Source organism: Homo sapiens, chromosome 7 (assembly GCF_000001405.40).
Source record: "Homo sapiens chromosome 7, GRCh38.p14 Primary Assembly".
Lineage (NCBI taxonomy): Eukaryota > Metazoa > Chordata > Mammalia > Primates > Hominidae > Homo > Homo sapiens.
In genome coordinates this window covers 31,502,504-32,445,888 of record NC_000007.14, presented here as the reverse complement: position 1 = coordinate 32,445,888, position 943,385 = coordinate 31,502,504, and the positions used below count along the sequence as shown (strand labels likewise).

The following is a 943,385-nucleotide window of genomic DNA, read 5'->3' as shown; positions in this document are numbered from 1 at the left end:
AAAGAGGCCCCAGTGTCTGTTCTTCCCCTCTTTGTGTCCATTGGTTCTCTTTTATTTTTATTTTTTTTTTGAGACAGAGTTTCACCCTGTTGCCCAGGCTGGAGTGCAGTGGCATGATCTCGGTTCACTACAACATCGGCTTCCCAGGTTTAAGCAATTCTTCTGCCTCACTCTCCGGAGTAGCTGGGATTACAGGTGTTCGTCACCACGCCCAGCTAATTTTTGTATTTTTGGTAGAGGTGGGGTTTTACCATGTTGGCCAGGCTGGTCTCAAACTCCTGACCTCAAGTGATCCACCCACCTCAGCCTCCCAAAGTGCTGGGATTACAGGCATGAGCCACCACATCTGGCCTGATTGGTTCTCATTGTGTAGCTCCCACTTATAAGTGAGAACATGGGGTATTTGGTTTCCTGTTCCTGCATTAGTTTGCTAAGGATAATGACCTCCAGTCCCTGCATATTCATGTTCCTGCAAACGACCTGATTTTATGGCTTTCTTATGGCTGCATAGTATTCCGTGGTGTATATGCACTACATTTTCTTTGTCCAGTATACTATTGATGGCCTGGCCGTTTAGATTGATTTCATGTCTTTGCTATTGTGAATAGTATTGCAATGAACATTCACATGCATGTGTCTTTATGGTGGAGTGATTTATATTCCTCTAGGTATATATTCCATAATGGGGTTGCTGGGTCAAATGGTAGTTCTGATTTTAGTTCTTTGAGGAATCACCATACTGCTTTCCACAATGGTTGAACTAGCTTACACTCCCACCAGCAGTGATAAGTGTTCCCTTTTCTCTTCAACCTCACCAGCATCTGTTATTTATTTATTTATTTATTTATTTTTTTGAGATGAAAACTCATTCTGTCACCCAGGCTGGAGTGCAATGGCACGATCTTGGCTCACTGCAACCTCTACCTCCCAGGTTCAAGTGATTCTCCTGCCTCAGACTCCTGAGTAGCTGGGATTACAGATGTGTGCCACCACACTCGGCTAATTTTTGTATTTTTAGTAGAGACGGGGTTTCACCATGTTGGTCAGGTTGGTCTCAAACCCTCGACCTCGTGATCCACCCACCTCGGCCTCCCAAAGTGCTGGGATTACAGGCGTGAGCCACCATGCCCAGCCTATTTTTTTGACTTTTTAGTAATAGACATTCTGACTGGTGTGAGATGATATCTCATTGTGGTTTTAATTTGCATTTCTCTAATGATTAGTGATATTGAGCATTTTTTCATATGCTTGTTGGCTGCATGTATATCTTCTTTTGAAAAGTGTCTGTTCATATCCTTTGCCCACTTTTTAATGGGGCTGTTTGTTTTTTTTTCTTGTAAATTTAAGTTCCTTATAGATTCTGGATATTAGACCTTTGTCAGATGTATAGTTTGCAAATATTTTCTCTCATTCCATAGGTTTTCTGTTTACTGTTTTGGTAGTTTCTTTTGCCATGCAGAAGCTCTTTAGTTTCATTAGAGCCCATTTGTCAATTTTTGCTTTTGTTGCAATTGCTTTTGGTGTCTTCATCATGAAATATTTGCCAGTTCCTATATTCAAGATGGTATTTCCTAGATTACCTTCCAGAGTTTTTATAGTTTTAGCTTTTACATTTAAGTCTTTAATCCATCTTGAGTTAATTTTTATAATGGTATAAGGAAGGGAGGGTCCAGTTTCAATCTTCTGCATATGGCTAGCAAGTTATTGCAACACCATTTATTAAATAGAAAGTCCTTTCCCCATTGCTTGTTTTTGTCAGCTTTGTCAAAGATCAGATGGTTGTAGGTGTGCAGCCTTATTTCTGGGCCTCCATGCTGTTCCATTGGTCTATGTGTCTGTTTTTGTACCAGTACCGTACTGTTTGGGTTACCGTAACCCTGCAGTAGTTTGAAGTCAGGTCATGTAATGCCTCCAGCTTTGTTCTTTTTGTTTAGGACAGTCTTTGCTATTAGGGCTCATTTTTGGTTCCATAGGAATTTTTTTTTTTTTTTTTTTTTTTTTTTTTTTTTTTTTTGAGACGGAGTCTCGCTCTGTCGCCCAGGCTGGAGTGCAGTGGCGCAATCTTGGCTCACTGCAAGCTCCACCTCCTGGGTTCATGCCATTCTCCTGCCTCAGCTTCCTGAGAAGCTGGGACTACAGGCACCCACCACCACGCCTGGCAAATTTTTTTGTATTTTAAGTAGAGACAGGGTTTCACTGTGTTAGCCAGGATGGTCTCGATCTCCTGACCTCGTGATCTGCCCACCTCAGCCTCCCAAAGTGCTGGGATTACAGGCATGAGCCACCGCACCCGGCCGGTTCCATATGAATTTTAAAATAGTTTTTCCTCATTTTGTGAAGAATGTCATTGGTAGTTTAGTAGGAATGGTATTAAATCCATAAATTGCTTTGGGCAGTATGGCCATCTTAGTGATATTTATTCTTCCTATCCATGAGCATGGAATGTTTTTCCATTTGTTTGTGTTACTCTGATTTCTTTGAGCAGTGTTTTGTAATTGTCATTGTCATTGTCATTTTATGACCCTGGTTAGCTGTATTCGTAGGTTTTTTATTCTATTGGCTACAGCATTTTCTTAACACACAAGTCATTTAACCTTTCTATGTCCCGGGTTCCACACTGATAGATAATTATATCTACGTTTGATTGCTACTGCGGAAACCGGGTGAAGTGAAAATGCCCAGGTCTCAATTGAGCATTGCTGCTTCTCTTGCATTGACCTCCTGCTCGAGTTATGCAGGTTATATGAGGGTTTAAGGAATTTGGCTCAGGGTGGGGCAAGTTTCTTTTCTTTTTTTTTTTTTTTTTTTTGAGACGGAGTCTCACTCTGTCGCCCAGGCTGGAGTGCAGTGGCATGATCTCGGCGCCTCACTACAAGCTCCGCCTCCTGGGTTCACGCCATTCTTCTGCCTCAGCCTCCTGAGTAGCTGGGACTACAGGCGCCCGCCACCACGCCCGGCTAATTTTTTGTATTTTTAGTAGAGACGGGGTTTCACCGTGTTAGCTAGGATCGTCTTGATTTCCTGACCTCATGATCCGCCGGCCTTGGCCTCCCAAAGTGCTGGGATTACAGGCCTGAGCCACCGCGCCCGGCCGCAAGTTTCTTTTAGTGTTTTGAGTAACAACCTAAAAAGAATGTTCAAGGCCCTAGCTGAGTGAAAACTTTCAGAGGAAAACATGCAGCTGGCTGAGTCACAGAGGGATTAGGCCCCTTGTGTTTTTCAGTCAGAACAGAGAAAAAAGCAGGAAGAACCGAGAGACCCCACAACATGAGATTATGTATGTTAACATTTGTTACCATTTACTAGAGGCCAGCACTTTAGGTAGAGAGTTCAATGGCAAAGTTCTTATTATTCTCACCCATTATACAGATGAAGAGCTGAAGGATAGAGAGGTGAGCTAATGGTCCAGCATCACACAGCTGGTAAATTGTAGAGCTGGACTTTGAATCTAGGTATCTGTCATCAGAATCCCTGCTCTAAACAATAAGCCAAGTGTTGCATTTAACATACTCCCCAGAATATAGGAAGCGCTGGAGAAAGATTACCTTTGACTATAATCATTTATAAATGCACATTAAGTCTGTAGTACCATTAGATGGATTTGTTTAAAATTCCTTGAAGTGCCCCAGGGATGGTAAAATAAGATAATGCAATCTAGCAGATGTTAAGACACTTAACAGTGTTAAAAGGTGGTTTTAGTTTATAAGACAAGTTGTATAGGCGTACCTTGAAGATATTGTACGTTTGATTCCAGGCCACTGCAATAAAATGTATATCACAATAAAGCAAGTCAGTTAAGGTTTTTGGTTTCCCAGGACATTAGGCTGGGTGTGGTGGCTCACATCTGTAATCCCAGCACTTTGGGAGGCCCAAGTAGGCAGATCACCTGAGGTCAGGAGTTCAAGACCAGCCTGGCCAACATAGCGAAACCCAGTCTCTACTAAAAATACAAAAATTAGCCAGGCGTGGTGGTGCATGCCTGTGATCCCAGTTACTTGGGAGGCTAAGGCAGGACAATCGCTTGAACCTGGGAGGTGGAAGTTGCAGTGAGCCGAGATGGTGCCACTACACTCCAGCATGGGCAACAGAATGAGACTCTATCTCAAAAAAAAAAAAAAAAAGTTATGTTTATACTATACCGTAGTCAATTAAGTATGCAATAGCATTATGTTTAAAAAACCCAACATAAACAAATACTTTTTTTAATATAAATATGTCCCACGCAATATTTGGGCTATATTTATACTAAAAAAGTATTTGTTTATCTAAAATTTAAATTTATATGGGCCTTCTGCGTTTTTATTCACTAAATCTGCTTGCCCTTACTTGGGAGTCTGTTCTGTCTTTGCTGAATGAACAGGCTCCTGTCCTTTGGTTTCTCACTAGGTTTGATCAATGAGAGACATCAGCAGGAGAGAAGGGGACAGGAAAAGAAGGAGGTAGGGGTTTATTCTTCTCCGGTCCACTGCAGATTGGCGGTGTTCCTCCTCATCGGCCACAGCTCTGGGGTTGGGTAGCTGCTCCCTCCTTGCCCTTTCAGGCCTAGGATTGGTACCAGTTCCCTGCCCTTACTGACCCTAGGATACTGAACTATCCCTTTTTGTTTTCCCCAAACTCAGTCCACACCTTTGTAGATGAGATTCCTTATTAAATTCTTGTCAAATTGTCCAGTCTGTGGGTGTCATCTGCTTACTGTTGTACCTCAACTGATAAAGGCATGCAATGTTTTACACCTGACATGGTTTGGATCTGTGTCCCCACCCAAATCTCATGTTGAAATATAATCCCCAATGCTGGAAGTGGACCGTGGTGGGAGGTGATTGGATCATGGGGAATGGTTTAGCACCATCCCCTTGGTGCTGTCTTGTGACAGAGTTCTCACAAGGTCTAGTTGTTTAAAAGTGTGTAGCACCCTGCCCCCTTGGCCTTGCTCCTGCCATGTAAGACACCTGCTCCCACTTTGCCTTCTGCTACGAGTACAAGCTCCCTGAGGCCTCCCCAGAAGCAGATGCCACCATGCTTCCTGTACAGCCTGTGGAACCGTGAGCCAATTAAAACTCTTTTCTTTATAAATTATGCAGTCTCAGGTATTTCTTTACAGCACTGTGAGAATGAACTAATGCAATGTGTGAAGACGATACTGTTAATATATCTGTTTTGCAGATGACAATAAAGAGGGTCAAAGAAAGGTTAGGTAGGTTGCCCCAGGTTTTGCTCCTGCTAAATGGTGAGAGTAGGTATCAGACCTAAATCTGTCTATTCCAAAACTCAGTTCATTACTATACTATGCTTTATTAATGAGCTCGAGGAGGCTGGAGCTGCTGGATAGTTTCCAAGAAGCTTCACTGTTTATGCTTTCCTACTGGCATGCAGAGGCACAGACAGATCTGTGAGGCAGACTACATCATGGCCCCAGTTCAGTTTCTTTTTTCTTTTTTTGAGACAGGGTCTTGCTCTGTCACCCAGGCTGGGGTGCAGTGGCACGATCATAGCTCACTTCAGCCTTGACCTCCTAGGCTCAAGTGATCCTCCCACCTCAGCCTCCCATGTAGCTGGGACTACAGGTGTATGCCACCATGCTCAGCTAATTTTTTGATTTTTAGTAGAGACAAGGTCTCAGACTCCTGGCCTCAAGTGATCCTTTCCCCTTGGACTCCCAAAGTGCTGGGATTGTAGTCAGGAACCACCGCCTGGGGTTTTCTTTATTCCTTCTTGCGCTTGGAGCCTACTTCCCTGCCTCTTGACTTGCTTTGGCCAATAGAATGAGGCAGAAGTGATGGGTGCCATCCATAAGGCTTGGTGGACCCAGCAGGACTTGTAAGATCCAGGGAAGAACAGATGAGTGGAATACAGTGGGGAGTGATAGCCAGGGCTTCAGGTAGGAAACTGGGCGTCTGGGTAACCAGATTGAGACAGAGGGGTATAACAATTTCTTATTGGCTAGTACCACTCAATATTCAAGGCCTGATGAACAAGTGTATTTTGTAAAAACAAAAACAAAAAAACACAAACAAACAAACAAACAAAACTGGTTGTGGGAAGCTCATCTTAGTTTAATCTAATTTCTACAAAATTTTTACTTTTCTGATTTGTAAAGGGAAGTAACAGTAAATCGAAGAAAGTCTCTATTATTGTGACTTAAATGTTTAAAAATGTTAAGTAATTTCATGGGTTTATCATTTTGCTGGGTAGGCTTTGAGAGCATTGTCTTAAATGATGACCGCAAGACAGTTCTAAATACCATTTCCTGAATCTAAGGGCCTTGCATCTACTTTGAAGACAGTGAAGGCTATTCTGGAGGGTTATGGGTATATATATATATATATATATATATATATATATATATATATACCCATATATATGAACTCATGTATATATGAGTTCATATATATATATATATATCCATATATATATATATCCATATATATATATTATATATATATATCCATATATATATATATCCATATATATATATATCCATATATATATATATCCATATATATATATATCCATATATATATATATCCATATATATGAACTCATATATATATGAGTTCATTAAGGTCCCACAAGGTCCCACAATAGGCTGTTGGCAAGCTGAGGAGCAAGGAGAGCCAGTCCGAGTCCCAAAACTGAAGAACTTGGAGTCCAATGTTCGAGGGCAGAAAGCATCCAGCATGGGGGAATGATGTAGGCTGGGAGACTAGGCCAGTCTTTCCCTTTTACATTTTTCTGCCTGCTTTATATTCCCTGGCAGCTGATTAGATTTCCCCCACCAGATTAAAGGTGGATCTGCCTTCCCCAGCCCACTGACTCAAATGTTAGTCTCCTTTGGCAACACCCTCACAGACACACCCGGGAGCAACACTTTGCATCCTTCAATCCAATCAAGTTGACACTCAGTATTAACCATCACACCCACCAGGTAGGGCAGTGACCGCGTCATATTCATCCCTTTATTTAAAGTATCTCATGTAGTCTCTAGTATGTAGTTAGTGGTTATATAAATGTTTATGGAACTGAAGTGAATTTTAGTCTTTTGTATTTGAGATGCTAATATTCAAACAGACAATAGCTAGACCATATATACAGTTACCTGCACTAAATACAGGGAGCCAAGTAACAACCCCTGTAGCAATGGCCCTAAGTGCCAAGACTTGATTAATAACTGACAGCTTCCCTATTTTTTGTTCCCTATTTCTAACTTGGGACCAACTGGAAAAAGCCAAATACACTCCCCTAACCAATTGCATAGAATTTTCCACTTACAGTTAGCCTGCCTAGAGCTTTCCATGCCAACAGCTTCAGGGCACACCTGAAGCCTTCCCTTTTGCCACCATATGCTTTCCAACTCCTCTGCCTTTGTGCTGGTGGCTGACTCTTTTGCTATAGCAAGCTCTGAGTAAGTAGCCATTGCTGTTTCTGATTTGGGTGGTTTTCATTTATTTCTGCATGTTTGGAGTAACTGCTTTTCTTAATAAATTGAAATAGAAGGATTTAAATTATTTTAATTAAATGCAACAAACATTTATTGTATGCCCAGTGTATGCCAGGTGCTAGGGTATTTCCTATGTATTTCTGCTATGGTTTTATATGTATTTATATATGGAAAATGATATAAGGTATGTATCGACCTTAATAGTGGTTAATTCATACATGCACACACTTCATATAATGTATAACATTAAAATAATATTTTCCCATATATATGTTTCCTATAATAATATGGATAATTAAAAATGACATCATTAATATTTCTGTTTTCTTTTGGTTTCCTTTAGGATTCTGTTTCCTGTTTCTGACTTAGACTCTGGCTCAAAATTGAGTGGGTGGGGACAAAGCAGAATCATCAGTCCTGAATATGCAGATGTCCTTTGACATCTGAGGGAATTACACACATTAGGTTTTCTTTTCCAGCTTTATTTCCTATGACACGGTAGTGACAATTAAGAGCAATTGAAACACTTATGCTCATAGTCTTTAGACTTCAATCACAGGACCATTGGTGGAAATTCAGCTACAGTAAAACCCATGGGGCCTTCCTGGCAAATTGGTGGCATACTTACCTCTGTCTCCTTACCGCAGTCTTTGGCAGACATCTTTAATCCATCACTGCACTTCTGCCTGAAGGAGGCTCCTAATAACAGTGCTGCAGGCAGCCACTGCCAATCAAATGCAGGGGTATACTCAATGAAACTGATTTGCCATGTCTGCTGTAGAGTTTTGTCTCAGTCTTGATCTAACAAAAGCTCAGATGTTAAAGTTATCACGTGAGGAATGGCTGAAGAAGCTGAGAAGGAAGACTCAACGTGACTTTCAGAATTGGTTTTTTAAATTTAGATCTACATTTTAATTTAGGTTGGGTTCTTTTCTTCTTTGATTTTTGGAAGTGGTTTGATTTAATTTAATTTAACATAGCTGAGGCAAAACTTAGAAAATTAAATAAATAGGAATATATTTGAAATTCTGCATTTAGGTTCAAAGGCCCACGTACCAAATGAAGGAAGCAGATTCCACAAAACTGGGCCTGGGGGTTTGGTAGATGATATTCTTAGGACACATTGACAGAGGTCCAGCATCTGCTAGGTTGTAGGAAGTAGCAGTTCCAAAACATTCTATCCTGATTAGACACACCTGAATTATGATCTTTGGTCTGGGAATCCTATTTTAAGAAAAGCATTAAAATAACAACAACCAGAGAGTATTAAAGGAACATGATAGAGGAAAACAAATAATCTGAACAGTCTGTCATATGGGGAAGATCTGATGAAGATGATAACGGTTGGTTTGAAAAAGAGAAAGCAGATGTGAGCACAATGACTGTCTTCACATATCTGCAATTTTATCACATAGAAAAAGGAACAGACTGATTCTGGAGAATGTTTCTTTTCTCTTCTTTTTCATTTTGCATAATTAGATTTTTAAAAAATTGTGGTAAAATATACATAACATTACGTTTACTATCTTAACCGCTTTTAAGTGCACAGTTCAGTAATGTTAAGTACATTCCCTTTTTTGTGTAACCAATCTCCAGAAGTTTTTCATCTTGCAAGACTAAAATTCTATGCCCATTAAACAACTCTCCACCCCTCTCTCCCCCCAGTCCCTGGCAACCACCATTCTACTTTCTGTTTCTATGACTTTGACTCCTCTAGACATCCTATGTAAGTGAAACGATACCGTATTTGTCTTTTGATGACTGGCTTATTTCACATAGTGTAATGTCTTCAAGTGTCATCTATGTTGTAGCGTGTGTCAGAATTTCCTTTATATATGCCACACTTTGTTTATCCATTCATCCCTCAATGCCCATTTGGGTTGCCCCCACCACTTGGTTATCGTCAATAATGCTGCTATGGACATAGGTGTACAACTATTTCTTTAAGACCCTGCTTTCAATTCTTTTGAATATATACCCAGAAGTGGAATTGCTGAATCATATGGTAATTCTGCTTAATTTTTTTGAGAAAGTGCCATACTGTTTTCTATAGCAGCTGCACCATTTTACATTCCAGCAACAGTGCACAAGGATTCCAATTTCTCCACAATCTAGCCAACACTTGTTATTTTCTGCTTATTTTTTGGATGGCAGCCATCCTAGTAAGTGTGAGATGATATCTCTTTGGGATGAGGAGTGTTTCTTAAATTATAAAGACTCATTCCCCTTTTGGAAAAAAAAATCCAGCCCTTTTAAAATGATATCTGAAATTTCAAAGTAAATGGAATATTTTGTACCAAGAGAAATTAAAACAATGATGTATCTTAGTGTGCTTTTCCCTATCCCACATACTCCTTAAACTTCACCAAGCTTGTCTTCCTCCTTCCCACAACAAATCTTTCCATTAGAAAGCCTAGAGCAGGGGTTGGCACACTGCAGCCCACAGACCAATCTGTTCTAAAAAAGTAAATCTAGAAAACAATTTGTGTAAGAACATCCAAGAAGCTTTTGGAAAATGTTATTAAAACTTATAAATTTAAGATGAATAAATACAGGAATAGGTCAGTAGATAAATGTCCATTTATTTATTTATAATGTTATTTACAACATTACAAATTATAAATTACATAAATATATTAATAAATCATAAGAATGATTTTGATAGTAGCCATCCTATTGAATATGAAGTGATATCTCATTGGGATGGGGAATGTTATGGTTTTTTAATGTATAAATAAATCATAACAATGATTTATGTACATATATTTTACATTTATAAATATTATATAAATTACATATTAAAATATATGCATATATAAATTGTATATAAAATTATAAATAATTAAGATCATAAAAGTATATTAATTTTGTAAAACATGAATGTATTGGACTGGATATATATAATTGGACTGACTGGTTATATATAATTGGACTGGTATATATGATTAGAACATACTATTCTAAAAAGTAGGCCAGGCGTAGTGGCTCACGCCTGTAATCCCAGCACTTTTGGAGGCTGAGGTGGGCGGATCACGAGGTCAAGAGATTGAGACCATCCTGGCCAACATGGTGAAACCTCGTCTCTACTAAAAATACAAAAATTAGCTGGGTGTGGTGGCACATGCCTGTAGTCCCAGCTACTCAGGAGGCTGAGGCAGGAGAATCGCTTGAACCCAGGAGGCAGAGGTTGCAGTGAGCTGAGAGTGTGGCACTTCACTCCAGCCTGGTGACAGAGTGAGACTCTGTCTCAAAAAAAAAAAGTAATAGAAATCATATCTTGGATATTATCCTATGTAATATAACTAGAATTCAGCATATACTTCATTTCTCTTAGCAAGGGGGAAATAAAGGATATGTCAACATTATGGGTGGCTTAAATTTTATGCTTTGTGCTTTTTTGCAGTTTCTAAATTTTCTCCCATGAATGTGTAAATGAGTATCACTTCAATAGTCAGAAATGATTATATTATAAAAGGTAATGAATTTCCATTACTGAGGCATTGATTAGGAGCTGTATGTTTAATTTGCTTGTGTTTTTTCTTTTTGGAGGTGGGGTCTTGCTGTTGCACAGGCTGTAGTGTAGGGGCTATGAATGCATGTGATCATAGCACACTGCAGCCTCAAACTCCTGTGCTTAAGTGATCCTCTTGCCTCAGCCTCTCAAGTAGCTGGGACTACAGGTGTGTGCCACCATGCCCATTGAATTTTACATTTTTTTTTCAGAGACCTATAGAAGGAGGTCCTTTCTACACTGGATGGTAAGTTGGAATTGATGGCCCAAAGATCCAACTCAAATATTTTTTATTTTTTTTGTTTATAGAGTTGGAACATTAGTTGGAGTCAGAAGACCTGGGAGCGGCTCACACCTGTAATCCCAGCACTTTGGGAGGCTGAGGCAGGTGGATCATGAGGTCAGGAGTTCAAGACCAGCTTGGCCAACATAGTGAAAACCCGTCTCTACTAAAAATACAAAAATTAGCCGGGCATAGTGGCCCGTGCCTGTAGTCCCAGCTGCTCAGGAGGCTGAGGCAGGGGAATCATTTGAACCTGGGAGGTGGAGGTTGCAGTGAGCCGAGATCTCACCACTGCACTCCAGCCTGGAGAGCGAGACTCTGCCTCAAAAAAAAAAAAAAAAAAAAAAAAAAAAAAACAACAAAAAACAAAACAAAACAAAACAAAAAAAACCTTGGAGCTAGACCTGTGTCTATCCCTATTCTCCACTTAGGTTTGCAATCCATTTTAGCTTTTAAGCCTTGTTTTGTTTGAATGTAGAATGAGAGTGAATAATACCTTTAACCTTTCTAATTACAAGGATACTGCAAAGACAAATGAAACAACAAAGCATCCAGCAGAAAAACATCCTGTTTTTTTTTGTTTTGTTTTTGTTTTTTTCTTTTTTAAATACAGACAGAGTCTTGCTCTGTCGCCCAGGCTGGAGTGCAGTGGCGTGATCTCGGCTCACTGCCAACCTCTGCCGCCTGGGTTCAAGCGATTCTCTTGCCTCAGCCTCCCGAGTAGCTAGGACTACAAGTGCGCGCCAACACGTCCCGCTGATTTTTTTGTATTTTTAGTAGAGACGGGGTTTACACCATGTTGGCCAGGCTGTTCTCAAACTCCTGACCTCAGGTGATCCACCCACCTTGGCTTCCCAAAGTACTGGGATTACCGGTGTGAGCCACTGTGCCCGGCTGTTTTTAAGAGCAATACTTGTGATATTTATTTTTGTACTGCACCCAGAGGCTTAGCAACGATGTTACAGTTCCAGAGCTCTACATCCCAACCATTCTCCAGCTCTCAGATTTCCCTGGAGCAGATCACCCTCTGATCTTTCAGGCTGAATGACGCATATTTTTTCTTTTATTTGCCAATGCCTGTGTTACAGCTCAAGCTCCCAGCATTATGGTATAGTCCCATAGTCCTGACTGGTCAGAAGCCATGTGGAGACTATAGCCATAACAAGCTGTAGGTGCTCAATCAATGTTAAATGGATCCAGCTGAGTTGCTTCTTTGCTCCTGTGTGTTCTGACTTCACTTGAAATCCTTTGATTACCTTGGTTGGGGATCTTCTTGGGAGCCCTCTGAACTTTCTTGGAAATTGTCTAGACTAACTCAGCAGAGAGCAGTTCTAATAAGGCTGACAACAAGACAGAGCTGTGAAGCTGGTGAAAAGTGGTAGCTGTGGTTGTGCTGGAATGAGATGGAGCCTGGGGTGGAAGATTTGGGCTCTTTTCTGAGCTCTTCTGTCATTAGCATGTTGGTTGACCCTAGTTTCCCCAACCTGACCAGGCAGGAGCTGGACTCTGGGATCTTTAAAATTTTGTGGGGAGCTATTGTCTGTGTTGAACCTATGATTCCAAGTTAATGACCTAGGTTTCAGTCTGGCCTCTGTAGGGTCTTTGGGAAATCATTTTGTATCTTTGAACCTCAAGAATTACATGAAATCAAGTATGTGTAATATCCAGGGCTATGTCTAGTGTCTGGTAGGTTCTCATAGTATTCTTGTCTGCCTTCCTCCCCTTTAGTCAAACAGGGATAAATTAATCTTCAACAAAACGTTAACTGAGACTTACAGTGCCCTCTCATAGGGTCACTTATATTCTTAGAGGAAACTCTTAAAGATGGTGTCAAAATAAATCCAGACTTAGCAAGGACAGCCTTTATTCAAAAGGATTACTGTTGGTGGGGTGTGTCTGTGGGGGTGAGAAATGAGAATGGGGAGGGACTGTTGCAACAGGGAGAATTACTGACCATAAGATTTGCGATTGTCTCAGGAGTTAGGCGAATAAGAGTTTTCTTTTATAAAGAGGAATAAACAAGGCTAGAAAGAATTGTGGTGTGGGGAAGTGGGATGAAAGAGTGACATGACCAGATAGTACATCAGAGAACATTTTACCCTGAGGTCAGCCTGTTCTCTGGAGGGGCTGTCTGCTGGTTGAGGCTGAGAGTGGGTCAAAGTTCAGAGGCTTGTGGGAAGGAGAGAAGTTTAACCAAGTTAATTTCTTTTACTTTTTTTTTTGAGATAGTCTTGCTCTGTCACCCAGGCTGGAGTGCGGTGGTGTGATCTCGGCTCACCGCAGCCTCCACCCCCTGGGTTCAAGCAATTCTCCTGCCTTAGCCTCCCGAGTAGCTGGGACTACGGGTGTGCACCACCACGCCCGGCTAATTTTTGTATTTTTAGTAGAAAGGGGTTTCACTTTCTACTAAAGTTGGCCAGGCTGGTCTCGAACTCCTGACCTCAAGTAATCCATCCGCCTCATCCTCCCAAAGTGCTGGGATTACAGGTGGGAGCCACCACGTCCAGCCAAGTTTGGTTAACTTCTTATTTTGTCCTATTGATCAGTGAGGATGAAACAGTTCAGCTAATCATTTATGAAGCAAAAAATGGGAATTTGGAAGGTGTCTAGCCTTGCCATAGATAAGCAAGGATGCATCTGTGAGTCTTTTCTCAGTCATATGGGGAAGGGTGGTTTTTTGTGCTAAACCATTTTCCACAACACAAAAGGATGTTTGTGCCCTCTCCCTCATTCATATGTTGAAATATTAATCCCCAAAGTAATGGTATTTGGAGGTAGGACCGGGTTAGAGCCCCCATGACGGGATTAGTGCTCTTTTAAAAAGAGAAGAAGACATGGGGGTCTCTTTTCCTATGTGCACACGCCAGGGAAAGGCCGTGTGAAGATGTAATCAGGAAGAGGTCCCTCACCAGAACCCAGCCATGCTGGCACCCTGATCTCAGACCTCCAGCCTCCAGAACTGTGAGAAATAAATGTTTGTTGTTTAAGCCACCCAGTCTCTGGTATTTTTGCTATAGCAGCCTGAATTGATTAAAACAGTAGGGGATGTCTTGACCTTCCCTGTTTTCCAGAAGCACAGGGCTTAGGTAAAATTCAACATTGTCAGTGGTTAAAACTTCAGGATCCGAAGACATAAATCCCAATTGGTGACTTTCAGGTTCTGGTAGGATGTTGGCAGGTAGGTCAGATCTTTCCAATGCTCCTCAGTGCAGATTCTGCTGAGCACCTGTTGGTGGGCCTCTGGAAGGAACTCTGGCAGGTTCTTGGTGGACGAGGCCAGAGGCCTGAGAGAGGAAAGGAAACGGCCATGAGAATAAGATCACCTGCAGCTGGCATGTTCACTAACAGCCTCCTCTAACCAAGTTCCAGCTGACCATACACAGCCTTTTGTTTTAAAATGCAAGTGGAAAAAAAAGATGAGGAAGATTGTTTCAGTTTTCCATGCTTATCCCTTCTCATTGAAAGGAGAATTGGGAGAACCTCATCAACAACCAAACAACATCAACAACCAAACTCTTAGCTGAGCTGAACCTCCCTTCCTAAGGAGGGGAGTATGTCTCTCTCTCTCTCTCTATCTCTCTGTCTCTGTGTGTGTGTGTGCACGCATGCATATATGTGCCAAGGGAGCAGGCTTTTCCTAAACATAGGGATAGGAAATGATAGGAAATGGGAGAAGACCTTATCCCCAGAGTCACAAAGCCCTTCCAGAGCATCCCTCCTTATGGAAGAACTGGGTTGTGGGGTGCAGCTTGCTCAGGAAGGGAGACAAAGGGAGACATAAATGACCATAGTCTTTTTTTCTATTTTGAACGCCCCACCTCTTACAGAGTAAGGGCTCAGTGAAGAGCTGAATATAAAACCTGAGTCTGCAACTTACTATCACGGTGACCTTGGGCAGTCATTTGACTCTGGATGATGAATTTACTTCCTTATCTGGAAAAATGTAGAAAACTTATCTTAAAGGGTCATTAGGCAAAGTGCAGGCCATGTAGCAGGTACTTAACAGATGGATAATAATAAGAAGGGAAGGGAAAGGGGAAAGACACTGACATTCACTGAGCTCTTACTTTGTAAGGGATGGGACATTCAAAATAGATAAGAAGAATATGGCCTCGGCTTCAACCAATCAGATAATGGCCATGGTATTCAGGTCCCTTGTTCCACCAGACATCAATCCCTTAATTGCCAGATATGAGATGGGTGTATGTGTGTTTGTGTGTGTGTCCATCCTGGGGAAAGGCCTGGGTTAGCCAGGGTGGTAGGTGGGTTTAGGGCAGCAGCTATTTACCATCCCATACAGAAGTATTATATTTATGCATTTTCACAACCAGTACAGCCAAGTGGAATATATCACTTAGGGTAGTCCAGAACATTTACTTCCTTCCATGCCCACCTTTGCATTATTGCTAATGATGCCCATGTCTGGTTTGTAGGAAATTCAAGTCATGGTGCAAGAAGAGGAAATGCCTGCCCAGGGAGCTTTCTTTCTAATAGAGTATTTGCCCAGAGTGAGGATTTATACCAGGGCCTATTAGTTCATCAGGTGAGCAAGAAAAGAATAAAAAGTGATTTTAAAAGTTACAAGGAACATAGCCATACAAACACATGTTGCAATGGCTAATCTTATGTGTCAACTTGATTGGGCTGTAGGGTGCCCAGATATTTGTTTAAACATTATTCTTGGTGTGTTTGTAAGGGTGTTTCTGGATGGGATTAACATTTGGATCAGTAAAATGAGTTAAGCAGATCACCCTCCCCAATGTGGATAGGCCTCATCCAATCTGTTAGATGCCCAAATAGAACAAAAAGGCAGAGTAAGAGAGAATTCATTCTCTCTGCCTATCTTTGAACGGGTGCATCTATCTTCCCCTGACTTTGTGACTGGACTCAGATTGGAACTTATACCACTGGCTCTCCTGGGTTTCCAACTTGCTAACTATAGACTGTGGGACTTCTCAGCCCCCATAACCATGTGAGCCAATTCCTTATAATAAATCTCTCTCTTTATGTATATACACTGTTTCTCTGGAGAACCCTAATACACATAGGAAGGTGGGTCCCTGATATTGGCAGAGGTGAGAAGACACTCCCGGAGCCCTTGCAAGGTGTGGTGGCCCATGGTATGTGTGCCTCTAAATGTTGGAGGGGCTTCTATGTAATGTTGGCTCAGGGCCTAGGATTCGAGCTTCTGCCTATCTCATAGGAAACAAGGCCAAGGTGAGTGAGCTGTGCTGTTCCATTGCTGTCCCATCCCAGTTAATCCCCCAACTTGTCTCTTCTCTAAGTACCAGTTGAGGATTTAAAAAGGACTTTTTTAACTTCCTCTCCCATTTTGATGTTTGTTGATCTGATTGGCTCAGTGGTTCAGAAAGCGTTTCCATGATAATACTACTTTACATTTACTTGTTGGTATGCCATTTTACAGATGACAGTGTCAAGAATCACATCATTCTGTCACAGAAAGAGCGCTGACACTGGATGGGGAGGAGGAAAGCTTCCCAGGCTGGCTGAGAAATACCATAGTCACTCTCCCCTCACACATTCCAACCTCAGATATGCTGTGTATTGCACAATTGTCTTGCTTCAAAATTCAATGCCTGCAAACCTTTGGAATGGGGAGCAGTGTGGACAGGAGACTGGTTCTAGAAAGAGGAGTCCCAGGCACAAGACCCAGCTCCACCACTAACTGCCTATGACCTTGGGCAAGACCTAAAACCTTTCTGGGCAACCTCTTTTAGCTGAAACATCATCCCAGGCTTCCCTTCCTGCTTCTGCTCTACGTAGGCACCACCACACTGCAGGCAGAGAAGGACCAGTGACCTCACCCCAGCCAGCAAAGCAGGCCTATTAATAGGGCCCCAGGCTGCTCTGGCTTCCCGTCTTGGGCGCCCCCAGGGCTGGCTGGCGCCTCCCAGCTTGCTCTCCCGCGGAGAACTAGCGGAGCTGACTCCCCGTGCACTTCCGCCTCCCTCTCTGGTCTTAGCCGCCAACAGGAAAGGTGGGCTCCAGGGGAAGCACAGCCTAGAAGAGCAGTGATATTGGCTTTAAGAGGAGAAATTGAGAAGAAAACAAATCTCGGTCCCTTCTCCGCCCTCGCTAAACCTGCCATCTTCCTGGGGGACAGAGGTGGCCCAGACGTGCGAAGAGGAACAGGAAGGACCCTCCAAGCTTTTGGCCTCAGGTGAACCAAGTGCAGAAAGTGGAGAAAAAAGTATCCCTCGCCTAATGCCACGCCCCTTCCTCCCCTCAATTTCCAGTAAAGCCTCCGGACAGCCTCTATATAGCGACTCCCCAAGTCCCATCCACCCCAGACTGTTAGGCGGGCGCGGACACCGCCCGCATTACCCTCCGTTCCGGTCCCCCGCGGGTGGGCGCGCAGCCTTCGCTGCAGCCCGCAGGGTCAGAGGCGGAGCAGACAGCTGGGGGCGCCCCGGCACCAGGAGGGAGTAAGCCTTCGGCAGGCGAGGGCCGTGGATTCCTCGGGGAGCCAGGGCCGCTCACCTGGGTCCGGCCCGGCCCGCTGAGATGGGCTCGGTCTCCTCCGCGCTGGCGCGGTCCCGCAAAGCCGTAGTGCAGTCGGGCTCGTTGCCACCGCAGCCTGAGGCGCCACCGGCTGCTCCCGTTGCTGTCGGAGACCCATTCGCGCTCCCTAAAACCCAGAGGCCGGGACCCCGGCGTGGGGAGACACTCTCCCCTCCCGTAGCCTGTGAGGCACAGCCCGCGGCGAGACATCGAGAAGAGCTGCCGAAGTTGGCGAGGCAGGAGCTGTCCCCGGTGCTGAAGCGTGAGGCGAGTATGTCCCAGCCCTGCTGGCCACGAAGCCGCAGCGCAGCGGGTGAGTTTCCTTACCTTGCTTAAGGATCTCACAGAGCTGCTGCCTGGAGACTTTCTGGGGGAAAAGAGAAAGCGCTATCTCCCGCAGGATTTCCCGTTTCTCGTCCTCGTGTCCATAACTTCTTTTACAAGTTAGGATTGATTTCTGGGTTGAATAGGAGGCTATTTCAGAAGGCTTATCTTTCACAGAGGTTTAAACAGTAGGTGGCAAGACAGTTTACACCCTAAGGATCCCTTTCCCCAGCTTAGTACCGGGGCCGGCACCATGGGGAGAAGCCTTTCTTGTTGTCTTGGAAAGGCAAGGATAAAAGAAGCACCTTTCCCATCTCCTCCCACGGGAATTGGGAAAAGGGCCAGAAATTCCTGCTTGTCCAGACCTAGTTACACATGTGAAAGGACTTGAGGTGTGCAGTTGGGGGAAGACTTGCCTTTAGGGTAGATAACATAGGATAAGTGAAAAGAGCACACACGATTTGAAGTCAGAGGTGGACGTGCTGCTTTCATTGCGATCTTGGGCAAGATACTCCCCCTGTGCCTCCGTTTTTTCATCTGTGACACAGGGATGATAATAATTCCGTCTCACTAGGGAGCTGGAAAATCTGACCACACAATGTAAGTAGAAAGGCTGTGAAAACTGTAAAATACTATGCAAATATTCCGTATTACACATGAACCAGATCTTTGAACATCTTCAGCTGAGGGAATAGTGAAACTTCACTCACTTTAAAAATTTTAGTTTGAGATATTCAAAGATTCCATTTCGTCGGGGCAGATCCTGTTTTGTGCAAGTGGGAGGAAAATGCCTTAGTTTGTATATGTGATTTAAAAAAATCTCTTACACTGGAAATGTTGCTAAATACATCTCTGGACTTTTGGTCTCATACATGAATCCTCACTTCACCCCAAGCAAATTTGTGGTGCTCACGGGGATGGTCTGTTGACTTTTCAAGAAGGATTCAGTAGATTAAGTGGATAGTGAGGGGGACTGGCTTACAGTTTAACTTACTGAGAGATGAGGATCCATATATCCTTATTCCCTTGAAAGTTTTCAAAATATTAAAAGAAGACACAAACACTCTGTCCTTTCAAGGGGAGATTTATCATTGTGAAACATGTTTATTTCTTCCATCCAGAAGACATATCTTTGTGGTATTAATGGGAAGAGAACCAGATCAGGAGTCAGGACACCTGGGTTCTGCTAAGCTCAGTATCCTTGGGTGGGCTACTTACATTTTCTAAGCGTGTACAATCTGCTCTTTTAAAATGAGTACAGCCAGGTGCAGTGATCCCAGCCCTTTGAGAGGTGGATTGCTTGAGCTCAGGAGTTCAAGACCAGTTTGGGCAACATGGCGAAACTCCATCTCTACCAAAAACTCAAAACACTGGCTGGGCATGATGGTGCATGCCTGTAGTCCCAGCTACTTAGGGGGCTGAGGCAGTAGGATAGCTTAATCCCAGGAGGTCGAGGCTGCAGTGAGCTGAGATCATGCCATTGCACTCCAGCCTGGGTGACAAAGTAAGACCCTATCTCAAAAAAAAAAAAAAAAAGTACAAATATAGTTACACCATTTTCTATGCCATGAAACTCAAAGGAAATTATGGAGGCAAAAATGTGTTGCAAATCATAAATATAGTACAAGAGTAAGGCATTATCAAGGAAAATTCATATTTTTAAATGTGCAGATACATATTTAGTTTTTATAAAATCTGTCATGGTCCACCTAATATAGGATGAAACATGGGCTTCCTTTGTGAAACTCATTAATATATATATTTTTTGTGTGTGGGAGATATCAGTTCAATTACAAACATATGTAACCATGAAAGGATATTACCACATTTTTTCTCCTTCCTTCCTTCCTTCCTCTTTCTTTTTTTTTGAGACAGGGTCTTGCTCTGTCATCCAGAGCACTGTCTGCAGTGGTGCGAGCACAGCTTACTGAAGCCTCAACCTCCTGGGCTCAAGCAATCCTCCCACCTCAGCCTCCTGAGTAGTTGGGACTACAGGTACATGCCACCATGCCTGGTTAATTTTCATGTTTTTTGTAGAGACAAGATTTCTCCAGTTGCCCAGTCTGGTCTTGAACCCTTGGGCTCAAGCAATCCACCCATGTTGGTCTCCAAAAGTGCTGCACCTGGCTATTTTTCTTCTTCTGCTTTCACCGGTTTGGGCAGGAGATTTGGATATTGCAATTTATTCACACATTTATAATGCCAGAAAACCAATTTCTAGCAATTTTCATTGAATTAGATTCGTTCTGGATTTGACGACACCTTGGAAATACTTTTAACTTTAACTTTTTGATTATACAAGAATTTTTTTCAATCCCTTCCATTTTATTTCATAAGAAATATATGCAATTAAAAATTACATTCTGAGTTTTATATCACCTAGGATACTTATGCAAAATTATTCAATTTCTATATTTTGATCTTTTTGAAAAGAGTGGTATTTGAGCTCACGTCTTTGAAGAGAGGTGGGTTTAGGTAGCTGGAATTGCAGATGAGGCTCATTTTTATCATCTGTAAAAATGAAATGAATTGTCCTTAGCTGTGAAGCTAGGTAGCCTTTTACTGGACTAGATTGAACTTCTCCAGATATTGTGTGGAATAGCAGAGAACCTGGGAGTAAACTAGTTATGCTGCAATCTAAAACTTGTACTTTATAAGCCAAGATGAATATATATGAATATATATATATGTAATATAATATAATGTCTGTGTGTATAGGTATATATACATAAACAGTATTGCTGGATGCTATTTTATGAGATTGTGGGATGGATGCTTTTATTATCACTTTATAGATGAAGACATTAAGGCATATAGAGGTTAATTAGTCACACAGCTAGTAAATGACATACTTTAAACACAGGTTGTCTGGTTCTAAAACTTGTGTTCTTACCTTTTCTCTATGCTGCTTGTCTTAAATGCTGTGTGCTTATTTTCCGTTTGTTAACTCTTTAGTTTATTTATTTATTTTTATTTTAGTTTTGAGACAGGGTCTTAGTCTGTCACCCAGGCTGGAGTGCCGTGGGACCACCTCGGCTCACTGCAATCTCAGCTCACTGCAAACTCTACCTCCCAGGCTCAAGCGATCCTCCTATTTCAGCCTCCTGAGTAGCTGGAACTACAGGCATGCACCAACACACCCAGCTAATTTATATATATCTATTTTTTGTAAAGACAGGGTTTCACCATGTTGTCAGGCCTGGGCTCAAGTGATCTGTCTGCCTTAGCCTCCAGGCCTGGGCTCAAGTGATCCACCCGCCTCAGCCTCCCAAAGTACTGGGATTATAGGCATGAGCCACTGCACCCGACTTAGTTTATTATTAGTAATGTCTTTTGAAAGTTTTATCTTGTTCCAGCTATGGTCAGAGGAACCAAGGGAAAGTACATTGGTCCTGGAAGGGAGGTGTCAGAGTATTAAGAGAGAAACTGTCACCTTGGGTATTACTGGGATGGTAATTAAAGCCAGGGAACTTGAATGGGAAAGTACAGCTCAGGGTATTAAGTCAGCTGTCTCTCATGGAAATTTAACTGCTTTGAGCCTATGGGATTTGTTGTGTTAAGGATGTTCCACTATTTCTCTGTCATCATGTTGTGAAGATTAAATGAGATAATGTACCAAAGCCCGTGTGGGGACCTGGCATATGTCAGGTGCAGATGTTTTCTAGGTTTGTCTGTTTTCAAAGCTTTGCTTTCAGATCTCACTAGTGGAAAAGAGGGAGCACCTTACCACATTTTCAATGAGAAGTTACCTCAGAACAAACAAGTAATTAAATAAAACACATTACAAACAACAGTTCACAGCTATTCTTTATTGCTTAATAATCTGAAGTTGATTATGAGAGGCTCCTAGCATTTGTTAGAAATTCCTCTGGTTGCAGAGAGATCCTGACATTATTGATTAAAGTGTTTTTTTTGGTTAATGATCTGTGTATTAAAATTATTGAAGCTCTTTTCCTTTTCAGTTACTATCTTTTCTTGTCTTGCTGTTTTAATATTTTGAAAAGATGTGTCAAGTGCTGATTTCAAAGTGTAGCCAACATTCATCAAATAGCAGTGTTAGAGCATTGTCTTGCTGACTCATTGCTTCTTGGTTTCCATCTACGTCTTCTGTGAGTCTTGGTGAAGTTACCACTATTTGTCTCTAGCTGGGTCCTCTCAGATACTAGGATCAGTAGATTTCAAACATTGGTGTTTATCAAAATCACTTGGAGAGATAATTACAGACGCTCAGGCTTGTTGCCATGGGATAGGACCAGAGTCTTAGCATTTTAACCAAATTTCCCAGGTGATTCTATTACCAGCAAAGTGTGTATCACAGTCACCCAGGAGCTTGCTGAAACACACAATCTTGGGTCCTTCCTCTCGACTTTCTGGTAAGTCTGACAAGCAACCTGAGAGTTGCATTTCTTCTTTTTTATTTTTTATTTGTTTTTTGATACAGGGTCTCACTGTCTTGTCCAGGTTGGAGTGCAGTGATGCAGTCACAGCTTACTGCAGCCTCAACCTCCTGTGCTTAAGCAATCCTCCTACCTCAGCCTCCTGAGTAGTTGGGACCACAGGTGGAAGCCACCATGCCCAGCTAATTTTTTGATTCTTTTTGTAGAGACAAGGTCTCACTATGTTGCCCAGGCTGGTCCTGAACTTTTGGGTTCAAGAAATCTTCCCATATCAGCCGCCCAAAGTGCTGGGATTACAAGTGTGAGCCATCACACCTGGACTTGAGGGTTGCATTTCTGACCAGTTCCTAGATGCTGTGAATGCTGCTAGTCAAAGGGTCACAGTTTGAAAACTGCTGTTCTACGAGTAGAAATCACTGGGAGGGCGAGTAGATATTGGGTGTATTGTGTTAGCCATTAGTGAGTTCTTGGGATCTGGGCAGTGCTGTGGAGGAAAGAGATTCTGGATTCAAGTCAGATTATTCTTTATCTAATCTCTCTCCTTCACCTCCCTAGCCCTTTTGCAACCACTCTCTTGCCAATTTCTAAAACATCAGGATACTTATGATCCTTTACCAGTGATGCCTTTAATCTGGGATTAACATTTTAGGGTAAATTTTAGCTTAATTGAAAAGATGACCAATGCGAAAGTTAAACAAAACTTTTGTGATTTTAAAGATTGGTATGTGCTGTCATAAAAAAGAATGAAATCATGTCTTTTGCAGCAACATGGATTTAGCTTGAGGCCATTATCCTAAGTGAATTAATGCAGAAATAGAAAACCAAGTATACATGATCTTACTTATAAGTGGGAACTAAACATTGGGTAGACAGGAACATAAATATGGCAACAATAGACACTGGGGACTAGCTGAGGGGGGAGGCCAGGTGGGGGGGAAAGGGTTGAAAAACTACCTATTGGGTACTATGCTCACTACCTGTGTGACTGGCTCAATTGTACCCCAAACCACAGCACCATGCAATATATCCAGGTAACAAACTTGCACATATGGGGCTTGAATCTAAAATTAAAGTTGAAATTATAAACAAATGAAAAACAAAGATTAACTCAAAAAATAATAATAAACATTGGTGTGTAGATGGTGAAGTAGTGACACCACCTGTGCCTTAACCTTCAACATTTGTAGCACCTGCAACGTGTGTCCCTGCGCTGAGTTAATCTAAATAGACACGAGCAGCCTTCTCAAGCTTAGGTTAGTGACAGGCAATACCGATGAGAATGCACTGTAATGGGCAAGTGTGGGGCCCCTGTGGGTGTGGCATTACCTCTAGGAACTGCTTTCCCCAACACACTTCCTTTCACCTAGGATGCAAGTTGGGGTCCCAGAGTCTTACCAAGGCAGAAAAGTCTCGGGCTCACTTTCTTTTGATTCTCTTTCCTGGCGGTTACTGGATTCATTGCTTTCAAAGTCAGTCTCAATTTGGGGCAGAATCAAGTAACCTGCCTAGCCATCAGTGGTACATTTGCTCCTGCTGGGTGTAAGATGTGGGGAAGAAATGTTAGGAAGCTTCTGTACAGCACTTTACAGCTTATAAAGCCCCTAGACAGCCTCTTTAACATTTGATCTTCACGACAGTTTTCTGAGGTAGATGGGGCAGATGGCTTTACTGTTCCCTTTTAATAAGGGAAGGGAATTTAAATCAACTTTTTACTTATTATTGATGACATGCTTTATCCTAGATCACTTGCAGTTAGACTTTCAGGAGTCCCATGATTAATTCTTCCAGGCAGCCTGGTGTCAGAGAAGGAGGCTCTGGAATCTCGATCATTGGCTCCCATACTTCCTGGCTATAGGCACTAATTTCTCTGAGCCCATTTTCTGATCTGGAAAATGGAAATTGTATTGATCTCACCTAAATAAGGCAATTTATGCAAGGTACTTGGCACATGCCTTGGGACTTGCTAGTCATTTAGTCAATATTGGTTACACACACATTAACGGATCATCCGTGTAGGTGAATCTGATTTGTAATCCAGTTCTCCTTCCACAATGCCATGATGATTCTTCCATGGAAATTAAACAATAACTGGAGTGAGGAAGGCAGGGAAGAGAAAGGGAGTGGGATGAGAGAGAGGCTGAAGGCCGCGGGGAGGCCAGCAAAATCCACAAAGCAGTTCATGTGGCCTTAGAGGGTTCAGGCCCTAGATCACCTACTTCTGAGGTAGGACACAGTCCTACATATTTATGTCATCCTTAGTGTTATATTTTCTGTAATTTACTCAAATTATTCAACCTAGTGCTGTGTGTGTGTGTGTGTGTGTGTGTTAGTTTTAATCCGCCTTCTAGGGGTGAAAACCCTGACTTTGAAAACTACCCCTCTGTGGTGTTCACAGCATCCTTTTGAGAGTCCAAGTGACTTGCTCATGGATAGACTGAGAGCTGGGATCAGGTGAGATCATGGATATTCAGGGCTTTGAAACAGCATGCACACATCAGACACTGATTTGATTTTTGTGGAATGGCTGAGATCAGGAAAACGGACTCTCACATTGAGCCATGGTTGGAAGCAATTGAAGCTAATGAGCAAATCTTACAGGAAACAGATGTGGGCTCTGCTCAAACTTGCCCTTCTCAGATATCACCTCCACTTTAAACTCCTTGAACCTGAGTAAAGATACTTAAAAAAAATATTTTAACCAGTTATTAATTTTAGTTTGTCAAATTAAAAAAAATACAAATAACTTGCATTTGCACAGTTTTCACATTACTTGAACAATTACAATCTTACTCAAATCTCACGACAAACCTTTGAGGTAGCTAAGACAAGCACTATTATTACCACCCCCCCTTTTTTTTTTGAGATGGAGCCTTGCTCTGTTGCCAAGGCTGGAGTGCAGTGGCACCATCTCGGTTGACTGCAACCTCCACCTCCTGGGTTCAAGTGATTCTTCTGCCTGAGCCTCACTAGTAGTTGGGATTACATGTGTGTGTGTATATGTGTGTGTGTGTGTGTGTGTGTATATATATATATACACATATATATACACATATATATATACACATATATATACACATATATATATACACATATATATACACATGTATATATATACACATATATATACACATGTATATATATACACATATATATACACATGTATATATATACACATATATATACATATATATGTATATATACATATATATGTATATATATACACATATATATGTGTATATATATACACATATATATGTGTGTGTGTGTGTGTGTGTGTGTGTGTGTGTGTATATATATATATATATATATATATATATATATGCCACCACACCTGGCTATTTTTGTATTTTTAGTAGAGACAGGGTTTTGACATGTTAGCCAGGCTGGTCTTGAACTCCTGACCTCAGGTGATCTGCCCACCTCCACCTCCCAAACTGCTGGGATTACAGGTGTGAGCCACCATGCCCAGCCTATTACCCCATTTTTACAAATAAAGAAACTGAGGTTCAGAGTAGTGCCAGGACTTGCTCTGGTCACACAGCGGACAGGATGAGTTAGGATTAGGAACCAGATCCTGGCCTCTGTGTGTGCATCTTACATCTCCGCACTGGTGGTGTCTAAGCTGTCATGGTGGAGCACAAGCACCAAGAGCGCAAGAGGCATGCTCTTTTGCATCTATGTTAGCAGCAAAGCCCTGGGTTTTTCCTTCTCAGCCAAGGAAAAATGTGGCCAAGTTGCAAAATATTGTCATTTCCCAGAAGGAGGGAGCCGAAGCCCAGGGCTAGGCAGCCACTGCCAGGAAGGTTGGGAACATTCTTTAGTCTAGAAGTAGCAGGAGCCTGCCGTGCCCTCCACTCACTGCCAGAACAGTAACTAATTTCAGGTTTATTCTCAGATGACTGGATTTTTGTGAAGCTACTAATGAGGTCACCCCATACCCCAAGGGCTCACTCTCCTGAGGGAGCTGAAGTTAACCTCCAAAGGAGACTCTCCGGGTAGGGAGGGAGTAGTTAGAGGGGCTGCTTTTTTGCTCTCTCTCTTTCTCTCTGTTGTTCTCTATACCTACTATTTTTTGAGTACTCTTTTTAGCAAGTTCTGTCTTATAAATATTCTGGAGGATACTAGGAAATTGTTAACTTGAACAATATATGAATTAAAGTAGAAGTCTAAATTCAGTAACAGGCTCTTTCTTCCAAGCTTTGTTCCCCTGTATTTTCTTCTCCCCAGCTTGTAGATTTCAAACTTGCCCATCTCAGATATCACCTCCACTTTAAACTCCTTGAACCTGAGTAAAGATATTTAAAAAATATTTTAACCAATTATTAATTTTAGTTTGTTAATTAAACTAACAGGTTGCCATTTTTTCCTCTGCCAGTCAGAGTACTGGGCTCCCTTACTGATGTCAGAGATCTTCCTAAGAGACCTCAGTAAAACTGAAGACAAAATGGGAAAAAAGAAGCCATTAGATCAGTACACACATAACAGATTCATTTATTCTTCTTGGTATCTGAGTGGGTTTTGCTTGCAGCTTAAATGCTCCAGGAGTCGGGTGGACCTCATTTACATGCTGCTTTGAAGATTACATGCAGGGCAGTTTGGAAAAAGTTTTTCATGCCCTGTCTGGCTGCTCTTTGGGACTTTAATTTTTAATTTTTTGTTTGTTTGTTTGTTTGGGACTTTATTACTTCCTGGATTTTGACACCCTAATAACTCAGTACCTTCTTCTGGTCCAAGAGACAAAAAATGTTACAAATATGAGGGCATCCCTTCAAAAATAAAGCCTCTGTTCTGAAGGAAAAAGTGAATCTTAATCTGGAAATGTGTGCTGCCGTATCTTCCCATATCTGATTATTGTCACGCAAGGATGCTATTTGGAAAGTGACTTTTTTTAATGATTGAAAAAGTGCAAATAAAACAATCATATCATTATATTTCATAGGAACAATAGACGTTAACATTTATTGAGCACTTACCCTGTGCCAGGCATACTTCATGCACCAGCATTAAACTAAGAGGTAAGTGCCATTGTTATCTCCTTTTCTTAGATGAGGACAATGAAGCTTGGGGAATTATCTGAGGTTGCACATCTAGTGAGTACGGGGGTCTTACTTGAACCCAGGTCTTAAGCCTTGTGCTGAACTGCCTGAGACATCAGTAGCAGCTTGAGGCTGATAAAAAAATAATTGGCCAACTTGCTACTGCCATGGAAAGAAATAGTATGTGGGGAAGACCATAGTACTGAGGAAGTTTCCAGAAGTAAGGCTGGGCATGATGGTTCACATCTGTAGTCCCAGCACTTTGGGAGGCTGAGGCTGGAGGATCACTTGAGCCCAGGAGTTTGAAGCTGCAGTGAGCTCTAAATACCACTGCATTTTAGCCTAGGTCACAGTGTGAGATTCTGTCTCAAAACCAAACCAAAACAAAACAAAAACAAACAAACAAAAACACAAGTTTCCAGAAGTACATTTTATAATATTTTAATGTTGCAGTCTAGATATAATTGGCAAATAAATTGATAGGTCAACAAGAGATAGCATTCAAATTACTACGTTGAGTCACATGATTTCTGTTTGGTTAAAGTTGAAATACAAGTAAAATAATAGAATTACAATATCAAGAAAAACTTGAGATAAATGAAGAAAGCGCCTAAAAGATCATCATCTTAATACAACAGATACTTTGATGCTTGCTTATAACCCTCTCCTTTTTTATGTGCACAGTATGATTTTTTTTTTTTTTTTTTACTAAATTGGGATTATAGTACCAAAAAAAAAATAGAACTTTTCCCTGGGAGTTAATATTGCTTATAGTTACACGGGCAGGCTCTGCAGTGAGAGAGATGGAGTTAGAATCTGGGCTCTGCCCATGATTAATGGGGCAAGTTACTCGAACCCTGTGAACTTCAGATTCCTCATCTGTAAAATGGGGATGCAAAAAATTCCATTTATTGAGTTGTTTGTGAGTTTAAGGGTTTAATGCAAAGCTCTCAGCATGGTGCTGGGCACAGAGTCAGTGCTCAACAGGTGTTTTTATTATTAGACATGTGAGATTTTATTAGCAGTAGTGGGATGTTTTTAGTAGGGCTTCCTTACCACTAAGGCTAAGCAGTTATCACTGGTTAAAAAAAAAAAAAAAGTCATCACTTTCTAAAAGAAATCAGTTACAACTGGGATTCACTCATGCTTTGTACCAGCTTTTCTGGGTGCCCTGAGCACCCAGCTTTTTCTTGGTTTGGGGCCTGTGCCACAGAACTGACTATGCTCCCTGGGACCGCTCAGCTCGTGGTAAATGCTTCTCGCAGCTTTGGTCCTTTTGAGCACACAGGCTAGATTAGTCTGTTCTGAGGGAGGTGGCAGCATTTAAAAGCATTGTTGTTCTCCTTAGTCTGTGCTATGTGTCGGCTGGGAGAGCCAGGCATGGGGTGGGTGTTTATGGCTAGCTCCCATATGTGGCGGTACTCTGGGCCTCTGTAGACCCACTGGCGAGTTGCCCCTCGATCTCTCCCAAGGTCACAGCTTTTTACTGTTGGCAATTTCTCCTCATACTGAGATGATACCCGTTCCTCTGCACTCATTTCCCCATAGACCTGTTCTGATTTAGAGAAGTGTGTTTTAACCATACAGACTTGACCCCCAGACTCTTCACTTTTTCCAAAGGATGTGTGCAGACCCCCATCCTGAGCCTGAGCCTTGCCCCATCTCTCACCTGCCCCAATTCCTGACAGCATCCCTGAGCTTCATCTTGTCTGTCATCCCATGCTCACCTTCCCTACACCTTGAAGAGACTGTGGACTGAATGAGAATCAGGAATGGGTGGGTGGCAGGGGATGAGGCTAGCTGATGAAATTGTATGTATAGTTTAATCACAAGTTTAAAAAAAAATTGGCCACATTAAAACCACCATGTCAAAATGGCTGTGAAATGGCCATCAAAATGTCTCGAGGTGCCTAATGCATTGGTCTGTTTCTCAGTAGGGAGTGGCCTCTTGGTGAAACCCCTCCAAGCTTACATTGTGAGTCTCCTGGAGGAACAGGGAGGGGGGATGGCTCCACATCCTTCCCTCTTCCAGGGCAGGGAGTGCCCAGAGTCCCGTCTCATCCTTATCCTTGAATATGTACGTCCGGGGCATTCCCTGAGCACCCACGGAGTCTCTGTGTCCAGGGGGAATCAGAAAGGGGAGGTTCTGGGAGGACTCTCCGACCTTAGATGAGTTATACTCAATGTGTCCTGCTGGCGTGGCCCAGGCCCTTACATGTCAGCACCTGTCAGCTTGTAAATCCATGAGCTCATGACCAACTCCCAGGCTCTAGTGGCAGGCATGTCAAGTCACATCACATCTGAAGGCTGCCTGGGGGAGGCGGGCGTGTGCTGGCATCAGGGAGGGCACCGTTGCCCCTCCACCCTGGTGGAGCCTGGCACCTGGGCCCTCTGTGCTGTGCTCCTGGTCACACCGCCACTCCCCTTTCAGAATTCTCAGCTCCTTTCCCTAAGAACCAGCTCCTGCTCAATTCAGGGAGAAAGGGTTGGAGGGGGCACTCTTCTTTTGCAGGGATTTTATTTACCCTTCACATGACCTTGGAGATGACTAGCCTATAAGCCAGCCAGCCAGAGTTGTTGCTTTTTCCATTCTGTCACTTTTTCCACAGCCACACTAATTGTGTGCTCCCGAGGGAGAAGGAAAGGACGTAGCGCTTTGTTCCCTGGCCCCTCTCCCACCGCCAGCCTTTTGTTCTGTTATCCCCAGTCCTCGGATTCAGGCTCCCTAATGTAGGGAAAGGGAGGAGGGTAAGAGAAGCCGGTGAGGAGGGGCCCCAGACTCTTGCCTGCACTCCAGGCTGCTTCTAAAGGTGTCCCATAATGAAACAATCCCCAATATAAGGCAGGTCCTCTTTTTTTCCTCTTTGAGAAGATTCCTCAAACATCTATTCTTAAATTTAAAAAACATTATTTATTTATTTATTTTTGAGACGGAGTCTTGCTCTGTTGCCCAGTCTGGAGTGCAGTGGCGTGATCTCGGCTCACTGCAACCTCCACCTCCTGGATTCAAGCTATTCTCCTGCCTCAGCCTCCCAAGTAGCTGGGACTACAGGTGCATGCCACCATGCCTGGCTAATTTTTGAATTTTTAGTGGATACTGGGTTTCGCTACGTTGTCCAGGTTGGTCTCGAACTACTGACCTCAAGTAATCTGCCCACTTCGGCCTCTCCAAGTGTTGGAATTACAGGCATGAAACACTGTGTCCAACCATATTTATTTATTTGTAGAGACAGGAGTCTTGCTAGGTTGCCCAGGCTGATCTCGAATACTTGGCCTCAAGCGATCCTCCCAAAGTGTTGAGATTAAGGGCATGAGCCACTGGGCCTGGCCAGAAGTGTATTTTCTTAAATGACCTACTTGAATATACAGACTTTGAAGGGGCTAGAAAAAGGTCCCATGTGTCCTTTTAATATTTATCTTATTACTTTTGTTACATCTATTTAAATATCTCAAGTTGCATAAAATACATTAACTTAGAATATTACTTTTCCATTTTATACTCCATAAAACAATTTTATTGAATCTTTTTACAGGCTTTTTTTTTTTTATCATTGGCATCATTGTTTTCTCTAAAGCCATTTCTGGGTCATCTTCACCTGTGTCTAAGTTGTTTGTATTACTGCACTTTTTGAATCTGTGAATGGTGCTGTCACTGTCACATATTACAAGGGAAGCACCGATAACTGTTTAGGCATCAGTCAGATTCCTCTCTCCACTTTTTGTGAAGTTGCCATTCTGATCAGCTGGAAAGGAGATACTTGATGCTACCAAATGCCAACTTCTTTTAATATGTCAGAATGAGTTGAAAATGGTTTCATTCTCTTTTAAAAAAGCATGCTTGTTGCAAAAATGTCAAATAATGTGGAATAAAGCACTAACAAACTCACCAGCTAAAGATAGCTACTGTGAACATTTTGGTGAATACCATTCCAAGCATCTCTTTAGGCACATATACACATACTGTATATGTATACATTTTATACAAATGGTATCAGATGAAACATGCTATTTTATAATGTAATGTTTTTTACTTTTATTTTGTGGGCATTTTTTGATATAAATATAGTTATACATCTTTTTTTAATGAGTGTTCTGTGTAGGTAGTATAATTTACCCCTCTACCCTTTATTATTTATTATTTTTTAATTTTTCCTTTTTTTTTTTTGAGACTGGGTCTTGCTTTATGGCCCAGGCTGGAGTGCAGTGGAACAATCAGAGCTCACTGCAGCCTCAACCTCCTGGACTCAAGCAATCCTCCTGCCTCAGCCTTCCTAGTAGTTCAGACTGCAGGCACACACCACCACGCCTGGCTAATTGTCAAATTTTTTATAAAGATGGGGTCTCACTATGTTGCTGTGGCTGATCTTGTACTCCTGGCTGCAAGTGGTCCTCCTGCCTCAGCCTCTGAAAGTACTGGGATTACAGGCATGAACCAACGCACCCAGTCCCTCCACCCTTTAATTGATGGATTTGGGGGCTGATTACAATTCTCTCTATTATAAACAATTCTGTGATAAACTTCCCTGGATTCTGAGACATAGTTATAATGACTTCTCTAATCTTATCCAAGGTTATAAAGGATTTTTTCATGCTTCCTTCTAGCTTTTTTAATTTGAAAAATTATTTATAATTTACAGAAGTAACAATCTTTACTATTTTAATCATTTTTAAGTGTACAGTTCAGTGGCAGTAAGTACATTCATACACACTGTTGTACAACCATCTCCAACATCCATCCATAGCATTTTTTTCATCTTGGCAAACTGAAACTCTGTGCCTATTAAACAGTATCTCCCCATTTCCCGCTTCCTGAAGTCCCTGGCAACCACCATTCTACTTTCTGTCTGTAAGTGTGATTACTCTGGGTCCTGCGTGTAAGAGGAATCATATTGTATTTGCTCTTTTGTGATTGACTTATTTCACTTAGCATAATGTCTCAAAGATTCATCTGTGTGGTAGGATGTGCTAGGATTTTTCTTCCAGTGTTAAAACATTTTATTATTAAAAATTTAAAACACACAGCAAGGTTGAAAGAATTTTATAGTAAACACTCCTATCATCTACTACTCAGATACGACCATTAACATTTTATATACTTGCCTTATCACATATCTATTTATCTATCCATCTGTCTACCTATCCTTTCATTTATCTTAATTTTGTACATTTAAAATTAAGTTGCAGGTGTCATGCATTCCCCCCTACGTAAGCCCACAAGCATACCACTAACTAGAGTTTGATATTTGCTGTTTATTTTCTTGTTTTGATGTACAATTTATATACAATAAAATGTGAAAATCTTAAGGGTAGATTTGCTGAGTTTTGAGAAATGCATACGCTTGTGTAACCCAAACCCCTATCAAGGTACAGGCCATTACCCTCATCCCCGTGAGTTTCCTCATGACCCTTCCCAGTCAATCTCCGCTGTACTCCCATCCCTAGGTATAATGACTATTCCAATTTTTTTTTCCGTGCTATGTTAGTCTTACCCCTTCTAGAATTTCCTATAAATGGAATCAATCATACAGCACAAATGCTATTGTGCAAGCTTTCTATGATGCTGCATGTTTCTGAGATTCTCTGTTGATGTGCCTGTCAATAATTCATTCCATTAAATTGCTGAGCAATATTTCATTGTATGACTGTATAGTTATGTCCTGCATAACGAATTTCGGGCAATGATGGACTGCATATGTATGTCAAAGAAGATGCTAATCGAGTTGAAAAATTCTGTTGCCTAGTGACATCACAGCTGTGGTGATTACTCACGTGTTTGTGGTGATGCTAGTATAAACCTACTGTGCTTCCAGTCACATAAAAGTATAGCATATACAATTATGTATACTACATAACACTTGATAATGATAATAAACAACTATGTTACTGATTTATGTGTTTGCTAAACTTTTTTTTTTTTTTTTTGAGACAGGGTCTCACTCTGTCACCTAGACTGTAGTGCAGTGGTGTGATCTCCGCTTACTGCAACCTCCGCCTCCTGGGTTCAAGTGATTCTCCTGCCTCAGCCTCCCAAGTAACTGGGATTACAGGCATGCACCACCATGCCTGGCTAATTTTTGTATTTTTAGTATAAACAGGGGTCTCACCATGTTGGCCAGGCTGGTCTCGAACTCCTGACCTCAGGTAATCCGCCTGCCTCAGCCTCCCAAAGTGCTGAGATTACAGGCATGAGCCACCGCGCCCAGCCGTATTTGGTCTGCTTTCAATGCTTATTTTAGAGTGTACTTCCTCTACTTATTAAAAATAAAGTTACCTGTAAAACAGCCTCAAGCAGGTCCTTCAGGAAGTGTTCCAAAAGAAGGCATTGCTACCATAGGAGGTGACATCTTCATGCATGCTCTTGTCTCTGAAAACCTGGTAGGACAAGATATGGAGGTAGAAGGCAGTGATGTTGATGATCTTGACCCTGCGTAGGCCTAGGATAATGTATTTGTTTCTTAGTTTTTAAAGAAAAAAGTAAAAAAAAAATTAAAATATTTTAGAAATGAAAATAGCTTATAGAATAAGGATATAAAGAAAATAATTTTTTTTTGCACAGCTGTACAATATGTTTGTGTTTTAAGCTACGTGTTATTACAAAAGAGTCAAAAAGTTAAAAACACTTAAAAAGTCTATAAAGTAAAAATGTTACAGTAAGCTAAGGTTAGCTTATTACTGAGGAAAGAAAAAAATCTAAAACAAATTTAGTGTCGCCTAAGTGTACAGTGTTTATGAAGTCTACAGTAGTATACAGTAATGTCCCAGGCCTTCCCATTCACTCCCCATTCACTCACTGACTCACCCAGAGCAACTTCCAGTCCTGCGAGCTGCATTCACAGTAAGTCCCTTATACAGGTGTATCGTTTAAAATCTTTTATACCACATTTGTACTCTTCTTTTTCAAGTGTTTAGCTGTGTTTAGTTCACAAATACCATTATGTTGCCATTGCCTACAGGATTTAGTACTGTAACATGCTGTATAGGTTTGTAGCCTAGGAGCAACAGAAGATACCATATAGCCCAGGTATGTAGTAGGCTATACTGTCTAGGTTTGTGCAAGTGCACTCTATGATGTTCATGCAATAATGAAATCGCCTAATCGCTGTTATTAAGTGACGCATGACTCTACTACGGTTTGCTCATCCACTTCTAATCTTTTTATAATTTGATTTGATTTTCATTTAATTTGGTTTGGAGTCTATCCTGGTGAACCATGTGAGTTAAAAGTCTAAATTTTTCCAGATGGCTATTCATTTGTCTCAACAGTATTTATTAAAATGTCTATTTTTGCTCCATTGATTTGGGATGCTAAATTTATTATATAGCAACTTCCTGTATACACTCGGGCATATTTCTGGATTGTCTATTCTGTTCCATTAGTCTATGAATCAGTCAGGTTAGGTTCCTGGTAGGAAACAGAATTTTGCTCAAATAGTTCAAATAAAGAGTTTAATGAAGGTGTAGTCAGGGTTAAGGGAACCTACAAGGGATGTTGAAGCACCCAGAGACTAGCAAAGGTGGACAGCCATCACACTTGTGGGCCTGAAGGAGCAAGGGGGTGGAATAGAGTTATCAAGGGCCTGTGAGAGCTGGAACCTGGAGAAGGAGGTGCCCAGCAGAGGCAGTGCTATGGAGGGAGCACAGCCACTGTCCGGGAAGCGGAGGAGCAGGGAAGAAATGCTCTCAGCTCTCTCTTCTCTCAGCTTCTGATCTCCTACCAGTGCCTCCCATTGGCTGAACCCATAGGAATCCAGAGGGCAAAGGAGGTGAGGACACAGGGCAAGGCAGAAAAGAGAAGAAAATGATGGGTAGATAATGGCCAAGTGGAGAAAAAGCAGCACAGACCACCTGTCTGTTCCATGCCAGTACCGCTCTGTTTTAACTGTTGAAGCTAGTTCAGCTCATTGCCATCGTTTCCTTCCTCTTCCTCCTCCTCCACCTCCTCCTCCTCCTCTTCCTCTTCTTTTTCTTCCTCCTCCTCCCCCTCCACCCCCTCCTCCTTCTCTTCCTACCCGCCCTCACCCTCCTTTTCCTCTTCTTTTAAATTCAGAGATGCGGGTCTCACTCTGTGGCCCAGGCTGGAGTGCAGTAGCATGATCATAGCTCACTGCACTCTGCCTCCTGGGCTCAAGCGATGCTCCCACCTCAGCCTCTTGAGTAGCTAGGACTACAGGTGTGTGTCACCACGCCCACCCTGGTTGGTTTTTAAAAAACTACTTTATATTGATTTTGTACTGCTGTGTCTTACTGAACTTTCCTATTGTTTGTAGTAGTTTTTTGGTACATTAGCATGAGTTTTCCAGATATATAATCATATGTAATAGTTTTATGTGGTTATTTCTAGTTTTTATGTTTCTTATTTTCTCTTGTTTAGTTATATTCATAATTACATTCCTATTACTCCTGGGACCAGGTTAACTGGTAGTGGTGAGAGTGAGCCTTCTTATTTCTGACTTTTATTAGAATCTGTATACATTTGTGTGTGTATATATAAATATATACATAAGTTTGTGTACATATGCAAATATGCATATATGTATATATGTATGTATACATATAAGGAAAATAATACTATATTAAGGAATATAATATTATGTTAAGAAGATATATGTGTGAATATATATATATGAAATTATTCAAAGATTCCTATTTTATTTGGCTTAAAAATTAACAATAGGAGTTGAGGTTTGTCAAATGTCCTTTCAGTCTCTCAGGAATCAGTATGACTTTTCTCCTTAGATCATTAAATACAGATAATCAATATATTTCCAAATATTGAACCATATCTCCCTTTCTAGAATCAACTTTACTTGGATATGATTTTTTTTAAATTACTTTAATGTTCTGTTGCATTCTATTGCTTAATATTTTATACTGGCTTTTTGCAATGATACTCTTCAGTGAGATTTGTCTTTAGTTTTTACTGTGTGTGAAATATTTATATCAGGTTTTGATATTGATATAACACTGTCATAAAAATAACTTAAAAGTTTTCTTTTCTCTTTTCTTTTCTTTTTTCTGAGACAGGGTCTCTGTCTGCTGCCCAGGCTGGGGTGCAATGGCTCAATCTTGGTTCACTGCAGCCTCTGCTTCCTGGGTTCAAGCGATCCTCCCCACTCAGCCTCCCAGGTAGCTGGGACTACAGGCACATGCCACCATGCCCAGCCTAATTTTTTGTATTTTTTTTTTAGAGATGAGGTTTCACCATGTTGCCCAGGCTGGTCTCGAACTCCTGGGCTTAAGCAATCTGCCCACCTTGGCCTAGGATTACAGGCATGAGCCACTATGCCTGGCCTTTCCTTTTCTTTTTATGCTTTAGAAAAATTCAAATACCATTGAAATTACCTGCTCATTGAAAGTTTGTATAATTCTGCCAGAAAACCCCTGGGCTTGGTTCTTTTTCAGGAGGCAGTGTTCTGACAACTTTCTTCTCCAGAAACTGGACCACTTAAATTTTTGGTCTTCTGAGGAATCTGTAGGCAAATTCTATTTTCTTAGAAAATTTTCTTTTTCATCTAGACTTTAAACTTTATTAATTTAGAGTTGAGTAGTCTTTTATGCCTCTTTTTTAAAATTTATTTTTTATTTTTTTGAGACAGAGTCTCGCTTTGTCACTCAGGCTGGAGTGCAGCAGCATAATCTTGGCCCACTGCAACCTTCGCCTCCTGGGTTCAAGCGATTCTCCTGCCTCAGCCTCCCAAGTAGCTGGGATTACAGGCACCCACTACCATGCCTGGCTAATTTTTGTATTTTTAGTAGAGATGGGGTTTCCCCATGTTGGCTAGGCTGGTCTCGAACTACTGACCTCAAATGATCTGCCTGCCTTGGCCTCCCAAAGTGCTAGGATTACAGGCATGAGACACCGTGCCCGGCCCTTTAATGCCCCTTTTAATTTTGTTTAATGTTTAAGCAGGATGCAGATAAGCTCCACCACCAGATATTTACCAGGGAGTGGGCTGTGCACATTCCTCCCAGGCATCCCAAGTTCCTGATTTCTAGATTCTGCTGTTATTTATCTCTTCCCTCTGTGTGTGGTTGCCTGCACTCACTCCACTGCAGCCTCATTGGATGCTGTCCTGATTCCATCATTCCCCTAAATACCACTGACTCAAGATTGTGAGTGTAGCAGTTAATGGAAGCTTTAGGGATGGAGCAGGTAGGTCACAGTACAGCAGGCAACTTAAAGCTGTATACTACATCCTCTGTTCTTTTTATAATGTAGCCTCTTGGCGTACCTCTTGTTGCTTTGCTCTTTTCTCTTTCCTGCCCAGTATCATCTTTCTTAACCCTGAACATTCTTCTTACTTACTAAAGATACTTCTCTAGTTCTGAGATTTATTCTTACTCCTTCTCCTCCAGATAATATTCTGGAGCTTATCTTTATCTTTTTACAATTAAAAACAGTGAACCCCAGAAACAGTGGCACAAATACAAATCTCTTTGAAGACTTTATCCCTGCAGGTCTGCTGCTGCTTGGGTTTGAGGTCCACACTACCTGTGCAATCTGGGATACTGTACAACAGAAGAGGAGTTGGCTTGGTGGTGGCCTGGGATCCAGGCAAAGGAAGTAGAAGCACTTGCTGGAGTGCTGGATCCTCAACCCAGGCTCCACACATTCCATAGATAAAGCTTCGATGAAATAGACACTTCATCTAAAATTACAAACCTGTAAGGAATCAAGCCACCCTCAGCTGAGATATTTTAAGTGAGAAAAGCAAGATACCTAGAAATGTACGTAGTAGGATCCCATTATTAAGAAAACACACCGGCTCTCTCACATATACATTCTCACATGTACCCCTCTCTCTGTGAGCTTGCACATGATTACATGAGCATCAGCAAAGTTCAGGATCCTTATCAGTTGTTCCCATGGCTGATATGAAGGAGGGCATTGCAGGAAGAGGATCATGGGGGAAGGCAAACATGACAAAGAGGCCTGTGCAATACTGGCTCATGCTTCTTCTTCTCATCCAAGTTATCTCCCATGCAGTGTTTTGATTGGAGGCTGTTCTTCCCTCTGTCTAGCTGAAATTCAGAAATGATAAAATTTGGATATAACACAATTGACAACTTTTTCCTCTCTCTGTCCAGGTGGTTTTATTTTTTGGGACTGAGTCTTGCTCTGTCACCCAGGCTGGACTGCAGCGGCATGATCTCGGCTCACTGCAACCTCTGCTTCCCGGGTTCAAGTGATTCTCTTGCCTCAGCCTCCCAAGTGGCTGGGATTATAGGCGCCCACCACTACACCCCGATAATTTTTTGCATTTTTAGTAGAGGCAGGGTTTCACCATGTTGGCCAGGCTGGTCTCGAGCTCCTGACCTCGTGATTCGCCCACCTTGGCCTCCCAAAGTGCTTGGATTACAGGCATGAGCCACCGCGCCCGGCCTGTTTTTGTTTTTTAACTTCCAGTCACTTGTGCGATGGGGCTGAGTGGTGGGGTGAGGAAGTGACTCCCTTGCTATCGTTGGGAAGTTTCTGAGTTTAATGTAAAGCATCCCTGAGTCTCACCAGGACGCTGTCTATCTTCCAGGGCTGGGAGGCCACAGAGCTGCCTATACAGCTGGTCAGATGCAGGGCCCAAACCCTGTGCAATCCTTGCTCTTCATTTCCATTTTCCATCCAGGTCACATCCATACCATGCAGGGTTTGGACTGGAGAATGTATCTCCCTGCCTCCTTGTCTCAGCCAAGAAACACCAAACAGTGGCAAGGAGCAGCCCACAGTCCCAAAACCATATGCATTACACAATAATTGGAAACCCTTCTGAAAAATATTGCTTTTCATTAACCTTGCTCAGCATTTTATACAATTGGATTTTTCTGGATTCCAATTTTTTTTTTTTTTTTTTGCATTATGGAGGTGTTTTGGTGTAAACATCAATATATTTTGCTGAACAAGAGGAATTCTGTAGCCAGCTTTCAGTAGCATTTTTTTCCTCCCTCGTATACTAGAAATAGAAGTCATCAGTGGCATCTGGGAAAATTCAGTGTCCTCTTAATTGTTCTCTCTGTGGATTGTACCTGAGTGAATTGTATTGGAAGATTTTACTTATTCTCCCCACCAACCTGGAGCCCTGAGGAGGAACTTTCTTTTCTTCTTTTTTAAATTACAGTGCCTGGCACAGGGTTGGGCTCATTGTAGAGCTTAAGAAGTGTGGTGGAGAATTCCCAGAAGGAGCCTGATGGTGCAGGGGAAAGAGGTAGATGAAACCGACGTGCTAGTCCTGTTTTTGCCTCTAGTGTGCTTTTAGGCCTCTGTGGGGTAAGGCACGTACCTTCTCTGGGAATCTGTTCCTTTTCTGTAACATGAAGATACTAATAACTTGTAACGTCTACCTCAGGGGGCTGTTGAGTTTACCAAGGACTGTAATGGACATGAAAGGTTCTTTGAAAAGTATGCTGAGCTACACGGCACAATCACTTATTGCTCTAATGCGTGAGGGATGGGTGTTCATCTAATGGATACACAGCTACACTAATAGGCTTTTGAGTTCCATCCAACCTTTATAGTGGAATACATATCCTGCAAAAACTCTTCTTACACATTCCTAGAATAATTGATAAAGCACAGCAAACATCTTTCTAAATGCAGAGCTGAGCTTGCAGGAAGTTAAGGGAACCTCTCTTGGGGGCCAAAGTAGTAGGCAGGGGTGAGGGGACACTGCTGATCTCAGTAACCCAGGTTTTAACCACTCTGGAGGACAGGACACAAGGCCTCAGCCTCAAGTTAACTGGGAAGTTGCAGGTGAAACCCCTGCATAAATCTAGGACCCTCATGTAGGAGCACGCTAAAAGAAGTTCTGCTCACCAGCAATAAGAAAAAATAACAAGTTAGGCCGGGCACGGTGGCTCACACCTGTAATCCCAGCACTGAGGCCGAGGTGGGCAGATCACCTGAGGTCAGGAGTTCAAGACCAGCCTGACCAACATGGAGAAACCCCATCTCTACTAAAAATACAAAATTAGCCAGGCGTGGTGGTGCATGCCTGTAATCCCAGCTACTTGGGAGGCTGAGGCAGGAGAATCGCTTGAACCTGGCGGGCAGAGGTTGTGGTAAACCAAGATTGTGCCATTGCACTCCAGCTTGGGTGACAAGAGTGAAATTCCATCTCAAAAAAAAAAAAAAAGAAAAAAGAAAAAATAAGTTAATTATCTTTTAATCCTGGGTTTGGGTGGAGGAAATACAAATCTCTTTGAAGACTTCATCCCTGCAGGTCTGCTGTTGTTTGGGTTTGAGGTTCCCACTACCTGTACAACAGAATGATACTGTACAACAGAAGAGGTATGTTACCCTGGGATCCAGGCAAAGGAAATGGAAACACTTGCTGGAGGGCTGGATCCTCAACCCAGGCTCCACACATTCCACAGATAAAGCTTTGATGAAATAAACACTCCATCTAAAATTATAAACCTGTAAGGAATCAAGCCACCCTCAGCTGAGATATTTTAAGTGAGAAAAGCAAGATACCTAGAAATGTATGTAGTAGGATCCCATGAGGAAAGGCAAACATGACAAGGAGGCCTGTGCAACGCCAGTTCATGCTTCTTCTTCCCATCCAATTTATCTCCCATGCAGTGTTTCAATTGGAGGCTGTTCCTCCTTGTTTTCCTGTCTCAGTCAAGGAAAACCAAATAGCTCCAAGGTGTACCCCCACCCCACACGCACATAGAGACATGGGCACGAAGATTATGGAGCATTGCCTCTGTCACTGAATACATAAATAACAGCTATTGAAAAATAACTAGGCTGGGCACAGTGGCTCACACTGAGGCAGGAGGATTGCTTGAGCCCAGGAATTTGAAATCAGCCTGGGCAACAGAGTGAGACCCTGTCTCTTAAAAAAATAAAAAATAAAAAAATTAGCCAGGTGGAGTGGCATGCACCTGTGGTCCCAGCTACCCAGGAGGCAGAGGCAGGAGGGTCTCTTGAGCCTAGGAGGCTGAGGCTGTAGTGAGCTGTGTTCTTGCCACTGCACTCCAGCCTGGGTGACAGACTCTTTCTCAAAAACCAAAACCAAAACAAAGACAAAAACAAAAACACACAGAAAAGTAGTAGAAATTAAACACTTCTGTGGATATCACAATGAACAGCTTCCATTCATTTATGGCTTGCTCTGTGGCAGTCACTTTCTAAATGCTTTATATGTATCTCCTCCTTGAGCCCTCATAGCAACCCTATGGAATAGGCACCACCATGGCAATTCCCATTGCAGCCACGAGAAAAGGGAAGCACAGAGAGCTTAAGGAACATGCCCAAGGTCTCAGGTCCACTCCTTGACTGAGGGGCCAGGAGTCAGACCCAGCAGTTCACTTCGAAGCCCAGGCAGTTAGTCGTTGGGCTAATATGTACATGTGTATGTAGATGGAGGATGTGATGCAACAGTGCAGATTCTTGTGTTGAGGGTGGTAACATGGGTTATTTTTGAATTATTATTATTGTGATTTCCTGTGTCCTTAACCTCACTGTCCTTGAAATAAAAAAGAAAAAAGAAGAACTGGAAAAAAGATATCTTCTATATTTTGTCACTCCTCCCCACCAACCCCTCAGTTCCCAATGCTGCAGGTACTAAATAAGAATGTTACTGCATGCATCACTGAATCTGTTAATATAAAACAAAGCCAATTCAATTTAGGACGATTGAGGGAGCTCCGTGCCAAAGCGTGGGGGTATAAGACGTGCTAATTGAATTGAATCAAATTGAATCATAGAGTAGTTTTAGGATGATTGGAGAAGGGTGAACTCAGCCAATAATTCTACAAATTTAGAGAGGAGACGCATGTGATCGTCACAACCTTTATGCTTCCACACCGCAGGTCTCCTTGAAAGATTAAAGTGATGAGTGATTTTAGTGCTAGTTTACATTGATGACATGACTTCTTCCTTGTGTCTTCAAGCCTTAACATACACCCTGCCCGCTCTCACTGCCCAGGATCCAATGTGGATTATATCATATGAAAAAGTGGAGAAGCAGAGGATTTAAGTGCCACAGTCTTAGGACTCAGAAAAGGACAAAGGGATGTTAGAAATTTGGGGAAGTGGAAATCTACAGTGGAGAGAGGGGGAAATAAATGATGCCTTAAAGTCACACAGCTGTTCAGGAAGCATTGAATCCAGGTCTCCTGGCTAGTGATCTTTCCTCACATCTTGGATTTTAAAAAATGTCTATTTATTAATTTAGTTGCCCTGTTAGAGAACATTAATGGTCAGCAAATTCTGTCCTCCATGGAGAACTGAAATGCTTTTAGAAATTCGTGGGATGATCATGGAGTCAGGCTAGAAGCAGCTGATGATTTAAAAGCTGGGACTCATTAACCTGGGATGGTCCCAGGCTCTCACCTCTATTTCGGGTGGGCGCACCCCACAGTCCTGAGTCTCCTGCCCTGAATGTTGCAGGAATAGGACAGGCAGGGCACACACTAACACATTCTTGCCCTTGTTGGGGCTCCTTGTTGGGGCACCTTCTCATAGCACTTTCTTTGGTCAGACAGGGCCCAACATAATGAACTTTCTTTAACTCTTATCCTGACAATTCACCTTCAGCATCTTTTTAGGCACTCATCTTGGAGGGGGTTTTGATAATAACTGCTACCATTTATTGAACCCAGATGATATGCTAACATTATATAAATACTATTTCTATTTCAGAGATAAAAGAAGCTTGGAGAGGGTGAGTATGATGGTGAATTTTATGTGTTAACTTGACTGCACTAAGGGATGCCCAAATGGCTGGTAAAACATTATTTCTGGGTGTGCCTGTAAGCATGTTTCTGAAAGAGATTGGCATTTGAATCAGTAGACTGAGTAAAGAAGATCACCCTCACCAATGTGGGTGGGCATCGTCCAGTCTGTTGAGGGTCTGGATAGAACAAAATGGTGGAAGAAGGACTAACTTCCTCTCTCTACTGGGACATCCATCTCTGCTTGCCCTTGAAAATCAGGGCTCCTGGTTCTTGGGCCTTCAGACTCAGACTGGGACTTATGCTATCAGCTGTCCTGGTTCTTAGGCTTCCGGGCTTGGGCTAAAACTACCCCACTGGCTTTCTTGGGCCTCCAGTTTGCAGAGGCAGCTTATGGATCTTCTCAGTCTCCATAATGTATGAGCTAGTGCCTCATAATAAATCTCTTTTTATCTAGTGATTATGTGTATCCTACTGGTTCTGTTTCTCTGAGGAACGCAGATTAATACAAGTGAGTATGGAGCCAGTAGAATGTGGTTGTTAGAGCCAGGAATTTGGAGCCAGACAGATCTGGGTTTCACTTTAGGCAAATTACATATTTTTTTAGTGCTTTGGTTTCCTGCTTTATTAAATAGGGAAAACAATATCTACATTTATAACAGATATGAGGATAAATAGATCATGTATATAAAAGTGTTTAGCAGACTTCTTGATACTTAGTAAGTCCTTGATAAATGGAAGATAATATTATTACTTAATAGTATAATCTGTATGCTCAAAGTCACATGCTACCAAATTGATACAAGCCAGGATTTGAACTCAGGTCCAGTTCAAACTGAAGCCCATATTCTCCTACACTCTGCTGAAAGACTGCAGACTCTCTGACGTAGGCGAGTTGCCCCCTTCAAGGTGGGAAGGAAGCTTGTTTGCTCAGCTCAGGAGCCTGGATGTAGCCTCTACTTCTGCTTCTTTTAGGCTGGTAAACTATGTGAAAATTAGCTAAGGCTTGAGCACAGAATCTCCTCGGTGAGGGACACATACATCAGGGAAGCCCAGGGCAAGCTGCGGTGGGACCACACAAAAGCATCAGGACATCTGTTTCTATTTATTTCCTCATCTGGTTTACATTTCTATTTTTTTTCTTTCTTTCTTTCTTTTTTTTTTTTGAGATGGAGTCTTGCTCTGTTGCCCAGGCTGGAGTGCAGTGGCATGATCTTGGCTCACTGCAACGTCTGCCTCCTGGGTTAAAGTGATTCTCCTGCCTCAGCCTCCCGAGTAGTTGGGATTACAGGCACGTGCCACCACGCCTAGCTAATTTTTGTATTATTAGTAGAGACGGGGTTTCACTGTGTTAGCCAGGATGGTCTCGATCTCCTGACCTCATGATCTGCCCGCCTCGGCCTCCCAAAGTGCTGGGATTACAGGTGTAAGCCACTGTACCCGGCCTACATTTCTATTTTTATAAACTTTATAAAAGTCATACTATACTAGGAAAATAGAATATGTCTGTTACTTATAAATACACACATACATACATACATAAAATACATTGGAAGTACATATCAAAATATTTTTACTTGTTCAGTTGTACAATCAAAACACTTTTGAGACCACTATTTTAGATAACAGTGCAAAGAAGGTTATGACCATGACCTTTAACAAAGTGTGAAAAGTATACGGGCAGCCTATGTATGCCAGGAGCTTGGATGGAAAACACATTTTACTCAAGATGTTTTGCCACTTAGGCAAAGTGAAGATGTGTTCTCAGAGTCACAGTGAAGAGCACAGGTCACCTGGGTGACTTTAGCTTGTGGGGTACATGTGACAGTGGGAGCTCATTCAGCAGGAACTATGTCGGGGATAAGGAAGGGAACCTTCTGTATTGTGGCCCTGCAGATACAAATACCATCTAACGGTGTGTCACAGTGTCACTGTTTTGCCATTCATGGCTTCATTTCCATCATCTGGCTTGAGTAGTTTCAAAGTCCAGTCGGGGCCATTCTGTGACAAAATCATAAATGTCAGAGCAGGGAAGAGCCTTAAACACCTTCTAGTCCAGTGTTTTCCAATGTGAACTCTGAGGAACACCAGCTCCAGGAGAAAAGAAAACTTTCCATGGCAAACACATTTGGGAGCTGATGGTTAAACGAAATTAAACTGGTTTCCTCACTGCTGGACTTCTTAAATACTTTGTTCTAGAAATGTGCATTGTAACTCTTAACAGCCAAATCTAGCCTGCAGTATTTTCCGTCTGACCACAGACTCCCATTTTCTTTTTTCTTTTTTTTGCATAGAACATCTCAGTGGGACACAGTTGGGGGAAAATGGATGAGGAAATTCAGATTTAGAGAAGAAGACTGATTTGTCAAAGGTCATGCCTTGAGTTGGAGGCAGAGTTGGGATTCAAATTTAAGTTTCTTCATTTGTCCATTCATGCTATTAAAACCATTTTCTGTGCTAGACACGTCTGTGCCAGGCACTGTGGTATAAATCTAAGACAGAGTCTTTTCTGTTGAGGGCTTTCACTCTTGTTGGGGAATTAATAATAATACGGTGTGAATACAGGGACATATACACAGTGAACTATGTTTCTCAGAGGAAGGAACAATGAAATTTCCAGGTTTAGAGCTCTACCTACTTTATGGGACTATCCTAGGACTTTACAAATGAGAACCTGTTCAGTACATACAAGGATCTTCTATGGACAGAACTGTATCCTCCCTGCACCCCTCTAAATTTGTATGTCGAAGCCCTAACCCACAATATAACTATATCTGGAGATAGGGTCTTTAGGAGGTAATTAAGGTTAAATGAAGTCAGGCCTGGTGTGGTGGCTCATGCCTGTAATCCTAGCACTTTGAGAGGCCGAAATGGGAGGATTGCTTGAGGCTAGGAGTTCAAGACCAGCCTGACCAAAATGGCAAAACCCTGTCTCTACTAAAAATACAAAAGATTAGCTGGGTGTGGTGGCACATGCCTGTAATCCCAGCAACTTGGGAGGCTGAGGCATGAGAATCATTTGAACACAGGAGGCAGAAGTTGCAGTGAGCTGGGATTGTGCCACTGCATTCCAGTCTGGGCAACAGAGGAAGACTCTGTCTCAAAAAAAAAAAAAAAAAAAGTTAAATGAAGTCATAGGGTGGATCCCTGAACCAATAAGACTGTGGCCTTATAAGACGAGGATGAGCAAGATCTCTCTGCCACATGAGGACATAGTGAGAGGCACCGCCCGCAAGCCAGCTGTAGGCTCTCACCAGGACCCAACCATGCTAGCACCCTGATGATGGACTTCCAGCCTCCAGAACCATGAGAAAATAAATTTCTGTTGCTTAAGCCACTCAGTCTATGGCATTTTGTTGTGGCAAAATAATACAGGATCCTACAGGGTCTGACCAGTACAGGATCCCACAAAGTATTTGGATCTATTGTTCCAGTCATTCTAAATCTAAGAATTTATTCTAAGAATGCAATCCAACATGGGGACAAAACTCTGAGGACACACAACCGTGTGTAGGTGATGGCTTGATCGACTATGAGAACCAACTGAGCACACCTCTTCCCAGCTCCTCATCCAGTGATTTCACAATGGTAGCTTGCTAATAGTGACATAGTTCACTGTGTATATGTCCCTGTATTCACACCATATACTGAATACCGTGGAAAACACCACAAATCAGGGCCCCTCCCCCAGTTAAACATTTGCTGGGTAAGGGTGTTCACTATTTGTAATAGTGAAGAATCAGATGCAAACTAAATGTCTAGCAAGAGGAAAAGTTACCCTATGTGCTGGTGATCTGTTTAATCCTCCAAACCCACTTTCCACCCTTACCTAATCTGGGAGGCTGACCTTTATGGTCTGCTCTTACTTTCTGTCTTCTGTTTGGGTTGTGCCAATGAGAATGTGCCGAAGAATGGAGGATGGAAGGAGAGTAATATCAGGTCATTTATTCCCCCAAGTTCCCTTCCTGTAGGGTCACCATTAGCTGGCTGTCCCTCAGCTAGGATCACAGTTCTGGCCGGGCACCGTGGTTCACGCCTGTAATCCCAGCACTTTGGGAGGCCGAGACGGGAGGATCACTTGAGGTCAGGAGTTTGAGACCTGCCTGGCCAATATGGTGAAACCCCATCTCTACTAAAAATACAAATATCAGCTGGGTTTGGTGGCATGCACCTGTAATCCCAGCTACTTGGGAGGCTGAGGCAGGAGAATCACTTGAACCCAGGTAGTGGAGGTTGTGGCCAGCCAAGATTGCGCCACTGCACTCTACCCTGGGTGACAGAGCAAGACTCTGTCTCAAAAGAAAAAAAAAATCACAGTTCCTACCAAGTGATCTTGGAAATCATCCCGTATCAGTTCATACAGATCTTCCTCACTTTTTCTTTTTCTTTTTTTTTTTTTTGAGACGGAGTCTCGCCCTGTCACCCAGGCTGGCGCAATCTCGGCTCACTGCAAGCTCTGCCTCCTGAGTTCAACTGATTCTCCTGCCTCAGCCTCCTGAGTAGCTGGGATTACAGGTGCATGCCATCATGCTTGGCTAATTTTTTTTTTTGAGACGGAGTCTTGCTCTGCAGCCCAGGCTGGAGTGCAGTGGCGCGATCTCGGCTCACTGCAAGCTCCGCCTGCTGGGTTCACGCCATTCTCCTGCCTCAGCCTCCAGAGTAGCTGGGACTACAGGCGCCCGCCACCACCCCCGGCTAATTTTTTTATTTTTAGTAGATGAGGGGTGTCACTGTGTTAGCCAGGATGGTCTCGATCTCCTGACCTCATGATCTACCTGCCTTGGCCTCCCAAAGTGCTGGGATTACAGGTGCATGCCACCATGCCCGGCTAATTTTTTTTTTTTGTATCTTTAGTAGAGATGAGGTTTCACCATGTTGGCCAGACTAGTCTCGAACTCTGACCTCATGATCTGCCCACCTGGGCCTCCCAAAGTGCTGAGATTACAGGCGTGAGCCACCGTGCCTGACCCTCACTTTTTTTTCTTAAACAGTTGCAGATGTTCCATAATTTATTCAACCATGTTCTCTCCTATAGGCATTTAGATTGTTTCCAATATATTGCAATTACAAATAAAGTTGCAATGTATAACCTTGTATATATGTATTTTCATATAGTTTGGAGGTGTATCATCAAGTTAAAGGTCTAGAAATGAGATTGCTAGGCAAATGCACATGTAATTTTTAAAAATTTGCCAAATTCTCCTCTACAAGAGCTGAACCAGTTTGCATTCCCACTAGCAATGAATAAGAACTTGTATTTGCCTCCAGCCTTGACAATATGTTGTCAAGCTTCTAAATTTCCGTCAATCTGATATGTGAGAAATGGTATCTCGGGGTAGTTATAGTTTGCATCAAAAAATTATGGATGAAGTTTAATATATTTTTGTTTAAGTTTTCTGTTCATGTCTTTTACTTATTTTTTTCTGGGTTTCTGGCATTAGTCCCTCTCAATTTTTAAGAGTTAAAAATATATTAGGATATTGGCCCTTTATCTGTTATATGTTATGAACATTTTCTTTTTCGGCTTTGGTTATGATATTTTTTGTCACATGAAAGTATATTTCAGTATAGTAAAATTTATAGACCTTTTCCTTTATTGCATCTGGATTTTGAGTCATAGTTAGGAAGCTTTTCCCTACCTGGAGTTTGTAGAGAAATTCACCCATGTTTTCATGTAGTATTTGGTTTCGTTTTTTAATTTTAGGTCTCTGATCCTTTTTAAGTTTTTCCTTGTTTATGGTGTGAGATATGCATCTAAATCAATCTTTTTCCAAATGGTTATGAAGTTGTCCTTAAGTCATTTGATAAAATGTTCATCTCTTCTCTAAATGATTTGAGATACCACCTGTATCAAATATTAGATTTCCATGTGTACTTTGGACTGTTTTTGCAGTTTGTTCATTACATTTCCCTGTGATTTATTCTTATGCTGGTTTCACGTTGTTTTTATTTTTTTGGCACCAGTTTAAAAAAAACATTTTACTATAACAAACATACACAAAGTTGAAAGAATTTTACAGTGAAACCCATGTATCTGTCTGTATTCTACAGTGAACACTTCATTACATTTGCTTTGTCACATACTTATCCATCTCTTATCTCTCTATTCATCCATCAATTCATCTTATTTTTTCATGCATTTCAAAGAAAGTTGAAGACATTACAACACTCCCCCCCCCCATACTTCAATATGCATATCCACTTTATTTTTTATTTTTGTTTTTTGACACAAGGTCTCACTCTGTTGTTCAGGCTGGAGTGCAGTGGCATGATCTCTGCTCACTGCCACCTCGACCTCCTGGGCTCAAGTGATCCTCTCACTTCAGTCTCCCTAGTAGCTGGGACTACAGGCACGCACCACCATGCCCAGCCAATTTTTGTATTTTTATAGAGACAGGGTTTTGCCATGTTGCCCTGGCTGCTCTTGAATTCCTGGGCTCAAGCAATCCACCTGCCTCAGCCTCCCAAAGTGTTGGGATTACAGGTGTGAGCCACTGCACCTGGCTACATATCCATTTTAATTATGGAAGCTTAATAGTATGTTTTACTCTCTGCTGGGGCTAGTCCACCCTCATAGCTTTTCTCTTTTGGGTTTTCCAGCTATTTTATGATTCTTTTGCCATATAAACTTTAGTATCAACTTATCTAGCTCCATTATTTTAAAAAAGCTTGTTGATATTTTTATTGTGATTGCGTTCACTTTTAAATTAATTTAGGGACTACTGAGTTTTTAAGATATAATACTATGTTGTCTATCCAAAAAGAAAATATGTTTTTCCTGTAAATTAAATTTGAAGGCAAGAAGAAAAAGTAAAGAAAGTAAAATATTTTTTTTAGAATTGTTCAATCAGGAGTGTTTTAAAGTTTTCCTCATAAAGGTTTTCCTGAGAATGCTTTTTATTATATCTCTAACAAATTTTATTATATCTCTAACAAATATCTCTGTCTGCTACTCGTGAAGATCAAGAGTCTGTAAAACAACTTCTTAGCTTTGTAGCTGTAGCTAACTAAAATGTTTCTTCTTGTACTGACCCAGTAGTTTTTTCTCTGTAATTTATAGCCTTACCCCAGGTTTTAGTTTAGGTCATTGGAATAACAGATAAAAACTGTAAGTTCACTTCCCAGCTTGCTGATAGGATGAAGATCAACAGTCTAAGCCCATCCTCACTGGCTTCTGCGCACCTGTCCACCTCCTCTACCACTACCCCCCACCTCACCACCTTCTATCCTAGCAATATGGAATCACATTATTTCCTCACCCATATCCCTTTTTATGCCTTTGTGCCTCTGCTGATGCCTCTATCTGTAGTTTCTTGCCCCCCTCATCTTTCTGGAAATCTTTTACTTTTCTCTGTAAACTCAGTTGAAGAGTCACCTCCTCCAGGAAGCCTTCCCTGACCTCCCAAAGCACACTTCCCCCTGTACCTGTTTTGACTGCTGCACTTATGACATTGTGAGGTATGTGTTTTACATGTCTTTTCCTCCTTGATGTTTGTTTCTCCCCATCTTTGTATTACTAGCATTGAGTACAGTTCTTGGCACATAGCATGTGCTCAAATAGTTATTGAATAAATGAATGATTATAGGCCAGATTTCTCACCTTTTCCATATCGCAGTTGTCTCAATTCATTTTGCCGTTGCTCTAAAGGAATACCTGAGGCTGGGTAATTTATAGAGAAAGAGGTTTATCTGGCTCACAACTCTGCAGGCTGTACAAGAAGCATGGCACCAGATCTGCTTCTGGAGAGGAACTCAGAAAGCTTCCAATCATGACAGAAGGCCAAGGAGGAGCCAGCATGTCACACGGTGAGAGAGGAGGTGAGAGAGGAAGAGAGAGAGAGAAAAGGGAGGAAGGTTCCAGACTCTTTTATTTATTTAGATATTTTTTTCAGACAGGGTCTCGCTCTGTCACCCAGGCTGGAGTGCAGTGGCATGATCATGGTTCACTGCAGTCTTAGCCTCCTGGGCTCAAGCTATCCTTCCACCTCCACCTCAACCTCCTGATTAGCTGGCACTATAGGTGCACACCACCACACCTGGCTAATATTTGTATTTTTTGTAGAGTTGGGATTTCACCATGTTGTCCAGGCTGGTCTTGAACTCCTGGTCTCAAGTGAGCCTCCTGCATCAGCCTCCCAAAGTGCTGAGATTACAGGCATGAGTCAATGTGCCCAACCCAGACTCTTTTTAATAACCAGGTCTCACAGGAACTAAGAGTGAGAACTCACTTAATCCTGTGAGAATGGCACCCAGCCATTAATGAGGGATCCTCCCCCATCACCCAAACACCTTCTAGTAGGCCCCACTTCCAAAATGAGGATCAACCTGAGATTTCAACCTGAGATTTGGAGGGGGCAAATATCTAAACCATATCAGCAGTCCTTCAAATAATTGGACATCCCTGTTACACCTTTGCTTCAGCCTCCTTTTTAAAAAAACTCTTTTGACTGTTTTCCCTATTTCATTCTTTCCAGATAATCCTGTATTGTTTGAAGAAACATTTAATCAGAGAGACATTTCATAGTTTCCCACAACTAGCAGACCATGCACCTAAGCCTCAGGGGTCTCTATGTAGAGGCAGATAACTCGGAAGCTTTATGTGTGCCTATTTCTCAACAGTTAACTTGTCCACAACAGCTTTGTACAATGACTGATCTGTATGATATCACTTCTGAGTCACTAGTAACCTGTATTTTTTCTTTTATCAATCTTAAAAAAGCATGAAGGGTATACATTTCCCACAAATGTTGAACTGTTTGTGGCACTGGGAAAATAGCTCATAAAACATGGTTAAGGGTAGATATAAAATGGAGATGAGTGTTGATGTTCCTGGCAAAAGACAAAATAAGACAAAATATGTGACTTTAGTGTTGGAAAAAATTCAGGTGAGATATTTGGCAGGAAATCTGAAGAGGCCTCCAAATTCAAGTGGCATAAGGATATATTTTTAAATTAAATGTATTGTGAATGTAACCTGGAGTTAGAAAAATATAAATAAACTATATAAAGTCTAGGTCTATGCTTTCTAAAAATGCCAGCTATTTTAGGCTCCTAGAATTGAAGGCAGCATATTTTCTGGAATTACTCAGGAAATAACCACTGAATAGGATGACTGATCCATCCTAGGAAAATGACAATAATTAACAATTGAATTAAGGACTAATAGTATTCCTTTAAGTCATAGCCTTATAGATTAACTTAAATATAAAAATAATTAAATGATAGACTTCAGGCTTTTCTGTAGGTCTCTGGAAACTTAAATATAATAGGTTAGAAGGAGAAGAAGAAATCTGTAAACAAGGTAAACTTTTTATTAGTTCTAGTAGTTTTTAATGGATTCCTGAGGAATTTCTAAACACAGGATTATGTTGTCTGTGAAGGAAGACAGCTTTACTTTTTCCTTTCCAATCTGGAATGCTTTTATTTGTTTTTGTTGCCTAATTGTACAGACTAGAAATTCCATGACAACATTGAATGGAAGTGATGAGAGTGGATATCCTTGCCTTGTTCCTGATTTTAGGGGGGAAATCTTTCATTATTTGTATGAGTTCAGCTGTAAGTTTTTCCTAGATGATCTTCAGCAAGGTGAGGAAATTTTCTTTTATTCTTAGTCTGAATGTATATGTGTGCTTTTTTTTTTTTTTTTTTTTTTTTGAGACAGAGTCTCGCTCTGTTGCCCAGGCTGGAGTGCAGTGGCATAATCTCAGCTCTCTGCAACCTCTGCCTCCAGGATTCAAGTGATTCTCCTGTCTCAGCCTCCAGAGTAGCTGGGATTACAGGTGTGCACCACCATGCCTGGCTAATTTTTGTATTTTTAGTAGAGACGGGGTTTCTGCATGTTGGTCAGCCTGGTCTCGAACTCCTGACCTTGTGATCTGCCCGTCTCAGCCTCCCAAAGTGCTTGGATTACAGGCAAGAGCCACCACGCTCGGCCATATATATGTGCTTTTTAATCAGAATGGATATTAGATTTGGTCAAATGCTTTTTCTGCATTGATTGAGATGATCATGTGGCTTTTGTCCTTAATTCTATTAATATAGCATACTACATTAATTGATTTTTCACATGTGAAACTAATCTTGCATTCCTAGGATAAATCTCACTGGGTTGTAAGGCATAATTGTTTTTATATGTTACTAGATTCCATTTGCTAGTATTTTGTTGGGGATTTTTGTGTCTCTATTCATGAGGGATATTGGTGTAGTTTTCTTTTCTTGTGATATCTTTGGCTTTGATATCAGGATAAAACTGACCTCATAGAATGAGTTGGGAATATCCCCTCTTCCCATATTCTGTTTTCTGGAAGAATTATGTGAAGAATTGGTATTATTTTTCCTATAAATGTTACGTAAAATTTACCAGCGAAGCAACCTAGGCCTGGGCTTTCTATTCTGGGAAGATCTCTACTATGAATTCAATTTATTACTTATAGGTTTAGTCAGATTTTCTAACATGTTTTTGTAAGAATTTCTTCATTTCGTCTAAGTTATCTGATTTGTTGTCATAAAGTTCTTTATAGTATTTTCTTTATAATCTTTCTGTAAGGATGGTAGTGATATTCTCCCTTTCATTCCTGATTTCTGTAATCTGAGTCTTGTCTTCTTTTTTTTGTATAGTTTAACTAAATTTTGCTAATTTTGTTGATCTTCTCAAAGAACCAACTTTTTAAAAATCAATTTTTCTTTATTGCTTTTCTATCTTCTATTTCATGGATATTTCGCTCTAATCTTCATTATTTCCTTCCTCCTGCTTGTTTTGCCTGCTCTTTCTAGTTTCTTAAGGTAGCAGCTTAGGTTATTGACTTGAGACCTTTCCTTTTTTCTAATATATGCATTTAAAGCTATACATTTTCCTCTAAGCATTGCTTTGTCTTTATCCTCCAAATTTTGATATAGTATGCTTTCATTTTCATTCAGCTCAAAATATTTTCTTACTTTCCCTGTAATTTCTTCTTTGGCTCATTTTTTGTTTAGAAGCGTGTTGTTTAATTTCTAAATATTTGTGGATTTCAGATTTCCTATTATTGATTTCTTATAGAATACCATGGTGGTCACAGAGCATACTTTGCATACTTTCAACCTTTTAAAATTTAGTATGATTTTTTTATGCCCTAGCATGTAGTCTGCCTTAGAGAATGTTCTCTGTGCACTTGAAAATGATGTGTACTTAGTTGTTGTTCAATAGAATGTTCTGTAGATGTCTTAAATTGTTTGATGATGGTGTTTGAATTCTCTATACTCTTGCTGACTTTTCTGTCTAGCTGTTTATTCATTATTCAGAGTGGATGTTGAATGTATCAACTACTACTGTTGAGTTGTCTGTTTCTCCCTTTAATTCTGTCAATTTTTGCTTCATGTGTATTGGGGCTTTGTTGTTAGGTATGTATAGAATTGCTATATCTTCTTGATTAATTGACCTTTTCATATAATGCTTTTTTTTGCTCTGGTAATATTTTTGATCCTTAATGAGCCACTTCAGCTCTCTTAGGATTATTGTTTGCATGGAATATCTTTTTCCATTTTTAAACTTTTTAGTTTATTTGTCTCTTTGAATCTAAAGTGTGCCTCTTGTAGACTGTATATAGTTAAAAATTTTAAATGCAGTCTGACAATTTCTGCCTTTTGATTAGAGTATCTAATGTATTCATATTTAATGTTATTATTGATAGGGTTGGATTTGTGTCTGCCATTTTTGCTATTTGTTTTCTAAATTGCTGGTGTCTTTTTTGTTCTTATGTTCCTCTTTTATTGTCTTATTTCCTATTAAAGAGATAATTTTGAATGATTATTTTAATGCCTTTAATTTTATTTTACTATAATTTTTTGAGTTTTATTTTATTTTATTTTTTTCTGACAAGGACTCACTCTGTTGCCCAGGCTGAAGTGCAGTGGCACCATCATGGTTCACTACAGTCTCGACCTCCCAGGCTCAAGCAATCCTCCCACCTCCACCTCAGCCTCCCGAGTAGCTGGGACTACAGGTCTGCACCACCATGCAGGGCTAATTTTTGTATTTGTTGTAGAAAGGAAGTTTTGCCATGTTACCCAGGCTGGTCTGAAACTCCTGGGCTCAAGTGATCCTCCTGCCTTGGCCTCCTAAAGTGCTGGGATTATAGGGATGAACTGGTGTGACTGGCCAAGTTTTTTTTTTTTTTTTTTTTCAATGATCACTCTAGAGCAGGATTCTTCTGCCTTTGCACTACTGACATATTTGGCCAGATCATTCTTTGCTGTTGGAAGCTGTCCTATGCATTGTAGAGTGTTTAGTAGCATTCCTGGCTTCTTCCCACAGATGCCAGTAGCGCCCCCAGGTTGTGACAACCGTAAATGTCTCCAGACATTGTAAAATGTCCTCTTGGAAGAAAAATCATTCCCAGTTGAGAATCACTGCTTTAGGGAGTACAATATGCATCTTAATTTATCACAATCTACTTGATATTAATATTAATTTAATATAGAAATTTTCTCAAATATAGCTCCATTCCCTGCCCTCTACTTTTTATTATTCTGTATATGTGTGTATAGCCTATATATGTTTTAATCCCAACAATATGATATTATAATTGTTGCTTTTTATGTCTTTTATAGAACTTAACAGAAAAAAGGGGAAAAATATATTTATAGAATATTTTATGTTAACTTACATATTTGCAGTCTCTGGTACTCCTCATTACTTCCTGTGGATTTGAGTTATCACTTGGTTTTATTTCCCTGTTTCAATATAGACCAATTCCTTAGGCTCAGAGAGAGAAGACATGAGGATGAAGGATGCTAAGAGAAACTTTGTGTCAGTTGGAATTGAATGGGAATCCTGATTCACTGGGGAGACCTGGAATTTAGACAAGTTTTTCAAAAATTTTGAGGCTTGATTTGTGCATCCCTAAAATTGGAGATATGATAATACCCATTTTTTGAGATAGTCTTGAAGATTAATGAAAATATGTTTTAAATGCCTGATAAGTCGTCATTACTTAACAGATGCTATTATTAGTATCATTCTGCCTGTAGGTTACTTACAGACAAAATTCAGATTTCTTCATAACAATTTATGCCACATGAAGCGGCCAGGTCCCAGGTCTGTGAGTATGCAACCCACCTGGATTGGCCTGGATTGACTTGAACTTGGTGCATCCCATGAAGTGTCATCATTTTCAACTTTCCTTGTTACATAACAAGTCAGCTATCAGGCTGGGCGTGGTGGCTCATGCCTGTTATCCCAGCACTTTGGGAGGCCAAGGCAGGCAGATCACCTGAGGTCAGGAGTTCGAAACCAGCCTGGCCAACATGGTGAAACCCCGTCTCTACTAAGAATACAAAAATTAGTCGAGCGTGGTGGCACACGCCTGTAAGCTCAGCTACTTGGCAGGCTGAGGCAGGAGAATCACTTGAACCTGGGAGGTAGAGTTTGGTGCTGAGCTGAGATTGCACCAATGTACTCCAACCTGGGTGAGACAGTGAGACTCCATAACAAACAAACAAACAAACAAACAAACAAACAAAAACCAAAAAAACCACACACACACACACACACACACACACACACACGTCAGCTATCAGTTTAAAGGTTGTTCCACTGTAGATAACCTGCCTTTCATCTAGCTGATTATATATTTTCCTTAAAATATTTACATCAGTATAATTTGATGGCAATCAACTCAATATAATTTGACATTTTGCAGTTTGAATACAATGCATTTAGCTGTGATTTTCTTTTGGTTCATTCTGGTTAGGATTTACTAGTCAACCTGGCATCACTTTCAATGAAATTTTTGACTTCAGAGTTTTCTGTCCCTATGGGTAGCATAAATTCCAACTCCAAATTCACATGAGTAAAGGCTTGTGATTAAGAATTCTCTAGACGGTTTCCCCCTCCCCTTTTGGGTCCTATTCTACCCAGATTCAAGGCCAAAATCTCTACTGTTTGTACTGTTTGCTCACACTGTAGGGAAGGTTAAAAAATATACACTGTATACACTGACAATAGATTTTTTGTCTTAATTTTTTTTTTTTTTTTTTTTTTTTTTAGAAATGGGACCCATTCTTTCTCACAGGCTGGAGTTGCAGCGGTGCAATCATGGCTCACTGCAGCCTTGTCCTCCTGGGCTCGTGATTCTCCTGCCTCATCCTTTCTAGCATCTGGGACTACAGATGTGCACCCCCATGCTCGGCTAATTTTTAAAAGTATTTTTAGAGACAGGGTCTCGCTGTGTTGCTCAGCCTGGTATGTTGGTTTTTTGGAGGTCCTCTAATCCAGCCTTCTACCCCGTTCTGGCTCTAGGCTTTATTTCTTGTTCTTCCATGTTCATGTGGTCCATAAAAATCAGTCCCTAAACTTCTAGGGATTGACAGATGACTCCAGAGAAGATGGCAGTTTCAGTACTTGCTCATCTCTCTTGATTTATGGTTTCTCCTTGTTCCTGACCTCTGATCATTTCTTTTATTCTCATGCCAGCTCAGCTATGTAAGTGAGAAGAGATTTTAAAAATATCTTACTAGCATTTTAGGTGTTCTGTACCAATCTTTTTTTCTTTGACAACCAAATCTGTCATATTGCTGAAAATAAAAGTCAATGTATTAATTCAGAAAAATAGTCTGGCTATTACATCGGTGTGATTTTGATATTTCTCCAGCACAATAGCCATGAAGAACTTACAATCTATTGAAGGAGGTAACATTAAACTGTTACATACTACATTAATATACGATGGTCATTTATACAGGGTAAATGGGGACACAAAGGCATAAGTGTAGAGGCCAGGAAAGCTTTGGAAGAGCTGACTGGAGCTGCCTTTTGAAAGAAAAAGGTGTCCTCAGCCGCCCCGTCCGGGAGGGGGGAGGGGGGTCAGCCCCCTGCCCGGCCAGCCGCCCCGTCCTGGAGGGAGGTGGTGGGGGTCAGCCCCCCGCCCGGCCAGCCGCCCCGTCCGGGAGGTGAGGGGCGCCTCTGCCCGGCCGCCCCTACTGGGAAGTGAGGAGCCCCTCTGCCCGGCCAGCCGCCCCGTCCGGGAGGGAGGTGGGGGGGGTCAGCCCCCCGCCCGGCCAGCCGCCCCGTCCGGGAGGGAGGTGGGGGGATCAGCCCCCCGCCTGGCCAGCCGCCCCATCCGGGAGGTGAGGGGCGCCTCTGCCCGGCCGCCCCTACTGGGAAGTGAGGACCCCTCTGCCCGGCCAGCCGCCCCGTCCGGGAGGGAGGTGGGGGGGTCAGCCCCCCGCCCGGCCAGCCGCCCTATCCAGGAGGTGAGGGGCGCTTCTGCCCGGCCGCCCCTACTGGGAAGTGAGGAGCCCCTCTGCCCGGCCAGGACCCCGTCTGGGAGGTGTGCCCAGCGGCTCATTGGGGATGGGCCATGATGACAATGGCGGTTTTGTGGAATAGAAAGGCGGGAAGGGTGGGGAAAAAATTGAGAAATCGGATGGTTGCCGGGTCTGTGTGGATAGAAGTAGACATGGAGACTTTTCATTTTGTTCTGTACTAAGAAAAATTCTTCTGCCTTGGGATCCTGTTGATCTGTGACCTTATCCCCAACCCTGTGCTCTCTGAAACATGTGCTGTGTCCACTCAGGGTTAAATGGATTAAGGGCGGTGCAAGATGTGCTTTGTTAAACAGATGATTGAAGGCAGCATGCTCGTTAAGAGTCATCACCACTCCCTAATCTTAAGTACCCAGGGACACAAACACTGCGGAAGGCCGCAGGGTCCTCTGCCTAGGAAAACCAGAGACCTTTGTTCACTTGTTTATCTGCTGACCTTCCCTCCACTATTGTCCTATGACCCTGCCAAATCCCCCTCTGCGAGAAACACCCAAGAATGATCAATAAAAAAAAAAATAAAAATAAAAAAATGAGTCCTCTTAGACACTGCAGTAAGAGGGCAAATCGAATCAACCTCTTTGACGGCTATTTGGCACAATGTTCTTCCAAAGCCTGTGTGTGCCTGGTTGGGCTTGGTGGTTCATGACTGTAACAGCAGTGCTTTGGGAGGCTGAGGCGAGAAGATCACTTGAGACCAGGAGGAGTTCAAGACCAGCCTGGGCAACACAGCAAGACCCGTGTGCCTTTTGGGCTAGCAAACATGCCTCTGAGGAATTTATCCTAAGGAAATAATGTAGGGTGTAGGAAAAAATGTGGATGCAAGAATGTTGACCAAAGCAACAAATTTATCCAAAACAATAAATTAAAAGCAATCTCCATGTCCAACAATAGGGGAATCACTTGGTGGAAAATGGTAATACTTTAATACAAGGAAATATTATGCAACTGTTAAGAATGATATTGTAGAAATGTAAGTAACAACACAGACATAACCATGATATGTTTTTGAGTGAGGAGAACCAGGCTATAGAAATCACATCATTCCATTTTTTAATTAAATAGGCATAGCAAAAGGTCAGGAAGGATATACTCCAAATTATTAACTAAGTGATGAAAATATGCATGGTTTTTATTTTCTTTCTTTTGCAAATCTGTAGGTTCTGATCGCCCTATAGTGCATATATTTTTCTTTGGCAATAATAAAAAAAATTAAAAATAGTGTAAAACCCTCAAGATGCTTGCCTGTAGTTGTGACATTTACAATTTGTAAATATATACATTTTTGTTTCTGGAAAAAAAAAAAAAAAAAAGAAAGAAAAAGGTGGAGGGACAAAGGAAAGAGTGGAAGGAGCTGAGTCAGTAAGGGCATGAAAGTGTGAAACAGGCCCTTTCAATCTCACAACCAGAGCTGCTTGGCCATCGTAGTCTCTGGGACAGGTCCCAGTCCTGTTCTTGGGGTTTCAAGGAGCCCAGACCAGTAGCTTGTTGTATCAGCAAGCAGCAACCTCATGCCTGGTTCTGCTAACCTTGTGCCTCTATTTCTATAATTAGCCTGGTGAACAAGGCCAGTTCCCATCTGTATTACTTATTTCCCATACTCGCTCCAGCATGGGGCTTATCTGACTCCCTGGGGTTTAAGTCTTGCCAAATTCTCTCTGGTTCCCCTGGACATGGTACCACACATGACTATAATCTAGCTCTCTCCCTCCACTCTCTGCCAGACATTGTTCCAGGCACTTTCCATAATGTCCTCTTGTTTTCTTTCCTCAAATGCACTGTAAAGGAGACTGGGTTTGGATTTCAGCGGAACAAAAACCCAGGATGGGCTTCCTACCAGCTTCTGTGAGAGAGCTCTCTTCTCCCCAGCAGGTCCCAATCATGCTTGCTTGTGAGGGACCTTGGTAGGGTAATGGACAGACTCAAGAAGTGGAGTGCCAAGGAACACCCTGATCCCTGTCCCATATTTCAGCCTTTGAAATATTGGAAGTATTTCAAAGGCTGCCAGAAAGAATAAAATTGCAGCTTTAGCCTCTTTGGCATAATGGAGAAGGAAAAATGAAAAACCTTCCTGCCTAAGGCTCCCAGATATGTCTCTAATATAGAACTCTCTTCTGAAACTCAGATCTATATATTCAACTGTGTACTTAGTGTCTCCACTTAGAATTTCAGAGGAGCCTCAAAAATGCAGCAAGTACAAAGGTGAATTCATCTTCTCTCTCAAACTTGGCTTCTCCTTCTCTGCCCCATCTTGATGAATGCCACCTTCGTTCACTCAGATGCCGAAGCCAGGAATTGAAGCATCATCCCTGCCTTTTCATCCCCACAAAAGTCTTATAATATCCCAACTCTGCTTATTTATTTCTGTTCCATTTGCCACTTCCTCATCATCACTTATCCAACTAGTATCCCCGCCTCCTTGGTTCTTCTCCCTTCCAATTTATTCCCCAAACTAGCTAGGGTGACTACTTTAAAATCTCAGTACTCAAAGTGTGGTTCATGTACCAGCACCATTGGCATCATGTGGGAACTCATTAAAAATGCAGAATCCCATTTTCATGGGTCTCAGATCTATTGAATCTGAATTTGCATTAAACAAAATCCCTAAGTAATGCCTGAGTGCATTAAAGTTTAAGAAGCATAATTCTAAAATAAATATCTAATTATATCTCTTCTTTTTAAAAATCTTTATGGTTCTTTACTGCCCTTGGGAAAATTTACCCTCCTTAAAGTACCCCATGTAGCCCTTTAAGCTCTAGTCCCTGTGTACCCATGCAGGTTGTCTCTCCACTCCTTGCATCTGACTTCTCAGCAATGAACTGCTCTCAGTTCTCTCACAGACTGAACTCTGTGTCTTACCCAAGGCCTTTCACATGATTTTCTTTCTGCCTGGCATATTCTTTCTCTGAGACATTTCTTTCTAAAGGAAATCTGTCACCGTACATATCTGATTTAGGTTTTCCTTCCATGTGTTCCCATGGTACCCTATACTTCCCTTATCTTGCAAATTACTTCATTTATTATTATGATGATGTTTACTTTCTCAAAATATATTTATGCAATACCTGTCTGCTTCAGGCTGGGATGTAAGCTGCTGAGAACATCCTGGATTATAGGTGTTATTTTCATATCCATCTCCCCATCTAGACTAGAATCTTTGTGTGGACTGAAACCATGTTTATTTATTTACCTGTGAATCTTTAAAACCTAGCATTATCTTGCCACAAAATGACACTCAGTACAAGCTTGTTAAATACCTGGTGAGCTCCAACTGTATAGATGGTGAATATGGGAGATAAAGGAAATATTTGGTGAATGAGAGGGCTCTTTTTGGCTTCTGAGCAGTCCTGTGTGTGTACAAGCTTCTCAGATGGGTGAGTAACAAATAAACCTTTACTTCCTTTGATCTGATTGTGTTCAAACAGATCTATTCTGAGTCTTTTGGAGACTGGGGAATGAAGGCAATGGGAACTATTTCCTCATTTCATAATTTCAAAGACGCAGAAACTGAGGTTTGGAGAAGTTAAGCAACTTGCCAAGGCTTTCACTGATTGTAAGAGTTGGAGCGGACTCCAAAGGGGTCAACCCAGGAGTGGCTGACTCCAAAGCTTGGACCCTTTCCAGTGTCAGAAACTGAGTAAAAGTCAGGTTGGTCATTTCTGTCCTGACTGAATGAATGGGTGAATCAGTCCATCCATCCATCCAACCACCCATCCATCCTTCCATCCATCCATGCATCCATCCATCCATCCATCCATCCAGCATTCTGATAATTATTATATCAGGCATTTCACATTCAAAAGGCAACTGTCTCTAACATAGAACAGTCTTTCCTGGTCTTTTCCATTGACAGCAGAATCCCCAAAGGGACTTTCCCTTGGTTCCTGCTGTGTGAGATCTGAAGTCTTTTTGCTTCTCTACAGAATGCCAGATCTAGAAGAGACCTCATTAGTGGCCAGCTAGTGCCATTCTTTCTTCTCAACAAGGCTCAGAGAAACAGAGTGACTTACCCAAAGTCACACAGCAATTAAATAGCAGAGCTTGGACTCAAACCTCAGCCTTTGAGTAGTCAGTTCAGGGCTCTATCACTGGGCTTTTCTACCTTGTATACAGCAGGTGTTCAATTAATGCTTGTTGATAGTCTTGTGATTGTTACTTATGGCTGAGAACTCGTACAGTGCATGTAATGACTCAGACCTCAGTCACAGGCAAGTCTCTTATGATTTTTAGTAAGCATAAGAGAAGTTCATGTTTTGAGCGTGATTATCTGTTCAAATTTCTGCAATTAGTGTCAAAGATAATAACTTGATTGTTATTATTAAATGAATAGTCCTGAGATGCCCTAATGTTAATTTTGAACAGAAACATCTGCTGGCTGAGGCCTTGCCTCTTGACTGTATGTGTGTGTGTGTATGTATTTGAATGTAACGCTCAATTGGGGAGATGTGTTTCAGACTTTTCTACCCCCTGTTGTCTTTCAGATACATGAGGAGGAAGCAGAGAGGTCCACAGGGTGGGAGAGGTCTGCCTGGCGACAGTGAGCAAGGAGTAGGGGAGACGACACGGGTGTCGGAGTCGCGTGGACTGGTTCCCATTTCCACTCTGACCTTTGGAACGTTTCTAAATTTTTCAAATTCAAATTTGTAAAGTGGTTTTGATAGTACCTCCTTCAAAGGGCTCCATAAGGAGAAGTATGGGAAGTGCTCGCACACTGAAAATGACTTAGGAACGGGTAGTGAACTGTAGACTAGTAACTGGTAAGGTGAACTGGTAGGGGCTTGTGGACAGGCTAATTTTGTAGGCAGTTATCTAGCTGCCAGCCGTGTTCCAAGGGATGAGCAGACTGAGCTTGGCATGAGACTCCAGGAACAGGCTCTGCCAAGATATCCAGATGGTCAGCATCTGGAGGTCTCTCAGCCTGTGGCACAACTAAAAGCCTTCTCATTTCTGGAGAGAGCTCTGGCAGGACTCAGCTCTGGGGACAGGGATACAAGGTAGGGGGGCCAAGACAGAGCCTTAGGACTCTTTTTACTGAACAGTGAAACAGGGATGAAGATACCAGAATTGGGACCTGTTAGGGACCAGCTCTTAGGGCAGGGCAGAAGCCCTATGAATACAGCTGAGCCACAGTCAGAGCCAAGGTGCTGGATGATAAACCCAGGGAGTCAGGCAGGATGGCGGCGCTTCATCAATTTATCCAGGCTGGACAATGAGCTCCTGGAGGAAGGTGGATTGTAGTGGTTAAGAGAGCAGGTGCTGGGCCATGCTGCCTGGGTTCAAATCCTGGTTCTGCCATCTACCAGATGTGAGATCTTGGGCAAAATAGTCAACCTTTCTGTGCTTCAACTTCTGTGAAATGGAAATGATAATCATATCACTTGCCTTATGGTCTCTTTCAAGAATTCAATTAATTAATTTATGTAAAAATGCTCGAATCAGTGCTTGGCATATGGTCATGCTTGGTAAATATTTAGAGGGTCTTCTATGTTTCAGGCACTGTTTTAGGCTCTGGGAATGTGGCAGGACACCAAGCATAAACTTTCTTCTCTCAGAGAGCCGATATCCCAGTGCGGGGTAGTGGTGGGTAGTGGTGGGGAGATAGATAATAAACAAACATGCAAACAAATATATTCTTTCAAGGATAATATGTAAGGCAGGCTAAGCAGAGAAAATGGGCTGGAGAAGGCTATTTTGGACAAAGTGGCCAGGGAAAGCCTCTCTGCCTAAGAGACTTGAAAAGGGATGTGGATAATGGACGGAACCATGTGGAAATTGGGATGGGCTTCAAAGGGAGCTTTCCAGGTTGAGGAGAGAGTAATTGAGGCCCTGAGGTAGAAGTATGCTTGGGCTTTCAGAGAGCAGTAAGGAGGCCAGGGTGCTGGAGTGGGTGAGCCAGCAGGAGAGGAGGGGTTAGAGCACAGAAGTAGTTGGGGTAAATTCACATAGGCCTGGATGAGTCACGATAAGGATATTGGATTTTATTATAAGGGAGATGAAATGCCATGGTGAGGGTGAGTTGAGCAGAGCTGTGAAACTTCCCCAAGGGTGCAGCGATGAACAGTCTCTCTGGCTGCAGAGTGAAAACGCAGGTGGGGTGGGATTTCAGGTAAGGGAAACGGGGCCAACCTTTGATGCTATTGCAATAGCACAGCCTAGAGAGAGTGCTGGCTTGGACTAGAGAAGACTAGTGGAGAATGGTGGAATGGCAAGAGGTAGTCATCTTCTGCTTGTATTTTGAAGGTAGAGGGATGTGGGGTAAGAATGAAAGAAAGAGAGAAGTCAAGAATAACACCAACACTTTTGGTCTCAGCAAGTGGATAAATGGAGTTGCCATTTCCATATGAAGAAGACTGGGGGAGAGGAAGGCACTGAGGGGGAGAAACAGCCTTCTGTTTTGGATGTGTTATGCTTGAGACATCGAACTGAGGTTGCCAGGAGAGAGGTTGGAACTGGAGGTGGAAAACTAGGTGTGATTCACATGGGTGTGGTGTGCAGTACAGCTGCAAATGGGTCACCTGGGGAGTGACAACAAATAGAGAAAAAAAGACCTCTGCAAACTCAGTCCTGAGGCACCCCTGTGTTAGAGGTCAGAAAGCTGAGGACAGCCCTCACAAGAGGCTGAGAAGGAGTGGCCAGTGAGTTGGGAGAAAAACCAGGAACATCGAGTCCAGAAACCGGGGAGGTGCATGTTTCCAGAAGGGGGTGGAGATCAAGTGTGTCACAGGCTGCAGGAATGAGGTGAGGATTGAGACTTGACCTTGATTTGGGAACACAAGGTCATTGTTGATCTTGAAAATGGCAGCCCAGTGGAGTGGGGAGGATGGAAGCTCAATTGGGCAGGTTCAAGAGAGGATGGAGGCTGGGTGCGGTGGCTCACACCTGTAATCCCAGCACTTTGGGAGGCCAAGGTGGGTGGATGACAAGGTCAGGAGTTTGAGACCAGCCTGGCTAACGATGTGGAACCCTGTCTCTACTAAAAATACAAAAAAAAAAAAAAATTAGCCGGGCATGGTGGCATGCGCCTATAGTCCCAGCTACTCGTGAGGCTGAGACAGGAGAATCACTTGAACCTGGGAGGCGGAGTTTTCAGTGAGCCAAGATCATGCCACTGCACTCCAGCCTGGGTGAAAGAGCGAGGCTCCATCTCAAAAAAAATAAATAAAAAAAAAAGAGAGAGAGAGAGAGGATGGAAGTGGAGGACAATAATTGTAGACATTTACTTTGAGGAGTTTTACTATAAAAGGGAACAGAGAAATGGAGCAGTGTCTGGAAGAGAATATGTGGGAAAACAAGCGTGGGTTTTCCTTTCTGATGGAAGAAACAAAAAATGTGTGTGCTGATGGGAATGATCCAATAGATAGGGGGAAAACTGATAATACAGGAGACAGGGAGCAATGGCAAGAGCTAAGCCTTTGAGTAGCAAAAGGGGATGGAGCTGTGTACCCTGGGCAGGGAATGGCCTCAGACCACAGCTCACACCCAGCAGAGGAGTCCTGGCAACACTGATTGGATGTTTCCCAGGGAAAGAAGCAGCAAAGGCATAGAATCCTGCAGAGAATACAGAAAGACTAATTCCAGGGACCAATGCTAAGTGCCGTTTATAGCTTCAGATTTCTGGACTTAGAAATGTAGAGTGAATTTGATGAACTTATTATCAGAAACCAGACAGGGCAGCCACTAATAGCAGCTGTAGGAAATTCTTGGCTGCCAAATTATGCAGTTGTTCATCAGCAACTCAATTAAAGCACTCAGCCAGCAGTGGTTTGTCAGCTGTGTTTGTATTAAAAGGGGCCAGAGAGAAACCCTCAGGAAAATTAATCAGATGAAAGTCCACCAGTGTGCTTTTTTTAATCCATTCTAGGCAACTCTTGTAGGGGTGGAATTGGGCTGCTTTTTTCAGCATTGCTGGGAACTGACAATCAGAAAGCATGGCCCTTCAAATAACAGACAACTTTCTACAGCTCATGGACAATGGTCTTGCTTTTTTATCCCAAGGCACAGCTTTTTATTTCTTCCTCTTTGAGGATTCTTGAGTGGTAGGAAGGAACCACTTCTGTGCAAAACCACTCTGTTTTCCAGCCCTAATTATGGTTTATAACCTTGCAAACTGGCTGGGATAACTTGTGGCATTGCCCTCAAACAGGATGTTTGGGGATGTTGGTGCTGCCAGGAGCATCAGTGAATCAACATGCCCTCAAGGGTGTCACAGTACAGTGAGTGGGGAGAACAGCCACAGGGAGGAGTCAGGGAGCATGAGCCTTCTCTCAGGGAACTGCACGTCTTTCAGTGGAGCTGGAACTGAAGTGAAATGCAGCTGGAGCAGGAGAGGTAGGTAGGCCAGAGAACGCATTGTAAGTCACATTAAAGAGTTTGGACTTCATAATAAGAGCAATGGGGAGCCTCTGAAGGTTTAAGAAGGTGAGTGACATGGTCAGATTGTAACTGCCTGATAGGTTATTCCTGCTGGCTGCACCAAAAAAGACCACAGCATTGCAATAAAGAAAGAGTTTAATTGATGCGAGGCCAGTGATGCCATGCAGGAGATGAAGTTATTACTCAAATCAATCTTGCTGAAAGTGCAGAGGTTAGGGGTTTTTCAAGGGGAAGGGGTGTAGGTGGCTAGGAAATGGGTACTTGCTGCTGATTGGTTGGGGTACCATCACAGGGATGTGGGAAATGATCCTCCTGCGCTGAAGCACTTCTGGATGGGGTGGGTCTAGTTGGTGGGTCCAGTTGGAGTGATGGGTGTCAGACATGCAAAAAACACTGAAAAGACATCTCAAAAGGCAAATATTAGGTTCTACAATAGTGATATTATCTGCAGGAGTAACTGGGGAAGTTGCATATCTTGTGACCTCTAGAATAATGGCTGGTAATCATTTATGTCTAGCTTTAGCAGAATTCAGACTCCTCTTCTCCTCTTAGCCTGGTGGTCTCTCATTAGCTTTACAAAGGCAGTGGAGTTTTGGGGAAGGGGTATTATAATTTAAACTATAAACTAAATGCCTCTCAAAGTTAGCTTGGCAGCTTGAAGGCTAAAAGCAAGAGGGGGGTTGGCTAGATATCTCCCACTCCCATTGTATCTACTGATACAATTTTTACAAAGGTGGTTTCAAGATCGGCATTTGAGAAGAATCTTTCTGGCTGCTGCTGTGAGGAGTGTGGATTGGAGAGGGCAGGAAGAGTGGTCAGATCTCTGCATCTGCCTGAGTAAGGGAGGAGGTAGAAGGAAGGTGGGGGGCTGACATAAAACACAGTAAATGCACCCAGTTGGTAGGACTCCTAACATGGCTGTTAGAACACAATGCCACAGAAGTAACAGAAATCCAATTCCTTTCAGTCCTCGTCTGGACCACTTGCTCTCCCAAATGTAAATGGTTAAATGCTGCTCCTCCTCCCTTCCAGAAATAGTCTCTCCTTGTAGGGATTAACGGAAGGGATTTTCTTTCTTTGTGGACTCTTGTGCACCAGAAATCACAATCCCAGTCCATGGGCCATTGACACAAAACAAACAAGGAAACTCAGATGCTGTCTCCAGTGGTTTTTCCTCTGGGGCCGCTTGGTTTGCTTGGTGCGAGGCAATAGAGTATAGTGGCGGAGGGCATGAATTTTGTAACTAGACCGACCTGAATTTAAATCCCAATTCCACCATTTACTAGTGACCCTGGGCAAGTTACTTAATCTCTTTGTGTCTCAATTCTCCATTTCTAAAATGGGAACAATAATAGTAACCTGTATCACAGTGTTATTGTGAAGACTAAATAAATTAATATCTATAAAGCACTTAGAATAGGGCTTGGTCATACTAAGATTTATGCCTCAGCTATTATTGATGACTTGGAACATTTGAGGATGGAAGCGCAGGGATAAAATGCTTCTCAATGGCAAGACAAAGCAACTATAAAGAGATACGCCAAAAACTTCTTCCCAATTGAGATACCAAAGAGGCAGTGATGGGGAACCATACGCTACTTAAAAATAGCTAATAGGAAGTGCACATTAATCTAAGACGAGTGTTACAGGCTAACTCTATTGCAATGTATTGTGGTTATAATAGTGGTATGAACAAAGTGCTTTGGGAAAACAGAGGGAAGCATCAATGCTGGCTTTGGTGAGAGGGGTGAGGTGGGGAGTGCGGATAATCAGGTTTCCTGAACTCTTTCCCAGAGATGCAGCTTGGCACACTTGGGACTAATTGGACCACCTCTGGGCAGCTTTCACTTTGCTCAGCTATTGACTGTCCTGGAGTCGTTGTCTAATTTTTTTTTCATTTCATTCCCTAGCCTTACTGGGGAGTAGAACAAGGGAGGGAGGGAATGGCTACAGCAGAGAACACAGTGATTCCTACCTGGGTCCTTGGGAGTACACATGGTGGAGGGATGGGTTGGGTTACTGGATCTTTAGAAAGGGGAAGTCGGCCGAGCGCTGTGGCTCACACCTGTAATCGCAGCACTGTGGGAGGCCGAGGCTGGCGGATGATGAGGTCAGGAGATCGAGACCATCCTGGCTGACATGGTGAAACCCCGTCCCTACAAAAAATACAAAAAATTAACCCGGCGTGGTGGCGGGCGCCCGTAGTCCCAGCTACTCGGGAGGCTGAGGCGGGAGAATGGCGTGAACCTGGGAGGCGGAGCTTGCAGTGAGCCGAGATGGCGCCACTGCCCTCCAGCCTGGACGACAGAGTGAGACTTGGTCTCAAAAAAAAAGAAAGGGGAAATCATACTATTGATTTATCCAAAGAGACATGTTCTTAGGAAGCTGGAGCAAATGCTGATTTAGTCCGTTAGATTAGCTGCCATGGAGGATGCCCCATGGAAAAGAGATGGCCTCGAGCTTAAGGGGAGAGAAAAGGTAGAGGAGTCTCTGGCCTGGTGGATCTACCATGAGCAGAAACCATCCCTTCTGAGGATTCAGGGCTCTTTGGTAAAGACCTTAACTGACCCTGCCAGCAATCCCAGTGGGTGGGCCAGCACAGTGCAGAGACATTGCATTTTGTGAGAATTTGAAAAAGCATGATACCACATATTAATAACAATCTTACTTTATGCATGAAATTAATATGATCCTCCCAAGGGTAAAAATCCATCAGGAATCACATGATTTCAAAGCTGGACTGCAGATAAAATCACAAAGATCTTTTTGCTAATGCCATGTGGCTACATGAGTTCAGCTGGTAAGCAGAACTACGTGCCACTGTTTGTTAGGATTGGTTGTGAATTTTTCTTTCTTTCTTTCTTTCTTTTTTTGACAGAGTCTCGCTGTCACCCAGGCAGGCAGGAGTGCAGTGGCATGATCTTGGCTCACTGCAACTTCTGCCTCCTGGGTTCAAACAATTCTCCTCCCTCAGCCTCCTGAGTAGCTGGGATTAGAGGCACATGCCACAACCCTTGGCTAATTTTTCTATTTTTAGAAGAGATGGGATTTTGCTCTGTTGGCCAGGCTGGTCTCAAACTCCTGACCTCAAAGGGATCTGCCTGCCTCGGCCTCCCAAACTGTTGGAATTACAGGTTGAGCCACTGCACCAGGCCTGGTTGTGAATATTTTAAGGTTCAAATGATATTAGGTCTTCAAGAATTCATCCCTTATGTAAAAAGCAATGGTCTTACATTATCATGGCCCTAGTTTGACAGACGGTATAGAGGCTCAAGGAAGTTGTGTCACTGGCCCAGGCCATCAAGCTGTTGGCAGCAGAGCAGAGGCTAGAAGCCAAGTTGTGTGACCCCTGGTTCAAGGCTTTTCTGAGAACGCTCTAGAGCAGGGATTCTCATCCTGGCCACTGTTGGCATTTTGGGTAGAATTCTTTGATGTGGAAGCTGTCCTAGGCATTGTGGGATGTTTAGCAACATTTCTGGCCTCTACCCAGAAGGTATTGTTGTTGTTGATATACCACCACCACCCTGTAAATTTGGAAAATCAAAAATATCTCCAGACATTGCCAAATGTCCCCTGGGGGAGAGGGGTACAAATTGCCCCTGGTTGAGAACCACTGTCCTATATCATGCCTTGGTGGGGGACTTGCTGGTTGTCTTCTGTTTGCACTCCCGGCGTTAATCCCTTCTCCCTGTTCTGCTCATGGAGGCTGACCTATAGGATTAAATCAATGGATATTCTGCCCTGCGCCTTCCTGCTGAGTTCAGTATATGGAGGAGCTTGAGGCCACTTGAGGCTGGCAGGGTCCTTGACTGAAGGACTATGCTTCTCTCCAAAGAGGTGATTCTACATAGCTCTCTTCTTGGTATTGCCTTCTCTCCAGGCCCCGTGAGCCCAGAGGAGGTAACAACTGGCTGCTAGTAGCCCTGGGATACCGTATGAATCTTAGGATACATCCTCACTCACAATTTTATAAACAGTTCCTTTGAGTCATTCTCACATTACCCTTTTTATTATCTGTTTCCTGATAGGACTCAAGAGATTTCAAGAATCTGGGCAACTGGGCGTCCTGGGAACTCGGTGGTGCTTGTCCACCATCAGAGTTGTTGTGTGACTCACAGTTTTGCATTGGGTCTGTCTGGAGCTGGGCACCATTGATGTAAAATAGACTGATGAGCTGGGATACAATTGAATTCTTGTAATATCAGAGATTCAGAACATCTTCTGTTTTGCTCAAAACCTTAGATAAAGTTTACCTTTTGAACATCTGTTCTGGACTATTGCTGCATAGCAAAGCACCCCAAAGTCTTAGTGGCTTAAAACAACAACCATTGTTATGATTTGATAGATAAGAAATTGGAACAGACAGAGCAGTCATGGGTTGACTGTGCTCCACAATGTCCAGGGCCTCGGGTGGGAAGATGAGAAGGTTGGGTGACTTTAGGTTTGGGGCTAAAATCATGTGGTGGCTCTTTCACTCTGATGCCTGGGCAAGGATGACTGGAAGACTTAGACTACCTCCCCATGCTGCTTGGCACCCTCAGAGTAGTTGAACTTCTTACATGGTGGCTCATGCCACCAAGTGTGAATGTTCCAGCAAACAATTGCCTTTTCTCTAGCCCTGGAGGTCACATAGTGTCACTCCTGTCCATACTATATTGATCAAATGAGTCGTAAGTCTACCCAGATTCAAAGGGAGAGAACATAGTTTTCTTTTCTTTTCTTCTTTCTTTCTTTCTTTCTTTCTTTCTTTCTTTCTTTCTTTCTTTCTTTCTTCCTTTCCTTTCCTTCCTTCTTTCTTTTTCTTTCTTTCCCTTTCTTTCCCTCTCTTTCCCTCTCTTTCTTTCTTTCTTTCTTTCTTTCTTTCTTTCTCTTTCTTTCTTTCATTCTTTCGTCTCTTTCTTCTCTCTCTCCTTCCTTCCTTCCTTCCCTCCCTCCCTCCCTCCCTCCTCCCTCCTCCCTCTTTCCTGCCTACCTCCCTTTCTTTATTTCTCTCTTTCTCTCCATTTTTCTTTCTTTCTTTCTTTTCTTTTCTTTTGAAAGAGTCTCACTCTGTTGCCTAGGCTGGAGTGCAGTGGCGCGATCTTGGCTCACTTTGGCTCACTGCAACCTCTGCCTTCTGGGTTCAAGTGATTCTCCTGCCTCACTCTCCCAGGAGCTGGGATTACGGGCATACGCCACCACGCCTGGCTAATTTCTGTATTTTTAGAAGAGATGGGCTTTTGCCATGTTGGCCAGGCTGGTCTCAAATTTCTGATCTCAAGTGATCTGCCTGCTTCAGCCTCCCAAAGTGCTGGGATTACAGGCATGAGCCACTGTGCCCAGACAGGTCTCACTTTTCTATGGGAGGAATGTCAAAGAATTTTATGGCCATTAAAAAGGTTTTATTGAGATATAATTCACATACCATATCATACAATTCATCTATTTAAAGTATACAATTCAATGGTTTTGGCGAATTCAAGAGTTGCACAACCACTACCATGATCAACATTAGAACATTTTGTCATGATAGAAAGAAATCCCATATCCATTAGCAGTCACTCTTCATTTTCCTCCCAATCTTCTCCCTATACCTGCTCTAGGCAACCCCTAATCTACTTTCTGTCTTCTTAGATTTGCCTATTCTAGACATTTCATACAAATGGAATCAAATAATACATTGTCTTTTGTGACTGGCTTCTTTCACAGTGTAATGTTTTCAAGGTTCGTCCACATTGTAGCATGTATCAGTCAGTACTCCATTCCTTTTTGTGGCTGAATAAGATTCCATTTTGTGGATATACTACATTTTGTTTATCCATTAATCAGTAGACAGACATTTTGGTTGTTTTCACTATTGGCTTTTATGAGTAATGCTGCTGTGAACATTCATGTACAAGTTTTTGCATGGGTGTATGTTTTCACTTGCCTTGGGTATACACTTAGAGGTGAAATTGCTGGGTCACATGGTAATTTCATGATTAATCTTTGAGAAACTGCCAGACTGTTTTCTAAAGTGGCTACATCATTTTGTATTTGCATTAACAATATGTTAGGGTTTTAATTTTTCCACATCTTCTCCTACATTTGGAATGCATAGCATTTTAAATTTGAGACATCTTTGTGGATATGCAGTGGTATGATATTGTGGTTTTGATTTACATTTCCCTAATGGCTAATGATGTTGAGCATATTTTCATGAGCATATTGGCCATTTGTATTTATTCTTTGAAGAAATGTCTATTCAGATTACTTGCTCATTTTTAATTGGGCTACTTGTCTTTTTATTATTGAGTTGTTAGGGTTCCTTGTATATTCTGTATGAGTCCCTTATCAGATGTGTGATTTGTAAATAGTTTCTCCCATTCATTTTCTTGATGATGTCCTTCGAAGTACAGCAAATTTTAATTTGATGAAGTCCAATTTATCTATTTTTTTCCTTTTGTGGGTTGTTTGGTGTCATATCTAAGAAGGTTTTGTCTAACCAAAAATCACAAAGATTTACTTATATTTTCTTCTTTTTGTAGTTGTAGCTTTTACAGTTAGGTCTATGATCTGTTTTGAGTTAATTTCGTGTATTGTGTGAGGAAGGGTCGAACTTCCATTTGGATGTAGATATCCAGTTGTCCCAGAACCACTTATTGAAAAATCTTATTCTTTCCCCATTGAATTGTCTTGGTACCCTTGTCAAAAATTAGGCTGGGCATGGTAGCTCACGCCTGTAATTCCAACACTTTGGGAGGCCGAGGTGGGTGGATCATTTGAGACCAGGAGTTCAAGACCAGCCTGGCCAACATGGTGAAACCCCATCTCTATTAAAAATGCAAAAGCTAGCCAGGTGTGGTGGCAGGTGCCTGTAATCCCAGCTACTTGGGAGGGTGAGGCACAAGAGTCGCTTGAACTCAGGAGTTAGAGGTTGCGGTGAGCCGAAATTGTGCCACTGCACTCCAGCCTGGGTGACAGAGCCAGACTCTGTCTCAAAAAAAAAAAAAAAAAAATCAATTGACCATAGATGTTTGGGTTTATTTCTGGACTTTCAGTTCTAGTCCATTCACCTATGTGTCTATCCTTATGTCTGTACTGCACTGTCTTGATTACTGTACTTTGTAGTAAGTTTTGAAATTGGGAAGGGTGAGTTTTTCAACTTCGTTTGCCTTTTTCAAGATTGTTTTGGCTATTCTGAATCCCCTGCCTTGGCCCTACATGACTTTTAGGATCAGCTTGTTAATTTCTGCAAAAAAGATATCTAAGATTTTGATAGGGATTGAATTGACAGGGGAGTATTACTATCTTAATAATATTAAATCTTTTCGTCCATGAACATAGAATGTTTTTCCATTTATGTAAGTCTTTCAACAATGCATTGTAGTTGTCAAAGTTTTACAAATATTTTATTAAATGTATTTGTAAGTATTTTGTTGCTTTGGTCCTAAGTATTTGTAAGTGAAATTGTTTTATTAACTCAATGGCCAGCCATTTTTTGAAATCACCATGGTACCCATCCATGCCCTTCATTCAGTAAATGCTCGCTGAGTAAGGTATGTATTGTGGCCAGGAAATCTGCCAAGCACTAGGAATATAATGGTCAGCAAAAGCAGGTACAGTACTTAATTACCTGGATATATAAACCAGGGGCAGAACAGACATTAATCAAGTAATAACTCAAACAAGTTGTGATTACTCATAAACTGAGAAGTGCTATGAAGAAAATTTGGTTGCTTAGTGGGCATGTAACGGGGTGCTCAAACTGGCTTGGGGAGTCTAGGGAGGTTTCCCTGAGGAAGTGATATTTGAGTGGAGGTCAGAGGGATGCATAGGAGTTGGGTAGGCAAAAACAAGAATTTTGTTTTGTTTTTGTTTTTGTTTTTTGGTGGGAGAAGATAGGTAGAGGACAGTGTTAAAGGCAGAGGAAACAGAATAAAAAAAGAACCAGAGACTGGAAGGAACACAGTAAGGGTGATGTGATGTGAGATGATGCTGGGGAGGCAGGCAGTGTCTATAGGCCAAGTTCAAGAAGGTGTAGATTTGAGATCAACTTTTTTTTTTTTTTGACTTCCATATATGAGTGAGAATATGCAGTGTTGAACTTTCTATTTCTGGCTTATTTCACTTAATATAATGTTTTCATCTATGCTGGTGCAAATGGCAGGATTTCATTCTTTTTGTGGCTGAATAGTATTCCATATATATCACATTTTCTTTATCCATTCATCTGTTGTCAGATGCAAGATATTCTTATTTATTTATTTATTTATTTATTTATTATTATACTTTAAGTTCTAGGGTACATGTGCACAACGTGCAGGTTTGTTACATATGTATACATGTGCCATGTTGGTGTGCTGCACCCATTAACTGGTCATTTACATTAGGTATTTCTCCTAATGCTATCCCTCCCCCTTCCCCCCACCCCATGACAGGCCCCGGTGTGTGATGTTCTCCACCCTGTGTCCAAGTGTTCTCATTGTTCAATTCCCATCTATAAGTGAGAACATGTGGTGTTTGGTTTCCTGTCCTTGTGATAGTTTGCTCAGAATGATGGTTTCCAGCTTCATCCATGTCCCTAGAAAGGACATGAACTCATCCTTTTTTTTTTTTTTTTTGAGAGGAGTCTCACTCTGTCGCCCAGGCTGGAGTGCCGTGGTGCGATCTCAGCTCACTGCAAGCTCTGCCTCCTGGGTTCATGCCATTCTCCTGCCTCAGCCTCCCCAGTAACTGGGACTACAGACGCCCGCCACCACGCCCAGCTAATTTTTTGTATTTTTAGTAGAGATGGGGTTTCACCGTGTTAGCCAGGATGGTCTCGATCTCCTGACCTCGTGATCCGCCCTCCTCGGCCTCCCAAAGTGCTGGGATTACAGGCGTGAGCCACTGCGCCCGGCAGAACTCATCGTTTTTTATGGCTGCATAGTATTCCATGGTGTATTGTGCCACATTTTCTTAATCCAGTCTATCATTGATGGACATTTGGGTTGGTTCCAAGTCTTTGCTACTGTGAATAATGCCACAATAAACATACGTGTGCATGTATCTTTATAGTAGCATGATTTATAATCCTTTGGGTATATACCCAGTAATGGGATTTCTGGGTCAAATGGTATTTCTAGTTCTAGATCCTTGAGGAATCACCACACTGTCTTCCACAATGGTTGAACTAGTTTACACTCCTACCAACAGTGTAAAAGTGTTCCTATTTCTCCACATCCTCTCCAGCACCTATTGTTTCCTGACTTTTTAATGATCATCATTCTAACTGGTGTGAGATGGTATCTCATTGTGGTTTTGATTTGCATTTCTCTGATGGCCAGCAGACACAAGGTATCCTGTATCTTGGCTATTGTGAATAGTACTACAGTAAACATGGGGGCACAGAAGTCTCTTTGATATACTTATTTCCTTTTCTTTGGATAAATTGCAAGAAGTAGGATAGCTGAATCATATGGTAATTTTATGTAGCTTTTTAAAGGAGCCTCCATACTATTCTCTAAAGTGGCTGTACTAGTTTAGATTCCCACCAACAGTATATAAGAGTTCCCTTTTCTCCACATCCTTGTCAACATTTGTTATTTTTTTTGTCCTTTTGATAACAGCCATACTAACTGGGATGAGATTATAACTCACTGTGATTTTGATTTCACTGATGTTAAGTGATGTTGATAATTTTTTCCATGTATTTCTTGGCCATTTGTATGTCTTCATTTGAGAAATTTCTGTTCCAATCTTTTGCCTACTTTTACATTAATTTGTTTTTGCTGTTGAGATGTTTGAGTTCCTTGTATATTCTGGATATTAATCCCCTGTTGGATGGATGGGTAGTTTGCAAATATTTTTTTCCATTCTGTAGGTTGTTTTCCCTCTGTTGATTATTTCCTTTGCTGTATAGAAGCTTTTTAGTTTGATACAATCCCATCTGATTATTTTTGCTTTTGTTGCCCATGCTTTTCAGGTCTTATTCATAAAATCTTTTCCCAGACAAAGATCCTGAAGCATTCCCCCTAAGTTTTCTTCTAGTAGTTTTACAGTTTTGGGTATTACATTTAGGTCTTTGATCCATTGAGTTGATTTTTGTATAGGATGACATATGGGGGTCTAGTTTCATTCTTTTGCATATAGATAGCCAGTTTCCCCAGCACCATTTGTTGATGAGAGTGTCTTTCTCCAGTATATGTTCCTGGTGCTTTTGTTCAATAAATTGGCAGTAGATACATGGATTGATTTCTGGGTTCTATATTCTGTTCCATTGGTCTATGTTTCTGCTTTTATGTCAGTACCATGCTATTTTGGTTACTGTAGACTTCCAGATTGAAGTCTGGAAGTGTGATGCTTCCAGCTTTGTTCTTTTTGCTTAGGATTGCTTTGGCTATTGTGTCTTTGTGATTCCATACAAATTTTAAGATTGATTTTAAAAAAATTTCTGTGAGGAATGTTATTGGTATTTTGGTAGAGGTTCATTGAATCTGTAGATTGCTTTGAGTACTATGGTCATTTTAACAATATTAATTCTTCTAATCCATGAGTATGGGCTGTTTTCCAATTTGTTTTTATCTTCTTTAATTTTTTTCATTAGTGTTTTATAGTTTTTCTTGTAGAAGTCTTTCACTTCCTTGGTTCCTTATTCCCAGACATTTTATTATTTTGTATAGCTATTGTGAATGGAATCGTCTTCTCGATTTCTTTTTCAGCTAGTTTGTTTTTTGTGTATAGAAACACCACTGATTTCTGTATGTTGATTTTGTATGCTGCAATTTTGCTGAATTTATCAGTTCTAAGAGTTTTTTCAGTTCTAAGAGTCTTTTTTTTGCAGAGTCTTTAGGTTTTTCTATATATAAGATTATGTTGTCTGCAAGCAGGGACAATCTGACTTCCTTCTTTACAATTTGAATGCCCTTTGTTTCTTTCTCTTGACTAATTGCTCTGGCAGGACTTCCAGTACTACGTTGAATAAGAGTGGCGAGCATGGGCACCCTTGTCTTGTTCCAGGCATTCAGTGTGATGTTTGCTCTGGATTTGTTATATATAGCCTTTATTGTGTTGAGATACTTTCCTTCTATACCTAATTTATTGGGATTTTTTATCATGAAGGGGTGTTGATTTTTTTTTTTTAACTAGAGATAGGGTCTTGTTCTGTCATCCAGGCTGGAGTGCAGTGCTGTGATGTTTGCTTACTATAGTCTTGACCTCCTGGGCTCAAGCAATCCTTCTACCTCAGCCTCCTGAGTAGCTGGGACCACAGGCACATGCTAACACACCCAGCTAATTTTTAAATTTTTTGTAGAGAAGGGGACTCACTATATTGCCCAGGCTGATCTCAAACTCCTGGCCTCAAGCAATCCTCCCATCTCAGTCTCCCAAAGTGCTGGGGTTACAGGGTTTCACTATGTTGCCCAGGCTTGTCTTGAACTTCTGGGCACAAGCAATCCACCCACTTTGGTCTCCCAAAGTGCTGGATTACAGGCATAAGCCACCACACCCAGCCTGGAATATCGTTTTTCATCTCTTTACTTTCAGCCTGTCTGTCTTTACAGGTGAGGTGAGTTTCTTGTAGGCAGCATATTGTTGGTTTCTTCTTTTTAATCTATTCAGCAGGTATATATCTTTTAAAAGGTGAATTTCATCTGTTTACATTCAGGGTTATTATTGATAGGTGAGAACTTACTCTCATCATTTTATTTGCTCTTTTCATGTTTTATATGTCCTTTGTTTCTTACTTCTTCTGTTATTGTTTATTTTTGTGGTTGAGTCATTTTCTGTAGTGATAAGATTTGATTCCTTGCTCTTTCTCCTTTCTGTATTGGCTTTACCAGTGAGTTTTATAGTTTCACATGCTTTCATGATGGTCCTACAATGACTTCCAGTTGTAGGACTCCCTTGAGCATTCCCTGTAAGGCTGGTCTATTAATGGTATATCTCTTTAGTTTTTTCTTGTCTGTGAAAGATTTTATTTCTCCTTCATTTCTGAAGGATAGCTTTGCTGGGCATGATATTCTTGACTGGCAGACTTCTCTTTTTCTTTTCTTTTTTTTTGATGGAGTCTCACTCTGTCACCCAGGCTGGAGTGCAATGGTGCGATCTCAGCTCACTGCAAACTCCACCTCCTGGGTTCACACCATTATCCTGCCTCAGCCTCCCAAGTAGCTGGGACTACAGGCACCCGCCACCATGCCTGGCTAATTTTTTTTTTTGTATTTTTAGTAGTGACGGGGTTTCACCATGTTAGGCAGGATGGTCTCGATCTCCTGACCTCATGATCTGCCTGACCGGCAGCCTTTTCTTTCAGTATTTTGAATATATCATCCTGTTCTCTCCTGGCCTATAAGGCTTCTGCTGAGAAATCCACTGTTAGACTAATGGGAATTCCCTTATACATGACTTGACACTTTTTTTCCTGCTGCTTTTAAAATTCTTTGTTTGAATTTTGACAATTGGAGCACCATATCACTCAGAGAGGACCAGTTTGGGTTCAATCTATTTGAGGTTCTTTGATCTTCCTGGACTTAAATGTCCATCTCTCTCCCAAGGCCTGGGAGGTTTTCAGCTATTAGTTCATTAAATATATTCCCTATATCTTTTTCATTCTCTTCTCCTCTGGAATATGTATAATGTGAATATTTGTTCACTTAATTGTGTTCCATAAATCTCGTAGGCTTTCTTCATTCTTTTTCCTTCTGTCTGCCTGTGTTATTTCAAATGACCTGTCTCCAAGTTCAGAAATTATGTCATTTGCTTGAGCTAGTCTGTTGTCAAAGCTCTCAATTGTACTTTTTATTTAGTCATTGAATTCTTCAGCTGTAGATTTCTGTTTGGTTCTTTTTTAATGATATCTATCTCTTTGTTGAATTTCTCATTCAAATCATGAATTGTTTTTCTGATTTTGTTGAATTGTCTATCTGTATTCTCTTCTATCTCACTGAGGTTCCTTAAGATTATCATTTTGAATTCTTCTTCTGGCATTTTGTATGTTTCCTTATGATTGGGGTCTGTTATTGGAGAGTTATTGTGTTCATTTGGAGGTGTCATGTTTCCTTGCTTTTTCATGTTTGATGGGTCTCTATATTAATTTCTATGCATCTGGTGAAAAGTCACCTCCTCCAATTTTATGGAGCAGGTTTTGTAGTGAAAGAGTTATTCATAGGAATGTGTTTTGGGATGTTAGCTCAGTGTGGTGTGCTGGCTTTTGTTCTGGGTGGACACAGTCGTGTAATCTCTGTGTAGTACTAGTGACATTTTTGAGTGTCTCAGTGGTCTAGGCTGAGAGATTTTCTGGTAGCAGTGGTGTGGCTTTGCCCGGGTGAACTCACCAGACTCTCAGATCAGAGATGTGTGCATGCACATGGTGGGTTGACCATCTTGAGGCTGGGGTCGGGGCTACAGATCTGTTACTCTGGCCAGGAGCATGATTGCCCAGTTGGCCTGGGAGCTTGCCTCACAGGAGCCGCCCATGGGGCTATTTCTCAGGCCCAGGACATGGGTACTGGGGCTGTCTTTGCTAGGGTGGACTGTAGGTCTGTTTCTTAGGCTCAGGATATGGTTGCATATCTTCTCGGCTGTACTAGGTATGTGTCTGCCAGGGACAATCCATGGGGCTGTTCCTCAGACCTGGGAGGTGGTCTCACAGTACTTGGCTGGCCTGAGGGTATGTCTGCTGGGGACAGTCCCTGGGCTGTTTCTCAGGCCTGTGATGCAGCCACATGGTTTCTCAGCTGGCACAGGTGCATGTCTGCTGGAGGTGGCCTACAGGGCTGCTACTCAGGTACAGGATGTGGGCTCATGGCTGCTTGGCTAGCTTGGAGATTTGCCCACGAGGGTTGGTTTGTGATACTGATTCTTGGGCCTGGGACATGGGCAGACAGCTATTCAGCTGGACTGGGAGCACAAGGGCAGCCCATGGAGCTGTTCCTCAAGCCCTGATTGCAGGTCCAGGGTCACTGGGCAGGCTAGAAGCTTTTCTACCAGGGGCTTTTCACTGTGGGGCTGTTTCTCAGGCTCTGAGTGTAGGCATATAGCTGCTCTGCTGGACTGGGACCATGTCAGCTGCTCAGAGGCTTGAAGGCCTCTCCCACTTGAGGAAAGCATGTGGCAGTTTAGCCAGATCAAGGGCAGGTTCTGCCGGACTGTTCCTCTGACTAGAAGCAAGGGTAATGGGAATTAATTTTCCTGCTGTGCTGGACCAGAGTCACAGCCCATCCTGGGCCCAAGCTCCATGCTGCTGGGGTTGTGATATTCAGCTACCAGTGTGGGATTGGTATAATGACAATGAAGCCCCAGTGCTGGAGAGGTGCAGCGGCTACTGGCCCCAGAGGAGGGCACACTCCAGAGGTGGCTGTGGTCTCAAGTTGGTGCTGTGCTCTAGCAGAGTGGCTTACAGGAGATAAGTAGTGGGTGGGGAGTGCACACCTTGTGCGCCTCATCTGGAGTGATGCAGCTGCGTGAATTCCCAGCAGTTCTCCAAACTGGGCTCATGGCTTGCAAGGACTGTGGGATTCTCTGGTAGTAAGGGCTGTAGGTGTTTGCAGTGGTAATGGGGCTGGTGGGGATCTTCTGCTTACCTTTTTCACACCATGAGAAGTCCGTCCTGGCTCCAGGCAGATCTTATCCGTGTGGAGGAAATGGGGCTGCAGAGGCCAGTGCTTCCACGCTGCCCTCCTGGACTTCCAGTTACCACAGGTACACTCTAGCACTCTCCCTCCTGGCGCTCCTGTCAAATTGTAGCTGTTTATTTGTTGCCTTGGTCCTTTCTTCTTGTTGAGATGTGCGCCAATCACCTCTAGTCAGCCTTTTGCTAACCAGATCTGTACTTAAAAAAATGAATTTAAATTAATATCACTTTGAGAATTAACTTTGACCATTTTCCAGTACCCAGTAAGCTAATACAGGATATGGAAACCTCAATGGGGAATCCTGCTCAAATAGATGCATCCAGGAGACCCACACTCCATTTATCCACTTTTCATAATAGTGGGTGGCTGCAGTGAGTGTAGATTTGAGAGTTCAGATGCTGAATCCCAGATGTCACTTATTAGCTATATAATAACCTTGAGCAAGTTATTCAGCCTCTCTGTACCTCAGTTCCTCCATTTATAAAATGACAATGATATCAGCATGTAGTCAATAGAATTGTTATGAGGAATAACTAAGTTAATATGTGTAAAACACATAAAACAAATCCTGGGGCATAGTAAGTGGTCATTAAATGTTGCCTGTTATTTACAGGTATTGTTAATTTCAAGAAAAATAGATTTTTAATGAGGGAAGTGCTGATCTTGCCATCAGTAGCTTTTAAGTAGCAGCCAGTGTGAACAGCATCAGCTAATAGTGAAAAAACAAATGTGTGTTTGTGTGGTGTTTAATCTATTTAATAAAGTATTTTAAGCACTTTAGAAGTACTCATTTAAATGAAATTGATATGCCATTTATGCATCATTCTGATCCATTTGTTAAAAAGAAGAGCCTCAAACACACTGCTTGGAAATCTTCCTGTAAGTGTGGAAAGCAATCGAAGTTATTTCTTTAAATACATTTTGAGATTCAGCCTGACTTTACAAGCAGTTCAGATTAATTTAGGTTTCACTTCACAGTTTGGGACCTTTGTATCCTAGGAAATATTCTGGGTTTTAACGCAAGGCTTTGTAGAAGGCAATAGAGGACCATGGTGGAGATGCACTGGCTTGGAATCCCAGCTCTGCTGGTTACTTGCTGTGTGGCCTTGGGCACATTATTTTAGCTTCTTTGAGACTGTTTCCTCATTTGGAAAATGGGGCTAATAATGAAACTTACCTTATGGGGTTAAATAACTTACACTTACATACAATGAGATGATCATACATTTTGGCTTGTTCTAGGATGTTCCCTGATTTTGCCGTGGTCACAATAATAAATATGCCCCCTTTCTAAAAAATACTAATAAAGATGCCCCCTTTCACTTTCAAAGGTGTTCCTGGCTTAGACAATAAATTATGTGGTCACTATATTTATAAAGGAAGCTGAACGGTGCTTGGCACACAGTGAATGCTCTATTGATACTAGCTATTGTTATTATGTGTTTGCTGTGAATGAATTTGCTTCGTGATTGGCTTCCTTCTTCTCCCCCATCTGTGAGCAGCTTCTCTTCCGGAATGGATAGGATGATCCACCATAAAGGTCATGTGTACTTGGGTCTTCCCCTGACTGCCAGGTGCCACCCAGCCACACTGTAGTTGCTTTTGCATTGAGTTCATCTTTCACCTTTGGAGTGTAGTGCGTTTGCTCAGGGGAGTGCAGCAGACGCTGCATCAGCAAAGCAGGAGGCATCGTGGGCTGCTTCTGGTGAGGATGCTTTCTCACCGTGACATCTGCTCCTTGTTGCCTTTGAGAAAAGGCAGGAGAGGAGGGTGTGTACAAGAAGTGTAGGGCCCAGGCAGGTGATTACTGCCCTGCTGTTGGGATTTGGGCTTTTGCTCACGAAATCACCTGCAGTGGACATCTGTGTGGCTGTGTGTTCCTCTCTTTTCAGGCTGAACTCCATCTATGATGGCCACTGTGTGGCTTAAAATATCCAGCAGAATTGAGACATAAAGAGATCAAAGTGAGGGAAAAAATAGTGGGGATATTTTGCTCCTGGTGACTGAAATTCTACATTAATTGACCAAAGCCACTGAGAGAGACAGGGCTGAGATGTGACCTACTCAGAGAAGGTGCATGAGGCATCCAAAGCAACATTTTGAACAGAGTTGGATGCAGAACACTGTCCCTAGGACACCCCCTGAAGAAAGATAGCCAGATTCTCCCCCCATGTCTCTTATATACACCCACACCCACACATGTACAACCACCACACACACACTCCATCCATGCACACACGCCTCTGAGGCATTACACACATCCTCCCTCTGGTTGGGACATCTTTCTTCTCTCCATCTGGGTAGCTCCTTCCTACTCATCTTCCAATTTGCCTGACCCCATCGTTCTCCCCGCCCTGGGGGAGCGCCCTCCTCTGTGCTCCTGCCACATTCCGGCCCCTCTGTTGTAGCACTCACTCTGTTGCATTGAAAGTGCATGTTAACTTGCCAGTCTCCACAGAGCAGAGCCATTTATCCATCTTTGCAGCTCCAGCCTCTGGCACAAAACAGATGCTGTTGAATGACGGACTAAAGAAACCTAGGCTTGAACTCTTTCTAGGTTCTTGAGGAGTAAAGAGCAGACACATTTACTTTTTTATCCAGTGAATATTTCTGAGTACCTGCATGGTGCCAGGCTGAGAGAAGGCTGTTTGGGAGGAGAGCGGCATTGGTAAGGACATGATTGAGATGCACCGTGGTCACTGGTATGAGAAAGAGATGTACAAAGTGCCAGGGGAGCACGAGGCAGGAAAGGAAGGAGGCACTGCTGCCCAGGTGACTTAAGGAAGGTGTCACCAAGGGCAGCTGAGGTGGACCTTGAAGAGGCAGAGATCACAATTTCCCCCAGGGTGGAAGGGCAGAGGGCACAAGGAGAGCAAAGGCCCAGTGGTGGGCATGCGTGGCATGTGCGAGGGTCAGGGGCAGTGTGCGCAGGGCGTGGGAAGGTGTGTGTCACTTCCCAACATATTGCTTAAAAAATTCAGCCACCTAGCAAATGTAATAAAGAAGGATTGCTGTACTCATAAACCATCCAAAAAACAGCTACCCAACCAGAGCATTCTAATTAGCAAAGATGACATATAATCCTGCTGCTTTGGGTGTGGTTCTACAGACAGGGATGAAGGGGCTGGGATTCTAAATGCTGTCTCCAGCATCTCATGGATTAGACATCTTAGGGCATCCTGCCTTTGCACCTACCGTGAAAGACTGCAGATAGGACCTGGAGGCAGAACTCAGCTGGATGCCTGCTTGAGCTCCTACTACCTGTGAGAACCTGCGCAGTTGGCTTCACCCCAGCTTCCCCAACTGTACAAAGCTATGAGTACTGAATGAGGCCTCGGGTGTGAAGGTGCCCTGCATGGTGTCTCACACTTAATAGTTGTGTGTTAAATAAGTCCCTTCTTTTCGCTCCCCATCCTCCCCTTTCCTCCATGCCTGTAAAATAGGATAGAGCTAATACCTCCTTCCTACGATTGTTTTTAAGATTAAATGAATTCGTACCCATAAAGCTCTTCAACCGTGCCTAGCATACAGTAAGTGCTCACTTAGTGTTAGCTGCTGCTGTTGTTGTTATTATTAGGTCACCTCATGGGTTTCTATTGCCTTTGTCTTCATATTTTCCGATCCCAAGTCTTTGAGTTTAGACAGGGAAATTTTATGTCTTCAGAGAGCAGAAGCAAATATACTTTTCTTTCTATCTCCTAAAGGATTTCCTCAAGACCAGCCTCATAATCTGCTGGGCTCAGTGCATGATGAAAATGCAGGGCCCCTTGTTTGTAAATTAGTACAAATTTCAAAATGGGGTCAGAACAGCATCAAAACCAAGTGTGGTCCCTTTTGAGAGTGGAGCCCTGTGCCATCCCACCTGTTACACCCCATGAAGCTGGCCCCAGGTTTCTCCTCCTCCTCCAAAGCTTTGGCTTTACAGCATCTGAATGGACAAGAACCAGAGCAGCGCTGCACACTCTCCACCGCTTCCCTTTGAAGTCAGATCACACAGGTTCACAAAATGAGAAAGACCTCTGCCTTGAGGCAAAGGAGGAAAAAGTGATACTGCCCTCACTTGTGTTTTGTCCTCTCACAACCACTGGATATCTCTCACTACCATCTTTGATAATGGTAACCATGACAACAGATAGGAGTGGAGGGCTTGCTTTAGGTCTCTCATCTTACTAATCATGTTTTGCTCCCAGACACTTTATAGATCGCAAAGACAATTAACGTTTCATGGTAAGCATAGATGTCCCATTCATTGTTTCTTTTCATTCCAGATTGGTCAGCCCCCATGTCCCGTGATCAGGAGAGTGAGTTGAGAGTTGGTCTCTGCCCTCTAAGTGGTGGCCACTGAATACCAAGGGAGAGTCTGGCCTTTGCTGGGCTCGGTGTGGAATTCAGAGTCAGGGAAGATATCGTCCTTATTCTCCCAGAAATCTGCAATCAAGTATGGTGGCCATACTTGGTTTAAAATAAATGCAAATGTAGCCCATCTGTAATTATAGGAGGAGTCAATGGAGGAATGGATGTGCTTGGGTGGGTGCATTGGAGACTTCCTGGATGGGGTGGCATTTGAGTTGATCTTGAAGAATGGATGAGATTTGGATGGGTGCTGGGGAGGAAGGAAGGCATTTCAGGTGGAGGAACTGCATGAGCAAAGGCTCTTCCATGAGAATGGAACAGTTGTGCTGGGAACAGTGAGGAAATTGAGCCGAATGGAGTAGAAGAGACCACAATGATTTGGGTCAAAAAATAAGACAGCCTCTTACATTTATACAATTTATATTTAAATAAGGTAAAAAGAATGATCATTTATAGAAACACAATAAAACATAGTGATTAAGAGTGCAAGCTTTGGAGCTGGATTCATGCGTGCATGTGTTTATTCACTCAATAAATGTTAACCGAGCACTTACTATGTGTGCTAGGCACTCTTGTAGGTATTGGAGACATAGAGGCAACAAGGCAGGCAAAGTCTCCTGCCTTCAGGATTTACAATTTAGTGGGAAAGATAGATGATGAATAAAATAAATGAGTCATATACATATACATATACATATATTCACATATAATATACACATACATACCGTTAAGGAGAACGAGAGCCAGACAGTAAAGTACTAAACACAGATTTTATTTAGAAATTATTGCAATAGGGGAAAAGACACCTCAGTATTGAACTGAGCTCAATTCTGAATACAACATGGAAAAACGGGGATTTATAACCAAGGAGCAGGGTTCGGGGAAAGGGAGGTGGTCGGAGGATGAAAAGTTACTAGGAAGAGACATCAAGGGTAGAGAAATTCTTGCTAAACTGACTTAACTGGATTTTTGCTGAAGGCAGGTGAAAAGCTTATATACCAAAGGTGGGGGATGAGGAATTTGATCATATATCAAGGGCGTCAGATATCAAGGGTGGGGATTCTCACTAAACCACTTTAGCAGGATTCGATGCAGGCCCAGCAAGGACAGGAGCCAAGGTCAAGGCCTAGCTGAGAAGAGAGCTCAGAAGAGCCTAAGTAAAGTTTGGTTGAAGAGAGACTGTTACACACACACACACACACAGACACACACACACACAATGTTAGATGATGAGATGATGAGGTATGCTATGGAGAAGAATAAAGCAGGAGAGGGAGATATGGAATGCTGGATCGAAATCCCCACTTTGCTATTTGCCAACTATATGATCCTGAGCAAATTACTTACCTTTCCTGTGTCTCAATTTCCTCACCTGTAAAATGGGAACAATAGTAAGTTCTCATTCATAGAACGGTGAAGACTACAACACTCCCTGCACCCAGTAGTGCTCAATGACTGTTGGTTGTGCTGCATGTGCCCAGCTCTCTTCCTGACTCTGGGGATGCAGAGTTATCCATGCAGGCTCAAGACAGTCTCTGCCCCACTTTCCACACCCCCACTTGCCCGCTGTCTAGTCTCTTTACAGAGCTCAGCAGAGTTCTTTATAGAGCTCTGATTCGATCCTTACCACAACCTGTGAAGGAGCTGTGGTCTATATTATCAACTCCTCTTGCCAATGAACACACTGCAGCTTGAGAGGGGCTGCTGTTTGAGTCTAATTATATTGTGCTGCTATTTGGCATATTTAGAATTATTTGTTTCCAATTCCCATTCCTTCTGTCTTTTGAAGTCAACATTAAGTTCCGAAGAACAAACATGCCTGTCGGGGTTGCAGAAGGAAAGATACTCTTGTGTTTGGCAAGCTTGTTCTGGAGGGCATGGGCAAAGTCTTGTTTTGGTTTGGGAATATTTGTTAGGTTGTGGACCTGTAATGAACAGATTTTGACAGACACTGCGTGGGAAGGGGAGGAGGAAAACAGAAAGCCAAACATAATAGAAGATAACACAGTGCTGGGAGCAGTGCCGGGCACTTTCTCTTAGGAGACAGTGTAGCTCTCCGGTCCAGAGCATAAGGTCAGCAGGCCTCTGCTGGGGTCACTGCCTGCCCCATGGAAGTGCCCCTGCAAATTGGAAAACTTTAGAATTGCAAATTAGATGTAAGACACAAACTCATGAACACTTTGAGTCTCCAGATGAAGCTGGACACTTCTGAGATCTTGGGCCTAAAGATGCAGATCCTCCCCACTGAGCAGGATCTAAACCCCAGGAAAATGCCAGCTGATGTCTACCTGATAGCTTGGAAGGGCCATTGATAGGTTGCAGGCTCCAGTGATTTACGTGTTACCACAGTGAAGGCATGTACTCACCAGATGGCACTATAGATAAAGAAATGCTGGTGTTAGGTCCTGAAAATCATCTCCAGGTAGGGAAACAGAACGGGGGCTTGTTACAGTGAGTTTGAGGGATCTGCTGATTTCACAACTTTCCCCCTGAGCTGGGCACCCGGTTTAGCCCGCCTAATTCTATTTGAATACCCACTTTCTAAGCCTTTCTCAACATTTTAGTTCCTCCAAAGTCCATTAGTTGAGTTTCCTGTTAAAATGGTTCCATTCTGAAACTAGTGCTCAGAGCAAAGAACAGAAAGAAGACAGAACTTATTTTAAAAAGGTGGCTGAAATTTAAATTCAAATGTGTTTTATTTTATATTTTCTCTGAATTGCACACTGTTCAGCCACAACACAGTCACTTAAAGGTTTTTTTTTTGTGTGTGATGGAATCTCGCTCTGTTGCCCAGGTTGGAGTGCAGTGGTGCGATCTCTGCTCACTGCAAGCTCCACCTCCCAGGTTCATGCCATTCTCCTGCCTCAGCCTCCCAAGTAGCTGGGACTACAGGCACCTGCCACCATGCCCGGCTAATTTTTTTTGTATTTTTATTAGAGACGGGGTTTCACAGTGTTTGCCAGGATGGTCTCAATATCCTGACCTCGTGATCCACCCGCCTGGCCTCCCAAAGTGCTGGGATTACAGGCATGAGCCACTGAGCCCGGCCTAAAGTTTTTATACACAAATGATATGCTCAGAAGTGAAGACAGGCTTTTTCCAGATTAGGAAGGATGTGGTGTGTGTAGATCTTGGCAAAAAATAAGTGGCATTCATCTAGCATGTCCCCTCGAGGAGTCTTCATCTGGTGCACATGCACTGTACTCTCGCTTTTCAAACCCGGGGATGAATTTCACTCTCTTAGCTATGGAAATCAGCCTGGAATACACTTATTCATAGTTCATTTGTAAAGAAAATGAGTTGTATGTATGAAAAGCACATGCGACTGATTCAATATAAATCTGAAAAATCAAGGCTGGAATAGCAGAAGTAGGTGATTAGGTGACCATGGCATATTAAATAAAATAAACTAACAGACCATCAGCTAATTTGCAGGGGTGAGGAGGCTGATGTTTCCCTTCAAAGGGATTCTTGACAGACTGTCCATGGTACTTCTTTTGTGGCCAGAGGAGCTGGAAGACATTTTATAATTTTCACGATGATTTGTGAATATAATTCTATAATGTGCCCATCTAAATGAGATTCTAAATAATTCAAAACACCTGGGTTAAGGAAACAACTATAATTCACTCAGGGCTCATGTCTTCATGGTCTTGTGTCCACTTTTAACAGCTTTCTAGGCAGCAAGGTTTTGTTTTACTAAGCGAGTATTTCTCTCTTACTGTCATCAAGTCAAGATCATTGTAATTAACAAGGAGCCAACCTTTTTTCTCTTTGCTCTCTGAGTGCATGAGAAACACTATGTTGCTGAAAAAGACATTGTGGGGTCTTTGCCAGTGAACCAGTTTCCTAGATGAAAGCACTTCTGATTTCTTGGGGTTCTAAAACCTGAATGTTGGCTGGAGCCTTGGTGATCCTCTGCTCAGACATTTTATCCCTGTCCTCTACCATATCCCTCATGGATCATCCATCCACTTTCTGATTGAGCTGAGAATTATTTTCCATCTAAAAGTGTTTCTTGGTTTCTCCATTGTCTACTCTGTGCATAGGTTCCCCCTATTGTCCAATTATCTGTCAAGATATTATCAGTAGATTTTCTCTCAATGAGGAACACATCCCAGTGAAATGAAAAATGAGAGCCAAATGGATTATACTTTAACATTTGAGAGTATGATGGGAGAACTTTTGGAAATAAATTTGTATCTTAGCTTAAATGAGAGCTTTGAGAAAATCCATCTACTATATTTATCAAAACTTGCAGCTCCTTCAGAGAGTATGTATTGCATTTTTCATTCAGTCGCCATTTGTTGAGTCCCTTCCTTTCGCCAGGCTCTGGGACAAACCAGGGAGTTGCAAAGATAAATAAGTCATAGTCCCTGTCCCTGGGGAGCTTGGCAGGTGAATAAACAAATAACTATGATATGGCACATTAAAAACTATCTTAGAAATAGGAACAAACTGCTAAGGGAACTTAGAGGAGGGAATGCTGAGAGAGTAGTGCCATTTATGTCGGATCTTGCTAGATCTTGACACATGGGGAGGAATTGATAGGATTTGGGGGGAAGCAGAAACGGAGAAAGATTTGAGGGGATGGTGGGGGACACATTGCAGAAAAGGGAGGGGCACTGTAACACTCCAAGGAGTGTGTGCCACGATGCCTTCTCTTTGGTTTCAGTCAAAACCCTCTCAACCTAGCGAGCTGCTGCAGTGGATGTTTGGAGTGTGCACTGCCCCTCTTGGGCAGGGCTGCGTGTTTTCTATTTAAGTCTGCATTGAGGGCTAAGGGAGGCTTAGCCTGCTTCTGGACTGAGATGGTCCCAGCCATCTTGCCTTCCCATAGAATCAGAAGCTCAGAGCTCCCCTTATTAACTGCCAGGGCAGCTTTCATGTTCGCGGAGATTGACTTTCACACTTGGGACTCCCTTTACTTGAGCCAGCTCTGGCTTTCTGCACTGCTTTGTGGGTGAAGGAGCTGTGGTTAGTTACCTGGGACCCTTCTAGGGCTTTAAGAGCTTTGGGGTGTTGAGAGAGTGAGAAAGCCAGGGGTTGGTTCCTGCCAGGGATGAGAGCTCCTGACTCTGAGAGAAGCGACCAGGTGCCAAGCTCTGAAACAAGACGAAGTCCTCCAGAGAGGGAAACTCCAATGGCCACTGAAATCAGAATTGCCTTTGCAAAGAAGATTTGGAATGTAAAAAGAAAAAGCTTAAAGAGTCATCAGGGCCCTTAGGCCTTAGAGAGATCTTCTGGCCCAGGGATAGCAAGTGTTTCATCTTTTGTACTGACTCTCACTGAATGCTGATAATTGTCTGGAAGGCTGGGTTGAGGAGGCTTCTGCACAAATGAGGAAGTTGTGTGTGAGACCAAATTACACATGAGTGGCAATGACTGAGTGAGGATCCATATCTCTCAATTCCTAGGCAGAACTCTGGGACAGGTTGTGTGGCCCTCCCAAACTCATGAGCTTGGGCTCTTCCCCTGCAAGGATTTTTACAAACTTTTTTTTAAACAAGGTATCATTCTGTCACCTAGGGTGGAGTGCAGTGGTGAGATCACAGCTCATTGCAGTCTCGGCCTCCTAAGTAGCTGGGAGTACAGGTATGCATCACCATGCTCAGTTAATATTAAAAAATTTTTTTGTGTGAGACAGGGTCCCACTATGTTGCTCAGACTGGTCTCAAACTTCTGGCCTCAAGTGATTCTCTTGCTTTGACTTCCTGAAGTACCAAGATTACAGGCATGAGCTACTGCACCTGGCCCAAACTTTTAAAGTTAGAAAACTGCAGAGATCTCTGTGTGTCAACTAGATAATAGCATTCCAACAATTGTGATTGATGAAGGGAAAAAGAGGTTTCTCCACATTTATCACTACTGGCCAAATATCTATATTCATCAAAGCTCAAGGAGTTGGCCTGGCATCTGGTGTATTTTATTCTCCTGAAATAATTTGGCAGTTAAGTTTTTTCTGGGGGTTTTAGATGTCCTAAGACTCTACAAGAATCATAGAATCACGCTTTGGGAGGGATCTTGGAAGTCATAGAGGAGAAAGAAAACAGGCAAATGCAAACGGAATGAATATGCCAAAAGTTCTCCTGTTGTTGTCTGTTGCTCCCTGGACTGGGGCCTTCTCTCAGTGATTTTGGTCCTTTGGGATCCTGGGTTGATTTTCAAGAAGACAATAGTTATCTAACCATGGACCTGAGGAGATTGTATTGATGTCATGATATTCAGTTGGGTACACTGGGAGTGAGGAAGTGGATGTTTTCATTTCAGCTCCCAAATGGATATTTCTAAAATAAGACAAATATGAAAAAGAGAAAAATACCTTCTTCTATATCATTTCATAAACTCCTCCAAGCTCCAGTTCCTCTCATGCAAGAAATTTAAAACAATCTCAAAGACAATACACTCAAATAAATTGCAAGGAAAATAAAAAAGAATGGAGGCAATACCTGTAGACTAAAAAGATTTAAAAATATGTTGGTCAAATGCCATCTGTGCACCATAGTTGGATCCAGAATCTAACAAACTAGAAAAAAAAAAAAAACAAAAACTACAGGCAATACCTGTAGACTAAAAAGACTTAAAAATATATTAGTCAAAATAAAGAAAAAAAGAGAGAAGAATCAAATAGACACAATAAAAAATGATAAAGGGGATATCACCACCGATCCCACAGAAATACAAACTACCATCAGAGAATACTACAAACACCTCTACGCAAATAAACTAGAAAATCTAGAAGAAATGGATACATTCCTCGACACATACACTCTCCCAAGACTAAACCAGGAAGAAGTTGAATCTCTGAATCGACCAATAACAGGCTCTGAAATTGTGGCAATAATCAATAGTTTACCAACCAAAAAGAGTCCAGGACCAGATGGATTCACAGCCGAATTCTACCAGAGGTACAAGGAGGAACTGGTACCATTCCTTCTGAAACTATTCCAATCAATAGAAAAAGAGGGAATCCTCCCTAACTCATTTTATGAGGCCAGCATCATTCTGATACCAAAGCCGGGCAGAGACACAACCAAAAAAGAGAATTTTAGACCAATATCCTTGATGAACATTGATGCAAAAATCCTCAATAAAATACTGGCAAACCGAATCCAGCAGCACATCAAAAAGCTTATCCACCATGATCAAGTGGGCTTCATCCCTGGGATGCAAGGCTGGTTCAATATACGCAAATCAATAAATGTAATCCAGCATATAAACAGAGCCAAAGACAAAAACCACATGATTATCTCAATAGATGCAGAAAAAGCCTTTGACAAAATTCAACAACCCTTCATGCTAAAAACTCTCAATAAATTAGGTATTGATGGGACATATTTCAAAATAATAAGAGCTATCTATGACAAACCCACAGCCAATATCATACTGAATGGGCAAAAACTGGAAGCATTCCCTTTGAAAACCGGCACAAGACAGGGATGCCCTCTCTCACCGCTCCTATTCAACATAGTGTTGGAAGTTCTGGCCAGGGCAATCAGGCAGGAGAAGGAAATAAAGGGTATTCAATTAGGAAAAGAGGAAGTCAAATTGTCCCTGTTTGCAGACGACATGATTGTTTATCTAGAAAACCCCATCGTCTCAGCCCAAAATCTCCTTAAGCTGATAAGCAACTTCAGCAAAGTCTCAGGATACAAAATCAATGTACAAAAATCACAAGCATTCTTATACACCAACAACAGACAAACAGAGAGCCAAATCATGGGTGAACTCCCATTCACAATTGCTTCAAAGAGAATAAAATACCTAGGAATCCAACTTACAAGGGATGTGAAGGACCTCTTCAAGGAGAACTACAAACCACTGCTCAAGGAAATAAAAGAGGAGACAAACAAATGGAAGAACATTCCATGCTCATGGGTAGGAAGAATCAATATCGTGAAAATGGCCATACTGCCCAAGGTAATTTACAGATTCAATGCCATCCCCATCAAGCTACCAATGACTTTCTTCACAGAATTGGAAAAAACTACTTTAAAGTTCATATGGAACCAAAAAAGAGACCGCATTGCCAAGTCAATCCTAAGCCAAAAGAACAAAGCTGGAGGCATCACACTACCTGACTTCAAACTATACTACAAGGCTACAGTAACCAAAACAGCATGGTACTGGTACCAAAACAGAGATATAGATCAATGGAACAGAACAGAGCCCTCAGAAATAATGCCGCATATCTACAACTATCTGATCTTTGACAAACCTGAGAAAAACAAGCAATGGGGAAAGGATTCCCTATTTAATAAATGGTGCTGGGAAAACTGGCTAGCCATATGTAGAAAGCTGAAACTGGATCCCTTCCTTACACCTTATACAAAAATCAATTCAAGATGGATTAAAGATTTAAACGTTAAACCTAAAACCATAAAAACCCTAGAAGAAAACCTAGGCATTACCATTCAGGACATAGGCGTGGGCAAGGACTTCATGTCCAAAACACCAAAAGCAATGGCAACAAAAGACAAAATTGACAAATGGGATCTAATTAAACTAAAGAGCTTCTGCACAGCAAAAGAAACTACCATCAGAGTGAACAGGCAACCTACAACATGGGAGAAAATTTTTGCAACCTACTCATCTGACAAAGGGCTAATATCCAGAATCTACAATGAACTCAAACAAATTTACAAGAAAAAAACAAACAACCCCATCAAAAAGTGGGCGAAGGACATGAACAGACACTTCTCAAAAGAAGACATTTATGCAGCCAAAAAACACATGAAGAAATGCTCATCATCACTGGCCATCAGAGAAATGCAAATCAAAACCACTATGAGATATCATCTCACACCAGTTAGAATGGCAATCATTAAAAAGTCAGGAAACAACAGGTGCTGGAGAGGATGCGGAGAAATAGGAACACTTTTACACTGTTGGTGGGACTGTAAACTAGTTCAACCATTGTGGAAGTCAGTGTGGCGATTCCTCAGGGATCTAGAACTAGAAATACCATTTGACCCAGCCATCCCATTACTGGGTATATACCCAAATGAGTATAAATCATGCTGCTATAAAGACACATGCACACGTATGTTTATTGCGGCACTATTCACAATAGCAAAGACTTGGAACCAACCCAAATGTCCAACAATGATAGACTGGATTAAGAAAATGTGGCACATATACACCATGGAATACTATGCAGCCATAAAAAATGATGAGTTCATATCCTTTGTAGGGACATGGATGAAATTGGAAACCATCATTCTCAGTAAACTATCACAAGAACAAAAAACCAAACACCGCATATTCTCACTCATAGGTGGGAATTGAACAATGAGATCACATGGACACAGGAAGGGGAATATCACACTCTGGGGACTGTGGTGGGGTCGGGGGAGGGGGGAGGGATAGCATTGGGAGATATACCTAATGCTAGATGACACATTAGTGGGTGCAGCGCACCAGCATGGCACATGTATACATATGTAACTAACCTGCACAATGTGCACATGTACCCTAAAACTTAGAGTATAATAAAAAAAAAAAAAAAAATATATATATATATATATATATATATATATATATATATATATATTAGTCAAATGCCATGCATAGACCTTAGTTGGACCAGATTCTAACAAACTAGAAAAAGAACCTAGCAACCATTTATGACATTTGGGAGATGATTAGATATTAGAACACAATATTTGATGATATTAAGGAATTGTTCTTTGTTTGGCTTAGTTATAATAATAGTATTGTGGTTGTGTTAAAAAGAAAGACCCTTTATGTTCTACATACATACTCTAGAACATAAAGTATGTAAGATGAAATGACGTGATGTCTGGAGTTTGCTTCAAAATGATACAGGAGGGAGGGAGGTTAATGGGAATGTAGAAAGGACACAATTGGCTGTGAATTGATGGTAGTTGGTGCTGGGAATAGCTAAATGGCGGCTCATTATATTATTGTGTTTAATTTTGAGTAAGTTCAAAAGTCTCAAAAGGAAGAAAAAGAAGAAGGAAGAAAAAGAAGAAGGAAGAAGAAGAACAACAACAACAACAACAGCAAGACAATACAAAGGAATGCCACAAAGCAGGACATGGATAAGCATCACATGAATACAAAGTAAGGAATGTATTATTGTCCACAGAGTACAGGAACTTATTGCTAGCAGAATATTCTAAAAAGAGGGGATTAAAAAATTCAACTTGAGGCTGGCTGTGGTGGCTCACGCCTGTAATCCCAGCACTTTGGGAGGCTGAGGCGGGTGAATCACGAGGTCAGGAGTTCGAGTCAGCCTGGCTAATATGGGTGAAACCCTGTCTCTACTAAAAATACAAAAATTAGCTGGGTGTGGTGGCATGCGCCTGCAGTCCCAGCTACTTGGGAGGCTCAGGCAGAAGAATCGCTTGAACCCGAGAGGTGGAGGTTGCAGTGACCCAAGATTGTGCCATTGCACACTCCAGCCTGGGCAACAGAGTGAGACTCCTTCTCAAAAAAAAAAAATTTCAACTTTAATGAATATAGGAGACAGCTCTAACTGACAAATGCATTACTTAATAGATGTCATAAAGGCCCATTTTGAAAATGTTTTGCTTTAAATGTTTTTAGAAAACACCTCTCCAGAGAGTGCAAAAGTTAACTTTAGCCCACACGTTTCCAAGTGAATTTAATTTTGGACCTCCCTTTTAGGACCAGAGAGGGAGAACTAAAGCCAGACCCATTTCCCTCCACACTCTCCCAGTCCCTTCCTTTCTCCCATCATAATCTATGTCTTTGTGAGAGTAAGTATATTTGTTCAATGTGACACCTGCCCCACTGGCCTGAGGTCCTTAAGAGCAGGGACAAGCCACATTCAACTCCGTGTGCCCTGCCAGGGCCCAGGGCTTGGTGTGCTGCAGGGTTCAATAGAGATGAACTAAACTGAATGGAGTAATATTTGGCCCAAGTCTGTGAACCTTCTGTGACATCCTGAGAAACTCCCAAGAGGCCACAGGTGACTGCGAGGGCTACTTCTATGGAGACACTTGGAAGGGGTCCCTGGCATTGGAGAATGAGTTTGAATTAATCCGCTTTGAAGGGATGGCCCATTGGTTGGTTCTTTGATGGCTAGACACCCTCTGTTGGTTCTGTTAGACTGTCTTCTTCAAGGAGCAGTCTTATCCAAAGCTTTAGTTGTGTGAGAGAAGAGGATTTAGAATACTTGCTTGTTATAAGTTTAAGCAGTAACCAGTTCTTGGTTGCTTATTGATCTTTGATCAGAGTTGGCCAATGTGGGTGAGCTCACCTGTACAGAACAGGGCCCACTCAATGGTGCAGTTAGAGTGACCATGCAAAGTTCTGGAATAGGAGCTTCAATGAGTCACTGGCTTAAGATACATCTTTTGATGGCCATCTGGGGAGTCCCCCTACCCCAGATAAGAAAATGAAGCTGAGTCTATTGTCTATAGAAGGCCACTGTTAAAAAGCACATTTGTGGCTGGGCGTGGTGGCTCATGCCTGTAATCCCAGCACTTTGGGAGGCCGAGTCAGGAGGATCACAAGGTCAGGAGATCAAGACCATCCTGGCTAACATGGTGAAACCCTGTCTCTACTAAAATACAAAAAATTAGCCAGGCATGGTGGCAGGTGCCTGTAGTCCCAGCTACCTGGGAGGCTGAGGCAGGAGAATGGCATGAACCTGGTGGACAGAGCTTGCAGTGAGCCAAGATCATACCACTGCACTCCAGCCTGGGTGACAGAGCGAGACCCCATCTCAAAAAAAAAAAAAAAAAAAAAAAAAAGCACATTTGTTTTTTATTTTTGGTTAGTTAGAGAAAGAAAGTCTTCAAGTGGGTAAAGAGTAAGCTAACATTTATTGAGCACTTATTGTATGCCAGGTATTGGTCCAGTCTCCTTTACATACCTTTCTATCTTTAAGCTATGGCCACCACCCATTCAAATGTTTATGGGACAAAACTGGTCTTAAAACCCAGTCCTCTTTCCCTCATAAAGTCATTTGCAGCCATGAGATGATGGAGTCTGATGTTTGTTTTAGTAAACAACGGTTGCCACACTTACAGTCTACTCTCATGATCATAGTGGCTCTGTGACCTTCATCAGATGTAATAATCTATCTTAGGGTTGGACAAAGGTAAGGGTGCTTCCTTTGTGTGGTTAAATGTACGGTTTTTCTCTTCTGTAACAAATGATCACAAACATAGTGTTTAAAACAACTACATTTATTGTCTCCCAGTTGGGAGGTTGGCACAGCATAGTCGGGTCCTCTGCTGAGGGTCTCATGAAACTATAGTCAAAGCATTGGCTGGACTGCATTCTTATCTGGAGAAGAATCTGCTTTGGAGTTCATCAAAATTATTGGCAGATTTTGTTTCCTTGAAGCTATATAACTGAAGACTCCAGATGTTTGCTGGCTTTCAAATAAAGACTTCTCTGAAATCATAGAGACCACACATAGCTCTTTGCCAGGTGAGCTTCCTTGACATAGCAGCCGACTTCTTCAAGCCAGCAAGAAGAATCCCTGACTTTAGGGAGGGCCCTCGCTTTATTAAGTCAGGCCCACCCATGATGCTCTTTCTTTTGATTGACTAAAGTCAACTGATTAGGTACCTTAATTACATTTACAAAACACCTTTACCTTTGCTATATTCTACTCACACTGAAGGGGAGGGAATTATACAGGGCATGACCACCAGGGGGCAGGATCCACAGAGAATTCTACCTGCCAAAATAAGATTGTTCTTGATTCTTATTCTAATAACAGAAACTGCAAGGTCTATAAAGACTGAGAGGTCAATAAAGTTTCACTCTTCCTTGATTCCTCAAAAAAATCAATACCATGTACTACTCAGATATCAGTTGCACTGTTCAGTACCTCAGCAGAAGGTGGCTCCAATTGTCTAAGGTGTTCTCAGTCTCATGGCTAATCGTGTTCCCTTGGGTGTAGACTGAGGGGTTTCCTATGCTGTGAACCTTGCCTGGCTGGGCTAGATGTGTGGGTGGATTATAGGGAGTAGAGGTGAGACGGATTCTTTTTAAAACAACTTCATTGAGGTGTAATTTACAACCATAAAATTTACTCATTTTTAGTGTGCAGTTCAGTTTGTTTTAGTGCATTTACACATTTAAACTATCATCACAATCTAGTTTTGAAATACTTCCGTTACCCTAAAAGTTCCCTTGGGCTTGTTTGCACTCAATGCCTGTTCCTACAGTCAGCCCCAGATAACCACAAAACTGCTTTCTGATTCTATAGTTTTCCCTGTTCTAGAGATTTTATGTAAATAAAACCATGCCATGTGTAGTCTTTGACTCTGACTTCTTTTACCTTGGATAATGTTTGTAAAGTTCATCCATGTTATTGCATGTATCATTAGTTTGTTCCTCTTTGTTACTGCATGGTGTTTTATTCAGGATTTATACATAATTTGCAGGCCAAGTGCAAAATGAAGATGCCAGGTCCCTTGTTCAAAAAGCAGGAAAACATTGTCATTAAAGGTACCAAAGCACAAAGTTTTTTCCTTTCTTCTGCAGTCTTGTTCCAAGCTTGCCATGGTGTTACTTGTTTGCTTTTTAATGTTTTCTCCCCTTCAGGCATGGAGATAGTCTCAAGGTGAGTGTAGACCCTTACAGGCACCTGGGGGCCCATGACTCACCATGCACACATGTCCCACTGCAAGGTTACCTTTCCCATCAACCACTGGAGCAACGTGCTGTAGCTTGGCTGGGGCCAGGGAAGCTGAACCAGGTATTTCCCTTTTGCAAGGGGCAACTGTCCTAACCCTAAGTGGACAGGAGACCCCCCAGGGTGATGCAACCTCCATGCTGGCATGCACTGGGTACCTAGATCTGGTGCATGTCTTATTAGATTTCACTTACAAAACACAAATTCAAAGATAAATTTATTAAGAATTTCAAAATGGTGACCATAGTACATTCAATCCTAAGTTCAGAGGCCCTTCTGAGTGTGGGGCCATGTGCAACTGCACTGTTGTGTGCCATGAAGTTGGCCCTGATTTCATGTATGACATATCGTTTGCTTATCCATTTACCAAATAATGGACATTTAGGTTGTTTCCAGTTTTGGGCCATTATGAATATTCACTTGTGAGTCTTCATGTGGATGTAAGTTTTTATTTCTCTTGGGATACTTGGGAATGTAATTGCCTGGCCACAAGGTGGGTTTGTATTTAACTTGTTAAGAAAATGCCAAACTGTTTTCCAAAGTGATTATACCATTTTGCATTTCCACTAGCAATGTATGAAGGTTTCTTCACATCCTCACCAATTCTTGTTATTATCTTTTTGATGATAGCCATTCTGCTAGAGGGTGTGGTGGTATCTCATTGTGGTTTTGATTTGCATTTTATTAATGACTAATAATACTGAAAATTTTTTCATGTGTTTATTTACTATCCATATATTTTCTTTAATGAATTGTCTGTTTACATGTTTTACTCAATTATTTTTAAATTGAGTTGTTTATCTTATTGGCTTGTAAGATTTTTTAAAATGTCTTCTGAATACAAGTCATTTCAGTTACATTTTGCAAATATTTTCTCCCAGGATATTACTTTTCTTTTCATTTTCTTAATGGTGTTTTTTGAAGAGCAAGAGTTTTTAATTTTAGTGAAGTCCAATTTATAAATTCTTTTTCTCTTATGGTTCATGCTTTTGGTGTCATCTGATTCTTTTATTACACTCCTCAAGGAAGAAATTGGAAGCCACGGTGGCAGTTGCCACTCGCTTACTTGATTTGAGATACTGGGGAATGGGTGTCTCTTCATTCTATTATAGAAACACAAGAGAAAATGAGGGTGATTTTACACTAACCAGGGTTTTGCAGCCTCTCCCTGCTTTCCTCCCCACTGCAGGTAGGCAGCACGTGTCTGCGAAGGGGCTCATGGGCATTGCTTAGGGATGATTGACAGGAGTCATATCCTGACAGTTCCACTCTACACTTGAGAGGGAAAGACATCACCTGGAAATTTCAGGGATGGGGGATCCTGAGGCCCTGTGTGAGGAATTTTTCCAGAAGAGCTCATCTGTGATCATAACAGAAGGGGCATGGTTTGAGGATGAAGTGCTAGGGCCTTTAGTTATTCTTTGTTTCAAAGTCTGAGTACCATTCAAGGTTAAGGATTAGCATGAACCTCAGTTTTAGCTAAAACTGCAAGTGGGATGATAGATGCAATTCTCATAAGTGATAAAGGGATGACTTGGGAAAATTTTATATTATTAATATCTCTCCACTAGTTTAAAAAATATTTATTGAGCCCCTATTATGTACCAGGCACTGTTCTAGGCCTTGTGGATGCATCAATAGAACAAAACAGACAAAAATCCTTGCTCTCGTGGAGCTTAGATTCCTGGAGAGGAAGACAGACAATACATAAAAAGGGAGGAAAATTATGCTGTATATTAGAAGTGATAAGTGCTATGGGAAAAAAAAATAGCAGGGATTGGAGGAGGACTGGGGATGCTGGAGATGTTTCATATATAAAGGTGGTCCAGAAAACTCACTGAGAAGGTGCTATCTGAGGTGGGAAAGTGATATCTGGGGGAAAGAAAAACAAAGGGAGAGGCCTCAGTTAGTGCAGAAGCCCCAAGGTGATGGTGCCCGATGTGTTCAAGGATTTATGTGAGGTCAGGGTAGAATGAACAAGGAAAAGCGAGGCAGGAGATGAAGTCAGAAAGGAAATCTGGCTAGATAATGTACCCCGTAAACCATTGTTAAGTTTTTTAGTTCTCATATAAAATATACTAGCTGGGCGTGGTAGCTCATGCCTGTAATCCCAGCACTTTGGGAGGCCTAGGCAGAAGGATCCCTTGAGGCCATGAGTTTGAGACCAGCCTGGACAGCATAGTGAAACCTCCCTCTCTACAAAAGAATGAAAAAATTAGCTGGGTGTGGTAGCACATGCCTGTAATCCAAGCTACTTGGGAGGCTGAAGCAGAAGGATTCCTTGAGCCCAGGAGATGGAGGCTGCAGTGAGCTATGATTGCACTAATGCACTCCAGCCCAGGTGACAGAGCAAGATCCTGTCTCTAAAAACAAATAAATAAAAAATAAAAAATTAACATAGAGTGAACTTGAACAAATTTTATACAACAATATCAAAATTTGTATGCCATTTGGGTGTATTATAGTTACATTTTCCTGAAGTTATTTCCAAAACAATACAAGGAATTCAGCATGTCGTTAAATTACAGTTGACTTTTTAAAATGGCAAATGATCCTGGATACTGTGTGGATAATAAAAGATAACAAATTGATCTAAAATATTATTACATAGCTGCCAAGAAAGATAAAAATACTGGCCTATGCATAAACAAATAAAATTTAAATACAGAAATGCATCTGTTTTCTTTGAAATAGGTTTTAAATTAATTAGTGAAAAATAGAGATTGGGAAATTACAAAGGATAATTTATTACAAAGCAGGCCATAAATGAGGAACTATGTTACAATGAAGAAATAGATTTTAAAAGCAACTCACCTGAATATGCAATTTCTATATACAAATAAGATGAACACTTGATATTTTTATGTCAACTTGAGTTGTCGGAGTAATATGGATGTTGATTCAAAGAACTATCTCTCCATGTGCCCTGGGAACAGAGGTTCCACATGTTTGGCAGATGAAGCTTGGACACTCTAATTCTCCCTGTGGAGTGGGCTGGGCTCACCTTTGGTGTTTTGTATCCACAGCCCACCATCTGTGAGTCAGTGAAAGAGATCTGCAAGAGGTTCTACGAATCAGGTGGCAGTGTGACTCTTAGAGAAGTTATGGAACACACAGACCAAAACTCAAATAAATACTATCAATCATTTCAAGCAGAAAGTTCTCCAAGCGTTGGTGTCCTACTTTGTCAAAATTTGACGTTTAAATGTAAAGAGAAAACATCCTGCCTCCCTCAGAAAAACATTTCTGGCTTTTCTTGATGCTGATGGGGCAGATCTAGAAGTAATTCTGGTTAAATTGACCTGTTTCTGCCTTTCCTGCTGTTCACCCTTGCATTGTCCACAAGTCCTTGTTGGCAGCCTCTGGTGGCCGATTCTAGCTGCTGAATAGCAACTGGCAACACTCGGGAGTAACTATTTCACAGGAGCCCTTCTTATTTCAGGAGAAATGCCTGTACCAACTGAGCTTGGGTAAAATCTAACATTTTCCTTTGATAATGATGCATATTCCAGAGTTTAATAAAATTACTTGAACCCTAAGTTTCGCTTACAAATAAACAAGCACAAAATAAATAAGTACAAAAATGTGGGTGGAACATTTCTGCATAAGAAAGCTAATACTTTGGGGTTTTTAGTATTGAAAATACTGCATGTTTGTTAACTTATTTAAGCCTCATAACAACTCTATGAAGTGTTATTATAGTCCCATTTTACAGAATGGGGAAAGTAAGGTACAAAGAGGCCTCACTTGCCCAAGATCACACAATTAGTAGAACAGGAATTTAAATTTAGGTGATCTTGCTTCAGACTCTTCTCCTAACCACTACACCATACTATCACTCATGTAGCCAGATATATAATGCTTATTTTATATAATGCCTGATTATCTTTTAAAAGCAAGGCAAGATTATGTATTTGTTTATATTTGCTTGCAAACATACATATTTAAAACGTATATGATGAAAAACATATCACTTTAGATGTATCATTTAAGGACAGTTATATAAAAGAAAGAATTATATATATGAAGCAAGATAATACATGACTTTGATTTTATATAGGAAAAGTATTTGAAGGTTATTTTTGTGGTGATGTATATATTTCAACAATAATATTTCCTGTTATTGATTAACTCAAGTTGTTCTTCAGAGAGGGATTGAACATATAAAATTCTGCGTGTCTAAATCTCTGCTAGTCTAAGCTTGCTGAGAGCAGAATTGGTGTCTGATTTATGTTTGAGTGCCGGTAGTGAGGACTCTATCAATACCTGTTGAATGAATGAACAATGGAATGGATGAAGAAATATGTCAGCTAACCTTTCTTCAAAGTAATTAGTGTTCATAATATTGATAGCAAACAATCATACATTATTCTATGATTTATTTTCTTAATATATAAATTATTACATATATTTATATACTACTAACCCTCTCTTTCCAGAGTTAGTATTATATAGATACTAACTATGCTAAATGTACTAACTCATTTAATCTAAGCAGCCTTATGAGTAGGTGCTATTATTATTTACCATTTTACACATAAGGAAATGGAGGCAAAAAGTTTAAATAAGTTGCTCAAGCTGGTAAGTGGCAGTGCTAAGATTCAAACTAGGAAGTTTGGTTCCAGAATTCTTGAGCCCAACCACCAAGCTACATGACCTCATGCAAACAGCCTTGAGCTGGCCTTGGCTGTGAGTGTGTTTTCAGTGCTGCAGGGTTACGCACTGATGGATTTTTAATTGCTTGGTGCTTATATGGAAAAAGTACTGGGCATGGACCCCCTTCAGCCCTGGGAAACTCAGACTCAGCATGCCCCTCCAAACTGAATCCACTATGCCCACTCCCGAGTTCCCAAATTAGCTCCTGTTCTGTGCTGTCTCTGTGAGTAGCAACAATAGCCTGTTGTTTGGGCTCTTTCTCTCCAGGTTGCCCCTGTTTCATCTGTGCTCCACACAGCAGTTCAGTGTGATTTTTTAAAAAATAGGCCGGGCGCGGTGGCTCACGCCTGTAATCCCAGCACTTTGGGAGGCCGAGGTGGGCGGATCACGAGGTCAGGAGATCGAGACCATCCTGGCTAACACGGTGAAACCCCGTCTCTACTAAAAATACAAAAAATTAGCCGGGCGTGGTAGCGGGCGCCTGTAGTCCCAGCTACTCGGGAGGCTGAGGCAGGAGAATGGCGTGAACCCGGGAGGCGGAGCTTGCAGTGAGCCGAGATCGCGCCACTGCACTCCAGCCTGGGCGACAGAGCGAGACTCCGTCTCAAAAAAAAAAAAAAAAAAAAGACTTTATTTCTAGAGTAGTTTTAGGTTGACAGCAAAATTGAGTAGAAAGTACAGAGTCCCTACATCCCCTGCCCCTCCCACATCTGTAATCTACCCTGCTATCAACATCCCCCACTGGAGTGGTACATGTGACCATTGCTGAACCTACATGGACACATCATTATCACCCAAAGTCCATAGTTTACATTAGGGGCCATTCTTGGTGTTGCACAGTCTATGGGTTTGGATGAATGTATACTGACATGTATCTATCATTAGAGGATTATGCAGAATAATCTCACTGTTCTAAAAATCCTCTGTGCTCCATCTATTCATCCCTTCTTCTCCCGTTTCCACCCCAACCCTTACTAACCACTCATCTTTTTACTATCTCCATTGTATTTTCTTTTCTAGAATGTCATACTGTTGGAATCATATAGTATTTAGCATTTTCATATTGGCTTTTTTCACTTAGTAATATGCATTTAAGTTTCTTCAATGTCTTTTCATGGCTTGGTAGCTTATTTCTTTTAATGCTGAATAATATGCCATTGTCTGGATATAACACAGTTTGTTTATCAGAGCATTTTTTAAAAACACAAATATGATTGTGTACCCTTTGCTTAAAATCCTTCAATAGCTTTCCTTACAATAAGATACAAATTCCTTCGCGTGTGTTTCAAAGTCTTCACAAAAATAGCTGTGCGTTCCACTCCACCTTTATCTACCCCATGGTATCAGTTCTCCATCCTTCATGAATGTCTCTCTGCTCCTCACAGTGAGAGTCTGTCCTTTGCACACACTGTTCCCCTTGCTTCAGATCCTCCCCCTCTTCTCCACATTCACTCCCTATTCTCTTCCTTTCTTTGGGGGCAACATCAGCATTTATGTAGGTGATCCGATCAATATTGGGAACTCTTTATTTCCTTGACCTTTTTAGCTCTGAAGACATTTTGCTCAACCTGACTAAGTCATCGACGATAACTGCCCCACCTCTGAAATCTAGATTTCAACCATCCTGCTCCCTGATCCCCTCCTATAGTTCCAACTCACATATTTAATGCTCCCACTCTGGTAAGTCCCAGCCTGAATGCAGCCTCTCCTTCACTGCCAGGACCCTCTTCTCATGCCCTTACTTCCCATAAAGCTCATGCCTCTCTCTTTCCTCTATGGTCCTTGCCTAGAAAAAAATCACACAGTGCTGGTTAAAGCTTGCTACCCACCAACTCTGCACCTGCTCACGGGCAGCTTCCCAGTGCTGTAGAAAACACAACCATGCCAGCAAGGCTCATTTCAAATGTAAGACCACAGATCTCAAATGGCCACCCTACACCGCAGGGTGGCCCTACCACAGTTCTCTACAAACATTCTTTTATAGCCCTCATCTTGGCCCTGCCAACCTTGACCCCATCCCCTCCTCCTGCTCTGCCTCATCTCTGTGCTTCTTTTCAAGCTGGAAAGTTCTGTATTCCCATGAGCTCCATTTCCTCATCTCCCAGTCTCTCTTCCACTGACATTTCAATGGGGCTTCTGGGACTCACTCCACTGAAATGGCTTTAACAAAGGCTTCAGTGCTCTGTCTTGTCACGGAGAGTTCCGTCCTCATCTTATTTAACCTCTCAGCAATATGGGCTAATTCTTCATTTTTTGATTATTAAAAAAAATTAAAACTGTGGTAAAATATGCATAATGTAAAATGTATCATCTAACCTTTTTAAAGTGTGCAGTTCAGTAGTGTTAAGTACATTCACACTGCTGTGCAATCAGTCTCCAGAGCTCTCTTCATCTTGGAAAACCAAAACTCTATACCCATTAAACAACAGCTCCGTCGTACCTCTGTCTCCCTGTCCCTGGTAACCACGATTCTACTTTTGGTTTCTATGAATTTGACTACTCTAGGCTCATCGTATAATACAGTATTTGTCCTATTATGACTTTTAAATTTTTTTAAACCTAAAAATTTTTTAAATACTGTATGGAATCGTACAGTAGTTGTCCTATTATGACTTTTAAATTTTATTTTACATAATATCATCAAGGTTCATTGATATCACAGCATATGTCAGAATTTCCTTCTTTTTAAGGCTGAATAAAACTCAATTTTTTTTCTGTTTGTTGATGAATACTTAGCTTACTAATACTCTTTGTGTGTGTGTGTGTGTGTGTGTGTGTGTGTGTGTGTGCTTTTTTTGAGATGGAGTCTAGCTCTGTCGCCCAGGCTGGAGTGCAGTGGCACGATCTCGGGTCACTGCAAGCTCCACCTCCCAGGTTCATGCCATTCTCCTGCCTCAGCCTCCCGAGTAGCTGGGACTACAGGCGCCCGCCACCACGCTTGGCTAATTTTTTGTATTTTTAGTAGAGACGGGGTTTCACCGTGTTAGCCAGGATGGTCTCGATCTCCTGACCTCGTGATCCGCCCACCTCGGCCTCCCAAAGTGCTGGGATTACAGGCGTGAGCCACCGTGCCCGGCCTTCTCTTTGGTTTTTGTGAATAATGCTGCTAGGAACATGGGTATACAAATAGCTCTTTGAGACGCTGTGTTCAATTATTTTGGATACATACCCAGAAGTAGTATTCCTGGATCGTATGGTAATTCTATGTTTAATTTTTTGAGGACTGCCTGTTTTGTATAGCAGTTGTACCATTTTACCTTCCTACCAAGAATATACAAGAGCTCCAGTTTTCTACATCTTTGCCAACACTAGTTTTCTGTTTTTTTGTTTGTTTTGTTTTGTTTTAACTAGTAGCCATCCTAGTGAGTGTGTAGTGATATCTTATTGGGGTTTTGATTTGCATATTCCTAATGATTTGTGTTAGTATCTTTTCATGTGCTTGTTGACCATTTGTATATCTTGTATATTTGGAGAAATATCTATTCAAGTCCTTTGCTCATTTTTTAAATCGGGTTGTTTTTCTTTGTTGTTGTTGAATTGTAGGAGCTCTTCATATAGTCTGGATAATAACCCCTTACTGGATAAATGATTTGCAAATGCTTTCTCCTGTTCCTTTGGTTGTCTTTCCACTCTTCTGATTGTGTCCTTTGATGCACAAGAGTTTTAAATTTTGATAAGTCCAATTTGTCCATTTTTTCTTTTGTTGCCTGTGCTTTCGATGTCATATCTAAGGAATCATTGCCAAATCCAATGTCCTGAAGCTTTTCTCCTGTGTTTTCTTCTATGAGTGTTTAGTTTTAGCTCTTATGTTTAGGTCTTTGAGTTAATTTTTGTAGAGCGTGTAAGGTAAGAGTCCAGTTTCATGTGTTTTCATGTGAATATCCAGTTTTCTCAGCACCACTTGTTGAAAAGACTCCGCTGCCTCGTTTGCTTGCTCCGTGGCTCCTCATGCTCCTGCTTTGACTTCAATGACTAGCCTTCATCTTTTTTTCTCATTGTTTTTTTTCCCATCTTTTTGACCTCTAAAAACTGAATCTCCATTGGCTCAGTACTTGTCTTTCTTCTCCCCCCTCCTTTCCCTTTTCTCCTCTCCTCTTTGTAAGGGATCTCATTCAATCCTGTGGTGTTAAATATGGACAATCCCCAATTATCTATCTCCGTCCCTGATGCTGGACTCTAAGCTCACACACCCACTTGTCTTGATATTTGTAGTCAGATATCTAATAGGCGTATTAAATGCACATTTATTGATTACCCCATCAAAATCTGCCAACTTGTAAGTTTCCCCATCTCCCTCTTTGCAGATCTTCCCAGATAAAGATGTATAGCAGTAAATACCTTTTTAATATAATTTTTTTCATTCAACTATACTAGTTTTGGTTTTCCAGTTATCTTCTCTTGTAGCATGCTGTTCTTTCCTAACAAAGTACTCACAATACTAGTGTATGGTAATTGTTGGTCTACAGCAATTGTTTATCTTCCTGGCTACACTATCACCTTCAGGGTACGTGTCTGCCTTGTTCAAGATTGACTTCCGAGGGCTCAACATAGTGTCTATGGTCCCTAGTAAGTAGTGTCTGCAGGGCACCTAGTAAGGGCTCAATAAATACTCATTGATTGAACCAGTGGAGTTCTGATGGAGTGTGGGGTGGCTTGGAAGGGAGGAGACCAGAGGTAGGGAGCCTCTCTAGGCAAGAGGTTATGAATACTTGAGCTGGGAAAGTAGGGGTGGAAAGGAAGAGAGAGAGAGAGAGAGTTAAGAAACATGAAAGCAGAATCCGTGAATCTGAATGTCTGGGGATGAGGGAGGGCGGGGTGTAAGATGACTCAGGACCTGTGTAGAAAGTATGCTTCAATGATGTGGCTAGGGACTTGTTAAATCATGCTCACTGTAGTTGTTTGTTCAATATTACTTGTTGAAATACTGTCAGCTAAGAACTGCATTAGGCAGTTCCTTACTTGCCTCTAGGGAATTCTCTTTTCTCCTATAACAAGTTTCCTATAGGCAGTTATTGGAATCAAGTGTGCAAATGTCAAGTGTGTAAAGGTTATGAGTTATTTGAATGTAGCAAGGGAAATTCCCTTTTCTAAAAGCTAAAGACTATTTTAAGATCCCAAAATACATCTAGTCTTTTAGGCTCAATCTTTGATCATCTGGTTTTGGAACTTGTTCTATGTTATTTAGCTTTGTTTTTTTCCTTCACAGAGGTATACACATCAACCTAAGTTCAGTGAACTCCCAGTTAAGAGAGTTCCTGATTTGAGCCCACATGATAATTCCCATTTTCATGTCAATTGTAGTAAGATTATGAGACTTATGTTTCTAATCACTAGTTTCAGCCTGTCATTTTTCCATTTTTTACACATTTATTTGACATAATAAGGGCAACATGCGGTAAAATATTCAAATAAGTGTATAAACAATCTCTCTCTAATGGATTAAAGTGGAGATGCTGCTAAAGTTGAACTCTGAGCTGGCAGTGGGCATGATAGTTTGTTGGATAATATATAGAAGATTCTCCCACCCTGAAGTCTCCTTCATGAAGTAGTTGCCTGCTATAGAGGAGTGTGAAAAAAATGGAACTCCACCCACATTTTGGGAAATTTGCAGGCAATCCTATACAACTTCATTAATTAGACTCTCTTGCCTCTATTAGATCCATTTCTTTCCACTTTCTATGCTCATTTCCTTGATAGGAACTTGTTATCGGCTGAACTGTGCCCCCTGATGAATTAATATGCTGAAGTCCTAACTCCCAGTATCTCAGATGTGACTGTGTTGGATATAGGGTCTTTAAAAAGGTAATTAAGGCCAGGTGTGGTGACTCATGCCTGTAAGCCCAGGTGTTTGAGATCACTCTGGGCAACATAGTGAGACCCTGTTTCTACAAAAAATTTTAAAAATTAGCTGAGTGTAGTGGTGCATGCCTATGGACCCAGATACTTGGGAGGCTGAGGTGGGAGGATCACTTGTGGCTAGGAGGTTGAGGCTGCAGTGAGCCATGATCGCACCACTGCACTCCAGCCTAGGTGACAGAGTGAGACCCTGTCTCAAAACAAACAAAAACAAACAAACAAACAAACAAAAAAACAAAAACAGAGGTAATTAAGGTAAAGCAAGGTCACTAGGGTGGGCCCTAATCCAATATGATTGGTGTCCTTATGAGAAGAAGAGATTAGGTCACAGACACACACAGAGGAAAATCATGTAAAAATATAGGGAGAAGATGGCCATCGACAAGCCAAGAAGAGAGGCTTCAGGAGAAGCCAACTTTGTTGACACTTTGATCATCTTGAACTTCTAGTCTCCAGAATTGTGAGAAAATGAATTTCCATTCTTTAAGCCACTCAGTCTGTGGTACTTTGCTATGGAAGCCCTAGCAAACCAATGCAGAGCTATTGGACCAAACACTCCTGGCCTTGGTGAGAACTCTAAGCAAGCTTCACAGAGCCTTCTGGGCCTTAGAGATGGGAGAGACAGTTCCCTTAGGGCCCAAGTGAGGAGCAGAGGATGTGAGTGGTTGGATGACTCATTCAGGGTCACACACTCAGGGAGAGGCCAGACTGTGGACTTGCGTTCTCTGCTTTCCACATTGACCCCTTAGGCAATTTGGACAGGTCAATTTTTTAGTCTGTTTGAGAAAATACTGTTCAGGGCCTAAAATATTGAATATGTCCATATAATCACTTGCAAACAGATGCTTATTCTTTGTTAGATTACATGATGTTCGTAAATATTTCACATGCATGGGCAAAATGAAAGTGGCCGGGAGAGAACAGTGATAGGAGAAGAAAGATTTTACAAATCTTTGCTTAGATTTCTGCCAAGATCTACAGAATACAGAAAAATTAAAAATAATATTTTCTTATTATTAAAGTAGTATATATTTATGGTGTAAAATTTGAAAGACAAAACATTTAAAGAAAGAAATGCATATCTCCCACAATCCTATCATTCAAAGATAACTACTATGAACATTTTGAATGGCTGTCCTCCCAAAATTTTATTATATGCATGTGCAAACATGCATAAACTTTATGGAAATGAAATTACACTGTACACATACTATTTCATAGCCTTTGTGCTGTTTAAAGATATTTTAAGGACCTTTCCCTAAATCATCAAATATTCTTTGCAAATACAACTTTTATGGTTATATTTTAAATGTCCATTATATATTGGACTTTGGGGACATGGGGGGGGAGGGTGGGAGGGCGGGCAAAGGATAAAAGACTATGAATAGGGTGTAGTGTATACTGCCCGGGTGATGGGTACACCAAAACCTCACAAAGCACCGCTAGAGAACTTACTCATGTAACCAAACACCACCTGTACCCCAATAACCTATGGGGGAAAAATTTTTAAAAAGTCCATTATACGAATGTGCCATACTTTATTTAATTAATATCCTAATATTGAGGCAAAAGAAGTCAATTTTCTAATCAAAAATGTGGACAAAGTTTGAGTGGAATTATGTTAAAAAATATAGTTCAGAAAAAAACATTTTTTAAAGGACATATTAATCCAAAATTAAAAAGATCCAAAAAATTAAGGATCTTTATTTATATAATTGCAATTGAAGTTGTTCTTTCTCAGTAATTATGTATTGTCAATGGTGATAGTTTAGTTTTACTGAAAGAAATTTGATCAAAATATGAATTAAATAGGGTAAAATTGATCCTTATGATTTTCTTTTTGAGACTTCTTTTCATTCAATCATTAATTGGTGGTTAATTTTATTTTTACTTTCAGTGTGTGTGCTTGAAAAGGTGTCTGTTTCATGAATTCAAATATAGGTTTCAATACCCTTTCTCCTTTATCTGCTTTGCTTTCTGAAATGACAGGGTCTGGGATATTTTTCAACATTTTCTGAAAATGCCCAGCCTATGAAACAAGTTCAAAAGGCCTAACCCTTAATCCTCGTTAAAATATGGAGGAAATAGGCAATGTTAATGTGTTTATGTTAAAATGGGTAAAACTGCAAGGTTAAAAATCTGCTACATTGCTGCAACCGTCTAGCAGTTGTCAAGGTCTTAGTATATACCAGGCACTTTGCTGTAAGCTGTTTTGTTTAATTCTCACTCTAGTCCCACGATGTAGGTAGTATTTCCTCCATTTATATGAGCAGAAACTGAGTCAAGGAGGCTAAATCAATTGTGGAGGAGTACATAGATAAACGGTGGGTTAAAGCGTGTGTTTTTTTCATTACACAGCACACAATCTTTTGATGATTAGGACAGCTACTCAAAGTTTTTGGACTCCTATAATTAAGCACTCAGTGACAAAGAGCATGTACACGTAGACCAAGTGTGATGATAAAATAATCAGACTTATTTTGTGGATGATTATGGGAATCACTCTGGTTGTTTTGTGGTCCCATACTTATATTATTATGGTACATATCCTTGGGGCTCATGGGTGTGTACATATACGCTTGTTTAAAACACTACATTGAAAGGGACGTGACGATGCCTTTGCAAACCTTTAAAATACAGCCAAAAGTTGGGAGAAAAATTCTGTGATAACAACATATCATGGCCAAAAACTTGGAAAAATGTTCAGAAAATTAGTATTTGTAAATGCAATGATTTTGCTATTTCTCATTCTTTTTTCATCCTGTTTTAACTTGCTTGGCACTGACTCTCTGGCTATGACCTTGGTTTACTTTGACTATGGTTTTGGTTATTTATTGTAACCACATTGCCTTTAGTTGTCATAGGCAAATACTCTTCCTAAGTGTTTTGGGTACATTTTTATTGATGTACAACATAAATACATAAATGCAGACAAATCGAAAAGTACATGTTTATGGGTTTTCATGAAATGGACTCTCCTGTGGAGCCACTGGCCAGATTAAGAAACAGAACATTGTTGGCATCCGAGAAACCTCCTTCTGCTCAGGCCTATTCACCATGGTCCTCCCTAAAAGTATAACTCTCCTGACTTTTATCATCCTAGAATAGTTTTGCCTGTTTTTGAGCTTACTGTAAATTGAATCATAGAATACTGTATTTTGCATTTGGTTTCATTTTCAACATTATGCTTGTGAGATTCATCCATGTTATTGTCTAGTGCATTTTGTTTATTCACTTTCATTTCTACATAGTATTCCTTTGTAGGAATATGTCACAATTTATTTTATTCATTCTCTTGTGGATAGACATTTGTGTTTTCCCCAGATTTTGACTTATGAATAGTGCCCCTAAAAACATTGTGGTATGTATATTCTGGCACAAATGTGTACATATTTCTGTTGGATAAACACCTAGGAGTGGAATGGCTGGGTCATATGGTGTGTGTATATTTAGCTTTAGTAGATACTAAAGCCAAATTAAAAAAAAAAACCTGTTGTATCAGTTTAAATTACCATAAATAATGTATGAGAGGGTTATTTGCTCTGAATCTTTGCCAACACTTGGTATTGTTAGTCTTTTTTATTGTAGCCCTTTGTTGGTTATGTAGCAGTAGCTGATTATCAGGTTTTATTTTGTGTTTCTCTAATGCTAAGGAAGTTGGGCCCCTTTTCATATGTTTATTGGCAATTGATTTTTATTTTTTGTGAAATGCCTGTTCAAATCTTCTGTTCATTTTTTATTGGGTTGTCTGTGTTTTTCTTTTTGATTATAGATGTCTCTGTGTGTGTGTGTATAATGATTTCTATACAATATATAGAAAATGCAGTGATTTCGCTATTTATTATTCCTTTTTCATCTTCACTCTTTCAACTGGATGCTTGGCACTTATTCTCTGGCTATGATCTTGGTTTACCTTGATTACGATTTTGATATACACTGTGTAGGGAGATGGGTGCCATAGTAAAACCTCACTTCCTTCCAAGCCCCAATGTGGGAAAGACCTTTTAGGTGGCCTTGCTTTTAACGGCCCTTGTGGCTCTGAGCCATATCAAGGGATAGGACTGGCCCTACCTCCTGGCCTGTTAGTCTGGACTTTGAAGCCTCATAGTCATAGAATCTATACAATACTATAAACTCAGATTTTTCAGATGACCTTGTTCAGTCCCAAACTTGGGAGTTATTTCCCTTTTTCTCTCCTCCCCAAGTTCTCACTTCTCAAGTACGACTAAGTCCTGTTGATTCTATGTCCAAAATATGCCTCCCATTGGATCACATCGCCCCACTTCCACCACTCACACCTGGATTCAGCCATATCATCTATTCCATGGGCCAATGAGCTGGCTTCCTAACTCGCCTCCAACCTCCACACTTGCCCCTCCAACCCAGACTCTTCATGGCAGCCACAGTGAACTGTTTCAAAACATAAATTTGGAACCCCTACTCAAAGTTCTTGATTCTCCCTGTTATTATTCCTCATGACCTCCATCCTTTCCTTTTAGCACTGATCGCAATTTGTAATGACATGTTTCTTTCTGTCTTTTTTGCATGTCTGTCTTCCCCACTAACCTGTAAACTCCATGAAGGCAGGGGTCAGTCTTGCTTCGCACACCAGCGCAGCTTAATAAATTGTTGGATTTGAACCTAGTGTCTAAGTCAAGGCCACATGTCAATTCTGAATCACTGTCTCAGTGCCTCTTTCAAGTGGTGGCCCAGCCTCTTTTGGATCCTTCTGAGGATGGAGCTTCTCACTATCCCCGAGGCCACCCTGTTTGTATTTAAAAGGAAGGTCACTCACCTAACTTCAGTGTTCAAAGAAGGGTTTGTTGCTTCCCTGTCAAACACAGGTAAGTGAGTTAAGATCTTATTGATCTGAGATGCAGTTGGCCCAGAGTGTAGGTCAAGGTCTTGCCTCTTGCCCAGGGTTTGGAGGACATTGCTGGTCAGAAGTGCTTTGACTTCTAGTCCAACCCCAAGGAGACAGAGGAGGAGGGAGGAGGAACTGAGTGTGCATAAGCAGAAGGAAATCTTCCCAGGGGACCGATGGCCTTGTGGAGTTGTTTTCATTGGAAAACTCTCCTCACTTAGCAGATGCGATTCCCTGCTCTCTGGCCTTAACTTCTGTCCCACCCATAGTGTTTTTAGGGACTTCTGTTCTGGGGACAGAACAAGCTTGGGGATCGATCCTGTTCCCATGCCCTGCCATTGACCTCTCTCTCTGGAACTGAAGTCCAGAGTGAAGCGAATCATGGCCTGGGGCTCGGGAACAGGCCTTGGCCAGCTCTCAATGGCCCAGCTCCTTACTTAAGCAGGGGTTATTAATACAAACTCATCAAAGGGGTAGAAGGGAGTTAGAGATCCAAATGCACTGTGGGAAGAGATAAGACTGCAGTTTGAAATTCTGGCTATATTGAGGCCATGTCCTCAGGGTTTAGCTCGTCCATTAAGTAGTAATATAACTCTGTGATGATATCAATTAATTTGATGTTTTCCCCAGTCTCCTTTGGAGAGTCTGTGCTTAGCACTGCGAGCTCACCAGCAATTTTAGATCCAGCCCAGGAAAGGTCCTCCTCTGTTCTTCCTTTGATTCTAGCCATTTGCAGCCAAGGCAAAACTTACCAGCATAGCTGAGCAAGGCCGTGGAGCCAGAGAGGGCTGAGTGCAAGCTTGAATCAGCCACTTACTGAGACCTTGAACAGTTCACTCACCTTGCAGAGCCTCAACTGCAAATGGAGACAATGCCTACATCTAGAGTCATTGTGAGGATTAAAGATATATGAAGTGTCCAGCACTGTGCTTAGGACAGACTGGGGGTGCCATATGTGATGGCTCTTTATCCAAACAAAATCTCCATTTTGGGAAAGGTGGGCCAAAGATATGTGTTCTGAATCTATTTGGTTGATCTGGGAGATGCTATATTCAATCTTGATTTCAGGGCAACGTCTGCTGAGTTGCTGTAATATTGCCAGGCTCCTTGGCATCCCTGATGGGGAGACAAAGGCAACATGTGGACAATGATTTGAGCAAAGTGCTGGAAACAGGCTCCAAGCCTGAAGCTGTTAGTAATCCATCTCGAGTTCCTTTCCACCGGTTTTCGGCATAAAGGACAATGCAAGCTTGAATAATTAGAAAACCCCACATTCCCTTCTGTATACACTAGTTTCAACCAAGTCCTCTCCTGAGCCCTTTGACCAACACTAAAAATAAAGGGAAAAAGAAATAACAAAGCCTTGAAGAGGATATGCTCATTTTTCCTGGGTAGTAGAAGTATAGATGACCATTATTTTTCTCTTATTAATTTTTCAAAAAATTTAAGTGATAACTTGTTAGCATTATTATCAGGAAAAATACTCCCGCAAACTTTCTGAACTAGAAAACTGGACAAATGAATGGAAGTGCTGCCATACCTCTGTGGAAAAGGTAAACCTACATAAAGTGGCCCAAAGCAGGGAGCAGGAGTCTGAGGCACCTCAAGGTCACCTGCACTGGATTAAAAGCTCATCGGCAATTGAGAGGGAGCTCCGAGGTGGTCTCTGTTGAAGAGTACACAGGGTCTATCGCCTCCATAATAGGTGCCCAGTAAACAATGGCTACGTTGATGTATAAATGAGGCCTCTCCTCTGAGCATCTCAGAGCATTTTGCTTTATCAATTTTCCTCAGTGTGAAAGAGCTGCTTAACTTAGGTCTCCCCGAGAGAGATACTATTTACTTTTTATTTATTTATTTGAGACAAGGTCTCACTCTGTCACCCAGTGGCATGATCACAGCTTACTGCAGCCTTGACTTCCTGGGCTCAAGCTGTCCTCCCACCTTAGCCTCCTGGGTAGCTGGGACTACACATGTATGCCACCACACCTGACTAATTTTTTCATTTTTTCTAGAGATAAGGTTTTGCCGTGTTGCCCAGGCTGGTCTCAAACTCCTGAGCTTAAGTGATGCTCCTGCCTTGGCCTCCCAAAGTGCTGGATTACAGGTGTGAGCTGTCACGCCTGGCCAGCAATACTATTTATTAAGTCAATCATTTGACAAAAATTTATTGATCTCCTAGTGCCAGGTACTGGACATGCAGTAGTGACCAAGAAGGCCATGTCCTTGCCCTTGTGGACCACACAATCTAATAGGGAAAATAGGACATGAACAAGCGAATAAAGAAACAAGCTATGTGGAGATTGTGTAAGCGTTGCAGAGGAGATTCACTGTTGATAATGGAGGCCAGTTAGGAGTTCTCACCTGAGGATGTGACTTGTAAGTTGAGACCTGAAGGAAGAATAGTAGTTAGGCAAGCAAGGGGTGGAGTGGGGATGGGGGGTGGAGGATGGGGTTGTGTTCCAGGCAGAGAGAACAACACATACAAAGATCCTGAAGTGGAAGAGAGCCTGGCTTGTTCAAGGAAGAGGAAGGAGGCAGTGTGTCTGGAGCACAGTGAACATGGAGCGTGGTTGGTAAGGTGAAGTTGGCCAGGCAGGTCTGCAGCAGGCAGATCATGCAGGGACTTGGAGGCTGTGCTTCTGAGTTTGGGTTTATTCTGACTGTAGCTGGGAGCCATCACAATGTTTTAAGAAGGGAAATAGTGTACTCTTACTTGTGTTTGATAATATTTCTCTGGTTTTTATTTGGAGAATGGATTGGAGGGAGGCAAAAGTGGAAGCAGGGAGACTGAAAGGCTATTTAACTAGAACCTTAGTGAGACAGCTTTGTACACCACTAGAATGGCAAAAACAAAAAAGGGCACAAAATCAAGCCTTGGCAAGGATGTGAACAATAGAACTACTCTATACTGTGATGAGAGTGGCAAATGATTTAACCATTTTGGAAAACTGTTTGGTAGGATCTACTAAAGATAAATATATACATCACTTTTGAACCAGAAATTCCTCTCCTGAATATATGCTCAAAAGAAATGCCTACATATGTGCACCAAGAGATGTGAAGGAAAATGTTTATAGCAGCCTATTCATAACACCTTCAAACTGGAAATGATCTAAATATTAGCAGTACAATGGATAAATAAAAGGTGGTATGTTCATCTGAAGAAGCACAATTCAGCAGAGAAAAACGGAACTATGTCTATGTGCAAACAACATGGATGAATCTCAGAAACAGAATTTTGAGTGAAAGAAGCCAGACACAAAAGAAGCCACACTACATGATTCTCTTTTTTTTTTTTTTTTTTTTTGAGACAGAGTCTAGCGCTGTTGCCCAGGCTGGAGTGCAGTGACGTGATCTTGGTTCACTGCAGCCTCCGCCTCCTGGGGTCAAGCAATTCTCCTGCCTCAGCCTCCTGAGTAGCTGGGACTACAGGCATGCGCCGCCACCATGCCCGGCTAATTTTTGTATTTTTAGTAGAGACAAGGTTTCACCATGTTGGCCAGGATGGTCTTGATCTCCTGATCTCGTGATCCACCCACTTCGGCCTCCCAAAGTGCTGGGATTACATATGTGATTCTTTTTATATAATTTTGAAATAGAGAAAATGAATCCATGGTGATAGAAACCCAGATAATGTTACCTTTGGGATGGCAGTGAGTGTCTGGGAGGCGGCATGAGAGGGCTCCTGGGATGCTGGTAATGTCCTACTTCCTGATCCACGTGATGGTTACATTTAATCTGGGTGTGTTCAGTCTATGAAAATGGATCAAGTTGTATACTTACGATTTGGGGACTTTTCTCTATGCACATGTTATGCTTCAATAAAAGATTTCCTTGGAAAACAGAGAAAGTGAGAGAGTATTGCAGTAGTTCACAGAAAAATACATTTGACTTGGGTAAAGACAATAGCAGTCGAGGCAGTCAGAAATTGTCAGATTTTGGCAGTACAGCCAATGGAGGTTATTAATGGATTACGGAGATGTTTCTGTGTGCTCGTGTGCATATGTGTCTTGTGAGCAAGAGAGGCTAAGTAGGAATGAAGATGACTCGGGTGTTTTGCTCATGTTATTAGGTGGATTATGGTGCTATTTGTGGGACATCGATTTTTGCACTAGTTTCCAATGCCTGTTGTCTAGGGACCTCAGCTCATCCCTAGTCAAGAACATCACTTTGGTAATTCTCCCTTTCCTTTTCTGCATCATTCATTTTCCCTCTAGATTGTTATCATTCCCATCAGCATGCAAACATGCTGTTATTGCTGCCACCTTAGAAAAGGTTCTCTTGACGCCTTTTATCTATCAGCTGCTACCCCATTGCTCTGCATCTGTATGCAGCAGATTATCTACAAATAGTTCTCTAAACTCTCTGTCTCCAAAATCTCCCCATTTTCTCTCAAACCTACTCTAATCCAGGTTTTGCCTTTTGTCCTCTGTATAAACTCACTAGTTAGGGTAACCAGTGACCTGAACATTACTAAGTCTAATAGTCAAGTATTAGTCCTTCTCTTACTTGACCGGTCCTAGGCATTAAACTTAGCTGACCACTCTTTCCTTCTTCACCTGGTTTCCGAGGCACTGTAATCTCTGGATTCCTCACTGACTCGCCCTGTACAGCCTCCTTAGCAGGATCTTCTAGTCCTTCCAGATCTCTGAGTATTGACTTGCCCTAGAGTTTAGTCCTTGGTCTCTTATTCTCTTTCCATGTGATTCCCTTGGTTATCTCATTCAGTATCATGGCTTTAAAAACCATCCATATGCCAGTGACTCCCACATTTATGCCTCTAGCTCAGACTCCTGTCCTGCATACCAGACTTGCATATGCAACTGCCTATTCAACATTGGATAGAGTCTAATCTATGGTTGTCTAAATGACAGCTTGACCTTAGCATGTACAAAACAGAACTTCTGCTTTGCCTCTCCAAAGCCTTTTAGTCCACATTTTTCTGTCTTAGTTTTTGGCAAGTCCATCCTTCTTTCTCAGGCCAAAAACATTGAAGTCATCCTTGATTCCTTTTTTTTTTCCTCACAACCGTGTTTGAACTGTCAGCAAATCTTGTTACCTCTTCCTTTAAATTATAATTAGAATCTCACTACTTCCAACCACCTCCACTTCTCCACCCTGATCCAAGCCACCATCATTTCTTGTCTGAATGATTGCAATCGTTTCTTAAATGGTCTATTCTTAGCCCAGCAGCCTGCTAAGTCAGATTATCTCCCTCTTGGGCTCAGAACCCTCCAATGTTTCCTCATCTCACTCAGGGAAAGTAAAAGTCCTTATAATTGTATAATCTGTCCCCTCCTCTATTACCTCTTAGACCTTGTACACAAAAATAGTGGGTAAAACACTGGAAGAGGAATTGGTGGCTACTGCCATTTACTCATTCAGTCATTCTTTCAACAAATGTTTATTGGGAGCCTGCTATGAGTGCTTTTCTAGGTGCTTAGGCTACATATACCTGTGGCAAATTAGATAAAAAGTCCCTGCATCTTAGATCTTGGATTGGATCTTACATGATTTGTTAGAAGGAAATCAGTGTCAGGGGAAAACGTAGAACAGAGGAAAAGGTGTAACAGGATGAGAGAAATCCAGAGTGCTGGGGAAGGGGATGGTGGTTTCAAATAAGGTGGCCTTGTTGAGAAAGTGACATTTGAGCAAAGACTCAAAGGAGGAGAGGGAGACAGCACTGTGGGCAGCAGTGGTAATGAGATCTTCAGGCAGTGGCCTTGTTGAGAAAGTGACATTTGAGCAAAGACTCAAAGGAGGAGAGGGAGACAGCACTGTGGGCAGCAGTGGTAATGAGATCTTCAGGCAGTGGCCATGTTGGGAGTTGAGCAATGGATGCTCTCTTCAGGGTGACGCAGGCTGCAGCTGCCTTGTAGTTCATGTTACCTACAGCCAAGAGGTGGTAGTGGTGGTCACAGTTGAGTCAAATAACTTGGGTCAAAACAATAAAATCTCTAGGTAACTTTGATGAACGTATTATTTGTTAGTGCTCTACTTCTTTTAGAATCAGACTCCCAAAGTTTATTGAGGAACAGTTTTCAACAAGAAGGTTCCTTGGTCAAATAAGTTTAGGAAATGCTCCTATCTTGGAGTTTCACAGAGTGCATCAGCATCTTTCTCTTTTTGAGATAGGGCCTTCCTCTGTCACCCAGGCCGGAGTACAGTGGTAGGATCACAGCTCACTGCATCCTTGACCTCCCAGGTTCAAGCGATCCTCCCACCTCAGCCTCCCTGGTAGCTGGGACTACAGGCATGCACCACTGCACCCAGCTAATTTTTAAATTTTTCATATAGATGAGGTCTTGCTATGTAGCCCAGGCTGGTCTCTAGTTCCTGGACTCAAGTGATCCTTCCACTTTGGCCTCCCAAAGTGCTGGGATTATAGGCATGAGCCACCGCGCCCAACCTTGCATCAGCATCTTAAAGACTCTGAGGAGTTCTGTGGTAAGAAACATGTTTTGTTCTTTAGCTCAGCATTGATTAAGCTTATTTAATTGTGGAATCCCTGCCTTTTTTTAGTAGAACTTTTAGTCAAATTCCACAGAACTATTAACTTGGGAATGCCCATGCAGACAGATTGACACCAAGCAATTTGGGAAGATTTGATTGAATTCTCCCTGGGAACAAAGTGCTTAAAGGAGTTGGAAAACAAAGCTTGTTGCTAGGGTAAGTGGGGTCCTCCGACTGGGAAATTTAGAATAATTATGAGGTTGAAAAAGGCTGGGGTTGGCTTTAGGGTCAAGTAATCATTAATCAAACATTATCCAGAGCTTTCTATCTTGTGGCATGCTATGTGCAAGAATTGGCAAATTTTGTTTCTATAAAAGAGCAAATAGTAAGCATTTTAGGTTTTATGGGCCATATAATAGCATGAGAGCCACTATAGACAATAAGTTAATAAGTGAACATGGCTGAGTTCTGCTAAAACTTTGTTTATGGACATTGAAATTTGAATTTTACATAATGTACATGTATCACAAAATATTCTAATTTAATTTTTTTCAACCATTAAATCATTCTTAGATTGCATATCCTACAAAAGCAGGTGGCAGCCCAGATTTGGCCCATGGGCTGATGTTTGTTGACTCCCGCTCTATGCTCTGTATGTACCTTGAAGGAAGCTCACAGCCTAGTGGGAGACACATGTACAGAAGACCACAGTGTGCGATGGGACAGGTTGTATTAGAGTTCAGCACAGGATGCTTGGAGCTTCCAGAGGAGGAGCTCCAAACCCATGCTGGGGTGGGGGATTTCAGTGGGTTGGGACGGAGAGCTAACACCAAAGGCTCTCTGGACTTTCTGCTTCATCCTCAGGTCCTAATTGGGCATTGTCTGAAGGTTTTGGCTGGTTGAACTCAGGAGTTTCCTTTCCAGACCAGGCATCTGTATTCCCTTAGAGTCTTTTTTCTCATGCCACTCTTTTCCTCCTGGCTCTTTGACTTGGTTCCGTGGTTGACATCTCCATTTGCCCAGAGTTTGTTTTGGGGGCTGGCAACATGCCACCCTGACTGCTGCAGCCTTCTGGAGATTGAGCACATGTTCTCTCCTTTCTGAGTCCCCAAGGCCTCTCTCCCTCAGGGGTGGGTATTTTCCTGCCCACCTAGGTCTGGGCTCCTTCAGTTTCTGATTCACACTGCAAGAACTTCTTGTGGTGGGGTGCTGGAGCTAGCTCAGACTGGCTCTTGAGACCAATTGTATGTCTCAAGACATACAATCTCTTCTCAACTCTGAGTTGAATTCAGTGAAGTCTGATTGGTAGCCTGAAATCTGCCATCGTGGGAGTATTAACACCATGGAAACTGGCAAAGTAAATCTGCAAATACTTGGGGTGCTTTTATTTTGGCTTTTTCTATTCTGGAGCACTTTTTACCAGCACAACATTCTTTGTAAACCCAGGAAAAGTTATTCTTTAAGTTATGATACAATCCTGCTCATGGATCTACAGAATGGTAGAGCTAGGAGAAATTTGATGTTACATGTCACTTTAGTTGGCTAAACTAAAAAATGCCTTAAATCTCTCCCCACCCCTGTATCTTCCTGAGAAATTCCTACCAGACCCTCCCAGTCTTTGTTGGTCCCTTTCCTCAAACCACTGAAGCATAGCAACCCTTTGTGTCACCTTCTGATTACATCTGTCTTTTTGTAAAAAAATAGAGATGGGAGGCTGGGCATGGTGGCTCACGCCTGTAATCCCAGCACTTTGGGAGGCCAAGGAGGGTGGATTTGAGGTCAGGGGTTCAAGACCATCCTGGCCAAGATGCTGAAACCCCGTCTTTACTAAAAATACAAAATTAGCCAGGTGTGGTGGCAGGCGCCTGTATTCCCAGCTACTTGGGAGGCTGAGGCAGGAAATTGCTTAAACCCAGGAGGCGGAGGTTGCAGTGAGCCAAGATTATGTCACTGCACTCCAGCCTGCGTGAGAGAGCAAGACTCCATCTCAAAAAAAAAAAAAAGAAAAAAGAAAAAAATAGAGATGGGATCTTGCTCTGTCACCCAGGCTGGAGTGCAGCGGTGTGATCATAGCTTACTGCATCCTTGAACTCCTGGGCTCAAGTGATTCTCCTGCCTCAGGCTTCTGAGTAGCTGGGACTACAGGTATGCACCACCAGGCCTGGCTAACTTCTTTTTTACGTGTGTAGAGATGGCGTCTTTCTGTGTTGCCCAAGCTCGTCTCAAACTCCTGGTCTCAAGTGATCCTCCTGCTTCGGCCTCCCAAAGTGCTGGTTTTGGGAGGCATGTAGGTCACTGTGCCTGGCTAACATGTCTGTCTTTTATTCAATTATGAGCTTTTTGAACGTGGGCCAGGAATGGCTGCTGTAGAGTAGTGATTAATTGCCAAGGCTCTAGAGCCAGGCTATCTGTGTTCAAATTCTTGTTTTATCACTTATAATCTGAGTAACCCTGAGCAAGTTACTGGATAGCTCAGTTTACTTCATCTGTAGAATTAGGGTAATAGTAGGACATTCCTTATAGAGTATAAGGACTAAATAAATTAATATACATAAAAGTTCCTAGACCACACCTTCCCCTAGTAGGCCTTCAGTGAATTCAACTATTATTACTACTCGTTTTGTCTTTAGTTCCCATCATAGCATCTGGTGCATGTCACATAGCACACATTTAATACATTTAATGTACTTATTACATGCTAATTATGTGAGCAAAAGTGCAAACAGAGGTAGAGAAGAAGTGATCTTTGTGGGCTGGATTAAGGAGATTTGAACAACTGATCGGGTTTGAAATGGGAACTTCTAGGGTTTGTAGAATGTGGATAGATAGGTGGATTAATTCAGGAAGCATTCGTAGAAAAAACCCTGCCCTGGGAAATTTATGCCAGTTGGTAAGTATAGAAACTGAATGTGAAAAATAAATCAGCATTAAGCTGATTACATCTCAAGTTAGTAGCAGACCTGCTATCAAAATTCCATCTCTCTCCTCCCCAGTGTCTGCTGAAGTTTTAGGAATATAATGGATTTTAATTAATTGAACAATTCACTTGAAGAGAAGCAGGAAGAAGTCAGGAATGTTCCTTAACTCTGGGGCATCTATTTTATGCATACTGGAGAAATTAAGATAACAGAGTAACACTCCCACAGCCACCCAAAAGTAAGGGGCATCTATTTTATGCATGCTGGAGAAATTAACATAGTAGAGTAATATTCCCACAGCCACCCAAAAGTAATTTTACAATGGTTTAGAGATTCCAACCCCTTGATTCTTCTCCTCCTACATTTATTGTCATTTTGCCTTTCATAAATTGTTCTTCCTTTTGAAACTCATCTGCGCTGTGTTTTTGTAAATCAAAGCCGGGCTAACAATGCAGGCTCTGCTCTGTGATTGTGCTTAAAGAGAGGCTGTATCACAAAAGAAATGAGGGGTCTTAATTTGTCTTTTTTAAGGACCTGCATAGTTATTGAGGTTGGTGTAATTCTCTTTGAGATTTTTGTTCTTTTGTCACTGAGCGATTGTTCTTCAGCTGATGAGAGTAGATCAGAGCAAGAGATGGGGGACTGCTGTATCACAGGGATCAGGATTGGATTGTGAGATTCACCTTCGTTCTCTCCCCATTCCAAAATTGGTGGCCTGAATCAGGACTCTGTAGTGGGTGACCTAGGTCTGTGATGCACATTTTATTTTGAGTCTCACTTTACTCCTCTGTAAACGGGGATTATGACACATACCTCCCTGTCAAGTGGTCGTGGGTTTCAGGAAGATGCAGCTCTGGTGACAATATAGGACAGAGCCCTAGGGGCTTAGTAGGTGCTCAATAAATGCTTCTTTCCTTGCTCTGCTTTTCTAAGTTTCTTTCCCTGAGAGGCTCAATGTGTTTATATGAATAGTGGAATTTTCCTTAAGCATATTTAAATTGACATGGACATATGAAAATTAACACATATGTGAAACTTTTATTTTGCTTATGTGGAAGTGTGTGTGTGTGTGTGTGTGTGTGTATGTGTGTGCCTAAGCACCTGGTGGGGGCACATGCAGTTGAAAGTGTGACAATATTCCTAGAACAATTCCTTGCATAATCCCTTTAACTCTACCTTTTTCCCCCCACTTTTAAGTTCAGGGGTACATGTGCAGGATGTGCAGGTTTGTTATATAGGTAAACGTGTGCCATGGTGGTTTGCCGCACAGATCACCCCATCATTCAGGTATGAAGCCCAGCATCTATTAGCTATTCTTCCTGATGCTCTCCCTCCTCCCACTCCTCCCACAGGCCCCAGTGTGTGTTGTTCCCCAGTTCTACCTGTTTTCCCCCCTTCCATCAATAAAGCAAATCGACTAACCAAGAGGATAGAAAACCCTTGATATTTGTTACAAGCATGATACTTAAAATTCAAAATATACAAGCAGTGGTCATTGTAAAAATATACTGCACATACAAAATGAAACACAAACCTTAGTAAACTTTACAAAATGTTATTACAAATAAGGATTTGGTGAGGCAAAAATCTGTCAGTTGGTAGTGTGGGGAACTGCTGTGTGACAAATTAATGTTCACTGAATTGGCTTCAAGTTGCCCCACCTATCCCCTCCCCAATTTGGCTGTGTCGTAGGCAGGGAAGCTTTGCTCTGTCCCTAAGACCGTGGGACTCTGGGACCTCTTTTATCCATCCCACTCATTTTTGGACTTTGAGATAAGTAATTTTTACCTATCTATGTTCAAGGGGCATAAAAACTATACAAAACAGAGGGAAAATACTTTTAGTCAACATGAAATAGGTGCAATTACACACTATCTTAAGAAAAATGTCTGTAGGAGCAATTTCACTTCAGAATCCATTTGACTTTTCAGCCTTCATACCCAGAGCGGTCGCTGTTGGGAAGAAGAAAAGTGCAGAGACCTATTGAAGACAGGGTTCCAAGCCTGCTGCTTCTGAGCTCTGTGACCTTGAGCAGATTACATAAGCTGAGTTTGTGTTTCCACCTGAAAGGTGGGAGTCACTGTAACTCCTCACAGAGTTGTGGCAAATGGCATTCTATAGCAGAGTTTGGCCTACTTTTCCCGTTTTGCCTCCCCTAGACCATGGCCCTCAGGATGCAGGAACATGTGTCAGGTGGGGATCAATCCAGGGGCCTGGGGGAGATCCCCTAACTTTCCCAGCTGGTTCTCCGGTGATGGCTTGCCCACGGCCCAATGGCTCCAGTCCCTTCTCGTGCTGGCTGGAGGGAGAAGAGTCAACAGCACCCAAGGGCACAGATGCCATCACTGGGGGAGTGTAGCAGAGCCCTTGGGAACACCAAGTCAAGGGGCAGGGGCAGGGTGGAAGGCCCGCCATGAAAGGGCTGGGCAGGGAGCGCACAGGAGCAAAAGTCAGGCAGAGGAGCTAGTGAAGTGTCCGAAAACGGTCTCCAAGCACGTGGCGCTCTGGTCATCTCCCTGCACCTCACAGATCACGTTTAGTTTCTTTACGGAAAGAGGCAGGCGTCGGGAGCAGGGAGGCTGCGGAGGACTGCAGCTCCCGGGTGACGGCGTGGAGGGCGCGGGAGAACGAGGGACATGGGTCAAATCCTCCCGCCTGCTTCCTCTGCCCTTGCAACAGCTTAAGGGAGCACGGACGTGACAATCACCACCGGTTCTTTTGAAATGATGAGAAACCAAGTCTCAATGCACCAACGCTGATTTCAGCCATTGCGGAGCGAAGATTTAAGTCCAGCCCTCCCGAACCTCAGTCCAGAGCCTGGAGTTTCCTAAGCGTTTCCAGTGCCAGAGCCCCAGCCAGGAAGTGAGCCGTGTCGCCCTTCCCGTAGAGGTCTTGGTCACACAGAAGGCCTCTGCCGTGGCTCTTTTTGTAGGTAGATACGCGGGCAAATGTAATGCATCTTAATGTCCTCGTGACCAACTCTGTCGTGATTTCTCGCTTTATTCCTGCTCACGCGCGCAGCCCTTCACCCATGTCACCGCTGGCAGACAGAGGCACCTGCGTCCTGGTGAAAAGACACCACGCTGCCCAAGAAGGCTTGTGCAGTTTTCAGAAAACTCCCCGCTCGCAGGTCCCCTTTCACTTCTTCTGGGTCCCTGGCCACCACACCCTTTTGTGTTCCTACTGCCCTTCTGTGCGTGGCGGGCACCCAGCCAGCGGTGCAGGCTGTAAGCACAGCTGTGTAGACCGCGGCGGAGGGAGAGCCGCTCCCTAGAGGGCGAGATTTGGGCAGGAAGAGCCCGTGTTTTCCCAAAATGAGGTTCCTGGTGCTTGGGCTGAGCGGTTTGGGGAATGTTTAGAGGGAGGGAACCCCTCGAAACATGGTGAGGCCATTCGGGGTTTGGAGGGATTTTATCACACTCAGAAGGGGGGTTTGGTTTGGATTCTACGTATCCACAAGTTGCCCCTAGGTGTGGGGCCCTGGCAGCTGTGGAATGTTGCTAGAGAGGTATCTCCCTGCCGAATGTCCCTCCTTGTTTATGCTTAAGGAGCACTGCAGTCATTAAAGCTTTTAAAGGAAGTTTCTTCGGAAAATTCAAGGGTTAGAACAACTTTATGAAGTGTTGTTACGCATTGGAAATAACGTGGGCAGTCTGGTGCTGGCACCAGAGCTAACTAGTTGTAATTGTTAGGGTTACCTTTTCCCCTCTCTGACCCTGTCTCTTTATGGTAAGGCATCACACCCTCCACGGACTATGTCAAATGAGATAACGTATGAAAGTGCATTAAAATGAATAAAGGGCAAAAACATGGTGACAAGGACACAATGATACCAACAGCTGATATTTACTGAGTGGTTACTGTGTGCCAGACACTGCTCTAAGCACCATTCATGTATTAAGTCACTTAGTCCTCACAACAGTCATATGAGGAAACTGAGGCAGAGCCCAAGGTCATGCAACCAATAAGAACAGTGCCAGCATTCGTCCCCAGCAGGTTGGCTGTGGAGCTTGCACTGTTCATGTCAATATTTTACTGCGTTAACATGGCTATGGGTAGGATGAAAATGACATGAGTATGGTTATGATGAAAATGACACTAATAATGTAAAAAAAAAAACTATCACTTTCTCTCATGTCTTTTTATCACTCTTATCTAAAAAAAAAAGACAATGTTATCTCCTTCAGGAAATTGTGGGCCAGGGGAGTGGGTAGAAAGGCCATCAGAAGAGGGTATCTGGAATTTTACACCCTCTCAGTAGACAAAGAGAGGCAAAGGTGGATTGAGCCTTTGAGAGGACGGGTCTCCATTTAGACCTCATATCCACTTTACTGGGGCTGGGCCTCAGTATCTTCATGTGTGTAATGGGAGTTGCTGTGAGGCCTAAATGCGATTCTGTAGGTAAAAGAGTCTGGCACAGTAGCTGGACCACGGTATAGATCCCAAAAAACATGAGTTGAGAATAAAGAAAACTACCAGAGAGGTCCACCAACTCTTCTGTTACTTCTTTCAATCTAATCATTAAACTAAGACCTAATCTTTACCCTTTTCCATTTCTTGTTCTTTCCAACATGTGGTCTTGCATTCCTGGCATACTGCACAGTTCTACTTTCCTTGTGATTTGCTTCAGTTGTCACGCATTTGGAGTCAATTCCTCAGGCGTGTGTGGAGCGCTGGCTGTGTCAGTGGCGGTGCCCTGTGCTTTGGAGGAGGGCTTCAAAACTAGAGGGAGAATAAATTAAGTCAAGAGGTGACACATGAGGAAAGAGGAAACCAAATTGCCTCTCATTCTCACAAATGCTCTTTGTTGGCTTGAGAGGCAGTGTGTTAAAAATGTGGTTTCCAAATGCATGTGCAAGAATTTATCACAATGAAAAAAGTACCTTTTGGTAACTTAAATGCCTGACAAAAGCATCTCAGCATTAAATCATTAATACTCCCACCTGCTGCCAACTATAACTGCTTTCTTTTATCATGATAATACAGACTGTCTGATTCTCTGGTAGAGTTTTTGGGCAACAGTGTAATCAACATCGGGAAAAACTTGCTTGTAATTCTGAGATTTCAGTCGTCTTGTCAATGTAGAGACTTTGTGCTTTCCCCACACATGAAGACTTTGTAATTCATGATCATTATTTAGAACTTCAGTCTCATGCAAGTCTGTGATCTATTTATTTTGGCATCAGCTTGCCGTGTATGGTGATTATGCCAAATATTTTCTAATAAAGTACCGATATACAAGGTATCGCATGCTGGTGGTATGGTAGCAGGAGTTTTTCACTGGTCCTGGTATGATATGGAAGAATGAAGACCCTTTTGCAAAGAGGAGCATGGAGTCTTTAGACGGCAGATGTGCGTTCTTGTTTATTCTATCGTTGGTAAACATGGACCATCTCATACTGATGTATGGAGAATAGTTACAGTGCATTCCTGACTTAGAAAGTTGACATGTAATTTCCAGGTTTCTTCTTAAACTACCACCAGAAATAGAATATTCATGTATTCATTCATTCAACAAGTATTTACTAACCACCTACTTGATGCTAGGCTTTGTTCTAGGTGTTTGGGATACATCAATGGTCAAAACGGACACAGCCCTCATGAGGTTTACAGTCTAGTGAGAATATCAGATTGGATGATTCATTGATCTGGCTTAGGACAATTTAGTTTAATATTTATCTTAAATTATAAAACATATATATATTTTTTGAGATGGAGTTTTCGCTCTTGTTGCCCAGGCTGGAGTGCAATGGCACGATCTTGGCTCACCACAACTTTGGCCTCCTGGGTTCAAGCAATTCTCCCACCTTAGCCTCCCGAGCACCTGGGATTACAGATATGCACCACCATGCCCGGCTAATTTTGTATTTTTAGTAGAGACAGGGTTTCTCCATGTTGGTTAGGCTGGTCTCGAACACCCAACCTCAGGTGATCCACCCACCTCGGCCTCCCAAAGTGCTGGGATTACAGGCGTGAGCCACCACGCCGGCCAAAATATTTTAAACAAAGAAAAGTACAGGAAGTAATTTAGACATCTATGTCTGTTTTGATAGCTGACTTTAAAAATGTTTATTTTTCTATTTTCTAATTATGAGCATGCTAGAAAATTTGGAGGATACATATAAGAAGAAACTAAATTATAACCAATGTTCCTGGGTAGGAAGCCTCCAGGGTGCAGTCAGGATATGTTCATAAGAACAAACTTGAACTTGCTGGCTTTGGGAAACCAAGTAACCTATAATCCCAGCACTGGAATATAATCACTGTTGCATTTTGATGTGTTTCCTTCCTTCCTGTCTGCTGTCTTCCTCCTTTCCTCTCTACCTTCCTTCCTTTCAATTTGCAATTTCTTTTTAATTCACAATTTAAATATTTTTTAAGCACCAAGCAGGCAAAAATCACCCCAAAACAAAAAGCCACATCCCTGGGCTGCATTTGATCCCAGGGAAGCCAGTTTGCAACATCTGATTTAAACTTTTTGTCCTTGGCTATTCTGTCACTCACTGGGCTGTTCTTGCTCACCTTCCTGTCTTTCTTTAGTGTATTTTCTTTTTGACATAGTTGAGACTCTATTGCATCCTACTTTGTGTTTGCTCTTTTTCCTTAACATTTTGTTCTGTGACATTTTCTTCAGAACTCCAGCATCCTTATCATTGTCATCATTGTCAGAAGCCACATCCGAGATATAAAAGTGGGGTGTGTGTGTGAATGTCTGTGTATGTGTCTGTGTGTGTAGCTGTATCTGTGGCGATGCATGTTTGCTGGTGATAAGGAACATATTTATTGTCCAATTTGAGGTGAATAAGCTGGAAAAAAGTTCTAGATGAATTTAGCCACCAGTGAACAACAGATGGAGGAGCATGTCTCTATTATAGGTCATTTCAGCAAATAGCTGGATCTACTCTGTAGGTCTGTGTTCCCTTTTGGGCTGCCTGTCTATTCTTTCTGGTTTCAGCGTTCTTGGTGCTCTCGGTAATTCTGTTGCCAAGGATGCCACTGAGAAGAGTTACCTTCTCCAGGGATTTAAGAACCACAGTAAGAAAACCTAACTCTATAATTCCATTCTTTGTTACTGAGGGCTTGAAATGAGATGCATGAATACTAAGCACAGAGCTTAACCCATGATGGCCTGACTAAGGCTGGATCCCCTAAGAAACCACATTCCCTTCCTCATGTGTGAGTGCAAGTCCATGCCAGCTCTACCTGTAACCAGTTATCCATCTGGGACTTATCGCTGTGCAAGTGGTAACCTGGGATGCTCTGTATTTGTTTTAATTGCATGTTCCCCAAATCCTCATCAGGAGTCTTTGATGTGACAAAGTTTGCTGGCCTGCTAAATATTAGTGACCAAATTTTTCTCTGCTATTCCCTTTGTCTCTTAATGAACTAGAATTTTTGTATTTCTGGGTACAGTATTTATGTTTTCTAGTTAGTGAAAGAAAAAAAATCATGTTACAAGATAATGCAATTTTCACCTCCTCAGTAAATTATATTTTTGTCTTGCTTTCTAATGCCAGAGCTGTAATATAGTATTAAAATTGTTGATATATTTAAACCTTCTGTAAGTGATAACAACAATAAGCCACATAAAAAGAGCCTTTCTGGGGAAAGTGGGCCCACTTTATTTATTTTATTTATTTATTTATTTTTTTCATTTCTCATTTACTTTTATTGGCTTAGTAGTAACTAATTCTACATCAAAGACAAAAACACTGAGGATACAAAATAGCAGCTACTTAGGAATGTTTTTGGTTTCACATTTGGGTACCTAGCATCTTTTATTTTATTTTATTTTATTATTATTATACTTTAAGTTTTAGGGTACATGTGCACAATGTTCAGGTTTGTTACATACATATACATGTGCCATGTTGGTGTGCTGCACCCATTAACTCATCATTTAGCATTAGGTATATCTCCTAATGCTACCCCTCCCCCCTCCCCCCCACCTCATGACAGTCCCCAGAGTGTGATGTTCCCCTTCCTGTGTCCATGTGTTCTCATGGTTCAATTCCCACCTATGAGTGAGAACATGCGGTGTTTGGTTTTTTGTCCTTGCGATAGTTTGCTGAGAATGATGGTTTCCAGTTTCATCCGTGTCCCCACAAAGGACATGAACTCATCCTTTTTTATGGCTGCATAGTATTCCATGGTGTATATGTGCCATATTTTCTTAATCCAGTCTATCGTTGTTGGACATTTGGGTTGGTTCCAAGTCTTTGCTATTGTGAATAGTGCTGCAATAAACATACGTGTGCATGTGTCTTTATAGCAGCATGATTTATAATCCTTTGGGTATATACCCAGTAATGGGATGGCTGAGTCAAATGGTATTTCTAGTTCTAGATCCCTGAGGAATTGCCACACTGACTTCCACATGGTTGAACTAGTTTACAGTCCCACCAACAGTGTAAAAGTGTTCCTATTTCTCCACATCCTCTCCAGCACCTGTTGTTTCCTGACTTTTTAATGATCGCAATTCTAATTGGTGTGAGATGGTATCTCATTGTGGTTTTGATTTGCATTTCTCTGATGGCCAGTGAAGATGAGCATTTTTTCATGTGTTTTTTGGCTGCATAAATGTCTTCTTTTGAGGAGTGTCTATTCATATCCTTCGCCCACTTTTTGATGGGGTTGTTTGTTTTTTTCTTGTAAATTTGTTTGAGTTCATTGTAGATTCTGGATATTAGCCCTTTGTCAGATGAGTAGGTTGGGAAAATTTTCTCCCATTTTGTAGGTTGCCTGTTCACCTGATAGAAGTTTCTTTTACTGTGCAGAAGCTCTTTAGTTTAATTAGATCCCATTTGTCAATTTTGGCTTTTGTTGCCATTGCTTTTGGTGTTTTAGACATGAAGTCCTTGCCTATGCCTATGTCCTGAATGGTATTGCCTAGGTTTTCTTCTAGGGTTTTTATGGTTTTAGGTCTAACATGTAAGTCTTTAATCCATTTTGAATTAATTTTTGTGTAAGGTGTAAGGAAGGGATCAAGTTTCAGCTTTCTACACATGGCTAGCCAGTTTTCCCAGCACCATTTATTAAATAGGGAATCCTTTCCCCATTTCTTGTTTTTGTCAGGTTTGTCAAAGACCAGATGGTTGTAGATATGCATCATTTTTTGAGGGCTCTGTTCTGTTCCATTGATCTATATCTCTGTTTTGGTACCAGTACCATGCTGTTTTGGTTACTGTAGCCTTGTAGTATAGTTTGAAGTCAGGTAGCGTGATGCCTCTGGCTTTGTTCTTTTGGTTTAGGATTGACTTGGCGATGCGGGCTCTTTTTTGGTTCCATATGAACTTTAAAGTAGTTTTTTCCAATTCTGTGAAGAAAGTCATTGGTAGCTTGATGGGGATGGCATTGAATCTATAAATTACCTTGGGCAGTATGGCCATTTTCACGATATTGATTCTTCCTACCCATGAGCATGGAATGTTCTTCCATTTGTTTGTATCCTCTTTTATTTCCTTGAGCAGTGGTTTGTAGTTCTTGTTGAAGAGGTCTTTCACATCCCTTGTAAGTTGGATTGCTAGGTATTTTATTCTCTTTGAAGCAATTGTAAATGGGAGTTCACTCATGATTTGGCTCTCTGTTTGTCTGTTATTGGTGTATAAGAATGCTTGTGATTTTTGTACATTGATTTTGTATCCTGAGACTTTGCTGAAGTTGCTTATCAGCTTAAGGAGATTTTGGGCTGAGATAATGGGGTTTTCTAGATATACAATCATGTCATCTGCAAACAGGGACAATTTGACTTCCTCTTTTCCTAATTGAATACCCTTTATTTCCTTCTCCTGCCTAATTGCCCTGGCCAGAACTTCCAACACTATGTTGAATAGGAGTGGCGAGAGAGGGCATGCCTGTCTTGTGCCAGTTTTAAAAGGGAATGCTTCCAGTTTTTGCCCATTCAGTATGATATTGGCTGTGGGTTTATCATAGATAGCTCTTATTATTTTGAGATACGTCCCATCAATACCTAATTTATTGAGAGTTTTTAGCATGAAGGGTTGTTGAATTTTGTCAAAGGCCTTTTCTGCATCTATTGAGATAATCATGTGGTTTTTATCTTTGGTTCTGTTTATATGCTGGATTACATTTATTGATTTGCGTATATTGAACCAGCCTTGCATCCCAGGGATGAAGCCCACTTGATCATGGTGGATAAGCTTTTTGATGTGCTGCTGGATTTGGTTTGCCAGTGTTTTATTGAGGATTTTTGCATCAATGTTCATCAAGGATATTGGTCTAAAATTCTCTTTTTTGGTTGTGTCTCTACCTGGCTTTGGTATCAGGATGATGCTGGCCTCAGAAAATTAGTTAGGGAGGATTCCCTCGTTTTCTGTTGATTGGAATAGTTTCAGAAGGAATGGTACCAGCTCCTCCTTGTACCTCTGGTAGAATTCGGCTGTGAATCCGTCTGGTCCTGGACTTTTTTTTGGTTGGTAAGCTATTGATTATTGCCACAATTTCAGAGCCTGTTATTCATCTATTCAGAGATTCAACTTCTTCCTGGTTTAGTCTTGGGAGGGTGTATGTGTTGAGGAATTTATCCATTTCTTCTAGATTTTCTAGTTTATTTGCATAGAGGTGTTTGTAGTATTCTCTGATGGTAGTTTGTATTTCTGTGGGATCGGTGGTGATATCTTCTTTATCATTTTTTATTGCGTCTATTTGATTCTTCTCTCTTTTCTTCTTTATTAATCTTGCTAGCGGTCTATCAATTTTGTTGATCTTTTCAAAAAAGCAGCTCCTGGATTCATTAATTTTTTGAAGGGTTTTTTGTGTCTCTATTTCCTTCAGTTCTGCTCTAATTTTAGTTATTTCTTGCCTTCTGCTAGCTTTTGAATATGTTTGCTCTTGCTTTTCTAGTTCTTTTAATTGTGATGTTAGGGTGTCAATTTTGGATCTTTCCTGCTTTCTCTTGTGGGCATTTAGTGCTATAAATTTCCCTCTACACACTGCTTTGAATGCGTCCCAGAGATTCTGGTATGTTGTGTCTTTGTTCTCGTTGGTTTCAAAGAACATCTTTATTTCTGCCTTCATTTCATTATGTACCCAGTAGTCATTCAGGAGCAGGTTGTTCAGTTTCCATGTAGTTGAGCAGTTTTGAGTGAGTTTCTTAGTCCTCAGTTCTAGTTTGATTGCACTGTGGTCTGAGAGACAGTTTGTTATAATTTCTGTTCTTTTACATTTGCTGAGGAGAGCTTTACTTCCAAGTATGTGGTCAATTTTGGAATAGATGTGGTGTAGTGCTGAAAAAAATGTATATTCTGTTGATTTGGGGTAGAGAGTTCTGTAGATGTCTACCAGGTCTGCTTGGTGGCAGAGCTGAGGTCATTTCTTGGGTATCCTTGCTAACTTTCTGTCTCATTGATCGGTCTAATGTTGACAGTGGGGTGTTAAAGTCTCCCATTATTAATGTGTGGGAGTCTAAGTCTCTTTGTAGGTCACTCAGGACTTGCTTTATGAATCTGGGTGCTCCTGTATTGGGTGCATATATATTTAGGATAGTTAGCTCTTCTTGTTGAATTGATCCCTTTACCATTATGTAATGGCCTTCTTTGTCTCTTTTGATCTTTGTTGGTTTGAAGTCTGTTTTATCAGAGACTAGGATTGCAACCCCTGCCTTTTTTTGTTTTCCATTTGCTTGGTAGATCTTCCTCCATCCTTTTATTTTGAGCCTATGTGTGTCTCTGCACATGACATGGGTTTCCTGAATACAGCACACTGATGGGTCTTAACTCTTTATCCAATTTGCCAGTCTGTATCTTTTAAATTGGAGCATTTAGTCCATTTACATTTAAAGTTAACATTGTTATGTGTGTATTTGGTCCTGTCATTATGATGTTAGCTGGTTATTTTGCTTGTTAGTTGATCCAGTTTCTTCCTAGCCTTGATGGTCTTTACATTTTGGCATGTTTTTTCAGTGGTTGGTACCAGTTTTTCCTTTCCATGTTTAGTGCTTCCTTCAGGAGCTCTTTTAGGGCAGGCCTGGTGGTGACAAAATCTCTCAGCATTTGCTTGTCTGTAAAGTATTTTATTTCTCCTTCACTTATGAAGCTTAGTTTGGCTGGATATGAAATTCTGGGTTGGAAATTCTTTTCTATAAGAATGTTGAATATTGGCCCCCACTCCCTTCTGGCTTGTAGAGTTTCTGCTGAGAGATCCACTGTTAGTCTGATGGGCTTCCCTTTGAGGGTAACCCGACCTTTCTCTCTGGCTGCCCTTAACATTTTTTCCTTCATTTCAACTTTGGTGAATCTGACAATTATGTGTCTTGGAGTTGCTCTTCTTGAGGAGTATCTTTGTGGCTTTCTCTGTATTTCCTGAGTCTGAATGTTGGCCTGCCTTGCTGGACTGGGGAAGTTCTCCTGGATAATATCCTGCAGAGTGTTTTCCAACTTGGTTCCATTCTCTCTGTCACTTTCAGGTACACCAATCAGACGTAGGTTTAGTCTTTTCACATAGTCCCATATTTCTTGGAGGCTTTGTTTGTTTCTTTTTATTCTTTTTTCTCTAAACTTCCCTTCTTGCTTCATTTCATTCATTTCGTCTTCCATCACTGATATCCTTTCTTCCAGTTGATTGCATTGGCTCCTGAGGCTTCTGCATTCTTCACATAGTTCTTGAGCCTTGGCTTTCAGCTCCATCAGCTCCTTTAAGGACTTCTCTGCATTGGTTATTCTAGTTATCCATTCATCTAATTTTTTTTCACAGTTTTTAACTTCTTTGCCATTGGTTTGAGTTTCCTCCTGTAGCTCGGAGTAGTTTGATCATCTGAAGCCTTCTTCTCTCAACTCGTCAAAGTCATTCTCCGTCCAGGTTTGTTCAGTTGCTGGTGAGGAACTGTGTTCCTTTGGAGGAGGAGAGGCACTCTGCTTTTTAGAGTTTCCAGTTTTTCTGCTCTGTTTTTTCCCCATCTTTGTGGTTTTACCTACTTTTGGTCTTTGATGATGGTGACGTACAGAAGGGTTTTTGATGTGGATGTCCTTTCTGTTTGTTAGTTTTCCTTCTAACAGACAGGACCCTCAGCTGCAGGTCTGTTGGAGTTTGCTAGGGGTCCACTCCAGACCCTGTTTGCCTGGGTATCAGCAGCGGTGGCTGCAGAACAGCAGTGGCTGTAGAACAGCGGATCTTGGTGAACCGCAAATGCTGCTGCCTGATTGTTCCTCTGGAAGTTTTGTCTCAGAGGAGTACCCAGCCGTGTGAGGTGTCAGTCTGCCACTACTGGGGGGTGCCTCCCAGTTAGGCTGCTCAGGGGTCAAGGACCCACTTGAGGAGGCTGTCTGCCCGTTCTCAGATCTCCAGCTGCGTGCTGGGAGAACCACTACTCTCTTCAAAGCTGTCAGACAGGGACATTTAAGTCTGCAGAGGTTACTGCTGTCTTTTTGTTTGTCTGTGCCCTGCCCCCAGAGGTGGAGCCTACAGAGGCAGGCAGGCCTCCTTGAGCTGTGGTGGGCTCCACCCAGTTTGAGCTTCCCGGCTGCTTTGTTTACCTAATCAAGCCTGGGCAATGGCAGGCGCCCCTCCCCCAGCCTTGCTGCCACCTTGCAGTTTGATCTCAGACTGTTGCTGTGCTAGCAATCAGCGAGACTCCGTGGGCGTTGGACCCTCTGAGCCATGTGCGGGATATAATCTCCTGGTGTGCCATCTTTTAAGCCCATTGGAAAAGTGCAGTATTAGGGTGGGAGTGACCGGATTTTCCAGGTGCCATCTGTCACCCCATTCTTTGACTAGGAAAGGGAACTCCCCGACCCCTTGCACTTCCCAAGTGAGACAATGCCTCGCCCTGCTTCGGCTCACGCACAGTGCGCTGCACCCACTGTCCTGCACCCACTATCTGGCACTCCCTAGTGAGATGAACCCGGTACCTCAGATGGAATGCAGAAATCACCCGTCTTCTGTGTCGCTTATGCTGGGAGTTGTAGACTGGAGCTGTTCCTATTCGGCCATCTTGGCTCCACCTCGGGCCCGCTTTATAAAATTTACATCACAGTGGTAGGCTCAGGTGCTTTGATCGTGTGAACCTGGGCTTAATAAGGTAGAAAGGTTCCAACTCTGATGTGGCGACAGATCATGACCTCAGTCCTGGGCATGCAGCAGGGTTTAACCATGTCTCCATCTAGTAAGTTGGTGGTCAGATTGAGTGAAAACAGTGGAGAGGATAGGGTTTCAAAGTATCTGTGTTTACCAAACCTTCTTTTCTTTCCTAACTTCATTTCCCAGATGTCACCCACCCCTTGCAGTTTAGTGGGGCCATATGACTAATTTCTGGCTAACAGAATGTGGGAGGAAGGGATGTGTGTTTATTCCATGCCTGGTTTCTGAAATTCTTCACAGTCTTCCACCTTTTTTCTCTTCCTCCCCTGGCCAGCTAGATGCAGAGGATACAGAGAAGGATTCTGAGGGTCTAGGTGCTGATGAAGCTATGAGATGAGAGCCAGCTTAGTCCCTGAATAACTCCATAGGCCAAAACTCCACATCCTGCTCCCCACAACCTATATTGGGCTTCGTAATGAGCAAGAAAAAAAAAATCTTTATTGTGGTGTTAGGTCACTGAGAATTTGGATATTTGTTACAGATGCAAACTATCTGCACATAGTAGGTGTACAATAAATGACTAAGTGCTGTTTTTCTTGATCCTGGGAAGCACAGAAGGTCTGAATCCTCTCCAGGAAGTCAGAGGTGAGAAGAGTTGATAGAGCATGTCAAAGCCAAACCCTTGAGAGAGTCCGGAATCAGATTGGGAAACCAGATGCATTTCTAATGGCAATTTGACACTGGCTCCTGATGTTTCTTAGAGGATTAAGCCCCAGGTGCTCACAGGTAGCTTTATTGGTTGCTTTCCCTTCTCTGACTAACTTCCCCACTCCCTTTCTGATACTTCCTAAGTCCTCTTGTATGTGTTTTATGCTTCCCACTCCTTACAGGAGAAGGTCCAAACTTCCCTATGTTCCCCAGTTTCCCCCAAGATTCTGTAGGGCCTGATGAGCCAAGGTAAGGGGTTTTTACTTTATTCTAAGTATCAATTTTTCTACAGCGACAGGGAGTCACTGAAGTATTTTAGGCAAAGGAAAGACATGACTACATTTTTATTTAAAAAGATCTCTTTGGCTCCTGGATAGACAATGGCTTGGAGCAAGAATGCAAGCTGGCTGTGGAGGTGAGAGGCTGTTGTGATAATTCATGTGAGAGACAGTGGGAGCCTGGACTAAGGTGGGGTCGTGTGTGGATAGGACCAGACAGATGCCAGATATATTGAGGGAACATTTCTGTGTGGACTTAGTGACTGTTTAGATGAAAAAGACAGAGGGAAGAGTAATGACTCACAGGCTCCCCAATTTGGTTGTGGAGCAGTAGGGAGGACCATTTCCAGAGATGGCACTATTGGATTGGAAGAGTGAGGCTTTGATAATATTCTGGAAGTATTATGACCAGGAACCCAATTTACGGTATTAGCCCGTTTTCATGCTGCTGATAAAGACATACCCAAGACTGAGTAATTTATAAAGAAAAAGAGGTTTAACGGACACACATTTCCACATGGCTGGGGAGGCCTCACAACCACGGTGGAAGGTGAAAGGCACGTCTTACATGGTGGCAGACAAGAGAGAATGAAGGATCAAGTGAAAGGGGTTTCCCTTTCTAAAACCATCAGATCTCGTGAGACTTATTCACTACCATGAGAACAGTGTGGGGGAAACCGCCCCTATGATTCAATTATCTCCCACCAGGTTCCTTCCACAACACGTGGGAATCATAGGAGCTACAATTCAAGATGAGATTTGGGTGGAGACATAGCCAAATCATATAAATGCCTGACCGAGGGACTGAGCGGGAGCAGCATTCAGCCCAGGCCCTGCTCACTGAGCTCTGTTTGTCCTGGCATGGGGCTGCTTCCACCTTGGAGAAGGGTACCCTTTCCTAACTCTCACAGAGGTGCCATATGGGCTCTGCCCAGGAGAGACTCTTGCCCTAGTGAGTTGGGCCCAAGGAATGCCTGAAACTCTAACGAGTCAGATGAGAAATGCTCCTTCTACAGGGACAGCTGGAAAGAGGGTGGTAAAGGCTAGCCTGGCTTGACAAGTGTGTAGAAGCTTTGTCTGGCTCCCCTAACACCCCAAGGGAAACTCTGGAGGAAGGATAGGAAGAGGAAGATTTCAGATTTGGATGAGTCAAGGCCAAGGTGACTGTAAGACCTACTGAAGAAAAAAAGATCACTATACTTGTTGCTTAGTGATCTGGGCTAGAAATAAATATTTTAGAGTCATTAACAGAGCTGGGAAGAGCAAAGAGGATTGCTCAGGAAAGAGGGAATGGAATGAGAAGGTAAGTTTCCCTGGTTAACAACAACAGAAAAGGCATTGGCTGCAGAGGTAGCAGGAAAACCAGGAGGAAGCTGTGCCCTGGATGCCCAGGGAACAGAAGACATCCTAGCTGATGCAGCAGGTTCACAAGACAATATGCATTATGAGGACCACAATGCATCTGCTGAATGAAGTGAAGCATAGCTGACAGAAGTATCATGGAATGGGGAGGGTGATGGAGGCTGGGTCTTATGAATGGAAGAGTGATTGAGCAGGCGCTGTGCAAGCCCCAGACTCTAGCTCTCAGAAAGCCCATGAGTTTCTGCAGCTCACCTGAGTGATGGAGACCTAGAACGTCCGGTCTCATTGCTCACAGGGTGATACTTTTGGGCCTTAGGCCCAGGGTTGAGTGAGCTCTAACCCTGTTCCTCTTGCCCCTGATTATGGATTAACTTAAGCACTCTGTAGAAAACAGAAGCGCAAAAGGGACCTAGTATGCTAGTGATGACGACGATGTTAAAAATAATAACATTGTCATGTTATAATAATATATATGACATAATAATAATAAGTAAAATTGAATGTTTACTATGGGTTGAGTCCAGGGTAAGTCTTTTACATACATTATTATAACTCACACATTTCTTATGAGATAGGTATTTTATGTCCATTTTACAAAAGAAAAAACTAAGACTCAGAGAGGCTAAGTCATTTTTCTAAGATCACACAGCTAGCAAGTAGAGGAGCTTTTTGTTTCATTTTATTAATTTTAAAAGTTATTAACCTATTTGCCGTGGAGCCGTGTTTTGAGGAAACAAAAAGAGGAGCTTTTTGTTTCATTTTATTAATTTTAAAAGTTATTAACCTATTTGCTATGGAGCCATGTTTTGAACTTGCTCTAAAGCTCATCACAGAGAAAGACAGAGGATGAGTGGAGAGAGGGAATGGCTAATGGGGCTGGCTGTCCTACCCCAATCCCATCATCTCCTGGCCACACAGCCTTGCATTATACATCTTTGTTTACTTTTTAATTCATAAATGTTTTAGCGAAGGCTTACTCTGTGCCAGGGCCGAGGATGGAAGACCCATCTCTGCTACCCGCAGACCATATCCTCATGAGGAGATGGGCAGGCAAACAGGCAGTATGAGTGCAGTGTGATGATTTTATGATGGGGACACAGAATGGGATCCAGGGGAGGCTTCAAGTCGGGTGGTTACCTCCCCTGAGGAATGTCAGGCAGAAAATGCTTTCTGGAGGACCCGGGAGATTAGCAGATACCTGAATGGTGAGGAGGGAGGTCTCTAGGCAAACCTGGTTGGCTGAGGGGAAAGACAATTCCAGGCTTGGTAGTCTGGATTAAGAAAAAGAAATTAAAAATAGTTGTTCTGGTCTCCCTCACCCCCACTGCAGAAAGTTTCCACTTATAACTCCTAACTTCAAAGGCTATGATAAAATTCTCCCCAAACTCTTAATGCAAAACAAGAATTTAATTTACTGTAATTTGCTACATTATGTTATGGGGAGATCTTTGGGGGCCCTTAGCTATTATTTTCTGAGACACTAAAGGCAGGTACTTAAGGATAGTCACTTTCACAGATGCATGAATAATATGTAAACTCAAAAAAAGTTGAATGAACAGGGAGCCAAAGAAAAAAATTGCCCCTTTGTGGAAATAGAATTTGGTAACCTCCATCAGGGCCTTCTGGGTACGTTTTTGGCACCTTTTTTGGGCCCTCAAGTATGTAAGCACACACTTTTTATCTTCCCCGTTTAATTAGATTATCTCTGCCATTCCTGGGTCTAATTTATTTGAGAAACAAAAAAATGGACTATAGGGAAGCAATAAGGTAGAAGTAAAATGAAACAGAGGAGGGTACTGGTGACAGCTGAAGAGGAACTGCATCCAGAAACACAGACTTTCTGTGACTGTTTTCTCATTCTGACACCCAGTTCCAGGGACTGTTCTAAGACTTACTCTTCCTGTAAAAATTCTAAAAGGCAGGGACTGTTTCTTGGTTAGCACAATGCCTAGTATATAGTTGGCACTCAGTAAATGTTAGTTTAATTCCTTCTTTTCTCTCTTCATTTCTTCGTCCTCTGCTTCCCTTCTTGAAGGGAGTCTGTTTGGTAGATTAGCTAGAACTCTTGGTTTCAAGCAATAGCAACTCACATTGGATCACTCACAAAAGGGACTACTGTATAGTATAAGGGTAGTAGGGTATCTTATGGAATTTGGGAGGAGCTGATTTTCAGATACCAGCTGGAACTGGACCTGGAATGAACTGGGACTTTTTCTTTACCTCTCACAATTCCTATTCCCAGAAATGGTATTCATTAGCCCAGTTTGGGTTCTATCAATTACAGCCAAAGGAGCAAGGTTGCAGTTCAGAAACTTCATTGCCTGCAGCCAATGATTATATGAATGGGAAGAGGCCCTTTCTAGAATTTGGAATGGTTGTTAGACAGCTGGATAGGTGTCCATGAGGTGTGTGCACGATGCTCTTATTGGGGCAACTTGGGCCTACAATTCTTGGACTATTGGCTGTTGGGAGAATCCAAATAGTAGGTAGCTTCCTACCTGAGAATGGTTGAAATGCATTAGTGAGATGTTGAGGAGCTGTCTTCTCTCTAGCATGAAAAATAAAAAGATGTTTTCTTAGAAACTATACTTTTTGATACATTCTATATATGTTGTCTTATATTTTTCTAGAACTTTAAAAGTGAAAAACCAATGAGCAACAAGAACTTGCCATTAATATCCTTTCTCTTATATAGAGACATGTAGTAGAATCCACCATCAGATCCACAGAGCAAATCAAAAGACTTGATATTAGCACTAGAGTCAGAGGAGCATCCTGCCAGATTCTTTTTTATATTGTGTCATATACTGTTGTTATATTTGAAGGACATTATTTAATCCTATGAACTGATGTAGGTAATGAGTTCAGCTCCTCCTCTACTTCCTTGCAGTGAAGTCAGGATCACACATTACTTCTTGGAAGAAATTAATCTTAACCTAATTAGTCTTAGCTATTGACTGGATCAAACAATTATTAGGGATCTTCTTCCCTCCTTGTTTCCCTTGTTTGTTAGAATGCACTCTGAGTCCTTCCTTGTTAGAATCCATTCCAGTAGTTAAAAAAGATAAATTTCTTTCCAAACCCAAATGTTAAAGTAAATATAATAAAACTAGAAGTTACCCAAACCCTGACAGATGTAAAGTATGCTTACTATAATTTTAGGAGTCAATAAGCATTTTATGTAAAGGGCCAGATAGTAAATATTTTTGGCTTTGCAGGCCATATGGTCCCAGGCACAGCTACTGAACAATGGCTTTGTAGTGTGAAAGCAGCCAGAAAGAATATGGAAATAAATGAGCATAGCTATGTTCCAATGAAACTTTACTTGTGGATACTAAAATTCAAGTTTCATGTAGTTTTAATGTGTCACAGAATATTATTCTTCTTTTCATCTTTATCAATCACTTAAAAATATAAAAGCTGTTTTTAGCTTGCAGACGCCACAAAAACAGGTGATGGGCCAGATTTCATCTGCAGACATTAATTTGTCAAATCCTGCTCCAACTACCAAAGCAGATGATTGACACATCTGCTTGTCTGTCTTGGTTTAGTTTTCTTACTTCCCAGGCTTTCTTGAGTGAGCGATTCTGAAAGAGCAAACAAAAGCCGTGCTTCTTTTGAGCTCAGTCTTGAACTCATTTTTTCTTGACTTATGTAATGTTAGCATTCAACTTCACTTGGTTTGGTGTGAGAATCCAAAGGCTGAAAAGGCTGCTTTAAGAGTTTGCACTTGAAGCAGTGCGTTTTAGTAGTTCTGTAGGTGTACAGTGTCTAAAACCAGGGAGAGAGATAATGATTCTGGGGAGAAGCAGTTTAAAAACAGTTCTAATTATTCAGACAAGTTATTTTTACCAGACTTTAGGGGACAGAGAAGTGATTGCATTTTTATTATTTTCATAGGTTATATTTCAGAAAGCTTTTCTGTTAAGATGATTAAATACCAAGTTTTAATTTCACTCACTTACGCAAGGAAAAATTTCCATTGCAATAGACTTTTTCTTTTTTCTTTTTTTTGATAATTTACTACAGGAGACTCAGGGCTTTCAGGTTCCTCAGCTGAGGACTTATTTTGGCACAAAAAAGACATGTGCTTCACTTAAAAGCTTGGGAAGATGGGAGAAATACAGGGAAAGGGGAACTATAAGAAACCTTTGGTGGTTACTATATTAAAAAATACATAATATTAAGGTCAGGCATGTGTCTCATTCCTGTAATCCCAACATTTTGGGAGATGGAGGCAGAGGGTGACTTGAGCTCGGGAGTTCGAGACAAGCCTTGGCAACATAGTGAGACCTTGCCTCTACAATTTTTTTTTTAAAGCAGCCAGGTGTGGTGGCGTGTATCTATAGACCCTGCTACTTTGGAGGCTGAAGTGGGAAGATCACTTGAGCCCAAGAGGTCGATGCCACAGTGAGCCATGATTGCACCACTGCACTCCAGCCTGGGCAGCAGAGTGAAACACTGTCTCAAAAACAAACAAACAAAAAACCAAGCCCACATTATATTACATGTAATATATTATATATAAAATGTTACATATAAAAATTCTCTTCACCTATAAAATTAATGGTGGCAACAATAACTAAAATACGTTATTTTTGTCACAGAGAAGAATTTTCCGTGCAGTCTACATAGTAAGATCTGGGAGTCAGCTAGTGATTGCAATAACTGGAAGCATACACTGTGCCTAGGTTTTATGCACTTACTCCTACTTAATCCTTATTGTCAGAGGAGGAAAGTAAGACTCAGGGAGGTCAAGGCCATGTAGCTGGTAAGTGGTGGAGCCAGCTTTCAGACCCAGGTCTATCTGTGAGCAGAGCCATTTTCATGCCTCCAGGTTGTAACAGGTTCCAGGCATGGGTATTACAGTCTCAAGGACTACATGATGATTTTGAAACACCCCTGACTGCATGCTGAAATATGCCATTCTATGTGGCATGAGGTTCATGACACTGTTGGTTGCCTTTGTGATTAATTAATCTCGCTACCAACCTAACCAGACCATGTGAATGTGGTTCTAGGTCTTTCCTGAGAGAATTTATAACTGAAGTGTCAACTACATACACTCTGACACAATTCCATTTCTTTAAAAATACATGGTGAATTGAAAAAGATTAAATTCCTGGGACATGCATTAACCTGGGTTCCAGTAGGCTTGGGGGTTTTAATGGGCCCCCTGAAGTTGTATGTAGAATATTGTACATGTGTGTCTGTGTGTTTTTTTTGGGACAAGGTTTCTAATCTTCATTAGATTCTGAAGATATGTGGAGCCATTACCCTCTAAACTGAACTGGAATCAATTAAGAATATACCTGGTTGATTCTTATTATTGGCAAGTGTTCGTTAATTGTGTCAAATTTCATCACAAAAATGAGGCTAAATTAATTGTAGTCTCACAATAGCTTGAGCACAGAACCCTCATTCCACATTGTTATACCGTGGACTCTTCTGTGTGACTCAGCTCTGGTCTCTTTTCCCGTGGGCATCTGCAGCCCCTGATAGCACTGCAACTGTAAATCCTCAATAATTGCTTGCTGATCGGTGGGAAAAATTTTCCCAGTGTAAGCCTTGCCTAACTCGGTCATTTCAGGCACTGCAAAGGCCAATGGCTAACTTGGCATCGTCATAAAGTGAAACTTCTGCCTCCAAAGTCCGCCACTTCCTTGTGTAGCACTTTTCTCAAGCCCCATGCAGCCTCAGTTTCCTCCCCTGTAATAAGAGCGTCAGCTATGGGATTGGTAAGATATCTTCCACATCAGCAAATTCCAGGAGTCTATCACATTGGGCAAACCCAAATTCGAAAGGACAGGACAAGCTATTTGGAATGGTTGGTAAGGGGCGAGTTCTAATTCGATTGTACATTTCACATCATAGAGCCTCCGGTGACTTTGACAATTACCTTCCTGGCAGGGACAGTGGAGAAGAAACACTATCGGGGCTCCAGGCCAGTGCTGGGGGCAGTGGCTAGAAGGAAGTGGGCGTGGCGATTTTCCCGACTTCCTTGTTTGGAGTAAACTTCGGCAACATCTCATGGCTGAGGGGTTTGCCTTTCCATCTGTTGATGTGCTTTCTGGAAGCTCCCCGGTCTGCCAGAGAAAACATATCTAGAAGACGCACGACGCCAATTCAGCCATTCCCTTGGGTCCCCAAATCCCCCCAGCCACCAGAGACGGAAGGAGAAGGTGAAGTAGAAAACAGACTTTCCTGTGGCGCGCGGGATCCGCGGCTGACAGAGAGTAGCGTGGCCAGGCAGGGATCTCCGCGCCCACCGGTCAGCCCCGTCCACGCGCTCGGGCGCGCGTCCTCCCTTCCTGACACTCCTCTCGCCGCCTCTGGAACTCGGCTTGGAGATGGGGCAGTCGCGACGGCTCCTGCCTCCGCCGAGCTCCTAGCGCTTTAGCTGTTGACATTGGGTCCCCGCTGTTGTCTCCAGGCGCTCAGCTGCCAGCGCGCGGCGGGGCTGAGAGTGACAGCGCGGCGCGGCCGGGGGAGGATTCGCCGCCGAGCCCCGGGCTGCTCACTCCGCCGTGGGGGGGACCGCAGACGCCGCTGGTCTCGCTGCGAGGCCCCTGCCCGGCCGGCCGAGCCATGACGGACGCCGGCAACAGGAAGGAGGGCTTCAAAAAATGCCGGAGCGCCACTTTCAGCATCGATGGCTACAGCTTCACCATAGGTGAGAACTTTCCACCCCTCTCGGACTCCTGGCTCGGGCAAACGCCCTCTCCGGTGGCGGTCAGAGTTCCTTTCTAAGCGGGCAGGGGGAGCTCAGGGGTCGGGCTGGGGCCGGAGGGTGCTCTCCGGGCGGGAGCCCCCGGGAGCGGCGACTGGGTCGGGACAGAAGCCGCACCCTGGGCTGTCCCCCCCGGCACCCCTCGCGGGCTCCGACCCGGCGTCGCGCGGAAGCTGGTTTTCAGCATCACACCTCCCCGAACTGCTCGGTTTCCTGGCTGCGATTTTAATAAGGCAGGCCGGGGGAAAGGAGGGGTGGAAATAGGGCTGGAGACGCTGCGATGGAGAGATGAAGATAGTGCCGAGAGAGGGAGACAGAAAGCGACAGGAAGATGTGGACATGATAGAGACACACAGACAGAGCGGCAGGAACATCCAGACACGGGGACACTGATAGAAACACCTAGGCCCCAGAGATAGAGGCGGACGTCAAGACAGACTAATAGAGTGACAAAGACGTGGAGACAGTGACTGAAACAAGAGAGGAGAGGCTGAGAGAGACAGAGACCGGGGAATTCAGAGAGAGAGGGGAGAGAGAGAGAGAGAGAGAGAGAGAGAGAGAGAGAGAGAGAGAGAGGGAGAGAGAGAGAGAGAGAGGAGAGAGAGAGAGAGAGAGAGAGAGAGAGAGAGAGAGAGAGATTGAACAATAGTTTCTATAAAAGTTGAAACAAAGGAAAAGGGACACATGAAGAGAGAGAAGAGAACAGAGAGATTCAGAAAAATAAAGCAGAAAAAGAGGCCAATTCAGTCTGAGAGAGAGGCCGCAGGGAGGGGGGATCATATGTCATGCTACCCAAAGTATTTGAGAAAAAGCTGTGGTGTCTCTGAGCTGCAGGTGGTGTTTCCCTCTCCTGCCCTTGGGACTCCCAGTGGCTCCTGTTTTCTTTCCCCCAAAACCCTTCACCAAGAGGGGGACCAGAGGGGGTTTTGGGGACCTTCAGGGAGCAGCAGGACCACAGGGTTGACCCTCTGGAGGCCTAGCATTTGAAGAGGTGGGTGCTTGATACTTCTACCTTCCGCCCCATGCTGTGACTGTTTTGAAACTACTTGTGAGGGATTGCCTCCACATCTTCCTTGGAGGTGAGTAGAACCCAAGTCTCAGGTGGAGCCCTGGAGGCCTGCTTTTTGGGACGTCAGCCTTTGGAGAACAGCAGGATAGAGGCAGGAGCCACTCTGATTCCTACTTTTGGAAGTACTCAAGTACTTCCAAAAGTACTGTGGTCTTAATCTGAACTGAACCCCAAAGATTTTGAAAATGAGGGGGTAGATTATTTTGCTTTTTGTGGGCTGTGTCTGCTTGGATGTGTATCAGGAAAGTACTAGGGCCAAGAAGAGACCAAGAAAAGGAGCTCATCTCAGGGCCTCTTTTGTTCTCAATAAAGTAGCCCAAGGTTTCTGGGGCATGGACTGAACACTTGCCCTTCTCCAAACGTACCAAATCCTACCCATCTGAGCCTTTGCCTAGGCTGTTCCTGCAGGCAGGAAAGCCATTCCCTCAACACAGCATTGAGAAATCTTGTCTATGCTTTAGATCCCAGCTTTCACTTTCCACGTCTTCCACTCTCCATCCCCATCAGAAAGAATTTCTCCCTTGGCAATCCCTCCAGTCCCTGAGTTCTCCGTTGGAGCTCACACCCTGCCTTGAATCAGTTATTTAGGCACCTGTTGGTAGTCCTCATTGTATTAAAAATTCCTTAAGGATGAGACTGCTTATGTATCTTTCCCTGTCAAATGGTGTTGGTGGGTGCTAAGGGAGTGCTTGTAGAAAAGAATTAAAGGTTGCCAAAGTCAAAAGTATTTCATTAATAGATCATTGTCATGTTAAATTGGTTTTCTTGACTCTGGTAAGAAAATTCTCAAAAGTTATACCAGGTTGTCCTTATGAGATCTTATCCTTCAAAGTGTGGCTTTCTAAAATCCAGGATCATAGTGTGGTCCTCCTCTTCCTGACATTTTCCCTTTCTGTTAGAAGAGTTGGTCTAGCAGATTGGTATGGTCTGGTGGTCAGAAGAGACTCTAAAAATGAGCTGGTCGCTTCCAAGTGAGATAGCTGCCAACTTATTTCAGATTGCTGAGAATTTATTCATTCACTTCTTTCTACTTATTCTTCTTCCCTCCCCCTTTCCACATTTATTCAATTTTACTATACTAAGAGATACAATTTAGCACAATGCCTGCCACACGGCAAACATTCAATAAATGGTAATTGTAATTATTCAAGGCACTAAGCTAATATCATGGGGAGTTTATGAAGATAAATCAGACTTAGAATCTGTGTTCAAGGAATTTGTATTCTTGGGGCAATGTGATATGTTCATACATAACCATTTTAAAAAGCAGAAATTAGTAAGTTGCTAGAGAGGCATTTAAGAAATTTTAGGCCAAGTTTAGAAAATACAATAATAAAAAAGGAAGAAAGAAAATCAACTGTCATTTTATCATCCAATGCTAAATATTAATATTTCTTGTATGTACTTCTAATATGTACATTGTTTTTACAAAATGAAATCAGAATGTTTGAAAAATGTGTTATTTAAAAAACCCTTAGTTTTGTTTCATGCTATATATAAAGTATTTAAAAAATCAACTTCCTATTGTTGGCTATTTAGGTTGCTTTTAATTTTCACCATGATAAACAGTGATAAAAAACTAAATCTTTGAGTATATCATAAGTACATTTTTTTTTTTTTTTTTTTTTTTTGAGACAGAGTCTCGCTCTCTCACCCGGGCTGGAGTGCAGTGACCCGATCTCAGCTCACTGCAAGCTCCGCCTCCCGCGTTCACACCATTCTCCTGCCTCAGCCTCCGGAGTAGCTGGGACTACAGGCGCCCGCCAACACGCCCTGCTAATTTTTTTTTGTATTTTTAGTAGAGGTGGGGTTTCAGTGTGTTAGCCAGGATGGTCTCAATCTCCTGACCTCATGATCCACCCACCTCGGTCTCCCAAAGTGTTGGGATTACAGGCGTGAGCCACTGCGCCTGACCCATGAGTACTTCTTAAAGAGAAACTTCTAGTAGCTTAATTGCTTAGTCTAAGAGTATGAACATTTTTAGGAACTTTAAAACGTATTGCTCAACTGCCTTCTGAAAAGATTTACCAGCTTCTACTCCCACCAGCAATGTTTCGACAGCTCTGAAAAGTAGCTGTTATGACCCCTGTTTTAGGAGAAGAAACTCCCAAGACTCCAGAGGAAATAATTTGCCAGAAGGCACACAGCTAGGTGGCAGAGTTGGATTCAAACCACATCTGCCCTGACCCGTCAGCCCGGGTTTGTCCCACACATCATGCTGCCTCCCACAGTGGACTTTACTTCTGCTGGAGCCTCGGTACTAGCCCATCATTCTGCAGCAGAGGGATCTGGGAGTTTGTTAACTCTGCTTAACCAGCCAAGGCTGGAGCAAAACCAGAAAGAGATGAGACCATTGCTGCATGTGGGACAGGGTGGGGTTGCTGCTCCCTGGAGGAAGATCAGGTAGAAGAAACAAGGTTAGTTAATCTGCCTCACTGGGCTCCCTCAGTCCCATGCTTCCCTGTCCCAGGGCAAATTATTTTGCATCCTCTTTATGTAATTTTCTCAGGTCATGAAATGGGTATGTGGTCAAAAGGTCTTGGAAACAAGACTAAGATTGAACACATGTCACATTCAGAAGTGCTGACTTTGAAAGCGCCTTGATGCTTTGAGAGTTCCATCCCTGGGAAACCATTGAACTTATTATGATTGCGGCAAGTAATTATCCTGATGACATAATTGAAGGCCATATGTGGAAGTGCAAGTGTAAATTGACTCTGGTGAGGTAGTACTTGTGAAGGAGCATTTGCATATGAAGTGAATGATTGGGATGCGTAGGTGCAGTACCTTGTATTTCAGAAGAACTTTCCTTCTGGAGTTTGGATGTCTATTTGGGTTTGTATTAAGTCATTCACAGATTCTTGCTCTCTCCAGAAGGCTGCCTGAAATACAAACAAACACCTCCCCCTCAAAGTGATGTATGTCTGCCAAAAACAAAAGCACATTTTTTCTTTTAAATCACCTGAGTGGGCCCCACTTGATCTCTTTTGATGCTCCTCCCTGTTCATTTTACAGATGAGAAAATGGGGCTGAGGGAGGGCCCATCATTTCCCTCCTGCCCTCAGTGATGACCTGCATGGTGTCAGAAGGAGGTGGGTGAAACCAGAGACTCAGAGGGATGTGAAGTTAGCGGAGTGAATGTCAAAGAAGCTGCTTCCTTCAAAAATGAACCTATTGGTGTTGTGGAAAATTCTAGGCCTGTACTGAAGAGGTGTTGCTAACAGAGATGTGTTTCCTGTAGCAACAGCCACTGGCTTTTCTGCCTTGTGTTTCCCTCCTTGGGTTGTACCAGAGGAGGAAAAACAAGAAGCCCCTAGACAGCAATCGGAGGCTTGAGGGGCTGGGAGTGGGGGTTCCCTGACCTACCCTTGGACAGCAGGGGACGGAGGCTAAGCTGAAGGGAGGAGGTTTGCTCCTGGATGCTCCTCTCAGAGGGGATCTGGGCAGGCAGGGCTCGGTGGGTGGCTGAGGTCTGATTGAATTGGCTGCATACACTGGGGGTGTGGCCCACTCTCCAGCCCTGGCAGAGAGGCCCCCGGCCTCCCCTGGGGCATATGGTTGACGACTTTCTGAGCCCAGACTGGTCTCTGTGCTCTCTCAGCTGAGTGTTTTGTCTGCCTTCCATCTGCCTGCTTAGACAAGCAGGCAGTCTGGGTGGAAACAAGAACTTTGGAGCTTTTACACCTGGTTGGGAGTGATGGCAGGGAGCAAAGAACCCAGTAAGGATTCCAGGTAAAATATTCTATGGCCTCCTCCCAGTGCTCATGGACCTACTTCTCTCCCTCAGTCGTATCTCAGAGTCAGTCAGGTGCGGCAGGGTGTGGGAAGAGGAGTCTGCAAACGGAGGCTTGCAGTCTCTGCTCTGCTGTTCATCCTCTTCCATTCTGCACCATGGGCAAATCACATTATCTCTGAGCCTCTGTTTCCTCACATGTAAAATGGGGAGTAAGATCCTTAGGTTATGGCAGTATGGTGAGGATCGAGTGAAGGTATGCATGAAACAACTGCGCTGTTAACTCTAAAATGCCCTCCAAATGCTGTTATTAGGGAAAGTTAATGCTGGTTAAAACCGGTGTATGCCACTTCACAGCATTTGCACTTCGACCGAGAGCAGCCCTGTCTTTTGCCTGAGGAGCTCTCACAATGGAGTTGCCATTGTCAGCAAACAATTAGAGTGCCCGCTTTTAGGGGGCCAGCTGAGAGGTTGTATTTGCTGTGGGAAACCCTGGGCTTTGGAGTCACACGCAGATTTATCATGCCCATTAGGTGAGCCATTTAGCTTCCCTCAGCCTCAATTTTCTTCTCTGAATAAATGGAGGTGGTAACACCTTCCTTGTGGGTGAACATGGCCAGGGGAATGAAGGGCCATGCACAGTGCCTGGCTGTCACCCTGTGGGTGTCTGTTCAATGTCCCTTCCCTTTGCCTGAAATCATACTGTGAGTAGAGCTGGTGCTGGCTGGGAGTGGGTGAGCATCAGTGGTGTGATCCCCAGGGTTTGTGGCTGCACTCTGTGGGTGGGCAGCCAGGATGCCCTGTACAACTGTGCTGGCCCCTGACACCAGATGAGAGTAAGAGTCAAGTGGGTACTGGGCACACTGCTGCCCTCCTATAGGCTGATGCACTTTCCGGAGCCACACAGTGTGCCTGGCGTGTCCACTCAGCCTCCACAGACCTGGACAGGGTCCACCTGGGGCCATGGGGAAGTTGGGAGTGGTGGAGAGAATAGTAATGAAGGAATGACGGTCCTGAGCTGGGCTTCGGGATTGGCTTGGAACACAGCAGGAGGAGGGGACCAGGATGGGTAAATTGCACTGAGTAGAGTCCAGAATATAACAGTCTCTGGAGTCAGACACTTGTGGTTCAAATCTAGAACCCCATCTTCCTTTTGCTGTGATCTTAGAGAGGTGGCATTTCATGGCTAATGTTAAGACTCCTAAGCTGTAAAATGGACATAATAAATAGTGTCTACCATGCTAGAGTAGCAGATCAAATGGGATAGTGCAACTAGAACACTTACTAGGGCTGATTTATCCACTGGGTACAGTAAGCATAGTGATCAGACTGCAATATTTTTAGGATTCTGAAAATATTTTAATTTCTTTTATAATTGAAAGAAAAAATAAACTTTTAGATTGAATAAAATATTTTACTTCATAGAGTTTTAGTCAAGCTCTAAAGATCTGCAGTACAATGTCGTACACCTAAAAATTTGCTTAGAGGGTAGATCTCATGTTAAGTGTTCTTACCTCAACAAATAATAAAAAAGTTAAGAAAACTTAACATTATTATATTCTTCATTTCAATGTAGTCCTAAAATATATTTTAAATTTTTAAAAATTATTTTTTTATGGAGGAAGGGAACCACAAAAGCAAAAGTTTCTAGGGCCCATGAAAGTCATAATGAAACTGTAGCTTCTAGCACAGGGCCTGGCACAGTCAAGACATTCAAAATTGTGAACTATTATTATTGGTAGGTTAATAAATATTTGCTGAACATAACACTGAAGTAGACATTGTAGAAGGGCGGGGGAACCACAGAGGAGAAAAGCACAGACTATTAGAAAACACATACTGGACTCAGAGATGGGGTTAGCACCTTACTAACTTGCTCTTTGATCCCGGGTAAGTCACTTAACCTGGGCCACAATTTCTCCATCTGTAAACAAACTGGTTAAGTAAGGAAATCTCTGCGATTCCTGCCCCTCCCGGAAGAGGTGAGCTTCAAGTCTTGACCCTGGCCTTCTCAGAGTAGGTGAGATGCTGGGGAATGGCTAAGTGAGGTACACTGGGGATTTGTGATGGATGCTTTGTAGAGTTCAGACCAAAGAGGAGGCAAACTGCGTGCAGGACTAGTTAAGAACTCAGAGGTGAAATTATTCATGAAGTAAGCATACTAGGCTTTGTGTATACAGCATTGTACAGTTTTCTTACTTATAGTGACGTTTAATAACCACTGAGCTAAACTCAAGAAAGGACCAAAGGCAAGTCCATGTGTAGCTGCTTGGGCATTCCAGCTATTTCACCTATATGCTAACTATCAGATTCCAGTGGGAAATGGGGACTAGCTGGAGATTTCCAAGTGTTTCTGAGTGCCTGCAGGGCTAGCTCCATTCTGATGTGATATGAAACCTTTTTGGCTTCAATTCATGCTGCTATATTTGTTAGAAAGAATAAATGTAAGAATGAATAACAAATTAATAATAGATACAGAAGCATCTAACCTGGATCCTGCTTGATAAATGCTTGTTGGATTTGAGAGACAGTCTGTGCAGAGGTTAAGAGTTGGATTCTGGAGTTTGACTGCCTTGGTTGAATTTTGGCTTCACAGTTTATTAGCTGTGTAATTTTGGACAAGTTACTTAACTTTTCTGTATTTCAATGTGCTCATCTGTTAAATGTAGACAATTATATTACCTACCTCCTAGGGTGTTAGAGGAGTTAATACACATCAAGCACTCAGAATAGCACCTGGTACAAAGTAAGTTCTACGTAAATGTTTTTATTATTATATATTTATAGTTTATATCCATTATAAGATATTTTCATAATATTATTAACTTGAAAATAATAATAACCAACTCTGAGTCCTGCTTGATCAAATCACCATATATACTGTTGTTTGAAAAACTGTAAGGATGACTTTGTCTTCTGCTTTCTGTTGTTCAAAATTGGCATTTTTCATGTGCTTCACTTTTGTGTCTTTGGGTAATGATCTCTTGATACTTTATGGTTGTTCTTCATGGATCCATGTGTTCCCATTTCCTCAGCAGGTTAACATCTTTCAGGATTTACTGTGTCACTTGTGATGGTTTTGCAAAGCGAGTCCCTAGCTGCCAGGCCCTTGTTAGAATGTTAGCTCTCCTAGGCCAGGATGCCAGGTGGAAAGGCAAGTGATACAGAAGACCTGGGCTCTAGACCCAGTTCTGGCACTTCCTATCTCTGTGGCTGGGGGAATGATCATTCACCTCTGTGACCCCTGAGGCCCTCATTAGTAAATGGGGATAGCGATTCCTTCTTTGTTGCGTTGTTGGGAGGGTTCAAGAGGTTGAGGAATGTAAGAACCCAGTGTGCTCTAGGTGCCTGTTAATTGGTAGCTGTTGGTTGTGATGATGGAGGGATTCTGAAATCAGGGTGTGGGCAAGACTTCCAGACCCACAGCTGCTTCCCTGGACTGTGCTCACCCGCCTGCTCCTGGCTGCCTCTGCCAACCCTCCACCAGCCACTTATGTAGCATTCTGGCACGGCTGCAAGTCTGTCTTTGTTTTAGGGTAGGATTTCTGACCAGGCCAGGGATCTGGAGTGCCTGTCTCAGCCAAGCCGGGTGCTTCCAGCTGGGTTGGGGTAATTGGTGCCAGCTGCTTTGGGGAGAGCTGGTTGGCACTTCCTGTGCTGCTGGCAGACAGGCACTGGAGTGTGTTGGGACCTTGGCCTGAGAACCAGGCCTTCCCCAGGGGACCCTGGGCAGGCTTGGAGGCAGAGTTGCTAGAAGTTGATTTTCACTTGGTGGAAGGCAGTGTCTTCTGGACAAGGGTCCAAAGCACCCAAGACTCTGCCCTGGAGTATTAGGTCACAGGTACTGCTGCCAGAGTTTGAGAAGAAACCACATTGCAGGAATTGATTTGCTGACTTTCTCTCTGCTTCCCCAAATGGCTGTGCTGCTTCTCTTTGTGGTAACTTCATAGAGTGGCTCAGGTGCGATTCCACGGGCTTGGGGAGGAGAAAAGGAGAAGAAACCCCTTCTGGACTTGCATGGACTAGTAACCACCAGCATTATAGATAGTCTAATTCAGCATTCACAAGCTGAAATTAGACAGATGGAGAAGTGACTTGCTCAAGGTCAAAGTAATAAGTAAGGGTTTCATTGCAGTTCAACTACAGGGCTCTTTCCTGGCTTAATTTTTTTTTTGGTTTTGCTGTGTTGGAACTGCTGAATTACATATTTCATTTCTCAGAAATATTGGCTTTTAGAGATTATCTCAATAAAATTTTTGTAGTGTATATGGTGGAGAGAATATTCCTTCTTTATCTTTGGACAAAACAAAATGTGAATTGATAAGTTGTTATGTTCACCATTTATGAAATAGCTGACCACTTATTTATTTAGTTAGCTTTTAGAGACAGAGTCTTGCTTTGTCACTTAGGCTGGAGTGCAATGGTACGATCACGGTTCACCACAGCCTTGGCCTCCTGGGCTCAAGCGATCCCCCTGCCTCAGCCTGCCTCTGAGTAGCTGGGACTACAGGTGTGCACCACCATGCCCAGCTAACTTATTTTTATTATTTCTAGAGATGGGCTCTCACTATGTTGCTCAGGCTGGTCTTCAACTCGTGGGCTCAAGCGATCCTTCTGCTTTGCCCTCCCAAAGTGTTGGGATTACAGGCATGAGCCACTGTGCCTGGCCTCTGACCTCTTTTTTTACCTTTCTGAATCTTGTTTGTTAATTTTGTAAAGTAGGAATAATAATATCTACATATGATGTGACATATGTAAAGTTCTAGCCCAGTAATGACAATTGCAGGTGCTTATAAAAATATTGAAAAATACTGACTCCTTCCCCTTCCCTTTTCTTCTTCCTAGTTCATGCCAAACCTGAAGGTATTTCTGCTGGCTTAGATGTTTGCCTAGTCATCACAAATAGGGGAACCCTCCAGCCCTTTGGAAGTTTCATCTCTCTGAGAGGCCCCAAGAGAAAGCTGGCATTGTTTTTCTCTGACTTTGGGCCCAGGGAACACACATTAACGCCATAGGATTTAAGCAGTGAGTGGGAAAGTGAATGGAATTCTTTTTTAAAGTAATTAGTTTACAGTTTCTCAGAAAGGTCCACTGTATCTAGTGACTCACCTTAAACAGTTGGAAACTACTTTAGCTTTTCAAATTGTATCGAGTCAGTTAATATTGGAGAGGAATCAGTCATCTCTTAAAGAGGGAACCAGCAGCACTTGAGCCAGACTAGATCCCAACCATCTGCTGGGCCCCACAGAAACCCAGTTTTCCAACAGGATGCATTTTCTTTCTTTCTCATCTGGGTCATTCATGAGGCCAACCGTTTAAGACAGTGAAAAGTGTTTAAAAGGTGCAGAATTTAGTCCAGTTGTGTAAGACTGTAAGCCTGGTCTTAGTGACTATTTCAAGGAGGCTATTTTTTGGGGTAATTATGCAAACTATTGCCCCCATGTTGCTGATGATAATGAGAGGCTTTACTATTGGTAAAGCACTTTCCCAAACATCAGCTCATTTGATGCTACCAATTCCCCTGAAAAAGATCTATGAGCAGCTCCATTTTACAGGTGGAGAAACTGCTACTCCAAGAAGTCGGAGTGACTCGTTTCAGAACCATGACTCCAATCTAGTTTCTACATTTTGTTTTTTTAAGACGGAGTCTCACTCTGTTGCCCACGCTGGAGTGCAGTGGCATAATCTCAGCTCACTTCAACCTCTGCCTTCCGGGTTCAAGTGATTCTCCTGCCTCAGCCTCCCAAGTAGCTGGGAGATGGGGTTTCACCATGTTAGCCAGGCTGGTCTCGAACCCCTGACCTCAAGTGATCTGCCTGCCTAGGCCTCCTAAAGTGTTGGGATTACAGGTGTGAGGCACTGCGCCCAGCCAGTTTCTACATTTTTGAAAGCTTGGGCATCTGAACTAGAAACCTGGGAACCATTGTAGATTCCTTTTCCTGTGCAGATTCCTACCCTCACGTCATCTAATTAGTATTTAAAGTCTGTAGGCTTTTTGATCCTGCTGCCCTTCCATTTAAAACCCAGGAGGGAGATTCCCATTGCATGCAGGATCAAGCCCACATTCCCAGGTAGGACCCATGGGCCTTCCATGACCTGGCCTTTGCTTTTCTCTGGACCCGTACTTTGCAGTGCCCTGCCTGCGCATGGGTCGTAACCACTCACTTAGCCTGTCTTTATGGAGTGCATTCTTTATGGCAGCGATTGTGTTAGGCACTAGGAATACTATGTGAGCAAACAAGCCAGCCCTGATGACATGGTGATGACAGCCTAGTGGGGCCCACAGACATTGGTATAACTGTGCTTAGTCCTCTGATGGCAAGGCCAGGGTGCTGTGGTCATGCCCAGCAGGGGTATCTAATTTGTCTGGGGATTGGGATGGGCTTCCCTGGTGAAGGGTGTTGGGGAGGCGATGGGAGAGCCTCCAGGTGGATCAGGCAGCCTGTGCAGAGGCCCTGTGGCTGGAGGGAGGAGATGGGCTATTGAGGGCTGTGAGAGCATTAAGAAGAGGCTGGAGAGGTGATTATATGAGGTCTTACAGGCCCACTGGAGGATTTTGGTTTTTTTCTCCAAGAGCAGTGGAAGGCAGTTTGGTCATTTTAGGGAGAGGGGACAAGATCAGATTTCTGTTTATAAACACACACTCTGGCTATGCTGTGGAGAATCAGTTGTTGAGTATTTGCTGAATGTTCTTGCTATTATGTGTTAATAATAACTAGCCATTTCTGTGTGGCCTGCATTCTTCCTCTCTATCTGGGCCTTCCTGTAGCCTTCTGGGTATTAGTTCTCTCTTTCAAACAAACCAGGCAAACTTTTAGGCTGCCAGAGCAGTAGGTGGTCCTTGGGGGCTGGAGGCTGTCTTAATTTTCCTAATTACTTAATTCATTTTTTAACAAAATGAAGATAGCATTATTAATTTTATTTGCCTATAAAAACGATCCATATTCATTTTAGGCACTCAGGAAAGAAAACCTCATTATCCAGAGATGACCTCTGTTAATATCCTATCCTTGGTCCACATACTATTCTATTGCAGTTCTATTTAAATGGGATCATACATGTTGTTCTAGTACCTGCTTTTAAAACTTAATTGTATATATGGATATTTTAAATTAGTCAGCTCTCTTGGTCTCTCTAACTTAGTGCCTAGGCTCTCTTTTGTGTTTGTATCAGCTTCCCTAATCCTGAATGCCCCATGAGGCAGGTGAAACTTTTCTGAGTATTTTACAGCATGGCCTATTTTGGCAGAGGTGTCTCACCAATTATATGCACACATATTTTATATACAAACACACACCCCTTCCACACACCATGTATACTACTATTTTCTTTGTAGTTGAGTGTTTGCTGTATGCCAAATGCTCTTCTAAGGGCTTTGTAAGCACTAGCTCATTTAATTTCTCATTTTCGGATGAGGAAACTAACGCACTAATCCAGGGAAGTGGAGAGATCTGGATTTGAATCTGACACTACATTGGTTATCTGAGAGCTTGATTATGCATGGGACATGTCAGAGGGAGTGCCCTTCTTACACCTGTGGGACATATCTTCAGTAAAAATCCAAAGCACTTTTGGGACATCTATCATCTCCTCTTAACATCCCAATGAGAGAGTTTATGACTTTATAAGCGGGAAACTGAGTATTAAGTTCTTAGAGCTAGAATGTTTCTTACAGTGTGTTTCAACAGAAAGCTCAAACAACCGCTCATTCCTTCCTACATTTTCTTACAAACATTAGTTAGTGCCTACTGACCTCCCTGCAAGTATAGGAAGATATTAAATAATTTTCTCATCCTTGAAAAGCATGTGGGCTTGTGGGGAGACTGACACTGAGAAGTAACATGCTGAGGCCAAGTGCTGTTTGAGAGATTTATAAAGGATGAAGATAATGCAGGGGGAGGGGTTGGCAAACGCTTGGACTTAGTTTTTTCCACTCTTGTTTTATCTTTCCCTCCCTTCCCCTCCCCTTATTCTCTCTCCTCTCCTCTCCTCTCTTCCCCTCCCCTCCCCTCCACTCCCTTCCTCTCTCCCCCCTCTCTTCTCTTCTCCCCAGTACCACTCCCTTCCCTTCCCCTCTCCTCCCCTCTCTCCTTCTTTCTTCTTCTTCTCCCTTCCTTCCTGTTCCTTTTCTCCCTTTCTTTTCCCTTTCTTCAGCTTTATTGAGGTGTAATCTACATATCATAAAATTTACCCATTTTAAGAGTACAATTCAACAAGTTTTAGTGAGTTTACAGTTATGCAATCATCACCATGTATAAGTACTTCATTCTATTTTATTTTGAATAATATTCCATTATGTGAACATATACATTTGTTTATCCATTAACTAATTGTTGGACACAGGTTGTTTCCAGTTTTTGGTTATTATGAATAATGCTGCTATAAATATTTACATACATGTCTTTGTGTGGACATATGTTTTAAGTCTCTTGGGTAGGTTCCTAGGAGTGGGATTGTTGGGTTGTATGGTAAATTATTGTATAACATTTAGGGAACTGCCAAACTTTTCCAAAGTGTCTGCGCCATTTTATGATTCCACCAGTGATGTATGAAAGTTTTCGAATGGAGTTTTAAAGAAGAGGAATCAGCCACGTCAGTGGTTCTCAAACGCTGCAGCAACAGGGCTGGCTGCATAAAAACCAAATGGAGAGTTTGTTAAGGATTTCTGGGCTCCATGCTCCGAAGATTCCAATTCCATAATTGTGGGTTGGACCTGGCAAGTGCATTTTTTTCTTTTTTTCTTTTTTCTTTTTTTTTTTTTTGAGACAGAGTCTCGCTCTGTCGCCCAGGCTGGAGTGCAGTGGCACGATCTCTGCTCACTGCAACTTCTGCCTCCCAGGTTCAAGTGATTCTCCCACCTCAGCCTCCCAAGTAGCTGGGATTACAGGCACCCACCATCATGCCTGGCTAATTTTTGTATTTTTGTAGAGACGGGTTTCACCATGTTGGCCAGTTGGTCTTGAACTCTTGACCTCAGGTGATCTGCCCGCTTCAGCCTCCCAAAGTGCTGGGATTACAGGCGTGAGCCACTGTGCCCAGCCTGGCATGTGCATTTTTAGAAAGGTCTCTAAGTGATTCTGCTGTGTGCCTTGTTTAGGAATCACAGAGATGGATGAGGTTGGGGATGGGATGGACAGGGGAGAAATTCTGGGAACATTCTAGACAGAGAAAACACCATGTATAAGAGTAGTGTGATATGTGAGGATGATAATAGCAGTAGGTGTGGCAAGAGAGAGGGCAGTTAGGAGACTCTTGCATTGGTCAAGACTTAATAAAGAAGCAATTAATTCATTGACATTTCTGTGTAGTTTTCTGTGAAACTTTTCAAGGGGAACTAACTTTATTTGGAATACTAGGTACTAGGCTAAGAGTTTTATGCTTAATTTTCCAACTCTTTTGACTCATTATTATTCTCAGTTTATAGGTGAGGAAACAGAGGCTTAGGAGGTTAAGTAGTAGAGCTGGGACTTGACACCAGTTCTGTCTGGCTCCTTCCACCATAGCAGTTTGCCCCTATTCTATGCAGAGCACCAGTGCTAGTGCCATGTGAATAGGGTCTTGGGATTTCATATTCATTGTAGGAGAATTCATTATGCATATTTTGCAATTGATTCTCTGGCTTGCTGTGCAGTCAGTCCTATTTGCCCTTCTTTTCTATGGGTTACGGGTGTATTAGATTTTCTCTAATGGAAATTACAATATTTAAATGTTCTAGGAGGATGCAAAATAAGATACCTTAGTTAAACACCTTGAGGCTCTAGTCTTTGTTGGTGTTAATAAATGTCCTCGGGATGCTTCTTCCCGCCCTGGTCCCTGTTGATCAAGGTAGTATTTACTGACTGCACCAAAACTTGACCCTGGTCCTCTGGTCGCAGTCAGTCTGAGCGCTACAGAAATGGAAGATTAAAGCCCTCTGTGAATCAGGCATTGGAGTTCTGCGGTATGGCTGTTTTCAAATTTGGATGCGTGATGAAGGGAAACTTGTAGTAATTACTGAACAGATGCCCTTAATGAGGTCTCTGCTGGATTTCCAGCTGGCAGCAAAGCTCTGCATTGGGACGGGACCGTTGAAGTCACTGGATCATTATGTGACATCACATCCTCCTCTTGTTGTCATAGCAGCTGTAATCATCCCACTGAAAGTGTCCCTCAGGGTGATGGCAAGCCACATCTTTCTTTTAATGTGGATCCATGGTGCTTTCTTTCATGCTAAGGAGAAAAAGAACTGGCATGCCAATGCTCTTCAAAAAGAGAAAAAGCTTAATTTCAGCATGCTATTACTACCATTGTTACTATTTTAACAATTATTATGCAAGTTAAACATATGATTGTGGAAAAATTTATAAAATAGGGATTGGCAAAGAGAACACAAAAATCCTACCTGTCATACCAACATGTAGACAGAACCACTATTAACATTTTGGTGAATATCTTCCCTGAACAAAAAAAAAGTTGTTTTTGCTTAATGAATGTACATTTATTACTATTTTTTCAAATATGGGACCATTACTGTATTGTAGTTTATTTTTCCCATCTAACAATGTATAATTAATGTCTTTTCATATGAATATTCTTCTTCATCACAGTTTTTAAGGTATCACGATTGATTTAGCTGGTCCTCTATTGTTGGGTGCTTTAAGTTCTTTCTGCTTTCTTGCTGCCACAAATAACATTACAGTAACTATCATTGTCTCTACATCTTTATAAATCCTTTTTGCCTTAGGAATTGTTGAGTAGAAAGAATTGACTATATTTGACACATTTGAAATGTACATTCTAAACAACTCCCACTCTCCAATGTCTTACCAGTTTGCAATTCCACACGTGAGGTTTGAGGTTTCATGTTGATGTTATGAACATGGGATTTTAACCTTTAAAGAGCCATAACTTGATAAGTAAAAAATGGCATATAGGCCGGGCACAGTGGCTCATGCCTGTAATGTCAGCACTTTGGGAGGCGGAGGTGGGCGGATCACGAGGTTAGGAGATCGAGACCATCCTGGCTAATACGGTGAAACCCCGTCTCTACTAAAAGTACAAAAAATTAGCTGGGCATGGTGGCGGGCGCCTGCAGTCCCAGCTACTCGGGAGGCTGAGGCAGGAGAATGGCGTGAACCCAGGAGGCGGACTTGCAGTGAGCCGAGATCGTGCCATTGCATTCCAGCCTGGGCGACAGAGAGAGACTCCGTCTCAAAAAAAAAAAAAAAAGAAGACATAAAACTGTTCTGTTATTTGACTACTTGTGAGATTGAAACTGTTTTGTTCCTGTGTTAATTGACCATCTATCTATCTATCTATCTATCTATTTTTTTTTTGATGGAGTTTGGCCTTTGTTGCCCAGGCTGGAGTGTGCAATGGCACGATCTCGGCTCACTGCAACCTCCACTTCCTGGGTTCAAGCGATTCTCCTGCCTCAGCCTCCCGAGTAGCTGGGATTGCAGGCAGGTGCCACCACGCCCGGCTAATTTTGTATTTTTAGTAGAGACAGGGTTTCTCCATGTTAGTCAGGCTGGTCTCGAACTCCTGGCCTCAGGAGATCTGCCTGCCTCTGTCTCCCAAAGTGCTGGGATTACAGGTGTGAGCCACCACACCCGGCCGACCATCTATATTTCTTTCTTTCTTTTTTTTTTTTTTATTATACTTTAAGTTCTAGGGTACATGTGCACAACGTGCAGTTTTGTTACATATGTATACATGTGCCGTGTTGGTTTGCTGCACCCATTAACTCACCATTTACATTAGGTATTTCCCCTAATGCTATCTCTCCCCGTCCCCTACCCCATGACAGGCCCCAGTATGTGATGTTCCCTGCCCTGTGTCCAAGTGTTCTCATTGTTCAACTCCCACCTATGCGGGAGAACACGTTCTGTCCTTGCGATAGTTTGCTCAGAATGATGGTTTCCAGCTTCATCCATATTCCTAGAAAGGACATGAACTCATCCTTTTTATGGCTGCATAGTATTCCATGGTGTATATGTGCCACATGTTCTTAATCCAGTCTATCATTGATGGACATTTGGGTTGGTTCCAAGTCTTTGCTATTGTGAATAGTGCCGCAACAAACATACGTGTGCATCTGTATTTCTTTAAAGAGACTCATGCTCTACTGCCTGTGCTAGCTGTGCAACTTATTTCTTTTATAAGTAGCACATTGCTGCCTTTCACTAGTTTTTCTGTTGGGGTATTTCCTTTAGTTTAGTTTTGTTTTGTTATAGGCAAGGTCTCACTCTGTCGCCCAGAGTGTAGTGGTACCACCTTGGCTCACTGCAGCCTTGAACTCCTGGGCTCAAGTGATCCTCCTGCCTCAGCCTCTCAAAGCCCTGGGATTACAGGTGTGAACCACCATACCTGGCCTGACTTCCTTTAATTTATATGAAATTTTTATATATCAAAATTAAAAATAAAAATTAAGGCTATTCAGCCTTTGTGATATTTGTTGCAAATAATTTTCACAGTTTGCAAATAGGCATTTTAGCCTTGTTTATGTTCAGATGTTAAATTTTTAAATAAGCCTATCAGTTTTATTCATTTATAATTCATGTTTAGAAAAACTTCTACATTGAACAGATTTTGAAAATATGCATCAATATTTTCTTCTAGTACTTTATAGTTTTATTTTTATATTTAAATCCTTACTTCATCTAAAATTCATTTTGTAATAAGGTAGAGATTTAATTGTTTTTTCCCTAAATTTACCCATTTTTTTCTGCACTGATTTAAAATATTAATTTAATAATACTAATGTTACACACACATACATATTTGGGTCTGCTTTTGGAATTTCCTCTTTATTTTTAAATTTTTTTAGAGAAAAAGTCTCACTCTGTTGCCCAGTCTGAAGTGTGGTGGCATGATCATAGCTCACGGTAGCCTCAAACTTCTTGGTTCTAGTGATCCTCTTGCCTCAGGCTCCCAAGTAGCTAGGACTATAGGTGTGTACCACCACACTCTGATAATTTTTTGATTTTTGTGGAGACAGTCTTGCTGTGTGGCTCAGGCTGGTCTCGAGTTCCTGGCCTCGAGCAATCCTCCCGCCTCAGCTTCCCAAAGCAACAACTTCGCCCAGGCTATTTTTGCTCATTTTTATTCTTGATGGACTTTTAATTTGCCAGTTTTCATTAGAAAATTTTTAGACTTTTTGATAGGGCTGTAGTCAAGAGCATAACTGCAACTTTCTATGTGGTCCAATTCTAAATCAATTTTTGTACATGTTTCATGGGCGCTGAAAAATAGAGTATGTTTCTGTTTTCATATGTATCGTCAATGTATTTATTAAATTAATTTAATTATGTTGTAATGATATAATGAAGAGTCATTATCCAGATTAGTAATTACATTAATACAATTATTTAGCTTTTTCTCTATTTTTTGGCTGTTTGACCTGATGAAGACAATTTGTTTATTAAAGAATTATCCTAATATAATTTTTTCTTATGAATTTCTTCTTGTATTTCAGTTTTAGCTTTATACATATTTTAGTACACTATAACTTGTTTCATGGAATTTATGAGAATTATATATTCACTATCAATTTTACTGCTTTCCAATATAAAATTATTGGGTAAGTACCACTAAATGGTATTTACCACTGTCTTTCTACAAATTTACAATATCTTGTGTGTATCTCTGTGTGTGAACATATTATATTCTCATTGTTAAAAACTCAACCAGACCAAAGCATTAAAATCTCCCCAAATCTACTTCTGATGTTTTAGTGAATCCCTTTTATATATTCTATTGGGTGTGTGTGCACATGAACACACACATTCACAATTTGCCGTGGGATCATTCTGTGCATGCTGTTGTGATAGTCTACATTTTTTTCCCACTTACAAATATGTCATGGTCACCTTTCTGTTGCAATAAACATAAAGTTGAATAACCATTTTAAATGAAGTTCTCAGTTCAAAATGTTTACACTTTTCATCAGACCAAGAAATTAGGTTTTTGCCCTTATATATTTATTTTACTTTGCTTTAGGTACAGTATTTTGTTTTTTTGACCCGAGTTTATAGTTTCAAAATTTTTAATAGAGGAGATTAATGTAATTGTTATAATTATTATATTTGCTCTTATTTCTGGCATATCAGCATTTTCTACTTGAAAGATGCTATGTTGCTCTTTCCTTTATGTTTTCTTTTTTGGTATATAGATTATATTTTCTTTTAAGTTTTATTTTATTTTTAATTGACAAATAATAGTACATATTTATGGGGTATAATGTCATATTTCAATGCATGTATATATTGTATAATGATCAAATCAGGGTAATTAGCAAATCTTTCACCTCAAACATTGATCCTTTCATTGTGGTTAGAACATTCAGCATCCTCTTGTGTAGCTATTTGAAATATACAATGAATTATTGTTAACCACAATCACCCTACTGTGCAATAGAACACCAGGACTTATTCCTCCTATCTAAGTGCAACTTTGTACCTGTTGACCGACCTTTCCCCATCCTCCCTCCCTGGGCTATATTTTCTTTACCTTTTATCTTTTCTAATGTTTGGAAGACATATATTCTAGTGGTAGTTATTTTTAATTTTTCAAAAATGTTCTTTGATTGGCCTTTTCAGATTGTGAGAGTCACTTGTGAAATGGCACCTCTGGTGATAAAGTGTTGAACACACTCTGTCATCCTTCCTACTTGCTACGCTATGTTAGTGTATTTGATTTTGGCTTTTCTATCTGATCAGTTTTTATATTTGAGTTTGGTTTTTCAAACAGCTTTATTGAGGCATAATTTGCAATAAAATAAATTCCTCTTAAGTATACAATTCAATGATTTTTAGTAAATTTTCAGAATTGTGCCACTCCCACCACTATCTAATTTTAGAACATTTCTCTCACTCCCCAAAGAATCCTCACTCCAGTTTTTATTGAGTCCTCTTTTATATCCAGCTTTCTGCCAATTGTTTATCTTTTAAAACTAGTTTTATTTTTCATTATCGGTTACTTTGTGCCCTTTCTGGACAACAAATTCAAGAAGCTTTCTGGAAGCTCCTGTGTGTCTTAAGAGCTTGTGTATCTGAACATCCCTTTTCAACATGGCAGATACATGAAAAATTACTGGATCATAACTTTTTTCTTCTTCAAAATGCTATAGGCATTGAGACAGCATCGCCTTGGAGCTAGTCCAGCACTGGAGAAGTCTGAAGCCTGACTAATTTTCATATTTGCTAGGCAACCTGGTTTATTTGCCTTGGTGCTTATAGGTTTTTAAATTAAATTTTATTTTAAACTTATCCTTGTAAATAGTTTGTAAGCATGTGAGTAGATGTGAATCTCTTCTAATGGATTTTTCAGAAAACTAAAGGCCCATTTGATCTGCTTATGCAGTTTGTCTTTAGGTGAGGAAGAATTTCTTCTACTGTATCTTTGATTATTACTTTTTTTCCATTTATTCTGAGTTCTCCTTGAGGAACACTCATTTTTCTCATATTGACTTTCCAGTCTTTGTCTTCCACAACTAGAGTCATTTTAATTTCCAGTTCTTTCCCTCTATATTCTACTAGAACTTGGAGAGTCTGTTTTCCACACCACTAAATAGATTTTCTATAGCATCAGTTTGGTTCTAAACCTGTTTCCAATATGTATATTACTTCTGTAATCACATTATCTTCTTGGAATCCTTCCTTCTCTCCTGCATTTTTTTTTTTTTGGCAACTCGTTGTGTTTAATTTCCATCTGCCCGTGTTTCAGCTTCTTTTTTTTTTGCTATATAATCCAATTCCCTTTTCACACTTGTGGCATATTGGTATGCACTGCTCCCAGTCCAGTTTCCTGTTTCCATTAGGACATCACCGGTGTGTCCTGCTCTAATGAAGTGGCACCTTCTATCTCCTCCCACTGCCTGATTCTCTGGTACTCTGAACATGGACAAGCCAATTTCCAGTACGTGTTGTTATTAGGGTTCATCGTGATGGTATATTGCCTTTATCTAAGACAAATGTGTTGTGCTACCATCAAGTCTCTTCTTACCCACATTAGTGTTATATTTTCTAGAATTTGTGGTTTCTGCTTAGATTTGGAAGAGGTGGAGATAGAGTTAGGGATGAGGATAGGAGAACAGACATGAAGCTGAGGAATGAAAGAGGAGGTTTGAAGCATCTTTCTCTTTCTTCCTTTTGTCTGGTGACCTCTGTTTTATTCATCGAAGCCAGACTACATCAAGAGCTGAAGTCTCAGCTGCTGGTGTTTTAATTTAGTCCTGTCAGTTGCTCCCAGGTTCTAGTATTAGACTATGATCAATTTTAGTTCTGTTATTATTTTTAAAAATCTTTTTCTATGTTTTTGTTGCCATTTATCAGAAGTATCTGCTTTAGGATTTGTGGCTTTATACCATTTTGGGCCAGATCCATCATATCTCATTTTACAAAGCTTCTGTAAAAATTTCTAAATGCCCATTGGCAATTTGAGAAGACTTAATAAAAGTGGGTTTATAGAAGATTAAAGAAACTATTCATGTATGAGTAGTGTCATATGTTGCTTATTGTTGGAAAACTTAGCATGCATACAGATTTTTTTGTTTTTGTTTTTTGAGGCAGGGTCTTGCTCCATCACCCAGGCTAGAGTGCAGTGGCATGATCATGGCTCAAGCCCATCACGACCTCCCAAGCTCAGGTGATTCTCCCACTTCAGCCTCCTGGATAGCTAGGACCGCAGGTGTGCACAACCATGCCTGGCTAATTTTTGTATTTTTTGTAGAGATGGGGTTTTGCCATGTTGTCCAGGCTGGTAACTCCTGGGCTCAAGCGATCTGCCTGCTTTAGTCTCCCAAAGTGCTGGGATTACAGGCATGAGCCACTGTGCCTGTGCTGCATGCAGCTTTTGCGTGATATGGGGTATAGGGATTTTTTCCCCCTTATGAATGAGTCTAAGAACAGAGTAGTACACAACTGTCTCATAAAAGCCAGGATTTTGTTCTTTCTGTCTTATAAAAACCTTAATTTCCAGTTATTTCTCCAGTTGGTGGTAGTAGTGATCATAGTAACAGTAACTGATATGTATTGAGTGGTTCTTGTGGACCGGGTGCTATGTCACACCTTCACAGGCTCATTTAATCCTCACAACATCCCTGTGAGATAGTTATTATTATTATTATTATTTCCATGGAAAAGATTAAACAACTTTCTTAAGATCACAGAGCTCACAAGTGGCGAGCCAGGGTTGGAATCCAAGCTCTGTGGTTTCAGAGCTGCAACACCTGATCATCACGCAGAACAGTCTTGCAAAGAGCTGCCTTTCTTGCAGTCACCCAGCCCCACTCCTAGATCCTCAGGTTCCATTCAATCTCTAAACTATAGGATTTAATCAAACTGTTTGATCTTGGGTTGAAATGCCTCTTATTTGTGCTAACATGAGAGCTGAAGGAGATGTTGTATGTTTGGGAAGTTTAAACGTTTTTTTCTTCCTTGTTTTCTGAGTCATGATTACATACCAATTAATATCTAGGTAGGAAGAAATGCACACTCATTCAAATCCTGTTTATGCTTGTTTTTGTCACTTCTAATACCTATTTCTTCTCTTTGCCTCAGTTTGCTTTGTTGTAAAATTGGGCTGACAAATAGTACCTATTTCTTAGAGTTATAGTGAAAATTAAAGAGCTAATACATGTTAAGTATTTATAGCAGTGCTTGGTATATGGTAAATAATCAACAAAAATAGTTATTGTTGATATTATCAGGAATAGTATTGTAATACAATTTTCTGCTTACACTATGGCCATTTATACCCAAAGTAAATGAAAATATGTTTGCATTTTCATAAATTGGATATTGAGTTTTATCTATCTTGCAGTTCATAATTAAAGTATGCCAACTCGATAAGCTGGTATCTACAGTTACAGGGTCATACTAAGTGAGCATGCTTCTGTATTATGTCATCCTGTTAATGAATTTTCTGGATGTTTTCAGCAATGGGAATGATATCTTGTCTTAGACATTCAGTTAAACAGAAGAACAAGTGATTCATCAACTCTGTGTGGTCGTGGGGTTTGGGAGTGTGTGCATAAATGAACCACAAGGGGAACTACACATTCACTTAATTTCATTGCCCTTGTGCAACCACAACCCATTTCCAGGACCTGTTTGCAGGTGCAACCTGAAAGACTTAAGGCTTTTTTTTTTTGGTTTTATTTTTTTTTCCCTGATGTTCCTGCTAACTTTCAGGTAGGGGAGGTCTTAGACAGAGGCTGGATATGGAAAGGAGGTGGAGCTGTTTTCCTGCTGCTGGTATTTGTTTGATGTCAAACTCTTCCCTAAAATGTGCTTTTATGTTCACTGGCTTCTCACTTTTTGTTCAGCAAGATTTACTGAGAAAGTGCAAAGTATAGGCCATGGAGAGAGTGGTCACTGGTGTGAGTGACTATGCAGGTGATGTGCCTACAAGCTCATCAGGAGCCTGCTTGGCTCATCAGGGCCACTGATGTCAGTAGGGGCTGGGTGTGGGCATCCTGCAGAGAAGTTTTTATTCAGAAGTTTTTTTTTTTCCTCATTAGCTTGGAAATACATGTCAAAGTGTTCGAGGTCTTATCTGATGACATGTGTGAGCTTAGTTTCTTTGCTAGCAGTAGAAAAGGCATCTATATAAAAGAGAACATTTTTACATAGAACTGCAGCATCTTTAGGGGAAGCCCCTGTAGATTTTGGGTAAAAAGTTCTGGGTTTTAGTCCTAGATATGCAACCCTAACTGTGTGACTTCAAGCAATAATCTCTCCAATCAGGACCTAAATTCTTTATTTATAAAAAAGAGGAAATTTAATTTGATCAGTGTGTTCTAGATGGTTCTGCAGAAACTTAGCGACTTGTAGAGTTGCTTTAGAAATTGGGCAAACATTTGATTCAAACATCAGTCATGAAATATATTTGTACTTAAAAACATTATATGCATGTCCTTGTTTTATGAACCATATCAATTTTCTTAAGCACGTTAGCAAATTGTAAACACGTTAATTTATGTTGCAGGATGAGCTATTTTTCTGATTCATCTTGGAATAAAGCTTCTCCTATGATTTCAGTTTCTTTGAAAAGTATCCTGAGATTGCAGGGTGAGTGGTGAAGCTCATCCCTACTTTCAAGTTTGTCCCTACTTACCAATCAGAAGTTTCTCGATTCTGTGTAACTAACACACATCAGAGAAATACAATGGATGCTGAAGCTGATCTAGTCATAACAGTCCTTAAACCCTGATTTAAAATTTTTCACATCCAACAAACCATCTAATTGGTCTCACAGACCCACTTCATAATATGAAAGTTTTCACTTGAAAAATAAACTATCTATTAGGTGCGGTGGCTCACACTTGTAATCGCAGCATTTTGGGAGGCTGAGGTGGGAGGATCCCTTGAACCTAGGAGTTGAGACCAGCCTGGGCAACATATGGAGAACCTATTTCTTAAGAAAAAAAAAAAAAAAGGCCAGACATGCTGGTGCACACCTGTGGTCCCAGCTACTGGGGAGGCTGAAGTAGGAGGATCATTTGAGCTCAGGAGTTCAAGGCTGCAGTGAGCTGTGATCATGCCACTGCACTCTAGCTTAGCTGACAGAGCAAGAGCCCGTCTCAAAAAAAAAAAAAAAATTAAAAAACTATCCTAAATAAATGCCATTATATCCATATTGGGGTTCTGTGTAAAATTTCATTTGAATGAAATGTTCTACTGCTAAAAATGTTTGAGAGGTTATACTAGATGTTTCTAAGACCCCTTCTAGTTCTAGAACTCTCTTAAGATTTAACTATCTTCAAGCTTTCCTGCTGTCCTCTGGTGTATGTTTCTGCCCAAGCAATCCTCCATTCTCCACTTTTGTAATGAGAATGACACTCAAGTCATGCTTTGAGATCTCTGGAAAAGATGCAGCAGCGAGATTGTTATTCTAACTGCATTGTTCTCAGGAACCCAACAAGGTAGGGGAACAATTTAACCTCAAGCACAATTTAAAAATCATCAGTGTTTTTAAATTTAAAACACTTTTACATTTGATTTCTCTGAACGAGGCTGCCACATTTATGGTGTTGACACAACTGATTTTGGTGATGAGTCAGTTGGCATCATGCTGACTATAGACACACCTATAGCTGCGGTACCCCCACAAATCGGTGTACAAGTCTTTGAAGGCAAAATTCAAACTTTACCCTCTGGTTCTCATGGACCTCCTCTTCTGAAAACCCCCATGCTCATCTGTCCTGCCACCTGAGCCCTGAAGTGAATACTGTCTCCCTAACAAACAAATGCAAGGAACCATGAAGGAAGTCCAGTGGGGTCTGAAATTGAGTTCCAGTTCCCCTTACTGTGATAACCCTATGTCTACTGTGGCTAAAGAAATAGTGGGATGACTGTCCTTTGGGGTAGCCCAGCCATACTTTTACTTCAGAAGTGCTGTAATTACAGGAAGTTCTTGGTTTATGTTAATACATTTGCTCAAAGCACAGGACCAAGACTTTTTCAATTCATTTTAATGGACATCTTTGCTTTTCTCTAATATGCTTTGCAAAATGCTGGCTGCCTATTTCCCTGGTTCAGGGGACTGATATGAGAGGCTGAACACTACTGTCTTCCCTCTCACCGGGGCACTCTTTGTCCTATGTCTGTCATTGTGAAGATTGTAACTACTCTTCTTTTTTGTAACTAATATTATTTGAGTGCTGTGCTAGAAGTCACCTCCCGGGTATGCCCTAGCTGAAATAGATTTCTTCATCACCAGTAGCTAGAGCACTTCTTTAACAACCTGAAACACCGTCACCTCCATCTCCATTTCAAAGCCAGTGCTATAGAGGTTGATAATTATTCCATACCCCGTATCATAGGGTTAACTAAGCATATGGTAGATGCTTAATAAATACTTGTTAATATTATAGTATAGACCCATTTCTTTTTGCTCAATGCATTCTTTTCCTTTGTCACATTCAATATTTATACACAATAAGAATAGCTCTGCAATTCTCAGCTTTTGTTTTCCAGTTCATTGCTTAATGGTGGCAATATGGCTGCCTCAGCAGTTATTTCCTCAAATCTCATTGACTAGAACTGGGTCACATGCACACTCCTAAATCAATCACTGGCTTAGTGGAAGGGGGTGTCACTATTGAGTTAGAACAATCGTTAAGTCATTTCATGGGACTGGGTCCATTGCACCCAAACATAGAATTCTGTTTGCTAGTCTTTGAAGGGAGAATGGCTGTTGATTAGATAGCCAAGAGTGACACGGGCAACTTAATTTTTAATATTTTGCTGGTCAAAAGTCAAAGTTTTTACAGCGTAATAAATCTCACTGAAGGCAATAAACATTGGCTTTGAGACTCTATTGATTTGTGCAAATGAATGTTTAGAGTTTCCAGAATTCACTTAAGTGGGAGAACGACATCTTCATTAGTTCAATGAGACGTCACTTTTTTTCTGAAATTCCCTTGTGGGACAAATGGATATATATGTACATGATCTAGTCTGGTAGGATGGTTGGAATGTTTGTCCTAGACGTTTGAGGATTTAATCATTTCTTAGGCCAGCTGCATTTCCCAGCACAGGCCAGTCAAGCTGGGTTGCAAGGGCTACCACTGAGTCTGGGCCTCAGCCTGTTGGCTGTGCCTCCTCACTATTCACTGCGGGCCCCATTGCAGTTTCACCCTCCTGATTAGTTTTCATTTCTCTGGCTGATCACACAAGGCATCTTAAGATTCAAGGTCTACAGGTGCTACACTGTCCAATCTACCGACCCAAGTTAATGAGCTTCTTCATTTCTCAGGCAACGTCCTTCCAAGGCTGAGCTGCTGCTGCAAAGAACAAGTGAGACAAAGTGGAGGTGACTTATTGGCATTTGTTGTAACTAACCCAATGGCAGAAAAAACGGGTTGCAACACCCCAGGAGTTCCTAAGCAAGACAGCCCAGTTTATCTCCCCAAAGTCTTCCCTTCATGGCATCTTCCTGTATTTGCAGCAAAAAGTCCTGCTGCATGTCTCTGTGGATGTTCTCCAAGGTGGAGTAGAGAGATCACAAGGCTGCCCCTCTGGCTCATGTTCATTTTCTTTGCAAACATTTGCCCCATGTGTTATTATTATTATCATAATGTGGAGGCCCTGTTGCTAAGACTGAGAGGGATGGTGCAAAACCTGTAACAGGTGTGTGAACTTCGTCCTGTTTTGTCTGTTTGTCAATAAGTTCTTCTGGGGCTGTGAGTTTTCTACATTTTCACAAGAACGTTACTTAATTTCTACTAACTAATCTGCTACTATATCTTCTTCCAATATAGTAGATTTCCTTCTAGTAAAAACTACCCACTCACAGCATTATTCCTATTTTGGATATGATCGTGTTCCTGGGTTAAATATTCTTATTTTTAAACTTTTTCTCCCCTACACTTCTCTTTAAGAAATGATACCTCTTATTGTTTATCTGTTCTAGAATAGCGTGGCATTACATCTTCATATGAAATTATCTAAAGGAAATAATATGTATCTAATTTAGCACAATAATATGTGCTGAAGTTAAAAAACAAACAAAAAGCAAAACTCTTTCCACTGGCTCCATCCCTGTCAAGTAGATTAGACTGTCCAGAAGACTTGCCCAAGGTGGCTGACATTGTGGAACAATTCTCAAAAGTTATCTGATTTAACCCTCAGCAGAGCCCTGTTTGTTTGTTTGTTGTTGTTGTCGTTTTGAGATAGAGTCTCGCTCTGTCACCCAGGCTGGAGTGCAATGGTGCTATCTCTGCTCACTGCAACCTCTGCCTCCTGGGTTCAAGTGATTCTCCAGCCTCAGCCTCCTGAGTAGCTGGGATTACAGGCTCCCGTCACCATGCCTGGCTAATTTTTTTTTTTTCTTTTTTTAGTAGAGACGGGGTTTCACCATGTTGGTCAGACTGGTCTCAAACTCCTGACCTCAGGTGATCTGCCTGCCTCGGCCTCCCAAAGTGCTGGGATTACAGGCGTGAGCCACTGTGCCTGGTCACAGAGTCCTCTTTGTATGTCCATTTTGCATTGGAGGAAACAGAGGCACAAGGTGGTTAAGCTGCTAAATGGCAAAGCTGGAATTTGCATCTGGATCCCACGTGCTCCAGAGCCCTCTGCACTGTGTATCCTCATGCCCCAAGAGATCCCATCCCCAGATCTCTAGGGTCACAGCATCCAGCCCCTGTCCGTAGGCTTGGGGCGCCTTGGGCCTCTAGGCCAGCCATTATCTTCTTCACTATTCCTAACCAGCTCCTTACACGTAGAGTTTCAACTTGTCCTGTACAAAGTCCTTTCCTCACAGCAAGCCACTGGAAACCAACCTCCTTTTCTAACGGTCTTTGGGGTGCCTTGATGGGTGGAGTGGTCACATTTGAAATTAGCTTGACTTCCTGAGAAGCCTTTTATATTTTTCTATTCTTGACTGATTGTGTATATATATTCTTACACAATCATCTAGAGAAAAAGCATTTTCTTGGGCCTTATAACCTCTTGCAGATTTTTCCTTTTATATCACCCAGTGCTACTTGTTTATTGTAAAAAGAGAAAAAAAAAAAGAAAGAAGGAAAGAAAACACAGTTGCGCCAAAAGAAAAATAAATGAAATCACTCTAAATTTCACCACCTAGAGAGAAATACTGTCGGATTTTGGAGTATATTATTTTAGATTTTTTTTTACAAAGCAAACACTTGCATGTAAAATAGAACTATAATATACATATTATTTTATACTCTGTTTTAAAATCCTTAACTTTTCAATTGGGTGCCCTACTTTTATCACTTAACAATACCACACCTGTAATCCCAGCATTTTGGGAGGCCAAGGTAGGAGAATTGCTTGAGGCCAGGAGTTTGAGACTGGCCTAGTCAACATAGCAAGACCCCATCTCTACAAAAAATAAAAAAAAATTAGCCAGACATGGTGTTGCATGCATGTAGTCCTAGCTACTCGGGAGGTTGAGGTGGAAGGATTCTTTGAGCCCAAGAGTTCAAGCTTGCAGTGAGCTAGGACTACACCATTGCACTCCAGCCTGGGCAACAGAGTGAGATGCTGTCTCTTAAAAAACAAACAGGCCGGGCACGGTGGCTCATGCCTGTAATCCCAGCACTTTGGGAGGCCGAGGCGGACAGATCATGAGGCCAGGAGTTTGAGACCAGCCTGGTTAATATGGTGAAACCCCGTCTCTACTAAAAATACAAAAATTAGATGGGCATGGTGGCATGTGCCTGTAGTCCCAGCTACTCAGAAGGCTAAGGCAGAAGAATCGCTTGAACCCGGGAGGCAGAGGTTGCAGTGAGCCGAGACTGTGCCACTGAACTCTTGCCTGGGTGACAGAGCGAGACTCCATCTAAAAAGAAAAAACCAAAAAACCGAAAAACGAAACAAAACAAAACAAAAACATCAAAAAAATATATCCTACACTCCCTGCCATATGCATATATACAGATTCACATCATCATTTTTAAGAGGTGTACATTATTCCAGTATAAACTTATTACTGGTTATTTTAGCCAAGGTTTTGCTACTCATAAATGTGGTCGGTGGATACTGGTCTCACCTAGAAGCTTGTTAGAAATGCAGCATCTCACCCCCCCTGGCTCAGAATCTGCTGTTTTCACAACATCCTCAGGTGGCTCATGTCACATTAAAGTGTGAGAAGCACTGGTTTAAGGCAGTCTTCATTGAGCAACATTGAGGTTGCTTCCTGTATTTTAACTATAAACAACACTATGGTGAACATTTAGTGGGCATCTTTAAGAAGGCCTCTGTGCTGCTACTGCCACAGCTGTTGTGACAACATGAATTCAGTTTGAGCGACTTGAGTTTTATAGCTCACTGCCTCTTTCAGGTCTCATGGTAAAGACTTTGTAAATTGTGAGAGGTTCTTCTGTATTAGAAGAACTAATAACTTATTATCAGTTATTCTGGTAATAAATTAGCTATCTGGTCCCTTGATCTCTCTTGCCCCCTCCCTGGACAGCATTCAGGAATTCTTTCATATGCATGCATTTGAGGACCCAGGAAGAAAAGGGGTATGGGGATGTAAAGTTCAATGCTATTAGCTAGTGAAAAGAGGCATATTTTTTGGAATGTTACCTATTATCCTAACTGCAGCTAAAAACTATAATAAATTCATTTTTTCCCTTCCAGTGAAAGGCTGGAGCTCAAATCATTGATTTTAAAAACAACCTAATGAATTTCACCGTAGGCAATTTTCCCTCATTTTCTCTTTGAGCCTCTCTGTGGGAGATCAAGCTCATTAGTCTCTATTTTCTATTTTACATTTATTCAGTTAACAAATATTTATTGTGCATCAGCAGCCTTAAATCTCTTTTGGAACAAGGTAAGGTAGAAATAAGTAAGTACAGAGCCCTTACTTTGTCTTTCTTGTGTCTTTATGTGCTATGCTTTATATATATTCAATCCTCCTATCATTCCAGAAAGAAAGGTATCATTAGTCTCATTTTCTAGTAGAGAAACTGAGGCGGGAGATGTGGGTGATTTGCTCACAGCCAAGGGGTCAGTAAGCGATGGGGCCAACACAGCAGTTAAACCCAGGTCTGACTCCAAGTCCTGCCCCTGTAGTCACCAGACCACAATGAGCAAGACACCTTCTTGAGCCTTTTGGAAAATGCAGCAATGAACCATTCAGAAACTTCAAGACTGAACTGAACTTCAATTCCTGACATCAGGACTTAGGCTAAGTATCTTGGAGCTGGGCCTAGGAATGGACCTCCACATTTGGGTTCCAGGCCTGGTGTGACCCGCATGGCTGGTGGGTAACCCCCGACGTTGCCCTATGACCACTGCACCTAGTGGCTGATCCTGTTAGCAGTGCCAGCCTGACTTTTCCTTCACCAAAGATCACGAGTGTCACTTTCAGCACAGTCGTCCTCATTAAGCTTCTCTGAGCCTGTTTCCAATTCCGTAAAATGGGGAGAATAATCCCCAATTCCTAGGAGGGCTGTGATTATCATAAAGAATAATCCCTGTAAAGTGCCTGTATGCTCCATGGATGGAGGGGTCATAACTGTGGTTTGTGTCTGAGGCATGCATGGCCTTGGCTGGACAGAGAAATGAGGCAGTGACTGGGAGAAAAAGAAGTCATTTCTGAGGGGGTTTCATCTCATTGTGATGTTCCATGCCTTCCCTGTCACTGCCAGGGGTGCTAGAGAAGAGACTTACTTTCAGATGGTTGGGGTACTGTCATTTGCTGGGCTGTTAGAGAGAGAGAGAGAGAGAGAGAGAGAGAGAGAGAGAGTGTGTGTGTGTGTGAGAGAGAGAGAAAGAGGCTGCATTTTCTGTAGTTTGAGGGAAAGACCTCACTTCTGCCTTCTTCCAGAAGCCCTCCTTGGCCCCAGTGCTTGATGGGTCACCCCCTTCTACCTGACTCCACTTTCTTCATCTGTTCCTTACGTGGACGTGCCCCCTCTTTTCACTCCACATGTTCTGACTGTTCCCATTCCTTCCGAGGTGTTTGTGCCACCTGTGCGCCACAGATTCCTGGAGACATCTCCCAAACTCCAGAGCCATGGCCTGTGGGACAGCTCCACCCAGTGTCCCTTAGACGTGCTTCCTCTCTGCCCTTAGGTTAAAATCCCCTAACCTCAGCCTGCCAGGGGGCCTTTGCATTCCTTTCTGACCCGGTCTCCTTGCACTCAGCCTTGCTCAGGGTCGGGTCTCTAACGACAGGGAGGGTCATTGGCCAGGGGCCGCCGCTGCTCAGGGCTTTGGGTCGAGGCCCCGCCTATCAGGGCTTGGCCAGGTGGCAGGGAAACTGAGGCAGGCGAGTCCCTGGGACACTCTGAACTCCTCTGACTGCTGACTTTGCTCCCAGACGGCCTTGCTGGACCGTGAGAATGCCGGGTGGTCTAGGGGGCTTCCACCCAATCTTCTCTTCCTCTCCCTCTTCCAGCCTCTCCAGCGCACCCCCCCACCCCGCCCCCGCCACTTTATTTGCAGGCATTGCAGCTCTGAAATCTTTGCACATTTAATCCCATCTTGGCATCTGAGGACCGAGGCTAAGACACTCTTGTTGGAGCTCATTTGCACTCTGTCTTTGCACTGCCCCCTGCCTTGAGTGTTCATCCTCACCGCCAGCTCCAGCTCCTGGTTCAGGTCTCTGTTTAAGGGCCAGAACCTCAGAGAGGCCTGCACTGACCATTCTGTCTGAAGAAGTCCAACCCTTACCCCTGGCCCCAGACCTTATCTATCACATCATGGATTTTAATTCATTCATAGCTTATCTGAATTATTTTTATTTGCCAAACTTGTATTTTGTTGTTTATTCCTCTCCCTCACCCATCAATTAGCATGTAATCGCCGAAGGAAAGGCTTTTTATTTTTTTTTGACGGAGTCTCACTCTGTTGCCAGGCTGGAGTGCAGTGGTGTGATCTCGGCTCACCACAACCTCTGCCTCCCGTGTTCAAGCGATTCTCCTGCCTCAGCCTCCCGACTAGCTGGGACTACAGGACAGGGATTTTGTCCCACTTGTTCTCAACTGGGTTCCAGGGCTTATGGCAGGCTCTCAAAAGGCGATTTCTTTTTTTCTTTTCTTTTTTTTTTGAGACGGAGTCTTGCTCTGTCGCCCAGGCTGGAGTGCAGTGGCGCGATCTCGGCTCACTGCAAGCTGTACCTCCCAGGTTCACGCCATTCTCCTGCCTCAGCTTCCTGAGTAGCTGAGACTACAGGCACCTGCCACCACACCCAGCTAATTTTTTTTTTATTTTTATTTTTAGTAGAGATGGGGTTTCACCATGTTGGCCAGGATGGTCTCGATCTCCTGACCTCATGATCTGCCTGCCTCGGCCTCTCAAAGTGCTGGGATTACAGGCGTGAGCCACCGCGCCCGGCCACCTTTGCTTCTCTTGATCATCTTCCTTGGTATTATTCTCCTTCCCTCTTACCCCCACCTGACCTCCCACCTTGTAGGGGAGGTCTTCCAGATGTTCCCACAAATTCATTAGGAGCTTGTCCAAATACCACCTCTTTCATGCAGCCTTCCCTGATTGCTCCATTGGAAGTGATGTCTTCCTTCTGTGAACATGCGTAATACCAAGTGTTCTTCATTTCTGACAGCTACCAATCTGACACACTGTAAAGCTATTTGGATACGTATATGTCTCTGTTGGTCAGGATTCTTTTGGTTGCAAGTAACAAGGGCTAAACTCAACTGATTTTGGTGAAAAACCTAATTTCTTGACTCATGAAACAGAAAGAAACTAAAAAGTAGCCTAGCTTTGGCATAGTTGGATTTAGTGGCTCAAATTATGCCCTCAACGTTTGTTCCCTGTCTCTCTTTTTCTATCTGTTGGCTCTACTTTCTTTTGTGTTGGCTTTACTCTCAGGCAAACCCTGTCTATATAGTGGCGTCCATTACATTGCCCTTAAAAGAGAAAGAACATTTTTCTCTTCCTGTTATTCCAGCTTTAAGTCTATGACACAGTCCTATTGGCCTGAATTGGATCATGTGCCCATCCTTGAACCAATCACTATGGCTGGGGGACAGTTGGATGCATGCATTGGCCAGGTTTAAATCAGGTGGCCACCCCTGGAGCCGAAGGATAGAGCAGCTTCACTCAAACCTCATCAACTGAGAGAGATTGTATGTGCACTGCCCAAGATTGCTCATTACATGTTAGTAGCATTATAAATATCTGGGCTAAGGGGTAGTGAGACAGCACAAGGTGCTAGTGAAATAAATTCCCTTCCCTTTTGCTACTTTCTTGCTAAGGTTGCTCTCTCTGGAGTGGCCACTCTGTCTGTTTTGTTAACTGCTTGAACCCATTACTACCCTTAATTTTATATTTCTGAGTGAGTTCTATCACAAACTGGACTGTTGCCATTGCTTCTTGGCAAAGCCATCTCAGATTCCAAAGGGAAATGTAATTTGGCTTAAAAGACAATAGAGGACATTGTAGTGTGAAACTGGGGGAACAAAAAAGGATCTGTTTGGGCATTTTGGAAAAGCCTTCTTGAAAAGGAAAGGAGAAGTGCAAGAGGCTCCTCAGTAGAACTTTCGCTAGGCCATATGGTTGGTTGTTTTCTGGCTCCATGATAGGCTCAGACAATGTGGAGGCATGGGACATCTTGATTCATCACTCCAGGACAGATAGAAGAAAGGGTCAATGTGGGCACCGAATCCAGTGAATCTGTTTGGATAATTGCTAGTGGCCTTCATCAGCCACTACTTGAGCATTCCACATGGGCTGCATTCAACCGAAGTTCTGGATGGCACAGAGTATTCCTGCATGATGTCTCCCATCCCAGTGGACACTCAGTTTGATGAATAGACCTAACACTTGGATCCATTTTGGAGAGAACCAGAAGCTAGCCATGAAAATAGCAGAGTGTAAAAGGCATTGGTTTTTAAGTCAGATGGAACTAGGTTTACATTTCGGTGTAGTCGCTTGGTAGATGTGTGACTCTGAGCATATTAACTAATCCCTCAATCTATAAAAGGCAATAAGAATACCTACCTCAAAGAGCGGCCATAAAGGGTCATTGAGATAATGTATATGAAGGGCTTGGCTATATTAATAGTAGGTGCTTGATAAATATTGGGTTCTGTTCCTTCTTTGATAAATACCTATAACATTATCTTGCATAACTCCTCTACTTAAAATCTTCAGCACCTGTCATTGTTTTAGGAATTCTCTATCTAGTGATTCTCAATTGTTTGAAATATAGAGGTACCAGCACCCTAGTGACCTGTAGAGCTTCTACAATCATAATTTTGCATCCATCGTGGTAAAGATCAGATCAGGCAAGAATCATCAATGGATATTCTATCTAAGGGGGTGGGTGGAATTTTCATGAAGGGTAGGATATTTGCATGGCCTTAAAGACTCTTGCAAGGGAGAAAATAAGACAGTGAAATATTGAGGAAAAATCTGACAGTACCTTGACCAGGTGATCAAAATGAGAATTACTTATGAGAGACTGATATTGTGTGCCTCTAGATGTGAGGCCCCAGAAGGAAACATTGTTTATGCTGAGTTCTGGCTGAGAATACAAAACCTCAATCTAATCACAAGGAAACATCAGTCACACATAAAATGAGGAACATTCTCTTATAAAAAAAGTGTTGGGGGGAGGGTGTATTCTTAAAAAAATCTCAATGTCATAAAAGACAAGAATAGGCTGTTGGAAATGCTCCTGATTACATAGGGCTAAAGAGGCATGACAATTAAATGCAATTCCTGACCATAGACTGGATTCTGCCTGGAGAAAAAAATACTATAAAGGACATTATTAGATCAGTTGACAAAACTGGAGTGTGTATGGGAGATTAAAGTACTGTATCAGTGTAAATATAAGAGGTTGATAATTGTAGTATGCTATCTCTATTCTTAGGAAATAGAACCTTAAGTATTTAGGGGTAAAAGGCCATAATGTATGTAACTTATCTTAACATGGTTCAGAAAAATAAATAAAAATTAAATTAAATTTATTCACTACACACACACACACAGACACACAGACACACACACACACCCGCACATGTATATATGCAGGGGGAGGAGGGAGAAGGCAAGGGAGAGAAAAGCCAGTGAGGTAAAATGTTAATAGTAGGTGAATCTGCGTAAAGTGTATATGGATATCGTTTGTACCATTTTTGTTTTTGCAACTTTTTGTAAGTTAGAAATTACTTCCAAAAAAGTTTAAAACAATACATTGTGCTCTTTCTACCTTTCCTGCTCCCAGAGACCTGGGTTAGCAGGGATGTTGGGGTGATGGTCATGAATGGGGTGTGTTGAACACATTCCGGGAGATCCTCATATCACACCAGCTCCACCTGACTGAAAGGAGGAAACTGGACTCTGGTAATCACATTTGATATCTAAATTCATTAATTATAATTCAATGGTAATAAAACCAAGAATCTAAATTTTGTAGAGTCTTGAATGAAATGAACTTTGTAAGTGAGGACTAAAGTGGGAATAGAAGCCTTATGGGGCAAGGAGAGCCTTTAGGTAGAAGGTTTAGCCCCTACACCTAGGCCTTCAAGACATATCATCTGCCTTAATTTTCTAAAAATCAACTTTAATCTTATTCCAAAATACTATCCCCAAAAGTTGTCAGAAAGTTCAAAGAGTTGTTACGGGGGCTCCCCCTTCCCAAAGCTCACAGATGTCCTAGGAATCAGAGCAACACAGAGTGGGAGGGAGGGAAAGAAAACCCCAGCTGTGGCTCACTGGTTTACATTGGGTACCATGGACCTGCATGTCCCAGCTTGGCTCCCTGCAGTAGTGTTGGTGGCTTTGCTGCGTATCTGCCATAGTCAACACACACAGACCCTGTGTGCCAGATGTTCTCCCATGCTGGGGCCTCCTGCAGTCACCCCTGTGAGGTCCTGCCACCACCCTGCTACACGGCAGGCTGCACGGCAGTGCTCCTCAGAGGAACCTGTCTTCAGTTTGGAGTTCTTGCTCTCTGGGGGCTACGTCTCCTTTCTCTCCTTCAAAGGTAATCAGCACCCCCTGTTCCTTCCTCCCAGCACCTGCTCACTCACCAGCATAATTTTTTCATTGAGTTTAAGATTTTACAGAAGATAGGAGGGGGCCACAGACTTAGCTACCTGGTTATTTGCTTAGAATTGGGTATAAAGTGGAGGTGGGAATCACAGAGAACGAAATACAAATTAATGTCAAAAATTATTCTGGCATATAGCTTTTCATCTCCTGTGAATTGTTCAATTTAGAAATTAAAAAACTAAAAAATATTCCCATCCAGTGGGGGTGAATCAGGCAAAGTTCTACCCCTCTACCTGGTTTTTGATGGCTGTTTTTTCACCAGCCACTAGATGTCACATTAAAAAAAAAAAAAAAAAAAAAAAAAATCCCAAAGCAACCCCTGGTGTGAGCCATCCTTCTCAGGGTCAGCACACCATGTTTGTAAATATTTTGCTTTTCAGAATGGAAGGTTCAGGATAATTTTAGCCCATTAGTGTTTTTTCTCCTTAAGAACAATATTTTAAAACTGGTGGCATATTAAAAGAAAAATGTACGAAGTAGTGATATTGAACTGATGCTGAGAGAATGCATTATTTCAAAATGACTTATATCCACCAAAATGTCTGCCTAGCTTTTCTGATTCACATTGTTCTAACTATAACGTTTATAGACACTTCTGGGCAGGTTCAATGTAAAAATCAAAGTTGACTTAATTCCTGGCTTCTGATCTAAGAGGCCAACAGTGAACTCATACATCATTGATGGGAACTTTCTGACTTCTGTCAATCCCACTGTAAATCCCAATGGTTTCACCTTGCCCACTGCCTAGAGAGAACTGATTTATCAAGACGGGGAATTGCAATGGAGAAAGAGTAATTCACGCAGAGCTGGCTGTGCGAGAGACTGGAGTTTTATTATTACTCAAGTCAGTCTCCCTGAGCATTTGAGGATCAGAGTTTTTAAAGATAATTTGGCGGGTAGGGGCTTGGGAAGTGGGGAGTGCTGATTGGTCAGGTTGGAGATGGAATCATAGGGGGTTGAAGTGAGATTTTCTTGCTGTTTTCTGTTCCTGTAGGTGATGGCGGAACTGGTTTGGCTAGATTACTGGTCTGGGTGGTGTCAGCTGATCCATCAAGTGTGGGGGTCTGCAAAATATCTCAAGCACTGATCTTAGGTTTTACAAAAGTGATGTTACCTCCAGGAGCAATTTGGGGAGGTTCAGACTCTTGGAGCCAGAGGCTGCATGACCCCTCAACTGTAGTTTCTTTTCTTTTTTTTTTCTGAGACGAAGTCTCGCTCTGTTGCCCAGGCTGGAGAGCAGTGGTGCGATCTCAGCTCACTGCAACCTCCACCTCCCAGGTTCAAGCAATTCTCCTGCCTCAGCATCCTGAGTAGCTGGGATTACAGGCACCTGCCATCATGCCCAGCTAATTTTTGTATTTTTGTAGAGATGAGGTTTCACCATGTTGTCTTGAACTCCTGACCTCAGGTGATCCACCCACCTGGGCCTCCCAAAGTGCTGGGATTACAGGCATGAGCCACTGTGCCCGGCCAATTTCTAATCTTGTAGCTAATTTGTTAGTCTTGCAAAGGCAGACTGGTCCCCAGGCAAGAAGGGGGTCTTTTCGGGAAAGGGCTGTTATAAATTTTGTTTCAGAGTCAAACCATGAACTGAATTCCTTCCCAAAGTTAGTTCGGCCTATGCCCAGGAATGAACAAGGACAGCTTAAGGGTTAGAGGCAAGATAGATTTGGTTAGTTCTGATTTCTTTCACTGTCATAATTTCCTCAGTTATAATTTTGCAAAGTTGGTTTCACCACAGGGGCGAGGAAGGCGAGATCGCTCCACAGAGAAAACCCACAGAGGGCTGCCCTCCATGGACTGACCCCTCTGCTCATGAAACAAAGAATCAAAGTGAACAAATTTGAGGGCCATGTTTCACGGGGGCCTTTTCTGTGCCAGATGTTTCACACATACGTCATCTCACAGTGCTCAGGGCAGTCGTGAATACTAGAAATAATTACACATTCCTATTTTGCAAAAGTGAAAACTGAGAAAAGTTGAATAAGGTTTCCAGGGTCACAGAGCTGAGTGGTGGAGCCAGGCTTCAAGGCCTCTCCACTGTTGACTGATTTGCTCATTGACTTTTGGTGGGACTGCGTTCAGATAGTGCTCTTCACTTCATTGCCTCCCTCTGTGACTTTAACTCTCATTTTCGTAGACTTTCTGCTTTGAGTCAGAACCTGAAGCCAAAACCCTAAACACTGAAGTCTCCTCTGGTCAGGTGACCCCTATCAGTCCGCCTGGAAACAGGAAGAGCCTCGTAGCAGCCCTCTAGAGACTGGTTGGGCCCGGTCCTCAGAGTCTGATGACACCTGTTTGGGAACAGCCCAGTGTTTAGGTGGGACGAAGAATTTCTGGGCACCAAGCCATGGCTGGGTGAGAGAAAGGACCTGCTGCAGGTTTGTGCCGGGTGTTTACCTCATGTCACTTGATGGGTTCCTGTAGCTGGAGGTTTTGAGAAGTGAATGTGCAAAGTAAACCCATTCATCACCTGCTTGGGGGCAGGAGGGGCTCGTGGGGGTGACAGGTGGCCTCTGTGGGCAGTGTTCTCTTACTCCAGACTAATTGGGTCCATTTTGGCTTCTTTAGCAACATCATAGGGTAGAAAAATGATGACGTTAGCTCAAGGAATTTCTCTGGGGCTGGATGAGGAGAACAAATACAATCCTTCCTTAAGAGAAGTGATTTGTTTTGTTTCACTCCTTAAAATTTCAGCCCAGGGTAGTGAGAAACCCATGAGATTTTAAGCCAGAACTGGATTAGAGTCCCAGGAATGCCTCCTCATCCCAGATGAAGCCACAGAGGCTCTAAAGGGTTTGGGAACTTGCCCCAGCTCCCCCAGCTGGTGGGAGGCAGAGTCCAAATTTAATCCAGTTGCCCCACCTTCTTACTAGAGCAGAGACTTGCCGGGGCCCTGAGCACAGTGAGACATTTGTCCTGTACCTTTTGGGCACTTATTCAGCCATATTAGCATGTAAGTGGAAATTAAAGAAGAGCTGATGATGGAAGGGAGAGAGGAGAAGGAAGAAAAGAAGCTAGAGATAGAAAGCCTTGAGTTGGGGTCTCCGTGCTGCCCCTCCCCAACCTTGGCTCTTTCTTGCTCTCCATTCTGAGTATGGAAGAACAATTTATCAAAACTTATGTTTGGTAGGAGAAAAATGCTGACACCATCTCTTGTAGGTCTAGGGAGTTAGGAAACATACACCACGTGAAATGCCTAAAAATCAGGAATGTAAAAATGTCTTTCCAGTTAATAAACCTTTACTCATGTTCTACCATGTGCAATAACCCACCAATGTCCAAACCATGAAGTGATATGGGGGGACCCTACTGAGGACCTCCTCAGTCCTGGGCGCACCATGGACATTCCCTCTTTCAATCTTCCCAGCAGCTCCAAGAGGCAGATCCTATTGTTTCCAAGTCACACATGGGAAGACTGAGGCTCCAGGAGGGTGAGTGACTTGGGTCTTGCAGGCCTGGAAGGAGCTGGGCCTTTTGAAGGATTCCTTGAGGGTATGAAGAAAGATACCCTTGGGTAAAAGATACTTGGCTTGAGTAAAAAATCACAGAAGGCGGCAAGCTTAACCAAAATCAAGTTTCAGGAAGTTGGCTGCTGTTGCCTGCTGGGTTTCCTGGAGTTTCCATGTCTTAGCCAGTCCCTCTTTTTTCATTCATTGGCCTGGCTGTTTTGTTTTCTTTTTAACATGGTGATTCCTCAGGGACCCCATAGTCTTGAATTCCCATGGCTGGTACAGATTGTGCTGGGCATGTGCACAGCTTGTTAATGGAGAATTTGGCAGGGCGTGCCCTTGCCCTTGTCCCTCAGCACATCAGTCACCCCCACGTGCAGGGCCCAGCTCTCATGGGCAAGAAGGGAAGTGCATGGAATATGTGTTGGTGAGTGAGTCATTGTCTTTTTCCTGTATGGAAGATGCAAGTAATAGTCAACGCCAATATTGATACCAGATCCAATGCAGAGTTTCATCTCACAGCTTTGAATGCCTATAATGTGCTACACCTTTGGCTAGGATATAAGTTAATTCCGAGAAGTAGGTTTTATTATTCCCATCATATAATTGAAGACACATATAATCTAAGAGGTTAGGGAACTTACCCATGGTCCCCAGCTTGTGGGCAGCAGAGCCTAAATTCAAGTTCAGCTCCCCTGACTCTAAGTCAGTGTCCTTCTTAGAGCAGAAACCTGCCTTTGGCCCCAAGCGCAGTAAAGCATTTGTCTTGTACCTTTGGGGTACTATTCCATTCATCTGCTGCCCCTGGAAACTCTGCAGAGAAACCTGGTGTCTTTGAATTGGCCTGTTTGGCTCTTTGGAGATTATCCAATTTGCCTGAGCAGGTAGATGGATAGACAGCATGTAACCTGCTATGCCCATTTCCTTGGCTGCAGGACAGTCCCTGAGAGGGCTGGTCACTGCCTCTTTTGGACACATTGTCAGGAGTAATGAGGATATTTGGTTCTGCTCCCAGAGATAAAATGTGGCCATGCAAGTCAGAGAGCACCAGGCAGAGCCCTTGCTGGTGTCTGGTTGGCTGGGAGCAGCCCCCTCTTCTGGTGTTTAGCCTCACTAGGTTTGGACAATTGAAGTGATTGTGATCTTGAGTGGCTGCCTGCCGCCTAAGAGATAGCCACCACTTCTGTTTCATGATTGCTTAATAATTATAGTAGTAGTAGTAATAATAACAATAATAGCAATAATAATGGTAAACACTCAGAATAATTACAAGGTGCCAGGCATTGTTTTAAGCATTTTGTAAATATTAAGTCATTTAAATTTTCACAACAACATTTTAAAGTAGGTACAATCATTATCCACCCATTTTTATAGAGGATACTGAGGCACAAATAAGCCACATAATTTGGCCATGGTCAAACAGTAAATGAGGGAGCCAGGATTTGAATTCATGGAGTTGGTTCCTGGGACATCATTTAAACATCAGTTAGTCTTCATTGCGCCTTTGCTCTGTTCCAAGGACAGGCTTAGCTTTGGAATAGAGGTGAATAGAGATGAACCTGACGCAGGAAGCCAGGGCAATTTTTGGGCAGCACCACAGAAGTTGCCATTCCCCTTTCTCATTTGTTTTTTTTCTCCTTTCTCTGTCTAACTTCTTCAAAAATCTTATATTTACTTGTTCATCGTCTCAATCTTTCCTCATTTCTTGCACTGGTGTCTAGTCACTAATCATCAAACTTTGGTTGAGAGGCTTATCTGTGAGATCCTTGAGGTCAGAAACTGTGTGTCTGATAATCCTAGCAGCTGCCTGATGCATGAAATATGCTGGGCATATGCTTGTGGAATGCAGGGAGCAATGGATGGACAGATGGACTGATGAATTTCATCCCTGCTTCCCCGGGATCAACCTCAAAATGACCTTTTCTGGGGGCCTGCTCAAAGAAGGTAGAGACAAAACAAGAAGCTGAAACTAGGAGACTGGATTGGAAGTTGAAACAGTGGCACCCTATTATTGATTTGGAGTTCACAGAGCATTTTAATATAGCTTGTATTTAATCTTTATAATGATGCATATTGTAGGTAGAATAGATGTTATTGCCTCTGTCTTACAGATGAGGAAACTGGGGCCAACAGAAGAGGTGACTTGCCCAAGGCCACATTACTCTCTATTCAGTAATTCTCCCACTACTCCATGGGACTGATCAGACCCACAGCAGGGTGGGGGAACCTGGTGAACAGCTGAGAAATCCTGTGGCCAGATGAGGCTGAGTGGGCAACAGGAATCTGTTGGCTAGGCTGGTAGAGATGTTGGCAGAAGGAACTTGCTGCTTCTGGCGGAAAAACAGGCTCTCAGGGGAGCTGGCTGCCATTAGGCCCTTGCACTTATGCTTTGGAGGAAGGGGAGCTGGGGTGCGAATTCCAGGGCTTTGCCACCATACAACTGGCTCAGATGCCTGATTGCCTCCCTCTTGGGCCTACTACTCCAGTCACCTGATAGGACAGTGACACTTCCAGGGCTGCAGTGGGAGCCCCTGGTTTGTGGCTCCAAACAGGATGTTTATGCTAAACTTTTAGAAAACTCCATCAAACAAGCTGTTAATGTCATCTACGCACTTCAGAAAAAACTTCTGGGAGACATCTGTTTGCTAAAGTTCATATGTTCACATCCCCGAGGATTAATTTTTTTTGTGTGAAGCTTGCCTTAGGTGAAGTGGCAAAACACACTGGAACTAGTTCAGGCAATTCCTGTGAAATGCTTTCTGATTTCCTTCCCTGATCTCCTTGCCCTGTGTAACACTCTGCTTCAGTCTTTGAGCAGCTCTAACCTCCTGAATGGTTTCTCCACTTTTAAGCTTCATACTCTGCTCCCCCTGCACACAGTTGCTGCAGTGCTTTATCCAAAACACATGTGGGATTGTGTCACTTCTCTACTTAGACATTCGATGTGTCCTCTTTCCCTCATGAGGAATTTCTCACCATAGTCCACCAGCCCTTTCTGTATCTGCACAAGTATCTGCACCAGCCTCTGCCACTCCTGACCATGCATGCTTAACTCTGGGTACACCACAGGATGAGCTAGTAATGTCCAAGCTTGCCACCTATTGTTCTGCCTCTGTACTTTTCTTTCTATTTGGGGTGTCCTTTCTCTTCCTTCTATGTATTTTCAAGGCCCATCACAAATGTACCCTCCTTGGTGAAGCTTTCCAAACCTTTTGTTTCCTTGCATGCAGGACAAATATCCTTTTCTCTTTGGCTTCCATGACCTTTCGTAATATGTCTAATGTGATACTTAGTGCAGTGCATCGTAGTTGCTCCTGAGATATTCTCAGGGACAGAATTGGGGTCTGTTCAAATGTGTTTAGTCCCCAGTGCCCAATGTAAAACTATGGCTCCATCTAATGTTTCATGATTAAATGATCCTGAAGCCAGAGGCCAAGTGTTTCTGATGCGCTCTCAAGTTAAAAAGTTTGAGTGTGGCCTAGCCACATGCAAACTGAGGTCTATGCAAATCCAAAGCCCAGGCTCCTTCCCCTCCCCTGCGTCTGCTGCTCTCTCAGTGAGAGAGGGAAGGATGTGGGACAGGACCCCACTGGCAGAGAAATAAATCCAGGCGGTTTATCTTGGTGTCTCCCATCTGAGAGGCCTTGACTCCCATGAACTCATTAATGCTCTTAAGAGCTTTGCAAAGTGACGTCAGCCACCCTGGGTTCACGCGCTGGGCCCTTACTAGCCTCTGGGACCTCTTGTTATCAATGTGGGTGATTTCCAAAACAGAGACTTGGGTTTCTGAGCTCTTCTGGGAATACTTTGGCAATGGGGAAAGGTTCATGTTTCATCTAACTTAGGCTGGCTGCATTTGGCAGATTCCTAAGAAGAAAGGAAAAATGTTTGTTTGATTTTTTGCAAGTCAGATTTAAGGGCATGAACTGGACTTTCTGGGGCAGCCATTGTCTACTGAGTGAATTTGGGTGGGGTCTGGGGGAATTGGAAGAGGGGTGCTTGTTGGAAGCATAGAGTTGATTGCAGGGTCTTAGACCCCTGAGTAGTGCAGCCCTTCTTGGAGTGGAGTATAACTCCTTGGTAGCAGGGGTTTCTGAGATCTCCTCTGCCTTCTCCTCTCTCACTTGGGCATGTGTGTACACATTCATATACACACATGCATATACACATACATGACACACACAGACACACAAAAACATACACACTTACTCTGCATCGATTTCCCCAAGTTGGTGCTGTCTCTGATGAATAGTAGAGAAAATGTTATAATCTCTTGCTCTTCATTATCTACCTAGAAAACTGCATTTATTTATTGCTTTTGGAATATGATGACATCAGTGAAGGAAGATATCGGGCTTTCTGGCTACATTTTAAAGTTATGGAGGAAAAGGGAGAGGGTTGTTTTCCTGCTCTCTCAGGAGGTCTGATAGAGGAGAGTTGTGCTTTTTCCACCAGGGCCAACACACAAAGTTCTGTGCCTTCTCATGAATGTGCAGGGGACTTGTTTCCTGGACCTGTCAGTTCCAGTGAGGTCATAGTAGCAAGTCAAATGTCACTGGCCTTGGTCCTCACCTGCATAACATAGGACCTCCAGCTCCCTCAGAGTCTCATCCTGTTGTTTCTAGAGGTATCCATGGAGGAGTGTCATATGGACAGAACTACTCTTTTGTTCTCTTTCACCTGCAACAATGCGCCAACAATAACCTGTCCTCAAATGTACTCTTGGAGTCTAGCCCAGTCCAGATCCTCTGATACGCCCCGTATCGCCTCATTTCATTGTTTCAGTGGTGCATGAGACCCTTTGGGATTCACTGTCCCTGTCCTGCCTTCTTCCATTTCCCTCATTCCCATGCATTTTCTCAGTAGTGAGCTGCCTACGTTTTCCAAATGCGTCATGCTGATCCCTCTCCCTAGGATGGTGTTCTCAGGCTTATCTCCTAGGAAAATCCCTTTTCCTATTTTAAAAGTGAATCAGTCACTGATCTCTGATCACAGTCATTGATCTCTGATCAAATTCTCTGATCTCTGTCCTCTGACCTTAGAGTGGACACTCCCTTTCCTGGGCTCTGCTTATACGTGTGTGTCTGCGTATTGTGTTTGTTGTGCAGCAGCGCCCTTTATTGTTTATACATCATCTCCCCATGTCTGTAACCTCCATATCTAGCTCAATGCCTGGCACATTGCTTATGCCACAGAAATATTCATTTGAATTAGACTGAAATCATCTTGGCTTTCCCTGAATCCTCTCTTTCCCCAGCTGCATAAACTCAATTGTCTCCTAAAAGTAATCAGGACCCTTTGGAAATCCATCCATTTAAGAGAGATGAGAGAGCAGTGAAAAGAACAGGCTATTATAAGCAGATTCTCTTTCTACCTCTGGGGATTCATTCATTGTGAGACATTTGCTTGAAGAATGGCAGCTGTATTCTCTGGAAGGCGCGTAAGGCTGTTGGAGCATTGTGGGGTTTCGGTAAAGGCCAGTACAGCTGTGAATGGCATAGAAAGGCTATTTACAGAAGCAACAAAAAAGATCTTGTTATAAGGTCACCAATAAGGTGGTGTTTAATAAGGACTGCGTTTAAATAAGGCTTCAGGGAGTCTGGATTCACTGTTTTTGGAAATGTGAATTCTACTTCTGGGGATGACCTTAAATTTCCACTTTATAATAGATGTTGATGCCTACTTCATAGGTTGTCACGAGTATTAAATATTGTTCTTTCTAAGATACATGATCTCTCACTAAGACATCTCCAATAGCCCCAATTGCCCCTCCCACCCCAAATCCATTCTCCATTCAGCAGCCAGAATGATCTTTGAAAAACACAACTCTGAATTTGCTACACCTATGCTTAGAACCCTTTGATGGCTTCCTGTCCACTGTGCTACTCAAAGTATGGTCTCAAGAGCTGGTGTATGAGCTGTTTGTTATGGTTAGGCCATGAGAAGGGACACAAATAGAGGTCAAGCATTTAAAAACTTTTACAGTAACTGGTAGAATAATTTTATATGTGTTAAAACTAGTGGTAAAACATTTGGGCTCATATTTTGTATGTCTTTTAATTTCAATTTTCTAGTAACTCATTTTTATTGTATTTCACAAAAGTGTCAGTCCTTGACACGTTGCAAATACATAGTTTGAGCAGCACTGGGCTGCGAGGCCTGAGGACTCTGGCCCTGCCTTCCTGGATTGATTTTTTAGTTCTCTCCCACCCTCCTCTGTGCTGCAGCCACAGTAGCCTCCTCAAACATTCATCCTCCTTCCATGTGGACCTGTGCAAATGCTGTTCCCTCTGCCTGAATGCCTCCTCCTTGCCTGCCCTTGCTGTGGATTTAATTCTTGCTTGTCATTCAGGTCTCAGCTCACAGTTAGTTTCTCAAAAAAGTATCCCTTTCCCCCCAGACTAGACAGCTATATGCTCTCCTTGCACCTGGTTCTTCTCCTTCATAATATTTTACAAAATCATCAACAAATAATTAATTGTATGATTTGTTGTTAAAGCCCATCTTCCTACTAGAATATATGTTCCATGAGGGAAGATATTGTGACTGCCTTGTGGTTTGTGCCTTATAGTCCCGGGATCTTGTGCAGTGCTGGGCACAGAGCAGATGGTCAGGAAGTAGTTACTGAGTGAGCAAATGAAGACTGTTTTGGAAAATATGTTTGTGCATTGTTTATATACTTATATTAGGGAGGAGTTGACTAAAAGTAAGCAGGTCAGAGAGGAGGAGACATAAGTGATCTTGTAATATACAATTAGATTATTGGTCCCTGAATAATTGAAATTTGCATAAAATATTCATAACCACTAAGTATCCTGGCTCTATAGAGAGGTGCAAAATGGAACCCTCCCTGGAGATATTCAGGGTTGTCTATCAGTTGAGTCATCTTTACAACCACAGGGGGAGATCTGATTGATACTGTCAGACCAGATCTCACCTAAAAGGACCTCACTGTGGCTGGACCTGAGTGTGAGGAGGGGAATAGCAGGTGACACCCTGGGCTGATGGCCATGGCCAACCTTTGTCAGCAATCATAAGGAGTTTGGACTTAGCTTTAAAAGCAAGGGGGAGCTACAAAGGTTTAAGGGCAGACATGGTGGAAAATGGAGAATGGAGAAAGAGCAAAGGGTTATGAACATTTCAATGAGATGTTTATTATTCATGGATGATATTCAGTGTGTGTATTATTCTCCTCTGAGCCAGGCACTGTGCAGGTGCAGGGGTTGTGTGAGGGGGCAGGGTGGGGAGAGACAACTCTTGAGGCAGGAGAGCAGGTAGGAAATGGTGACAGCAATCCAGAGAAGATGCATGGTGGCTGGAACAGGGACTAGGATCATCCTGGAAGTGGTGGCTGGAAAGGCGCAGACAGGCTAGAGGCGGAATTGACAGGACTTGGTAATGGAATTGATTTGGAAGGCGAGGGAAAAGGAGTGAAGGATGACGAAGGTGCCTGGTCTGGAAAACCGGGTAGATGATGGTGCCCTTGCCTGAGTTGCAGCTCTAGGCCACTTATGCTATGTTTAGAGTGGGCCACCCCAGCTTCAAACGTGCAGGTCAAAGTAGGGTGGGAGAGGACATGACGGGCCTAGTCCTGGGCTGCCGGATTCAGGTCTAGGTCTGCCTGGACTGTGGACACCCCGGTGGCAGGTGAGCAAATGTGGGAGTGTATCCAGCTGGTAGAGGCTGGGGACAAAGGCCAGGGAACAGGGATAGTGTGACAGGGAATCTGTTGCCACAGTTTAAAGAAGTTAGCATTAGCCTTGTGTGTGTGTGCGCACGCGCGCTTGTGCTTGTGCACGCTCGCATGTGTGTGTTGATAATCCGTCATTTTCTTTATCTGCATCATGCTTCACTAGAGCTCCTGACTTAATCCGGCTTGACTTGTACAAATGTCGCCATCTGGCATTAGATCATGCGCCTTTTCAATCAAAAGAAGCAGAATGATTCCATTCAGAAATGCAAGCCCATGACAGGATGCCTTTGCGGTGTGTTACAGCCAAACCTGAACTTGTAATCAGGCTTTGAGGTATTTCCTTTTAGTAAAAAGCTTATTTGGGTTAACTATGAAACAGATTTCATGCAGGAAAAGGTCTCATAGTTTGAAAGGCTTTACTCTGCCCCGAATCATTAAAATGAACCCAAGGTCACTGGGTGTGCTTATGGTGGGGCTGTGCGCTGTTGCTTCTGAGCTGAGTGGTAAGAGGATGTGGCTACAGCATTATCAGTGATCGTCATAAAACATTTTATTTATAGTCCTCACGACATTAGAGAGACAGCACTGACATGTGATTTCATAGAAAGTGTATTAGGTAGGGAATTAGAGCCGACAGCAGGGTTTCTCAAAGTGTGGTTTGTGGACCACCTGGATCAGAATAGGCTGGGAAGGGAGCCAGGGGTCTGATTCAATTGGTCTGAGATGGACCCAATAAACTCCATTTTTAACAGGCTCCCTCCCCAGGTGATTCTGATGCGCACCTAATTTGAGAATTGCTCCTCAAAGCCCATGTTTTTGAGTCAGACAGACCTCTGGCTCGAGCTCTGCTGCCTAATGGCTGTGTGTGTGACCCAGGGTCTCCTTTTCCTGTCATTCTTATATGTGTCATCTATAAAATGGGGATAGTAGCACTGTCTACCCCAGAGGCAGGGGGATGTGAGGATTCAATAAAGTGCTTAACACAGTGCTTGGCAGGCAGGCAGTGTCTAATAAATGGGAGCTCTTGTGTCATTACTCAGCTTCTGACAGGCCAGCTGACCTAGGGCAGCTCATTTGTCTTAATACAGAGCTATAGATTGAAACATGCTCTGCATATGGTGGAGTGGCAGCCTGTGCACATTTGACTTAGGAAAAGTTAACTGTATATCCTGAATTTTTCTCTCTTTTATATAATTTAAAGGGAAATGCAAATTTAAAATGTATATTTTGTATTTATATTCTTTATTTGATACTCTACCTTATTGCATGGACTATACAATTGAATTAAGGGATTTTCAAAGGTAACCCTTGAGCACATGTGATTTTTGCCTCGTGAACTAACTTTAGAACCTCACCCCCACAGAAGGTATGACTCCACTATACTTAAGACGTGATGATTGACTTATTTTTGTGCCTTAATTTTTTTTATCTGCAAAATTGAAATAATGACATCTCCTGGGCTGTGGAGTGGATATGGGAGATAGCATTTGTGAAAGGCATTTAGTTCTTAAAAATAAAAAGTTTTAAATCAGTCCAAAGAAGAATTGACAAAAATAGTCGCCAGTGTGGTGGGATGGCTCTTCAAGATCAACTCTCAGAAATAGATTTTGGGTGTCCTTTGTCCTCTTGCTACAGGCATGAACAGCCTTTTTACTGAGTTAGCCTGGTGTTTAAGAGGGCATCTCCTCCCTCAGTGTCCCATGCAATCGCTGAGGGGACACCCTTGTTTCCAGCACTGATGCCATATCCCTGATCCAAGTGAAGGTTGGACCTTACTGCTCAGCAGATCCTCTAAGGAGCAGTTAGATGCATGCTTCTGCTTGCGTTTACCACCTTAAGGAAAAAACACCACCAAGTAGTTCTCCCAGACATATTTTGTAGCATTTAGAAGCACCCCCTGCAGTGACATGATCTAGGTTGTTTGGCTAAGAATTGATTGCAGAACCTTAGAATCTTGGAAAGGAATTTTTATGCCCTGATTGAACCCATTCCATAGCACCCTTCTTGTCCAGACTCTGCCTGAACACTGCCAGCTGTGAAGGGTACCTTGTTATGCCCCCAAGGCCACCCACTCCTTCCTGATACCTTTGACCATTGAACATCTTTATAGTGGTCCTGGATTTTGACTTCCAAGAGCTCCTGTTCACCAGCATCTTAGGGAATATGTCTAGTCCCTCTTCTACATGACAGCCCTTCATACACCTGAAGACTATGGACACTTCTCTTCCTTGCCATAAACAACTCCCCTGATACCCCTACCCAACATGTCTCATGTCTGGTCTTCCCATACACAGCAGCATTCACGTACAAAGCAAAAAACAAAAGGAAGCTCTTCACAAAGTCTTTTCTCTCCAGATGTTTTCTTTTCCAAGTGTTGCTGACATTTTTCCTCATCGGTGTGATTAGAAGTGAATTATAGTGCAGCATCTGGGTCAGAGAGCATTTGTTGCAACAGAGGGTCCTGGCATGTCTACTTGATGAGAGATAATAATGGTTCTTTGCAGAGTTTGTACTTTTCCTGTTATAAATCATACCCATCCTTCTAGGTCTCTGCAGAGCTCACCTCCTTGGGAGGACTTCTGTCAGTCTGTGTCCCCCTTGGTCACCCCTAGCTTTGTATTTGTGTAATTCAGTGGGTAGTCTTTCTTCCAAGTTCTGGGAAATCCCTTCTGGGACTGAATCAAGCTGCTATTTCAATTTTGCCTGCTACATTTTAATTCCCTATTTCATGTTTATCTCTTGAGTCCCCTGTTAGGTTATAAACCCATTCAAGGCTGGGAATCTGGCTTGTATACCTAAGTATTTATAATCCAGTGAATTTCACATTCTTGGTGCACGTTCTTTGAAGAGGATTTGGTCTTCTCCTCCACTCTAAATTCTTTCCCTCGAGGACTTCTCTCATTGCAATGAATTCTGTCTGGAGTCCCCCATTGTTTCTATCAAACTCTGAACTTATATATCCCACTGCCAACTGGACCTCTCTACTTAGATGCCCCACAGGGACCTCAAACCCAACAGGTATAATATTAAATAATTATCTTTACACCCTCATCTGAGCTGCCCAAGCCTACTCTGAATGGCAACATGTCTTACTTCAAACAGCCATCCTGTGCTCCTGCCCACATAGTATATTGTTACTTACTGAGTTGAGTCAATTTCACTTTGGAAATGTTTATGAAATCCATTCCTTCCTTTCCATCATTATTGCTATGCCTCCCTGGAGGCCCTCACTACTACCATAGTCTAGTACAGATGCCCATTGTACTAGTACTATGTACTAGTCTGTACATAGTACAGACTTATGATGGGGTTATGTCCTGATAAAACCATTGTAAGTTGAAAATGCATTTAATATATCTAACCTGCTCAACATCATAGCCTGGCCTACCTTGAACAGGTTCAGAACACTTATACTAGCATATAGTTGGGCAAAATCATCTAAACCGAAGCCTATTTTATAAAACAGTGTTGAGTATCTCATGTTATTTATTGAATACTGTACTAAAAGTGAGAAACAGAATGATTATATGGGTACTTGAAATACAGTTTCTATTAACTGCCTACACTTTTGCAGCATTGAAAAATTGTAAGTCGAACAATTGTAAGTTGAGCCATTATAAGTTGGGGACTGTCTCTACTCACCATGTCACTTGTCTTTTCTTCTTCCAGGCCAAGTTTTATCCCATTGCTTCAGTGGGCTTACTATGGCCCACCCATCACCTTTGGGATAAAATTAATTCATTGCCTTAACAAATGATTCTTGAGAGAATTTGCCATGTATCATTCCTTATCCTGGGCATTGAGGACACAGCAATGCTTAAGACAGGAGCCCTTACCCTCATACAGACAGACAATAAATAAAAAAATTTGAGTTTGGCCAAGAAGCCCTAGGCTCCCAAGACCTGGTCTGTGGCCACTGCTTCAATTCGCACAAAACCTCTCTAGTCATTTCCAAACATGCCATGTTCATGAACTCTTCTTGGCCTTTGCGTATGCTGACACCTTTCTTCATTTGTTAAAATCCTACTCCTCCTTTATAGGTTCAAGTGTCATCTTTTCTGTGGAGCCATTCTTGATTCTCCCAGTGTTATTCACTCCTTCTGGATTTCCACAGCACTAATTTATGTACTTACAGTATTGACCCTATAAGGTTATGATGATCTGTTAGCATGACTTCTCTCCCACTGAATGCTTCTTGAAGGCAGACTGTATTTTATTTATCCCTTCAGCCTCAGTGCATAGTATTGTGCTTGACACAGAGAAAGCACTCAATACATTTAATTCAAAATTATAGCCACCATTTATTGTCATCTTACATGCTATGTATTGTGATAGGATGTTATTAACATGAGTTATTTTGTTCTCATAACAGTCTTACAAGGTAGGTACTATTATTAAACCCATTTATATCCGAGGAAACATAGCTGAGGTCACACAGCTGATATTTAGGAGAGCCAGTGTTTGAACTTGTATCTGTTGGACTCCAGAGCCTCTGTTCTTCATGAACATGCTTCCCTGCTTGCAATAAATATTTTTTAAATGTGTCAGTAAAGAACATCATAGGGATTACATATTTCCATGTTCTCACATTCTGTGTAGGCTCACTTTTGCTAAGTGCTTCTTCTCTGTGTTCTAAGAAGATTCCAAATACATAAACATTGACCAGCCATGGCCAGTAGCTAGTTAGGGCTGTGTTCGCTGTGGCAGTGTCTGATCTTCTGGGCTTTCTTGAAATTACCTAGTTGGCTTGGGGGTAGGAGAATACACATCTGCCCCCTGCTACTGCCTCCTACCTGCCTCCAATGGGGCAGAGCTCTTCTTTGTCATAAGCATAAGAGTCAGTGCCTGATTGCTATGTTCTGCATGTTTATGGCCCCTCAAAATTCATACGTCGAATGGCCAGGAATGGTGGCTCACGCCTGTAATCCCAGCACTTTGGGGGGCCAAGGCAAGAGGATTGCTCGAGCCCAGGAATTTGAGACCAGCCTGGGAAACATAGTGAAACCTTGTTTCTACTAAAAATAAAAAAATTAGCTGGGAGTGGAGGTGTACATCTGTGGTCCCAGCTACTCAGGAGGCTGGGGCGTGAGGACTGCTTGAGTCCAGGAGTTCGAGGCTTCAGTGAGCTCTGATTGCACCACGTACTCCAATCTGGGTGACAGAGCAAGACTCTGTCTCAAAAAAAAAAAAAAAAAAAGAAAAGAAAAAGAAAATTCACTTATTGAAATCCTAACCAAGGTGTTACTATTAGAAGGTGGGGCCTTTGGGAGCTGACTGGATAAGTAGGGCAGAGTCCTTGTGGTTGAGATTAGTGACCTTACAAAAGAGACCCCAGAGCGCTTGCTAGTCCCTTCCACCATGTGAGGACACAGCAAGGAGGCACTGTCTGTAAACCAGAAAGCGGGCCCTCTCCAGATGCTGAATCTTTCAGTGCCTTGATTTTGGACTTCCCAGTATCCAGAACTATGAGAGATAAATCTCTGTTGTTTGTGAGACACCTAGTTTATGTTATTTTGTTAGAGCAACCCAGACAGACTAAGATGCTGATACACCTGGGAGAGAAAACATAGGGCCATAAACTGCTCAATAAGCTGTGATTGGCTTGTCTTAGGTCTTCTCTGGAGAGCAGAAGACAGGATAGTAGAGGAGGGGAAGGTGGCGAAAGGGGAAGCAGAACGAGGATTGGGCTGGAGAAGGGACAGAAAATGGCATTAGAGAGCAAAGCTCACAGAAATGAATTCTGCTTCTTTAGAAATTGCCTTAGGATCAGCTTTGGGCAATCAGTGAGCTAATTGTATTGCTTAGTTCTTTTATAGATGCAAGATATCTCAGGATTGGAGGGCATTTTAGGGGTTTTGTTGTTTCAGCTAAAGATAAACAAAGAGAAGGGCTGTCTGCCTGCTTGGGTTGATGGGATGGCAGTGCTAGGATAGGGTTACCATGGCTCCCACAAATTTATTTAGTTACAATGAGAAGTTGAACTTCCAAGGGGACTAGGACACTGTGTTGCTGTGGGTGCATTTTCTCCCTGGGAAGTGCCCTTGGCATAGGAAAGAGCATGGCTTTGGGGGTCCCTAAGACCTTGTCCTAGGTCCTACCCAACCACACACCGGTTATGAAGGCCTGGCCCAGTCACATCACCTCTCAGAACCTCAGCTTCCTCGTTTCTAAAACAAGGACCAATGTGCCTGCCTAGCTGGGCCTTCCCAGGGACTCTGGGAGCTGACACGGTTTGAGCAACCAGTACCGCTCTGATAGGCAGTGTGCTCACCAACTGTTTAGTGGGCAGCTGGGCAGGCTCTGGTGGCTCATGACACCCTCTGAGCCCCATCTTTGAGGACAACATGTAGGGCAGTGATGTCCAGGAGAATATCACTTTCATAGTTGTATGAGAAAAGTCACATATGTTTTAAAAACACCATGCATCAGGTTTCTTTACAGCGGAACATCACGAGCTTTTATTGTCAATGTGCATGGTATAGCTCTGTGATGGGAAGATGTGTGGAGGCTTTTTCAGCATTATCTGACAGGGTGTTCTTCCTTCATGGACCATCTCGTGGCACTGGTGTTGTACAGAACACTCATTGGAAAGCCGTGCCCAAGATTGAGAGAGCCATTGATTAGGTGGAAATAAGTACCCACAAAGGAAAAAGATCCAAAGTGAATTCCTTTTTCTATGTTCAATGTCAGGACTCACAGACGCCTCTTCTTAAAATGCTGCTTCAGTGCAGGACTGGCTAGGTCAGGGCAGTTGGTTCTGGAATACTGAGAGTGCTTGAAAGGCCAGCTTTCATGTGTGATTTTGGCTGCATGGCCTTTAGGTACACTGAGTTTTAAGAACCAGTCTGGGCTCTTGTCTTCTTTCTTGTTATCCAGCACCTACCAATTGTCCCAGGGCCAACAACTACATCCCCAACTACCTCTATCCTCCTTCCTTGGGCCCTATGTGGCCACTTTTACATGTCCCGCCCTCTTCTTTTCTACCATCTCTGTATGAAGGGAAAACACAGCATTGGTTCATTCATTCATTCCACAAATCAGGTGTGGGGTGCTGCCTTCATTTCTGGCTTTTAGACCTCTTCCTCCTACAATTCCATCATGTGTCAGAATGTAGAAGGAACTCACTGAGAGCAGCATGTGATGTTATCTTGTCTTGGTAGAGGAAGCGTATCTCATAGTAGCTTTTGTAAAATCTGTCTCCTTGGAAACTCACTGACATGTAAATCTTCATCTTGAAAGGCTTTTGAGATGTGCTTCATTCTTTCTACAGCCAGTTCAGAAACTCCTGTGTCTAAGTGTCCTTCGTATCAGGAACACCCACATTCTCTTGTCCTCTTACTGCACTGATTTGCTACTAAGGGCTCAACAGTCTTTGCTCTTCATAACTATCTTCAAATGCAGATATTATTATACTCCACCTTTACATGCAGAGAAACTAAATTTTGGAAATATGACTTCTCCCAGGAAAAGAGGCAGGATTTAAATCCAGGCCTGCCTGACCTACCTCTGACTGCTGGTCACTGGAAGGACTCTTCCAGATCCCACTATCACCACCTCCGACTCCAACCATGATGTTCCTGATATCTTGACTTTTCTCCAGGTCTGTGTGATGGAAGCACTACTTTGTTTTGTGATGTCTGGTGTGCAGTTTGAACCATTTTAAGTCTACCTAGATCCAGTCCTATGATAGGTGGGTTGAGGAGAGTATGAATAATTGAAAACCACAGATAATTTTCACCTCCCATTTTAACCATTGTCATCAGCTTCCTCCCTCTCACAAGCATCACCCCAAGCTGCTGATCTCTAAGGGCTCAAAGGACTAATTTGAGTGTTCCCCATTCTCCCTGCCTTGTAAACAGTATGAGCACCAGCCCAGGAAGACTGAAACCCCCTAGTTATGGAGGGACCTCTTCAGTGCTCATTTGTAGAAAGCTCTGTCTCTGAACCATTTTCCTAAATAATAAACCATGCATATGTTCATTGTGCAAGAGTGTGTAGTACCTGTGTGATCTAGGCAAGACCCACTCTCCCTCCTTACTCTCTCCCACTTACCATCCTAATCTGCCAAAGAGACTGTCTGTCCCTGGGTGTCCACCAGGAGTAACTCGTTTGTGTCAGGCACCCCAGCAAGGCCAAGGTCATCCATCACCATCTCCTGGACACGTGTCCCTTGTATCTCTTGTATCCTTGAATCTGACTGTACTGTATCCTTCAATCTCTCTCTTTTCCTTATTCCCCTAAACCTTCCACAGGGCCTTGTACAGCTCTCATTCTCTCATAGACAAAATCCCTTGTGTCCTCAACATTTTCACTGAATGGCCACTTTACCCTTTTGCTTCAACTAAAACTGGGTTGTCTTTGGAGGACACTATTTCCACTGGCAGTTTTATTCTCCCATGGCCCCCAAGCCCAGAGGCTCATAGATGAACTTCTCCCTTCTCATGGCTGCTTTGGGCCATTGTTCTTGCATCCTCCTTAGAAGCCCCCACAGCTCTTTTAAAGCTCCTGCCACCAGTCTCTGCCACCCACCACCCCTCTTTGTTATGGTTACCTATATGCTACCTCCAATTGTTCCTCGAAGACATTTGCACCCAGGCCACCATTTTTGTCATAGTTTTTGGTGATTTTGATTTACCAAAGAGACAATCCTCCCAATACCCTTCTCTTTTCATTAACCGACTTCCTCACCTCGAATGATCTTGCCTTCTTAGCTACTTGCTTCCATGGGCATACCCTAGGCTTTTACCAATAATTGCATCCCTTCCAATAACCCCATTAGCAACATCTCATTGACTACTCCTTTCTTTGCTCCCAGCTCATTCCTTCTAGATGCCCACCTTCAACAATTGTTCAACCCCCTGGGAACTCCGAATTCTTGAACCTATCTTCATTGTCCATCAGCCCTATCAGACTCTAAGTTCCCTCCTTACCCATTTTGTTTTCATGGGCTACCATTACAATCACTCCCTTGCATACCTTTTCAACTCTCTCTCCCCTCTATTTGCTTGGCAAACCCCAAATCCAGGTAAACCATGCTTACTGCCTCATTTAAAAATTCATGACCACAAATCTTATAATGGATCCTTGTGCTATCTGGCAAATCTTGGTCAGTGCATTCTCCCACTCTGAGAGACAACTATTTTATATTCTCAAAATTTGCCCACTCTTCCCATTCTCTGCTGATGACCTTGATTCTTATCCCCCTGAGAAGGTAGAAGCAATCAGAAGAGAACTTCCACATGCTCCCCTTGCTGTATCTCCCACCCTCCCTGCATCTGCACTCACATACTCTGCATTTGTTTCCATCACTTGCTGTGTCTACCCATCTCCTCTCTGTGGATACAGCAGATAGGCGGTGGCTGAGGCTAGCATCCTTACTGGTGAAATGGATCCTATCTTCTCTCACCTTCTCAGGAACTTTGCTTGCAAGTGCTGCCCCCCCACTGCATGACTGATTATTCATTTTCCACTGGATTATTCTTACCCACATGCATATATGCTCTAATGGCCTCCATTTTTAAAAAGAAACCATGTATTGACATAACCGTCTCCTCTAGTGATTGCCCCATTTCTTAGATATCTTTTGTAGAAAAATTTCTTAACATAATTTTTTTTTACATGGAGACTCAGTTTTCTCTCTTCAGTCTACACCAGTCCTGCACCCCACCACAACTCCAATGGCATTGCTTTTGTCAGGATCACCCAATACCTCCACATTGGCCAAATCCAGAAGCCATCATATTTGACACCCTGCAGCATTTGACATGGTTGGCCACTCCCTCCTTCTTAAAACATCTTCTTCACTTGGGTATGAGGTACAACTCTTGGTTCTTCTTCAGTGGAGGCTCCTTCTAGGTTGGCTGTGCTGCGTCAAGGTTAATTCCTTGGGTGGCTTCTCTATCTACATTTATGTTGTAAGTGAGCTAATTCAGTCCATGGCTTAAATACCAGCTGCAGGCTGACTACTGTAGCCTGAACTTTTCCCCTGAACTCCAGGCTCATGTATCTAATTGACTATTTGATGCCACCATTTGGAATTCTAATAGGACTCTCAGACAGAACATAGATAAACCAAATTGGTCCGGCCCTCTCCCCCAACTTGCCCTTCCTCCAGTCTTTTCTACTCAGATAATGGCATCTCCGTTCTTGCAGTTGCTCAGGCCAATGCTTTACAGTCATCCTTGACCTGCCTCTTTCCTCATACTACATATCCAACCCAACCACAGATTCTGTTGTCCCACCCATAATCCTGAAGTGGATCATGTCTCACCACCTTCAGCTCTCCTTTTTGACCAAATCGCTATTTTCTCTTGACTGAATCTTGTATTAGCCTCCCAAGTGGTCTCCCTGCTTCCACCCACCAATTCTTAAAGATTCTTGCCACAGCAGCCAGAATGACCCTTTAAAAACATGTCAGGTCATATCCCTGCTCTGCTCCAAACCCCCTGGTGGCCTTCTATGGTCTGGAGGACCCCATCTTGTCTTGTTCCTAGCTCTCTCATTCAGCTCCAGACACAAGAGTCCTCACCTTTTTTAGTAAAATTTTTGCCCCTTACTGTCTCTCCTCCCTCTCCTAAATCCCTGCATTCTTTTCACCAGCTCAGATGTTTCTGTGTCAGAGACTTTGTTGACCACACTGTTTAAAATAATACTTTCCTCCTCTCTATACCCTTAACCCTGCTTTATTTTTTATCATAGTAAACAACACCATCTGACATATTAAATATGTATCTGTTTGTTTTCTGCCTTTCCTCTTGTAAGCTCTGCAAAATCTGGGACTTACCATTTTGTTCACTGTTGAATCCCTAGCACATGGAAGAGTGCCTAGCATATAGTAAGCCCTCAGTTAATATTTGTAGAATGGAGGCATGTATGTCTTATATTTAATCCAGATAATCATTCATTACCATAAACTGTTCTTTAAAAATTATGAAATATTTTATATCCACAAAGTACAGTGAATAATATAATGTGCATACACCTACCCTCCACCCAGTTAAAGGAATAAAAGGTAACTCTCAGAATGGGCTAGCTTATGCTGCCGTAACAAACAGCTTTCACATGTAAGTGGCTTAAAACAAACAAACAACAAAAAATCCACACAAACAAACCTCTAACTCATGGTGCATGCCTATACATGGGGTGGCAGGGGGCCCAATTCAGGATCCAGGCTGACAGCATTGTTGTCAGTCACTGAGAGATTGTGACAAAAGGAAAGAGAGATGCTGAATTGCATGCTGGCTCTTAAAGGTTTCCATCTACAAGTGACATCTCTGCATACATTTCCTTGGCAGAAGCAAATCACATATACTTGCCTAGCTTAAAGGTGTGAGGAAGAACAATCCTACCATGTGCCTAAAAGGAGTGGAACCTAAATGTTTGTGAATGGTTCTAGTGATTGTCACAATTACAAATATAGTCAGAGCTCTCTGTGACCTACTTTCTGGTCTCATTTCTCTCCCTGTCCTCTAAAGAACATTGCTATACTTAATTTGATGCTATTTCATTGTGGTTTTAGTTTTTCATTTTCCTGATTATTAGTAAAGTAAAGTTGAGCATTTAAAAAAGCTTATTATCCATTTTAGTTTCCACTTTTGTGAGTTGCCTGTTTATCTACTTTATCTAATTTTAAAAAGTATTACATTATTTGTTGCTTTGTATTGACTTACAGGGTTCTTTTTGTATTTTGTATACTAGTATTTTGTTGGTTATAAATATATTCTTCTGCTCTCTGGTTTGTATTGCACTTTGTTTATGGATTTTCTTTTTTAAAGAAACAGAGTCTCCTTCTGTCTTTTGGGCTGGAGTGTAATAGTGCAATCATAGCTCATTGCAACCCAGAACTCCTAGGTTCAAGCAATCCTCTCATCTCAGCCTCCTGAGTAGCTAGTATGAGCACACACCATCACGCTTGGCTATATATATTTTTTTTCTAGAGACAGGGTCTCACTCTGTCACCCATATTAGAGTGCAGTGGCACAATCATGACTCACTGCAGACTCAACTCCTGAGCTGAGCACAAGCGATCCTTCCACCTCAGCCTTATGTTTTTAAAATGTTTTGTGAAGATAGGGTTTTGCTACATTGCTCAGGCTGGTCTCAAACCCCTGGCCTCAAGCAATTCTGCTGCCTTGGCCTCCCAAAGTGCTGGTATTACAGGCATGAGCTACTATGCCCAGTCTGCTTATCTTCTGAAACAGATGTTTTAAAACACTTTGTTGTTGCTTGTCAATCCTTTCCTTTATGGTCTGAGTCCTTTCATACCCTGAGGAAATAACATTTCCCAGTTCATGTTTAGGTCTTTATTCTTCCTGAATTGAAAGATGTAAATGGTGTGAATTAGGACTTTATTTTTCCCCAATATGGATAACTAACAGTTCCAGCATCTACTAATTTGTAACTTGTTCTATATCAAGTTTTCATATAGCAAACATTTTAGAACTCTATTTCATTCCATTAGTCTGTCTACTCCTGGGCCAATAAAAACATTGTCTTAATGGTTTCATAATTAAGTGCTAATATCTGATAGAATGAACATTATCCTTCCTCCCACCTCTGTTTTTCAAGATTGCTTTGGCTATATTTGGACCATTGTTCTGCCTTACAAATTTTAGAACAAGCTTGTCAAGTTCCATGAAAAACCTTTGTTGGAATTTTGATTTATTTATTCAACAGCAGTTATATCTCACTTATTATATGTCAAGCACTGTTCTAAATGCTTTACAAACACTTAGTTAAAATATATAACTTTATTTGGAGAGAACTGACATCTTTATGCTGTTGTCTTCCTATTCATGAAGAGGATCAATATCTGATCTTCTTTACTATCTTTTAATAAAATTTTATAAGTTTCTTCATAATGGTTTTGATGCATTAGCTAGATTTATTCCTTGGCACTTTATAAATTCGTATTGCCATTGTAGAAGATGTCATTTGAAAAGTTATACTTTCTAATTGTACATTGGTGGTGTAAAGGAACACAATATAGATTTTTGTTATTAGCCTTAGATCCAGCAACTTTGCTTAACTCTCTTATTAATTCTAATGATTTGTCTGTGGATTGTCTTGGATTTCCTAGGTAAAACTTATAACCTTTGGCCAGGTGTGGTGGTTTACGCCTGCAATCCCAGCACTTTGGGAGGCCGAGGTGGGCGGATCACCTGAGATCGGGAGTTCAAGACCAGCCTGACCAACATGGAGAAACCCCATCTCTACTAAAAATACAAAATTAGCCGGGCATGGTGGCACATGCCTGTAATCCCAGCTACTCAGGAGGCTGAGGCAGGAGAATTGCTTGAACCCAGGAGGCGGAGGCTGCAGTGAACCGAGATCATGCCATTGCACTACAGCCTGGGCAACAAGAGCGAGACTCTGTCTAAAAAAAAAAAAAAAAAAAAAAAAAGTATATATATATATATATATACACAGAGCCAAGTGCGGATAGTGGCTATCCTTATTTCATTATTGACCTTAAAGGGAATTCTCATGTTCACCTCTTAGAAGAATGCTTGGTAGGTGTCTAGTAGATTCTCTTGATCAGAAGTTTTCTCCTATTTTTAGTTTGCTGAGATTTTTTTTGCCTCAAATTTTATTTTTTAAATTAATGTAGAATTATTTTTGGCATACAGTTCAGTAAGTTTTAACATATTTAAATTCATATGTGTACCACCAGAGTAAGAGTATGGAGTAGTTCCATTACCCAAAAGAAACTCCATTGTGTAATCCTTTTATAATCAAACTCCCTCCCAATCCCTAGCCCGTGGCAACTACAGATCTGTTCTCTGACATTATAATTTTATTATTTTTAAGAATATTACATGAATAGCCGAGATGGGCGGATCACGAGGTCAGGAGATCGAGACCATCCTAGCTAACGCTGTGAAACCCTGTCTCTATTAAAAATACAAAAAAATTAGCCGGGCGTGGTGGTAGGCGCCTATAGTCCCGGATACTCAGGAGGCTGAGGCAGGAAAATGGCGTGAACCTGGGTGGTAGAACTTGCAGTGAGCCGAGATCGCGCCACTGCACTCCAGCCTGGGCGACAGAGCGAGACTCCATCTTAAAAAAAAAAAAAAAAAAAAAGAATATTACATGAATAGATTCATGCAGTATGTAACCTTTTGAGACTGACTTTTTTTTGACTCAGAATAATGCCTACAAGATCCATTCCAGATGTTGCATGTATCAGTAGCTTTCTCCTTTGTATGGCTGAGTAGTAGTATTCCACTGTATGGGTGTACCACAGTTTGTTTATCTATTCACCCACTGAAGGGCATTTGGGTTGTTTCCAGTTTTTGGTGATTATGAATAGAGCTGCCATAAACGTTTGTGTACAGCTTTTTGTGTGATTATAAATTTTCATTTCTTTAGGATAAAAACTTGTATTAGGTGGATGTTTAACTTTATAAGAAACTGTAAAGCTGTTTTCCAGAGTGGCTGTACTATTTTGCATTCTTAATAGCAGGAGTTGAGAATTCCAGTTGCTCAGTATTGTCACCAGCACTTGATATCATCAAAATTTTTAATCTTAGCCATCCTATATAGCCTGAGATACAGAGTAGTATCGCACGGTGGTTTTAATTGGCATTTCCTTAATAGATAATGATGTTTAACATCTTTTTATGTGCTTTTTTTGACTACTGTGTATCTTCTATGTAAAATGTCTAAATCTTTTGTCCATCTTTAATTAGGGGCGAATGTTTTCTTCCTATTGAGTTTTGAGAATTTTTTATGTATTCTGAATACAAGTATTTTGTCATATATGTCATTTGCAAATATTTTCTCCCAGGCTATAGCTTGTCTTTTCATCCTGTTAACAGTTTATTTTGCAAAGCAACATCTTAAATTTTGATGCAATCTAGTTTATTTTTTTCTTTTATGGATCTTACTTTTGTTGTCATATTAAGAACACTAAGAATTGAGTGTTCCAATACATGAATGTGGTATGTCTCTCATTTATTTAGGTGGTCTTTAAAGATTTTAAAATAGATTTTATATCTTATATTTAGATCTATGATCTATTTTGAATTGATTTGTTTATAATGTATGAGGTCTAGGTCTAGGTTAATTTTTTTTGGTATATGGATGTTCAATTATTCCAACATCATTTGTGGGACAGACTATTCTTCCTCCATTAAAGTGCTTTGCAATTGTCAAAAATCAATTGGCCATATTTGTGTAAGTCTTTTTCTGGACTTTCTATTCTGTTCTGTTGATTATTTGTCTGTCCCTTTGTTAATACCATACTGTCTTGATTACTGTAGCTTAAGTCTTAAAATAAGGTAGTATGAGCCCTACAACTTTATTCTTCTTTAAAATCATTTTGGCTATTTTAGTTCACTTGCCATTCCACATACATTTCAAAATCAGCTTGCATATATTTACCAAGATTTATGTTAGAAGTTGATCAGAATTGTGTTATATCAGTAGGTCAGTTTCTGGATAATTGATGTCTTTACCATATTGAGTCTTCCAGCCCTGGACCACAATATGTCTCTCCTTTTATTTATGTCTTCTTTGGTTTCTTCAACAGTATTTTATAGTTCTCAGCACTCAAATCCTGTATATGTTTCACTAGATGTTTATGTATTTCATGGGGAGGGAGTGTATTGTAAATGGTATTGTTTTTGAAATTTTAGTTTCCAATTGTCCACTGTTAGTATATAGAAAAATTATTTTTGTGTGTGTGTTAATCTTAGATCCTCTGACCTTACTAAACTTGCTCATTAGTTCTAGGAGTTTTTTTTTTGTAGATTCCTTGGATTTTCTACATAGACAATCATGTAACTTATGAATAAGACCAGTTTTAATTTTTCTTTCTAATATGCTTGACCTCTCTCTATCTCTCTCTTCTTTCCTTCATCCCCCACTTTCTCCCTCTTTTCTTGCCTTATTGCACTGGCTAGGACTTCCAATATGATGTTGAATAGGTGTGGTGAGTGGACATTTTCCTTTATTCCCTTATTGGGAATTCCCTTATTGGGAATAAGGGAAAACATTGTCTTTCACTCTTTAAGTATGATTTTAGCTGTAGGTTTTTTGTTGATTGCCTTTATCAGGGTAAGGATGCACCTTTCTGTTCCTAGTTTGCTGAAAGTTTTCATCATGAACAGATGTTTAATTTTGTCAAAAGCCTTTTCTGCATCAACTGATATGATCATATGGCTTTTCTTTTTAGGCTGTTAACATGGTGAAATTCATTGATTGATTTTCTAATACTGAACCATCCTTGCATTCCAAGCATAAACCCTACCTGTTTGTTTATATTTTGCTATATTCAATTTGCTAACACTTTATTTAGGTATTTACATCTATGTACATGAAAGACATTAGCTTGTGGTTGTTTTTCTCTTTGTGCTGTCTTTGTTTGGTTTTGGTATCAGAGTAATGATGACCTATAAAATGAGTTGGAGAGTCTCCCTTCTCTTCTGTTTCCTGGAAGAAATTGTGTAGAATTGGTGTTAACTTCTCTTTAGATTTTAGTTTTCTAGAATTCAGCAGTGAAACTATCTGGACTTGGAATATTTTTTTCATAAAGTTTTAAACTACAAATTCAACTACTTTAATAGTTCTAGAATAATTTATGTTACCTATTTCATCTTAACTGAGTTATGGAAATCTGAAGCCTGAGGAGTTGTTCTAAGTTTTATGTAAGTTGTGAAACTTATGTGCATACAGTTCATAGTGGTGGTCTTTTATTATCTTTTCAATGTCTGCAGGGTCTGTGTTGAGCCCCTATTTTTTTCCTGATATTGGTAATTTATGTTTTCTATCATATTTTCTTTGTCTTGCTGTCTTCAGGTTTTGCCATAGGTTCATCAATTTTACTGATCTTTTTAAAGAATCAGGTTGTGGTTTGATTGGTTTTCTTTGTTGTTCTTTTAAATATTTCGTTGGGTTCTGCTCCAGTGGGTTTAATTTTCTTTTCTTTTTCTAGTTTGGTAAGCACATATTACTTATTTAATAACTCTTTTTTCCTAATAAAATATTTGATGTTATAATTTTTTTAAAGCACTGCTTTAGTTGCATCCCACAAATTTTGATAAATTGCATTTTTATTTTTAGACAGTTCAAAATATCTTAAAATATCCCCTGATATTTACTCTTTGACTGATAGATTATTTATAAGTGTTTTGTTTAATTTTTAAGTGATTAGAGATTTTCATGTTATCTTTATATTAGTGACTTTCTGTCTAATTTCATTTTGGTAGGAAAACATACTTTGTATACTTTCATTTCTTTTAAGTTTGGTAGGCTTTGTTTTATGACCCATGATTTAGTCTATCGTGATGAATGTTCTGTTCTGCTAGTTTTGAGTAGAAAGTTCTATAAATGTCATTTATTCAGTTGGTTGATGGCATTGAGTTCTACATCTTGCTAATTTTCTGGTTAATCATTCTATTGATTACTGAGAGATAACTGTTGAAGTCTCCAGCTAAAATTGTGGAGTTATCTGTTCTTTCACTTCTGTTAGTTTTGCTTCCTGTATTTTGAAGCTTTGTTGTTATATCTGTATGTATTTAAGGCTGTTTTAACTTCTTTGTGAACTGACCCTTTTATTATTATGTAATGTCCTAATTTATCCCTGGTGGCTTTCCTTTATTCTGAAGTTGACTTTGTCTGATAGTAATACAGCCACTCCTGCTTTCTGTTGGTTGATGTTTGCATGGTATAATTTTTCTTATCCATTTACTTTTAAATTTTCTATAGCATAATATTTGAGATGAATTTCTTGTAGCCCTCATAAATTAGGTCATTTTAAAGTCTGTCTCACAATTTCTGTCTTTTAATTGGTGTATTTAAACCACTTACATTTAGCATGTTATTGTAATGTTTGGATTCAAGTCTACTATTTAATTATTAATTTTCTGTTTGTCCACTCTATTTGTTGTTTCTCGTTTCCCTTTCCTGCCTACTCTTAAGTTATTTGAACATTTTTTATCTCTTATTTTCTTTCACCTATAATGTTTCACTCCATTGAGACTTTCTATTTTTCCATCCGTTTCAAGAGTGATTGCCCTTCTTTTTTTGGAGTATTTTCATAATAGCTGCTTTAAAGTGTTTGTCATATAATTCTAGCAACTGTTCCATCTCAACGTTGATGTCTGTTAATTGCCTTTTCCCATGCATGTTAAGATTGATTTTTCTGGTTCTTAATATGCACAGTAAATTTGAATTTTATTCTGAACATTAAAAATTATCTGATGAGACTCTGGCTCTTGTTTAAATCTTATGTAGAATGTTGATATTTTTGTTTTGGCAGCCAGTTGACCCAGTTGAGTTTGGATTGAAAGTTTTGACCAGCCTTCTGTGGGTTGTGATTAGAATGTCAAATTTGTTTTCAAAGCCCTTTCTGTGCTACTCAGATCTGTCCCAAGTATGTCACTTAGTAGTCAGTCTGGGATGGATACCCGTCTATCCATTAGCTCAGTTCATAAAGCCTATGGTATGCTGCTTACAGTCAGATTTAATTGTGTGCTGCTCACAGATGAGTCCAGAAGTTCATGTAACTTTATTGGTTTGCTTTCCCAAGTTTCTCCCTTTCCACCATGTCCCTCATGTGTTTTGGGTCCCTGAGGCTCTGCTTTTAGACCTCTGACCAGAAAGCTAGAGCTTTTATTTAAGTGTCTCTGCCACTCATTTTCCAAGACTGTGCCTGAATTTCAGGCCACTGGGCAGGAGGACGGAGAGATAAAAAATGCAATGGGGGTTTACTCCACTATCTTGGGACCACTGTTTCTCTGGTCAGAGAGGAAGATACCCCTTTTTCAGTATCTTAGGGGATTGCAGTCTGCTAGGTGCTAAGGTGCAAAAGAATGGACAATAGAAAAAAATATAGGAGATTTCCCCTATTAGAATATCTGTTTCCCAATCTTGTTCCATAACTGGAAGGATTCACCTAGAATTCTCTTCATTCACGCTGATGTCCATTTGGATTGCCTTGAGACGAGATCAGAGTACATGACAGGAAAAAATGGAAAATTTGCCACTAGTTTGGTGGTGCTTCAAATTCTGTTTTTTTTCCCTTAATCTGTCTGCTACTATTGTTTTCAGCATCCTCAAATAGGTGTTCCATGCATTCTGTCCAGGATTTATAGCTGCATTCAGTGGGAGAGATAGGGTGGAATGTGCTTACTTCATCTTATCTGGAACCAGACTTCATCATATATGTGTGTGTGTGTGTGTGTGTGTGTGTGTGTGTGTGTGTATACACATATTTATTTGTTTTAATCACGATTGGTTCTTGAATATTTTCAAAGACTCTTCCTACATTTACAAGATGATATCTTTGTTTTCTTCAATAATCCCTTAGCATGCTAAATGATAACATAAGATTAATGGATTCTCTAATATTATTCTTACACTTCTGTGACAAGCGTAATTTGTGTAAGCCATATAATAAAGAATACATTGTTACATTCAGCTTGCTAACATTTTATTTAATATTATTTCAACTGTACTCAGAATTGATCTACAATTTTTCTTTCATGTGTTGTCCTTTTCAGTGTTGGAGAGCAGTTTTTCTCTGGTGCAGTTTGTGTGTTTTGATTGATCTGTACCTTGAATGTTTAATAGAACTTGATTGTAAAACTATCTGGATTGGGTGTTTTCTTGTATCCTTTTTCCTTTGGTGGATAAATGTTTTATTACAGATTTAATTTCTTTAGTGGTATAAGGTCTATTCAGATAGTATTTCCATCTCTTTTTGAATCTGTTTTGATGTTAAATTTTTTCTAGGAATTTATCCATTTCAACTATTTTTACATTTATTGACATATAGTTGTCCATAGTTTTCTATATACTGTTAACATGTGTAAAGGTGTGTGTGCACGTGCGCGTGTGTGTGTGTATTTATGTTGGCATTCTATCCTGTGCTCTCAGTTACTCTAAGCTGGTGAACATCTTCCCAGAACACTATTGCAAATCCTTTGAACCAGTGAACTCTCTGTTGTATGGTTTTGGATTGGGTGTGATTTTCATAATTTCTTTTGTGTTCTGGATAATATTTTGACTGAGAGTGACTTCTATGTTATGACCAAATGTTGCACATTCATCTTGTTCACTTGCAAAATGGGACTAAACTCATTAGTAATATCATGAAAAGGTTAAATTTTCCCAGACCTTCTTTCAGGGTGTTTCTCATTTAAATAATTATCCCCACATGCTTTAAGATTTACTTAGCTCCTGTGGGGTGGTAAGCTGGTCTTTCTACTTTATAAAAATTGGACTCCAATTATAATGGAAGAGTACCAGAAGAAAAGATAGTTGCACAGAGATCTGTTGGTGACTAATTAGACCCTTATTCTATGACTTACTCTAAAGCTTTGTCAGGCATCAGTTTTCAGGGAGCTCAGTAGTCATTGCTCCCCTGGGTTGTGTGAGTTGTGGAGCCCTGAGAGGCCAGCATCCTGGGTCTTCTACCTCCATGGCTCCTAACCAGCTGTAGATAGGGTCTGTATCAGTGACTCAAGCAGGAAAAGGGGTGGACTCTGGGTTCATGTGAGGCTAGAGTGACCGTTTTCATTCAATGCACCTAAAATTTCATCTCATGACTGCCACTGAGCCAAGAAGGATCAGTTGAGTGATTTCAGGCAGGTAGGTCTCCCTGCCTCCCTGAGCTCCAGTGTTTGTTGGCGGGAGTGGGGGTGGTGGTTACTGTGATTCTAGAGGGTCTTAAGGCTTCTAACTTGGGCATACTTGGGCTTCATTTTCTGGAAAGGAAGCTGCACCTTGGGGAGTCTGGAAGGGGCTGTTAATGAGGCAGCCCAGTAGGAGTAGGGGCTGAACGGGCATTCTTCTCAGACAGAAGCATTTTAATTGGCATCTTCCAAGGAAGAGCAAATTAAGTGCTCGATTTCCTCCCTGTGTTTTTCCTCCCTTGGCTCCTATCACCTTGGCGTGAGCCCAGACAGAACTGAGTTGCCACTTGGGGGCCATCACTATGGTTTTCAGACGCTCCATGGGAGCCAGGAAGGCTTGTGCAGGGGCTGAGTCCTCCCTTCAAGGTGGATGACGATTGCCTTGAGAGCCACATGGGAGGGCTTAGAAGCTTTCACTTGATGACGTTTTCCCTCCCAGGACCTGACAGGCCTACAGAGGAATGTTCTTTTCTATTCCGGAGAGGCTTCTGAGCTGCCCGCTCCTTCCCTTCAACCTCTTTTGTTTTTAAGCTTGGACTTCAGAAAGTTGTCAGGTGAGGGACACTGTCTCTTGTGACCCTTCACTCACTGCCTCCACTCACAATCGAAAAAGTGATTCTGCTGCAAAAGAAAGTTGAGACCACTAGCCTACATAATCTAGCTCTTGTTAGATTCTTGTTAGCTCTTGTTAGATTCCATTTATGGTTATAATTAGAATGACTTTATAGCCAGGCTGACCTGCCTTCAGTTGCACAAGATGCAGGTCCCAGCTGTGCCACCTCCAGCTGTGTGACCTTGAGCAACTCACTTTCCCTCTTTGGGCCTGTATTCTTCCAATGCAAAGGGAAAGTTTTGAGGTAGATTACAGATTGCCAACATCTTTTCCAGCTGGGATGGTCTAGATGCCTGTGATTCTATCACTGTCAGTTCACCTCTGAAGAACTTGATATGAACATGCTTGAAATTATCCCAAGAGACGTATAAAGGTCTAGTGGAAAAAGAAAGGGCTTTAGAGTCAACCAGACATGGGGTCAAATCGCCACTGACCAACAGGGTACTCCCACAGAATCAATGCGACCCAAATGTTCCTTTGTGCAAATAGGAAAAGGTGCCCCTACTGAAGTCACTTTCTGTTGCAAAATTTTCACAATACATATATAAATCTGTTGACTATGATGTGACAAGTGCTCCCTAGACTTGTGCAGTGCACAACCTGCCTGGCTGTACACAACAGTTGTCCATGACCTTGGGCAAATTAACTTCTTTGGACCCCTGTTTACTCACCTGGTAAAAGAGAATAGTAATGCCTACCTCACAGGGTCGTGGTGAGGATAGAAATAATGTGGAAAAAGCCCAGGACTCATATAGAGAAGTTGCTCTGAAATGTGAATTTCCTTTCTCTTTTTCTAGGTGTGCTCTTCAGGGCCCAAAGCACCTCTCCCTTACAAAACAGCAGCAGGTGGTAGTCTAATGTCCTCATTAGAGTGGGGCTTGGGGGTGGGAAGCACATCCTGTCAGCTTGCTCCAGCTTCTGCTGCTGTCTCAGGAGGTCATTCCAAGCTGCCTTGGAATGCTGCCTTTGCCTGCCCTGCAGGAGGGAAGGGAGAGCCCCCCAAGGACAGAGTTAATCACCTGGGGGTGCAGAGTGGCATCATGGTTGTGAGGCAGTGGGGAGGCCCAGGAGAGCTGGGGCTAGAAAGGAAGAGTGTCTTGGGCTGTGAGGAGTTCCTCCCTGGAAGAAGGTGACCCTGGGGAGTCCTCCACATGGGTAGGCCAGGAGGACACAGGCTGTTATGTCACCTTGCTCTATGCAGCAGGCAGGGCAGAAGCACTGGATCACCCATCGGGTCGGGCTGTGGGAAGTCTTTGGAAGTTGGAAGTGACTGGGGATTGGAAGTTTTCTGAGCCTTTGAGGCCCCTTTCTGAGGAGCCATGGAGCTTCTTGGACACAAAGGTGCTGGAAAGAGCACCAGCTCTGGTGTCAATTCATCCTGCATTTGAATTTCAGGACTGCCACTTAGTAGCTGGGTGCCCTCGGACAAATTCCTTAAACTTTCTAAGCTTTAGTTGTCTCATTTGTAAGATGGAAATAATTATTCCCACCTCTAAAGAGCCCAGATCCTTTAGAATAATATTCAAGGACTATGCAGGTCCCAGGTCCAACCTCCTCTTTCAATGGCATTCCTGGTACCTTGTGCTCCAGCCACCTGAGTTGCTCTCCCATTTCTTGAGCACACAATCCCCTATGCAGTTTCCTTGTTTCATTACCTCTGTAAGAAACACAACGCATGTGTCTCTGGGCCTGGTGAAATCCTTTTTGTTCTTCAAAGTTTGGTTCTCTGAAGGTTCTCTAGTCTCTTCTTGTATTAGTTATCTATTGCTGAGTAACAAACTACCTTGAAGCCTAGCAGCTTAAAATGACAGTAGAGAGGTGTTATCTCACATATGCCTGTGAGGCAGGAATCTGGGAGCAGCGTGGCTGGGTGATTTTGGCTTGGAGTCTCTCATGAGATCACATTTGAGATATCAGCCAGGGCTGCAGTCATCTGAAGGCTTGACTGGGGCTGGTGGCCCTGCTTCCAATATGACTTATTCAAATGATGGGCAAATTGATGTTGGCTTTTGGCAGGAGGCCTCTGTTCTTCCCCAGATGCACCCCTCCCCAGGGCTGCTTGCATGTCTTTATAGCATGGCTGCCTGGTCTCCCCACTAGAGTAATTGATCTAAGAGAGAGCAAGGTGGGAGTAGCAATGTTTCTTATGAGCCTTGGACATTTTCCAAGCCTTGGAAGTCATACATCATCATTTTACAGTATTTTGTTGGTGACATTGGTCCTTCCTGATTCAGTGTGGGAAGAGTGCACATAGGGTTTGGATTCTAGCAGGCGGCTTATTGGGAGCCATCTTAGAGGCAGATGTCACACTTCCCCAACAGAATGAAGTGCTGTGTTGTTCAGCAACCTTCATTTATTTATGGTGTCTTTCAGTGCCCCTGCCATGTTCTAGCCATGTGTTAGGTGCTAGGAATACAGGTGTGAACAACAGAGAGCAAGCCCCCTGGCTCACAGGGCCGACAGTCTACCAGGGGAGATAGACTTTAAATCGCTATTCATTTACAGTTTTCATAAGAGCCAGAAAGGAAAGAGAGGAAAGGAAGTGGGTACAATGAGAACATATGACGGGGGACATCATGTCGTGGGTGGTATAGGGTGGGCTTCCCTGAGGATGTTCCCTTCTCTGTGCCCCCTGAGCTGATGACCACCCTGCTCCTTCTCCAGCTGGGCTGGTATTATTTTGGAGCAGCTTTTTTTCTCTACCCATAACTTCTCCCCAAACTGTGAGCCCCTAGAGAGAAAGATCTCACCTTGTTGCAGTTCAGGGTTCCCGGTCGTAGCCCAGACTTGAGCACACACTAGGGACTCAGCACATGTGAGCAGTGCGACTGCAAGGTTGGCTGCGGGCAGAGACCTCCTTTCCTCAGAAGGTGCGTTTGGGGAAAGGGAGGAGGCAAATGTGGGGAAGGAAGAAAGCAATTGAGGATGAAGTGGAGTAAATATGCTGCCCACCTGTGCCTGTTCCTAACGGCCCCTGACCGCACCTGGCTGTTTTCTGTAGCGGCATAAAAAGAGCCCCCAGAGCTGCAGTGTTGGCTGGGGAGCTGCTGTCTGAAGGGGCCCTAACTAGCATTGGTGGTGATGTATTAATATATTGGGTTTCCCTGGCTTTGGCTCACCCATGACTGGTAACTCGGTGTTTCGGCAGCAGTGAGAGCAATGCTCATGATCACAGTGGCTCCTGCATACTGCGTGCTTCCTACGTGCTAGACACTGCAGTGGGCATGGTCTCCAACCATCACACTCTGCCTCAGGGCCTTTGCACTGACCACTCTCTCCCCATGCTGTGCTTTTCTGTGGACATCCCCACTACACGTGGGTCTCTGCTCAAAGCCCCTCATCAGGGGCCCCCCTCTGACCAGCCCATCTAAACCCCAGGCCCGCTTCATCTTCTTACTGGTTGCATTTCTCCTCATTATACTAATCATTACCCGTTATGATGTTTAAAAACAGACCCTGAAGATGAATAAAGGGGTCATAGTGTTTGTCCAAGAGATTAAAACATTAAAATTCTTTGTATTAGTTGAGATATAAAATTTCACAGTGTGTCAGGAAGTCCCTTTGAGGCCCTCATCTCCTTATAGTTTATGTTAGTTCATTTAGTTTCTTCTCAATGCTGTGTGATCCATAGGGCAGGTACCGTACAGTTGTTTTGTAGGAGAAGCAGCTCAGGCCCACAGAGGCTGAGTGAGGGAGTCAGGGCCAGACAGATAGAGACGGGGCTTTAAAACCAGGCCCTGGGACTGTAAAACCAGAGCTCCATCACTACTCTGTGTTATAAATGACAAACAACAATGGACGTCAAAATCCTCTGTTACACAATTGAAGCAACTTTCTTTCCTTTTTTTTTCTTTTTGAGATGGAGTCTCGCTATATTGCCCAGGCTGGAGTGCAGTGGCATGAACTTGGCTCACTGCAACCCCTCCCTCCTGGGTTCAAGCAATTCTCCTGCCTCAGCCTCCCGAGTAGCTGGGACTACAAGCACGTGCCACCATGCCCGGCTAATTTTTGTATTTTTAGTAGAGACAGGGTTTCACTGTGTTAGCCAGGATGGTCTTCATCTCCTGACCTCGTGATCCACCCACCTCAGCCTCCAAAAGTGTTGGGATTACAGGTGTGAACCACCGTGCCCGGCCTAGAAGCAACTTTCATAACACAGCTTTGCTGACACTCAGTTGCTCACAGTGAATAGAAAAATCACTTTCCATTGGCTGTGCACCTCCTTGGTTTTTCCTTTCTCAAGGCTGTGCATGAAGATGAGCCGAGGGAATGTAGTTCCCCTTGGACACTCAAGGGCAGTATATTTTTGAATTCTCGTTGTGAGCTTAAATTTAATTTCCTCAGGGTCTTGTTCCAATCTCCCACCTAACACAAGAACCCCTACAAGCTTCCTGTCTCTGAGTGCCCTGGACTTCTCATGTATTGGAATCCTTAGCGAGTGGATTCTAAGCTCAGCAGCAGAAAGCCTTGTGAAACAGAAAATGAAAACTGCTATGGTTCTCCAGGCAGTTAGGGGCTGTGAGTGTGTGTGTATGTGTGAGTGTGTTTGTGAGTTTGTGTGTGTGTGTGTGCATGTTGAATGCTTTGGAATAAAAATGAACCTGTGTAGAAACTTATACAAAGGGAGACGAAAAGAAAAACCAATCAGGTGCGTCCATGAAGGTTTATAATGGGCATTCCAAAAGCACAGGCTGCCTCACCACCCCTTAACGTCATTCAGTGTCTTAGAGGGGACACTGTGGAAGTTTAACAAATCCAGCCAGGTTGCCAGTATGTGATGAGAAACTGCCTTCTTTGAAAACTGACAACGATAGGTTTGCCCATAATGCTTCATTTCTTTCCGACTCACAAATACTTAGTCGTATATTTTAATAGTCTTTTTTTTTTTTTTAAATAAGAAAGGTGATTCCTGAAGGTCCAATCAGATGCCCAAGTTCCTGGGGGATCTCTTCATTGCCAGCCTTCCTTCTCCCATCCCCTTCCAGAGACCATAGCTGGGTTTTTCCTGCCCCCATTTTTTTTAGGTTATTTTTCTTCTAACGTAAGATCAAAGGTGCTGAACATGCAATTTTATCCATTTTCCAATTGTTTTTCCCTTGTTAATAGCAAAATGAAAGGACCAGAGCAGGGTTTGGGCTTCCTGGGATGCTAGAGGCATCTGGAAGCAGCTTCCAAGGACATCCTTACCCATTTCTGCAGTAGATGTTTATTGAGATTTATGTGTCGCACACGTGCTCAGTGAAGATGCAAACAATGTTAAGGAAGTGTCTCTACACATGTTTCTTTAATACAAATAGACCTTAAACAAATAATACCACCACCACCATCTACCTCTTACTGAGCAGCTCATCATGGTCATGTGCCAAGACCGTTGTAAGTGTTTTACATATTTTATCCCTCATCCTGACAACCCCGAGGAGTGAGTATTGTGACATTTTTACCTACAAGGAAAGTGACTCAGAGAGGTTTGGTAAGATGGCAGAGGAGTCAGGATTCCAAGTTAGGTCTGCCTGACTCTAAAGCCTGCAGTCTTTTTTTTTTTTGAGATGGAGTCTCACTGTCGCCCAGGCTGGAGCACAGTGGTGCGATCTCAGCTCACTGTAACCTCCACCTCCTGAGTTCAAGCGATCCTCCTGCCTCAGCCTCCTGAGTAGCTGGGATTACAGGCATGTGCCATCACGCCCAGCTAATTTTTGTAATTTTAGTAGAGATGGGGTTTCACCATGTTGGCCAGGATGGTCTCGAACTCCTGACCTCAGGTGATCCACCCACCTCGGCCTCCCAAAGTGCTAGGATTACAGGTGTGAGCCACTGTGCCCGGCCAAGCCTGCCATCTTTACATTCCTCATTGTAGAGAACTGGTGCCAAGGGATAGGAGCCTGCAGAGAGGGACTAGTTCATCTGAGAAGGCCGCAGGTGGAGCAGCTCAGGACAGCTGATGTGCAGGTGTGTGCTGGGAGGGAGGAGTGGGGACAAGGCCAGAGGGATGGCTGGGCCACATTGTGCAGCGTTTTGTCATCCGGGCGTGGACTCTGCCCTGTAGAGGAAGCTGCCGGGAGCCTATGGAATGTTACAGGATAGGACAAGACGGAGGATGGAGACTCAAGCACCCGCAGGACCCAGGTGCTAATATAAAATAGGCAATAGGTTGGTTAATATTTGATGAGGGGGGCTTGTGCCAGGCACTATTCTGGTTCTGAGGGTACAGAGAATGAGGCTGCTGGGGGCTGCCTTCAGGGAGCTTATATCCTTTTGTGTCTGTGTTTGTGATGGAGAAATATGTAAGCACATGAGTAAATAGGCTAATTCTAGATATTGATAGGTGCTTGAGACGGGATGGTCAGAGAAGTACCAGGGGACATGATGTTTCAGCTGAATCCTGTAAGGTGAGAAGGCAGCTGTGCAAGCGATGAGCTCTGTAAGGGGCAGAGTGGCAGTGATTCAGTGAGGCCCTGGATAGGGCCATTTACTTGCTATATGGCCTTGGTGGGTCACCTAACTTCCCTGTGCCTCAGTTGCCTCATGAGTAAAGTGGGGATAACAATAGCTCTGCCTCCCCGTTACAAAGCCCTGTTACAAAGACTGCATGAGTTTGCACATGTAAGTGCACGTGGAACGGTCTGTCAGGGTGGCCACTACAACTGGACCCTTAGTACCAGCAGCATAGCATTCTAGGCTTGAAAAACAAGTGAAATGGGAATACATTTGGCAGATTTGAGAGCTTAGTTAATGAGCAGATGAGAGGAGAAGATGAACTCTGGACAGGAAGGGATTTGGAGGCAGTGATTTGAACACTAGGAGAAACACTGAGGGCTTTGCACAGGGAGGTGCCGCAGTCTGAGGGAACCTCTAAGTGAGGGGCCTTGCATGCTTGGGTCAATTTCAGGGGAGAAGCTGGAAGGAGTGGTAGGAGTTTAGGATCTATTTTAAAAGTGAAGCCCGCACGATTTACTGATGCAAGGGCTATGAGTATGACAGAAAGAATAGAAACAAGGGTACTGTCACATTTTTGTCCTGATGAATTTTGTGGGGAGGGGCGAGTAGGGGGAAAGTGGTTCCATTTACTGAGATGGTGAAATCTGGGGAAGAGCAGATTTCTGGGAGAAACAGACAGTTCTGCTTTGATATGTTTGATGTTAGAGTCCTAATGCACATCTGTGTGAAGATCTCTGGGAAGCAGCTGGAATGAAGCAGGTCTGGTGTTAGCAATGGGCATTCATGCGACCCTGGAGAACTAGTCCCTGCCAAATTCAGACAGATTATTCTTAAATGCTATGCTTGTCAAGCCAGACACACCTGCCTCCAGTTTGTAACCCCCAAATTGTCCCCAACTTCCAACTGGCTTAGAAGATAAGATGCCAAGCTAACATCAAGTCCTTAACTGGTTGGTAGAAAGGCTCTTTGGCTTCTGGACAGAGGAGGACAGTTCCTAGCAGCATGGTCCATCTCCATTCCAGGACCTCTGTGACTTCAGGACTGGCCCTTTATCGAGCAGCTCAAGTGTGCCAGGCCCTGTGCTAGTCTGGGGGAAACAGTATGCAAAGGTGTAGCTCTGCTGAGGGCAGCTCAGTCTAGTGAACATCTAAGTTCCTTGCCCAAAATGCCCAAGGGAATGTCCTGTGCCTCATTTCGTTTATTTGATGCATTTTGATCTGTTCAGCCTGAAGCCAGTTGGTAACGATGCGATGATTTATGCTCCTGGACATCACAGTGCTGACAGTGCATGCCTGATCTGATGTTGGGGAGGTGTGTTTGTGTGCATGAGTGTGTATGTGTGTGCATATGTGCATTTGTGTGTGTGCGTGTATATACATGCTAGATCTCATGAGCTCAAAGTACTGCCTTTGAGCACCTCAAGTGAAGTTGTGGCTGTAAGGTTGATTTCCTATCTCAGATAGGAGCACCTCAAGTGAAGTTGTGGCTGTAAGGTTGATTTCCTATCTCAGATCTGAGCATCTCCTGATACATTTTGAGCTTTGTGCTTTGCTGGCAGCTTGCCCAGGTGGGTAGTGATCTAGCTCAGCTCTGCTCTGTTGAATGCCAGTTGAGAGGGGTGAGTTTCTCTCCATCACCCTCTGCATTGGATATGCCTTCTCACACTTACACAGTATCAACATCTCTCCTTAGGCAGGTTTAAAAAGTCGTGATGTTAACAGTTATTTTTCTCAAAAAAACATTGCTGAAGAAAAACCAAGAGAATTGAGCATTAAATTCCATAGCATGCATTTTCACAACCATCCATGGCTTTCCAATGAGCTCTTAGAACATGTACTTGGCTTTTCCTTTTCAATGCGGGTTATGTCCTTTAGCACTGAGCTACTCAAAGTATGGTACCTGGACCAGAGCCATCACCTGAGAGTTTGTTCGAAATGCAGACTCTCAGGTCCTGGTCCAGAGCATCTGAAAATGAATCTGCAGTTTAACAAGACCACGGGCTTGTCAAAGGCATGGCCATGTCTGAGATGAGCTGATTTAGATGACAGCCTCCTGGAAACTCCCAGCCTGTTTGGATGGCTGTGGGGCGTATGATGCTGAAAATGGCTCCTAGGTGCCTTCCACTTCTCCCAAGAATCAAACAAGAAAGGGGCTTGATGGAGGGAGATGGAAATTTGACTCAGCCTGAAGATCACTGTGGGAATGAGTGGGGTTGAAGAATGTGTTGCTGAGGCTTATTTAAAATACAAATATTCTCTTCTTTCGGCAATGACTTAAGTAACTTTGCTTTTGTGGGTAAAGGCCTTGGGGCATTTTTGTCACAGGAGGAGGGATCTGGGCTTGTCAGTTTGGAGAAGAGAAGGCTCAAGGGTCTGAGTTCATGACAGTTGTCCTCAAATGTTGGAAGGGCCCTCAGGAGGAAAGGGAGCCAGGCCTATTCTGTGAGGGGCAGCATGAAGACCTCTGGAAGGATGGCATCATTACGAAGAAGAGCTTCCTTTCTTTTGGAGAACTGCTTCCTGCCTCCAGAAGGAAGGTGCTCCCATCCCTAGAGACAGTTCAGGCATGAGCTGGAGGCCCACTTGTTTGGGATGTTGTAGGGGATCCATGCATGATATGTGGAATTGGACCAGAGGATTTTGTTTTTGTTTTTGTTTTTTTGAGATGGAGTCTCGCTCTGTCGCCCAGGCTGGAGTGCAGTGGTGCGATCGCGGCTCACTGCAAGCTCCACCTCCTGGGTTCACGCCATTCTCCTGCCTCAGCCTCCCGAGTAGCTGGGACTACAGGCACCTGCCACCATGCCCAGCTATTTTTTTTATATTTTTTTAGTAGAGGCGGGGTTTCACTGTGTTAGCCAGGATGGTCTCGATCTCCTGACCTCGTGATCCGCCCGCCTCGGCCTCCCAAAGTGCTGGGATCACAGGCGTGAGCCACCATGCCCGGCTGGACCAGAGGGTTCTTAATGTGCTTTCTGATGGTGTGAGCTGTAGAGAAAAGAGAAGAAAGGGGCTCACAGACTGGGTTTCAATCCCAGCTTTCCCACTTCTCAGTGTTGATTTGGGAAAGTGACTTAACTTTTCCTAAATTTCACCTTCCTCATCTGAAAAAGGGAATACTACTACTTACCTCCTGGAACAGTGTGAAAATTGAATAAAAATTATGGGCATAAAGTTCCTACTGGTGCCTGGCATGAGGAAGGGGCTTAATAAATTTGAGTGTCCCTCCACCTCTTCTGTATACTTTTCTTTGCCTTGTCCAGGGTGGACTGTAATTAGTTGACAGCTTGAGCAACCAGCTTGATGTTTGTATTAGTCTGTTTTCACACTGCTGATAAAGACATACCCAAGACTGGGTAATTTATTTAAAAAAAAAAAGAGGTTTAAGGGACTCACAGTTCCATGTGGCTGGGGAGGCTACAATCATGGTGGAAGGCAAAAGACATGACTCACATGGTGGCAGATAAGAGAGAATGAGAGCCAAGTGAAAGGGGAAACCCCTTGTAAAATCATCAGATCTCGTGAGACTTATTCACTACCATGAGAACAGTATGGGGAAAACTGTCCCCATGATTCAGTTATCTCCCACTGGGTCCCTCCCACAACACATAGGAATTATGGAAGCTGCAACTCAAGATGAGATTTGGGTAGGGACACAGCCAAACCATATCAATATTGTATTTCTGTCTCAACACTTTTGATTCATGTTAACTGCTAGTGATTGGCTTTGCCTGGTTTGCTCAGCTGGGTTGTTATAGTGAGGCCAGGATTGCAGGGGGCCCCATGCGAGCCAGCAGTCCTGCAGCCTGATGCTTATGGTGGCCACCAGGGTATCAACCAGGAGGGCTGGACTGGGCCACCCAGGACATCACCACAAGGAAGAATTCACATCCAAGTCAGGCGGCAGTGCTTTGGAGCGATTGCTGGCACTGGACTGGTGTCCCAGCACCTGAATTTAGAGCATGTTCAGACACATCTGCTCTTAGATAAAGTCACATCCCTATCTGCAGATGCAACATATTTGTATATGGAAGTAGGGAAGAAGGCAGATAGAAAGATCTGAGTGCTAGCCTTTCATGGCGTTTTACTACTCCCCTCCTCCAATAAAAAAACTTTTCTTGCTATGAAAGGGAAATATTTATGAATAATTGATGCATCTCAGTCTGCTCCCAGGTCCTAGAATGCACCACACCCCTTTCCTCTCCCTGGGCAGACTCCATCATCCTCTCCACCTCTCTAATCTCACCTGTCCTCGTCTTCCAGGAAACCTCTCACTACTAGTCACTCCAGGCCACAAAGGACCCTTTGTCTAGCATTCAACAGAGCTTGGGTCATCTCATGCATGAAAATTATGTTTCCACAATGAGATCTCAAGTTTCCTGAAGTCAGGGCCTGGTAGCTTGGCCTGATGATTTCCACAGAAACACCAAACACCTTGATAAATTCATATGGCAACAAGTTGAATGATATGTACCAGGAAGCTCGGGGCCAGGCCTTTGGGTCTCAGCTGGATTCCTGGCTACCTGAGGATGAGGTTACATCCATTGTCACATCCAGCACAGCTCTGTGAGGAGGGAGCCCAACAGATGGGAGGGAGACTAAACAGATGGCAATTGATTGTTTGATCTTGGTGTAATGGAGGGCCCTGTAGAGTCAACCTGAAATCTGGAAGTTTGGAAAGCGGGATCAGGGAAAGGGAGCAAGGAATTGATTGAAATAAGTAAATTTCAATTTTCATTAACATCTCACTTTGTTGCATAAAGGATAGGAGCATAGAGCAAAACATAAAATACAAATTGTGAAATGAGATAGAGTGTAGATAAATAAGCAAACTTATGAAATTAGGTCCAGGGAAGAAATAGATTGCTTGAGCCTCTACATATGACTCAAATTCTTCCAAACTAAAAGAAAAAGTACAGGATATGTGTTTTTCAAGCTGTCTTCTCAGCTTGGTAAAGGCCTCTTGGATTTTCCCTCTGTCTGTGTGATACCCTGGGCTGCACGAGCCAGGGAGCCATCCTGCCCTCTGGCAGGTGAGCCTTGCCCTCTGTAAGGATTTGCCCATTACTCTAGGAGAGAAGGGTCTGGAAAGTGCACCATCCCTGCCACTTTCAAATTATCAGCCCTGATGCATCATCAACTACAAATTAGTTTTATTTTCTTTTGTGCAAGTGCCTGATTCAGAGTGGATTTGACAGCCAAATTGGCCCGGAAGGCATAATGAGGCAATGCTGAGCATTTCTGAATAAAGAAGTGGGAAAGGAACAGAGTGGGGGTTGTGATGCCTTTTATGGCTCTGGGGCACAAATTTCAACTGGATTGCTGAGATCTGTTCCCGTAAGGAGCAGGCTTCTGACTTGATGCTAAGTGGAGGGGAGACAAGGGACTGGATTTCATGGCAATGAGGCTGGTGGTGTGGTAGTAACATTTGGATGTTGAAAATGTGATGGGTAGCACGAGGTGAAGGGCACTGCCTCTGAAATAAGGTAGTCCCATCTTCTATGTCTGGACCTACCACTGCAAGTTATTTCATCCCAGGCAATTAATGTGCATTTTAACAAGACCACAGCCTTGTGAAAGGCATGGCTAAGTCTGGTTTAGAGGACAGCCTTCTGGAAATGCCCAGTCTGTTTGGATGGCTCCTGGGTGTATGAAGTTATTGTATTATATAGCATTTCTCATTTTAAGCAACTGGGATAATATGTTCTATGTGTTGAATGAAGTCAGTTACCTTTGTGAATTATCCATTTCATGGCCACATTCTTTTATGTTCCATTTAACCTGGCTGGGTTTTCCCATTTACCCATCCTACCTCCTCCCTTCATTTTCCCCCAACCCCAACCATGGCAGGCTTTGGTCATGTGTCACAAACACATCTTGCTAAGCTCAGTCTTGGCATCAGAAGACTTCTCAACACAGCACACGATTCAGCCATCGCCAGAGATATGCATTTATACATTTTAAGCTTGAAACAGATCCCAGGCTTGTCAAGCATCAACATTTATCAAACCACATGGGGGCAAAGGAAGTCAAGCCTTTTGCTTTACTATTGATCCTCACGCAACAATTAAACAGATGGGGCACATCCCTTCTCTGAGAATGCTGGACTCAGAGCTGGAAGGAATGGATGACATTTCTCACTCTACTGCTTTGCCTTGGTCTGTTTTTGGACAAGCTACCTAATCTCTTGGAATGTCACTTTCCTCACCTGTTAAAGAGAATACGATTTGCCTCATAGGGGCTGTTTTTGTGAGTTGTACTGGTTCATACTGAGATGCATTTGATTCTAGATTCTATTTCCTTGTTGCTATTTTCTACCTATGGGAGGCTTAATAGGGTTAGGGAGACACCTTGGGGCTCTTGAATGAATGTGGCAATGAAGCTCCTCCCTTTGTCAGTAGCTTCTCCCTCTACTGGATCCTATTGCTGTGAGTTCTGGCCTCTTTGCCCACCTCAACAAAGAGCCTCTCTCTCCTGACAGTCTCCTGGCCTTATGCCTAGTACCAGGGGCCAGGCGGGTGACCGCCCCCATTGCCTGCAGGCTGGTACCCTCCTCCCACTGGGGCTAGAGGCATAAAGGCTGCAGCCTGGCTCTTCTCTCGGTGCAGCCCTCTCTGGAGCATGGTTCCTACCGGTCTCCCCTCCTTGGAAGGCAAAGAGACAAAGGTGGAAGAGGCATGGACTTTGGCACTAGATACTCCTGGGTTTACATAGGGTTTGGCCATAAAAAACCTGTGTGGCCTTGAAAAAAATTAGCCAGTCTTTCTGCACTCAAGGACAGTCTTATTCAATGTGAAGGCAGGGACCATGACTGGATGTTTGCAGATTTATTTGGTATCTATGATTTATTCAGTGCCTGGTTTTTGAAGATCTGAATGGATATTCAGAGTGTTCAAGGGATGTGATATCCTTGCACCTTCCTTTTTGTGTCTCCTTCCAATATCCTTGGCTCCATCACGTTCTGAATGGTAGATTGCTAGGAGGCTTGTCATTAATTCAGTCCATAAATATTGTATGCCAGGCACTTGGGCACTGGGGAGATAGCAGCTTTTTCATTGGCAGAGAATCTATGCTTGTGTGGAGCTTACATTGTCATGGAAGGAGAAAGGCAATAAACCCACTGAAGTATAGAGCATATGAGAAGGTGATAAGTGCTGTAGCGAGGATTAAACTAGGATAGGGGGATGGGGACTAGAGGAAGGGGGCAGTTGGGACCTGTGGTCTTAATGGGTGGTCATGGAAGGTCCTACCTAGAAGACGATATCTGAGCTAGGATAGTTAATGATGATTTTGCACCAAGTCTCCTTCCCCCCAGCATTCCTTCTTGTTTTCTCTGCTATTGCTTGGGTCTTTGCAAGTTGAAGGTAAGACAAGGTGAGGTCAAACACCTGGTAATTCCAAGCTTCACCTTCTATAGTCACTAGTGAAAGTGCCTGGAACCTCATTCCAATGTTCTCTTCTTTGGGAGTCTGTGTTGCCTGGCATTGCAGCCACCAGCCTTCCCAAAAGAGTTCACTTGGATAAGATGCTTGAGCCAGACCCAGGGCTGTGGCAAAGCAGCAGCCAACCAGTGCACTGGGCAGATTTCCTTGCAGGAAGCCAAGCTCTGCTCTGGGTCTGCTGCTCACTGTGTGTTTGCCCTGGCACCCAGGACTCCAGCTGTGTTTATGCTCACCCAGGTGCCAGGGCTTTCAAAACAGGGGTGGCAGTGTTTTGGGTGCTTGTTCTGGTTACAAAGCAGTGTGCACCTTTCTAGGCCACCACCACAACGGGTTGGCCCACCTTAGCTTCCCCTTTATTCTCCTTTGTCCTTTCTGATGGCCTGTATTGTTTGTGTCGTAGCTGTGACATCAGAGCCCCCTGGGTGGTCTGGGGTTAGGATGCTCATTGCTCCAAGTTATCTTCCTGTCTCACCTGCCTCCCTCCCATTGGTCTCCATGGCAACTACTTACTCTGAGATTTGTTTCTGGCCAATTTTTGGGAGGGAAAACCTACAGCAAACACACCAGGGGAACATGTCCTTTATATTGCTGCTTCTCAGACATTAGTGTACCCAAGTGGCTTCTGGAGCAATTGTTTAAAACAGTGGTTCTCAACCTTTATGGCACCAGGGACCGGTTTCATGGAAGACATTTTTTCTACAAAACGGGTGTTGGGGGGAATGGTTTCAGGATGAAACTGTTCTACCTCAGATGATCATAAGGCACATGCAGCCTAGATCCCTCACATGCACAGTTCAAAATAGGGTTCATGCTCCTATGAGAATCTAATGCCGCCATTGATCTGATAGGGAGTAGAGCTCAGGTGGTGATGCTCGGTCCCCGCTGCACACCTCCTGCTGTGCTGCTTGGTTCCTAACAGGCCATGGGCTGCTCGGTTCTGTGGCCCAGGGGTTGGGGACCCCTGGTTTACAACCTAGGGTCCTGTCCTCACTTGCAGGGATTCTGACCCAGTGGATCTGCCACAGGACCAAGGAACCTGCATCATCATCATCATCATCATCATCAAGTCACTTCCCTAGCTGATCACACTTGGATAAACCCAGATTGACAGGCACAGTTTGCCTCCCTTACTTGCTTGTATGTCCAGGTTGGGTGGAATCCATTGTTGCAACCCTCCTTGAGTCTAGTTCACTGCCCAGCGCCCAGGTGGTGCTCAATCCACATATGCTGAAGGATAGAGGCAATGTGAGGTGAATCCTTTTATAAAGAACCGTTTACAATGCAAAGAGTTGCCCACTAATAGGTCTCCATAGTTAGGTTTGCATCTTAATGGTTGAAGTTTTCTTAAAGCAGAGATATACCTCGCTCGATTCAGGATTTTGACAAAGCAACAGCATCCTGAAAAGAAGAAGTGAATAGGGGTAATTATTTTTGAAGGAATCAAAGCCATGTCCTCCTGCCTTTGGTAAAGATGTACGGAGTTGCACCATTTATTAGTGCTTCTCAACTTCGGCTGCTCACTGGGATCAGGGGCTTAAAAAACACTGATGCTTGAGTCCTACCCCTAGAGGCCCTGTGTAATTGGTCTGGGGTGTGGTCTGGGCATCAATATTTTGTAACATTCCCTAGGTGATTCCAATGTGTGTCCAGGGCTGGAAACCACTGACCTAAAATGTGTGGGATCCCTGGAGAGAGGGGTAAGAGATGCATTTCTTGAGTCTTACAAGGAGCCCTCTTGGACTAGAGATGGCAGGTGCCTTGAATTCTGTGATCCAGGACTACCCTTAAATCAGAATCTAAAACATATTTTATATATATATATACATGTTTTTTACATATATACTTGTGTATAAAATGTATATATGTGTCCGTGTATGTATAAAAATAGTATAAACATTTATACCTGTGTATGTATAAAAAGTTTTTTACATACACACATATACATACACATGTACATATATATACAAACATATCCAAAATAATATGTATATTTTGAAAGAGAGCAATAGCCAATTGTTTTATACCCTCTAATAAAAACATTTTTTCCTGATTATCATAAACTATTGAGTTTATGCAGAAAAGTATTTCAAAAGTTACAGATTTTCTCAAATGCCACCACACAGGAGAAATAACTGTTAATATATCTGGTGACCACACTTCTACTCATCCCTCTGTGCCTATATACACATGTAGCCTAGACACGCAACTGAACGTCAATAGAATCCTTATGCATTCTGAACTAGAATCTGTGTTTTGTGAGCAGTATGGCATAGATAACTTTCCATAAACCTACATAATCATTCTTATAAGATCTCACCACATTTAAGCTCTAATTGCACCTGATAAACGGAACATCTACTGTATTGTGAAAGCTTGCTGTATACTTTTAAACATGCAAGGCAAGCAGCAGTGTTTGAGGGCTCCTGTGCCAGTGGAGAAGCCTGGGTGTGTCCGAACAGGCCTGCAGCGTGCTGTTGGACTGTCACACGCATCTGGGCAGTTGTGCACTGGGGACAGAAGGGCTTGACGAGCCGGGCGACAGCACTTTTTGTAGTGCTAGCATCTGTTGAATTTTAGTTTCAGTCTTTAAGCCCTTTAAGAGGTTCTGTTTTCACCTGCCTTCTAGACCATGCAGAGTGTATAGTCCAACAATAGTCAGCATAGAGTTGCATTCTGAATATCCAGGAGGCAGAGCCACCGAGGGACCATCTCAGTGTTGATCCATGGCTGTCATGTGGGACGGGGGCCTTGTGTTCCAATCGCCCCAGTAATTTGAAGGAAGCCAGTAATATGTATTTCTATTTGAAATCTCTTGGTTTTTAAATGTGGGCTGACAATTGTTTAAAAATTGAAAGCATAGTGAGACCAAACAAAACACACCTGGGGCTTCCTATAGTCATCTGGAAGGCAGTCTGAGATGTCTGGTCTACTAAGCTGTTTGTGGCATTCAGTCTACTTGAGTTCCAAAAATATTGACTGAATGCATAGTCACTGTACAAAAGAATGGAAATTACAATGATAAAAAGTGATGATCCTTGCCTTGGGTGGGGTAGCTTTTATGATCCCCAGACCAGCACCCACCATATCACCTGGGAGCTTGTCAGACATGTAAATTCTTGGGCCTCACACCAGATGCATCAAATTAGAAACTGTATTCTAAGAAACCTGCTCGGTGGTTCTGATGCCTGCTGAAGTTTGAGAACAACAGGCAGGTGTGGGAAGGGGAGTTACGCATATGGGCAAAGATCTGGGGGATGGAGAAGGTGGGGTGTGAGGCGAGGAGGCTTTTCAGAAGTGAATGGCTCCACCTGGATCTTAAAGGATGAGTAAGGAGTTGGCCAGGTGAAGATGAGGGAGGAGTACACCAAGGCTAGCAGGCAGCAGGAGCCAGAGCCAGGCAGGAAGAGTGTGTGAAGGGCGTGTGTGGGATTGTCCATCTAGCGCATGTGACCGAGTGCTGGAGTATGCTCTGGGAAATGAGGTGGGAGAATAAGTTGGTGCAGGTGAGCTGGATTGTGTTCTGTAGGGGCTACAGCATCACGGGAGACCCTCTAGTAGTGGAGTGTGGCATTGGGTATGTTTGTAGGGAAATCACGCTGGTGGCGAGGTTCAAATTCCTTCTGGATAGAGGAAACTCTCCTGGTGTCCCACTGGTCTGGATCCTGATTCTTGCCTTTCCTGGCGTGACTTGGATCTGGGTCAGCAATTCCCATCCTTGGATAGGGTGGTGGGCAGGGAGGGCCCGGCTGAGTGAAGATGTGGCTATTGCTGCGTGTGAAATAGTGACATTGGTGTCTCTGTTCTTTTATTCTTGGAGGAATGTGCACACTCTTGGAGAATGTGCACACTCCAAGCTGAGCATTTAGGTGGTTGCCTGTGTTCTCAGCAATTGCAATGGTCTTTGTAATCCCATTTTAAAATGTCATTTTAAAGTTTCTGCAGCAAAGGTTTTGGTAAAACCCTGGATCTATTTCTTTTTCTTTTTTCTTTCTTTCTTTTTTTTTTTTTTTTTTTTGAGATAGGTTCTCGTTCTGTTGCCCAGGCTGGAGTGCAGTGGTTTGATCACAGCTCACTGCAGCCTCAACCTCCTGGGCTCAAGTGATCCTTCTGCTGCAGCTTCCCGAGTAGCTGGCATTACAGGCATGCTCCACCACACCCGGCTAAGTTGTTAAAACTTTTTTTGTGGAGACAGGGTCTCACTATGTTGCCCAGGCTGGTCTCAAACTCGGGAGCTCAAGTGTTCCTCCTGCCTCAGCCTCCCACAGTGCCGGGATTACAGGTGTGAGCCACTATGCCCCACCCAGCTCTATTTCTTTCTTCAGACATTTGCGGTGTCTAAATGGAAGAAATAAGTTGAACTCAAGGCCATGGAAATTCATGTCTATACCTAACTGGGACTCATTTGTTCTTCCTCCGTCCCTCCCTCCCCTCTCTCTTTTCTTACCCCCCCCTTTTTTTTTATTATAAGATAACTTTGGTTATAGACAACTCTTGAGAGCTTTCCAAGTGCTCATAAGATTTTTTTAATACTTAGCTATGATAACATCCAAATTTTCCTGATGTGAGGATATGCAGTTGTGGTTAAAGACTTCTACTGAGATAGTTGACCATTGTTCTGAAATACTTTGGATGTAGCTCTGAGTGGAGGCAGGAATATGAATGTGAATTATTTATATTCATGTGGTGGTTCTACAAAACATTTTAGAAGACAGCAAGAATAGCCATTGTTCTTAGAACTTCTAGATCTTTTTTTTGAAATGGAAATCTTTTCTTTTAAAATGTATTTGGTGCAGAGTGTAGTAATTATTTAATTTCTTTCTTTTTATTTTTTGAGATAGAGTTTCGCTTTTGTCTCCCAGGCAGGAGTGTAGTGGCACAATCTCGACTCACTGCAACTTCCACCTCCCAGGTTCAATTGATTCTCCTGCCTCAGCCTCCCGAGTAGCTGGGATTACAGGCGCCCACCACCACGCCCGGCTAATTTTTCGTATTTTTAGTAGAGATGGGGTTTCACCATCTTGGGCAGGCTGGTCTCCTGACCTCGTGACCCGACCGCCTCGACCTCCCAAAGTGCCGGACTACAGGCGTGAGCCACCCGCGCCAGGCCCATTTCTTTCTTTTTTTGAAATGCTGCGGTGTGACAGACGATGGGAGCTGGATGAATTATTGCCTCCCCCTGCTGGTCATTTTTATATAACATCTTATATATAGTAATATATAGTAAGAGTGCAGATGATAAAGCAAAGCTAATACCCAGAAAAACAAAAGATACTAAGATGTAATTTATTAATTTTTAAAAATTGCCCAAATTAGTAATAGACAAATTGCCCAAATTAGTAATTGGCCTTATTAGTAATAGAGTGTAGATGGTGAGGCAAAGCTAATGCCAGAAAAACAAAATATACTGAGATGGAATCCATTAATTTTTAAAAAATTGCTCAAATGCAGTAAATTTTAAAATACTTACCTTTGTGAGAGGGTGGAATAAATTTTTCGACTTCTTTCATTCTTTGTAAAACGATATAATAAGTTTAGAAAGTAGTTACTGTATTGGTTTTGTCCTTTTGCTGCAACTTCTCATACATTCATGATGACGTTAGCAATCTCCTTTATTCTGTTGATGCATTGAATGCTTTTTTCTCAGCTAGAATGAACAGGTGTTTCTTGTTGATTGCTTTAGGCATTTATCCAAGTAGATCACAAATACCCATGTCTGTCTGCTATGTATACATACAACAACCAAGGTATAATGTTTATGGGCATGAAACATGGTATTTAAAATGAGTGAAACCTGTGTTTCCCCTTAACAACCAATCTCTTTTACCCAATACAATGGGTTCATAAGTTATAAGGGACATTAAATATGACTCTATCCAATGATAAGTTATATGGAGACTTTTCGTAGGAGGTAGCCTGCCCTGCTGAGAAGCTTTAGGGGTAAGGTTTCTAGGGCAGTTTTCTGAACAATTCTATTAATGAACTTCCCTGTTTGTTAGCATCTAAATTTAATATCTTTCTGAACATAAAGCCAGCTTTTTATTTATCTTCCGAAATTCCTGCCTCAGCTTTGCCCCTATGGATCCTAGGAAACCAGATTCATTTCGATGCTTGGGGTGCATTTGCATGTTGACAGACAGCACTGTTAGAGGACTCTTGGGGCCAAAGGACGTCCACTAGCTTGGAAGCTGGTGTGTGTGCCTCTTACTAAGTGGATGTAAGCCAATTAACTTCTTTAGGCCTACTAAACTGGATGTTGTTGAGATCCTCTCTAGCTTCATCCAAATATTCTAATCAAAATGATTGAGACATTTGACTTCATTTAGGTGTTGAGGGCAGCCTTGGAAATACAGACACGGAGGGAGTAAAGTTGCTTTTATTCACTTACAAAGACTCTTAAATACAGCCCGATGTCAAAGCATCCAGGGGATTGGCTGTATTGGGGCATATTTGGTGGACACATTGCTTTATTTATTTAAATTGCATCCTCTTTTTTTTTTCTAGTTGCAAATGAAGCTGGAGACAAGAATGCCAGACCACTGGCCCGCTTCTCTCGTGAGTAAATCTTGTTTCACTCCTTTCCTGGTCTCCATCAGAAAATGTTCTCCAGAGATCTTTCCCCCATGCGGTATAGCTCTTCAATTCTGTCAGGTGTTAATAAAATAGTAATGCAGGAAATATCATCTGGTTAACATCCCACTTGAGCCCAGGCTGGTGAGCTACTCATTGCTACTGCCTTTTCAATCCTTAGAACTGTGGTTTCCAAATTGTGCTCTAAGCCTTTGCTATTCCAAGTATGGTCCTCAGAGCAGCAGAATCGACATCACCTGGGGGCTTTTTAGAACCATGAAGCCTCAGTCCCCCGACCACCCCTTCAGACCTATTGAGTCAGAATTTGTATTTTAACACATTTACAGGGGATGCCTGTTCACATTAGAGTTTGAGAAGTGCTGTGCTAGGACTATCCTTTCAATCTTTCAATGAATGTTTTATGAAGATAAAGTGAGGAGAGGTACGTGAAATGCTTGTAGCTATGAAGGCATCATCACCATTCAAAGTGGACTTATGGACTAACTCCACTGGCTTTTCCTCAGTTTGGTGACACTTTGAAGCTTAGATGGATTGAATGGGTTTCCTTAGGCATTGGGGATATTCCTAGGGCTGTGGTTAGGCCATGGGGCTTCCCTTGACTCCTTTGTCTCCAGGTCTTGATCCCTATGAGTAGGAGTCTAAAGCCTCTCAATGGTTTCTGTACCAGTGTGATCAGCAAATTATCCCGCAAGTTAATGCACTTCCTGGAACGAAAACCTGGATTCCAAAGAAGGGGGGGGAAAATACTAGAGACGGATGAGGGTGGAGTGGAGACGCTCCCCAAACCCACTATGCACCAGGTGGAGAAATCGTACAACTGTAAATAGAAACGGATTTATCACTGCCTCACTGGCTTTCACTAAAAGTAATTTCACTCACACTATCTGGGCCTCTGTCTTCGCACCTGGAAAATGTTCAAAATTGGACATTGTTACATTAATTTTTTTTTTTTTGCCTTCCTAAAAGTCACCTCATCGTTCCCTCTCTAGTATTGACTACAAAAAGACTTAGTAGCTGACGTGCCATCTGACTTTTTTCCAGGTCAGTCAAAAATGTTGCTGTCTTTTGAAATTGTGGCCAGGGAGGAACTCTATAAATCCCTAGTCACTGCATTCCTCATGCAGGGTTGACTAGGTCTGAGTGTGGACAGTGCCATAGTAAATCTTATTACATAAAGCTGAAAGTATAATTTCTCTATTTACAGGCTTCTTCTAAACTCTGCCTCCCAGCTCTTTTTGGAAGGCTTTGAAACGTTGGGATTGATTTCCTAGAAATGATTTTTATAGAACTGTAATAATGTACGATAATGAAAGAGCATGAAGTGCTCATATTTTAGAAATTGTGTAATAAAACACTCGCTTCTCATGAGCCCCATTCCTCACTGCCCTCCTACCTGGAATCATTATTTGCAAAATAGATATTTCATCCCACAGCTCAACGAGGTTGAAGAATATGCTTTTATCCCATTTTTTTCTTCATCTCCTGAGCAGTTGTCAGGCAAATAAATAAGCATGAATCGTGACCCAACCACGCTGTGAGGGCTGTGCTGGGTGCCCCTTCCCCCATGGGAGTCCCAGAGGCTCACTACAAGACAGACGAAGGTTGGGGGGAGGGCGGTCCTTGCATGAGAGTTGAGGCAATTTGTCCCTTCACAGAGAAAGGAAGGTAACTTCTTGTGTGAACTTCTCAACTGTATGACTGGGTTGAAAGGATGATGTGTCTTCAAAGCTTATTATCTTGAGACAGGTGAGGACATGATGAACACGTATCTGTGTAGGAAAAAGTAATTAGTGGCAAACCAGTTAGGTTGGACTGATACAGGGAAAAAAAAGGAGAACGAAAAAGCTCCTGAGTTAATTGCCATACTCCGGAAAAAGTCAGATGGCACGTGAGCTACTAAGTCCTTTTGTAGTCTAGAGAGGGAAAGATTAGATGACTTTTAGGAAGGCAAAAAAATTATTTTTAATGTAGCAATGTCCGATTGATGCTTACTTCACTTTACCACCTTGAAACTGACCTTCATTGTGTGGTGTGAATGAAGAGTTCAGTTTGGGAAGATTGGGAGGATTCGGATGATAAGTTTTTTTTTTTTTTTTTGAGACTGGAAGATGAAGTACTGCAACATTCTCTAATTTTTGCGTCCAACAAGACAGCCTTGACAGTGTGCGTTGCCCAGTACGGAATCAGGCACGACGGGGATTGGCGGGGGCGGGTGGCCAGAGCCTGTGCTGTGATGGCTGGACCCTCTAGAGGTCAGCAGAGATCTGGGAGTGGGGACTTGGGAAGGGCTGCTTCTGGTGGTGGATGCTGTGGAGTTAGTCCTGTGAGACTCTGGATCTACCAGGCCCCTTCACCACCCCTGCCCCATCATTGCAGGCTCAAGCAGTGGCTTCCAATCAACCTGACTTCAGTTAGAGCATCTGCCTAGCAACTGTGGGCACATACAGTAACATGGGGAAGTCATTCTCCTAGAAGTGAGGGTTAGGGAAGAGGGAAGGGAACTCAAAGGAAGCAGAGAGGATCTCTTCCCCTCACAAATGCTGGGAGAATGACAGTGTCCAGGACAGTGAAGAGTTGAGACTGACCTTGACTTGAGTGCGCTGTGTGAATGCAGGCACACCAGCTTCCAACCAGCAGATGGTTTGAGAATGGCATCTATCACAAGGCCAGCTGTCCTGGGGCGAGAGCCACCGGGTGTGGGCACTGCCATGCTCTGCAGTGGGCAGGGTGAGCTAGAAGAATACCTCATGTGGGTACTGCATGGTGGGCACCTCACATGGGTGCCGCATGGAAAGTACCCCATGTGGGTACCGCATCGTAGCCACAAGGGCAGTGTGGGGAACAGCTGATCTCCCCTGCTCAGGTCCAGGCCTCAACTTGGTGAGGAGCTCCTGGAACCCACTGTGGCTCCTGACATTGGGGACTTCTGGGATGAAGTCAGCTGGCTGTGGGGTCCCTTTCTAGTCCTGCTCTCTGGGATGCTGGTGAAGCTGCCCTCCAGTGCCAGGCCCTAAAAACCCTCCTCTCTAGACATGTCTGTTTTATGCAACTGTCGGTCTCTATTAGACAGTCAGCTCCTTGAGCCCATGGGCCGTGTCTGGTTGACTGCACCTGACCTAGAGAAAAACGCTGATTGAAGACTGCATAAACTGGCCCCTTTCTGCTCCTTTCCCCCTGCTCCTCTGCATCCTAATCAGTGAGCCGTCCCATTATCAGCATACACAATCCCCAAATCCCCCCAGAATATATCCTCAAAGGTCTCCTACATGCTAGTGGGAGAGTCCCCAGCAGCCACCATGTAAGCTCTGGGGGTCAAGCCGGGGTTTGAATTCTGTGTCCAGAATTATGAATTCTGTGCCGCGTTGAGCAGGTAACCTTACCCCTCTAAAAACACATTTTCCACACCTTGATCCTAGAACAGTACTGCGTCTAGAATCGGTTTCTTCTGGTGGGTTCTTGGTCTCGCTGACTTCAAAAATGAAAACATGGACCCACCTGGTGAGTGTTACAGTTCTTACAGATGGTGTGTCCATAGTTTGTTCCTTAAGATTTTCAGATGTGTCCGGAGTTTCTTCATTCTGATGGGTTCACGATCTTAATGACTCCAGGGGTGAAGCTGCAGACCTTGGCAATGACTGTTACAGCTCTTAAAGGTGGCATGTCTGGAGTTGTTTTCCTTGGGGTTGCTTCATGGTCTCGCTGGCTTCAGGAGTGAAACTGCAGAATGAGTGTTACAGCTCATAAAGGTAGTGCAGACCTAAAAAGCCAGCAGCAGGAAAATTCATTGCAAAGGGGGAAGGAACAAAGCTTCTGCAGGGCACAAGCAGACCCAAACGGGTTGGCTGGGGGGTTGGCCTGCTTTTATTCTCTTTTTTGGCTCCACCCACATCCTGCTGATTGGTCCATTTTACAGAGTGCTGATTGGTCCGTTTTACAGAGTGCTGATTGGTCCATTTTACAGAGTGCTGATTGGTCCGTTTTTACAGAGTGCTGATTGGTGCATTTACAAACCTTTAGCCAGACACAGAGCACTGATTGGTGCATTTACAATCCTTTAGCTAGATAGAAAGGTTCTCCAAGTCCTCACCCAACCCAGAAGCCCAGCCAGATTCACCTCAATGCTAGAGCTTATTTCCAAGTTGTTGTGGATGATCACATGCAAGGGTGAATGTTAAAATACTTGAAAACATGTGACGTGGTCACTGAACATCAGAACAGATGCTGGTCATGGACTATGTGAAGGACTAGAGTCCAGGAGACCCCTGACAGGACAGACATGGACCCTTTAATTGCTGGATGAAGCTGGGGCAGCAGAGGTGGATATTGGCCCTGATAACCTGGAATTCATTATATGAAGCACAGGGACTGTATACCACAAGCGCTCAATAAGTGTGGCTGGTTGTTATTACCTTGAGTTTTCAGCCTTCCTCCCCTCTCTTCTTCCCTTTTTTCTTTAATTTCATATATACTTATTGAAGACTTTTCTGTTCTTCTGTGAGCCATGGAGATAACACAGATGAGTTGGTTTGTCTTCAAAGGGTTTGCAGTCTAATTAGGGAGACAGAAGTGACTACTACAATACAGCATGTGGAAGGAAATGCTAGCAATTGGTAGGAGGAGCTGGGAGAGTCAGAACGGGGACGCTTCAGCCAGCCTGGTGTGGAGGTGAATTCAAGGGAGTCCTCCTGGAGAAAGTGAGCATTAGCTGAGGCTTGAGGGTCTGAATGGGGATAATAGGTAAAAAAGGTAACTTCTAATCTTCATTGGAAAAAACTCCAAATACCACATGTAAGGGAATGAAGGCCACATGTAGTGTTCAGACGTGGCCACATGTAGTGTTCAGACGTGGCCACAGTGTGGCAGAAAAAGCCCAGATTTTGGTGGCATCCCTCTCCTCTAGAGGACGTAAAAGACGCTGCATTCAGTGCATTGGACAGAGCTTCTGTCAGGAGTCCAGGGCATTGGAGGAGCCCGAGCGAGGGAGACAGTGCCCACAGAGCTCTTGTGGCTGGGCAGCTGTATGCTGGAGTTCTGGTTGCTTTCCTGAGGGAGGACTAATTTCTCCCCCAAGATGAGCAATCGTGGACAAGAAAATACAAAAGTCCTCCCTTATCTGCGGTTTCACTTTCCCAGTTTTGTTACTTGTGGCTAATAGCGGTCTGAAGATATGAAATGGAAAATTCCAGGAATAAACAATTCACAAGTTTTGATTTGAGTGCTGCTCTGAATAGCGAGATGAAATCTCACTCTGCCCCACCCACGATGTTAATCCTCCCTTTGTCCAGTGGATCCATGTGTAGATGCTACCTACACGTTAGTGACTTAGGGGCCCTCTCGTTTATCAGATTGCAGTGCTTGTGTTCAAATCACCCTTATTTTATTTAGTAATTGCCTAAGTGCAATTTCTAAGTGCACTTAGTAAAAAGTGCAAGAGTACTGATGCTGGCAATTTGGATACACCACAGAGAAGCCAGCAAGTGCTTTCTTTAAGTGAAAAGGTGAAAGTTCTTGACTTAATAAAGAAAAAAACTGTATGCCAAGGTTGCTGAGATCCACAGGGAGAGCGAATTTTCTATCTGTGAAACTGTAAAGAAGGAAACAGAAATTCGTGCTAGTTTTGTTGTTGCACTAAAGCTGCAAAAGTTATGGCCACAGGACAGGATAAGTGCTTAGTTAAGATGGAAGTGTTATTAAATTTGCGGAGGGTAGACATGAGCAGAATCGTGTTCTGATTAACAGCAATCATGTTAGGCACCATCCCTGGTTTCAGGCAGTTGTTGGAACGTACCCCCTCGGATAATGGGGGACTACTATAGCGGTATCAAAAGCAATAAGAAAATAGAGATTAATTAAGAATCCAGGTATTTTTGGAAATAGATTTTCCTGTGAAAGAGCTGGAGTACTTAGGGTGGATGGGGGAGTGAAGCAAGGGGCGGCCCTTCGTATTTTTGTGCTGGGTGAATGATCACCTTCCCTCTGCAGAGATGGGAAATGGAAGGCAGAGATGTGCAGTGGGGTGATCGCTGGGGTTGGTTGAAATAGAGGGAGGCAGCACCTATGACATGGTGATGCCATGTATGGAGCCCCAGAGGGAACTCAAAATCATGTCCGAGACAGTGCTAGAGTTCAGCCAGGGAACTTTACTAGATCAGTTGTTATGGCTAGGAGGGTTGGTGACAAAAGAAGGGAGCTTGAACTGGGGATGGATGAAGACAAAAAGAAGAAGAAGAAATATGTGGGAGGAACGACTGAGAAATGCCATGAGTGGGGGACTGTGTGGCTGGTGGCTGGGCTTTCAGTGTTCTCGGGGGCATGTACTACGTTTGAGACAGAACCATATAAGGGATCCAGGACAGATGAGATCACGTACATGTAGGGTGCTATGGCAAGCAAAATAGTCAAACTAATAGAAATGCAGAATTGGATGGTGTTTGCTAGGAGCTGGGTGTGGGGAGGAGCAAACAGGAAGTTGTTGCTCCATGGGTATAAAGTTTCTATTATGTAAGATGAATAAGATGTGGAGACCTGCTGTACAACATAATCCCTGTAGTTAACAATATGGTATTGTTCACGTTAAAATACATTAAGAGGATAGCTCTCATGTTAAGTTTTCATACCACAAAAACCAACCAATCAATCAACCACGCAAGCAACACAAAAGAACACAAGACAGCTGGCTACTAGCTTCTTATCTACACTTATAATCATCCTCTCGAAGCTCCCCCAGTGACCTGTGACACATCCATGTTTCAGAGCCACAGTTAGACCCCAACTTGTGTTGACCCAAAATTTCTCTGCTTGCCCACAAGGGGACTTCACCACCTTATCTTACCCCATTTCTCCACCCCTTTCATCAAACACAGTTGTTATCAGGCAAGCCGATCAGCTTGGTTCAGTCAACAGATGTATTCATTGGGATTTGAAAGATTTCAAGTTAAAGTAGAGTTTACAAATGATCCAGTCCAGTGCTCACCACTCTGTCTAAAGCTCAAATCCCTTGTATGACATCCCTGTCATGGGGTCATGAGCTCTTTGCAGGAGCCCATCCAGCGGAGGAATATTCACTGTGTCCTGGAAAGCATTGGTGGTTGTGGTCAGAGTGATGGACTGGCATGTGTATGGGGGTAAGGGGCAGGACACTGAGACTCACTCTGCCTTCTCTTTTTGAATGTGCTTGATAGAGTCTTTGAAATATATACAAAGACATATCCCTAGGTCCCTAATATGTTAGCCAGTGGTCCACCAGTGGACTGGCTGATGATTCCATAAGTAGCTTCTAAGAGTTTATGGATGATACATGTAACCCAGATGTCAGCTGGAAGCTCCAAGTCCATTGAGATCTAGGTGAAGAGGCTTAACACTGCTGTTGTGTGCTGACATTTGGAAGTTCAGAGCACTCCCTGATGCTTCCGTGAGTACCTGGGATGGTGGTGTTCTTCTGACCCTGATTTCCTACCTCTGTCGATTGCTTTCCTCTATTTGCTTCTGGCTATCTTCCTATTGCTCTGACATAGTCTCAGATGTGCTACGAAGCTCCTCCTCCTCCTTTTTCTGGAGAGTAACCAAAGGCATTGGTCAAAGCAGAGCTTGACTGAAGATTAAGAAGGGATGAACAAGAGAGAGCCACAATATGCACTGCAATTGCAGACAGACCATTTAAATTCAGTTTGATTTTCAACAGTCCATTTAGCCATTCTACCACCAATAAAAATTTTAAAGACTGCTTTGCCCATGCTGCTCCTGGCCTACCACTGTACATCCTTTTATCCTCATCCTCCTCCATTCTTTACCCTTTATTTCCACCTCCCTTTTAGGAATCAGAGCCACTCCTGGGATCTCTCATGCAGAGCAGCCACTTGACTATCTCTCTTGCTTTGATGGATCTGCTCACACCCTTGTCCTCAGCATCTCACGTCCTACTCCTTTCAACTTATATTTGCCTAAATGCAGACCAGTTTCTGCTCCCTTAATGGGAATGCTGTACCCCTATTGAGATAATAGCAAATATTTACCCTTGCTACATGTGTACACGCTTAGATAATTGAAAAATATGAATAGAATTTTTTTTGTATGTAATGTAACCCCAGGGAGGGCAAGGAAGACGTGACTTGGCTGTTGCACTCCAAGCACCTCCTCCTCTATCCTCTCAATATATACTCCTTTGAATAAAGTTAAGATGAAGTTTTAGGTTTCGGCAAGAGACAGACGAGGATAACCTGAAAACCTTCTCATTTTTTACAAGCACATAGAAATGCTGAGTGAAATGTTTTAAAAATGCTTTTAAATGCACAGTTAAACTTGCAATAAAGAAAGGGAACCCCACAGGTGCCAGCAATGAAGGAAGAATTTAATATCAGTACGGTAAGCTGTTAACATGTGTGCAGATTTTGCAGCTATGCTGCATGGGGGTGGTGCTGTTAAGTCCATGGAATCTAGTAACACATGTTTTAACATCTACATGGGGAGAGGAGATAAGACCTTTGGCTATGCAGGGTGGAGAAGTTGGATCTGAAACTTCTGCCTAACTCGGACTCTTAAAACATATGGCAGATTGTGTTTTCCAAAAATATTTGTAACTATATCTCCCATCCCACATGCTCTTCTTGCAATGTGATGCTGACAAGCCTCCCACTGAGATGATGAGGCCTCTGTTTTCTTCCCTTGAGTCTGGGTGGCCTGTAAATGTGGCAGAGATGATATGATGTGACTTGCAAAGTTAGATTATCAGAAGAAACAGCTTCCACCTGCTGCCTGTTGGGATACTTGTTCTTAGAGCACTGCCATAATACTGTGAGGAAACAGAGGCCCTGTGGAAAGCCCATCTCTGAGAGCTTCCCAAAGTGCAAGTTTTTGAGCAAAATGGGTAGTTGTTGTTGTTGGAAGCCACAAGTTTGGTGTGATCTGTTACGCATCAATAGGTAGTTGAAACAAGGTCTATGTTTCTAATAAAAGAGAGATCAGGAAAACAAAATGCACCCATTAGCATAGAGGGGTAATAAGGTAACTTGCTTGGCTTTTCTGGCTCTTGAGGAAAAGTCTTCCCTGGGCAATTGAAACTACCTGAAAGGTCCAGGAACACTTTGAGCCTAAGAAATTAACAAACATTAGTTCTGGGCTACTAATGGCAGAATCAAATGAAAAATCTTTTGAAATACAACCCAAGTCATAAGATATTCTCATGGAGAAAACAAGACCAACTAAGTATGAGCTCACAGTCAAAATTAAAAACAAAATAAAACAAAAAACCTATAAGAGGCAGCAGTCCTCCATGATGAGCAAGAGTCAGCAAACACAGATAATTAGAGCCTAAGAACTTGAGATGCAGGTCGAGTGTCCTTTACCCAAAATGCCTGGGACCAGAAATGTTTTGGATTTTGAGTTTGTTTCTGACTTTGGAATATTTGTGTATGCGTAATGGGATATCTTGGGGATGGGACCTAGGCCTAAACACAAAATTCATTTGCGTTTCATATATATCTTAAACACATAGCCTGAAGGTAACATTACACAGTATTTTAAATAATTTCATCCGTGAAACAAAGTTTGTGTACATTAAATCATCATTGAACTGCAACCTGTCATGTGAGGTCAGATGTGAAATTCCCACTTGTGATGTCATGCTGGTGCTCAAAAAGCCTTGAATTTTGGAGCATTTTAGGTTTCAATTTTTTGGATTAGGGATGTTCAACCTGTGGTATAATGACAAACTGGAAAAAAAAAGACTAGGTCTATTTAAAAATGACAGAAGATATAAAATGAGTTGAAACTCTAAGAAAGGAACAAGACCTTGGAAAAAATGGAAAATTTTAAAGATAATCCGTAGAACTTCAAGAAATGTAAAATATAGCATAAAACCCCAACAAAACAAAACCCAAACACAGTTTACCAACTGTGTTGAATAGGACTAAAAGGAGAGATAATGAACCAGAAGAAATATATATCTGAGGAGACTATCCAAAATGTAGCATAGAGAAATGGTGGATGTAAAAGAATGGTCAAACACTGCGGAAGACAGAATGAGAAAGGCCAGCACACATTTAGTAGGAGTTCAGAATGAAAGACCAGAGAGAATATGGACAAAATAGTAACTAAAGATCTAGTGGCTGAGAATTTTTCAGAATTGACTAGTGATATGAATCCTCAGACTAATGAATTGTACCCAGTTTCAATCAGGAAAATAAAAAATCTATTGGCAGATACATTATAATGAAACTGCAGAACAGTATAGACGATGGGCAAACACCAAAAATAATTGAAGAGAAAAGACAGGTTACCTACTGTGTCTGAGACTACGAGTTTAGTGTTTTGTTTTTTTTTTTAAATTTTTATTTTTGGTAGTTTTGCTCTTGTCACCCAGGCTGGAGTGCAGTGGAGCGATCTTGGTTCACTGCAACCTCCGCTTCCTGGGTTTAAGCCATTCTCCTGCCTCAGCCTCCCAAGTAGCTGGGACTACAGGCATGCGCCACCATGCCCGGCGAATTGTTGTATTTTTTTTTTCAGTAGAGACAGGGTTTCACCATGTTGGCCAGGCTGGTCTCAAACTCCTGACCTCAAGTGATCCACCTGCCTTGGCCTCCCAAAGTGCTGGGTTATAGGCATGAACCACTGCGCCCGGCTGAGTTTCTTTTTTTCTATGTTAAAAGAACTTCAGTTTTTAGCTGGGCCTATGTCCCCATATCCAAAAACAGTTAAAGCTAGGTGTGACCATGTAACTAAGTTCTGGTCAATAGAATGTAAGCAGAGCTGTCAAAGAAAAGTTTCTGGAAACTTTCTTGAGGCTTTTGTGTAGTCTTCATCCCCTTTCTTCTTTATCGCTTTTTCATCCTGCTGCCTAGGACACAAATGTAATGCTTAGCACTCTAGCTGCCATCTTGGACCACAGTGATAATGCTCAAACCCAAGGGTTGGTAGAATGGTAATCTAAAGATTTTGTGAAACAGAGCTGCTATATCAGTTCTGAAAGGCTTACATCTCACTCAACAGAGATATAAACTTCTATCTCTGATTTTTATGTAACAGAGATATAAGCTTTTATTTCATTTAATCTACCGGAATTTTGAGTTTCTGTTATTCAGACATAACTAATCATAACTGATGTATCTATCATAGATTAATTATTAGACTGACTGTAGACTTCCCAATAGTTTATTTAGAAGCCAGAAGTCAAATTGAATAATATTTGTATAGAGATGAGGGAAGAATACTGTTGACCTGAAATTTTAAATTGAGAGAAATATCATTTAAGAGTGAGGGCAAAATAAAGACATCTTTCAGGCAAACTCATTCTGAGAGAATTTATCATATACGTCCTTCCTGTGATAACTGCTAAAGGATATACCTCAGGAAGACTGTTGAATCCAGAAAGAAGAATGAATATAGGATACAAGGACTAACCATTATTTATGTAATTCACAATTAAAAATTAAAATGAATATTAAGATGATTGCTGCTATTTAGTTTTAAAAAATAAAAATGGCTTTATTGAAATATAATTCACATATTATAAAGCTTACCCATTTAAAGGGCATAATTCAATGATTTTTCATATATTTATGGAGTTGTGCCACCATCATCAACATAATCTAATTTCAGATAATTTTTGTCACCCCAAAAAGAAGTCCTGTGCCCAACAGTTACTTTTCATCTGAGATCCATACCCACAGTCCTAGAAGGCTATTTAAATATTTCTTTTCTTATAGATTTGCCTATTCTGGCCATTTTATATAAATGAAGTCATACAATATGTGGTCTATTGTGACTGGCTATGTTTTTGATTTAGCATAATGTCTTCAAGGTTCATCCATGTTGTAACATGTGTAAGCAAATCATTCCTTTATATTGCAGGACAATATTCCCTAGTATGGATATACGTTTTATTTTTCCTTTCCTCAGTCAATGGACATTTGGGTTGTCTCTAATTTTTGGCTCTTGTGAATAATGTTGCTATGGATATTTGTATATTATTTTAAAAAGTGTATATGTGTTTTTATTTAGCTTGCTTATATACCTCTGAATGGAATTGCTGGTTTATATGGTAACTCTAAGTTCAACATTTTGAGGAACTTCCAGACTGTTATCCAAAGTGGTTTTACTCTTTTATATTTCTGTTCACAATGTATGAGGGTTCCAATTTCTCTAAATCCTCCTCTACACATGGTATGGTTATTTAAATAAATTTAACCCTAATGTGTGTGAAATATTGATATATTGTGGCTTTGATTTGTATTTCTCTAATGACTAATAATGTTTAGCATATTTTAATATGCTTATTGCCCACTCGTGTATCTTATTTGGAGAGCTAGATTTTAAGAAAAGGGGTAGCATCCCATTCTCTGAATTTCTAGTTGAAGGAAGCATACTTAAGATGGAAAATTGTCATCACAAAAAAACTGCCAAACTTATTTATTAACCAAAAGTTGAAGAAAATAGAAACCCCTAAAGTGTTAGTTTCCAAACTGGACTCATAATTTCTCCTCATCCCTATAGAAGTTCCTACTCCTGTGTTTTCTAACTGAATTGGTGCCATCCTATTTATTAGGCAATATTAACTGAAAACCTACAAATCATATATGCATCTCTATTCTCCCTCATCAGTCACCAAATTCCACTGATCCTGACTACTGAATTGTCTTATTCAGATCATTCTACTTTATTCTCACAGCTACAACTTTGTTTTAAATCCTTACATTCCTTATGTAATGGATTCCACTGAGTCTCCGTCTTCCTCTGTGAAATCAATTCTCCTCCCTGCCAGAGCAATCTTTTAAAAGATAAATCTGACCATGTCATTCTCCCTCTTAAAAGCCTTCACACACATTCTAGGAAGATAAAATAGACATACATTTTCCTATTTTTCCCATGAATTACAACTAAAACCCCTGGATATTATATACAAAATAAACAAAAGAATACTCTGAAGGCAAAAAGAAGAAGACAGAGTGACTAGACGACTTGGGACCCAAGAAACAACATGGTGATGAGTTCCCTGAGTTTTCTTTTTTTATCATATACCATAGACTTCGAGCTGAAAAAGATAAAAACCTGGAAATGACAACAGGTACCCAAAAAAAGAGCCCTAACATAACTCTACTCTCTACCTAAGGACCAGGAAAGGGGAAGCCTAGCAAGACAGAAAACTTTTAGATAATAAACACTCTACTCCCTCCAAACATCACAGAAAAAGCTGTGGCCCCATCCTCACCCATTCCAAAAAAGGCTTGCTGGGAAACCTGGATGTCCACCCTCACAAGGCTGTAACAAGGTATCTCAACACCCTTGCTGGCATGGCATCAGAAAAAGTTAAACAGAGAGCTGGCCCTTTCATCTAAATCAGCCTTCCTCCCATCATGATGTCAGTGGAGAATATGTGGGGAACCTAGGCTGCCACTTCTAACTGACAGTAACCAAGCATCCCTCTTCCTCCCTGCTGAGCTGAGTGTCAGGGGAGGCCTAGAGGAGAATCAGGACTATAGCATTGTACAATGATAATGAGGTCATTCCATACACAGTGTCAGTAGAGACCATGTGGGGAGCTGAAACTCTCACCCCTTCCCAGCGATAACAAAGCTACATCCTTCCTCAGGTGTCAATGGAGCAATGGAAGCCCAGTAGGGAACTTGAACTTCTACCTCTATCTGGCATAATAAGGTAGTGCACCATATTCCTTTGCTTAATCTGTGCCATAGAAAGTCAGTTCAAACAGGATAAACCTGAAGAAACCCATGCCAAAATTCATTATTATTATTATTATTTTATTTTTAAAAATTTGAGACAGGGTCTCACTATGTTGCCCAGGCTGGTTTTGAACTCCTGCGCTCGAGCAATCCTCCTGCCTTGACCTCCCAAAGTGCTGGGATTACAGGCATAAGCCACTGAACCCAGCCTCATAATTAAACTTCTAAAATCTCAAGAGAAATCTTGAAAGCAGCCAGATAAAAGAGACATCTTACTCATAGGGAAAACACAATTTGAATGAGAACAGATTTTTGATCAGAAGCCATGGAAGCACAATATTTTTCAAGTGCTAAAAGGGTAGAACTGTCAACCTAGAATCCCCTCTAATCAGCAAAAATATTCCTCAGAAATGGAGGGGAAATAAAGACATTATAAAATGAAGGAAAACTAAGAATTTGTTGCCAGCAGGCCTACTCTAAAAGAATATCTAAAGAAAGTTCTCTAAACAAAAAGAAAACAATAAGAGAAGGAACCTTGGGACATCAGAAAGGAAGAAAGAACACAGTAAGCAACAATGTGGCTAAATCCAATAATGTTTCCTTCTCCTCTTGAGTTTTCTAAGTTATGTTTGATGGTTGAAGCAAAAATGTTAGCACTATTTGATAATGTTCTAAATGTATGTATAGGAAATATTTAGTACAATTATATCAAAGAGGAGAAAGTAAAGGGATGTAAAGGGAGGTAAGGTTTCCACATTTTACTTACACTTCCAAAATGATAACATCAGAAGACTTTGGTAAGTTATTTATGTATATATAGTGTAATATCTAGTACAACTATTGAGAAAATGATGCAAAGAGATACACAATAGGTAAAGTGGAATTCTAAAAAAGGTTCAAGTAAGCCACAGGAAGGCAGGAAAAATAAACTAGATAAATGAAAAATAAAGAGGACAAACAGGAAATAAAAAATAAAAGAAGATGTAAGCCCTGACATATCAATAATTACATTAAATGTAAATGGTCTAAATATAGTAATTAAAAGACAGAGATTGGCAGAGTGGGTTAAAAAACATGACCCAACTATGTGCTATTAAAAACTCACTTCAAATATGACTGTATAGACAGGTTGACAGCTCATGCAAACATTAATTGAAGGAAACCTGTAGTGGCTATATTAACATCAGATAATGTAGGCTTCAGAATGAAGAAAATGCAGAGGCAGAGAGAAACATTATATAATAATAAAAGGGTCAGCCTACAAGGAAGACATAGCAATCCTATATATTTATGCACCAAACAATACAGTTGGAAAATATGTAAAGTAGAATCTGTTAGACCTAAAATGAGAAATAGAAAAATCTACAATTATAATTGGAGACATCAACAGATCTTTCTCAACAATAGATTGAACACAAGACACAAATTATGAATATCAGGAATAAAACAGGGGATATCACCACAGACCATGCAGATATCAAAAGGATAATAAGGGAATACTGTGAACCGTGCTACACAGATATATTTGATGACTTAGATGAAATGGGCTATTTTCTTAAAAAGCATAAACTACTGGCCTGGCTCACGCCCATAATCCCAGCACTTTGGGAGGCCGAGGCGGGCAGATCACGAGGTCAGGAGATTGAGACCATCCTGGCGAACATGGTGAAACCCTGTCTCTACTAAAAATACAAAAAAATTACCGGGTGTGGTGGCGGGCGCCTGTAGTCCCAGCTACTCAGGAGGCTGAGGCAGGAGTATGGCGTGAACCTGGGAGGTGGAGCTTGGAGTGAGCGGAGATTGTGCCACTGCACTCCAGCCTGGGCGACAGAGTGAGACTCCGTCTCAAAAAAAAAAAAAAAACAAAACAAAACCAAAAAAAAAAACCACATAAACTACCAAAACTCATCCAATGTGAAGTAGATAATTTGAATAGCCTTATAACTCTATACTAAGAAAGTGTAGTATGTAATAAAAAGCTGTCCTCCCCCCGCAATCTCTTGAGTCCACATGGTGTGACTCAAATATTCTAGCAAATTTCTAAAGAAAATTTAACATCAATTCTACATAATCTCTTCCATAAAATAGAAGAGAAGGGAATATTTCTCAATTCATGTATGAAGCTAACATTGTCTTGATGTCAAAACTGAGAAAGACAGTACAAAAAGAGAAAAATTACAGACCAAAATCTCATTAATATAGATGCAAAAATCTTTAACAAAATTTTCACAAATAGAATTCAATAATATATAAAACAAAGTCTATGCCACACAACCAAGTAGGGTTAATTCTATGGATGCAAGTATCATTCACTATTCTAAAATCAATCAGTATAATCCACCATGTTAATAGGTTAAAGAAGAAAAATTACATGATCATATCAATTGATGCACAAAAATATTTGACAGCATTCAATATTCATTCATGATAGAAACTCTCAGAAAAATAATAATTTAGGGGAATTTCTTCAACTTGATAAGGAAGATCTACAAAAACCTTCAACTAACTTTATATTTAAGGGCAAAAACGGATGCTTTTCTTTAAAAATGAGAACAAGGCAAGAATGTTCAGTTACACCACTCCTATTCAACATAGTGTTGAAAGCTCTAGCCAGTGTAATAAGGGATGAAAAGAAAAATTTAAAAACATACAGATAAAAAAGACAGAAGTAAAATTGTCCCTTTTGCAGATGACATGGTTATCTACATAGAAAATCCCAAGGAAGCTAATTAACAAAATTTCTAGACTAATAAATGAGTTCTAGCACGGTCACAGTATATAAGATAAACATACAAAATCAATTCTATTCCTGTATAAAAATAAAATCATATTTACAACATATAACAAGGTGAAATATGTAGATGTAAATCTAACAACACTTGTAGGTACAAGACTTGTATGCTGAAAACTATGCAGTGCCATGAGAGAAATCAAATAACATCTAAATAAGTGGAGATGCATACTGTGTTCATGGATTGGAAGATGAAACATAGCAAATATGTCAGTTCTCCCTATAATTATATGCAGATTTAACACAATTTCTATCAAGATCCCAGCAAGATTTTTTATATAGATGAGAGTATTCTAAAATGTATACAGAAAATCGTAGGAAGTAGAACAGTTAAACCATTTTTAAAAAGAAAAAAAAGTGTGAGGAGTCTATCTACTCGATTTCAAGGCCTATATAACTACATTGATCAAGATGAGTGGTATTGGTGAAAGCACAGACTTACAAATTAATAGAATAGAATAGAAAACCCAGAAATGAATCCACAAAAATATGCTGAACTGATTTTTGACAGAGATGAAAAAGCAATTCAATGGAGGAAATATGACCTTTTCAACAAACTGTGCTTCAGTATTGGACATCTGTAAACAAAAATACGAACCTTGACCTGTCTTACACATTAAACAAAAAATAATTCAAAATAGATCATGGGCCTAAATATAAAACTGTGAAGCTTATAGAAAAAACAGAAAATCTTTGGGACTTAGGACTAGGAAAAATGGACTTGACACAAAAATATGATCTATAAAAGTAAAAATTGATAAATTGGGCTTCATCAACATTAAAAATTGATGTTCTGTGAAAGATTTTGTTAGGATAAAAAGACATTCTACAAGGTGGGATAAAATATTTGCAAACCACATATGCAACAAAGGACTGGTATCTAGAATGTATAAAGAATTCTCAAAACTCAACAGTAAAAAGCAAACGATGCATTTTGAATATGGTCAAAGAACATGAACAGACATTTCACCAGAGAAAATATACCGATGGCAAATAAACACATAAAAAGATATGAAAAGGGAAAATGCAAATTAAATGCATGAAGAATGAAATGCAAATTAAAACCACAATGAGATACCACTGCACACCTACCCGAACAGCTAAAATAAAAATGGTGATCACTCCAAATGCTGAGGGTGCAGAGAAACTGAATTACTCATACATGGTTGGTGATACAGCCATTCTGAAAAGTAACTTGGTAGTATCTTAAAAAGCTAAACATACAACTACCATACGACCAGCAATTGCACTGTTGGGCATTTATCCCAGAAAAATGAAGACTTATATTAACACAAAAACCTACATGAATGCTTATAGCAGCTTTTTCCGTAGTAGCCAAAAATTGGAAGCAACCCAGATGTATTCTAACAGATGAATGGTTAAACAAACTGTGCTGGACTATTACTCAGCAAGAAAGGGGAATGAGCTACTGATCCATGCAACAACCTGGATGACTCTTCAGAGAATTACAGTGAGTGAAAAAAACCAGTCCCCTAAGGTTACATATTGTGTGAGTCTATTTGTATAACATTCTCGAGATGACACAACTATAAAGATAGAGAACAGACTAGTGACTGTTGGGGGTTAAAAGAGGGGGTAGGGTGGAAGGAAAATGAGTAAGGCTATAACAGGATAACATGAGGGATCTTTGTGGTGATGGAAATCTTTGTAAATTGACTGCATCAATGTCAACATTCTGGTTGTGATCTTGTACTATGGTGTTACAAAATGTCACCACTGGGGGAAACTTCATAAACAGTTCAGGGAATCTCCATATTATTTCTTACAACTGCATGTGAATTTACAATTCTCTCAAAAGAAGGAGTGATTAAAAGAATTTAATTTGAAAACATCTTCACTGACTTCTCACGGCCTGCAGAATAAAGTCAAAGCCCTTAGAGTACCACATAAGCTCCTTCAAGCTGACCTCCTCTGTCATGCAGTAATTCACCATTTAAGCCCCAGAAAAATTTAACTAGTTGCTCTCCCAGGATATTTCACTTCTCCATGCCTTTGCATATGCTGTCCCTTCTGCATGGAAAATCCTCTCCCTCTGCTGATCACCAAGAAAACCCACTCATTTCTCAAAACTTTGATCATAGACCACCTCTTCTACAAAGCCTGGCCTGACTCCCCAGGATAAAATTAATTACTTTCTCCTTTATTTGACATCTATATATTTCTGCATGGTTATAGTATTGCTTGCTTCACACTGTATCCTAAGTATATCTTTAATGGCTGTCTCCCCACTAGATTCTGAGTTCCTTGAAAGCAGAAACTGCCCCACCAGTCAGTGTATCGTAGGTGTTCAATAAATGTTTGTTTAATTGGACTGAAAACAGAGTGAATGAAAAGATTCAAGATCTGTGCCAACTCCAAACCAGGAGGGAAAATCCACTCATCCCCTGGAAGTTCTTAGAGATTCATACTCAGTTACTCTACTAGACAGAATTCAGATGCATTATTAATTTACACAAGACCACATGATTTATCAGTCATAAGTTCCTGTGATGCCTCCTTTTCAACAAATACTTATGGAGCACCAACTCAATAGTGTGCCAAGCACTATGTCTAGCACACCTCCCCTGGACAGGCAGGTAGACCAAGGAGGTGCTACAGTTCTTGCCATGGTGTGCATTAGGCCGTGGCTAAGCCATGGACTGAAGCCCAGAGTAAACACATACAGTTTTGTAGGCTGTGAAATGTGCAAGTCCAGGGAACATCATCCTATAGACTAAGCTATGAACAACTCCCTCTTCAACTGTGTAGTTTTGGGGGCCCTAATGAAATTCTTACATTTGCAGCTGCGATTCTTGAAACCCATGAAATAATTGCCTAATTTCCAGGTCAGTACATTTTATGAAGCTAGGTTCCCTAATCCAATAGAGCAATCTAATAAGAAAGGAGGTGAAGATGTGAAGCCAGTTGGGTCAGAAGCCAAAGAAAGCCCATGCATGATGTAATTGAAGCAGGTGGAAGAAAGACAAGGCTGATGAGATGTTCAACCAAGTTTTTAATGTGGTTTCTATAGCCTCAGAAGAAGACATCTTAGAAGTAGATACAAAAGTTAACCTTGAAAGGACATTCTGGGTGTGGGGGTTCAAAAATGAGTAAGTCACAGTTCTTTCCCATAGGAGTTTAGTGTCTTTATTATCAGCAAAGGCTAGTTTGGGCAAAAAGTAGAAAAAAATATTTTCTGTGATCTGTATATTACCCTAAAGCCTCTATTTTTTCTGGAACTCTTGATAAAAACCCTAAATCTTCAATTACTTTCAAACGCTTTTATTTTTGATTGCAGTGCATATCCCATTTAAACATGACTCAGATTAATGTGGCACACTCTTCCAAGTGCTCAGAGCACATCATATATACTATATCCCTGAATTCATTCCCACCAAATTTTTATAATGAGGTTAAAAATCAGCCCTGGAACTTCCCAAAGGAATACTAGGCAGATTTACAAATGAATCATCCAACAGATGGTAAGACTTGGATTTTTGCATGCTTTGCAGACATTGGCATACTTCAAGGTAGTTATGCATTAAAAAATTTTCACTTAATTTTGGGGGAGGCAGTGTCTGAATTAGTGAAAGTATAAATTATAGAAAATTTTTAAAAAATGCTGTCTTCTACCTCTCAAGTATCCAACTTACACTAACCATGAAGAAAATGTTTGTCAAGTGTATTTCACTGCTAACAGATAAGCTTTTGTTCTAATTAGTCTACTAAATGAATGCTGTTGAAGTTCTTCAAAACAGTCTCCCTTTAATCTTTTGTACATCTTTACTCTGCTGAACAGATTCATTCTTTTTATGTATGACAAAGAGTAATGGAGACCTTTCCTCTTGGAATTGATGGTCTCACTATATAGTGATCCACTGCACCAGATGAATTTCTAAATAGACTTTGAAAATTATCTCTGGGCTGTGCACATCAGTTGGATAAGGACAGATGTAATGCTTTGCTTTGAAGCAGGTTGAGTCCCATTCTTGCTTCTAACTCTTTAGGCTTGGGTTATGCATTGCTTATTGTGATAACTAGCTGTTTGAATACAAATGTTAGTCTTATTCTTGATTCTTTCTGCTGACAGCTCAAGTAAATGGTGCCCAAATAGATGATGAATAAAATCTAGAGTAACACACATACCTTGCCTTGTGAAAATTAACAAGCTCTTTATGAGTTTTTTTGCACTCCAGAATGATTAAACTAGGGATAAATCTAAAATGAAACTTCAAATAAAATCTGAAGAACTAGGGAAAGAAAATACCATCCTAAAGACTTAGAAGAAAGGTAGGCTTCTGAATATAGAAGCCCAAAGAAAAATGCAAATCCTACTTTGCATTCCCCCAAAGAAATGAGAAGATGTAGCCCTGGTAAGATAGCAGCAGAAAGACATAAGAAGAGAAACAGGTGTTTTTAGAGTTAGAGATAAATAAAAATATGTGACATAGGAATTAAAATAAAATCCTCACTGAAATATAAAAATTACAGCAACAAAATTTTAATCAATGATTAGAAGTTAAATTTGAAAACACTGTCTTGGAAAATAGATGAAAATTGAAAATGATGAGAAAAGGTAGTAGGAGGTCAGAAAAGAAAGAACCAACATAAATAAATGAATCGTATGTATGCTGAGAGAAAAGTTGGAAAAGAAGCAACAAAGAAAAAATTGAAGGCAGCTTGCCTGAACAGAAGAAAGTAAGACCTGGGTTTGCAGATTAAAAGGGCTCCCTGTGTTCAATAGAAATAATTTTTTTTAGTAAAATCCCCCCCCAATTTCATATATACTAGCAACATTTTTGAATTACAAAGATAAAGAAAAATGTTTGCCTGCAAAGAAAAAAAACCTATCAGACTTTATTCCTAATTCTCTTCTACAGCATGCAAATAGCATAAGACAGCTGAGAAATATGTTGAATTTAATGAAAATTCAATAAATCTATACCTAAGTTGTTGTTCTTGTGTATCTCATTAGCCACCATGCCATTCTTGGAAAGAATTCAAGGATATACTTCAGCCAATTGAAACAGGAATCAAAATAAATTCTGTAGAACTGTGCTGTCCTGCATAATGTGGCTATTAAGCACTTGAAATGTGGCTAGTCCTAACTGAGACGTGCTGTAAGTGTAAAATACACAATGGATTTTGAGAAAAAGTAAAATAATATAAAAATTCCATTAATATTGTTTGTATTGATTATATGTTAAAATGACCAGATTTTTGATTTATTGGCTTAAAGTTGTTAAAATTATTTATGTTTGTCTTCACTTCAATGAATGTAGCTGCTAGACAATTTAAAATTACGTATGCAACTTGCATCTGTTCCATTGAACAGTGTTGCTCTAGATTATAAATTGTTACGTTAAAGAAGTATTGAGCACCAAAACCAGGTAAATGTATCTTTAAGTCCAAATATTTATTGGACATAAAATTAGAAAACAGAATGTTATGTGAAATACCATCATAATTCTTAACAGTGATACATCTTAATATTAAAATAACAATTTAGCAAAATATCTAAAAATTCACATAATATTAGTAAAAGTGAGTAGAGGGAAAGAAAGAGATGGGAAAGGTAATCTCATCACCTCAGACACATAGGAGTAAGTGGACACTATTAAGTTATTGATGTTGATAAAAATATAAGAGAAACATAATATAAGAATATATAATTTTAAGTTTAAAGATAACTATCAGCCAGGCATGGCTGCATACACCTGTAATCCCAGCTACTTGAGAGACTGAGGCAGGAGTATTGCTTGAGCCCAGGAGTTGGAGGCCCGCCTGGGTGACATAGTGAGACCTTGTCTCTGAAAATAAAAGAAAGAGAGAGAGAAAGAGAAAGAGAGAGAAGGAAAGAAAGAAGAAAAGAAAATTATAATAGTTTCCCAATCTGGATTAAAACACATTACAGCTATATATTGTTTCAAGAGGAAAAACTAAAACCAAAAATGATAGGCAAGAATGTTTCAGGTAATTACAAATAAAAAGGAGCTAGCTCTGGTAGGATCAACTTTCTAAAAAGCAGAATTCAAGGAACAAATTGCAAAATGAGTAATTTTCTATCGATGAAGGAGGGATGCCGTCCACAATGAAGATGTGAAAATGCTACACCTTATTCCAGCCATAGGATAGATCTTGCGTGCTATGCTAGATATGGTCCTTTTCTTTAAATTAGTGCCCATGAAATAGTTACAAAAATTCCCATGAGTTAGATGACAAAAAATCAGATTAGATTAAATCAAGATTAGATTATGTAGGACATACTCTCTGACTATACTGTTACAAAGTTACCATATTATAGTCATATAATATGTAATATTATTACATTAATTAATTACATATTATGTAACTATCCATATAATGACTATATTGTTACCTAGAAAATAAAAAAGGCAAAGAAAGGAAGAAGACAAGTTTAAGCGACACCACCACTAAAAACAACTACTGGGAATATGTTTTCAAAAATAGACAACTTCTGGGAAATAAACATTGCCATTGCTGTCTTCTTAGAAGTTGACATGTCAAACGGGTGACATGTAGCCAAAACCATAGATAGAAATTCTCTGATTTAAAAAACAAATTAGGGCCGGGCGCGGTGGCTCACGCCTGTAATCCCAGCACTTTGGGAGGCCGAGGCGGGTGGATCATGAGGTCAGGAGATCGAGACCATCCTGGCTAATAAGGTGAAACCCCGTCTCTACTAAAAATACAAAAAATTAGCCGGGCGCGGTGGCGGGCGCCTGTAGTCCCAGCTACTCGGGAGGCTGAGGCAGGAGAATGGCGTGAACCCGGGAGGCGGAGCTTGCAGTGAGCCGAGATTGCGCCACTGCAGTCCGCAGTCGGGCCTGGGCGACAGAGCGAGACTCCGTCTCAAAAAAAAAAAAAAAAAAAAAAAAAACAAAAAAACAAATTAGGGAAAAAAGTGGAAGACTAATCTATTGAAAGTAGGGGAATGAAAATATCAAATCTAAAAGCAAAGACGAATTAGAAATGGGAAAGTAGCAGAGTTTCTAAGTTCAAGAACTACCACTTTAAAAAGGCAATGAAATTAACAAATCTCTAGACTAGCACGGTCCAGTGAAACTTGCTGTAATGTTGGAAAATTCTGTTGGTGCTATGCAATACAGCAGCTACTAGTCATGTGTCTATTGAACATTGAAATGTGCTAGTGAGACTAAAGAAGTGGATTTTTGATTTTATTAAATTTTAGTTATTCCAAATTTAAATTGCCGCATGTGACTAATGGCCATCATGTTGGAAAGAAGAGCTCTAGAAAGTAGACAGAGAAGAAAATAAGCAAATAAATACTCAAAAATATTAATATGTAGATGAAGATTAAAACAGAAGATGCAAATAAATTTATGCAAACAAATTTGAATATCTCTGCAAAATGGCAATTGTAAAGGAAAATATTCCAAAAGAAATAGGTAAGATGAATGCAGCAAAAACAAAGACTTTTAAAAATTTGTGAAATAATTACTTTGCTAAAATTAATTTGGATTCCAAGAGTTTTATAGGCAATTTTATTCAAATATTGGGGAATAGACTATTCCCAGGATAAAAACAACGTAAAAGAAGAAACTAAAGGCTAGAATGGAAACCAAAGGTGAAGAATAGAATTACTGGCACTGCAAATCTGTAAGTATATTCTAGTAACAATATAACGTGACCAAATAGAACCTATCTGAGTAATGCAAGTTGGCTTTACTATTAATTTTTTTTTTTTTTTTTTTTTTTTCTGAGACAGAGTTTTGCTCTTGTTGCCCAGGCTGGAGTGCAATGGCACTATCTCAGCTCACATCAACCTCAGCCTCCCGGGTTCAAGCGATTCTCCTGCATTAAGAAGTTGTTTTTTTTTTTCTTTTTTTTGTGGGGGGACAGAGTTTCGCTCTTGTTGCCCAGGCTGGAGTGCAATGGTGCGATCTCGACTCACCACAACCTCTGCCTCCCGGGTTCAAGAGCTTATCCTGCCTCAGCCTCCTGAGTAGCTGGGATTATAGGCATGCGCCACTACGCCCAGCTAATTTTGTATTTTTAGTAGAGATGGGGTTTCTCCACGTTGGTCAGGCTGCTCTCGAACTCCTGACCTCAGGTGATCCACCCACCTCAGCCTCCCAAAGTGTTGGGATTACAGGCATGAGCCACAGTGCCCGGCCAAGAAGTTGTTTATTTTATTTTATTTTATTTTTTATTATACTTTAAGTTTTAGGGTACATGTGCACAACGTGCAGGTTTACATATGTATACATGTGCCATGTTGGTGTGCTGCACCCATTAACTCTTCATTTAACATTAGGTATATCTCCTAATGCTATCCCTACCCCTACCCCTACCCCACAACAGGCCCCAGTGTGTGATGTTCCCCTTCCTGTGTCCATGTGTTCTCATTGTTCAATTCTCACCTATGAGTGAGAACATGCAGTATTTGGTTTTTTGTCCTTGCAATAGTTTGCTGAGAATGATGGTTTCCAGCTTCATCATGTCCCTACAAAGGACATGAACTCATCCTTTTTTATGGCTGCATAGTATTCCATGGTGTATATGTGCCACATTTTCTTAATCCAGTCTATCATTGTTGGACATTTGGGTTGGTTCCAAGTCTTTGCTATTGTGAATAGTGATGCAATAAACATACGTGTGTGCATGTGTCTTTATAGCAGCATGTTTTATAATCCTTTGGGTATATACCCAGTAATGGGATGGCTGGGTCAAATGGTATTTCTAGTTCTAGATCCCTGAGGAATTGCCACACTGACTTCCACAATGGTTGAACTAGTTTACAGTCCCACCAACAGTGTAAAAGTGTTCCTATTTCTCCACATCCTCTCCAGCACCAGTTGTTTCCTGACTTTTTAATGATCGCCATTCTAACTGGTGTGAGATGGTATCTCATTGTAGTTTTGACTTGCATTTCTCTGATGGCCAGTGATGATGAGCATTTTTTCATGTGTCTTTTGGCTGCATAAATGTCTTCTATTGAGAAGTGTCTGTTCATATCCTTTGCCCACTTTTTGATGGGGTTGTTTTTTTCTTGTAAATTTGTTTGAGTTCATTGTAGATTCTGGATATTAGCCCTTTGTCAGATGAGTAGGTTGGGAAAATTTTCTCCCATTTTGTAGGTTGCCTGTTCACTCTGATGGTAGTTTCTTTTGCTGTGCAGAAGCTCTTTAGTTTAATTAGATCCTATTTGTCAATTTTGTCTTTTGTTGCCCTTGCTTTTGGTGTTTTAGACATGAAGTCCTTGCCCATGCCTATGTCCTCAATGGTATTGCCTAGGTTTTCTTCTAGGGCTTTTATGGTTTTAGGTCTAACGTTTAAGTCTTTAATCCATCTTGAATTAATTTTTGTATAAGGTGTAAGGAAGGGATCCAGTTTTAGCTTTCTACATATGGCTAGCCCGTTTTCCCAGCACCATTTATTAAATAGGGAATCCTTTCCCCATTTCTTGTTTTTGTCAGGTTTGTCAAAGATCAGATGGTTGTAGATATGCGGCATTATTTCTGAGGGCTCTGTTCTGTTCCATTTGTCTATATCTCTGTTTTGGTACCAGTACCATGCTGTTTTGGTTACTGTAGCCTTGTAGTATAGTTTGAAGTCAGGTAGCGTGATGCCTCCAGCTTTGTTCTTTTGGCTTAGGATTGACTTGGCAATGCGGGCTCTTTTTTGGTTCCACCTGAAGTTTAAAGTAGTTTTTTCCAATTCTGTGAAGAAAGTCATTGGTAGCTTTATGGGGATGGCATTGAATCTATAAATTACCTTGGGCAGTATGGCCATTTTCATGATATTGATTCTTCCTATCCATGAGCATGGAATGTTCTTCCATTTGTTTGTATCCTCTTTTATTTCATTGAGCAGTGGTTTGTAGTTCTGCTTGAAGAGGTCCTTCATGTCCCTTATAAGTTGGATTCCTAGGTATTTTATTCTCTTTGAAGCAATTGTGAATGGGAATTCACTCACGATTTGGCTCTCTGTTTGTCTGTTATTGGTGTATAAGAATGCTTGTAATTTTTGCACATTGATTTTGTATCCTGATACTTGGCTGAAGTTGCCTATTGGCTTAAGGAGATTTTGGGCTGAGACGATGGGGTTTTCTAGATATACAATCTTGTCATCTGCAAACAGGGACAATTTGACTTCCTCTTTTCCTAATTGAATACCCTTTATTTCCTTCTCCTGCCTGATTGCCCTGGCCAGAACTTCCAGCACTATGTTGAATAGGAGTGGTGAGAGAGGGCATCCCTGTCTTGTGCCAGTTTTCAAAGGGAATGCTTCCAGTTTTTGCCCATTCAGTATGATATTGCCTGTGGGTTTATCATAGACAGCTCTTATTATTTTGAGATACGTCCCATCAATACCTAATTTATTGAGAGTTTTTAGCATGAAGGGTTGTTGAATTTCGTCAAAGGTCTTTTCTGCATCTATTGAGATAACCATGTGGTTTTTATCATTGGTTCTGTTTATGTGCTGGATTACGTTTATTGATTTGCGTATGTTGAACCAGCCTTGCATCCCAGGGATGAAGCCCACTTGATCATGGTGGATAAGCTTTTTGATGTGCTGCTGGATTCGGTTTGCCAGTATTTTATTGAGGATTTTTGCATCGATGTTCATCAAGGATATTGGTCTAAAATTCTCTTTGTTTGTTGTGTCTCTGCCAGGCTTTGGTATCAGGATAATGCTGGCTTCATAAAATGAGTTGGGAAGGATTCCTCTTTTTCTATTGATTGGAATAGTTTCAGAAGGAATGGTACCAGCTCCTCCTTGTACCTCTGGTAGAATTCGGCTGTGAATCCATCTGGTCCTGGAATTTTTTTGGTTGGTAAGCTATTAATTATTGCCTCAACTTCAGAGCCTGTTATTGGTCTATTCAGAGATTCAACTTCTTCCTGGTTTAGTCTTGGGAGTGTGTATATGTCCAGGAATTTATCCATTTCTTCTAGATTTTCTAGTTTATTTGTGTAGAGGTGTTTATAGTATTCTCTGATGGTAGTTTGTATTTCTGTGGGATTGGTGGTGATATCCCCTGTATCATTTTTTATTGCATCTATTTGATTTTTCTCTCTTTTCTTCTTTATTAGTCTTGCTAGCGGTCTATCAATGTTGTTGATCTTTTCAAAAAACCAGCTCCTGGATTCATTGATTTTTTGAAGGATTTTTTGTGTCTCTATTTCCTTCAGTTCTGCTCTGATCTTAGTTATTTCTTGCCTTCTGCTAGCTTTTGAATATGTTTGCTCTTGCTTTTCTAGTTCTTTTAATTGTGATGTTAGGGTGTCAATTTTAGATCTTTCCTGCTTTCTCTTGTGGGCATTTAGTGCTATAAATTTCCCTCTACACACTGCTTTGAATGTGTCCCAGAGATTCTGGTATGTTGTGTCTTTGTTCTCGTTGGTTTCAAAGAACATCTTTATTTCTGCCTTCATTTCGTTATGTACCCAGTAGTCATTCAGGAGCAGGTTGTTCAGTTTCCATGTAGGTGAGCAGTTTTGAGTGAGTTTCTTAATTCTGAGTTCTAGTTTGATTGCACTGTGGTTTGAAGAGAGAGTTTGTTATAATTTCTGTTCTTTTACATTTGCTGAGGAGTGCTTTACTTCCAACTATGTGGTCAGTTTTGGAATAAGTGCAGTGTGGTGCTGAGAAGAATGTATATTCTGTTGATTTGGGGTGGAGAGTTCTGTAGATGTCTATTAGGTCCGCTTGGTGCAGAGATGAGTTCAGTTCCTGGATATCCTTGTTAACTTTCTGTCTCGTTGATCTGTCTAATGTTGACAGTGGGGTGTTAAAGTCTCCCGTTATTATTGTGTGGGAGTCTAAGTCTCTTTGTATGTCTTTAAGGACTTGCTTTATGAATCTGGGTGCTCCTGTATTGGGTGCATATAAGTTTTTAATATATGATCCAGATATCATGTAGACTTTCCCTTTAAGACCTATACAAGATTGTTTCAAATCTTCATTTCACATCCAGTTTCAATCCTTAAAGTTTCTGTGACAGTTTTAGGGGTTTCCCCTCATTACTTCCAGCTATTATTTTCTGAGTCTGTTGAATTATTTCCTACACTTTGTGTCTCGCAGATAACAAAAGATGGGACACAGTCCATTCTTCATAATTTCTAAATCCTCTCTCCCATGTAACTTTCAGAAAGCAGCAGTGTGTGAGACTTTTATGATTCCAGAAAGCCAGTTATATTACAATTCCACATAGCATTTAACTTAAACACAAATGCCAGAGGTATATGTTTTTGGAAAATTCTGCACTTATATCTGCCAAGTGTCTTACGCCATTTGTGTTGCTATAATAAAATACCTGAGACTGGGTAATTTATAAAAAACAGAAATTTATTTCTCACAGTTCTGGAGAATGAATATCCAAGATCAAGGTGCTGGCAGATTCAGTGTCTGGTGAGGGCCTGATTTCTGCTTCCAAGATGATGACTGGTTGCTGTGTCCTCTGAGAGGAGGAGCGCTGTGTCCTCACATGATGGAAGGGACAAAAGGGAACCAGAGTCCTTCCGTGAATCCCTCATGACCCAATCACCTCCCAAAGGCCACACCTCTTAATACTATTATACTGGGGATTTAGGAAAACAGGTTAATCTAACAAGATAACTTAGAAATAAATCCTAATGTCTTTGGGAATTTAGAATGTATCATCACAGATCAAATTTTATTCTTATATTTTGTTGAGGGAGTCCTTTTCCCCACCCCTGATGTGTATGATAAGGAGTTAAATTTTCAAATCTTTTTGCAATTGCAGGAGACAGAATTCCGGAAAAGTTCCTAAAACCAGTAACTACTATATTGAAAATAACAAAACAGTATCTAGGTGACTGATTTAAGATATTCAAAACATTATTGGTACTTTATTTTTTGTACCATCATTATTGTTTTGTTTTAGTGAGCATAAAGTTCTTCATCTGGGCTTTACTCCATTCATTCCTAATTCCTATGTATCCCAGCCCCAAATTTCCTACCCACTGAGAATTTTAGGAGTTTTATTTCTCCAAAGGAGAGGAAGGCTACAACCCTATGTCACAGATATTTTGAGAACCGTTGAAGGTTTTCAGTAATGTTTTTTCCTTCCCTTTACAGAGAACTATGTCTCTTTCTTTCCCTGTGCTTCTCAGGACTCTAAATTTTCAGCTTTCTGCCAGCATAATCTTTGAGTATTCTTATACAGAACTGAGTTGATGAGTCACTTGTCAGATTTAAATGGGATTACCACATCACCTTGGGCTCCTTTTACTAGCAGTTTATCAAGCTGCCACTCTTAGGCACACCACAAAATGAATCTGTAGTTATTTCTGATTTAGATTCTTCTTATCTCATTTTCTTGCTTTCTTGTCTTTTCTCAGCCCATTAAATTCACCTGGCATTATTTATCCTCCCCTGCAGCCTGAGCTTCCTTTGTTAAAGGAAGCTGCAAACTGCTGCATGCAAGACAGTAAGTCAGGCCTGTAATGCCAGCACTTTGGTAGGCCGAGGCAGGCGGATCACGAGGTCAGGAGTTTGAGACCAGCCTGGCCAACATGGTGAAACGCCGTCTCTACTAAAAATACAAAAATTAGCTGGGCATGGTGGCGGACGTCTGTAGTCTCAGCTGCTCAGGAGGCTGAAGCAGGAGAAATCGCTTGAACCTGGGAGGTGGAGGTTGCAGTGAGCTGAGATCACGCCACTGCACTCCGGCCTGGGTGACAGAGTGAGACTCCAAAAAAAAAAAAAAAAAGACTAAGTCAGGACTCTTCCTAGTTGCGATAAGGCAAATCCTGTTTCCTATGTAAAAAATTGTCTGTTTCCTATTCAGAAATGCAGGATGTTCTGCGTGATCTACACTAAGCATCTGTTTACTTGCTCTGTAATAAAGTAATAAACACAGTGTGATGTATCACACAGAGCCTTGGATTAGGAGAATGAGAATTTTGGGTCAAAGTAATGTTTTCTAACTCTGTAATCTAGGTTATTTGATTTCTTGGAGTCTTAGTGTCCCAGTGTTCAGTAGTTTCCATAATACTTACTTTGAAGGGCTGATGATTCAGTAGGCTAACACAGGTGGAGCCCAGCACACAGCAAGTACTGAACAAATGTTTGCTACATCTGAATCTGAGCCCCTGCTCTCTTGATGAGCTCAGTGGTACAGATGCTGCCAGTCAGGAGGATTTATAACCAGTCCGGAGGGTTTATGGGTCCATGAAAAGTTGTCTTTGTGAAGAGAACGGAGAGGATTTATGGCAGGGACAGAGGGGAGGTAAGAGGAAAGGAGAATGTAATAGGCATTGAATGAGAGTCAGGAACAAGTCAAAGGAGAGAGGAAAGAGAAGGTTGGGGAGGGGAGTGAGGAGAAGCTGATGAGATGGAGTGGGTTGAAGGGAGATGCTCACCTCCTGCACCTGAGCTGCATTATTTTTGGTGCCCTGAAGGCTTAGTTTACCTAAGATTTCCCTCATGGGGTTTTTGATATTATTGAGAAAGACCTGTGTGAATCTATCTGTTTGTGTATTTTTGGCTCTATTTAGTCAGAAACATTTCATGCTTTCAACATCAGCTTAAAATAAATCAGAGAAGGGGAGTTTTTATTTTTCATTTTGTCAGAGCAGACCTTTCCAGTGCCCCTGGAGAGTCTTCTGCCCACATTTGTGGAGAGTCAGAGGAAGGGTTCTTTTCCACTCTCTCAGAGTTCACAGAGGAGAGTACTTACTCCAAAAGACTCACCAGATTGAGTTGAGATGAGCCATGGCAGAGGCCCATGGTGATCCTTCTAAGGCAGGAATGAGTAGCAGATTAGATTCTGGCTGTATTTTCTAGCACAGAAAAGCTGTGTGGATACCCTGTATCCTGGGCACCTCTTTGGCCTGGCTTCACCTCCTCTTGGTCCTATTTTTAAGCTCCGGCTTAATTTCTCTTCATTTCCACCCAGATTATGTGGGAATTGCCCCATACTTATGTGTGGGTAGACCCCAAAGGGCTAGAAAATTAATTCCCTGTGGAGTTACCTTTGACCATGGGGGATGAGAGCCTGCAGATAAATGCTCCCTCTTCAATTCCTCAGGGGGATAATTCTGAGCATGCTCCCCACCTTCTCTGTGATCCCTGTAGAACCCAGCCCAGGTACCCTGTCTTGGTAGGGTTTATTATTAAATACAGTAAGGCCAACAGATCAGGAGGTGACTGACATTGAAAAGATAGTGTGTTACACGCACAGATTCCAAGAGAAGGGGCACATCATACCATGTGGGCCATACAGGGAAGCACTGGGGCTGGTCACTGGGCAGAGGGGGGATCAGGCTGCTGTAGGCAAGAGCCTCAGTGTGGTTCAGGAAGCAGTGAGCGAGGCAGGGTAAGCTGATTTAGGATTGGCTAGTTGGATAATGTCAGTGGTCTTGGGGTAATTAAGGCCCATGGATAGTGGCCAGGAACACAAAAGCTCTATAAGGGCGGTGGTTGGGGGTGCAGACTCTGGGTCGGTTGGTTTGTATTTGAAAGGCACACCCCTGAGAGGAGGACTGCTGCCTGAGGAGGTGCAGGGGCAAGGTGACTCAGACATATTATTATTGGGTTGCCTGGAACCAGGCATGTCTGGCATATGCGCATAGGGCAGATGTTACAGCTCAAGTTTACAGATGCTAGAAACATGGTGAATACACCCACGGGATGACGACTTGACATTGCACCTGTGTCTTGGTTTTCCCTTGTTACTCCCTAATTTACTCTCCGTGTTCTCCTCTCCTGCCTCCTGGAATCACTTCCAAAAGAAAAAACTTGCCACAAGCCCTTGTCTCAGAATCTACTTTCCAGAAAGAAACTTGGTCAAGACCTTATGTTGGACGCAGTTCAGCATGGGCTGAGCAAGGCCTTTTTTCTCCGCACACGGCAGTGTTCTTTGTTCGTCTTTCTTAGAGTGTTTCCTGTGACATGTTTTTTACTTAAAATTGTTAATATTATTATTACTCACCTTTTGCCTTAAAGTTTTTTTACTTTTTGAAAAATAGTCTATCATTTATGAATTCATTCAGCAAACATCTCTTCAGAGCCTGCTGAATATGTAATCATGAGTTCACACTGATAGTTCTAGTTCAAATCTAACACAACAGGCTTCTTTACCTTCTCCTACTGTCTGTTTGTATTTTCTGTCTCCTGGAATAAGAGCTGTGGTTCCCAACACCCTCATTATGGCTGCTTATTTGCTCTGTCCTACAGTATATGTGATATAGTTTAGAACTGCTCCTTTATGATTATCAACAACAGCAAACCTACTCAGGGAGGTTCAAGATTTCTCTGCTGTGTGTGTGTGAGTACGTGTGTGTGCATATTTAGAGTTGATCTCTCTAATGATATACAGTAGGGATACTGTATTCATAAAATATTTAAATTAATCATTATTTTCCATTATAATTATGTTACTAATATCACATACAGTTAGGTTCATTTCTGTTTCTATTCAATTTTAGGATTTGTAAATTTTTTTGTTAACTATATATTTGAATATTAAAACATTTACATTATTCAAAAGTAAAAACTATATACAAATGTGAAGTCTTTCATCTCCAACCTGTCTTACTTATTCCCAACTCATCCTTTGTGGGTAATTTTCATTGTTTCTGGTCCTGTCTTCTTTGTCTTTTGCAAAAATAAACAAATATATTTCCCCTTGTTTCTTATTCAAGAGGGAGCATAATATAAATAGACTCATGCGGTTTTTTTTTCACTTATAATGGATCTTGGAAATCACTCCTTATCAGCTTATAGAGATCTTTCGCTTTGGGATATTAGTCAGTGGCATAGCAATCCATTACATAAATGTACTATAGTTAATTCAGATGTAGTTAGGCTAACTACAAGAGACTTCTCAAAGGGGAGCAGCATGAGGACTTTGGTACTGTTAAAGGATAATTTTTTGAAAATTCATACAAGTACAAAGTGAACATGTGTCAAAGATCTTATTCAACACATTGATGAATAAACCAGTAAGATGTAACAACTAGTTTGGAAGAAAATCCAAAGAGCAGAAAAATATGTAAATCCATCAGGTGTGCTGAAATTTACTTAATGGATGTGAAATGGCAAGACTTATCAATATCTACAGGGCCATAATTAATTGCATTCCATGGGACACAATTTACATTTCTATGGACAAGATTCATTTGTGTTGCTATCAGTTTTCTCCAATTTACAGTATTGTAAAGTAGTTCCAAGATAGTGAAAAGTGAAGACAATTCAGATGGGTGAGATAGATAGGACGCTCATGAAAGTTTTTGGTCAATTTCAAACACTTCGATGGATTGGAAAATTGTTTATGGAGGGGATTAAGGAGAGGGCTAGGGAAAACGAATTCAGTTTTCCAAAGACTGGCTCTAGTCTAAATCAATTAGCAGCTGCCTTGTGTTTTTCTGCCTCTTCAAAGCTTCTTGAGTGCAGAGATGGTAGAGTTTTATTTTAAGAAACTGTCACAGCTACCCCAACCTTTAGCAACACCACCCTGATCAGTCAGCAGCCATCAACGCTGAGGCAAGATTCTCCACCAGCAAAAAGATTACCTCTGCTTGAAGGCTCAGATGATTGTTAGCATTTTTTATTTCAGCAATAAAGCATTTTAGAGTTAAGATATGTATATTGTGTTTTTAGACAAAACGCTATTACACACTTAATAGACTACAGTGTAAACATAATTTTTATATGCATTGGGGAAACCAAAAAAATGTGTGTGACTCATTATATTGTGATACTTGCTTTATTGCAGTGGTCTGGAACTGTGAACCTATGATATCTCCTATGTATGCCTGTATATTGTTTTCTAGCCTTTTTAGAAGATGAAGGCAAGTGAGAGGGGAGTTGAGAGTGAGTGTTGAGTGAATCCTAGTCATCTCTTCAACCACAGTTTTCTTTTAAACTCATGAATGTGTATCTTTGTGGGGGCTGGTACTTTGGAGGTATCACATTTTCATTTGGGAGCCCTTAATGTAGAGGTGGCTTGGGTCTCATGATCCTTCTGATTCATTGACTGAGAAAACGGTGAAAAAGCTCTTATGAATTCATTAATAGTTTTAGATGAATTTGTAGTTTTATTAATCACATCTATATATATTTAAATATTAGTTACATATTTATGGGTAAGATGTAATTTCACCCACAGTTAAATGCATGGCACCCTATGGATTCAGGAGCTCTTCCTACGAGCCTGCCATTCCTCATAAGTCACTACTCCACAGCACACCAGTCTCCTTTCTGAAATACAGGTACAGCTGTGTCACCACAACCTTGCTCAAAAATCTTTCTTTTCTTTTTTTTTCTTTTTATTGCTTGGAGGATAAATTCTTAAATGAGTAGCATTTTATTCAAGGCACTTTGCAAATGGCCCAACCAGCCTCTGACCCGATCTCTGGACACTGCCCCTGTGGCTTCGTCCCAGCCTCAGGAGCTGCTTTGTTACGCCTCTGAGCCTTTGTATATGCTGTCTGCACTGATTGTTTTCCCCTCCTTTCCACCGGCTGAAGAGCGTCTCATGCTTTAGACCATATCCGATGTCATGTTCTCTCTGTGGTTTTCCCCAGGGTCCCGAGGCAGAGTGGGTGAGCTCTCCTCTGGGTCCCATAGCCCTCTATTTGCCCCTCAGTTATGGTGCATTGCCAGTTTATTATGATTGCTTGTGGGTTCCCTTGGGAACCAGTCTCATTCATCTTTCCATTTCTAGGGCGAAGAATGAAACCTGGCACATTGAGGGAATTCAATATGTGTTTACTGAATGAAAAAAATGAAGGAATAAAGGGGGATGTGCAGGAACTTTTTTGTAAGGCCTTCATTTAGATCAGGTTTAAGAAAACAGGCTGCTGTTCTTGTTCTTCTTCCCAGAACCAGACCTTCATTAACATAGAACTGATCTTCATTAATGCAGAACCAGACTTCATTAATAGGACCATATCTTATTAAGATATATGTGTAGGGCCCTTAAAAAACAAAAAAAGCTGTCTTGTCTTTCAGGGGTTTGAGGAATCTGTTTCCTTCCACTGATGTACTTTAATTTTCTCTTGATAGACACAAGCAGTTTGGATGGACACCCCAAGGGAGGTCAGTTATGGCACGGGCATTGAAAGAGCTGTTTGCTGACCCATGGGTGTCCTTGCTTGTAGGCTCAGGAATCCATGTGAGGAACTCCCTCTTGTGTGTGAGGTTCTTTCAGTCTTCCTGGCAGAGCTGTCCTTCTGGCACAACAAGCCAGGGTGATTTCTTCTATGGTGGGCTGCAGGTGGCTGGCCAAGGTCTCAGGGAGGAATTCTCATGTGCACACAAATCCATTTTCTATCTGCCTATCCCATGTGCATGGTGTGTGTTAGCTAGCACTGCTTCTCACTCCTTCATGCCCATCCCTCATGCCCCATAAGGAGGCTTTGTGTGAATTAGAAAAATGCAGTATTTTGCATAGACACAGCTCTATGGTGCATGGCTTAGTGATCTGACAGTGTTTTTTTTTTAATTTTTAATTTTTATTTATTGTTATTTTATTCTATTTTTATTTTACTTTAAGTTCTGCTATACATGTACAGAATATGCAGGTTTGTTACATAGGTATACGTGTACCATGGTGGTTTGCTGCACATATTGACCCGTCCTGTAAGCTCCCTCCCCTAAACCCCACCCCTCAACAGGCTCTGGTGTGTGTTGTTCTCCTCCCTATGTCCATGTGTTCTCACTGTTCAACTCCTACTCATGAATGAGAAGATGCAGTGTTTGGTTTTCTGTTCCTGGGTTAGTTTGCTGAGGATGATAGCTTCCGGCTTCACCCATGTCCCTGCAAAGGACATGACCTCATTCTCATTTTTATGGCTGCATAGTATTCCATGGTGTATATATGCTACATTTTCTTTATCCAGTCTATCGGTGATGGGCATTTGGGTTGGCTCCATGTCTTTGCTATTGTAAATAGTGCTGCAATAAACATATGTGTGCATGTGTCTATATAGTAGAATGATTTATATTCCTTTGGGTATATACCCAGCAATGGGATTGCTGGGTCAAATGGTATATTTCTGTTTGTAGATCCTTGAGGAATCGCCACATCGTCTTCCACAATGGTTGAACTAATTTACACTCCAACCAACAGTGTAAAAGTGTTCCTATTTCTCCACAGCCTCGCCAGAATCTATTTCTTCTTGCCTTTTTTTTTTTTTTTTTTTTTTAAAGATGGAGTTTTGCTCTTGTTGCCCAGGCTGGAGTGCAATGGCACCATCTCGGCTCACTGCAACCTCTGCATCCTGGGTTCAAGCGATTCTCCTGCCTCAGACTCCCAAGTAGCTGGGATTACAGCCATGCACCACCATGCCCGGCTAATTTTGTATTTTTAGTAGAGATGGGGTTTCTCCATGTTGGTCAGGCTGGTCTTGAACTCCTGACCTCAGGTGATCCACCAGCCTTGGCCTCCCAAGGTGGTGGGATTACAGGCGTGAGCCACCATGCCTGACTGCTTCTTGACTTTTTAATAATTGCCGTTCTGACTGGCATGAGATGGTATCTCATTGTGGTTTTGATTTGCATTTCTCTAATGATCAGTGGTGTAGAGCTTTTTTTCATATGTTTGGTGGCCATGTAAGTGTCTTCTTTGGAGAAGTGTCTGTTCATATCCTTTGCCCATTTTTTGATGGTGTTGTTTGTTTTTTTCTCGTAAATTTGTTTAAGTTCCTTGTAAATTCTGGATATTAGACCTTTGTCAGATGAGTAGATTGCAAAAATGTTCTCCCATTCTATAGGTTGCCTGTTCACTCAACCTGACAGTGTCTTTGTGCAAAGACAAAATTTTTCTTTTATCTGGGTAGACATAACCAGAACAAGCCAACGGCAATTGGTTAATGGTAATGGTAATGTCTTCAGGCTCTACTTAAAAAATTTTTTGCTCATAGACTTTTAAAATAATAGTTATTTAATTAATTATATATGATTTATTTATGATTTTTATTTACTTTTATTTTTATGAATTTTATTTTAGAACAATTTTAGATTTACAGAAAAATTACAAAGATAATATAGAGATCTCATACGGCCTACACGCAGTTTCCTGTATTATTAACCTCTTACCTTAGCATGGTACATCTGTTCCACAATCCCATCTAGGATGCCACATTACATTTAGTCATCATATCTTTAGGCTCCTCTTGGCTGTGACAGTTTTTCAGACTTTCCTTATATGCTAGTCCCTCTATTTCCAAGGGAATTGGTTACCTCAGGTAACAAAATGCACAGAGGTTCAAGTGCCTGATATAAAATGATGTAGTATTGTCATATAATTTATGCACATCCTCCCATATACTTTAAATCACTTCTAGATAACTTGTAATACCTAATACAATGTAAATGTTAAATAAATAGTTATTGTATTATTTAGGGAATAATATAATAATAACATTAAGTAAAATAATAATTTCAATAACAATTTTAATAATTTAATTTTGTTAAAATAATAAAATTTTATTAAAATATTAATTTTAATAATTTAATTTTAATAATAATAAGTAAAATAATAATATTAAGTAAATAGTTATTGTATTATTTAGGGAATAATGACAAAAAAAGTCTGTGCATGTTTACTACAGATTTTTTTTTTCTGAATATTTTCCTTCTTTAGTTGTTTGAATCCATGGAACCCATGGATATGGAGGCTCAGCAGTATTTGGTACCTTTGACTGTTTTGAAGAGCACGGGTCAGGTGTTCTGTCGCAGGTTCTTCAAGTGGTTTATCTAATGTTTTCTCCATGGCTAGATTGGGTGTTTTAGACTGATTATTTAATAAGTTTTATTACTGTTTAGGTATGGTAAGGTCAACAGATAAGGAGACAAATGCCATTGTAAAGATAATTTATTACCCACAGTTCCCAGGAGAGGGCTTCCATGTCATGTTACGGGGCCATCTGGGGAAGCACTGGTGTCAGTCAGGAGGTGGGGTGGGACATTGTGGGCAGGAACCTTTGTTGTGGTTTCTGCAAGAAGGAACAGGCAAGGCAGGGTAGGCAGGGTTGGGACTGGCTAGTTTGAATGACTTCAGGGGGCTGGAGCCTAGGGGCTGCCTAATACCTAGTTGCCTGGTACCAGGCCCTGGGGTGATTAGGCCCAGTGGAGAGTGGTCAGGGGTGAGAAAGTCCTATAAGGGAGGTAGATGGGGTGTGGACTCTGGATTGGCTGGTTTTTGTTTTAAAAGCACACCCCTGGAAGGAGGACTTCTCCTGAGGAGTTGGGGGTTGGGGGAGAGTGGGGCGACAAGGGAGGCAGGAGGCCAAGGTCAGGTGACTCAGGCATACTATTGGGTTGTCCAGAACTAGCTGTGTTGGGCACATGCATGTAGGGCAGATGTTACAGCATGAAGTTTGTGGAAGCTAGAAACATGCCTAATACACAAAGCAAAAGTGACATTTTCATGACATCATATCAAGGGCACACACTATCAACACAACTTCTCACTGTTGAGTTTGATCTTGATCACCTGGCAGATCAGGCTCTACTTTTGTAGACACCGCTTCCACTTGATGCCCACCTTTAATATTTATCTCACGTGTTTGAAGTTTTACATGCATAAACTACATGTAATTTTCCTGGGTCTTGATATGGTGAGTTCTAGTTCTTAAAGGTGGTGCCCTCTTTGGGGTGGGTGTCTCCATAGAATGGAGTCTTGGGCTTCAGCAAGCTGAATTTATAGGGGAGACTTGTATTTGAACATCCTCACAGTTCCCTAAAATGGTAGTGCTTTATATATTTCCAACTGCTGAATAAACATCTACATAGATACCTGTGGCTCTGTCAGGAGTTTGGGCTGATCACCACTGCAATGAGACAAGATATATCCAATAACTTAGCTTTGTGTCAAAATACTCAGAGTGGTAGCCTATTTTCTGCATATAAATGTAAAAATTCCTGGTTACAACTCTGTAATGTTGGCGGAGATGGTGAGAAATATATAAATTTCCCTGCTCTGCTTTGGAAGATCCTGAGTTGGGGAAGGCAGGACATGGAGTCAACTGGTGGATGATTCACCTGCATCTCTCTTTTCCCCATGCCTCAGGGTCTAAGTCACAGAACTGTCTGTGGAACTCCCTCATCGATGGGCTCACAGGGAATGTCAAGGAGAAGCCAAGGCCAACAATTGTCCATGACCCTCGACCCCCAGAGGAGATCCTAGCTGATGAATTGCCACAGCTGGATAGCCCAGAAGTCTTGGTGAAGACATCCTTCAGGTTTGGTGGATTGCAACTCAATGTGTTCCTTCTTATTTGCTTGTGGAGTTGTTTCAATCCAGTTAGATGCATAGTCAGTGTGGCCAGCAAATTACTTCATTTCTTTGCACTGAATAAATTAAAATTGATGAAGGAGGGTTGGAATCAATGCTAGCTGGACTTCTGGCTGTATTTCCTGAATGTAGTGAAGATCTTATCAGTAGTTAAGTTGCTGTTGGTATTTAATTGGTATTGGCATTTAAATGCTGAGGTAGAGGATTTACTGATGTTGGCAATTTGAATTGGATTAATGAGTCTTTTGCTTCAAAGGAGGATGACACATCCAGATAAGGGCATAGAGAAAAAGCACGTGTTGGGAATTAATTCAGCCCTGTGTATTTAGAGTCTCTTGCTGGGGGAAGGTTTCCAGTTGTAAAAGATGTAAGAGCTGCTGCTGACGGAAATGAAGCAAGAATTTTCTCATGTTGTTTCCCAGGTGGCTGTTTACTCTATTCTAGTTCATTGTTTAGTCTTGCATCTTCCTGCAAGGTCTCTTATTTTCTTTCGGCATTGCACTCCATTTTCATTACAACTCCATCCCTTGCCTTCTCACCCATATTAAATAAAAATCAATCTGGGTATGAGTGTGGTGTAAAAACGTGATTTTTTTTTCCCCAAATGGGTCTTTCAGACTCACATTTGAAACAGTATATTTACAGTACTACTGGTATCAGAAATTAAGACTCAATCATTTTTCCAGATTGCCTTCTGCCCCTCCTTTCTTCCTGTTATGTCAATTTTACTTCTTCCACTTTTCTTTCCACTATAGACTTTCATACTCTCCACATGGTTAGCAGAACATATAAACCTCGTTTTTCTCTCCCCATAAACAATTCAGACAGCTGTTGGAGTTCCATGAAATATATTTGAAAAATATACTCTCTTTTGTATCCAGGTGATATGTGTAATTGCTCAGTGAGAGCCATTTCATTGTGTGAAGATTCTTAGTGTTGATTGAATTACAGATGAGTTCTGAAAGGAGTGCTAAATAGGGGTTTGGATTTCTTTATACAGTGTGACGAGTACATTAGTGAGACAAGAATTGCAGGTAAATGCTGTTTTTATTCCTACTAAGGGCTTGGTTATTGCATCATAAGGTTTTGAATAAAATAAAACCCACTCACCTGAGAGAATACGTCTTATGAACCTGCAATTCTCAGCAAGTGACTGTGGTGAAAGAGGGGACCATGAATGGCTTTCTCTGTCTATGTGTTCTCACCTTGGAGCATTTCTTATGGAGTCAATCCCTTCTCCTAAGGTTTCTTATAACTACTCCTTCCACCCTAAACCAGGGTCATCATTTTCTTCAATGAACAGGCAAAGAGTTACTCTCATGAAAATAACATCTTATTTGCTCACCGAACTCCATTACCATCATCTGTTTTGTTTGCATTCTCTTGGTGCTCTTTAATAGAGAGCTCATGAGCTTTAATATTGATGCCCATGAATGTCATTTGGTCTGTTAGTTGTAACGTGTAGCAGTGTCTTGGTTTCTGAAAGAGATTAAGTTATAAATTGAATATCAGGACTTATTTCTGTTTCCTTGTAACACTTGGTGCTGTAGGAAAAAGACAGCAGGTGCATGCAGGTATATGCCAACCCTTTAGCAATTGAGACAAGAAATCCATTAGCATTTATTTATTTATTTATTTATTGGTACCCTTAATACAACTGTGTACTATTTTGTAACTATCCTTTCTTCCAAAGAAGATGGTTGATTTTGATGACAGTGCTAAATGGTAAATATTCTCTTCTGCAATTGTCCTTAACTGTGGTGGCATGATCAGCTGTGAGATTTGTTGTGCATAAATTACTACAAGTAAAGTACTCAGGTATGGGAAGAGTTTATTTATCAATGAATAAATCAGAGCATAATCAAGGTTACCCTACAGCTCCTCTGTAGGGTCATTACCATTGAGTGGTACCACAATAAGGGTTAATGATAGCTTTGATTACTTCGTTCTCTTTTTCCTTGGTCACGCTTGGAGGGCATTTGGAGTTTAGGGCCATGAAATATGGTCATCACCTCTTACCAAACAAGATACAAATGACAATGTCAATAAGCCCAATGTGCCAAATTATCAGGAGGTCCAGTCTTTTCTTGGGGTTCTTGTCCCTCACTATTCACAGGGACCCCCAGCCTTATTGACAGGCTGGGTTCAAGAATCATCGCTTATCCTGTTATGCCTTTTGTCCCCTACTAGGGAAATGAGGTCTCATGTTGAGCATGTACTTTCTGACCTCAGTGAAATTAGGCATTTTTATCACCAGCTTAGATTACCTCTTCCTTGTGATGACTCCTCTCTGTGGCTTCTGTTGTCTTTTCCTGATACTTGGCCTCAGCACAACCACAATTTTTCTCAGACATATTCTAATAATGTTGATTCTCAAAAGGAAGGGGTTAGATACTTAATTCCACTTTTCCCGGAAATCTTTTCTAGCTCTCTGCAAGGTGGAGGCAAATATATACAAGCTACTACCAGGACAAAATGTGTGCACTTGTTTAATATTTGCATTTAGTATTTTCATTTAAGTAGTTCTTTTCAGAGCAAAGGGACAGTCTGCTCTAAAGCTAAATTCTACTTTCTGTTTCCAAAGATACGAAGTGTTTATAAATTTATCAATGATGGGTGTTTTTCAAAAAAATTTCAAATATTTTTATGTTTCAGTCTCCACCAGGCTCCCTGTTACATCAGCAATAGCCGTTCTTATTTGCCAGGCTTAACCCAAAAAACTCAAGGATTCTGTCCATTTTAGAGATGAAGAAACTGGCTTGGAGAGAGAAAGCCTATAAAAAATTGCTGGTAGATTGCTGGTCTCCAATGCAGCAGCAAGGAGTAGCTTGGGCAGACTTTAAGTCTTACTTTATCACCCCACCCCAAATAAGTATATCATCTATAAACTCACATAAAAAGCATGCTTGTGATTCAAATGCAGCGTCAAGACATGTCCCTGGGCCTTGTCTTCCAATCAGGCTGCCATCCCTAAGTATGGCCTGCAAACACTCTGGATTGTCACTGGATTAATGTCAGTTACTAATAATGCCAGAGGGTATAGCTGAAAGTGAGAATTTGACACACTGACTTAGAAATAAAGATTTTGGAAAATGAAGGCACCACCTTTCTTCCCTAGGGGTTGTGTGTCGATAGTTGAGGTTTGTGCAAACACCATCTCAACTCTGGATATGGTCCCTGACAGTCTTCCCTCTTATCCCCTTCCTGGTTGGGCAGTGCTGATGAGGCATACTCTATGTATTGGAGCAGACAGTTTAGCAGAGTCTTGGGAGCATGCTTCCAGGGCTTGAGGTCTCCTCATGGCTGCCCAGGTCCAGATCCCAGCCAATATTGCTGGAAGGCAACACAGTTTAGTGCTCAGTTGTACCAAGGGCTTTAGTCTTTACTCTCCAAGAAACAAACATTTTAAGCTATCCAGGTGCGAAAATTGGACTTCTGATAGTGGTTGTACTGGGTTTCAGTTCCAACTCTATTGCCCCCGGCGAATTACTTCATTTCTTCAAACCTCTGTTTTTCTCTCCCCCACCACCCAACTCCCCAGCTTTATAAAGGTATAATTGACAAATAAAATTTTACAATGTAAAATAATATGATGTTTTGTTGCATGTGTACATTGCAAAATGATTAAATCAAGCTAAATAACATATCCACCGCTTCACATAATGTCTTTTTTTTTTTTTGGTGGCAAAACCTCTGTTTTCTTAACTGTCATACTGAGGTTGGATTTGAAGAGTGGTCTGATGATTCAAACTTGAGTGTGCATCACAATCACCCGGGGGGATTGTTAAAACAGATTGTTGGGCTCATCCCAGATCTAGGTGGGGCCCAAGGATGTTGTTCTCTAACAAGCTTCAGGTTATACTGATGCTGCTGGTCCAGGATCACACCTGGAGAACCACTGCACTAGATGAGATTTAGGATCCCTTTGAACTCGAGAGTATTTTGCTATGTTAATTTGAGCAGGTCACTTACCTATTGATATGGTTTGGGTCTGTGTCCCCACCCAAATCTCATCTTGAATTGTAATCCCATGTGTCAAGGGAAGAATCTGATGGGAGGTAACTGGCTTTTGGGGGCATTTCCCCCATGCTGTTCTTGTGATAGTGAGTGAGTTCTCACAAGATCTGATGGTTTCATAAGCTTCTGGCATTTCCCCTGCTTACTCTTCTCTTTCCTGCTGCTATGTGAAGAAGGTCCTTACTTCCTCTTCACCTTCTGCCATGGTTGTAAGTTTCCTGAGGCCTCCCTAGCCATGTGGAACTGTGAGTCAATTAAACCTCTTTCCTTTATAAATTACCCAGTTTCAGGTATTTCTTTATAGCAGTGTGAGAACAAACTTACTCACCTGTTCTGGCCTGTTTTAAAATCTTTGAAATGGGGATAAAGAGACCCCCTTCCTGGGGTTTGGAGAGGATTTAAAGGAGATAACGCATGTGAATGAGCCAAGCACAGTGTCCAGTACCCAGAATGAGCTCAGTAAGTATTAATTTTGTATTCGTGCTCAGCACTCACTGGAATCCTTACATGCCCTTGAAGCCTACACATACAAAGTTAAATAGGATCAAACATGGGTTTTGTGGCTCCACGTGCAGACACTGTGGGCCCTGAAAGCTCACTAAACTTGTGGCATGAAAGGTCTGTTTTCAAAACCTGAGATTTTTGAAAAGAAGAAAGTGGGAACCACAAATAAAGAAAAAGGCTTTGGTACCTGGAAAATAGACACTCCTGGGAACTCACCTTGGGTGCCTCTTTCCTTGTTTCTCACATTTTATCCCTTTAAACCTGTTGCTCTGCTCAGGTTTTTCTTAAAAGAGAATAGAGAATAAATTGAACCTGGGGCTAAGGAAGACAGACAAGTCCATCCAGTCTGATTAGTGACAGGAATCTCAATACCTGCCACTAGAGGACCCAAGAGAACATGAAAGAGCTGGCTGCTGAGAGAGGTTTGTCTCCCCAGCCTCTGGTGTACACATTCCCAGAGGTGGGAGGGACCTGGCTCAGATGGTACCACAAGTAAGAGAAGCCAATATTTATTGAGCATCTGCTATGTGCCGAGGACTGTGCATTCATTTGCTCATTTAATCCCCTCAAAAGGCTGGCAAGTTGAGTATTGTTATCCCAGTTGTACAGGTCAGGAAACTGAGGCTCAGAGAGATCAAGCAGCTTGCCCAAAGTCACCCAGCAGGTGGCAGAGCTGGAGATTTCAACCAAGTCTACCTAGCTCTACAGCCATGCTCCTTCAGCATATTCTACTAGCACCACATAACCTTGGACTTCATGTCTCTAGATTTGTTGTTGGTGAAAAAAGATATGGTGTGATTGGTTATACTAATTTGAGTGTGCACTTTGGATATATAGTTTGAGTTATATTTTGATACATATTTTATATATCCTATAAGACTGGCCCTATTCTATTGCACTAAATCTTTTTCTAGTCTAGACTTATGTTTTCAATCCACCTACCCTTTTTGGATAGAAGCCATTGAAGGCACTGCTTCTCAAACCTTATGTCTAAATGAATTCCTTGGGGAATCCTGTTAAATGCAGATCCTGATTCAGTAGGTCTGGGGTGCAGCCTGTGAATCTGCATTTCTAACAAGCTCCAACTGATGCAATAGTCTGAGGACCACCACCTTCAGAGTGGTGAGACATGGGCTTTGGAATCCCACAAGTATGAATTTGCAAACAATCTTTTAAACTACATGATTTGAGTAATGCTTTTGTTCTCTTTCCTCATTTTTCACATGCAAACAGTAAAATAATGGGCTTTGGGGGCTGCTGTTAGGATTAAGTGGGCCAAAGAAGGTGACAGCCTCTAATTCTTTCTCACTTCAGTTTTTAAAACCCTGTTTGGGAGAAGACTGATCCTCTACACCCCCAACTCTTTCTTTTGTGACTGGATTATGCAGTGGGCCCCAGCCAGGGAATATGAGCCCTATGGATGCTTTGTGAGTGATGCTGGCTGTGGGCCTGACCTCCTTGGGCAGTGGTGGAAATTCTGAAGCCACTCAGTGCATTGCCCATCTCAGTTCCTTTGCTTTGAATCATGCGACTCCCAACACAGGTTGAGTTGCCAGGTTTTGATAATTTTGCACTTGGAAGAATCATGTGCTTACTCCCTACAGAGTCAGTGGGGGCTTGGTGAGCTTCTCTTCCCACTTAGGATGGACTTATTTGGGCTTTGGCAAAGGCTTTCTAGATTCTATAGATAGCTTACTAAGAATATGTTCCAGAGAGCAGAATCGCATTGAGCCAACACCCTCAGCTACGGATGAGATTAAGGCCTTGTCAGATCCCATTTAATGGATTGTGTTTTCCATGCAGAATTAAATCGTTGAACTCATCCTCATTTTGGCTTTTGGCAGTCATTTTTCCACTAGGGGCTGCTGCCAAAATGTCAGTTTCTGACTTGATTACTTTCAGGAAATGTGCAGTCTGGCTGATGATATGGCATGGTGTGGGGTAGCGTCCCCTGGAGCTTCGGCCCCGCCCTGGGATGAGTCATGGGTTAAAATTCCCAATTAGCTCATAGGAAGTCTGGTCACACATATTTTTCTATTACTGAGTGTTGCTCACCCATTGGAAACTTCTGGGGACACCTACTCTCCTGACTTAGTGTTGCCTTCCTGGAGTTATTTTTCACCTTTAGTCTTTGCAAATCCAAATCATTTGCCAAGGGGAAAAATGAAAGAATGAATTCTGAGAATTTTTAAAGCCTAGAGAAGTTTTTATTGCAACCTTGGCTTCACATAAAGGCAATATTTAGGTCTCTCTTTGTAAGTTTTTAGAGACAGATCTTCCAGTGTTAAAAAATGACCAAGTATATATGAGGTAGACACCATTCCTCTTGCATTCTTGTTGGTCCTCTCACTGGTAGTTTGGGAAGGGAGGGCTTATCTCTGTGGTGGCCATGAGAATATACCTTTCATATCTCTGATCACAGAAAGTGAACTTGACGCATGGCCTCCTAGCTTGTGTGTGGGGAAATTTATCCCTGTGATGGCCAAAGCTGTGCATCCCAGAGGAACCCATTGGAACCCATTGGCGATGACTGAGCATGGCAGGGACCCTAAGGTCAGCTGTTCCTGGGAGACATGGAACTCCTTTGATGGTGACTTTGGTGTTCAGACTCACTAACGGCCTTGCTGAACTTTTTTTAGAGCTGCAGTACAGTCTCAGACACTGCCACCCAACTTTCTTTTACTGGGAGTCAGACCTGCATCCAGGTCTGATGGCTTTCTCAGCCTCGCTCAGCTTTTTACTCATTTGTTTTTACAGATTTTACTCCAATACATTTCTTGTATGTCTAATCCTGTCTTGACATCTGCTTCTAGGAGGACCACAGTCTCCCATCACACTGCAGTTCTCTGCTGGTGCATCACTTCTAGCTTGGCACGGGGGGCATAGCTCCAATGCTACTGGCCTGGATATTCTGGGCCAGTCTGTCTATATTTAATTTTATATTTGATGCAGTATCTTCCCTATGGGCTCTAGTGGGAGGGAACATGGGGCAAGTCACAATTTTCTTTAGTATCTTGTACTTTTATTGCCTTACAGGGGATTTTGTGGAAGCATTGAGATTAAAGAAACTACAACATAAGGATAAAATTGTAATTATCCTCAAAATATGATTGTTTTCATTGTCCAAGAAAGGTTCACAAATGTTGACCTTCATACAGAAGGTCTGCTGATGGACACACCTGGCTCCTAGCCAGTGGGCTTGTCTCTAGGGCTGACTCCCCCTAGAGAATGCATCCTTTTTCCAACCAGAGCACATTCTTCTTGGGCCGTTGAGAAATCCAGGCTTCCACCCCCAGGAATGTAGCTCATCTGAGGTGTCCTCAACCCCTCAGCATATGCCTCAACCACAATAAATTTTAGCAGCACATTTTACAAAGTGTGAGTTATTCATCCTAGAATAACCCTCAGGAAGCTTTCAGTGCTGTTGGGTTGGGAGGAGGAGCGGGACACTCTTTCTGGAGCTTCCACCTAACTCACCCTGCCAATGTGAAGTGTGGATAAACTTCTCTATGTTTCCTAATTAGCAACAGGAACTGCTGTTCCAGCCCACATAAAGACCCAAAATATGCAGGGAATCCCTGAAGTTCTCTCTAAACTCTAAACAAAGGAAGTTCCTTCCTTTGAAGGAAGTGTGAAGATTTGAGATCAGCTTGGACCAAACTACCCCTGGGGGTCAGTATGGGGTGCGAGGTAAATGCACTTCTCGTCTCCAGTTGCATGAGCAATAACTTCATTGTACACAACCTGTAGACTTACAGGGAAGAGATTTTCAATAGAGTATTTGATGTGTGAAGGTAGCACCAATAAGCTATGAGGGTGGGAGCAGTAGAGTAGAGGAGATTGGCAGTGAGATCACGGGTGTAGCCCAATGTCAAGGATGCTCTGTGCTCTCTTGGATACCTCCACAACTGGGCTGCCCAACCTCCTATCCGTGTGCTGTCTGGACACTACCACTGGCCCATGGTAGCACATCCCACATTATTCTTATTCATATTTTGCATTAGATACAAATTTTTCTGGGTGGCAGGGACCCACTGCCTGGATTGCCTGGTATATCATAGATGCTTCAGGTGTATTTGTTGATTGAATGAATGGGTTGTAGTTTTGCAGCCCAATTCATTTTTTATGGTTTAGCTCACGAACCTCCTATGAAAAGGATGGTGTAATTCTAGGAGCTGAAAGTATAAATTCAGTCCATCTCAGGCATTAGAGAAATTCCTGGTTGGGAGAGACGGCAGCAAGAGTAATGCTGTTGAAAATGCATTGCAGACTTTGGAAGCCTAAAATATAGGCAGTGGTTTGCAGAAGTCAGCTAGCCAGGGGCTTTCTCCCATCATATTCCTTCTTCCCTCCCTCCCTCCCTTTCTCTCTCTTTTCTTTCCTGTTTTTAGTTTCTTTCTTTCAACAGAGTATTGCTCTGTCACCCAGGCTGGAGTGCTGTGGTGTGATCTCAGCTCACCGTAACCTCTGCCTCCTGGGTTCAAGTGATTCTCGTGCCTCAGCCTCACGCCCAGCTAATTTTTGTATTTTTAGTAGAGATGGGGTTTCACCATGTTGGCCAGGCTGGTCTTGAACTTCTGGCCTCAAGTGATCCACCCACCTCGACCTCCCAGAGTGCCAGGATCACAGGCGTGAGCCACCACACCTGGCCCAGATTCCTTTCTTCACTAAAATTTCTTGACTTGGCTTATTGGAGGATAGAGGGTTTATTCTTATGAATTAATAGGGAATTAAGAGTTACTATCCAGAAAATGTACTTTATAGATTGTCAGCCCTAATGTGAGAAATACCCGTGTAACAGGGCTGCAACTTTGTCAATACCCCAAGATGTGTGAGAAAATGTTGCTTCTTAATTTCCTTTTTAGTTGAACTAGTCTTCCTCTGGAGCCCCCACTTTAAGGGGAACTAGGGAGAAACTCTACATTTAAAGTCAAATATGAACTTACCATTTGGATGATACTTTTTTTTTCTGATGATTTAGTTTCTTTTGGTAAAATGCTCATTGGTTCAGAAGTCCCCTCTGGCACCCTGCAGCTCACCAAGATGGTGTCTGGTTTGTGTGGCTCTGCTGGCAGGTGTGATCTGACTCCCCTTCCCGCCTTTATTTCCCTCCCAGCCCCTTTCCACTCCTCCTGTGGCTGTGCTTTAGGCCCTGAGGATGGTCTGGTTTTGATTCTTATGTGGTTCAGCATCAGATGGTCCAGCCTTTAGCCCGTGGCCACTTTGTCCCCATGGCAACCTCCAGGACTATCTCTCAGTCACAATCCCAGGTAACTTCTGAGATTTGGCTTCAGGAGCTTGTGGGAGCCTCTGGGGCCTGTCCAAACCACAAAGAGCCTACAGACAACCTGGCAAAGCTAAAACTCAGCCTCCCTTTACCTAACTCTACTGGCCACTGAGTTCACTTTGGTGTAGAGCTTCCGGTTTTTGGGCGGATATCCCTCCAGAGAGAGAAGAGGACACTCAGGTCTCACCCTTGCCTCTTCTGCTCTGGTTTCTCTTCTCCCTGTCATCTCCCCTGCCAGAAAAGCTGCACCTCTGCCTTTCTACTTCTCCTCCCTTATAGCCCCCTCCTCCCCAGTACCAGGCTTGGGGCTAAGTCTTAATGGTGGATGAAGTAAAGAGACAGATTGGCCTACTGATATGGGACTCTACACTGGGAAATATCTCAAAAACACCATATGTCACCCCTTACAACTTTCCATGATGAATGACTTTAACTGCATTTGTTTGTTGCAGTGAAATTAAGGTACCCTAAATAAAAATAAAGCAGACCCCTTTAAAACTGTGCCCTGTAATAAGGCAAATCTGTATATCCCTTGATTGGTGTGATTGATTCATTACCTTATGATAATTTAACCCTGTGTTTTACTCTGTAGAAATATTTGTTCCTATTTACAGCATTAGGGCAGGGATTTTGACCTTGCTAGAGGAAAATGATCCTTTTCCTTCTTATTAAAATTTCTCTGATAACAAATGCTCTCTTCCCATTCATGTGCTCAGTGCATACTCTACAATTACATCCTGTGTTGGGCACTGAAGCTGCATGAGGTGAGTCAGACCACTGCAGGCCCCATTTGTCCTCCCCCACCCTCTCCCCGTCTCCCAGACCTCACAGAGATCGATGCATATATTGAATGGCACTATGGTATAACCATAAAACAGATCACCCTGGATTATGGTGGACATAAAAGGGAAGCAAAAGGAACAGTTTGAACCAGGGCCAGGAGAGAGGAACACATGCCTTATGTTGAAGGAACTGTTTGATTTGTGACTGAGGTGTGTGAACAAGAGGCAGGTAAAGTTTGGAACCAGGTAAAGCAAAGGTAAGCCTGGGACTATGTAATGTAGGGCCTTGTTTGCCATGAGAAAGAGTTTCAGTTTTATTCCGCAGGCAGAAATCTTCGGAGCTCTCCATCTTTGAGTAAGCAGAAAGGAGACTGTATATATTTTTAAATTAAGTTACAGAATTAGGAATTATATTTCCATGCCTTGGTCTCCTGCACACGTAGCATCGAAATGAAGGTTTCCTGGCCTGTGACAGAGATGAAATAATGGAGCTGGAGAACAGTGCAGTGATTAAACACTGGGTGTTCTGCGGTGCCTGGAGGAAGTACGTGGACAATTTTGGGAAGAAACTTGTGAAAATATGCTTTCCCACATGGTTGGAACAAAGACCATTTTTTAAATTACATCCTTCTAAATGCTGTAGTAGCTAATGGTCATTGACTAAACAGCCCTACAACTGTATCCTAGCTGCAGATCCCCATTTATTGATTACTGTTAAGTGCAGCCAGAAGTGAATTTGCTAGGTCCAATTTCCTCCTAACCCTGGAAGTCAGCTCAGTTATGGGAGCATTGTTATTTGTACAGGAGCTACAGACATGCTTGTCCTCATTTAGAAGGGGAAATAACTCTGGCTCGGGCAACGAGGCTCAAGTACTTGAGGCGGGCATATCATAAACTGCCTGAGAGCGTGACTCATGAACTCTGCAAAGTCAGAAATAGGAATATGTCAAAGAGTAAACATGGTCTAGGGATCCAAAATTTTAAACTTTCATTGGTTTAACATTCTCATTCTTTGAAAATGGCCCCGGTTTTGAATAAGAAAACTGTGTGTGAAGGGGACCTGTGTTATAATTGTATAATTACATGTTTGTGCAACGTTCTGCTAATTATTTTAAGTTCATCTACTCAAATCAGGGTTGAGTTTCCTTAGTTGTTAAATTTCCCCGGATAGCACTCAATCTGGCTGTAGTGTATAACTCTAAGCCAACTTACAGGTACTTGTATTTAAGAAATGCTTTTGCATTTGTTTTTTAAAATAATATTTTGACAATATTTAAACTTATAGAACAATTGCAAGACTAATAAAATGAGCTACATTATCTTCCATGTAAGTCACCTTTTAGCCTTTTGCTACATTCGCTTTAGGTTTATCATCTATCTATCCATTTTTCCCCCCAAATCTTTTAATCCTAAATTGTAGACATCATGACCTTTCAGCTTTAGCTTGTATCTCTTAAGAATAAGGTCATTTCCTTACAGTAAAGTTGCCATAGTCAGGAAACTTAATCTTGATATTACACTATTATCTAATATACAGTCTGTGTTCAAATTTCACCAAATGTCCCAATAATGTCTTTAACAGCCATATTTTTTGGCTGGCTCCACTCTGGAAGCACACATCACCTTTAGTTGTCATGGTTCTTTAGGTTCCCGTATTTTATTTTTTTTGTATTTTATTGACATAGTTGTACATATTTTTGGGGTACATGTGATATTTTGATACAGGTATACAATGTACAATGATCAAATCAGGGTAACGGGGATGTCCATCACCTCAAACAATTATCTTTGTTTTGGGAACTCTATGGTTCTCCTCTAGTTATTTTGAAATATACAATATGTTATTGTTAATTATAATTTCCCTATTGTACTATCGAATACTAGAACTTATTCCTTCTAACTGTATTTGAAATAGGGAGGGGGGTTGAAGAGAAGTTGGTTAATGAGTACAAAAAGATAGTCTCTTTTAACTGAAACAGTTTTTCAGCCTTTCTTGCCTTTCATGACACTGACATTTTGAAGCAAACAGGCCATGTGTTTTGTTGTGCAGAATGTTCCTCAATTTGGTTTTTCTGATCGTTGCCTCTAGAGTCCTCAGGTCATCCATTTGACAGGGATACTACATAAGTGACACTGAGTCCTTCTCGGCACAGCAATGAGGAAGGAGATTTATCCTATTATGGGTGACGTTGACTTTGATCACTGGTTAAAGTTGTTTCTCACAATTTGTCCACTGTCAGGGTACCTTTGTCACAATCAATGGGTACCTTAACTGTGATTAAATCACCTTTGGGGAGACACTTTGAGACTCTGTAAATAACCTTTTTCCCAACAAACTTGCAGTGGTTCTAGCATCACTTAATGGCACTTGGCTGAATCAATGGTATTTTCTAACCCTATCACTTCTTTTCTATGTATTGGATGATATTTGACTGTAAATAAGAGCTTTCCCTTTCTCTCCCTTTCTACATTTTAGTATCAGTGTAGACTCTGGACTCTTCTTTCATCCAGTGTTTTATAAGCCATTGTATTTTCACCCTACCTGGAGTCCAGGCAGTTGCTTGTGAGAGAAAGGTCACAAAGGCCCAGCAGAGGCGAGGTGGGGTGGTCCATCAACCCTAGAGGGAGAGACATCAACCCTAAAGGGTAGAAATGAACTTCGACTTAGAATATGAAGATGTGTGTCAGCAGATCCAGGTCTAATTCCCTGTCCTGCTGGTGATGTGAATGGCCAACGGGGGCTCTTGTGGAGTCCCCTAATCTGATAGAAAACACTCATAAGTGGGAGCTGAACAATGAGAACACATGAACACAGGGAGGGGAGCAACACACATTGGGGCCTGTTGTGGGGGTAGAGAGAGGGAGAGCATGAGGATAAATAGTTAATGCATGTGAGGCTTAATACCTAGGTGATGGGTTGATAGGTGCAGCAAACCACCATGGCACACATTTACCTATGTAACAAATATTCATGTCCTGCACATGAATCCCAGAACTTAAAATAAGTAAAAATAAAATAAAATGAAAAGAAAACAATGTCTTTTATCTGGCCTTACTGATGCCATTGGAAGTATAGGAAATTGCAGAGTAGAGAGAAACTCATGGAATGGGTTGGGGGAGGCAGTTACTTAGCCAGAGAAAGGAGTTTGGGTGAATCATCCCAGTCTTCTCACATGGCCGTTTCTGCCCAGTTGTGCTGCTCCCTGCTCCTGCTGACCCATGACCCATGGCTGTGCCAGACACCATTGTTACAGAGCGTTCTGTTTGTCTTAATGATGGGTGTAGTGGGAACACTGAGCTCTGGTTTAATCCCAGTTACACCCCTTGCCTGCTGTCTGACCTTGAGCACACCATTTAAGCTGAGCCTCAGTTTCTTCATCTGTTTAACAGGATTAGATGTTCTTTCCCTCAGGGGCTACCTGTGAGGAGTCCAGGAGGCATGCATGCGGTGAGCATGGTGTCTGGAAGCAGCTGATGCTTTATAATTTGCAAGTGATATGATTCAGTGTCAGCATCCTGCTCAATGCTTGGAAGGTGCACTGTGAGCTCTGGGCTGTGTTGTGTGGAGGAATTAACCTTTTCTGGGTTAATCAGCCACGTTCACTGGGCCATCAGCACTGAGCAACCACTCTGCCACCTGGGACCTTTGAGGTGGTTTCTCTCTTTCCTTTCTAGAGTTTTCCTCTTATCCCTAATCCAGTCACATTTTGTATGATGACAATAATAGCTAACCTGACTAGAGATTGTGTGTTAAGCATTTTTCTACAAGCTCTATGTGTTAAGCCGTTGAATCCTTATAACAACCCTGTGAGACAGGTGTTTTTATTACTTTCATTTCACAGATGGAGAAACTGAGGTAAAAAGACATGAACATATTCAAGATCCTACTATCAGTTGGTAGATCTGGGATTCAAAGCCAGACAGTTTGGCTCCAGAACCCACAGTTAACCACTGGGCCACACGGCCTCCCTGGTCCAGCAATGAGGCAGAAGGTCTGTGTTCTCTGGTTTTGATGCTGCTGTGGATTTGCCTTTCAGTGAGGTCTCTGCTTCCTGCCTGCCTCTGCACCCTGATCCAATGCCGGTGCCACACCAGCCTGCTCATTTCCTGCCATTTCCTCATGCCTGGTGTGGACTCTCACTGCAGCACTGGCTGGCCAGCCACCTTGGCCTTACTCCCTGCCTGCCTGGGCCTCCTGCCATAGATTGCTCAGTCTAAGAATACAACTTTAGCTGCTGGGCTGGAGAACTAGGAAGCCCTTCTTCAGACTTACTGCCCACCTGGCTGTGGGCTCATGTCTGCCACACATTTGCCTCCGAAGACCTCTCCTGTGAGCAAGTCACCAGCAACACCTGTGGTCTCACCAGAGCCCTTTCTCTGCTGTGACCACAGTGGTGCCCACTGTATGGTATGGGGTGGTAGGGAAGGTAGGTTAGCACTAGAGCTTGGAGTCAGACAAAGCTGAGATTCCATCGTGACTCTGTAACTTACCACCTTGGGGAAGTTACTCAGCTTTTCTTGGACTCAGTTTTCTTTTCTGCAAAATGGAAACAATAATGATGGGAGGATGGAATGAGAAAATGTATGTAAAAATACTAGGCATAAAAACTCCTGAAACCTGAGTGAGGTTGTAGTTTAGGTAATTCTGTTATGTCCACATCAATTTCCTGGTTTGGATAATGTACTAGAGTCTTGTAAAATATTATCACTGGGTGAGCTGGATAATGCGTACCTGGGACCTCTCTGTACCATTTTTGCAGCTTCTTGTGTGTCTATAATCATTTAAATAAAAGGTTAAAAAAGGCATTTAGTGTAGTGCCTAATCTCCATTAATTATACTTATTTATTTATTTAACTTTAAATTTTTAAATTTTTAAACTTTTGAGGCATAGTCTCGCTCTGTCACCCAGGGTGGAGTGCAGTGGTGCAATCACAGCTCACTGCAGCCTCAACCTCCCAGGCTCAGGTGATCCTCCTACCTCAGCCTCCCAGTTAGCTGGGACCACAGGTGCAAGTGACTACACCTGGCTAATTTTTAAAAAATATTTTTTGTACAGGCAGGGTTTCATCATGTTGCCCAGGCTGGCGTCAAACTCCTGGGCTCAAGCAATCCACCTGCACTGGACTCCCAAAATACTGGAATGAAGGGCATAAGCCATTGCGCCTGGCCGTACTTTTTTAAAAATTATAAAATATCACTAGGAATTCTGTTATTTGGCTCAAGCTCAACCTTTTGATGTGTGTGTTGTGGGGGGAAAGAGAGAGAAAAAGGCAGAGAGAGAGGAATCCACCTAAAATAAGGCGACCAAACAAATTCTAAAATCATTTCCCTATTCTAACACATTGAACAACATCAATGGCAACACCAGCAGCCACCAGTCACTTTTTTTCTTGCTGAAATAATTTTATCTTCTCCCACTTGAAAATCTTGCCTTTGACTACACTACGTGGGCTCTATCCTGTTCAGATTTCTGATTGACATTCTATTTCACTGATTCTTAACTCAGGCTGCATAGTAGACTTATGAGCTATCAAACCAGCCTCGCTGGGTGGGACCAGGAAGTGCATGTTTAAAACTTCTTTGGGTCCCATTCTGCTGCCATGCAGCAGGGCTGAGAACCCCCACTCTGCTTGTTCCAGGCTCCCCCTTGACCTTCTCTTGTTTTCCTTCATTCTTCTCCATCCACACTGCCTTGACGGGTGCTGCCTCTGTAGGTCACCGTTTCTTTCATGACCATTAAGGCCCATCTTAGCTGTAGTCACCAGATAAAGATTTTGCTCCCTTCTCTTCACAGGTTTATAGCATTTATCTGGAATGGGCATCTAAAGATTTGGAATGATCACAGAATGAGCTTTCCCACCCCACGAGATGCCATATGTCCATGCCATTTTAGATAACTGAAGTGTCACCAAATGTCCCTTATGTTGTCTTTTTCCAAAAGCCAATTCAACAGAATGCAGGCAAATTGCATGTATTCTTTTGGGAACGTGATCTGTAGAAGCTTTCAAAAGCCTGCTGGGCACTGGCTATTTTTACTACTATTTCAGTGGCTGCCGCGTTTCCCTCTGGATAGGCTGACTTTGAGACATTGCCTCAGTTTCTTAGTCCCTCCTTTCTTAATATTTTCCAAAGTGAAATTTTGCCATAAAAATAATATGCATGCCCTGTAGACTGCTGATAAATGATGAGAGATAAAATGTCCTGAATATGATCCTCATGATCATTTTGGCTTTCTGAAGTCTTAATATCTATGCCTTATTCTCATAGTTATAATTATAGTGTGGCTACAGTTTTTTTGTCCTAATTTTTTCATGGATCATTTTACCTTAGTCATTTTGCCATGTTGCCACGTAGCATGTATGTGCCTGAATGTGATGAGTGAGCATTTATTTACCCACATCACTATTGCTGGACATTTAGATTCTTCTCAGATTTTCACTCTTTAAAGGAATGCTATGATATAAGTCCATATCCATCTAGGTAATTTAAACTGCATCGTAGGGGCAGATAACTAGAATAGAAACACTGGGTCGAAGGGCATCTCCACTTGATAATCCTCATTAAAAGAGGGGCCCTGAGTAGCCCTTTTCATGGGGCTTCTTCCAGCAATTCCCATCAGCCTGGAACCCTTAGGTTTCATGCAACTGGGATCATTTGTCACAGCTTTGAAGTGACTACTTAAAATTATTACTTCCAAGGTAGCCTGCCCTTTTGTTAAAGCCAGAGGATGCCTATGCTGTTTTGGTGCCTTTCGCTGACACACTGCTCATGTGAGGACTGTAGTCACTGTCTTTTCTGCTCCTGGCAGGGATCCATAGCTTCCCTCTTTTATGCCCTAGCAAAGTGGGTTCAGAAAAATTATATGCCACGCCCAAGGACACACAACTGAACAGCAGCAGAGCGGAGGGTGAAACCTGCATCATTTTGACCTCCAAGCCTTTGTGCTTTCCACTCCACTCCATGACCTACCTGGAAACAGGAGCACAGAGAATGGAGTCATGCCCTACTCCAGAGCAAGGAGATGGGGTACAAGAGTGGAGAAAGCATGTGCCCAGGAAAGACTTCATGGAGGTTGTTGCCCTCAAGGAACCTAGAATATGGTGAGAGAAATAGAGAAGTAAATCAATGATTCTGCATAGTGAAGTAGCATTTGTTTACACTTATTAAAATAAAAATGTCATCATAGGAATAAACAGAAGAACATTTAAAAACAGCTTTATTAAGATATAAATGACGTAGAAAAAACTGTACATGTTCAAATATTCAACTGGCTAAGTGTGACATTTGAGCCTGTGAACCCATCACCATAATCAACATAATGAACCATTACCCTCAAAAATTTCTTCGTTCTCTGTTGTAACTCCTTCTTCCTGCCTCTTCATGCTATCCCCAGTCTGTCCCAGGCAGCCATTGATTTGCTTTCTGTTGCTATTGATTATATAGATTAGTTTGCATTTTCTAGATTTGTATATAAATGGAATTATGCAGTATGTATTCTGTTTTCAAATCTGGTGTCTTTTACTTAGTATAACTACTTAAAAAGCCATCTATGTTGTTGCATGTATGATCATTTCTTTTTGTTGCTGAGTAGTATTCTGTTGTATGGATATACCATGATTTATTTATCCATTCAGCTGTTGGTGGACATTAGCATTTGCCAGTTTCTGTAATATAAATATTCCCACCATTTCGAATTTCAAATTTCCAAAATAGATTCACAGAATGGAGTTGGGAAGAGATGCACACAATTAACTCTCAGGAACTGTAAGAGACAATCTGCTTCATAAAGGCTAGGAAATTAGTTCTGGGCAATAAATAACTATGGAGTGAAGGGAATTGAAGTATTTCATGGGAACAGTTGGTAAGTGGAATATCTTTGTCTTGGGGAGTCCTTTATCATTCTGTTTGTGGGGGTGGGGCTGGTTCTAACTTAAAAATAGCTGGTTTGGGGACTTTGCACATGTGATTGCTAAGAAACACTATTGTGTTTACAGAGACCGTTTGGTTTGAAAGAAGGTTTATTGCTTAGGAAATAAATACTGATTATTGGCCAGAGTAAGTAATGTTTTTAGGATTTCTTACAGATACGATTCTTTGAAGAATAGGGACCTCATCTGGGAAAACATTTTGTTTTTGAGTCCCCAGAGACCTAGGTTTGAATGGGGACTTTGTCATATAGAACTCATGCAAGCTGCTTCCTCCTCTCAGCATTAGTTCTCAGGTATAGAACAGAAATACTCAGAGTTACATTGCATGGTTTTTGTAAGCATTAAAAAAAGATACTGTACTTAAAGCTCAGCATGGAGCTAGGCCCCTGCTGGTGGACTACAATGGTTGCCCCTAGTACTAGGAAGCATTCAACCAATATTTGCAAATGAACGAAGACCTAACCCTTATGTGGTTCTTAGTATGGGTCTGGTCCTATTCGAAGTGCTTTGCATACATTAACTCATTGGGAGTACTGAAACATAGTTAAGTAACTTGTCATGTTTACTTAGCTCTCAAGTGGTGGAGCTGGATTTTGAACCCCTGTAGTCTGGCCTCAGAATCCAAGGGATTAATCCCTGAGCTGTGCTTAATCTCTCAGGTGAGTTTTAATGGTTCCACCTGTTTCTCTGGATGCCCATCAGGAAGGTGTGAGATTCTGTCATCTTGGAAGATCATCTTTAACCCCAATGCACCCTAGGGAAACCCTACTGACCTTTGAAGAAAGGGAGGCTGGGATGCTCCTTCATAGGCCAGAGGGGAGCCCAGGAGGGTTTGGAAATTCTGCCAGCCTTTGGGCTGGCAAATGCAAGGGCATTTGACATTCTAGGCTCTTTATCACTGAGGACTTAATGTGGCTGACTCTCTTACACAGTGTGAGTAACATCTCCCAGAGCTGGGCTGCGATTATCCAAACATGTAAGGCCACCCAACAATGATGTGACCCGGAGCAAAGTGGCTCTGCCAGAAGCCAGCCAGGGCACTTTGGGAATATGAGCAGCTCTGCTCTGATAGTTGAGTTGAATCCGGTGCTGGGAGTCAGTTCTGCAGAGCTGTGTGACCTTGGGCATCAGGTTAGACTGTTGATTGAATATTTGCCACATCCTTCCAAAGAGGGATGATCTTTCTTGACCCACCCAGGAACTTAGATCAACAACTTAGAGATAGAGATTATCTCCTTGATTAGAGTAGAAGCCCGTTTTCCAGACAGAATGTGGGATCATTACTTTCTCTTATTTATGCTTCATTACCCACAATGGGGGTGGAGTGGGGGTGGGCAGGAAGGCTAAGCCCTGTTTGCCTGTTTGTTTAAAGACAGTTTTCTTAAAAGAAGTTTTTTGTTATAAAAGTGATACATGCACATGGAAAAGGGAAAAGGAGAAAATGCCACTCATTGTTCCTTCTTTCCAAATGTTAAAATTTGATGGACTTTCTTTATGAACGTTTAACTCCTTTGATCACATAGTATCACGTTCTAAAATTTACCATTATAACCCGCCCAACATTTCTCCCATGTTTAAACATCCACAAATATAAAAAAATTATAAATGTTCCTTAGTGGATGTACTGTAATTTAGTCAACTGTCTCTCCATATCTGGACACTGAAGTTATTTAAGTGTTTTTGCAATGTAATATAAGCAATGCCGTGATGGACATCTTTGTTCAAATAGATTTTTGTAGATTTAGAATAATTTTCTTGGGATAGAGTCTCATACTTCAGGCAGAATTTGTGGAATTGCCCAGATGAGCAGTGTGGTCTGAGATCAGAGGTGTTCTGGCTAATAATTTCTCTGTTGTCCTTCTTCAGACACTGTTCCAACCCTCCTTCACTTGACATTTTCTTAACAAACAGGTGTTAACTGTAATCGTTTTGGTTTTAGAATGTTTTGCTTTGACCCTTCCCCTAATAGAAGCATAATATCTAACTAACTTCGATGTTCATGTTATCTATTGACATAGGACGTTGGGGAGGATCCTTTCTCAGCTTTTCCTTTCTCAGCTTTACTCAGCATTCTTTGGGTACTCTGCAGTGTTTAATTTAATCTCCATACATTTGTTGATTAACTGAAGAGCAGGTGTGGTCAATTGAAGGTACTTTAATTGGGAGTCAGAAAATCTAGGTTCAACATCTGGTTTTGCCATTTTACCAATGTCTTTACACATAGCGATGAACTTTTCTGAATCTTGTTTTCCACCTGAAAAGTGAAAATATCTTTCTCAGTGAGTGCTTGTGAGATGATTAGATAATAAGCTTGGTAAACTGTACAGTGTTATGTAACTGAAATCCACAATTATTGTCATATATGCAAAGTGGCCTCCTGGATGCTGTGGGTAACACTAAGATGAACAATTCATTGATTTATTTATTCAACCCACATTTATAGAGTAATAACTATGTGCAAAGCAATGACCTGGGAGCTGGGGATACGGCAGTGAGTAAGGCTCTGTAAATCCTTGAGGAGTTTACAGTCTATTAGTATATATAGTGGCGTTGTCCAGAATGGTAGCCATTAGTTACATGTGGACAGTGTCACAAAGGGACTGAATTTTTAATTTTATTTAATTTTAGGAAACTTAAATATATAAGTTTAGAAGCTAAGATCAATTTAGTTATTGAAAAACACCTACTATTGGAACAACTTGAGTATGTGAATCTACTTTTCTCAAATTTCCATTTTATGAAATAGAAACATAGATCAAGTCTTTCTGATGAAAACTTATCTGCCAAATTGAGATACACTGTAAGTGTAAATTACACACTGATTTCTAAGGCTTAATATATACAAATAAAATATCTCAATAATTTTAATATTAATTACATACTGAAATATTTTAGATATATTGGTTAAATACAATATGTTAAATGAATTCACTGATTTATTTTTGCTTTTTAAAATGTGGCCACTAGAAAATTAGATATGTGGTTTGCATTATATTTCTAATGGGCAATGGTAATAAAAATAAAAAGATGTGTGATTCATAGTAGTGAGATTAGCACAGATTGCCTGTGATACAGAATGCTCTGGGAATTTTAGGGTTGTGGGGAGAACAGAATCATTCCACCAGCAGGGAGTTCAGCAAGGCTTCTTGGAATGATGTCATTTAACTGAGTTTTGAAAGCAAGATATAGTTATTTTAAAGGTTAGGCTTTTTTTTTTTTTTTTTTTTTAGCATAAATGGGTTGAGAGGCAAGTTCCAGGGAGAGGAAGTAGTTTTTGCAAAGGCATAGTGGTCAGAAAGTTTGGGGCCTGTTATTAGGGAGTATAATGGCTTCCCCCAACTCCCAATGGCATCAGCTTTAGCTCTCTGCCTTGTCTGGAAGTCTCAGCCAGTTAAGGCCCTTTCAAACCCAGATCCTGCCCAGGTATCCTGCAGGACTATCTCAACCCCTCAGGGGGCGATGGAGAAAATACATATGGGAATTGTGGTTGTCTCAATGCTTGGAGGGGGGGTGGGAGGAAGATTCCAAGTTCCTAAAATGGAAGGAGAGTCCAGCACAAGGAGGGATTGTTTTGGCTAAAATGCCAATAGTGACCCAACTGAGAACCTCCTGGGATGCCCAACAGAATGGCTTTGGGAGCTTTTTCAAAATATCCATGTGTGGGTTCTACACTAGACCTCCTGGACCAGACTCTCCAGAAAAAAGGCCTGGGCATGCATATTTAAATAGTTCAAAAAAGGCATAATTAATGTGTGTATGTGATTAAAAATTCAAATAGTACAGAAAAATTTAAGAAGTCTTCCTTTTGGCTAATGGCCACTGATATTTTTCCCAAAGACAAACATTTTATGCAAACACAAAGCATACCTACAAACAGCGTCTTTCTTTCTTTCTTTCTTTCTTTCTTTCTTTCTTTCTTTCTTTCTTTCTTTCTTTCTTTTTTTCTTTCTTTCTTTCTTTTCTTTCTTTCTTTTTTATTTACCAAATGAGCTCACACTAAATGGGCTCTTCAACATCTTTTTTTTTCTGAAAACAATTTTTTAAATTTCTGGGGGCGATTTTCCATGTCAGCGTATGCTGATTGATTTACTTCATCCTTTTAAAAGACACCAGAGTATTCCATTATGTGAATATTTTCTAATTTACTTAGCGATGACTTCTTGGTGGGGATTTAGTATATATCTTTGTACTTGCATCTTGAAGTATTTTTGTTCATTTTTAGCAGTTGAATTGCCAGATCAATTAAAATGGAAATTTATATTGCCAAATTATTTTTTGACATTTTTATCATAGTTTATACTCTTATAAACAATATATGAGAACAACAATGGAAAAATACCTCCAACTTATCCCTTGGTTATGAATCCCTGTTTTAGTAAACTTTCCTGACTTTCTTAATTTCTATAAAAACTCATTTTTTCTATGCCTTATTCGCTTCATATTTTGCTTTCAGAAAGATGACAGCTACCTAATCTGATCAGTATCTGTTAATATATTACTCCTTGTGGTTGGCACAATAATTCCTCCCTAAGATGTCCACATGCAAATCCCTGGAACTTGTGAGTGTGTTCCCTCACATGGCAAAAAGGGTCTTTGCAGATGTATTTAGGTTAAGAATCTTGAGATGGAGAGATTATCCAGGATTATCTCAGAGAACCTAATACAATCAAAGGTATCCTGATGAGTGAAAGAGGGAGGCAGGAGGATCATAGCCAGATAGAGATCTGAAGATGGCACACTGCTAACTAGGAAAATGGAGGAAGGGGCCATGAGCCAAGGAATGTAGGCAGCTTCTAGAAGCTGGAAAAGGAAAGGAATGGGTCCTCCTCTGCGAGGCACTGCCAACACTGTGATTTTACCCCAGTGAAATCCATTTTGGACCTCTAACCTCAAGAACTGTAAAATAATGCATTTGTGTTGACTTGAAGCTACTAAGGTTGTGGTCATTTGCTCCAGTGGCAATGGGAAATGGATACACTCCTCCCAAATAGCACATTAGGTGGGGTGTTCTGGAGAGAGTGCTGTTAACAGAAATGCAGAGTTTCAGGCACCATGACAGGGCACTGGTGTCAGAATAACCTTAGAGTCCTGGGAAGTCCTTGAAACTGAGCCACACGGCAGCCATCTGTCCATCCATCTGTTATTATTAGCTTCCAGTTCCCCCATGCTAACTACCCCTTCTTATTCCTCCTTACTTAAATTTTCTCCTTGGAAAAAAATGTAGCTAGCTAAAAATCTAAAGGCCCGCAGATAATCCAGTTCTCAGATTGAGGGTACAGTTTTCACTGATTTATTTTTACTGCAGATAATGAGCACAAAAACAAAGTGGAAAAATCACTGTTCTCGGAGTCAGAAGTCTGGACGTTCAACCCTGCCTCTGCCACTTTGTGTGCTTTATGAATTGGGGCAATTCATTCAGTCTGATATGGTTTGTAAAATGGGATTGGTAATACTTGCATCAGAATTATGGTGAAAATAAAATAAATAGAGGTAGATGAAAGTGCTTTGTAAAGGGCTATAAAATTCAAGGCACTATTTTGAATAGTTATTAGTAATAATAATAATTTTGTAATAATTATAATTATAGGCATCATTAGTGATGCCCACAGAATCATGAATAATCACATCAAAATAGTCAATTATCACTATAAATTACTGTATTGTATTTTAAAGTACAATTAATAAGTAGATGTGAAAAAACACTCATTTGAACCTGAGAGTGGGAGCTTTGCTCAGACGGGAATCCTCATCTCTGTCCATCTCATTTACTGTTTTTCAGTGTGTGTGTGCTAGCTGGCAAGTGACACAGCTAATGGGAAAAAGGGTGTGAGAATGGATGGTCTGGAACGTGTCAGCTAAACCTGAAGCATCATTACTCTGTTGTTGTCCTTTATTTAATAAGTAGCTATGTCCTGCGCAATACCTCTGTGAGCAGTTGCTCCATCTCCATTGTCTTTATTGGTTTGGCTCAGGTCCCTCGTTCCTCTCCCTTCCTACCATGATAGCCTCCCAAATGACCTTTCTGCCTTTAGAATCTTTTCATCCAATCCAGCCTACATTTTGCCATCACAGTTATCTTCTTATAACAGATTCTACCATTTAAAAACCTTTAGTGGCTTCCCATTGCCGACAACATCTGTGCTTGACAGAGGCACTGGGAGACATTGTTGAATCAAAGTAATTTGCTATTGCTAATAATTAGGGAGCAGAAGTCTGTGAATAATTTATACTTTTTGTTTTACTCTTTAAAAACCAATTACAGCAAGGTTCACTGTATCATTGCTGTCTATCCAGGGAGAGTAAGGGTGGAGTAAGGGTGGAATTAGAGCTAACGCATGGAAAATTCACAAACAACACCCAGCCATGACTGCAGATGGTGGTGTTCATCATTTACATTAAGGGGGAAATAGTTGAGACCCAGCAGCTCGAAGAATAAAATCCACTACCTCTTGCATGTCAGCAAAGGGATTCATTATCTGGTGCCAGTTTGGTTTTGCTCCCGCCCTCTCACCCCTAACCATACCTGCCTTCCGTACTTCTATGCTGCTCCCTAGCCACAGCAGGTATAGGGACATTTGTTTCCTACTCAGCATGCATCTTTCCTTTCCATGGTGACAGCAGCCTGGTTTCCCTTTGGGGAAGTTTGGCTCCCCTACTTCCAGCTCATAGGTTGATCCCACCTCTTAGCCCCTCAGGATGGGTCCTGAATCCCGTGACTGGCCAGAAGAAATACAGGATTCCTCCAGCCATGATGATTGCCTGGAGATGGGCAGGTGTTTCTGGCTGGGTCAATCAAAACCTATCTGTGGTTTTTCAGGAATTACTGGGAAAGTGGTGCTGCCTTTCCACAAAGGCTGCCAAGCTGGTAGTATTCATGTCTGGAGCTGCCAGGGGTCCTGTTGCACCCTGGGGAAAATGCCTACCTGTATACAAAGCTGGCACAGAAGAGAGACAGAGAGACACAAAGTCTTGGTGGCTTCATTTGAGCCCCTGGATCCATTTGAAGGTAGATAAAGCTTGGTTTTGTGAGCTGATATAGTGTCTCTCTGTCTCTCTGTTGCTTAAGTCACCATGAGTTCCTTTTCTGTCACCTCAAATCAAGAGTCTGAAACACTAGACTCTTTATCACTGCCCACCATGGCAAGCCCTTTATGCTTGTGTGTTTCTGCTCATTGCCTGGGATGCCCATCTCCATCTCTCAATTCAGCAGCATTCTATTTATCTGTCCAGGTCTGGGTCAGATATCCCCAGTGCCTTCCCACCCTACCTGGGCAGAATGCGTGCTCTTGTAGCGTGGGGTCACACACATCATTGCACTTTGTCTTACAGTTAGCTACATGTGCGTTAGAATTTCTGGCTCTTTACGTAAGGGACACCAAATTTCAGACACTTTAATTTATGTCTGTAATACTTCGCACAACTTCTGTGAATAGACATGTAATATTTGTTGAACTAAATTTGGCAGAAAAAGAGGACAAATAAAAGGAGGAAAGATAGAAAATAAAAGAGAAAAAGTACATTTTGCCCTTTAAAATGTGAGTCTTGAGCTTTGGCTGTGGGCAGAGGAAGATGGGAACAACTTGTTGAATAACAAGTTAAACCTATTTAATCTCTTTTTCTGGGAACTGTTTGCACTTGACAGCTGCAGAATATATGGTAGCCCCCCAGACAGGAGGAATTTATCACAGCACATGGGAATGGCAAGAAGAGAAGCTCAAGCCTGATTCCATCTGAGTCACGTAAAGTCACGGTCAGTGACACTGCGTCCTGCATAGCTGATGGGATGTCTGCTCTTGGAATGTCTCTCAGGATTCTACCCTTCTCGCTGTTCCCTAGGTCAGGCCGTTCCCACTAGAATACTGCAGAAGTCTTTTCATGGGGCTCCCCAGTCATCTCGTATGTGGGATCAGAATGATCTTATAGTTCAGCTCTGTTCCTTTTACTGCCTTGCTTACAAAACTTAAGTACCTAAGGGATCTCTTTAAAGCATCACTTAAGACTCACTATGGTATGACCTGAACTTTCTTTCACAGACTCATTTTTCTAAATCTTTCCATTCCTTCCCATAGTGTCCCAGCTAAAGCAAATCAGGTGCCAATCCCTGCTGTTGACCATGCCCTGCTGTGGTTGTCTTTGTAGTTCTCTTACGGCAATCTCTCCACCTACAATATTCAGTTCCCGACTCTGCAAGACCAAAAGCTGTCATTTTTTGAGGGTACAGACAAATGCTGCCTCCTCTCTGAAGCTATTTGCCAGTTGAACTGGTCTCTCCACACTTTGAACTACCCTAAAATGTTTTGGTCATGAGAGTTATTTGTATATATATATATTTTGTGTTGGGTTAGGCTAGCTGCCAGATAGCCCTCAAGTCTCAGTGGCTTAACACACAAATACTTTATTTCTTACTCATCCACCATCTTATGCAGCTCGAGCATCTCTTCTTTGGGGCTACCTCCAACCGGGGACTCAGGAATCTGGGCAGCTTCCATAGTGGGGCTTTGCCATCTCAGAGGCCTTAGCTTCCAGCTGTACATCCAGAGAACAGGAGAGAAAAAGAGAAGATGGTGGATGGTGTGGGATGTCTTAGAGGCTAGCCTGGGAAGTGGTGCATGTTATCTCCACCTGCACACCACTGGCCAGAACTGAGTGATAGTGTCCCTGTCTAAAAGCAAAATGGCTGGGAAGTGCAGTTTTTCTGTGGGCCCTGGACAAGAAAGTGGGATTGGTGAGTGTCTGGCCAGTCACTTTCACGTCCCTTCTGGAGAAGTTTGTCCCATTTCTACACCCTCTGGCCATTCTGAGCAAAGTACCCCAAACATATCAGGCTGCAGGGAAATTGACACCCTTGAGGGCCTGTGCACAGGCCGCACTGCACTCACTATGTTCTGCTATTGCGATGTTATTCTTTGCTCTTGAGCAAGAATAAAACCTCCTTGAGTGCCTTTGCCCTTGTACCTTCCTCTATCCCCCTTCTCCCCTCTTCCTATTGTTCCTTCTCCTCTATTTCCTCCTCCTTCCCCCTTCTCCTTCTGCCTTTTCTTCTTCTCTTCCTTATCTATCACTTTCTCCTTCTTCTCCTCTCCTTTTCCTCTTTATTTAAAATTGTCCTATTCTCTTTGTCTTCTCATAACCTACTTTTCATTCCCACTCAAAACCCAACTGCAGAAGGTGTAAGTGCACAGAGTCAGCGACAGACATGTGTGTGGTCATGGACAAACTAAAAAAAGGCCAGCTATTTCATTTCCTTCTATTATTTTTTGGGGGGTGGGTGTTAAATAAACTTTTTATTTGGGAATAATTTTAGTTTTCCAGAGAAGTTGCAAAGACAATACAGAGTGTCACCATATACCTCACCCAGTTTCTCCTAACGTTAACATCTTATATTTCTGTGGTATCTTTGTCAAAACAAGAAAGCAACATTAGTACATGGCTATTGACTAAACTTCAAACTTTATTTGGAGTTTGCCAATTTCCCTACCAATGTCCTTTTTTTGTTCTAGGATCCCATCCAGGGTACCACACTGCATTTAGTTGTCCTTGTTCTTTAAGTTTCCCCTGGTCTGTGACAGTGTCTCAGTCTTTCTTTCCTTTGGATGACCTCAACAATTTTGAGGAATACTGGTCAAATATCATCTCTCTGTTTGGGTTTGTTGATATTTTTTCTCCCAATTAGTTTAGGGTTTTATGATCTTAGGAGGAAGATCACAGAAGTGAAGTTCTCTCCTCATCACAACCTACCAGGCATATGTGGTATCCACATGACTAACTCACTTTGCTAGACTTGATCACTTAATTAAGGTAGTGTTTGCCAAATTTCTCTACTTTAAAGTTACCGTATTCCCCTTTCCATGCTCTTTTTTCTTTTTTTAGAAATGGGGATCTTGCTATGTTGTCCAGGCTGGGGTGCAGTAGCTATTCACAGGCATGATAATAGCACATTACAGCATTGAACTCCTGTCCTTGAGCTATTCTCTCGCTTTCTTAGTAGCTGGGACTATATGTCCTTTCCATACTCTTATTCACTGGAAACCAGTTCACTAAGTCCAGCCACACTTATGAGGGATGGGATTAAGCTCCACCTCCTGGCAGGAGGAATAGCTACTTATTTTGGAACATCCTATTCTTTTTGCTTCCCCACTTAAATGCTTTCAAAGTTTTTAAATAGACTTCAGCCTGAAAGGCGGACATAAATTTTGGCCTTAAAGCTATTTCCCTGGCAACCAAATGAGGAGTCTTAGAAATTTTTATTCCACAGGTAAGAGAGAGAGTCCATAGGGAATCAAAACAAAGCAAGTGAATGAACCACTTAGCATATAATTATTCTGTGAAGTAGCACACCTTGGAGTTGGCTAATAGTGGCAAGATGCTGCTGGATTCACTCCCTGCCTCTATTATACATCCCACATCCTCACTCTCGAGTGGGCACGCTGAGGCACCAGCCTCTGTGGCAGGCCAAAGTGCTGAGGCACCCTGCTGGCTGGTAAGGGAAGTGGGTAAAAGGTGTGCTTTGTCTTGTAACAGCCCCAATCATACCCTACCTACCTAGCCAAGCTTAAGGCCTCAGAAAGTCAGAGAGGGACCTGCAGAATGTCTGATGGGAGGTAGAGTTTCCGCTTCAAAGCCTGCTTTCTCAGCTGTCAGGAAAAGTGTGAAGGGAATGCTTTTGAAATAAAAATTGAAATGAATCACAGCTTTAATTGTTTTCCATTTATAATCATAGTTGGATGAGATCATCTAGGCAGATCACTTTATTCTACACGTGAGAATCCACAGATGATGTGAAAGTAATGCAGCTGAGTGCAGGAAACAGGCCACTCTGACTGGTCTGCTAATTCACATGCTCTTTGTGACATACGGTTCTAAGAGGCAGAGGCTGGAAGAGAAGTATGTGGGTTTTGGGATCAAGATACCCAAGTTTCAGTCTTGACACTGCTATTTCTTAGTCAGGTGACCACTGTAACTTCATCTTGCTTGAGCCTCAGATTTCTCACCTGCAAAATGGAGTTTGAAATTTGCTTTGGTTGGTTGTCATAAGGATTAAATGAAATAATGCCTGTTAAGTGCCTATCCAGCACTTAATAGATGGCAACTGCATCAGAATGCTTTGGGCACAAGTAACAGAAAATCCAACCCAAAGTGGCCAGAAGAATCAAAAGAATATTTATGTTATTGCACATATGTAGAAGAATAGTAGTAGGATAACTCCAGGATTGGTTGGTTCAGAGGCTGAGCATTGTCATCCAATGCCCAGGTTTTTTCCAGCTTTCTGCTCTGTCATCCTCAGCATGATGGTTAGGCCTTAGACCAGCTCTCCTCACAGTCACAATATGGCTGTTGAGGTTCCAAGCATCATGTTCATAGATGACAGCTCTGGCAGAAGATGAGATATCTCTTCCAGTGTCTTCGTTAAGGAGGAGGAACCTATTTTCAAAAATAACCCTACCCACATCCTTCCTTCTCCAGCTGACTACTCTTCATGTCTCATTGGCTAAAATTACATCAAAAAGTTAGTGTCTAAATCATGGGCCACCATAATAGGTTTATACCAATCAGGATCAATTCCTGAGGCAAAGCTTGGAAGCATCAGTCTCCTCTGATGCAATGATTACACTTTACCTGGAAAAACCCCTGGATTCCTGGATTCTATTAAGAGGGAGGAGCATCTGAGTACGTCAAACCTTTTGCATGTCCAAGCAAACAGGGACACTGAGATAACTCATGAGGCTGGCTATTGGCCTGATTGATTAAAATATGGATACTTCTTCCTCCCTTTTGAATTGGTTGTTTGGTTCATTCTCTTCACAGAGTTTGAAGGACTCTCACTAAATCATGTCTAAAGAATGATTGATTTGAGACCAGCCTGGGCAATGTAGCAAGATTTGGTCTCAAAAAAAAAAAAAAAAAAAAAAAAAGGTTGATTTTGGTGTTGCCTGCTTGTAGTCCTAGCTACTTGGGAGGCTGAGGCGGGAGGATCACTTGAGCCCAGTAGTTCAAGGTTGCAGTGAGCCGTGATCATGCCATTGTGCCCCAGCCTGGGTGATGGAGAAAGACCCTATTTCTAAAAAACAAAGATTGATTACTCCCTCTTTTCAAATTTCCACCAGGATAGAGGTATCTGAATAGTTTCTGGCATATCAACTCTGGTTAATTATTTATGTTGAAACTGAAATTGAATAAAATTACAAACTGAGTTCCTCCATTACACTAGGTACATTTTCCTCCATTACACTAGGTACTGTTGGGCAGTGCAAATTATGAAACATTTCCATCATTGCAGAAAGTTTTACTGCACAGCACTTTTCTCTAAACCTTTCAAATTAAAAAATTCTGAGGAAGTGAGAGACTCAGGATTACTAATGTCTATTTATGAATTTAATAATTTGGATGGGTAAATTGATGAAAAAAATGATAAAAATGATCTATGGGTCAACATTTAGAAAATTTCACTGTAAGTTATTTGTCAGTTTATCTATATAAGCTGGAATTAACAATCCTCAACTACAAACAAAACTACATTTGCAGTGAGTTTTAATTAATTAATTAATAATTTTTATTACTCATTAATGCCCACAAACCTCAACTCTTGGGTATTCAGGGAGTGATGGTCCCTGACCTTATTGTTTTCTCTCTTATCTTGGTCTGCCCAGTATTCTGTGTTTCCCAGCTGCTAACACCTTCATTACGGCCAGATGATGGGGCAAGGAGAGTGTGCTAAATTCAAACAGTAAAAAATTACAGCTTGTCAGTGTCTTGGGTGAAGGTTTGGTGGGAGAACATCAGTTTGCATAAGGAGTTCTGAGGATCTGTTGATATAATTATGTACTGACATTATTAATAATAGGATCTCATATTGGAATATCCCTTTCACATTTATTTCATTTATTTTTCATAACACACCTCTAAGTTATTTTATTATCCCAACTTTTTAGACAAGAAAATAGATTACTACTATGTGGTACATTAGTTTGGGATAAATTTTTTTAATAAAGTAAGAACTCAGCTTGAAAAAATTCTCACTAAATATATATGGCACATGTTTCAAAAGGATATAAAACTAGAATTTGAACCCAGGACTCCTGATTCAAAATTTATTGCTACTTATATTATCCCTGGCTGCCATTCTTTGTTTTCTACTACACCATTGTATTTTACCTCTTTGCCAGAGATAACTGACAAATGGCCATGCTAAATTCTCATAGGGAGTTGTAAAATACAAAAATAAATGGACTCAATCCATAAGTAATCCTGGAAAAACCTGGGGATTTTGACATAAAAGGTATGCTAAATTATGACACAATTGACCAATCAGAGATGTAAACACTTATGGATGGATGCAAACCTCTTACTTACTATAAGTAACCATTTCCTTGTACACACTGGGATGATGTCAAAGAGAATTGGAGGGAAGGAGGAGGGGATGGGGAATTGAATGGATAGACACATCTCTTTTCTCTTACCTATTCACTATTAATGTTGCTTCCAGACAGGAAGCACTCTTTCAACTGATGTAGACAAAACTTGAATAATAGGTCGAATAAATTGTATAACAAATATTGAAGTAGAAAATGATTATTGGCTCTTTTTGTTATTTAATCTGATGATGAACAGCCTTGGTCATTTACCCTTCTGCTGCTTCTCCAGGGGATGGAGGAAATACAACAGGTGGCGATGAGACCATTCCCCATCAGGTTGATTATTTTATTTTAGGGCTTTTATTTAACCATGGTTGCTAATCAGCTTTTTCCCAGGCAGCCTCCACATTGCTTTTTAATAATGGTGACACCTAAGCGAAGCATATGACAGGGATTGGTTTCATTGTGTTGCCTAGAAAATGGAGCATGGACTCAAAAGGTGCTGCAGTCGCACAGCCCTTGAGGAATCAGGTGACTCTGGGGTTTTTCCTACTGAAGAATGAAGAATGGAAGTGCTGGGGCTGGGGTGTATCTTGGTCTATTTTTAGATTGCTGTGATTGATTGCTATGCATCTTTGCTTGCAGCATGAAATCTGGTTTCTGGAAGCAAACTTCCCTTCACAGTACATGTTGGGTTTAACATTGTGTAGGGTCTTTATTGAAGCAGACTTTTACTTTATAAAAACACTATGATAGTCTTATGCTCCATCTGGATAACTACATACAGGGATAAAATAAATGATGAATGAATGATGGAGTGAATACATGATTCTGTGATCAAGAATGAATGCATAAAAAGAATGCAATGCTGTATAAATGTGGGGTTTAAAAAGAAAATCTCCTGGGCATAATTGTTTTCTTCTTTTCTATTAAGGACTGATAAACAAACAACATCAAACTACTTCAGTTAAACAAGTGAACTCTCCATGCCTTTTCAGATGAAGATAATTTTTGCGAAAGGAGGGAGATGTTTTAGATTGTGTTAGGCCCAGACACTTCCTCTGTTTAATTATGATGTAGTGTAGATTTATCCTGGGGGCAAAGAATTGAGCTAAAGCTATCTCAACATGCACCAACATTTCAGCAGCTCCGGCCTTCCCATTATTGGTACATGCCTGTTTTGGCCCCTTCTGCCTTTATAACTAAATATGCATTAGAAATAGTCCTTTGGTAAAGTATAAAATCCAAGGAAGGTGTAACATTGAGCCATTTGGAACCAATTTATTCTTTCAGCAAATATTTATTGGGTATTTTAATATGTGCTAGACACTCTGGGCACAGGGAAGCAAAAAAATGGATAAATGATTAGTTTAGGGTTAGTGGGATTGTTAGTGCTATTTGTGCTTCCTTTAGCATGCTGTCTCCTTTTAAAAAATAATGCAAGTGAGCCGAGATCGCACCACTGCACTCCAGCCTGGGCGACAGAGTGAGACTCCGTCTCAAAAATAAATAAATAAATAAATAAAAATGCATTAATTTTTTTTAAATATCTGTCAGATAGAGATTTTATACTCAAGGCATACAATGTGATGATTTGGTATATGTATACACTGTGCAATGATTACCGTAGTAAAATTAATGAGCACATCCTTCTCCACTCATGCTGTATATTAGATCCCCTTAACTTGTTCATCTTATAACTTAAAGTTTGTACCCTCTGACCAACACATCCCCATTTTCCCCACCTCTACCTCCTGGTAACCACAATTCTACTCTCTGGTTCTATGAGCTCAACCTTTTTAGATACCACTTAAGTGAAATCATATAGCATTTGTATTTCTACATCTGGCTTATTTCACTTAGCATAGTCTTCCAGGTTCATCCATGTTACTGCATGCTATCATGTCTTTGCAAATGGCAGAATTTTCTTCTTAATTGTGTCTGAATAATATACCACACTTTCTTTATTCATTCATCCTCTGATGGACACTTAGGTTGTTTTGATATCTTGGCTGTAGTGAAGAATGCTGCAATGAACATGAACGTATAGATATCTCTTCAAGATATGAATTTCATTTTCTTTGGATATATACTAGAAGTATAGAAGTGGGATTGCTGGGTTATGTGGTAGTTCTATTCTTAATTTTTTGAGGAACCTCTATACTGTTTTTCATAATGGCTGCACCAACTTACATGCTTACCAACAATATACAAGAGTTTCCTTTTCTCCACACCCTTGCCAACATTTATCCCTTGTCTTCTTGATAATAGCCACTTAACAGGTGTAAAGTAATTGTTGTTTAGATTTTCATTTCTCTGATGGTTAGTAATGTTGAACACCAGTTTTTATACCTTCTGGTCATTTGTATATCTTCTTTGGAAAAATGCCTATTCAGGTCCTTTGCCATTTGAACATTTTTTGTTTGTTTCATTTTTTTGCTATTGAGTTGTATGAGTTCTTTATATATTTTTATATTAACCCCTTATCAGATATATGGTTCGCAACTATTTTCTCTCATTTTGTAGGTTGCTTTTTCATTTTGTTGGTTGATCCTTGAGAACTCTCACTTCTCACCATCACTGCCTTAAACGTTTTTCAAAGTATTCTTGCCAACATCCTATAGGGCTCATCATGAGAGGAGTTCTGGTAAATGCAGTTTTCTCTATTGTATTACATTTTCCTTGGTGTTTTAGTGTTCATTCTAGACTGGCATGTTGGGAGGTGGTGCCCAGGAAGTCTTTGTCTCTTGTTGGCCTTCTTTTCTTTCCTCAGCCTCTTCTTATTGCCCTTTTTATTCTGCCCTTTCACTGGGATTGCTCTTGTCTTGGTTTCTACCAATTCCCATGCTGTCAAATCTTATTGCCACTTTTTGGTCTCATCTCACTTGATCCATGGTACTGCATGCTACACAGTTAACTATTTATTTATTTATTTATTACACATTAAGTTCTGGGATACATGTGCAGAACGTGCAGGTTTGTTACATGGGTATACATGTGCCATCGTGGTTTGCTGCACCCATCAATCAATCATCTAGGCTTTAAGCCCCACATGCATTAGCTATCTGTCCTATCTGTCTCCTTCCCCTTGTCCCCAACCCCCTGACAGGCTCTGGTGTGTGATGTTCCCCTCCCTGTGTCCATGTGTTCTCATTGTTCAACTCCCACTTATGAGTAAGAACATGTGGTGTTTGGTTTTCTGTTCCTGTGTTAGTTTGCTGAGGATGATGGCTTCCAGTTTCATCCATATCCCTGCAAAGGACATGAACTCATTCTTTTTTATGGCTGCATAATATTCCATGGTGACCAGTGTGATCATCCCATTCTTCTATATATTTTTTTTATGCCTCATTGGCTATTTCTTCTCCATATCCTTTACTGGCTCTTCATTTTCTAGTTGACATCTCCATTTTAGAGGATCTTAGGGCTTCATCCTGGGCCTCTTCTCTACCCATATTTTAAGTGATTTAATCTGTCCCAGGTCTTTGTCTTTTGTCTCAATTCAAGATACTAGAATGAAGATATGTGTGGCTTTCTTGAATGAATTCTTTTTGGGGTTTTCTAAACTTCCTGAATCTGTACATTTTTGTCTTTCACCAAATTTGGGAAGTTTGGGGCATCTTTTTTATTATTTTCCTCTGGCCAATTTTTAAATCTTCTTCTGGGACTCCAACTACCTTATGATAGACCTTTTGAAATTTTCCACAGATCTCTGAGGATCTTTAAGTTTTTTTCAACATTTTTCCCCTCTGTTCTTCCCATTAGATGATTTCTATGATATCTATTTTCAAATTCACCAAATCTTTCCATAGTCATATTCTTTTTGTGGTTAAGTCCATCAGGAAATTTTAAATTTCAGGTATAGTATTCTTCAATTCTAAAATTCCTATTATGTTTCTTTTTATATTTATAAGATATAAATATATTTTATATTTACCAGCTGAAATTTCCTGTCTTTTCATTCATTGTGAGCATGTTTTCCTTTATTTCCATAAGCACGGTTGTAATAGCTGCTTTCAACTTTTTATCTGGTAATTATGATATTTGGGTTAAGATTGACTTGTTGAGGATGGATCACATTATCCTGGTTTCTCATATATATACTGGACGTTATGAACAATGTATTGCAGAGATTCTAGATTTTGTTATGTTGCCCCAAAGAGTATTGATGTTTTTTTATTTAGCTGGCAATTAACTTGGTTCATAGTCTAAATATAAGCTGTCATGCGTGTGGTGGGTGGTCACTCAGATTTCATTTTAGTACTTTAAGACAGAGCTGCAAGTGAAGGGGTCATCCAGACATTTGGGCTAAATTTATACACTGGTTCAGGGTCCTTCCTCACTCCCTGGCAGCAGTGGATGCCCCAGGATTTTCCCCTGGTTCCTTCAGCCAAAAAACTGGCAGGCTTTCTATTTGTGTCTTCACTATCTTCTTCCCTACCACTATGACATCCCTCAGAATGAAGCTCCAAAAGAGGGAGAATTTACTCTGTACTGGTGACTTGCTCCAGTTTCAACTTCCTCCAAAACCTTCCTGCCTTTATCTAGTCTCCAGAGCCTTCAGGTAGTTGCTTTTTAAATTCTTTCTAGAGTTTATAGCTGTTGTTTGCTAAGGATCACTTTGTTAGACATGCTCTTCTGTATGTCAGAAGCAGATATAGCTCATGTCTTTAAACGCTGTATATATGTCCATGACTGCCAAATTTATATCTTTACTTTGCCCATCCCACCTGCACCCTCACCCTAGCTTTTCAGTTCTGGACTCAAATATTCAACTTTTTTATTTAATACTTCTAATGCATGCCTAATAGAAATCTCAAATTTGAGATATTCAAACCAGAACTTATAATTTTTTTCCTAAATTTTATCTCTCTTAATATTCCCTATCTTAGTAAATGGCAGCACTCTTTACTTCACTTTTCAAATAAAAAATAAAAATCTCGGAGTTATTCTTGATTTGTTTTATCACAAATCCCACATCTAGTCTAATACCAAGTTCTCACTAGCCGTACTTCTAAAATATATCTTCAGTTTGCTCTTTTCTCCACTCTAGTCCAAGCCATCCCCATTTTCATCTGATTACTAAAATATCCTTCTAACTGAACTGGACTCCTTGATTCTATTCTTGCCCCCAACAATTTTCTGGGTAGCAACTTAACTGATATTTTATTTTATTTATTGTCATTGTTATTTTTGAGACAAAGTCTTGCTCTGTCACTCAGGCTGGAATGCAGTGGTCTGATCATGGCTCACTGCAGCCTTGACCTCCTGGGCTCAAGCCATCCTCCTATCTCAACCTCCTGAGTAGCTGGGACTATAGGCATGTGCCACCACACCCGGCTAATTTTTTTTTTCTATTTTTTTGTAGATATGGGGTTTCACTATGTTGCCCAGGGTGATTTTGAACTCCTTAGCTCAAGCAATCCACCTTGGCCTCCCAAAGTGTTGGGATTACAGGCGTGAGCCACTGCACCCTGCTTAACCGATATGATAAAAGTCAAATATGTATCATGCCACCGTATTGCCTAAAACCTTCCAATGGCTTCCCATTTTGCTTATAAAAGGGTCTTTTCTCCTCACCTTGACCTAGGAGGTTGTCCATGGCTGGCTCCCACCTGGATCCCGTTTGCTGCTTGCTCACTGGGCTCCAGCTCTGCTGCTTTCTTTCTGTGCCTTGGCTCTACCAAGCTTCCTTCTGCTCAAAGCCTTACATTTAATCTTTCCTCTGCTTGAAGCACCCTTTACCTAAGTCATCATATGCTGGCTCCTTCTTGTCATCAGCAGTTACCTTAATATTATCTTCTTAGAGAGCCCTTCCTTAACCATTCAAACAAGCCAATCAAACAATGATTTAACAATCATTGTCTGTTAAATCATTTCCTTCTTTTTGCCATTGCACATTACTACTACTACTACTAGTGCTACTACTACTACTATTACCACTATTACTTCTACTATTGTTTTCTAACTTCTTTGTGTCTCCCAACTATAAACTCCATGAAGTTAGAGTCTCTGTTGTCACATTCACTGTTGTGTCCCCAGTGTCTAAAACAATGCTTGGTTTTGGTAAATAAAGAGGTGTTAAATGAATGAAGAAATGAATGTGAAATCATTTGGAAGGCAATGTCTCTAGTCTAGAGGTGAGAAAAGGAGAAGCTGAACTAGGACAATGGCAATCAAGAGGAGGGAAGATAGACCCAGTGGGTTATCTTATCATGAATCATATTGTCAGATCAGTTTGAAATTCAATATAAGTAAATTATCCTAAGGCAAAGTTTGGATTAGGCCCAATAGGCCTCATTGACTCTAATGAGATGGTTTCATCAGGGCTTCTAAGGGTCACTGATTCATTATTGGAGACTCAAGGAAGCTCTGATACTTCCTTCTAAGTATTTAAATATTTAAAATTTTAAATTCATCCATCCAACCCATCAACCAACCAAACAACAAATAAATCATTACTGAGAATCTACCATGAACTAGGTTCTGGGCCAGATCCTGGAGATATAGAAGTGATTAAATACAGACCTTGTGTTTTCAGACTAGTAGAATCAGATATTCAAAAATGTCTATCTGGCAAAAACGTCTGTCTGGCATTCAGTGCTATCTTGCATGATAAATGCTCTAATGGGTGTGTGTGACAGGGGCTCTCACTCCAAGAGTGAGTGTAATTGCTTCAAGAAAAATTTTGAAAGGTGATGCTTGAATTTAAAACTCCTGAGACACTAAGAGAAAGGCATGTGTACAGGTTCTTGTAGAGAAACCATGAAGAGATCCATAACCTGTGGGAAAGTTCCAGCACTCTTTGGTGGAATGTGTCAGTCTCGATTCACATAGATTTATCCTGACCTCCTTAACTTGAAGGGACCTAAAGGGAACATGAAACAGGGTGTAGAGCACAAAATGCCCAGTAAAAGTTAGTAATAAGTATGTACTTATTACCATTATTATTATGATGGGAGTTGGGCAGATCATGAGATGAGGAGGTGCTCTTATACTTTTTGTCATCACTTGCCCAGTTGGAAGGGAGTAAGGGGAGAGAGGTTACAATTTTTTAGGATTGTTGACTCTCTCCTTTTCTTCAACATGATGTGCATGGTGATGTTATTTAAATTCTTCATTATCTCCTGCACCAGAGGTGGTCAAGCAAAGGAGAGGCGTGTGGGAGTCTGTTTCCCTGCTGGCTAGATTTTTTGGTGAATACTACAGGGACAAGAAGAGTTTGTAAGATGGACCATAGGGAGTTAAGGAAGTGAAGGACTGTGGAGATTATTTTGAGGTTGAGGAACAAGAGAGCTAAAGAGAGGAATTCATTACGCTGAAATTACACATACAAATAATGATCATACTAGGACAGTAGTACCTGAGTATCCTAGCTCTTAGGAGAGTGAGGTACTTTTTCCAGAATACCACAGGAAACGGAGGGAGAGAGAAAGCAGGGAGGAGAGAGGAAGGAGAGAAAGGGAGGAGAGGAGAAAGTCCCTAATTAACATTCATGTCTTGACCTAATTTGTAGTGTACTTTCATTGTCTTAATTACCTCCTATGTTTTGTAATGAAGAAATGTTAGTTTCCATTTATTCCAGAAAAAACTCTGTGGCATTTTTCCATCCAAAGGTAGATAGATAGCTTCTGCAGTGAGAGGGAAAGATAGTTGTTTTGAATGCGAAAGGGATAACTTTTCTGTTGGTCCTGCCTTTTCTGTTTGCATATTGAGGCACTATTTTCTGAAAATAAAAACAAACAACAACCAAAAAGGGAAATCTAGATAATAAAACAAAAATAATCAAAGTAAGGAGTTAGCTTGGTTTTTGGACTTGTATATTAAAAATATGTTTCCACTATTATTGTGGGAGGTACATTGTTTCCAGGTAACAGGGAAGAAAAACTTGGAAGCTTAAAATCACAATTTTATAATTCTCTAACTTTGTAAAGTACCATGTAAAAGAACGTTAGGACTAATTATATTGGAACAATGTGTGCTCTGTTTTAATACTAAACTGAGATAACAGAGTCATTGGAAAAATTATTTCTGTCCTAACTCAGTAGAAGAAAAAACAGAAATCCATTAAAACAATTTGGAGTCTTTGAATGTAAGCAATAAAGAAGTTATACTATTAGAAGACTATTTATGTGTTTTTTCAAGTTAATGTAGAGTGACTTGAAAGTACTTGCAAAAAGTTTTGAATCTGAGGAAAGCTGGTATTAACCTCAAGGTAATTGAAAAAAACAAGAGTGAGTTTGTTAGCATGAACTTTTCTTCTTTTGATAAACCACTACTGATGTTAACCTCATGACAAAGAGAAACTTGAGGGTTATTTATTATATTTTAACAAATTTGAAATTATGTATTTTTTATTACAAAAATGTTACATTTACATTAATATGCTGAATTTGATCAGCAAATAAGTATATATTAATATATTGAAATGAGTACAAGTTAATCAAAAATAAAATTTAAAAAATGTAATTCCAATACCCAGATATAATCATTGCAATATTTTTTATATCTTTTTACTATTTGTGTATGTTTTCTCAAAAACAAATAAAAGTGGGATTACTCTGCCTGATAATCTTCTCTTTGCATGAGTGCCATGTTTTCCTCTGTCAGTAAATGTGCATCTTCAGTATGGTGGTCTCTACCATTTTTTCTTTTTTTTACTCTAGTACAACCAACAGATTAAACACAGTCTTGACAGTGATATTTTATGTCAATTCTGTTTTTTCAAGGTATAAGAGGTTGGGACAGAAAGAGGAAAAAGGGTCTATTTTTGTAGAAAATAATTCACATGACTAATTGTCAATATCACTTATAATGACTGCACAAATTATATTGTTTTATAAACATATTCCCAATTGTTGGCTGTTTAGGTTGTTTCTCATTTTCTGTTTTTTTTAGATTTTTCTTTATATATATATATATATATATATATATATATATATATATATATATATTTGTTATACTTTAAGTTCTAGGGTACATGTGCACCATAATATGTAATATTGTGATACATATTGTTTAATGGCAAGCTTCCCCCTGCAACACATATGATTACTTCCTTAAAATAAATTCCTAGATGGATAATTACCTTATCAAAGACCTCTTCTTGCACTAGTAGTACATTGATGTTAGGCCATTGATAAATTGTCCCCCAAAGCTGTGATACCCGTTTACGTTGTTACTAGTAGTTTATGAGATAGTCCATGTTCCACCTCATTTAGGCCGAGATCATTAAAACAAAATCCATGCTAACTTGATGGTTGAGAAATGTTTATGGTTTTATTTACATTTTATAACTGAATAATGAAGTCAAACATTTTTATAGTCTTATAGACCATTTGAATTTCTTCTTTCATATGTGTTTCTTAACAATATATATTTGTCTTATTGAAGTGTAAGAATTATAACACTATCCTATTTAAATGTTATACATGTTGCAATCTCCCCATTGTATGTTTTTTTACTTTTAATTTTATGTTGTGTGTTGACATATAGGAATTCTGAGAAAATCAAACTTCTCAATTCTTTATGTTTCATGTTTAGAACATATTTTCCACTACATATAAATATTTCTTTAACTATTTATAGTAAATAGTTAAAGCATTCATTTGGCTCTATGCTTTTCATTTATATCTTTAATACACTGGTGTTTATTTTGGTGTCTTACATACAATAGGCACTAAATTAATTTTTTTTACTGACTTGTTATGTAACTAATATAATACCAACTCTTAAGATTCTATCTCTAGTAATGTTAAATGCCACACTTTCTTACATTAAATTCTAAAGTTTACTTCTGTTCTTCCTTTCTTCAATTCTAATCCATGTATGTGTCTGATTTGTCCTACATTAGTATAACATTATTGTATTTACTATAGCTTTTTAATGTACATATTATTATCCGATTGGGTAAGTTTCTTTTCATTGCTGTCCTTTTCTTTTTCCTAGAAACAACATAATGAATGTATACATTTATTCTTCAAGGTAAAACTTAGAGTATCTTTGACATACTTCTAAAAAGTCCCGTTGAAATTATACTAACTTTATGGTTAAATAGGGGATAATTTACATCTTTACAATATTGAGTGTCACAGTCCAGGAACTGATGTGTTCTTCTTATACTAGTCCTTATTAATTTTTGATATGATTTTTGTTATGCTTATTTCTAGGCATTTTATATTTTATTGTTGCTATTAGAAGACTGTCTCCCCCTATTATATTGTCTTGCTTATTGTTGATATATGAGAAAGTAATTTTTAAAATAATATAATTTGTTACTTTCTTTTCCTGACTTCTTATTTGGTTCTATTTTTAGTTTTGCTGGTAGAAAATCATAGCATTTGAAGATTAACCCAGGAAAGTTTTTTTCTATTATGTCTTTGGTTGTAACTCTTGTTTCATTGGTTCTGTCTTTTCTTCAGGAGTTCCTATTATAGTAAAGTACTCTTTCAGTTATTTTCTCTGTATTCTAAAGAACATTTAAATTGGTCTTCTACATTATTGCCTGTATTAGTCAGGGTTCTCCAGAGGTACAGAACCAATAGGACGTATATTTATGCAAATATAGAAAGAGATTTATTATAAAAATTATTAGCTCATGGAACTATGGAGGCTGACAAGTCCCAAGATCTGCAGTTGGGAGTCTGGTGACCAGAGAGAGCAGATGGTATTATTCTCTTCTGAAGGCTGGCAGGCTAAAGACCCAGAAAGAGCTGATGTTTCAGTTGAGTGCAAAGGTAGAAAAGAATTAATGTCCCAACTCAAGCCAGTCAGGCAGGATTGACAGCCTTTTTTGTTCTGTGCAGGCCCTCAACTGATTGGATGAGGCCCTTTCACACTGGGGAGGGCAACCTGCTTTTTTCAGTCTACCAATTCAAATGTTAATCTTATCCAGAAACACTCTCACACGTATACTCAGAGTAATGCTTGGCCAAATGTTTGGGCATCTTGTGGCCCAGTCACATTGACACACAAAATTAACTGTCACATTGCCTCAATTATCTTCAAGGTTCATTCTACACTTTACTTCTAATTTGATTTTAATTCAGCCATTGTACTTTTTATTTTCTTGTAAGTCTTCCTTATCTAGTCCAGTACCTCTCTTTTTTTGTGTAGTAAAATTTTAGTTTAGTTTATCCCTATTATTTCACTCTTCTATTTCATAGAGACTATACCTTTTTGTACTATGATATTGGGGATGACAAATAGTTATCTAAAATTGTTTTCTGCTTCCATCTTTAGATTATTGTCACAGATATACTCCTTTTCTGAGTTATGCAAATTGAGCTTTCCAAACTCTGTAATACATCAGTTTTTCATAGATCCTGTGTTATTTACTTTTTCCTTAGTTATCTAGCCAGACTCCCTGTTTGTCAGTGAACAAAATTAGCAGGTTACCTTTCATTGTGCTCTTTATATACTTATGAGTGACAGCTATAGTGTCATTTAATGTTTAAATGCCTGGAGTCTGGAGCCAGACGGCCTGAGTTCAGAACCTGGCTCTGCCACTCTTCCTTGAGTAAGTTACCTTATTTTTCTTGGTCTCAGTTTCCCATTTATATAAAGGAGATAATCACAGTGCATATTTCATAGAGTTGCATTGATATTTAAATGAATCTATCTATCTATCTATCTATCTATCTATCTATCTATCTATCTAGAATAGTGGATTGGGTTTCTGTGATTCACTGGTTCTTTCAGAACTTTCTTTTATGCAGGAATAATGGTTTCCAGTGACCAGAAAGGTTCTAGGAAAACAAAAACAATAATGATTAACCATGATTCCTGTTTCATTCCTCAAGTTATCAAAAGTAAACTTCTTCATGGTCAAATTTCTCAATCATATTGGGACAGGTGTCTGCCCCAATAGTTCCAATTCTGCATCTATTAAGTTTACCTATAATGTGTAGGTCCAGTGTCTTGAGGCATGTGACCAGCAGGGGCACTCCAGAAACTGCTGGAGAACAGCTTGCTTCTTAATTATTTTATCCCATTATGTTTTTTCTTTTTTTTAAATTTTACTTTAAGTTCTAGGATACATATGCAGAATGTGCAGGTTTGTTACATAGATATACGTGTGACATGGTGGTTTGCTGCATCTGTTGACCCATCCTCTAAGTTCCCTCCCCTCGCCCCCCAACCCCCAACAGGCCCTGATGTGTGTTGTTCCCTTCCCTCTATCCATGTGTTCTCGTTGTTCAACTCCTGCTTATGAGTGAGAACATGTGGTGTTTGGTTTTCTGTTCCTGTGTTAGTTTGCTGAGGATTATGGCTTCCAGCTTCATCCATGTCCCTGCAAAGGACATGATCTCATTCCTTTTTACAGCTGCATAGTATTCCACGATGTATATATACCACATTTTCTTTATCCAGTCTATCATTGATAGGCATTTGGGTTGGTTCCATGTCTTTGCTATTGTAAATAGTGCTGCAGTGAACATACATGTACATGCATCTTTATAGTAGAACGATTTATATTCTTTTGGGTATATACCCAGTAATGGGATTACTGGGTCAAATGGTATTTCTGGTTCTAGATCCTTGAGGAATTGCTATACTGTCTTCCATAATTATTGAACTAATTTACATTCCCACCAACAGTGTAAAAGTGTTCCTATTTCTCCATAGCCTCACCAGCATCTATTGTTTCTTGACTTTTTAATAATTGCCATTCTGACTGGCGTGAGATGGTATCTCGTTATGGTTTTGATTTGCATTTCTCTAATGATCAGTAATGTAGAGCTCTTTTTCATATATTTGTTGGCCATGTAAATGTCTTCTTTTGCAAAGTGTCTGTTCATATCATTTGCCCACTTTTTGATGGGGTTGCTTTTTTCTTGTAAATTTGTTTAAGTTCCTTGTAAATTCTGGATATTAGATCTTTGTCAGATGGAAAGATTGCAAAAATTTTCTCCCATTCTGTAGGTTGCCTGTTTACTCTAATGATAGTTCTTTTGCTGTACAGGAGCTCTTTAGTTTAATTAGATTGCGTTTGTCAATTTTAGCTCTTGTTGCAATTGCTTTTGGCATTTTCATCATGAAATCTTTGCCCATGCCTATGTCCTGAATGGTATTGAGGTTTTCTCATAGGGTTTTTATGGTTTAGGGCTTTACACTTAAGTCTTTAGTCCATCTTGAGTTAATTTTTGAATACGGTGTAAGGAAGGGGTCCAGTTTCAGTTTCCTGCATATGGCTAGCCAGTTTTCTGCATATGGCTAGCCAGTTTTCCTAGCACCACTTATTGGATAGGAGATCCTTTCCTCATTGCTTGTTTTTGTCAGGTTCATCAAAGATCAGGTGGTTGTAGATGTGTGGTGTATTTCCGACGTCTCTGTTCTGTTCCATTGGTCTATATGTGTGTTTTGGTACCAGTACCATGCTGTTTTGGTTACTGTAGCCTTGTAGTATAGTTTGAAGTCAGGTAGCATGATGCATCCAGCTTTTTTCTTTTTCCTTAGGATTGTCTTGGCTATGTGGGGTCTTCTTTGATTCCATATGAAATTTAAAGTATTTTTTTCTAATTCTGTGAAGTATGTTAGTGGTAGTTTGATGGGAATAACATTGAATCTATAAACTACTTTGGTCAATATGGCCATTTTCACGCTATTGATTCTTCCTACCCATGAGGATGGAATGTTTTTCCATTTGTTTGTGTCCTCTCATTTCCTTGAGCAGTGGTTTGTAGTTCTCCTTGAAGAAGTCCTCCATGTCCCTTGTTAGCTGTATTCCTAGGTATTTTATTCTCTTTGTAGCAATTATGAATAGGAGTTCATTCATGATTTGGCTGTCTGCTTGTCAATTGTTTGTGTAAAGGAATGCTTGTGATTTTTGCACATTGATTTTGTATCCTGAGACTTTGCTGAAGTTGCTTATCAGCTTAAGGAGTTTTTGGGCTGCGATGGTGGGGTTTTCTAAATATAGAATCACGTCATCACAAACAGACACAATTTGACTTCCTTGCTTCGTATTTGAATACGCTTTATTCCTTTCTCTTGCCTAATTGCCCTGGCCAGAACTTCCAATACTGCGTTGAATAGGTGTGGTAAGAGAGGGCATCCTTGTCTTGTACCAGTTTTCTAAAGGAATGCTTAAAGCTTTTGCCCATTTAATATGATATTGGCTGTGGGTTTGTAATAAATAGCTTTTATTGTTTTGAGATATGTTCAATCAATGCCTAGTTTATTGAGAGTTTTTAACATGTAGGGATGTTGAATTTTATCGAAGGCCCTTTCTGCATCTATTGAGATAATCATGTGATTTTTTTCTTTGGTTCTGTTTATGTGATGGATTAAGTTTATTTATTTGCATATGTTTAACCAGCCTTGCATCCCAGGGATGAAGCCAACTTGATCATGGAGGATAAGTTTTTTGATGTGCCAGTGGTTTGCCGGTGTTTTATTGAGGTTTTCACATTGATGTTCATCAGGGATATTGGTCTGAAGTTTTTTTTTGTTTATTGTGTCTCTGCCAGGTTTTGGTATCAGGATGATGCTGGCTTTATAAAATGAGTTAGAAATAAGTCTCTTCTTTTAGTTGTTTGGAATAGTTTCAGAAGGAATTGTACCAGCTCCTTTTTGTACCTCTGCTAGAATTTGGCTGTGAATGCATGTGGTACTAGGCTTTTTTTGGTTGGTGGGCTATTAATGACTCCCTCAATTTTGGAACTTGTTATTGGTCTATTCAGGAATTTGATTTCTTCCTGGTTTAGTCTTGGGAGGGTGTATGTGTCCAGGAATTTATCTATTTCTTCTAGATTTTCTAGTTTATTTGTGTCGAGGTATTTATAGTATTTTCTGATGGTAGTTTGTATTTCTGTGGGTCAGTGGTGATATCCCCGTCATCATTTTTTATTGTGTCTATTTTATTCTTGTCTCTTTTCTTCTTTATTAGTCTAGCTAGCAGTCTATCTATTTTGTTAATTTCTTAAAAACCAGCTCCTGGATTCATGGATTTTTTGGAGGGTTTTCCATGTCTCTGTCTCCTTCAATTCTGCTCTGATCGTGGTTATTTCTTGTCTTCTGCTAGCTTTTGGATTAGTTTGCTCTTGCTTCTCTAGCTCTTTTAATTGTGTTTTTAGGGTGTCAATTTGAGATCTTTGTAGCTTTATGATGTGGGCATTTAGTGCTATAAATTTCCCTCTTAACCCTGCTTTAGCTGTGTCCCAGAGATTCTGGTATGCTGTGTATTTGTTTTCATTGGTTTCAAAGAACTTCTTGATTTCTGCCTTAATTTCATTATTTACCCAGGAGTCATTCAGGAGCAGGCTGTTCAATTTCCATGTAATTGTGTGGTTTTGAGTAAGTTTCTTAATCCTGAGTTTTAATTTGATTGCATTGTGGTCTAAGAGACTGTTATGATTTTAGTTCTTTTGCATTTGCTGAGGAGTGTGTTATTTCCAATTATGTGGTTGATTTTAGAATAAGTCCCATGTGGCACAGAGAAGAACATATATTCTGTTGATTTGGGGTGGAAAGTTCTGTGGATGTCAATTAGGTCCACTTGATCCAGAACTGACTTCAAGTCTTGAATATCCTTGTTAATTTTCTGTCTTATTGATCTAATATTGAAAGTGGGGTGTTGAAGTCTCCCACTATTATTGTTTGGGAGTCTAAGTCTCTTTGTAGGTCTCTAAGAACTTATTTTATAAATCTGGCTGCTCCTATATTGGATGCATATATATGTAGGATAGTTAGCTCTTCTTGTTGAATTGATCCCTTTACCATTATGTAATGTCATTCTTTTTCTTTTTTGATCTTTGTTGGTTTAAAGTCTGTTTGGTCAGAGACTAGGATTGCAGCCCTTGCTATTTTTTTGCTTTCCATTTGCTTGGTAAATTTTCCTCCTTCCCCTTATTTTGAACCTATGTGTGTCTTTGCACATGAAATGGGTCTCTTGAATATAGCACACCAATGGGTCTTGACTGTATCCAATTTGCCAGTCTGTGTCTTTTAATTGGGGGCATTTAGCCCATTTATATTTAAGGTTAGTATTATTATGTGTGAATTTGATCCTGTCATCATGATGATATCTGGTTATTTTGCACACTAGTTGATGCAGTTTCTTCATAGTGTCATTGGTCTTTATATTTTGGTGTGTTTTTGCAGTGTCTGGTACTGGTTTTTCCTTGCCATATCTAGTGCTTCCTTCAGGAGTTCTTGCAAGGCAGGCCTGGTGGTGACGAAATCCCTCAGCCTTTGCTTGTCTGGAATCACTTCACTTATGAAGCTTAGTTTGGCTGGACATGAAACTCTGGGTTGAAATTTCTTCTTTTAAGAATGTTGAAAATTGGCCCCCAATTTTTTCTGGCTTGCTTGTAGGGTTTCTGCTGAAAGGTCTGTTGTTAGTCTGTTAGGCTTCCCTATGTAGATGACCTGGCCTTTCTCTCTGGCTGCCCTTAACATTTTTTCCTTCATTTCAACCTTGGAGAATCTGACGATTATGTGTCTTGGGGTTGATCTTCTCATGGAGTATCTTGGTGGTGTCTCTGTATTTCCTGAATTTGCATGTTGGTCTGTTTTGCTAGGTTAGGGAAGTACTCCTGGATAATATCCTAAAGTGTGTTTTCCAACTTGTTTCCATTCTCCCTGTCTCCTTCAGGTATTCCAATCAATTGTAAGTTTGGTCTTTTTACATAGTCCCATATTTCTTGGAGGCTTTGTTCATTCCTTTTCATTCTTTTTTCTGTATCCTTGTCTGCATGCCTTATTTCAGCAAGGTGGTCTTCAAACTCTGATATCCTTTCTTTTGCTTGATTGATTCAGCTATTGATACTTGTGTATGCTTCTTGAAGTTCTTGTGTTGTGTTTTTCAGCCCCATCAAGTCACTTATGTTCTTCTCTAAACTGGTTATTCTAGTTAGCAGCTTCTCTAATCTTTTATCAAGATTCTTAGCTTCTTTGCATTGGATTAGAACACGCTCCTTTAGCTCAGTGGAGTTTTTTATTACCCATCTTCTGAAGCCTACCTCTGTCAATTCGTCCATCTCATCCCCAGTTCAGCTCTGAACCCTTGCTGGAGAGGCACTGCGATCATTTGGAGGAGAGAAGAGGCACCTGGCCTTTTGGGTTTTCAGCATTTTTTTCATTGATTCTTTCTCATCTTCATGAGTTTGTTTAGTTTCAATCCTTGAGGCTGCTGAACCTTGGATGGGGTTTTTTGGGGGGACTTTTGTTGTTGTTGCTTTCTGTTTGTTTGTTTTTCTTTCAATGGTCAGGTTGCGCTTCTGGAGGGCTGCTGTCTTTACTGGGGATTCATTTCAGGCCCTATTCATCTGGTTCACCCCTGTGCCTGGAGATATCACTCAAGGAGGATGGAGAACAACAAAGACTGGTGCCTGCTCCTTCTTCTGGGATCTCTGACCTCGTGGGGTACCAACCTGATGCCAGTAGGAATGCTCGTATAGGGTGTCTGACAACCGCTATACCAGTTGGGTGGCATGGGGAACAGGACCTGCTTAATGAAGCACTTTGACTGTTCCCTGGTGGAGAGGGTATGCTTTGCCTGGGGGGAAACCCACTTGTCTGGGCTGCCCAGATTCCTCAGAACTACCAAGAGGAAAGGCTAAGTATGACGGTCTGCAGAGACTGCGGCCACCCTTCCCCCTAGGGGCTCAGGCCCAGGGAGATCAGGGTTCTGTCCCTGAGCCTCTGGCTGGAGTTGCTGGAGTTCCTTCAGGGAGGCCCTGCCCCGTGAGGAAGGATGAGTCAGGGTCAGGCCTGAAGAGGCGCTCTGGCCGCCGTCTAACACAGCTGGTGTGTGGGGCTGTGGGGGGCACCTCTAGGGATGAAGCTGTCCAGCCTCCCTGGCTCTAGCAGGGGAAAAGCGTGACCTGGAGCTATAGAGAGGGATGCTGCCCTTCCCCGACCCAGGGAACTTAGCATGTTAGGCAGTTATGAGTCCCAGTGCTGGCTGTGGCCCCTCTCCCAAGGAGCTCAAATGGCTTTGACAGCAGGCAGCCACAGCTGTGGTGCTGATTGCCCTTCCCCCGGGAAACTTGGCTGGCTTAAGCAGATTCTAGCTGAGAGGCTGTTGAGAATCCGCAGGACTTCAAGGTTGGGACCCTATGCCCTGGAGGCATGGGTCCCTGAGTGGGATCTTCTGATCCATGGGTTGCATGGCTGGGTAGCAGGCTCACTCACCGCCGGCCTTGGCTAGGGGGTGGGGGCTTCCTTGCCCCGTGTGGCTCTCAGGTGGGCTGCTGCACCACACTGCTCTTCCTTCCTCTCTGTGGATCATGCCAGCAGCCTAGTCACTTCTGTTGAGAGAATCTGGATACCTTGCTTGCTGGTGCAGGATTTACACGCTATTATGGTTCTTTTTGATGGGAGCCTCTGGTTGCAGCTGCTTCTAGTCGGTCATCTCTCATTATGTTTTGAGTTGCCAACCACCTGAAACTTTCAGTGTTTGGAAAGTTTACCAGCCTTGCTGTAATTTAGTTTCAGGCTATTATGGAAACTAGGACATTTCCCATGAAGCTGTTGCTTTCCTGAGACCCCTTTGGCAGCTACCAACAGGAGCCTGAAGTGAGGCAAGCCTGGAGTTGTAGTTAAGACCTTGGCGTAACCTGGGGCTTTTCAATGTCATTTTGTAGGTTTTCAGCTGGCAGTTTTGGCTTAGTAGTTAGAGTGTTTGCAGTCTCCCTTCCTTCCAGTTTTCTCAGAATCCCCTTGAGTTTTTTGGTAGACTTGGAATTTGAGCATAAATAGAGGATGTCCAAGGATATCCATGATTGATGTGAACGGCAGGGATTCAGTGGGAGAGAGAGAGAGAAGGGAAAATAAAAACTAGCTTCCAGCTTGCCATTGAGGCTGGTTCCTTTGAGCTTCCCAGCTTCCCTGTCCCCATGCCTTGGGCACCCTCCCACACATTATCTGGCTTGATACTGCCTCTACCCCCCATCCTGGAGGAATTCTTCTAGAAGTTTTGGGTAGGAGCACAAGTTGGCCATATTACCACAGTATCACAAATGATCTAGAGAAACTGCAAAATGCTTTACAACTTAGAGGTATGCTGTGGTTTGAAAGTCCCATCTGAAACTCAGGTTGAAATTTAATTGCCATCATGATGGTATTAAGAAGTAGGACCTTTGAGAGGTGATTAAGTCATGAAGACTCTGCCCTCATGAATGGATTAATGTTCTCTTGGGAGTAGGCTGGTTTTCACAGAGTGGGCTCCTGATAAAAAGATGAAATTCAGTCCCCATTCCCTCTCTGTCTTGTGTGCTTGTTTGCCTTTCCACCAGATGCCAGCACCATGCTCTGTGGCTTCCCAACCACTAGAACAGTGAACCAAATAAATTTCTGTTCACCATAAATTATGAAGTCTTTGGTAATTCTATTGTAGCAGCAGGAACAAGACTATAAGATAAGGTAAAGGAAGGTCACGTTTTATTTTTATTTTTGAAAATAAAATCAAACTCGGCTCTAAGCCTCACTAGCTACGGTTAGGGGAAGAATTCTAATATTCATTTTTATTGGGGCTTTTTCCTCTCTACTGAATCATGCAAGGACCTTAGCACTTATATATTCTTGAACAGTAAAGAAAGAGCCTGGCCTTAAGTCCACGGTGATCACATTGTGAATATTTCTCTATCTGCTCACAGATGTTCCTTTTGGGACCTGGTCCTTTATGCTGTCAGGTTCTGCTTCTATACTTGTCTGTGGTGATGCTCACAGGATCCTTCCCCACTGACTGCATATTTAACCATGGCGATGCCATGTAACCCTCCACTCTCTCCTTAGCCCTTTTTCCCCAAAGCACTCGCATGACTTCCCAGGCTCTGGGAATCCAACCCTTAGGGAAAAGACAAGTCTGTCTTCCTCTTGTTGCATCAGTGTCCAGCTTGTCCTCCTCTTGCTCAATCTCTCCTAAAACATTGTCCTGTTAAAGCTTCCTTTAGGGTAACAGAAACCAGCCCTCAAGGATGCAGATCCCAGCTGGCTCCCTCTTGAGAGTGGATGGGAAGAAGCCTGAATTCTTTTGGCTGATGAGTTCACAACAACACCCCTTCCCCCAACCTTTAAATTAAAAGTACGAGACCAATTTAATTTATCAATAACTCACTCTATTCCAGAATTTCTTTAGTCATTCAGGAAAGAAAAGTGAGCAGTAGATTTTGAACACTCTTGACTGCAACCTGCCATAAGAAACACACCTCTAGCCAGAGTGATCAAGAAAATAAGTGAAAGGACAAATTACAAGCATTAGGAATGAAAGAGGGGACATTAATGTAGATCCTGGTATGCACATGTGTATATGTGTATGTGTGTGTCCACATTTGTGGTAAACTGACCAACTGTTAAAATGAGGGTAAAAGACTTGAAAACATAAAGAGGAGAAAGGGTTCTATACTGTAGTCAGAAGGCTTAGGTTCCAGTTATGGCTCTGATAATAATTTTGAGCAGGTCTATAAACTGCTAGGGGGCTCAGTTTTATTACCTATAGAAGAGCCTAACACATCTGCATTCATAGGCCCTGAGGCCCAGAAGGAATCTCATATGTGAAATCATCGTATGAACTATACAGTTCTGGTTACATATGACATAGTTTTCTTATAGTTGTTATTATTATTAGTGGAGCGTGGCCATAGTTTTTTGTCAAATAGTTTTGAAAGCCTATCTAGACAAACTGCTTGAGATTCTTCATATTTTCCTTTTGACCTTTAAAACAAAACCTCTACAGAGGTTTGGATAGAAAGAGAAGTTGACCATATCAAAATAGGTAGAAATTTCAAGGATATTTTCCTACTGATGGGCTTCTAGATGCCTACCAAATGAAAGTTTTGATTTCTGCCTTTTGCATCTATTTACTCTGAGGAGCCAAGAGGTAGAGATTTTTCACTTGTGTAGTTGAGCAATAACTTGTGTATAAAAGTGCTTTCCCCATATGGTTCAGGAAGTCATAGTGAGATGAGGAGTGTTAACACTCTGGATGCTTATTGCCATGAAATGGTCTATAGGGTGCTGTAGATGAACTTGTCCAGAGATGTGACTAAAGCTCTGGGAAGAAATGACCATGTGATTATAAGGGACATAAGCTTTATAATTCCATAAATTTGTAGTTCTAAGCAATAGCAAAAGGGGACAAAAATTATCTAATAGGGAATGTGGACTGACAAGGCTTTCAGGTCAACCTCCTGTATTCTGGCTTCTCACTCTCTAGCTCACTGCTTCCTCAGCTTCCAGATTTTCAAGGTTACTGCACCTTCTGTGGTTTCCAACAGCTCATCATTCCTCTCTCCCCAGGTGGTGAATCAGGAGAGGAAAATACAGGTGGCAGAAAAATTCTGGCACCTTCTCTTTTGCTGTTTTACATATGTATGCACCTATTATGAGCAGGCCCCCTGCCATTTGGGGAGGTCATTAAGGTGTTTACTTGGAATAAATCTGACAAACCCCTGCCTGCTTCTTGGTTATTATGATGTGTCAGCTTTGATCAGAGGCAATAAGGACACTCTTCTCCTATTCCCCCGAGAATAGCAGGTGTATTATCTTATGGGGTTTTCTGAGTACAGTTAGAAGCATCCTTTGGCAATGAAGTAAGTATAGCTCTGTGCTAGAAGGAAGATAAGTGCATCAAGTCTTCTACAAATTGAATAGCATATAAGCATGACATTACAGTTGTAGGTGCAGAAATAAAAGGGGAAATGCATTGACTAAGATGCTATAAAATCATCACATGAAGTTTCAAAGCACCCTGTAGTTCCATCCCACGGAAGTGTCATATTTAAGGACAATACCTTAATTGTGCTTATGCCTTTCTAATGTTTTAGGAATCTTAAGGGCTTGGTCTAAGAAAATTCTTTTTAAAGTCTCTCATTGTTTCTCTTTGTAGTATCCCAATTTCCTGAGATTTTTCTCATACTTGAGTAGACCTCTTTCACCCATGCCATTTTTTCCCTGCCATCTTGGTCTCTTAGTCATGCACAACTTTGTGTGATGGATTGCTGACAAGTCACATCTTTCCCCTGGGCAAAGTCTCACTGGGGGTAGAATTCTTGCCTCTGATGACAGTTCTCTTCAGAATCTGTCTGTATAGTTTTCATTCTTTCTTTCCTCAGAGAGCTGGGGACAAAGAAGAGAAGCTAAAAGGGCAAAGGAATTGGGGAATGAAGTCTCCTACATTTATAATTGTATCCCATAATGATTAAACTGTTACACTATTGTCGACCAACTATTTGGCAGATTGTCTAAAGTTGTTGGCATTTTGGCTTATATTTTCTTTTTTTATTGTACTTTAAGTTCCGGGATACATGTGAAGAATGTGCAGGTTTGTTATATAGGTATACATGTGCCATGGTGGTTTGCTGAACCTATTAATCAGTCATCTAGGTTTTAAGGCCCGCATGCATTAGCTATTTGTCTTGATGCTCTCCCTCCCTCACTCCCCTCCCCTCAACAGGCCCTGATGTGTGTTGTTCCCCTCCCTGTGTCCACATGCTCTTATTGTTCAACTCCCACTTATGAGTGAGAACATGCGGTGTTTGGTTTTCTGTTCCAGTATTAGTTTGCTGAGGATGATGACTTCCAGCTTCATCCATGTCCCTGCGAAGAACATAATCTCATTCTTTTTTTATGGCTGCATAGTATTCTGTGGTGTATATGTACCACATTTTCTTTATCCAGTCCATCACTGATGATGGGCATTTGGGTTGATTCCATGTCTTTGCTATTGTAAATAGTGCTGCAATAAACATACGTGGGCGTGTTTATTTATAATAGAATGATTTATATTCCTTTAGGTATATACCCAGTAATGGGATTGCTGGGTCAAATGGTATTTCTGGTTCTAGATCCTTGAGGAATCACCACGCTGTCTTCCACAATGGTTGCACTTATTTACATTCCCACCAATAGTGTAAAAGTGTTCCTATTTCTCCATAGCCTCGCCAGCATCTATTGTTTCTTGACTTTTTAATAATTAGCATTCTGACTGGCATGAGATGATATCTCATTGTGGTTTTGATGTGCCTTTCTCTAATGATCAGTGATGTTGAGCTTTGTTTCATGTTTGTTGGCTGCATAAATGTCTTTTTTTTGAGAAGTGTCTGTTCATATTCTTTGCCCACTTTTTGATGGGGTTGTTTATTTTATTCTTGTAAATTTGTTTAACTTCCTTGTAGATTCTAGATATTAGACCTTTGTCAGGTGGGTAGATTGCAAAAATTTTCGCCCATTCTGTAGGTTGTTCACTCTGATGACAGTTTCTTTTGCTGTGCAGGAGCTCTTTAGTTCAATTAGATCCCATCTGTCAATTTTAGCTTTTGTTGCAATTGCTTTTGGCATTTTCCTCATGAAATCTTTGCTCATGCCTGTGTCCTGAATGGTATTGCCTAGGTTTTCTTCTAGGGCTTTTATGGCTTTGGGCTTTACATTTAAGTCTTTAGTCCATCTTGAGTTAATTCCAAAGGTGTAAGGAAGGGGTCCAGTTTCAGTTTTCTGCATATGGCTGGGCAGTTTTCCTAGCACCACTTATTGGATAGGAGATCCTTTCCCCATTGCTTGTTTTTGTCAGGTTTGTCAAAGATCAGATGGTTGTAGATGTGTGGTGTTATTTCTGAGGCCTCTGTTCTGTTCCGTTGGTATATATGTCTGTTTTTGTAGCAGTACCATATTGTTTTGGTTACTATAGCCTTGTAGTATAGTTTGAAGTCAGGTAGCATGATGCCTCCTGCTTTGTTCTGTTTGCTTAGGATTGTCTATGGGGTCTTCTTTGATTCCATATGAAATTTAAGTAGTTTTATCTAATTCTGTGAAGAATGGCAATGGTAGTTTGATGAGAATAGCATTGAATCTATAAATTACTTTGGATAGTATGGCCATTTTCACGATATTTATTCTTCCTATCCATGAGGATAGAATGTTTTTCCATGTGTTCGTGTCCTCTCTTATTTGTTGAGCAGTGGTTTGCAGTTCTCCTTGAAGAATTCCTTCACATCCCTTGTTAGCTGTGTTCCTAGGTGTTTTATTCTCTTTGTAGCAATTGTGAATCGGAGTTCATTCATGATTTGGCTCTCTGCTTGTCTATTGTTGGTGTATAGGATTATCTTTTCTCATTAGGACTATTTGGTCTTATGGATTTTAGAAATTAGAAATATAATAAGCTCAACTTTGCAAATTTTGGTTAAAAATTTTCTCAGAAAATATACCATCTGAGTAGGGAAAAACGACTACTGCCAATCTCATTTCTCAATATAGATGCAGAAATTCTAAAAGCATTACTAAATTGACTGTAGCTATATCATGACCAAGTAAATATGCCAGAAATTCAAAGATGGTTCAGTATTAGAAATTTATTTCATTACTAGATAAATTGATGTTAAAAGGTAATATTTATTTCTAAGTAATCTCATAAAATTAGAAATAAAAGGACAGTTATTTTTAAGAAACAAAGAATACAATGAGGGAGGATTTTTGCTATTAGAAAAATATATTATAAAGCTATAACAATTAAAACAGTGTGCATGGATTCACATGTAGACAGACAGAGATGAATAAAACAGAATAAAGAGCCCAGAAATTGAGATAGATATATATATATAATATTTATATATGTAAACATAATAAATATATATATGGATCCAAATATATCCACATCCATATATATATATATATATATATATATATTTAAGGACAATATATTTATATTTATAAATATAACTCTTCCCTCGGGTGGAACTACAGGGTGCTTTGAAACTTCATGTCATGATTTGATAGCATCTTAGTCAACCCATTTCTCCTTTTATTTCTATACCTATAACTGTTATGGGGGTGCTCATATGCTATTCAATTTGTAGAAGATTTGATGCACTTACCTTCCTTCTAGCACAGAGCTATACTTACCTCATTGCCAAAGGATGCTCCTAAATGTACTCAGAAAACCTCATAAGATAATACTGCTACTCTTAGGGGAAGAGGAGGAGTATGTCTTTACTGCCTCTGATCAAAGTTGAAGCATCACAATAACCAAGAAGCAGGCAGGAGTTTGAGATATATATATATATATATATATATATACACACACACACACACACACACACACACACACACACACACACATATATGTATATATATGTTTTATATGTAATCAAGAAAGCTTTTTAAGGCTGAGCATAGTGTCTCTTGCCTGTAATACCAACATTTTGGGAGGCTAGGGCAGGATGGGAGAATTGCTTCAGGCCAGGATTACAAGACCAGCCTGGGCAACATAGCAAGATCCCATCTCTAAAAAAAAAAAAAAGCAGCTAGATGTGGTGGCATGTGTCTATAGTCCTAGGTACTTGTAAGGCTGAGGCAGAAGGATTGCTTGAGCTCAATGTTGCCATGAGCTATGATTCTGTTACTGCATTCCAGCCTGGGCTACAGAGCGAGACCCTGTTTCAAACAAACAAACAAACTAAAAAAAGAAAACTAAAATTAGGTTTTTAAAATTGGTCAGGAAGGGATAGTTATCTCAATAAAATGTGTTGCAGCCATTGGCAAAATATTTGTCAAAAATGAAGTTGGATCATTTATCGTTCACATAATAAATTTTGGAAAAATAAAGAAAAAGAAGAAGAGGAGAAGGAGGAGGGAAGAAGATGAAAAAAGATGAAGGAAGAGGAAAATAAGGAAGCAGGAGAAGATAGAAAACATCATTTTGGAGGTGACAAAGGCTGAGTAATGAGGGCTCTCCAGCAATCTAAGATGAGTTTCCCAAGTCCTGGGAAAACCCACAAGAGATCTCATGTCCATCTTGAGAGAGACACGTGCTCTTCAATACAAGGATTCCCTTATGATTCTCAGTGTGTTTAGAAAGTTTAGGTTTCTAATGGCCCATCTGTTTGGGAACAGAATTATGGTTTCACAACTGAAGGATAATATTATTGCCACAAATGAGTTAAGGCAGAATTGTAAGTAACTCTCACTTTGTGTGAAGATACCAAAATGAGACTGGGAGAACATCAAGGAAAATCAGCTTCATTTATTTGACCATCTATATTATCTTGCAGAGTGGGCAAGCAGGTAACTGATGTGGATTTCTTACTGAATTTTGTTTTGTCTACCCTTCTTCTCTTTAAGACAGTGTGAGTTACACTCTTATGGCATTCATATACTGATTCATAAAGTGAGCTACCAATCTCCACATAGTAGGGGTACACCTTCAGCATTTCCAAGCTTTTTTTGCTCACAATCTGCCTTATTAGCTCTGAACTTAGTTCTAGCTGCTGTCTGACTATGGTCCAGAGGTCTCCTGGTCTGAATCTCAGTTTCCCCAACAGACATTGACCTGGTGGGCTCCTGGCTCCCAACACCTCTGTGGCTCCAGAGGAATCCAAATCCCAACCATGGTTCCACAATCCCAGGCTAATTGGTTGTGATCAAGCTATCCTTGCCTGCCACCTCATCCCACCCCTGTTTCCTGCACCATCTCATGATGGGGGAAGGATTCTGACAAGTTTCATATAACCAATCCTTTGTACCTTACACAATTTTGTGTCTTTAAAATGCTATGAATGTGGTACTATTCTTTAGAAGATTTTAGAATCTGTGTTCAAACCTACTGTCTTTAGTGTCTCAGAAACAGATTCTTATCATCACTTCACATCTGCTCCTCTGCTCAAAGCTTGAAAATCTAGGGATGGTGAACTAGTTATATATAATTTTGGTACTTACTGATTTAATTTTCTTATATTTTTGCAGGCTTTTAAGAGTTTTGGTCCTTATGAGCCTGATTTGGAAAATGCCCTTGAGTTTTCTCTTGAAAAGAGACAGGAAGACCCGAGTCTTTTAAGATGGGAATAGCTCCTCACTCTCAGAAGCCCTGTTTTGCCATCTGGTTTATGTGAAACCCTCTTCCCTGCTGTGGTATGTCTGTGAAAGGCCTCACTATCAAGTTTAATTTGTGTCAGTCCACTGCCTCCCCTTGCATTCCCTAACAGCACCCTCCAATTTGTGAAAGTATGTTCAATGTGAGATGTGTTCAATGTGAGAGTATGTTCAATGTGAGATATTTTACTGGTAGCTATTTTACTGGTAGATATTTTCATGTATCTCAATGTGAGATATTTTACTGGTCACCAATGTGTAGTTGTGCTCAGAGCTGCTCTGGAGTTTTTGAAATTTCTCTGGGGAGTTCAAGGAGAATTGTAGTTTCTTCTCAGGCAATTAAAGTCATCTTCCAATAAGCTCAGTTGTTACTTCCCACCTGCCTCTGATCTCAGAATTCAACGCTCAGAAAACACCACCCATCTCTGTGGCTTAATCAGAGGGAAGTCTCTGAAAGGCTGCTAGGTTGGTGGCAGAAGTACCATCTTGAGGGATGATGATTCATTGGCATCTTATTAGAGTGGTGCATAGACTGAGGTTAGTCCTTCAATGATATGGTTTGGCCGTGTCCCCACCCTAGTTTCATCTTGAATTGTAACTCCCACAACTTCCACGTGTCATGGGAGGAACCCAGTGGGAGATGATTGAATTATAGGGGTGGGTCTTTCCTGTGCTAATCTCATGATAGTGAATGAGTCTCATGAGATCTGATGGTTTTAAAAACGGAGGCCACCAGCCAAGGCCTAATGTCCTAGAGGAGATACCTGCACATGGAGAGAGGATGGGTACAATCCTTCTGCAAGGGATCAGACAGTAAATATTTTAGGCTTTCTGGGACATACAGTCTCTGTGGCAACCACTCAGTTCTGCTGATGTAGTGTGAAAGCCACCACAGACCATTCCCATGGTTGGATTCCAAAAAATGTTATTTACAAAAGCAGTAGCAGGCTGGATTTGACCCATGGCCTTAGTTTGTCTACCCCTGAGCTAGAGGAATGCTAGAGGTCTTTTCCAACTCCAAAATGCTGTTATTCTCTGAATTTAAAAAATCATCTCTTTCAAATATATCTAAGTTGAACATCCCAAGTCCATGTGCAGAAATAGTACATTTCACTTTGAGTTTATTAACAAACTCTGTTGACCAAGTGAGTTCTTTGTTTCATCTTGACTGTGCAGTATTTTTAAAATAATAGCTTCTCAGAAAACCTATGCTTATGCCATGAAAATCTTTAAAGACACCTCAGAGGCCCTCTTCCCTCTAAAGAAAAGAAAAGAAAAGAAATGAAATGAAAAGACAAATCACCTGTTATTCTACCAAGCAGAGAGAGCAGCCATGGTGAAGACTTTGTTGAATAGTGAGAATCAAAATCTCTGCTGCGTGCCCTTCCAGACTTCTTCATTTAGACCAGTGATTCTCAGCTGCAGACAGTTTTGCCTCCCAGGGACATCTGACAATGTCTGGAGACATTTTGGGTTGTCATGACTGGGGAGTTACTACTGGCACCTATTGGGTAGAGGCCAGGATGTGGCTAAACATCCTACAATGCACAGGACAGCCCCCACAACCCAGAATTATCCAATTTAAAACATCAGTAGTGCTGAGGCTGAGAAATCCTGATTCAGACGTATTAGATGGGCTCTCTGTGCTTTTTTAAAAAAACAAAGTTGGAATCAAAAATAGATTCTATTTTGCCATCTCTTCCCTTGCTCAGTGATAAACATCTGTCCTTACATATAAATCCATCTCTCTGTGATTATTAAAGCCTATGTTATCCCTTTCTTCATATGGCTCTACCATGATTTAAATAATCTTTTTTAAAATTTTCAAATATTTAGTTTTTATCTAGTTTTTCTGGCCATCATAACAACACTATGAGGGGGTCCCTTGTCATAAATATGAGTACATTTTGTTAATTTTGTACCCTCAGTGACTCATGCTGTGTCCAGAGAAGGGTGGGCCCTCAGTAAATGTACCTGAATGCCGAGCTTCCATTTTTCTTCATTCCTTTGCTCCTATAGTATTTGTGGCCAATTTTATGCATGTTCTTTTGGCCAAAGGTCCTTATTTTACCTGAAGTCCTGGAGTGAAGGCCAGATGAATCAGAATATATATGTGCCAGGGGTAAGGCTGAACTGACAAGAAGGCACGAATATTGGCACAGAAGCTTGTGTTAGCTGGCATACTGTACTGAGTGACTCAGATACCATTTACAATCTCCATGCTCTGGCACTGCTTGCCTGCCTGGGTCTGTAGGCATGGACCAGGCCAGAGGGCACTTGGGCTTATATCTGGCAATGTGAAATTCAGGAGGAAACCATGGCTAGATTTTCCAAATCATGAACATTCATGCAGTGCACCTTACACACTTATTAGAACAAGGAAGGAACAATTTCATACGGGTTTTGTGTCAAATGTTGGTCTTTGTCATGGTACAGGTATGAAATGAGTGCCCAATAAATGTTTAGGGGAGGATTGAGGTTGTGGTATTTTGAATCTCTAGAATTTTCTTCTGGAATTATGGCCTGGGAAATACTTTTAACTTTTACTGTGTCCTGGATGGATTTTCTAATTTTCTTATTTTTTTCTATTTCTCCTTCTGTGTGTGTGTGTGTGTGTGTGTGGTTTTTTTTCTGTACTCTATGGAAGACTTTCTCAACCTGTATTTCAATGTTTTGACTGAATTTTTAATTGCTTTTATCATATTCTTAATTTCTAAGACTTCTTTTTTATTCCCTTCTCTCAATGAAGGTAAATGTGATAGTTTCTGTTGTTTTTGTTGTTGTGGACAACATATAGTTAGGTCTTGCTTTTTTTTTTTTTTTTTGTCTTGCTTTTTTATCCATGCTGACAGTCTCTGTTTTCAAATTAGCATATTTAAGTCACTCACTTTTAAGGTGATTACTGAGATAGTTGGATTAATGTCTACCATATTTGTAACTCTTTTCTATAAGTCTCCCTTCTGTGTTTCATTTTTATCTTCCATCTTTTTTGTCTTCTCTGGTTTTAATTTAGCATTTTACAAAATTTTATTTTATTTTTTATCTTAGTATATTAATTATACTTAAAAAAATTTCTTTTTGATTGCCCTAGAATTTGCAATATACATATACAACAGATCCAAATCCACTTTTAAGTAACACTCTACTGCTTCATGATTATAATAGAGAATTCCCAATCATCCCTCCTGTCCCTTATAAGATTGCTGTTACTGATTTCACTTTTTCATAAGCTATGATCCTTAAATGTATGATTACTATTATTACTTTTAACAAACTTTTATTTGATAATTAAGAAAAAAGATTTTATCTCGTCTTCATTTATTTCTTCTTTAATATTCTTCCTTTCCTTATGTAGATCTGAGTTTGACTTGCATAATTTTCTTTCTTTCTGAAGAAATTATTTTAACATTTCTGGCAAGGTAGGTCTACTGGTGATAAATTTACTCGGTTTTTGTTCATCTGAGAAAGCCTATTTGTTCTTCACTTTTGAAGAGTAATTTTGCTGGCTACAGAATTCTAAGTTGGTATTTTTTGACTTTGTTTGCTTTTTTTCATTCAATGCTTTAAACATTTTACTTTTCTTTCTTCTTGCTTACAGGGCTTCTGATGAGAAGTTCAATGCAATTCTTATCCTTGTTCCACTGTAGGAACAGCCATTATTACTTTAAATTCCTTCCTTCCCTCCCTTGCTCCCTCCTTCTCTCCCTTCCTTCTTTCCTTCCTTTCCTCCCTCCCTTCCTTCTTTCCTTCCTTTCCTCCCTCCCTCCCTCCTTCCCTCCCTCTCACCCTACCTGTCTCTCTTTGTCTCTTTCTCTTTTTCTCATGCTGGTATTCTTGCTACACATATATTATACCTTTTGTAATTGTCCTAGGTTCTTGTATATTCTGTTCTATCTTTTTTTTTTTCTTTACATTTCAGTTTTGAAAGTTTCTAGTGACTGACATATATTTGAGCTCACTGATTCTTTCCTTGGCCATGTCCATTCTACTGATGAGTCCACCAAAGTCATTTTTCATTTCTTTTACACTGTTTTTTAAAATTTATTTCTGGCATTTCCTTTTTTTTTTTTTCTTAGAGTTTCCCTCTCTCTGCTTACATTATCCATCTATTTTTGTATACTGTCCGCTTTTTCCATTAGAGCCATTAGTATATTAATTTTAGTTATTTTAATTCCCTGTCTGATAATTGCAAAATCTCTGCCATATTTGAGTCTGTTTTTTATACTTTATTACTTCAGATTATGTTTTTGTCTTTTAGCATGGCTTATAATTTTTTGTTGAAAGCCATATATGATGTATCAGATAAAAGAACTGATGTAGAGTCTAATTCTAAGGCCTAATTCTTGAGGAATTGGGTTGCCTTATTGCAATAAAATTTCCTCTAATGTTCTTGTTTCTGTCTCTCTGGTTGTTTTTGAGTTTTCCTAGAGACTCCTTAAATGGGGTCTGCGGCTTGGAGTTCTTTTAGCTAAATCCCCTGTTATTGTACAGGAGCCCTGTTGATGTGGTGGTAAAGTATGGAGGGTAGTAGTTTTTTTAAAGTTTCCATTTCCTTAAAAAATCTCTTTCCTCTCAGTTTCTCCCCTTTCCCACTTCTCTCTATCTCTGTCTCTCTCTAATCTCCATCTATTTCATTATGTATTTTTTGTCAGATGTCTGGCGTTTCCTGACTGCTCATATTTAAGAGAAGGACACTAGAACTCTAGTTGTAAAGCTGGGCATAGTGGCTTGCACCTATAATCCCAGTACTTTAGGAGGCTGAGGCAGTATTGTAATCCCAATACTTTGGGAGGCTGCCTGCTTGAGGCCAGGGTCATGAAACCAGCCTGGGCAATGTAGCAAGGCCCAATCTCTGCAAAAATAAATAAATAAAAGATTAGCCGAGTATGGTGGCACGAGCTTGCAAGTCTCAGCTACTCAGAACGCTGAGGCAGGAGGATCGTTTGAGCCCAGGAGGTCGAGGCTGTAGTGAGCCATGATCAGAGCATTGCACTCCAGCCTGGGCACCAGAGCAAGACCTTGTCTCTAAAAAGAATAAAACTAAATACAAGTAAGTAAAACTCCAGTTGTAAGCTGTATACATGGATAGAGAGAAAATGGTGGGGGTGGTTCTTATGGATTGTGGGCTTCTCTGTTATCTAGTTAAGCTGTTTTGGGGCAGAATTTCTAATATAGTGTAGTTGGACTTTTCTCTTGGACTGGTCTAAATTGCTAAGAAAAAAATTTTCCAGACCAGGTGTGGTGGCTTACGCCTGTAATCCCAGCACTTTGGGAGACCAAGGCAGGAGGATTGCTTGAGCCCAGGAGTTTGAGACTAGCCTGGGCAACACGCAAATACAAAAAAAAAAAAAAAAGTCAGATGTGGTGGTACATCCCTGTAGTCCCAGCTGCTTGGGAGGATGAAGAGGGAGGATGGATTGAGTTTAGGAGATCCAGGCTGAATGGAAGCTGGACGCTTATCTGCCAACATTCTGGGAGCTAACGGGGAAGAGGAGTGTATGTCCTTCTCCCTCCAGAGATGTTCTACTTTATCATCCACAAAGACTAAACCTTCAGTCTTATTGGGATAAGGAAATTGTCTATCTAGGTGGAATAGGTCACTGAATCTAGATATCTGATTCTTCATCAGATTTTTACCCAATTTTCCATTTCCACCTTTCTCTTCCAGAGGACCATGTTGCTACCAGTTACTGTGCATTTTAATTTTTCCATGGGTCTCCTGAATCAGTTATTACTCATCTCTTTGCTTGTCAGGTTCCTAAATATTTTTGCTATTGTATCTTCTCTCATTTTCTTTGTTTTTCCAGGCTTATACCTTAAAAAAAGAAAATTATCTCATGTCCCTTTTATTGGAAATTTAGGAGAGAAAGGGGGTAAGTGTGGTTTCTTCCATCACCATTAGCTAGAAATGTGCCTTTTGTCTCCATTTCCCACTATCCCGTTGGTCAATGCAACCATGGAATTTTTGAGCATGCTGAGATCTTCTTTTGTAGTTTGACCCTTATTTTCACCAGCTTGGGAGACATGAAGTTTTTAACCACAATTCATATGGGAGGACTTTGGCAGGTTCTTGGAGCTAAAAATATATATCTATTTTTTCCTGAAGCCTTGAAGAGGAAAACCAAATTGAGTTCAGATCTCAAAGAGATGTTTGAAGGGTTCCTTCTGCCATGCATTTGAACTGGATCATTAGTCACTTATACTTTGGACGTGACCAGTATAAATTGCATGGTGAGTCATAGTTCAGCTTTGGTCCTTTTTATTTTAAATTAATATAGATTTATCAAAATAATACATGCGTGTAGCACCGTTATTGCTTTCTTTAGTTTAGACATAATCCATTGACCTCCTCTTCTGGTAAACAAAGATTCAGTTTCCTTAGACCACCAGTCCCATTTCCCCACTCTGTATCCTCCCAGTGTATTTACATTATCCATTGGCCTCCATCGTCAATATTTAGTGTGTATATCATTTTGACATGGGACCCAAAAAACAGAAAATCCAAATCAGGAGAAAAGTCAAGTTGAGCCCTGGGGAGAGCACATCCTCTATTGCTTCCTGAGAAAAGGGATACTTTTCTTTTTCGAAAACTTGCATGTCTTAAAATGTCTTTATTCTACTCTTACATTTGTTTGAAATTTTAGCTAGGCATAAAGCTCCAGGTTGAGAAATATTTTGCTCAAAACAAGGCATTGCTTTTGGGTTTTTGTATTATAATTGAGAGCTATGATTCTGATTCTAGTTCTTCTTATGCCAACTGCACTTTTTTCACCCTCTCTGGAAACTTCTTAGTATATTCTCTCTAGTTCTGGTCCGAACTTTCATGATGTTGTACCTTGATGTGTGTCCTATTTCTCTTTACACTGGGCAGTGTGAGGACCCTTTTAATATGGGAATTTATGTCTTATTCTTGGAAATGTTACTGCACTATTCCTCTGATAATTTATTTCCTTCTATTCTCATTTTGCTCCCTCTGGAACTCATCTCAGTCAGATGTCTGAGCGTAATTGATTGTTTTCTCATTTTTAAAGATCTTTTGTATTATTTTCCATGTCTTTGTCTTTTTGTCTTCCTTTATGTTAGACTTTTTTCAAGCTCATCTCTACCCTTTGTGTTGAATCTTTTTATTTCTTCTAATGTACTTTTCGTTTCTAATAGCTCTCTCATTCTCTTCTCCTATTATTTGGGTAGCATCCTATTCTTGTTTCTTCTCTGCAATATTTTATCTTATCGCTGTAGATATCAGTTACTCTTTTTCTCTAAAAGTTCATCTCTTCCCTGCATTGTATTGATTTTTCTTCCAGGTTCCTTTTTGTTATTTGTTTTTGACTCATATCATTTAGAAGGCTTTTCTTAAATGCATGACAATCATTGTCCGTTTGTATTTAAGAGCATTACAAGCTAACAGCAAGCCCTCTCTATGTGGGTGGGTCTTGTCGATTGTTGGGCTTTCCTGTTTCCTGTAGGGCAGTTGAGCAACTTTTTAGTCAGTCTCTTTTTGGAGAATCATGAATGGTACATTGTGTTATTTTCTCTAGAGCTCCTCAGTTTCTCAAGAGAAGAATGTTTTAGTCTGCTACCTGGGCATAAGTGGGTGGGAGAGGCATCCGTCTGGCTGCCAGCATCACGGGGATAGGAATGCAGGCTAAGACCTCTGTCCTCCAGTCCATCCTCACCCCTACTTTCCACTGAACTTGATTCCTTCAAGTCTTGGGGGTCTTCTCAGGGTTCTGCAGTGAGAATCAACAAACTCTTATTTAGCAGAGTATAGGCATTTAGATTATAGCATTCTCTTCTCTGGTAGAATAGCCATATTTTACCTTCTCCCCTCCCTTTTCTGCTTCCAAATATCTGTTGAAATTTCTCACTCTCTAATGTCTTCACCACATTCTTTTTGTCTCCTTTTATTCTTATAGGATATTGCATGAGATAGTTGAGGTGATAAAACTCTGAACTTAATTGATGTTATTTAACTGACAACCTCTGGACCTGTGCTTTTAGCCCAAGGAATTCTCCCTTATTTGTAAGTGGCAACTGAGTTTCAGCTGGCCAAAGCAGGAGCCCCTCTCTCTCTATTGAATAGAATATGGTTTTATGTGGGTTGTCATGCACTCCTAAGTCATCTGGGGAAGCCTCACAATTCTGGCTTCTCTATGTGAAGCAATGCCACCGAGGCCAAGGGAGAGCTGAGAGGCCTCCGTGTATGCATGTACAGAGTGCAAAATGCCCATAATAAACCAGCTTCTCCATGGCCTGCTCTTGGGAGCAGGCAAGTGGCCAGTGCCTCTGCCATTAGTCTCCAGGAGACAACACCAGGAACACAAAGACTAAACAGCATTCACCTCAAAAGTCATCCTTTGTGCCTTTGTCTCCCATTTGGCAGTGTGCCATGCTGTAGAAGCAGTTGTCACTCCAGACCTCCCAGGAATGAGTTTTATTTTTCCTGGACAATTGCCTCTTCCTAGATAGGAAAGAAAGCAGGGAAGGGAATTGACATTTAATGAGGGAGGCATCATGCCAGGTGCTTTATATAGGTTTGCTAACCTCATTCTTGTAACAACCCTTTGAGGATAGTATTATTACTGTCACTTCACAGATAAGGAAGCTGAGTTTCAGGGAGGTTAAATAGCTTGCCAAGGGCATGGCAGCTGAGTGGCAGAATAGGGATTTGAACCCAAATATGCCAAGCAAAAAAACTAGTAGACCTCCAGTATATCACTCTGGATGATGTTCTTTGAGGTTTCTTTCCATTCCCAAGAAACCTCAAAGAAACCATGCTCTTTTTTAAGTGTGTACCCAGGAGGGCCTCAGTCAATGTGGTTTGAGGGAACAAACAAGACGGAAGAAGGATTCTGCCTTTCTAACTACTATAAGATCTTCAAGAATACTGATAGGGTTTCGATGTTTTGTCTCCACCAAATCTCATGTTGAAATGTGACCTTCAATGTTGAAGATGGGCCTAGTGGGAAATATTTGGGTCATGGGGGCAGATCCCTCAAGAATAGCTTGGTGCTATTCTCACAGTAATAAGTGTGTTCTCACTCTGTGAGTTCATGTGTAATCTGGTTGTTTCAAGGAGCCTGGTATCTCTCTCTTTCTCTCACCCTCACTCTATTCCCTCACTCACTCTATTGCCATGTGACACACTGGCTCCTCCTTCACCTTCCATCATGATTGTAACTTTCCTGAGGCCCCCACAGAAGCAAATACTGGCACTATGCTTCCACATCTTCAGGTATCTTTATAGAAATGCCCCACTACTTTGTACCAATTTTCTATGTTAGTCTGTTTGTGTCACTATAAAGGAATACCAGAGACTGGGAAATTTATAAAGAAAAGAGGTTTATTTTTGGCTCACGGTTCTGCAGGCTAAGAAGCATTGTGCTAACATCTGCTCCTGGTGATGCTTTAGGAAGCTTCCAATCATTGTGTAAGGCAAAGGGGGAGCTAGCATGTCACATGGTGAGAGTGGGAGCAGGAGAGGTTGTATAAGGCTCTTTTATACAACCAGCTTTCAAGTGAACTACCAGAGTGAGAACTCACTCATTACCATGGGGACAGCACCAAGTCATACATGAGGGATCCATCCCCATGACCCAAAAACCTCCCACCAGACCCACTTCCAACATTGGAGATTATATTTCAACATGAGATTTGGAGGGAACAAAACTTCCAAACCATAGTAAATACCTTGAATTATAGGTCATGGTTTCAAAGAATCCAGAAATCCAAACACACAACCAACTTTCAATTGTCCTTGGCCAAGAAATATATCTTGGGTATCCGGTATTACCCAAATCAAATTTTTATCATTACTTTTAAGGCCACGTGTGGGGAATCCCTGTGAGAAGAACTTTGCTGGTTGATGTCACATCTGTGTTTGATGTGACAGGTTGACCTCCTTTTGCTATAATTTTCAAAAGAATGTTTTAGAAATGAACAAGGAAAAGAACAACTTATATTGAGGGGGCAAGCAAATTTAGATCTGGGTCTTGCTTCTTAATTTCCAGTATGGTGGTCCCATATTTAGCAAGGGGGGTCAGTGTGGGAAGTGACATCAAAGGTGACCAAAACATTCAATGGGTCTGATCTACTGTGCTATGTGGAAATTCCAGTAGTTGTATTTAGGCCAAAGTGATGGTGAATTGAATCAACCCTTTCTTACAGGCATGTTTGTCCAGTTCTTTTTTTTTCCTCTGGCACACTTGTTTGAATACTAGGGAGAACATGGAAACACATCTGGCCTTCAGTTGGAGTGCAGCTTGGGTCTAAATTTTTCATCAAAGAGAAATTCAGGAGCAGGAAAACAGGTGTGTACATATCTGTGTGTATGCACATGTGTGTGTATAGGTACACGTGGTCATCTCATGCATTGCCTCAGATACCATTTGATGTTTTGGGCTGATTTATTGGGCATTCTTATTGTGGTAAGTAGGTGGGTTATGAATGAGTCAGTCTAAGTTAAAGGGGAAGGCTGATCAATGTTTGACTCTAACGGCATTTACACTGCCTTAGCCAGGACTGAAGTAATTACATGGCTTTCTGAAAAATTCAAGTAATTTTCTTGAATGATTTTCCATATCATCTTTACTATTTCCTTAATTTAATAGAGATTGGTAGCTTAAAGCATATGGCATGAGTGTGTAATTTAAGGGAAAGTAGATTAATATGCCACCAGGCAAAAGTTTAATTTATGGCACTGGATGACTAATGGGGACAACTAGAACTATGGATTTATTTTTCTCTCAAGCATAGCAGAATTTATTCCACTTATTTTTACAAATAAGAAATTATTCTTTAGAAATGTCATAGTAAAACAGCCTGGAGTTTGTTGGGACATATAGAAATGTTGATTTCCTTCATTCTTCCCTCCCTTCCTTTCTTCTATACTGTCAATAAAAACTGAAAAGTTGCCATGCACTACCTGTGCTATGCTAGACACTGGGCATGGGATGGAGTCTAAGGGACTCTTCTCTGACACAGATTCACTTGCTGTGGGGATAAGCATATTACCAAAAAATGCTTTTTTTCAATGTGAGTGCAGTGGATAGTTGAAAGTAGAAAACGGGGATGTAGAAGGTACAACAACTGCTTTTATGTTGGTGATGCTGACAATGAGGGGTGGGGGCATGGGAAAGTGAAGGTCAGAGAGGAGCTCACTGAAGGGGTGATAATTGAGTTAGGTTGAAGGAAATGTCAGAGTAAAGCAGAGGAATGGGTACCCATGTAGAGAGTGGGTGTTGGGAGAGAGGAGGCATTGCAGGGGCCTCTGGCCCATGGAAAGAGCATATGTAAAGGCATGGTGTATGGTGCACTTGAGTAAAGGCATATGATTATAGTCTAGGAAACGTAAGAGTGATGGGAGATGAGGAGGCTGGAACTGTAGGCATGGGAGGCCTTCTTTGCCATGCCAAGGAGTTCCGACTTGATTTGCAAATAAAAGGAATCCAGAGAGGTAGGTTTGTTGGGTTTTTAATTAGTTAATGTCCTCATTATCTAACTGTATAATGTACAAGGACTTGTACAGAACATGAAAAAGATGGCAAAAATATAAAATGTTAGAGGTGAAAAGGACCTGGAATATCTCTTAATCCAACATTTTTCTTCTAGATGACAACATTAACACGGAGGAGTAAGACATAGGTGAAGACAGTGCTTTGAGGAACAGCACACAGTTATGTATTGGAAATTCTTAGAAGTAACATCCTATTTCCTCATTCCCCTGAAGGTTCTTTATAATGGCAAAGATAACATTTACTCCTGTAGGTACTTTCTATTATTGAAAGCAAATAATCTGTGTATAACTTTCTTTTTTAGAAAATAAACTATTTTTGGGGTCTGGCTTATTTAGTGTATTTTACTTCATTTTTTTCATGTTTATATAACAATATTTGTAAATCTCTCTACTTTTGTTTCATCTTTTCTGTGTATTGTCAAGAGTAACCATTGTTGCTATAGCAAATTTTCAGAATAATTAATTGCTGTCCCCCAACATTTTAAAATTATTTATTTTTAATGTGGCAAAATATATATAACATAGAATTTACTATTTTAACCTTTTGAGTATACAATTCAGTGGCATTAACTACATTCACACTATTGTGCAACCATCACCTCTATCCATCTTCAGAACTTTAAAAATCATCCTAAACTGAGACTCCTGTCCTCCTCCTCAGCCCCTGGCTGCCACCATTCTACTTTCTTTCCCTGTGAATCCTCAGCATTTCAAATGAAAAATTTCAAATATATAGTCAAGGTGATAGAAGAGAGATGATGGGGATGATCCCAGAGGAAATTACTTGAAGGCCTGCTGCAGGCCCAAGATATATGTCTGGATGTACCCTAGAAAGTCCACAGGGTGCATAAACAGAAACTCCAACAAAACAAAAACTTTGTTCAGCTAAATATCTCCAACGTAATAAAGTAAAAAGAGTAAGAGCTTTGGAATCAGTTAAATGTGGATTGTCAGTCCAGATGTCCTGTGTGTCTACCTTTCTACTTATCTTTCTTTACTTTGATTCACGAAGGATTTGATGTGGCTTGCAAGAACCAAAGAAAAAAATAGAGATTAAATAAAATCCATGAGCAGGGATTGTGTTAAGATCATTAGAATTTGAGTTTCCTATTATTTTTAATGAAGGACAAATATAATCACTTATATGATTTCTCTGTCCTTAAAGAGAAAGGCTCGCCAAGGTCATATAACCTTGGGCAAATCACTTAACTTTTGGGAACTTCATCTATAAAATGGAGAAAATAAATGATTACCCGCTTCAGGGTTGTGGTGAAAATTATGTGGATTTATGTCTTTTTTTTTTTTTTTTTTGAGACGGAGTCTCGCTCTGTCGCCCAGGCTGGAGTGCAGTGGCGCGATCTCGGCTCACTGCAAGCTCCGCCTCCCGGGTTCACGCCATTCTCCTGCCTCAGCCTCCCGAGTAGCTGGGACTACAGGCGCCCGCCACCACGCCCGGCTAATTTTTTGTATTTTTAGTAGAGACGGGGTTTCACCGTGTTAGCCAGGATGGTCTCGATCTCCTGACCTCGTGATCCGCCCGCCTCGGCCTCCCAAAGTGCTGGGATTACAGGCGTGAGCCACCGCGCCCGGCCGGATTTATGTCTTTAAAGGGCTGGGCACAGTGTGGCACATGGGCACTCAGCATTATTAGCACCTTTCCTTATCTTGTGACTTGTGTTCCTATTAAGAGTACCATAGGATGAAGGCTTACTTTCGTTAATCTCATTAATTGAGGTTTTAGTGCTTCTAGCAACTACGCTTTTCTGTTTACCTACCCATTTCCCAGTGTGAGTCTCAGTTACACATTTTTATCAGTGTTGGCTGAGGCTAGCTGGGAGGCTTCATCATTTTTTCTTTTAAAATGCACCAACAAGGTAAGGTTATATGATTAAAAGAAAATAAAACAAAACATCCCTCTCACCATGGGATGCTTTGTCTGGTGGCTTAGAGCATTTTCTCTCTCATTTATAGTTCTCCAAGTATCGGCAATGAAGTTGGAGCCGTGATCTACTGACCTTTGAGGGCCAGTCAGTGGGCAGCAGACAAAATTGCTGAAGAGTTTACTCCAGCTAGGTTATTGAATGTTTCCTCCAGTTATTTAGGCATCTGAGCCCTGGAGTTGGGTTGTCATTTGGCATTCCAACTTGCTGTTTGGCACTTTGGTCTTCTGACAGCCCCAAATCCCAGATTTACTCAACCTAGTTAATTCAGTAGCTATATTTAAATGTTGTGATAGTTAATTTTATGTTTCACCTTTACTGGGCTGTGCAGTGCCTAGACATCTGGCCAAATACTGTACTGACTCTGTCTGGGAGGGTGTTTCTGGATGAGATTAACTTTTGAATCAGTAAACTGAGTAATACAGATTGCCCTCCCTCATGCAGGTAGGTCTCATCCAACAAACTGAAGATCTAAATAGAACAAAAAGGCTGAGTAAGGCAGAGAACCTCTCCTCCCTGATTTAAGCTGGGACATTGGTCTTTTCTGGACTGGATGTGGATGGAAATATTAGCTCTTCTTGAGTCCTGAGCCTGCTGGCATTTGGCCTGGACCATCACCATTGGTTCTCCAGGGTCACCTGTTTGCCCATTGCAGATTTTGGGACCTCTTATTTTCCATAATCTTTGAACCAATTTGTTATAATAAATCTCTTTATGGCTGACTGTTGATCTGTCTGTCTATCTATCTATCTATCTATCTATCTATCTATCTATCTATCTTTCTATCCCCTACTGGTTCTGATTCTCTGCAGAACCCTGACTAATACAAATTTGTCCTGGACCAGGACATACCCCAGAGCTTGCAGTAGAACAATTGCTTCTATATAAATAAAACATAGGTTATGTGCAGAAGACATAGTGGGATGTTTTCCATGCCATAGAAACACAATAATTTTAAGACATGTTTTAATTGCTTATTATTATGTAATAGTGTTCATTTGATTCTTAATACAGCCCCACAAGACAGATTTAGAACTGATGAATAGGAGCAGAGCCAAGATTTGAACCCAGGTATACCTAATTCCCAATCCTATAGTCTTTCCACCATGGTAAGATTGACAAGATGTCAGGGGAAATAAACAGTTTATTCTCTTGACATTTTATGCACCCTATGGCCCTACAACTGAAGATTTAAAAAGTTTGTTTTGGAGATACTTTAAGATTTTCTGTTTAGCATTCTGTTGTCTGACTTCACCCTCTGACGTGGGCTTTAAGAAACATTTTCCAAAACGCACTAGTTCTTCCTCTCCCCGGCTTTGGTTGAAGTGCACTGCCTGCTTAGTGAATGAATGAGCATGAAGGTAGAGTGCAGTTCCCAAAGTTATACTGGGAGCACATCAATGCTTCAAGATGATCCATAAAAGGCAGGGCTGAGTAGAGTTTTCCATGGTCCATGAAGTCTTGGAAACACTGCCTGCTGTACCCTATTTTGGAGGTTCATAATATGCTGTAGTAAGTTAAAGCTCTCAGATGTCATGTAGCAAAGGTACCATCTTAATATTTTGTAACTCAGCATTTCTATAACTTATTTGAGCAAAGGCCATGTTTGTGATGCCAATGACTAATTATATGCAACATAATATTATGGGAAATATTGGCCTAAGCATGGGGTCGATGTTGGGACTTGGCACCTGTTGAGACTGGAGAGGAGCTAGATGTGGGGGACCTCACATCATTCTGTAAGTCGACTGCCTATTCTGCAGGCAGTGTTCAGTTAGGTCTAGTTTGGGGTAAAGGCCTGGACAGTATATTCACATCGCGTAAGGATAGTCAATGTGTGAGGCACCCTGTTTCTCAAGTTCAGGAAACAGAGAAGCACCCCCAGCAGCAGCTTTCTAATTCTGTAAACTAAACTGATGAAGATTGCACATGCTAGAAGCAGCATATTTGGTATATTGAAAGGATGAAGAAAAGCCACACATATATTTGAGGCCCAAAGTGGGCTGGAGAAATATAATAAGAACCGTGTGTCCCTCTTGGCATTCCCTTGGCCCAGGTTAGGGCTGGTATGATTCTGGCCAACCCATATACCTCTGCAGCTGCAACTGAGACAGTAGCAAAGGGTGAACCAGTTTTAGCAAGGAAGGCTGCTAAGTGTGACACATCTCAAATGCCATTGTCTGGAAGGAAGGGACTGAGGATTAAGGCAGGAGTCCATGTCCGGCCATGGAAGGGTGCTGGATCTGCCTGTCATGGGCACATAACCTGATTGTTGTCTGACTTCACACTGTTTTTCCCTCTGACAAGGGTCTGCCCCTCATCGGAAATGCCACTGATGGGATGTCTGGTTGCTTTCCCAAGATTTTCAGTCTTCAGGCAAGCTGAGCATGGAACATTGTTTTTGAGAAGCAAGGCTGTTTTTTTTGTAATGAAATAGAATGATTCAGCAAGCATTTATTATAAATTTCCTATATATTCTAGAGGACACATTGAGTCTGACCTTGGCCTTCAAGGAGTTGATTTATAGTCTAGAGGGGCACATTACTTTCTATAGAAATAAGGACCATAAATTAGTGGAAAGATATGCAGATCTTAGCAGGGGCTGGGAGAGGGCACAAGGAGGAGTGTTCCAAATAGTGGGGAAGAGGAAGGTATAGCTAGAGGCCAGAGCTGTGAAGGAGCTGCTCATGCTAAGTGAACTCCAAGCAGTGTGGTTGGAGGTTAGACAAGTTTGCAGGGCTGGTGAGGAGATGGGCAAAACAAGAGATGGAGCTGGAGAGAAGGTGGGGGTCAAGGCAAAGACAGCCTTTGTGCCATGCTATGTATCTGGGACTTCATCCTATGAGTAATAGGAAACCACTGAAAGCCTTAAAACTGGGAGCCCATCATCACGAACTCACTGCTGAATGGACCGCTGGACTCTTCCTTAGGGAGATGAGGGCGGTCCTTGCACAAACGAGTAAAGAAATAATGATAGAGCTTGGGACTCAGATTTAGTTGTTTGGTTGGCACTCTCTTAGCCACTCTCTGAGGCTGTTTGCTTATCTGTTCAACAATAACTGCTGCTTCTCTTTCACAGCAGTTTGTCAAGTTGCTCTGAAATCATATATGTGAACTTGTTTAGCAGTAAAGGGAGAAAGTACTTAAAGTAGTAAAAATCCACATACCCTCCGCTACAGTCAAGCAAAATATCATGTGCTTCCTCATGTTTTTACAAGCACAAAATTTCCCTCCTCCCTCATTCAATAATCAGAAGATAGTGTGACTAAAGATAAGGGGTTGAGTTCTTGGTGTGGGTTTTTGAGAGGAGGTGGGCTGGAGGCAGCTCTGGAGAGGACAGCATCTTTTCCTTACTCTTTGTGGCATCTCTTCCCTACTCTGTATTCAGTGCCATCATGTTGGTAGCTTGGAATTGGCTACAGTGGGCCACAGGTATCAGTAAATGCTACAAATAAGAGTTTCTTCCCCCACTTCCAATCTTGAGAGCCAGTTGTTAGACATTTACCAGCACACCTATGCCATGGGGGACACTTGCGAGAGTAAGACAGTGATAGGCAGAGTGGCTCACACATTCCTGCTGGAGAAGGAGGAGCCCTTTACCATCTATTCCTGGGTCAGTGACGCATTCAACCTTCTCTCCCTTTTGGGTATTATCCCTGAGATTGAGAGGTGATCCAGAGGGTTGTTCCTTCCTGTGCTCCTGGCCTGTGGAGAGAAGTGTAGAGAGGGCCCATCTGATAAAGAGCTCTCCTTGCCAGCACTGTCCCAGAGCACACAGCAGCTTTCAGCGAGGGGTTCTGGCCCCTGGCACAGCTGGGCTAGCTGCTCAAAGCCACAGGGTCCATGGCAACACTTCAACTGTTTTGGCTTATTTTTTGCAACTAGTTTCTTTGAACCATGCCAATGAGACTCCTTGAAGACAGGGCTCTTTGCCAAATGACAAAGTCATGTAAAGATAACAGCCCCAGGCCTGGCCCAATGTTGGCATAAGTGTTTGTGGGAGGAATGCATGAGCAGGGCCAGCAAATGGTGCAACCCAGGCTCCGGAGAAGTAACACCACATTTCTAAGCAGTTGAATCTTATCCCAAGCCACTGAATTCATTGACATTCCCTCAACAAGATACTGGGCCAGAGTCCTTGGGTAAATGAGTCAGCAGTATAAATTACAATGACCAAAGCAGGAGATGCAGTTGACATTTTGCAGCAAACAGATGCAAAAGGGAATGGGATTTTGGAAACACAAGTGACAAGCTTGCTTTGAGAGTCAGCTGGAAGAGGTGATCCTGGTGTGGGGTTGAATGTTTGGGAAAATGGGGATTAATGCTCTGCAGTAAATTCTCACCAAGGACTCCACTCTTGTGACTGCAGAAGACTGGCCATTAACTAGGTGGGAAAGAGCTTGCTCTTCTGAAAGGTAAACCCTCTAGGCAGTCATTCTACCTACCCTTCTATGTATTCTTGAAATGACTGCACTTTCTATGTGCATACTTTAGTTTAATGAGACAGATAGGGTGATCGTCTTGTTCTGGTTTGCCAGAGACTTTCTTGCATTTAAACCTGAAAATCCCATGAACCCTCTTAGTCCCCAGCAGACAGGATAGCCTGTCACCTTAGAGACAGCTGTGGTGAAAGCTGTAGTTTGAAGTTAGACATCTGTACTGACTAGTGGATCACTTTGGGCCAATTGCTTGCCTTTCTAAACTTTCCTTAGGAAAAAAAAAGTAATAATGCTGAATTCACAACTACAAGTTGTGTAGATTCAGCAAGACAGTGCTGGTAAGAATACTCAACATAGTGCCTTGCACACAGTGGATGTGCAATACATTTTTTTCCTTACAAAACTATAGTTTTTGTGCCATCTTGGCTTTTCCATTTTAGTATTTTAAAAGGCAAGCCCTGAAAGCAAGTAAGTGGGAGACTTATCCTCTGTAAAAACCTTTGGTAATTTCTGCTTTAACCTCCCATAGACTATCTTCCTGGCTGAGCAGTGGGATCTGGAAGGGACCTCCAGATTCACTCTTGATTGTGTTCAGAGCTGATGGCTCAACATGTTCCTGGCAGCCTAGGCTAGCCAGAAATGCCTGTGTTTTTTATGTAGAGGTCGGGGGACAGGAGAGAGGAGCCCTGGCCTCTCAATCTTGGTGTCAGATTTGGGTCACTGGGAAGTCAGCATCTGCCCAGAGCTCCTAGCTTTAGAAAGCTGTTTGAGGCCCCAGGGTTTAGTGACCAGCAGGGCTAGGTCCAGGTAACCCAGCATCCAGTAGTGCAGGAGAGAAGATTATGCAGCCTCCGACATGAAGGGAGGGAACATTTCAAAGCACACACTTTACTCACAAAACTCAAATCCAGTGAAAAACATGCTCTTTAAGGAACTCTTTCCTTCCTCTTTTTCTAACAGGCTACACAGAGTAAGTCTCTCTCTCTCTCTCTCTCTCATGAACAAAAGGAAACATCTTTGGAAATGGCAAAACATCTTATTGTTTCTCTCAGATTGGCCTTGGAGCCTTGGGAATCAGCCCTCAGGCTTCTGCCCTCTTAGAACATAGGGATGAGCCTGAACATATGTTGGTTTTGTTCCTTGGGCCAAAAACCTTGGAGTCATCTGTAAGTCTACTCTTCTCTCACGTATCCAGAATATACTTCTCTCTGTTTCCATGGCTACCGCCTGACTGAGCCACCACCATCTTTTGCCTGGGAACTAGATGTAGCCTCTTACCTGGACTTTCCCTTCCTGCCCTTGCCCCTATCATGGTCTATTCTCAACCCAGCAGCCACAGTGGTTTTTATAAACGGAAGTCACATCATGTACCTGCTCTGCTCCAAGTCTTGCAATGAGTCCTCATTTCACTCTGAGTAAAAGCCCATGCCTTTGCAGTGACTGGAGAGGTAATGGTTTTTGCTTAGCCTCCATTTTCTCTCCAGCGTCATTTCTTATTACTCTCCACTGGCTCTTCCAACTCCACCTACATTAGCCACCTTGCTTCTTGAACCACCAGCCATACTTCTGCATTTGAGGCTGGTTCCTATGCCAGCCTCTAATGATCCGGCTGTTGCCCCTTCCTGACTTACTCTTCTGCTCACTTGCTCACCTTCTTTGAGGCTTGGCTCCCATCTCACCTTCTTGATGAGGCCAACTCTAACCACCCTGATGAATATTGCAATGTGTCCTTCCTGCTCCATATACTCCAAGTCCCTGACCTTACTTTGCATTTTTTCCCACAGCTCTGGTCGCCAATGTAGCACATTATTTGGTTACCTATTATGTTCATGTCTTTTATTTAGTCTCAGAGAAGATTACATCTAAAGTTCATTGAAGCACAGGGGAAAGTTGCACAGAAAGACTTGAGTTCAAATTCCATCTCTCCCATTTATTCCCTGTCTGATTTGTATAAGTTACTTAACCATCCAGAGGCTCAGTTTCCTCATCTATGAAATACTAATAATTAATTCATTCAAGGAGTATTCAATAAGCACTACTGCTATGAAAGGCATTGGAGATAGGTGAATATGAAAGGCACAGTCCTTGCTGTTATGCAGCTGTAAAGAGGATGTAATGCAAGAACACATATAACATGCCTGGTAGAAAACAAGGCATATATTTGGTGCTCATTAAATAGTTCCCTTTCTGAAGAACTTGAATATATCTCTGTTAGTTATCTGGCCCCTTTTAGTTTATGCCATTTTCTTGTAATGCTAAAAAGAGCAAACTAGGTTAACACACACATCGCATGCACACATATGTGCTGGCTTGCACGTCATTGAACTGCAGCAGGATTTTTGGGGAAGGCAGCTTTTGGATGGTCTCCAGGAGGGTCCAAGAGCCTCCTAAAATATATGCAAATCATAGTATAACCTATTTTGTTCAAATAGGTAGAGACAAAGTTTGTAACTTTTATCAGATTCTTAAAGGGTGTCCTTGATACATCCATCCAAGGACATCTAAAAGGGCATCCTTGATCCATCCTTGATCCAAACCGTGGGGTTTCCTTTCCCAAACTCCATTATTGGTCTGCTATCTGGGTTTTCCTAAAACAACGATTTGAAGTGGAAACTCTGAAATAATGATTAATTCCAGAGTGGAAGATGGTTTTTGGCTGATATTGGTGCTGAGGCCCCTGCTTCCTGGGTGGTGAGAAGAAAGCCCGCGCATGTCAAGGTCATTGCCTTCTAAGTCCCTGGTACTGCTGGAATTTAGAGGCTTGCTCCCATGTAGATAAAACCACCCCTGAGATGGCTGGGAAGGCAGCATAAGAAATGTCAGCACAGGTGTTAGGAATGCCTCATTAATCTAGGGTGAGTACAGATCACAGAGGGCAGAGCCCTTTAGGCACTCAGCATAATTCTATGCTCTGATTTGGGAAGCCTGTGAAAAGAAGGGAGATAAATGTAGGAGTGTTGTTATTTTACTATTTTTTTATTTATGTTATTAACAGTAAGGCTGCTGGCTCACTTAGCTCCATGCATTATTTTCAGCTGTGTAGTATTTAATCCAAGCTCCCTTGTCTTCATTTCCATGCATTGTATCAGGAAAACATTTTCTTTTGATTTCTTGCATCTGTTGCTAGATGCAAGAAATAAAAACTAGATAAAAGGAATAGGATAAGTTTAAAAGACAAGAAAATGGTACCAAGAAACTATTTTTGTCCTGCCTTAGTGAAGCAGGCAAGTAACATTTTTACTGTGGTCTCTTGACTCCTTGTGGAGAGAAGGAAAAATGCTGTTGAGGCAAAAACAAGAAAATGGATTGTGGTGATAGAGAGTTTCCCAGATATGTGATTTGTAGGTTTCTTATCTGGGGTCCCTGACTCTGCTTCCAATATTCCACACATTGCTCAGCATGCTTGGACATTTTCTTTTTTCAGTGGAAACTCTTGTGAATACAGCATTGCCTCCCTGTAAAAGCTGTGCAGTATGCACTCCCTGAGGTCTCGGGAACCATTATAGCATGGCCGTGCAGACCCTCAAATGAATGATTGAAGCAGTTCCTATCACGAGAACTGCGGGTTCCTTTTTGTTTCAGCATTGCCAGTGTCTGCACTTGTAGCCTTCGACTAGTGGTTTCCTCTCTGCTTTGTCTCCTCATTCTCAAATCTTTAAAGCTGCTTAAAGATAGCTTGACGTGGTTGGTAATTGCAAAATCATAGTACCATTGTCAGAGGGCTTTGAGTCAGAGGGCTGTTTGTTGATCAGACACAGAGCTAGCCTCTCAACTCACACCAAAATACCTACTTCTGAGAGGCCCCAGGGTTCTGTAGGTCAATGACAGGCTTTAGTTCAAATCCACTTCTACTACCTACTATATGACCTTGATTGAGTTACTTAAAGCTTCAATGTGAGGATTTTCTAGGATATCATGCTTGTAAAAAAAATAGTACATACAACATACCAAAAATAAATAGTACTATACTTCTATTACTACTACTGCATGTGTTGGTAGCAGTATTTATGTTTAGGGAAAGAAGAGACTTTGCGATATGCCCTCTGGATACCATCCAGGGTTAAACCTGCCCTTTCAGTATCAGTGATGGCTCTGTCCACACATGGCGTTTGAGAGCTATATTTTGGCAACTGTTCAATTACTCAGATAGCTGAAAAATATGTCAGCCATGGGTCCCAGTGCATTATTGATGTTGGCTGTTTTCTTTCAGGTGCATTGCACAGTCCTTGCCTGCTGAGAGCAAGAAGGGTATTCTCTCTTCTGTCCCTTGGAGGCAAGTTAGAGTGCCACCCCGCTCCAAAATGTTCCTTCCCTTCAAAGGTGAACAGCATGAGTCACATCTGGTCATCCCCGTAGGTTATTTCCTTGCAGCCTCTTCTCCGCACTGCTTCTTTCCTGAACCATTTCACGGGTGGCTCACTGGAGTGAGCCTGTCACTAAAGACAGGCGAGTGGCTCACTGGAGTGAGGTCAGAACCGCTTGTGCATAGAGGGATTTTCCTCTGCTTTGCAAACACCCAGCGACATCACACAGCCTTGCGAGCGCCATCAATTGCAATTGTTGCCAGCAAAGCGTCGTCTGATGGGATATTGATTTGGCACCGTGCTTAGCAGCAGCTCGGCCAAATGGGGCCTCCTCACCACTGCAGGGCTCCGGCCGCCTTGGCGGACTAGGCAGATTAGAAAGGCCCGGCCCCAAATACTTGCGGTTGCCAAGCGAGGTGGGCTCAGCCAGCAGATCTGTATTTCAGGCAGCACAAAAGGATTCGGTGTGAGGCTGTTACCAAGGTGCCCAGAATCATGCCTTCAAGTGTACTTTTGAAGAGCAAACTCTGATAAACTCTTAAATTTAAACACCTGCTTAACTGGTATTAAAAAAAAGTCCAATCACTACATTTTCGGAAGTCTTTTTGCCTTGAAATGTTCTGCAGCTTTTTTTAGGAGCTTTTTTTCTTCCTTTTTTTCTTCATGTTTTAAGTGATTTATGATGATGCATTTATTAGTAGTGGTTTCCAGTGCGAGACAGTAATGGTGGAAGGTAGGCTATCATTGAAATGCTATTCAAATTTATAATAAAATTGAATGATGTAAGTTTTCCTGCCAATATTTTGACATAAACACATTTTCTTTTTTTTATTTTTTATTTTTTTATTTTATTATTATTATACTTTAAGTTTTAGGGTACATGTGCACAATGTGCAGGTTTGTTACATATGTATACATGTGCCATGCTGGTGTGCTGCACCCATTAACTCGTCATTTAGCATTAGGTATATCTCCTAATGCTATCCCTCCCCCCTCCCACCACCCCACAACAGTCCCTAGAGTGTGATGTTCCCCTTCCTGTGTCCATGTGTTTTCATTGTTCAATTCCCACCTATGAGTGAGAACATGTGGTGTTTGGTTTTCTGTCCTTGTGATAGTTTACTGAGAATGATGATTTCCAATTTCATCCATGTCCCTACAAAGGACATGAACTCATCCTTTTTTATGGCTGCATAGTATTCCATGGTGTATATGTGCCACATTTTCTTAATCCAGTCTACCATGGTTGGACATTTGGGTTGGTTCCAAGTCTTTGCTATTGTGAATAGTGCTGCAATAAACATACGTGTGCATGTGTCTTTATAGCAGCATGATTTATAGTCCTTTGGGTATATACCCAGTAATGGGATGGCTGGGTCAAATGGTATTTCTAGTTCTAGACCCCTGAGGAATCGCCACACTGACTTCCACAATGGTTGGACTAGTTTACAGTCCCACCAACAGTGTAAAAGTGTTCCTATTTCTCCACATCCTCTCCAGCAACTGTTGTTTCCTGACTTTTTAATGATTGCCATTCTAACTGGTGTGAGATGGTATCTCATTGTGGTTTTGATTTGCATTTCTCTGATGGCCAGTGATGATGAACATTTTTTCATGTGTCTTTTGGCTGCATAAATGTCTTCTTTTGAGAAGTCTCTATTCATATCCTTCGCCCACTTTTTGATGGGGTTGTTTTTTTCTTGTAAATTTGTTTGAGTTCTTTGTAGATTCTGGATATTAGCCCTTTGTCACATGAGTAGGTTGGGAAAATTTTCTCCCATTTTGTAGGTTGCCTGTTCACTCTGATGGTAGTTTCTTTTGCTGTGCAGAAGCTCTTTAGTTTAATTAGATCCCATTTGTCAAGTTTGGCTTTTGTTGCCATTGCTTTTGGTGTTTTAGACATGAAGTCCTTGCCCATGCCTATGTCCTGAATGGTAATGGCTAGGTTTTCTTCTAGGGTTTTTATGGTTTTAGGTCTAACATGTAAGTCTTTAATCCGTCTTGAATTAATTTTTGTATAAGGTGCAAGGAAGGGATCCAGTTTCAGTTTCTACATATGGCTAGCCAGTTTTCCCAGCACCATTTATTAAATCGGGAATCCTTTCCGCATTGCTTGTTTTTCTCAGGTTTGTCAAAGATCAGATAGTTGTAGATATGCGGTGTTATTTCTTAGTGCTCTGTTCTGTTCCATTGATCTATATCTCTGTTTTGGTACCAGTACCATGCTGTTTTGGTTACTGTAGCCTTGTAGTATAGTTTGAAGTCAGGTAGCGTGATGCCTCCAGCTTTGTTCTTTTGGCTTAGGATTGACTTGGCGATGCAGGCTCTTTTTTGGTTCCATATGAAGTTTAAAGTAGTTTTTTCCAATTCTGTGAAGAAAGTCATTGGTAGCTTGATGAGGATGGCATTGAATCTATAAATTACCTTGGGCAGTATGGCCATTTTCACGATATTTATTCTTCCTACCCATGAACATGGAATGTTCTTCCATTTGTTTGTATCCTCTTTTATTTCATTGAGCAGTGGTTTGTAGTTCTCCTTGAAGAGGTCCTTCATGTCCCTGGTAAGTTGGATTCCTAGGTATTTTATTCTCTTTGAAGCAATTGTGAATGGGAGTTCACTCATGATTTGGCTCTCTGTTTGTCTGTTATTGGTGTATAAGAATGCTTGTGATTTTTGTACATTGATTTTATATCCTGAGACTTTGCTGAAGTTGCTTATCAGCTTAAGGAGATTTTGGGCTGAAACAGTGGGGTTTTCTAGATATACAATCATGTCATCTGCAAACAGGGACAATTTGACTTCCTCTTTTCCTAATTGAATACCCTTTATTTCCTTCTCCTGCCTGATTGCCCTGGCCAGAACTTCCAGCACTATGTTGAATAGGAGTGGTGAGAGAGGGCATCCCTGTCTTGTGTCAGTTTTCAAAGGGAATGCTTCCAGTTTTTGCCCATTCAGTATGATATTGGCTGTGGGTTTGTCATAGATAGCTCTGATTATTTTGAGATACGTCCCATCAATACCTAATTTATTGAGAGTTTTTAGCATGAAATGTTGTTGAATTTTGTCAAAGGCCTTTTCTGCATCTATTGAGATAATAATGTGGTTTTTGTCTTTGGTTCTGTTTATATGCTGGATTACATTTATTGATTTGTGTATATTGAACCAGCCTTGCATCCCAGGGATGAAGCCCACTTGATCATGGTGGATAAGCTTTTTGATGTGCTGCTGGATTCGGTTTGCCAGTATTTTATTGAGGATTTTTGCATCAATGTTCATCAAGGATATTGGTCTAAAATTCTGTTTTTTGGTTGTGTCTCTGACTGGCTTTGGTATCAGGATGATGCTGGCCTCAGAAAATGAGTTAGGGAGGATTCCCTCTTTTTCTATTGATTGGAATAGTTTCAGAAGGAATGGTACCAGTTCCTCCTTGTACCTCTGGTAGAATTTGGCTGTGAATCCATCTGGTCCTGGACTCTTTTTGGTTGGTAAGCTATTGATTATTGCCACAATTTCAGAGCCTGTTATTGGTCTATTCAGAGATTCAAATTCTTCTTTGTTTAGTCTTGGGAGGGTGTATGTGTCGAGGAATTTATCCATTTCTTCTAGATTTTCTAGTTTATTTGCGTAGAGTTGTTTGTAGTATTCTCTGATGGTAGTTTGTATTTCTGTGGGATCCGTGGTGATATCTCCTTTATCATTTTTTATTGCGTCTATTTGATTCTTCTCTCTTTTTTTCTTTATTAGTCTTGCTAGCGGTCTATCAATTTTGTTGATCCTTTCAAAAAACCAGCTCCTGGATTCATTAATTTTTTGAAGGGTTTTTTGTGTCTCTATTTCCTTCAGTTCTGCTCTGATTTTAGTTGTTTCTTGCCTTCTGCTAGCTTTTGAATGTGTTTGCTCTTGCTTTTCTAGTTCTTTTAATTGTGATATTAGGGTGTCAATTTTGGATCTTTCCTGCTTTCTCTTGTGGGCTTTTAGTGCTATAAATTTCCCTCTACACACTGCTTTGAATGCGTCCCAGAGATTCTGGTATGTTGTGTCTTTGTTCTCATTGGTTTCAAAGAACATCTTTATTTCTGCCTTCATTTCATTGTGTACCCAGTAGTCATTCAGGAGCAGGTTGTTCAGTTTCCATGTAGTTGAGTGGTTTTGAGTGAGTTTCTTAATCCTGAGTTCTAGTTTGATTGTACTGTGGTCTGAGAGACAGTTTGTTATAATTTCTGTTCTTTTACATTTGCTGAGGAGAGCTTTACTTCCAACTATGTGTGCAATTTTGGAATAGGTGTGGTGTGGTGCTGAAAAAAATGTATATTCTGTTGATTTGGGGTGGAGAGTTCTGTAGATGTCTATTAGGTCTGCTTGGTGCAGAGCTGAGTTCAATTCCTGGGTATGCTTGTTACCTTTCTGTCTCGTTGATCTGTCTAATGTTGACAGTGGGGTGTTAAAGTCTCCCATTATTATTGTGTGGGAGTCTAAGTCTCTTTGTAGGTCACTCAGGACTTGCTTTATGAATCTGGGTGCTCCTGTATTGGGTGCATATATATTTAGGATAGTTAGCTCTTCTTGTTGAATTGATCCCTTTACCATTATCTAATGGCCTTCTTTGTCTCCTTTGATCTTTGTTGGTTTAAAGTCTGTTTTATCAGAGACTAGGATTGCAACCCCTGCCTTTTTTTGTTTTCCATTTGCTTGGTAGATCTTCCTCCATCCTTTTATCTTGAGCCTATGTGTGTCTCTGCACGTGAGATGGGTTTCCTGAATACAGCACACTGATGGGTCATGACTCTTTATCCAATTTGCCAGTCTGTGTCTTTTAATTGGAGCATTTAGTCCATTTACATTTAAAGTTAATATTGTTATGTGTGAATTTGATCCTGTCATTATGATGTTAGCTGGTTATTTTGCTCGTTAGTTGATGTAGTTTCTTCCTAGTCTCGATGGTCTTTACATTTTGGCATGATTTTGCAGCAGCTGGTACCGGTTTTTCCTTTCCATGTTTAGTGCTTCCTTTAGGAGCTCTTTTAGGGCAGGCCTGGTGGTGACCAAATCTCTCAGCATTTGCTTGTCTGTAAAGTATTTTATTTCTCCTTCACTTATGAAGCTTAGTTTGGCTGGATATGAAATTCTGGGTTGAAAATTATTTTCTTTAAGAATGTTGAATATTGGACCCCACTCTCTTCTGGCTTGTAGAGATTCTGCAGAGAGATCTGCTGTTAGTCTGATGGGCTTCCCTTTGTGGGTAATCCGACCTTTCTCTCTGGCTGCCCTTAACATTTTTTGCTTCATTTCAACTTTGGTGAATCTGACAATTATGTGTCTTGGAGTTGCTCTTCTTGAGGAGTATCTTTGTGGCATTCTCTGTATTTCCTGAATCTGAGTGTTGGCCTGCCTTGCTAGACTGGGGAAGTTCTCCTGGATAATATCCTGCAGAGTGTTTTCCAACTTGGTTCCATTCTCCCTGTCACTTTCAGGTACACCAATCAGACGTAGGTTTGATCTTTTCACATAGTCCCATATTTCTTGGAGGCTTTGTTCATTTCTTTTTATTCTTTTTTCTGTAAACTTCCCTTCTCACTTCATTTCATTCATTTCATCTTCCATCACTGATACCCTTTCTTCCAGTTGATCGCATTGGCTCCTGAGGCTTCTGCATTCTTCACGTAGTTCTCAAGCCTTGGCTTTCAGCTTCATCCTCCTTTAAGCACTTCTCTGTATTGGTTATTCTAGTTATACATTCGTCTAAATTTTTTTCAAAGTTTTTAACTTCTTTGCCTTTGGTTTGAATTTCCTCCTGTAGCTCAGAGTAGTTTGATCGTCTGAAGCCTTCTTCTCTCAACTCGTCAAAGTCATTCTCCGTCCAGCTTTGTTCCATTGCTGGTGAGGAACTGCGTTCCTTTGGAGGAGGAGAGGTGCTCTGCTTTTTAGAGTTTCCAGTTTTTCTGCTCTGTTTTTTCCCCATCTTTGTGGTTTTATCTACTTTTGGTCTTTGATGATGGTGATGTACAGATGGGTTTTTGGTGTGGATGTCCTTTCTGTTTGTTAGTTTTCCTTCTAATAGACAGGACCCTCAGCTGCAGGTCTGCTGGAGTTTGCTAGAGGTCCACTTCAGACGCTGTTTGCCTGGGTATCAGTAGCGGTGGCTGCAGAACAGTGGATTTTGGTGAACCGCGAATGCTGCTGTCCGATGGTTCCTCTGGAAGTTTTGTCTCAGAGGAGTACCCAGCCGTGTGAGGTGTCAGTCTGCCCCTACTGGGGGGTGCCTCCCAGTTAGGCTGCTCAGGGGTCAGGGGTCAGGGACCCACTTGAGGAGGCAGTCTGCCCGTTCTCAGATCTCCAGCTGCATGCTGCTCTCTTCAAAGCTGTCAGACAGGGACATTTAAGTCTGCAGAGTTTACTGCTGTCTTTTTGTTTGTCTGTGCCCTGTCCCCAGAGGTGGAGCCTACAGAGGCAGGCAGGCCTCCTTGAGCTGTGGTGGGCTCCACCCAGTTCGAGCTTCCCGGCTGCTTTGTTTACCTAAGCAAGCCTGGGCAATGGCGGGCGCCCCTCCCCCAGCCTCGCTGCCACCTTGCAGTTTGATCTCAGACTGCTGTGCTAGCAATCAGCGAGACTCCGTGGGCGTAGGACCCTCAGAGCCATGTGCGGGATATAATCTCCTGGTGCACCGTTTTTTAAGCCCGTCGGAAAAGCGCATTATTAGGGTGGGAGTGACCCGATTTTCCAGGTGCCGTCTGTCACCCCTTTCTTTGACTAGGAAAGGGAACTCCCTGACCCCTTGCACTTCTGGAGTGAGGCAATGCCTCGCCCTGCTTTGGCTCGCGCATGGTGCGCTGCACCCACTGTCCTGCACCCACTATCTGGCACTCCCTAGTGAGATGAACCTGGTACCTCAGATGGAAATGCAGAAATCACCCATCTTCTGCGTCGCTCACTCTGGGAGCTGTAGACCGGAGCTGTTCCTATTTGGCTGTCTTCTGAATTTTTCTCCACATTTTCATTTTGATATGAATGTTGCTTCTAAAAGCCATGGTTATTAAATAAATCTCCTGAGGTTACCAGCAGTCAATGACCAGCCCTCTATCAATAAATCCTTAACCAAGTTAGATTTCACTATGGAAGGCAGAGGGGTTTGAAAAGGTCATGCATTAAAATTTCCTCTCTTAACCAACTAATTCCACCTCATTGTTTGAGATGATGAATCTGGCAATAAATGAAGAGAAAAAGTGGTCAAAAGTCCCAGGTAATAGCAGCATCCTTAGGAATTGCTGAGCATTGATCTGGCAGAGTGATTAGATTCTGATAGGTTGAATTCTGTGTAGAATAGGAGTATAGGAAATATCCAGTTATCAGTAGGAAACTCCATGGCAAATAAGTCTGATTTCAGGGCAGGATGCAGTGGGTACTTCTGCTATGTTATATGAATGGGTGAGAATGGGACTGATTTTCACAAATGCTCTTTATGCCTAGGTAGGGGAGGGAAAGTATTAAATGAAATATTTCTTAAAAAGAGACTCATTGATTCAGAAGTCTCTGTTGGCTCTGCCCATAGTGAAGGCAGAATGGTTTCTAACATGGTCTTAATTGACTTGATGGGAGCTGTTTTCAAGGACTCAGCACTCTTTCCTTTCAATGCTTTCATTAAAATTCCCAAGTGCTTCCTAAATCCCATTGAGGAGAACAATTTTCATTTCTTCATTTACATTTAGCTAAGGCAGCAGGGAAGCCACATAGCTCTACGTGTGAGAGTCCACCTGTTTCCATGGCGGTACTGGCAGCACATAAGCAGTTTGAGAGTCTTTTGCTAAGATTGGCTTTCCATGTTAATTACTTTTAAATTGTGTCCCTAAGTTTCTATGCCTCTCCATAAATCAAGTCCCACTCCCTGCTCATAGAAGCCAGTTTATATCTCAGGAGTAGAAATATATGCACATGTCAACTTCTGATGGGTCTGTCAGTCTAAGAGTGAAGGATTATGGGCCGAGTCACAGTGCCTTCAGGGTCTTTTTTATTAGCAAGAATCTGTTAAAAGCATGTGGGTGGAAGGCATTCATAGATATGTTATTCTTTTATATTCTTTTATTCTCCTGAGTATTAAAATCCTTTCACTTCTGAGAATCACAGGGACCAGCATGGACCATTTAGATGTCCCCAAGGACAATTTTGAAAACACTGTCAGGAGTAGTTAATATCCCTCATTCCCCTTGTGTGCTGAGTCACATGAAAAGTAACATTTCACTTATCTGGAGGGTGCAAGGAACAGTAATTCTCCGCCAGATAGCTGAAAGGTGCAGCTAATCAGATAATTGAAAATTAACCCTTTATGCACTGAAAGGTAACTCTGGTCAGTGCTTTTTGCGTTTCCCTGAGTAGCTCCACATCTTCAGGTCTAGTAGAACACTCAAGTTTGTGTCCATGTCTGAGGTTTGCTCTTTGAGTATAATGTATGTGCTAGGAATCACTAACTTTGTGCCATAAATGAAATAAATTTCACAGTACTTGTCTGAGAAGCCCAATTGGTCATTGGTCAATTGGTATGTTAGGCATAGGGGGTTGGAGGGAAGGTCAGGGGGACAGGGGACAGTGGTGAACAAGACTTTTGGGATCTCTGCCCTCTAGAAGACTACAGTTGAATGGGTCCCTAAATCTGTACCCAATATTTTTCTGTTGTCCCCACCCGCCTGCCTCCTGACCTCATCACAGGCCACTCTCCCCTTGCCACATTGCTCCTGCCACAACTTAGCTCCTTATAAGCCCTTCAACTCCTCAAGCTTCTCCCTGCTTAATAATCTTTGCACATGTTGTTCCCTCTTGTCAGAAATATTTTCCTCCTACTCTTGCCTGTTAACTGGCTGTCTCCTTTTCCTTCAGGTCTTAGATCAAATGTCACCTGCTTGTGGAGGCCATCCGTGACCACTTGGGTGTATTAAAGATGGCTGCAAGTATCTGTATCACTCCCTCCCCACACCCTGCATCAAGAGGTGGGGTTTATTTCTTCTGTTGAATCAGGGCTAGCTCTGTGATTGCTTTAACCAACCCAGTGTAGCAGAAGTGATGTTGTGCCGGTCCTAGGCTTAGCCCGTAAGAGGACTGGCCGCTCCTGCCTCCCCACTCTTGGCACACTTGCACTTGCAATCTAGCTGCCATGTACAGGAGCCTAATTTAGCTACATGCTGAGACCACGAGGAGAAACCGTGTGGAGAAAGAGAGAGGTCTCAGCCTTCCAGCTGTCCCTGCCAAAGCACCAGACATGTGAGTGAAACCATATTGGATATTCTAGCCCGGGTTGCCATCTGGCTACAGCTGCATGGCAGACCCCAAACAAGACCAACAGAAGAACTACCTGGCCAACCCACAGGATCATGAGAGAGAAAAATTGGTTGTTTTAAAAAGCCACTGAATTTTGAGGATAGTTTGTTACACAGCAATATAGCTGAAATGCCACCCTATTTATAAATAAATCATATTCCTTTTGTTCTCTGCACTGCACCCTGTTTTTCTTTTCAGCACCCTTTACCTTTACAGTGATGCATCTGTTGTTTTATAATCTGTTTAGTATCTGTTTTCCCAATTAGATTAAAGATCCATGGTGCAAAACTGGAGTATTTTAATTGACCATTGTATACCTAGTATCACAGAGTGTGCAGCACATAGTAGGCACTCAGCCAATGTTTGTTGAACGAATGAATGAATTTAAAAGGTTCCAGCATTTATTTGTTTTGTGAGATCATTTCCCTCCAGATACAGAGAAAAGAATCTGTAAATCTTCACCTTTGGTGGCCTTTCAAAAACAACCTTCGAAAATCCTGTTTTTAAATCCTTCTTTGCAAATCAAACTTCCACTTTGCATCTCCTACACACCTGCTCAACAGATTTTAATGCTTCCCTATTGGCAAGAGTATAAAGCCTTAGCATTTTCTTTTTTTTTTTTTTGAGAGAGTGAGTCTTGCTCTGTTGCCAAGGCTGGAGTGTAATCCTGTGATCATGGCTCATTGCAGCCTTGACCCCTGGGCTCAAGCAATCCTCCCAGCTTAGCCTCCCTAGTAGCCAGGGCCACAGGTGTGCACCACCACACCTGGCTAATTTTTAAAAATTTTTTGTAGAGACAGGGTCTTCCCATGTTGCCCAGGCTGATCTCCAACTCCTAGCCTCATGAGATCCTCCTGCCTCGGCCTCCCAAAGTGCCGGGATTATAGGTGTGAGCTACCATGCCTGGCCAAGCCTAAACTTTAATACGGTAGTCCAGGCCCCTTCAGTCTGCATGTATAGCCGTTGCCCAGTGTCCCTTTCTTGACCCTCTTACACCCATCACATCAGGTTCTCTGTTATTATCTAGGCTGCTGTGGACCTTTCCACTTTCCTGGAGCCTTTCTTCTCTACTTCTACCAATTCCCCAAGAGACCTCCTTTCTTCAAGAAGCATTTACCAACAGCCTATGCTTTTTAGTGGGCATCTTTTCTTAACTGAGCAAACCATTGAACCAGTCCTCCGTTGGAAGTGGGAGCCATTCTTGATCCCACAGAAAGTTTAGAGACAGTGGAGCACTGGGCTGGGAGTTCAGGGACATCACTTCTGGTCCAAGCTCTGCTGCCAACTTGTGTGGTGACTGCATGTGATTGAGCTGCTCGTTCCTTATCTGAAGAATTAGGAGCTTGGATAAAGATCCCTTTCAGCTCTGAGGTTTTTCCATATTCAAATTTGCTTTACAGTGATAGGAAGAACAACCCGCTGATTTATGTACCTTTGGGTCAGAATTTGGCTGACTTGTAGCATCAGCAGTTTTACGTGAACAAAAATTTCAATTTCATTAGTACAGCCAAGTTAATTATACTGGGTTGGCAGTGTATTCTGAGAGGCAGAATGTCCACGGAGCCAGAAGTCAGGAGGCCTGCACTGTCTTGCTGCCCTGCCACTAGCTGGAGGAGAGCAGACCAGCCGGAGGGAAGCTGGCAGACTTCTTGGACCTTCACCACCTCATTTCTAAACTGGAGGTAATAATAATAATAAAGTATGCCTGTAATCCCAGCATTTTGGGAGGCCGAGGCAGGTGGATCCTGAAGTCAGGAGTTAAAGACCAGCCTGGCCAAGATGGTGAAACCCCGTCTCTACTAAAAATACAAAAATTAGCCGGGTGTGGTGGTGGGTGCCTGTAATCCCAGCTACTCAGGAGGCTGAGGCAGAGAATTGCTTGAACCTGGGAGGGAGAGGTTGCAGTGAGCCGAGATCACACCACTGCACTCCAGCCTGGGCAACAAGAGCGAAACTCTGTCTCAAAAAAAATAAATAAATAAAATAAATTAAAAAAGTAAATAAAGTGTTTTCATTCACTTCAGGTTTGTTCTGAGGGATTAATGTATGTAATATAGCAATGATTTGATAGGTCATTATCAAAATGTAACTGAAAGAAAATTATCGGTATATCTATTTATCAAGATAATACAGGCTTTTTCTATTTACCTTGGGTGCTCTGCCCACCCCTAGATCCCTTTATAGTGTTCCAGTTTCTGTCCCTTTGTGTCCTGCCAGATGGATGAGATGGAAGAAGCACTACTATTTTATGAGAACCTCCAATGTACAAGGCACTGGCCATACGTGATTTTTTGTTTGTTTGTTTGTTTTTTAAGATAGAATCTTGTTTTGCTGCCCAGGCTGGAGTGCAGTGGCATAATCTCGGCTCACTGCAACTTCTGCCTTCCAGGTTCAAGTGATTCTCCTGCCTCAGCTTCCTGAGTAGCTGGGACTACAGGAATGTGCCACCACGCCTGGCTACTTTTTGTGTTTTTAGTAGAGATTGGGTTACACCACCATGGTAGCCAGGCTTGCCTTGAACTCTTGACCTCAGGCAATCTGCCTGCCTCGGCCTCCAAAAGTACTGGGATTACAGGCGTGAGCCACTGTGCCCGGCCCTGTTTTTTTTTTTTTTCTCCTTACAACATTCCTATAAGGAATAATTGTATTATTAGTTGGCATTCTTTTAGTTGTCAGTAACATAACTCTGACTCAAACTAGTTTAAGTTAAAAAAAATTGGTGGGGTACATTTATTTTGTTCATATAACCTAAAAGTCAATGGGCATTCTGGCTTCAGGCATAGCAGGATCAGGGGGCTCAATGGACCCTTTCACATTGTTTTTCTTTGTCTCTCTAGTTCTTCTCTCAGCTTTTTCTGTGTTGATGTCATTTTTTTTTCTTTTTTCTTTTTTTCTTTTTTTTTTTTTTTGAGATGGAGTCTCACTCTGTCGCCCAGGCTGGAGTGCAGTGGTGTGATCTCAGCTCACTGCAACCTCCGCCTCCCAGGTTCAAGCAATTCTTGTGCCTTAGCCTTCTGAGCAGCTGGGATTACAGGCGTGTGCCACCATGCCCAGCTAATTTTTATATTTTTTTCGTAGAGATGGGGTTTTGCCATCTTGGCCAGGCTGGTCTTGAACTCCTGACCTCAGGTGATCCGGCCACGTCGGCCTCTCAGAGTGCTGGGATTACAGGCATGAGCCACTGCACCCAGCCCTGATGTCATTTTTCTGGTATATTCTCTCCACATGGTGAAAAGATAACCCCATGGCTAAGATAACTTCAAGCCATATGGCTTGTTTCTCAAAGAAAAGAGAAATAGACCATCTCTTTCCTAGGGGCCACATCAAATCTCCCATAAGGACCAGATCTGTTTCAGTCACATATCACCCCCTGGACCAATCACTCTATCCATAGGTATGGGGTCCATGGTTCTGGTTGGACAATCTAGGTTATGTCTATTATAGTCAAATCTGGCCTGCGGGGGCAGACTCAGGTTTTCCTGCAGCTTTTTTGGGTCCGTGAAAAGCTTGGTTAGCCCAGGCCAGACTAACCATGCCTCTGTTGATGGAACATTAGGGTATGTGAGCATTGGAAAGGGATCCAGAGGTCCCTGAGCCCAACCCAACCATGGCCAAACAAGAGAAGGGTCTTATCCTAGGTGGCGTGGTGAGGCAGTACCACTCCAAGTCCTTTCCTTTGCCTGTGCCACCTCTATCGGAAGGATTATGTAAGCTTCTCTTGTGGGAGCAACTGAAGGATCCTGGCAGAGAGAGGCGCAGAAACTGTGGGTCACATGCAGACTACATCGGGCTGCCCCTGAGCTGCCCTATCTCTTCTATCTCTTTGTCTTCTCACTTCTCTGGGCCACTACTTGGTAATGTAGTTGAGATTCTGGCTATTCAGAGCCCCATTTCAGAGGGGGGCTAGAGTGGGGGTACCTCTGGGCTTAGCCAGTCCTCTGCCTTTTCTTTCACCTCTTTTTTCTAGGGAAGGTGGTTCCTGAGACAGAGTCTGCCCCAAATTATAAAATCAAACAGAAAAAGACGTCAGAGGGAGAAGCAGGGTAACAGTGTCGCCAAAGAGGCCCCTTTCCCCACAAAGGAAGCCAGTGAGAGAGAACAGCCTCTGTTGACAGAACATTGTGGGGGCCGCCTCACATCTGGTGTGGGCGGGGAGGAGGGGCTGCTGTGCCTGGTGGTGCTACTTCTGATGTCCTAAATGTGTCTCCAGAATTTCCCCCTCAACAGACTCTCTTCATGATGCCACTGCCAAGTCGTGAAAAATGGATCAAGGGCATAGGCTGGCTTCATGGAGGTCAAAGCAAGTAGTCATCATCTCATAGCTGAAAGAAAAAAAGCTTTGCTCTTTCTGATTTGCCTATTTTCCTTTTTCTACTCTTCCTTGTTTGTAAGCGGAGGAGCTTGTTTGCAGTTGGTCACTGGATTTCTCTTCTGCAGCCCTGGTTATCATTTGCACCATAGTTGTTGCATGCTCCTGTGGCAGCTTCCTGGAGAGCTGACCTCTGTGCACAATGCCCTTGGCATATTCAGGGCAGCAGGTACCCTCCACATGTGGCCATGCCTCTCACTGTTTAGATGTGCCCATGGCTCCCTGACATCTATAGGAGAGAGCCCAAGCTTCTTCCATGACAACAAGAGAATGGCTGATCATTCCAGCATTTTCTCTTTCTGTTCCGTGTCACATTCACAGACACACCACACAAAACGTTTGTGGATTGCAGGACACCCTACCCGTTACCATGTTTCTGTGCCTCTTTTCATGCAGTGCCCTCTCTCTGGAATCACCTGCCTCCACCCACCTTTCATGCAAACAATTTCTACTCCACCTACTTTCAAGATCCAGTTCAAATGTCACCTTCACTATGAAGCCTTCCTAATTTCCCCACAGCATGAATGATCCCCTCATCCATGCTCCTGCTCCTTTCCGTACCTTCTCTATTATATACCTCTTTACTAGAGTTTTTGCGTGTCTGCAGGGAGGTGGTATAGCAAAGGCAAGAGAACATGAGCTTTGCCTTTTGGTCTGGGTTTGGAACCTGCTGTGCCATGTATTAGCTGTATGTCTTTGCAGAAGTTATCTGACCATTGGGAGCCCTTTCTGTCTTTACTTGTAAATGAGCATAATTAAACTATGCTAAAGTATTTTGTTGGGGATGAAATGGATCAACCTGTGATGTGCCTGCCATGGTGCTTGGCAAATGATAGTTCTCAAAAACTGGTAGGGTGGTAGATGTGGTTATTGTGATTATAAATGAACCATGAAATCTTAGCAATGAAAGAGACCAGGGGGGTCATTCTCATGCCTTCAAAGCCTGATTCCTATTTTTTTTTATCAGATTAACATCTAGCTTCCCCTTGAACTCTGGGACAGGTAGCTCACTTTCTTCCTAATCTTTTGTGATACTTAATTCTGACAGTGCAGAGGTTGGCTAGTCCATAGACTTAGTTACTCTGTGTGAATTTGCAGGAGTACTTTAAATTGTTGGTTATATGTATGTATGCATGCATACATGAATGTATATGTGCCTGTGCATATATATATATGTATGTATGTATGCATGTCTATATGCATTTAGTGATGTTTGACCATGTAATGTTTCCTAAACAGTTTTACTGAAAAATCTGGGTTAGGAAGAAACAAAGGAAATTAAACTGTAAAGCAAAGTTGTGAGTGGCTTTGTGTTTTCTTAGACCTTTTGTTTCCAGGTCTATTTGCATCTGTTTCTTTTTGCTTGCCTCTGAGCAGAATGCTAGTAGAAATTGTGGCTTGTGGTGTTGCTGCAACTATCAAGCATACTTTGGCTGTGATAGATGAAGAGAGAACACAATCTGAGTGACGTAGTAACATGGTGCATCTAAAAATAGTAGTATTTTGTTGGCAGAGAGAAGACAAAGTTGTTTTCTAATGTGGTTTAGGAGCAAGGAATCCTTAGTTGTTTTGTGGTATTTTGGCCTCAGTTTTCTCATCTGTAAAGTGGGAGCATTGGGCACTAAGAGCTGGGGTAAAGAGGAGGCAGAGGTGGACTCTGTACTTGAGAACTAACTACTTCCCTTCCCCATTCAACTGGAGCCACTCTATCTTTATTTTTTAAAGCTGAGTTATGCATTTGAGTTCCTTATATTATTTAAAATAAAATATTCTGTTGCTTCAAAAATTTGAAAACCTCCAAACTGTGTTGTCTTTTGGGCTCCTTCCTGCTCTAAAGACTATTATGGCTGTAGATAAAGCAAAGTTATATTTTTCCTGACTTTCTAATACACATTAATTTTGTAAGAAATTTTCTCAAATGAAACAAAATCTAGCTTCAAAAACTTAAAAAAAATGTTTTTGCTCTTTTCTCTCTGATTTGCTTAATTGCAGCAAAAGTCGATTTCTTTCCTTTTTCTTCCAAAATTTGCTTTTCTCTGACAATCAAAATTCCACTAAGAGTAGGAAAAAGTCATAGATGTGGTATGGAGTGAAAGGTAAGTATCATGCTTAATATTCCTTTGTATATTTTCATCCTAGGCCAGTACTTAGAGAAACTATGACATAGTTAAAATGTGAATTCAGCATTATTCGTCTCTCTTTTCAGCAATTTCTTTTTCCAAGTCTCTCCAGATGACCTCAATGAATCATAAAGCTGAAAACAACATAAAAATATTTTTGCCTAAATGTATCACTTTATAGATGTGGAAAATGGGACTCTGTGAGGGGGATGTATTTGTATAGGATAAGGTAATCAGCCATAACTCAAACTCTGGTCTTTTCTAGTTCAGTTTTCTCTCTAGTTGGTCTAGGAAGCCTCCTGGTGCTTCAGTTTTCTTACTGTAAAATGGGGATGATAATAATAGTATCTACCTCATAGAATAGTCTCGAGTATTACATGAGAGTAGAACACTTAGAACAATGCTTGGGCTATGGAAAGTTTCTGACACTTGTTTGCTGTTATTATCATTATTGTACTTCCACATGGTGCCAGCAGGCTGCCCAAGGTGCACACACTAATGGAAATACCCCATTTGGGGACCATGCTGCTGTCTTCCATTCTCAAAACACGTCACTATAAAAATTTCCTCTTGTGACATTCTATTTCCCCAGGGCACTGTTTCTCTGCTGGGTGACACTGGAAGGGTAATTGGTTTTATTCAGATAGATGAACTCCATGTTAAAATATTGCTTAATGTTACCATTGCCTAGTAATAATACCTTAACTCAGTGAAAATATATGCGCCTCCATAAACCTTAAAAGGCTGCCTTTAATGGGGCGACTTCAGATTTACCTGGCAGGTGAGTAGGTAAGTCGTTTTTCATCAAACAGGTCTTTTGTCTTACCTTGAGTTACTACCTTCTCTGCTAGAATGCATGGGGCCAGCCAAGCATCCTCATCACTCTCACCTCTAAGTTCTGGAAAATGAATGCCAATTATGAAGTGGGTGAGCATTTATGATTTAGAGACCATTTTATTCCTTTGTTAAGGTCAGGTGAATGGAACTTTACTTGAGCAGTGAAGAGAAACTAGTCCTCACTTCTAAGTTTATCATGCTTTTGGGAAGCAGGTAATCATCTAATAGATAGGAAAATAATTCTGAGAGTGTGATGGAAAGAAGTATTACCTGTCATTGAGGAAAAATACTGTATAGGGCATGCCCCACCCTGAATCTCAGGAACCCTGAGAGCCAGGTTTGAAATAGCCCCTGGTGGTGGCTTCACCTAGAAGGAAGTTTGACGGACCCTTCTGTGATGTCGCTTGCAATCATCTTGGGCATGGATTCCCCCAGTCTTTGGTTCCTCTCTTCATCTGTCCTCCCTCCCTGACTCCCAACTTCATACCTGGTCCCGTTCTTCCAGAGCATTCTACCTTATTGACATTGTTCATGAACTAGGGGAACCCTGACAGTGAGTTGCAGCTTTGTGGAGCTGAAACTTTGTCACCATCCACAGCCGCCCAGCCAGCACCCAGGAGGGACCCTCTTGAGTAGCGTGTGATATTGATCTGAAGAAACTTACCTCCTCACTATTGGTATATTTTCTCCTTTTCTTCCGCACAAGAGAGAGAGATGGGGGTGGGGGGGTGAAAGGGAGGGAGGGAGGGAATGAGGGAGGAGAGAGAGCGCGAGCGAGAGAGCCCCTTTAGCAAGAAAACATCAAGAGTTTTTGAGTGTGGTGTGTGGTTCCCTTCGTCCCCATCAGTCGCTTCAATATTTCAAAATGGATCCGGTTCTGTGGCGGGTGCGAGAGTGAGGCTGTGGGGGACCTCCAGGCCCAACCTCCGCGAAGCCTCGCGGCTTCTGCGTGCCCTGGCCCCGGGAGGATAAGGATTTCCCTTCCCTCCTACTTGCGCGCGGAGCCGAGCTCTTGTTGAGGTGAGGGTTCCGGAAGCCCACGCAGCTCCGCAGGTCGGTGGTGGCCGCGGCTGCCCTGCGGGGGTGAGTGTGCCCGGCCGGGGTCGGAGCCCAGCGTGTGCCCGGCAGACGGCGGTGCCCGCGCGCCCCTCCCTCCGCGCCCGCGGTGACAGCCCAGACACCAGCCCGGGCGCTGACAGACGACTTTTCTCACTTGTCAGTTTTCTCGCTTGTCAGCAGAGCTGCTGGTAAGTGAGAGAAAACAGAGGGGCGCGAAGGCAGGCGCGGCCAGGGAGTGAGCGGGGCGCTGGGCGCGGGGCGGAGCCGGGTGCGCGGCGTCCGGGTCAGGCCCCACCGCCCGCGCCGGCTCCCGCTTTGCTCAGCCGCCGCTTTTCTCTCCCTTCTCACTTTCTCTCCTCCCCACCCAGCCCTCCTTTTCACCTCCAAACCCTTTAGCTGCGCGCTGATCGCTTCTGTGGCTTTGTTTGGGGGTAGGGGGAGAATACGAATAGACCCGAGGTGCTTTCTCTTGGAGCTGGAGTCCAATCCCAATCCCTATCTCTATCCCTATCCCTGTGCTTATCCCTGGGCATTAGCCCGGGACCATGGCTGGTTCCCGCAGCTGCCTCCGGAGCGCACCTGGGGCCATGGTTTGCCGCGATCGGAGTCCGCTCTAAGTCGGAGTCTGGGGGCGCAGAAGGGGGAGCGCGCCGAGAAAGTGCCGGGCAAACGCGCGCCGCGCCTGGCTGGGCATCGCGAGCTGGGCGAGGAGACGGGGAGGGGACAGCCCAAACTATCTCAGCTTCACCGCCAGTGGTCACCTACCTGCAGCTATGGAGTCGCCAACCAAGGAGATTGAAGAATTTGAGAGCAACTCTCTGAAATACCTGCAACCGGAACAGATCGAGAAAATCTGGCTTCGGCTCCGCGGGCTGTAAGTATACCTATTTACTTCTCCTGCCCCATTTCCCGCTCCCATCCTTATTTTACCACACAGCCGCAGTCACGACTGCTCACCCTGTTCCTGCATGGGCCTTTAAATACAACCCTAGAAGTTCCACAACTGCTGCTCTGTTAATTACAGTCACTGCTACTTTTCTTCCAACACAGAGAGGGTTGTCTTTCTGTCTTAGAATGCCTTGCTGTTCCAAGTCATGCTTTTTTGGGGGGAAGGAGAGATGTCCTTTGATGAGTCAGTTATGGTGGCCCAATACTCAATGAGGTGTTTCTGATCCTTTTTGCCCAGGGAGAAAAGTTTGAGACCCAGACAGGGACTTTTAATTGAAGGAAGAATTTTTCTCTGCAAACTGCTTGCATACACTTGGGCAGGTGGTCCAAGAACTTACCAACAGTTAAAATTCAACATGCATTCTGGCTGCTACATTTCTTTTTTCCCTCTCCTTAGCCCAGTCGAACTTCTGATATTTCCTGGGGTTCTTTTTGGTGGAGAAATGTTTACTAGAAGGAAAGGCTCTTGTGGAGAAAGGGGGGGCAGAAACGATATTGGGGTTTTCTTGCAATATTTGAACAATGAAATAGAGTGGCCAGAATTCTAGTTGCCCTGATGGATGGAGATCTCTGAATTTCATTCACTTCATTGGGTTCTGTCTGTTTTTGGGTACTGAGGAGAGGTGACCTGAAAATACATGGTATTTTCTGTAAAAATATTTCATCATCAGTGAACTGCTGGTCACTCCAGTCAGGAGCTTGAGGGATAGCTGTATATTCACAGCTTGCTCCTCAGTCACTGGGCAGGTCCCAAAGACACCTTCCATTACTACTAGATACTACTTTCATCAGTCATTTGGCATCAGATATCTAGTGTGGTTTAAAAATATGGCTTTTCTCCAAGCATATTCTCTAGACATTCTGTTTCTAACAAGGGCACTGATGGGAAAACCAGCTTCCTGCCAGTTTGTTTGTTTTGCTGCTGTTATTGTTTTTGAAAGCACACACACAAACAAAAGACAAATAAAAAATGTGTTGATCTAAGTTAGCTTGATATTCAAAGTTTCTAAGGAGAAGCATTAAGGTAGTATGTGTTTCTTTAAGGGGTCCTTATTGACAGGTGCAATTTATAAAAGCCATTCCATATATAGTCCAAGTGAGCTTCATTGCCATTGATTTCAATGGGAAACCATGCCAAATAATTTGATTTTTGACTTGTCTAGCCACCGCTAGTGGAGACTGTAAATTTATTTGGAAACCTTGTCTCTGGCTGGCAGGCTTTCCTGACAGTTTAGATGCCTGCAACGCAGCAGCTCTCGGAGTGGTGTTTACAGTAATCTCATGTTATATTTAGTGAACATTACGTCCGATTGTATTGTGCTGCACACAGAAAGTTTGTTGTGTCCACAAAGTCTGGGCCCAAAGTGTATAATGTGAAAGCGTTGTCGAGCTGGATTCCTTGCCATGCTGACTAGAGGGATTCATATCCATACACCCAGGAACTTCTTCTCTTGGACTGCTTTTCAATTTAAACCGACTCCATGGAGACATTTGGGCTAGAGACAAGTGTTTGGTCAAATCAGCAATGCTGAGGCGGGAACTTGTGTGGAAAAGCATTAGCACTTACAACACTGCGTCGTGTAGCTTTCTCAGTTTCATATCTGCTAGGCTTCTCTCTCCAAGGTGTTGCAGTGTAATGTAACTACATTTTCATTTTCTAGTCTCTTGTATCTACTCAGAACCTAGTGCTTTTGAACATGAAAAGTGTGGGGTGATTATAGCTTCACTTTCTAATTTGAAAAGGAGATGCTATTATTTGTTATTATTATACATATTTTTACCAGTATGTGATCCTTACCACTTCTTCTTCTTCTTCTTTTTAAACATAACAGCAGTGCTAGAATAAATAGCTAAAGACTCTGGAAACCAAAGCACACACTCTTTTATACAACTTGGAATAACATTTTTGCAGTCCACAACTTGGAATAACACTTTGCCGTCCACAAAATAGAAACCCTTAGGGGAAGGAAGGGTGTGTGCATATTTGTCCACACAACAGATTGTCAGTAAGAGAAAGGAAGCTGCTCTTTCAACATTTTAGAAAGCCTCAAACCATAATTGGATTTTCATACCAATATATTACCATGACACCTTTATAGAAAGGGCTCTGTAGGTGACCACAGATGGTCAGGAATTCAGTTCAGCTTGTCTGAGAGACATCTCACTTCAGGATGTGATCATCAACTCACGCCTGGATTATTCAATGTTATCGCATCTCCTTCTTGTTGGTATCGCCCGTATTTAATTTATTGTTGAATTTTTCATCTCCTCCATTAGAATGTAAGTTCCATGAGGACACATACTTACTCACTGCAATACCTAGAACAGCATTTAGCACATAGTAGATGCTCAATCAATAGGTGGTGAAGCATAAAAACCCAAATGTGAGCTTTTAAATATTCAAAATGAAGATAAATATATATTTAGGACAGCTTATGGCCGTGAGACCTGTCAACACAATGAGCCATGAGCTAGCTAGGATGCAGGTTTTATTAACATCATTGCCCAGGTTGGGGCACAGAAATCTAAACTGAGGTGGGAAATGGGCAAGATGTGTGGCAGAGTTGTGGCCCAGGGCTGAATCCCACTGTGGTGATCATGTGGGCTTTCTCTTTCCCTTCTTTATAGCCCCTCTTTCACACTGGTGAGAGGTAGTCTTTACCAGAGCAAGAGGATTTCTGTGGTTATCACCTGCAAATAATCAACAGCCAAGTATATTGCAGGGAGGTGTCCCCTATACATTCCAACCCGTACCCATACCCTGCCATGCTTTATTTTTCTCTAGCACTTCCCACCATCCGAATGCTGTATAGTTTATTTATTTTTAGGTTTATTGTCTGTCTCCTCCAGCTAGAATATAAGCCCCATGAAGACAGGGTTTTTGGTTTGCTTTGGTCACTTGCTTTTGGTTTGCTTTTTATCCCCAGTGCCTACGCTTCCACCCGGTATACAGTAATACATATTTGAAACATAGAGCTGTTTTACATATTTCTCTAAGAAAGAATTAGGAATAACTCTTAGCATTGTAGCATCATCAGCATACTAACAGTGCATCAAATATTGGAGATGTGAGTTTTAAACACTCTATCTTAGCTGGGATTATAGACACCTGCAAGCCCAGGTGTCTGTTATGATGATGGCGCCCATGCCCCTTGAGCGAGGTTCTGCACACTAACGCTCAGAGGCTAGCTGTGATTTCCAGGGAGGGTGCTGGTCCTCAGCCTTGCTCTGTGGCCCTGATGCTGCTTACGCACATGCTCCCATTTCTCTAAGTGAGAAGAAAACAAATACTGCACACCTGAGCTTTCTTAATTGGAACTCTCAGAGGGATGCTGTCCTCTTACTCTTTGGAGAGGAGCCTCATTTTTCCTTTTCCATAAACCTCAGTTCCTCCCAATGAGCTGTTGTCATATCTCTTTTCTCTGGAGGACTGGATAGAGTTTTTGAGTCCCTCTGAATTACTTTTTTGTGTCCCTCTGAATTACTTTTTTGTTACAGAATCTTTCAGTCAGGGAAACAGGGCTGTGGGTGTTCTATATACCCCTGATGAAGCCTCATAGGGCTCCTTGGGTTTGAGCAATTGGGTTATGACTGTACCTTGGGTCCCGACCAAAAAGTTTTTCTATTGCCAGCCTGCTAGATGATGTCAGAAACGTGTTTCTATGCTGCATTTTTTAAAAACTGAGAGCAAGAGAGCAGGTTTTACTTATTCCTTGGCATTTATTATCACAATTATAATTATCTAATCTCATATATTTATTTTGCCCAACTATGAGGTAGTTGGTATAATAAATTTTATGCTTATATAACACTCCATGAAGATGATGATGCTTTTTTGCATTACCTAAAGTAACATTATTAATATAAAGGCAAGAGAATGGCTATTAAGTTAATAGACTGCAACAACTATTGTTTTTGTCTATGCAGCAAGCTTCCCATCCACCTTACTATGCTAACAGACTCTACTCCTCACCCCAGCATACTACAGGACTGGCCAATCACAGAATTCACCTTCCAGGTAATAAAAGTTGGTTTCAAGTAGGGTATGGATCCCAAACAGAAGCATTAGAGTCCCTCATTGACATTTCTGTATTGGCTGTGGGAAAGGGAGGCTTTGCTTTTCTTCTGGACTTTCATGGGGCTGCCATTGGATCCATTTCCCACCTCATAGAGAAGACCTTTTATGATAGGAGGCAGTGAGGCTAGTGCTCAAAAGGAAGCAGAAAACACGGAGTGGGAATCCCTGGGTCAGCTCCTGGAGGTCCCAGTTCCTGTAGATGTGTCTCCAGTTCTGTCAGCTGTCCCAGCTACATGAGCTAGTTAGACTCTGTTTTTGCTTAGGATGTTTTGAATTTGGTTTCTCTGAAACAGTCTTAACTAATACCCTATTGATGTACAGAGAAGTTAAGTGACTCTTCCAACCTACACAGCAAAGATGAGGAGAAAAGCCATAGGCAACAAAGCCTGGACCTTTGGTTTTAAATTTCTTATTTAAGCCCTCTCTGTGTTTTCTTTCTATATAACCGAACTTTTAAATGATATAATTAGTGTTCAGGCAACATGGGATTACTCAATTAACATTTACTGAGTGTCTATTAGGTGCCAGTCAGTTTGCTAAGCCCTGGGTTTGCAAAAGTAGGTAAGATACTTACTTAACTTTCAGCAATTTGAAGGCTAGTGGCAGAGACTGATATGAGTACCTGGAGGTGATGAATATAGTTCCAGGGGGATGCGAAGGAAGCTACGTCTACCTGGGAGGGCCAGAGAAGGTGTTACAGACTACAGTGAATTGTGTATTCATTCTAGGAGACTCATTAGAGTCATAAGGAAGAAACTTGCTTAGACTCTTTTCATTGATGTCAGCCTTTTGCAAAAATGCAAAGAAACCTTTTACAAAGATGAGAGAAAAACAAGGAGTCTTCCGGGCAGCCCAAAATAAACTAGTTGAGATTTCTGAGATGTTCTTAGGGACTACTGGCAAAGCTGCTTGCACTTAACTGAGATATGGCTTGTGTTCTAGTGAACCTTCTCTATGTTCACCACTCATTGAGAATTCCCTAAGGAGAGAGTATGGTTGGGTCTGTTTGCTGTCATGCAACATGGAGCTATTGGAGATAAATCTCACCACCTCCCCCTCACTGGCCCCCGGCTCCTCCCCCCCCCCCCCACCGCCGTTCCGTCAGAAGTAGTTGGCCCCTGAATTGGTCTGGGTAACAGGATTACCTTCTCCTACTAATCAATTCCCAAGAGCCTTACTTTCCTTAAAAGCTTAATGTGTGGTGTCCTCTTGCAGCTCATCTAGTGCAGTACTGAGGGACAGATAGAAGTGTAGTCATGAGAGGTGATGCTGGAAAGGAAGGCAGAGGCTGGGTAGTGATACATGACATTTAAAAATTTTACTTTTTGTTTTACTCAAAATTATGTATGCTCATAGTTTGAGGAGGTGAGTAATTGAACACATTTTACTATACAACAAAAAAGTGCTGTGTTCTAGGTGTTCTTTCATATCTTCTAGAGAAATATATATATATTTTATGATACATAATATTTTTAGAAGTTTGTGTTTTATCCTTTCAGTTATAAGAAATTGTTAAAAGATGTTAAGCTGGAGAGTAACAAAATTAGATTTGAATTTTAGGATTGTAATTCTGGAAAAAGGGTGGAGGACAGATTGGAGATGCGACTCGAGGCCTGGAGACCAGTTGGGGAAGATGCCTGATTTGGGGTAGCGCTGCTGAAGATGAAAGAACAGGGGGCATGTTTGAAATGAGAATTGACAGAACATAGATTTAGAGTAGAGAAAGAGGAGCTGTTGTCTTCTGAGTTCTTTCAGCTTAGATGTCTCAGTGAATTTGGTGTTATTTGCCTCGTTAGGGACTATGGAGATAAGAGCAGGCTAGGATAAAGCAGAATGATAAACTTGGGTATAGATATGTTAAATTGGTAGCCTCTGGAATGTTCAAGTAGCTATTGGTGATGGCAATATGGAGCCATGGAGAGACCTTTGGCCTGGAGTGGTGGGTCTGAGAATCTTGGTTCTTATTATTAAATCCTTGCAAGGAGATGACCCAGGGAAGAGGGCATTGACCTGAATCTTACCAGAAAAGCAATTCCAGGAGAATACTTTAAAAAATTGTTGTTTGTTTCCCCCAGATTACATATTTAATGTATTAACTGGTCCTTTTACTCTCCCATTCAATTGGAATTGCCAGATCGTTCAGCATATTTTTATTGGGTTTCCATTATGTACTAGGTGCTAGGAGCTTCAGAAGGGATACGAAAATATCAGAAGAAAATCCTTACCATCAGGAAACTTAGAATATATTGAGGGAAACAAGATACGTCTTATACATGTGAAAAGGTTAAAAATCAACAACAAAAAAGAGGGCAATAATTAATTGCTGACTAAGTGATGTGGACGCTACATGCTAGGATTCAGAGAAGGGAGACATTTGTGTTTGAAGGATTGTTTTCGAGTCTTTCTTTTCTTAATAAAGATCAAGTTAAATCTCTCTGAAATACATTCTTAATGTATATTAAAGGGGAAAAATGTGAATATCAAAAGAAGTAGATTCTCACATTTACAGTGAAATTTTCTTTACTTGAATACTCATGCAGCTTACTAGTACATCATCACTTGATTATTGTAATTTGGTTATGCTAGTGTATTAGTTAATTACAACTCAATATTTAGCAGCAAAGTGCTTAATATCTTGACTGAGCTTTACAGCATTCCTCTGTCAGTTGGGAAGCAGCCCTCAGCAGAGAGGTTTCTGCATTACCATCTCTAGTTTTCAATCTTTAATTTTCTTTGGCTCATGGAAGACTACTTTCCTTGGTTTCCATTTCCCCACATGGAAGAAAAGTGTTTATAGGACCTATCTCCTGGATTTTTGAGAAACAACTAAAAGAAATAATTGTTATTAGGTTAATGCAAAAGTAATTGCAGTTTTTGCTGTTAGTTTTAGCGGCAAAAACCGCATTACTTTTGCACCAACTTAACAAATATAAGGCACATTACAATAGACTGGGACAGCTTTGAGAATGACCATCATCGGAGTTTCCCACTAGCAATAAAAATGAATTCTACAACAAATGCAACACTCTATTTCTGGAGGAAGTATACTGAATTCGTGTAAAGTGTTGGTATTCTTCAGGCTTTTATTGTACTGTTTATACAGAGTCCTCTTGACAGCTGTTATTAAACAAAATAAATGAGTCTTAATGACCGTAAGACAAAGCTAGATGTTCCTAGCTTGTGAGATTATGAAAAAACTAAAGAGAATCATTCCATCCAGAAGATATAAAAATTGATCATTTTAGGTAATGAGTTTTGTTCATATAGTTGAAGGAATACACATCTGTATGCAGAAAATTCAGTCATTCATTCACTTACCAAATATTTCTGTGGCACTTACTATGTGCCTGGTGCTGTGCTAAGCACCAGGGAATTAGTGGGAAACAAGACAAAGGCTCCCTCCCTCGGGGGATGTTCAGCCTACAGTAGAGGAATATATTAAACAATACTTCCATAAATTACTACCTGCTGTGACGAGTGCTGCAAGAAGTCCAGCACAGGGAGCTGTGAAAACATAGAAGAGAGGACCCAAACCTGGTCCGGGATTCAGAGAAGGCTTCTCTGAGGAAAAGAGACGCATGCTGAGACATGAAGATTATGTAAATTGTAGTTAAGTAGAGTTAGGGAAGCGTATTCTAGGCATTTAAGGCCTGGGATGTTTATACCTGTAAAGATCTAAAGACAAGAAGGAGCATGGCCCCTCTGAGAAAATGAAAGAAGGCCAAGTGGCTGCAGCGCAGACTGGAAGGAGGCGAAGGCTCCAGACACAGCTGGAGAGGAGCCAGGTCCGACTTCATCCACCAGGGGGCCTCAGCAAGGGGAAGCCATTATCAGTAGGCATGGATGTGAGAACTTTTTAGGAGGTAGATCCAACAGGACTTGGATATGGGGGATGAGGAAGAAAGTGGAATTAAGGTCAACTCGCAGGGTTTTGGCTTGAATCCCCAGGTTCTTTTTTCTTAGATTAGGATCACTAAGGGAGGAACATGTTTGCAGGTCTTGTCGTGAGTGGGAACAGAATGAATGGGGGATAGAGAGTTCAGTATGGGATGAGTTCAGTGTGGGACATACTGACTATGAGGGGAGATATGGGGAAGGCAAGAGCAGTTGGATAAGTGAGTCTGGAGATTAAACAGGTCTGGAGATATAATCTACAGCCCAGCAAAGTAAGCAGGAAAATTCTGTGTATATCTGAATGATGCCAAATTAATATATCTATAAATTTTGTAAGTAGAGAATACAGTTTAGTGTGACCCCTAAATAGTCTGAAGGAAGGTTTCAGAAGACCAAAAATTTATGTATATTTTCTCATTGGCATTTACTTGTTCAAAATATTGGCATTTACTTAGGCCAGCTAATAATCATAACTTTACTTGAAACTTATATTGACTACTTGGTATCATGCCCATCAAAACATAGGTTTGGAACAGAGACAGAAACCAGTATGGTCATTCCCAGTATTCCAAGGGCAGAAAGAGGCCATGACCCAGGGAGCCAAATGGGATGAGCCCTCATCACGGACCTTCTGGGAGGTAGAGGGCACATGCCATGGGGCTGAGACCTGAAGCCTGGAGCCTAGCCCACTGCAGAAGGGCCAAGTGAAGCTTGGCTGCGTGGAGGCTCTCTGGCTCTGGCAAGAGGCCTTTCTGCAGTTTAGGCTCCATTGAGGGGGCTTGGCCTCCTGTGCCTGCTCCAGAGGTGCCTCCATGGATATGGCTGGGCCTTGTCTCCTGGAGCAGTCCACAGTTCTGGCCACAGCGCTCACTCACTGTACCACCTCTGCCCATTCATGCCCTTTCTCTGCTCTTTAAGGCCTTCCTTCTATTTCTACCCAAATCCAAGGACCCATTGCAAGGACCCGGTATTCAATATTCTGCCAAAATACAGCTTTCCTTTCCCTTAAGGCCACCAGAAGAGCAATAATTTAGACAATCAGTATGAGAGTGCATGGAGCATTTTGTCTGAAAGTCACAATTGGATATCCAAAGACCATTAAACTGTTGTTTATCCAGATTCCAACCAAAGAAAATGCTTAAATAACCAAGACTTTTCCTACACTCTAGAGATACATCTAGTAAATATGGAAGTGAAAGATTAATCTTTGAAAGCTCCTTCCAGATGTTTTAGGAGTAGTTCAAATTCCGACTGACATCCTGCCACTTGTTTTCATTTGTCTCTCTGACTTTTGTCTAAGGATGACCCACAAAAGTTTATTGCATTTAGTATACCATTCCATGTGGGTGTCACTGGAAACCGTGTCTGCTAACTGTGAGGAATTTAAACACTTTCATAAATAAGGCCTTTCCTAGCTCATTAGTGAAATAGAAGGATTAATTATCATAAATCAAGCCTCATAAATGTTGTTTCAGAACTGCCATTCTGACTATAAAATCACTGACTGAAATTAGTCATTGTTAAAAAAAAAATGAAAGAATCGTTCAAAGCACCAATTTCTGGGAGATTTGGCATAGTTTCAGTGAAGGTAACTACTATAGCTCAGGAAAATTTGCTTCCAATGCTCATCTGATTTCAGTTGACAGAAGAGCTCAAAATGGTCCCAAGAAATGCATCTGCTAGTTGGCGCTTTTTTTCCCTGTATTTTGGACAATGGGCTCATTTTGCCATATTTAAATTGTTGAGATTTATAGAGCGTGTGTTTAGGGAGGCTTACATAGATGATGCTACTACAAGATAGGATTTTGGATGAAATAGGAAGGACTCATGCTCCCAAGGAGCCATGGCACTGATTCAAATTCACCTGGAATTGTAAATGACCAGCAGCTGCTTTCTGCCAGGAGTCAGTTTTGATAAGAGTTGGGAGGAAGGGCACAGAGTGGGGAGAGGGAAGGAACACTGCAGGAGTGGGTAGGCAAGACTTAGAAAAATTAGACTGACATTGAAGTGAAATTCAGCAGAAGATTACAGTTTTTGTTCTGGCTAAATCTACAAGGGGAAAAACAAAGTAGAGAATTGAAACAGCTCTGTGAATAATTCAATTAGAAAAAACCCTACTCCTCCCCTAATTACAGGGATAGATCTGTGAAGAGTGAGATTTTGTCTTAATCCTTTGGATTTATATCTACTTTGGCAGTGCCGTCACAGATATTAAGAGATAGTTTTGCTTTTAGCTTTTCTTACTGATGTTTATTTAAGCAGGAGACGGGCTCCCAGGAAGAAGGTCGTAAAAATTGCTTCCATTCCCACCCACACAGTTTTGCAGTACTTATAACACAGCAAGTGGTTGTAAATACGTGAATAGAGGACTAAATCAGTTATGCAAAAAACGTACTACTTGGGCTTCCACAAGCATGACATTTGCTTTCTATTTTCTTTCTCTCAAAACCTTTCCCTGTTTTTTCCTTGGTGCCACTGATTAGCTCATTGCCCAGCTTTGAGCAAAAGGCTTTTAGCTAGAAGGAAAGGAAATTGTGTTTGGTTTGCTAAAAAAAAAATCTTGCCTTCCAAAGGAAGAGTTCAGCTTTCTTTGGGGAGGGGTCCCATTTAGGGCTTCTTAAATAGGAGTCCAAGTGCTGGAATTTTTAATCCAGGCTCATGAGAGAAGCAGGCATGAGCAGCAGATTTGATTTCTGTTTCTGGCCAGCTGTCTGCAGGCAGCCGAGGGGATGCGGAGGGAGATCAGTGAAGAGTGGGGCTTGCTTTGGGAGGACAGGAGCACTGGGGCAGCCTGGGTCTGCCATGTGAGTTGGTGTAGCCCCAGGTGGGGCTTCCTGTGGGGTTGTTTAGTTTGGAGTTTGTTACCTTCTCCTAGGTTTCTCTACTTTCCACTGCCTGGCCAGCACTAGATAGAAATGCACTTGCTCCTAAGAAAGAGTAAAAAATTGACTGTCTTATTTACATCTCTGCTTCAGATTTGCATTCTCCCATTCTTTAGGGTCACCATCCCCACCCCCAAACCACACTGTCAAAGGCTTCCTTCATGTGAATTTGATCCATCACTTTTGGCTAAACATACTGGAGTCCTCTATGTTTGGGAGCTGGCTATCTCTGAATATGATCTTCCTTTTCTAAGATAATTCAATGACAGTATGAGTCTGTAGAACAATTTTCTCTACTAGAAAACCTAGCTAATAAATTCCCTAGAATTTTTGTTTTTGTTAGTTTTTCTTTCCTAATGATTGGGCTGTTCAAGGTAAAAATGAGGTTTTTTTTTTTTCCATTTTATAATCTTTTGTTGTTGTTGTTGTCTTGCTTTGGACTTTTGGCCAGGCAGGAAAATGAAATCATTGTGCACATGGAATTTCATTTTGTAGCTCATCAGTTAAATATTCGAGCTAGTAAGACAGGAGATTCTCTTACTCTATTATCTCCTTTCTCACCCTTAAATATTCTTGTGGAAGGTGTCAAGAGACCACCAGTTTATGTATATATTTTTCTCATTAGCATTTACTTGTTCAAAATATGGGAAAGGCCAGGAAGCAATGGATAGCTTTGCAAAGTTAGTTTTTAATACATGCATCATGGAAATGAAATCACTGATAGGAATGAGAAGAAATGTACAAAGACTTTCCATTCTCAGTAGCGCGTAGATTAATTCATACAAATGATGTAAGAGATCCATTAGAAGTTTCTAGAGATATCCAATTCTTTCCAACCTGTACCCTGCATGCCAGTGAAAAACAAAACCAGAGGATCAGATGATCGTTCAGATCCTCACTCATTTCATGGTTATTTGTGACATTTTATCTCAGTCCACTTTCCCATGAGTGAAACACATGTGATCTGTACTCATGAGAACCTGTAGTTAACTACACGAGCCTTGCTGTGCATTTTGTTTTTATCTGAGCCTGTCTTTCAATGTCCTATCCCTTGAGAGAACTGAGGGCTGAGAACCAAGCTTTCCGAAGCGGTCTGTGTGTCGGCGGTGGTAGTGGTCTCTGGAGAAAAGAATGGAGACAGGATAGGACTTGGAGAAGAGTGAGTCATTGTTACCCAGAAACCCTGGAGAACACTGAAGGCAGAACTGGAATTTGCATTGTGTGTATGCAGTTGTTGCATATTCAACTTCCCATACCAGGAAATCTTGTGCCCAACTGGGAGGTATCTTTCTGTCAACTTAGAAACAGAGCACAAGTTTTGGTTTTTCAAAGCCAGCTTGTTAGAATATTAAGCCTATTTATAAACCTCATTATTGCAGCACCCATATGGCTGTTGTTCAAAGATACTCACTTTAAAAAAGTGAAAGACTGCCAGGCGCTTCATAATTTAGCATCAATGTTTAATCGACTCTCACTTATCCAGGCTATTAGAAACAATTTCCAAATCATCTGTTTGATTCTGGAGTACTTGATGCTTACATTTGACTGCAGGTGTGCCCAGTACTCTGGGAACTCCTAGCCATCAAAAAGCAAATAAAGACCCTTAAAAGCATCCTTGCTCCCACCTCACTGTTGTTTCTCGCTGTTTGCCTGCTTATCTTTACTTTGCCCCTGACTGTGGACAGAATCACCCCTTAAGCTTGCTTAGTTTCATTCTTTATCTCCCTGACTGAGGGCAGGAGAAGGAAAATGAAGTTCAGGGTCTAGAAGCTTCCACTTTATGACACTGCCGTGGAGAGCTTTGGGGAACCTATTTAAATACTGGAGGTCAGTGCTCTTTGCCCTTTGATGATGCTCCTATTTCAGAATCTGCCTGTCAGGATGTGACCAGCTGCCTGTAAATGGACCGAAGCCGTTGAGGGGGGTTTTGGGGTTCATGTCCCCTGTTGTGCACAAGTGCACGCACACACACACATGCATCATTTAATACTTCTTGGGTAATCCACAGTTCCATTGAAACATTCCGGACATAAACAGACATTAAGACTAGTGGTCTTTTAATTTACTTAAGAGCTAAATGAGTATGGGTTAATCAATAATTCTAGCCATAGCACATGAGATCTCCGCATTGAGTTACAACTTCCTGAGACTGCTTAAGGATGTGTGTAAGCAAGTCACTGGGCTCAGTTTTTAGGGAGTTATTGATAAAAAGGACTTTCTTTGAAAGATAATTTTAGATATTTCCAAGGATTATTGTGATATCCAGTTCATAACTATCCAGTTTTACTTTCTTTTCTCCTGCCTTTTGGGCAATGGCTCAGCTTTGACATTTAAGGGGAGTGTGTGGCTCTGCTAGGTTAAGTGGGACATTGCTGGGGTGGGTGGCAGGGTGTACAGGCAGGCACACGGCCCCTTATGCATGGGAAAAGCTGGGCAGTGTTTCAGCTCATTCTCCTCTTAGCAGAACTGAGATTAGCACCTGCTTTCTTTGTGGTTCAAGTGTTCCAAGATAAGGAAAATTGGGAGTATCCAATTTTTCCATTCTGGAAAAGCAATCTTCAACCTTTTTTTTGTGACTTTTAAAATCAATGAAAGATTTTTGATCAAGTAAGTTTTGAAAACCTACTGAATTATAATGCCATTATTATTTATGCAATACTACTGTTTTTAGTACAGTAGCTGACGCTTGAGCATTTCCAGGATGCCCAGCACTATGCTAAATGCCCTGCAGTCATCATTACATTTAACTCTCACATCACCCCGTAAAGCAGGCACTGCTGTTACCCAAATTTTACAGATGAGGAAACCAGTGGTTGGAGAAGTGATATAAGTTGCTAAAGGTCATGCAGCCTGTCGGACACAATAAGTTGGAGAAGGGATTAAAGCTCAGGCAAGTGATCTTGAGCAGTATGCTGTAATGCCTCCCCTTAGAAAAACAGAAACGACAAACAGATGAAGCTGTGTGTGTGTGTGTGTGTGTGTGTGTGTGTGTGTGTTTCAGTGAGAGAGAGAGAGAGAGAGAGAGAGAGAGAGAGAGAGAGAGAACGGTGGACCCATTCCAGGGAACAGACTTTGCAAAGTGCCACTCTAGACCTTCTTTGAAGTGGTGTCCTCAGCCTGGCCTTGTGAAGATGCCCTTGCCTTCTCTCCCAGCATGAAGCTGGCCTCTCCATCTCCCACCCTGCCAAATTTGCCAGGTCCCAGAACACAACAGCTCTTTGTCATTCTCTACTTTCTACATCAGCTTGGTCTAGCTACATGAAATCTTGAGATTTGTAGTGTGTTGTTTCAAGTTTCAAAATATTACAAATTTAAATTAAGTTTTAGAAACAAATTTTAAAAACAAGCCAGGAATGGTGGCTCATGCCTGTAATCGCAACACTTTGAGAGGCTGAGGCAGACAGATCACTTGAGGTCAGGAGTTCCAGACCAGCCTGGCCAACATGGTGAAACCCCATCTCTACTAAAAATACAAAACTTAGCTGGGCATGGTGGCATGCACCTGTAATCCCAGCTACTCAGAGGCTGAGGCAGGAGAATCGCTTGAACCCAGGAGGAGGAGGTTGCAGTGAGCCGAGATTGCGCCACTGCGCTCCAGCCTGGGCGACAGAGTGAGATTCCCTCTCAAAAACAAAACAAAGCAAAAAAAAATTCCCTTTGTCTTTCAGATTGCGAGTCAGGGATTCTGTTGAAGTTCTTAAAAATAGAAGGCCAAGAATAAACTGGGGTTTTTTTTCCAGCTCATTTCCTGCATTTTGGTGGACAGAATGCAGTATGTTTTATTGTTATTAATTTTATTTTGGTTTTATCTAGTGTCTAAGTTTCTTGGTGGAATCTTTTGCCTTCTTTGTATACATTCCTTAATTTTCTTTGAAGGCTTCAGAATTTGCCTTCTGTCTCAGCCACTTTAAGGTTCTGTATCCTTAGGCAAGTTACTTAACCTCTCTGAGACTCACTTCTGTCAAGTCGAAAGTAGGTAGAACCTCTCAGGGTTTGCAGGAGTTGTAAGTGAGTTAACTTGTGTAAGAGGAATGGAACAGAGGAGGTGCTCAACAAATGTGAGCTCCCCAGCCTTCTCATTGCTTTCCCTCTGTGTGTAGGAAACCACAGCTGTGGTGGATGTCCTCACTGCTCATTATAAATCATTGCTTAGTAGAAGGAAAAAGAATAAAAAGAAAGCATTTTTGATCAATTTTTGGGTAAATGCATTCATGAATTCAATAACAACATATTGAGCAGTTGCCATGACAAGGAAGAAACACTAGCAGATGTCAGGTAAGCCATCATTCTTTCCATAAGAATAACAGATCATGACCATGAGCAGTCATAAGTGCAATGTGGTGGGTAAGCTCTGGCCACTATGGGACACACAGAAGGAGTGTTACCCAGTTTGGGGGGCCCTAGAAGGTCTTTGGAAGTGATGTTTCAGTTGAGAACTGAAGGATGAGTAGGGCTCAGTCAGGCCTCACCAATCTTGCCCATTCAAAATAATCTGAGAGTTGGATCTTGAGTAATTTTTATGAGTTGCATTTTCTCTTGTGCTTTAAGAGCTGACCTCCAAACTCCATTGTAAGATGATACCATTTGGGTTGATTTTAGGGCTGTGTCTAAATGGGAGAAGATTGAAGGGGGAAACTTTACAATATCTGAAGCTAAGAATATATCTATGAACGAGGGGCGTGTCAGGAAGGTGAGTTGGACTGAAAATCAGACTTCTGGTCTGTCTTTCTTTGGGTCTACCAGATGCACAACCCATCTTTTGATGTGTATGGGTGACAGTTGCAAATAGTTCATTTATTTAGCCAACCATGTGCCAGTTAACGTGCATGCCCTTGGGATAGATATAGAGATGCATATGACAGACCTCTGACCTCAAGAAGCTCAGAACTAGGGACCAAGGGGCCTAAAAATCTTAGAATGCCTCTTACATGGCAGGCACACTACATGACAAATTTAATACACTATCTCATTTGAGATCATCTCATCCATTTCACAGATGCAGAAATGAAAGCTTGATTTAGCACAGAGCTTGCCTGAGGTCTCATAGCTAGTGTGGGTGAAGTTAGGTTTTGAGCCAGGTCTATCACACTCCAGAGCCCTGTTGCCTTTCCACAAAATCAGACATGAGACAATGCAATGCCACGGAGAACGGTGTCAGAGAGGTTTCAGCATGCTGTGGGAGCACAGAAGAGGGTGTGTAATGCGGCTTCCCACAAGAGGTGACACTCCCCCTGGGTATCATCTTTTCTAAAATATAAATTTTATTACTCTTCCCACTTAACTCTGTCCTTAGCACTTGCCAGCCTTATTTCCTGCTACCTCACTTTATAGTCCCTGCTTGCTGGACTGGTTTGAGACCATGAGGCATGCCCTCTGTTTCTGCTTGCTGTATACTTCCATATTTCTTCCTGCTGACATTTCACCCAGCAATCAAGACTACCTCTTTCACAAAGCATCCCTTGTATTTGTTGTTAAAATAACACTTTAGGTGCATGTCTTAACTTCCTTTTTAGAATTTGCGCTCTTTCAGAGAGGGGATCCTACAGAGTTATGAGGATTAGCAAAGTATATTAAGTGCTTATTGCTAGTAGGTGCTGAAAATGAAGCTTTTCTTATTTTTGTTCATCTTTGATTCTTTCAGAACTCCCAGCAGTGCCTTTATAGATTTCTTTGGCAAGTATTGGGAGAATTCTGTGGAAACCAATAGCAAGGGCTGTCTTCTTCTGACCTCTGAAGATGCTGTCTGCTGATAGGATTAGTTGGGCTTCTGAGTAGAGGCTAGGGGCATTCTTCTTTTCCAACTGCCTCCTTGCCTTTGGTCCCTGTATACGCTCAATGGGTTATTTTTTCGTCTTGCCAGTTGTACCTTAGATCAGTTTGTTAGACTGCTGTGCTAATGAGTCCAAGGGCACAGGTCACACCCACAGCTCACTATGCTCCATGGCTGAAGGTGAAGCCTCTGCCCTTGGCTGCTGCCTGGAAAGTGTGAGCTGTCATTGGTGACAGGGTCCAGGTGCGAGAGAGTGATTGATCAGTGCACATGCATCATAGCTTTTGGGGAGAGTATGAGGTAAACCACACAAAGAACTTGCCCTTGGGGAGCTGATGTTCAGGTGAATTATCTCATTTATTTCTCATAACAAGGTCTCAGAAGAGGGGCTCTGATTCTTCCCACTTTATATGCAAAGAAACTGAGGTTCAGGGGGATTTAATAACTAGTCCAGCATTGTAAAGCTAAGTGCTAGAGCCAAGACTGGAACATAGATAGTTTGCTTCAAAGGCCAAGCCTTAATCTACTGTTAGTCAACTTTCCTCCCTATTATATGTGATATAATATAAACATGGAAATATCTCTATATAGTCCTATATTTGTATATACCTTTATATGTAACTAGGTGTATCCATATTTTAATATTTTTTTCTGTTATAATGCTCACTCTTTAAAGAAAATTTGGAAAATTCATAAAACTAAAAAGGAGTGATTTGTCATCCTACTACCCTGGAGTCATGGTTGTCATTCTGGTGTGTCTCCTTTCAGGTAAATAGATATCACTACATATCTAGTCAAGACCACACTGTAGGTTCTGTGTTACTTGCTGCTTTACACACCTGACACTGCCCTGTGTGATTTCATTTTAACAGAGATGTAACAGGTCCTAGTGATTCTCAATTTGAAACCTCTTTAGTTTACAAAGAAATATGGTACACAGCTCTCCATTAGCAAACCAGTGGTTTGCTTCCTGGGTACAGTGACTGTAATGGAAATGCTGGTGTGGAACTAAGGTCAACTGGGAAACATTGTACTTCCCGGATATGCTACAAGGAGATGGATTTTCTTTCCTTAACACTTCCTCTCCTCTAATCCCCTCCAGTGCTGAGCCTATTGAAACTCTTTTAAGGGTCTTCAGAGTCTACAAAAATTGACACACATATGAAGAACTTTGGGATATTGGGACAACATACATTTTATGGCCATTTTCTCCTTGTCTGCCACTCTGACCTAGGTGAGATGGTCAGAGCAGATGTTACTAGCTTCATGTGATAGATTAAGAAGCCTGATGCACAAGATTTGCCCAAGGCTAAATGACTGTAAATAACAGACGTGGGCTGGAACTGGGTCTCTTCTGCTTCCTGGGGATGGTTCCTAATGCTGGTTCTCAACATTTGCTTCTAGACTTTCTCATTGTCCCCTTCCTCACTTCTTCTTTTTTTGAAGACCTTATGTCTCATCTCATAGTTTAGCTGCATGATTGCACATTTACATTTAAAAAGGCACATCCTTAAAGGGACCTCAGTGCTAGATGTTGGGGATAATAGTAACGATAGTGACAACATAAATAACTGATCATTATTCACCATTTAACCCATTTAATATGTGCCAGATAAAAGAAGTGTTTTGTAAGCTTGTGTCCATTTACTCTGTAAGAACCTCATGAACCTGGTAAAGGAAGGACTGAGGTTTGAACCTAGATTTTGTGGTCTTTAAAGCCTGACCTCAACTAAAATGCCATGGAACCTTCAAAAGGAAAAGGGAAGAACATGGGAGCAGAGCCACTGAGCTCTTGGGATGCTATTTTTTACTAAAGGCTTAGGTTCTGTACTTCTGACTACAATATAACACAGCATTCCCAAACTTTTAACTAAGCTTTGAAACCCATAAGCTTCACAGAGAAACCCCCCTAAGAAGTGTTGACCCCCATGCCCATCCCCACTGAAGTAATCCCTTTCTTACCCACTGCCTGCCACAACCCTTTTCTGATATATGTTTATGCCTTTTCTTACAGGAGGAAATATAAGAAAACGTCCCAGAGGTAAGAACGTCTTTCTGAGCTGCAACTGGTTGATTCATTTGTGGCCCAGCTCTTCACAAGTCTGGCTCATGGTGGACTGGAACTGTAATAAACAGGCTTTTGGTTCTTTCTCAGCATGTTGCGTGCTTTATCTCCGATCGTGACTGCTGCTGTAATTAAAAATTGATTGCAGGCATCTAGTGAGGCACAGTAGGTGGATGCCTTCACAAGAGAGTAGATCCTGTGGGCTCAAAAGCTTGTTACTGCCATGCTGTCTAGTGATTTTCCTAAAACCTTGACCAGAGAGTGATTAGGCTGGCGGGGGCTGAAGGTTTATGGATGGGGAGCACAAAGCGGTCTTTATATAACATGTTTAGTGTCTGAATTCTCCTTTGTCTCAGAATATCCTTTGCCTGATTTGCTGACAAAATGCTGTTGAGCTCAAAGCACAGGCACAGATTCCTTTAAGGGCAGTGGCAGTCTTTCGATTTGACTGTGGAAAGGGTAATTTTAACTAGAATGACATCTGTCATCATCCCTCATGTGCCCAGCCTGCCTCTGGGCTGTGCTTTGCACTCTTTGGCATAAGGAGCCATGAGGGATCAGGTGGTCACTGGCCCTAACCTATGTGGCTATTAAATGTTGGACTTAAATCTTCTGTATTTATAGTTCAAAAATAACTCACCAGGTTTTTGAGTGCATGGCCTCCGAAGTCCAATGGGAAGCCCATTTTTCAGTGCATATGCGATTTTCATTCCCCATTACAGGACCCGTTGACAGATGTAGTTTGCTGACTTGGTGGAGCAGCATGTGTATTTGAGCATGCATACAGGTTGTGACTATGGAGAGGGTGAGTGGGTTCTCTAATGATAGAATAATGAAATGAGCTTAGGAAATGTCATGTACTTCCTCGTGGAATTTATTCATTTGTTCATCTTTTAAAAATTATATATATATCTAAAGTGTATGATATTTTTTCATATGTGTATATATATATATACATACACATAGTGAAATCATTACAGTCAAGCAAATTAACATATTCATCACCTCACGTTGTTCATTCATTGGTTCATCTTGTATACACTGCTTTCTGTTTTTTACAATGATTTGTTTTCACAAATTTCATTGGACAATAATGGCACAGACGGTCTCCCATGACCTCTTTTATTTCTCCAGCGTCATTTCTTGCTACTTCCAACCTCCATCTTTATTCTTTAAACTTAGCTATGACTCTCCATCAAAGTTGGGATTCTAAAGGTCCAGCTGATCATGGATGCTTTCTTAGGAAGAGCTTTCATAAACTTTTAGTAAGCATATTATCTTAGGCTTATCTAGAGGTGTAGACCTCATGTATGTTAGGAGGCTTTTCTTGAGTTAGGTGGTCCCATAAGATTATAATGGTGCTAAAAAATTCCTATTGCTTAGTGACATAGTAGCTGCAGTAACATTGTAGTACAATGCATTAGCTTTTCTATGTTTAGATATGTTTAGATACCCACATACTTACCATTGTGTTACAGTTGCCCACATTACCAAGTACAGTATTATGCTGTACAAGTTTGTAGCCTAGGAGCAATAGGCTATACCAACAGCCTAGGCATGTAGTAGGCTATACCATCTAGGTTTGTGTAAGTACACTTAATGATTTTCACACAATGTCAATATTGCCTAAGGACACATTTATTATAAGGTGACTCCATTGTTATATTCTGTAATATTTATTCTTTTTATTGAGAAGAGTTAGGAAATAAAGTTACTTAGACCTTTTGCTGACCAAGCATTTGAAGCCCACAATTCAATCTAGACGGCCTGTATCTGCTTTCATTGTACTTGACTTGGGTGTTATGGAATTAAACAGATTACATGCAGATTAAAAAAATCATTAATGCAATTAAAATTTGCCAGTAGGTTTCAACAATGGCATTTTTTAGATCACTGCTTTAGTCTCGCCTTTTCTAATGAGCGTCATCTCACAGTAGAGATTCCTGTGTTGCATGGTCTCCTCCAGGGGTGTCCAGTGGAGAGAATACAGTCATGAGTTCTTAGTTTCTGTTTCTATTTGGGCCAGTAAAGCCCCTTCCTCATCCCTCTTTTATTCTTATCACTATAGACAGAAACTAAAAATCATGGCTTCAGGCTGCTAAAAGCCTAAAACAAAACAAAACAAAACAACAACAACAACAAAATAAAGTGGGTTGAGCAAACTTGGGTCCAAGGGAGTGGTATTATAATTTGATATGCAGCATAGAGTGCACGAGTCATTGAGAGGAAAATGAACTAAAACTTGAAAGCTTCCTGGAGATTGCTGTACTTTTCTAAATATAGTGAGAGCTTGTACAGATGGCTAAACAATTCTGTCTTGTTCAGGTTCGTTGGACTCACGGTAGTAATTGCATGTGAACCACTGAGCAGGATGTAAATTAATCACTCAGATTAGAGGGCACAGTAGTCTTGAGTAGTAAAAAGTAATTTATCATTTTCACATGTAGTTAACCTGGAGTATGAGGTGCTTCAAAGTTGCCTCAATTTTATTTTAAGGAGAGATACTTAGACAGTGAGAGGAAGTTTTACAAGAGAGCTGCTCAAACCTGTCAAGGTTCAAATTACAATGTCAATTTTGTTTTGAAAGTGTGTTTTTTGCATATCTGACGTGAATGCTGTTGCCTTTTTTTATTTTGTCACTGTAATGAAAAATAAACCAATTATGTTGAACAAGCTTTATTGAAGTCATTTAAAGTGTGAATTAATAGAGGATCAGTTTGAGCTCTTCTATTTTTAATGAAATACATTTTTTATATGAAGTAGATCCATGTGCTTCTGATCCATCATTGAATTACAAGCCATCCTCAACTTAGTGGCTTAAAATAACTTTTATTCTGCTCATAATTTTGCAGGTCAGGAATTCAGGAAGGACTTGGCTGGCTGGTTTGAATCTGATCCACCTGGTGTCAACTGGGGCTGCTGGGGATGGAGACTCCACTTCCAAGATAGTATCTTTGCTCACGTTAGGAGTCTTGGTGCTTTTTGTTTCTTGCTCTCTCCCTCTCTATTTTTTTTCTCTCTCTCCCTCTCTCCTCACATGGCTTTTGTCCTCCAGGGTGCTTCCATCTGGCTTGGGCTTCTTACTACATGGTGGGCTCAGGGCAATTGCACTTGTCTGGTTTCTTAGGTCAAATGTTCTAAGAGACAGGAATTAAAAGCTGCTAGTCTCTTAATTATGGCCTGGGTCCAGAAGTGAGCACAGCATCACTTCTGCTGTGTCTTATTGGTCAAGCTATCACTGAACCCACCCATTCAAGAGAATGGACCATAGACTAAATCTCTTGATAAAAGAAGTGTTTTAAAAAATTTCCAGCCTTGTTTAATCTATAGAGCAAACCTTCAGCCTTTTTCAGAATAATCTTGCTTGAGACCTTCTCTGGGGATCTGTAGATTTGGAGTAGGTGGATTCCTCATTTGATGAATGGTAGACAATTTTAAATATATCTTGACACTCCCAGTCAAGTAATGGTCTGTTTGAATGTTTGCTTGCCTACTTGATGGTTTATTTGGACTGGGAATAGCTGTGATTCCTTTCTCATGGTAGGAATAAACACAGCAATGTGGACTTAACTGGTGAGTTTAATTCTAACTGCAGTTATTTGGCTGGAGTTAATAATTAGTCAAATAAAGTAGGTGGCTTAATATAGGAAAACTAAGTGATATAAATGTTATATTAAAAGGTTTGATTTGGACATCAAAGGGAAGACAGCCCAGGATACAAAAATAATCTACATTTGTTTACGCTTTTCTTGCTAACTTTCATTTTATTTCACTTATGTATTTGTTTACCTATCAAAACCTTGTTAAAGAAAAAAAAAACCCACAGCTTTCAAAGTAATTGTCATCCTACTACAACACAATTGAGGCAGTTATCTTTCTTTAAGTATTTCACCAAGTACGAGGCATATTTTGGTAGCCCAAGGGAATGTTTTGATGATAGTGATTTTACTGAGTCTCACTCCTAGCATTAAGGAGAGTATACTAATCTCTTCCAAGACCAAATTTCAGTAGAAAGAGTGATTTCATAAGTCCTCTTTATCGGGTTAGCAAGGGAATCAATAGGTAGTAGGTAAGCCTCTCCTTGCACAGAAAACCTTATTGGATTGGGTTTTAAATCCACATATTTAAGGGGAACTATCCTTTTGCTTGTGAATGAATCTTGTTCATGAGGGTCAATCATTCCAAGAGATTTGCAGAAGTGGTGAAATGGTAATTTGACGGCTAGAGAGGATTACGCTGTAAACCTGCTTACTCATAAATGTCTCATCCGGTTTCTTTTAATAGAGTTTCACCTTCAAGTTATCAGGTCTGGCTTGCAGAAGTTTATACCTTTGAGAAATACTTAGAAATAACCAAATACTTATGAGCTGCCCTTGAAGAAAGGAATTGCTATCAGAGCTGATGTTGCAAGCTGAATCTATGATAGAGGTGCTTCCAACACACACACACACACACACACACACACACTCTGTCTCGCACACACACACACACACACACCCCTATTTCAGTATGATAGGGGATTAAGAAATAGAGGCACAAATTAAAGACCTATCCACAAACCTGAGGGAGTTCTACAGACACACGTTCAATTTTCATGTGTCTGGATTATGGAAATACTTTGGTCAGAATGTTTAGGAGTTGGAGTTGTGGCTTAAAAAAGCCATACCAGGTAATGAACAACCTCATTAGCATGAACATTTTTGTTTATTTGTTATTAATCATAGCACTGTTTAGATAGTTTAGGTAGAAGTTCTAGCTCTTACTGTGTCTGATTTATTCATTTTCTAAATCTAGACATATTTCTGTGAGTAATTAACTTTAGACAAAGGTGTCCCTCATGTTTTTGATAATCATATTATACTGATAGTCACATGCACAGTACTTTACAAAAATCTTCCATTTAACAAAAGTTTATTTAATACTTACTATAGTATATTGCTATATAGTTCAGTAAATACTGGAAATAACAAGATATGTACAATTGCCTCTGTTAATAGGTACAGAGGCTTGTAGGTGAGATACAGGTGAACAAAGGGATTATAATAAAATGTGGTAAGTGCTATAATAGATATAAGTATTGAAGGTCATTGGGAACAATCAGATCTGTTGGGAGGATACTTACATTATCATATACTCTTCTCTCGCTAGATTATAAAGTGAGCCTCCAGTATTGTTTATTATTCGTGGTGCTTGAAAGTATGGGCATACTGAAGTCTAATAGGATAGCCCAGAATCTTTCCTTCTTGTTTTCTTCATGTTTTCAGTTATTTTAAAAATGTATGTTTTGCTGATTTTTAGGCTTTCTTTTTTTTTTTTAAAAAAAAGGCAAATGGCTCAAAAATATTCTAGACATTAGGAAGAAGACAGCCCAGGATACAGACATGTGCAGATAATTGATAACCTGGATATTGTACATATAGATAATAGTGTGGCCTCTATCTGTGGCAAGGCAAAGCAAGGAGTTATGTTTTTCCATGAATGTCTAATGTGTTATTTCACTTGGATTTTGACGTGGCTCAGTAATCACACTTGATGAACCCAGTAATTGATTAAATCCAGCAAATGATTCCCTTAGTCAGGCCTGCCCATGTTCAGCCTTCATGAATTGACATAGCTAATAAGTCATCATCAACAGCCACCTTTGCTGGTAATAATAGATTGTCACATGTGAAGGGAGGGAAGGCGAGTGGTTATCACCCTGTGGGAGGCTGCCTGCTAAGCAGTTGTATCCTAGGATGGGATGTGGTACATCTTCTGCTGAACTCTGCCCGTTTCCTTCCCAGGATATATTAAGGCCCATTGGTTAATTCCGAAGTTCTTTCAGCACCTTTGAAATAGAATTGGTAGACTGTTGTCCCCTACCTTTGCAATTAAAAGTGGCAGCTAAGTAACTTGTTGGGAAAATTAACAGGGGTGACACTGGATAAATCAAATCATACATTTTTGCAAACTTAATGCACAACCAATCCTGCATTCTACTGCTTACTTAGTAGTATTGATTTTCAGAGCCTAAGTGGTAACATCAGGGACAAGAGGATCTTCCAAGAGATAAATCCCTTTACAAATATTTTCCTACATTTGTGATGACTAATAATACAGTCTCAAAGTAGTAAGAACAAGTGCATCAGCCATGAGAATGTGTCCAGTTTACATTCCAAGATTGCCACCTGAATCAGGGTGCCTTTATAGCAGCCACAGTGGTCTGGTTAGAGCCCCAGTCACAGATGGATGCTGAGACTTAGCCTGCAAGTGCAAGTCCTGGGGCAGTTAATGTGAGAAAGGGCCAAAAAGCACTACAATTTCAGGTAAAACATGGCTGGGGGTGGGGGAAGGGGAGTGATGGAGAGTCTATATAGTTTTGATCAGAGTTCAGAGTACAGGCAGCCATCACTCATTCACTACTTAGTCATTCACTCACTTACCCTTGCTAATGTATCAGCAGGAGTCGGTGGGGGGAAGGGAGGGGGTGGGAGGGGGGCAGGGCACAGGTGTAGGGATCTAGGCCCAGAAAGGCTATTTAGAGGCTTTCACCTGGGAACTAGGCATGGGATGAGAGGGTGCTGAGATGTAGTAAGTATAATAGCTCAGGCACTTCGTCTGGGTAGTGTATCTAGACACCAGTAGCAGGAGTGACCTTGGCATTGAGCTGTCATTTTCTGAGTCAAGAGGATCATCTAGGCACAATTCATTCGTCTTTTCTCTTCCATCTTCCTTATGTCTGATAATTACTACCATTCTTCCATTTATCCAGGATCAAAACTTCTGAGCCCCTTTGTATGATCTTCTGTTGGGTGTTCCTTCAACTTTAACTTTTTATTCTTCCTCTTTGCCCATGATCAATGGGTCCCTAACGGATTGTGGGCTTTTCCTTCACATTACTTTCCCTCCCATGATCTTGGTCCAGTCTCATCACCTGTCTCTTAGAGTATTGGGTGGCCTCTTTAATCTCTTTCATTACTCTGGTTTCTTCATCTTCTCCATGCTGCATACCTATGTCTGATTACTTTCTCCACAGCTCCTCTGATTGTGCCTTCTATGTTTGAAAAATAGCAACAAATCTCCATTGGCTTCCTGTTGGCCATTAAATGCCTATCTTCTTGTCTTGGATTTTAAGGCTGCCTACACTTGCTTCCACCTAAACTTTGCTGCTTTGTCTGTTACCTTGTTCCATTCACCCTAAGTTCCAGTCAAGCTGAACTCCTTACTGACTGTCATATTTGCCTGATTTTTTTATGATCCTTTCTTCTTTCATATTCTTTCCAGTACTCTAAATGTTCTCATTTTTATCTGTTGAAATCCCATCTTTTCTTCAAGATCCAATTCAAAGACCATCCCTTTCAATGGAAACTTCTTAGGTATTTCCACCTAAAAGAGTTCCTGCTTCTCTAATTCTGTATAAGAGTTAGTGGGGTGCATGTCATTCCTTGTGGCATCACTGATTTTTTTAAGTGGGGAATATGCTCCCCAAAAGCATTGGGCATGACAGATCTTTATTAAATGTGCATTGATTTTATGAATAAATCAGATTGGGATCCTTCATATATTTCTATCATGGGTCAGAACTAACGTCATAGTTACTAGGTGGAACTCTGGGTAAATAAGTTTGGATTGTGACTCATACTTTCAAATGGCTTTGCAGTTCACTGCATACTCCCACACGTAGACTCTCATTTGACCCTCACACTGGCCGGTGTAGAGGCCTGTGAGGTCAGCAAGACAGATGGCATGCATGGCAAGAATCAGTAAGTACATAATTGCTTAAATCATTGACTCTGCCTTTCTTTTCTTTTTTTAGTCCCTGCAACATGGAACTCAAGCTTTGGGTGGAAACACTGAGAGTATTTTAGCTTTAATCAGTGCTTCAATCTCTGTGTTTCCTCTACTCAAGCCATTAATCCTGGAGGTGCTTAGTACAGTATCAGATGTATTTGCTCAGGGTGGATCATTCTGAATATTTGATATTCAGGTATCTGTGTGGTTGTGCATCATTTGGCTGTTTGGCGGTGTTTTGCCAAAATGGTTTTGAGAGTAAGTTTCTTAGATTGCCTAATAAGACCGAAGTGCATTTTCAGGACTGTCAATAGCACTTATGCCCAGGCATATCAGGGTGCTTCAAAAGTTATGTCCAGACTTTAAGTTACCTGAGGAGGCAAATCTCTAAATCCTTCCCAAACCTGGTGGCTTTCAATGCTAAGAGGCACAATTGACAGGGTTGAATCAGTCATTAGTGAGGGCCGCCATGCTGGGGCCAAGTTCAACTTCCAGCAGCAGCAGCTTTAAAGGCAGATTTCAGACTCCCTGGAGACACTGGTCCAATGGAGTAGGTGAGCATTTCTTAACCATGGCACTATTGATGCTTTTGCTGTAGGGGCTGTCCTGTGCATTGTAGGATGTTTGGCAGTATCCCTGGCCTCTGCCCACTAGATGCCAGTAACATCTCATCTTCCCCTAGCTGTGGCAACCAAAAATGTCCCGTGTATGTCAAAATCACCTCTAGTTGAGAACCACTGGTAAAGAGGTAAGATTAAGAATCGTGTTTGTGTTCTGTCACATTTAGCTGTGCCGAATTGCTCCTCTCTGGTTCAGTGTCCTTGTCTGTAAAGAGATGAGATTCAATCTGAGAACGAATGTGGTCTTTGGCTCAAAAACAGTATTCTCTGGTTCCAGTTACTGAGGTCCTTCCAGGAGGAAGTCTAGGTCACTGAACAACATCTGCAGTGATGGTGGGCACTCTCTGCTGTTTAACTGAATCACCAGAAAAGAACAAAGCTGCCAGTTAGCACAGAGATCACTGGGCAGGTGACATAGTCTGTACCCCATATATATTGTCCTTTAGCCCCTAGCCAGATTATCCTTGGTTTACAATACTTCTAAATTCACTTAATTAATGAGAAGTAATCATGGGACATTAAAAGTATTGCTAAAGCACAAACTTTGGCAAGCACATAGGTATGTCCAGAGGGCCCCCTACTGATTGAAATCTATTGTGTGTCTACAGTGTGCCAGGTGCTTTACATGCATTTTCTCATTTGATCTTCACAATGATCCTGTTTTACAGAAAAGGAAGTCATGGAAAAGAGGTAACTCATCTGAGGTAACTCAAATGAGCAGACAAATGGTCGGGCCAGGGTTTAAAGGCAGGCCTTTCAGACACTGAAAGTTTCTTGAGTTCTTTCTATCCCTTTGGCTTTATAGTTTTTTTTGTCTGTTTTCTGTTTTTGTTTTTGTTTTTAATGGAGTCTTTCTCCATTGCCCAGGCTGGAGTGCAGAGGCAAGATCTCAGCTCACTGCAACCTCTGCCTCCCCAGTTCAAGCGATTCTCCTGTCTCAGCTTCCTGAGTAGCTGAGATTACAGGTGCATGCCATCATGCCCAGCTACTTCTTGTATTTTTAATAGAGACGGGGTTTTACTATGTTGGCCAGGCTGGTCTCAAACTCCTGACCTCAAGTGATCCACCCGCCTTGGCCTTTCAAAGTGCTGGGATCATAGGCATGAGCCACTGTGCTCAGCCTGGCTTTATAGATTTTTACAGCTGTGGAGCCCCTCCTTTTTTTTTCTTCCCCAAATGAAGCAGCTTAAAGCTGAATAAATCAACGTCAAAAAGATCTGCCTTTGGTAGTTCATTTCTCTACTCTGCCAATTGTTCTTTTCTCTTCAGACATTTTATGTTTGAAAGTTTTCGTATTTGGCCTTAACCTAAAAGTTGAAGCTCTCAGGAAAGTTTAATGAAGACTTAACAAAAAAACAACAAGCTATATTTAAGTAATGTGATTGAAAGGGAAAAATCCTCACCTCCACCACCAGGTTCTTTTTTCAAAATTGTCTATTTTCGTACTTAACAGCTAAAGTGCTTTGAAGCGATGTGATCAGTCATACATGAATACATAACTCTTTATGCATAAAAAAAGTAAATAACAAAAATAGAATCGGATAAGAGAAAACATGTTCTGTATTTTTCTATCCTCTGATTTAATACGATACTGCCTTTTCAAAGTTCGTGAGGTCACTGCCTGAATTTTTCCCTTTTCTATTCCACAAGTGAAGTCACACTCAGCTCTGCTTTGTTTATTCTCATAAATTTGGGATGTCGAGGAGAGGGGGCTGGAATGATGAACTTCTAAGCAAGCTGGAGGGAGTATGGCAAGATGAGAACATGCTTTGGAAGGGTGTGTCTGTAGTCTTTGCCCTGCCATGAAATTGGAAGAGTATAGGGTTGGAATACAGAGCAGGGGTTTGGAGTTGTCCATACTTGGGTTAAAATCTGAGTCCTGTCGTGAACCTGGTGAAATGCTTGTGTGGGTTTCCCCTGCCTACTGGAATCTGTTTCTTTTGGTAAATGGAAATAGTATTTGCTTCCTAGGGTTCTTGTGAGCCTGGAATGAAATAGTCTATGTGAGGCACATAGGAAGACTTTGGTGTGTGGAAAGTCCTTAGTCACTGAAGTCTTGGGACTTCAGTACCGGAATTCAGTGACCACTATGCAGAAGGCTTACACTTTGAGATGATACAGGTGGAAGTCTTGGGTCATCTAAGGGAACAGGTAGGAAGCAGACAGGTCTTGTTCTTCAGGGGCTCTGTGAGGCAGAGTCTGGATCTTATTTACTAAAGCATGGAATCAGCCTTAACAAGGGATTGGTGACTGTCTTTTGGGGCACATGGAATAGGACTTAAAGAAGATTGGGGTAGGTGGGGCAGGAGATCAAGCTACGTAAGGGCAATAGGCATTGGGACATGGACCTTAATTAGGAAAGGAAAATTTTGGAAGGGCACAGTCTCTTGTGGCCATAGAATATCTTTCTACGGGAAGGCATTTACAGTTTGTCTTCATTTTTAGTTTTCTATTTTGAGGAAAATTTATGTTCTTTAAACTATCACAGAGTAAACAACACTGTATTTCATTGATTGAGAGTATACATTCTTGTGTCAGAATGCCTGGCTTCTGTTCAATTATATTCTAAGCATATGACCTTTAGTAAGTTACTTTATTTCTCTAAGCCAGTGGTTCTCGACTGGGGGTGATTTGGCTGATTTGGCCCTACGAGGGTATTTGGCAATGTCTACAGACAGTTTTTGGTTGTCACTTCTGGATATGGGGTATATTACTGGTATCAAGTGAATAGAGACCATGGATACTGCTAAATAGCCTATAGTACATGGAACATTTCCACCACAACAAAGGATTATCCAAAATGTTAGAGTGCCAATGTTGAGGTACATAGTTCTAAGCTGTACCTTCTTCTTTAAAAAGAGAATAACATACTTACCTTGTGGGTTTGTTGTAAGGGTTAAAAGAGATAAAGATTAAAAGTGTTAAGTGTATATCCTGGCTTTTAGTAAGTGTAAAGAACATTTTAGCAATTGTTATCAATGTTACTATTTTGACTTATTGTTGTTTATGTAGTAAATTTATGACTTATGTTTCATAAATGTAGCTGACAAGATTTTATAGGTGTATTAGATACATTTACATTTCACAAGGAAAATTTTTAGACGTACTTTTAATCATGCTTTGAAAGAGATTTTAAAGTTGTCTTGAAGGGTTAATATTGTGTGGCTTATATAAACACAGTATACTACGTTCTGAAACAAATTAGAAATCATAAGTTCCACATGCTATTGTATTTTACTAGTCCTGAAAAGCACAAAATCACAGGTCTTAAATGAAACACTTTGGTATTGTTGCACATTGTTACCTAGGAGGCAATAAAACAAAATATATTTACTGGGAAATGAAGTTCCATCCCTTACTTGTGGGGGTAGAGACAGTAAATTATAATAGTGATTTCAGTGAAAATTAGTAGGTACAAAGCAAATCACAATATAAATGGGAATAGATTCCTACTTAGTATACCCTGACAACACAAATATCCCTAGAAATTGATAAAAGTCCAGTGCTTCTGAAAGCATGGCTGAATGTGGAGTCACAGGCAAGTTCCTTCCTGCTGCGAGGTTCTGAATCGCGGAGCTCTGCCACCAGGGGACAGGGTCGTCCCCGTTGTCCTGCACTCTGGTATGTACATAAATGGAGGACTTTGTGTTGACTTTTCTACAATCAGTTCTTTAATCTTTCAGATGTGTTCCACCATTAGATCATAATCAAGAATTCTCAGAATTAGCACTGCAATTAAAGCATGTGAGAACCCGATGTGAGCAATATGGACTGTGAGATGTGCAATCATCCTTCTGCTGTCATACCAAATTCATAATCCTACATCTTTGATAATTTTGCCATGATTTTTTGGATAATTTTAGTAACTACAAGTGTGCTCTGTTGTTTGTAATAGTACTATCTTTACTGATCACCCCTACTCACTCATGACCCATTATCAAGAAAGTAGGTTAACCCTTAAGGTAATGCAAACAGTGCCTGTTTGCTGGGTAAACAGAAGCCCCATTCCTTCAGAGGACATAATGCTACTATTTGGGAATGAAGGTACTTAATAATAACAATATAATACTGGTGATGAGGATGATGATGGTGGTGCTGATGGTGGTGGTGGCCCATGAGCACAGTTATTGCTAACTTCATACTTTCACCTGTTTGCTTTACATCTGCTTTTCTTTCCTGCTGATTCATTCTATTGAGAAACATGTTCTGGGAGCATGATTTTGAGATCTGACAGATGAGATTCTGATGAAGCCATTGTAAAGCTTAAATCGCTTCCCATTTAGCATCATTATTTTGAATAGAAAGAAATGTTTCTTAAATTAGTCTCTTGTGTCGAAGATGAATCATGTTTAAAGGGTGCTTTTTGTCTTCAGATTCATAGGGTAGATGATCCCCCCTCTTTGATATCAGTGACTTACTTTTGCCACTGGCTTGGGTGGAACATTGTAGGAGCATAATTATACCAGAAGACTGTAAAAAGGCAATATATCACTAGCATTCAGAGCATGGATTTTGGGGTCTGAGAGATGTAAATTTAAATCCATTTTCCACCACTTAAACTTTGTGATTTTTCGGCCAGTTAAGCTTATTCTCAGGGTGGGGCTTACTAATGGTACCTAATTCAAAGGGTTGTGATAAGTAAATGAGACAATGCGTGTATGCTATATGGCCCAATTCTAGATATATATACTAGCTGTTAATATAATGCCTGCCCTCCCAATAAAAATTAATGGCCACAGAATGTCTTCCTTCATCATAATTAACTCTCTGCAAAACTTGGCCTCCCTCAGGCACTTATTCTGCTTGTGCGGGAGATTAATTCTTCAGGATCTCATTTATTGGAGGATTTGTTGGAATGGGGTCTGCAATAGGCGGAGGTGGGAGAATCTGTGTCTCATGCTTCAGGATGATCCTCAAGGCTGTGAAGGCAAAACTTGCAGGTCTGCATAAAGAGGCTAAAAGAAGAAATCCAACCCTTTTATCCTAAGATTCTAGGTGTCACCTACTACTGTTATTCTTTTGATCCCTGTATTTATCTTCTAGTAGGCTCTGCAATGCATAGATCTGTGGGCAGGGACCTTATGTTTCCACCATATATTTAAAAAGGGTAGGTGAGATTTGCAAAATGAAAGTCAGTCCATGTGGTTTGCATTAATAATACTACTGAGAGATTGAACAAATTGAAAGTACTTATTTTAAAAATAAGTCATACTGAATGTTTTGAGTTGAGTGTATTTTATTTATGGAGGTAAATTTTGACCTGACTCCACTCTCAGACTCTTCATTTCACTACAGGTTTACTGAGTGGAACTATGCAATTAGTAGTCAAGCACTGTGAGACATTAAACCAAAACCAAAACAAAAAATGAAATGTGGTTTCTGCCCTCAAGGAGCTAATGACATAATTGGAGAGATATAGGACCCAGACAGGTAATTTCAATATAAGTTATTTGACAAAGGTACAAAGTCATAGAGAATTTCAATATTAAGTTCTTGGATAAAGATGTAAAGATTTAGTTACATCTGCTTAGTTTGGGGGTTCAGAAAAGTCTTTCTGTAGATGACACCTGAGGCTTAAGGATGAGTAAGAAAAACAGCCAGATGTGGAAAGGTGGTATGGGTGTTTTATTTAGAAGGAATACTATGAGCAGATAGTTCATTTTTATCACCGCTTTTGTTATCTGAGTCCCAGTCCCTGCTCTGGCTTGAGTGAGGTTTGTATGCAAGAGAAGGGAAGGATTGCTATGCTGTGGGTATCCTTGTGGGTGAGGGGCAACTCCCTGCCTTAATTACCTTATCGTGAACTAGATTATCACTCCCCTAAGGGCTGCAAGCAAAAGACAGAAAACACCTAATAAAGACCTTTCTCTACTTGAGAACATGCAGTGTGGCCATTTGGGCTATGTGGACCACTTGTCTGTCAGAATGGCCCATTTCAAAGAAACCAGGAATCACTTTAAAATAAGAATCAGGGAAAATAAAGACTCCTACAACTTCCATAAAAGAGTAGAGATTGACAGTAAATGATGAGATGTGATCCCCCCTTTTTAAATTTTCTCAGCTTTTGTAAGGCTGGTATGATTTCTTTCTTACGTAATTGATAGAATGCATCAGTGAAACCATCTAGATCTGTCTGTCTTTGTAGGAAGATAGTATTGAAACAGTTCTCAAATGGTATCAGAATTACCAGCAAGGTCTGTTAAAACACAAATTGCTGTGACCCCCACCCCACCCACTCTAAAGTTCTGATTTGGTAGGTCCGAGTGAGAGCTGTGGATTTACATTTCAAAAAGTTTGCAGGTGTTGCTGATGCTGCCTTTCTGCTGGAGCTACATGTGGATAACCTCTGCCTTAATAGGTATAGGGATATTCAGAGTTTCTATTTCTTGTTGAGTCATTCTTGGTTAAGTTGTGGTTTTTCAAGGAATTTGTTCATTTCATCTAAGTAGTGAAACTCATTGACATAATGTTGCTTGCCATCTTTTTAATATCTGTAAGATCTGCAATATCTCTTTTTCATTCGGGACATTAGTAATTTGTGCCTTCTCTTATTTCTTGATCAAGCTTGCTACTTGTTTATTACTTTTATTAATGTTTTTAAAAATCTTCTGTCCTTGTTAACTTTTTCTGTTGATTGTGTTATGTTTTATTGTGCTCTGCTTTTTGTTTATTATTTCCTTTCTTCTACTTACTTTGGGTTTAATTTGCTCTTCATTTTCTAACTTCTTAAGGTGAAACGTAGGGCATTGATTTTAAACCTTCCATCTTTTCTAATATGAGCATTTAAGCTATACAACTCACTCTAAGCACTTTCTTTCTCTGTACATCCCTGTTGCCTCATCCATACCCCTATTGTTACCTAGTAAACCCGTAGGATGGATATGCTGGGGCAGGTGAATGAATGAATGAATGTAGCTGACCTGGTAGTTTAGATGGCTCTTCCTTCATCCTTGTTTCTTGCGTATGTGGTTCTCAGACAAAGGAATTCCATTTATAGGAGAAAAAGTCATTTCTGAAGTAAACAATTTGTGAATGGAGAAACCTGTGTTTAGAAAAAGTGTGGTACCTGTGAGGCTGGCCTGACACTTAAAGAGCATGATTCCACTGCTATGTTGGCTGAATTTTCTCTGAGCTTGCCCCACTCTGGTGTTTCCTTCACAGGCCAGGCTGTCCTTCTTGTTCATTATCCAAGGGGGTCAAGATGAAATTTCTCTCCCTTCAAGTCAGTTTTCACAATTGACCAGGCACGTTAAAGCTGAAACATGGGATTACCTTTCCTGTTTTCTCAGCAGCAGCTGGCATCCATTGCCATCAGAAGCAAGAGCTGCCCTCTGCTAATAGACTCTATACACTTGGACAGAGATGATTCATACTGCTAGGATTTCGAGCTCCTGGGTCTCTTGAGATGAAAACTCTCAGATGCATAGATTTTCTGGCTTTTGGCAACTCATTTAATGAGCAAATAATTCGGATGCTCTTTACCCCCGCAAGGAAATAGGGAATTCCCTGGGAAATTTAGTTTGGGACCCATCACTGTATAAATCATTTACAACAAACGTTGATCAGAAAATATAATTTCTTTATTCTCTTCCTTTTAAATTTATACCATTGGTATTGATTGCAAAACAAACAACAACCAAACAAACAAGCTAGGTGTAAGAGTTAAAGAAAGAGGAAAGAAACGTGAAAAGCAGCTCAATAGTCAAAGACAGGTTTATTTTGGAGAATAAACCTGAGAGGGGCTTCTGGCCAATTTGGTCAGGAGCACTCTCTCTTACAGACTAAGAGTATTTAGGGGTTCAGAGTGAGAGAGTTTATCACAGGCTCGGAATGTTTCTGTGTGGAGGAGAAGTTTATTGTGGGGTTGGAATGTCTCTGGTTGTAGGGGAGTTTATCTTGGGGCAGGCATGTCTCTGGTTGTGGAGGCGTTTGTCTTAGGGTTGGAATGCTTCTGGTTGGAGATGTCATTTGTAGTTTATGGTCATGCTGACATTAGCCATTAGGCTGATGTCCTTTGGGTTGGATTTCGGTGGCTTTTGATCAAGGGGAACTTTAAAATGTTGGTGCTTTTCCAAGAGGGCAATGCTCCTGCTCTGTCACTAGGCTGAGGAGAAACTAAACTTTGCCTTTAAATAATAGAGTATGATTGTAATAATAAAAATAGCCATAATATTACTTGAAGATGCATGATAATCATGTCCTTGGCACTGAGATAAATGCTTTACACACTTATTTAATTTTTATTAACTCCTCTGGGATAGGTGCTATAATATTATTGCCTCCATTTTATGGGTGAGAAAACTGAGTCTTAGATAATCATAAGTAACTTTCCAAGGTCAGGAAATGATGGGGCTTGGTTCAATTGAGGTCAATTTGACTTTTGGCCCCAATCTCTTAACTCTTATGCTACCTTGCCTCTGTATTTAACTTTGGAGGTATTGGGATATAGTGACAAAGGTGGGATTATGACTTAGTGTTTACATTAAAGTTCACATCAGTACTGTTTGGAGGTTTGGTTAATTCCTGTTTAGATTTTTTGTGCATTTGAAGCCAAGCATGACTGGGAGCTACCATGAACACACCTTGGGGAGAAAAGGAAAATAATTTTTGTAGAGAATGGGGACCTCAGTGAAAACTGTGCCAAGGAATAGGATCTCCAAATCGCTCAGCCTCTTTTTTCACTGCTAAGGGGAATCCATCCACCAGATTGGCATCTTTGTCCGAGGCACAAATCTGTGCAGCACAAATCAGCTTTTCTTCATTCTTGTGAGATTTATGGGATGTGGCTTCTGATTGAGCCATAATGGGTAGGGGGAGTGGGGGATGTGAGTAGGGGAGAGGGTAACCAGAAGCTCCAGCCCATCTGTTGGGCCACAAGAGGGCTTAATTTCTTCCTCATTTTGCTTTTAGAAGTTCATGAAGGAAACCTGTTTTTCCAGTTCTTTGCTCATGTTGTCTCTCTGCTCTTTCCAGTAAGGGGTTGATATCCAGGTGCTGTATGCTGGTTTGACTGTGACACACAGTAAAAAAATACACTTTACATTATGCGTGCAAACACACACACACACACACACACACACACACAGTCTCTCATCTTACTACCACTGATTAAGTCTAATTTTCCTATTCTATTTTATTAACATAAAATTGTTGGCTATAACCCAGTAAGCTGATTTTATTATCTACTGATAGAGAGCAGTCCATAATTTGAAAATTACTGATAATGGTTGGTGGGAGTAGAGTATCAGAGCATAAGCTATATCCTTTTGGGGATGAATTTAAATGTCCAGGTCTAATCTGGACATATATTAATGCATATAAGTACGTTAATAAATCAGGGTACTGTTTTTGTTTTCTGGAGATAACTCAATATCCTTCCAGGGGTCTTTGGGTTTTCCTCCAACCTGAATTAGAAGCAAGCCATGACAATTTCTCTCTTGGGTCTGTGGGTCAAGTCAAAGGAGGTAGCCAACAGAGAGAGAACCTGGTGGAGTTTCAAGGTGACAGTTCAGGGTCCCCTATTTGTCTCAGTGGTTCAGGGTGAAGATACAAGGTCAGGAAGCTGACTGTGCTCGGGAACCACTTCTTGAAAATCTGTATTCTTTAGAGTTTTGCAGTAGATAACAGCAATAATGGAAAACAGGTTTTTTTGTTTTTTGTTTTTTTGCCAAGGTACTGACTGAAGGAAGGACATTTATCCCCTTAATAACAAAGGGAATTGCGCTCCTTTGATGCTCAGAGTGGCATGAAATATATTCCATATACATTCTTCAACATGCTTTCCAGACTGTAAGTTCATTAAAACTACTGAATGAATTCCAGGGTGAGGAAGATTAAGCTGTAATTTACTATATTTCATGGCTCGCTTCTCCCTTTTCTTTGAGCCCATTCATCTGTGGATGAGTCACAAAGAGATAGCAAATGCACCACAGAGCATCACGCCTCTAGGACAGCTTTGGGAACTAACAATTGATTCTGCTAGGATGCCATCAAGAGAGAGTCTGCCCCTTCCCTTCTGCCTTGCCCTGCCTGGGGATTCAGCCCTCCTTTCATCCTGGGAAGGTCTTACTCCGTCAGCTGATCTCAGCTGAAGATTAGTTTTGAGAAGTCACCTTCTGAATTATTGTGTTGGTAAGAGAGCTTGTGATCTCCAGTTCATGGTCTGGTCTTTCCCCATCTCCAGCTCTCTGCTCACTTGTTAGTCTTTCCTTGTGTACCCGAGCTTTGCTGCTGCATTACTCACAGGAACCTTACAAACAGCACTTCTCAAAAAGTTTAATGTGATCATCTGGGGATGTTTTTAAAACGTGGATTCTGATCCCGCAGAGCTGGGATGGGGCCTGAGATTCTGCATGTCTAACGGTTACTGATGCCCTGGTTCTTGGCCATTCTTTGGGGAGGGAGGCTCCACAGGTTGGTGCATAGGTGTGGAGAGGGCACTGTCTGTGTGCACAGCCCTCATTTTCATAAGACCCGGCATGTGACCATAAGATGGTAGGTTTTTATCTATAATAATAGAAGCAGGAATCACGATTCCTTCTTGGTAGAGCTGATATTTTCTCTCTAGTCCAGTCACTTTTCTCTTTGCATTCATCTTGTATTTACATGTGCCTTTTGGGAATCAGTGTTCCTGTCAGTGGCTGTCTCCACACACTCGTAGCAGTGAACAGATGCCCTGTGAACTTGATTCTTGCCTCGGAGTTGTGAGGAGCAGGGTATGCCCCAGTGGCAGAGAGATGGGGACACTCTACGGGTGTGAGGAACTCACAGAATAGGAAGCCTGGCCTTGCTGTGAAGTCCCTGCTGGTCTGGGACACAGCCTGACAGTCAGGCAAGGGCAAGTAGGTTTGTTTTCCTCTTTAGAACATGAGGTCTCCACCTCCTCCTCCAAAATAACCTTTGAGGCAGCCTCTTCTCTCCAGGACCCCATGTGGGCTTTTCTGGCTTTTCTGCCCCATGTGGCATCCTGGGTTTCTAGAACACATGTGATTATAACAGAGTATGCCACCATGATCAACTTATGAGGAAGTATGTCTACTCTTTTGACTTTATTGTAGTTTTTGGCCCTAGAAGGAATCTTGGATGTCATCTTTTTCAGCCTCAGGTGAAGCAGAAGCTCAGATGGCAAAGGGTTGTGCACAAAGTCAGGTGGCCAAGCATCTAGTCTCTGACTACTGGGAAAGCAAATAACTCATTTTACAGCCTCCAGGAATTTCTCCCCCAAGCAGTACTTCTCCTGCGGTACAAACCTGTGGCCCCCTCTGACAACGTCTGGACACAGTCTCCTTGCCCCATCTCTTCCCACTTCCAGGCTCCCCACTGTGTAAATTTCCTAGAACCCTTGTGGTAGAGGGGCCTCTCCTACTTTCCATACCTCACATTCACATGTGTCCAGCCTCTGTTTCCTGCATCTTGCCAGTCTGTTGATTCTATTTATCCATCAAGGCCCTAGTCTAATTTGACTTCCTCCTTGAACGCAAGATCATCAGGCTGGTTGTAAGGAACCTTGGGTTCTGATCCCTGCCTATAATAAGCTATGCAACGTGGCCAAGATCTTTATACTTTTGTGCCTTCATTCCCTCATATGATCAAAAAAGGAACTGGCTGTTAACACTTCTGTGATTTCACAATACCCTGATTCCACCCTATTCTCTCCTTTCTCTGAAGGGTTGCCCTTGAAGCAGTGTAGAGGTGTCATCTAGACCTGGAGTTTAGATTCCAGCTCTGCTACTAATCAGTGTGTGGCTTTAAGCAAGTTACTTAATCTTTCTGGGGCTCCTTTTTCTCATTAGTAAAAGATAGGGTTGTTAGGGGGAATCAGTGTATAGTAAAATTATCTAACATTTTAAGCACCCAGGATAATTTTCAAAGAAAGGTAAAATTATACTCTCTTTTGGATATAAAATGAACATGTGTTAGAGATTTTATTTAACTCATTATTAATGAGGGAACTGGTAGGATGTTATGACTACCAATGATGTTCAAATGACAATCCAAAGAATAGCCACATTCATAGATTGGAATGTGCAAATGAAGGACAAAACACATTCCATAGTGGAGAAGGGAAGCTCACTGAATCTTCACGAGACAGAAAGTAATATTTGCATGTCAGTGGACAGGAATTGTTTCATGTTGTTATCAGTTATCCACAATTCATGTAGTTGTAAAATAGATCAAAGGCTCTATGGGATATGCCTCTTGTTGCAGAGGACAGTGACAAGAGAAACTTAGACCACTTGGTCACCTTTAAATATTTTTCTTGGTGGTTGTATATATCAAGGCAAATCTCCTGGTGAAGTCCAAAATGGAGTGGAGGAGCATAGTCCTTCCTTGAGGAGAGAAGGAGGTCTTTATTCACAGATAGTAATAGCATCTACCACAGTTTGCATTTAGTTTATAAATTTTTAATCAGGTTTATTATAAGTTTCTAAATAGGTTTATTATGAAGTTGACCAGAAAGTCCTTCCTAAGTTTTATGCCCTGCTTCAGGGGAAGATCAGAAAGTCCTTCCTGTACATGCTGTTTCTCAATTCCTTCAGCTTAAAATATTCAATATGCCCAGGTAACTTATTTTGGCGGTAATGTGTCTGAAACCCCATCAACATGTACGTAGAAGCCTACTGATGTCTTCAGTTTTTCATGAGAAGATTTTCAGCGATCTAATTTTTTAAAAAATAACCAATTCAAGAAAACACTTTCTCTGTATTCAAGGATATATCCACGTGTTCAAATATATTCATAGACATGGTGAGAGAAACTCCATTCTTAGGTAAGCATAAGCATGAGTTTGGTGGGTTTCAATATATTAAATTTTGATTTGGGATAAACACATTTGAGGGTGTGTACTATTGTTTTAAAATCATTCTTTTTCTCTAAGTAAAATCTGAATACATTTTCTTTATTAAAAAAATACTACTGAGAAGACCAAAGTGTCCAGTCTTCTTTGATTCCTCCTCTATCCCCACAACCAACTTATCCCAGGTTCCTCCTGAGAGATTATAGCTATTGTCACTTTGTGTGTGTGTGTGTGTGTGTGTGTGTGTGTGTGTGTGTGTGTGTGTTATAATATGCATTTTTCAGCAACTTGCTTTTTCACTCACCCGTAGCTTGGATATTTTTCTATGTCAGCTCATAGAAATGTACCTCTTTTTAAAAAGTTTACAGTATGGCTAAATCACGGTTAATTGGGATGTTCTCTTAATGATAGGCACTTAAGTTGTTTCGAGTTCTTTACTGTGATAAATAATGTTGCAGCAATATAAGAAGGCTCATTATTGTGTTTATTAAGGGACAGTCTTTAAAATGCACAAATGTATTGGCTAAACTCTGCTTTCTATCTCTTTCAGATGTATTGGTGCATGTAATCAATGTTCATTGCCTTGAAAATCCCTTTTACAACATTTACACAATTTTTTAAACCTAGGTTGCATTACCTGTTTGGGTGAAAGTCATTGAATGTGGGAATCCTGCTCTTAAACTCGATGCCTTGAGGTAATTTCTATGACCTGCTGTGATATTTTCCCCTCCCTTCTTTCTTTCCTCTCTGCCTTCTTTCCTCTCCTCCCACCCCTCACTACACTTACCTCCACTCTTGTTGCAGACCCTAGATGGCTTTGCACCTATTATTTCTTGATTTATTCTATCACAAAGATAAACTTTAGTTGAGAAATTCTTTGTTTTTCCAAACAGTGTGAAAAGGTTGATTCCGTAACTTGGCTATTGTGAATAGAGCTGCATTGAACATGGGAGTGCAGGTATTTCTTTGACAAGATGATTTCAAATCCTTTGGATAAATACTAGGAAGTAGGATTGCTGGATCATATGGTAGTTGTATTTTTAGTTTTTTGAGGAACCTCTGTATAGTTTTCCATAATGGCTGTACTGTACTAATTTACATTCCTGCCAACAATGTATAAGGATTTCCTTTTTTCTCCATCTGAGATGATATCTCATTGTGGTTTTATTTTGCATTTCCCTAATAATTAACAATGTGAATTTGTTTTTGCATGTATTTGTTGGTCACTTGTATGTCTTCATTGGAGAAATATCTATTTAGGTCCCTTGCCCATTTTTAAATTAGGCTTTTTGTTTTTTTGCTATTGAATTGTTTGAGCTCCTTATATATTTTGGATATTAATACCTTATCTGATGTATGGCTTGCAAATGTTTTCTCCAAGTCTGTAGATTGTCTCCGTACCTTGTTAATTGTTTCCACTTAGATGTGGAATCTAAAACAACGAAGCTCATAGAAGCAGATAATAGAATGGTGGCTACAGAGGCTGGGGGGAAGGGAAGGAATGGGGAATTGATGGTTAGAGGTTACAAAATCTCAGTTACACAGGAGGAATTTTTTTGAAATCGATTGCACAGTGTAGTGAATATAGTTAATAATATTGTACATTTCAAAATTGCTAAGAGGGTAAATTTCTAACGTTCTTACCACAAAAAAAATTAAGTATTTAAGGTGATGGATATGTTAACTAGCTTGATTTAATTATTCCACATTGTTTTCATAAATTATAACATCACTTTGTACCCCATAAATATATATAATTACAAATAGTCAATATGTAATAAAAATTAAGATAAAGAAATGGGAAGGATATATACTGGAAATAAATTAGTAATAATAATAATAACAATAAGAAACTGAAGTTGAGCTGGTTTTCACATTGGCATAGAGCTTAATCTTTCTTATGGTTTGCATAGATTGAAGGTGTGACTCAAGCACTGTTACTGCTGACTCTGGTGAACCTCCAGTAGTAGGAATAATGAAGCATATGAAGAGACTTTGTGTGTTTGAATGAATAAATACATATTTGAAAGGGAGAAGCTTGGGACCTGTTAGATTTACACTGGAAGTCTAGATCTGCTGTTCAATATGGTAACCACTAGCCACATGTGGCTCTTGAGCCCTTGGAATGTGGCTACCATGGTCACATGTTAAAATGATAAATAATTGAGTCTATTAGTTAAATACAATATGCTCTTAATTTCAGTTGTTTATTTTATAAAACATGACTACTTAGAAAATTTTAAATTATGTCTGCAATTCAGGGTGTCTTGCTGTTGGACAGCCCTGCTCTAGCTGTCAATCAGGAGGAAGACTGGCAGTGAGCCAGGATTGATTTTGCATCATCCTGTTTATTAGAGACATACTTAAGTTCTAATCCCACCTTTAGTACCTAAAGGTGATTAAGTCTGAATCCCAAGAAGACTTGCCTATGCTTTTTTTCTGATTGGTTTTTGAAGATTTAATATGATTTCAGTGTAAGGCTTGCTACATCAGATTTTTTTGTTGTTGTTGCTTTGGAAACATCAAATGAAGAATTTGAGGAAAATGGCAATCACTAGATTAGCCTAATAGACAGCAGATTTTTTTAAAAGTTTTTTTTTTTGCAGTCATTTGTAACGCAGCTCATAACAGTCAGGCTCATCTTGGTAGAGGATCAGAGTGGTGATTTTTGATTGATAAAAATTTCTTCCCATTAGTCTTTTTTTTTTTTTTTTTTTTTTTTTTTTTTTTTTTTTTACCATTTTTGATAGTTTTTTTTTTTTCTGCCTTTGCAAAGAAAATTGAAGCAGTGGCATTCCATTTGTGGTGAATTTGGAATCTTATGTTTTTCCATGTTGGTAAATTTAGCATTCTTCTAGAATGCTATAACTTGGTATCTATTTAAACACACATATAAGCACAAACAAACAGAAACCCACACAATACACCATTAAGTTTGCATGTCAACATATTTTTGATTTGACTTTTGTCAGTCTCTGAAGATTTTTGTTTTAATCAATAGGCTTTATTTTGTAGAGCAGTTTTAGGTTTACAGCAAAAGTGAGAGGAAGGTACAGATATTTTTCCATAATAACCCCCATCCCCACATGTGCAGCTTCCCCCACTGTCAGCATCGCCCACCAGGGTGGAGCATTTGTTACAATCAATGAACCTACATTGACAGATCATTCTCGCCCGAAGTTCAGAGTATGTATTATGATTCACTTTGGGTCATGTACATTCTACAGGTTTGGAAAAATTTATAATGAAATGTATCTATTATCGTTGTGTTATACAAAGCAATTTCACTGCCCTGAAAACTCTCTGTGCTCTGCCTATTCAACTTTTCCTCCTCCAAACCCCTGGCAATTACTAATCCTTTTACTGTCTCCATAGTGTTATACTTTCCAGAATGTCATATAGTTGGAATCATACAGCATATAGCCTTTTCAGATTTGGTTCTTCCACTCAGCAATATGTATTCATGTTTTCTCTATGTCTTTTCATAGCTTGATGTTCTCTTTTTTTTAATTTTTAGTGCTGGATTATTTTCCACTGTCTAGATGTACCACAGTTTGTTTAACCATTCACCTATAAAAGGACATCTTGGTTGCTTCCAAGTTTTGGCAATTATGAATAAAGCTGCCATTTTTTGTGGACCTGAGTTTTCATTTTATCTGAGTAAATTCCAAGGAATATATGATTCCCAGATCTGATGTTAAGAGTGTGTTTAGTTTTGAAGGAATCTGCCAAACTGTCTTTTAAAGTGGCTGTACCATTTTGCATTCCTACCAGCAATGAGGGAGAGTTCCTATTGCTCCACATCCTCTACAGCATTTGGTGTTGCCAGGGTTTTGTATTTTGGCCGTTGTAATAGGTGTGCAATGGTGAAGACTGTCTTAATATGGCCAAATCAGTGGTTCAGTTGGAATTCTCTTGTCTCAGCAGAATGGACCGAGGTATGTTCTTGATGTTCTGAGATCGACAGTGAATGTCTTCTGTGGTTGCTACTGAGGGATAAGAGAAGATGGCAGACCAGAGGATGGATTACCAGCATTTCATCTAAAACTATAAGCTGCAGCCAGCTTTGCCCCATGTGCCTATTGTGTAGGCTGTGGGGCTGGCAACCAAAGAAGTGGGAATGCTGAGTCTAAGCCAGAAAAAATTCAGTTCAGTCCAAACTCTAATTATCTTGGAGGCAGCCTTTGTTCCATTTGGTGGTTGATTCATTCCGAGCATGGTTTCTGAATTTTACTGGGGAGAGTGCACGCGTGTGTGTGTATGTGTGTATGTGTGTGCATGCACACGCTTGTGTGTGAGGTGTGGAAATATTGGTTACCTCAACAGGCAGCTTTTGTTTTCTGATAGCAGCTTGTGTAACCAGCTGTCAGGTAGAGGGGCCTCATTAGCAGAGCAGATTCCTGGGAAGGTCTTACAAGGAACAGACGCTGCCAGCACGTGGTTGGCCTGAAAAGGCACAGCTAGGTAGGTGCTCTGCTCCTCTTCCTTATGATCAAAGAGAGAAGATGCTCCCCTGTGAACAGAGAAGTGGAGCAGGGACACTATCTTCACTGTATGACCTCTGGCTGTATGTACAGATAGAGCACTCCATTCATGACATGGACGCTCAGTAAGTAATTATGGGCATGTCAGTTTGAGCCAGCCAGTAACTGATCTTAACATCCTCTCCCTGCTGTGGCAAAATCCTGACCATGGCAAACCTAGCTCTTCGTCTCATTTATGATGCTGGTAGGACTTGCTTGCTCAGAGCTGCTGCTCTCACTTTTTCTGGCACTGCCCACTCCTCCCAGCCTCCTCAGGTTTTCTGTCCAGTCTTGGAAACGTCAACCAGCCTTGCTGGGATCAGCTTCTCATGTTCCTGAGCAGTGTCCTTCAGCTGTTTAGCAATGTCTTCAAGCCCCAAATACATACATGCTCCTAATTATAGTCTGCATGCCCCACTGGTTTCTGCTAATCCCCCTACCCTCAACTCCCACTCCAGCTCGTCTCTACACCCATCTGGACCCTGGCCTTGGGTTTCAAGCTGTTACTTGTGTCTGACCTCTCTGTTGGACCTCTCGCTTGTACTGCCTTTTTGGAGCCTGCCAAACAAATTAATGTAAATTATATACACAAGGTAAATTTTACTCAGCCATAAAAGCCCAGTTTGAGATGGGGAAGCATCTTCTGAAAAGAGGATAACTCTACATGAGGATGATTCCAAGCTTGTGGCCCAGATTCTGCTCTGTGTGCTTTGACCCTGGGGGTCGGCATGAAGGGATTGTATTCTGGGAAATTTGCCTCTTCTGTCAGTGATTCTGGGACCATTTCCTGCTTTGCTGGTCATTGGCGTGCTTGAGTGTTCCATTTTAAGCCCCCCGAGTAGATACCCTCATTGGGCTGGTACTTGAAGACATCACTTTTCCAGTGTTCTTTTACCATCTGTCCAGGTCATTACAGTTCCCTAAAATGAGGAAAGGTAGTGGGGTTATATTCCCTGAGGGAAGAGGAATCTGCAGTTGCCTTGGGAAGGAGACAGGAATGAGAGAGCTTGGGTGTTAAATTGTTCAAAACATGGTTGTTGATAAAATGCTACAACATTTCAGCCCTGTGGCCAAACTGTATGTGGGATTCTGAGCTTCCGAGAGCTCACAGAACTGTGTGTCAGTGGTTCAGTGATTCAACTTAGGCCTACCTAGGCAGATGGGCCTAGATGAAAAGAGCTCTGATTTTGTGTTTAATCTTTGCTCTCTCTTAGTTGTTGAAGGAGGAGAAAATAATTTCACCAAGATGTGAGGTTATGCAATAAGAAAGAGTAAGAGAGTGAGGAATTAAGAATATAATGATGATTTTATTTTTCTTTTTTCTTTTTTTTTTGCTTATTGGAAGAGAATGAATACTTCTTGAGTCCCAGGCTCTTACTAAAATGAGCTCTCTTATACATACACACACACACACACACACATATGTATATTGAGAAATCTACATATCTGTATATACCTTTAATTTTCACAATTGCCTTATAATGTTGATTTTAATGTCCTTATTGTAAAAAGGTATATTGAAAACTTCAGACATTTTATAAATTTCCCCCCAAATCAGGTTTTCATCAATTTTAGATTGACCAGGGATGGTTATACACCTTCCTCCCTGTTTCCTCCCTTCTTTTCTTTGGACAGTGTTTATTTTGGACCTTACTATCACTCAGCTTTATGTTAGATATTGTTCAACTCAGGAGAGAGAAACCTCATGACACATCCTGATATAAATTGACTACATATATTTTAAAGTTTTTATTTTGAAATAATGATAGATGCATAGAGGCTCACAAAGAAATGTATGGGGAAATGCCATGTATTCACCTTCCAGCTCCCTCAGGGTTCACATCTTACTTGATTATGGTACAATCTCAAAACCAAGGAATTAACATTGATATTATCCATAGAGCTTTTTCAGATTTCCCCAGTTGTGCACACATCATTTGCATTTGTGACAATTTTGTCACATGTGTAGCCCTGTGTAATTACCTCCACAATCAACAGCCTCTCTACTGTGCCATCATGGTAACACTTCTATTTTATGGCCACACCCATCCCCTCTCCTCCATCCCTAAGCCTTGACAACTGTTACTCTGTTCTTTATCTCTATAATTTTGTAATTTCACAGATGTTTTTTAAATGGAATCATATGGCATGTATTCTTTAAAGACTGGCTTTTTTTTTTCTCACGCAGCATAAACTGTAGATACCAGTATTCTGATCCTTTTTAATGCTAAATAGTCATCCACGGTACGGATGTGCCAAAATTTTGTCTTACGATTCATGCCCTGAAGGATGTTTGGGGAGTTTCCAATTTGAGGCTGTTAATAAGGCTGCTATGAACATTTGTGTACAAGTTCCTGTGTTAAAAAGAGATTAAGTTCTCGTGATGTATGTCTTAAAATTCATTTGCGCTTAAGTATGAAAAAAAGTCATCAGATTGTAGAGGGAGTTTGACAGCTATAGAGAGAAAACCCAATTAGAACTTAGTAACAGTGGCTAAGGTTGTTTTTCAGCAAGTATGATCTTTAACCAACATCATGGGTCATAAGAGATTTCAACCATTGCAAGCTGTATGTTAAAGCCTTCACTAATCCCACTGGCTTTTATACTGATTTTGTTCTATCCGTCTTATTCTAGAGTTAACGTTTCTGCCAGGACCAGTTGTGTAGCAGTATGTCCTATTTCTTAGTTCTTTAAAGGCAATAACTCAGCCATAAAAGCCAGCAGGAGAGTACTTCACTGACAAATTGGTTGGCCAGTCTTGTGTATGTGCATTAAATCGTTGGGAGCAAATAGGAAAGAGGAAGAGTGGGAGCAAAGCCTCTTCCGGTTTGCTTTTAAATGTTAAAAAAAAAAAAAAGAAATAGAAGGTAAAGAAAGCAAAATTACACTGGATGGATTATTGTGTTGGTAATAGGAAAGTAACAAACTATTTTATATTGATTTCCCATATCCCTGGGATTAAAATAAAGTGACATGCAAACACTGTGAAATAATTAAAATTCTGTCGTTAATTTTTTTTTTCAAGTAGATCTAATTTGATGGCAGAAGGCTTTCCCAGGAGGTCCTTTTCAGAGATAGAGGTGTAATTTGCAATAGGAATAATTATAGAAACAACATTCATATTCTGCTTTATCTTTAAAGTTCCAGGCCTAAGTTAATTTGTTTGTTTATTCATTTGTTTGTTCATTTATTCATTCATTCAAATGATATTCTGAATAATTATTAATATTTCTGCTTATAAGCCTAGATACTAAAGGGGCCCGATACCACCTTCTGTGCTCCCCTTAAACCACTTCATTCCCCATCACCCCATGATTTTCCACATTCATGACTTCTCCTTGGGACACTTATCCCCTCTGATCACTTGTCTGAAATCTACCTGTTCTTCAAATCCCACCTCAAGTCTTACCTCCTCTGTTGACTTGCTTCTGATTTCTCCTAGCTAGAAATTTCATACCTCTCTTCGGATTTCCTCCAACATTGTGTCTGTGGCCCTTTAATACTTTCTACTTTATATTGTAGTTATTTATGTCCATTTAACATTCTTGCTACTCTGTTGTTAATTTCCTTAGTAGTGGATTCATGTTTGATTCCTTTTAGTGTTTATTTGTTCTCTCCTTCCCTCCCTTCTTTTCTTTTTTCCTTCCTCTCACTTTCTTCCTTTCCTCCCTCTGTTCATTTTTTTCTCTCATTAAATATATGCTGAACACCTACTATATACCAAACACTGTAATAGGGGCTTTGAGTAGAAAGAATTAAGAGCCATTGTAGGTTCCTAAGGCAACCTAATTATGTACTTAAGTTAAACATGAGGAATTAAAAAAAATTCCTGATTGTTAGATTGAGATACTAAGAACATCCTAAGACAGAAGGTATTGGATATTCCTCTTTTAGAGGAATTTTACAAAAATTTTAGAGAAATTTTAAGTGAAAGGCAACTATTTTTTTTCTTGAGAGAGGAGCATGTAAATGTAGAGTTCCTAAATGGCAATAGGACTCACTTCAGTTTCAGATCCAGGATTCTGTGAACCTAAGGAAAATTATTGTGTTCCAAGGAAAATTATTGTCTACCTGTGGATAGACATCAACTAGATGTCAGCTGATGATATAAACTGAAAATGCTAGAGGGAGATGTGACTGGAATTCAAATAATGTATTGAAATAATTTTTATTGGTACACAAAATTCTTCAGCCAAGGAATACAGCTCTGAATTATAAAAAAACTATTTTAAAAGGCAAGTGGAACTACAGAATAAGTATTTCGTTTGTTTTTACTTCCTGTGTGGGTATCTAATTTTGTAAATTGTTCTATGACTGAGGAGTTTGATAAATGATAAACAAGAATGCCATCCTCTAACTCTTCTCTACCTTTCTCTCTTCTCAGAAAGTTATTGTGGAAAGAACATACTCAAAGCTAGGAACATCCACTAAGTGTAATTTGTTTAGAGAGGGGTCAGTGAAGTGGGGTTTGTAGATAAAAGTTTACAAAGCTGTCAGAAGTTCAATGCCCTGGATTTTAGGGAATAAATGTAGAGTCTGCAAGAGTTCATTTCCACACAACAAAATCTTTGGGAAACATCAAGGCATCTGCAACTATGGATGTGGGAAAATCCAGGCAGAAAGGGCTCAGAGATCACAGGAGCTCGGCAGTCTTTAGTGGCCAGCTTCACTGGGGATAGAACCACTATCAGGAGGGGCAAACCAGTTCTATGGATGGCCCCAGTACGGCTGGATCACACTCAAATTAGAAAGGAGACAGACGAGTGACCTGGGGAGCTCTTTCTAAAAGTCACTTATGTAGCTACCTCATATGCTAGCACTGTGGCATTTCTCTCCTGTGTCTTGTTTGTTTCTGTAGCAAAGCATCTGGCAGCAGAGAAATATGGCTGCCCCAACTATGTCACAGGTCAAAAGAGTGTTACCAGACTGAGGGTCTAGAAATTTCTGCAATGCAAAACATGGCTTTGAATTTCATGTTCCTGGCAATCACAATGAAAACAAATACTATATGATCCTCATGTTGTTGGGAAGATTTTGATTTGCTCCCCAGAGTAAAATTTAGATTTGTGTAAAATTTTTTTGACACTGACTGAACTCTTTTGGGCCTTGTTTGAATACAGTTTATCTCATTGTGCAACTTACCAGGATTTGAGGCTCTAGTGTGCTTTTCAGAAAAATGTAACTGCAATTTTACACTAAATGTTTTTACTCCCTAAAAATAAGTATCTGTGTTTTCTTTCTGTTTTGATTGTCAAGTAGCTGTGTTTCTTATGTATGAAATTTGGTTTAAGTGGCCAACTTTGAAAGAACATTATGAAACTTTGGTATTTTTCAGGTCCTTGTGTCGCTTTGTGTGCTTATTATTTCAGAAAAAAATAAATTTAGAATTTATAAAATTAATTTCCCTTAAAAAAATTTTTTTTTCTCACCAAAAAGGAGAAAAAATATGAAGAATTTCTATATGTCTATTTTTGGTCCCTTGACCAACCAGAGTTTTTTAGGGCAGGGGATTTGTTGACTTCTTCATATCCCAGTGCCCAGGAAAGTCCTTGACATATAGCCTTTCCTCAATATTCTTGGAACAAATGCTTATTGAAGGTGCACAAAAGGGTTAGGATGTCCTGAGGCCAAGAATGAAAAACCACTTTCTTCAGTGTTTATCCTGGGGCCCACCAAGCTGACCACTGAAGGTAGAAGAGAGACCACTTGAGAGCCTGAGGGATCCCGGCATGGGCTCTCCATGGCCTGAGTTTCCCATGTTCCATAGGGTCTGCCCTGTTCCTCTTTATTCCCTTCTCTGACACCTCAGCTACCCTCAGAGCTTCATCTCATCTCTGCAGACTCTTAATTCTCAAAGCTACATCCTCCAGCTTGCTCTTTTCCCTGAACTTCAGACCTATATATCCACCCTTAGAAGTTTCATAGACACTTCAATTTAGTAAATCCAAATGGAATGTATTTAAAACTTTTTATTCCAGGTTTGCTGCTCTTGTATGTTCCCTACTTCAGTGAAGGGCACCATCATCCAGTTGCTAATGCCACAAACCCGGGAGTCACCCTTCCCTCCCCTTGTTTCCCTATCCTATATACAGTCAATCACAAAGTTGTGTCCGTTCAACATGTAAAATAGTTCTTGAATCTAGCTGCCTCCCTACACCCACACCATTAATAGCATGGTTCAAACTATCATTTCTTTCCCAGTGGCCTCTTAATTTAGGTATTTGCTTCCATTTGTATTTCCTTCAAGTCATATGTAGCTGTACTGAAGCCAGAATAATCTTTCTAAAACATGAATGTTATCAGGTAATTTTTCAGTTTAATGGTTCTGCATTGTTTTCAAACTAAAGTCTGAGCTCGCTAGCATGGTATGCCTGGCCTTTATAAGGAAACTCACTTGCCTTTCCTCACCACAGTGAACACTGTGTGCACCAACCATATTGTATGTGTTTTAACTTCTCAAACAATATGTGCACCTCCAGTCCCTTGCACATTCCTTCTGCCCAGAACACAATTGATTCCTTCTTTCAGCACATTTTCTCACTAACTCTAATCATGTTTTAGTTCTTTACTTACACATTGCTGCTTCCAGGATGTTTCTCTTACCACGCAGCCTTGTGCTTCCAGGGACCTTGGACTTTGTCATGTTTGCTTTTTTTTTTTTTTTTTTTTTAAAACAACATAATGTGTCTTGTGGTGCCCCTCTACTCAAGGATAAACTTGACTAGGGTTTGATTACCTTTGGGCCCCTTACCTAGCACTATGCCTGGTTTATCATAGGTACTGAATAAGGAGTTAATGTATCAGTCAGGGCATGGGGTGGGGGTGTGAATATAGCAACATGACTGTATCCTCCATGGTACAGTAGGAGATCTTTTCAAGCTGTTGTTCTACTACCACTATAAACTGCTGGCTCTTCAAAGGGCATTCTTAGGAAATAAAGCTCAGAGTTGTCAAGGGATTAGAAAAACATTTTTTAAGCATCTTAATGAGATACAATTCAATACTATAAAAGTCACCCATTTAAAGCATACAGTTCAGTGTTTCATATATTCAGAATTGTGCAACCATTCTCAAAGTTTAAGTTTAAAATATTTTTATCACTCAAAAGAGAAATCCTGTACTTATTAGTACTCATTCCCTATTTTCCCCTCCTACTCTCCCATAACTCTACACAACCACTAATCTACTGTCTGTCTGTGTAGATTCACCTATTCTGGACATTTCATATAAATGGGACAATACAATTTCTGATCTTTTGCGTTTGGCTTCTTTCACTTAGAAAGATTTCAAGATTCATCCATGTTGTAGTACATATCAGTTCTTTACTCCTTTTTACCACCAAATAATATTCCATTCTGTGAGTTTGCCAGACTTTACCCATTTATCAATTGATGGACATTGTGGTTGTTTCCATATTTTGGTTATTATGAATAATGTTGCTGTGAACATTCTTATGTAAGTTTTTGGGTAGACGTATGTTTTTAGTTTTCATTTCTCTTGAGTATATCCTTAAGTGTGAAATTACTGGGTCATGTGGTAACTCTGTTTAACATTTTGAGGTGCTGCCAAGTCATTTTTCAAAGCAGCTGCACCATACATATTACATTCCCATCAATAGTGTATGAGGGTTCCAATTTCTCAGCATAATCACCAACGCTTGTTATTATCTGTTTTTGGATTATTGCCATCCTAGATGATGTGAAGTTGTATCTCATTGTGTTTTTCTTTTTTTTTTAGACAGGGTCTCACTTTGTCACCCAGGGTGGAATCTGGAATGCAGTGGTGGAATCTTGGTTTACTGCAACCTCCACTTCCCGGGCTCAAGCAATCCTCCTACCTCAGCCTCCCAAGTAGCAGGGACCACAGGCATGCACCACCATACCCAGCTAATTTTTCTTATTTTTTGTAGAGACAGGGTTTCACCATGTTGCCCAGGCTGGTTTCAAACTCTTGGACTCAAGCAATCCACCATCCTCAGCCTCCCAAAGTGCTGGGATTACAGGTGTGAGCTACCATGCCTGGTCTCATTGTGGTTTTGATTTGTATTTCCTTCAGGGGTAATGATGTTGAGCATCTTTTCACATGCTTATTAACCATTTGTGTATTTTCCTTGAAGGAATGTCTATTCAGATCCTTTATTCATTTTTTATTTGGGTTGTTTGTCGTTTTAATAATTTTTAGGAGTTCTTTATGTATTCTAGATACTAGTCCCTCATTAAATATAGGGATTGCAAATGTTATCTCCCATTCTGTGTGCTTTTTCTTTTTACTTTCTTGATGGTATCATTTAAAGCACAAAATGTTTTAATTTTGATATAGACCCGTTTATCAAGTTTTTCTTTTGTGGCTTGTGCTTTTGGTGTCATATCTAAGAAACTAATGCCTAATCTAAGGTCATGTAGATTTATTCTTATGCTTTCTTCTAAGAGTTTTATAGTTTTAACTCTTACATTTAGATCTATGATCCATTTTGAGTTTATTTTTGCATATGATGTAAAGTTGTGATCCAGCTTCATTCTTTTGTGTACAGATGTTCGCTTGTCCCAGCCAGTACCATTTCTTGAAAAGACCATTATTTTCTCATTGAATTATCTTGGCACTCTTGTCAATGTCAAGGCATTTTTGTCATAATTATTCTCATAATTATTGTTTGCCATATGAGTAACACAGGTTAACAAATAATGATTAGCTTTATTGAGTCTCAGTTAGGTGTTAGGCACCATTCTAGAAGATCTCCATTTAGCATTCCCAGTAACTATGAAATAAGTACTGCTATTATCCTCATTTTTCTCTTAAGGATGAAGAGGCATGGAAAGATTAACTTGGCAAAGGTCATACAGGTAGTAAATGTTGGACGCAGGCTTCGAACTCAGGCAACCTGACTATAGAATCTCTGTTTTTAGACATCATGCTGTGCCTGACTGTGTCTTGTTTATAGGAGGAGGAAAATTTTAAAACAGCCCAAATTCTGTTATCCAGAGAAGTATTGTCAAAATTTTCATGTATAGCTTTCCAAACTTTGTTCTGTACAAAAAATGTTATAATAATGGGATTAGACTACATATACATTCTTGATTTTATTCACTTTATTGATGTATCATTACTAACTTTCCTTCCTTCTATATCTAAAGCATTATTCTTAATGGCTACATAATATTCTACCTCATGTCTGCACCATTACTGATTTAACCATTCCACTGTTATTGGGCAGTCAGGTTGCTTCTGAGTTTTTCATTTATAAACAATGTTCTGATGTATGTATCTTTGCACATACTTCTATTTATATTCTTTCCATTGTTTTCTTTAAGATAAGAAAAAATTCCTCTAGAAGAAATGTAAAGAGTATGGAAAAACATTTAAAGTTTTTAATGCATTTTGAAAAATTGTTCTCTAGGAAGTTTCTACTTATTTACAATTAATGTTTTATAATTGATAGGTTACTCTGATACTGATTCAGGGTAGGCAAGCTCCCACTGGGGCTTAGCTGGGAAGGTTCTTGGCTTTGCCAAGGAAAAAATTCAAGGGTGAGCCTTTGAATTCTTTCCTTCTCTAATAAAGAAAACAGCTTTATTAAAGCGGCAGTGTTATAGGTCTGGCAGTGTTATAGGTCCAGCAGTGTTATGGCTCCGTGACTTCTCCTGCAGAGCAGGGCTACCCCATAGGGAGTATGCTGAGAAGTAGCAGCTCAGGACAGTTCTGTAGTCATATTTATTCCCACCTTTAACTATATACAAATTAAGGAGCAGTCTGCAGAAATTCCTAGAGAAAGGGTGGTAACTTCTGGGTGTTGCCATAACAATAGTAAACTGACATGGCATACTGATGGGTGTCTTATGGAAAGCCGTTTCCGCCTTGTCCCTATTTTAGCTAGTCCTCAATTTGGTCCAGTGTCTGAGCCCTGCCTCTGGAGTCTAGTCCTGCCTCTTATCACTTTAGTGTGAATCTCATTGATTCTCAGTGAGATTGAACATGTATCAATGATTATTATAATCTTTCTTGTGTGAATTACCTATTCATATTTTTACCCATATTTCCATGAAAAAGCTCCTTGTATACTAAAATATTAACCATGTATCTTTTTTTTGGTGTTTTCCTCTAGTTTGTCATTTTTCTTTAAAATTTTTGGGAATTTTTTGATGTATAGAAGATTTAAATTTCCAAGTGGCAAAATTTATCAGCAAAAAATATACATCTTTTTCTTTATGGCATCTTTGTGTTTGAAAATCAAAGGTCAAAAAATTGTTTCTAGCTCTTGTCTTCCATGAGCTAGACGTTGGTGGTGGGTGGGGTGGGGGGCAGGCAGAAATATGAGGAATCATATAAATTGTCCTTTTTATTTCCGCTGCATGTTTTATCTTAAACATTGATTACTTGTAGTCCCTTAACTGACAGGGAAATAAAGCATCAGCTTAACCATTTGGCGTTAACAATGTCAGTAGTGAGGCCACCTGGGGTGGAGAATTAGTGTCTCCTCCCAGTTGTATGGTTTTCAGCAATATTTTCCTCCCTGTGGTTTTTTTTTTTTAAACTCATTTGAATTTGCTCCTAGCATGAATACATGATATATTAGTCCATTTTCATACTGCTGTAAAGAACTTCCTGAGACTGGGTAATTTATAAAGGGAAGAGGTTTAATTGACTGACAGTTCAGCATGACTGGAGAGGCTTCAGGAAACTTACAATCATGGTGGAAGGTGACAGGGAAGTAAGGCAGGAAGGAGGGCAAGGCAGGAAGGCAGGGCAGCAGGAAGGAGAAGTGCCAAACAAAGTGGGAAGAGCCCTTTGTGAAACCATCAGATCTTGTGAGAACTGAGAACATGAGAACAGCATGGGGGAAACTGCCCCCATGATTCAATTACCTCCACCTGGTCTCTCCCTTGACACGTGAAGATTATGGGGATAATGGGATTATAAATCAAGATGAGATTTGGGTGGGGGCACAAAGCCTAACCATATCACATACAAATGACTTAATGTGTATGAGATCATAGGGACTTTTGTAGCACCATTGGTTAGAAAAATCACACATTATCCAATTAGCGTTAAAAAGACATGGATGAAACTGGAAGCCATCATTCTCAGCCAACTGACACAGGAACAGAAAACCAAACACTGCATGTTCTCACTCATAAGTGGGAGTTGAACAATGAGAACACATGGACACAGGGAGGGGAACAACACATACTGGGGCCTGTCGGAAGGTGGAGGGCAAGGGGAGGGAGAGCCCCTAATGCATGCGGGGCTGAAAACCTAGATGACAGGTTGATAGGTGCGGCAAACCACCATGGCACATGTATACCTGTGTAACAAACCTGCATGTTCTGCACATGTATCCCAGAACTTAAAATAAATAAAAAAAAAGACATATATTTCTTCAAGACACAGTAAATAAAAGTTCTTGAGAGTGTATGCTTCTACACAAACTAGATTTGTGGGCGTTAAAACAATGTTACTTTTTCAGAAACTACTGCTGTGATAGGGTGATCTTTTGAATCACATTGTACCAGAATTTTTTTTTTTGACGTTATAGCTTTTAAATGTTTTCAGACTATCTTCTTACTGACTTGACATTTAATACCTTTGGCATGTGAGTTTTCCTTATTTCGTTTTCCAGAGTCTCAGGAAAATACTTGTGTGTCTTGCCTGTTTACCAATTATTGCAGTGCATTGCACTTTTTTCTGGGTCTGGTCTTTCAGCTACATATTGTGAAGGTGCTATCCCGACCAGTCTCTTTGCATAACCCCACAGGGCCACCCACGTGGTCTATGGGACAGGGATAACTCATTAGGGCTTTCTTTGTCTTCTTTCTTGAGGGTCTAAGCTAAGCAGCACATATGTAAAAGAGCTTTAAGTTGAAATTCTTTTGAGAGGTGTGTGTATTTTTTAAAACTGGAAATGCAGTTTTACCAACTGCAGTTGAGGAAGGCCCACATGTAAAAAGTAAAGTAGAGGTTCCTCTTCAAAGAGACTTTCCTCCCATCTAATTAAGAATAAATAATAACTTCTCTTAGAAGCAAAATGTATTCAAAGACCTGTGCTAACATTCTTAGGTATCTGCTAGCCACAATAAATAAATCAATGTACTTTGTGTCCTTAGCTCCCACAATTTAGCCAAAATATTTGCCCTGGCGTGCTTATACCAGTCCAAGCAAGCATTAGGTCATAGCCTGTTCCTTTCCTTATTTGGAGATGTTTTTACCTTTCTCAGCATTCCACAAGTTACTTCGTCCTTCCTTTATTCTCCTCTGCCTTTGCCTCTTTTAAAAAGTTCTAAGTTGCTAGCCAATCAGGACAAATACAGAATGTGAGGTCCCATTCCAGCCAATGGAAACCAGACACAGCAGTAGGGTGGATGTGTCAAGTTATAAATAACCCTGTCTCCTTTCTTCAGTGTATTCTTGTGGCAAAACTGCTGGCAAGTGTACCTTTCTGCAGAAAGTAAAAATGGCCTTGCTGAGAAAATTTATGTTCAAGTACTATTTCTTTATGGCACCAGGGAACAAGCATTTCAAACACACGTGCATAAGGAGTGTTATTTTGCTGGTACTTCATTATTGTCTAAACTGTTTGTGTTTCTAGTAGGGGAGATCATGACTCATATTTGAAAATTTGATTTTAGATAATTAAAAAACTTACTTTTGAGTTTCTTCCAGTGCACTCTTTACCTTATCAGAGCTCGTGTATATTAACACTATCTGAAACACTGAATGAGAAAGTGGGGAAGACTCAGCTTTTCAGGTTCTAAAAATATGAGTTGTACATCTTGGCTTTCAAATTTGCTTTTACAGGACATTAGAAACTAAGAACAAGGGACTTTATTGTTGTTATGATTAATAGCTACAGTTGATTATCTTTTATTTTCAGGGATTGAATTAGTTATCAGTTGATATCCACAATAATCCTGTGAAATGTATGTTATGAATGATCATTTTACAGCTGGAAAATGAGAGGCTCAAAGATAACTTGCTTAAGATAACAAAGTTAGAGGTAGAGCCAGGACTTGAAATAGTAGGTCATTTGACTGTGGAATGCATATTTTAAAATCAGCTTTATTGATTACATATACAATAAATAGCACATATTTAAAGTGTATAATAAGTTTTGACATATGCATACACCAAAGCAATCACTATATTCAGGATAAAGATCATATCCATCACTTCCAAAATTTTCCTCATGACCCTTTTTAATGCCTCCCTCTCCCCCATATGCCTATCCCCAGGCAACGAATTATCTGCTTTCCAGCACTGTCAATTATTTTGCATTTTCTAGAATTTTACATACACAGATTCTGATATGGGTTTGGATGTTTGTCCCTTCCAAATCTCATGTTGAAATGTAATCCCTAGTGTTGGAGGTGGGGCCTGGTGGGAGGTGGTTGGGTCATGAGGGTGGATCCCTCATGAATGGCCTAGTTCCTACATCCACTTGGTGATGAGTGAGTTCTCACTCAGTGAGTTCACATATGATTGGGTTGTTTAAAACAGTCTGGTATCTCCACCCCTGACTCTGGCTCCCACTCTTGCCACCACGTGATACAATGACTTCTTCCTTCACCTTCTGCCATGATTGTAAACTTCCTCACTAGAGGCCCTCACTAGAGGCCAAGCCAGTGTTGGTGTCATGCTTCCTGTACAGCCTGCAGAACCATGAGCCAGCTAAACCTCTTTTCTTTAGGAATTACCTAGCCTCAGGTATTTCTTTATAGTTATGTGAAATTAACATTCATATAGTGTGCTCTTTTGCAGCTTACTTCTTTCACTTAGTTTGACTACTTTGACAGTCATCCATGTTGTTGCATATATCAATGGTTCATTCCTTATATTGTGGAATACTAGTTCATTATATGGCTTATATATCACAATATTCTAATTTATTCACTGTTGGCTGGCATTTGGGTTGTTTTCAGTTTGGGGCTGTTATGAATATAGTTGCTAAGAACATTCATATGCAAGATTTTGTATGGATATAGGCTTTCTCTTCTCTAGAAGAGATACCTAAAAGTGGAATGGCTACATCATATAGTAGCTGCATGTTTAATGGTTTAAGAAACTGTCAAACTTTTTTCCAAAGTTGTACCATTTTACATTCCCATCAGCAGGATATGAGAGTTCTAGTCGCTCCATATCCTTGTCAACACTTGGCACAATCAGCCTTTTTAATTTTAGCCATTCTAATAGAGAAAAGTTTCTCATTGTGACTTAATAATTGTATTTCTGCAACATCTAATGATGTTGAGGGTATTTCCATGTGCTTACTTATTACCTTTTTATCTTCTTTGGTCAAATATCTGTTTAAATCCTTTGCTCATTTAAAATTTGTTAATTTGGCTGGGTGTGGTGGCTCATGCCTGTAATCCCAGCACTTTGGGAGGCTGAGGTGGGTGGATCACGAGGTCAGGAGATCGAGACCATCCTGGCTAACACGGCAAAACCCTGTCTCTACTAAAAATACAAAAAATTAGCCAGGCATAGTGGTGGGCACCTGTAGTCCCAGCTACTTGGGAGGCTGAGGCAGGAGAATGGCGTGAACCCGGGAGGTGGAACTTGCAGTGAACTGAGATTGCACCACTGCACTCCAGCCTGGGCAACAGAGCGAGACTTCTTCTCAAAAAAAAAAAAAATTGTTAATTTATTTAAAACTGAATTTTAAGTCTTTGTATATTTCAGATACAAGTCCTTTATCAGATTTGTGATTTGAAAATATTTTCTTGTGGTCTGTGGCTTGTTTCTTATTTTCTTAACCCTGTCTTTTGAAGAGTATAACATTCTTAATTTTAATAAAGTCCAGCTTATTAGTTTCTTTTTTTGTATGGATTGTGCTTTTGATGTCTGTTATGGGTTAATTGTGTCCACCTAAAAAAGATGTTGGCATCCTAACCCCTTGTTCTGCAGAATGTAACCTTATTTGAAGATGGAGTCTTTACAGAGGTAACCAAATTAAAATGAAGTCATTATGATGGGCTCTAATCCAATATGACTGGTGTCCTTATAAAAAGGAGGAATTTAGACACAAGTGCAGAGGGAAGACTGATGTGAAGACCCAGGGAAAAGAGAGCCATCTCCAAGCCAAGGAGAGAGGCCTGGAACACGTCCTTCCTTCACTGCCCTCAGAAGGAACTAACCTTGCTGACACCTTGATTTTGGACTTCTAGCCTCCATAATTGTAAGACAATAAATTTCTGATTTTATAGTGACCTGGTTTGTGATACTTTTCTATGGCAGACATTGCACACTAATGTAGTGTCACAGAGATTTTCTCCTACATTTTCTTTTGGAACTTTTATAGTTTTAGGATTTCCATTTAGGTCTATGATTCATTTTGAGTTGATTTTTTTATGTGGTGGCAAGTATGGTTTGAAACTCAATATGGAAATTTACACATGGAAATCCGGTAGTTTCAGCCTCATTTGTTGAAAAGATTATCTTTCTCCATTGAATTGCTATTTTACCTCTGTTAAAAATTAGTTTTCTATTCATGTGTGTATGTTTCAAGACCCTCTATTCTGCTCCATTGACCTATTTGTCTATCTTGATGCTAATACCAATCTGCCTTCTTTACTTTAGCTTTATAATAAGACTTCATATCAGATTGTTTTAGTTCCCCTTTGTTCTTTTTAAAAATTGATTTGGCTATTTTAGGCCTTTGGCATTTCCATATGAATTTTAGAATCAGTTTGTCAGTTGTTATAGCTGGATTGTACTGAATCATAGATAGATTTGAGGAGATAATATCTTAACAATATCACGTCTTCTGACCTATAAACATAGGTGTATCTCAACATTATTTTAGATGTTGTTTAGTTTCAGCGATGTTTTGTAGTTTTCATTATACAGGTCTTGACAATCTCTTGTTAGATTTATTAGCATTTCAGATTTTTTATATGACTATAGATGGTATTTTTAAATTTCAACTTCTGATTGTTCATTTATAGTATCCAGAAATATAGTTGAGTTTTATATAATGATCTCATATCCTAAAGGCTTATTAAACTGATTGATCAGTTCTAATAGCTTTTTGGCAGATTCCATGAGGTTTTCTACATAAAATGTCATGTTGTTTGTAAATAAAGACAGTTTTACTTCTTCTTTTCCAGTCTGCATACGTTTTCTTTCTTTTCATTGCCTTAATGCACTGGATGCAACCTTCATAATAATGTTGAATATTAGCAGTAAGAGGAGACATCCTTGTCTCATTGCTGATCTTATAAGGAAAGCATTCAGTCTTTTACCTTTAAGTATGATGTTGATCAGGTTGGCACCTTTTCTCTGAAAAGTACAAGGTAGTAAATTTTTGGCTTGAGGACCACAGGGTCTCCATTATAACTACTCACTCAGATGTTGTAGTACAAAAGCAGCCATGTCTTTCTCATATGCATGCGTTCATCCTTACTTAGCTGGATACTCAAGTGGGATTCTTTGCAGATCTCTCTATTTAGCTCTCTTTATGTAGCTCTTTTTTTCTCTGGTATGCTGTCCTGTGAATTCTAACTTCCTTGGTCTTCCTGGAACCCCAACTCCATCTCCTGACTCAGAGAGTTCACTGGGCTCCACCTGGGTTACTTGTGTTGGACTGAGCCCTGGAAACCTTCCCAAGGCAGTAAGCTATGGCAACCACAGGGCTCCCTGTCTTTGTTTCGCATATCTCCAATGCAAACCTTCATTGCCTGTTCCTTGTGGCCTGATGTCCAGTGTTTTGAAAGCCATTGTTTTATGTATTTGTATGTTTTTAGATTGTTTCTTATGGGAGGATAAATCTAGTCACTGATTCTTCATTTTGGGCAGAATCTGCCATATTTTCCCCCATAATCTTGCATTATTCTGTATCTTGGTTAAGAGTCTAGTCATCATTATCTAACTTGGAGGAATCTATAGCCTTTTTTTTGTCTTATGATATCAAAATATTTTTGAACCCTTCATTTGGACCTTTAATATCTATTGATTTACACGTAAGGTAAACAAACTTTTGTAACTTAATCAATACATTTCAATATGCTTGTATTTGATAAAACATGGTAGCATCTATTTGATGCTGAAACATGGCAAAGCATATGTTGTTATATAGTCATGTCTTTTTTTTTCAGTTCACTAACAGTGCAGATGTGCGTATGAATTCACAAACTCCTTTGCAATAATCGCTGAGGTTCCCCAGATGTTCTTGCAGCCCAGGCTGGAAATCACTAGCCTATAGGATTTTTATGTGTGACATATTGACTGGAGGTGTCCTTCAGTTCATGGTTAATTTGAACCAGATTTTCATGTGTCTTCAAGTTGGTGACCTATGAAATAGTGTTGTGGTTTAAATCCCTGAACCCAGTAGTAGGGACCAAGGTGGACCTGGCAGGTGCACTTGTACTCGAGTGTAGTTCATCAGAGACTGGACCTCGAGTTCCTTTGTCTACCCAAGGAAGACATGTGTGGAAAGGATCCTTAATGGAACGTGCCTAACCTAGAAACCTTGATGAACAGTGAAGGTCAAGCCTAGAAGTAGCATCAAGTCAACAAATTCAGAGGATGCAAGCTGTGATGAAAATGGGAGGCAGTCAAGAGGCAGAAACTAGGTGGACATGGAATAAAATACCAGTGGTTTGGAAGCTAAGCCAGTGAGGTAGTGGCATGGGGCTTGATGCAAATGCCACTAGATCATCCATAGCTGCTTTTATATCTGGCATGTAGCTCATGGGTAGATTGGGTCTGAATAGCCACAGGGTTATAGAAGACAGCTGTATAGGAGTTTTTGCTGTAAGTATTCATTGAAGGAATGGTGGAAAACAATACCAAAAACCATGCTTGAATTGATATCTGGATATTTTGTTTGTAGATAAACATTTTTACCACTTATCTTAAAAGTTCTCTGAAATGCTTTGTTCTAAAATTCCTATTATATTAGCTTCTACTCCCCATGATAGTCTTTCTAGAGAGAATGTCTCAAAAAATAATAGATCTGACCATTCAGTCAACAAACACTTTTTGAATCCCTGCCCTGTGCCACGTACTGTTTTAGGTATTGAGGGTGCACAAATGAAAAATAAACAAATCAATGATTTATTTGAGTTTCCATGCTGGTAGAATGAGGCATAAGATAAAGAAAATAAAAAGGTAAAATACGTGGAATGACTAGTTGTGCTCAATGCTATGGAGAACAATAAGGCTAATTGGGACTAGTGACAGTGGTAGTGGCATTGGTGGTATTTGTGTGCAAATAAATATAGTGTGGACAGAAAAGGCAAAGACCTGAAGTGGCTGAACATTATATCTATTGTCAGCTATCTTGATGATTTGTCTCATAATAAGCCTCCATGATATTTTAAAAAATAATAATTCAAGCCACCTTTTACACATGTGATTCCTTCTCGTGGCCTCCTTTGCTCATATTCCTGATCCCAGCCACAAGAGCAGGATTGTAAAACTGATCTGATTTACAATATCTTAAAAGTCAGTGGGCTGAAGCTTTGCTAGAAAAAAAGTAGAGCTAGGAGGCCAGTGTGGTAGACGTGCTGAGGTGGCTCTTTGGGGGAAAAGAGTTAGTGCGACATTTTTGAGGGTCCAGCTTATTTTTTAGGACACATGGCCTATGTACAGACAGTGGTACTGAACAGAAAATGGCAAGCAATGGACTCTGACACAGCCAGATAAATTTGTCTTTAAGATCTATTTGGGTCCTAATAGAGTTAGTTAAACTAATTTGATAAAAAATAGGTTGCTGATGGAATTCCAAATTTCATACTCACTTATTTAGTCATGGTGCATGTACTTAAATGTCATAAAAATTAAGATAAATCTTGGAAGACATAGGACTATGATTACACCAAAGAGCATCACAGAAAGTGAATGTAACGGGGGAGGTAGGGAGTCCTCTACCACTGAAGTATTGATATGCCAGATGCTGGGCTTTTGGTACTTTTGTCTTGCTTAAGAGCACTGTAGCTGGAGGGTGGCAGAGCCAAGATTTAGACCTGCCTTGGGTGACTCCATAGATGGAGCACTTTGCATCATGGCACTCTTCTTTTTTACTGTCTTTGGTGGCTTCATGGGCCACAATTTCTCTCTGTTTTTCACCTTTGTTGGCCATAAGTGCAGCTCTTTGCCAGCATCAACCACGTTTCTTCCATACCCAGCTTGCCTGTTTATGGAATTTCATCACGGTTTTGTTTCCTGCTGTGCCTATGAGTAGAAGAAAAACATTCCAACATTGAGCTCTTATCCTTCTAAGGGAAATGGCATCACTGCATCTTGTACTGCTAGTACCAGCTGTAAGTGATGGGCCTGGCAATGGAGCCCTCCTTGGACACAGGGCCTCTGACCCAGTTCTACTGGTGGTGTCTGAAGGATCTGACACCCAAACCATGGCTTATTTCCCCTGTGAACATTCACCACTGTAGAAACATTTCGTTCCTGTAAAAAGACATCTTATATCCTCTACCCCTGTATTGTATAGTGTGGGGGAGGATTTTCTATTTTAAGATAAATAAGACAATTTTTTTTCAAATTGATCAGCCAATGCCAGAGAACATTAATTCTTTTGGAGAGCATTGTTCCTATAAAGTGAAACTACTCCACCAAATTAACATGCCAAAAAAACAAGAGGAGAGCTGTTTCAGGCAAAGAAGTAGAAATCAATTACCTGAAAAAATTTCAACGGTATTTATTTTAGGTGATTTTATTTCCAGATTAAACAAATAAAACTCCTGTGTCTTTTCTTACCTGTTTGACTTTTCAGTCAGAACTAATGGAACCAAGAAAGGAACAATAGACTTATTATTGATCTGCAAAAAGAAAAGGCCCCTAAAGAAAGGCAATAATGACATTTTAAAGAAGTGACTCTTGAAAAAAATATTTTTCATGAATACTTTAAGATATCTTTTATAGTACTGGAAAAATTTGATTTAAGTCTGGCTTGAACATGTAAGTGTGTCTGTAAGTAACAGTACGTGCAGAAAAAAAAGGTAGCAAATGCAGATTCTGAATCTGTACAAAACCTGTTTAAAATGCGCACATCCAAAAATGCCAAATTAGCAGTAGACCAGAAACAACCCCCAGGACTGTGGATGTATGCTTAGTGTTGAAGTGTCTATTCTAGTTCTACTCTTCAAACACACCAGCCATTTGGGTGTGGTTCCTTCTAGTGTGATTGGAGGAACCCCTTCTTTTATACTAATATACACTCATACACCCCTTCTTTTACACAGTTAAAATTCTGGATCTGGTGAGGTTTGTGTGATTTCTCAGATCACAATTCTTTTTTTTTTTTTTTTTTTTTTTTTTGAAATGGAGTCTCGCTCTGTCGCCCAGGCTGGAGTGCAGTGGTGCGATCTCGGCTCACTGCAAGCTCCGCCTCCTGGGTTCACACCATTCTCCTGCCTCAGCCTCCTGAGTAGCTGGGACTACAGGCACCCACCACAACACCCAGCTAATTTTTTGTATTTTTAGTAGAGACAGGATTTCACCGTGTTAGCCAGGATGGTCTCGATCTCCTGACATCATGATCTGCCTGCCTCGGCCTCCCAAAATGCTGGGATTACTGGCATGAACCACCGCACCCGGCCAGAATCTCAATATTTTTATCCAGTTGTGAATGTGAAATGAGATGATGTGAGTGGGCACTTGATAAAAAGGGGCCATTCATGGAGTAATGATGAGAGTTCATGGCCAGGGGTTTTGATCAATTCAGTCTAATTCTACGGACCTGAAGTTCAATGTTTTAAAGGTGCTCTATAACCAATAAAGTGCTATGGATCAGTAAAACATTGGTGACGGTGCTAGGTTGTAGGATATGCACTTTGAGTCCAAGGAGGCAATGTTTTATCCATTTCATCCTCCATAGGAGCTAGCACCAATATGAACACATAATATGTATCAAATAAATTACCTCATGGAAATCAGAAGAGACCTCAGTTTTCTCTAACAATCTAGATTTCTTCACAAGTGGCTCTTCAAATATGTTAAAAAGTGTATTCTGTTCTCAATAATTTAGTATTAAGGAAAATGTACCTAATATGTGTACTTGAACTATTTCTGTGGTATGTGATAGAAAATCCATCTTAAATTATTATAAGAAATAAAAGCACAATTTATTAACAAAGGAATTGGAGAATCTGAGAGCATATTGGATTTAGGTTTGGGTTGATCTGGGAGCTCAGATGAAGGCATAGAGACCAGGTGTCTTACTCCATCTTCCTACATCCCTGCTCTAAAGAGGCTCTGCTCTCTGCCAGGCTTATCTGTTGCAGCTAGGCCTCACAAGACCCCAGGTTCAAATCCAGCAGGAAAAAAAGTCTCTAGTAACTCTTGCACAACCCCCAGGACTCACTTGGACTAGCGGAGCTTGGGACAGATGCTTATCCCTTAACAGTTCCTGAAGAGTATTCTACTGCCAGAGGAAAGGAGGAGTGGACGCCAGGTGGCCTGTATGCAGTAAGAGTCCACTCCATCTATGGACCCCTTGGTTACCTTTTCCAGGCCTTTGTAGCTCACTCCTCCTCAGGTAAAATTTAGAGAAGTGATATTATTTTTAATAAGATCACGAGAGGTCCAAATAGTCTAATTTGTTATATTGGTTTTTTTTTCAGGTTTTTTGGGGGCCATTTTGTGTTCATAGGCAGTAAAACAACAGAGGTTTTCCCCAGGTATCTAAACTGCACCCAAAAGTCTGACAAGATCTTTCTAGTGATCTTGGGATGCAGGGATTTGGGTGCCAGGAACTGAGTTCGAGTCCTCATTACCTGTCTTGGCTGTGGCTTTGTGGCAAACTGATCAATATGGCTTCCACAGAGCTCCACATGAACACGTACAGAGCAGCCACGTTACATTCCATACAGTGGGAAGTCTTCACAGATGCCCCTTTCTCATCATTCACATTTCACCTTGTTAGAAAGGTCTTCCTCACTCTTCTTAATAAAACATTGTTATCTGAAATTAGTTGTTTATTTGTTTTTTGTCTACTCTCACTAACTCCATATGAGTATTAAACCCCATAAGAGTAAAAATGTTTTTCTATCTTCTTTCCTTCAGTAGCCACAGCATCTGAAACAGTGTGTGACATATGGTAGGCACTCATTACACAGTTCCTAGAACATGAATGAATGGCTTCTAAAACCATTTTTCTACAGTCTCTGTAGAGGCAGTAGGTACAAACTGTGTTTTGTAAATGAGGTTGGATTGAATGACTACCATAGCTGAATCCAGTCATAGCTATGTTGTTATAATGGATGGGCCATGCAATGTAATGAAGTAATTAACTCCCTAAGTTTGTACTTTATCCAAAAGACATATTACTGGCTTTAGGTGAGGAATGAGTCTGGCTTCCATGATGGATGGAACTTATATTTAAAGACAATAAGCATTGTACTATACAGTGTTTTATCTTGAACCACACAGTTGCATCTGAGGACAAATGTGATTGCACTATACAGAAACAGAATAAGGTTTGTGATTAATGCACTCTTGGAGCTCACAATCTCACCATCTATTCGCAGAGATATTGAAGTAGTAGTTACTTCACTCACAGAATTCTATCATAGTTCCTGGAAATGAGCTAGAGTTTCCCTTGTCAATTCCTTTATGGGTGCTCCATTGCCCTAATCTGTGAGAAAAAGAACTGATTCCAGCAAGTGAACTCATTAAAGGGAGTCTACATTTCCTTATTCCAGAGAGAAGCTGTTGATTGGATCTCTGAGTAGCTCTGTCGTAGGCTGGGCTCCTTGATGAATTGAATTCATTTACTCAAATGTGCAGGCTTAAACTTTGCAGAAATGAAATTGAATGACCATCAAGAGAAGCTATAGTGCTGATGGTTTAGTATATTAGTAGACCTCAGAGCATAAGTTAGCTTTATTTATAGATACTACTTTTGTGGTGAACTATCTAAAAGGATATCAAGAAAAAGAAACTGAATTTCAATTTTCAGAATATTGCTTGTAGTTATCACTCTGTTAGTCCAAATGATTTAAACTTTTTCATTCCATGTTGACATTTTAAACAAACACATATGAGCACTTTCCAGGTACTAAGAACCTGTTTTGGTTTCAGGAAATACCCAGTTCAAAGGAAGAGGGACAGATCTGTACACCAGTGATTTTAATATATATTATAAATAGTATGATAGAAATCTGTGCAAAATTTCATAAGAGGTGGCACATAATTCTTATTGGGATGGGGGTGGTGTGTGTGTGTTGTGTTTATTCTCTGGCTATGGTTTTTGTTTAATAATACTGGAAACAAAAACCACACAACTAACATTTGTTAAGTGCTTTTTATGTCAGGCGCTGTTCTAATTACTTTTTCACCTATACTCTCATTTAATCCCCGAAGTGGACTCTGTGGATCACAGGTACCTGGATCACCCCATTTTCACAGATGAGGAAACTGAGGCTCAAAGAGGATCAATAACTTGCCCAAGGTCATGTGGAGGAGACTACCTTCAACTAGGTGATATCTTGTCAGCCATCAGCCCGCCAGCTCCATGGTGCCTCCTGCTTTGGCTGGGTAGCAGGACTCTCCTGCGTGTGCTCCCTGTAGATATTTATGAATGTGTTTCTTTTTTTTACTCGCTTCATGTTTGTAATCCATGAACATGTGTGTGTGCCTCTAGGGTGACTTCATTAGTGTCAGGGGAGAAACTTACATACATATGTGTACAATGAAATAGTGTTGTTGACCTGTTTTAGAAAGCTCACATCTTAGTAGTTCCCACTGCAGTTTTTACTGGGGTCTCTCTTAGTCTTCAGCACTAAGTCAGATCTATTGCGGTTTTTTGTTGTTTTGAGACAGAGTCTTGCTCTGTCACCCAGGCTGGAGTGTAGTGGCACGATCTCAGCTCACTGCAACCTCCACCTCCTGGGTTCAAGTGATTCTCCTGCCTCAGCTTCCTGAGTAGCTGGGATTACAGGAACCTGCCACAACGCTCAGCTAATTTTTGTATTTTAGTAGAGGTGGGGTTTTGCTGTGTTGGCCAGACTGGTCTCAAACTCCTGACCTCAAGCAATCCACCTGCCTTGGCCTCCCAAAGTGCTGGGATTACAGGTGTGCCCAGCCAGACCTATTGTGTTTTAATGCTTGCTGATGGGAAGTTCTGCCTTGGAGCCTTGGGATTTTGATTTTGATTGAGCTCCTCCCCTAATTTTTTTTTTACTTTTTTACATGACACCTTTTTCGTCATCTGCAAAATGGAGATAAGGATGCATTTACTCCCTCAATGATGGGGTCGCTGGTCAGGTCATTCATTCCTGTGGGTGTTGGTTTAGTAAGTCTGCAGTGATGAACTCCTTTATGGGAGCTGGTGTGTACGCTGTTACTCCAGGGCCAGCCCTGATGGGAGTTGTGCTCATGGAGCTCACAGCCTCACAGGGAAGATCTCATGCACATAAATAACCGTAATACATGATAATAATACAAATAATAACAGGAGCCATAGGCAGCTGCCACTTATCAGTAGCTTGCTATGTATCAGAAATACGTACTTTTATTTAGGCATCAGAATCAACTCCTGATATGGGATCTTTTGTTTATTTTTAAAACTCACTTAAAAAACAGCTTTTAAAATAGTATACATGCATAGTAAAAACTTAAGGCATACAAAAGTGCAGTAAGTGAAAAGTTGGTATTTTTTCCACTGTAGATTTCTCAGTCCTATTCTCCAAAGAAAAATCACCATAAACATTTTCTTCTGTATTCTTTAAGAATGCTTATTCACATGCTGGCATATATGCCTATCCATTCTTTTACAGAGTGTGATTGTATTATGTACAATTCTATGCCTTGTTTTTTCACTTGGTGTTTTTGCTGTCTCCACCCTCCCCATACATACACACACACACACACACACACACGTATACACACACAGGCACATGTATACAAACGTGGAGAGATCAATCTCGACCTTTTTATTTTTGATAGCAAATAGTAGTCCTTTTCAGGGATGAGTTTAAAAAATTATGTCCTGTGAAAATATTCTGTAAAAGCAAAAATATATTCAAAAAAGTAAATATATTCCATATGAAATGGTGTGGGGGCTGTATTGGAGCTTGAACTAAATGGCATCAGAAAAGGGCTCTGGTTCCAGGGTACCAGACATCCCCGGCAGAGAATGGAGGCTGGAGGTGGTAATGGGCAAGGCTGGGGATATGAAGAGTCCCATGGGACATGAGCGTGTCCAGGGCTCATCTTGGGCACCTGCCCCATGATGAAAGCTCCGATTTCCACTCCTCTGGCTGTGTTTGAGCTGGTGAGAGGGTTCTGCGATGTTTGTGAGTAGCTCAGGAACTGAGTGAAGCAGAAACAGATAATGAGGGGTGTGGCTGCCATCATGGGCTCAGGTCTCCCATACCACTCTCCTGCCTCTTCTGTGATTTCTCCCTTTGCTCCACGCCTATGCCTTCTACCCCACCAGCCTTTCCTGGTGAAATCCTGTTCTTCTTTCCAAACCTTCCCCCAACCATCTTGTTTCCCTCTTATAGCATCAGGAATATAGCAGTGATAGGAGCCTACTTGTCTTGAGTTCTCACTATGCGCCAGATGCCACCAACCATTCTGAGCTCGTTGCATGAATTTACTCATTTAATCCTTACCCCACCTTTTAAGAGACTGTTATCACCATTTTACAGATGAGGAAATCTGAGGCACAGAAAGGCTCCCCCCTTTCCTGAGCGGTGAAGCCCAGTTTACATTAGTACAGTCTAGTTATACTGCCGGACGTCACCATAACTGCTGTCATTTAATCCTCACAGTGACCGTGAGGTAGGTGTGGGTATCTCCCTTTTCACAGATGAGAACATGGGAGCTCAGAGGGGCTGAGCAGCTTGCCAAATTTGTGCCATAGGTAGTGGCAGAACTGTTTTTGTAATCTGATTCTCTCAACTCTCCCCCTAACTCCCTGCCTCTGCATGGAAATCTGTATTAGGAGCACTTGTGCCTGTTCTTCCCACCACTCCTGGGGTCTCCTTTTCTCCCCCAGCAACAGCCATGCTCAGCTGTTGAACTCAGTAAATAATTGCTGAATGATTAATCTCTCTCATGACTGCTCTGTGTGTGAGGGTTCCTTAATTACCAAAACTTTAAGGCATGTCTCATTGTAAATGTTTTGAAATTGTATATGGTAAAGTGTAAAAACATGTGGTGTGTTAATGTTGATATCTCACCTTGAGTTCATCTGTCTCTTGCCTAAAGGTGTTTTTATATCCATGTAGAGTGCCTTTTACTCTATGGCTCCTGATCTGCCATGCAATCAACAGATTTAATAATTTATCAATGTCATATGAGGCTTATCTTGAAGCTGAGTGTGAAGTGGCTTCAGGGTCAGAGAGCTGGGTCTTGCAGATTCCTGGTGCTTTTTCCAGGCTCTGTTGGGCTCTACTGAGCATGGTTTTGCACAGTTCCCCTGCCCTTACCCTGGCTGTGGGACCCTGGGATAGGTGTTTGAACGGAGTTGTAATAGTGTGTGTCAGTTATGTTGGATCATTTTCCCAAGTGTAATTTGAGCGTGTGCAACCTGTGATATGTTCTTATGAAAAGCACATTTGCATATTAATGTATCTGCATTTTGATTCTAAGCCCTTTACTTCCATAGGACTGTGCCCTGAATTTATGCTTAGGTCTGAGAATGTCTGTGAGTTCTAGAGGGGCTGTGCCTGTGTCTGATATGACTCTGCCCCCAACTGTCCCCTCCCCACATGCCTAGCACAGTGCCCGGTACACAGTGAGCAAGCCAGAAGTACTGAATGAATGAGTGGTTGTGTCTTCAGGAAGATGAGTAAGGGTCGGCATAGGAAAGAGTTTCTGAAAATGTTCCAAGTATATCAGTTCTTCTGTTACTGAGCCCCAAATTTCCTTCATGTTTCAGTACTTGCAAATGATCTGAGGTTTTTCTGGCAGCCCAGTCTTTAGGAGGTGACACAGCAACCTCAGCTGTGACCTGCTTGGTTGCAGTGGATTTTGCATAGAGAGTAGCTGTAATTAAACTGTTGATTTGGCTTAATGCTGTTGATTTGCTTTCATCATTTGAGAAAATGTGCAGATATTATAAAACTTGCCAGGGGCTGGGATTTGGCTGTGGAAATAAATTTTGGTTAATTATTTAGCTAAAGAACTTTTAGTATTAGAATTTTTGTGTTAATGAAATTGTTAGTTATGTTCAAATCATGATGTATATGATGACTAAATTACCATAATTTTTCTTCTAATGGTCATTTTCTGCTTCTGTCCCTTTAACTGTGTTATAGACCATATACCTGATTATGAAGGATTATTTAGTTTAACAGTTCTTTTATGGATCACTAATATAAACTTATAGTTGTACCTAGATGTGTACAAGTATAGTTGACAATGATCATTCGGTATATTACCTTTGGTTTCCTTTGCAGGAATTAATTGACATAATAAATGCACAGAGGCCTACCATAGAGTCATACATATGGTAAAAGATTGGTATGTATTTACTAATGCATCCAATAATGCATGCATTCATTTTTCCATCTGGTGACAATGCTATTAAAAATAAGACGTTTCTGGCTGGGTGTGGTGGCTCACACTTGTAATCCCAGCACTTTGGGAGGCCAAGGCGGGAGAATCACGAGGTCAGGAGATCGAGACCATCCTGGCTAACATGGTGAAACCCTGTCTCTACTAAAAATACAAAAAATTAGCTGGGCATAGTGGCAGGCACCTGTAGTCCCAGCTACTCGGGAGGCTGAGACAGGAGAATGGTGTGAACACAGGAGGCAGAGATTGCAGTGAGCCAAGATTGCGCCACTGCATTCCAGCCTGGGCAACAGAGTGAGACTCCGTCTCAAAAAAATAAATAAATAAATAAATAAAAATAAAATAAAATAAAATAAAAATAAGATGTTTCTAACAGCCACATAGAGGCATTTTACTTTTTGGTAGTTTTTAAAGTAAGGGACATTTATTCTCATATATTCCAAGTTCAAATTATGCTCCCGTGCTCTATGATGCAGAGTTTTGGAATCCCAATTCATCGTTGTCTAAGCATTTGAGAGGGTCACATGTACGTTTTCTTTGAGACAAAGAAATGGCTTTATCTACAATCATGCCTTCAGCCAACCCTCTCTGTGTAGGTGGGATGGTCCACTATCTGGGTGAAACACTCAAATAATGGTAATCCCACTGCTTGACAATGGGTGTCTCAAATATCAAGTTATCTTTGATGAGCAACAGACAGCATCTACCTTTTAGGTACTTACCAGATAGCTGAGTCTTGACACCCCTTCAGCAACTCCCTCATTGTGTTGACACCATTGTCAGTATAAGAGACAGGCCAGCTACCATCCCCCCAGGTTCTCCAAGCTCTATTGTTGCCTCTAACTGGCAATTTATTCAGACCATTGTAGTATCTACGCTTTCTGTGGAAATGCTTCAAGGGCATTAGGGCTCTGATTTTTGTTCTGTCCACAAAAAGACCTGAATCCAACCATTGTGAGTGGGGGTGAGGGATGGGAGTGGAACCAACATTTCTTAAGCATCTACTAGCCAGATACTGTGTAAGATCCTTTACCTGTGCCATCTCATTTAATCCTCATGATAACCTTGAGAGGTGTGTACCATCACCTCCATTTTAGAGGTAAGAAATTAAAAGCTTGAGGTGCTTAAGTAATTTGTCCAATGTTGTAGTTCCTAATCTGAACCCAGTCCTGTCTACTAAAAAGCCCATATCCAAAACTTCTGTACTAACTTGCTTCATGAAGCACTGTTTGTTGTTATTTAATGTTTTGTCAATATTTGCCCACCTATTAGTCTATCTGTATATTTCTATGCAATAAATTTTTCCTAAAATTCAGTCCAGAGAGACCTATCTTTCTGTGCACTGATAATGTTCCTTTTTCTTTGATGGTGAGGACTATGTCACTTCTCATTATTCTCTTTTTGCTTGACTGCAGAGCCAGATTGAGTGCTCAATTGCAGTAATTCTCATCTCTGATATCTGGTACTATCACCTCCCTCTTTCTTTTTAGAATTTCTTATTGCTGTCTTTTCTCTTTTTTAAACTACTTCTTGAGTTTTCAAATATTTCTTAAAATAAGGTATAAATTATAAAATCACTATAACATTTTTCAAACAGTTAAACAGATTTTTCATGTTGGATGTCAGTTTTACAATGTGCAGCAGCAGAGAGATGTTGGATCCATTTAAGCAATAGTTTCTATGTCCTGTCCTTCCATTCACAGGTGTGTACAGACACTTACATGTGCACACACACAGACATTAGTAGGACAAGCCCCTTGAGGCTCCCAGCCCATGGCTTCCATGTGTCTGTCTTGTGTGACCTTAGTCTCACTGACTTTATTCTATAATCGCCTCATCAGACCAACCAATCCTTGTAATTAATAGGTCACCCATCCAAAAGACACTTTCCCTTTTGCCTCTCTAGTTTCCTCTTATGAAAGCAGTTTTAAGAGAGGCATTTTTCTGAGTGTGTAAAGACTTTATATCAGAGCTGCTGCCTTGAAATTTAGTTTTGAAGATCATTGTGGGTGATCTTTATTAAGTCTTTCAGGCCTGTAAGTTACTGTTCTAGCTTGGGGCTGGGCTGGAGGGGTATGGGCGGGGTGGGAAAACTTTGCTCCATCCAGGGATGCAAAGTCCATAGAGTAATCACGATGTTTCTTCCTCGTGTGCCCCTCCAAGCTCTGTTGCAAGGGAGACCTATGTTGCCAGCTTCTCTCTCTCTCAACTTGGTTTTTACACCCAGTGAATGCATGGAAGTGTGTGTGTGTGTGTGTGTGTGTGTGTGTGTGTGTGTGTCCGGAAGCGTAAAGAGACAGATGGTTCTGAAGGCTGGCACAGAGTGGAAGCTTCCTGCTAAACAGATGTCCCTCTCGGAGTAATGCAGGCTGCCCAAGAAACCTATGCTTTTTGGCTCCTGCACCCATTGCCAAGGGTCGTTCTACTCTCTAAATAGGCAGCCTGAACTTCAAGTAGATGGAGGGAATGTGGGCCAGCCAGAAACCATCAACAAATACAAAGGCATTTTTTTGGCCTGAATGGTGATAAAAGTTCAGAATTGATGCTTTTTGTTTGTTTTGGACCTAAGATTTGGTGCCCTTTGCTAGGAGACCAGTTGGCCCGTCAGCTCTCAGCAGCATTCACTCTGTGTAGCTGTAAAACTCTTCTAGGTTCTTTGGGGAATTTCAAAGTTGAGTAGAAAATCTATTCTTGCCCACGAGGAACTAGCAATTCAATAAATTTTGCCAAAGCCAAAATCTAGAGGCAATGAGACTAAAACAAACAAAGCACAACAATAAAAAACTTGATGCAAAAATAGGAACATAATATGATAATTATGTTGTAATTTTAAACATAATTTTAAAAATGGTTTAGTGTTAAATGGATTTAGATGTAGAGTTGGAAAAATGTTGAAGAAATATTCTCTGCTGTAAAACAGGGCTTCTGGGCATAGCAGGTTTGGTGGAGGATGAATCATTGCAGGTAGGCGTGCAAGTTTGTGTTTTGGGTCTTCAAAACAAAAATTGCGTAATGGACTCTCTTGTCCATCAAGCAGTTCACAAAATAGACCTCTGACCAAGAGGGGCTGCAGTGGCTCTCTCCCTTCCTCTTCTCTTCTCACTGTAATTTTAGGAACCCTTTGGGCAGTAGCTACACCTATAGTTAAAGGGAATACAGGAAGTACTCAGGGGAAACAAAAAACTGCCTTTCTGAATAAAAATATGGAAGAGAAGAAATGTCCAAAATAGCATCTGGAAACAAACATTTTTATGAAACTAGCAAAGATGCTTGTCTCCAGGACAGACCTGTTTGGTATACAAGACTGAAAACATTTCTAATTAGTATTATCATGGTCAGTCCTGACCACATGGGTTTTTTTTGTTCCATGGTTAAGGACCCAAGTTGTTGTAGAAAGGCTTTTACTACATTTTCAGTAGGGCCAGGAATTTTGCTGCAGTATGGACTTATTGGTAAACAAGCATTTGTTAACACCTTCTGCTGTTGTTTTACAAGCCAGGTAAGAGTGGTAACTGAACAGATATTCTATGCAGTTACTCTTTGTAATTGTGCCGTCACTCTTCCTGGATTTGCCTAAGGTTATGAAACTTGGGCTGGATTCACTTCTTTTGCAGATATTTTTTTCACCTTCCGGGGAACTTGTGAAGGTTCCTGATTCACAGTTTTTGGGCCTGTGAAACTTAATGACTGAGGGAGAGTGGAAAGTAATTAGGTTCCTTGCAATTATGATTATGGTGAGGCTACGAAGAACTCACTTTGCATAGCCTGCTATATATAGTTCAAGGAAAGCCATGCCTTCTATAATCTCACTTAAATTTGGCAATCTTGGGGTGGGCAGGGCATATTTAAAATCTTGCACTTATCAAATAAGAAAACTGAGAGGTCATAGGGTCATCCGGCTCATAGATAGCAAACCTACTTTTAAACCCAGTTTTATTTCTTATTCCAAGTTCAATGCTATTCCCATGAAGCACATGACCTCTTAAAATTGGTACTTTTTATTTTGAAATGCCTCAATTTTTAGTATTTAAAAAAGTTTTGGTATCTTTTTACAAAAAGGTAGTTTTGAGAATATGAATTACACATCCAGGTGAGAAAACTAAGACATAAGGAAATTTGGGGGCTTACTCAAGACCATAAAATAAAATTAGATATAGCATATCAGGGAATTGGTGACCCTTTCTACCACACATTGTGATTGTTGCTTTGCCTCTGTATGCAGCTCTCCTTGGGCTTGGTGCACTTGCTACTGCTTTGGTGACTCTCAGGAAATACAGGAAAATGGGACTTATATATTAGACTCCAACACTGATTCAGTAGCAACATGGAATTTCCACTTTCTAGTTGCCCTTCATTGGAGGTTATTTATTCTATCTTCTACACAGGGAAATTGGGAAGACATATGGGTTGTTTGCTTTTTAAAGCACATACTGCCGAAAAAGGGAAAACCCAGGGCTATTGCATATCGCCAGTTATAAAAACTTTTGTTGTTGTTAAGGGATCACTTTAGTTCATCATTTTCTTTTTACTGATGAGGAAGAAACTGAGAAAGATTAAAAGACGTGTCAATATCACAAAGTGAGGATAAGTTTTAGCAGAGCTTAGGCCTTCTGATTTTGTTTCATTCATTTTTTACTGTATTTAATCTTTTGTTTATGTTGGAATTCAAGCTATTTGTTTTTTACTAATGTTTTCTGTGCTTCTGCAAGATTTTATGAGACTCCCCAGTTCAAAATTTCTTTCCTTAATTTTCCACACCCAAGCCTTTTATATCTATAACTTTTATATTTTGCAATAAGAAAAATTAGACTTATAGAGGCTATTCATCCATCCGCTTGCTTTCTAATTGATCACTTAGGAGACTTGTGATATGCCCTCCATCTCTGTGCCTCTCTTTCTTGTTCCCTTCTAACTTACAATTCCCTGTAACTGCAGCCATACCCTTCTAGGCTCCCTGTCTGCCCTCCTTATTCCAGTCAAGCTTGGACTTTGATCCTTTGCTTATCCCAGAATGCTTTGTTCCAAACATCTTTAAGCCAACCTACTCAAATGTTAGCCAGAAAACAGCAATTATCTATTGAGCTAAACATTCATACTGAATGATCAGGAATGGTAGCGTTATGATCAAATAGGGAGGAAAGTCACAGCTATTCTCTGAGAGAAAGCTGAGATATATTCACAACATTGGTTTATATTATCTTAGTGTGAAACCACTTAAATCTTAACAGTACATGTTGGGATGTATTGGAAGAAAGACATCACAAAAGTAATTATTGACTATGAAAAGCATCCATAAGAAATGTTTTTAGAGCAACTACTGTAAACTAATCAGAATATAATTATTCTAGACAATACCCCAAGTAGGTGCCGATCGTTTGATATGAGGATTAGAGATAAAAACTTCATTATGTTCCATATAAAATGCCAGTGCAGAATGGAAAACAATAACACTTCAACTAACTATATTGATATTTATGCAGTGTCTTCCACCCAAGATCCTGACAAGTGCTAGTAAGCTATCATTATGTTCTCTGTGTGGCAATGAACAATAAGGGTTCAGCATGTGTTTGTTTAAAAAAGAGTCATGCTTATTAATATTGATAGCATAATATTTGGAAACTATATTATTATGCAGCTATAATGTAACCATTTATTCTGTTCTGCTATCAAGCCATTGAAACTGAGCTCTGCCCAATGACTGCATTTGCTTGACTTAGGGTTGCTGTACTTATTTGTTGGAGGTACCCTCCCATATGTACCCTCCTTCAGACCTCACCAGCCTATGGATGCAACATGAACCACATCAAGGGAATTCACATTTCCCTGGCTTACATCCCACTGAGGTCTCAGCATCACATCCCTGCCCTCCAACAAAGCCTTTCCTCATTTGTTTGGGAAGTCCCAGGAGTGTCTCATATGTGATCACAAATCATAGTTTTCCTCTTTGAACCCACCTTTCCCTGATGTCCAAGGCACTTGGAAACACCAGGTACTGGTGCCTCCTTCATTGTTGCCACCATGGCTGGTATCCTCTTTAGGAACATTGCTTCCTTGGCTAGATATGGACTCCTGGTGTGGTCCCTTGGGTGTCACTGAGCTGGAGCCATGTGTGTTTTGTGCACACACAGGAAGTGTTTCACTCCTATGCTTGCTCATACCCAGGATATCCTTGTGAAACCACAGCCTCAGTACTGCTCTTCTCCCTACTGGGCTTGGGCCTGGTGCATGGGATCCCACTGGGGAACAAGTCATTCTCTTTATGCTCATCCCTGCAACCAAGTCCTTTTTCAGGCCATGCTGATCAGCTCACGGAAACAGAAGCCTCCCTCTCCCTTTTCCAGATTAACCCAGATAGGTCTGGAACCAATAGGAACCCGCTAACATATTACCAGCTAAAAACAATAGCTTTGCGTCTGTTAGGATAAACACAATGATTCACACTGCAGAATTGGTGTGCCAGAATTTTTGCAGGCTGTGTCCAGGGAAAAGGAAGCAGGTTGTTAAGTATGCTACTAGTAGAAAAATAAAACAAACCACTGTTTATTGAGTTCTTCCTATTCACTAGGCCATGTATTTACTACTTACTGGCTTTATACATACCACACACATACGCATATACACAGACATACACATACTTTATTTAATTCTTCAACCCTACAACAGAGGTCATTTTTTCCATAGGCCAAGATAGGTAACAGGTGCAGAAAGCCAATGGAGGAATGGAAGGGAGCCATTATTTACTGAGCACCTGCTCGGTCCCAGGCTTTACGGAGGTGCATTGCATATGCTGTTTTACTTCATCCTCACAGTGCTCCCAAGCCATTCCCCTTCTGCAGGTAACTATGTGAAGGCAAAGAGAACATAATTTCTTGATGACTGCAGAGCTAGTAACTGGTAAATCTGACATGACCCTAGTCTGTTTGAGTTCAAAGCCCTAGCTCTTTCCTTTGTATAGCACGAGAGCCTCAGAGACATTGCTTGACTCTGTCCCTACCACCTCATTTCCAATCTTTGCCTCAGAGGGCCTAACCTCGTTTTACATCATCAGAACCAGAGCTCTGAATTTGACCATTGCCCAGTGTTTCCTCAAAGAGATGTTTAATAGGCTTTTGAGGGCTAGCCTGAGAATGTAGGCACTATTAACTCTCATTTCTATAGGAAGATATATGTCACATTCCAATTAAGTGGCTTACAAATTGAGTATGTAACACATTCAAATGCATATGACATATATGTAATAACCTTTGAAAATTTGTAAGTTGGATATTTATAGCATTAAAATAGTTAAATTTATTAAAAATAAAAATGTTTCCATTAGTGTTCCTGTCTTTATTAGTCAAGTAAGAGGACTGAGGAGCTAGAAACCTTATTTGCTATCCACATTTGCTATCCAGCTTGGAGTTGCTGGTAAAAGTTCCTCTGTGTGAGGAAAAAATGTGGTAGTTTAAGCATGAAATAAATATTGTAAGATCACAATGATCTATTGAATTTTTAAGTACAATTATAATTTAAATTCATTTTTTTCCTGTATCTTGCTGCTCTATGTGAATCTCCAGCAGAGGATAATTTAATCTTGAAGCTGAATTAAGTTTCATAGTAACCCTTACCAAAGCAGATAATTTCTCTTTACATAGAGCAGAATTCAAGCAAATTTGTATTAATTTTGGTTGTGAAAAGTATCTCTCTGCTGTTGCAACTGTGACTGACATTATTTTAATGATTCTCAAAATCAAACAAATATTGAGGTTTTTATGTTTTTTTGTTTTTTTAAATCGAACCCCAGCTTAGAATTGAGAGTGTGGGTTAGCCATCCTTCTTCTGGGAAGTCTAACCTAGCCCATTCCTATTGTATTAGTCTAGTCTCATGCTGCTCATAAAGACATACCCAAAACTGGGTAATTTATAAAGAAAAAGAGGTTTAATGGACTCACAGTTCCACATGGCTGGGGAGGCCTAACAATCATGGCGGAAGGCGAATGAAGAGCGAAGTCATGTCTTACATGGCAGCAGGAAAGAAAGCTTATGTGGGGGAACTCCCATTTATAAAACCATCAGATCTCATAAGACTTATTCACTACCACAAGAACAGCATGGGAAAGACCCGTCCCCATGATTCAATTACCTCCCACCAGGTCCCTCCCATGACACATCAGAATTATTACAATTCAAAGTGAGATTTGGATGGGGATACAGAGCCAACCATATCACCCATCAACCCACCAGTTTAGGGGCCTTCCTGTTTGCTCCCCAGGGGCCCTGCACTAATGCCCATGTCTCCCATAGCACATGTGACTGTAGCTGCTTTTCTGTTCATCCACATCCCCCACTGGACTGCAAGTTCCTTTCAGGAGGGAAGGACTGCTTTGGATTCACTCCCTTCCCTGTGCCCGGCACAGTGCCTAGTCCTCAATAAGTAGTTAATGAATAATTGAATTGGTGAATGGCTAAGTTATTCCCTTGTTTTTCTAGTTGAGGGATGAAATGTGAGTTTTGGATAAGATAGGTAACTTGCTTATGATTGTGTAAGTAGTAAATGACAACACAGGCAAGATAAAGTGCCTGCCCAGGAGAAAGCTGAGACATAGACACAGCTAGTCACCGCAGTTATCGTAGCCAGGGAGAGCAAAAGACAGTTAACCAATCGGAGGCTAACTATAGCTCTAATGAGTGACGTTATGGGGTCTCATAAAAGGGAAAAGAGAACAAGGAAGACACTGAATTCTTTCTGGGTTAGCAGAGACACCCAAGTGTAAGAATGTAGAAAGTGTTTGAGAAACCACTTGACTGAAGGCAAAAACCTCATTGTTGTGCATATATATACGCCAAATGGAAGAAGAAAAATTAGATAAAAGTTTCAGGTTAGGGTGTGTATGTAGATATATAATATATCATGTATGTATGTAATGTATAAAACCTGATATGCATATTTATGGAAATGTTCTGGGTTTGATGGTGGAAAAATCATTGAAAACAAGTAGCTGGCAGTAACAGCAGACATTTACTGAGTATGTATACTGGGACTGAACTACTTACTGGGCTGGGAGGAGATACAGAAATTAGAGCCATTCTGTCATTGATCTTAAGGAGACTTTAGCCAGAGAAGGAGGATATGACCTTAACACAAATGAAAATAAAGCAAAGTGAGGGAAATATAAGTAAAGTCCAAAATATCATTATTATTTTGTATTATTTATTTGTGTTTGTCTTCTTTCTTTTCTTTTCCTCTTTCTTTCTCTTTCTCTTTCTTTCTTTCTTTGTTTCTTTCTCTCTCTCTTTCTTTCTTCTCTATTTTTTCTCTTTCTTTCCTTTCTCTCTTTCTCTCTCTCTCTTTTTTTTTTTTTTTTTTTTTTTGAGAAGAAGTTTCACTCTTGTTGCCCAGGCTGGAGTGCAATGGTTTAATCTTAGCTCACCACAACCTCTGCTTCCTGGGTTCAAGTGATTCTCCTGCCTCAGCCTCCCGAGTAGCTGGGATTACAGGCATGTGCCACTACGCCCAGCTAATTTTTGTATTTTTAGTAGAGACAGGGTTTCACCATGTGCGCCAGGATGGTCTCAATCTCCTGACCTCATGATCCGCCCGTCTCACCCTCCCCAAGTGCTGGGATTACAGGCGTAAGCCACTGTGCCAAGCCTGTATTTATTTGTTTTTATAAGAGACAGGGTCTCACTCTGTTGTCCCCAGGCTGAACTGGAACTCCTGGGCTCAAGCCTGATTCTCTTGCTTCAGTCTCCCAAGTAGCTGGACTACAGGCACATGCCACTACACCAGGCAGTAAGGTCCAAAATAATCAAATTAAAAAAAATTATAGAGGCCCAAATGTTTGAGAAACTATATGCAGTTAAAAATATGTTAAAGATGATTCTTGAAGGATAAGGCAGAATTTCAACAGGTAAAGGTGGAATAGAGGAGGCAGGTAAGGTAAAGTCATCTTTTGAGTGGTTAGGATTTGTAAATAACATAGAAACCTTTAAAAGTGACTTATACATGTTGGCATTATTACCTTTGGTCATGGCTCTGGCTGGAAACCAAGGCAGGCCCAAGGGTTTAACTTAGGGCTATTGATGAAGGTGCTCTTTACTGTAGGCGTCTGGGCAGAGTGGACAGAATCCAAAGCCTTGTAAGGCCCCCAGAGACTGGCAACAGCAGGGGGTTGTTGCCACCACTGGGGGGCCTGACCCAGCAGGGCAGAGGGTGAAGCCACAGTGGGACGGGCAGGGCTGGAGGCAAGATATTGCTTATGAGACAAGCCATCCCACCTGTCACTGTCAGCCCCAGTGTGAGCTTCCTATGGTCCACAAGTGCCTCATCTACCCTAACTTCCTTCCCTTTCTACTTTCTGATCTGCTGATGCCTCCAACAGAAACTCAACAGGAAGCCAGAGGGCCAGAGAGCCAGCGATGGCCCATCCACAGTCACCCCCAGGCACAGAGAAGGGTGGAGAACAGATCCAGGGTAGCTGAGAATAACCAACACAGACACATAGCACTTTCTACCAATTCCAGCCTTATACTGAAAGTTCATTACAGTTTTCCGCACCAGAGAATTCAGCAAAAGACAGCTCTGTATTGGATATCATTCAGAGGGATTTTATTACTGACAGTACCAGAAATAACTTCTTTTAAGTCCTACTTTGTGTGCTTCTAACGATATAACACTGTTCTCTAAGAAAAACAAAAAACACATAGTGATGCTAAATAAGTTGGTTTTATTAGGGAAGGGGATATTTTATTATCCAAGACCCTGGCCTTTCATTTCACCTGGGTGCTTTTCAGAGCTAGGACTCAGAGAACAAAGCTCTGTGAGGAGACTGCAGCTGGAGACTTTTTCTTACTTTCTAAGTTCATTCTTTTCTCTTTAGGCTTGTGGGTGGTTTCCTTTATAAGCCATTTTAGAAGTTCTGGGTCTCCACTGCTCCTGAGGTGACCAGACTTTCTGGAAAATGGAGGCTGAGGCAGGATGATGAGCTCAGCTGGGTGGGCCCTCATCCTGTCCTGATTCCTAAGCACTGCTGGGAGTAAATCCTTTAAATTGCACATCACATTTGCATCTCTCTGTTTACATTTCTTAATTTCCTCAAGAATCGTTTGTTTGTCGAGAGCTGGTTGTTTCTTTAGCAAAGATTTCCTGAATAAACAATGTAAAGAGCCTTCTTTTTTAAAAACACCGCTCCACTAAATAAACAAATACAGCAATGAATAAATAAAGGAAATATCTAGTAGGTTAATCCTAGTCCATGCAAACATGTTTTCTTCCACACAGCTGACTAAAGGCATAGATTCAATAGAATTCAAGTAGTTCTGACTCATGCTCATTTAATTTAATCAGCATTGACCATATGTTTGGAGTTTGTCTTAAAACAGAAGCGTTTCTTCCTAGTTTTGTGTGTGTATGTGTGTGTGTGTGTGTGTGTGTGTGTTCGTGTTCAATGAAAACTCTATAAGTGTTATAGACTATTTTCAGCTAAAAACCTTCCCCTCTCCTGGTTAGTTTCCTAATGTTGTTGCAGCAAATTATCACAAACCAGGTGGCTTAAAACAAATTTTTTCCCTCACAGTTCTGGAGGCCAGAAGTCCAAAATCAAGGGGGTTAGTGGGACCATGCTCCTTCCATCGACCCTGGGGAAGAACCTTCCTTGCCTCTTCCCAGCATCTGGTGGCTCCTGGCAATCTTGATATTCCTTGGCTTCTGGTCTCATCACTCAGGTCTCTTCCTCCTGCTTCACATGGCCTTCTCTCTGTGCCCTCCCCACTTCTTATTAGGATATCAGTTATTGGATTTAGGGCATCCTAATCCAATATGAGCTCATCTGGATCCTTAATTAATTATATATGCAAAAATCCAGCTTCCAAATAAGGTCACTGTACTGGGTTAAAAAAATGTCCCCACCAAAATTCATATCAACCCAGAACCTCAGAATGTGACTTTATTTGGGAATACAGTCTTTGCAGATATAACTAGTCAACATGAGGTCATCCTGGATTAGAGTGGGTCCCAAATCCAATGACTGGTGTCTTTACAAGATCGGAAGAGGCCATAGGGAGAAGAAAGCCATGTGAAGTAGGAGGAAGAAATTGGAGTCAGACAGCTACAAGGCATGGAACATGAAGAATTGTCAGAAACCACCAGAAGCTAGGAGGAGGCAAGGAAGGATTCTTCTCAACAGCCTTCAGAGAAGGTGTCCCATAAACACCTTGATTTTGGACGTCTAGTTCCCAGAACTGTGCAAGAATAAATTTCTGTTGTTGTAAACCACTAAATTTGTGTTAATTTGTTATGGCAGTCCTGAGAAAATAATTCAATCACTCTTAAGTTTTCCAGGTAGATGTGAATTTTGGTGGTATACTAGTCAATCCACTTCACCCTAACTGTGAGGGGAGTTGGCCAATGTCATTCTACCTGTTATGCAAATGAGGAGCAAGGTGCTAGGGGAAGGGGCAGAGCAGGAAACTGATTTCACTTTTAAAAAACATTATTGTGGCACTATTCACAATAGCAAAGACTTGGAACCAACCCAAATGTCCATCAATGATAGACTGGATTAAGAAAATGTGACACACATACACCATGGAATACTATGCAGCCATAAAAAAGATGAATTCATGTCCTTTGCAGGGACATAGATGAAGCTGGAAACCATCATTCTCGGCAAACTATCACAAGGACAGAAAACCAACCACCACATGTTCTCACTCATAGGTGGGAACTGAACAATAAGAACACTTAGACACAGGGCGGGGAACATCACACACTGGGACCTGTCGGGGGCTGGGGGTTGGGGGAGGGATAGCATTAGGAGAAATACCTAATGTAAATGACGAGTTGATGGGTGCAGGAAACCAACATGGCACATGTATAGCTATGTATCAAACCTGCATGTTGTGCACATGTTCCCTAGAACTTAAAGTATAATAACAAAATAAATAAATAATAAAAAACGTATTAAAGTTCAATTCTCTTTTTTCTTGGAGATAAAAAGATTTCTCAAGGTTCCTGGAAAGCCACTTTTTGGGGGCCAATCATAAATATAATTTAACAGATTATATAAATAGCCCTACTATTTAAAAAAATGTAGACCCCTTTAGTGCTTTTATAGAGCTCTGAGCAAAGAATTGTAAGAAAACTCCATGCCTTCCCTATGATGATCTGGTCTTATTTCATGACTGCTATGGTACTGCTTACTAGTCTACTCTTGGCCCTTGTCCGTGCGCTGATAAACCTTTCATGGTATGCACTCACTCATGGCTTGATGGTGTCTGGATAGCAGATTCCCAGGGTTTGTTCTTTAGGCGTCAATTTTTATAATTATTTCCTTACATTTTGCTCTCTTTTACTTTGAGGAAAGGTCGTGTTTCCTTCAGAGTAGCTAAGGCATGGACCTAGGGTAGGAGGTTTCAGGAATTGCTACTCTGAAGGACGATGTTTTCTGTCATCTTCCTAGATTTCCAACCTGGGGCTTTCAGATTCCAATTTGTTAGTTTGCTGGAATTCTTACAGAGGAAAAGGAGGTTATGGTTCCACATGGCAAGATCATTTGTGTCAACATTTAATTTAACAGTCAATGTTTTTGTTAACTGAGGTAACAGACAATCTGCAAACAGAATAAATTTTTAAAAGATTACTCCATCAAAGGGGACCTTCCTCAGGAATTATTTTCTAGAATTCTCTATCTAGACTGGTGATCTTCTAAATCTTCTAGGCAAAACCACTTATGTAATTTGCAGAGCCCAGTGTGCACGCAGTGAAAATTTGGGTCTCCTTGTTCAAAAAACATAAAAAGGGGACCATGGCCCTTCAAGCATGAAAGAGTGATACCTTTGTTGGGCGTGTGGTGAGAGGATCCCAGGGAAAGAGAAAACAAGGAGCGACTTTGAGGCACTGTGGGTGGTGAACTGCATCCAGATGATCTAGCCCAGCAGTCTCCAACTTTTTGGCACCAGGGACCCATTTTGTGGAAGACAATTTTGCCACGGATGGCAGGGGGATGGTTTTAGGATGAAACTGTCCTACCTCAGATCATCAGGCATTAGAATCTCATAAGGAGTGTGCAATCTAGATCCCTCATGTGCACAATTCACAGTAGGGTTCGTGCTACTATGAGAATCTAATGCCTCAGTTGATCTGACAGGAGCCAGAGCACAGGCTGTCTTGCTCGCTTGCCAGCTGCTCACCTCCTGCTGTCTGGTTCCTAACAGGCCATTGACTGCTACCAGTCTGTGGCCTTGGGTTTGCGGACCCCTGATCTAGCCCTTTCCTCTCCACCTCTATCATACCGCCTTCAGGTACTCTTCCTCCTCCTGCTCTTTTGAACGTGCCTCACACCCCTTTATTTTCCAGCCCTTTTGCTCCCTTTCTCCTCCCACATTCCTTCATTTGGGCAGCCTGCAGCATCTTTGACCTACTCCACCCCACATCTCTCCTTCACTCTGCCAGTTCATATGGTCAGGCCTGGATTCAACAGCCCGAGCTCAGAAGAGCCCCTGCATGTGATCTGATGCTCTCATGTTGCCGTCTTGAAATTCTTAATACTTTTTTAGTTGGTTTTACAAATAAGTGAAGTGGTGGAATGATAAATCAGAGGGTTTTAAAATTTGCAAGTTAATGCTCATGTTGCATGAAAGAAATACACAGGTATTTGCACAATGCTTTGAGACACTAAAGGTCTGTGCAGCCACGGCAGTATCCTTCCCTGTAAACCATGGTGATTTTTTAAAAAAAATTATTATTTTTTTTAGAGGCAGGGTCTTGCTCTGTCACCCAGGCTGCAGTGCAAACATGGTGCTTTTGATTCTCATTTGACTTTTGCAGGAACATTTGTTTCACTTTCTAATATCAACGAAATGTTTGGAGTTCTCAGTTGTGATAGTGAATGGCATGCATCATTCAGTGCATTTGCTATTGTGTCAGATTTTCTGTGGTGTTTTAGGGAGTCATCCATGAATTGATCTTAAATGAGGGCTGGATATGTATCTCCCTCCTCCTGAGCTTCCCCAACTCTCCTGATTTGGGTCTCATTTCCTGTCTTTTATGTAGAAGCTTTCATAAGACTCTACTTTGATCATTCATTGTCTTAGGAAATTTGAGTTCACTAAGGAGTGTGTAGGCATTAGAACTTCATTGTTCCCATCTTTGAGTCTGTGTAACCAGGAGTAATTGGGAGATGTTTCTGTCATCACTTAGCCCTGGAGCAATTTGTACTCTGACTTCAAGAGAGTATGACAAGGATAGTTACATGGAGAGGGGGATGGGTTTAGAATATTTTAATTGCTATTCTAGTACATGTCAGTATGACATGATCTGCAAAAGGAAATTTCCCTAACGATTTTAAGTCTGTACCAGTTGCATTTTGTTCATTCAGAAGAGCTATGAAGCAATGTGGATTCCCATTTTCTCAGATAGTAGATTTTATATAATTTTTTTGGCATGGAGCTGTATATGGAGAGAGGAGCTAACTGGTCAGCCTGAATATGCCTCAAGTTTATGCAAATTTCTCAAAGCCCATGGGGTTCAACAATATCTTATGAATTGTTTCTTTTTCTATTTTACTTTTTTATTTCCAACTTTTGATTTTGATTTTTTTTCAAACATGTGGGCAAGTTCAAAAGATTAGTATAATGAACACCTACACTTGCCATCTAGATTCTACAATTGTTATAGTGAGTTGGTTCTTGACTCCAATTAGGCACTTTTTGCGTTTTATTCACAGGCCCCTTTCAAAACCTATTGGTTTTGGCTTGTCACTCAGATTTTCCCAAACTGAGAGGGACCCATTAACTTCTGTTTTTATGCTAAAAAAAAAGAGGAAATTAAAAAAATCATAGAACCTTCCCTATTAGTGTTGTTGATGACAGTATTGATTCTTGTGTAAATTGGATTTACCTTTATCCTTTCATCTTCCTTTTTATAGGCTATTGAGAGTTTACTGTCATGCCTACCTGAGCACAGGAGTTTGGCATTAAATTCATGGTTTGTAACTTAACCATTGCTACTTACAGAACAAAACAACTGGATGAATATCACATGGAACTATTTTTCATTCTTTCGAGTTCACACCGATGTGCTTGTTGAGAAAGAGAAACATCTGAAACACAGGCCCCTTGGTGTAACATCAGTGACAACACTGCCTGTCTAGGGAACCTCGACTGGATGGCTGCCAGCTCAGGGGTGCAGTTGAGAACGATTCCTGGGTCGCTGTTGACTCCTTGGAGGAGACATTTCATGCCCACATAACTCTAGATATTTGCTGATGGAAAGCACAGTGCTCTACTGTGCACTTCAAGTGGAATATCATGCAGATAGCAGTGAATTGCATCATGCAGATTAGAAGGGGGGTTATCTAAGGTAGCATAACAGCCTCTTTTGAAGGCACTGAAAAAATATATATTTGGGAATAGTGTTGGCATACAGCACCTAGAACAAAGTCTCACATGTAAACCATGCTCAGAGAATGTTCTATTTAACTTCGTCTGTAAGATATGAAACTGTCTTTTTTCTTTCTCATATTTAACTTTCAGTTATAAAGCTTTCTAAATTGCTTTGATAATATTCAAAGATATAGGCAGATTAACACTTTCTCTGTTATTTCCTCTTTCATGTGTGTTGACACATACAACTATATGTGTGTAGTGTTATATAAGTGTCAACTACTTAAGTGAAGAAAGTAGGTATGGCTGTCTAGAAAAAGTGCTTTAAAAGTGGGAAGACATACTTTTAAAGCTAAAGCAGTGACAAGATTTTGTCATTTGAAATAGTGGGATAAACTGTAGATCATAATTCATAAATTCTTTATTCTTAAAGAGTAAAAATATTAATGATGAAAATCCAGGGAGATTTGTTTAGGCTCATGGATCTATTGAACCATTTCAGTAGAAAGGAGATTAATTACAGTTGAAATTTCATTAACACACATTTTAATAATTAAAATATATGAAGTGATATGTTAAGTGAAGATGTGATATAAATCGTCAAACTTTATTTACGACCTTATCTACCAAACCTCAAATTCTATAAAATTTCAAACTCTATAAATTGGTAGGTATATAAGTACACAAATGCAAAACTTGAGATTTAAAAATTCTTTTCTATGCTTCACATCCCCAGATTTATATAGGTAATATTATAATGGTAATATTCTTGACTATAGCCTGACATAGCTTATTATAATAAGATTGAGTTAACAAGGTAGTGTGTAGTTACAAGAATAACTTAAATATTCTTGATGGGTTTATAGATTAGGAGAAAAGACTTTAAGAGTCATAGCCTTAAGAGTCAATATGGTAAGTGAAATGATGGCTCTCCACAGTTGTCCACATCCTAATCCCTGAAATCTATAAATGCTGCCTGATGTGGCAGAAGGGACTTTGCATGTGTGATTGAGTTAAGGGTCTTGAGATAGGAAGGTCATCCTGGATCATCTGGGTGGGCCCACCATCATCGCAGGGCTGCTTATAAGTGAGAGGCAGGAGAGCCAGAGACCAAGAGAGATTTGAAGATGCCCTACTGACTGGCTTTAGAATGGAAGAAGGGGCCACAAGCCCAGGAAGGTGGGTGGTCTCCAGAAGATTGAAAAGGCAAGGAAACTGATTCTCTCCTAGAGCCTCCAGAAGGAATGCTGCCCTGTAGACATCTTGATTGTAGCCCTGTGAGACCCATTTTAGACTTCTGACCTCCAGAACTAAGAGAAGAAATTTGTGTTGTTTTAAGCCACTAAGGTGTGGTATTTGTTAAGGCAGCAACAGGAAACTGACATAGTCAGGAAGCAAGTTGGTCACAGGTGGAACTATGTCTTTGATCAGGAGAGTGAGAACCTGCTTGTGATCATTTCCTAGAGTATTAACCAAAAAGTCTTATGAAATGTGGAAAAAATAGCAATCTTGTGACCCAGGATTTACTGAAGCCCTTGGAATTCAACACTCAGAGGTGTTAGGCAAATCCAAAGTACTTTTATCAAAATTAGTCACCACAATTATGTTAGTAGATGGAAATTAAGCTGGAATTTAAATCATTCTGCACAGGATAAAGCTTTAACTTCCATATTTCCTGAAATTAAATATTATTCTAAAAATAATTACTTCCTGAATTATTAATCCCTGATATTTAAGGACTCACTTTTTATCTATGGCTTGCCTGTAACCTTGTAATAAAGTGGACCTGGCCCGCTTTGTGCTGGGGTATGTACTAGCAGAATGCTAGATTGAATTGCTAGAAAAAAGCCAGCCAACAGTTTGGCTGGAAGACCAGTCATCTGCAGAGCACACCAGAGCTGACAGCCATGGGGCACCTCCTTTCTGGAGTCTGCACAAGTGTGAAAAAGGCTACTTTATGCTAAAGGAGCCCTTTTCCTGGAATATTTACTTAGGCCTCCATCTCCCCATGATGATTTACATGTTATTTCTCACCCCTGCTGTCAGGATAAAATGAGTATTTTGAGGTCTCATGATCTGAAGAGTGTTGGTACTACCTGTCACCTGTCAGGAAGATGGATACCAGCATCTGCTGTAGTTGTTGACTTGTATCAAAATAACCACACAGTACTTGGGTACAGTGAATTCTGCTCCTTCTTTGTTTCCTTGGCTAGTGCTTAAGATAAAAAAAGTACATTATTCTTTGTATTTTTCTAGTAGCATTCACTTGGATCTTTCAAAGCAAAACCTGCAAATGTTTTTACTTTCATGAAGCTAGTAAGTATAGGAATTGTTGTCTTCTTAATAGTATAGTGCTTACATATGTGGGCTCTGGAGCCAGACTGCGTGGGTTTGAATCCTGGCTCTGCCATTTACTGGCTGTGTGACCTTGGGCAAGTTCCTTTACCCCTCCCTGTGGCTGTTTCCTCAAAAGGGGCATAATGATATTTTCTATCTCATAAGATTGTTTGAGGGTGAGATGAATTAATATGTGAAAAACACCTAGAGTAGTACGTAGCACATTTTAGTAAAATAATGACTATGTATTTACTTGAATTATTTAATTCTTATAACCTCCATATAATGAGTTACGGGTGATTTTTATTCCATTTTAGAGATAGAAACCATGGCATGGATAACTGGTCCAATTCTCATGGTTGGTAAGTAACAACACCAAGATAAGAACTTGTGTCTGTGTAACTCCAGGGTGAAACTCTTAATTGTCAATCTATACTGCCTCATATACTTCTTTATTTCCATACAATTACCCATGATATGGGAGGCACATAATGTTTGAGTGGTGATTCTGATTGATGGATTAAGAGGGATTCTAAGGCTATGTTTTATTAATGATATCAGCCATAAATGCTTGAGTTGTGAAAGTGAATGTTCTGTATATTTTGCTGCACACAGTAAAATGCCTTTACCTGAGTGTTTGTCATCTAGTCCTATAAACAAGTGTGGCATCATTTGGAGACCAACACATATATTTCAAGAGGAATTTTGAGAATGAGATTTTTATGATGAGGAAATATACCAAACCTTTCCGAATGTGATGAAACTATGAAATGAAAATAAAGTGGTTCCAAAAGTCTGAGACCATTGGCTCCCCCCACCTCCAGAAACCCGCAGATGGATGATGTGAACATGTCCTGGTCCTCTTTTAAGGCATAGGATCTCCTTAATCTCTTCCAGAAATTTCTGTTGAAAAGTGGAGTTCCAAGACAGTTCCAACATCCCTGGCATCAGGTTAATGGTTAAAAAACACGCCAGAGTCCTGGGTTCCAGTGCTGCATCTACAGGTTGCTGTGAAGGTCTTGGCAAGAGAATCTGCTTCCTTCCACTCCACCTGAAAACCTGTAGGTCAATCCTTCAGCTCCATGTTTAGGCTTCTTACTCTGTCTGATTCTCTGGCAAAGCTGGGCTGCCTTCACTAATTTCTGAGTTAGAAGACCCACTTCTGAGTAACCTGGCCTACTTAGCAAGCACACATTTCTCCCATCCTGACCCAGCTTTCTGAAAAGACCAATTTGGTCTGCCTTAATGTCTGCTTAATGCTTTCTAATTTGACACTGATTTTCTAAACATCTGTACTCAATTTAAGAGTCTTCTAAAATGTACATCCTCTAAACACCCATCAGTTAACATTATAATTTTGTGAGACTCAGTTGACAGAATTGAGTACCCCTTTGCCAAGGTTTTATCTGTAGGAGATCTGAATTGGAGAGACTACTTCCTCACCAGGTTATCCCTGTAGTCTGCCGAAATCTATGTTGAAAATATCTGGTCAGATACCTTTTTCAGAAGAGGTAGTAGTGGGTGGGGGTGCAGTGTATGAACTTTGGAGTTGGACAGCCTGGATTTGAACCCTGGCTCTGCGAATGATCAGCTTGGTAGCCTCAAGTAATTTATTTCACTTATTTATATCTTAGCGTCTTCATCTTAAAGTGAGGATGATTGTAGTTCTACCTCATTGAGTTCTAGGGAGAATTTAAAGAGAAAAACACAAGAAAAGATTTAGCCCAAGGACTGGCCCATAGTAAGCAGGCAATTTGGATACTTTTATTATAAGTCAGTGGTGGCTTTTTTCACTATTCTAACTTTGTTATTCTAACCTTATGTTAAATGGATTTATACTGGGCTTATTCATTAATTTATTTAATAGTTGTTGAGCAACTACTGTTTGTAACTCACTGGGTGGTTGATAAAGATAAGATCCTTGTTCTAAAGGAGCACATGTTTTAGTGTACAAACAAGATGAACACACAAGTAAATAAAATCAGGTTGTACTAAGTGTTATGATAGTAGTGATTAGTGTAGCATGATACAAAGTAATTTGGGTCAGGTAGAATTTTTACAGTTGATGGAGAAGGGGCAATCAAGGTGGTGACATGGGGTGGAGGTGAGGGATACATTCTAGGCAGAACTATAGTAAATTCAAAGGTGCTGAGATGGAAAAGAGCTTGGTATTTTCTAGCTATATAAAGAAGCCTAATGTATTGTCTTAGTCTGTTTTCTATTGCTATAACAGAATTACACAGAATGGGTAATCTATAAAGAAAAGAAGTTTATTTAGCTCACGATTCTGGAGGCTGGGAAGTCCAAGGCCATGACACTGGCATCTGGCGAGGACCTTCTTGCTGCATCATCATATGTTGGAGGGCATCAAATGCTGAGAGGGCATGTCAGCTCAGGTCTCTCTTCCTCTTCTTAGTCCCTTCATGGGGACTCCACCCTAATGACTTTACCCAATCCTAATTACCTCCCAAAGGCCCCACCTCCAAATGCCATCAACATATGAATTTGAGGATTGTTCCAACATATGAAGTTTGTGAGACAGATTTAAACTATAGCAGATATCTAGAGTAATAATTCTTAAATTTAGTGTTTCTGAATCATTGAAAGGCTTGTTAAAACACAGCTTGTTGAGCCTTAAACCCAGACTCTCTGATTCAGTAGGTCTGGGATGGGTCCTGAAAGTCTGCATTTCTAAAAAGGTCCTAGGTAATGATGCTTCTTGTCCTGGGACCACCCTTTGAGAACCACTGGCTTGAGCATATGAATTGGTCAGTGGCAGATAATGAGGATAAAGGGGCAGACAAGGGCCAGGGTGTAAGCATCATGGGGTCCATGGCGTTTGCTTTTTATTCTAAGTACAATGGGAAACCTTTGAAACATGTTGATTTGGCACATGATATAATTCGATATATGTTTTAAAGGGCTCACTCTGATTGCTGTGGGGAGACTGGGTATAAAGCTGCTGGAATTGTCCATATGAGAGACTAGTGGTGTAGACCAGAGTGGTGGCAGTGGGCTGCACAGATTCAGCATGCATTTTGGAGGTAGGCTTTCCAATGTTTGTTGATAGTTTTGATATAGCAAGAGGAAAAAGTACTAGTTAATGATGACTTAACTCATGTCACCTATTTAATAGAAACCATATATCAGTTAAGAGATGTTCATCTTAGATTGTTTTGGAACTAGTCATTCTTTCACATACTTATGAATTTAATTATCCCTGACCCTGAGTCTTTTGTTAACTTTCTGAAATTAAGAACACAATAACAGTCCTCTTATGCTTTGTAACATGCATTTCACCTGAAGATCACAAGTTTCCTCTTCTAGACTGGTTCTTTTATCCTTTCATATATCATTTGTTCAACAAATGTTTGAATAGTTGTTGAATGAATACATTTCTTCTTACCCACATTGGATTGCAAACAGAGATTCCATAATTCTTCATCTATTATGGAAGCATGCCGTTATATATTATTCAGTTACCCAGATTGTATGTTAATTTGTTATGTGCTAACATGTTGATTTTCCTTCTAAGAAAACTGTCTATAGTTGATATATATTTTCCAACCTTCTTAAACAGTGTTCTAAGCAGAGTTTAGTATTTTCTTGATGGCTCATGGCCTGATAATAAACATCATTTATTGGAACATCAGTATTGTGATTTGAAAAGAGACAAAGATACCATGGGATAGACTGAATGCACATCAACCTGAGTTGTGATACTTTTTGATTGGTCACTTTTCGGTTAAATGTGGAGGAGAGTGTAAATCAGTGATGTGGTTCTTAGCCTGTCTGGTATTCAGTAATATCAATTATCGAACCAACAACCTAAGTAAGGAAGTGAAAGTGAAATCATATCTAAGTGGCACAACTTTACGTGGCTAATCTTGAAGATTCTTTGCAAAAGTCTGTAAGGTAGTTATACCTCCACTTTACAGATGAGGAAATTATGTGCTCACTGTTGGGGCGACTTGTATAGTCATATATATAGTAAGTGGTGGAGCAGGCTTTAAATTCTCTGTCGGTTTCTCTGACTAAAACTTACATTCTTTTTCATATATATATATATAAAATTAGATATGTTTTAAAGGGTTCACTCTGACTGCTGTAAGGAGACTGGTTATAAAGCTGCTAGAATTGTCCATGTGAGAGACTCCCTCAGTGTTACTCCCATCCTTGGTGTGTCACCTTCTTGTTAGTCTCAATACACTCTTGCTTATTATCTTTATAGGTCTGAGAGGAAGGGATTGGTGCTACACGGACATTTTGATAGAATTGCAGATGCTTTTGTCACCTGTAAGGAAAAAGTATTTATAGACATTGAATGACTAAGTACTCTGGAGGAACACAAAAAGAAATGGCCAATTCTACCCAGAAAGTCAGAAAAGCATCCTAGAATATAGTAGTCAGGTTGAGCTGTGTCTTGAACCCCCCATTTGGTGTTGGTCAGGAAGCTGTGGGGAGGAAGACTTCTAGGCAGAAGGCAGAGAGAACAGGGTGAGAGGCATAGGACTGTAGTATGCAGCCACTTTAGATTTTCTGAAAACTGCTGGTTGCTCAGTAAATAGAATATAGGTGGAGTGGTGGATCAGAGGGCTGGGGGAACACAGGTGGCAAAAAAAGACAAGAAGTGAGTTAAGCAAGGGCTGTATCATAAAGGATTTTGTATGTTTTCATGAACTCGGCCTTTGTTCAGAAGGCAATGGGGAGAACCTGCAGGATATTTTTCCAAATAGTTTTATTGAGCTGTACTGTACACATTATAAAATTAATCTGTGAGAACTGTATACCTCTGTATTTTTAAAATTAATTTACAGAGTTGTACAACCATCACCACAGCAGTTTTCGAAAATTTCCATCATCCCCCAGAGTTCTCTGATTTCCATTTGCAGTCAATTCCCACACTACAGGTTTTTTAAGGCCTTAGTTTTACATTTTATTCAAGAACCCTAGGAGTGAGGTGAAGAGACTTAAGGGACATAGGCCAGAGGCTTGGCTAGCCCTCCCTCCCTCCCTGCCTTTTATCCATTAAGGTTATATGTGTTCAACACTCAGTTTGTACCAGTATGTCCCAGTGGCTCCCTCCAGTCTCAGGGTAAACGTCATTCAAAGACAGTGCCATCATTTCAGTGGGTGTTGTTAGTACAGTTTAGTGTGTCAAAACACTTCAGCTTTCTCTTAGTTCACAGGAAACCACATTTCTGCAAATGGTCCCATATTAGAACAAAAAGATAATATTGACCTGCCAGTTCTAAAAGGGATAATTTTATTTTGAAACCTGTGCCATGTTAAAATTTGACAAAGATTTTTGTTGTGTGCCTGTATCATGTAGCTAATTTTTTTGTATTTTGCTTTTAATCAATAGGATAATGAAAAGACCTGCTTTCTGTATTTGAGAGTTTATCTGTCCTGATAAAAATCATTTAGGATGTTGGTTTGTGGAGAAAATGACATCAGCATTGATATTTAATAAAAGTAGTAAGCCAAGGAGACTAACTGCTTAACTTCAACTTTAAAAAAACAATCACAGATGTCTTTTACTATATGATTCTGGCAGAAAAAAACATTGCCCACACCAAGTACAACTTTAGTATAAGCTTAATTCTGAACAATGAGAGTTACTAATATCCAAGCCTACAGGAGCCATACTGTCCAGCTCTAATACATTTTAAAGAAAATCTTAATAAAACAAAAATAAACAAAAACATCTGGAACTAAATCCTGGATTATTCCTTGTCTCTTTATCTAGTTTATAAGGACCTTGTCAATTTTGGTTGTTGATTCTATACTACTAAACTATATGTACATGATTCCATACTACTATACTAGACCACTTCCAGGCATCATAGTCAAGAATGTAGACCCCGTAACCAGAGTGTCTGAGTTTGAATTCTGGGTTCTGTCACTTACTAGCTGTGTGACCTTGGGCAAGTTATTTAGCCTTTCTGGGTCTCAGTTTGTTATTTAGCCTCTCTGGGTCTCTGTCCAACTGTAAAATAAGAATAATAATAACTACTTCATAGGAATTTTTTAAGAATTTAATATTAATATTTGTCAAAGGGCTTGTATCTAACACATTATAAACATTATATTGTGTTATAATTCTATCCATTTGTATATCAGCTTGTCAGAGCTGTTGTTATGCAAAGTTTTCTCAGTGAAAAATAACATCAAACTTTGACTTTTTCCCATATGAATTCCATTCTTATTTTTGTCTTCAGTTTTCAGAATTTTACTTATGATGTGTTTTAGTGTGGCTTTCTTTGGGTTTATCTTACTTGGTATTCTCGTAGCTTCTTAAATCTGCAGGTTTGTTTTTTAGCAAATATGGGAAGTTTTTAGTTATTTTTATGAATATGTTTTCAGCTCTACTCTTTCTTTTCTCCATCTAAGATTCCAATGATATGACTGTTGAGTCTTTTGTTTCTGCCCCACAGGTGTCTCTTTCTATTGTTCTATCTTCAAGTTCACTTATTTTTTTTCCTCTGTCACATATATTTGCCTATTGAGCCCTTCTAGTGAATTTTTTTATTTATTTCAGTTATTGAAGTTTTAAGTCTCATAATTTCCATTTGGTTCTTCTTTATATCTAGTACCACTGGGTAGAGGATGAGAGATGCCAAGCCTGCAGGAGCAGAAACTATTTTCTCTGGCTTGGGCTGCCCAGTGCTGATGGGGTTGTCACTCAGTTCCTGCTTGTGCTACCTGTGAGGGTGAAAAGTGCTTCTATGGGTTGGCCTGGCATCACCAAATTTGGAGGCAGAAGATGCCAGGCTCATGGGGGGCAGAGAGTGCTTCCTCGGGCTGCCTGGTGCTGGCTGTGCTTCTGCTTAGTCTTTCCTGGTGCCTCCTACAGGGGAAGAAGCACCTACCTGGGACATCTTCTGCCTCCGGATGGGTGGTTAGGAGATTTTAGGTTGCTGTGCTGCTCCTTGACTTTTGAGGTCCCCAGCCAGTCTGTGTTCTTCTTTCACCTTTCAGAATGTTCTTATGATTGTTTGTTGTGTTATATCCAGGGTTTGGGGTCATACTTAGCAGGGAAAAGAGTCTATGCCGTCTTGTCCAAAACTAGAGAAGCTCATTACTTTTTCTAAAATATTCTGGAACCGAGCCCTCAGAATTGTAGCTGCACTTCTGCACATGACAATGACAATAAGAATTACCTCAAATTTTACATTTTGGCTCTTGCTTAGAGACTTTCTCTAAGATTCTATGAAGAGTTTTGATCTTCTGTTTTCTCAGGATAAAGTCAGGTTGACATTTCTCAGAGAGAAAGTGGGACTGTAGTTGGTGCTACTTGCAGGATAGGGTTTGCAACCTGTGTAATTGGGGTGCGGCCTTTGGAATGAGATATTGAACATTTTAGATATCATCTGAATAAATCACCAAATGTATTTCTCAGCAATTGCAAACTATATTTTAACAATGTTCTATTCCCTTTTAAGAATGGTTATTTAATAATACGTGGTTGTATACTACCAGTACAGTTTAAATTATCATTGGCAAATAAGTGATTTGTAAAGCATTGGCCATAGACCATAGAGGTTGCTGGGTCCTTCATTTACGAGTGTATGATTTTTGAGTTTGGATATCAGCCAGGGTTAGGCAAGAAGCAGACTCCAATTCAGATGGTCCAAGAGATTTTGATGAAAGGACTGCTTACAAATATGGGAGCAGGTAACACAATTACCAAAGGGTGTTGGACACCCAAGACTAGTTACAGTGGGCGGTTATTACCATCCTTAGTCCTGGAGGTGCAAGGAGAGGAATTAGCACTACAGGAAACCAGTGGGTAAAGGAGCTATGAGAGAGGGATCTCCTGTTGGAAGCTGGAGACACGGAGGGACAGTCACTGTCAGAAAACATACCTTGGAGGAAGAAGGGAGTGGGGAAGAAATACCTCAGCTCCTCTCCTCCTGAGCTCTGATCTCTTGTTGTTAGTGCTTCCCAATGACTGGGTTCACCCAGAAGCCTGCCTATGAGGAAGCTCTGGCAATGCCTCTTTAGGAGGAAGCCTCAGGTCATACAGCAGGGCAGGGCAGGTGGCAGGATGACCCACAGTGGGTGTAGATGCAGACTGAAGAATCAGTGTAGGCCGTAATAGTGAGGGCTGTCATCTGTTGGATTCTTGCTACAAGCCAAGCACTAAGCGCTTTATATGCATCATCCCTAGCGTGATCGTCAGAGACTCCCATCATTTGATTGATGAGGAAACTGAGCTGCAGCATGACTAAATAACTCACTCAAGATCACATGGCTAGCAAGCAGCAAAGCTGGTGGTATTGGAACTGTAGCTTTCAGTTCCCAGGTCTGTGTATATACCCCTAAGCCTCAGTTTTCAAGTTATAAAATAAGGGTAATATACCTACCACAGAAGGTCACTGTAAGGGAGACCCTGCAAAGTGTTGAGCTCAGTGCAATACATGTAGGAAATGTTCAACAGTGATACATTTCCTCTGATTCTGCTTTCTGTCATCTTTCTCTATTTTTATTTTTTATGTATTGAAACAGAGTTTTGCTCTTGTTGCCCAGGGCTGGAGTGCAGTAGCGCGATCTTGGCTCACTGCAACCTCTGCTTCCCAGGTTCAAGCGATTCTCCTACCTCAGCCCCTGGAGTAGCTGGGATTACAGGCATGTGCTACCACACCTGGCTAATTTTGTATTTTTAGTAGAGACAGGGTTTCATCATGTTGGTCAGGCTGGTCTCAAACTCCTGACTTCAGGTGATCCTCCCACCTCAGCTTCCCAAAGTGCTGGGATTACAGGCATGAGCCACCACACCCAACACTCTTTCTGTCATCTCTCTCTTTTGCAGATCAACATGGAAAACAAACATTATGCTACACAGCTCATGTGACTGGGATATTTTCCTCCTTAGCAGAGAGGGAATGCTTTAAACAGTCTTTCCCCCATGTTCTTCAAGGATTATAATTGAGGCATCAGTTTGATCTACATGTTGAGGGAAGTGACTAAATAGAAATTCAATGCAGGGAGCCAAGATACTTAATAAGTGTCAGTGAAAATAGTTTTACAAGTTGTTTACTCAACAATCACAGTTTTCATTTCTAAGGAAAGGTGAAACTACAATAAATTCTTAACCAAAGAAAGGAGATTTCTATCTAGAACAATTGAATACTTCTAAAGGAAGAAGGCTGCCCATGCGTTTTTTGGCTTTCCCATATCTTAGAAACACATGCTATTGAAACTTTGAGAAGCCATTTCACAGGTGTGTTGTCACTTTTCCTCCCTCCGCCCGAGACTTTTCTGTATTGTTGGTTGTTTTCACTATTTGAGAAGTTAAAGTATTAGAATTTAGTAGATATTGGGGCTCGACATAAAGATATCCTTCTGGTTTCATATTAAAGCATCTGTGTTTATATTGGCTTCTTATCTGCAAACTGTCCACTGACTCAATGATATGTCAGCTCGTTTGTTTTGGTGGGATATTTTTCCACCACTTCCATTCTCTAGACACTTTTTTCTTTTTTAAAAAAATTTTATTATTATTATACTTTGAGTTTTAGGGTACATGTGCACAACGTGCAGGTTTGTTACATATGTATACCTGTGCCATGTTGGTGTGCTGCACCCATTAACTTGTCATTTAGCATTAGGTATATCTCCTAATGCTATCCCTCCCCACTCCCCCAACCCCACAACAGTCCCCAGAATCTGATGTTCCCCTTCCTGTGTCCATGAGTTCTCATTGTTCAATTCCCACCTATGAGTGAGAACATGCGGTGTTTGGTTTTTTGTCCTTGCGATAGTTTGCTGAGAATGATGGTTTCCAGCTTCATCGATGTCCCTACAAAGGACATGAACTCATCATTTCTTATGGCTGCATAGTATTCCATGGTGTATATGTGCCACATTTTCTTAATCCAGTCTATCATTGATGGGCATTTGGGTTGGTTCCAAGTCTTTGCTATTGAGAACAGCACTGCAATAAACATATGTGTGCATGTGTCTTTATAGCAGCATGATTTATAATCCTTTGGGTATATAACCAGTAATGGGATGGCTGGGTCAAATGGTATTTCTAGTTCCAGATCCCTGAGGAATCGCCACACTGACTTCCACAATGGTTGAACTAGTTTACAGTCCTCCCAACAGTGTAAAAATGTTCCTATTTCTCCACATCCTCTCCAGCACCTGTTGTTTCCTGACTTTTTAATGATCACCATTCTAACTGGTGTGTGATGGTATCTCGTTGTGGTTTTGATTTGCATTTCTCTGATGGCCAGTGATGATGAGCATTTTTTCATGTGTTTTTTGGCCACATAAATGTCTTCTTTTGAGAAGTGTCTGTTCATATCCTTCACCCATTTTTTGATAGGGTTGTTTGTTTTTTTCTTGTAAATTTGTTTGAGTTCATTGTAGATTCTGGATATTAGCCCTTTGTCAGATGAGTAGGTTGCAAACATTTTCTCCCATTCTGTAGGTTGCCTGTTCACTCTGATGGTAGTTTATTTTGCTGTGCAGAAGCACAGCAAAGCTCTTTAGTATAATCAGATCCCATTTGTCAACTTTGGCTTTTGTTGCCATTGCTTTTGGTGTTTTAGACCTGGAATCCTTGCCCATGCCTATATCCTGAATGGTATTGCCTAGGTTTTCTTCTAAGGTTTTTATGGTTTTAGGTCTATCATTTAAGTCTTCAATCCATCTTGAATTAATTTTTGTATAAGGTGTAAGGAAGGGATCCAGTTTCAGCTTTCTACATATGGCTGGCCAGTTTTCCCAGAATGATTTATTAAATAGGGAATCCTTTCCCCATTGCTTGTTTTTGTCAGGTTTGTCAAAGATCAGATAGTTGTAGATAAGCAGCATTATTTCTGAGGGCTCTGTTCTGTTCCATTTGTCTATATCTCTGTTTTGGTACCATACCATGCTGTTTCAGTACCAGTACCATGCTGTTTTGGTTACTGTAGCCTTGTAGTATAGTTTGAAGTCAGGTAGCATGATGCCTCCAGCTTTGTTCTTTTGGCTTAGGATTGACCTGGCGATGCGGGCTCTTTTTTGGTTCCATATGAACTTTAAAGTAGTTTTTTCCAATTCTGTGAAGAAAGTCATTGGTAGCTTGATGGGGATGGCATTGAATCTATAAATTACCTTGGGCAGTATGGCCATTTTCATGATACTGATTCTTCCTACCCATGAGCATGGAATGTTCTTCCATTTGTTTGTATCCTCTTTTATTTCATTGAGCAGTGGTTTGTAGTTCTCCTTGAAGAGGTCCTTCACATCCCTTGTAAGTTGGATTCCTAGGTATTTTATTCTCTTTGAAGCAGTTGTGAATGGGAGTTCACTCATGATTTGGCTCTCTGTTTGTCTGTTATTGGTGTGTAAGAATGCTTGTGATTTTTGCACATTGATTTTGTATCCTGAGACTTAGCTGAAGTTGCTTATTAGCTTAAGGAGATTTTGGGCTGAGACGATGGGGTTTTCTAGATATACAGTCATGTCATCTGCAAACAGGGACAATTTGACTTCCTCTTTTCCTAATTGAATGCCCTTTATTTCCTTCTCCTGCCTGATTGCCCTGGCCAGAACTTCCAACACTATGTTGAATAGGAGTGGTGAGAGAGGGCATCCCTGTCTTGTGCCAGTTTTCAAAGGGAATGCTTCCAGTCTTTGTCCATTCAGTATGATATTGGCTGTGGGTTTGTCATAGACAGCTCTTATTATTTTGAGATACGTGCCATCAATACCTAATTTATGGAGAGTTTTTAGCATGAAGCATTGTTGAATTTTGTCAAAGGCCTTTTCTGCATCTATTGAGATAATAATGTGGTTTTTGTCTTTGGTTCTATTTATATGCTGGATTACGTTTATTGATTTGCGTATGTTGAACCAGCCTTGCATCCCAGGGATGAAGCCCACTTGATCATGGTGGATAAGCTTTTTGATGTGCTGCTGGATTTGGTTTGCCAGTGTTTTATTGAGGAATTTTCATCAATGTTCATCAAGGATATTGGTCTAAAATTCTCTTGTTTGTTGTGTCTCTGCCAGGCTTTGGTATCAGGATGATGCTGGCCTCATAAAAAGAGTTAGGGAGGATTCCCTCTTTATTTATTGATTGGAATAGTTTTAGAAGGAATGGTACCAGTTCCTCCTTGTACCTCTGGTAGAATTTGGCTGTGAATCCATCTGGTCGTGGACTTTCTTTGGTTGGTGAGCTATTAATTATTGCCTCAATTTCAGCTCCTGTTATTGATCTATTCAGAGATTCAACTTCTTCCTGGTTTAGTCTTGGGAGAGTGTATGTGTCAAGGAATTTATCCATTTCTTCTAGATTTTCTAGTTTATTTGTGTAGAGGTGTTTATGGTATTCTCTGATAGTAGTTTGTATTTCTGTGGGATTGGTGGTGATATCCCCTTTATCACTTTTTATTGCGTCTGTTTGATTCTTCTCTCTTTTCTTCTTTATTAGTCTTGCTAGCGGTCTATCAATTTTGTTGATCGTTTCAAAAAAGCAGCTCCTGGATTCATTGATTTTTTGAAGGGTTTTTTGTGTCTCTATTTCCTTCAGTTCTGCTCTGATCTTAGTTAATTCTTGCCTTCTGCTAGCTTTTGAATATGTTTGCTCTTGCTTCTCTAGTTCTTTTAATTTTGATGTTAGGGTGTCAATTTTGGATCGTTCCTGCTTTCTCTTGTGGGCATTTAGTGCTATAAATTTCCCTCTACACACTGCTTTGAATGTGTCCCAGAGATTCTGGTATGTTGTGTCTTTGTTCTCATTGGTTTCAAAGAACATCTTTATTTCTGCCTTCATTTCATTATGTACCCAGTAGTCATTCAGGAGCAGGTTGTTCAGTTTCCATGTAGTTGAGTGGTTTTGAGTGTGTTTCTTAATCCTGAGTTCTAGTTTGATTGCACTGTGGTCTGAGAGACAGTCTGTTATAATTTCTGTTCTTTCACATTTGCTGAGGAGTGCTTTACTTCCAACTATGTGGTCAATTTTGGAATAGGTGTGTTGTGATGCTGAAAAGAATGTATACTCTGTTGATTTAGGGTAGAGAGTTCTGTAGATGTCTATTAGGTCTGCTTGGTGCAGAGCTGAGTTCAATTCCTGGGTATCCTTGTTAATGTTCTGTCTCATTGATCTGTCTAATGTTGACAGTGGGGTGTTAAAGTCTCCCATTATTATTGTGTGGGAGTCTAAGTCTCTTTGTAGGTCACTAAGGACTTGCTTTATGAATCTGGGTGCTCCTGTGTTGGGTGCATATATATTTAGGATAGTTAGTTCTTCTTGTTGAATTGATCCCTTTACCATTATGTAATGGCCTTCTTTGTCTCTTTTGATCTTTGTTGGTTTAAAGTCTGTTTTATCTGAGACTAGGATTGCAACCCTTGCCTTTTTTTGTTTTCCATTTGCTTGGTAGATCTTCCTCCATCCCTTTATTTTGAGCCTATGTGTGTCTCTGCACGTGAGATGGGTTTCCTGAATACAGCACACTGATGGGTCTTGACTCTTTATCCAGTTTGCCAGTCTGTGCCTTTTAATTGGAATATTTAGCCCATTTACATTTAAGGTTAGTATTCTTACGTGTGAATTTGATCCTGTCATTATGATGTTAGCTGGTCATTTTGCTCGTTAGTTGATGCAGTTTCTTCCTAGCCTTGATGATCTTTACAATTTGGCATGTTTTTGCAGTGGCTGGTACTGGTCGTTCCTTTCCATGTTTAGTGCTTCCTTCAGGAGCTCTTTTAGGGCAGGCCTGGTGGTGACCAAATCTCTCAGCATTTGCTTGTCTGTAAAGTATTTTATTTCTCCTTCACTTATGAAGCTTAGTTTGGCTGGATATGAAATTCTGGGTTGGAAATTATTTTCTTTAAGAATGTTGCATATTTGCCCCCACTCTCTTCTGGCTTGTAGAGTTTATGCCAAGAGATCAGCTGTTAGTCTGATGGGCTTCCCTTTGTGGGTAACCCGACCTTTCTCTCTGGCTGCCCTTAACATTTTTTCTTTCATTTCATCTTTGGTGAATCTGACAATTATGTGTCTTGGAATTGCTCTTCTCGAGGAGTATCTTTGTGGCCTTCTCTGTATTTCCTGAATTTGGATGTTGGCCTGCCTTGCTAGATTGGGGAAGTTCTCCTGGATAATATCCTGCAGAGTGTTTCCTAACTTGGTTCCATTCTCCCAGTCACTTTCAGGTACACCAATCAGATGTAGATTTGGTCTTTTCACATAGTCCCATATTTCTTGGAGGCTTTGTTTGTTTCTTTTTGTTCTTTTTTCTCTAAACTTCTCTTCTCACTACATTTCATTCATTTCGTCTTCCATCACTGATACCCTTTCTTCCAGTTGATCGCATCGGCTACTGAGGCTTGTGCGTTCGTCACATAGTTCTCGTGCCATAGTTTTCAGCTCCATCAGGTCCTTTAAGGACTTCTCTGCATTGGTTATTCTAGTTAGCCATTCATCTAATTTTTTTTCAAGGTTTTTAACTTCTTTGCCATTGGTTCGAACTTCCTCCTTTAGCTCGGAGTAGTTTGATCTTCTGAAGCCTTCTTCTCTCAACTCGTCAAAGTCATTCTCCGTCCAGCATTGTTCCGTTGCTGGTGAGGAGCTGCGTTCCTTTGGAGGAGGAGAGGCACTCTGATTTTTAGAGTTTCCAGTTTTTCTGCTCTGTTTTTTTCCCCATCTTTGTGGTTTTATCTACCTTTGGTCTTTGATGATGGTGATGTACAGATGGGTTTTTGGTGTGGATGTCCTTTCTGTTTGTTAGTTTTCCTTCTAACAGTCAGGACCCTCAGCTGTAGGTCTGTTGGAGTTTGCCGGAGGTCCACTCCAGACCCTGTTTGCCTGGGTATCAGCAACGGTGGCTGCGGAACAGCATATATTGGTGAACTGTAAATGCTGCTGCCTGATCGTTCCTCTAGAAGTTTTGTCTCAGAGGAGTACCTGGCCGTTTGAGGTGTCAGTCCACCCCTATTGGGGGGTTGCCTCCCAGTTAGGCTACTCGGGGGTCAGGGAACCACTTGAGGAGGCAGTCTGCCCGTTCTCAGATCTCCAGCTGCGTGCTGGGAGAACCACTACTCTCTTCAAAGCTGACAGACAGGGACATTCAAGTCTGCAGAGGTTACTTCTGCCTTTTGTTTGTCTGTGCCCTGCCCTCAAAGGTGGAGCCTACAGAGGCAGGCAGGCCTCCTTGAGCTGTGGTGGTCTCCACCCAGTTTGAGCTTCCCAGCTGCTTTGTTTACCTACTCAAGCCTCAGCAATGGCAGGCGCCCCTCCCCCAGCCTCACTGCTGCCTTGCAGTTTGATCTCAGATTGCTGTGCTAGCAGTGAGCGAGGCTCCGTGGGCATAGGACCCTCCAAGCCAGGTGTGGGGTATAATCTCCTGGTGTGCCGTTTGTTAAGCCCATTGGAAAAGCGCAGTATTAGGGTGGGAGTGACCCCATTTTCCAGGTGCCATCTGTCATCCCTTTCTTTGACTAGGAAAGGGAATTCCTTGACCACTTGCACTTCCCGGGTGAGGTGATGCTTTGCCGTGCTTTGGCTCACGCACGGTGCGCTGCACCCACTGTCTTGCCCCACTTTCTGGCACTCCCCAGTGAGATGAACCCGCTACCTCAGTTGGAAATGCAGAAATCACCCGTCTTCTTTATCGCTCACACTGGGAGCTGTAGATAGCTCCCAGCTGTTCCTATTTGGCCACCTTGCCTCCACCCCACTTTTTTCTTAACACCTAACACAGATAAAGTCATGCTTCATGATTTAGTATTTACTAACTCCATAAGTGCTAACAGATTTTCATACATTGACTCCCAGCCTCCCAACCATTTTGTAAAACTCTTTCAGGTCAAGGTCAGTGGTTATAAAATTCTTTCATAACCCTCTCTAGCCTAATTCAATGCCAGACTGAGTTAATAAGTAGGTGCTGATTGATGTTTACTGCACTCTGTGTTTATTTCTGTCTCTTGCAAGGAAACCAATTCAAATTCACTTCTAGTTGTTCCTCCCTCTACCCTCAACTTTTAATCCTTATAAGAAAATCTTTTTTGGTTTTCTTCTAAAATGTAACAGATTACTCTCAAAAATTACAGGAAATTCAGAATAAATATACAAGCAATAATATGATTGGGAGAAAAAGAATACCAGTCATAATTGCATCACAAATATAGTTCTAAGAGTAACTCAGCAAGATATGGACAGAAGTTATATGAAGAACATTGTAGTCCTTTACTGTGGGACATAAAGACTGAATAAACTGGGAAATAGTCCATGCTTCTGAGTGGGAAGACTTCATTTTTTAAGATGAAAATCATTTCATCCCTAAATAAATGTTTAAGTATATAAACAAACAAGCAGATATTTGCTGAGCAAAATAATCTAGTGTTTCAGCATAACGTTTGGTGTTAAACATCGTACAATGAATTTCCCACCTTTTTTTTAAATAAGACTTACTGTGAGGATTGAATAAGATAATATATGTAAAATACTTAGTAGAGTGCCTGGCATATGATAATTGGTCAATAAATATAGGCAGTTCTTTTATTTTTATTAATGATGTTTATGTTGACCATCTGGCTTTTAAAAAAATGTGTATTTTCTAATTTTTCTAAAGCATTGCTTTTGTATTAAGAAGTTAACAAAAATTGCTTTTAATTAGAAGGAAAAGGGAGAAACCAAAGGCACCATAAACAAGATATATTTTTTAAAGGGGCTAAACTTAATGAGGGAGTTGACCTGGTCACAGGCTAGGTAGACGTGTCTTTTCAGAAGCCTTTTGATGTGTTCATGTCCTGCTTGTAGCTTGTCTTGGTTCTCGTATTGTTCCTGCTTACTTCTCATGTAGCAAGCCCTCACCCATTTGTGTAGGTCTTGACTGGAAAAAAGATGGAGGGGCCTTAGATGTCAAACTCTAATGTGCAGGAGTGGAATTATTTGGCTAAGACCTATCTCAGGGGATCTGATACCTTCATGCTACTTTGGTGATGTTCTGTGTCCATTTCATTTCTGTTAGCCATCTTCCCTTCTATGACTTACTGAAAATAACCATGTCCTCTCCTGCTTTCTCCTGCTGAAGCCTTCTCTAGATTTTCAGGCCAGAGCACTTTAAGGCTACACAGTTTTAGTTCCAATTCTATGCTTCTTCTATCCTTTCTCTGACCCCTCCTGCCCAGTCCTTCCATTTTTCTAGGCCTGTAGGGATAGCAGTTGAAGCAGAAATGACTCACTTCTCTTTGACTGGAAAGTGTGGGCCATAAGCATGTTCATTGCAGACTCTGTTTTCTGTCCTGATGGTCTGACATATACCAAACTGGTTTTTAACTGTTGCAAGTAGCACTAAAGGACTCACTTTTCTGTGCAGACTCCAGGGCTGGCACTGAACAGTCATAGTGAACTTGTTTTGGAAGATGTTAGCACTTAGGTGCTTCTAAGGTAAAGAGGTCTTAACAGTAGCAATACTTTGAAATGCTCTCTGGGTTTCTCTCATTGGTACTGGTTTGCTTTCAGAAAGAGGCCCAAGAGATCAGTGGGAACAAAGTATTTCTTCATTTTTGTACTATTGGAGAAAAGATACTGGAAGTTTCTTGAATATTTAGAAGCCAGAGTTTTATTTTTAGTTATGAAACTCTGGACATTATAGATAGATAACAGTATACCATCAGTTTTCTTTTGCCATTTACTCTAGATTTTACAGAGATCACTAGCTATAAGTTTTGTCTTGAGGCTGGAAATTTGAACTCTCTGGCTTAAGGATCATCTCAGCAATCTGAGTCAGGATTTATTTTTGCTAATAACAACTTTCCTCTGTTCAATCCATTAACTCCTCTCATTGATAAGGACATAAAGAAAATGGTTTCTGGAGATATTTTTATTGGTGTTGGTTTTTGCCTTAGTTTGGGTGAAATGATATGTGTTTATATATTTATGTATGTATGTTCATGTAACACAATGTATAGTATGGAATGTTATACATACGTATGTATGTTTGTAGACATCTAAGTGTGTGGGGGAAGGGGAAAATTCTAGCAGATCCCAGCATGATCCAGTATGGAACTATAGACAGGCAACTGGGCAGGCTAATTTCTCAGTCTAATCAACCCGTCTCCTTACCTGTGTCTCATGTTGCCCCAGTGTTCTTATCTGTCAAATGGGATCATTTCCTCTTTTCCTCAGAGGAACAGAGTAGGAATAAATGAGAGAGTGTATCTCACACACTCTGATACTACATATAAAATAAATATGAAATATGCATTTAGACTCACTTCATTCCTTTTAAAGAGAAATTTCAATTATACTTTATATATTTTACCAGATATATTCAGAATAACTTTATCAATATACTCTGAACTCAATCTTGTATATGTATATATGTGTGTAAATATATGTGTGCATACTGTATATAATGTATAATAGCCTGTGTGTGTGTATATATATATATATATACATATACATATACATGTACGAGTGATTTAATAGTAGATACATTTTGTTTGTTTTCTACTGGAAGATTTTTCTTTTTTCTCCATATGCTGACAATATAAACTAAGCTAGATTAATTGTAGCTCATTCATCTTTAAACTTAATTAATTCATTGCTTCTCCAGGCAAAGCAGTTCATGCTTATCAAACAGAAAGTGACACTTTCTTTACTATTTCTTTAGAGGGTGGCAGACAGAACGTGTCAATTTGTTAGGCCAAATTGAGAGAGGAGATGATGAAATTGAACACACAGATCTTGCTGCTGGGAAATGCATGAACAGGAGGCACTCAGGAGAGTAGAAACTGCATGACTGACAAAGATCCTGGAGAGAATAAGAGAAACAATCCAGAATTTGCATCATTTTGACTGATACACCTGTTAGATTTTGGAAAATTATGTAGTCACTCCCATATCTTATTAGACATTTAGATTTTATTTATTTTACTTACTTTTTATTTTGAAATCATTGCAAACTCATGAAGAATTGCAAGAGTAGAAAAAAGAACTCCTATACACTCTTCACCCAGATTTATTAATCGTTCATATTTTACCAGTTTTGCTTCATCATTATCTATTTTTTCCTGAACCATTTGAGATAAGCAGTACTCTCTTACTCTTAAATATTTCAATATGCATTTCTTAACATAATCACTGTACAATGATAAAATACTGTTATCTACTTTACAGTTTGTATTAAAATTCCACCACTTGTCTTTATACACAGTATCCTCCCTTCTCCTTTTCACCTTTCTTTGCTTTCATGACCTTGGTAATTTGAAGGGTCAAGACTAGTTATTTTGTAGAATATCCCTCAACTTTGGTTTGTCAGAAATTGCCTCATGATTAAATTCAGACTCTGCATCTTTGGCAGGAACATCACAGAAATGATGTTGTGTCTTTCTCTGTCTAACACACAGGGAGGCACAGGATGTCAGTTGTCCCGTTGTTGGGCTTTTCACTTTGATCACTGGGTTAAAATAGTGCGCTTCAGTTTTCTTCATTGTAAAGTCACAATTTTAATTTTAGCAAGTTGAGGCCGGGCGCGGTGGCTCACACCTGTCATCCCAGCACTTTGGGAGGTCAAGGTGGGTGGATCACCTGAGGTCAAGGATTCAAGACCAGGCTGGCCAACATGGCAAAGATGGGGTTTGTCTCTACTAACAATACAAAAAAAAAATAGCTGTGCGTGATGGTGGGCGCTTGTAATCCCAGCTATATAGGAGGCTGAGGCAGGAGCATTGCTTGAACCCGGGAGGCAGAGGTTGCAGTGAGCCAAGATCATGCCATTGCACTCCAGCCTGGGTGACAGAGTGAGACTCTGTCTCAAAAAAAAAAAATTAGCAAGTCGAAAATTACATTGTTTCTAGTGCATTCTACATATTGATAATTTAAAATGGAACTTTTACATCATTCCTTAAAGTGTATGCAATGGAATATTTTATTTGATTTGGCACCTATTCTCCTCCTTAAGAAGCATAATAGGGACAGAGTTCTTTAAACAATTGGAAACTTTATTTTCATTCTAGTCTATGTTTGAAAATCTCTTATTGATCACCCTATCATGATATCCTCAAACAATATGAATATTAATCAAACTCTATCAATTTCCTGTCACCATAGTCTTAGTATTAATTTCTTTTCTTCTGGATTGGATTATCTTTATAATTATTGTTAGCATCCAATTGACCAAAATTAGGACTGATGCAGTGGCTCACGCCTGTAATTCCAGCACTTTGGGAGCCCGAAGAGGGTGGATCACTTGAGGCCAGGAGTTTAAGACCAGCCTGGCCATCATAGTGAAGCCTTTTCTCTACTAAAAACTACAAAAATTAGCTGGGCGTAGTTGTGCACACTTATAATCCTAGCTACTTGGTGGGGGCTGAGGCAGGAGAATCACTTGAACCTGAGAGGCAGAGGCTGCAGTGAGCCGAGATTGAGCCACTGCATTCCAGCCTGGGCAACAGAGTGAGACTGTGTCTCAAAAAACAAACAAACAAACAAACAAACAACAAAACAAAAAACAAAAAACAAATTGACCAAAATTATGTGAATGAATTATATTTTTTTGTAAACAATTATTACATATAAATCATAAAACTAGCAATACATCTCATAATAAAATGGAGGGAGATGATGATTATGGCTCTTTGATTAGGCTTTGGGGACTCTTATTTTCTGTTGGTTTTCATTCATCACTCCTGAGATTTTTGTACTGGGGAAAGGGGTGATAGGAAGAAGTGTCAGGAAGCCTCAGCTCTAGAAAGTAGAAAGCTGTAGAAAGTTCTGAGAAAATCTACGTATAGAAGTCAAGGTCTGGAAATGTATTCCTTACAATTATCTGTATAGTATACACTTCAGAGTATCCTTTCAGAGCTCCAGGATATGAGGGGGATCCAGGGGAAGATTTCTTTGCTGATTAACCAATCCAGAGACTTCTCTAGAATTCCAAAATTCCTTGGAAAGTCATCTAATATGCCTAAATCATTCCAAAGTAATAAATGTGTATATAGCACCTAGTTTTTTGAATTGTGTCTGGGTGCACTATGATATATAATAAATTATTTTGCAGATTTCCTGAAACTGCAGCAAGATCATTAAACCAGAACATTTATTGAATGACTACTGTTCGACAGGCACTGTGGTAGGCAGTTTTTAGGTATGCTTGATATGTGAAGATTGGAAATTACAAGACAGATAAATCAAGGCTGGATATTCAGATTGCAAAAGGCAGCTTTGCAAAAGAATTAGTCATAGAGTGTCTGTAAATAGAGTACTCTCAACTGCAATTTGAATTGCTCAATTTACAAAAATAATCAGTTTACAGAGAGTTGCTTAGGAATATTTTGACCACATAATGTCAGATGCACCTCTGTGCTTGAAGCAAGTGTTTATAAAGGCAGAAACATGTCTAAATATGATTGTAATCTTTAAAGAAGACCATTATGGGTGTTGGTTGGAGGCTCATTAGGGTCAATTGACGAGCCCTGGAAAACGGCACATGCTTGGAAGCGGAAACTGAGGTCAAACCTTTCTGTCTGTGTCACTTAACTTGGCACTAGCATGAATGAAAGGTAATTTACTCTGCAGATGTTTGGATGAAAAAACATTTTTTATGTAATGTTAGCTGTAAAATAATTTTTAAGCCAGAAGAAGCATTTCATTTAATCACTTCAGTATATTTAAGGTTTAGAACTCCTAGCGAGTGGAAAACCAACTGCTCACTGGTACATTCAACATTCCATATGTGTCATACTGGAGATTTGTGGCTGGAAACTGTGTTTTGAATAAAACCCAGTTGATTTTCAGGGTCATTTAGCCTTTGGATGGTAACTTGTTAAAAAATATAAAGCAAATCAGATCCTGGTTGCTACTTAGTGGCTTCACAACAGATGATATTTTCTACCTGCTTGTCTTTTAACACCCTCCCGACCCCATTCCACCCAGCAATACCAACGCCACATCTGGAAAGAAATTGCTGAGAAAATGCATTTCTGCTAAGCTACTCAGGAAGAGAACACCAGTGTATGCAATGCTGCACAAAAACTGTGCTAATATGGCCCAGTGTTTCCCATTTTTAAAAAATGACACTGTTGATATATAAAAAAAAGAAAGAATTATCTTGTTATATCCTACAGAGAAGCAAACTAAGTTTGCCAGTGATGACACAGTTTTCAAATGCTGAGTCACTTCCTATTGTCCCTTGCTGTGTATTTTGACTGTAAGAACCCAAGGCATCAGTGAGGGTGAGGAGGTTTGTTCCATCCTCTACAGGTGATAGATAATCCAGACTCTACTGGGGTCTCATCTGCAGCTGTTTTCAAGGACTACATGGAAACTGTTGAATGAGGGAATTGGGTGATGCCAGGGTTACAGCGAAAGGGTTTATATTTGTGCCTGATAGCTACAAGCTGGCTAATGCCCACAGTAGGAGGAACCAGTGGAAAACTGATGCATTATTCTTATGCTTGAAATGTCAACGTGGGGTTGCATAAACCTTCTTTACATTTATATCAGTTTAATTGACTTGGCTATCTAGTATGAAATGTAAGACTGGAGGAAATCATATGTATTTTTAAATTTCTGTTTGAATACCACAGTGGTTTTAATACAGAGCAATTATTTTTACCTCTTTAAAAAGAGTAATTAATGAATTTTCCTATTTTTATTGCTCATTGTCAGTCAATTTCACCCCTGGTGTTTGCATATGTTTAGATTATAGTCTTTTTGTAGAGAAATGAGGCAGCCTTATTAGGAAGAATATTTATATACTCAAGATGAAAAATCTCTTCTGCATACGGAAGCATCCCAATTTATAAACAGGTAGCTGAGACCTGTACAAATATAAATTGGTCCTCCTGTTTCTCTGCCCATGATTTTAACCAATTTGTGTTCAATTCTATGTCTATGAATACTTTGAAAGACTTACAGTTGTGGTAAAAGTTAGGAATTTTAGTTTGTGTTGAGTATTTTATTTTTGGAAAACAAGTGAGCTAGATTTTAATTTGAGTTTTTGCTGATTGACTCATTCTGGTTTTTTTTTTGTTTTTGTTGTTGCCCTTGGTGGCTGCAGGAGACATGGATAATTTCAGGCTGTCCTGAAATTTGCTTCTGTGTAACCTATCTAAAGAAGGCTTTTTTCTTACTGTGAACAGGGCTCGTCTGCCTGTTTGCTTAGGAATGCTTCCAGATATATCTGAGTTGTAGCATTAAAAAAAAAAACAAAACGAACAATAATGATCAAAGAAATAGATGAGTCAGAAGGAGCTTGCCCCACTGTTACAGACTGTCTGCCTGGATGCCATAAAGGGAGAAAAAGGGGCTGGGTGCAGTGGCTCACACCTGTAATCCCAGCACTTTGGGAGGCCCTGGCAGGCAGATCACGAGGTCAAGAGATCAAGACCATCCTGGCCAACATGGTGAAACCCCATCTCTACTAAAAATACGAAAATTAGCTGGGCGTGGTGGTGCACGCCTGTAGTCCCAGCTACTTGGGAGGCTGAGGCAGGAGAATCACTTGAACCTGGGAGGCGGAAGTTGCAGTGAGCCGAGATCGCACCACTGCACTCCAGCCTGGGCGACTCTGTCTCAAAAAAAAAAGCGGGGAGAAAAAGTAGACCCTTGCTGAGGCCACATGAAGTGCCAGGACAGAAGCTCTGCTGGTCCTCACCATCGCCCTTTGACTCAGGTGCTGTTGTTAATCCCATTTTACTTGTGAGGACATGGAACTTCAGAGAGGGTCACCGAAAACCTCCAGGTCATTCAGCTCAAATCAGAGCTTCATGTCCCTAACACTCTTAAGCATAAGCTGTGTTGCCTCTGAAGGAAGACAGTGCAGACAGAAGAGAAGAGCAGCTTAGACAGTGAACTTTGGATACCAGAGTGACGTAGCACTGGCAGGCGGGACTCTTGTGGGAGCCACATGGTAAATCAGTATATTCCTTCAGTGACCTGAGCAAATCATTTAATTTCCCGGACCCTCAATTTTTTTACGTTTCAAATGAGATAGTTGGGTAGGATGCTATCTGGACCTGGCAATATTCTCTAGGTACTTCCATGAGTTAAATGTTCAACCTGGAGTGCTGCAACTAGTTACTAGGAGTTGGAATTTTTAAATTTTAAGACAATTAATCAGTATACTTTATACTGCCCCACCCCATTTTGGGCACAAGGAAATTCCTATTATTGAACCTACTCTCTGGAAATTGCCTCCTGAAGACTAAACTTTTTAAGTTCTTTATAAGATTAGCTCATATTTAACTGATGGTTTCAGCATTTTGTTTTGATTTGAGGGTAACTTTACCAATGAAGGTAAAACCTTAACCTTATTTCCCTATCTGCCAGAATAAGGCAGAGGAAAACACACTTTGGGTATATATGGGCATCCTGCTTCAGTGGGAAGGATTTAATGAAATGGGCATAGTAGATATCAGTGTGATTAATCATACGTGACAAACCAGAAGCCACATTGAATTGTGCATAATGTAATCCAAGCGGGGGCAGGGAGGATTGTCAAGATAAACAGCCCTACATCCGATCACACTGTGGCTGCTTCTGGATGAACTGCTTATCTTCTATGCAAAATAATATCTGTAGTACTGGAATTATTGCCAGGTCTGTTGGGGCGGTGATTCAAAGTACAAAGAGAGAGACATATATAAAATTGTTTGGGACTGAGCGAAAAGTTATTTATTCACATTTTGAGACTAGAGAGTGAAACATCAAAGCAGAGGTAAAATGTTATTGTCCTTTTACAAATGAGAAAACCGAGCCTTGACGAAAGCAAGTAACTTGTCCAGTTACCCAGAATCAACATTCAAACTTACATCTGTGTACTACACTACAACTCTATTCTAATCACTTCCATCAAATAGTATTAGGTTGGTGAAAAATGATTGCGGTTTTTGTCATTACTTTTAATAGCAAAAACCTTTTTGGTGGCATCATATGAGACAGCCTCTACTGCTATTCTGCATGAAGAGTAATGGCAAAAACCGCAATCACTTTTGCACCAACCTATGGTGGTTTTGTGTGATAAACCAAGCTGTTACAGATAAGTGGAGAAAAGAATAGATAGATAACTATTCCAGTAAGCCAGAGGGACAGATCCTTGGCAATCTTCACAGTACATAAAATCCAGGAATAGATCAGATAATTAATTGTTAGTTATAGAGGAATAGATCCATTAAAAAGCACATCAAAATTAAAAGCTGTAAAATGGAAAGGAAACCATGAAAGCAAATTGGGTTAGCTAGGGTAATGCAAGCTACCTTAGCAAACACCAGACACCAGTGGCTTAGCATTATTGATGTTTACTTCTTGCTCTCATGTTCCTGGTGGGTGGCCTTCCAGCTGGTGATTTGGGTACTCAGGCTCTTTCTGTTTTGTGGCACTGCCTTCTGCTACAGCCTCCGAAGCCCCTGCCTTCTGCCGGGGAATGGGATGGAAGAGAGAGATAAGGTTCTTGGTCCCGAAGTGACACACATCACTTCCACTCAAGAATTAGTCCCATGCCCTCACCTCAATGCAAAGGGGTTGGGAATGTAGCCCCCATTTGGGCAGCCAATTCCCAGCAACAAGTCCCCACTATGGAAGAGGGAGCATGAACCTTTGGTAGATCATTAGCCACTTGGCTACACAAATAGGATCTTTTTAGCCTTATGGACCTCATATTCATGAGTTTTGCTTACTTACAGCAGAAGATTGAATTGGAGGATATATGTGGTGAAAGGAGCAGAGTGGTGCTTAATTTCAAATGGCAAAGTTTCCAATCATCACGGTTTAAATTATTCCTATCAAAATATTATGGATCAAGGAACCAAGATACTCTATTTCTCCAGCTCTACTCATACTGGTTTTTTTTTCTTAATATTTTACTAACTCAGGACAAGACTTATTGTCTTTTTTCCTTTCTTTTTCTGGTTTACTTTTTCACGTAAGAGACCATGGAACAGGCCTTGAGTTAATGTGGATCTCAAAACAGAGGCTTGCCAAGAGCCTCTTTGATGGGATCCTATGAGACAGCTTCTACTGCAATTCTGCTGTCAACATGCATTTCTCTCAGAATGGGGCTCCTGTGTCAAAGTGCCTGGTGGGATGAATAGATATTTTCTCTGGAGAGAATGATTTGAAGTGAAAACAAAATCTGATTTTATAGAGGAAATCCAGCAAGCAGAGTCTTCCTAGCGAAGGTGTTCCTGTATAGAGCTGTCAAGCACCCTGACAGTTATCAATTTCTACTTGTGGCTCCCTGTAATTTCAGTAATTTTGCTGAGGATTTGTCCATGACAAATTACATAGGGAGGCAAATATTTTGTATTTACTTTGAGATTGAAGAATCCAAAGCCTCCCTCCTCTCTCCCAAGATTTCCCCTCTGCCTTCAGAGTGGAGCATGAGTAGGATATAAATGGTGGAGTCCATTAAGCCAAGTTATGGGTAGAACCTGCTGGGGTTACTAATTGAATCAGCACCGTCGCAAACCTGTGTCCTTGTAGGCCCAAACACGTTCAAGTAGTTTGGTTAAAGATACAATTAGTAAACATTCAGTTAATTATGAAATAACTTTAATCTCTTATTTTAAATGGCTACCAGTTAATGCCAGCTCTCTGGCCATATATAATTATTATCAACCCAACAACATGATATTTTTTGAACACCTACTGTGGAAAAGCATGCAGGGCACTACAGGAAATATTAAGAATAATGAACATAATCTCCCAAATCAAGGTACTTACAGGCTCATCCATGTTTCTAGATGGATGCATGTAGAAAATTAAACAATACTAGATGTAGTGTATTAAAGGAGTCTGATGGGGCGAGGGAACTTAGATGGTTGGCATTGTCTTGTTAAGGGTGATACCATGAAGGACAGTATGATGGTATTCTTTTTTGAAGTATGACTCATATAAATAAGTTTATTTATATTTGTATTGATTTTCCTCAAGCTCCATTCACATGCGGCATCTCATTTCTATTTTTGTGGCCCTTGCAATGTGACAAGCAGGTATCATTAGTCCATTTTCCAGATGTGGAACTTGAAGCAGAGAGAGGCATGGCTGTAGCCCACTGGGAATACCTAGTGTGCACAATTCAGGACTAAGCAGCATCCAAAACCTCTCTTCCTCCTCATAGAGTAACGTTTTGCTAAAAATGGGTAACTCTCACTGGGTGCAGTGGCTCACGCCTGTAATACCAGTACTTTGGGAGGCCGAGGCTGGTGAATTGCTTGAGGCCAGGAGTTCGAGACCAGCCTGGGCAACATGGTGAAATCCTGTCTCTACTAAAAATACAAAAATTAGCTGGGCATGGTAGCTTATGCCTGTAATCCTAGCTTCTTGGGAGGCTGAGGAAGGAGAATTGCTTGAACCCAGGAGACAGAGGTTGCAGTGAGTCGAGATTACGCCACTACATGCCAGCCCAAATAACAGAGCAAGACTCTGTCAAAAGGAAAAAAAAAAGGTAGTTCTCTAATATAGGTACATTCTTCTACCTTAAGAAGGGTAGGGAATTTATACTTAGGCAAGTGGGAATAGACTATTAGATAAAACTTGAGCATTGGAAATTAGAATATTAACCCTGCCACTTACTACATGTATGATACTGGGGGAGTAATGTTAACATTACTGAGTCTCAATTTTCCCCTCTGTAATTACAGGCATATATTGAGAGGATTTATGAAGTAATGTAAGGAAAGTACTTAGTACAGTTCCTGGTACATAGTAAGCACTCACAAATTTGTAGCTTTTATTTTAATATTCTAAATTTGTTATGGAATTCATAACAGTGGTGGGGCAAGTGGAACTGTAAGCTGGTATCTCCTTGTGGAAGAGGGAAGGGGGTGTAAGAGTTGAAATCCACACCAACCTTTCCAGCAGGCAGAGGGACAGAGGCTGAGGTTCTGTGTTCAGGAAGTGGGGAAACCCAGTTCTCCCACACACCGGGTTTACCCAGGGGTGACTTTCAAGACTGAGGGGAGATGTAGCTGTCTTTGGGATCAGTGTTATGTTAAGTAAAACAAAAAGTCTTCGCCATGGAGAAGATGCATTAGAGAATGCCGGATAAAGGAAGCCCCTGACAATGTGTGGTTGTCTCTGAGGGAGAAATCCCAGACCACTAAGGGATGCCCACAGCCAGGAAGTTAACCTGGCAATTGTACTGTTGCAAATCAAGAACTAGCTTCACCATCTCTCTTTTGCCTGATTGCTCAGACCTACTTAGCTACCAAGAACTGCTGACAGCAAACTGTAGATAGTTTGAAATCCCCTTGATGAGGGGAAGACAGCTTCACTGAGGGCCGAAGCCAGGAGCCAGTGGCTGAACTACCAGGCATGCCGTGATAGGTTTGGAACCTACTCTTCTTTGAGTCTATTTGTAGATAATTTCTGGGTCAGATGATTCTCATTTTAAAGGAATAATAGATAAACTCCTGGAGGTTACCGTGTATTAGAGACTGAAATGAAAAATATGGACAAAATTTACATGTTGAAGCCCTAACACCCAATGTGACTATGTTTGAAGATAAGGCCTTTAAATAAGTAATTAAGGTTAAATGAGGTCATGAGAGTAGGATCCTCATCGAATGGGACTGGTGTCTTTTTAAGAAGAGGAAGAGACACTGGGAATGGATATGTACACGCAAGAGAAAAGGCCATTTGAGGACACCGTGAGAAGGTGGCCATCTACAAGCCAAGAAGAGAGGCATCAGGAGAAACTCAACCCAGAAATGCCTTGATGTTGGACTTTCCGCCTCCAGAACTATGAGAAAATTGAGTTCTGTTGTTTAAGCCACCCAGTCTATGGTATTTTATCATGGCAGCCCCAGCAGACAAACATATCGTACACTCAGGATATGCTGTACCTAGTGAATGAAGACATTGAAAATTTAACCTTCTCTAATAGAATTTCAAGCTAAAATCTTAGTTTGATTTTATATGTAGAATTTATGCTAAATTCTCTGGGTAATGTTCACTGTGGATTGGTCTTGTGAGATGTCACAAGTCATTTTTTACTACTAAAAAAATAAAGATTGTGAACGGTTTACTTAAATTAATGAGTGGATTCAAGTTTATTGCTGTAACTCTCCTTCAGACATATAATGACTAAGAGAAAGGAAGTGGAGTCAAGAAAGAACATACACTTAAACTCACACTCACACATACTGAAAACCTCTGTCAGAGATCCTGTATCTGATAAGTGGTTAGCGTTGTGGCAGTAACTATTTTAGTTCTGTCCTACTCTGCATACTTTTGAGGATGTCTTGGAAATTGGGGTGCCATGAGAGTATGTATGCTTCAGTTTATTGAAATCGAGATGGTCTTTGGAGGTGTGCTCATTTGGTTGATATTGGGGTGGGCTGTAAGAGTGTGTTTCACAGGATTATATTGCTTGTTGGTGAGTCCTTCCTAAGACTTCTGCTTTTCATGTCAACACCCTCATAAGCCCATTGGGAGTAGAGCTTGCATCTTCTTTATCTTTACACACAGTGCCCACTGAGCACAGTGCCTGCCACGTAAAGAGTTTTGATAAATATTCAAATGGGAGTTTTAATTTTTTAACTTGTGGAGGGATAGCTTGAGGACTATGCTAATTAACTGTTACCAAAATAAAGCAAGAGAAATGGCCAAAAACACTGTCTGCTCAAGCCTATAACTTTTCTTTATTAAGTAAGAATAGAAGGATATGTACTTCTTCTGTGAAAGCTGAAAAATTATACTTGCAAGTATCTAAAGTCTCTAAACTTCACTGTAGCAGGTCTTTGAAGAAGCAGGAAAATAAGAAAACCAGCTAATCAGAAAAAAAGAAAATCTACGAAGAAAGTAAACTAGCAACTGTTTATGATAACAGTTGGCTTCTTTTTTCGGGAGCTCCATCTGCCTAAGTATCTAGTTCATTTATCAGGCATCTTCAGGGAATGTAGCACTCTACATAACTAATTTTCCAGATTACCCTATTAAGTCAAACTCATAAATAAAAATGCTTTATTTTGGGTGAAATTTTATGTAAAACATTCAAAAGCTCTCAATCCAGAGGACAGTGAATCTAATTCAATCTATTTCTGCATATTAATTACTTCATTTCTTCTATTTGATTATAAAATCTACCATTACTGATTTCCTTAAGACACACTATTACATGAAAGGAACACATCAATTCTGATTGACTTCAATTTTAGAAATAAAAAGTGAAAACATATATCTAAGAACAGAGGAAAAGTGGCAGTCATTTATTTTTTTATTTATTTATTTTTTTGTGAGACGGAGTTTCACTCTTGTTGCCCAAACTGGAGTGCAATGGCAGGATCTTGGCTCACTGCAACCTTCACCTCCCAGGTTCAAGTGATTCTCCTGCCTCAGCCTCCCGAGCAGCTGGGATTACAGGTGTGTGCCACCATGTCTGGCTAATTTTTTGCATTTTTAGTAGAAATGAGGTTTCACCATGTTAGCCAGGCTGATCTTGAACTCCTGACCTCAGGTGATCTGCCCACCTTGGCCTCCCAAAGTGTTGGGATTACAGGCATGAGACACTGTGCCCAGCTGGTAGTCATGTTTTTTTAGCCCCAACTAGATAACATATTGGACTAAAAAAGTGTTGCATATTTTCATCAGTCTAAAAGACCCCAGGCATCATTTGTGGAGAAAATTTGTTTGCTCATTGTAGATTTTCCCCTGGCCAATATAATCTCTCACTGGAGACAGTGTGTCAGCCTCACCCCCACCCCTAAAGTTTGCCATTTCTAATATGCTCAGGAGTGGTAAATCAGTCTGTTATATAAAGTTAGGATTACTGTAAGATTAGGGACTTTCCAGCAAACTGCACAACTTTTAGTTCACTGCCTTTAGAAAGCTTTCTTTTTGCTGTGCCCCAGTTTGGGGCTTGTTGTGGATCTTGGTTGCCAGATTTGTGATTACTGTTAAACTATAATCTATCACTTTAACAAAACATCTGTCATCTTGATAATGGGGAAAGAGTACTAGGTATTAGGATGATGGAACAAAAAACACCCAAAACCAACACCAAAAATCTTTCCCCCTAGAAAACAACTCCCATCTCCGCAAAAAGATAAGTAAGATGGAAACATCAATGACAGGGACAATTAAGAAAGTTGGGAGGAAGAAAAGGGCCCGGAGAAGATATCAAAAAGTGGTCATTTTGAATACCTTCTCTTGGTACTCTACTGATTCGTAACCTTCATGAAGCTAAGTGAGTATAAAAATGTGAATCATTTCCAAATGAGATCAATAAAATGAATTTCAACTATAAAATAACTGTTTTTTAAGCTTCAGATAATACTTTCTTCAGCCAATGTGTAAACTGTTGTGTTAAAGGGAAGCTGAACTATATACCTGTGCAATTTATCATTTACAGCTCCTTTTCCTGGTTGCCAACCAGCTAAGATATCTATGTTTACCACATAAGAGAGTTTCTGTTAGTCAAGTCCAAAGTACACATAACTCTATTGCTAAGGCAAGAACTCTCACATGAGTCACTGTAATGGCCATCTCTAGAGAAATTGGAATGCATTTTTATAATGTGAGTGTTTGAAAAGATGTCAAGTTGTTGCTTGGTGAGCAGAGTTGCTTAAAAGTTCCAGAGAGAAGCTGTGATCGAGGACTAGCAGTGTTGTAGGTGCTGTACAAGGGGAATAACCAGCACCATCTAACAGGACCTCATGGCTGACCTGGTTAGAATTGGGTTTAGTCTTTCGAAATTTGTTGTAATCCTAAAAATAGAGGTAAATCTCTTGCCATCTGTCAGATTTTACCACCATCACCTGCACATCTTACTGCATTTTCTTTAGTAATATAGCTAGAGTGGACTTTTCTAGGTAAATCTGCCTAGTATCAGAACTTGAACTCCTCTCCTTAAAAATCTATGTTGAACTGATGCACTGTATCTTGTTTCTGCAACTAGTTTTAAGCTCCTTGAGGTATTTATGACCTTGTGTCTCCTACAATGACTTGAGTCCAATAGATGTTCAATCAATATTTTGAGTGACTGCTGAATTAACTTTGTAAAAGCTTCTTTGGTACAGGAACTATGAAAATATTTGCTGTTGGTGACTGTACATACATGAAGTTCACGATGCTACTCTGTAAAATAATACTTGGGGTTCTTTGCTTAGCAGCAGTGAATGATGGGGGCTGCTCCTATAGGGAAGGCCTGGCTGACTTTGGAAGGGCATAGCCAGCCTTTGGAAATAAAAAGGACCCAGCCTAACTTGGCCCCAAAGGCCTGCTGGCTTTTAAGTATTAATTTTATAGAGATAAATCATGACTCAGTCAAATATAACATGAACACATGCTATGATGTTTAATTTTATTTGTAAACTTGTCTAGGCTAGAGTACCCAGACATTTGGTCAAACATTATTTAGATGTTGCCATGAAGGTATTTTTAGATGAGATTAACATTTAAGTCAGTAGACTTTGAGTAAAGTGGATTACTCTCCAAGCTACAGATGGGTCTCATATTCAGTCTTTGTACCCAATCCATTCTTTGATTGGGAGAATATAGAATACTCCACCTCCTGCACACCTTATTATCACACCAACACGGCTCCATTATTATAACAGTGGATTATGGCTGAAATTGCTGAAAGACACAGGCCATGTCTGAAGAGGAGATACTTAAGGAAGCCCAAAGTCAAGAAGTGAGACAAAAACAAAGACCACCAGAGGAATTTTCAGACCTCTGGCATCTGTAACTACGCAACAATTATATAGCTCAACTCCTAGCCAGATTAATATAAATCCTCACACACAATGAAGGCTCGTTTACTTCAGTTCCTCCTGCCTGATACAGTGTGTTCTGCCTTCAACAGAAAATGATAGGACATGCCAAATAGCAAGGAAAAAAATCACACACACACTTTAGAGATGTTGGGGCAGCTGGACCCAACACCAGGCCATGGGGGCGACAAAGTCCGGTGGAGTCAAAAGAATGAGAAAAGACAAGTTTAAGAGTGCATAAAGTGGGACCAGGGGGCCAACACTAGTGTGGAGGTTGTGAAGGCTCCGAGCTCTGGGAGCCCATGCTATTTATTGGTAATCCAACAAAGAAGCAGGTGGTGAGGATATGAGGGTTGAAAGGAAGTGGTGCATCAAGTGCATAAGCTATAGCTGTGATGGTTTAGCATTTCCTTTGAAGCATATGGAACATATTCTGGTACTTGAGATAATGGGGAACATGTTCTTCTAGTTTAAGATACAATCATTTTATAAGCCTGGGAATGCTAGAAGCAAGGAGCCAGTAAGTCTAGACACATTCCAGAGGCCATGAGGGGTTTTATGCCCTGAGCCCTGGATTCCATCCAAGCCACGAGGGGTTTTATGCCCTGGGCTTAGATTATGGTGTGGCAGGGCAGCCTTCCACCCTTTGGCACAGAGCTTGTTGTTCCAAAGACCATGAGGGGTTTCAGACCCTGGACCCCCGACATGTTCCAAGACTCTTTTACATTATGTCAGAGATGCAAGCCCTGCCTCAGCTTTTTTCCCAAAACTCAGCTTTTCCCCAACATAAAGAAACAAAACAATCATTAGACCCAAACTCAAATATTACACAGATGTTGGGATCTTCAGATAGGGAGTAAAAAAATAACTATGATTGATATATGAAGAGCTCTAGTGGAAAAAGTAGACAACATGCAATAATAGATGGGCAATGTAAGCAGAGAGATGGAAATGAGAAAGAATCAAAAGGAGATGCTAGAAATAAAGAATACAGTAAGAGAAATGAAGAATGTCTTTGGAGTTCAAAGTGAAATCAACTATCCAAGGAAAGAATCAGTAAACTTAAAATGGGTCAATAGAATCTTCTCAAACTGAAATGCAAAGGAAAAAGAAAAAGAATGGAAAAAAATGGAACAAAACACCCTAGAACTGTGAGACTATTTCAAAAGATGTAACATAAGCAATATTGGAATTCTGAAGGAGAGGAAAGAGAATGGAGTAGAAGAAATATTTGAAGTAATAATAGCTGAGAACGTTTTAAAACTAATGACATATATGAAACTATAGATCTGGGAAGCTCAGAGAGTGCCAAGTAGGATAAATGCCAAAAAATCCACCACCATTTAGGCTTATCATATTCAATCTTCCTCTTAGAGGAACATGGATAAGAATTACATCAGACTTCTCCTCAGAAGCCATGTGAGTGAGAAGAGTAGAATGAAATACTTGAAGTATTGAAAGAAAAAGAAATTACCCATCTAGAATTTTTATTTAGTGAAATTATCCTTCATAAATGAAGGAGAAATAAAGGCTTCTTCAGACAAAGAAAAACTGAGGGAATCCACCTCTAGAAGACTTTTTCTTCAAGAGATGTTAAAAGCCAGGAGAACAATGATACAGGTTGGAGACTCAGATCTATTTAAAGAAGAAAGAACATCAGAGAAGAAATAAATGAGTATAAAATAAAATCTTTTTTTCTTATTTTTTAATTGATTCAAAAGAACTTTTTAAAGCAATAATGATATCAATGTTTTGGGTTATCATAGCATATGAATAAGTGAAATGAATGACAGCAATGTCCTATGGGATGAGAGCAGCTTATTGGGAATACTCTGTTATAAGGTCCTTGGAGCACATGTGATGTGAGTGGAATGTTATTTGAAATAGATTTCAATTTAGATGGACTACATTCTAGGGACACCACGAAAATTTTTAAAAAGATGTATAATCAAAATGATAAAGTAAAATGAGATTATATAAAATCCCTAGTTAAAACCAGACAAGGAAGAAAAACAACAGGAAAAGAGCAGGGGAAAGAACTCTGTATTTTCTTTGCAATTTTTCTGTAAATCTAAAATTATTCTAAAATTAAAAGTTTCTTCAAAAACGTTAAGGAGCTTGTTCCTGTATTTTTTAAGTAGATGATGGTGATTATTTAATCATTACGGTTTTTAGATATCATGGATACATTGTGGTATTTAGACTTCACTGGTTAAACTAAAAATGTAATTTTTAGTTGTCGATGTTTACAAGATGCTGGAAATATATGTTCTTAAAACTATTCAAACTTATGCAAAGTAAGAATATAGATTTCAACTTCATAAATTTAAGGGGATATATGGTGTTTTAAAATTCTTTCAGTTTGTAAGAGCAAAAAGTTATAAGGCTGTCGGCCTGTATTTAACCCATGTGGGAACAGAACACCCATCAGGCTTATGTTGAATTGCATTTTGTGCCAGAGAAGGGTGGAGAATGGCAGTTGTTGGTTAGGTGAGGTGCAAGATCCACTGGTGGGCCAATTACTAACCGATCATCCCTCTCACCTGCCCACCCTCAGGAGAGCTGCCTTGAATGGCAGCCTGGGGGAGAAGGACCTTGAAGTATCATCCAGGCTCTTTGAGGAAGAGTCCAGAATGGTGGACAATGTCTGTTCTGTGCTCAGGATTGCGGGTGTTCAACCACATGCAGTATATTTATTAAGCTTGGCCCAGGTGAGTGCTCTAGTGCGAATGTAACCGGGAGGGAAAACCAGACAGAGCATAGTAGGATGAGGACGACCCTGAAAGAACTCATGTGTGGTCGAGGGTGTGTCTTGTGCTGGGGATTTGAAAAGTGGGGTTTGGGCTAAGTGAAGTTTTAATGACAAGGTGAAAAGGAGTTCATTTTAGTCGAGGGGAGGCTGTTGGTCTTGGGCCAGGAGGGCAGATAATTGTACTGAGAATGGTGTTGGCAGCTTCTGCTGGAGAGCTCTGCTTGCCTACAGTTAGACTGGGATTGAAGTCACTTGTGAAGACTAGGGGCGTCAACAAATATGAATTTTGTCTTACTTGGTTTTGCCTGATGAGATTCTTTATTTTTTAACATCTAGCTATTAATATGTTTAAGAAATTATATTTTAAAGATTCTGCCATAGTTCTGAACTGGCCGTTTTTTCATTGGTGGGGATTCAACAAATTCCTCTAATTGGTTTTGATCCCAGTATCTGAAATTCTGATCTGAATCCAATAAAATGCAGAGTTTTAGATTCCTTGGCAGGAGATCCTCACTCACATGCCTCTGAAAAGAAGATCCCTTAGTATACAGAAATTTGGGGAGAATGAATTAGATACCTTTGAAGAATTAGTCATTGTTCATGGGTTTATACTCCTGGTCATTGATATTTATAGGACTACTGTTGGTGAACTTGCTTCCACCTTAATCTTTGAGTAACAATGTTAGGTTGGAAGAAAATGAGGACTCTAAAACCTCTAGGTATACTACCATGGGCAATACAAAATAAATCTGCTTGATTATTGCATAAAAAAATAGAATATGGATCAACAATCAGGATATCTTTTTATTGAACAAAACTTCCAGTAGAACCAATTCTCTGGAGTGGCCATGCCAGGCTAGTGGCCCCCAGGTGTCTGGTGAGCAGTGACTGCAGGACAAGGGCCAATCTCATGTGTTCTGAGCCTCCCTGGGCTATACCTCACATATCCTTTTGAAGTTGGTCCTATGTGATAGGCATATGGCTCTTAATTATCACCTTACATGAACTAATCCTGTGGCACTTGTTCTGCATTTATAGCTCTTACACATGCAACCTGTACCCTGAAGCTCAAAGGTTTCCAAACTGCCAAAGGACAAGGTCTTTTTGGGGGATGGCCTAACCAGGAGGTACCCCTAGTATGGGGAATTTGCATGCTATCCAGCATAGAAAATTTCCAGGGTTCCTTTCTCCTGGGGTCCTGGGCTGGGCTCACCTCAGCAGCTATAGCCATTCACACTCCACTAGTCATAGCCATCTATATTTTTAAGTGTTATTGACACCTGCTTCTCTAGTAGCCCATGTGGTACTATTTTTAAAAAGGATCTTAGTGATAGAAACAAGATTCTTTGACTTATCAGCAGAAAAATATTTCCCTCAGTGAATGAAGAAATCTTGTTTTCATATATGTGAATCGGCTCAACTGGATGAAATTTATATGAAGACAATACAGATTTTGTTTGCTTTTCTCATTGGAACGTGTCCCAAGGATAGCAATCAACCATCAAGATAGATTTAATCCAGACAAGACTATATTTTCTTATTACTGTCTCTAGAAAGTAATTATCACCTGCTTCTTGAAATGAATAACTTCCAAGAAGAATGGTCTGCAGTTACTGTCTTAGATTTTTCTCATGTTTTTCATTCCCACTTGCTTGTACTGCATCAGTTATAACCTGTGAGACAAAGGGCAGCACACAACCATTTTAATACTCCTTGGATTAGTTTAAATTCATGTCATCTCTAGGGTATATTTCTTCTGGGAATTCAAATAGCTTCAACAACATCCTGCCAGGTTCATAGATTACTGAGGGTCCTAAGTTTTAAAATCCACCCTTCTTTGGGGTAACTAAGGGCAGCATGAAGTAGCTGAGTGATGATAAAAGGCAGTTTAGGGGCATAATATGGGAGCTAGTGACCCTGAAACTGATACTTTTCCTGGAGAGCTTTAGAAGAATTCATGATTCAGATGGACACAAAACAGGGTACTTCATACAGCTTTTGATTTCTGCCCTGAGCTTTGAAACAAGGCCTCCACAAACTCCGGAACTTATGGAGCACACAGCCCTTATTCCTGAGGTTTCCCCATGCTGCTCTTAGGAAGACATTTAGTGACTGTCTTTAGAGGCGAATGAAAAAAGAAAACCCAGAAAGAAAGATTTCCTCCCTTCCTCCATATATTCATGTGAGTAGGTACCTGTTTCACAGAATGATATCTCATTTATGGTGTTGTTAGAAGTATTATCCTTTGTTTTGTGCATCTTTTGCTTAAAAATATCCCTACAGTATTTATTGTATAATTGAATCAAATAAAGTGACTCAAAATGCCACTTTGTTAGGATTAACAGTTTTCAAAAGACTTTCATACGTTATCTTGTTTGACCAGCATAGGAACCCTGAGGGGCTCACATTCTTGTCATAATATCACAAGTGACAAACTCTTTGTCTTAAGAAGGTAAGGGATGTGCCCAGGCCACTGGATTAAAGAACAGTAGAGATAAAATTAGAAGCCAGATTCCCTGACTCCTTTAGTCCAATGTTCAGTTCCTAAAATGTCTGAAAGGACTCAATTAGGAATAACGGGAAGTGGATGTTGGGAGGATAACTAAATACTTGTTATTGCCATATTAATTTAGAGTACAAACATTATTCTGTACCCCCTTCCTGGATCTGTCAAAGAACACAGGAGCAGACACACTCTTTGATTCAATTCTGGCAGCAATAACTGTAGTAGGGGTGATAGGGTGATTGCAGGAGAAGGTTACAAGGAGAGGGTAGGTTCCCTTTCTAGACTGTCCACAGAAACTTCTGTGGCTTTGGCAAAAAGATTTCTGTCATCATCTAGTACAACTTCTGAGGGTCTCGCACCATTGGAGTTTGTGCTTATATCTTCTGCAGGAAGATTAGCTGGTTCTAGGGCTGATGGACTTGACCCTAGGGTGAAGACAGTGTTGGTGAACAGGTCCCTCCAGTCAGGGGCTTCCCTCTTGCTGCCATCTCTGCTTGCTCACCATTATTGTCTTTGGTGTTTTGCTCAAAGAGTGTGTTTGTTAGGACCTTGTTTCCAAAGCTTTAGGGTAGCCAGAGCTCAGATCACTTTTGCTTTACTGTGGGATATTTACCTTGTGCTTTGGGTGAACAGCTTAGGTAGCTAGCTGCTTGGTGTTTTGAAATATCCATGTTTCCACTTAGAAGACTGGTGTTTTGTTTATTTTAATCTGTCATGTGCAGAAATGAGGCTTAACTGGGATAGATTTCCTATTTGTGTGTGGAGGTGTGAGTTGGAAGGTGTACACTTGGTCTGTTCTTGTAAGGGCTGAGGTGGGCAGAGCAAAGGGACCTGGAGATGGGGCAAGGATGGCAATGACTTGAAGGGTCTGTGTGTGTGGAGGGAGGAGGCCCAGTCAGGATGCTCAGAGTGAAACTGGATCCACCTGCTCACAGAGCGTGGCTGGGTTTCATTCATCTTGCCATTCATTATTCCTTACCAGAATTAATTATCAGTGCATGAGGACCAATGATGAACCAATCTGCACATAGATGGGTTTCTGTTCAGACACAGGGGGCTTGTTGCCCTTCAGGGAAGCTCTGCCTCATAATCACTCTTCTAAATGCCTCAGGGCACCCATCCCTATGGGTTCTGGGAGGTCCCCAGACTCCTTTGTCCCTTTTACTTCTCCTGCCCTGTGCATCTTCCTCCCTTCCCTGGGCCAGCAACACTGGCCTGTTTGTATTCTGGGGCTCCATTCTTTGGACTTCAGGCTTCTGTAGTTTTCTTCTAGCCTAAAAGAGGATGAATCATGAACTCTACCTTGCAGAGAAAAACTGGAAAATCATTCAGGGAGAAAACAGACTCAAGTCTTGACCATCTGCTTTTACAGCTACTGCCTCTGCTTTCATCTCAGACAGCTAAGCCTGAGCACCTGAGAGTATGTCAGAGGAGAAACTACAGCACAGGCAACTCCACCCCTCCAATACCGCTTGGTTGGGTAGGGCTAGAAGGAGACATTGTGGCACAATAGGAAAAGCCTGGGATTTGGAGTCAGATAGATATGAGTTCAAATTCTGTCTCTGCTAATTACTACTTTAAAATAGTTTCTAAACCCAGATCCAACCTAAATAAAATGAATCAGTCTCTCCAGGTGGGGCTTGAGCATTTGCGATTTCTAAAAACTTCCCCCGGTGATTCTAATGTGCAGCCAGAGCTGGATGCCATTAATCTGACATTTTGCTCTAGTTTGGGGAGATTTCCTAGTTTCCCAGATTCTGCACTGCACATCTCTCTGTGATGGTGGATACTCACTCTTTCTCCAGGCTGTGGGCAGCCAAACATGCCTCCTTTTTCTAAGACTCTCAGTTGGCCCTGACTGTACTGCTTTTTGGGAGTTGCCAATATTCTTTATCTTTCTAGATGACTTCATTGTGTATTGACCTTTGTTACATGCTCTCTTGAGTTTTATCCCTTCCTTTCTTTGTATTATCTTGATCAGTTTCTATCATAATTCATTGGTCTTTTTGGTAAAGAAGAGTTAGTGACTATCTTCTTTCCTAAGCAGGTCTTGATGAGTCAAGTAAAGTGAGAACTGTTCTTGGATGTTCTGAAGCTGCTTTTAAAATATTTATTTATATTCCTCATCTCTTATCAATTTCTTCTCCTTAAAAATCCTTTGTTTTCATTTATATTTTTCTCAACTCTCAGATTAACTTCTTATTTGTCTCATAAGATGCTTGTCAATATCCCTTCTGTGTTTTCTGATGATATAGTGACCCTCCCAGACTTCAACCAAAATCATATCACTAAATATTAAAAACAAAGGCAGGGTTTATCTTAAACTCGTGTGTTCCTTTTAACTCTTGTCAAATGAGAGCATTTGGATACAACCTTGAAGACTCAGCGGTGTGGTCTATTCATTGCTCACCCAAGTCAGTTACACTGAACTGAATAACCATGTAAATGATTTTGCTGCTCCTCCTCTTTCTCCTCCTTCTCCTCCTCCTCCTCCTTCTTCTTCTTCTGTCTCTCTCTCTGTGTGTTTAACAGAGAGATTCTTCTACATGAATTTTTAAAACCATAGCAACTGACTTGAAAAAATACAAATTAGACCAACCACCTAGTTTTGTCCTCGCACTGCTAGAGTAATAATTTTAAATTAAAATTTTTGCCAGCGCTTGAGCTTTTTAAATTTGGACTTCCTGAAGGACTTGGATTATGCTTCTGAATTGTCCTGTGCAATACCTAGAACATGCCACTGGGAGCTAAAAGTGCTTTGGTGCTGGAGGTGGTGAGGGTGCTGAGCTCTTGACAATGATGCTGTGTCATTAGTGCACTGTAGCTATAATTAAGGTTAAAAAGATACAATTTGCCATTGTGTCATTGAGACATGCAAGTGTCAGTTATTCATTCAACAAAAATTTGTGAATTATTGAGTAGTTTTATGTGCTAGGAGCTATGTGTCATTCAGTTATTCATTCAACAAAAATTTGTGAATTATTGAATAGTTTTATGTGCTAGGAGCTGTGTGTCATTCAGTTATTCATTCAACAAAAATTTGTGAATTATTGAATAGTTTTATGTGCTAGGAGCTATTATGAATAAAGATGATTCAACATAAATTTTTGTAAAGTTTCACAGTAAACTTTGATCAATGTTTTTATCGTTTTTGAATAGAGGTAGATACTTATAGTATTGCATACATGATTAAAAGGAAAGTATTCTAAGAGTAAATATCAGGTAAAAAGAACTTTCTACCAATAATATTGAATATGACTTTAAACAATTTGGTCTGACTCCTCCCTCCCAGCCCCCCACCCCTTCCAGCTTATCTGGTTTGCCTGCTCTCTTTTGAGATACTTTACAAGATAAAAGCTGCAGATAAATTATTTGGAATTACCCAAATATGTGAATGGTTTGGGAAACTGCATATTCTAGACCTTTGCAAACCAATTTTAGAAATTTTTAGATGCCTGTTAATTTTTTCCTAGGCTACTAGATTAATAACCATTGTTGAATCAGAAATGCATCCATCTTCCAAAATGACATTATTGCAAAATCCCCAAATTGCTTGCAATTCCTACAGTAGGCCCTAGATTGTATCTACACAGTGTGAAATGTACATGTGAGTAATTATACAGAAAGCTCAATCAGTATAGATCTCAGTCTGGATGATTAAAGACAAGGGCTTTCTCTTCATCTTAAGTGGGTTTATTTTAAATGAGTATAACATACCTCTATAAATAATGTACTTTTCAAGGCAAAGTAAACACTCTATTTATCTTGCATTGTTTGGGAATGGAGTGCCCATGTTAACAAATTTTACAAAAACTGAAGCTCGCCACTTCAGAAGCTTTTTGTGGAAACTATTTTGTAGTGAAAAACCTTGAATGTGTAGTTTTCATGTTTATGGCTCCTTCAGCATAATATGCTGAATAAAATGTGAGTTTCTTAATGGTGAGTATCATTAGAATTGGCAAATAGTAGTAAGCATAACTGATCTGTATAGAAAATTTTAAAGGCAATGAATAGTCCTGGATGTCTTTTGAACAGACTTTAAAACATTGTCTTTTTATTGCAAGTCTATTTGATGTGACTTGTTTTCTCATTCCTTCATTCGTGGAACTGTAAACCCAAAATAAAATTCTAGGCACCCCTAGCCAAAAGAATGGATCTTCCTCTTGGCCAAAGGGATCCCAAAGAAACCTGAAGAACTAGTTCCAGCCATGATGGGAAGGGAGCACCAGGACATGCCTGTTTATACTCTCCTCTCTTTGGAGTTTAGACACAATTGATCAGCATTAACATGAAAACAGAACTCTTATGACTGACAAAACAGACTTTTTGTAGCAGTAAGATACCAAATTCCAACCTGACTCTGGTATAGTACCACATAACACAGCAGGTCCTGAAAGAAATAAAAGTATTTTACCCCACAATATATTTCTTTGACATATTTTGAAATGGTCCTGCAAAGCTGTTTCTTGTCGGGGGAATTTGCGTTCTATAGAGACTCTCCTTCCATTACTAGTTTTTTTCCAGAGTCTGATGTCTTTTAAGGTCTGATAAGAGACAGTCACCATCTATTCTCTCTGAAGCCTTCTACAGGGAGGCTTTGTCTACATAACAAGAACCTTGGCTTCCACAATCCCCCCTATCTTAACTCAGGCTGACTTCAACTGTTTCTACAATTGCCAGTCAATAAATCTTTGAATTTACCTATGACCTGGAAGCACCCCTCCCAACCTGCCCATTTGGAGATGGGCAAACCAGTGATAGCTTACGTGTGTTGACGTATGTCTTTACCTGTAACTTCTGTCTCCCTAAAATGTATAAAAGCAAGCTGTAACTCAACCACACCTTGTGCACATATTCTCAGGACCTCCTGAGGCTCTGTCGTGGGCTGGCTCTTAACCTTGGCAAAATAAACCTCTAAACTGATTGAGACATGCCTCAGATCCTTTTTGGTTTATAGAACAAATATTTATAGTGTGCCAGAACTCTTTGTATGCCTAACTTCAATACTTCTTCTCTCTACCCCTTTAAAATTCCTGGTTTCTAATCTGTGATGAGTCATTAAACCAGAAAAGCAAAGTGACTACACTTGTATGCAAAATAAGAATTAATAGGATCCTTGAAGTTCTAAATGTCCTGTTTGATATCATCATGTTCATAAGGTTTAGTACATGTCCTTAGTGGGGGATGCTATTGGCACGTCCTGCTCGCATGCTTGCTCATAGATGTGTGTCTGATGCCTGTAAGTTTGGGATAAATGAGGTGTTATAACTTTTTAGAGTTTTTTTTTTTTTTCTTCTCCCTGGAAGGAATGAGCTTAGAATACCACAGGTGTGTGTTGTAAGGGCATATTGTTGAGTTTGTTTTCTCAGGAATTGGGAAAAAACAATCCTTTCCATTGGCTTTTTGTAGCATCAGCATCAATGCAGTTTGGGTGTGGTAGAAGCAAAGACATGGATACATGTTACTGTCTATCCCAACCCACATGATAGGTTTTATGGACCATTCCCTGCTTAATAATGACTCAACAAATGTTGAGTATATAGCCATGTGTGATTCCGTCTTTAGATCTTTATAAAAATATACTTTTTGATTGGAAAAAAACTTATTTGTCAGATCCCATGTCCCAATTTTTGGATTGCAGAATATGGTCACTTTTGGAGTAAAAGTGGGAAATGGCTGAAACTTTGATAGAGGTTGCTGTGAATATCTTACAGACGGCATTCCCTCCTATGTTCCCCTGTGGGAAGTGGAGGGAAGTTTCCTCCCTTTATCAAAATGTAAGAAGCTGGGTAATAAGTCTTGTGAGCTCCACCCCTCCCCAGTTCCCACTCAGTGTCAGGAGCACTGCTGAGGCTGCTGCTACTGCTAGCATTGTCTTCCTTTCCTTTCAGCTGCTGCTTGGTGACGTTAGACCCTGATAAATAAGAGGACCCAGAGGCAAAGAGACTTTAGTGCAAGGGTCATTCTTCGGTCCCCCATAGCATTTTATTTATACTACTCTTAGCACATGCATCCTAACTTTAATTTATGTTAGTTACGCTGACCGGATTGTAAACACCTCTGAGACAAGGGACTGAGTCTTATTTTATTATTATGCGTGTCTCCAGGCCTAGCATTGGGCCTGCTGCAGAGTGGGTGCTGGCAAATGAATGAATGAATAATTGAATGAATGTGCGCTTGTATCATTGAAAGCTCTCCCTGACCTTCGCATTGATGGATTTTTATTTGTCCTGAGAGCTTATTTATAGGTTTTCCTTTCAGGTGTATGAACTTTAGTGTGAAAAGCAAGAGTTAGAGAAGGATGAACTTGTGCCCTGAAGTCAATAGGAGGGAGGTTCTGTAAAAGGGAAGTGCAGGCCTGGGGCAAGGGGCAGAGTTGAAATAACTGACTTAATTTGTAAAGGAAATGGAGAATGCCCCAGGCTCAGGGCTGTCAGCCAAGTGGGTTTTCAAAAGCACTGATTTCAGTTGAACAAAGGAATGTTGTGTCAATATGAGAAAGTTTTTATCGTTTTCATCTACTCAGGCTGCCTTCTCTTCACTATTTCTGTGTCTTGACATTTTAGAATGGATAGACCCCTGTATCAACGCTAGCACTATCCATGTTCTCTTACTAGAGAAGGCATTCGAGTTTTTGTTGCTTTTGTCATAATGGAAGGTTATAAGATAAAAACAATTTGTTAACTTGATATTTTTGTCCTTACATGTATGTTCTAGAAATGAGATTAGTTTAACAATGTAGCACTATCACTGTAGTTTTAAAATGAAATTGGAACATAATCACTCATTTTCTTCCATTTTCTCCCCATGAAATTGTAATATTGGAAAGAGAATTCAGTGTTGGAGGAATTTATTTTTTTGTAGAACTATATTTTCATGATTTTCTGGCCCACAGAGATCCTATAAAAGAACGGCAGGCAAGCCTGAGCATCAGTGACTCACAGAGCATTCAGTGCTCCAACTGACCTTGAGTAAAATTTCTGGGCATTTAGGAGAATGATGGCATAAGAGGAGATTACCCTTCCTCAAACGTACCACAAATCAGATAACTTTACAGTGTTCCTACTATGAAATTTTAGATTATGAGGCAAGAGTCAGACAGTTTTGCCGTATAAATCAGACCAGTATCAACTCACGTAAGCTAGTGTGATTTTTTTTTTTTTTGTATTGGTGGTGCTAATTGAATTTGCTGGAAATGTTTATGTAATAAATTTTCTACTTTAAAGATGCTGTGCCAGGAGCATAAACTAGTTTCAGTGCAAAGCATGTTACACAGAGAAAGTTGCCACTGGAATGAATGACAAGGATTACATTAATATCGTGTTATTGTCTGAATTACACTTATGAACAAAAATGTCATTAATAAACTAAGGCTAAGAACCTTAGCTATGTCATAAAGTTTGAATTCTAGTGGGCACATTTTAAAAAACTGAATCATTTTTTGAATCAGTGTACTTATCAGAGCAGAGATGTACATCAAATATAGCATCTCTTTTCTTACTCTGAAAAGCTATTCTTAAGTGAGAGGAGTCCTACATTCATTTGATGGTGTCTTAGCAATCGTGGCCACCAGAAGGTACAAGGATATGAAGTCTCTTGGCAGAGACTTGGATGAAGCACTTAACTATTCAAGACAATTCCCTGTTTCTTTTCATACCATCTTGAATTCATATAATTGTGGAAAAGCATGAAGTGGAATAGCGCATGTTCAAATGCCTTGAAAAAGTGAAATTCATTTTTAGGGTATTATTTTCTTAAGTGTATTAGGCCATTCTCACATTGCTATAAAGAAAAACCTGAGACTGGGTAATTTATAAAGAAAAGAGGTTTAATTGGCTCATGGTTCTGCAGGTTGTGTGGGAAACATAGCTTCTGGTGAAGCCTCAGAAAACTTTCATTCAAGGCAGAAGAAGTGGGAGCTTGCATGTCCCATGGCAGAAGCATGAGCAAGGCAGTGGGGAGGTGCCACACACTTTTAAACCAACAGATCTCTCATGAGCTTAGAGTGAGAGCTCACTATCACCAATGGGGTTGGCCCAAGTCATTCATAAGGTATCTGCCCCCATGACCCAAACACCTCCCACCAGTCCCCACCTCCAATACTGAGGATTACAATTCAACATGAGAGCTGGGCAGGGACGAGTATCCAGACTGTATATCAAGTGTCATCCTAAAACTGTTACACAATGCACTTGTTTATGCAATGGGCCCTATTAGCTGTGGTTGGTGTAAAAACCTGTTATTTAAATAGAAAGTTTCTTCCAATACAATAATTGGTGTTGAAAAACAAAAGGCTCCTCTATTCTGGAAAATTGTATTAGACATTATTCTTCAATTTCAATGTTTACTGTAGCATCACTTCCAGAAATAAATACTTAGGTGTTTACCCTGGTCATGTTGCAATGAATTGAAAATACTATATTGACATATTGATATATTTATTGTTTTCTCTAATTAAAGAGAAAAACATCTAGTAGTTTTCTTTTTTTTTAAATTAAACTTTAAGTTCTGGGTTACATGTGCAGAACATGCAGGTTTGTTACATAGGTATACATGTACCATGGTGGCTTGCTGCACCCATCAACCCATCATCTAGGTTTTAAGCCCTGTATGCATTAGGTATTTGTCCTAATGCTTTCCCTCTGCTTGCCCCTTAACCCCTGACAGATCCCAGTGTGTGATGTTCCCTTCCCTGTGCCCGTTCATTCTCATTATTCAACTCCCACTTATGAGTGGGAACATGTGGTGTTTGGTTTTCTGTTCCTGTGTTAGTTTGCTGAGAAAGATGGTTTCCAGTTTCATCCACGTCCTTGCAAAGAACATGAACTCATTCTTCTTTATGGCTGCATAGTATTCCATGGTGTATATGTGCCACATTTTCTTTATCTAGTCTATCACTGATGGGCATTTAGGTTGGTTCCAAGTCTTTGCTATTGTGAATAGCACTGCAGTAAACATATGTGCGCATGTGTCTTTATGGTAGAATGACTTATAATCCTTTGGGCATATACCCAGTAATGGGATTGCTGGATCAAATGGTATTTCTGATTCTAGATCCTTGAGGAATTGCCACACTGTCTTCCACACTGGTTGAACTAATTTACATTCCCACCAACAGTATAAAAGCATTCCTATTTCTCCACATCCTCACCCGCATCTGTTGTTTGCTGACTTTTTAATGATCACCATTCTAACTGGTATGAGATGGTATCTCATTGTGGTTTTAATTTTCATTTCTCTAATGACCACTGATGGTGAGCTTTTTTCATGTTTTTTGGCCACATAAATGTCTTCTTTTGAGAAACGTCTGCTCATATCCTTCACCCACTTTTTGATGGGGTCGTTTTCTTTTTTCTTGTAAATTTGTTTAAGTTCCTTGTAGATTCTGGATATTAGATCTTTGTCAGATGGATAGATTGCAAAAATTTTCTCCCATTCTGTAGGTTGTCTGTTCACTCTGATGATAGTTTCTTTTGCTGTGCAGAAGCTCTTTAGTTTAATTAGATCCTATTTGTCAATTTTGGCTTCTGTTGCCATTGCTTTCGTTGTTTTAGTCATGAAGTCTTTGCCCATGCCTATGTCCTGAATGGTATTGCCTAGGTTTTCTTCTAGGGTTTTTATTGTTTTAGGTTTTACATTTTAGTCTTTAATCCATCTTGAGTTAATTTTTGTATAAGGTGTAATGAAGGGGTCCAGTTTCAGTTTTCTGCATATGACTAGCCAGTTTGCCCAGCACCATTTATTAAATAGGGAATCCTTTCCCCATAGCTTGTTTTTGTCAGGTTTCTCAAAGATCAGATGGTTGTAGGTGTGTGGTGTTATTTGTGAGACCTCCGTTCTGTTCCATTGGTCTATGTATCTGTTTTGGTTACTGTAGCCTTGTAGTATAGTTTGAAGTCAGGTAGTGTGATGCCTTCAGGTTTGTTCATTTTCCTTTGGATTGTCTTGGCTATATGGGCTCTCTTTTGGTTCCATATGAAATTTAAAGTATTTTTTCCTGGTTCTGTGGAGAAAGTCAATGTTAGCTTAATGGGAATAGCATTGAATCTATAAATTACTTTGGGCAGTATGGCCATTTTCACGATATTGATTCTTCCTATCCATGAGCATGGAATGTTTTTCCATTTGTTTGTGTGCTCTCTTATTTCCTTGAACAGTGGTTTGTAGTTCTCCTTGAAGAGGTCCTTCACTTCGTTTGTAAGTTGTATTCCTAGGTATTTTATTTTCTTTGTAGCAATTGTGAATGGGAGTTCACTCATGATTTGGCTCTCTGTTTGTCTGCTATTGGTGTATAGGATTGCTTATGATTTTTGCACATTGATGTTGTTTCCTGAGACTTTGCTGAAGTGGCTTATCAGCTTAAGGAGTTTTTGGGCTGAGACAATGCAGTTTTCTAAATATACAATCATGTCATCTGCAAACAGAGACAATTTGACCTTCTGTCTTCCTATTTGAATACACTTTCTTTCTTTCTCTTGCTTGATTGCCCTGACCAGACCTTCCAATACTATGTTGAAAAGGAGTGGTGAGAGAGGGCATCCTTGTCTTGTGCCAGTTTTCAAAGGGAATGCTTCCAGCTTTTACCCAGTCAGTATGATATCGGCTATGGCTTTGTCATAAATAACTCTTATTATTTTGAGATACATTCCATCAATACCTAGTTTGTTGAGTGCTTTTAGCATGAAGGGATGTTGAATTTTACTGAAGGCCTTTTCTGCGTCTATTGAGATAATCATGTGGTTTATTGTCATTGGTTCTGTTTATGTGATGGATTACGTTTATTGATTTTCATATGTTGAACAAGCCTTCCATCCCAGGGATGAAGCCAACTTGATAGTGGTGGATAAGCTTTTTTTTTTTTTTTTTTTTTTTTTTTTGAGACAGAGTCTTGCTCTGTTGCCCAGGCTGGACTGCAGTGGCATGATCTCGGCTCACTACAGCCTCCGCCTCCCAGGTTCAAGTGATTCTCCTGCCTCAGCCTCCCAAGTAGCTGGGACTACAGGTGTGTACCACCATGCCTGGCTATTATTATTATTATTTTGTATTTTTAGTAGAGATGAGGTTTCACTGTGTTAGCCAGGATGGTCTCGATCTCCTGACCTCGTGATCCGCCTGCCTTGGCCTTCCAAGGTGCTGGGATTACAGGCGTGAGCCACCACGCCTGGCCTGGATAAGCTTTTTGATATGCTGCTGGTTTCAGTTTGCCAGTATTTTATTGAGGATTTTTGCATCAATGTTCATCAGAAATATTGGCCTGAAATTTTCATTTTTTGTTGTGTCTCTGCCAGGTTTTGGTATCAGGATGATGCTGGCCTTATAAAATGAGTTAGGGAGGAGTCCCTCTTTTTCTATTGTTTGGAATAGTTTCAGAAGGAATAATACCAGCTCCTCTTTGTACCTCTGGTGGAATTTGGCTGTGAATTCATCTGGTCCTGGACTTCTTTTTGGTTGGTAGTCTATTAATTACTGCCTCAATTTCAGAACTTGTTATTGGTCTATTCAGGGACTTCCTCCTGTTTTAGTCCTGGGAGGGTGTATGTGTCCAGGAATTTATCCATTTCTTCTAGATTTTTCTAGTTGATTTGTGTAGAGGTGTTTATAGTATTCTCTAATGGTAGTTTGTATTTCTGTGGGATCAGTGGTGATATCCCCTTTATCATTTTTTATTGTGTCTATTTGATTCTTCTCTCTTCTTTATTAGTCTGGCTAGTGGTCTATTTTGTTAATCTTTTCAAAAAAACAGCTCCTGGATTCCTTGATTTTTGGAAGAGTTTTTCATGTCTGTGTCTCCTTCAGTTCTGCTCTGATCTTAGTTATTTTTGTCTTCTGCTAGCTTTTGAATTTGTTTGCTCTTGCTTCTCTAGTTCTTTTAATTGTGATATTAAATCTTTCCCACTTTCTGTTGTGGGCATTTAGTGCTATAAATTTTCCTCTAAACATTGCTTTAGCCGTGTGCCAGAGATTCTGATACGTTGTGTCTTGGTTCTCATTGGTTTCAAAGAACTTATTTATTTCTGCCTTAATTTCGTTATTTACTCAGTAGTTATTCAGGAGCAGGTTTGTTCCATTTCCATGTAGTTGTGTGGTTTTGAGTGAGTTTCTTAATCCTGAGTTCTAATTTGATTGCACTGTTGTCTGAGAGACTGTTATGTTTTCCATTCTTTTGCATTTGCTGAGGAGTGTTTTACTTCCAAATATATGGTCGATTTTAGGATAATTGCTATGTGGTGCTAAGAAGAATGTATATTCTGTTGATTTGTGGTGGAGAGTTTTGTAGATGTCTATTAGGTCTGCTTGGTCCAGAGCTGAGTTCAAGTCCTGAATATCCTTGTTAATTTTCTGTCTCATCGATCTGTCTGATATTGACAGTGGGGTGTTAAAGTCTCCCACTATTATTGTGTGGGAGTCTAAGTCTCTTTGTAGGTCTCTAAGAACTTGCTTTATGAATCTGGGAGCTCCTGTATTAGGTGCATATATATTTAGGATAGTTAGCTCTTCTTGTTGCATTGATCCCTTTACCATTATGTAATGCCCTTTTTTGTCTTTTTTGATCCTTGTTGGTTTAAAGTCTGTTTTATCAGAGACTAGGATTGCAACCCCTGCTTTTTTTTTTTGCTTTCCATTTGCTTGGTAAATATTCCTCCATCCCTTTATTTTGAGCCTATATGTGTCTTTGCACATGAGATGGGTCTCCTGAATACAGCACACCAATGGGTCTTGACTCTTTATCCAATTTGCCAGTCTGTGTCTCTTAATTGGGGTATTTAGCCCATTTACATTTAAGGTTAATATTGTTGTGTGTGAATTTGATCCTGTCATCATGATGCTAGCTGATCATTTTGCACATTAGTTGATGCAGTTTCTTCATAGTGTCATTGGTCTTTATAATTTGGTATGTTTTTGCAGTGGCTGGTACCAGTTTTTCCTTTCCATATTTAGTGCTTCCTTCAGGAGCTCTTGTGAGGCAGGCTGGTGGTGATAAAATCCCTTAGCATTTGCTTGTCTGTAAAGGATTTTATTTCTCCTTTGCTTATGAAGCTTAGTTTTTGGCTGGATATAAAATTCTGGGTTGAAAATTCTTTTCTTTAAGAATGTTGAATATTGGCCCCCACTCTCTTCTGGGTTGTAGGGTTTCTTCTGAGAGATCCACTGTTAGTTAGATGGGCATCCCTTTGTAAGTAACCTGACCTTTCTGTCTGGCTGCCCTTAACATTTTTTCCTTTGTTTCAACCTTGGAGAATCTGATGGTTATGTTTCTTGGGGTTACTCTTCTTAAGGAGTATCTTAGTGGTGTTCTCTGTATTTCCTGAAGTTGAATGTTTGGCTGTCTTGCTAGGTTGGGGAAATTCTCCTGGATAACATCCTAAAGTGTGTTTTCCAACTTGGTTCCATTCTCCCTGTCACTTTCAGGTACAATCATAGCTTTGGTCTTTTCACATAGTCCCATATTTCTTGGAGGCTTTATTTGTTCCTTTTCATTCTTTTTTCTCTAATCTTGTCTTCACTCTTCATTTCATTAAGTTGATATTCAATCTCTGATATCCTTTCTTCCGCTTGATCAATTCAGCCATTGATATTGTGTATGCTTCATGAAGTTCTCGTGCTGTGTTTTTCAGCTCCATCAGGTCATTTATGTTCTTCCCTAAACTGGTTATTCTAGTTAGCAGTTCCTGTAACCTTTTATCAAGGTTCTTAGCTTCCTTGCATTGGGTTAGAACATGCTCCTTTAGCTCAGTGGAGCTTGTTATTACCCACCTTCTGAAGCCTACTTCTGTTAATTCGTCAAACTCATTCTCCATCCAGTTGTGTGCCCTTGTTGGAGAGGAATTGCAATCATTTGGAGGAGATGAGGTATTCTGGTTTTTGGAATTTTCAGCATTTTTGCACTGGTTTTTCCTCATCTTCGTGGATTTATATACCTTTGATCTTTGATGCTGATGGCCTTTGGATGGGGTTTTTCTGTGGGTGTCCTTTTTGTGGATGTTGATGTTATTGCTTTCTGTTTGTTAGTTCTAACAGGACTCTCTTCTGCAGGTCTGCTGGAGTTTGCTGGAGGTCCACTCCAGACCCTGTTTGCCTGGGTATCACCAGCGGAGGCTGCAGAAAAGCAAAGATTGCTGCCTGCTTCTTCCTCTGGAAGCTTTGTCCCAGAGGGACACCTGTCTGATACCAGCTGGAGCTTTCCTGTATGAGGTGTCTGTTGACCCCTGCTGGGAGGTATCTCCCAGTCAGGAGGCATGGGTGTCAGGGACCCACTTGAGGAGGCAGTCTGTCCCTTAGCAGAGCTCTAGGGCTGTGCTGGTAAATCCACTGCTCTCTTCAGAGCCGGCAGGCAGGAACATTAAGTCCACTAAAAGCCGCACCCACAACTGCCCCTACCCCCAAGTGCTCTGTCCCAGGGAGATGGGAGTTTTATCTATAAGCCCCTGACTGAGGCTGCCGCCTTTCTTTCAGAGATGTCCTGCCAAGTGAGTAGGATTTAGAGAGGCAGTCCAGCCCCAGGACCTTTGCCACACTGCGGTGAGTTCCACACAGTCAGAGTTAACACTGTGAGGGGTTTAACCACCTACTCAGGTCTCAGTAATGGCAGATGCACCTCCCCACACCAAGCTCAATCGTCCCAGGTCAACTTCAGATTGCTGTGCTGGCAGTGAGAATTTCAAGCCACTGGTTCTTAGCTTGCTGGGCTTCATGGAAGTGGAACCCACTGAGTGAGAACACTTGGCTCCCTAGCTTCAACCCCCTTTCCAGGGGAGTGAACGGTTCTGTCTTGCTGGTGTTCTAGGCGCCACTGGGGTACAAAACAAAACAAAACAAAACAAAAAAACTCCTGCAGCTAGCTTGGTGTCTGCCCAAATGACCACATAGTTTTGTGCTTGAAATCCAGGGTCCTGGTGGTGTAGGCACATGAGACCAGGAATCTCCTGGTCTGCCGTTGCAAAAGCCATGGGAAAAGCATAGCATCTGGGCTGGAGAGCACAGTCCCTCACAGCACAGTCCCTAGCAGCTTCCCTTGGCTAGAGGAGGGAGTTCCCTGACTCCTTGCACTTTCCCAGGTGAGGCGATGCCCCACCCTGCTTCTGCTGGCCCACTATGGGCTGCACCCGCTGTCTAACCAGTCCCGGTGAGATAAGCCAGGTACCTCAGCTGGAAATGCAGGAATCACCCACCTTCTGCCTTGGTCTTGCTGGGAGCTGCAGACCGGAGCTGTTCCTATTTGGCCATCCAACTGGTAGTTTTCTAACATGGTTCTATCTGTTAGAGGTTATTTGCTAAAATATTCATAGGTTTGCGTTCACATTCAACACATATTTAATGCACTTATATTCCACAAACATTTATTGAGTGACTGCTTTGTGCTAGGATCTGGGTGAGGAACTGTCACATGCTTCAGTTTATTTAATTCTCATGACAGTACACTATGTAGGTTTGAACATTGGCATTACAAATCTCTGAGTAGGAAAACATTTTATTTCACAGGCCAATGAATGACTCACTGAAAAAGAAAAATCGTTTCAGGACACACAGTTGAAAAATACATGAATACCAGGCAATATGCGTGTGTGTATAATTGTGTGTGTGTGTGTGTATGTACAGACGTGTGTAGGGTAAATAGAATATATCCTATCCATCCATTGTGAATATAAAGCATAATATTCTGTTTACAAACTGTAATGTATGATCACAGGTATACCTGTGTCCTACAGCATAGACTGTTTGAGATTGTGTGGGGCTGGGTTGGGGTGGGCAGGAAGAGAAAGGGATTAAAAACGGGACATGGAGTGTGCACATATGCATACATGGAAATCGGGGTGAGTGGACTATGCTGACAGACACAACTTGCATATTTGCCAAACCCCTAATTATTTTATGAATACTAATTTTATTGGAAAATTCATAGTTTTAAGATTTAAAATTGGGGAAAATTAGGAAAATTCATGATTCTTTGAAATCACTCTTCATTCTCAGTGTAAATAATCTTTCTACTCTAGAAAATACTGCTCATGACTTAGACATTTTATTTTTTATTAAAATAACAAATGTACATGTAAAAAATGGCAAACATTATGATGCAAATTGTCTCCCTTCCACCCTAGAGACACCCTAGTCTTCAGAGTTTGTCAGTGGTTTCTTGTGTATAGCACCAAAAGATTTCGATGTAATTATGTGAACATATAAATATAAATGTAAATACTTTTTAAAACACAAATGCAAGATACTATACACATTGGACATCTTTTCTTTTTTTTAAGAGTTTTTCCTAAGCATCCTGTATCAATTTCCTTCATTCTCTTTAAAGACTGAATGGAACTTTATTGTATGTGTGAACCACTGTCTTCCCTAGTGCCTCACATATGACAGACAATCAATATTTGTTGACTTAACAAATTAAATATTTAACTATTCTCCCCACTGATGGGTAGGGGCATCTGGCTGATGATAACAGACATATTCAAGGAAAGGAACTAATAATAAATATAATTAATAATGAGGTTCAAGTCAGTGAGAGAAACCTTTATCCTTTGGAGTCCACTTAACAGTGGGGGCTCTGTTTAAAGAAATTCTTCAGCTCTTATCTTGATAGTGATGAATCTGTCTCTCTCATCTCTCTCTCACACACACTCATGCGCATGCACACACACACACACACACACACACACACACACACACACACACACACACACAGAAATGTCTACTTTTAGCTCCTTCAAGGATAGGAATACATTTTCTACCAGGTCATTTCTATAACTCTGGCAGGTTGAGCCATATATTTGAGATTGAGCCATATATTTGAGAATTATACATTGATACCTGAATTAAAGACTGCTTTTTGGCTGTTAGCTCTACTTTTATGTAAATGAAGCAGCATTGAAAGCTTCTTGATTGGTTGGGATTGATTGAACATTGAAGTTCCATCTTTTTTTTCCATCAGTTTTCCCTCTGGGAAAAATGTGATGCTTTGGACTCTCCAGTTGGTTCCAGCAGCAGAACAGAGCATGGGCCAGTGCCCATTTACTTGAATGAGAGAGGCATCGAGTAAAACGTTGTCTTCCTTCTGAACCCTGCTTATATATAAACTCGGGGGTTCCCAAAAGGAAGGAGCAGCTGCTGGAGGAAATGACATTGGAAAGAAAAGGCTCTTTCGAGGTGCCTGTAGCTTTCATTGATTGGTTGATCACACTTGTCTAAAATGCTGCAAGGAAGAGATTTATTTGTGCCAGTCATGATGCCTATAAGGCAACAAGCAAGTGCCTTCTGTCCCTGAAGTTGGAATTCAAAGCTGATTGCATGGGAGACATGGGAAATGCTTGTCAGCTCAGAGGAATCTTCTACTCAGCTTTGCTACAAATTATTTCCTTGAATATGTCTGTTATTGTCAACCAGATGCCCCTACCCATCATTTGGGAGAATAGTTAAATATTTAATTTGTTAAGTCAACAAATATTGATTGTCTGTCCTGTGTGAGGTATGAGGGAAGACACTAGATCATATATACAGTAAAATTCCATTCAGTCTTAAAGAGAATGAAGGAAATCCATACAGGATGCTTAGGAAAAACTCTTAAAAAAAGAGCAGGTCCCTTTAAAGTTTTTTGGGAGATCCTAATTTATCCTCCTCTACTGAAGTTAAGTTACTCTAAATGAACAGTGCTAGCCAAAATGATAGAAACCTCACATCAGGATTTTAAAACTCAAGTTTCTATTGGTTTCAAACCAGAGCTACACAGGAATGAGATCTTGAATAGAAAAAAGCTGAATAGAAAAAAAGTTCATCTTAGGAAGTAGAAATTATAACACCTATGTCTAGAGGATATCTTTGTATAAGCAGAGGACTTGGATATAGCTGAGCTTGGCTCTGCTGAGAGCAAATCCCACTTCTTTTATTATGTTAAAAATTTATTATTATTATTTAATTTAGAAATCAGGTCTCACTTTGTTGCCCAGGGTGGTCTCAAACTCCTGGGCTCAGGCAATCCTCCCATGTCTGCCTCTCCAACATGGGATTATAGGCATGAGCCACGGTGCACAACCCAAATCTCACTTCTGAGCTCCCATAGGCTTCTAACTTTTCAGTGTCTAAGCTTTCTTGTAAGTGTGTTGTCAGACACAGACATAAACACTTGACAAAAAATATTTCCAATTATTCCTAAGCAAAATGTCATTTTAACTTTGTATAATACTAGCTGGCCTCCTCCATGTTACTCATAAGAGAATCATTAACCATGATTATATAAATTCCAGCTGCTATTCACCCTGAACCAGTGGTTTTCAACTCTGGCTATACCTTAGACTCACCTGGGGAGCTTTTAAAAATGCAGGTGTCTTGGGGCCACTTGTCCTGTCCTCCTCCCACCTCCCACCCCCAGGTTCCAGTTGATCTAGTCTGGCTGGGACCTGGGCACCCACAGTCTTTAAAAGTTCTCCAAGTGATTCTAACATGCAGCTGGGGTTGAAAATCAGTGCATCTGAGTTATGTTGTGTGGTCCAGGTGAGAAGCAACTCAGTCCAAAATCAGAAGAGCAGTTTAGAGTATCTGCCATTGGAATGATTGATTCTGGAGCCCTCAATGAAGACCTCTGTATGTTTTCTCTGGTTAGAGGCCTCCCTGCAGTGTTTCAGCATCAGCCACTCGGAGTCCCCCCAGCTCTCCCTGCCCAAGTTGATTCAACATATGTCACTGCTCTATGTTTAGTCCTAGCTTCCCAAATGCATACTCCAAATTTGATGAAAATGCACCCAAGCTGACAGAAACATCTTTATATAGAGAGACGCAGAAAGAAAGGATAGAGGCTTCCAATTCTAAGAGGAGATCCACTTTCCCAATAGTCATAAACTGTGTTGTTCTTGACATTCTTTCAAGGACTTTGTAATGAGAATTTTTAAAAAAAATAAAACTCATTCTTGACTCCACACTTTTATCTTGAAAATTGACATTTTTTTCTTTTTCTTATAAACCACTGAGTGAACGATTTTGTTTCTTCCACTGTTTCTCTAAGCATAGCTGTCAGCTTATACAATTGTAAAAATGTTGCATAAACAGGATGCAGTTCATACATTTTGTCCACCCAAATCACTTTGTTATATCCTCATTTGCTTCAAATACCCAAATGTAATTTGGTTAACTGTAAGAGAAAGATATGCCAGGGAAGTTTAATGATGGCTTGTGCATAGATTAAAGTCTTCCAAATACATTTTACCTCTGAAATGTGCTGCTTAAAGAAAATAAACATTTATACATATTCAGAAAAATAGGCATGCAGAAAAGTTAGTAGGATTACAGCCTCCAGATTGACATTTCTGGAATATAAATTCAGAATTAAAACTATAAAAGCTCTATCACTATGCAAATGATGGGGAAAAGACTGTTAAATTATAAGCAAAACCTGGCTCTAATTTTAGAGAGAATTCTTGCTAGGGGCAATGAGATTTTATATTTTAACAGTTCAATTCCATTAGTGTTTCCAAAGTATTTCCTGAAGATTGTTAAATAGAGTCTACACAAAACAATCTGAAGAATTTGTAAGAGGGGCCAAGGATATCACACAAGAGGATACTTAAAGAAGAGTCGGATATTATCAAGGCAGACTCCTTTTTCATTCTTCATGCCGTGAATTTCATAAGCTTACAGAGATAGTATAATAAAGAGTTTAAGAGGTGAGTTTTGGAGGCTGACAGGTTTCGGATTTTATCTCTACCACCTATCAGCTGTTTGACCTTGGAAAATTACTAATTAACCTCTCTTAACTCTAATTTTCTCACCTATAGAATGGATACAAATACGTATCTCATAGACTTGTAAAGCTTAAATGAGCTAAGTGTATAAAATACTTATGTAGTGCTTGATACAACATCAATGTTCTGCAAATAATTATGTTTTATTATTATTGATAATTGATAACATGGCCATGCTAAAAAAAGTTATTAATAACAGTAAAAGCATTATATAAAATTAAAAGTAAGCAATTTTATTTAAAAATAGATATCTGGTTATGCCTTATTTTCTTGATAAAAGCATGAGCTGGTGTTTTTTTATTATCAAGCTTTACTCTGTCAACTTCTCTCTCTCTATTCCACATATTAGCCAGAATTAAATTGCCAACAGCAGTAAACCCTTTGGTTATTTTCAGCAGGAGATGATTTGATATGAGGAGTTAAATGTTTACAAAATCACTGGAAGAACTGGAGGAGAAGGTTCTTGACTTGGTTTCCAGGAATGAATCCTGAAATAACACCATATAGAACTGACCATTAAGGGAATGTCTCCCCCTGCCGCATCCTGGAAGGTGAGAAATTGGGGAGCCAGTGTCCCAACTTCTGACCTTAGGATCGCATCATTTACTTACTCTCTACAGACTAGAAACTCCTTTCAGAATCGCTAACTACAAGAATGCACAGTGTCCGCTGTGTTCATGCCCATCTCTCTCACTCCCAAACAATCTGCATGAGACCTGTTCTATCTCCTCTTAACTCAGTTTTGAATTCAAGTATTATGCAATAATGACTGCTTGGAGGAAACTAAGTCACATCTAGAACTCTAGTTTCAAGAATGGATAGAAAGTGTACTTTATGTTTTCTAGCCTGTGCCATCCTAAAGATGCACCAGACAAGGGTTAGAGTAGGTGCCAGATGAGAGTCAACCTACCTTATCATTTGGACATTGATTTTTCAGTAGCCTGAGTTTGCTTTAGGCTTTGAGGGAGCATTTCTGAATGGCTTTGATTCCTTGAGTGATTCCCTCTTCTACTGAAAACTCAGTCATGGATATACATGCACATAAGGGTTAATAGAATGAATGGTGGTAAGAAATCAGGCATATTAGAAGGGTTAAACTGTTAGGATGGAGACTTGACTACGAGTTTTCTGGTGGACAGGATGTAAAGGAAAATAGGATGAATAGCTGGAATCAGAAAATAGTCATACCACATTTTCTGGAGAGGCCATGCTGTTTTCCTCACGTTGGGCTCAATAAGAGCTAATCAAGGACAGTGATCAACTTCGAGGGAGCCAGGGGAGTATACAATTGGGAAAGGATCTTTTAATTAATTATTTGTGTATCCTATTTCTTAAGCTGGCTTGTAGGAACATGTGATAATTTTATTATTTTTTACAACTCCATAGATCTTCATATTATATGTGTAAAATATTTCTTAATAAAAATGGTGATAAAAAAAAGACTTAACAAGGTGGCTATACCCTGAGATCAGTCTCCTTTGGCTTTTTCTGTCTTTTACTATCTCAGGAGAGTTCTCCCCAGGCCACCCCAACCTCACCCCATGAAGAGCATATGTCTCCTCTGCCCAGGGATTGGAGGTTGCAGGGAGCAGCTGGTTCTGAGGAGGGTGGCTTTGCTGGAGAGACAGGAGCAGAATGGATGTCCAGAATAGTGTAGATTTAGGGGGAGGGGAAAAAGAGACAAGATGTCAAGGAAACTTTTGGGGAGCATCCTGGAGATATCTGTGTGTCCAGATGGTTAGGATTGACTCCTGTCCTATGGTATACTGGTAGCAAACAGGAGACAGTACTAGTACCAGGGAGTTAAAGGGAAGCAGGGACTCAGTGTATGGGTAGGACGTTGAGCCCACAGGCTGCCAACCCTAGCCCTTGTCTGAATGGATGCCCAGAAGATTGGTTGATCTCCAGGTCAGGCTTTGGGCTTTTCAGGCAGATTCCACCTAAGAAATAGGGGTAGAAAAGGAAAGAGGAATAGTGGAGAGGATGAGCATGAGTGCAGATTTAGGGGCTTCACAGGAATCTTCCTTAAGACAGGCAGGGAGAGTGCAGCACAGCCTGGCTCCCAGGCAATGAGGCTGCTCAGAGGAGCCAGAAAACGCAACCTACACCTGCCAAGTGGAGGGTAGGTTGGGAGCACCACAGGCGTGGATGCCCAGATGTCACCAAGCAACCTGGGGTTTCAACACTTACCCTTGCAGGGCCAGCCTCTAACAGGTGGACTGGATTTTCCCCTAGGCAAGCATTTAAGGTAAAGCCTGGTGCAGCTGAAAAATTCCCATTAAGACACAGTGTTTATAAATCTTGAGGCCTGATTTCCTGGAAGCTCAAAAGTGAAGATCTTGCTTTTTTGGTTTCTTTTTACGTGTTGGTTTGCCCTCGTTTTTTTAAGGGTAATACAGGTTAAGTTCTAGTTTAAAATGGTGGCTTGAGGTTAGGGTCTTTTTTTTCTCTCTTGACCAGAAGAATCCATATTATTTTCACTTATTCATTTCCTCAACTACCTTTCTCAATACTTGTGTAGTAGTTACTATGTGTCAGAGGGTATTCTAAGTACTTAACAAGTTTTAATTTGTTTACTCCTCATACCACCATATGAGGCTTTCTTATTATTATCACTCCCATTTTCAGATACAGTAACTGAGACACATCGAGGTTAAGTAACTTGTCTAAAGTTATGCATCTCGTCAGTGGCAGAGGTGGTATTTGAACCCAGGCAGCCTGGTTCCTGGCCCTGTGCTCTTAATGACAGTGCTCTGATACCTAAGCTAAATATTTATTTGATATGCTTGTACTGTCTAGTCCGAGTTCTTGGGTTATGCCCTGGCACCATGGCTCAACTATTTCTGTTGTCTTGAGTGTTAGTTTTCTATTTTTAATATCTTGACAAGTTAGTAAACAATTGGCAAGATACTTACATTTGAACTTTGGGATTTATCTGTAAGCCCTGCCTTAATATGATTTATTTATAGCATTGCTGATTATTATTATTATTTGCACGTAACCTGATCCATGGCAATGAAGAAACAGGAAAGAAGAAAAGCAATGCCATTCAGTTTGTTTTACATTAGTCTGTCCCACCAGGGAACTTAGCCATCTTGGCTCAGATAGATTTAGCTTGGAGTGGAGTGGTATCACATAGTATAGTAGAGGCTTCTGGCTACGCAGGGCAGATTAAATACATGGATTTTCCTCTACTCTTTCATGAAACCGTTTTATGTGACAGCAAGGCAATGACGAAGGTATAAATGCACAAGAACAAAAGGGAAGCAGAAATGACAGAAGAAAATAGATGTCAACAAAAAATTGAAAGCTGGAAATGATATGGACTAGTAACTGACTTAGCAGACTATAAAAGCAGAAAGCCTACAGAGAAGGAATGCAGCAAGAGGGAAGCTCATTTGTGCTGCAGAACAGCAGAAAGACTCAGGAGCTGGAGGCCTGAGGAAGCTCTGAACGAATGGTTCATAGTCTTCAGAGGAACAAGCAGATTTCCAGATCACCTCCTCAACGTGCACAGCTAAGCAGCTCTTTCTCCCTCTTTGCTCTGGGATGAAGGAGAAATCACTTGGGTCTTCGTGGGGTTACAGAGCTGGCCTGAGGGTACATGCGTGACATATACCTACACACAAATGAATACTATTTTGCCTCAGTTAGCAGTTTGTTGCAAATTTTATTCGTGTAGTGTGAGGTATTCTGTTTCCAAAACTTTGAAGCCAGGATGGAATAAAATTGGAACATAGAATGTCCCTGTCATGCTTAACTTGAGCTCAGAACATTGAAACTACAGGTGAGGTGGGAGATTCTGATTAATATTTAATTGATATCTATCATTGAAATAGAAAATGAACATGTTAAAAAAATTGGTAGCTACTAATTGATCTGTCTGATACAATAAATCAATAAATAAATTTACATTCTAATTAAGGAGACCTAATCACCCCGACCTCTTGTAAATCTCCTGGGGCTTAGTACTGGAATGGCCTTCAATACTAAATGTCCTTGACAGTCTTTGATATATGGGGTTGTGGGTAGCACTCAATATTATTTACTCTAGTGTTATTTTTTCCATAGGGCTTAAATCAGGGCAGTGATTTGAATCTAAACTATTCAATATGTTATTTCTCACAGGGGCTTTCCCAGAGCAGAGGTATAGATATTTTTTGCAAGTCATTTGATAAGGCAAGTTGATCAAGCATCATGATTATATAGGAATATCTTACTTTGAAGAGTGTGATTATTTGGAAGAAACATGAAGGATTATGAAGCATGGACCAATAGCTGGCCAGGCTCTTAATGCAGTTTAATGTAATAATTGGGGACAGGGAAGCATTATTGATTGATTCTGTGGTTTTTCGTGTTTCTCTTGTTAGTTCAGTTTTTTTTTTCATTCAGTTGCTATAAGAAAAAGCAATTTATCCAAAGTGAATCTTAAGACAGTTGATGTTATTAGGTGAAATATTTCTTCAGCAGGCCTATTCACAGAACCAGAGCCTTAAGACTAGTCTAGAAAGGCTTGGTTTTGGCAGGGTAATGAAACATAATGCTTGGAGACTCATAGGTCTGACTCATTTATACTCAGGTTGACATTAATTTGTTTTAAAGAGCAATATTTATTTGTGCTTGTGGCATTTGTGAGAGGACATAAAATCTTGAAGGGCCCTCGAAAACCTTAAAGTGAAGTTGATAGCTGTAAAAATTTTCTTTTCCTGTAAAATAATCTCTGGGAATTTAGAGCACATCATCTAATGTAACCTATCTTCTATCTGCGAAAAGAAATTTAACCCTACCGTAATTAACTCTGTTTATCTTGTGGTGATATTTGGGATGGAGTCAGGATTGGGACCATTTACCTATAGGCGGGTGTCTCTCTACCTGTGGCTGGATAGGAGGTATACCTTTCCCATCCAGGGGTACTGCCTCATTTTGAGCTGCTGGGTCTTCTTGAGCCACTTAAGTTTCTGTCCATGCCTGGTAGTAGGATTCTTCCCTAGATGGGCTATGGAATACAGTGTATATTTTTTACACCAGGATTGATAGAAGAATAGCAATGTCAAACCCCTCTCAGCATCAAATCCATACATTTCACTTCATTGACCAAGTGGTGGGGACCTCCAGTCCATTGCCTCCAGAAAGGGGTGCCAATAAATGTGCCAGGAACTGATACTGTCATGATAGGTGATCTGATGGAGCAGCCCCTCAATATTATGCTTCACACTTATCATAATTTAATATAAACTAGTATTTTGTTTTGTCTAGCTCTCCCAAATGTCAGTTTTTGAGCCAATGCGGTTTGTTTGATTTACTGTAGTCTCCTGACACCTAAAGCAGGACCTGGTGCAGGGTTACCTGATAAATACAGGAATGAATGAGCAATGCCAAAGCTACCCCGTAACCTGTCCTTGCCCAGGGATAAGTAAATTTGCATGACGTAAGGTCAGAATAAATGCATCTGTTCTCACACCAGGAAAATGGTGTCATATGAAGATTGTCCATGAACCAGCAGCATGGGCTTATGACTGACTTGCATTCCTGGCTCTTTTAGTGATTTTCTGTTCTTAAGAAGACAGTTTGGTTTCTGTGGTCTTACTTTCTACAGCTATATCATAGTTATCATGATATTTCCAGATATCTTTTTAAAGTACTCAGTAATTCAATTTTATTTGACAATCACTTACAGCCTGAGATGTGCAAATCACCATGTAGGTTTGAGGGGTTTTAAGAATGAAACAGACAGTTTTTATCTTCATGCATCTGGTAGCTTACTCACTAGAGGAAGTCAATAGTAATAGTATTAATAATATAACAAGGTTCAGTACATGATACCCCCCCAAATCTGGTACCTTGGCATTTGAGAAAATGGCAAACATAGGAAGGTTGCTCTCTGGCTTTCCCTCACACTTCTCCTCTGAGGCAGGTCATGAGACCCTCATTTGAGAGGTGCCCCCCCCATACCTGGCAGAAAGTAACTTCCTTATCTCTGAAGACATGGAGCACAGAGAAAATCTGAACAGACAGGCCTTGCTAAGTTTTCCCCGTTTATTACTATTAGATCATACCTTTTTGTCCCCCAATATACTTCTGCACAACTGTTCATTCTTCGTCAAACCTAATCATAAAAAAATACAAGTCTACTTGTATCTTTGGGTTTTCATTTTCAAAGGCCCTCATGTCACATAAAACTTATGTTAAATAAATGTGTATGCTTTCCTCTTGTTAATCTTTCCTTTTCCCCCACAAATACAAACAATAACATTTACATAAGCATGTGTTATCTACCAGACAGTTCTCTAAGTTGCTAATATATAAAAATTATCACAGTAACCTCTGTGGTGGATCCTAATATTATTGCCTTTCACGGGTTAGAAAACCAAGACACAGAGAAGTTAGTGTAGCTGTTTAAGGCTAACTAAACCCAGATAAAAATTCTCTGGATTCAGTGAAATACAAAGTACATGCATATATCATTAATACAGAAAAATGCTTAAGTAGCATCAGTCTAGGCCAATTTTGTCAATATTAACACTGGCATTTGGGCAGATTTTCACAGTGAGGTTATTTGGTGGCAGGCTGCCACCCTCCTGGCTAGGCAGGGATTTTTAGGAAGATACAGCCACATCTTGACAAGACCCAGGTTGAAGGACTGTGATGCATAAGCTGAGCCTTGAGTGTTGGAAATACTGGAGGCCAGGCATGGGGCTGGGGCTGCTGGAACGCATTTAGGTTGGGCTATTAGGCAGAGATTGGGATAGGAAAGCACAGTTCTTACTGTGTGAAGCAGGAATTTATTAAAGGATACAGACTCATGGCCCACAGACCAGAGTGGACAGCAGTAAGGCTTACTTGCGATTAGATACTTAAAGTACCTTAAATTCTATCCTGGGTAGCAAATGGATTGGTTCCAGAGGGATGATGGGATGAGTGAATATTTGAAATAAATGAATGAATATCATTGCATACCTGCTTTACATCAGGCGGTGTGTTCAGCACTTTCAGATACCTTACCTTGTGGTGAGGATAAGTAGGAGGAACTAGACGAAATGGAGATATTGGGGGCAGATGAGAAAACATCATTGTCGCATAAGTGGTCCTTCTGTGATAATGGATTCATTCCTGAGCATACCCTGTCATTGCTTTATAGTAATGATGCCCTTCATAATTAAACTGGAGTCTTCTCTTCCAAACACTTTTTAATTGGACAGCAATTTTTGCTATTATAAATGGTACAAGGCAGCATTTAAAATAGAAGAAAAAATTCAAGATAATCATGTTATAATTGTCTGTGTGGCATGGGTATCTTTTACCCAAGTTGTTCTTGAGGCAATGTCTTATATATTTGGTAGCTTAATGTTCAACCTTTGTGATAACTGAAGAAGACAACTGATAATAGGAAAAAAGGAATCAATTTACCTAATCTACATATCCTTGCCTTGGAAACACTTAGAGTGAGTTGACTATAGCTAAAGGGAAAGGGATTATGTTAGGTCTGCTATTTGCTTTCACTAGATTCCTCTTATTATAGCTGGGGTAAGCATTCATATTTAATTAACAAAGAGAAAAATCAAGGTATATGTTAACATTTGGATATAGATGAATAAAGTTGGATGTAGAATCACTAAGTTCTTCTCGGAACTTCTTGTCATAAAGCTTTCCCTTCCAGTCTGTTAATTTTATACATGTAATTCAAGCTATTATATTTGTCTTGATGTGATAGAGTTTTCCCATGATAATCTTTACCTTCTCTAAAGTAAACTATATTTTAATTAAGATCTTGGACTTTGACTTCTTTTACAGTTGTTTTGGAAAAATTTTGTAATTGATGCATGTTTGATATAAAATTGACTTTGAAACTGACCTGTAATTCAGATTGGAGTTGCTTGAAAACCATTTGAGTAATTTTGAGCCAATGTGAATTATGTTTATGTGAATTTATATATTTTCCCTTTTTTTACCTTGGACCTAAACCAGATTAACTGTATGGCATGTCAGTGAGCAGGAATGAGGATAATTGCTGGTTTAAAAATATAACTGCTGTAGATCTAGCTGGCATACAACCCTGAGATGTGGGCGGAAGGTAGCAAGCTGAAGGGAGATTTATGAAGTGGACTGTGCAAGTTCCTTTTGAAAAACTTTGTTCTTTGTGCTCAAGAGCAGAGATGGAAAGCCAGCACACAGATGCCGTTCAGTAGCTATAGCTGAACCGGTTTTGTGAGGCTGGGATTGGAGAACTCTGTTTAAGGACAAATATAAGTTTGCACTTGGTCCTTCAAAGGGGATGACACAGCATCTCTTTAAATTTCTCTAGACTGCTCTTGTCTTAGTCCCAGACCACAGCTCTCAGACTTGATCACTTGAGTTGCCTTAAATGATGAAATCACCCCACCACTTGTCTTATTCAGATTTTTGTGTCTTTTGTCTGCTGTTTCTAAGTTTTTCCATCATCACATCTCTAATTTCACACCTGCTGCCTGCCCTTCTGGCTCCAGGTTCTGGCTTTGTCTTTCTGACCCAGTGTTGATTGCTACCAATAACCTCCCTTCCTACATGACCCAAATAGGACACAATTCATTATTTATGTTTTTTTTTTCACCTTGATTCATTCTGTAATAGAATGGAGCCAGACATAACCTCCGTAAAGCATTAACTCGTATCTTGGTGATTACTTCTCTGTTAAGAAATGCTGAAATTTCATTCCAACATTTTCATTGAAAATTCATGTGCTTGGCAGTGTACTACACAGGGAGCTAAAATGGAACTTGAAACAGGCCCTTTGAGTTGTAAATAACATGGAAGAAAGTGTAGCCTTAAAGGCTAGCATCCTTTCTTTGTGATGATAATGAACCTGTACCACCACTCCATTTCAGGGATGCAAGCTGAGGTTCAGGATGCTGGAGTCCTCAGACTGATATGGTGAATCAACAGAGCTTGGAAGACATCTGTTTCTGAGCTCTAGTGTCTCTTGATCACCAAAACTACAGGTTAAAATATGAAATATTACTATAGGTTAAAATATGAAAAAGTGCTTGGTCTAGCCAGACATTTAAGGTCAAGAAGACAAAAATTAGTTCAACTATGTGGGCAAACATTGAGTACTAATATATGAAATAAAATAATCTTCATTTATTGTCTTTGAAATACATTTCTGTGTCCAAAAAAAAAATCTATTTTCCAAATAATTTCTAGCCAGCTAACTCTGTTGTCTTTTTTAAAGAAAACAGCCCTCTTGGATGCATCTTGCTGAATTACAGGGAACTAATTCCCCATGCCACAAGCCAAAATAATTTTTTATTTTATATATATATATTTTTTGAGACAAGGTCTCACTTTGTCACCCAGGCTAGAGTGCAGTGGCATGATCATAGCTCACTGCAGCGTCAACCTCCCTGGCTCAGGTGATCCTCCCACCTCAGCCTCTGAAGTAGTTAGGACTACAGCTGTGCACCACCACACCTGGCTCATTTTTTGTATTTTTTCTATAGGTGGGATTTCACCTTGGTGTCCAGGCTGATCTCAAACACCTGGGCTCAAGGATTCCACCTGTCTCGGCCTCCCAAAGTACTGGGATTATAGGCATGAGCCACCACACCCGGCCTTTTATCTATGTTTTAATACACCATGATATAAAAATAGTACTTCCTCTCCCAAAGTCAATCTCATTTCAGAAGCATGGTTTTGAGCAAATGAAAAGACATCTGTATGTTAAGTCAAAATATTCTGAATATTTATGGTAATAACTATATGACAATAAAACTGTGAGATTGTAAGGTTAACTTGATTTGAAGTAGAATTCTCTCTTCTTATCTATTGTTTCAGAACTAATAGGTTTCATTGACTTTTCTCCTCCTTACTGATCATGGTGACCTGTACATATATATAATTTGGTCTGTTAACATCACTTCTGCCTCTGTAGAGTAACCCTTTTTGCCCTCGAACCAATGGATTTAACTTATGATTTAAAAAATTAACACACTGAAAATACCACCTGCCTGAAGCAGCACAACAGAGAATATGAAAGCTCCTGTAATGCTTTGGATAGAAAGCTATGGGGTGGTGATTCTCCAATGGGCAATGGGAGAGTGAACTCAATTTTGCTTCCTTAGGAGGTATGGACAACAGGCAGCACACTTTCAAAGAAGTAAACAAGGAATCTCAGTGGCTGGTTGAGATACAGGCAATAGGGTATTTGCACAGATTTTCTAACTGACTTGGGGGAAATTTATTTACCTTCTCTCAGCCTCAGTTTTTCCATTTGTAAAATGGACATAATGAAAGCATCTGGCTCATAGGATGGTGGTGACAGTTTTCAGTGAAATGATGCACACCTGGCTTATAGTAAATGGGAATGACTTCTAATTCTAGAGGGACCCAAAGGGAAGCCTCCCAGGCTGCACATCTCATGTGATGGGCAGAAGTGAAGATCCAGGGTGTGCTGGGGAGATTAGCAGGGGGATTAGTAACAGGTGCTACCTTCTTTGGAGACTAGCTAACGGAATGAGGTTTGCTCAGTTTTGGTGGCTAATACAGAATGCTGTAGTAAATGTGAGGAGGGGCCGTGTAGGAAAAGCTCAGAGGTTACTTCAGTACTGAGCCCCTTCAGATTGTCCTTTTCCTGGAAGTTACACATCAGGTAGAAAGGCCACAAGTAGCACCACAAATATCATATAGGCCTCTCTCAATTTTCAAAGGATTAAAATCTAATCAAGCATATTAATATTAATATTAAAACATCCTAGTTATTATTTAATTTTGTTGATTCAGATAGAACTTCAGGATTTGAGATCATTGTTTTATATCTATAGCTATATGTTATAATAACCAATATGTACCATCATATAGTATATCAGATAGTCAGGAGTGATTGTTGTTAAAACACTAATAATTTTACCATCACTGGAATTTACTAGTTTGCATGTATGTGTGTGTATAAACTAAATCTAAAATGATATCCTGTTCTGAATATATGTAAGCAATTGACTTACATATTTTTGCTAGTTTTAGGTTCAGTATTTCAACATGAGTATTCCGTTTTAAAAAATGAACCTAAAAATTCAAATCCAGCCTATCGAATTAAGCCAAAAGTGCACCACAATTGTTTTGAAGTTGAGCCACTAATAATTGCAAACACTCTTCTGGTGTTTACGTGGGCCAGGCCCTCTTAAATGCATTATAAACTTACTCCTCACACCAACTACATTAGATAAAGCTGCTATTTTCCCCCTTGACAGAGGAGGAAACTGAGGCAGAGAAAAATTGAGTAGCTCAAGCTCACACAGTTACTGAGAAGCAGGCAGAGCTGGGATTGAAACCCAGGCCATTTGGCTTTAGAGGCCATGGACTCATCCACCACATACATGGCCTCTTAACTTACAGGCTCGTGAGAACAGATGTATTCTTGAATAAGAACCTATTACAGTCAAATCATGTTCATTAGTTTCCTGAGTTTCACTGTGCTACTAGCTTTTGAAAAGTCTCTTCTTGGTTTCTTTATTTGGTCAAAGCTGGAGCAAGTAGATAGTGCCTGTCACCCGTCTTCTGGAGTATGGGGTGGAGCTGGTACAAGACAGCACCAAGGAGACAGGGACAGCTCAATTAAGATTGTTCAGCAGTTGGAGGAACAGGAGTACTAATGCTGTCAGCACCTCCAGAGCAGTCCCAAATTAAGTGCCAACAAAATGAACAGATGTGGGACCTGGCAAGCAGTTGGAAAGAATACTGCCTGAAGAACTGTGCAAAGTTGAAAAAGAGGAGAGGGCAGTAAGAGAAGAGTAAGAGTCAAGGAAGAAATTGGGGAAAAGGACCATCTTCAGGGAAAAGTATTCCTGCTTTCTGGGGTGGACCCAACTTGCTTCTGGCTGCAGTAGAAGTCACCCTGGGCGTGTTTCCATTTTTAGGGAAAAATATATATTGCATAGTGATTAAACATACCCTAGAATAGTGGTTCTCAATTAGGAGAGATTTGACCTCCCAGGAGGCATTTGGCAGAGTCTGGAAACATTTTTAGTTGTCACAACTTGGGGGTGGATGCTACTGGCATCTCGTGGGTAGAGACCAGGGATATTGTTAAACATGCTACACTGCATGGGACAGCCCCCACAACAAAGAGTTATCTAGTCCAAAATGTTAATGGTGCCAATTTGCGGAAACTCCTGCTTTAGTGCCAGACAGCCTGGGTTCAAACCCTGACTTGCCATTTACTAATTTTGTGACCTTGGGAAAGGTACTTAGCCTTTGTGCCTGAAGAACTCATCTGAAAAATGAACATGGTGATAATACTATATTTCAATTAAAATAAAATGCTGTCAATCATAAAGTATACCTTCATTTTATGAACTACCAAGAAAGGCAAACCAATGCCAAATAAGTTATGATATTCTATGTTTTGTACAATGCATCTCTATTTCAGAAATATTAAAATGAGGAAATGAATGCATCTCAGAATTGATAATCTCTGGCATGACATCTCATAGAGTTTGGAGGAATTAAATAAATATATATATGTATATATTTCTATGCTGTGCGTCCCGATCATTGCAGTGATGAATCTGAGAGATAAAGCACAAGAGGACTCCAGCCAAACCAAGTTAGTCATTCATTCCCTCATTCATTCACTTGTTAGGCGTTTGTCAAGCACCTATTAAGTATGTAAAGATGACTAAGAGGGTCTTTATTAAAAATCCACATATTTATGTCTTGTAATTTTTAAAATTGTTTTTCGTTAGAAAGCTTGTAGGAAGTCCCAGTTGGTGCTAAGTTTTATATTGCTTCCAGACCCTGTGTGTTTCTTGAGTAGAGCCCGATGAACTGACTAGAATAACCACAACCCTTTACCACGTAAGAGGACAGGAGTAATTGCCTCAGTCGGAGTTCAACCAGAAAGTAGAGCCAGTAGGAGATACATAATAAGAGACTTCTTGCAAGCAAAAGCCTGATTTGATTGTGAGGGCTGACTAGGTAAATCTGAAATCTGCAGGGGAGACCATTAGGAAGGGCATCCTGAAACTCTCAGGCAAGGTTGAAGATGCTGTCCACAGGCAGAATTTATTCTTTTTCAGAGACGCCTCAGTTATGCTTTAAGGCCTTTCCACCCAGATTATGTAGCACAATCTCCTTTATTTAAAGTCAAGTGATTATGGATTTTAATAACATTTACAAAATACCTTCACGTCAATACCTAGATTAGTGTTTGATTGAATAACTGCAGGCTGTAACCTAGCCAAGTGGACATATAACCTAGCCAAGTGGACATATATCACTGCAATGTTTGAGTCGAGTGCCATCACTTTTTAGGTGTGTGACCCTGCTGAAAGTCACATAAAGTATTTTAGCCAGTTTCCTCGTTTCTGAAACAGGAATAATAACATTAACTACGTCATATCTGTGTTTTGTGGACTAAATGAGGTTATCAGTGCAAAGTCAGAATATGTATTCCTGGAGGTCATGGACTTGACTTTCCATCTTTATATATGTGGCATGGCACAGTCACTGATAAAGGCATTCAAACTGACCATGACAGCACACCTGGATGCGCCCTGCAGTGGTGGGATGTGTGGAGCATACGCTGGAACCAGAGTACTCACGCACCCTTACTGTGGAGGGGCGTTTTGGTCATCTGCTACCCAGACAGATAGTGAACTTTGGCACCACCTTCAAAACTTGGCATTGAGATTAAATGATGCAATAAAAGAGAAACTGTGATTCTATCAAGAAGCAACAATTTAAAAAAGAAAACACTATTGACTGTTTTCACCATTTAAAGATTCAAAAGAACAATTTCTAGTTTATACAGCAATATTACTAATGACATATTACTAATGACTGAATGCCACTTTCAGTCATTACTGATGACTGAATTTCACTTTTTTAGCAATATTACTAATGACTGAATGTCACTTTTGTCAAGCTTTCCTACTGAAAACATTTAAATGAAGTCAAGATAAAAGTTGTCCTATTATTCAATCATTGTGTAAATACTGGGTGGATTTTAACTTTTTCTTTAGCTTTTTATTTATTTATCTCACCCTGCCCCTCCCTTTTTTTTCATTCTGTTCTTCTATTTCTCCTATAAGGTTTTATTTCACCTTAGTTATTTGGTGGCATGTAAATACTTCTTGACTTGAATGAGTAATTTTCACCTCTTTCCAGGTAATTTCTAACACTGAAAGTAAATTACTCTGTACAAGCATATTCCCAAAGAACTTCTGCACAGAGAAGTTAACTCACTTTATGAATGGCTTCATATACGAGATATTTTCCAGCTATGTATAATAAATCTGCTTATATCTTTGGGATTTTTTTCACATTCACATATTTTATTATTTTGTATTTAGATTACTTTTCGCCCTGAAATAAATTGCCTGCCAATGAGTTGCAATACATTTGCTTTCAACAAAGAATGAAATGAAAGGGAGGAATATAAAATTATAAATAAATGTATAAATGGTATTACCCTAACAAAAGGATGCTTATCATAGTCCAGTTTGTGGGGCATGTGATTACATTCCCATCGTTGCTCACAGACAGAACAACCTCACAGTAGTTCATATAACTCTGTTAGGCTCATGGTTTATAAAATGGGACTCAGACACCTGCTTCTCATAAAGTTTTACAGGTTCTAATTTATTAAAAATCTTTTATACTTGCTGATTTTTCTTGGTGATAATCTCTGTATAGACTGAGTTATAACTCAGAGTTGATCTTACCTAGGCAGGCTTGCATGTTTTGGGAAGGAGGAAATCATGCACAGGAATGCAGAGAATGAGACTTAATTTTTACGTAATATGTCTTGGATGGCACTTTTCTTGCTCTCGGCATCCTTGAACAAGGAAATTTATTTTGCATTTACCTATAGGGTCAGAATTTCCCATCATCTGAAATTAGTTCTGGCCCTGAGGTAAGAAACACACACACACACACACACACACACACCCCACATATCAAGAAATGGTTGGCTCATTCTCAAGTCCTATTCTTGCTCTTCAGTTTCTCTCTTTCATTCTGCCTTGCATCATAGTTATTTATGTACCCAGCAGAGTACCTGGCACAAAGTATATACACACGTGCATTCGTGCACACATAGCAGCTACTGAAGGCTTAAAAGCGTGGTGTTAACCTCTCTACATACATTATTTTATGTGTAATCATCAAATCTATGAGGAAGATACTCTTATTCCTATTTTACCAAAGAAGAAATGGAAATATTGGGTATTTAAAAAGCTTGTTCAAGGTCATACAACTAGTAAATGCAAAAGCCAGGCTTTGGAATGGAAGGCATTATACTCTAAAGGTCACATGCTAGACTCCTGGGCTAGCCCTTCTTTTATTCGCTCACTGCTGCATGAGTGAATGCCTTTCCCTCTCACCCAACTTGAAGGTTCCTGAATCCCTTCTCTTTGTAGCCTATATAACACCTGCCATTGACTTGGCACCAACAAAAATGTTGTTGACTCAACAGTACACGTGGCCAAAAGCATGGGGATTTCTGATCTGAATATCATCCTGTATCAAGACCAACCCAAAGGAAATGTACCTCACTCTACACTTCATTTATTTAAAGCAAAGTTAAAATTCAGGAATCACAGATTGACTTTAGTCTAAGTGTAAGCTTCTACTGTAATACAAAAAGTTAACATGCTCTTGAGAATTATTAGGAGAAGTTGACATTTGAGAGATAATAACTAATTGGATCTCATGTTATTAACACTTTTAAAAGGCCCTGGAGAAACTAGAAGCATGATGTAAGAATAAGTGAGATGATTTAAGGTGTTAAACATGGGTGTTTGTGAGGACATGACTTGAGAATGTTTAACATAAAGAGAAGAAGGTTATCGTTAGATAATGGTTTCAAATGTGAAGATTTTCGAAGAAACTGCTAGTGTATTAGTCTATTCTCATGCTGCTAATAAAGACATACCTGAGACTGGGTAATTTATAAAGGAAAGAGGTATAATTGACTCACAGTTCAGCATGGCTGGGGAAGCCCCAGGAAACTTACAATCATGGGGGAAGGGGAAGCAAACATGTCCTTATTCACAGAAGCAAGGAGACGTGCCCAATTCTCCTTCTTGCAGCAAGAAGTGCCCAGCAAGAGGGGGAAAAGTCCCGTTTAAAACCATCAGATCTTGTGAGAACTCACTATCATGAGAACAATAGCATGGGGGTAACCACCCACATGATTCGATTACCTCCTACCAGGTTCCTCCCTTAACACATGGGGATTATGGGAACTACAATTCAAGATAAGATTTGGGTAGGGACACAGCCAAACCTTATCAGCTACTAACCAATTTTGTATCAACTTGAGCACAAGAAAGTGTGTCTAAAGTGAAATATTTGGTTTGGTGTTCATTATTCATCTAACCTATTTATTCAATGTCCACTATGCTCATAGCAATATAAAGGAAATTTTGACCACAGGGGCTTTAAAAGAAGATAAAAATTTGTGCACATTAAATTGTATAGTTTCCATTGTCCAGTTAACGTGGGAAATTGTTTTTTGGCTCTAAAGTGTAGAAGGGATTTATTTTACTGATTCTTTATACAAGATAATCCTGCAAGAAAAGGTATAATCTTTTCAAATAGACATTTTCATCTCTAAAAGTTTTGTAAAAATAGATGGCATAACATTTTTTTTAATCCAGTATTTTGTTTTTCAGGAAGCCAAGATAACAAAGTCCAGGTCTACTGACATCTAATTATATATTAGAGTGATGATACTTAAATAATCTATAAAAATAGAGATGTTCTATAAGAATCCACAACAATACAGATGTTCTCTCTTATGTTTGAAACCAAGTGGAATATTATCAATTTGTGACTTGTTTGCTTTTTATTTCTTGGGTCTAGAATACTGTATGGCACAATGATAATCTTTAAGTGTTCATTATATTAAATGGAACTAATCATTTGGTATTTCATAGTGAATTCATACTATTAGGCTGTGAGCTGTATGAGGCCAAGGTCCATGTCAGCTTCACCTGTATTCTCCACAGTATCTAATATAGTATCCAGCCCATAGTAAGTATGTTCAGCCAATATATAAAAGAATGTAAAAATTAAAAAAATCTAGCATACTTTTTACCATGTTTATTAGTTGAATAATAACTAGGTAACACATTCAACTACTGGATAAAATGCTCTTAATTTATGATGATAAAATTATTTCATCAACAAATATGGTTGATTGACAGAGGATCCAAACCTTTTTCCATAAGCCATTTAAAGTTAATCAGTTATAGGCATGAAACATAGAGGATAGGATGCATAATTTACAATTAAAATATTAATTTTACTTGCAATTGAGATGGGAGTTTTAATAAGATCTTTATTTAGTGTTTTTTTTTTCTTTAGAGAAATGATGGACCACCTGTAAATGCTGGAAAAAAGTTCTTAGTTGTTCTTAGCCATTTCTATAGTGAGTCGAAGTAGTATGTAGCAGGGATCAGTAGAGTAATACTTATACATAAAACTTGCTCCATATTTAAATATTTGGACACAGTGGATTTAGATTTTTTTTTTTAAGTGAGTGGAGATGTGATACCTCCATTCAGGAGAATCTGAAGAATCTGCAAAATTAACAATTGTTTTAGGACTCTAAATCTAAGAGAAGTTTTAAAAATTGTATATAGATTTTTTTTTTATTTTGGGTGATTTGCTCGCAAATTTTGTGTTATAATAGCAGTGTCTCTAGATCTGGATTCACTGTTAGCTCTAATGAGAACCAAACGAAGAGTTAGAATGTTTTATCTTCCTATTGCCCAGTCCTGTGTCAATTCAGGCTGGATTCCAGCTTCTGTCCTAATGTGGTGTGTAGCTGAAAGGACAGGCATTTTCCGAAAGGCTGCATATAGCACTCTCTGTTCTTGTGGATAAGGATGATTAGTCATGAAACCAAGAAAATCTTCAAAATCTTCACTCTGAATTTTCCCACCAGCCAAAGTTCACTGTTCTACATACATATGTGCAATTATAAATGACATACATTTGTATAAATGTGCAATTATACACCAACGTTGAAGGTCAGAATAAGTTTATGAGAGAAATGACCACTTCCTATCATGTCTCAATCATATTTATCTCAATAATAGAGATACCCAAAGAACTGATTATTAAATAAGCATTAATATTGGTCCTTTGACTAAAGTTGCAAATGTAATTTCCTAGACATCTCATGAGCAGCTGTAAAACATAATTAGATTGTAATAATAAATGGGTTTGACCAAGTGACTTCCTATTTGACTCAGGCAAATCTTTCTCATCTTTGGAGAAATCTCTCTTAAGGAATCAGTCTTCCCATTTTGGGCTCCTCACTTTGAAGCTTTGGGAAAAGAATAGACTATCCTGATATTTAATTTTTAAGTTATTATAATACAACATTCCAGGCTGACTAGAGTATATAGTACTTGAAGGTTGGCAGGTTATACAAGAAGTATTAATGCAGGAATTGATCTAAGAATCTGACCTTGTGGTATTTGAGTGACATTTACAATTCACCAGGGTACTGATGTATGAAAAGTTGGTTCTTTAGAATTTTTCACCAGTTGAATATCTTTATTATTAGCATTGTTCTTAAGGTTATAAAAAGTTCTTCCTTGTATTTTATGACTTTTTGTAAAAATAGGATCTCTTGACTTTAATTTCTAGCAGAAAATAAATTATAATTTACTAAAAGTTTTGAGCATTCCATACAACTTCAGATATTTTTCTGATTTATATGACAAGATTTGGTTTAGCATTTTAAAACAATATTATGTAGTATCCCATGACTCCCATTTGCAAAATTTTTAATTTTCTTTCAGAAATCTCATTTTTCCTGAAAATATTTTAATATTTTCATTAGAAATAGAATGGTTTTATAAAATCACTATTCATTATTTAATGCCTTAAGTCTAGTTAATGATTATTTCCTTAGGAAAGAGTAGTACAGCTTTTGCCTTACCATAAGTTAGCATGTGAAGTTTATTTGTTCAAATGAAATATGCAGTTATAAAATATTCTGATATGTAACAGAAAACAAAACATTCTGATTTCAGAAATAAGACATACTTGTTTGATAATCTCAGCATTTGGTTTAGGAAGACTAGGACAGATCTATTATGTAGACTCTATCAGGTAACTGATAAGTAAGTGTACCTACCCATTTCACTCAATATATTATGAACTTTTTAATGTTAATCGATATTATAAATAGTATATCAATATTATAATTATACTATATATTACATAATTCTAAATTGCATGTGTTATAATGATAATGATAGCTATAAAAATTGAAGATTTTTTCATCGTGTGATATTACAATAATGTTTTTAATCAATTCCCTGTTAGTGGAAACTTTGCTGTTTTCCATCTTTGCTGCCATAGCCAGAACAGTGATGAATGTCTGTAAATGAATATTTCAGGATATGCTTATTTATTTTATTAGATGAATAACTAGAAGAGAAATTTTTAAATCAAAGGATACCTACATTTTTCAAGTTTCTGGCAAATATTGCCAAATGCCTACCAAGAAGATCATACTAATTTATAGACCCATCAGCAATTTACAAAAGCAACCATTTTTTCCTGTGCTGCTTAGCACAGAGTTTTACTATTGTTTATGATCCTAGCCAATTTAATAAATAAAATGAAATCCCAGTGAAATTTTAATTGCATTTCTGAGGCTCATGAATTCTTCTAGGCTTATTGGACATTTATAGTTCTTCTGTGAATTGCTTTTTCATTTCCTTTTTATATTTTCCGTAAAAAGCATATTTGTGTTTTTATTGATTTCACAAGTCTCTTAGAAATGATACTTTGTTATAATATGTAGTAAATAGATTTTTTCTCATGTCCTAATATAATTTTAAATCTTTTACAATTATAAGTTGTTATTAGTTTGTTTGCTCTATTGGTCTTTTCTGCTTTCAAGCTTTGATGCCATGCTTAGAGAAACCTTTTCCACTCACAAATTATATAAATACAATATATATCTTACATTTATTTTAAGTATTTGTATGAGTTTACTTTTCTACATTTAAATCTTTAAATCTTTTCCATTTGGAAAATATTTTGGGGTAAGTTGTTAAAAATGCATTAATTATTTTTACAGCTATACTTGACAAACGTTATATACTATTTGTTCAATAATTCAGACTTTTTTACTGTTATGAAATAAATTTATCATATATAAGTCCTATCCTGTGACTTAGTATTTTTTCCTGGAAATTCTATTTATTCTATCAGATTGTTTTCTCAATATTGACAATAGTGCTGTATTGTTTTTATTTTTAAAATTTATATTTTTATAGATGGTAGGACAAGACATAAAATTACTTCTCTTTTGAATTCCTTTTTGTTTAGAAATTACTTGGCTATGTTTAAAAGTTTAGCCTTCTATGTTAAATTATATAATAAGTTCTCAAATTTTGCAACAAATCCATAGTTTAGAATTTAATTTGAGGAGAAATTTATATCTTTAAAATGGTAAGCTTTTCCATCCAAAAATATGATGTGGATCTCACTTTCTTCAATATTCATTTTATATCCCTTAGTAGAACTTTATAGTTTTCTTCACATGGAATTAGAGAATTTCTTTTTACATTTTTTCCTAGATATATACTTTGGCTGTTATATTGAATAGAATAGCTTTCTTTATATTTTTAAATGTTATTGAACCTTTAATGGGAAGATACTTATTTTTGTGTATCTGTTTGGTAATCACTTACTATATAATATTTCATTATGTGTTCTAATGGCTTTAAAATTTATTGAACTTTTTATAATCTAAAAGTAATGAAATTTTTGTTCAATTTTTCATTCCTTCTACCTACTTTTTTGGTCTTATTTCATTGACTATAATTCGTAACCATTTTTTTTTTTTTTTGTAAATAATGCTACTAGAGGGCATCCTTGCCTTATTCCAGTCCTTAATAGAATCCTTTTATTGTTTGTTCAGTAAATATAATCCTGGCTATTGTTTCCAAATATGTATTCTTTATCATTTAAAAAAGTCATTAAATTCCTGGTTTACTATGTAATTGTTTAAATCAAGAAAAATATTGAACTGCATCAAATTTTTTTTTAGTATCTGTCAAAAAGATCATATAGACTTTTGTGAACTTATTTATTTGGTACATTATATAAATAGATTTTAAAATATTGAACCATTCTTGGTAGCATGAATCTGAAGAACTTATTAAACAATGACAACACTGAAAAAGTTTAATTTTTAGATTTTTAAAGCTGAAAACCACACTCTGAAACAGAAAATTCTAGGATACTCAAGAAGTCAATAGGGCTTCATAGACAACAACCTTATTTTGTTGTGATATAGCTGCAATATATGAATATATATTGCTATATATGAATATGTATAAAATTACCGAGCTTTTTTCTTCACATAAATATTATATGGGATATTGGATATCTAGTACATTTTTGACAGCTGTTTTGTTTCCATATTTATTAATTGATAGTCATTATGTTTGTGTAGTAAATTTTAACTTACTGTTAATATAAAAGATAAACCATCTCTAACCTAATATTTTGGTAGTACTTTCACAACTTTCAATAAAGGATTGTATATTACAGTAAAAAAAAAAAAGGTAGCCAGGAATAAAAAGATAATGAATGTTACTTAGTTCTTTTTCTTGTTTTCTAGAAGGTGTAACTTTTAGAATGGCGTATTTCATATAAGGAACAATAAGCATTTGATAAAATAATTTATTGTGTATTTGTAATTATGCAACAGACATTTAATACAAATGGGTTGATATGATGAGAGAGAATATGAAATAAAATTGGAAAGACTTATAAAACAATTATTATATAAGTAGAGAGTATCTGTGATAGGCTAGGGATTTTTCTTTTTCTACTTTTGAACATTTCTTTTTGTGGGTTTTAATTTTTAATTAAAGAGACATTTAGCCAATGGTATTGCTCTTTTCCAATATGAAAAAATACTACACTTTCGCTTTTCTTGGAGTGAGGTTTCTTGGCGTAACTGACATTTTGAGCCAGATAATTTTTTGCTGTGGGGCTGTCCTGTGTATTGTGGAATGTTTAGCAGCATCCCTGCATACCTATTAGATGCCAGTAGCACCTTCCTGTTGTTAACAACCGAAATGTCTTCAGACATTGCTAATTTCCGGTGGGGGACAGAATTGCAACCCCCCTTGAGAATCACTCCCTTACCATGAGACTATAATGGGGAACATATTCAAGGATCCGTTTAAAGAAAGCCTTTGGGCAAAATGAACTGGGTAATAGATTAATCTGCTATTTACATAGGCCTGCTCATACTAAGGGTTTACACATTCTTTTCATTACTGTACCTGCCTTTGTCCTTCTCTGTCTCCCGCACGTGGAAGCCTCCTTTTTTCCACCCTGTCTCTTATTCTTCCCTTGATTTCAACACCCTTCTCATATATGATGTAAAATCTGTATTGCTTTTTAAAAATATATAACACTTGTTAATAACCGGGCATTTGGGATCTCCCGGGGCTTACACTATCAGCTGCCGCTTTTCACTGCATTGTGACCTATAGGCAAGACTGAGTTGTAGAAACGGGACTGTCCGGCCGGGCGCAGTGGCTTACTTACGCCTGTAATCCCAGCACTTTGGGAGGCCAAGGAGGGTGGATCATGAGGTCAGGAGATCGAGACAATCCTGGCTAACACGGTGAAACCCCGTCTCTACTAAAATACAAAAAAATTAGCCAGGCGTGGTGGCAGGCACCTGTAGTCCCAGCTACTCGGGAGACTGACGCAGGAGAATGGTGTGAACCAGGTAGGCGGAGCTTGCAGTGAGCCAAGAGTGCGCCACTGCACTGCAGCCTGGGCGACAGAGCAAGACTCCGTCTCAAAAAAAAAAAAAAAAAAAAAAAAGTGGGACTGCCCATGCTCTTGGTAAGGATCAGTACTAAAAGCAACAGTCCACTAAGGGCACTGACAGGATGCCAGGCTGCATGAATTATGGAGCGCTTCAGACAGAGGCAGGGAGGGGAGCAGGTAACTTCTTTACTCTTTTATATTAGAAATATAAATAACTTCTTCCAGTTGAAATCTAGTTGCAATGGAGGAAGCCACGCTAGTGAAAGATGGTCATCTTATCTCAAGCCCTTTATTTCTGCCCTTTCCAAAATTTCCATTGAAAATCCAAGGATTACAAAAATGAGACAAAAAACATTTTTGCACATATATTTCCATTGCCTTCCAAACAGTCTTACCAGGTTTCTGTGATTACTGGGAGAGGTAGCCACGCTCACGTTCTGCTGGAGAAAAAGAGGAGGTTGCTATAAGTGTTTAGATGCTTAGCAATAAGCATCAACAAATTTAGAAATATTTCTCTCCTTTAATCCTGATTGGACTTCTGAATTTTGTCTTAATCAAATAAAAGCCAAAATAACAAAAGTGTACAAAAATGTAGTTACAAAACTTTCATTTTAATACAGTTTATGACAGCAAAAATCAGAAACAACCTAAATGTCCTGCAATAGTGGATTTTATAAATTATGATATGTATATTTAGAGACAAACTATGCTGTTATTAAAATTATATCAGAGAAAAACTCTTAATAACAAGGGAAAGTGTTTATAATACATTAAGTGTTAAAGCATACTATCAAATAAATTTTGTAGAGAAGTTTAAACTCTATGGATACATGATACAATATAATAATTATATAAACATTTTATGTTAATAGTTGTAATCCCTAGGTGGTACAATTTTATGTGATTTTATTTTCTAATAGGTATTTTATAAATTTCCCACAATAACCATAGATTCTTTTAAAAATACAAATAAAGCAAAGGTTTTTAAAATTTAAGAAAATTTGTGGGAGACTATGAAAGGAATTTCTAATGATAGGTATTTGTGAAATACTTATTTCAATTATTCTCTTTTAAAAGAACATGAATTAAAACTTTATTTGTATCTCACATTTTTCAGTATAGTAAACACACACACACACACACACACACACACACACACACACACAAAGAAACCAAACCCTTCTGTTACTTAGGAAGTGTTAGGAAAAGTATTAAATAAAACCTGAGAAAAAATATATACCAGCATTGTAATTGAGAATGTTCTGTGGTGAGTAAACAAATTATTGTTGGTTTTCTGACTATAAGAAAGGAAAAAATATATATATTTAAAAAAACCCATTGGTTTGTAGTCTTGAGCAGAAGTTCTTCTAACCAAAAGCATGTGAATATAGAAGAATTAATGAGCGTTGGAGATTCTATGCTTTATTCAGGAAAAACAATCCAAATATGTAACAGGACCCTTGAGATTTGGCAGTCATAATGATGCACCCATTTGTCCTTGACATGACGTTAACTGGTCCTCAGAGAGTGTCCAGAGAGAGACAGAAAACAATATTAGAGAAAAGTAGTATTCAGAGACAAAAGGGGGAGAGATGTTTAAAAATATGCTCTCGTCATTGTGAGGTAAAAGTGAAGTATGTCAAATTATCTGAGCCTGTTTAATTTATGAGATCATAGGTTCATAATGTAATAATGCCACAAAATTGGATATGAGAGAAAACCAAAGAAGTGATTGAAATATTCATAAAATAGAAAAACTGGTTTCAAAGATAGCTGTATGCCATGATTTGCTATTTTAAGTCCACGAATGTATAATCTTACATGTTTTCTGCCCATTACCTTTGTATCTTAATTTGTAATAGGACACTTTCCTTGCGTGACAAAAAAACTGTCTCGTTTTAAATTTACAATCATCACTTCATGTCAAGTTCATTGAATCCATGCCTTCCCTGACTGCACCTGCATCAGCAGGGAAGTAGAGCCCTGTGACAGCACTCCAGAGCAGCACTCGCCAAATCCCATGCAATAAAACCCTCTAATCCTGGGGGATTTACAAGAAAAATACAAGACCTTGTCAGATCTAGGAGGGAAATGACGTACACAATTGCTTCATCGTGGAGAGTCTAAGCGCACATCAGTGTAAAAAGCTCTGAGCTGGTGAAGACCAAACAAACTTTGCTTAACTTAGTTTAACCTGGATTTCTCAAATATTTGTGCAACAGAAATCTTCTCTCCAGCAATGCATGTTAACATCCTGTGGGCTAGATGTCCTGTGGTATACAGTTTAGAAAGCACTTGTCAGGATAATTCAAACCATAACAAGGTCGTTTAATTATTAAGACAATTAACACCATGACAAGGTAGCTTAATTATTCCAATTACTTGGCTGAAAGTGTTGTCCCACCCCACAAGGTCAGAATTACCATCAATTGTTATGCCATTTCACACTCTGGTCTAAAGTCAGACCTTGGTTTCTGTACTTTAAAAAATATTCCCAGGAAATTAGAATGCAATGTTGGCTTTGGGAATCATTGCACTGGATTTAGAACAATGCCAATAGTATCACCAATATCTTACTTCTTCAAGAGATCTTCTGTCTTTTTTTCCTATTCTTATCTCTTTATCAGTGCCTGCTGACTGGCTGCTACGGAGGTGAATATACCACAAGAAGGCTAAAGAAAGCTTTCTGGGGAGTATATTCAACAAGGCTAGCTGTCAGTTTTAAGTAACAGTGGTGGGAATAAATCCTTACCAAGTAGATCAAAAGAGCTAGTAGGAGTGAACAGACAGAAGTCCGAGAGTAGGAATCTTTATTTCTGGTAATAAATTCACGTAGTTTGGTGACCTCATGTCTCATGTCTTCCCAACTACTGTGCATTTTCTGTACAGGTCCTGTTTCTACCCCTATATTCCTCCCTTTGGTCCTGGGGCAGACACCCTTCACCCTTCCAGCAGGGACCTCCAAACTACAACAGTTGTGCCCATCTCTGCTTCCACTATGCCCTGCCTGCCACTAAGGAGTTGCTGAGTGCTGTACATATAGCAGGGCCAGATTTATTCAGATGTGCAGAGAAACTGAGGTTTCTTTACTTCCTATGTATGACCTGACCTTCATGAGCTCACCCTGCTGGGTGATGGGGCAGTTTGTGTGTGTGTTTGTGTGTGTATGTATGTATGTATGTATGTATGTATGTAAGGGAGAGTGTATTAGTCTGTTCTCATGCTGCTAATAAATATATAGCTGACACTGGGTAATTTATAAAGAAAAAGAGGTTTAATGGACTCACAGTTCCACATGGCTGGGGAGGCCTCACAATCATGGCAGAAGGCAAAAGAGGAGCAAAGACATGTCTTACATGGCAGCAGGCAAGAGAGCATGTGCAGGGGAACTGCTCTTTATAAAATCATCGGTGTTCATGAGACTTATTCACTGTCACGAGAACAGCACGGGAAAACCAGCCCCCATGAGTCAATTACCTCTTGCGAGGTCCCTCCCTTGACATGTGGGGATTATGGGAGCTACAATTCAAGGTGAGATTGGGTGGGGACACAGCCAAACCATATCAGAGAGACAGAGTGAGAGAGAGAGAGAGAGAGAGAGAGAGAAAAGAGAGAAACTAATAATAATCCAATTCATGAAACCACCCAATCTAGCAATTTAAACATTCTTTTTAGGTAACTCACTTAAAAAAATGTAAATGCTTAGACTTTGAGATTTCTTTATTCTGCTCGCTGTTACTCTCCAAGACAGCAGGGTCTTGTATTGTCCTCTGGTTCCTCTTGACTCCATGGTGATATCTCTTGTCTGCTTGGTCACAGGAAGTCTTAGTGACATCTCTAGCTAATGTCTGGGACTGCCTTTCTCCCCACCAGCTTGTCCCTGTTCAGCTCCTCCTGGCACTATGGATCCAGCTGAGGTCTGGCTGTAGCACCTATTTGATCCCTGACCCTCTGTCCCTCATCCATGGCAGTGCCCCTAATAATCCCTCCAGTCAGCACTATCAGCTGCTTCCTGTCCCTTTGCAGGGCACAGGGGACCTCTGAAATCTTCCTCCTTCCTGCCTAGGAGCTGAGGAAGATGCAGGTGGTCTGAACTGTGGCCTTCCTCTATCTCAGATGCAGCTGTTTTTAATCTGATGTAACCATCTTGGGTTTGTGTAAGGGTGTCCTGGGAGTCACCTTGGAGGTCATCTCTTTACTGAGTTTAAGAAAAGGAAATGGGGCTAAATTCCCCAGCTATCCATTCTCTCCTTGCCCTGTCTAACAATCTCTTGCCTCAGGACTTTGCCCCAGAACTCTGATGTACTTCATAGACACCACTTTCCTGAGATTCCTCTTTCCACTGCTCCCTGGGGGTTCTCGTGGTGGGAATGGCTGTTGGCAGGGGGTATGGGGGAAATATAAACACAACATACTCTTCTCTGTCACACATCAGTGCATTCAAGTGGTAAAAATCTCTGCACTAGGCGGAACTAGGGTTTTAGGTGACAGAAGTCAAAATGGTAGATCACCCAGGCCACAGGTTTTAGCTTTTCACCTCTGATTCCAATGGAATTTCTTTTCTGAGAAATATGTGAATGTGGGGGCTGAGAGAGAAAGAAGGAATCTGCACCTGGTCCACAGCAAGTAATAGCAAATAGCCCAGAGCCAAAAGTCACACACAGACATGGCTTGGTGCAGATGGTTCATGGAGCCATATGTGTGATTATGAATTTTAAAGACCAGCCTCACTTCCAGCAAATATGCTTATTTTGTTCTATTTACACTAGGGCTGGACCAAGTTCAGCCATTTTTCAGACTTCATGGGAAGACCCATAATTAGGTGTCACAGCTGTCTGAGCTTGCCTTTGGCTCTGTCAGGCTGTGGACAGGGCAGATGCCCCTCTCCTGTGACCCCAGAGCACGGAGCATCACCTGGTATGGAGAAAAGAAGACTCCCTCTCAAGAAACACTCGATCGATAGCGTAGCTGTGAACACCACCTCTGGAGCTTTAAAAATTCTCACGTACACTTTGAGAGAGTCAGTAGCAAATGTTGAACATTCTATGATTCCCTTGTTGTCTCTTTTTACTTTAAGAGAGAATCATTTAAAGGAATTGTTTCTTCCTCTTTCCAGTCCCCAAGTCAGAGTCTAAAGCTCAATAAAGCTCATTGGAAAAGAATTCTTCTTTTTACACACAATGATAGAATATATTATGACACCATGTAGGTTCAAATATCATTTAAAACAAATCTTACAAAGTATGTTCCCAGATTTAAGAGGTTTTAGAAATGCTAAGCGAGGAAGTCCTGGTACAGTGGAGGCTCATGCTGTTCTTGAGGGACAAACTCCAAAGCACTAGATAATACTTTTAAAATGAACAGATTACCACCGTGAACAATGAGGGGTTGTTTGGGGCAAGTGGAGTGCTTTGTCCAGATTGATTCAACAGTGTTTGTGGCTATTACTGCTAATTCTTCTGTAAATCAACTCTCCTTGTAAATTGTGATAGAAATAGCTAACAGAGGAGGATTTTTTTTTCTAAATAGCTATGGGAGTTGGTCCTGTATTAGCGTTTACCTTGTGTCACTACCTGAGCGATATCAAGCTCATATTTTTAACCACAGAGAAAGCCAGAGCTATTTTAATAGAACTAAAAGTGAAAGGAGTCCCATTCTTCATCTACAAAGAAAGGGAGGTGGTGCTGGCAAGTGAGATGGGACTGCATAAGTAAGTCTTCCCAATTCTTCTTTTCTTTTTCTATTAAATATAGCACAAAATGAAAAAGCTTTAGGCTTTTGACACGTTCAGTTATTAGAATATACTGGAGCTGACCACAAACGACAATGAATTACTGGTTCAGATCCCTCCCCTTATCCCACCCCAAAGCTATTACAAAATGATGTATAGTTGGAAGGAAATTGAATGGTAATTACATTGAATACAAACTTGAAATGTTAATAATATGCAAATTGTTTTCCTACTTATTGGAAATGACTATACAACAAAACACCGTCTCCGTGACCTGTGTTTTCACACCCCAACTTGTCTACCCTCACTCCCTCACTCCCTTAGTCCATAGCTAGCTCTAGATTTCATTCCTTTCATTTTTTTATGGAATCGACTCTTATTTATTTTTAAAATTTACTTTTATTATAAGCTGACAATAATTGTATATATTTATGGGGTACAATGTGATGTTTCAATACCTATATAGATTGTGGAGTGATTAAATCAATCTAATTAACATAACAATTACCTCACATACTTCTCATTTTTTATGGTGAGAACATTTAAAATCTACCCTTTTAGCAATTTTGAAATACATAATATATTATTCTTCACTATAGTCACCATGCTGTGCAACAGATTACCAGAACTTATTCCTTCTGTGTAACTGGAACTTTGTACCCTTTGATTAACATCTCTCCTTTCCCTGTTCACTCCCTAGAGGACATTATGCTAAGTGAAATAAGCCAGACACAGAAAGACAAATACCACATGTTCTCATATTCAGGATCTAAAAAAAAATCAAACTTTTAGAAGCAGAACATAGAATGGTGGTTACTAGAGGTTGGGTGTGGGTGTGTATATTAATTTCATTCTTTACAACCCCTTCATGGCCAGCCTGCCATAGTGAAGCCACCCTCAAATTGAAACAAACTTCTGAGAATGAACTGAAAAAGGAGAGGGAAGATGCAAATCGTGCTTCATATCTTAGAGTCCCAGGGGATCACTGCCAGTAGAGGTGTAATTAGTGAGCCTTTAGTAAAGTCACTGGGATTCTTTTTCTCTCACCGTTTTAGTGTGGTGACCATTTGCTAGCATCTGAGTTTCTTCAGTTGATCCTGAGAACCTCCATTTGTCTTTCCCAGGGTTTCCTCAAGGCATGAGTCTGGTTCTCACCAAGCTCCAAGCATCACTGATTATAGCCCTCACTGGATGCTCTCCAAAGTCATCAGACACAGTTAGTAGCTCACTGGTGAACATTTACCCCTAACTCTCTTACTGCTGCTGAGGCCAAGCCGAAGGATCTGGAGGACACTAAGTAGACCACTATTTAAGAACAGAGAGACACTTATAAAACCAGCTGGGGAAAGGACAACTATGTCCAGCCTTTTGTCATCAATATTCCATTGAGCTGGATAACTGTGTCCCACTTTTTAAAACTAAATGTTTAATTTTGAGATAATTGTAGAGTCACATTATTGTAAGAAATAATACAGAGGAATTCCCATGTACCCTTTACCCATTTTCTTCCAATGGAAACATTTTGAAAAACTACAGGACAATTTCACAACCCAAGATACTGATATTAGCATAATCTACCAATCTTATTCAGAGCCCTCCAGTTTTATTGTACTCACGTGTGTGTGTGTGTGTGTGTGTGTGTGTGTGTGTATGAATGCATTTGGTTCTGTGCAACATAATTGCAAGTGTAGGTTTGTACAACCACCACCACAGTCAAGGTATAGAATAGTTCACCAGTAGGTTCCCTTTGTTGCCCTTCTTACACGTGTCTCCCTCTTCCTCTCCCTTCTCTCCAATCCCTGTAAACCCCTAATCTTGTCCTCCATTTTAAGAATATTACATAAATGGAATCATATAGTATATAACCTTTTGGGATTGGCTTTCTTCACTCAACATAATTCCCATGAGAACTGTCTCATTTTTGTCAAAATGCTTGGGAGATTATCTGATAATTAGGATGATTACGTTTCTTAGTTTTAAAGGATTTTAAAGTTAGAAAGTATCTTTAATATACAACATTCCATTTGACTCTTTCAAAGGAGCAGAAAGTAAAGGTTTAAAGGAAAAAACAAGTATTGGTGATAGGATTGCATTTTCTAGGTGGGGCAGAGATTGGCTGGATCTCCACTAAAACCACCACCTCTTCCTCTTGAGCCTACCACAGGACTGTGTTTTCCAGCTTCTCTCTTGGAAAGACGTAGTTAGGTGACTATGGCTTCTGGACAATTGGAAGTGACCAGGAGCAATCAGTTCCAGTTCCAGTCTGGTTCATAAAAACCTCTCGCACATGTCCTTTTGCATCCCTTTTCCTTCTGTGACAATCTTGGAAACCCATGGTGAACTTAGAGGAGCCACAAGGTGGGACAGACAACCCCTATTTAGCTCTCCAGGATTTCTTGACATTTAGAGTTCTGAGTCACAGGAGGTGTGGGAGCAGCTACTGTGCGCCTGGAGGAAGTGGAGTGGAGGGAAACAATAGCAGACTCCAACAGTTCCTTTCCCATCATTTCCTCCCCAGTGTGGTGGGGCTGCCTCCTGTCCCAGACCAAGAAGATGCACTGTCTTCACACACACATTCAAAGCGGCAGCCTCAGGTCACCTTAGAGGTTTCTCACGGTTTTCTTTGAGGTTTTTTTCCTATAATTTTTCTTGAGTTAATCTTAAGAAAGGGAACTGTGCCAATTCAGCATCTTGTTAGCCATTATTTGAAGGTTTTTAATCTATGAATTAATTTATTTATTTCTGTTATTATAAAAGAAAAAAGAAGTAGAAATGAGAAAAATGTAACCTTAGGTTTATCTTACCAAAACTTATATTTGTAGTATGGTAGAATTCCTGTGATTTTGCTGGCTGAGGGAGCTTTAGCTCCTCTGGATAATCATACCAACATGATGCAATTGAGGTTGAATGAGGAACTAAATTCAGAAAAGGAAAGCAAAGGAGTCACGGGACCGGGTTGACTATGAAGACATGGAAAGATGTGTCTTGACGTGTCTAGGCATGGGTTGCAACCTTCCTAAATCTTCCTGCAAACTTGCTTCTCATTTCTGCTCAGCTTCCTGTTCTCATTAGTGCCATTCAAAGATGTTTTTAGTTCTTCTCATTTCTTTGGTCTATTAAGACAGATGTTGAAGTGGCATGTTTATCAGCAGGCAGAAGTGACAGTGATTCTTTCCACATGAATAGCTGCAAATGAACACTGGCTTCTGGAACTTACCTCTTGGTAGTCTGTCAGGATCTTAACTGCTTCCCTCTCCCCAGTCCCCAGCATGGCCTGGGGTGGATTCTGAATGATGCTCTGGGTTGTATTTTTCATTCTTTTTTATTTCTTCACCCAGAAGAACAAGTGGGTTTTCATAATAACATCCTTTCCCAATAAGGTCTGCTCGCCTACAAACTTTGGAGAGAGAATGTTTACCTTCACGAAAGATTTTCTTAGCATAATTTGGAATCTTACTCTAAAAAAAAATCCGCTATGTCCTTTTAACAAAATGTGTGAGTTGATTGGCAATAAAAACAGGGGATAAACTGGTTTTTAAGAAACACTTATTTATAAGGCCAAGAATGACTGTTAGGGAGCTCCTTTCTAAAGTACTGCATTTGATAAGAAGTGCAAAGGAACAAAGTCAATATTATTGCTCAAAATGGATTAAAACTTTAACCCTGAGTCGTAACACCTTCTAGAGTACCATAAGAATAGAAGGCTTCTTTTGGACTTGACAGTGCATTTTGGCTGGTGTTCCCATGCAGTGAGCTGACACACTCACTTTGGACACACAGTTGCCCACATACTCTCACACCCACAAACATATATCCCCAAAGGAGATTCACTCTGTAGAGCAGAACAAGGAGGAGACTGAGCATGCAGGGCTCCTCTGTGGCATAGCTTCACGAAAACCAAAGGAATGGAAATATTCATCAGAAAATCCATGGCAACCAAGACAGAGTATGCAGTGATGCCCTTGACTGGGTATCCAAAGAGTGGGTCCCTGCATGTGGAATGGAACAATCACATGTAGAATAGGATAGTTCAAAAACAACTTACATTGCCTGTTTTCTTTTTTCTTGTAGCATGTTTTCTTGTCCACTTATGTTGTGCTTATATGAATATAAAAATACATATGCACATCCTCACACATACCAGCTGGATGTTGAAAGGAAGAGAGTTGGAATAGTGAAGTGGTAGAGGGACATGGGACCAGAATTAAATGCTTTATAATAAGTCTTGATATGTAGGATAGTAACAACAGTTTTGTTGTTTTACCACATCAACTATATTTCATTCTTCACATTTCTAAGTAAATTTTAGAATCGGTTTCCACCAAATGACTTGTGGTGAATTTGTTTGTAATTTAATCTACAGGTGAATTTAGGGAGAATTCATATTTCTAAATGTTGAGTGTTAAAATTCATGAGCATGGATTCTTCTTCCATTATTTAGGTCATTTAAACTTCTCTCAATAATATCTTACCATTTTCCATGTAGATGATTTTATATATTTTGTAAGATTTATTCCTAGAAACTGTTTCGTTTTGATGTTTCTGTGAATGGTACCATTTTCTAATTGTTTATTGCTGTTTATCAAGTGGCATTGCTAAATTCACCTCTTAATTAGAATAACTTATTTGCTGCTTTTTAAAGATATTATTTTTTTCCAGTCCTATGTCTATTATTTCTTCTTTCTTTGTTGAACTGGTGAAGACTTCCCATACAATATTCAGTAGATCAATTACTCTGATACAATTCTGTATCATTATTCTGATACAGAATTATTAATAGTTTACCTTTTTCTTATGTCAATTTTGATAAATTAATATTTTATGGAATTTTAAAATTTCATCTAAATTTTTAAATGTATCTTCAGAAAGGAATTTATGATATCCTTTTACCTTTCTAAATGTCCACAGAATCTGTAGTAATAGTCTCTTTTTATCCTTGATATTGGTTATTTATATCATTTCTCTTTTTTCTTGATCAGTCTTGCTTGACCTATCCATTTTATTAAGCATTTCAAAGACCCAGGTTTTGGCTTTGCTAATTATTTCTGCTGTGAGTTTGTTGCTACTTAAGTTTTGGTTTTGTGCTTATTTTTTGCTATTGCCTACTGTCTTTGGAGTAACTTGTTCTTCTAACTTCTTGAGGTGCATAACGAGATCACTTATTTTTAGACTTCTCCTTTTCTTTTTTTTTTTTTTTTTTTTTTTTGAGACTGAGTCTCGCTCTGTCACCCAGGCTGGAGTGCAGTGGCACAATCTCGGCTCACTGCAAGCTCTGCCTCCCAGGTTCACACCATTCTCCTACCTCAGCCTCCCAAGTAGCTGGGACTACAGGCACCTGCCACCACACTCGGCTAATTTTTTTTGTATTTTTAGTAGAGACAGGGTTTCACCATGTTAGCCAGTATGATCTCCTGACCTCGTGATCCACCTGCCTTGGCCTCCCAAAGTGCTGGGATTACAGGCTAGACTTCTCCTTTTCTAATATATTTATTTAAGGCTGCACATTTTCCTCTAAACACTGCTTTAGCTGCATACTACAAGGCTGTATGTTATTGTTCAGTTAGAATTATTTTGTGATTTAACCTTTGACCTATGGGTTATTTAGAAATCTATTTCTAAATTTCCATACACTTGAAATATTTCTAGCCATTTTTTGTTTTGGGTTCTAATCAATAACAAAATTGTGTTTCATTGTTGTCACAGAACATTATCTGTCTGAGTTCAATTACTTGAAATTTATTGAGAGTCTCTGTGACCCTGCACATGGTCAGTTTTGATTACTATTACATGTACACTTGAAAAGAATGGTGCATTCTGCAGCAATTTAGTGCAGTGTCCGGTCCATGCCAACTAGGTCAATTTTGTTCATGACGTTATTCAAAATCTTCTATAACATTACTAATTTTTTTTTAGTTAACAAGTTATGTAGTGAGGCATATAAAAGTATAGAAACATAAGTATGCACCTAGGTACTAATTATTTTTCTTAAGTGAAAAAGTAACTGGAGTCCAGTAATTTATTTCAATCCATGTGTGCATCTGCTTTAAGCAGATGTAATTAGAAACTGTAGAAGTAAAATTCTCTTTTATTTATAGCATTAACAAAAGGTAAAAGCTACATAAGTAGGCTATTCTTGCCAGTCATAATTTTTGTTGGCACTGTTCTTGTTTTTGGTTTGATGTTCACTCAATGAGGAAACCGCATGCCCCAAAACAATGTCTTTCCCAGAAATTCTTAAAAGCAACCATCCATACTACCACTAAACTCACGCATCACTCTATCAAATTTCCATCATGTGAGAGAGAGTATTCACACTGTGCTGTTCAGAGTATCAGACCAGCCTGATTACAATGGAAACATAGAATTTTCCATCTCACTCACTATGTGTGCTCCTCTACTCAGCTGCTAGATTGATCTTTCTAAAATGCCAATCTCATCATTCTGTTCCTCCATTTTAACATTCTCCAGGGGTTCCCCATTATCTCCAGGAGAAAATTACATTTCTTTAGCTTGAGATTCTAAGTCTACTGTGGTGTAGTTCCTACCTTCTTCTGTTTTATCTTTTGACACGCCCCTGAATAGATCCGAATAGATCTATTCTGAAAAGATCCGAAAAGATCTATTCTGAAAAGATCCGAAAAGATCTATTCTGAAAAGATCCGAAAAGATCTATTCTGAATAGATCTGAATAGATCACTGCCTTCAGTCTGCTCTCTCCATGCAGAGTCTGCCGTTTCCCTATCCCATCCTCTGTGCCTGGCTGACCCCTACGTGGCCTTCAAAATGGCTCTGGTCAACTCCACTGGGGAGGGCTTTGTTATTAGAAGATTCCTCTCCTCTGTGCTTTCTTAGCCCCCATCACACCTCTGCCATTTCGCTTACAGTACTGCATTGTGGGTGCTGGTTAGCTTTCTGTCTTCCCTACCTGAGAGAAGGCACTGCATTTCCCCACTTTGTATTCCTAGAGCCTATCTCTCCCAGTGCCTGCACACAAAAGACACCCAATGTTGAATGTTTTTCAAGTGTGGCCATCTTAATCAGCTGTCATTAATTATAGAAACAAACAATGGCCAGAAAAATGCTTGGGTGACATCATTGGATGGCATTAAAGCATAAGACTAAAAGTCATGTTGGGGCATCCCATTTGGAAGAGTTGTTTTAAGTTATTTCCTATGGCATTTAGGTAAGTGGCAGAGGACAGGAGTGACATGGAGGAGGCAGGTGTATGAAAAGGACACAGAGATGAGTATGCTGTTCGAATACATGGGTGTGATGAACTGAAATGAAGTTTTTTTAATTCAAATGAGTTTTTAGGGCTCATGATCCATTGGGACATGTAGAGAAAGTACTGTAAAAGATCCAGTTCTCTCTCATATCCTTTCAAACAAAACAAAGCCTTTCTGAGACAGCAGTACTTGTTGGTTACACTGGCATTTTAGGAGCTGCCCCCCCATCCTCAGAGGGAATAACCTTGGGCAGAATAGACAAACATGAGAAAGTATGTTTCCATAGCTTCTTTTTATAGTTCATTTTTATTTGTGCAAAAGAATGAAATTCTAGTAGGGTCTAATGCTCAACAAATGTATATGTTTTCAAGGCATAGGGTTATAGGGCTTTCTGCGACCTCACTGGGGTGGGGAATAATGCCTAGTCCAGTATAAGGCAGTTTTCTAAATTATAAAGTTGAACCAATAAGTTGCTTTTTAATGAAGCTCACTCCATTGGTCCTAGGAATTATCTTTGTGGAAAAAAAAGAAATATCTCTCCTCCCTAACATCCTTTTAAATTACAAAATACAGTGCTCTGGCCTTTCCTCACATAGTTCCCCTCTTCCAACACCTTTGTGCATCCCACATGTTGATTGGTGTGGGGTCAGGGGAAGTCAGCATCCAGGGCTCGCTCTGGATCTGAGGGCACAGGGAACTGAAGAGATTCAGTATCTCATCATATGCCTTGCAGGTAAGAAGCATACAGAAAGCAAACAGTTTACGCCAAGAAATGCAAGAGTCATGAAAAGATGCAATGGCTCATCCACAATGAAATTGCACACTGTCTTAACTGAAAGGCATCTTGCCAAAGTTGGAAGGCATAAGCACTTCCTAAAATGGTGTTGCACTTCTATACTGGAACTATTATCTGGCAGCTGCAGTGACAGAAATGGATGGAGTGCTGGAAACTATGAACATTCATTCTCTCAGAAGAGAAATCTTATTAATATTATTATTATTTGTATATTTTCCTACTTCTTTATCTTCCTTCCTTGTAAATTTATTTCAAATGCTCATGAAATAAATTCCCCTTAGGTGTCCAGACCAAAAATTCCCCTGGGTAGTATTAAAACACCAGATCTCCATCTTTCCCAAAATATAGGCTGCAGCATACCATGGGACCTGGCCTCTGAGGACATTTGCCTTTTAGATGGAATGGATTCACATGAAAAGCATCTAGACAACTTTACTAGGAAAACAAAGAAGAGCAGTTGAGCCCTCTGGCCTCAGCTAGTCTTTTCCAGTTGAACAAAAATACTTTATGACATGGGTATGAAAGATCCTGGCTAATTTTCAGACAACCCTTCTTAAGATAGATTAAGATCTAAGGAATACCTTCACTATAATGACAAATAGAGAGGGGTCCTTATTCTCATGAACTTAAATTGGCCAATGATAAAAGAGCTAATTTGAAACTCTTTTGCCCAAAGAATAGCCATTTCACCAAGAGGTAGGTAGGATATGGCAGGGCAGGGCTGGATATTCCAAATGGAATGGATAAAGAGCTAGAGAAAGGTGGGCTGAGGGGCCTATGGAGCATAAGCACCTGAACACTATGCTAAAGCTCAACAGAATTTGAAAGGGGCATCTGGAATCACTAGGCTTTGTGTGGCAGCTACATAAAGCAGAAAGTTGGCAGCTGCAGCTTGTATCTGACATGGGTGACACCCAAACAGGAGATGGGTATATACAAAGCTGGTCACCACTTAACTCTTTTTAACAATAAGTTCTTGTAGTCTTTCTATTGTCATGTTTTTTTCTTTTTAAAGAAACTTCTTATTGTGTTGATTTGGGCTTTTACCTTTGTTTCAGAGATCTATGGGTTTTTTTTGAATTGTATTGAACACACAGCAGATGCTCCCTAAAATTCACTTCTGTTTCCATTAGTGATTTTTTTTTTCAAAAGTGAATCCTTTCACATTTTGAATGCTGTATTTTCTTCTGTCTTTATTGCTGCATCTCTTCATGAATTTTTTTTCTGTTTCATCATCCTTGAGTAAAGAAAGGTGAATGTCAGCTGGGTGTTCTTCCATAAACAGAGTGACGGGTTGTTCTAGGTTCCCTCACTGTCTGCCAGGAAGTTGATTGAATCTTCTGCTCATCTCATAAGCTGGAAAGACAGGGTTACATATAAATTTCTAGTGCCTCCCACGCATCCAAAAGGTGCATTATTTCTGTGTCATTTCCTCTCTGGATCTGTTGAAACCACTTGGCTAGGGTTTTGCTTTCTATTTACAGCTTCCTGTTGGGTCAGAACTTCACACTGAATGCATAAATGTGACTGCCTAATGTCTGCCTGGCACCACTGGTGACTACATCAGGGAGAAGCCTCTGAATGGCTGATTTTCTGCTAATTGTGGCACAAAGCCTGGGTCTCCCTGATGGAGCCGATTTCAGTGCTACTCATTGGAACAGCTGAGTGAGATTCTAAGTGAAGCTTTCCCTGAAGGCCCCACTCCTCTTCTGGCCCTGGGGTCCCAGCCCCCTGATCACAAGGTGATATGAGGCCCCTTCATGACTTGATTCTCTCAATACTGTGCTTTCCCAGGAGTGGGAATTGTTAAAAATTAGTGGCTATACATCCATAGTCCATATAATGTCCTTAATAATTCCAATTATTTTTCAACTGATGAGAATTAGCTTTTAGTTTGTAAAAGTGGGAGAGGAAGTGTTTGTATGAGAAATAGGAGATTGTCCTAGTAAAAGGAGACGTGTCAGCTCATTTTCATGTTTAGTTGTCCTTGTATTATCAGCATTTTATTTTATCTGTCTCTTCTTTCCAGAATCTTTTTAAATTACTTGTCCATTTGGTACAGTTTGAGTTAGTTAAATCTAGGTCATGAATCAACAATCCATTTAACTGGAGACTCACGAATTCACTCCCTTGGAAGACCACTGTGCTTAAAGTTTTTGTTTTTGTTTTGTTTTCTGGAAAGGATATGAATGATAAATTTTGAAGTTGTTGACACCTGAGAATGTATTTATTGGCTTCTTATGTACTTGGTAACTCTGTAGATGTAGATATAAATGTCTTGAAGTTTCCCATATTATTCTCAAAAATTGGTACTGTTATTAAATTGCTTTTTGATGTTTGACATGATAGAAGTAGATGGCCAGGACAATTTTTTGTTACTTTGTAAGTATTATATTTCATTTTCTCAAAGATTTTCAAGTTTGTTTCTTTATTCTTTGAAATCAAAAATTACAGTAGCATACATTTGATGTTTTCATTTACTTTTAAAAAATTGTATTTGATCCCTTTTCATCTGCTTATACAGGTTTTACTTTAGCCTAGGAAAACTTATTCAATTAAAGCTGCTTCTGTTGTTTATTTCCTAGGGAAGTTCTATTATAGGTAGATAGGATCTTCTGGCTTTTACTTCTATTACTCTTATAATTTTTCTCATCATTTTCTTGGTTTTTGTCATTTCCTCTTAGGTTCTAGAATTGAGATGGATTCTACTAGAGTTACATGTCAGTTCCTGATAGAACCTGTAAGCCCCAAATGGAGAGAGGCATTTTTAAGAAGTTTAATTTTACTCTTATGTTTGAGAGTAAACTTTAAAAAGTCTAATTTTACTTTCATTTTTGAGACTAAACTTTGAAAAGTTTAATTTTACTCTCATTTTTTCGTTTGGGAGTCCAAACAGCCTAGGGGATAGCTGGGCACCTTGAGGTGAGAATCAGAACTGGAGGCAGACTTAGCCAGGAATGTGTTTTGCTAAAGAGCTTCCAATCCTTATTTGGAGCAGCAGTCAGAGCTCCCTGCTGCTGTCTCCCCATTCTTTGGCAGGCTGGCTATCCTTCTGTGTGAGTGACTGGCATGCCCTTCCCTGCCAACTCCCTGTCTCGTGCTGCCTCTGAAATTCAGAACTCTTCCCAGTGCTGCTAATGGCATTGCCAAGGCTGACCTTCACCTCCAAGCCTGCAGGGGCCTCTGCTGATTTCCTTTGCATATTTCCGTTTGATATATTGCAGATTCGTAATTCAGGTAGATACTACCTGAATCTAATGTTATTTGTATTTTATATCATTGAAACTCCTGGAAATTATTTTATGGTTGACCCTCTTGCTTACTTTTTAAGGTTGATCCAAGATTTTTTCTCATTCTTTATTGTGGGTCATTTTCATGCAAATCAGGAAGGGAGTAGTCTATACCTTGCCATGAAGGCAACCTATTTGAGGATATTTTGATGTCAGGAAGGTGAGAACAGATTGCGTATACCAACGGGAAGTGGAGATTTGACAATCATTTTAAATATCTTGCTAGAATTTTTCTCATTTGGTTATCTGTGGTGATCAAAGTCATTGAATAATGACAATAGCTATAACGATTGCCTTTTCAAAGAACAACCGAGTCACATACTCTATATCAATTTCATTTAATCTTTAGGTCAACTTTAGAAATTTCATACTTTGCTCTTCATTAAGATAACACTCAAAGATGTTACATAACTTACCTAGGGTTGCACAGCTAATAAGTTATGAAGTGAGCTTCAAACCCCAGTTCGTCTTCAAAGTCTCTACTCTTTTCATTGCTGGTTATCAAACAGCCTGAAGAGTTGCCCAATCTCCAAATCTCTGTGGTATTTACAGTATTCTCAGTTACCGCATGTTGATCATCTGTAGTCATTTTATTGTTCTCATGAATACTAAGTCCTCTGTGCAGATAATGTTCATATAAATAACAGAAAAAACATGTTTTATTGCTTCTCTTGTATAGTCTGGAATTCCTCGGTTTAAAATCAATCCTCATATTTTCTTTTCTTTTTTAACTAGGGTATTTATCTCCTCTCAGAGTGATTTTTTCTGTCCAGTAAAACAATTTACTTTCATCTATTCCTTCTGTAGCCCTCTTGTGGTTCTCAGTGGTTTATATGTTTTCATCTGTCTTGGGACATGCCTGGGTCATGGGGCTGCCATTATCTGGGGCCACTGCTGGACCAAGTGCCTTCAACAGAGCAGAATCTCAAGAGGTATTTGGTGATTTTGCTGCTGGTCAGGCTTTACTACATCCACATAGAACAAAAAAGATGAAAATTTGAGAAAAAGCAAAATCATTGATAATTTAGGATTCATAAAGATAAAAGCTAGCTAGAAAGTATGGTCAGTGCCTGGTTGGAGAGAAATTTTTTCTTCTTACTTCACAATGGCAAAAATGTATACATTTATTTTATTACCTGCTCCTTTGGTCCCATAATTATTTTCCTTTCAGATGTATCAGAATAAGTGAGAATATTCGATGACTGTAAAATGTATCACCATAGTTGTAGGATTATTCTTTGTTTCCTCTATTCTAATGAAATTATGTCTTTTTATTTTTCTAGATTACGGTCTTTGGTCAAACAATTAGAGAGAGGGGAAGCTTCAGTGGTAGATCTTAAGAAGAATTTGGAATATGCAGCCACAGTGCTTGAATCTGTGTATATTGATGAAACAAGGTAAGCTAAAAATAACAAAAGAGATTAGTATAGTGATAGTAAATTTTCTCTTAAATGGCTTTTCTGAAATTGTCCCCCATGCCAGGAATGGGGTGACATTCAAATTACTCATCTTTGAGTTTTAGTTTCCACAAACAAAGAGGATAGATTTGGACAAGTCACTTACTCTCTGTACCGCCTCATCTATAAAAGGAGCTAATAGAACAAATCTCATATGGCCGCCATGACAAGGAAGTGAGATCATGAAAGAGGAGAAAAACGAATTTTTAAAAATCCACTAAGATTTTAAAAATCAGATATAGAGCTCCATTGTAATTATTGTATGTTTTTAGTGTTAGTCTAAAAATTGAGTTTATGTTTTAATTCATAATGTCCATTAGTAAATGGAGGCTCCTGAAGTGATCGAGAAGCATGTGTTCTCTTAAGCACCCAGCATTCCCTCTTCAGTCTTACGTATGTCGCTGATTTACTTAGCAGGTTTATTCCACTTGAATTATCTAAACGTATTAAAGCGGTTTCAGTTACTACATACGTTTGAAAGTTATAAAATTGCATTTCTTTTGAAAAATGTTGAAATGTTGAATACGAAAGGTGTGGTTTTTTTTCCCCCTAATTTAGACAGGCTTCTCTGTCAGTATTTGTGATGTCTTTTATTTGCCAAATTCCAATCTGAAAGTATTTCACAGTAATCTAAGATTTGTATGGTTTACTATTATTATTATTTTGCTGACACACTTGGTTTCTAATTTAAGGAAATTCGATATCATAGCTTTTTTCCAAATGTTATGTTTCCTCCGCTTACCTCCACCCCAATTGGTAAGTCTAAAGGAAAAAAAAAATCCAAACACCTTTACATTGGCAGCTACTTTTACTGATGATTTTTAGTTGGGTTTACTGTAAATATGACATGCTATTTTAGGTTTTATTTTAACATTGCTCTTTGTGTTCGATTCTAGTGGTCTGACCTATGAACAAGTTTGAAAAATCAGCAAAACACAGCTATTAGATGATTAAATCATTGTGCGCAAATAAAGAACTGCATTATTTTGAAAATTTTCCTTGAATTTAGACATTTAAATTTTGGTAGCAACCTGGAAAGAATCTTAATTGTCATCACTTAGGATCACTACTTCAGAGGACTGGGTTGCTGTGATTTGGTAAATACTTTGCAAAGTCTCTTAAGTATCCATTTATATTTTTAAACAAAATAACGTCACATGGTCCATCTATGAAATAATACAAGGCTCCCTGTGAAGGCATTTTTAAATAGAAGGTTTAAATTTCACTCAAATGCCACAGAGTGCTTCTGGGTACAATGGACCAGTTCCTTTGTCCAGTCTGGTAGAGAGAACCATCCTGAAATATCAGTGGAAGCCAAGACCATCGCGAAACACACATGGCGAGCTTACATAAGCCTTACCAAAAAGGCACTGTATTTTTTGTGGCCAATTTAATTTGGTTTCTTTGCACCTAACATGCAGGTGAGGCAGAGAGGAGCAGCTGCTTTGAACAGAGAGCTCCAACTTCAGATTTAATCTCAGTGTGCTGATTCTGTTTCTTGTGTTCAGGAGACTCCTGGATACAGAGGATGAGCTCAGTGACATTCAGTCAGATGCTGTGCCTTCTGAGGTCCGAGACTGGCTGGCCTCCACCTTCACGCGGCAGATGGGGATGATGCTCAGGAGGAGCGACGAGAAGCCCCGGTTCAAGAGCATCGTTCACGCAGTGCAGGCTGGGATATTTGTGGAGAGGTAAAGATGTCATTCATTGTCATTTAGTGACTAAAGCAGCCAAAGCAACACGTTTCCAATAACTGGAAGCTTTGCTTTAATGTAGTTTTCCTATCTTTATAAATACTGAAAATTGTGGGTAGAAACAGATAGTCTTGAATGAGAAATGGCAAAAACATATCTATTTTAATCTCTGTAGCATCATTAGGAAAAGCTTTTGCTTTTGCTCAGAATTTTTTTGTTTACCAGAGAAGATTTAGTTTGAGTTCAGTCTCTAATTTTTAAAGCAGGAAATCATCTCATCTATCATCTTTTGAAATAGGTGGATGATGTCTCCATTTGAAACAGATCTGGGATGCTTTGAGGTTGCTGGCCCAGGGAAGACAGTTCATTTCAGTGGTTTGAAGTCCCCAAGACACTTCAGTTTTATTAGCTATTTTACTCTTTGAAATCAAATTGACCTCCTTACCCAGCAATAGATTCCAGAAATAGATATATTCTTCCTATAATCCTTATAGTGTAATTATACATTTTAGAAACACCACGGTAAGTTTAAAGATTACCTGGGACATTTTTCCTTCTTGTTTTTGACAGTTCTAAAGAACAAGCTATTCTAAATGGGTTACCCATAGGAGTTCTTCATTCAGGCTAAATTACTACTCTGCTTACTGTCTATTCTGTACTATAATTCACTCTGGCGGAAGAAGTGACCCATTTAATAATTCAATTTCCAGTCTGGGGCCTATAGAGTTAGGTTTTTTTTCCCCCATGGTTCATATGTTTGGGATTGCTTTAATTTCTTTTGAATTTAACACTTAGACCACCTGAGTGAATATTAAAAATGTCAAAAAATGAATTTTAGGTTCTTTGGATCACCCCACTTGACTTCTTATTATTTGTCAATACTTGGTATGAGTCTGTGGATTACAAATCCTACTTTATAAGATATCATGTTGCATTTTTCCCTTTTGGCTTTTCAGAATGTATAGACGGACATCAAACATGGTTGGACTGAGCTATCCACCAGCTGTTATTGAGGCATTAAAGGTAATACGAGTGAAAAGATTTTACAATGTACATGGTACCTAATAAAAAGTAGAGTTAAATTTGTTAGAAAATAAGAGGCTTTCATTTACAGTTACTTTTCCAGTTATTCCTGACTTTATTCTTTCATTATCTTTTTATTATTTGTTCTAACAGTATCACTGTCTTTTCACCCTTCATCTTCCCAATTTAAAAACAATCAAACTCTGTGTGGGTTTCATTTCTTTCTAGTACTCTAGAGTAGTTTAGATTTTATACAGTGATCTGTCATTATGAGAGTTATCTGATTTTGCCATACGAGATCAAATATGTTATGGCTGTAAGTATTCAGCATTAGGAGGATCTTCAGTATTTGCAATTGTCCCATTATCTGATTACCTACTCCAAGTCCATTTTATAGATGAAGAAACCGAGACTCAGCAAGATTTAAAAAAAAAGAGTTAATTAGAGACAGAGCTAATGTTTGATATCAGAGTTTTCAGCACATGGTAAGCTCTTAGTAATGTTTTACTGCATGAACGTATGGCCTGAGAGCCTTTGTCCCATCTATATAGCCCATTGTTTTCCAAAGACTCTCACTGAGCCAAATGTTCCCATGGAAGTCATACAAATGCTTGAGTTTAAATGGGCTAAATCCTGCAGAATTACCTCTAGTCAGGCAAGTTCTTGGAATTGTATAGAATATCTCCAGCAGCCCCAAAGCAGATGCATTCCTGAAGGCATTGGTCTGAGGGTATTTGAGATTTGCTAAACTTGATTTGGCTTCTGGATTCCAATGTGTTGCTGATCCTGTAGCCCAAGATCACTGAGTTTGTTGACATCACATGTTGTCTATGTATGGACTTGGGCCATGTGCTTAGGGACATTGTAGCATTTTGACCTTTGCTAAAGCCATTGTTTTCTTTCTCCAAAACCTGAAAAAGGTGATATTTTCAGAAGCTAAATTACCTATTCATGGAGTTAGGGGGTGGGGAGTGCTTCTTGATTAATTTAATGTCAAGAAAGAGCCCCTTGGGACAATCTTGATTATGTATTCATAGGCCTTTCTCTTGTCTCAGAGACATTTACTAGCTGAATTTGAGAGACCATATATACACAGATTCTCATTTCTCCTTTGTTTGTCTCTACCCTTTCCGTCTCTTCTTACCTAATCTTAAAAGCAGGAAGGATACTCAGGAAGGACCCAGCAAGAAGATGTATCTTTTCTCCCATTCCTCTTTAACCCCTAATCTGATGCCCAATACTTCAGTGTAATGTACAGTGATATTTCCCATTTTAATCAGTGAAATCACTTCAGGAAATCTGATATTTCTTAACATCCACTATGAAGTTGTATTAATTTTCATAATTGAACCTGAATGTTCAATCAAACTCTTAGAAACATTAAAAGCATCATTATTGTCTTTAATTTTTTCCTTTATCGGGAACATAAATACAAGAGGGTATACTGGTACCAAGACATTTACGAAAATGTTTCTTCCAAATTGAAGCCTCTTTTCTATCCAAATTGAAGCCTCTTTTCTATGCAGAATAACTGAGAAAGAATTGGAACAAACTGTGATGTGCATGAATTGTTATTTTATACTTAGAGAAAAGAAAATCTCAGATGCACACATGTTGTCTGAGGGGACAGGTACTTAGATTATTCAGATAAGGAAGACCTACTAGCTCTCTAAATAAATTGCTACTTCTCCTCACATATATTGTTGATATGTGCATTAAAGCTGAAGCTGCTATTTCTCTTGGCTATGTCCCCTGTTTACTGGGGAAGTTCAAAGCTTTTTACAATGTAATGTTTTTTCCACTTCTCCAGAGGCTGATTTTGTTTGCAATGAGTTGGAGCGATCACAGATATAGACTCTTTTGTTTCTTTCTTTATGTACTACATGTTAGAAAAAAGATTATTTCCACTTCATTGCCAGAAGTTCATATGGAATCATTACTGCTTTCTTTTATTACAGAAATTTTCCCTAAAGACTGAGAGAATACAATTCCCTAAAATAACCCTTATGCTACTGTCATGTTAACCTTTGTGGTTAACGTAAGAACATGACATAAAATGATATTTAAGTAAGATAGTAATGAATCAGTCTCTAAATTTGAAACATGTTGCATTATGTTATTTTACTTTTTCCATTATATATATATATATATATATATATATATATATATATATATAGATGTAAGCTTCTAACTTGAGGTGTTCTACCTCTTGTCTTCTGAGATTAGCCTAATGGAAATGTAGCTGTGTGCTCTTCTTTAGAAGGGCATCTGTTTTGTGACTCAGGAAGTGACACCTTGGAAAGACTCCAGGCTTAAAGTGGGAGGAGATGAGGAGGTTCACGCTTCCTTTGTGTTAGACTAACAGGAAGTTCCTGCAATTTCTCTACAGGAAGTGTCCTTGGGCAAAATTTGGTGAATGAGGAAGAATGGTTGAAGGCAGTTAAACTGGGTACTTGTTAAAAATGCGGATTCCAGGCCCCACAGCAGGATTCTCTGGAGTCCCCACTGGAGGGTCCATATTTTGGCCAAGCCCCTCAACTGGTTCTGAAGAACATTAGACTGAGAATTACAGCTAAGCCTTCCCTAACATGAGGGACCAAAGAGGACATCCGTCTCACTGTCTCTATTTGCTCATCCTCTTTGTTCTCTAAGTCCTGATATTCAGAATAAATCTTGGCTTTTTATCATGATAATCTCTTTATTTCTAGTGATAGAGAGCCCTTTCCTTTCTGGACACTAGGATTAAAAATTGTCAGAAGTGACACAGCATTTTCCAGCCTACTCAGTTGTCAGTGACTTTTTCCTTAGGACTAAAGATAAGACAATGTATGTGACTCATGGCAGTGCCAATGATAGTAACCAAGGTAAAGCTTTAGGTCTTAGGTTAATCTTAAGTGTCCTTGCTGTCTATAGCCTGCGCCCTAGTGGGATATTAAAGGGATGAGGCCTGGGTCACAGCACATATTCATGGCATTTACAATTTCATCTGTTGGCAGTGAGATCATTAAGGGTCATTGGTGAGGTTATTACCTGGCTCTGCTACCTTATGGCACTAGACATTTCAATTAATCTCTCTGAGGTTGCCATCTATAAAACTGGAGAAAGTAACACCTATCTCTAGACTTGCGAGGTTTTGCAAATGCGTGTAAACACTCACACTGTGCCTAGCACAGAAAATGTGCTCACAGAAATGTGCCTGTCACTATTTCTTTGGTTATTTTAATGGAGGGGCAGTTATTGAAGACTTAAGTGAGGTTACCACTAAGTGTGAATTGGAACAATTCAATTTAAACCCCTCTGGAAAAGTCTGATTTTCCTATATGCAATTCTATTTTCCCTGAAAACAGTTTATTAGCATCCAGGAGGGAGACCCTTGATGGCCTTGGGATGAATTTGACAGTTGGAATGTTTGGTCAGGAACAAAATTAGGATGGATGGATTATGTTGGAATTCAGTGAGGGCTGGGGTGAGAGTCACTCATGAGAACCAAGGTCTCTGCCAGTGTACCATCTGACACCTTGCCTGTAGGCAGTGTGGTCTCATGTGAATCCTTGCTGTCAAGCTCAAGTGAATATGCTTCACCTAACCACGGGAAGTGAGATTTTGGTGCTGTGAAAAGCCAAATGACTGTTGCTTTAACCATTGCTTAAATAAATCTTTGTTTACTACATCCACAAGAAGTTGGTTATGATAAGCCAAAGCTCAACAGACTGTATTTACATATATTTTGGAGTAGCTATTTACAGGCAAAGACTTTGAACTTCAGGGATGGTATATAAGGTGTGTGTTCAGTTTAGTTTTTCCTTTTACTTTTTTTCAGTAAAGTGACTAACAGATTTGAGGACAAGATCCCAGACTAGTGACTCCAGAAATGGTAGCATTTTTCTGTCATATGAAATGAATGCTTTCTTTTTGGTTTCAGCTCAGCAGTTTCGATTGATGTGGCATATTGTTTTGTGTTCTACATCATGCATGTTTCTGAACACTTCTAAATGAGTTAACATTCTTAACTGTAAACTTAGAGGAAGTCATTGGATAGTGTCAAGGGATTGCAGAGAAGTTCAGAGAAGAGAAGCATCGTAGGCTGTAGTGAATTAAACAGTAGCAGCTGCAGGGCTTAATGGAAAGCAACTGATCTTAGGCATCCAACCTATGTTTGTGTTCTGGCCCTGCCTGTATCTCTAGCACTTACGCACCTTGGGTGTTAGGGAAATTAGGTAATTTATCAGTTTTCTTATCCATAAAATGCGACTAATATCTATCACTTAGAGTTGTTTTCAGGATAATTTACATATTTATCACCAACCATAATGCCTGTCATACAGTAGGTACTCAATAAATTATGGCTATTTGTATTAGTAATAAGACTATTTAATTTTTTTAACAGTAGATACTATGTAGACTAGCCAGATTGGAAAAAGTTTGAGAGTGGAAAGTCTGTTTGAGTGTCACACTGTGAAATCTCCAGTGAGGGCTGCAGGCGGACTTGAAAGTGAGGAGACTGGTAGGTGTGTAAGTGTCTGTGGGCTAATGTGTTCTTTCTCCCCACCCTGTCCTGCAGGATGTGGACAAGTGGTCCTTTGACGTCTTTTCCCTCAATGAGGCCAGTGGGGATCATGCACTGAAATTTATTTTCTATGAACTACTCACACGTTATGATCTGATCAGCCGTTTCAAGGTCAGTACCTCTTTAAAAAGAAAAAATAAATAAACTACATGCATATGTTTATCCTCATATGACTTTTGGGTTCAGACTATTTTAATATGCGGAATGAAAACTGCTCCAGGCGACTGAGGAAGCATCCTTCGGATAGCCACTGCTGTGAATTCCTCTGTGGAGGGTGATTTTGATTGCGCCCTTGCTGGTGGGTCTCAGCGGCATGGGAGAGACAGGAGAGACCCATTTAGATTCTGGTCTTCCTGGAAGTACAACCCAAAGCCTGTAATAACCAAGCTCCCTTTCAGGCTCTGCCCAAAGGTCTCATTTCCACATGACTTTGTGTCCTATTGACCAACGCTGTCAGAGGGGCAGTAGTGGAGACAGAGTGAACATCTGCTGTCTCTGTAAACTTTTTTTTTTCCCACCACTTGGCTCATTCAGACAAATACTATCACTTATCATCTGTGACAGGTCATTGGTATTTTCCAGCCATTCATGCTTCAAATTGATTCTTCAACTTTACATAAAGAACTTGAATCATTTCCAGTGTTCAACTCCCTACAGCCTTCTAATACTGTAGACTCTCGAGGTGGGGTCAGATCCTCAGGGAGTTGATGTAGTCATCTGCCAACATCTATGGTATCAAGCTCCTCTGACTTCCCTCATCAAAGGGATGAGCCTCTGGAAAACACAAGTCTTTTTCTGTACCACATATTGATTTCTCCGGAGATGTGGTTCTTTATTTTCTCCTAGGGACTGTGTATTTGGAGAGGTATCTGTTTTTTAATTGGTACAAATATTGTATATATTTATAGGGTACATGTGATATTTTGTTACACGCATAGACTATGTAATGATCAAGTCAGGGTTTTTGGGGTGTCCATTACCCGCATTATTTATCATTTCTATGTGTTGGGAACATTTCAAGTCCTCTCTTCTAGCTATTTTGAAATGCACAATACATTCTTGTTAACTGTAGTCACCCTATTCTGCTACTGAACATTAGACTTTAATCCTTCTATCTAACTGTATGTTCGTACCCATTAACCAATCCCTCTTTATCACCAACCCCCTATACCCCCACACACATCCCAGCCTCCAGTATCTATCATTCTACTCTCTGACTGCATAAGATCAAATTTTAGCTCTCACATGTGAGTGAGAACATGTGCTGTTTGTCTTTCCATGCTTGGATTATTTCACTTAATGTAATAACTTCCAATTCTATCCATGTTGCTGCAAATGACATGATTTCATCTTTTTTATGGCCGAATAGTATTCCATTATGGTTGTATACCAAGTTTTCCTTATCCATTCATCCACTGGTGGACACTTAGCTTGATTCTATATCTTAGCTATTGTGAATAGTACTGCAATAAAAATGAGGGTGCAGATATCTCTTTGATACACTGATTTCTTTCTTTCTTTCTTTCTTTTTTAATAAATACCCAGTAGTGAGATTGCTGGATTGCATGGTAGTTCTACTTTTAGAATTTTTTTTTTGAGAAATCCGCACACTGTTTTCCATAGTGACTGTACCAATTTACATTCCCACCAACGTTGTAGAAGTGTTCCCTTTTCTCTACATCCTCACCAGTGCATCTTTTTTTTTTTTTTAACCATAACAGCCATTCTTACTGGGGTAAGATGATATCTCATTTTGCTTTTGATTTTCATTTCCCTGATGATTAGTGATAATGAGCATTTTTTTCATGTACCCATTGTCCATTATATGTCTTCATTTGAGAAATGTCTATATCTTTGCCCACTTTTTAATGGGATTATTTGTTATTTTTACCAAGTTGTTTGAGTTTCCTGTACATTTTGGGTATTAGTCCCTTGTCAGATGAATATTTTGCAGATATTTCTCCTGTTTAACAGGTTGTCTCTTTACTCTGTTGATTGTTTCCTGTGCAGAAGATTTTTAGTTTAATATAGTCCCATTTGTCTATTTTTGTTTTTATTGCCTGTGTTTTTGAGGTGTTAGCCATAAAATCTTTGCCTAGACCAATTTCCTGAAGTGTTTTATTCTCTTGTAGTTTTATAGTTTTGAGTATTATGTTTAAGTCCGTAATAGATTTTGAGTTGATTTTTGTATATGATGAGAGATGGATGTCTAGTTTTATTCTTCTATATATGGATATTCAATTTTCCCAGAGTTATTTCTTGAAGAAGGGGTCCTTTCTGTAAGTTTTTGGTGCCTTTGTCAAAAATCAGTTAGCTGCAAATACGTGGATTTATTTATGGGTTTCTTATTCTATTCCATTGGACTGTGTGTCTGTTTTTATACTAATACCAGAAAATACTATTTTTTATACTAATAGTATAAAAATATACTATTAGCATAAAAGTATACTAAAAATACTATTTTATACTAATACCATAAAATACTATTTTATACTAATACCATAAAATAATATATAGTGTTTTGGTTACTATAGCCTTGTAACATATTTTGAATTTATGTAGTGTGATCAAGGATAGTGGCCTGTAATTTTGATTTATTGTTGTTGCATCCTTGTCCAGTTTTGGTATCAGGGAAATGCTGGCAATGTAAAATTAGTTAGGGAGAAGGAGAAATTGCCCCTCAATTTTTTGGAATAGTTTGAGGAGAACTGATGTTAGTCCTTCTTTGAAAGTTTGGAGGAATTTGATAGTGAAGCCATCTGGTCCTAGACTTCTCTTTTTCAGGAGAATTTGTATTACTGATTCAAACTCATTACTCATTATTGGTCTGTCCAGGTTTTCAATTTCCTCATGATTCAATTTTGGTAAGTTGTATGTGTCCAGGAACTTATCCATTTCCTCTAAGTTTTCCAGTTTGTTAGTACATAGTTGTTCATAATAGTCTCTGATGACCTTTTGTGTTTCTGTGGTATCAGTTGTAATATCTCCCTTTTCACTTCTGATGTTGTTTATTTGGATCTTCTCTTTTTTTTCTTTGTTAGTCTAGCTAGCAATTTATTTATTTTGTTTGTCTTTTCAAAAAAACAACTTTTCTCATTTCATTGCTCCATTGCATTGTTTTGTTAGTCTCTATTTCATTTAATTCTGCTCTGATCTTCATTATTTTGTTTTTTTACTAATTTCAGTTTGGTTTGATATTGCTTTCTTTTTCATTGAGGTACAGTGTTAGATTGTTTATTTGGAATTTTTCTACTTTTTGGATGTACACATTTATTGCTAAAATTTCCCTTTTAGCACTGCTTTTGCAGTATTCCATAGCATTTGATATGTTTAGATTTTCATTTGCCTTAAAAATATTTTTATTTTCTCCTTAATTTCTTTCTTAATCCAATGGTAAATCAGGAACATGTTTAATTTCCGTGTATTTGTTCAGTTTCCAAATTTCCTCTTGTTATTGATTTCTAGTTTTATTTTACTGTGATCTGAGAAGACACTTGATATTATTTTGATTTTTAATTTTTTGAGACTTATTTTGTGTCCTAACATATGGTCTAGGCTGGAAAATGTTCTTTGTGTTGGTGAGAAAAATTTGTGTTCTGTAGCTGTTGGATAAAATGTTCTGTAAGTGTCTATTAGGTCCATTTGGTCTAATGTGAAGTTTAAATCCAACTTTGTTGATTTTCTGTATAGATGTTCTGTTTGATGCTATGATAGAGTGCTGAAGTCTCAAACTATTATTGTATTAGAGTCTCTCTCTTCTTTAGGTCTAGTAATATTTGCTTTATACATCTGGGTGCTTCACTTTTGGGTGTGTGTATGTTTAGAAATGTTATATCCTCTGGCTGAATTGATTCCTTTTTCATTATACCATGACTTTCTTTGTCTCTTTTTACCATTTTTGACTTAAAGTCTGTTTTATCTGATATAAGTATAGCTACTCCTGCTTGCTTTTGATTTCCATTTGCATGGAATATTTTTTATGTCTTTTTCTTTTCAGTCTACATGTGTCTTTACAGGTGAAAAGAGTTTCTTATAGGCGACATATAGTTGGGTCATGGATTTATTTTTAATCCATTTAGCTAGTCTATTTTTTGAGTGGGAAGTTTAATTGATGTACATTCAAGGTTGCTATTGATATGTGAGGACTTATTCCAGTCATTTTATTAATTAATTTCAGATTGTGTTGTATGTCCTTTCTTACATTCTTATTATTTATAATTGTGGTTTGGTGGTTTTCTGTAGTGGTAACATTTGGGTCTTTTCTCTTCCTCATTTGTGTATTTGCTTTACCAGTGAGTTTTTTCCTTTTGCATTTTCATGATGGTAGATGTTGTTTCTCTGTTTCCAGGCGTAAGACTCCCTTAAGCATTCACTGTAGGTCTGGTCAAGTAATAAGGAATTCCCTCTGCATTTGCTTGTGTGGGAAAGGCTTTATTTCTCCTTCATTAATGAAGCATACCTTTGCTCAATATAGCATCCTTGGTTGGCTTTTTTTTTTTTCTTTTAGGACTTTGACTGTATTATCCCATTATCTTTTTGCCTGTAGGGTTTCTAATGAGATATTTTCTGTTCATCTGATGAAGGTTTCCTTATAAGTGACTACATGTTTTTCTCTTGCTGTTTTTAGAATTTTTTGTCTTTGATTTTGACAGTTTGGCTCTAATGTGCTGTGGAGATCTTTTTGAATTGTATCTGTTTGGGAATCTTTGAGCTTCCTGTGTCTGGGTGTCTAAGTCTATTGCTACGTTTGGGAATTTTTCCACTAGTATTTTGTTAAATAGGTTTTCTGACTCTTTTGTTTCCTCTTTGCTTTTGGGGACCCTGAAAATGCAAATATTTGGTTGTTTAATGGTGGTCCATTCGCCACATAGGCTTTGTTTATTCTTTTTTCTTTATTTTTGCCAGACTGCATTTTTTGTGAAGACCTGTCTTCTAGTTCTGAACTTTTTTCTTCTTGCTTGGTCTAGTCTACTGTTGAAGGTTTCAAATGTATTTTGTATTTCATTAAATGAATTCTTCCATTCCATAATTTCTCTTTGCTAATTTGTATGATAGCTATCTCTTTGGTAAATTTATCATTAATATCCTGAATTGTTTTCTTGATTTCTTTGTATTATTTTTATGTATTCTCTTGTATATCACTGAGCTTCTTTAGAATCAATAATTTGAATTATTTATCCAAGACTTCGTAAATTTCATTTTGATTGGGGTCTCTTGCTGGGTAATTAGTCAATCATTTGGAAGTGTCATATTTCCTTGCTTTATAAATGTTTATTGTGTCCTTGTGTCAATATCTTTGCATCTTGTTAAACAGTCACTTATTTCCATTTTTAAAATTTGCTTTCACATGGGAAGACTTTTTCCTGAAGAAGTATCTATGATGTTGGTTGAGTAGAGAACTTTGGCTTTAATTCTGGCTGTGTGTAGTAGTGCAGTCTTTGTATGATTCCTTTGGCTGTAAACCGTGTCAGCAGTGTACGTGATTTCTTCAGTAGCTTAGAGTGTAATTGTTAGTGGAGGCTGTGGTGAAGTTTCACTGGAGATGGGATGCCAGTTGGGCCTGACCTTGGGCCCCAGTAGTGGCAGTGGTGGGCCAAGCATGCCTGTCCCATGCCTTGGGCCCCAGGGAGTTCTACACTTGCACTGGTGTTAGCAGATCCAAGAGGCCTGATTCTTGGGCTTCCAGGTGGCTTGCTCAGGAGCCAGTGGTGGCAGCAGTGGGCCAAGTGGATTGGGGGCTTCTCAGTCCCCTGAACAGTAGGCATGGCATGAGCATTGGAAGTAGCAGTGGTGAGACTAACCCCTCAGTTCCAAGCATCATAGAGGTGGCTACAACAGGCTAGGTGGGCCAGTCTCCAGGCTCACAGGTGGCATGTATAGGTGGGTGCCAGCTGTGATGGCAGCATCAGTTTGAGTGGGCCTGACCTCAGGTGCTTGAGATGAGTACTCAGTTCCCAATAGTAGTGGACTGGACTGGGCTATCCTCAGGCCCCCAGATGGTGTGTTGAGGCACTGGAAGGTGTGGAACTGGGCCTGTTGGATCTGCAGCCCTGCTACTGTGGAGGGTATTGTTGCTTTCAGTGGCAGCAGCTGTATACGGGTGGCTGGGGAGCATGCACTTCACTTGTGCTTTGGTCATGGCTGCAGCAGCCCTCCATGGAAGCTGCTGCAGGTGGGGGGTTTTGTCCTTAGGGTGCATGAACTTGCATGGTGGGTTTGTTCCTGGGGGCAGTGCAGTCTTTGCTGATGGTTCATACTTCATCCCTGGAGGCAACAGCCAGCCACAGTTGTGGCTGCAGGCAGAGAATGTCAATGGGGCTCCAGAGTTATGGGGATACAAGGACTATTGAGCCCCCAGGTAGTATGCAGTCTGGTGGGGGCTGGGCTCTCAATATGGTGCCTTGCTGTAGCTGGGTAGGGGGTTAGGGGATGTGTGGGACCCAGCATGAGCTCCCTGTATGGAGCAATGTCTTCATGTGATCTCCAGACAGCTCCCTGTCTTAGTCTCAGGGTCTGCCAGGGTTTAGGGGCTTTCTGGTGGCTAGGATACAGGAGTCCAAGGTGGGAATGTGGACTGCTAGCCATCACTCACTTACCTTTCTTTTCGCTGGAGAGATAGCCTCTCCAGGATTCCAGCCAATCCATGCCTTGATTCTCTCTCCTTCCTTGCTTTAGGTGTTTCCTCTTACTTCTCTGTTGAATTCTAGTGTTGGATAATCTATTTGAAATGTGATTATCTACTTGCTATTTTGGTTCTTTTTTGTGGAGGAGGTGAGTGCCAGATGCCTATAGTTAGCCATCTTGAAGCCCCTCCCACTGAGGAAATATGTCTTTACATGACCACAAATACTTCATGGCCATGGTCCTTAGGTCCTTAATTTTTCTTTGCATCGGAAATCTGTATGAAAATCTTGTGGATGCTGGAGAGGATGCTGGAGACTTTCCTTGGAACAAAGTTCCTGTGCACACACACAGCCCTTTCAGCGACTCTTAGATCTCTGTGAAACAACCCAAGGAGCCCAGGTTCATTGGATCTTTATTTTTAAAAATGGTAATGAATTCATCTCTGACCTCTTAAAGGTTGTATTTTAATTTTTAAAATTCTGCAAATGGTAAAATGGAAGAATATGACCAAGGGAGAACAGATTATGGAATCTCAGGAGTATTAACTTAGCATTTTCCTTATTTTTTTTTCACAAATGTAATTGTTAATCCTCAGGAAGACATATCCTCTCCTTTTCCCCTAGCCTTATATTGTATAATTTACCCTGAACCATGGAATGGATCCAGAAAACTAATACAATGAAAGTTTTCTGGATGCCCTTATTTTGTATATGCATTTTGCAATGTTCTTCGCTGTTACATAGAAAAGGAAGGCATGTATATTATACATATTTCAGACGACAAAACAATTAATCTAATTGGAAATATTCTGAGTGACTGGTAGTTGCAAATAAAGACTGAAGTATTTTATTCGTTGAGAAATAAATGAATACATACTATGCAGCATATCTCATTTGTAGGAAAACAAAGTGCACAAAAATCTTAAGTTATAAAATTATTGCAAAACAAATATAAACTGCCTGAAAACAATGCCCTTTGAAAGGAGTGGTTATATACATTGGACACATAAGAAAAACAAAACAAAATCAAAACCCAAAACCAAGCAAAAACAAAACTCAAAACCAAAATGCGATAGTCTGTTATATATGGGAACAGAAACAGGCTATGTTCTTATGTTTGTTACTTGGCAATTTATTGTTAGTGACTTGGAATTTGGAAGATTTCATTCTACTGATACTACATTACAAATAGTGAATGATTCCACAAATGGTTACTAATTATTAGTATTATTTTTGAATTCCTCAGTGTTATTTACAACATTGTTTGGTGTCCTATGTAGCATCTTTTTTTCCCTTAGGGTTAGAGGGGAAGGGTATTTAAGAGTAGAGGAGGACAAGGAAATACAGAAAATTAACATAGTCACCAACAACTCAGTTTTCTATGTGTGTATTAAAAATTACTGCTTTACATGTTACTAAAACTAAGTATCTTAAAATGATCAGATGTCATTTCTCAGGGATTCTAAAATGAGCAACAAAGAAAAATTTACAAGGCAGGCTATTTCTCAACCAAGGACTTCCTGTTAGATTTTCAAATTATCTGATAATTTTGTCAGTAATTTTTATTAACTGTGTAAGTTCCAATTTCCTCATGTGTTATGCCTTCAGAGAAAAAGCAGTCCTGGTGCCTTAGACTTCTGTGTCTCCATTGAAAGCAGTGAAGTCACTAGTTAATTAACCTTACTGCTCTCTTTCAGATCCCCATTTCTGCACTTGTCTCATTTGTGGAGGCCCTGGAAGTGGGATACAGCAAGCACAAAAATCCTTACCATAACTTAATGCACGCTGCCGATGTTACACAGACAGTGCATTACCTCCTCTATAAGACAGGAGTGGCGGTAAGTAGGGATAGGAACTCTTAGGTTCCCCAAAAGATGTAAGGATGAGTTTTTAATGGTGACTGTTCCAATTCTGATGAGGTGGAGGCCACGAGTCATGCATTGTTTTATGGACTTCCTGTTTCCCAGGAGTAATCTAACCAATATGGAAAGTCTTGGAGTTCTCCGTTGCCTCTGAAATTTTCTCCATCCTGAGCCTGATGAGATAAATACCTAGTAGTGATTTGCGTCTTCACTGGGTTATAACCAATTTAAATATAAAGACTACAACTAAATATGTATTTCTAGATATGGAGAGTGGTACTGTTAACCTTTTGCTATGGTCAATAACAATGATATTCATGTATACTGAAATTGTATTCAATGTACTTGGCAACCGTGTTACGCAAAGTTAGCTTTTGGTTTAAGCCACTAAGTCTTTTTCACAGGGACTATAGTTATTCACATCCTATTTGTATGCCTTTCATTATTTTAACCTAATGGTAAATCTTTACTTCTAACCATTTGAAATGTTCCTTGCTTCTTTTGGCCCAACATTTTAGCGCTTTAGATGTTTTTGGTTTTGCTTTAAAAATTTTTTTTTAAGACATGGAAATCTCAGTCTATCACCCAGGCTGGAGTGCAATGGTGAGATCATAGCTCACTGCAGCCTCGAACTCCTGGGCTCAAGTGGTCCTGCTATCACAGGCTGCTGAGTAGCTGGGACTATGGGCGTGCACCATCTTCAGTTGTTTTTGAATCTGTGTTCTGTGTTTACTGACCTGCTCAACTTGGTTGTCTTTGCTTTTTTCTTTTTTTCCTTGATGTAAGCCATTCATTTAAAAAGATATAGCCATTAAAGGCAAAAACAGGTCTGTATGAATTTTTACTTCGAAATCTCCTTTAGAATTGGCATTAAGATAGACATACTTTGGGTATAGTTATCAATTATCCCATAAATCCAGGGCACATTTGTTATCTTTTCCTCCAGTGACTGTTGAAAGACTTGGCCTAATATCTCACTGAATTAAAAATGGAATATGTGGGAGGATTGTGGGCTTTGGAGCTAGATACAGTGGCTATAAATCCCTGCCTAATTGCTTACTAGATATTGTGACCTATGATAAATTACTTGAGTCTCTGAGCGAAAACTTCCTCATTTTTTTAAAATGGTGAAAAATATTCCACTTTGTAGAAGTGCTCTGATGGTTAGAATAAAGTATCAAAAATATTAAGTACTCTGCCTCATAAAGGAAGCTCAACAATTAGGCATTATTGTTAAAACGTTGCAGAATTTTTGTAAAACCTATGATCATTTTTTCAGTTCTTCCTTATTATAAAGCTGATTTCTTAAAAATAGTATTTAAAACACTATCTTTAAAGTTATAACAAGATTATAAAGGGAACATTTTTAACTCAATAAAAGATTTTTACCAAACATTTAGAGCAAGCATCATATTGAATGATGGTTCCGTGAATACATGGAGCAAGACAGGGATACCCACATTAATATTCCTACTTGGCATTTTTCTGGAAGTCTCAGCCTCAAGAATGCAGTATGCAATATGATATCTTCAAAAGTTGAAGATATATTCTGTGAAATAATGTGATCATCTCCTTTAGAAAATAAAGCCCTTTTAGATCAAATAAAATACCTCGATAGGTCTAGACAAAAGAGCTCTCCTATGCACTGGAAATTAACGAGTGTAATAGAAAAATGTACATTCCCAGCAGTTTTTAAAAAGTATATAAATCACCTATAAAGAGCCTCAAAAACAATAAAAAGGAAACTAAAATTAAATCAAAGGGCACAAAAATGATCTTTAAATAAATGGAAAAGGCATCATGTTTTTAATGTGAGTGAAACCTCAGTACTATATAGATGTCAGTTTCCCTCAAAGTAATCTATAAATTCAAAGCAATACTATTCAAAGTTTCAAGGATTTTAATATGAAACATGATAATCTGAATCTGAAATTCATGTAAAATAGGTATTTCACAACCTTAGAAAAGACAATTTTGTAAAAGAACAATCTAATAGGGAATAGTTCTTACTCTCTTAGATATTACAATACATACTGAAGCTGAGCATGTGCTGCTTGTGAAAAAATAGGCAAATATATCAATAGAATTGATTAGAGTTTCAAAAAATAAACCCAAATGTGTATTGAGAACTTATATGCTGGGTCCTTTATTATGGGATACTATAGACTGAATGTTTGTGTTCTCCCAAATTCCTCTGCTGAAATCCTAACTTCCAATGTGATGGTATTAGGTAGTGGGGCCTAGGGGAGGTGACCAGGTCATGAGCATGGAGCTGTCGTGAATGGGATTAGTGCCTTTATAAAAATGAGTTCCCTTCCCTCTTCTGCCATGTGAGGACACAGTCATCTATAAATCCAGAAGCAGGCCCTCACCAGATGCCAAATCTACCAGCGCCTTGATCTTAAGCTTCCTAGCCTCCAGAACTGTGAGAAATAAATTTCTGTTGTTTATAAGTCACCCGGCCTATGGCATTCAGTATCTTAAGCTTCCTAGCCTCCAGAACTGTGAGAAATAAATTTCTGTTGTTTATAAGTCACCCAGCCTATAGCATTCAGTTACAGCTACCCAAATGGACTAAGATAATGGACAAGTTAAGAGGGTATCAGTACTCTTGTAGAACTTAACATTCTGGTGTGAAGTTACAGATAGAAGAGACCAATGGGAAGCAATCAAGAAAATGTTATTAATACTCTGTAGAGAATTAAAATAGAGGACCTACCCAGGGAAAGCTGGGTGTTTTATTACATAGTCAGGAAAGGACTCTCTCTGGAGATAGTATTTAAGCTGAGATAATTGTGTTTTTTGGCTTCAGCCATGCTAAGAGTGAAAGAAGAGTGTGACCACAGAGTTAGTGCAGGGTTTTAGTACAAGAGTCCTGTAAGAGAATAACTTTGCTACATTCAAGGAGCAGAAGTAAGGCAAGCCTAGTGGGAACAGCACATGATGGGGACAGTGGTGCATTATGAGGCTGAGGAAGAAGCAGGAGCTAGATCAGGTCTGGCTTTACAGGCCACGCTAATGAGTTCCAATTTTATCCTAAGTGCAGTCAGTAGGAAGCCACTACAGGGTTTTAGACAGGGAAGTGATGTGACCTGATAAAGATTCAAAAAGGATTACTGTGGTGAATGGATTTTAAGGCAGCCTGCTAGGAAAATTCTGCAGAAGTCTAGTGAAGAGATGCTGATAGTTTGGACTAGGAAGGATGCTGCTGGGATGGAGAGAAGAAAGTGCTGTTTCTGAGACAGAGTTCAAAGGACTGCTGTGGTGAATAGGATTTGGAACATTAAAGAGGGGAATCGAGAATACATCTTAGATTCTTGGTTTGATAAACAGTTGACAAGAATGCCTGGTGGCAAACCAAGTTTTGGAGGAAAGGGGATCAAGAATTCTGATTTAGACATGTAGAGTTTAAGATCCGTAGTAGACATCCATTTACAGAGGCCAAGCAGAAAGAAAAAGGGTGCTAGAGTTCCAGGGGAGATCAGGGATAAACATGTAGATTAGGTAGTCTTGGACATATCAATAGTATAAGAAGACATGGAACTAGATGAGATTATCTAAAGACAGAGTGAATAGATAGTTAGAAGGGGCTCTGAAGTGAGTCCTGGAACACTCCAAAGATCAAAATGAAGGCAAAGAATTAGAGCCAACAATAGAAACTAAAAAAGAGTGGCCAGTGACATGGGGTATAAACCAAGGGAGTTTGGGGCCATGGAAGCCATGGAAAGAGAATGCTTCAAGAAGAGAGTGGTGCATTGCATGGGACATGCCGATGGTCAAGTAAGATAAGGACAGAGAAATGACCATTCACTCTGGCAACATGGAAGTCATTGTTGACCTTGACATGAGTCATCTCAGTGGTTTGGTGAGAATGGAACACTGACTAGAGTATAATGAAGAAAAAAAATTGCAGGTGAGAACATGAAGACATGACTATAGACAACTTAATAGGGAAAATCACCCAGTTTAAAAAATGTTTTGGCTACAGTTATTTATTTAGAAAAAAGAGAATGCTTTCACTCTACTTCGAGTCATTCACCCCCAAAAAATCTGACAAATGAATTAAAGATGTAAGTACAAAAGTAAAAATTTGATCATATTAGAAGAAAAAATGAGAATATGTTTATGGCCTTGAAAAAAGACATTCTTTTTAAAATTAAGCTTTTAAACACAAAAGTTATACAACAAAATATTGATTAATTTGAATACATTAAAGTTAAAAGCTTTTGTAGGATAAAAAGCATCATAAACAAATTAATGAAGTAAGCATTTGGAGAAAATACATAGAGAACATAGATTAAGATCCAGATTGTATAAATGAATCAGGAAAATGACACAAATTCAGTCAAACAGTATGAGCAGGCAATTAACAGAAAAGGTAATACATTTAATCAATAAAAGAAATATGAAAAGATGCACCATTCATTAGTATCTAAGGATATATAAACTTATACAGTTTTAATCCATTATATACATATGGGTAAAAATGTTGAAAGTGTGATAATATTAACTGTTGGTTAGGATGTAGAGCAGGGTTTCTCAACCTCAGCACTATTGACGTTTGGGGCCAGATAATTCTTTGTTGCTTTTCTATGCATTGTAGTGTAGCAGTATGCCTGACCTGTAGTCACGAGATGCCAGTAGCACTACTCCCCACTCCAGTTATGACAACCAATAATGTCTCCAGACCTTGCCAAATAAACCACTGGTTGGAGGGGCAATTGTCCCAGGTTGAGAACCACTGATTGAGAAGAAATTATGTTCTCATATACTGCTCATCTGAGGGTAAATTGGTATAGTCATATAAGAAAACAATTTTGCAGTGATTACTATAAGGAAAAATATACATACCAATCCTCCAGCACTTCCAAGTGTACTCAGGGAGGCCTATACAATCAGGTTCATTGTAGCAATGTTTGCCATAGTGAACAATTACGGAGTATATACCTATCAATAGGGAGTTAGAACTCTGGAATACCATAGATTTCTATGACTAAAATTCAAGATGTATTATTCAGTTTAAAAAGTTGTAGAAAAATATGTTCTACATGATGTATATTATTAAACATAGCACATGTATATACACATAGATATATATGAAAGTATATTGAAAAACATCTAAAAAGATAAACAGTAAATTGAAGATAGTGGTTACCTCTGGGGAGATTCTCATCCTGAAGTAATGGCCAAAGGGAACTTTATATCTGTATTGTTTGAAGTTTTTGTTTGTTAACACTAGTGGGTCATCCCAGTAGTGGGATCATCTTATGGACCCTTATTGGGTCATCCTATCACTTAAACAGTTAAACATTGTTTAAATGTTATTTGTAAAATTACTTCTCTATGAGACCATTACTTAGGTAAAGTGAGCTGTGAACATTTTAGGATATTGGATATAACATTACAGGCTATTGTAACATTATATTATATCATATATCCTATGATATAACTTTATATTATTTATATTATTAAAGTTATAGGATATATAATATATTCTATATTATATAGGATATTGTGCCATTACTGTACATTGTACATTATTGTACCATTGGCTATATATATGGCCAATGTCCTATTTATTGAAACAAATAGGATAAATAAGTCTATAATACTGGGATTTATTGAAACAAACAGGATAAATAAGTCTCTAATACTGTGATCCTGACTCTCTCTCACTCTCTCTATATGTATATAGGCTGTTTACATATATATATAGTCTATATATAGTCAATAAATCATAAATGTACATAGTCAATAGTCAATATACATATAGTCTATATATATAGTATATATATATAGTCAATACATCATATATTATGATAGTTTCCCTATGTCATTATATATTTATTATAAGAAAATCTTAATAGTTCATTATTGGGTTATTCTATCACTTAAACAGTTAAAATTTTTTTTCACTACTGTAAATGATATTCTGGTTAGCCTCCTTGCATAGCAATATTTTCCCACTAAAGTTTCATATGTGTGTGTTTTTACTTTTTATTGTTAATACTAGTAAATTAAACATTTTCCTTATGTATTAACCACTTTTATTTTCTTTGGTTATAACATCTCCATTCCTGAGAACTTAATATTTTGCTGAGAAAATGTTTGAATTTCTCAGTATTCTTAATAAAAATGATTACCTAATGCCTAGCATACAGTAGAATATTAGTAAATGATAGTTATTATTATTACTAAACATAAGTAATCATGACTAGCAACACTTGTCATATATGTGAAATATTTCAAAACTTGTGATTGCCTTTTAATTGTATGACCTTATATATAGACTTTCTTAAAAATAACATAAGGTAACATATTAGTGGGAGAATGCATCTTCTTCACTCCTAAGGGTTTCATTCATTTGGAGTGTTTTCCTTAGGGTAGGCTGTATTTTGCTACAGGATCAAACAATCCCCAAATCTCAATGGTTTAGAAATAATATCTGCTTTTTTTCACTTCCCGTAACAGTAAGTTAAAGAATCTGCCTGTGTCATTCTCACTCCAAGGGCCTAGGTTTTCTAAACAGCCACCCTCCTGAGTGTTGTCAGGCATTATGGTAGAGAGAAAGGGGCTCTGGTTTTCCTATATCTGTATTTAAATTCTATGGCTCAGAAACTCTGCTCATCACTTCTGCTCACAACTCACTGGCCAAAATGACTCACACAGTCCCTCCCAACCATAAAGGGGCCAGAAAGTCTAATCCTACTATATGCTTGGAAAGAAGAAAGCCAAACACTCTCTGTTATTTATTTATTTCTCCCTGTCTGTTTTCTCTTCTGTCTGCTTCTGGCACTTCTCTTAGACCTTCTGAATGCATCTTCATACCTCTTAGCTTCTCCCATGTTTTCCAGTCTTTCGGTATTTTAATGATACCTCCTGAGAGATGTCCTCAACTCTTTCTTCCACATTATCAGTTTGGCCTTCCGATATGTCCTTCTAGTTATTCAACCTGTTTATTTAACATTTTTAGTTAGCAATATTTTTAATTTCAGGAACTCCTCTTTTTTTGCCCTTTGAATGTGCTATTGTCTTAGCAAACTTACATATTTATGAATGTACCTACACGTTTTGAAAACTTCCTTTAAAAGTCTTTTTAAAAACAGAATTATCTCTTTTAACTGATGGGGAATATGCTATTTGTTTATGAGAATCTTCTTACACTATTGGCTTTTTTCCCTCAAAATGTCTAGTGAAGTTTGGTTGTTGGAACATATTTGTAAGTGAATGTCCAGGTGGGTTAGATGGGTCAGGGGTGTGGGTGTCCTCTGTGTTTGTGTGGTCTGTCCAGAGAGACTTCTAGGGAGGGCATGGCAGCTCTTCATCAGCAACAGTCTTCTCAGTGTCCTTCCCACCTCTTTGACTGTAGCTCTTGTCCTTATGCTTGTAAAATGGCTGATGTACCTTTGCAAATCCAGGTAAGAAGATAAGGCAGAATACAAAGCACAAAAGTTGGAAACCAAATAAATCTGCCCACTTTTAAAGAGCTATCCAGAAATCCGAACCAGCAACTTTCACTTCTGTTTTATTGGCCAGAACTGTGTCTCATGGCCACTGCGATATATAGGGAAGTCTGACACACTGCCATCTCAAACAAAATCAGAGACATTGTTAGTAAGGAAAAAAAGGGCAGTTGGGCAATCAAAAGTGATTCCCATTACAAGTAATATTATTCTTATTTTAAGGAAGATAAATCTCTAATTCATAGAAATTAAAATTATTCTATTACAAAGTAGCTATATGGGCTAAATTGTATTTCTCATTGATTCATATATTGACATCCTAGTCCCCAGGACCTCAGAATGGGACTGTATTTGGAGAGATGGCCTTTGAAGAGGTATTAAGGTAAAATAAAGTTGTATGGATGGGCTCTAATCCATTATGACTGGTGTTCTTAGAGAAAGAGGAGATTAGAACACAGACATGCACTTGCAGGTAGAAGGGTCCATTGTGAGGATACAGAGAGAATATAGCTGTCTGCAAGGCAAGGAGAGAGGTCTCAGGAGAAAACAGTCCTGCTGACACCTTGATTTTGGACTTTTCTCCTCCAGAAACGTGAGAAAATAAATTTCCGTTGTTTAAGCCACGCAGCCCGTGTTATTTTGTTATGGCAGCCCGAGCAACTGAGTACAGTACGGGAGCCAGAATTCGGTCCCAGCTCTGACTTCAGAGGCCATGCATTTAAATATTAGGCATGCTTCTACAATATGCCTTTGGCAAAAAAAAAAAAAAAAAGCCTCTTATATTCTTACACCTCAGTATCCTCATGTGCACTTACTTCCACGTATTGTGATGAGGATGAAAATGGATGCAAAAATGCACTTTGAACTCATCTATTCAACACACCTATTGTGCAGAGTGTACTCTGGGGACATAAAAGTGAATCATGCACAGCTTCTTCAACTCTCACCAAAAACACCCAGCATTTATGCCAATACAAGTTATCATTAACATAAATGTTGTATCATAGCAGTGATCATGATTTACTGCATGCTTTCTTAAATGAGCTCATTTCTCATTTGCCGTTGAATTTCCGTGATCGATTCAGACCATATTTAGAATGATTCTTAAATATAGAAACTATTTCCTACCTACTCTCTCTTTGAAATGCAGCTCAAAACAAACTTCTTTCATTGTGAGCTTACAAAAACAGTGGGGAGCATTCTGATGAATGGAGAACATACTGTTACTCTAACCTTTCATTACAAACCAAGAGGGAGAAAACGCTTTAAATCATTTCAGTGTTATAAATTGTAAGACACGTAGAGAATCAAAACAACCCATTGATAAAGTGGTGTCTGGGCTTCAACATCAACAGTGATACTTTGTAAATGTAAAACATTGTAATCTGTTTGTATTACTCATTATTGTTTAACTTAAGTGCCTAGAAGATACTTGGATCCTTTCAGAATTATTTTGCTCATTTCCAAGAGAAAATCCTTAGACAGAAATAAATTGAAGAGCTATCTATTGATTGAATAGATGTTCATTAGATTCTAAGCTCTAGTGTACTTTTGATTTAGGTGAAAAGATTTCAAACTCCAAAGCTATCCCTTGGCCATTTTCCTTGCTTTTGTCAAGCAAGGTGCCAGTAATTTTCCCTTTGTCTTTTTTTTTTTTTTTTTCCAGAAAGGAGAAGCTGCATATCTTATTTTTATTTATTTTTTATTTATTATTTATTTTTTATTTTTTTATTTTTATTTTTTATTTATTTTATTTTTTATTTTTTTGGTCGTTTATGACATTACCATAATGTCATATTATTAACATATTAATACATAATATCAATGTATTAACAGGAAAGACTAAGGATATCAAAATTACATTTTGTTTGAAGAGTGCCAAATAATTTTATTGGGGTTGTTATTGGTAGACATTTGGCTCCTGCAACCTTTGTTCTCTGGTGTCACATGTGTTTATTAATATGTTACATTGGATTATAAAAGAGATTTTGCAGATGCAATTAAGGCTAACAATCAGAAGAATTTAAATAGGGAGATTAGCCTGGATTTTCCAGGTGGGCCCAATGTAATCACACAAGTTCATCAAAGTCAAGGAGATATGGCCAAAGTCAGAGGTTTGAAGTGTGAGAAGGACCCAACAGTCATTGCCAGCTTGAAGGTGAAGAGGGAAACTGTGGAAAAGGTTAGAAGGAAATGAATTCTGCCAATGCCCTGAATACTCTTGGGAGCAGATTTTCCCCCAGAGCCACCAGAAAGGAAACCTTTCCCAACCTTGATGTCAGCCTTGGGATACCCTGACCAGAGAACCCATCCACACTGGCCTGGGCTTCTGACTGGCAGAACTGCGTGCCAATAAACGGAAGTTTTTTTTTTTTTTTTTTTTTTAGACAGAGGGAGTCTCGCTCTGTCACCCAGGCTGGAGTGCAGTGGTGTGATCTCAGCTCACTGCAACCTCCGCCTCCTGGGTTCAAGTGATTCTCCTGCCTCAGCCTCCTGAGTAGCTGAGATTACAGGCACCCGCCAGCACACCCGGCTGATTTTTGTATTTTCAGTAGAGATGGGGTTTCACAATGTTTGCCAGTCTGGTCTTGAACTCCTGACCTCAGGTGATCCACCCACCTTGGCCTCCCAAAGTGCTGGGATTATAAGCATGAGGCACCTCGCCAGGCCCGGAAGTGTTCTTTAAGCCTCCAAGACTGAGCATTTGTTAAGGTAGCATGGAAAACTAACAGATTACTAAAGAAACTCTATCATTCACATAGAAAAGTCACAACTTGCTTGTAGTATCTCCTCTAACAATGAGAAATTGGCCATGTCCTTTCCCTTCAGGTTTCCTCTGCTCTGTTGTACCCCATGTCTCCTCATCTGCCCCTATATGCGGGAACAAGTGGCTTGCTTTCTTGAGTCATACACAGCAAAACTCAAGGTCCCCAATTACCACTTGTCAAAGCATCCTTTCAAATGAACTAGTTGTGACACTCATATTTTGTAGATAGGAAAATACTGATAGCATCTGTGACTTGTACCTTGCCACCAATTGGTAATTCTGGAATAAAATACCAGTGGGACTTTAATTTCTGACTTCTTATGGGTTGACATAAAACCTTCTGGGTTCACAGTAGTTAATTTGGAAGAGGCAAGGAAATCTGAGGTATATTAAAATAGGAAGTTCAATTTCCTCCAAAATAGCTTCTCCCACTTTCTCTGTTTCTGTTAATGATGCTATCTAATATCACCTGAGGGGTTTATTAGCCACTCAGTGAGGCTAGGAGTGTTGAGGTCATCTAACATATTGTTCTCCTTAACTGCAACCTCATCTGGTCCTCCTACCACTTCCAAAATTCAGATAATTGCTAAGTCATATGGCTTCTACCTCCACACTGTCTGTACATCCTATATGAACTTTTCAATCTAAAAATACAGCTTTTAGCCAGGCACAGTTGCTCACGCCTATAATCCCAGAATTTTGGGAGGCCCAGATTGGTGGATTGCTTGAGCTCAGAAGTTAGAGACCAGCCTGGGCGACATGGTGAGACTCCCATCTCTACTAAAAATACAAAAAAAAAAAAAAAAAAATAGCTGGGCATGGCAGTGGGTGCCTATGGTCCCAGCCCTTACTTGGGAGGCTGAGGTGGGAGGTTTGCTTGAGCCCTGGGGGCAGAGGTTGCAGTGAGCCAAGATTGCACCACTATACTCCAGCCCGGACAACAGAGTGAGACCCTGTTTAAAAAAAAACAAAAACAAAAACAAAACGAAAACAAAAAAACCCTGCTTTTTATCTCCCTTCTCTCCTCCTGTCCAAATATCCTTCCTGAAGTGGGGAGCTGATGGCATGACTCTCTTGCGTGTGAACTTCACTGCCTGCTGAATCTGGTTTACATTCCTCGCTCACTGTGTTTTCTAATGCCTGACCTCATAGGGCCTCAATCAGCCTTCTCTCCCGCTCCAGTCAAGGGCATCATTTTCTTACCTGAGGTGGACATGCTTTTGCTGCTGGGACTTGCTCATTTAGTTCATTCTTCTGAAAATGCCCACCTTCATTTCTTTCTCTGTCAAATTTTCAAGGCCCATCTTAAACATCTCTCCTCTGTGAAGCTGTTTCTCCCAGATACTACTTTTCTTTCTTCTTATCCCCAAAGCAGCATAACTGATTCTAAGCATGCATGGCGTTTGTTGAAAAACTAAGGTGGTAAAATGAGTTTTAAAGACAATGGTTTTGTTTTTTATTGTTGTTGTTGTTGAATGCCTGTTTAACCATTCATTGTTTTTGGTTTAATAGAAGTAGGTTATATCTAAGATAGGATTTTGTTCAATTATTTGGGTAAGGAGGGAAGCATCACTATGGTTGTAATGTGAGAACTGTAATTATACTGTTATTTAGATGCTTTCTGCTGCCTGGGCTGATGTTCTGTGACTAGGATTCGTTGAGATGTTACACTGTCTCCCATTCATAATCTTATTTTAAAAAGTGAAATTAACTTTACGTGACCTTAGAATAAGAGATATATGTGGGAGAGGAGGTAGAGGGAACCAGGGACAGATGGGTGGGGACAAAATATTGGGGAAGAAAAGAAAGACAATGCCAAAATGGAAAAAAAACTGCATATGTAATATATGTATGGATAATATCAAGAAAAATGTGCAATATAAATTTATGCCTATATAATTTTATGCAAAATTGAATAAACACATGAACAATGATCCAAAGAAAATACAATGTAAGATTATGAGTGAGAATTCTGCAGGCGTGGTGTGTGGCTTGTCAGATGACTGGCTGTGTGACCTTGAGTGAGTCCTGCACCTACCCCTGGCTTGTTTCCTTATCTGTCAAGTGGGGATAGCAACAGTACCTATGATTACAGAGCTGTGAGAGTTATATAAGTTTCTATATAAAAGCACCTAGCATAGTGCCTGCCACATGGGGGGCCCCCCGAGACAATGAAGAGGCTGATGAGGAGGCTCTTTGCTGCCTTTACAAGGGGTTTTGCAGCTTTGATTTTTCTTGCAATCTTTCCTTATCTTGCCCATCTTTTTTTCATCTCATTTTGTTGATTTTCATCTTAGTCTGTTTTCTCTTTGACTTTCTGTTCCGTGTACCTCAATTTGTGTTTTTGAGGTATATTATTGAAGATGCCAGAAAGCTTCCTGACATTTCATGCTGGATTCTGTTAGGAATCATTTTCAAAAGTATAGTGGTTTATTTTTTCATGAGTTATGTTTATGCTCACTCTGAAGTATTTTTCATAAGTTCTATGTCATTTGTTTATTTTCCCCTTACCAATTTTTAAAGAAGGCAATAATTCTCCAAAATTAGTAGTTAATTGAAAGATATGGCTTAAGTGGGAAATTAGAAACACTTAAATGTTCATTTTAACTCATTTTGCGTTAACTTAAATCATATGAATCTATTTTATGCACTGATCTTTAATTCAGACCACAGGGCTTTTATGAGTTCACCAGTTTGGATACTCACATTTGTCTTACATCAACCCTGCCCCTATCTAAGATTTCTAGTCTCATCTCTTTAAAGTTAAGTGGGAACTTAAAGATGTGCATGAAGCAAACTGAGTGCAGAAGCTCTCTAACTTTTCTATAAATGTGTTCTGCTCTTTCACAGTTGTCACACATATTTTGATAGCAGTTCTTTTAGTGACTGTCCAAAGCATTAAACTTAGGTTCTACAGAAATAACAACTCCAATTTTGTGTCCATATTTTATTGGTTTGTGTCATATTTAATTACATAATTATAATAACAAATACAATTTATTAAAATGTGGTTTAGAATAAATCATACTGAATCATGTAGGCATGAATTTAACTAGTAGCAAAAGTGAGCAAAGGATATGAGAAGGTGGCCTGAGTCAGGCATATTCTGTCGTGTGAGCATGGGGCAGGATGGTTTACAGAAGCGATAGGAAGTAAATCCACAGAGTCCGTTAAATGGAAGTCAGTTAAGGAAGCTTGAAACACAGCAGTAGTTTTCAAACTCTAGTGTGCATCAGAACTATCTAGATGGCTTGGTAAAGCACAGATTGCTGGGCCACAACCTAGCGTTTCTGATCCAGTGAGATTGGGGTGGGGCTGAAGAATTTGCCAGCATTTCTAACAAGCTCCCAGCTGACACCATCTGCATGTCCAAGGAACACATTTTGTGAACCACTGACCCACAGCCAATGTTGATGGTGTGGATGGGGAGAAGTCCTTTCAAACATCATCAGCATGCATAGAGCAGAAAGCCAGTATTTTTCCATCTGTCTCTACCCACTTCCTAGTGGATATCCTCCTATAATCAGACGTTAGGTTTTCTATTACTCTTCATTCTTGGTATTGCATTCAAATTTCTAATTTTTTTATGTGTGTGTGTGTGTGTGTGTGTGTGTGTGTGTGTGTGTCTACCTAGGAACTTTATTTGGAAGTTGGGGGAGGATGCAATGAGGGCTTTTCAAGTCTTCATGTTCATTCTCTTTGATTTCTTGAAAAAGATAAAACTACTACTTAGCTTATTCAACCTTGCTGAACACATTGTTAACAAATCACAAGTCTCCAAGTCTCTTCACAGGAAAATAACTTATTTCTGTCTCTCAGAAAACTTGTGTTTGGCAATAGCTTACCAGCTGCAGGGTAGAAAGGCAGCACTGTGGGTGTGTTGTCAGCAAGCTGAAGACTTTGAGAAAGAAACAGATTATCTGATTGCTCTGTAATCTCCTTTCAGAACTGGCTGACGGAGCTGGAGATCTTTGCTATAATCTTCTCAGCTGCCATCCATGACTACGAGCATACCGGAACCACCAACAATTTCCACATTCAGACTCGGTGAGGGTGTTTAAATGTTTGGAAGAGAGGCAAGAGGGGTCAGAGAGACAGTTTTAGAAATCAGAAAGGTGTTAGTCACCTTTCTTTTGCATAGGTTTCCTATTTTGAATTTCTGAAACAATGAACCTCTAAATGAGAGATCAGTCTGATCAGCTTCAATCAAGACTTAGAGTTTAAGAAGCCATCTGCTCCTAATTCTCCTATTTTGTTCAGATCTCATATAGATATCTTTTTCTTCTCTATTCTAATGTTCGCTATTTGTTTATGTATGTTCTGTACATACTTGACCTACTTCTAACAGGAAATGGGGCAGTTTACGTAAAGGCCCAGATGACACATAAAGGAAAAGAATAAGGACAGTGAGGATTAGAGTGTTTTTGTTGACATTAACAACATTGACCAATCTTACCCTCTGATCTCTGAGATTCTGATGAGATCTCTTCTCATCCTCTCTGATTTCGTATCTGCTCTGTTTAGTGCTTGCACCACTCCCTGGCACAGGGCCCCGGGAGTAAGTTTGTCTCCTGTAGGCTACTTTCACCGTGAGCAACCTGTGCATCCTTCCTAATGGACTGCACAGGTAATCACAAACCTCCCGTCGGAGACATTAAATATGGGTCCAAGTGCCCCACTCGGAACCTCCTGACCTGTAACAGATACTGTTAGTTGATTTTGGTACTTTTTCTTACTAAACTGTGGGTTTATTCTGAGTATTCCTCTCAGCACAGAATTCCAGGCAATAGCACCAGTCAATTGTCATTTCTACTTAGGATAAAACTTTCCTTGCCCTCTCCTAGCCTAAGAACTTGCCCTCTCTTAAGACAATGATGTGGAACTGGAGAGAGTCTGACAGTAGAGTTAGTTCATTATCCTTGACATAGTAATCAAAAGGAGCTAGGGTATGGGGAAAGGTGGTAAGTCAAAGAGAAAGAATGTAGCAGGGAGGGATGAGAGTTTAACACCAAATAAATACTTGCTGATTTCACTTGAAAAAGCAGGTGCACACTCTAGATAGGTTTGTGTTCATTAAATCAATCTACATGTATTTAATGAACTCAACACTTGATTACAGTATACACAAAAGAAGACAATATTGTCTGATCTCTGTTCAGAAGGAGAATTTTAATTGAATGGAAGCAGACAAAAGAACTTCAGCTACTTGCTTCAGTTCCACCTTCTTGCCTCCTCACTTAGTCTCAGCCACAGAAAAGCAGCTTTTTGTGGTTGTGTTCCAAGGGAACAGAATTCCCTTTAATACAGGGAATTCCATAGAGTAGCACTGTTTAATGTATGTCTGTGGGTGGAACCTTTGCTCTGAGGACAGAGACCATGGTGAATATCACCTGCCCAAGGAAGAGAGGTGGGTTGAACATATGTGGGTCTTGCCTGGAGACGAGGATCAAAACCAGTCCCAACACAGAGGAGAATGGCTTTATTACAGGAGGTGGAAAAGTGTCACGAAATATACATCAGTTGGTATCTAACTTACTCAACAGATGTAACAGCAGATCTTTCACCTCGGGATTTGAATGTTCTGCGTTATCTCCATAGGAGTGGGAAAATTCCAATGTGTTCAGTTAAGCTTGGTTTGGAATGAAATTTAAACATTGGCCCTGTTCAACAGAACTTTATCCAAAGCCTCTCAGCCTGTGTGATCCCTGTTCAGAAAACAAAGTCTGTGACCAGGCCCTTAATCCTTTGATGAATAAAATTTTAAGCCTAACAGTTTCAAGGTATGATAGATACAGCCCAAAGTTTGGCCAATGGCAGGTGGAAGTTATCTTGGGGAAGCACTGGCCCAACTGTCAGAAGATCTTGCCTTCATCCCAGCCCTGCCACTTGGCCACCAAAGGGCTCTAACAAGTTTTTTTAAGTCTCTGAAACTCAGCTTCCTTGGTGAGAAACAAATAATCTAAGCTTTCATTAAATTTAAGATCTTAAAATATTATACAGTCGTGTGTTTAGTGACATTCAGCTATAGTATGGTCTTTGAGATAGGAACTAAAAACTGACATTATAATCTTTATATTCTTTATTCTCAATTTTCCACATGTGGCTTTTGCATGGAAAAATGTTGAGATCAAGCCACTATCAGAGGCAGCTTACAGATAGTACCCACCAGGTGATATGTGTTCTGAAAATTACAACTAAAATAAATAAACCAGTGCATTCATTGAATAAAATAAAAATAAAAATAAATGTCATTCCAGAAAATATAAAGAAGTTTGACATGACCCATATTTTTAAAAAAACACCTTTGCAACTAATATAGGTAATTGAGATCTGGTTGTAAAACAGTTTTGAGAGAGTTCTCAGGCTGGATGTCACATATTTCCTGCCCACACATGTACTGATATAACATACCCTACATTCATCTATTGATGATTTGTAGTGTTAGTTGAGCTTTTGGTTCATATAACTGGCATGGGGACAAAGATAATTTCTAAACATGGAAAAAAGTGGTGGTGCGTTCTAGCCTGTTAGAATTACCCAAGTAAATCACAACTGTTTAACATTCTGAATTTTGCTTGGCTTTCTGTTCAGGTCTGATCCAGCTATTCTGTATAATGACAGATCTGTACTGGAGAATCACCATTTAAGTGCAGCTTATCGCCTTCTGCAAGATGACGAGGAAATGAATATTTTGATTAACCTCTCAAAGGATGACTGGAGGTAAGGATGAGAAAAGAGAGAGATTTGTAGGCCAGGGAAGGAACTTTGAAGTTGGATGAAGTATGCTGTTTTTGAGAAAAGAACACCTTGCTTAAAATGTTGATTCGTGTTGCTTTCTCTCTCTTTCTTTCTCTCACTCTCACCCTCTCTTTGTGTATGTATGTATGTCTTATTTCTCTTTTTTCTTTATACAGATATTCAAATATTTATAAATAAAGGCTATGGAATGTTATGATTAAGTTCCAACTACTTTATTTTGCCATCTTTACATTGCTTTTTATTGATGAATTGGGAAGTGAAACCAGTTTGAGTCAAATAATTCAATATTGTCCTAAAAATTCTCAAAGAAGAAAGTTTGAAAAATCACTTCTAACAGTGTTCAACTGAGGACACTTTGGATATATTTGCTTTTTTTTTTAACCTTAGGAAACTTGTGTTGCTTTTATCTGAATTCCTTAAATCTGAATTTTATCTTTTATTTAATAACATGTGTTTTTCACCCTATATTTGATTTGGACTTCTTATCAATCTTTTGACATTTTCTAAGGAAATTATTGGACACTTAAAAAAATTATGTACACTTAATTCTGTTGCATGAATGACAGAAATTGTGTGTTTGGATTTAGGCACATACCTGTGTTTTGAATATGGACTCAGTCACTTACTAGCTGTATGACATTCGGGAAGTGACTCAATATCTTTACATCTTTAAAATTTTAATTTCTTGAAAATAGATAGTAACATTTATTCTGCAGTTGGGATAGATTATGATAAATGACATAATCATTTTAAAATGCTTAGCACACTTTGTCTCATATATAGCAAGCCAATAAATCATCGTAGCTATAAATATAGGTTAAGGTACTTCAAACCCTGCAGGCAGAGATCATCTAAATCCTTACAAAACTCTGAATCCGTTGTGACTCAAATAGTCCTCATATTTTAATTAAATAATCAGCTGTTTATTGGGTATTTGTGTGCTCACCATCTTTCAAGGATTTAGAGAAATGAACTTTACTGAACAATCTGAGAGGCTGATTTTTATTAAGAGTGGCTAAGAGTTTCCATGTAGCTTTAGTTTATTAAAACATATGGGAATATTTGACTTAAATTTTATTGGAATATGCTAGACTCAGCCAGCATCTGAAAAATGCAGAGCAATTCAATTAATCATTGCACCACTTCAGGAAAAAAGGAACCCTCTATCCAATTTTACTATTGGTAAAAGTTATAATAAAAGGTTTGATTACAAAAATTTTCCCCCATTATGTAGGTTGCCCATTCACTCTGATGATAGTTTCTTTTGCTGTGCAGGAGCTCTTTAGTTTAATTACATCCCATTTGTCAATTCTGGCTGTTGTTGCCATTGCTTTTGGTGTTTTAGTCAAGAAGTCTTTGCCCATACCTATATCCTGAATGCTATTGCCTAGGTTTTCTTCTAGGGTTTTTATGGTTTTAGGTCTTACTTTAAGTCTTTAATCCATCTTGAGTTAATTTTTGTATAAGGTATAAGGAAGGGGTCCAGTTTCAGTTTTTTGCATATGGCTAGCCAGTTTTCCCAACACCATTTATTATATAGGGAATCCTTTCCCCATAGCTTGTTTTTGTCAGGCTTTTCAAAGATCAGATGGTTGTATATGTGTGCTATTATTTCTGAGGCCTCTGTTCTATTCCATTGGACAGAACAGAGCCTGGGTGACAGAGCGAGACTCCGTCTCAAAAAAAAAAAAAAAAGAAAAAAAAAGAAAAGTAAAAGTATGTATAACAGAAGTAGCATACGTATGTTTGGAAAATATGTTAAGAGGCAATTATGCAAGCTTTAGAACACTTTACTAGATTGTCAGGAAGCCAGGATTATACACGATCTAAATATCTAAATAAGCCCTCACACAAATCCTTCAAAACCATGATGTATCTGAATATGTGTGAAGCTGTTCTCTGCCATATTCAAACCTTTTATTATTATTATTATTTTGAGACAGAGTCTCACTCTGTCACCTAGACTGGAGTGCAGTGGCATGATCTTGGCTCACTGCAACCTTCGCTTCCCAAATTCAAGCGATTCTCCTGCCTCAGTCTCACAAGTAGCTGGGACTACAGGCATGCACTACCAGGCCCAGCTAATTTTTTTGTATTTTTAATAGAGACAGTGTTTCACCATTTTGGTCAGGCTGGTCTCGAACTCCTTACCTCAAATGACCCACTAGCCTTGGCCTCCCAAAGTGCTGGGATTACAGGCATGAGCCACTGTGCCTGGCCACCTTTTATTATTTTTTTCAAACCTTTTTAAAAATTTTTTTTATTATATTTTAAGTTCTGGGATACGTGTGCAGAAAGTGCAGGTTTATACATGTGCCATGGTGGTTTGCTGCACCCATCAACCCATCGTCTACATTAGGTATTTCTCCTAATGCTATGCCTTCCCTAGCCCCTGACCCCCTGACAAGCCCCAGTGTGTGATGTTTCCCTCCTTGTGTCCAGTGATATCTGATGTATTGCTTACTGAACCTATACAGAGTTTGTATTTTGAGTATAAACAAGTTAATTGCCTGCTAAAACAAAACATCAACAATCTTCAGAGCAATATAACAGAACCCAGATTCCCTACAACTTATATCCATAATGTTCAGGATACAATCTAAGTGACATATAAAGATCAGGAAAATGTGATTTCTTAGTAAGGGAAAAGACAATCAATAGATACACACTCTAGGATAAGCCATTGTTAGAATTATCAGATGAGGACTTTGGACTTTTAAAACAACTATTATTTCTATGCTCAGTGAGGTAATGAAAAATGTGCTTGTGTATAAAATTATTTTCAGGTAATAGAAAACAACAGGAGTGTGTCACTAATGGAGCTGTGTTATAAGGGATGCTAAAGAAATTTCTTTAGAACTTTCTTTAAGGTAGTTTCAAAAATATTATTTTGTTATAAGGTTTATGAGTAAAATGAAAACATAAATTAAAAACAAAGTTTAGAACTGAAAAATAAAATGTCTACATTTAGAATTTGCTACATAGGCTTAGTGCATGATAGAGAAGACAGAAGAAGGAAACAGTGACTTTTAAAAATTCATTTTTCAGGTTTCAAAGTTGGAAATTATTTGATTTGAAAAAGTAAGAGGAAAAAGCTGTTTTAAATGAGTAGAAGTTAGGGACATGTGGGATAATTTTATATGAGCCAACATAAGGGCAATTTGAGTCTCAGAAGGAGAGAAAAGAGAGAGAATGGGAAAGAAAAAGAATTTGAAGAAATAATGACTGAACAGTTTCCAAATATTGCCAAACATATAAATATACAGATTCAAGAAACTCAGCAAACCTAAAACAGGTTAAATTCGATGAAAAGAACACTGAGGCACATATTATAGTCAAACTGCTGAGAGGCAAAGATAAAATAAAGAAAAATGACAAATTACACTTAGGAGAACAAGTTGAATCACAGTAGACTATTCATCAGAAACTATAGAGGCCAGAAAACAATAGAATAATTTATTTAAAGTGCTAAAAAGAAAACAAAAAGCCAACACAGGATGCTACATCCTGTGAACATGAACTTCAAGAATGAAGATGAAATAAAATTATTTTCAGATAATAGAAAACAACAGGAATGTGTCACTAATGGAGCTGCGTTACAAGGGATGCTAAAGAAATTTCTTTAGAGCTTTCTTTAAGGTAGTTTCAAAAATATTATTTTGTTATTTTATATTTTATTAATTTTTAGATTAATAAATCTAAATATTTATTGGAAGGAAAATGATATGATAGTGAAATCAGACTTTTAGAAAAGAATAAACTGATAAATATCTGGGTAAATGTAAAATACCATTTTTCTTCACTTATTTAAATTGTGCATTTGACCATTTGAAGCAAAAATTACAACACCATCTCATGAGGTTTGTATGTAGAGAGGTGTAATACATGTGACAATGATAACATAAAGACCAGTTAATGTTAGTAAATGGACCTATACTGTTGCAGGATTTTTAAATGTTACATAAAGTTATACAGTAGACAGAAAATTAAAGATGTATGTTGTAATCCCCAAGCAACCACTAAAAAGATTAACCATAATAGCTAAAGATTGTTAAAGTTTACCTATTTATCAAAAGATAAATTTAAATTGACCATTTAGCAGTAGATAAATTAAAATTGATTTAAAAAATAAATAATACAAAAAATATCTCAAGCAGAAAAGTTAATGCAAAGGGAAAAAAGCAAAGGTGATAATTAGAAAACAAATAATAACATGCTAGACCCAAATGCAACTATATTAATAATTACATTAAATGTTAAAGGACTAAACATTCTACTTAAAAGGAAAAGGTTATTAGAATTGATAAAAAGGCAAGCTCCAACTGCAATTGTACAAGAGATACACTTTAAATATAAATACACAAAAAGGTTCAAAGTAAAAGTATGTAAGATGTACCAAACAGTAAGAATAAGTAGAATGCAGTGGTGTTATTAATATTAGCTAAAATGAACTGCAAGAAAAAGGATATTGTGAAAGAGAAAGGAGATTTTCTGATAATAAGAGTGTCATCAGAAAGATACATCAGTCATAAATAACTATTAGGTAACTGTAGACTTCCAAAACATAAAATGTAAAAATTGATAGGAGAAAAAGGAGAAATATATATTTTCACAATCATAGGAGGTTTTAAGATTCTTGCGTCAGCAGTTGATAGACAAACTGGACAAAAATATCACTAAGGACCTAAGAGGATTTGAACAACATCAGCCACTTTGCCTTAATTAATATTTATAGAACACCATGCAACAACTGCAATATACATATTCTTTTCAAGTACACATGCTGAGACATTTTAAAATAAGTTTTAATAATTTTAAAATATCATAAGCTTAAAGAGTATGTTCTTTGACCTTAATGGATTTAAATTAGAGATCAATAAGATATCTAGGAAAATCCTGTATATTTGAAAATTAAACAACATTCTTCTAAATCATTTGTGGATCAAAAAGTAATCAGAGGAAAGTAGGAAACATTTCAAATTTATCAAGAATGAAAATGCAATATATTAAAAATGTGTGCAATACTATTAAAACAGTGCCTAGAGGAAATTTACAGCTATAAATGTTCATAGTAGGAAAGAAAAAAGTTCCAAACACAATGACTTCAGGAAGCTAGACCAAAACAGTAATGTAAATTCAAAGTAGATAGAAGAAATTAGTAATGATAAGAGGAAAAATCAATAAAATAGAAAAAATAAAAAGAAAAAATTAAGAAAGCTCAAGCTGTTATTTGAAAAGAGCAACATGATTGACAACCTTCTACCTAGACTGGTCAATAAAAAGGAGAGAACACAAAGTACCAACAGTATATCCTATACATATGAAATACATAAGAAAATGTTACAAACAACTTTATCTCAATAAATTTGACAACTTTGATGAAGTGGATAAATTCCTTGCAAAATACAACTTACCAAAATTCACACAAGATGAAACAGAAAGTCTGAACAATCCTATGTCTGTTAAAAAATTGACTTTGTCATCAAAAATATTCCCACAAAGAAATATCCAGCCTTGGATAGTTTAACTGGTGAATTCTATCAATATGTAAAGAACAGATAATACCAATCTTATGCAAATGTATTTAGAGAAGGAAGAAATACTGTGCAATTTGTTTTATAAGACATAATTTTGATACCACACTCTGGAAAAAAATTCATAAAAAGGAATGTTAAAGACTAATGTATTTTATGAACATAGCTATAACAATTCTCAGTAAAATATTAACTAATTAAATGTAACAATATACTAAAAAGGTAATATATCATGTGTGATAGTTAATTTTATGTATCAACTCGCCTGGGCCTCAGTGTGTGCTGATATTTGGTCAAGCATTATTCTGTTGTTTCTGTGAGGGTGTTTTTGGATGAGATTAACATATAAGAGGGTAGACTGAGTAAAGCAGATTGCCCTTCCTAACATGAGTTGACCTCATTCAACCAGTTGAAGGCCTAACTAGAACAAAAAGGCTGACCACCTCCCAAGTAAGAGAGAATTCTTTTTGCCTGTCTTTGAACTAAAACAATGGCTCCTCCTGGGTCTTGAGCTGTCAGCCTTCAAGTTGGAAGTACAATATTGGGTGTCCTGGATCTCCACTTGCTGATTTACCCTGCAGATCTTGGGACTTGTCAGCCTTCATAATTATGTGAGCCACTTCCTCATAATAAATCTCTTTCTATCCTATTGGTTTCTCTGGAGAATCCTGACTCATATATTGGGCTTATCCAAGGAATGCAAGATTAATTCAGCATTCAAAAATTAATTAAAAGAATTCCCCATATTTAAAAACAAACAGAAAATCATACAGTCATCTTAATAGATATATAACAAGCATTTGACAAAATTCAACACATTCATCATAAAAACTCTCAGCAAGCCAGAAACAGAAGGGAGCTTCCTCAACTGGATAAAGTGCATGTGTGAAAAACCTATAACTAACATCAAGCTTAATGGTGAAATATTGAATGTTTTTTCCTTAAGACTGGGAGTAAGACAAAGATGCTTGATCTTACATTCATCAACATTGTTAAGATGTTAATAGCAAATGACATGATTGCCTAAGTAGAAAATCCTAAGGATCTGTAAAGGAGCTACTGGAACCGATAATGAATTTTGCAAGGTCACAGAATACAAGGTTAATGTAAAAAACATTATATATACACATATGCATATATGCACATATACATATATATATATATATAGAGAGAGAGAGAGAGAGACAGAGAGAGGGAGAGAGACACTAGCAGCAAACCATTGGAAAATAAAATAATTTTTTACAATAGCACATAACATATAAAATACTTAGTAGTAGCTTTCAAAAACAAATGCAGCTCATGTTCACTAAAGATTATGTAGTATTGCTGATTATAGAGGAACTAAATACATAGAGAGATATACTGTCATCATGTAGTGGAACACTCGGTATTATAAAGATGTCAAATCTTCCAAAATTTATTTATTGTTTCAATACAATTCCAATCAAAATTCCAGCAGAATTATGTTGGAAATTGCCATGATTATTATAAACTTTATATAGAAATGCCAAATAATACTTTTTAAATGAAGAACAAGGTTAGAGGACTCATATTTCTTGATTCCAAGCATGCTTAAGTTACAGTATTCAAGGCAGCATTTCACTGGTGAAAGATGGACATACGTAACTATGGGACAGAATTGAGAGTTTTGAAATTGACTCATCAATTGATTTATGATGCCAAATTAATTCAATGGGGAAAAGAAAATATTTTCAACAAATGGTTTTGGAACAATGGGAAAAGATAACTTTGACCCTTATCACATACCATACTCAAAAAATAGCTCAAAATTGGTTATAAACCTAAACGTAAAAGCTAAAATGGCAAGACTTCCAGAGGAAAATACTGAAGTCCTTGGAAGTAGGTGGCGGTTTCTCAGATAGGAGAGAAAAAGCATGAAGCATTTTTTTAATGATAAATTGAACTTTATAAAAATTAAACCTTTTGCTCTTTGGAAGACACCGTTAAAAAAAAGCAGGCCAAGACATTGGAGAAATTATTCACAACACTTATGTTTTACATAGGTTTTGAATCCAAAATGTGTAAGGTACTTTTATAACTCAATAATAAGTAAACAATTCAATTTTAAAATGAGAAAGGTTTGAAACAGACATTTCCCTAAAAAATGTATACAAATGGAATATAAGTACATGAAAATGTGCCTGACATAGTCAACAAAGAAATGTAAATTAAAACCAAGATGAGATAACACTACATATCCATCAGAAGAATGGCTGAAATTAAAGACTCATTAGAGGAGGCAAAGAAAAACTGAAAATGTTATATGCTAGTGGTCAAATGTAAAGTGATACAACCACTTTCACAAATATTTGGCAGTTTCTTTTTTCTTTTTTAATTGAGATGCAGTCTCTCTCTGTCACCCAGGCTAGAGTGCAGTGGCATGATATCACCTCATTGCAACTTCCACCTCCTAGGTTCAAGCAATTCTCCTGTCTCAGCCTCCTAAGTAGCTGGGACTACAGGCGCATGCCACAACACCCAGCTAATTTTTGTATTTTTAGTAGAGACGGGGTTTCACCATATTGGTCAGGCTAGTCTCGAACTCCTGACCTCAGGTGATCCACCTGCCTCAGCCTCCCAAAGTGTTGGGATTACAGGCATGAGCCACTATGCCCGGCTGGCAGTTTCTTATAAACACTCAGCTGTCTTATAAACCAGCCATTCTGCTTCTAGGTATTCACCCCAGATAAATGAAAACATATGTGTCTACACAAAGATTTATGTATGAATACCCATAGTAGCTTTATTCACAATAGTTCCAAACTAGAATCTAATAACTTGAATGTCCGTTAGCTAGTAAATGGATAACAAACTGTGGTATGCTCATATGATAGAATACCACTCAGCAATAAGAGAAAATGAACTATTGATGAACCACTATATAGATGAATTGTAAATCATTATGCTGAGTAAAGAAAGAGTACATTTTGTATTATATATGTGTGTGTGTGTGTGTCTATGTATATACATGGAAACACGTGTGTATATATCTAGTATCTGTGTTAATATATAATGCGTATGTATGTGTGTATAATATGTATTATCTATTATATTTTAAAATAATATGTGTGTATATTTTCAATGTGTGACTATTTTAAAATAATGTGTGTATATATGTATGTATATATACACACATACATACATATACGTATGTATACACACATATACGTATGTATGTATGTATACATACGTATATGTATGTGTGTATACATACATATATACATAATCTATATATACATATATACACACATATTTAATATATAATACATATATGTGTATCTATGTATGTCTACATGTATGTATATAATAAATATGTATATATGTATGAAATATATGTGTATATAATATATAAATATTGAAATCTATAATATATATTAAATATTTGAAATATATACTAAATATATATGTGTATACTTTATGTACACATGTATAAAACTAGAAAATTCAAACTATTTTAGATAGACATAAGCCAGATCAAACTTTGCCTGGGGCTAGGTTTGAGGATGATGGAAGTATTTGGTATCATGATTACAGTGGTATTTTCAAAAACTTACTCAACTGTTAAACTCATTACATTCTGCAATTTATGTAAATTGTAAGCAGTTTATTCTATGTAAATTATACCTCAATAAAGTCGTTAGAGGCAGTAAAAAGATCAGTGATTGGCAGGGGTTGAGGGAAAAAAGAGAGGGGTGAATCGAAGGAGCACAGGGGATTTTAGGGTGCTGAATCTATTCTGTATGGATATTGTGATGGTGGATACATGGCATTATGCATTTGTCAAAACTGGTAGAACTGTACAGCATGCCCAGTGAACCTTAATGTAAACTATGGACTGTAGTTAACATAATGTATCAATATTGATTCACTAGTTGTAACAAATGCACCACATTAACACAAGACTTTAAAAATAAGAAAACTGTGCTGGAAGTGAGGTAACATGAGAACTAGCTATACTATAAGCTCAATTTTTCTGTCAACCTAAAACTCTATTAAAAATCAAGCTATTTTTAAAAAGATGGAATACCTGTATCCAATGTGAAATACGGATGATTAATTTACCTCCAAGGATTATTTTCAAGTTAATTCTTTCTTAAAACTCTGAATTCATTTGGAGAAAAGAGCATTTTAATACAATTTTCAGTTTCATTGAATTTTTTCCTGTGAGTTAATTTTCCAAATGATATGTGTATTCCATGTATCATATTCCTAATAAATGATTTTCTTAATACTTAGCTTTCATTTATTCCTTATTTGAAAAGCTCACCTTAAAGACCCAAATTAGATTAGAAATGTCAGAAATCGTTGACTGATTTTCATTAGCAGTGGCAAAAAAAAAACACTGATTTTTACTTTCCATTTTTGACTTCCATCCTTTTTTCTCCATGGTTGTCTCTAAAAGGGAGTTTCGAACCTTGGTAATTGAAATGGTGATGGCCACAGATATGTCTTGTCACTTCCAACAAATCAAAGCAATGAAGACTGCTCTGCAGCAGCCAGAAGCGTAAGTGTGCTTGTGGCTTGTGTTTTTGTTTGTATAGGTGTTTGAATGGGTCCTCGTCTATGTGGCTATCCCTTTAAAGAGCATCTCCTTTAACACAACTTTATAGAGTGTTCTTATGCAATGATTATGTTTGAAGGAGAAAGCATAAAAGTTGTACCTACCACAATAAGGTATGTTCTCATCAGGGTTGAAAGAAATAATAGAGGCAGCATCAGTTGTCCCCAGTGAGAATTAAAAATAATTCCCTGTGGGAAACTAAATTATCAGAGATCCCCAATGCAGAAGCAACCAATAAAAGTCAGTGACTCTTGGATTCTTGCTCTCTTTTTGAAGGATGCAGTCATTCCAGAAATGGATTTGAGTCCAGAGAGTCCAATTCCGTAAATATGGAGACCAAGTTAATGAGTATCCCAGTTGTAGGATGAAATGATGTCTTTTCCTCAATTTAGCTGAAGTGGGGTTTGAGATGGAAGAACAAAAGAGATTAAAAACTTAATGATTTTTAAAAAACTCTTACTGAGGTTCTGAAGAGTGTGGTTATCATGTGTTTGGGTGCTTTTGGTTTACAGCATTGAAAAGCCAAAAGCCTTATCCCTTATGCTGCATACAGCAGATATTAGCCATCCAGCAAAAGCATGGGACCTCCATCATCGCTGGACAATGTCACTCCTGGAGGAGTTCTTCAGACAGGTACCTTGTTGCTCTCTCTCCATCAGGACTGTCATCATTGGATATTTTATGAATTTTATATCTCAGCAATGCTAGGATAAGGACTATTGAGATTACAGTAATTTTGGAGAGGGGAGGGGGGCTCCACAGATTATTTTGCCTCTTGGTCATGTGATATTTGAATCTTACCTAAATACTGCTTTTTAGGACATTATGGTATTTTTATCCTATGCATTTCTGTTTGGGGGAAAAAAAGTATTTCCTTGTAGCAGTCTTTTGTCAAAATGTCATTTGAGGGGTTCTTTTACTTTTTTTTTCTAGTGGCTCGACAAAATGACAGTTACTTTGGCATCACCCTATGGGATTAAGATGTTAATCTTGAACTCATGTCTCTATTATAATTGGTTGGGTTGTTTCTTTCTAATGGACAAGTCCAAGACGCAAAATTCCAAACCAGATGTGGCAATTTGGGGTCAGGAAATCACTAGAAACTGCCATTCCAGTTGTATTTAAACTTCACTCCATCCTAAGTTCCAGAGTTGTGTTGTCTATAAGAATAGGCAGGATCGGTCTGGTGCAGTGGCTCATGCCTGTAATTGCAGCACTTTGGGAGGCCAAGGCGGGTGGATCATGAGGTCAGGAGATTGAGACCATCCTGGCCAAGATGGTGAAACCCCATCTCTACTAAAAATACAAAAATTAGCCGGGCGTGGTGGTGGGTGCCTGTAATCCCAGCTACTTGAGAGGCTGAGGCAGGAGAATCGCTTGAACCCAGGAGATGGAGGTTGCAGTTAGCCGAGATCGCACTGCCGTACTCCAGCCTGGCGACAGCGCGAGACTCTGTCTCAGAAAAAGAAAAAAAGAACAGGCAGGATCTTTAATTATTATAAATTGTTTAAAAACAAATTTTAAAATTGCATGGAACTAGAGAAATAGGGAAATAAATGCATAGCACCAAGACCGAAGTCTTTCCAACTCAGGCACATGTGCTAACCTTATCTCTAGAGGTGCTGCCATTCAAACATCTGCATCCAGACATGCGGGCCTGAGATTGAAGACATGATACATAGATTTGGTGACCTAAATTATAATAAATTCAAGTTAATACAGCTAATTCAGTTAATTCTTGCTAATTCAAGAAAAGAGATTCAACAGCATGGATTCAGAGACTTCTGATTCCATAAAACACTGCTTAATAACACAAGTCACAACTTCGTCCCGCAAACTGACAAGAGATGGGCTCTTTTGCTATTTATTTAGTTTTCTGAATAAATTTAGATTGTGATAATTCTTACTCTTAGATTTCAAGTCTGAATGCAGAAATTGTAGAAGGCACCTGTGTGTGTGTGTGCCTGTGTGTGTGTGTTTTCCTTCTGAAACTATCTAGTAATGAAGTAGGGCTAGAGTTAACAGCACATTAAACAAATGCCAGAAGACCCTTTATTGGAGTTTATTTCCACTGATTTATGGCCTGAGTCTAATCAAATTGCTTCTCTAATTCCCTATGGTCTTATCTGTGATTTATGTTGGGGGAGCGGGGGGAGGGAAGGATTTAGGATAAGGTTGGACGAGATGTTTTCTTAAGACCCTTTTGTTAGGAAATGCAAGGCATTTCCTTCACTCTGTCTATGGTGCACATGCACGCACACACACACACACACACACACACACACACCGCAGCACCCCCCAGCTATTATATGTGTATGTCAACAGGTACCCTATTTAGTTTATGGTTAATTCTCTTTGCAGAGTCATTGCTCACCCTCTCAGAGTAATTCTCAAAGGGGACTCCATGGTGTGGGGGGAACTAGAACTATACAGGTGACTCCGCAAAATCATCCTTCACCAAGAGCTTCTTTTGAGCTATTTTTCCAAAGGCTGTTTTTCTAATAGTAGTAGGAGGATGTTCTCCAAATCTCCACTCCCCCTGTCATATGCTTTCTTTGATAATACTTTTGCAATATCACCCTGTACTAGTCTGTTCTCATGCTGCAAATAAAGACATACTCAAGACTGGGTAATTTATAAAGGGAAGAGGTTTAATTGACTCACAGCTCCACATAGCTGGGGAGGCCTCACAGTCATGGCAGAAGAGTAAAGAGATGTCTTGCACGGTGGCCAGCAAAGAGAGAGAATGAGGACCAAGTGAAAGGGATTTTTCCATTATAAAACCATCAGATCTCATGAGACTTATTTGCTACCACGAGAACAGTATGGGGGAAACCGCACCCAGGATTCAGTTATCTCTCACCAGGTTCATCCCACAACATGTGGGAATTATGGGAGCTACAATTTAAGATGAGATTTGGGTAGGGACACAGCCAAACCATGTCATTCCACCCTGACCCCTCCCAAATCTCGTATTCTAACATTTCAAAACCAATCATACCTTCCCAACAGTCCCCCAAAGTCTTAACTCATTTCTGCATTAACTCAAAAGTCCACAGTTCGAAGTCTCATCTGAGACAAGGCAAGTTCCTTCCACCTATGAGTCTGTAAAATCAAAAGCAAGTTAGTTACATCCTAGATACAATGGGGGTACAGGCATTGGGTAAATACAGCCATTTCAAATGGGAGAAATTGGGCAAACAAAGGGGTTACAGGGCCTATGCAAGTCCAAAATCCAGCATGGCAGTCAAATCTTAAAGCTCCAAAATGATCTCCTTTTGACTCTATGTCTCACATCCAGGTCATGCTGATGCAAGAGATGGGTTCTCATGGTCTTGGGCAGCTCTGTCCCTGTGGCTTTTCCAGGTGCAGCCTCCCTCCTGACTGCTTTCCTGGGCTGACAGTGAGCATCTGCTGCTTTTCCAGGCACATGGTGCAAGTTGTCAGTGGACCTACCATTCTGGGATCTGGAGAACAGTGGCCCTCTTCTCACAGCTCCACTAGGCAGTGCCCTAGTAGGGACTCTGTGTGGGGGTTTCAACTCCACATTTTGCTTCCACACTACCATAGCAGAGGTTATCCATGAAGGCCCTGCCCCTGCAGCAAATTTCTGCCTGGACATCCAGGTGGTTTCATACATCCTCTGAAATCTAGGCGGAGGTTCCCAAACCTCAATTCTTGACTTCTGTGCACCTGCAGGCTCAACACCATGCAGAAATCTCCAAGGCTTGAGGCTTGCACCTTCTGAAGCCATGGCCTGAGCTGTACCTAGCCCCTTTTAGCCATGACTAGAGCATCTGGGATGCAGGGCACCAAGTCCCTAGGCTGCACACAGCAGGGGGACCCTGGGCCCAGCCCACAAAACCATCTTTTCCTCCTAGGCCTCTTGGTCTGTGATGTGTGACATTTTCCCCATTGTCTTGGCTCCTTGTTACTTCTGCAAATTTGTGCAGCAGGCTGGAATTTCTCCTCAGAAAATGGGTTTTTCTTTTCTATTGCATCATCAGGCTGCAAATTTTCTGAACTTTTATGTGTCGTTTCCCTTTTAAAACCGAATGCTTTTAACAGCACCCAAGTTACCTCTTGAATGTTTTCCTGTTTAGAAATTGTTTCCGCCAGATACCCTAAGTCATTTCCCTCAAGTTCAAAGTTCCACAGATCTCTAGGGCAGGGGTAAAATGCTGCCAGTCTCTTTGCTAAAACACAGCAAGAATCATTTTTACTCCAGTTCCCAACTAGTTCCTCGTCTCCACTGAGACCACCTCAGCCTGGATGTCATTGTCCATATTATCAACATTTTGTTCAAAGACATTCAACAAGTCTCTAGGAAGTTCCAAAATTTCCCACATTTTCTTATCTTCTTCTGAGCTCTCCAAACTGTTCCAACCTCTGCCTGTTACCCACTTCTAAAGTCGCTTCCACATATCAGGTATCTTTATAGCAGAGCCACACTCTACCAGTACCAATTTACTGTATTAGTTCATTTTCACGCTGCTGATAAAGAATACCCAAGACTGGGTAATTTATAAAGGAAAGAAGTTTAATTGACTCACAGTTCCACAGGGCTGAGGAAGCCTCACAACTGTGGTGGAAGACAAAGGAAAAACAAAGGGATGTCTTACATGGCAGCCAGCAAAGAGACAGCATGAGAACCAAGTGAAAGGGGTTTCCCCTTGTAAAACCATCAGATCTCATGAGACTTATTCACTATCATGAAAACAGTATGGAGGAAACTGCCCCCATTATTCAATTATCTCCCACGGGCTCCCTTCCACAACACATGGGAATTATAGGAGCTACAATTTAAGATGAGATTTGGGGTGGGAGAACACAGCCAAACCATAACAAACCCTCTACAGCTAGGAGTATTTGGTCCATGGCGAAAGGATAGATAATAGCTAACTCATATAGTTTGAGGTATTAAAGTGATTCTTTTTCTAATTATGAGAAAGTAAAAATGAATTACTTAAACATATGAACATTTTTTCCTCGTAAAGGAAAACTTGTTTGCACATACATATACTCGAATAAAAATGTGCTAGAGGCAATATGAAAATAACCATATTGAATTTCTTGCCTGTTGGGAAGGGACTGTTAACTCATTGGACTGGAACTATTTTTTAGTAATTAAAATTCAGTAAATTATTTTTATTGACTTAATATTTTAACCTAGATGCCATAAGCTATAGTAAGTAACACATGTAAGAGAAATGCTGCCTCAGTTCTTAACTATAGATTTTTAAATTGGACAATTCAAATGGGAAATCTCAATGGCACTATAGAGTGTTTTTAAAAATTACATTTGGAAAGTTGGGTTACATTTTAAAATAAGGGCATAGTCTCAGTGCTGATGGACCACACATTCCATGGTTACTAAGAGAGTAAGTTACATCTTCAGTTTTATAACCATAATTTACAAAATCCGAGCCACTGCCTCAGGGTACTTTTTGATGAAATATTGACTTTAAAGAAGTATAAGTTCACCTCGTTGGTAAATATGTCATGTTGGAAAAACTGTGAGGTTCATTTTCTTTGTATTGTTGTACAATTTTATATTTTGCAAACATCTCTTACAATTCTTTTAATTTAATCCGTGTCTATAGTATTTTTCCCATTTTTATTTATTACACGTGTTGGTGAGTTTTTTCCTTTGTTCTCTATGAAATTATCAGATTGTTTTATTGTTTCTCTTTTTGTTTATAGTGCCTTCACTGGCCTTTTTATTTTTATCAATTCAGTTCTCCTTTGAGCTGCTTCCAGCACAATCTGCATTAATGTGATAGTTCTAGTTTTCTTCCCTTTTCAATGTCTTTCCTGTGCTCTGCTAGGTCTCATTCCCCTGAGCCCTTGTTCTTAACAATTTCAGGGGCTTCTTTCTGTTAGTAGTGGCACCATTTATCTGATGAGTATTCCCCATCTGTTGTTTGTTTGAAGTTCTTTATTCCTGCTTCTGCTGCTGATGGTATAATACTTCCTTCTCCTCCCTTTGCTCTTTTTCTTTTATCTCTTCCTTCCTCTTCTTCTTCTTCACCTTTTTCTTCTTCCCCTCCATCTTCTCCATCATCTCTTTGTCCTCCTCCTTCTACTCTTCCGTCTGCCCCTTCTCCTCCTCCTCTCTTTTCTTCTTCACTTTATTTTATTATTGTTATTTACAATCTTTGAGTGAAATGTGTTCTTTTCAGACCAACTATTTGCAGATTTGTACCACAGGGCAATCAGAGCAGTAGTATTCTAAGCTATCTAGAATTGTCCTTGGTTTATTATTAGGGTCCTATGAAGCGGTGTGTATGTGCGTGTGTGTGTGTGTGTGTGTGCGTGCATGTGTGTGTGTGTGTGCCTTTACTTCCTTACTTTTGTAGGGCCTCTTGCAATTCAATGTCTATTCTCTGCCTAGCCTCTTGGCATCTTGCCTTATTCCTCTCTGATATTTACAGCATTTGGCAGCCCTTTCTCATATAGTTTTGATTTTAGATTACAGATTTTTCCTAGGATGTGTGATTGCATTTCTGTTTCTTACTCTCCTTATTTTTGAGGTGATAATTTCTGAAAGAGCTAAAACTTTACTATGCTATCTTAAATCCAACATCACAATGCCTTTCTCATATGTTATATTTGTGCCTTCCTCCCCTGGGAAAGAAGAATATACATTGCTGTGCTTTGTTCAACTTGATCCTTCTGTTGCATTCCCAAACATTTGCTTTTTCTTCATTTCACCTGAAAAGACTCACTTGAGATATTACCTAAATGTCTTTGGAAGCTCTTGCATTGACAGGTGCCATCTTCTCTGTGAACTTCCAATACAGATGGAGCCCTTGTCTCTTTTGACTGGTTTGCTGCTTACATATAGCTACCCCCAAATGTATAACAACACACATAAACAGAAGTTTTGAACTCACTCATGTACAGTATAGGACTCATGTTTCTTGATTAGCAGATGGTTCTATGATAAGCAATGATTTTAGACCGTATTCTGCCATCTACCTTGCTTCCAAAGTGCTTGTCTACATCAAACCAGCAAACTGGGGAAAACATGGAGAAGTAGGCATAAGAGATATTGTAGGCCTGAACTGTGGTAGAAATGCATCCCTTCTCTCGTTCTGTTATTGAGCACTAACTGGCAGTGATTCTAGGCAATGGGGTCTAGCTGTGTAGACAGGAAATGGAGGAGGAGAAGAATAGGGATGTGGTGAACAGCTACCTGCCTAACTGCTGTCTTTAGTTTGTCTGTCATGAATGTCTGAGTGGCCAAAGGAACTTGAGTGTTTCTAACCAAATTAGTCTTTTCATTTATTCAACAAATATTCATTATCTTCCTTCTGTGTGCCAACTATGTGGCTTTATCAGTTGGAGTTATCTTAACCCCTACTGCAGGAATGATACTTATTTTTCTGCGCTGTCCTGGAAGAAAAAAAAATGAGTGAGTTTTTAAAAATCCTTTGTGTAAATAGAGACTTTTGCCCTCTTTTGAAAATGTTGACCTCTTCAATAAAGAGGAAGTGTATGAATAATTTTAAGCTATAGCTGTAGAGTCATACAGTATTGTGTTATCACTCAAGTTGGACTCATGAGTAGAAGTTTATTCCTCTACATTATCAGCACTGTTTTTTTTTTTCAATTCGTAAGTATATCTGCTTTCCAAAGGGAATTCAAGTACCTCTGTTTTAAAAATAAGCTTTTATTAGTCGAGTCTACACAGCTCAATTAAATACAAAGCATGTAAATTATGTGTATATTTGGGTATAGACAAGTTCGTGGAATTAGGAGTTATTTAGTATCAGGTGATTGTTCAGTAATGAAATCCAAATTAGTGTTTATATTTTAATAGTCATGGAGAGTGTTCACACCCTCCCCATTAAAATGTACTGACAGAACAATTTGTATCCCTGCTACATGGGAATAAAAAGGGTTTTGTTTGTTTTAGCTGAACTATCCCACCAAACCATCTACACCACTAGAATTTATGTTATAAATGCACTTCCTTTTCTACATATCACCTAGGTAGAAATCACTCAGGAGGAAATCATTTTTATCATGCCACTTGAGAGAGCAGTTTTCAGTAGTGCGTACTTGAAATAAAGAAGCCATTGTGTCCGCTGGGGTGTCTATATAGGAAGAGGGTGCAGAAGGAACTGAGCCACTTAGGGACTATTCCTGAGACCCTTGGATGTCCCCAGCTCCCATTGTGACCCCACTGTTGAGCTGCCTCAGACACACACCCCTTTTCCGTCCTTTCAGTTAATGCTACATGTGAGCCAATATCCATTCTCTTTGGTAGCATGCCTTAGAAGGAAGAATCATCCAGTTTTGAACCAGGCCTGGTTGCAGGTTGTTACTACCCTTTATTTGCTATTACATTAATTTATTGACAGTACTTATTACAATCGGAGTGTATTAGGTGAACAAATTCACTAAAGGTTTCTCGAGTCTTGGCCTTAAATATTAGAGCCACCTGTTGGGAAACAACAGTAGTTCTTTTTATTTATTTACATGCATTTTCCTCTTTCATCCTTATAACCCTATGAGGTAGAGATTACTATCTCACATTTAGCAAGTGATAAAAACTAAAATGTATGGAAGGAAAATAACTTACCTGTGATCTATCTCACATCTAGTAGGAGAAAGGGATTCAAGCACAAGTCAGTAGCTATTATCCTGAGCCAGTAAAATGAATTAGCACAGCTTCACTACTATAAGAAGGGTGACATATTATTTTTCCTTTCCTCTGGGGGTATGACAAGTATTAAGCCTCTGGCCCAAGTTTTTAGAAAACATCTCCATTATTATTTAGACTCTTCATAATGCTTATTATGGTGATGCTTTTTGGTGAGATTGAGAATATATTGGTTAGACAATTGTGTTTTATTGTTGTCTAACTTCATAGACACAAGCAATTATTTATTCTCTTTTTGGTCCACTTTTCATTATGGACTGGTCTCTGAGGTTAAAAACCCAGAAGCACTTGCTCCAAGTGTGTGTGGCTTTAGGTAGCACTAGAAGAATCAGTCTGAATCAGTCCAGTTTGAATTTTAGTTTCAGACACTGCCCACATCTGGGAGGAGTTCATTAGCTAAACAATGGCCACAGGTTGACCCAGGATGACTTGAGAAAACACAGAAATTCTGCCTGCAGTGCTGGCTGCAGGCCACAAGACATATTGCCTGTTGCCTTATTTTCCATGGAGGTCCTAGTACTGCCCAATGAGGCTTTCTTTACAGCAACATGAACTTTGCAGTTGGGTGGAACTATTGGATCCCAGAGGGCTTCAGCCTTTTGGTGTCTTTTATGTAGAGAAGCAGGCTCCATAAAGACTTATTTTATAATGTAATTGTAATAATTAAAATAAAGACCAGTGGCCTCCGTGGCGGCAGAAGTTGCTAAATGAAATCTGGGTGACCCAGCCTACTGTTCCTTAATTTACTATGACCTTTTATTTTTCCAGGGTGACAGAGAAGCAGAGCTGGGGCTGCCTTTTTCTCCTCTGTGTGACCGAAAGTCCACTATGGTTGCTCAGTCACAAGTAGGTACGTGTTTGCAGCTCTTTGGATAGAAGCACCAAAGCAGGAAGCCTGTAGAAGTAAGCACAGATGATCCCAGTGGTTCTTTGGCTGGGAAACTGGCTCCATTCTGCCATGTTGTGCTCATGGCTCTGCCTGATTCAATTTATGGAACCACTCTGTCCATTCTTTTCCCTGGAATGTGGCTTGTTCATGGGAGAATTGGACAATGATACTCTTGGTGTCTCTGTCATTCCCTGTCAAGAGAAAGAGGGGGCCCCAACTTTCCAAGGAGATAACAAGTGTCATTGGCAGGAAGCCCATTCTACTCCATCCCGCCATTCTGCATGCAGGACTGTAAGCTAACAAGGCATTTCTACTCACTGATGCTTCTCCTAGCCCTGTTTTCAGGACAGCCCCATTTCCTTGTTGAATCTACTTCCATGAATGGATCTTTTAAAATGTTTTCTTCCTTGTTTCCTGTCTTCCTTCCATCCTTTCTTTTCTTTAAAGCACTTTTTTAAGGTAAGAATAACTTTTGAATTGCTAATAACCATAATATATGCATTTTAAAAATCTTCATCTGTGGGAGAGGACACCAGTGCCCTATCTAAGTTAAATGTTGTCAGTGATCTCCACCTTTGAAGAGTCTGAAGTCATTTAAGAAAATTCAATAAGAATTAGGCATTTTTCTACTTGTGTTTTGAGTGCTTATGCTTTTTTTATAATGTATATTGAGTCTTCATATATTGGGCACTGCTAGACATGATAATAGATGTTATAGGAACAAAGACAAATTATATATGGTACCTGCTCTCAAAGACATTAAACCAGTATTGGGTGATGGGCAAAATGTTACAAAAACAAAAATCTATTAGAATGTTATAATGCCAAGGTAGACTTTTGTACCTAGTACGATAAGGTACACAACAGAGTGTGTGAACCATTAGGTTTATTAAGGGATAATATTTGAATTGAGTCCCAAGAAGTGAGTAGGCATTGTCTGGGCAAATGGTGATCTGTGTTGGAGGTGAGCTAGGGGTGGGTAGAAGGGTATTCCAGGCAGAGAATGTAGCATATACAAAGCAGGGAAACTTAAAACTGCCTGGTATGGTCAGCAAATTCTAAACATTTCCATATGGCAAGAACATTGGGTACGGAGTAGGATGTAGTGAGGGACGTATCAAGCCCAGATTTTATATAGTGTTAATAATAGCATGTGTTTATACTTTCTTGTAGGAAATGAGGGCATATCTAAAGAATTTTAAGTGAGGTTAAAAATATATAAATTTATGTTTTAGCCTGTGGGCTTAATCTGGCCCACCACCTGTTCTTGTAAATAAAGTTTTATTACAACATAGCTAAGTGCATTCATTTACATATTGTCTATGGCTGCTTTAGCACTTTAGTGGCAGAGTTAAGTGGTTTTGATAGCGATGATATGGCCTGCAAAGTCTAAAATAACTATCTGGTCCTTTACAGATAAAGTTTGCCTACCCTGTTTTTAGAAGATTTCTTTGCCAGTAGCATAGAGGATTAATTGGAGGATTTTCAGTAAGATTAGAGGCAAGGAAAGTAGTTGACTGCCTCCTACAGGATTACAAAGAAGAGATGATGAATATCAGAACTAAGGTAGTAACGGGGCCTCTCCAGAAGAGAGGTGGCACATAAGGTATCAAGGATTTGGCTGAACGCAAAGCTGAGATAAAGGCAGAACTCTACATTAAGTGGTTGGACCATGATCCCATTTACAAAGGTTGTGGGGAAGCTTATGAGTTAGTTCTGGTTTGGACATGTTGAGCTTAATTTGTCAGGAAAAAAAAGGCAAAAATGGTGTCATCAAATACTTTAGTTTCAGCTTAAAACTACACTATAATTAACCATAATACACAATACATACTACACATACACAATTACAACACTGTATTAACCATAATACACTTTTGGCTATCACTGTTTCCTTATCAATCACGATACTATTGGTATTTGGTTGAGACAATTCTTGTTTTGTCAATTACATTGTAGGACTTTTAACATCCTTTACTGCTGGGCATTAATGCCAGCTTTACCTCTACCTGGGCCATTGTGAAAACTAAATATGCATTCATACATTTCCAAACATGCCCTTCGAAGGAGAATGGACAACATTTCCTCTGGTTGATATTTAGTTTCCTTCCGGTTTTCATGTGACTGTGTAATGAATTACCAGCATCCCCACTAGCTTCAGCTCCTATTTTCTCTCCTGATTGTCGCAGAACATTTGGGTGTCTGAGCTGTTGGGACAATCTCTGTAGCCCGACTTCAGCCATCTCTCTATCACTATACAAAGGTATAGTTCTAGGCCTGAGCCCTCTTCCACTTTCCAATCCTGTTTCTTCCAACTCTGTTTGCCCTCTCCCATCTAGATGTGCCCCCCTGTACCTCAAAGTCAGCAAATCTGAAACTGAGCCCATTGTCTTTTCTTGGCCTTATTCTCCTTCTATTTCCTGTTTTCCCTGCTTTGTTGTTGGAGTGTCTTTGGCAGATCCCATACAGAGGCAGTACCACCTCCTGCTGTGCAGGTATCTGTGCCTGCTTTGCATTTCCACTTTATAGTGGCACTGGTTCCAGCCTTCTTTATCTTTTGTTTAAACAATTGCAATAGCTTCTAAATGATTTTCTCATCCTTCTCCCTTCCTGCTTTCTTCCTTCTTATCTATCTTGCCAGATTAACTTTCCAAAGAACATTTAAAAACTCTTATGACAATGCGGCTCAAACATCTCCAGGAGCCTCCAGTGTCCACCTAAGTCCCAACCCTCTATCTGAACACTTAGAAGCCTCCCTTCCTAGAGCTGTCGATAACCTGCCTTCCCAAGCTTTCCTTCCCCAAATCCAAAAGAATCCCTACTCCCTAGTCAGTCCCCAGACACATCTTACACCCTCCCATCTCTGTCACTTGGCTTTTTCCATTCCCACCGCCCAGAGTGAATAGCCACATCTTCCTCTCCACCCATTCTTAAGGGTTCAGCTCAAATGTCACAACTTCAGGCAGGTTGTGTTATTCAGTCTTGGTCTTTTACACAGCTCTTATCACAGTGCTTGTTCTATAGTGGGTGTTGAGTGTATATTTCTTAGGCACTTTATTGAACTGTATCCTGAAAAGTCATAGGAAGTTATGTAGGAGAAATGAAACTGACATGTAATATTCAAATCAAGGAATACATACAGTACATAAGATCAAGCCATTCTCTTTTAATCTGATCTGGAACTTCTAGATCAGTTTCTTCTGGAAAGTATGGAAAGGCCCAAGGTAATATGTGGTTCCTCTGAAGCATTGCTGTTTCTCTTCAGGTTTCATTGATTTCATCGTGGAACCCACCTTCACTGTGCTTACGGACATGACCGAGAAGATTGTGAGTCCATTAATCGATGAAACCTCTCAAACTGGTGGGACAGGACAGAGGCGTTCGAGGTCAGTGGGGAAGCTTGAGGGCTGAGGGTGAGGTTGGCCTGTCCTTGAGGATAGAATTCTTCTTTTGCTGGGGATGGGGATGGTATTTCATAATGGCATTTGCCTTAGCTCCTTCTCAGAAAAATTTGTCTGCCTCTTTCCTTTTCTCAGAGGAGTTGAAATTGTATTATCCGTACTCTCCAGGCTAAACTGTAAAGGGTGACCAAGGTCTAAATCGTGACCAGCAGGCACCTGGTGCTGCCCCCCTGCCACCCTATTTGCTGCATGTTTACCTGCTGTGCCCAGACAATCCTTGCTCATGTAATACTCCACAAAGACAGTACCACTCATCAAGAATACTTACAAAGAAATGAAACTGACTTTCATTTCAAGGTTTGCACAAAGAATGAAGTAGAGAAAAAGAATCGAAAGCTTGAAATCACCTTCTACCACCACATCATTATATCAAGGGCAGCTCCTCATCACTTACTCCTGACCTCATCACTTACTAGCTGTGCAATCGCAGGCCAATTGTCTCACTTCCCCCATCTGAGAAAACGTGGATTATAATACTCAGAGGTGACTGGGAAGACGAAATAAGTTATTAAAAATATGTTAAACCTTACAACAGGATCTAGAACAGAGGAAGTGCTAGCTACCATAAAGTCTTTATTAGATATACTACTACTATTACGACTACTACTAATCTCCTTGTTCATGTAGAACAGTGGGCTTTGTCATAAAGGAGGAAGAAGAGAAGTGGAATGAATAGGAAAAGAAGAAGCAAAGAGCAGGAAAAGGAGTAAAGAAAGACAGGCGTTAGGACAGGGGACCCCAGGGATGCTCCAGATGGATAGACCCTCTTAAGTTTGCTAACAAGGAGGACAGAGCCCCCTGCCAGAGTCCCCATGGCCCCACAGCTCTTCAGGCAGTGACTGAAATATATTCTGCTTGTCTAGTCCATCATGAATTTGTATTCCTACCAGTCACTTCTTTAACCACTTGGTAGCAGTAGTTACTTCTTTGAGATTTTCCAGAAAGATGGTGCTTTCTAATATTTACAAAGTTACCCATAAGGTCTTTTGCATGACCTAGTCCCTCACAATCTCCATGCTGTCCGCATTTCCATCTTCTTCCAGCAACTTAAGGAAATTATCACTTCCCCTGGACTTGGGTATGCTGGGATCAGAAAGACCCTTGCAGGGGAATGGTAGAGCTGGAAAGAAAGAGGAGCAAGTTGCTAGGTAACTTGGAAAAGTGGTCAGTGTGGAAGCAGGTAGGTGAACTGTGGAATTAAGTAGATGTCCCAGTTCAAATTAGTCAGTTTCAGAGAACAGAGCAGAGAAAATTCACATGAGGGGATTCTGGTTATGGGGAAAAAAGAAGAGGCCAAATAGCAAAGAAGAAATATGAAGAATATAGAGACTCTTGAGACTGCAATGTTGATGTTTTTCCTGCTGAAAATTCAGAATTTCCCACCGGTCATATGTGGAAAATAGAATAATTATAAACCTCAGGATCCAGATATTTCACAGCAATAACTTTAGGAGTGCTAACCATTCCTCCTCTGGGCTTGCTCATTGGCAGACATTTTCCAAACACTAACTCTCTTCTTTGGTATGATTTTTTTGTTTTCCAGTTTGAATAGCATCAGCTCGTCAGATGCCAAGCGATCAGGTGTCAAGACCTCTGGTTCAGAGGGAAGTGCCCCGATCAACAATTCTGTCATCTCCGTTGACTATAAGAGCTTTAAAGCTACTTGGACGGAAGTGGTGCACATCAATCGGGAGAGATGGAGGGCCAAGGTACCCAAAGGTAACATGCCACAGACCTGTCCAAACCAATTCAGCATAAAACAAGGTTGTCCTCTCTGAGTTATGTGTGTTACAAATAAAGCACAGTTGCTCAGGATGCAGATTCAAATTGCCGAATATTAGAATCTACCATCTTTTGATCTTCATAATATCTACGAATCAATGCATGATAAAATGCAGCAGACCTGCAAGCCTCCTGACATGATTCCCTTTATGCTGTGAGACTAAACTCCTTTTTCTAGTATGAAGACTCTACAGGACATGGGTGTTATTATTTCTTGATTTCTGCTAAACATCTTGTCGTTTTCACTTGATATCATGTGGCACAACTGTGAGGCTTTTATTTCTTCTTTTACCTAAGTAAAGACCCGCTAATAGCCACCTTGCCTTGGCCATTATGTTGGGATATAAGGAGCTTTAATTTTCTTACAGGCATTTTTATATTCCTTTCATATTCTCAGTTTCCCTTCACTCATTGCTCAAACCATATAACTGATCTTCTGAGATGATGGTAAATTGTCGGTAAACAGAAATTCCCTGAAGCAGACATCATCAAAACTAAAAGTTGTGGCCCTTGGTACTATCAACAGAAAAATATGGAAATTTGTATGATTTGGAAAGCTTACATTCCTTTGTTCATATGTGCATTTGTGACTACTGAGCATGTCCTCCATGATCGGTACATTCTACATTATCATACTAGGGAGAGATGCCCTTGTGCACAGGTAGCGCAAACCTGAGATAAGGGGTCTGACACTGTGATGTCTGATTCCAGGTAGGGACAAAGACATGGTGGCTCTGGGAGCCCAGTGAGGGGACTGGGCTTCCTAGAGGTGAGCCTTCAACAAGAGTCGGTTTTTGCTAACATCTATTGCATGCCTACTGTGTGCCAGGTTGTGCCCGGTGCCCAGGGTACAGAGATGAGTAACAGACATCCTTGCCCTCAAAACTCACAATCTTGTGGCAGGGGAAGGGAAGAGACATTACTACAGAATTTCATTCAAAGGAAGAATGGAAGTTCAGTCAAAGCCCTGAAGTTGCCACCAGCACCACCAGTCTAAGCCCTAGGCCCTCACATCAGACAAAAACACATTATCCCCTCCCCAAACACAACATCTCACATTTTTACCCTCCTGGTGTCAGTATACCAGGTGAGAAGGGTGGGGACGGTGGGTAAGAGCATGTTCTAGCAGTGTTGGTTCCCATATATTGGGTTGGGGCTGGGGGTTCTGCTTCTAGTGTAGGAAAGCAGCAGCCTCACTGTTGGAGTTATTCAAAGGCTTGTTCACAAAATTCTGTCCAATTTTGTGACTTGTCCATAAAATTCTGTTCAAGTGGCTGCTCATTTCAGGTGAGGCAAAGGGTTTATATTTATGGCACTTTTAGGGCATAATTGAACCCTTATCATTTCAGGACAGATGTTGCACCCTGAGCTATGGAGGGAGCCAACACCTTCCATATTTTAAGTGCACCCTCTCCTAGTCCATTCAAATGCTTTAAACATTTCAATCTTCCCTGTTGGCAGGCATTGCAAGCAGCGATGGCAGCTACTGCATCATCTGCAAAGAAACACTCTCTTATAATCAATTACACTCATTACACTTGAAAATTCAATTTCTGACAACATGCAATTTAAAGAGGTACTTCAAAATAATTTGTTTGCAATTATCTGGCTTACTAAAATTACCTTCAGAAACTAATCACCTGGGGAAGCATTTGACAGTTTCAGGAGAAAACTGGCCCTTTAAAAAGAACAGATAAATAAACAGCTAATAATTTTTAAATGCATTTGGTATGGGGATAGAGATAACTGTGTGTTTGAACTATTTTGGAAGCACAAAGAAGTTGTCTGTAGCCTTGCTTGGGAGTTTGGGAAGGCATCATGTAGCAGACTTCTGGGATTAAGACCTGAAGGAGGTGTTATATTTAGAAATGGGAACAAGAAGAAAGGGGTTGGGCAAAGGCACAGAGCCTGGTGTTACGGATATCTTGTGGGAGAATAGTTTGGTTATCAGGGCACATTTCAATTAGCAGGGAAGGGGAGAGAGAATTGAGTCTTGACTTGCAAGGTTTTTTTTTTTTTTTTTTGGCAAATTCAGATAGGTTCTTTGAGACTCACTTTGGGGATGATAATGTACATCGCAGAATTGAGGTGAATAGAAGTAATACCTATAAAGCACTGAGAAAGCAGCCTGCACAAGGTTGGTACCTAAGTAGTAGCTGTTATGTATGCAAATTGGAAAAGAAGGTTAAAGGTTTGAATACGAAGTTAAGGTGGTGGTGAAAATAGCAACCTGTAACTAATATTTTATAACATTCTTAGCAGCTCAGTAATGCTGTTGACTGGTTGACTGGTGCTAATTAGAAATCTAGTTCGCATCTGTTTTCTGTTGGTGGTGGCTGTTTTGTTTGTTGCTCTTTTTTTCCAGATGACCCTGATTTCAAGAAAGGCTGTCCTCCGTGGGGCACTTGAACATGTATTGTTAGTAAATGCACTGGAAATGGGTCTTGGTTTTGTTAACCAACCTGATTTACAAAACTAGGTAGGCAAGAACTGATAATTATTAGGAAAGATTAAATAAATATTTTTATAGCCCTTAGAGTTAAAAATCACTATTGCCAACTAAAGATGTATGGACATAACAATTTTCAAGTCTGATCAATATTGATTAATTTCCATTCAGTATTTAGTACTTTTTTTTAACATTTATTTTCTGGTGTAAGACTAACATGTTTAGGTTACAAATGCTGAAGTATAAAAAATATATATAAAAGAAAATGAAAATTACTAATTACCTCTCTAGACATATATAACTATTATTAAAATTCTGATGTTATTCTTTGTAATTTGCTTTTCTGTACATATGTATAAGTAAAAATTTTGCCGACAAATTGGGATCATAATATAATATTGTCTTGTATTTGGCCTTTCTTTTGAATATTTTATTCTGATACTGAATATTTAGATTTACAGTATATGATTCGTTTACATATTTTTCTCATTTTTGAGTTTTTAATGTTGATTGAAGTTTTCTGTCAGCTGGAGCACTTCTTTCTTTGACTAAAATTTTCAGGAAGCGGGAACACCTTCTATGTTCTTAAATGTCTAGAAGCACCTTTCTTTGTTCTTGTATAGAACTGAGATTTGAAATAGTCAAAATTCATATAGTATTTTGGGTTTTCTGGTCAGTTTCTCTCTCTTTTCTCTGTTTTTTCTCTCTCTTTCTCTCTCTGGTTGTAGGTAGTTTAAGTAGGCATTTCAGAAAATTATATCAAGGGATAATTAGCCCAATACAGTTTTTAACTGAGACCCTATAGTATCATTATTCAGGAAGACAAAGAAATCAATGTATTTCCCCAAAACTGTACGGACATGCATTGTGGGGTAGAACTGGCTCTCCACTGGGAGGAAGCAAATTTATGGATCTCGAGGGCTCTGCTCTACCTTAACTCTTAGCTGCTTGCTCTTGGCTGTTTTCATCCCAAGTCCCAACACCACAGACAGTCTGACATGGGAAGCCAAAGGAAACAGAAATGAACCGCACATCTCTTGCTTTCTACTAGTCAAGAAGCCTAGTAGATGCTAAATCTAAGACCTGAAAAGTGAATTCTCTGTATACTTGCTGTCGTTGGAAGCTGTGAGCATGTACAAAATAACTGTTCTCAAGTCCTTTTTCTTGTTATACGAAAATTTCATCTATACCGATAATTTCACCCAGAAAATATAAAGGAATCTGATTGCAGTTAAAAAGACCTACCTCCTGTCAATATATTTTCTTTTTTCTTATTTATGTGCTTGCTTGTTTCAGTCTACAAATTTTGAGTTGTACCACTTTGGGTGTCATGCAGTCGATCACACTAATGTCAGCTATCTCAGAGATGTGACTAAGAGATGGAAATTGAGTAGAAAAGCTGCAGGACCACCTGCTGGAACATGATTGCTGTAGAGAAATCATACAGTAGGATAGGCTCGTATCTGATTAGATCATGATGTCAGAAGGGCTACCATTCATTCATGTAAACTTGAATTGCCCGATAGCTACAGTTGAGGAAAAACCAGGTTTGTTTCTGAAATATACCCCCCGCCACCAGTTTTTTGTATGCTTTTAGCTAGATTTCCCATGGGAAATTGGTCTGACTCAGTTGTCAAATGAATTTCTCTTGCTCAGATAATATTTTATACTCTCTTATAGCAAACCAGCATTTAATACCTTCAGTTTTTATCAAAATTATTTCCAACTTGGGGTTATTTTGAATATTGAAAATTTGCCATGGATTCAGTGGGGATTCTGTGAGGGGCTTATAAATTATTTTCTAAAATTGATACCAGGTTCTGGGTATGAATGAATTCTCCTCTTCCTTGCCTCAGTTTCCCACTCTGTAGTAAAAATAGTCATCTTTTTACTCACCTACGTTATTGGTTAAGGAAACTAACATTTGTCAAATGACTACTCTTTCAGAATAAGACTTAGAGTTTATATACTTTCTGTATTTTATGCCTGTTTAATTTGCTGAGGACTGATGAAGATACATACAGATAAGGTTACACTTGCATATAGGATAAATCACACCCGTAGGGTACATTTCATTTAGTCAACAAATACTTCGAGTGTGTGCTACGCACCAGGCACCATGCTAAGCACTGGGAATTCAGTAGCAAAGATGACATTTAAACCCCATCCTCAGTCACTGAAGAAGGAAGAGATAAAGCCTGAGTGAACATTCCAGGGAACCTTTTGTGGTCCTGCATCCTACTGAGAATGCCATCTCACCATCTTCTTCTGCAAGAGCATTCTTTCACTCTGTAGTTGTACCTTTCTATAAAGGCCAGAAGACATTATACTTTACATGCACATAATTATGTTATTTGTAAAGAAATCTTTCCTCACCTTTTCAATGTAAATTACAAATACATCCTTTTGGGGAGTAGAATGTCATGAAATACTGAATGGCAAACATTTAACATTTAAATCAGTGCTTCTCAACTCTGTATGTTTAAATCACCTGGAAAACATTCAAACTATCCTATTCTTGCCCCTCCTTCTCCAGAATCTTATTTAATTTGTTTGGGGATGAGGCTAGGGCATTGGTTTGGATGGATGGATGGATCAATGAATGAAAACATAATATATTAAGGAAGACATCTTAGGTAAGCAAATATAAAGTCAGGAGAAGTAGACTAAACAAGATATCATAGACTTTCACAAAATACATGTCATAAAGCCTCGTGAACGTGTGAATCTGGACCAAATTTGGGCTTTGAGCTCTTTAGCAACTAAAACAAAGGGAAACATGATAGATGCATAGTCACTCTGGTGTCCATTAGATTAAAAACAAATGGATTATTTATGAGCATTAGCTTTTTTCTAGGACCAAGGCTAACACAAAAGAAATAAAGTAAACACCTGATAATGATGTGTGGAGCATTTTAAAACACATGTAGAGAAAAATGTAATAATACTTTTCCCAGTGGAAGTTGATGGCACAGGCTAGAAGACCTTGGCAGTGAATTAAGCGCTGCATGGGATGAGTCTCTAGAACCTTGGAGGATTGGGCTCTGTTATGTGTCTTCTGTGTAGGTTATTCTCCATAATGCAATGCCACCTCATTGCCTCCAAAGCCCTGCATGATCTGAACCCTGCTTGTCCTTGGTCATTTGACCACGTCATCTATCACTAAGCCCTTGTCAAATTTACTTTAACCATACTCAATGTTCTTTGAGCATACCAAGCTCATTTCTACCTCATGGCCTTTGCATTTTCTAGTTCCTCTGACTGAGATACTATTTGTCCAGATTATTGCATGGCCAGCTCTTCATCATTTAGGACTTGGTTAAATGTCACCTTGTCAAGGAGGCCTTCCTTCTCCACCTCCTTGTCTACTGCAATTTCCCTCCCCTATGCTGATTATATTCCAGCATATTACTCTGCTTGGTTTTCTGCAAAGCGCTTTTTATAAACTGCAAGTATCTTAGTCATTTGTTTACTTAATTATGATCTCCTCTTTATAAATCCACTTGCTTGCTGCTGTATTCCTCGTACCTAAAACAGTGCTTAACGCTACAACTGCTCAATAAATATGAGTTGGATGAGTGAACCAATCTTTTCATAAATACTTAACCTACGCATTTCTGCGGTGGTTTTGACTAAGCACAGAGCCAAGCCCTTTTATAATCAACTGGATTAGAAATAATGCTAGCATCTTTTCATTAAAAGGAAAGACACAGACCAGGTACCTGGCCAAACTAAAGGCTACCTCTCATCTTGTGGACAGTTTGAAGACCATGTTTTTTTCATAAGGCTCAATTATCCCCTTCCTTGTTTTAAATTAACAAACAGTGTCCTCAGTGTGTTTGTCTTCAATTGCTCTAGTGTTGGATATTTTCCCTTTTTGTTTTGTAATCAATTGTTTGTGTTTAAACTCTAGGTCTTAAGCAAGCCCACATGAAGCTGCAGTTTTTACTGTGGCTATGGGAAAGTTTTATGATGTCTCTCAGCCTTGATTTCCACATTTGTCAAATTGAGTCACAGTAATAGTAGCTGCTGTAAGGTTGTTTTGAGGATGAAAATAAATAATCCCCAAAAAACACTCAGCATAATACTTGGCAGAGCGAACACGTTCAATAGAAGCTATTAATAACGGTGATATTAATAATACAATTATAATATTGGTTTATTAATTATTATCCTTATTATTTTCTCCCTGACCTCTCCTCTAACTGTTTTCAGAATGACATCATTATGAACCTATTTTATTCGTTTCCTAAGTATACATGCCAATCTGATGAATTAAGCAAAAATGTACCCAAACACTCAGTAAACACCTTAGATACTCTTTGTGTACTAAAACAGGCCATTCTCCTAACGGCATGACCTCTTTTTCTCTTTTCTGTGGCTTTCCCAACTTGCCATGGATGCAGAGGAGAAGGCCAAGAAGGAAGCAGAGGAAAAGGCTCGCCTGGCCGCAGAGGAGCAGCAAAAGGAAATGGAAGCCAAAAGCCAGGCTGAAGAAGGCGCATCTGGCAAAGCTGAGAAAAAGACGTCTGGAGAAACTAAGAATCAAGTCAATGGAACACGGGCAAACAAAAGTGACAACCCTCGTGGGAAAAACTCCAAAGCCGAGAAGTCATCAGGAGAACAGCAACAGAATGGTGAGTAGACTTACACTGGTGAAGGGCTCTTTTCGCGGCATTAATGACATAATGAATGGAAACTGGTGAACAACCCTACTGATGGGGTCAGCTCACAGGGCAAGGCTTCCCTGCTCATCCAGTTCCTTCTGATCCCACCTCATTGGGCTGCAGGATTCCAGCAGAAGCAGCTACCAGCTCACCTGTGCCATCCTCTTCAGGGAGATTGATACCTTTCTGGCCATTTCCAGCTGCCCTGGAGACTCTAGCCAGTGCCTGCCTGCCTGCCAGCTGGGGGAAAATTACCATGATCAACCCCAGCACATTCCTGAGTGTAAAGTGGGTAAATGGAAAGTCATTTTCCCATATATACCATCGCTCTATGAGGGCCAGACCTCAGGTTTGCCTGAGCCTTTTCCTGTAATAGATATCTGTATATCTGTGTGTGTACAAGTGTGTACTTTAGGGGGACCAGCTGTTTCAGTTTACCTGGGACTGGGAGACACAGAGCTTTCTGTTTTAAAAACAGAAGAGCTCCAGGCAAACTGGGGTAAGCTGGTCACCATAGTGTGCATATAGTTATTGATTTCTTATATTTAATGCAACAAATATCGATTAACAACTACGTGCCAAGCACCATGCTTAGCACTAGGGATTTAGAAATGGAAAGGCCACAAGAAGCCCAAAATATCAAAGGTGATAGAGACATCCTCCAAATATTTCTAGTGAAATGTGCAAGTGAAAGTAGTGACATGGCAGATAAAATGCCCGAGGAACATGTGCAGAGAAAAACACATTAGCTTTTTGGGGACTGGGGATTATAAAATGGGGTAAATGTCAGAGTAGGCTTCAAGAGGGGGTTTTGAATGCTGAAGCTGGCTGGTCAGATGGGCTAAAGATACTTCTGAGTGGAGAGAACAAGATGAGCAAGTACACAGGGCTTTGATTTGGTTTCCTTGTTTAGGGGCAGGCAGGAAGTTCTGAGTCTCCAGAGCTTGCAATTGACAGGTTGTGGCTGAATAGCAAGGTAATTTAGCAGTCAACAGACCTAGATTCAAGTCAAGCTGTGCTTCTCCCTTTTCAGTGTCCTTGGCCAGGCTACTTAACCTTCTACTGTTTCTACACAATGTATATAGTAATACCTATTCACAGCACAGGCCTCATGGAACCTTCAGTAATACTCATGATAGTAAAAACAGTGAAGAGAATAACAACAAATAGCATGTATTGACTGCACACTAGATGCTGTTTTAAGTTCTCTTTGTACATATTCATTCTCTTGCCTGCCTGGTGCGACCAGGTAATCTACTCAGAACCGTGTTCTAGCTATTATGCCACAGGGCCGTGGTCAATGATTTCTACATGTAGAAAGTGCTTAGCACGATGTTCTCCAATTATTTTTATAATTAACCATTTATAACATGTAATCAGAGAACAATATTTTAACACATGTAATAATAATGATAGCTTATATCATATTCCAGGAACCTTGCAAAAATTACTTCAGTTAATCCTGGTGACCACCCTAGGAGGCACAGAAGGCCATTGTCCCGACTCGTCCTGCCCCCTTCTGGAGATTGCTCTTAATTCATTTGCTTTGTATTCAAGTGCATTATAGTCTGGAAAAAAAAGTTATAAAGAATTTAATAAGAATTTTTCATGTACCCAAACTACCATTTGATCCAGCAATCCCACTCCTGGGTATCTACCCAGAGGAAAAGAAGTCATATGAAAAAGATACTTGCACATACATGTTTATAGCAGCACAATTCACTATTGCAAAAATATGCAACCAGCCCAAATGCCCATCAATCCATGAATGGATAAAGAAATTGTGATATATGTGTGTGTGTGTGTGTGTGTACATATATATGCACGCGTGCGTGTGTGTACATATATATGTATACACACACACACACACACACGATGGAATACTATTCAGCCATAAAAAGGAATGAAATAATGGCATTTGCAGCAACCTGGATGGAATTGGAGACCATTATTCTAAGTGAATTAACTCAGGAATGGAAAACCAAACATTGTATATTCTCACACATAAGTGGGAACTAAGCTATGAGGATGCAAAAATATAAGAATGATACAGTGGACTTTGGGGACTCAGGGGAAAGGGTGGGAGGGGTGTGAGGGATAAAAGACTACAAATTGGGTTCAGCGTATACCGCTCAGGTGATGGCTATACCAAAATCTCACAAATCACCACTAAATAACTTACTTATATAACCAAACACCATCTTTTCCCCAAAAACCTATGGAAATAAAAATTAAAAAAAATAAAAACATATGTTCATACAAAAATTTTTTAAAACAAAAATTTATTATGTACCTGTTACTGTTTTAGAGGGCAGTACAGGCCCCTCCTTGCTACCCCTTCTGAGGACTGAACCAACTGAGAGATAGGTAACAAAATCAGAAAGTCAATGATCAAGACATCAGCTCCACTAAAACTGGAACTTGGGAAACACAGAGTTGGTCTGCTGAATACATGGGCTTCTTTACATTTTGCTCTGAAATGAATTTACACAACCAGACACTGTATAGCCAGGCACAGGACTTTTCCCCCACCCCAGCACCCTGGCAGGCTGCTTCTAGAGTGACAGAAAAGGTGTGTGTCTTACAGAAAACATATCTCAAAGCAGTCTGGGATGTGGGTGGCTGGGCCGGGCTGTGCATGCTCAACCCTACCTCCCAGATAAATAATCACTCCTCTCAAAAGAGGAACATGTAAGGGGTGGTGAGAAAGGCAAGGTGTGTTTCTTCCCTCTGCTTTTTCTTTTAACAGAGTGGGTTAGAAATGTCTTGCCCTTAGTAAAAGCAATAACAATAATACCACCATTTTATTGAATGCTTAACATGTATCAGACATTGTACTTGAGATTCTATCTACATTAAATCATGTAAAAGTTCTAACAATTCTATGAGGTAGAAAAACTCATTCCCATGTTGTGGGTGGGAATACTGAGTCTCAGAGAAGTGAAATCACTTGTGTAAAGTCAAGCAACCATTAAGTAGAGATCTCAGGTTAAACTCTGATCTGTGTGAGTCTCAATGCTCTGTTAGGTAAACAGCTTGTCCCTGTGGTTTGGTGCCTTCAGGGAGAGGGGCCATCAGAGAAATATGGAAACTTAACTGCTGTTTATAAGAGGCTTACAATATACTTATTCCAGGGATTGGCATGCTTTTTCTATAAGGGACAAGATAGTAAATATTTTAGGCTTTGCAGAACATAAGGTCTCTATTGCAACTACTCAACATTGCCATTTTAAAGCAGCCACAGATAATATACAAACAAATGAGTTATCCTGTTTTCCAATAAAACTTTATTTATAGAAATTAAAATTTGAATTCTACATAATATCATATGTCATAAAATATTTGTCTTCTTTTAACCATTTAAAAATGTAAAAGCCATTCTTAGTTTGTGGGTCATGAAAAACCAGGCAGTAGGGCCAGGTTTGACCCATGGGCCATAGTTTGCCAACCCCAGGTCTAGTCAGTGGGAGAAACCAATAAATGCAAATAAGCTAGTCACAAAGAAGGATATGAATTCTACCATAGGGAAACAAAGACCCAGAGAGGGCAGATGTGGAAATAATAATTCATTTTGAAGTTGGTTAAGGGGAAAGCCTGAAAGAAACAAAACAGGAACCTGAGTCTTCAACAAGGCTGGCTTGATTTCACAACTGTGCTTATTTCCTGAAATAAGCAACAGTCTACCATTTCCCTTAAAAAGTAAGCAGTAAATGAGAGGTGGGAAAAGAAAGCAGTTTAGAGCAATAATAAGAAAGCCTAATGGTGGTTCGGGACTATATTACAGCAGCCTAATTAAAATGATTTATAACTGCACAGAAAGTCTCTTTCACTTCCCCTTGTTTATTGAGTAACAGCTCACGTCAGCCATTACTCCAGATACAACCCATGGGAAATTACTTAATGGATTTTGCTCAGGCAACATCATCAAACAAGCATGTGTCACTGTCCCAGCCCCCTTCTTTGTGGAGTGCCCAGGATATCTTCCAAGTTAGAGCTGAAGGTTGTTGGTGAAGGAGGGGTTTTCAAGGTTTGGGCACCCACTGGCAGTGACAGGATCTTCTAATCTTTGCCCTCTGTTGAGATGACTTCCTCCCACAGCCTCCCCATCCCTGGCTGAGAACAGGAACCATCATGGGCTGCTGGTTAGCAACCAGCAAAGGGAACCATCTCCACGACTTCCAGAAGACATCCTGGTGTTGCTGTAGCTGTGGGTAAAGCTCCAGTTCAGAGCAACCTAGAGGGCTTAAAAAGCATGCATTAAGAGTGTGGGGGCTCATTGAGGGAAGAATGAACTAGAAGGAACTAGTTTGACTACAGTGCTCAAGATCCTTGAGTCCATCTCTGGCTTCATTAAAATAGGGAAAAGCCAGTATTTGGACTGTTTTGTGGGACCTCTGAAGGATTTCTTCTCTTTTGGTGGTGGAAGAGGTGATGACCATGTCCTGCACTTAAAATCCTCCTGTTTGGACCCTGGCCAGAGTAGACTCCCCTGCTCCTCAATTCTTCCACCTAGTGTGTATTAGTCTGTTTTCACACTGCTGATAAAGACATACCCAAGACTGGGTCATTTATAAAGGAAAAGAAGCTTAATGGACTCACAGTTCCACGTGGCTGGGGAGGCTTCACAATCATGGTGGAAGGTGAAAGGCACATCTTACATGGTGGTGGCAAGAAAGAATGAGAACCAAGCAAAAGCGGTTTTTCCTTATGAAGCCACCAGACCTCGTGAGACTTATTCATTACCACAAGAACAGTATGGGGGAAACTGCCCCCATGATTCAATTCTCTTCCACTGGGTTCCTCCCACAACACATGGGAATTATGGGAGGTAAAATTAAAGATGAGATTTTGGTGGGGACACAGCCAAACCATATCACGGTCCATCCCATTTCAGAATTAAGAATGAGAGGGAACCTGAAGAGTTTATTGACTTCTAGCTTAGCTTAGTATTTGTCAAATTCCATTGCAAGTATGTGGTTTGTAGAATATATTACAGCCCCCAATAGTCCTGAATCATGCTTAGATAATCAGTTCTTTATAAATTCATAGGCCAAAGGCATTTAGAAATGGAAATAGTAAACAGAAGTCTGAAATCTAAAACTTGAACTTCATAGAGAAGTTGCAAATACTATAGTTGAGGGCTTGGCAGTTATGCCAAGAGGGAGATCCAGGTGCATGGTTGTGGCAGATGTGAGTTCAGGGTGGGGTATGAAATGTATGTGTGGGCAGTCCATACCCCTTAACATAGATGGAATGGCCTGTGTTTGTCTAACTGGCTGCAGGAACCTCAAGAAAAAAACTTAAATTTGGAAAACATCCTCAATCATTTGGTGAGTGGGATATTCAGCAAATTTTACAAATTGGACATTTAGTGAATGAATCTTTGATGAAGTTGTCTACTTTCAATAATAGTAGCCCCTTCATAATGGGGCTATTAGAAGATTTAATAAAATGATGCATGCAAAGCATTTAGCATACTGCCTGGCACAAATAAAGTAAACAAGAGTAAATCCTGTCCCTCATACACATTCCCTGGAGGCCCAGCTCACTCCAATTATTATTGGGATCTTTTGGCTTCAATAAGTACCAGTATTTGAGTGAGAATGTGTTCTTGGTTTTATGCAGGCTAAAAAGAAAGCTTCCATTAGTAAGACTGGTAAGAAAATATCCAACACTTGAAAATAAGGCTGGGTGAAGAGGCCCCTGACCTTTTCATGTAATACTGGCATATTGTTGAACACACATGCCCAGGGATTATTAAATTATTTTAGATAGGGATGCAGCACTGTTATACTGTAAAGAACCAGAGAGAAAATATTTCTGGCTTTGCCTGTCTCTTTGCAACTATTCAGCTCAGCTGTTGCAGCATGAGAGCAGCCAAGGACAATAGGTAAATGAGTAAGTGTGGCCATGTTTCAAGAAAATGTATTTGCCATAATCGATGGTGGGCACCATTGACCCAGGGGCCTTAATTTGCTGAATGCTACTCTTGAAGAACATGACTGTGTTTAACTTTACTTACTATTTGATTCAAGCCTAGGTACTGTGAAGTTATATGCTAATTTATAGATTTTTGACTGAGAGAGAAGATAACCCCAAACGTTATGGTTTTATTGCCCTGTAGGATATACCCAGTTTTGTCTCTAACTTAGCAAATATATTTTCACGTGTTTCTAAAATACCTGTCAATACCCAGCTCCAGTACTCTTGGAATCCTCTTACTATTCCCTCATAAGTGGGTTAAATACATTTTTGACACGTGTTCTAAGAATAGCATTTTACAACTTTTACAAACTACATTTTGACAAGATCATTTATTAAAATACCATTTCTAGCTCTGTTTTAGAATAATAATAACTGTATTGAGTGATATGCCTTCTAATTTATCCAAAATGCCTATAAGGTAGGTATTAACATACCCATTTTACAGATAGGAAAACTGAAGCACAGAGAAGTTAAATAGCTATTAATTGGTAGAACTTACAGTTAGCTCGGGTTTCTCCTCACTCCACAGCTTAACAGTAAATCTTAACTGCTTCTCTTAGAAGATAAGCACATAACTTAACTACAACTCTGTTTAACAAGAACTTTCAGCCTCAATTTCTGCATCACAATCCAATTTCCAGGACCTAACGTGATTACAAAAGATATTTACACTCAGACACATACACTCTTATGACTATAAAATTATGCTGCACTTTTTCAAAACTTGGCAGACTTAAAGATGTTTATAACAACCCCCTCAGCTGCATACATATACTGTTTGTCATGTTTATTACTTTCAGGTGACTTCAAAGATGGTAAAAATAAGACAGACAAGAAGGATCACTCTAACATCGGAAATGATTCAAAGAAAACAGATGGTAAGAGTATTATTCTCATTACATTTTTCCATAAAATGTGCAGTTTAATGTAAGCTTGTTAGAATCATACCCAAAATTGAAATAGTGGTTGTGAATATATTCTTATATCCTGAAAAAAACCCTTCACTATATTTAAAGGGTACTATTATCCCTTTATCAATAATTTATAAATTATTGCTGTATCTCTTCCCCTTCACCCCACTTTCTCCATCACAAATGTTTTCTATACCCTTTCTTTTCCTACTTGCCATTTTTCATCTTAAACATCATAAAAAGTTTATTTTAGACTTGCTGATCAGACAGCTAGAATGGAGTATCATATACTGCTAATGTATTTATAAGTTTTTTGATGGGGAATCATGCAGCATAAATAAGAAATGTTCCATGTTTTATGTTTTCATGTTTTTTTTCCTTGAACTAGTTCTTATTTTTGTTTAAAACAAAAACAAAAACAGGGGTCTTTATAGTGCTAATGTTGGGAGGCAGCATATATGGTTGTAAAATACAGTTTTGCCAGCAAGAACAAGTCCTAAAGGCAATGACAATGCAAAACGCAAGATTAACAACATTTTACTGTTTCTAAAACCTGAAAGTTCAAATTATATTACCCTTCACACTTTGAACTATAAGATTGAAACACCTGCCCTGGCCTTTTACATAAACTTCATTGTTTCAGCTATCACACAGGTTCATTACTAGTTATCCCCTCATACACAGACATCATATTAAGCTAAAAATTAAAGTTTCCACGGAGTGGTTTTTGAGAGAATCCCAGACTCTCTAAATCATACCTCCCTGGAGACATCATATTTGATGCTAAACTCTTCTTTGAATCATTTGGTTAGAATACCTTTGAAGAACAAATGCTGGGTAACCAGGTGGAAGAGTAAGAATAAATTGGAACGTAATTCTTTGCACATCTATTATAAAGGAAGCAGCCCCTTTAGCTTTCAGCCCTAAGCTGTTATGACATGCTGTCTTTGCTTGCATGCATGAAAACCGTTCTCAAACTTTTTCTAAAAAGACAATGCAAATAATTAACTCCAGGTGTCTTATTACATAATACCTGGGGAACACATACCTGCAATTTTTTTTTTTTTACCAATGTGCTTATGCAAATGGAAATCACTTACCTAATGAGTGTACCCTTCTTGAATAATTGTGACTAAGAAGTAAATTACACAGAACAAAATAGAATTTAGAATGACAGTCTCTGAGCCAGACTCTATTATAGGTAAGGTTTGTTTAAATACCAGAGGCTCTTTGCCAGCCATCAATACCAAATCAAGGCAACCAAAGCCAGAAAATGTACAGTGGAGGAACGCTGTCAACTTCAAACCCAGAACCCAGACACTTTCTCCATCCTGTATCCAACTATTGGCCCACAGCTTCCTGTTAAATTTCTATAGCATAAAAGCCCAGAATAAATCAAGTCCCAAATTTTTCGTATGCCATTTTGAATCTTGTTGCATTTGTATATTGTGGTACAAACATCTGCTATAATGATGTCATGTGGGCATTGTGGATTATATTTTATCACCTTCATAAAGCCTTTTTAACTGCGCCCTTTGTAACTGAATCATACCCAAGTATTTAAAAGAATTAAACAGGTTTTTTTGGGGGGAGGGGGGAAGTGATAAAATAGATTTTATGTTCTATTGTGCAAATAAGTGTAAAGTTTGATTGTTTAATGAGCAGGATTCTGGATCTCATGGGGCAGTAAGCAGACTGCTATAAATAAAAGAGACATTTTTTAATGTCTGTCTCTGTTTCCCTCCATAGCCTGTTCTTCCACTTCCTCAAGTAGGTCCTGGTGTGTCTGTATACTTGGAAGTTTGCACACAAACATAATCATGAACAACTTTGCATTTTATATTCATTGATGGACTAATATGACATCATTACTGCTTTGGTATCAATAGAACTTAGAGCATTGAGCTTCAGTGACTTGCACTATTTTAGTCCAAAACCTTTAACAGGACTAAAGCTAATTCTTGGTGGCAGGAAGTGGAAAGCAATTTGATGAGTCCCACCTATCCTTTTCTTTTTGGTCATTAAAGCTCTCTACTTCAGAAAAATTTAAAAAGGAAATATGTAGATCAGGAGATATATTGATTGTTTTTAAAACTATGTAGAAAAAACTGGATACATTTTTGAACATTTCTTTTTGGATCCTATTATGTCAGGTAATGAGTGGGAGTCAATTTAACAATTTTTAATGTCCCTACCCCTAGACCAATCCCTGGGAACCATTGGTGACTAGTTCTCTTTAATATTTGAGAGGGAGTATCTGGGTACAATTCATGCCCAATGTGAACATTGAGAGAGAAACCCAGTGGAAACTGAATCACAGTTGGCTATTCCCAAACTCCCATGAGCCAGGGCATGCACAGGGGGAAGTAGTATGTGCTGAAAGGTAAATTACATCCTGGCATAATGAACACATTGCAGCTGTACATTATCTCTGTAAGTCTACTGCAGTACTATTTCATACCTTGCAGCAGTAATTTTCTAACTGACTTCAAAGAATGGATGTCCTTTGAAAGTACCTTACTTACCCCTAGGGAGAAATGTATTGACATAAAAAGATCCAGGTCTCTGAGCCAAGATTCTAATCATCTTTAAACTTTTCCATTGGCATCGGAAGATTTGTGGGTTACCACACAAATATACTCTTTTCAGTGCATTTTTAGTCATGTTTGTAATAACATAGCCTCATGGACTTGCCATAATTTATTATAGCTATCCAGAAATACAAACTTGCCGTTAACTTTACTTGATCACATTAACAGAGAAATAAGAGATAGCCATCTTTTGTGCCTCTCAAACAACAGATTATGATTAGGCCCTGCGTGGTTATAAACCAAGTCTTAGGGAGGGAATTCAGCAGGAGTTTCTCCTTTATTGAATATCCTGGTAACTGGAATGTTTATGGATGGTCTCATGAAACTGAAAAGTGAGTTATGAAGAGTGGAAAGGGTCGGCAAGACAGTCTATGAATGTCTTCTTTTGCCAAAGATAAGTAACAAGAACTGGATTTACCCTCCCACCTGAAACAACCCAAAACCCCAGACAGCATATGTGGAAGAGTGCTTTTTAAGATACCAGACATCAGGAAATGGAGAACAGTGATCTTTGGGAGCCAGGAAATAAATGAAATGAGCCCTACGATTGTCTCAGCTTACTGCCTTGAGAGGACTTCCAGGCAGCATAGAGAGGAGTGACATAGGCACGTCTCAGTGACTCTCTGAGTTAAGAAGTTGGATAAAAATCCAAGAAGACCAAGATGGCTTTAGTTAACAGGAAAAATACTGGAGAGAAGAGGATTACAGAGAGATAAACTCTAGAGTTCTGAAGAATATAAGAGTACAGTAGTACTCCCTTACTAGCAGTTTCACTTTCTGTGGTTTCAATTACCCATAGCCATTGAGAGTACTTCCAGACAGCATAGAGAGGAGTGACATAGGCACATCTCAGTGACTCTCTGAGTTGAGAAGTTGAATAAAAATCCAGGAAGACCAAGATGGCTTTAGTTAACAGAATAAAATACTGGAGAGAAGAGGATTACAGAGAGATAAACTCTAGAGGTCTGAAGAATATAAGAGTACAATAGTACTCCCTTATTGTCAGTTTCACTTTCTGTGGTTTTAATTACCCATAGCCAACTGTGGTCTGAAAATATTAAGTGGAAAATTCCAGAAATCAACAATTATAAGTTTTAAATTGCACACCATTCTGAGAATGTGATGAAATCTCATGCCATCCTGCTTGTATTAGTCTGTCCTCAGGCCGCTAATAAAGACATACCCCAAACTGGGTAATTTATAAAGGAAAGAGAAGTTTAATGGACTCACAGTTCCACATGGTTGAGGAGGCCTCATAGTCATGGTGGAAGGCAAAGGAGGAGCAAAGGCACATCTTACGTGGTGGCAGACAAGAAAGTGTGTGCAGGGGAACTGCCCATTATAAAATCATCACATCTCGTGAGACTTATTTACTATCATGAGAAAAACTCATCCCCATAATGCAATTACCTCCCCGAGGGTCCCTCCCATGACACATGGGGGTTATGGGATCTATGATTCAAGATGAGATTTGGGTGGGGACACAGCCAACCATATCACTGCTCTATTCCACCTAGGATGTGAATCATCTCTTTGTCCAGCATTATCCGCACTGTACTGGTTCTACTTACTACCCACCTGTCACTTAATAGCCACCTCGTTTATCAGATTGACTGTTGAAGTATCACAGTGCTTGCAATTAAGTACCTTTATATTACTTAACAATGGTTCCAAAGCAAAAGAATGGAGATGTTGGCAATTCACATATGCCAAAGAGAAGCCACAAAGTACTTCTTTTAAGTAAAAAGACGAAAGTTCTTGACTTAATAAAGAAAGAAAAAAAATTATACTGAGGCTGCTAAGATCTATGCTAAGAATGAAATCTTCTATCAATGCAATTGTGAAGAAGAAAAAAGAAATGTGTGTGTAATACATATAGGTTTCAGCACTATCTGAGGTTTTAGACATCCCCTGGGAGTCTTAGAAAATATCCTCTGTGTGTAAAGGGAAACTACTACACTGAGCAACCCATGCAATGAGGAAACTACCTGAGGCCAGAACAGAACCATCCAAGAGGATTAGAGGGAACAGTCCTGATGCTCACACAAGTCAGGGAAAAGTGCCTATTCCCACTAGCCAGATTTATATATCTCATTATTTAAAGAAAATTAGGTAAAAGACTCATATTTGTCTTGCTTTAGTCATGGGGAATAATAAGCTGTAGCCTATATGCTGCTCTGGTTCTATCTAACAATCTTAAAAGCAAGACATAAAAGGGATCAAAATGTCTCAAAGTAATTTAACTGCATCCCAGAATAAAGCTCAAGGATATACATAGAGTACAAAAATATCCAGCACCCAACAAGGTGAAATTCACAATGTTTGGCATCCAATAAAAAATTACCAGGCATGCAATGCAGCAAGAAAACACTACCCACAATAAAGAAAAAGCCCAACCAGACTGTAAACTAGCTCAACCATTGTGGAAGTCAGTGTGGCAATTCCTTAGGGAGCTAGAACTAGAAATACCATTTGACCCAGCCATCCCATTACTGGGTATATACCCAAAGGATTATAAATCATGCTGCTATAAAGACACACGCTCACGAATGTTTATAGCAGCACTATTCACAATAGCAAAGACTTGGAACCAACCTAAATGTCCAACAACGATAGACTGAATTAAGAAAATGTGGCACATATACACCATGGAATACTATGCAGCCATAAAAAATGATGCGTTCATGTCCTTTGTAGGGACATGGATGAAACTGGAAACCATCATTCTCAGCAAACTGTCGCAAGGACAAAAAATGAAACACCGCATGTTCTCACTCATAGGTGGGAATTGAACAATGAGAACACATGGACACAGGAAGGGGAACATCACACACCGGGGACTGTTGTGGGGTTGGGGGAGGGATAGCATTAGGAGATATACCTAATGCTAAACGACGAGTTAATGGGTGCAGCACACCAACATGGCACAGGTATACATATGTAACAAACCTGCACGTTGTGCACATGTACCCTAAAACTTAAAGTATAATAATAATAATAATAATAAAAAGAAAAAGCCCAACCAATTGAAACCAATGCAGAACTGAAACAGATGTTAGAATTAGCAGACAAATACATAAAAGCAGTTCTTATAACTGTAGCCCATATGTTCAGAAGTAGACACATGGAAGATCTTTTTAAAAGACTAAAATCAAACTTCTAAATATGAAAACTACAATATCTGATATGAGAAATGTGATTGATGGTATTGACAGAATAACATTAGATGAGATTAATGGTGAGTACACTGGATGGAATTAGACTTCGGAGAGGAAAAGAGTAGCAAAACGATAGCAATAGAAACTACCCAAAAGGAAATAGAAAAAAAGAATAAAAACAGAATTGTAGGACACCTTCAAATAGCCTAATAAATGTGTACTTGGAATCCCCAGGTAGAGGAGAGAGGAGGAAAAATATTTGAAAAATCAGGGGCTATAATTTTGTCAGATGATGAAAACTATAAATCCACAGATTCAAGAAGCTCAATACATCTCAAGCACAGGGAATATAAGGAAAACTGCACAAAAGCATACTATAGTCAGATTGCTCAAAACCAGTGATGAAGAGAAAAATTTAAAAACTGCCAGAGAAAAATTACACATATGTACAGACAAACAAACATAAGGATGACAGTAGATGTCTTGTGGGGAACAATGCAAATAAGACAGTGGAGCTAAATTTTTTAATTAATGAAAGGAAAAAAAATCAACAAAGAATTCTGTGCCTAGCAAAAATATTTTTCAGAAACCAAGATGTGATTAAGATGTTTTCATCAGACATACAAAAACTTAATGAATTCATCACCAGTAGACGCACCATGCAAGAAATTTTAAGGAAAGGTGAAGGATAATTATGCCGTATGAAAATATAGATCTGTACAAAAGAATGAAAAGCATTAAAAATGGCAACTACATAGGTAAATATATACGATTTTTCTAATTTATGTTAATGATAATTGACTAGGTAAACAAAATAATATAAATGTACTGTTTATTTTATAACATATACAAAAATGAAATATATGACTACAGTAGCAAAAAGTCCAGTAGGGGAGAAATGGGATATCTATTGTAAGGTTCAGTATCATGCATGAGGTGTTATAAAATCATTGGAGGATTGAGGTAAATTAAGAGCATATATATTATAAACTCTAAAGCAATCACTAAAACAACAAAACAAAGATATATAGCTGATTAGCCAGCAACAGATAAAATGAAATCATAAAATAATTAATCCAGAACAAGGTAGAAAAAGAGTAAGAAGGGAACAAAGAACAGGTGAGACAAATAGAAAACAAATAGGAAGATCACAGAATTAAAACAAAGCAAATCAGTTATCACGTTAAATATAAATGACTTAAGTGCCTTAATTAAAAGGCAGAGATTGTGAGATTGTAATATTCAAATATATTATGCCTTTATACAAAAAGACACAAATATAAAATTCCTGACTTCACCACTATTAAACATATTAATGCAACAAAATTACACTTGTATCGCATAAACATATACAAATAAAAACAAAAACAATCAAAAAAGGACACAAACAGCACAAAAGTAAAAGGTTTTAAATTGGTATACTGTCTTAACACTAATCAAAAGAAAGCCTGGTGGCTATATTAATATATGACAGTAGATATCAGAACAAAGACAGGAATAAAGAAGTTTCAGCAATAAAGAAGTTCATTTCATAATGATAATGTTGTCTGTTTATCAAGAGAATATAATCATTTTTTACATTTATGCACCAAATACTTGAAACAAACTACAAAAACATTTTTAATTCACAATTTATTTGGAGACATTATTATCTCTTTCTCAATAATTAATAGACTAAGTAGATATGAAAATCAGCAAGGAAACAAAGACTTCTACAACACTGTCAATCAACTTGACATAATTGGCATTCCTAGAATACCCAACCATAGAAGAATACACATCTTTTTCAAGTGCATACAGAATATTTAAAAAGATAGACTATATTCTGGGAGAATAAATTAGTCCCAATAAATTCAAAAGGATTCAAGGCAAACAAATATGTTCATGGACCATGATAGAATTAAATTGAAAGGATGTTTGTATTATGTTATTATTCTTTTAATATCTGTAGAATTTTTAATAATGTTATCACTCTCATTTTTTATATGCGTAGTTTGTGTTTTCTCTCTTTTTCCCTGATCTGCATGGCTAAAGGTTAATATATTTTATTAATCATCACCATTAATATTTTCTATTGTTTTTCTGTTTTCTATTTTATTAATATCCATCTTTATTATTTCCTTTCTTCTGCTTGCTATTGGGTTTACTTTGTCTCATAGTTTCTTAAGGTGAAAGTCATGGTTACCGATTTGAGATTTTTTTTTCTTTTTTAATGTAGGCATTTAGTGGTGTAGATTTTCTTAAGTACTGCTTTAGCATCATGATCCAAACTCTGATATGCTGCATTTTCATTCACATTCAGCTCAAAATACTTTCTAATTTCCATTTGGTATCTACATTGACCTAAGAGTTATTTAGAAGTGTAATGTTTAATTTCCAAATATTTGGGGATTTTCCAGAGACAGGTGACATGTAAATTCTTCCCATGTTGATCTATAGGTTCAATACAATCTCAATTAAAATCCTAGTATGCTTTTTTTTGGTAGAAATTGACAAGCTGATTCTAAAATTCATATGGAAATACAAAACATCCAGAATAGACAAAGCAACTTTGAAAAAGGAAAAAGTTGGAGGACTACAGAGAAGGTTTGATTTCAAGACTTACTATAAAGCTATGGTAACTAAGGCAGCATGGTATTGGCATCAACACAGACCAACAGATCAACAGAATAGCTTAGATACTCCAAAAATAGATCTACATGTGTATGGACTATTTATTTTTAATAAAGGGCAAAGACAATTCCAAGGGAAAATGATAGTCATCAACAAATGATGATGACTGCTTGAAATGTCATATGCAAAATAAGGAATTTCTAACTATACATCACATACAAGCGACATCTCAAAATTTATCATAAAGCTAAATGTAAAATGTAAAACTATCAGTTTCTAGTTAAGAAAATATAAGAGAAACTCTTTTTGATCTTGGGTTAAGCAAAGATTTATTAGGCATGACCACAAAAGTACAAACCATAAAAAACAAATTGATAAATTATGCTTTATCAAAAGCCTCTATTAGGAGAATAAAAAGGCAGTTCACATTCTGGGGGGATATTTGCAAAACATATATTTGTTAAATAACTGATATTCATTAAATATAGATACTCAGTATTAAATAATAAGAAAACGACCCAATTAAAAACATACAAAAAATTGAACAAACTTTTCACTAGAGAAGATATACAACTAGCAAATAAGCACATTAAAAGATCCTTGACATCATTAAGGATGTGAAAATTAAAAGCCAAATTTAAAACCATATTAAGATAAAACAAAGCTTGTATGAGGGGATATGTATATTACATCCACATAATAATTTCTTAGCTCTGCATTTCACTGTGGCTGTCAGGACACAGCTTTGTCAGTTTGTTTTCTCAATGAGGAAATTGTATTTCTTACAACCATTCTTTCTGAATATTTCTCAAGATAATCATATTCTCCTATTTAGAATCTTAGTACAGAAAAAATGGAGGAGGCAGGGTAGCCAGTATTCTTGTTAGTTTGCATAGAACAAATAACTGTGATCAAAAGGGTTATTGCGTACATTATAGGAATTTGCCTCTAATCATATCTACATTATATAATTCTTCACAAGGCTGTTGTCTCATGACCTTGACTTGCTACATGGCTCACAGTGGTCACCTGAAGAAATGTATGTGTTTTTTCTGTTTTTTTCTTTTTTAATTTTTTAAAAAATAGATGATTCCTAACAAGTTAGTTTGAAATGGAGTACATAAATGAATTTGGAATGGATGACTCTGAGCTTTTAAGGCATCTTTTGTTCTATTTGAATTGATTTGCCAAGCCATTAATGAAAACAGCAGAAGAATACAACTTTACACTTGAGTGGTATTTAATTTTCATCATGTTCATATTTTGAAAAATGTTAGTTGCCTATAGGGTGAGGCATCATGACCTGCTCTTCAATGAAGCTGGTAGTGAAAGATAGGAGGGGCCTGTACAGATGTGGAGGTATGCCCTGCTTTGCAGATCTGGGGAGAAAAGAGTCAAACAGCAGGCTGTGGGTAGAACTGACACATGTATGTCTTTACTAGAGATTGTTTCTGTCTTAGGTTCATTTCCAGAGATTTGAGAAACAATAAATGCTTTGTCACATGACCTTTATTCAGCAGGTGTGCATTCACTGGTTATACGGACCCTGAGGGCATTATCAGTTTTCTTACTGGCATGGACACCTGTATTCCAGTTTTCTCATCTCAAGGAATCATACTCACGTTATTCTTTCTTCCAAAAAAAAAATGTCCCCATACTACTTAGGACGATAGTTTTGGATTGTCTTTATATGCCAGAATAAAGAACTGCCCTATTTTAGACACCTCAAAACCTTTCTTTTGGTTGATGTTTCATTTTATCACCTTAGTTTTCCAATCTCTGCTATTTCTTCCCACAGGGCTTCGTGTTATCACTTGTAGTTGACACTGGCTATGCATTGGTCCATGCAGAGCCATAGCAACACTTGAACACACTTACTTGTCTTCAGCACACTCATATTTGAATGAATCTTATACCCCCTTGATATAGAAGATGTTATGGAGAATTTTGTAATTCCTTTAATATTTTTCTCAATTTCTGAAAGATCTATTTGTTTCTAAGGAACTGTTGATATGATTTTTGACCAAATTCTAATGGATTTACCATTCTTAGAGGATGGTGGTCTTAGTGACCATTTTTGTTCAGACTTCTACTCTAGTTTATGTTGCGTCACTACACATAAGTCATAGAAAATGTTTGGCATTTTGAGAATTCTTGACATAGGACTTTTTAGTGAAATTTACTTTGCCATTCATCATTTTGTTCTTTATATAAGAATGGTCTCATTTGGGAAACACAAAATTCCTTCATCTGGGAGCTCGGGATATGTGATGATTAGAAAGAGAGGCTGCTGATTAGCTAGAAGAGCTCTACACAATGGCAGAACAAGGAATTCCATATTGACAGTAAAGGAAGAGTTGATTATGCTGGAGAGGATTTGTTGACACTGAAATGAATACTTGTGACCAGTGCGTAGTTTTGACTGACAGTTTACTGATGTACAATGTGAAATATATACTCCACATATGCTGGGATCCTCATGTCAACTGGCCAGTTGGTGGTTTCTTCTTGAAGGAAAACTTACTTGGAAAGTCAAATTGTATCAGAAGGTTGCTTGGTGAACTGAACATGTAAGGGGACTTAGTTGATGAATTGTGATCTTAAGGTAGAATATCTTGAAATCTGTTTCTATCATTGGGACGGAGCTGCCAAGAAGAGTGGATATGGGTCATCTTGCATGTGCTATATCCTGACAGTGCAAGAGGCACCCCTCTATGGCACCCCTTTTCTTGCCTGTTTTTTAGCCACACATTAATTCAGCCATGAGATGTGTTAATATCTTGGAGTAGATTATTATTCTTGTTCACTTTCAGTCATCCTTGATTGCTTTTCTGGGCCTTAATCTTGACGATACTGCGTTGTTTTTAAGGTAGATGTTCTCGATTTTTTTTCCTCATTATTTTTTGTCCACTTTAGACTACCAGATTTTCACTAGCTCTACACCCCTCTGAAGGTGTGCCCAGATCATGTGATGTGTAAAATAGGCCAAGGAATGTGAATTGGGAAGACAAGCTGTTACCCCATCCTTTTCTCTCACACCCAAGATAGTGTTGCCATAGCAATAACTTTGAATCTCTTCTACTTACCTTAAAAATTAACCCTTTATAACTTCAGTGCTTAACTGTTTTTAGTAATGAATCATTTGTAATATACTTCACTAGTGGTCATGCCACTGAAGTCAAAATCTGCTATTTTGAGGCAGTTTATACATATAGTTAATCCCATCCTTTAGGTTTTAAACTTGTTTCTGTCTCAAAGGATAATATTTCTTAGGTCTAGGAAGGTATCCCACTGCAGCCTTCTATGTAGTGACAAAAAGTAGACATTTCTTTAATGAAGGAATTGCTTTCAGCATGAGAATCCAGCATCTGCGTAGGTTATTTTTCATGAGCAAAGAGGGACCAAATATCTGGAGTGCTTTGGGTTCCAATTAAGTCGTCATAAGAACACAAATTCTGACTAATATCCCATTTCCCTTAGCCATTTGTCCATGAAAACTCCTGTGACCCATTTCCTTAACATATTTATGTCATGTGGAACATTAATAGTAAGGAAATGCCATGGTTTAGCAGGTGTTTTCTAAAGCAGTTACAACCTTATTTTCTCAAGTAGTTTGACAAGTATCTAAACTCTCCACTCCAATGTCCCTGCCCAAGGAAAACAACAAAAAGTCAATAAATGGAGGAGAGAGTTGTAATATTATTTTTAGGTGTCTGTTTTTCTCATGAATCTGGGTAAAACTTCACTAATTAAACCCTAAAAGGTTTTTTTGATTAAACATTTTGATTTAGATACTTCACTGTCATTTTGTAATTAAATTTGGAAGCTGTGCTGTAGGGTGACCCAACAATAAGAGCTACTGTGAATTCAGTGATGCTTAAACCCAACGTAATTGGTTTTTTTTATAGATTTGGGGAAAATCTATTAACCAATCCATAATATGTGAGTGGGAAGTGGCCAAACGGTGTTAACCTGAAAAAGCACCTTGTTCCTTTTTTGCTATGGACTTTTAGTCTTGGGAGCATGGACGTACAAAACCTGTTACTTATTCATGGTTCTAGCATTTCATCTGAGTCATAGTGAATCAGAACAGTTAGCGCTTTTGGTAATAAACGTCCATTTCAAATCAATGCATTTTTTATATACTTTTAGGTTCAGTGAATGTCCTTGTGCTTTTCAAGGATGGTATATAATGAATATAAAGGAATTATAAAGGAACAAGATGGCAGGTGACTACCATTGTCTTCTTGCAGATTTTTGTGTCTGGAAATTCATGTTTGTAGTATGAAAATAGCAACTGAAATTACACACACACTTATGTACACATACACATATATATGTACACACATACATAAATCATACATATGATATATGATACAATATGATATATCTGATATATGATGCATATATGACATATAACATGTAAGATATATTAATATATATCATATATACATAATATATACCCTCTATGATAAACTATATTACATACATCTTAAATCATATATACATATACATATATATATATGTGTGTGTATATAGATATATATATGTCCCTGTCCAAGGAAAACAAAAAGTCAATAAGTGGAGGAGAGAATTGTAATATTATTTTTAGGTGTCTGTTATTCTCATGCATCTGGTTAAAACTTCACTAATTAAACTCTAAAAGGTTTTTTCGATTAAACATTTTGATTTAGATACTTCATTGTCATTTTGTACTTAATTTTGGAAGCTGTGCTGTAGGTTGACCCAACCATGAGAGTTATTATTAATTCAGTGATGTTTTAACCCAACATAATTGGTTTTATTTTATGAATTTGGGGAATATCTATTAACCAATCCATAATATGTGGATTATATTATATATTATATGAGATTGATGGGTTTAAATAAATTGTGTTATACTAAGGGAAACTTCTAACATCAATTCATGTTTTTTATGTAGGTGTTTAGATCCCAGTCTCTTACCAAGTAACTCCATAGTAGAAATGTCAAATAAAAGTATATTATGAACTCTTTGTTAATGATAAAATTAGACTTTCTGAACAACTTTTCTTTTGCAATTATTGCTACATAAGCTTTCATTGTTTCACTCTGTCTTCTAGATACTTTGTGGAACTACTAATGTACCACTGTATTTTTAAAGGAATCTGGTTTGACAGAGGGAATTAAAATTTTGTAACTACGGGGCAAGGTGTGATTTTTCTTTTTTCCTTAATACTGATGTTCAAGATGTTTAAAATAAAGCTTCTTAGTAATCATGAAATAAATATTTTCTCCTGGAAAAAAATGATATTTTGTCAGATTCTATGCAAGGGATTGGAGAAACACAAGTAACAATATATTTGCCAAAAGAAACTCTATTAACATTATATTTAAATATTTAAAATAAAGGGAACCTTTGAAGTAAATATGTGCCAAAGGCAGAACTTAACACTATCTACATTGGTAATGCCATTTCTTTTCTAGACGCTCACATGCTAAAAAAGCTATTAAATGCAGTATTCAGCAAGTATTCAAGCTTCCCCTCTTTGCATTTTTTCTTAGCATTCTCCACTGATGGGCATCCTGCTCTCCAAGTGACCATGTCTACATTTCTTAAGTATTAGTCCGCTGCAATATATGCTATTTTTATTCTATGCCCTGGAGCCATAGTGAAAACATGAGAAAATGATTGTTTGTTTGGTTTTCTCATCATTTAGAATCTTTTCTGCTTTTCCTGAAATAATAAAATTGAGAAAAACATGAAGAGTAGTCAGAATGTTTCATGTCTAAAATCCAAGCCTCACTTACTGATCTGAAGGACTTTCTTTACGGTCCTGGGCTTCTTCCTGACTTCACAGATTCAAAGACTGATCAGAAACTAAACTCTTTTGTGCAGACAAGGGTGCTTAACTCTACCCTCACCTGCACCTCTGTGAATCAGGGATGTTGACTTATCATCAGAGGAGTTGTAGGAGTTACTGATGCCTGACTTTTACTTGTCTGCTAAAAGTGGGCCAGGCATTGGGGGCATTTAGAGAGTTCAGTGTTTTAATCATTGTCTTTGTGTTAATGTGCTACATTCTTAAAACAGAGCATGATAGCAGTAAGACACCTTGGGCAGTGTGAGACAGAAGAACAGAGACAGTTGTTCACATATTTTATGTTTGGAAAGAAAGAACATGCTAAATGAAAGAGAGAAAGCAACAAGGGTAGAGAGGAAGAGTTTAACATCATTGTTATTTTCAGTGGTAGCACAGATGCAGTGGAGCAAAAGGAAAGACAAAGAGGGAAAGGGTTGGACCTAAGAACTATTAGATTGCTGCAAAAGTAAATGGGGTTTTTGCCATTGAAAGTAATGGTAAAGACCGCAATTACTTTTGCACTAAACTAACTGTTCTTTGTACTGTTCTTATTCTGTGTGTTTGGATCAAATGGGTAAATTTTAGGAGTTAATGGCATAGGCAAGGTTTTAAGAAGTTACATTCCCACAAATGTCTTCTGTCTGTCTGTCTGTCTGTCTGCCTGCCTGCCTGCCCGCCTGCCCATCTATCTGTCTATCTATCTGTCTGTCTGTCTGTCTGTCTGTCTGTCTGTCTGTCTGTCTGTCTGTCTATCTATCTATCTATCTATCTATCTATCTATCTATCTATCTATCTATCTATCTGGTTTATCTATGTGTCTGTCTATCTGTCCTTCTGTTTTATTTTTCTGTGCTGGAATAATACATGATGAGAGGATTTTGTCTTAGCAGTGCTGTAGCATGGATATTATTTGTAGTGAAAATATAATCCTATTATAATAATATGCTCTATTATTTAGGGCAAGGAGAAAGCATGCACATGTTGAAAATAACGCTTTAAAATAGCTGTCATGTACTTGTGACCTAGGACAATTAAGTCCATACCTGGATAAAGCCTAACAGATACTTTAAAATTGTTTTTTCTTAATGTTTTCTTCTTATTTAAAAAAAAAAAAAACGAGGACCCATTCATATGCCCAATAGAAGTCTTACATGACATTTCAAATTGGTTTTGGTTTCTCTACACTTATTCTTCATTCGTTTTTTTCTATTTAGAGTTTTATAACTTGTCAGGTGTGTGCTGTATCACTTTGCTGTTTTTGCAGAAAGTTGACTCCATAGGGAGGCAGCTATGGTACAGAGTTCCTAGGACCTGAAAATCTGGTTTTGAACCCCATCTCTCTCTTCAGCCAAGTCAACTTACTTCTTTGAGTTTAGGTGATAGTTGAATCAGGCTGTAAAAACATCAAATCCAAGAAAAATGGAAGAGAAATGCATTTAAAATATTTTTTAAGCCCAGTGGCAAATTCTTATGAGGGCTGCCTCATTGACACTCCATTTGTGATCCAGGAATAAACATTATAATGGATAAACACATCTTTAGAATCAAGTCATGTTAAATTGAACTTCAATCTTCTTCTAAAACCAATTATCTTTAAATCACATGGTTTTAAGACCTATATACAGCATCTGCACTTACCTTTGGGAGCAGCATGGTACCATAAATAAGGCCACATTGTTTTAAGTCCGTCTCCCATTTTTCTAAATGAAGTTGCTGAAACATGATTGTATGCTCCTATAGAGTAAATACATTTCTGTGAATTCATATACCATGTATTTGCACTTCAGGATTTAAAGTTCTCACAGCTTTACCTTGTGAGGTATAAAAAGTCTTGGGTCAAGGGGCAGGCACTTAAATAGTTTCCTGAATTATTCCAAGATGTGGCAAGAAAGTTTCCATTTCAATTCATCAGTCACTCTTTAAAAAGTGGAAGGATTTAACTACTTTTTGTGGCCTTCAAAAAGTCATGCATCTCAGTTACACACAGAGTGGCCTATTAACACTTTGTCTTCAGGGTCCTCATTTTCATATACTTTGTAGTCTTGCTGATGCTTACTGAATTTCAGTTTATATTGAAAACAAATACATAAAACCAGAACACAATGAAAGATAGGATGTGGAGTGAAAAGAGGACCAGGCCTGATTTGCAAACCATGCCAAAGCTGCCTGGATAGCAGGTGCTCCTTCTCTGTGAGATTAGCTCCATAGAAAGCCATCCATAATTGGGTTTCTTCATAGGGAATGTAAATATTTTGACATATCATACCTTACTATTGAATAAAATATATAATTGGTGTGTTTATTATTTTCTTTTAAATTTTTGTTTCATGCTGTGAAAGTCAAAATTAGAAAAAGGGTGGAGGGAAACCTCCTATTCATCACCACACCTTATCAGTCCCATCCTCCTCATGCTTATTCAATTCTCTTCTTTTTCATTAAAAATATTGTTGAGCATATGCTATGTGTCAGGCATTGCACTACATGCAAGAAGTGTTATAAACGATAAATGAGGTGTTTTCCCTGTTCTCAAAGAGTCAGCAGTCTGGGTTGGAACATTATTTTGCAGGTAGCTATGATATAGGGACCTTAGGGTATTTCTTAAGTGACTTAAGAAATTCACAAACAGAAGTTACTTTTAGAGGGCATGTGTTTGGGAAGGCCAGGGATGATGACTCAGGTCATCACGTCACAGACCCAGCTATAGAACATATGCTTCTTGTTCTTTTACTGCTGGTGGTATTTAATGACAATGAACACAGGCACAGCTTAAACACACAAACTTCTTTTATTCACCCTTTCCCTTCACCCCTTGACACAAAGCTGGAGGGGAGGATGGAGATCCACAGCCAGAGGGAACACTCCACCATCTCACCCATAAGCAGTGATTAGAAATGGAGGAATATCTCGTTTTAGCAGCCTTTGGATTTCATTAAGACCCTAGATAGGCCTCTTTCCATCTCTGGGACCCAGCAGTCTGGACCGTGGGTCTCTGCTAACCCAGTCTGCAGGAGGTGCATCATTCTCCTTGTTGGCCAGGTGAGGCTCACTGAGTTAAATAGTGGTCTTTATCAGCTGTCCCCAGCTATCTGTCTCTAGCTTCCTTCCAACCAATGGGTCTGTTATTAAAAAATCAAACCCAACCTTCTGTCATCCTAACAAAATTGGGCTTTACATTTGAGGGTCTGGGGACATCTCTGAAGGTGGTTAGTATTATGATGACTCTCTAAAAGAAGCCTCATGACGTATGATCCCAAGTTGATAATGGCAGGGTCAGAGTACTAAGGACAAAGTCATGTATTGCAATTCCATGTGGACCAAACTGTGCATAGACTATCAACATCAATGGAAAATTTCTCATCCTTGATTTCAGCTTTTGTTTCACCTCCTTCTCTCACTGGCAAGTTTATCAGTGCTAGTATTGGAGTAAAGTGATTGGTATGAAGCCTCACTTTTGTCTGTTATTTCTCTCAAATGGGTGAAGGTGTTAATGGAGGGTAAACATAATGAACAATCAAGAACATAATAAAGTTAGAGGAACAGCAGGAAGCTTGGATCAATGGCCCCTGGAAAATTGAGAATTGACTGTAATTACAATAGATCAGAAGGAGTTCTCCTATCTCCCAATGAGTTTTCTGCTAAATTCACCTAAATCTTAGGAGAGTATCTTAGTCTTTAAAGTTGAATGGGAAACTTTCCTTGTCCTGTAAAGGCTTCTAACATCTCTGTAGATAATAGTGTTACCCTTCTTAAAGTCCAAGCCAACTGGAGCCCTGCATAGAAGGGAACACTTTCTAACTATAAGGCATGATGACTTGCAGAGCATGCAACACCAATTGGAAGAAATAATATGGTGGGTTTGTTGTGGTTGTTGTTTTAAATTCTGCCTAAGACCTTTGAGGTTACATGGGGTAGAGCATGCCAGTTGAAAAGAAATACAATATTGTCTATTGTCATTAACCTAGTCCTTTTTCCATCTTTGTCGTCTTCCTCCACCCCCTTGCTCTGGGTCCAGTGGAGAACTCAGGTGATTCACCCATCTGCAAAATGATTTGGGCTAGGATACATCTTGCTTTAAATGTCTCTGGGAAACTTCTGAGGGTGGGGCAAGAATTCTGAGAGGGAGGAGTATTGCTTTTGATATGAAAACAGTTGGGATTAGATGAATCTGATTTCTTCCAATCCCACTGACCCTTGAGACAGATTGACCAGATCTGGCAACAAAACCGTCATCTCCATTGCAAAAGAAGGTGGCTTAATATCCCTACTGCATGACCAAATGTTTGCTAATCTAGTTTACAGCAACTATTAAGATTTCAAATGTACTGATATTACAGTTTTGCACTGACATTTTCCCCTTATGAATAGAACAAATCTTGTTACAAGGGAGACAGCAATGACCAGTATGGAAATGTTTAATTGGTTATCCCATTTTTTTTGGTCCCCTAGATTTCCTTCTCCTCAGACTTGGAGGGTGGAGGTGGGCGGGGGGAAAGGCAGCATTGACACTTTTCTTTTTCTTTTTCTTTTTTTCAGATTCACAAGAGTAAAAAAGACCTCATAGACAATAAAAGAGGCTGCCAGTGTCTTGCATCATTCTAGCTGAGCTTCTTCATTCTCCTTCTTCTCCTTCTTCCACAAAGACCCATATCTGGAGAAGGTGTACAACTTTCAAACACAAGCCCCCCACCCCCTGACCCTTGGCCTTCCCTCACACCATCTCCTTCCAGGGGATGAATCTTTGGGGGTTGGTTTGAGGTCTTAGAACTCTGGGGGATATTCCCCTGAGCAAAACAAACAACGTGAGATTTTTACTCAAACAGAAACAAAACATGAAGGGGCATCCTCAAAATCCTTTGCTAATGACCTGGCTTTCAAGGCATCTGTCTGGCCTGATGAGAATGGACATCCTGGATATGCTGGGAGAGGCCTGAAAAAAGCCACACACACAGTAATTGCCATTTTATGACTGTCAATGCCGTTACTTTAAATGTTGTCATTTTTGCACTGGCTACTGATGATACAGCCATGCTGACATTCATCACCGCAAAGATGATGATTCCAGTCTCTGGTTCCTTTCCTGAGTCAGGAACATTTGTTTTCTCCAATTTCCTTTCAGACTTAAAATTGTTCTTATGCTTTTTTTCCCACTTCTGTAATACAGAATTCTGTTTGTTTTCTAAAAAAGATTATTCTATAGGAATCTTTATTTGATGGCTAATTTATTTTCTCTGTGCATTCATTAGTATAAACCTGAATGTTCAGCTGGTGACTGTACTGTTGAGTGGGAACCCATTGTTTCCACTGGTAGCATTGATAACTAAGTGGTTACTGAAATTTTTACCACTGGCTGGACATCTTCTTTTGGATATCTGTGGTTTTATTTCATCACTCTTCTTTTTATTCAGTAAAGTGCTAAGGGAATTAGTATCAGGGAGATATGGCAGATAATTCTTTGCATTTTAGTGAGTTTTTAAAAATACAAGATAGAAGTGGATTAATAGCACGAATAAAAAATAAGAATAGTAGATGTAGCATGGAAAGAGAATAACATTGCAGCCCCCTTGAGACCAAATTACAGGTGGGATCTAAGGGAGTGCAAGTAAAGTGGGATTTTATGAGTCTAAATGATGTGATTTAGATAAAAGTGATTCTTAAAATGTGGTTATTGGTCACACAGGAATCTCTGAGTCCTTCCCAAGAGTGAAGCACATGAATATGCTGATGATGAAGTGGGGATTAGTAATAGAAAGAGAGCTAGGCAATAGGTTTAAGTGTATTCCCCACTACAGATTTAATTTCTACATGAAAAAGCACGAGAACAGATATTTAAACGTCCTTTTATTACTAAGGTGAAATATTGGCATTTTTTCAGGCAGAAAGAAAGAGACTGTATGTGGTCTTCCTGGACCTTTGCCTTGCCAAAATGTTCCCCAACAGAAAGATCTGAAGAACTTTGTAGTATCGAATGCACAACAGCATGCTGATATTTGAACAGATTTCTTCTGTCAGCTTTACATTTTGCCTTGGAGAAACACTTAGATTTTTCTGTTGTGCTCCCTGTGTTCATAACAATGACCTCACCACATAATGTGGCCAGAAATTCAAATGACTTCAGGGGCCTAGCAGGTCAAGTAAATGAATAAAGCAAGCCATGTAATATCACAGTCATTGTGGTAAATGGCAATTCATAGTGGGCCTTTGTATCAGCAAGACAGGAAGGAGCAATGGGGACTGTGAGAAATTGGAGAGGGTGGGTGCTGTCAAAACAGGGTAGTTGGTAGGCAGCAACTGAATTTGAGCTGTGTGGGGATGGGGGTCCTAGATACCTAGGATTTGATATAAGCTCTCTCCAAATTTTTACATATTGACAACTAACTCAAAAACTTACAAACACTGTGCTAATCAAATGAAACATGCCTGTGAGCTGCATTCAATCCATGGGGCATTGGTTTGCAAGCTATGTTCTTAGAGGTGGTATGATTTTGTATTGAAATTAAATATAACCAAGAGTATGTCAATTTTTGACCTTGGAACCTGGACCTTTTACCTCATTTATATTCTGTATTTTTGTATGTGGGGCTTTTTGGCCAGTCAAAATAGAAAGTCTACAGCTTCCATTTTATAATCTAACAAGCAACAAGAAACAACATTTGAAAAAGAAACAGGAATATAGCCATTTTTTCTAGCACCAATAAAAATGGAAATGTTTTTCATTTGCTTTAAGTCATTAATCAGCTGAAAAAGAATAGAAAGAGAATTTCATTCCATAAAGAACTTCACCTAAAACTCTCAGTGAAGCAAAACAAAACTCCATGTAACTCACTCTTAGCTTTAAATCTTTAAAAAGTGTTTCGAAGGGATATTGAGTAAAAATGCAGTTATCTATTAAAAATACAAAATGCTATATTATATGATGCTATGAATTGATACTGGAGCTGATAAAACATTAAAGTAATTATTCCAAATCAGTGCTGACTGCAAAAGCAATATTTCCAAAGCTCTAGCTTATTTTCTGCGGTCTTTTAATTCCCTTGAAATAGCTTTCTTCAAGTTGAGCAGCAATTTGGGACAAACATTATTCTATTGCACAGATTATGGCATCTTACTCTGGTTTACACACACAGAGCAAGGGCTTACACACCTGAATTAAGAATTAACTAGCATGTGGGGACAGCAATAGGGATAGTCCTACCACAGACGAAACCATGCGCTCTACACGTCCCTGGATAAAATGTGACAAGTTAGCCCTTGAATTTGGGTCCCCATGTCACCAAATAGCTCTATATTTAAGTTGTGTTAATGTGGTACGTTTCAGTGGCATAATGACCCATTCTTATCGAGGCCTTTGTTCCATATTTTATTTGTGCCAATCTTTCTTAGGTTATGAGCCCTAATAGTTTATGGCAGCAGACAAGAGACTCATTTCTAACCCATTAAATTCAAATGGACTTTCTTCCACTGTCCATTTCATTTTTGGAGCTGTTATAAACTACCGAAAACATTTGACAGGATCCCATTGTGGATCTGATACACTTAAACAGTAAAATGATATCTAAACATCTGAAAGCCAAAGAATAACCTAGTGCACGTGTTCATTCATTTGTAGAATTTAAGCCATTGTATTATATTTTCCACTTGGAACCATGCCTTTAGATACAAAAGTGTAAAGTAAAAAGCAACATTATCATGGGATGTGAGACGGTAATCCAAAAGTTGAAGACCAATTTTTGTTATCCATATTTTGGAAGTATGGATACTGTTTATTTTAATATCACTTCTCTCATGGGTCACTTTTCCTTAGATAGGTAGGTAGGTAGATAGATAGATAGATAGATGATAGATAGATAGATAGATAGATAGATAGATAGATAGATAGATAGATAGATAGATAGATAGATAATATAATATATTTTCTTCTTTCTTAACCTATGAGCAGAGACTTTGATGATGGAAATTACTTTGTAACATTCCCCATGGAGCCTAGGAAAAACAATAGAAAAAAAGCATGAAATCTTTTTCTCATAGTGAAATAGAGAAGATTCTAAGATTGGAAATCTGTGTATGTGGTGTTCTATCCCAAATAAAGAGAATTTAGGGAATTCAGGCAACAATTTTTTTCCTAATTGGAAACTTTGTTCTGATCCTGAGATGCCCACACACCCCACAGGAGACGCAGTGCTGGCCCACCACAGTGTTTGGAACACGGTCAGCATTCAGGAAACACATTCAAAATCGTCTAACTGAATTCCACTATCCACTTGTGAATGCAAACAAAATTCAAATTTCCCTGAAAATTTATTCAACTTCTATATGCCAAGCACACTGCTAAAGGCTTATCTTCTAAGTATATGCAGGCATACCCTACTCACACAAATAGCTTATTACCAGAGATAGGAAATTGCAGGTAATTTGGGAGAAATTGTCATAGCCAAATTTATGGAAAAAATAAAATAAAAACTTCTCTATGGCCTCTTGATTTAAGAAAAAAACAGAACAATACAAAAAAAAAAAAGCACTAAAACAGGATTTATCTGAGAATGTCTTTCCAAAAGGGAAGATGACACCAATCTATATAAAACGTCAGTGGATTTACTGAGAATCCGAGTGGAAACTTTTAAAACCTTAAACAGACTCTCCTACAGCAAATAGATTCTCTATGTGCAGCATGAGGAATCACTGCATAGTTCTGCTCCACCAATAATATGATTGGTACAGCACCAAACCATGGCAAAGTTAGATGTTAAAGAACATAATGTTGCAATAATGATGTTATATTGGATCTTATGCATGAACAAATGGAAAGTAATAATTTATCAACTGTGATCCATGATTAAAGGCCTCATTATCACTAAGAAAATGAACTTAATGAAAAAAATTATAATGAGCAATGACAATATTCCTATAAAACCTCCCTCTGGGTATCAAGAGACATATTACCTGCCAAGGCCAGATTTTACTTTTTAAGGTTTCCTCTCTCTCACCAAAGACACTAGTGGGCACAGAGGTGACACTAGAGTTAGAATGTTACCAGAGTCATTTGCATTAGACAGTTTATCTGATCATGAACATGTTCCCAGGGAGATTAGAAAAATGGGAAGCAGGCCTCTAAAGATCCTCCTTGGACATTTGTAAAAAGGCTGGCTGCTTCTCCAGGAATGTCTGAATTAAGCAAGAATTGTGCCACTGAAATAGCTTCTTGTTTTTATATTAAACAAGGAACGATTGTGCAGTGGATGACCTGGACTGAAAGATGTATGATGGTCAAGTTTAAACATATTAATTCCTGATTGTTTTCTTAAATACCCACCCTAGTCATTTTTTGGAAAATATTGCCAGACATATTTGACATGAATTCATGTTTATTCTGGCTTCTGTTCCCAAGCAGAAGTGGATTAACCCTGGCAATGGCTGGCTTCACTAACTGTACTTGCACCCAGCCTGGGCTGCCATCTGCTCAGCCAGGAGAAGCAGGGAGTGGGGTGTGGGCCCTTTAAGTTCGCTCAGGGCACACTCATTCAGTCTCCCCTGAGGAGACCTTGTCCCCCTTTGTGGGGTGAATGCTGGCTGTTGCAGGCCAGAGGCAGTGCCAACTGGAGACTCATCCTCTCAGCTTTGGTCAGCTTCAGCCACGTATTCTTCATGAGTGCTGGCTTCTGAACCTGCAGGATCATTTCTCAGTCAGTTTATGGTGCAGGGTAATTCATTTAAAATAAAGCCCATTAAAACCCCATGGCTATAGAATGGGTTTTAAATAGATTGTCCTGGAGACACATCATTGTATAGTCTTTGCTTCCCTCTCATGACCTATCTTGGAGTAGAATTTGTGTACTACTGTCCTTGTCTTTGAGTGGGTATATGTGTGATGGTACAGAAATACAGTCACATATTATATTAATATATATAGATGGATAGGAAAAACCTACAGCCATAGGTATTGTCCAATAACTGATTCTAGAGGTAGAACTATAGAGTATACATTTCCTTTTTTCTTGCTTTGATGATATTTTTATACAATTTTATATGCTATAAAATTTTCAAAAATATATTTGCTATTTTCATTTGTAGAGCTTGGTTAGGTTTTTATCAGCTCTTGTGCCCACTGTACAACCAGATTCCCCTCATCTAATTTAAATGTCTTCCCTTTTTCAAACTCTCCTTTATGTTTTCCTTTTTTTTTCCTCCCATTTTTCTACCCTTCACAAATTCCTTCTTTTGCTTCTGTCCAGGTAACCCATTCTGCTTGCAGTATCATTTTAGCACGTACAAACACAAAATAATGGGAAAAATAAAAGCACCTTGTTCCATGCAATTCGTATGGGAAAGTTTTGGGTGTCAAAGGTCGCTGGGGATAGATGGGGAGGCAGAAATAGCTTGGGAAAAGGAAGCAGGAAAAAAGGAAATCTTTATGGGAAATCAATTACCCAAAGCAAGGTGAGTCACCTAGAGGTGAATATGATGTTGTTATTGTCCTCCCTTAGTGTACAGCACAGTTTTTGCTCTCACAGGGTTTTTCTCTTTAGGATGCGTAGCACCCTATGCATTAAATACATAGCATCCTAAAGACACCCTACTCACCTTGAGTCTGTAGGCTCTTTCCTGATGAGGGCACTGGCCATATATGAATGGAAAACTCAACTCATCTCCTCAGCTTTAGATGTTGCTGCTGTTCAGCTGGATTTGTGAGAAATATCTGGATTACTATCAAGAACATTTAGCAAGACTCAAAAGAGAGAGGCAAGCAGAACCAAAACCCAAACCTCAACCAATGACTAGCTGAATAAACAATTCTTTGGAGGAATAAGGAAGGTATTTCTGGATGTATTCTGAGAATGCTCTTCCAAAAGGGAAGATGGTAATAATGGACTTGTTTTGATTTCATGGTTGTGATAGAATGTACTTCCATGATGTGAAATACACTTCTGGCAGATAAAATGCAGGTTGTAATTTGCATTTGTACATCACAGGGTAAAAGAATGGCCATCCATTCTGAGGAAGAGTGTTCTGTTCTCTAAGATGCTGCTTAACCAATGTTATCCAAATGCCATAGCATCATATCTCCAAATACAAGATTAAATCATAAGGATTCATGTAAAACAGAGTATACTGAGCTGTTCTCAGAAAAATTAATGATGTGTTTATTGTAAATCTTTATTGCACAGATGAGCCTGACAGTCCTTCAATGTATAATTTTCCCCCAGCATCTAGTAATGCATAAGTACTTGTATGTTCTTCTGATTACCAAATAAAAACAATGAGTTAACCTCTTAATTGGAATTGGAAAAATGAAAAGACTTTTTTTTCTTTCTTTGAATGTTTCCCATTGTTGTCCATGTTCTGTCTCAGATATAGAGCTGTCCAAACTCAGTCAACCATCTGTCTCTTTTGTATTCCCTTAAACGTCTCATAATACCCAGGCACCAAGTGCCTTTGCCTGCATGCTGAAAGACATACACAGAGTATGACTATATCACGTTTCATTTCACCTTTTTTGACTGTGAGGGATGAAGTAAATGGGTTATCAGAAGCTTATCAGAGGCATAAGAAATCTCAGCATTCATGGAATTAAGCTGGATTCCATATGTTTAATTTTCTTCAGGGTACAATGATATGGTTTTACAGCCCTGTGATGCTAGCTTTCTGAATTGCAAACTTTTTCTTTCTCCTACTCTTGAAAGGGGTATATTTGGCAATATTTTCCTGCTCAAGCCATGAACATAAGGAGTCTGACTAGGGAATGCAGATGTTCCTTGACTTACCATGGGGTCACGTCCCAATAAACTCATTGTAGGTTGAAAAAACTGTAAGTCGAAAATGCATTTAATATGCCTAACCTACCAGCTGTGTTTGAATCATAGCTTAGGCTATCCTGCCTTAAGCATGCTCAGAACACATTATCCCAGAGTTGGGCAAAATCGCCTAACACAAAGCCTATTTTATAATAAAGTGTTGAATAGCTCATGTAATTTATTGAATACTGTTCTGAAAGTGAAAAACAGAAAGGTTATATACGGTTTCTTCTGAGTGTGTATTGCTTGTGCATCATCATGAAGTCCAAAAATTTAAGTTGGGCCATCATGAGTCAGGGACTCTGTGTAGTCATTCATTACTCCCCTTTGTGGGGATAAAAGTGGTTTACATCCTTTATGGCATCCAGCCTGATGCCTTCAAACCGGCCTCAGAGAGAGAACCCTCTAGTGGTGATACTGAATATTACACAAATACCACCCCTTCATCAGGGCCTCCTGGTGTATCGTTTCGCATGGTATTATTGCTCTGATGAAGGCGACTGTGATGTTTCTCCAAAGCAGCCATGCTTGCCATTCACTGAAACATATTTTTAATTTTTTTCTTAAAGTAAAAATAGAATTTACTCAATTTGGAAAGTATCGACAGTATAATAGGAAACTTAAAATCACTTGTAATACCCCATCCAACAATTAATCATTGTAGATACTTTATTTTCTTATGATCTTTCGCTATGCATTTTTACACAGTTAAGGCCATATAGTATAGTTAATTTTGAATTATGGTTTGTTCACACAACATTGGATTGTAAGCATTTTCTTGTGAGTGTTTTTTTAACTTCTCCATTAATATAATTTCAATAGCAGCATAATATTTTATTCTGTGGCTCTAGCGCAATTTACTTAACCACCTCTCTGCTGTTGGGCAATTAACTTATACGCTTTTATTTTATTTTTTGCAGTTGTAAATAGCAGCAATGGAGCTCTTTGTACATAACGCTTTGTCACATTTCTGAATATCTCCACTGGACAAATTTCCAGATATACAATTACTGGGTCACAGGTTGTTAACACTTTTTTTAACTCCTCATTCATATGTCCAATTCAAGTTCAAAGCACATTCAAATATTTTGAAAGCCACATTTAAATAGCTTGTGGTGTTGTATCTCTGAATAGCTCTTGCTTTTAATCATTCTTCTTTGTGATGAACAGACATATTCAAATCACACGAAACTAAACCTAGTATTGATGGTGGTTGTATTGTGCAGGAAAAAAGCATTAAATACTCTGAATATGCAGCTCTAATTTATATACTCTTGGTTGATAACTCTTAGGGCAGTGTGTGGGGGGTGGGGGGTGGGGCGTTGAAGACCTCCAGACTCTTTCAGTGTTCCCACAGCCTGAAGCAGAACTTGGACTTTTACTGATGCTCTCTCTTCAAAGCTGTAAAGGGGCAAAAACGATGATTTGTTCTGAGGCTTCAGGCAATGGCTTGTTGCCCTGTGCCCCAGCCCAAATGGAACACAAAGAAGATGTTGGCAGATATGCTCAGCAATAATGATCAGAGGTCTGTGGGTATCAGAAAGGCAGTCATTTACAATATGCTAAAACAGAGAAATTGAAAATGGCCAATAAGTTGACAGAAACTTTCATACCTCAGCTTTTCAGCATCCTCCTCTGCCCTGTGGGATCTGGTTGTACTATAATAACATTGCTATTGCCAGACCATTAATAATGATGATGTTTGGTCTCAAGAGCTCTTAAATCACCCTTTCTCCAGCAGGCATAGGCTTGGCCAGGCTAACCCCATTTTGCAGAAGGGAAATTATTTGTTTGAGGTTAAGCTGCAAATCACTGTGCTTTAGCACTAACTTTGTGAAGTCCCGAGTCTTAGGTGTGCGTTCACCCTGAGGCGGGTAGCCTTAGTTGTCACTTCTATCACTGTCCTCTTCTCCACACTCTTGATGAATTGGATTCATTGCCCTCTAGTTGAACCAAACAAGGACATTAATTTGAAATATCTGAAAGCTATTCATTTGTCAAAGGATACCTCAAGTCACATAAGCTGCAGTGGTGACATCTCTGCCCCTAGCTGACGGATTGGGTTGTTTACTCCTTAAATGGCCACATGCTGTGAGTCAAGGGAAATGTAATTCCTGACCTTAAAGTGTTTATTTCCCAAAGATGACAGATTACCTACTTAGACACACACACACACACACACACACACACACACACACACACAAATGCACACGTGCACACACACGCATGCGCACATGCACATACACACACCTTTCTAAAACAAATAATAAAAACTGTGTTGTATGACACAGTTTGCTAAGCACTGTCATGTGTGTACTCTTACTTGATGCTCGCAATTATTGTCCTGACATTGATGTTTTCTCAATTTCATAGATGAGGAAAATGAAATTTAGCAATAGCAGCATTGACATAGTTGTTTGTTCATTTGCTTTTATTTTACCTCATTTATCAGATATTTGAGAATTCTAAAATCATGCAAATTTAATACATTGCTTTTTTAATGATTAAGTAAATGGAATAAAACCAGAGTCACAAAGTAGAGCTAGCATAGATGGAACAAACCAGGGCAAATGTTAATAAGCAGACGTGCAGTCTAAATCGGCCTCCCCTGATTCCTAGCATTATGCCATAAACTGGGTCTAAGCTTTCTGGAATCTTAAGTTTAAATGGAAATAAACCATTTACAAGATTCACATCCGTGAGGATGAGCACACCAGTTGTTTCAGAAGAAAGTAAGGCTTCCCTCCCGACAACTGAAAGAAACATCTCTGGGTATTCAGTGAAGGCAGTGTTTCTCATGGCTGCAGATCAGGCTCACCTGGGAACATTAAAAAGTCCTCATGCCCAGGTCCCACCCAGACCAACTAAACAGCATCTTGGGGTGAAGGGTCAGGTGTCAGCATATTGTTTAAGAACTCCCCTGATGATTCTAATATGTAGCCAGGATTGAAAACCACTGACAGAGTAGATTTCTACAATGAATCCAAGAACCAGTTCCATGTGGTGGGTGGTCTGAAGCCTTCTGTGTGCATCATACAGTACAGTTTAGAAGCTGGGTCAGGACTGGCTGTTCCCACCTGGTTTCTGATGTTCTTCCTGGACATGAGAGGGAGCAACGGAAGGGTGAAGTGCGAAGGGCTTTAGAAAATGAAACTCAGATGTGTTGGGTATTACTCCCATGAGTGGAACTTTGAGTAAAGTGATAGGTAATTTGGTAGCTTCCTCATGGAAAGAGATTTCAAGAACACATCCTCAGTGAACTGGAAGCCAGTGGGAGGCTGACTCAGAACCTAACCCCCCGCCAATGGCCCGTGGCAAAATCAAAACCAGTTTTATTTTATGTATCCCCGCCTGCTACCTGTATATGGCTCATGGTTATGAGAGGTGGGATGGCTTCATCCCTGTCCTGATATATTGGGCATCTCACCAAGCTAACAGAGAAAATAACAGCATTTCCAGAAGGCCTTGTAGTTCTGCTTTTTCACTGACTCAAGGTTCCCAGAGTTCCCTTACTCAGTGTTTGCAAAGAAGACACCAAGGGGATGAAAAGCTACCTCTACGAAAAGCTATCAAGCTGCAGGCTTTTGGAAGATTATAGTCAGTTATTTTTTAAAAAATTCCACCAAGCATTTCTATGAAATAACCTGGCAATAGCGTTTCTACAGGTAGCAACATTGGAAGTTTGTGGTCATTGAGCACTTTGCAGTTTTTCAGGTACTCATGTAGGCAACATTAAATTTGTTCTCTCAACTTCACAAGAGTATCCACAGAAAGCAGAATGCCACACTTTTCGTTAGTTCGACAAAAGGAAATTTCTACCACACAAGGTGTTCCAAGCCTGTTTGATGATGGGAATCACCTGGGCCACCTGTGAAATACCCAGGTCCCTAAACCTCGCCTCTGGAAGTGCTGGCTCCGAGAGCTTAGTGAGGCCTGGGAAACTGGCTTTGTTTTTCATTTTTGTTAAAATAATTGTCCCAGGTTTTTCTTCCTCTTAGACAACTTTGGGAGACTGTGCTTGAAGGAAACCCAGACAATGGGTTGGTTAAGAAGCAGCAAGAGTCAGGGGAAAAATTTCTTTGAGTTTGAACTTTGAATGATCTTGACTTAAGTTTTTCCCTCCTCCCACAACACTCAGTAACATTAGTCAAGTTCCTTAAACAAAATGTTTGGAGACAAAAATTGTCTTCAAATCCTGTAAAATGGGATAATTTTGTTGTCAGAATGTTAAAATCAGAAACAACAACAAATCTATATTTCACGGTGCCTACGTAATATGGCACCAGGGCCACAGTAACTGCTTAATATGTGGGAGTGACTATTAGCAATGACCAAGCAGCCAAATTGGGAACCACATCTCTAAATAAAAACTTGAAGCCCTGTCTGCAACCTAAAATAGAGATTCTCAATGGAGGGCACTTTTGCCTCTAGAGGATATTTGTCACCATCTGGAGGATGTTTATGATCGTCATGACTAGGGAGGAGCTACTGACATCTCATGGGTAGAGGCCAGGGACACTGCTAAACATTCTCCAGTGCACAGGACAGCCCCCACCACAAAGAATTGTACAGCCCAAATGTCACAGTGTCACTGCTGAGAAACCCTATCCCAAAGGTCAAATGAGACAAGTAAAAAATCTTGTGGGACACAGAGGCATTTCGGGCAGAGAAGGAACGGCTCTGGATCACAACATAAAAGACACAGATGTGCCCTCTGGTAGTGCCTCCTAATGGGGCCTATTTGTTGCACACCCAGGGTCCACCATTCTTTGTGTAAGATACAATGCGACGGGCATCCACTGGGGTTGTGCATTGTGGCAGCACTGGCTTTGACACAGAGTATCACTTTGCGTAAATCTTTCACCCCGGAGTGTCCAAGACACTTCATTAGACCAGTGAAGTGCCAGATTACAAGATCATCGTTGGAATCACCTGGTGAAATTGTTAAAATTCAAATTGCTGGCTCCATTCCCTGGAGATTCTGCTTCAGGGTCCAATCAAGGAGCTTGGAAGTCATATTTATAAACATCACCTCAGGAGTAACTGAGTTACTCAACTGAGGTTCAAGAACTGAAGCACAGCTACAGCCAGGGTTGGACCCTCTATGTTCTCCACCAACTCTGACCTTCAGGGCATCTGTGAGACCTGGAAAATGGAGAAATAAAGTCCCGCCAGATACAGTTCCCTTCACTTCATACAAATTAACAGTTTTTGTAGGTCTGAGCTATTTGGATTAATTTTATGTTTTCTATTTTTACTACTACTGCTGCCAGAAAAGAAGGAAAGAATAATAATGATTAACAATAACATTTGTTATTGTCTGGAGGGCATTTGTCACACAATGTCAGGATTGGTGCCCTGTTGTTTAAGATGAAAATGGGGCTGGGTGCGGTGGCTCATGTCTGTAATCCCAGCACTTTGAGAGCCCGAAGTGTGTGGATCACGAGGTTAGGAGTTTGAGACCAGCCTGGCCAACACAGTGAAACCCCGTCTCTACTAAAACTACAAAAATTAGCCAGGCATGGTGGTGGATGCCTGTAGTCTCAGCTACTCAGGAGGCTGAGGCAGGGGAATTGCTTGAACCCGGGAGACGGAGCTTGCAGTGAGTCGAGATCGCATCACTGCACTCCAGCCTGGGCAACAGAGCGAGACTCCATCTCAAAAATAAATAAATAAAATAAAATGGAACGATATCAAACGTCATCCAAAGTGCATGTCTCCACTCTTCCCCAGGGATTCTGGGGTAGGGAAAGCTTACCGCTCTCCCACTCACCTCCAACCCCAAGTCTCTGCTTCCTCTGACACTGCCCAGTCTTCAGATTCTTTTTCTTTTTTTAATACTAATTGTTTCTTTCTTTTTTTTTTATTATACTTTAAGTTTTAGGGTACATGTGCAGAACGTGCAGGTTTGTTACATATGTATACATGTGCCATGTTGGTGTGCTACACCCATTAACTGGTCATTTAACATTAGGTATATCTCCTAATGCTATCCCTCCCCCCTCCCCCCACCCCACAAACTGATTCTTTTGTTATCTTTATCAGTGACTATATTGACACATAGGGTCTTCTCAATCAGCACAGCTTCCACTTACACCAGGCCTCTGCATATAAAGTGGACTTAACTAAAAGTTTGGGAAGTTTGTGGGGACTCCTAACGGAAGTAACCTAACACTGACTCATGGATATCCTCTGCTGAGGAATTCTCTCTGCATTTCTGCCAGCTCAGACTGCAGGCATCTGCCGTGTTGCTAGAATCTGGCTTCCAGGCCTCTTCCTTCCCACTCTGGATGACAAAATAAATGAATGAATGAATAAATAAATATTTATGTTTATATATAAGATATGTGTCCATATATGTGTCTGTGTGTATATATTTATACGTAAATATATGCGTATGTATATACGTACACACCCACATACATATATACAAAAAATGTAAAATTTTTTGGCAGGACCTCTCAGTTCTCCCTTTGTCCCTTTATTCTGCTCTCTCCTTATTGATCCCATCCTGGGGTTTGACTTTTCATTGCCTCGTGACCCATTAAAGGGTTTATTAGAACAAAGATAATCCCCTTCCTCATAGGAATTCTGTTGCCAGTTGCTGGGAAACTAAGAAACCCCACTAAACTAGCATTTGTGAAGTCTCCCATTGTTCCTGAGCACTGGACACACTTTGCTTCCTTTAATCCTCACTGGAACACTTCGACGCAATTGTTGTCATTCTCGTCATTTTGCAGATGAAGACCTGAGCTTCAGAGAGATCCAGTTCATTGCTTGAGTTCCAATAGCAAGTAAAGCCTATAAGGACAAAGCAGAGACAAAACCCCCGATTCCCTCATTCTAAATCAGAACTTCCCCTTCTTCAGATAGTCCTCCATCCTGTTCCATCCTGGATGCACATTAGAATGAGGGGTTTTAAAAACATGAGTGCTGGGCCTCCACCCCTGTACTGTGGGGGTGACGCCCAGGCAACTTCCTATTTAGAAAACTTCCCCTGTGATCCTAAAATGTAGCATTGCTCAGTGGCACATCGGTCCCAACATATCAACCTTCCAGCCAGAGGAACTGCGTACTGTCACACACACAAAGGCAAAGGCGATGCTCCCAGCTTTTCTGGACCACAGAATATGCACCACCCTGCAACCTCACCTAACCTGCTTCTAAACATTGTTTTCAGACCCCAACTTGATAACATTTCAGATGAACATTTACTTGTCCAACAGGTTTTTCCACAATCCTACTTTTCCTTATCCTCTTTTTCCTCTTCACAGGCACAAAACAGCGTTCTCACGGCTCACCAGCCCCAAGCACCAGCTCCACGTGTCGCCTTACGTTGCCAGGTGGGTAAACAGCATTGCACCATTATCTTAGTGACCACAGACAATGGAAAGGCCTGGTTTCTCGGGAATTGGGTTGATAAACTGAGAACATGGCCCCATAGTTATCCAGTCTACTCACGTTATCAGAGAGCTTTGTCTCTGTCACCCTCATTTGTGAGGCCCCTCTAGGAATGGACATAAATATTTCTATAATTGGTTCACAATCGTCCCCCTCACCTATGGAAAGAATAGAATTTTGGTCCTCTTTGATGTTCATCTGTACATGCTATGGAAGGATCTGCCTTGTAGAGGCAGATCGTGCAAGGGAAGTAGTGTGAGTCTGTGGTGAGATCGAGACTCAGGTTTAAATCCCAGCTTTTCTGTGTTCAAATTGTGTGCCCTCACATGTGCTTCTTCAGCTTCTTGGAATGTCTGTTTTCTCATCTGTTTGGGAGAAGATAAGAATTAGAAATAATGCTTGTAAATTTAGCCCAGTATTGACATAGTGCTCATAATAATCTCTACTATCGAGAAATATGGAAGGCATGTATGACCTCTGTTCGACCCAATCTCACATGTACTGGCAAATCATAAGTATTCATGAGGATCAAGTATAATTATTGTTTAATATAAGGGGCACTTATTGATCATTCTGTCTCCATGCATGTGCTTACATTCTCAACTACAATTTAATTTTTATTTAATTTTAACGAGCAGAATTTGGAAAAGCACATCTGTTTGGGGCAAGGAAAGATTATAAAAGATAAATACCGTCATTGAAGAAAATTTAAAAAATGATAAACATAAGAAGGAAAAATGTTGCCAATAATGCTACCACTCAGGGTTAACCAAGATTACCTCTCCTTCCTGTCTTTATTAAATACTTTTTCTCTAGATTTGAATTAGATTAATACTTTATGTAGAGTTTTGTTTCCTTCCTTTTAAAACTTACCACTACATTATGAGACTTTCTTCATGTTATTAAATACTTCAACAAATATTTCAGTAATTGACTAACATTTCTATGACTATGCCACAGTTTATTTATATGTCTATTGATAATTTAGCATTTATATAACATGCATTTTTATAAGTGACCTTACATTCTTGTACATAAGTCTTCTGAGTCTGTAAGTACGGATTTACCATAGATTCCACTAAGTAAGATTGCTGGCTCAAAGAATGCAGACATATATAGGTTCCTGACACATTATTACCTAAGTGATTTTCAGAAAGATGGTATTAATGTATGGTTTTAGTGTGAGTTTGTCCATTTCATGATCCCCTTGCTAATGCTAAACATTATTTTCAATATTTTACTGATTTGCTAAGAGAAAAATGATATCTACATTTGGTTTGAATGTATCTTTCTATTAAAAAAACAGTTTTTTTAGTGTTAATTCACCTTTACATTTCTTCTTTGGGGAATTACCATATTTCATCCATTCTGAGAGGCACATTGCCTTGCATTTTAACCCATTTTGAATTGGGATGTTTTGCAGTCAATGGTGTGTGAAAATTCAATTAGCAGCATTTTTTTTTCTTGGTTGTACATGAAATAATAGTTCATTTTACAATTAGTGGCATTTTAGATGAAATATGACTTATGTCTGCCTGCTTTTGTAACTTCAATTTCTGTAGCTCCCTCACCCAAGTCAAACAAGTGGACTCCACATCCGCCGAATAACCCTTGAACTTTTCTTGCCTCTGTGAGTGCCTGGGATGCTCCTTATTCTCTTCTTCCCTTGGCTAATTTCTCTTTGTAGTCCTGTCAAAATCATCTAGGTGGAATTGACAGTGCACTACAATGGTTTGCTTCTAAGTCCTGTTGTACATTGATAGGTGGCTTTTTCCATGATGAGGACTGTCTTATTCCTTTCTGCCCCCAGTGCTGCCAAGGTGACAGGCACTTACTGGGTATGCATTAATGTTTCTAAGCTGGGTACGTGGTGCGTGAGTGAGCAGCCTCCCATTTAGTTTACGACTACACAGAAGGGAACCATCCTCAGAAAAAAAGGCTCATCTTAAAGTTTGGATTTGTTTCAACTCTACAGACTTGCTTTTGAGTAGTGAGTAGATCTTGTTCTATAGTTTCTGGAAGCCCCTCGCATCTCGTCTCTGCTTGAGGTTATTATGCTCTTGGGACTACAGAGTATCAGGAAGAAATCAGCTTTAAACCAAGCAATTCCAGTGTGAAGTGATGGTGTTTGCTCCTGACAAGGTCATAGCCTTGCTAGATCAGGTGGGATTTCTGAGGGCATCCTTGTCACCTCCAAGAATATGCAGAGCTGTCCTGGGACCCACTTGCTCTGCTGGGGACCCAGGGATGGCCACTGGGTTCCCAAGGCCTCTGACTCAGAATCACAGCTACCTTGTCTTTAGCCATCCAAAGTGGTCCCAAAAGGAGTGTCTTAGGCTCTGCATTCTGAGCATCTCCAAAGCCTACAGGGCTGTAAACCACAATCCTCTGCCCTACAGGACTTGAGAGATGGTCAGAGGTGGAAGTGGGTAGTTCTCAAAACACCAGACATAATTAATCTGTGTAACTGGTACTACACAGTGTGCAGATTGACACTACAGGACAGAAGCTGCAGGGCAGCTGTGCTTCACATCCTGAGGGGTGCACGGAAGGAGCTGGAATCATGCTTTCACTAGCAGATGTGCTCACCACCTCATTGCAATACCCAGCTCTCTACTTCCCTTCCTGCCTCAGGAGCATCACAGATGCCTCCCTCTGGCTTGTGTGCCATGGGGGCCCCTGCCCATGCATGCTGGCTCCTGCTCACAGCTCCACCTTACCATCTCATAGCTGTAGAAGAGATGACTCTTCTGAATGACCACCAATAGATAGAATCTTTTAAAAACCTTTGATTTTACAGCCAGTGAATGGATTTAATTGGAATTTTAGGGTTTTATATTTCTTCAACACCACCTACATGATTAGATCCAGTGCAGTCAAATCAATCTGCTGTAAGCTGATCCAATTCAGTCATTAGGAGATGAAAACATTTGCTGTGAATTCCGGTCAAGATGGTTGAGTAAGTTCATTTTTTGACAAACACTCCTCTGCTCAAACACACGCCAAGGTAGGTAAAATTATAATAAAAAAATATATCTTTTAAAAAAACTGGTGCCAGAGACAAACAACTCTGGGAACCAGAAAAAAAAAAAAGAGAGAGAGAGAACTGCAGAAGCCCTGGGACAGCTGTGATCCACATCCTGAGTAAGGAGTGGCAGGAAGGAGCTTGAATCCTGTGGAGCAAAAGGGACTAAAAGTGCTGCAGGGGACACTGGGAATCAGAGCTAGGGCTATAACCTGAATACAGGACATGGGGTGGACAGGCTAAAACAACTGCTGCCAGCCTGTTTCCTCCAAGCCACAGCTTAATAATATTAACAGGAAGCTGTTGGCCTAGAGAGATGGAAGGACATTGGGACAGCTTTTCTGCCAGACCGAGCTAGCTTTGGAATTGGATCTGCAATATGCCAATATGATTATAGAGCATTAGTCATAAAGTGCCATTATAAGGCTCTGAAGTGGAAGTTTAAGGGAGGAGGTGGAAGTAACTACAAAACTCTAGGCAGGCGAGAGAGAGAAAGAACCCAAAACCCAAATATCTTCTTTTTTTTTTTTTTTTTGAGACGGAGTCCCGCTCTTTCGCCCAGGCTGGAGTGCAGTGGCGCTATCTCGGCTCACTGCAAGCTCCGCCTCCCAGGTTCACGCCATTCTGCTGCCTCAGCCTCCTGAGTAGCTGGGACTACAGGCACCCACCACCACGCCCAGCTAATTTTTTGTAGAGACGGGGTTTCACCATGTTATCCAGGATGGTCTCGATCTCCTGACCTTGTGATCTGCCTGCTTCGGCCTCCCAAACCAAGTATCTTCTACTTGAAATTAGCCAAAATGTCACAGGCAACAAAAGAAGCAATAGATAAATTGGACTTCATTAAAATTAAAAACTTTTTATACATCAAAAGACACATGAATACAGTGAAAAGGCAGCTCACAATATGAGAAAATATTTTCAAATTATATATTGGGATAAGGGGTTAATATCTAGACATATGAAAGATATAAAGAACTCTGGCAGCTCAACAGCAGCAGCAACAACAACAAAAGTAAAACCCAATTCAAAAATGGCCAAAGGACTGGAATAGACATTTCTCCAGAGAAGATCTACAAATGGGCCAATAAGCACATAGAAAGATGCTAGTCATTAGGGAAATGCAGATCAAAGCCACAGTGAGATGCCACTTCACACCCATTAGGATGGCTACTATAAAAGACAAACAGCAAATAGCAGGTATTGGTGAGGGTGTGGAGAAATGTGAACCCTGGTATATTGCTTCTAGGAACATAAAATAACACAGCTGCTGTGAAAAATGGTCTGGCCAAAGGCAAAGTCAAGAAGCAGGGAAGTGCAGGTTAGAAAGCAAAGGGCACAGGTACAGGAGGAAGAATTGGTGCCAGTAGCAGAGTGTACCACAGAAATTGGCAACTGGAACATGAATTTCTTCTAGAAGAAGTTGATTTTTGGTGCAGGCTGTCAAACACTTTAAAATGTATTTAGGATACTCAGACAGCCAAATGGAGGAAAAATTATCCTAAAAACAATGAAGAAAAATTGTACAAACCCAAGAAAGCAGAGATATGTAAAAGAAGTGGTTCAAAATCTGAAATTTAAAAAAAGGAAGCAAACATATAGTCATTGCAATTTTAAAAAAGAGAAAACTATCAGTTGATAGTATAAGTTCAAGGTAGAACACAGTGGAAAAGTTAATTAATGTTGGAGGATAGTCCTGAAGACTTTACACCAAATATAGCATGGAGAGGGAACCATATCAAAAAAATGAAAGATCATGAACCATAAAAATCTTAGAAGGAAACGGCTGGGCTTGGTGGCTCATGCACTTTTGGAGGCCAAGGCGGGTGGATCATTTGAGGTCAGGAGTTCAAGACCAACTTGACCTACATAGTGAAACCCCATCTCTACTAAAATACAAAAATTAGCCGGGCATGGTGATGGGTGCCTGTAATCCCACTACTTGGGAGGCTGAGGCAGGAGAAACACTTGAACCAAGGAGGTGGAGGTTGCAGTGAGCCAAGATCATGTCACTGCACCCCAGCCTGGGCAACAGAGCGAGACTCCGTCTCAGAAAAGAAAAAAAATAAAATAAAAAAGAAGAAAACATAGAGGTAAATCTTCATGACCTTGGATTTGGCAGTGGTTTCTTAAACATAACAACGTGCAAACAACCAAGAAAAAATTAGGTAATTGGGCTTCATTAAAATAAAAAACTTTTGTGCTTTGGAAACCACTATCAAGAACGTGGAAAGACAATCCACAGAGAGAAAATATTTGAGAATCACATATCTGATGAGGATCTTGTATCCAGAATATGTAAAGAATCCTTACAACTCAACAATAAAAAGACGACCCAATTAAAAAGTGGCAAGGATTTGAACAAACATTTCTCCAAAGAAGATATACAAATGACATATGAAAAAGATATTCAACATTATTAGTCATTAAGGAAATACAAATCAAAACCACAGTGATATACCACTTCACATGCACTAGGATGCTATAATAATAATAAAACAAATGAAATAACAAGTGATGGTGAAGATGTGGTGAAATTAGCACCCTCACATGTTGCTGGTGGGAATGTAAAATGGTGCAGCCACTTTAGAACACAGTTTGGCTGTTTTTCAAAAAGTTAATCATAGAGTGACTTAAATGAAGTACTCATACATTTTACAACATGGATGAACCTAGAGAACGTTTTGCTAAGTAAAAGAAGCCAGACACAAAAGGTCACATATTGTATTATTCCATTTACATAAAATACCCAGAATGGGCTAATCCATAGAGACAGAAAGTACATTAGTGGTTGTCACGGGCTGGGGAGAAAAGAGAGTGGAGAGTGACTTCTCATGGATATGAGGTTGTTTTTAGGGGTGATGAAAATATTCTGGAATTAAACAGTGGTGATGGTTGTGAAACATTATGAATATAGGAAAAAACCCTCAAAATATATACCTCAAAAGGGCAAAATTTATGGTTTGTGAATTATATCTCAATAAAAAATTTAAAAGCATGGAAGATAGACAAATTGCCATAAACTACTTCTCTCAGAAATTTTAGCAGGATATGGAGAAAGTTGTGGGAAAGCAATATTTCAACAAAGAGGTAATAATTTCCCAGAAGTAAAGAAAGACTCAAATTCTTAGATGGAAAGTACATCTCCAGTGCCATAACTAAACAAAAACAAATTCATACCTAAAGACATTGAATGACATTGCCTAAAGCTACATCAAGGGTGAGGAAACCTTAAATGCTATGAGAAGCTGATTATGTGCAGGGAAGTTGCAAGTAATCAACTGACAGCAAAATTTGCATTGGTAACAGTAGAAGCCAGAAGACAATGAAGAAAATATCTTCCATATGCTAAGGGAAAATAGAGCAATATGTAATAGTTAAAATAGCTAAATTATTGCTTATGAGTGAAGGCACATTAAAACATTTTCAGGTATACAATGATAATTTACCACCCACAGACAGACTTTCATTAAAAAAAGTGTTAAGGCCAGGCACGATGGCTCACACCTATAATCTCAGCACTTTGGGAGGCTGAGGTGGGCAGATCACCTGAGGTCAGGAGTTCAAGACCAGCCTAGCCAACGTGACAAAACCCCATCTCTACTAAAAATACAAAAATTAGCCAGGCGTGGTGGCACGTGCCTGTGGTCCCGGCTACTCAGGAAGTTGAGGCAGGAGAATTGCTTGAACCTGGGAGGCGGAGGTTGGAGTGAGCTGAGATTGTACCATTGAACTCCAGCCTGGGCCACAGCCTGGGCCACTCCATTCAAAAAAAAAAGTGTTAAGGGAAGTATGTCAACAAGAAGAAAAGTGAACCCACAAGGAATGTATGAGACACAGGAATTAGGGGTGAGCACATCAGTAATTAAAACATGTTGGTAAATTTGAGTGACTAGTGACCATAAAATAACATCCGACTTTTGTGTTAAAATAGGAAAGAGAAGCTATAGATGGAAGGCGGGATGTTTCAATATGGACCTAAGGAGTGCTAAGATCTATCTTGTCTTTGGTCAGAACTACGTAATTTTTGTAACTTTTTAACACAAAGGATCATCAGTAAAATAATGGAAACATAATAGCATTGTTATTCACTGAATATTTGTGTTCCCACCAAATTCATATGTTAAAATCCAATCCCCAATGTTGCAGCGGTCCGTCCCACAGACCTTGATCCAACAACAGATGAATAACATACACTGACACAGATATTATGCTTGTCAGTCCAGCTGAGAGTCTGGGCCGCTTACAGACCCCAAGGAGAGTGCTGTAAACAGTGGCAACCGCAGCCTGGCCCGACTCACTGGCCTTCTTAGCATTTATTCAGCACACATTAAATGACAAAAGTCTCAAGTAAACACCACTAGAAGGTAATTACCATTGCCAACCCCCCAAGTAGAAAGCAGTCATGCACCTGCTGATGGCAAAGGTTAGTCTTAGGACCACATGATTAAACAAGCTATTTAGATAGACTCCTCTACATTCCAATGTTAATTACCCTTGCTATAGCTCAAAGAGGATTAGGCTGCCTTCAGCCATAACTCTATCCTGAGGCTTTTGCTAAAACCTTCTGGCCTTTCAAGAAGGTTTATTTTACAATTTTTCCCACCATCCTGACTGAACCCCCACACAATGTGATGATGTTTGGAGGTGGAGCCTTTGGGAGGTAATCAGGTCATGAGGATGGAGCCCTCACAAATGGGATTAACGACCTTATGAAAGAGACCCCAGAGAGCTAGCTTGGTCTGTTTTTACCATAAGAGGGCACAACAAGAAGTCAGCAGTCTGCAACCTGGAAGAGGAAGAGGGCCCTCCCTGGAAGCCAACTGTGCTGGAAACCTCATCTTGGACTTCCAGCCTCTAGAACTGCAAGAAATAAATTTCTGTTGTTTGTAACCCACTCAGTCACAGTACTTTGTTATAGCAGCCCAAGCTGACTAAGCCAAGTGTATTAGTCTTTTCTTGCATTGCTATAAAGAACTACCTGAGACTGAGTAATTTATAAAGAAAAGAGGTTTAATTGGCCCACAGTTCTTCAGGCTGTACAGGAAGCATAGTGGCTTCTTCTGGGGAGGCCTCAGGAAACTTAGAGTCATGGCAGAAGGTGAAGGGGGAGCCAGCACTTCATATTGCCAGAGCAGCAGGAAACAGGAGGAGGTGCCGCACACTTTTAAATGACCAGATCTCATGAGGAATCACTCAATATCATGAGAACAGTACCAGGGGGAAATCTACCCCCATGATCAAATCACCTCCCACCAGGCCCTACCTCCAACATTGGAGTTTACAACTGGACATGAGATGTGGGATGAGACACAGATCCAAACCATATCAGCAGGCACCTAAATCAACAAATGAACAACAATAAACGAAGAGAATGTATCAACTTAATAGAAGGCTAAAGGAAGACAGAGAAGCAAAGAATAAAGAATGATAAACACAAAACAAAATTAAACAGTAGAAATAAGTCCAAAAATATCAGGAATAACAATAATTGCAAGTGGCTTCAACTTGCTTTTAAAATATAGAGATTATTTGATTAGATAAGAAAGAAAAAATCCAGGTCTATCTTGTTTTTAAGAGATGGCACCCACAGACAGACTTTCATTAAAAGTTTTTTCATAAAAAAACTTTTGCCATACATTAGGTTTGCTAATGCATAGTAAAAGAAATTCTATGCAAAATATAAAGCTAGTTATTTGAAAACCTTCATCCACTTTAACATTTGTGTAGTATTTTATAATGCAAATATTCCAAAAGACATATAATCATTCTCCTATTAATGGTTGTCTTCCACTTTTTGCTATTACAAACAATGCTGAGCATAATGTCGAGCAAGTAAAGCAAGTTGCAACAAGATATATGCTTTCTAATACAATTTATATTGTTTCAAAACATGCAGAAATATTAGATATTTTGTGGATACAAATGCAATAATTTCATACATAAATGCGCAGCAATGATAAATACCAAATTCTGGAGGATGGCTTTTCCAGAGGGAAGAGAGTGAAGTATCATAGAGAGGATCTGCCGGGTAACTTAATTCTATCTGTGTTAATTTCTTTCAAAAAATGTTTAAGCAAATGTAAAAATTATTAAGATTTTATTAAACTTTATTGAGAGTATGGGTATTTATTATATCATTATTTATACATTTCTGTATGCTTAAATGATTTTATATTAAAGATTTTTTTTTTTTTGAGACACAGTCTTGCTCTGTCGCCCAGGCTGGAGTGCAGTGGCGCCATCTCGGCTCACTGCAAGCTCCGCCTCCCAGGTTCACGCCATTCTCCTGCCTCAGCTTCCCGAGTAGCTGGGACTACAGTCGCCCGCCACCACACCCGGCTAATTTTTTGTATTTTTAGTGGAGACGGGGTTTCACTGTGTTAGCCAGGATGGTCTCGATCTCCTGACCTCGTGATCTGCCTGCCTCAGCCTCCCAAAGTGCTGAGATTACAGGCATGAGCCACCGCGCCGGGCCCAACCACAGATATTTTAACATTTATTGCATATCTACAAATATCAGGACAACATTAGGTCCTTAACATGTATTATGTCATTGAATCCTCACAATAACCCTCTAAGGGAGGTACTATTATTTCTATTTCACAGATTAGGAAACTAAGGCACAAAGAGATGAATAGCTTACCCAAAGTTAGCAGGGGGCAGGCCTGTGCTCTTTTCTCTGAAGGTCATTGCCAATGGTTAAAGACTGATTCTAAATAGTCCTCACTGTAACCACTTTTCTTTCACACTTGTATTCTGCCTGGGAGTGAGATCAAGCTCCATGTACCAATATCAAGCACATTGTTGGGGTGTGGGAGGGATCCTGCACTATCTTTTAAGTGAAGACTCTGGTAAGTGTTCTCTCTGCAACTGTCTTTTACCTGAGTTGATTGAAGGATGGCAGTTGTCACTTACTGTGGACTGGATTGAAGCCTATCCCACTTGATCCAGCTTTGTTATGCAGGAGCTCTATCACCTTGAAGAAATGTATCTTTATAGGCTTCTTCTGAAATTGGCCACTGTTAGTGTGAACAAAGGACATAGGAGCTTCTGAATAGCCTTACATTTCCCATCTTCTCATGCACAAGTGGGAAAATGCACACGTTGTTAAGAAAAATACAGCAAAAGACTTAGCTTGCGTTATCTCCAAAATATGATTCTCCATTGAAACAACTAGAATCATGCCAAGACAAACAAAATGAAAACGAAGAAACACATTAATGATGAGAAAATTTATAACCACATTATAAATGAGAAAATTAAAGATGATCATCACCTTGAGGGAGTTCATTTTTAGTCTATTTTTATATCCTTAGCATTAAATCATGAAGTCACAGGGCATTTGATAGGAAGCCATCGTTTGAAAAAGAGCCGATTTTTCCAGCCTCATTTAAATTGCTCCTCCCCTTTCACCTATTTGTTCAGGGAAAGAAGGCTCAAAAAATATGTCTCAGTGCCTCCCCATATTATCATGAGACCAGTAGAAATGAGCTAAGATTTTAGCATTTGTGTAAAACAAGGACTCAAACTTGAAAGCTTGAGAGGAAAGGAACTTGTTGACATTCTTCTCAAGCAAACATGGGCAGCAAAATCTAAATATCAAGACACCGCTGAAGAAAGAGAGAAATATTCGGATCTGTAGATCCCAATCATCATTTCCAGCTTGTGTATATTCAAAGTGATTCATTTATTCTTTAGTAAATGGAAGATTTATGAAGGTTACTGAATGTGAAGTAGAGTAGTTTATTCACTCATTAAATATTTCTCACCACCAGTTAATACTGTGATTAAGTTCTGGGGATGCATATACTGCATACCTATCCTCAGGAAGCTGATAGGCAGGATTGAGTTATTTATGGAATAAGGCACAAAGAAGCTCCAAAAAATCCAGGGAATCACTGGCTCAGGAATGGCTTCCAATGAGTGACTCAAATAATTACCATGACTCGGCATAATAAACGCAACGTGTCTTAAGAATGAGAAGTGTCCTTGACAGTTTTCTAATGATTTCAAGATTAAAATTCAGGGACTGGAACTCCTTCCGTCTTGGTTGGTTATCTAAGGCATACTTCCCACTGGGATTTCCAGCACTCTTTGTACTTGAGGTTAGGTGTTACTCAAAGTGATTGAATGGGCTGGGCAGGGTGGCTCATGTCTGTAATCCCAGTACTTTGTGAGGCTGAGGTGTTTGGATCACCGCGGTCAGGAGTTTGAGACCATCCTGGCCAACCTGGTGAAACCCCATCTCTACTAAAAATACAAAAAATTATCTGGGTGTGATGTTGCATACCTGTAATCCCGGCTACTACAGAGTCTGAGGCAGGAGAATCACTTAAACCTGAGAGGTTGCAGTGAGCCGAGATTGTGCCACTGCACTCCAGCTTGGGCAACAGATCAAGACTCCGTCTTAAAAACAAAAACAAAACCAAAGTGAGTGAATGAACCACTATATTTTTGCATTGCCTAAATGGTTTAGAATGTGGGCTAGCCATTTTTCCTTTGCTTAAAATGGCACATAGTTTCAGCAAAGTGGCTTCCTCAGGTAGCAGAATAGAAATATATGTATATAAAATATATATATAAAAATATATATAATATATACATAATATATATATTTTCACAAATGCAGATTTTAAATAACTGGTCTTTTGTGAATCAAAGTGGTGTATTCTCTGCCAAATATTCACAAATAAATTCATTAAGTTAATCTCTTCATTGTGTGGTGAGATCTTTCATGTAATAAAACCCATCCTGTGGGGAATTATGTGACTTTTCTATATTGTAATAAGAAGATCCACCAGGGAGGGCGCTATCACGAGGCAGCAATGATGACCTTTTGTCTTCCTGTGCTGTGTAACAATGATGGCTGTATATCAAATACCTACAACATTCTGGGCATTGTGTACTGTGCAATGGCACATGGGTACTGCATATGCATATTCCCATTTATATTTCCTTTAAAATCCTCACCACAACCATGGAAGGCAGTTACTATTCTCATTTTAAAAAAGGAAGAAAGAAAACCAAACCCTGAGTGCTAGAACAGATTATTTACTTAGGATTTCACAGCTAGTAATAGCTTAGCTCTGTGACGTGCCCCAAGCCCATGGTTTTTTTCATAAGACCACCCACCTCTCCCAAAAGCCTCTCCATGGGCTCATTTTCCTGTCACAGACCTTAGCACTAAGATCCTGTCTTAGATCTATTCTTAGTTTAAGAATAGATTATCACCTTAGACAACACTACATCTAATGCCCATGGTAAGAGAGTAATTTTCTCTCATACCATGGGTTAAGTTTGCTAAATTGTGTTTCTACAATCTTAGCACATGGCTGAGGGTTGGGCATTCCCAGACAACAGGAACAGGGAGCAGGTTGGCCGCCCCATTATCCTTCTAAAGCTAAGTATAAACCAAGTTGCTCTCAAAACAGACTCAGTCCCAAAGCCAGTGGTTTTCAAGCCTGGTCACACATTAGGATAACTGGGCATTACAAACATACTGATGTTTGGGCTCCACTCCAGGGTGATCAATTACTTCAGAGACTCCTGGGGGTAAGGCTTGGGCATCAGTACTTTTCAAAGCTCCCCAAGCAATCTGATGTGCACCCGGGATTGAGAACCACCAGTGGGAGAAAACAACTTCAGGTTGCATGGAAGGTAGCAAAACTACATGGTTTATCTGTTTTCTATGGATGCATATCCCTCTAGGGATCTGGAAATGCTGGTTGGGTCATCTTTCCATACCATACTAGTGGCCGTTTGGTTCAGACAGGATCAACTCAGCTCCTTCTAAATAGCTTCTCAGACTGCAAGCTTCCTGTCCCCTGCATTCTTTGCTCTGTGTGATGAAAAAATGGAAGCCATAGAGAATTCAGCATTCTCACTTTCTTGAGGTAAAGTCCTTGGAGAATCTGGGTCTTTAAAAATGTAGGTAATGGGGACAGGCTTGGTGGCTCACACCTGTAATCCCAGCACTTTGGGAGGCCGAGATGGGCAGATCACTTGAGGTCAGGAGTTCGAGACCACTCTGGCCACCATGGTGAAACCCCATTTCTACTAAAAATACAAAAATTATCTAGGCATGGTGGGATGCTTCTGTAATCCCAGCTACTCAGGAGGCTGAGGTGGGAGATCACTTGAACCCAGGAGGTGGAGTTTGCAGTGACCCGGGATGGCGCCACTGCACTCCAGGCTGGGTGACAGAGCGAGACTCCATCTCAAAAAAATAAAAAATGTAGATAATGGGCTTAATCATTCTAGTTTTTAATATGAAATATACCTTGAAGAGTTTAAGAATAGATTATCACCTTAGACGACACTACATCTAACGCACATGGCACGAAAGTAATTTTTTGGTTGGGTTAAAGTTGCTAAATTGTATTTCTACAAAAGGAAAGGCTCTTATTAATGTGGCCTCACTATAAGGCTTTTGTGTCTTAGAGAGGCAAATAAATTCCCTAGTTGGGAAAGCATGCTGCTACTAAATTTTCCCGGCACTTGCAAATCTTCTAGATAGTTCCTAAATGTCTTCATCTGAGGAAAGGGATGGAAATTGATACTGAATGAGCACCTACTATGTGTCAGCACTGTGCTGGCTGTTTTCACATGTATGATATATTTTTATTCTTACCATTGCCCTGTGAAGTGAGTGTTATTATTTCCATTTTTTTAAATGGAAAACTGAAATAAAGTGTCCAAGTCCTATGGGGACAGTGCCAGAACTGAATCTGGCCAGCTTCCAAGGATGGTGAGGAGTTGCAAATAGCTCATGGAAGATGAAGAATGAGAGGATTGGAGAGATGAAGACAGTAGTTTTGAAACTCCAGTACAGTAAAATTATCTGAAGAGCTTAAACAATTCCTGAAGGCTTAGTCCTACCCTCATAGATTCTGCTTTAAGTGATCTGGGGTACAAATTGAGCACTAAGAGTTTTAAAAGCTATGTGGTTCCCATATGCAGCCAGGATTGAGAACCACCAAGTTAAAGAGTCCTGGAGCTTGCCTGGCTAGACTCCACTGGCCTAGAGTTTTGGAATACTTGTTAATATTCCAGTCTGGCAGAAGGGAGGGAAAAGATGAAAGCAGTTATTTAAGAGAACTCTTTAAGTCAGGACCTTAATGTAGTTACTTCCTGAGCCATTGCCACAAACTATTTTAAAGTGGGGTTAGGGGATGACTTACTTTTGTTTACAGGGAAGCAAGATTATTGCTTCAAAATTATTGATTATTCAAGGGTATTCAATAATCCAGTATATGACTCAGGTACATACCTAAATGTTAATAATATAAATGAGATACAATTTTGACTTGACTCTTTTATTATTGGTAGTTATTATAACTTACTCTGCATTTTGGTACAAGATTATTTTAGATATGGGAGGATAGGAGGAAGGGTGTGAATTCAGATTGCATGTGTGTGAATCCAGAATCAAGACTCCTTTGTGCTAACTGTGTGATTTTGGCCAGTTACTTTAGCCAAAATACATGCCCAGTACATAGTATCAGCTATTACAATGATTTTACCACAGCGGTTCCTGAAATGAAAATCACAGGATCAAATCTCATATTGTCCCATCCTCAGTGGGGCTCACGTTAACATTCCAGTCCCTTGCAGTTCAAAACTCCTGGATGGTTTTTGTGCATTTTGATAAGGGCTTTCTACCACAAACAGATACTGATTTTAGAAATAGAATGTATAGTAGAGTTTTTTCCTTCATGTAAAATAACATTTAAGTGGCAATAAATGATTATTTTAATTTCGTTAGTTTAGTATATGTGGTTTGGTGTGTGTGTGTGTGTGTGTGTGTGTGTGTGTGTGTACACATTGCAGATAGAAAGTGTCTATAGGAGAAAGTGCTTTTTCCAAATGTCATATCATAGCATTATGTTTGAAAGAGAAAAAACAGATATCCAACACTTATTTTTGTTTAAAACTAAGGCTACCAATATTAGAATTTACTCAAAAGCTCCAAGTAGACCAAATTATTGCCATTTGAGGTGATGCTCACCTGAAGAGGTTCAGAAAACCTCCACCTGAAGATACTGCTGCACTGCAGTGTGGGGTTCCAAAGGTCACACTGAAGTCACAGTGGATTGAAAGGACCAAGGCCAGTGCTATGGGAAATCATATTGAACTCAAGGGAATGAGGCCAGACCCAAGCGTGGATGAGGACTAGCGGCTGTTCTCTCTTGATTGCTCTCATTTAGTGGAAAACAACAGGGTATACTGGGTTAATGACTTGATATAGTGTGATACCATATGATAAGAAATTAATTCCATTTTTCTGAAGGCGTTTTCACTCTATAAGATGTCCTTGATAAAAAGGAGCTATTTAGCCAAATAAAATTGAGAGAAACTACATGCTATTGGCTGTTCTCAGGGATTCTTAATAGATGTTAGCATTATTTAAGGTGCTGGTAAGTCCTGGTGTGAAGATACTAGTTTAACTCAGTTAAATTTGATTGAGGAAACCCTCTCCCCACAACCACACCTATTACACAGCTTTGTTGAAGGGCACTTTGGTTTCCAGTAGACTAATATAAATAATCCTAATAGCTGTATTTGATATATGAATAAATGTGAACCTGTTTCCTGGAGAAAAATAATTCTGTACAACTGTTCCCCATACCAAAACAAAAAAGTAGCCACGAAGAAAAATGATGAGAGAGAGAGAGAGAAAGAGAGAATGGAGAGAGAGAGACAGAGAGAGAGAGAGAGAACAAAAGATAGGCTGGTTGTGGCAGTGAAAGGGGAGAAAATCATAGATACCTTTGGGAGAAATTGTTATATTTATGAAAAATAATTAAACAATTGAGAGTTAAAACTCCTAAAAGAGCATTGCTTTTATGAAAATCAAACATGGAGCATAATTATAAAATAAAGGACGGTGATGTATCAATTTTTGGCTTGAACTTTTGTTTTTCTAAGCATGTTTAAAAGTAATATAGATAATTTTCCCAAGTTCAGGTACTGTGCTGAGATATGTGCCTTTGTCACAATCTTCATTAACTAATTAGATCATTTTCTCCAAGCAAATTGTTCTAAGAGATGAGGCCAGACTTTTTTAAAGTATCCCCAAGGGGAAGAAGTGTCCAACTTGCTGATAATCAACCATTTATTTGTGGCAGGGGTGGGGATCCAGGTTTGGTTCTTCTCCACTAGTGGTCGGGGATTGTACGACTGGTTGGATTCAGCTGTGGGAAGTGCCCAGTCGTTGAAAGGAGGAGGGTCGGACCCCTTCCGATAGTTTAGGTATAGCCAGACAATTAATGAGGGTACCCTCAGAAGGCCATACCAGGACCCCAGAAGAATGGTCCACATTAAATTCAAGATGGTGCCCTCATGCCTGGCTCTGGTGTTTTGCTCTGTCACCAAATCACAATCCATTGCAGAGGGGAAAGGCAATGAATGCATACAAAACAGCAATGTACGAAATTTTCCTTTATCCCACATTTTGAGTGAGGGTGACAGCAGCCATATAAGTATTTCCACAAACTCAGTGGGGAGTCTACCTATATCAGCAGGTTCAACTCTATTTGCAGTGACTCCAGTGGCAAGGAGAGGTTTTGTTCTGACAATCAGAATCCCAGCAAATGGTAAATGTTTCTTCATGCTGAGAAGTGGGAAATTCAGTAATACTTTGGCTGAGTTCCTGCTGAGTAGTGAAATAGAATGAATATGGAGAGGGACGGTGACTTGAAGAGCAGTGAATCAGCTGGCTCAGACATTGCAACAATCTGCTTTTAAGCTGAAGCCCTCTCCCCTTTCTACACCATTCTCCAGGGTAACGGCACTGCTTTTATGTTTGTTCCTAGGCAATTTGATGCCATAATTTCTTGTTTACCCTAAGAAACAGAATTAAGCACTCTGAGATCTAATAAACAAACCTATAATAATATAGAAGAATATATATTACTATGTAACAACAGAGCCATTTGCTGCAACTCTTTACTTCACGTTAGGATATTGCAATGGGTGAAGTTGGCATGGGTATTAAGGAGCTTGTAGCCATAGCATAATTTATACCTGAACACTTTTTATTTCTGTGAGTGAGTTAAAAGTTTCGAAGGATCTTATTAGAATGGAAGCCCTATAAAGGCAGGGATTTCTGTCTGTTCTGTTCACTGTTATATCAATAGCACACAATAGGTACTCTAAGAAGTGGGTGAATAAATATTTTTTGAAGGCTTTTATGAGGCATACTTGGGAGTATGGGTACCTCATAAGTATTTTAAAAAGAGAAGTAGCATAATTTTTTTTTAATTTTTTTTACCATTTTTTAAATTATACTTTAAGTTCTAGGGTACATGTGCACAACGTGCAGGTTTGTTACATACGTATACATGGGCCATGTTGGTGTGCTGCACCCATTAACTCGTCATTTACATTAGGTGTATCTCCTAATGCTATCCTTCTGCCTCCCCCCACCCCATGACAGGCCCTGGTGTGTGATGTTCCCCTTCTCGTGCCCAAGTGTTCTCATTGTTCAATTCCCACCTATGACTAAGAACATGCAGTGTTTGGTTTTTTGTCCTTGCAATAGTTTGCTCAGAATGATGGTTTCCAGCTTCATCCATGTCCCTACAAAGGACATGAACTCATCCTTTTTTATGGCTGCATAGTATTCCATGGTGTATATGTGCCACATTTTCTTAATTCAGTCTATCATTGATGGACATTTGGGTTGGTTCCAAGTCTTTGCTATTGTGAATAGTGCTGCAATAAACATACGTGTGCATGTGTCTTTATAGCAGCATGATTTATAATCCTTTGGGTATATACCCAGTAATGGGATGGCTGGGTCAAGTGGTATTTCTAGTTCTAGATTCTTGAGGAATTGCCACACTGTCTTCCACAATGGTTGAACTAGTTTACAGTCCCACCAACAGTGTAAAATTGTTCATATTTCTCCATATCCTCTCCAGCACCTGTTGTTTCCTGACTTTTTAATGATCGCCATTCTAACTGGTGTGAGATGGTATCTCATTGTGGTTTTGATTTGCATTTCTCTGATGGCCAGTGATGAAGTTAATCTGTATGCTGTGAAAAGTGTACTCAGCTATGGCTTGTCTGAGATGTCTAGTACTAAGGTCCAAGGTGAACTTGGTTTGACTGATTTTCTCTCAGGTGTGATTTCGTAGAATAACTCTGATAGATGATTCTATAGAAGAAATGTTTACTAGTATGTTTCTTTTTTAAAAGTTACATGACTAGAACATGATCATCATAGAAAAATTAGAAAGTATAAACAACCAAAGAGATAAAATAGCCATGTTTATGCTACTCAGAGATAACCACTGCTATGATTTAAATGTATGTTCTTCCAGATTTTCCTATGCACATATGTTTATATTTTCTAGTAATGAGGTTAGATAATATATCCTGCTTTTTCATTTAACACCATTACATGAACCTCTATTTTTGTTAGTAGTCATCTGTATCATCTTTCCATAGTATCACAGTAGCATATTCTAAGAATGGACCAGAATTTAACCAATTCCCTATGATTGTTCATTTAAGTTGTTTCTCATCTTTTGTTTGGTCACAAGCACCATGCATGTCCCTGTTATTGGAAGAGATGTGCAGAGCTGGTTTTTCACAAGGAAGCCTCAGGCATTGGACAGATGGGTCCCTGACCTTGGCCCTTCCAGCAGATCCACCGTGTGTCCTGCTCCTGCACTGGCTTTTTCAGTGACAGTGGAGGAGCCTGCAGGGAAAGCCAGTGAGCAAGGGTTCAACTGGCTCTGTTTCCTTGCACTTTCACCTAGTTATTATATCTCATCTGTTTTTGATGATCATTTGACTTGTTTTCACCTTTATTCATGTTGACATTATCTCACTGACCAAACACTTTCCAGCAGAACCTAGAAGGGATGAGGTGGGGGCTGGCACAGAGAGGAGCAGGGGGAGGAAAAGTCAATGAGTATTTTACCTTCTATGTCTAGATCTGCAGATTAGATGCTGTCCTTATTATTATTAATTATTATTATTATCTGAAGTTCCTACTTTATTTAAATTTCCCTACTTGTTACCCAGTGTCATTTTTCTGTCCCAGGGTCCCATCCGGGATAACCCATTACTTTTAGTCATCAACTTTCCTTAGACTTTTCTTGGATGTGACAGTTCCTCAGACTTCCCTAATTTTTGGTGACTTTGACAGCTTTGAGGAATACCTGTCAGATATTTTGTGGAATATCTCTCAATTGGAATTTATTTGATATTCTTCATTTTTAGAATGGGGTTATATATTTTTGGGAGGAAGACTCCAGAAGTAAAGTTCTATTTTCATCACAAAATATTAATTTTCATCACATGCCACTGGTGTCAACCTTGATCCCCTGGAAGAAGTGTTTACTAGATTTCTCTATATAAAGTTACTCTTTTGTCTCATATATTTATTTATTTATGAGAAGGAGTCTTGCTGTGTCACCAAGACTGGAGTGCAAGTGTACCATCTTGGCTCACTGCAACCTCCACCTCCCAGGTTCAAGCGATTCTCCTGCCTGAGCCTCCTGAGTAGCTGGGATTACAGGTGTTTGCACCAACCACCACACCCAGCTAATTTTTGTGTTTTTAGTAGAGATGGGGTTTCACCATGTTGGTCAGGCTGGTCTCAAACTCCTGGCCTCCAGTGATCTGCCAGCCTCGGCCTCCCAAAGTGCTGGGATTACAGGCATGAGCCACCGTGCCAAGCCTGTCTCATATTTTAGTCTGTACTTTTTGGAAGGATGTCACTTTGTCCAATCCATACTAAGGGCTCCTTCTCCTTAAGGGAGGCATATGTATATAAATTATTCTCCCACAATTATTTATTTATTCAATCATTTATTTATATCAGTGTGGACTCATGGATATTTATTTTATACTTCGGGTTAAAATGCAATACTGCCTTGTTTATTTTGTTGCTCAATTTGATTCAATTTTGATCATTCAGTAGATCTTTCATTCAGGGCTCCTTTGTCTATTGTTGTATTTGTTTTTTGTTTTGTTTTGTTTTGTTTTTTTTGAACACTTCAAATTTTCTGGCTCTACAAGATGCTTCAGGTACTTCTTGTATATTTTGTGTCCGAGTTCTGGAATCAGTCATTTCTGCAAGGAGCCCTGGTTTCTGCTATTAGCAAATGGTTTTAGAAACCAAGATCAGGGCAGTAGATGTGCTTATTGCTGCTGAGACTTCTAGATTTGTAGTGACTTCGTTGGTCCTAGACCCCCTCCCCTTCAGCTGATAGAGCAAGACAATATATGTGTGAATGCCAACTCATGTACATACACATATCTATAAGTATTTTATATATAATCACCTGTATCTCTATTAAGCTAAATATTAATTCATATTGATATAATCAAGTTCATTACCACATGGACCATTCTAACCTCCTCCAACATTTCTCACCATCCACCCTCTGTTTACGTAATTGTTGAATTCTGGTATACATGTAGAGTGGTCTTAGAGTTGATAACCAATAGCCCCATGGGAAACAATTTTATCAGCTAGAATAGAGTGCTTGTGTACAGCTTCTTCGGCCTTTAGTCTTGCAGATTCTGTTCATATACAAGGTTACTTCGATGACCGTCTTGTCCCCCACTCTTCAGTGAGGTTGTTTCCTACATTGGCAATGCATTTACATTGTCTTGTTACAATTTGCATTTCATTCTAGGATTCCTCCGACCTCTTAAATAGTTTTTTTATTTGCATACATTAAGGATTATTCTATGTGCTATAAAGTTGTATGGGTCTTGACAAATGTGTAGTGTCATATATACACCACTACAGTATTGTATGCGAGAGTTTCACTGCCCTAGAAATTCCCTGTGCTTCACCTATTTAACCATCCCTCCTCTTTCCAAACGCCTGACAATCTCTGATGTTTTTATCATCTCTATAGTTATGTCCTTTGAAGAATGTCGTATAAGTGGAATCATATGCTATACAGCCTTTACAGACTGACTTCTTTCACTTAGCAATATGTATTTAAGATTCATTCATGTCTTTCCATAGCTTGATAGTTAATTTGCTTTTTATCACAATGAATAATATTCCATTGTATAAATGTATCACAATTTGTTTATCCACTCAACTATTGAAGGACATCTTAGTTGCTTCCAGCTTTTGGCACTTATGAATAAAGATTCTACAAAAATTCATGTGTGGGTTTTTATGTGGACATACATTTTCCATCAATTGGGTAAATACCTAGGATGCACAATTGCTGCATTGCATGGTAAGACTATGTCTAGCTTCATAAGAAACGGTCAAACTGTCTTCCAAAGTGGCTGTACCATTTTGCATTCCAATCAGCAAGAATGGGAGTTCCCATTACTTTACATCCTTGCCAGCAATTGGTGTTGTCAAGTTTTTTAGATTTTAGCATTGTGGAGGTGTGTAGTAGCATATAGTTGTTTTAATTTGAAATTCTCTAATTGTTGAGCATTTTTTCCTATGCTTATTTGACACATACATCTTCCTTGGTGTGAAGTCTGTTCAGATGTTTTGCCCATTTTAAAATTGGGTTGTTTCTTTTTCTTGAGCTTTAAGAATTCTTTTTATATTTTGAATACAAGATCTTTATATGTGTTTTATAAATATTTTCTTAATGATGCACTTTTAAGTATCCCTTGGGGATTGAGTGCCACTTTCCAAACACTAAAAGCTTACATACAATGCTAAATGCTGTTAATGATATACCTGTGTTCACCTTGTTTGCTTTGCTGTTCCCAGAAATGACCCCAATGCTTCCTCTCACTCCCTTAACCCCATCCATTCATTGTCAAAGGACCTTTATGTACTGCAGTTATCACTGTATCTCTAGAAATTTCTTCCATTTATTTATTTTAACTGAATGACCAAGGTGGTAACGTGCTTATTCATCTATCTGCCATAAGGTTTCCAGGGAGAATCCAAACTGCTTCTTTCCTGGTCTTGGAGGAAACAAACAGGTCTAGAGGAAGTTGCTCACAATATTTAGGTTGTGGCATGTCGTGGGTGAGGCTAACCGTTGTCTGTCTTCCTTTCCATGGCCGCCAGTCATCAAGCCTCCTTTGCGTCATTTTAAACGCCCTGCTTACGCATCTAGCTCCTATGCACCTTCAGTCTCAAAGAAAACTGATGAGCATCCTGCAAGGTACAAGATGCTGGATCAGAGGATCAAAATGAAAAAGATTCAGAACATCTCACATAACTGGAACAGAAAATAGGCCGAGGGGAAGAAGAGAGGGAGTGAAGGAGGGTCTACCTATCTGCTTCTCAGCACCCACTGGCCACAGCAGGACACACCTCCAAGACCCTTGGAGGCTGTTGGAGCAGGTACTATCCTGGTTGACTCCACCAAGGTGAAATGAAAGTTGTATGTGATTTTCCTCTTTGTTGTTCTTGTATAGACTTTTCAATTGCTGTATGTGGGATCAGCCCAGACGCCAGCAACAAACTAGCAAGAGGGGTGTTTTTATGGTATAAGTCTCTAAAAGTCTAAATTGGACCAAAATTAAAATGACACAAACTTAAAAAAAAATAAAATTCCTCTCATTGCCACTTTTTTCAATCTCTAAAAGTTAGTTGCCCCCAAAAGAATATTGGTTTAATAATCATCATATTTAAGAAATGCACTGATAAAAACATATTTTCCAATTTTAAATACACCTATTTAAAATGTAAATACACTTATTTAAAATTCAAGTAAATATGTAACTATCAAAGTAAATGTATTCAAAACAGAAGTTGTGCTTCTGAATGTAAAAATATTAAAAGGAAGAGAAGACGGATGAATTGTTGTATTCATGGACATTTCAGAATTCACGCTTATAAAGCAAATCCAAGTTAAAAAACAAAAAAAGATTTTTGTGCCTCATGAAGATTGTGCCTCATGCCCAATAACCTCATGTACTTTGAAGGATGTGAAGGTTTGCAAGAGATGCATTTGGCTTCATTTTCCTCTAATCTTTTACTTCTACCCACAGTAGATGATACAAAAAATCTTGCCTTAAAGACTGCAGGTTTAAGAGTCATTGCAAAAGATGTCAGTTTGATTTTGTGGTCCTAGGCCAAGAGGGTGTAAAATTCTGAGCCTAGTTTAAATTCTTTATTTTCAGATTGTTCTGGACTGAAAATAAAGAATTTAAACTAGGCTAGAGATGCCTTTAAGTTACATTTCAGATCCTCTTCACAGCACGCTACATATCTAAAGCCCTTGAGATCCTGATTGTTCTCACAGTTGTTGGTGGAATCCATAGTTTTATAACTCACCTCTTTTTATGGTGGCATTGTTAGCCCTTCTGTGTCTCTCCCTAGGATTTTTAATTCAGGACTAAAATCACAGAAGTAGCAAGGAAAGGCTCAAGACTAGAGATAGCTTTCAATCTCTTCAGAAATAGCCTGGTGCAGTGAGAAAACTAGGTTTGTTTTCAGGCCAGTCTGATCTTCATCCTATTCTGTCTATAACTAGTTGCAGGTCCTTGCTCGGATGGCATAATTTTTTGATGCCTCCATTTGCTTAACTAGAAACTAGGATTCATATACACACTCTGCACTTTGTATTGAAGATTAATGATAATGTAGGTTTTGGTTGCTGTGGCTGAGCCTGGCCAGTAATAGGTGCATAACAGAAGTAGCTAAGAGCATTTCATAATCAGGATGAACTCTCCAGGACAGCCCTACAAAGAAGGAGCTGTTTGTTCCCGGATGGCCTCGACCTTCCAGGCTTGATTGTAAAGAGTTTAGTGTCCTCTCCTTCTCTCATTCCCTGCAGTTCATTTCCAATAAACTGCAGTTATTCAAGTTGAGCAAGTTCCGGAATTTAGTGCCTACCATGCTATTGGGCAGTTTATTTATAATGTGCTTTATGATGATACTTCAGAGAAATTTAATTGCTATACAAAAAGACGAATCATTGTGACTTTTCGTTAAGGAGGCGATTGCAATTCTTTGCTCCCTGCCTGGTGTCTGGGTTAGAAGGCCCTTCTGCAGGCTGGTAGTGTCTGTTCCACCTGGATTAGGTTAACTCAACAGGTAATTCCTATCTGTTTATACACAGATGCTTTAGCGCTTGCTGTACAAAGTCATTTGGCTACACACTGAGGAGGCCCATGGGAGTAGTAGCCTCCTCAAATAATGTTCCCTACCTATCTGTCAATACCTTCCATCTTAGGTATTGAGAATTTAATGAGGCTGTGTTTTCTTGGCTGTGCTTCTTGATGTTGGAAGCCATGTTCCTGGGGAACAAATCTGTATTCTTTTCTCCTAAGATGTGAGTTTTTTTCAACCTTTGCTAATATTTTAATGGAGCAAATGTACAGATGTTGAGATTTTGCACTGCTTATAAAATGCCTACCATGTTTTTTGCATAATGGATTGTATAGAAATGCAGATTATATTCTTACAGCAAATAAAAAGATGCTTTTAACAGACTTTCTTGTATGTGAGCCATTTTCTTCTCTGAAATTCCGGGATGTTAGATGTTAGCTAAATTTGCTGCTGTTCAGCCCTGAACATCTTGTCAAGGTGAATAGTATAACTTACCCATTTCAATTTTCTTCCTTATTGTTTAGGTGGTAGTTCATTTTTTAACCTTTTTCTCCCTATACACCCAGTAAATAAATTTGTTAATATAAATAACCCATAATAGAGTTTAGTCAGCAGGTGAACACCTGTATTATCAACTCAGTTTATATCATTCCAGACCAAGCTATCTTGCTAGTGGTTAAGAATTGGGACTTTGCGCAGCTACTCAGGAGGCTGAGGCAGGAGAATGGTGTGAACCTTGGAGGCAGAGCTTGCAGTGAGCCGAGATCACGCCGCTGCATTCCAGCCTGGGCGACAGAGCGAGACTCCGTCTCAAAAAACAAAACAAAACAAAACAAAACAAAAAAAACAATTGGAACTTTGGAGTTTAGAAAAACTTACAATTAAATCCTGACACTGCCTTTTGTTTGCTCTGGGAGCTTTACTAAATTGCATAATATCTCTAAACTTTAGTTTCTTTAGCTGTAAATTGAGAATAATAAGAATTCCTGACTCATTATAGCACAGGGCTGGCCTTACAGCAAGGGCTCAATAAATATTAGCTATTATTTCTTGGACAGAGAGTGGAGTATGGTAAAAAGAAGTTAGGCCCTGAGTTCAAGGGTAATGTCCCTTACTAATTCCATGACATCAGGTAGATAATCTCCAACTTCAGTAAAAAGGAGTTAATTTCACCATGTATTACCCATTTAGCTATTCCCACAGGCACCAGCTTCTGACATCCCCACCTCCAACAATTTCTCCACCTGTATCCCCACGCCCTTGGCCTCCTTGGGCCTTCATCTACTGTGGCCGTCTCTTGCCCTCATGACTGACTAGGACTCTCCCACAACCTCCCTGAGACTTACTTCCTGCAACCACTGCCCTTCACTCTGTTCCTATTTACCCTATCTCCTTCTCCACACACAATTAATTGCTTTATTCTTCCAAATTTCCACTAACACAAGTCAACTGCAGAGAGCAGACTTTTCCTAAAGGTTTAGGATGATAGCACAGCAGAATCAACTATTTAAAAATTTAAAAATTAGGGCCAGACGGGGTGGCTCATGCCTGTAATCCCAGCACTTTGGGAGGCCAAGGTGGGTGGATCATGAGGTCAGGAGTTCGAGACCAGCCTATCCAATATGGTGAAACCTGTTTCTACTAAAAAATACAAAAAATAGCTGGGTGTGGTGGCACGTGCCTGTAGTCTCAGCTACTTGGGAGGCTGAGGCAGGAGAATCACTTGAACCTGGGAGGCAGAGGTTGCAGTGAGCCAAGATGGTGCTACTGCACTCCAGCCTGTGCGACAGAGTGAGACTCTGTCTCAAATAAAAAAAAAAAAAAAATTAGACAACAGCGACCACAAAATATCAGCCTCCCTTTGCAGAGGATTTCTCACAGGCTGTGGATTCCCGAAGCACCGATTTGTCTGCATCTTCTCGCCCTTCTTCTACCAAGACCTTTCTCCTCCCCTGTTGCATTCAAATTCCTGTGAATGTGCAGCATGGTCCACTTCTCACCCCCTACACCACACATTTTCAAGGCGTAGAAGCTCACCACATTTTTTCAGCACCACATATTTTCAAGACATGTGAGCTCACCCTGACAAACAATGGGCATTGACTCTGGGTCACACTCCTATAAGCACAAAAAACCCATAGCAGATTTGAAATGGCAGTGTTTCCCTTAAACAAAATCCAATCCTTAGGGCAAGACCAATCCACGTAAGGAAAGAACCCAATAAATATATCCTTTCCACTTCCACCACCACCTCTCCTGCCCACCCCACTTGACCCTGCCCAGGAGTTCTGCTTGTTTATTTTTTTTTCCATTCAGTTATAATATCAACCTCACAAAGGTAGGGCAGTGACTTTCATTTATAGGTGCTTAGAGAATGCAAATTCTCTTGTCTTCCTACCTTTTCCTTCTGCAAGCCAGTTAAGCCTTATCATGAGCACAGCCACCAAGCTTTTGAAATAGAACAGACACTCCAGCATCCCTCTGTTAGGATTTCTTGTCCCTGCAGGATAGAAGGAGAAGGTAGAGATGGTTGATAGCCACTATTTTTTAAGTCTAGGATTTTCATCCAAATCTCTCTTCCTTAGATGAAAGGCCACTTGTACATCAGCAAGCTTTCAGTTTGTTTTCCCATTGGCTGCAATTTCACATGATCAATTATATTCTCTTTGATCCATTTTCAATTTAAAAGAAATCTCTGTTGGAACAACATGCTGATTTATTGAGAGTTTGTCAAATTAGGTTGGAACTGGGGATGCCCTGGGACTGAGGGTGGGAGTGGGTGAAGGCTTCATGACTTGGCCTCCAAGCGTGGCCCTGATGTAGCCTCAAGTGCCGTCAGCAAGGCCAGTTGAGGCAAGAGAAGGCCCTGCATCATAGATGGTGACAGTAGGCCTTTGCTAGTGGTTTTATTTTTAAGACTGATCTAGGAGACTTATGAGTATTCATTATACTTTTGTTACATTCACAGAACATGAAAAGCTGCTTTTGGGGAATAACAAGTGATAATAACTGTGGAATACTCTCCTCATCTGCATATTTTAACTTCACATGTTCATATTTTAACTGCATCTTTAACTCATAATGTTCAACTTGGGTTCTCTGTGAATGTTCACTGGCATGCTTTGTTTTGTACACCTGAATAAGAGATTCAGCTGAGCCAAGCTTATAGAACCATCTCGTCTAGATATCAGTCATTATGGAGACAATGCATGTATGGTCATTGCCCTTTTAGCAGCATCTCTTATGACTCACTAGGTAAAGAAAGATTCCAAACTTTTGTAAGACACAAAGGTAAAAGGATACTAAATAAATATAACAAGAGAGAAAAATATATGTGATTGTGAAACTGCCTTTGCAAAATTATGACAGTAAGAGAAATCTGACATAGTTGATTCCCTCTTGCTTCTGATCTCCAAGCTGCCCTTGGTTATTCTTGGGTGTAGGCTAAGCTAACTTCAGAAGGAATTTAGTTTATAGTTTAACTTGAAAGGGAGGATAAGAATAGTCCCTCCCTAAAACTAATCCCTTCCTTGCTCAGGGACCAAAAACTGCCTTTGTAAGACTGACGAAAGGCCACAAGAACAGGATTATGGGAGGAGCCTGAACTCTGCTAAAATGTAAGCACAGTTTTTATAATCCTTTCTTGCTCAGGAGTTATATGGCCAGAGGGTTGTAGAACCCAAGACTGATTTTTTTTTTTTTTTGAGATGTTTTGCAGACTGACTCCACCTGGACTTGTGACTCCTGACTCAACTGACCCTGTGACCACACCCAGGGGCAGACTCAGTGCATGAGGGCCATTTTCCACACCCTTATGATCTCATCCCTAACCAATCAGCAGCTCCCATTCCCTAACCCCTGCCCACCAACTTGCCCATAAAATCTCCTCAACTCAGAGCCCTGGAGCCTTCAGGGAGACTGATGTAAGTGATAAGTAAGTGTAAGTTCTCCAGTGTAGGCCAGCCTTGTGTCAGTTAAACTCTTTCTCTACTGCAATGCTGAGATCTCAGTGGACTGATTTTTTTTTCTGTGCAGGAGGTAGGAAGAACTCATCAGGTGATTACAATCATAGTGGGCAAAAATTTGAAATGATAGAACACTGCTCTAGCATAGTCGGTTTCAAAATCCAGGTAATAATTTTTGAGAACCCACCAGGTTCCTGGCACTTTAATATATGCTAATATATTTTTTAACTCTTATAATGAACCTGTGTGGGAAGACTTACTGTCCTTATTGTTGATTAGCCAATGGGTTAAATTTTTCAGAAAGTTTGCAGAACTAGTGAGGAAAGGTAGAAAGGAGGTTCAATTGAGGTCCTTTGATTGCACTGCTATATATTTTTTCCATGCATTGTGTTGTTCACACAGACTTTTCTGGTGTGCCCCTTTGTTGAGCCTGCTCCCTGGCATCACAAGTTTTTCATATTCAACCATGCTCCTGTCATCCAACATAGAATTCAGGACCAGCAGCAATGGCATGATTCTTCTCAACACTCAGGATTGTGAGTTTCCCTCTCCCTCTTAGGCCAGGATTGATTGTGTCCTCTACTGAACCCATGTCATGAAGCATTTCTAGAAGAAGACCTACCTACCTTTCTAGGAGAAGAGCTGACATTACCACCCACACATTTGGACCTCTGGCCTCCATGCACCATTGCTCATTGAATGCATCTTCCCCACCTCTCATCAGTTAATCCAAATGGTTGGCTCTTTCTCCAACTTGTGGCTTTTTTTCCCTGTCCTCTCAATTAGGACATGTCGACAGCATAGTCCATGTGGGAAAAAAAAATTCCCTAATTTTTGTGTTTCCTACTTCTGTGGATATCTGACTCTACACCATTCTCATTCTTCCCTGAAGTCTCAGAGGAAGCTGTGTTCTCATGTTTAAAACTGGTTTCCCCCACTGAACCATATCCGGTTTCTACTGCTGAAATATACTTATATTTGATTTTTATAGAAAGTCAGCAATGGAATCCAACTATTTTGGATAGATATCCAAACTGCCAGAGCACAGTGATATTTCCACAGGCCCATTCCCCTTGAACTTTCTGAATCTATGCATTTGTCCTTGTCACTCTCTCAGTCCTGTACCTGCACTCCTAATGACTTGCTGGACTTCTTCATCTGAGTGTCTTGGAGTGCTGTAAGTGTCACTCCCATATTCTCCTGCAGCTCTTGTACAGTCTTCTCCCTGACGTCTATATTTCTGTTATTGCTACTATCATTTTCCTAGTGACTCATTCTCAAAGTCTTTATCTTTTACATTCCTCCAAATCCATCTTCACATTTGTCACTGATTCTTCTCTGGGATTCTGCTTCTACCTCTGGGTTCCTTCCTTAGGAATTACAGCCCTCCATTGCAAGAGAGATATCCCCTCTCATGTCAGACTCCCCCTGGAGCCAGAAAACCCACCTCCAGTGACCAGTGGCAGAGGCTTTATCAAGAGAAACATGAAGAACAAGTTTGCCAACATGTGCATTCTCCACTGTTGGAGAAGTTTGTCCACTCCTGTCTTACCCAGAGGGCTTCTCTCAGTCACTGAGAAGACTCAGTACCTGTCAACGAGAAGCGAACATTTTACAGAGAGATCTGGGTACTCCTGACACCTTGCTCAAAGGTCTCTCTTTTCCCCTACTCGCCCACCATACTCAGCATAAAGAGATCAAATGAGTGCAAAGCATTTGAATTCAAATATTCTAAGCCAAAAAGACATAAATATCACCAGACAATTCTGTTCAATAAATAAATACATGGGGAATATACTAACTTTCAAAGGACAAAGTTTCTCATGAAGTGACATCTATTACTTATTACTATTTTGCACCACCTACCTTCACATGGAGCTGCTTGTTGACTGAGCCAGGTCTATTCTCATTTTTGTTCACATGGCTTCATTTTCATTAAATGTCTTTTACTTGCCTTTTGCCTTTGGAAATCTTAGTTGTTCTCCTAGGCCCCACATAAACTTTCAACTTCTCTGGGACTTGGTCCCTGATCTCTCCAAGTAAAAGTGGCCTTTTGCTGGGATTACTCCTCATCATGCTCATTTTACTTATTTGAGACACTTAAATCATTCTCCCACAAATTACATAGATCCTGGTGCTTTCCTACTATATTATCATTTCCTGGAGAGCAGGGACCATCCCATTTCTTTTTCATACTATATCCTCCGTAGTGATCAACATAGTGCTTTATGTAAAACAGATCCTTGAAAATGTAATGAGAGGATGTGGTACCAAATGGAAACAAGATAGGGATGGGAAATGTATAAATTCAGGGAAAATATTACCACTCTTCATCTCCCACTTCCAGCAGACAATCACTAACTTTTCTCACCAGGCTTAGAAATAGTCTCAGAAACCTTCTCGACACAGAGCGCCAGGCAATTGGTTCCAACCCACTGGAGTTTTCATTCTGTTAAAATCAATTAGCATCCATAGATGAAGAGAGAGCATAGTTTTGCCTTTATCTTAATGCTCTGTTGTGCTGGTTAAACATCTCTTTATGTGCCAAAATCTCACTTCATCCAGATAAATAAATTTATGTTTAAAGATTGAAATGTCGTATCTTTCAAAAAAAAAAGCTACTTTGCTCTTCACATATCTCTGCTATATTTTTAAGATTCAAAATCCCTGGTGAAGAGAGGAACACAGCTCCAGCCCTTAGAGCCTTACCTTTAAAAGTAGGCAATTTGTCTGAACCTTTCTTTTCCTCAAACATCCTACCACTGAAAGTACTGCAGTTTCCCGAATTTTGGAAACAAATATCAGAGTGTGATCTCACCACTTACTAAACTAGGCTAAAATGCCTTGGGAGATGTTGTGTTAGATAGCACAGTTGTGTTTTCTATGAACTGCCTCCCATCTTAAAAGAATTTGAATGTTAATAAGCCACATACAATGGTGTCACTGAAAGGGCATATCATGCCTTGATCATTTCTAGAAATGAGATTGAAGCCATGATGATTAAGTGGCTCAAAGGTTTCCATAGGCACGCAAAAAATTATACTGGTTTATTTAATTTGATGTACTCAAGCAACAGATCGCACCTGATACGCTCACAGTCACTTCTTAGGCTGCACTGCCACCTGGTGTCCTGTAGAGGCATGAGTTTCAGGGAATCCTTCAAGGTAGTTTTTAGCTGGATGAATGTAGTCTTAGATTTCAAAAGTGCAAGCAGGTTGTGAAGTATACCATTTTCATTCACTACATTTCTGTATAGGTTTGTTTCTTCATCAAACACAGGGATTAGCTTCTTGAAAACTCATATTGTTTAGGTGTATGTGTGTGTGTGTGTGTGTTTGTCTACATAAAGAAACCTTAATCTGTGAAGAAAATAGAGCTCAGGGAAATAGTGTGAGAGGAACTGTAGGAATCATAGTAAATATAATAAAGACAGAACTCTAAATAAATGACAATATCCATGATATTTTACATATGGAAATAATAATGACTACAGCACCATTAATGTATATTTATTAATCTTAGTATGCTAATGCTGACCCAACTTCCATTTCTAAGGCTGTTCCCCCGCCTGTCTCTTCTAGAGAAGCTGTAAACACTAAACACTCAACTTCCCAGTTGTCCTACATCTGGGGGCAGCCTCTTCCAGTTCTCCTTTTCCTGCCTGGAGTGCCCACTTGAGCCTGGAGATATAGCAGCCCATGAGTTCATGACAATCATGGAAATGAAATCTGACATGCTCTATGTGGCAGAGCAGAAAGACTGAATTTGCCTGGGCTCCAATTAAATTACTGAACTGCTACACCAGCCCTGGCTGACTTCTTGGGAGTTACTACTGTATGAGAAAAATAAACCCCTATTATTTCTTTAAGTTGCTGTTAAGTTAGTATTTCTGTTGTTACTCCAGAAGCCAGTTTCTAATTAAGTAGAAAACCCTGCTTCCCTGAAATTTGAGTGAAATGCTTACACATTAGTTTTATTTTACTTTTTTGCAGAACAGAATTGGTGTGTGTGTGTGTGTGTGCGCACACACACACACACACTGCATCCTCCAGCGAACTTCTCAATGCTGATGTGGTTTTATGACTTCAGTCATTGACAGCATGGTTCTAGCGTCCTCTGAAGTGGAAACTGTCATTTTTTCTTATACTCCTATTGACTCTCCTGTCTTACTTGTGGCAGGGCTGCAGCCTCAGGCATCTGAAGGACAGATAAGCACATTCCAAGGAGGGGGAAGAGCGGGAGCAAAGAGCATACACTTTTGATCCGAAGAAGGCCCGTGTTATGGTTGCAGAGTGAACAACTAGGAGGCTGGCATAAGATGAGACTCTCAGGATAAGCAAGGGCTACATCATGTTATGGATTAGACTTGATATTAAATGTAATGAAAATAGTTTTTACAAAGACTTAGCAGGATCCCAGCAGGATAAAAGTCATATTTCACAAAGATTGCTGTGGCTGCCAAATGGAGATGGATTGGTAGAGGGTAGGAGAAAAAATTAAGAAGTCAATAACAACAACAACAAAAAAACTATAGAGATAGGGAGGAATTGAGGCCAGACTAGGGGGTGGCATTGGAAATAGAGAGATAGTAGATTTGTTATGAACTTGGGAAGTAGAATCAACAGAATTTGGATAGAGAGTTGAAGAGAGTTTGGGCACCAGTGAGGGCGAATGTAGGCACTGATTACTGAGAGATCATTGGAGTAGGGTGGGGAAGGTGAAGAGGGACCACACTGGGGACAGAATAGAAAACAGTTTTGCATTTGCAGAGTTTATAAGACACACAGTGAGCAGTTTGATTGGCTGGCCAGGTGCTCAGAAGAAGGTTCAAAATAGAACTAGAAACTTCAAAAGGACCACACTACACAATTTCCAAATGTTCCTGGTCCACCTGTCCTCCCCCTCAACTATATTTATCATGACTTTTGGTGGCCTAGGTGGGTTCCGTGAATTAATCTTTGAGAATGTGGAACGCAAAGATCTTAGGGGAGAATGTAACACCAGTGTGGTGTTTCAGTGAAGGAAGATTGGCAAGTGCTGCTTTAGAAAATAATTTTAGAGATAGGGTCTCCTTGTGCTGCCCAGGGTGGCCTCGAACACACCTGGGTTCAAGGGATCCTCCCGCCTCAGCCTCCCAAGTTGCTGGGACTTCAGGTGTGCACCACCACAGCTGGCTTGTGCTGCTTGAATTCGGTTAAAATGTAGTCCCAAGGCTCTAATTCATAAGAAACTTGTAGTTATTAAAAGAAACAGAAACTGCATAGTCTAGGCAGCCATCAGCAAATGGCTTTAGGAAAGTGTTGGCTTCTGAGTTTATGTTACAAACTGGTTAGTGCCGGAAGAGCACAGGACTCAGGGTCTTCATGAGCAAGTGGAAGTCCGATGGGACGTTTGTTCTTTATTGTTTTCTTACTGGAATGTGCAGGATGCGTGTACTCATTGTCCACAAATGTGTACCAGTCTCATTCTCTTTCTTCATGCCTTTATTCCTGATCTAGAATACCACTGATTCATTCCTTTGTTCAATAATATTGGTCAAATTCCTTTCCTGTTTCAGGTGCTAAGAATGCAGCAGTGACTAAAACACAGTCTTAGGTCTCCGGAGCTCTCATCCAGTGGGCAGATAGTTTTAGGAGCAAATAGCTAGCAAACAATGTGATGAGGGCTATGCCTGAGCTGTGAAAACAGAAGTTGTTAACTCTGGGGAGGCTGCAGGAAGAGAATTGGGGCACATGGGACCTGGTCCCTGCCTCCCTCCCCAGTATCTTCTGCAGCCACAGCCATTTTCCACCCCTTATGCCTTTCATGCCAGTCATACCAAAGCTTGTCTTCATCCCTAGGTAAGCTCATTTCTTCCTGATCCCTATGATGAGCCACATTCTGGGAGAATATGTCTGTAACTGCCTAAAAGGAAGACAAAACTTTCTTGCTACAGGCAGGTAAAATATAGGCTGGAATAAAACCCAGTCACCAGAACCTTGTTAGAAGTCTAAAGAAGATGAAAATGGGTAAAAATAACTGAAAATACATGTGAAAATTAAAGTGAAAAATAAGATACAAAGCAGTTAAAACATAGTAGAATGAAATTTAGAGAAAAGTGAAATAATGTAACAATTTGAGAGATTATATTAGTTAAGGAAAGGAATGAGAAAATTGATAATACTGCACATAATTGAGTGGATAAATTTATTTTAGAATAGGAACAGTTAAAGATTAAAAATATGAAGTTAAAATATGGTAAAGGATTGAAGCTGGATAAGGTAAGGTATATATTATGAAACTTTAGAAAGATGTAAAATTCAGCTAAAACCAGTTAATCTAGTTACCATCACCTTATGTAGACTTTCCAAATTTCTCATAAGTAATAATACTCAGGAAAGATAAAATATAAAGAAAAATAGAAATAAAAAAGGTGAAAAGTCACAGCACCACAAAGCTGAGACTAAAAGATCAAAACAACATTATATTATAAATATCGTTAAACAAATTAGTAAACATAAAATGTACAATATGCAATTCTATTTTTTTTTTTTTTGAGACAGGGTCTTTGTCTGTTGGCCAGGCTGGAGTGCAGTGGCATGATCACTGCAGCCTCAAACTCCTAGACTCAAGAGATCCTCCCACTTCAGCCTCCTGAGTAGCTGGGACTACAGGCATGTACCATCACTCCTGGCTAATTTTTCAGTTTTTTGTAGAGACAGGGTCTTGCTACGTTTCCCAGGCTGGTCTCAAACTCCTGACTTAAAATGATCCTTCTTCCTCAGCCTCCCAAAGTGCTGAGATTACAGATGTAAGCCACCGTGCCTGGCCTGAAAATGCAATCCTTGATGAGATAGTGAGGCATTTTTCCTCAATTAGTACATGAATCCATTGCCATATATTATTTATTGCTAGAATGATATGATGTTTCATTTTTAGCATTGAGAAAACTAGTTCACATAAATAAGGATATGGAAATAGAAGAAGTTTTATTATAGTAATGTTCCTTAAATCTTTGAACTCTCTTTGGGTAATGTGTCAAAAATAAGCACATGGTAATCTAGCATTCTGACAGCTTAAATAGATCTTATTTCAATTTTGTTATAAGTGAAGAATTGGAAACTACTTGAGTTGGAGAAGGATTTATAACCCAGGCATTTGAATCATGCACTTTCTCAATTTTTTAAAGTGCACTAAAAGTCTTACTTAGACTCATCAAATGATTATAAATTAGATATCTATATGTGCCTGTCTGCATGTGTATACATAACATATGTATGTTAGTCATTCACTGCTTGGAAAAAAAGAAACATTAGTTATAACACACCTTTGCCAATATTGTTATTTTTCTTGTGTCATGTTGGAGGGTGGCATAGTGGGTGACTTTGTTTGCAGAATTCCCTAAATAGCAGCAAAGAGCCCATTGCCATCCAAAGGAATCCCATGAGGGCAGCTCAAAGAGAGTGGAAATGCCACATTCTAGCCCTTCAGAGCAAAAGGTGCAAGACATGGGGAGACAAGTGCTAGAGAGGCTTACACAGCCAGTATTTCATGGCATGCCTTCCTTTTGTAGAGTGGGAAAAGGTAAGATAGGAAATGACAGCCTGCATGAACGTGTAGGCCAGTTCTCAGGCAGATCGGTTTTGGGAAAGAGAGAGAAAGTAAAGTCAAAAATTAGGAAACTAAATTATTTAAAGTGTTCTACGTCAATGTGCCCTCTGAAAGTTCATGATCCACATGGTGGGCAAATCCCATTTGCAGACTGCTGTTTGAGACCACCATTTTGGGTGCCTAATTGGTTCTCCTTGGGTGAGGACACTAATTCTAGGGTTTTACATTTTTGTTTAGTTGGGGGAGAGGGCAACACTGACTGAGTGTTCACCAAACTGGTTCCCTTTCCTGCACTGAGAGTGTGCTTCTACGTGACCATAAGGAGGACCTCCACTCGTGCACTGGGCTTCTGAGCACACCTCCATTATTGAACTTATTCTGTAGCTCCATGGCTTGCTAGCTGTGTGACCTTGGACAAATGATCCAATCCTTCAAGTAACCACTTTCTTTGGATTAAGTGCATATCCTAGCAGCCGGAATGATTACATTAGAAAATGCACTAAAGCTCATAACATAGTGCCCGACACATGGTCAGTGCTCAATGAATGATTATTTACATTCCCATCAAGATCACGATGCTTCCAGGAGCCTTTATAAAACAAGGGCATTCCCTCTCACCCATGGCGTAGATTTCTAGGGACCCCATGAAGGCTCTCTTGCACCCTACCCTTTCTATAAATTTTCCTTGAACTGGCTGATGCCTGAGTGAGGCTTTATTCCACTCATATAAAGATGAGATCATCACTAAAATTTGCTCCAGAAGAGCTGGTGTGTGTGTGTGTGTGTGTGTGTGTGTGTGTGTGTGTCTAAAAGTTACTGCTGACGTCAATCACTGACGTTTTAGTGAACAGGAAATCTTCCAGAGTTCTGCAAGAAGAACTCAATAGGTAATCAGACAGCATGAGCAGAAGGAAGTCAAGGATTTGAGGATGGAAACAGGCAGGTGGGGGCATTTATAGGGGTGTAGGATGAGGTACATGCATATGTATATGTGGGGGGCAGGGGTGTGGGGGAAGGGGAATGAAGTCAGGAGGGGAACTGGTATTCTCCAAGGAGAACAAACCCGTCCTGAGCATTTCCTGTGAGAAGGTCTCCATGGCACAGGCTTTCCTGTGCTAGTTCATCACATACTCACCACATCCTGAGGCAGCCATTACCATCCTGGTCTACCTGGGAGAACATGCAGGCTGAGAGTGCTCTGTGCCCCGCTTCAGGTGACACAGGTGGCACCTGGGGATGCTTCTGTTCCAACCCAGGTCTTCCTGAGTCCCAAGTCTTATTTTTTCCTCACCAGCTGGCCACCATCTCCAAGAAGCCCCTGGGCTTGCTGCCCTCCTGGCCCATGGCGGCTTGGTGCTATGGGAATTATGCCCCCTGGGATGGCCTTGCAGAAATGCCTCTCCTAGCTGGGTTGCTTTTCAAGCAGCACCTGTGATATGGCTTGGCAGTGTCTTCACCCAAATCTCACCTTGAATTGCAATAATCCCCACCTGTCAAGAGCAGGGCCAGGTGGCGATAACTGAATCCTGGGGGCAGTTTCCCTTATACTGTTCTTATGGTAGTGAATAAGTCTCGGGAGATCTAATGGTTTTATAAATGGTAGTTCCCCTGCGCAAGCGCTCTTGCCTGCCACCGTGAAGATGTGACTTGCTCCTCATTCACCTACCGCCATGATTGTGAGGCCTCCCCACCCATGCGGAACTGTGAGTCCATTAAACCTCTTTCCTTTGTAATTACCCAGTCTCAGGTATATCTTTATTAGCAGCGTGAGAACAGACTGATACACCCTGATTCCATTGAGATTGGGCTCATGTATCCTCTCTTTAGCCCTTCTCACCTCACCCTCGACTCTTCCTGGGTCTCGCACTGGCCTGCTAGGCTGCGTGGCTGGAGGGAGGTGTACACTGAGCATCGTCTAAAGCTGATGCCAGCACTGGGGCACAGGAGAGGACTGGGTGACAGCAGCGGAAAGGTGGGCAGGGATAGGTAAAGGAACTCCAGCCCAAAGGGGAAGGAGACAAATCCCTATGGGCATCTACTAGGGTTTTTCAGGTTTTCTATGCTGTTATTTAACCTATATAACAGTCCTTTGAGGCAAACAGGGCTTAAATCTCTGGTTCTTACCTCTCCTTATTTATGATGATCAAAACTAGAGTGTTTTTGAATGGTTATTGCAGAAGAAATGGACTTTTTTTTTTTTTTTTTTGAGATGGAGTGTCGCTCTCTCACCCAGGCTGGAGTGCAATGGTGCGATCTTGGCTCACTGCAACCTCCGCCTCCTAAGTCAAGCAATTCTCCTGCCTTGGCCTCCCGAGTAGCTGGGATTACAGGCACCCACCACCACACCTAGCTAATTTTTGTATTTTTAGTAGAGACAGGATTTCACCATGTTTGCCAGGCTGGTCTCGAACTCCTGACCTCAGGTGATCCGCCCACTTCAGCCTCCCCAAGTGCTGGCATTACAGGCATGAGCCACTGCACCCAGCCTGGACTTACTTTTCTACACTACAATATCTTGGAGTAGAGGCAATGTTTTATATTTGAGAGTGAATTCAGACTTATGTTGGCATGTCAGTCTGAACTACTGAAAAGCTACATTTTTGATTCTGGGTTTCAAAAGAAACAGTTTTATTGTATATGAAGCAAAGAGACCAAACTAGGTTAATGGTGGTGGTATTCATTTATCTATATATTTTTTTCTATAGCTATGGTTAGAATTAGAAGAGTTGGTGGGGTATGGTGGCTCACACCTGTAATGCAAGCACTTTGGGAGGCTGAGGTGAGAGGATTGTTTGAGGCCAGGAGTTCAAGGTCAGCTTGCTCAACAAAGTGAGATACCGTCTCTACAAAAAAAAATAAAAATAAAAATAAAAAAGTAATAAAATAAAATTAGCCTGGTGTGGTGGTGCATGCCTGTAGTCCCAGCTATTTGGGACACTGAGGCAGGAGAATCACCTGAGCCCAGGAGTCAAGGCTGCAGTGAGCCATGATCACACCACTGCACTCCAGCCTGGGTGACAGAGTGAGACTCTGTTTTGTTTTGTTTTTTTTAAAGGGGGAAAAAAAGAATTAGAAGAGTTGTTATAATGAACAACTAGTTTGTAATTAGAACATCAACTGCGTTAAGTGGCTACTTTGCAGATGCCTGAAGGAAACTTGATTCGGCCTCCCCACCTAATTTTACACTGAGCCTCCCCCCACACAAGGGATTCTCATAATTTGGAATATCATGTCTCCTTTTTTGTGCACCCATAGCATTAACTCTATAACATTTTTATCTGTGAGAAAAAAACATTTTGCCAGGCAGAAATAAACCTCAACCTTGCATGAAGGATCACAACACATTGAACACGCAGATTCCAAATCAGTGTTTCCCAAGTGTTAAAGGCTCTAGCATTAGCAAGCAACTGCAATGTGACAATTTTTCCTGCAGGTGGCGGTGGTGTGTAGGGAAAAAAGCCACACGGTTGGACCAAGGTTTCCCAGGATAGAGAAGAATGGAGGCTGGCTTGGTACGTTCCACTCAAGTCAGCAAACACATATTGAGCCCTTCCAGTCTCCAGGCACTGCCTTAGGTGTGGGGTGGATCCAGTAGGAGTGAACCTGGGTCTCCAGTTTGGGGAACTCACAGTCTTAGGGAAGAATGTGTCCTTGTCTATTAGGCAGGATTATTCGGGCTGCCCTTGGAAAACTTAAAAATCAAGCCCACAGCCAGTTTTTCTCTGTCTACAGGCCTCATTGTAGGGACAAAGAAATCCCTAAGGCAAGCCTGCCCACATTTCCAGGGAGTACCTGCTGGTACAAGACCTGGAACGAGAGTGCGTCTTTGCATGTGCTTGGCTGTTCTCATGGGCGTTCATCTCCCCACTGACTCTACAATCAATCAGCCCTTTGTATTTGTGGGTACTACAGCCTTGTGTTCACTCAACTATGGATTGAGAATATTTGGGGAAAAAAAATCCACAAAAAAATTTGCACACAGCAATGCACTGTTGAATCCACGTGAATGTGTAGGCATTGTATTAGGTATTATAAGTATTCTAGAGATGATGTAACATATATGGGAGGATGTGCATAGGTTATATGCAAATACTATGCCGCTTTATATAAGAGACTTGAGCATCCTTGGATTTGGGTATGAGGAGGAGGTCCTGAAACCGATCTCCCACAGATACGGAGGGATGACCGTATATACAATTTCGCCACTTCTGCAATTATAATCTATCAAAGGCACAGAAGAAGACAAACAACATGCCCTAGAGCCACAGACCCAAAAGGAAAAAGAAACGGTTGTTTTTTCACCTTCTACTCAGGAGCAGACATTCTATTTTGTAAGCATTATTTCATTTAACATTTATGACTACCCCAAGGTGACAGAAGCAGCTGTTATTCTCACTTGACAGATGAGGAAACTGAAATTCAAAGTTCACAATGTCACCTAACATCCACAGCTACTAAGTGTCCAGGGCAGGATCTGAAGTCTGACCCCAGCGGATAGATGCCTTCTGTATGGTTTGATGAGGCAATAGCAGGCCTGGGACGTTTGCTTATACTGCCCTCATGACACTTAAAGGCAGTGCTTTTTTTTTTTTTTTTTTTTTTTTTTTTGAGACAGAGTTTCACTCTTGTTGCCCAGGCTGGAGTGCAATGGCATGATCTCAGCTCACTGCAACCTCCGCCTCCTGGGTTCAAGCGATTCTCCTGCCTCAGCCTCCCAAGTAGCTGGGATTACAGGCATGCACCACCATGCCTGGCTAATTTTGTATCTTTAGTACAGACAGGGTTTCTCCATGTTGGTCAGGCTGGTCTCAAACTCCCAACCTCAAGTGATCCGCCCATCTCAGCCTCCCAAAGTGCTGGGATTTCAGGCGTGAGCCACTGCACCCTGCCTATGCAATCCTTTTCAAATATTAATCAAGTGCTTACAAATCACCTATGGATCTTGTAAAAATGAAATTCTGATTTGGGTGGGGCGGGAGGCTCTGCATTTGTAATGAGCTCCCAGGTGACATCAAAAGATGCTGATTGGGGGACCATACTTAGAGTAGCAAGGCTTCAATTTGCAGAGGTCCCTAAACTTTTAAAATAGTCTCGGCAACTCTAGGCCAAAAGATATTCCTAGTCTACTTTTTAAGTTATTAGGTCCAAACAACTAAAGTCTTTATGTTCTAACAACTTGGCAGCCATATGAAAAACTTATTCATATATAAAGAAGAAATTTTTTTTTGTTAGATTACCACAATTACTTACTAATGGGACATATGTGCCCCGGGGCCTCACAGCTTCTCAAGCCTTGAAATGAGATGGGACAACACCGCCCTTATTTCCTGTTCCATCTTGATTTTTTTCGATAATTGCTCTTGGGCACGAAACAGTTTTAAGACACAGCTTGATATGACATCATCAAAAGGAATTTTGTGCATGTTGAAATGGGAAGCTAATTGGAAATACTAGTTCACATGGAGTCTGACAAATATCCCTCAGAAATCCCTGCTGTATTTCCCTTAGAAATTTAAAATATCCTGTGGCGTCCCAGGGCTCCTTGGTGCAGGGGCTTTCATATACTCTCACTTGTATTAACCAACAGCAGTGCAGAGAAGTGGACCGACCTTCGGACGAGGAGCCAAGAGACTCTTTTGCTAGAATTCTGTGTGGCTTTTGCAGGTTGCCAACCTCTGGGGCCCCTTTTCTGATGAAAGAGGGGGGCCCTAGAGCCGCTTTAACCTTTACGACCATTCAGATATAAAATATGTGATTCTAATATTCCATACACACATCTCAGCTCCCCTGTGAGATTCAGCTCTTCCAGGGCAGGGGCTGTGTGTTACTCGGCATCACACCATACGGTGCCTTCCTCATACTAGGTGCTCAGTAAAGAGCTGTGGAACAAATGCCTTCTGAAAACATCTGAATCAAGTTTTGGTGGTGGGGGAGGGGTAGTTTTATTACTTCTTTAAGATCCAAAACGTTTTTATGCATGAAAAAAACATTTTTTTTTTCTTTGAAACAGAGTCTCACTCTGTTGCCCAGACTAGATTGCAGTGGCATGATCTCGGCTCACTGCAACCTCCGCCTCCCAGGTTCAAGCGATCTTCTTGCCTCAGCCTCCCGAGTAGCTGGGATTACAGGCACCTGCCACCATGCCTGGCTAATGTTTTTGTATTGTTTTTTTTAGTAAAGACAGGGTTTCGCCCTGTTGGCCAGGCTGGTGTTGAACTCCTGACCTCAGGTTGACCCACCCTCCTCAGCCTCCCAGAGTGCTGGGATTACAGGCATAAGCCACTGTGCCCGGCTGAAAGAAGCATTTTTAATGGCCAGTGTTTTAGTAATAACTTCAAAAAGAGATGAAGGCATGTAATGTAGTATGTATGTATGGGTATGTAGTGTCACTGCATTCCAGGCAGCAGGAATATAAATGGCAATGTATGAGGATTCAGATGCAAAAGCCTGGATTCTGATGACAGGATAACTGCTTACTGCTTCTGAAAACTTGGGCAAGTCACCTGATTCTCTGCACGTCAGCCTCTTTATCTGCTTAATGGGAGCCATAGTGGCTGTTCTCTGCCTATGAGATAAATAGGAGCATCAGAAAAACACTGAATGTGAAACTGCTTTGTGAGTTAGGAATCCCAATTACCACCACCTCACCACCCTGGTCTTCTCACCATCCCCTCTACAAGTTGACTGTGCAATATGCTCAGCAATGACATTGGCCTCCCAAAGCCATAATCAAAGATTAGAGATCCCTGCCCAATGCCACCACCTCAATCATGGGCCGCAGATGTTACCCAGGTGATTGGAAAGGAGGTATTAGGTGACGGCAAGGAGGTGCTCAGTCTCTATCCATTTGAGAGGTAACAACCTAGGCACCATAAGTCCATTTAGCTCATAAATATGTATGTGCCCTTTAGGGGAAAACCTTTAACCCTGATCCAGGGAACAAAAGAAAATAGACATTGAAAGAATGCTTACTATTTTTCTTTCATTGGAACAACCTTATGGAATGGCTTTCCGTTAGGAATGGAAATTCTAAGCTCACAGCCTGACATTTTCCCCTAAAATGATAGCACCACCTTCCAATCCCGCCTTAATGTACAGATGAATCACTTTTTTCATTCACCTAATTCGTCAGTCAGTGCTATCTTTTGAAGAATTAGATCCAAGGACAACTGTCAAGAAATCCCCGAGGTCCCCCTTGGGTTACAGTTTACCATTATTGATTTTCCTAACATTAACGGTTAAATGTAAAGCAGACCAAACACACATTGTGGCAATAAAGAGCTCTAAGTGTCTTGGTGTATTAGGGTTCTTCAGAGAAGCAGACCAGTCACACACACACACACACACACACACACACACACACACACAGAAAGAGAGGAGAGAGAGAGAGAGAGAAAGATTTAAAGGAATTGGCCTATGTGATTGTAGAATCTGGCTAGTCTGAAATCCAAAGGGTAGGCCAGGTATGCTGGAAACGCAGCCAAAGTTTCTATACTGCAGTCCTGAGGTCAAATTTCTTCTTCAGGAAACCTCAGTCTTCGCTCTTAAGACCTACAACTAATTGGATGAGGCCCACCCACATTGTGCTTTACTCAGAGTCTACAGATTTTAATATCACTTACTTCTAAAAAAAAATCTTCACGGCAACACCTAGACTTGTCCAACAACTGGGCACTGTATTCTAACCAAAGTGACCCATACAATGACTGGACATTGATGTCCAGGTGGTGTCCAATAATGACTGAAGCCCTCAAAAATAGCCTAAAATGAGTTATTTACCATAATTCAGCTGGTACCACCACAAGAAGAGAACAAATGAATGGCAGAAAAGATTGGAAGAAGGAAGAGCTTTCCCAGGGAATGTCTCAGGAAAATGAAGTACTAAAGCCCCTCCTCCCGCACCTCGCATCTGGGCTGTGCGGGGCCGCACAACCAGCGGGAATATCTGAGTGGGTGTGGGAGCATCTGCGTGCAGGCGTCCTCTGGGAAGCAATCCATCTGGGTTGATACACCCTCCTCATCAGTATTTCCTCCTCCAATGGGGCGAGTCCTGCTGTGTAACATCCCACTTTATCAGGGTCAGAACTGGAGGAGGTGCTGGAGCACTAGGAAAGGTAAACCATGCAGAAGTAGTCACTCAAGGACTCTGGGAAAGAAATATCTTCTCTCCTCAACCCTGTCCTCTCCCTCTGCCAGAATATGGGCCACATTGGCTGACGGCAAGAGATTAGCCTGGGGGAAGGTTGGCACCAGACCCGGGTGCTAGTGAAAAGGAACTTCTGGAAATATTCTGCCTGCTGATTGAAAACTGCCAATTCTGGCCAGGCGCAGTGGCTCACGCCTGTCATCTCAGTACTTTGGGAGGCCGAGGAGGGTGGATCACGAGGTCAGGAGTTCGAGACCAGCCTGACCAACATGGTGAAATTCCATCTCTACTAAAAATACAAAAATTAGCCAGGCTAGGATTACGTGCCTGTAATCCCAGCTACTCAGGAGGCTGAGGCAGGAGAATCATTTGAACCGGGGAGGCGGAGGTTGCAGTGAGCTGAGATCACACCACTGCACTCCAGCCTGGGTGACAGAGCGAGACTCTCTCTCTCTCTCAAAAAAAGTGCCAATTCCCTGCCTTTCACCCCAATGTTGTACTTAATGATATTAGGAGGTGGTTCCTAGCCAGTGATTGGCTAGGGCTCCTGAAGAGCTAAATGAACGGGCCAGTTGATCCTCAGCCCCACTTTGGCACCTACACGGGTCCTGCGGGTTCCTGTGAGCTTGGTGAGGTGTGCTTCCTATTTTCCCTGCCCGCCTCCCTCAGGGCTTGATCCCAACATACCACCCCCACCTCCAGCTTCTATGAGCTTCTGCAACAGAAGTCACACGGCATCATTCCTTCTCATGATAACATTCAAAGTCTCTTCTTGATGGGGCAAGGAAGGTCACTTCCCCCTGCACGTAGCTTGGGAACCCGCCCCCCTCTCCATGATTTGCCTATCTGTAAATTTTCTAGTTTGACTCTCCTTCTCTCCTTGTGTCTTCTGATCCAGTAGTTAGATTTTTCTGACTTATTGGGATATTTTAGGTCCATTTTTTGTTGCTTCCTTTGTCTGCAGTGTGCTTTCCTCTTTTGTTCATCCTTCAAACCCTTTTTTCAGACTTGTCATCTTATCTTTACATTTCTTCCATCCACTCACTTCCTTCCAAGCAGAAGAAACCCGACTATCTCATGTGTGACTTCTGTGTCTCCGATGCATAGCCATGGTTGCATTTATTACAGAGGCTTGTGCTTATTTATTGACATGACTGTCTTCCCTGGCTCATCAAGGACAGAAACGACTCAACCTCTATATCTGCAGTACCTAATAAAGTACTTGGCACAGAGTAGGATTCACTTTCCAACCGGAAAAATAAAAAGGCATTTAGTAAATGTTTATTTAACTGAGTTAACCTGGAGGCCTGCTTTTCTTTCCCATACTGCACAGGGGCAATTCTCAGATGGATGGAATCAGATCAGACTGAGACAAACACCCTGGTTAGTTTCCAGTGGGGAGGTTAGAGAGGCTGAGATGTAGTGGAAGGGTGGCTGGGATGACACTGCAGAGCACGAGTGGCCCTGAGGTGACCCTGGAAGTCTGGTGCAGGAATGAGGAGACGGCAGAGGGAAGAGAGCAGAAACTGAACCTGAGAGCTGAGATGGAGGTCAGCATTCCTGAAATATGTCTTTTGAGCTGAAAGGCTGACATCTGGGTATGTGAGTGTGTGTGTCTGTGCTGTGTAGGTTTGTGCAACACAGTATCTATTGGTGAACTACCTAATTAGTGTAAACACGTTCGCAGCTACCAAGAGGAATATGATGGGAAAGGACGGTAAACCAAGACTGAATTAACGTCTAGGGGAATCAGATGCTTTAAATGCATGATCTCACTTACTCGTCAGATCAACCAGGTGAGGAAGGTGCATCAAATCATTGTATAGATGGAGACATGGATGCTAAGAGAGGTAGAGTAACTTGCCACAGAAGACATAGCTAGTGAGTGACGGGGCTGATACTTGTACCCCATGAGTCTCATTCCAAAGTTCCCTGTTATACCACGTGTCCTTCCTGGAAGTATATTTGGCCCCTCAAATTGTGTCTTCATGCTTTGTCTACAGAAGGCTCCTGAGAATAGTTTAAAATATTTTGCTTCCCCAAGTGGACTCAATCAGAAAAACTTGCCCCAAGTAGTTACAGATCCTGGGTTAAAGGGAGAAGATCTCTCAAGATTCAACACTAACCCCAAACCCACTTCATTACCTGACCCTGATTCCTTACTGGACTAAGCTTACAATTTGGGCCTGGTGTGCAGTCAACATTCTCAGTGTGAATCAGGTAGGTTGTAGCCCTGCCTTTCTCCAATACACTTGATGTGAGTGGCTCTTCCTTGAGAGAAACAGGTGAGTCACCTACTAGGTACTTTAGATTCAGAGTCAGCAGGTAATGCTGAAGTTAAATTTACTGCTATTGTTAAATTTAAAAAGGTAAAATGCAATGCAACTGGGAAAATAGGTTTTACACAATGCAAGACGTTTTGCTTTTTTCCTCTCACTGGGTCCTCAGTAAGTGCCCCCTCTTCAGGCTTGTGCTATATTAACAGTTGAGTTTTTGTAAGATTTGTGACTACTTCCAGAGCAGAGCCTTCGATAAAGAGCAAATGGAATTCATGTAAGCTAAGCTAACCTCACACAAGGCTCATCACTGTGGTTCTCTGAGCAGGGTATTTCCCAGAACGGCCCAAGTGGAAGAACAAAGAAACAAAACTTTTACTGAAAATCTTTTATTGTTTATTTTGTGCTTTTTAAAATGTCAGGCCTGGTGCTAAAAACTTACGCATTTGTTTTTACATTTGGTCCTCGTAATAACCTAACACAGCCTGTATTTATCATTTATATTTTTCTGATGGGGAGGCAAGGCTCCAAAGAGGTAAAGACACCTGCCTAAGGTCCAATATCATCTGCACTATGCAGCCAGAAATTGAACCAGTTCTACCTGATTACAAGGCAAGAAGTCTGGGCTCTAGACTGGAAAGATTTAGCCCCATTGGGTGCAGAATATATTCTTTCACTTCCACCCCTCTTTGTACTTACTCAGCCTTAGCTCTAAAATGTTCTCTTTCTTCTTTCCATACTCTCTTTCTTTGCTAAATTACTAAAACAAAGCTCAAATGTCACCTCTGTGAGTTCCTCTAAGACTTCCCTGGCAGGACTTAACTCTACCTCCTGCTTTTGGGGTTCCAGGACTGACATATATTTAACTCTAGGCAGAGTAGGCTGTCAATATTTGCATGACAGCCTCCTCCAGGATGGTGTGAACTCAGGGAAGGCTGGAATCATGTCTTATTTTATCTCTATATCCTCAGTACTCGGAAAACAATCCACAAATACCTGAGGAATGAGGGAATAAACACATGAATGAATATAAGTTCTAGAACTTAGGAATAGAAAACTGGCTATAAAGACTATGAAATAGCTTCCAAAACAGCATAGGCAAAAACAGAGGGGGATAAAACAAATGTTGCGTTTCTCTTACTTTGGGTATTTGGTTGGCCGGGAATGACTCTTATTAGCCAATGGAAGAAACAGGTTCATGTCTCCCTGGGACTGATTGGTTGCACCTTATGGGCCTGGTTGTCTTCACCCATTAGAGAAATGCTGGCTTGTTTTCTTTCCCAGAGGACAAATGGCAGCTCTAGGCTCCCTTGGGCCCACAGGTTCTAGGATTAGTACCTACAGGACCTACGCACCCAAAGCACTTAGGAAGGATCCTTGTCCGCAGTGGCCTGAGAGACTTGAGTGCAAGATGGTTTCAGAGAACCTCAGCATGGCTGAGAACTGCTCACAGGATTTACCCCATGTTGGGTCCCTATAATCTCAGTGACTATAAATCAACCTTAAGTGGATATCACATAAAACTTTTATTTATTTATTTTGAGAAGGAGTCTTGCTCTGTCACCCAAGCTGGAGTGGAGTGGTGAGATCTCAGCTCACTACAACCTCTGCTTCCCAGGTTCAAGCGATTCTCCTGCCTCAGCCTCCCAAGTAGTGAGGAATATAGGTGCATGCCACCACGCCCGGCTAATTTTTTTGTATTTTTAGTAAAGACGAGGTTTCACTATGTTATCCAGGCTGGTCTTGAACTCCTGACCTCAAGTGATCCTCCTGCCTGGGCCTCCCAAACTGCTGTGATTATAGGCATGAGCCACCGTGCCCAGCTGAAACTCTTAATTTATTGATTTATATGCACACATCTCCCATTGTAGTCTAAAAAAATTAAAGAAAGCTGTGTTTAGAGTCAGGAAATCTTTGTCTTGAACCTGATATTAGATAGTTATTGATTTTGGACTAGTCATTTTCCATCTGTTTCTCAGTTTCCTCCTCTATAAAATGAAGAGAGAGACAATATGCATCAAAGGCCTTAAAAATGTCCAACTATTTGTCTTGGGAATTCTATTAATTTTACCTGAGGAAATCACCAGAAATATTTATGTAAGAAGGTGCATGTCACAGTGGTATTTACAAAATGGAGAACCTGAAGGATAACTGAAGGTCTATCATTAGAGTCAAATGAACTATGGGCCATTCATTGAATGGAACATAATGCAACTATTAAAAAGGAGAATGAAGATGCATGTGCCATAGCTCAGTTGAATGTTTATAATCTTGTTTCAATGCCCTCCAGCAAAAGGCCACCAGAAACACACTTGTAGTTGAACAAGCTAAGCTTATTACTCATTGCAGCAAGGGAGAATGGGCACCACAGAGAACTGTGGGGCGTCTCAGTAAGGTGTTAGAAAGGACTTACAGAATTTGGGCTTGTGATGAATTATTTGGAAAGGGCTTTGAGGACTATGGCTTTGTTCTGAATTGGATGCTGCCAGAAAATAAGGGGAATTCTAAGACTGAGCATCTTTTTTTGTTAATTTTTTTTTTCTTTTTTGAGACAGAGTTTTGCTCTTGTTGCCCAGGCTGGAGGGCAATGGCATGATCTTGGCTCACTGCAACCTCCACCTCCCGGGTTCAAGTGATTCTCCTGCCTCAGGCCTCCCGAATAGCTGGGGATTACAGGCACCTGCCATCACACCCAGCTAATTTTCTGTATTTTTAGTAGAGATGAGACTTCATCCTGTTGGCCTGTTTGGTCTCGAACTCCTGACCTCAGGTGATCCACCTGCCTCAGCCTCCCAAAATGTAGGGATTACAGGCATGAGCCACTGTGCCTGGCCACATCTTAATAAATCTTACCTAGGAGGGAAGACTAGACTGAAGCTAAAGCTGTAATTGATAGAGAAACAACAGTCACTCATATTGGCCAAGATGAGGGATACTTTCTTTGGTTATTTTGTGGTTTGGAGAATGTTTGTGTTTTGTCTGTGATCAGACATGACTACGAATGGTCTTATTTCTGTTTAGGTCCATATCATGGACACAGAGTGGCCTTGTCTGACGGTTGTGTTCTGTGAAATTGTTCCTGTTCAGCAGGAGAATGCCAAGGCCTGCTTGTGAATGCCTGGCCAGCCCCCAATATAAGAGGCTGCTGTTTTCTTTCTCAATTGTTAATTTTAAAAGCCATAATACAAAATTAAATATACAAAAGTACAATATTAAGAGTATTATTTTGCTAGGTGCAGTGGCTCCCACCTATAATCCCAGCACTTTGGGAGGCCAGTGTATGATGATCACTTGAGTTCAAGACAAGCTTGGGCAACATACCAAGACCCCATCTCTACAAAATTAAAAAAAAAATGATCATGTTGGTGCACACCTGCAGTCCTAACTTCTTGGGAGATTAAAGCGGGAGAAATGCTTGGGTCCAAGAGTTTGAGGCTACAGTCAGCTATGATCATTCCAGTGGACGCCAGCCAAGGCAATGGAGTGAGACCCTATTTCTATAAAAGACAAACAAAAAGAGTATTATTTTTAACTCTGTAAAAGTCACGTGAAAACAAATACACCAAAATGTATACCATCATCAAATTCATGAAGTAGAAGTAAGCATAATTTGTTCTACTTTTGTTTTTCTTCCTATTTTTTGGGATTTTTCTCTCTCTCTTTTTTAAAACAGACTTTGCTTCTGTAAGAAAAAGTAACCTGTAAAGGGTAGTTAGATATAACTCTAAATCTAGTAAGAACAAACAAACCAAAAAATAGAAGGCATTAAACTTGATTATCTCCCATCCTTTTTAAAAAACTTTAATTTTGAGATAATTGTGGATACATAAGCAGCTGTAAGAAGTAATATGAGAAAATCCCATATACCCTTCACCCAGTTTCCCCCAGTGGTAACATCTTGCATAGCTATAGTACCTTATCACACTAGGAACCTGGCACTGATAACAATCCAATCCCTTTTTACTTCAACATTCAAAGATTGTTGATGAGTGTTCCCTCACTCCTGATGGACAGTCCTTAGAACCAAATGGACAAAGTGATCTGCTAGCATTTCATAATTTGGTAGACAAACATCACCATCCCAGGGTCTATGTTTGGGGTGAGCTCAGGAAGTTCTCAGTTGTAGCTCTCCTTTTGGTAAGAAATGCCCCATTTAGCTGCCACAAGTTTTTCATGCCAAAAAAGTTGGTTGGGTCTCATCCTTTTGATGGTCTTTTACCAGAAATTGCAATAAATCATGTTGTGAGGACTCATTTTTAGGGCCAAGGCCACTGTTGTTTGCCTGTATTGTGGCTGACGAAAGCAGCAATGTAGAGAGAGCTCCCTTCATACCTACCAGTACCTCCCGATGGCCATCAGGATCATCTTTGTGCAGGCCACAGAGACCCCTGTGGTCCTGGAGAGATGGATGCTGTGCAACACAAGTGGGAGATGCGGGTGGCAAGGTGGCGGGTGTTGCTGTGCAACACAAGTGGGAGATGAGGGTGGCAAGGCTTACACTTTTCCCAGACAAGTCTGTGCTAGGTCCAAAGGAATGAAGGGAACCCTTAAATGCTTACCATATGCCCTGTGTTTTATATATAGTAGCCCATGGCATAGGATTTTTAAATGGTATTTTCCTGTCTCTGTATGGGCTGAGGCTCCACAAAGAAAGCAAAAACAATACTTGGCACATACCCCTGCATTCCAGAGTGCTAATTCACCGATATAAGACTTTCAGAAAGGGCGGTCCCAAAACAGTTTTGCAACCCTTAGCGCACAGCCCACCTTATATGTCTATCAAAGAGTAAAGTCCAGAGGCCAAGAGGAAAGGTATTTTGGAGAAAGCTGTTGGGAAAAGAAAAAAGTTTTGAAGAGGATATTGTGCTCTCTGGATGGGGCAGATATTTAGAGCTGCTATTTCCTGTCATAAGACACTTTAGCAGGTTTCTCAGTCTTTCCTACTAGAAACTTCTAGTTATAATTTCTATGAAGAATCAGAGCCTGGGCTGTGGGGCACTGGGCTAAGGAAAGAATGAGCAAGAATCGGGAAAGAACGATCAATGCCCTTCCCCCATAAGGTTGACAGCAGGTGGGAGATGCTTTGGATTGGCTGTCAGATCAGAATTTCGGATGATATTGGATAAATATTTTAATGCCTGAAAGTCAGTCTTAATGACCACATTGAGACTTTTCTTGTAAGTAGAAGTGCTTGGAGAGCCATAGCATCTTTCCAAGTTGTCATCAAGAGGTGAGGGGACATAGATAGGGCAAAAGGTTGTGCAAGGTGATGGGTAGGAAGACACTAAAATTTCAGGAGAGCAGAAAATGGCAGTCAGACAAGGCTGGCACTTCCATGCCCCTAAGCATGGGCACCTCCTTCCATTTTGCACCATAGACACCTCACTTGCCTTACCTTAATCAGCCCTGCATTCAGCCACAAAGACACCAAAGAACAAAGGATGGTTGCCAGGATAACAGCACTGAGGCAGAATATATTTGACAGCAGAGGTAGGGCAGATATAAAGTTGTTTCTATCTGTACCATTGAGTTCAGACATAAAAAATAAATAGATCGCAAGCTAGCGTGGGGTTTTAGCTTCTTTTCCTGACCCTGACCCTGAGATGATATAGAAGTAAGAAGGAGTGGAAGAATCTAATAAAATGATGCAAAGGCAGTAAGAAATGCTCAGAGAGACTGAGGGTGGTAGGAGCTTGCTTCATATGTGGATTTGCGTGTATGTATTTGGGGGTCAGGAGCGGAGAGACACAGCCAGAGAGGCCAGGATGCTGTAGACGAGAATTAACTAAAGAAAAGTGTCTTAATTTTTGTGTTCCTTTTTCTCCCAGCCCTATTATCCGATATGAATAATTTCTTACTTTATAACCATTCTGTAGCAGAATAGAAGCAGCATCCACTGGCATGGTGGGGAAGTGTGAAGGCTTAGGGCTGGCTGGAGTAGGGCCCAGAGGACAACAGGTGTGGAAGGACCTGACTGCCCTGACTCCGCCTCCTCTCCCAGGTGTGTCTGTCCATCCTGAGAGCAGCTTATTACAAACAGGACAGGGAGAACCACTGCTGGCAATAAAGGGACTTTCACAGGCACTGAGTGACTTGGGGAGGCCCAGCACATGGAACTTAGTGCCTCTGAGTTGACACTAGAGTGCCAGGCAGGCTCCACCAACTCCCTGAAACATCAGGAGGGGACCAATCCTGACTTAGGCCAAAGTTGTTTCCTAGGCACAAATTCTCAGCTGTGTTAGCTCTTGCACCCCAGGGAATACGAGCTCATATATGGGAAAAGTGGAAGGTACCTGAGGAGGACAAACCAACCAACCAAGAGGTGTCAGGCTGCAAAACTTAACACAGATGAAGTACATCTAATGGACCTGGCAGAATACAATTTTAAAAGAATCATCCTATGCTTATTTTTATTATCATAAGCATCATAGAAAGGAAATTGAGGATGTTGGTGGCATGAAGCAGGAATGAGCAGTTATTACAAGGATTGGGTGAGAAAAATAGAATAGCTGATATGAAGAATTCCACAGATGAGTTGAAGGGCAGAATGAGTAAAGGCAAAGAATAAATGAGTTAAGTAAAAGATCAGGTGGAGAAATTCTCCCAGAAATCCTTTCCAGAAGACACAAGAAAAGGATGAAGATATGAGAAAACATATGACACACTCAGGAGAGAAAAACTGTCAGATTCTCTGTGATAGGAGCACTAGAAAAACTGAAAACGAACTGGAGGGATAAACAGTAAAGACTGAGAACTTTCCTAATTTAAAGGACCCTCCACCTCATCTCATACCATCCCCCTGCTTCCTGCACTCCAATCATGCTGGCTTACTCTGAGTTCCTCTAAGAAGCCTTGATCCTTCCTAGGCGGTTAACACCTGCCCTTCCCACCACCTGAAACAGCTCTCCCACCATCCTGCTTCTTCACCTGGTCAGCTCCCGTGCATTCTTCAGATCTCAGGTGGAACATCATTCCTTGGAGGCACATCTTCCTAACAGCTCCATCCACCCTCAGATAGGTCAGGCTCCCTTGTTATAAGCTCTCATAGCCCCAGTGTAGCCAGTATAAGCGTGTATGAATACATAATTGAATGCTTTCCTGCTTGACAGCTGTCCAAAAGTAAACTGTGAGCTCTGCAGGTAAGGTCCTTGTCTACATTTTTACCACTTTGTCTGTTTTGTGTCTAGCCCAGTGTTCAATAAGTATTTGTTGAATAAATGTTGCTATTACATTTTATATCAGGAGAACATAGAACTTTCAGTTAAAGACCATAAAAGCAGTCAGGTTGACAAGACCTTAGTTTCAGAACTAATGTGTTTGAGCATGAAGTGGGAGCAAGGTGCCTGCAATAGCAACTAAAGATGGGGGGCCTGGAGCTTGCAGCAGGGGTGGAGAGAACTGGTGGGTAGCTAAGCTCACCAGGGGTGAGATGGAAGCACATTGGGAGGAGATGAGAAATGGAAGGGAAAAAGTAAGAGAAGGGAGTCGAACATGGAGCTGGTCCACTGGAGAAAGCCCTTATCAGAAGAGAGACACGATGCCTTCTGAGGGGTTCTGGTGCAAATATGACCAGAGTTTGAGCCGTAAGAGTTATACTTAATCTCTGTTTAAGTCTTGAGCATTTACTTTTCTGAGACATTATCTCCTTCCTGCTCTCTGGGAGTGGGATTGTTGTGAAGATAAAATGAGAGTCCCTTGGTGAAAGCACCTGGTACAGGGTAGATATTCAGGGAATATTATTTTCCTTCCAGCCCCTTTAGGTTCAGCCTTCTTTGTGCAACCACAAAAGTGGCTGGACATTTAGCCTGGCTCTTTCAAGGCCAAAACCATCTCGGCAGGTGGTTGTACATGGGTTGAACTTCCTGATGACAGCGTGTCCAAGTATTGCTATTACTCCTATCAAATTCCATTATGTTGATTAGCATTTAACATGAAGTTCCTAAACCCTACTGTCTCTGATACATGAGGATGCTAAGGTATCTTGCAACTTCAAATCTCTGGTTTCTATATACTCAGACTGACTGCCTGAATGGTTGATTCTATGTCCATCCACAACCTCCCAAATTAGTGTCTTAATGTTCCAAATCTGTGGTGCCCAATGCAGTAGCCAGTACCCACATGTGGCTAGTTAAATTAATTAAATAAATTAAACCTTTAGTTCCTTGGTCTCACTAGCCACATTTCAAGTGCTCAAGTAGTTAGTGTGGTAGTTAGTGTCTACCGTATTGGCCAACACAGACATAGAACATTTCTGTCATTTTAGGGAATTCTATTATCAGTGCTGCTCCAAATAATTGAATGTCATTTGCTAACTTAAGCACCAAGATAACAGGAGCTCTGTTGCTGAGGGTCGATCATTTCTGAATGGTGAACATAATCTCTGCTCTAGAATTCTCTTCCTGCTGACCTCTTCCTTTTCCCCTTTCAATAAGGGCTGAGCTTCAGATACAATGGACCCTGGAATGTTCTCCCTTTTGCCAAGCATTATGTAGTTAACATTGATTAGAGAGAACATTTTGGGCTGAGATGTACACACATACAGTCATACACACATACAATCATGCCACTGAGGATTTGGTGATGGGGCCTATGTTTTTAAACCTCTTGTGGCAAATCAAATATACTCTTTTTTTTCTCTGAAATTATATCTGCAGCCAAGAAGAACTTTATTTCAGAGGTAGTGTTTGGTAAAACAAGGCACTGATTCTTCGTAACTCCACGGCATCTGAGGCAAGGCGTTAAGGTACTAAAAAGTATCAATATTTGTACTCTTGGCAAATGTACATTGCTCCTTCACCAAATACCCAAATGGAGAAAAAAACAAAAGCATCCTCTGTTTTGGGTCGTTAGAGCAAAGCTCTAGGAGGGGATTTATAACTACACAGTTACAAATTATGAATGTGCATTTGTTCAAGAACGACACCCTGTTGATTTGCTATTGAGTTTTTTTATTGCTGGCTTTTTGCATTGCTCTATGGGAGACCGGCTGCAGATTTGGCTGCTGCTCAGAGTGAGGAGTCGCCAGGGACATTGTTCCTATTCAGAAATGCACAGGTTATATCAAAGACAGAGACTGCAAACTTGAATATTAAAACCCATACATTACCCACACAATGAAAACCCTCATCCCACTCGACACAGGAGGCTTGGGGCTGAGTGTGAGCAGAGACGCTTACGATGTAGGCAGTGGAAGGGAAGCTCGGAGCTGCCTACTTACCTAGTGCGGTGCTTTCTGACCCTGCTCTCAAGGGCCCTAGGGCTTTCCTTAAAGGCCATTAGATGAAGGCAGTGGTTGAGGGGGGCGGTAAGGTGGGTGCAGACTTGGGGCTACCTCCCCTACTCCAATTTTGCTCCTCTGCTTTTATGTGTTCTACACATTAGACTTCTTTTTTTTTTTTTTTTTTTTTTTTTTTTTGAGACGGAGTCTCGCTCTGTTGCCCAGGCCGGACTGCGGACTGCAGTGGCGCAATCTCGGCTCACTGCAAGCTCCGCTTCCCGGGTTCACGCCATTCTCCTGCCTCAGCCTCCCGAGTAGCTGGGACTACAGGCGCCCGCCACCGCGCCCGGCTAATTTTTTGTATTTTTTAGTAGAGACGGGGTTTCACCTTGTTAGCCAGGATGGTCTCGATCTCCTGACCTCATGATCCACCCGCCTCGGCCTCCCCACATTAGACTTCTAAGTATGATTTCCTTTGAACAAAGAATCCCCCGAACATTTGACAATAGAAACAAGATGCTTTCCTCTGGGATAGAAGAGCCTAGGGTAGAGCAGCATTGGCCATGGTGCTGGTTTCTTTCGGAGTAGAAGCTTTAGGCAACGAATATTGACTGGTATGCCCAAACACTTTATCTGCCCAATGGGCTTATTTAAATTAATGTGTGGAATTTATTTTTATTCCAGCTACTGTCTGTCGGACAAAATGTAGAGCCACACGGCCATGCATTGTGAGGGGATGGGGAGAGAATCGTGTGGCTGGGGAGAGCATGGAGGGATTATGTCAAGGAAAGATCTTTGTGTCCTGGAACTTGTGAGAACATTGCACCAATAAATTATAATAGCATTGACCAGGGTAAAGAGAGTTGTACTCAGCTGCTCAGTGTTGAAGGACAACATAGACTGCGCTGCAAAAACAGTGGAAAAAATCCTTTTTTGAATTTCCTGAAAGAGCAAAGGAAACAGGTGTCGACTTGCTCAGGATTATAGCAGCCCCTTTCCCCTCACAGGACAGGCAGCTGTCTGTCTCTTGAGCCCAGCTAGGGGCAGATTTTCCTGGAAGTTAATGAAGCTGAAGTCTCAGGACTTAAGGAGTCCTCACTTGCGAGGTCCATCTCGAGTACTAGGGATGGCTGGGAGCCATAGAGTGTTCAGGGAGGAGAGAAATCCAGGCTACCTTCAGGAAGCATTCTTGTCAAAACATTTCTGGTAGGTTGTTAAAGAAATATTGGAAGGGATCTCAACAATCAAGATTGCACAACCTGGATGTAACACTGGAGCCAACCCCTGCCTCTATCCTACCTCCTATTTGTTCCATCTTCAGATACTTCTTTCAAACGTCCTGGCTGTCTCTCAGCCTGCCTTTGCCTGCATCACTGCTGAAGTTTGGCAGTCCCATGCTGGTAACTGAGGGTCTGCTTGGTATTAAGATCCTGGTTCCAGAATGCAGGAGGAGACAACCTTGACTCTACTTACTCTGTAGGGTGTTTCAGACACTTCCCCCCGAGGTGATCCCAGGACCTATGATGAGCACAGGAAAAACTCTGGGTGCCTAGCAGCAGCTAGGGCTGCTGAGGGTCATGCATGATAATAATTCACCCTTGTCCAGCTGCCAGGTCTGTGCCCTGAGTTCCCACCTTTTGGATCCCAGTTCCTATGGGAAGGTGGTTGGTACACAGGGATTCCCCCTCTTCATTTCACAGTGTTTGCCTGCAACAGGGACATATGAATGGGGGCCCCATGTGCCCAGCCCCTAGCACTCTGGTGCTGATCCTCATATCCCCAAAGAGAAACCAACAGCAGCCTGGAGACTCTGACCTCCTTTCCCTTCAGATGTAGTTGAGCCATTACCCGCAAACTCCAGGAAGACAGTGATGGGAGCCTTCCTAGTTTTTCGCTTAACTGGGAGTCACAAAATAAATTCTTACGTCCAGAGAGGGCCAGGTTTTCTATGCACTGTGGTTTCCATTCTTGTCTTCAGACCTGTGAGTAGCAGAGGAGAGCCAAGTGTTCTCAATCTGCTATCCATGCATCCTGAGGTTCTCTGTCTCTCCCATCAATCTCTTGGTGGGCCCATTTTCCAAGCCTTCCTCCCGGTCTCAATCTGGGCTATTCCTCTGCCTGTTGCCAGAGGTTCCAGAAAAAGATGCAGCCTGTGGAGCTGGATGTTCTGTGGGGAAGGACTCCTATGGTCCCACCATGCCCATGACCGTGCAGTCCACCTGGTGCTCTGGGACCAAGATCCCATACAGCGAGAGTATACTTTCAGTCCAGGGCTGTATTAATATTCTCCAGAAGCCAAGTCCTGGAACCTCAGGGGGTCACATAGGTAAGAAGGCCATGCTACCTGCTATTTCACCTACTCTCATATCCTTGTATTAAATCATCATTTTTGAAAGCAATTTGGTTGTGACATTTCTTCTCTTTGCTTCTCCATTTGCTCTGTCCACGGTAGATACCAGCCAGTTTTGAAGACTCTGACGTCCATTTCAGGTCCTAGACTACTGGCCCAGGGCGGAGATCACCTTCTCTCCTTCCGCATTAAGAGGATTTAAAATAGTAGAAATAGACTCCTAAAGACCCCTAGATCCTTTAAGGGCCTGTCTCTGTAGCAGAGAAGTATTCATTACTATGAATAAAAGCAAAGCCTTAGGCATATCTAGCTCCAGAACTGGTATAGCTAATGCATTGAGAACCTGCTTAATTTTTGGTCTTTTTGTTACTAATATTTATTTATTTTCTCTTTTGTTTTTCTACCTTGTCCTCTAGCCTGATTGGTTAGCTTCCTAGCTTCCAACTTGGGGCCCCATTCTCTGGATTCTAATCAATATTTCTTCTTACTTTCTGGATTCTCTGTCCACTGATGAGATGCAATCTTCCCCTACCTTCCCTTCTGCCCCCCACCCAAGGGCAAACATTCACACACTCTGGCTTGGCTCCCAAGGCTGAAGGCAGGCAACCTTTGCTTTGCATGGTATTTTGGGACTGTTAAATAGGACAGTTCAAGCTGAAACTGTGCAAAGTGACCTTAATAATCCATTGGAAAAATTACCGTTGTTCTGTGATCTTGAAAATTTTTATGAAAATATTAAACATTCACTAACTTTTTAAATAAATGTATAAAGAAATTCAAAATAGTAAAAATTATGTTTAGTACATTGTAACTTGTAATTTAAAATTTTAGAGGCATTGAGAATTGAAGTGTTTTATTTCTTTGCAAAAACTAATCAAGAGTAACTTGAAGATCATTGACCTTATTCTTGCCATATAACTTACAATACAGAGCAAGTGCCTTTCCTGTGTCTTGGCAAATTGTCAGGTTTCCAAGTTTGGATCAGCTTCCAATATTTTATGCTTTGCATGAAATATCTTCAAGAGCTCTTTTATGTGAAATTTTGGTTGGTGTTGCTTCCTCTCGACAAATTCATTTTTTTCAGTCTCATTTATCTTGGTAGGTTGGTCTTCATTAAGTTCCTCTGGCTCTGCAGCGAGGGTCTCTCCTATGGTGGCAGTGTCAACATGCCCACAGGTGGCCATGTCTTCTACTTCAGTTCCATTACCTTCTACTTCAGTTTCACTTTCAGCATTATCACTTTTTGTTTCTTTCCTGTGCTTTCCTTTTTGTGGCCAATCCCTTCTTTCAATTATTTATAAAATGCCATATGGGTTTAACACTAGGAGACAAGAAAGCAATATAACTACGTGGTTTGCTGTCTGTGCAGGAACTAAATAACAGATGCATAGTGACCACTCACCCTCAGACTCTGGAAACAGTTACATGTGGTCAATGATCATGGTGCACATCTATTATTGCACAATAATTTATGGACTGAAGAGCTATCAGTAAAATTCATATTTTATGTAATTACAGTTAATATATGATCAGTATGTCAGTATTAGATACTATAGTATCTGAAATGTGAACCATATTATTGTGGGTCTGGTGTTATTTAACTAAATCATGGTAATAGCTGACCCTCCCTCTCTCTGCATATTTGTGCATATTAGAACTGTGCAATTTGAGAACTCTTAGTACTCTCTACCTGGAGAGCTCATAGTGGGCAGGATCTGGCCCCATAGGTAATAACTTGGGCAACTGAATGAAAATAAGGCTGTGGAAGGTGATGGGTAGGAAGATACTAAAATTTTAGGAGAAAGGAAAATGTGAGTCAGACAAGGCTAGCACTTATATGCCCCTGAATGTGAGCACCTCCTTCCACTTTGCACCACAGACACCTCACTTGCCTCACCTTAATCAGCCCTGGATCCAGCCACAAAGACACCAAAGAACAAAGGATGGTTGCCAGGATAACAACAATGAGGCACGCAGTTGGTCCTTAGCTGTCCAGCAAAACCATCAAAAGATCAGGGATCTTTGTAACAGGAGGTCCCAGCAAAACTCATGGCAAATACAAATTCTTCTAAGACCTATGCACAAGTAGGCAAGGGCTATGCACAAGTAGGCACAGGGTCCTTAATGCCACACTACCAGCAGACTCTCTTAGAAGTCTCATGGAACAGTAGGGATGATTTAGGTACTGATGAGTCTCAGACCTGTTTACCTCAGCTTGTTAAGGTATTTAGTGCACAAGGGGACATTTATTCTCAGAACTCTAAGATGCACAGGACTATGGGTTATAGCCAATGGGATGGAACAAAACTCTGTAGGCCCAAGGTCAAGAAGAATGAAAGTTACATCTACTAGTTCAAGGTTGCCCAGCATAAGCTGTGAGCATCTGGGCTATAATGTCAACACATGGAGAAGACAGACTCAAAATACAGAGAGGGTTATTCTATGATTAGAAAAGAAATTGGACAAAAATGCCTTTACAGGCTGGATGCCGTGGCTCACACCTGTAATCCTAGCACTTTGGGAGACCAAGACAGGCAGATCACTTGAGGTCAAGAGTTTGAGACCAGCCTGGCCAATATGGCGAAACCCCATCTCTACTAAAAATACAAAAGTTAGCTGGGCGTGGCGCTGGGCATGTGTAATCCCAGCTACTCAGGAGGCTGAGGCAGGAGAATCGCTTGAATCTGGGAGGCAGAGGTTGCAGTGAGCTGAGATTGTGCTACTGCACTCTGCTCTGGGTGACAGAGCAAGACTTTTTCTCAAAAAAAAAAAGAGGCCTTTACATATAATTAATGAGGAACCTAATTGCTATTACAATAATAACAATAATAATACATATTGTTAATAGTAAATAGTTCCACAAATGATTACAATTGTTGGAATATTTTTACATGAGGAACCCAAAAATTTGTTTTTCTTTTGTCATTAGGTTAGTTCTCAAATATCAGCGATGATTGGCTTTTTTCCCTCATGCTACATAACCAGTTGGGTGAGAACATATGGTGATAATCCAGCATCTTATAAAGCAGATGCCTTAGATGCCAAAGGACAGCACCCCCTGCCCCATACCTCTTATAGTGAAGCTCCCCAACTTCAGCATCTGTGAGGTCCTCATCTTGGCTAGTGATATGGTTTGGCTGTGTCCCCACCGAAATCTCATCTTGAATTCCAACGTGTTGTGGGAGGGACCTGGTGGGAGGTAATTGAATCATGGGGACAGGTCTTTCCCATGCTGTTCTTGTGATCATGAATAAGTCTCATGAGATCTGACAGTTATATAAAGAGGAGTTCCCCTGCAGAAATTCTCTTTGCCTGCGGCCATCCATGTAAGACATGGCTTGCTCCTCTTTGCCTTCTGCCATGATTGCCAGGCCTCCTCAGCCATGTGAAACTGCAAGTCCATTAAACTTCTTTTTCTTCCCAGTCTTGGGTATGTCTTTATCAGTAGCATGAAAACAGACTAATACAGTAAGTTGGTACCAGTAGAGTGGGGCACTGCCGAAAAGACACCCGAAAGTGTGGAAGTGACTTTGGAACTGGGTAACAGGTAGGGGTTGGAAGAGTTTGGAGGGCTCAGAAGAAGACAGGAAAATGTGGGAAAGTTTGGAACTTCCTAGAGACTTTTGAATGACTTTGAACAAAATGATGATAATTATATAGACAATGAAATCCAGTCCAAGGTGGTCTGAGATGGAGATGAGGAACTAGTTGGGAACTGGAGGAAAGGTGACTCTTGTTATGTTTTAGCAAAGAGACTGGTAGCATTTTACCCCTGCCCTAGAGATTTGTGGAACTTTGAACTTGAGAGAGATTATTTACAATATCTGGCAGAAGAAATTTCTAAGCAGCAAAGCATTCAAGGGGTGACTTGGGTGCTGTTAAAAGCATTCAGTTTTAAAAGGGAAATGCATAAAAGTTTGGAAAATTTGCAGCCTGACAATAGAAAATCCTATTTTCTTAGAAGAAATTCAAGCCAGCTGCAGAAATTTACACAAGTAATGAGGAGCCAAATGTTAACCACCAAAACAATGGGGAAAATGTCTCTAGGGCATGTCAGAGACCTTTGCAGCACCAGTCATCTCACAGGTTTGGAGACGTAGGAAGGAAAAATGGTTTTGTGGGAAAGACCCAGGGTCCCTCTGCTGTGTGCAGTCTAGGGACTTGGTGCTCTGCATCCCAGCCTCTCCAGCCATGATTAAAAAGGGCCAAGATACAGCTCAGGCTGTGGCTTCAGAGAGTGCAAGCCCCAAGCCTTGGCAGCTTCCACATGGTGTTGAGCCTGCGAGTGCACAGAAGTCAAGAACTGGGGTTTGGGAACTGCCACCTAGATTTGAGAGGATACATGGAAATGCCTGGATGCCCAGGCAGAAGTTTGTGCAGGGGCAGAGTCCTCATGGAGAACCCCTGCTAGGGTGGTGCACAAGGGAAATGTGGGGTTGGAGCCCCAACACAGTGTCCCTACTGGTGTACCACCTAGTAGAGCTGTGGGAAGAGGGCCACTGTCCTCCAGACCCCAGAATGGTAGATCCACTGACAGCTTGCACCATCCACCTGGAAAAGCTGCAGACACTCGACGCCAGACTGTGAAAGCAGCCAGGGGGGACTATACCCTGCAAAGCCACAGGGCAGAGCTGCCCAAGGCCATGGGAGCCCACCTCTTGCATCAGCGTGACCTGGATGTGAGACATGGAGTCAAAGGAGATTATTTTGGAGCTTCAAGATTTGACTGCCCTGCTGGTTTTGGGACTTGCATGGGCCCTGGAGCACCTTTGTTTTGGCCAATTTCTCCCATTTGGAATGGCTGTATTTACCCAATACCTGTATCCCCATTGTATCCAGGAAGTATCTAGCTTGCTTTTGATTTTACAGGCTCATAGGCAGAAGGGACTTGCCTTGTCCCAGATGAGACTTTGGACTGTCGACTTTTGAGTTAATGCAGAAATGAGCTAAGACTTTGGGGGACTGTTGAAAAGACATGATTGGTTTTGAAATGTGAGGACATGAGATTTGGGAGGGGTTGGGGCAGAATGATATGGTTTGGCTGTGTCCCCCCCAAATCTCATCTTGAATTCCCACATGTTGTGGGAGGGACCTGGTGGGAGGTAATTGAATCTTGGGGACAGGTCTTTCCCTTGCTGTTCTCGTGATAGTGAATAAGTCTCATGAGATCTGATGGTTTTAAAAAGAGGAGTTCCCCTGCACAAACTCTCTCTCTTTGCCTGCTGCCACCCATGTAAAATGTGACTTGCTCCTCCTTGCTTTCCACCATGATTGTGAGGCCTCCCCAGCCATGTGGAACTGTAAGTCCATTAAACCTCTTTTTCTTCCCAGTCTTGGGTATGTCTTCATTAGCAGCATGAAAAGGGACTAACACAGCTGGCCATGGCATTCTGAAGCCATGACACCAGAGCCCTCAGGTGGGCAAGCAGCTGACCCCTGCTGTCTCTGCCTCTACTGACTCCTGAGAGTAGGAGGATTTGATGGACAGGGAACTGTTTTTAGGGAGATGGGCTGCATATTGGGAGGACTCCCTGGTGCCACAGAGGAGACAATGGGTCTAGGAAGCAGACCACCTTCCTGTGGCTGACATTTGTGTTCGGCTCCATAGCGACTATCTAGTCTATTATCAGAGTAAGTAACCTTGTGTTCCTGCAATTAGGCAAATGGTAAGGCAAACTTAGGCTGTTAGGCTTGGCTTCTTACAAAGTCTTTTTATTCATTCATTCATTCACTCACTCACTCACTGTAGATTTTTTGATCATCTACAGCATGGTAAACCCTATGCCAGGTACAAAGGACAAGTGGTACAAAACCAGTTGATATCCCTGTGTTTATGGACCTTACACAACAGTGAGGAGACAAACACTAATCAGTTATACAAATGGATGATCACAAGAAGAGGTAGGAACTATGGAGAAAAAGATTAGCATGGCTTGTGATCAGGTTTCTCCTGATCTAATTAAGAAGGCAAGGAAGAGTTTCTCCTCGAGAAAGTGGCACTTTGCTGAGCTCTAGAGGACGAGCAGATCTTCACTGGGTGGTGAGGGGCAAAGAGTAGGAGATGGGTAGGAGGGAAGGGAGAGGAGGGTCCCCAGCCATGGCAGAGGCCAGTGTCACTGGAATCCAAAGCAGGGTGGGGGGAAGCAGGGCCCAGGCTTGAGATCTCTACCTTTATTCTAAGCAAGGAGAAGATCTTCAGGAGGGCTCCCACTTGCTCAGATTTGTTTGAAAAGGGTCACTTTAATTTCAATGTAGAGAATGGATAATATGGAGGATGGAGTGGGGCGAGGGAAGACAAAAATAACCTTATCACCTCCTTAAAACGTAGGATTGAGAATAATGATTAAATTTTGAGTACTGGAAAGTTGAACATATTTATTAATATACTTACTCATTCAAAAATTAAGAGAGAGAGGGTGGAGAAAACCATCAGAAAGCACTTGTATAATTTACTCTTTCTGGATCATGGAATGATCTCCTTCTTTAACCTCCTGTGTTTTTGGACCCTATTTTCAGAATAGTTTCACACTATATAAACAGCACTAGGCTAAGAGTTCAGAGACCTGAGTTTCTTCCTGGCTTCCTCTCCATCTCAGCTTCCCTGGGTACTTAGTTTTTTCATGATTGAATTTGAGGATCAAATGAGATGAAATGGGAAAAAGACTGAGCAAATGCAAGGGCTCAGAGCACAGTCTTCCTTTTCTGAAAGGCATTATTTAAGTAGTACTTTTAAATAAAATACATATGATTTGATTGATGGATATTAAAGTATATATTGTTTTTCTGAAACCCTAACATAATTATAAGAACACGAGGATCTGTATTATACTCTTTGTTCCACGCTCAAAATACATATTTGACATCAGATGGAAGAGCCACATTTTCCAGGATAAGCAAAATTGTCTTCTATTTTCTGTTGTTCCTTCTCAGGAAGTCTTCTGCAATTTCCTTGGAGGAGTCTCATCTTGCTGGAAGGACCTGCTACTGAAGGTGAGGATACACCTATCCTTTTCTTCTTCAGGAAGGTAAGCTGATAGCTTGGAGTGTCCAAGGTAGAGCTCATTTCAAATAACACATTGTTTTCCCCATAAATACATTTACTTGTGGAGAGTCTTCTGCCCTGATTTTTGGGTCAAGGATGAAGGCCATTATAATGTTCTGAATTCTGCAGACATAATATATTATAGCAAGTTCAAAGGCAATTGCATGTCCAGGAAAACTGGCAGAGTATATTCTCAGTTCATGCGTCTTCTGTGCATTCACTCCCTGCCTTGGGGAGATTTTTGAGTAACACTTTCACACTTACAAATTACGAGTGGCAAGGGAGCCTCATTTACAAAGGATGACAGAGATTCTACAAAATCCATCATGTAACCAGCCTCTTATTCTCAGCTAGCAAAAATAATTGCTTTGCTAACTTATTTTCACAACCACATGGGATCTCAGTCTATCCTTGTTTTAAGAAAACAACCTGGACAGCACAGGGAAAATTCACTTAATTGCATTTAAAAGGAAACACTGCTTGAGTCCTTTATGGTTCTTCCCCAATCCTTCCACACCAGCCTCTGCCTTTTCAAGTGATAATTAGGCATTAGAAATTGGCTGTGTGATCTCAGCCAACTGCTTTTAAAGGGTGTTAGGATTTAAAGAAAGGCTTTGTGTGAAGCTTTTGAAAGAGCGCCAAGTCTTGCACATCTAGGGCCTCCTCATTTCAGGTAGCCTGGGTTCCTGGTAGATGCCTTCAGAATGAACAAATGGCCAACTGCTTTGCCAGTTCCATTAAAGAAACCTCTTTTAGTTTGAGCCTTCTTTCTGAATGGGCTACCCTGTAATGCTTTTAATTTCTTTTCTTTAGTTTCTTTTTTTCCTGAGATAGAGACTCACTCTGTAGCCCAGGCTGGAATTCAGTGGCACAATCACAGCTCACTGCAGCCTCAACCTCCTGGGCTCATGAAATCCTCCTACTTCAGCCTCCTGAGTAGCCGATACCACAGTGCACACCACCATGTCCAGCTTATTTTTAATTTTTTTGTGGAGACAGAGTCTCTCTGTGTTGCCCAGGCTGATCTGGAGCTCCTGGGTTCAAGTGATGCTCCCCCTCGACTTTCCAAAGTGTTGGAATTACAGGCATGAGCCACTGCACCTGGGTCCCTTAATTTCTTAATATAACTATTATTCATTTGGAGGGAAGTTGTTCACAATGCTCTGAGAACTATTTTAATTGAAATATAATGCTAATCATGAAATTTCTACTTTACCTGGCCAGAAAAAGTCCTCAGGGGACAAAGGAAGTGAGGGAGGTTTGGCTTCCACCCAAGTCACCCAGTGATATCCAGGGTTGGTTATGTTTTGTCTGGTTTTGCCTCTCACCATTCTGTATATGCTCTTTTAAGATTGGGACTCTATTACAAAGTCCGGTCTTTCAGTTAAGGCCATATAACTGATGGGATCCCCCTACTTGAAGTCTTTCAGATGCTGTGAGTTGAGTCTCATAATTGCGGCCCATTCAATACTCAGGCAATGGGGATTTGGCAATAGAAAAAACACCGTGCAAACTCTGAAGGTGTCTTTAAATTATCCTATGTTACAGTTGGATTGAGCATTTTAGCTTACGAAGCTCTTTGCCGTCCATTATCTTACTTAATTCTCAAATTATGAACAAGGCAAAGTAAGAATTATTATCCTCATTTTCAAGATAAAGAACCAGACTCAGAGAGTTCCAGGGGCTTGCTTGGCATCACATAGTTGAAGCTAGACCCAAGGCTTTTATTTCCACAACAGCTGGTCTACTTTCTTCCTTAACCCAGGAAGTCAGTAACGATGAAGGTTTTCAGAGTAGCCTCAGAAGTTATCGAGCATCTCTGCAGACATGGCTACAGGTGTACTCTGTGTTCATACAGCAAATCTGATAGGATGAAGTGAGACTGTGTTTTCTGAGTAAAGATCCCTTTGTAAACATTGCTGCTGGTGGTTATACTATCCTCTTATCCATAGACCTGTAATTGCTTTTGGTTTTGTAAAGACTTTATGGTGCCCTCCTTCACCAATTATGCCTCAACCAGCACCCGGCCACAGTTTTATTCCCCTCTACCCAAAGCTGTGGCTGGGGCATCAGAAGTGGGAGCAGAGCATGGAGTGCTGGAATAAAAAAGGTGAGATCATTAGGATTACAACATGCGTCTTCACTAAGGGGACTCCAAACTAGAGTCAATGGATGATATACTCCAGGTGGGGCATATGGCAAACGGGAATGCTTGCTCCTTCCAAAATGGGCATCCAGTACTCAGTTCCAGCTGATGCTGCCATGATTCTAATCAGGCCCAAATTGACAGGTCTTGAGATATTTTTCGAAGAGAATCTGGAAATCCGGAATTTTACATCACTTCTCCTGACTGGATTGTTAAATATTAATAGCAAATTCAAACATTTTAAAATCTCTGCAGGCCTAACAAAAACAAAAGTAAAACAAAGCAAAACTTTGTGAGTCTCTTTTGCAATCTCTGCTCTTTATAATTGTGAGTAAACTGGGTATTCTTAGGAGAAACGCACGAGGACAGAGATGTGGATAGATGTAGCTTTATTTCCGGCAAGCTCTTGTATCTTTTCCATCTTTGTGAGAACAGAAAGACAGAAGGGATTAAACAGTTGGAACCAGCATACATACAGAGCTACCAAATTATCACTCTTAGTTGTGACAATTTGCGTATCTACTTTTCCTCCTTCTAAAAATAGTTCTCACCTCTCTCCTGTCTATTGCCTGGTGGATGAGGCCTGTATGCCTTCCCCTGGGCATCCACAGATTGCAGGCTGGGGCAAGGACAATATACAGACCTCTGCTCACTAGCTAACACCACACTCTCCCCTCTCATCCAAGAAAGTGTAATAGAGTCTAAATAAGTGAGAATGCTAAAAATAACAGAATGGCTTTCATTGACCTTAATTTTTTTACAGTAAATTCATCACAAACATTGATATTTTATCTACCATTGATAATGACTCACTTGTGACACAACTCACAAATGTTGGGACAGCATGTTTAAGAAATATTTTTAAAAACAAAAATAAATTTGAAGATACATTGCTAAGCTTCCCAGACAGACCAGCACTCTCTGCCTCTGGTATCATCAGCCAAGGCATGGTGGGCTGGGTTGACTCCCCCAGCTCATACATTCACATTTAGAGTATCTGGGACAAGGGTCTTAGGAACATCACCAGAGACATTTGGACTCTTAAGATAGGACAGGAGAAATAAAAGACCTTTGTCTGCAAAGCAATCGGTGAGTTAGAGTCCAAACATTCTCACCTCTCTAACTGGCAACAGGGAACCCCACTTGGACTGGTGCTTGGATAATGCTAAGTCAAGTCCTGCCCAGCAGCAAAAACCAAGAAGGAGCCCATGTAATCCACGATCTCTGTTCCGTGAATTGATCCAGAAGATGCAGAAACCGAACCCCAGTGCTTTCCCTGTTACCTCCTCATTTAGGATGATCTGTTTCTTTTCCACTGCATTAGAAAATAAAAATTCAAAACACAGAATAGAAACCATACTCAGAAAGAAGAGAGAGACAAAGAGGTGACTGGCAATTTGATGGCATACATCTCCTGGGGAGAAGGTGTCTGAATCTTCAAGTCAGACGATGACAAAAATGAGAGCAGAAACAAGTCTATTTTTTCTCTAGGTCACCACAGGGAACCAATCTAACCTATTTACAAGTGGTCTCAGGGGAACTATCTTTAAATAGCTATCTTGTCACCATCCTTTTCGTCATCTTCCACGATTGCTTTGGGTCTCTCGTCCCTGAGCAATGTCACACCTGCAAAACAAAGCACAGACCTGCAATTAAGTACCTCTAATTAAAACATTAGGCAACGTTGCAGACAGACACAGTACAAAGGAGCATGGCAACCCAGAAACCTCTTAGTGTCTACAAGGTTACCTGCTAACAGTACCAACCCAGAGAAGGAGCTGGGTGGCTCTATCTAGGCTTCCCAGAGGTGCTCAATGAGGACACGATTCTGGTTACAAAGGGATGCACCACCTGGAAGTCAGAGGCAACCTTCATCCTCTTCTTTAAGTTCTGCTCCTAAGCTTGCAGCATGGCGGGATGGAAAATAACCAATTGCTTTGCACTCACAGTTCTGCCACTCACTTAATCTGTGTTGGGCCAGAAAACACATTCACACCTAAATCTTCTCAATATAACATGAGTACAGTAACAATTATTATAAAGGGTTATTGTGACCATTAAATAAGATATATGTCACAATGTTTAACCCAGAGCAAGTAAATGTCGGCTTTTCCTGTCCTTTCAATATTTGCTCGTTTATTTTCCTTTGGAAAAGAACTGGTAAGCCTCAGGAAGTCAAACTTAAAAGCATTTTACTACATCCAGGGAAATATTGAGCTCAGGCTCTGGACATGCCATTTCTCAATGTCAGTACTGTACCAGGAGGTGATGACGTTCACATGGTTCAGAGCAAAATGAGAAAATAAGGAAAGTGTACTGAGCTTTTCATACAACTGTATGCCTTCACTTTTAAAAGCTGTTCTTTATTTTGAGATTATTTTCCTTCTTTTGGGGATTAAAATATCCTTTCTTTTATGAAATTTTAGAGATGTTAGAAGGTTTTTGAAATGCAACCTTATAAAGCAAAATAAAGAGTTGCTGTTCCTATGTTGGGCTCCACACTATTTTGTTTTAAAAATTTACTGGGCCGGGTGTGGTGGCTCATGCCTATAATCCCAGCACCTTGAGAGGCCAAGGTGGGTGGATTGCCTGAGGTCAGGAGTTAGACAGCAGCCTGGCCAACATGGTGAAACCCCATCTCTAGTAAAAACACAAAAATTAGCCAGGCATGGTGGCGGGCACCTGTAATCCTGACTACTCGGGAGGCTGAGACAGAAGAATCCCTTGAATCCTGGAGGCAGAGATTGCAGCAAGCCGAGATTACACCACTGCACTCTAGCCTGGGCAACAGAGCAAGACTCCTTCTCAAAAAAAAAAAAAAAAAAAAAAAAAAAAAAAAAAAATTACTGGTCTGTGAAATTCAGAAGTCTGAGCACAATTTTCTGGACTGATCACCCCAGAAAGGACCAGCCAAGAAGGGCCACATGGTTCTGCTCATCCTGTGAAGTGTAAAGTAAGGTCATTTTAATGTAAGGTCAAAGGAAGCTGCGATGGAAGGCCAGTCCTCCATGGTCCCTGTCATCCCACTCCAGCCAGCTTCCCCACCACTGCCTCGCACTGCCTCCTTCCTTCTCATAATGAGACGCCTTCCAGTCCATGAAGCATTTCATAAAGATCTACACTTGAGAAAGAGAAGCTGTGCACCACAAGAGGCCTTTCTACCACACTGGACTCCATTCAACAGCAGTAAATTAATGAAAACTATGTGTTGATCTTAATGACTATTCATTTGTTTCAGTTCCTAGTTTGTTCACATGGGTTCTTTACCAATTAGCTGGTATTTATTGGAGGAGAAAAACAATTTCAAGAGTCTGGCTGAAACTACAGCTTTTGCATAAATCACTTATGAAACACAGTGGGAGATATTTCTCGTACACCAGCTGCACAGAGATTTGGATTTCTGTTTGGAATTAAGGCTAGCATGGCAGGAGAACATAGAGTTAGCTATGCTGAGCCCCAAAATTTTCCATCCATCCTTGCTTGATATCTCTTCACATTAAGCCAAAATTGAGTTGATTCAAAGTGGGCAAGAGCCTTTAAGTTCCCAAATCCAGATCAACTTTCTGGTTACTTTTGGTACCCTGGAAACTTAATCATATGAGAATCTGCTCCTTGCTGACTCCCCAAAAGTTCCTGGGATTTCAGGAATAAGAAAAGCCTGTTAAATCATCACAGCCAGCCCTTCTCAAAGTAGGCTGGGCTGTCCACAAGAGCACAGGAGATAATTTCAAGTAGAGGGTGAACCAGCATTTTATATTAATACAGTTAAGAATTAATTTTAATGTCTTATAATGAAAAAATATGTGGTAGCTCATAGAAATCTTGATTTCATGGATATCATTGCTTAGGATGAGCCTTAAGTCAGGAGTATCTACATGTCACGACTGCATTCTTGTTCTTGATGCCTTGGTGACATGAAGATGGCCTGGGTTTGGGAAGCACTGGTCTGGTTTAACCTCCTTCTGACCCTCATGCTTTCAGGGGAAGCAGAGGTGCACCATTAAAGGGATATGCAGACCCTGAAGCCAGAAAGCTTTGCCTATGGTGATCATTAAGCCTTGAGCACTCACTTAACCTACCTGAGCCTCAGTTTATTCACCCGTAAAATTGGAGAAAAAGTAATTTGTATCTTCCACAGTGTGTGATGTCCCCAAATAGACTTAGGCCTACATTGTGGCTGCAGCCACAACCTACATGAACCTCTGTTACCGCATATTTCACATTGTAGGAATCACTGGACAATACATCCTTCTCCGCTATTGAACCGTGAGATTCTCTAAGGATATGCTAACATCTGGCACAAGACTTAGAATGCAGTAGGGATTTAGCAAATGTCATTTCCTTCCCTTCGTCCTCTCTCTATACAGAAGAGTTTAGGGAACTTGGCTGCTTGTAAGAGCTTAGTGGGTTTTAAGACCAAGACTGCCAGTCCAAAGTCTCCAAGGGCCAATCAGCTTTGAAGCAAGCTGTTTTACAGCACAATCCCACCCAGAGCCCCATCTAAAATAGTTCATGCACATTACATTGCGGTCTCAGGGAGCCAGGGCTAGGACACCACGTCTTCTGATAAATCACACTAGAGAGAAAGTTCTATTCCTGGCAAGACAGAATATGTGTCACTTTCAATGGACATCCTGATCCCTTTCTAGTGTAGAAGTGCAGGATTTTGATCTTCGATGTCCCAAACTGCCCAAATGTCCACAGCTCATGGACAATTTTCCAGGAGGATTCTCTTTGATGCTTCCAGCCTCATTATTCCTTTTTCATGGTTCCATTTGTGACAAACCTCTAATAAGACTTCTTTTCACTCTTAAGCAGGCCTTGGTTACCCAGATCTGACTAGTCAGAACCAATGCTTTCTGCCATGCAGTCACTGCGATGAGGGCCCCTGGCAACTGTAGGCTAAGCTGGGAGCAAGCCTGGGTCTGTCAGAGAAGCTTGAGATGACCCCTTTGAAGGGCTGTGCTCGCAGTTGGAACCTGTCAAGTAAGCTCATTAACTAAGGGGAGTGAAGGTAGTTAGCAAGAAATTTAGAAGAGAGACTGGATCCTTGTCCAGTTTTCACTTGCCAAGGGCTAATGAGAGATGTCTCCAGAGTGTATTTGTCTGCGAGTTTCTCTCAACACCCTTATTAGAACCAATGTGAGTCCTTCTGAACATCTGCCGAAGGCTCTATCCTTATCAGCTTAACTACCATTTTGATTACTGCCAAATCTTTAGCTACTAAAAGGCGCTTCAAAAATAAAGTACTTCAGCTAATATGGTAATGAAAGCTAGAATCACACAATATCTGTAATTGCACTTACTTATGATATAGAGATTTGCTGATTCAAGGAATTCCATAATGCATACAGAGGCTATGGTTATACAACCTCTCCCCCTTCCCACCCCAACTCTTGTTTACGCTGTGTTGTTTGATAAACATTTTTGATTCAATAGGGAAGCTACTCTCTTAGGATGTAGATATTGGGATGTAGGCAGCACTCATGCCAGGTAAACAGAGCTCAACCCGTTAGGCTGTTCCTTGAATCAGCAGGTTTATACAGAGAAGTAAAATGCTGTGGCTTAGACAATCCTCACCTTCAGAAATGGTTTGATTTATCTCAAAGAATATAAGATTGAACAGAGAATGGAAGGAACTAACATTTGTTGAGAGTTTTTGATAGCCAAGAGCTCTGCCAAGTAGTTTATGTACTTTATTTAATTGTGTTAACAGCCCTGGGAGACATATTTATGGTCCCCTTTTAGATTTATGGGCAAAATGAAGAAAGCTTTTACAGTTTATGTTAATTGTCCAGGGTCACAAAGCTAGTATGGAGCAGAACCAGGGATGAAACCTAGACCTTTGTGAATCCAAAGACCATGTTCAATTTCGTATACTGGGATGACTCCCTGCCCATAAATATTTTTGTTTTTCTACCAAGTCTTCTCCTAGAAGGTCTTCAATAAAAACAGATACAAGCACGAACAGAAAATAATCAGTCTCCATCAGGTATTGCAAAATTGTGATTGCCAGATAAAACATCAAACCAGCATATATGTAGTGAGTATTGCTATGTAGAAATGATTGGACTAGATATCAAGATCAATACCAGAAACATAAGGCAGTCACAGCCAGTCCTCATGAATTCATCATGCAAGTTGTTGATGTAAGTCAATTTAAGCAGCAGCGACAATACAGGCAACAAGAAGAATAAAGACAATACTAAAAGAGATGACAAAGTTTTGGGTATTTGCATGCTGTGACTAATACAGAGTTAGTTAAGAATAGAAAAGAGTCATTTTGGACCTGAAGGGGTCTGATAGCAGAGGCTTCGAGCTGGCTGACTACTGAAAGGTAATTGGGACCTGGACAGTGGCAGAGCTTGAGGGAAAGCATGTGATGGAGTAGAGGATTAACCTAGGTAGGATTTAACTTAACCTATGAGAAACACAGATGAGGGAAGTTCAGAGCCTCCCCCGGTCCTTGGACCATTTCTCCATTACTCCTCATGCTCTGCACCACCCTATCTAGCTCTGCTCCTTCCTAGCAAGTCTGAAAACATGTGACCCTGCCTATGCTTCTATTTTCTTCTTGTCTTATTTGGGAACAACAATCTATTGGTAGAGGCAAAAAAAAAAATAAATAAGGGTGAAAAGCTGATTTAAGCCATATCACAATTCTAAGGCAGAATTTCCCATATCATAGCATAACCTGTAGAATGACTAAACTAATAAGACTAATAGGTAGTACCAGAAAAAGATCCATGGAAAATAGATCAGATCTGGGTTATACAAAGGCAAAATGATTCCTTTTGCAGGACTTCTAAAAAATTTTATTACAGGCATAACTCAGAGATCTTGCAGGTTCTTCCAGATCACTGCAATAAAGCAAGTATCACAATAAACAGAGCCATACAAATTTTTTGGTTTCCCATTGCACATAAAAGTTAGGCTTACACTATACTGTAGCCTACTAAATGTGAAATAGCATTATGTCTTTAAAAATAATGAGCATAGCTTAATTTAAAAATACTTTATTGCTAAAAATTGCTAATGATTATCTGAGTCTTCACTGAGTCTTAGAGAGGCTTGCCTCAATGTTGACGGCTGCTGACTGATCAGAGTAGTGGTTGCTGAAGGTTAGGTGGCTGTGGCAATCTCTCAAGATGACAGTGAAGTTTTCTGCATTGATGGACTCTTCCTTTAACAATAGAGTTTGCTCTAGTATGTGATGCTGCTTGAGAGCATTTTACTCACAGCAGAACTTTTTTCAAAATCAAGTCAATCCTTTCAAACCCTGCTGCTACTTTATAAACTAAGTTTACATAATATTCTAAACCCTTTGTTGTCATTTCAACAATGTTCACAGCATCTTCGCCAGTAGTAGATTTCATCTCAAGAAACCATTTTCTTTGCTGATCTATCAGAAGCAACTCTTCATCCATTCAAATTTTATCATTAGATTGCAGCAATTCAGTCATATCTTCAGGCCCCACTTCTAATTCTAATTCTCTTGCTATTTCTACCACATTTGCAGTTACGTCCTCCACTGAAGTCTTGAACCTCTCAAACTCATTCATAAAGGTTGGAATCAACTTCTTCCAAACTCCTGCTATTTTTGATATTTTGACCTCCTCCCTTGAGTCACAAATGTTCTTAATGGCATCTAGAATACCAAATTGTTTCCAGAAGGTTTTCAGTTTACTTTGTCCAGATCCATCAGAGGGATCACTATCTATAGCAGCTCTAGGTTTGCAAAACATGTATTTCTTAAGTAACAAGACTTGCAAGTCGAAGTAACTCCTCAATCCAGGGGCTCCAGAATAGATGCTACATTAGCAGGCATGAAAACAACATTAATCTCCTTGTGTGCCTCCATCAGAGCTCTTGGGTGATGAGGTACATTGTTAATGAGCAGTAATAATTTGAAAAGGGTCTTTTTTTGGAGCAGTAGGTCTAAACAGTAGGCTTAAATTATTCAGTAAATTATGCTGTAAACATGTATGCCTTTATCCAGGCTTTGTAGTTCCATTTACAGAACACAGGCAGCTTCAATTTAACATAATTCATAAGGGCCCTAGGATTTTCAGAATAGTAAATGAGCATTGGCTGCAACTTAAAGTCACCGGGGCATTATCCCCTAACAAGAGAGTTGGCCTGTCCTTTGAAGTTTTGAAGCCAGGCATTGACATCTCCTTTCCAGCTATGAATGGCCTAGATGGCATCTTGTTCCAATAGAAGGCTGTTTCATCTACATTAAGAAACTATTGTTTAGTGTAGCCACTCTCACCAATTATCTTAGCTAGATTTTCTGGATCACTTCCTGCAGTTTCTACATCAGCGCTTGTTGCTTCACTTTGCACTTTTATGGGAGATGGCTTCTTTCCTTAAATATCATGAATCAAATTCTGCTACCTTCCAACTTTTCTTCTCTGCTAGCTTCCTCCCCTCTCTCAACCTTCATATAACTGAAGAGAGTAAGGACCTTGTTCTGGATTAGGCTTTGGCTTAAGGAAGGGTTATGGCTGGTGTAATCTATCCAGACCACTGAAACTTTCCCCGTATCAACAATAAGGATGTTTCACTTCCATATCATTCCTGTGTTCACTGGAGTAGAACTTTTAATTTCCTTCAAGAACTTTTCCTTTGCATTCACAACCTGGTTCTTGGCTAACTCGTTGGTACAAGAGACCTAATTTTCAGCCTATCTTGGCTTTCAACATGTCTTTCTCACTAAGCCTAATCATTTCTAGCTTTTGATTTAAAGTGAGAGATGTGCAACTCTTCCTTTCAGTTGAACACTTAGGGGCCCCTGTAGGGTTATTGATTGGCCTTATTTCAATATCTTTGTGTCTCGTGGAATAGGGAAGCCAGGGGAGAGGGAGAGAGATAGGGGAATTGTTTGTCAGTGGAACAGACAGAACGCATACACCACTTATAGATTAAGTTAACAGTCTTATATGGGCGAGGTCTGTGGCACCCCAAAACAATTACAATAGTAACATCAAACATCACTGATCACAGATCACCATAAAAGATATAATAATGATAATAATAATAATAAAATTCTAAACAGTGCAAGAACTACTAAAATGCAACACAGAGACATGAAGTTAACACATGCTATTGAAAAAATGGTGCTGCTGGAAAAATAGACTTGCTAGATGCAGGGTTACCACAAACATCCAATTTGGTTAAAAAAAAAACCACCAATATCTGAAAAGCACAAAAAAGTGAAGAGAAATGGAATGAGGTAGGCCTATATTCCATTAACACTGCAAACCTCTAGTATGGAAATATCACCATGTAACAATTCCTTCTTCCCTTGGGAAGCAATCAAACTTAACAAATTGTGACTGTTGTCTATTATTCTTAAATTAGTTATTCCAAGATCTCTGGACCCCTTGACCAATATTAAAACTGCTCTGAAAGAAGACAGAATACTGCCAAAAAATCCTCTGTGAAGGCCCTTTCACGGGAGACCGTGCTAGCTTGCTCCCCTCTCTGTTAGAAAACAGGAACAGCATTACCCTTCATGTCCCAGTGAGGTAAAAGAGCTGTGATGGGCCATCACAGTTGACTCAGTGTTAAATGAGGTAAGGGCTGATGCAGGATGTTACTGAGGGCCAACAGATCCTGCCCAGGGAAGTAATAAAGGCAGTCCTCAGAACCTTTCCTCTTTCTGAGCAAGTCATCTTCTGGTGTCCAATTTGCCTGACTGTCAGTTTTAGAGAAACCTCCTTTTCCCTGCTTTAGCACCAAATATTTAATTATCTCTCCCACCTAGAATATAAACACCATGAGAGCAAGGACTTTTTCTTTGGGGTTTGTTTTCCAGTGTATGCCCAGCACTTGAGCTGTGCCTGGCACATAGTAGGCACTCAATAAATATTGACTGAGCAAAAGCTAAAGATATCACTGCCTTAGGACTCTTGGATTTGTCTTTTCTGCCTCAACTACTCTGCTCAGTTACCCCCATGACACACCCACATTTTCCTGAGGTCTCTGCTTAAATATCTCTTCCTCGGAAAGGATTTCCTGTGCACCTTGGAAATCTAAAGAAGCAATTTCTATCTCCCATTCTTCATCTAACTAGATTTATTTTCTTCACAGCATTTATCCCTAGCAGACTTTCTATTATGTATTAATCTATATGGTTATTGACTTTCTTCCTGTACCATTGCCTAGAACAGAGCCCAGGATGTGACAAGTACTCAGTAAATATTTGTTAAAAGAATGAAGACAGTTTGAAGATTAGACTTCTGCATGTCCTAAACTCCTTGTACTTTTAGCACATGTGCATGATCTCAGAAGCTTGCATGTAGTCAGTGCTTAGAAAAGCTGGTATGTAGAAATGTGTGTGTGTGAAAGAAACTGAGGGAGAGTTGTCCCTGGCATGACCAGGTGGGGTCAAAAACCCACCATTCATCTTGGTATACAGGTAAGTGGTGAAGACGAAGGGATAGATAGAGGTAATTGGAAGTGGGAAGAGAAGAAGAGGTGGAGGAACAAGGACAGAAGTGCAGAGAACACAAATCCCATGGAGCATAGAACCAGAGCCTCTAATGTGGCTGGGGATCTTAAGCCCCTGACTGTTTCTGTCGTGATGTCTTCTTCTGAGCTGTTTTTTCAATTTTTTTCTTTATTAAATGAAACAGTGGGGAAATATAGTTTTATAACAACAGCCAAATTTTATCTTCTCCCCAGAGTGTTTCTTCTGTTCCTATAATGCTAAGATTCCAAACCACAGCACAGATTAGTGAAAAACTGCCCAAAGGTGAGATAGACCTAGGTTTGAGCCCCAATTCTGCCACATTTTAGTGTTTGATCTTGATCATAATTTTATCTGTTCATTTGTCCATCTAGTCATCTCATCTTTGATCCAACCAATTAGCTAGTTAGCCATCTATCTATCAATTGTATCCACATAAGACTTTAAAGTAGATGAGTAAGTTAATTAAATTCTCTGTTTCTTAGTCTGCAAAACGAGATAATAGCCTCTCTATTATATTAGTCAGTTAATTTATAAAAATCCATGAGACATGATAAACTGAGTGCCTAACATTTAGTAGGATCTCAAAAACATTAGCATATTTTCCCCTCCGTCACTTCCCCAACACAACAATCTGTATAAAATACACACATACACACAGAGTCATACTCTAGCCATGAATATACGTGTCTTATTCCCCAACTTGTACTTCTCAGAGACAAGGACTGTATCTCACAGAGCAGCTCCTTTACAGACTGGGGCTGTGCTCATAGTTCAGTATGATTTTTTTTGTTTGATTTGACACACATTCAGATAGCTATCCTTATTTCTGCATCTCTTTTTCTGTCTCTCATTTTGAGGATTTGGCCAATTAGTCCAAGTGTCTCAGGAGAACCAGCCATAAGACGCAAAATCCGTGGAAGCCTTGGGAGGAGGGCATTCCAGCTCTTCTCAAGGACCCACTGACATTTCTATTCCGTTGGCTCAGTGAATTCAACCAGCTCTGCTGAGGCATGAGTAATGCTCTGACCCTTTCCCATCCCCACATCAGCCCCTGGGGAGCTACTAGTAGAGATAAACCTAAAAGGTAGCACTGAGTGTGGCTTCTCCCCAGAGCACTTCAGGACAACGCAGCTTGCTGGGGCAGGACAACGGCCAGGCCCTGGGGACCTCCAGATGGTAAGGTTCTTGACCTGTCCCCATCACCCCCTGCAAATGCCCTGCACCAGCTTTTTTACCTGCTGCAAAGGGGGACATGTGCAGGGCAGGTGTGTCTTTTCTCCTTGGCTTTTTCTGTTCCAGGTCAGTGTTATGAAGAACAGGGATCATTTTGCCCTTTGGATGTCTCTCTTGAACATCGTATCTTTTAATTAAATGTTCTGAAAACACACCTGCATGGTTAGGGGAACACAGAGAGAAACAGGATCAAATACATATATCCTAATATATGAGGACTGTGCATATTTATAGACATCTGGTGAAGACAGTCAATATAGCTTTCCAAACTTACTTTAATAAAGCAAGACTTTTCATAAGAAGCATTAGTATTTATTGAGGCTCCACTAGGAACCTTGTCTATACAAAAGGTTTTGCATGCTTGATTTTATTTTAGCTTCACTAAAACCCTGAGGAATTTAGTATTATGGCCACCATCACAAAGCTGAGGGAAGTCAGGCAAAGAAATGTGCCCAGGGTATTACAGCTCATAGGTGTCACAGAGCAGTTGAGCCCAAGTTTTTCTGCCTCCAAATCTCATCCTCTTCAGCCAGAGGATTTCATCTGATGTATTGCAAGCTGCGTCTGCACACTTCCACCCTGATACCTCCGCCCTCCTGCTTTCTCACCTCTATGCTACAGTGAAATTTTTCTCCATTATTGAGTAACTCTCTAAAAACAGCCTCTTGCATAAAATTTTCCACAATTCACTACCCACACTGAGCTCCAACAGTCCTTTTTAAGAACTCCCTTATGATGTCACTTCTTACTGCATATTTCAGCTATTATGTGCTGTTGTTATTTCTTAGAAAACTGAAAGATCATTCCCAGAAAGATCTATGTTTCATTTGTTTTGCAACCCTCAAGGTGTGTTGTGAACAGAGATGACAGTAAATTAGTGACAAAGAGGGAGGGAGAAAAGAAAGCAAAACAAGGCAAAACTTTGAAGAATAAGAGAATGTCATGCATCACATCCAAGGGTGTTACAGAGACATGTTAGCTGTTCAGCAGACTGCTTTGCTTTTCTCTTGGGCATTGAGCTGGGTTCATTTCCCAGCTTACCTCATTGTCTGGTGAGGCCTCGTGACTGAAGAAGGCCTGGTTCACGTAAATCTCCCTGTCAGTCCTCCACTCTGTCTACCTCCCATGCCTGCTGGACCTTGGTACTCATCGTGACTGTGGAAGCTTGTGGTGACTTTGCTCACCATGTGTTTATGATGTCAAAACACATGAGACCGGGTCCCTGAATGACTCTTTGAAGCAGAGCTTGCCTCCTCACCCCATGGTTTCACTATTGGTAGGTAAAAAAAATAAACTTTTATTGTATTAAGCCCCTAATATTTTAGAATGTATCTGTTATAGCAGCTTGCTATATTGTAACTAATACAGAGATACAGAGGTGGGGAGTGCACAAATTACTTTAAAATACCTGAATATTTAAGGAAAAATGTGTACGAACAATGCAACCTAGTGGCAAGTGGCTCTCCTTTACAGCTGTGCAGATGACTTTGTCCATTACCTGGTATGAAAGGTGGGATGTGCAGCGCCGGTGTATCTTTCCTCCTTGGTTTTTTTTGGTCTGACTCAACATTCAGGGTGGCCTGTACATTTTTTCCCTTTCTAGGCTTCTTTTTGAGATCACAGTCCTTAATGAACTGGTCTGAAAGATCATCTAATTTTGACAGGATACAAAGAAATAAAGAATATAACATGATTAAGGATCCAGTCACAAACTGTTTGGTTCCTAATTGCACTTGATGACAGGACAGAGGTGATTTGGCCTGAAAAGGAAAAGTGTTTATTTATTGTGGCCTATTCCACAAAGGACTTTATTAGCCTTGCATAAATTCATATAACAAAATCGAAAACTAGAATGCTGTAAAACTCCAAATTAAGGAAACTCAAATGGATGGATCACCGAGGCAAAGAAAAACTTAAAAAATATGGTCCGGCAAGCCACAGAGTGGGTTTGAGTTAACTTTCTGATGGGAGAATAGGTTCTCTCTGCTAAACGCGCCTCCATTCTTTTTGCTCAAGACTTGCTCTCTTTGGAGACCCCAAGGGCCAGTATGGAACCTAAATCTCCCTCGATCTTAGAAAGGTTCCCTCGGTCCTCAGTGAATTTCTCACTTGCCTTCATCATTGTGCCAGTCTCATCCTCCTGGTGATCCAGACCTTGGGTTTTGTATTTGTCTTTTCACCGTTCCTGGCTTTGTAACCCTCCTATTTGCCCATCCTAACTCAAGATCCTACTGTCTTCTGACTCATTTATTTACTTTTCTCAATCCTCTGCATTACCCCACCAGAGCTTTGAAGCCTGGCTTTTACATCGAGTCTATCAGAAGTCGTTACGGGTAATGAATCCAATCTGATCACGCCCTGCCCATTCAAGTCTCTCCTCTGCTCCCTCTTACTCCTCTATCCTTTGTGTTCTGCCTTGGACTTCACTGTCATTGTTTCAGCAATGGTTCACTCTTCCATAATGGTTTACCTGCTGCTCCAGACACAGCCTTTCTGGAGATTAAGGATTATAGTCTTTTTGTAATTTTATTCTTAGTTGCCTCTCCCTGCAATAAATGGATGTTGAACGGTTAAATGGAGTCAAGCTGATCTGAGTTCAAACATGGACTCTTATCATTTTCTAGTTCTGAGAACTTGCACCTTCATTTCTAGAAACTAATATTCTCTCAATCTTTAGAGTGGAGATAATATTAATATTAAATCTGTGTGTGTGTGTGTGTGTGTGTGTGTGTTTGAGAGAGAGAGAGAGAGCTAAAATTGTTAATGTTTGCAAAGCATCTGATACAGTTGATATACTTCAGATGTCCCAAAATATTCACTCTGGCCATTGCTCACCCTCTAACCTTCCACTAAACTTAGGGGAAAGCTTCCCATCTTCATAAATGTATCTGTATTAACTCCAGTCCTGAGTGTTCTTTCTCATTTTCTTAATATCCACAGCATTTTTGTTTAAGTAACATATTTAAAAGATGATCTAGTTATTATTTCTGCATATGTCTTCTCTGACCTCTTTACTGACAGGTGCCTTATCTTTTAACTCTTCAGCAGCAATTAATAAATATTTGTTGAATGAATGCTTGATGAATAAACTGGAATATATTTTGTATAAGAAACTATTCCGTTAGGATTCAAAGAAGCCACAAGACAGTGAAACTTTTTGTCTTCTTTGGACACTCTAAGTATGGCCTGGATATAGTTTGGCTAGATCTACAGATATGAATAAGTATGGAGAAATTTTAAAAGAGTAATTGGATATTTTAGCTCCTTCCCTTCCCTTTCATTTCCTTCTCTTCCTTCTCTCTTTCTTATTTAAAAAGTATTCAGGTAAATTTCTCTCTTTCTTACTAAAAACTATTCAGGTAAATTTCCTTAAAATGTTGAGGATTAAATGTCTTAAACCTTGGTGGGTCTAGATGCAAACTCTGTTATTCATTCATTTATTACATCTTTTCTGATTTTTCAATGCCTATGCTTTATCAGTTGTTAAATATGAATACCATCCCTGAACATATGATCTCATTGAGTTCTCATGCTAAGTCTACAACGGTGTTATACTCTTTTCTCCATGTTGAAGATGAGGAAACTGAGGCTCAGAAAGCCAGGTAAAAAGCTGAGGGGTACACTGCTGGCAGGTTATGGTATCAGGATTAAACCCAGCCTCTTGGGACTATGTATCTTAATGCCTGGCTGCAAACACAATTTTAAAAGCTTATTGCCACATAGCACAGTTAATCTTTCCCCAATATTTTACATGCCATAGTCATGTGTTGAATAAATGAATGCTGCTCTGAATGGGTACTGCCTGCTGTGGGTCTCTTGAGGTACAAACCTGTCATGGGCTACAATTCAACCCCAGGATTCTGCTCAGTGCACAGCCATTTGCTTTAATTTTGACTTTTACTTCAATTGCACTTTTCCCCATTTTTGGAGAAATCTTGAACATAAAATATCTTGATGGCAAATGGGGAGAGGGGAGAGGAGGGGGGAGTCATAACCACGTGAGGCATAGACAAAGGCTATGAATAGGCAAAAGGCCCATCCATCAAAAGTCTGAATGTCTCATTTTTAGAAATGGGTAGCGGCAGAAATGTTTCTGGTATTTTCATTACAAAGGTTATGCAAAAAGTCAGTTCTGGAAAGGAAACAGATTGACAATAAAGCAGAAAAAGGCTATTTAAAATTCTGTCTTGATAGGCAAAGAGAGATATTTGAAATATTTTATTGGCACTGCACATGGGGTATAAGTGTGTCAGGAAATACTGGAAACAAGCTGTACTGACACATTCCATTTATTGCCTCAAAAATGCTCTGCCTGGGACTCTGTCAGACCCAGAAAAAGAGGACGATGCTTCCTCTCTCTCTCTTTCTCTCTCTCTGTCTAATGAACTTCTTACTGGTGCTTCAGCTAATATTTACATGGCAGACCCCACAGACCCATGGCTATTTGCCTGCCCATCTGGTGTTGGCTGTCACCAGAAGGCACAGACTATCAGGTTTCGGGGGGTGCCCTCTCTCTGACTTGCCTGCAAACCAAATGGCTGAGACGCCTCTTCTCTGACTTCCACCACTGACATTCACAATCGATCATTTGTTTACCTAAGTGGCTGCAACGAGGGTCTAGCTTGTCCAGTCTGTCTTCTGAGAGTTCCAGTGGCTGCATTTGCTCAGTGGACATCATCAAAGGAGGGTGGGTGGATGTATTTCTTCTCCAGCACTAAGGAAGTATAAAAAACAGTTAATAAGTATGGCTCTGTTTATTCATTCATTCAATCATTTGCTAAGTAAATATATTTGTTGAGCACCTGCTATTGTGTTCCCAATCCAATCCTGTTTCTTTATGTGTGCTTCTTAAACTTGGCTATTAGAAACTCTAAACTTGAGATTTAAGCCAAAATAAAATGAACCCTCCCACCCTCACACTGACAGATTTATTCATAATTGTCATGTATCAAATGTCCAATATTTGCCCTCTCTCAGAGACACATTGAGAGTTTCAGAATAAGCAATTGTCAAGTCTGAATAAGAAGTGAATTAGCTGAGAGTCACAGAAAATCATGCTTAAACCTTGCCTATGTTTTTTCTGTTGAGTTCTGCAAAGTAGGATTATGTCTACTTCACAGATGAGGAGACAGAGGCTCAGAAAATTTAATTAATTTAGTCACACATCTATTAAATAGCCAAGGCTATATACAGGTCCAGTCCTGCTGACTTCCATTAGACACCTGAGTCTCTTAAAAATAAAATGAATCCTTTGAACCCGAATTGAATAAGGCTTCTGTTGTGGGTTTTTTGCTTGGTTTTTTTTTTTTTTTTTTTTTTTTTAATCATTACATTCTACAACTATTGTATAAAGTAAAGAGACTACCTCCCCATCCACATTATGATGGTGGTAGAAACATGGTAGGAGAAAATCTGGGTTTTGGATAGATCTTTATTTTCTCCCTAGGGATTCCAGACATGAGAACAAATCTGTCCCCGTCCCCACCCTCCATCTTTCCTGGAAAGTTCATTGAACTTTCCAGAGCTATTAGTTATAGCTGTCGCCCAGGAGCAGTGGAATTCCAGAATGGATATGTGTCAGGTCTGAAGGAGAAATGCATTAGCTGAGATTTATAGAAAATCTTCATTAGAGCCTGGCTAGATTCTGTATCTTGAGTTCTTTTTAGATAATTTATTACTCATGTCCTACTATAGCAAGAGTGGTGGGGGAGGAATAAATAAGATTAAAATCGCCCAACCAATTCTTTTCTTTTGAGATTTCTTGACAACCAGCATGCAGATGAACACACAGACCAGTTGTGCTAATGTTTCAAGCTCATAAAATGAGTTCAACTCTGTTGTCTTTTGAGGAATAAACCGGTTTTCTCTGAAAAGGTGGGAGGGTCTCTTCCTCTATGTGCTGAGATCACTGGATAGCAGATGGAGCTATTAACTGATCACTTGAGCACAGCTTTTAGAGTCACTCTGTGCAGACTGATTGTACTGAGTGACTTCAGAAGAAATCAATTCAGACCATTGTTTTCAGTGTTTGTATAGAGATTGCCAACTCCCTGCGACCATCAGGAAGTATGCTGTTAGCTTGGATGGGCCATGGGAACATCACTCAGGATGAGTGCTGAGGTCTCAAGGCAGCATCAGATATGGTCTTATGCACCTATTTAACCAATTTTCCTCCTCTTCAGGCAGAGTCATGGGCCCAGTCATACATATTATGTTGAAAATTACCCCATAGAGGATCTGTTGAAAATATTCATTCCTCAGAAGAAGAAACTGAGGCTCAAAAATGTTGAAATGACATACCATTAGTAAAACACTTAGAATCAGAGTAATCATTTGAAGCCACGCACTTACTATCTACTGAAGGTCCTATCTGCTGTTAGTACCTTTATCCTTCTCCCCGACCCTTGAAAGGTAAGGCGGTTTTTAACTTGGATCCTATGGCTGTTCTTATGTGCCTAATAGCAGGTTATTTAGTTTGAATCTGGATTCTTGAGTCAAATAGACCTAGTTTAAATCTCAGCTCTTAAACTAAAAAGCCATATGACTTCGATGAAGTTGCTAAATCTTAAAGATGTAGTGAGAGTAAATGGGGCCCAATGTAATAGAATCATTTTTGCCCCCTCTCCACACAAGTTAAGTCTGCTACAATAAAATTTGCAAAGGCTAACATCTTTGTGGTGCCCACACAGTCTGGCACCCAGAAACATATGTCCCTCTCTGTCCCCCGAGCTTACCCTGAGTTTCCTCATCTGTAAAATAGAGATAATAATACCTACTGGGTGGAGTAACTGTGAAGATGAAATAGCATAGCTGCATGCTTAGCACATTGTAGTCATAATTCAAGTGGCAGCTATTTTTATGTAATGTTGTCTATCTACCACGCTAGATTTTTGGCTAAGGAAGACCCGTTGTATAATGAAAAGATTCTAAAAAGCAATTGAACTTTTCTTTCAGATGCTTAGCCACGGGAGGTCCAGGCCTCCTCTGAGCAAAGCAGCTATGGCAGCACCAGTCTAGAAAAAGAAAGCCTGTCTCTGGCCGATGAATTGAATAATCAAACATGTCAGAGGCCCCTGGACAAGGTGAGGGAAAGCAGTGATTCGTCACAAAACTGACACATGCTTCCTCCACAGCATAGCTCATCTTGTCTATGGGAGAAACAACACTATTTCAAATCAGTGTGATTTAAAGAATGGTGGTGGTGAACCAGCAAGACTGTTTGCTAAGGGGCTGAGAGACAATTTCCAGATCTGGGATTTTACATTACAAGAATATCCCATGCCGTGCAGGGATGTGTTTTGCTCATGGGGTTAGAAGATACTTTTATCATGAATGATGTCATTACGGACTTCTTAGGAGAAAATTTTCACACAAAGAAAAGAACAAGCAAGTGGAGGGGAAAGACATTTGGAGTTTAGTGTTGGCTTATTGATAATTTTCATAGCCTGTTAGTATAATGACCCCATCTCTCAACTCACTCTCCATTTCTATCCTCAGTGAGAAGGGGCGCTCTTTATGAGTGAGCTGTTTTAAGACATGAGCCGGTCTAATTCTTGACATAGGAAATGGAATATTTCCATTTCCTATTCCTGACTCTACCCACGCCTTCCTCTCTTTAATTCAGTCTCTACCCCAAGCAGGTGTCATAAAGGGATGCTGCACTTGTTGGGCTGCCCAGGGAAGGTTTCATCATCTCCCTGTAACTTGGGAACTTTCTAAGGCACCAGCTCTTTCTTTCATGCCTGCATAGTTGGTCCTCTGCATCTTCAGAATTCAACCAAAAAGCTAGGGCCTCCAGAGAGGCTTGTTGTCTAATACTTCACATTTGGGGGTGTTTTCATAAACTGTGTCTACTACAAAGACTTGTGACCTTTTTAACATCCTCTTTCCACTTATTGGTTCAGTGTGGGCTCTGAATTCTAACACTCACACAGGGACGTGGACTGCCACTGTCATTGCAATATTGGCCACCCACCCTTGTGACAAGCCTGGAGTCAAACGTGCTGTGGAAATCAGGACTGTTTAAATTATATAACAGCTCTAGAGGGGTCTCAAGGAGCACCAGCAGTCACATCCATTATTTCTGCAGCAAAACTATGAATATTCACACTAAGTGACATAAAGACAAACCACAAAAAATTCACATTCTTTCAGGTCAGGCTTTGCTACCAAATGAGTTTGTGTTGAACTTAACAACAAACCTTTTGGTTTTCAAAATGTTTCAGATTTCTTAATTAGAGAATGAAAGAGTATTGATCGAATTACTCTTCTGGTTGTGGTTGTTTGACAGAATGTAGGTATTCAGTGTAGTATGCAAGAGACCAAGAGATATGATTTCAGGGTTTGAGAAAGGATTTCAGGATTTCAGATTTTAAACTCTTGTAACTTCCTCTTACTAATCCTTACCTTCCTTTTCACAAGGGACAAAACCTTTCTTTTTACAGAGAGATACTTGTAAATGCAAATACCACTAAGAGCAGCAATATGTAAATTGATGTCACAATACACAGGGATTGTTAATGACAAAGGTCACCTTCTCTTTTGAGAACAGGAACTGAAAGGGGGAAGGAACTGGGTGCCAGAAAAGGGACCCCACTATATTGCAGAAAGGCAGGCACACCAGCGGAGCTGAAACACATTAGTTGGTTCAGTGTGTGGTCAGAAGCTGGTCTGGATTTTTTGTCTTTTCTCTTATCATTGAGCGGTTTTCTCAGTTGGATGTGAGAATATGCGGTTTAAATTATGGGAAGAAAATTCCTCTCAACTTTAAGATTGGATGCTGTGAGTCAATATAAGGTAGAAGCCAACGTTTGGCTGCTTGTACCACTCTCTAGCTGGGTGAACTTGGGACAGTTATCTGTTCTCTCAAAAATTTAGTTTTCAAATCTGTTAAATGGGGGAAGATAGTGGCTCTTCTCCAGGGTTGTTGAGAGTATTACCCATAGAATGTGCATGGAGTCCCGAGCCCAGGTCCTACACACTGATATTTTCGTGAGTGTGAGGGACCTTCTTGGATCTTTCAGTCCTCCATTTGTGATTATATGTCTATCTAAATTGATCTATCAGAATTATCTCTTTATCCCATCTCTGGCCTTCTCTGAAGCTGGTAATGAGATGAGAATAGTTCAAGACAAAAACCAACCCATTTCTAAATCTTGGGAACATAATAGAACTGATTCTCAGAAGCGAGTTGACACTTAGCTTACCATACGGTATTCTGAAGAATATCCCCCAAAGTAATCAGGTCTTGATTTACTGGATGGAATAAAAGGGTAGAAGGTTGTATCCACAGCCTATGTGGTATCTCGTTAATGCACCCTCTGGCTATGTAAAATACATATTCATTGTCAAACCTCTTTTTAACCAGAGGATTGAATTCAGGTCAAAAAGTACCGTCTTTTAAAATCAGATTTGTTCATTTAGAAAACCTAAATTGGCAGTATTCCTGGAGGAGAGACTGACTTAAAGTAGGGCATGGAGAATGTGTTTTGAGAAGCATACTTTCTGTACTTTCCCCAGCCTTGGAAGATAAACCTCTCTATCCTGTGTGAATATGCAGATACACCAACTTCATCTTGAAACTTTGCAAATGAGTTTGTGAGGGTTCAGTCTTTTACAGAACTCCATTCCCTCCCTTGGAAGAATGACTTGAAAGTGGTAACTTTTTCTGCTGTCCACTCGGCCCCAGCTTAGCCTTGCTCCATAAAGCACAACCCCGTGCCACCAGCTACAGCCTTCTTTGTCCCAGTAACTGACTGGAAACTTGCTTTTCTCACCACAAAAGTTCTTGGAGTAAAAATCTGAAGCACTTACCAATCAGCGCAGATGCAGGGAAGCGAAGGCGAGAGACAGGGAGGGCGTGTGTGCTCACCGAGGCTGGGCCTGGCTCCTCTGCGGCAGTGGCTGCTGCTGGCCGGCTCCAGCTCCTCTTATCTAGGGACCAGCTGCTGCTGTTGCCATGGGGATGCTCTGTTTCACAGGCACCAGGGCAAGGGGGATGGAGAAGGAAAGAGGACTAACATCTCCATCGCTGCTCTCCACGGCAATCATTGTACATTACAAAAGTACAGTATAGAGTCGTGCTTTGAGTTTCCGGTGTGCACACCAGAGAAATTCAGACAAACCAGCTACATCATTGAATTCCCATGCGATAGATTTTTTTTGGCCTGATTTTGTAAATATGGAAACTGAGGCACAAGAAGTTAAGTGATATGCCCAAGAGAGGCCACAGCTAATTTCGACTCTCAAAGCTATTTAAGTTTAAATCCAGAGTACTTTCAATCACTATTGCTGCTTCTCAAAGTACTATCATGAGGAGGAAGAGAAGGGTAGCTACTGCTAACATTTATGTAAGGCTACCAAAATGCCAGACACTCTTCTAGAGACTTCACACATATCTACTTACTTAACCCTCAGGCCAACCTTGTGAGATGAGCTACAGTCATCATCCCATTTTATTGATGAGGAAGCTGGGGCTCAAGAGTTACCAAATCATCTGACCAAGGTCTCCCCACATGGTGAAGCTAGGGTTTGAATGGGGTAATGAAATGCTAGGGTCCACGCTTGTAACCACTTTGCAATACCTCTCAGCAAAGAGAGCATTTCAAACAGCACATAGCAAAGAAAGCAGCCCCCAACTCTATAGGTTATAGTGTGCAGGCCAGAAAAAATTTCCTCCTTCAAAGGAACAAAGCCAAATGTACCAATATTAGGAATACGTAGGCACTCAAGAGTGGATGTTTAAGCAAGGTGGGAGAGGCGGGAGACATGCTGTCTTTTGGAGAGGAAGGTTCTATGTTTTGGGTCTGCTCACTGGAGGAGAGCCCACTGGGGTTTGGAGGAGCAGCAGTTTTGACTCCAAAGCAGGAAGGCCAGTCTGGGAGATCAGGTAGGTATCAGGACCCACTAGAAGGGCTCCAGACCCCCTGATAGCAGCCAATGGACCACCCAGTGATGCCCAAGAAATATGTTCTCACAGAAGATACGTGAGCACCATCCACACATCCATATTTTTTCCAGTCTTACCTGAGGTTCCCTGCAGAGCAGGTCCCTGGCAACCCCTTGGTTTCAACTGCCTGCTTGCCACTGGCAATGTGTTTGTTGGTGCCTCCCTCCCACTTGCCAGGATCCCAAATAACAGGGCTAGAACCATAGTAAACTCACCAAGAGGTTGACTCCTAGGGTTAGACTTTTGCCATGGTAACAGATAAGCAGAGAATGGACTTCTTTGCCTGTTCCATTTTGTGTTGATCCTTATTGGGACCTCCTGGGAAGAGATGAGGGTTGCTGAAAGGTGATGCTCTTGTCTAGGAAGGGAAGGCCCTAGATGTTGAGGGACAGGGCCTAGAAGCAGGTCTGTGTTCAAAACTGCCTGCTTTATCTTCTTCATTTTTTAAATTTTATTTTATTTTCAGTGCTGGGACACATGTGCAGGACGTGCAGGTTTGTTACATAGGTAAACGTGTGCCATGGTGGTTTGCTGGACCTATCAACCCATCACCTAGGCATTAAACCCTGCCTTACTTTATCTTCTTAACAACAGCCTTGTTGGCCAATGAGTTAGCAGCATCTTCAGTCCACACTTGAGTGGAAAAGATATACTTTCCTTCTGAAATCCTTGAATTCTTCTTTTGAATTAAACTGTTTTGAGGTAATAGATCTACATGTCGTTGTGAGGGATAATACAGGGAGATCTCCTATACGTAAGCAGTTATATCCAATGGTAACATCTTATGAAACTATCCTACAATATCAAAACCAGTATGTTGATATTTACATGAATATATACAGAACATTTCTGTCACCACAAGCCTCCCTTATCTTGCCGTTATATAGCCATGCCCCCCTCCGTTCCTTCCTAACCTCCTGCTCCCAATCACTTTTTAAACTCGGCAACCATGAATCTATTCTCCATTTCTATAATTTTGTCAATTCAAGAATGTTTTAATAATGGAATAATACAGTAGGTAGCCTTTTGGGTTTGGCTTTTTTTTTTTCACTCAGCATTATTCCCTAGAGATCCATTCAGGTTGTTGTGTGTGTCAATAATTTGTTCTTTGTCATTGCTGAATAGTATTCCATAGAATGGACCACAGTTGGTGTGACATCTTGTATATACACCTGGATTGTTACCAATGTTTGGCTATTACAAATAAAGCTGCTATGAACATTCATGTAGAGAGGCTTTTGCGTGAACATAATTTTTAATTTCTCTGGGATAATGCCCAGAAGAGTAATTACTGACAATTGCATGTTTCCTTTTACAATAACACCAAAGCGGCTGTAGCATTTCCCATTCCCACCAGCAATGTACGAAGGGTCCAGTTTCTCTGTATCTTCACCAGAATTTGGTGTTGCCAGTATTTTTAAAAAGCCATTCTCAGAGGTAGGTTCAGTAGTAATATCTCGTCATGGTTTTAATTTGCATTCTGTGCATGACTAATTATGCTAAACATTTTTTCATGTGCTTATTTGTCATCTGCGTAGTTTCTCTGGTGAAATGTTACTTCATGTCTCTTGTCTACCTTCTAATGGGACTTTTTATATTACTGTTGAGTTTTGAACTGGATCCTAGATATTCCAGATACTAGTTCTTTATTAGAAATATGGGTTGCAAATACTTTCTCCCAGTTTGCTGTTTGTATTTTTAATCTTTTCATGGAGTCTTTCACAAAGCATAGCTTTTAAATTTTTATAAAGTCCAATTCATCATTAATGAATTTTAAAATATATAATTTAGATTTTTCTGAGGCTCTTTGGAGAAGCTTAATTGTGTTAAGCATATTCCAGCCTGTAGATTTTAACAAATCCTTTTGTCACTTAATTTCCACAGTTCAAAGGGAATATTTTCAAAGACAGAAGAGTATGAATCCCTGATTTCCCCTTTGAATAGACATGTCTACTACTCCCAAGTTCGGGCTGTTGTTGCTGTTGCTGATTTTTCCCAGGGCTTCGTACATACTCTTTAATTGATTATGCCCCTCCCCCTTTTAAGGCAGATGTAAACAGCAACTGACAGGGCAGATGGTAATGTAAATCTATACCTTGGAGAGTTCTAAATAACAACCACATATGTGCAGTGCTGAAGTCATAGACCCTCAGCCTACAGCGCTCCCAGCATAAGTGCAAGGAGCCGTTGTGTCCATGGCATGATTTGTAGTCCAAGAGCCCTTTGATGTATGGCTGAATTCACTTGTGCCTTCATTCCTGATGGATGCCTGATGGTAACTAGCTTTAAATGAATATATTTCACTTTAATCACAAATATCCCATCTTTATGAATAAGAATTATTTATAAAATGATTGAGCATTTCCAGACAATTTATTTTAGTCAATAATCTATAAAATGTTCTCTTAAAAGATTTGCCTTTCATAGCCAATCTAGGGGTAGTTTCTGTGCTGATGAGTGATGAGGCTCCACCTTCTCAATTCAGGGAGGGGGAAAGAGAGAGGAAGAGAGAGCACTGAATATTCATAGGCCTGTTTTATCCCAGAGATCTTGCTGGATCTCGTTGGTTGTCTCCATCAGCCTCTTAGAGAGGAGAGTGAGCTGTCTCAGATCAATATCCCCTGGTAAGTGAGCACTGTGTCTTTGCTCTGGGCAGTTTTGAACACATGTCAGGTCCTGATAATAGGGAACTCTTTAATCTATAAGAAAATCTGATGTCATTTATTATCATTTCACTGAAAAAAAATAGAAAATATTTAATCTTTCAGATATGAATTGTCACATTAAACAATAAATACCTACTAAAATAAGAGGCAAGGTGAATGGTTGTCTTTTCCTATTTTATTTTAATTGGCATTTTAATTGAGATAATTGTAGTTCACATGTAGTTGTAAGAAATAATACAGAGAGATAGATCCCTTGTATATTGTGCACAGTTTCCCCTGATGGTGACATTTTGTAAAACTACAGCACAATATCACAGTATCTCAAAGACAGTATTGATATTGGTACAATCCACCTATCTTCAGATTTCCCCAACTCTGTCTGTGTGTATTGAGTTCTATACAATTTTATCATTTGTGTAAGTTCTTGTATCCAGCACCAGTCAAGATACTAAACATTTCCAACACCACAGAGATCTCTCCTGTTGCTCTTTTACAGCCATGCCCCTTCCCTTTACCCTCCCAGACTCCACAGTGGTCCCTGACAACCACTAATCTGTCCTCTCTCTCTATCATTTTATTATTTCGGGAATGTTATATAAATTAAATCATACAGTATATATAACATATAACCATTGTTATTGTTTTTTCACTTAGCATAATTCTGTGGAGATTCATTCAGGTGGTTTCATGTATCAATAGTTCATTCCTTTTTATTGCTGAAAAATATTCCATGTTATGGATGTACCGCAATTTATCTAACCCATTCATCTGCTGAAAGACATCTGAGCTGACTGCAGTTTCGTCTATTGCAAAGGAAGCTACTGTGAACAATTGTGTACTTCTTTTGGTGTGCACATAAGTTTTAATTTCTCTAGGGCAAATAATCAAGAGTGCAATTGCTGGCCCATATGGTAGTGGCATGTTTAATTTTATAAGAAACTGCCAAACTGTTTTTCAGAGCGGCCTGGCCATTTTTCATTTCCACCAGCAATGTGGCATGATCCAGCCCCTTTGCATCCTCACCAGCTCTGATGTTGTTACTATTTTTTGTTTTACCCATTTTGATAGGTGTGAAGTAATATCTCACCAAGTTCTTAATTTGCATTTTTTGATGGCTAATGATTTTGAACATGTTTTCATATACTTATTTGCCATCTGTATATCCTCTTCTGCAAAATGTCTCTTCATTCCATTTGCCCATTTTCTATAATATTTTGTCCAGACCAGAAGTTCTCTCTTTTCCTTTCCTATATTTAACATAGGGCAAATTGTCAACAAAAATGTTTGGTGCTTAAGTGGTTACTACATGCCAGACACTGTTCTAAGCACTTACTACCTATTTGTTTAATTCTCAGCACCATCCTATGAGGTAGGTACTATTGTTATCATCCCCTTCTTATGGATGAAGAAAGTGAGGCCCAGGGAGGTCAAGTAGACAGCTAAGAATTGGTAGAGACAAGATTTAATCCCAGACAGTCTGACTCCAGCATTCATGCTCTAAACCACTGACCAGACTCCAAATCTAAAGCTGCTTGAGAGTGAGAGAATACATACAGTTAAGGGAGACTCACTTTCAAAAAGACACAAGAGGACATTTTGCTAAAATTTCAACTTGTTATGGTTACTGGTGCTGACTTCCTTGGTGAATTTCATCAGAAGATACCAATGTGTGGACTTCTCTGCCAGGCCTTAAAACATCTGCTGTGGATCAAATAAAGCAGCCAATTTTTGGCATCCAAGAACTAAAAGGGAGGTCTTCTTGCATGAGGGGAATAAGTTTATTCAATTATCATTCACTGAACGTTGATTTGGTGGTGTTCCTGGTGTTAGGGAGTAAATGTGAAAAACAGACAGCATGGATCTTTTAAGAGCTCATAATCTGATGGAAATGAGAGAGACAGACGCAGAAAAATCACAAGAAGGTGCATTGGGTGCTCTACCAGAGATATGAGCCAAGTGTTCTGACAGCCCAGAGCAAGACACAAGAATCTGCTTCTGAGGAAATAAGTTAGGGTGGCTGAAGAAAGGAGAGATGGTTTTGAATAAAAGGGAGGAAAAAGATAATCTAGGAAGATAAATAATAGCATATTCATCCATCCATCCATCCATCCATCCATCCATCCATCCATCCATCCGTCCATCCATCCATCCATCCATCCAACTGAACTGTGAGGAATTTCATGAAGGTGGTATGTTAGGTACTGAGATAAAATGGTGAATAAAGTACAATACCACCATAATTTCAAAGTCCTTTGTGTGGATTGAGGCAGGGAAGATGGCCAAGTACAGCCACATTCTGAATGTTAGAAGAATGCAGTAGCCGTTTACCTACCCCTCTCAAAAAGAACAAAAAATTCCAATCTGTCTGTAGGAACAGTGTCATATGGTTTCAAGAACTATCAAATTTTAAGTAAACCATTGAATTATTTCTGATGTTTTGGCCTCAATGATAGCATTTCCCCCAGGAATGTAAGTGAATCACGTTAAGTGGCTAGGCTGGTCCCTACTTCCTGAGGTCAATTGGCTGGCCTGAATATCTCTGAGGATGTACCACTCACTTGTCAGGACCAGGTATCAGAGCTTTCTGATGCTTGACTGGGCATCTGATCTGCAATATGTCTCCATTTTCCACACTTACCCTATCCTTTGTCCCACCTCTTTGCCCTTTCACTCAGTTTTTGCAGCTGGCTGACTTCTAGGGTTTGCCCTATCCAGGTGTATTTTTTGTCCAGCCTCTGGGTCCTGGTCTATACTGGTTTGTCTTGTCGAATGGAGACTCAGACCATGAGGTCCCTAAGTGTCACTGTGACCAAAGGGGCCATAGTCACACTGACTTTGAGCACCATTCTGATCCAAAGGGCCACAGTTACTCTGACCCAGCTACCTTCCGTTAAATTCCCACTGTGTTCTCCTAACTATATTCTGGCTAATGCTCATCACAACCCCATGAGGTATATGTTCTCACTTTATGTTACAGGTGTAAAACCTGATTTTCAGAGACCAAGGTCCCTTGCCAATGCCACATAGCTAGTAAGAGCAAGGGAGTGACTAGAATAAAGGTCCCTCTTCTCCGAGTCAGTATTCTTTCTTCCACTTCACTCCATAACAGGCTTGATGCCTTCCCCAGTTGGCTCTGCATTGATGGTCTTCAAGCCCTTCTATTCTCCTGCATCAATGAAACGGGTAGATCTGACTCATCATTTACTTGCTCATGAAAACCAAGCTGATTTTATTCTTTTTTGAGTATCATGTTCTCAAAGCTGGACATCTGGCAATTGTATGAAACAGTGATCACCACTCAGCCGAACAGCAAGGGAGCCATGTGGCTTTCATTCGGTTACTAATCCAAAGCTTTGCTTGAATATTAATTTGGTCACGGCTTCTCTGATGCTCAATTAAGTAAGTGTACTAAAGATGAGACACATGCTGAAAATATGCTGACTAATGCAGCTCCTGGTTATTAAGGTGCATCCGGACACTCTCTGGTTGCTGGTTACCACCTGCAGCACATGGGAATGAACAGGCCGGCAGAGAACTAATTCATTGCCCTCTTCCCTCGCTTGCTTTCTTCCAGCTAAGCTATTAGAATTTTTCAAATCTGAGAATTGCCCAGATTCTGAGAAATCTCCACCAGAGAGGCAGCACAATAAAGGAACCAAGCCTAATCCCCACTGTGTCGCCAAAGCCTGTCAAACATTACCTCAAGCGTTCATATAAGGCTGCCTTGTTGGAGGAAATTGGCGAGGGAATTGATGCCAGCTACCAGATGGTAATAACGGCAGACACAACGCACCGTTTATGGGGGCTTCTGAACACAGAGGGAGCAAGCACATATATTTTCCCAAAGGGCACATAGAATTTTAAGGTATGTGCAATGTAGTTTAAAGCTTCTGTTGCTCAGAGAGAAGTGCTTAGATATGAGAGGATATCACATTTGAATTGTAGCTGCAAAAATATTAATAAGTAAGTTCATTAACTCTCTATGAACATAAGGAAAAGTGTTGACTAAGGTTTTTATGATGTGGAAAAAATCTTTTAAAGTTTTAGGACTTTGCCTCTTTTGTTTCAACTGCATGAAAAATGACACACAATTTAGGAATATGCGAAAGCAAATTTTAAACCCAGCATGTATTCAAAATAGCGGCTATAACTTCTGCACTTGATTTCAAGAAAATTACATGCCTCATATTACTATACTCATAAAGCCCAGTGGGAAACTCTCTTGCCTTTTGCCAATGAGAAGGTCAGCTACCCAGTTTCTGGCAAGGGTCTCTGTGCAGAGTTTTGGCTTTCTTCTCCCATCTGTCCAGAATACCCTGGCCTGGAAGTGGCAGCTCTGGATTGCCCACATAGGAGCAGCCCAGGAGTGCATTCTGGTCGGAAAACGAGGTTAGAGGATCTGCCTCCAAGCTATATTTACAAAGTAAGCATGTAGTTTTTACTAGATTATAGGTTCATTTGGATATGGATTGGTGCCGTAGACTAAGTCAACCATGCTTTATTTCTGCCAATGCTTTCAGGGAAACTTTTCTTACATTCGCATCACAATCCAAGAAATTGTATCCTTTTGCTTTTGAGGTCAATTTTGCATATCTGTAACAAGAATCAAGGCTCACTTGACCTAATCCCATCTTACCTCTTCGACCAGGCTGCCCACTACGCCCTGAACTATTTCCTCCCTGATCTCTGTACACACTCTTATTTCACATATACTGGAAAAGAAAGCACAAGATTTGAAGTCATAGAGAACTGGGCTTAAATCCTATCTTTTCTGTTTATACTTTTGGTGACCTCAGAAAATTTAATCTCTTAGACTTCATATCTCAACTATGAAATAGGAATAGTAATAACTGTCCTACAGAATTGTGATGAGTATTGAGATAATACTATCGAAGTATCTGATACAGTGCTTGGCTCCACAGTAGGCACCTAATAAATTCTCACTGTCTTCCCTTTCCTTTGTCTCATCCTTTATTTTTACATTCCCATGAATGGTAAACTTCAGTTTAAAAGTTTACTCCCTTCCCTCACTCTATTGATTGGTGATGTCATCTTTATAGTATACTAAATTTCTATTTGCAATTGAGTCTACCTCTGAATTTTCTATTCTGTTCCATTGCTCTGTTTTACCTAGTCAAGCACTAACAGTACATTGATTTTATACCGGGTTTATGATATGATCTACTATCTGGAAAGGTTATCCCCTTCTTTCATTGTTCTTATTTTTCAGGGATTTTCTGCTATTCTTGCTTGTTTATTTCTTTTAAAGAACTTTAGCTCCAGAAAAATGGTGTTTTTATTTGAATTCAATTAAATTCATAAGTTTATAAATCATGTAGGGAAGAACTGATGTCACCCCTTTATGAGCTTCAAATCTACTTTTTTGTTCTTCTGGACTGTTTTTTAGTCTTACTCGTAGAGCGTTAGAACATTTTTTATTAAGTTTATGTGTATATTTGTGAGTTTATCTTTGCCATTATAGGTGGGGCCTTTTATTGTATCTTCAAACTAGTTTTTATTTATACATATAAAAGCTATTACTTTTTACATATTGATTTTACAATCTGCTATCTTATCAAATGATCCTAAGATTCTTAGCATTTTTTCCATTGATTCTTTGTGTTTCCCACATATAAAATTATCTCACATGTAAATAGAGATAATTCTACCTCCTTCTTTTCACTTCATGTATCTCTAAGTTTTTATGATAGCATTTTCTGATACAATATGATAGCAATGCTTAATTGCTGAGGAAATGCCATAGCTGGCATTTCTATCTTGTTCCTGACTTTAGAGAAAAAGCCTAGAAGTTTTCTAATACATAAGGTACTACATTCACTATTGCACTGAGTCATTTGGAAAGTATGTAATAATTCTTATAGTTTATTGAGTTTTTTTCTTACATGAATGAGTTTTGAATTTTATCAAATACTTCTGCACCTGGGGAGAAAAAAAATATGATCTTTCTCCTTAGCTTGATTAGTATGATGAATTATGTTCAAAGACTTTCTAATGTTCAACACACTTTATATGTCTGGGAAGAGGAATCACTTAGGACACAGTATTTTTTAATTTTGCCATTACAGTCTATTGGTTGATAGTTTAAGGTATTTGCATGGATAGTCGTAAGTGAGACTGGTTTATAGTTTTCTTTGTGGTGTATTCTTTTTCAAGTTTTGGTGTCAATTGTCTCCCTTCACAAAATAAATTTGGAAATTTTTCTTCTTTTCTGTGCTTTGGAATAGTGTAAGTGACATTAATATTATCTGATCTTTAAAAGTTTGGTAAAATTCTCCACAAAACTAAGATCTGATCCCAGCACTTATTTTGTGGGGAATCCACAAAACTATTTCCTCTTTGTCTTCTGGGGAGATTGGCCTGTTTAGACTTCCATCTCTGCTTTGGATAATTTTACTGCTACACATTTTTTAATAAATTATTCATTTCAATTTACGTTTTCAAATTTATATATAGACTTGTGTACAATTAAGGTGAGCATAGAAATTATTTACCAAATCAGGACATTCTTGATTGCTGCAGAGTGTGGTTACTGGATGGAATGCTGGGAGCATAGGCAGCCACTGAGTGGGACTAATGGTCACTCAATGCCAAAGTCATTTCTTAGGATTTGTTGAGAGTCCATGATTGAGGTTATTTCTCCTTTATCATTTCCCCACCATGACTTTTTTTTTCTTTCATTAGGCTGGCTAATGAATTGTCTATTTAAATTTTATTCATAGAAACAATTTTTGTGTTTATCTACTAATTCTAGTATTTTTCTGTTTTCTAACCCATTAAATTCTACTTCTGTCTTATTAGTTCCTTCCTTTGGCTTTTTAAATTTTGCTTTGTTTTTCTTCTAGTTTTTGGAGTTAGAAATTAATTATACACACACACCCACACCCACACAAACACACATATATGTGTATTCCTTATATAGCATATATTTTCCCCTTTCAGTGCTTCAACTATACATCTGATATGCAATGTTTTCATTTTTTTGTTTTTAAGAAATTCTGCAATTTTGTTTAGTATTTCCCTTTTGGCCTAGGAGCTAATTGTGTGTGTGTGTGTGTAGTTTTAAAAACTATTATTATTTTTAATTCATTGCTAATTTTATTTCACTGGGGTCAGAGAATGCTCTTAGTGTTATTACTATTCTTGGGAATCTATTGAGATTTTCTTTATGGTCTAAAATATGGACAATTTTCCTGAATGTTCCATGTGTCCTTGTAAAGAAAATGTAGTTTCTATTGCCAGGATTTAGGACTGTGCTGGGTACATCTTACACTCTGGCTGACATTATCTAGTCCCACTATTTTGTAATGACCATTGTGGACAGCCCTTGGCTTAGCTGCACTGGCGTATCTCTTGCTTTCTATCCTGGGCTTCTCGGCCACCGTCATGCGGAGCATCTGTAGGGGCCTACTTAGTCACTCTGGAGCATGTACAAAGCTGAAAGCACCATAGTATTAACAAGGCATTAACATGTTTGAAGGCAACTCTGGGAGATGGGAGCCAATGGTTAGATACTCTCTTCCATGTCTCAGGTGGTAGATTCTGAGATATATTATACCCAGATCTTCAGATGGATACCTTGTCACCTGCTTTGCTGTAGATGCTGTCTGTGGGCTTAGATTTTGGTAACCTTTTGCCTATTTCCTTTCTTTCTCTTTTACAAGTGGCTAACTTAGTGATAGTCAAAAATTATATTTTCATTGCTGAAATTTTCCAACAGCTTTTCTTTATAAATTTAGCACACATTTTTAGCCCTAACCAATATATTATTTTTAATAATATTTATTTATTATATTTATTAAATTTGTATGAATGCAATTATATTGTTGGTATTCTGCTGCCATTGCCTTTCTTTTTCAAGTTTCTGAGATTCATTCCCAGTGATGTTTGCAGTTGTGTGTATCAGTCAAGGTACAGCCAGAGAAACAGAAACCACTCTGCATGAGACAAAATAAATTTAATACAGGATGTTGGTGGCATGGAGGATGAAAGATCTAAGAAGTCCAGTGGGGGATGTTGGGGCAAGCCAGCTATTAGCAACAACACAAAGCCACCACCAACACTAATGCTTGGATGGTTTCAAAGGGGGAGTTAATTCTGATGAAATCTACATTAGCCTCCAGGAGTAGGATCTAGGTTGAGCCTCCAGAAGTGACTCCCAGAAATCATGAAACTGACCTTTGCACAAATCTGGAAGAAGGTAATCAAAAGGCCAAGACTGCAACTATTGAATTCAAGGATGTACCTTGAATTCAATAGCTATGATCCAAGATCAGGAAATCATGATTGCAAACTGGCCATGGCCAAAAAATCAACCACATCTTGACAGCTCTGAAGCCCGTGACCAAAGCTTGGAACAGAGCCCAGCTACTGCTGCCAGTGCACCTGCCCCCTCCACCACTCAGGCAGGTGGGCAACCAGTGGGGCTCTCTATGGTCTTGCTTGATGCAGAAAACAGCCCAAAGTAGCAAGCGTAAGCCTTTTTGCCACCTTCTAAATCCCATGTGAGTATACCTAAAAGATGAGATCTAATTTGTATCAACATCCTTAGCTGCTGGGAAGTTGGGATTTTGTTTGTTTGTTTGAGTTTTGAGATTTTTGATCTTTTGTGACACATATCAGAAGAAAGTGGAAATGGATTCTGAACATCAGTCAACTACATCTAGCACATCTTCTAAAACTTTCACAGATTTGCCCTCCCATTTAAGTATTTAAGTCATTTGGCATTACACTGTTAGAAAAGAATATTATTTTATTTTATTTTTCCATGTAGACAACTAATTGTACAAGTATCATTTCTTAAAGAGTCCATTCTTTCCCCACTGATCTGCAGTGCTCTTTCTGTTATAAGTAAAGTTTCTGCATACGTGTGGGTCTATTTCTGTGTTCTCTATTCTGTTCCATTGTCCAATTTTTCTATCTCTATATCAACACATTGCATGGATTTATATATCTTTATATCTTTATTGATATCTAGCAAGATATATTCCCTGATCATGATCTTCTTCAGAAGTGTTTTAGCTCTTCATTGGAATTTTTCTTTTCTTTTCTCATTTCTAACATTTCGTTATGTAAATTTCCAAGCATATAGAAAAGTCGAAAGCATTTTACAGGAAATACTCAAATACCTACTACTCAGGTTTTATCATGGCATTATATGTACTTTCTTTATTGCATAACTATCTCTCTATTCATTCTTCTATCCTTCCATCAAAGCATACTATTTTTCAAGCATTTCAAAGCAGTTTGTAGATGACAACAGACAAAGCTAATGTATGATGATGAAAAAAATCAGAACAGTGATTGCCTCTGTAGAGTGGGCAGGGGCTGATTAGGAAAGAACATGAAAGAACTTCTAAGGTGACTGTAATGTTCCATATCTTGATAGTTTAAGTTGCACAGGTGTATGCATTTGTGCAAAGTCACTGAATGGTTCATTTAAGATTTGTGCAATTTACTGTACATTTAAGACAAAAAAATACACACATAGTAAGCTTTTGTGAATGAAATGCATGCCCCAGCAAGTTTTTCTGAATTTTCTTTTCGCTACCCATGATGATGTTTACTACCTGCCCTTCCCCAGTTGGACTCCGATCATTTAAGGATCTGAAAGGCATTTTATCAGTTTAGAGTTTAATTAAAATTCACGCTCTGATATTATAATTTCATCAAAATCAAAACTCTTACTGGAAAATCCCTTGCTAGGGAATGAATATGTTTACCAATCAGTGATGTTGAGACAACTGAATATCAATTTGGATTAAAAAAAAAAAAACTAGTTTCTACCTTATACCAGCATAAATTCCAGATAGGTTAAAATAGGCAATGTAAAGAAAAAAGTAGCACCATAAAATTACCACAAGAAAATATAGGTGAATATTTTAAATCTTTGAATGTAAAAAAGAAATAGAGGTCATAAAAATGATAGTTTCTATAAAATTTTAAAACACATGAGAAAAATTTAAAACTTAGGATCAGTTTGCAATGTACATAACAAATATAGAATCCCCTTAATCTATACTTAATATCTTAAATATTAAAGAGAGAGAGACACACACATCTTTCCCCTTCTAAGAGACTGAAAATAGAAACAGACAATGGCCAGACCACATATAAAAAGAATTCTGACCCTCAACTTCTGCAACAATTGAACTTGGCCCAAATGGTAAGGACTTGGTCCTGTCAGCTTCTCTAATTACACTTTCAACTTCATAAATCAAACAGAATCTTCATCTATAAATCATATAAAATCCCCTCCTTGTAGTTAGTCAGCCTCCAGCTTCCCTATGCCAACAGTTTCCAATTAGGGCATACCTGAAAGCTTCTTTTTTTCCCCACTGTATTAGTCCATTTTCACACTGCTATAAAGAAATACCTGAGACTGGATAATTTAGGAAGGAAAGAGGTTTAGTTGACTCACAGTTCCATGTGGCAGAGGAGGCCTCAGGAAACTTACATTCATGGTGCAAGGCAAAGGGAAAGCAGGCACTTTGTTCACAGGGAAGCAGGAGAAAGGAAGAAGGGGGAGGCACAAGACACTTATCAAACAACCAGATATCATAAAAACTCACTCAGTATCACAAGAACAGCAAGGGGAAAATGCTCCCCTATGATCCAGTTGCTTCCCACCAGGTCTCTCCATCGACACATGGGAATTATAATTTGAGATGAGATTTGGGTGGGGACACAGAGCCAAACCATATCACCCTCACTATAAAGCTTTCCCATTCCGTTTACTGCCCTTGAGTCTCTGACAAAGAGGAGTGATGATGGCTGATGGACTTGCTATGGCAAGCTCTGAATGGATGGTCTCAGCTTCTTTTCATTTGAATGGTCTTTATTTATTTCTACACTCCCCAAAATGTACTTAATAGAAAAATAGGCAAATAATTTGAATATACAATTAAAAAATAAAAAAGGAAAAAGAAAAAAAAGAAATCAGAGAAGGTCAAAAATGTATAACCTCATTACCATTCAGATAAATGCAAAACAAATTGATCAGATTAGCAAAGATTTAAATAAATGATAATGACTTACTATGGAGAGGGTATGGAGTAAGGTTGTTGTTGGTGAAGTTTTCTTTTATGTGTATATTGAGAGGTGATATTTTAGTAACAGGAGAAGTTATCTATATATCAATATGGGGAATTAGCAGGATAGGAACACAATTTATAAGAATATAATACAGCCATGAAACAACATCCATAATAACGTTTTGAAAAATCATATGATGTATTTTCTCTTTTTGGTGAAGTGTACTTCCATCCGTCTTGCCAAGCAGTTTTTCTGACATTCAGACTTGGCCGAGAGTCTGAGACTTTTTGCTCCAGGAAAGGGGAAGATGGACAGTGCTGAGAACAAAAAAGTCACAGTTCAGCTTTGAGCATTTTAAAGTCCCTATCAAGACAAAAATCATAAAAACAGGGCTTTAGGAAAGAAAAATAATACTTTTCTAGAAAATTCCCAAATGGGGTTTTCACAAATCAGGAATCAATCATCGAAGCCTGAAAGAATAGAAGTTATGCCAGAAGGGACATTTCCATCACACAAGTACAAAAGACCTTGTGGGGCTATGGGCAGGAAAAGCTAGGTGAGAGAGGAGGAAAAATTAATCTCATTTTATTGTGGGCTTTGTGCCCTGGTTCCGGTGTTCTATTAGATCTCTGGGATTTCCCTGAGAGATTTGACAATCCCAGAGCTCAGGGAATTTATAGGTTGCTTTCCATATGAGATACTGGTTGACCATCTAGCAAAGTGTCTTGTGGCTATGTGGAGTGGGCACAGCAGGAATGCCAGCATGGTGGACTTAGGTGGAGAGGGCCTGAGACAGGGTCCCATGACTCCCCCTAGCCTGAGCATAGTGTAGAAGATAGCCAGACATTCCAGTGTACCCAGTTTGGAGGGGTGTGGTGGGGTGGGTCGTGCATAGCAGGTGACTGACAGCTGAGAGCTAGTGGACCTATCAGGCTACTACCATGGCATAAAGCAATGAGTGATCACAGTGAGATACAATGTTACTTGGAAACAGGTGGTAATGAAGCAGGAAATCTCCCTGACCCCTTTGCAGGTGGGAACTGGAGTACACAGGCAAAGGCACTCAAACTTGCTGCACTCAACCCCTTGTAGGAGGGAGCACATAGATGAGCAGGTGCAGGAGCCAGGGTGAGCACTTTTGGGTGCCATCAGGAACGAATCCATGCTGGCCCCGTGGCAGAATCTACGGAGGTGCCTGCAACCCCTGAAGTCCCAGAAGGAGTGTTATAGTCAGTGCTCCTTCAGTTTTGCTGTCCATGGATGGCTTAAGTGTTAACAGCTCAGTGAAGGGTCAGTGTGGCAGCCTTTTGCGGCTGCACTCAAGTTCTTGTCCACTGTCCAGGAGGAATTAGGTCGCATGAACAAATTGGAGATGGCAAATGTGGGGGATTTTATTGCCAGTGAAAGTGGATCTCAGTGGGAAAGGGAGCTGGAAAGGGGATGGAGTGGAAAGGTAATCTTTCCCCAGAATCTGGCTGTACCCAGCCAGACTTCTCTTCAAAGCTATCCCATCAAGCTGTCCCTCTGAACTCAAGCTGCTCCTCTCTGACATTCAACCATAGTCTCCGACCTCCAGCTGCTTCTCCTCTCTGCTGCCAGTGGATCCTGTGGTTTTTATGGGCACAGGATGGGAGACCAGGTGGGCCATGGGTGGTTTTGGAAAAGGCAACATTCAAGTGGGAAAATAGGAATGTTATGTTCTCACTTTGGGCTGCGGTTCCAGGCTTGAGGGGTGGGGACCTTGCCAGGAACCTGCTCTCTTCTGCCCAGAATTTGCCTGCCTCCTGTCTCTATCAGTAAGACAGTGTCATACCAGTTTAGAGACAGGACTTGAGCTTAAAGTTCTAAAGCTACCTGCAAATCTACTTTAATGCATACTTCAACCTTTTTAGAATCCAAGCTATAATTGGGACAAGAATTAACATTTAAAGGGGTTAGGGGCATAACAAACTTCACAAGGAGATGCAAAGGATTATGAAGGGTAGAACCTGGAAGAAAATCGCACTGAGACAGGAGCAGATTTATAATTGATTAACAGGATCTGTAACCAGTGCAGGGGGGATGGCTCAATTTTATAGAGAAATGAACATGTGGTGCAGTTTGAGCAACTCCAATTTGAAAGTCTAAAATCCCAAATGCTCCAAAATCCCAAACTTTTTCAGCACCAGAATGGTGGTCAAAGGACATGCTCATTGGAGGACTTCAGGTTTCGGATTTTCACATGAGGGATTCTCAACTGGCAAATGTTCCCAAATCCAAACAAACAAAAAATCTGCAATACTTCTGGTCCCAGGTATTTCAGATAAGGGATACTCAGCCTGTATATGAATGTTTGGGGCTGACTGAAAGACAAGGTGTCAAATCACTTCATACTTTCAAGGTTGATTGGCTCCTGACATAGAAATATCTGGGGCATCTGGAGAGATACCTTGGGACCTGTCACGGGATGGAAGGAAGGCTGGAGGAGTCCTAGATGAGAGTCAGACATTCCAAGGTTGAACACATTTCCCTGATATGCAAACCTCCTCTCTGTTAGATAAACTGACAAACTCAAAGGGTAGGGGTTAGAGAAAATAAGGGGTATTTTGTCCTTTTTTACTTTTAAATTATATTTGATAATCAAAATGTCTGTAGGCAGCAATTTAGCCATGGGGAAAGTGCCCATTGAAAATTGTGTTGAAAAGCAGACCTCAAATCTTATTACATGAGTAATGGTCTAACAAAGCCTACCTATTCTCTGCCACCCACTTTAGTTTGCACAAAGCAAATAACCCCTTGGGCAAGAAGAAGAGTCTGATGTAAATTCTATTTTTCTGCCTTATTGTTCCTGTTCCAAATTTAGAACTGATGAATGTAGTTTATGATGAAGAAAACCCATTTTGTTGCTGTGAGCTAGGGAATTAGTGTGGAAAGAGTTGTCAGAGACACAAAAAGTGGCCCATATTTTACCTTGACAGTGCTTTTTGAAGGGAAAAGTGAATTTAGATACTAAACTGGGATAATACTTCCTTTATAAATACAAATTATATAAGAGTAGCTTAAACTTTTCATTATTAACAGATTATTTTTTGTATATCTTGTTTAGGGTAGTAAAGATTAACAGTGGGTCAAATATTTTGGCTAGTGTCTTGTCCTGGGATGGCTCACGAGAACTGTTCTACTAAATATAAGGTGACCTTGCTTTTTGCTTATGAAAAAGAAAAAAGAGAAGAAAAAAAATCTACAGCATTTCTGAGTCTTACCCAAATTGCTACAATGGCTACTGGCTGGTCTTACTGCATCCTTTCATGCCCCCAGAGTCAATACCAACAAGGTAGCCAGACTACTCTTAAAATGCGTCACATCATGTCACTATCTTACAAACTCTCCAGTGACTTCTCATTACATTCAAAATAGAATCCAAACTCCCGGCCATGCCTTAACAGACCCAGGCTGAACTGGCCCCTACTTCCTTCTCCTTCCTCAACTAACTTCAGCCTTACTGACATCCTCTCTGTTCCAAAAATAAAGCAAATTCATTCCCACCTCAGGTGCTCAGACTTGCAGTTCCCTCTCTGGAAACTCCTTGCCCCTCAGGTATTTGCATGTTGATCTTATTTTTTTTTAGTAGTTCATTGAGATATAATTTATAAACAATACAATTAAAGGGAACAATGTACTGGTTTTTAGTATAGTTACAGAATTGTGCAACCATCACCATAATCTAATTCATAATATTTTCATCATCCCCCAAAGAAACCTCCTATCCAGTCACAGTCACTCCCATTCTCCCTTCCCATTCTCCAGCCGTAGACAACCGCTAAGCCACTTTCTGTCTCTATTAATTTGACTATTCTGAACATTTTACATAAATGGGATCATAAGATACATGAATTTTTGTGGCTGGTTTCGTTTACTCAGTATGTTTATGAGGTTTATCCACATTGTTGTAGTAGATATCAGTATTTCCTTTTTTTTTTATTGCTGAAGAATACTCCTTTGCGTGGATAGACTGCATCTTGTTTATCCATTCATCAGTTGATGAAAATTTGTGATGTTATTTCTACTCTTTGATTATTATGAGTATTGCTTCTGTGAACATTCATGTACATGTCTTTGTGTGAACATACATATTTATTTTCTTGGGTAGACAGAAGTGGAATTGCTGGGTCAAATGGCAACTCTATGCTTAGCATCTTGAGCAACTGACAAATTATTTTCTAAAGTGGCTACAACCACTTTACTTTCCCAATAGCAATGTAAGAGGGTTCCAATTTTGCTACACCCTCACCAATACTTGTTAATATCTTTTTGGACTTATAATAAAGTCACACAAAAGCCTAATTTCCTCTATTCCCTCTTTTCACATGTTTACTTTGTCTTATGTAAAATGTAGATTTACTGAGCAGGGATAATACATAGTCCAGTTTTTCCCTAGTCCCTCTTTTCACATGTAAAAATGCAGATTTACTGAGGCTAATCAGAGCCTCACAAGAAAGTAACCATCTTCCTCATTGCCTATCCTCCCTCTCCTTTTATTTTCCCCTCCTGCTTGCCCTTTGAATACTGAAGTTCCCCAAATCCACTTTGGAAAAAGCACTGGTCACAGATCCTCCTGTGGCTTGAATTTTTTTTTCCCAGATTCATCCTCCACCTCAGCTAAACAAACCTCTATTGATTGAGACCTGCCTCAGTCATGTTTCAACTTACAACCCCAATGACAGAGCCATCCTACCTCGATGAGCCAGTACAATATGACCCCTACCATCATGATCCTATTGTCTACTGATTACATAAAAGCACTTCACCATTATTTGAAATTTCTTTTTTTTTCATATTTGTTTACTTGTCTATTCATACACTGCCCTCCATCACTAGAATGTGAACCATATGAAAGCAAGGCCTATCTCCCTTGTTTTGCCTGTTGTGACCCTACCCCTACGACGGTGCCCAGCATAGCACGGGCGTCAATAGCTATTTAGTGAATAAACCAGTAAATATGGTTTCACTGTATTTAAACTATATTCTGACTATGTTGTTCTTCATCCAAATTAGCAAAGCAACATATAATTATCAAAGCAAGTTTAGGAGAAGTTCCTTGAAATGCACAGTCACACAGGATAATGACTCTACCTTTGATAGTCTGTGGAATTCCACAGGGTGGAGTCCTCCTAATTTTCTTAAGCTAGGGTTAAAGACTCCTTCCCAAAGATTCACTGTCACCTCAGATTCTGGGCCTGAACCTAGTCAATCACAAGAAAGGGGTATTCCAAAAGCTATAGGCGGGTAGGTCAGCCGGACATCAGTCACCATCTGCTTCTAGTATGACCACCCTTGTGCCCCCATCTTCTGTCACCTCAGCTTACTCCTGTAACTAGCTTCCACCTGAGACCCCTGCCCCGTATCCATGTCCCTAATGCTTAGCCCACATCCCGACTTCATGTCTCCTATCCCTAATAGAACAGGGGTCTTTCCTTCTCTGTTGTTTCAATGAATGGCACCTACTGCAACCCTAGCCCTTATGCCTAGAGCCTTACAACCCACTGCTGGACTTTTGTCATGACAGTTTCTCTTTAAAAGACACTGTTAAATGACAGTCTATGTGCTTGGAGAAAATATTTGGTAAACAACATACATCTGGTAAAGAACTTGTATTCAAAATATACAGGACAAAAAAAAATGGGGGGCTGGATTTAAAACTGAGTATTGACAACAAAAAGGGGCATAAGGGGACATTTGGGGTGATAGGAATATTCTATATCTTGCTTTGTGGTGATGGTATATGACTAAATGTATTTGTCAAAATTCATAGAACTCTACACCATAAAGGATGAATTTACTGTATGTGACTTATACCTCAATAACCTGACTTTAAAAAGCAACTGATTTCCTTCCTAAGAAACCAAGCAGATTTACATCCCAAATTTATTTTCCTTTTAGTATAATCAAACCTATTCATACAAATTACAGTATTAAGTTAATTGTGTAAAATGTATAATTTTCAAAGTGATTTTAGAAAATAACTTCATTTAAATACATAATAATTGTACAAATGTTACTAAACTCATTAATGAGGGAACTAGCAAGATAATAAATCTAATTTAAAGGACGGTATGAGAAAGGTTTGCTTATATGATGAGTGAAAGACAAATGTTTGATAAAATTGCTGCTTTACAAAAGACCGGTTAATTTCTCATAGGCCAATAAAGTATACCTTAACTTTTTCAGTTTTCTTCATTGGATTAATATTATTTGCATTTGTGATTAGATAAAAAGTCATTTGTATTTTATCAGGTTTCTACAGCTAACATCCAACTTTACAGAGTTGTTAAATCCCTTGGCTCTAACCAATAGCAAGTCAAGCAAGTGTACTTTCCACTGAAGCATCAGATGACCCTGATGTGAATTTATAAAGCAGCTCCCTGGTCTTGGGACAAAGAAGTTTCTAACAACAAAAACGGGGTACCCAGCTAAAGTGATTTCTCCCTAATCTTTAGGTTTTTCCACCAGAAACAATAGTGCAGGTGGCAGGGAAGGAATCTTATCTGGGCCTGCTCCAATTTGCCTGAGTCCTGCACAGAGGTAAACTACTAATCAACATCAACTTTTCCTAATGTTCAACCCCCTGGGATTCAAAGTATATATTATCTATATACATCAAAGGAAAGAGCTTCTTGAGTGGGAGTTTGTTCCTTTTAGAAGTTTCCCTGAGGGCCTTCCCCTAAGAACTTGCCCCTATCTGAGCTATTCGCCAAAAGGGTAGAAGAAGTATGACTGGATGCCCAGAAGTCCAGTTTGCAACAGGAGAGATCAAACTAATTTTGGTAAAGTGCAGGAACTACTAGCAGAAGAGGACATAGTTTTCCTCCCCAAACTAAAAATTCCTTGTTGGATTAAACTGCCTTGTTTGTGCATAGAGATTGCTTATTAGTGTTAATATATTGATTGATTAATATTAATTAAGTATCTTATGAAATCTTTTGTGAACTTACTATGTACCAGGAAGTGATTTAGGCCTGGGGATAAAATGTGGAAAGAAGAGAGACAAGTTTCTCTTCCATAAGGCTGACATTTCAGTAGGAGAGACAGCTAATAAAGAAATAAAAATAATACATGCTATGAAAGAAACAAAATAGGATCAATGGATATAGACTGTGCAGAGATGTGTGTAGGAAGAGCCTCGTTTTGGATATAATTGTCAATGAAGTCTTTTTGAAGAGGTGACATTTGAACAGAGATCTGAATGAGAAGATACCAGCAATGTGAATATCTGGGAAAAGTAGAAAAGCAAATGCAAAGAGGGAAAAGCCCCTGGCAGGAGAATGAGCTTTAATGCATTCAGAAAATAGCAAGAAGACCCATGAAGTCATGATGTTGCAACATAGTGAGAGAGGAAGGAGGAAGGAAATGGTATGAAATTAGGTCAGAGAGCTATGCAAGGTCAGGTCATGTAACACTTTGCAGATTTTGGTAAGGAGTGGAGATTCCATTTTAAATGTACTGAAGAGCCTTTGGAGATTCTTAAGTAGGTGGCCAATGTACCTGATTTATGTTTATAAAAGGCCACTCTGGCTGTTGAGTGGCAAGTGGATAAAGGAAAGAATGAGTTAACTATTATTATGATACTACATTATGAGCATGGATGTCTTGATCAGGTGAGGTAAATTGAGTTTCCCAAGACATAGAATGGAAAATGTCCCTTCCAGCCATTTGTCAGGGATATCCTCATGATCTGAAAAGACTCAATTAATCTCTTTGAAGGGAAAGGTTGCTTTGAGAGGCTATTCCTGTTGGATGAGGTTCTGTGCCGTTGGCAAAAGTTTATAAAGCAAATTTCCTTCAAGCCATCTCAGATGTGATAATCCAGGAGGATTCAGGTACTGCATCTTAATTGTCGTCATCATAAACAGTTGCATCTGGTTGTTGGGAGAGCCAGACATGTGAGTCTGTGTCCCATTCTTATGGCAACTGGAACATCATTTTCTATTATGTTCTATTTTGTTCTGACAGACAAATGATTAATTAGCACAATCATCATCTCTCCTTGAAAATGGCCATGGATCAGTGTGTCCCCCTCCATCATGTAATTGAATCAGGGCCCACACACCTGTTTCCACTTCCTTTAAACAAACACCTGCCCAATAAATAACACAAAGCAATATTAAATCTCAACTGGCTCTGTGCGTAAGTACATCTTTCAACTTGACCTAATCAATGCTGAAAGCTAGAAAAACATGGGTTTCAGAGCAGACTGCTGCCTACTCCTCACCTGTAATTGGAATGTCTGTGGCTCTGGCCTAACTTGGGCTGCATGACAGAGCTGGCCATGGTTATACTGGACAGTGGTTCAGAGTTTGGTTCTGGAGTTAGACAAACCTGGGATCATACCTGGTTTTCTAGTTGTGTGACACTGAGCAAATCACTTAATCTCTGTAAGCTTCTGTTTCCTCATCTTTAAAATGGGGATGATCCTATTTACCAGAAATATTTGTTATTCTAAAAAGTTTGATAAGAAAATGAACAGAGACTCAAAGAACTGTGGGGCAATATCAGAAGTTATTATATTTGAGCTACTGTAATCCTGGAAAAAGAAGAGAATGAAATACGTGCAGAAATGTATTTGAAGAAATAATGGTTGAAAATTTCCCAAACACGGTATGTAAATTATGCATATAAAGAACTTAGCACAGTATTAGCACATGGTAAGCAAGTGTCAGCAGTTTTCACTATAATAAGAGAATATTAAATACAATTAGGTTGGCAAATTTCATTTCTGGTTAAGATGGCATAAATACATGCTATGTTTTCCACTAAGCACAATTAAAAGTCCTGAACAGAATATATGAAGCTGAGAACTCTGAAAAGTAAATAATAGCAGGTCAACTGGAGGAGAGAATTTAAAAACTCAAAGAAAAACAACTATGGAAAAAAGTTCCTGCTTTTTTATATCCTCCGATATTTTCCGGCATAAAATCAAGAGCAGTCTGAATCTTGAAACTGTGCAAAAGCTGTTAACAGAAAAAACTGCAAGATAAACTCTCTCTCTTGGGCCAGAGGACTGGGAAAGGAGCCCCTGGAAAGCAGAAATCTTTTGCCTATCACAGTCCTACTCCTGACATGTACTGGTAACGAATGGCATTACAACGCGGTGGCAAGAGCAGCAGCAGTGGTGGCGGAATTGGGGATAGCAGCTACAGCAGTAGAGGCTCTGTAGACTCTTTTGTCTTGCCCACTTTTCCCTGAGGTAGACCCAACTGCAGGAAGTTCATGACAATGCAGGGAATCCAAAGCCACAGTTTTCTAGCCAGAGCCAGGAAAAGGAGCCCATGAGAATCAGAGTATGAAGAGGATTCACAGACGGGTAATAGCTGGATAGAGGACTGAGAAGGCACAGCAGTGTCCAGCACCGGGAGTTATAAGTGGCATACAGGGTTTGAAAAGGAATTTGGATGGGATAAAGCCAGATAGGGGTGGGATCATGGGGCTTTGTAGGACAAGGAAGAGTTAAGACTACATCCTGCATGCAGTAAGAACTCTTTGAAGACTTTTAAATTAGAGAACAGCACAATCAGATTTTTGGTTGTTTTGGTATAAATATGGATCAGAGGGATAAATATTAGAGAAAAGAAATCACCTAGAGGAATTTGGAAATCATCTAGCTGTGAGATAAAAAGGGCAGAATCAAGGCAGTAGAAGTAGGAATGGGAAGTGAACTGAGGGTTTTATATAATTTTCTTACCAACTGTGGAAGGATTCAAAGATAATTCTTGGAATTCTGGATAAGGTAACTAGCATTTTAGATTATTTACACATTTACAGGACAAAATCCAGCACACATACATGCACAGAGTCAAACACAGTCACATACGTCTACACAACACAGACACAGACACTTATACAACACAGACACATACACTTATACAACACAGACACATACACACACTTAGACACAAAAACACTATGAGTTCCTAACTGGCCCAGGTTCCAAAATCTTATTGAAAGTGCAGTGCCCACTCAGGTGGGAACAAATACAGCCTACCGGGATTTTTTTCCAGGCACTGAGATTCTTGGTGGGACACACAGTTAGAGATGATTCTGTCTGTGGAGAGTAGAGTCTTCCAGATCTGAGAATCCGCCAAATTTTTGCTTCATTTCACTTTTTTCTATTCAGGAGTAACCTCATCACTTTAGAATAATCTTTACTAAAATCTCTGTATATCCATTTAAGGACATTTTAGCGGATATTGGGTTCTTCTGGTCCTTACTCAAAATTAGTACCAGCAGGACCATATTCCCTTCCAGGGTGAATAAACAGAGGCAATGTCTGGGTGCCCTTGAACAATATCACTTTTCCAGCTCTACAGCTCTGGAAGGACTGGCACCCTACAAAAGTAAAAGTGATGACAGTATTACCTGATACAGGTAGCATAGGTCACATAGAGCTGGTTTAGAGAAGGAAATGATGAATCCAATAACCATAACCATTTGAAATGGAGAGCAGAGGTCTGAGTTAGATATGTGTATATGTGAGCCATCTGCACTTGGAGAATCAAAGGTGCAAATGCGATTGCTCAGGAAAAATGGAAAAAGAAGAGATTCAAGGAGAGAGACTCGGGGAATGTGAACTGAAGGGAGTAGGCAGAGGGAAATAAATTAATGAAGTAATGAAGAAAGATGGGAAGTGTGATGGGAGTACTGACTTTTACTTAGAAGAATGAACAGAAACAACAATATTCCCAATATTATTATATTTATTTTTTGAGACGGAGTTTCACTCTTGTTGCCCCAGGCTAGAGTGCAATGGTGGGATCTCGGCTCACTGCAACCTCCACGTTGTGGGTTCAAGCGATTCTCCTACCTCAGCCTCCCAAGTAGCTGGGATTATAGGCACGTGCCACCATGCCTGGCTAATGTTTGTATTATTAGTAGAGATGGGGATTCACCATGTTGCCCAGGCTGGTCTCGAACTCCTGACCTCAGGTGATCCACCCACCTGGGGCTCCCAAAGTGCTGGGATTACAGGTGTGAGCCACTGCGCCTGGCCCAATATTCCCAATTATGTAAGTTTTCTTCCAAAGACTATCTTTCCCTATGGGGTGAATGATTCTCAGGTGAATCAAGCACAGAAGGTAGCAGTCAATAGCTTTGCAATGTCTTAACATTTTCTTTATTATATCCTAGATATAATGATATCATGCATCCTAGGTAGAAACACACTTTCTAATTGACATTGTTTTATATATATAAACTACAGTGGCTTATTGGATGCTCAAAATAGGCATCAGGCTATCATATTCATCAACAAGATTCTGAATGTGGCAAACTGACTGATATAGACTTATTTGACAATCATACCTCTCTGTGGTACTGAATTTGTAATTTCTATTTGTGGCTTTTATTGATATTACCTTTTCTCGAGCTTATCTCTACCCCGTTCAACAAATCCGATTCCCTTGCAACCAGGAACTTCATCACATTTCTTTTTATCATCAACATTATTTCTAAGTGTTTTATTTGTAATTGGAACACTATATATAGGCATATATGTGTGTGTACATATATGTATATACACATATATACACATACATATGTGTATATTATATATAATATATATTGCATGATTGACTTTCTAATGGTAATACTGCTGGTTAGTTTTCTCTAGATACGTATTTTCATATTTAAATGAATAGGTATGTGGTATTAATTGGCTTGTATAATGTCCTGTCAAAGAGATTTGAAGTGGTTTACAGAAAGGAACATAAAAAACACCATGATGGAAAAAGATGAAGATATCAGAAGAATGGAAAAATAAGGGCTGACAAATAAGATAAAGTCAGAAATAATAATTCTTCAAAAAATTTTGTGCTCCTTTTATGTACGGTAGCCAGAAGTGGGCTGCAAAACAGTCTTGGATTTCCTTAATCAAACCAAAACAGAAAAATAAACAGAAAAAAAAAAATGGGAGAGGAACACAATCAATTTTCAGAATAAATACATCACTTGCTCCAGAACAATCTAACCTTTCTTGGTAGTGATTTAAAAGAAATTTCTATTATGTATCTTTATAAAGGGAATGTTATGTGATATAGTAGACCATAGCTTTACATAGATATATGTTTAGATATTTCCCTTTGATCATAAATAAAGGAAATCCCCAAACATTGTTTTATAGACAGAAAAGCAGTTTTTAGAAATTTATTTTAATAAGCATTTATAGAAAAGTGACAGTGGGCTAGTGTATTAGTCCGTTCTCAGGCTGCTAATAAAGACATAGCCAAGATTGGGTAATTTATAAAGGAAAGAAGTTTAATTGACTCACAGTTCAGCAAGACCAGAGAGGTCTCAGGAAACTTACAATCATGGTGGAAGGTGAAGCAAACATGTCCTTCTTCACATGGCGGCAGCAAGGAGAGGTGCCAAAAAAAAAGGGGGAAATGCACCTTATAAAACCATCATGAGATTTCATGAGAACTCACTATCATGAGAACAACATGAGGACAACTGCACCCATGATTAAATTACCTCCCACCGGTTCCCTCCGTGACATGTGGGGATTATGGGAACTACAATTCAAGATGAGATTTGGGTGGGGACACAGCCAAATTATATCAGCTAGGTACTGTTATTATCAGATGTTATGAAAGCTAAAAAGGTGAATAAAATAGAGTTGGAAGTTTCTGCTATAGCTCTACATGATTTGAGTGTTTTGCAGAAGGCCACACAAAATTTTCCTGCAATATAGTGCTTTTCAGAAGCAGACCATCAGACTACAAGAAAAGAGACTGAAGTTTCAAGGAGCACCCCTATTTTAATAAGGAGTTTTCAGAGAAAGCAAAATGTATGGCTCTACATTTATTCAGATTAAATGGAGAGTAAGGAATTGTTTTCTGAAACAAAATACAAAAGTCTACATATATAGCAACCAAGTGATGAACAAATAGCCTAGTCTACCCCTTGCGCTATCTGGCCCTGAAGCCTCCACTGGGGGCAGAAGAAGAAGCAGAGAGGTTGGTGGAGTTTGGGGCTGTGTGGAACAGACAGGGAAAGAGTGAGGCTGAGCAGGAATCAGAGTGCTGCTGCTGCCCCAGGCAGGAAACCTCTCCTTCCAATGTATCAGTGTCAATGTACTCCTCAAAACAATGTGAAGTTCACAAGGCTCAACAGCTTTCAGCACAGCATGTAACACAAAATATAAGTAAATTATTTATTTTATTCATAGGAGCGGCTAACAAAGCAATGCATTTGACAAATGCCTATCCATGTCCATAGAAGAATATAAATGATCCAAAGTAGAAACAAGTGACTTTAAAAAATATATATATAAACACTTGGTTTCAGGGATAGAGAATACTGGAAACATTATTTCTTCTATCAACTACACAGTTATAAAATATCCCCAAATACTTTCAGTTTTTAAAAAGAAAAATGTAGATACCTTGTGACTCTGGTAGATTGCCCTGAGCAAATAAGCAATTACTAGATGATCATGGGAATGAAGAAAGCATTGGTACATTTAGGAAATGTTTTCTTTCATTTTCCTGATGAATGAATAAGATAAGGTTTGGCTCTGAGTTTTGGAGGGGATTAGCAGCATTGGATGGCATTGAGTTCTTAAAGTACTCAAAAAGGAAAAATCTTCAATTTGATTCTTATGATCTGAAATCATTCTTGATGTGAAGGGTTCTTTCTTTACTTAATTGGGGACAGATTCTGAGAGGAAGCATCCCATACCAACCTCTGATCTGCCAATGTTTTAAGATCAGGCAATTAGAGGCTGAGTTTGGGCTAGAGAAAGGTGCCGTCCATATTTTGGCTTCTGTTCCTGTTCTCTCAATTTTCAAGAAAAACAATTTAACAAGGCTTTTAATAACCTACAATTCTCGCACATCATGAACAATTTGTTGTTTTAAATTACAATTTGAAATTACGTATGCAACCCACCATTCCACATGAAAACACTCTAAAACTTTTTCTTCTCAAAGGGGCACCACTTTGATACTCTAACCTCTTTACAAATGTTCTATTTTGTTCGACATGTGTTATACTCTGGAAACTGATTATTTTCTCAACAAAGAAAAACAATTACAACAGACCAGAGTCTTGTGTCTTCAGAAAGTCTTTTGATTTTATTTTTTCATCTTTAGCAGAGTTATTTGCTTTTGAAGAAAAAAAAAAGGGATCCAGCTCTGCAGACAATAATTCACCTATAAGAGAATATGTGTTAAATAAACAAAACCTAATGCAACATTTTTCTGGGAAGTGTTCTTCTGTGGGCTAAAAAACGAATATCCTTACACAAATCTACATGGCCTATGCATACACTGTGGTTCAGAGCAACCCTCAAGGTTTCATCTTTGTGTCTCCATGATGCAACTTGGGTCTTCCCTCATGCATAACGAAATCAAGGAAAAGATGTGACTTGAGTTTCCAAGTATTGTTTCTCAAATTGATCTTACCTATTCAAAGCTTTTGGCTTTGAATAAATGGAATCTGGATGGAATGAAATTAATACAGGGTAGGATCCTGTGCTTTAATGTAGAAGAGGCCACGTTTTTCCTTGGCTGATTTCTAAATTTGAAAATAATCACTTAGTGTGATTTTACTTTTTCTTTTTTTTCATTTTCATTTAAATGAGACGACTCTAAACTTGAGTTTGGTCTCATAATGAGAAGTTTTGCTGTGCTAACTTTCTGCAAATATTTAGTACAATGATACCATTTATTTTCAAATATGTGATCTGGATTTGCCTGAATATAGTCATGTTGAATATGGTCAATGCATAAAACAAAAAAAAAGGAATACAGGATCTTGGGACTTGATAATGGAATAGTAAGATTACACAGATAATCATTCAGGAACTGCAGAAGGGCTCTTGCCATTATTCTTGGCAGTGGGCAAGTGGTATTAAGCTAAGAGTTGCTAGGATGGTGGTTTAAAAGCATTCCTATGTGGTGGAACTCATCTCCTTGTATGAAAGCGACTCAGAACCGATACCTGACTACAAGCGTCAGATGCAATTAGCACAGTGCAATGTTTTTCAAATTTTTCTATAGCAATGAGATCTTTGTTTATTTAAAAAATAAATTTCTGCTAATGTTCAATGTATAACGCAGACAGAAGCAGGACTCCTCTGGTGGACTTGGGCCTAGTGTTAGGCACCACATAAACCCCAAAGCTTGGCAGAGCCATGACAAACCATTGATTTAACAAATCAGGAAATCAGAGTCAACTCAATCCCTTAATGGTTGCCAGAGCTTAGACAACTTACAGTCTTTTTGAACGAGTGTGCGTGTATGTATGTGTGAGTGATATTATATATCATATTTTATATATGATTATATATATTTGATATATATGATTTTATATATATTTTATATATATCATATATAAAATATATATGATACATAATATATATAGTGCGTGTGTGTGTGTGTATACACATACATTTATTACACAAACCAGGAAAGCCAGTGGTATAATTCAGTCTGAGCCTAAAGGCCTGAGAATCGGGGGTGGTATTTGGAGGCAGCATCAGCAAACATTGTTCATCATGCACTGAAGACAGCAAAGGTCCTGGTGGGATAGAGCAGCCTCTCTACATTTTAGTTTCCCTTCTATGCTCTTTTTTGGAGAATTAGGAGAGTAAACCATTAAATGTTTGGAGACCTTTGGGGATTCCATTAGCTATTCTTCATCAGAAAATAATAAATGGTCTTTTCTCTCCTCCATCACACATGAAGTCATCTTTCTGACTGTCAAAACCGTCCACAAATAAGTCCCTTTTTACAATCTAAACTCAGTTCCTTCTACAACCTATAACCGTGCTTCTACCATAGTCAGTTCATTCTCTTCATTGTCTCCTGAGACTGATAATTTATCCTCATCTCATTCATTCATCAAGCGGTAGGTAATATTCTGTGTGCATAAAGTACTTTGCTAACAGTTCTTTTCAACAGAAGGAAGACAGTAATTACAGTTAGCATTTATTGAGTTCTTGGTATGTGCACTTGTAATAATAGCCAACATGCATTGAACACTTACTACGTGATGGACATTGGATTAAACACTGCACAGGATTCATGGTATTTATTCTGTCCAACAACTCTATGTTGTTTTTCTTCTCCCTATTTTACAGAGGAAGAAACTAGGGTAAAGAGAGCAAGTGCCCGAGGTCACACATGATAAAGAAAGGAGTCTGTACTTTCCTCCAGATAGTCTCTCTTAAACACAGGGTAGTAGGTACTACACAGTCCTCAAATAGCTTTAAGTTTACTAGAGAAGATATGACCTACACAGATAATGGTAACACAAGACAGGAGGTTTTCAGTGTTTTAACAAAAAAGCAAAGTGATATAGGAGTTTCAAAAAATAAGGATCACTTCTGCCACAGATCATCAAGGAAAGCCTGTGTAGGAGATGGGGTCTGCCCTAGGACTTACTGGTGAGATACTTCATTTGTTTCAGCAAAGGAGAGGAAGCAGGAACACAGGAGGTGGTTTAGGGGAATAGAATTGGAGATTCATCTGAGGGATGAGCAGGAAATGAGACTGGTAAAGCAGATGGCTGCCAGGTGAGGGACATCCTAGAGCCAGGTGTTCCTCTTCATTCCGTAGGCGTTACAGGGAAGGAGCAAGGAAGAAACTGCAGGAGAGCTCGGAGTCTACATGGAGAAGGGGAGGTCAAAAGCCCAACCTGGGTAAAGAGTAAAAAGCTTAGGAGTTTAGCAAGGGAAACGATTTGGAGGCACAAATGCAATGCATCAGGAGTCAATTTGGCTGGGAGCTGAGCCATGATATAGGAGCCAAGATGGGGATGTGGCAAAAAGGGATGATGCAGTGGGAGGCGACGAGAGGCGCATAATAACTCCAGGGCCTGGACTTTTATTTCTGGTGGAAGGCTGCTCTGGGAAGTATGATCCTGTGATTTCTCTCTCATTCTCTGGCTTATTCTAAAAGTACTTTCTGGGTATTCACTGTAGATCCAGCAAATATGACCCACATGGTGGCTGAGAGAGCCCAACCTGGCAGAGGCCAGTGCAGTTTGGAGAGAAGGTGGCTGGAGGCAGTTAGGAAGCACCTATGTTGCACTGTCGCCAGGTAATTCGTTCTGAGGAAACTTCTGGGAGGTATTTTGTGGCAGTAGACTCAGCATTGGTGTGGTCATTGACTGACTGAGGGGGCAGGGTAGAGGGGCAGGAGACCATGCACACTGTGGCACTGAGCCTGCAGCAAGGAGAAAGGCTGTGCCACTGACAGAGAGGATCAGGAAGATGAACTGAGTTGGGGCAATGACCAGGTCAGCTTTAGCCAAGAGTGAGACATACAGCCAAGTCTTCCAGGTCAAAATGTCTTATGGACAGTAAAAAATGCTGGGCTGGGATACTGGAGAGAGCTGGGAATCAGGGTCATAGATGCTTGGAGAGTGTGTGTGTATACTGAGGACAGAGGAATGGAGAAAGAGAAGAGAATTCAGGACAGAATGGGGATGTCCACGCTCTGAGAATGTTAAGTCCATGGGAAAAATAGTGTGGTGGTCCCAAGGGTAGGAAGGCCCCGCTGAGTCAAAGGCTTTCCAAAAAGCAAGGAAGGGGAAGAGTGCAAGCAAGATGTGAGATGGTTTTGAGTAGTGGGTGGTTTCAATAGAATTAGTTTCTGAGGTTACTTGCTAAGAAGTGACCTCTCCTTTGACCATCTTTTCATACAAATTATAAACTTCCCTCATGGCATTACTTTTCCAAGCAGTTTTTCCTATTCCATTCTGCATCTATTCCCCATTCCTTAGAGACCCAGTGCCTCTGGCCTTTGTGTGCCATTCCCTGCATTTCCACTGGGGTGGGAGCCTCACAAGCCTCCAAGGCTGAATAGAAGCAACTTGACGACATTTGCTTCTCACCTTGGGGATGACAGCAACAGCCTCCTAGCTGGGCACTCTGCCTCACTGTAGACCCCCAGGGGCGTTTTCTCCATAAAGCAGCCAGCATGACTTCAAAACGTAAATCAGATTATATGACGACCCTGCTTAAAACCCACAGTGGCTTTCCATTACCCTTGGAAAAAGGATTCAGATGCAAAGACTTGGTCATGGCCTATAGTCTGACCGATCCCCTCTCAGCCTTCCCCTCCCTCCATCTCCATGCCCCACCGCACTGAGCAGCACTGGCTATCTCTACATCTGGGGGCCTGTTAACTTTCCATTCCTTCTGCTTTGAATGTTCTTTTGCAAAATTGCACTTGGCTTCCACTTCCTCACCTTTCAAGTCTTACCCAAATAGCCTTCCCTTTAGCAAGGCCTTCCACAGGCACCCTGATGAATGCAGTACAGTTTTACTCCACATCTCCCTTTGCAACATTATCACACTGTCTTCTGAGGCTCTTTTCAGGATTGTAATTATTTGCTTGTTGGTTTTTTTTTTTTTTTTTTTGGACTTACTCTTCATCCAACTCTTTCTGAGTAGAAAGTCCATCTGTCTTATTTATGGCTGTCTCCAGCACTAGAATAGTAGCCTGCACACAGTAGGTGTTTCATCAGTACTCCCACTGGCTGCCTGACTGGACAGTCTGGTACCTCTGAGGCCTGGATCCTCCTTCCCTCTTCTGTTGTTACTTCCTCAACCAGGGCTGTCTGAACATTGATCTAAATCGGATTCCCTTCTGTGTTCTCTTTCACAAAACCTGTTATTTCCTTCAGAGTTTTTAATAATAAATGTACGTACATGTTTATATTCTGTGAAAGGAAAATAAACCTCAGGACCCCAAAATTATGAAGTAAAAGGGAAAAGTCAAGTTAGGAGCTGCATCAGGCAATCTGCCTCCCATTTTATTTCTAAATGAGATAGCTACAAAGATTTTTTTAAAAGCTAAATACCTCCCTCACAATTTGCCCACTGGGAAATTCCTTGTGGTCCCTAAAATCTTTAGTCTAAAACAGTTCTGTTGAATTTTATCCTGACAAAGTATATTGATAGCTTCTCTTAATAGGTACAGGACAAAGAACAGAACTCAAAGCCATCCCTCTGCTCCCCCGAGACAAATGCATATCTGATTGCTTCCTCTGCCCTATGTTTATTTTACCTTCTGTAAAAGTGCAGATCCACTGAGCTAGGTGAATGCATAAGTGACAGTTCCTCTACCCCTTCTCTCATGAGAAAAGCTGATCAGACTCAAAAAAATGCAACTGTTTGCCTCCTATGTACCCACACCTCTTTCCCCATTAGCACCCTTTCCCCACTAAATGTTGAAGGCCTCAAAATCATCTTTGGAGAAAGGCACAGACCTGTCTTCTGGGTGTGTATCCTTAACCTTGGCAAAATAAACTTCTATATTGACTGAGGTCTGTCTCAGATACTTTTTGTTTGCAATTCTATCTCCCCCACTACACTGTAAGTTCTAGCAGGGCAGAGACCGTATACTATTTAGTCACTGTTGCATACTCTGTGCCAGGCACATACTAGGTGCTCAGTTATTCTATACTGAATGAGTATTAGAGTATTCTAAACTCCTCTTGGGTTTAACCAAAGGGTAGAATATGAGAGATATAGCTGACAATGGGTTGGCAGACCCTTCTCCTTGGGGAAAATTGAAATTTCCTTGCTACATCTGTTCTGGGCCTTTATATTTTGTATGAAGGTTAACAAACCTGCTCTGATCTAGAGGAAGACATCTGCATCCTTTTCTCCAACAGGACAATTTGACAAAGGGGTTGGACCTAACTTTGCCCAAGCTGATGATGAAGGAGACATCCTGGTGCTGTTCTCCAAGGTGGGTGGAGTGAAGGCAGCCAACTGGGTCCCACCTGAACAGGGAGCCTCCTGGCCATCATCGGGAGGAAACACAGTCCTCGGGGCCATGCCTGGGTGGATTTTAGAACATGAAGTCTGCCCATTGCTTTCTTCTATCCAGTTATATTGATGCAGATTTGAATAGTGTTCAGGTGGCTCTGCTGTGAGAACCTCCAGCTGCTAAAAGGAAAACAAGAGGAAAAAGAGTAAACAGCACATCACATTGGCACCAAACAGCTTACTCAAACTTGTGAGCTAGGCATTATGAGGTGGTCGATTCTCTAGAATGGGCTCTTTGAGCCAGCAGCAGATTCTGATAGTGACTTAGCTTATATTGGCTACAAAGATGAGCTTCACTGTGCCTGTGATTCTTATTCTTATTTGGAAAATGGGCTAATAGGACTTCTCTATGATGTACAGGGCAAGGGGAAGATTGGTATGACAGGTGAACTGAATTCTGATACAGAATCACCATCAGCTGGCTGTGTACCCTTGAGCAAACCAAAGTACTTCTCTGTATACTTAAAATGAAGGTGTTGGCATGTAAACCTAGATTCTGAAATGATTGCACAATCAAGTTTCTCATTTAATGCACCTCTCCTGTGGTAGGCTGGATATAGTCAAACTCCACACCCCATCACCCATACCAGTAAAATCCCTTCTCTGATTTGCTGAGCCCGGTCTCCTAACTGAAATTCCAACTCTGCCACCTGCTGCCTCAGGGCCTCACGTAACGTTTGCAGTTGCTCGGCCTCCTCCCTGCAAGTAAATAATAGAAAATAACCAAATTTAACAATCCTTCCCAGGTGCAATCTTCCATTGTCACCTCATAATATAGGTTCTTCCTTTGCAATTTCTTAAAAGAGAATGTCATCTTTATTTGTGTCAGCTGGAGACATTACTAAGGTTGTCTTCTTTAAAAAAAAAAAACAACTTTATTGCAGTATAATATAGTTCCCCTATTTTAAGAGCACAATTTAATAATTTTTAATAAATTTACCAAATTGTGTAATCATCACCACTATTCAGTTTTAAAACACTTCTATTTCCCCAAGAAAAACCCGTATGCCTCTCCCTTTACAGTTAAACCTGATTTCCATCCCCAGCCCCAATGCAGATTTTCAAAACTCTCATAACTCCCACATTTGCATTTGCACGAGCCCCATCCCATTGATTAAAGACATCCTGCTGTCAATGCCCCTGACTGCCTGTCTTTTGACCTTCTCCAAGAATAAGTATTGCTATCTAGCAAATGGCTCTCACAGACTCCCACTGAGAAAGCAAGAACAAGACCAAGAAAGCAAAGGAAAAGCTGGCCGGTTTCTCATTAGCTCTGCTCCAGGGTGCTCCTCTGTTCTGCCCTGATTATCTTCCTTGCTCCAGGTGTGTGGGCTGGTACTTACTTTTATGGCTCCCTTAGGTAATTACCTTTCCTCCTCTGACATGTCCCTGGAAAAGAGGGCCTGCTGTCCCATAAGGTGCTGTTCAATTTCTTCTAAATACTCCCGGAAACTTTGGCATATCGTCTTCATGGCTTCCATCTCATGGACTGTGCACTGAGAACAATGAGAAAGAACTGAGAAGAAAGTCCTCTCTGATCCTCTGCAAGAGCTCACCATGGTGGAGCCTGTCTTCCCATTTGGGATCCCTTTTTTCGCAAACAGGCCCTACTGCTAATATAAGGGGGAGGGAATAGGAAGAGCCCAATATTTGGGTTCACAAAACAACTAGTGACAGTGCTCATCTGCAACAGAAGGGCAGCTGTTGTTGGGTGGCCTTTGGGTGACAATCATTGTGTCCCAGAGGCTGGAAGGCAGTCTGGAGGCCTAGGTGACATAGGGATGCAAGGATGTAGGTAGAAGAGAGGAGGGGAAGTGCCAGAGTAAGGGTTTGTGAGAAATTGAGTCTGTTTAATCTTGTTTAACTTTGTTGCTGGGTACTGCCTCACTCTGAGTATCAATAACATTGAACACATCTGTTCAGCTGGTATGTGTTTGATTAAAGAAAATCTGCTTAGAATAATGTTTATTAGTCTTAGTCCTGCTTAGTCACAGTCCTGGAGGTTGGAATCTGCAGGATCAGCTTCATCCACCTAACAAGCCCACCCTGAGGAAGGCAGGCAAAGGTTAGGCATCCTGTCATCTCCAGGAGTTGGAATCTAGAATTGAACTTTGTCTACGCTTTTAATCCTTCCCATTGCTCCTGATGTAGTCATCGTTTAACTCTTACTTTCTCTCTCAGGCTGTGCCTTTGCCTTGGTTTTCTCATTTAAATATATTCCTGCAGCTCCTGAGAACTTTGGAACTCTCCACTAACAGACTTGACCACCCTCCAGTCTGCCTCCCAGCAGCACAAGGCTGTGTCCCTGGGATGACCTTAACCTCCCCATCCCCCAATAAAAAGCCTGACTGAGAAATCTAAAGGCTGCCAGGAAAATTTACTGTTTGCTTTCGCCAACACCTGACATAGGCCCTTTCTAAGAGTATTTATTAAATGTTGATTATAATTGTAAATATGTATTTCTTACAACTCACAAGTGTCTCTCTCAAGGACCTGAGAGCCACTCCTTTGAAATGTAATCATCTAGAAGGTTTGGGCCTCTGTCCCCGGTCTCTAGGAGGGCAGAATCCTAACTTCAGTTACTGCTGGCTCACAAACACAGTTGGTCTAATGGCATTGACATGGACCAATTCTTTGTGATTTTTCACTTTTCTGACTCTACTGAGCCCCTACTCTTCACCCTCCCTTATTCTCTCTTTAGAATGCCCAAATCACCTCTGCACAAATTGGAGTGGAGCTCAGCTCTTTCCCCTGCTGTCAGTAGTTGCTGAACACAATCTGTTTTCATGGCTTTAACTAAAGCTATTTACCTTTGGCACCTCCAAGCCCAGTCCATTTGCCGGCACTCTGATGACTTGCTGAGTTCTTACCAGCTATCCCCTTTGTTTTGCATCCTGGGTTGGATCATGCTTTGAAATCCATGACCCAGAACTCCAGGGCCACTAACCATTTGACTTTGAGTAATATTAATGCTTGTTAGGCCCTAAAGCCATCTCTATCAGACCCACAGGCTTGGACCCCTTCCCAAAATCAGTGTAGCAGAGGCTGCTAGTTGACTACTCACAATCTTTCTCTCCTTTATTCTTGTTAACAAGAATACTTTAGAGGCATCCATGTGTCTAGCTAAAAAATTACATTTCCCAGCATTCCTTGTAGAGACAATGGCCAGTGAGCTGGGAACAGAGAGCATGCTGTGGGGCTTCTGTGGTGTGCTTTAAAGGAAACTGATCTTGCAGGCTGGCTGTTTTGAAGCTTCTCTTCTTCCTCCTTCCATGGAGACCAACTTTACAGCTAGGTGGACTCCTCTAGCCCTGTTTCTAGGAAGTCTGAGATTTCTTACCCTTCCTCTCTAAACTACATGGCCAACATCCTGGCAGCCGGATGGCTATTTTTACCAGAATTGTCATAATGGAAATACTTTCCTAAGAGTAATGTTTTTATATTGAAAACTCTCCATATTTTGGTTTTGGAGTTTGGTTTTGATTCTATCCTCTCGCTTTTATACTGAATAACGTATTTTGCATAGTAAAGCTCTTGCATCAATTTTGCAATTTTGCAATTACTCTTGCATCAATGTGAGTGAATTTGAAACACTTAGGGAATCTCTGAAGTGATACTGATGTTGGCAGGAATGCTAGATTATGGCTCTTAAGACCAGAAAAGATCTTGTAGACCATGAAGGGCATCTGTTATAGATACGTGTTCTGACATAGAATGGCTAGTTAACTTGTCTGTGGTCAAAAAATGGCAGTAAGATTTCGAACCCATCTCTTGTTTCATTTCTTTTCTTCTAAGATCTGAGTCACAGCAGGGACCACAGTATAGCTGAACACAAGGATAAGTTGCTTGTCCCTTAGCAGCGAGCTGTTTGAGTGGTTCTAGTAGCTTCCCATCAGGTAACCAAGACTTCCCAACTGGTTCAAATTCACTTCAAAGTTCTGGGGACAGTGACGCCAGGATCATGGAAGTGTAGTGCTCAAATAGGCTGAACATCATAAACATTGAATTTTATGCTCATGTAGTTATTTTGGGGTAGCCTTTTGTGATTGAAAGGTATAAGACTGGGGTGTTTTGGTTTGGGAATAACTGATGGAGTGTTTGCTCTCTGAGAATGGTGGAGGGATGTGGAAGATTCTGAAATGCTGCCATCTTCTGGTTATTTGGAAACATGGAAAAACACATTTTAGCCCTAGAATAAGTATAGAAATGATTTCATAATAAAGAAAACTGTAGGTGAGAAAAAAAATAAATAAAAACCCTCAAAAATAGAGTGTTTTGAACATTTCTTCTTTTTCTTCTTCTTCTTTTTCTTACAATATAAAGGCTTGATTATAACCCAAATACCAAATGCAAGTTCTGCTCTACTGACCCAAACCCATTGAAACAAACTTTAACTTCAATGGTAAGAGCACCATCACCAAAAGACAATGAATTTTCACTTTGAATATGCTCATATTACTTTTTCTTATTTGTGTACTTTTACTTTTCTCTAAAACTAAATCATAAACAATATGGAAGCACTTCTAATATTCAGAAATCTTATTTCTGATAGATCTCATTTTCTTTTCTGGAATTTTTTTTGAATTAACACTTTTTAAAATTAACAAATTATCCTGAAGAATTTACCTATATATAACAATTTAGTTATACCAACAAACCATTTTTTTGAATTAACAAATTATTGCAAATAACTCACTTATATGTGAAAATTTAATTATATCAACAAATCATTACCCTAGACAACCCAAAAAGGCCACAAAAATGGCATTTATCAATTAGTCAAATGTTTATCTGCAGTGTTATATATTGCTATATTAGGGGGGTAAGATAATGATGTTTTTGAGTCTTCAAGTCCTTTACCTAAAATTGCTCTTAGTTTCAACATCTGCTCAGAACTCCCATTGTCGTCGTCGTTGTCGTCATCGTCTTCTTCTTCCTCTTCTTTTTTTTTTTTTTTTTTTTTTGAGACGGAGACTCTCTCTGTTGCTCAGGCTGGAGTGCAGTGGCATGATCTCACCTCACTGCAGTCTCCGCCTCCCAGGTTCAAGTGATTCTCTTGCCTCAGCCTTCCAAGTAGCTGGGATTATAGGCACACACCACCACACCCAGTTAATTTTTTTTTTTTTTTTTGTAGTTTTAATGGAGACGGGGTTTTGCCATGTTGGCCAGGCTGTTCTCGAAGCCCTAACCTCAGGTGATCCACCCATCTTGGCCTCCCAAAGTGTTGGGATTACAGGCGTGAGCCACCATGCCTGGCCTCCCATTATCTTCTAAGAGATGTCCATCTCTGCTTATAATCTTCACTTGGTCCAAGAGCTATGTCCTGTTAATATTTTCGTAAATATTTTTTCTAGCCCTGTCTAGCACTTGGCATCTAATTTAAAGCCAATTTTCTTCAGAACAGTTTTCAGGCCTTACAAACCCAGGCTCACTCTTAGTAGATGTTGCTGCATGCACTAACTTGTTCTCTTTGTGCTTTAAATGTCTTTAAGCGGTCTCCTGTCATGGAGGAATGCAATCTCTTATTTCCACTTGCTTTCCAGCACATGCGCCTGTGTGCATATGTATGCCTGCATAGGAGTATAAATATGCACACGTATATGTGTGTATGTTTGAATTGTTTTCTTTGAGTGTATTTTTTTCTATTTCTTTGGATGTTAATAAAGGGAAATTCATTGTCATCTGGTAAAACCTTATATAGCATCCATTTCAGCAGGTGTATGATGTCAAATCAACTGGATATAAAAGTACCTTTTTTTGTATAATTGCAAATTCTAAGAGGAAAGAAGGTGAAGGCAATAGGAGACAAGGCATTAGAAGCTTTCGGATGGTGGCCCTCACACCCATTCAAACTCCTACTTGTTTAAAATCTACCCACGTCTGAGGACAGTTACTGAGCATAATGGGCCACAAAACCTCCCTGTTTTCTGCAGGAGTGCTGATATGACAAAGTGTCAAATCAGGAGGAACATCTATTTCCAGCTGCCAAATCTCTCCACACAGCTGGGGCTACTCATGCCCAAAGCCCTCTTTTGACACTAGGAAGGAGGAATAAGAAGAGCTCGGGTCCACACTTGGTCACCCTGGAGCTGGCCCAGGTTTAATCTTCTGCTCCTATTCTGAATAATGTCCTTACCATGAGGAATCTGGCTCTGGGTTCCTGTGCCTTTTCCCCCAGGGCCACCTCTTACTCTTTCCAGCCTACCTTCCTCGGAGAAGCTGCAATCCTTCTACCTGCGAATCTGCTCCCAGGTGCTGGAGGCCCACTCACACTTTCAATCCCCAGAACCATGCTCCTGCAAATTCATCAGGACACCCCTAGTACCTCACAGACTCTCAAACCTTTTACATTAATGGTCTTACTGGGCTGTGCTACTGACCAGTCATGCTCTCTGGGTGCTGTGGTTTGCCTGATGGATTAAACAGGTCTAGAAAAACCATTTCTCCTGGAGTTTTGAACACAATTTTGTTATTTTTAACAAAATAGACAACTAAATATGACTTAAAATCTTTGTAATGCTTGTCTTAAACGTAAATTAGAAAAATAATCTTTTTTCGGGATGTGCATTCCTATGTTAGACCAACAACCAGCCTTTCTTTGTGAAAACTGGAGTACCTAATTCTAGGATTTAATATTTTCCCCCATACGGCCTCTCAAAATGTCACCTTCTCCAGCTATCTTTCATCCCTAACATTTTCCCCTTACAAACTACGTGATCGGGTAAATGTTTATTCTCTTAGAGCTGAGTTTTACAGCCTTGACACTACTGACATTTTGGGCCAAAGAATTCATTGTTGTGGTGGCTGTTCTCTGTATTTTAGGATGTTTTGCAGCATTCCTGGCCTCTACCCACTTGTTGCCAGTAGCAACCACCCCCCTCCCGTTGTGACAACTAAAAATGTCTCCAAACATCACGAAATGTCATCTGGGAGTTCAGGGGTGGGAAATTATCCCCAGTTGAAAACCATTTACTTAGGGCATTTAAAATCCCCTCAACAAATGATGTAAATAATGATGATGGTGGTGGTGGGTGGTGGTGATGATGGTTATGGTGATGACGACCCTACTGTTACCCAGGATTTGAACCAAAGTCTTTTGATACTCAAGAACCACCCAGCATACATTAGGTTTTGTTCTTTTCTTCCACTGAACTTTTGGAAAATATACCTAGAACTGATCACTATGCCTAAATGAAGCTTTCTCTTACCTGTTCAACTCTCACTAATATTAGGTTCATATAAAAATATTCCAAATGCCTGGGAGTCTTGCAATTAAAAAATGATCTGATAAATTATTTAAACTTTCCTGTAATCACTCTCTTTACATCACATTTATGTAATGTGATTTCTATACATTGAAAGGCCAAGTAGTAATTTGCTTTATCTTTCAAATAATCACTTTCTAATGTTAATTCTACACTTACATAGATTTAGATATTTTAAAGTCGGACACTTCTTTGCTTATACTGTAATGTCAAGCAATTTACTGTTACCCAAATTGAATCTGAATTTGGACTTCCCACTTAGTCATTAGGAGGCATTGAGATAATTATTTAAACTCTCTCAGTTCTAGTTTCCTTGTCTATAAAGGAGGAAGGACCTGGCATATATTAGGAGCCCAACAAATATTTATGGAATGGATTAAAATGAAGGTTAAATGACATAACAGAAAATGGTCAGCATAGACACTCACTAAATATTTGTGGAATTAAGAGAATGGGAAGGTAACTCAGTAGGCACTAAACAGAAGGTGCTCAGTAAATCGTGGTTCCACTTCACCCCGCTCTGAATAGCTGCAACCTATATTCTCTGTGCCAGCCCCTTCACCTTTTCAACTCTCTATACAAGTGGTTTTATGTGCAATAGTCTTAATTTTTTAATCAATGGCTGGCCCTGAAAGCCTAGATCATTTCTTACCTTAAAAACTTACTAAAAAGGAGGTACTGGAAGGGCTCATTAAACAATTACTGATTAATCAAGGGCTAGAGAAGGCTGGAGCCATTTAGTCCTCAGTAACTATAGGGTCCACCTTTAAATAGGCTCAGCAAAGGTAGACCAAAAGCCCCTCTATTTGACGTGGGAAGCTCTAAGTTCAAGACCTGAACAATGTAAAACAGTCACAAAAATTGATTATAAGAGTAACACATATAAGAGTAACACACCCACACAATTAACATTACCTAGAGATTTCCATGTGCCACATGCTGGGCTGAGTGCTTTACAGGGTTCTTCTTATTTAATCCTAAAACAATCCTGTGTCAGTGCATGAATAGTCTCCCTATTTTACAAAAAGATTAAATGGCTTGTGCAAGATTATATAGCTAAACGAATTTAAGACACAGAACTTCTCAGCTAGAACTGGAGATGAGTTACAGATGCATTAATGCTTATAACCTTAGACATATGAATGCATGGCTCTACCCCTTAGTTTTCCTTTCTGTAAAATGATGATTAATGATAAAATTTGCTTTGCTTATTTCTAAAGGTGATTGATTGGAAGTATCGAGAAGAAATGTGTGATACTATATCATAAACAATAAAGCACTCTACAAATGTTATTCATGATTTAAAATAGAAAAGTTTGCCCTGAGATCTTGCATTCAGCAAGGAAGTCTGAATATTATCCCTGAGGTGTTTATCACGGGTGCATCTGCCTTTCCATCTTTGCCAGGGTGAACACTTACGGAACATAGCTCCCTCACTGTAGTGTCCTGAAGGGCTTTCAAAGTCGTCATGAACTGGGCTTCCTGGTGACCAGTTAGTGAACACAGGCAGTGCCTACAGACTGAGGGTTCAGGGCCAGGGCTTTGCCTCTCCCCGTGGCAGTGAGGGTGGTGATGACAGCAGATGCAGCAGTGGGCAGGTATAGCATGGCAGGTGCCCATTGGGCAGATACTAGAGAAGCCTGAGTCTAGAGAGACGGATTTGGTGAGGGGCTGGGGCCCATGTGTCAAGGTCTTGTTGCTTAGAGCTGAAGTCTGAATGGAAGCATCATTTAACTGTCTTGCTTTTGTCCCCAGTCTTGTTTCTGTTGCGGTAACAGGATCACACACAGTGCATTCTAAAGATGTTCCTCTGGGACCAGTCCCCAAGGCCACAGCCCTCTGAGCAGCCGACACCAGGCTGGAGGACATCTGGGTCATTACAGACCTGGAGCTGCCAGTATTTAGAGGAAGGTTTTCCATCTCAGCTTCTGTCCCAGGTAGTATCTGACCCAAAGTACCAGACCTTGACTTCACCTGGGCAGGATCTCCAGGCAGTTTATGGAGGTGGGGAATGAGCTTTTCAGATGTTTGAGCAAGGTCAGTTGCATAAGGTGTGATTTCACTGTGCTTGGGGATACACTGTGATGAGCTTTCTGGTACGAGTAAGCTGTGGTTGGTGTGAGGACAGAATCCACTGCTTTCCTCTTCTCGTGGGGCCTCAGAGTCAACATGAAGGAACTTGTCTTGAGTATGATCATTTCCAGGTGACCTTTGAGACTCATTGTGGTGGCTTTGCACTTTGCCAGCTCCCTCAGGCCTCACAAAACTGTCCTGCATTTCTGTGACGTGGGTTACCATAAACCCCAGAGGATGATCATATTTGGAAGTGGCTGTGGGTCTGGTGACCTCATACTCAGCATGGGGCATTGGCAGAAGCTGCCACAGATGGCTGTCTTTCCTTGGGCATTCTCCCCTCGTGGTGGTCTTGGCACAGGCCATGTCTGGGATATACAGCTCTGGTGGCCCCTCCATGGCCTCAAGCAGAAACTCTTCCTCCATCACAGATACTGAGGCCCTTTGTTCCAAGGCATTCGCTTCTTGGCTTGAAAAAGACATGCTCGCCCTACTTTTGGAATCTGGCCCATCCGACTCTAGCTGACAGTCCTGGGATGATACTAAGCTGTGGCTCTGATCTCTTGGCTTTCTACCTCCATTCTCAGCAGGACTCTGGCTGTTTGGCAAGGAAGGCATCTGTAGGGGAAACCAGGACAAAGGGAAACAGGTCAGGAAGTGGAGGAGGCAATAGGTTTAAGGTGAGATTTTCTTCTTGTCATTGCCTTAGGAGTCAGGAGATAAGGGTTGCAACATCAGGTTTTGCATCTGTTTACCTCTTTACCAAGGTCCTCCTCTCTAGGAGGCTCAGCCTCCTTGCTTAGAAAAGTCAAAAGGAAAGGAAGGCCACACTTTCCGGCACCTTGTCTAATATGACTCCATCATCCTCTGCCCCTTGGGTGCAGGTGGCTTGTGCCTTCTCAACCTTTCCAATTGTGGCTTGATTTAAAACACCCCTCTTTCTGAGTTAGCTGTGAGTGAGGTTTGGGTGGCAGCCTGGTTGATAGGGCTGAAGTGGGATGTTAGGGATGAGCAACAGGGCCCTGTTCCAAACCCTCCTACCTGGAGGGGCAGCGGTTCCAGCGGCTCCTCCAGGAACCCGCTGCTGTCAGACTGGCAGCTATTTGCTCTGTCCACCCTGGCACCTGCAGAATGAAAGAGGTCTTGAGGTTATTAAAGGGAAAACACGCAGCCAGCAGGACTTGGATCAACCCCTCTAGGTGCCTGACACACCATGGATCCTGCAGAAATGCCCACTGTGTGGAAGAAAAAACAAATGAGGGAATTCCAAGGACATTTTTTTCTCGATTGTCAGAGAGTTCAGTTAAAATTGCATCACTGGTTTCCTGATACAAAGAATAAAACCTGAAACGAAGGAAGAGAAACTAATGTCTCTCAAAACCAAATAACAATATGGTTGTGAGATGAATCTTTACTAAGGGAAAGAAAATCCAGAAGGAAACACATATGCCTTAAATGCCACACTAATAAAATAATGAAAGACCACATTTTATATATTTGTGTGTGTGTATATATACATATTCTTGTTCTTTTTACTAAAGTTTGGATAAGTACCCTTTGCTAGCTTCAGCTGGACTATTTCTATGACTACAAGTTTGTGCTCATGTTTTAGATCACTGCTCTTGCCACCAGAAGAGGCTGGGACATGCAGAGAAAGGGCAAAGTCACGTGTGGGCAGGTTATGACTTTGTAAACAGGAGCATCCATGAAATGTTAAATCTATCTGTAGATTCTTACGTAAATATTAAGTTATATATTGTGGGGGAAATAGTTGGCTACCAGAGTGTCACCATGCTAAAGATTAAATTATGGATTTTTTTTTCTCTTCTTTAATGAGAAATGCTTTCAGTTATACCACAGTATAGGCTCTAATAGGAAGTCTCTCAGGAGGAAGGGGGTTGCAAGGTGGCCTCCTTAGAATACAAGGAGCAGAGGGAGGAGCCTTGTCTGTCCTGGGAGATTAGGTATGTGTGTGGGAAGTGAATTAAGGGGAAACAGTTGATTGTCCATAGATACAATGCTTGAGTATTTGGTACCTAAGTGATAAATAGGGGATTTGCCTTTGCTTGAACAACTGCTGACGAAGAGTTCAAGGGAGGGAAATGATCCCAGCCTCTGCTTAGATCTCTGCTGGACCTCACCTTGAAGGACAGTTCCACTCACAAGAGCAGCATCATTCTTCTCCCTGTAGACAACAATGCCTGAGAGCCTTAACGGTCCATGTGTCTGAGCAAAGACAGCAAGTGGAGACAGTCTCAGAGCTGGCCAACCCAGCCCAAACCCCAGCTACCTCAGCCTGAGGCCAAAGTCAAGAGAAAGTAATGGCTCAATTTTGTATAATTAAACATTATAAACTCCACACTCTTTAATTCAGCCTCAAACAAAACTAAAAGCTAAAAATCAGAGGGCATACATTTTAAAATAGCTCAATCCTAGAGAGATTGAGAAACTTTGAGCAAAATTTTGAGAATGCATATTTTTGACCTAGCCATTGCCTCTTGTTACACAGTTAAGGGTAAAAAAATAGAAAATATTTGCAAGTCATAGATCTAAATGAGACTTCTGCTTCTGGAAAGCTGTAGTAATAGGGACTAGATTTTTCCTCCTACCCGAACCAACTGAAAAACTAGACAAGATATGTGGAAAAAAAAAAAAAAGTTTTTCGAGACAATGGACCTCAGACAGTTACAGACAGCAGTCCTTGAGAAACAGGAACAAGTGATCTGAACCCTATAGTTACCCAGCTTAGCGCTTTGAGAGAGTTTACAGGTCTTGGCATGAGAAGGGGGAACCCAGGCTGAGCCTTGCAGACACTTGAAGCTGAGGAAACAGAGCTAGGAGTCCAAAAAGACTGAGCCAGCTAGAGTTCAAAGGGCACACAGAGGAGAGGAAGGAGCTGCACACAGAGAGAACTCTAGAGGGTCTCTCTTGAGTATTCAGCTGAGTACTGATGAGCTCATGCATGTGAGAAACCACCAAAAGCTGGGAAGAGAACCATCAGAAAGGATCAGGGGAAACACTGCCCAGTACTCATCCAGAGCCTGGAATAGGGAATGTGCCCACCAGCCAGATGCAAAACCTCCTATTTCACAGGACATTGAGGGGTAGAATACTCAGAAGTGTCTTGCTTCAGGAGTAAGAAATAATTAGCCTTAGAATGACCGCTGCTCTGGTCCCACCTAATGAGCCTTAAAAGCAAGACCTGAAAGACTTAAACTGTTTCCAAGTAACTTGTGTCCAAGACATAAGCAAAAGAATATTTATGGGAATATAGTACTATCTACCACCTATATGGTAAAATCCAAATGTGTGGCATATATTAAAAAATAATAGGTGTGCAAAGAAGCAGGAACATATGATCCATTATGAGGAGAAAAATCAATCAATTGAAACCACCCTAAGACTAATGCAGATCTTAGAATTATCAATTAAGAAAGAGCATTAAAACATTTATTAAAACTATATCCTGGGTACAGTGGCTCACACCTGTAATCCCAGCACTTTGGGAGGCTGAGGCAGGCAGATCACGAGGTCAGGAGTTCAAGACGAGCCTGGCTAACACAGTGAAACCCCGTCTCTACTAAAAATACTAAAAATTAGCCGGGCATGGTGGCAGGCACCTGTAGTCCCAGATACTTGGGAGGCTGAGGCAGGAGAATGGCATGAACCCGGGAGGCAGAGCTTTCAGTGAGCTGAGATTGCGCCACTGCACTCCAGCCTGGGAGACAGAGTGAGACTCCATCTCAAAAAAAAAAAAAAAACAAAAACAAACAAACAAAAGAAAAACTATATCCTGTATGTTCAAGAAGCTAGAGGAAAGATGAACTATGTTAAGTGGATATATGCAAGATATTTAAAAAAAACCCAAATTGAATGTCTAGAGATGAAAACAACGTCTCCAGTAAAATTTATACTGGATATATATAGCAGATTAGAGACTGCAGAAGAAAAGATTAGTGACATGAAGACATGGTCATAAGAAGCTATCCCAAATGAAACATAGAGATTTAAAAAAAGAAAATACTTTTTAAAACGAAAATGCATCAGCAAGTGATGAGACAAGTCCAAGTAGCCTCAGGTATAGGTAACTGAAAAATCCCAAAGAGGAGGGAAAGCTTTTGAAGAAATGTTTCAAAGAAAAGTTTGTTTCACAAAGTCCAACAAACTCCAAGCACCAGAAACATGAAGAAAACTACACCAAGGCACATGAAAATCAAATTACTGGCTGGGCGCAGTGGCTCACACCTGTAATCCCAGCACTTTGGGAGGCCGAGGCAGGCAGATCACCTGAGGTCAGGAGTTCAAGACCAGCCTGGCCAACATGGTGAAATCCCGTGTCTACCAAAAAATACAAAAATTAGCGGGTGTGGTGGCAGGTGCCTGTAATCCCAGCTACTTGGGAGGCTAAGGCAAAAGAATTGCTCGAACCTGGGAGGTGGAGGTTGTAGTAAGCTGAGATTGGGTCACTCCACTCCAGCCTGGGCGACAGAGCAAGTCTCCATCTCAAAAAAACAAACAAACGAAAAACAAAAGAAAGAAAAATTACCCAACACCAATGACTTTTTATAAAAACCCTTAAAATCAACCAGAGAAAAGGAACATTACATATCGAGTTAACAAAGATAAGGATGGCAGATTTCTCATTGGAAATAATCCAAGTAAGAAGACAGTTGAGTAACATCTTTAGGGTATTGAAAGGAAAAATCATGTGGGTAAGCACTGAATATTTTATTTATTTATTATCTACATCTTTAAAAAAGATAATTGACTATTTAAACAAAAAAAATTAACAATGTCGTGTGGGATTTATAACAAAAACCTAGAAAAGTCTACAAACATAAACACCTGTTATTATAAAACCGGATAGTTTGTAGAAAAGGTGCTGCCTGATTTTCCTTTAACTCTGATGTGCGACTTTTACAGAGCCTTTAACCTGAGTAATAGAACAGCTGTTTAGTGTTGTCAGAGGAAATAGTGTATACTCACTATATATTTATTATAAGAAATTTACTAGTGTAATATTTAAGACTTCACTGCCTTTGTTATAATTAGTTCAATCCATATTAAAACTTTTCAGTTTCCTTTAGGGTTAGCAAAAATACCACCCGTTTTCCTCCTTATATCAACTGTGGGTACAAAATTCATGATGATTCTTGCAGTAACCTTTCAAAAGCTCAATGCAGAACTTTAAATGTTTTTTCAGTACTATGCAAATGGCCCTGCACACTTTGGTGGGAGCCCCTCTGCTTAATAACCTGTTGAGAGGGCAGCCCATCCTGAAGAATTTTCCACATGAACTTCCTGATTCCCTATTTAATAAATGGTGTTGGGAAAACTGGCTAGCCATCTGTAGAAAGCTGAAACTGGATCCCTTCCTTACACCTTATACAAAAATTAATTCAAGATGGATTAAAGACTTACATGTTAGACCTAAAACCATAAAAACCCTAGAAGAAAACCTAGGCAATACTGTTCAGGACATAGGCATGGGCAAGGACTTCATGTCTAAAACACTAAAAGCAATGGCAACAAAAGCCAAAATTGACAAATGGGATCTAATCAAACTAAAGAGCTTCTGCACAGCAATAGAAACTACCATCAGAGTGAACAAGCAACCTACAGAATGGGAGAAAATTTTCGCAATCTACTCATCTGACAAAGGGCTAATATCCAGAATCTACAATGAACTCAAACAAATTTACGAGAAAAAACAAACAACCCCATCAAAAAGTGGGTAAAGGATATGAACAGACACTTCTCAAAAGAAGACATTAATGCAGCCAAAAGACACATGAAAAAATGCTCATCATCACTGGCCATCAGAGAAATGCAAATCAAAACCACAATGAGATACCATCTCACACCAGTTAGACTGGCGATCATTAAAAAGTCAGGAAACAACAGGTGCTGGAGAGGATGTGGAGAAATAGGAACACTTTTACACTGTTGGTGGGACTGTAAACTAGTTCAACCATTGTGGAAGTCAGTGTGGCGATTCCTCAGGGATCTACAACTAGAAATACCATTTGACCCAGCCATCCCATTACTGGGTATACACCCAAAGGACTATAAATCATGCTGCTATAAAGACACATGCACACGTATGTTTATTGCGGCACTATTCACAATAGCAAAGACTTGGAACCAACCCAAATGTCCAACAACGATAGACTGGATTAAGAAAATGTGGCACATATACACCATGGAATTCTATGCAGCCATAAAAAAATGATGAATTCATGTCCTTTGTAGGGACATGGATGAAGCTGGAAACCATCATTCTCAGCAAACTATCGCAAGGATGAAAAACCAAACACCGCATGTTCTCACTCATAGGTGGGAACTGAACAATAAGAACACATGGATACAGGAAGGGGAACATCACACACCAGGGACTGTTGTCGGGTGGGGGGAGGGGGGAGGGGGGAGGGATAGCATTAGGAGATATATCTAATGCTGAATGATGAGTTAATGGGTGCAGCACACCAACATGGCACATGTATACATATGTAACAAACCTGCACATTACGCACATGTACCCTAAAACTTAAAGTATAATAATAATAAAATTTTTAAAAAAAAAAGATCCCTTTATGTGCTTCTGGGCCCACAGCCTGTTAGTTCTCCCTCTGCAGTAGACAAAGTATGGGATAGGAGAGCGTGAGACAGGACTAACTTCCACTTCTCACTCCCACTCCCAGACTATATAGGCATTAGGGGAACCAAAGATATTCAGCAGAAGAGGTTGAGCCTTGGTAAAAGATGGACAAGACAGACTTTCGAACCTATTGCTTTTTCTATATGTTTTGATGCAAGACTTGTACAACAAACTGAAGGACTCTCCATACATCATTATTATTATTTCAACTTTTCAAACAATCTCGAAGCAGTTACTATTCTTGAATATAAGCTTCATATGCAATGTTTGCTATTAACCCTCTTACAATGAATGGATGAAATTATACGTTAGAACACTAGCACAGAGTGATATGTTAGAGCCCATTTGTCCATGTGCTGGCTAGTTTATACCAGTCTGGTTGATATGGCATAGCTGTGTCCCCACCCAAATTTCATCTTGAATTGTAGTTCCCATAATCCCCACATGTCATGGGAGGGACCTGGTGGGAGGTAATTGAATTATGGGGGCGGTTTGCCACCCCCATGCTATTCTTGTGACAGTGAGTGAGTTCTCATGAGATCTGATGGTTTTATAAGCATCTGGCATTTCCCCTGCTAGCTCTCATTCTCTCTCCTGCTGCCCTGTGAAAAAGTGCCTTCTGCCGTGATTGTAAGTTTCCTGAGGCCTCCCCAGCCACACAGAACTGTGGGTCAATTAAACCTCTTTTCTTTTTTTAAAAAAAATTATTTTAAGTTCCAGGGTATGTGTGCAGGATGTGCAGGTTTATTACATAGGTAAACTTGTGCCATGGTGGTTTGCTGCACCTATCGGCCAATCACCTAGGTATTAAGCCTGGCATGCATTAGCTATTTTTCCTGTTCCTCTCCTCTGACCCCCGCCCTCCCCTTACAAGCCCCAATGTGTGGTGTTCCCCTCCCTGTGTCCATGTGTTCTCATTTAAACCTCTTTTCTTCATAAATTACCCAGTCTTGGGTATTTCTTCATAGCAGCATGAGAACGGCCTAATACACTGGTCCAAATGAAAATAAACAACTACAAAGGGTCCCTAAAAGGTAGAAAGAGTAATTTCCTCCAAAAGAGGTATACTTGTGATATAACTGTTGCCTTTCATTAACTGTACTTGTGTAAAGCACAAAAAACAAACCAATGTTTGAAACTCAAGCAATAAAAAATCAGACATTGGGAACCTCACTTGAATGATGAGATCAAATGGTGGAATTGGGCATAGTTCTCTCAGGTGTAGAGGCTTATTTATCTTGTGTTTGTTTTAGAAGTGAAATGCCTGCATGTCAATCGTTTTGAGAGATTCACCAAGCAAAATGTGGGCCAGGTTACTGATGGTTTAGTTTCTTCAAGAGGCTAAAAATCCTTTCTCTTTATAGAGTACCTTCTCAACAACCAGACTATGCACATCTAGATGTAGGATTTCCAAATTCTAAATATTCCCTTAGAGTCATAGAAATTAAATGAGACAAAGGATGAGAAATCACCTAGCTCAGAATGGCCATGATGGATTATTAAACAAACAGACAAATACAAATGTACATCATTTATCACTCCCACACCCTCACACCTAATATGTAATATAACATATCACACCTAATATGTAATACATTGCCTTTAGGGAAGGCAATATGGCATCTGGCAAGAGTAATGGCAGTGGTACCAGCACGCCTGGCCAATCCCACCCCACCCAGTTCCTTCAGCTAGCTAAGCCAAGACTAGGGGAACTTGAGACGTCTCATTGCCCTCAGTGGCATTTTCCCTAGGCACTCAATATGCCGAAGGAGCCACAGTTCTTCCTTACTCTGCTCCAGTGGGGCCTTGACTTCCCACCTGGCACCTACCAGTCCTTTTCCTCCAGCTAGATCTTATCACCTAAGCATTCTATTGCCAGCTGAATCCTGTTCCAAACCAGTTGTGTAAATGGAATCCTTCACCACCACCAAGCCCTGCACAATTTTTTTCATGCCTCCTTAGACTGCTGGTTCCCCCATCCTGCCTATCCCATAGCTTAAGGGGGTCCACTTCTGTACACTGGATGCTATTGAAATCTAGTTAGGCTCCATGCTGAACCATCTAGAAAATTTGAAGCCTGCTCTACTGGAGTCTGATTCTGACTCTCCTACTTAGAGGCTGTGTGATCTGGAGCTTGCCTCTTACTCTCTCTGAGTCTGTCCCCTCATAGGGAAAGTAATGAATATGGTAATACTATGTTACTTGTGGGGTTGCAATAAGGATAATATCCAGTAATATATTTCTAATAATATATAGGCTACATAATGTTATATGTAAATTTTTGCTGCAGGACATCATTATTAATATTATCTGTTATAACTCAATCTTCGTATCATTAATAATAATCATGGTTAATACTAATATTAATTAGAAATTACCATTTTCAGCACACAAGTGTCTTCATGGAGATGAATTTTACCCTCCCAATTAGGGGGACCCTGCTTGGGGCAGGACTACTCTACTGACTTGTAAGTTGGGAAACATTTCTGCCTAGGAGGAGACAGACGCCTCAGGCACTTTGTGGGAATAATCACCAGATGGCAGCATTACACCAACCACAGAGTGGAAGAACCTGGTCCCTGCCAAAGGACCTTTGGAATGGCTAAAATTAGTAAGAAAAGTCAACCTGCTTTTCTGGGCTGGGCTGGTCTGGTAATAAAAGCTTCTGAATTCTAGGTGGAAAGTTCCTGTTTAAAATAGTCTGAGTTCACAGAAGCTATAAAATTGAAAGTTACATGGGAAGAGGGAGAAAAAGCAGAGGTGATGGGGTGTCAAGTGTGATAAAGTTGTGTAGAGCAAGAGAAATGTTTCAACCTCAGACTGTTTGAAGTTAACTGTCTTCATCAATCAATTCTACTTTAACTATTTTATGGTCAAGTTCCTATCTCTTCTGTCCTCCAATGGTACAAAATTCTGTGACAGCTCTGTGGTGAAGCTGAGTCACCAAGCAAGTTAGCCTAGAGTTGGAATGGACATTAGAGATTAGGCAAATGCCAATGCCTTTAAGAGCTGGGCAGGTGGCATAAATATGTGAAACAGCTAGACTTCAGGACAATGGGCGGTAGTGTGAATTGTTCAGACCAGAGAGCAGTTGTTCCTTCTAAGGCATTTTACAAAATTAATTTTCAATGTTTTGTAGAACAAACAAAACCTCTCTATGTTCCCCAGGTTGGAAGACAGGATGGTGCCACCTCCCTTCCAGAACACTCCTTATAGATGGTCATTTAGCTAGTGCTTACTCACTTTTGGTGACAAGCAATGACTCCTATCTGGTCAGAGAGCATCATACGTTTTAGGAAATTCGTCTTTGTATTGGCCACCTCTACCTTAGCATTTTACATTTGTCGGTCATAGCTCTGCTCCTTGGAGTAGTGCAGAATGTGTCGAACTCCTTTCCCAAAGACAGCTCGCTTGGACTCTCCAGGCCTTTCTCCTCAGCGTAAATCTCCCCAGACCTGGCCGGTCGCGGTAGCTCACGCCTGTAATCCCAGCACTTTGGGAGGCTGAGGCAGGCAGATCACGAGGTCAGGAGATAGAGACCAGCCTGGCCAACATGGTGAAACCCTGTCTTTACTAAAAATACAAAAATTAGCTGGGCATGATGGTGCCCACCTGTAATCCCAGTTACTCGGGAGGCTGAGGCAGGAGAATCACTTGAACCAGGGAGTCGGAGGTTGCAGTGAGCCAAGATCGCGCCACAGCACTCCAGCCTGGCGACAGAGTGAGACTCTGTCTCAAATAAATAAATAAATGAATGAATAAATAAATAAATAAAAATAAAAATCTCCCCAGACCCTTTAAATCAGCTCTCACAGGGCAGGCTTTTCAGGCTGTTTGTGTCTTGTACTTTTGAATAGGCTCTTACTTAATGCTTGCTGTAAAACCTGTCACCCAGCTGGGCTTCAGTAGTAGGGATGACGGTCTGACCAACATGGAAACGAGGAGGACTGCTCTTTTCCTGCTGCTAGATTTCACTTCCATACACACAGCCTAAGGTTGTGTTAGTTTAGTCAGAAGTTGTGTTCCCAGTGTTGGGTTACACTGATATCAGTCTCTATTTTGAAATCAATAAATAAATGTTTAGAAACCTAAGTGAATGGTTTAGTTTATATCCTTGTGAAATTTGATCTAGCTTGTTTGGGACCATGGTTCCATCCTGTCATGGATAATTTTTATTTTTATTTATTTATTTTTTGAGAAGGAGTCTCGCTCTGTCACCCAGGCTGGAGTGCAGTGGCACAATCTCGGCTCATTGCAACTCTGCCTCCCGGGTTCAAGCGATTCTCCTGTTTCAGCCTCTCAAGTAGCTGGGACTACAGGCACGTGCCACCACGCCTGGCTAATTTATTGTTTTTTTAGTAGAGATGGAGTTTCACCGTGTTAGCCAGGATGGTCTTGATCGCCTGACCTCATGATCCACCTGCCTCAGCCACCCAAAGTGCTGGGATTACAGGTGTGAGCCACCACGCCCTGCCTCTGTCAAGGATAATTTTAATCTTCATTCTGAAATTGATCTGTGTTGTCTATGGCATTGAAAAACATTCTTGCTGTAGGACAAGTCACTGTTAATATTCTGAAGAGAATAAGCCACAGGGAAAGAGCATGGTGGAACCTTCTACTGGAAGCCTTCATTCCTAACAGGTGGTCACTGGGACCTGCAGGGCCCTCTGCTGTGCTGGACACTGGTCGGCCGGCGTCATCAAAGGTACCTGCCATCACGGAGCTTGTATATATCTTGACTCTCATCCTAAAACCGAAGAAAGACTGAAAATAGTAGTAGTTATTGAAAATAATCCTGAGACAAGCTAATTATTTTTCTATGCCAAAAGTCTCAGGCAGAAGAGTCTCTATCCTATGAAGATTTCTACGTAACATTTGAATTACTTCCATTAGCACTCTCCTGAGGTTTTGGTTTCAAGGTCTTACAGCCTAGGAATTCTTCCCTTCCTTTCTTCCTCCCTTCTTTCCTTCCTTCCGTTGCTCCAGGTCTAGCAGTCCCTTTGTTCTTCAGTCAAAATAACCTTCCTTCATCATTAAAGAAAAATCCGCTTCTGTAAAATTAACTTATCTTTGGCTCAATACTCTTGCTTTTCAGTATGATAGAAGTAATACAAGGTGGTAAAGAAAATTTGGAAAAATAAAAAATCATAAATAAAAAATAAAGATCATTATAACCTAACCACGTAAGAAAATGACTAAAATCTTTCTATGTATTTAGGGCATTTTGTTTGTGCACATTTATATGTCTGTGTTTTGTAAAATAATAATCCTAATACACATTTTATATCTTGTTTTTCATATAATGTGAATTTTTCTTATCAAAAATTATGATTTGTGTGTCTGTGTGTGCACGCACGCATATGTGTTTGTGAGCACATGCCTTTTGCCCCCAGATTTTGGTAGCATAATTGTGCCACTTCTGTAAAAAACAATTGATAGGTTTCTCTTTTTTTTTATCTGCTCTTCCGCAGTTTGGAAGGCTTAGGTAGTATTATTTTCTTATAATGTTAAAAGAGCTTAGCCATAAAACTGCTGACAATGGTATACCTTAAAAGATGAAACTTTTTAAAAACTTTTAATTTCTTCAATAGTTATTGATATTTCTGGATACCTACTTCTTGAGTTAATAACTTGTTTTTCTAATGTCACCAACTGAACAATTTATGTTCCTTCCATATTCTCTAAAAAGACTGTTTCTACCTCTCATCCTAGCTTTGGTCTTATTTCATACATTTTTGTATGTATTTTTTTCTTGAATTCAGCACTATCTAATAATGTTGTAATTCCTGTTTTCTTTTTGTTTTCATTGACATACTTTTTGGTATATTTTGCCCATTCATTTTGCTTTTAACATCTCTTTGATTCTTTATTTTAAATGTAGATAAAATTTCTTAATGACCTTTTGAGTCTTTTTCTTTGTAGGTTCATTTATTCCATCTATAACTATTTTCATAAGCTATATATTTAGTCTTATTGTTTGTAATTTTATATCTATTTTTATAACTGATTGGTAAATATGTGACATACTCGATGCAGATCTTCCCTGTTGTTCTGAAAGTAGGCATCACTAATAATCCATAATCCAGTCTTTTCTGCTGAGCTGAAATTCAGCCTCAGAATCTTTATTAGTTCAACATTACTAATAGCTAATACTAATCAATGAGAATTGGGACACAAGTTTTAATCTATTTGTCATCCTACTGATGTATTAATAAAGACAGAGTATAACTTCACATTTAAGTAGGCCTGATTTTGAACTGCATCATAAATTGTTATCTCAGAGACTTAAGTGAGGATTAAAGGAGATAATGTAAAACACTTAGCATAGTTCCTGGCACTCAATATTTGGTAGTATTACTAATATGATTAATTTTCAATGTTTTTTTTTTTTTTTTTTGCCAAGTAGACTCTATTTTCTTTGATTGCCTCTTTTCCTCTGGTAATTTAGAACTCATATAACAAATACTATGTTTTTAAATTTAATTAGTAGTAACATCAAAAATTCAAACATATTTCAAACACCAAGAATTAAACAAGTACCTATTAACTCCCCAATTAATCAGTATTTGTTGACAATTTCATTTTCTTCTGTCATTCAGCTTTCTATGATATAATCTAGGATTTTAGATCTAGCAATTTTGTGTGTGTGTGTTTCTTCTCTTTTAAAAATATTCATGATATTTATTATATTTATATCATGTTTGTATATTTTACAATTCTTTAGACTTTGCCTTACCTGTCCTTTTAAGCAAGACTTCCTAATTCAGTACGCTGGTGTACATCTTTGACATTTCTTTTTCAGGAAGAATATATGGATGCTCTATTTCCTGAGGCCTTTCTTATCTGAAGTGTTGCTTCATATGACAACTTGAAAGGCACACAATTCGTGAGTTGCAAAATTTCTACTTTAAAATACAACTATGCACCTCCACTATCTTCTGGCATCTAATATGAGGATGCTTTTTGAGAGGTGAGTGAGCAAGGAAAACATTCTCTATGGACCCATGGTCTGACCATTGTATTTTGAAAGATAAAATTCGCACTGCTTCCTCTAGCATCTTTTCATATCATTTTCTTAAAAACTGTCATATCAAAATACTACCTTAAAAATTGTTGAAAAATATCCTTTAGAGTAATATGTTCAGAGGGCACAACCTAATGATAACTGTTTCTATTCCCCCTCCCTACAAGCTGTGTTTCTGTCCAGGGGAAGGAAAACAGGCCATTGTGCCTGGAGCTTCGTGGCATGGAGTAATCAGGGGTTTGGTAATGCAGGGACTTGGAATGAAGCAAGTTAGAATCTTAATCCAATTAAATATTTCTGAAACAGAACATTTATATGAATCTATATAAAGATTGTGTTGTTTAAACACACATATCTTCTTTGTCTACATAGATACTTAGTAGATATTCCTGAGACAAAAAGGAGGGCAGATCCGATTTTGAATAGCAAATGTGCATGCAATGTCCTGGAAGAGTGCAATGACAAATTTTAATTTAGATCCAGTGCTTACTCATATTTTACAGAAATAGAAGGATAGAAGTTTCCAGGGCTAAGTGAACAATGTCCCATGACCACCTGAGACAATAGATAGGTTTCAAATTTTGTAACGCCAATTTTTTTGGAGACTTTAATTTTTCTACTGATTCAAGTACCACAGTTCTAGTGATAACCAGTCCAAATGTTTTTTTGTTTTTGTTTTTTCCTCTTGTGAAGCTAGCTGGGAGGAAACATTGTCCTTGTTGAGTCCACTGGTTGATTGGCAGGGATTACATCAAATGTTCAGACAGTAAGAAGAAATAGTGCTTTTACAAGGCAGCCCATTTCCTCACATTTCGTAGTTACCAAGCTGAAGAACTAAAGTTTCCATCAAGAATCACGCTCAGGCCGGGCGCGGTGGCTCAAGCCTGTAATCCCAGCACTTTCGGAGGCCGAGGCGGGCGGATCACAAGGTCAGGAGATTGAGACCATCCTGGCTAACACGGTGAAACCCTGTCTCTACTAAAAATACAAAAATTAGCGGGGCGTGGTGGCGGGCGCCTGTAGTCCCAGCTGCTGGGGAGGCTGAGGCAGGAGAATGGCGTGAACCCGGGAAGCAGAGCTTGCAGTGAGCTGAGGTCGCGCCACTGTACTCCATCCCGAGTGACAGAGCGAGACTCCTCAAAAAAAGAAAAAAAAAGAAAAAAAAAAAAGGAATCACGCTTGTGTTTCTCTTCCTAGCTGCATTCTGGGGGACAGATGTGGGATTCCTGGCTCCATCAGAGTCAGAAGGCATTCTCAGGGAGACCAGTCGTTTGTTGGCTATTCTCTATTTGTCCTTCCTTGCCCCTGTTACCTTCTATTCTGATCATTCTCTGCCCTGCCTGTGCTCCAGGCTTTCTCTTGTGTTCCATCAATGGGAGGCACCGGTAGGAGTAGGAGATTGAAGGGCAGAAGAAAGAACATGGATTATTTATTGACCACTCCCTCCTTCAGGGCACTTTTTGAAAATGGCTGCCGTCCTTTATTGTGAGAGCTCTTTTTGAGAGGTCTCTCTTCTCAGGCTCCAACTTTCACAGGCTCCAGTAGTCGGCTCCCTCTGCTTTTTTAGGCCTGGGGTGACAAAGACTTTCTGCTCTTATTAACCTTGAGGTGCTTCCACATTTCTTGTTGGTTCCTTGAATCCCACCCACTTCAGTAAATAGCCCCTTTCTAAAACTCTCTTCAGTTAAACCCTTTTGGATATGCTCTTTCTTGCCTGAATGATACTCATAGTACAATAACCAGACAACTTAGTATTCACTTAAAATTGTATCTTTTCATTTTAATTCCAATTAATCTCCTTTTTAATAAAAAGGAAGTTTTTGTTTTTAGGGACATAAACCACCCAAGCTTAAAAGAAAGATGTGCAGAGGACTGAGACACTGCTTTCCATTCTGTCAAGTTTAGTCACTTTCATTTCTGACCTGTTTACTGAATTTTTTTTTTTTTTTTTTTTTTTTGAGACAGTGTCTTGCTCTGTTGCTCAGGCTGGATTGCAGTGGCATGATCGCAGCTTACTGCGTAGCCATGACCTCCTGGGCTCAAGCAATCCTCCTGCCTCAGCCTCCTGAGAAGCTGGGACTACAGGTGTGCACCATCCCATTGGACTAATTTTTTATTTTTTTGTAGAGATGGGGTATTGCCATGTTGCCCAGGCTGGTCTTGAACTCCTGGGCGTCAGTGATCCTCCTGCCTTGACCTCCCAAAGAGCTGGGATTATAGGCATGAGCCACCATGTCTGGTCTTCACTTACATTTTGATGATTCTCTAAAGAATATCTTCCATGATGTCACTCTTTTTTGTTTGCATCCCCAATATTACTTTTTACTGATTCCAACCCATTTTAAATTTTGATAAAATTATTTGATGTAGTCTCACTTATTCATGTAACAATCATTTACTGATTGATTGGCTGCTCTGTGCCAGGCACTGCATGGACAACGGGGAATACTGAAAGACACAGCCCAGCCATTGAGGAGCTTCTCCAGTGGACAAAATCCAAATAAGGATAAAATAGATGGTAATGGAAAACACTAGGAGTACTTTTGAATTGTATTTCATAGTAATAAGAAATACTCCAGAACACCTTCCTCAACATATGTGTTTTAGACATACATAATTCATAAGGCATACTGCCTAAGCATTGAAATAAAATAAATAATCTTCAAGCTGGGTGACCATCCACTTTCTAGAAGAAAGCTTGCTATATTTATTTGTTTATCCCACAAACAAACATTTTTCTGTTGGGTGCTTACTGTGTGTTAGGCAATGTGCTAGATAAGGGGATACAATGGAGACTAAGACTGTGCCTCTGCTCTTTCAAAGTTTATAGGCTAATGTTCTGAGAATGAACTCTGAGCATGTGTAGTAGTAGCCCTTATAAAGATGAAAACTGCCACAACAAGAGTTTTGGGGCACATTTAAAACTAAGTCCCTTTAGGGATCCAGAAGCACTGACTCCTCCTTTACAGCATGGTGTCACCGACATGTCAAAAACTGTTTTGATTCAAATGCTAAAAACTATTCAGAAGAGAAATTCTGAATAACTACTGCAGGAAAAATATAAAATTAAACAGTTGTATCCATCTTTGTGATATTCATGACAGCAAAGGGAAGCATACTACAGAAAGGAAATAGTAAAATGCAAACAGAAATATAGTGGGAAAACTTACTTCTATCTAAATAGTACCAGATTAATTATGATAATTTTAAAAGTTATCAGTGACACTTCTTAGAACATAAGGTTACACACCCAAAGTTAAAGCATGATTATGGTCACTAGGTGACTTTTTACCAATGAACTCTTCAAAAGGAGTTATGCAGTTGGCCTAATTTTAAAAAGCAATTTTAATATCTTTAGTCACACAAAGTATATTTCATTACTTTATGTGATGTTATGATTCTTTTTTAAAGAACTTTGCTTTTACAAAAAGAAAGCCCAAAGATGCATACACATAGTCACAGATTTTTAGATGGGATTCGTTTTCCTTTTTTCTTGGTAAAACATGTTTTTGCCAAGTTTACAACCCACTTGAACTTCTGTCTGTTCTTTGATTTTAGAATCAACTTGGAATCCTTTTAACACTGGAAAAATCATAGAGTTAGTCATAAAGTTTTTTTAAAAGTCATAGCAAAGTTTACTGAAGATATTTATTATCACCAAATTATCTGTAAATAAAAACCCTTCTTACTAACATTAGGTGTACCTGTATCTGAAATACAATGTTTCAATTTTAGATGAGATCACTTTATTTTAAGCATTTATAAAATAGCTTTATAAAGAAAAAATTTAAAAAAAAAGACATTCTAAGGAAAGCTTATTCTAATTCTTTAACTGTTTTTTTTTTAATTATACTTTAAGTTTAGGGTACATGTGCACAATGTGCAGGTTAGGTACATATGTATACATGTGACATGTTGGTGCGCTGCACCCACTAACTCGTCATCTAGCATTAGGTATATCTCCCAGTGCTATCCCTCCCCCCTCCTCCCACCCCACAACAGTCCCCAGAGTGTGATGTTCCCTCTCCTGTGTCCATGTGTTCCCATTGTTCAATTCCCACCTATGAGTGAGAATATGTGGTGTCTGGTTTTTTGTTCTTGCAATAGTTTATTGAGAATGATGATTTCCAATTTCATCCATGTCCCTACAAAGGACATGAACTCATCATTTTTTATGGCTGCATAGTATTCCATGGTGTATATGTGCCACATTTTCTTAATCCAGTCTATCATTGTTGGACATTTGGGTTGGTTCCAAGTCTTTGCTATTGTGAATAGTGCCGCAATAAACATATGAGTGCATGTGTCTTTATAGCAGCATGATTTATATCCTTTGGGTATATACCCAGTAATGGGATGGCTGGGTCAAATGGTATTTGTAATTCTAGATCCCTGAGGAATCGCCACACTGACTTCCACAATGGTTGAACTAGTTTACAGTCCCACCAACAATGTAAAAGTGTTCCTATTTCTCCACATCCTCTCCAGCACCTGTTGTTTCCCGACTTCTTAATGATTGCCATTCTAACTGGTGTGAGATGATATCTCATTGTGGTTTTGATTTGCATTTCTCTGATGGCCAGTGATGATGAGCATTTTTTCATGTGTTTTTTGACTGCATAAATGTCTTCTTTTGAGAAGTGTCTATTCATGTCCTTTGCCCACTTTTTGATGGGGTTGTTTGTTTTTTTCTTGTAAATTTGTTTGAGTTCATTGTAGATTCTGGATATTAGCCCTTTGTCAGATGAATAGGTTGCGAAAATTTTTTCCCATTTTGTGGGTTGCCTGTTCACTCTGATGGTAGTTTCTTTTGCTGTGCAGAAGCTCTTTAGTTTAATTAGATCCCATTTGTCACTTTTGGCTTTTGTTGCCATTGCTTTTGGTGTTTTAGACATGAAGTCCTTGCCCATGCCTATGTCCTGAATGGTAATGCCTAGGTTTTCTTCTAGGGTTTTTATGGTTTTAGGTCTAACGTTTAAGTCTTTAATCCATCTTGAATTGATCTTTGTATAAGGTGTAAGGAAGGGATCCAGTTTCAGCTTTCTACATATGGCTAGCCAGTTTTCCCAGCACCATTTATTAAATAGGGAATCCCTTCCCCATTGCTTGTTTTTCTCAGGTTTGTCAAAGATCAGATAGTTGTAGATATGTGGCGTTATTTCTGAGGGCTCTGTTCTGTTCCATTGATCTATATCTCTGTTTTGGTACCAGTACCATGCTGTTTTGGTTACTGTAGCCTTGTAGTATAGTTTGAAGTCAGGTAGCGTGATGCCTCCAGCTGTGTTCTTTTGGCTTAGGATTGCCTTGGTGATGCGGGCTCTTTTTTGGTTCCATATGAACTTTAAAGTAGTTTTTTCCAATTCTGTGAAGAAAGTCATTGGTAGCTTGATGGGGATGGCATTGAATCTATAAATTACCTTGGGCAGTATGGCCATTTTCACGATATTGACTCTTCCTACCCATGAGCATGGAATGTTCTTCCATTTGTTTGTATCCTCTTTTATTTCATTGAGCAGTGGTTTGTAGTTCTCCTTGAAGAGGTCCTTCACATCCCTTGTAAGGTGGATTCCTAGGTATTTTATTCTCTTTGAAGCAATTGTGAATGGGAGTTCACTCATGATTTGGCTCTCTGTTTGTCTGTTATTGGTGTATAAGAATGCTTGTGATTTTTGTACATTGATTTTGTATCCTGAGACTTTGCTGAAGTTGCTTATCAGCTTAAGGAGATTTTGGGCTGAGACAATGGGGTTTTCTACATATAAAATCATATCATCTGCAAACAGGGACAATTTGACTTGCTCTTTTCCTAATTGAATACCCTTTATTTCCTTCTCCTGCCTAATTGCCCTGGCCAGAACTTCCAACACTATGTTGAATAGGCGTGGTGATAGAGGTTTCAAAGTTTTCCTTTGAAAACTGTCTTGTGCCAGTTTTCAAAGGGAATGCTTCCAGTTTTTCCCCATTCAGTATGATATTGGCTGTGGGTTTGTCATAGATAGCTCTTATTATTTTGAGATACGTCCCATCAATACCTAATTTATTGAGAGTTTTTAGTATGAAGGGTTGTTGAATTTTGTCAAAGGCCTTTTCTGCATCTATTGAGATAATCGTGTCATTTTTGTCTTTGGTTCTGTTTATGTGCTTGATTACATTTATTGATTTGCGTATATTGAACCAGCCTTGCATCCCAGGGATGAAGCCCACTTGATCATGGTGGATAAGCTTTTTGATGTGCTGCTGGATTCGGTTTGCCAGTGTTTTATTGAGGATTTTTGCATCAATGTTCATCAAGGATATTGGTCTAAAATTCTCTTTTTTGGTTGTGTCTCTGCCCGGCTTTGGTATCAGGATGATGCTGGCCTCAGAAAATGAGTTAGGGAGGATTCCCTCTTTTTCTATTGATTGGAATAGTTTCAGAAGGAATGGTACCAGTTCCTCCTTGTACCTCTGGTAGAATTCGGCTGTGAATCCATCTGGTCCTGGACTCTTTTTGGTTGGTAAGCTACTGATTATTGCCACAATTTCAGATCCTGTTATTGGCCTATTCAGAGATTCAACTTCTTCCTGGTTTAGTCTTGGGAGGGTGTATGTGTTGAGGAATTTATCCATTTCTTCTAGACTTTCTAGTTTATTGGCGTAGATGTTTGTAGTATTCTCTGATGCTAGTTTGTATTTCTGTGGGATTGGTGGTGATATCCCCTTTATCATTTTTTATTGTGTCTATTTGAGTCTTCTCTTTTCTTCTTTATTAGTCTTGCTAGCGGTCTATCAATTTTGTTGATCATTTCAAAAAACCAGCTCCTGGATTCATTAATTTTTTGAAGGGTTTTTTGTGTCTCTATTTCCTTCAGTTCTGCTCTGATTTTAGTTATTTCTTGCCTTCTGTTAGCTTTTGAATGTGTTTGCTCTTGATTTTCTAGTTCTTTTAATTGTGATGTTAGGGTGTCAATTTTGGATCTTTCCTGCTTTCTCTTGTGGGCATTTAGTGCTATAAATTTCCCTCTACACAGTGCTTTGAATGTGTCCCAGAGATTCTGGTATGTTGTGTCTTTATTCTCGTTGGTTTCAAAGAACATCTTTATTTCTGCCTTCATTTCGTTATGTACCCAGTAGTCATTCAGGAGTAGGTTGTTCAGTTTCCATGTAGTTGAGCAGTTTTGAGTGAGTTTCTTAATCCTGAGTTCTAGTTTGATTGCACTGTGGTCTGAGAGATAGTTTGTTATGATTTCTGTTCTTTTACATTTGCTGAGGAGAGCTTTACTTCCAACTATCTGGTCAATTTTTGAATAGGTGTGGTGTGGTGCTGAAAAAAAAATGTATATTCTGTTGATTTGGGGTGGAGAGTTCTGTAGATGCCTATTAGGTCCGCTTGGTGCAGAGCTGAGGTCAATTCCTGGGTATCCTTGTTGACTTTCTCTCTCGTTGATCTGTCTAATGTTGACAGTGGGGTGTTAAAGTCTCCCATTATTAATGTGTGGGAGTCTAAGTCTCTTTGTAGGTCACTCAGGACTTGCTTTATGAATCTGGGTGCTCCTGTATTGGGTGCATATATATTTAGGATAGTTAGCTCTTCTTGTTGAATTGATCCCTTTACCATTATGTAATGGCCTTCTTTGTCTCTTTTGATCTTTGTTGGTTTAAAGTCTGTTTTATCAGAGACTAGGATTGCAACCCCTGCCTTTTTTTGTTTTCCATTGGCTTGGTAGATCTTCCTCCATCCTTTTATTTTGAGCCTATGTGTCTCTGCATGTGAGATGGGTTTCCTGAATACAACACACTGATGGGTCTTGACTCTTTATCCAATTTGCCAGTCTGTGTCTTTTAATTGGAGCATTTAGTCCATTTACATTTAAAGTTAATATTGTTATGTGTGAATTTGATCCTGTCATTATGATGTTAGCTGGTTATTTTGCTCGTTAGTTGATGCAGTTTATTGCTAGTCTCGATGGTCTTTACATTTTGGCATGATTTTGCAGTGTCTGGTACCAGTTGTTCCTTTCCATGTTTAGTGCTTCCTTCAGGAGCTCTTTTAGGGCAGGCCTGGTGGTGACAAAATCTCTCAGCATTTGCTTGTCTGCAAAGTATTTTATTTCTCCTTCACTTATGAAGCTTAGTTTGGCTGGATATGAAATTCTGGGTTGAAAATTCTTTTCTTTAAGAATGTTGAATATTGGCCCCCACTCTCTTCTGGCTTGTAGGGTTTCTGCCGAGAGATCCGCTGTTAGTCTGATGGGCTTCCCTTTGAGGTAACCCGACCTTTCTCTCTGGCTGCCCTTAACATTTTTTCCTTCATTTCAACTTTGGTGAATCTGACAATTATGTGTCTTGGAGTTGCTCTTCTCGAGGAGTATCTTTGTGGCATTCTCTGCATTTCCTGAATCTGAACGTTGGCCTGCCTTGCTAGATTGGGGAAGTTCTCCTGGATAATATCCTGCAGATTGTTTTCCAGTTTGGTTCCATTCTCCCCATCACTTTCAGGTACACCAATCAGACGTAGATTTGGTCTTTTCACATAGTCCCATATTTCTTGGAGGCTTTGCTCATTTCTTTTTATTCTTTTTTCTCTAAACTTCCCTTCTTGCTTCATTTCATTCATTTCATCTTCCATCACTGATACCCTTTCTTCCAGTTGATCGCATTGGCTCCTGAGGCTTCTGCATTCTTCACATAGTTCTTGAGCCTTGGCTTTCAGCTCCATCAGCTCCTTTAAGCACTTCTCTGTATTGGTTATTCTAGTTATACATTCGTCTAAATTTTTTTCAAAGTTTTTAACTTCTTTGCCTTTGGTTTGAATTTCCTCCTGTAGCTTGTAGTTTGATCGTCTGATGTCTTCTTCTCTCGCCTCCTCAAAGTCATTCTCCATCCAGCTTTGTTCCATTGCTGGTGAGGAACTGCGTTCCTTTGGAGGAGGAGAGGTGCTCTGCTTTTTAGAGTTTCCAGTTTTTCTGTTCTGTTTTTTCCCCATCTTTGTGGTTTTATCTACTTTTGGTCTTTGATGATGGTGATGTACAGATGGGTTTTTGGTGTGGATGTCCTTTCTGTTTGTTAGTTTTCCTTCTAACAGACAGGACCCTCAGCTGCAGGTCTGTTGGAGTTTGCTAGAGGTCCACTCCAGACCCTGTTTGCCTGGGTATCAGCAGTGGTGTCTGCAGAACAGGTATTTTTCGTGAATCTCGAATGCTGCTGTCTGATCGTTCCTCTGGAAGTTTTGTCTCAGAGGAGTACCCGGCCGTGTGAGGTGTCAATCTGCCCCTACTGGGGGGTGCCTCCCAGTTAGGCTGCTCAGGGGTCAGGGGTCAGGGACCCACTTGAGGAGGCAGTCTGCCCGTTCTCAGATCTCCAGCTGCATGCTGGGAGAACCACTGCTCTCTTCAAAGCTGTCAGACAGGGACATTTAAGTCTGAAGAGGTTACTGCTGTCTTTTTGTTTGTCTGTGCCCTGCCCCCAGAGGTGGAGCCTGCAGAGGCAGGCAGGCCTCCTTGAGCTGTGGTGGGCTCCACCCAGTTGGAGCTTCCCGGCTGCTTTGTTTACCTAATCAAGCCTGGGTAATGGCGGGCACCCCTCCCCCAGCCTCGCTGCCACCTTGCAGTTTGATCTCAGACTGCTGTGCTAGCAATCAGCGAGACTCCGTGGGCGTAGGACCCGCCAAGCCAGGTGCGGGATATAGTCTCCTGGTGCGCCGTTTTTTAAGCCCGTCGGAAAAGCGCAGTATTTGGGTGGGAGTGACCCGATTTTCCAGGTGCCATCTGTCACCCCTTTCTTTGACTAGGAAAGGGAACTCCCTGACCCCTTGCGCTTCCCGAGGGAGGCAATGCCTCGCGCTGCTTCAGCTTGTGCATGGTGCGCTGCACCCACTGACCTGCGCCCACTGTCTGGCACTCCCTAGTGAGATGGAACTGGTACCTCAGATGGAAATGCAGAAATCACCCGTCTTCTGCGTGGCTCACGCTGGGGGCTGTAGACTGGAGCTGTTCCTATTCGGCCATCTTGGCTCCTCCCCCTTCTTTAACTGTTAAAAGAACACTCTTTACAAACTTACTTGACCATTGATTTCCTCAGCATAGATGAATGAGGTAAATTTTGGAGATTGAAAATAAATCAGATGTTATTCTTATCAAAATGCTATGATACAGTAACTTTACCTGCTTTAAACTTAGCTCTACACATACAGTTGAAACAATAAGTTAGGAACATGTTACATAGAAAACTAATTAATGGTAAAATAATAAGAATTGAAAATTCAACACTGAGAGTTTGGAGTCTGGATTTGTCACCAATCATTGTTGGCACCTAGAATAAATCACTAACTTTATGGACCTTTCTTTTCTCATATGTAAATTATGAGAGTTTACCCAGAAATCTAGTCATTATGCCTTCCATTTTACTATGACAAAAATGTGATCACCTGAAAATAGACATAGAAAGGACACCTTGCCTGTACTTACAAAGAAAAGCAAGAGCAGCTAAAACTGCTTTTGAAAGACTAATGAAATGTTGTGACTAATATACACAGATTAAAGGTAATGTCACCATGCTTTACAAATTGAAAGAAGACAAAGGTCAGTATGGAATCAGGGAAGAGAGCAGAGAGGGATTTCCTCTCTCAGACACAATGTAAGGGGATGAAGAATCAGGTCTTCCACAGTGAATCCTAGAATGCTTTGAGTCACCTACTCTCTCGACACATATGATAAACCATTTTATCCACTTTGGCTTCTTATAACATGCAATGTGCACAACAAAGCATATTTTATAATAAAGTGATAATCACAACTTATATTTGCGGCATATAATTTGGGCATGGCATGCCATTTGGAGTCAGAGGAACCTGGGTTTCATCCTGATGCCAACACTTGCCAGCTGGGTGAACTTGAGCAAGTTGCTTAGCTTTTAAGAGCCTTGGTTTCCTCACTCATAAGCTAAAAATAATTATTGGTAAGCCCTAATACTCAACTATAATTATGGGTTTCTACATTGTGACCCCATTAATGGAGGGGAGTTTATGAAATTTGCTTTTTGGCCTTTCTGGACTCCCTTTTGGTTTCAAAGCCTTTCCTAACATCATCTCTACCTTTTCTGAGAAGAAGGGGCCCCTGGAGGCATTTTTTCTTGGGATTAGGCTTTGGATCAGGAAAGAAATATTTCCCTTCTTGACCAAAAGATTCATGAAACTTGGGTGCCAAGAGTTGGCAACAGCCAGATGCCTCTTCTTCAATAGCCTAATTAGTAGTGGTGTGTGTTAGCAGGAAAGGACAGGGGAGGAACCTCCCAAAGAACAATGTGAATTTGCCCCCTTTGGATTTTCTCATGAACAGTCCTAATTACTTTTTATGGGGTATTGGTTGTATTGTTTAGGGAGAAGTGAGGGGGCAGAAATTGGGTGGTGGCTGGGGAAGACAGACATACATGAAGTGAAAAGGCTGATCTTAAGTTTGGGGAAATGGTCACACCTTTGATCTGGGTGACTTAGTCATAGTCCTTGCTCCTATCACAATGATGGGCACCAAGAGGGCTTTAAGGTTCCCTAAAAGTCTGTGAACCTGATAGGCTTCTGTCATCTCTTGGCTTCTTTAGGATCCCATGGATGCCACAACTACTGGAAACGCTCTGACAGCATAAACAGTTTATCTAATGACAATCAATATGTGTGCTTCTAAAATGCATTTCCTACCATTTTCTTTACTACAAATAGAAAAGGGACTTTATCTTCTTTTCCTGCAGTGATTTGTAGCGTTAGAAGTAAATAAAAGTAACTCTCTTCTTAATAGGTCAAATGTTTTCTTCTGAAACTTAAATAGTCTCCAAATATTTTATCTTCATTTTCATTTTATCTTTATTATCTTCAATTTCAACCAAACTCATTGAACTCATTTTAGGTAGAGTATTATCCTTAAAGTACTGTGGGGGTCGGAGGGAGCACTAATATAAATCAGAAAATGACAAGAGTATCGTGGGTTTTTTTTTCCTTTAAAAGATGGAGCATTAAATCATTTAGAAGGTAAAAGTTGTCTCTAAAGAGCTGCTGTTAATGGAAGAGACTAATCAGGATGTATTTTCTCTTAAATAATTTTGTCTGAACTCTTATCTCCACTCACAATGAAGTTGTTTTCTGTTTTTTACAAAAAGCAGAATAGTTTTGATTTTTATACTAATTCACATTTTCTTTTAATTAAACTGTTGGGGAGATTTGGTTATTATTTCAATGACTCTCTTGCCTACCTCAGAAATGCTTAATACTACATAGAGGTATGATACCTTTGGCAATCTAAAATTTAACACTTATTCTTTAATAGCTTATCAATGAAATACTTGTTGAGAAACCCATTTATATTAATCATCCCCTTTGCAAAGTTAAATTGTTGTTATCTCCATTCTAATTAGAACAGTGTCTCAAACCTATTGAGTTTATAGAAGAAATAATAGGATCTTCCCTTCTCCAGGCTTTTCTTCCTGAAAGATGGCAAATGCTTCAAAAACTGAACAAGTTGATAAATTATACCGGGACGAGCTCACCCACCACTGAAGTGCAACCATCTTTGGGGTAGCTCCCTACAGCTGTTTACCACCATGCTGTGGTGCCTAGGAGCAGTCTGTCATAAAGAAAAGAAGAATGCACTTGGAATATAAGCAACAGGCAATTTGCAGAAGAGAAGATATAATTATCTAGATTGGAATATGACCAGGACAACCATACCATTCCCACAAACCACCAAGAAGGCAAAAAGTAAGCAAGAGAGGTTTGGGTATCTGGTATCTGTTAAGAGAGGTTTGGATATCTGATAATTGTTTGAATCACAATCTAATGTTTTTATGCTACCAAAAAATGAAATTTAGAAACCTTTTTGGTTTTGTCTTTTCTTGTCTCATTCACCTGTACATAATCCTTATGCTGCTTCCTACTTTGGCCACAGAGGAAATCAGGAAAAGGCCATTGAAAACTACTCTTTAAGCTATCTGGGGAATTTACCTTATGATCTAAGATACTATTTATTTCTAAAGCTGAAATAACATTGTGCCTGTGGAATCAATGAGATGATGAAAAAAATGGACTTTGTCAGTGGGTGGAGGGATGTGTTGATGGGCAGATGACCTCCTTCTCCTCAGGGTCCCACCCCCATACTGTACTTCCTCAGAATACATCTTAATACATCACTTTAACACAAACTCTCCCTGAGGTCCATTTCTGGGAATCCAACCTAAGACAGGTGGTAGGGATGATTCAGAACAAAACTCTAAGACCTGCACATTTAAAAATCTGATTATTGAAATCAATAGGACCCAATATGCATATATTCACTACTAGACCCTGAAGGGATAACCATAAATACAATAATTTTTTAGAGAGAGAAATTAGCAATAACTTACATTTAAATTAATCAAAAAGAGGCACGATTAAAAACCATGGTCAATTTAAGATGTTATTAATATATTAACAAATCATAATTCTTGAAAACTGTAAGAATTCCAATAATTTATATTTTTGCATGTACAGTAGGAACCTTGCAACATTGTCATAGCATTGCATAGCAGCTAGACCTTTTAACAGAAAACGGAATTAGAATTCTCAGTAAACTCGGCTGGGTGCGGTGGCTCACACCTGTAATCCCAGCACTTTGGGAGGCTGAGGCGGGCAGATCAGGAGGTCAGGAGAGCGAGACCACAGTGAAACCCCGTCTCTACCAAAAATACAAAAAAAATTAGCCAGGCGTGGTGGCAGGCCCCTGTAGTCCCAGGTACTCGGGAGGCTGAGGCAGGAGATTGGCGTGAACCCAGGAGGCAGAGCTTGCAGTGAGCCAAGATTGCACCACTGCACTCCAGCCTGGGCAACAGAGCGAGACTCTGTCTCAGAAAAAAAAAAAAAAAAAGAATTCTCAGTAAACTCTAACACGCTACTGGTATTAGCCTTCAATTGGTCACTTAGTATGTTATTAGTAATGATCTTGGTCATGTCTAAGAATGAAAGCCTATGTAATTACACAACCATTGTTCATAAGACTCAAAGAATCTCCATTTTAAAAAATTACTTAATGTCTTATTTTGCTTAAGAGAGTACCAAGGACTATACATTGATAATCACTCACATCTTCACATCTTTGTCCACAGAAATAGCATAAGAGAATTTAAAAATGACTTCAAGATGCGTCCATAGTACTAATAACTAACTGCCATTTACTGCTTGCCATTATTGTTCATGGTATTCTGAACACATTGTCTATAATCCTTACAACTGCCAAGCTGGGTAGATTTTATTACGCCCATCATGAAGATGGGAACATTGAGGTATGAGGGCCTCCAATAACTTACCGTAGATTACACAAGTAATACTTATGACCTGATCCTATCTTCATGTTTTTTCCATTAAAGCATGCATGTCAAATCTTTGATTTTTCACTAGTCAGCCCTATATCCATGTCCAAAGACTAAATGGGAAAATATCTACAGTATGTGTTCAGCAAACCTAGATCACCCTTGTTTCTAAGGACTAAGTTCTGGATTATATAACTTTTAGAATTTTGCTAATTTCTATACACTTTCTAGAAGTCGCCTTTATTCTCTTTAAGAAAATTACTATAAAATTAAACTGAAACTAAATTACATTCTCAAGGCTTCAGCCTATAGCTTAAAAATAAATTAATCCCTTGGCTAATGGTGATGGAAAACACTAGCAATGGACCCTCAGTGAGGTGTGGTGTTCATTCCCGCCATACTCCAAAGGACACTCTAGGGTTCCTTGTGATAAAAAATATAAATGGGGCCCCCGAATCAGGAGTTTTCCTCAGTGGCTGTTTCTGAAGTAATTTCAAAAAAATGATCCATGACTGTTCTCAAACCAGATGACAATGATGTTCAATGCTCTCTCCTCAGAGAACCTTTCCTGGCCACCCACTATAATGCAGCTCACTGTGCCACAACGCTCTACACTCTACTAACCCATTTTGTTTTTTATAACCTTTAAAAACGTGAAATTATCTCAGTTAATCAATTAATTCCATAATGTTTACTGAGCATCCATACGTACCAGGAACTGTTCTAAGGATCTGGTATATGGTATTAAATACAACAGGAGAAAATTACTGCATTCATGGAGTATATATACCTATTAAGTGTCTCTCATATCTGCCTTTTGTAGAGGCTTTTTCTGTCTTACTTCAAGCCCTGGACACATAATGGGTGCTCAATAAATATTTGTTTAATTACTAGAATAAGTGTAAATCTGAAACTCTGCATGGAGAGTTTTTTTAACAAGTTATTGAGCTAAAGTTGAGCCTCGCCCTCACTTTTACTCCCATAATCTCACCAAAGTAAAAGGAACTAGATCTAGCCTTCCCCTGTAAAGCATAATTTTATTGGAAAGCATTTATGAAGTTACTTCTTCACCTGCCCTAGATACACAAGAAGATGCACAAGAAGGTATTGGATACTGTATAGGTATTTTAAGCATTGGATGGTTTAGACTAAATGACAATCTAAGACTCCGTAATATCTGGGGTAAAGAACATTGTGTGGTAGAGGGAAGGAGTTCTTAAACTTTGATATACCTGACCTGCATTCAACTCCCAACCCTGGTGCCTACCAGCTGGTTGTTCATGGCAAGTCACTTTACTCCTCTGAGCCAAAGTTCAGCATCTGAAAAATGTGAACAATCCTAACTGCTTAAGGTACTTCACAGGGAATATGGAATATTTCCATAAGGAACTTCCCTCCCCCTACATATGCATTAGCAAATATTCAAGCTCTCATAACATAGTATTCAAGCAAGAATAACACAAATGTAACAATGTCATTATGCTGTGCAGAGGGCAAAAAGAATTCAAAGGGAGATCTGCATTGCTGAGAAGCCACCTTGCAAATTCAGAAAGGCCCAGAGTGCTGTTGGTTATTTAACATAAATATAGACGTAGCCACTGGATTTGGCTTTAGATAGAAACAAAACAAACTGCTGATCATGTGTGAATTTAAAAGAAAAATGGCCTTAAACAAGAATGTCTTTCTTTCTGATTTGTCTTCCTACCTGATATTCTACTAGCAGAAAAATTGAAATTCATTGTTACTGACTAACAAACAGAGCAAATATAGACTCTAAAATGGTAGAATGAAAATAAATATTTTTCTTTGCAAAAATCCCATAGAAACTACAGTAAGCAAATTGGTTTTATTAAAAAGACAAAGAGAGGGAAGTACTTCTGAGGTAGTGGAAATAGAACCTCCGAAACCCCATTCCTCCATAAAAACAACAAGAACGCTGGCAAAACCTGTCAAAATTAACTTTTTCAAAACCCTAGAAATTAACCAAAGGCTTTCAATAATCTGAGGAGCATTTATACGAGAAAAAAAGAGTTGACTATCAATAAGAACAGTGAACTTCGTGGCACTTTAACTTACCCTATTTCCATTACCCTCTCCCCAGCTCTTCATTAGCCTTAAAACAATCAGCCTTGGAATAGTGGTAGCTGTGAAAAACAGCATCCTATCGGTTAAAGGAAGCAGAAAGGGTGTGGACTCTCAAACAAAAAGTCCCATTTCTGGAGAATTATCACTATTAGGCCTATCTGGAAGCTCTCTGGCAAAGCCCATTCAGTAGGCCTGTCTTTATTTGACCTAGTTCAGAGATTCCTAAGTCAGGAAATCCATACCAGCAGGGTGTATGTTTAAAACAATGGTAATTGTTTAATATTATAGCTGCCTGAGACAGTGATACCAACTGGGGCAAAATAATAAACTTGGCTAATAGTGGACTTTGAAAAACTCTGACATATTCGTGTGGATCTACAAAAGGCTGGCTATGCACATGTGCAGGGCTGTGTTCATGCCCAAGAAAGATCTGAGAAGACCCTAATTTCTCACATCTGAAAGACCTCGAGGCTGCACAAACAAGAAGGGAAGACTAACACTGAGTTGTAAATAGGTGGAGCATTGAAGGCATGCTCCAACAAAAACACAGAGACCTTCAGAAAAGGGTGGTAGACATATTTGTTCAAGTCACTTAAAAAAATCTCTGTCCAGTCATTAACTAGGCTATTCAAGTAGGAACTTCAGTGTTGTACTTGACAAAATATATAGGTTTTATAAAGTTAGTCCAGGAAAGTCTCTTTAAAACAAACAAACCAGAAACAACAACAAAACCTAGGAGTATATCTAAGTTCAAGAGTTTTCATATTATCATATCATTTTAAATGTCCAGTTTACAACAAACCATCACAAGACACACAAAGAAATGAGAAAGAATGACCCACACACACAAAAACAAAACAAAACAAAAGCCAATCAATAAAAACTGTCCTTGAGGAAATGCAAATGTTGTTCTCACTAGACAAAAACAAAAAATTAGTTATTATATATTGTTCAAAATAACTGAAGGAGTGTATGAGAAAGAATGTCTCATCAAATACAGAGTATCATAAAGAGGTAAATATCATAAAAGGACCAAATAAGAGTTTAGAGTTGCAAAATATGGTAATTTAAATAAAACATTCAGTACAGGACCTCAACATCAGATCTGAGATGGCAGAAGAAAAAGAATCAGCAACCTTGAAAATAAGCCAATTAAAATTATCCAGCTGGAAAAACAGAAAAAAAATGAATAAAAATGAACAGACCCTCAGAGACCTGTGAAACACCATCAAATATACCATCACACATAATGGGAGTCCCAGAAAGAGAAGAGAAAAGAAAAAGGCATAAAGAATATTTCAATAAATAATGGCCCCAAACTCCCCAATTTTGATGAGAAACAATGTACAGAACCAAAAAGCTCAACAAACTCCGGAGAGGAAAAACTCAGAGAAATACACACTCAGACACATGATAATAAAACTCAAAAGACAAAGTATCTTGTAAGCAGCAAGATAAAAATGACTCATCACATACAAGGGATATTTTAAAAGATTAACAACTGACTTCTTAGCAGAAACCATGCAACCTGAAGGCTGTAGGATGACATTCAAAGCATTGAAAGGATAAAGGAATGTCAATATCAAGAATTCTATATTCAGCAAAACTGAATATAGAATATAGAATATAGAATTCTATAGAATACAGGATATAAAGAGACAATTTAAGACATTCTCAGATAAACAAAAACAGAATTCATCACTTGAAGAACTGCAATATAAGAAAAACTAATGAAAGTCCTTCAGGTGGGAGTGAAAAAACACTAGACAACAACTCAGATTCAAATGAAGAAATAAACAGCACTCATTAAAATAACTACATAGGTAAATATGAAGATGATAAAAATGTATTTTTGCTTGTAATTCTTTTATTCTCATCTGTTTTAAAAGACAATAAAGCAATAATTATAAAATGGAATTGATATAATCATAATGTATAAAAATGTAATGTGTATGACAATAATACCGCAAAGGAGGGAGGAGGAAATAAAACTATACTGGAGAAAATTTTTAACATGCTATTGAAATTGTTGGTACTAATCCTATCTAGATTTTTTAAGTTAAGATATTGGAATTCCCAGGGCAACACCTAGAAAAGTAACTTAAAAAATATAATAAAAGTAATAACAAGATATTTTAAATGGCATACTAGACAATACCCGTTTAACTCAAAAATGCAGTAATGGTGGAATAGAAGAATAAAAAGACATAAGACATATAAAACATATAATGAAATGACAGACATAAATCCTACCTTATCAATAATTACATTAAATCTAAATAGATTAAACATTCTAATCAAAAGAGATTGGCAGCATGGATAAAAATAAAACATAATCTAACTACATGCGGTCCACAAGAGAAACATTTTAAATTCAAAAAACACATAGGTTCCAAGTAAAATAATGAAAAAGATATATTATCCAAATAGTAACCAAAACGTAGCTGGAATGGCTATATTTTTATATACTATATCATATCATATTACCTATTATATAGACAATAAGATAAAAATTGTTAATAAAGACAAAAACATTTTATAATGATAAAAGAGTCAATCTATTAGGAAGACATAACAATTAAAAACACATGTAGACCTGAAAACAGAGTCCCAATTAAACAAACTGACAGAAATGCAGAGAAAAACAGATAATTCAACAATGGTTGAATACTTTAAAACTCCACTTTCAATAATGGATGAAACAATTAGAAGACCAACAACAAAACAGAAGATTTGAACAATAATAATAAATTGAAATGTTTAATCTATTTAGACTGAATGTAATTATTGATAAGATAGGATTTCTGTTTGCCATTATACTATGTGTTACATGTCATATCTTTTTATGCCTTTACTCCTGCATTACTGCATTTTTTTGAATTAAATAGGTATTTTCTAGTATGTCATTTTAAATAAATCAAGTAGTCCTAATAGACATCTGTAAAAGACACCACCTAAAAAAATAATATCTATGAGAAGAATACTTACATTTCTCAACTGTACATGGAACATTCTCCAAGCAGGATAGACCATATGATAGTCCACAAAATAAGCCTCAATAATTTTAAAGAGTTGAAATCATACAAAATAACATTTCTGACTGCAGCAGAATGAGATTAGAAATCCATAGAAGAAGAAAATTTAGGCAATTCACAAATATGTAGCAATTTTTTAAAACACTCCTAAGTAATGGGTCAAATAAGATATCACAGGGAAATAGAATATACTTCAAGATGAGTGAAAACCAAAACAAAACATATCAAAATGTATGAATGCAGCAAAAGCAGGCTTTGAGGGGAATTTTTAGCTATAAATGTCTATATTTAAAAAGAAATAGAATCTCAAAAATTACCTAACCTCTTACCTTAAACTACACAAACAGCAAACTAAATGCAAAGCAAGCAGAATGAAAAAAAATAATAAAGATTGGAGCAGAGATAAGTAAAATAGACAATGGGAAAACAATACAAAGAATTTTAAAAAAGAAGTTTTTCTTTGAAAAGATCACCAAAACTGACAAATCTTTAGCTAGAATGATAAAGAAAAAAGTCAGAAGATTCAGTTAATAAATTATGAATGAAAGAGAGGATGTAATTACTAATTTTCTAGAAATAAAAGACAATTATACAAATACTGTGAATGACAAATTAGATGACTCTGGTGAGATGGATACATTTCTAGAAAGGTATAAGGTATTGAAACTTATTCTAGCAGAAACAGAAAATTTTAATAGACCTGTAACAAGTAAAGTTATTTAATTAGAAATTTTAAAACAGTCCACAAAGAAAATTTCAGGCCCAGATGGCTTTGCTGATATATTCTACCAAATGTTTAAAGAAACATTAATAATATTTCACAAACTCTTCCAAAAGATATAAGAGAGAGGACACATCCCAACTTATTCTCTGGGGCCAGTATTACTTTGATACCAAATCTAGACAAAGACATTACCAGAAAAATCCTTGTGAATATAGATGTAAAAATCCTAAACAAAATACTAGCAAAACTGAATCTGGAAATATAAAAAATGGATTATATGCCATGATTATGTGGAACCCATCTCAGGAATGCAAGGCTATTTTAACATCTGAAAATCAGTGAATTTAATACACAATGTTAAAAGAATAAAAGAAAAAAACCACATGGCCGCCTCAATTGATGCCAAAAAAGCATTTGACAAAATTTAACACAATGTTATGATATGAACACCCAACAAACTAGGAAGAGAACTGAATATCCTCTACCTATAAAAGACATCTACAAAAAGGCCATCGCTAACATCATACATAATGGTAAAATACTAAAATTTTTCCCCATAAAATTAAGAAGAAAATAAGGATGTCCACTCTCTCCTCTTCTATTTCCAGGATAATAAGGCAAAAAGAAAAAAGAAAAAAAATTCAGAATCAAAGGAAGAAGTAAAACTATCTCTACTTGCAGATAATATGGTCTTGTATATAAAAATCCGCTATAGAATTATTAGAACTAATAAATGAATTCAGCAAAGTCACAGGATATAAGATCAATATACAAAAAATAATTTTATTTCTACATACTAGCAATAAGCAGCCCAAAATTAAATTTACAAGAACAATTTCATTCACAATAACATTAAAAAGAATAAAATATTTAGAATAAACTGAACCAAAGAACTACAAGACTTATACATGTAAAACTACAAAATGCTGCTGAAAGAAATTAAAGAAGACCAAATAAATGGAAAGATATCCCATGTTGTGAATCAGAAGACTTAATGTTGTTAAGATGGCAATAGTCTCCAAGTTGATTTGAAGATAGAATACAATTTCTATCAAAATCTCAGCTACCTTTTTATATGGAAATTGACAAGCTGACCCTAAAATTCTTATGGAAATGCAAAGGACATAAAGTAGTCAAAATAATCATGAAAAAGAAGAACAAAGGTGAAAGATGTATTTCCTTATTTAAAACTTACTACAAAGGTACAATAATGAAGACAGTGTGTTAGTAGTATACAGACAGACATATAAATTAATAGAATAGAACTTAGAGAGATTAGAAATAAGATTGTACATTTAAAGCCAACTGATTTTCAACCAAGGTACTAAGGTAATTCAATGGAGGAACAAATGATGTTGGGATAACTAAATATCATGATAAAACAGAAACTATGCAGTGAGATGAAAACTTTACAGATACATACATAAATATGTGCATGTATACACAGAAACTATCATTGATCTTTTCAAAGAGATAAGAGGAAGCATAAGCATTGCAACCATGACAAAAAAAAATAGGATGCTATGGGAGAAAACATTCTGAGAACATAAACTTCACGAGGTTAAATACATAAAAACAGAAATAAATTTAATTAAAGTGCTGGAAGATAAACTGAGAAAGTCTTCCAAAAATTAGGCTAAAAAATAAAGAAATGAAGAAACAGGGGAGAAAATTTGAGAAAGAGGACTAATTCATGAGTGTCAGTATTCACATTGTAGATTTTTTTGAAAAAGAAAATTTGTGCTTAAAATTATTGACAGATAATTTAAAACTGAAGGGCATGGGGTTGTGATTGAAATGGACCCTGAGAACCCAACCTAATGGATGAAAACAGACCAACACATATTATTATAAAATTTCAGAGCAGTAGAGTCAAAATGAAAATCTATAAGCTTCTGGAGAGAGTAACAGAACAGAGTTCACTGTAGCTTTAGACTTTTCAACAGCACAACACAAGAAGACAATGGAGCAAGGCCTTCAGAATTCTGAAGGAAATAATTTCGGACCAAGAAATTGATGCTGAGCCAACATACTTATCAGGTGGATTAAACATTTTCAGAATGTTTAAACACGAGGTCTCAAAAAGTTTGCCTCCTTTCCTTATTTCTTAGGAAGCTACTCAGACAGTCTGGCATCAAAGCGAAAGCATCAGTCAAGAGAAGGAAGTGGCCCAAAAATGGGAGATCCAGCAAGGATCCAAACAAGAGAATCTCCAAATTAATTTTGCTAAGATATCCTAGAATGACAACTGTACATCAGGCATTAAGAACAACCGTCTTGCAGGTGGGAAAGCACACTGAGGACAGAGTTTTGTTTTCTGATTATACATTCTTTGAATCTAATAAAATTGTTGGAGCATGTTTCAAAAATAGAAAAAAAGGACTATCCAAAGAAAGAAAGACATGAGCTCTAGGAAAGAGAGAATCAAACTCAAGAAAAAGGCAAAGAGAAACCCAAGGATGACAGCTTCATTGCAGTCTTGGAAAACATCTTATCCAGGGAGAAAAATAATAAAAATGACCAAAAGAGTAGATACCAAGAGTAAGGTAAAATTATTAGATTTACTAGATTACCTGAAATAAAAATTTACCTCTTGAAAAAAGTATATTGAGAAGATATTGAAAGGCATAGAAAGAGTTGCCAATATGCACAAAAGAAAATAACCAGAAAGAAAACAATTTCCTTTGCTGGAAATACCTTGGTTCATATATTTTTTTCAACATCTCCATGTAAATTTTCGGTTTCCCCTTCAATTTTCCTGATGAAAACTCCAGTTGATATAATATTTGATATTGATATTTGAAAGAAATAGTCTAATGGACATAAGAATTTTTTAAAATTTCTCTAAGCACGAAATTCTTTCTCCATATCAAGTCTGATCAAAAGCAATCTATGGTACTGGACTACATATCTTTGCAGTTTTACCTAAGTGGCATTTGTTTTATTTAAACATCTAGGGTTTAACCATCATGAGTTATCTTTCCTTTTTTTTCCTCTCTCTCTCTCTCGTTTTCTTTTCTGTGTCACTTCACTATGAAGATATTTAGCAAAGGATTTGGCTTTGTTGACTTTTTATCATAGATATAAATACAGCCCCTGAGAAATCTTTGCTGATCCTATTCTCCCATTGAACAAACATTTATTGAGCTTCTAGGTGGTGTCAGGTCCTACACACGGGATTAACAGGGTATGCATGTCAGGATTTTTGGACCCCTAGGGAATCATAATTTCTTCACATCATAGTTAACAGAGAGCAAATACTGGTTTTTTAAATAGTCCTATTTATCAGAAGGCAAGAATTTACACTATTATCTATTAATAGAGTAAGAATCATTATGATAAACACAGAACTTTGAAACTCCCTTAGACCAACTCTATACATTTTAATGAAATTTAATGAACATAGAATATCTACACATTCATATTATGTTTTATAAAATAAATTTCAAAACCTATTGGCTAATGCATCAGTCCATGACCAAGGTTCCACCTGTGAGACTGCCATGCAGGTGGGCAAATTGCACATGCTAAAGGAAATAGACCATGTCAGATATCATCATTGAGGTCTGTATGGGCACCAGAAGCCGGCTAGAGTTGGCAGCAGAAGAAACCAATCAAAATCTCAGCTGCTCTGGCACTGAGCCACTTTCCAACCTCTCTTCCCAGGGAGAAGAATCAGCCTCACCTCTGGCTTCAACTTTCCCAGGAAGAGTAGAAGGGGAAAATGCCAACTCTTTTTTCCAAAGCAAGAACGGCCAGAATAAGATCAGTTATGAGAGAAAGAACCCTAATACCCAAAGCCTCTTCTATCACCAGTTTCCTTTTTACTGGTATGCCTCATTTGCTCAACCTTTTCTAAAGTCTCATGCTTATCATAAGGGATGATGTTTGCTACAGGAGACAAGAACTAGGATCTTCCTTCCAACATGTCCCTGAAAAGGAGGAGCGAAGCTATGATGTTTCCATTGCTTGCTCCCAAACCATTGATCTTTAATTTCATACTACCTGAGAATTTTAGCACAACACAAACTCCTTAGTGAATGGCCTAGGTTTCTTGATGCAATATTCACCTTGAATTGTTTTATACTAGCACTTGGGCAGTAATTAAAGGGACCTAGAAAGAAGCAGGGGAATTGTGGAGGTGAGCTGGGGAAAGAATAGGGAATAAAAGTAAGACAAAGAGCACCTGAAATACATCAGCTTTGCCTCCCCTTCCTTCTGCCTTGAAGGCTTCTATCAACTACCTTGGCTACACCCTCCCTTCCTACCATAATCACCTCTCCAGATTCAAAAAGGCCTGTGAAAGATTTATTTTCTCTTTTTTTTTTTGAGATGGGGTCTCCCTCTGTCACCCAGGCTGGAGTGCAGTGGCACGATTTCGGTTTACTGCAACCTCCACCTCCCAGGTTCATGGGATTCTCCTGCCTCAGCCTCCAGAGTAGCTGGGATTACAGGTGCCTGCCACCACCCCCGGCTAATTTTTTTGTATTTTTAGTTGAAATGAGGTTTCACCATATTGGCTAGGCTGGTCTTGAACTCCTGACCTCAGGTGATCCTCCTGCCTCAACCTCCCAAAGTGCTGGGATTACTGGCATGAGGCACCCTGCCTGGCTGAGAGATTTATTTTCTAACCTCCTTCCAAAACACCACCAGGCTAAAATAAAAGGGTTCTCGATTTCCTATCTGACATAAGCTATCCCTTGAAAAAACTGAGAAACACATCTCTTGTTAAACTTGTTAAACGTAATTTTTATAGGAAGCATAGAAAAGCATGCTCTTTTCTATCTTCATATCTAGCATAGTTCTAGGGGTGGGTGGTAGTGGTTTAGACTGCTTATTACTAAGTTTGAACTTAAATCAACACAACCCCTAGTTAAATCATAAATTTGGTTTGTTCCCCGTTTGGTGTGGACCATTTCAACCATACCTTGATTTTAATACTCCCTTAGAACAGAAGGGTTTTCTCTGTTGAACTGTAAATCTAGTTCTACCAACATTTTTACATTAGGATGGTATCTTAACTATACAAACATAGCAACATTAAATTTTTTGCTAGAGAAATAAAGGGATGCCTTAGTAAGAATCAAAGCTTTGAAATCACATAGATCTGTGAATACTAGCTCAGTTACACCCTTGCTGAATTATTTTGATCCAATGACTTATCCTCTCTGAGCTGTGGTTCCCTCATCTGTAAAATGGGAGTAAAATCCACTTGCTCCCATGGTGGTTTTAAGGATGAATTAAGAATGTAAAGTGCTTTATGTAGTGCCTGTCGCACAGAATGCTCAAAAAAGGGCTACTTCCATTCCTTACAGCCCCACATACTAACCCCCGTGTAGATGCCACAGCAGCCCTTAGCTGACAGATGGCTACAAAGATGCATGCAAAGGGTCCTTAAAAGGAGTAACAATTTAGTTAGGTACATATGTTTTGTATACAGCTAATTATAATACAAGGCAAAATGTATTAAGGCCTATGGTAAAGGCAGGCATCAACAACATTTACAGGAGCACTAAAGGAGGAGTATGTCTAGGGAGCAGCGTTCCTGGAGGAGATGACAGAAGAGGTAATCATCGCACTAAGACCTTGAAAGATGGATGACTTTTGACATATGAAAAAGGAGATTGGAAGTGAAGTCTGAAAAAAGGAGCAATGTAGCTACAGAGATGCAAAATTGGGCGATTGTGGGGGACACTAAGCAATCCAACATACACAGAGTCTGGGCTGTGGGAGAGGAAGTAAGGTGGTAAGAATGGGCTGAGGCCAGAATAAGAAAGACCTTGAATTCAATTCTACGGGGATTCACATTTATTATTTAAACAAGAGAAATCAATATTTAAAAATTGTGAATGAACACTACAGTGTCCTTATGGAAGTAAAATGCCCCAAACAAGTGTAGTGTGTTATATCTATAGAACTTAGCATCAAGCAACTGCCCCTTTCATTCGAGAGTGAATAATACCAGGCTTCACACTATTGGAACATACTCAGTCAATTAAGAAAAGTACTGATTGCCGGCTGCAAAATATCCCCATGGTGCCAAAGTGTCTGTGGAGTGGGTGGGGAGGGGGAGGGAAGGTGTGATAATTAAAAGAATTGTTACTTGCAATGTCACAGGAGCCAATGTGTTAACTCGGCATGCTGGGAAGCTAGAATGCTCCCAGCTGCCACGGGGAGGGAGGATGTGGTTTGATCCCTGGCACCACTCGTTGGGACAAGATGAATCACAAATGTGTTAATAGTGAGGTTCCATGTCATAATGTGCCAGATGGAGGTGGTTACATCTCTGATTGATTGCCTCCTGGCCAAGACAGGAGTTTTCCAGAAGGCAAACGTCTCCAAATTGGCATTCAAGCTCTAGGGATCAGCAGGTCTTTATCATGGTCAACATGGACCTGACATTCTCGACTTTATGAAGTGTGGCTACCCCCAAGACATGGGCAGCCAGAAACAGTATCTGGATGAGGAAAGATGCGATGAGGGGGTGATATATGGAAGAAACAGGTTTGTGCTTGACAGAGCTCCTATGGCTAAGCATGACTATTAACGAATCTATGAATGTACTGGAAATAAAGGGGAGGGGGTGGGGAGATGCAGGGGGTACCCTGCTTGTGAACAAAATAAATAACCAGAGAGAGAAAAATAAAGGCAAAAAAGAGAAAGAGCAGGATAGAAAATACTTCCCAGCCTCAGACACCAAATCCCCAAAGCAGATGAGTCTAGATGCCAGGCTGAGGCCACCGGGCAGGAATATAGAGCAGGGGACAGCAAGACGACTCTCCTGTCCATTCCCTTCCACTCACCCCGATGGCGACTACCCAGCCCTTTGTTGCTGCTGCTTTTTTCCCCCAGTGCAAGCTTCCAACGACAAACAGCCAACTACAAGGGCAATAACTGTGGTGTCCTACTGGGAACTAATGCAGCCTCTCGTGCAGGCGCTGGGTCCTAATACAGGACAGTGAATAAAGCTTCATTACAGAACAATGGAGTTAGCTGCCAGAGCCTACAGATTTGAATAAACAACAAATAAGCAACATCTGCTCCAGCATATGTGTATGGTAAAAAAAAGTCACAAAATAAAAGAATTTGTAAATGCCAAAAGCAACACTAAACTGCCAGTGCTACTGTAGAGTGAATTTTTAATTGCACATGCAAAGAGGCAGGCTGTGGGTATTAGTCTCACATATGTCTTGTTGCTGCCAACCTGGGAGTATAGATGAATTTAATTAAATAAGGATTATCCCTTCTCCCCAGTACAATTACTTATTTATAACAATGATAAAATTGCCTAATAAAAAAATTGTAATATTTTAAAAACAAGGCTAGAGAACACCCTGCTTTCTGTGTAAGTCGTTCGGGGCTGTTTGAATTTGAGTGTGTCTTTTAAAATTAAGTCTATGCCTACTGCCAAGGAAGAAAAAAAAAACCCCTTATCATAAAGCCTGCTGCAGTTAAACAGCCAGAGACTACATTATGGAGAAATATAAAGAAGACACAGAGCAGCATGGAAATTGACTTTCATGGGTGTGTAGAAAATTAAGCAATTGGACTCAAATTGAGGCCAGGTGACTAAGCCAAGGGACAGGGCCACTGAGACTTGTTCTCCACCAGTGTTCTGGTCGCCCGTGAGCAGTTCCCTTCGTGTTGGTTATCCCTCTTCCATATGCACTAATTCCCTGAAAATGAACAGCACTACCCAAAACAAAACAATAACAAAAGAGATGGGCACTCTCGTCCCTCTTCTCAGTGACGGTAGAGTCCCTTTTTACCTCCACATTAGCAACCTGCATCATCACGGAGGCCAGTGGTAATAAACCAGGTATGAAACTAGAGACAGCAAAGTAGATTCATGTGTAGGATGTTACTACAGAAATCAGTATCTTCTGAGTCTCAGGATCTCAGTTTCTTTCATCTTTGAGCAATTTTGTTATTTAATCACTTTTCCTCACTAGGATTCAAGGCAAGTCAGAGCACTTGACCAGGGGCATTCTCTCAAGGTCAATTCAGAGGGCAACCAGAACCAAAAGATAGTCAAGGTGTCTAAGTGTGTGGCTGTGGGCAGTTACACAATCGTTCTACCTCAGTTTCCTTATCCGTGCAGTGGCAGTGGTAAAACCAGAATTCACCTCCAAAGAAAGTTTCCATGAATTAATATGTGTAAAGTGACTGAAGCCTCAGTAAGTACTCATTCAATAAACATTGCCAAGAATTTAAAAGGATGCTTTATAAGGCACCTAGATCTGTATCTGTCTCTCCCTGGATGTTAGCAGCTTTCTATTTATCTATTGTTTTATTTCTTCCTGACACTTATCACAATTGTAATTCAATAAGTAATTGATTTCTTCTGATACTTACAAATTCTATGAGACTAGGGTCTGTTTTCCTTCTATTTGTATCTTCAGCATTCTCTTAAGGTCGACTCAGGAGGCAACCAGAATCAAAAGACAGTTAAAGTCTTACAGGTGGCTAGGCATGAGCAGGGCAGAAGACGGCTCTCCCCCAACCCACTAGGAATCTTGGGTGATGTTTTGGCAATTATTGCATTACCTCTTTAAAAACGATAACTTGGCAACCCCAGGGAGAGGCCATTTCCTGATGATCCACACCTGTTAACATCAAACTAGTAGTTGAATTCAAGCCCCAGGAAGAAGCAACTTCCTGGGCATGCATGTTGAGAGACAAAAATGGTGAAGTATGATCTTCCGGGTACACTCCACCAGAAAAGGGAAGAAAGCCTCGATGATTCCCATCGAGGAATAACTCCCTAAACAGACCACCTGTGGTCACTTCTCAAGGGTAAGGAAGGCTCTGCGCATGCAGGCAGCTCACCCCAAGGGAAGAATCATGGGAAAGAGTTGGGCTTATAAAGTCCTAGGATCCCGGTTATGCAACGCACTTGGCTTTCTTTCTCTCTTTAACCTTTTTCTGTAGGAGCATACATTTTACTTTATGACTTGGTTTTGTCCCTTAACTGTAGGCCTTTAAACCACTATGTGATGAAATACCAGTTGTGTTCTCATTTTTAAATGACTGCATAATTGTCCACTTTATGCGTCATTTTTTAAACAATCCCCTTTATTGAAATGTTTAGGGCAGTTCTAATTTTTTACACCTCTCTTATAATTGCCTTAGAGCAACTTTCTAGAGGTTATACACAGGTGAAAAGGTAAATAAAGTTAAAGCTTTCTGATACATATTGTTATATTCCTTCCAGAAAGCAATGTGCTTCCTTGCCAACATTAGCTTATATGAACTCTTAAACCTCCACCAATTTAATAACTCATTTGTCTATTTGGCTATAATTTTAAGTTGTATTTCTTAGATTATAACTGAGGTTGAAAATTGCTTCATTTACATATTTCTTATGTAGTAAAATTTCTACTGACTTTTTTTGTTAAATCTTTTGTTAAAAATACTTTGTGAAATATTTGGAAATATTTCAAACACATAGAAAATATAGAAAATAACTGGCTGGGTGCGGTGGCTCACGCCTGTAATCCCAGCACTTTGGGAGGCAGAGGCCGGCGGATCACGAGGTCAGGAGATCCAGACCATCCTGGCTAACATAGTGAAACCCCGTCTCCACTAAAAATACAAAAAAAACTTAGCCGGGCGTGGTGGCAGGCGCCTGTAGTCCCAGCTACTCGGGAGGCTGAGGCAGGAGAATGGCCTGAATCCGGGAGGGTTCAGTGAGCTGAGATCGCGCCACTGCACTCCAGCCTGGGCGACAGAGAGAGACTCCATCAAAAAAAGAGAAAGAAAGAAAGAAAGAAAGAGAGAGAGAGAGAGAGAGAGAGAGAGAGAAAGGAAAGAAAGAAAAAGAAAGAAAGAAAGAAAGAAAGAAAGAAAGAAAGAAAGAAAGAAAGAAAGAAAGAAAGAAAATAACACAACAAATACATATTCTTCATAGCCACCGATCAGCTCTATTAAAACTTAACATTTTGCCATAATTACTTCAGATTTTTTAAAAGGGGAAACATAGATACAGTAGAAGTCCTGAGTTTATTCTTTCCTCCTTTCATTCATGTCCAGAGTTAACCAGGATCCTGATTATGGTGGTTATATATTCCCTTTCATATTTTTGTGCTTTTACTTTGCACATTATTAATATACAGCAGATGTTGCTAAGGTTAATATATACTTTATATATTGTATGTACCCAACTACGATTAATTTACCCCCAACTTATATTTGTAATATTTATCTATGTGGATAGACTAACTTCTTTACTAGCATTGCTGTATATTATTCTATTTATGAGTACGATACATAATGTTTAACCATTTTCTTATTGATTTGATTGCCCTTATGTTGTTGACAAAAGTTTTTCACTATTTCAGTGTTTCAAAATGATTCTTATACTTTCATTCTTCTGCATATATGTGAAGATTTCTTTAGGATATATACTAAAAGCTGAATGGCTGGGTTAAGGGATCTATGCATCTTAAACTTTCCTAGATTTTGCCAGACTGCTTTGCACAATGGTTGTACCAATTTATAATCCAACCAACAGAGTCAGAGATTGCCATTTTCCATAGCCTCACCAACACTTGATAGTATCAAATACTAAAAATTTTGCCAATCATTTGGGTCTAAAATAGCGTCTTATCATTTAAACTTATCTGCTCCTGATTATAACAGGGTAAAGCTTTTTTTTCTTGTTTATTCGTCAGTTTTTCTATAAATTGTATATTCATATTATTTGCCCAGTTTTATATGGTCATTTACCTTTTTCTTATTGACTTTTAGAAATTTGCTATTTTAGACCGAGCGCGGTGGCTCACGCCTGTAATCCCAGCACTTTGGGAGGCCAAGGCGGGCGGATCACGAGGTCAGGAGATAGAGACCATCCTGGCTAACACGGTGAAACCCCGTCCCTACTAAAAATACAAAAAAGTAGCCGGGCGTGGTAGCGGGCGCCTGTAGTCCCAGCTACTCGGGAGGCTGAGGCAGGAGAATGGCCTGAACCCGGGAGGCGGAGCTTGCAGTGAGCCGAGATAGCGCCACTGCACTCCAGCCTGGGTGACAGAGCGAGACTCCGTCTCAAAAAAAAAAAAAAAAAAAAAAAGAAAAAAAAAAAGAAATTCGCTATTTTAGCCACTAATATTTTATTGTATATAAATTGCAAATTACCTTTTCCTATTTTGTGACTTGTCTTTGAACTTTATTCTGTCTTTGATGAACCAATGTTGACAATTATGATGAAGTCATATTATCAGTTTCTTTTTAGAGTGTGTACTTTTTTGTGTCCTGTTTAAGAAATTGTTTGTAACCCTGAGGTCATAAATGTATCCTTCTGTATTCTCTTTTGTAAGTACCAATGCCTTACTTTTTACACTTACACTGTTGCTATACTTGGAATTTATCTCTGGGTATGGGCCAAACCAAGGGTTTAATTTGCTATTTTTTTCTATATGGATAACCACCTTACTGTCTCAGTTATGTTTATCCTTTCTCCACTGATTTTGAAATGTTCTGTCTAACTTATTGCTTTATATCAGGGAGTCTACTTCTGAGCTGTTTATTTCATTGGTTTATTATCCATTTTTTAAACTATGGCACCTGTCTTAATTACAATTTCTATATAATAAGTGTTGATTTCTAGCAGGGAAAATTCCTTCTCCATGATCTTTATAATAGTCTTAGCTTTCCTTGGCCCTTTACTTGTACACATGAATTTTAGGACAAGCTTGCAAGTCCTACAAAAAATAAACTTATTAGCATTGTTATAGAAATTATGTTGCATTTCAGATTAATTTGGTGAAGATTTATTTCTTTTTGATATGGAGTTTTCCCATTTATGAACATAGCATACCTCTGCTTTTATTTAGTTATCCTTTATAAGACATAGTAATATTTATAATCTTCCCAACAAATATTCTAAAAGTATTCATATAAATATAAGGTGCTCTTAATAGGTTTATGGTTCTTGTTGAAGTTGTGAAAAGAATCTGTTGTTGTGGGGTTTTTTTTTTTCTGCTTTAATGTGCTTCCAGTTGGTTATTGCTGATGCATGGAGACTGATTTCTGCATTTTGCTCTCATATCCAACAAACTTGTTAAACCTTATTATTCTACTAATACACCTGTCACTTCTCAAGTTTTGTATGTAGACAGTTATCTTGTCTGCAAAAGTGAACATTTATCTGGTTTATAAATTCTTACCTTATTGAGTTGTTTTTCTGCTTTTATCTTTAGTTCAATGTTGAATAAAAGTAATGTGGGCAGGTTGTATTCCTGGTTTAATGGAATTTTTTCTGAGATTTTACTGTTGAGATTGAAATTGCTATCAAGATTTGATAGATGCCTCTAATTAGGTTAAGATATCTTTCTTTTATTCCTACTTGCAGAGAGTTTTTGTTTGTTCTTTTGTTTTGTTTTTAAATTATGAATCAATTACATTTTGTTATATTTCTTTTCTGCATCTTTTAATATTATGTTTTCTTTTCAGAACTGTTAATGTAATATGCTTTATTAAATAATTTTACTGATGTTGATCCATCCTCAAATTTATGAAAAAACATGGTTCTTGTTAGATGGTAATTTTAAGAAATCTTTATGTACTTCTACTGTATTTTATCATTAACTGTTAAAATTTTAAGTTTTTTAAATATATGTTTTCAATTTTAGATAGTAAAAACTAATCAGCTTAATTGCTATTTTATGCTGAGCTTTAAAAACCATTCTCTATATTCCAATATAAATATTCATCTACACTTATTTCTGTTCCTTTTATATTTTGAGGGTGTTTTTACATTTAATAATTTATCTGAAATGTCATCTATCTTCAATTTCTGTTGGTAAAGGATGATAGGGAAATATTTTTTATGCACACATTTTTTTAAAATCTGTCAAGTTGATGATGTCAAGTATTTCCTTTATCCTATGACTATTTAAATTATATTAGTTTTTCAATTGTTAAAACATTTTTGATAACTTATACTAAAAGCTATTTGTTCAAGTATTAGTATTTTAAAATATTTTACTGTACTTAAATCACCATTAGTTTACTTAAAAATTTTTGCCTCTATTTTCATAAGTGAAATGTATCAATTTTCTGAGATTTTTAGTCAGAATTTCCTATGAGGTTTCTCTAAAATCTAAAAGATGCTTGGAAGATTTACAAATGTTTGCATTATCTGAAATACTTACATAAACAAGAAATTATCTATTTCTTGAAAAACTGAAAGAACCAGTCATATAGCAATTTTTTCTCATTGCTTTTCTCAGAAGTAATTTCTGATAAACTTAGTTTATGTTTATTTATTTTTCCCCTATGGTATTAGCTTATTTATCTTTTCTATTATGTTACTTTATTAATTTTTGTTGTATATATAATGATAAAAATATTGGTAATATAGTATCAATATAAAATTTGATAACACAAATTTTAGATATCATAAATAAATGACATATGCAAAATATATTTATCTATCTAAATTTCCTTAAGTGGCATCAATAGTAATTATCTCTGGTTTTAATTACATTAGTTGTACTAGTATTCCTTTATAATTTTAAAATGGGTTTTGCATATTAGGTTATTTGTTTTCTATATCAGTGACTACATTTCTTTTCTTTATTTTGATATTTTAATTTTATTTGTATGCATTTTCAGTTTTTTGAAAACTTTGTGGCTTTTTTCCTATAAAAATTTAGTGCTTGGATTTTACATATCAAATCATTTGTTTCTTCTTTCCACATTACCAATTTCTACTTATCTTTATTAATGTCTAACTTCTAATTATGTTTATTTTATTAATGATGACCTCTTTAGGCAAATACCTAATTTATGTTAATTTTTTCTGCTTTGATAATAAAAACAATCAGTGCTATGAATTTGCCTCAGATTACTGCTTGTGGTAGAACTCTCCAATTTTACATAAAATGTCTTCATTATTATTCAAGTGATCTGAATTAGTAATTTTAACTTATACTTTTCTATACTTTTGTTTAGGATGGAGGACCCAGCCCCCAAGTACTGGGTTTGTCATTTTGTTTTGTTTGTTTGGGGTTGGAAGATGTCACTTTTACTTCTATTATTGAATTCAAGTGTTACTGTACTGCATTTATATCTATAAAAATGTGGCTCATACAGTGTGTGTGTGTGTGTGTGTGTGTGTGTAGGCCGGGCATGGTGGCTCACACCTGTAATCCCAGTACTTTGGGGGACCAAGGCGGGTGGATCACCTGAGGTCAGGAGTTCAAGACCAGCCTGGCCAATATGGTGAAACCCTGTCTCTACTAAAAATACAAAAATTAGCTGGGTGTGGTGGCTCATGCCTGTAATCCCAGCTACTCGGGAGGCTGAGGCAGGAGAACCACTTAAACCTGGGAGGCGGTTGCACTCCAGCCTGGGTGACAGAGCAAGACTCTGTCTCAAAAAAAAAAAAAAAAAAAGAAATTATAAAAGAATCTTTGCATTTACATGTTGTTAGATATTTTAATAAATATTCCAACAACACTAGCAAATAGTACTCATTTTAATATTTTTCTATTGAGTACATGTTATTAATTAATTAATATATTTTTATCCTCTTGTATTATTTTATGCTTGGTCTGTAAAAGACTGAAAGGAATATTAAAAGCTCCCCCTTTTTTTTTCTTTTTTTTTGAAACGGAGTCTTGCTCTGTTGCACAGGCTGGAGTGCAGTGGCACGATCTCAACTCATTGCAACCTCTGCCTCCCAAGTTCGAGCGATTCTTCTGCCTCAGCCTTCCAAGTAGCTGGGACAACAGGCGTGCACCACCACACACAGCTAATTTTTGTATTTTTAGTAGAGATGGGGTTTCACCATGTTGGCCAGGCTGGCCTCAAACTTCTGACCTCAGGTGATCCACCAGCCTCGACCTCCCAAACTGCTAGGATTACAGGCATGAGCCACCACACCCAGCCAAAAGCTCCCATTTTTATTGTATCCATTTCCTATGGTATTGCCAGAATTATTTCTTATTTAGTGTTTTGAAAATAACATATGCACATGGTAACAAAAGAAAATTAAAATATGCCAATTAATTTAAAACGTATCAGTTTTCCTTTTATTAAGCTACCACCATTAACGGTTCCTTATACATTTCTCTGGAAGCAATCTGTGCATGCCTTTCCCCCAGTAGAAATATTATACAACCATCTGTTACTTAACATCTAACAACAGGGACACATTCTGAGAAATGCACGCTTAGTTGATTTTCTCATTGTTTGAATATCATAGAGTGGACTTACACAAACTCAGAAAGTATGGTCCACTGCACACCTAGGTTAGATGGTATAGCCTATTCCTCCCAGGCTGCAAACCTGTACAGTATGCTATTGTACTGAATACTGTAGGCAACTGTAACACAATGATAAGTATTTGGGTATCGCAACATAGAAAAGGTACAGTTAAAATATGGTGTCATAATTTTATAGGACCACTGCTGTATATGTGGTCTGTCATTAACCAAAGCATCGTTATTTGGTACATAACCATGGATATACTCTTTTTAATACAAAGGAGTGTATAGATAAGACTCTTTTGCATGTAACTTTTTTCTCACTTAACAACTCTATGTCTCAGAGACCTTTCCATATGAACACATATTAAATTATTCCTCATTTTAAAAAATAATGACTGAATAGCTTTGATGTAAGGATGTACTATAATTTTAAAAGTAGATTATTATTGTGGGCATTTAGGCTGTCTCTAGTTGTTATTATGAACATTATCTATATTACAGTAAAATTTTGTGTACATTTGAATCTATTGGCAGGTCAAGTTACAGAAATGGAATAAATACATCAAAAGCTGCATCCATTTAAAATTTTGAGGTATCGTCAGGTCACATTTTAAAGTAATTAGGAAAATTTAAATTCCAACCAACAGTGGGTGAGTGTCAGTTTCACATTCTTACTGTCACTCTGTATTATTTAACTTTTAATTATTTGCTAATGTAATAAGTGAAAAGGTGAAGTCAATCTTGTTTACCATTTTTGTGGAGCTTTTATATTTCTTCTTTGAACTGCCTATGTATTTCCATTCACCATATCTAATAAGATATTGTTTTTCTCATTGATTTGTAGGGGCTTTTTTACAAATTGATAAAGTCAGCCTTTATATATTAGACGCTAACTACTTGGTATGTAATGATGCATGATTGTTTTGTTTTTGTTTTTGTCTTTGTTTTGTTGAGTCAGAGTCTGGCTCTGTCTCTCAGGCTGGAGTGCAGTGGTATGATTTTGGCTCACTGCAACCCCACTTCCCAGGTTCAAGCAATTCTCCTGCCTCAGCCTCCCGAGTAGCTGGGATTACAAGCATGCACCACTATGCCCAGCTACTTTTTGTATTTTTAGTAGCGATGGGCTTTCACCATGTTGGCCAGGCTGGTCTCGAACTCCTGACCTCAAGTGATCGACCCACCTTGGCCTCCCAAAGTGTCAGGATTACAGGCATGAGACGCTGTGCCCAGCGCGATTGTTAATTCTTAAATGAAATTTTGATAAATTTTTAAAGGGCTTAATTAAAAATATTTTCTTTCATTTTAAAGTAAGCATTATTAGATTTTAGTATTATAACTCCGATTAGTTTTTGTCTTTATTCCTTGCTTATTCTAGGTCCACCCTTTCACAATTAACCTTCCTTGGTTTTATTACTTGAGTTCAATTTTTCCATACACTATTTTTATTAGTATAGAGCAGTGTTCCCCAACCCCCGGCTTCAGTCCATGGCCTATTAGGCAGTGGGCCATACACTAGGAGGTGAGCGGTGAATGGGCAAATGGGGATTACCACCTAAGCTCTGCCTCCTGTCAGATCAGTGGTTGCATTAGATTCTCACAAGAGTACAAATTCTATTGTGAACTGTACATGCAAAGAATCTAGGTTGTGTGCTCCTTATGATGATCTGAGGTGGATTAGTTTCATCATGAAACCACCCACCTGCCTTAGTCCATGGAAAAACTACTTTTAATGAAACTGGTCCCTGGTGCCAAAAAGGTTGGGGAAGGCTGTTCCAGAGTACTTTATTTTGAGTAACATCTTAATCAACTTGAATGGTAGTAAAAAGAGCTGATACATAAGGGATTTACATGTATTAGGCTAATCTTTTTAACAATCCCATGAGATAGATGCTGTTATTATGCTTATTTTTATTTTCTTTAGATGAGGACACAGAAGCATAGAGATTGAGTAATTTGTTAAAGTTACATAGTTGGCAGTTGCTAGATTGTGGGATTGGAATCCAGGCAAGCTGGCTCCAAAATTCATGCTCCATCCATGGTCTCACTTACTTGAGGACATTGTCCTGGAAAGGTAGTGGATGATATACCTGGGGAGTCCTGTTATCTTTGAGAGTGACATTATACTGCCCTTACGCATAAAAAGAGTAGGGCTGGGTATAAAATTGTTGGTTCACATTTTCTTACCCTTCTAAATTATATGTGTATTTATTCCCATCTGCCATTTTATGTTGCTAATGAGATATTTGAAATTTTTTTCTCTTTGTAAGTTATCTGAATTTTTTTGGTCCAGAAATGTGTGAGTTAAATCTCACCCCACCATATCCTTCTACTTTATACATTTTATTGTCATATTTAGGTGTTTTCATTCCACTGAGGTGCCTGAATTTAGTAACTACCATTTTTGTTACAACAGTTATTTATTTATTAAATCAAAGTATAATATATACATTAAAAAATCAAATAGTGGCAAAATACTGTGTCATGGAAAGAAAATTCCCCAAAGACAACTGCTTTTAACCCTTTCCATATGGGATCCTAAGAGTGGCAATGTCACCCTGATGTTTCCAAGCCTAGGATTTGGCACTATTCATTGTTGGTTTTACTAAAACTTGCTCATACTTTCAAGAACACCACTCCTGGTTACCCAGTTTGAGCATGCCATCTATTTTTCTCTTTGGAAGAAAGTCCCTACACTTTTCACCAGTTTTTCTTCACACTTCCCATCAACCACTTCTCAACAGCTACATTTTTATCTTCAAAATACTCGGTTTGCTAATATTTCTAATTTGCTATGTGACCAGAATTGTCTCCCTATTTGTCTCATTGTTGATTCTCAAAGCAGAAAGCCAATCAGGAGTGTTTACGTTGTTATGGCTGCATATGTGTGTCTCACAGCCGGGCCAGTAGTTTCATCAGATGGCATTACCTTTTCCATATGTCCACTGTCATCAAATATTAGATACCATCAGGTTTAAGACTCTCATTATTTTATAATAAGAAAAAACTCTCTACCAATTAAACTAAGACCTGTCATCAATTATAACATGTATCTTGATTGCAAGGATGACAAATTGGGAAAAATCATTCATCTTATAATTGATGAAATACTGGGGTCAACTCCTGTCTTGCTCACTAGAGTTCTTGACCTGGAGGCACAGCCCATTCCACAGTCAGTGTTGATGTTCTCATGCATGAGCCATGCATCTCCCAGATGCAAGGGACTCCTTTTCCAGATGCATAGCACAGCATTCAAGAGTGTACACTCTGGAGCTAGACAGGCTGAATTTGAAACCTGGCACCACTTTGAACTGTATGAGAAACTGAGGCAACTTATTTAACCTCTCCATGCTTGTTTCTTCATCTAATACACAGAAATAGTAACAGTGCCTACCTTAAAGGTTTATTTTAAGGATTAAATGAAGTAAAGCATGTGAAACACTTAGAACAGTACCTGTCACAGTGTGTCTGTATTTGTTAAATATAATGACACTACTCTGTGAGTGATCTCCTTGCAGGCTTCTTACTGCTTAGGAGTGAAATTTAGTGTCCTCAATCTTCCTCCCAAGAAGGAATGGGGATACCCAGCAGGGAAACAGTGTTCTCCAATGAAATCTCTTCATCCATTTTTTTTCTTCTCTCTGCAACTTGTCCGCTCTTTATATTCATGATGGCTGAAAGGTTCAATGTTGTGGAACTGGTTCCTACAAATTCCTTAGAAAACTGCATATATATGCTTGCCACATATTGACTTTGTATCAGATATATATCTTTTTTAGAACCCCAGACAAAACTTAAGACATTAAGAGTCCAACTGCAACCACCTCTTACATCTATGTAGTATTTCTTGGATCTGTCTTCCTTGACATTTTGTTTATTATATTCATTTCTTTTTCTTTTCCCACTTAGTTCTTAAGTAATTTCTCACACATCTCCTAGTTTTCAGTCATTTTTATGCATGTACCAGTCTGTCTCTTACTAATTCTATTGAATTTTAAGAATTATATTTTAATTTTAAAAATGTAGCTGGGCATGGTGGCATGTGCCTGTGATCCCAGATACTTGGTAGGCAGAGGCAGGAGGATCTCTTGACACTAGGAGTTCAAGGTTGCAGTGATTTAGGATTGCACCACTGCACTTCAACCTGGGCTACAGAGTGAGATCCCCACCTCAAAAAACAAACTATATATGTGTGTATATATATACACACATATATATGTATATAAATTTTTGTTAGCATTTTGCTATACCTCTCATTTTTTGTCTGCTTTACATCCTTATTTTTTCAGTCTACTTAAAGTTATATTGTACCACTTCATGTAAAATGTAGAAATCTTGTAGGTATCTTTGTTCATTTACCAACTCCCCCACCCTGTATGCTATAAATTGTCAAGTATAACATCAACATATGGTATACAACACCACAATACCCTGCCCATCTTTGGTCTAAAGAACTTCCTTTAGCAATGTTTACAGTACATGGGTGCTGGTGATGAGTTATTTTTGTTTGTCTGAAATTTTATCTTTATTTTTGAAGGATATTTTTGCTGCATGTATATTTCTGGCTCATAGTTACTGTCTTCTCGTCTCTGTTGTTTTTAATGAGAAGTCTTCTGTCATTCAAATCTTTATTCCCCTGTATTCAATATGTCATTTTTGTGTGCCTGCTTTAAATATTTTCTTTTATCTTTGATTTCTATCAGTTTGATCCTGGTATTATTTAGGTGGTTTTCTTTGTAATTTCTTTGTAATTATCCCACTTAGAGTTTGCTGGCTTCTTGAATCTGTAAATGTAAATCTTTGAGCAAAATTAGAAGATTTCCCACCATTATTTCTCCAAATATTTTTTTCTCGCACAGTTTTCTCTGTCCTTTCCCTCTCAGACTGCAACTACATATATATTTGACCTTTGATACTGCCTCACAGGCTTCTGAAACTCAGATAAGTATTTTCTATAATTTTCAAATCTTTTTCCTGATCTTCCGATTGTTGGATAACGTCTATAGATATATTAAAATCCACCAAGTCTTTCTTTCATTGTTTCTGATGTAATGTTAAATGAATATTGAATTTCAGGAATTATAGTTTTTATTTACAGAATTTCCATTTTATTATTTATTATAATTCTTTTTTTTAGATTTTCTATCTTTTCATTCATTGTGAGCATATTTTCCTCTACATCCTTCAGCATAATTATAATAATCTCCCTATCTGCTGATTAGAACATCTGGGTTTTCTCATGGTTTGTCTTCATTAATTGCCATTTTTCTTGAATATGAGTTATATTTTCTTATTTCTTCATGTGTCTAGTATATTTTTATTGTTCCTGAATATTGTGAATGGTATATTGTTTAAGGAGGCAGGGAACTTGGCTGGAATCAAACCCCAAATGAAAATCTCAGTTCACTTATTTTAGTCTTAACAGATTCTTTAAGTCCTTTCCATGTGTGTTTGGTTCAACAGTTAGTTAGAGATTTGAACAGATTTAATTCCTAGAATTTGGAGATTTTCCTCCTTGGTTCTCTCCTTTCTGTGATTTTCCTCCTTCTCTTTTCAGCTATTATCATTTCCTCAAATTTTATATTCTGATTTTTTTTAACTCATAAGACTTCTAATTTTTTTTTTTGAGACAGAGTATCACTCTGTTGCCCAGGCTGGAGTGCAGTTGACACAATCCAGGCTCACCACAACCTCTGTCTCCCAGGTTCAATCAATTCTCCTGCCTCAGCCTCCTGAGTAGCTGGAATTACAGGCACCCACCACCATGCCCAGCTAATTTTTGTATTTTTAGTAGAGACAGAGTTTCACCGTATTGGCCAGGCTGGTATCAAAATCCTGACCTCAAGTGACCCACTCACCTCAGCCTCCCAAAGTGTTGGGATTACAGGCATGAGCCACTGCACCTGGCCAAGACTGCTACTTTCTGTTAGAGTTTTAGGATGGTGTCAACTGGAGCCAACCCTCAAAATAAAAAGCTTTTAAAAAACAGGACACTCACCCAGTGCCATTCCTTCCTTCTATGTGTTGAAACTCCCTCCACTCTTTGTTCACTTTTGGTCACTCTTCAGTACCTTTATGTAGGAGTTTTAAAAATATTTTGTCCAGAGTTTATGATTATTCTCTGTGGGAGGGTTGGCTCATTAGGAGTTACTTAGCATCAGAAACAGAATCAAGCATTGTGTATTTTATCTGGAAGGAATCTACTCATTGGAGATGGTTCTCTTACATAGACGCCATGTCCTCATACAACTCACTGAGAATATTAATTCCTAAAGATTTGTCTAAGGTGTAAGGAAGGGATCCAGTTTCAGCTTTCTACATATGGCTAGCCAGTTTTCCCAGCACCATTTATTAAATAGGGAATCCTTTCCCCATTGCTTCTTTTTCTCAGGTTTGTCAAAGATCAGATAGTTGTAGATATGCGGCGTTATTTCTGAGGGCTCTGTTCTGTTCCATTGATCTATATCTCTGTTTTGGTACCAGTACCATGCTGTTTTGGTTACTGTAGCCTTGTAGTATAGTTTGAAGTCAGGTAGTGTGATGCCTCCAGCTTTGTTCTTTTGGCTTAGGATTGCCTTGGTGACGCGGGCTCTTTTTTGGTTCCATATGAACTTTAAAGTAGTTTTTTCCAATTCTGTGAAGAAAGGCATTGGTAGCTTGATGGGGATGGCATTGAATCTGTAAATTACCTTGGGCAGTATGGCCATTTTCACGATATTGATTCTTCCTACCCATGAGCATGGAATGTTCTTCCATTTGTTTGTATCCTCTTTTATTTCCTTGAGCAGTGGTTTGTAGTTCTCCTTGAAGAGGTCCTTCACATCCCTTGTAAGTTGGATTCCTAGGTATTGTATTCTCTTTGAAGCAATTGTGAATGGGAGTTCACTCATGATTTGGCTCTCTGTTTGTCTGTTATTGGTGTATAAGAATGCTTGTGATTTTTGTACACTGATTTTGTATCCTGAGACTTTGCTGAAGTTGCTTATCAGCTTAAGGAGATTTTGGGCTGAGACAATGGGGTTTTCTAGATATACAATCATATCATCTGCAAACAGGGACAATGTGACTTCCTCTTTTCCTAATTGAATACCCTTTATTTCCTTCTCCTGCCTAATTGCCCTGGCCAGAACTTCCAACACTATGTTGAAAAGGAGTGGTGAGAGAGGGCATCCCTGTCTTGTGCCAGTTTTCAAAAGGAATGCTTCCAGTTTTTGCCCATTCAGTATGATATTACACCTTATACAAAAATCAATTTAAGATGGATTAAAGACTTAAACGTTAGACCTAAAACCATAAAAACCCTAGAAGAAAACCTAGGCATTACCATTCAGGACATAGGCATGGGCAAGGACTTCATGTCTAAAACACCAAAAGCAATGGCAACAAAAGACAAAATTGACAAATGGGATCTAATTAAACTAAAGAGCTTCTGCACAGCAAAAGAAACTACCGTCAGAGTGAACAGGCAACCTACAAAATGGGAGAAAATTTTCGCAACCTACTCATCTGACAAAGGGCTAATATCCAGAATCTACAATGAACTCAAACAAATTTACAAGAAAAAAACAGACAACCCCATCAAAAAGTGGGTGAAGGACATGAACAGACACTTCTCAAAAGAAGACATTTATACAGCCAAAAAACACATGAAAAAATGCTCATCATCACTGGCCATCAGAGAAATGCAAATCAAAACCACAATGAGATACCATCTCACACCAGTTAGAATGGCGATCATTAAAAAGTCAGGAAACAACAGGTGCTGGAGAGGATGTGGAGAAATAGGAATACTTTTACACTGTTGGTGGGACTGTAAACTAGTTCAACCATTGTGGAAGTCAGTGTGGCGACTCCTCAGGGATCTAGAACTACAAATACCATTTGACCCAGCCATCCCATTACTGGGTATATACCCAAAGGACTATAAATCATGCTGCTATAAAGACACATGCACACGTATGTTTATTGCGGCATTATTCACAATAGCAAAGACTTGGAACCAACCCAAATGTCCAACAATGATAGACTGGATTAAGAAAATGTGGCACATATACACCATGGAATACTATGCAGCCATAAAAAATGATGAGTTCATGTCCTTTGTAGGGACATGGATGAAATTGGAAATCATCATTCTCAGTAAACTATCGCAAGAACAAAAAACCAAACACCGCATATTCTCACTCATAGGTGGGAACTGAACAATGAGATCACATGAACACAGGAAGGGGAATATCACACTCTGGGGACTGTTGTGGGATGGGGGGAGGGGGGAGGGATAGCATCGGGAGATATACCTAATGCTAGATGACGAGTTAGTGGGTGCAGCGCACCAGCATGGCACATGTATACATATGTAACTAACCTGCACAATGTGCACATGTACCCTAAAACTTAAAAGTATAATAATAATAAAAAAAAAAGATTTGTCATGCTTCTTTGTAATCATTCTTTTTTAGTGGACATTTATTCTGAATAACTTCTGATTTTTGAACTGCTAAATCTTACAATTTTGCTTGGTTTGATGATTTTATAAGGTGATAGGGAAGGCATATCTTGTCCAAGTTGATAGCTAAGTGAGATTCTCTTGGAAATTTTTACCTTATCATGTTAGTATAGTTCTGCAGTAGACTCATCTTTTTAACCCCTAGATGGGCCTTTACCTAGAATTGTCTGCAACTTCGCCCACAATGTATCCCACACAAAGTCCTAGTCTTAGAGAATATGAATGATAGACTTCTCCTCCTCTTCTTCCTTTTAAATAGCACTATTATATATTTCCTTTTTTTCCTTATATTCCCTTGCCATTTAAGTGGCATTTTACTTTTGGGGGGCTCAGGGAGGATAGTATATTTGTGGCCTTGGGTCCCAATTTTCTATATGAAGTCAATTTGTTCAAATTCAATTAGGAAATGCTTAAACATAATTTTTCTGCTAGTATGCAGAGTATTGCCCATGAGCAGAGGCAATACAGTCTTACTACTGGTTTTTAACGAATTTTAAAGGTATTTGAAGAGTTCATCGTATACCTCCATTTATGTGTTTAAAACAACAATTTACTACCTCCTGACTCTGTGGGCTGGCCAGCTCGGTGTGGTTTCTCTTGGATTCTCTCATGTAGTTGCATCAGATGGCACCTGGGCTAGAGTCATCTGAACGTTTGGGCCAGACATCAAAGATGGCTTATTCACCTGGAGCTCATGCAGCACTGTCCACCAGAAAGTCCACATGTGGCATCCTCATGTCACTTGGGCTTTGCACAACATAGGGGCTGGGTTCCCAGAGGGAATGTTCCAAGAGGAAATATCTCAAGAGTCAGGAAGCAGCTGAGTGAGTGGCACTGAAACTAGCACAACATCACTGCTGCTATAATATTTTGGTCAAAATAGTCCATGTGCTTTCATCTTTAAAATGAAGTAATTGTTTTGTACTTTGAGAAAAAAATGCATGTATACATATCTCAAAGTGATTACACACACAGTTATCATATACATATGAAAATTTCCTTTTCCCATTAATTGAACTAGTTTTACATATTTATTCTCAGTCTTGTGTTTGTTTCAGTTAACAACACTATTTTTGAAAGTAACAAAATCACATTTGCTGTACCATAAGTCAGATTTTATCCATTAGGCTCTCCTTCACCTACCTTACTTTGCTCTCTCAATTCGAGATGAAATGTAGATTAGTAATTTTTGTCTAACTTCCCAAATAATTTTTTGGAATGATTGGGGCGACTTACATGGTATTAATTGACCTCTTAATAGAATGTCAAGGAAGGCAATTCCTATTGGCAAGGGGACCTCCAGCTTCATTGAAAAGCATTCAATTAGATGGGAAACAGATGCTTATTTTTGTCTTATAAGCCTCAATGCAGGTTATGTGGTAATTACTTCGAAGAGCAGGATAAGAATTTATGTAATCAGCAGGACCCTATAATTACTAATGCATAATTTCTAAACAGCATTTAGCAAAATGAGGCCCATACATACACTTTGTAATGAAAAAGATGTGTTTGACACAGCACTAAATTAAATTAAAAATTTGCATATTTTCTTTCAGGAAATGCATGAGCTTCATCTGCTGTATTTTGCTGGGCTAGTTCTGCCTACTTCTAACTCCCTTATAAGACCATGGAAATGCTGAATCACAGTGACAACTGAATGGGGGAATGAAAACCAGGAATAGAGAAGTGTTTCCTTCTCTGTTATTTAGGATGATAAAGCATCATTCTGAGAGAAGACTTGCAAAGCTACATCTAGGGAACCTCTGTCCACTGAGAGTTTAACATTAAGATTACACAAAATTTAGAATGCAAGGGCTAGCAGAGAACTTAAAATTATCTGCACTTATTTCTTCATTTCAGATGGAAAAACTGAGACCCAGTTAAATGAAAACAGCATGTGCACTATGAAGCAGTTGGTAGAAGGAGTGAAAAAGTACCCCCTCCCCACAGTCAGGCTCAGTCCCATGAAATTCATTCCACTATGGTAGTCAGATCATATAGTTAGTGTCAGACAAGCCACACACACCATTAGCCCCAGGAATATTGAACGTTTCTGTGGTCTTTTAAAATTTACATGTACATTTGCATTGCCAGTAGGTTCTTTTGTTTTGTTTTGTTTTTTTCAGATGGAGTTTTTCTCTTGTTGCCCGGGCTGGAGTGCAGTGGCATGATTTCAGCTCACTGCAACCTCCACCTCCTGGGTTCAAGCAATTCTCCTGCCTCAGCCTCCCAAATAGCTGGGATTACAGGTGCGCACCACTGCGCCAGCTAATTTTTTTTGTATTTTTAGTAGAAATGAGGTTTTGCCAGGTTGGCCAGGCTGGTCTTGAACTCCTGACCTCAGGCGATCCCCACGTCTCAGCCTCCCACAGTGCTGAGATTACAGGCATGAGCCACCGCACCCGGCCTGCCAGTAGGCTTTTAATATCTCAGAAGATGCATGAATTTAGAGTACCTTCTAGAGATAATTTAAGCTCTGTACATATTAAGAAATTTAAATACCAGTTATTTACATTCTGAAAGACCATTGATGAGATCACACACCTTGATGAATTCTTACCTACAGTTCCTGAAGTCATGTCAAGAGGATTACCAGTCTCTTCTTCAAAGCTTTGGACCTAAGATATCAAAATGCATCAATGTCATTAGAAATTTTGTCAAATAAATTCACTTATTTTAATCAACATATAATAAGACTGGCAACTGATAAGAGGGATAAACATGAGTTCCTGAACTCAAATAACTTGCAATCTGCTGGGAGGAGGTACCGGGGATGATGAAGATTCAAAGAATTAAAGAAGTTGAGGAAAGGGGAAGATCACAACTGGATGGGAGGATCAGTGCTTCTTCTGGAAGATGTGCATTTGAAAGAAATTTACATAATAATATTTCTATTCTAGATTTTTTTTTGCTTCCAAAGAACTTTAAGTATATTTGGAGAAAGTTAATTAAGGCTTGATAAATTTATGGAGAGTAATTCAGAAAATTTAATTGCTATATAGTGCTTAGACATTTTTCAAAATTTTAGTTTCCAAATTGCTAGAACAAAATTTATTTTTGAAATTTTTAAAGAAATTAATAAATACTTCTGTATTGATGAAAATAAAGTTATCATTAAACAAAATAATGCATATTACTTCTAAAATAGCAACACAGCTAATTATAGAAACTGATACATAGAAGAAGAAGGTAAAAAAACAGGGTTGGGCTTGATAACTCATGCCTATAATCTCAACACTTTGGGAGGCAAAGGTGGGAGGATCACTTGAAGCCAGGTGGTTAAAATCAGCCTGGGCAACATAGTGAGACCCCATCTCTACAAATAAAAAGAAGATAAGAAAACAGTTACTGTTACTCCAAAAACATTTTGGAGTATTTCTTTGCAAGTTTTCTTTTATATACATTTTTTCTGGATATTGTCACATAGTCAAATTTTTTCTCTCAAAAATTTGAAGGTGGAATTTTTATTCCACATAATAAGATTTCTTTGAAAACATCATCTTTAATGACAGGACAGTAGGCTGTTCTCAGGAAGTACATTAGTTTACTTAACAATTCTCCCACTGTTGGAATGTTTTCTAAATTTTGCAATTAGAAATAATGCTGAGGTGAATATTCTTGTTCATAAATCTGTTCTACATGTCATATTACTTATTTGGAATTGATATTTGAGTACAGAAAGCTGAATCAAAGGACATAAACATTTTAAACATTGTGGTACACATGGCCAAAAATGACCTCTAACCCAGGAATAGACTAGGGACCATGAGAATATAGCTCAACCATAACAAGAAGAAATATTTAATTTCTCTTTTTAATCCTTCACATCTTTTTTTTTCAAATCAGTTACTTTACACTTGTAATCTATTAGACATACTTCTTAGCATTATTTTCACTGGTGTTGGTAACTGAAGTCAGTGCACATCACATGCATTTTCAAGTGTAATAAAAAGTTTTTGCTATGACCATTATCATGGAGAAAAATCCACTTAGGGCAATGTGAAGCACATGTTTGTCTTTTGAAAAAAAAGGAAAAGCCCCATTAATTTAAAATGAAAGCCAGGTGTATTCCTGGGCTATTCCACCTGAGCCACACTTATTAATTAATAAAAAATAAAATAAACAAATAGTTACAGCTTTTGAAACATTCCCCCACCTAATCAAGATGTTGACTGGGGTTGTTTAATAATATGGTTAATGTTCTCACATGTGACTTCTAGAGAATATGATGCTTATATGCAAACAGGAGGGAAAGCTAAAAATCATTTATTATGGATATGAAGAAGCATCCTACCTTGAGTTTACAATTGCACAAATTTTACAAGTATCAAATTCACTTAATGTATTTGGGAATTTAAAAAGAGAGGGGCTGACTCAATTTTACTGAGTAAAATTAAGCAAAAATATGTTGATTTTTCCATTAAAAAATCTATGCACAATTTTGTTGAAATTATACTTTTGAGAAGTGAGACAAACATTGCCAAATGCAGCTTTTAGTACGACTTTAGGGAAAGCATCATTGGTTGATCTGGAGGCAAAATTTGGCCAATCATACTTGAAATTCTGATAACTAGATATTTAAGTACATTGGCTCTTGTTTTAAATGCCATGAAAATCTGCCAATTTCACACATATTTTTCATTTCTTATAATTGGATTTTAAAATTTGACATTGAAAAATAAATATTAAATCTGGCATTGGCTTCTGTTTAAGATGCAATCTACCCAAGCTTCATTTACTCATCCACTGGTATTGAGTGAAACAAATATTTTTTCCCCAGTGAGAATGTAATATTTTATATGCACTTTTTATTAAAATGAAATTCGAGTAGTGTGTTTCTTTTTTATTATTTTAGGACTATCTCTGCCTTACATACACATACAGTCTCTCACACACACAAATCCTAGAACATAATAACACCATAAACAAAGACGACTATGAAGTTTGACAGAGTGTTCTGTTTTTCTGTGAAAGTCATCCTTAGATTAAATTAATATTGTCAAATTCTTTGGATGTTCACTCAATTAACAAATATTTGCTAAGTACCTACTATGTGCCGAAGAAACATGTGATTTTGTTTGCTTTATTTTGGTGTCTGAGTGTGTTTCTACTCTCTCCCCAAATACATACTAATAGGTAGTATTTTCTTGAATAATTGTAATTTAAAAATTCTTGAAAGTATACCAATCAAGGACTAACATTCTTTTCTTATTTAGTTATATAAAATTTATCAAATTTGATAAATTTGATGTTTGTCTATCCCTATACTCTGACATTTCGATGGCTTACTAGGAACTTTATTTTTCTCTAAATCAGTCTAGTTTGAAGCAGAAGAACCTTCAGGGACAATAGAGTCTGACGAGGCTTGACAATGGGTTGGAGTTTGGTGAAACTTTTTGTTCGGATCCTAGCTAATAGCAGATTGATTTAACATTCTTTTTTTTTTTTTTTTTGAGACAGAGTTTTGCTCTTGTTGTCTAGGCTGGAGAGCAGTGGTGCGATCTCGGCTCACTGCAACCTCCACCTCCCGGGTTCAAGTGATTTTCCTGCCTCAGCCTCCCGAGTAGCTGGGATTACAGGCACCCTCCACCACACCGAGCTAGTTTTTGTATTTTTGGTAGAGACAGGGTTTCACCATGTTGGCCAGGCTGGTCTCAAATTCCTGACCTCAGGTGATCCGCTGCCTCAGCATCCCAAAGTGTTGGGATTACAGGTGTGAGCCACTGCACCCAGCAGGCTTGACATTCTTTATAGTAATTTAACTATTGGCTTGGTAATTAAATAATCTTTGCAAGATTAAGTTTTTTAAAAATCCTTTTTTTAGCGCCTTCTCAGTTTATCCTCAAATCAGGGCATTTGACCAAAGGTATGCTTTTTTCTTCCTTTTATTATTATTATTCATTTTAATGCTACTACTTAAATTCAGTTTAACATTTTAAGGTTCTTTAATTTTTATACAAGGCATATATGTACACAACCATATATACATATACATAGATATTAGGAACCTTAACATCTACATATTTTAAAGTAATTTTTATATCTTTGTGGGATGCAGCTATGCCAATAGGCATATTCACCTGGCTCAATCCTATTCTTTTGAAATTATGGTTAAGCCTACTTTCTATGAATTTCTTTATCCTCTCGGCCCCAGGCTGGCTAAGAATGCCTTTACTTGCTCCTGGAATACCCGAAAATATGTCTGTATAGTGATGTAAAGTGTATCTGTAGGGCTGGCTCTGTGCCTACCATCTTATGGTTTCAGTGCCCATCCCTGCCACTTCTCTGTAGTTCCCTTTTCAAGGCAGATTCTGTTACCATTTCTGTGCCTGCCACATAGAGGGCTCAACGGAGAAGTAAGCCCACTTTGGAATTTGCATGTAAATATCCTGCCCTACTTTTAGATAATTTAGATGAAAGGAGAGAAAAGCCTTGTTCTTCCTTTGTAATTACTTATCTGTAATTATACTAAATAACACAGTTAACAACAAGTTAACTCCCAATCCTAGCTGCCATTATGAATAGACTGATGAGTGGACATGTATACGTATTTTTTGAAAAGAAAAAAAAACCCAACTCTGAGAAGTACAAGTGAGAATGTCACTTAAGTGAAGATAAAAACTAGTGTAAATGAATGAAGGTGGGGATGGAGGAGCAAAGAACATGTGTGAAATGAAGGTCAAGCTATGTGAAAATCAATACATCCCAAAGCAAACAAATAAAAATCACACTAACATCCTAAAATCAAAACCATACCCAAGTCCCTACAGCTTTGTCTGAGGCCCTGTGTTAGGCATTGTGGGGGAAACATTTCCCACACACACCCCCGGCCCTAAAGGAGCTGAGAGTCTTTTTGGGGAGACAGCATTGACACACACTCAATCTCTAACATAACGAGCTCACGCTGCTAAAGCAATGAGAACACAGAGGAGAAGTGGTTAAGGCAAGTTTCACTGAGTGGGAAGTAGTTGAACTGATCCTCGAAGAAGATAAAACATGAAAAGTTAGAGAATAGATAAAAAGCATACATACAGGTACATAAAACAATTGAGCCAAAGCAAAGTCAGAAATGACCCACGGATTCAACTGCGAGCAAGAAGAAAGGAAAGATACTGGAGCAAGCAGAGGCTGGTTTCCTACTAGCTTATTTCCAACAAAAGCAACTAGAATGACTTTAAATCACTAAACTGACTCAGAACACTAAGAAGTAATGCTGAGGGATTAAAAGATGAAGTGGTGAAATGAGGGCTGGAAAACAAGGGTGTCATAGTGAAGGTTATTTCCCTTAGGAGGCTGGTACGTTGGTGCAGCACTGACCTCTTCCATTTCAAATGAGTCTGGTCCTTTGCCTGCAAGATGAGACAAGCTCTTGAGCTTGTTAGTCTGAAATAAGTTCTCCTTCTGAGTTCTGCCCTTGACTGACCCCTCAGACACACAGGAAGGAGGAGCCTGCTTGGCCGGCATAGATGAGCAAGGCCACTGCTTGCTCAGAAGACCATGAGGAGGATAAGGTAGCAAATCATCACAGGCTTGGAGAGACTGATGTTCTACTGACAGAGACAAATGATTTTGCTTGTGGTTGATTGAGGTTGCTGCTAGCTCTGCTCCACAATCCCATGGTTTTGTAAAGGGAACAAAAACTTCATCCTTCACCTTGAAGGACTCTGATACCTCTGGGTTACAATCCCGCCTGATGTTCTGTTTGGAAGCTCTCCTTAAGAGTTTACCCATTCTTCTTCGATGCTCTTTGGCGGCACTCACTGAGGTTCTTTGCACACTCTCTCCTCCAGCTTTCTCTTCAGCTCTGTTTGGCAGGATGCTGACATCACTCAGCAGAGATGAGAAGGCATTGGTCACATGGTCCAGGATTTCCAGCTGTCGGAAACGACCTGCACAACACAAGAAACACGAAAGTTTCAGATTGGGTCTTTTTTGCTGAAACCATATTAACGTAGTCAAAACTGAAGGGTCCGTTAACATGAAATTTTCAAGATAGGAAGGACATTAGGCTCTTGAAACTCAAGTTTTTCTCAGTATATGCCATTACTATTATGGAGATGATTTCCCTACGTAATGAGATTTTGCTGTGTTATGGGGAAAGTGAACAGCTTTTGTATTTAGTTGAATACGCATAACTATTTAGATTCATATATGCCTATAGTTTTTATGTGTTAGGTATTAAAAACGGTAGGCATCGGTGAATCTGTGTACTAACATATATTAAGCAGTGAATCCAGTGCTATCAACATGAGGCTACCTGAATATTCCTCCATAACTCTATGTGATGTGTATTCCTACCATCACTTACATCATCCCTATCCATACTGTCACCTGATAGTGTGGAAAGATCATGGCATATAGAGTCAGAAGTCCTGGATCCAAATTCCAGGTCAACCATTCACTGGATGTTTGAGCTCAGAATAAAATAACTAAGAGCTACACAGTGCTAGAGCCATGCCAGGCACATAGTAAATGGCCAGTATTTTCATGTCTCATGTATTTTTCACATCTGTCATGAGCACTAAAGCAAAATTGTGAAGACACGATGCCATGTAAGTATCAGTTGTTAAAATAATGATTATAAACGAGCAAGACTTAGGAAGGGGATATATTCTCCTCAGTCTTTCCAGAGAAGATAGTCATTAATGTAAAAACCTATTTGCCCTTCAAAACAAACCAGCTCATCAACCTGTTAAGTCTTTCTGGATGATCTGGCCTCTATCATTTGGGCCATATGCAAGTACAGTATTGACTTAATTAGCATGTGGAAGAGACCTAATGCAGCAAGGGCTAAAGTGAGAACATATTGCCAGTTTGAAAAAAAAAAAAAGTGGAAAATATTTTTGGTATCTCAAGATAATAAAATCATTGTAACAAAAATGGAATATTTTGTTTTTATTACCCAGCCTCCTCTTAATCACAGTGATAGCATGTGGGGTTGCATAACTCAGCGAAGGTCAAGGACCACATAAGTGGGCAAGGATGCTGTCTTTTGTTGTGTTTGCATCATCACAGCAACGTCCCTGACTCTCATGAGCCAGTGCCTACCTTTTTCTTTTACCTACAAGAAGTAGTATTGACTAATCATCCTTCTACTCCAAAAAAAGTGACAGATTTCTCACAGAGGACTGTGATATTTTTCCAAGACCTATAGGAACTGTGGGGTTCTGGATGTTTCAGAATAATTCTGATTACATTTCCCCCCTAAATTAAGCTGTAGTTGAAACTGAATCTCTTTTGCGATCAGAGGGTACAATTGAATGATAATTCAACTTTTATGATTGCTTTACATCCATCCAAAGCAGGTTTTTAAATTTAGACTAAGACAAAACCTACCAATTTAATTGGTTAAGTCAATTCAGAGAACACAATAGTCTGAAGCATTGGATAAGTGTTTTCTTTTATTTTTGCCTTTGGGTAGATTGAACAATGGACTAATTGATTCTCATGTCCCAAGTTTAAACATTTGTATCGACTTTGAATGAGATATAATTTTCCATTCTATCTGCCAACTAGCTTTATTATTGGTTGTTTTATATTTGACCTTCTCTGCTTCCTTGAATCAAGTGTTATGTTGTAGAAATTAGAGTGCACCAGGGATCACAAAATCAGGGGCCAACTCCTAGTTTCTCTGTAATCCATATGTCAATTTCATTTGTGAAATATTTACTTCATAGCAGCTCAAATGCTATTCAAATATTGGTAAATGACATTATTCTCCCGAAATAAAGAATTGATCAAAGAATTTGCATCTCTGTGCTGCTTGCAAGAGGAGATAACAAGGAACAACATGAATTGAGTCTAAAAAGTAAAGAAATACTACATTGCAAAACCTTCAGCTTTACATACTCTTTTTAAAAAAAAAATATCATTCCTGAAGTTTTGAGACCCATTTTACCTACTTGAAAACGGAGAAACGGGAGCTAAAATGAGAACTCCAAGTGAAGTCCCTGTTCCAGATAATTGCTTGAGAAAAACACTTTGTCTCACATGACTTTCCTTTTAGTGAATTTGTTTATTTAAAAGAATTTATTTGAGAATCAGAATTTTGTCATTTCCCCCCTCCAGAATTCCTCAAACTCTGTACTATAGAGAAGGTCTTCCTCAATGCTTCTCCAAGAGGCCTTTTGTATTTAAGTGGTTTTGAAATGCTGCACTGCATCCCCTCTAGGAGGCTGAAAGTGCACCTTGGCATATTAAATCAATCCTGCAGTAAATAAACCTATTACGCTGCAAAGCATCTTTCCCCCAAACTGTTTTGAGCACAGTACAGGCACCCTCAAGAACATGCTTAGTAATGTCCTAGAGAAAAGGATTACATTGACCACCAGCTGAAGAAGTACAGCAACATGCCTGATTAGCTATAAGGTTTAGACATAGTTAAATCAGGAGGGATGGCAGATTAATAACTATCACTTACAGCTCAAGGTATAAACGATAGTGTTCTAAATCTCATAAATGAGGAAATTAGGGTTTCACCTAATGATTCATGATAATCCTTGTCAGATTCTGGTTTCTCTGCCTCCTGGGTGTGTGGCTACGGTACATATTAGTGCTGCTCACCATTACTGCCAGCTTTCCTCCTTCTGGGCAATTGGTAGGGTTGTACATTCCCACCCACTTGGAGTTAGGTGTGGCCATGTGACTTATTTTGGCCAATGAAATGTGAACAAGACCCGCTGTGTGTAAGTTAGGAGCAGAGGATGTAAGAGCTGAGTATCATTCTCCATTTCTATCTTTCGCTATCATTGCAACTAGTGAGGTTCCAGATTAGAGGCCGTGTTCCTGAGTGAGGACAACATGGAGCAAATAGATACTCCTTTCTCCAAAACATACACACCAACTCCCACTGGACATATAGGATGACCAAGAAATCCATCTTTTGTGTGTGAAGTCACTGTAATAGAGGGTTTGCATGCTACTTCACACAATCTCCTCGCCTACACTGTGGCCCACCTGCCCACTCATTCCCAATGCTGAGATGCGAATGCCACAGGCACCTCGCTTACCGTACAAGTTGGGGTTCTCAATGTCCATTCGCTGCTTTTGAGCTTCAAGAAAAACACGGATGTTGATTCCTCTGGCTGCTGAGCCACAACCAAGGAATCTGGCTGGGATTTGCATGCAGATGTCTGGCTCATCAGCACCAAACCCCAGATCCAAGAGAATCTCCACTGGATCTATCTCCCAAAATTCCAGCCATTCAGGAATGCTGTGGTAAAAAATATGAATATCTTTATCCAGAAACAGTTAACCCAACACCATTTTTTTCTGGTCACCTCATCCACCCAATCTCCCAGATACTGAGTGAAAGAGGATCCTAAATAGACAAACGGTGCGTGCACTAGCGTTCCTATATACTTACTTAAAGGACTATCTGGCACCCCCACTCAGGGACTGCTTGCCTGTACTTTACATCCAAAACTATGAGTTTACTTAACTGGCTTCCCATTCCACAACAGGCACATGGTAAATTATACAGGGCAGGGAGACTGCAGGACAGATACCAGCCAGAGGCAGTGCACTGACAACCAAAAACAAGTGGTCACTAAAGGCAAGAAATGAAACAGAAAAAAAAAAAAATCCCACAAAACTGTAAACAGTAGACTAAAAGAAGGCTATTTTAATAGAGCACCAGTCTGCAGCATCCTCAGCAACACAGATCTGTCCAGGACATCATTAAATGCAGACTACCAGGACTGATGTTTACAAATAATGACTGTAAGTCCCTAGGTAGAATTAAAATGTGTTCTGTATTATTTTTGTACTTGGCTAAGAAACAAAAAATGCTTTTACCAACTCATTCTAGTCCACTTTGGCACTTTAAATGATAAACATCAATTAGCTGGAAATTATATTTATAATTTTTATTAAAATTTTATATATATTTTTAATTTGATTTGTATATATAAATATCTAAATTATTTAATTTTGTTATAATTATAGACATATTACAATTCTATATTTAATTGTTATATTTATAAATATAAATAGTTATATTATGTATGCCAATTCATGTCTGAACTTTGCCTAAGTTACTGAGCTAACCCAGGAGACTATGGGAGTCTTTCATGGATTCCATGGGAAGCAGACCTTTTGACGAGATTTTACCAGGTTTGCTCAGCTCTTTTGTTGAAGTTTTTGTTTGCCTTTTCTTTACATGCAACAATAATGAGCCTATTTGAGATAGTTTAGATAATTTTACTTCAGTGACTTCCTAATTGAAATTGGATTAACTACAATTCATTTACTTAGCCATTTACACATTCAACAACAGGTAGCTATCTCACTGGGGACGCCCACTTACCAGATACAACCAGCATCATGTTCACACTTTCTTTTTTTTCTTTAATTATTTTGTGTCTCTTTTTTAAAAAAAAAAAACTAAAATTTTTAATTGACAAATAATAATTGTGTGTATCTATGGAGTACAGTGTGAAGTTTTGTTCTATGTATATGTTGTAGAAATATTCAATCGAGCCAATTAAAACACCCACTACATCACTTGTGGTGAGAACATCTGAAATAATATTCTCTTAGCATTTTTGAAATCACAATAAGTTAATATTAACTGTGGTCACCATGCAGTGCAATTGATTATTGAAACTTATAACGTGAACTGGAGATGGCTCCATTTGGATATCTTAATCATGGGATTACCAGGGGAATCAGGAATGCCAATCACTTGATTACACTGACACAGACACCTGAATATAAAGAGGTTCAAGGAAGAAAAAAATTCTGGTGAGAAATCTAAAGTTGCATGAAAGATTTAATCTGTTATCATAGTGACTTCACTGTACAAATGTTTATCCTACCCATTTATACATATATTTATTGAATATCTGTCATGTTCTAGGTTCTATGCTAGGTACACATGGCTCAAAAATGAACACAGTTCCTGCTTTCCAAAGGCTTCAGTCTCTTGACCAAGAATATAAGTATTGATTGGTCATTAAACATATTTTCATATCATCATGAAAATATCATTAACTTTTTAAGTAATACTTAATGGTGGAAGAAATTAGATATACTGACTTTGTTAAAAAATTTTTAATAGTACACAAAATGCTTTCACTCCCCTCAATTATTACCCCCACCAATCCTGACCCTCTTCCAGTTAAACCTATGTGTATCCTTCCAGACATTTTCCTATGCAGTTACATACATGTTTTATGGTTTTCATTTGTTTGCTTTATGTATAGTAACATACTCTATATACCTTCCTGCATCTTGCTTTTTTTAATCTTAAAAAATATGGCATATAGAGCTTTCTAAGCCAATATGTGTATGTCTGACTATGCTTTTTATCACTATATGGAATTCTGTAAAATGAACTGGCCAATCACTCATTTGGCCATTTCCCCATTGACAGATATTTAGTCTGTTTCCAATTTTATTAACTCCTTTAACTCTTTTATATTGTTATTGCAAGATGGGGTTTGAAAATCTTTTATTCATTCTCTCATCCATTCATTCAACAAGTGCCTATTTATAATTTCATGAAATCCATTGTTGCACAGAATGATTTCTCAGGATGAAAAGCACCTGGAAATTACATACCTTTGTGGTACACTTGCAGTAGAATAGCAAGAGTTGAAACTGGTCCCTCTGGATAGGATGGGAGTTTCTGAAAACTGATGCAAAGATCTACAGTTGGGAAAATATCAACAATGAGATGTGTTGATTTAGATAGTCTCCTGGGAGGTCATTGTGAATCTTTTCCTTCCAGAGCAAACATTTGCATTTCCTCTTAGTCTCTAATAATCCCATAATGACCACACCTTTGCAGAAGACAGCTTGCAGTGGAGGAGCTGCTCCTGTTTTCAAGAGCGTTGTATTATAGAAGGTGTAAGAATTTAAGCATTAGGTGCCCGCTAGTGCTCATTATGAAGGTGACAGAATGTCTCACTTTTGACAGATGGCATATCATTGGGGAACCTTTCAGGAACACAGCTTTGCTAGGCACCAACTTTCAGGAAGAAGTTAAAATTATATGCTGAAAGAAGTACAGCCAGCCGTCACTGAAGTGACTCTACATTAATTCTCATACTAGTGAAGGATTTCATATCACATGGCTAACACTCTCTAAGTGCTGTCTCCAGGGCTCCTGTAGCCATCCATATGCATTTCTAACAAACTCCTTTACTATGGAAAAAATGAACATCACTATCCAATAGGCCTGCTTTGCAGATCATTTGAAAGTGCTTCCAAAGAGAGTGGAACCCTGTCATAATATAGTTCAGTTTTATACATATAGCTCAGCTATACCATGGATCACATCTAGCCCCATCAAATATAATAGCCAGTTGGCATATATTTAGAATTTATTAAAAATACAATGCAGATATCAATGTTCCCAAGGAGAACAAGGTATCCTACTTGGGTTGCTAACTTTGTTCTAGCTACATTTGGTAAGAATAGCTGGGCCAGGCATGGTGGCCACGCCTGTAATCCCAGTACTTTGGGAGGCCGAGGTGGGTGGATCATGAGGTCAGGAGTTCAAGAGCAGCCTGGCCAAGATGGTGAAACCCCCTCTCCACTAAAAATACAAAAATTAGCCAGGTGTGGTGGCAGGTGCCTGTAATCCCAGCTACTCGGGAGGCTGAGGCAGCGAATTGCTTGAACCCAGGAGGTGGAGATTGCAGTGAGCTGAGATGGCGCAACTGCACTCTAGCCTGGGTGACAGAGACTCTGTCTCAAAAACAAACAAACAAACAAAAAAAAACAATAGCTGGGCCCTGTCCTTTAATTGCTTCTGTTCTGTAAGGTTGAGAAAGTGTGTTTTTCTGGATAGTAAAAACTCTGCTGTTAACAGACAGTTGAGCTCCTTGAGCCTCAAGGAGAGGCAGAAGATACCCTTTCACTTATTGCCCCACCTCAGTTTTCATTAGGCCTGCCATAATTTATTTTTCCTTCTTTGTTTGAGGGCCACACCTTATTTTGGAAGGTGCAGCAGAGCAACCCAGAAGCAGCCTGCCCTTGGATCCAAGGAGAACCAATACAGAGTCACTGTTGTAATAAAGCCTGGAAGCACGAGTTGGTCACAGAACCTGGCTCTCATTTTCCTCTTCAACAAAGCGAGAGTTGCCTGAGAGATTTCTGTGGTCTTTTATAGCTCTATGATTCTATAAGTAGCAAAAACAACCAATCCTGCAGGAGAAAAATCTATGACAAATAGCATTTTAGGGGTGAATTGGTAGCAGCAGGGGGATGCAGTACTGCAGATTTGGTTTACGACTAGTTGGAATTATCCTGAAAATGCGAAGGTGACAAAAGCGCAGGAAGGGGAGTTCCTAACCTGAAAGAGCTCATAGTCTATTCCAGTGGTTTTTAAAAGAGTGTGGCTGAAAAAGTCATCTGAAGGACATGCACAAATACAGATTTCTGGACCCTACCTCCAAATGATCTGGTTCAGTAGGTCTAGGGTGGGGATTGGGAATTTGCATTTCTATGAAGGTCCCCCACAATGCTAATGCTGGTGTTCTGGGCACCACACTTGAGACCTAGTATTTCCTCCAATGAAGAGACTCTCACTGCTTTCTACCTAGCATTGGAAATTGTATATATTGTTGTCCAGTAAATAGAATAATAATCAATTACATTAGCCAAAATGAAAATATTGAATGCAACTGTTTTATAAACAGGTCCTTATGAACAGTTGCAGTACAGTAGAATGTCATTTATGCATATGTTGTAATTAAATTTTCCCCCACATCAACATTTGTTGATTTAATTTGCTCACAATTTTATGATTTTTAAGGAACCTCTATTTCTCTCAAAGCTGATGTAAACATTCTAGGCACTGTGACTAAACCAGTTACCTTTCACGAGATCCCAAGAGCTATGGCAATATTAAGAAAACTTCCCTACTTCTATTTTATTCAGCAAAGGTGTGGCTGCAAAATATTGGCATGAAGTAACACTGATTCTGCTACCTACCTCATGTAGTCTTTCACAGTCATTTGAACCATCCCTTGTTCATACAAAGAAACTGCAACAACAAAAAAAGTAGAGGGGAACTTTATTTCGTTTTATCTTGCGGAAGATTTTCTCAACCCCAAATGAAACCAAGGTAGAATTGAATTTCCATATCCAAGGTTATATAGGCATGAAATACAAGGCATCACTGCAGTGAATAGACAGAATGAAATTAATGGCTACATGGTATGACAAACACGTGAAGAAATGTACTGGCTCAATGGAGAGGGAAGTCAGTGCTAAATGGAGTATTCAGCAAAGGTTTCATGGAGGAAGTGGTACTTGTCTTGGATTTTTAAGAATGGGAGAATTTGATGGCTGGAAAAGAGGCATTGCCCTTAAAAGACACATTGCCCTTAAAGAGAAAAAAGATGTCTACAGAAAGTGCAAAGCAGAGTGCTAGGGGTAGTCTGATTAGCTCATAGGGCATTTAGGGATGCTCTCTCATGGTACAGGAAGTTGTGAAGTAGTGTGGGGACAGGCAAAAAATAATACATGAAGGGCCCAGCATGTATGAAGCATATTCCCTTCATTTGTATCATCTAATCCTTCCAACAGCCTTAAAATTAGAACCTATCCTCATTTTTCAGATTAGAAACTGAGATTCACAGAACTTTAGTAATGAGCCCATAGTCATACAGTCAAAAGTAGTGCATCTAGGAATTTATTCTTACCTTTATTATTGATTGCAGCAATAACATTGACTATTTAGCACTAACTTAGTGCGAGGCAATGTGCTAAGCATATTACACACACATTCTCTTGTAATTCTCACAACAAATCCCTGAAATAGATATTATTGATCTCCACTTAACACAGAGGAAAACTGAGGCTGAGAGAGATTAAATAAATTTCTCATGGCTAGTAGGATGCTGCAACTTATTTTAGCTTGTTGTTGTTGTTTCTGTAACACCACACTGCCAACAGAGCATCTTATAGCTTATTTGAAAGACAGAAAGAGGAGTGTATATGTATGTGTTAGGACATGAAAACCACGAAAGGTTTTTGAGCAAACAAGTAAATGTGAGAAAGATGATGCTGAATGTTCATTTGCCTGATAGCGGTGCTGAAGACAGAATAGAGGAAATAAATATTGGTTATCAGAGAGGCTTATTCAGGGGCCATTGCAAGATTCAGACCCTGTATCATGATATAAAATGTGGCTGACACGTGCAGAAGAAAATGCTTAGAATATGGGCAAATTCCTCAGAAGGTTCACCAGTGTTCTTATTTCCGCTTACTTGTTGCTCTCCTGGGTGCAAATGTGTGACGTGTGTGAAACTGGGAAGTGTTGCCAAGCTGTATTTCTATGAGAACATAAAGATTTTTACCATAAGAAAGATAATAGAGGTTAGGAGAAATTTTGGAAAAGCAATCCTGAATGATTTAAACATATGAAAGAATACTGAAGAGAATAAAGGGCTAGGGTTCTTGTCTGAGTAGAGGGTCTATGAATAGACGACAGGTACCTGTGAATTTGTCTCTAAATGCCAAATTTTGGGAGTGGAGATAAGAATACCCATCATTTTCAGAAGATTTTCAAAAGGCTTAGTGACCCTGTTAAATGGAAAAAGAAGACTGGTCTAGAAGGATAAAGACTGGAGATGTATTACTGACTTGCAAGTAAATAGTGATTTTTTTTTTTTTTCAGACAGTTCGCTCTGTCACCCAGCCTGGAGTGCAGTGTCGTGATTTCAGCTCACTGCAAACTCTGCCTCCCGAGTTCAAGTGATTCTCGTGCCTCAGCCTCCCAAGTAGCTGGGATTACAGGTGTGTACCACCATGTCCGTCTAGTTTTTTGAATCTTAGTAGAGACAGGGTTTCACCATGTTAGCCAGGCTGGTCTGGAACTCCTGGCCTCAAGCGATCCACCTGCCTCCATCTCCCAAAGTCCTGGGACTACAGGCATGAGCCACCACGCCTGGCAATAGTGGATTCTTAACTAAGCTCAGAATACAGGACTACAATTTAAAGAAGTAGTGAGAAAATAGGTACAGTAATGTCTCTGCTCTACAAAACAAATGTAACTATCATCATAAGAGTCAGGCAGGGTGACAGCTACTCAGGAGGCTGAGGCAGGAGAATGGTGTGAACCCGGGAGGCAGAGCTTGCAGTGAGCGGAGACTGCGCCACTGCGCTCAAGCCTGGGTGACAGAGCAAGACTCCGTTTCAAAAAAAAAAAAAAAAGAGTCAGGCGGGGTGAGAAATAGAATCGATTTTAAAGGTTTAAATAGTGAGTGGGAATATATACGGCCTCTGTGCTATCACTCCCAATGCTACTCCCATGGCAGACATCATTACCAATTTTGTCACTTTTCTTATCCCTTCTTCAGGAAAACCACTACCAACTGATTGGAATTATCACATAAGATTGAGTTATTTACTATCCTTTGTTTAGAATAAATTTCATAAGTGGAATTAAAAAAGAAACAGGGTAAGATGGGGTACATATAAACTTTAGAAGTTGAAAACATAAAGAGAATATATAAATGCTCATAATAAAACATTCTAGGGAGCCATGATCAAGGATGGAATATCAGAGTAAATGACCATTATTAGGAAATAACTGTGATGTTTCAAAAATTTTCCATGTGACATTTGGTGACAAATATTTATGTAAATTACAATAGAATATTTGACTCAAACTTATGCACCAGGTCAGAAATGAACTTAGAATCAGAACACCAGTCTTTTTTTCCCCTTTATCTTCGTAGTTTTAAAACACTAGGTTTTATCATAGGAATTCCACAATAATATAAAATCCTTTGCAAAATTCTAATAATTTAAATAAATTTAAAAAGAGCTGTTCTGAATGTAGTGCTCTTCCACTTAGCTCTTCCCTCACCCGTGAGGCACCTTCAGGAGCCAGAGTTTGAAAACTACCAAGTCAATACCCAATTCAGCTAGGCAGGCATGGCTAATCCATTGCGGCATTCTTGCTCACTGCACCCAACTCCATCTCAGAGCTTCTGAAACGCATAAAACCACTGCCAATTGATTGAAGTTGTCAGATGAGAGAAAGCCCATTTGCCACCTTATTAATCATGTCATAGATGCAAGCACCGTGTAATTTTTAGGTGATCATATTGTAATAACTTGATGCCACAATGAATTAAATAATAAGTTGCCTAAATGGAAGATAAAATATTGTTTCAAGCAATTTTTAAAATATTTATTCCTGCCTCCTTCCTACCAGCAGCAGTTCTATCTACTACTTTGCATGTAACTCACAAAGTAAGGCCTCCATTTGTGCCTGGTTTAGCTCTTCGAGATGATTCTGGAGAGTTTTTGAACACCCATTTTCACCTAAAACATTGCATGGTTCTAGGACATTTGGCTGCATATTCTGCCAGCACTGACATTCTTGCCACTGCTTTGGTCTTTTTTGTTTGCCTGCTATTGCTCTGGGTTTCCTAGAATGTGTGAATAAACGTGTACATCAGGCCAGGGATCTGGCCTTGTAGCCACAGTGCATTGCACGAACTGTCAGAGAGGAAATGATCCGTTTTCAGATATTGATGAGAAGAGTTAGCTCAGCCTTGCTGAGTTTTCAAAAACCCTAGCCCTGCAGAAAATCGAGTCATCCAGAAAACCCAGTCATCCAGAATCTGGAGCCCTTCACCCAGGGCTTCTTGAAGGGATTCTAGTGCCCACCAGATCTAGAGGATACACTCCATGGACCACGCCCTGTGTCCTGTCACTTGATCAGGAGCAATCTGATTGCTAGGGAGCCAAGGGCACTCTCCAAGAGAAAAAGTCCCTAATGGTAACATGTTTGCTAGGGAATGTGCAAAGTGGACCATTTGGGTCATGGTCTGATGACACATATGAAAGCCTTACACAGTTTTAGAACCAGCTGGGGAAAGGGCTTTCTTGCCTTTCACAGTACAACTAGCATCCTGTGGGGCCCAGCAGTCACCAATAATTAGAGGATGTCAGGTCGGGTGTCTGACTCCCCTCACTGGAATCTCACCCTCCTAGATGTACAAATGCAGCTATCAGACTCCTGTACTTTTTTATTTTTTATTTTTTTGAGATGGAGTCTTGCTCTGTCACCCAGGCTGGAGTGCAGTGGTGTGATCTCAGCTCACTGCAACCTCCGCTTCTCAGGTTCAAGTGATTCTCCTGCATCAGCCTCACTAGTAGCTGAGATTACAAGCATGTGCCACAACGCCTGGCTAATTTTTTTGTATTTTTAGTAGAGACAGGTTTTCACCATGTTGGCCAGGCTGGTCTTGAACTCCTGACCTCAAGCTCTCTGCCCACTGTGGCTTCCCAAAGTGCTGGGTTTACAGGTGTGATCCACCACAGCTGGCCTATTACTTTCTCTTCTTGATCTTGTTTCAAATGATACAAGTGTCTGTCTAAAGACAGTACATTCAGACATACAGCCTTCTCTGCTGCTGAGCTTAGATTTTGGAGAAAACCAAGGCAAGGAAAACTGAATATGATTTTTTAAACTCACAAGATGAACCTCATTTTAAAAGTTGTTATAAAATTATTAAAGATAGTTTTATTTTTTGATTTCCATTTTATGTTCTGGGCTCCCAGGGTCCCGGGAGACCAAGGGGTATTTTCACAGCGTTACTGTGAGTTTACTTCCTGATCATTGCAGAAGCAGTGATAGCTTTTTCCAACATTTAGACTCAGGCAGTTGGGAGCCTTGCACAGGGAAATAAGAAACTATTATTCATTGTATGTTGGGTGGTTGTTTTGTTTTGGTTTTCCCCATTTTGTTAATTTGTAAGGTAAATTTCCCGGGACCTGAGGATGTGTTTGTCAGGGCCAGGTCCTGCTTCCCTTTGCCTGTTCTTAATAATGAACTTGAATGGAGAAGTGCAAGCTGGTGGCTCACAATGTGCCAGTTCTCACAGGGATTGGGGTTGCTAGACTTTCCTTAAAACTTGGAAGAGCCAGCAGCCCCGGCCCAGGTGTCTTCAGGGCAGCAATCTGTTGAAGGCAACCTGCTCTCCAATTTTCTGCCGTCGCTATCCCACTTGCTTCTATCATTAGCAATTACCTGTCTGGCTCCAGGAAGCATCTGAGTCTGCTACCTCAGATCAGAGCAGGAAGCTCACGCCTAGGGAATGCCATCACAGGACAGACAAACTACTCCTGCTACCTGGATTTTCCCAGGTTTCTGCAGGCACCAGGCTTGAGACTGCCCCAGGTAGTATACATGTGTACCTGTACCGCCAACACAAGACCGCTCGCTAGGGTCTTCCTCAATTCTATACTTGCTTCTCTAGTTGCTTGGTTTTGATATTTTCTCTATTTTTTCCCCTCCAGGATACCCTGGTTAGGTTTTTTTAAACCAGATTTTACTCTCTAAGAGTGTTTGGGGAGGGAGAAAGAAAAAAACAAACACTAAGTCCTACTATCCCCAAGTTTCCTAAGGGTTTGGAGAAAAATTAAAGTGAGAAAAAAATTTTTCCCACTCTATTTGATACATCTCCTTCCATGGGTTAAAATGTCAGTTTTAACTCCCTTTTAGATACTTGAGTCTCCAGCCACCCTCCCCACTGTTAGGTGGACTTCTGCCATCTGAAGCAGCAGACACCGCACTTAACCCTGCAAAATGTATTACTGGAGAAGATGTAGTTAGATATGCAGAAGGCACTAATTAGCACCTTTATTGGCTTAGAAAGCATTTTTTATTTTGGTTTTCCTAAGCATTTCTGACTGATTCATGGAAGACATTTGGTTCTTTGGAATATCGTCCAATAGACTAATCAAATTACATTTTCGCAGGGCTCTAAAATAATAGCATTCTACAGCTTTCTGTAGATTTAACTCCTGCATGACTGGGACACTTAGTAGAGGCAGTCAGCAACATTTGTCTCAGTTGGCAAATTATTAATCTATGTTCTTATTTAAAAGAAAGTCTCTTACACTCTGCTGACATTCATGCTCAAAACCTTAAAGCCCATTGGAATGCTTTGCTCTTTTTCACCCACTTGTCTGTTTATTTCCAGATATCTTTGACCCTTCCTCCCCATTCCACTGCCGCCCCCTATTGTAAACCCTCGTCACCTCAAGCCTGAGTTCATTATAACTTCTTCCCAACGTGTTCCCCCTCCCCACTGCCAGGATAAACACTGCATCTGTCATTCCTCTTCTCACTACAGTGAGTTCAGGACTCACTATAATAGAGCTGGCAAATGTGTAACATGCTTGCTTCAACTCCCACAACACCACACCTGCGACAGTTATCACTAATTATTATCACAAATTATTCACGACCTTTTCAGGTGAACAAAGATAGGGTGTCAAAATCCTGCTCAGCCCAGACCACAAGTACAACTACCTCTCCATTTGAACTGGAACCTGAGATGACACTCCAGTGTCATCTCAGCCCTAAGACATCAAGTGTTATTCCCTCTTTCTGGATTTTAAAAGTTATAATATGACCTCATCCTATCTAACAGAAACATTTCTACCATTGCTCCCTAGCATGAAACCATTTCTTTCATCTGATCACCTTCCATGTGCTTTTCTGCACATATTTAGCTTTCTTCTCATTTCTGTGCCTTTGTTCAAACCCCTATTGCTTCCAGCAAATTAATTTTTCTTGCTTTGCCTCTTTGTTTTTTAAAAACCATATTCCTCCTTCATTTACTAGTTTCAGTCTCACCTCTTTTGAGGAGACTTCCCAGTCTGACAATATCTTCATTATGTTTTACTGAGCTCCTTTTGTCGACTAACTTTGGGGAAATCAGATAATTTACAGATGATTCCGTCTCAGTGGGGTTTATAATTTTGTCAGTGAAATGGATGATATCCCTAACAATTTGAGGCAGCACTGGCCAAGAGCCACATGGGTAGAACCCAAAATGCATGTTAGTGGTGTTCAGAAGAAAGATTCAGTATCAGTGCAGAAGTCAGGAAGGTCTTATGGAGAATATGGGACCTGGGTCAGGTCTCAAAAGAAGGAGAGGAGAACAGAACAGAAAGAAAGACTTTAAGACAGGAGGAACAGGATGAAGAAAGATAAAGAACTAGGAATATAATGAGAAGGAATAAGACTAGAGGGTCTTGTAGAAAAGTTGATGTAGGTTACATTTGAATTATAATGATCCTGGACAGTTAGAGTGACATTCTGGAGAACAAGAGTCATATATTTTACATCATTGTTCCCTTCACCTAAAACAGATCATTGTTGTGAATATTGTCACCTGACAAGCAGTAAGGGAACATCTGTTATGTTTACTTGGATTTACTTTGACTTTTTCTTATAAAATAGACCAGAAAATTTATATTTTTTATTTTATAAGTTCCTATTCTGAAACAAATTCCTTTTGAAAAGAAATGAGTTTATTCTTCTGAGACCTCTCTGGGGATGGGAGAAGAAATAACTAAATATATAAAAGACACATGAATTAACCTATCAAGTAGTAACTGGCACCAAGCATATCTTTGACAGAAACTGTCTTTTTGCTGTAGGAGTTACTTCTAGTCTTTTCACTCACAGTTATGCTTGGATGTGTTGTTAAACAAGTGCTAATTATATAAACCTACATGTTAAAATGTGCACTCATTGTATGTGTCTTATCCTTGCATTATAATGACAATGCACTCTCACTCGCATTATAATCCTGGCATTGTAATGACAATGCATATCTCAGCCAGATAGCACTGATGTTTAATTTGTTTTCTGGTGGGGGAAAGAGTTTGCTATGAACCAGATACTCTCTCCAGGCTTTTTTTTTTTTTTTTTTTTTTTTTTAAATACATAGCTTTCATATGGAATCTGAGATTAAGAATGAATTTGCAGCCTGGGAAGAGGGACCTTAACATCCATGACCATGGGCTCTTTAACACCACTATTGACCTCAAAAAGACTCTGAATGTTCTATCTTGTGTTTGTGGTTACAGGAAGGTCTATGGATCCATATTCATCCCAAACTGAGACTCAGACATGTTTGCTTGTGTAGTTGGTGACCATGAAGAAGAGTTAATCTGCCCACAGAGGTGGTAGTTCTTAGAAAGGGAAAAGAGAAAGAAGTTGAAGGATGCCCATGAGGCTCTTTTCTGTAAGTCATCCAGGTGCCCTGAACAGACAACGCCCTGGAGATGAGACTGTCAGGCCACGCAGCTAAGATGCCCTAACATTTGCCAGAAGACAGAGCAGAAGATGAGAGTCCATCCTTTGGGAAGTGCTTCAGTGAGACTCACAACGTAAGCAGCAACGGCAGCTGTCCAACCTTTTGCAGTTATTGAAATTCATATAGAAAGAAGGGGCACAGGAAGGCATCTGTCATAGCTAAAGGGAGAAACCCAAATCATTTCTATCAGCAAATGAGCTTGGGTAAGCAATGTTTTATTGGAAGAGATTTCAATACCCCAAGTGGAGAAGTCTCAGAACAACAGGTCCAGACTCTGCCCACAGCTTCAGGAAGGCTGGGGGAAGGCACCATATGCCTCAGTACATCTCAGCCACCAATCATTCCCATCACACCTGGCTGCAACAGCTTTCATCTCCTGAAGAGAAAATCCTCTTTGCCTTCACTTTTCTTGCAGTTGTTATTTCAATTAACTGCTCCCTTTCACCTCTCAACTCCTCAAAGCAGTTTTCTGTTTTCTGTCTCCAATTCTTCTACTATCATTCCCACTTGAAAACTGTACAATCTTCTCCCATCTTTCCTCTGAAATAGCTCTTCTCAAGGTTACGGTGTCGTTCCTGCTCATACATAGTCAATTAACAACAGCTGATGGGGTTGATCATTCCCACCGTGACACACTGATTTCACTTGCCTTCAGACTCTTCTCTTTTGGTTCCCTTTTTACCTCATTACCTACCTCTTCTCCTTTGCTGGTCCTTCACATCTTCCTGGCCTCTTCTTTGTCTGCATTTACTTGTGTGGTCTTCCGTCTTTAACACATCTACCCATCAGCTACTCCCAAATGTATATATCTATTCCCGGACCTTTCCTCTGAACTCCAGATTTGTATTTCCAACTACCTACTCAATAGTACCTTCTTGGATATTTATTAAAATTTGAATCACGACATGCCTAAAATTGAACTTCCTATCTCTGAAGCAAAGCCCTATCCTTCTATTGTTTTTCCCATCCCAATAAATTGCCACTCATTCTTCCAGATGCTTGGGCAACATTTTTGCAGTCATCTTTGATTTCCTTCTTTCTTTGATATCCCACATACATTCACCAGCATATGCTGCCCTGTCTACATTTTAAACATAACCAGCATCCAACATTTCTACAATTGCTACTAGCCTTGTATAGCCCTATCCTCTCTCCTCTGGATTACTGTATTAGCCTCTGAACTGGGATCCCGCTTCAACCCTTTCCAACCTCCTCCTCCCAAAGCCAACTCTGTGAACAGCAGCTAAAGTTGTTCTTTTAAAAAGAACCAAGATAATACCACTTCTTTGTAACACTTTGAAGGGTTCCCTTGTGACACTGAGTAAGAGCCAAAATACTTACAGGGATATACATAGCCCTAAATGATTTGGCTTCTGGATAATTCTTTAACCCCTAGCCCTCTACTCTCATCTTTGCTCACTTAACTGCAACCATTCAGGCATCCTTGCTATTCCTGGAACACAGAGGACATACTCCTGCCCCTGGCTTTGCATATGCCATCTTATTTTCCTGAAACAGCTCATCCCCAGATAACAAATGTTCCCCTCCTTCACTTCTTTCAGGTAGCTGCTGAAATGTAACCTTATTTGAGATGCCTTTCCTGATCATCCATCCTCCTAGCATATTACATATGTATTTATTTGTTTATTGTCTCTATCACTATTGCATCTATTTTCTTCAGCATTCTCAGTACTAATGGAAAGCCTGGTTTTAGGAGGCAATCAACACATATTTGCTAAATACTGAAGACAGGAATAAAAGGGAATCTGTCAGAAACTTCGTGTTCCTGTGGGCAAGGAAATAGAGCTGATGTCATGTTTGTTCTTCAGTCTTCAGTCTCCAGCCTAAGTCTAAGGCTCAAGGGGAGATATGGGCTGCAGGAAGAAGCTGAAAAATTACTTTCATCATGGGTTTTATGTGACATAAAATACTAGTAATGCTGCCTAAATCTCCAGATGATAGTCATGTAGTATAATGGACATCAGTGTTTCTTTTTTTTCTGAGACAGAGTCTCACTCTGTCACCCAGGCTGGAGTGCAGTGGCATGATCTCTGCTCACTGCAACCTCCACCTCCAGGGTTCAAGCAATTCTCCTGCCTCAGCCTCCTGAGTAGCTGGGACTACGGGTGTGCACCACCATATCAGGCTAATTTTTTTTTGTATTTTTAGTAGAGACAGGATTTTGCCATGTTGGCCAGGCTGATCTTGAACTCCTGGCCTCAAGTGATCTGCCCACCTTGACTTCCCAAAGTGCTGGGATTACAGGTGTGGGCAACTGTGTCTGGCCATGGAATATGAGTGTTTCTATACAAATTCTGCAATAAGTAGAGCACCATAAAAGCTCAAAGGCAATGATGGTGGTTCCCAGAGGAGCAGAAGAAGAACATGATGCTCAGAAAGTATTGAAATGACTTGTCTATGTGGTGATACCAAGAGGATTCTATTGGAGTAGTAGCAGGGGCAGTGGAAGGGAGCTCATTTATGAAAATATTTGAGATAGCTAATAACTCCCAGAAATACTTAGGGGGAGATATTTCTTGTGTCACCAAGAAGAGGGCAATAATCCAGCAAAATTTAGGTACCAATGTTATTGTAACCTAATTTGTACCTATAGACTGGTGAAAATTGAGGCAAATTTTAGTTATAGGAGTTATTTATAGGTGAATTTCAGCATAGCTTTATACTTCTTTCTTACTATTAGAACTGTTTCTAAGTAGTAATTTTGCTTTGAATTAAAATCTACTCTATGTGCCTCTATATTTTAGTGGCATTAAAACCTTAAATTTAGAGAGCATTCTTTTCTGCCACCCAAAATTGGCTCACAGAAGTAAAGAAAAGTTAGAGATAAACTTAATGACAATTGATTTACACCAGTGTGCTGTCATTGGCGGTATGCTAGTTTCTGGTTAAAAGAGCAGGAACTTTGAAATCAGACAGACTTGAATTCAAATCATCTCTATCTCTTATTGAGGGTGAAAAATACCTCTTTCTGAGGTGAGAATATACTCAAGATCTACTCTTTCAGACAATTTTAAGTACAAACTACATTATTACTAATATAGTCACCATGCTGTACTTAAGGTCTCTAGAACCTAGTCATCTTATAACTGCAAGTTTATACCCTTTGACCAACTTTATGTATCTTTTTAAAGCTATGAATATAGACACTTTACTGACATAAAAAAAAAGTTAGTATTGCACCACATCAAAAGAATTGAACTCCAGAGGACTGTGTTGTGGTCCCAAAGGGCTGATGCATAAGAGTCAGAAGGCCTGGAGGGAGAAGTGCCAGTGACTTACCCACATTGCCCATGCTTTGACTTGTCTAACAGGGATGTGGATGGGGTATCTTAGCCTATTTTCTGCTGCTATAACACAATACCGCAGACTGAGTAATTTATAAAGAAAAGAAGTTTATTTGGCTCACAACTGTGGAGGCTGGGAAGTCCAAGATCAAGTGGCTGCATCTGGTGAGGGCCTTCTTGCTGTGTCATTCCATGGTGGAAGGCAGAGGATAAGCAAGCACACAAGAGAGAGAGAAAATGGGGACCAAACCCATCCTTTTATCAGGAGCCCACTCCCGTGATAATTAACCCAATCCCATGATAAATAACTCACTCCAGGATAAGGGCATTAAACCATTCATAAAGGCAGAGTCCTCAAGACCTAATTACCTATCAAAAGTCCCACTTTTCAATGCTGTCACTATGGTGATTAAGTTTCAACATGAGTTTTGGAGGGAACATTGAAACCACAGCACAGAGCTTTCCTTCCAGGGGTTTCCACGCATAACACGTGTAGTAAATGTTATTAGTCTTCCAGAGGGAGAGCATGGCTATACAGACAGACAGATCTAAGCTGAAAATCTCAACTCCAATACCTACTAACTGGGTGGCTTTTGTCAAGTTACTTTACCTTTCTGAGCCTCATTTTCCTCCACGTAATATTTACCTCAAAGGTGGTCTGGTAAGCAAGATAATGTATGTATAGTATCTAGCATGTGCATCCTCAGTATGCATTAATTTTCTTCCCCTCCAAGTTCTACTGATGAAGAGGCTGAAGTGCCAAGGGCTTTACCTGGCTTAATTGTGGTAAACAAGGTACAAAATGGGCCAACCAGATTCCCGCTTAATAAAAATGAGATTTGAGATTTTAGGTAGCTGCAGATGACCATGACAGCCAGAGAGTCATCATAAAAGGCCAAGCCTCATGTTGGCCATCATAGAACCCAACAGGAAACCAGGAACAGGACCACTGAAGCCTTATCCCAACTATCTATGTTATTTGGGCCCAGTCCAAAGGCTGAAGACTCACTAGAATGCTTTCTGTGGGAAGCACTGGGTCACCTGTAAGATGAAGACACTTAGATCTTGCTGCTACCTTAGTGTACAAAGCCTCAGAAGTGATTAATAAGGAAACCAGCCTTAGAATGAATTCTAGTTAGTTGACTAGAGTCCCCTGGAATTTCATGTCCACCTGGAATCTCAGAATGTGCTGTTATTTGGAAATAGGGTCTTTGTGGATTGTTAATTAGTTAAGATGAGATCATACTGGATTACATAGGATCCTTAATCCAATGACTGGTGTCTTTATAAGAGGAAAAGACTCACAAGGAGAAGAAGCCATGTAGAGATGAAGTCATAGAAAGGAGTTATGTAGCTGCAAGCCAACGAACACTGAGGATTGCCAAAGCCACCAGAAACTAGAAAGAAACCAGGAGGGATTCTTCCCTAGAACCTTCAGAGGGAGATCAGTCTTGGTGACACCTTGATTTTGGGCTTCCAGACTCCATAACTGTGAGAGAATACATTTCTGTTGTTAAAACAACAGAACTTGGTGCTTAAAACCACCAAGTTTGTGATAATTTGTTACTGCTGCCCTAGGAAATTCATGCGTCACTCTACATTTTATCAGTATTTTATGAGTTTTGACAGGATTTTCCCTCCAAAAGTGACTTCTTTTCTTCCTCCTCTTTGGGTCCTTTTCATCTCCACAGTTTTTCTCCCTGTCACCCTTGCCATGACCTCCAGGTCCCCAGTTTCTGGTACTGTTCTAGCATCCACCATTCTCAATGTGTCTCTCAGCTCCCCCAAGCTCAGTGCAGCTCTCTCATCATGGCTGAAGCCAGCATGCAGTGGGGCTGATATTAATAGAAGGCCAGGCCTCCATTCCTCCACCTGCCTCTAACCAGCTGTGACCAACAATCATGGCACTTGACCACTCTGTGCCCCAGATTCCTCATCTGCAACAAACAGACGAAACAAACCATGCTACCACACAGGCCATGGAGTTTAAAATATGATCGATGAGAAAGGGCCTTGTACAAGCGAAGGCTCAGTTAAACGTGTAAGAAGCTATTCCATTTTTATTAAAAATCTTGCTGAAGATAAAGGACCTGGCAAATCAAGACTGTGTTTCTGATCTCGGAGCCATATCACTATCCCAATTTTCCTCCAGGTCTTTACTTCATGTCTGTGCCTTTCCAGTTCATTGACTTGGTTCAGAAGAGGAAGAGCTGTGATTTGTCTTTAATTTCTGGGAAGTGAAGCTTTTAGTATGGTTACTGATGACTCCAGAACCAGTGCCAGGCCTCTCACCACAACCGGGGCAAGAGAAAACATTAGGGGGATATGAAATGCTGGCTATTTTTCTGAAGTTTTTGCTTTTCCTTGAGTCTGAATTATTATGAGCAGAGAGGTACTTACATTTGATTTATTGGCAAAAATCTTTACAGTATTTGGCATCATGGAACTTTTATATTAGAAAAAATAAAGAAGGTTGGTGAAAAGGGAAATTTCAATGATACATATAGGTTTTCTTTTAAAAGTAGTAAAAAAATTCAAAATTTAAACTGATTTGTAGCCAACGGTCAGTCTTAATGTAAGATGGCAGTAGAGGAAGTGAAATAATTAAAACCAGCAAAGTAAGTGACTATTAGACTAATAATTTTTTCATCTAACCATTAAGTTCCTAATTTATGTCATTTTTTCACACAAATTCTTCACAATATTTCATCCATTTTGAAACATACTTTTTCACATTTTAACACCTGTGAAATCAAGATACGTATTACAGTCAATATTGCCTTCTGTTTGTAATTGCCAGGTTTTGTTTTTTTTTTCTAAATGGTACTTAAAATATGAATGCATTTTATAATTGAAGGGTCTTAGATTCTATAAAATATGATATTGCATTTAATGAAGATGGAAACTGTGAGTCCTGTAATTAAATTTCTTTTTCTTTTTATACTGCTTTTATCAAATCTCAGTGAAACAAGTGTGATACATTTTCTCCTTCAGAAATACTTGTACTGTTTGCTTTAGAATTCAGACATTTATTCTTCTTGAGAACAAGTGCATTATTAGAAAGAGAGAATGTAAGTGCAATTTTGAGACCAAAGAATAGAAAAAATCTAGATTCAGAAATAAAAGTATAATACAGGATGGGGAAAATTAAACAATTTCATTTTCATAACTACATCCTTGCAAATGTCTTCATAGAACCCAGTGAGTTTATGCTATACTCTGAGCCATTGATGATATGGCAAGAGCCCTGGGTTCGGCCCTTAACCTGCTGCTGGGGAAGCACCTATCATTTTTGTCGCAGTCATATGTCAAATGAAGAGATTGAGCTGGATAGTTTTTGAGGGCTGATCATTTCTAGAAGCCTCTGATAATGCTCATTTTAAGAAGATTTATTCACGTAGATATTTGAATATATCTCCTACTCAGCTTCCCAAAGCATAACTGCTTCTCTTGTCTTACCAGTGCGGTCAATGACTTGTTGAAAGTTTTCATTTGCAGAGACACTGTAAAGAAACAAAAGTATTGTGAGTCAAACAATGTGTGTAAATAAATTATACTAAATTACTTTTTAATTAAACAGGTGAGAGCAAATGCAGAGTTAGGTTTTAGTAAGAGAGGACTTTTAGAAACCAATAAACAGTCAGGGACTAGAGTAGTATTTTATTTTGTAGTTTTAAACTGATACATAGTTTTTACAATAATAGAATAATACTTCACGTACAATTAAAATGAAAATCCCTACACTTCCCCGACCTTGCCCAGGCAGAGTTACACACATTGTTTTCATGGATCTTTGCAAGAGAAACATGTAAGGCACACACACACAAAAACACTTACAAGAATCCAGAGTCCAGCCACTGCTGAATACTTTCTTGCTTGGAATCTTCTACAAGTAAGAAAGAACAGATCAGTTAGTCAAAGCACAACCAGCTAAAAGGATGCTACCCTGTTTACTCAGCCGCCACTCAGTCACTATTTCCCACATATTTAGTCACATGTTTCCTTCCATAAGCATATTCATTTTTTTTCCTGAAGGCAAAATCTCCTGTTTTCCATGATCAGCCTTTCCTGAGAATGAAGTGTAAACTTGTCAAAAGACTGTAACTTAAAAAAAAAGAAAGAAAATGTGAGAGAGAAGAAAAATAAACCACTGAAGAACGAGAGATGTTAGAATAATTTTTAAATTACCTGGTGTGAATACAAAGGGTGAGAAAGCATAAGAGACTTTTGTCTTTCTCTTGTTGGATATAAATCACCACAAAGCCTCTCCTTATTGAATCACATTTACCTAAGGCAGCCAGCCAGTGATGGTTATTTGCAAGGAGTTCTCTGCCAGGTTAGAAACCAAATTTGCATTCATTCCAGGGACAAATTGCACTAGAGTCCCTGGATTGCCAAAGGCACCCTGTGTTAAAAAGGCACCAGTCTTTTAAGGTGGATCTTTATCATTGGCTCAACAAATAGTCAACAGGTAAAAAGGAGAGGATGTAAAGCAGCATTTCCTGTTAAATATTTGTTTCCATTCTGCTTAGCAACTGTGTACTCTAGGCTAATTTTGTTTGACTTTATCCTATCAAATAGTGAAGTGCCTGAATTATCTCCCTCACAAGGTGTCAGGTGAACCATAAAAGCCAGGTGGACACAGGAGGTCTGTATTGTTCTTCAGTTGAACTGCTGTGAAGTTAGAAGGAATTGGGCAATGGGCAAAGAAGAAAAACCATTCAACAGTTACATAATGGGGGCAGGGAGTGCTGGAAGTATTTTCTTACTTATTACTCTTTAAATGATTAAAATTTTTGTCAATGCCTCCTGCAGGATCCAACAAATCAGAGTTTTTCAATAAAATGTTTGATGACCTGAAAGAAGCCTCATGCCCAGACCCCACACAGCTTCAAAGTCCTGGGAACTTAGGATGAGGGATGTTTGGAGTGGAAAGGAAGCAGAGTTCATTCATTAATTGGTCTACTTCTTTCAAGGAGGTCTGTGTCCTGATGTCTATAGCAGAAGTCAGAAGTGCCCATTTCATAAATGTTTCCGGCATCATGCCAGGAACACTGGTATATTCAAAGCCAAATACTTTTGTTCCAAAATCACCTGCCCCTGGCCAAAAGCTCCCACATCCCTCACCACTCACAGAGGAATGTTTTCAAATAGGCCTGAGAGTCCTTCTCACCCAGCATGGGGATGGTGAGACTCTGGCTTTCCTCCTCAGGGTCAGGGGGCAGCCACTCATCCAGCGGAGCCCACGCGCTTTTGGTGCACTTCAGGATCTCTCTCTTGCTCTTTTCCTGGCCTTCCTGAAGGTTGTCAGATCCTTGTGATTTCTGTGCCATCATAGGAGAGTAATTCTGCAAACTAACTTAAAACACACACACACAAACAAATCAGACACGATGAGTTCAGCTTCTGGGCTTGGCTCAGTGAAAGGGAGAAAGAAGGCCAGAATGCCTACAGTCAGATGAATGATCCAGCTTCACAGTCATACATGAACCTGGCTCACCCACCTGAGCCAAGCTCCCTGTCTCAGTTTGGTGAAATGCTTCCTTCCCTCTCCAAGGCAAAGCAGCCTGGGACTCAAGTGGCCATGCCAGTCATCAGACCACATGCGCACTCTGCACTTTCACTTTGGTGGTCTGGGATGTGGACGGAGAGCAAAGAAATTAGACTTGAGGACACACCCAGTAAATAGCCTTCAAATTTACCTAACAGTTATATCTATAAAATTATTTTTGAGGCCCAAATGTTGGAGAAAAATGAGGGCTTTGGCAACAGATTGGCTTGGCTCAGTCTCATTTCTGCAACTTGTTGTGTGCCCTCACATAAACTGTAGAACCTTTCTGCATTCCCTTATTTCTAAACTGGCGATACACTCTACCGAATTTTAATAACTGTTAACCTCAGTGGAATACTTATTATGTGCTAGATTCTATGCTGAATTCTATACATTCATTATTTAACTTAATTGTCAATGAAGGAAGTAATATAATTGTCACAATTTTATGGTAAATTGAAGACCAGAGAGATTAAGTTGCATGTCCAAAGCCAAACAGCCAGCCAGGACTCAAAACCAGGCACTGGACCTCAAGCATGTTCCCATGACTATGCTATATATCCTATAGGATGGCTGGGACAATTAAAATATTTATGAATATATTACACACCTTGCACAAAAAGTATCAGCTGCCCCCATTATTTAACTTGACCTTCATGAACAACCTGTAAAACTAGCAGAGTAAGAGCAGGACACAGCAGCTTAGCGCAGCAAAAGAAATTGTTCGGTCTCCGCAGACTATAAGCACCATGAGAACAAGGGCCATTCTCTTACTCATTTATGTATCTCTAGAATTTAACTGGATTTTTGGCACATAGTAGGTGGTGAATCAACAAATACCAAACTAAAATAGCAAAGTGAGGTTTCAAGCCACACTTTCTGATGCAATTACTTCCATGACATATGCTTTAATTTGCATTCGTTTATCCTTCAAGTTTACAGAAATGGCCAAGTAGCCAAACACTTACTTCAGTAGCATTTCTAGGATCCCTAAACTTAATGCATAATCACTGATCACATGACATGTAAATCATTTCTAATCTGTTTGCAAAAGGCAAACCATTCAGATTTATTACAAATGTAAATATTTTCTTTCAAGAATAGGTGAGCGTTCTAGATGCAACTGGCAGCACAATTTTCTTACGTGCTTTATATATTCAAATTCTGTCAGGTATAAATATATACATTTATTGTTGCAATTTTAAATTACTACAAAAATCAATAATTATGATGGCTGTCAATTTTATGTTAAAAAACAAAAATGAAGACATTTCAATTAGTTAAAAATTAAGGGAAAAAATAGTTATATCTATATTAACAGTCAATATTTTAGCCAGTTAACTTTAGGAATATCTGCTGGTAGCAAATTATAAAAATTTCAGTAATAACACAAGACAGAATAATGCAGACTGAATTATGTTCCTAACCTTTGGAGAATTGTTTGGTATACTAGAATTCATAACATTAAACAAAATAACCTTTAAAAACTCACTGAAATTTTAGTTATTTAGCTTCACATAGGTTTTGGGTCTTTCAAGGAAACACATAACTCTTCAGCAGTGCCTTTATCTTGTGAGCATGAATGCTAATAACAGCATCGACACTGACAGTGCAAAATTTCACAAGGAGGAAAAACTCCAAAACCATGCTCAACAACATTCATGAAATACCAGATTCAATAAAGGATCAAAAGGTTTGAAGAAAAGAATAACATATCACAGAAAAATAAGATCCCCAAAATAATCTCACTCCTTCACTGATTTTGGCTGAAAGTGAGTTTCATTTAGAATGGGAGAGTTTGCACTGTGGAGGAAACAAGAAGCTATCAGGTAGCTGATAGTATTCAAATTGCTGCTTCTGTATCATAATGCCAAATTTTAAGTTAGTGACTGCTTTTTCAAATGTAACCCTGGAGAAAATTGTTAAAATTTTAGGTAAAAGTGCTGCTTTATTTGTACGTCCCCAAACTTCCATCTTATAATGAATGGCATACTTGACCTCAGCCTCCAGCCTTACACAACCAGTGAGGATATTCTGTCTGCCAGCTCTGTTGTACTTGGCCACAGAGCAGGAAAAAGGCTTGCCAAAGAAAATGGGAACCCTTGCTAAAAGCAAGGGTCAGGGACCAGTTCATAAAGAAAACCTCTTTTGTTCCCCCTGTTTTAGTGGATGCCTTCCCAGTTGGTAAACAAATCTGCTTCTGGAAATGGATTTTCTAAAGCTTGAATGGCCTTCCTTTGGCATTCACTTACTTGACCCCCAGAGCAGCCCTTCGGAAAGGGACACAGATCAGGTGGTATCCTGGAATTGCTCAGTGGATAGACAGGGCACAAGTTATGGCATGTGACTGCCTGCAGACTTCTCTAGTTAGTCTGTCCGCCCCAAGGACCATTTCGAACCTAGTTCTTGCTAATTCTTTGACTTGTCCCCAAGAGGAATCCTCATTCTGGATCATGTCATTCCATGCCTGGGGAATCCAGTAACTTCTGTCTCTTCAAATCCCTTCTACTCTGATTACTATGCTGTCATTTATCCTCATGTGTATACAAAACTTCTACTCATGTGGGAAATTGCATATAGTATCACGTTTAACCAAAAAAAAAAAAAAAGAGGATGCAAAACTGTATATGCACTAAGAACTCAATTTTGTAAAAACTAAATAAACAAATGCCTTGAAAAAGGAAAAAAAAAGGTACCAAAATGTTATCAAGGTTTAAAAATGTTAAAAATAATCAAAATCAGAAAAAATGGCTCTGTTACATTAATTCTACTTCACATTTTCTTAACTTGAGCAAATTCATCCATACATGCTCCTTTTCACTGTGAAGCTTTAGAGCCACAGTGAAATCATAAAACTTGGTGCTTTGACACTTAAAGCAGTGACAATGATTACATTCTTGTCCTCTGAGTTATTTCACTTTTTGTATCTTTATGCAAACAGGTTTTCTTGCCAAACAGGTTGTTCATACTAGGAGAATACAGACTGTGTTTTATTTAATCTCTGTTCCCCATAGATCCCAGCACCTTTGACCCAAGGTAACTAATCTTTATTAGTAATTGCTTGGTTACTTGGGAAAGGAGCATTCAGTTGGCTTTGTCAGCTTTCTTAGTTCTTGTCTGGTTAAAAGAGCAAGTGCTTTCAGGTCAGATAACTCTGGATTTTAATATCAGCTCTGCTGCTTTCTGACATCTTGGGGAAATTTTCAAACTTTTCTGATAATCTATTTCCTCATATCTATAATGAGTATGAAATAAACACTTTATGGAGTTTTTGGGAAAATTTAATGAAAAATATATCCAAAACAATCACCACTCATATTGGTCAGTTTTCTTTCTTTTTCCTTCTCTTCTGTGTGTTGCTTCTTGTCCTTATCCTGTCAGGAACTGTCAAGTAAAGAAGAATCACCAATCAATGCAATCATTTGTCTCACAGAAAATAAACTTGACCCTGTTAGTTTGTGGGTAGCCTGTGTTGTCTTGAAATTACTTAGTTTGGATGATTGAGAAGTAGATGTTTTTGGGAGAGTGAGAATAGAGTATTTCTGTGACCATGAGAATATGGATTTCCCTGAGATGAGTTAGAGGTGCTTATCAGAGTCTTGAGATTCCTTCAATTATAGACTAAATTTTAAGGTTATAATTAGAGCCTGTAGCTCCAGCCTTGGCCACCATTTCTGATTAAACTCGGTGGCCAAGAAGAGAACTGCATAATGGGAGAACAGCCCGAGGCATTCTGCATCCAAATGGATCTCTAACACCCTGTCTACATCTCATCCATGGATCCTCATTGTCATAGCCTCAGTTCGGGCCTTCCTAAGATCTCAAATAGTGTCCAGGCTTGCCTTGTTCCCCTCCCTACTTCATATGGTGACTTCCCCAAGAGCAGCATTGAAGAGAAGTCTACATAGATCCATGTGTTCCATTAAGACCTGCCCCTTTCCCAACCATGATGCCATTCATGGAAGTTTATAAAGGAAGCCTCCAGAACCCCTCCTATTCTCAAAAAAATGATTACCACAAACCTCAGTACCACTCATATTACCTACACAAACTAAGAGACCAGTCCTGAGAGGCTGGCACTCTCAGAGAACTAACTCATCCTTCTTCCCCTGGATGACCACAGGAGCAATCACATCATGCTGTTGGGCCATGCTCTTGTGGCAGTGAACATCACTTCATCTGGCCCAATCTTCCACCCTTCCTGGAGACTCTCCCAACACTTGTGCCCTCTAGAACTCATGCCCTATCACCTACCAATACCCCTTCATTCTAACCTCTTCACTGAATGTCCCTTCATCTTCTTTCTCTAACTGAAACTGGGATATGGTTCCTCAAGCTATGGCTCTTTCATTTCTTCCTTAAAAATCTGTACTATAGTCTTCAAGATAGTGTAAATTTCCTCTATGATCTTTGTTGCTGCTTCCAGACCTTGTTTCCTCTGTCCTTTGAAGCATATGCCATCAGACTATGTAGTCATCAACATCCAGGGCATTCACCTTCATTTACTGAAAATTTTAGTATGGTATTTCTGTCATCTTTCTGGAAGATTTCATTATCAATGTAGATGGCTTGCCAACACCAGGCCACTCAGTTCAATGACCTGTTCACTTTCCATAATCTTTCCCTCTGCTTGATTCCTATGGTTGTACTTCACTGTAAGAGAACACTCTCCAAAATCCTAATTTCAAACATCCCCCATCACCTCTATTCTACTCATAGATTTTGCTTGGGCACCATTTTTGTCCTCCTTACTGGATTATTCCCTTTAGTTTACAATACACTCTAATGTGACCCATCTTAAATTTGTCTTTCATGTGACCACCTTGAATCCCTCTCCAACTCCTACCTTAGTTTTTTATGAAACCAATGATGATTCCCAAATTCTCATTTCCAAATCTGGTCCAGCCTGTGAGTTTACTTCACACCAGGGTATTCCCACTTACTTAACATTTCCACTTGAATGTCTATACACATTTTGTGCCACACTGAATTCTTTATTCTTGCCTGGACTTCTTTACCCTCCCATATACCTGCTTTTATTCTAGTGTGCTTCATCTCAGTAAACAGGGCCACTATTCAGGCAGTTGCTTATGCCAAGGACTTATGAGTCTTCTCTGATTCCTCTATTCCTTTCATTCCCACATTAAAGCACTAAAAAAAAGAAGGAGCTGCTATGGTTTGGCTGTGTCCTCACCTCAATCTCATCTTCAATTGTAGTTCCTATAGTCCCCATATCGAGGGAAGGACCCGGTAGGAGGTTATTGGATCATGGAGGCAGTTACCTCCATGCTGTTCTTGTGATAGTGAGTGAGTTCTCATGAGATCTGTTGGCTTTTTAGGGGGCTTTCCCCCACTTTGCTCTGCACTTCTCCTTGCTGCCACCATGGGAAGAAGGACGTGTTTCCTTCCCATTCCACCATGACTGTAAGTTTCCTGAGGCCTCCCCAGCCCTGTGGAACTGTGAGTCAATTAAACCTCTTTCCTTTATAAATTACCCAGTCTCGAGTATTTCTTCATAGCAGTGTGAGAACTCACTAATACGGGAGCCATTAAAATATATCTCAGACCAACCATCTCCAATGCTATCAACCTAATATCAGCCAGAACTCGCAGTTTCACACATATCACAGCAAAATGCTTTCATCTGCAGTACTGTCCACACCTTCCCTTCTCTTTATAACCCACTTGAGTCAGTATGCTGGTGGTCAACTTTCACTTCTTATCATTTCAGAATTTTTGGCAGCATTTGATGTCGTTCACCACATCATCTTAATGAAAATAATCATTTAACTTGGTTTTAAATATAAGCCTCTCTAAGATTTTCTCCTACCTCAAAGCTTTTTTCCTCAAGCTTTTTTGCTGATTTTCTTCTTTCCAATCTCTAAATTTTGAGTGATCTATACCTCAATCCTAACCCCTTTATCTTTTCTGTCTACATGCCTCCCTATATGAGTGTGGCTTTAAAGGCCCCTTTGTAATCCCATAGTTCAGTGTAAATCACTATTAAGGTATTTTCACATTGTTTTATAAGTCTGTTACACTGTGTTCCACTTATGTTTAACCATCGTGAGATTTTCTTCAGGACAGAGATCTTAGCGTTTATATCATAATTGCATGGAAAATGTACTCAATGTGTATTTGTTGAATGAATGACTATTTAAATGAATACCAACAAGGAATTGAGGAATACCAAAGCCAATCTGGTTATGAAATAGTTAAGGACTGTTTGATATTTAGCAGTTAGACAACTCATCAGAAAGTGCACACTAACCAGAATTAGGGACACAGCATCAGAAAATATAGCATTGTAGATCTGAATTAGAAAAATTAGGAGATTATACACACACAGACACATGCATGCACAGACATAGACACACAGTTATATGCGCACGCACACACACACACACACACAATATTTCTCTGTTTTGAAGCAAAATTTTCTGAGTTATCACTTGATGCCTGCTTATTTTGTCATTTTTACAAAAATTATTGGAGTAAATACCTTCTTTTACCTTCTCTTATGTGCCTCCCAACAGCTAACAAACAGATGAAAAATCTTAATCCATTGCCAAGGAAACAAAAAAGTAATTTATTTTTAATTAATCAGTAAATAGTTATCAATTGGCTGTATGACATTGGGCATGCAGTTTCAAGTTCTTTTGGAATGTAATTTCTTTTTGCATAATATGAGAGAATTAGACAAAATGAGATAATTCCATAAGTTTATTATTCTTTTTCTAGCCTCCACATAGACTGTTTAATGTTTGTCCAACGGAGTTCACATTATAAGACATTTTAAAGTTGTAGTCATCAAAATAATAAAAATAATAATAATAAAATACTCCTATTACTCAAAGGTTTGGAAGATCACTCAAAAACTGAAGCAACAAAATCAAGCCAGGAATGTCCTTCTGCTCTCCCTCCCTATCCAAGTATTAAAGTCCCACAAACACTTGTAAAGATTTCCAAATGATTCAGTGAAGTAGAGGCATATCCTGGGGAATAGAGTGTTCTGTCAACACTCTGCTAGGAGGAACAAGCAGTCTGTGATGACTTGTTCCGTGGGTGGCTTCCTCCCACCACAAAATATGTGAAGGGTGCTCACTCCTGCCATTTAGGAGCAGGCTGGATATAAAGACAAGGCAGTTGTGCCCAAGCTGGAACCCAAAATCAGTCTTCCTGGAGTTGGAGTATTCATCTTTTACTGGTGAAAATAAGGAAAAGACTATTAATTCAAAGACTATATATACTGCTTCCTGGAAACTTGAAATGACTTCAAGGCTGATAAAGTTGGATAAACTGATTCATCTACTGCTAGCCCTGTTTCAGTCCCTTTCCAACTTTAAAGAGATTTTTTTTTCCTCCATGATTTCCCTCTTTATCCAACATTTCTCCTCTTGCCTTCTCAACATTTGCTTTGCTTCATCTTGAGGAGGGGGAGTGAAAGGTGAGAGGGCATCTGTGATCCACCTCTCATCTCCTATTCCAACATCACTGCAATCCAAGTTCTTTCATGGACACCATATTCTGGATGCACAGAACTACTTGTTCCAAGATGCATCATCATCTTGACCCCACTAAATGCAGATCTTTCTATAAGCAGTGGCCTTGTCTTCACTAGACACTGTTTCATTAAACTCAAATAGAACTTATTCTATAGAAACTTCTTTCTCACTCTTCACCCCTGACTCTAACCTACTTCTGACACTCACAGCAACCTGTGTAGCCCCTTACTGTAGCCTCTTCACATGCAAGTTGAGAGGCTTATTTTCATCTCTGCCTTTCCCACCAACTAAATGAACTCCTGGAAGGCAATGACCATGACTTATTCATCTCAGTATTTGTGGTACTTAGTTCAAGATATAGATAACAGTGGATGATTAGCAATAACTCTTTAATGAATGAATGATTGCTTCTAACTCTGGACTCTGTTCTCAGTACCTGGGAATTATGACTTACTTTTTTTTGTAGTCTCTATCATGTCAGGCACAGTATCATGCTCTAGAAGTTGCTTATAAAAGTACATTGTATAAATGAGCTATTAAATCAATAGATTCAATGATATCTACTAATTCAATTAAATATATGAGTGTCTACTGTGTACAAACAATCTTTGGAGGAGATTACATTTAATTACAAGCAATAGTTCTTACAAACTATGTTATGAGGCAGAATGTAATATGCATCTTAAGAAAGGTACAAAGAATTGTTCTCAAATATTAAAGGAGAACGTTGTTTATTTGAGGGGGGTATAAAAAAAGCTTCTTGGAAGAGGAATCCTTGGTTCTGGTCCTTGAAGATGGGATAATGGATGAATAGGCAAACTTTTCAGACAAGAAGACTGAAATACATGTGAACCTTTACAGCATAAATTTCACCAAAGAGCTGCTAAGCAGTGGCTTTGTGATAATTAAACGTATGTTCTTTAATATTAGTTTAACAAAATAACAGGTCATCTTCTGTGATGGTTATTTCTTTTAAGGAAAATTGTAGCTGGGCTCTATCACACCTGCCTTCCATGTACCTTTTCTATTATCTTTAAAAATAACTGGTCAACTAGGAATCTTCAACTTGATAAAAAATATCTACAAAAAATCAGTAGCCAACATCATACTTAATGGTGAAAACTTGAAGCTGTCCCACTAAGATAAAGAACAAGGGAGGAATGCTCCCTCTTACCATTCCTTTTCAACATTGTGCTGAAAATAAAATAGAACAATAGAACACAATAGAGAGCCCAGAAATAGACATAAAAATAGTCAGCTGGTCTTTGACAAAGAAGCAAAGGCAATACAATGGAGAAAAGATCATCTCTTTAACAAGTGATGCTAGAAAAGTTGGACATCACATGCAAAAAACTAATCTAGATCAAAAACTACCTCAAAATTGATTATAGACCTAAATGTACAATGCAAAACTATAAAACTGAAAGAAGATAACACAGGAGAAAATCTAGATGCCCTTGGATTTGGTGATGAATATTTAGATATGACACCAAAGGAACAATCCATGAAGTAAAAAAGTGATACGATGATCTCCATGAAAATTAAAACTTTCTGCTTTGTAAAATATAGTGTCAAGAGAAAATGAAAAGACAAGCCAAAGAGTGGGAGAAAACATTTGGAAAAAAATTGTCTGATAAAGAGAACTATAAACTAAAATATCCACAGAACTCTTAAAACTCAACAGTAATGAAACAGTCTAACCAGAAAAAGATAAGAGATATCTCACCAAAGAAGATACACAAATGGAAAATACGCATATGAAGACGCTCAATTTATCATCAGAAAAATGAAAATTTAAACAACAATGAGACACTAGTAAACACCTATTAGAATGGTAAAAATCCAGAACACTGATTTATGAATATACTCATAAGCAAGCTATGAGTATATTCAAAAGGCCTTATGTTTTCCTCTTCATAAATCTTGTTTTCCTGGAAAAGGTTTTTTCCCAGCCGACTGAATTACTTTTCTTCACTCTGTCTTGCCACTTTTAGTGCATGTACTTCTGGTGGCCTGGGACTCCTTGGGAAAACAGAAAAGACACCACAAATCCTGTTTTGGGAAAAATCTCTGTTTTCCTTATGGAACCCCTGGAATTAAAGGTGAATAATTACCTCTCAAAATCTGTCTTTGTCTTCCAGCTATGCTTGTTTCCTAGGCCCTGGAAATTGTTTTCCTAGCCCCATTCTTAAAAGGCCTCACCCAAAGGCCAATAACCCAGTTGGGAAATTAGCAAAACAAACAAACAAACAACAACAAAAACATAACTACTGGATATTTTTCTGGTTGTCTGTGTGGCTATATATGTGTTATGTGTGCAATCTGTATTTAAAAAGCTCTAATTAATTGGCCTAAGAAAAATAAGTGCTTAAATCAAATATTTTTAAGGAAAAAGTAAAAGCTGTGGGACCTTTCAGTCCACATGACCTTAATCTTTAAAACTTACTGGTACAGTAAGATTAGAAATGTCTTAAGAGTTGTCAGCATACATTTTTGTTTGCATATACTAATCAAGCAATTCCATACTTATCTCTGTCAAATACTATAAGGTGTCAAAATTTGGCATAGAGGCTACAAAACTGTAACTCAGCCCCAAACAGAATAATCTTTGCTTGTGTAATTTTTTAATAAATGAAACGTTAATATTGGTTTAATGAAGATAGCTACATCTTGAACTATTTAGTAAAATATCCTAACTTCTAATCTTGTAGCCTTAGGCAGTCTAGTCCACAGACATAAAGGAAGTTTGTTTTGGGAAAGAATAACAGTTCTTTGATATTAAAGAAAAGAGAATTTATATAAAAAGAATCTTAGATGGCAAATTCTTGTCCTAAAGTAAATTAATTGGTTGTTTAAAGAAAGGGGTGTTTACAAGTAAGAAATTTGAGTCATCTCAGAGATTGTGTAAGTCGTAAAAAAATGTATAAAAGGGAATTTATGCAAGAAATGTTGTACAATTTAAAAGTGGTTTAGCCTCCTAAATGCTGACTCTTCGCTGCACAACTTGCGAGCTTTGCAGCTAGGTAAGACCTAGGACACATGGAATGAAATGCTAGAATCAGTCAGACCTTATCTGCACTTCTGTCTAGGTCCTAGGCTCTATAACTAGTACATAATTCAAATCGCAAGCTCACCAGCAAAAGTAAAGGTTGCTAAAAGTTAATAGTGTAACATGTATTTAAGACTATTGAAAAAACAATTTACACATACTTTTGGTAAGAAGATTATAAGGAGGCATGAGAATGTGGATTTTTACCTACATTAAAAGGCTAAAGAATTGTTTTAAGTTGAATAAAATAAAAATGAAGGTTTAAGCAAGTTTTGGAAGGTTAATTGTAAAGGAAATTCTGTGTGTAAACATTTTGGCTAAAGCTAAAGGGGTATCATCCAATTTTTCTGGAAATTGAGCATTAAAATAGAAGCACAATGGGTTTCTCTTAAAGCACTAACCTGCTCTTTAACAAAAATTATAAAGGGTTAAAAAGGGTCTATAAAAATCTTACCATATGGTCAAACATTAAAATTGGGTAAACATGTCTACAAGGTTTTATTAAAAATTGAGTTTAACATTAACAGCACACTAATATAAAGGTAAAATTTGGCTTGTTATATAATCATACAGGAAGCATTGTCACATATAAAATGGTATTTGGCTTTCTTTGGGTTATATTTGTATAAATATGTTATTGGTATGTGCTCCAAAGTATGGGAGACTCCTATAATTCTGATATATCTTAGTGTATGTTATCAGTAATAATTATAATTGTTATGTTAAAATTGTTGTGTGCCGCAAAGGTACCAGATATCCTCGTAATTTTAACTATGGCTACCCTAAAACTTTTTGTCATCCATAAACAATTGTTGTCTTGTTTTGGTCCTCTTTAGAAAGTGGTTTTAAAATCAGCTATAAAGCTCTAATAGGTGCTCTTGAATGCAGGTTTCTGATAACTTTGGAGATTGTGACATCAGCATAGAGGACAAACATTCAGGACTATTGAAGAGCTAGAATGTTCATTAATATTATGCAGGACAGGAATCAACTGCATAAACTGAACTAATAGGAGACTGGAGTGATCTTTCTGACATTTTGCTTAAAATATTACTAATCCTTTGTTTTGCTTTTCAAAGTCAAATAAACTTTTGAGTTATTGACAGCTTTTAGCAATTTAGTATACTCCCATGAACAAAATTTGGAGCATACTTGTTTCTCTTTACCTGATTTTCTCCAGAATTTGGAAACTATCTGTGAGTATTCTTAAGTTATGACAATAGTTATTTGCATAATGCAGTAAAAATCTGTTTTCTTTCGTAACAGGGCACAACTGGAAAAACTGGTTATTTTTACCAAGGCTTTGACTGGAATGGTGTGCTTTCCTTTAAGGAATCAAACTTCACTTATGAAGGCAATAAAGCCCTTGGAAAACCGGCCTTATATTTTGTGTACACAGTCCCTGTAGAGGGTTTCTGATCAGTGGTAAGTAAATAATGTCACTTTCTGACAGGCCGGGAACCCAAAGTTATCTTGGAACCTCAAGAGGAGAGGAATTCACCCAACTTATAGGTATTTGATGGTACAAATCCATGGCTGGGCTTGGCTTTAAAAAGGTCTTATCTCAGATTCCTTCTCTGGAACAAAGTTCCATCAAAGCCAGTTTAAAAGGACTATGTAACAAATAATTATTCTTGCTGCACTGCATGCAAATAATTAAGCCAAGTATAATAAAGCAAACCAGTCCTACCATGATTTGTCTTTTAATAAAAATGGGAAACTGGAGAGAGAAAATTGTGTTTCAAAAACTATAGCACACCTGTTGTTAAATTCTAGTCTTGACTCATGTTTTTAATTTTTATTATTTTTTACAGCTTAAATTAAATTCTAATTTTTCTGGCTACAAGTTTCCAAAATAAGCTGTGTCCTGAAGCCCTATGAACTGAAAACTAGATGTTTCAGCAGGCGCTGCCTCTAAGCCCCACCAGTATTACAGGAGGAAATCTCTTCACTGCTGGCACTGACAACTAATAACTGAGGGTGCCTGGAACCCTTCACCCCCACGTCTAGTGAGTCCATGGAACCCAGGGATCATGGCCATTTCACAGACAACTACCCAACAACATCTACAGACGGTGTTACTCCTACAGTCAATCTGAGACCAGAAAACTCTCCATCCCCTCATCAGCAGGAAGTAGCTAGAAAGAACACACCACTGCTCGTCCTTTTTATAACTACGGGGTCTGGATTGACAGAGCAGGAGCATCACCATTTGAACAAGCACTGCCATTTTAAGTTCACCTCGATAAAAAACTGCCTAAATCCAAAGGGCATCAGCCTAATGGCTAAGGTCAGCATGACCATAAACCATAAATAACATCTCCGACCAGAAACATTCCAAACCCCTCCCCGATCAGATACATGCCACCCCGAGATAACTTGCCCACCAGCCAGAGAGATATCAGCCCCAAGATAACCTCCCCTTCAACCAGAGACATTCCAGTGCTTCAATAAACTTCTCCCCCACACAGAAACATTCTGAGCCTGTGATTAAGCTGTCTCATCCTGAACCCTTAAATAACCTTAGTCTGTAAGAGAAAGTGCACCTGACCAAAATCAGCCAGAAGCCCCTCTCAGGTTTATCTCCAAAAAAAACAAACCTGTCTTTGACTGTTGAACTGTTTTTCATGCTTCTCTCCACTTTCTTTAACTCTTACAGTACAGGCACTTTGGAAGACAGTTTGGTGGTTTCTTATGAAACTAAGCACACCTTTAACGTATGATCTATCAGTTGTGCTCTTTGGTATTTACCCAGAGGAGTTGAAAATTTATGCCCTGTCAAGTGCAGTGCCTCACATCTGTAATGCCAGCACTGTGGGAGGATCAATAGATTGCCTGAGCTTAGGAGTTCAAGACAAGCATGGGCAACATGGTGAAACCTCATCTCTACAAAAAATACAAAAATTAGCCAGGTGTGGTGGTGCATGCCTGTAGTCCCAGCTACTTGGGGGGCTGTGGTGGGAGGATCACTTGAGCCTGGAAGGTTGAGGCTGCAGTGAGCCAAGATGGCACCACTGCACTCCAGCCTGGGCAACAGAGCAAGACCCCGTATCAAAATAAACAAAAACAAAAACAAAAAAACTTATGTTCACACATACAATTGCACATTGATGTTTATAGCAGTTTTGTTAATAACTGTCAAAACTTGGAAGCAACCAAGATGTCCTTCAGTAGGTGAATGGATACATAAACTGGTACATCCAAATAATGGGATATTACTCAATGTGACAAAGAAATGAGCTGTCATGACACAAATAATGGTAAAAAGAATGACGGAGTTACAGAATTATCAACTTAACTGCATCATAGTAGTAAATAATTTCAGGAACCACCGTAATTGGGTGCAAAACTTACGGGGTGAAAGTCCAATGAGGAATAGGATATCAAGATAGCCTCAAAATGTTTCTTCAAGAAATACAAAAGGAAAAACAATAACTTTGCAGTGGAGAAATTTAGCCGATGCTTCCTTAACCAAGTGATCAATATTCACATCTCAGGTAATGGGATATAACAACATCATATTCCTCCTGATATGACACACTCAGAAAGACAGTGGTTATTTCTGTGCTATTTCCATGTTTTAATAAATGAAATGTAATTATGAAAAATATCTAATAAATCCAAATTGAGGGACATTTTATAAAATAACTAGCCTGTTGTATTTTAAATTTGTTAATGTCATGAAAGACAAAGAAAGATTGAAGAATTTTAAAACCCTGAAATGATATGACAACTAGATTAGACCCTGGGCCATAATTTTATGTTTGCTTTAAGGACTTTATTGGGACAAAGGCCAATTATGAATATGGTCTGTAGATCAGATAATAGTATTGTGTCAATGCACATTTTATTATTTTGATAATTATACTATCATTATGTAAAAAACTGGCCTGTGGTTTGAGAAAATAAACACTGAAGTATTTAGGGGAAAAAGAGCATTATATCTGCAATTTACTCTCGAAAGACACTACATACATAGTGTGTGTGTGTGTGCATGCGCACGTGTGTGTGTGTGTAGAGACAGACAATAATAAAGCAGGGGAAGTAAAATGTACAATTAAAGAATGGGAAGAGTACATGAGAGTCCTTTTTATTGTATAGCCTTATGTCCAATAATTTTACTTCAAATATTTTTTCAAAGGAAATAGTCATAAATATTTCTGAAGATCAGTCCAGTCTTCGCTGTTAGAGCAAAAGTTTAGAAAAAGACCTACATGGCCATCAATAATGAATTGCTATTACATAAGTTATAGATTTTTACCTGATGGAATACTGTGCATCCATTGAAAATAATAGTGACAATGTATGGTTCTTGATTTGTCCCAGATGTCTGGAATATTTTGTTACAGAAAAAATGTCACAGAAAAATATGTATACTATGATCTTATTTTGGGGGGAGAAGAAATCAATCAATATTTATATTAGGAAGATACTAATCCAAAATGCTAAATATGGTTATTTCTGAATGGTAGGTCAGGTGACTTGCATTCTTATTTTGTGAATTCAGATTTGTCTGAATGTTTTTTAACAGCCATGAATTATTTTTATTATGAAGAAATAAATAATGTCATTTTTATTTTAAAAATCAATGGAATAAGAACAGTGAAAAACATTAAAATATAGCATAAAAAGCAGGTAACAGTCTCTAAATATAATGTGTCATAAAATAAAATGTCAAATGTATAATTTTATTTAGAATGTGGGAAGTCACAAAAGAATGTTACTTCCAACCTAACAACAGAAAATCCAGCTAACTTTTAAAAAAATCATAGATTTTTGTTAAAATTGGGGGGAAAAAACTAACAAATTAATACCTAGAAAATGGCAAGTCTCTTGTAGCAGAGAAAAGACCCATGTCTGTTTTCATATTTGTGAAGCAGTAAAAGGAGGAGAAAAACTCCATGGGTAAGATAAAATGATATAATTTTCAACAGATTTTTAAACACCAATTGTGGGGTGTCTAATACTTTAGAACCCCTATGGGTCTCAGGTGAAACTGTGGGCCACTCACAATCTCTCTTCTATGACCTTTATGTGAGTATTCACCAGGAAGATTGGGAGCAAAGTAGGACAGTAAAGAGACCAGTTCCTCTTCAACAGGCAGTGTCTTTGGAAGGGGAAACACACACACACACACACACACACACACACACACACACAACACACACACCTTCTAGGCATACAATAAATAGGAAGCAACAGCAGGCTATGGCTAGAGGGGAGCAGGATAGCTAAGTGAAATTTTCACTTAAGCTCAGGCATGCAAAATCTGCTGAAAGTCTCATAATGGAGCAGAATAACTAAAAGAAACTCCTCTAAGCTTTCCAAGACTTACTCTGAATAAGAGGCAGCAGCTACTTATGGCTAAGTGAGGAGGAGAAGAGCTAAGAGAAATGACTTGTAAGGTGCAGGTGAATGAGGCCTGCTTAAGACTGAAGGCAGAACTGAGACAAGCCTTATATAAACTCAAAAATCCCAGCCCCTGATAAAGGGAAGGTTCTGATTCTATCTTTCTGTTAGTTCAACCCAGTGATGAACTAAAACTAACTAAAGTGACAGCAAATCCAAGACCCAGCAAGACTACAGACTAGATTGATTCAGTGCTCTATACAAGTGGCTTGATAGAAAAAAAGGATGTTCCTGTTGAAGATCATAAAAATATTTACTTCAGTTTTTTATCTTTTTTGGTTTATATATAACATTTAGCATTTAATAAGAAATTATAGGAAACAGAAAGAGAGATGAAAATGAGACCCATCATTAAGACAGGAAATGGTAAATACAACCAGACCCAGAGATAGACCAGGTGGTGAAATTATCAGACAGGGACTTTAAAATAAGTATAATAAATAAGCTAATGAATCTAGCTGAAAACATGGAAAATATGTGAATAGAGGAGACTTCCAACAGGAAATTGAAAAATGTTGGAAAAAACACAAAAAGAATGCAAGACATGAAAAATAATGTGGTACTAGAAATGAAGAATTATTGTGATGAGTATAGCAGCAGACTGGACACAGCAGAGGATAAAATAACTGAGCTTGAAGATAAGTCAGTAGATATCATCAAAACAGAACTATAAAGAAAAAAAATTTTCAAAATGGAACCTAACATCCAAGATCTATAGGAAAATACCAAGTGATCGTCCGTATTTTTGAAGCCCCAGAAGGAGAATAGAGACAGAATAGTGAATAAATATTTCAAATCATAATAGCCTGATATTTTCCTAAACTGAAGAAATATATTAAACTACAGATCCAGGATGCTCAGTAAATCCCAAGCAAGAACACTACACTGAGTCACACCATAGTCAAACTTCTGAAAATGGAAGATAAATAGAAAAATCTTAAAAGTATCTAGAAGACAAAGACACACTACACAGAGAGGAACAACAAATAAGAATGATCCTTGATCTCTTATCAGGAGCAAAAAAAGGCCAGAGATAATTGAAAGACAAACACATTTACCCTTCTAAAATCAAAACAAACAACTGAAAATCAATGTGAATCTATAGCTTTATAGCCAGTTAAAATATTCTTCAAAAATAAAGTATAAACAAAGCATTTCAGATGTTAAAAAAATGCTAAAAGAATCCATCTTCAGCAGACCGTATTACAAAAGAAAGTGCTTTTAAAAGACCTTTGGGTTGAAGACAAATTATATGAGTTAGAAAACTGACTTAACAGGAAGTAAAAATTTGATTTAAAAAACCTTCAAAGTTATTTCTGTTATGTTTAGGAATATACCCACACACACATATATACAAATATATATACATCTATATGTATACATACATATATAATTATTAATTACATATCTACTGAGTCTATCTGCATGTAATCTAATTGATAGATAAAAATACATATATATTTCTCTCAAAGACTAAGGATTGGTTAATATTTGCAAGGTACTATGAGATTTATATATCCGTAGAATCAAAATATATGAAAACAAGAGCACAAAAGTTAAGACAGTGATATTTCGAAGTATACCATTAGAAAGTTTTTACATTGTGAAATAGTACAATATACTTTAATGATAGATTCTGATAAGTTAGGCAAATATTATAGTCTCTAGAACTGTGCTGGTGACAAGGTAACCACTACCCATATATGGCTATTTACATTTAAATTAATTCATATTAAATAAAATTAAATATTCAGTTCCTTGGTTGCATTAGCCATATTTCAAGTGCTCTTAAGGCACATATGGCTAGTGAGCTACTCTATCGCACAGTGCAGACTGGAATGTTTCCATCATTGTAGAAAACTTTATTAGACCCTGTAATTCTAGGAAAACACTAAAAAATAAGATAAAAATAAATTTAAAAGAATCATAATAAAAATCTTAAAAAGCGAAGATAAAATGTAATTTAAAATTATGTAATTCAACTACCTCTCCCTAATAAAACAGAAAAGGAGGAACACAAATAAACAATAGATGGACAAATAGAAAACAAATATCAATAGGGTAGTATTTTAACAAAACACATCAATAATTACATTAAATGTACATGGAAAAAACACCTAACTACAAGACAGAAATGGTCAACTGGATAGAAAAAAAATCAAATTATATGTTGCTTATAGCAATGAACTGTAAATAGACAGACACAGAGAGACGTTGAAAGTAAAAGGACAGAAAAACATTTAACATCCAAACACCAAGCATGAGAAAGCTGATATAGCTACAATAATACAAGATAAAGTAGGTTTCAAGACAAAAACTATTAGCAGAGTAAAAAAAGCAATGTTATCATAACAAAAGGTCAAATCAAGAAGACTCAATCTTAAATGAAAATACAATAAAACAGCTCCCAATGACATGAAGCAAATACTGGCAAGACTAAAGAAATAGACAAATCTAATTCAGAGCTGGAGATTTAACATCTCTCCTGATAAACATGAAAAGTAGATAGATATTCAGAAAGAATATGAAAGATTTGTCCTAATGGGCATTTTAACCAAACACTCCACCCAGCAAAATACAAATTCTTCCCAAATGCACATGGGACATTCACCTAGACCAGCAGTCCTCAACCTTTTTGGCACCAGGGACTGGTTTGGTGGAAAACAGTTTTTCCACTGGAAGGAGGGTTGTGGAGGTGGCAGGGAATGGTTTAAGAATGAAATTGTTCCACCTCAGATTATCAGGCATTAGAGTTTCACAGGGAGCACACAACCTAGATCCCTCGCATGTGCAGTTTGCAATAGGGTTCACACTTCTGTGAGGATCTAATACCATGGCTGATCTGACAGGAGGCAGAGCCCAGGCAATAATGCTTGCTCACCTGCCACTCACCTTCTGCTGGGTCGCCTGGTTTGTAGCAGGCCAGGGACTAATACTAGTCCACAGCCTGGGGTTGGGGACCCCTGACCTAGACCATCTACTGGGCCATAAGACACATATTAATAAATTTAAAAAGATGAAAATTATACAGATCATGTATTCAGATACATTAAATTAGGAACACTTAATGTACCTAAAAAATGCTCAAATATTTGGAAATTAAACCATAATGCTTTAAATGACCAATGGGTCAAAGAAGAAATCACAATAAAAATCATAAAATATTTGAACTAAAAGATAAAGGAAATATAACATATCAAAATGTGTAGGATGCAGAGGAAGTAATTAGAGGAAAGTGCAGTTTAAAATGCATATATTGGAACATAAGAAATTTAGAAAATAAATGACTCATGAATCTACTTTAGGAAGACAGGGAAAGAAGAAAAATTAAATTCAAAGTAAGTGGAAAAAGGAAATAATTTAAAAAGTGTAAAGATCAATAAAATACAAAACAGATAACAAAGATAATTTTAAAAGTCAACTGTTGTTTCTTTAAAAGTTTCAAACAATTGATAAAAATTGATTTTTTATCAATTGATAAAAAGAGCAGGAAGATACCACAGCAGATTCTGTGGGTGTTAACAATGTAAACATATGTTATCAAGAAACTTCATGACAATACATTTGACAAAGAGATAAACTGACAATTTTTTTTGGAAAACTCAACTGACTAAAACTAAGAAACTGAGGGAAAAAAAGATTTTTTAAGAGCTTCATATGCATTGAAGAAATTGAATTTGTAATTAAAATCCTTCTCACGGGGAAACCCTGGGTACAGATGTCTTTACTGAAGAATTTTACCAACCATTTAGAGAAGAAATAACACCAATGTGACACAATTTTTTTCTGAACATAAAAAAAGAAAAAAAATATTTTCAATTCCTTGTATAACACTGATACCCAAACCTGATAAAGGCATTTCAAGAAAACAAATTATAGACCAGTATTCTTAATAAACATAGATACAAAAAGCTTTAACAAAATATTAGCAAATAAATCCAGCCATATGTAAAATGGATAACCCAAGCAGGGTTTGTTAAAGGAATGTGAAATTGGTTTATTATTAAAATATCAGCCCAGAGATGTTGTGAATGGCTGAACAACTAGTACATTTCTGTGAAGTGGCCAACTTGCTTGGCCAGCTTGCTAAAACATCATCTGGTATCTGCTTTGCATTCTTCTGTTTTCTTTTCCCTCACCCTTTCTACCTTGCAAGCGCATTTCTCATAAAGCATTAAACACTTCAACAAATCAATGAACAAAATTCATCATAAAAACAGAATAAAGGAGAAAAACCATGTGACCACTTAGCAGATGCAGAAAAGGAATTTGACAACATTCACACCCATTCATGATCAAAAACTCTTAACAAACTAGAAATAGAAATACTTCTTCAAACCACAGGTATATCTGGAAAAATCCTACAGCTAATGTCATACCTAACAATGAAAGACTGAGCACTTCCTCCTCAAATTGCAAATGACACAAGGATGTCTGCTCTCATCATTTCTATTCAACCTTTTTCAGAATGTCCTAGTTAGCTCAATAAAACAAGAAAAGAAATAAAATTAGAAAGGAAGAAATAAAACTGTCATTAATGGGCAACATAACAAACAGAAAAGAACACTTTTTCTAATAAACAATGTGGAATTATTCAGTTTTAAATATTCAAATATCCAATATTAAAACTGTTACTATAAACTTTAATGTCATTAGAAAATGTTTATGATACAATAAACATACATGCAACAAAATAAAATAAACATGTTATAAAATTGTATATATATTATCTCAAAATGGAAAGGAATTAGTTCAGATTGCCAATAGGGAAACTCTCTTGGTGGATCAGGATGATTATGTTCTTCCTGTCATAAATTTGTTTAATATAGTTACTGCCCTGACATCCATTTTTAGGCCTGACGTAAGTTGTTTAAAATGCAGTTGTACGCTATTACCTTCAGCTTCAGTTAAAACTTCTCCTCCTTATGTGATTGTAATATAGCCCACTTGTTCCTCATCTCCCTGACCCAAAAACCTAACACACCCCACAGCTGCTAAGATAAAACCTAATGATCAACATCAGAGTCATGTAAATAAGCTTTCCCTTGTGTGTGTGTTTTCTTTAAACTATCCAATCCACAACCCCTGTGGGAAAGCCTAAAGAAAAACACCCATGGATCTTAATAAAGTCCCACAGACTCCCTCTCTTTCTTGCTCCCTTCTACTAGTTGAATTCCCTGCGGGCTTCCTGTAGGCCTCCTGTCAGCACCCCTAGCCAGTCTGGGACTTGTGAGTAATACATTTCTTTGGTTTCACGCATTTTATTTTCGCAGCTTCATTGTGTCTCACCTGACTGACACAGCCAAACCTAATGCTCCCCCAGTGAACGATCTCCTGAAAAGTGGCTATCTTGGCTTATGGCCACTCAAGAGAGAGACCTCAAAACCAAATTAGAAAGAAACGATAACAACGAAAATCATAACACTTCCTCATATGCTCCTTAATTTCTTAATCTTCTATCATGTTCATGAATTATTCTTATAATCAGAAAATTAGGTACTCTTAAAAATATTTTATTTTGTACTCTGTGGGATAATTCCAAGTGCTACCAAGGAGAATCTTTATTTTCTCTATATTATTTCCTTCTTCCTAAAATTTATCAACTTGCTTTATTTATCTTTGTAGTATATGGAGATCATCTTGTAACTATGCAAACTCTGCAGGATTTCCAACATGCCTAAACTATGCTCTGATATTCTGGTCAGTGCTTTCCAGCTTTTTGATGCACAGAGCAGCTCTGCACCCAGCTCCATTTGGGCTCCCTCTAAAGTCCTGGAGGAGCCTGCTCTGGGAGATGACCAGCCCTGGAGTTTTCCCAGACCTACTCCAGAGGCAGCCCCAAAAGACAAAGTATCAATATCTCCCAGAACATTGGATGGCCACTTGAACAGTACTTGTAGAGAAGTTCTGAGCAAGGCTAATCAGGCAGTACTCTGGTGTCTGAACCAGAAGATATAGATCCTATATATTATCGTAATCATGATCAGTTTCAATACCTAGTTGGGAAACTGATTAACTCATGTGTTAACATTATGAAACAAACAATGAACTCTGGACTTGTTATAATTATTTGGACTATTGCTTCCTTTTTTTAAGGTTTGAACCCAAGTATTAAGTCACTTCCCAATACTGTATAATAAGACAATGATAATTAGGCAAGTTTTCAATGGAAAATTACAGTGAAAGTTTACAGTGAGAAATGGATGATTTTTCTCATAATCTTCAATTTTCATCTTTGAATTGAATTGTCTTAGCAAATAGAAATAAAAGGCAATTACATGTGAATTTCAGATCAAAAAATACATTTATGGGCATAACTGTGACCTATTTATTTATAACTGTGCCCCGTTATTTGGGATATACTTATACCCCCCAGATACGCTATTGATCTAAAACTCAAATGTCACTGGGCATCCTAAATTTTATCTGGCAACTCTATCCCTGAGTCAGCTTTCTCCATTCCTACATGGCTCCAGTACATCACGTTCAGTCTTTATATTTAGTGAATTCACTGATTAATTAAAAATGAGAAAGTTCATTTCTTTAGCTTTTTCTTAATGAATTAAGCCTCCTTCAGGTAAGCAAGAAAGACAAAAAAAGTCCTAAGTACAAAGAATAGCAATAAAAAGAAGGGAAAATATAATTTCTGCATCACTCCTCAGAAACATTGCTTGAACTAGTATTCAGAACATAGAGGCTATATAACCGAGCAATTTTGAGCCCAAAGCATTTTCATCCCCTGTGTTTTAGACCTTTCCATGTTAATGGCAGCCACCTAGGTAGTCCTGGGGGTAAATGAAATCATCTAGGCCCAAATCCATGACAATTAGATCACTTCATCTTCTTGCTAATAGTTTTTCTTCCTAGGAATCACCCAGTCACACAGCTGCAGGTAAAGAAGTTTCAGAACACGCCATCGCTGCCCTTTCATTCCAACTGAGAGAAAATGAGAGCAGACAGCTAATACCCCTCCCCAACAGGCTGGATTAAAAGAAAAAAAACAAATTATAAGAGTTACTGTACCAGAATAAAGGAGTTTCAGCAGAGAAATGGTCTTGCAACTTGCTGTAGTTGGCATCAAAGTATGTGTGGAGATCTTCTGTGCCTTTTTGTCTCCTTGAATGTTCCAGCAGCTAAGACTGACTACAAAGCCCTTGTGACTGCAGAACTATGACCCAAGTTTCTGTCTGCTCCTATTTAAAAGTTGGTCATAGAAAGCCAAGACAGTCTGTTTGCCTAAAGCCATGGTCAAGTTGAGGGTAAAGACACAAAGTGATTCTCTCTACCCACTTCTCTACAAGAAAGAAAGTGGTAAAAATGTCATTAGGAATGGCAGGAGTTACTAGTAACAACTTCTGGATTGAAAGGAAGAGTGTGTGGAGAATGAATACAATGGTTTCCGTTGTGGTTTTATTTCTGTGAAACCTCTTGCTGTTCCTTTAATGCTCTTTGACCTGTTGGCAGGTCTGAATGCAGGACTGGAATGCACTTCACTGAGGAAGTAAAGCAAACTTGTCTTCATTTGGCTACCATGGTTATGACACTGTGTGTTACCAACCCAATGATTTGCATTGCAAACCATCACTGGAAATGAGGACAGCAGAACTTGATATTCAGGATGGAGAGATTCAATTCACTGGAAATTCTATTGGAAAATTCAGAGGGAGCAAAACATACACATACATACTCCTGAACCCATAAAGAAGAAGTCCAAATTGTGAGTAAGAACTAACAGTCAGTCTTATCATCCATAGAATTTCACTATCTATGAAGTATTTTAGTTGAGAGATGAGACGATTTCACATTAGGAAGATGAGTAGGCACACTACTGACCTCATTTTTTGAATTAAATTCCACTGTTACATTTGCCATGCATTCTTATATATGACATAATGCTAAAGCACTACCTAAAAATAATGTTTTTCTTGAGACATGCATTTCAACAATATCCTTCATTTTGATAAGCTGCATTATTAGAGTTTAAAATGATGTAAAAGATCTTGTGCATTTCAAATTATATTTCATTTCAAACACAGAGGAACCCCAATATGAGAAAAGATGAATTGGAAGTTCTGAGATTAAAGAGGAGGGGAAAGAGGGGAGGAGGCCTCATCAACTCTTTCCTCTTCCTCTATGACAGCTCGTGAAGTTTCTCTGCTGGGCTCCAAGCATCAATGAGCAAGATATGAATACTTTCCTTCTAGCCCTATAAACTAGCCCTCAGCCTATTCTGGGAGATCTCTCGTCTCTTAAGACTTCTCCCTGCCTTCATCACCAGTGGCTGAAATTCTGCCTCTCAGGAGCCCAGGAGTGTGTCAAGGCTGACATGACAAAACAGCCTCCTTTTCCTCTGTGGCATGTACTGCCTACTCAGCCCTGAGAAGACCACAACTTTGTCTCAGCATCCACCAGGATGTGGTGGCTTTGTAAAAAGGCTAATGACAAAGCATACTTTAACCGAAATGCCATGGCCAGAACTGTACTTGCAAAATGATGACCTTATTTTAATAGCTTCATTCTAGAAGATTTTAATAGACTTGATCTTTAAAATAAAACTGGGCATAGAATTTCATCCACATACACACATAAACAACCTCAATTACCCATACTTTGATTATCCATTAGTTATACATGTATTCATATAACTTATTTTTGTGGGAGAGTGCAGCACTCAGAGCACTGAAGTTTGCATTAGAAATTAGGAGAATAGGACCCTATCAAAACACAGTTCCTACTCACATTACCTTGGGGAAATCAATTTCCTTTTCAGAGGCATAGTTAATTCAGAATAATGATGTGTGCATCATGGGATTTTTTTAAAAAAGAAATTTTCTTCATGAAAATTAATGTGTTGTGTTATATATATAGTGGTCCATGAAACAATGGGTGATTCATAACCAAAGCACTGTAATTCCAAGAAAACTCTTCCAAATAGAACACTTCCCTTTCAGGTCTGTCTGCCAACATACAGATATCATCCTTAGTGATAAAGAGATAGTTAAAATAAGTTGAAGTAATTCACTCTCTAAGAAAGAAGACAAATAAGTTCTAAGACAGCAAAATAATTGCTAAGGGTTTTTGTTTTATTGTTGCTGCTGCTGCTGTTGTTTTTGTTTTGGGAAAAGGAGAGGATTCTATGAAATCTAATAGGTAAGGTGCTCAGTCCAGCTTCAAGGGTTTGGAAAAAACATCCTGGAAATTACAGAGTCTATGTGCGATTCTAAACAGGGATAGAATTTAGCCAAGGAGGCTGAGAGAAAGGAAAAGAAGCTAAAAGGAGGAGGTGCTCCAGTTAGCAGGGCATTGAGGGAGATGACAAAAGGTGAGATTGAAAACCTATGTCATGCATTTTCCACATTTTTAATAAGTAAATCATTCTTATAACCTATTTGGATCTACACAGTTATCCTATAATAGGAAAGTAGGAGTGAGGAAAGTGAGACCCAGAAAAGCTAAGAGATTTGACAGTGTCACAAAGTGAGTTTTTGACATACTGCATACTAGGGCTAAGGTCTCTGAAATCTCTGACATAATGTTTCTACCATTAATGGGAAACCAGGCTAAAAGAAGAGGCGCAGTTTTAACATCTTCTCAATTAACTCAGTAATGTAATTAACTTTGACTGGAATAGCCTTCATAAAGTATGAGTAAGTAAAGGTAAGCCTCTGTCCTTTGCATGGGGTGGGGAGAAGGAGGATGATTCAGGGAGAGAGAACAGCATGTGCAAAGGTGCAAAGGTCTGAGGTCAAGAGAGAGAATAAATTCCACTTGCAAAATTACAAGAACCTCAGCATGCCTACTACATAATAAATGAGGAGTCAATGTCAAGTGATGTAACTGGAAAGGGAAGGAGTAATCAAAATATGAAGGACTTTGCATGCCAATAAGAGGTTTGAACTTTGTTCTGAGGGCAGTGGGAAGTGACATGATCAGACTTTCATTCTGAAAAGATCTTCTTGCTTCAATATGGAGAATGGAATGAATGGAAGCAACAAGACTGAAAAAAGGAGGCTGGGGACCAGGTAAGATATTATGGTGACTGTAATCATGGCCCCAAGAGTAGAAATGTAGATAAGTGAGTTATTTTAGAACTATGTGGGAGAAAAAAAACTGCAGGTCTTACGGACTGATTGCTGTCGGGGGACGCAATGGTCAAAATTGATCTCAGTTTTCCAACTTGTGCAAGTGGTCAATACCATTTCATCTATAGAGCAGGCATTGGAGAAGGAAGTATAATTTGAAAACCATTAAGATAATGAGATGATTATAACGATAGCCACCATTTATATTGGTTTGTGCCAAGCCTCACAGTTAAAGTCTTACAACATTTTCTTACTTAATTCTCACACAAAGTTTAGGTGGAAGTTATTATTAACCCATCTTAGAGATGAGGAAACGGAGCTTCACAGATGTTAAACCATTTTTTCCCCTACAACTAGTCTGACTATGCCTCTCTGACTCGCAACGTAGGCCTATCTGACTCCTAGAGCTCAAAAAGTACAAATGCTTCTTGATTTATAATGGGGTTAACCCCCAATAAACCCATCATAAGTTGAAAAATTGTTAAGTCAAATCATCATATGTCAGAGACCAGCTGTATACCAACTGCGATACACTTTCTAAAGTTATTTTGAGGAAGGACAGCATGTTATTTTAGAGATATCAGAATCTCTCTCAGTTTTCCAACAATTCTAAATAAAAGGGAAGTAGAAGATTTAGTGTGGTTGTTTTATGTTCACCAAACCAAGCCAGAGAATTAGTTGTCATGTTTATTGACAGAGTTTCCAGGTAGGGCCAAGAGCCCTGGCTAGATGAAGAGAGCTGAAGGTAAGCTTTTCTTCCTTTCAATTCATGCACAGAGACTCAAGCTAAGTATTTTTTTTAACATTCCCAGTGAGCCAGAAAGTTACCAGAAAACACAATCTCGATGTACAGTACAATTAAATGATGACTGAGACTGATTTATAGGTTAGTAAGCTACAAGAATAAACAGGAGGCAATTCTTTCCTAAGTAATCTTTAGTAGATAATATGATAAATCTAGCTGTTAAATGCATAGCATGAGATTGAGTGGCCCCAAATTGCTCTATGTTCCACTAGATGGACTTTAAGATAGTGTTTCATTTTAACAATGCTTCTATTGTATTTCCCCCCTTAGAGTTAAATTTGACACATCATGCATGCTCCCCAAATATTTGGTATTCTTTCTCATCACAGTAAGTCCTCCCAGGTCAATTCAATCTTTCTATAGTAAAGATCCAAATCAAATGCTGCCTCTACTGTGTAGGAGTTCCCCATCTTTTCCCCTCATTTTGCTTATGCCTGTTCCAGAACATTTACCACATTGTGCCTGTTACTATACCATGGAGTCTCAACTAGCACTGATTTTTCCCCAAGGGGACCTTTGGCAATGTCTAGAGACATTTTTGATTGTCGCAATGGGGTGGAGAATGCTACTAGTATCTGGTGGATAGAGGCCAAGGATGTAGCCCTACCACAAAGAATTTTTTAACCCAAACATCAAGATTGATGACATTGAGACACCCTGTATTTGACAAAGGAAAAGATGGAAAGGTTAGGACTTAGAGTCACAAGTGCTCAGTGGCAGCTCTGGCACCAGCACTTGCTACCTATGCCATTGGGCATGTCTCCATTTCAGGATTCTCATCAATACAGTGCAGATGCTTCTTTTACAGATGCTTCCTTCACAGAATTATTGTAGGGGTTAATTCAATAATGCATGATAAATGGCCTGTAAACTTGATTGAGTCATCATTTTATGTTTTATGATTGTATGTGTAATAGTGAATGTAATAATAATACTAATTGCACAGTCAGTTTGGATACATAGATCTAGAGCTCAGTAATGAAATCTGGACTGGATTTCACACCTGAACCTGAATCTTACCTTTTGTATTTCATCTCAATAAAGATTTCATATTGAGCTGAATCTCTGAGCTAGCACTCTTCTAGGTACCATTGATATAAAAATAAGATATTCTTCCTAAATTAAGGAACTCTCTTTGTAAGATGAAGATAGACTCATAAACAAATAGTTACAATACTACGTAAAATAAACTAAGATAACAGAGGATAGGTGAATAAAATTTTTTAGAAGCAGGCCAATTCAAAACATATAAAAAAGCTTATGGGCTGCATTATAACCAGCAACAAAAAATTTCCTTTACTACCTTGCTTTACTGATCCCCATGGGGGAAAATGTACATTCTTATGACTTAGATTGCTCACTCTACAGAATAGATGAAAGTCAATAAGAAAACTGAAATTGCCTTTTAACAATGAACATGTTAATTCTGGCCATATAGAAAAGTAACAAAATGGAGGCAGCTTTCTAATCTTTAATCTCGAAATGGGACCACTAATCATGACTCAAAATGGCTGCATGTGCTGTGAATTGCTCATTGCTGTAACTGAGATATAAAATGCTTTCAGGACACAAATGAATGTTTGGGGGAAAGTTTTCTAAGACACTCCAGGCAGCTGGGAAGTATTTTCATTTATTTTGCTCATAGGAAAGGATTGCTCAGTAAATATCTGATAATCTGTGCTGGATTGACTTGACACAGTAATATAGGAAGTGAGCATTGATTTTCCCCCTTTCTCTACCAACCCCACTGCATTATTGGTTGAAAGGGAGAATCCTGGGACATGTCATAGAAAACTGAGTGGACTCATCTTACCTACACCTTGTCTTGGATACTCACCAATATCAGGGTCATTAAGTAGTTGTCATATTACCAACATATACTTCCTGCGCTGTCCCCTGTAGTATTTTCTTCCATGGATTTCCTGACCTAGAATGTCCTCAGTATTGCCTAGGGTAATGATTCCAAGACATTTTAGTCTAAAGAGCTCTTCAATGGTTCAAGAAGAACCAACACTTTTACAACTAACATTTAGGTCAGCAAACCTTAGTAAGAAAAAAGCCCAGGCTTCTGATTCAATCCTAACAAGAGCTAGTTTATATTTTGCTATTCCACACCAGGAACACTGAGCATAAAACAGTCTGAGAGCACTTAACACTCCTGTAGTAGGCTATTCTTACATTGTTATAAATACCCGAGACTGGGTAATTTATAAAGCAAAGAGGTTCAACTGGCTTACAATCATGGTGGAAGGTGAAGAAAGAGCAGGTAGTAAAAGCAAAAGCAAGAGGTGGGGATGCCACACATTTAAACAACCAGATCGCTTGAGAATTCACTCACTATTATGAGGACAGGACCAAGCCAGGAGAGATCCACCCCCATGACGAAAACATCTCCCACCAGGCCCCACCTCCAACATTGGGAATCCCATTTCAACATGAGATTTGGGCAGGAACAAGTATTCAATCTATATCAATCCCTCATGGATTACTATTGGATATCTCTGAGTACCCAATCACCCTCAGTTTAGTTGGGAGTTACTTTAGGGATATCATCAAGGCAGCTCTTCACGTGACACCCTTGTCTTGCAATCAGTTTAAAGAGTCAACTAGTTAAGAGTCAAAGAAGCATTTATATCCATTTCTTCCTAGTATCTACTCCTTAGTTAAATCCATACATCTCAATCCTGTATACAGGAATCAAAATGGCTGAATTCTTCTTTGATTAGTAAGACTAGAATGCTTTTGTCTGCGATTTAGCAAACATACCCTCAACACCAGCAACCTTCTTGTCGTCTTAAAGAATAAATTTGTGTTAAGACAAATTTAGAAAGGAACTAAGCATGGGTATCTACTTAATGCAAGGCACTGTGCTGAGTGCTTTACAAACATCATCTCATTTAAAACTTACATTAGCCCTATGAATCAAAAACTCACTATCTACATTGCACAGATGAAGAAACTGAAGATCCAAGGTTAAATACATTTCCCCATACAATATAGGTGGCAGGATTTGAATACGTACATTATATCTACAAACCCCTTATTTTCTCCCTATTTCATATTTTTGGGAAAAGTAATAAATGTGGCTCATATGCAGTCAAACTAACTCTATTTATACCTTTAAGTTAACGAACACTCAATTGCCATATTATGAGCTACCAAATAAAGAATACGGGAGTTTTGGCTTGCTTTGTTTTTAACTTTCTTATAATTTAAGATTGTGTTCTACACAGCTTGCCATCCCTGGAATTTCTGTCTAATGCCTAGCATCATGAAAACATGCCTAGGATATTCAGGGAAAGACATTCAAATCAGATCATAAGCAAACAGGAGATTTCCATGACAGACTGATACTGGGTAAAAAGGATCCTCGAAAGAATGCATCTGTCCCAACTTTGAGTAATATGGACTTGCTCTACACTGCAGAAGGCAGACAAAAGTAAAACCTCATTGAAACAAAAGTGTGGCTTATTCCTTCATGAGCAACTTTCCTCATAAGTTCCATGAGACGAGCATCTATTATGTTTTGGTTCATCAATGTATCCCCAAGAAGGCTGTATAGCACAGTATCTCACCGTGAGTGCTCAATGGCAGTGAATGTGACCTTCACACTGCAATCTTAGTCTACAAGATGGTGAAGGATTTCAAATAGAGAAGTCAAAGTAATAAGGTGGCTAGCCTAAGGGAGGGGAGTCAGAGAGGACATGTTGTTTTCACATACTTTAATCGTGGGTCTGTGGAAGAAACATAGGTAGAGTCAGACCCATTGGCTGGATCTATAGGGAGCAGCATCGGAGAAATATGAAAAACAACTTCCTAATACTCAGTAATGAGATGAGTAATGAGTTCGCAGTCCCTGGAGGTGCTTAGTTAGAAAAAGACTTGCTCACTAATTTTGGGGTAAGAAAATAAAAATCTTTTGTTGAAACTTCTGGTTTTTGCTTTTTTTCCCATAAAGAGCTTGGAAGTTGTCACTCCTATCCTTATAAAAAGAAAAATTCCTGGGTAACATAGTAAGACCCTGTCTCTACCAAAAAAAAAAAAAAAAAAAAAAATTAAATTAGCCCATGTGGAGGTCCATGCCTGTAGTCCTAGCTACTCGGGTAAGTGGTGGGGGCTGAGATGGGAGGATCACTTGAGCCGGCAAGTTTGAGGCTGCAGTGAGAGCTGTGATCACCGCCACTGTACTATAGCTTGGGTGAGAGAACGAGGCCCTGTGTCAAAAGAAAGAAAGAAGGAAGGAAGGAAGGGAGGGAGGGAGGGAATAAAGGAGGAAGGAAGGAAGGAAGGAAGGAAGGAAGGAAGGAAGGAAGGAAGGAAGGAAGGAAGGAAGGAAGGAGGGAAAGGAGAAAAAGCTGGACAAACTGAAACAACTTTCCTCGGACACATTCCAGAACTGAGGTCTCAGAGATAATCTACATATCATAATCTTGAGTAGCAGGCTCACATGAGACATTTAGCAAGATGGAATGCATTCTAGGTTATGCAATACACCTTAATAAGTTTCCAAGAATAGAAATCACACAAAGTGTGTTCTCATGCCATGATAGAATCAAACTAAAAACCAATAATTGAAAAATATCTAGAAAATCTCAAGATACTCAGAAATTTAATGCACTACTAAATAACATGTGTTTAAGAAGAGATCCCAAGAGAATTAGAAAAATATTTTGAACTTAATGCAAATGAAAATACAACCTATCACAAATTTAAAATGTAGCAAAAGCAACGTTTGGAGGGAAAGTTATAGCATTAAATGCATATTTTAGAAAAGAAGAAAGATCTACAGTCTAAGTTTCTACTTTAGGAAAGTAGAGAAAAAGAGCAATGTAAGTCTACAGCAAGCAGAAAAACTAAAAAGAAATAATAAAAATAAGAGTAGAATCAATTAAATGGAAAACAATGAAAAAAAATCAATGAAACCAAACCTTATTTTTCAAAAAGAACAATAAAATGGACAAATTTCTAGCCAGAAATGAGAAGAAAAGAGAGAAGACAGCCTTTGTAATGTGAAGCCAGGGTTCTTACAGTTGTGGAAATCTACAACTAAGCAAGCAGAAGAGTCTAGAATAATTCATGTAGGAATGGATTAGAGATGGAGACATCAGTATTAACTCATGTTTAACTTAATATAGGTATAAATGATTACATATGGAAGTTTCATGGGTATATGTATATACATGGATTAGCATACACACATATATTTCATCCCTCTATCTGTTGAGAGGGCCTAGAAGCAAAACACTCCACTAGTAATGAACATAGCTGGTATCCAGATCTTGGTTTCTAAAACCATTCTGATTCTAGGTCTAGGGCAGGAAATACAAAAGATGAGCTTATATCACTTTATAGTGCCAGAAAGTAAGAAAAGTGCCAAACTCTCTCTCTCTCTCTCACACACACACACACACACACACACACACACACACACACACACACACACAATGATGTGGTATGTCAAAGAGACACAGGAATCAACTGAAAGAGCTCTTATTGGCCAAAGCTGGGTAGAATAATTCCAAATAATCTATGTAGATACTCCCACCTTCAAGGAGGTAGAGTATAACTTCTCACTTCTTGGGTGTGCGATGTGCATAGTGACTTTCTTTCAAAAAATAAGTATGGAAAGAGGAAAAGCGTAACTTAACAGTGCAGAAACCTGACAAACACTATCTCAGGCAGGTGTTCAGGTTAACATCAATGGAGATAAGTCAGGTTGATAGTGTGTTTTTTTGACATAATTTGATAAAAATGCTATTTTACCTTTGTGGTCTCCCTCCCCCAAACCCATAACCCCAGTGTAATAATAAGAAAAACACCAGACAAATTCCACTTGAAAAAAAAGTCTGCAGTATACTTGATCAGTATTCTTTGAAAATTTAACCATCATCAAAAGCAAGAAAAGTTTGAGAAACTGTGACAGTCAAGAGGAGCCTAAGGAGATGTACCAACTAAATATGATATGGCATCCTGAATGACATCATGAAACAAAAAAAAAAGTTAGGTAAAAACTTAAAAATGTTTAAATAAAGGCGGACTTAGTTAATAATAATGTATCCATATTGGTTCATTGATTATAAACACATGTATCATACTAATTTAAGATGTTAATAATAGAGAAAGTGGGTAGAGAGATCTCTACAATTTTGTCTATATTGAAAACTATTAAAAAATTAAAATGTATTTATTTTGTGGTTGGATTAAAAGATATTTTGTAAACCTACTCCAACTCTGAGATTCAGTGATTCTAAAATAAGATATTTATGATAATGTGCAAAGAAAGGGACAAATACCAGCAGGATAACATAAGATTTATATATATATATATATATATATATAGAGAGAGAGAGAGAGAGAGAGAGAGAGAGAGAGAGAGAGAGATACCAGAAATAGAACCATATATGCATGTGCGTATATATCTATGTATAGATGGAACATCATTATGTAAGGATATATAACACAATGCTAACAGTGGTCATCTCTGGATGATATGATTTCGAACAGTTTTTACTTTCTTCATTTTATATGACTGCATTTTTAGAATAATTGACAGAGGAGACACAGTTATTTCTGTAAAATAACAAGAAGTTAATACAATTTTAGTGTTTAAATTTAATGAGTATTCATGATGAGAAACGCCTGTCTGAGCTATGTGCCCCTCCTCCAAGCTCAACCAATACCCTGTGCTAACTTCAATCATTATACCTTACCAACCATTCTATACACGTATGTTATTTCTCTATCTTCCTTCCTGGATAATGATCTTCTTGAGAACAAGAAATATCTCATTTTGCATCACTACCATGTTGTGTAGGACCTGGCGTCTTGAGCATTTGGGGTACCTGCAGAGCACGCTGCAGGATACAATCTCGGACAAGTCACTGCCACAGTTTTCTCATATGTACAATGAGAAATTTGGGCTACTGTCATCTCTGGGGATTTTTCTAGATCTAAGATTCAAGGTTCTTTGCCTGTTACAATGAATTAGGGAAAACGTCACAAAATAGGAATCTCAGGGAGATTATGTGACTTGCCCAACTTCTTTTGCATCTTCTGGAATCTGATAGAAGATTAAGATTCAGGAAATGTCTGCTCTGTGGGAATTGGTTTAGAAGACTTTTTCTGTAGGTTTTAAATAATTTATTTGCTGTTAAATTTGTCCTTGCAAATTTACAAAAGCCTGAACATATGAGATTGGCTAAAATACAGAAGAATAAAATACAAGGATAATTATTTCCTGAGACCTTGTTAGAATTGTTTTTTAGATTTTTCTACAATACACAGAAAATACCCGTGCGATAAAGTGAGTATATTGCTACATGTGTTTCATTCTAATTATACCGCTTTTTCCTTGGACCTGAGATTAAGGAAGAATGATGGAAAATCATAATTCATGGTTTATGCACTTCAAGGTCAAACTCAAAGGGCCTTCCAACATCATTGACTCTGCCATCTCTCACTCAGCAACATTCTCCAGCTATCCAATTCCTATTCCCCGTGGACCCTGATCACTTGAAACATCGAGTTCACCTAGAAGAGCCTATTATAGTTTATATGTGTTTCCTTGTGCTGGTATAACAAATTATCACAAACAGTAGTTTTAGGCAACACACATTTATTACCTTACGGTCCTGGAAGTCAGAAGTCTAAAAATTAGTCTCACTGGGCTAAAACGTATCTGTTAGCAGGCCTGCACTCCTTCCTGGAAGCTCTAAAGGAAATCCATCTCCTTGCCTTTCAGAGGCTGTCTCCATTCCATAGCTCGTGGCTTCTTCATCTTCAAAGTTAGCAGTGTAGCATCAACTCTCCTGACTCTGCTTCTCTGCTCCTATCATGATGGCTCCTCCTCTGACCCTGACTCTTCTGCCTCTTTCTTATCTGGACCTTTTTATGACATTGGCCCCACCCAAAAAACCCAGGATAATCTTTTCTTCTCAAGATCTTCAACTTACTCACACCTACAAAGTCCCTTTTAACACACACAGTAACATGTTGACATCTTTGTTGTGGGGAGGCACTATTCTGTCTACCATACACCCATCTTTCTCCCATAACTCAGAACAGTGGAGACCTCTTATTCTGAGTTCCAGTATTGAGAGGTGACAATGTGCTAGCAGCCCTCGCTGTCTCTCGGCACCTCCTTAGCCTCGGCGTCTGCTCTGGCCACGCTCGAGGAGCCCTTCAGCCCGCCGCTGTGCTGTGGGGGCCTGTCTCTGGGGCTGGCTGAGGCCGGAGCCGGCTCCCTCTGCTAACGGTGAGGTGTGGAGGGAGAAGCGCAGGCGGCAGCCGGGGCTGCGCACGGACCTCGCTGGCCGGCGCGGTTCCGGGTGGGCGTGGGCTCTGCCTCCCAGCACAGGCGCACCCGGCGCCTGCTGGGCTTGATCGGAGGCTGGGTCCCGTGCGTGGACCGCTATTCCCTCTTCGTGGGGTCGTTGGCCACAATGATGGGTCTCCATCTCTTTCTTGTTTCCCTTCTTTTCCTCTTGGTTGTCTGGGACGAGCTCCCTCTGGGCTGTGGGAATGCCCAGGCTAGGTGCTGGAAAGTCCCGCAGCCACTGTTGGTGAGAGGTGAAGCCGGCTGGGTTTCTGGGAGGATGGGGACTTGGAGAACTTTTCCGTCTAGCTAAAGGTTTGTAAACGCACCAATCAGCACTCTGCCAAAACAGACCAATCAGCTCTCTGTAAAATGGACTAATCAGCGCTGTGTAAAATGGACCAATCAGCTCTCTGTAAAATGGACCAATCAGCTCTCTGCAAAATGGACCAATCAGGAGGATGTGGGTGGGGCCACATAAGGGAATAAAAGCAGGCCACCCGAACCAAAACCTGAAATCTGCTAGGTTTGCTTTGTTCTCTGGGAATGGTGGTTTCTTTCGCTCTTTGCAATAAATCTTGTTGCTGCTTATTCCTTGGGTTCATACCAGTTTTAAGAGCTGTAACACGGTAGAGGTCTGTAGTTTCACTCCTAAAGTCAGCCAGACCACGAAGTGAGACCACAAACCCACCAGCAGGAAGAAACTCCGGACAGGTCCGAACGTCAGAAGGGACAAACTCTGGACACACCATTTTTAAGAACTGTGACACTTAACACGAGGGTCTGTGGCTTCATTCTTGAAGTCAGCGAGACCGAGAACCCACCACTTCTGGCCACAATATCACAGCAACTTCTGAGAAAGACATTTCTGGTACCAGTCACATCTTGTCACAGAGAAGTCACTACTTTGGAGGTTCTGTTAAAAACTTCTGTTGTAGAAAGTGCAAATGGACACATAGGCTCTAATTGAGTTTATCTAAGCATGTACTATTTGTATTCAGACAATTTTTTTTTTAAGTTTATAAGCTTTGGCAAGACAGACTTACATTCAAATCTGGGTGCTGCCAACTATTATCTGTGTCTGTTAGAGCAAGCCGTTTCTCTTCCTGAGCTATGGCATCTCTAACTCAGCCACATTGTCTACTACCCTCCCTGGGATTTCTCTGAGATTTGCGGGATATCAAGGGTGTTTTAAATTAGACAGTAAGAGTCATAATTGAATTTTGTACATGTAGTTGAAATAATAAACAAGATTGTATAATTTGGGTCAGCTTTTTATAGAGTCTAAGGTTTGATATATTAGTTCTTTTCTCTGAAAATATTTTCCATATTTCCCAGAACCAATAGTACACACATACATACATACACATGCACACACACGCAGAAACCTTCAACAAACCTAAATGTGCAATAAGACATCCAGGTGATTATGCACATTATATACTGTGTTTTACAAAGAGGGTTTATTATTAATCTTCTAGCCTTATTCTCTTTCCTTTCCTCACCCAATCCTATGTGTCTCTGTGATTCACTGAAATTCGTCCAAGTTGGGCATTAATACCATATTTATTTATTAACCATTAATGTGGTTAATACCATATTTAATTTGCTGCAAGGTCAATGTTTAATAACCTAATATTTTGTTGGCAAAAAAAAACTATTATGAAAGGTACAAATATCTAGCCTGTTTCTTCTCCTAACACAGTACTTTTATCATCTTATATGAAACAGAAGCTCAGCCTCGTTAAAACTTCACAACATTTTGGAGAGCTGCTTGTTCCCTGCTCCCTTCATTCTCTTGTTCTCATTCTCTCTTCACATTCCCTCCTTCCATCATTCTTTCTGTAGATAAGAAATATATCATTTTGGCTCATTGCAAACATTTTAAACAATACAATGTGTATAAAATTAAGTGAAAATTCATATCCCTACGTTTTCAATCTTACAATGTAATAATCACATCAAGTTGTTGCCAATCCTTGTCCTCTGGGCTTTTTCACGTACTGGACATCATGGTATGTCCAAGTAGATACATTTGACTCTTTTTTGTTTTGTTTTGTTTTGTTTTTTGAGACGGAGTTTTGCTCTTGTTGTCCAGGCTGGAATGCAATGGTGATATCTCAGCTCACTGCAAACTCTGCCTCTCAGGTTCAAGCGATTCTCCTGTCTCAGCCTCCTGAGTAGCTGTGATTACAGGCATGCACCACCACACCCAGCTAATTTTGTATTTTTAGTAGAGATGGGGTTTCTCCATGTTGGTCAGGCTGGTCTCCATTTGACTTATTTTTAGTGGCTACATACTAGTCCATTGCATGGACATACCACAACTTGTTTCTCTCTGTTTTTTCTTTTTTTTTTTTTAACCACTGCTGTAGAAAGCAGAGCATTTCCCTCATTGCCTTTATAAGTTCATGTATTTTTCTAGTGGAGAAGTAGTGGAAAGGAATGAAAAGGTATTCCTATAACAATTTTTTTAAAAAGCAAAACTTTTCCTCCAAACTCTCCCACTTCTTGATCTCTTGCCTTAGAGGAGTTAGGAAAATGGTCTGGTAAAGTTATGAGTTAGCTATATATTATCCAATAAGAATAGATAATTACTAAATCACCACTTTCTTCTCTTCTGTCAATTCCCCTAAAATTGTTACTGAAATGGGCCAGGCTCTCAGGTCTGAACCAGGAGAAGTGAGAGGGAGCTGTGAATGACTTAATAAAGGTACCTGCTAAAAACACAATTGCTTTTATTTTATATATATTATGTAAAATATTAACCTTTATATATTACATAAAATTCATGTTTATAGTATATATAAAGCAATTTATATATCTATTTGTGTATATATATGTGCAAATATGCTATCTAGTCTGGTTGGAACATTCAATTTCATTAGTATTTAACACATCTTATTCATTAGCAACATATATCTGTTAAAGTTGAAGTACCAACATACTATTCTGACTTGTGGCATTTTGCAAATTATACTGGAGCGATATCCTCACACAAAAATATTACTAGCTGAAAACTAGAAATGGAGCAACACCGTGCTTATAAGCTGTACTTACCTGCTGGACTCTCTCTCTCCCTCATTCCCTGGAATTGGCTAGCTCTCAAAACCACAATATTTAATTGTCAATTATTAGCCCCCACAACTCCAGATTAGCTTTTTTCTCCTCTGCCCCCATCCAGGAAATGGCCAATACTCAATATTCCTTCTTACATTTCAACTCCTTTATCACCAACAGCATTTAACATTATTTTATTTGATTCTAACAACTTCAGTCTGATCAATTTCACCTGCATTTAAAGGAAGCCTATTAGCTAGGTTACAATCTAGAGGGAGAGAAGAAGGTAAACGTTTTGTGTCCCTTTTTTGAAATGATCATGGAGAATATTTAGGTTCCTAGAGCACACACATACAAAAGTTTTTGATAAACAGTCTTACCTTCCTTAGTTGGAGGAGGGGACAAGCAATGTTTATCCCTCAAAGCAGATGATCATGAAAGCCCCCTCCAGCAGCCTCTACCCACCTGCCACAAAAGCTCCACTCCTGAGCCATCTGAAAGTTCCTGAAGGAAACAGTGTAGCATTTGACTAATCTTGCATAACATTTTCATAATCCACACCCATTGTCCTAAGGAAAAACCTGTTTTCCTCATCCAAAGGGATCAGGAAACAATCAAAACAGAAGCCTGCGACAGAATGGCACCTTCAGACAACTAAATCAGACTGAAAGAGACTTCCAGCATTCACGGACCCTCAGGATTTTATAAGCTCTACTTCATGCCAGACACTCGTCTGGAAAAAGGAGATGTGAAGATGAACAAATTGCTTTCCTCTCCCCCTAAGAACGTGCAGCCTTTTAGGGCCACAAGTGTAAAAACAACTAGTAACTTCCGTGGAGGAATATTGAGGCCACAGAGGGAGAGGTGATGAGTTATCCATAGGGAATTTGGGAAGCCCTCTCCCAGGGGATAATGCCTGTGATGAGTTTTGAAGCACGAATAGGAACTTTCCTGATGAACGAGGGTTGAATAGGGTTGGGGCTGTGGGGAGGACATTGAAGGCAAACAGAGCACCATATACAAGATGCACAAAATTAGCCAACAGAATGGTACATTCAGGGAATTGTGAAGAAGTCTGTGTGGCTGAAACATAGACTATATGGAAACAAAAGAGAGAGATGAGACTGAAGAAGCAGAAGTGTTGTCTGATGGGCTAACTTATGACTTAGAAAATAATAACTGTGATGGGGGTATTATAATGATTCTACACTTTAGTGTCTGAATGCAGCATATTGTTTGTAATTGAGAACGAGAAGCATTGGTGGAAGTAGTTTAATGTATATCTAATTGTTCTGTGTGCTCAGAAAATGGGTGGTCTGGTTAATCAAATGACCTAGCTTGAGTGAAGACACTGATTACCAACTTCCAAATAATTAGAATCATTAAAATACATTAAATGTTAAGGCTGTCATTACTGCACATTAATATTCCTTTCACAATTCAAAAGGATGTTCAATACTTTAGAACGGTTCAGGCCTGTTATCAGTGTGAATGTCATTCACCTATCATTAGTGTGAGTATCATCCTGCCTAAGGACACAGGCGATTGCTAACAAGGTCTGAGGAGGAGGTGAGCTTAGGGTTCTCCTATTTGAGAAAACCACTTGCGTTTGAGAGTGTTTTTATACCTTCATGTGCTGGGAACCCTCCTGACAGATTGAATTTGGGCCAGTGTAATAAATGAAGCACTATTCTAATAATGTTAATACAAACAAATAATCAAAAGAAATCTCATCTCCCCATGTGATCTCAGCAACATATGGTCTTGCGGTTGAATCTTGGCAAGTTAATTGTCATAAGAACCCTGAAAGGAAGACAGAATGAATTGGTAATTTTATTCCTAGGTCAGACCTCCATCCTTATTTCCCTGTTCCCACAAACTGGCAAACACTTGAAAGAGCAAGTATGTTCTATTGTTAACATTTCTTCCTCCAGCGAAGTCGCATTAATGACTATAATTTGCTCTATTACTACTGGCTTTGAAGTTTCATTAAGTGGTTTTATATCTATTATTTTGTTATGCTTTGTTTTGTTTTGTTTCGTTTTGTTTCTAAAGACCTGTGGGATACCTCGAGCAGGAATCTTGTTTTGTTTTCTCCCCTACATTTAACATGTCAGAAGCTAAAGCTTAAGAGAGGTGACTTTCTTTGCCCAAGGTCACATGACCTGAACTACAACTCATGTTTCTATCTTCAAGCCTGAATATCCTTGTGTAAGATCATAGTGCCTTGAGCACATTTCCTTAAAATAGAGTCATCCAAAAACAGTAAATTGTACTGTTGGTCTCCAGGAAATCCTGACCAGTTTCCATAGCTTCCCAGTGAATATCTTTTTTATAAGATCATAGTGCCTTGAGCACATTTCCTTACAATAGTGTTGTCCACAGACAGTAAATTGTACTGTTGGTCCCCAGAAAATCCTAACCAATTTCCACAGCCTCCCAGTGACTGTTAGATGATCCAGTGCCCATCTTCCTTAGCCTTCTCTAATGTCCTGACCAGATCATTAGAGACAGGTTGTTTAAAACTTGGCTTGCTTCCTTTCACCTTGACTTTGACTTCTCTTGCTTTCACCTAGTTTTCCCAGGTTCTGTCTCTTGGATCTACTTGGACTCCTCCTCTCTAGTAGCAACCTGAAATATCATGTCTCTTTTGGATGGCCTGTTTGTCCTGAATTTGCTTCTTCTATCAGTATTGCTTTTTTGATCATTTCTAGGAAGACTATGGACTACAGGCCATGAAATAAGTGATATCGTAATCTTATTTCTGGCCCAGTGCCATGCTCAGCATCTCAACCTTCCAGTCACCTGTCAGAGAGATTTTGTCACTGGGGGATATAGGCATAAAGCCAACATCCCCCAAATAACATGGACAGGTATAAAGCTTTTCCACTGTACACCAGTAAAGGGGACAGTTGAACCCTCACTGCATCTACTTCCTGCTTTATGAGCCAGAAGCAAACAATAAGACCCATCATCCACTAGGTTAGCACCAAGATGAGCATCATGGGGCAGGTCAGTCCAAAAGGACTATTTACCCAAGGTAGACTGGATGGATAGTGTAAAAATCGAAATCCTAATCAAGAGGAACCAAAGCCATACCTATGAATACAATGTAGAATGTCATGTCTAAGGATCAAGATGAAGGTTCTAAGGAATATGGGGTCCAGTATGGTGGGACTGAGACCTGCTGCTATAGGACCCAGGTCAGGACAGGAGACATGTAAACAATAAGGAGTAACTTGCTTTTGGCTTTGGGATTAATTATGGATGCAGGCATGATACAGAGGGCACAGACAACCAAATACAGAGATCCGTGAGTAGCCATCTGTAAGACAAAGACAAAAAGCAGAAAAAGGAAAGGAAGTACTTGAAAGAGGAAATGGTAGGCAGTGGAAAGGAGGATGAAAAAGAATAGCAAAAACTCTGGTTTAATAAAATCAGGGCTCCACCCTCATCCAGCCACACTGAGCTGGTCACACCTTCCCAGATTCTCTGCTCTATCTTGCCTCCATGACTTTGCATGCACTTTTCCTTCTGCTTGACACTTTCCTGGTTGGTCCACTTGAAAAATTCCTAAGTATTGGTGCAAAAGCAATTGCGGTTTTGGACTGTGAATTTTAAATCATTATAACTAGGCTCAAGCACATCTTTGTTAATCAAAATACGAACTATTCCCATCAACACATTTTTGTCAATAAGAAAATTTGTTTATTCCGGTAGCATAAAAATCCATGCTTCAGGATTCGATGAACTCTTGGAAGGCATTTTCTGCATCTTTCTGGTTGTGGAAGCGTTTTCTCTGCAAAAACTGTTGACGTGCTTGAAGAAGTGGTAGTCTGTTGGTGAGAGGTCAGGTGAATATGGCGGATGAGGCAAAAACTTCGTGGCCAAGTTGGTTAAACTTTTGAAGTGTTGGTTGTGTGACATGCAGTTGGGTGTTGTGGAGAAGAATTGGGTCCTTTCTGTTGACCAGTGCTGACTGCAGGCCTTGCAGTTTTCCATGCATCTAATCTATTTGCTGAGCATACTTCTCAGATATAATGGTTTCGCAGGGAATCAGAAAGCTATAGTGGATCAGGCCAGCAGCAGACCACACAACAGTGACCATGACCTTTTGTTAATGCAAGTTTGGCTTTGGGAAGTGCTTTGGAGCTTCTTCTCAGTCCAGCCACTGAGCTTGTCATCACTGGTTGTCTATAAAATCCACTTTTCATTGCACGTCACAATCCTATCAAGAAATGGTTTGTTGTTGTTGTGTAGAATAAGAGAAGGCAATGCTTCAAAATGATGATTTTTTACATTTTCCCTCAGCTCATCAGGTACCCACTTATTGAGCTTTTTCACCTTTCCAATTTGCTTCAAATGCTGAATGCCCATAGCATGGTTGACCTTGAGTTCTTTGTCAACTTCTCGGTAGTTGTAAGAGGATCAGCTTTGATGATTGCTCTCAATTGGTTGTTGTCAACTTTCCATGGCCAGCCACTACACTCCTCATCTTCAAGTCTCTCCTTTCCCTTTGCAAAACTTCTTGTACCACCACTGCACTGTACGTTAGTTAGCAATTCCTGGGCCAAATGCATTGTCGATGTTGCAAGTTGTCTCTGCTCCTTTACCACCCATTTTGAACTCGAATAAAAAAAAATCACTCAAATTTACTTTTTGTCTAACCTCATTTCCATAATCTGAAATAAATATAAAATAAACAGCAAGTAGTAAGTCATTAGCAAAAAAAAAAAAAAAAGTGAGATACGTGCATTAAAATGATGTGTAACTAACAACATTTATTTAAGAATGTATTCCAATATCAAACAGCAAATTTCAACGACGCAAAAATCGCAGTTATTTTTGCACCAACTTGCCAGGGCTTGGCTTACAGATGATTTTTCTTTATAAATCTCTCCTTGATACCTTACTTGCCAATTTATTTGAGCACTATGTTCCCAACGCTATTCTAATTTAAGCCTCACCTCAACCCCATGTTATACATGCTGCCATTATTCCATTTTGAAGTGGAGAAACCTTAGACACGGAAAGGTTAAGGAACACAACTTCTCTGAGGAATAATCAGGATTCAAACCTAGGTAGTCAGCTCGGGGGTCTGCACTCTGAACTACACTACCCTGTGTGTTTCCTAAGACAGAGTTAATCCAGCCTTACTGATGCCTTTAACCATGCGTTGCATATATTACCGTAATATCACTTACCATACCTCATGGTAAATATTTAAGTGGCTTTCTTACCCATGAAACTTGAAAGTTCTGGATCAGTGAGTCAATAGCGAGTTAATCACTGTTGTTCATAGCCTCGTACTTGTTAACACCAGAAAATGTTCCCCCTGTATTTCTGATCTCAATTAATGACATAACCATTCACTCAGAATCCAAGCCAGAAATGTGGGGATTATTCCAGGCTTATCCTTTCTTCTTCATTCTCATCACAACCAAGTTTTGTCAGTTCTTTCTCCTGAATTCCTGTCAAGTTTATCCTTTTCCCTCCGTCTCCACAGCCACGACCTCTTCACGCCTGAACATTTTTTCCTGAGTGACAGCAGCCAGCTTGTCATTCTTCTTGCTTCCTGACTTCCTCTCACTCCAATCTATCCTCGCAGCTAGTAGTAATTTAACATGCCACTCACTCATGATTGTCACTGTTTCACGGACCCCAAACATTTCTCCTCACACATCACAACCCTGTAGATGCTGCTTTCTCTTTTGGGACAAATTTCTCCTGACTTGTTTCTATAGTTCCCACTCATCATCTGAACACCCAACTCAATCAGTTTACATTACTTTCATTCCACAATTGCTGGAAACTCAGTTGGGCTTCAACGCTACCCATTCACCCACAATGAAACTGTAAGCATTCTTGTTTATTTCTTTCATGACTGGTCTTCCATGACCCTGTTTTGGGTTTTGTTTGGAATATATACCTAGAAATCAGATTTAAGGATTTGGGTAGCTAATTAGTCACAAAGCCTGGAAAATCAAGGATTGCTGTGAATGATGATTCAGATATGGCTACATTTACATTTTTAGTTTGTTTTTGTGCAAATAATATACTTAAGATCCATGATGTTGTGAATGATTAGAGATCCTGGGGTCTCTCTTTAACGGAAGGGGAGACCTCCAACATTTAGACATCCCAGCTAGCCTGAAAGAATGAAGCTCTTGCCATAGCTTCAAAGATGGTCCAAGAGGCCTAGAGCCTTACTTAGACTATCATTTTGTTGTTTGGGGTGTGTAATTAGTTCTTTTGCATTGCTATAAAGAGGTACCCAAGGCTGGGTAATTGATAAAGAAAAGAGGTTTAATTGGCTTACTATTCTGCAGGTTGTACAGGAAGCATGGCCCTGGCATCTGCTTCTGGTGAGGGCTTCAGGAAGCTTTCCATCATGGTGGAAGGCAAAGGGAGAGCAGGCATCTCACATGGTGAGAGAGGGAGCAACGGTGGGGAGTTGGTGAGTGTCACACTCTTTTAAGCAACCAGCTCTCACATGAACTAACAGACCTAGAACTCACTCATTACTGTGGGGAGGGCACCAAGCCATTAGTGAGGGATCCACCCCCAGGATGAAAACACTGCCCACAAGGCCCACCTCCAACACTGGAAGTCACATTTCAACTTGAGATTTGGAGGGGACAAACATCCAAATCGTATCAGGTTGGGAGCATAAGGTGGGTGTGAGTAACATCAACCATCAGTGGTCCACCTTATTACCATAAGGAGAATTTTATGCCATAGCTGACTTGAGTAATCTGGGTGCATTTCTGTTGATTCCTCCTTATGGCATCACTGTTCCTACTCATCTTCACAGGTCAGGCCATTGTCTACTCAGGAGGGTTTAGGCACACTTAATTTCATTCAGTTCAGCCACATTGCTCTCCAGAAGGGTGTTGTATTGTCCACACTCATATGGGTAGTGCAAGAGAGATATAATTTCCCAAGCCTTGCTAATTTTGGGTGCACTCTGATTTTCATTCGGATGGGTATAAACTGATATGTTTGTATTGTTTAAATGTTATCTAATTATACCTTGAGTAATGAGGTTGAGAATCTCTTCATATACTGGTTATCATTTCATGCCCACCTTTCTTTGAATACTATAGTCACAACTTTTGCCTGTTTTTGTACTGCATTCATTTTTGTTTCTGATTGATTCATAAGAGTCCCTTGTACTTTCCAGATTAATCCCTTGTTGGTTTTTAAAGGTGCAAATATGTTTTCCTAATCTGCCACCCATATGTTAATGTAATCTATAGAGCGGTATATTGGACAGAGGTCTTTAATTTTGATGTTGTCAAAAAACAGTTTTGCCTTATAGTTTGTGCTTTGGGGTTTTTATTTAAGAAGTACTTCTGAGGGAGGAGCCAAGATGGCCGAATAGGACCAGCTCCGGTCTACAGCTCCCAGCGTGAGTGATGCACAAGACGGGTGATTTCTGCATTTCCATCTGATGTACCGAGTTCATCTCACTAGGGAGTGCCAGAGAGTGGGTGCAGGTCAGTGGGTGCGCGCACCGTGCATGAGCTGAAGCAGGGTGAGGCATTGCCCCACCCGGGAAGCACAAGGGGTCAGGGAGTTCCCTTTCCTAGACAAAGAAAGGAGTGACAGATGGCACCTGGAAAATCGGGTCACTCCCACCCAAATATTGCACTTTTCTGACAGGCTTAAAAAACGGCGCACCAGGAGATTATATCCCGCACATGGCTCGGAGGGTCCTACACCCACGGAGTCTCGCTGATTGCTAGCACAGCAGTCTGAGATCAAACTGCAAGGTGGCAGCGAGGCTGGGGGAGGGGTGCCCACCATTGCCCAGGCTTGCTTAGGTAAACAAAGCAGCTGGGAAGCTCCAACTGGGTGGAGCCCACCATGGCTCAAGGAGGCCTGCCTGCCTCTGTAGGCTCCACCTCTGGGAGAAGGGCACAGACAAACAAAAAGACAGCAGTAACCTCTGCAGACTTAAATGTCCCTGTCTGACAGCTTTGAAGAGAGCAGTGGTTCTCCCAGCATGCAGCTGGAGATCTGAGAACGGGCAGACTGCCTCCTCAAGTGGGTCCCTGACCCCTGACCCCCAAGCAGCCTAACTGAGAGGCACCCCCCAGCAGGGGCAGACTGACACCTCACACGGCCAGGTACTCCAACACACCTGCAGCTGAGGGTCCTGTCTGTTAGAAGGAAAACTAACAAACAGGAAGGACATCCACACCAAAAACCCATCTGTACATCACCATCATCAAAGACCAAAAGTAGATAAAACCACAAAGATGGGGAAAAAACAGAGCAGAAAAACTGGAAACTCTAAAAAGCAGAGCACCTCTCCTCCTCCAAAGGAACACAGTTCCTCACCAGCAATGGAACAAAGCTGGGTGGAGAATGACTTTGACGAGCTGAGAGAAGAAGGCTTCAGATGATCAAATTACTCCGAGCTATGGGAGGAAATTCAAACGAAAGGCAAAGAAGTTGAAAACTTTGAAAAAAATTTAGAAGAATGTATAACTAGAATAACCAATACAGAGAAGTGCTTAAAGGAGCTGATAGAGCTGAAAACCAAGGCTCGAGAACTACGTGAAGAATGCAGAAGCCTCAGGAGCCGATGCGATCAACTGGAAGAAAGGGTATCAGCGATGGAAGATGAAATGAATGAAATGAAGCGAGAAGGGAAGTTTAGAGAAAAAAGAATAAAAAGAAATGAGCAAAGCCTCCAAGAAATATGGGACTATGTGAAAAGACCAAATCTACGTCTGATTGGTGTACCTGAAAATGATGGGGAGAATGGAACCCAGTTGGAAAATACTCTGCAGGATATTATGCAGGAGAACTTCCCCAATCTAGCAAGGCAGGCCAACATTCAGATTCAGGAAATACAGAGAACGCCACAAAGATACTCCTCGAGGAGAGCAACTCCAAGACACATAATTATCAGATTCACCAAAGTTGAAATGAAGGAAAAAATGTTAAGGGCAGCCAGAGAGAAAGGTCGGGTTACCCTCAAAGGGAAGCCCATCAGACTAACAGCAGATCTCTCGGCAGAAACTCTACAAGCCAGAAGAGAGTGGGGGCCAATATTCAACATTCTTAAAGAAAATAATTTTCAACCCAGAATTTCATATCCAGCCAAACTAAGCTTCATAAGTGAAGGAGAAATAAAATACTTTACAGACAAGCAAATGCTGAGAGATTTTGTCACCACCAGGCCTGCCCTAAAAGAGCTCCTGAAGGAAGCACTAAACATGGAAAGGAACAACCGGTACCAGACACTGCAAAATCGTGCCAAAATGTAAAGACCATCGAGACTAGGAAGAAACTGCATTAACTAACGAGCAAAATAACCAGCTAACATCATAATGACAGGTTCAAATTCACACATACAATATTAACTTTAAATGTAAATGGACTAAATGCTCCAATTAAAAGACACAGACTGGCAAATTGGATAAAGAGTCAAGACCCATCAGTGTGTTGTATTCAGGAAACCCATCTCACATGCAGAGACACACATAGGCTCAAAATAAAAGGATGGAGGAAGATCTACCAAGCAAATGGAAAACAAAAAAAGGCAGGGTTTGCAATCCTAGTCTCTGATAAAACAGACTTTAAACCAACAAAGATCAAAAGAGACACAGAAGGCCATTACATAATGGTAAAGGGATCAATTCAACAAGAAGAGCTAACTATCCTAAATATATATGCATCCAATACAGGAGCACCCAGATTCATAAAGCAAGTCCTGAGTGACCTACAAAGAGACTTAGACTCCCACACATTAATAATGAAAGACTTTAACACCCCACTGTCAACTTTAGACAGATCAATGAGACAGAAAGTTAACAAGGATACGCAGGAATTGAACTCAGCTCTGCAGCAAGCAGACCTAATAGACATCTACAGACCTCTCCACCCCAAATCAACAGAATATACATTATTTTCAGCACCACACCACACCTATTCCAAAATTGACCACATAGTTGGAAGTAAAGCTCTCCTCAGCAAATGTAAAAGAACAGAAATTATAACGAACTATCTCTCAGACCACAGTACTATCAAACTAGAACTCAGGATTAAGAATCTCACTCAAAACTGCTCAACTACATGGAAACTGAACAACCTGCTCCTGAATGACTACTGGGTACATAACGAAATGAAGGCAGAAATAAAGATGTTCTTTGAAACCAATGAGAACAAAGACACAACATACCAGAATCTCTGGGACACGTTCAAAGCAGTGTGTAGAGGGAAATTTATAGCACTAAATGCCCACAAGAGAAAGCAGGAAAGATCCAAAATTGACACCCTAACATCACAATTAAAAGAACTAGAAAACAAGAGCAAACACATTCAAAAGCTAACAGAAGGCAAGAAATAACTAAAATCAGAGCAGAACTGAAGGAAATAGAGACACAAAAAACCCTTCAAAAAATTAACGAATCCAGGAGCTGGTTTTTTGAAAGGATCAACAAAACTGATAGACCGCTAGCAAGACTGATAAAGAAAAAAAGAGAGAAGAATCAAATAGATGCAATAAAAAATGATAAAGGGGATATCACCACCAATCCCATAGAAATACAAACTAGCATCAGAGAATACTACAAACACCTCTACACAAATAAACTAGAAAATCTAGAAGAAATGGTTAAATTCCTCAACACATACACCCTCCCAAGACTAAACCAGGAAGAAGTTGAATCTCTGAAGAGACCAATAACAGGAGCTGAAATTGTGGCAATAATCAATAGCTTACTAACCAAAAAGAGTCCAGGACCAGATGGATTCACAGCCGAATTCTACCAGAGGTACAAGGAGGAACTGGTACCATTCCTTCTGAAACTATTCCCATCAATAGAAAAAGAGGGAATCCTCCCTAACTCATTTTATGAGGCCAGCATCATCCTGATACCAAAGCTGGGCAGACACACAACCATAAAAGAGAATTTTAGACCAATATCCTTGATGAACATTGATGCAAAAATCCTCAATAAAATACTGGCAAACCGAATCCAGCAGCACATCAAAAAGCTTATCCACCATGATCAAGTGGGCTTCATCCCTGGGATGCAAGGCTGGTTCAATATAAACAAATCAATAAATGTAATCCAGCATATAAACAGAACCAAAGACAAAAACCACATGATTATCTCAATAGATGCAGAAAAGGCCTTTGACAAAATTCAACAACGCTTCATGCTAAAAACTCTCAATAAATTCGGTATTGATGGGACGTATCTCAAAATAATAAGAGCTATCTATGACAAACCCACAGCCAATATCATACTGAATGGGCAAAAACTGGAAGCATTCCCTTTGAAAACTGGTACAAGACAGGGATGCCCTCTCTCACCACTCCTATTCAACACAGTGTTGGAAGTTCTGGCCAGGGCAATTAGGCAGGAGAAGGAAATAAACGGTATTCAATTAGGAAAAGAGGAAGTCAAATTGTTCCTGTTTGCAGACGACATGATTGTATATCTAGAAAACCCAATTGTCTCAGCCCAAAATCTCCTTAAGCTGATAAGCAACTTCAGCAAAGTCTCAGGATACAAAATCAATGTACAAAAATCACAAGCATTCTTACGCACCAACAACAGACAAACAGAGAGCAAAATCATGAGTGAACTCCCATTCACAACTGCTTCAAAGAGAATAAAATACCTAGGAATCCAACTTACAAGGGATGTGAAGGACCTCTTCAAGGAAAACTACAAACCACTGCTCAAGGAAATAAAAGAGGATACAAACAAATGGAAGAACATTCCATGCTCATGGATAGGAAGAATCAATATCGTGAAAATGGCCATACTGCCCAAGGTAATTTACAGATTCAATGCCATCTCCATCAAGCTACCAATGACTTTCTTCACAGAATTGGAAAAAACTACTTTAAAGTTCATATGGAACCAAAAAAGAGCCCGCATTGCCAAGGCAATCCTAAGCCAAAAGAACAAAGCTGGAGGCATCATGCTACCTGACTTCAAACTATACTACAAGGCTACAGTAACCAAAACAGCATGGTACTGGTACCAAAACAGAGATATAGATCAATGGAACAGAACAGAGCCCTCAGAAATAACGCCACATATCTACAACT

General features: G+C 40.0%; 3 protein-coding genes and 1 pseudogene across 40 annotated transcripts, besides 12 other annotated features; 1 reads left to right on the top strand and 3 right to left on the bottom strand.

The window, feature by feature from the left end:
- Window positions 17,431-18,244: an enhancer, noted in NCBI's record as "H3K4me1 hESC enhancer chr7:32467257-32468070 (GRCh37/hg19 assembly coordinates)". NCBI's record gives its function as "activates a minimal SCP1, AML or CMV promoter by ChIP-STARR-seq in naive and primed H9 embryonic stem cells {active_cell/tissue: H9 hESC(naive and primed)}" and the evidence as "EXISTENCE:reporter gene assay evidence [ECO:0000049][PMID:30033119]".
- PDE1C (phosphodiesterase 1C) lies at window positions 17,665-829,112 on the top strand. 27 transcript variants are annotated; one of them, XR_001744803.1, is made up of 22 exons: window positions 152,426-152,630; window positions 236,350-236,400; window positions 275,933-276,104; window positions 565,029-565,142; window positions 566,711-566,893; window positions 567,853-567,919; window positions 572,481-572,597; window positions 580,807-580,947; window positions 595,148-595,248; window positions 597,793-597,921; window positions 607,918-608,019; window positions 608,589-608,709; window positions 617,516-617,597; window positions 620,902-621,022; window positions 622,641-622,816; window positions 629,735-629,965; window positions 636,781-636,858; window positions 670,157-670,225; window positions 734,802-734,896; window positions 816,050-816,217; window positions 818,696-818,789; window positions 828,712-829,112. XR_001744803.1 is itself a non-coding variant. In XM_047420443.1 (21 exons), the coding sequence occupies exons 2-20, from the start codon at window positions 375,496-375,498 to the stop codon at window positions 816,092-816,094; spliced, it is 2,100 nt and encodes a 699-aa protein (XP_047276399.1). In that variant the 5' UTR covers window positions 373,914-374,340; window positions 375,494-375,495; the 3' UTR covers window positions 816,095-816,133; window positions 828,712-829,112.
- Window positions 23,745-23,945: a silencer, noted in NCBI's record as "peak6468 fragment used in MPRA reporter construct". NCBI's record gives its function as "represses an SCP1 promoter by STARR-seq MPRAs in K562 erythroleukemia cells {active_cell/tissue: K562}" and the evidence as "EXISTENCE:reporter gene assay evidence [ECO:0000049][PMID:32103011]".
- Window positions 239,549-240,748: an enhancer, noted in NCBI's record as "BRD4-independent group 4 enhancer chr7:32244753-32245952 (GRCh37/hg19 assembly coordinates)". NCBI's record gives its function as "activates an origin of replication core promoter dependent on BRD2, P300/CBP, MED14 and CDK7 cofactors, and independent of BRD4, by STARR-seq in HCT116 cells {active_cell/tissue: HCT116}" and the evidence as "EXISTENCE:reporter gene assay evidence [ECO:0000049][PMID:35650434]".
- Window positions 282,085-283,284: an enhancer, noted in NCBI's record as "P300/CBP strongly-dependent group 1 enhancer chr7:32202217-32203416 (GRCh37/hg19 assembly coordinates)". NCBI's record gives its function as "activates an origin of replication core promoter dependent on BRD2, BRD4, P300/CBP, MED14 and CDK7 cofactors, with strong dependence on P300/CBP, by STARR-seq in HCT116 cells {active_cell/tissue: HCT116}" and the evidence as "EXISTENCE:reporter gene assay evidence [ECO:0000049][PMID:35650434]".
- Window positions 504,309-504,628, bottom strand: SNX2P2 (sorting nexin 2 pseudogene 2; annotated as a pseudogene).
- Window positions 506,465-507,664: an enhancer, noted in NCBI's record as "CDK7 strongly-dependent group 2 enhancer chr7:31977838-31979037 (GRCh37/hg19 assembly coordinates)". NCBI's record gives its function as "activates an origin of replication core promoter dependent on BRD2, BRD4, P300/CBP, MED14 and CDK7 cofactors, with strong dependence on CDK7, by STARR-seq in HCT116 cells {active_cell/tissue: HCT116}" and the evidence as "EXISTENCE:reporter gene assay evidence [ECO:0000049][PMID:35650434]".
- Window positions 510,459-510,753: a silencer, noted in NCBI's record as "tiled region #14950; HepG2 Repressive non-DNase unmatched - State 24:Quies". NCBI's record gives its function as "represses a minimal TATA promoter and a strong SV40 promoter by Sharpr-MPRA in HepG2 cells {active_cell/tissue: HepG2}" and the evidence as "EXISTENCE:reporter gene assay evidence [ECO:0000049][PMID:27701403]".
- Window positions 619,853-620,354: an enhancer, noted in NCBI's record as "NANOG hESC enhancer chr7:31865149-31865650 (GRCh37/hg19 assembly coordinates)". NCBI's record gives its function as "activates a minimal SCP1, AML or CMV promoter by ChIP-STARR-seq in naive H9 embryonic stem cells {active_cell/tissue: H9 hESC(naive)}" and the evidence as "EXISTENCE:reporter gene assay evidence [ECO:0000049][PMID:30033119]".
- Window positions 633,930-634,029: an enhancer, noted in NCBI's record as "active region_25824". NCBI's record gives its function as "activates an Ori minimal core promoter by ATAC-STARR-seq in GM12878 lymphoblastoid cells {active_cell/tissue: GM12878}" and the evidence as "EXISTENCE:reporter gene assay evidence [ECO:0000049][PMID:35858748]".
- Window positions 663,218-663,267: a silencer, noted in NCBI's record as "silent region_18077". NCBI's record gives its function as "represses an Ori minimal core promoter by ATAC-STARR-seq in GM12878 lymphoblastoid cells {active_cell/tissue: GM12878}" and the evidence as "EXISTENCE:reporter gene assay evidence [ECO:0000049][PMID:35858748]".
- Window positions 677,285-678,219: an enhancer, noted in NCBI's record as "OCT4-NANOG hESC enhancer chr7:31807284-31808218 (GRCh37/hg19 assembly coordinates)". NCBI's record gives its function as "activates a minimal SCP1, AML or CMV promoter by ChIP-STARR-seq in naive H9 embryonic stem cells {active_cell/tissue: H9 hESC(naive)}" and the evidence as "EXISTENCE:reporter gene assay evidence [ECO:0000049][PMID:30033119]".
- Window positions 735,008-735,634: an enhancer, noted in NCBI's record as "OCT4-NANOG-H3K27ac hESC enhancer chr7:31749869-31750495 (GRCh37/hg19 assembly coordinates)". NCBI's record gives its function as "activates a minimal SCP1, AML or CMV promoter by ChIP-STARR-seq in primed H9 embryonic stem cells {active_cell/tissue: H9 hESC(primed)}" and the evidence as "EXISTENCE:reporter gene assay evidence [ECO:0000049][PMID:30033119]".
- Window positions 737,434-758,674, bottom strand: PPP1R17 (protein phosphatase 1 regulatory subunit 17). Of its 5 annotated transcripts, none has more exons than XR_926912.4 (6): window positions 758,583-758,674; window positions 753,366-753,483; window positions 750,268-750,420; window positions 748,772-748,924; window positions 738,175-738,685; window positions 737,434-737,480 (listed from the first exon to the last, which is right to left on the bottom strand). XR_926912.4 is itself a non-coding variant. In XM_011515094.3 (6 exons), exons 2-5 carry the CDS (start codon window positions 753,445-753,447, stop codon window positions 738,606-738,608), a joined length of 468 nt encoding a protein of 155 aa, XP_011513396.1. In that variant the 5' UTR covers window positions 753,448-753,483; window positions 758,583-758,674; the 3' UTR covers window positions 737,434-738,374; window positions 738,575-738,605. The 5 variants fall into 5 exon arrangements, 3 of the variants coding, with proteins under 3 accessions (XP_011513396.1, NP_006649.2, NP_001138595.1); XR_007059983.1 differs by having other exon boundaries at window positions 737,434-738,374; window positions 738,469-738,685; XM_011515094.3 differs by having other exon boundaries at window positions 737,434-738,374; window positions 738,575-738,685.
- ITPRID1 (ITPR interacting domain containing 1) lies at window positions 787,169-931,799 on the bottom strand. 8 transcript variants are annotated; one of them, NM_001257968.3, is made up of 15 exons: window positions 916,066-916,132; window positions 892,702-892,887; window positions 891,366-891,414; window positions 890,988-891,031; window positions 876,080-876,131; window positions 873,701-873,787; window positions 871,147-871,349; window positions 867,455-868,026; window positions 862,698-862,755; window positions 803,631-803,713; window positions 801,936-803,207; window positions 794,620-794,747; window positions 793,839-793,950; window positions 793,206-793,371; window positions 787,169-787,618 (listed from the first exon to the last, which is right to left on the bottom strand). In NM_001257968.3, the coding sequence occupies exons 2-15, from the start codon at window positions 892,862-892,864 to the stop codon at window positions 787,497-787,499; spliced, it is 3,111 nt and encodes a 1,036-aa protein (NP_001244897.2). In that variant the 5' UTR covers window positions 892,865-892,887; window positions 916,066-916,132; the 3' UTR covers window positions 787,169-787,496. The 8 variants fall into 8 exon arrangements, 7 of the variants coding, with proteins under 7 accessions (NP_001244897.2, NP_001244896.2, XP_011513515.1 ...); NM_001257967.3 differs by lacking the exons at window positions 787,169-787,618; window positions 916,066-916,132 and adding exons at window positions 896,390-896,463; window positions 931,769-931,799 and having other exon boundaries at window positions 789,385-793,371; NR_047565.3 differs by lacking the exons at window positions 787,169-787,618; window positions 916,066-916,132 and adding an exon at window positions 927,552-928,308 and having other exon boundaries at window positions 789,385-793,371; window positions 867,899-868,026; window positions 892,702-892,883.
- Window positions 794,144-794,702: an enhancer, noted in NCBI's record as "OCT4-NANOG hESC enhancer chr7:31690801-31691359 (GRCh37/hg19 assembly coordinates)". NCBI's record gives its function as "activates a minimal SCP1, AML or CMV promoter by ChIP-STARR-seq in primed H9 embryonic stem cells {active_cell/tissue: H9 hESC(primed)}" and the evidence as "EXISTENCE:reporter gene assay evidence [ECO:0000049][PMID:30033119]".

Coding starts and splice junctions, on each gene's coding strand:
- PDE1C (XM_017012264.1), top strand. CDS start 152,441: ATGCCACTTCACAGCATTTGCACTTCGACCGAGAGCAGCCCTGTCTTT. Junction 236,401..275,932: donor ACCACTGGCCCGCTTCTCTC/GTGAGTAAATCT, acceptor CCCATGCCTCAG/GGTCTAAGTCACAGAACTGT. Junction 597,922..607,917: donor CTCTCAAAGGATGACTGGAG/GTAAGGATGAGA, acceptor TGTCTCTAAAAG/GGAGTTTCGAACCTTGGTAA.
- PPP1R17 (NM_006658.5), bottom strand. CDS start 753,447: ATGATGTCCACTGAGCAAATGCAGCCACTGGAACTCTCAGAAGACAGA. Junction 748,925..750,267: donor CATCCCACCTTTCATACCAG/GTAATGGACAAA, acceptor CTAACCATGCAG/GTGTGTTTTCAGAACATTTA. Junction 738,686..748,771: donor CATGTCCCCCTTTGCAGCAG/GTAAAAAAGCTG, acceptor TTTGTTTTGCAG/GTGTGACATTGCTCAGGGAC.
- ITPRID1 (XM_011515213.3), bottom strand. CDS start 892,864: ATGATGGCACAGAAATCACAAGGATCTGACAACCTTCAGGAAGGCCAG. Junction 871,350..873,700: donor ACTGCAAGTGTACCACAAAG/GTATGTAATTTC, acceptor TTTTTACCACAG/CATTCCTGAATGGCTGGAAT. Junction 803,208..803,630: donor TGGAACCGCTGCCCCTCCAG/GTAGGAGGGTTT, acceptor TTTCCCCTACAG/ATGCCTTCCTTGCCAAACAG.